We start from the raw sequence: 974,230 nt of genomic DNA on the forward strand, positions 1-974,230 counted from the left end.
AAATGTCATGGAAGTAAAATCTCACATTCAGATTCAAGTGGACTGTCAGAGTTTAATAATAACCTCAGGACAGAGATAACCTGATCTGATTCATTCACACGTGTTTTTACTTAGCAGATCACAGACTGCTAAGTTAACAGTTTGGTCTCTCAATTCCTGCTGCAGTCACTTCATGGAGAGTAAAGATGAACATAGGATGAGGCTTAGTGAAGGTTCCTGATATGTCTGATAAGGTTCCAGAAGGACGGATCCATCTGTGATCAGATAGATGAAGGCTTTAGGATGACTACTAATCTATGAGACAGCTGAACGCAACAGAGAAGAAGATAGTTTGACACAACTGGACAAAGATGTTGGGGAATAATTGGTGGAGTTGAAGCTATTTTAACATTTCACTTATAGGTTGCTTTGATGATTGAAAATAACTAAAATGCTTTTTCTATTCAGAAACAAGCTGCAGTCTGATGGAGGAGGTGTGAGTCTGTGAGTCTTCCATGCATTTTTATCCGTCCTTTTTATTGTTATAAAAATGAGCATATGTGCCGGCTCAAACTTAGACATATGTAGGTTCAAGAAATTTAAGTAATTGAAATGGAAAAAGGATTACTGGAGTAATGTGACATTTAGTTAGATAAATACGTAAATTTGAGTTGTATAAACAATTATTGAGTTTGAATAAATTTAACTAAATTATTTGTTACCAATAGAAGTAATTCATTTAAGTTTACAAGGGAAATGGAAACAAGATCAGAAACTGGTGCCTTTACTTCGTCTGTTATTTGTCTCCAAGCAGAAACTGTTTTTTTTGATCATGCAGCCGTGTCACTTTTTTGATGGACATATAATCTTCATACGCTGTGATTAAAATCTCAGACTCCGTCTCAAGTGTCGCGCTCTCTTTTTTTCCCCACGTGTTTCCATGGTGATTCCAGAAATCGGCGATCTATTGAGAATGTCTTTATGTACCTTCCGTGCACGTGGAATAACCCAGGGTTAACAAGTCGAGCGTAATTACGCTAACTCATATCCTGTCATTTGGAACCGACATACCCAGAGTAAGCAAGTTCAGGCGGATTTCAGCCAGAGTTCAGGATTAAAGTCAGGCTATTTGTAAGGAATGATTAGAAACAGAATAGTTAGAAACTCCTTTTTACATTTTATTAAACTAACTTTTACCTTTTATCACATTAATGGCTTAACCTCGATTCACTATGTATTATCATCTCAAAATTATATTACACTCCAGACAGAGCACAACCAAGACTATTGTCTCGCAAACATTCCTTTAACATCCTCCCTTTTCATCTTTGTGTGTTCTGGTGTATGCGTTCTGGCAAATGTCTCTGAGATCTGACACTTTAGGTGCTCTGACCTTCGAGCATCTAGCCTGCAACAGTCTGTGGTTCTGAATATGCAAATACAAGGTATATATGCCAGGCCTTTTTCTGAACTCCTTTGTTCGGACTTTGAATGCACCATGTTCATCTGTCTGCAACCCTGCGTACGAATCTGTGGTCTTTGTGCGGAGTAAACCTAAAAAAGATAAGTTACTGTCTCTAAGTCATTATTCATTATTTCTGTGTGCAAGAAACTGACGGGGTTACGAACTAATACAATACAGTCCTTTCTAGAGAATCCAGTTTCTTCACACTATTTTAAACATGCTTCCTGGAATACTCCCCGGGAACAGCAGAACTGCTACGTTTGTTCTCTTCATCCACAAACAGAGAAACAGATCTTCACAGCAGGAACCACTGTGGACTTCACTAACATGCTTTGGTCCAATCAGATCAGAGATGTTTTCTCTGTTTACTTAGCATTAGCCTAAAAGTAACGTGTGCAGAAACTGGATGTTTCCTTTATCGTCACCTTCTGACCACACAGAGAAAACCATAGAGATCAACAGACATGAAAGAGACAAACAAGACATGAAGCTTCAACAAGGACACTCTACCACAGCAGCTGGATTCCAGTGAGTCTGAAAGTACAACAGAGAAAGAAATGAATCCTGGATGTCAGATAATTGACTATGTTTCCTGTCAGGAAGTTCCTCTCTCCCCCTGACTGCTAAATGCCAAGTTCTCTGGAAAAGAACATTATCTAAGTCCAACCATGAAGGGACTTGAACCCTCAATCTTCTGATCTGGACTCAGACGCCTTGTCCATTAGGCCACATGGTCTGGAAGAAGCCCCAGTTCCAGCTGACAGAAGTCTGGTTCTGATCCATCAGATCTCACTAGCAACAGAACCAAACCTTCACGTGTTGCAGCAACAGTTTCCATGTTTGGGAGGATCTTCTGAAGAACAGCTCAGTTCCAGATCACATCATGATGTTTGATGTTTTCTTCATTCCAGGAAATCATCTGTGTCTCCTTTGATCTGTGCTGAGTCAGCACTTTGACTTCTTTTCAACTTTAGATCCATCATTTACAATCAAGGATTTATTGATAAAGAATATAAAGAGTAAATGTATTTATCATCCAGCAGTGATTGTAAGTCTTTTATTTTGAAATTCCTCAAGGATGATCATCATGGTGGGATTTCTAGATCTGCATGAACTCATCCTGAATCCAAAAGACACTGGAGCATCAAAGAATCCAACCCATCTCTGCCAACATGAGGCTCTTACTTTGAAAAGTCTCAGACTTCCTGCAGGGAAACAGGCTTTCTGCTGCTGCACTGACAGATGTGCACGAGCTTGAAAGAGCTTCCTGACTGAGGAGCTGCAGACTTTCTCCTGCAGAGCAGCAGCTGACTTCAGCATCGTCATGGGAACACAGTCTGCTGCTGCTTCTGGAAACGTCTTCAAGGCTGTGGTGGGACTTGTTGGTCTGGAGGACAGATTCTCTGAGCAAATGCTGCTTCAGCTTCAAGCTTCAGCTCTCTTCTTCTGGCAGAGCTTAGAAGAAATGGAAACCTCCTTTGTTCTGACTGTTTGCTCCAAATCCCAGATTCAGGAATTCCTCCAAGAAGTTCAGCTCAGAGATCATCAGCAGAGAAAAGCCTGAAGTTCTGATGGAAAATGACAACAGAACATGATCAATATTATTGATCCACATGGAATCCAGAAGAAACTCTGAGGTGAAGACATGAAGACAGAAGCTTCAGAGACATGAGGAGAAGTCAGAGTGGATTCATTCTGGACTTTCTTCTCACATCTTCTCTTCAGAACATCTTTGTCTTTGATCCTTCAAATCTTCTGAAATCTGATCATCCATGGATTGTTTTTGTGGGATCAGATCCAGAGTTGCTGAAAGTTCTGCTGCCCTCTGCTGGTCAAAGTGTCCAAACAGCAGAGAGGAGATTCTCTGGGATTCATTGGAGTCCAGATTCTCCTGGATGTGAACAGTCTCTGCTTCTGGAACAGAAGAGTCCTTCTCAGAGCAGCATTGAGGATCTGTTCTGTCCGGCTGAGAGCGCTCCCTGCTGGTAGGAGACAGAACCACATCAGCTGCTTTTCTTTGGCCGTTCAGAAACAGTCTGGAGACTCTAAAAAACCTCCACTTCCTGAAGCAAACGGATGCAGAGCATCATGTTTGATCCTCTTCCTTCAGAAACGGCTCCATTGTTCCATCGCTCAGCAGTTTGACTAAAGCAGCTGAGAGTCTTGATGCAAACAGACCTCAGCAGCTCATCCAGAACGCCATGACAGAAGCACATGCAGCAGCACGTGCACGCTCCCAGAGAACAGCAGCTGATCCAAGTCCTGACTTTGAGGTGAGACCTTTCTGTTCTGCTTGGACCACACTTCAACATGAACTTCATTTCCCATCATCCCATCTGTCAGGAGAGAACAGCTGCAATCAGCTTCCTTCAGGAATGACCTCATAAATGTGTTAATTGAATTTAACTGAAATCTAGAAAACCTCTGTGTTGTTTTTTCACCGAAAGCATTTCTAAAATATTATTTGTCTTTGTTTTTGACTACAGTTTAATGTTTATTTATACTCGTAATTATTCTCTTTAAAAACAGTTATTTAAGATTTATTGCTGTTAAATTTCTTTTTCAATAATTTTTCTTTGTTCATTGAAGACATTTCTTTATCATTTACTCTACTTCAGGAATACAATAAACAAATGTGATTAAGGTTAATTTATTACCTGATGCGTTTTGCAGTCAAATCTGAACATTGAATTGAGAACGACCCAGTGTGATGACGTCACAACAGCTCTCAAAAAGTATCCTCGATAAATTTTTTCCAATTTTTTTTGTTTTTTTATTATCTCCTGATTTTTTTCTAACTATTTGAAGTTTTTTTTAACCATGTTGAGGTTCAGTTAAGCAGTTTATACTTTTCTTTTTAAATACAGTTTCTGCACGTGACCCGGAAGTAAACAGCACGAGGCGCTAGCAGCGTTAGCTTGTTAACCGGCTAGTAGCGTTAGCTTGTGTTGAGAGGACGGTGGGGTTTTGTTGGGACGTTTGTGAGGTTTTTGGACAGAAAGGACGATACGTGATTCGTGTGGGAACTCTCAGCATTTTCCAAAGTGTCGTAAATGAGTGAAGAAGTGTTGAACGGAAAGACAACGTGGATTGCTGTGATTGTGAGACTAGCAGATGATCGATCGGAGCTGCAGTGAAGAGGACGGCGGTGTTTGTGGGAGTTGGAGCTGAAGATCGGAGCAGGAACCATGTCTTCAGAACCTCAGGAAGGTTCTGTCAGAGAACAACTTTCTGCTGCTGAAGGAACCATCGTCCAGAACGAGGAGGAGCTCTGTCGTCAGCGCAGACTGCTGGATAGCAGCAGCTGGAACCCGCAGCTTCAGCTACACATAGTCGGTACGTGACTAAATTTTGAATTCATTGGATTTCCCTGATTTATGTCACTGGAAAGGGATTAAATAAAGATTTTCCAATGGTATAAATACCTTTCAGATAAAGTTATGTCACGTTTACGTGATCACTAATTGTTTTCCTGAATAAAAAGCAAAACAATAAAATGTTTGTGACCAGAATCAAAGATGAGAGTTCTTAGTGTCAGGACTTTCTCATAACTGTCCAATCAGGAAAGGGAGGTATCATTGCAGAGATATTCAAAAGAACTACAAGAATTAAAGTTGATATCATATCAATTTTTATTTCCTTATTAACAAATAATAATGAATTAGAAATATAATCAAGAAAATGATCCAGTTTAGTTTGAAGCTTCACAGAAAATGATTTAGCTTAAAAAACACCCTTTAAAGCATTTGAAGTTATCAAAATAGAGATTCCAGACTTTCATTTCCTGGTTTTAACTATATGTGGCAGCGATTCCAGGCTTCACCAAAATAATTTTCTTCTTTGGAGCCATGGAGCCAAAAACTGACAGCAGAGCAAACATCAAGTATAAATATCCAGGCGGCAGACCAACTTTTAAATTAAAAAAGTTAAAACGCGGAAAACCATAAAAATAATGTCTAGAAAGTCTGCAAAGCTATTAATCTAAAGGATAAAATTACTATGAAATAGATTTTTAAAAGTCGTGATTAATTTTTACAATGAATAAAACAGTTATTTTATAAAAATTCTAGAAGTATTTGTTGGACATTGACTGCAGCCAATCAGCTTACTCAAAACCGGTCACATGACCTTATGATCCAGCATTCTCTGCTTGGACAGAGAGGCATGTGAATGAGAAAACAGTTCCTGTTAACTTAAATATCTCATGAAATCTGCAGGAATAAAACATTAAAAATTGAGTATTATTATAATTAAACATCAACTTAACTTAGAAAACTGACGAGTGTTTTTGTGAACCATAAATGTCGTCTGGAAAAGTCGTATCTTCAACTGCATGGATTGAAAAAAATTCACGAAGCAGGTTAAAGACAAAAATTTGGACTATTTTAACACTAGATTTTCTTGCATGTGTAACACCACCTGATCTACTGAGGCTCATTCTAGAAAACAGAAAATGCTGCAGCCTCTATCAGCTCTATCAGCTGGTCTGGCAGAAAGCTCTGCTGGCTAAGCTAGGTCATGTGTCCATGCCGACTTCTAGGTACGTTCACTGCATCCACCTGTGGACAAATACAGCGCTGGGCCTCTCTACATTTCCAACAGTGGGTGAGCCTGATCAGGTCATGTTTACGATGCTCTTCAGGAACCCCCACTTCTCTTGGGCGTCCTCCTGGATGGAGAGGGCAGCTCCTGCCTTGCTCTCTCTTGGACCTCCAGCGGGGTGGGTGTCTGTCTGGAGCCTGGGGTGGGGCTCCCTTGGGGAGCTGGCGGTCATGCCTGGGGTTGGGGGGGCTCACCCGCAGCTGGGGGTGCTCTCCCTGTGTGGGACCGTGCTCTGTATGGAAGCGATTGTGTTACATATTTCAAAATAAAAGTCAATACCAGAAATGTTTTTTCATTTCCAAAATGAAGTTGCATCAAATGACCTCAAAATTCAAATGAAAAATCAATTCTTCAAAATGCTTTTCCCTTTTCTTCTTTAACATCGCTCATTCTGTGACATAATTTAAGGGAAAATGCAAAGAGGGGATTGCACTTACCTTTTCAAACTAGCAATATTCAATCCCAGTCAGCATTTCCAGGGGGGAGGCGGGGCAATGACGTCAGTGCTCACTCGGTGTGGCTACATGCTCTGCACGAGCCAAGCATGTCTGATCAGTGCAGCCGGAGTCTTCATGTTTGTGTAAAGTGAAGGGAAAGGAAAGGTGCTTTGTAACATTCAACGCTTCAGACCTCAGTCCGTCTGACTGTGTCTCCCGGGAGAACTGAGTCTCTAAGCAGAGGAGTACATTTGAGGCGGCTTTTAAAGGCAGAAGTGCCGCTTCGGGCAGTCCTGAGAAAACATGCAATCGTGTGAATTTGTGTTTCCAATCGTGTCCCGACAAAATAAAGGCTGAAGTTTTTCCTACATGTTTACAGCCAAGATGCACATTGTGGCATTATGCCTGCGGTACGGAGGTTAAATGCATCAGAAGCTTAATGTTGTTGTTGACACGGATTAGCCGGATCCCAAACTCTTCTCCTGAATCTTATGGTTTTTTTATGATACTCATGTTTCTGTGAGTATCATGTTTCACCCTTCTATTGACGTGTTCTCCCTACAATGACAAAGGTAGATAAAAGTGGAAAGATTTCATTTAATCCATGGACACCAGTGAAGATCACAAATCATTGAAGAACAAAGGTTCAGAGCACTGTCTAGTGGGTATAGATGACCCAACTCCCAATGTTACAGTGCCTAGGATAGCACAAGGGTTACAGGCTAAGAGCCTTCTGACTCTATTTCCATGTTCATCATTTTGTTGTTTGGCAAAGGGAAGGTTTCCCTCAATCTTCTCTGATTACAGTTTCTTGCAATTCTTTGCGAGTCGTATTCAAGTCAGTAAAGAGGTTTGGTTCTGCACTCTGCTGTGTATGTGTTCCAATTCTTTGATTTTATTCTGTAATTGCTGCTGTTTATTCAACTTTTGTCTTTTTGCTGTTGCATAAGAAATGATGCTACAGTACCCCTTAAAAAGGCCTTTGCACAGTCAATAGTCAGCATATCTTAGTTCAGTTTTAATGAGAGGAATGAAATCTTTATCGTTAAGAAAAGAAGCATTCAGTCTCCACTGTCTAGTGCGGGGGTCGGCAACCCGCGGCTCAGGAGCTGCATGCGGCTCTTTAGCGCTGCCCTAGTGGCTCCCTGGAGCATTTTCAAAAATGTTTGAAAATGTAAGAAGATGGGGGAGAGAAATATATTTTTTGTTTTAATATGGTTCATGTAGGAGGAAAAACAAGACAATACAATAATGTACGTTATTTACGATTTAAACACTTTGCCCAACACTCAAACATCAAAAACCCAATTTCCCCAAATACACAATATATACAAAAACCCACAGTTCAAACCTTGCTAGCAAAAAAAAGAAATGCTCAGGAGGAAAAATGAGTGTTCCACAGTCTCATGCGTTTGGTGGGAGGCCGCTCCGCCTCACTCCTGGAACGCATTCCACCCTTCAAAGAAGCTGCACAGATCCTTTGATGGGTGGAATGCTCTTTGGGAAAATATATTCAGTAGGCAAATAATCTGAGCTGGGAAAGGTAATCCGTATGAGAGATCGCTTGCTCCTCCGCACAACAGAGCAGTCACGTGACGCGTCGTTCTCCGCAGAATGCACTGCAGGGCAAATAAACATTCAATAAATCGTTAATACTCATTTTGTACTTAGTCATTTTGATAGTAGGCTAATATAGCTAATATAGATACATATTGCATGTGTTGCCTTCATTATAAGTAGGCCTGGGCGATACATCGATCAAATGAATTAATTCGAATTTTTTGTTACGGGCGATTTCAAAAATAACTAAATCAAGTTTTTATGTGGCGCATTTTTGGCTCCCCAGAGCTTCCGTAGCGTTAGTATCACACGGCGACACGCGATAATTGACACATGAAGCAGCTAGCGACAGCATGGTCACCGGTGACAGTGGTGAAAGTTTGTTGTTTGGAACTGGTCTGGGTTTACTGGCACAGACGTGGAGGAAGAGACCCCCCCCCCCACGCTGCTTAAAGCCCATCGGGGTCAAAGGCTCTCACGCACACCCGCGTGGCACGCGGTCAGTCCTCTTAAACACGCACGCGCCCTGACACAGAAACACATACTCATTCTACAGCGCCTGTATAGTTAGTTCATTAGTTGTTACTGTTATTTGTTAATAAAGAATACAGCAGGGCTCGACATAGCCATTTGTCCGCTGGCCCGGTCCTGTTTTTCGAGCACTACGGACCACAAGACTTTATTTTTTACTTGTCCGCTCGGGCCACTAAAATATCTAACAATTAATACATTTTTCACCTTTTACAATAAAGTATATTTTGCGAAAACGTGTAGATTTACCTCGTCTCTATAATTCACTTTTTCTGCTAGTCCTGTGTTCAGACTTCAAGGGTTTCTATGGGAAACCTTTTATCACTCTTCTCCTCCTCTCCCGCCTGCGCGCGCGGCTGTCACTGCCGAGCACCACGCGGCACGCGCTCACTCATTTTTTTTTTCAAACTTTATTGAATGTAACAATTCAATACTAAACAATGTTAAACAGCAACAACGAAGGAACAAGCCAGTGGGTTATTATTACATTTTAGGCAGATATATTTAAACTGACACACATATCAGCGCGCCCCCTGGTGGTTTTTCACCGCGATGATCATAAATCCAACACCGTCACTGAAGAGAGACTGAAGCAAGTCAGAGATGTGGAAGACATGGCAGGAATAGATAGGAATATGTTAGTAGTTATTAATTAGTAGTATGGACAGCAAGATATTTAATGAATGCATCGAAGATGAAACTGTATGCACTAAGCTTTAAGCTGAATGTCAAAGAATCAAAGGCAACTCAAAATACCTGAATCTCAGACTCAAATGGAGTATAAGGTCAAACTACTTAATTTTGTTTTTCTTTACAACACTGTAAGCAGTAAGTATTTCTAGTTAGCTGAATGATCTCAGTAATTTAATTGTATTTAATTTTTCAATTATTTAATTTAATTAGGTAACTAAAGTAACTAAAAAGTAAATGTAACTTTGCAACAGTAACAAAAAGCAGAACCTTAAGGCAGTCAGGGCAAAAAAGTCAATAAAACTTCTTAACTATTGATTAGGAACAAATGTGAAATAGCAGTGATTAGAAGCAGTTGACTTGGGCGATGTCCCCTAATTTGGCCGTTGACGATGTTTGCTGTCAACCATCGGGATGGACGATGACATCGTCGGGGGGGGGGGGGGGTATTTTTACATTTTTCGTTCTTATATAACTACTATTCGTTATTTTGCTTTTTTCATTTTATTTCCCAACTAATGGTTAATCCGCGATGATCCAGTATAAACTGAGGGAAGTGACTTTAACAGAAAAAGTAACAAGCAAGATAGAAAAGAAGTAGTCCGCTCCCGCACTTAGCAAAGTGGACCGGCGGAGTGCGGATTTACAGCTTTGTGTTTGATGGGAAGGGGGGGGGTGCTTTGTTACATGAGCGGTATGTGTGGGAGATTTAAGACTGCGATCCGTCCCGCAGCTCTAGGGGTACTACCTACCGAACTCAGAACCGGGTCTAAACGTGTGTCTGAGCACAGCTCGGATCGTCAGCAGACACACAGAGGTTTGAGCATCAAAGCAGAAATGTCGCTCAGTCCTTAGAAAACATTCAAACATTCACGTGGATTTGTGTTTCCAGTCGTGTCCCGACTAAATAAAGGCTTATGTTATTCTTACAGGATGCAGCGCCACCCAGAGCTAATGTTGTTAGCCCGTGTTAGCATACTGCTAATCCTGGCTCCGTTCAGAAAAAGCACTGACCACACGGATTAAAATTCAAATGATGAGCGAACAGGTGTTTCATAATAACCGTAACATTATTAAAAGCACGTTTAAAAGATCATCTCGTATTTTACCGAGCTGACATGTCAATATATATAGCCGCTCGGCGCTGTTATCGTTTTGTATTGAATTGTTACATTCAATAAAGTTTGGAAAAAAAGCCGCTCGGCGGAAGTTGTATCCCTTTCCGGTTTTCAAACTGCGCATGTGCGAATACTGCGCATGTGCGAATGATTTATTCCGACCGAAATTGTGACCTTAGTGAACGTTTTTATATTCTGAAAACATTTTTTTGGCCCCATGTACACGGTTGGATTCTAATCCGACCATTGATCCCATCAAGATATTTTGTACATGTAACCGCGGCTTATGGTGTCGACGCGCAACGTGGCGGGGGCGTGGCATCACGATGGTGGTCTCTCCATCGGGATGTCAGTCACCCATCACGATGGACGATGATATCGTCCATCGGCACAACCCTAAGAAGCAGCATGAAAACCTCTTAACTAGTGTTAACTACTACACTGCAGCGCTCTCTTCAAAACATCTGAAACAGACTAGAGCAGATTTAAGTTTGATATGCTCTATTTTTAGTCATTGAAAAGTGTATAAATAAGTGCTAGATGTCACCAGAATGCACCAAATTGCACCATATTAAAATTTTCCCCCGGACCCCCCTAAAGTTGCAAGCACCTGCGGAGCGGCGGGTCTCGCTGTGCGCGGTGTCGGGCCAGTAACTTTCAAAAACTACTGGCCCTGTGGGCCAGTGCAAATTTCTGGGCTATGTCAACCCCTGATACAGTGTTGTAATTTTTACTTTTACCGATATATTCATTACGCGGCCGCTTTAGGATTTTGTGTTCGGAGGAGGCGGGGGGGGTCTGACCGCGACTCCTGCTGCTTAATCATTTTCTCCGTGGAAAAGACGGGGTTTCTTAATTTAATTAAAACCTTACAGCCCAGATATGAGCTATATTGTTATCCTTTAGAAAATGCTGCTACTCTCAAGGTGAATGTTTGTCTCCTTTTAGTCTAGACTACAAAGTGTGACTCAAGACACAGCTGGGACTTTAGTAAGGAAGTAACCTTTTTATTTTGGATAAGTGAAAACAAGTTTAGAATAACGAAATTAGACAAAAACCAGACAAAGGTTATATAAAACAAGACACGATTATTTAAACACAAGTCCAAAAAGGGAGTAAGAAGAAAAATCTTATACTTAACTTTGATTCCAAGAGCGTGTTCATTCATTTATTATTCCTCCCAGAAATGGGGGTTACATTTGTCTTGGGTTTGATTAAATAAAAGCAACATTTGCTAAAGTTGTGTGCCGTTTGTACTTATTGCTTTCCTTAAGTAGGGTGGGCGGGGGAAAAAAATCGGGAAAAAGTCGCAAATCGAATAAAAAAAAAAAATCTGTCAAGGTGATGGAGGCTCGAGAGCCGGTAGGACCCAGACGCAGAGACGGGAGGCCAACGGGTTCAGGACTAGAGGGTTAATTAACAAAAAGCGCTGCCGAGCAGGATGACAAAACAAAAACAAAAACTTGCTGTGGCGTGGCGAGGGACATGGAACATATCATGAACAGGGCTACAAGAAGCTAATGGACCAGCACAAGAGGAAGGCAGAGACAAGACTTATATACAGACAGGGCAGACAAGACACAGGTGAACACGATCAGGGCATGATCTAAGATTGTGATCGGGATTATTGTTATTTCGTCAATTCTATGTATTTCAGCTTTATGTGTAAAAACAATCGTCAAGTTGTGAGAATGATTTGTGCCTGTTTGAGTAGAAAGTGAAATATCTGTCATTTGGTAATTTAGATCTCCATACATCCACAAATCCAGTCTCCATAGACAAAGATTTAAGGGTTATAGCCATTTTGGATAAAGATGTAGAAAAAGAATGTCTGTCCAGTTGTGACATTATACAGTTAAAGTCTCCCCCATGAGTAGAATACCAGAGTTATGCTCTGCTATCGTATTAAAGAGTGATTTGACAAATCCTGGCTGATCCTCGTTCAGAGCGTATACATTTATGAATGAAACTGCAATGCCATCTATTAGTCTGTTTACTAGAATGAATATTCCCTCCCTGTCTTTGTGTACTTTAGTTTCAGTAAAACTAACTTCTCTGTGTATTAGTATAGCCAAACCCCTCACAATGTGATGAGTAGTACACTTTATCTGCCCGAGACCTTTTTAGTTTCTGATGTTCATCATCTGTTAGATGTGTTTCTTGTAGTAGTGCAATTTGGCACCTATAATGTTTGACGTGAAGTAATATTTTTTTTACTTTTGATTGCCACCAAGACCCTTCACATTAAAGCTTATTATTGTCAGCCCACCCATGGTTAACTTAAAATGAGTAAAATATCAAAATGGGGTTGGTAACACTGTGTTGGAGGCCGAGGTAGCCATCTGGTACACATTGCAAGCAAACTTCTATAAAGAGGTATTTTGGAGACCTCATCTGGGCTGCTGGAGTCCTGCCGCTCGTCAACACTGACTATGCGAATGTTTCCCCGCCTCATTGTCCCCTCCATATCTTCGCACTTATCCCGTAGTGTTGTAATTTCACTTTGGAGCTCGGTTATGGTAGACTGACCACGTAGCTTTTTCTATTGTTGCCTTTTTTATTTGCTCTTATTTATAAAAAGAAATACTCAAAAATGTTTTATGTATGTCCTCGTTCATGCAAAATGCTACAAGAACATTCTAAAAACACCTAAAACACAAATTTAATAGAAGTGGGTTTTTAAACACCAACTTGCAGTCACATAGAAAATGTTGTCTGCCCTCTTGTGGTGAAATTAATACATTGTACCGTTGACACCTGAGCGTAAATACCTTTTTTTTTTCTAGTGAAACAATGTACAGCTGGTTTAATAAAGATCATTTAGGATAGGGTTGGGCGATGTCCCTTAAATTGGCAGTTGATGATGTTTGCAGTCAACCATCGGGATGGACGATGATATCGTGGGGGTTGGGTAGTTTTTTGTTATTATATAATTATTATTCGTTATTTTACTTTATTACTTTATTTTATTTCCCAAATAATGACTCATCCACGATGATCCAGTTTAAACTGAGGGAAGTGACTTTAAAAAATAAATAAATACATTACATCTGAGCCGGGGTTGTTCGTGTCCCTGGGGGGTGGGTTCTGGTCCTTGCTCCTGAGCGTTGGGCCCCGCCAAATTTCCAACTGTGGCAGAGCCTGGTCGGGCCGTATTTACAACACCCCTTGTGGGCCCTCTTTTTTCCCCGGGGTTCCCCCCTCCTGGGCGGGGGCGGCGGGCCCCTGCCTTGCTCCTCCCTGGACCAACCGTGGGCCGGGCGGATGGCTGCCTGGAGTGCGGAGCGGGTCTCCCTTGGGGGGTCCTGGCCTGTACCTGGGGTTGGGGCGGGGGGATGCCCGGAACTCCTGGGTGGTGGTGGGGTGCTCGTCTGGGGCTGTGGGCGTCCTTCTCCGGTGGGGCCCTGCGTTGGGCTCTCCCGGCGCGGCGGGCGGGGGCTGCTCTCCTGTTTGGGCTGGGGCGGCGCTCTCTTCCCCTCCGTGCCTCCCTGCTCTCTGGCTCTGGGGGCAGACTTACAGTTTTGTGTTTGAGAGGGAACGGCGGATGCTTTGTTACGTGTGGGAGACTTAGGACTGTGACCCGTCCCGCTGCTCTACGTGAACGAATTTAGGAGAACCGGGTGTCCCGGTAAAAGTGTGTGTCGGGGCAGCTCGGAGCGCCAGCTCACTTTGCGGCTGTGGGGTGGTGTAAGCTTCAAAGCAGAAAGGCCGCACAGTGCTTAGAAACCATTCAAACAATCACATGGATTTGTGTTTCCAGTCTTGTCCCGACAATATAAAGGCTGATGTTATTCCCACATATTTACGTGCAGCCTGGATGCAGATTGCAGCCTTTCCTGCATGGATTTATGTTCATGTTAATGTTGTTAGCCCGTGTTAGCATACTGCTAACCCTGGCTTCTTTCCGGCTCCGTTCTTCAGCACAACCCTAATTTAGGATTTATTGAGGGCCACAAAAAATCTTCCCGTGGGCCGCCATTCGCCCCCGGGCCACAACCAAGATCACTGAGTGTCTGAATCCCCACATAAGAGATGGGGTAGGGCAGTGTTTTTCAACCTTTTTTGAGCCACGGCACACTTGACAAAAATCCAGCAGCACCCCAGCATTCATCTGTTTTTTCTAAAAGTTTTAATAAAAGTTAAAAGATTTAAAAAATGTTTGATGTGTGTTCGTTGTGGTTTCAATGCATTTAAGAAAAAGACTAATTGTGCCCTGAGACGCTGTCACTTTCACCCAATGCATCATGGGAGATGTAGTGCAAACAGCTGCCGAACGCAGATAGACTCGCTTCTCTGAGCTTCATAGTTTGTTTCGCAGAATCAGGACAAAGAAGTGATGACTTTTCCATTTCTGATCTGTAAGTGTAATGACATGTGATTAAACCTCCAAGAATTATTGGTGGAGACAGTTAAAGGGGCGGCACTTTTGCGAAACCGCCTGAAGCTATAACTAAATTGCGGTACTATCATTCTTATCAAAATTTAAAAATTTAATAGAATCAAATAAACACAAAGAAAAACGTATTTTATGATGTTTCATATTCCTAACTATTCTGTGTTTCATCAAGGCCTTGGATGAACAAAGAGCTGATATCCTGGAGATGGGAAATGTTTTTAGATCACTTAATGGGGGCAATTTCACACGGCACACCTGACCATCTTCCCCTTGAAAAACACCGGAGTAGGAAACACAAGATCAATGACCACCACCTTATTACTGTAAAAGATGAGTTTGTCAGTGTGGGGAGTGTGTGTTTATTAAAATGTATAGAAACCTTTTTTGAAAACTTATGAGTTTCTTTAATTAGGTGTTTAACCTACTGAAGACTGAAAGATTAACATCACCCCTACCTGTCTTATCTGTAAAAGAGAACCAAGACAAACTATTTCTTGACAATACACATACAGTATACCTTTAAAAGTATAAAAGTTCTCCTTTTTTGTCTTTTTTTCCCTACAGTCCCCCCTCAGCATTTTGCGAGTGAAGAGGATCTGTGCAACCAACAGAGCAATTTAAGAATGGAACACAGGGAACAAGAACCTCCACAAATTAAAGAGGAACATGAAGAACCAGTACTTCCACACATTAAAATGGAACATGGAGAACCAGAACCTCCACAGATTATAGAGGAACATGGAGAATCAGAAACTTCACAGATTAAAGAGGAACATGGAGAACCAGAAACTTCACAGATTAAAGAGGAACATGGAGAACCAGAAACTTTGCAGATTAAAGAGGAACTGCAGGAACGAGAACCTCCACAGATTAAAGAGGAACAGGGAGAACCAGAAGCTATACAGATTAAAGAGGAACATGGAGAACCAGAAACTTTGCAGATTAAAGAGGAACTGCAGGAACGAGAACCTCCACAGATTAAAGACGAACAAGTGGAACAACAACTTTCACAAATTAAAGAGGAGCCACAGGAACTCTGCATCAGTCAGGATGATGATCAGCCTGATCTGAAGTGGGAGACTGATACCTTGATGGAGATCCCTACATATGAGGAAGATGAGAACAGTGAAGCAGATCTAAACAATCAGCAGAGCTTTAATGTAACTGATAGTCAGGATGAAGAAGGAAACCAAAACAAAGAATCAACATCAACTACAGATGAAGAGACAGAATCAACATCAACTACAGATGAGGAGACAGAATCAACATCAACTACAGATGAAGAGACAGAATCAACATCAAGTACGGATGAGGAGACAGAATCTGCATCAACTACAGATGAGGAGACAGACCCACAGAACAGAGATCAGAGGATGAGTTTTAGTTATTTATCTCAGCTCAAAACAAACATGAGACACACAGGAGAGAAGCCTTTTTCTTGTAAAGAATGTGATAAAAGTTTTGGTGTAAAATCCCATCTCAAAAAACACATGAGAACTCACACAGGAGAGAAGCCTTTTTCTTGTGTAGAATGTGATAAAAGTTTTAGTGAAAAATCAAAACTCAAAATACACATGAGAACTCATACAGCAGAAAAGCCTTTTTCTTGTAAAGAATGTGACAAAGGTTTTAGTCAAACATCTCATCTTAAATCACACATGAGAACTCATACAGGAGAGAAGCCATTTTCTTGTATAGAATGTGATAAACGTTTTAGTGATTCATCTAGTCTCCAAAAACACATGAGAACTCATACAGGAGAGAAGCCTTTTTCATGTAAAGAATGTAATAAAAGTTTTAGTTTTGTATATAATCTCAAAACACACATGAGAACTCACACAGGAGAGAAGCCTTTTTCATGTAAAGAATGTGATAAAAGTTTTAGTGAAAAATCAAAACTCAAAATACACATGAGAACTCATACAGCAGAAAAGCCTTTTTCTTGTAAAGAATGTGACAAAGGTTTTAGTCAAACATCTCATCTTAAATCACACATGAGAACTCATACAGGAGAGAAGCCATTTTCTTGTATAGAATGTGATAAACGTTTTAGTCATCTGTTTACTCTCAAAAAACACATGAGAACTCGCACAGGAGAAAAGGCTTTTTCTTGTGTAGAATGCGATAAACGTTTTAGTGATTCATCTAGTCTCCAAAAACACATGAGAACTCATACAGGAGAGAAGCCTTTTTCATGTAAAGAATGTAATAAAAGTTTTAGTTTTGTACATAATCTCAAAACACACATGAGAACTCATACGGGAGAGAAGCCTTTTTCTTGTACAGAATGTGATAAACGTTTTAGTCAATTATTTAATCTCAAAAAACACATGAGAACTCACACAGGAGAAAAGCCATTTTCTTGTAAAGTATGTAAAAAAAAATTTAACCAAACATCCAGTCTCAAGACACACATGAAAACACATTAAAGGGGACTACCCTTTTCATGTAAAGAATGTGATAAACAATTTAGTTCTGTATCTAGTCTTTTTGTGTAAACAATATAAAAAAAGTTTTAGCTATGTATTTAGTCTCAAATCACCCCTTTTTTGTGTAAAGTATTTGCCAAAAGGTTTAGTGATGTAGTTGACCTTAAAACAGAGAACTCATGCAGAAGAGAAACTGACCTGAGGTCAGCTATTAAACCATCCTGATCTTTCATTTAAATGTATACAGGCTTATGGGCTCCAGACCACATTGATGCAGTTATTTAGTAATAAGGAGGCAGAAGTGATTATTGGATGCATTGAAGTGAAACCCTTCTTTTTTATTCCTCTGACTTAAAATTGTAATTTTTTAGACATAATTTCTAGGTGTTTGTCATCTATAAGCCACTATGCTCACATATCTCAAATCAGGGATTGTGTAATGATTCTAAACATCATGAGTTTCACTTTTTAAGTTATTTAACTTCATGAAATTAATTTTATTAGATATACTGCTAAATAGAAATGTGCTGTTTTGTATTATGAGGGTGAGATTTGATTTTTTAAAAATGCTGATAATGTTCAATTTTTGTTGGTTGATTTTTCGTAGTAGAATTTTGTACTTTATGTTATTGTTAAAAGTTTTTGAGTTAACCGTTGTGGTTGTTGTTTATGTCAGGGACACTGACAGACGAAGTGTGTATTATTCTACACCGTGGAAGCCCGATCTGTTTCTTCAGCAAAGTGCGTTAATTTCTCATATTGCACACTTTGAAGGCCATTAACCTGCTCACACCATGGTCACTTACAAAAGAAAGAAATATTCAATCCGTTTATAGTACTTTCTTCTTGTTATTTTTTGGATTTAAATTGCGTTTTTCTCAAAAAGCGGACTATTTGTTACGTGATGTGGCACATTGTCACTGTAACATAACGCACCGGTGGGGCCAGCACTGACTTTGACTACAGCTGCAAAGGAACGGGATATCTATGCCATCACGATGTGTTAAATAAAATCAGTTCAGAGTTAAAATTCACCTCTTAGTGCTTGCTTTTGTCAATATGATTAAGCTAAAGGTTGTGGTAAAGAAGCCAGCGCAGTGATGTAGAATATTGAAGCTATGTGACCGGAACTTCTTTTTAGGCGTGCAATTATCACTGTGGATTATCACTTTTTAATCTATACCCATCAGCCAATCAGAATCAAGTATTTACCCGGTCCATGGTATAAGCTATAACTATGTTGTCTAAGTCTTTGTGTTACCATGACGAAACCAGAATTATTTTATATTGTACATCTCTAAATCTAACACTATATGGTTCATAAATATTTCGGTATTGTTTAAAATATAAAATTATAAAGAACCAGACTGATTCATGTTTTCTAGTAGACATGAGAACTGTTCCTCTGTTCTTTTTGGTTCTCAGTGTTCTGTTCCAATCTTTACTGTGTGGAATAAAGTGGACGTGAACATCAGTCAGAAGTGTGGAGTCTTTCTCACAGTGTGGGTTTCTGCTGTTTGTTGGTTCTCTGCTGGTTCCAAAGCTGGACTCCTCAGGTCCAGTTCTGACTGCTGAACCCATGACTGAGATGAGATCACAGAGCTCCATCCAATTAGTTGATTGGTTCATCAGTCACATTGACCATTTTGTCTTTCTTAAATTTGCCTGTTTCAGCTCTGAAACATTTCCAACTCTAAACCAAACACCACCTTCTCTAGCAGAGTAGGTTTTCTTGTACATCTTCATGAAGGAACGTCCAGCTGTTCCAAACTGAAACCATCGGAATTAGCACTGTGTAGATGCTCTCCACTCACTGAAACCACAGTTTTTTCTATTCTGCATAGAAATGTGTGTTTCTGTATTGTTGATGTTCTTTCACTTGTTTTTGTCCAATTCTGACCTCTAGAGGAAGTATGTACAGGTGCAGACAAAGGCCGCCTTTACACGGTTGGCATGGTTCAAGTGACCCAATTCCGATTTTTTTCTCTCACGTGCCACAGATCGGATATGATCGGTGAAAGTGTAAGCAGGACAAAAGCGCATGGATTCCGTTTTTCTCAGATCGAATACAGGCCTCTCTCATATGTGGAAATAAATCTGAAATGAATCGGATACGTGCATTTGCGTGTGCCATGTAAGCAGACAGATCGGATATTCCCCAGTAAATGCGAGTCGTACCTCAGTGACGTCAAGGACACCACCAACTGAGATCACATGACTCATTAAGGTGCTTTTTGTGCGCTGATTTTGCTGTCAGCGTGTTACCTTTCAGCCTCAGGCTTCAGACCGTAGTTGGAAACCGCTGTTCCCGGTCCGGACGCAAACGGTAACTAATGAAGCGGGACACCGTTGCTATGGAACAGGCTAGAAGCCGTTTATTTCTTTGGGGGGCGTGTATGATCGGGACCGTGTGTGTGTGTGTGAGAGGGTGTGTGCTTGCGTGTGTGTGTGTGTATGGAGAGCAGAGGGGGTGTGAGCGCAGAGCGGGGGAGTGTCAAAGAACCGTAAATTAAAAATAAGGTGTCTCCCCCAAAAGTTTTGGAGTCTTTCTTAGCCCACTCTGGAGCTGCTGCTGCTGTTAAGATGAATAGAAACAGGACTTTATAGTGTCAGGATCCAACAAAAAATGTATAAAGTTTCAGTACAAATCAAGATTTTTAGCATTTATTGGATTTTTCTGTCTGTCTTACTTATTTTAGTGGCAGAAATATCTCTTCTTAGTTCCAGAGTCTGTCTAAAATTAAATAACGTCTGACTGTTTCTGCTAAACTCAACATTTGTTGATAACATGAAGAACTTTGGACTTTGTCTCTTTCATGATCTTTGACTGACAGCTAAACCAATAAATGTTTCTGAGTTGCAGTAAAGTCTTCAGTGAAATCCCAGACTGTCCTGGACTCTGATCCTGAAATCCTCCTGATGACAAAACCTTTGAAAGTTCAGAGTCTGGAAGGGAAACAAGCTGTGAGGAAACCTTCAGTGCAGAAAGAACTGCAGCTTCTTCAACTGGAACTCTGCAGCCAAATGAGCAGGAAGGATCTGGATGAATGGAGCTTCTGCTGTTCCATCTGTCTGGATCTGCTGAAGGATCCGCTGACTGTTCCCTGTGGACACAGCTACTGCAGGAAGTGTCTTCAAGGACTTTGGGATGCAGAGGAGAACGTCCACAGCTGTCCTCAGTGCAGGAAGACCTTCACACCGAGGCCTGTTCTGGGGAAAAATGTCATGTCAGCAGCTTTAGTGGAGCAGCTGAAGAAGAGCGGACTCCAAGCTGCTGCTGCTGGTCTCTGCTCTGCTGGACCTGAAAATGTGGTCTGTGACGTCTGCACTGGAAGAAAACTGAAAGCCATCAGGTCCTGCTTGATCTGTCCAGCTTCGTCCTGTGAGGAAGACCTTCAGCCTAATTGGAAAGCAGCTGCATTGAAGAAACACAGACTGGAACCAATGCTGCTGTGAAGATACAAATCTCCCAAGAGACACGGTTCTCCTGAGTCCAGCAGCCGCTTACACAGACCAGATGAACAGACGGCGGTCCAAAGTCTCCTCCGTTGGGTTCACTGTAACAAGAGGGGGATTATTTTGTTCAACTTCAAAAGCTCCAGACACGTGTGCAAAAGCGCCATTCTCATTGGTCGAATAGATTTCGACGCAGCGCGTCAGACCAAAAAAACGAACCCGAGGCGTTTTTTAAAAAATGACGCTTTTACGCGTTGCGTTTTTTGCGTCGGTGTGCACACTCACATTGGTGCCCCTTGTTTAGTCACGAGGCGTTAAACGTCGACGAAAATCGCCGGCGAAATTCGTCCCGGTGTGAACAGGCCTTCAGGTTGTGGTTGTTTGGAGAAGTCCTCCTCTTCAAAGAAGTTCTCCTGACCATCTTCAAAGCCACTTTCTGCTTTTTCAAACGCTACTGTTCAACAAAAACTTGGTTTCTGCCACAAAACCAGCCTTAGACACTGAAACAGAATGAATCCAATGCAGAAATGTGTTGACACCTTTAATTCAAAGCTTCAATCAGTTTGAATCTCATGAAGAACATTTCAAAAATCCACATTTGGATCAGGCGTCTTCATCAGAGCACAACTCATGTTTCCAGGACTGTGACTCACCAATAGATCCTCATTTCCTTTACACAATCTGTTTCCATCATTTGGATTTTTCATAAAAACTGCAGTTAGAAAAGAATTGTTGCCCCAAAATGTCCAGTTTGAATAGTCTCCAGTTTGTTGTGTGTGGTTGCTAGGTAACAGGGTCTTTAATGTCTATGATGTCATGGTGGCTTTCAGAGTTGAACTCCTGAATATGACGGTAAACATTTGGATTGAACAAAAATGGGATTGAAGCTCATGCTAAATCCTGATCTCAATGCTGAAAAAACCTCCTCCTAGATTCTGGTTGTTTGGAGAAGTCCTCCTCTTCCAAGAATTCCTGAAAAAAGCCCTCATTTCTCCTGACCATCTTCAAAGCCACTTTCTGCTTTAGTTTAGTCCAAACTTGCTTTATGCTGACAACATTTACAGCTTGAATCCATCTGAAGAATCCAAGGAAACAAACCAATCTAAGTCTGCATTCATGCCACTTCAGAACCAACAAAGCATGTTTCCAGGACGCTGACTTACCAATAGAACTTGGGATTTCCTTTGCAGAATCCTTCTCCGTGTGTTTTCCTTTGTTTTTCTCCCCAAAACCTAAAGCAGAGATTTTTGCTGAGCTGCAGAACAAACGTCTGACTGCTTTAACCGCCGTTGATGGTTTGTTGTGTTTCCCTCTATAGCTGCTATGGTCTTGCTATGGTTGCTAGGTAACGCTGTCTTTGATGATGATGACGTCAGAGTGGCCTCTAGAATGGACTTTTTTCTTGTGGAACCAGGAGCTGTAACCTTTAGGGCACTAGGACCCAGAAAGAGGTCCAGGCAGTGACGGTGTTCAGTGACGGACTGCGCAGCCGCACTTCCTCCAAACGCCACTATTCATCCAGCGCATGGAGCGCCAGAGTCCAAACGGGCTTAAGGCGCTTTGATAAAGCGCTCTGGAATCCAGCTATGGTGTGCTAAACGTCAGGTCCAGAACGGAAGATGCCATCAATGAAGTCTGTCTGTCAGCAGCAATCCAACGCTGATGGGGTTCAGCTTGTGGAGGATTTGAATGTTCATTTGCTCTCAGGTTGGTTCTGTGCTGGAAGCCCCAACCCTCAGTTCAGTCAAGTTAGAAAGATGCTAACCAGCTGTTCCCTCTGTCACCATGGAAACACGGACCGCTTTAAAGTCGGACAGGATTTTCACGGAGCGGACTTCTAGACGTGGAGGATAAATACTCCAAGATGAATTCATCAGACATGAATAAAACAGTCTTTTCTACATAGAACAGAATGAAATCCACTGTGTTTTAGCAGCGTCTGTAGCATCACAGAGACGGTGTTCCACCAAAAACTGGGACCTGTCACATGTTGACAGTCCTGACAGAGCTGAAGCTTTAATGTCAATGATATAGAAGAAGAAGAATCCAAAACATTGGACTGTTTTCATGTGATCACATGGAAGCAGAATTAGGAAATCTCTAGGAAATCTGTCCTTGTTTTGTCAGCATGTTTGAATTGGAGTTTACAGTTAGACGACAATAAAGACGAGTTCACACCAAGAAATTACTTTGATTCTTTCTTAAAGCAAATCAGAAAGAGTTAAAAAGTAAAAGACCTAAGGTATTTCTGTGTAAAACTGTGTTATCATTTCACCCGATAGAAAATATGTTGTCATATATTAAATGTTTTCTCCTGTGTGGAGGTATTTCAGTTCATTAAAAACTGACATAAATGAGTAACGTTCACTGCAAACTGTGCAGAAGGCATGTTCTTTCTAAAACTGGAAATAGCACCAACCTTTTTTATCACCTGAAGCTGAGTCTCCATTTGATAATTCAATAAAAATAACATTTCATTTCCTCATTATAAAGAAACTTTATTGGAGTTTCATTTGTCATTGGTCTTTTTGAGCCAAAATTCTGAAGAAATCAAAACAAAAGGCTTTTCCAACAGAATCAGAACGTTAGCACGTGACCTAAGTTTGTTCACTTTGTGCTAAATGTTGATTTCTTTGACTTCTTTCTCTTTCGGCTTTTCCCATCAGGGGTCGCCACAGCGAATCATCGTTTTCCACTTCACTCTATCATGGACATCTTCTACCCTAACATTAGCCAACTTCATGTCCTCTGTTAAGACATCCATGTATCTCCTCTTTGGCCGTCCTCTTGCCCTCCGGCCAGGCAGCTCCATCTCCAACATCCTTCTACCAATATATCCACTATCCCTCCTCTGAACATGTCCAAACCATCTCAGTCTGGCTTCTCTGACTTTGTCGCTAACACAGGCAACATGAGCCGTCCCTCTGATGTACTCGTTCCTTATCCTGTCTAACCTGGTCACTCCTAAGGAGAACCTCAACATCTTCATCTCTGCTACCTCCATCTCAGCCTCTTGTCTCTGTCTCACTGCTACCGTCTCTAACCCATAGAGCAGAGCTGGTCTCACCACTGTCTTGTACACCTTTCCTTTGAGTCTTGCTGGCACTCTTCTGTCACACAACACTCCTGACACTTTCCTCCAACCGCTCCAACCTGCCTGCACTCGCCTCTTCACCTCTTTTCCACACTCTCCATCACACTGAACTGTTGACCCCAAGTACTTAAACTCCTGCACCTTCTTCACCTCAGCCCCCTGTAACCTAACGCTTCTACCTTGATCCCTCTCGTTCAGACACATGTATTCTGTCTTACTACGACTGACCTTCATGCCTCTTCTTTCCAGAGCAAACCTCCACCTCTCTAGCTGTTCCTCCACCTGCTCTCTACTCTCACTGCAGATTACAATGTCATCCGCAAACATCATTGTCCAGGGAGATTCCTGTCTTACCTCGTCTGTCAGCCTGTCCATCAGCATAGCAAACAAAAAAGGACTCAAAGCTGATCCTTGGTGTAGTCCCACCTCCACCTTGAACTCCTCTGTCTGACCTACAGCACATCTCACCACCGTCATACTTCTCTCATACATGTCCTGAACTACTCTGACATACTTCTCTGCCACTCCAGACGACCTCATACAGTACCACAGCTCCTCCCTCGGCACCCTGTCATACGCCTTCTCTAAATCTACGAACACACAATGCAGCTCCTTCTGACCTTCTCTGTACTTTTCCATCAACATTCTCAAAGCAAAAATGGCATCAGTGGTGCTCTTACGGGGCATGAAACCATACTGCTGCTCACAGATCTCCACCTTCTTCCTAAGCCTGGCTTCCACTACTCTTTCCCACAGCTTCATTGTGTGGCTCATCAACTTTATTCCTCTATAGTTGCTGCAGTTCTGCGTGTCACCCTTGTTCTTAAAGATCGGAACCAGAACGCTTCTCCTCCATTCCTCAGGCATCTTCTCACTCTCTAGAATCCTATTGAAAAAACTCGTTAGAAATTCCACTGCTGTCTCTCCTAAGCACTTCCATACCTCCACAGGTACGTCATCAGGACCAACGGCCTTTCCGCTCTTCATCCTTTTCAGAGCCTTCCTAACCTCATCCTTTCCAATCTCTGCTACTTCCTGCTCCACAACAACCACATCTTCCTCCCTTCTTTCCCTGTCATTTTCCACGTTCATCAGCTCCTCAAAATACTCCTTCCATCTTTTCTGTACACTCTCCTGGGTTGTTAGCACCTTTCCGTCTCTGTCCTTAATCACCCTTATCTATTGCACGTCCTTCCCATCTCTGTCTCTCTGTCTGGCTAGCCTGTACAAGTCCTTTTCTCCTTCCTTTGTGTCTAACCTGTCATATAGCTCATCGTAAGCTTTCTGTTTGGCCTTTGCCACCTCTCTCTTCACTCTACGCTGCGCTTCCTTGTACTCCTGTCTACCTTCCTCAGTCCTTTCTACATCCCACTTCCTTTTAGCCAACCTCTTCCTCTGGACGCATTCCTGTACTTCCTCATTCCACCACCAAGTCTCTTTACCGTCTTTCCTCTTTCCAGATGACACACCTAGCATTTTCCTACCTGTTTCCCTGATAATCTCTGCTGTAGTTTCCCAGTCATCTGGAAGCTCATCCTGACCACCCAGGACCTGTCTCAACTTCTGCCTAAATTCCTCACAAGTTTCTTCATTCTGTAGCCTCCACCACTTGGTCTTCTTTTCTGTTTTCCCTCTCTTCTTCTTCCTGACCTCCAGAGTCATCTTACACACCACCATGCGGTGCTGTTTGGCTACACTCTCTCCTACCACCACTTTGCAGTCATTAACCTCTCTCAAATGACCTCGTCTACATAGGATGTAGTCCACCTGAGTACTCCTACCTCCACTTCTGTATGTCACTCTATGTTCCTCTCTCTTCTGGAAGTAAGTGTTGACTACAGCCATTTCCATCCTCTTCGCAAAGTCCACCACCATCTGTCCCTCCAGATTCCTTTCCTTCACACCAAACCTGCCCATCACCTCCTCATCACCTCTGTTGCCCTCACCAACATGCCCATTAAAGTCTGCTCCAATAACAACTCTCTCTCCTCTGGGGATACCCTCTATGACCTCATCCAACTCACTCCAGAATCTCTCCTTCACTTCTAACTCACAGCCAACCTGTGGCGCATACCCACTGACTACATTCACCATCACCCCTTCAATTTCTAACTTTAGGCTCATCATCCTGTCTGAGACTCTTTTCACCTCTAGAACACTGTTTACAAACTCCCCCTTCAGAATCACACCTACCCCGTTTCTCTTCCTATCAACACCATGATAGAACAGTTTGTATCCTCCTCCAATACTACGTGCCTTGCTGCCCTTCCACCTTGTCTCCTGCACACACAGTACATCTACCTTCCTTCTCTCCATCATGTCTGCCAGCTCTCTGCCTTTCCCTGTCATTGTGCCAACGTTAAGAGTCCCTATTCTCAAACCTATGTTCCTGCCTTTTCCCTTCTCTCTCTGGCCACGGACCCTTCTGCCTCCCCTCTTTCTTCGACCAACAGTAGTCAAATTTCCACCGACACCCTGTAGGTTAACAGCATCGGTGGCGGTCGTTGTTAACCCGGGCCTCGACCGATCCGGTATGTCAAAAGTGTTGTGGATGATTCGCATGGTTATTTTGGCAATTTTTACGCCGGATGCCCTTCCTGACGCAACCCTCTCTATTTATCCGGGCTTGGGAGAGAGGCACAGAGGCAACTGGCTTGCAACCCCTGTGGCTAGATTACTTCAAAGACTGCATCTCCACAACCAAATTTGCCTACTACTCCAATCTGATCAATTCCAATAAAGAAAATTCAAAGATTATTTTCTCTCTTATCTCTAACATAACTAAACCTCCTGACTCCCTTCCATCACATCTCTATTCAACTGATTTCTGCAAAACCTTGGCTTCATTTTTACTACAAAAATACACCTTATGCATCAACAACTTACCCCCTACTCTGCTTCATTTCTATCTTCCATTCTGTCTCTTACATCTGACACCTGACACCTGTAAATGTTCTTCATTTACCCTACCCACAGTTAGTCAAATCTCCACTTTATTTAAAAAGTCCAAACCTTCCCCCTGCCAGCTTGACCCACTGCCAACCATCGTTGTTATAGCCACAGCTCCCTCTCTTTGTCCTCTCATCACCAACATAATCCATGCTTCCCTCAACCCCGGGAAATATTCCTTCTGACTGTGAGAGTAGCACAATGTCGCTTCCTCACAAACGCTCACGCAGTGATCCAATGTGTGGACTCAGGCCACAACCTCAGACGTCGCAGGCCTGAAAGCATACATGCACGCACCACACGCTTCCATGACAGCTTATTCCCAACAGCATAGGACATCAGAGAGGGAGGACTGGACTAAATCACTAAGTGCAAAAACAATTGACTCCACATGTGCAATAATTCTTCTGAACAGACTGGGACGCAGCAATATTCATATTTATTCATATTTTTTTTACCTTCTACTTTTGTTGTATAATTTTAACTTATAACTTTATTTTATTTATTTTTCAAAAAAAAATTTTGTACTTTTTAATTTACCCTGACATGACAGATGCCAAAGAAAAATTCCGATGTACCGCATGTGCAAACGGCAATAAAACCTTGAATCTTGAAAACTGCTGCTGCCACTCCCATTCTTAAAAAAGTGTTCAGATCTCACAGACCTCAAGAATTGATGTCCCATTTCCAACCTTCCATTCAATTAAAAAATTCTTGAAAAAATGGTATCTGCTCAACTTCATGCTCATCTGTCCTCCAATAATCTGTATGAACTGTTTGGCTTCCGTCCCCGTCATAGTACTGAAACTTAAACTGGCACCATCCTCTCTTGGTTTCATTCCTACCTGTCTGACCGCTCTATTCAACTGAAATCTTTTGCTTCTCATTCTGTCCCTATCACAAATGGTGTTCCTCAGGGTTGTGTCTTCGGTCGACTCCTCTTTGCCATCTACCTTCTCCTCTTGGTCATATTTTCCAAAAACAGCACATCCATTTCTGTTGCTATGCGGATGACACCCAGCTCCATCTCTCCAGCCAACCCAACACTGCCTCCATTAGAAGTCAAATCCTGGTTCATCTCAAACTTTTTAAAACTCAATAGCAATAAAACTGAATTTCTTCTTATAGACACCAAATGCAGCCTGAGCAAGACCAATCATTTATCTCTTTCCGCCAACTGCTCCAATGTTTCTCCCTCCCCCCAGGTAAAGAGTTTGGGTGTCATCCTCGACAGTAGTCTCTCCTTCACTTCTCACATAAACATCACCAGCTCAGCCTACTTCCATCTACGTCAGCGGTCCCCATCCCCCGGGCCGCGAACAGTTACCGGTCCGTGGGTCATTTGGTACTGGGCCGCAGAGAAAAAAATAATAATTTACATTACTTCCGTTTTATTTATTTCGGAATCTGAAAGATATTTCATTTTGAAAAATTGCCCGATTCTCTTATTACTTCCTGCCTGGACAACTGTAACTCTCTTCTGTTTGGTCTCCCTCAAAAAACCCTCCATAAACTTCTACTGGTTCAGAATTCAGCTGCTCGTATCATCACACGCACTCCCTCATCAACCACATCACACCTATCCTTCAACAGCTTCACTGGCTCCCCATCCCATACCGCATTCAATACAAAATCTTGCTCTACGCATTCAAAGCCTTTCACAACCTTGCACCTCCATATCTCTCTGACCTCCTTCCATCACCTGCTTGCTCTCCCCGCTCCTCCTCCTCTATCCAGTTTTCTGTCCCTTCTGCCCGTCTTGTCACCATGGGGAGCAGGGTATTCAGTTTCTCTGCTCTCCAGCTTTGGAACTCATTCCCCCCTGACCTCCACAACACTGACACTCTCCCACATTTCAAATCAAAGCTATAAACTCTTCTCTTCCAAATGGCCTATTCACTGTAACAGTACCTTTTTAGGTTTTTATATAATTTTTTTTTAAATGTGTATGTATTCAAATTGTTCTTGTTTTGGCTGTGTATTGTATTTTATATACTGTATACATGTTGTATGGCGACCTTGAGGAATCAGAAAGGTGTCTTATAAATAGAATGTATTATTATTATTTAGGTGACAGACGGAACAGGTGGTTAACATAGCATTATTAGCATCATAGCATTAGTGTCTAATAGCAACGCTGTCTCCAAATCAACACTTTTTATTCATCTGTCTGTTGATGCTGTACTTTATCCTCCAGTTCTGACTGGATACCAGTGGCGGTTTTTGATATGGGCGATGTGGGCTGTCGCCCAGGGCGGCACTTCATAGGGGGCGGCATTTGCCGTGCCCGATGCGTAATGTGCTGCATACCATATTCAAAGAGGTAGCTTGAAGCTTTTACTTTGAAATTGCTTCAGCAGCCGACACTTAATGCTTTTACTTTGACACATCAGACTCTTAATAATGTCTTCCTCCTATTTCCTCTTGACACATCAGACTCTTAATAATGTCTTCCTCCTATTTCCTCTTCACACTTATGGTGCAAAAAAAAAAAAAAAAAAAAAGAATTCAGAGTGGGGTGGGGTGGGGTTACTCGCCCAGGGAGTAAGTTAGTGTAGAACCGCCACTGCTGGATACTGTTATAAATCACTGCATATTCTGCTGCTAAACACTACACAGGTGAAGAGACCGCAGGGGTGGGAAGTGTCTGGAGACGGGAGAGAAGTGGACAAAAGAAATTCACCCAAAGGAGAGTTAATAAACACAAATAAGTTTACGCAAACATTGACTCTCCATGTGGCGACTAACCCTCAAAGTTTTACTTGCCATACAGGAGAAATGCTTGCAACTGGCAAGTTTAATATCAGACCCTTCAAAACAAAAGACTGTAATGATAGAATCGTTTCTCTGTCGAGAAAAAGTTCTATCTTGATATATTTAATTAGCTTTTTATTGCTTGGCCCCATGTTCTGCTTTACCTGTTTTATTGCACAAAACAATACCAAACACTACACAAACAAAGTATTACAGATCCCCGATATGCTGTTAAGGATCCCCTATCGGGAGAGAGGATTACCAGGCCCAGGAAGCTAATGCCCAATGGACACAACCTTCACCTATTGGCAGCTGCAGTTTCTCCCCCACAAGAGACTGAGTAGGGAACAGAAGATAAATGGTCACCACCCTCCTTGTGTAATGTGTGTGTTTAAAGTCTGTTGGTGTGTAGATCAGATTGTTGGGTTTTTTTAAAGGGTTATTTTGATCGGGTTTTAACCTAAGAAATGATTTTATTTTTTAATTCAATATTTAAATTGTGCTTTTATTACGAATTGTAAAAGGGCCTCTTCTTGTGTTTCTGCAGTCCTCCCCCAGCATTGTGTGACTGAAGAGTATGATCTGTGCGACCAGCAGAAGAACTTCAGAGTGGAAAAGGAGGAACCAGAACCTCCACAGATTAAAGAGGAACAACAACTTCCACAGATTAAAGAGGAGCCAGTGGAGAACTACATAAATCAGGATAAAGAGCAGCTTGATCTGAAGCAGGAGACTGATACCTTGATGGAGATTCCTACTTATGAGGAAGATGAGAACAGTGAAGCAGATCTAAACAATCAGCAGAGCTTCAATGTAACTGATAGTCAGGATGAAGAAGCAAACCAACGAGAAGAATCAACATCAACTACAGATGAAGAGACAGACCCACAGAACAGAGATCAGAGGAGGAGAAGACACAGAAGACATGTCCAAAGTGTGGACAGCTCTCACATGTCAAAACGTCACTGTGACTGTGATGGTAGTAGAAAATCAAAATACGATGCTTTGGTTAATAAAAACAAAGAATCTCCAAAAAAGAAGAGTTTTTTCTTTATAAAGTCTGGAGAAAGTTCAAGAATAGCCAACAAACCTTTTCATGTAAGATTACATACTGCAGAGGAGCGATTTTCATGCAAACAATGTGATACAAGTTGTAGTTGTATATCTAATCTCAAAAGACACATGAGAACTCACACAGGAGAAAAGCCTTTTGTTTGTAAAGAATGTAAAAAAAAATTTATTCAAATATCTGATCTAAAAAAACATATGAGAACTCATACAGGAGAAAAGCCTTTTTCTTGTATAGAATGTAAAAAAAGTTTTAGTCAAAAAGCTCATCTCATAAGACACATGAGAACTCACACAGGAGAGAAGCCTTTTTCATGTAAACAATGTGATAGAAGTTTTAGTATTATAGCTGATCTCAAAAGACACATGAGAACTCACACAGGAGAAAAGCCTTTTTCTTGTAAAGAATGTAATAGAAGTTTTAATCAAATATCTATTCTCAAAACTCACATGAGAACTCACACAGGGGAAAAGCCTTTTTCCTGTAAAGAATGTGATAAAAGTTTTAATTGTGCATCTAACCTTAAAACACATATGAGAACTCACACAGGAGAGAGGCCTTTTTCCTGTGAAGAATGTGATAAAAGTTTTAGTCAAAAAGCTAATCTCATAAAACACATGGCAACTCACACACAACAGAAAAGAATTTTTCGATTCTCTGTTACAACTGTCTGTTACTCTTGACGCAAGCCAAGGCATTCTTTTGGTCATGTGATAGGTTACCGCTAAGATGAAACACAAGAGCTAGTGTAATGAGTAAAAAACAAGATTTTTTGAGACCCACTTAAAATACGAATTTATCCCAACACACCATTTAGCAATTTGGTGAGTGGGATTTTTCATGTACTTTCTTGAACTTTGTATTTGCGGTGTATCTTATTTTGAAGGCATGTTTAAACATAATCATAACAACTAGAGAGTGTTGCAGGAAGAGAGGACATTACTCATGTCATAATTTGTGTTTATTATTATGTTTAGAAAATACCACAGTTTCATGCAGGTCATACCATATTATTTTTTTGTATTGAAGTGTAGGTCACGTGCACGTTGGGCTGCTGTCGGAGTTCCACAGGCTCCAGCCAGGGGTTGCTCTACTTATTAAAGTTACACTTTTTCCTTCCATAAATCCAGTAGCGAGTACTTTATCCAAAATCATGACATTATAATTGAAATATTTTGAGCCATATATTTATTTTTTCCATATACTTAAGGTATTTACTTCCTATGTACCCTTTTAGAAAGCCCAAAGTGCTTTACAGTCACAATTTCATTCACACACACACACACATTCGCACATTGATATGTGCTGTCTCACACTGGCACCAACCTATAACCAGCAGGATCAATGTGGGGTGCAGTTTTGTCCATTGACACTTTGACACATGGACGGGCAAAGTGGTAGTTGAACCTGCAGTATTCTTATGAGATGTTAACCACTCTACCTCTGCAGCACAGCTGATGACTTTAGTTTCTGTATTTCAGAAAATTTGAAAATTGTGATTAATTTTTATATTTTAGTTAATTTTTTAAATTTAAAACTCTTGAGACCAAACCCTAATGTTCTAATTTATTCCAAAGCAGTCTGAGCTTTCCTTACATGAATAAAGAACCACAGCCATAACACATTGATGCAGTCACTCAATTAAAAGGAGACACAAGTTAGTATTTGACACATAACAATGAACCGTTTTCTAGATTCTGACATGAGCTAAAAACAAACGTTATTAATGGGATTGATATGATATGAATTTTTTACAACAGTCTTTCTATTTTATATTTTTTATGCAGTAATTATCAAAACCAAAGAAAAAAGAATCAATACATTTAAATCTATGTGTAAAGATACTAGACAATGAGTTTTACTGCTTTCACAAAAATGTTAAACATTTTCACAAAATGAATTCTTTCAGATGTACCAGTTAATAAAATGTGTTGTTCTGTATTATTAGAGTTAAATCTTGAACGGATTCAATGTGTAGTTTATGCTGAGATGATGAGTATGTGTATGTGTGTGTTACCATGACAACACTAGAAAGATTTGTAAACGTATTTTATTTTAACACTTATGTGATCAGTGAACATTTGATTATTATTTTAAACAAAAAGTAGTAACTGCCGTTTATATTTTGTTAGACCAAGTTTAGTGAGGAAAAGATTTTTCTTAAAAATGTATGAAGGAAGAGGCGGATAAAGAACCAGACTGGTGTTTGTGTCTGGTGTTCTTGTGATTCATGTTTTCTAATAGACATTAGAAACTGTTCCTCTGTTCTTTTTAGTTTTCAGTGTTCTGTACCAATCTAATCTGTGAAAAATAAATTGGACGTGAACTGCTTCTCTGCTGGTTCCAAAGCTGGATTCTGTTCCAAAAAGCAGGGTATGTGACGTAACCAAGTAAGTCTAAGGGTAAATTAGTTTTTGTTCTACACTTTTGGTTCTAGATCTGCATGACACTTTAAATACAAAGGACTGCATTCACTATGAAACACGTAGTTTTTCAAAGATGTGAGCATAACATTATTTTTTAGGGTAAGAAATCGTTTATATTTTGAAACTGAAGCATTTTTTCAACCCAGTCTCATCCCAAAACGTGCAGTAGCCTTGTTTGTCCTCATGGAAAAACATAGTACTTCTACAAAAACGGGCCCTTAAATTGTTATGTTATGGTTATGTTTTATTTTCATATCCATTTTCTTTGAGCTTTCAGAATCACGTGATTTTTGAGTTTTTGCTTGACGTGAACAAACAATATGGCAGATATTCGCTAGTTTTTCGGTGGAAAATTCCACTAAAGATGATATTTTAAGGATTAATCTTTATTTTGACAACATTTCTAGCAATAAATATCCCCTTTACTTTACAAACAGTTTGTAGTTTGTTTGTTTGTTTGTTTGGTTTAACTTTTTCTCCAAAAAGCTCCGATGTCGTAGAATAACAATGTTTATTTTCATTCATATCTGCAGATATATCTGTTTACTTTACGTTCAACTTTTCCTCAAAACAGGGGTGGGCAAGGGTTGAATCAGGACCTGCCTCCATGTTTGTTCTGGCCCACTGGACAATATCAGAGACCCATGTTTTGTTTTGTTTTTTAACCTGGCCACACGATCCAGACCCGCATAGAATGTTACAATTTCTTCCACCCTTCTGCAGTCTGTGCTCCAACCTGAAACCCTCTAAAATCCAAGGTCTGATAGAACAGAAGACAGTCCGCCCTTTCTACTCCGCTGTTGATCTTTCCAGGTTTAGCTCATTCTTTTATAGCGATTATCCTGCTTTTTGTCCTGATTGCCTTGTCAATCAATCTCCTTCGTGTCTCCTGTACAGAAACACAAAGCTCTTCAGATCAGAAATCTGTGATCACGATCAGATCTTTTGTTTTCTTTCTAAGATCCTAGACCTAATTTCTATGAAGGTGTGAGATTTCAAACAAGAGAGAAAAGGATGAAAATGTTCATGTTTGTGTGAGAAAAGTGTATTTAGGCAGTGAGGAGTTTTACTGCCATAAACGTCTGCAATCAGACTCTGTGGATTTCACAGATCATGGTTATTTTTAGAACATAACTCCCGCAATAAACGAGGGAACTTTGTACTGGTGAAAAAGTAACACAGATATGTGTGTAGCTGCAGCAGTAGACACAGAAATTAGATTTTTTTTCATTATTACTGGATGAGCAACTGACGTGCAGGCACAGCTGACACAGCTGCAGAGTTTTAGCGCAAACTGAGACGTGTGAGGAGCTGCTGCCTTCAAAGTCTCAGTGGGAAATGACGGGAGAGGATCCACTAGTTCTTTTTTTCTTTTTAATGTATCAGTAGGTTTTCCTGACTTTTGTCTTCAAAAATCACACTTATTTGGTCTTTTAGTTATTTCATAGTGTTATTTATTTTATACAAAAGGATCATGAATTAATAAAACTTTACTATAGGACTTCACAATAAAAGAAAGATAAAAGTTTAAAGAAAAAGAGTTATTGTGGCCCTCACAAGAATAAGTTTGGGGCCCCGCTCTAGCATACATGTGGTGTTGGAAGATTTGTGATTTTTCATTCTTCCAATCATTTAACCACCATGTGAGGAAACTGGATTTTCTAGAAAGGACTGTATTAATAAAAATATTAGGTTGGTTCGTTCCCCTTCAGTTTCCAGCACACAGAAATGAATGAATAAGACTCAGAGACAATACTTAGCTTTTGTGGAGGTTTTACTTCGCACAAACACGAAGGGGACAGACAGATGAACATGGTACATTCAAAGTCCGAACCAACGAGCTCAGGGATGGGCTTTGGTATAAAAAGCCTGCATTGGCATTTTCAGAAGATCGTCCGATGGACCTCTTGTGAAAATCACGCCCACAGGTTACTGCTGGAGAGGAGCTCCAAGGCTAAAGTGAAGATAAGTCTGAGGCCTGCTCAGCAGAAAACATGCACAGAAAAAGGGAGGATGAGAATAAACTGTTAGAACAATAGTTTGGCTGTGCTTTCTTCAAATGTAATATAATTTTGAGATGACAATACATGCTCAGTGAATTAAGTTTAAACCATTAGTGTAATAAAAGTTAAAGGCAGTTTCTAACTATTCTTCACACACCACATGAACACAGCATTTCTCCTAGTTTTACACAAGGTACATCAAGCCGGCAGTGCACTTGGCTCTAAAATGAGAACAAAAGTTTGAACCTAAAAACTCTAAAATGCTCTGTTTTGAGATATAATTTTCAACCAGATTACAGGTTATTACTTTCTCACTTCATGCATCCACTCCTGGTCCGGCCCCTCTACCTAATTTTAGAACCTTATGCAGCCTGCGAGTCAAAATAATTGCCCACCCTTGCCTCAAAAGGATCTGAAAGCATTTGATCTTTTTCATTCATATCTGCGGGCTGACGTGACGCGAGTTTCTCTTTTTTCCTGTGAAAATCCCTGTAAAATCATAAGTTGCGATTACTTTTTACATTTCTAGTGACCCGTGTATAATTTTTTGTTCCGTGTTGTAACGATCACTAGTGTAACAGGCTTTGACATTTGACAAACCGGAACAATGTTGAGTTCAAGAACGGACCGAAGAGTTCTTTAAATTGATTTTGCGATTTATTTAATATTCTTTTGCATTTTAATTTTATTCATAGTATGAGTCTAAATGGCGTATCCAACAAGTGTGATATAAAAATATAAATATCACCATAAATGAGACAAAAGTTTAATGGAGTTTATCAAAATATTAATAGCATCATTTTTATTTCATTTTTTCCCTTTTACTGGCAATGTTTTGACATCTCATGTGGCCAAGGTACCACCAGTATACAGTGGAGCCACAAAAAAATAAAAAATCTAGCCTTAGACAATAAAAGCTCATAATTTTTTTCATTTCATTCACAATTTTAAATTTCTATAGTTGCTATTAAACTCTACCACTGGTTTTTAACCAGTGTGTAGTGTGCCATGGGAAATTACCCTCATTTTTATTTATTTATTTATTTATTTTTTATTGAAAAAGACAATTGAGGTTAACAGTTTGTGACAGTTGTATACAATGCAAGGTATAGAAACATAGAAAAAGTACTGGACATGTTCAAAAAACAGATGCAGGATAAAATAAAGTAAAAATTTACTAATAATACAGAGAGAGTGGCGCAGTGGTTAGCACTCTTGCCTCACAGCAAGAAGGCCCCTGGTTCAAGTCCCAGCTGGGGGACATAAAAAACACAACATCAATGGGGGACTTTTCTGTGTGGAGTTGCATGTTCTTCCCAGTGTATGCTCGTGACCCCGAAAGGGAAAAAACAGTGATGATGATGAATGAATGAAGGGGGGTTTACATAGACATTTTAATTATTTTTAACTTAGGGGGTTATCAAGAAGCTGCAAGTTACTTATGATACTTTGAAGTTCCATAGCAAGTTTGTTTTCCATGAATTTTACAGATGAAAAAAAAGAGCAGAGTTCTTTATGAAAAAAATGGTTTGATTTTAAGGAAACGACATTTATGCATATAGAATTTACCCAAAATAATTACAACATTCAGAATAAGTTCTGTGTTCTTGTTTTCTAAAATAAACCCAAAAATGATATCCTTAATAGAAAAGTCTGCTAAAAGTGGAATCTTGGGGAAAAGCCAATAATGTAAACTATTCCAAAAGACATCAGAATAAAAACATTCAAAGAAAAGATGCTCAGTTGTTTCAATCTCCACATGACAAAAAGAACAACAATTTTCAGGAATTCCAAACCGTTTTCTTAATAATTCCTTGGAAGGGTAAACCTGAGAAGGTTTTAAAGAAAACCTTCTGTCGAAAATAATCTGTCGCTTTGAGATTACTTTCCTTGGCTTTAGGAGGAATGGGGAGTTTTAAATATTTAGTTCGTATTTGTTTCTTTTCTAGAATATTAAAATATTGGGTTATATAATTTGGATTTGAGATGTAGGCAAAGGACGTTTCATTAAAATATTCTCTTATTTGATGGTTTGGGAGTTTGGCATTTGCTATGTTATGTCCAATAAGAAGCTTGGGGACAGTAGGATGTCTGTAGATGTCATCATGAAACAGATCAGAAACTGAGTTTACAGTGTAGGAAAATAATCTGTCGCTTTGAGATTACTTTCCTTGCATGTTCAAAAAAGTCGAGAAGAAGAAAACCACGGGATTCCACCGGATTAAGTTTAACAAATTTATTCCCTAACAATATTTCCATAAAACAGAGTAAAACAAAACAGCATAAAACAGAATAAAACAGATCGATCTGGGTTCCCAAATCCAAAACCATCAAAACGTAAGAAGTTACAAATCCGAATCACATGAGGCCGTCTGGGAACAAAGGAAAGTTCCTTGAGTGCAGACTTTTAAACATGTGGTCAGAACCTCCTCCCCCGCAACCAAAATGGCTGCTGTATCTCCGCCTCTGGCCGCTCGGATTGGCCGGCTGAAAGGTCTGCCCACTTCCCTCAGTCCATATTTGGAATCACAGCATTTGGTCCGCTTCCTGCTTCAGACGTCTGGGGGGTTATTTCACTGACGGACATCTGTCCGACCCCAAACTGTGTCCCCATGGGGGTCCAGCACAGTCGCCCAGATCCTTCTCCACAGGCAGTCAGTCCCATCTTTTTGTCCTTCTCATGCGAGTTGTCACCTTCAGGGGCTCCCACACATTGAATCGAATCCTGGAGGCAATTTAATTCTGGTCCATGTCAGATCTGCAGCTAAGGCTTCCAGATGGTCTTAGAAGATTAAAGACGCGTTTTCTGAAGGGAAAAAGAGTTTGAAGCTTCAGCATCAAAACCTCTTTACATATGCAATTTTCAGGAAGTCCCTTTGAAATTCAAAGGAACCACACACAATATACCTAAAAGAAAACCTTCAATGAAATAAAGATAAGATAAAAGCTTAGGAAAAATGAAGACCACAAAAATATAAATTCCTTCAACAGCATTTTAAGGAATAGCCCTAATATTTTTTCCAAAATATTTTCTATTTGTTAGTGAACCATATTTAGTTGTGAAATCATCAAAAGACATGAGAGTAGCATTGTCATTAAGAAGATGCATTAATGACCAAATTCCATTTTGAAACCGTGTTGGAACAAAGTTGGATGAAAGATGAAATCCCACATTTGGATCAGTAAAGACATGAATTCTCCAGAAACATCCAGAAACAGCAGCCATGAAGGGACTGAGAACAGACGGACATCAAAGTAGAATCCAAGCAGCACCTTCATCCATCTTCATCAGCATGAAGATGAAGATCCAGGTTTGAAGCTTCCGCCTGAAGATCTGTTTGATGAACAGCAGGAATGACATGAAGGCAAGTATCAGGAGCAGAGAGCAGGTGGTCACGTGTGAAGATTCATCTGCAGGACGTCTTCCTTGGCCCGTACACACCGGGACGAATATTCGCCAGCCGTCATACGCCAGCGTTTTTCGCAACGATTTTTGTGTTCACACCCAGGCGATTTTCGCTGACGGTGAGCCGAGTGAACATGCAATTTCATTCCCTAACATTAGATGGCGCTTAATGTAAAACAGAACTACTCCTGTACACAAGGTGGCGCTGCGCAACTTTATGCTTCTTAAAGTCGCTTTGCACTCAGAAGAAGAGAGCAAGTATTTACGCGCTTGTCAGAATCAAACAAAGAAAACATGAATATTTCAAGCACCAGTAGCTTCAGCTCCAGTGATGAAGAAATTATTGTTCTGTTGAATGATGAAAGACGCCGGAAAAGACGCCGATTTTGGGTACATCCGATAATTACGAGAAGTGAAGAACACGGGGAGTTTTATCGACTGGTACAAGAGCTGAAAATGTATCATGAGCGTTTTCGGGGATATTTTAGAATGTCCATCAGTGTCCATCAAAAATTTACTTCAACAACTGGCTCCCTCGCTGACGAAAGAACAGACACACTACCGTAAACCAATCGACCCAGAACAGCGTTTGGCCGTGTATTTACGGTGATTTCGTTTACATTTTTATTCACTTCAATGAATGTTGTAAAAACATATGTGAAGCGTTGTTAAAAACTAGTATTTGTCTATTTCTATTTCAGTTTTCTAAGCACTGGGGACTCGTACCGCACTATTACGTCCATCTTTCGACTTGGTGTGTCAACTGTGGCTTCAATAGTGAGTGAAACTTGTGATGCATTATGGGACTGCCTCAGAGATGAACATTTGCCAGTGGCTACTGAAAAGATGTGGAGGAGTACAGCCAGGAGATTCCATGAAAGATGGAATTTCCCTAACTGCTTGGGAGCCATGGATGGGAAACACATATCCATCCAGGCCCCTGCAAACTCTGGTTCTCTCTACTTTAATTATAAAGGTACATTCTCCGTTGTATTGCTGGCCTTAGTTGATGCAGATTACTTCAACTCACCAGAAGGAGAAGTTGCTTGGCAGTATGACCATGTGAACCATGCTCTGGGGAACAGATAATATCAACCTATAAATTTGAGCCATTTTAACTACATTTTCCATTGTGAAAACCGCTAGTGTATGTGTATATATACAATTTGAACTTGAATACACTATCAAATCTATTGCATCTGATTCTACATTAATTAATATGGCAGCACTCATCACAGCAAATTTAACATTTTTGATATAACATGTTCTATCAAAGTTAAAGCATAGTTTTTTGTAAAATGTATTTGGTCCCTTCAACATATACTTGTTTACAACTAAATGTAAGATGCATTTTGAAAGTGTGTATTTTTAATAAACATTTTTACTAGCTTTTTCTTTAAGATGTTCTCATTCCCTGCACAATGCTGTGCCCATAATGGTTATGTTCCTGTAGATGTTGCCTATAAATGCAGTGACTCCATAATTGGGCACATAGCTATTTCAACAAGAGGTCAAGAATATTTATGTCCAAAAATATGCCATGTCCCAAAATGCTACATTACTTTCAAGTCACTGATGCACAATTTCTTTTGGAAAAATGAAACTATTTATTTTTAATGAACTACAAGTTGCAATAACAATCACAAACATAAAGTAATCAAAGGAGCCAGAAAAGTTTGTGCAAATAATTCACAATGACTGTAGTGCAAGTGAACAATAATGCAAATAAAAATTTATGAAATAGCCATTTTCAAATACATTTCTGGAATGTAAAAAAATAAATAAAAAAAATACAGAATTAAAATGTATAAAGTAAACATCTATTAGGGTAGCCAAGAAGTAGTAGAGCAGCCATTGTTTGGTGGGGTCTGCGGGGGGAGCTGATGGTAGGACACCGGCGACTGCTGTGAAAAAAAAGCAGAAGAGGCCTGGCCAAACTCAGCATCATGCAACAGCTGATGGATTCTGAGTTTGACTGAAGACTGTACAGCTGGCGACAATCTCCTTAGTGCTGGTATCAAGCCAAGAACAAACAAGTAATTTTCATCATTTTGTTGCTCCCTTCTTTGCTCTCTGCGCTCCTCTTTCTCTCTTCTCCGTTCCTCTTTCTCATTTCCGCTTGCTTCTTTTGATAAAAGGTACCGGTCCAACAAGTCTGGTGTCTCTGGTCGTTTTCTTTTGTTTGACGTAGACCTTGTCACATTTGGGCTGGAGAAGGTTGATCCTGAAGACGTGCTTGAAGATGCTTCTCTGTCGCTGACATCTTTTTGAACGACCACTTGCTCAACCCCTTCATCCATATTTTCATGAGAAATATCGCTGTGAACAATGTAAAGACAAATTCAGTTTACATCAGAAACAATAACTCACACTGTGGGCCATGCCACACTTCATACCCATTTTGACAAAATAGCTTAATGTTTAAATAATAATTTTGTTTAGATTCATACTAATTTAAATGTACCATATGTCAGGCAGCAAAATTTCAGCAGAGGTTACCTATACACAGAACATAAACTAATATATTGAACTAGAGCTGTGATCGCATTGTGAACAGGGAACATGCAATGATATGTTAATCAATATTTAATGTCAATGCATTATAGCAGCGCTCATACAGCTAAGTATTGTAATGTTCTAATGATAATATTACCTTCGAAATTCTGTTGATGTTGCGAGGAACTCCATGACCTTCATGAATTTCCACGGCTTCTTTGTGTTTTTAGCAGCCTGTCCACTTCGGCAATCTTCTTCGTGCTTTTTTCGTGTGTATGTATCTCGGAGGCTTTTCCATTTGTGTTTTACGTCCTCCACTACAGCACACAAACAATGGCGATTGTGAAACGTTTGTAGGAATGAAACGTACATGAAAGACAATTAAATTAAATGAAACTCACCATCAAGGCCCATTTGCAGTGCAATACCACTCCATAACAGTTCTCTTTTATCAAGATCTTTGTAATCGCTGTCGCGTTTGTCATTAAGTTCTTTGTGTTATGACACCAACAAGACCAGCAACTCTACATACATCTTGCCTTGCACTGGCAGTGTAGATGCAACTTGGCGTGTATCTTCTTCGCCATTACATATGTGTGCTCAGCAAGACAGTTTTGTGTTTGAGCACCCCAGGTTGTGTTTTACTGTAACTTCGGAAGCTCCAGAAACGTGTGCAAAAGCGCCATTCTCATTGGTCGTATATATATATATATATATATATTTTTTTTTTTTTTTTTTTTTTTTAACTTGTCCTGTCCAACAGCTAGGCAGACAGATGAGAGCTGAGGGCCTCTTGTGTTGGACATATTTTACTTTAACAAGAGGGGTTATTAATCTTCAGACAAACCAAAGGTATGTCTGAATAAACCCCTTTTGTAATTGAGGCCAAACTTTATTAATTTCAATCATGTTTGAAAATCTTTGGTGTTGGACCGGACGGAAAAGGAAAGAGGGGAAGAAGAGAGAGGGACGTTAGAGAGGGGGGGGGGGGTAGGAGGGTGATAATAGGAGGGGAAGGGGGGGAAGACCATGAAGCAGCATAAAGCAACAAGTTTACTGGTTGTTAATCATTATGGTAAGGTTCAAATGTAGTACAAAAAGGGCGGGGCCTATCCACACACACACTCAAATGTTATAAACACACCTGCTAGCTGCAGAAATGTCCACCTGTCGACAAGTACACAAAACAGATAGTGTTCACACGCATACTTATGCCTTAAAACCAACTAGTGTGAAATATTTCAGTCATTCAATCATGCAAACTGTTAGTGCAAAGGTGAGCTAACACCTGTGCTCAGGTGAGTGTTTATGTTCTTCTAAAATGGATGGTGGAACGTGAAAAGAAGGAGGGAGAGTGCCCAGCCATCCCCACCCCAAGACCCCCACCGCAGCAGCAGCGGCAGCCGAAATCCCCCCAACGCCACACGGGAACCGGCAGGGAACAACCGCCGCCCGGGCCACCAAGCCCGCCACCCAGGCCAGGGCCAGCAGGACCGCCGCAAGGCCCCCAGAGCCAGAGAGCAGGGAGGCACGGAGGGAAAGAGAGCGCCGCCCCAGCCCAACCAGGAGAGCAGCCCCCCCGCCGCGCCGGGAGCGCCCAACGCAGGGCCCCACCGGAGAAGGACGCCCACAGCCCCAGACGAGCATCCCACCACCACCCAGGAGTTCCGGGCATCCCCCCGCCCCTACCCCAGGTACGAGCCAGGACCCCCCAAGGGAGACCCGCTCCGCACTCCAGGTAGCCATCCGCCCGGCCCACGGTTGGTCCAGGGAGGAGCAAGGCAGGGGCCCGCCGCCCCCGCCCAGGAGGGGGGAACCCCGGGGAAAAAAGAGGGCCCACAAGGGATGTTATAAATATGGCCCGACCTAGGTGGCACGCCTCTTTTTCTTTGCGCTCTGAGCGACAGGAGGCGCTGGCTGGGCTGCCGTTGTCACGTTGGGAGCAGACGGTTTCTAGGCCCAGGCCCCTCTGGCCTCAGCAGGCTTTCCGTGGCTCCGGTCACCTGGCTGAGGCTGGTTTTTCGGAGTGCGGTAAGCTGGTCTAGCTACCGCTTGAGCGAAGGAAAGACGCGGTGCAGCTGGGGTAGGAGGGGGTACCTTCCTGGGCAGACACAGCTGCAGCGCTTCACCTTCCCGTTTCTTCTCCTCACAGCGCCTTTGCATTGTGGCCATTGCTGGCCCAAATAGGCTCTTTGGGTCCACCGGCACATCGAGGAGTTGAGTCTTCTCCTTCTGAGAGAGACTGGACAAGTTCAGCCACGGGGCTCTTTCCTGGACAACCATGAGGGCCATGTCTCGCCCAGAGGTTTGGACTGCGGACCTGTAGAGACGCAGACAAAGGTCTGTGACTACGCATAGCTCGTTCCACAGGTCTGGGGTTGGTGTGCTTGACATCTGTTCCTGCAGCTCTGCCTGGTAGGCTAGGAGCAGAGAAGATGCATTCAGGGCTTTCACCGATGCGGCAACTGCCTTGTAGCCCTTTTCGGTGAGAGTTGACTGGAAGCAGTCAGCTTTCGAGGGCAGGGCGGGGCCCGCGGAAGTCATGGTGGACTTGGGTGCAGGTGGGATGCCAGCAGCGGTTCGACTGGAGGGATCTGCGAGAATCCCTTCTCCTCCATGTTGGCCCTGTCGAATGCCGAGCCTCCCAGGACGGGGCTTTTGGCTGAAAAGGGGGTGCTCCAGGTCCTGGTCGCTTCCTCCAAGCACTCAGGGAACACTGGCAGCAGCTGTCTGCTGGAAGACTTGGCTTTAGGCAGTCTTTTTCCCTCATAGCGAGACGTGGTGGCCTCAGTGAGGGCTTCAGGCCACTTAATGCCCAGCTTTTCAGCTGCTCTTCTGCAGACATCATGCAGGTCCATCGCGGCGGTCGGGTTTGGGAAGCCGCCGCACGCGTCGCCCGCAGCCAAGGCTGATGGACTCGTCTCCGGAGTCGGGCACAGTGTCCTGAAACTCCGGGGGCGCGGCCTCCTGCTCCTCCATGCCCTCGAGTGGCGCGACCGTATCCAGTTGGTCGCCCCAGCTCATGCCTGCCACCTCTCCCTGCGTAGACTCCTCTGGTAGTGGGGGGCTGGTTACCCCCAAGACCGGGTCCGCCTTGGACAGACTAGCTTGGCGCTCTAGTCTGCGTCTCAGGGTCTTGAGGGAGAGGCGCGCACAATACTCGCAGCTAGCCGGAGATGCTAACGCCTCCTGGGCATGTTGCAGCCCCAGACATGCAGCACAGGCAGAATGGGTGTCTGCCCCGGCGATTTTGCTACCGCATGAGCAGGCTCTAGGCAGAGGTCTGAACGTTTCCATGGCGAGGAAAGGTTCAGGCTCCATGACGACTTCGTCGACTCCGGTTGAGTGCGAAGCGCGAAAATTACTACTATGGTGACTAGTTCTAACGGGTGCTGTTTGGAGACAGACCAACCGCGTGACCCAGACAAGCTATGTAACACCGACTAGCGTTCAGCGACCGAGTTGTTAGCTCGCTCTAGGAACAGTTAAGCTAGCTTCGGATACTACACCTGCCGTCTGAGGATGCTTCTGGGAGCGAGAAGAGGTGTTAGACTGAGGAGAGAAGATGGCGTCCGGCTCTTATAGCAGGACGAAGTCCCGCCTCCTGAGAGCAGACGTCACCTTCTGTCTGCCAGTCAAGACTGGCGTAGTGAAAAAGAGCTTCTGGGGGACAGCACAGGGGGCGTGTCCTATAGTGAGATACCGAAACGAATGTTGAAAGAGAACCTAGTTCGCCACTCCATTTTTGTGACTGCGCTTGGATTCTACAAAGCTCCTCCGGTTTCACAACAGAAATATGTCATCCCTCTGACTGGAACACCACAGAGCGGGTATCTAGGAAGACAAGTCGATTTCCAGGGATCAGCCAATGTTTAGATCCCACCCACTTTCACTGATTGACAGACAGACTCATTCTGCTGGAAAAACTCTTCATGAAGTAAATAAGTCATTCTGAAAAACAGCAACATAAAAAAAGCTACTTTGGAAAATATTGATTTAGAAATCAGTTTCTGAAAAAAAGAGATACAATTATAATAATATTCAACCTGATTAAAATTAACATTTAAAATTCTGTTTTAAAATAATGAACAGGTTTTCAAAGCAAAATGAAATATATTTAATAATAAAATGGCTAATTTAAATTGAGCCATTTTTGTCAAATTGTTTCTGTCCATTTTTGACACATTTTTATCGTCTGCGCTGCCAGCGCACCTCCAGGCTAACACGCACACATAAACACACCCACCAACACCACCACAGGCAAGTTTCTGACCCCGATTGATGGTGCCCCAGACCTTGGTCCTGCAGGTGATTTCTAAATAAAATGAATACAATAACAGACATGTGAATGTAACTTTATTAGCAGAATATTCCTAACATAACACAACTGGTGTGCTGAAAGAAGCCTCAGAGACTGTGTCAAACATTTACTATAGATACCTGCATGTTTACTGTCAATAATGACAAGAATCTAAAACATTCTATTTGTTTTCAAACTGTTTTCCTTTTTGTAATTTCATATCAAAATAATTGGAGACAGAATGAGGTTAAAAGTACATTTTCTGTTAATCCCTCCATCCCCTTTCTAGTAAATGTGTCCTATTTATCTCAGCATGATTTAATTTGGGTATACAGTTATATAACATTAAAAACCTGTTTGTACCATTTATGAATTACTTATCTGCAATTTCATTTCCTTAAAAAAACCAAAGAAAAAATATATTCCATCTTTAACTGGTTCAGACTATTTATTGACTGAAACAGCTCTCCTCATAAGGGGGAGGTGTAGGGGGGGGGCTTTTTCAGCACAGTTTTATAATGTAGTGTTAAAGAAAACAAAATCCTTTTTTTTATTAAACATTTTTTAACGTGCATATACTGAATTAGGGTTGGGCGATGTCCCCTAATTTGGCTGTTGACGATGTTTGCTGTCAACCATCGGGATGGACGATGACATCGTCGGGGGGGGGGGGGTATTTTTTACATTTTTTGTTCTTATATAACTGCTATTCGTTATTTTGCTTTTTTCATTTTATTTCCCAACTAATGGTTAATCCGCGATGATCCAATATAAACTGAGGGAAGTGACTTTAACAGAAAAAGTAACAAGCAAGATAGAAAAGAAGTAGTCCACTCCCGCACTTAGCGGAGTGGACCGGCGGAGTGCGGATTTACAGCTTTGTGTTTGATGGGAAGGGGGGGGGGTACATGAGCGGTATGTGTGGGAGATTTAAAACTGCGATCCGTCCCGCAGCTCTAGGGTTACAAGCAACCGAACTCAGAACCGGGTCTAAACGTGTGTCTGAGCACAGCTCGGATCGTCAGCAGACACACAGAGGTTTGAGCATCAAAGCAGAAATGTCTCTCAGTCCTTAGAAAACATTCAAACAATCATGTGGATTTGTGTTTCCAGTCGTGTCCTGACTAAATAAAGGCTGATGTTATTCACATGTTGCAGCGCCACCCAAAGCTAATGTTGTTAGCCCGTGTTAGCATACTGCTAATCCTGGCTTCGTTCAGAAAAAGCACTGACCACACGGATTAAAATTCAAATGATGAGCGAACAGGTGTTTCATAATAACCGTAACATTATTAAAAGGACGTTTAGTAGATCATCTCGTATTTTACCGAGCTGACATGTCAATATATATAGCCGCTCGGCGCTGTTATCGTTTTGTATTGAATTGTTACATTCAATAAAGTTGGGAAAAAAAGCCGCTCGGCGGAAGTTGTATCCCTTTCCGGTTTTCAAACTGCGCATGTGCGAATACTGCGCATGTGCGAATGATATATTCCGACCGAAATTGTGACCTTAGTGAACGTTTTTATATTCTGAAAACATTTTTCTGGTCCCATCTACACGGTTGGATTCTAATCCGACCATTGATCCCATCAAGATATTTTGTACATGTAACCGCGGCTTATGGTGTCGACGCGCAACGTGGCGGGGGCGTGGCATCACGATGGTGGTCTCTCCATCGGGATGTCAGTCACCCATCACGATGGACGATGATATCGTCCATCGGCACAACCCTATACTGAATGATACTGCAATCATTTGTATTGATACTTAAGAATAAATAAAGTCACCATAGTAGATAAAAGGACCTGTTTTTGTGTCCCTGCAGTCCTCCCCCAGTGTTGGATGATTGAAGAGGAAGATCTCTGCATCCAGCAGAGGAACTTCAGAGTGGAACATGAAGAACTGGAACGTCTACATACTAAAGAGGAACCAGGGGAACTTTGCATCAGTCAGGATGAAGATCAGATTGATCTGAAGCAGGAGACTGATACCTTGATGGAGATTCCTACTTATGAGGAAGATGAGAACAGTGAAGCAGATCTAAACAATCAGCAGAGCTTTAATGTAACTGATAGTCAGGATGAAGAAGGAAACCAACATGAAGAATCAACATCAACTACAGATGAAGAGACAGATCCACAGAACAGAGATCAGAGGAAGAGGAGGGACAGAAGTCATGTCCAAAGTGTGGACAGCTCTCGCATGTCAGCAGGTCAGTGTGAGTCTGATGTTAGAAAAAATCCCAAGAAGACAAGTCTTGGTAAGAAATACAAACAATCTCAAAAAGAAGAAAGACTTTCCTCTATCAAGTCTGATAAAAACTCAAGAATAATTACTAACCCGTCTGACGACATGGAAACTGGGTCTGATGAAAGATGTTATATCTGTAAAGAATGTGGTAAAAGCTTTTGTAACATATCTCTGTTCAGAATTCATATAAGAATCCATGCAGAAGATAAGAGATTTTCTTGTAAAGAATGTGACAAAAGTTTTAATCAAATATCTACTCTCAAAACACACATGAGAACTCACACAGGAGAAAAGCCTTTTTCATGTGAAGAATGTAAAAAAAGTTTTAATCAAATACATCATCTCAAAACACACATGAGAACTCACACAGGAGAAAAGCCTTTTACTTGTATAGAATGTAAAAAAAGTTTTAATCAAATATCTACTCTCAAAACACACATGAGAACTCACACAGGAGAAAAGCCTTTTTCATGTAAAGAATGTAAAAAAAGCTTTTGTCATAGATTTAATCTCAAAACACACATGAGAACTCACACAGGAGAAAAGCCTTTTTCTTGTAAAGAATGTAAAAAAAGTTTTAATCAAATATCTGCTCTTAAAACACACATGAGAACTCACACAGGAGAAAAGCCTTTTTCATGTGAAGAATGTAAAAAAAGTTTTAATCAAATACATCATCTCAAAACACACATGAGAACTCACACAGGAGAAAAGCCTTTTACTTGTAAAAAATGTGATAAAAGTTTTCGTCAAGTATCTTGTGTCAACAAACACATGAGAACTTGTAAGACTTTTTCTTGACAATGTAAGGATTTAGTGTAAACTCTAAATTCTAAACTTTTCTGATAAAAGGTCGACCTCTCAACCTCTGTACCACAGCAGAAGACTTTATTTTACAGGGGAAAAGTTCTGTATCTCAGAAAAATTAAATATTTTAAAATAAGCTTTTAATGCTTAAAACTTCTGGGGTGAAACCCCAGTGTTCTAATGAAGCTTTTAGTTCATGTACACAGAGCCACAGGCTGATGGCCTCCATACCATGTTGAAGCAATAACTTCATTAGAGGGAGGCACAAGTGAATATTAAATGTGTAGAAATGAACTTTCCAAAAAAAAAAAAAAACAAAACCTTGGTTGTTTTGATATTTGATCCGCTACAGGAGGTTCTTTGTCCCAATGATTTGCTTCCCAGCAGCAGTTAGACTATAGAATGACACAATTTAGGACTGTTGAAACTGCTGCTGGATTTACTTATTCATTTATGTTGTGTACTTTTACTTCCACTTTTTGTTATTATTTTAATTTTTACTGACTATTTGTTTTTTTAACTGCTATATTTCTTGTTTGGCTGCTGTAACAACTGAATTTCCCTCCAGGGATCAATAAAGTCTGGTCTTGTCTTATCCTGACAGCTTTTTAGGTTTTCATCTTCTCCAAGCCACCACTATCAAAAGCAAAAAGGATCAATACATTTCAATCTAATGATACTAGACAATAAGTTCACTGCTGACAAAATATGTAAAGAAAATTCACAAAATGAATTATTTTAGAATAGAAATTAGTTGTTTTGAATTATTAGAGTTAACATCTAGCAAAGTTAACATCTAGTAGAGGTAGGTATCGTTAAGATTTGATCTATTAACTCCTCTTAATCTGCTGCTTTTCACTCTGGTACCTTATTAGTATTTTTATGGATATTTTCTGGTGTAAGTTTACACTAAAATAAAATGATCAATAAATACTGTTAAGATTTGTCTGTCCTGCCTTTTTGTCTTCTATTTTCTTTATTTTTGCTCCTGAACATTGATTTGGAGGATTGTTCCAGATATGATCAACTCCATAGCTGCAGGGGGCAGTATAAGGAAAATGTGAATCCTAATCTACCAGGTAGGTAGATGGGAAGAGGTATTTAACTAGGTGACAGTGTGCAGGTGGGGGTTTTGTCTGGCAGTCTTGGTGAGCTGAACAACAAACATTTCTGATGTCTGTTTAATTATGTTCTGTTTTATTTCAAGGTTATCAAGCTCTCATCCATTCCATTTGTTGAAAATAAAAATAAGTTAAAATGAGTGGAGTTGTCCAGCGTCCTCCGTTGTCTCCTGAGCCATTTGAGTTGGGCAGCATTGAAAATGAAGAGAAATAACTCGAAAAATACCAACATGTATTTTTAGGTAATAAGGATGGGTAACGAGGCCCGGGGCAACATTCTTCAAGACCCCAGTATTGTTAAGATCTGACCTCAACGGTTCTGCTTTCGATACTGGAGAAGTAGCTTTTATGTGTCCCACAAAATATGAACATTATCTGCCATATTTAAATCACCAACTCAGTAAATTTTTCGTTATTTAATGATTATATTAATTTCACTATTCTGACTGAAGAGGACAGGTCTCTCTGGCTATTTGTGTGCACGGGGGGCGGGGTGAAGAAGCTCACACAGGAACGCTACCAAAGATATACGATGGCAGCAAGAGCTAAATGGTCCAAAATGCTGCGGCTCTTTGTGTTTTTGTAAAATAACTATCATGTTCCCAGATTGTTGTGGTGCCTTTAACATCGTCAGAGCGGGCTGGAGGAAGAGAGCAGTGTGAGCGCACGTGGAGGGGGCGTGTCTGCAGCTGTGAACGCCAACCAGAGTCTGTTATAGGACGGAAAGTTTTTCTTGAAAGACAGTCAGTGGCGATCTCGTAGGGGACATGTGAGCGCCCAAAAAAAAAAAAAAACTTTCTATCCCCCTAGACCAGGGGTCGGAACCTGTGGCTCTTTTGATGGTCACATCTGGCTCACAGACAAATCTTTAATTATAACGTCTTTTTTTCATTAGACCAGTCCTTGTTTGCGATGCGATGCCAGAGGGGTGCGCTGTAGTAGCGGTGCTTGCAGAGAGAAAAATCAGCACCATTTTACTTACTTACTTACTTAATTTACTATTATCTATTATTTCACAGAGTTTTAACAGCCAGAAACCTGTTAATTGCTGTTCCTGCAACTGCGCGCTCCCGTATCTGAGAAAGAGCGTGCAGTTGCAGGATCAGGGATGAGTGAGGAAGAAAAGGGTGTAGGGGTAGTGGGCACATTGTCATAACTTAAAACACAGAACCCGTTACTCACTGCAGCGTCAGTGTGTGTTTGGCTCCACGTCTGCATATGAGCAGTCTTTCTCACATCTACAGAACATTCAGATCATAACAATGTTATTAAAAAGAATCCACAGACTTATTGGACTTTAAAATTGTCTAAATTACATCAAATGCACACATTCATTTGTATTTTTAGTTTTAAACATATTGTAGCAGACTGAGTTTAACTGGTGGATGTTGGGTCGCGTTATATGTTCCCGAGTTCATTGAACGCATCATGCAGAGATCTGATTGGCCCTCAGTTCTGTCGTTTAGCCTGTCGTTGGGGAGTTTGGACCAATGGGGTTCATCAATGGGTCGAATAAGGGGAAATGGAAGGGCTGATACGGCAATGAGGGAATATAAAGTTGGGAGAAGAGCTCTCGTCTCGTCTCGGCGGGAGAGATTCAGGAGTTGTTGAATTAATTGTTCAGCGTTTGTTGCAGTCTACAGTAACCAGAATAAGAACCCTAAAAGAGGTTAAGTGTCCGTGCCTCAGTGTGGGAAAGGGACGCTACATTATTGTATGGCTCTTTCAAAATTACATTTAAAAAAATGTGGCGTTTATGGCTCTCTCGGCCAAGAAGGTTCCCGACCCCTGCCCTAGACTAAGACCACCCATTTCCGCGTAAAATTAATTCAATTTGCGTCAGGACGCCCCTACTATCCTGTCACCTGTGTCTGTGTAGAACATGCTGGAGGGGGGCGGGGGTTGCATGGGGGGGAAAACAACGAACACGTAGACAGGTGGGGGCGGGGCTTAGACTCACCGCTTATGATTCCAGACCCGCAATAAACTAACAGCTGCTTCTTGTTAAAAATCAGTTCTCATCCATACAATTGACATAATGCATTGGGTTTAATGGATTTAAAGAAAGAAAAATAAATAGAAAAAAGTCTGAATCAAAGTGAATTTGTTTTCATAATTTCACTCATGACAGGCGGAAAAGTCTGTTCAATGTTGTGGAAAATGGACAAAAGATCAAAGGAAACATCACATTCATAAAAAATTAAAATCAATAATTAAATCAATGTCCTGACAGTATTTGGAATCAATACAAGTATTGCCAAATGAACTATAGTGATATGTCAGCAAAAACATTTATTGATTTATTTCAAGCATTGTAGTCAAAGCAATATAGAATTTACCCATATTTATCAAACTCATTACTGAAATGCTGCAGTTTCATCCTTTGAACCAGATGGATCTGAATCATTCATTTCATTTTCTGTACCGCTTTGTCCCTTTCGGGGTCACGGGGGTGCCGGAGCCTATCCCGGCTACTTGGGCGTAGGCAGGGGATGCCCTGGACAGGTCGCCAATCTGTCGCAGGGTAGAATGTCCGCAATCACACACCCATTCACTCTCACACTCACACCTAGGGACAATTTAGAAATGCCAATTAACCTATGAGGCATGTTTTTGGACAGTGGGAGGAAGCCGGAGATCCGCGGTGGCGCAGTGGTTAGCGCTCTTGCCTCACAGCAAGAAGGCCCCCGGTTCAAGTCCCGGCTGGGGGACATGAAAAACAACATCAATGGGGGACCTTTCTGTGTGGAGTTTGCATGTTCTCCCCGTGCATGGGTGGGTTTTCTCCGGGATCTCCGGCTTCCTCCCACTGTCCAAAAACATGCTTCATAGGTTGATTGGCAACTCTAAATTGTCCATAAGTGTGAGTGTGAGAGTGAATGGGTGTGTGGTTGAAGAAATTCTACCCTGCGACAGACTGGCGACCAGTCCAGGGCATCCCTTGCCTACGCCCAAGTGGCCGGGATAGGCTCCGGCAACCCCGTGACCCCGAAAGGGAATAAACGGTCAAGAAGATGGATCTGAATCTAGAGTCAAATATTCTAAGGAAATCATGGATTCACAGACATTTGATTGACTGACCGGCTGCTCTACAATAACCAGGGTTGACCAGGGTTTTATTGTGCAAAAAGTCATAAGGAAGAAAATCCAAAAATGTTTACTGAATTTTGTTCCTCCTTTACTAATTTGTGTTTTAAAAAGTAAACTTAAAAAAAATTCAACACAGATTCAAAATTGGGAGGACATCCTCGCTGACGTCCCCACCTTAAATGTCAATAAGTCCAAGTCCAGATTTACAGACAATCATCTTCATCCACACTGAGGGTCTCAGCTGTTTGGGAGGAAGTGCTGCCAAGTGTCAAGCAGTATAGGTAGACAAGAGAAGAACCATTGATGGATTTACAGAACTGTAGAATTGGAGTCTTCTTTAGTGTTTAATAATTATAATTCAACAGTTTAACTGAACTGTGTTAATAGGGGCGTTTAAATTAGAAAACAGTAGATATAGAAGACTAAATGAACACAAATGTTACTGATTTGTTTACTTATTGAATTTTGTATTTACATATTTTATTTGAATGAGTTTTATAAGTACATTTTGTACAGAAAACAGTTAATAATAGAGTACAGTAATAGTGTAGTACATGTTCTATACAAATTTATTGGCTCTCAGACACTCACAAGTTGCATGTGTGTGTGTGCGTTGAAGTTGCAGCCCTCCCTCAGCTAGACCCTGCCTTCAGTGGCCCCCAGGTAAATTGAGTTTGAGACCCCTATGTAGGGGATTCAGGGATTGTGGAGCGGTTGTTGTTTCCTTCTGGGTTAAAGTGCAGTTTTGTGTAACCTCCCAAAGAGGAGAAACCCAAAAAAGAAAGGAAAAGCAAAGAGACAGGTGGAAGCCATCATGATATTCCTTTCAAACAGGAAGTTCTTTGTCATTTCATGCACTAGTTTCATTTAGCTCTAGTTGTTGAACATTCTAGAAACTCCTAAAAACATTTTCTGTCCACTTTGAAACCATATGGGGCTGACTTGGCCTTGCTCGCTGGGATACGGCCAACATCCAGAAATCTACCAACAGACATTTTTAGCTCTAGTTGTTGAACATTCTATGTTTTGAAGAGGCAGGCTCTTCTAAAAGAAACTAGCAGGAGCCCCAGCGCTGGTCTTTGCTTGGATTTGTTTTAGACTTGTTCAGAGTCAAATGCATGTTTTAAGGGGAGGAGGATTATTTTGTTGTTGCTGTTTTTGTTCCTATTCTTACAATCCACTATATGTCCCGTGTTGAATTCTACTATTAAAATGTGGGAAACAAATTTTTATCAAATCCACATCAATCCAAAAGCCTGGAGACTGGACAGTGGTTGCCATGGCGACCTGCACGTCAGAGTGGCCTCTAGAATGGACTTTTTTCTTGCGGAACCAGGAGCTGTAACCTTTAGGGCACTAGGACCCAGAAAGAGGTCCAGGCAGTGACGGTGTTCAGTGACGTCACTCCTCAGTGACGGACATGCTGTACACAGCAGACTGCAGACCAGCCCACACCAGCAACACCATAGTGAAGTTTGCAGACGACACTACTGTGGTGGGGCTGATCTCTGGAGACGACCAGACGGCCCACAGAGACAAAGTCCTGAAACTGTCCAGGTGGTGTCAGGCTGACAACCTCATCCTGAACACCACCAAGACCAAGGAGATCATCCTGGACTTCAGGAAGAACAGAGCAGATCCACCCCCACTCTACATCGATGGAAACTGTGTGGAGAGGGTCCACAGCTTCACCCTCCTGGGGACCACCATCTCTGCTGACCTCACAGGGTCTAACACCATCAGGAAGGCTCAGCAGCGCCTGCACTTCCTGAGAAGACTCAGGAAGAACAATGTGAACCAGGAGCTGCTGGTAACCTTCTACCGCTCAACCATTGAGAGCATCCTGTCCTCCTGCATCACACTGTGGTTCTCCCACTGCACTGAAGTAGAACAGCAGAGCCTCCAGAGAGTGGTAAAGACAGAAGAGGATCATCAGCTGCCCCCTCCCCTCACTGAAGGACATCTACCAGTCATGCTGCCTCAGCAGAGTGACTGACATCATCACTGACTCCACCCATCCTGCTTTCTCTCTGTTTGAACTGCTGCCCTCTGGAAGGAGGTACAGGTCCATCAGAACCAGGACAAACAGACTAAGGAACAGCTTTTTTCCACAGGAAATCACCATACGGAATACACACACTTCCACCAACTACACCCACTCTGACTTTTTACAAATGCTAAATCTCTGACTACACATGTGTGCAATATCTTGACTTCTGTGCAATAACACAATATCTACTATGCTGCGCTCACAGCAACTCAACTCATTCTATTCTATTTTGTCCATACATATTTAATATTTAACAGTTTCTGTACATATTGTTCATTTTTTGTTAGAGATGTAAATACAGTTATTCTATTTTATTTTATTTAACTTCATCATTTCAAGGCTGCTGCAATTTCATTGTATCACCATCTACAATGACAATAAACACTCTGATTCTGATTTATTTCTGGAAGACGCCATTTTTGTCCCTAAATGTTGGATTCAGTCTGAATTCCAGTCCCACTCCCAGCATTCCTGCTCCTCTTTAGCTCCTCCTCTTCCTCCTGATCAAAGTTTGAAGCCCAGAGCCAAAAGTGCGTCTGCAGCTGCTTCTGCTCCAGCAGCCGCTCCCTCTGCTCCTCCTGCCTCTCCTCCTCTGGGAGCTCCTGCATCCTCCTGCGCTCCTCCCTGTCCTCCAGCATCATCAGGAGGCTTTCAAAAGGCTTTCTGGAATGTTCCAAAGCAGAAACCTTCATCATTTGAAGATGGAGGAAGACTCCAACACTGACAGACAGACAGACAGACAGGAAGTCTCCTGGTTTTTCTGCTTCAGAAGGTTTTTGGGAAACTGCAGAGTTTTCTTTGTGGAGCTAAAGAGCTGCTGTCAGTCTGCTTTGGTCCATCAGGAATGAAGGTCAGGACTGAGAGGAGCCTGAAGAAAGTGACTCTTCATCATCTGCTGCTGAAGAAGACAGAGGAAGATCCACTGTGAGAGCAGCTGCAGAAAGCTTTCTGCTGTTTTTCTCCTCTGAGAGAGTTTGGAGTTCCCAGCAGTTTGAGTGGAGCTGAAGCAGCAGAGCTGAAACAGACGTTCTTCTGCTCCCATTCAGCATGAACGGACAGATCCACTGAAGGCCGGCCTGAAGCTCTGGCTTCCAACACGTCTGCATGGATCCAAGCGTGTGCAGTGTGTGCTGACATGCTGTTCTCTGAGGAACATGTTGGTGTCTGACTGGATCTGAGGACACAAACAGCTGCTGACATCTGAGAGGGTCAAGCTGCAGAGTGGCTCCTCAAAGCTCACGTCTCTGTGACAAACATGATGCTGCTTCTGTCTGTGCTCCACCACTAAAAGGACTGTCCAGAGTTGGTCCTGATCCGGTTCTAGTCTTTCTGGCTCCAACTTCTCTTTCCTGTCAGGAACCCTTCATGTTCTCTGCCTTCCTCACATTTCTGTCTTCTCTCTGGGCTTGAAGCCCAAAAGGAGCTGAAAGCTGCTGACTTCAGTCTGATCCCATGTTCTGGATCATCCGTGTTCCTGAAACACGCTGCTGGACCCGTGATCAGAGGAACCCAGGAACCGGAGAACTTCCCAGAACACGCAGACACATGTGGAACTGTTCTGATCATCTGTGTGTGTTGACAGTGAAGGAGAGCTTTGTCCTTCAAGAACTTCATCTTTGAAAAAACTTTATTGACTCTGACAGAGTTTCAGTTTGAATCCATGTGGTTTTCATTCTTCCATTGAAGTTGTCTCCAGAAACTAAAGATCTGCTGAATCAATGCTCCTCTGAGAACTTTGGAGCTTTTCTCTGCATCTGTTCCACACTTGAATGTGCAGAAGATCAAAGCGCCGGACGCTCTGAGCTTCAGCGTTCCAGTCAGCAGCTGCTGAACCAAAGCCAGCAGCAGGTGAGGATCTGGGCCTCAAAGCAAACGGACAGAAAGATGAATGGAAGAAGGGATGGAGTCCCAGTGTTGAAGACATCAGCTGGAGAAGCTCTGAGGCTCTTTCAGGTGGGCGTGGCAGCGCTGCTGCTTTCCAGCAAACCAAGCAAACTGCAGCATCTGTGATCTGAGAGGCTGTTGGTGAAGAAGAGCATCATCAGCATAGAACTGTGGGCCGTTTGGCTTCAGAAGAACAGCTTCATGATGTGGAAAGAATCTGTGTCCTTCAACAGGTCCAGAAGATCCCAAACATGGAAACTGGAAGCAGTTTGGATTTCGGTTTCTTCCTGAACTTTGAGGATCCAAATGCTGAAAATGGAAGCTGACAGAAAATGCAGCAGACTTTACCAATGTGCTCAGAACACTAGAACATCCACAGAAGAAGAAAACACTGTTCTAGTGGAACATCTACAACTTCTGTCCATGATTCAGAGGAACTGCAGAAAGATGACTCCTCCCACTTTGGGTTTGGTCAAATGTAGAAAAGACAAAACAACCAAATCAAAACAATTTGGATCAATTCTGGTAGAAAATGTTCAAACTTTTCAAATTTCAGTAAAAAATCTTCAAAGAAATAAATCTATTTTAGAATCTATGAAGAACACTGACTGGAAAACAGCACTAGACTGCTGCAGCTGCAGACCTTCATGTGACTGTGGGAGCTGCAGCAGCTGCAAACATCTGGACTTCCTGCTGCAGCTGCAGACCTTCATGTGACTGTGGGAGCTGCAGCAGCTGAGGAGCTCAGCATCTCTGCAGACTCAGACGGAGCTCAGAGCTTCTGAGTTGTGGAAGTTTAGTGGCTGAACTTCTTGTAGGTCCTGCTTGGTTCAGGTTGTTGCTGGTGGTGGAAAGAGCTCCTGCAGACCTCTTTGCTGTTGGAAGGATCTTCTGTCTGCAGACTCTCTGATGCTCCAGCAGGAGGCGCTGCAGTGTGGTCCTCCTCATGAGTCCTGAAGCTGCACCGTCAGCTGCAGAGCTTCAGAGCTGCTTCTTCTCAGACCACTTTCTTTGGTTCTCATGTTTTATTATATTGTTGTAATTATTATTTATTAATTCTTTCACATGTGATCATTTATGGTGTTTACATGTATAAAGGGCACATTTAAAAAAATAAATGTACTGATTCAAAAGAGGAAAAAAATTGTGGCTTGAACTAAATGATATTTTTAGCAATAATTATTATTTATTTTAATTTGGTAGTAGGATCAAACAAAATGCAAAAGACAACAATTTTTGTTAGAATAAAAGACCCACCTCTATTATTATTTTTTTAATTTTGAAATTGTTAAAAATTTGATGACACTAAAAATAAACAAAGTAAACTGGATGGATAATCAGAATCAGAATTACTTTATCTGATCCCACATGTGTGAAATTTGTTGAATATATTTATATATAATATAATATTTAAACTATTTTTTTCCAAAAAACCCTGAAAGGATTTGTCGTTTCTTTTCCTACCAATAGTTTATGTACTAATTTTCAGATTATTTCATATTTCAGTTCGTGAGGACCTGTGTTGTCCAGGAAATATATTACTCTCCGTTTTCTTTCGGTTAAATAAGCCCAAGAAGACCAGGGGCCTGTTGCACAAAAGTAGAATAAAGACATAAATGACTTAGCTGAGCTCAATGAATCCAAAACATGTGCGTCCAGGCTTAATTGGTTGCACAAAGACCAAGCCAGGATGAGCAGACATGGATTCATCAAGCCAGGTGTAACCAATCCTGGATAGGTGCCCGCTCACGGCTCACTCAAACAGACCCCGCCACAGATCACAGATAAACTGATTTACCATGGCAACTAGAGCAGCGTACCTTTCCCCGTCGGAAGCACAAATCCTCATGGAGGCATACGAGGAGGTAAAAGATATAATTAAGAAGAAAGGCAACACCACCACAGTGATAAAGTACACTCGAGATTTTTTTAAATTAAATTACCAGCCAATTAATTTTATGAAAATGTAACTTGTCATTTCAACCAGAAAATGTTATGTTTGTAAATCTTACGTGAATGAATCATGTCGATCGTACATAAAAATAATCCATTTAAAAGTTACTAATTTCAATCATGTTGATCTAACATGATACCGTTAAATTGGATACATTACTAATCGCAAGGAATTGTGGGATACCATTTTCTTTGTCTATCTGGGGGGTATTCCAGGAAGCATGTTTAAACTAGCCTGACTTTAAGCCTGAACTCTGGCTGAAATCTCTGGCTGAAAGAGGATGATGAGCGAACCCCATGTGCGGTAAACTGTACATGTAACTTAAAACAGAATTCGCGTTATTTGAGCTCCTGTCTTGTGGTGTGGGACATTACTGCGTATTTAATGTCTTTGATGTGAAAATTAAAAGACCCATTGGTTGAAACTTTGGAAAACTATATCAATGTCAGATGTATAAATAAATTTAAAGAAAAAAAATTAAGTTATATCAACATACATTGTGTTAGGTAGTCATACAAATTTAAGTTGAATGAACTTAATTTAATGAGGTGTGACCAATTGAAGTGATTCAATTAAGTTGGATCAACTTTTATCTTTTGAGAATGAGCAACAATATTAATTTAAAGTTGGGTCCAACTGCAGTATTTAAATTGAATCAACTTAAATTTATTAGTTTGAACCTAAGTACATTGAGTAGGACCAATATGATTCATTTTTGTTCAAGTAACGCTATCTAATCATGTGGAAATCATTTCCATGATTTTTTATGTTCATTCAAAGTGAACGTTTTTTGAGTGTAGTTTACCTGCTTTGTTTTGTCATTATTCAATAAAGGAACATAATGTTACACATTGTGTTTTTATATTCATATGGAATGTGTATTTGTTTATATGACAGAGTACTAGGGCCCCACTGAGGAAAAAAGATAAAGTCATAAATTTATGAGGCTGGTTCTTTCTGCAGAAAAGCAACATATTCTTTTTACAGTTTTGATAGTTATGACAATGTGATACTTCATATTCTGGCACATCAGCATATCTTCGTTTATGAAACCATACTGAAGTACAATTTCACGAAATGCCCCACATCTGTCATTTTAACAACTGTCCTCCTTTAAAACAACTGGTTACAATATTATGACTTGTCTTTTTTCCCTCTGTGGCCCTAATATTCTATCATTTTATATATAGCCTTATAGTCTATGGGAAACTGTAAATTATCTAATGATAGCAACATCATCTAAAACTCATTATTTATCCAAAAATGATTGAAATTAATGATCACAAACGTTTAAATAATGACAGTGGGTCTAGTTATATGTGATAACAATGTATAGTGAGCAATGAAATAACTATTGGTTTCCATTTGTGGCGACTGCTGACTGACATTAGTGATGAGATTAAATAGATCCTGGAATTTAGCCTGGTCTGGAGCACGCTAGCTCCACAGAATAAATCTCCATGGTAACTTATACCATAACATATCCTCCTGCCCCCTATCCAGCTTTAGTGCAACCGGATTGGGGATCAATTGAGCCAGGATCACCAAGATATCCTGGCTTAATCCCTTATCCTACTTTTGTGCAACAGGCCCCTGGCTGCAGACCACAAAATGGCGACTAACATCATTAGGCGGAACCGGAAGTCACGTCCCGTTCACCCTTCTCCAGTTTGCTCTTTTTCTGGTCGAAAAGGATTAGTCCCACCATAATTTTTTTAAATGAAAACTTCCACTTTCTCTTTTATTTGCCAGTAAAGTTGGGGGAAAAAATACCGATTTTTATGCCATCATTGTGTGAGCGACAGACAACACTCCAGACCAGCTGGTGGCGCTAAAGCACCATGACGCTGTTAGCCAAACAAAGAAGATCAGCACGAGGCGCTAGCAGCGTTAGCTTGTTAGCAGGCTAGCAGCGTTAGCTTGTGTTGAGAGGTCGGTGGTGTTTTGTTGGGACGTTTGTGAGGTTTTTGGACAGAAAGGACGATACGTGGTTCGTGTGGGAACTCTTAGCATTTTCCAAAATGTCGTAAATGAGTGAAGAAGTGTTGAACGGAAAGACAACGTGGATTGCTGTGATTCTGAGACTAGCAGATGATCGATCGGAGCTGCAGGAAAAGACGGCGGTGTTTGTGGGAGTTGGAGCTGAAGATCGGAGCAGGAACCATGTCTTCCCTTCAGTCTCTGAGAGAGTTGATCAGCGAGCGACTAGCTTCTGCTGCTGAAGAAATCTGCAGACTCTGTGAAGGAACCATCGTCCAGTACGAGCAGGAGCTCTGTCGTCAGCGCAGACTGCTGGATGTCATCTGGAAACCACAGCTGCAGCTACACCACATAGGTATGTGACCTTCATCAGAGAAACAAAGAAGTCCTTTGAGCTTCATGCTTTTCTTTTTTCTTCTTTTTTTCTGCTTTGTGTATAAATTGTGCTAAACAAATAAATTTCTTGTTCTTACTCTCACTAGACTAGTATAATTCACCAAAAAGTTACTTAAGTAATTGTAACGCGTTACTACCCACCTCTGCATATATATTCATTTCCATTAGTCTCAGACTCCTCAGACATTTTCTTCAATGATCACAGAGTTTATTGATGCTTGAAAAAACCCAAAAGTCCTGGAAACGTATGAAAGGCTCCTTGTTGTGTTTGTGTCCCTGCAGTTCTCCCCCAGCATTGGATGACTGAAGAGGAAGATCTCTGCAACCAGCAGAAGAACTTCAGAGTGGAACAGGAGGAACCAGAACCTCCACAGATTGAAGAGGAACAGAAGGAACCAGAACCTCCACAGATTCAAGAGGAACTGGAGGAACCAGAACCTCCAATAATTAAAGAGGAACAGGAGGAACCAGAACCTCAACAGATTAAAGAGGAACAGGAGGAACCAGAACCACCACAGATTCAAGAGGAACCAGGGGAACTTTGCAGCAGTCAGGATGACGATCAGCTTGATTTGAAGCAGGAGACTGATACCTTGATGGAGATTCCTACTTATGAGGAAGATGAGAACAGTGAAGCAGATCCAAACAATCATCAGAGTTTTAATGTAACTGATAGTCAGGATGAAGAAGGAAACCAACATGAAGAATCAACATCAACTACAGATGAAGAGACAGACCCACAGAACAGAGATCAAATGGAGAGAAGAGACAGAAGACATGTCCAAAGTGTGGACAACTCTCACATGTCAGCAGGTCAGTGTGACTCTGATGTTAGAAAAAATCCCAAGAAGACAAATCTTGGTAAAAAATACAAACAATTTCCAAAAGAAGAGAGACTTTTCTCAATCAAGTCTGGTAAAAACTCAAAAATAATTACTAACCCATCTGACTACATGGAAACTGGGTCTGATGAAAGATATTATATCTGTAAAGAATGTGGTAAAAGCTTTTGTAACAAATCTCAGTTCAGAAGTCACATAAGGATCCATGCAGAAGATAAGCGATTTACTTGTAAAGAATGTGATAAAAGTTTTTGTCGTATATATCTTCTCAAAAGACACATGAGAATTCACACAGGAGAAAAGCCTTTTCCCTGTAAAGAATGTGATAAAGGTTTTAATCAAACATCTCATCTTAAATCACACATGTTAACTCACACACGAGAAAAACCTTTTACATGTAGAGAATGTAAAACAAGTTTTAATCTAACATCCAGTCTCAAAAGACACATGAGAACTCATACAGGAGAAAAGCCTTTTTCATGTAAAGAATGTGATTCAAGTTTTAGTCGGACATGTTATCTCAAAAGACACATGAGAACTCACACAGGACAAAAGCTTTTTCCTTGTACAGAATGTAATACAAGTTTTAGTGAAACGTCTACTCTCAAATCGAACATGAGAATTCATACAGGACAAAAGCATTTTTCTTGTAAAGAATGTCCTAAACGTTTTAGTGTTATATCTAGTCTCAAAAGACACATGAAAACTCACACAGGAGAAAAGCCTTTTTCTTGTAAAGAATGTAAAAAAAGGTTTTATCAAAAAGCTAATCTCCAAAAACACATGAAAACTCACACAGGAGAGAAGCCTTAAAAAATTTGCAAAATAAGCTTCTGATGTTTGAAACTCCTGTGGTCAAACTCTAATGATTAAATGAACTCCATAGCAACCTGAGCTTTCATTTCATGTTCACAGAGCCACAGACTGATGGCCTCCATACAATATTGATTAAGTAACTTCATTAGAAGAATTCACGAGTATTGAATGTGTAGAAATGAAGAATTTGTTTTGATATGATATTCAAACTTTCTAGGATGTTTTTTTTCTTCTAATATCATCAGTGAACATTTCGCTATTATTATAACAAAAAAAGTGACTGCAGTGTATGCTTTGTTAGGTCAAGTAACCATTTAGTAGAGATGGGTATTGTAAGATGTTATTGATAGTACTCCTCTGTTCGACTATGTTCTTCAATCCGGTATTCTTATCTGTATTCTTATAGATACCTTCCTGTGTAAAAAAAAGGAGGGAGAAGACAAATAAACTTTTGCTCGCAGTCTTTCTTCCATCTGTTTGTTTGTGCTGTCTGAGTCAGAAAGTGATAGCAGCTCCTCCTCTTCACACTGAAGGAGGAAAACCAGTGAGGAGAAAAAGAGAGAGACGGTTAGTCTTTTTAAGACACATGGAAACAGAGTATAGCATGTCGTGTCCATGCTATTGCAACTCCACTACGCCGACACCTTTAAGAAATACTGTAAATGTCGGAAGGTGGTTGCTTACTTTTATTCTTAATTTAGTGCATGATTTTGTGTGTGTGTTTAGGTTTCAGATTCCGTTTCTTTATTTCAAACTCAAATGAAAAATAAACAGTAGTTTTAATAGACAAATAAAACAAGACAGTGTGCTTGTAAAGGAGTGGATTAAAGCAGTGGTCCCCAACTGGGCCTCGGGAAATCTTGGCACCGGGACGCACAGAAAGAAAAAATAATTTCCATTTTATTGTTTTTTTCAAAAAAAAAAAACGTATTATTTTGAAAAGTGACCGGATTCTCTCAGTTAAATCCGTCACACTTAACGCACGTCAAAGTCATGACACCAAACATCACGTGATATACCCCGCTAAAATTAAACCCAAACAACCAAAATGAGCAAAAAACAAACTTCTTTAGAAAGAACCTGTACCCGCTATAAAAGGGAAAAAGGGAAATCTGCTTTTAATAGGCAGCGGTAAACGTGCCTTGCGTTGCACCTCAAACCCCCCCCACCCACCGGTCCGCGGTTAACGTGTCTTGCGTTGTACCGGTCCGCGGTGACAAAAAGGTTGGGGACCACTGTATTAAAGAGAACTCTTGTCTGATCCCACCCCTTTTTTACACCTGATGATTTGCATAATTCTATTTACAGATATGTGCCATGCGAATATATCTATTTACTGATTTATAAAGCATTCAGATCACATTCTGCATGCCAGCTGTGCAAAAGAAAACTATTTTGTTTCAATAATCCTTTTTGGCCTTGTAAAATTCTATTAGTGACTTGTGCTGGGATGTTTCAGTTTGCTGTGCTTTGTACAGTTTATAAAAAGGGCAAAAAAGCACTAATTGGATGGAGGTGGGGGGGACGGCAAAGCCCCGACGAGGAAGGGACAGGGGAAGGAGGAAGTACCCTGAGAGCAGGAAGGCGTTACACAGAGGCATGTTCCCCACTGTAAAACAAGGCAAGCAAGGACCTCAACGCGACTGGGAGAGGAAGAAGATTAGGTCAGGACGTGACACGCTGTTTAACGCAAAACTCGGCTAAGTAGGGGAACGTGGGTACTGTTAAACTCTGGAAAGTGTGACCAACAGTGTTGTTGTGCTGTGAGTAAAGACCACCTTTTCACTTCCTCAATAATGCCAGGGCAAAGGGCTGTAGAGAGGAGATGCGCTGCACCTACCTGAGCTGATCTCTGCTCCTATCACATCCTGTTTTTGTTTTTTTTTCAGCCAAGACATTTTGCATCTTGCATTTTGATCTATTTTACTCTCTTGATTTAAAAATTTTCCAAATTGTATTTATACATATTTTTTTGTGTGCGGTATACATTTTTTTAAAAATCCTTCTTCCTGTTTGGAATCTTCATTTCTGAATATTTGGTGTCTCTGAGTATGGAGCCCCAAAATATTAATAAATAAATAAATATGACCTTGTGCAATCGCACAATCAACCAATAAATCTCTCATGAATATATAAGAAGATCATGAAATTGTGAAAAACCAGCACACAGATTTTGAATTAGTTATTTTATTATGAAATATATTTCATTTTGCTTTAAAAACCTGTTCATTATTTTAAAACAATATTTTAAATTATTCATTTGAATCATGTTGAACATTATTATTATGTTCTTTTGGACCTTGGATTTCAAAATCAATATTTTCCAAAGTATCTTTGTTTTTATTTCACTTTTATGTTTTTAGAATGACATATTTATTTCATGAAGAGCTTTTTCAGCAGATCAAATCCAACCAGACAAGGCGGAGTTACTTTTGTGATTGGCTACTCCTTTACTCAGACATAAGCAGCAGCACCCTAACAACATTGATGGAAGTCGCTTCAGTGAACGTGACGGTGCAATCCCCACCCCTCAACACAGGGGGGAGAATGCACCTCAACACATCCACAGTGTTGCCAGAGACTGGACGGCTTTGGTTCAAAATTTGTGGGTCAAAATGGCTTTGGATGGGTATGCATAATTTGGGTGATTTTAGGGTGTGTTCTGCGGTTTTTATTTTATCGTGAACATATAGTAGTGATCTATGTTGGGCTGGGAGCCTGTCGGAGTTCCACTAAGCTTCTACGTCCCAGAGCCTGTGAACGCACCAGGCCGCGTGTGGGAGGAGCTATCAGCTAATGTTATTAGGCTGATAGCAACATGGAGCGGTGTCTGTGTTTATCTCACAATGCATGGAAGACATGAAGAATGTGGAGATATCAGGTTGGATGTAAGCACAGGTAAAAACCACCTGCATGGCGTTTCCGCCTGATGCACCTCCGACGGTGCCAGTTGGGCAGCTGCAGGCTCATCAGCCAGGAGCCACCCTTCATTAATGTTTCGCTCCATTAATCCCAGAACATCTCACGGTGGTGGAGCAACTGCAGAGATGTCTCCCTGCCGCCCCCCGCAGATGCCCTTAGGACCAATCTTTTCCCCACGAACTGTCCTTCCTCCTCAACCATATACAGAAACTGGCTTTTTCCGCCTCTTCCACTATGTCCTTGGATGCCTTCTTCAATTTCAACCCAGTCACTCCCATCTTCCTAAGGAGGAGCTAGGTGGATGTTCCAACAAAGCCAATGCAGCCAATCTCCACCGGGCAGATGATGTTTGACCACCCAGCATCTTGGGACTCAGCTGCCAGCTCTGTGTATTTGTCCTTCTTCCTTTCGTATGCAGCATCCATTCCTCCCTCCCAAGGGATTGTGAGCTCTGCCAGGATTACTGCTTTGGCTGCAGAGGACCACAGGTTGATGTCTGGCCGCAGAGAGGTGGTAGTTATCTCTGGTGGGAACTTGAGCTGACGGTTGAGGTCCACCCTTAAGTTCCAGTCACATCCTGGTGTTAGCAGTGATGGTGTCCCTCTCTGGTTGGTGTTCTGTGCTCAAGCCCCTTCTCCAACAAAGTGAATCAAAGACGGTGTCTTTGTGGGATGATCTTTGGCTGCCTCCACCCTCCGTACTTCCAGAACCTCTGCCAGTTTCCTCAAGACCTGGTCATGCCGCCATCTGTACCTACCCTGGGCCAGAGCTGCTTTGCAACCAGACAGGATGTGCTGTAACGTAGGGTTTGGAGTCTTACAGAGATGGCAGTTTTCCTCTGAGCCAAGGCATCTTCCATATGTCAGACCACCCTATGGTCCTATTGACCACGCCTTCCCATTTTGTCCATGTTGACTGGCTGAGTGCTTTGATCTTGTTCTGGTTTTCCTTTACTGGTCACCTCTTCAATCACCAGCTCTTTCCTCTCACTTCTTGTGGCTTTGGACCTGAACTTGGGGGCTGTTCCCCAGCCTAATCCAGCTCTTCCCGACTGCGTCTTTCCCACGACATTGTTGTGCGTAAGCTTGATGATGGCCTGGTCAACAGCCTCTTCTGCCTCCATTTGCTTCCAGTTCGGACAGGTGCCTTGGTGTTTCTTACAACAGGGTCAGTTGAGTCTCTCAGCTCAAGCACAAGCCTTGTTTTCTCCTGTCTGTAGCGTAGGCTCATGGATTTCAATGGAAGCTGGAGTGTGTTTTCCCAAAAAAGCCTGTGTTGGACAGACTTCGAGGTAAGCCAAACCATTTACGGATGAAATTGTTGGCTATGGCATCCATTTTTGCCACTGTGGATGATGTAATCTGACACAACTTCAGGGGCCACATCAAGCATGGATAGAGGATGAATTGGTAGCACCAGACTTTGGATTTCCCTGGGAGGTGGCTTTTCTCAATCCTCTCCAGTCCGTCAGTGATCTGGAGCATGATGGTGACTGGCATGTGGGTGTCAGACAGCTCAGCCGTATACAGTCTTCCCAAGCTTTGATTCTCATTCTGGCCCATCCAAGGAGATCTTCAAACCTCTTCAGGAACCTGGTAGTACATGGCGCTGTTTGCAGCAGGCTTGTTACATCATCCATGTAACTCCGCAAGGCTGGTAGTCGCTGGCCTGACTGTGACTTTATCCCTCCCCCCATCTCCCTACCACCAATCAGAATGACCTTGAAGGCTGCCGTGAAGATGATGGTAGAGATTGAGCAGCCCATTGCAATTCATTTCTCAAGGTGGTGCCAGCTGGTCTTAGCTTCCTGTGTGGTGTAACCTACTTAGGAACTGCTGAAATAGTTGCATATTACTCTCTGGATAGAAATTGGGATGTAGAAGAATTCTAAGGCAAAGGTAATGAGCTGATGAGGAAATGAACCATAGGCGGTTTCCAGATCCAGCCAGACAACATGCAGGTCGGACCTCTTGCGCTTGCTTGGCTGCTTGAATCTGGTACCAAATCATAGTTGAGTGTTCATTTTAATCCTAGAGAAAAGACCACTGAACATTTCATATTTGTCTCTGATTCGTTGCATCATAATTGAATAAAAACTAGATCTGAAACCAGATTCAAATCTATTTTGTCTTTGAGTTTCATGGATTTCAGCTTCATCTGTTCTGGTTCCAGAATTATTACTTTTTTTATCATCAGCTGAGCGAACAGATCAGAGCTGAGACACCCTAGTGGTGGACAGATGTCACTGTTACAACAGGAGGTGGATGACTAGGAGGGGGCAGGACAGGCCTGGGGTCAGAGGGCAGGCCCATCCAGGAATCAGACTCCCCGGGGAAAGGCACTACCACGTGGTTTCATTTCCTGTCATGAATAATTGCTAATAATGGACATTAGGACTTTGCTGAAACAGGAATGACATCAATTCAATGATTTCAGCAAATTCAGCACTTTGGCTCCGCCTCTCCTCTGTGCTGTTTATGATTGTCCACCACTGAGGAGGGGGGGGAGACTTGGGGCCCCCAGCACTTTGGAGGCTTCGAGCTGAAAACATAAAATAATTCTGAAATAATTTAATGACCATTTTTATTTAACTCTGGAAATAAAAATAAAAAACACTGAAATTACATCAAATTGTCCAGTTAAAAGGGTTGTACCCCCCCCCCCCCCCCCGTCCTCCTGTAGTAATGGACTATTCTGTCAACAGCAAGTTCAAAGCCTCATTTTAAGGTCTTTTCATTGACATTTGTAACAACTGTGGTGCAGTAAAAGATCCAAATCCAACTACAAATGGATTTCTTCCCATAATGCATCAGTATTTCTATTTTTATAGAAGTCTATAGGTGTCTATAGGGAGACAGCCTCCTCTCCTCAGAGGCCTTAAAAGTTGAAGTCAAGTCATCAAACTGGATTAGTTGTGTTAAAATGACATTTTGTTGGATGAAATGAAAAGATCTTGTTGAACCAAAGTTCTGGTGTTTGATTCTGACAGAGATTTGAAAGTCACAGAAACTTTTTTTTTTTAGTTTTGTTCAAACTTCAATCATTTTTCTCAACTCATTGAAAAACCTCAATTCAGCAGGGGCTGTCAATCAAATGAAGCAGCAAATATGATTAAAAGAACTCCCATATTTCTCTGACTAGACCTAAAAAAGTCTATTTCAGAATGAAAAAGTCAAACAGTTGAAGACCAACATTCCTCCATCCATCCATTTTCTGAACCTCTGAGTCTGAGCTGCCACTGTTGGATGAAGGCGCTTCACACACAACACAACACCCCCCCACACACACACACACACAGCTAGGGGCATTCAGAGGAACCATCAACGTATGAAGCATGTTTTTGGCGTGTGGGAGGAAACACGGGTGGAATGAACAGACAAACTCCACACAGAAAGGTCCCAGCTGGGATTTGAACCTTCTCACTCAGAGCGCTAACCGTGACTCCGTGCTCCACCGTGCACGGAGTCTGACCTTCATAAAGGCTTGGTGAGGCTTCTTCTTCTGGGCAAACAGTGAAGCTTTTCCCGCTTAGCGCCCTCTACTGGTTGCAGATTAGAAGCAGATTGAAGTTGTAATGTGAAACAGCTGAAGGTCAAATCTGCTTTGAAGAAGTTTGGTTTAGTCCAGACGTGTTGGACTTCAAACTGTCATTTCCACCAACAACACCACCAAGAGCTTGTTCAGCTGGACTACAACAACACATAACAACAACACACATGTCTACATGGAAGTGACAGTGTGGCGGCGCTGCTCACATCACGTCTGACCTTTGACCTCACACTGAAAGTGGCCTCTGGCCTCTGCCGCCACGGCGACTGAGTGGAGCGGCTCCACGGCTGCTAGTGGTGTTCCAGGTGATGGAGGATGTTTTCCATGTGTCTGCTCCTGCAGAGGTCTGGATGGATCTGAACTGATCTGAATGTGCTGACAGGCCTCTGAGGAGAAGAGACTGACAGAGGAACCATGAGCTGAAGGAGGCTAACGGCCCAGGATCCAGAAACAGCTGCACAGAGACCACCAGCATCAGGATCAGGATTCCAGAGAGACTTTTTGCTCCTTGAAAGCAGACGACCAGAGATGAAGTCACCTGGAGACAACGACTCCTTTCTGATCCCTGGAGCTGAAAGTCATCCAATTGTCATTTGGATGTCAGCAAACTCTAGTCAACATGAGTTTGTTCACTTGATCCCAGACATGGAAGAATCAAACACGGGAGGCTCTTGATGTCGACACAATGTGCTGCAGGCAGAATCAACAGAAATCCAGTTGAATTCAGATGTTGGAAACACAGACGTCCTACAGCAGGGCTGCTCCTCCCTGCTCCTGGAGATCTACCACCTGCCTGTTCTCCAGCTCTCCCTGCACTCCTTCCTGCTGATCACCTGGACCAGGTGTGTTCATCCAGTCACAATCTGGAGACATCTGATTGAGCCAATCAGCAGCTAGCAGGGCTTGGAGATCTGGAAAACAGGCAGGTTGGTAGATCTCTAGGACCAGGATTGAGCAGCCCTGTCTTCCAGCTTTCATTCCCAGAATGCAACAGTTTGAATGAGAATGAATGTTCTCCTGCTGTTGCTGTGAGAATTCTGCAGGTCCGTTCTTCAGTGGTTCTGGTGGTGTTCTGTCTGTCAGTCCCTCCAGGTCCCTGTCAATCATCCACATGTCTTCATTTCTGTTGTCTTCAGTCAGTAGAAGTCTCTGTTTTCAGGTCTACAGTGTCAGATCATCAGTTTTTGGTTTCTCCATGGATTTTCTCCTGTTTCTGTTCATTGATCAAATCTTGACGTTTCTGCCTCTGAGTCCAGGTTCTGCATTTTGGCTCCTCCCATTCCTGACAGCTGGATCCAGTGTGACTCCGGTTCAATGGTACAGACACCATCTGAGGTCCTGCGTTGCCATTTCAGCGGTGGGCGTGCCCTCTTTCAATGTTAAGTCAATGGTACAGACGCTAGTATGTCTAATATTCTTTTTCTTTGTTTTACATTTTACCTTTTATTTTATTATTTTTTTCTAAGATTTGAAAGGTCTTAATCACTATGGTTCTTTAATTTGTAATAACAATTTATATTTTTTTCCAGTTAAACAATTTAGTAAAAATCATCCTCTAATGTTAAAATTCTTAGTTTCATATTTAGTAAATAGGTAGGGGCGCATTTAACCTCTGATTTAAGACACCAGCTTCTTTAATCCTAAATTTTCTCTTTTTTGTTTACGTGTTTATGTCTTTAAGTTCTGTGTGTTTTTTTATTTCACCAAATACTAGGGGTATTAGGGATTCTGTTAAAAGAAAATCAAAATCACTTTGTTTTACAAAAGCCAGAATGTTATTCAATACATTTCATAAAGAGAATAGTTTATATGCTAAATGTTTAAATTAATTAGTGAAAATAAAAGTAATAAAACTGTCTATTTTCAATGAAGACTATATGCTAAATGTTTTATGACGATGCCTAGTATTGTAAACTACAATTTTAATGCTGTTTATTATTTTTTTGTCTGTGTTTTATTCGTTTTTATTTCTTTGCTGTAGTTATGTGTATGTGTTTGTTTGAAGTTCAATTAAAAGAAAAAAAAAAGAAAAAAAAACATTGGAATGAGACCGTGTGATGACGTCACAACAGCTCTCAAAAGATTTTCTTGATACATTTTTCTTTCTATTTTGATTTTATTTTTGTTATTATCTCCTGAATTAAAACTGTTCAAAAATGTTTGAAGCCTTTTGAACCATATCGACGTTCAGTTAAGCACTTTATACGTTTCTTTTTAAAGGAAGTTCCTGCACGTGACCCGGAAGTAAACAGCACGAGGCGCTAGCAGCGTTAGCTTGTGTTGAGAGGACGGTGGTGTTTTGTTGGGATGTTTGTGAGGTTTTTGGACAGAAAGGACGATACGTGGTTCGTGTGGGAACTCTCAGCATTTTCCAAAGTGTCGTAAATGAGTGAAGAAGTGTTGAACGGAAAGACAACGTGGATTGCTGTGATTGTGAGACTAGCAGATGATCGATCGGAGCTGCAGTGAAGAGGACGGCGGTGTTTGTGGGAGTTGGAGCTGAAGATCGGAGCAGGAACCATGTCTTCCCTTCAGTCTCTGAGAGAGTTGATCAGCGAGCGACTAGCTGCTGCTGCTGAAGAAATCTGCAGACTCTGTGAAGGAACCATCGTCCAGTACGAGCAGGAGCTCTGTCGTCAGCGCAGACTGCTGGATGTCATCTGGAAACCACAGCTGCAGCTACACCACATAGGTATGTCACCTTCATCAAAGAAACAGAGAAGCCCTTTGAGATTCGTGCTTTTCTTTTTTATGTTTTTTTCTTTTCTTTTTTACTTTGTGTACGAATTGTGCTATACAAATAAAATAACCTTGCCCAAGGCCCGTACACATCGGGATGAATATTCGCCAGCCGTTATTCGCCAGCGTTTTTCAACACGTTTTTTGTGTTCACACCCAGGCGATTTTCGCTGACGTTGAGCCGAGTGAACATGCAATTTCATTCCCTGATATTAGATGGCGCTTAATGTAAAACAGAAATACCACTGTACACAAGGTGGCGCTGCGCAGCTTTACGCTTCTTAAACCCGCTTCTCACTCAGAAGAAGAGAGCAAGTATTTACGCGCTTGTCAGAATCATACAAAGAAAACATGAATATTTCAAGCACCGGCAGCTCTAGCTCCAGTTCCAGCGATGAAGAAATTATTGTTCTGTTGAATGATGAAAGATGCCGGAAAAGACGCCGATTTTGGGTACATCCCATAGTTACGAGAAGAGAAGAACATGGGGAGTTTTATCGACTGATACAAGACCTGAAAATGTATTATGAGTGTTGTCGAGGATATTTTAGAATGTCCGTCATTATTTCTTTGCGGCAGTGTAGACGCTACTTGGCGTCTATCTACTTCGCTGGTATGTGTGCTCAGAAAGGCCGTTTTGTGTTTGAGCGCCCCCAAGTTGAGTTTTACTCTAACTTCAGAAGCTCCAGACACATTCTTATTGGTCGTATAGTTTTTGGCGCGGCGCGTCAAACCAAAAGAACGAACCCAAGGCGTTTTTAAAAAATGACGCTTTTACGCGTGGCGTTTTTCGCGTCGGTATGCACACTCACATTGGTGCCCTTTAGTCACGAGGCGTTAAACGTCAGCGAATATCGCGCCCAAAATTCGTCCCGGTGTGAACAGGCCTTTACTCTAACAAGTATAATTCACCAAAAATTTACTTAAGTAAATGTAACGCATTACTACTCACCTCTGCATATGTATATATATTTCAATTAGTCTCTTCTGGTCCTCCAGACTCCTCAAACATTTTCTTCAATGATCACAGAGTTTATTGATGCTTGGAAAAAAACAAAAGTCCTGGAAACGTATAAAAGGCTCCTTGTTGTGTTTTTGTCCCTGCAGGCCTCCCCCAGCATTGGATGACTGAAGAGGAAGATCTCTGCAACCAGCAGAGGAACTTCAGAGTGGAACAGGAGGAACCAGAACCTCCACAGATTGAAGAGGAACAGAAGAAACCAGAACCTCCACAGATTGAAGAGGAACAGGAGGAACCAGAACCTCTGCCGATTAAAGAAGAACTGGAGGAACCAGAACCTCCTAAGATTAAAGAGGAACCAGTGGAACTCAGCATCAGTCAGGATGAAGATCAGCTTGATCAGAAGCAGGAGACTGATACCTTGATTGAGATTCCTACTTATGAGAACAGTGAAGCAGATCTAAACAATCAGCAGAGCTTTAATGTAACTGATAGTCAGGATGAAGAAGGAAACCAACATGAAGAATCAACATCAACTACAGATGAAGAGACAGACCCACAGAACAGAGATCAGAGGAAGAGAAGGGACAGAAGTCATGTCCAAAGTGTGGACAGCTCTCACATGTCAGCAGGTCAGTGTGACTCTGATCTTCATCTCCACACTATCGGTATGTTCACTTCAACAACGGTTCTATCTTGAGCTTCAAGCTCTCCAAACATGCAGTCCATCAACAGCGTGTCCTGGAAGAGTCTCTTCTGTCCCTTCCAGTTGAAAAGACAGAAGACATTGTTGGTCAGTGCAGCCGACAACATTCTTCATATCATATGATCTTAGTTATTCCCTCCAGCTAACGACAAACAGGAAACCTTAACAGATCAAAGAGAAAATTGTTGGCAGATAAAAAAGTACAATCTGTTTTGTCGTCTGTGGTTCTAAGTTTGTTGTTCAGTTCTTTTCAGCAGATTTCTCTGTCAAACCAAAAATCCATCTAAACCTCTTTGATGTCTCCATGTCTCCAATTCCAGACATTCAGACAGATTCTATTTCCAAAACTACATTTCAAGCTAAAACCCAAAGACAGGGTCCTGCTCATGGATCTACAGACAGAAAAGATTCAAACCTGAACACATCAGTGAAAAACTGCTTAGTGTCAGAATTGTTCTCCATCTTTTTCTGGACTGATTCTTCCTCCAGTGCAGCTTCATCTTCATCAAACTGCTCCTCATTGGTGGGTGGAAACACAACAGGGAGGTTTTTCTGTGTCCAGTTCAGCTCCATGAATGTTCAGGCTGTTTAATGTCAGTGATTTCAGTTTAGAAAAACTGCATCTCTGCTGAGATTTGCTTCACTTCCATAAGAACCTCAGCAGCATCAGGATCATTTTGTTGATGGTTTGTCTGTGGAATGACATTTCATACTCATAGCTTCAGTGGAGATCAAGAGTCTGGAACCTTTAACACCAGGGCTCGACATAGCCATTTGTCCGCTGGCCCGGTCCTGTTTTTCGAGCAGTGCGGACCACAAGACTTTACTTTTCACTTGTCCGCTCGGGCCACTAAAATATCTAACGGTTTATATATTCTTCACCTTTTTCAATAAAGTAAATTTTGCGAAAACGTGTAGATTTACTTCGTCTTCATAATTTAGTTTTTCTGCTAGTCCTGTGTTCAGACTTCAAGGGTTTCTATGGGAAACCTTTGATCACTTCTCCTTCTCTCCCGCCTGCGCGCGCGGGGCTTTCACTGCCGAGCACCACGCGGCACGCGCCCACTACTTTTTTTTTTCAAACTTTATTGAATGTAACAATTCAATACAAAACAATGTTAAACAGCAACAACGAAGGCACAAGCCAGTGGGTTATTATTACATTTGATTATAAATCCGACACCGTCACTGAAGAGAGACTGAAGCATGTCAGAGATGTGGAAGACATGGCAGGAATAGATAGGAATATGTTGGATGGAGTAGTGGGTATAATTAGTAGTATGGACAGCAAGATATTTAATGAATGCATTGAAGATGAAACTGTATGCACTAAGCTTTAAGCTGAATGTCAAAGAATCAAAGGCAACTCCAAATACCTGAATCTCAGACTCAAATGCAGTAGAATGTTAAACTACTTAATTTAGTTTTTCTTTACAACACTGTAAGCAGTAAGTATTTCTAGTTAGCTGAATGATCTCAGTTAGACCTGCACAATATGAGGAAAACTCGCGATATGCCATACCAGAGATTAAAATTGCGATAACGATATAATTTGCGGTATATAAACAAAATAAACAAACAGCAAAATAACCAAATAACCATTCCCAGTTTAAAAATTATACTCCAAATGACCCACGTTGACATAGGTTACAAACATCTAACATAACAGGGCTCCATCTGATTGGTCAACAATGTGAAGGCGTCCATCCGATTGGTCAAATACATTGAGGGATTTATTTGATTCGTTAAATGGTTCAAGCTGCCATTAGATTGTTTTAACACATTTAAGGTTTATGATTTATTGCGCTATTTGCCGTTAGAAGCACCATGAAAACTTCTGAACTAGTGTTACCTACTACACTGCAGTGCTCTCTTCAAAACATCTGAAACAGACTAGAGCAGATTTAAGTTTGATATGGTCTATTTTCAGTCATTGAAAAGTGTAGAAATAACTGATGTCACCAGAATGCACCAAATTGCACCATATTAAAAGTTTCCGGGGGGGCATGCCCCCGGACCCCCCTAAAGTTGCAAGCACCTGCGGAGCGGCGGGTCCCGCTATGCGCGGTGTCGGGCCAGTAACTTTCAGGCAGGGCCAGTAAGTTTCAAAAACTACTGGCCCTGTGGGCCAGTGCAAATTTCTGGGCTATGTCAACCCCTGAACACTAAAGAACCATTTAATCCAGTTTCTTCCAGACCAAAACCCAACAAGAGCCACAAAGTTCCACTTCACTGTTTAACAAAATACCTTTTATTTCTGTTTTTTCTGGCTGTTAAGATGATCATTTATGAAATGTAGCTTTTAACATTTTCCAAAAACGGAATTATGACAGTGTTATCAGAACTGTCAAGAGATTGATTCATTGTGTGATTAATCAATCACTACCTGTTATTAAGTAATTTAATGACTCTTAATAGAAATCTGCGACATTGTGGTGAAGAAAAAGATCAAGTTTTAACTAAAAATGCGTCTTTTTAATGTTTCTTATCATATCAGACTTCCAACCTCTACCTTTACACCAACAATGATTTTTTTTTTTAATCTTCAACCATCAAGAAAAAAGTGCAAGAAGCAGACATCAAGTCTAGAGTCTCTAATTATCACATAAACACCAGTAGGAACACTTTTCTGAGCAATCTAAAGAACTGTTGACCACACACTTCCAAGGTTATAATAGTTTTGGATTTTTTATTAGTTTTTGTTTTTATTTCATTTTGAATTTTTGTTTTTAAATTTATTTAGTTTTAATTAGTTTTTAGCGGCAGCTTTACTAGTTTTTAGTAGTTTTTATTTTTTGAAATTGCTTCATTTTAGTTTAGTTTTTATTAGTTTTAGTGTTAGTTTTAGTTTTTTCTTTTTTTTTTTTTTTTTGTAAATTAGGATATTTCTCAGGTGCATGATTCAAAATCACCAGAATAAGTTTTGTATGATAAAAACTAAATCAAAGATACATTTTGAAACACTTATTATTCAGAGGACACAAGGACAACTATCCTTAAATTAAAATACAACAGCCGATAACAGTATTATGTTATCTGCTCTCGCTTCTTTTTCGGGGGAGGGCGGGCGACAGGCTAGCTTGTCTAGGTACTGTTGATTTGCGTTTTTGTGTGCGCTTTTTAAATGTACTTTTAGATTCGTAGGGTTTTTTCCTTTGAGGAGCGTTCCACAAATGTTGTCTCCTGCTTTGACTACAAGGCACTTACTTTTGTTTTCGACGCTGTTATATTCAAAAAAGTCCCAAATAGGACTCTCCCGCTTTCTCCCAACTTTTAATGCAGCCAGCACGCTCATGTAAATGCCTATGACAATGCTAGCCGTCAGTGTCTGACAGACATCATGTGACGTCACAGACAACGTAATGCCGTAGGGGTCAAATACACAGTAAAACTAGCAGCGTGAAGTAAATAGACTTTATTTCAACCCAAAAGACTTATGTATTAACAAAGACGAAAACGAAGTATTTTTTGGGGTTAATATTAGTTAGTTTCAGTTCGTTTTATACACACAACAAACAGTTTTAGTTAGTTTTCATATTTTTTAAAACTCTCCTTTTTATTTTTATTTCCGTTAACGAAAATGTTTTTTCAGTTCTAGTTTTAGTTTTTTCGTTCGTTTTCGTTAACTATAATAACCTTGCACACTTCCTAACACTACAATACACATCAGGGGTCGACAACCTGGGTCACACAGAGGGAAAGACAGTGGAACGCGGGGGGTGACAAAAAGAAGCACTTGATCTGTCGTCTGTTTGTATTTTTAGACTTGGAAAAAAGACCAGGGTTCAATGTCAGGAGGGGAATGAACAATGATAATGGAAATGGTAATTGATGTCAACATAGAGGTCCCTCTTTAATTTTTTTCTAGTGAGTTACTATATTCACCATGCCCAAACTGTTCATCCAACATAACGTACAACCATCACTGTATTTTAACATGTATATAAGTCTCTGTTCATGAAATAGTCTGACTAATGACGTTCGTGAACTCAGTCCCAGCAATGCATTGCAAAAGAAAAGAAAAAGAAAACAAAAAGGCTCGATCTCAGCAGCTTTCTCCAGGTCTATGACTTGTAGATCTCATGAGAGAAAAATCTACACGATAATCCGTCCTCTAGGAAATGGGATAAATATAATCCATTGTGTGGATCTTGAAAACGGAGTGGCTCTGGGACATCTGACATATTTCTCAGACACGGCCCACCCATTTTTTTTCCCCTGGACTCCCGGTCTTTTCCCTTTTTTTAAAGCAGCAGGTGTTTTCCCTCGCTGTCCTCACGTCATTGGAAGCCTCCCCTCTCGTAGACACCGCCTGTTACTTAAAGGCACATGCTGCTTTTCCATGTTTACCAAAGTCCATTCAAAACAGTCCCAAAACATAAAATCCCAATAAAGGTCTGGCCAGATATTTACATTAGCACTCAAAGCAGGTATTTTGTGCCTGCAGGGATTCATAACAAAATACTCCAAAAGGTGCTTAGCATGCTATTTGTGGCAACGTCACACAGTCTTAATACATCTTCAGCAAAGTGTTTTTTTTGAGTCAGTTGATGATGCTGATAGCAGTGCTAGCACTTGTAGCCACGTTAGCATAACTACCATAGTTATCCTATTTAGCATCTTAGCACTATGTTTTTCTGAGCCAGTTGACAAAGCTGATGCTGACGATGCAATGCTAGCACTTGTAGCCACATTAGCATAACTAAAATAACTACCATAGTTATTATATTTAGCATCTTAGCACTATGTATTTCTGAGTCAGTTGACAAAGCTGATGCTGACGATGCAATGCTAGCACTTGTAGTCACATTAGCATAACTAACATAACATAACTACCATAGTTATCATATTTAGCATCTTAGCACTATGTATTTCTGAGTCAGTTGACGAAGCTGATGCTGACGATGCAATGCTAGCACTTGTAGCCACGTTAGCATAACTAACATAACTACCATAGTTATCATATTTAGCATCTTAGCACTATGTATTTCTGAGTCAGTTGAGGATTCTGATAGCTGTGCTAGCACTTTTAGCCACATTAGCATAAATACCATAGTTATCATATTTAGCATCTTAGCACTATGTATTTCTGAGTCAGTTGGCGATGCTGATGCTGACGATGCAATGCTAGCACTTGTAGCCACATTAGCATGACTAATATAATTAGCATTATTAGTATCTTAATCAATGAGTCCTTCTAAATTAGTTGAGAAGGGGGGGTTAAATGTGCATACTGGCTCCACAGGAAGTGGAGTTTGGTCAAAGCTGTGTGGTAAGAGTGGCGGTGGTGCCTAGACTCAGGTAGCGAAGATGAGTATGGGTGCATTTTTGCATTGATTCATGTAGTAAGGGCTGGTGGCGCATAGAGATGGGCGGTGAGGGCAGGTAGCATGTCAATTCGACGCAGCTCGCAATTTAAATTTGCAATTTCATTTTCTTAAAAATTTTCAGCTCAGTGTTGTAAAGCTGCATTACAGAGAGAAGAAACTTTCTTTTAAAACCACTTTATTGACGGTGTTACAAGGACGTTTACTACATGTTTACTACAAACAATGGTCCTCCAAATATTCTGACAGAGATTATTAGGAAAAATTGGGTGTTTAACAATACAGGCTTCAAAACATAAATAAAGCATCTTGTTGTGTCCCTGCAGTCCTCCCCCAGCATTGGATGACTAGAGAGGAAGATCTCTGCAACCAGCAGAGGAACTTTAGCGTGGAACAGGAAGAACAAGAACCTCCACAGATTAAAGAGGAACCAGATGCGCTCTTCATCAGTCAGGATGAAGAAGGAAACCAACGTGAAGAATCAACATCAACTACAGATGAAGAGACAGACCCACAGAACAGAGATCAGAGGAAGATAAGAGACAGAAGTTATGTCCAAAGTGTGGACAGCTCTCTCATGTCAGAAGGTCAGTGTGACTCTGATGTTAGAAAAAATCCCAAGAAAAAAAATCTTGGTAAGAAATACAAACAATCTCCAAAAGAAGAGAGACTTTCCTCTATCAAGCCTGGTAAAAACTCAAGAATAAGTTGTAATCCGTCTGACTACATGGAAACTGGGTCTGCTGAAAGATGTTATACCATTAAAGAATGTGATAAAAGCTTTAGTCGCAGATCTAGTCTCGAAATACACATAACTCACACAGGAGATAAGCCTTTTTCTTGTAAAGAATGTAAAAAAAGTTTTAGTCATGTATCTCATCTCAAAACACACAAGAGAACTCACACAGGAGAAAAGCCTTATTCTTGTAAAGAATGTAAAAAAAGTTTTAGTCAAATATGTAATCTCAAAAGACACTTGAGAACTCACACAGGAGAAAAGCCTTTTTCTTGTAAAGAATGTAAAAAAAGTTTTAGTCACAGATCTAGTCTCAAAAGACACATGAGAATTTGTAAGACTTTTTCTTGACAATGTAAGGATTTAGTGTAAACTCTAAATTCTAAACTTTTCTGATAATATGTCGACCTCTCAACCTTTGTACCACAGCAGAAGACTTTATTTGACTTGGAAAGTTCTGTATCTCAGCAAAAAATAATATTTGAAAATAGGTTTTTAATGCTTAAAAATACCCCAATGTTCTAATGAACTCCATAGCAACCTGAGCTTTTATTTCATGTACGCAGAGCCACAGGCTGATGGCCTCCATACCATATTGACGCAGTGACTTCATTAGAGGGAGGCACAAATGAGTGTAGAAAGGAATTTTTCTGGGAAAAAAAATAAAGAAATAAATACTTTAGTTGTTTTGATATATGATTCGCTTCCCAATAGCAGTTTGGGACAACTTTTAGGACTGCTGAAACTGCTGCTGTATTTACTTATTCATGACGTATACTTTGACTTTTTATCTCTATTTAAATTTTTACTGACTTATTTGTTTTTCTAACTGCTATATTTCTTGTTTGGCTGCTGAGACAACTGAATTTCCCTCCGGGGATCAATAAAGTGTTGTCTTTTCTTACCTTGATTTCTTGGACAGCTTATTTAGGTTTTCATCTTCTCTAAGCCAGTGTTTTTCAACCGGTGTGTGCCGCGGCACACTGGTGGGCCATGGGAAATAGCCCTCATTAACTGATCTAAAAACATTTCACATCTCAAGGATATCAGCTCTGTGTTCATCCAAACAGGTCCTGATAAGACACTTAGTTGTTAGGACTATGAAAGATCATAAAATACTTTTTTCTTTGTGTTTATTTGATTCTATTAAAGACGTTTTGATAGGTACCATGAATTGAGCTGTAGCCTCAGCCATTTTTGGCTTTAACTGTCTCCACCAATCATTCTTGTAGGCTCAATCACACGTCATCATTATTTGGTTAGATAAAAATGTAAATTTGAGTTGTATAAACAATTATTGAGTTTTATAGACGTAAGAAATTAGGTTGAATAAATTTAACTCAATTACTTGTTACCAATATAATTAATTCATTTACGGTAAGTTGGCAAAATTGTATGTATATGTATATATATATATATATATATATATATATATATAAAATGGAAATGAGATCAGAAACTCATGCTTTTACTTTGTCTGTTCTACTACAAGCAGAAACTCTTTCTTTTGCTGATCCAGCTGTGTTACTTTTTTGATGGACGTATAATCTTCATACGCCATCATTAAAATCTCAGACTGCATCTCACTGAAGTGTAGCGCTTTCTTTTTTTTCTCCACGAGTTTCCATGGTGAATCCGGAAATCAGTGATCCATTGAGAATGTCTTTATGTACTCGCCGTGCACGTGCATTAACCCAAGGTTACCAAGTCGAGCGTAATTACGCTAACTCGTATCCGGTCTTTTGGAACTGACATACCCAGAGTAAGCAAGTTCAGGCGGATTTCAGCCAGAGTTCAGGCTTAAAGTCAGGGTAGTTTAAACATGCTTTCTGGAATACCTCTGACTGATTTGGTTTGTTTTTTGTTATTTTAGTCATGTATGAAGAATACAGACCTAGAATTACAGGGGAAAAAAACACAGAAAATGTTTTTAAAATTTATTTTTTCATAAATTGAATAGGTATCATTTCTGTCCATTGGAAGTAGTTTGAAGTGAAGCTGTGAAAGTGACCACATTTGTTCAACAACCTCATAGCAACAACAAACAAAGCAGATTTCTCTCCAAAAAAGCTTTTTTCCTCCGTTTTCAATCCTAATAAAGACAAAAAGATGTCCTGAAAGGCAGAAATGTGTTTCCACCCACATGAGTCCCACACGAAAGAGATCAAAGTGAGCTAGCCAAGCGCTTCATCCAAGAGAAGCACCTCCAAAGCACAAAGACTCCGTCTGGTTGCAGGAACTCTGGGAAAGAAGGAGCAGGAGGAACTCCTGCAGGAATCCCTGCAGGAAACATCAGCTTAGAGAGAGAGAGAGAGAGAGAGAGAGAGAGAGAATGAAGGAAGCTGGTGTCAGTGCAGAGAAAAGTAGGACAGCTGAAGCTTCCAGACTCTCAGCCCAACAGCTGAAGGAGTCCTCAGGACTTCAAGCTGATCTGCTCCCAATCCAAGAACATGTCCAGAAGGATAAAGACTCCTCCCTCCCTCCCACCTCCTGACTGACTGACACCAAAGAGGGAGGCAACAGTCCCATGGAGACCAGCTCTGATGGAGAACCACAAGAACCTGGAAGGAGAACGGCAGCAGTGAACGGCAGCAAGAACAGTCCTCCCTTTTGGGGGAGATCTCCTCACTCACAGAGAGCCTCAAGAAGAAGGAGGAGGAGAAAATTATGCTTTCAAAGACCTTGATGGACACATTTAATCAGATCAAAGAGGAGATTGAAAACCTGCAGAAACAAAAACCCAGGAAGAAATCTGGGATCCAGAGATTCCTTCGGTTATTCCAAAGACCTGAAAGACAGAATTGATCCAAACTGGATTGATTTTGGTTCTTTGAGTTTTTCTACATTTGACAGAAACCAAAATGGGAGGAGTCATGTTTATGAAGTCCATCAGAATCCTAGGAAGAAGTTCTAGATCATATATATCTATACATCCTTGATTTTAAATCAGGTGTGTCAAACATACGGCCTACGGGCTGTATGCGGCCCGCCAGGTGGTTAAGTCTGGCCCACAAATGAAGAGTAAAAATTATAAGGATGTTTAAAAAAGAAAGCAAGTTTCTAGTCCATTCCTGTGGCGAGTTATGATTTTTTAAAGAAATGTGCAATTCCGCCACTAGGGGGAGCAAAGGAAAAGCTTAACAGGTGAAACAACATAACACTGCATGTGCCAAAAACTAAACCTAACAGCCCTGTGTCTGGGTAGGCAGTAGTTTGGTTCCTTGTAAGCTTCATCACTGAAGGATGATCAGTAGTGACACCCTAATGACCAAAATGTTGTCAAAAAGAAGAAAACGTTGAAGTTAAGTCCTGACAGGAAAATGGAAAGCGTTTTATTTGTTCACAGAGCTGAATGCAAACTTGCAAGCTTGGTTTGTCATCAACAGGTTCTCCAAGAACATAACATTCAGCACCCCTTTGAGACTCTCCACAAAGAAAGGTTTCACCAGTTGCAGTTAAGAAAAAAAAAAGGATTTAGCAACTGTTAGCTGGACCGATAAATAACCATCTGTATTTACTGGAGCCGTGACGTCAGTGATGGAGCAGTGAAAGCTAGCTACCTTATTGCAAACAAGTTGGAGCAAACATCCAATCCATTTTCAGATGGTGGACTTATGGAAAAATGCTGAAGGCTGCAGAAGTCTTGTTCCCAAAAAGCAGTCGACCTTAAACATGAGTCTGTCAAGAATTACGATCAGATCCAACATCTCTGAGGAAACATGGGCAGCCATATGAAGGAATCGAGTCATTTATTGTTTTTTCAATCACTATTGATGAAAGCACCAACATCACATATAACTGTGCATATTTATTAAAGGTGTTGAAGAGACCATAACAGTGGAGTTTCTGGAGTGGATGGACACAACAACAACTGATGACATAGTCAGCTCTCTAGTTACTGTGCCGGACGACGTTGAAGTGAACTGGTCACATTAAGTAATTTTGGTCACTGATGGCGCTCCATCAAAGGTCAGGTTAAGGCAGGTGTTGCCACAAAATTCCGGCAGAAACCAGGAAAAGATTCTTATAATAATGAATGATAATAATAATGGACATTTCATTGTGTTTTGCACACGTGAATGACAGTAAATGTGTTTCTGCACAGGATTTGAATCCTGATATCTATGGACGGGTGAATTTTCAGGGGAGAAAGGAGGTAAACTCTAAACTCTTATGTTCAAAAATGTTTGCAAGTCTAATTTAGTGTAATTTTGTCATCGTCTGGACATTTACATTTTAGGAAAATGTTTCAGTTTTTCCTGTAGCCCCTCTTGAATTTGTTTTATCAGGATTACTTTAGTGTCAGATTTAAAATATTCAGTCTGTATAAAATTGAACAAACCAATATTTTTTCAAGTGAAATTAATTTTATGTAAGATCCATTGGCCTCTGTGAATGAATGTTTAGAGCGGTGACGGTGTTGGATTTTCTATCACCGCGGTGATGAACCACCAGGGGGCGCGGTTAACCGCAGCCCCCCCCCCCCCCCCCCCCCCCCCCCCCAAAAAAAACAGCATCTTCGCTGGCAGCATCTTCTCAGAATATTATATATTGCCCAGTAATAATCAGACTTTGTCACCTTTCCGGTAGCCATGAAGCCTGACACCCACAAAGAACACGGGGCAGGAGGCTCCGCCTTTGTTTATACAGACACGTAACGTTACGCTCCACAAAATAGTTCCCAAACAAAACATGTAGTGATATTCATGGAAATCTAACAGCGTGCGTTCATGTTTGGTGCAGAGTGACTAAGAACAGTAATACCCCCCCCCCCCCCACCCCCAACACAAAATCCTCCGGCAGGCGGCTATGTTGCACACTTAAGAATGCACGCAGCTTGTAATGGAAATGAATACAATGGAAATTAATAATTAGAAAGCAGTACATTTGTCGTATTTCCTCGCAAGACAGAAACTTCTGTTGTAGAATGAGGATGTGTGTGTTTCTGAAACAGGGCACTTGTGTGTAAGTAGAATGCGCTCGTGCCTCGTCCTTCTAAGAGACAGTACTGACAGCAGCGCTCACGCAGGCCGGAGCAAGGAGAGAAGGAGGAGAGTGATAAAAGGTTTCCCATAGAAGCCCTTGGCGTCTGAACACAGGATTATCAGCAAAGATGAATGTGTTTAATGTGTTTATTATAGTTCGAATCACGTGCCATATGCAAAACTTAAGAAAAAAAAGTTCGGGAAAAAGTGCGGTGATAATGTCATCAGGATAAAACTGAACTAAAAGACTGTTTATTTTAACAACACAACAACTAAGATTTGTATCTGAACTAATATTTGATTTTTTTATTTTCATCTATAAGTGTTAAAATATGAGGAGAAAATAGCATCAAAAAGGAAAGGAAATCCAAAGTTTATTTTTTTCTAATTCGTCTGAAACTGAAGCCATCTGTTCGTTATCCCCTGGCAATAAAAACATAAAATGGTTGTTATGGAGATACAAATCAACAGGAAAAGTGTCAATTTGAAAAAAAAGTGTTTTCCACCAATTTATCACATGTAGTTCTTATCAATACGATCATCTTAATCAATGTGTTTTTTTGAGTCTGTTGAGGATGCTGATCGTAATGATAATCGCTCATGCAGAGCAGGACGACTGCGGTCCAAAGTCTCCTTTGTAGCTCACACTGTAACCCCCCCTCACCCCCGCCTGCAGACAGAAGCTACAAGACTCACGTGGGGCAGCAGGTTCATTCTAGCAGCCACAGATCTTTTTACAAGTGGGTTGTGGAAAATCTCTCAATAAACACTACAAAAAATAATTTCAGACACAACTTATGAAGGAAAAGAACTTTATGTTAAAAGAGGAAACATGAAATGAAAATACGTAGAACCCAGCAGATCTAAACGCTACATAGTTTGTCCAAGTGGGGTTAGTGCGCATGCACGATTCAGCATCAGTACGAAACACAATTGTTTAAGCCACAGTCCGTGCACATCATTTATCAGATTTGTTTAACCACTGGCACCTGGGGGGCTCCGTATATTTCAGCCCCTCAGAGCTGAACCTCATACTCTTTAGGACCCAGCAGCGTCTTGACTGCTGCAACTGGAGTCACGTGATTTCTGTAGAGAAGTGAGGGGTCGCAGAAGTGAGAAAAGTCGCAGCCATTCATGCACACACACATACAGACACACAGAGGGAGGAGTTCTGCTCTCGGTCAGACAGCAGAGTTTGTCCAGCAGACGTTGGAGTTTCTCCATTTTCTTCTTCGGTGAGTCTTTGTGTAAAAGTTGTTTTCTGTTCTTATCATGATGAAACTGTTGTTACTGATCTGTGAGGAAAAGACCAGCAGACAAACACAACAGGTCACTGACTGACAACATGGCCGCTCTGAAAGTTTTCATGAAGGCCTGAGACGGTTCAGAGAAACTCTGGTCCCAGCAGACCAGCATTGCGTCGCGTAGGGCGCTGGCCAAACGAACATGGAAAAGTTATTTATAGTTCGTATTTTTAATTTTCACAGCTGTTTGTTAACATAGATTTACATGAAATGATCAGTAACAGAAGCTCATTGATTGTAACCGATTGAGCACCGCAGCCGCTCCTCCCTCGCTTCTTTCCTCCCCCAGAGAGCGCGCCCCAGCCCGGCTCTCGCGGAGACGCGCGCGGGGGAGCGCGCTGTTGCTTACTTTTAGTTGAACCGTGTTTACATCTGATGAGAAGGCAAAAGAAAAACAATCGAGGGCCCAAAACAGAAAATGCCAGAAATGTAGAAGGAATGAAGAAAAGTTTCTGTAATGGTTGAGAGACAGCAGGAAGGTTCTAGTAGTGATAGAAACAGAGGTGGAAACATTCAGGCTAAAGCTGCCAGCAGTGGTGGTTCCACACTAACTCACTCACCGGGCAAGGAACCCCCCCCCGCGCTCACACACATTTGACAACATCCGTTTGTGTTCTCTATCTTCTGTTTGACCATTTAACACAAAATGCATGAATGTTCTAGACTCGTATTCCAGGGGGGTCAAACTCAGTCACACAGGGGCCTAAATTAAAAACATGCTTTAGGTTTTAGGCAGAACAAGATAAACATTTACTGAAAAAAACTAAACCTAAACATTTAGACATTTAAAACTGAACGTTTTGAACATAAATATGAATAATAACAGGAACATTAATCCAATTTTGCTCTCCGTAAAATAAATTCTCTCAAAATTATACAAATATGAAGATGCTGCAGAACAAAAGTCTGGAAATGTTAATAATAGGAAAGAAATAACAAATCATGTCTTTCTGTTTTCTTTGCTCTTTTGTCAATTTTTAGAGCTGAACTCCTGCATCATGTTTAGAAATAAGTTTGTTTCTGTTTTGTGTGTCTTTGTGAAACATTTCAGAGGATTTGATTTTTTAAAATCTGTTATTGTGAATATCATTTTTAGGTCTATAAAACATTAAAAACTAAATCATAGAACTCATCAGTGGGATTACTCCAAAAATATTTGGCATTTCCCTAATTTTGTGAAACACCAACAGTAGAAAAGCATCCAAAACACTTCAATAAAAAACCACTTCCGGCTACCAATAAAATGATCCCAAGTGTCTTCCAGCTGTACTGATCAGATTTTACAGAATCAATAATCCTGGAGAAAATAAAGGAGCTTGTTTGTTCTTATTTTGTTTTAAATAATTTTTTGAACTAGATGTACCAAAACACTGATAAAGTTTTTATCCTTTGAAACAACACTGAATGATGATAAAAGCTGCTCCTAGAAGTAGAAGTATGTGTGATGGTGGTTAGATGGTGATTTAGTTTCTCTCTATGTTAAAAGTTTGGATAATTATTATTTTTGTGAGTGATCACTTTGCCTGAACGACATTTTGGATCTTAGTTGAACATTTGGAGATTTTTGACAACAATGAATAAAAATATGCTTAAAATAAAAAAATGTCTCTATTTTTACATATAGTTTAGTCTGTTTTCTTTTGAAAATCTTCCCAACACAAAGTTTATATCAAACAGCTTTGACGAAGGTGAGAGAGAATCAGGACAGATGGACGGAAAAAGGTTGGTCTGATGGTGAACACTCAGGACAGAGACAGTTCAGACCAAGGCAGTCATTTTAAATAGTATTCTTATTTTAAAAAATAAACATGCATTAGCAAGATGTTTAATTATTTCAAACAGTTAATAATCCTTGCTTGGCAATAGGATCAAATTTTTAATTATATCTTATTTAATATTTATCATATTTGCCATAGGATTTAGTGGAGAAGACTTTTTGGTGATGCATCTGATATCAAAGAGAGCAGAGATGGCACCAGCAGCAGGGAGAAATACCTTCAGAGAGAGCTCGAAAGATGGAAGAAGAATATAGAAGAAGAGAGGAAAGAAATGCTCAAAGAATTGGTGACTTCAGCAGAAGATCCATCACAACAATACTCAAGGTTTGGACAGGAAGCAGTGTTATTAGGGTTGGGCGATGTCCCCTAATTTGGCCGTTGACGATGTTTGCTGTCAACCATCGGGATGGACGATGACATCGTCGGGGGGGGGGGGGGGGGGGGTATTTTTACATTTTTCGTTCTTATATAACTGCTATTCGTTATTTTGCTTTTTTCATTTTATTTCCCAACTAATGGTTAATCCGCGATGATCCAGTATAAACTGAGGGAAGTGACTTTAACAGAAAAAGTAACAAGCAAGATAGAAAAGAAGTAGTCCGCTCCCGCACTTAGCGAAGTGGACCGGCGGAGTGCGGATTTACAGCTTTGTGTTTGATGGGAAGGGGGGGGGGTACATGAGCGGTATGTGTGGGAGATTTAAGACTGCGATCCGTCCCGCAGCTCTAGGGGTACTACCTACCGAACTCAGAACCGGGTCTAAACGTGTGTCTGAGCACAGCTCGGATCGTCAGCAGACAGAGGGGTGAGCATCAAAGCAGAAATGTCGCTCAGTCCTTAGAAAACATTGAAACAATCACGTGGATTTGTGTTTCCAGTCGTGTCCCGACTAAATAAAGGCTGATGTTATTCACAGGATGCAGCGCCACCCAAAGCTAATGTTGTTAGCCCGTGTTAGCATACTGCTAATCCTGGCTCCGTTCAGAAAAAGCACTGACCACACGGATTAAAATTCAAATGATGAGCGAACAGGTGTTTCATAATAACCGTAACATTATTAAAAGCACGTTTAGAAGATCATATCGTATTTTACCGAGCTGACATGTCAATGTATATAGCCGCTCGGCGCTGTTATCGTTTTGTATTGAATTGTAACATTCAATAAAGTTTGGAAAAAAAGCCGCTCGGCAGAAGTTGTATCCCCTTCCGGTTTTCAAACTGCGCATGTGCGAATACTGCGCATGTGCAAATGATTTATTCCGACCGAAATTGTGACCTTAGTGAACGTTTTTATATTCTGAAAACATTTTTCTGGGCCCATCTACACGGTTGGATTCTAATCCGACCATTGATCCCATCAAGATATTTTGTACATGTAACCGCGGCTTCTGGTGTCGACGCGCAACGTGGCGGGGGCGTGGCATCACGATGGTGGTCTCTCCATCGGGATGTCAGTCACCCATCACGATGGACGATGATATCGTCCATCGGCACAACCCTAAGTGTTATGAAATGTCCTTTGATGCAATTCATTTTACATTCCTTATAAAACAAGGACAAAAGGGAATCCTTTCCACAAACAAACCAAAGTTTGGTTTCCTTTGTAGGCAGCGTCTATCTGCTCAGAGGAAGGACAGAAGAACAAAAAATAAATTCAAGAGGCAAAGAGCTGAACTACAAGAAAAAACTGAAAAAGAAAGAAAAATCCAAAAAATATGCCAACGTTTAACAGATTCTGATTCACCATGTTCAAAAGTAAAAAGACCAACTTCAAATTCATCAATCCCCAAACAAAAAAAACAACCTTACTTTACCATGAATTACATTTAAGAAATTAGAAATAAATATAAAAAAAATCACCAAAGACGAATAAAGCAGCTGAAAATAAAAATCAAATACAGGTTGCAAAAATCTGAAAATGACTCACTTGGATTCTAAAACAAGAAAATGAAAAATCCTGAAAGAGATCCAGCAGGTTTTCTGAAGCCTCAAAAGAAAAAATTAAGGGATTCTGTGTTAAAGATGATGTGAGTAGAATGATCCCAGGAACCAAAAAACACCAAAGAGGAAGAAATTCAAAATGCAGATAAGGTTCTATGTTCATATGCTGTTGTAGTTCTCTATTATTATTTTTATAAACTTCATTAAACTGCAATTTCCTTCTAATTTTGATGTGCTTATGAAATGAAAACTCTGCTACAAACTCCCAGCATTGAATTTTAGAGGATGGAATTAAATCTGTGTTTGTCCCTTCAACCCCGTCACCATGTTCAACCCTGTTATGCCTGTTTCAACCCTGTAACACAACAAGTGTCAATTCATTTATAATAGTATTAATAATAATAATACAGAATTGTGTGTTGACTTTTGTCTAAAAGGATGAGAACTATCTTAAAGTCTGTATTTTGGATTACAAATCTTCCAATAATTTGCCCATTTCAGGAAAATGACCACTGTGAATTATGCCTGTTAGTCACATTTTAGGATTTTAGAGAAGAAAAACATTTATTTAAGAGAAATGTTCAGTTTGAAATCATTTAATTAGAACAAGGGGACATGGGACATGGGAATTGTTAATATGTTTATTAATCACATACAAGCAATTTATCATCATATAACAATTTAATCATATTGAATTTTTCATAAACAATTTTATTTTAATATTCATGGAGATTCCATAGTGTACGTAACGGGGTTGAACATTTACTTTTACCACAACTATGTGGGGGAGGGGCTCATTCAATTCAATACAATTCAATTGTATGTAAAGCCCAAAATCACAACGGTCGTCTCGATGGGCTTCGTACCGCTAATTGTAAAGTAAAACATCAAATCAAAAAGGTTAATGAATACATGGAATTCAACAGGAAAATACTAAATTGAACTAACAAACTGACTAAACTAAACTGGACATCCCTGCCCTTAGACCCCCCCTTCGCTCTTAGACTCACCGCTTCTGATTCCAGACCTGCAACAAACTAACAGCTGCTGTAACGCCTTTCAGTTTCTTTGCCTTTGTGTTTGGTTCTTTGTTTTTCTTTAGAGGTCTGCGTTCATTTCCTGTTTTATTTTGTAGGGTTTCCTGTTTTGTTGCTGTGCTGAGTTTTACTTTGGGTCCCCATTTGTCCTGATTGTGTTCACCTGTGTCTCATTTGGCTGTATGTATTTAAGTCCTGTCCTTCCCTTCCTCCTGTGCTGCTCCATAGTTTGATGTTATGCTGTTCCCCTGTCTCTGTGTAGCTTTCATGTCTCCCCTTCTGAGTATTTCAAGTTTCGAGTTTTCTAGCCTGCTTAAGCAGTGGTTTTTGGTTTTGTAGTTTCACTTATTAAAGCCCCCGTTCCCCTGCAACCTCCTGTCTCCTTCATCCTCTCTGCGCCTGGGTACTGCCCCAACTTCTCCCATAACAGCTGCTTCCTAATAAAAAATAGTTGTCATCCATAAAATGTATGTACTTCATAGGGTTTACTGGATTTTGAGGAGTCTGCATCAAAGTGAAATTTTTTCTATCATCTCACTCATCTTAAGTCTGGATGTTTGACAGACATTTACACTGCGGGTCTTGATGCCCAAATCCGATTTTCTGACTATATCCGTTTTTTTTTTTGACATCCCGCTCTAATCATCTTTTAAAGTGACCCGTATCCGATTTTTGCATTTACACTATACAATGCTGAAACTATCAAACGTAGACGTTCTGAGGACTACGTAGCAGCCTGATTTGAAAACACGAAGGAGGAGGCGACCTCTACAAATTATTTTTTATAAGGAGAGTGACCAAAGAAGGATTTAAAATAAACATGAAAGGTGAATTTTACAGAGAATGAGAATGTGAACAATATGGTGGATGTAGTCCGGACAACAGATGATTTGACGATGACGACAGAGGAAACTGACGACTTGACGATGGCGAATGAGATAAAATGTATGGGATTTTAGAAGGACAGGTGTTGGGTTGAATAGAGAAGAAACAGAAAGATAAGGACAAGGAGAAATTGCATAAAGTATTGGTTCAGATGGATTTGAAACAGACTTGAAGTACGATGACATTTATTCATCAGTTACGGGAAAAAGAATTGGAAATGATAAAACAGATGCAGGAGTTGTATAAGAAGGTGAAAGAAGTCTCATGGAAAGAAAAAAGGGAAGCTAAACGGAAGCATAAGGAAACTGACAAAATTAAACGCACAGTGCATCAACTGACTCTTGCAGCCACAGCGTTGACTATGGTGAAGACAGAACAAGACAGTAATAAATCTGCCGTGACAACATCTCCTCTCCAGACACCCCTCTCTGGCATTTACCCCTCCCTTCCAGTAGGGACAGAGCCCCCTGTTTTCACCCCCTCCCCCCTATCCTCCACAGGACATGTACCCGATGCTGAGATATGCGGTGAAGTGGCCTGTGAGAGGACAGTTTGTTAGGCCTGTGGACCAGGACCTGACTCCTGAAGAATAGCAGCACATAGCCTCAATGTTGCGGGAAAGGCGACCCAGAATGGCAGAAAACAGAGAAAACCCCTCCAGAGACCTCATAAACCTTCGCACAGAACACCCCTCTGCACCACTGGTAAGTGAAGGAGCAGACGCTTACTTTTGCTCACACAGCACTCCAGCTCGACAGGGAGGAGACTTGAGACAATTGCTAGGCGTAACAGCCACAGTCACTGAGATCCAGTCTATGGAACAGCGTGCGGGTGTGCAGGACCACCTGGACTCCACTCTTTTAGTGGACGTTCAAGCTCCAGTTTTTACTGCAATGAGGGAACTTTTTCCTGATCCAGTGACCGCAGCTCCAACAAGTTTCCCCTACACAGATAAGGACCCCAGCACATATTACTCTGAGTGTGTCCAGAAATGGATTGACAACAAGGGCAGAGACCCCGGCCTGTCACTCCCTGAAACAGTCATATTTAGAACAGCAATCCTGGCAGGATTGCCTCAGGACTTACAGGATTTATTAAAAGCAGACCCAGACTTGTTGGCTGGTGATGAGAGTCGATTTAAGAGGCATTTGATTCATCACTGCAGAGCACACTTGGAGAAAAAGGAGAGAGCAGAGGGAGAAGTTGAACAGCTGAAAACCCAATTACTCAGACTGCAGCTTGCACAGGCCCGGAAAGAATCCACTCAGGATAAAAAAGGTGTTAAAAAAGAATATAACATGATGAGTTTAGTACCCCCAGAGCCAGCAGCAATGATGTGGCAGGCTCAGGCATTCGGAGGCCGGGGCAGGAGAAGGAGCGGATATTCTGGAAGACATGGGCCACCCAGGGGACCCCCCCCAGCAGCAGCTGGAGATGAATGCTTCATCTGTGGCGCTCCAGATCACTGGGCACGACACTGCCCACAACGAGGTACCCAACAGCATCATGCACAGACCAGGGGCAGAGGGCGACCTGGACAACACCCACGGCCGCTCCAAGCCCCTCCTCCACCGTGGCAAGGACCACAATGGTGGCAAGTCGGACTGCCTGGGTTCTAACCCTCAGCTCCTGCGGCCCCTGACGCGGGTCGCTGTCAACTTGCGCCGGGCTCCCTCCCCTCTGAGCATGGCGCTCCTCAACGCCCGATCCGTGGCTAACAAATCGTTTCTGCTAAACGATCTTATCGACTCCAGGAACGTGGATCTTTTGTTTCTGACTGAAACTTGGCAGCGGAATTCCGACCACTCGTCTCTCATTGAACTCTGCCCGGCCGGTTACTCCTTCATCGGACGGCCTCGGCCATCGGGTCGTGGAGGGGGAATCGCCGCGGTCTTTCGGAATCGCCTCCTATGCCGCTCGGTGAGCGCTGTTCAGTTTTCTTCATTCGAGCTCCAGGTGATCAAAGTCGGGAATAAGTACTCTCTTCACTGTGCCGTTGTCTACCGTCCACCTGGATCAAATGGTGTGTTTTTACAGGAGTTCAGCGACTTTCTTTCTTCCACTATGAAGCTGTCTAACCTGATCATAGTTGGTGATTTTAACATGCATATTAATGATGACTCTGATCTATTTGCCAGTGGTTTTATCAGCCTAATGGACTCTTTTAACTTTATTCAGCATGTGTCTGGGCCCACACATGTTAAAGGTGGCACACTCGACCTTGTTTTTAGCTTGGGTGTGCATATTGATTTTATTTTTTCTGAGGACATTTTTATTTCTGACCATCATTGCATTTTTTTTAACTTATCTTTTTCTGTGTCACTTTCGCCTGTACGCAGAGAAGTCAGCTCTCGCATCCTTAACTCCTCCACAGCTGAGGTCTTTTCTAATGCTTTTAACCTGGTCCTTTCTCCGTGTACCGATGTTAATATTTTATTATGTAGCTTTAACCGTTATTGTCTTTCCATCTTGGATGAAGTCTGTCCTGTTAAAACTAGACTGGCTCCTGTCACTAAGGTTTCCCCTTGGATTAACAATAGTATTCGCCGTCTGAAACAATTATGCAGAAAAGTTGAACGTTTATGGAAAAGAACTCACCTAGATGTTCATCTCCTTCATCTTAAGGATCTTTTAGTTTCTTTTAACAATGCTGTTAGAGATGCGAGGGCTGCATATTTCACTAATCTCATTTCCAAAAACAGAGGTAATCCTAAAGTGCTGTTCAACACTATTAGTGATATTGTTATGCCCAGTCCACCTGCCGTTCCCATCCATTCCAATGATGACTGTGAAAAGTTTTTATCATTTTTTATTGAAAAGGTCAGATCTGTGAGAAGCTCTCTGTGTCACACAGCTGGTCCTGGCTCTGGTTCTTTTCCTGGTCCGCCTCGTCCTGTGATTTTAGACACATTCTCGCCTGTTTCCCTCCCTGAGCTAGTCAGATTAGTTGGCACAATGAAGTCATCCTCTTGCTCCCTCGACACGTTGCCAACTTCTCTGCTCAAAGATGTCTTCCAGTCCATTGGTCCCTGTGTCCTGTCAATAATGAACTCGTCTCTGCTGTCTGGTCAAGTCCCTGAGCACTTTAAGGAAGCTGTTGTACTTCCTCTCCTTAAAAAACCTGGGCTTGACCCCTCCCTCTTGAGCAGTTTTAGACCCATTTCTAACCTTCCTTTCATGTCTAAAATTTTAGAGAAGGTTGTTGCCAAACAACTTACAGCTGCTCTCGACAGTCATGGGATATTTGATCATTTTCAGTCAGGTTTTCGCAGAGCTCACTCCACTGAAACAGCCCTTCTCAGAGTCACTAATGACATCCTGATGCAGGGTGATGCAGGAAAATGCTCTGTGTTACTGTTATTAGACCTGACCGCAGCCTTTGACACTGTGGACCATTACACCCTCTTGGACAGGCTAAAAAACTGGGTTGGGGTCTCCGGATCAGCCTTAAACTGGTTTTCATCATATTTGACTGGCAGATCTTTCTCTGTTGTCTTCTCCAAGTTTAAGTCTTCCTCTGCTCCTCTCACTTCTGGTGTGCCCCAAGGCTCAGTTTTGGGACCTTTATTGTTTATTTTATATCTGCTGCCTTTACAGCATATTTTAAGTTCTTTTAATGACATTTCTTATCACCTTTATGCTGACGATATTCAGCTTTATGTGTCTTTTAAACCCCAGGATGTTTTTAAAATACAGACTTTACAAAAGTGTCTGGATTCAGTTAAGAGCTGGATGAATCACAACTTTCTCCAACTCAATGAAGCCAAAACTGAGGTCCTAGTTTGTGCTCCTGACAGTTGTCTCGCCAAGATAATCCATGAGCTCGGCTCACTTGCTTCTTTTATCAAGCCCTCTGTCAGGAACCTAGGTGTAACTTTAGACCCGGTTTTATCCCTGGACTCTCATGTCGGGTCACTCGTTCGCTCTTGTTTTTATCATCTAAAAAACATTGCAAAATTGAGTCCAGTCGTGTCCCGTTCTGAGATGGAGATGCTCATTCACAGTTTTATATCCTCCCGTCTCGACTATTGCAACTCCATCTTCACATGTTTAAGTAAAAAATCTCTAGAACGGCTCCAGATTGTCCAGAACGCTGCTGCTAGGCTTTTAACCAAGTCATCCAAGTTTTCACACATCACCCCGTTATTAATGCAGCTGCACTGGCTCCCCATCCACTACAGAGTGCATTTTAAAATCCTGGTCTTAACATACAGAGCTCTTAATGACCAAGCACCAGTCTACATAAAAGACCTGGTGCAGCCATACACTCCCAGCAGGTCACTGAGGTCATGTGACCAGGGTCTGCTGGCTGTTAAGAGAACCCGTTTAGATCAACCTGTCACAGCTACCATTTATTAGCCAAACAGTTAAAAAACAGAATTGTTTCAAAAGCATTAATATAAATGCCACCTTAACAGCCTGGTGGGAATTTCTCAAAATATCAAAATCATCAATTCAACAGTGCAAAATGACACCCATCTGGAACAACCCGGACATCCTTATTAACAAAAAAATGATTCACTTCCCAGCTTGGCAAGCAGGGGGCATAAAACAACTAGAGCACGTAATTATTGATAGAAGATTCATAACCCCCCAGGAACTTCAAGACAAACATGGAATAAATAACTTCTTGGAATATCAGCAACTTAAATCAAGTATTACTAAAAAGTATAAAATTAAAGACGACGATTTAAAGCTACCAGATGTAGTTACCACTCTGATTAATTTTTCAATGAATAGAACTCTCTCCAAAATATACAAACTTTTATGTAATTTAGATAACAATATTGCCCTTCCAACAAAAAAATGGGATGCAGATTTGAGCATCAGCACAGATGAAAGCTTCTGGTCAGAACTTTGTCTAAACACCTTTAAACTGACAAAAAGTCCAAATCTGCAGCTAATCCATCTCAAAACTCTTCACAGAATTTACTACACTGGACAGAGGATGTTCAAGATGGGTCTCAGTAACTCAGACATTTGCGAGCACTGTGATAATAATCTACCCGACAGCTACATGCACGCACTGTGGTTCTGCACTCCTGTCCAGGCTCTCTGGCAGCAGGTATGTGCCGATTTATCAGTCTGGCTTAAGGTTTCAATCACTGCCTCACCGTCACTTTGTGTGCTTGGTGACATGAGTGCCATCGATATAGAAGAAGGATTAGCATCTATCATTTTCATAACTCTTTGTATTGCCAAAAAAACTATCTTAATAAATTGGAAAAACAAGAAAAATATAAACATATGTCAACACAGAAATCTGCTGTTTGATCATATCAGCTTGGAAAAAATGTCAGCCCAAAGCTCAAGTAACTTTGAAAGAATTCAGTCTCTCTGGTCTCCTGTGGTTGACTCCATGACTTAGGGGGTGGGGGGCTTGGTCGTCGCTGCTCCTTGCCCTTCTGCCGTGGTTTGGGGTGGGGGTCGGGGCTTCCGGTGCCTGGCGGGGGCAGTGGGGGGATCCGTTGGTCGGGGGGTCGGGTCCGGTGCCTGGGTGGGGCGGGCTGGGGCGCTGCGTGGTCCTCTGGGCTTGGGTGTGGGGGTGCGTGGTGGGGGGGTGGGGGGGTGGTCTGGCTTGGCTTGGGGGGGTGGTCCCTTTGCCTGTGCTGGGGGGGGGTTGGCGGGGGGCCCTGCTCGGGTGGGGGGGGCCCAGCGGCGCCGGATGGGCTGCCCATCTGCACCTGGGGCTGGGATCGGCCCTTCCCTGGCTCTGGGGCGGGACGGGACAACCCTCTCGGGGCCCCCGGTCGCTCTGGGTGTCACCCGCTTCGGCTGCGGGGTCTGGGGTGGGGTGGGGTGGGGGGCTTGTCGGCCCTGTCCTGTGGGGGGGCGTTCTGGGGGGGAGGGGGGGGCCCATTATTAGTACGGGTCGGGGGGGCTAGCGGGTCGGGGTCTCCGCTGAGGCAATCAGTGGTTGCCTCGGCCGGTTGGCCTCCTCGGTCCCGTCGAGGCCTGACCAGAGCTCTTCTAGGGCCGGCGTCTGGGGGTGGGGGCCTGGGCTTGCTCCGGGGGGGGGCGACGCTTTCTGGCTCCTCTCTCTCTGTGTGGGGTGGGTGGTGCCGGGCCTGGGGTGTCGGCGCCTCCGGGGGTGGGCCCCTGGGCTGGGTGGCCCTGGCCCCTTTGCTGGGGGTGGGCTGGGGGACGGCTGTTTGACCACCGGGGGACAGTCTACCAGCTGTCCCCAACTTACCCCCTTCCTTATATAACCTCATATTAGGGTGAGGGGGTGGGGGGTCTAGCCTGCGATGCGCCTTGGGGGGGGGCTACTTGGGAGTGGCCCCCCTCCTATGGTTGCCGTATGGAGTGGGCCCCCCCTCTTTCGGTTTTATTTGCACCTTAGACATGTAGGGTCCTTGGTAGGGGGGGTGCTTGGACATCACTGCAAGCAAGCAGCAGATGTCCTCCTGGCACCCTACCCGCCAATTTTAACCGCACCTTAGACATTTAGGGCCCCTTGGTGTGGAGGGTGAGGGGACATCACTGTGAGTAATCAGGAGATGTCCCCTTAGTGCCCTACTCGCCAATTTTAACTGCACCCCCCTTAGTACACACACCCCTCCCCCTTCAATATATACATTCAAACATAAACACACACACATGCACACAAACACCCTCTCAAACACCCATACACGCACACACATTTTACAAGGAAGGTGGGACCTGGGTCCATCTGTCCCCTACCCCTTCCCTGGTGGGGGGTGCAGGCCCCTTGGCGATGGCGGCCGTGTCCCTTGGGTGCCGGCTCCCTGGGCCCGGCGGTGCTCTCTCCGCACGGTGGGGGGGTTCATATTACACCTGAGCCGGGGGTGTTCGTGTCCCTGGGGGGTGGGTCCTGGTCCTTGCCCCTGGGCGCTGGGCCCCGCCAAACTTCCAACATGGCCGAGCCTGGTCGGGCCATATTTATAACATCCCTTGTGGGCCGCCCTTTTTTCCCCGGGGTTCCCCCCTCCTGGGCGGGGGCGGCGGGCCCCTGCCTTGCTCCTACCTGGACCAACCGTGGGCCGGGTGGGTGGCTGCCTGGAGTGCGGAGCGGGTCTCCCTTGGGGGGTCCTGGCTCGTACCTGGGGTCGGGGCGGGGGGATGCCCGGAACTCCTGGGTGGTGGTGGGGTGCTCGTCTGGGGCTGTGGGCGTCCCTCTCCGGTGGGGCCCTGCGTTGGGCTCTTCCGGCGCGGCGGGGGGCTGCTTTCCTGGCTGGGCTGGGGCGGCGCTCTCTTTCCCTCTGCGCCTCCCTGCTCTCTGGCTCTGGGGGCCTCGCGGCGGTCCGGCTGGCCCTGGCCTGGGTGGCGGTCTTGGTCGCCCGGGGGGCGGTTGTTCCCTGCCTGTTCCCGTGTGGCGTTGGGGGAATTCCGGCTGCCGCTGCTGCTGCGGCGGGGGTATGGGTGTGGGGGTGGCTGGGCGCTCCTCCTCCTTCTTTTCACATTCCACCATCCATTTTAGAAGAACATAAACACTCACCTGAGCACAGGTGTTAGCTCACCTTTGCACTAATAGTTTGCATGATTGAATGAATGAAAGATTTCACACTAGTTGGTTTAAAGGCATAGGTATGCGTTCGTGAACACTATCTGTTTTGTGTGCATGTTGACATGTGGACATTTTTGCGGCTAGCAGGTGTGTTGATAATATTTGAGTGTGTGTGAACAGGCCCCGCCCTTTTTGTACTACATTTGAACCGTACCGTAACGATAAACAACCAGTAAACCTGTCTGCTCTATGCTGCTTCATGGTCTTACCCCCCTTCCCCTCCTATTATCACCCTCCTACCCCCCCCTCTCTCTAACGTCCCTCTCTCTTCTTCCCCTCTTTCCTTTTCCGTCCGGTCCAACACCAAAGATTTTCAAACATGATTGAAATTAATAAATTTTGTCCTCAATTACAAAAGGGGTTTATTCAGACATACCTTTGGTTTGTCTGAAGATGAATAACCCCTCTTGTTAAAATAAAATATGTCCAACACAAGAGGCCCTCAGCTCTCATCTGTTTGCCTAGCTGTTGGACAGGACAAGTTACAAAAAAAAAAAAAAAAAAAAAAAAAAAGAGAACCCGTTTAAAGACTAAAGGAGACAGAGCCTTTGCCACGGTGGCCCCATCCCTCTGGAACTCTCTTCCTCTCAGCCTCAGATCTGTAGACTCAGTGTTTTCTTTTAAAAAGCAGCTAAAAACATATCTTTTTAAAATAGCTTTTTCTTAATTTCTTTTTAACATGTGTTTTTACTGTGTTCTACTGTTGTTTTATCGTGTTGTACTGTGAAGCACTTTGTGATTTTTATCTGGAAAGGTGCTATACAAATAAAGTTTATTATTATTATTATAATATCACTAGGGGTGCCCACGAGGCCTGGGACCATTTGCTGATGCAGGAGCCATGGTCCCTTTTAAGCTCACAGGTCCCCATGATGGGTCTAGTGGACACTGGTGCAACATGTTCCTCTATAAACAGTCAGTTACCTCCATCTGGTCTGAAAAATGAACACATGAACTTTGTCAGCTTCTCTGGGACACCTCAAAACCTGCAAAAGACCATCCCACTGACTTTTGAACTGGCCGGTCAGATGGTGGAACATTCATTTGTGCATTCACCACACACACCTGTGAATCTGTTGGGACGGGACATTCTTGTCAAAACAGGAGCCAGCATCCTATGTTCTCCAGATGGGATACAGATCACTTTCCCGAATGGACATGTTCTGACTGGATGCCATGCAACACAGTATGAGGGACAGTGGTTGTTGCAGCCTCAACCACAGCCAACCCCCACTGCTGACATCCACTGGGATCCAGAGGCCCCTGACACGCCAGGTGTGTTTCATGAATTTCAGGTATGGAAGCCATGGATCCTGTCCTTGAAGCCATATTTTCCGCCTCCTTGTGACCTGCACTGCACACTCTATTATGACAGAGAGGATGACCAACTGTACCAGAAAGAATTTTATCAGGTAGAAGGCCACACGTGGCATTTAAACTCCACTGACATATATTAGCCCTGAGGGCTTAGCAACTTATTGTGCATTCACACACTCACAATTGCAATGGTACCCGATGTCAGACACAGCTGTACCTCATATATCATTAGCATTCTCCCCTGGTCTTGAGGCCCGGCAGCTAGGACCTATGACTAAGAGGGGAGTAAATAACACAGACTGGCAACATTGTGCTCTTTCAGGTGTTCAATTTTCTCCCTCCACAAAATTGTACAGGATAACGTTGCCTCCAACCACTAACTCATCAGTACTGGAGCATGTCTGCATTGCCAGACATCACAGCAGAGAGAAGATGAATCATGAAGATGCAGAGGTGATGTTAAAAACGCTCCCTGACTCTTTATGGTCCACGGGTTCATTTGATGTTGGGTCATGCTCCACCGTCCCCCCGGTGGAGATTCAGGTAACTGCAGGAGCAAAGTTGTTCAGACCACAGTACTGCTGGGTGACGGATGCAGATGAAGGAAACTTTGATTGGGGTGTGGAACTCTGGTGTCATTGAACATTCGCATTCTTCGTGGTGTACTCCCTTGAGACCGGTTTTAAAATTTGATGGTAAAACTTATCGCATGGCACATGATTTAAGGGCTGTCAATAACGTAACCACTACTCCAGTCCTACCTGTGGCTGACCCACATCGCATGCTGTCAACTTTAACCTCACAATGTGTGTTGTTTACTGCCATTGATTTGGCCAATGCCTTATTTTGTATTCCATTACACAACAGCACACACCTATTCGCATTTCAGTATAAAGGTGTCCGCTTGCAGATCACACGCTTGCCACAAGGATTTAAAAACTCTCTTGGCATTTTCAATCACTTTCTGAAGTCTCTCCTGCAGGATATTGTGCTACCAGAGGGTTGTGTTTTGTTGATGTATGTTGTTGACCTCTTGCTGGCAGCCCCAACTACTGAAACCTACATTCAAGCAACGAAAGATCTTCTCCTGAAGTTGTATGATTTGGGTTTTAAAGTGTCTAAGAAGAAACTGCAATTATTTTTAGATTCAATTTATATTTTTACTTTCAATTTATATTTTTACTTTCAATTTATATTTTTTACTTTCAATTTCTCTAGTTTCATGTGCTTTGTGTTTTACCTCTAAGTCTGCAATGTTTCCCTCCACTAGTGGCCTGGGGTTCTCCCAGTCCAAGAGAGGGAAGGCTTTAATTTTTGGCTGGTTTCTTTTTTTTTGGGAAACATGTGACAGAAAAGGATCGGGAGCACGGACAATATGCCATCTTACCTGTCAGCGACCCCTTTTTACCACCCCGGCTGTGAGATCAGCTTGTATGATTTTGTTCTCCCCTAACATGTCTCCATTTCCTCCCTTAACTTCAGGTGTTCTTTTTCTTTACAGGAAGTGTTATCTTTTTTGCTTTTTGAATTTGAATTTGTTTATTTTCTTTATTTGCTACTTTATTTCTTGTTCTATGTAACTTTTATTAATGGAATTGTGCAGAGGTAGGGTCTGGTGATGCATGGGTATCCTTAGGGTTGGCTGCCGATCGGGCACGGAGTTGTTGCAATTCTGTCCGACTGCACACTGAATGTTTTTCAAAGAAGGTCTAAGTATGCTCCGACAGGTTTTTCCTTGCACTCATGGGTCACCTTCCTCCTTTGTAATGCTCATTTATTCACATTGATTTTGTGTTACAGATTGTGAGGGTTTGCGACCACAGCTGTCAGGTCATGTGAACCTATTGAAATGTTTTGTTGTTGAGGGATGTGGTCATGAATTTTTGTGAGCTCAAGAGAGGGAATTGAAGAAATGTATGTTTTTTGTCTTATCCTTTATATGTTTAAGTTTTAATCTTCAGTGCTCAGTGTGATGGAACAATCTTTTTTATCTTGTAAAAGCTCATTCCTCTTTGGCATTCCTTTAGATAAATTTATGGATGCAGATGCAGACTCCCTTTTTCTCTCTTGTATGGAAAGACCAGATCTTTTGTGTGAAGCTCAGGGAGATGGGCTGAGAAGCAGAAAATTTGTCATGGACCAGATTTAAACCATCTGTGCTGAAGATCCAATCTGTGGGAACTGAGCCATATTCACGTTCTCAGGCCAAGAAGAGACTGACCTTTCACTTCAGCGCCTGCTATGGAATATCTGCCCTCCGAGCAGATTTAGACGCAAATTCCAAATATGGTCCGGCGGAAGCAGGCGGTCCAGCTGTCAATAAATCCATGCGTCCAGGGGGAGGAGATCCGGCCGCCATGATCAAAATTTCTCTGCAGAACTTTTTCCTTTGTTCTCAAGTTTAATACAATTGTTGTGCATTTGTAGGCTTTCTAGTTTGAGAATCCAGATATCTGTCTTAACTTTGTTTTAGAAATTTTGTTAGGGAAATAAAACTATGTATATCTTTATCCGGTCGAATCCTGGTTTTTCTCTCCCGACTTTTGAACATGCATAGGAAAATCTGCAAATCGAACAGATTATTTCCTGAGGACTTTTCCTTCACTTTGGATTGAGGTCAGAATGTGGTGATTTCACGATTTTGTTGGGACTTTGTAGAAAGTGTTGAGTCACTTTTGAAAAACTTACATCATCTATGAATATTTGTGCAAACATGAGCTCTAAAAAGAAAACTGGAGGGATTTTAAGGCAACAGAGAAGACAAGTTTGATGAACTTCCGCTCCCACAGTCGATGCAGCAGAGACAGAAACCGTCACTGAAGCCTTCATCACATCACCATAGCTGGATTCCAGAGCACTTTATCAAAGCGCTGGATAAAAGGTGGAGTCTGGAGGAAGTGCGGCTGCGCAGTCACATGCAATGTACAAGCACAGTTCATCAATCTGTGAACCGTTTATCTTTTTTTTTCTTTTTAACCCTTGTGCTATCCTAGGCACTTTAACATTGGGAGTTGGGTCATCTAGACCCACTAGACAGTGTGCTGAACCATTTTTCTACAATGATTTGTGATCTTCACTGGTGTCCATGGATTACATGAAATCTTTCCACCTTTATCCACCTTTGTCATGGTAGGGAGAACACGTCAATGTAAGGGGGGTGGTCATCTAAGATAGCACAAGGGTTCCCACTACCAACTTCCTGTCAGACTCTCTCTACTCAGAACCAGAACAGATTCAGTGAATCTGTCTGGATGATCAGAATCAGACTGAGCTTTTTCCATCAATATCACCTTTCTGTTCTCCTCTGACAGGAACAGATAAATGTTTGCCTTCCTCTTCATCTCAGCGTCCCTCCTCTTCAGTTCAGCGTCTCTCTTCTTCATCTCAGCGTCTCTCCTTGTGAAGGAAATTGTTTTATTATTATCATTGCCTAAATGTATTTGGTTAAATGTATGTTAACTCAGATTGACCTTTTTACCTCTTCTGAAAACAGTTCTGTGTGTTTGTTCATCTGCTTCTCATCCCAGCAAGGAAGAGAGGGGGGTTTTACGACATACTATCCTTAGCTGATAAGGAATACTGTTTGAACTTAGAATCCACCTAAAGGGTCATTATACGACACCCCCTAATGAACTTTTCTCTTTGTCTTGAAACTGTGACCTCCCACTTGTGTCCTTAATAAAAGCAGCACGAGGAGAGGCAGACCTTTGAGAAGAGAAACGTGGTAGACGTTTTCTGTCACTCTTGCTCCTCTCCCTCGTGCATGAGAAACTTGATTCTTGTTGTGGTTTGTTGTTTATAATTGTGTTTTTCTTTAATGTCTAGATGCATTTATCTGACACTCCTCTTCATCTCAGCGTCTCTCCTCTTCAGCTCAGCGTCTCTGCTCTTCATCAGCGTATCTCCTCTTCATCTCAGCGTCTCTCCTCTTCATCTCAGCGTCTCCTCCTCTTCATGTCAGCGTCCCTCCTCTTCATCAGCATTTCTCCTCTTCATCTCAGCATCTCTCCTCTTCATCTCAGCGTCTCTCCTCTTCATCTCAGCGTCTCTCCTCTTCATCTCAGCATCTCTCCTCTTCATCTCAGCGTCTCTCCTCTTCATCTCAGTGTCTCTCCTCTTCATCTCAGCGTCTCTCCTCTTCAGCTCAGCGTCTCTGCTCTTCTTCAGCGTATCTCCTCTTCATCTCAGTGTCTCTCCTCTTCATCTCAGCGTCTCTCCTCTTCATCTCAGCGTCCCTCCTCTTCATATCAGCGTCTCTGCTCTTCTTCAACGTTTCTCCTCTTCATCTTAGGGTCTCTCCACTTCATCTCAGCGTCTCTCCTCTTCAGCTCAGCATCTCTCCTCTTCATCAGTGTCCCTCCTCGGTGTGAAGGTCTTCCTGCACTGAGGACAGCTGTGGACGTTCTCCTCTGCACCCCACAGTCCTTGAAGACACTTCCTGCAGTAGCTGTGTCCACAGGGAACAGTCAGCGGATCCTTCAGCAGATCCAGACAGATGGAACAGCAGAAGCTCCATTCATCCAGATCCTTCCTGCTCATTTGGCTGCAGAGTTCCAGTTGAAGAAGCTGCAGTTCTTTCTGCACTGAAGGTTTCCTCACAGCTTGTTTCCCTTCCAGACTCTGAACTTTCAAAGGTTTTGTCATCAGGAGGATTTCAGGATCAGAGTCCAGGACAGTCTGGGATTTCACTGAAGACTTTACTGCAACTCAGAAACATTTTTTGGTTTAGCTGTCAGTCAAAGATCATGAAAGAGACAAAGTTCTTCATTTTATCAACAAATGTTGTGTTTTAGCAGAAACAGTCAGAAGTTATTTAATTTAAGACAGACTCTGGAACTATGAAGAGATATTTCTGACACTAAAATGAGAAAGAAAGACAGAAAAATCTTGATTTGTAATGATAGAATTTTGATTGGATCCTGAAACAATAAAGTCCTGTTTCTATCCAGCTTAACAGCAGCAGGAAGTAGGAAAAAGGATGACGGTTCACCACAGTACACTTAAAGCTCTACTGATAGAAAATGTCATTTTAACTTGTTGACATTTTTCTTCAGAGAACATTTGCTGCATCAGGATGATTCTATGTTGAACTGTGTTTTATTTTGAAAGGAACTCATATCATCTTTTATTAAATGTAAAAATCAGTTTTATCGTTAGAAAAAATGCTGTTTTATCTTTACATTTCAAGGTTTCAATGTTTCAATGTTTTTGGATCCAAATCCTCATCGTAACATCAACAGAAATAGAAAGCAGTCTGCTGTTTTTCTGCTCTGCTGCTCCTACTGGGTTTGGTCAGAGACAAACAAACCAGAACGGCTCCGTTAGTGTTGAAGGTTGCAGACTCCTAATCTAACCTTTGACTGTAGAGACAGCTGGACAGTTTGGCCCCGCCCCCCAAACAGGAAGTACCTGCTTGCTCCATAAGCCAGAATCCCATAGACTTCTTTAGAGAAATAACTGACTGATCTAGGGCGATAAAGATTATTTTATATAGTTTTTCATAGCAGGCCATAATGATATAGATCACCATATAAACCAAATATCTGTATTTGTCAAATGTGAACGCTCTGTTTCCCATCAGAGGAATGTATTATCAGCAGGTTGTTTAAATTTAAATGTTTATTTCCTATCATACTTTAAATATAACAGATGCACTAAAGGACCATAATGCAACAGTTTTTCAGAAGATTATTCATTTTTCTTCTTCCGTTTGTTCCTTTCGGGATCACAAGGCTGATGGAGCCTATCCTGGCCACTTATTGGCGAAGGCAGGGGACGCTCTGGACAGGTTGCCAGTCTGTCACAGGGTCACAGACACCCCTTCACTCTCACACCTAGGGACAATTTAGAGTTACCTATTAACCTATGAAGCATGTTTTTGGACGGTGGGAGGAAACCGGAGATCCCTGAGAGAACCCACGCATGCACGGGGAGAACATGCAGACTCTACACAGAAAGGTCCCCCATTGATGTTCTGCTTAAAGTCCCCCAGTCGGGACTTGAACCAGGGGGATTCTGGCTGTGAAGCGCTAACCACTGCACCACCGTGCAGCTTTTTCAGATGATTAAGAAAAGGCATCTATATTACAAACTAAACTGAAAATTAAAGCAAAATCTCTCAAGTTTCTATGGAGAACATGAATACAGAACACCAAACTGATCAGTTCCATTTAAAAACAAAACGTTAATACTGTCAGGGTTCTGACTTTTTCCTTAAGAGAAGAACCACACAGGAGATGAGAGCTTTTGCTAGACTTCTGCAGAAGGAGAATCAGTCTGTGACAGCGCAAACTGTCACAGAGGAGTTCTGTCATGACTAGAACGCGGAGGAAGACCCAGATGCTGAAAACCCAGAAGGCAGAGGCAGGTGAGTGAAGAAGTTTTTATTTTCTTAATGTTTCTTGCGGTTGTTGATGGTGTAGTGGGTAATCGTGGGTGTGGCTCTCGAGTGCAGATCCAGAATTTCCAGAGCGGGAGCGAGACAATGTTCGTGGGCAGGATCTTGAAGCCTGGTGTGGCGATCTTGATAATCGTGGACGCTCGGTGGCGTAGCCGTGGTCTAGATGAGGACAGCGGCTGTGGCTCTCAGTGGCAGGAAACGTCAGCGGAGGAAGGCTGAGGCTGTAGCTGCTCCAGATGGTGAACTCAGGTGACTCTCGTGGCGTGATAAGGTAACCTGAGTGCAGAGGACAAGACAAGGTTAACTTAGTGCAGAGACTAAGGGGCCAGACGTAGCGCTTCAGGAGACAAAGGCACCGTCAGGGTTAACGGACTGGCGATGATTGCTGGAGCTGGGTCTCCTTAAGAAGAGCAGAGGCTTGATGAGGTGAGTAGTCACAGCTGAGGGAGATGAGCAGCAGCTGCTGGAGGGGGAGGAGTCTGACAGGCCACCATGACAAGTTCTCCCATCCTAGTGCATGGAGCCTTCCTTTATTGAAAACTGAAGGTTGCAGACATGAATGTGGGTCATTTAATCAGAAACAACAAGAACATCCTATTCTCGTATAATCAGAGCTTTTCAGGTCATTGTTTTCTTACTGAAAGATAGAAATGAGACAAACATATTATGGAGATTATAGTGTGCACGCAAATGATAATTATTTAACTCTAACATCCCTCCCTTTTTATCATTTCAAACACGTCATAAGTAAACACTATAAGGGGAAGGTACAAACGTGAAAAATGTTATTATTTTTTTTTTGTTTTTATTTTATTTTTATTTTAATTTTTTTATTTTTTTTAGAACAGGGCATCAAACATCATCATTTCACCACTTGCTTTTGGCACTTTCAGTGAGAGATTCATACGATGCCTCTGACGTAGGAGTATTCACATGGGGAGGGGTCCTCTTCAGCTTCTTGGACAAGCTGGTAACGAATGAAAGTCTGCGTAGTGGCCTTTGCGATTATGGACATGACACAAGGCAGAGCGCATGTTGTAAAAAGACAAAACATGCACAAAACGATGAGTATAGGGGTCAATTTCAGCAGGAGGTGCCACCATGGGCCTGTGGTCAGCCAGGACCAGATGTCACTGGTGGGACTGGCGCCAGGAGTTTGTTGTTTGGAGAAGTCCTCCTCTTCCAAGAATTCCTGAAAAAAGCCCTCATTTCTCCTGACCATCTTCAAAGCCACTTTCTGCTTTAGTTTGGTCCAAACTTGCTTTATGCTGATCTCTGGAGACGACGAGACGGCCCACAGAGACGAAGTCCTGAAACTGTCCAGGTGGTGTCAGGCTAATAACCTCATCCTGAACCCCACCAAGACCAAGGAGATCATCCTGGACTTCAGGAAGAACAGAGCAGATCCACCCCCACTCTACATCGATGGAAACTGTGTGGAGAGGGTCCACAGCTTCACCCTCCTGGGCACCACCATCTCTGCTGACCTCACAGGGTCTAACAACACCATCAGGAAGGCTCAGCAGCGCCTGCATTTCCTGAGATGACTCAGGAAGAACAATGTTAACCAGGAGCTGCTGGTAACCTTCTACCGCTCAACCATTGAGAGCATCCTGTCCTCCTGCATCACAGTGTGGTTCTCCCACTGCACTGAAGCAGAACGGCAGAGCCTCCAGAGAGTGGTAAAGACAGAAGAGGATCATCGGCTGCCCCCTCCCCTCACTGAAGGACATCTACCAGTCATGCTGCCTCAGCAGAGTGACTGACATCATCACTGACTCCACCCATCCTGCTTTCTCTCTGTTTGAACTGCTGCCCTCTGGAAGGAGGTACAGGTCCATCAGAACCAGGACAAACAGACTAAGGAACAGCTTTTTTCCACAGGAAATCACCATACGGAATACACACACTTCCACCAACTACACCCACTCTGACTTTTTACAAATGCTAAATCTCTGACTACTACGTAAGGGTTAATGGCCGACGAAGTGTGCGGTTACTACTTTTTAACGCACGCCGTGGAAGCCTGAACCGTCCGACCGTGCTTTCTCGAAGTGCGTTAAAAAGTAGTAACCGCACACTTCGAAGGCCATTAACCCGCTTATACCATGGTCATTTACAAAAAAAAATATTTTTCAATCAGTTTTAGTACTTTATTCTTGTTTTTTGTTCAGTTTAGATCACTTTTTCACAAAAAGCTGACTATTTTTTAAGTGTTGCTGCGCGTTGTCATGACTACAAGTTCAGGTGCGGAGCCTGCACTGTAGCGGAAAAATGTAGGATCATATGGTGATCGTCATGATAAAATAATCAAATCATTGTGCACCTTACCGCTAGTTATTGTCCAGATGATGAAGCAAAGTGTGTTAAAGAAACAAATACACAAGTAGCTTCCAAGAATTTATTATAAGAAATCTCTAACAGTAAAGCTGAAAATTAGCTGTCAACAACAACAACAAAAACGGTTTTATTAATTAATAAGTTATTTTACATCGAGCCTGTTAACTTTGAACCGAACAAAAAAGTCGGCTTTAGGAAGACAGAATTATTCATTTAAAATTAAATTCAACATTGCCATTAATCGTAAAATTTGACAGAGATACTGGCATGTCCATCATATTGCTGTTCGAAGGACCGATATTTTGTTTTTGTGGACCCTGACCACTGCTTGTGGCGACGTTGCGGGACGACAAAATGTTGCTCCATTCTCTCCTCTCCTGGAGTGACGGAGCCCAGTAAGCCTGCAGGCTGCTTTCACAGCGGTGCCCCGTCACAGACATGATCTGGCGTGATTCCAGACCGGCGTCTGAGAGTCGACCCACAGCCATGCTCCGCAGGCTGTGGTTTGTGTAAATCTGCGACAGACCCACCTTAAAAAAAACAATCATAAACATGCAGGCAATTTACAAAAGAGGAAGAGAGGTTTGACAAAACAGGGCTATGTAGATGCACAGACCTCTTCACTAATTTTTTTTAGCATTGCTCCCAGGTAGTTGACACCCATCGGTTCCCTGGAGTACCAAACCTCAGCTGCTGCAGTGACGGAGCGCTTCGGATGCAGATAAAAAGATTTTGCATCTGGGGGACATTTAGAGATGTATTTCTTGAAACTTTGTATTGGGCACAGAGGATCCCCGAGTCTTGCAAACATAAAACCTCTTAGGTTTTGCTTGTGTGGGTCGTTTGGAGTTTTGTGGTTTTTAGTGTCCGGATTATGTGATAGGCTGAGGTATTCCGCGCCTGCCTCGTCTCTGTGGATGCTGAAAGATGCCATGGTCAGCTCACGGCACCCCTCCCTCCCACGTCGAGCCAAACACAGCTGGATGTCAAACCACACCTTTCTGACGAGGCCGAGGGGCGTGTCGGGAGACAGCGCAGATGAACATCTGATTTTCTCCAGGTCCGACTCAGGAATACGAGGATGGTGGGAGCTGGTGTCTTTCCCACTCTTTCTGTAGCGCTTCATTATTGCCTTAAAAACCGCATTGCTGCTCTTGAACACGGTGTCGCTGATGATGTTGACGTCTCTTAGGTGGCGATTGATGCCAGCTCTCAAGCTCCTCAGACTGGCAACACTGTACTCTCCTCCTTCCTTAGTTGACTGAACAGACGCATAAAAAAGCCGCAGACTCTCATTGAGAGTGGTGGCAGTGTAGTTTTCAAAGTTAATATCCATGTTTTTTTGAGCCAGGAAGTCTCGAAATATATTAACTGCCCATTTCGTGATTTTCTTTGTGTTTATCTCATCCTTGTCATCTTCCAAAAAGTTCAATTCTTCCGGTGACACTTCCTTGTGTCTCCTCTCCCTCTTATGATGTTCTTGTCTCTCTTTCTCTGTGGCTGCATCCCAGTCATCAAAATTATCAAATTCACCGAACAAGTTAAAAGAAACAACGAAATCACTCATCTTTTGCTGTGTTGTTGTAAACTGTGAAATAACGTCTTTTAACGTATGTTTTAAGTTTATTCTAGCGCAGTGATATGTGACCGGAACTTCTTTTTTCACCGTGCGGTTATCAGGTTTTAACGCATACCCAGCAGCCAATCAGAATCGAGTATTCACCCGGACCATGGTATAAATATGAGTAACCCCACCTCAAAGAAAATTCTTCCATGTAACGAAATATAATCGAATTAGTCGAACTCAATTTTATCAAGAAAGGCAAAGGAAAAAGATCATGCAACAGAAATCTAAAGCCAGATTCAAACTCAGAACCTCTGTATCATAAACCTGCTAACTAATCCACTGAGCTAACACTTCAGTGTTAAAATGAGGCCGCCGGTATTAACAAATAGATTCCTTATTTCTATGAAATGAGGCTTGTCATGTATCGTCTTATTGGGAGAAACCGAGTTGAAACGATTTCATGCCACAGTTTCGTTTTTTACGTGAAAAAACGAACTAAAGATTTCACTTTTGAAAAGTCGAAGGATTTGAAGGACTAAAAGTCAAACCAGGCATTAGACGAAGGAGTTGAACATTTTATTAGTTGAATGGTTAAAATAGGTGAAAAATTGTAGCCGTCAGACGGCAAAAAGAATAAAGAGAAACAGGAAAACAGCATTCAACAGCATGCCCCTTACTTGAACTCAATTATTTTGGATTACTGGAGTTATAGGGGAAACTATTAATACATTTTGTGTTAGGTCAATTGAATGTAGATACAATCTTTTAAAATAAATATTTTTAAATAAAACAAACAGAATTTTATTGTGTTACATGAAAGAGGGGCTTGAATCATTTTTTTGAGTGATACATAAAAAAAATTGCACCATTCAAATTTTCCTCCCCTCTGTTCTCTTTCTTCCTCATACAATTCACAATGACACAAAATGTGCTCCACTGATTCTTCCCCTTTCCTGCAATCACAACTGCTGTGACAAAGGTGAATCAAATGCACGGGCTCAGCGTGGGCGGGGTTAACATTCCACAGCAGAAGGCTCAACGTGGGCGGGGTTAACATTCCACAGCGTGTTCACATTCCTCTGCGTTCCAGCATTCCACTATGTTGACCCATTCTGCAGGCTGCAGCCAGGGCTTACTCTCGCGCTCCGCCACCGTGGGTCAGGCTTGTGAAATTGAAATAACTCATTGACATCATCAGCCAAGTTCACGTCCTGTTCCCTCTTCTCCAGTTTGGTCGAACATTTATTTTTTTCAAGAAAGACTAGTCACACACAAATATTGTTTGTGAAAACTGTCCATTTCTCCTTTATTCGCCAGCAAAGTTTAAAAAAGGAGTCTTTTGCCGTTATCGACATGATAATATGAGCGACAGATAACACTCCAGACCAGCTGGTGGCGCTAAAGCACCATGACGCTGTTAGCCAAACAAAGTAGAAGAACAGCACGAGGCGCTAGCAGCGTTAGCTTGTGTTGAGAGGTCGGTGGTGTTTTGTTGGGACGTTTGTGAGGTTTTTGGACAGAAAGGACGATACGTGGTTCGTGTGGAACTCTCAGCATTTTCCAAAGTGTCGTAAATGAGTGAAGAAGTGTTGAACGGAAAGACAACGTGGATTGCTGTGATTGTGAGACTAGCAGATGATCGATCGGAGCTGCAGTGAAGAGGACGGCGGTGTTTGTGGGAGTTGGAGCTGAAGATCGGAGCAGGAACCATGTCTGCAGAACCTCAGGAAGGTTCTGTCAGAGAACAACTTTCTGCTGCTGAAGGAACCATCGTCCAGAACGAGGAGGAGCTCTGTCGTCAGCGCAGACTGCTGGATAGCAGCTGGAACCCGCAGCTGCAGCTACACATAGTTGGTATGTGATTAAACATTTTAAATTCTTTGGATTTGAATGATTATTTGTCACTGGAAAGGGATTGTTGCAGTCTCGTCCTGCTTTCGCAGATTCAGGTGGTTCTGGACGTCCAAAAATGAAATGTGCAGAAATGAAAAGACACACAAGAGTCTGGATGAATTTTCAAGCCTTTTCCAAAAGGGGAGAGGTGGAGAAACACGACCTGTTAGGCTCTGTGGCTGTCCTCTCTCTCTGTCCTCAAGGCTAAAAGGCTTTTTTATTATTCAGTAAGGGAAGATGTAAACATACTAGATACGTCATTAGAATGGTGTGTTTTTGTCTAGTCTGCATTGCAGGTGTAGTGGCTCCATAAACACTCCAGTACAGAAAGAAAACAGACCAAAATTTATAAATGCATGACAGAAAAATAAACTTCCTGGTTGAGTGAACGTCAAAATGAAAAACAAAAAGACAAAGACGCCCCCTGCTGGTTCATCCGCGCTGTGATTAAAAAATCCCACACCATCACAGCTCTAACCATAAAGTGGAAGAGAGAGCATCAAGACAACTAAGCTGGCGCATTGAGGAACTGAGTGAGGAACTTTACAACTGCACAGGCGCAATTCTAACCGAGTAATCCCGCATTTTACAACTACCTTCTATCCTAACTGAGCGGTGATCCTACAAGGTCAATTCCCCTTTGCACGCTTGCTTGGGTTTGCGTGCAGTGTTAAGGGGTGCTTTCGTCACTTGGGGGGTGGTGTTCAGGGGGTGTGTTTGTCACTTGGGGGCAGTAACCTTTCTGGTTGATCTGATTGGCCGAAATTTGCTGGTCAAATCTGGCAAAGCAGCGGGCGGGACTTTCTTATTGAAGCTGTATAGAAAAAAAACGGTGGCTGTAACGTGAATTAAAACGTTAACAGATGCAGTGATTTAACATGAAAAAAACTTACAGCACAGAAAAAACCGCTGCACTTTCTTACCCTGGTCTTAGGCCGTTAGTTAAGGTTTTAATCGACGTTACATCCGCCATTTTTTTTATTAAAGCATCTAACACAAACAGGAGTGGCAAACAAGTTTGATACAAAGAGCCGAAATTTCTATCTGTGAGTCAAAGAGCCACACCACACACTGACCTGCCAGACACAAACACACAGTTAAAGCCATATTATTTACCAAATATTCCTCTCCTTACTATACAGCAGCGCTGGACTAAACAGCCCAGTTTCAGTTATGGGTGTTTTTTCTTAACATGGAAACATACCGGTAAAATGCTGGTGTGTGTTTTCAAAAGGCAGCGGGAGCAAAACTGAGTTTGTTGCTAAGTTGCTCCTCAGCAACAGAGGTTGTTTGCTAACCACGCCCACGTTCTTTATGTCAGTATTCAGTGTTTTTCATTATGTTCAGTTCCGGCCATGGATGCATGCATTCAATTTTCACAGTATTTCATTGAAAAACAGGCAAGTTTAAGAGTATATGGCGTTCAATCACTGCCATAAAGTGAAAGGGCGTAAAGACAACTGAGCGGGTGTATTCAGGAACAGAGTGAGGAACCTATCTCAAAAACGCCCCCTTAACCCCGCCCTCAAACACAGGCGAGCGTGCAAAGGGGAAGTGAACACTGCAGGATCACCGCTCAGTTACGATTGCAGACGTGCTGTTGTAAAATGCGGGGTCACTCGGTTAGAATTGCGCCTGCTGTTGTAAGGTTCTCTCACTCAGTTCCGGAATACACCTGCTCAGTTGATTTTGCGTTCTTTCACTTTATGGCAGCCATGAAACGCCATAATAGTACACCACTTATAGCGAGCTCATTGCGCGGACAGCATTTCAAATCTACAATTTATAATTGCCACATTGTTTCCATGGTTGCTTCCTATTGACGCCTGAGAAGTTGTAAGATGATTGATAAAAATCCCAAGGAAGAGGTTTCGTTTGCATTTGGTCCTCAAGGTGCTCTTTTTTTGAAAATTCAAGATGGCGGCCTCTTCCTGGGATCAAAGGTCGATGAAACTCCAGAGGTGATTGTAGACTTAAAGTAATGGCATGAGCATGATATTTTGTGAAAATCACAAGGAAATAAAGTTAGTTATTTATTAATGTGGAAATACATGAAAATCTCCTCAGATTATTGTACAAAATGGCTGCCAAACCGTAGGTCATGTTGCCATCCCATAATGATCATAAAACTTATGTTGTAGTCCAAAGCCTTGTTAGCATTTCTACGTTTGAATGGTGTCTCTAGCGAAAAGTATGTTGAAGCTGTAATAAATGAAGTGCTTACCCCTCCCTTACTCTGTTAGTGGTTGGGAGGTAAACGGGGCACAGACAGCTTTCCATTGCAGCCTGTTGAATAGCGGCTCTGGTCTTGCTACCGCGTTAAGAGTGACCCAGCTCACCCATACTTCCTTTTCCTGTTCTCATGCCGTCTTCCTCTATGCCCCACAACGGCACATTAGGCATACCACCTCATAGGGCGCCCCCTACACTTTGGAGAAAATTTAATACTTGTAAGCGCGCCTTATGAGCCGCGTTTACATGGGCAAAAGTAATCGGAATGAACGCCTGATCGGAAAGAAAATGCGTCATGTAAACGCGCCGTTCGGAATAGTCTGCCCCGGTCAGACTCATTCGGATCAGAATTTCTTTCCGATCGAGATAGGTGGGTTATGCCGATCGTTTATCCGATCGTGGAGCATGTAAACGGTCATTCCGATCGTGTGTCACCACTGCTCTGGTTTACGTCACGCATAGACGGTGTTTCGCTGAGAGAAAGCCTTGGAGCTCATACGGGACCGGCCAGCTGCTCTGCGGACGCCCCGTGCAAAGCGCCGCTCCGCTCTCGCCCCGCTGGCTCTCCCCTCTCTTACACCCCTTACGAAGGGAATGCGGGGAAGGGGCGCTTCGTACCCCCCGACGCTCACTCGGTCCACTGGCACCCGAGTGAGCAGAGCAGCTGGATTAATAATTTTGTGTCGGGGGGGGGCTTTTTTACGTGTGCGTTTTGTTGTTTTGTTATGTCTGGGAGAATTCAGACTGCGAGCCGTCCCGCCGCTCTGGGTTAGCGGCTGCAGGACTCAGGAGGAACCGTGTTCGAACAGAGCTCGGGCCGCTAGCTCACAGAGTGGCTTTGGGGCGGTCTATGTGAACTTTTCAGAGCAGAAATAAATGTCACTCAGTCCTTAGAAAGCTGCAGATTGCTGCGTTTCTCGCACGGTCCTGGATTTTGTGTCAGGCTAATGATGTTAGCCCGTGTTAGTCTGTCCTAAGCTTTCGTCCAGCTTAATTCTTCCACAAAAAAAGCACTGACCACACAGATTAAATATAACGATGAGCGAACAGGCAATTCATAATATTCATGACATTAATAAAAGCACGTTTGGAAGATCGTCTCCAATGTTACCGAGCTGCTGCATAAATGTCTGTGGAAGCGGTTTGTTTACAACGGGACCTAGTTCCTCATCCGGGTGATTTACACTACTGCGCATGCCCAAATGATTCATTCCGAACGAGAGTATGAGCCATGGGAACGTTTGTTCTAATCGGAAAAAGGTTTTCTGTGCCCATGTGCACGGGTGAATTTTAACCCGACCATTGATCCGATCAAGATATTCTGCCCATGTAACCGCGGCTATGGTCGTGAAAGAAATACAGTAAGATGACATTAAAGACCTGTTTGCACCATTTATGAATTACTTTTCTGCAATTTCATTTTCTTTGAGAGGGTATTAAATAAATTATTAAGACAACATTTTTTTATTATCTTCAGCTGGTTCAGCCTACAGGTTATTGACTGACACAGCTCTCCTCATAGTGGGGAGGTGTAGAGGGGGGGGGGCACAGTGTTTTGCTGCTGTGCTAAAGAAAACAGAAGCAACTTCTTTAAAAAAAGCACTTTATTGACAATAGCCGCGTTTACATGGGCAAAAGTAATCTGAATGAACGCCTGATCGGAAAGAAAATGCGTCATGTAAACGCGCCGTTCGGAATACTCTGCCCCGGTCAGACTCATTCGGATCAGAATTTCTTTCCGATCGAGATAGGTGGGTTATACCGATCGTTTATCCGATCGTGGAGCATGTAAACGGTCATTCCGATCGTGTGTCACTGCTGTTCTGGGTTACGTCACGCATAGACGGTGTTTGGCTGAGAGAAATCTTTGGAACGCATATGGGACCAACTGAATGCTCTGCAGACGCCCCGTGAAAAGCGCCGCTCCGCTCTCGCCCCGCTGGCTCTCCTCTCTCTTTCACCCCTCACAGGGGAGATTCGGAGGAGGAGCGCTTCGTGCCCCCCGACGCTCACTCGGTCCACTGGCACCTGAGTGAGCAGAGCAGCTGGATTAATAATTTTGTGTCTGAGGGGGGGGAAGTTTTGTTTCGTGTGCGTTTTGTTGTTTTGTTATGTGTGGGAGAATTCAGACTGCGAGCCGTCCCGCCGCTCTGGGTTAGCGGCTGCAGGACTCAGGAGGAACCGTGTTCGAACAGAGCTCGGGCCGCTAGCTCACAGAGTGGCTTTGGGGCAGTCTGTGTGAACTTTTCAGAGCAGAAATAAATGTCGCTCTGTCCTTAGAAACTGTTCAAACAACGTGGATTTGTGTTTCCAGTTGTGTCCCGACAAAATAAAGCCTGCTGTTATTTTCACACATTTACGTGCAGCCAAGATGCAGATTGCTGCGTTTCTCTCACAGTCCTGGATTCTGTGTCCATCAAGGCTAATGATGTTAGCCCGTGTTAGCCTGTCCTAAGCTTTCTCCAGCTTAATTCTTCCACAAAAAAGCACTGACCACACAGATTAAATATAACGATGAGCGAACAGGCACTTCATAATATTCATAACATTAATAAAAGCACGTTTGGAAGATCGTCTCGTATGTTACAGAACTGCTGCATGTATGTGGCAGCTGTTTGTTTACAACGGGACCTATTTCCTCATACGGGTGATTTTACACAACTGCGCATGCCCATATTATTCATTCCGAACGAGAGTGTGAGCCATGGGAACGTTTGTTCTAATCGAAAAAAGGTTTTCTGATCCCATGTGCACGGGTGAATTTTAACCATTGATCAGATCAAGATATTCTGCCCATGTAACCGCGGCTAATGTTACCACTAAGTTTACATTACAAACAATGGTCCTGCAGGGGCTTCTTCTCAAACATTTTGGAGATTGTGTTGTTGATGAGCAGTCACAGGTGGTAGGTTATATTTTAGAAGGGTTTCTTGGATTTTGTGTTTAAACTAAGGAATTACATTATTTAAAGTAAAATTGTAAATTTTCCATATTCTGACTGAGTCTATTCAAATTTTTATTGGTGCTTAACAACACACAAGTCCTCAAAACATATAAAAGGGCCTCTTGTGTTTCTGCAGTCTTCCCCCAGCACTGGAGTACTGAAGAGGAGGATCCCTGCAACCAGCAGAGGAACTTCAGAGTGGAACAAGAGGAACCACAACATCCACATTATAATGTGGAACCGGAGGATCCAGAACCTCCATATTTTAAAGAGGAATTGCAGGAACCAGAACCTCGACATTATAAAGAGGAACAGGAAAAACAAGTACCTCTATATTATAAAGAGGAGCTAAAGGAACAAGAACCTCCACAATTTGAAGATGAACAGGGGGTACCAAGACCATTACAGATTAAAGAGGAGCCAGATGACCTCTTCATCAGTCAGGATGAAGATCAGCTAGATCTGAAGCAGGAGACTGATACCTTGATGGAGATTCCTACTAATGAGGAAGATGAGAACAGTGAAGCAGATCTAAACAGTCAGCAAAGCTTTAATGTAACTGATAGTCAGGATGAAGAAGGAAACCAACATGAAGAATCAACATCAACTACAGATGAAGAGACATACCCACAGAACAGAGATCAGAGGAAGAGGAGGGACAGAAGTCATGTCCAAAGTGTGGACAGCTCTCACATGTCAGAGACTCAGTGTAAATTTGATGTTAGAAAAAATCCAAAGAAGGCCAGTTTGGACAAGAAATGTAAACAATCTCCAAATGAAGAAATACTTTCTTCTTCCATATCCGGTGAAAACTCAAGAATAATTTCTAACCCGTCTGACTACATGGAAACTGGGTCTGATGAAAGATGTTACATCTGTAAAGAATGTGGTGAAAGCTTTTCTAACAAATCTCTGTTCAGAATTCACACAAGAATCCATGCAAAAGATAAGAAATTTTCTTGTAAAGAATGTGAGAAAAATTTTAGTCAAATATCTCATCTCAAAACACACATGAGAACTCACACAGGAGAGAAGCCTTTTTCTTGTAAAGAATGTGATAGAAGTTTTATTACTCTATCTGATCTCAAAAGACACACGAGAACTCACACAGGAGAAAAGCCTTTTTCTTGTAAAGAATGTAAACAAAGTTTTAATCAAATATCTAGTCTCAAAAGACACATGAGAACTCATACAGGAGAGAAGCCTTTTTCTTGTAAAGAATGTGATAAAAGTTTTAGACGTATATCTAGTCTCAAAACACACATGATGATTCACACAGGAGAAAAGGCTTTTTCGTGTAAAGAATGTAAAAAGAGTTTTAGTGATTTATATTGTCTTAAAAGGCACATGAGAACTCATACAGGAGAAAAGCCTTTTTTCTTGTAAAGAATGTGATTCAAGTTTAAGTTGCAGATCTAGTCTTAAGACACACATGAGAACTCACAAGACTTTTTCTTGATCAACAATAGCTGCGTTTACATATTAGGTTTTCATCTCTACATCAAAAGCAAAAAAAGTAATGGATCAATAAGTTTCAATTTCTGTGTAATGATACTAGACGATGAGTTTTACTGCTGAAAAATATGTACAACTATTTCACAAAATAAATTGTTTTAGATGTACCTGCAAATAGAAATGAGTTGTTTTGTGTCATTAGAGCTTAATCTTGAAGGTCTTCATTATGGGTGAAATGTTTTGTATACATCTTTAATTCTAACACTTAATGTGATCAGTGAACATTTAATAAATATTTAAACACAGTCGTGGCTGCAGTATATACTTTGTTAGGTCAAGTAACCATTTAGTAGAGATAAGTATTGTGAAGATTATATATATGGTACTTCTCTTATTGATATTGCTTGCAATCCTTTATTCCTATTGTTACTTTTCTGTGTAAAAACAAGGATGGAGTAAAATTACATAATGCCTAAGGACCCAGTGAGGGTCCTTAGGCAAGACCCTTAACGCTACCGCCTCCCGGTTTCGGCTGCAGCTCACTGCTCCCCAAGGGAATGAGTCAAATGCGGAGAAAGAATTTCCCTTCGTGGGATAAAATACAGTGTGTTACAGGCACAGCCCTCTGCTTTGCTCTCACCCTGTTGCGTTTCACTTCAGTTAATTTCCTGATGATGTTCACCTGGGACTGCAGCTTCATCAGCTGTGACTGGCAGTCTGCTGGTCATGTGGTGCTCCTCTACCAGGAAGCCGGAGCCTATTAAAGCACACCTGGGAGCTGAGCCTGGCAGAGTCTGGTGAACTGTCTCTGGCTGACACTCACTGCGATCCTGACTCTCTTTTGGCTGCATGCTTCTGACTAAGCTGTTTTCCTCAGGTACGTGGTGGGAGGTTGTGATCAGGCAAGTTTGGGGCCCCATACATTTTCACACGCAGGCTGAACTTTGTTAGACACACCAGGTAAGGGGTTGGTGCCATTTCTTGTAATGTTTTGTATGTTTGTATTTAGACTAGTTAGGTAGTCTTGTTGTTCTTTTGATTTATAGGTTTAGTTGCAGAGTTAGGCCTGGTTTTGTTATATTGAGTTTATTTATTTGGCACGACCCAAACGTCACTTCCTCCTCACCATACTCACCATCATGTGTGCATCTACAAGGTTCCCTGAAGCGGTCCCTTTGAGGAGAATAACAGCTAATGTTATTACTAAGGCTTTGGTGAAGTTTTTCTCTGTGTTTGGTCTACCAAAAGTAATACAAACAGATCAAGGCACTAACTTCACGTCCAAGGTTTTTAAAGAAGTATTAAAAGGATTGAATATCCGTCATGTCACATCTAGTTCCTATCATCCGGAGAGCCAAGGAGCACTAGAACGATTTCAACAAACACTGAAACCAATGGTCCGCAAGCATTGTCTGGCTTCTCGTATGAGTTGGGATGAGTCTTTCCCCTTCCCTTTGCCCTTCCCTTTTTGATGTTTGCTGCTCGTGGAGCAGTACAGGAGTCTCTGGGATTCAGCCCTGCTGAATTAGTGTTTGGACATCAGGTCAGAGGATCACTACAGATTCTACTGGAGAGATTAGTGGATCTTGAGAAGCCTATTCGACATCTCCCTGAGTATGTAGTAGAGTTACGAGAGCGACTAAAAAAAGCATGTTCCCTCGCTCGTGACACTCTAGCCTCCTCTCAGGAAAAGATGAAAGGACACTTCGACAGAAAAACAGTGGTTCGCTCCTTTCAGCCCGGTGATAAAGTCCTACTTCTCTTACCTATACTCGGTTCTGCGTTGTCTACCATGTTTTCTGGTCCATACATAGTTGAGAAAAAACTCAGTGAGACAAACTATGTACTTAAGACGCCTGACCGTCGACAGAAAACCAGAGTATGTCATGTAAACATGATGAAAAGGTATTGTTCAAGGGAAGGTGAAACCCTGGGGTCCACAGCTAGTTCTTCAGTGTCACCTGTAGTTCCGATAACTGTGGCCATTACTGAGTCTAGTTCGGATGGGCTGGGGCTATGTGAAAAACCATCAGGGGTGGCTAGGCTTAACAACTCAGAAATCCTGTCGAACCTCCCCCTGTATTTATCACATCTTTCTGACTGTCATAGGAATGACATCCAAGAGCTCATTTCTTGCTTCCCGGAACTTTTTGGTGACGTCCCTACGAGGACTACTGTTGTGTCTCATGACATTACTTTGACCAAGCCCGATCCAGTCAAGCAGCATGCTTATCGGGTCAATCCAGTAAAGCGAGGGATATTAAAGCAGGAGGCAAATTATCTCCTTGAACATGGCTTTGCAGTCCCAAGCCATAGTCCCTGGAGCTCCCCCTTCTTACTGGATACTAAATCGGATGGCAGTCCAAGGTTCTGCACTGATTTTAGGAAAGTAAATGCCGTGACAGTGCCAGACGCATATCCATTACCTTTAATGGATGACTGTATTGATGAAGTTGGTCCTGCCACATATGTTACCAAGTGGGACATGTTGAAGGGTTACTGGCAAGTTCCCTTAACTGCAAAGGCTTCTGAGATTTCCGCCTTTGTGACACCAGATCACTTTCTACAGTACACGGTAATGCCGTTTGGATTGTGTAATGCTCCGGCTACGTTCCAAAGACTCGCTAACAAAGTCCTTGGTGATGTTCGGAACTGCCGAGCATATTTAGATGACATTGTTGTGTATTATGACATCTGGACTAACCATCTTGCTACATTGAGGGATGTTTTCGACCGTTTATCAGCGGCATCCCTCACTCTTAACCTTGCCAAATGCGAATTTGGTAAGGGTACCATCCTGTATCTTGGTCAGCAGGTAGGTGGAGGACGAGTGTGTCCTGCTGACGTAAGGGTGTCTGATATTATTGCATTTCCGGTTCCTACAGGTCGACGGGAACTGAGAAGATTCTTAGGAATGGCCGGATATTATCGACGTTTCTGCAGAAATTTCTCATCTGTGGCCTCTCCTCTGTCAGCTCTGACCAGCCCCTTAAAACCGTTCATATGGTCTGATGAGTGCCAACACGCTTTTGACGGCCTGAAAGCCATGCTTTGCTGTCCTGCTGTGCTGTCTGCTCCCGTTTTTTCAAAACCTTTCAAGCTGGAGATAGACGCCAGCGCGGATGGTGTTGGGGCTGTTCTCCTACAGGAGGATGACTCAGGAATAGACCACCCAGTGAGCTACTTCTCGAAGAAGCTCAATGATCATCAGAAGAGGTACTCCACCATTGAGAAAGAGGCTCTGTCATTACTCCTGGCGTTACAGCATTTTGAGGTTTATGTTGGCTCAAGTACGGTACCAGTTAAGGTCTTTACAGATCATAGTCCCCTGGTATTTCTTAGGCGGATGTCAAACCACAACCAGCGCCTTATGCATTGGGCTCTGTTTGTTCAAGACTACAACCTCGAGATGCACCACAAGAGGGGTTCTGAAAATGTTATCGCTGATGCCTTATCGCGATCTGTGTAGGCAAGTTTTTTTTTTTTTTTTTGTGTGTGTGTGTGGTCTGGACTTGTAAGGGTGGGGGTGTTACAGGCACAGCCCTCTGCTTTGCTCTCACCCTGTTGCATTTCACTTCAGTTAATTTCCTGATGATGTTCACCTGGGACTGCAGCTTCATCAGCTGTGACTGGCCGTCTGCTGGTCATGTGGTGCTCCTCTACCAGGAAGCCGGAGCCTATTAAAGCACACCTGGGAGCTGAGCCTGGCAGAGTCTGGTGAACTGTCTCTGGCTGACACTCACTGCGATCCTGACTCTCTTTTGGCTGCATGCTTCTGACTAAGCTGTTTTCCTCAGGTACGTGGTGGGAGGTTGTGATCAGGCAAGTTTGGGGCCCCATACATTTTCACACGCAGGCTGAACTTTGTTAGACACACCAGGTAAGGGGTTGGTGCCATTTCTTGTAATGTTTTGTATGTTTGTATTTAGACTAGTTAGGTAGTCTTGTTGTTCTTTTGATTTATAGGTTTAGTTGCAGAGTTAGGCCTGGTTTTGTTATATTGAGTTTATTTATTTGGCACAACCCAAACGTCACTTCCTCCCCCACAGGTAATGGTTTGCAGCAGCATGAATCTTTAAATATTATAAACTATATTTATATACTTCATTTCTGACTTCTTGTCTTATTTCATGGTTGCACTGTTGCGCCCCCCAGGGACGTAACACAGTGTATAAAAAAAAAAGAGAAAAAAACCTTTATAATTATATTACGTCATTACCATTATATCAGCTAATTCTTCAGTAAATAAAAAAGGCTTTGTTACAGTACATCAGGGTGGCCCAAATGCAGGATCAGACTCACAGCAAGAAGGCCCCTTGTTCAAGTCCCGGCTGGGGGATGTGAAAAACAACATCAATGGGGGACCTTTCTGTGTGGAGTTTGCATGTTCTCTTCGTGTATGCGTGGGTTTTCTCCGGGATCTCCAGCTTCCTTCCACTGTCCAAAAACATGCTTCAGAGGTTGATTGGCAACTCTAAATTGTCCCTAGGTGTGACTGTGAGAGTGAAAGGATATGTGATTGAGGACATTCTACCCTGCAACAGACTGGAGACCTGTCCAGGGCATCCCTTGCCTTTGCCCACAAGTGGCCGGGATAGGCTCCAGCAACCCCATGACCCTAAAAGGGAAAAACTGTATAGAAAATGAAGAAACAATTATTGAGTTTTATAGACGTAAGAAATTAGGTTGAATAAATGTAACTCAATTATTTGTTACCACTAGAAGTAATTCATTTAAGATGGCAAAATTGGATAAGTTTTATATATATGTGTATATATATATATATATATATATATATATATATATATATATATATATATATATATATATATATATATATATATATGCGCGTCACAAGGAAAACAGAAATAAGATCAGAAACTCGTGCGTTTACTTTGTCTGTTCTACAAGCAGAATCTCTTTCTTTTGATGATGTAGCCGTTTTACTTTTTTGATGGACGTATAATCTTCATACGCCGTCATTAGAATGTCCAATTCCGTCTCACTGAAGTGTAACGCTCTCTTTTTTCTCTCCATGCGTTTCCATGGTGACTCTGGAAATCGGCAATCTATTGAGAATGTCTTTATGTACCTGCCGTGCACATGCATTAACCCAGGGTTACCAAGTCGAGCGTAATTACTCCAACTCATATCCGGTCTTTTGGAACCGACATACCCAGAGTAAGCAAGTTCAGGCAGATTTCAACCAGAGTTCAGGGTTAAAGTCAGGCTAGTTTAAACATGCTTCCTGGAATACAAAAGCTTCAGTCTGGATCTCATTCTAGTGAGAGATGAACTAAAAAGAGCTGCTGCTCATTTGATTGTTGCTGCTTTACTTTCTACCAACATTTGGATCCAATATTAGAAGAACAAGGATTTTTCTTCCTGTTTGTCTTTCATCCAAATGACTGAATTTCACCAAAGAAAAGTCATTTTTCAACTCCAGAGACTCCCACAGTGAGACACCTGCTGGCTGTTCTTTGTAACTGCATCTGCAGCTTCTAGAAAGATCCTCTCAGACTTCCGGCTCAATAAGTCTTCTGATAAACATTCAAATGAACAAAGGGCAGACCAGCACAGCAGCAACAACTTGCTTTTAGTTCCAAGATTATTCACAGTATGTTGACCAACATTCTTGTCAATTTGATGTTTGTTCTTCAAAACTTTATTTGTAGAATTAACGTTTTGTTTTTAAATGGAACTGATCAGTTTGGTGTTCTGTATTATTCATGTTCTCTTTAGAAACTTGAGAGATTTTGTGTTAATCATCTGAAAAGGCTTCACGGTGGTGCAGTGGTTAGCGCTTCACAGCCAGTATCCCCCTGGTTCAAGTCCCGACTGGGGGACTTTAAGCAGAACATCAATGATGGACCTTTCTGTGTGGAGTTTGCATGTTCTCCCCGTGCATGCATTGGTTCTCTCCGGGGTTTCCGGTTTCCTCCCACCGTCCAAAAACATGCTTCGTAGGTTAATAGGTAACTCTAAATTGTCCCTAGGTGTGAGTGTGAGAGTGAATGGGTGTCTGATTGTGACCCTGTACCCCAGACTGGCAACCTGTCCAGAGCGTCCCCTGCCTTCGCCAATAAGTGGCCATGATAGGCTCCAGCAGCCTTGTGATCCCGAAAGGGACAAACGGAAGATGATGAATGAATAATCATCTGAAAAACTGTTGCATTATGGTCCTTTAGTGCATCTGTTATATTTAAAGTATGATGGGAAATAAACATTTAAATCTACTTTTGCAACTTTAACGTTGAGAGTTGGGTTATTTAGACCCACTAGACAGTGCGCTGAACCTTTTTTCTTGATTGATTTCTGATCTTCACTGGTGTCCATGGATTACATGAAATCTTTCCATCTTTATCCACCTTTGTCATGGTAGGGAGAACACGTCAATGTAAGGGTTGGGTCATCTAAGATAGCACAAGGGTTACAGCCACAGAGCGTTCACATTTGACAAATACAGATATTTGGTTTATATGGTTATTAATATCATTATGGTCTGATATGAAAAGCTATATAAAAAAATCTTTATCACCCTAAATCAGTCAATTATTTTTCTATTATAGAAACACAGTCTTTTTTTCTCATTTTAGTGGCAGAAATATCTCTTCATAGTTCCAGAGTCTGTCTTTAATTAAATAACGTCTGACTGTTTCTGCTAAAACACAACATTTGTTGATAACATGAAGAACTTTGGACTTTGTCTCTTTCATGATTTTTGACTGACAGCTAAACCAATAAATGTTTCTGAGTTGCAGTAAAGTCTTCAGTGAAATCCCAGACTGTCCTGGACTCTGATCCTGAAATCCTCCTGATGACAAAACCTTTGAAAGTTCAGAGTCTGGAAGGGAAACAAGCTGTGAGGAAACCTTCAGTGCAGAAAGAACTGCAGCTTCTTCAACTGGAACTCTGCAGCCAAATGAGCAAGAAGGATCTGGATGAATGGAGCTTCTGCTGTTCCATCTGTCTGGATCTGCTGAAGGATCCGCTGACTGTTCCCTGTGGACACAGCTACTGCAGGAAGTGTCTTCAAGGACTGTGGGATGCAGAGGAGAACGTCCACAGCTGTCCTCAGTGCAGGAAGACCTTCACACCGAGGCCTGTTCTGGGGAAAAATGTCATGTCAGCATCTTTAGTGGAGCAGCTGAAGAAGAGCGGACTCCAAGCTGCTGCTGCTGGTCTCTGCTCTGCTGGACCTGAAGATGTGGTCTGTGACGTCTGCACTGGAAGAAAACTGAAAGCCATCAAGTCCTGCTTGAGCTGTCCGGCCTCTTCCTGTGAGGAAGACCTTCAGCCTCATTTGAAAGCAGCTGCATTGAAGAAACACAGACTGGAACCCTCCAAGAACCTGCAGGAGAACATCTGCTCCGTCATGATGAGGTGATGAAGATGTTCTGATCAGAAGAGCATCTGTTCTCTCTGCTCTGAGGAAGAACATGAGGGACATCAAACAGTCTCAGCTGCAGCAGAAAGGACTGAGAAGCAGAGAGAGCTGGAGGAGAGTCAGCAACAAATCCAGCAGAGAATCCAGGACAGAGAGAAGGAGGTGAAGCTGCTCCAACAGGAGGTGGAGCCGTCAATCACTCTGCTGATCAAACAGGGAGAAGATCTTCAGTCAGATGATCCGTCTCCTCCAGAAAAGAAGCCGTGATGTGGAGCAGCAGATCAGATCCCAGCAGAAACTGAAGAGAGGCGGGTCAAAGGTCATCAGGAGGAGCTGGAGCAGGACATGGCTGAAGAGGAGGGACGCTGAGATGAAGAGGAGGGACGCTGAGATGAAGAGGAGAGACGCTGAAGAGGAGAGACGCTGAGATGAAGAGGAGGGACGCTGAGATGAAGAGGAGAGACGCTGATGAAGAGGAGGGACGCTGAGATGAAGAGGAGAGATGCTGAGATGAAGAGGAGAGATGCTGAGATGAAGATGACAGACGATGAGATGAAGAGGAGAGACGCTGATGAAGAGGAGGGACGCTGAGATGAAGAGGAGAGATGCTGAGATGAAGAGGAGAGACGCTGAGATGAAGAGGAGAGATGCTGAGATGAAGAGGAGAGACGCTGAGATGAAGAGGAGAGAAGTTGAGGAGGAGGAGAGATGCTGATGAAGAGGAGAGAGGCTGATGAAGAGGAGGGACGCTGAGATGAAGAGGAGAGATGCTGAGATGAAGAGGAGAGACGCTGAGATGAAGAGGAGAGATGCTGAGATGAAGAGGAGAGACGCTGAGATGAAGAGGAGAGAAGTTGAGGAGGAGGAGAGAGGCTGATGAAGAGGAGAGAGGCTGATGAAGAGGTGAGACGCTGAGCTGAAGAGGAGAGACGCTGAGATGAAGAGGAGAGACGCTGAGATGAAGAGGAGAGACGCTGAGATGAAGAGGAGAGATGCTGAGATGAAGAGGAGGGACGCTGAGATGAAGAGGAGGGACGCTGAGATGAAGAGGACAGACGCTGAGATGAAGAGGAGAGACGCTGAGATGAAGAGGAGGGACGCTGAGATGAAGAAGAGAGACGCTGAGATGAAGAGGAGAGACGCTGAGATGAAGAGGAGAGATGCTGAGATGAAGAAGAAGGCAAACATCTATCTGTTCCTGTCAGAGGGGAACAGAAAGGTGACATTGATGGAAAAAGCTCAGTCTGATTCTGATCTTCCAGACAGATTCACTGAATCTGTTCTGGTTCTGAGTAGAGAGTCTGACAGGACGTTGGTACTGGGAACCCTTGTGCTATCTTAGATGACCCCACCCTTCCATTGACGTGTTCTCCCTACTATGACAAAGGTGGAAAGATTTCATGTAATCCATGGACACCAGTGAAGATCACAAATCATTGAAGAGAAATGGTTCAGAGCACTGTCTAGTTGGTCTAGATGACCCAACTCCCAATGTTAAAGTGCCTAGGATAGCACAAGGGTTAAAAAGAAAAAGATAAACGGTTCACAGATTGATGAACTGCGCTTGTACATTGCATGTGACTGCGCAGCCGCACTTCCTCCAGACGCCACTATTCATCCAGCGCTTTGATAAAGTGCTCTGGAATCCAGCTATGGTGATGTGATGAAGGCTTCAGTGACGGTTTCTGTCTCTGCTGCATCGACTGTGGGAGCAGAAGTTCATCAAACCTGTCTTCTCTGTTGCCTTAAAATCCCTCCAGTTTCCTTTTTAGAGCTCATGTTTGCACAAATATTCATAGATGATTAAAGTCTTTCAAAAGTGATTCAACACTTTCCACAAAGTCCCAACAAAATCGTGAAATCACATTTTGACCTCAATCCAAAGTGAAGGAAAAGTCCTCAGGAAATAATCTGTTCGATTTGCAGACTTTCCTACGCGTGTTCAAAAGTCGGGAGAGAAAAACCAGGATTCGACCGGATAAAGATAGACATAGTTTTATTTCCCTAACAAAGTTTCTAAAACAAAGTTAAGACAGATATCTGGATTCTCAAACTAGAAAGCCTACAAATGCACAACAATTGTATAAAACTTGAGAACAAAGGAAAAAGTTCTGCAGAGAAATTTTGATCATGGCAGCCGGATCTCCTCCCCCTGGACGCATGGATTCGTCGACAGCTGGACCGCCTGCTTCAGCCGGACCATATTTGGAATTCGCGTCTGAATCTGCTCGGAGGGCAGATATTCCATAGCAAGCGCTGGAGTGAAAGGTCAGCCTCTTCTTGGCCTGAGAACGTGAATATGGCTCAGTTCCCACAGATTGGATCTTCAGCACAGGTGGTTTAAATCTGGTCCGTGACTAATTTACTGCTTCTCAGCCCATCTCCCTGAGCTTCACACAAAAGATCTGGTCTTTCCATACAAGAGAGAAAAAGGGAGTCTGCATCTGCATCCATAAATTTATCTAAAGGAATGCCAAAGAGGAATGAGCTTTTACAAGATAAAAAAGATTGTTCCATCACACTGAGCACTGAAGATTAAAACTTCAACGTATAAAAGATAAGACAAAAAACATACATTTCTTCAATTCCTTCTCTTGAGCTCACGAAGTGAGATCACAAAAATTCATGACCACATCCCTCAACAACAAAACATTTCAATAGGTCCACATGACCTGACAGCTGTGGTCGCAAACCCTCACAATCTGTAACACAAAATCAATGTGAATAAATGAGCATTACAAAGGAGGTAGGTGACCCATGAGTGCAAGGAAAAACCTGTGGGAGCGACTTAGACCTTCTTTGAGAAACATTCAGTATGCAGTCGGACAGAATTGCAACAACTCCGTGCCCCACCGGCAGCCAACCCTAAGGATACTCATGCATCACCAGACCTTACCTCTGCACAATTTCATTAATAAAAGTTACATAGAACAAGAAATAAAGTAGCAAATAAAGAAAATATACAAATTCAAATTCAAAAAGCAAAAAAGATAACACTTCCTGTAAAGAAAAGGAACACCTGAAGTTAAGGGAGGAATTGGAGACATGTTAGGGGAGAACAAAATCATACAAGCTGATCTCACAGCCGGGGTGGTAAAAAGGGGTCGCTGACAGGTAACATGGCATATTGTCCGTGCTCCCGATCCTTTTCTGTCGCATGTTTCGCAAAACATAAGAAACCAGACAAAAATTAAAGCCTTCCCTCTCTTGGACTGGGAGAACCCCAGGCCACTAGTGGAGGGAAACATTGCAGACTTAGAGGTAAAACACAAAGGACATAAAACTAGAGAAATTGAAAGTAAAAAATATAAATTGAAAGTAAAAATCTAAATTGAATCTAAAAATAATTGCAGTTTCTTCTTAGACACTTTAAAACCCAAATCATACAACTTCAGGAGAAGATCTTTCGTTGCTTGAATGTAGGTTTCAGTAGTTGGGGCTGCCAGCAAGAGGTCAACAACATACATCAACAAAACACAACCCTCTGGTAGCACAATATCCTGCAGGAGAGACTTCAGACAGTGATTGAAAATGCCAGGAGAGTTTTTAAATCCTTGTGGCAAGCGTGTGTACTGCAAGCGGACACCTTTATACTGAATAGGTGTCTGCTGTTGTGTAATGGAATACAAAATAAGGCGTTGGCCAAATCAATGGCAGTAAACAACACACATTGTGAGGTTAAAGTTGACAGCATGCGATGTGGGTCAGGCACAGGTACAACTGGAGTAGTGTTTACGTTATTGACAGCCCTTAAATCATGTGCCATGCGATAAGTTTTACCATCAGATTTTAAAACCAGTCTAAAGGGAGTACACCACGAAGAATGCGAATGTTCAATGACACCAGAGTTCCACACCCCAATCAAAGTTTCCTTCATCTGCATCCGTCACCCAGCAGTACTGTGGTCTGAACACCTTTGCTCCTGCAGTTACCTGAATCTCCACCGGGGGGACGGTGGAGCCTGAACCAACATCAAATGAACCTGTGGACCATAAAGAGTCAGGGAGCGTTTTTAACATCGCCTCTGCATCTTCATGATTCATCTTCTCTCTGCTGTGATGTCTGGCAATGCAGACATGCTCCAGTACTGATGAGTTAGTGGTTGGAGGCAACGTTATCCTGTACAATTTTGTGGAGGGAGAAAATTGAACACCTGAAAGAGCACAATGTTGCCAGTCTGTGTTATTTACTCCCCTCTTAGTCATAGGTCTAATGATATATGAGGTACAGCTGTGTCTGACATCGGGTACCATTGCAATTGTGAGTGTGTGAATGCACAATAAGTTGCTAAGCCCTCAGGGTCAATATATGTCAGTGGAGTTTAAATGCCACGTGTGGCCTTCTACCTGATAAAATTCTTTCTGGTACAGTTGATCATCGTCTCTGTCATAATAGAGTGTGCAGTGCAGGTCACCCGGAGGCGGAAAATATGGCTTCAAGGACAAGATCCATGGCTTCCATACCTGAAATTCATGAAACACACCTGGCGTGTCAGGGGCCTCTGGATCCCAGTGGGTGCCAGCAGTGGGGGTTGGCTGTGGTTGAGGCTGCAGCAACCACTGTCCCTCATACTGTGTGGCATGGCATCCAGTCAAAACATGTCCATTCGGGAAAGTGATCTGTATCCCATCTGGAGAACATAGGATGCTGGCTCCTGTTTTGACAAGAATGTCCCGTCCCAACAGATTCACAGGTGTGTGTGGTGAATGCACAAATGAATGTTCCACCATCTGACCGGCCAGTTCAAAAGTCAGTGGGATGGTCTTTTGCAGGTTTTGAGGTGTCCCAGAGAAGCCGACAAAGTTCATGTGTTCATTTTTTAGAGCAGATGGAGGTAACTGACTGTTTATAGAGGAACATGTTGCACCAGTGTCCACTAGACCCATCATGGGGACCTGTGAGCTTAAAAGGGACCATGGCTCCTGCATCAGCAAATGGTCCCAGGCCTCGTGAGCCCCCCTAGTGGTATTGTCCGACTTGCCACCATTGTGGTCCTTGCCACGGTGGAGGAGGGGCTTGGAGTGGTCGTGGGTGCTGTTCATTTCCGCCACGCCCTCTGCCCCTGGTCTGTGCATGATGCTGTTGGGTCCCTTGGTGTGGGCAGTGTCGGGCCCAGTGATCCAGAGCGCCACAGATGAAGCATTCATCTCCAGCTGCTGCTGGGGGGGGTCCCCTGGGTGGCCCACGTCTTCCAGAATATCCGCTCCTTCTCCTGCCCCGGCCTCCGAATGCCTGAGCCTGCCACATCATTGATGCTGGCTCTGGGGGTACTAAACTTATCATGTTTTCTTTTTTAACACCTTTTTTATCCTGAGTGGATTCTTTCTGGGCCTGTGCAAGCTGCAGTTTGAGTAATTGGGTTTTCAGCTGTTCAACTTCTCCCTCTGCTCTCTCCTTTTTCTCCAAGTGTGCTCTGCAGTGATGAATCAAATGCCTCTTAAATCGACTCTCATCACCAGCCAACAAGTCTGGGTCTGCTTTTAATAAATCCTGTAAGTCCTGAGGCAATCCTGCCAGGATTGCTGTTCTAAACATGACTGTTTCAGGGGGTGACAGGCCGGGGTCTCTGCCCTTGTTGTCAATCCATTTCTGGACACACTCGGAGTAATATGTGCTGGGGTCCTTACCTGTATATGGGAAACTCGATGGGGCTGTGGTCAATGGATCTGGAAAAAGTTCCCTCATTGCAGTAAAAACTGGAGCTTGAACGTCCACTAAAAGAGTGGAGTCTGGGTGGTCCTGCACACCCGCACGCTGTTCCATAGACTGGATCTCAGTGATTGTGGCTGTTACGCCTAGCAATTGTCTCAAGTCTCCTCCCTGTCGAGCTGGAATGCTGTGTGAGCAAACGTAAGCGTCTGCTCCTTCACTTACCAGTGGTGCGGAGGGGTGTTCTGTGCGAAGGTTTATGAGGTCTCTGGAGGGGTCTTCTCTGTTTTCTGCCATTCTAGGTCGCCTTTCCAACATTGAGGCTATGTGCTGCTATTCTTCAGGAGTCAGGTCCTGGTCCACAGGCCTAACAAACTGTCCTGTCGCAGGCCACTTCACCGCATATCTCAGCATCGGGTACATCTCCTGTGGAGGATAGGGGGGAGGGGGTGAAAACAGGGGGCTATGTCCCTACTGGAAGGGAGGGGTAAATGCCAGAGAGGGGTGTCTGGAGAGAAGATGTTGTCACGGCAGATTTATTACTGTCTTGTTCTGTCTTCACCATAGTCAACGCTGTGGCTGCAAGAGTCAGTTGATGCACTGTGCGTTTAATTTTGTCAGTTTCCTTATGCTTCCGTTTAGCTTCCCTTTTTTCTTTCCATGAGACTTCTTTCACCTTCTTATCCAACTCCTGCATCTGTTTTATCATTTCCAATTCTTTTTCCCGTAACTGATGAATAAATGTCATCGTACTTCAAGTCTGTTTCAAATCCATCTGAACCAATACTTTATGCAATTTCTCCTTGTCCTTATCTTTCTGTTTCTTCTCTATTCCACCCAACACCTGTCCTTCTAAAATCCCATACATTTTATCTCATTCGCCATCGTCAAGTCGTCAAGTTTCCCCTGTCGTCATCGTCAAATCATCTGTTGTCCGGACTACATCCACCATATTGTTCACATTCTCATTCTCATTCACATTCTCTGTAAAATTCACCTTTCATATTTATTTTGAATCCTTCTTTGGTCACTCTCTGTATCTCTGTATCTCACTCTCCTTTGTGTTTTCAAATCATGCTGCTACGTAGTCCTCAGAACGTCTACGTTTGATAGTTTCAGCATTGTATAGTGTAAATGCAAAAATCGGATACGGGTCACTTTAAAAGATGATTAAAGCGGGATGTCAAAAAAAAAAACGGATTTAGTCAGAAAATCGGATTTGGGCATCAAGACCCGCAGTGTAAATGTCTGTCAAACATCCAGACTTAAGATGAGTGAGATGATAGAAAAAATTTCACTTTGATGCAGACTCCTCAAAATCCAGTAAACCCTATGAAGTACATACATTTTATGGATGACAACTATTTTTTATTAGGAAGCAGCTGTTATGGGAGAAGTTGGGGCAGTACCCAGGCGCAGAGAGGATGAAGGAGACAGGAGGTTGCAGGGGAACAGGGGTTTTAATAACCGAAACTACAAAACCAAAAACCACTGCTTAAGCAGGCTAGAAAACTCGAAACGTGAAATACTCAGAAGGGGAGACATGAAAGCTACACAGAGACAGGGGAACAGCATAACATCAAACTATGGACCAGCACAGGAGGAAGGGAAGGACAGGGCTTAAATACATACAGACAAATGAGACACAGGTGAACACAATCAGGACAGATGGGGACCCAAAGTAAAACTCAGCACAGCAACAAAACAGGAAACCCTACAAAATAAAACGGGAAATGAACGCAGACCTCTAAAGAAAAACAAGGAACCAAACGCAAAGGCAAAGAAACTAAAACGCGTTACAGCAGCTGTTTGTTTGTTGCAGGTCTGGAATGAGAAGCGGTGAGTCTAAGAGCGAGGGGGGGGGGGGGGGTCTAAGGGCAGGGATGCCCAGTTTAGTTTAGTCAGTTTGTTAGTTCAATTTAGTATTTTCCTGTTGAATTCCATGTATTCATTAACCTTTTTGATTTGATGTTTTACTTTACAATTAGCGGTACGAAGCCCATCGAGACGACCGTTGTGATTTTGGGCTTTACATACAATTGAATTGTATTGAATTGAATTGAATGAGCCCCTCACCCACATAGTTGTGGTAAAAGTAAATGTTCAACCCCGTTACGTACACTATGGAATCTCCATGAATATTAAAATAAAATTGTTTATGAAAAATTCAATATGATTAAATTATTATATGTCCCTTGTTCTAATTAAATCATTTCAAACTGAACATTTCTCTTAAATAAATGTTTTTCTTCTCTAAAATCCTAAAATGTGACCAACTGGCATAATTCACAGTGGTCATTTTCCTGAAATGGGCAAATTATTGGAAGATTTGTAATCCAAAATACAGACTTTAAGATAGTTCTCATCCTTTTAGACAAAAGTCAACACACAATTCTGTATTATTATTATTAATACTATTATAAATAAATGACACTTGTTGTGTTACAGTGTTGAAACAGGCATAACAGGGTTGAACATGGTGACGGGGTTGAAGGGACAAACACAGATTTATTTGGAATTCCATCCTCTAAAATTCAATGCTGGGAGTTTGTAGCAGAGTTTTCATTTCATAAGCACAGGAAAATTAGAAGGAAATTGCAGTTTAATGAAGTTTATAAAAATAATAATGGAGAACTACAACAGCATATGAACATATAACCTTATCTGCATTTTGAATTTCTTCCACTTTGGTGTTTTTTGTTCCTGGGATCATTCTACTCACATCATCTCTAACACAGAATCCCTTATTTTTTCTTTTGAGGCTTCAGAAAACCTGCTGGATCTCTTTCAGGATTTTTCATTTTCTTGTTTTAGTATCCAAGTGAGTCACTTTCAGATTTTTGCAACCTGTATTTGATTTTTATTTTCAGCTGCTTTATTCGTCTTTGGTGATTTTTTTTATCTTTATTTCTAATTTCTTAAATGTAATTCATGGTAAAGTAAGGTTGTTTTTCTTTGTTTGGGGATTGATGACGCAATTTGAAGTTGGTCTTTTTACTTTTGAACATGGTGAATCAGAATCTGTTAAACGTTGGTATATTTTTGGGATTTTTCTTTCTTTTTCAGTTTTTTCTTGTAGTTCAGCTCTTTGCCTCTTGAATTTATTTTTTGTTCTTCTGTCCTTCCTCTGAGCAGATAGACGCTGCCTACAAAGGAAAACAAACTTTGGTTTGTTTGTGGAAAGGATTCCCCTTTGTCCTTGTTTTATAAGGAATGTAAAATGAATTGCATCAAAGGACATTTCATAACACTGCTTCCTGTCCAAACCTTGAGTATTGTTGTGATGGATCTTCTGCTGAAGTCACCAATTCTTGGAGCATTTCTTTCCTCTCTTCTTCTACATTCTTCTTCCATCTTTCCAGCTCTCTCTGAAGGTATTTCTCCCTGCTGCTGGTGCCGTCGTATTCAAAACTTTTACATGGAACTGAAATCTATTCAACAAGCAGTATGACATTTTTGATTGAATTATATGGTTATTATTGAAATAAATTTTTATTTCTAACAACACAAATATTAAAATCTCGTAACATTAAAACAAGTTATGGGGTTGAGAATTTGGATCAAAATGGCCGCCGTTTCATATGCTAAGCACCAAGAAGATGGAAGATAACGTCCATGAAGTTCAGAATTATATTGATTATTTAAATAAAAAACATTTTAGCAGGTTATAATGTTGAGTCGCTGTGTTTGATCACATTAAATGACCCAGCATCTCCTCTGTTCCTCTCTGTTCTCCCTCATCATCATCATCATCATCATCATCTGATCGTCTCTCCTCGTTGTTCTCTGTTGGGACTGACTTGTCATGTATGTCTGCTCTTGTTTTCCTAAAATAAGTGAACATGTTTTCAGCAGAAGTTTAAACCAGAATGAACATCTAGGTTTCTGTGACTTTAATAGTTGAATTATTCCTTCTTTAAGTCATCTCTGCTCTCTTTGATATCAGATGCATCACCAACCTCTAGTCTGTGTTCTTCTCCACTAAATCCTATGGCAAATATGATAAATATTAAATAAGATATAATTAAAAATTAGATCCTATGGCGAAGCAAGGATTATTAACTGTTTGAAATAATTAAACATCTTGCTAATGCATGTTTATTTTTTAAAATAAGAATACTTTTTAAAATGACTGCCTTGGTAGGAACTGTCTTTGTCCTGAGTGTTCACAATAAGACCAACCTGTTTCCGTCCATCTGTCCTGATTCTTTCTCTCTCACCTTCGTCAAAGCTGTTTGATATAAACTTTGTGTTGGGAAGATTTTCAAAAGAAAACAGACTAAACTATATGTAAAAATAGAGACATTTTTTTTATTTTAAGCATATTTTTATTCATTGTCAAAAATCTCCAAATGTTCAACTAAGATCCAAAATGTCGTTCAGGCAAAGTGATATTAAAAGCAAAAGGCTGTAAACTTAATATTCACTCACAAAAATAATAATTATCCAAACTTTTAACATAGAAAGAAACTTAATCACTATCTAACCACCATCACACATACTTCTACTTCTAGGAGCAGCTTTTATCATCATTCAGTGTTGTTTCAAAGGATAAAAACTTTATCAGTGTTTTGGTGCATCTAGTTCAAAATTTTTTAAAACAAAATCAGTACAAACAAGCTCCTTTTTTTTTCCATGATTAGTGATTCTGTAAAATCTGATCAGTACAGCTGGAAGACACTTGGGACCATTTTATTGGTAGCCGGAAGTGGTTTTTTTATTGAGGTTTTTGGAGGCTTTTCTGCTGTTGGTGTTTCACAAAATTAGGGAAATGCCAAATATTTTTGGAGTAATCCCACTGATGAGTTCTATGATTTAGTTTTTAATGTTTTATAGACATAAAAATGATTTTCACAATAACAGATTTAAAAAAAAAATCAAATCCTCTGAAATGTTTCACAAAGACACACAAAACAGAAACAAAGTTATTTCTAAAAATGATGCAGGAGTTCAGCTCTAAAAATTGACAAAAGAGCAAAGAAAACAGAAATACATGATTTGTTATTTCTTTCCTATTATTAACATTGCCAGACTTTTGTTATGCAGCATCTTCATATTTGTATAATTTTGAGAGAATTTATTTTAAAATTGGATTTATGTTGCTGTTTTTATCCATATTTATGTTCAGAACGTTCAGTTTTAAATGTCTAAAAGTTTAGCTTTAGCTTTTTTCAGTAAATGTTTATCTTGTTCTGCCTAAAACCTAAAGCATGTTTTTAACTTAGGCCCCTGTGTGACTGAGTTTGACCCCCCTGTAATCCGAGTCTAGAACATTCATGCATTTTGTGTTAAATGGCCAAACAGAAGATAGAGAACACAAACGGATGTTGTCAAATGTGTGTGAGCGCGGGGGGGGTGTGTTACTTGCCCGGTGAGTGAGTTTGTTTGGAACCAAGTAGCTTTAGCCTGAATGTTTCCAACTCTGTTTCTATCCAGTAGCGGTTCTAGGCACGGGCCGTCCGGGCGGTGGCCTGGGGCGGAAAACTGAAGGGGGGCGGCACCGGCGGCTCAGCCCTTGTGAAATATTATATGCACCACTATTGGTTTAACTATGTCACAGTTCGTGAGTTTGTAACAGCCTGAACCTGGCCGCGCCGCCGCCCTCGCCCCGCAGCTGCGCTCTCCTGTCTTTGAGAAGTAGACACAAATGTGTGTGAAGAAGGAGAAGGGAGGGGGCGCGGGGTGAGCACGGAGCGCCGCCGCGTTTGCGCATGCGCAAAACCTGGCGGGCTCATCTTTCAGGGGAGGCGACGGTCGCGGGCTTGATGAAAAAAATAAAAGTAAAAACTGCGACTGCTCCATCATGTAGCGAATCAGCGCCCCTGGCTGTAGCTGCACGCGCTCCTGCTGGAAATGTGTGAAGAAAGCGGGGGGGGGGGGGCTGCGGGGAATCAGTTCAATTGTGGGACGCTTCCAAATTAAGTGGCTAGGTGGGGACAAGGGCGGGGGTTTGAATCTACTTTATAAAACCTTTTTATAAGTCAGTCATAAGGTGACATTCTATAACCTACATTTTAATAAAGGTATAAAAAATATATTCTGCTTTTTTGGGTTAATTTTGTGTGAAATGCCCAAATAAAAAAAATGGCAACACAAAACAATGCTGTCACTAGGAGACAGTTGGTTCAGTCGACGGACTTGATGCCTTCTTCGTGACGTGAGGACATTTATGCCAAACAAACGCCAAAAACATCTAAAATATGGAGAAAAAAAGGTCAAAGCCATCTGGTGCCCAATTTAGAAAGAAAAGAAGAAGAGGAGAAAAGAGATAAAGAAAACTGTAATTCCTCACAGCTTGATAGATGTTTTTTCTAAATTCTAATGCTACCTGCCCTACAACAACGTTGCCGATGAAAACTTTATTTTGGTCGATGACCAACACTGAAGTAGGCCCAAATGTTGCAAATAGCGTCATTTTTTATTTTTTTTAGATTTTATTCTTAAAAATTTGCTCTGCCTTAACTTGTAACATTAGTTATGATTCATGTGTCTGTCTGCTCTGCTGTAACACAAAGGTTGTGTTGTGTTTTGCTGTTGTATACTAGTTCATAATGTTAAAAGCTGTGATGGTTACACAGCATGCTGCTGCTGCTGCCATAAGATGCTAATGGGGCAAATAATTTGAGATTGGTCTTAAATTTAATAATCGTTTGTGGCAGCCTAAATGTTTTCGCAATGTTTTTTTGACATTTAATTGGGGATTTAGGGGTTAATTTTGAGCCTGCATATGAAGTTTGTTTTTATTTGTTTTACAAATGTGGGGTTATATTTTTAGCCAATAGAATTTCCATAAATCTGTAGGTAGTTTTAAAAATGAATATTTACCATTTACTGCAACTCTATGGGGACAAAACATAATGTAACCGGTCATAACTAAAAATGTGCCAATCAAAGGATTGAAGATGGAAAACATGAGCTAATTTTTCTTCTCTGAAGTAGAGATCGATATAGAACATGACAATTTAAATTTCCAATTCATAAATGTTTTTAAAATATTTATTTTATATTATTTATTTAATATTTAGTTTGATTCCATATTTTCTTAGCTAACTGTATTTTTGCCTTGCTTATGGTCTTTTATTTTTTGTGTTCTGATAACTTTTATAATGCTGTTCAGAATTCTGACATCTTTTGTATCCACTTCTTAATTTCAATGACAATATAACATGTCAGTTGACAAAGACAAACAAAGTTCTGTTGTGACTATGGGGGGCGGGGGGGGGGGCGCCTGGGGAGTAATTCAGGGTAGAACCGCCACTGTTTCTATCACTGCTAGAACCTTCCTGCTGTCTCTCAACCATTACAGAAACTTTTCTTCATTCCTTCTACATTTCTGGCATTTCTGTTTTGGGCCCTCGATTGTTTTTCTTTTGCCTTCTCATCAGATGTAAACACGGTTCAACTAAAAGTAAGCAACAGAGCGCTCCCCCGCGCGCGTCCCCGCGAGAGACGCGCTGGGGCGCGCTCTCTGAGGGAGGAAGGAAGGGAGGGAGGAGCGGCTGCGGTGCTCAATCGGTTACAATCAATGAGCTTCTGTTACTGATCATTTCATGTAAATCTATGTTAACAAACAGCTGTGATAATAAAAAATACTAACTATAAATAACTTTCCGAACTTCGGTTTGGCCAGCGCCCTACGCGACGCAATGCTGGTCTGCAGGGACCAGAGTTTCTCTGAACCGTCTCAACACATGAAAACTTTCAGAGCGGCCATGTTGTCAGTCAGTGACCTGTTGTGTTTGTCTGCTGCTCTTTTCCTCACAGATCAGTAACAACAGCTTCATCATGATGAGAACAGAAAACAACTTTTACACAAAGACTCACCGAAGAAGAAGAAAATGAAGGAAACTCCAACGTCTCTCTCTGCTGGACAAACTCTGCTGACTGACTGAGAGCAGAACTCCTCCCTCTGTGTGTCTGTTTGTGTGTGTGCATGAATGGCTGCGACTTTTCTCACTTTTTTTTATTTTTATTGAACTTTTCAAAGACAAAACATACAAACTCCAGCAGAGGATGAATACACCACAAAATACAAAAACACTAAGGGGGGTAAAAAATACTCTCAGTCATAAACATTAAGTGTTGAAACACTTACAAAAAATAAAATAAAAAATAACAGGAGCCAAATGATAGCACAGGACAGAAACTAGAATAAAAGCCACAAAGAAATTTGTTTAGATATTTTTTTAACACCTACTGAGGATTGTAATCTTTTCAGTGAGGAATAATATAATTTAAAATCGTTAATAAAACCTGGGAAGGAGGGCTTGGAACCTCTCCACTTGCAACAGTGGATATGGTATTTTCCTAAAAGTAAGATGATATTAATGAAATTTGAGAAAGAATCATCAATATTTTCCATAAACAGCATGACATCAGAAATACCAAAAGGGGGAATGTTCAGTTTTAAATTAATCCAATTCCTTATTTGAGTCCAGAACTCTTTGGAGTAATCGCATGAAAAAAACAAATGTTCCAGTGTTTCCTCATTGGAGTTACAAAAAATGCAAGATTCCACGTCAAATTTAAATCTGCTTTGAAGAAAATCGGAGACAGGATAATATTTATTTATTATTTTGAAATGAGTTTCTTTTATTTTGGGCAGAACAGGCCATTTAATATACTTTGAGTGTGCTTTAACTAACAGAGATTGGCTGTTGGAATAAGAGAATGATCTAAAAGAGGCTCGATTATGGACATGATAAATTATATCTTTTAAACAGTTATTCAAAAGATTGTTATTTAGTTTAAAATCTAAGAAATTACATCCATTTATCTGTAATTTTGGTAATGAGATAATTGTTCTATGAGGAGTAAAAACAGTGTTCTTTATTAAATGAATCAAAGCAGCAGGAATAGCTCGACATACTTTTTTAAATTCTTTAAGGCTGCAGGTGAGACTGTATTTATCTATAAACGAAGAAAAAGTCAATAAATTACCGTCACTGTCAGTTAAATCTGTAACAAAAAGAATGTTTCTGTCAAACCAATCCTGTTTAAATATAGATTTCCTACCAACTAATACTGTTCTGTTATTCCATAATGTTGATCCATGGGGGGTAAAATTGTGAATAAATATCATTTTCCAAAACTGAAGAACCTGTTTATGGAAGTTGGACAAAATGAATGGAATCTTGTTGACTTCAAAATCACATTTCAAAAGGAAGTCTATGCCTCCTAAATGTTTAAAAATGGATCTTGGGATATGAAACCACATGGAGTTACTATCAACCAGAAGAGCTTTTAAAAAATTAATCCTGAAAGTACCGACCATAGCTTCAAAATCTAGAGCATTGATGCCACCATTATCATAACTTTTGACCAGTTGGGAACGTTTGATATAATGTGTTTTGTTTTTCCATATGAATTGAAAAATAATAGAGTTAACTTTCTTAATGTTTGGAGGGGATATGTATAAGGAATAGCAGGGATAAATAATCTTAGAGACGCCTTCTGCTTTGGTTAACAGATTTCTCCCAAAAACAGTTAAATCTCTTGTCAACCAGCGACTTAAACTTTTCTTTATATCAAACAATCGATTTGTAATGTTGACTTCTTCCCTCCTTAATGTGTTTGTAGACAATAATACACCCAGATATTTCACTTCATGAACAACCCTAATGGCTTCAATAGTTTGGTGCTGACACGAGTGAACGGGGAGGATTTCACATTTGGAAATATTTAGCTTCAAGCCTGATGCTTTGGAAAATAACTGAAGCCTACTTAGAGCTTTAACAACCTCTGCAACGTTTTTTAGAAGTAAAGCAGTATCATCTGCAAACTGACTAATTTTGTATTGCTTTTCAAAAATAGAAATACCTTGAATATCATGACTATGTTTTATGAGAATGGTTAATAACTGAGTAGCTAATATAAACAGTTTGGGTGAGATGGGGCAACCTTGTCGGATACCCCTTTTAATTACAAATCGGGGAGTAATTCCTGGATTTAAGGAAACTGAACTATAAATATCATTATAAAACATTTTAATAATATTACAAAATTTATCACCAAATCCTAAAAATTTCAGGGCTTTAATTAAAAAGGAATGCTCCAATGTGTCAAATGCTTTATAAAAATCTAGAAATAATATTAAACTATCTGGGTCAACAAAGTCACAATAATCCAATAAATCTACTACCAACCTGATGTGATTATGGATATTTCTTCCTTTAATGAATGCTGACTGACACTCATCCACTAAATCCTTCAGTCCTCTGTTTAGACGTTCTGCAAAAACATGAGCCAAAATTTTATAGTCATTGCATAACAAAGTAATTGGTCTCCAATTATCCAAATATAAAGTATTTTTATTAGGTTTGGGGATTAAAGTGATTAACCCCTGTCTCATTGTGTTAGAAAGGCTACCTGCTGAGATACATTCCAGAAAAGCTTCATGTAACAAACGTCTTATATCAGTCCAAAAGAATTTATAAAATTCTGCTGTTAAACCATCCAAGCCAGGAGATTTCCCAGAGGACATCTTTAGTACAGCATCATCCATTTCCTCAATGTCTAAATCGTTTTCCATAAAATGTTTAAATTCTAAGTCAATGTTTTGGTTCAATCCTTCAATGCTTTCGAATAAAATTTCACAGTCAGCTTCGGAATGATAGGACTTATATAAATTGGAGTAAAATGTGTGTATTTCTTTGTTAATTTCCCTTTGGTCTTCATAAACAAAATTATTTACTGATAGTTTGTTAATTTGCTTTTTTAATTGCCTTTGTTTTTCAAGATTAAAAAAATATGTGGTATTTTTTTCTCCCTCTTCAATCCAGCGAGCTCGGGATCTTACAAATGCACCTCTAGCTTTTTCAATATACAAAATGTCTAACTCGCTTTGTAATTTATTTAATTCTAATAATTCCTCAGTCGACAAATCCATCTTTTTACATAGGTCATTAATATTTCTTAAAATATTTTGTTGTTTTAGACGTTTCAATCTTAAAGCACTTTTACTAAATTCAATTGCAAGACTTCTAATTTTAAACTTAAACCATTCCCATTTACTCACAGGTGACATGTCCAAGACATTCACTTCTGTTATTAATTCTCTAACCTTGTTGCAAAAACAGGAGTCTTCCAAAAGCATATTGTTGAATTTCCAAATTTGAATTAAATCAGTTACTGACCGATTACATTGAAGGGATAAAGAAACAACACAGTGGTCTGTTAAGGGGGAAGCAGAAATGGAACATTTATCAATATATTTTACTAATGATGAAGATATTAACCAATAATCTAACCTTGAAGATTGTCCATTTCCTGCAGCATTAAACCATGTATATTGCCTGGTCACTGGGTTCAGAATTCTCCAATAATCAACTAAATTGACAACATTCATAAATTCAACCACCAGATCATCAAACTTGTGACATTGTGCTCTAGGTGGATGTCTGTCTAACCAAAGGTCTGGCGCCAGGTTAAAGTCACCTCCAACTATGACATTATCAGTTAAATGAGCGTGTTTAAGGTCTAGAATTTGTTTACATAAGTCTGAGAGGAGTGTTTTGTTTTTAGCTCTTTCATTATAACCATATACACAAACCAAAATAAACATTTCACCGTTAAACTCAAATATTAATATCAACCAATGGCCATAAGTGTCCCCAAAATGGTTAATAACTTTTCCCGGGAATTTGTTTAAAAGTATCATAACACCAGCTGAATGAGAGGTCCCATGACTGACATAAATAGAATCACCCCACTGTAATTTCCAGAAGTTTACATCTTCTTCAACTGAATGGGTTTCCTGCAAAAAAACACATTTAGCTTTCTGCTCCTTACAAAATAAAAAAATAGCTTTTCGCTTTACATTGTTTTTAAGCCCCCTAGTGTTTAAAGAAATGAAAGAAAACATTTAAGAATTATCAAAAGCACAGCAACCGCAGAAGATGTGCAGGAATGAACAATGTTGTCCTTACCAGACAATTCAATGAGCATTCTTCACCAAGAACATGAACTGACAGAACACTAACTCTCACTGACTGTAATCTATTGAGGGTCCACTCTTCGATTGTCGATCAGTGCGTACCCCTCCTTCAGGAACGCTCTCTGACCCCTCTTCCTCGCCTCTTGGACCAGCGGCCACAGCTTGGCTCTCGCCTCCCTGTCCTCCTTAGAGAAATCTTCTTTGAAGTGGATGTGCATTTCCTTGCAGACTCTCGCCTCTCTTGACCGTTTCCACACGTCATCCCGGACCACTCTGGACACAAACTGCAGGATTATCGACCGCGGCGTATTGTTGGAAGTCGCCGCGCTCCCCTTTCTTCCCAACCGATGGACCGTGTCAACTGCCTCTCGCAGGCGGTCCGCGCCGATGGGAACCACCCTGGTCAAGATGCCGATGACGGTTTCTCTGATGTCTTCTCCATCCTTCTCAGCCAAACCATTCAGCCGCAGATTCCACCTCCGTTTGTAGCGAGCATGCTCAGCCACCGCTTCCCTTAGCCGCTTGTTGTCTCCTTGAAGTTCAGCCACTCTTTTCTCCAGATGTTCTAGAACTCCTTTATTCCTTTTTATAGCTTCTGAGTTGGCATCAATTCTTTCATCAAACTTTTTCAGTAGGGCTGTCTGCTCATCCATTTTGGCCGTTTGCATGTCGACCTTCTCCGTCAGGGCGGCCACGGCTTCCATTATTCTTTCAAACATACTTTCATCGTACACGTTCTGCCCGCTCCCTTTCTTTTGTTTTTTAGGATGAGGTGCTTTGACTGGAGTGTGTGCAAGGTTCACTAACTTTTCTTTGGACCTTTCTCCATCCCCTGTAGTGACTTCAACAGCTTCCTCAGTCATCTCGTGAATATCGGACTGGGAATAATAGTCGTGCTCGTCCATTTGCATTTCGGTTAGCTTACTTTCGATTTTCAAAAGGAAGAAAAAAACAAGTTTACGGTAGTCCGCGATTCCTCTCACAAACTTTAAATAGAAACTTAGAAAAAATTTCAGTGTTCTTGGTTATAGAATGCAAAAAAAACTCACAAACAAGGACAGAAAAAAAAACTCTTACACCGGAGCCCGCAAAGTACGTTCGTTCATTCCGCCATCTTGCCTCCTCCTTCAGCCGGATGTTCTCGGGGTCCTTAACCTCGCAATAATCCTAAAAACAAAGGTTACTGGAAGTTCAACTTTAGTCTATTAGAGGATGAAGTTTATTCTCAAGCGATTATAAATGAAATCCAAAAGATAACTAAAGACAGACAGTTTACCACTCAGAGGGAGAAATGGGAATTTTTAAAATTCAAAGCAAGACAAATCTCCATAACTCACAGCAAAAGATTGAGTAAAGATGGTAAACAAAAAGACATGGAAATTATCAGAGAAATTAACTCTATTTGTTGTAAATCTCTATTGAGTGAAGGTGAGAAACAGAGACTTTCATTATTGCAAACCTCGCTGGATAACATGTACGTCTCTAAAGCCAAAGGTGCTTTTATTAGATCCAGAGCTAAATGGGTTGAAGAGGGAGAGAAAAGTTCGGCTTACTTCTGTAGACTAGAAAAAAGGCGACAAGAGAAAAATGCTGTTAACAAATTAGTAATTAATGGCAGGGAAAGTACAAATATGGAGGAAATGAAGAGAGAAATTTTCCAATTTTACAGCGGGTTGTACTCTTCCTCTTATTCTTCTCAGGATGCTGAGCGCTTCTTTAATCACATCAAGGATTTGGCTCCTAAAGTAGATGAAAACTTTAAAAAAGTGTGTGAAGCAGAAATCACTATGGAAGAAGCAGAAAAAGCCATGAGAAGTTTAGCTTTAGATAAATCTCCAGGATCTGATGGGCTTACTATTAACTTTTACAGACATTTCTGGGATCACTTGAAGGAGCAGTTTCTGTTGGTCAGAAAGGAAATTTCTGAGTTGAACATCCTTCCAACTACCATGAAGCAGGGCGTCATCACCCTGATTCCTAAACCAGGAAAAGACGCCAGACTAATTGATAATTTGAGGCCAATATCACTCCTTAATAGTGATTATAAAATTTTAACCAACATTTATGCATCTAGATTAAAAACAGGACTGAATCAGATCATCTCAGACACACAATCAGGATTCTTAAAAGGACGTTCAATTCACAATAATATCCGGTTAGTTCTTGATCTGATTGACTATAATCATTTAATTGAAGATGATGGCTTAATATTATTTTTAGCTTTCTTCAAAACCTTTGACACGGTTGAACACAAATTTATGTTTCAGACTTTAGAAATATTTGGATTTGGACCTAATTTCATAAGTTTTGTTCAAACAATCTATAACGATACAAACAGTGTAGTTATTTTACCAAATGGCATTTCTCCCAGGTTTGTAATTAACAAAGGAATTAAACAAGGTTGTCCAATTTCACCGTTACTTTTTATAACAGCAACAGAAATGTTATCAATACTTATTAAAAACTCTGGTTTCGGTAAACTTAATATTCTGGGAGAACAGTTAGCCATCCCTCAGATGGCAGACGACACGGCCATATTCATGAAGGACAGTCATCAAATACCAGAGATCATTCAGACCGGGGATTTCTTCTCTAAAGCATCTGGTTTCAAACTAAATCTCGGCAAATGTGAATTGTTGCCAATTCACCATTCTGATCAGTCAGTTCTTCATAACATACCTGTTAGGACTGTTGTGAAATATCTTGGTGTTCATATCACCAAAGACAGTAAAACAATGGAGGAAATGAACTTATGGAAAACTTTAGAAAAATGTAAAGCCAATCTAAACATGTGGTCACAGCGAGACATTTCTATTCTGGGCAGAGTGTTTTTAACTAAATTAGAATGTTTATCCAGATTCATTTATCCAGCATATTCACTCCCAATTCCTAAATCTGCAAGGAAAGCAATAAACCAGGCCAATTTCAACTTCATCTGGAAAAACAAAACCCATTACATAAAAAAGGAACAATAATTCAGGATTACAGTGCAGGTGGACTTAAAGCCATAGACTTTGAAAGTTTGGATGGTATGATTCAAATCAATTGGCTTATGTCTTTTCTGCAAAATGAAAGAAATGTCATATTCCTTCAAACGTTTTCTCTCATCTAGGGGGCATTGAGTTGCTTCTAAAATGTGATTTTGATTACAGAAAACTTCCTATTAAACTTTCTACTTATCATCAGCAGGTGTTACTGTACTGGAAACTCATATACAAACATAACTTTAGTCCACACAATACTCCCATATGGAACTGTCGGTACATTTTATGTAGAAACAAATCAATATTTTACAAAAATTGGATTGATAACAGCATTTGGTCATTACTACATATTATGAATGATAATGGAAACATTAATTCATTTGAAACTTTTTCCAGTAAGTTTAAATTGAATGATAGAAAACAATACAATGATGTGATCAAAGCAATCCCTCAGACTTTGATCCAAATGTCCTCCAGTTTGGTTCATAATGTTCAAATTCAGCTTCCATCCCTGTTGTTTGATGGTCGACCGGTTAATTCAAAACTTCCAAACTCATTTATACGATCTTTATTTGTTAGAGAACTGTTTCCAACATTTGACAAAAATCATTCTATGTCAGCATTACACAAGAGAGGAAATAAGCAAGTTGAGGTCTCAGTTCATTAAATATCCAATTTTCCCAAAATACAAAGAAATCCATTTTAAAATAATGAATGCAGTCTATCCGTGCAAAGAACTATTACACATACGTTTTGGTTTTCCAGAAAATAACTTTTTTTTGTGATATAAATATTGAAACACTTGATCATTTGTTTTTTGAATGTATGTATGTTTACAGCTTTTGGGAGGTTTTCTTTTTTTGGTGCTCTTCAAAGTTTCCCTTTCCTATTTTATATTCAATTACAAAAGCACATTATATTATTTGGAGTAGTTTCTGGTGATAATCTATTTGATTTGACATTCAATACCTTATTAATATCTGGGAAATTTTTCATTCATAAGTGCAGATTCTTAAAAACTAAACCATTATTCAATACATTTCATAAAGAAATCAGTTTATATTTTAAATCTCTGACATTGATGAAAAACAAAAATGCAATAAAACTGTATTTTCATTGAAGAATACATGCTGTATGAAAATCCCTAGTATTGTAAACTACAATTCTATTATTTTATGTTTTTTTTATTTGTTCTTGTTTTTTCTCTCTACTTTATGTTGTTATTATGTGTATGCGTTTGTTTAAAGTTCAATAGAAAAAAAAGAGAAAAAAGAAAAAAGAAGCTGAGCGGACATGAAGTCACTTCAGTTAAAGACAAAGATGTACGAATATGGTTAAAAATTCATCATTTAATATTTTTCTTATAGAAATTGACATTTAATGTCTATTAACGTTATTTCAAAAAGTTACATTTAGTTTTCTAGTTGTTTTCTACAACGGACCTTTAACCCTGATTAATTTTAGATGTTCACTCATGCATCTTACATACAGTACCCTTACTCAGACACTAGGGGGAGACACCCTTTTTGAGAGACGCTTCCTGAAGCGTCAAGGAAGGAGGAAGCTTCTTCTTTTAGTTTTTCCATCTGCGACGACAAGGTGAGATGAGAGGACATCAGTGTGTTTCTGGAACACATACAGAAATAGGAACTTGGCACGAATCGACACTAAAGGAGGATTCTAAAGATTTTCAAACAGAGTTGTGTTTAAAGACATATCCTGGTGAGTTGAAGATTGTTTTTCAGTTTTTTTTAAAAAGTTGGACGAGTTTTAACAAGTTGGACGAGTTAGCAAGCTAACGAGCTAGCATGCTAGCGCCTTATGAAGCCAAGAGGAGAAAGGTTGCTTATATGTTTCTGTAATTACTTCAACTTGTTTCTGTATTTATTATAAGGAAAAAAAACAATTTAAAATGTGTGATTTTCTTGTTGATGTGCTATATATATTTTTTTTTACGTTGATGCAAGTACAGAAGCTGGAGTTGGCTAACTGCCTGACACGTGTGTGTAGTAGTAGTTGTTTTTTCTTCCCCGACTGCTTCATGGAGTGGACTGAATCCCTCTGGATCTACGGTGAATCCACGCTGGTGCTGTGGCCTCACCTGAAATCCCGCTCACCTGTCTCCCCAGACTCACTGTTGTAATCAGAGCTGTAAAGCTGCATCTCTCATTCAGGATGTGCAAGTAGGTAACATTTTTTCAAAGTTTTTTCTTCCAACAGTTTTTCTCCCACCCATCCATTGGAGTTTTCTTTCATGTTTTTGCAAAATGTTTGTTCTGAGATGTCAGAAGTTAAGGACTTTGGGTTTAGAGTGTTGTTGGATCTAACATAGGTTTACTAAGAAATACTGATTAATTATTTTAGTCTGTGATTTATTGATCTTACAGGTTTTGTCGCATTTATTTATATTTTTAGTCACCAAATCCACGATTGAATTTCCTTCTTAGCATGTGTTTATGTTGATTTTTTTTTCTTTTTTTTACTGATGTGTACTGAACTTATTAAAACTAGAATATAGGGCATTGTCCTTTATATAATTTAATCAGCGTTGTGGGTCGGGACAGTAGTTAGTAATTATTACTGCATTCCTCCTGTAGGAATCTTATGTAGAATGAAATAAGTTCATACTGAGACCTTAGTTGACCTCTGACCTAGGGTTATTTAGGTAGGCAGGTTTACAATGAGAAAAAAATTATGAAAGGTCTTTTTTTAAATTGTTTTTTTCCACACTTGCAGGGAAAAAAAAAGGCCAAATATTGAGACAAAAGACGGAATGTCTAGAATAAAGTAATACGTTTTCGAGAAAAAAGTGGAAATGTTGCTTGAGAGAAGTAAAGCCGAGTCTTTAAGACTTTAAATCTCGTAATTTTCCTTTTTTTTGTGTGTGGCCCTAAAACTACAAAGTAGTTTTTTTTTCTTTTTCAGAAGAGATTTTTTTTTATCAATAATATGAAGCTTGACTCTTATTTTAAACTGAGTGGTAACAACTTATTTTAATTTATGTAGTTATAACTGAAGGACATTGCTGGGTAACTTTTCATGTCTTTTTCTTTTTTTCTCTCATCTCAGAATGGCACTGAGACAGGTGATTAACACCAGACAGAGGGGCCCATATGCAGCACCCCCACCGCTGCACATCTGCATTTTAAGGGAGAAGGAAAAGTCCAAAGTGATTACCTGGGACTTTTCCAGCATTACAGCTGCCCCACAAACTACCATAAATAATAAAGTGATAGTCATTACAGACGGTCACTCTGTAGAAAAGATGACCTTATTCGAGGAACTGGCCTCCAAAGTGTCTGTGGGAAGACGTTGTATAATGAAAGGGTGTAGGCTGCAGGGAGCATACCCCCCCATCACATTCTCCCCACAAAGCACACGGCCTTCTATTGGACATCTCCTGTTCTGGAACAGGAAGCATACAGACCCCTGGATCCTCCATCAGTGGTCAGATCCCTGATAAGTGTGAAATAGGTGGAAGGTCAACCCCTCCTTACCTTTGAGGGAAAGGTCTTGGAGGTAAGGATGTACAAGTCATGTAAATGCTCACAATCTGCCTTAACAGAACATGTAATCTTTTACACATTAACTGTCTTCATTAGGAATTTGCAATCAGGAGGATGAAGAGTGGGAGGAATGATGTTCCAATGAGGCAGCTTCGATGACACCAAGTATGTACTTCTGAGTGTGTGTTTGTACATAAAATAACTTCTCTCACTTCTCTTCAACTAATCCTTTTTTTCATCAAATGTAACAAAATAAAATGGTGTTTGTTACTATTATTAATTATGATTCATCATATTTAAAATAGTATTTATTCTTATGTATTTTATTCAAAATAGTATTTACTATTATTTTGTATTGATTGTATTTATTAATTATATAATGTTGAATGTGATAAAACATGCTGTATTAAGTTATGTTTAAGTATTTTTCTGAAATTGATGTTAATGTTTTTTAATAAATGTTATTCTGTTTGAAATAAAGTTTTTGATCATTTAAGGATTTATTCAATCATGTTTTTATTTAGCATTGAGATGGATAATGCACTGTAGGTAGGGGGGGGAGCCTTCTGCCCTGCATTAAAGATGTGTTCTATAAAATGTTCTGTGGCTGACCATCCAAAAAAGGAATACTTATGCAAACTCTTTTGTAATGTTATGTAAACTCTTAAATAAGGTTCTATAGCTAACACCAAAAAAGGAGAATATGGTGACATGTTTATGGTGTTTGTATGACTGGCCCCCAGAAGGAATGTTTAATATAAAGTTTCTCTCCGTAAAAGGGAGTGCTCTGTAGAAGGCATTCTGACATGTTTATGATTAGCCTACGTGCAGGGTGAGCTTGCGGGGAGGGACTGGCCATCCATCCCTGCGGGCTGACCTTTGCATCAAAGAATATATAAGATAGGTAATCCTAATTTGACTCAGAGTCTGCTCGGGGTTACGTACGAACGCCCAGCCGGAGTTTGTTTCAAGCCACTCTATCGGGACTGTTGGCTCTCCAGTCCGTGTGTCACGGTAGGGGCAAATGAATCTTTTCTGTTGAAACTGCATGGCTTAAACTCCTGTGTTATGTTGTATGACTGTTTTGAAGCGGGGAATAAAAAGACACATTTTATTCTAGCTTGCAGTCTTTGAGTCATTTGTTTCTGCTCAGTGCCCACCTCCCTCGAACCTGCAAAAAAATTATTTCATAAAACAAGCATTAATGCAGTGAGAACCAGCAATGAATTCTCAGTCCAAGATTAAGGATATTTACATTTTCAACAATATCCCCCACTCTGGCGTGAGGATAAAAGCCTTCAACTTTTATAAACAAAGCTCCCTTATTGTTGTAATGATGTATATAGGTTATCTCATATTTGCCTATTTTATGCATCACCTAGCTGTAAATTTATATAGGTGATTTAATCATGTTTGCAGAAGTGTCTGTGTGTGTCCAAATCTGTTTCACAGGAAGGTGGAGGTGACACCCTTGGGAGAAAATGTTTATCTTTGCGTCTTTTCAGCATTCTGAGGGACGCTCTGTGTTAGTTTATCTGTGAGAAACGGCTTTGCAGGTCCAGAGATGATTTGAGAAGACTGCGGAAGGATGGACATGTTGTAATAAATGCTTTCTGATAGCGCTGCAGCTGTGTTTTTATCTGTTTCCCCTCCTTAGAGCTCAGCGCATGTGTAACTTAGGGACAACCCAAATCAATTTATTAAAAGAGGAGGCAGCAGAATATTCGCCAGACTGGAGAGAGATTGTTTTCTGGGTAGATCTCTGTCTGCTCTCCTCGTAAAGGTACCTTTGTCCGTGTGTCTCTCTTTCCTTGTGAAATAGTTTAAATGTTGCAGGTTGTTTTGACCCAACTCTTATTCTACATCAATCCCAATGAAAAATGTATAAAATCGTATGCATTTTTGTTTGCTCAATCCCAATAAAACGACAAGCAGATAGAGACCTTTGGGTCACATGGAGCAACAGTAGAAACTCCAAGAAAACCAGTAGAACAAGACTGGAAAAGCTCAAAAAGTTCAGAAAACCTCTTGAAAAATGCAAAAGTATATGAACTCTGAACACTAATGACAAATAAATGGTAATTAAAAACCTTTATGGATCAGAACCAACAGAAATAACAGGTTGATGCTGGTCAGACGTGCACACACAGGACCCTAGGGCAGGGGGGGGGGGGGGGGGGGGCAATTATTTTAACTGGCGGGCCAGATTGGGTTCTAAAATTGGATGGAAGGGCCGGACCAGGAGCAGATGCATGGAGTGAAAATGATATAACATGGAATGTAGATGAAAATATTTGGATTGAAAATTATATTCTAAAACAGAATATTCTAGAGTTTTTAGTTTAAAACTTTTGTTCTCATTTTAGATCTCTATTTTATTGTGAAGCCCTTTGGTACCTTCAAGGAGTTGTAAAGTGTTGTATGAATAAAGTTTCATTCATTCATGATCCTTTTGATAAAATCCACAGAGAATGATTACAAACGTTTTAAATTTATGGTAGTAAAGCTCCTCACTGCATAAATACACTTTTTGTCTGGCCGCCAGCTCTCCTCCTGGAGCCGCATAGCCAGATCAATGCTCCAGCTCCATGGGCCCTGCAGCAGACTGAAGGGTGAAGCCGCCTTTGGCCAACAGCAGGCAGGACGCTTCCTGAAACCCCGCTGCCCCCAAAGGGAACCAGCAGGTGAAGAGAATGAATGGAAGTTCAGGAGAACCATGGATCCATTCACTAGATTGATGGGTTTTCTACCCGCTGTCACTCAAACCGTCACGCTGCTGCCAGACCTTCACGCCACGCCCACCGCTCAAATGGCGCCGCAGGACCCAGATGGCGTCTGGACCATTGACTCAACATTGAAAGTGGCCACGCCCACCGCTCAAATCGCACTGCAGGACCTCAGATGGCGTCTGTACCATTGACTTAACATTGAAAGTGGCCACGCCCACCACTCAAATGGCACCGCAGGGCCTCAGATGGCGTCTGTACCATTGACTTAACATTGAAAGTGGCCACGCCCACCACTCAAATGGCGCCGCAGGACCTCAGATGGCGTCTGTTCCCTTGACTTAACATTGAAAGTGGCCACGCCCACCATGTGAATCCCGTTGGGTGTGAAGCAGCTTTCCAGATGAATCCAAAAGTGTCTCCAACCCCCCAGTTTGGTATCAAACCATTTTCTTCTGAGCTGCAGCTCGTGTCTTTGCAGCTCCGCTCGGACTCAGAGCCTCCAGACGTTCAGGCAGTGGCGGTTTTTGATATGGGCGATGTGGGCGGTCGCCCAGGGCGGCACTTCATAGGGGGCGGCATTTGCCGTGCCTGAGGCGTTACACATAATGTGCTACATACTATATTCAAAGAGGAAGCTTGAAGCTTTTAATTTGAAATTGCTTCAGCAGCTGACACTTAATGCTTTTATTTTGACACATCAGACTCTTAAGAATGTCTTCCTCCTATTTGCTCTTCACACTTATGGTGCAAAAAAAAAAAAAAAAAAAAAAAAAAAGAATACCTCAGAGTGAAACAACGTAAAACAGGCACATGAAAAGGAATTAGGTAGAACAAACATCCGTGCTCAAACCAATTTCGAAAAAAGCAGGCAATGGAGATTATTTCCCACAATTCTTTGCTCCGACACAGCAGACCCGATGCGCACGTGACCACCGCCCTCTGCTGCAAGACGCTTGCGGCCACACCTCTTTGCGGTAGTCTTTGGAACACAAGTCAAAAAACTCGAGAGGGGAGCGCAACTCGCCGGTGGCTGGCTGAATCACACTAACAGGTGATTGGGAGTCTTTTTCACTCTAACTATCAACTCTGGGCCGCAGCTGCGCCTCCCGTCATAGAGCAGGAAGGAGCAGCCCTGCTGTAGGACGTCTGTGTTTCCAACATCTGGATTCAACTGGATTCCTGTTGATTCTGATCCTGTTGAAGTAGCTGCATCACAGTGTGGTACAGCAGCTCTACCGCCATGGACCGCAAACGCCTGCAGAGAGTGGTGAAGACGGCGTCCAAAATCCCCAGGACTCCTCTTCCCTCGCTGCAGAGCATCTACAAACACAGGATTCACAGTAGAGCTGCCTCCATCATCAAGGACCCCACCCACCCCCAACCAGGTCTGTTCACTCTCCTCCCCTCAGGAACTCTTTCTTTCCCTCTGCCATCAGACTCCGTGACAGGAGTAACAACAAACTGCATCTTGCACATCCTCATCGTTCACTACTGTTTATTATCAGTTTTTGCACATCTAGTGCTTTTTGGGTGAATGTTCTGTGTGATTTTTCAGTTCCTGCAGACTTTTTGGCATTCGAAGCAGACAGCAAAGTAAGAATTTCATTGTGCAGGGAAACCCGTTTCTTCCTGTGCAGATGACCGTAAACCCTTTGAATCTGGAATCTACTGAGGTGTCCAGGAGACGTCTGAACCAGATGCTGGATCCTCTGGATGTGGAGGAGCAGTGGATCTATTCTGAGCCTCTCACCCTCATTGACTTAGACACCCAAAGGGTTCTACATGGAACTTCAGGTTCCCACTGGAGAACGTCCTGTTCTGAAGAACGGCTTTCCATGAGTTTCAGCAGCAGGAATCCTCTGCTTTCCATCATCCTGAAGACGTTTATTCTGACAGAGATTTCTGCCACAGGCTGGTTTCTGCTTTGACTGGATCAAATGTTTCCTCTGAAGGTTCTGAGTTCAAACCAACGTGTTTCTACTGAACCATGAGAGTCATTCGTCTGAAATTCACCTCCAGATCAGCAGGAGAGTCAGGAGGAGAATTCACTGTTTCAATGCAAACTGAACCGACTGTTTCAGTCAGTAAAGTCAGTGAGCTGACAGATCCTCATGAAAGACTCAGAAAAGACGCTCAGAACTCCTCATCTTCTTCAGGTTTCAGGGATGAAGAAGAAATGCTTTTCCCCAAAACGTCCTTCCTGCTTCAGCCGACTTCTGTCAAATAGTAGCTTCTGAAGCTGCTGGAGTCAGCTGGTTTCCATGGGAACGTCTGATAAAGGACAGGAGTCTATGTGGAGTGAGACTGGAACATTGATGTTTAAAATGAAACGACTGTTTCTGTTATTAAAAGCTGCAGAAAGAAGAGACTCAGCGTTTTCCAGCAGCTTCGTCCTGCAGAAACATCAGCAGAAGAGAAGCAGCAGCCATGAAGGGACTGAGGACAGACGGACATCAAAGCAGAATCCAAGCAGCACCTTCATCCTGATGAAGCTCCGCCCTCTGACCTTCAGCAGTCATCTCCAGGCTCCGCCCCCAGTCTGCAGCAGCTTCATCTGCTGCCTCCATCCTCTCTCTGTGAGTCTCTGCAGAGTTTTTCTGCAGCAGCATCAGCATCAGAGCCAGAGAGCCAAAGAAAGTGGTCTGAGAAGAAGCAGCTCTGAAGCTCTGCAGCTGACGGTGCAGCTTCAGGACTCATGAGGAGGAGCACACTGCAGCGCCTCCTCCACCTTCCTCTTTGAAGCAGCAGAAGTTCCTCCTCTTCTTCAGCTGGATGATGCTTTCCTCCAACTCCAGCTGGACCTGGCTGTTCTCACAGACCATGTGGCCTAATGGACAAGGCGTCTGACTTCGGATCAGTAGATTAAGGGGTTCAAATCCCTTCATGGTTGGAGGCAGAACTTTGTTTCTAAATCAGCAGTGGGTGAAGCTTCAGAGACTCCCACAGTGAGACACCTGCTGGCTGTTCTTTGTAACTGCATCTGTCAGTCCCTTCATGGCTGCTGCTCAGAGCTGTTTCTGGATGTTTCTGGAGAATTCATGTCTTTACTGATCCAAATGTGGGATTTCTGTTTTTCTTTGGACTTTTCTTTATTTAAGGCTTTTAGCTTTTGGAACTTTCTTTGTTTCTATGCTTTAACTTCCAAACGGGTTTATCTAAGACAATCTGATTGTTTTTCATTTGACTTTCTAGGAACTTTCTGTTTCATCTTTGAGGATTTGGACTTTTGAAAGACTTTTAGCTGCAGTTTCATCCTTTGAACCAGATGGATCTGAATCTAGAGTCAAAGATTCTAAGGAAATCATGGATTCACAGACATTTGATTGAATTTCTGTCTGGATCAGAAACCAACAGCAGACATTTCAAGCCGTCATCTGTTCCTAATGTTCATTCCCCGCCATCATTGAAAGCTTTTGGAATAGTCCCTAAAGCCAGCGATCGGGCCGCTTTGGAGCATGAACTCATCACTCGGTGTCACGGTGGCAGAGAGATGACAGATCCCAAATCTGAGGCTGAAATGATCACGTCCTACCAGCTACACTCTGGATTTGGGACCAAAAACCTTTGAAGATGTTGGAGCATTGTTGGAAAATAGACTGACAACATTTGTTTGGAAGAAAGATTGACCTTTGACCCCTCCCTCATGTGTTCCACATCCAGCTGCAGACACACCACTACAGCTCACATTCCACTTCTGATCCAGCAGTTAGAACCAGAGCCTGCATTTGTTTGGTCCTCCCTTTGACCTGGACACTGGTTGCCATGGCTACCTGCACACTCACCAAGCTGGAACTTAGAAGAAGAAAAAGAGACCAAAATGATTGATAAAGCAGGTTTTCCAGGGAAATCCCACAAAGTGCTTTCCAAGCTAGAACTAAGAATATCCAGCATGCATTTGGAAAAACTCATTAGCTTCTTGTGGAAAATGATGAGTCATTGGAAAAGCATTCTATGAATGCTCAGAAAACTTCCTCCTAGATTCTGGTTGTTTGGAGAAGTCCTCCTCTTCCAAGAATTCCTGAAAAAAGCCCTCATTTCTCCTGACCATCTTCAAAGCCACTTTCTGCTTTAGTTTAGTCCAAACTTGCTTTATGCTGACAACATTTACAGCTTGAATCCATCTGAAGAATCCAAGGAAACAAACCAATCTAAGTCTGCATTCATGCCACTTCAGAACCAACAAAGCATGTTTCCAGGACGCTGACTTACCAATAGAACTTGGGATTTCCTTTGCAGAATCCTTCTCCGTGTGTTTTCCTTTGTTTTTCTCCCCAAAACCTAAAGCAGAGATTTTTGCTGAGCTGCAGAACAAACGTCTGACTGCTTTAACCGCCGTTGATGGTTTGTTGTGTTTCCCTCAATAGCTGCTATGGTCTTGGTATGGTTGCTAGGTAACGCTGTCTTTGATGATGATGACGTCAGAGTGGCCTCTAGAATGGACTTTTTTCTTGTGTAACCAGGAGCTGTAACCTTTAGGGCACTAGGACCCAGAAAGAGGTCCTAGTAAGAGGAACAAATCACAGAAAAGTTCAAAAAGTAAATCATCTAAAGTATTTCTGTGTAAAATAGTGTTAATATGTTGTCAAAAATTAAATGTTGTCTCCTGTGTGGAGGTATTTCAGTTCACTAAAAACTGACATAAATGAGTAACGTTCACTGCAAACTGTGCAGAAGGCATGTTCTTTCTAAAACTGGAAATAGCACCAACCTTTTTTATCACCTGAAGCTGAGTCTCCATTTGATAATTTAATAAAAATAACATTTCATTTCCTCATTATGAAGCAACTTTATTGGAGTTTCATTTGTCATTGGTCGTTTTGAGCCAAAATTCTGAAGAAATCAAAACAAAAGGCTTTTCCAACAGAATCAGAACGTTAGCACGTGACCTAAGTTTGTTCACTTTGTGCTAAATGTTGATTTCTTTGACTGTTGTGTCAACAGTCAAATAACTGTTGATATTATATTATTGATATTGTTGATATTAACTTATTGACATTATTAACTGTTGATATTATAAAATTATATTATTTTATTATTAGATTATTCACACCTGACAGTTTTATACTCTTTTTAGACTTTTACAAAGCGTTTGACTCTGTTAATCATCATTTTATCTTGAGCTGTCTTCATAAATTTGGTTTTGGCCCTTTCTTCTGTAATACAGTTAAAACTCTGTATAATAATGCTAATTGTTCTGTCAAACTAAAACATGGCACCTCCCCTAGATTCAATCTTAATAGAGGAATCAGACAGGGTGTCCCATTTCACCGCATCTTTTTCTTCTAGTTACCCAAACTCTTGCTGATTATATCAATATTCATAAGTTAAAAGGCATCTCAGTTCTTAATAAAGAAATTTTAATTAGTCAGTTAGCTGATGACACGACTCTTTTCTTGAGAGACAGCAGTCAAGTTTCCTGAGCTCTGAACCTTATTCAGTCTTTCTCTGATGTCTCAGGTCTACGTCTCAACCTAAACAAATGTGAACTTCTTCCTGTTAAAGATTGTGCTTTAGAATCCATCTGCAACATTCCTGTAAAAGAAAATGTAACATATTTAGGCATTATTATTTCCAAAAGTAATTTAGGTAGATGCTCATTAAATTTCACTCCCCTCATTGATAAAGCCAAGAAACGTTTGAACCAATGGCTTCAGAGAGACCTGAGTCTGAGAGGAAGGATTTGACTCTCCAAAGCAGAAGGGATTTCTAGACTAACTTACTCCGCTCTTTCTCTGCACCTGGACAATCAGACTCTTAAATCTATTGACCAAATGCTGCTAAAATTCATCTGGAAAAACCGTATTCATTATTTAAAAAAATCTGTATTAATGAACTCCTATGAAAAAGGAGGCCTAAATTTTCTTGATTTTACTACTTTAAATAATACTTTTAAAATAAACTGGATTAAGTCATATTTAAAAAATCCACTCTCCATTTGGAATATTTTCCCTCATCACATGTTTGCTAAAGTAGTTGGTCTCCATTTTCTTCTCCTTTGTCATTATAATATCGATAAAATCCCAGTGAAACTTTCTGCTTTTCACGGACAAACTCTTCTTTCATGGGCACTTATCTATAAACACAATTTTTCCCCTCATAAGTTTTTTATTTGGAATAACAGATATATCCTTTACAAGAACAAATCTTTATTTTACAATAATTGGTTTGACAATAATATCCTATTGGAGGGTGAGCTCTTTAACCACAATGGTCAATTACTTAGATATGAAGAATTTAACCTTAAATACAACCTTGCTGTTCCTCCTAAAGAGTATGCCATTGTTTTTGACGCCGTCACTACTGAAATCTGTGAACTCTTTAAAAATACTGTACTTGATGCAAATATTCCCTTCATATCTCTAAGTGACACCACTGTTGGAAAATCCTGTTTCAACTGTGCCCGAAAAAAGAACAAGATCATACGTGTTTCAGGAAAATGTAATTTCTGTTCCCTCTGCTGTTTTTTATTGGAGAAAATTTATTCCTGACTTGTCCTGGAAAAATGTTTGGACCCTGCATCAGAAATTATTAATTAATAACAGGATGAGAGACGTCTCCTTCAAACCCCTACATAGAATCTCTCCCACTAATCAATACATGATCAGATATAAGAAGACTATTGACCCCAACTGTGCCTTTTGTAAAGAAACAATCAGTCACCTGTTTTGGAACTGTAATACTACTAAAAAAAATTTGGAAAGATTGTGCACGTTTTATAAATTACAAATTAGATTCACATTTTTAGATGAAATTTGAACATATCATATTTGGCCTTCACGAAAAAAAATAAGATCAAACGTAAAATTGGCAATTAATCTAATTATAATATTTGGTAAATTTCATATTCACAAATCAAAGTTTTCCTTATCACAACTTTGTTCCCTGTAATAATTAAAGAATTAGAATCTTATTTATATACTATCTCTAATAGCTTAAACAAAAAGGCCATACATATTTATGAAACTGTCTGTCTTTGAATATTTTCAATGCCCAGCCATCTGTTTCTGTAATTTTTCTTTTTTAATACATGTGCCATCCCCTGAAATTCTTGTTATGACTATTGTTCCTGTCATACATATTTGTTCTATTTGTTTTGAACAATAAAGTAAAAAAAAATGAATGTGACACAAAGTACCCACTTCCACCTAAAATGAAAGAAACGCATTTTAAAATAATATCTAAAATTTACCCTGTTGGAGATTTTTTACATAAAAGATTCAAATTTGAATCGGAACATGCATATTCTGTTCATCTGAAACTGAAACATTAGAACATCTTTTTTACAGTTGCAACCAGGTTAAAATATTTTGGTCTGATATACACAATTGGTTGTCACTCAAAATTTTAAATATTCCCTTTTTTTCCTTATGTGATGTTCTTTTCTATATGAAAAATCCGGACCCGGGAATTTCTGATGTCATTAATGTTGTCATTATTTTATGCAAACATTTCATTCATTTATGTAAATGGAAAAATACATGCCCTTTGTTTAGTATTTTTTTGAATTATTATAAGTGTCTTAAATGCATTCCTAACAAAAACAAGAAAACTACAGTCATTTATCAGAATATATCAAAAGTATTGTTATTTTGAATTGTTTTTGCCTTTCCTTTGCCTATTATTTCATTTTTATTTCTTTTTTTCTATATGTGCATTTATAACGTTTGTTCACCCTAATTTGGTTTGTATATGAGCATTTAAAAAAAATAAAAAAGAGGTACACACATTGTTAAAAAATATTACTGTTTTTTGTTTGTTTTTTTCGGTCTTATATGTGTGTTATATATTAACAATTGTTTATTGTGCAAGTGACTGTGAATGTCTGTAAATTGAAAAATGTACAATAAAAAAAAAATTAAATTTCGATTTTCTTTTCTTTATTATCTTCTGAATAAAAACTGTTTAAAAACATTGGAAGCTTTTCGGACCATTGAGGTTCAGTTAAGCAGTTATTTCTTTTTAAATAGAGTTTTGCAAGTGACCCGGAAGTAAACAGCACGAGGCGCTAGCTGCGTTAGCTTGTTAGCAGGCTAGCAGCGTTAGCTTGTGTTGTTAGGTCGGTGGTGTTTTGTTGGGACGTTTGTGAGGTTTTTGGACAGATAGAACGATACTTGGTTCGTGTGGGAACTCTCAGCATTTTCCAAAGTGTCGTAAATGAGTGAAGAAGTGTTGAACGGAAAGACAACGTGGATTGCTGTGATTGTGAGACTAGCAGGTGATCGATCGGAGCTGCAGTGAAGAGGACGGCGGTGTTTGTGGGAGTTGGAGCTGAAGATCGGAGCAGGAACCATGTCTTCAGAACCTCAGGAAGGTTCTGTCAGAGAACAACTTTCTGCTGCTGAAGGAACCATCGTCCAGAACGAGGAGGAGCTCTGTCGTCAGCGCAGACTGCTGGATAGCAGCTGGAACCCGCAGCTGCAGCTCAACTTAGTCGGTATGTATATGACTTAACATTTTATCCATTGGACTGCCCTGATCTTTATGTCACTGAAAGGGCCTGTTGCTGTCTCGTCCGGCCTTCCCAGATTCAGATGGTTCAGGACGTCCAAAAATGAATTGTGCAGTTGGGAAACACAAGATTCTGCATGAATTTTCAAACCTTTTCAAAAAGGGGAGAGGTGGAGAAACTCGACCTGTTAGGCTCTGTGGCTGTCCTTCTTTATTATTCAGTAAGGGAAGATGAAGACATACTAGATACGTCATTAGGATGGTGTGTTTTTGTCTAGTCTGCATTGCAGGTGTCGCACTAGTAGTGGTTTTAGGCACAGGCAATACAGGCATCGCCTCAGGGTGCAAATTTTATGGGGGGCTGTGGCGGCTCAAATCTGTGCCTTTATTCGTTGGATAAAGTGAAGTGGAACTATTGTTTGTTGTGTATGTATCCGGTGGGGCGGAGATTGAAGGAACACAGAATAAAACACTGACATGTGAGCAACGTGTGGTCTGGTTTTTTTATCAGAACAACGTACAGCTAACGTAACACTATTGGTTGACTATTATCTGTTATAACACAGAGTTTGTACCAGCCTGTAACCTGTGAATTGTGACTCGCGTGCCATCAACACCTGGCTGCAGCCTGCAGAATTGCTCAACATCGTGGAATGCTGGAACGCTGTGGAATGTTAACCCTGCCCACGTTGAGCCTGTCTTCTTCTTTACGTTTTACAAGTTTCCATGTGCAATAGTAGCACCTACCGGTTTTTAAGGAGTTTTTCCTTATCGTGAAGGGGGAGTCTAAGGGCAGGAATATGAGGTGCCGTGTAGGACATTATTCAGAATTAGCATTCATAAACACATATGAACTCTCTCACACACACTAGTGAAATGCTTGTATACATACAACTGAAAATATATTCATTCACATACACATGTGAAATCTCTCGCATACACATGTGAAAATGCTCTCACACTCACTATCAAAAATCCTCTCACACATACTATTGAAAATCCTCACACACATACTACTGAAATTTTCAATAGAAATGGAAGGCATTTCAGTAGAAACAAAGTTTTTTTTTAACTTTGTTAGAAACGAAGTTGGTCGACGGAATGCATTTCAGTGGAAACGAATCTGTGTCCGAATTCCTGCCCTCATCTCTAACTACTACAACCCTATATAGTGCAGCACTGTGTAGTTTCTATATAGTTCTCTGGATTTTAAAAGCTTATCGGACACCCATTCTCACTACTTTTTTCTTTCGGGTGTTGTTCATAAGGTGTTTGACACGAAAACAAAGTGGCGCATTACCGCCACCACCTGGTCTGGAGGCGAACTACTCCTATTTAACGCGGAGAATGACACCTATTTGTCAGAGTAAAAACACAATAAATATGGACATTTTACAAAGACTGCTCTGTTCTGATCATGGAAAACGTGGCTGATTTATAAATAATTAAATAAATAATTAAATTACACTTTGGTGTTGATTTAATGTATTTGTTCATAAATAAACCCCAAGTTATTAGTTCAGGCCAATAATTATTTTTTTTTATGTGCTACTGAATGATTAACGGGCTCTTGCAAGGGGGCATTTTTTTCTGTAGTTTTCTTGCACCTTACTGAAAACTGCTTTGAATATGAATCTGTCCGTGTTCCTGGCAATAATTCAACTGTTTTCGTGATATCATTTTGTATCGTCTCCCGCCCCGCAGGAAAAAAAACAGGTATTGGTATTGATATTATTAAGAGATTCCTGTCCCTCCTCCAGCCTCATCTTTTCATGCATTCCTCTTTTGTGTAATGTGCAACTTAATTATTAAATATATTTTTAACAATCCTGTCCGGTTTAAAGTATGCGTGTGTGCGTGCGCAGACAGACGGCCTGAAGCACTGAACCAGATGGTAAAGATGCAGGTCAAAGTCAAATGAATTTATGGAGGGAAAAAAACATTTTAATGGTTCAACAGAGCTGAAAATCTATGAATTAATTTTTTTCCTGACGGAAAAATACTTTTTTTTTTATTAGCTTCAGCCTTTTTCCGTCTTTGCTTTTTTGCACCTCAGTGGGGGCATCAGCTTGCAGATCTGCGAACCATACTTGTCTCACGATGACCCTCGTTTGAGGTTCTTTTCTGCTTCATCCATTGACATCATGTCCCTGCCAGGAAACCTGCTCCTTCCTTATCCCGCTCAGTGTTGCCAGATAGAGTCACAGCTCTTTCATCCTTCTGCTGCCACGACTATCGTGTCAACCTACGATGACCGTATTTTGCACTCTCTCTGTAGAATACACTGGGAGCGCGGGGAAAAACAACTCTCAGCTACAGAGGATGTGAACAGGTGAACAGGTAGAGAGGAAAAGTAGGTAGAGAGGCGGGGGAGGGGCTTTGGCTTCAAACTCTGTCAGAGAGATGAAAACACGGGCGTCAGATTCAGACGCAGCTTTCACTGCAGGAGTTGAAGCAGAGACTCTCTCTGGAATGATTACCAAGTAGAACTCTTCAAAATAATAAACCTGATCTCTCCACATTCTTTGTGTCTACCATGCATTGATGCACACATCGCTTCATGTAGCGATCGGACCATAACTTTATCTAGTAGCTCCGCCCACACGCAACCGCGGTATCAGGCTTTAAAGAACACAATTTCTAAGAGGAGGGGCGGGGCGTTGCACCCCCCAAAAACAGGTTAGATGACAGAGGCCATTGGGCGTCTCTACCTGGTGCTTTCACGGAGCTTCAGTACATAAGACTCCAACAACCGCACAGCCTAACGTGGTCCGCTATGATAGATTCATGAGATATTCATGGCAACACTGATACCGCAGAGTTTTTTTTCTGCCGCCCGCTCCCGCCCGCAGCTGGTTTTTCGTAGAGACTTTTGGGGAAATTTCTAGTGCAGGCTGCCGATACACATCACCATAGCAACGCTTTTGACTGCCGTTAAATCTCGCCATAATCAGCCAACTTCCGTTTCTACTGAAATGCCTTCCGTTTCTATCGAAATTTTCAGTAGTATGTGTGAGAGCATTTTCGGTAGTGTGTGTGAGAGATTTCACATGTGTATGTGAATGAATATATTTTCAGTTGTATGCATACAAGCATTTCACTAGTGAGTGTGAGAGATTTCATATGTGTTTATGAAATGAAATGAATAATCTCCTACACAGCACCTCATACAGGAATGCCAGTTTAGTTTAGTCTGCTTTGTTATAGTTTATTATTATTCAGATGAATTCCAAGACTTTATGCAGCATTCCACGATGTTGACCAATTCTGCAGGCTGCAGCCAGGGCTTACTCGGTTCAACAGCTATTAGGTGATGAAGGGGACAGTGCGCATGTCCACACGATCTGCATGGCTAATGCAGACGCGAGGACCCCCCAATCTCCTTCTTGTGTGGGGGGAACACTTTGGCTTTGTTGCAGTGACGTGCGGTCAGGTGAGACAAGTAAGGCAGCGCCTCACCTGTCATAATCGTGATAAAATAGAAAAAGGTAAATAAAGTAAATATTATTTTTCACTGATCTGTGTTAAATATACATTTTCAGTCAACTGAACACATTTTTCACAGTTCCTGAGGTTAAAATCAGACGGAACTGAATCTCTGGGTGAGGCTCTGAAGCGCTGCGCCTCATGTCTGATGGCAGGACTCAATGTTAACAGAGACGTGCGCTGAAAACACTGATGTACGGCCACATAAAATGCTTCAGGTGAGGCTGGCCTCACCCGCAGGGGGCAGACGTGAGCTGACAGCTGCTTTGTAGCTACACCGCTGCGGTAGGAAAAGACAAAGGCGTTGTCCGAATTCCTACGGAATTCCTATTCTGATCATGGAAAACGTGGCTGACTTATAAATAATAAAATTACAAACACATTGGTGTTGATTTAATGTATTTGTTCAGAAATAAACCCCCAAGTTATTGGTCTATGGCAATGTTTATTTTTTATTTTTGTGTCGCTGAATCAGTGGCGGTTCTACACTAACTTACTCCCTGGGCGAGTAACCCCACCAGCGCGCCCCCCCCCCCGCACACATACAAAATGTGACAACATCCTGTTGTGTTCCCTATCTTCTATTTAGCTATTTTACTCAAAAAATACATGAATTTTCTAGACTCGTAGTACAGGGGGGTCAAACTCAGTCACACAGGGGCCTAAGTTAAAAACATGCTTAAGGTTTTGGGCCGAAGAAGATAAACATTTACTGAACACACTAAAGCTATACTTTTAAACCTTTTAAACTGAACTTTTTGAACATAAATATGAATAAAAACAGGAACATTAATCCAGAATAACTAGGTTAAGGTTTAAGTTAAACCTTAAATAACTTGTAATATTTTGTTCTCCATAGAAATATATTTTGTCAAAATTATACAAATATGAACATGCTGCAGGACAAAACAAAGAAAGCCTGGAAATATTAATAAGAAATTCCATATCAAATAATTCAATTTTTTTTGCTCTTTCATCATTTTTTAGAGCATTTTTTTTAGAGCTGGACTCCTGCTTCATTTTTAGCAATAATTTCTTAATGTGTGACGCCCTGTGTGTGTCTTTGTGAAACATATCAGAGGGATTAGATCTAAAAAAAAAACTTATTGTGATTAATATGTTTAGGTCTTATAAAACATTAAAGACTAAATCTTAGAACTCATCAGTGGGATAACTCCAAAAATATTTGGCATTTCCCTAAATTTGTGCAACACCAACAGCAGAAATCCTCCAAAAAAACTTCTTCTTCCACTTTCGGCTTCTCCCATCAGGGGTCGCCACAGCGAACGAGTCGCATGGTAGATTTGGCAATGTTTTACGCCGGATGCCCTTCCTGACGCAACCTTCTCAAACCGGGCTTGGAACCGGCATAAGTAGAGAAGGGAACAGGGAGCAGCCCACTCAATCCATAAAAAATGGTCTGCACTCATCCCCCCCCCCCCCCCCCCCTTCCCCTTCCCTCTGACACACGCGGCTCCGTCTCTATGACGGGAGGCGCAGCTGCGGCCCAGAGTTGATTGTCAGATAGAAAAAGACTCCCAATCACCTGTTAGTGTGATTCGGCCAGCCACCGGCGAGTTGCGCTCCCCTCTCGAGTTTTTTTACTAATGTTCCAAAGACTACCGCAAAAAGGTGTGGCCGCGAGCGTCTTGCAGCAGAGGGCGGTGGTCACGTGCGCATCGAGTCTGCTGTGTCGGAGCAAAGAATTGTGGGAAATAATCCCCATTGCCTGCTTTTGTCGAAATTGGGTTGAGCACGGATGTTTGTTCTGCCTAAATCCTTTTCATGTGCCTGTTTTACGTTGTTTCACTCTGAATTATTCTTTTTTTATTTTATTTTTTTTTGCACCATAAGTGTGAAGAGGAAATAGGAGGAAAACATTATTAAGAGTCTGATGTGTCTAAATAAAAGCATTAAGTGTCGGCTGCTGAAGCAATTTCAAATTAAAAGCTTCAAGCTACCTCTTTGAATATAGTATGTAGCACATTACGCATCGGGCACGGCAAATGCTGCCCTCTATGAAGTGCCGCCCTGGGCGACCGCCCACATCGCCCATATTAAAACCCGCCACTGCGCTGAACGATTTACAGGCTTTTGCGAGGAGGCATTTTTCTCTGTAGTTTTCTCTTCGGCCTTACTGAAAATGGCTTTGAATATGAATCTCTTCCTTCCTGGCAATAATTCAACCGTTTTTCGTGAGATCAAACCGAAAATGAGCCGATATGCAGCATGGAGAAGCAGACGTCTCACAAGATTTCCTCTGGATGCCCTGACCAGACATGAACAACTTGTGAGTTAAAGTTTTTTAGTTTTAGTTTTTTTAGTTGTATTGCCTGTGCCTTAAACATTTGTTACTAATTGTGCTCAAGGTTACACAGTCTGCTGGGTAAGACTTCAACATTATTTTTCAACACTGGATTATGAGTTGTCTAGTCTAACTACATGAAACACTTGTGAGTTCAAAGTTTAGTATTTTTTATTCGGAGTCAAACCATATCACTTGTTTTAAACAAAAATACTTTTACTTTTAAAAATTTATATAAAAATCCAAAAACCCAGCCAAAAAAACCATGAGATTTTCCAGCGTTCATAAATACTTCATAAACTAAAATGTAAGATATCAGAAATAAATAGAAACATTCAAAAAATGAGATTTAATTTCCTCAATGAAAAAATTATTGTTCCATTTTACAGGGTCTTCCACATCTCTACTGCTTTGCCAACATAAAGGTGTCTGTCCTGGCCCTTTATGCTGACGGTCGGTCCGACACAATACCAGATTTTTGGTTGAGCCAACAGGACCATCGAGCATCTAGTGGAGCAGCTTCAGGTTCCTCACACTCTGTGGGCACAGAAGACTGAGGTCCTGGTGTTTCTTTTCTGGCTGGCGTGTGGCACATCTTACAGTGTGGTAGCCAGAGCCTTTGACATGACACAGTCCACTGTCAGCGACATTGTTCACAGGACGGCAGACCGCATCCTCCAGCTGAGGAGCAGGGTCATCCCACCCAGTGGGAATGAACTGCCATTAGTCACCTCTGGTTTTTTAGCAGCTTGCTGGGTCTTCCACCATCCAAAAGGTCGTGGGGAGCATCGATGGCTGCCACATGAGAATAAATGCCCTAAAAGAAAATGCAGCTTGTTATTTTAACGGGAAGCTTTTTTTATTTCATTCAAATGCATGCAGTATGTGACTCTAATGCCAAATTTATACATATTTTTGTTGGGAATCCAAGATCAATCCAGGATTCACGGGTTCTACGTAAAAGCCCAATTTATGTAAATCAAACACACCCACATGAAGGATCCTTTTGGGTGATGGTGGGTATCTGCATTGCACATCCCATCACGCTGCTGACACCTTACAGGGAACCCATGAGGAATGCAGTTCAGGCCCGTTACAACCAGGGCATGATCTGTGGTGGAGAGAGCATTTGGCATGATAAAGATGAGGAGGAGAGCAATATTTCTGGGGGCACTGGAAGTAAAACCAACCTTTGCAATGAAACTATTGCCTGCAGCGCCATCCTGCACAATTTGTGCATCAGTGAAGGGACTGCTTTGAGCCACAGATGTTGAGCCACAGCAGGATAACACCAGGAACCAGCAGGACGAGCAAAGTGGCATCTGTCTGCTTTCATTCCAGCTCCAGCTGTGACACACATGAAACTTGAAGACCAGGATTATTGTTAACATGTATAAAAATAAATGTTAACATCTAAAAACGAAATTGTAAATATGTACATTTGATACTTATATGAAAATCCTTTTGAGATTGTTAAAAATGGCTCAGATTTAAATAATACATGTGAATAATTTTTGTTCATGCATTTATTAAACAAATTGCAAAAACAACGGTAACGTTACATTTTTTAAACAATATTTTCAACTCAAGTAAGCTTAAAGGCCCGTACACACCGGGACGAATATTCGCCAGGCGTTATTCGCCTGCGTTTTTCGCCACGTTTTTTGTGTTCACACCCAGGCGATTTTTGCTGACGATGAGCCGAGTGAACATGCAATTTTATTCCCTGACATTAGATGGCGCTTAATGTAAAACAGAAATGCTCCTGTACACAAGGTGGCGCTGCGCAACTTTACACTTCTTAAAGTCGCTTTTCACTCAGAAGAAGAGAGCAAGTATTTACACGCTTGTCAGAATCATACAAAGAAAACAAGAATATTTCAAGCACCAGTAGCTCCAACTGGTGCTTGGTTCGGGGATATTTTAGAATGTCAGTCATTATTTCTTCGCGGCAGTGTAGACGCTATTTGGCGTCTATCTTCTTCGCTGGTATATGTGCTCAGAAAGGCAGTTTTGTGTTTGAGCGCCCCCAAGTTGTGTTTTACTGTAACTTCAGAAGCTCCAGACACGTGTGCAAAAGCGCCGTTCTCATTGGTCGTATAGTTTTCGACGCGGCGCATCAAACCAGAGAAACGAACCCGAGGCGTTTGTTAAAAAGTGATGCTTTGACGCGTGGCGTTTTTTCGCGTCGGTGTGCACACTCACATTGGTGCCCTTTGTTTAGTCACAAGGCGTTAAATGTCGGCGAATATCGCGGGCGAAATTCGTCCCGGTGTGTACGGGCCTTAAAAGACTCTCCTGTCACTCCTCTTCGTCCCTTCTTGCTCTTTGTCTTTCCCCCTCTCCTTTGGCTCTTTAGACAAAAACATTTACCCCAATATGACAAAGATTAACTGTTTATTAACAAATATAGACAAATCTGATCATGAGTGTCTCTTACTGAGTAAGAATATTCCCATCTGGCACGAGCGTGCCTGAAAACAAACAGGCTATCTTTCTCCACCCACAGATGGATCAGATTTTGCTCATCTTTCTCAGTCCGTACATATATAAAGACATTTAAAACACGTGTTAATAACTTATGACTACGGTTAAAACTCCCTCCTTTTTGATGTAATATCTAGCGTTTGCTTTTAGCCTTCAGCGCTAATTCGTTTTAGCTTTAGCTATAACATTAGCGAAATTGATGAGCTGCAAAACACTGTAGGTTGTTGATTGAGGAATATAAAATATTAAACACATCATCTTACATATTTACAAATATATTTTACAACAGATACTTGATACTTTTTAATATACTTACATGTTTTGGTTGTCTTCCTTGCGCGACCGTCCGCCATTTTCGAATAATTCATTGTGGCTCAGACGCATTGCATTCTGGTCCGAACGCTGTACATTCTGGTCAATCCTCGCCAATTGAGTGAGTATCGATCCACACTGGTTTTTCGTAGACACTTCTGGGAAATTTCTAGGTTTGCAGTGTTTTTTTTCTATGTTGGTATGACATGGTCTGTCAACAAATTACAATATGAACAATAAAAGTGTAAATGTGAATCTTGTCCAGTTTCTTGCAATCAATCAAAAAAGGTGTAACTTACATTTTACAATAATTGTCATCAAAACTTTAGTCATAGTTTACATCAGAACTTCCCTCTAAAGTACACAGTTATATTGACAACATGACTAAGTAATTTGACTGTCTTGTTCGTAGACAATGACACAAGGACTCTACATTCTGATGGCACTGACATGTTCAATGACATAGACTTAGTTTTGAGAGATGAACTAAAGATTTGGAGCAAGTTACAGGCTTTTGCAAGAAATCCATAGTGTTTTGCGGTTTGTGCAAATTGTTTGGAGAAATGCACACACGTATTTGCACATTTCAATTCTGATCTGAGAATTGTACTAAAGCGACTGAGAAAAACTGTAACACCACGGCAATATGGTAGTAACAGGGCTGGTTTAAAAAACTTACCAGTAAAAGTCACTGAGAGCAGCACTGACTTATAAGCGAGTGCGTGACTCTGCGCAGCACATGCGCCCGAAGTTTCCTTCCACAACAGTGACACAACGTAACACACCGCTAATAGGGCTGGTTTAAAAAACAAGAACGTAGAATTTTCTGAGAGCTGTCTTCATCTTCCTCTTGTGCACTGAAACCATGGAAGTTTTCCTCCTCAGTGTGGAATTGGAACAGCATCATACATTCTTTGCCACACTCTCTCTTTCAGTTTCTCCTTCATTCAGTGGGTTGACATGGACAACAGTAATAGGAAAGAACGCCTGATCGGAAGAAAAATGTGTCATGTAAACACGCAGTTCGGAATAGTCTGCCCCGATCAGACTGGTTTGGATAAAAATTTCTTTCCGATCGTGATAGGTGGATTATACCGATTGTTTATCCGATCGTTGTGCGAGTAAACGGTTCCTTCCGATCGTGGGTCACTACTGCTCTGGTTTCACGTCAAGAATAGATGGTGTTTCGCTCCAGAGAAACAGGTCAAACAGGACTGCTCTGCGGACGCCCGGTAGGAAGCATTGCTCCGCCCTCGCCCCGCGAGCTCTTCGCCCCTCTCTTACACCCCTATGTATTATATAATATATGCAGTCATCTCACTGGTAAAACAATGTAATGCTTCAGTTATATTTCAAATAATAATTCATCTGCAGCAGAATGATTGACTACTATCAAGGCATCAATAAACAATTCCATTTTCTTTTAATCTACAATAATAAAATATTTTATTCCTTGGTCCGGGTCAATACTTTGTTCTGATTGGCTGCTGAATGTGAATTAAAAATTGAAAATGGACATATAACAAAGTTCCGGTCAAACACCCTAAATGTTCCATATTCTTGCACTGGCCTAAACGCCAGTTGGAACCGGAGCAACAGAAACTCTGAAAATATCCGTTATTCCAGGTTAATTGGTTACTCTAAATTATCCCTGGGTGTTAATGTGTGAGTGAGTACTCTGTGACAGACTGGTGACCTGTCCAGGGTGTACTTCACCTTTGTCCAACAGTAACCGTGACTGGTGTAAATGGCCCCATGAAGTGGGTTAAGATGATGCATGATGGGTAGTTTACAGTAAAACTGGCTTCACAGTTATTCAATTGAAGTCTGCAAACACAGTTACGCATATTAGCAGTGTTGGGTAAATTACTTTAAAGAGTAATGGATTACTTGAGTTACTGGTATTTTTCAGTCTCTAGAGATGATGGCGTCTGCACCTGAGTCTTTAGTTTGTTGTCAGGGAACAGTGCCGTCTGTGGATAAATAAGCAATGCGGGAGCTGCAGTTCCTGCAGCCATTGCTGCAAGTGTGGTCTGATGTGTCTGATGGAATAGTCCATTACTGCAGTACAGGGGTCGGGAACCTTTTTGTCCGAGAGAGCCATAAACGGCATATATTTTCAAACGTATATTTTTAAATGCAAAAGAGCCATACAATATCGTTGCGTCCCTTTCCCACACTGAGGCACGGTGACTTAACCCTTTTTTAAGGTTCTTTATTCTGGTTACTGCAGGCTGCAACCAACGTCATACAATTAATTCAACAACTCCTCAATCTCTCCCGCTGAGAGCGCTTCTCCTAACATCTTATCCCCCCCCTCCTGTAACAGCACTCTTATTTCCTTATTCGGCACTTAGCTGAACCCCATTGGTCCAAACTACCTAACAACAGGCTGAGCGACAGAACTGAGAGCAGATCAGATCTCTGCTTGATGCATTCAATGAACTCCAGAATTTAGAACGCGTCCCAACAACCACCCAGTCCAACTAAGTCCGCAACAATTCTGGTGCTGCATGGTTTTGTTAATGGTCTAGTCCGGTTGATACGTGGTAAGTTTCAGCTTCATGCAGGCGTTGAGACGTTAAACGTGATCGTAGGTTGGTCTGAATGTTCTTTAGATGTGACAAAGACTGCTGACATGCAGACGTGGAGACAAACACACACTCACACGCTGCAGTATGTGACGGACAGCGTGTTTTAAGTTTTGACAATCCCTGCACGATTCACCTTGCTGCCTGTGTCCACAACTCCTCCCCCCCTCCAATTTCTTCCTCACACATCCCGTCCCTGCAACTGCGCGCAGTAGAACGTTGAGTTTGAGGATATTTCCATTGATTTGTCTTAGGCAAGTTGTTACTTCGATCATATCAAACTATACCATTATAAAATTATTGGAAAAGCTGAAATAAATCATTATTTTAATCTTGGAAAATACCATTTGGAGTGAGACGAGGTAGCACACGTGATGGAAGCAAAAACTGATCACCTCAATATGTCAACACATTGAATTTGAGAAAGATGTGACCATACAGTGTGCTAGATTGTTTTTTTTTTTTGTGATGTCCAGCAGTTAAGCAAACAGATCATAGCTGAAGGCCACTTGTGTTAGACAGATTTTACTGTATACTGAAACGAATCGAATTAAGATTTTAGTGTACCGTTCCACTCCTAATACAGCAGGGAAAATAAGTATTGAACACGTCGACATTTCTCTCAAAAAACACATTTCTAATCGAGCTATTGACACGAAATTTTCACCAGATTTCTGCATCAACCCAAGTAATGCACACATAGAAAGAAATCCAAAAATGTATGTCCATAAATGAAGTTATGTGTAATAAAGTGAAATGGCACAGGGAATAAGTATTGAACACATGAAGAAAAGGAGGGATGAAAAGGTCTGGCAAGCCAAGAAAGCAGCTGGAGTTTGTCAGTATTCAGAAGGTTAACCTGCCCCCTATTAGTGCAAAGTAATATCAGCTGGTATAGTCCTGATTGATGCCTTTTAAAAAAGTTTCTCACCAGTAAGATGTTAGACAAGAAGCATTGCATGATGGGTAAAAACAAAGAGCTGTCCAAAGACCTACGCAACCCTATTGTTGCAAAACACACTGAAGGAATTTGTTACAGGCGCATTTCTAAACTTCTGAAAATTCCAGTGAGTACCACTGGGGCCATCATCCGGAAGTGGAAAGAACACGGCATTACCATAAACCTGCCACGGCCAGGTGCTCCTCGCAAGATTTCAGACAGAGGAGTCAGAACAATCATTAGAAGGGTTCTCCAACAGCCCAGGACCACTTGTGGAGAGCTTCAGAAAGACTACTGTAACTCTCTTCTGTTTGGTCTCCCTCAAAAAACCCTCCATAAACTTCCACTGGTTCAGAATTCAGCTGCTCGTATCATCACACGCACTCCCTCCAACCACATCACACCTATCCTTCAACAGCGTCACTGGCTCCCATCCCATACCGCATTTAATACAAAATCTTGCTCTACGCATTCAAAGCCTTTCACAACCTTGCACCTCCATATCTCTCTGACCTCCTTCCATCACCTGCTTGCTCTCCCCGCTCCTCATCCTCTATCCAGTTTTCTGTCCCTTCTGCCCATCTTGTCACCATGGGGAGCAGGGTATTCACTTTCTCTGCTCCCCAGCTTTGGAACTCACTCCCCCCTGACCTCCGCAACACTGACACTCTCCCACATTTCAAATCAAAACTAAAAACTCTTCTCTTCCAAATGGCCTATTCACTGTAAATGTATATTTTTAGGTTTTTATATAAATTTTGTTTAAATGTGTATGTATTTAAATTGTTCTTGTTTTGGCTGTGTATTGTATTTTATATACTATATACATGTTGTACGGCGACCTTGAGGGCTCAGAAAGGTGTCTTTATAAATAGAATGTATTATTATTATTTAGGCGACAGACGGAACAGGTGGTTAGCATAGCATTATTAGCATCATAGCATTAGTGTCTAACAACAGCGCTGTCTTCAGATCAACACTTTTATTCATCTGTCTGTTGATGCTGTAAGTGAAGCAACTTTATCCTCCAGTTCTGACTGGATACTGTTATAAATCACTGCATATTCTGCTGCTAAACACTACACAGGTGAAGAGACCGCAGGGGTGGGAAGTGTCTGCAGACGGGAGAGAAGAAGTGGACAAAAGAAATTCACCCAAAGGAGAGTTAATAAACAAGAATAAGTTTACGCAAACGTTGACTCTCCATGTGGCAACTAACCCTCAAAGTTTTACTTGCTCATGGCAACTAAACCTCATAGTTTTACTTGCCATACAGGAGAAAATGCTTGCAACTGGCAAGTTCAATATCAGACCCTTCAAAACAAAAGTCTATAGTGATAGAATTGTTTCTCTATAGAGAAAAAGTTCTATCTTGATATATTTAATTAGCATTTTATTGCCTGGCCCTATGTTCTGCTTTACCTGTTTTATTGCACAAAACAATACCAAACACTACACAAACAAAGTATTACAGATCCCCGACTTGCTGTTAAGGATCCCCTATCGGGAGAGAGGATTACCAGGCCCAGGAAGCTAATGCCCAATGGACACAACCTCCACCTATTGGCAGTTGTAGTTTCCCCCACAAGGGACTGAGTAGGGAACAGATGATAAATGGTTACCACCCTCCCTGGGTAATGTGTGTGTTTAAAGTCTGTTGGTGTGTAGATCACATTGTTGTGTATTTTTTTTTAAACGTAAGAGTTATTTTGATCTTGTGTTTAACCTAAAAAGTTAGTTTATTTTTTAATTCAAAATTGAAATTGTGCTTTTATTACGAAGAGTAAAAGGGCCTCTTCTTGTGTTTCTGCAGTCCTCCCCCAGCATTGGGTGACTGAAGAGGATGATCTGTGCGACCAGCAGAGGAACTTCAGAGCGGAACAGGAGGAACCAGAACCTCCACAGATTAAAGTGGAACAGGAGGAACCAGAACCTCCACAGATTAAAGAGGAACTGGCGGAATCAGAACCTCCACAGATTAAAGACGAACAACAACTTCCACAGATTAAAGAGGAGCCAGTGGAGGACTACATAAATCAGGATAAAGAGCAGCTTGATCTGAAGCAGGAGACTGATACCTTGATGGAGATTCCCACTTATGAGGAAGATGAAAACAGTGAAGCAGATCTATGTGATACAAGTTCTTGTCGTATGTCTGATTTCAAAAGACACACGAGAACTCACACAGAAGAAAAGCCTTTTGTTTGTAAAGAATGTAAAAAAACATTTATTCAAATATCTGATCTGAAAAAACATATGAAAACTCATACAGGAGAAAAGCCTTTTTCTTGTATAGAATGTAAAAAAATTTTTAGTCAAAAAGGTAATCTCAAAAGACACAAGAGAACTCACACAGGAGAGAAGCGGTTTTCATGTAAAGAATGTGATAGAAGTTTTTGTATTATGGCTGATCTCAAAAGACACATGATGACTCATACAGGACAGAAGCTTTTTTCCTGTGGAGAATGTGATAAATGTTTTAAAAAAATATCTTATCTAAAAGCACATATGAGAACTCACACAGGAGAGAAGCCTTTTTCCTGTGAAGAATGTGATAAAAGTTTTAATTGTGCATCTAACCTTAAAACACATATGAGAACTCACACAGGAGAGAGGCCTTTTTCCTGTGAAGAATGTAAAAAAACCTTTAGTCAAAAAGCTAGTCTCATAAATCACATGACAACTCACACGCAACAGAAAAACATTATTCGATTCACTGTTACAACTGTCTATGTTACTCTTGACGCAAGCCAAGGCATTTTTTTGGTCATGTGATAGGTTACCGCTAAGATGAAACACAAGAGCTAGTGAAATGAGTAAAAAACAAACCTCATTGGAAAGTTTCTTTGAGTCCCACTTAAAATACGGATTTATTCCAACACACCGTTCAGCATTTTGGTGAATGGGATTTTTCATGTACTTTCTTGATTTGATTTTGATTTGATTTGATTTGAAATGGTTTATTTCAAGCAATTAAGTAGAAAGAATACACAACAGCAATATAAACATCAGTTATACATTCATACAGTAACTAATTTTACTTAGGATAATTAGACATTTTAATAAATATTGCTTGAAAGGGAGTGGGAGGAAGCGAACTTGTATAATTCCACCCCGTTATACTATAACCATTTTATTAGATGATTTATCGATATCCGGTTCCTAGCTTTTATCAGACAGAATTAAGAATCATAAAGTATCAATAAAGCACATGACAAAGATGAATTATTTAATTATTATGTAAAAAATAACTATTTAAAAAAAACAAACTTGGCAAATGCAGATCAGTTATCTAAAATATATGCAGATTATATTACTTATAAAAGTCATTCATATGATTAAAACATAATACTATATCAGTAAAATAGACAACACTGTTTCAGGAATTTTTCATAGCGAAATTTCATCAAGTACTGTATCAAAAGTAAAAAAAAAACATGTAAAATTATGCTACATCAGGAAAGATTTTTGAATCAATTTTTAGAGCAAGTGAAGTAACATCATCAACATCGATCAATTTAACCATTTTCAATAAGTGGTTAATCATTTGTTTTACTTTTTTTTAATCTTTTTATTTTATATAATAAAGTAATGCTGTAAGGGGAAATAAAAAGGGTCCATAATCTGTCGATTCTCCAAGGTTGGCTTTTCTTCATCTGCTGATTAACAGCAGCTCTTCTGGGTTTAAAACAGTTTATAGTTGTCTTCGATGATATGTCTGCAGACATTAGATTCAGGTCCATATCCTTCTTCAGCTGATATCAGCTCGGTGAAAGTTGAGGTCAAGTTGTCTGCATGTCAGAACTCTGCTGTTATTCAGGTGACGTCAGACGTATGGAGAAAGTGAGGAATCCAGGCGTCATATTTTTTGAAATTATTTGGCTCTTTGATTTATTACTCCATGTTGTTTCAGACGACTGTGGTCAAACACTTCTCAAAGTCCTTCATGGGTTTCACAACCAGAACCTTGAACCGGTCCGGTGGACCGAGTGGTTTGACGTAAATCCTGCAGCCTTTAACCCAAGTGTTCTCAATCTGCTTACGCTTCCTGAGAAGCCGTGCATGTTTTGAGATTCAGCATTCCTTCTGGTCAGATGGTCGTTCAGATAAACAGCAGATCCTCTGAGATTTTTACGTTGATTCATCAGAGCTAGCTTGTGTTTGTGATTCACAAAGCTGATGAGGATTGCTGGTTTATCCGTCTCCTTTCTCCTGGGGAGCGGGTGGCAGGTCTCGATGGTGTTGAGATCCAGGGAAATCCCTTTAGATGCGAGAAATGATTCTACTTCGTGATCCAGAGACTCTACACCGCTCTTGGTTTCAGCACTGCTAGCTCCAGCTGCATTTAGCTTTGCCCGCAGTTGGATTGGTACTCCAGTGAGAATGACATTATTCATCCTTACTTGTTGTTCCACATCATCCAGTCTTTTCTCCAGAATGTCAACCCGGTTTTCTCGTTGATCGTTTAGAAATCTTCGGAACTCTTCCATCATTTCCATAAGTGGTGTTAGCTTAGCATTCACTTGTTCCATAAAGGGATACAGCGTAGCTTGGATACCCTCAAGAATCTTTTTAAGGTCATCGTATTCCTGACTGTTCTTGGGGGCATGGTCAGCTCTCTTTTTTTGGAGAAAATCAACTTTTTAAGTAATTTGAAGATAGTTGTATCCGCAGAGAGCCACGCAGGCATCCTGCCGTAACCCGGAACCAGAAAAAAAACAAAAAAAAACTTGAACTTTGTTTTTGCAGTTTAATTTATTTTGAAGGCATGTTTAAACATTATCATGGCAACTAGAGAGTGTTGCAGGAAGAGAGGACATTACTCATGTCATAATTTGTGTTTATTATTATGTTTAGAAAATACCAGTTTCATGCAGGTCACACCATATTATTTTGTTGCATTGAAGTGTAGGTCACGTGCACATTGGGCTGCTGTCGGAGTTCCGCAGGCTCCAGTCAGGGGTTGCTCTACTTATTAAAGTTACACTTTTTCCTTCCATAAATCCAGAAACAAGTACTTTATCCAAAATCATGACATTATAATTGAAATATTTTGAGCCATATATTTATTTTTCCATATACTTATGGTATTTACTGCCTATGTACCCTTTAGAAAGCCCAAAGTGCTTTACAGTCACAGTTTCATTCACACACACACACACACCCACACACACACATTCGCACATTGATGTGTGCTGTCTCACACTGGCACCAACCTATTACCAGCAGGATCAATGTGGGGTGCAGTTTTGTCCAGTGACACTTTGACACATGGACGGGCAAAGTGGCAGTTGAATCTGCGATCTTCTTATGAGATGTTAACCACTCTACCTCTGCAGCACAGCTGATGACTTTAGTTTCTGTAATTCAGAAAATTTGAAAATTTTAATAAATCTTTATATTTTAGTTAATTTTTAAAATTTAAAACTCTTGAGACCAAACACTAATGTTCTAATTTACTCCAAAGCAGCCTGAGCTTTCCTTACATGAATACAGAACCACAGACTGTTGGCCTCCATAACACATTGATGCAGTCATTCAATTAAAAGGAGACACATGTTAGTATTTGACACATAACAATGAACAGTTTTCTAGATTCTGACTTTAGCTGTAAACAAACGTTATTAATGGGATTGATATGATATGATTTTTTTACAACAGTCTTTCTATTTTATATTTTTTATGCAGTAATTATCAAAACCAAAGAAAAAAGAATCAATACATTTAAATTTATGTGTAAAGATGCTAGACAATGAGTTTAACTGCTATCACAAAAATGTTAAACATTTTCACAAAATGAATTCTTTCAGGTGTACCAGTTAATAAAATGTGTTGTTCTGTATTATTAGAGTTAAATCTTGAACGGATTCAATGTGTAGTTTATGCTGAGATGATGATTATGTGTATGTGTGTGTTACCATGACAACACTAGAAAGATTTGTAAACGTCTTTTATTCTAACACTTATGTGATCAGTCAACATTTGATTATTATTTTAAACAAAAAGTAGTAACTGCCGTTTATATTTTGTTAGACCAAGTTTAGTGAGGAAAAGATTTTAGAGCCGGTGTAGCTCGTGCTGGTTTGCGGCGCCTTCCGTCCATGAAACCAGGGTTCGACTCCGGGCTGCTCCCTGTTCCATTCTCTACTTCTGTGCCGGTCCCAAGCCTGGTTGCTTTGAGAGGGCTGCGTCAGGAAGGGCATCCGGCGTAAAACATTGCCAAGTTTACCATGCGACGCGTTCGCTGTGGCGACCCCTGATGGGAAAAGCCAAAAGGGAAACAAACAGTGAGGAAAAGATTTTCCTAAAAACACATGAAGGAAGAGGCAGATAAAGAACCAGACTGGTGTTTGTGTCTGGTGTTCTTGTGATTCATGTTTTCTAATAGACATTAGAAACTGTTCCTCCGTTCTTTTTAGTTTTTAGTGTTCTGTACCAATCTAATCTGTGAAAAATAAATTAGACGTGAACTGCTTCTCTGCTGGTTCCAAAGCTGGATTCTGTTCCAAAAAGCAGGGTATGTGACGTAACCAAGTAAGTCTAAGGGTAAATTAGTTTTTGTTCTACACTTTTGGTTCTAGATCTGCATGACACTTTAAATACAAAGGACTGCATTCACCATGAAACACGTATTTTTTCAAAGATGTGAGCATAACATAATTTTTTAGGGTAAGAAATCGTTTATATTTTGAAACTGAAGCATTTTTTCAACCCAGTCTCATCCCAAAACGTGCAGTAGCCTTGTTTGTCCTCATGGAAAAACATAGTACTTCCACAAAAACGGGCCCTTGAATTGTTATGTTATGGTTATGTTTTATTTTCATATTCATTTTCTTTTAGCTTTCTCAGGATCACGTGATTTTTGAGTTTTTGCTTGCCGTGAACAAACAATATAGCAGATATTCGCTAGTTTTTCGGTGGAAAATTCCACTAAAGATGATATTTTAAGGATTAATCTTTATTTTGACAACATTTTTAGCAATAAATATCCCATTTACTTTAAATACAGTTTGTAGTTTGTTTGTTTGGTTTAACTTTTTCTCCAAAAAGCTCTGATGTCGTAGAATAACAATGTTTATTTTCATTCATATCTGCAGATATATCTGTTTACTTTACGTTCAACTTTTCCTCAAAAAAGGGGTGGGCAAGGGTTGAATCCGGCCCGCCTCCATGTTTCTTCCGGCCCACTGAACAATATCAGAGACCCATGTTTTGTTTTTTAACCTGGCCACACGATCCAGACCCGCATAGAATGTGACAATTTCTTCCACCCTTCTGCAGTCTGTGCTCCAACCTGAAACCCTCTAAAATCCGAGGTCTGATAGAACAGAAGACAGTCCGCCCTTTCTACTCCGCTGTTAATCTTTCCCGGTGTAGCGCATTCTTTTATAGAGATTATGCTACTTTTTTGTCCTGATTGACTAGAGGCCTTGTCAATCAATCTCCTCCGTGTCTCCTGTACAGAAACACAAAGCTCTTCAGATCAGAAATCTGTGATCACGATCAGATCTTTTGTTTTCTTTCTAATGTCCTAGACCTAATTTCAACAAAGAGAGAAAAGGATGAAAATGTTCATGTTTGTGTGAGAAAAGTGTATTTAGGCAGTGAGGAGTTTTACTGCCATAAACGTCTGGAATCAGACTCTGTGGATTTCACAGATCACGGTTATTTTTAGAACATAACTCCTGCAATAACAAGATGGCTGACAAGATGGCTGACGCTCCTTGAGCTGTCCTTTGTGACTGTAACTCAGATCACTGCCACCTTCTAGCCATTTTTCAAAGGCTAAGATCTGAGCTTAAGGAAAAATACAACCTGATTGATAAAATACTCTCAGTTTCAGCCTCACAGTCAAATTATATTACATACCTCCAGCAATCAGTCATCGTGGACCAAACCAGTCGCTCCCTGTCACAGACTCTTCCATGGTCTGGAGGAAAGCCTGCAGAAGCTCAGTCCACCTGCTCCGACAGCAATATTGTGCAGCTACGTGGCGTGACAGACGGATTGGAGTCGACCGATGAGATCCGAAGCCCAGATAACCCCAACTCTGGAGAGTCGGTTCGGTTTCCAGCTGACCTCGAGCAGGAGAAGGCCGATGCGGGGCTCAGGGACCCGGCTCTCAGCTCGACACCCAAGCTGTCATGGGCAGAGGTGACACGGCGCAGTCGGAGGACCCGGAGGAGCCACGGGCCGAAAACTGATCCTTCCTGCTCGGCTAGACTGGCGCTCTCCAACCGCTATGCCCCGCTGGGTGAAGATCCGGGACCCGCTGATCCGCCAACAGGACCCACCGGGAACGGTGTTGTGTCAGCGTCGTCCTCCTGCACTCCCATCTCCCACGGCTGGTGCCGGATGTGATCGGAAGGAGCCTCCTGCCGTTCACCCCTCGGCTACGATCAGGGTTCGGAATCGGGGAGCGACGTCCACTGCGGCCTCCGGGCCCGCTTCGTGTAGTATCAGGTGACACAAAGGGGTAGGAACCTTTGTATGGGTGGATTTGTGCCTGGAGGGAAGTTGAATAAAAGCGGAACCTGTGTGAAGCTACAAGCGTGTCTCGTGTGTTGGTGATATAAAAATATATAAAACTCAGCCACTTGAACATGGTGTCAGAAGTGAACCCAGGAGGGGTTTGAACTGAATAACTCAGAATAAAAATAATAGTGTGGATTTTGCCGCTCGTAGTCGCCATCGAAGTCCGGGACGGCCGCCATGAGTCGATTCCAGGTACCCCCACCTCAGAAGTTTTCCTTCAAGGCAGATGACTGGCCTAAGTGGATAAAGCATTTTGAAAGGTTCCGGATTGCGTCTGGTTTGGAGACTCAAGCCGAGGAGAACCAAGTGAATGCGCTGATTTATTCCATGGGGGAGGAAGCCGATGTGGTAGGATCAATTGGCTCAGGTGTGGCTCAGAGCAACTACGGGCGGTGGCCTCTTGGGGCACTATAAAAAAACCTTAGGCGGTCACTGGCAGGGTGTGCAGCATTTGGCCACTGGGACCGCCCACTTCCAATTGTATACATCCGGTTTAGCCTCACAGGTGGTAGCCTGTTGACACTGTGTGGTCGGCTTTCATGATTTTATGCTGGTTTCAGCGCCGGATACTCACGGCCAAAGGGTGAGCTCTTGCAGCTCTGCTGATTACCAGGTGCTGAACAGAAGGAGCCTCGGTAAGCTGGCGTCGCTCAACAAGCCTTGCGTTTGCTTAGAGCTGATCATTTTAAGCGTTAATGTTTGTTTTTTCTGTTCTACCAGGGACTTTCTAACGCTCCCAAGAGTGGAACAGCTGCTGTTTTTTTATGCTGTTTGTATACGTGGCTTTTTATACTGATTTTATCAGAACCTTTTATTGGTCCTGCGTGGAAAGGATCCAGTTTGGACTTCAAGGAGGGTTTGTCTGGAGTGCTCGCCGACGGAAATTCGCCGGGGAGGCGATCGGGACATTTTGGGGCCTGGACTCCCCTCATCTATCCCAAAGCCAAGACGAGCGGCACTCACTGCACTGTGCAGCATCCGAGTAAACGGCTAACCCCCGCTTGAGTAGCCAACTGGTGTTTCATTTTAGTCTTGTATTTTTAGGGTTGGTTCTGGGTCACCGAACTGCTGGGACCCGGTGTTCTTTTGTTTTAAGACGAACTATTTAATTATTGTCCCCAGCTTTTTATTGACCCTGTTTTTTGTTTTGTCACCAGCCCTGAGGACCCAGGCGTCAGTCCTGGGTGTAAGGTGGAGGCCTTCCCCGGTTTTGCAGTGGCGTGTCTTCGGGTGAGGGGTTCACCGTGTGAGTGTTTTTTTTATCACGTGAGTCGGGTGATTTTTATCTCATAAGTTGACATTTTATTTGGGAGCCTCCACCTCGCCTAGTGAAAAGAATCCTCAGCCCAGTGAACGGGTGTCTGTGGTGCTCATCTTTTTAACTTCTTCATTTTAAATGGTTTTAGGATTTTGCAAATAAATTATATTTTAACCTTGATTCCTCCGTCTCGTGCTTTGTGCGCCTCCATTGCAAAAAAAAAAAAAGTGTCCCTCGGGACCACACCGAGGATATTCTGGTCTCGCTGCACCTGAGTCCGGAGGAGGCAGTCGACATCCACACAGTCAAGACAAGGCTGGACACTCATTTCGTGGCTCGCAGAAATATAATTTTTGAAAGAGCAAAGTTCAACTAACGACAGCAGGAGATGGAAGAGACGGTCGACAGCTTCCACACTGCGCTGCAATGCCTGGCGGAGCACTGCGGCTACGGCACTCTTCACAGCGAGATGGTGAGAGACAGATTTGTTGTGGGTTTGAAAGACAAACGGTTATCGGAACAACTACAGATGGATCCAGAGCTGACTTTAGAAAAAGCAGTTAATAGAGCACGACAGAGTGAGCAGGTTAAAAGCCAGCAAGAGATGCTTCACAGTAACTTCAGAGCGGATGTGCAGGTGGATGGCGTGCACGCGCGTCAACACGGCGGCGCGCGAGCGAAGACAAGAGCACCGCCACACCGCCAAAAAGTAAAGACACACACACAGGACACAGTAATTCAGTGCACTAGATGTGGAGATTCAAGAGGACATAGCATGCAACAATGCCCAGCACGTGAAGCAGTGTGCAATCAGTGCAGGAAAAAGGGACATTATGCAAGAGTCTGGAGAACCAAACAGAGGAAAGACATGAAAATTGCTATGGTGACAGAGGACTCAAATGATGGATTTGCTTTTTTAGGTTCAATGTCTGATAAAAACACAATAAGTCCTTGGATCACAGAAGTGGATGTGAACAGCCATAGCACAGTGTTTAAAATTGACACTGGAGCTGATGTGACTGCAGTTTCAGAGACGTTGTACAAAGAAGGACAGTTTGGCAAGCTGGAGAAGCCAACAAAAGTCTTACGAGGACCAGGAGGTTCACGGTTACAAGTCCAAGGTATGTTCACAGCTAACCTTCACAAAAATAACAAAAACGCAAAGGAGGACATCTATGTTGTGAAAGGTTTGAGTATGCCGCTCCTGAGTGGGACAGCAGCTATTGCTCTACAGCTGGTTGCCAGAGTAGAGAACATCATTCTGGACTCCACAGCGACTGTTAAAAGGGAGTTCCCTAGGCTTTTCAGTGGACTCGGAAAAATGGAGGGAGAGTACAACATAGTGCTGAAACCGAACGCTCAGCCTTTCTCTCTGTCCACACCAAGACGCATATCTCTTCCCCTTATGCCAAAGGTTAAGGAGGAGCTGACCCGAATGGAGCAGCAGGGGGTCATCTCAAAAGTAGACCAGCCAACTGAGTGGTATGCACCCATGGTGGTGGTGCCAAAACGCACAGGCAGGGTGAGGATCTGCACTGACCTAACTGAACTGAATAAATCTTTGTTAAGAGAAAAACATCCTCTTCCGTCTGTTGAAAACACATTAGGGCAGCTGGCTGGAGCCAAAGTCTTTTCAAAGTTGGATGCTAATGCTGGATTCTGGCAGATTCCACTATCTAAAGACTCTTCTCTGTTGACCACCTTTATAACTCCTTTTGGACGATACTGCTACAATCGTCTGTGTTTTGGGATCTCGTCTGCACCCGAGCACTTCCAGAAACGAATGTCACGTATCCTGGAGGGTCTCGAAGGAGTTTTGTGTCAGATGGATGACGTTCTCATCTGGGGAACCACACAAGAAGAACATGATGAGAGACTGAGAAGAGCATTATCTCGTCTCCAAGAGGCAGGTGTCACGTTAAATGACAAATGTGAGTTTTCAAAGAGCAAGATAAAATTCTTGGGTCAGATTATTGAAGGATCAGGCGTCAGCCCAGACCCTGAAAAGGTTAAAGCCATCACAGGCATGCAGGAGCCTAACAATGTGAGCGAGGTGAGACGTTTTCTCGGAATGGCAAATCACCTTGGAAAGTTTTTGCCTCACCTAGCAGAAAAGACACGCCCTCTGAGAGACCTGCTGAGGAAGTCTAACATGTGGAACTGGGGTTCACAGCAGCAGAAAGCCTTTGAGAGTATCAGAGCTGATCTGACGACACCCCCGGGACTCGCTCTGTATAACCCAAATGCTGAAACGCTGGTGTCTGCAGATTCTTCTTCCTATGGGATGGGCGCGGTTCTCCTCCAAAAACAAGAAAATGGAGGATGGAAACCGGTCGCGTATGCGTCCAGAGCTTTGAGCGAAACAGAGCAGCGCTACGCCCAAATTGAGAAGGAGGCGTTGGCCTTGACGTGGGCATGTGAGAGGTTTCAAGAGTTTCTCATCGGGAAATGTTTTCACATGGAAACGGATCACAAACCGTTAGTCCCACTGCTGGGATCAAAGAGATTGGATGAGCTGCCACCCCGCATACAACGCTTACGTATGAGACTGATGAGGTTTTCTTTTACCATCTCTCATGTCGCAGGCAAAAACATCGCAACTGCAGACGTTCTGTCAAGAGCTCCTGTTGGAGGGAATGATTCTGACTTATCGGAGGAAGATATCAACCTGTATGTGGACGCGGTCATAAGCAGCCTACCAGCTACTGAGAGCAGGCTTCAGCAAATTAAGACTCATCAGGAGAATGACGTCATGGTTCAGCAACTCAAAAAGTGCTGCGTGGAAGGATGGCCAGATAAATTCTCAGCTGACAGATCCCTGCAGCCTTACTTGCAGTACTCAGGAGATCTCTCAGTTCACAGCGGTTTGCTACTTTACGGTAGCAGAATAGTGATTCCTGCATCACTGAAGAAGGACATTCTTTCAAAGCTGCATGAAGGACATCTGGGGATAACCAAATGCAGAGCAAGAGCCAAGCAGTCAGTTTGGTGGCCAGGTCTCAGTAAAGAGTTAACAGAAATGATAGAAAAATGTGATGTCTGTGCTCGTGAGAGAACAAACCTGAGGGAAACTTTAATTCCTACTGAGTTTCCTACAAGACCATGGTCCACAGTAGGAGCAGACCTGTTTCAGTTTGGTTCACAGCATTACTTGATTGTGGTGGACTACCATTCCAGGTATTTTGAGGTGGCCAAGCTGACATCTACAACATCTGAAGGTGTTATTGAACACTTTAAATCTGTGTTTGCACGACATGGCATTCCGGATGAGGTGCGCACGGATAATGGACCACAATTTAGTTCTGAGCACTTCCGTAATTTTGTGCGCTGCTGGAACTTCAAACACGTGACTTCAAGCCCGCATTTCCCACAGAGCAACGGTGAGGCGGAACGAGCTGTGAGGACTGTAAAGAATCTTCTCAAGAAGTCTGGGGATCCATATCTTGCTCTCATGGCTTATCGTTCTGCGCCTCTAGCAAATGGATACAGCCCTGCAGAACTTCTGATGGGCAGAAGGATAAGGACGACTGTTCCTATGATTTCTTCTCAGCTTAATCCAGAAGGTGCGGATATGAAGAGGCTGAGAGAGATTGAGCAGAAGTACAGACAAAAGCTTCAGCAAGATTATAACAGCAGACACAGAGCACATGATTTGTCTCAGTTACAGCCTGGAGATCATGTGTGGGTTAAAGGTCTGCAGGAGAGGGGCACGGTTGTTTCGGCTGCAAATACTCCAAGGTCGTACGTCATAGATACACCAAAGGGGGTCCTGCGGAGGAACAGATACCACCTTTCACCAACTCCTGTGGCTCCAGAAACACCTGCTCTTTCTCCCCCGCAAGATACGAGAGGAAGTGTGGCCCCTGAAGAAAACGAGTTGGAACAGGAGACTTCAGTGTCTGAGAGACGGTTTCCAGTAAGAGCCAGGGCGCCGCCAGCGTACCTAAAGGACTATGTTTGTTCAAACAATAGGAACTGAGTGAGTTCTGGGGCAGAATAATCCCCACACTCAGATTGAGGATCTGAGTAGTCTATCTCATTCCTCATAGATAGAAGTTTGTGGTTTTATGTTGAAATGCATGGAGTTGTTAATGGTTTCACTAGGATTTGCACTTCATGTTGGTTATGTGTATGAACACTTTACAGAGGAGCAGTGCAGTGTTACTGATGAGAAATCTTTTTGTTATGTTACCCTGACGTTCTTCATTTAAGAAAGGGGGATGTAGTATCAGGTGACACAAAGGGGTAGGAACCTTTGTATGGGTGGATTTGTACCTGGAGGGAAGGGCAAAAAAGGCGGAACCTGTGTGAAGCTACAAGCGTGTCTCGTGTGTTGGTGATATAAAAATATATAAACTCAGCCACTTGAACACAAACCATTTTACAGGCTCAAGCATTTGTTTCACAAATCAAAGTACTTTAAAAACGTTTTTTTTTTCAACAAATAACGTCTGTACTGTACTGTCAAATAATAATTTGAATCATCGATGTAAACAGAAGGCTTCAAATCGCGGAGATTAGCCCCGCCCACCGCGTCCCTAGAGTAATTGGATTAAACGGGAGAAAATTTAAAATGATCATGAAAAAAATACAAAGTACAAACGGACAAATAGTGGCTCAGGTGTATTTCAATGCTCTTCAGTCTGAGAAGCTGCAGTGTTTTCTCCTTCTCAAGCCCGCGGTGCAGCTGTGTTTGTTCGGGAGAAGAACATAGTGATTGACAGTTGGTGGTGCTCTTTTTCTATGGGTTTTAGAGAAACGTGAAATTGCAAGATGATTTGCATGTACGTAATTTGGAAAGCTGATTTACAAACTGAAGGAATTTATTTTTTGTGGTTCTTATTTCTCCTAGGTTTTTATCTTATCTTTATTTCTTTGAAGGTTTTCTTTCAGGTTTACTGTGTGTGGGTTTCAGTCATTTCAATTAAAAGGGACTTCCTGATAATTGCATATGTAAAGAGGTTTTGATGCTGCAGCTGCAGACTCATCCCCCTTCAGGAGAAAACAGTCTTTGATCTTCTAAGACCATCTGGAAGCCTTAACTGTAGATCTGACATGGACCAGAATTAAATTATCTCCAGGATTCAATTCTAATCATGGGAAACCCTGAAGGTGCCAACTCGCATGAGAAGGACAAAGGGTTGGGACTGACTGCCTGCGGAGAAGGATCCGGGCGACTGTGCTGGATCCCCATGGGGACACCGTTGGTGGTCGGACAGTGGTCCGTCTTTGAAATAACCCCCCTGGACGTTTGAAGCAGGAAGCCAGGACCAAATGCTGTAATTCCAAATATGGACTGACGGAGGTAGGCAGGCTCCCTGCCAGCCAATCCGAGCGTCCAGAGGAGGAGTCTGGACGCCATGCTGTGTTACAGAGGAGGAGGCTGAAACCGAGATGTTAAAACAGCTGGACGGAGGAACTTTCGGTGTTCTCAACAGGCTGGCATGTTAAGACGTTGGTAATTTTGGCGCTGTGCAAGCTCTGAAACTTTGAGAACCCAGATGATCTGTTTTATTTTGTTTTACTCTGCTTTTAGAAATATTGTTAGGGAATAAATTTGTTAAACTTTATCCAGTGGACTCCCGTGGTTTCTTCCCCTCGACTTTTTTGAACACGCAAGGAAAGTAATCTCAAAACGACAGATTATTTTTTCCAACAGTATGTGTACATATTAAACTGCAACATTATTGACGCACAGGTAGAGAAGAAGCGGAATGACTTTTTTAGCCAATCAGAATGCAGAACACAATGCACGATGCAAATCCGTGAAGTAGCGAAACCGTGAAAAGTAAACCGCGTTATAGCAAGGGATCACTGTACCAGCTAAATTATCTAATCCATGTTTTTTGTGTTTTTATTTATACTCTAGGAATTACTGAAGCATGACACCCTTCAAAGGCTGCATCATGCGACTGTCAAGCACCTTGGAGAGGCAACCTGTTGATGTGGAAGGCCTGCAAATTCAGCAACAGACTGCTGTCCCAGAAAGACTGAAGCAATATTTTGTTCCTCGTGCCATCAGGAAATGCAACTCTTTGGCAGGGCATCTTAGAAGTAATTTATTTTAATTAATTTTACCTACTGATTTTTCAATTATTTAGTTTTTTAATGCATGTGTGTTTTTATGTGTTTTTTATGAATGTCAGCAGATGGACATTTTTTGAATTTAATCATGGATTATTAAAGACCCTTCTATTCTATTCTATTTCATATTTTATCATCCTATTGTATTACTGTTGTACCTCTCAATTGGGAATTTAGCATTTTTGCCCCTGTAAATATCTGTCAGTTGAAAGTGTTTGTACTTGTATTCCATAGGCCTTGTACCTAAAGATAGCAGACAACAACTGCATTTGTGATTATGTGTTTGAGACACGATTTTCATGTTATTGTCAGGGTGAAAGGAGATCACGGAGAAGAAAATGTGGGCATAGCTGAGTTGATGCTCACAGTACGTAGAACTGACACAAACAGCTTCATTGCAGGAAAAGTGTACACACAATCACCGGTGAGTTGAATCTTGTTTTAGAAGCTTTAATATACATAAAGGTAAATGATGTATTAAAAAGAAATCTGACAATATAATATTTATTTTACCTTCTTTCCAAATACAGGATTAAGCCCATCTGGTGTGATGTCTTCACGAGTGTTACTGGTTTACAGCGGGGAAAATAAGTATTGAACACGTCAACATTTCTCTCAAAAAACATATTTCTAATCGAGCTATTGACACAAAATTTTCACCAGATGTCGGCATCAACCCAAGTAATGCACACCTAGAAAGAAATTGTAACCCGGGTGATTTTCAGCCGTTTTTCGTTCTGCTCTCTCTCTCCGTTCTGTCCGGCTGCTTACGAACTATCGCGAGACTTGCGCGGTTCCGGGAATTCCCACGTGACCTTCGTGTCTCTTTAAAAATGGCGTAGTACAGACTGTTGCAGGAAGCTAGTTGGAGCTACTGCTACAGGTACGCCATTTACGCCATTCCTAACTGTATTTCGACTTTCTACTATTAAGACTGATATGGCTTCAACTTCTAGGAACGTCTATCTGTGTGTCCAGATATTGTGCTACCGCGATTTGTTCAATCTAAGAGGGACCTGGTAAGTTCAAGCCTTGTTTACATTTTTCGGAGCTAGCATGCTAGCGCTAGCCTCTGAGATAACAGAACTAAACTCAAATTGTTTTGTATTTATTTGTGCCAAGACTTATTTTGTAAACTCTGCATTTTATATCGAAATGTTTAAACATTATCCTGATGACAAATGGATTGCATTTAATGTTATGGTGCAGTATTTATTTGATCATTTTTGAACTTAAGAGTACTCTGCTGAATTGTTTATTTAAATTGTACATGTACTTGAATTATTGAAACCGGACAATTGAATGTTTGAATCTACTCATGTGAACTTGACATATGTTTATGTTGGTCCTGTCCCATACAGGCCAGGTTCCATTCCATCTCCATTCCATCTCCATTCCATCTCCATTCCATTTCCATTCAATCTCCATTTCTATGAGAGTCCTTTCTTTGGATGGTGAGCTGCCTGGAATCGCCTAGAACAGGGGTCGGGAACCTATGGCTCGCGAGCCATATATGGCTCTTTTGATGGTCACATGTGGCTCGCAGACAAATCTTTAATTCAATTTTTTTTTCTTCATTAGACCAGTCCTTCTCGTGCGCGATGCGATGGCAGAGGCGCGCAGTAGTAGCGGTGCTTAGAGAGACAAATCTGCGCCAGCACTAGTATAAGTTTAAAATTGTTTATTAATTCACAGAGTTTTTCTCAGTCTTTCTCAGAGCTCCCGTCTCTGAGAAAGAGCGCGCAGATGCGGGGACGGGATGTGTGAGGGAGAAAGCAGAGGGTGGGGCTGAGGTGTTGTGGGGACCGGCAGGAGGTGAATCGCGCAGGGATTGTAAATAGGTAAAACCCACTGCCTGTCACTCACTGCAGCGTGTGAGTGTGTGTTTGGCTCCAGGTCCGCATGTGAGCAGTCTGTCTCACATCTACAGAACATTCAGACCTAAGATCACGTTTAAAGTCTCAACGCCTGCATGAAGCAGAAACTCACCACGTATCAACCAGACTAGACCATGATCAGCAAAACTACCACGAGAAATACTCATCATTTATTAGAAACAGCATAACAATGTTATTAAAAAGAATCCACAGACTTATTGTACTTTAAAAATGTTGAAATTACATCAAATGCACACATTCACTTGTATTTTAGTTTTAAACATATTGTCGCGGACTGAGTTGGGTGGCTGTTGGGCCGCGTTAAAAGTTCTGGAGTTCATGGAACGCATCGATCATGCAGATATCTGATTGGCCCTCAGTTCTGTCGCTCAGCCTGTTGTTAGGTACTTTGGACCAATGGGGTTCAGCTATGGGCCGAATAAGGGAAATGGGAGGGCTGCAGCGGGAGCAGGTGAATATAAAGTTGGGAGACGCGCTCTCGTCTCGTCTCGGCGGGAGAGATTCAGGAGTTGCTGAATTAATTGTTCGGTGTTTGTTGCGGTCTGCAGTAACCCGAATAAAGAACCTTAAAAGAGGTTAAGTCTCCGTGCCTCAGTGTGGGAAAGGGACACTACATTATTGTATGGCTCTTTCGAAATTACATTTCAAAATATGTGGCGTTTATGGCTCTCTTGGCCAAAAAGGTTCCCGACCCCTGGCCTAGAACCTGTGTGGTAAGAGGCCCAGTAGCCCTGTCCTCTCCCTATGTAACACCACACCTTGCCTTCACAAAAGGCCCAGTGGAACTGTTCTGATTCTTCTTGGACCATAAAACCTGGATTGATTTCTGGAATTACAGCAACCAGCTCTCTTGGAACGCATGAACTGTTTGTTTAACAAGAAACATTGTGAACATCTTGTGTAAATATTGTATATGTCTTTTGGGGTTAATTATAAAAAAATTCACTTTTTGCACCATAGCCGTTATCTTTGTCTTTGTGTGTTGGTTGGGCCTTTCACCTCCCTCCCTGAGACGAAACCATAGATCATCTGACACTAGCCTAAACTCAAATATCGTAAAGATCCCAATGAGTATATCCATTTGGGCTACATGTTAAAAAATCCAAACATTTATGTCCATAAATGAAGTTATGTGTGTCTATGTGTGCATTACTTGGGTTGATGCCGACATCTGGTGAAAATTTTGTGTCAATAGCTCGATTAGAAATATGTTTTTTGAGAGAAATGTTGACGTGTTCAATACTTATTTTCCCCGCTGTATATTACAACATCCTGCACCCTCCTGAGGACCAAGACTTGCTCAATATCAGTAACATCACTTCTGCCACTATATGTTCCTACCACGCATTCAGGCGTGGTAGGATGTCTTTAGTGACGCGTGGGACAGCCATTAAATCAGGACGGAGCAAACCATGACACCAAATCAGCTGTGGCAGTTGGGCTTGACCCAGAACCCTGTACTTGATCCCCGGGTAAATGCTTTATTTAATCTCACTGTACTGTACTACTGATTTGTGTGCAGTGGAAAGTATCAAGAACTGTATCATTAAATCACAATGACACATCGAAAATGAATCGCACATTATTTGAAAAGTATTATTGTTGCGTGGTGCAAACAATTTCACTAAATTGTTTTTATTTTTAAATCAAGTAGGAAGAATAGCACATTTGCAAGTTCAAAATGCATCACAATGCATGGCATTATGAGCTATCAGATGTACTAAACTCAATACTTTAAGAATCACTTATTTACAAATTAAAAACAGTTATTGAGATATGAGGTCTGCCTGCCAGCAACAATATAAGTATTTATTAGTCGGTCACTGTTCCTACATAATATGAAACATAAAAAACAGTGCTGTTCTTAAACAGTATCTTTTTTTTTTTTTCAGGGTATGCTGGTTCCAGAGATTGAATGGGAGGAGAGTGGATCCATGGCTGAACCTCATCCTGGGATCAATATCCTTGTATGGGACAGTCCTCTTTTGGGTCCACAAATGTTGGAACTGCAAGACGACATCAATCCATCTTTACAATCCCGTTTGTTTAGAACTTAATTTAGGCGACATAATTACATCCAGAAGAAGAGAGACTGAGGGGAGGAAGACAAGTTTCAAATCAATACTGCTGTATTGTTCAAGGGACTTCATTGTATGTAAGGATGTTATGAAGATTAATTCTAGTTTAAATAAAATTCAAATCAGTAGAGATCCCCCCCCGCATCTGCTTAAATTTTGATGTTTAAATCTGTCCATGTTTTCACTGAATTTTACTCTACAATAAAGGGTGAATGTTTGCACTTTGTTGTTCTATGGCCATCTTTTGTTTTGTAGTATTTAACCAGTTATAAAACCCAGAGAGATGAGGATCTTTTTTGCAAGGGTGACCTGGCCAAGAGGTTAGAAGCAGAAATATGGTTACAACATAAAATCGATGACAATTGAGTTATTAAAATAATAAAATTAAGGTCCAGCCTAGTGACTTCGGGCTGAGCAGGGGAGGTGTATTGGGTATCTGTGATTGACAGTGAGATGAGCTTGAGGTAATGTAATAATAATGGATTGGATTTATCTGCGCTTTTCAAGACACCCAAAGCGCTTACATTATGTCCATTATTCATTCACTCCTCATTCATACTTGGTGATTGTAAGCTACGGTTGTAGCCACAGCTGCCCCACAGCTGCCCTGGGGCAGACTGACAGAGGCGTGGCTGCCATTTCGCGCCTACGGCCCCTCTGACCATCACCGGGATCATTCATACACATTCACACACCAGTGGAGCAACACTGGAGGCAAGGAGGGTGAAGTGTCTTGCCCAAGGACACAACGACATTTTGGCTGGTGGGAGCGGGGATCGAACCGCCAACCCTTCGATCATTGGACGACCCGCTCATCCACCTGAGCCACTGTAGTCCCACTGTGTGGTACGGAGCAAAGTGATGCCAGTTTCTCCACAGAACCTTCTGTGGAAGTTGAAGATTTTTCTCCTCCACCTTCAGATGATCAAGACAGAAGGGAACCGTTTCTGAGTGTTGAAATGTTGAAATGTTCATTGTAAATCTCATGACCAGTACAGAGAACGATGGATTCTATGTCAACTGCATTCAACCACTGTTTCCTTGCTTCACGGTTCACTGAAAAGTTGCGCAAGCCAGTAATTTTTTACGACCGAAGGCAATAAACCGACAAGCCATGCTAAATCTAACATGCTAACGACCTACTGGTAGAGAATCAAAGATGGGCGGGGCTTTAGCCACCTGCACGAAAGCGTAGAGAAAATCTAAGGGGCCATTCGATTGGCTAAAAGCGAACCCGCCTGCTTTGCTGATGAGTTTGATTGACAGATTCACTAGCCAATGGTGACATTAGTCGACCTGCTCCGTCAGAGGAGTCTCAATATTCACCGTAGAAAAATCTCTCACAAATGTGGAAAGATTTACAAACGAGGAACGGGATTTTGAATGCACATTCTGCGATTCGTATGATCTGTGAGTTCACATCACGTGTGTACCTAAAAATCATGTTTGTGAAGCACCTACTGTGCATTTCTGATACATTTATTGTAAATTTCTGAAATGTTTTTGTGAAACAGTGTGCACATTTGTGAGAAACACTTATTGTGCATTTGTAAAATATTTAGTGCTCATGTGTGAAACACAATGTGTGTGTTTGTGAAACACCAGGGTGTGCATTTCGGAATTTATTTTTCATGTTTGCATAAAATGACATTTGTGAATCAGAGCGTGTGTATTTGTGAAACAGGTTGTGTGCATTTCTGATTATTGAGACTGAATTAACTCCATACAGTCGGGACGCAAACGGTAACTAATGAACCGTTCTGGAAAAGTCTAGAAGCCGTTTATTTCTATGCTTGGATCAAACTGTTAGTACACCACAACGTCTGCAAACACTTCCTCATTCAAAACTCAGAGAGAGCACATAAGACGGCCGAGCAGCCCTCCTTTTTCCTCTCCCGCGCATCCCCTCTGGAGCGCCCAAGGCAACGCCTCCTTACGTCACTGCGTTGCCTCCAAGACAACCGCGATCACAAAAGTCCGAAGGAGGTCCGCTGAAGGCGGAAATACTGCTACGTAGTCCTCAGAACATCTACGTTTGATAGTTTCAGCATTGTATAGTGTAAATGCAAAAATCAGATACGGGTCACTTTTAAAAGATGATGTAAGCGGGTCGTCAAGAAGAAAAAAAAAAAAAAGAAAAAAATCGGATATATTCAGAAAAACGGATATGAGCATCAGCATCAAGACCTGCAGTGTAAATGCGGCCTAAATCTGTCAAACATCCAGACTTAAGATGAGTGTGATGATAGAAACAAGTTCACTTTGATGCAGATTCCTCAAAATCCAGTAAACCCTATGAAGTACATACATTTTATGGATGACAACTATTTTTTATTAGGAAGCAGCTGTTACCGGAGAAGTTGGAGAAGCATCCAGGCGCAGAGAGGATGAAGGAGACAGGAGGTTGCAGGGGAACGGGGGCTTTAATAACTGAAACTACAAAACCAAAAACCACTGCTTAAACAGGCTAGAAAACTCGAAACGTGAAATACTCAGAAGGGGAGACATGAAAGCTACACAGAGACAGGGGAACAGCATAACATCAAACTATGGACCAGCACAGGAGGAAGGGAAGGACAGGACTTAAATACATACAGATAAATGAGACACAGGTGAACACAATCAGGACAGATGGGGACCCAAAGTAAAACTCACCACAGCAACAAAACAGGAAACCCTACAAAATAAAACAGGAAATGAACGCAGACCTCTAAAGAAAAACAAGGAACCAAACGCAAAGGCAAAGAAACTGAAAGGCGTTACAGCAGCTGTTAGTTTGTTGCAGGTCTGGAATCAGAAGCAGTGAGTCTAAAGGCCCGTTCACACCGGGACGAATTTCGCCGGCGATTTTCGCCGATGTTTAACGCCTCGTGACTAAACAAAGGGCACCAATGAGAGTGTGCACACCGACGCGAAAAAACGCCAGGCGTTAAAGCGTCAAAAAAAAAAACGCCTCGGGTTCGTTTTTTTTTTTCGACGCGTCGCGTCGAAATCTACTCGACCAATGAGAATGGCGCTTTTGCTCACGTGTCTGGAGCTTCTGAAGTTACAGTAAAACACAACTTGGGGGCGCTCAAACACAAAACTGCCTTGCTGAGCACACATACCAGCGAAGAAGATAGACGCCAAGTAGCGTCAACACTGCCGCGAAGCAATAATGACGGACATTCTAAAATATCCCCGAACCAAGCACCAGTTGGAGCTACTGGTGCTTGAAATATTCATGTTTTCTTTGTATGATTCTGACAAGCGTGTAAATACTTGCTCTCTTCTTCTGAGTGAAAAGCGACTTTAAGAAGCCTAAAGTTGCGCAGCGCCACCTTGTGTACAGGAGTATTTCTGTTTACATTAAGCGCCATCTAATGTCAGGGAATGAAATTGCATGTTCACTCCACTCATCGTCAGCGAAAATCGCCTGGGTGTGAACACAAAAAACGTGGCGAAAAACGCTGGTGAATAACGCCTGGCGAATATTCGTCCCGGTGTGTACGGGCCTTAAGAGCGAAGGGGGGTCTAAGAGCAGGGATGTCCAGGTTAGTTTAGTCAGTTTGTTAGTTCAATTAAGTATTTTCCTATTGAATTCTATGTATTCATGATCCTTTTGATTTTATGTTTTACTTTACAATTACCAATACGAAAGCCCATCGAGACGACCGTTGTTGTGATTTTGGGCTTTATATACAATTGAATTGTATTGAATTGAATGAGCCCCTCCCCCACCTAGTTGTGGTTGAAGTAAATGTTCAACCCCGTTACGTACACCATGGAATCTCCATGAATATTATTATAAAGTTGTTTATGAAAAATTCAATGTTTAAATTATTATACGTCCCCTGTTCTAATTAAATCATGTCAAACTGAACATTTCTCTGAAATAAATAAATTCTCTAAAATCCTAAAATGTAACTAACTGGCAGAATTCACTGTGGTCATTTTCAAGAAATTAGCAAATTATTGGAAGATTTGTAATCCAAAATATAGACTTTAAGATAGTTCTCATCATTTTAGATCAAAGTCGACAAAAAATAATGTATTATTATTATTTTTATAAATGAATTGACACTTGTTGTGTTGCAGAGTTGAAACAGGCATAATGGGGTTGAACATGGTGATGGGGTTAAAGGGACAAATCCAGATTTATTTGTAATTCCATCCTCTAAAATTCAATGCTGGAGGTTTCTAGGAGCGTTTTCATTTCATAACCACAGCAACATTTGATGGAAATTCTAGTTTAATGAAGTTTTTAATAATAATAATGGAGAACTACAACAGCATATGAACATATAACCTTTTCTGCATTTTGAATTTCTTCCTCTTTGGTGTTTTTTGGTTCCTGGGATCATTCTACTCACATCATCTTTAACACAGAATCCCTAAAATTTTTCTTTTGAGGCTTCAGAAAACCTGCTGGATCTCTTTCATGATTTTTCATTTTCTTGTTTGAGAATCCAAGTGAGTCACTTTCAGATTTTTGCAACCTGTATTTGATTTTGATTTTCAGCTGCTTTACTTCGTCTTTGGTGATTTTTTTGTATAAATTTCTAATTTCTTGAATGAGGGATTCATGGTAAAGAAGGTGGGTTTTTTTGGTGATCAATGATGCAGTTTGAAGTTAGTCTTTTTACTTTTGAATGAAGTGAATCAGAATCTGTTATACGTTGGCATCTTTATTGGATTTTTTTTTAGATTTTCTTTCTTTTTCAGGTTTTTCTTGTAGTTCAGCTCTTTGCCTCTTGAGTTGATGTTTTGTTCTTCTGTCCTTTTTCAGAGCAGACAGACGCTGCCTACAAAGGAAAACAAACTTTGGTTTGTTTGTGGAAAGTCTTCCTTTTTGTCCTGCATCCTGTTTTATAAGGAATGTAAAATGAATTGCATCAAAGGACATTTCATAACACTGCTTCCTGTCCAAACCTTGAGTATTGTTGTGATGGATCTTCTGCTGAAGTCACCAATTCTTTGAGCATTTCTTTCCTCTCTTCTTCTACATTCTTCTTCCATCTTTCCTGCTCTCTCTTAATGTATTTCTCTATCTTGATGGATCAGATTTATTCCTGCGTTCCCTAAATCTCCTTTGCCTTTTTGCTGCTGGTTCCATCTTATTCCAAACTTTTACATGGAACTGATATCTATTCAGCATGCAGTATGATATTTTTGATTGAATTATATGGTTATTATTGAAATAATTGTATATTTCTAACAACACAAATATTAAAATCTCTTAACATTAAAACCTGTTATGGGGTTGGATGTGACGGGATTGACAATTGTGATGAAAATGGCCGCTGTTTCATATGCTAAAGACCAAGAAGATGGAACATAACACCCATGAAATTCAGAATTATATTGACTATTTAAATAACAGAAAAACATTTTAGCAAGTTATAATGTTGAGTCGCTGCGTTTGACCACATCAAATGCCCCAGCATCTCCTCTATTCCTCTCTGTACTTCTCCCTCTTCATCATCAGCTGATCGTCTCTCTTTCTCTCTGTAATTATCATCTGATCGTCTCTCCTCATTCTTCTCGGTTGGGACTGACTTGTAATGTATGTCTGCTCTTGTTTTCCCAAAATAATTGAACAGGTGTTCAGCAGAAGTTTAAACAAGAATGAACATCTAGGTCAGGGGTGTCAAACATACGGCCCGCGGGCCGTGTTCGGCCCGCCAGGTGGTTTAGTCCAGCCTATACATGAAGAGTATAAATCATAAGGATGTTTAAAAAAGAAAGCAACTTTCTAGTCCATTCCTGTGGCGAGTTATGATTTTTTTAAAGAAATAACCGAAATGAGTAATTCCGCCACTAGGGGGAGCAAAGGAAAAGCTTAACAGGTGAAACAACATAACTCTGCATGTCCCAAAAACGAAACCTAACAGCTCTGTGTCTGGGTAGGCAGTAGTTTGGTTCCCTGTGAGCCTCACCACCAGGGATGGGTACCGTGCCCCGGTATTGAACCAGCCCCGGAGCCACATTCTTCAAAACCGCAGTATCGTTAAGATCTGACCCGAACGGTTCTGCTATCGGTAATGGAGAAGTTACTTTTTCTTTTTTTGTGTGTCCCACAAGCGTTATCTGCCATATTTAACTCATCAAGTCAGTCAATTTTCCGTTAATTAATGATCATATTAATTTCGGTATTCTCGTTGAAGCGGAGAGCTCTGTCTGTCTATTTGTGTGCACGGGGGGCGGGGCTGTTTTCAGACAGCACGCGCCGCGCGCGCACACACACAAGACAAGGCAGCGCACACACAGTCAGTGGCGATCTCGTATGGGACACGTGAGCGCCCTAGACTAAGAACACCCGTTTCTGTGTAAAATGAATGAAGTTTGCATCAAGGAGCCCTTACCATGCTGTCACCTTGCTGCTACGATGACCGTATATTGCGCTGTTTTATGTAAATTAAACAGGTAGAGAGGCGGGGCTTAGACTCACCGCTTATGATTCCAGACCCGCGACAAACTATCAGCTGCTTCCTAATACTTAATAATAATTAATGACTAATGATAGTTGTCATCCGTAAAATTAATATCATTTATTGGGTTTACTGGATTTAAACAAAAATAAAAAAATAGAAAGGAGTCTGCATCAAAGTGAATTTGTTTCCATCATCTCACTCAATCCTAACTCTGGTGTTTGACGGACAAAAAAGTCTATTCAAGGTTGTGGAAAATGGACAAAAGATCAAAGGAAACATTACGCTCATAAAGAATAACAATATTTAGATTAAATAATTAAATGAATATCCTGTCTGGAACATTCTCTTTTATAAAGTAAAATTTTCGGTAAAAAAAAACAGTGTTGTTGCATAATGAGGAAATAAAACACTTTATGTTCTTAATTTGTTATTTATTTATTTTTCGTCCTCAAAAAGTATTGATAAGAGTACCGTTAAAATACCGGATCGATAAGCAGTATCGATAAGAGTAGTAGTCCCGTTAAAACCTTAACGATACCCATCCCTACTTGCCATTGAAGGATGATCAGTAGTGACACCCTAATGACCAAAATGTTGTCAAAAAGAAAAAAAAGGTTGAAGCTTTCCAGGAAAATGGAAAGCGTTTTATTTGTTCACGGAGCTGAATGCAAACCTGCATGCTTGGTATGTCATCAACAGGTTCTCCAAGAATATTTTCAGTCACTATTGATGAAATTTTAGATATGTATGAACTGTATTTTAGATATTAAAATGTGGATGGGAGAGAACTTTTTGCAGCTCAATCAGGACAAGACTGAAGTCTTGGTTATCGGTTCTAAAGCTGAGAGAGATAGGGTCCAATTTTATCTGTCAACTCACTTTATGAAAATATGTGATACAGTAAGTAACCTCGGTGTGATTTTAGATGCAGATCTTAGCTTTGAAAAACAAGTCAATCAAGTAACCAAGACTGCATTTTACCATCTCAGAAATATCGCCCGAGTGAGACCCTTTCTCTCGAGAGCCAGTGCTGAAATCTTAATTCATGCATTTATTTCATCAAGATTAGATTACTGTAATGCCCTCTTTTCTGGGGTAAAGAAAACCACTCTGAATCGCCTGCAGCTAGTCCAGAACTCTGCTGCTCGCCTTTTAACGAGAACCAGGAAGAGGGAGCACATTACACCCATCTTAAAATCTTTGCACTGGCTCCCTATCGGCTTCAGGATTGATTTTAAGATTCTTTTAATAGTTTTTAAGACTGTCCATGGCCTAGGTCCTTCTTTTGTATCAGACTTGCTTTTAGCTTATGAACCTCCCAGAGCCCTTAGATCCTCAGGCGCGACCTGCTGATGGTCCCTAGGGTCAAGACAAAACTCCATGGCAAGGCCTCGTTCAGAGACTACGGACCTCGTCTGTGGAACAGCCTGCCTGAGGATGTGAGGGCCTCATCCTCTGTTGAGGTTTTTAAAAAGAAACTAAAGACTCATCTATTTAACTTAGCTTTTAATTAGATCTTATATGTGGTATTTTTACTCTTATATTTTATATGCTATTTTATCAAATATTTATTTGTTTAATGTCTTTTAGTCTTTTTATATTCTAACTTATTCTAATTTATATTTTAGACTTTTTTAGGCACTAAATCATCTTATCTTATTTTAATTAATATTTGCATATTTTACCTGTTTTTATATTTTAACTTTCTTATTTTATTTCTTTTACATTTTAGACTGTTTATGAGTGTTTTCTCACCCTTGGCCGGGGTGTTAATGTTCGGGCTCGAAGAGATTCTGTCCATACTTGTCCTCTGGCATCTCTTGTTCCGACTCCCCGTGCTGCCGGGCCTGGTGCGCACATGTTTGGTGCTCTGGGCCTGGGGGTTGGGGGTCTCTGGGGTTGGGGGTGCTGGGGATGAGTTGTGCTTGTGTTGCTTAGATGCTGACGCCCCGGCCAATAGGAGGACAGGGCGGACGGCGCCTTCTGGGTTCTCTTTTCTTAAGCTCTGTTATTTCTCTTTTACTTGTGCTTGTTTTTGTGTGTTTTATTATGATGGGCTTATTTAATTATTTTACTTCATGTGTGGGGTTTGTTTTTATTGTATTCTTGTTTTTTTTTTTTTTATGGAAAGCACCTTGAGCTGTCTGTGTGACATGAAAGGTGCTTTATAAATAAAATTAATTTGAATTTGAATTTGAATTTGAAAGCACCAACATCACATATAAACATATAACTGTGAATATTTATTAGAGGTGATGAAAGGACCGTCACAGTGGAGTTTCTGGAGTGGATGGACACAACAACAGCTGATGACATAGTCAGCTCTCTAGTTACTGTGCTGGACAATGTTGAAGTGAACTGGTCACATGAAGTAATTTTGGTCACTGATGGCGCCCCATCAAAGGTCAGGATGAAGGCAGGTGTTGCCACAAAATTCAGGCAAAAACCAGGAAAAGATTCTTCTAATAATGAATGATAATAATAATGGACATTTCATTGTGTTTTGCTCACTTTAATGACAGTAAATATGTTTCTGCTATGGACGGGTGAAGTTTCAGGAGAGAAAGGAGGTTAACTACAAACTCTTATGTTCACAAATGTTTGCAAGTTTAATTTAGTGTAATTTTGTCATCGTTTGGACGTTTACATTTTAGGAAGGTTTTTGTGACTTTAATAGTTGAATTATTTCTCCCTGAAGTCATCTCTGCTCTTTTTTCTATCAGATGCATCACCAACCTCATGTCTGTCTGCTTAACCTCTTGTCTGTGTTCTTCTCCACTAAATCATATGTAAAATATGATAAATATTAAATAAGATATGATATTAAATATTAAATCATGTGACCAAGCAAGGATTATTAACTGTTTGAAATAATTCAACATCTTGCTAATTCCTTTTTAAATGAAGTATAGTGTTTGAAAATGACTGTCTTGGTATGAACTGTCATTGTCCTGAGTGTCCACCATCAGACCAACCTGTTTCTGTCCTCCATCCGTCCTGATTCTTTCTCTGTTTCCTCGTCTTTCTCTCCATCCTTACAGCTGTTTGATATAAACTTTGTGTTGGAAATACTTTCAAAAGAAAACAAAGACTCAACTATATGTAAAAATAGAGAAATTTTTAATTTTAAGCATATTTTTATTCATTGTTGTCAAACATCTCCAAATGTTCAACTAAAATCCAAAGTGTTGTTCAGCCAAAGTGATTGTAGCACCCTCGAGGCATTAGCATGAGCGCGAGGTGTTTAAAACAGGGTTTATTGGTCTTCACAACCCGTGAGAACTGGCAGCAAAATAAAAACACAAATATGCATCAAAAATATTTCTACAGCTTACAAAATATGAATCTTAAGTTAGACAAATAAAAGTACACAAACCTTGTGGGCTGACATCCACGAGGGGCTAATTGCTCATTTGGCTACAGCTTTCCTTCAACTTTCTAAATAAACACAATAAACGAATTATTACATTGATAACTCTATTATACATTAATGTGATTCCTACTGAAATCTTCACGTGGCTGCAGCAATGCGCTGATAGCTGTGTGCGTAGTTAAATGAGTCCGTGTGGAACTTTAATTGAACTTTGTTCCACATGCTCTCATCACTAGATGGCGCAAATTAAAATATAATGTAGAACCACAGAATAAACACATAAATGTTTGGGACTGTTACAGTGATATTAAAAGCAAAAGGCTGTAAACTTAATAGTCACTCACCAAAATAATCATCCAAACTTTTAACATAAAAAGAAACAAATTCATTATCTAACCACCATCACACATAATTCTACCTTCTAGAGCAGCTTTTATCATCATTTAGTGTTTCAGGCAAAGGATACAAACTTTTTCAGTGTTTTGGTACATCTAGTTAAAGAAATTATTTAAAACAAAATTACTACAAACAAGCTCCTTTATTTTCTCCATGATTAGTGATTCTGTAAATCCTGCTGGAAGACACTGGTGACCATTTTATTGGTAGCCAGTAGCGGCTTTTTATTGAGGTTTTTGGAGGATTTCTACTATTAGTGTTGCACAAAATTACTGAAATGCCAAATATTTTTGGAGTATTCCCACTGATGAGTTTGATTATTTAGTTTTTAATTTTTTATAGACCTAAAAATGATATTCACAATAACAGCTTTTTTTAAAAATCAAATCCTCTGATATGTTTCACAAAAACACACAAAACAGAAAAAAAGTTATTTCTAAAAATGACGCAGGAGTCCAGCTATAAAAAAATGACAAAAGAGCAAAGAAAACAGAAAGACATGATTTGTTATTTCTTTCCTATTATTAACATTTCCATGCTTTTGTTCTACAGCATTTTCATATTTGTATAATTTTGACAGAATTTATTTTACGGAGAGTAAAATTGGATTAATGTTCCTGTTTTTATTCATATTTATGTTCAAAACGTTCAGTTTTAAATATCTAAAAGTTTAGCTTTAGTGTGTTCAGTAAATTTTTATCTTGTTCTGCCTTAAACCTTAAGCGTATTTTTAATTTAGGCCCCTGTGTGACTGAGTTTGACCCCCCTGAAATACGATTCTAGAACATTCATGCATTTTTTTGTGTAAAATGGACAAATAAAAGATAGAGAACACAAAAGGATGTTGTCAAATGTGTATGTGTGCGGGGGGAGGGTGTGTGTTTGTGGGGGGGGGGGGGGGGGGGGGGGGGGGGGGGGGGCTGGGGGCTGGTAGGGTTACTTGCCCAGTGAGTAAGTTAGTGTGGAACCACCACTGCTGGCGCTCTCTCATCATCAAGTGAACATAAGCAACAGGGTGAGAGACGTGCTGGAATGTCCTCTCTGTACAAGACCTGAGGGAGGAAGGAAGGGAAGGGGGGAGGAAGGAAAGGAGGAGTGGCTGCGGTGCTTAAACGGTTGCAATGTGCTTCTGTTACTGATCACATCATTTAAATGTATGTTGACAAACAGCCGTGAAAATAAAAAATACGAACTATAAATAACTTTGCCAACTCTGTTTTGGCCAACGCCCTACGCGACGCATCTGCTCATCCTCACTTTTCGCGCCCCTGCAGCCTCATGTGTTGGATTTAAAAAAAACACATTAAGAGCCTGAAAGAACATCCACAGATCAAAGTGGATAATAATTTCTGGAAGAAGCACCAGAGTTTCTCTGCACCGTCTCTGCACGAATACATGGAAACTTTCAGAGTCGCCTTGTTTCCAGGAATCCCTAATGTGTTTGTCTGCTGCTCTTTTCCTCCCAGATCAGAAACAACAGCTTCATGATGAGAACAGAAAACAACTTTTACACAAAGACTCACCGAAGAAGAAGAAAATGGAGAAACTCCAACATCTGTGTCTGCTGGACAAACTCAGCTGAGAACAGGACTCCTCCCTCTGTGAGTGTGTGTTTGTGTGTGCATGTGTGCGTGTGTGTGTGTGCATGTGTGTGTGTGCATGTGTGTGTTTTAGTGACATGCGGTGAGGTTAATGGCTGGTGAGGCACTGTCTCCTCTGAAGTTTTTTTGATTATTTTATTTATGTTCAGAGCATGAGTTGCCATGGCAACTTGACCTACCCCGAACATACCTCCATTTCTGGAACCGAAAGCTGAGGTTATCAACTTCCTTAGCCTCAAACCTACCGTGGGAGCTAGCATAACCTGCTTTCTGGAATACCCCCCAGCTCAGTTCCAGATCACATCATGATGTTTGATGTTTTCTTCATTCCAGGAAATCATCTGAGTCTCCTTTGATCTGTGCTGAGTCAGCACTTTGACTTCTTTTCAACTTTAGATCCATCATTTACAATCAAGGATTTATTGATAAATATTATTTATTGACAGAAAATAAAGAGTAAATGTATTTATCATCCAGCAGTGATTGTGGTGTTTGTAAGTCTTTTATTTTGAAATTCCTCAAGGATGATCATCATGGTGGGATTTCTAGATCTGCATGAACTCATCCTGAATCCAAAAAACACTGGAACATCAAAGAATCCAACCCATCTTTGCCAACATGAGGCTCTTACTTTGAAAAGTCTCAGACTTCCTGCAGGGAAACAGGCTTTCTGCTGCTGCTCTGACAGATGTGCACGAGCTTGAAAGAGCTTCCTGACTGAGGAGCTGCAGACTTTCTCCTGCAGAGCAGCAGCTGACTTCAGCGTCGTCATGGGAACACAGTCTGCTGCTGCTTCTGGAAACGTCTTCAAGGCTGTGGTGGGACTTGTTGGTCTGGAGGACAGATTCTCTGAGCAAATGCTGCTTCAGCTTCAAGCTTCAGCTCTTTTCTTCTGGCAGAGCTTAGAAGAAATGGAAACCTCCTTTGTTCTGACTGTTTGCTCCAAATCCCAGATTCAGGAATTCCTCCAAGAAGTTCAGCTCAGAGATCATCAGCAGAGAAAAGCCTGAAGTTCTGATGGAAAATGACAACAGAACATGATCAATATTATTGATCCACATGGAATCCAGAAGAAACTCTGAGGTGAAGACATGAAGACACAAGCTTCAGAGACATGAGGAGAAGTCAGAGTGGATTCATTCTGGACTTTCTTCTCACATCTTCTCTTCAGAACATCTTTGTCTTTGATCCTTCAAATCTTCTGAAATCTGATCATCCATGGATTGTTTTTGTGGGATCAGATCCAGAGTTGCTGAAAGTTCTGCTGCCCTCTGCTGGTCAAAGTGTCCAAACAGCAGAGAGGAGATTCTCTCATCATTCTATCTTTCAGTCACAAACACACTGGTTATATTTTATACTATTAAACCCGTTATAAGATATATAAGGCTTTATAACGGCTGTCTTTACTGCACACAAATTGTGTTTTATGAACACAAGTGAAAAAAAGTAAACAGTTCAGCTCAACATTATATATTTCTGCTCAGCAGATGGTGAACATTAGTCCAATAGAAACAGGAAAAACAGTTGTTCTGGAGTCTGATTCTGATTTTTAGATAAATGTGATATTTTTCACAGATATTAAAAAAGAAAAATGCTTCAGTCTTCATTTAGTCTAAAAGTTTTAACATTTATTCTCCTTAAAAGTCATTTTATGCTCACGGATTTGAATAAGTACGTGTTTCACAGTGAATGCAGTCCTTCATATTTAAAGTTCCATGAAGATTTGGAACCAAAAGTGTAGAACATCAATTAATTTACCCTTAAACTTACCCGGGTAGGTCACATGCTCTGCTTTTATGGAACAGAGTCCAGCTTTGGAACCAGCAAAAGATCACCAAACAGCAGAAACCCACACTGTGGGAAAGACTCCACACTTCTGACTGATGTTCACGTCCACTTTATTATTCACAGTAAGATTGGAACAGAACACTGAGAACCAAAAAGAACAGAGGAACAGTTCTAATGTTTACTAGAAAACATGAATCACAAGAACACCAGACACAAACACCAGTCTGGTTCTTTATCTGCATCTTCCTTCATACATTTTTAGGAAAATCTTTTCCTCACTAAATGGTTGGGATGCGGTTCTACTAAGACTGGATCGTTCCTTAGGTGGCGATCCGATTCAATTCATGAATCAAGCTCAATGGCTCACAGATCGAACCACGATTCTTGCTTTTTTAATAGAATATGTTTGTACAGTTACTATAGGTATGTATTTTTACAGGATGTATGAAAGTTTAAATTATATGAAATAAATCAGCATCATTTAGAACCAAAGATCAAAATCAACAAAAGTGATACAAACACAAAGATTTATATAGAAAGAAATGGGGTTTGTTACTTCAAACAAGTTTCCATCAACATTCTGGTTACGTTCAGCAGTAACATAAACAACAAAAACATATACATAATTGTTGTGGGGTTGCACGGTGGTGCAGTGGTTAGCGCTCTTGCCTCAAAGCAAGAAGGACCTCGGTTCAAGTCCTGGTTGGAGGATCTGAAAACAGTAGAGTTTGCATGTTCTCCCTGTGCATGTGTGAGTTTCCTCTGGGGACTCCAGCTTCCATCCAAAACATGCTTCATAGATGGATTGTTGGTCTAAATTGTCCCTAGATGTAAATGTGCATGGGCCCTGTGACAGACTGGATGCAGGATGTCCCCTGCCTTCATGACCCCAAAAGGGAACAAACAGCTTAAAAGGGGATTCACATGAAAATGTTCTCCACAGTTTTTCCATCCTAAAAGTTCTGCAACACTTTATGTTTTAAATCATTGCATATTCAAGCCGCTTTTCTGAGCTGCAGAATTTGCTGATTCATGGTGATTTCATTAGTTAGTGGATTTAAAAGAAAATCTGTTTTCACTGAATGGTTACTAGCTCAAATGCCTTGACAAATTAAAAACTGAAGTCCCTTCTTTTAGTCTAAAACAATAATGAAATTATGACAAAAAAAAATCATAGATGTTTACAAAACATTTTTTCATAATAATGTACACACTTTGAAAACAAACATTGTCTTAGCAGAAACTACAACAATGGTCAACTAAATAAGTTTTGTCCAAAATAATAAAAAACACTGGCAGGACAAAATGTAGTTAATGCCTCCTTTGAACTGAATTACTACATCAATGCTCTGTGTCATTGAGGCCACCAGATTGGGGGGGTGTACATGTAATGAAAGCTCAGGCTGATTTAACAGCTGACTTCAAGTCATTAGGCCTGGTGTTTCATCTTCCTCTTCTTAACAGATTATAGATTTTATTTATTGGATTCGTCTCAGGGAACTTTACTGGTTGATCAAACAGTAACATCATAGTCATTGAAAAAGATTTAGGCAATTTTGGCAATGTGGGAAGGTGCAAAATGAAGAAATGAAGAAATATTCAATATTCAATACTTCCGGTTCCGGGTTACAGCAGTACGCGTGTGTAGCTCTCTGCAGCTATACAACTATCTTCAAATGACTTAAAAAGTAGATTTTCTCCAAAAGAGAGAGCTGACCATGGCCCCCAAGAAAAGCAAGGACTACGAAGACCTTAAAAAGTCTATTGATGATCTCCCATCGCTGTTGTATCCATTTATCGAACAAGTGACCGCTAAGCTAGCTCCACTGACTGAACTGATGGAAGTTCCGAAGATCTCGGGCTCAAAACGAGAAAACCGGGTCGACATTCTGGAGAAAAGACTGGACGATGTTGAACAACAAGTAAGGATGAATATGTCATTCCCATTGGAGTGCCGATCAAGCCTCGGGCAAAGCTGAACGCAGCTGGAGCTAGCACTGCTAATGCTACCGCTAGCGTAGCTAGCAGTGCTGAAACCCAGAGCGGTGCAGAGTCTCTGGGACGACAAGTGGAGTCATTTCTCACGTCTAAAGGGATTTCGCTGGATCTCAACACCATCGCGACCTGCCACCCGCTCCCCAGGAGAAAGGAGACGGATAAACCAGCGATCCTCATCAGGTTTGTGAATCAAAAACACAAACTAGCTCTGATGAATCAAAGAATAAATCTGAAAGGATCTACTGCTTATCTGAACGACCATCTGACCAGAAGGAATGCTGAAACATGCACGGCTTCTCAGGAAGCGTAAGCAGATTGAGAACACTTGGGCTAAAGGCTGAAGGATTTACTTAAAACCACTCGGTCCACCGGACCGGTCCAAGGTTCTGGTTGTGAAAACCATGAAAGACTTTGAGAAGTGTATGATTACGGACGTCTGAAACAACATGCAATAATAAATCATCATATAAGTTCAAGAAAGATGACGCCTAGATTCATCGCTCTCTCCATAAGTCTGACGTAACCGGATTAACAGCAGAGTCTTTGACCTGCAGACAACTTGACATCAACTTTCACCGAGCTGATATCAGCTGAAGAAGGATATGGACCTGAATCTAATGTCTGCAGACATAACATCGAAGAGAACTACAAACTGTTTTGAACCCAGAAGATCAGCTGTTAATCAGAGAAGAAGAAATGCCAACCTTGGACAATCGACAGATTAAGAACCCTTTTTATTTTTCCTTTACAGCATTACTTTATAATATAAAAAAAAATAAAAAAATAAAACAAAACAAATTATTAATCACTTATTGAAAATGGTTAAATTGATCGACGTTTAATGATATTACTTCACTTGCTCCTAAAATTGATAAATTGATTCAAAAATCTTTCCTAATGTAACATAATTTTGCACATGTATTTAACTTTTGATACTTGATGAAATTTTGCTATGAAAATCTCTGAAACAGTGTTGTGTCTACTTTATTGATATAGAATTATTTTTTAATCTTATGAATGACTTTTAAAAGTAACATAATCTGCATATATTTCAGATGACTGATCTGCATTTGCCATGTTGATTTGTAAAATAGTTTTTTTTACATAATAATTAAATAATTCATCTTTGTCATGTGCTTTATCGATATCTTATGATTCTTAATTCTGTCTGATAAAGGCTAGGAACCGGATATTGATAAATCATGTAATAGAATGGTTATAGTATAACGGGGTGGGAGTATATAAGTTTGCTTCCTTCCACTCCCTTTCAAGCAATATTTATTAATATGTCTTATCCTAAGTTTGATTAGTTACTGTATGAATGTTTAACTGATGATTGTATTGCTTTTGTGTATTATTTCTATTTAATTGCTTGAAAAAACCATTTCAAATAAAAAAAATTCAAATCAATACTGTCCTCCTTTTATTAGATCAGGAGAAAGAAGAATACACAGCTTTTGTTGAGTTTTTCCCCCTACTTGACTGATTTTTCAAAATAATATGTCAGACTAATAATAAAAGGATTGATAAACACAGACACGCTCCATGTAGCGATCAGACCATAACTTTAGCTGGTAGCTCTTCCCACAGGTAGCCGCAGTGTCAGACTTTAAAGAACACAATTTCTAAGAGGCGGGGCGTTAAACACCCCCAACAACAGGTTAGATGACAGAGCCCGTTGAGCGTCTCTGCCTGGTGCATTTACTGAGCTGCAGTACATAGAAGTTCAATGATAATAAATAATAATAATAATAATAATAATAATATATTGGATTGTATTTTCTGTGCTTTTTCAGACGCTCAAAGCGCTTACATTGTGTCCATTATTCATTCACTCCTCATTCATACTTGGTGATGGTAAGCTACTAATGTAGCCACAGCTGCCCTGGGGCAGACTGACAGAGGCGTGGCTGCCATTTCGCGCCTACGGCCCTTCCTGACCATCACCTGGATCATTCATACACATGCACACGCTAGTGGAGCCACACTGGAGGCAAGGAGGGTGAAGTGTCTTGCCCAAGGACACGACATTTGGCGGGTGGGAGCGGGGATCAAACCGCTAACCCTTCGATCATCGGACGACCCGCTCAACCGCCTGAGCCACTGTCGCCGCTAACGTAGTCCGCTTTTATATATTCATGAGGGAGAAAAACCGCCGAACCGACCCTAAAACCGCCCAAATTATGCAAACCCGGCCAAAGCCATTTTTACCCGCAAATTTAGAACCAAAACCGTCCAATCTGGCAACACTGCTGCTAGCTTCTCTTGTAGCAATAAAATGCCCCCTCCAGAGCTCACTGTGACGTTACTTTCTGTTAGGTAGTTAGCTGCTCAGCCCATTGGACATTTCAGAATAAAAGCACTTCCATTGCTGCTTTACTTCCGTTGTGAGTTAAAGTGTTGTGAGGTAAGTTAATGTGTTGTGACCCTTCTGCGCCATGAGTTAATGTGTTGTGTTGTGAGTTATTGTGTTGTGTTGTGAGTTAATGTGTTGTGTTGTGAGTTATTGTGTTGTGAGTTAATGTGTTATAATTCTTCTGGGCCATGAGTTATTGTGTTGAGTTGTGAGTTATTGTGTTGTGAGTTATTGTGTTGTGAGTTAATGTGTTGTGTGTAAAGTTAATGTGTTGTGTGTAAAGTTAATGTGTTGTGTGTAAAGTTAATGAGTTGTGTTGTGACCCTTCTGGGCCACCGTACAATCAGTCCTCCAGTCTGACTGAGATAATTTACCCCTCCAATACCAAAGTGGTCGCTGGCAGGAAGGACACAACACACTTTGTAACCCTTGTGCTATCCTATGACCCCAACCTTCCATTGACGTGTTCTCCCTACCATGACAAAGGTGGAAAGATTTCATCTAATCTATGGACACCAGTGAGGTTCACAAAACATTGAAGAAAAAAAGTTCAGCCGCTGTGTAGTGGGTCTAGATGACCCAACTCCCAATGTTAAAGTGTCTAGGATAGCACAAGGGTTAAACATGATCACTAAATGTTTTTGACAAACATTTGTTAGAATGTTATTTTTTCCTGGACAAAGAACCTATACACAATAAATTCATTAATAAATTCATGAAATTAAATTAAGGCTTGAAATATTCCAACATTTTCCGTTTTTGTATAAAAAAATAAAGTTCTTTATTTTAAAAAGGACAAAAAAAGACTAAATGGCATTTTCACAATATTTTCTCATATACTGTAAAAGTTTTCTTCTCCAAGTTTTTCTGTTTTCGAAATTAAGATTTTACTCTAAATCCTTTATAAAAAAATGTTTTCATTTCAAAAGAAAAGTTTCTCACCCGTGTGTGTTCTAATGAATTTTACTACATTACATTTATGACTGAGCCATTTATCAGCCATAAAAACTATCTCTCACCTGTATGAGTTTTCAAGTGTGTTTTTAGAATTGATTTATGACTAAAACTTGTATCACATTCTTTACAAGAAAAAGGCTTCTCTCCTGTGTGAGTTCTCATGTGATTTTTTAAAGTAGTTTTTCGACTAAAACTGGCATCACATTTATTGCAAGGGAAAGGCTTCTCTCCTGTGTGAGTTCTCATGTGTGATTTGAGATTTACTTTATGACTAAAACTTGTATCACATTCTTTACAAGAAAAAGGCTTCTCTCCTGTGTGAGTTCTCATGTGATTTTTTAAAGTAGTTTTTCGACTAAAACTGGCATCACATTTATTGCAAGGGAAAGGCTTTTCTCCTGTGTGAATTCTCATGTGTGTTTCGAGATTATAAATTCGACTAAAACCTTTATCACATTCTTTACAAGTAAAAGGCTTTTCTCCTGTGTGAATTCTCATGTTTGTTTTGAGATGACATTTTTGAATAAAACTGGAATCACATTCTTTACAAGTAAAAGGCTTTTCTCCTGTGTGAGTTTTCATGTGTGTTTTGAGTTTTGATTTATGACTAAACCTTTTATCACATTCTTTACAAGTAAAAGGCTTTTCTCCTGTGTGAATTCTCATGTGTGTTTTGAGATGATATTTTTGAATAAAACTGGAATCACATTCTTTACAAGTAAACAGCTTTTCTCCTGTGTGAGTTCTCATGTGTGTTTTGATTTTTGATTTTTGACTAAACCTTTTATCACATTCTTTACAAGTAAAAGGCTTTTCTCCTGTGTGAGTTCTCATGTGTGTTATGAGATTAGATGTTTGACTAAACCTTTTATCACATTCTTTACAAGTAAAAGGCTTTTCTCCTGTGTGAGTTCTCATGTGTGTTATGAGTTTAGATTTTCGACTAAACCTTTTATCACATTCGTTACAAATAAAAGGCTTTTCTCCTGTGTGAGGCCGCTCAATAAACTTTTTAACACATTTTTTAGATGCACAATATCTTTTATCAGACCCATTTTGGACATGTCTTCTGTCTCTCCTCTTCCTCTGATCTCTGTTTGGTGGGTCTGTCTCTTCATCTGTAGTTGATGTTGATTCTGTCTCTTCATCTGTAGTTGATGTTGATTCTTCATGTTGGTTTCCTTCTTGACCATGACTGTCAGTTACATTAAAGCTCTGCTGATTGTTTAGATCTGCTTCACTGTTCTCATCTTCTTCATAAGTATCCATAAAGGTATCAGTCTCCTGCTTCAGATCAAGCTGATCTTCATCCTGACTGATGCAGAGTTCCCCTGGTTCGTCTTTAATCTCTGGTGGTTCTGGTTCCTCCTGTTTCTCATTAATCAGTGAAGGACCTGGTTCCTTCTGTTGCTCTTCACTTTGAGCAGGTTCTGGTTCTTCCTGTTTCACTCTAAAGTTCCTCTGGTTGCAGAGATCTTCCTCTTCAGTCATCCAATGCTGGGGGAGAACTGCAGGAATACAAACACAAGAAAAAGCCCTTTTATACTTCTAAATGAGTTTGTGTATTGACAAACACCAAGAAAAGTCGAAATCTTCTCAGTCAGGAATGTTATAGTCGAAATTTTTAAATGACAATATGAAAAACTGTTCATTCCAGCCGTGCTGGATGGGCTGCCCATCCGCACCTGGGGCTGGGATCACTCCTTCCCTGGCTGTGGGACGGGCCGGGGCAACCCTCTTGGGGCCCACGGTCACTCTGGGTGACATCTACCAGGTCTGCGGGGTCTGGGGTGGGGGCTTTGTTGGCCCTGTCCTGTGGGGGGGAGGGGGGGCTGTCTGGAGGAGGAGGGCCCACTTTAGGTAGGGGACCTTGGAGGTTTGACGGGTCGGGGTCTCCACTCACGCAATTGGTGGTCGCCCCGTCTGGTTGTGGCTGCCTAGGTCCCGTCGAGGCCTGACCAGAGTTCTCTCAGGGGCGGGGACCTGGACGCGCTTTCTGGCTTCTCTCTCTCTGTGTGGGGTGGGTGGTGGCGGCGCCTCATGGGATGGGGCCCCTGGGCTGAGGGGACCTGGGCCCTATGCTGGGGGGGGGGTTATTAGTGTGACGGGGGGGGTCAGCCTGCGTTGTACCTTGGGGGAAGGAGCTTAAATTGATCTTAAATTGCGAAGCTTTTAAGTTTTTACGGCTGTCAGTTTTCGAAAAGCTTCGTTTTAATTTTTTTTCATAATATATGCAAAAGTCTTTGTCCCTTAAGGCAACAGATTACAGTCCCCCACCCCCCACAGGCTGCTTTCATATCAACATAAGCTTGGAGCTCCAGAATGGACAAGAAAGAACGACGAGAATGGCTCGAGCAGGGCGTTGCTCACGGGGGGGGGGGGGGGGGGGGGGGGTCGCTCGTGCCAGGCGGTCGCACGTGCTCGGGCCCGCTAAATGCTACTTGTAGCTTTAATTATTATTATTCTTTTTCTTCCGATGGAAGAGTCGCCTTTTTGAGGCCTTTAAAACTCACCAAATTTGGCACACACATCAGGACTCGCGAAAAATTTCGTATTTTATGGGAGATTGGCATGGGGGCACAAAAACAGCTCGACAGCGCCACCTACAATGACATTTGTCCCGAGCCCCCGCATATGCTTTAACGTACAAGCTTGATTTTTTCAGGACATGTTCATCAGATGGAGAACTACAAAAAAAGTCTCTTGGTACCAAGCTGTCAGTCGCACGGGAAGTCTGCTATATTGATGTCAATATGTCATTTTTGTTCTATTTTGGACATTTGTAGGCCTCCTTCTAGAACCAACTCCTCATAGATATTTTGGAGTAATGACTCCAAACTTTGGTTTTGTAAACTACACACATGTCCGATGTTAAATTGCAAAGCTTTTAAGTTTTTACGGTTGTTTGTGACCGTGGCGGCGCGTCGAAAATCGAGGTCATTTCGAAAACACGCCATGAAAAGACAAATGGCCATTACTCAGCCATGCATAATCCAACTTGATCCAAAATTGATATGCATGATTGTAGTCTGACTCTGAACACATCTGCAGTAAAAGAATCCGGTACAGGTGTAGCGCCACCTGCTGGCAACAGGAAATGACATGTTTTACTTGGAGCATCACTGCTCCACGTAGGATGAGCCGACACACCTCAAAATGATGTCCACCTGTTGAAAAGCCATTGAAGTTTACTCTGATAAAAAGCCATAACTTTCAATGCGGGGGTGTGGTCGTGACAGAGCGGCGAAGTTGGGCGTCTCGCCATGCACACAAATGTTGCTCTCACGTGCACATTCCTTGTCTGATCTCACCGAAATTCGATGGACATGATGAGGCTTCCATTCTGAACCCATGGATATGACAATTTTGTACGAACTCCAAAGCGCCACCTAGTTATTCAAAAACACAGTTTTTGTCGCATTCTGCCCCATCTTTTCTCAGCACTTTGTCCGACGTGCATGAAATTAAAACTTGAGATAATCAGAAGGGTCCACTCTCATAATCTACAGTTTCATGGCTGTACATCTGACGGTGCCTGCGTAAGCCAACGCCAAACAGGAAGTGGTCGATTGTGTTGCAGTTATGTATTGTAGGTCCATAGCACATCAGCCGTTTGTCTCAGGAAGCTGTGATTTCAAAATTAAATGCGTCTTACATATGTCCACCTTAGATATACAGCGCCTGCATGGGTGCCCAAAAACGGCTCGATAGCGCCACCTACAATGATTGTTTTTTCGACCCCCGCCATGTTCTTTAATGTAAAAGCTTGATTTTAACAGGGCATGTTCATCAGATGGATACCTACAAAAAAGTCTCTCAGGCCCCACCTGTCACTCGCACAGGAAGTCTGATATATTGAAGTCAATATGTCATTTTTGGTGTATTTTGGTCATTCGCAGGCCTCGTACTAGGATGAACTCCTCCTAGAGATTTGTAAATAATGACTCCAAACTTGTGTTTTGTAATTTAAACCCATGTCCAATGTGAAATTGCAGAGCTTTTAAGTTTTTACGGATGTTTGTCACCGTGGCGGCGCATCGAATTTCGAGGTCATTTCGAAAACACGTCATGAAAAGAAGAATGGCCATTACTCAGCCATGCATCATCTAATCTGATCCAAAATTGATATGCATGATTGAAGTCTGACTTTAAACACGTCTGCAGTGAAAGAACCTGGAACAGGTGTAGCGCCGCCTGCTGGCAACAGGAAATGATATGTTTGACTTGGACCATCAATGCTGCAAGAAGGATGAGCCGACACACCTCAAAATGACGTCCACCTGTTGAAAAGCCATTGAAGTTTACTCTGTCAAAAAACCATAACTTTCGACACGGGGGTGTGGTCGTGCCAGAGCGGCGAAGTTGGGCGTCTCGCCATGCACAAATGATGCTCTCACATGCACATTCCTTGTCTGATCTCACCGAAAGTCGATGGACATGATGAAGCTTCCATTCTGAACCCATGGATATGACAACTTTGGACGAGCTCTATAGCGCCACCTAGTCATTGCATGGGGCACATTCTGCCCTGTATTTTCTCTGTGCTTTGTCTGATGTGCATGAAATTAAAGCTGGAGATACTCAGAAGGGTTTTCTCTCATAATCTAAAGTTTCATGGGTGTACACCTGACGGTGCTTGCGTAAGCCACTGCCAAACAGGAAGTGGTCGATTCCGTTGCAGTCATATAATCAAGCTTCATAGGAAATCAGCCGTTTGTCTCAGGAAGCTGACATTTCAGAATTAGATGTGTCTTAAAAAAGCTCCACGTTTGGTAAGCAGCACTATAGGGTCTATGAGAAACAGTTAACCACCTTAATCACCCTATTGTGCTGAAAGCAACTTTTTGGACATTTTGACTCAAACAAATATTTTTATCATAACTTATGTTTAGGTTATCAGCACCAAAATAAATAAATAAATAAATATATATATATATAACTGGTCAACTGGTGAACTGGTCAACTCTAGGATTTTATTTAATCTTACATCCTCCAGCCTTTCCTCAGTCTCCCCTGCTGCAGGAGTGGAGTTAGCTCCCCCCCCCCCCCCCCCCCCCCCCCCCCCCCGGCTGTCTGCTCACATGTAAATTAGCCAGGCAGTGGCAGACAAGGATGAGAACAGTTAGAAAGCCCAGTTCAACACTAAAAGGGTGCATTTTTCTTTGTTTTGTTTGTCTTTTATACATCTTTAGCACTAATCATTGCTTTTTTATTCATCCAAAATACAATTAACTTTATATTTTATATATTTTTTTTACAAACAAAACATATGAATGTGTTCCAAAACAAATCCCAGCCTCAGTACACTCCTATAGATGTAACATCAGACAGTAAATGTCTCTTTTATGCTTTTTTAATCAATGCTGCAACGTCTTTTCCTTTCTATACATCCAATGAAATTAAACTACGACAACAAACACAACATTTAGCAAATGTCTCTAAAAAGGTTGTGTACATACAATATGTACCACCTTTAACACCAAAGAAATAACAAATCTTTCTAATAAAATCACAAAAAATGGAACACAAAATGTAAAACCCAAATTAGAAATTGCAATTTTAAAAAGATACATTTTTCAGCAGCTTTTCAAAATCAATCACATATTTTACTCTTCTGTGGATGAAACAAAGAAGTCCAGAACAATGTAGCCACTTTTCCAAAGTCTCAGTCACCTTCAGTTTTAAACAAAGTCTGTGAAAATCCATCATTCATTGGTCACATGTATTCAGAGACCTGCTAAAAGTGCACAATAATAAAAGCTCTTTTATATAGATAACTGTTTGTTTGCTTGGAGCTCTAAATATAAAAAAATGCTTTTCTATCACTTAGACACAGATGGAGAAGCATATCAACTGGATTAGTATCAGGGTGGCATGTTTAGGTTTAATTAGGAACATCGCCACAGTGCCCATCCAGACTGGGACAGCAACGGAGTCCACTTCACAGCCGTGAGGCTGCTGTGTTTAACTCCAGCTGCCCCAGCAAGGGAGACAACTGCAGCAACGACCACTGACCAAGCCGGCAAGCCCTGGCAGAAAAGATCCCCACAAGAAACACTGGCTCAGGCAGGCTAGTCAAAAAGTATATATAGTTTTGCCATTGTCTTGCAGCTCGCAGATCAAGTGGTTTTGTTTTCCAGTAATGTCAGTCAAAAATGCAAGTTCAGATTCACCATATTCATATTCACCATATTCAGCAGACATCTCCTCCAATAGCACCTTAAAAATCCTGTGCTGTTTTGCTTTGCAGCTGAGGTTGTTTATGATTTTCACAATATGAGTCATTATGCAGGGCTCCAGACTGCGACCAATTGCTCGCATTTTGCGAGCAAAATTTGAGAGTTTGCGACTGAATTTTACATCCAGTCGCACATGTGCGACCAGTAAATTTGCCTCCCCCACCCTCCGTATTTTTTTATACATTAAATGTGCAAGGGGCACGTCAATGATGAATGAAATAATCTGAGACGCGAGCGCACACACACGCAGGCAGACACACACACTCGCGCACATACTCATGAAACGCGAGCACACACTCTCGCGTGATGCCCGTCTGTGAGGCGGCCACTGCGTGTGAGAAGAATAAGTCACTGTAAGTGGCTAAAATATGTGGAGGGGGCAGGGCCTAGAGATATTCGCGCGCGCGTAAACATCTGTGGGAAGGAAACGGAGACAACCTGATATGTGCGTCTGAGCTATGAGTAAGCGAACCATTGATTCGTTCTTCCGGCCTGCGGCTAGTGTACCAGTGCCAGGGTGTACAGCAGGGGTCTCAAACTCGCAGCCCGCGGGCTATTTGCGGCCCCCCAAGATGATATTTTGCGGCCCCCGCATTAAATGAAAATTTAATGTTACTGCAGCCCGCCAATTTTTTTTCATTGTCGTGCACGGAGATGACCAACCAATCACAGTGGGGTTAATGACTGTTGGGGGCGGGACAATGACAGGGCTTGAAAGAAGGACACCTGACAGCCCCCTCCCTCCCCAGACCACATTAAGGAGTTCCTTACTTTCCTTTCTAGAACGTATCTATTCGCTCGTAATTTTCTAAATACATGCAGTCTGTGCTGAACTTTTCTCTGGGTCACACAGACCCGGAGGAAGGTTTAGTGTTTTGGTTACGGTTACGGCGGCGCATCAAACGGTTTATGCACGGCTGTTACGGCAGCTCACCCGACCCGGGAGTCGGGTCAGCTGAGGAGAATAAACGTGCCACACCTACGTGCGTGACAGCTAACGGGGCTTGAACTTTAAACACTTATTATATATTTATTTTATAATTATTTTAATGTTTTGTAATGCATGTAGCCTTTTTTAATTAATTAGTATTTTAAATTATTTTAATTAATCACTCAACTACAAAAACCATCAGGACACATGTCCCATAATGCATTGTTTTGTAGTCTGTAGGGCAGCTTTCAGTCAGTTCAGTTTCCAGCTGTGTCCGGGTAGGTTTGCCCCTTGCTCCCACCCCTTTGTCGCAATATTTTTGTGATGATTGACAGTTGATGTTGGAGCAAAAACAAAAATATGTCTCACACCAGGTGATCTGCGCAGCGTTGAGTTCACCTGGGTGATCTCAAACACACTTTTTATTGTGCATCTTGGCTGCACCTATTTGGTGTCACAAAGATAAATTTCAATCCATTTTCTTTACTATTTGTACTGTCATGACAGCGATGGTGCTGTCAGTTTACCTGTTGCATTTTCAAAAGTGAAGAATAAAATGTGACACTGAATTGGAAACGGCACATTGTAATTTTTGCATCTATTATTAGAGTATTTATTCGTAATACAGTGGAAATTAGTAGATTTGGTTAGCATGTTGATTTACGGTATGCGCCCCTAAATTTTCTGGTTGTGCCCCTAAAATTTTCAGTTAGGGGCCACTGTGCTCCTAGTGAAAAAAGTTAGTCTGGAGCCCTGTTATGTGTCCAGAGCCAATCACTTCTGGTAAATGACGCAGCAGTAATGAAGACATTTTGGAAAGTCTGGGTCAGCTTTACAGCGAGTGATGAAACCTGTCTGTCTATTGATCATAGCAGGAGTCCCATCTGCAGTCACTGCTACTAGCTTTACTAATGGTACCTTTTTCTGAACAAAAACTCCTTCACCATGTTATACATTTCAACTCCTCTCGTAGTTATCTGTCAGGGCAGTTGTGTCAAGAGTTCTTCTCTTCTGGAAACCAAAAGCTATGTACTGCTGCTGTCTAAAGACTCATCACACTGGACATTAAACCACCTGCACTTTGCAAGATCCCGGTCCACCTGATCGGCCAAGTTATCAGACATAGCTGACACTTGTCTAGACATTGTAGGGAAATTAGATCAGTTCCACTTTTCTCATTCTTAGGTACAGTGTTAGTAATTATCATCATTGCTTGATTGACACCTTCTTAATCTGAAAATGCCTTCTTCTTGATGAGAAAACGAGCAGTTCTAATCAAGGCTTCGGTTGAAGATTTTTTTTTCATGCTATATGCAAAAGTGTCTGTCCTTAAAGCCAACAGATTACAGCCCCCCCCCCCCACTGCTATCATGTTAAATGTAGCTTGCAGCTCCAGAAACCAGAAGGAAGAATGAAGCCAAATGGTTCGAGCAGGGCGTTGCTCTTGGGGCGGTCGCCCATGCCAGGCGGTCGCACGTGCTCGGGCCCGCTAAATGCTACTTGTAGCTTTAATTTTAATTTTAATCCGTGTGGTCAGTGCTTTTTCTGTTGAAGAACGGAGCCGGTGTAGGTACAATAACCGTTCGGCCTGGAACATCCGTTCGGAGTCCTTCGGGGTCCTGGGACTAATGCTGACGTCCCATTTTGTGATTGGCTGTCAGTTGGCCTGATGACGTGTCAGATAGTGATTGGTCTGGACAAAGTACGATACCACCATAGACGAAAATATTATGACTTCTGTTGTAAACAAACAGAGCTCTGTTATAGAGCGACATTGTCTTCTAAATGTGCTTTTATTATTGTTATGATTATTATTGAATGCATGTTTGCTTATAGTTTTTATAATCCCTGCGCCCAGTGCTTTATTATTGGCAGATCGGACCCGGAAGCACAACATTTAGCCGTGCTAACCAATGAGTTATATCACTAGAGGAGACACGCCCGTTTTAGAAGCCTGGCCGACGGTGGCGGAGCGCGATGCCATCTTGGTGAGGTCGACGACGCCCACATGACAATGATTTGTATTGCTTTTAAAGTTGTCTAAGTAGCTTTTATATACTATATATATGTTAACATTTACACACGCACGCACGCGCGCCACACACACACAACCTCACCCCACCCGCATCGAGCCATCACGGGTTTTCACCCACATAGTTATACCCCCACGCGGACAGTATGTAGTGTAAAACCGCCACTGAGTGACAGACAAACACAATAAAAAGCATGGAGCTCAAAGGGCTTCTTCTCTGTTTCTTTGATGAAGGTCACATACATACCTATGCGGTGGAGTCGAAGCTGCGGGTTCCAGCTGCTATCCAGCAGTCTGCGCTGACGACAGAGCTCCTCCTCCTTCTGGACGATGGTTCCTTCAGCAGCAGAAAGTTGTTCTCTGACAGAACCTTCCTGAGGTTCTGAAGACATGGTTCCTGCTCCGATCTTCAGCTCAAACTCCCACAAACACCGCCGTCCTCTTCACTGCAGCTCCGATCGATCATCTGCTAGTCTCACAATCACAGCAATCCACGTTGTCTTTCCGTTCAACACTTCTTCACTCATTTACGACACTTTGGAAAATGCTGACAGGTTCCCACACGAAACACGTATCGCCCTTTCTGTCCAAAAACCTCACAAACGTCCCAACAAAACACCACCGTCCTCTCAACACAAGCTAACGCTGCTAGCCTGCTAACAAGCTAACACTGCTAGCGCCTCGTGCTGTTCTTCCTCTTTGTTTGGCTAAAAGCGTCATGGTGCTTTAGCGCCACCAGCTGGTCTGGAGTGTTGTCTGTCGCTCACATAAGGATGTCGATGGCGGCATAAAATCGCTATTTTTTCAACTTTACTGTTAAATAAAAGAGAAAGTGACCGTTTTTATCAACAAAATTATGGTGTGACTAATCTTTTTCGACCCGAAAAAGAGCAACCTAACAGGAGAAGGGTGAACGGGACAAGACTTCCGGTTCCGGTGTAGGTACCATAACCGTTCGGCCTGGAACTACCGTTCGGGGTCCTATTGACTGAAGGAAACGTCACACTACGGTAGCCCCACTTGGACAAACTATGTAGAGTGGAGATGTGCTTGGGCTCTACATATTTTAATTTCACGTTCCCTTTTGTAACCTAAAGTTATTTTCCTTCATAAATTGTGTCTGACAATATTCTTTGTAATTTTTATAAAAAGATTTTGCCACAATCCGCTTCTTATTCCGGTTTAAGTTCAGACATTATGGCTGAAAATGTTGTCAGCACGGCTAAATGTGTTGCTTCCGGGTCCGATCTGCCAATAATAAAGCACTGGGTGCAGGGATTATAAAAACTATAAGCAAACATGCATTCAATAATAATCATAACAATAATAAAAGCACGTTTAGAAGACAATGTCGCTCTATAACGGAGCTCTGTTTGTTTACAACAGACGTCATAATATTTTCGTCTATGGTGGTATCGTACTTTGTCCAGACCAATCACTATCTGACACGTCATCGGGCCAACGGACAGCCAATCACATAATGTGACGTCAGCATTAGTCCCAGGACCCGGAAGGACCCCGAACGGATCTTCCAGGCCGAACGGTTATGGTACCTACACCGGCTAATGATGTTAGTCGCCATTTTGTCGTCTGCAGCCAGGGGGGTATTCCAGAAAGCAGGTTATGCTAGCTCCCATGATAAGTTTGAGGCTAAGGAAGTTGATAACCTCAGCTTTCGGTTCCAGAAATCGAGGTATGTTTCAGGGTAGGTCAAGTTACCATAGCAACTCATGCTCTGAACATAACCTGGTCAGGAGCAGGTTTAGTTGAAGGTTAGTCTGTTTACAGAGAGGTGAAGCAGCATGACGTGTCCATTTGAAGATGATTTAGTGGATGAAGAAGCTCAGATAATACTTTTTCCACCGTGAGAGGGTGATAAGACCACATATGGATGTTGGAAAGAAACTTTTTTACTTTGATCTAACTTAATTATTTGCTTCAGTTAAGATAAATCATTTTTTTGTTAGGTCACCTTAAAAATAACACGTAGTTTTCAGACAATTATTTTCCTTTCGTTCAAATTAATTCAATTTAGTAGGTGTAACTTTGATGCTGCTGTTAGATCGGCACCGCAAGGGATTCTGGGATATCATTCCCTTTGCTTGTCTGGACGGATTTGGGTTTAAGTGTGGGTTTTTGACCAAATGTGTTTAGTTGTTTAGCTGTTTTACTGTTTCACCGTGTTTTGCCGAGTTATTTTGTCCTACTATGCTTACGTCTCTGCACCATGAGTGAGAGTAAAGGAGAGGATGATGAGTTTATATAGCACCCCTACCACCAATACCTGTTATGACAGCGATGGAAAATTCTTTAATGAGTTTTTGCACTCCGTGCATTTTTTCCCCCTTTCTTTTTATTGTTATAAAAATGAGCATATCTGCCGGCTCAAACTTAGACATATGAAAGTTCAAGAAATATAAGTAATTAAGATGGAAAAAAGATTAATGGAGTAATGTGACATTTAGTTAGATAAATACGTAAACTTGAGTTGTATAAACAATTATTGAGTTTGAATAAATTTAACTAAATTATTTAAATTATTTTTCAGCCGTGTAACTTTTTTGATGGACTAATAATCTTTATCCCCCGTCATTAAAATCTCAGACTCTGTCTCACTTCCGTCTCAAGTGTCGCGCTTTCTGTTTTTTTCTCCACGCGTTTCCATGGTGACTCCAGAAATCGGCGATCTATTGAGAATGTCTTTATGTACCGTGCGTTAACCCAGGGTTACCAAGTCGAGCGTAATTACGCCAACTCATATCTGGTCTTTTGGAACCGACATACCCCAGGTAAGCAAGTTCAGGCGGATTTCAGCCAGAGTTCAGGCTCAAAGGCAGGGTAGTTTAAACATGCTTCCTGGAATACCCCCAGGTCTTCTTTAACCGAAAGAAACCTTAGAGTAATATATTTCCTGGACAACACATGTCCTCATGAAATGAAATATGAAATAATCTGAAAATTTGACATAAACTATTGGTAGGAAAAGAAACGTCAAATCCTTTCAGGGTTTTTGGAAAAAATCGTTTAAATATTATATTATATATAAATATATTCAACAAATTTCACACATGTGGGATCAGATAAAGTAATTCTGATTCTTATTATCCATCCAATTTACTTTCTGCATTGACATTGTTTATTTTTAGTGTCATCAAATTTTGAACAATTGTAAAATAATTATAGAGGTGGATCTTTTATTCTAACAAACATTGTTCTCTTTTGCATTTTGTTTGATCCTACTACAAAATTAAAATAAATAATACTTATTAATAAGTATTAATGCTTTTTCCTCTTTTAAATCAATGCATTTGTTTTCCTCCAACTAAGAATCTGCAAACCCTGATGAGAACTCCCAGCAGGAAAATAATTCATCTGCAGGAAACTAGAAAAAAGCCTTTTTGTGGGAGGAAACCATTCCAGATCTTTACAAACACCAGAAATCCCAATTTTTCCTCCACTTAACCTGAGTTTGGGTTCCAGGAAGCGGTGTGTGTTCAAGCTCCGCCCCCAGCAGCACCTCATGAAGCCCCTCCTCCAAAGGGAGGCCACTGGGGAATTCTTTTTTTTTTTTTTTTTTTTTTTTAACTCGTTCTGTCCAACAGCTTAGCAAACAGATTAGAGCTGAAGGCTTTTTGTGTTGGACAGGTTTTACTATCACAAAAAGAGGTTATATAGCTTCGAGAAACTAGAATGTAGCTTTGTATAAAACCCTTTTTGTTGTATTAGTTTTTATTTATTTGTTACATTTAGTGTGTGTGGGGAGGGAGAGGGGAGAATGTGAGGGGAGGGGGGGGGGGGGTGGAAGAGAGTAAAAGGAAGAGGTGAAAAGGTGGGGGATACAAGCACTGATTTGAATAAGTTACTATTTTAAGCTGTTACAATTCTACCAGATCTGCCGGAAAGTAAATTGTTACATCAAAGTTGAAAATCTGACACTAAGATGAGTGAGAAAAAAAAGAAGAAAAAATCTGTCCATCAATACACTGTGGGTAAGGAGGAGGGATGAAGCAGACAGGGAGCAGTGTTGGGTTCTCCCGGCGCGGCGGGGGGGCTGCTCTCCTGGTTGGGCTGGGGCGGCGCCCTCTTTCCCTCCGTGCCTCCCTGCTCTCTGGCTCTGGGGGCCTTGCGGCGGCCCTGCTGGCCCTGGCCTGGGTGGCGGGCTTGGTCGCCCGGGCGGCGGTTGTTCCCTGCCGGTTCCCGTGTGGTGTTGGGGGGAATCCGGCTGCCGCTGCTGGTGCGGTGGGGGTCTTGGGGTGGGGATGGCTGGGCACTCTCCCTCCTTCTTTTCACGTTCCACCATCCATTTTAGAAGAACATAAACACTCACCTGAGCACAGGTGTTAGCTCAACAGACTGAATGACTGAAATATTTCACACTAGTTGGTTTTAAGGCATAAGTATGCGTGTGAACACTATCTGTTTTGTGTACATGTCGACAGGTGGACATTTTTGCAACTAACAGGTGTGTTTATAACATTTGAGTGTGTGTGTGGACAGGCTCCGCCCTTTTTTTTGTTTTTTGTTTTTTTACATTTGAACCTTACCATAATGATTAACAACCAGTAAACTTGTTGCTTTATGCTGCTTCATGGTCTTATCCCCCTTCCCCTCCTATTATCACCCCCTACCCCCCCTCTCTCTAACGTCCCTCTTTCTTCTTCCCCTCTTTCCTTTTCCGTCCGGTCCAACACCAAAGATTTTCAGACATGTTTGAAATTAATAAAGTTTGGCCTCAATTACAAAAGGGGTTTATTCAGACATACCTTTGGTTTGTCTGAAGATTAATAACCCCTCTTGTTAAAGTAAAATATGTCCAACCCAAGAGGCCCTCAGCTCTCATCTGTCTGCCCAGCTGTTGGACAGGACAAGTTAAAAAAAAAAAAAAAAAAAAAAAAAAAAAAAAAGACAGGGAGCAGTGTGACAGTGTGCACGTGCACGTGGGGGTGGTGCACATGCTGCCGATGTGAACCGTGTGTTCATAAGGGGAACCAGATCCTACCCAGCCAGACCAGGAGAGGGGAGGAGAGCCCCCCAGGCCAGGAGCCCCCCGAGCATCCGCACCCAGGCAGCCCGGGAGGAGAGGAGGAGGGGACCGCCCACCCCACCGGCCAGGCACAGAGAGGGCCCCCTACAGGGCCCCCCCCCAGTGCCCAGAGGCACAAGAGAACCCAGTGTCCGGCCCCCAGGCCACAAGACAGGAGCGCTTAGCCGTACCAGGCGGCAGCCATGGGGGCCACCGGGCACCGGACACCGAGACAAGGGCCAGGGACGAAGCCAGGGCCCCCGGAACCCATGAGCCGTCCACCACCCGACCGGTGCCCCGTCTCCGCAAGCCAGCCCAGGCACGCGACCTAAGCAACCCAGGGATCGCCACACACCCACAGCCACCCCCCATAACCCTACAACCCTACACACTACAACCCCCCCCCCCCCCCGCCATAATATCTGAGCCCCCCTCCCCAACCCTCTCAGTGCCCTCCCCTCTCTGTGATGGGGAGGGAAAGCCCCAGAGGGTCCCAGCGAGCCAGCCCCCAGGTCCGTCCTACCCATGCACTCACGCACACATACTCACAATCATCTGGTTACCCTCCCCACCCCCGCCGCCACGCAGTAACCCCCCCCCAGCCGGCAGACCCCCAGCGCAGCATGCCCGACCCCCCCGCAGCCGACAGGATTCCCATAAGCCCGGCCGCCCTGAGAAGACCAGGCAGGTGAAGACCGGCCACCCCCCCCCCCGACCCCACCCATGTGTGGAGGTGTGGGAGTGCTGTGTGTGTGCTGCAGGTAAAATAGGAGGTCCTCAGTGTGGGGGGCCCCACCGCTGCCAAGCCGCAGAGCCCCCCACTCCGGGGTCCCTCTGAGTGTGGTGTGTATTTGCTGTGTGTGTGCTGCTAGCATGCAGTGTGTGTGTCTAAGGAGGAAGTTAAAATTGTGGGGGGGGGCAGCAAAAGGTGAGCACGGATGTTTCACCGTGCCCCCCTCCTCCAGACCCCCTCCACAAGGCCCTAGATGAATCAGAGTGTCTAATAAGCAAGTAAAAAGCGGGGAGGACGGCGGGTGCCGACGAGTACCCAGAGAGGGGTATCCCCAGTGAGCCCCGCCAGCATACCCCTCCCATCCAGTTCCCGGAGCCCTATGTGCCTGTGTGCAATATTTGTTTGGGTGAGAGCGGGGAGGAGCAGGCGGATGGGCACAACCGGGGGAGAAGGCTCCCCCGAGCGACCGGCCCCCCAGCCGGCCGCGGTAGGCGCCCCCCCTCCCAGAGCGGCCAGGCAGCCAGAAACGACAAGCCAGCCGCAGTTGGAGGCCAGAGCCTCGCAGCGCCGAGAGACAGCCAGCAAGGAAGGGTCCCGGCGCCAGAACGGAGGGGCAGGGGGTCCAGCCCCACCATTCATACCCTGACCTCCCTAAGGACTAGCACGCTACCCCCCCAGGCCCCCCCTCCCAAATAAATAAATAAAATAATAATAATAAAATAAATAAATAAATAATAGTAATAATAATAATAGTAATGATAATAAAAATAATAGTAATGATAATAATAATAATAATAATAATAATAATAATAATAATAATAATTATAATAATAATAGTAATATTAATAATAATAATAATAAATAATAATGAAATAAACCCACCCAAGTGAAGCCCTTAACCCCTGCTGTGACTGCGGCGTCGACCCCCGGGGGGCCAGGCCACGCGCCAACTACCAGCCACGGGCGAAACACCGGCCATGGGCAGACGACCCCAGGCCCCAGAGCCCCAAGGAGGCATCCGCCCAGGAACCCCTGCCAAGTCGCCGGCAGAGTGTGCGCCCCCACCACCACACCACCTGGGCAACCAGAGCCCCGAGCCGGGAGAACGGCAGGCCCGGCAGAGCCCACCCCCCCCCAAACCCACCCCGGCCCACCCAACCAGCCAGGACCCGGCCCAACCTATCACCATCCCACCCCTATTAGGTGATGTGACTAACCAGCTGGAGCCAGGGAGAGTCTGAGGCCGACAGGTTTTTTGTGGAGGACATTATCTCTAAACTAATATGCTCTGACATGAGGTTTCTGTAGTGGTTGATGCTAAGATTATTTTTAGATTTCCAGTTTAGGAGGATAGTTTTCTTTGCGATACATACAGCGGTGAGAACCATATAACCCTTGTTAGATTCCATGTTGATGTTATTCAGGTCACCTTCTTCTTTCTCTTTCGGCTTTTCCCATCAGGGGTCGCCACAGCGAATCATCGTTTTCCACCTCACTCTATCATGAACATCTTCTACCCTAACGTTAGCCAACTTCATGTCCTCTGTTAAGACATCCATATATCTCCTCTTTGGCCGTCCTCTTGCCCTCCGGCCAGGCAGCTCCATCTCCAACATCCTTCTACCAATATATCCACTATCCCTCCTCTGAACATGTCCAAACCATCTCAGTCTGGCTTCTCTGACTTTGTCGCTAACACAGGCAACATGAGCCGTCCCTCTTATTCAGGTCACCTAATAAGCAGAATTTGGGGCAAGCAGGAATCTTATGATTAAACCAGACTGATAAATCCTCACAAACCTTACGCCAGAATGATTGGACAGGTGGACAGAGCCACAGAGCATGCAAATAGTCGTCTATGTTGTTACCTATGCAGTGTGTGCATATAGCAGACTGATTGAGACCCATTTTAAATAGCCTCTGTCCAGTGTAGTGAGTTCTGTGGAGAATCTTGTATTGAATAAGTTGCAAATTAGGGCTTTTGGTCATATTAAAGGCATTCAAACAGATCTGTAGCCAAAATTGTTCACTAGAATTCAATGATAGCTCAGACTCCCATTTTGTCATGGGTAAGTAAATTGTTTCATCTATGTCCGATAACATCTTATAAATTTTGGAGGTGAGTTTGGGATTTTTAAGGTCCATGAAATGTGTTACTGTAAGGGGAGGGTCTAGGTCTATTTGGGTCAGGCAGTATTTAGTGCTTATAGCTGATTTAAGTTGCTGATATTCTAGAAATGTGTTTATATTAATTCCATAGGTTGAGGATAATGTTGAGAGAGACATAAATTTTCTATTCTGAATTATATGCTGAAACTGCTGGATTCCTTTGTTCTTCCATGAAGCAAAATGAATCATGGTTTTGTTAATCAAAATGTCAGGGTTGTTCCAAATGGGGGTAAGTTTACATGGAAATAAGGTGAGGTTGTTTTTTTTAAGAAAATCCCACCAGGCTGTTAACGATGAGCTGATGTTTAAACTTCTGAAGCAATTGTGTTGTTTAATTTTAGAACTGAAGAAAGGTAGATTAGAAATATCTAGGTTATCACAGAGATTTTGTTCAATGTCTAGCCAGGATTCATCTAGCACACCAGGATTCAGCCATTTTTGTACTGCCACTGGGGAATTCTGAATGAACCTTTACATTTCAACAGAAATTTCAAGCTAAAAACAGGAAAAAAAACTCTCTTCATGTTTGAAAACAATCAATCATTCAAACAGGAAGAAAAAACGTTTGTCAGGAAATCAACCGATTTGATTGATTGTAAATCTTCATGTTGGAGTTTGATGAATGGAAGTAGAATCTGTAGAAAGTCAGTTGATGTTTTCCATTTCAGTCAGACAACTCATGAAGTAGTAATAATATTTATTTTCACATCTTTTAGTTTGCTTTCACATACTTTGTTGCTTTCACATTCTTTGACATTCACTCTCCTTTAAGTTAGCTTTCACATTCCTCCAAATTAGCATTTCACATTCCTTTAACTTTGCATTTCACTTTCCTTTAACTTTGCATTTCACATTACTTTAGTTTGGCATAAGACTCCATGCAATTTCAAGAGACAAATTTCCCCAACCTTTGGGGTAATAACTAACCCAACACCAATTAATCAAGGTTGGATAGAAATTTAATGTATATCAGTATGTAATCAGATGAAGTGTGTTTCAGAGGCATTCCATATTCAGACTTACAAGTATGACTTCTATGTGTGACCCGGCACCTTTGACCGTTGGGCCGCTCCCGTTCGAGTACAGCGCCACGAATGGAACATACTATTTATTCAGTCTGCTATGTTTGACCCTGCACCATTGACCATTGGGCCGCTCCCGTTCGAGTACAACGCCAAGAAGTGAACATACTATTTATTGAGTCTGCTATATGTGACCCGGCACCATAGACCATTGGCCCACTCCATTTCGAGTATAGTGGCAAGAAGACAACACAACTTAATATACATATCTGAAGCTTCCACTGGAATAATATGATAAAAGCTTAAGTTGTTGTTTCTTTCGGCTTTCTCCCATCAGGGGTCGCCACAGCGAACGAGTCGTATGGTAAACTTGGCAATGTTTTACGCCGGATGCCCTTCCTGACGCAACCCTCTCAAGGCAACCGGGCTTGGGACCGGCACAGAGGTAGAGAAGGGAACAGGGAGCAGCCCGGAGTTGAACCCTGGTTTCATGGACGGAAGGCGCCGCAAACCAGCACGAGCTAAACCGGCTCCCTTATGATAAAAGCTTAAGTAACATCCATAATTTAAAAGCTTCCATCTGAGAACTATGAACGAGCTTAACGCTATAATTTCAATGCTTCCATCCGGCTCATAAGATACGAGCCTAAGTAACCTCAAATTTCGAGCTACAAGCATATTGTAACACAGCTTAAGAATGTCCTAATTTTGAGGCTTCCACCTTAAAATATAGTTTTCTTTAAAATCTAATCTGAGATTTTGTATGCCATTCTGATACTAACATGTCAGTTGATTCAAGTAAGAGAACTCATTGAAACTCGGAGGAGGTTTACCACCCCATCACTTCAGTGCAGCGTAGGTACATGGAGTGCAGTCGTCGTTGCAGATCCAGATCAAGGTAAAGTGGCAACAATCAGCAGGGGAGCTGCAGGACGAGCAGAGACTGTGGAACTTGGAAACCTTCCAACTTTGTTGAGGGTTTGACATCATCCTCCAGAAACTGAATTGCTGACCGGGGAGTATGGGTCACAGGCTCAGGAAGCGATGCATAGATAGACAAAGCAGTATTAGTCATGGCAATGAATACATAAAAAAATTAGAACTGAGTAGTTTAAGATTAGCTTACGATTAAAGGGAATAAAGTGCTTTCAAGAACAACTCTGAAAAAGAGAAATCAAGTAGTGAGTTTAAAGAGAAGGTTCTATCTGTGTATTCATAGCACCATAAAAAAGCCATTAGCACAGATTCCAACAAGAACGACAGTTAATATGGAACCTGCACGTAATATATTATCAAATATAATTTTTATATATGCACCAATAGTAAGAGAGAAGTAACCTTTAGTCATTTCCGGAGGGACACACCTTAGGAAGGGCACCAAGGAGCAGGCGAATAGAAGGATAACCAAGGTCAAATGAGATTACGTAGAAGAGGAATGTCGCCATCCCACGTAGCATGGATGGCAGCTCGGCTAGATTTGAGGTTACATACTTGACATCATCGGTTCTAAATAGGTGGACAACAAAAGCACGTATAACTTAGTTAATCGGCAAAGGGGTTCCTGGAAACCGCAATGAAGAAATTTTGAGATTGAAGACAGATCATAGCTTCTGATAGTATTTAAAATGGCTGAGCTTCATGCATTTAGAGGCGGATGACAATAAGTCTCAAAAGGAGATACTCTTATTCGAGTGTCATATGCTTGAAAGCAGGGCAGACATCGGGCATAGAGAACCGGCAAAGAACGCAGTGCTGCAGTAAAGAAGGATGAACAACTTACATACCTGGACTTAAATAGGATGCTACACAGGTGAGTTGATTAACTGACCCGCCCTAGGGGAGTGGCCTAAGTAGAAGCCTGTCTGAGTTGGCTGCCCGAAATGCGCCCAAGGTCGCTCCCCTCTGTGAAATCCCAGACTGCCCTGGACTCTGATCCTGAAATCCTCCTGATGACAAAACCTTTGAAAGTTCAGAGTCTGGAAGGGAAACAAGCTGTGAGGAAACCTTCAGTGCAGAAAGAACTGCAGCTTCTTCAACTGGAACTCTGCAGCCAAATGAGCAGGAAGGATCTGGATGAATGTAGCTTCTGCTGTTCCATCTGTCTGGATCTGCTGAAGGATCCGCTGACTGTTCCCTGTGGACACAGCTACTGCAGGAAGTGTCTTCAAGGACTGTGGGATGCAGAGGAGAATGTCCACAGCTGTCCTCAGTGCAGGAAGACCTTCACACCGAGGCCTGTTCTGGGGAAAAATGTCATGTCAGCAGCTTTAGTGGAGCAGCTGAAGAAGAGCGGACTCCAAGCTGCTGCTGCTGGTCTCTGCTCTGCTGGACCTGAAGATGTGGTCTGTGACGTCTGCACTGGAAGAAAACTGAAAGCCATCAGGTCCTGCTTGATCTGTCCGGCCTCTTCCTGTGAGGAAGACCTTCAGCCTCATTTGAAAGCAGCTGCATTGAAGAAACACAGACTGGAACCCTCCAAGAACCTGCAGGAGAACATCTGCTCCGTCATGATGAGGTGATGAGGATGTTCTGATCAGAAGAGCATCTGTTCTCTCTGCTCTGTGGAAGAACATGAGGGACATCAAACAGTCTCAGAAGCAGCAGAAAGGACTGAGGAGGAGAGAGAGCTGGAGGAGAGTCAGCAACAAATCTAGCAGAGAATCCAGGACAGAGAGGAGGAGGTGAAGCTGCTCCAACAGGATGTGGAGCCATCAATCACTCTGCTGATCAAACAGGGAGAAGATCTTCACTCAGATGATCCGTCTCCTCCAGAAAAGAAGCCGTGATGTGGAGCAGCAGATCAGATCCCAGCAACAAACTGAAGGTAGGCGGGTCAAAGGTCATCAGGAGGAGCTGGAGCAGGACATGGCTGAAGAGGAGGGACGCTGATGAAGCGGAGAGACGTTGAGCTGAAGCAGCTCTGGCTCACAGAGGCTCACAGCCACTTTCTGCTCAGCCCACCCCCTCCCTGCCCCCCTCAGTGAGTCCCCCCCCCCCCCCCCCCCTCAGCCAGCATCCATGTCCGTCCTCTGACAGACTCTGAGGATGTGACAGCAGCTGTCAGAGCTCAGAGACAAACTGCAGGACATTCTGAGAGAGGAATGGACAAACATCTCACTGACAGTCTCTCATGTGGACGTTTTCCTGTCAGAACCAGAACCGGAAACAAAGAGCAGAGCTGACTTCCTCAGAGATTCACGTCAAATCCCACTGGATCCAAACCCAGCAAACATCTACCTGTTCCTGTCAGAGGAGAACAGAAAGGTGACATTGATGGAAAAACCTCAGTCTGATTTTGATCATCCAGACAGATTCACAGAATATGTTCTGGTTCTGAGTAGGGAGAATCTGACAGGACGTTGGTACTGGGAGGTGGAGAGGAGAGGATTTGATGTTGTAGGAAAGAAATCTTCGCTTTTCAGTTCTTTTCATACATGCATGTTCAGTAGTCGAGAGTGGTAAAGCAAACAAGGATTCAACCGGATTAAAAATACACGAAGTTTATTTCCCTGACAATAGTTCTAGCACAGATTAAAACATTAATGCAGATATATCTGGATTCTCAAGTTAAGACCTACTGACGCACAAGTTACATGCATATTACTCATAGATTTTCTGGAGAACTATAGAAAACTTTAAAAACAGTCTTTTTTATCATGTGTTTGAATCTCCGCCTTCCGGAAAGATCATGGCCGCTGATCCTCTGCCCCTGGTCGCTCTGATTCGTCGGTAGATGTCCTTCCTGTTCTCACTGGCCAATAGCTGGAGTATCAGCCTCAGAGTTCGCTCCTCCCGGCTTTAGGATGAGATCAGCTTCAACCTCCACTTGAGAACATGAATCTTCACACTTTCCCAGGGGAAGAACCTTCAATCCAGAGGGTACGGATGTAGTCCATGGCATATTTATTGCACCTATGGAAAACTCCTAACTTTGCACAAAGAACATCCTATTTCTTCACAGGATACTGGCATCATAAACCATAAAGGAATGTCACAGGACTATAAGTCTTGATAGTTCAAAATGAGTTCACTTCACACTAAAGATAAAGCTGTAACATAATGAAGAATAAGATATTAAAACATACATTTTCTATAATGTTTTTGGAGCAGTCGCATTCAAGAACATCAGCAGATCTGGAAATGCCAGTAGATTTGGTTTGAATGATAAATCTTGGTCATTCCATGTTTTCCAGACAGTTTCTCATTTCTCCACAACAGCATGTTCACCTCCATCTCAACTCCTGGTTCCTCCAGAGGAGGAGTGGACCTGGTTCACATAGGAGGTGTTCTGTCCTTCTACAGCGTCTCTGAAAGCAGGACCCTACTCCACAGAGTAGAAGTTGATGTACATCCTGTATCTGCCTTACAGGGAGATGGCCTCACTCCGGAGCAACAGATAGAAGTGACTGGTCTTCTGCATAAATGGAGAAGAGTTTTCTCTTGTAATTGTGGCAAGTGCTCGTAGCAGATAAAAAAATAAAAACAACGCCACCCCGGGTACAGGGTCCGGGGAACCCAAAGCACTGTAACACAGGCGGGCAGATTCATGTTTAAAAAGAGGCCAAGACGTGGTACCAGTTAAAAGTAATTTTATGTACACTAAAATGTATTAAAACAAGGAACTCGATCACACTGGGGAGGGGGAAATGGGAGGAGACCCTTCGAGGGCCGAGGCCTACCAACGGAGTGCGGGGCCAACCTATGTGGAGGAGATTGGCAACCAAAATAAAAAAAAATAAAAACACTCCATTCTGTGGCATGCACACATGTGGAAATAAAAAAACACTAAACCTGCACACGCCCCGCCCCTGCACTCAGCCCCTAAAAAAACAAGGGGGAAAAATATATAAAAAAAAAGGGTCAGCAATATTGTTTGAAAAGAAAAAGAAAAAACCCAATGTCCACCCTCACACAAACACACACTGACAATAAAAACCGGTAAAAACTGGGCAAACCATCAAACCATCAGGTAAAAACAGGATAAAACCAGCACAGCACAGATCCTTGGGAAGGGACACCTCTCAACACGTCATAAGTCCAATGACCATGGAGCAAAGAAGGGTTGACGCCACTTTGTTGACTGCAGTGGAGGCCAAGAAGATGAATGTCTGGGCTTGGAGAGCGGCATGAAGCCTGGCAGGAGCTGGAGCACCGAGACCTAGAGCTAGCAGCCCGCTGGCTCAAGCAAGCTGTAACTGCTGTATGATTAAAAATCAGGAAAGCCAAACAAAAGCAGCAGCGTGCCTCTGCTGCCCCTAAATACAAACAAAAATCTGTTAAAACCCAATGAATACATGTTAAAACCAAACATGCAGAGGCTCAGACCAAACAAACTGGTGACCTTAGCAGTGAGGAGAAACTCGTCCACGCCTTAAACTCACTGGGGCAAAGAGGGGATCTCCGGATGCCAGAGCTCTTTTCCCAGTTAAAAAACACAGTTTCAAAAAAACAAAAACAAAGCAGGAGGCCCAGAGGGTTAGCCACAAGGAAATATTAAATTCAATTCAATTCAATTTTATTTGTATAGCCCAAAATCACAACAACAGTCGTCTCGATGGGCTTTGTATCGGTAATTCAAAAAGTGAAACATGAACTCAAAAGGATCATGAATACATAGAGTTCAATAGGAAAATACTAAAATGAACTAACAAACTGACTAAGCTATACTGGCATCCCTGCCCTTAGACCCCCCCCCCCTTCGCGGTATGGAAAAACTCCTAAAAAAAACAGATTCCAGAAAAAACAAAGAAACCTCAGGCATGCCCACATGAAGGAGGGATCCTCCCCCATGACGGACAGGCGATTTACCAGAACTCAGATGAGAATGAACTTATCTAAATCTACAACTACATATTTAAAGTCCAGCAGACGATCTTCATCCAGCCACAGTTGGGGGGACAGTCAGGGGCGCGAGTCGAGCCGGAGACCACATCCTACAGCCAGGTGTCAGAGCACGAGCAGAGATGAGGTACACGGTCAGGTACAGGAGCACGGATGAGCCAACTGGAATCTAGAAGCACTCCCACTACCCAGGATGGGAGAGGGAAAGAGGGACAATGCATTAATCGCACTGCACCAAACAGAGGCATGGAGAACTAAATAAACCACTGTGAGGTGCTCACTTGTGTGTGAGCACCACACACACAAGTGCCGGGCCAAACCCTTTTTATCCTGCTCCCAGGTAGTCAGGGGGATTGCCTGCAGCTGTGCAGCATCGTCCTGCTACATCACGATGAAGATTTTGGCAGAACGGGGGTTGTGAAATATCAGATACCCACCCCCTAGTTGTGAGTGGTACTGCCCTGTATCCCCCAGCTTCTACCAAGAGCTACAGGCTCTCTTAAAAAAATATGTTGGGAAGCGGAGTGCTGAGGGAAAGCTCTAGTCCATGGGCAGCACCAATCGTGCTGGTGAAGAAGGATGGAAGATGGAGATTTTGTGTCGACTACAGGAGATTGAACACACTCACCCATAAAGACACCTAACCCCTACCTTGCATTGAGGGGTACCTGACAGGACTGTAGGCAGCTAAATGGTACTCAAAATTAGATTTGGCCAGCGGATGCTGGCAGGTGGAGGTGGATCCTGTCGACAGGAAGAAGACTGAGTTTACCACACCGTTTGGCCTGTGTGAATTTGAGCGGATGCCGTTCAGCCTGTGCAATGCTCCAGCCACCTTCCAGCGGCTAATGCAGCGGTGCTTAGGTAATCTAGTCAATGACTGGGGGAGTATCTACTGACCCCACTAAGACAATGGCAGTGAACGAATGGCCAGTACCCCATGCTGTGAGGCAAGTGAGATCCTTTTTGGGTTTTGCTGGTTGCTTATAGAAGGTTCATTCCTCACTTTTCCAAAACTGCAAAACTTCTAAATATGCCCACTCAGAATCAGTTTTCTTGTCATCTGCACAGCTTTTACACTGACATACAGAAATTTATTTCCAGTACAAGCCGAACAAGATCAGATACAACAAATACACATTTACAGTTCAGAGTTGACTGAGTGTGCAGCAATAAATGCGCTACCTTACTTAGGGTGGGTGTAGATGGGTTACAAATGGGGAGGGTGGGGGTAATTGCTGACAAGAAAAAGTCGTATCTTAACACTGTGATACAATATGTAGATACAAGAAAAAACTACACAGTTTAAACAGCACATATTCACATAACAACACAGCACACGAGGCTCAGTGGGTGGGAGGGTGGAACGGGGGGGGGGGGGGGTCTTTTTGTGTTACACTCTGGTCACAGCTGCAAAATACCTCTGGAAAGAAATCCACTCCAGTGACTTGGACCGAGCAGTGCCAGCAAGCTTTTGACAAACTACAGCAAGCCTTGCTGAATGCTCCTGTTTTGGCTTATGCAGATTTCTCCAGCCTTTCAGGTTGTACACAGACGCAAGCTTTGAGGGCTTAGGAGCAGTGCTGCCTCAGGTCCAAAATGGAAAGGAGAGAGTCATCGCATATGCAAGCAGAAGCCTTCATCCTACAGAATGCAATGATCAGAACTATAGCAGTCAGAGAAAAAGTTAAGGACTACTTGTATGGCTCGGAATTTACCGTCTTTACAGATAAAAACCCATTGTGCACCTGGAAACGGCCCGGTTGGGAGTTGCGGAAAAACGGGGGGGTGGCTTAGATTGCAAATTTCAGGTACACTATTAAATATCGTCCTGGTGTAAAAAATAAAAATGCTGACACACTTTCCAGGCTCCCAGAACAGAAGTCGGATTCCTCTGCATGGGTGGTGCGAGCAGATGGAGAGGAGTCTTGGCAGATATATCACAGCTCCATGAGCAGAAGAAACAGAGACTCCCCAGACCTAAGGTGTGTGATGATACCTCTCTGTATCAGAAAGGACTTATAAAATAATGGGACAAGTTTTTGCTAAAGGATGGTGTCCTGAGAAGAGAATGGAAGGAGCCAGGTTCTGGACTTGCCATCTCCCAGTTACTCATCCCCAAAAAGGAGACAGGGGACGTATGGAGGACGTATCATGAAGAGATGGGTCATCCGAGCGGCGAGAGGACCTATATAGATAAGATAAAGTCCCATCTGTCACACACAGATGGTGGACCTGCTTCAGAGACACACCTAGGTGTGCAAAAGTGTTCTCCGCATGTGACTCATCCCCTGGTAATAGGACAATTACCATATTAATGGCAAGCATCACCATTAATATGGTAATTACCCCATAACCATTGTTTATTCCTTTTATTCCCCTCCGGGAATCAAACCCTAGATTCCTGCTTGGCAGCCTTCCACCTTACCAACCAAGCTACCCAGCTATATTTTTCTTCACCCTCAAGGAGGATGAAGAGCATGAAGCACCGTCCTGTTGCAATGATCAGCCAGAGCAGTTTCACATGAACAAGAACAAGTGTGAACACCTGGCCCACACCCTTACTGTGAAAGGGCGAATATCCATATAAGTTCTGGGTCGGCTATTTCACAATCACAGAACAGCAGGGTTAAGCTAACATTGTTCTCAAAGCTGAGACTATTTTTTTAAATGGTTTGTTTAATTGTGTTAATGTAGTCAACCAAATCCAAACCAGAGCGTTTTTGTTTAAGTCACTGTCTTTCTTTTGTGTTATTTGCCCACTTTGAACTGTTTTGGTTACTTTTATTTCCATGATGCCAAAATGCCCACTGTGCTTTTGTATTGGATTGAATTAACATATGTTGTAATGTTTGTTTTATAATTATTCTGCTTTTGATTATGATAGGGTAAAAGTAACATGTAACTTTAGATTACATTTTGGTTTTAAACTTTTATCCAATTATAAATCTTGAACCATCATTCTGTTTGAACATTGAATTATTTGAACTGTGTACACCCTTTTCTACTAGTAACAGCTGCTTTTTTTTAATCAGAATATTGATTCTCTGCTTCCTAAAATAATGATGGCTAAACTATTTCAGTACACCCAGTGAAATAACTGGTTTTTTGTTTCCTCCTGATTTCTACTTTTTTTTAACCCTTTCTAGGTCAGGTTTTGTATTTTTCTTCTTCCATCTTTAATCTTCCATTTGATAGTGAGCTACCCAACAAATGACCCTGAGATCCTGATACTTCTTTTTTTCAGATATACTTTATTAATTCTATTAATAATATTATAATATTAATATAATTTAAAAATTCTTTCTCCGCATTCGACCCATCCCCTGGGAGGAGCAGTGAGCTGGGAGCTGGCCGCGCTGGGGGTGGGGGGTGGGGGTGGGGTGACAGCTTGCTGGGGAGAGTGGGGATCAATCCGCCAACCCTTCACTTGTTGGACGACCTACTCTACCGCCTCAGCTTAACTGCCGCCCAATAACGTGTCATCAGCGGTGCCACCCTGTCAACTACATCACCACCATTAGACGTTTGGATGCCACACAACAGGACTCAGACATGGCCCCTCGTTTCCGGCATTGTATTGTTTAAGTGTTTTGTTTAATACAACCAATTGCATTTTACTTTCATCGCTGCCTTATGTTTTCATTGACACGCCTTGGGCTCCCTGAGACATATTCTTCTGTGCATGTCAACCATCGCCTAGCCCTATAAAAATATGGCATTAACTCAAAAACGTGCTTTCAGAAAAATATTGCATCAGGAAAAGATAAGATAAAGATATTTTATTGATCCCAGCTTGGGAAATTCAACAATCACTCAATAACAAACAATGAATGACAATAACGGAAACATTCAGTTCGGATAAAAGCTTTTAGAAAAACAGTCATCAAGTGAGTTTCTATGGTAAATGGCCACAACAAACTGGTAGAACATTTGGAGCATCCACACATAGAAGGACCTTAGTGTTTTCGAAAATTGGTCTAAGTTGAAATAGTATTGAACTTGATTAGTTTAAAACCCAAAAGTACTGTGTTTGTGGTAAATATGACTAACAACAGGATTAGATACAATAGAACAAAATACCATCAGTATTTATAAGAACTTAACTACAGCTAAAATGAAAAAAAGAACATTTTGTCGCTTTTTTGTGACAAAATAGGCATTCGAGACACGGCATGGATTTTTTTTACCAGAAGTTCGGTCAGTAGTGCTTCGAGTAGACTACAAATCCTGTGACCGATGGAAACGAGGCCTCGTAACATTATTTGGTGAGCACATTGACAAACACAGAGGGGTTACCTGACACAGGTAGCATAGTCTGGTTTATCATTCCCATTGTGCTAGGCGAAGGCACTACCCCCATCAGTGCCCCCACAGGGGGACCTGCTCAAGGAGAAGCTTGCTCCTGGGGTGGCCTCTCGGGTTCTTGCTGTTCCAAAAGTTTTGCGGCACATTCTGAAATATTTCAAACAATTGTTTTCACATTTTTTGTAATTCATACCAACAAAACTGCACTGTCTGATTTTAGTCATCAGTTCCACACCTTCATACTCTGCTTTTTTGGAAGCTTCGAGGTTCCTCCACTCTGTGCTTAGTAATCGACTCAGCTCTCCGAACGAAAGGTCTGGGTGCCGATCCTTGATGAAAGCCAGCATTTCGCCGCTGAAAAGAATGTAGCCATTCGTATTCATTTTCCTCCTTGCTCCTTCCTTCTTTGATAAACCCATCACATTTGGAGAGGCCTTGAAAAGAGAGAAAAACATCAAATCAGGGGCAGGTGCTTGAAACCTAAAGAGCACAAGATTGTAGATATTTAAGGTTATTGGAAGTAGACAAGATACATAGATATTAAAGGTTATTGGAAGTATACAAATACTTGGGAAGGTGTGTATGGCATGATGTCTATGTCACTTGACAGAGGGCTTTGCATTTGAGGCATCGAAGGTGTCACAGGAACATCATCATCCTTGTCCTTGACTTCCATGTCACCCTCTGCATACTCCATGTCTACCAGTTTAGGTTCAAGCTCATCTATCTTCTCATCCTTGTCTTCCATGTCATCATCTCCATCCTCCATGTCTGCCAGTTTAAGCTCATCTATCTTCTCGTCCATGTCTTCCATGTCATCATATCCATCCTCTATGTCTACCAGTTTAGGTTCAAGCTCATCTATCTTCTTGTCCAAAAAGGGTGAAGCTTCCTTCTGTGGTTCATAGAGTTTCCTACACAAAACACCAAAACAAGATGGTAAAAGATGGATCGGATTCAGTTTAAATCAGAGGAGAAGTTATTTTTGACTTTCCAAACCTGAAATAGTAAATCTCATCCTCCACCACTTTGGCAGAATATGAGAAGCGCTTCAGACCCTCTAACTTTTTCACTTGTTTCTCTGTCTCAATGTAGCTGCTCTCACACAGCAGGATGTCCTCCTCGGTGTATTCTGTAGGTCTGCATGACAGGTACTCCTTAAAGGAGGACACCATACATTTGCCTGGAAACACAACAAGGGTCGTTACCAAGTCAGTTGGAAAATAGATTTTTTTAATGACATGATTTTGGCCCCAGGGCTTTATTATAATGTTTCCTCACAGTAGAGCCAAGCTAGAAGTTCCTCTTACTATTCCAGCCCTGTTTTCATGCCTGCATTCTTAATGTTGTGGTCTTGGGGTGTATGGGTGAATGTCAATGGTGGGTGGGGGAGGAGGTTGGCTTTCATTTCAAAATGTTGTGCCTATGTTTGGCTTTCGTTTGTAAAGCTCTTTGACAACATGAAAAGCACTTTTTTTTTATCAATAGCGTTTGAAGGCTGACATTCAGAGATGGCTATATGGTGGCTGTTTCATACCTAGGACACAAGTCATGGGCAAGGTTTCCTCCAGCTGACTTAGAAAAACCTCTCTCTTGTAAAACATCTTTGTGGGTTCGTGCTCCGTTTCCTCAGGATGAATGAAAATAGGTCCAAAGAAGAAGGTGGTTCCATTCTGCAACCACAGCTTCTCAATTCTGTAAACAAGTTAGTAAAACTGCATGAGGAATCGCAAATTAAGAATTGTACTTACAACACTGACATTTCTCAAAACCTATTTCTTGTTCAAAGGTTTTTCTTGACTATATATTTATTTTCACCAACCTTGCAACCCGGGGCTTTGACAATCCATCTGACTGGATGTAAACACAGTCTCCAAGTTTAAACCACATATTATTGTAGCATAACTGTTCAAAGTACTGGCAGCCTGGCTCGGCTCCATTTATCTCCATGGGAACATCCTCTCGCACCTGAAATGTTGAACATTCACAAACATTCAAATCTTGACAGTTTCTAATTTGAAATAGACTTCTGTGCTCCCAGAATTAAATCAAAGTCAAAGTCAAAGTAACTTTATTGTCAAGATCTACAATGTTGACACATACATAGAAATTGAAATTGTGTTTTTGTCTTCATCTTCAGTCAAACGGGGAGATACCTTCAAATTTCACAATAAACAAACTATAAACAAACTATAAATAGAAGAGGCCTAAATATGAATAGTATAAAAAATAAAAGTAAAATGAGGAAAGAATAAAGTGACAAGAGAATAAAGTGACTGAAGTATAGTTACTTAAATGTTAGCAAATGAGTTCTCCAGCACTAACATCCAGATTCAGTGATGAAAGTCAGGCAAGGAAAAAAATCCCTGAACTATTCTTTGAGCGAAATGGCGGGCGCGGAGAGAAATTTTGGAAAAATCCATGGTCTTAGATGCATTCTGGTACATCCTGGCAGCTAGTTATTCACTTCTTAATCAAGAAACTAAGACTAATGGGAGCATCATGATTTGTCGTTCAAACCCCTAGTTTGACTTGCCATTAAGGACTTGCTGGTCCTAAAAAAAGAAGTTGGATAATTGCTAAAAAGTGACACAATCCTACAATCTAAGCTTTTCCTTAAAGCTTCAAAACATATAATTGCTAAAATATAGTAACATCAAAGCCCCAAATGGCAAAAAGAACACCAGTAACTATGATATTCTATGAAAGTACCCAATTTATTTGAACGATTTCTGCTTTAGAAATGACAGATGTACAACATCCACTTGCACTGTTTTCTCAAACTATAATTACATCAAAATATGGGATCTGCTTTAAACTATAATTCTATAACATAATACATAAATTCTTTACCACCAATACTAAGTAATCTGGGAAATATCAAAACAAACATACAAACAAAATTAAACATTGTAAAGATTCTTTTTTTAAGGGAGTGTGGGTCCAAACCACCAAATATTTATAGTTAATGTAAATAATACTGAACTAAATCATGGTAATTAGAAAATACAAATAAATTAGAGAAATTAGAGCAATGTATTCAAAATAAGAAAACTGAAATAGTTTCAATATTTGGTTTTGAGATTATTTTACACAAAATGCATTGGACCTACACCACCTTAAAAATCTTTTTCTTCCAGCCAAGACCACTTATTTTAGTTTTTTATCTTATTCTCACAAATGAGGTCATGACCACGCTCAATAATGACGATGCCCGCCATTATTTTAACACAAGTTTGATCGCAAACTGTCAAGCTGACCACATGGTACAGACAGAGCCAATCAGAGCCGTCGACGCATCCGAAAGCAACTAAAACGTCCCGTCATTGGTCAATTAGGCCGGGAAGACGAGAGATGGCCGCGCCCATAGTGGAATCGATCCATGGAAAAATATAGAAAATAAAGCTAAAATTCGCCGATTTCAGACAATTTTTCATCCGGGAAGCGATCTGTCCATAGAGATCAGGGGCCTCATTTATAACGTTGCGTACGCACAAAAGAAGGCGTACGCCACTCTCTACGCAATAGTTGGTATTTATAAAAAGCAAACTTGACGGGAAAATGTGCGGTCCTTCACGCAAGCTCTGACCCAGGCGTACGCACAAAAACTGGTGAAATGAAAAACGGCGACACCGTCGGCAGATGGAAGAAACACGTGAAAGTGAAAATGACAATACTGCCTCTCATAAATAACATCAAGACTTCACAAAACAAGTCTTACAATTAACAGCCTACATGAACACCCGTTTGATCAATCAGCAGTGAAACAAACAAAAAAAATCAAACGAAAAAAACAGAAATTCAAATGAACACATATTTGGAAAAAGAAAAGTGAAATATGTTCTGCAATATTGGCATGTTGTGCAATTCATCCTCATAAATAATATAGTTAACAGAACGAAATAATGTACAAAACTGATATTCACATCAGTGTGTCCGTCTGGCGGAGCAGATATTCAATGTCAAAGTCAGCTTTTTTGTCAAATATGCTGCATCCGTAAGACATACAGCACAGATGAAATTGCTTTCCTCTCACCCCACAGTGCAAGCAGCATATAAAATAAGAAATGACTTAAAAAATACTTTCTTTTAAAAACAATAAATCCTTAAAAACCAAAAAGATACAGCCAAAAGAAAAGCCAAAAAACACTGAAGGTAGGGGAGAGAGGAGCTGCTGCATGTGCACACGCCGCCAGATGCGTGCAAATCAGACAGACAGACAGACAGACGTATTAAATGTCCACTGGGGAAAGTTGATTTCATAGTAAAACATTTCTTCATAAGATATGGAATTATGGTATTCATGCATATGCCTTTAGTTTGTTTTATTTTTGATAAAACAATATATGGCGTTTGTCTCAACCATTCAGAAAGCAACAAGAAATTACATTTGTGCTGAACAATTTCCCATTTCCACGTCGATTATTACCGACATCTGTAGCTTGTCAGATGCATTTAATGGATGGAAATAAAATGCCCCATCACAATGTGTAATGACGCACAATGGCTGATCTTAGAAGATGTCGCAAATGGAAGGTTTCGGAGTGAACGCATCTTTGGACAGCAAGAAGACTTGCTGGCAAACGAGGACGAGTGGCTTATGAGCCGGTTCCCACTACCTCGAGCTTTTGGGGGGTGTCACCCGGTGCATCTGGCGCGTCGTGTCCACCTCCGCCACCACATAAAAGGGATTCCCCAATAATTGCCGCCAGTCTCTCATCAAGAGGGGTCAGCTCCGGTGTCCCCTGTCCCCCACCCGTGGCAGACACACTCTGGCGATGCAGCGCCAGACGTTTTTTTGGCATTGGTAATGCCCACACTGTGCCCTCCAAACAACATTTTTCTCCTCTTTTCCACCTCGCCAACGATAACTTCTACTTCACATTACGTGAAGTTACGTTTTTTTGATTTCCTCTCGGTGTTTGCCATGGTTTCGCTATCAATGAATATTCATTAGTGGGCGTTTCTCGGACTATTTATGGGCAACTATGGGCGTGTCATGAAGCCGCAAAAGCTGCGCAGCATTTAGAATTGATTGTGATTTATTAAGGGAAAGATGAGTAGGATGTGCGTGTGCAGGGTTTAATAAATCCGAATATTTCTGTGCGTACGCACGTCATATGTTTCCTCCGTACGCCACTTCTGACGCAAATCCTACGCAAAGTTTTATAAATGAGGCCCCAGGTCTTTATTTTACGGAAGGTACGATCGATTTGCTCAAAAAGCCGGATTTCCGGGACAACAGAGTCTTCAAGAAACAGCTCAACATGTGTTAACACCTAAAAATAGTGGCACACATGTAGTTTTGATAGTAAATATAGCTTTTGTTTACACTGACTCAAGTTAGCAGAATCTAAAAGGTTTACTAAATACAGCGGGGAAAATAAGTGTTGAACACGTCAACATTTCTCTCAAAAAACATATTTCTAATCGAGCTATTGACACGAAATTTTCACCAGATGTCGGCATCAACCCAAGTAATGCACACATAGAAAGAAATCCAAACATTTATGTCCGTAAGTGAAGTTATGTGTAATAAAGTGAAATGGCACAGGGAATAAGTATTGAACACGCTTACTGAAATGTATTTAATACTTAGTGCAAAAACCTTTGTTGGTGATTACAGCCTCAAGACGCCTCCTGTATGGAGAAACCAGTTGAATACATTGCTCAGGTGTGATTTTGGCCCATTCATCCACACAAACTGCCTTCAAGTCTTCAAGGTTCCGGGGGTCTCTTCTGTGAACCCGGATCTTCAGTTCTTTCCAAAGATTTTCAATTGGATTCAAGTCTGGTGATTGACTGGGCCATTGTAGCAGCTTTATTTTCTTTTTCTTCAACCAGTTGAGTGTTACCTTGGCTGTGTGCTTGGGATCGTTGTCTTGCTGAAAGATCCACCCTCTTTTCATCTTCAGCAGCCTGGCAGATGACAGCAGATTCTGATCAAGAATGTCTCGATACTTTTTTTCCTGTCATTATTCCTTCAATGATATGAAGTCTACCAGTACCACATGCTGAAAAACAGCCCCACGCCATGATGCTCCCACCTTCAAACTTGACTGTTGGTATGGTGTTTTGGGGGTGATGTGCGGTGCCATTTTTCCTCCAAACATGTTGTGTCTTATGAAATCCGAAGAGTTCAATTTTGGTCTCATCTGACCAGAGTATCTTCTCCCAGAATGTCATGGGTTTATCCAAATATTGTGTCGCAAACTCTAAACGAGCTTCGACATGCTTCTTCTTCAAGAATGGAGTCTTGCGTGGTGTGCGTGCATGGAGGCCATGGCGGTTGAGTGCATTACTTATTGTTTTCTTAGAAACAACGGTACCTGCTGATTCCAGGTCTTTCTGAAGCTCTCCACGAGTGGTCCTGGGCTGTTGGAGAACCCTTCTGATGATTGTTCTGACTCCTCTGTCTGAAATCTTGCGAGGAGCACCTGGCGGTGGCAGGTTTATGGTAATGCCGTGTTCTTTCCACTTCCGGATGATGGCCCCAATGGTACTCACTGGAACTTTCAGAAGTTTTGAAATGCGCCTGTAACCAATGCCTTCAGTGTGTTTTGCAACAATAAGGTTGCGTAGGTCTTTGGACAGCTCTTTGCTTTTACCCATCATGCAATACTTCTTGTCTAACACCTTGCTGGTGAGAAACCTTTTTAAAAGGCATCAATCAGGACTATACCAGCTGATATTACTTTGCACTAATAGGGGGCAGGTTAACCTTCTGAATACTGATAAACTCCAGCTGCTTTCTTGGCTTGCCAGACCTTTTTACCCCTCCTTTTCTTCATGTGTTCAATACTTATTCCCTGTGCCATTTCACTTTATTACACATAACTTCATTTATGGACATAAATGTTTGGATTTCTTTCTATGTGTGCATTACTTGGGTTGATGCCGACATCTGGTGACAATTTCGTGTCAATAGCTCGATTAGAAATATGTTTTTTGAGAGAAATGTTGACGTGTTCAATACTTATTTTCCCCGCTGTATGTCAAGCATCTTTAAGAAAGGTTGATCTCATTTAACTGCAAAAAAACAACAATCAAATCAAGCAGGTGCTTCACCTCACCTTGTCCTCGAAACTGCCGGGGTTTGCATGAGAGAAGGATGCTTTGTCCAGGTTCGGTTTGGCAAACATGGAGGGCACACGGACGACGGGCAGAGGCACCTCCCGGGGCACCAACTTTACTGGACTCTGTGGCAAGGTCCAAATTTGGATTTTCTTGAAGGGCTTAATTTTACCAACATAGCGGGCTTCACACACATACACATCTGCAGGTTTGAAGCCCTCAGGTTGCATTTCGAAGTAATCCTACGTGAATCACAAAAAGACACCTAAATTCACTACAGTACTATTGTCATATGAAACCTTTTTGGGGGGTGTCTAACCTTCTCAAAAACAACCACACATTTGCCGAGAACTTTACTGATGGGCACTTTGTTGTAGTAGTAGCTCCTGAAGACTTCTTTTTCCAGAAACGTTTGTGAAGCCAAGTGAATAGTTTCACTTGGCCGCTTGAACCAGGAGCCATAGAGCCACATCACACCTTCAAAGAACAAGAATAAATTCATTTAAAAATATACAGCAGAATACACTCAACTGAAATGTTGCTGCCTGAAGATAGGTACACACATCAGTGAAGCATGGCATTTGACTTCCTGGTTAGACCATTGTGTCACAACAGCTGATGTTCATGCGTCTCTGACTACTATGAACATTATTATGAACTATCATTTGCTGATCATATTTCTTTTTCGATGGAAATGCTGAGTTTACCTTTGAGGCGAGGTTACAATCATGAAAGTTCCTCATATTTGGATTGGAGCACTCTCAGAAGATGCAGTGTCGATGTACACTGTACATTCAGATAAATTATTAACTAATATTTCTCCTCCTAGAGAAGCAATTGCATTTAGAAATGTATGAAATACGTTTTATTTGTAAAAAGGACCACCCAATGAGAGCTGATTCCATGGCTATGTTATAACAACATCCAAAACAACAATAACTAAGGTCTGCAGGACTGGTTTGTTCCAAACAGCTCTTAAACAATGGCTGAAAACAAACCAGTCCTGCAGATGTTAGTTATTGTTGTTTTTCTTTGACTTTTTTAGACTTGCTTTTCACAGTAAATAACCTTTGTAAATATTTTTACCACTAATATTGTGCTATTGTATTGCGTTGTCAATGTAACTGTTGAATCTTTTATCCTGCTTTAGGACAACGGATGAAGCTGGCATATTTATGTTAAAGCAGCTGCTGAAACATTGTTTAATATGCAATGTCCTAATTCAAAATAAATAAATAAATAAATAAATAAAAATCTGCTGAAAAGAAGTCAAAGTTAATACTTCTGGCCCTAAAACAATTCCATGTGTGGTAGATGGGGTCTCTGGCACTGAAAATATTTTAGAACTATGGTGACAACACTATATAAGAATATTTCACTGTGTCCAGAGGGATCTGTTTGTAGCAAAGGACACTGATACCGCTGGTTTAATCACAGCGCATAATGTCCATCGAACTATCTCCAAACTGTCAAACAACAAAGCTACTGGACTTGATGGGGTATGTGAGCATGTAAAGTTCGCCAGTGCAAGGGTAATCCCACTACTTGCCATGTGTTTTACAGCTTTAATGTTCATGGATTTTAACCAGACTCTATGATAACTCTTATGTTAGTAGCAGGGATAAAAACAAAGCTGGAAAAATTGGTTGCTCTGAAAATTACAGACTGATAGCTCTGGCCAGTTTTTTATCAAAACTCTATGAGATAATCCTGCTGGACAGGATTACAGAGTTTGTAAAAATGACTGATAATCCATTTGGGTTTAAAGAAAAGATGGGTCCTGACATGTGTATATATGATCTTAAAGAAATGATCTATTTCTGTTTCACTGTTATCTAGATGACTGTTAAGCTTTTGACAGAGTAAATCATAAGAAATTATTTATAAAACTGGTGGAGAGATGTGTACCTAAATGTGTTGTGTGTATTCTGGCATATTGGTATGCTCAACAAACAATGCAGGTCAAATGAGGAAAATAGGGTTTTAGACTTTTTAAATACACCATTCTCTCTCCTATTCTTTTTAACTTTTATGTGGATGAACTGTCTCTCAAACTTAAAGCACTTGTTCACACTTGTTGTGTAGCTGAAGATCTCATTGTTAACCATTTGATGTATGCTGACTATCTAGTTGTGTTGAGTCCAAGTACTGCTGGTCTTCAATTTCTTAACATCTGTTCGCCTTATGGCCTTGATAATGACATCACATTAAATGCACAAAAAAGTCTGATTATGATTTCTCGGACAAGAGAACACTAAAAACCACAATTTCCCTGGTTTTGACCTATCAAATGCTGTGCTCGTGTGTACTAATACGATAAAGTATCTTGGGCATGTCATTTCAGAAGACTTGTCAGATGATGCAGATATCTACAGGCGAGGCATGATGTATATGACCAAAGCCAACACTCTTTCTCTCAAGTTTGGTATGCGTAAGAAGGAGTCGAGGTGGTGTTATTTAAAGCATTTTGTCCTCCTCTGTATACAGCTCATCTGTGGACAAACTATAAAAGTACCAGTATGAGAAAGCTGCAGGTGGTGTACAATGAGGCTCTTAGGGTGCTTTTAAATAAGCCAAGGAGGGCGAATGCTAGTGAGCCGTTTGTCCCTCAGAATTAACACTCTTTTAATTAATGTATTTTTTTATGAACTATTGTAATTTTCCTAACACTGATTCTTAACTTGTGTATTCTTGACACTGTGTTTTTTTTCTGTAGTGGGTTCGTGTACACCTTCTTTTGGACTGAGTCTGGCATAAATTCTATCAATCTATTATAAATAAGAAGCTCGGTTATTGTACCAGTGACACTCTGGTGCTCTACATGTAATGCCATGTCACATGTATCTGTGACAAACAGTCCTTAGAGGGTTACCAGTGCTGTCTTCCCACAGACGATCAATGCAGACAATGTGAGGCTTGAAGTACACTTCTGATGGCTCCACATAGACAAATTCTCCCACGCTGTAGGTGATGTTGTCAAAGGAGCATTCCTTTACATACTTGAGAAGAGGATTTGGTTTCCAGGGATCTCTTTGTACAAAACGGGTTGTTCCCTCTTTTTTATCTGCAGAAACATTTCAGATACATTTTAGGATGAAAGATTCCTGTGTTTTCATGCATGAATAATAAATCAACTACCTTTGTTTTTCTCCCGTTTCTCTTTTGCTTTTTTCTTATCCTCCTCAATCTCTCTGGGAATTTTCTCTCTTTTTTCCAGATCTACATCACTTTGCAAGTGTTTCAAAGTGTAACGGAGTGCAGTGGACATTAGGATCTCTCCATTCTTGCATAACTCATCCCTGGTCTTGATTAAAAAGAACTGCAGCTCCTCTGCATCTTCAAATATCTTTGAGTCTGTCCTGTAAAAAGACAAAGCATGAGAACCATTAGTATGCATTTGAGCTGCTTTGATTATTGTTCAGAATCTAATCAACATCCAAATCCTAAAAAGAAACGCTATTCAAGCCCCGAGCGGCGTTGTTAGGAGTTATCCCATAGGTGCGACCTGCTCTCGCCGCCCAATTCTGACTCGCCCTTACTGGCTGAGCAGCTGCTACATGCCCCGCTCTCCCCCTAGCACATATGCCAACCTGGTCAGAGCTGCATGTGACTATTTCAGTAAACTGTTTTTTAAAATGGCTGCTTTTCTGTTTCTGTTTTTTTGTTCCATAGCAACTGTTATATGTGTTTAGGTCACCTGGGGGTAAGGAGCCCGTGATGGGACATGGGTAAAAATACTTGGATTTACAGCAGATACCTTTACATTTATGTCTGTTTATCTCATTAACATGCTCGGAATTCACAGAGGATGTTTAGAGATCAGATTTATTTAATTGAAAAAAAAGCACAAAAGGATCCGAAATCATGTCTCCGTGTCTGGGTTCATTCACACTCCGGTACGCTCTCCGTCCCGCCGGAAAAGCCGCTTTCCGCCGCTACATCTGTGTCTCTGTGACCCAGATTCATTCAATAGGGCATTAATAAAAATAAGAATCAAACTTAGGGATCTATTTATTATTGTCTCCATGAAAATAAGTAAAGTATCATAAGATTTAGGAGGTCCAAATTTGCTGCTTCCCCATTCAGCAGTGGCTGTCCGTCTGCTCACATGACAAGCAAACGAGCTCCGACTGCCCACGGAGGGAGCTATTCCCAACCATGGAGCTCTTTTGTTTGTCATGCCTGCAGACGGGCAGCCGGAGAACCACTGTGGTATGGAATGTTGTCCTTTAGGGTTGAACAGGAAAATGAATATTCAGGGTGGGTAACTTGTCTTTTATCAACATACTCTTTGGCAGTCCCTTTGCATCCGAAGGCTACATGCTTCAAACGTATCCCATCATGCATTACACAACCCGTACTGCCGCTCGACCAATCAACGTGTCCCTGTAACTGAATGCATGCTTTCATTACCAGTAGACTACATTACTGTAATGCCCTGCTCTTTGGTCTTCCCAGAACAAGGATAGCAAACCTTCAACTGCTGCAAAATACAGCAGCCCGTGTATTGACGAGGACCAGGAACACATTACACCGATTTTAAAATCGCTGCATTGGCTCCCTGTGCAATTCAGAATTGATTTTAAAGTTCTTCTATTGGTATATAAATGTTTTTATGGTCTTGTGCCTTCATATTTATCAGACATGACTTTGAAGTATGAGCCTTCGTGGACCCTGAGGTCCTCTGTTACAGGCCTTTTGGTTATTCCAAAAGTTAGAACAAAAACATACGGCGAGGCCTCATTCAGTTTTTACGGACCTCGCCTGTGGAACAGCCTCCCAAAGAGCCTCGTGGCTGTAGAGACTGTTCATGTTTTTAAAGGAAGGCTCAAAACCTACCTTTTTAATCTCGCTTTTAGTTGAATTTTAGGAATTTATTTGAAATTTTAATTATTTATTTTTTCTTTTTGCTAGTTTTATATGTGTATGTAAATACATTTATTTATTTGTATTTATTTTTAATTTTTTAGTCAATCTTACCATTTCATATGTCTATTAAGGTTTATGTAATTATTTGTTTCTTGTTAATCTTAATTTTCTTCCTTTTACATTTTATTTTTACCTCCAGTGATTTCCTCTGAGGGATCCTCCACTGACCCTTCTCAGTGAACGGGGTCGCTGCAATGGGATCTCTCGGGTATGACTCTTTGTTCGGATCTGGGGGGTTTCTGTGGTAGTGTTCTCCATGAACTTGGGTTGGGGGGTCACTGACGAGGACATGCCCCCAAAATGTGGTTTTCTCACTTCAGGACAAACCCAGGTCTCTATATTTCATTAATTTATCACTTTTTTATCATGGTGTGCGTATGTATGTCTATGTGTGTGTGGGGGGTTGTCGCACTGTTTGTCTTGTCATGTTGTTTTTTAAATTTTATTAGATTTTATGCACAGCACTTTGAGTGACATATGTTGTTGGGTGATTTGATTTGATTTGACAGTTCCTCATGGGAGTATAAACCCCTGCATGGGATGTACCACCAGACCATAACTGAAGTGGCTGATATCAAGAAGTCCTACCAATGGCTAGAAAGGGCTGGCCTACAAGACAGCACTGAAGCACTCATCCTGGCAGCTCAAGAACAAGCCCTGAGCATCAGAGCAATAGAGGCTCGGATCTACTACACCAGAAAAGACCCAAGGTGTAGTAGGCTGTGCAAAGTGGCGCCTGAAACAATCCAGCACATAACTGCAGGATCTAAGATGCTGGCAGGGACAGCATACATGGAGCGCCACAATCAAGTGGCTGGAATAATATACAGGAACATGTGCGCAGAATATGGACTGGAAACCCCAAGGTCAAAATGGGAAACACCCCTGAAAGTATGAAAGGGCAAAGATCCTATGGGACTTCCAGATCCAGACTGATAGAATGGTAATGGCGAACCAACCAGACATTGTAGTGGTGGATAAAGAACAGAGGTGGATCTGGCAGTGCCAAGCGATGGGAACATCAGGAAGAAGGAACATGAGAAACTGGAGAAATACCAGGGACTCAGAGAAGAACTGAGAGGCGCCTGAAACAATCCAGCACATAACTGCAGGGTGTAAGATGCTGGCAGGTAAATCATACATGGAGCGCCACAATCAAGTGGCTGGAATAATATACAGGAACATGTGTGCAGAATATTGACTGGAAACCCCAAGGTCAAAATGGGAAACACCTCCAAAACGAGATGAGACACAACGAATCTAAAAACGTTTGTGTTGCAAACGTTAAAAAATATGTTTAGAAAGCAAAAAAAATACAATTTCTGAAAACAACAAATGTTTTTTTGAAAAGCAAACAATTAAAATTTTCATTTGCAACATAAAAAAGTTTTGTTTGCAATGTCTTGCCATATATATCACTTCATATGTCCTGTGCAGAAATGTGAAAATCCCCAAATTTGACAGTTTGCCACAGATGGCTACCAAACTTCTTCTTTGGATATTCCCGACATGTGTTTTACATAAACTGATGCAAAAAAACTAGGTCTAGATGCTACTGTTCTAGCCGTAGATTTCTTTAAAATTTTAATTTGTTGAAAAAAAGAAGTCTTATACAGGCCCTTGAAAAGTATTCAGCCCCCTTTATCTTTTCAACCTTTTGCCACATTTCAGGGTTTAACATAAAGATATCAAACTGTAATTTTTTTGAAGAATCAACAAGTGGGACACAACTGTGAAGTTGAACGGAATTATTTGGACATTTGAAATTTTTTTATAAAATAAACAGAAAAACTGGGCGTGCCCCTTTATTCAGTCCCCTTAATTTGATACTTTGTGGCGCCACCTAAGTCTCTTGGGGTTTGTCTCTATCAGTGTCGCACATGGAGAGACTGAAATTCTTGCCCATTCCTCCTTGCAAAACAGCTAGAGCTCAGTGAGTTTGAATAGAGAACATTCCACAGATTCTCCATTGGATTCAGGTCTGGACTCTGGCTGTTCTAACACCTGGATATGTTTATTTGTGAACCAGTCCATTGTAGATTTTCTTTATGTTTTGGATCATTGTTGGAAGACAAATCTCTGTCCCAGTCTCAGGTCTGTACAGACTCCATCAGGTTTTCTTCCAGAATGCTTCTGGATTTGGCTCCATCCATCTTCCCATCAATTCCAACCATCCTCCCTGTCCCTGCTGAAAAAAGCAGGACCAAACCATGATGGGGCCACCACCATGCTTTACAGTGGGGATGGTGTGTTCAGGGTGATGAGCTGCGTTGCTTTTACCCCAAACAGAACATTTTTCATTGTTGCCAAAAATTTGGATTTTCAGACCAGAGCTTCTTCTTTCACATGTTTGGCGTGTCCCAGGTGGCTTGTGGGTAACTTTAAACAACAGTTTAAACAGAATCTTGAAACTCTTCCACAAAGGCCAGATTAGTGAAGTACACGACTGATTGTTGTCCTGCGGACAGACACTCCACCTCAGCTGTAGATCTCCACAGTTCATAAAGAGTCATCATGGGCCTCTTGGCTGGATCTCTGATCAGTCTTCTCCTTGTTTAAGATGAAAGTTTAGACGTACAACAGGTCTTTGAAGATCTGCAGAGGTCTGATACTCCTTCCATTTTAATATTATATCTTGCACAGTTCTGCTTGGAATGTTTACAGCTTGGAAAATCTTTTTGTATCCAAATCCAGCTTTAAACTTCTCCACAACAGTATCTCGGACCTGCCTGGTGTGTTTCTCGTCTTCATGATGCTCTCTGCGCTTTAAACGGACCTCTAAGAGGATCACAGAGCAGATGCATTCATACGGAGACTTCATTACATACAGGTGGATTCTATTCATCAACATTAGTCATTTAGGTCAACATTGGATCATTGAAAGATAGTCACTGAACATCTTGAGAGAGTGTTGCATTAAAAAATAGGGCTGAATAATTTTGAACGCCCAATATTTCAGTTTCTTATCAAACAAGTTTGAAATATCCAATCAATGTCGTTCAACTTCACAATCAGAATCAGAAATACTTTATTGATCCTAGACTTGGGAAATGTTTGTCACCATAGCAAATGACAGCAGAGGGGAAAAAAAGACTAAGAATTAAAAAAAAACAAGAAAATGTAGCATAAATGCAAACAACAAGGTAGTATAATTTAAAAAGCTCTTTACAGAACAGTGCAGGTAAAAAGATGTGCAAAAGGAATGTGCAAAAAGGAAAAAAAAATAGATAATAAAAAATGTGCTAAGGTTATCTTTTGTATTGTGGGCTGTTGTACAGGGTTATTGCATTGGGTATGAAGGATTTCTGGTACTGGGCAGTTTTGTTTCCTAATTCTTCAGAAAAAAAAACAGTTTTATACCTTTATGTTTGAACCCTGAAATGTGGCAAAAGGTTACACAGTTAAAGGGGGCCGAATACTTCCACAAGGCACTCCAAGTAAGACTATGCCACCTCCTCTTTAATTCCTTTTTCTTTTTTTTTCTTTTTTTTCTTTTTTTTTTAAACTTGTCCTGTCCAACAGCTGGGCAGACAGACGAGAGCTGAGGGCCTCTTGTGTTGGACATATTTTACTTTAACAAGAGGGGTTATTAATCTTCTGACAAACCAAAGGTATGTCTGAATAAACCCCTTTTGTAATTGAGGCCAAACTTTATTAATTTCAATCATGTCTGAAAATCTTTGGTGTTGGACCGGACGGAAAAGGAAAGAAGGGAAGAAGAGAGAGGGATGTTAGAGAGAGGGGGGGGGTAGGGGGTGATAATAGGAGGGGAAAGGGGATAAGACCATGAAGCAGCATACAGCAACAAGTTTACTGGTTGTTAATCATTATGGTAAGGTTCAAATGCAGTACAAAAAGGGCGGGGCCCGTCCACACACACTCAAATGTTATAAACACACCTGCTAGCTGCAAAAATGTCCACCTGTCGACATGTACACAAAACAGATAGTGTTCACACACGCATACTTATGCCTTAAAACCAACTAGTGTGAAATATTTCAGTCATTCAGTCATGCAAGTTATTAGTGCTTTAATTCCTTTTCAAAGGTTGTCATACCTGTGTAGCCTCCTTGCCCTCTTCAACACTTCAAACATGTGCTCCTGAAAGACGTCCAGCCTCCTGTAGCGACCACGCTCCAAGTTCATTCGGATTATTTCAAAGTTGAGAGGTGGTTTCTCAGGGGCAGCAGGATCCACAGCAGGAATCTCAGCCAGAAAGTCACTATAGCATCGGCACTTCTTGTTCTGGTGGCTCATTACAGAAACATAGAGGTCCCTGAGGAGCTCCATGACCCGACGACCCACTGGCGGTGGCCCAGAGTCTTCCTCAGTGTATGGCATCATGTCCATGTCACTTGACCGAGAACTTTGCATTTGAGGCATTGAATGTGTCACAGGAGAAAAAAAAAACAGCGAAGCTTCCTCCGGTGGTACATAGAGTTTCCTACACAAAACACCAAAACAAGATGGTAAAAGAAGGATCTGATTCACTTTAGATCAGAGGAGAAGTTCTTTTTGACTTTCCAAACCTGAAATAGTAAATCTCATCCTCCACCACTTTGGCAGAATATGAGAAGCGCTTCAGACCCTCTAACTTTTTCACTTGTTTCTCTGTCTCAATGTAGCTGCTCTCACACAGCAGGATGTCCTCCTCGGTGTATTCTGTAGGTCTGCATGACAGGTACTCCTTAAAGGAGGACACCATACATTTGCCTGGAAACACAACAAGGGTCGTTACCAAGTCAGTTGGAAAATAGATTTTTTTTAATGACATGATTTTGGCCCCAGGGCTTCATTATAATGTTTCCTCACAGTAGAGCCAAGCTAGAAGTTCCTCTTACAATTCCAGCCCTGTTTTCATGCCTGCATTCTTTATGTTGGGGTCTTGGGGTGTATGGGTGAATGTCAATGGTGGGTGGGGGAGGAGGTTGGCTTTCATTTCAAAATGTTGTGCCTATGTTTGGCTTTCGTTTGTAAAGCTCTTTGACAACATGAAAAGCACTATTTTTTTTATCAATAACGTTTGAAGGCCCACATTCAGAGATGGCTATATGGCTGTGCCGTACCTAGGACACAAGTCATGGGCAAGGTTTCCTCCAGGTGACTTAGAAAAACCTCTCTCTTGTTAAACATCTTTGTGGGTTCGTGCTCCGTTTCCTCAGGATGAATGAAAATAGGTCCAAAGAAGAAGGTGGCTCCATTCTGCAACCACAGCTTCTCAATTCTGTAGACAAGTTAGTAAAACTGCATGAGGAATCGCAAATTAAGAATTGTACTTACAACAGTGTCATTTCTTAAAACCTATTTCTTGTTCAGAAGTTTTTCATGACTATATATTTATTTTCACCAACCTGGCAACCCGGGGCTTTGACAATCCATCTGACTGGATGTAAACGCAGTCTCCAAGTTTAAACCACATATTATTGTAGCATAACTGTTCAAAGTACTGGCAGCCTGGCTCGGCTTCATTTATCTCCATGGGAACATCCTCTCGCTCCTGAAATGTTGAACATTCACAAACATTCAAATCTTGACAGTCTCTAATTTGAAATAGACTTCTGTGCTGCCACACTTACATGTTAGCAAATGAGTTCTCAAGCACAAACATCCAGATTCAGTGATGAAAGTCAGGCAAGGAAAAAATCCCTGAACTATTCTTTGAGCGAAATGGCGGGCGCAGAGAGAAATTTTGGAAAAATCCATGGTCTTAGATGCATTCTGGTACATCCTGGCAGCTAGTTATTCACTTCTTAATCAAGAAACTAAGACTAATGGGAGCATCATGATTTGTCGTTCAAACCCCTAGTTTGACTTGCCATTAAGGACTTGCTGGTCCTAAAAAAAGAAGTTGGATAATTGCTAAAAAGTGACACAATCCTACAATCTAAGCTTTTCCTTAAAGCTTCAAAACATATAATTGCTAAAATATAGTAACATCAAAGCCCCAAATGGCAAAAAGAACACCAGTAACTATGATATTCTATAAAAGTACCTCATTTGTACATGATTTCTGCTTTAGAAATGACAGATGTACAACATCCACTTGCACTGTTTTCTTAAACTATAATTACATCAAAAGATGAGTTCTGCTTTAAACTATCATTCTATAACATAATACATCAATTCTTTACCATTAATACTAAGTAATCTGGGAAATATCAAAACAAACATACAAACAAAATTAAACATTGTAAAAAGAATGTTTACAATGTTTAATTTTGTTTGTATGTTTTTGCCTCTGTGGGTTATCTCCCCCCTTCCAACTCTGCTCATTGGAACCAGCTGCCTCACATCATCTCATCACCTGCTGACCTTCATAAGGAGATCCATCACAGCATTCGATGCCAGTCCATTATACACTCCCCGGTGCTTACATCTAGCTCAAGTTAAGTTACGCCAATTCAAGTCTAGCCTTGAACTTACCTCCTTTGTGCTCCTTCAGGTCCTCTACACCAGTGTTTTTCAACCTTTTTTGAGCCACGGCACACTTTAACCTTGAGAAAAATCCCGCGGCACACCAGCATCCCGAAAAATATAAAAAAGCAGCCCCCGTCCTGCACCGCCTGGAGGCGGTTGTTGAGGGGGGTACTATCACGGTGCCTCTGTGGGTTATCTCCCCCCTCCCAACTCTGCTCATTGGAACCAGTTGCCTCACATCATCTCATCACCTGCTGACCTTCATAAGGAGATCCATCACAGCATTCGACGCCAGTCCATTATACACTCTCCGGTGCTTACGTCTAGCTCAAGTTAAGTTAAGCCAATTCAAGTCTAGCCTTGAACTTACCTCCTTTGTGCTCCTTCAGGTCCTCTACACCACGGGTGCAGCTGGTTATCCTGTTCACTCCTCGTCTCCTCTGCTCAGGCCACAAAGTCCTCCTCTCAGCCCTCTGGTTCGCTCGTCGCTGGCTCCATCTCGCTCACGGGCTCCGACGCAGTCTCCAAGACGAACTCACAAGAAGCTCCGGTTTCCACGCCAAATACTTACCTCTGGTTCACGCAATATTCTTGAACTCTAGGTTTTGTCAATCCATTAAACCCATTCTAAAGATCTCCTAGCCAGAGTTTTCTTCTGGGTTCCAGCATCTGGGTCTGCCTCGTCATCGTCGTTATGACAGAACGGACTGGCCAACACCCAGACCCAGCTGACCCGGAAGGGGTCCGCTTGGCCGTCTCACAGCAAGGTATCGCCCTGGGACGACAAGCTGAATCCCTGAACCAGATGGCCGCCGCCCAGCAGGACCTTTTCCATCATCTGGATGGAATTTCTCTGACCCTGATGAAACTAACAGGTCAACGATCTGCCAACGCCACAGCCAGCGCCTCTTCTTCCGCCACCGGAAGTTTGGCCCCCGCTACCACTAGACCGGCTAACGAAAACATCCGGCTTCAACCCGAGACCTTCCAGGGAGACTTGGAAGCCTGCGGGGGTTTCCTCCTACAATGCCAACTGATTTTCCAGCAGGCTCCACGGCACTACCACGCAGATCATAGCAAGATAACACTCATCGTAAACTCCGTCAGGGGTAAAGCGCTCCAATGGGCGCAGGCCTACCCAACGGCTAATCCCATTTACCAAGTTCCGTTTTAAACGCTTCATAGGGGAATTCCGGTTGGTGTTCGACCAGCCCCGCAAGGAGGAGGAAGCGACCCGTCATCTACTAGCCCTAAAGCAACGCAACAGATCTGTGACTGACCATTTAATAGACTTTCGGATTCTAGCGGTGGAAGCAGGTTGGCCGGACATCGCAAAACGATTCTATTAAAGACCATTAATGTTCACAACCCGAGGCTAGATCTTTTAAAGAGCTCGTCACCACGGCCTTGCAGTCAGACGTGCGTCTCCGGTAACGCCAGACTGAGCGTCCCCGCCATGAAAGAAGATCTGTGGTTAATTTTCTCCCTCCGCCTGCTACAGCTGATTCCGCTCATTCCATTTCTCATGAGCCCGCCGGATGATCCCCCTGAAGAGCCTATGCAGATCGGGCACTCAAAGCTCACACCCGAGGAACGGCGGAGACGGAGGGACGAGGGAACATGTTTCTACTGTGGTCAGGCAGGTCGCCTCGTTCACCAGTGTACGTTGCGTCTAAACGCCAGAACCCCCCATTAGACGACAGGCCGCGGACGGGTCATTCCCTCACTACTGAGAACTCTTTCCTGTACATTCCTGTCAAGCTATGTAACCAATCTAAGACCCATGTTTGCCAAGCCCTCATAGATTCTGGCGTTGAGCAAAGTTTCATTAACTGTAATCTTGTGTATGAACTCAACCTTCCCACAGAGCCTTTGGAACACTCGGTTAAGGCGGCAGGTCTGGGAGGCCAGCTCCTCACTCACATTACTCACAACAACAAGGCCGTTAAACTCATCTCTTCTGGTAATCACCATGAATTCATGCAGTTCTATGTCACTCAATCCCTCTAATCTCCCGCCATCTTAGGTTTCCCCTGGCTTCGTGCTCACAAGCCGCAGTTGATTGGTTGAACCATCATATCACCAACTGGAGTACTGCCTGCATGGGCAATTGCCTCCGTTCCGCCATCCCTTCGGTTCCTCATCCTCATCAGCCCCGGAAATCATCAACCTTTCCAAGGTGCCCCCCTGCTATCACAACCTGAAGGCTGTCTTTAGCAAAATCAAGGCTGGCGCTCTTCCCCCTCACAGACCTGACGACTGCTCCATAGATTTATTAAAGGGAGCTACTCTACCCAAGAGCAGGTTATTTAACTGTCCAGAGAAGCAGGCTATGGAGAAATACATTCACGATGCTCTTTCTTCCAGTCACATCCGCCCCTCTTCGTCCCCGGTCAGTGCAGGGTTCTTTTTCGTTCAGAAAAAGGATAAGACCTTGTGACCTTGCATTGACTTCCGTGAACTAAATCATATCACGGTTAAAAATAAGTATCCCCTTCCCCTCATCAGCTCCGCTTTAGATTCTGTTCAAGAGGCTCACGTCTTTTCTAAATTAAATCTCCACAATGCCTATCATTTAGTCCGCATGAGGGAGGGGGACGAATGGAAAACTGCATTCAACACACCCCTAGGGCACTTTGAATACCTGGTGATGCCTTTCGGACTTACCACTGCCCCCGCCATTTTTCAGCACCTAGTAAACAACGTCCTCCGTGATTTCTTAGATCGTTTTGTGTTTGTCTACCTGGACGACATACTCATTTACTCACGTGATCAAGGTCAACACACCCACCATGTCCGGCAGGTCCTCGAACGCCTTCTTGAGAATCAGCTTTTTGTCAAAGCGGAGAAATGCAAATTTCATGTGTCTACCATTTCATTTCTCGGTTTTATCATAGAGGCCGGTAATATCCGTCCGGACCCAGGTAAGATCGTGGCAGTAACTAACTGGGAACCTCCTGAGTCCAGAAAGCAATTGCAAGGCTTCCTCGGTTTCGCTAACTTTTATCGCCGGTTTATAAGGAACTACAGCACTATCGCAGCTCCCCTCACTCAGCTCACCTCGGTTAAAAGACCCTTTGTTTGGGGTCCTGAGGCTCAGGCCGCTTTTGAACTTCTCAAAGGTTTATTCACCTCGGCTCCCATCCTGATTCAGCCCGACCGCCTTCGCCAATTTATTGTCGAGGTGGACGCCTCCGACTCAGGCGTTGGGGCGGTCCTCTCCCAGCGCGAGAACGACACGGGCAAAGTAAAACCCTGCGCGTTCTTCTCCCGAAAACTCACCACTGCTGAACGCAATTACAACGTGGGCAATCGGGAGCTCCTCGCCATCAAACTCGCCCTTGAGTAGTGGCGTCACTGGCTCGAGGGTGCTGATCAGCCTTTCATAGTGTGGACAGACCACAAAAAGTTGGCTTACCTTCGTTCCGCCATACGCCTTAATTCACGCCAAGCCTGTTGGTGCCACTTCTTCGACCGTTTCTCGACGTCATTACTTACAGGCATGGCAGCAGGAACGTTAAACCGGATGCACTTTCACGTCTTTATAGCAAAGGGCACAGTCAGGACCCCTCTCCCATTATCTCCCCCACCTGCATAGTAGGGAATCTCACGTGGGACATTGAAACTCGAGTACTACAGGCTCAAGACGAAGAACCCGATCATCCCCCAGTCCCGGTGAACACCTTATATGTCCCCTCCTCGCTCCGCTCAGAGGTTTTGGTTTGGGGGCATACCTCTTGTATTTCTTGTTATGGAGGTGCCCAGAGAACCCTCAAGCTCCTCCAACGTAGGTTCTTCTGGCCCTCCATGGAACGAGATGTCAGGGAGTTCGTCGCCGCCTGCGACGTCTGCGCCCGTACAAAATCCTCCAATGCCCCACCAGCCGGTCTGCTCCATCCGCTGCCCATTCCTCAACGCCCTTGGTCCCATCTCGCTGCGGACTTCGTCACTGGGTTACCACACTCGCAAGGTACCACTGTCATTCTCAACATAATTGACTGCTTCTCCAAGTCTGCTCAGTTCATCCCTCTCCCCAAATTACCCACAGCCACTGAAATGGCCGACATCATGGTTCAGCAGGTTTTTTCGTGATAGCAATACGTTTTATTAGTTTCCGACCGAGGCCCTCAATTTGTGTCTCAGGTTTGGAGGGCTTTCTGCTCTGCCCTCAGGGCCTCTGTCAGTCTCACTTCAGGTCACCACCCCCAATCCAACGGGCAAGCTGAACGTGTCAACCAGGAACTCGAGGCTGCCCTCCGCTGTATGGCTGCCCAGAACCCTTTCAACTGGTCCTCGTTACTGGTTTGGATCGAGTACACCCACAACAACCACCCTTCCTCTGCCACCTGTATGTCCTCCTTTGAAGTTTCTCTGTGATATTCTCCACCCCTCTTCCCCTCTCAGGAGTTGGATCTGGCTGTGTCCTCCGTGCAACACCATCTCCAGCGTGTTCAGCACTTCTGGAACCAAGCTCGGGCCGCTCTCCTGCGCACCCGGGAGAAAAATTGCTGCATCGCAAACCGTCGCAGGAAGGACAGTCCAATCTACCAGCCGGGACAGAGGGTCTGGCTTTCTTCTCCTGACATACCTCTCCAGGCCACCACTCGCAAATTGGCTCCACGATTCATCGGTGCTTACATCATCGAGAAGATCATAAACCCCCACCTGCGTACGGTTGCTGCTTCCGGCGAAACTTAAGGTACACCCCTCCTTCCATGTTTCACAGATCAAACCTGTTCAGTAGAGCCCTCTGTGCCCGCCGTCGCTTCCCATTTGCCCGCCCATGTCATTGATGGCGCCCCCACCTTCACGGTCAGTCGGGTCCTGGACATCCGCCGCCGGGGCCGCGGTTTTCAATTGGAGAGTTGCGGTCGCTTGTTCTGGACCGTTCCTTCATCGAGGATTTCTACCGGGCCCACCCATATTGCCGTCCTGCACCGCCTGGAGGCGGTTGTTGAGGGGGGTACTATCACGGTGCCTCTGTGGGTTATCTCCCCCCTCCCAACTCTGCTCATTGGAACCAGTTGCCTCACATCATCTCATCACCTGCTGACCTTCATAAGATGGAGGAGGTCCATCACAGCATTCGACGCCAGTCCATTATACACTCTCCGGTGCTTACGTCTAGCTCAAGTTAAGTTACGCCAATTCAAGTCTAGCCTTGAACTTACCTCCTTTGTGCTCCTTCAGGTCCTCTACACGACGGGTGCAGCTGGTTATCCTGTTCACTCCTCGTCTCCTCTGCTCAGGCCACAAAGTCCTCCTCTCAGCCCTCTGGTTCGCTCGTCGCTGGCTCCATCTCGCTCATGGGCTCCGACGCAGTCTCCAAGACGAACTCACAAGAAGTTCCGTTTTCCACACCAAATACTTACCTGTGTGGTTGAGGCAATATTCCTGAACTCTGGGTTTTGTCAATCCATTAAACCCATTCTAAAGATCTCCTAGTCGGAGTTTTCTTCCGGGTTCCAGCATCTGGGTCTACCTCGTCATCGTCGTTATGACAGTGTGGGACAAATCCACCAAATACTTATAATGTCAATAATACTGAACCAAATCATGGTAATTAGGAAATACAAATAATTAGAGAAATGTATTTAAAATAAGAAAACTGAAATTTTTCAAAATTTAGTTTTGAGATTATTTTACACAAAATGTATTGGACCTACACTACCTTAAGAATCTTTTTCTTCCAGCCAAGACCACTTATATTTGTTTTTTATCTTATTCTCACAACTGAGGTCGTGACCACGCTCAATAATGACGTTGCCCACCATTATTTTAACACAAGTTTGATCGCAAACTCTTCAGATTTTTTTGTGAAAGTTTAGCATGGGTCCACCAGTTTTGGTCTCTAGGGAATCCATCACGCTGACCACGTGGTACAGACAGAGTCAATCAGAGCCGTCGACGCATCCGAAAGCAACTAAAACGTCCCGTCATTGGTCAATTAGGACGGGAAGACAAGAGATGGCCGCGCCCATAGAGGAAGCGATCCACAGAGAAATGTAGAAAATAAAGCTAAAATTTGCAGATTTCAGACAATTTTTTCATCCGGTAAGAATTTGTCTGTAGAGATGAGGTCTTTATTTTCCGGAAGGTACGATCGATTTGCTCGAAAAGCCGGATTTCCGGAATACTTTCATCAGTGAAATTTTATTTTATTTTATTTATTTTTTTGCAAATTTCTTTTTATTATTTTTAAACACATGAACAAAGTTAGAAGCATTGAAACAGCATCTATTGAACGGAAAAAAAAGAAAATGAGTACAAGAAGGCACGTAGGGTTATCAGGTTGAAGTTTTCCTCCTTTCTAGGATACTGATCACAAAGTTAACTATATGTCATAACCTTTTCTTGTTGTGTACATAAACCATTTTTCCCAGGCCTTTAGAAAATTTTCTTTCTTCATTCTTAGTTTGTATGCAAGTCTCTTCATTGTTTGGATTTCTTCCACAATACACGTGCATTGCTTGTGTGTTGGGGCTTCAGCCTTCGAACCAGTTCTTAGTTATGGCTTTCTTTGCTGCCACAAAAAGAACTTTTACTACGTTTTGGTCTGTTTTATGTACTGTTCCCTCTAAGTAACCCAGATACATCACAAGACAGGTTCGGGGTATCTTATACCGGAGTGTTTCACATATAGCAAAGTGGATGGTGTTCCAGAAGGGCCTTATTTTCTCACATTCCCAAAAAATATGTGTCTGATTTGAGTCTTTATCCATGCAAGTTCTCCAGCAGAGTTGCTGAGTTTTAATTGAGATTTTATTTTTACCAGCAAATCAAGGTTTTAATTACTAAGGCAGAGTCCGAACAGCAGAGACTTCATGAAACAGCTCAACATGTGTTAACACCTAAAAATAGTGCCAGACATGTAGTTTTGATTGTAAATATAGCTTTTGTTTAAACTGACTCAAGTTAGCAGAATCTAAAAGGTTTACTAAATATGTCAAGCATCTTTAAGAAAGGTTGATCTCATTTAACTGCAAAAAACAACAATCGAGCAGGTGCTTCACCTCACCTTGTCCTCAAAACTGCCGGGGTTTGCATGAGAGAAGGACGCTTTGTCCAGGTCCGGTTTGGCAAACATAGAGGGCACACGAACGACGGGCAGAGGCACCTCCCGGGGCACCAACTTTACTGGACTCTGTGGCAAGGTCCAAATTTTAATCTTGAAGGACCTGGCTCCACTACCAACATAGCGTGACTCACACACATACACATCTGCAGGTTTGAAGCCCTCAGGTTGCATTTCGAAGTAATCCTACATGAATCACAAAAAGACACCTAAATTCACTACAGTTCTATTGTCATATGAAACCTTTTTGGGGGGTGTCTAACCTTCACAGAAAGAACCACACATTTGCCGAGAACTTTACTGACTGGAACTCTGTTGCAGTAGTAGCTCCTGAAGACTTCTTTTTCCAGAAACGTTTGTGAATCCAAGTGATAAGTTTCACTTGGCCGCTTCAACCAGCAGCCATAGAGCCACATCACACCTTCAAAGAACAAGAATATATTCATTTCAAAATATACAGCAGAATACACTCAACTCAAATGTTGCTGCCTGAAGATAGGTACACAACATCAGTGAAGCATGGCATTTGACTTCACAACAGCTGATGCTCATGCCTCTCTGACTACTATGAACATTTATATGAACTATCATTTGCTGATCATATTTCTTTTTCGATGGAAAAGCTGAGTTTACCTTTGAGGCGAGGTTACAATCATGAAAGTTCCTCATATTTGGATTGGAGCACTCTCAGAAGATGCAGTGTCGATGTACACTGTACATTCAGATAAATTATTTACTAATATTTCTCCTCCTAGAGAAGCAATTGCATTTAGAAATGTATGAAATACGTTTTATTTGTAAAAAGCACCAGCCAATGAGAGCTGATTCCATGGCTATGTTATAACAACATCCAAAACAACAATAACTAAGGTCTGCAGGACTGGTTTGTTCCAAACAGCTCTTAAACAATGGCTGAAAACAAACCAGTCCTGCAGATGTTAGTTATTGTTGTTTTTCTTTGACTTTTTTTAGACTTGCTTTTTATTGTAGATAACCTTTGTAAATATTTTATTGACAAATATTTATGTCAAAGCAGCTGCTGAAACATTGTTTAATATGCAATGTCCTAATTCAAAATAAATAAATAAATAAATAAAACTCTGCTGAAAAGAAGTCAAAGTTAATACTTCTGGCCCTAAAACAATTCCATGTGTGATAGATGGGGTCTCTGGCACTGAAAATATTTTAGAACTATGGTGACAACACTATATAAGAATATTTCACCTTAGTCCAGAGGGATCTGTTTGTAGCAAAGGACACTGATACCGCTGGTGTAATCACAGCGCATAATGTCCACCGAACTATCTCCAAACTGTCAAACAACAAAGCTACTGGACTTGATGGGATATCTGAGTATGTGAAGTTTGCCAGTGCAAGGGTAATCCCACTACTTGCCATGTGTTTTACAGCTTTAATGTTCATGGATTTTAACCGGACTCTATGATAACTCTTATGTTAGTAGCAGGGATAAAAACAAAGCTGGAAAAATTGGTTGCTCTGAAAATTACAGACTGATAGCTCTGGCCAGTTTTCTATCAAAACTCTATGAGATAATCCTGCTGGACAGGATTACAGAGTTTGTAAAAATGACTGATAATCCATTTGGGTTTAAAGAAAAGATGGGTCCTGACATGTGTATATATGATCTTAAAGAAATGATCTATTTCTGTTTCACTGTTATCTAGATGACTGTTAAGCTTTTGACAGAGTAAATCATAAGAAATTATTTATAAAACTGATGGAGAGATGTGTACCTAAATGTGTTGTGTGTATTCTGGCATATTGGTATGCTCAACAAACAATGCAGATCAAATGAGGAAAATAGGGTTTCAGACATTTTAAATACAACATTCTCTCTCCTATTCTTTTTAACTTTTATGTGGATGAACTGTCTCTCAAACTTAAAGCACTTATTGTTGACACTTGTTGTGTGGCTGAAGATCTCATTGTCAACCATTTGATGTATGCTGACGATCTAGTTGTGTTGACTCCAAGTACTACTGGTCTTCAATTTCTTAACATCTGTTCAGCTTATGGCCTTGATAATGACATCACATTAAATGCACAAAAAAGTCTGATTATGATTTCTCGGACAAGAGAACACTAAAAACCACAATTTCCCTGGTTTTGACCTATCAAATGCTGTGCTCGTGTGTACTAATACGATAAAGTATCTTGGGCATGTCATTTCAGAAAACTTGTCAGATGATGCAGATATCTACAGGCAGTGTCATGGTGTATATGGCCAAAGCCAACACTCTTTCTCTAAAGTTTAGTATGTGTAAAGAAGGAGTCGAGGTGGTGTTATTTAAAGCATTTTGTCCTCCTCTGTATACAGCTCATCTGTGGACAAACTATAAAAGTACCAGTATGAGAAAGCTGCAGGTGGTGTACAATGAGGCTCTTAGGGTGCTTTTAAATAAGCCAAGGAGGGCGAGTGCTAGTGAGCTGTTTGTCCCTCAGAATTAACACTCTTTTAATTAATGTATTTTTTTATGAATTATTGTCATTTTCCTAACACTGCTTCTTAACTTGTGTATTCTTGACACTGTGCTTTTTTTATGGAGTGGGTTCATGTACACCTTCTTTTGGACTGAGTCTGGCATAAATTCTATCAATCTATTATAAATAAGAAGCCCGGTTATTGTACCAGTGACACTCTGGTGCTCTACATGTAATGCCATGTCACATATATCTGTGACAAACAGTCCTTAGAGCAGGGGTCGGGAACCTTTTTGGCCAAGAGAGCCATAAACGCCACATATTTTTAAATGTAATTTCGAAAGAGCCATACAATAATGTAGTGTCCTTTTCCCACACTGAGACTTAACCTCTTTTAAGGTTCTTTATTCTGGTTAATGCAGGCTGTAACAAATGCCGTAAATTAATTCAGCAGCTCCTGAATCTCTCCCGCCGAGACGAGAGCGCTTCTCCCAACTTTATATTCCCCTGCTCCCGCTGCAGCCCTCCCATTTCCCTTATTCGGCCCATAGCTGAACCCCATTGGTCCAAATTAACTAACAACAGGCTGAGCGACAGAACTAAGAGCCAATCAGATCTCTGCTTGATGCGTTCAAGGAACTCCAGAACTTTTAACGCGGCCCAACAGCCAAGTTAAACTCAGTCCGCGACAATATGTTTAAAACTAAATATTCAAGTGAATGTGTGCATTTGATATAATTTCAACACTTTTAAAGGACAATAAGTCTGTGGATTATTTTTAATAACATTGTTATGCTGTTGTTAATAAATGATGAGTATTTCTCGTGGTAGTTTTGCTGATGGTTTAGTCTGGTTGATACGTGGTGAGTTTCTGCTTCATGCAGGCGTTGAGACTTTAAACGTGATCATAGGTCTGAATGTTCTGTAAATGTGAGACAGACTGCTCACATGCAGACGCGGAGACAAACACACACTCACTCGCTGTAGTGAGTGACGGGCAGCAGGTTTTACGTTTTTACAATCCCTGCGCGATTCACCTTACTGACCGAGCCCACAACTCCACCCTCACCCTCTGCTTTCTCCCTCTCACATCCCGTCCCCGCTACTGCGCGCTCTTTCTCAGAGACGGGGGCGCGCAGTTTTAGGCACGGCAATTCACAGGTTTCCGGGTGGTACAAACTCTGTGAAATAATAGATAATAGTAAAGTGATAATGCTGGCGCAGATCCTTCTCTCCAAGCACCGCTACTGCTGTGCGCCTCTGGCATCGCATCGCGCCCGAGAAGGACTGGTCTAATGAAAAATAAAAAAATAAAAATGTGTCTGCGAGCCACATGTGACCATCAAAAGAGCCATATATGGCTCGCGAGCCATAGGTTCCCGACCCCTGCCTTAGAGGGTTACCAGTGCTGTCTTCCCACAGACGATCAATGCAGACAATGTGAGGCTTGAAGTACACTTCTGATGGCTCCACATAGACAAATTCTCCCACGCTGTAGGTGATGTTGTCAAAGGAGCATTCCTTTACATACTTGAGAAGCGGATTTGGTACCCAGGGATCTCTTTGTACATAATGGGTTGTTCCCTCTTTTTTATCTGCAGAAACATTTCAGATACATTTTAGGATGAAAGATTCCTGTGTTTTCATGCATGAATAATAAATCAACTACCTTTGTTTTTCTCCCGTTTCTCTTTTGTTTTCTTCTTATCCTCCTCAATCTCTCTGGGAATTTTCTCTCTTTTTTCCCGATATACATCACTTTGTAAGTGTTTCAAAGTGTAACGGAGTGCAGTGGACATTAGGATCTCTCCATTCTTGCATAACTCATCCCGGGTCTTGATTAAAAAGTACTGCAGCTCCACTGCATCTTCAAATATCTTTGAGTCTGTCCTGTAAAAAGACAAAGCATGAGAACCATTAGTATGTATTTTAGCTGCTTTGATTATTGTTCAGAATCTAATCAACATCCAAATCCTAAAAAGAAACGCTATTCAAGCCACGAGCGGCGTTGTTAGGAGTTATCCCATAGGTGCGACCTGCTCTCGCTGCCCAATTCTGACTCGCCCTTACTGGCTGAGCAGCTGCTACATGCCCCTCCTAGCACATATGCCAACCTGGTCAGAGCTGCATGTGATTATTTCAGTAAACTGTTTTTTAAAATGGCTGCTTTTCTGTTTCTGGGTTTTATTTCCATAGCAACTGTTATGTGTGTTTAGGTCACCTGGGGGTAAGGACCCCGTGATGGGACATGGGTAAAAATACTTAGATTTACAGCAGATACCTTTACATTTCTGTCTGTGTTTATCTCATTAACAAGCTCGGAATTCACAGAGGATGTTTAGAGATCAGATTTATTTAATTAAAAAAAAAGCACAAAAGCATCCGAAATCACGTCTCCATCTCTGGGTTCATTCACATTCCGGTACGCTCTCCGTCCCGCCGGAAAAGCCGCTTTCCGCCGCTACATCTGTGTCTCTGTGACCCACATTCATTCAATAGGGCATAGATAAAAATAAGAATCAAACTAAGGGATCTATATATTATTGTCTCCATGAAAATAAGTAAAACATAATAAGATTTAGGAGGTCCGAATTTGCTGCTTCCCCATACAGCAGTGGCTGTCCGTCTGCTCACGTGACAAGCAAACGAGCTCCGACTGCCCACGGAGGGAGCTATTCCCAACCGTGGAGCAGAGTAGATTTATCTGCAAAGGAGACTAAGGTCTTTTGGAGTGCAGGGATCACTCCTAAAGCCTTTTTATGACTCTGTGGTGGCATCAGCCATCTTTTATTGAGCGGTCTGCTGGTGTAGCAGCATCTCGGCTAGGGCCGAGATGCTGCTACACGTTCAAAATCCTCCGGCCGCCCGGAGGATTTTGCGTTGGGGGGGGTGTAATACTGTTCTCCTTCACTCCGTAACATCAAACATGAACGCGCACTGTTAGATTTCGATGAATATCACTATTTTGTTCAGCGCAACGTTACGTGTCTGTATAAACAAAGGCGGAGCCTCCTGCCACGTGTTCTTCATGGGTGTCAGGCTTCATAGCTACCAGAAAGGTGACAAAGTGTCTGCAGTCTGTTTATTACTGGGCAACATATAATATTCTGAGAAGATGTCTGTACCAAAGAGCACAGGTGAACTCGCATGCAGCTAGAGAGCAGAAGAATCAACACGCACCCCTAACACACGTTTGCACACCTTCCTCCTATTCCTACACAAGACGCTCTGCGCTCACATACACAGTCAATCTACAACACCTATAGTTAGTAGTTAGATAGATAAGTAGTTGATAGTAGTTACTGTTATTTGTTAATAAAGAATAGTACGTTGTAATTGTATTTATTTCACATGCGGCCGCCGAAGGATTTTGTGTTGTTTTTTTTTTTTTTGGGGGGGGGGGGGGGGGGGGGCACTGCGGTCAACCGCGACACCCCGCCCCCTGATGGCTCATCACCGTGCTGATCAAAAATTCGACACAGTCACAGCTCTAATCTCGGCAGCTGACAGGAAGCGGCTGGAGAAGCTGGTGAGGAAGGCCAGCTCCGTTCTGGGGCTGCGTTTGGACTCAAGGCAGGAGGTTGGGAGAGGAGAGGATGGTAGCTAAGCTATCATCCCATCCATGATGGAGAACGACGCCCACCCCATGTATGAGTCTGTGTCCTCACTGTGCAGCTCCTTCAGCGTCAGACTGAGACATCTTAAGTGTCTGAAGGAGCGACACCGCAGGTCGTTTCTACCTTCTGCCATCAGACGGTACAACCTTAGCTGCTCCCAGTGAACCACGTTCAACAACATCATCGGCTCTGTCTTATTTATCTTACCCTGTGCAATAACTGACTATACGGCCATCATGTGCATTTTTTTTTAGAAATGTATGCGTGTATATTATGTATATGTGTTTATACTGACTCCAAAGTTTTGTTTCTTTTATATATTGCTCTCTCTCTGCCCTGTACTGCTGCCGCAATAAAGAAATTTCCCCATCGTGGCACTAATAAAGGAATATCTTAATCTTGTTTGTCATGCCTGCAGACGGGCAGCTGGAGAACCACTGTGGTATGGGATGTTGTCCTTTAGGGTTGAACAGGAAAATGAATATTCAGGGTGGGTAACTTGTCTTTTATCAACATACTCTTTGGCAGTCCCTTTGCATCCGAAGGCTACATGCTTCATACGTATCCCATCATGCATCACACAACCCGTACTTCCGCTCGACCAATCAACGTGTCGCTGTAACTACGCTGCATTAAAATACAACAGAATGAATGACTATCAGAATATTATTCCATGGGAACCAAAAAATATTTCGTGGAAACATTTTTTTTTTAACCCATGTCAGGTCTCGGGCTCCATTTGGGGGTAACAAACAGACCTATGGGATTTTTAGCAGAATCTGCAAAAGTTAACTTTTGGGTTTCCATGGTAACAGATGTTTGGTTAACCACACCACATTCCTAATATATTCATATTGTATTCTGCATTCACACCAGATGCGATTTGCGCGTCGACTTTTAATATTAAGGCAATGTACAGGCGTGATCTGAGGTCCTGCGGAACGATTTGGGCATCAGGAACAGGGCGGCACGGCGAAATGGACTCTGCTTTGCATCACACAACCCGTACTGCCGCTCTACCAATCAACGTGTCCCTGTAACTGAATGCATGCTTTCATTGCCAGTAGACTACATTACTGTAATGCCCTGCTCTTTGATCTTCCCAGAACAAAGATAGCAAACCTTCAACTGCTGCAAAATACAGCAGCCCGTGTATTGACGAGGACCAGGAACACATTACACCGATTTTAAAATCGCTGCATTGGCTCCCTGTGCAATTCAGAATTGATTTTAAAGTTCTTCTATTGATTTATAAATGTTTTATGGTCTCAGGCCTTAATATTTATCTGACATGATTTTAAAGTATGAGCCTTCATGGACCCTGAGGTCCTCTGATACAGGCCTTTCGGTTATTCCAAAAGTTAGAACAAAAACATACGGCGAGGCCTCATTCAGTTTTTACGGACCTCGCCTGTGGAACAGCCTCCCAAAGAGCCTCAGAGCTGTAGAGACTGTTCATGTTTTTAAAGGAAGGCTCAAAACCTACCTTTTTAATCTCGCTTTTAGTTGAATTTTAGGAATTTATTTGATATTTTAATTATTTATTTTTTCTTTTTACTAGTTTTATATGTGTATGTAAATACATTTTTTTTTGTATTTTACATTTTTTAGTCACTCTTAGCATTTCATATGTCTATTAAGGTTTATTGAGGATATGGGCTTCAAGGTGGAACAGTGGTTAGCGCTCTTGCCTCACAGCAAGAAGGCCTCCGGTTCAAGTCCTGGCTGGGGGAGGTGAAAAACTACATCAACAAGGGACCTTGCTGTGTGGAGTTTGCATGTTCTCCCCGTGCATGTGTGGGTTCTCTCCGGCTTCCTCCCGCCGTCCAAAGACATGCTTCATAGGTTAATTGGCAATTGTCCCTAGATGTGAGTGTGAGAGTGAATGGGTGTGTGATTTAGGACATTCTACCCTGCGACAGACTGGTGACCTGTCCAGGTTGTCCCCTGCCTTCGCCCAGAAGTGGCCGGGATAGGCTCCAGCAACCCCGTGACCCCGAAAGGGAAAAACGGTTAAGAGAATGAATGAATGAAAGAATGAATATTAAGGTTTATGTAATTATTTGTTTCTTGTTCAATTTTAATTTTCTTCCTTTTACATTTTATTTTTACCTCCAGTGATTTCCTCTGAGGGATCCTCCACTGACCCTTCTCAGTGAACGGGGTCGCTGCAATGGGATCTCTCGGGTCTGACTCTTTGTTCGAATCTGGGGGGTTTCTGTGGTAGTGTTCTCTATGAACTTGGGTTGGGGGGTCACTGACGAGGACATGCCCCCAAAATGTGGTTTTCTCACTTCAGGACAAACCCAGGTCTCTATATTTCATTATTTTATCACTTTTTTATCATGGTGTGCGTATGTATGTCTGTGTGTGTGTGTGTGTGTGGGGGGGGGGGGTGTTGTCGCACTGTTTGTCTTGTCATGTTGTTTTTTAAATTTTATTGTATTTTTTGCACAGCACTTTGAGTGACGTATGTTGTTGCAAAAGTTCTATATAAATTAAGGTTCATTTGATTTGATTTGACAGATCCTCATGGGAAGACAAACCCCTGCATGGGATGTACCACCAGACCATAACTGAAGTGGCTGATATCAAGAAGTCCTACCAATGGCTAGAAAGGGCTGGCCTACAAGACAGCACTGAAGCACTCATCCTGGCAGCTCAAGAACAAGCCCTGAGCATCAGAGCAATAGAGGCTCGGATCTACCACACCAGACAAGACCCAAGGTGTAGATCTACCACACCAGACAAGACCCAGAGTGTAGGCTGTGCAAAGAGGCGCCTGAAACAATCCAGCACATAACTGCAGGATGTAAGATGCTGGCACGTAAAGCATACATGGAGCGCCACAATCAAGTGGCTGGAATAATATACAGGAACATGTGTGCAGAATATGGACTGGAAACCCCAAGGTCAAAATGGGAAACACCTCCGAAACGAGATGAGACACAACGAATCTAAAAACGTTTGTGTTGCAAACGTTAAAAAATATGTTTAGAAAGCAAAAAAAATACAATTTCTGAAAACAACAAATGTTTTTTTGAAAAGCAAACAATTAAAATTTTCATTTGCAACATAAAAAAGTTTTGTTTGCAATGTCTTGCCATATATATCACTTCATATGTCCTGTGCAGAAATGTGAAAATCCCCAAATTTGACAGTTTGCCACAGGTGGCTACCAAACTTCTTCTTTGGATATTCCCGACATGTGTTTTACATAAACTGATGCAAAAAACTAGGTCTAGATGCTACTGTTCTAGCCGTAGATTTCTGAAAAAAAGAAGTCTTATACAGGCCCTTGAAAAGTATTCAGCCCCCTTAACTTTTCAACCTTTTGCCACATTTCAGGGTTCAACATAAAGATATCAAACTGTAATTTTTTTGAAGAATCAACAAGTGGGACACAACTGTGAAGTTGAACGGAATTATTTGGACATTTGAAAATTTTTTAAAAAATAAACAGAAAAACTGGGCGTGCCCCTTTATTCAGTCCCCTTAATTTGATACTTTGTGGCGCCACCTAAGTCTCTTGGGGTTTGTCTCTATCAGTGTCGCACATGGAGAGACTGAAATTCTTGCCCATTCCTCCTTGCAAAACAGCTAGAGCTCAGTGAGTTTGAATAGAGAACATTCCACAGATTCTCCATTGGATTCAGGTCTGGACTCTGGCTGTTCTAACACCTGGATATGTTTATTTGTAAACCAGTCCATTGTAGATTTTCTTTATGTTTTGGATCATTGTTGGAAGACAAATCTCTGTCCCAGTCTCAGGTCTGTACAGACTCCATCAGGTTTTCTTCCAGAATGCTTCTGGATTTGGCTCCATCCATCTTCCCATCAATTCCAACCATCCTCCCTGTCCCTGCTGAAAAAAGCAGGACCAAACCATGATGGGGCCACCACCATGCTTTACAGTGGGGATGGTGTGTTCAGGGTGATGAGCTGCGTTGCTTTTACCCCAAACGGAACATTTTTCATTGTTGCCAAAAAGTTGGATTTTCAGACCAGAGCTTCTTCTTCCACATGTTTGGCGTGTCTCCCAGTGGCTTGTGGGTAACTTTAAACAACAGTTTAAACAGAATCTTGAAACTCTTCCACAAAGGCCAGATTAGTGAAGTACACGACTGATTGTTGTCCTGCGGACAGACACTCCACCTCAGCTGTAGATCTCCACAGTTCATAAAGAGTCATCATGGGCCTCTTGGCTGGATCTCTGATCAGTCTTCTCCTTGTTTAAGATGAAAGTTTAGACGTACAACAGGTCTTTGAAGATCTGCAGAGGTCTGATACTCCTTCCATTTTAATATTATATCTTGCACAGTTCTGCTTGGAATGTTTACAGCTTGGAAAATCTTTTTGTATCCAAATCCAGCTTTAAACTTCTCCACAACAGTATCTCGGACCTGCCTGGTGTCTCTTGTCTTCATGATGCTCTCTGCGCTTTAAACGGACCTCTAAGAGGATCACAGAGCAGATGCATTTATACGGAGACTTCATTACATACAGGTGGATTCTATTTATCAACATTAGTCATTTAGGTCAACATTGGATCATTGAAAGATAGTCACTGAACATCTTGAGAGAGTGTTGCATTAAAAAAAAGGGCTGAATAATTTTGAACGCCCAATATTTCAGTTTCTTATCAAACAAGTTTGAAATATCCTATCAATGTCGTTCAACTTCACAATCAGAATCAGAAATACTTTATTGATCCTAGACTTGGGAAATGTTTGTCACCATAGCAAATGACAGCAGAGGGGAAAAAAAGACTAAGAATAAAAAAAACAAGAAAATGTAGCATAAATGCAAACAACAAGGTAGTATAATTTAAAAAGCTATTTACAGAACAGTGCAGGTAAAAAGATGTGCAAAAGGAATGTGCAAAAAGGAAAAAAAAATAGATAATAAAAAATGTGCTAAGGTTATATTTTGTATTGTCAGCTTTTGAACAGGGTTATTGCATTGGGTATGAATATTTCTGGTACTGGGCAGTTTTGGTTCTTAATTCTTCAGAAAAAAATACAGTTTTATACCTTTATGTTTGAACCCTGAAATGTGGCAAAAGGTTACACAGTTAAAGGGGGCCGAATACTTCCACAAGGCACTCCAAGTAAGACTATGCGACCTCCTCTTTAATTCCTTTTTCAAAGGTTGTCATACCTGTGTAGCCTCCGTGCCTTCTTCAACACTTCAAACATGTGCTCCTGAAAGACGTCCAGCCTCCTGTAGCGACCACGCTCCAGGTTCATTCGGATTATTTCAAAGTTGAGAGGTGGTTTCTCAGGGGCAGCAGGATCCACAGCAGGAATCTCAGCCAGAAAGTCACTATAGCATCGGCACTTCTTGTTCTGGTGGCTCATTACAGAAACATAGAGGTCCCTGAGGAGCTCCATGACCCGACGACCCACTGGCGGTGGCCCAGAGTCTTCCTCAGTGTATGGCATCATGTCCATGTCACTTGACCGAGAACTTTGCATTTGAGGCATTGAATGTGTCACAGGAGAAAAAAAAAACAGCGAAGCTTCCTCCGGTGGTACATAGAGTTTCCTACACAAAACACCAAAACAAGATGGTAAAAGATGGATCTGATTCAGTTTAAATCAGAGGAGAAGTTCTTTTTGACTTTCCAAACCTGAAATAGTAAATCTCATCCTCCACCACTTTGGCAGAATATGAGAAGCGCTTCAGACCCTCTAACTTTTTCACTTGTTTCTCTGTCTCAATGTAGCTGCTCTCACACAGCAGGATGTCCTCCTCGGTGTATTCTGTAGGTCTGCATGACAGGTACTCCTTAAAGGAGGACACCATACATTTGCCTGGAAACACAACAAGGGTCGTTACCAAGTCAGTTGGAAAATAGATTAATAGTTTTTTAATGACATGATTTTGGCCCCAGGGCTTCATTATAACGTTTCCTCACAGTAGAGCCAAGCTAGAAGTTCCTCTTACAATTCCAGCCCTGTTTTCATGCCTGCATTCTTTATGTTGGGGTCTTGGGGTGTATGGGTGAATGTCAATGGTGGGTGGGGGAGGAGGTTGGCTTTCATTTCAAAATGTTGTGCCTATGTTTGGCTTTCGTTTCTAAAGCTCTTTGACAACATGAAAAGCACTTTTTTTTTTATCAATAACGTTTGAAGGCCCACATTCAGAGATGGCTATATGGCTGTGCCGTACCTAGGACACAAGTCATGGGCAAGGTTTCCTCCAGGTGACTTAGAAAAACCTCTCTCTTGTAAAACATCTTTGTGGGTTCGTGCTCCGTTTCCTCAGGATGAATGAAAATAGGTCCAAAGAAGAAGGTGGTTCCATTCTGCAACCACAGCTTCTCAATTCTGTAGACAAGTTAGTAAAACTGCATGAGGAATCGCAAATTAAGAATTGTACTTGCAACACTGTCATTTCTTAAAACCTATTTCTTGTTCAGAGGTTTTTCTTGACTATGTTTGCTTTATTTTCACCAACCTGGCAACCCGGGGCTTTGACAATCCATCTGACTGGATGTAAACGCAGTCTCCAAGTTTAAACCACATATTATTGTAGTATAACTGTTCAAAGTACTGGCAGCCTGGCTCGGCTTCATTTATCTCCATGGGAACATCCTCTCGCTCCTGAAATGTTGAACATTCACAAACATTCAAATCTTGACAGTCTCTAATTTGAAATAGACTTCTGTGCTGCCAGACTTACATGTTAGCAAATGAGTTCTCAAGCACAAACATCCAGATTCAGTGATGAAAGTCAGGCAAGGAAAAAATCCCTGAACTATTCTTTGAGCGAAATGGCGGGCGCAGAGAGAAATTTTGGAAAAATCCATGGTCTTAGATGCATTCTGGTACATCCTGGCAGCTAGTTATTCACTTCTTAATCAAGAAACTAAGACTAATGGGAGCATCATGAATTTGTCGTTCAAACCCCTAGTTTGAGTTGCCATTAAGGACTTGCTGGTCCTAAAAAAAGAAGTTGGATAATTGCTAAAAAGTGACACAATCCTACAATCTAAGCTTTTCCTTAAAGCTTCAAAACATACAATTGCTAAAATATAGTAACATCAAAGCCCCAAATGGCAAAAAGAACACCAGTAACTATGATATTCTATAAAAGTATTTTGTACAATAAATTTGTACATGATTTCTGCTTTAGAAATGACAGATGTACAACATCCACTTGCACTGTTTTCTCAAACTATAATTACATCAAAAGATGAGTTCTGCTTTAAACTATCATTCTATAACATATTACATCAATTCTTTACCATTAATACTAAGTAATCTGGGAAATATCAAAACAAACATACAAACAAAATTAAACATTGTAAAAAGAATGTTTACAATGTTTAATTTTGTTTGTATGTTTTTATCTCTGTGGGTTATCTCCCCCCTTCCAACTCTGCTCATTGGAACCAGCTGCTTCACATCATCTCATCACCTGCTGACCTTCATAAGGAGATCCATCACAGCATTCGACACCAGTCCATTATACACTCCCCGGTGCTTACGTCTAGCTCAAGTTAAGTTACGCCAATTCAAGTCTAGCCTTGAACTTACCTCCTTTGTGCTCCTTCAGGTCCTCTACACCAGTGTTTTTCAACCTTTTTTGAGCCACGGCACACTTTAACCTTGAGAAAAATCCCGCGGCACACCAGCATCCCGAAAAATATAAAAAAGCAGCCCCCCCCCCCCCCCCCCCGGCGATCTGGCGTGCATTTTTGTGATAACTGTGGCAGAAAAGGCAGGAAGTTGCAGATGTTTTTTTCTAAAAGATGTAATAAAAGTTAAGTTACATACAAAATGTATGTTCGTTGTGGTTTCAAGACATTTATCAAGGACGACTCATTGTACGCTGAGGCGCTGTCCCTTTAAGCCAATGCATCATGGGAGATGTAGTGTGAAAACTGCCAGAAAACGGCAGAAAGACTCGCGTCTCTGAGCTTCATGGTTTGTTCACTTGTTCCACGGTCTGATACCGGATTCTGTGGAAAGCTACACCGCTAAAGACGAGCTTTAGCTGGTATTTTTGTTGGAACTGAGTGACTTATGAGCTAAATTGGAACAAGGAAGTGGAGACTTTAACCACTTCTGATTGGTCAGACTGATGACATGTGATTAAGCCTTCAAGAATGATTGGTGGAGTCGTGAAGACAGTAAAAGCTGCGGGACTTTTCAGAAAACAGTTATAGCTGCATCTAAATCGCGTTACCGTCATTCTTATCAAAATGTCTTTAATAGAATCAAATAAACACAAAGAAAAAAGTATTTAATGATCTTTCATATTCCTAACTACTCAGTGTTTTATCAGGACCTGTTTGGATGAACAAAGAGCTGATTTCCTGGTGATGGAAAATCTTTTTAGATCAGTTAACGAGGGCAATTTTCCACGGCACACTTGACCATCTCCCACGGCACACTAGTGTGCCGCGGCACACTGGTTGAAAAACACTGCTCTACACCACGGGTGCAGCTGGTTATCCTGTTCACTCCTCGTCTCCTCTGCTCAGGCCACGAAGTCCTCCTCTCAGCCCCCTGGTTCACTCGTCGCTGGCTCCATCTCGCTCACGGGCTCCGACGCAGTCTCCAAGACGAACTCACAAGAAGCTCCGGTTTCCACGCCAAATACTTACCTCTGGTTCACGCAATATTCTTGAACTCTGGGTTTTGTCAATCCATTAAACCCATTCTAAAGATCTCCTAGCCGGAGTTTTCTTCTGGGTTCCAGCATCTGGGTCTGCCTCGTCATCGTCGTTATGACAGAACGGACTGGCCAACACCCAGACCCAGCTGACCCGGAAGGGCTCCGCTTGGCCGTCTCACAGCAAGTGTCATGGGTCCCACCAGGGAATGATTGGGCAGAGGCGCCAAGGTGAAAGTATTCTTGACTTTAATGCAAGAACAGAGCACACCAATTGCTCCACAAAGGTTAACCAACATAGACTTCTCCAATCCAACACTCCAAATTCTCCTCTCAGACTCTCCAACTTCTCCACTCAGACTCCCACTCTGACAGCTGTATCTGGTTCTCTTTTAAGTGGTAAGCCCCTCCTCCTGGGCGTTGCTCTCCATCAGTCCAAAGAGAAAACAGGGAGAAGTGTTTGCATTGTTCAACAACATAAATAAACATACAGAAATAAACAGTTTCATTCAACTAAACATTCTGTGTCGTGTACAGAAAAATAACAATAATCATCAATAAAAATAAATACAAACAGTGACCGATGCGTCACATGACCCAGGGTGTCCATGACCACTTCCGGGTTACCGGGTTACTTCCGGGTAAACAAACCAACGTTAATGTTGGCGTTGTGTGTGCTTCGTGTTAATGTATGCATGGGGATGGTGAGTCGGCAACCTAGTGTGCACCCAGGGCTACCTGCAGAGGGATAGGGACGGAATGAAAAGGGTAAGCTGATGTAAATGACGTGTTACCGGGTCCGAGCGTGCGCGTCTATGCGCACGTGTGTGTGTGTGCGAGCGTGTGTGCATGCGTGTGCGCCTGCAGCGGCAGCTGACGGTTCTACACCGTCACATCATCCCCCTCCTCTGGGAGATTGGCGATGTGCGGCAATCTGGACAGGAAATCTGCCACTATGTTTTGTTTTCCGGGACGGTGACGTACGTTAAATTTGTACGGCTGAAGCGCCAGATACCAGCGCGTAAGCCGGCTGTGGTGGTCCTTCATGGTATTTATCCATGTCAGGGCCCTGTGGTCTGTCTCAAGGTCGAATTCTCTGCCAAGTAAGTAGTACCTCAAGCTATCCAACGCCCACTTAATGGCAAGTCCTTCCTTCTCCACAGTGGAGTACCTTGTCTCTCTCGGCTGCAGTTTCCGACTGAGGTACAGGACTGGTCGCTCTTCACCTGGGTCTCCCTGAGCCAGGACAGCACCAAGTCCGACTGCTGAGGCATCCACTTGGACGAGGAACCTTTGATCAAAGTTAGGACTCTTGAGAACAGGACAGGAACACAATTTATTTTTCAATGCTTGGAAAGCCTGTTCACACTCATCTGTCCAGGTCACGGGGTTTTTCTGCCTCTTCTCTGTAAGGGCAGTGAGAGGAGCTGCAATGGTGGCGAACTGATGGACAAACCGCCGGTACCATCCAGCTAACCCCAGGAAGGAGCGTACCTCTTTCTTGGTGCGTGGTCGAGGGCAATTGCGGATAACTTCAACTTTATCCACCTGCGGACGCACCTCACCACCTCCCAGCAGGTACCCCAGGTAACGAGTTTCCTTCCGGGCCCACTCACACTTGCTCACGTTTAAGGTCAGGCCTGCATTTTGTAGTTTCCTCAGGACCAGACGCAGGTGATCTAGGTGTTGCTCCCAGGTGTGACTGTAGATCACCACGTCATCCAAATAGGCTGCACTACAGTGGTTACATCCCTGCAGCACCCTGTCCATCAGCCGTTGGAACGTGGCTGGTGCTCCATGCAGACCAAAAGGCATAACTGTAAACTGAAACAGTCCAGCAGGTGTTTTGAACGCCGTGTATGGTCGACAGGTGTTGCTGAGAGGTACTTGCCAGTAACCCTTGCATAGGTCAAGAGTGGTGATGAAATTAGCAGCCCCGATCTTCTCCAGCAGGTCGTCAATCCTCGGCATTGGATATGCGTCGAACTCCGAAACGGCGTTCAGTTTCCTGAAGTCGATGCATATCCGCAGTGAGTCGTCTTTTTTGGGAACGATCACCACCGGACTGCTCCACTCTGAGTTGGACGGCTCGATGACACCTAGCTCCAGCATCTTCCTCACCTCATCGTTCAGCCTTCCCACCAACTTCTGTGGTACCCGATAAGGCCGTTGCCGGATTGGTCGTCCATCTTTGAGCCGTATGGAATGGCTAATGAGTGTAGTTCTTCCTGGCTGTGCAGAAAAAAGAGATGGCGTTTCACGAAATAAGTCCATTATCTGTGTAGTCTGTTCCGGAGGTAAATGTGACAGAGACGGAGGGGTTGAGTGAGTCAGTGCTCCCAGATCAGAGTCCAAGTCTTCCTCAGTCTTCACAGCCCTGACTAGCAAAGACTTCTCTGTTGGATGGTTAGCACCTTCCTTCCACTCTTTAAGTAGATTCACGTGGTATGTCTGCTTTTCTTTCTTTTTGTCAGGATGGTGCACCTCATAGGTGACAGGTCCCATCCTGCGGAGAATGGTGTATGGCCCTTGCCACTTTGCCAGTAGTTTGCTGGTACAAGAGGGAAGAAGTAGCAGAACCTTCTGACCTGGTAGGAGTTCACGGTGACGGGCCTGCTGGTCGTACCACGTCTTCCGACTCCTTTGGGCCTCTCGTTGGTTGACTTCTGCCTCTTCCCTGTACTTTGCCAACCGTTCTCTCATCTCCAGGACAAACTGGATCACACCCCTTTCTGAGGTCTTTGTGGATTTGGCCTCCCAGCTCTTCTTGAGGAGATCCAGTGGGCCTTGGACATCCCAGCCATAGAGGAGTTCGAATGGTGAGAAGCCTGTTGAAGCTTGTGGGACTTCCCTATAAGCAAACAACAGGAATGGTAGCCAACGATCCCAGTCCTTCCCTGTGTCACCCACGAACTTCTGCAGCATCCTCTTCAGGGTCTGGTTGAAACGTTCCACCAAGCCATTGGTCTGTGGGTGGTACGGTGTCGCCTTGATGGCAGTGATGCCAAGCTGCTGTTGGAACAGTTTCATCAACCGAGAGGTGAAGTTGGTTCCTTGGTCTGTCAGAATTTCATCCGGTATTCCTACTCTGGAGAAAAACTGAATTAACGCTCTCATGACTGCAGGAGCTGTAATGGTGCGCAGGGGAAAAGCTTCTGGGAACCGTGTAGCATAATCACAGACCACCAGGATGTATTCGTGACCGCTACCGCTCTTAGGTAAAGGTCCAACAATGTCCATGGCTATTCTCCTGAATGGAGTGGAAATTATAGGAAGTGGGTGTAGTAATGCTCTGTCAGACTTGTGTGTTATTGCAGTTTTCTGGCAGGTAGGACATGTTGCACAGTACGTCTGAATGTCAGTGTACATTGATGGCCAGAAAAAACGTGAACTAACCCGCAGATAGGTTTTGTGACGACCCAGGTGACCCGCCCATGGGAGTGTGTGCGCTAAGTGCATGACGAGTGGCCTGCAGGTGGTTGGAAGAACTAACCGTAGGTGGTCACCTTCAGCTGCATACAGAACATCATCAGCAACAATAAACCGCACATTCCCCAAACATTTGTCACTCTCTGTTGTCACCTTGGCAAACAATGGTTTTAAAGTTTGGTCTTCTTTCTGCAAAGCCGAAATGTCAGCTGGTATGTCAAATGTTTCTGCTGTTGTTGTGATCTCAGGATCCAGCAACTTAAGTTTCTTCTCAAACCGTTTTTGACGACGGGATTTTCTGGGCATTTCTTTGCCTCCATCAAAGAAATCGTCATCCAAACGTGGAAGACCTTGCATTCCCGCTTTAGCCTGAGCTCTAGTTAGCACAGGTGCTGAGACAGTAACAGCTAGCTCATCATTAGCTTTAGCTGTTTCAGTAGCCTCATTTAATAAGTCCCCCAACATAGGTAAATCACACCCCAAAATTAAATCAACAGGTAGGTTCTCTACCACCCCGACAGTCAAAAGATAGGATTGTTCATTTATGGTCACTGTTACATCCGCTTTTGGGTACAAATGTTGGTCGCCATGAACACACACAACACTTGTTTGCCTGCTATAATCAAGTCCACCAAAAGGGATTAAACTCTGTTTGACCAGAGAAACAAAACTGCCCGTGTCCAACATAGCAGTAACCTGCTGTCCGTTCACAGTCACCTGTTTAAGTGGCTGGAAAGTGTCTTTGTCCATGTGCACAGGCCCTGCTCCTGTGACAGTCTCTGGCCTGGGTGCGTAGCAAGCACCTGTGAATTTAGTCTTGCGGATTGGACATACGGAGGCTTTGTGACCAATCTGCTGGCAATAGAAACACACAAGGTCCTTACCCGCCGCTCGCTGGTTAGGTGCTGGGTTGGTACCTTGCGTTGCCTGATGGAAGTCTCTCCGTGCAGGTCTCAGTGGAGCGGTTTGAATGGGAAGACGCTGATCCCCACCCGACGGCCGTGCAGACGCTCCTCGTCGAGCGTTGAGATACTGCAGCGCAAGCCGGGCAGCGGTGAGGCCATCCTCCGGGTCGTGCTCCTTCACCCACGTCCTCACGTCAGCTGGAAGCACACGCAGCAGCTGCTCCAGGATGACGATCTCCCCGATCTGCTCCTTGCTGTGTTGCTCTGGGCGGATCCAGCGACGGTAGAGGCCCTTCAGGCGGTGGTATGTCTCAGTCGGATTCTCCCCAGATGGCACCACAGTAGACCGGAACTGCTGACGGTAAGTCTCTGGCGAGATGTCAAATTTTACCAGGAGTGCGTCTTTCAGGTCCTTGTAGATGTGGGCTTGCTGCTCGTCCATTGCTGTGTAGGCCTCCAACGCCTTTCCGGACAGCAGTGGCACCAGGCGACATGCCCACTCAGTCTCTGGCCATCTCCACGTCCTGGCAATCCGTTCAAAACGTAGCAGGTAATTTTCAATGTCCTCACCTGTCTGATATGGAGGGACCTTTGGCTCCATGTAAGGTCTCCAATCAGGTGGCTGTAAACTGATTCTGCTCTGTGGTTGATCTGACCAGCTGGAGTCCTCCTGTGCCACTGGATGCCGTCGACGGGACGTTGCAGCTGGTGGTGGCAGATCCAACCTTGGGCTACTCACTGCGGCTGAGCTTGGTCCAGCGGCTTTGGGACTGATGTTACGCCGCCGACCAGAATGGTGCTCTGCCCTGGAAAAAGAGGCTTCCAAACCTTGGAGGGCAGCGATGAATCTGTCCTCCCGCTGCTGCTGTCCGCGGAGGAAGTCTCCCATCATAGCCGCCAAGTCACCTTCTGGGCCTTTGGTCAGGCCTGGAGAACCACCAGAGGCACCAGGATCTACCACCTCCTCCTCAGAGGATGAATTGGACAACAGAGGGACTGCATCCGATGTTGGTTCCATCTCCTCCTTCTGGGAACGCAGACCTCTGTGTCTCACCTTTTTGCGGCCAGCCATCTGCTTATCCCACTTCTGACACCAACTGTCGTGGGTCCCACCAGGGAATGATTGGGCAGAGGCGCCAAGGTGAAAGTATTCTTGACTTTAATGCAAGAACAGAGCACACCAATTGCTCCACAAAGGTTAACCAACATAGACTTCTCCAATCCAACACTCCAAATTCTCCTCTCAGACTCTCCAACTTCTCCACTCAGACTCCCACTCTGACAGCTGTATCTGGTTCTCTTTTAAGTGGTAAGCCCCTCCTCCTGGGCGTTGCTCTCCATCAGTCCAAAGAGAAAACAGGGAGAAGTGTTTGCATTGTTCAACAACATAAATAAACATACAGAAATAAACAGTTTCATTCAACTAAACATTCTGTGTCGTGTACAGAAAAATAACAATAATCATCAATAAAAATAAATACAAACAGTGACCGATGCGTCACATGACCCAGGGTGTCCATGACCACTTCCGGGTTACCGGGTTACTTCCGGGTAAACAAACCAACGTTAATGTTGGCGTCGTGTGTGCTTCGTGTTAATGTATGCATGGGGATGGTGAGTCGGCAACCTAGTGTGCACCCAGGGCTACCTGCAGAGGGATAGGGACGGAATGAAAAGGGTAAGCTGATGTAAATGACGTGTTACCGGGTCCGAGCGTGCGCGTCTATGCGCACGTGTGTGTGTGTGCGAGCGTGTGTGCATGCGTGTGCGCCTGCAGCGGCAGCTGACGGTTCTACACCGTCACAGCAAGGTATCGCCCTGGGACGACAAGCTGAATCCCTGAACCAGATGGCCGCCGCCCAGCAGGACCTTTTCCATCATCTGGATAGAATTTCTCTGACCCTGATGAAACTAACAGGTCAACGATCTGCCAACGCCACAGCCAGCGCCTCTCCTTCCGCCACCGGAAGTTTGGCCCCCGCTACCACTAGACCGGCTAACGAAAACATCCGGCTTCAACCCGAGACCTTCCAGGGAGACTTGGAAGCCTGCGGGGGTTTCCTCCTACAATGCCAACTGATTTTCCAGCAGGCTCCACGGCACTACCACGCAGATCGTAGCAAGATAACACTCATCGTAAACTCCGTCAGGGGTAAAGCGCTCCAATGGGCGCAGGCCTACCTAACGGCTATTCCCATTTACCAAGTTCCGTTTTTAACGCTTCATAGGGGAATTCCGGTTGGTGTTCGACCAGCCCTGCAAGGAGGAGGAAGCGACCCGTCATCTACTAGCCCTAAAGCAACGCAACAGATCTGTGACTGACCATTTAATAGACTTTCGGATTCTAGCGGTGGAAGCAGGTTGGCCGGACATCGCTAAACGATTCTATTAAAGACCATTTATGTTCACAACCTGAGGCTAGATCTTTTAAAGAGCTCGTCACCACGGCCTTCCGGTCAGACGTCGGTCTCCGGGAACGCCAGACTGAGCGTCTCCGGGAACGCCAGACTGAGCGTCCCCGCCATGAAAGAAGATCTGTGGTTAATTTTCTCCCTCCGCCTGCTACAGCTGATTCCGCTCATTCCATTTCTCATGAGCCCGCTGGATGATCCACCTGAAGAGCCTATGCAGATCGGGCACTCAAAGCTCACACCCGAGGAACGGCGGAGACGGAGGGACGAGGGAACATGTTTCTACTGTGGTCAGGCAGGTCGCCTCGTTCACCAGTGTACGTTGCGTTTAAACGCCAGAACCCCCCATTAGACAACAGGCCGCGGACGGGTCATTCCCTCACTACTGAGAACTCTTTCCTGTACATTCCTGTCAAGCTATGTAACCAATCTAAGACCCATGTTTGCCAAGCCCTCATAGATTCTGGCGCTGAGCAAAGTTTCATTAACTGTAATCTTGTGTCTGAACTCAACCTTCCCACAGAGCCTTTGGAACACTCTGTTAAGGCGGCAGGTCTGGGAGGCCAGCTCCTCACTCACATTACTCACCACAACAAGGCCGTTAAACTCATCTCTTCTGGTAATCACCATGAATTCATGCAGTTCTATGTCACTCAATCCCTCTAATCTCCCGCCATCTTAGGTTTCCCCTAGCTTCGTGCTCACAAGCCGCAGTTGATTGGTTGAACCATCATATCACCAACTGGAGTACTGCCTGCATGGGCAATTGCCTCCGTTCCGCCATCCCTTCAGTTCCTCATCCTCATCAGCCCCGGAAATCATCAACCTTTCCAAGGTGCCCCCCTGCTATCACAACCTGAAGGCTGTCTTTAGCAAAACCAAGGCTGGCGCTCTTCCCCCTCACAGACCTGACGACTGCTCCATAGATTTATTAAAGGGAGCTACTCTACCCAAGAGCCGGTTATTTAACTTTCCAGAGAAGCAGGCTATGGAGAAATACATTCACGATGCTCTTTCTTCCGGTCACATCCGCCCCTCTTCGTCCCCGGTCAGTGCAGGGTTCTTTTTCGTTCAGAAAAAGGATAAGACCTTGCGACCTTGCATTGACTTCCGTGAACTAAATCAGATCACGGTTAAAAATAAGTATCCCCTTCCCCTCATCAGCTCTGCTTTAGATTCTGTTCAAGAGGCTCACGTCTTTTCTAAATTAAATCTCCACAATGCCTATCATTTAGTCCGCATGAGGGAGGGGGACGAATGGAAAACGGCATTCAACACACCCCTAGGGCACTTTGAATACCTGGTGATGCCTTTCGGACTTACCAATGCCCCCGCCATTTTTCAGCACCTAGTAAACGACGTCCTCCGTGATTTCTTAGATCGTTTTGTGTTTGTCTACCTGGACGACATACTCATTTACTCACGTGATCAAGGTCAACACACCCACCATGTCCGGCAGGTCCTCGAACGCCTTCTTGAGAATCAGCTTTTTGTCAAAGCGGAGAAATGCGAATTTCATGTGTCTACCATTTCATTTCTCGGTTTTATCATAGAGGCCGGTAATATCCGTCCGGACCCAGGTAAGATCATGGCAGTCACTAACTGGGAACCTCCTGAGTCCAGAAAGCAATTGCAAGGCTTCCTCGGTTTCGCTAACTTTTATCGCCGGTTTATAAGGAACTACAGCACTATCGCAGCTCCCCTCACTCAGCTCACCTCGGTTAAAAGACCCTTTGTTTGGGGTCCTGAGGCTCAGGCCGCTTTTGAACTTCTCAAAGGTTTATTCACCTCGGCTCCCATCCTGATTCAGCCCGACCGCCTTCGCCAATTTATTGTCGAGGTGGACGCCTCCGACTCAGGCGTTGGGGCGGTCCTCTCCCAGCGCGAGAACGACATGGGCAAAGTAAAACCCTGCGGGTTCTTCTCCCGAAAACTCACCACTGCTGAACGCAATTACAACGTGGGTAATCGGGAGCTCCTCGCCATCAAACTCGCCCTTGAGTAGTGGCGTCACTGGCTCGAGGGTGCTGATCAGCCTTTCATAGTGTGGACAGACCACAAAAAGTTGGCTTACCTTAGTTCCGCCATACGCCTTAATTCACGCCAAGCCTGTTGGTGCCACTTCTTCGACCGTTTCTCGACGTCATTACTTACAGGCATGGCAGCAGGAACGTTAAACCGGATGCACTTTCACGTCTTTATAGCAAAGGGCACAGTCAGGACCCCTCTCCCATTATCTCCCCCACCTGCATAGTAGGGAATCTCACGTGGGACATTGAAACTCGAGTACTACAGGCTCAAGACGAAGAACCCGATCATCCCCCAGTCCCGGTGAACACCTTATATGTCCCCTCCTCGCTCCGCTCTGAGGTTTTGGTTTGGGGGCATACCTCTTGTATTTCTTGTTATGGAGGTGCCCAGAGAACCCTCAAGCTCCTCCAACGTAGGTTCTTCTGGCCCTCCATGGAACGAGATGTCAGGAAGTTCGTCGCCGCCTGCGACGTCTGCGCCCGTTCAAAATCCTCCAATGCCCCACCAGCCGGTCTGCTCCATCCGCTGCCCATTCCTCAACGCCCTTGGTCCCATCTCGCTGCGGACTTCGTCACTGGGTTACCACACTCGCAAGGTACCACTGTCATTCTCAACATAATTGACTGCTTCTCCAAGTCTGCTCAGTTCATCCCTCTCCCCAAATTACCCACAGCCACTGAAATGGCCGACATCATGGTTCAGCAGGTTTTTTCGTGATAGCAATACGTTTTATTAGTTTCCGACCGAGGCCCTCAATTTGTGTCTCAGGTTTGGAGGGCTTTCTGCTCTGCCCTCAGGGCCTCTGTCAGTCTCACTTCAGGTCACCACCCCCAATCCAACGGGCAAGCTGAACGTGTCAACCAGGAACTCGAGGCTGCCCTCCGCTGTATGGCTGCCCAGAACCCTTTCAACTGGTCCTCGTTACTGGTTTGGATCGAGTACACCCACAACAACCACCCTTCCTCTGCCACCGGTATGTCCTCCTTTGAAGTTTCTCTGTGATATTCTCCACCCCTCTTCCCCTCTCAGGAGTTGGATCTGGCTGTGTCCTCCGTGCAACACCATCTCCAGCGTGTTCAGCACTTCTGGAACCAAGCTCGGGCCGCTCTCCTGCGCACCGGGGAGAAAAATTGCTGCATCGCAAACCGTCGCAGGAAGGACAGTTCAATCTACCAGCCGGGACAGAGGGTCTGGCTTTCTTCTCCTGACATACCTCTCCAGGCCACCACTCGCAAATTGGCTCCACGATTCATCGGTGCTTACATCATCGAGAAGATCATAAACCCCCACCTGCGTACGGTTGCTGCTTCCGGCGAAACTTAAGGTACACCCCTCCTTCCATGTTTCACAGATCAAACCTGTTCAGTAGAGCCCTCTGTGCCCGCCGTCGCTTCCCATCTGCCCGCCCATGTCATTGATGGCGCCCCCACCTTCACGGTCAGTCGGGTCCTGGACATCCGCCGCCGGGGCCGCGGTTTTCAATTGGAGAGTTGCGGTCGCTTGTTCTGGACCGTTCCCTCATCGAGGATTTCTACCGGGCCCACCCATATTGCCGTCCTGCACCGCCTGGAGGCGGTTGTTGAGGGGGGTACTATCACGGTGCCTCTGTGGGTTATCTCCCCCCTCCCAACTCTGCTCATTGGAACCAGTTGCCTCACATCATCTCATCACCTGCTGACCTTCATAAGATGGAGGAGGTCCATCACAGCATTCGACGCCAGTCCATTATACACTCTCCGGTGCTTACGTCTAGCTCAAGTTAAGTTACGCCAATTCAAGTCTAGCCTTGAACTTACCTCCTTTGTGCTCCTTCAGGTCCTCTACACGACGGGTGCAGCTGGTTATCCTGTTCACTCCTCGTCTCCTCTGCTCAGGCCACAAAGTCCTCCTCTCAGCCCTCTGGTTCGCTCGTCGCTGGCTCCATCTCGCTCATGGGCTCCGACGCAGTCTCCAAGACGAACTCACAAGAAGTTCCGTTTTCCACACCAAATACTTACCTGTGTGGTTGACGCAATATTCCTGAACTCTGGGTTTTGTCAATCCATTAAACCCATTCTAAAGATCTCCTAGTCGGAGTTTTCTTCCGGGTTCCAGCATCTGGGTCTGCCTCGTCATCGTCGTTATGACAGTGTGGGACAAATCCACCAAATACTTATAATGTCAATAATACTGAACCAAATCATGGTAATTAGTATTTAAAATAAGAAAACTGAAGTTTTTCAAAATTTAGTTTTGAGATTATTTTACACAAAATGTATTGGACCTACACTACCTTAAGAATCTTTTTCTTCCAGCCAAGACCACTTATATTTGTTTTTTATCTTGTTCTCACAACTGAGGTCGTGACCACGCTCAATAATGACGATGCCCGCCATTATTTTAACACAAGTTTGATCGCAAACTCTTCAGATTTTTTTGTGAAGGTTTAGCATGGGTCCACCAGTTTGGTCTCTAGGAAATCCGTCACGCTGACCACGTGGTACAGACAGAGCCAATCAGAGCCGTCGACGCATCCGAAAGCAACTAAAACGTCCCGTCATTGGTCAATTAGGACGGGAAGACAAGAGATGGCCGCGCCCATAGTGGAAGCGATCCACAGAGAAATGTAGAAAATAAAGCTAAAATTTGCCGATTTCAGACAATTTTTTCATCCGGTAAGAATTTGTCTGTAGAGATGAGGTCTTTTTTTTCCGGAAGGTACGATCGATTTGCTCGAAAAGCCGGATTTCCGGAATACTTTCATCATTGAAATTTTTTATTTTTTATTTTTTGCAAATTTATTTTTATTATTTTTAAACACATGAACAAAGTTAGAAGCATTGAAACAGCATATATTGAACGGAAAAAAAAGAAAATGAGTACAAGAAGGCACGTAGAGTTATCAGGTTGAAGTTTTCCTCCTTTCTAGGATACTGATCAAAGTTAACTATATGTCATAACCTTTTCTTGTTATGTACATAAACCATTTTTCCCAGGCCTTCAGAAATTTTTCTTTCTTCATTCTTAGTTTGTATGCAAGTCTCTTCATTGTTTGGATTTCTTCCACAATACACGTGCATTGCTTGTGTGTTGGGGCTTCAGCCTTCGAACCAGTTCTTAGTTATGGCTTTCTTTGCTGCCACAAAAAGAACTTTTACTACGTTTTGGTCCGTTTTATGTACTGTTCCCTCTAAGTAACCCAGATACATCACAAGACAGGTTCGGGGTATCTTATACCGGAGTGTTTCACATATAGCAAAGTGGATGGTGTCCAGAAGGGCCTTATTTTCTCACATTCCCAAAAGATATGTGTCTGATTTGAGTCTTTATCCATGCAAGTTCTCCAGCAGAGTTGCTGAGTTTTAATTGAGATTTTATTTTTACCAGCAAATCAAGGTTTTAATTACTAAGGCAGAGTCCGAACAGCAGAGACTTCCTGAAACAGCTCAACATGTGTTAACACCTAAAAATAGTGCCAGACATGTAGTTTTGATTGTAAATATAGCTTTTGTTTAAACTGACTCAAGTTAGCAGAATCTAAAAGGTTTACTAAATATGTCAAGCATCTTTAAGAAAGGTTGATCTAATTTAACTGCAAAAAACAACAATCGAGCAGGTGCTTCACCTCACCTTGTCCTCAAAACTGCAGAGGTTTGCATGAGAGAAGGACGCTTTGTCCAGGTCCGGTTTGGCAAACATAGAGGGCACACGAACGACGGGCAGAGGCACCTCCCGGGGCACCAACTTTACTGGACTCTGTGGCAAGGTCCAAATTTTAATCTTGAAGGACCTGGCTCCACTACCAACATAGCGTGACTCACACACATACACATCTGCAGGTTTGAAGCCCTCAGGTTGCATTTCGAAGTAATCCTACATGAATCACAAAAAGACACCTAAATTCACTACAGTTATATCGTCATATGAAACCTTTTTGGGGGGTGTCTAACCTTCACAGAAAGAACCACACATTTGCCGAGAACTTTACTGACTGGAACTCTGTTGCAGTAGTAGCTCCTGAAGACTTCTTTTTCCAGAAACGTTTGTGAATCCAAGTGATAAGTTTCACTTGGCCGCTTCAACCAGCAGCCATAGAGCCACATCACACCTTCAAAGAACAAGAATATATTCATTTCAAAATATACAGCAGAATACACTCAACTGAAATGTTGCTGCCTGAAGATAGGTACACAACATCAGTGAAGCATGGCATTTGACTTCACAACAGCTGATGCTCATGCGTCTCTGACTACTATGAACATTTATATGAACTATCATTTGCTGATCATATTTCTTTTTCGATGGAAAAGCTGAGTTTACCTTTGAGGCGAGGTTACAATCATGAAAGTTCCTCATATTTGGATTGGAGCACTCTCAGAAGATGCAGTGTCGATGTACACTGTACATTCAGATAAATTATTTACTAATATTTCTCCTCCTAGAGAAGCAATTGCATTTAGAAATGTATGAAATACGTTTTATTTGTAAAAAGCACCAGCCAATGAGAGCTGATTCCATGGCTATGTTATAACAACATCCAAAACAACAATAACTAAGGTCTGCAGGACTGGTTTGTTCCAAACAGCTCTTAAACAATGGCTGAAAACAAACCAGTCCTGCAGATGTTAGTTATTGTTGTTTTTCTTTGACTTTTTTTAGACTTGCTTTTTATTGTAGATAACCTTTGTAAATATTTTATTGACAAATATTTATGTCAAAGCAGCTGCTGAAACATTGTTTAATATGCAATGTCCTAATTCAAAATAAATAAATAAATAAATAAATAAAACTCTGCTGAAAAGAAGTCAAAGTTAATACTTCTGGCCCTAAAACAATTCCATGTGTGATAGATGGGGTCTCTGGCACTGAAAATATTTTAGAACTATGGTGACAACACTATATAAGAATATTTCACTGTGTCCAGAGGGATCTGTTTGTAGCAAAGGACACTGATACCGCTGGTGTAATCAAAGCGCATAATGTCCATAATGTGTGTGTATTCTGGCATATTGGTATGCTCAACAAACAATGCAGATCAAATGAGGAAAATAGGGTTTCAGACATTTTAAATACAACATTCTCTCTCCTATTCTTTTTAACTTTTATGTGGATGAACTGTCTCTCAAACTTAAAGCACTTATTGTTGACACTTGTTGTGTGGCTGAAGATCTCATTGTCAACCATTTGATGTATGCTGACGATCTAGTTGTGTTGACTCCAAGTACTACTGGTCTTCAATTTCTTAACATCTGTTCAGCTTATGGCCTTGATAATGACATCACATTAAATGCACAAAAAAGTCTGATTATGATTTCTCGGACAAGAGAACACTAAAAACCACAATTTCCCTGGTTTTGACCTATCAAATGCTGTGCTCGTGTGTACTAATACGATAAAGTATCTTGGGCATGTCATTTCAGAAAACTTGTCAGATGATGCAGATATCTACAGGCAGTGTCATGGTGTATATGGCCAAAGCCAACACTCTTTCTCTAAAGTTTAGTATGTGTAAAGAAGGAGTCGAGGTGGTGTTATTTAAAGCATTTTGTCCTCCTCTGTATACAGCTCATCTGTGGACAAACTATAAAAGTACCAGTATGAGAAAGCTGCAGGTGGTGTACAATGAGGCTCTTAGGGTGCTTTTAAATAAGCCAAGGAGGGCGAGTGCTAGTGAGCTGTTTGTCCCTCAGAATTAACACTCTTTTAATTAATGTATTTTTTTATGAATTATTGTCATTTTCCTAACACTGCTTCTTAACTTGTGTATTCTTGACACTGTGCTTTTTTTATGGAGTGGGTTCATGTACACCTTCTTTTGGACTGAGTCTGGCATAAATTCTATCAATCTATTATAAATAAGAAGCCCGGTTATTGTACCAGTGACACTCTGGTGCTCTACATGTAATGCCATGTCACATATATCTGTGACAAACAGTCCTTAGAGGGTTACCAGCGCTGTCTTCCCACAGACGATCAATGCAGACAATGTGAGGCTTGAAGTACACTTCTGATGGCTCCACATAGACAAATTCTCCCACGCTGTAGGTGATGTTGTCAAAGGAGCATTCCTTTACATACTTGAGAAGAGGATTTGGTACCCAGGGATCTCTTTGTACATAATGGGTTGTTCCCTCTTTTTTATCTGCAGAAACATTTCAGATACATTTTAGGATGAAAGATTCCTGTGTTTTCATGCATGAATAATAAATCAACTACCTTTGTTTTTCTCCCGTTTCTCTTTTGCTTTCTTCTTATCCTCCTCAATCTCTCTGGGAATTTTCTCTCTTTTTTCCCGATATACATCACTTTGTAAGTGTTTCAAAGTGTAACGGAGTGCAGTGGACATTAGGATCTCTCCATTCTTGCATAACTCATCCCGGGTCTTGATTAAAAAGTACTGCAGCTCCACTGCATCTTCAAATATCTTTGAGTCTGTCCTGTAAAAAGACAAAGCATGAGAACCATTAGTATGTATTTGAGCTGCTTTGATTATTGCTCAGAATCTAATCAACATCCAAATCCTAAAAAAAAAAAAAAAAACGCTATTCAAACCCCGAGCGGCGTTGTTAGGCGTTAGCCCACAGGTGCAGCCTGGCCCTGCTCTTGCCGCCCAATTCTAACTCGCCCTTACTGGCTGAGCAGCTGCTACATGCCCCTCCTAGCACATATGCCAACCTGGTCAGAGCTGCATGTGATTATTTCAGTAAACTGTTTTTTAAAATGGCTGCTTTTCTGTTTCTGGGTTTTATTTCCATAGCAACTGTTATGTGTGTTTAGGTCACCTGGGGGTAAGGAGCCCGTGATGGGACATGGGTAAAAATACTTAGATTTACAGCAGATACCTTTACATTTCTGTCTGTCTTTATCTCATTAACAAGCTCGGAATTCACAGAGGATGTTTAGAGATCAGATTTATTTAATTAAAAAAAAAGCACAAAAGCATCCGAAATCACGTCTCCATCTCTGGGTTCATTCACATTCCGGTACGCTCTCCGTCCCGCCGGAAAAGCCGCTTTCCGCCGCTACATCTGTGTCTCTGTGACCCACATTCATTCAATAGGGCATAAATAAAAATAAGAATCAAACTAAGGGATCTATATATTATTGTCTCCATGAAAATAAGTAAAACATAATAAGATTTAGGAGGTCCGAATTTGCTGCTTCCCCATACAGCAGTGGCTGTCTGTCTGCTCACGTGACAAGCAAATGAGCTCCGACTGCCCACGGAGGGAGCTATTCCCAACCGTGGAGCAGAGTAGACTTTATCTGCAAAGGAGACTAAGGTCTTTTGGAGTGCAGGGATCACCCCTAAAGCCTTTTTATGACTCTGTGGTGGCATCAGCCATCTTTTATTGAGCGGTCTGCTGGTGTAGCAGCATCTCGGCTAGGGCCGTGACGATAACCGCATCACCGCGGTGATGAGGTCATCACCGCACCTTTTTTTTTTGAGGCCAAACTTTTTTTTTTTTAATTTATTTATTTATTTTTAACTTGTCCTGTCCAACAGCTCGGCAAACAGATGAGAGCTGAAAGCCTCAACCCCAACCCCAGGTACGAGCCCCAACCCCAGGTACGAGCCAGGACCCCCCAAGGGAGACCAGCTCTGCGCTCCAGGCAGCCACCCACCCGGCCCACGGTTGGTCCAGGAAGGAGCAAGGCAGGGGACAGCAGGGGAGAAAACGGGGGGCCCGCAAGGGGTGCTGCCCCCCCCCCCCAGCATAGGGCCCAGGTCCCCCAGCCTCGGGGCCCCATCCCCTGAGGCACCGACACCCCAGGCCCAGCACGATCCACCCTACACAGAGAGAGAGGAGCCAGAGAACGCCCCCCCCCCCCCCCCCCCCCCCCGAGCAAGCCCAGGCCCCCACCCCCAGGCGCCAGCCCGGAGAGAGCTCTGGTCAGGCCTCGACGGGACCATGACAACCAACTGGCCGGGGCAACCGCCGATTGCCACCAGCGGAGACCCGTCAAACCCCCAAGGTCCCGTACCCATGGTGCCCCTCCCCCAGAGGACAGGGCCGACAGGCCCCCCCCTCACACACCCCCAGACCCAGCAGCCGCAGCGGGCGACACCCAGAGTGACCGGGGGCCCCAAGAGGGTTGCCCCGCCCCATCCCAGAGCCAGGGAAGGGTTGATCCCAGCCCCAGGTGTAGATGGGCAGCCCATCCAGCGCCGCTGGACCTACCTCAAAGTTTTTTTTTTACGTTTGCATATGTTGCGTGATTGAGCTATAATAAACACCTTAAACACATTCATCTTTGCTGATAATTTACTTTCTCTGCTAGTCCTGTGTTCAGACTTTCCTGTTTTTTTTCAGACTTTCCTCTCCTTCTCTCCCACCGTGCCTGTCACTGTCTGTCGTCAGCGCGCGCTCCCACTGCCTCTGCGCGGCACGTGGCACGTGTTCCCTTTACACACAGAGGCGCGCGCTTTCAGAACCACACATCCTCATTCTAAAACTGAAGTTTCCGTCTCGCATCGCATTCTTATTATTAATTTTCATTGTATTCATTTCCATTACAAGCTGCGTGCGTTCAAAATCCTCCGGCCGCCCGGAGGATTTTGCGTTGGGGGGGTGTAATACTGTTCTCCTTCACTCCGTAACATCAAACATGAACGCGCACTGTTAGATTTCGATGAATATCACTATTTTGTGCAGCGCAAAGTTACGTGTCAGTATAAACAAAGGCGGAGCCTCCTGCCCCGCGTTCTTCATGGGTGTCAGGTTTCATAGCTACCAGAAAGGTGACAAAGTGTCTGCAGTCTGTTTATTACTGGGCAACATATAATATTCTGAGAAGATGTCTGTACCAAAGAGCACAGGTGAACTCGCATGCAGCTAGAGAGCAGAAGAATCAACACGCACCCCTAACACACGTTTGCACACCTTCCTCCTATTCCTACACAAGACGCTCTGCGCTCACATACACAGTCAATCTACAACACCTATAGTTAGTAGTTAGATAGATAAGTAGTTGATAGTAGTTACTGTTATTTGTTAATAAAGAATAGTACGTTGTAATTGTATTTATTTCACATGCGGCCGCCGAAGGATTTTGTGTTGTTGTTTTTTTTTTTTGGGGGGGGGGGGGGGGGGGGGCACTGCGGTCAACCGCGACACCCCGCCCCCTGATGGTTCATCACCGTGCTGATCAAAAATTCGACACAGCCACAGCTCTAATCTCAGCAGCTGACAGGAAGCGGCTGGAGAAGCTGGTGAGGAAGGCCAGCTCCGTTCTGGGGCTGCGTTTGGACTCAAGGCAGGAGGTTGGGAGAGGAGAGGATGGTAGCTAAGCTATCATCCCATCCATGATGGAGAACGACGCCCACCCCATGTATGAGTCTGTGTCCTCACTGTGCAGCTCCTTCAGCGTCAGACTGAGACATCTTAAGTGTCTGAAGGAGCGACACCGCAGGTCATTTCTACCTTCTGCCATCAGACGGTACAACCTTAGCTGCTCCCAGTGAACCACGTTAAACAACACCATCGGCTCTGTCTTATTTATCTTACCCTGTGCAATAACTGACTATACGGCCATCATGTGCATTTTTTTTTAGAAATGTATGCGTGTATATTATGTATATGTGTTTATACTGACTCCAAAGTTTTGTTTCTTTTATATATTGCTCTCTCTCTGCCCTGTACTGCTGCCGCAATAAAGAAATTTCCCCATCGTGGCACTAATAAAGGAATATCTTAATCTTGTTTGTCATGCCTGCAGACGGGCAGCTGGAGAACCACTGTGGTATGGGATGTTGTCCTTTAGGGTTGAACAGGAAAATTAATATTCAGGGTGGGTAACTTGTCTTTTATCAACATACTCTTTGGCAGTCCCTTTGCATCCGAAGGCTACATGCTTCATACGTATCCCATCATGCATTACACAACCCGTACTGCCGCTCGACCAATCAACGTGTCCCTGTAACTGAATGCATGCTTTCATTACCAGTAGACTACATTACTGTAATGCCCTGCTCTTTGGTCTTCCCAGAACAAGGATAGCAAACCTTCAACTGCTGCAAAATACAGCAGCCCGTGTATTGACGAGGACCAGGAACACATTACACCGATTTTAAAATCGCTGCATTGGCTCCCTGTGCAATTCAGAATTGATTTTAAAGTTCTTTTATTGGTTTATAAATGTTTTATGGTCTCAGGCCTTAATATTTATCTGACATGATTTTAAAGTATGAGCCTTCGTGGACCCTGAGGTCCTCTGATACAGGCCTTTCGGTTATTCCAAAAGTTAGAACAAAAACATACGGCGAGGCCTCATTCAGTTTTTACGGACCTCGCCTGTGGAACAGCCTCCCAGAGAGCCTCAGAGCTGTAGAGACTGTTCATGTTTTTAAAGGAAGGCTCAAAACCTACCTTTTTAATCTCGCTTTTAGTTGAATTTTAGGAATTTATTTGATATTTTAATTATTTATTTTTTCTTTTTACTAGTTTTATATGTGTATGTAAATACATTTTTTTTGTATTTTACATTTTTTAGTCACTCTTAGCATTTCATATGTCTATTAAGGTTTATTGAGGATATGGGCTGCAAGGTGGAACAGAGGTTAGCGCTCTTGCCTCACAGCAAGAAGGCCTCCGGTTCAAGTCCTGGCTGGGGGAGGTGAAAAACTACATCAACAAGGGACCTTGCTGTGTGGAGTTTGCATGTTCTCCCCGTGCGTGTGTGGGTTCTCTCCGGCTTCCTCCCGCCGTCCAAAGACATGCTTCATAGGTTAATTGGCAATTGTCCCTAGATGTGAGTGTGAGAGCGAATGGGTGTGTGATTTAGGACATTCTACCCTGCGACAGACTGGTGACTTGTTCAGGTTGTCCCCTGCCTTCGCCCAGAAGTGGCCGGGATAGGCTCCAGCAACCCCGTGACCCCGAAAGGGAAAAACGGTTAAGAGAATGAATGAATGAAAGAATGAATATTAAGGTTTATGTAATTATTTGTTTCTTGCTCAATTTTAATTTTCTTCCTTTTACATTTTAATTTTTCCCTCCAGTGATTTCCTCTGAGGGATCCTCCACTGACCCTTCTCAGTGAACGGGGTCGCTGCAATGGGATCTCTCGGGTCTGACTCTCTGTTCGAATCTGGGGGGTTTCTGTGGTAGTGTTCTCTGTGAACTTGGGTTGGGGGGGGTCACTGACGAGGACATGCCCCCAAAATGTGGTTTTCTCACTTCAGGACAAACCCAGGTCTCTATATTTCATTATTTTATCACTTTTTTATCATGGTGTGCGTATGTATGTCTGTGTGTGTGTGTGTGTGTGTGGGGGGGGGGGGGGGGGGGGTTGTCGCACTGTTTGTCTTGTCATGTTGTTTTTTAAATTTTATTAGATTTTATGCACAGCACTTTGAGTGACATATGTTGTTGGGTGATTTGATTTGATTTGACAGTTCCTCGTGGGAGGATAAACCCCTGCATGGGATGTACCACCAGACCATAACTGAAGTGGCTGATAACAAGAAGTCCTACCAATGGCTAGAAAGGGCTGGCCTACAAGACAGCACTGAAGCACTCATCCTGACAGCTCAAGAACAAGCCCTGAGCATCAGAGCAATAGAGGCTCGGATCTACCACACCAGACAAGACCCAAGGTGTAGATCTAACACACCAGACAAGACCCAGAGTGTAGGCTGTGCAGAGGCGCCTGAAACAATCCAGCATATAACTGCAGGGTTTAAGATGCTGGCAGGTAAAGCATACATGGAGCGCCACAATCAAGTGGCTGGAATAATATACAGGAACATGTGTGCAGAATATGAACTGGAAACCCCAAGGTCAAAATGGGAAACACCTGTGAAGTGAAATGAGACACAACAAATCTAAAAACGTTTGTGTTTCAAACGTAAAAAGCAAAAAAAAAATAGCATTTTTGAAAGCAACATACGTTTTTTGTAAAGCAAACAATTAAAATTTTCATTTGCAACATAAAAAAGTTTTGTTTGCAATGTCTTGCCATATATATCACTTCATATGTCCTGTGCAGAAATGTAAAAATCCCAAAATTTGACAGTTTGCCACAGATGGCTATCAAACTTCTTTTGGATATTCCCGACATGTGTTTTACATAAACTGATGCAAAAAACTAGGTCTAGATGCTACTGTTCTAACAGTAGAGTTCTTTAAAATTTTAATTTGTTGAAAAAAAGAAGTCTTATACAGGCCCTTGAAAAGTATTCAGCCCCCTTAACTTTTCAACCTTTTGCCACATTTCAGGGTTCAACATAAAGATATCAAACTGTAATTTTTTTGAAGAATCAACAAGTGGGACACAACTGTGAAGTTGAACGGAATTATTTGGACATTTGAAAATTTTTTAAAAAATAAACAGAAAAACTGGGCGTGCCCCTTTATTCAGTCCCCTTAATTTGATACTTTGTGGCGCCACCTAAGTCTCTTGGGGTTTGTCTCTATCAGTGTCGCACATGGAGAGACTGAAATTCTTGCCCATTCCTCCTTGCAAAACAGCTAGAGCTCAGTGAGTTTGAATAGAGAACATTCCACAGATTCTCCATTGGATTCAGGTCTGGACTCTGGCTGTTCTAACACCTGGATATGTTTATTTGTGAACCAGTCCATTGTAGATTTTCTTTATGTTTTGGATCATTGTTGGAAGACAAATCTCTGTCCCAGTCTCAGGTCTGTACAGACTCCATCAGGTTTTCTTCCAGAATGCTTCTGGATTTGGCTCCATCCATCTTCCCATCAATTCCAACCATCCTCCCTGTCCCTGCTGAAAAAAGCAGGACCAAACCATGATGGGGCCACCACCATGCTTTACAGTGGGGATGGTGTGTTCAGGGTGATGAGCTGCATTGCTTTTACCCCAAACAGAACATTTTTCATTGTTGCCAAAAATTTGGATTTTCAGACCAGAGCTTCTTCTTTCACATGTTTGGCGTGTCCCAGGTGGCTTGTGGGTAACTTTAAACAACAGTTTTATGGATATCTTTAAGAAATCTTGAAACTCTTCCATAAAGGCCAGATTAGTGAAATATACGACTGATTTTTGTCCTACGGACAGACACTCTCTCTCTGTGTTGTTTCTCATTAAACAAGTTTGAAATATCCAATCAATGTCGTTCAACTTCACAATCAGAATCAGAAATACTTTATTGATCCTAGACTTGGGAAATGTTTGTCACCATAGCAACTGACAGCAGAGGGGAAAAAAAGACTAAGAATTAAAAAAAAAACAAGAAAATGTAGCATAAATGCAAACAACAAGGATGTATAATTTAAAAAGCTCTTTACAGAACAGTGCAGGTAAAAAGATGTGCAAAAGGAATGTGCAAAAAGGAAAAAAAAAATAGATAATAAAAAATGTGCTAAGGTTATCTTTTGTATTGTCAGCTTTTGAACAGGGTTATTGCATTGGGTATGAAGGATTTCTGGTACTGGGAAGTTTTGTTTCCTAATTCTTCAAAAAAAAAATACAGTTTTATACCTTTATGTTTGAACCCTGAAATGTGGCAAAAGGTTACACAGTTAAAGGGGCCCGAATACTTTCACAAGGCACTCCAAGTAAGACTATGCCACCTCCTCTTTAATTCCTTTTTCAAAGGTTGTCATACCTGTGTAGCCTCCTTGCCTTCTTCAACACTTCAAACATGTGCTCCTGAAAGACGTCCAGCCTCCTGTAGCGACCACGCTCCAGGTTCATTCGGATTATTTCAAAGTTGAGAGGTGGTTTCTCAGGGGCAGCAGGATCCACAGCAGGAATCTCAGCCAGAAAGTCACTATAGCATCGGCGCTTCTTTTTCTGGTGTCCCATAACAGAAACATAGAGGTCCCTGAGGAGCTCCATGACCCGACGACCCACTGCCGGTGACCCAGAGTCTTCCTCAGTGTATGGCATGATGTCCATGTCACTTGACAGAGAGCTTTGCATTTGAGGCATTGAAGGTGTCACAGGAGCACATTCATCCTCGTCCATGTCTGCCAGTTTAAGTTCAAGCTCATCTATCTTCTTGTCCAAAAAGGGTGAAGCTTCCTTCTGTGGTACATAGAGTTTCCTACACAAAACACCAAAAGAAGATGGTAAAAGAAGGATCTGATTCACTTTAGATCAGAGGAGAAGTTCTTTTTGACTTTCCAAACCTGAAATAGTAAATCTCATCCTCCACCACTTTGGAAGAATATGAGAAGCGCTTCAGACCCTCTAACTTTTTCACTTGTTTCTCTGTCTCAATGTAGCTGCTCTCATACACCAGGATGTCCTCCTCGGTGTATTCTGTAGGTCTGCATGACAGGTACTCCTTAAAGGAGGACACCATACATTTGCCTGGAAACACAACAAGGGTCGTTACCAAGTCAGTTGGAAAATAAATTTTTTTAATGACATGATTTTGGCCCCAGGGCTTCATTATAACGTTTCCTCACAGTAGAGCCAAGCTAGAAGTTCCTCTTACAATTCCAGCCCTGTTTTCATGCCTGCATTCTTTATGTTGGGGTCTTGGGGTGTATGGGTGAATGTCAATGGTGGGTGGGGGAGGAGGTTGGCTTTCATTTCAAAATGTTGTGCCTATGTTTGGCTTTCGTTTGTAAAGCTCTTTAACAACATAAAAAGCACTTTTTTTTTTATCAATAACGTTTGAAGGCCCACATTCAGAGATGGCTATATGGCTGTGCCGTACCTAGGACACAAGTCATGGGCAAGGTTTCCTCCAGGTGACTTAGAAAAACCTCTCTCTTGTAAAACATCTTTGTGGGTTCGTGCTCCGTTTCCTCAGGATGAATGAAAATAGGTCCAAAGAAGAAGGTGGTTCCATTCTGCAACCACAGCTTCTCAATTCTGTAGACAAGTTAGTAAAACTGCATGAGGAATCGCAAATTAAGAATTGTACTTACAACACTGTCATTTCTTAAAACCTATTTCTTGTTCAGAAGTTTTTCATGACTATATATTTATTTTCACCAACCTGGCAACCCGGGGCTTTGACAATCCATGTGATTGGATATATACGCAGTCTCCAAGTTTAAACCACATGTTATTGTAGCATAACTGTTCAAAGTACTGGCAGCCTGGCTCGGCTCCATTTATCTCCATGGGAACATCCTCTCGCTCCTGAAATGTTGAACATTCACAAACATTCAAATCTTGACAGTCTCTAATTTGAAATAGAGTTCTTTGCTCCCAGAATTAAATGTTAGCATATGAGTTCTCAAACAGAAACATCCAGATTTTATTTTTTCCAGCAAATCAAGGTTTTAAATACTAAGGCAGAGTCTGGACAACAGAGACTTCATGAAACAGCTCAACATGCGTTAACACCTAAAAATAGTGGCAGACATGTAGTTTTGATAGTAAATATAGCTTTTGTTTAAACTGACTCAAGTTAGCAGAATCTAAAAGGTTTACTAAATATGTCAAGCATCTTTAAGAAAGGTTGATCTCATTTAACTGCAACAAACAACAATCAAATCAAGCAGGTGCTTCACCTCACCTTGTCCTCAAAACTGCCGGGGTTTGCATGAGAGAAGGACGCTTTGTCCAGGTTCGGTTTGGCAAACATAGAGGGCACACGAACGACGGGCAGAGGCACCTCCCGGGGCACCAACTTTACTGGACTCTTTGGCAAAGACCATTTTTGGATTTTCGTGAAGGACCTGGCTTTAACACCATAGCGTGACTCACACACATACACATCTGCAGGTTTGAAGCCCTCAGGTTGCATTTCGAAGTAATCCTACGTGAATCACAAAAAGACACCTAAATTCACTACAGTTCTATTGTCATATGAAACCTTTTTGGGGGGTGTCTAACCTTCACAGAAAGAACCACACATTTGCCGAGAACTTTACTGATGGGCACTCTGTTGTAGTAGTAGCTCTTGAAGACTTCTTTTTCCAGAAACGTTTGTGAAGCCAAGTGAATAGTTTCACTTGGCCGCTTCAACCAGCAGCCATAGAGCCACATCACACCTTCAAGGAACAAGAATAAATTCATTTCAAAATATACAGCAGAATACACTCAACTCAAATGTTGTTGCCTGAAGATAGGTACACACATCAGTAAAGCATGGCATTTGACTTCACAACAGCTGATGCTCATGCGTCTCTGACTACTATGAACATTTTTATGAACTATCACATGCTGATCATATTTCTTTTTCGATGGAAATGCTGAGTTTACCTTTGAGGCCAGGTTACAATCATGAAAGTTCCTCATATTTGGATTGGAGCACTCTCAGAAGATGCAGTGTCGATGTACACTGTACATTCAGATAAATTATTAACTAATATTTCTCCTCCTAGATAAGCAATTGTATTTAGAAATGTATGAAATACGTTTTATTTGTAAAAAGGACCAGCCAATGAGAGCTGATTCCATGGCAATGTTATAACAACATCCAAAACAACAATAACTAAGGTCTGCAGGACTGGTTTGTTCCAAACAGCTCTTAAACAATGGCTGAAAACAAACCAGTCCTGCAGATGTTAGTTATTGTTGTTTTTCTTGACTTTTTTAGACTTGCTTTTTATTGTAAATAACCTTTGTAAATATTTTTACCACTAACATTGTGCTATTGTATTGCGTTGTCAATGTAACTGTTGAATCTTTTATCCTGCTTTAGGACAACGGATGAAGCTGGCATATATATGTCAAAGCAGCTGCTGAAACATTGTTTAATATGCAATGTCCTAATTCAAAATAAATAAATAAATAAATAAATAAAAATCTGCTGAAAAGTCTGCTGAAGTCAAAGTTAATACTTCTGGCCCTAAAACAATTCCATGTGTGGTAGATGGGGTCTCTGGCACTGAAAATATTTTAGAACTATGGTGACAACACTATATAAGAATATTTCACTGTGTCCAGAGTAGAGCTGTGACGGTCTTGGATTTTTGATCACGGCTGTGATGAACCACCAGGGAGCGCGGTGTTGCGGTTAACCGCAGCTATCAAAACTCTATGAGATAATCCTGCTGGACAGGATTCCAGAGTTTGTAAAAATGACTGATAATCCATTTGGGTTTAAAGAAAAGCTGGGTCCTGACATGTGTATATATGATCTTAAAGAAGTGATCTATTTCTGTTTCACTGTTATCTAGATGCCTGTAAAGCTATTGACAGAGTAAATCATACGAAAGTATTTATTAAACTGGTGGAGAGATGTGTACCTAAATGTGTGTATTCTGGCATATTGGTATGCTCAACAAACAATGCAGGTCAAATGGGGAACATAGGGTCTCAGACCTTTACTACACCATTCTCTCTCCTATTCTTTTTAACTTTTATGTGGATGAACTGTCTTTCAAACTTAAAGCACTTGTTGTTCACACTTGTTGTGTGGCTGAAGATCTCATTGTCAACCATTTGATGTATGCTGACGATCTAGTTGTGTTGACTCCAAGTACTACTGGTCTTCAATTTCTTAACATCTGTTCAGCTTATGGGCTTGATAATGACATCACATTAAATGCACAAAAAAGTCTGATTATGATTTCTCAGACAAAAGAACACTAAAACCAAAATGTCCCTGGTTTTGACCTATCAAATGCTGTGCTCGTGTGTACTAATACGATAAAGTATCTTGGGCATGTCATTTCAGAAGACTTGTCAGATGATGCAGATATCTACAGGAAGTGTCATGGTGTATATGGCCAAGCCAACACTCTCTCAAGTTTGGTATGCGTAAGAAGGAGTCGAGGTGGTGTTATTTAAAGCATTTTGTCCTCCTCTGTATACAGCTCATCTGTGGACAAACTCTGCCAAGGGACACTATTGTGCACCATTTAGTGTCGTCATCGTAGGTGCAGCCTCACTTTAATCATGGAAGTAAATTCGAATTTGACAAGTCATATTACCGCATTCGGGGTAGCCGATGCGCCACAGGACACGGCCGTGGTGAACAAGAAACGAAATCCGTGCAAATCACAATCACAATCACTCTCACTAAAGCTTGGTGCATGGAATGTAAGAACAACAAACGACAGTGATGGTTCAATCAGACCAGAACGCGCAACAGGCATCATAAGTAAAGAACTGGAAAAAGCCGCTTTTGATATTTGTGCCTTAAGTGAAGTTCGTCGACCTGGAACGGGAAATCTTGTTGAGAAAAGCCATACAATCTTTTGGAGTGGAAGTGACAAGAAAGAAGCAGGCGTGGGTTTTGCCATCAAGAACGATTTCCTCACGCAGTTTGATTTAAATCCAACCCCAATAAATGACAGACTTTCCACACTACGAGTAATGTTAAAAGGTGGTGACTATTTGACGCTCACAGGTATTAGTTATGTGTCATGGGAACCTTGTTTCAAATGAAAAACAGTCTTAAAACCACTTGGCAGCATCCATGCTCTAAACATCTTCACCAAATTGATCATGTACTTGCCAACGCAAGTGCAAAACAGTATATCACCACTGCAAAAGTTGACACCACAGCTGATTGCTTTACAGACCATAAACTACTAACCTCAAAATGCAAGTTCAGAATTCAACGTAAAAAGAAAGGTTTGAAACCCCCTAAAAAATTTGATATCACGTTAACTTTAGAAAAGAAACAATGTTTGAAACTGTTTCTTGATGAGAAGCTTCCAGATTGTAACCTTGATTGGGAAGAATTTAAAGTGACCTTGCAGGAAGCTGCTAAACACACTTTTAATCAAAAGAAAAAAGTAGCAAATGACTGGTTCGACGATCAAGACGAGGAGATACAACAACTCTTGAAAGATAAACAAAAGAATCGAAATGAATTACGCGAACGCATCAGGCTTTTGAAAAATCAATGGTTTCATGAAAGAGCAGCAGAGGCTGAACGTCACGCTCAGTCCAAAAACCACAGAGAATTCTATGCAGCTATCAATAAGATCTACGGTCCCAGGAGTAAAACCACACACCCAGTACGGTCGAAAAGTGGCGCCCTTCTTACATCAACCCCGAGCATCAAGGGTAGATGGGTAGAACACTTTAGCGAGCTACTTAACCAACCAACAACTGTTGACGCGAGTCTTATTGATGATATCGAACAGCTCCCAACCGATGTCTCACTTGATCTTCCAATAACTGAAGAAGAACTTGATATTGCACTCAAAAATACAAAACTTGGTAAAAGCCCCGGTCCTGATGGTGTTTTGCCTGAAGTACTTATACATGGTGGTAATACCCTAAAAGCATTCCTTTTCAAGATTATTTCAATGTTCTGGATCACTGAAAACATACCATCAGAAGTTACCGACCCAAACATCACCATCCTCTTCAAAAAGGGAGACCGAAGTCAATGCGGGAACTATCAAGGGATTTCTCTGTTAAGTGTGGTGGGGAAAGTGTTTGCTGATATCCTCTTACAGAGACTCAAACGCATAGCTGACAAGGTTTATCCCCAGTCACAATCCGGATATCGTGAAAACAGAAGTACCATTGATGGAATCTTTACTCTCAGACAACTTATGGAAAAAGCTAAAGAACAACGTCAAAATATGTACATTGTTTTTGTTGATTTTACCAAGGCTTTCGACACCGTAAACAGGGACTTTCTCTTTAAAATCTTGAGTAAGCTCGGCTGTCCACCAAAGTTCGTCAGGCTGATTCAAAGTCTTTATTCTCAAGTTAATGCCCGTCTTATTGTCGATGGAGTCTTGACCGAATCGTTTGAATATAACAGTGGTGTGAAACAGGGATGCAAGTTAGCACCCACACTGTTTGGTATCTATGCTTCAGTTCTTCTTCTACTTGCATACAAAAATATTAGCCAACAATTCAGTATCAAAATTAGATTCCGCTACGATGGTGATCTCTTTGACTTAAAGAGATTGAAAGCCAAAACCAAAACCTTTACTAACTTTATCAGAGAAGCACAGTACGCTGATGACATCGCTATCTTTAGCGACTCCTCACTTGGTCTGCAGACATTGCTAGTGGCATACAACGACATGGCAAAACGAATGGGTCTGTCTATCAATATCCAAAAGACTGAAACTATGTGCATTGGTCCGGAAGAGCAGTTTTTCATCAACGGCAAGCCAATCAAAAATGTAAACCGTTTCAAATACCTAGGGAGTATTGTTACCAGCGACTGTTCAGTAAAAGAGGAACTAGTCACACGTACACAAGCTGTATCATCTGCGTACGGTCGGTTACGTCAACGTGTTTTCGATTCCCATGACCTTACACCCTCGACAAAGCTGAAAGTTTATACCCAATGTTTGACGCCATTACTTACATATGGTTCCGAAACCTGGACACTGTACCGACATAACATCAGTCAGCTTCGGACAGTCCAACAGCGTCATCTGAGGAAAATACTAAGTATAAAGTGGAACGACTACATAAGCAACGAAGAGGTGTTACAGCGAGCGAATGCTGAGGATATTGAAATCAACTTAGTTAAAAGTCGTTTGCGCTGGCTCGGTCATGTATCTAGAATGGATAACAATCGTCCTGTAAAATCCCTCCTCTATGGTGAACTTGACAATGGTATTCGTCCTGTTGGTCGACCGACACTAAGATATAAGGACACCTGTAAAAGTATTCTGAAGTCAGGAGGAGTTTTAGATCAATGGAAGGAGTTGGTTGCTGACCGACTGCTCTGGAGAAGAACCATCGTAAATGTTTGTGAAGCCGGGAATGCAAACTGAATTGCAAGCTATAACCGAAGAAAGGAGCACCGAGCACGAAAGAAAGCCTTGAATGGAATTTGAACTTGATAGAATTAGTCTTTATTATTTATGCTTTAAAGTGTTTTATCCGTATCGGGTTGAGGCGTTTTTTATTGTGGACAAACTATAAAAGTACCAGTATCAGAAAGCTGAAGGTGGTGTTCATCTTGGCCATAAGTAACATACAGTACAGTTAGTGCCATACACTTCCAGTCAGATTTATGGACACACTGGAGGGACTGTCTTTTTATTTGTCCTTGTAATTAATGTTTATGGTGTTGTATGTATACGTAATAATTTTATCTTGTTATATTTATTTTTTTAATTAATTAATCTTTTTATGAATTATTGTAATTTTTCTAACACTGCTTCTTGTGTAAGGAACTTGTGTAAAGAGGGAGTCGAGGTGATGTTATTTTTGTCCTCCTCTGTATACAGCTCATCTGTGGACAAACTATAAAAGTACCAGTATGAGAAAGCTGCAGGTGGTCTACAATGAGGCTCTTAGGGTGCTTTTAAATAAGCCAAGGAGGGCGAGTGGTAGTGAGCTGTTTGTCCCTCAGAATTAACACTCTTTTAATTAATGTATTTTTTTATGAACTATTGTCATTTTCCTAACACTGCTTCTTAACTTGTGTATTCTTGACACTGTGCTTTTTTTATGGAGTGGGTTCGTGTACACCTTCTTTTGGACTGAGTCTGGCATAAATTCTATCAATCTATTATAAATAAGAAGCTTGGTTATTGTAGCAGTGACACTCTGGTGCTCTACATGTAATGCCATGGCACATATATCTGTGACAAACAGTCCTTAGAGGGTTACCAGCGCTGTCTTCCCACAGACGATAAATGCAGACAATGTGAGGCTTGAAGTACACTTCTGATGGCTCCACATAGACAAATTCTCCCACGCTGTAGGTGATGTTGTCAAAGGAGCATTCCTTTACATACTTGAGAAGAGGATTTGGTACCCAGGGATCTATTTGTACATAATGGGTTGTTCCCTCTTTTTTATCTGCAGAAACATTTCAGATACATTTTAGGACGAGAGATTCCTGTGTTTTCATGCATGAATAATAAATCAACTACCTTTGTTTTTCTCCCGTTTCCCTTTTTTTGCTTTTTTCTTATCCTCCTCAATCTCTCTGGGAATTTTCTCTCTTTTTTCCAGATCTACATCACTTTGTAAGTGTTTCAAAGTGTAACGGAGTGCAGTGGACATTAGGATCTCTCCATTCTTGCATAACTCATCCCGGGTCTTGATTAAAAAGTACTGCAGCTCCACTGCATCTTCAAATATCTTTGAGTCTGTCCTGTAAAAAGACAAAGCATGAGAACCATTAGTATGTATTTGAGCTGCTTTGATTATTGTTCAGGATCTAATCAACATGCAAATCCTAAAAGAAAAAAAAACGCTATTCAAGCCCCGAGCGGTGTTTTTAGGCGTTAGCCCACAGGTGCGACCTGCCCCTGCTCTCGCCGCCTAATTCTAACTCGCCCTTACTGGCTGAGCAGCTGCTACAGGCCCCGCTCTCCCCCTAGCACATATGCCAAATTGGTCAGAGCTGCATGTGATTATTTCAGTAAACTGTTTTTTAAAATGGCTGCTTTCCCGTTTCCGGATTTTAGTTCCATAGCAACTGTTATATGTGTTTAGGTCACCTGGGGGTAAGGAGCCCGTGATGGGACATGGGTAAAAATACTTAGATTTACAGCAGATACCTTTACATTTCTGTCTGTCTTTATCTCATTAACAAGCTCGGAATTCACAGAGGATGTTTAGAGATCAGATTTATTTAATTTAAAAAAAGCACAAAAGCATCGGAAATCACGTCTCCATGTCTGGGTTCATTCAGACTCCGGTACGCTCTCCGTCCCGCCGGAAAAGCCGCTTTCCGCCGCTACATCTGTGTCTCTGTGACCCAGATTCATTCAATAGGGCATAAATAAAAATAGGAATCAAACAAAGGGATCTATATATTATTGTCTCCATGAAAATAAGTAAAACATAATAAGATTTAGGAGGTCCGAATTTGCTGCTTCCCCATACAGCAGTGGCTGTCCGTCCGCTCACATGACAAGCAAACGAGCTCCGACTGCCCACGGAGGGAGCTATTCCCAACCATCAATCAATCAATCAAACAAACTTTATTTATAAAGCACTTTTCATATAAAAGTATAACACAAAGTCCTTTACATTAAAACAAAACAAGATAAATAATATAAAAACAAACATGAAAATTAAAATAAACAAGCACAAAAATAAATAAATAACAATAGAAATAGGGCCCCCCTCCCGGTACCTACACAACCCCCCATTTCTTTCACATCTCCCACCCCCTAACTAGTGGGGAGAGATAATGAGAAATGACAAATAAGAAATGACAAATAAGAAACAGGCTGAGCACGAAAACAAGATGTTGGAAACGCTAGTAGTTGGAGCCTCCCAACCCTAGCCACAAGGACTCACAATCAACCCCAAATAACAAAACCCAAAGTACCAAGACCAAAACCAACATCAAAGAACCCAAAGACCAACGTCAAAGATCCAAAGCCCAACCCCTTTCATCCTACAATAAAATTCACAAATTCTAACAAATTCCCTGTCTGCATTTTTGGGTCCAGCTACTCCAATCCTAACTAAATAAATAAATAGTGGTAGTAAAAAATTAGTTAAAAGCCAGGTTAAAAAGATGGGTCTTGAGCCTTTTTCTTAAAAGCATTAATGTTCTCTGCGGACTCTAGCCAGATTTCTAAGAAGATAAAAAACAGTTTTAACCATCTGTTTTATTTGTGGGATAAAAGTTAGCTTAGAGTCAAAAATGACGCCCCGGTTTCTGACTGTTTCTGAATGACTTAATGAAAATTATTTTAACTTCAGACACCGTTTCTCTCTCTTGGCTTCAGGACCGATAACTAAAATGTCAGTTTTCTCCTGGTTGAGCTGCAGAAAATTATTTTCCATTAGTAATTTCACATCTAAAATACAGTTAGAAAACAAGGGATTAAGGATGGAACATTGAGGCACACCACAATTAATTTCATGGACCCCGGAAAAGTTTGTGTCCATGCTTACCATAAAGTTTCTCTCCATGAGATGGGAATCGAACCACTTGAGAACAGTCCCCGAAAGGCCAAGACTTTAAAGTCTGTTTACAAGGATCAGGTGATCAACAGTATCAAAAGCTGCACGTAGATCTAACAGAACTAGTACTGAGATCTGATCTGAATCCAAGGCATACCTGACATCATTAACAATTTTTAACGAGACTGTCTCAGTACTGTGGTTTGTTCTAAAACCAGACTGGTTTATCTAAAAAATGTTATTTTGTAAGAGAAACAAGTTTTTCTACTTAAAAATGGCAAGTTGGACACAGGTATGTAGTTATTAAAAACAGAAGGGTCTAAGTTGGATTTCTTGAGTAACGGTTTCACCACTGCCATTTTAAAGGCAGCAGGAAAAATACCAGTCTGTAGAGAGTTCATGATATTTAAAATCTCACTCTCAAAAGACCCGTAAAATGATTTAAAAAGTGATGAGGGGATGGGATCTAAAAAACAAGTCGTTGGATTAACTTGGGAGAAAACTCGACCAAGTGTTGCAGCTTCAACCAGGTCAAAACTGTCCAGTGCTTCCTCAGGTAAAATCAACCCATCATTACCAATAAAAAGGCTTTTCTGTCCATTTACAATGTCAGATCTGACAAAATGGATCTTGCTCCTGAAGTGGTCTGCAAAGTCCACACAATGAGGCGGAGGCTGGCATTCTGTTTTTGTTCACATTCAAGTTGATTAAAGATTCAATTGTGGTGAAGAGGACTCTGGGGTTATTTTTATTTACAGAAATGATATTCACAAAATATGAATTTCTGGTCTGTTTTACTGTTTGATTATATACTTTTAGTTGGTTTTGGTATAGTTGATAGTTTATTACAAGTGTGTGTTTTCTCCAAAGTCTTTCGGCAGATCTACAACGTCTCTTCAATTGTTTAATTTCCTCAGTTCTCCAAGGGGGTATGGGTTTGATTCTTATCTTCTTAGATTTTAGAAGAGCAACTGAGTCGAGACTGGATTTTAATTTACTGTTAAAACTTTCAACAAGTAGATCACAGGGGGCCGGTAAGTGGAGAGTAGGGGCAAACAGATGTAATAACATTTTCGACCACTTCAGGAGTCAAGTAGCATTTCTTTACCATTCTCACAGGTCTCTTGCTTTATAAAACCAGTGATGTTAAAAAGCACACAGTAATGGTCAGATACAGCCAGGTCCACAACAGTGGACACACTGGTAGGTAAAACATGACTGACGACGAGGTTAAGAGTGTGCCCCCTGTTGTGAGTCGGCTGCATGGCGTGTTGTTTAAAATCAAGAGAAGCTAGCAAGTCCAAGAACTGAGTGGTGCAATAGTCTGACTTCCAGTCTACATGCAGGTTAAAATCACCTGTTATTAAAATCATGTTAAAGGAAGTGTGGACAGATGCTAGAAACTCTGAAAACTCCTCAATAAAAACAGAGCTTGCTTTGGGTGGTCTGTAAACTGTGATGCATAAAACTGGAGGAGGGCTGTTAAAAACAAAGCATTATGTTCAAAGCTGGGGTACTCATCTAATGTAATCTCCCTCCCTGGTTGAAAAATAAAGCTAAAGTTGGGCGGAGAGGCCTCTGTTAGAACAGCAGATGCATCCGTGCTCAGCCATGTTTCAGTTAAAAAGAGACCATCAATATTGTAATTATGGATAAAATCCTTTATGATAAATGTTTTGTTGGACAAAGATCGAACGTTGAAAAGTGCCATGTTAAAAGAGGAGGGCGGAGTGGTTGTGGAACCTGCTTCCTCAGGATTTGGTGCTTCCTTTGGTGGACAAAGGCAGTTAATGTTTGCTTTTCTCCCTGCATGCTCCCTCATAGAAGACCTGTCTGTAATAATAGTCTTAATGGGATAGACTGGGGGGGCAGCAGGTTGTGGCAAGGAATCACTGTTGATAGTTGAAGCAGTTTCTTGGGAAATGTGGGGGGGGGGGGGGGGGGGGGGGGGGGGAGTCAGTCACTTCCATAGACCGATGTCTGCACGGGTGAAGAGAAGGTTTGGACTGGTGTTGGAATGATGGGGGCCGGTGATGTCTGGACGGAGTGTCTGATGTTTTCAGCTAAAACACTGCTGCCCAGTGGACTGGGGTGAATCCCATCAGTTTTATAAAATGAGGTTCTGTTCCAGAAAAGAATAAAATTGTCAATAAAAACAAACTTATTCCGGCTGGCAACAGACTGGAGCCAGGTGCTCAGACTAAGCAGCCTGCTGAAATGGCCCTGGCCGCGGAAAAGGGAGGGGAGGGGTCCCAAAATAAAAACAGTCAATGGACAGGAGTTTAAAAAATGAAAAATCTGATGAATGCCTTTTTGGTTGTTTCAGACTCCCGATAAGCTGTGTCAACCATGGAGCTCTTTTGTTTGTCATGCCTGCAGACGGGCAGCTGGAGAACCACTGCGGTACGGGATGTTGTACTTTAGGGTTGAAAAGTAAAATTAATATTCAGAGTGGGTAACTTGTCTTTAATTAACGTACTCTTTGGCAGTCCCTTTGCATCCGAAGGCTACATGCTTCATACGTATCCCATCATGCATCACACAACCCGTACTTCCGCTCGACCAATCAACGTGTCGCTGTAACTACGCTGCATTAAAATACAACAGAATGAATGACTATCAGAATATTATTCCATGGGAACCAAAAAATATTTCGTGGAAACATTTTTTTTTAACCCATGTCAGGTCTCGGGCTCCATTTGGGGGTAACAAACAGACCTATGGGATTTTTAGCAGAATCTGCAAAAGTTAACTTTTGGGTTTCCATGGTAACAGATGTTTGGTTAACCCCACCACATTCCTAATATATTCATATTGTATTCTGCATTCACACCAGATGCGATTTGCGCATCGACTTTTAATATTAAGGCAATGTACAGGCGTGATCTGAGGTCCTGCGGAACGATTTGGGCATCAGGAACAGGGCGGCACGGCGGGATGGACTCTGCTTTGGGCATGTGATGTTTTCAGTGACTCGATGAAGGATCAGGCCTGGGCGGCGGCACTCGCTATGCTGCCCAGCAGGCAGAGAGCCACAGTAGTTGCGCGGTGGCTCCAGCTCCATGGGCTTATGAGGTTTCTCTTATTTTCTTTGAGACAATGATGAAAAGACCCCACAGTTTTATTATTATTTTTCCCCTCACAAGATAATGCAGGACAGAAATTCTTCCAATAGGGCCACAAATCGGAAGTAACCTTTAAAACAGCCATCACATCCAGCCGCAGTCGAGCATTGAATTTGACGCGCGTCAAAATAGAGGCAGCAGACACAAATTTGACATGCGAATGGCGCCCAGTGTGTCAATGCAGCACCGTTTCATTCAACTTGAGCCAATAATAGTAAAATAATAATAGTAAAAAATAGTGAGAGCTCTAAAAACTAATTTTTGTTCCAAACAGCTTTCAAATGATTCTTGAGATAGGATGCAATATTTTGAAATCCCTAGTAGGACTTTAAATTTGTAGCTGGTGCCAAAGCTAATTTTCTTTTCTTCTTTTTAACTTGTCCTGTCCAACAGCTGGGCAGACAGATGAGAACTGAGGGCCTCTTGCGTTGGACATATTTTACTTTAACAACAGGGGTTATGAATCTTCTGACAAACCAGAGGTATGTCTGAATAAACTCCTACTGTAATAGAGGCCAAACTTTCTTCATTTTAATCATGTTTGAAAATCTTTTGTGTTGGACCGGACAGAAAAGGAAAGGAGGGAAGAAGAGAGAGGGATGTTAGAGAGACGGGGAAGGAGGGGCGGGTGGGGCAACACAGCATAAAGCAACAAGTTTCTAGATGTTTATCATTACATTAAGGTTAAGATGTAATACAAGTCTATAAGCTAATGTTCTTCAAAAATGTTAAGATGGCGGCCACTTTCAAGGTCAAGTGTCAACAAAACTTCAGTTGTGGTTTTGGACATAAGCTTGTGAAATGGGTGTTTAAATTTGTGAAGATCACTCAAACAATTTGATCATTGGAGCAGGCAAAAAAGGAAAGCTGCAACAGCTAAATTACCTCCAACGAGTAAGGCAAGTCCTGAGAAGCTAGCTCCATGGCAAGAACAAGACCCGTGGAATAAACAGCTACGCACTGCCACTTATCAGATATCCTGCAGGAATAATAAGATGGCCAAAGGACGAGATACAGACCACAGATGTTAAAACACGAAAGCTCCTCACCATGCATGGAGGGTTCCATCCCAAATCCAGCACCCTGAGACTGTATGATAGCCGCAAGAAAGGAGGCCGAGGACTAAGGAGTGCGGAAGCCACTGTCCAGGATGAAACATCCAAGATGCATGAGTACATCAAGCTCAAGGCCCCAACTGACAGTGTGCTCAGTAAATGTCTCAGCCAATGGAGAGCAGAGGATACAGTGCCAGAGGACAGATCCTCATGGGAGGACAGATCCTCATGGGAGGACAGATCCTCATGGGAAGACAAACCCCTGCATGGGATGTACCACCGGACCATAACTGAAGTGGCTGATATCAAGAAGTCCTACCAATGGCTAGAAAGGCCTGGCCTACAAGACAGCACTGAAGCGCTCATCCTGGCAGCTCAAGAACAAGCCCTAAGCACCAGAGCAATAGAGGCTCGGATCTACCACACCAGAAAAGACCCAAGGTGTAGTAGGCTGTGAAAAGTGCCACCTGAAACAATCCAGCACATAACTGCGGGATCTAAGATGCTGGCACGTAAAGCATACATGGAGCGCCACAATCAAGTGGCTGGAATAATATACAGGAACATGTGTGCAGAATATGGACTGGAAACCCCAAGGTCAAAATGGGAAACACCCCCGAAAGTATGAAAGGGCAAAGATCCTATGGGACTTCCAGATCCAGACTGATAGAATGGTAATGGCGAACCAACCAGACATTGTAGTGGTGGATAAAGAACAGAGGAAAGCCGTTGTGGTGGATGTGGCAGTGCCAAGCGATGGGAACATCAGGAAGAAGGAACATGAGAAACTGGAGAAATACCAGGGACTCAGAGAAGAACTGGAGAAAGCCTGGAAAGTGAAGGTGACAGTGCTGCCTGTGGTAATTGGAGCACTCGGGGCAGTAACCCCCAAGCTGGAGGAGTGGCTACAACAGATACCTGAAAAGACCTCAGACCTCTCAGTCCGGAAAAGTGCTTGGAACAGCTAAGATACTGCGCAGGACCCTCAAGCTCCCAGGCCTCTGGTAGAGGACCCGAGATTGGAGCAGAAACCACCCGTGGAGGGTGAGAGGGGCGTGTATTTTAATTTTTACTTTTGGTCTGCACTGTATATGGCCGTGGTGCAACAGTAGGGCGGTCGACCCATGATCGTAAGATTGCAAGTTCGACTCCTGCCTTGCACACCCATGAGTCGAAATGTCCTTGGGCAAGACACTGAACCCCCACCTTGCCTCTGGTGGCAGGTGTGTTTGGCAGCGTAGCGGCCACCAGTGTGTGAATGTGAGTGTGCATGGGTGAATGGGACTGTGACTGTAAAAGCGCTTTGTCCTCGTAGGTAAAAAAGCGCTATACAAGTATACGCCATTTTTTATATATAGGTAGATCTTTAAGATTTGGCCGTCTAAAAAGTAGTTTACATGCCAAAAAAATGTGCCTACCCCTGTGCTACACTGAAGCTTATGAACACAAACTATGAAAGCAAAAGATGGGGAGAAAGCGATATGAGACAACGCATCTGAAAACTTTTGTGTTGCAAGGGTAAAAAATATGTTTAGAAAGCAAAAAGAATAAAATTTCTGAAAACAACAAATGTTTTTTTGAAAAGCAAACAATTAAAATTTTCATTTGCAACATAAAAAAGTGTTGTTTGCAATTTCTTGCCATATACATCACTTCATATGTACTGTTCAGAAATGTGTAAATCCCCGAATTTGACAGTTTGCCACAGATGGCTACCAAACTTCTTTTGAATATTCCCAACAAGTGTTTTGGGCCTGTTTTACATAAACTGATGCAAAAAAACTAGGTCTAGATGCTACTGTTCTAACAGTAGATTTCTTTAAAATGTAAATTTGTTGAAAAAAAGAAGTCTTATACAGGCCCTTGAAAAGTATTCAGCCACATTTATCTTTTCAACCTTCTGCCACATTTCAGGGTTCAAACATAACACTATGCCACCTCCTCTTTAATTCCTTTTTCAAAGGTTGTCATACCTGTGTAGCCTCCTTGCCTTCTTCAACACTTCAAACATGTGCTCCTGAAAGACGTCCAGCCTCCTGTAGCGACCACGCTCCAGGTTCATTCGGATTATTTCAAAGTTGAGAGGTGGTTTTTCAGGGGCAGCAGGATCCACAGCAGGAATCTCAGCCAGAAAGTCACTATAGCATCGGTGCTTCCTGCTCTGGTGTCTCATTACAGAAACATAGAGTTTCCTGAGGAGCTCCATGACCCGACGACCCACTGCCGGTGGTCTATAGTCTTCCTCTGTGTATGGAATCATGTACATGTCACTTGACAGAGAGCTTTGCATTTGAGGCATTGAAGGTGTCACAGGAGCATCATCATCCTTGTCCATGTCTTCCATGTCATCATGTCCATCCTCCATGTCTGCCAGTTTAAGTTCAAGCTCATCTACCCCCATCAGTGCCCCCACAGGGGTACCTGCAGGAGGGGAAGCTCGCTCCTGGGGTGGCCTCTCGGGTTCTTGCTGTTCCGCAAGTTTTGCGGCACACTCTGAAATATTTCAAACGATTGTTTTTAACATTTATTGTAATTCATACCAACAAAACTACACTGTCTGATTTTGCTCATCAGCTACACACCTTCATACTCTGCTTTTGTGGAAGCTTCGAGGTTCCTCCACTCTGTGCCTACTAATCGACTCAACTCTCCGAACGACAGGTCTGGGTGCCGAGCTTTGAAGACAGCCCGCATTTTGCTGCTGAAAAAAATGTAGCCACTGATATTCATTTTCCTCTTTGCTCCTCTCTTTGATAAACCCATCACCTTTGGAGAGGCCTTGAAAAGAGAGAAAAACATCAAATCAGGGGAATGTGCTTGAAACCTAAAGAGCACAAGATTGTAGGCATTTAAGGTCATTGGAAGAATACAAATACTTGGGAAGGTGTGTATGGCATGATGTCCATGTCACTTGACAGAGAGCTTTGCATTTGAGGCATTGAAGGTGTCACAGGAGCACATTCATCCTCGTCCATGTCTGCCAATTTAAGTTCAAGCTCATCTATCTTCTTGTCCAAAAAGGGTGAAGCTTCCTTCTGTGGTTCATAGAGTTTTCTACACAAAACACCAAAACAAGATGGTAAAAGAAGGACCTAATTCAGTTTAGATCAGAGGAGAAGTTCTTTTTGACTTTCCAAACCTGAAATAGTAAATCTCATCCTCCACCACTTTGGAAGAATATGAGAAGCGCTTCAGACCCTCTAACTTTTTCACTTGTTTCTCTGTCTCAATGTAGCTGCTCTCACACAGCAGGATGTCCTCCTCGGTGTATTCTGTAGGTCTGCATGACAGGTACTCCTTAAAGGAGGACACCATACATTTGCCTGGAAACACAAGTGTTGTTACCAAGTCAGTTGGAAAATAGATTTTTTTTTAATGACATGATTTTGGCCCCAGGGCTTCATTATAACGTTTCCTCACAGTAGAGCCAAGCTAGAAGTTCCTCTTACAATTCCAGCCCTGTTTTCATGCCTGTATTCTTTATGTTGGGGTCTTGGGGTGTATGGGTGAATGTCAATGGTGGGTGGGGGAGGAGGTTGGCTTTAATTTCAAAATGTTGTGCCTATGTTTGGCTTTCGTTTGTAAAGGTCTTTGACAACATGAAAAGCACTTTTTTTTTATCAATAACGTTTGAAGGCCCACATTCAGAGATGGCTATATGGCTGTGCCGTACCTAGGACACAAGTCATGGGCAAGGTTTCCTCCAGGTGACTTAGAAAAACCTCTCTCTTGTAAAACATCTTTGTGGGTTCGTGCTCCGTTTCCTCAGGATGAATGAAAATAGGTCCAAAGAAGAAGGTGGTTCCATTCTGCAACCACAGCTTCTCAATTCTGTAGACAAGTTAGTAAAACTGCATGAGGAATCGCAAATCAAGAATTGTACTTACAACAGTGTCATTTCTTAAAACCTATTTTTGTTCAGAGGTTTTTCTTGACTATATATTTATTTTCACCAACCTGGCAACCCGGGGCTTTGACAATCCATGTGATTGGATATATACGCAGTCTCCAAGTTTAAACCTCATGTTATTGTAGCATAACTGTTCAAAGTACTGGCAGCCTGGCTCGGCTCCATTTATCTCCATGGGAACATCCTCTCGCTCCTGAAATGTTGAACATTCACAAACATTCAAATCTTGACAGTCTCTAATTTGAAATAGAGTTCTTTGCTGCCGGAATTAAATGTTAGCATATGAGTTCTCAAGCACTAACATCCAGATTTTATTTTTTCCAGCAAATATAGGTTTTTATTACTAAGGCAGAGTCTGGACAACAGAGACTTCATGAAACAGCTCAACATGCGTTAACACCTAAAAATAGTGACATACATGTAGTTTTGATAGTAAATATAGCTTTTGTTTACACAGACTCAAGTTAGCAGAATCTAAAAGGTTTACTAAATATGTCAAGAATCTTTAAGAAACTTTGATCTCATTTAACTGCAAAAAAACAACAATCAAATCAAGCAGGTGCTTCACCTCACCTTGTCCTCGAAACTGCCGGGGTTTGCATGAGAGAAGGACGCTTTGTCCAGGTCCGGTTCTGTAAATCTGGAGGCATAAACGACGGGCAGAGGCACCACCCGGCGCACCAACTTTACTGGACTCTGTGGCATGTTCCAAACTTTGATTTTCTTGAAGGACCTGGCTTTAACACCTTGGCGGGACTTACACACATACACATCTATAGGTTTGAAGCCCTCAGGTTGCATTTCGAAGTAATCCTACGTGAATCACAAAAAGACACTTAAATTCACTACAGTTCTATTGTCATATGAAACCTTTTTGGGGGGTGTCTAACCTTCACAGAAAGAACCACACATTTGCCGAGAACTTTACTGATGGGCACTCTGTTGTAGTAGTAGCTCTTGAAGACTTCTTTTTCCAGAAACGTTTTTGAAACATGGTGAATAGTTTCACTTGGCCGCTTTAACCAGCAGCCATAGAGCCACATCACACCTTCAAGGAACAAGAATAAATTCATTTAAAAATATACAGCAGAATACACTCAACTCAAATGTTGCTGCCTGAAGATAGGTACACACATCAGTGAAGCATGGCATTTGACTTCCTGGTTAGACCATTGTGTCACAACAGCTGATGTTCATGCGTCTCTGACTACTATGAACATTATTATGAACTATCATTTGCTTATCACATTCCTTTTAAGATGCAAATGCTGAGTTTACCTTTGAGGCCAGGTTACAATCATGAAAGTTCCTCATATTTGGATTGGAGCACTCTCAGAAGATGCAGTGTCGATGTACACTGTACATTCAGATAAATTATTAACTAATATTTCTCCTCCTAGAGAAGCAATTGCATTTAGAAATGTATGAAATACGTTTTATTTGTAAAAAGGACCAGCCAATGAGAGCTGATTCCATGGCTATGTTATAACAACATCCAAAACAACAATAACTAAGGTCTGCAGGACTGGTTTGTTCCAAACAGCTCTTAAATAATGGCTGAAAACAAACCAGTCCTGCAGATGTTAGTTATTGTTGTTTTTCTTGACTTTTTTAGACTTGCTTTTTATTGTAGATAACCTTTGTAAATATTTTTACCACTAACATTGTGCTATTGTATTGCGTTGTCAATGTAACTGTTGAAGCTTTTATCCTGCTTTAGGACAACGGATGAAGCTGGCATATTTATGTCAAGGCAGCTGCTGAAACATTGTTTAATATGCAATGTCCTAATTCAAAATAAATATATAAATAAATAAATAAATAAATAAAACTCTGCTGAAAAGAAGTCAAAGTTAATACTTCTGGCCCTAAAACAATTCCATGTGTGGTAGATGGGGTCTCTGGCACTGAAAATATTTTAGAACTATGGTGACAACACTATATAAGAATATTTCACTGTGTCCAGAGGGATCTGTTTGTAGCAAAGGACACTGATACCTCTGGTGTAATCACAGCGCAAAATGTCCACCAAGCTATCTCAAAACTGTCAAACAACAAAGCTACTGGATGGGGGTATCCGAGTATGTAAAGTTCGCCAGTGCAAGGGTAATCCCACTACTTGCCATGTGTTTTACAGCTTTAATGTTCATGGATTTTAACCGGACTCTATGATAACTCTTATGTTAGTAGCAGGGATAAAAACAAAGCTGGAAAAATTGGTTGCTCTGAAAATTACAGACTGATAGCTCTGGCTAGTTTTCTATCAAAACTCTATGAGATAATCCTGCTGGACAGGATTACAGAGTTTGTAAAAATGACTGATAATCCATTTGGGTTTAAAGAAAAGATGGGTCCTGACATGTGTATATATGATCTTAAAGAAATTATCTATTTCACTGTTATCTAGATGACTGTAAAGCTTTTGACAGAGTAAATCATAAGAAATTATTTATAAAACTGGTGGAGAGATGTGTACCTAAATGTGTTGTGTGTATTCTGGCATATTGGTATGCTCAACAAACAATGCAGGTCAAATGGGGAAAATAGGGTTTCAGACTTTTTAAATACACCATTCTCTCTCCTATTCTTTTTAACTTTTCTGTGGATGAACTGCCTCTCAAACTTAAAGCACTTGTTGTTCACACTTGTTGTGTGGCTGAAGATATAATTGTCAACCATTTGATGTATGCTGACGATATAGTTGTGTTGAGTCCAAGTACTGCTGTAATGCTATAATGACATCACATTAAATGCACAAAAAAGTCTGATTGTGATTTCTCGGACAAAAGAACACTAAAACCACAATTTACCTGGTTTTGACCTATCAAATGCTGTGCTCGTGTGTACTAATACGATTAAGTATCTTGGGCATGTCATTTCAGAAAACTTGTCAGATGATGCAGATATCTACAGGAAGTGTCATGGTGTATATGGCCAAAGCCAACACTCTTTCTCTCAAGTTTGGTATGCGTAAGGAGTCGAGGTGGTGTTATTTAAACATTTTGTCCTCCTCTGTATACAGCTCATCTGTGGACAAACTATAAAAGTACCAGTATGAGAAAGCTGCAGGTGGTGTACAATGAGGCTCTTAGGGTGCTTTTAAATAAGCCAAGGAGGGCGAGTGGTAGTGAGCCGTTTGTCCCTCAGAATTAACACTCTTTTAATTAATGTATTTTTTTATGAATTATTGTAATTTTTCTAACACTGCTTCTTAACTTGTGTATTCTTGACACTGTGCTTTTTTATGTAGTGGGTTCGTGTACACCTTCTTTTGGACTATGAGTCTGGCATAAATTCTATCAATCTATTATAAATAAGAAGCTCGGTTATTGTACCAATGATACTCTGGTGCTCTACATGTAATGCCATGTCACATATATCTGTGACAAACAGTCCTTAGAGGGTTACCAGTGCTGTCTTCCCACAGACGATCAATGCAGACAATGTGAGGCTTGAAGTACACTTCTGATGGCTCTACATAGACAAATTCTCCCACGCTGTAGGTGATGTTGTCAAAGGAGCATTCCTTTACATACTTGAGAAGAGGATTTGGTTCCCAGGGATCTCTTTGTACATAATGGGTTGTTCCCTCTTTTTTATCTGAAGAAACATTTCAGATACATTTTAGGACAAGAGATTCCTGTGTTTTCATGCATGAATAATAAATCAACTACCTTTGTTTTTCTCCCGTTTCTCTTTTGCTTTTTTCTTATCCTCCTCAATCTCTCTGGGAATTTTCTCTCTTTTTTCCAGATCTACATCACTTTGTAAGAGTTTCAAAGTGTAATGGAGTGCAGTGGACATTAGGATCTCTCCATTCTTGCATAACTCATCCCTGGTCTTGATTAAAAAGTACTGCAGCTCCACTGCATCTTCAAATATCTTTGAGTCTGTCCTGTAAAAAGACAAAGCATGAGAACCATTAGTATGTATTTGAGCTGCTTTGATTATTGCTCAGAATCTAATCAACATCCAAATCCTAAAAAAAAACACGCTATTCAAACCCCGAGCGCCGTTGTTAGGCGTTAGCCCACAGGTGCAGCCTGCCCCTGCTCTCGCCGCCCAATTCTAACTCGCCCTTACTGGCTGAGCAGCTGCTACAGGCCCCGCTTTCCCCCTAGCACATATGCCAACCTGGTCCGAGCTGCATGCGATTATTTCAGTAAACTGTTTTTTAAAATGGCTGCTTTTCTGTTTCTGGGTTTTATTTCCATAGCAACTGTTTTATGTGTTTAGGTCACCTGGGGGTAAGGAGCCCGTGATGGGACATGGGTAAAAATACTTAGATTTACAGCAGATACCTTTACATTTCTGTCTGTGTTTATCTCATTAACAAGCTCGGAATTCACAGAGGATGTTTAGAGATCAGATTTATTTAATTTAAAAAAAGCACAAAAGCATCGGAAATCATGTCTCCATGTCTGGGTTCATTCACACGTGAGACTCAGCTTGGAGGAGTAACCACCCACGGAGGGTGAGAGGGGCATGTTTTTCTTGTTTTTTTTACTTTAAGTCTGTACTGTATATATAGATAGATCCTTAAGATTTGGTCGTTTAAAAAGTATCTTACACGGCAAAAAAGTCTGACCACCCCTGTGCTACACTGAAACTTATGAACACAAACTATGAACGCACAACCTAGGGAGAAAGCGAGATGAGACACAACGCATCTAAAAACGTTTGTGTTTTAAACGTAAAAAGCAAAAAAAATAACATTTTTGAAAGCAACAAACGTTTTTTTGAAAAGCAAACAATTAAAATTTTCATTTGCAACATAAAAAAGTTTTGTTTGCAATGTCTTGCCATATATATCACTTCATATGTTCTGTGCAGAAATGTGAAAATCCCCGAATTTGACAGTTTGCCACAGATGGCTACCAAACTTCTTTTGGATATTCCCGACATGTGTTTTACATAAACTGATGCAAAAACCTAGGTCTAGATGCTACTGTTCTAACAGTAGATTTCTTTAAAATGTAAATTTGTTGAAAAAAAGAAATCTTATACAGGCCCTTGAAAAGTATTCAGCCCCCTTAACTTTTCAACCTTCTGCCACATTTCAGGGTTCAAACATAACACTATACCACCTCCTCTTTAATTCCTTTTTCAAAGGTTGTCATACCTGTGTAGCCTCCTTGCCTTCTTCAACACTTCAAACATGTGCTCCTGAAAGACGTCCAGCCTCCTGTAGTGACCACGCTCCACGTTCATTTGGATTATTTCAAAGTTGAGAGGTGGTTTCTCAGGGGCAGCAGGATCCACAGCAGGAATCTTGGCCAGCGAGTCACTATAGCATCGACGCTCCTCGTCCTGGTGGCTCATTACAGAAACAAAGAGGTTCCTGATGAGCTCCCTCACCAGAAGCCTCACTGCTGGGGGCCCAGAGTCTTCCCCTCCTTGCTGCTTTCGTGTCTCCAGTAAAACCCGATGCAGCACTAAAGCATCTCGATATATCAGAGACTCTGGCTCGTTGTACATGCAAACATAGTTGAACATGAGAGCAAAGTCCTCTACCAGAGCATCCACGTCTTGGTAACGGCATGTGGCCATATGGCTTCTGATGCGCTCCATGTTAATAGGTTTCTTGATTGCAGCGTTATCGTCGGGCAACTCGGAATGAATTTGAAGATGGTGGAAGATCTTGCTTAGACAACGACCTCTGCAGTCAGTAAAGTTTTGCACTGAATCGTAGAGCTCATTCAACTTCTGCTGAAGAGGGGTGAGGTATTCGGAGTTCTTTGTAGATTTGTAGATTTTCCCTAAATATAAAACATGTCATTCAGATTTAGAAAGCTTTAAAAAGGTAGACCACAAGTCACAAGGCCTAGTAATTATTGCAAACATATCTACTGATGTGTAGTCAAAATACAAACAAACAGGACAATGTAAATACACAAAAAAAGGGTAGCATAGTCTGGTTTATCATTCCCATAGTGCTAGGCGAAGGCACTACCCCCATCAGTGCCCCCACTGCTGTACCTGCTCGAGGGGAAGCTTGCTCTTGGGGTGGCCTCTCGGGTTCTTGCTGTTCCGCAAGTTTTGCGGCACACTCTGAAATATTTCAAATCATTGTTTTGACATTTTTTGTAATTCATACCAACAAAATTGTCTGATTTTGCTCATCAGTTACACACCTTCAAACACTGCTTTTTTGGAAGCTTCGAGGTTCCTCCACTCTGTGCCTACTAATCGACTCAGCTCTCCGAACGAAAGGTCTGGGTGCCGAGCTTTGACGAAAGGCCGTATTTTGCTGCTGAAAAGAATGTAGCCACTCATATTCATTTTCCTCTTTGCTCCTCTCTTTGATAAACCCATCACCTTTGGAGAGGCCTTGAAAAGAGAGAAAAACATCAAATCAGGGGAATGTGCTTGAAACCTAAAGAGCATATTGTAGGCATTTAAGCTCATTGGAAGAATACAAATACTTGGGAAGGTGTGTATGGCATGATGTCCATGTCACTTGACAGAGAGCTTTGCATTTGAGGCATCGAAGGTGTCACAGGAGCATCATCATCCTCGTCCTTGACTTTCATGTCACCACCAGCATACTCCACGTCAACCAGTTTAGGTCCAAGGTCATCTATCTTCTCGTCCATGACTTCTATGTTACCATCTGCATACGCCACGTCAACCAGTTTAAGTCCAAAGTCATCTATCTTCTCTTCCTTGACTTTCATGTCACCATCTGCACATGCCACGTCAACCAGTTTAAGTCCAAGGTCATCTATCTTCTCTTCCTTGACTTCCATGTCACCACCTGCACACGCCACGTCAACCATTTTAAGTCCAAGGTCATCTATCTTCTCGTCCTTGACTTCGATGTCACCACCTGCACACGCCACGTCAACCATTTTAAGTCCAAGGTCATCTATCTTCTCGTCCTTGACTTCCATGTCACCACCTGCACACGCCACGTCAACCATTTTAAGTCCAAGGTCATCTATCTTCTCGTCCTTGACTTCGATGTCACCACCTGCACACGCCACGTCAACCATTTTAAGTCCAAGGTCATCTATCTTCTCGTCCTTGACTTCCATGTCACCACCTGCACACGCCACGTCAACCATTTTAAGTCCAAGGTCATCTATCTTCTCGTCCTTGACTTCCATGTCACCACCTGCACACGCCACGTCAACCATTTTAAGTCCAAGGTCATCTATCTTCTCGTCCTTGACTTCCATGTCACCACCTGCAAGTGCATTCAAAACACAAACAGAACATGTAAAAATAAAACAAGGGCAGTGATCTTATATTGGATCATTCATTTACTATTTCCAGGCCTCTAGAGGGCGCAGTTCTTATTCAAAGTATTTTGTGTGTTGGTTGCCTGTAGTAAGCAACAGGGAATGAGGCAACAGGAAAATGTTTGGTGAGAAAAAAAAAGGAGGGTGTTCAATGTCAATGTGTTCAGTTGTCATCTTAAACCATCCAGGCTTTTGAGTGGCAATGCATGTGACGTGTTAGGTGACAGTAAAGAAAGTTGTTAATATTGGGGCTTATTTGTCATATCTATCATTATTTACTAAGTTAGCACTTATCAGAGCATAATAATTTTACGTGCTGACTTTAATGTTACTTCAATTTTAAATTTTACTTGCCTCATTAGTTGTGTTTATACAAATATCGGATTTGCATTTTATTTTAAAGTGGAACTTGAACATATGTACATAATTTTCAGTTTCACACCTCTGTATTAAATCCGGTTCAACTACAACAAGTCTGTTCCTTGGAGGATGAAATGCAAAGAAGATTTTAGCTGGTTATGAATCTCAGTAAATGACACAAGTCACATTGAGTGTAACAGTACAGTAAAAGTGCAGCACTCTGCGAGGGACATCAATAAACTATGGGACCCTAACTGGGGATCCAGTTATAGAACTTTAAACGTCAACCTCACTCAGCTAATCAAATGGAGCCATCAGAGGCTTCCGGTCAAGACTGTGAGAAGACAGAGTCCTCTCTGGACACTCCCTAAAATCATCAGGATATTCCAGAAAAGAGGTGGCGAACACACGGCTCTGAAGACGCATGCAGCTCTCAGCCCATAAGCAAGTGGCTCTTTGCGTCTCATTATATTTTATATATAATTTTCCTCATTTCATAGTTTTTTCCCTCATAAACTACACTCAAATCCATCAGAGGGTATTAAAAATAAATAATAATAAAAGTAATTTGGCAGTGTGTGTTTTGATGCTGCTCCCATCATTTGCATGGGTAACCCCAAAATAACCACATTAAACATTTCATGTACGTGCAGACACATGACACTGCTTGCGCAACTGGGGAGAAACTTTACTTTGTAGTTTGAGGACCTGCAGCAGAAGAAAGACTGCAGATCCCTTTTCTCATCGATCCTTTAATGCAGAGACTGACTGCCTGAAATCCCTGCTTGATGAGGCAGCAAGCGAACTGGAGATGATTGAGCTGAAATCTCTCATGCTGTTTGGTTGTTTGTGTGTGTGATCACATAGATGGGCTCTGAACCTGGACAGGAGGGGTTCAGACAGCTCTCTAACTAAACCTGTAGCGCTTATTAGCCTGCTATAGTGATGTATGAGCTGAGTTATTGCAATATTATAATATTCCCGTAAATTATCAGCTTCTCATGCAAAAAGTCACCGATTAAATTTTAAATAAAAAAAGTCATAGAAGCAAAAAATGTAAATGAAAGTCAAAATTTAATGTATGCTACACACATCTGAAATGTAATGTATTGAATGTGTTTATTGTGAATATGAATTACTAAGGATGCTCTGTCCAGATGTTTGTGTATTTGTTGGTGTAAGGGTCACTGAAAGAGGAATGTTGAGATACAAAGAATTACCAGTTAAATACTGTTGGATGAACGGTGAAATATTCAGTTTTTATCATAAATCTGACATCAAAGGAGTCAGTGCCTCACCAGCATCAACCTAACTGAGTAGTTGTGTGTGTCAGAGAGAGGCAGAGAAAAGAGTGAGATTGAGAGTGTGTGTGTGTGAAGGGGGTATTTGACCTCCAGGGCTCTGTTAACTATGGCTAAGCTGCTTTTGATGTGTGTATTGAGGGTGGACACTTTACTTGAAATAAACACAAGTACAATACTTGCTGTTGTCTTGTAGGGAAAGGAGTGTGTATGGATATAATATGACTTTAATTGCGTGTTTGGTGTGTATGTCCTGGCAGGTCAGTGTGTGGTGCGGTGTGATTTTTTGACTCTCAAAGCCCGTACACACCGGGACGAATTTTGCGCGCGATATTCGCCAACGTTTAACGCCTCGTGACTAAACAAAGGGCACCAATGTGAGTGTGCACACCGACGCGAAAAAACGCCACGCGTCAAAGCGTCACTTTGGAGCGCCGTCCCTGCAGTTCATTGTTTAAGGCCATTACAAACTCTGTGATATAAGAGATAATAAGAAACAAACAGTGGCGCAGATATTTTTCCAAGCACTGAGCCGCTGTCACCGCTGACCCCCGTTAAATTTGCGCACCAGTGCCTAAGGCCGCTGCTAATTCGCGCGCCCCCCGGCATCTAATCTGGATGCGCCCCACTATTTGAGAAGCACTGGTTTAACAGATAAATAAATAAATCTATGTTTTTGTGGTGCCTGCGGAGATGCCCTGCCATGTTATTCGTGCTGCCAGTGAGAGAATATGGTACACGCACATAGCACAGCTTACAAACACTTGGTTGTTTTTTTTCGACAACGCGAACGTTGTCAACATAACTCACTGGTGGAAATCCAAAATACTTCACAGCGTTCGACATAAGCGGTTATCCGGTTGTCCGAGTCAACCAGATTTCACGGAGGACAACCAAAATGAACCTGGTGGTTGTCCGTGTGACAACCTGATCTTTTGTTCAACATTTTGGTATGTTTCGACTATTTTTCAAGTTTCAAGGGTTAGTATTTGGCAAACTCTGAATTGAGACGTATGAGACGTATGCAGCAAATTCTTTCGACTGACAAACGAAGTCTGTGCATGCTAGCTAATCCTTTCTGTTTGTACATCTGTACTTTTCAAAAAGGATTACCGGTTTTCAAATACGTGTTGAACAACACTACCTGGTGTGACCGCTAGAGGTCTCCAAAAACACAAAAAGATTTAGTTTTCAATTTTTTGGCAATACTTTGTGTAACCAGATGCTTCAATATTTAGTAAAATGTTTGTTTTGAATATCTAAAGAGTTTTTTAAATGTCCATTATAAGAGGCAGTTGCTCTTAGATGTACAGAAGAAATAAAGATGTAAGTACTGACATCTGAGTGGGTTTCGTTGCTGTTGAATATTGGTATCAAAGGACAACCAAAAATTGGGGAGGACAACCAAGTTTACTTGCCAGGTTGTCCGGAGGACAACCATTTTTTTCCCCTTATTTCTAACACTGCTTCCAAACCAGCGACTTCATTGAAAGAGGAGGGGATTCGAGTTCTGTCAATGGGTCTCCTGCATCTGCAATTGCCATGCTACCTTTTGAGCGGCTGTTAGAGGAGGTTGACTCGCAGCACTTCAACAAGTGTTTTTTTCCGCTTGGCGAGTAATAAATAATAAATAATAATAAATAATTCGAAGTTCGAGACTGTGACTTAATTTCGATCGATTTCGATTTAAAGTCCAAATCGTGACACCACTATTACTTATATACAACATACATTTTTGATAAATTTTGTATGATGTTACTTTCACACTGCAAAAAACCACCATCTTACTTCTAGAAAAAAGTATTTGTTTTTAGTAGAAATTGACTAGAAATAAGTCAAATTATCTGCCAGTGCAGCTCGTAAATTTTACTTAACAAGATGTCTTGATTTAAGTAAAAATATCTAAGTAAATAGGTTAAATTTTGAAATTAGGCAAAAACACTTATTTTGAGCAGTAATTTAAGACAAAAAAAACTAGAAACTAGGATTTAGGAGCTTGATTAAAATGTATTGTCTACTAAAATTCAGAAAATAAATCTTGAAACAAGCTGTTGCAAAAGAGTTATTTTCTCATTTCAATACTAAAAAGAATGAAAGCAAATTCACTTTTCGATTGTTTCATTCAACTTACAAACTGAGATGTGTGTAAAAAAATTAAACAAAGGCACTAGAAATACAACTGTTTCTTTAACAACACAATCAGAATACTCATTCAAAGAACAGAAACACCAAACTGCAAAAGCAGTTTATCTTTCAACAAATTACTTTAAAGCTATTCATGTCGTGGTGATGTCCCGCGTGTGAGTTGTATCCTGAAAAAGCTCTGTCTGAACGACAGAAGGGTGGCCACGCATTTTGTGTAGGTCAAATGTAGTGTAATATGCCATTTAGAAAATCAGACCCTCGTGAAGCTTTTCTTTTTCAAACGTAACTGGCATCAAACCAATAGAAAGATGCATCTGCTGACATCGAACACCAAGACTGGACTTGACAGGCCTTTCTTCTGAATGAAGGTGTTTGGATCTTCCTTTGGCTATAAAGCAGACAAAACCTTTTTTACTTTAGTATCTCCAATGTAGTAACTTCTTTGTGTATCTGCTTAGGGCAAAAATAAAAATGGCTCCACAGTCAATATAAGCTCGTCTGGCCTTAATCTCCAGATCCAAAAACTGGTATACATCATCTAGGTTGGGCTTCTGTACTTTTTCTGCAGTTTTTTAATGCCCTGGCTTGTTGTACTTGCAGACTATCATTGTTCAATAGTAGAAGTTATCAAAAATTATGATTTAATAACTGGCATCAAACTAGCATACAATAGTAAGTCACAAACTTAAAAGACAGAATTTTTTAATATCAGCCTTTTCATTCAAACATTAAGTTCATCAAGCATACATGACAAACAGTCTTTCAAACTGGCCGATTTGGATCTATCTGGCAACCCTAGCATAAAACAGATGCAGTTGAGCAGTATTGGGCTAGCAATAACTCAAGTTAGCTGACTACAATAGCATACTTCTTTCACTGAAATACATTTTAACTAAACGAAAATAAAATCTAACATATTTAAACAGAACCAAAATCTCATTAATTGTATTTTAAAGTATATTTACGATGTATTAAGCATACTACAAAAAAGAGACGAAGCAGCTAAACTAGTGCTAGCGCAAGCTAGCTAGTTGCTCTGTTAGTCTGCTTCCTTCTCAAGATGTTTAAACCCACTTTATAATCTTTACCAGCTGCGTGGGGCGTAATGGTGATTTATTCTATGTCATAAGTTAATATAGCTTACCACTTTTTTTTTTATCTTGTCCGCCAAATATTATATTCCTAATTCGTTTTTCCTGTTCGTCCTCGTCATATTCTGGATCATCAGATGTACGTCGCAAATGTGACAAGATGGCGCTGGGTCGGTCACAATATGAAAATACTCAAAGGGTATCCCAAAAATGCAATAAATAGATTTAATTTTTTGTGTTACACTTTATTATGCCATCAATATGAAAATACATACGTTATAAAACAGCATAGACCGTGTTTGCTCTACCAGTTAAGCTTAAGCAAGTCTTCTGAACATATTAATCCCCCTTCATCTGATCACAATGGACTTTTCCATTCTCGCTTGTGCCCGCCGGAATGTTCCGTTGAAAATAAATTACAAAAATACATGAAAAATACATATTCTAAAAGATCAACTATTCTATGTAAACCTTGGTTTGATTAAGGAAGATAATTATTGTTTGATTTGTACAATCTTTAGATTCAAAAAAGATCTTTGCGCAAAATCTTGAGTAGGTATTGCCCAAACCAAGCGCGGTAGAATTATGATTGTGTCATCTGTGGATTGCAAAGTACTGTTTAATTTTGATTTAATCAGATCACTATGCTGTTAGAGTGAAGTGGCTTGTTCTCAATCTTAACAAATATCCATGTGAAATGTATCTAATTATCATTTCTGCAAAAAAAACAATACTTACTTTTGTACTTACCAAAAAGATTTTGTGGTAAATAATGTATTGTTGACAATACAGACAACATTGTATTGAATGCCAGGTTTATGAAACACTGTTTTAACAGAGACCTTCTTCCTTATGAAATAGCTTTACCTAATCTTGCTTGCGTTTATAAATGCTAAAAACATGTTTGGTTATCATATCCAGTCAATTTCAAAATCAGTGTTTTCATCAAATAGAAAGCTGATTATGATATTGCAGTAAAAAACAAAAAAATATGTATCTATTGTTTATCCTGTTAATATTGTATGAGCTATTGAACATCAGTATTCAAATACATTTTTGGGTATGGATTTGGATTTTCCAAATGGGTGTCAGTTTGCTCGTGTGAGAAGTTATTCATCTTAAAGTAATCCCAGCAGGCTGTTAACGTGTGTCTGATATTGATACAATTCAAGCAAATGTGAAGCTTGCTGCCAATAAAAGGAAGATGTGATAGTTTAATCTCTTCACATAATAACTGTTCTACATCTATCCATGAGTGGTCTACGGGATTATTATTATGCCATTTTAAAATATGTTGTAATCTTTTAGCAAAGAAGTAATTGTAAAAGTTAAAAAATTCGAACCCAACGAGGGATTTAACTTTTTTCAAGGTTTTTAAGCTGATTCTTGGGGGTTTATTTTCCCATAAAAACTTAAATATGGATGTATCTAATGATTTAAACCATGTTGTGGGTGGCTGTATAGGAATCATAAAAAAATAAGTAGTTGATTTTGTATGCGTTTTCCATTTCAACTGAAGCTATTCTACCTGTGAGCAATGTGGGCAAGTTAACCAATCACCATAGATCACCCATAATATTTATAAGCAATGGTACAAAATTTAATTCCACTAAGTCTAATAGAATGGAGGAGTAAGTGAAGTCTAAATATTTTATATTTCCTGGTTTTAGAGATATTATTGAGGTACTGATTTATTCCAGTTAATGGCGTATTCAGAGAAGGATGAAAACGTGTCAATAACTGCCACTACTCTGGAGATTGAAGATTCCAAAATTTGGAGGAAGAGTAATACATCGTCTGCTTAAAGACTAATTTTATGTTTTGTTTTAATTCCTTCTTTCTTTATTTTGTCTTATAGCTGCCACTAGAGGTTCAATAAATAAAGCAAAGAGAGAGGGGACAGTGGACACCCTTTTCTGGTGCATCTTTGGAGGACAAGGTGACAGAGGTTTGTTTATTGGTTTTAACAGATGCACTTGGATTGTGATAAAGGATTTCAATCCAATTAATTAACTATTTACCAAACTCAAACTTTTTTGAAGCAGCTAGCAGAAACTTCCGATTCACCCTATTAAATGCTTCTCAATTGACATTAGGTTGCTTCCTGTTTCTTAATAGAGGTAAAGTCTATTAGATTAATAAATCTTTGAGCGATGTTTCTGCAGTGTCTTCCTTTAATAAATCCCGTTTGATCAGGGAGAATTCTCTGGGGAGCGATCTTCTCTAGTCTCCTATCAAGATATTTACATATAATTTGAAGATCTGCAATGATCAGAGAGATGGGACGGTAGCTGGAAGGCAGGGTGGGATCTTTTTCAGGCGGAGAATGGAGGAGGAGAATGATGTTTGCAGAGTTCAGATTAGCAGGTAGTGAATGGTTATCTTTAATAAATATAACCATTCTATAAAAAACTGGAGCCAAGATGTCCCAGAATTCTCTGTAGAATTCTGCTGGGAAAACTGTTCGGACCTAGAGCTTTATTATTGGGCGTCTGCAGCAGAGACTCATGAAGTTCAGCAACAGAGACGGCTGAGTCTAAGGCTGTAATTTGTTCTTGGTTTAGTTTGGATGAATTTACATGATCAAGAAAGGATTTAAAGCTCGATTTGAGATGAACATGAGTTCTTACAAAATTTCTGCAAACATGTAATTTCTTTTGGGTTGTGTTTAATATTTCCTGTTCCTTCCCTTATCGGAGGGTTTGTGATTTTTCTTTGTTATTTTAAAATTGATTAGCTAGGAATTTACCAGATTTGTTTGCTTGTTCACATTTTTCCTATCGAAGTCTTTGTAGCTGAAATTCAGTTTGCTTATTAATTATTTTGTTTAATTCTAGTTTACATTAATCAAGATCTTTCAAAGCATGTTCTTGTCCAGAAGCACAGATATCATCAAGGGTTCTCATTTTATTTTCTAATTCAGATACTGCTGCCTTTTCTTTCTTCTCTTTAGTTTCTATGATGTTCCATTCTCTTAAAATAAATAATAAAATCTACATCTGTAAGCAGAGATGTATTAAACCTCCAGTTTTTAAGGGATACATTCGTAGATATAGTCATGGAAACTGATGCATGATCACTGCTATCTACTGGATGTATCTGAACATCTTTAATATCCTTCATGGAAGAGTTGCTGACTAGCAGATAATCTAACCGGGAGTAAGAGTGGTGAACAAAAAGAAGGTGAAACCTCTGGTGTTTTGGTGACAGGACTGCCAAACCCAGCAGAGACCCGTTTCGTCCATGTACTGCCCATGAGTTCCGTCCGATTGCCAGCTTTGCTGTTGCCATACTGAGCTGAGTCTGTTGACTTCAGGGTCATTGTCCAGATTGAAGTGTCCTCCTATAAAAAACGTGGAGCCAGAGTGAGCGAACAGTGATGTAAAGAGTCTGTCAAAAAAGGAGGAGTCATCTACATTTAGATCAAATATACTGGCTAAGCAAAATTTCTGATTCCATACTGATGTTTTCATAATCATGTACCAAGTGGATCTGACACAGTGTCGGAGTGCGTAAAAGTGATTTTTTTTTTGTCATGGTGGATTTTTCACGCTGCTTCTAACAATTGCTTTTAACTTGAAAGCTCCGTCATGTTGTAGTGGCGATCACGTGCACGCTGGGTCTAATGGCACCAAAGGATTGTGGGCATGGGTGTTTCTTTTTGTTGAACCATGACTGAGGGGCCTTAGAGCTGAAGTGAGGACCATGCTGATTGGCTGCTTGTGGGTTTGTCTAAAACAAATAGGGTTGATGCTGGAAGTTGGATCATGCATTCAGCCTCCGCTCCGAGACTGAAAGAGCGCTCCTGGCGGCCGTCAAATAAATCCATAAACTAGCGGCATCATTGAATAAGCCGCAGGGCTGTAAGCGTATGACAAAAGTAGCGGCTTATAGTCTGGAATATACAGTATGCCCTTTTATTCACAAAGAACTGAATTAAAAATGAAATCAGAAATACAATTTTAACCTTAACTTCTTAATATATGTCCTCCATCATGAGAAAAATGTCACAAGAACATGTTAAAAACAAAACATGATTTTTATTGGACTGGGTCTGCCTGCATACAAACAACAAAATGGCAATGACTTTTACACAGTTTATCCTGCTCAGAAATGACCAAAACCTACCTGAAAGCACAGGATCTTCCTCACTTTCTGAGCCATATTGAAGAGCAACAGTACCGCTGGAGAGAAGGCCCCCCTGTCCAGACCTTCGGTTTCGGGATAGAAACAACATCCTCTTAAAATCCTAGACTTTCTTTGATACCAGTGATAACTAAACCCTACCTGATGAGGACGCTCGATGTAGGTTCAGCGTGTTCAAGTTCAGTCTTTAATTGGATAAATACTTTCTTTATGGTGTTAGCATCCTGGTAAAAGACCAAGTAAATGTTATAAAGGTGTCACGTCCTCAAAACTTCATATTAAAGTGATACATTGTTCGAAGAAAATCATAAGAAAAAAAAGATTGACCTTGAAAATCTGAGATCCTTGTTCGTTGTAAGTCTTGGCATTTTTGGTCATGAGGTCAATGTCCTTCGTCATAGCACTGATAGATTTATAATGTCCAATCTAAAGAAACAAAAATACAATTCACTAGTTAGGAATCGACGATTCTACTGTTCTCTGAAAGATGCAAAACCACAAATAGCAAAAGTACCTGTATTCTCTGAGCAATCATTCTCAGATCTATTGGCTCCTTTATAATAGCGTAGTAGTCTGGGTATTGCTAGATTCAAAAAAGACAAAGCAACAAATAAAGAACAATAGTGAAAAGTCACTAGATAAACCCACATAAAAGAAGTTCACCATTCTACCAATCATGAACTACAGCGAAGCAAATCAGGTTTAAAGAGGGACCGTACTTTAGTCCTTCAATAGAAGGAAGGAAAATCTTGTATGCACACCTAATAATAATACGATAATAAAAATAATGGCTTGGATCTATCTGTGCTTCTTCTTGTTGCTCAAAGCGCTTACAGTGTGTCCATTATTCATTCTTAGTGATAGTAGCTACTGATGTAGCCTCAGCTGCCCTGGGGCAGACTGACAGAGGCGTGGCAGCCAGTTCGTGCCTACGGCCCCTCTGACCATCACCGGGATCATTCTTACACATTCACACACTGGTGGAGCCACACTGGAGGCAAGGAGGGTGAAGTGTCTTGCCCAAGGACACAACAACAGCTGGCTGGGGGTCGAACCGCCGACCCTTCGGTCATTGGGCGACCTGCTCTACCACCTGAGCCACTGCCGCCACATCTGCCTCATTTTTTTTTAAAAGCTAAAGAACAACCTATACTAGAAAAAAACTCCCTCGTTTTTCCAACAGCGCATATCTAGGAATGTGTCTATTTTTTAAGTCCTGTCATGTGATTTATTTGTGCGATTAATTTCTTGTGACCTGTAATAAATTCATGTAATTGATCCATTTTTGATGGCAATTATTTTTGACCTATAATTGCTTTCAAAAGCCTAAAAAAGCACACATGAAATGAAATGAAAATAAGCAATTACGAGGGTTCAGGACACTGTGACACAGGCTGCTTAGTGGTGCAGTGGTATGCACTCTTGCCTCACAGAAAGAAAGACCCTGGTTCAAGTCCTAAAAACAGGGGACCTTTCTGTAAGGAGTGGGCATGTTCTCTGGCGAATGCATGAACATTGTGACACAGCTATACATCAAATTGTTGCAAAAGAATAAACTTTATGAAGTTTTCCTATTATAACAGACTTCCAGCCTTACTTTACACCAACAAGTGGGATTATGGAGCAATTCAATGAGCTTCAAATCGAATCAAAAGGCCAAAACAATAGGTCCAGAGTGCTCATCTTAGCAATTCAAATTTTTTTTTACCACAAACCTTTGATCAATACCATAATACAGTACGACAAAAAAGTAAATGGACCGGTTTGAAGTCATATATAGTTTTCACAGAGCAGACTTTACGACGTGGCAGATATATGCAACAAATCAAATTTATAGAACTTTCACATAACCTGTAAAAGAACAGTCTTTGTTACATTACAGAGCCAGGGTTCAGCTGAAAACGCTGCATCTATACTGTCATCGTCAGAATCCAAAGCATGGTCCTGTTTTTAGACTGTTTTTGTTGGGATTTCATGTAAAAATGAATCAACTGGATTAGGAAAAAGTACCTGCCCCCTTCAGTAAATGTCTCTTTGTTTTCTCAGCAGGTTTGAATCTTTCCAGCTGGTTCAGACTACAGACTGAAAGCCCTCTTCACATGGGGACATTTTTCAGCAGGAAAACACAAACAACTCATTTAGGATGGAAAATCCAATTTTTCATAGACGGCTGTAAATCCCAAAAGCAGAAGCAAAGACTGATTAGAAATCACTACAGCAATTCCTTAGAAAAAACGGTTGTTTTTATCTGATCTTTTCATGATGTTGTGACTTCCTCTCTGTCTGCATTTAAACCTAATATCAGTTTTCTAAAATAACGCATATATTTTGTTTGTAAAATAATGAAATCATTTGGTATTTTTTTTAATCTACCAGTCATCTCGTCTGGTGAGTAAAAAATGTCCCTTTCAAGGCAGCTGCTCCCAGAAATGTTCTGCCGAGTCGTTTTAGTATTTCTCTTTATGAGATGCTCAAGCTAGCGGTAGCTCCCAAAACATCTGCTGCTTTGTAGCGTTCGACATAAGCAGTTATCCGGTTGTCCGAGACAACCAGATTGCACGGAGGACAAACAAAATGAACCTGATGGTTGTCCGTGTGACAACCTGGTCTTTTATTCTACATTTTGGTATTTTTCCACAATTTTTCCAGTTTCAATGGTTAGTTTTTGGCAACCTCTGAATTGAGACGTATGCAGCAAATTCTTTCCACTGACAAACGAAGTCTGTGCATGCTAGCTAATCCTTTCTGTTTCTACATGAGTACTTTTCAATACAGATTACCGGTATTTAGATGTGTTGAACAACACTACCTGGTGTGACCACTAGAGGTCTCCAAAAACACACAAAAAGATTTATTTTGGCAATACTTTGTGTAACCAGATGCTTCGATATTTAGTAAAATGTTTGTTTTTAATATTTAAAGAGTTTTTTAAATGTCCATCATAAGAGGCGGTTGATATTAGATGTACAGAAGAAATAAAGATGTAAGTACTGACATCTGAGTGTGTTTTATTGCTGTTGAATATTGGTATCCAAGGACGACCAAAAATTGGGGAGGACAACCAAGTTTACTTGCCAGGTTGCCCTGGACAACCATTTTTTCCCTTTATTTTATAAAGCTGTTTGGTCTGCAAACATTTTTACAGTTTGTATTTGAATTGACTTTGTATTAGAGACCATTTCCAAAGTTAAGAGATGTTGCAATAAAAGAGTTTTTGTTAAACATATTCCATCACTTGTCATTTTTGTTAGAAAAAGTAAAAGCAGGGAGGAAATAATTAAAATCAAAAACTAAATTTGGAATGAAAAAAATCGTTGATTTTCTTTTCTGGACAACACTTCGCTGTTGCAAAGAAATATACAATTATAAAAACGTACCACTTTCGAAGGCAGTTTCTGGAAAAACTCGCTGACACATCGCCCCGAGGAATCGGTGTGGAACACGATCGCCTCCAAAAGCTGCTCAAGAACCTCCTTCAGACTGCTGCCTGGTGTCTAAAACAGATCGTCAGAATGTTTCTCAGGAAAGAATTTCAAAGTTCATCTTTAGATTGAAAAAAAGAGAACAACAGAGAACTTGCCTCTTCTTCAGCAGATAGCCATGGATTCTCCTCTATATCATCCCCATCTTCATCCTCTCCATCTCCAGGCTGCACAAACTCATTCTTTGATTGCAGATACACGTCCCAAAGCTTACATGCTGCTTGGTACTCCTCACTGTCAGGCTAAATCAGATTTAGAAAGGATGAGTGAAAGAGAACACGGCCAAGATTAGCTTGAAAAACACACTTGAAATAGAAAAATGCAGCAAGTACAAAGAATAAATGTCATTTGTATACTTTGTAGAAGGATCTGGCATTGTTGTACATCAGTTGGAAGTCGGCAGTAAGCTGCTCCACATCGTTATACTCCTCGGATATGAGCTTGTTCTGGATTTTTGTCATGTCGATGGGCTGGGAAACTGCTTCATAATAATCAGGCTGATTCCTAAACCAATAAAAGCAAAGGAGAAGAGGAGTCAGTGAATGACTCAATATGAAACACAAACACTGCTGCTAAAGAAGACTGAAATACACAGAAAAACAACACAACTGGATGGAAATGAAGCAGAATATGTCTTGGAAAAGGGTCTTTTTAGGTGTTTCAGTTGAAGACGCCCCCCCCCTTATCCAAGAGAAAGAACGCCTTTAAAAATACCACATTTCTAAAGCAGCAAGTAAGACCTGCTGTTTTGGAGCAGCCTTTAAAAGCACCATGTGGACCTCCGGCCTGCGAGGGGGGAGCTCTGCTCCAACTGCCCCCACTGCAGCTTGGTGCTCTACTCCACCTGATGTGTAGTTTGTGTTGCACTGTGTAGTTCCTTGTAGTTTTGTGTTCAGGCCCACTCTGTGTAGTCTTTTGTTTGGTGTAGTTATGTTTTAGTAAAGCTGGAGGGGGGGGCTGCCCTTTTCTTTGCCCGCGTTTTCTCCTGTTTATGTTAGTCTAGTGGGGTTGGAGCTTTGTCATTGTTTTCCCTGGTTTTTGGATTTTTAAATGTGTTAGGTTTTGTTTAGTTTGGCCTTGGTTCACCATGAAGCCTCTTTCACTTTAAGTTATTGTTGTTTGTTATTTATGGTTTTCTTGTTAATTGGTCATATTTGTATGAAGACAATCTATTGGTGTTTTTGTTGTTATTTGAAAGTTGGGGCAAAAACTTTTTATTTTATTTACAACTAAATTCTCTAAAAATCAGGGGATGTGATGTAAGTGCATATGATGAGGTTAGATTCAATTCCATTTTATTTCTACAGCCCAATAATACAACAACAATCCTCTCAAAGGGCTTCATAACGGTAATTGTGTGATAAACATGAATCATAAAGAAGTCATAGGATTCAATAGGTAATGGCTAAACTAAAATGGACATCGCTGCCCTTTGACCTTCCTTCACAGAAAGGAAAAACTCCACACACACACAAAAAAAAACAACTTAAAGTTTAAAAAGATTGGTTGACAATCAAAATAATCCCTAGTTCTCATCAGGATGTTGGTAGCCATTTCTAAATTGTGTTGCAAAAACATTGACAATCAGGGATATTCAGTCACCATACCTCCTCTTTGGTACCCGAAGGAAAACCTCACAAAGCTGCCTCCCCTGGTCATCCTTATAGTCCCTGACAGCGTGGAACAGTCCGTGACATACAGCAATCTGTAAGAAAAAAAAAAAAACACAATTATTAGAATTCAGCCCTTAATGTACTTTCATGCATTCTGTAGCACTAGCAGAACTCTAAAAACTTTTATATATTATATATATAATAAAAAGACAGAAACAAAAAGCTGTTGAAGATGTTCTTACTGTATCCACAGGAGGAATATATGAAGTTCTCTTTCTTTTTCTCCCAGGAGTCGAGGCAGCCAAATCCGCGCCTCCGCTGGCAGCGCTGCTGCTGCAGGGAGAGGAGGCTCGTCTCCTCTTGGAGCTCGCCGACATCACAGCATAACCCGGTAACTTACTACATAAAATACATGAATACAGGAAGTTTGTTCTATTCAATTTACTCACTTGAACTATATAAAACGTTACTCTTCACAAAAGGGTTGCTACAGTCACAAGAAGAAGTTGTATTGATTAGAGGAGGATGCATTGCATACAAGCACACAACACACATGTTAGCATTGATTATCCTAGCTTATTTACCGCTTTCCTAATAGCTCGTCATAATAGTCACATCATCTTTACACATTTGAGTGCAAGCACGGACACACAAATAATAACGCTTAAAACTTTTTAAAGAGAACTTACTAACTCAGCGAAATGTGCAGTAAATCCCTGAGCAGAAATGTTGAACGAACAGTGAGCTAACTGTCGACCGGAAGTTGATGCTGCTTTGTTTTCCTCAAGGGAGAAAGAAACCACTAACGGAAGTGCTGCCCCCTTCAGGTTAGGAGGGCCACTCAATTCAACTTTATTTAAACCGCACTTTTCCTACAGAGCAGTGCTTCCCATAATAAAATAGATATTAGTTAGATCAAATCAAATGAAAACATGTGGACAAGTAAAAACTATGTGAAAGCTTTACATGCTTTTCAAGTTTTTTCTCCTCAGAACCTCCACATTGGATGAATCCCTCACATCCTCCACACCTTCCACAATCGAGGCCCACAGTGCTGAAATCAGGCCTCGCCGTGGGTTATAGTTCTTACCTTTGGGACCACCAGCAGACCTGCACCTATGGATCTGAGGGTCTGGAAGGGTCATAAACTAAAAGTGAACCTGATAAATATGAGGGGCCAGTCCAACTTTTGTATCTTTTTTGTAACTTCTGTAACTATTTAAAAAAAAATTTAAATTGACCTTAAAGCTGACTGGGATTCAGTGCAAAGATTTCAAAATCAGAGTAATGGGCTCCTTCTTTCTGGTTCTAGTTAAAATGCCTTCAGCCGAGTTTTGTACAAGCTGCAACCGATGGTATTTTTCTTAAAACCCGAAAGAGCATTTCAATAGCCTATTCTAGATGATATAAAAGAAAGAATTTACATTTCACCACTGGCTTTGGAGAAAAAGGGTCTCGCTAAAATCAAACAGAGGCTTCTGACTTTACTGCGCTTGTAGTAAGTGGCATACTGCTGAAAGAAACCTCACTGTTGGAGATGTCGTTTGGCTCTGTGACCACAACGCATTACGAGGACAGTTCAAGCTGCCAAGGGTGGTTGGTGTGAATCCTCATGAGAGAGGTGTTGTTCGGGATGTCTACGTGAAGGTCTCCCCAAGTTATGGTGCTTTCAGTGTGGTGAGGTCTCCAAAGCCCGTTTCTGTTGCTGGAGGTTCTGAGTCATCCAAGAGCTGCCAGGGCACCATTCTGCATCGAGACGTCTGACGCCTCGTCGTCCTCTTGGCGGTGGTGGATCAAGTCCAGGTAGATCAGCTCGCCTTAGGAGGTACAATCTTTCAGGGCAGTGCCACAAGATGAAGTGGGCGGTGTCACGCTCTTCAGCAGAGGTGTGGTTGTCTCGCTGTGTCCTGGAGCGTACAGGGAAAATTCAGCGCCCCGGTTACAGTTGACCTCAATTGAGGCGATCAGCGCTTAAACTGGGGACAGTTTAAAAAGCCCTTCGCCGCCTCACAAATTGTAACACTCAGCATTAAATGAGAGTACTTACAAAACAATTAATCAGGGATCCCCTACTTTCTTAGTCATATGTACTCGTTTCTTTTTCTCTATTTACTAGGGGTGTAACTCATAACACAACACATGAACTCACAACACATTAATACACAACACAATAACTCATAACACAACACATGAACTCACAACACATTAACACACAACACATTAACACAACACATTAACACACAACAAAATAACTCACAACACAATAACTCATAACAAACACAACACATTAACTCACAACACAATAACTCATAACACAACACATTAACTCACAACACAATACATTAACACACAACACATTAACTCACAACACAAAAAATTAACTCATAACACATTAACTCACAACACATTAACGCACAAAACAACACACTAACACACAACGCATTAACTCACAACACAACACATTAACACACAATACAATACATTAACTCACAACACATTAACTCACAACACAACACATTAACACACAACACATTAACTCACAACACCAGACATTAACACACAACATAATACATTAACTCACAACACTTTAACACACAACACAATAACTCACAACACATTAACCCACAACACAATAACTCACAACACAATAACTCATAACACAACACATGAACTCACAACACATTCACACCGAACACATTAACACACAACACAATAACTCACAACACATGAACACACAACACAATAACTCATAACACAACACATTAACTCACAACGGAAGTAAAGCCGCAACGGAAGTGCTTTTATTCTGAAGTTTCTACTGGGTCGAGCGGCTAACTACCTAACAGAAGGTAACGTCACAGTGAGTTGTGGAGGGAGCACGGTTTTTCTACAAGAGAAGCTAGCGCAGTGTTGCCAGATTGGGCGGTTTTCCGTCCAATTGGGCGGTTTTGGTTTTAAATTTGCGGGTAAAAATGGCTTTGGGCGGTTTTAGGGTCGGTTTGACGTTTTTTTTCCCTCATGAATATATAAAAGCGGACTACGTTAAGCTGTGTGGCTGTTGGAGTTCTATATACTGAAGCTCAGTGAATGGCAGAGATGCCTAATGGTCATCTAACTTGTTTTTGGGGATGTGCCACCCGCCCCGCCTCTTAGAAATTGTGTTCTTTAAAGCCTGACACTGCGGCTGCGTGTTGGAGGAGCTACCAGCTAACGGTATGGTCTGATCGCTACATGGAGCGGTGTCTGTTTAACTCCTGTGCTATCCTATGGGGTCCTGACGACCCCTTCCATTGACGTGTTCTCCCTACCATGACAAAGGTGGATACAGGTGGAAAGATTTCATGTTATCCATGGACACCAGTGAAGATGTTATTCAAAGTTTGACTAGTTATTGTATGAATGTATAACTGATGTTTGTATTGTTTTTTTGTGTATTATTCCTATTTGATTGCTTGAAATAAACCATTTCAAATCAAATCAAAAATCAAGATCACAAATCTTTGAAGAAAAAAGTTCACTGCACTGTCTAGTGGGTCTAGATGACCCGCTCCTAATGTCAAAGTGCCTAGGATAACACAAGGGGTATATCAATGCTTGGTAGACACGGAGAATGTGGAGAGATGGGGTTTATTATTATGAAGAGTTCTGCATGGTAATCATCTTTCCATGTTTGAGTCCATAAAATCATCCCAGAGAAAGTCTCTGCTTCAACTCTCACAGTGAAAGCTGCGTTTATAGCTGACACCCGTGTTTCCATCTCTCTAAAAGAGTTTGAAGCCAAAGCCCCTCCCCCGCCTCTCCACCTGTTCACCTGTTTACATCCTCTGCAGCTGAGAGTCGTTTTTTTCTCACGCCCCTTCAGTGTTTTATGCACAGAGAGCCCAAAATATAGTCACCATAGCAGCAGGTTGACACGATAGTCGGGGCGCTATGGCACAAGTGCAGCACAAGGATCAAAGAGCCGCACGCAGGTTGTAGTGGGATAGAACGGGTCAAGAAAATGAATGGAAGAAGGCCGGTCTGCTGAATAAATATTCAATACTGTACTCCTTTTAGATGAGGAGAAACAAGGACACACAGCTTTTGTTGAGTTTTTCCCCCTACTTGATTGATTTAGCACTCGATCCGATGATTTTTCAAAATAAAAGATAGTTCAGACTAATAATAAAAGGAGTACAATATTGAATATTCCTACAGCGGACCGGCCTTCCTCCATTCATTTTCTTAACCTGTTCTACCCCCGCTGTGACCTGCGTTATGATAGCAGTTGATAGCAGGTAAAAAAAAAACTTTAAACAAGCAGAAACAGAGCAATAAATAAAACATGTAAGTATATTAATTATCAAACATAAGGTAAACCAGGTGAGTAAGTTAAGGTGAAAATTAAACCAACAATTTGTCAACCAAATAACTCTGGGTAACATTTTGGGAAGCTTTTAACAAATACAATTTACCTTTACTTTTAGGTAGATTTTTTACAAATAATTATATTCTTATTTTAGGCTAACAGGTATGTATATTATTTTCAATACACACATTTTTAGGAACAACATTGATTACTTTTTCTTTCTTTTAACCCAATACAACAATAAGACAACCAGTAAAAGTCCAGCATTGATCTTACCAGTAGCCCTTTAAGATCAAGTCTCAGTAGTTTGAGTTCAAGTTAATAGATTAGCTGCTGTCCTCCAGCTCAGTTGTGTTTAATGACGCGGCAAGTCGCCTTTTAAACTGTACCCAGTTTAGGTGCTGATTGCCTCAATTGAATTAATCTGTAACCGCTGTGCATTTTACCTGTGCACTCCAGGAGACAGCAAGACAACCACACTTCTGCTCATCAGCATGACACCTCCCACTCCATCTTGTGGCAATGCACTAAAATACCTCCTCAGGCGAGCTGGTCTCTCTGGACTTCATCCTCCACCGGCAAGAGGATGATGAGGCGTCAGACGTCTCGATGCAGGATGGTGCCATGGCAGCTATTGGACTCAGAACCTCCAGTGACAGAAACGGGCTTTGGAGACCTCACCACACTCAAATTACCTTAACCTGTGGAGACCTTCACGTAGACATCTTTGACAACACCTCTCTCACGAGGATTCACACCAACCACCCTTGGAAGCTTGAACTGTCCTCGTAATGCGTTCTGGTCACAGAGCCAAACGACATCTCCAACAGTGAGGTTTCTTTCAGCAGTACGCCACTTACTACAAACGGATAGATTCAGGCCAGCGAGTTGAATCCAGGACTTCTAGAAGTAGTTGACTTGGATTTGAATTTCTTCCAGTCTCTTCAGGGGGTAGGTGGTGTAATCGAAGGACTTTAAGTCTCCAACCGATGAGGCTCTACCAAGCAGCAAAGTGTTTGGACTGATGGATTCTATGCGGTCTTCTTGACTCTGAATTCGGTAAAGTTCGTGCCTGGGTCAGACCAGATTTTTTGGAGGTGGCCTTGGACGGCAGTGAACCTCTGCAGGAAGAGCAGAAAGCTCTCTGTAGATAGCGTGTTTACAAGTTCAACGTGGATGGCTCGACTGCACATACAGCAGAAACTATGCCCCGTACTTTCATGGTTACTTCCTCTTTGGTGCAGCAGACTTCATCTCTCTTCGGGTAAGTCCCCCATTATTTGCCAACAGGTTCTCGCTTTTGCCTTTTTGCAGACGATGCACTTGACCTTTTGGGCAAGAATTATTCCCTTGACAATCCATGCCTTCCTCCTCATTCTAAGTAGGGTCCCAGCCGCTCCTTCATATCTTTCTCTATGAGCTTCTCGGGCTATGAGGGTGGAGATCCAGGCTTGGAATGGTAGAAAGGGAACAGATGTTTGATCCTCTTTAAAGGTCTGCAACCAAACACTAAAAGTCCACTTGTAGCCACAAAAGTTTTTAAATAAAGGAATTGACATTATGATAAATTCTGTGTCAAAAAACATTTGTTTCCCATAACACTGTAAAGCCCTATTTCCTCAGGAAAAAAATGTCATTCAGAAATGTGTTGTTGTTTTTGTTTTTGTATTAAGGACACGTAAGCTGTAAGTCATGACGGTACTGGGGACTGATTTGATAAAGAGGACCAAAGGAAGGGGGGGCGCATCCTGCCGTGACGGGGAAAAACTTCAGGGAGTCTACCAGAGACCTGAAGAGAAAAAGAAGCGCATCTTACGCCTGAAGCATCAGATTCCGTTTCGGGACAGAAGACAGAAGCTGCTGATCTGCATGGAGAGAGAGCTCCAAGTCTCTGCAACCAAAGCAAAGAAACAAAAAGAGCTGAAGCAAACATCCCAGAACGTTTGCTTTGGGAGTCCCACCTTCAGTTTGATCCGCTTCAAGACAAAGTCCCACATGAAAGAGATCAAAGTGAGCTAACCAAGCGCTTCATCCAAGAGAGGCAGCTCCAAAGCACAAAGACTCCGTCTGGTTGCAGGAACTCTGGGAAAGAAGGAGCAGGAAGAACTCCTGCAGGAATCTCTGCAGGAAACATCAGCTTGGAAAGAAGAGCTGACTCAGCTGAAACATCAGCTAACATGTCAGCAGTCTGTGGCTAAGACCAAGTCAACACTCCTGCAGCGAAAACATTTCAGGTTTACAGCATGAACTTCATGGATTCTCTGAAACAGACATTTCATCTGAACTGAACTTCAGATTAACCTCCACTTTATCCTAAATGTCACTTAGAAACTCTGCCTGTAAACCTTCTACAATCACGCAACTATTATTTCCTGGTGTTTCCCAACTTCCTGTACTGAGAGAAACTCAACATTACTCCTGGGTGGTATTCCAGAAAGCAGGTTATGCTAGCTCCCACGATAAGTTTGAGGCTAAGGAAGTTGATAACCTCAGCTTTCAGTTCCAGAAATGGAGGTATGTTTCAGGGTAGGTCAAGTTGCCATGGCAACTCATGCTCTGAACATAACCTGGTCTGGAGCAGGTTTAGTTGAAGCTTAGTTTGTTTACAGAGAGGTGAGGCAGCATGGAGTGTTCATTTGAAGATGATTTAGTGGATGAAGAAGCTCAGATAATACTTTTTCCACAGTGAGAGGGTGATAAGACCACATATGGATGTTGGAAAGATAAACTTTTTTACTTTGATCTAACTTAATTATTTGCTTCAGTTAAGATAAATCATTTTTTTGTTAGGTCACCTTAAAAATAACACGTAGTTTTCAGACAATTATTTTCCTTTCGTTCAAATTAATTCAATTAAGTAGGTGTAACTTTGATGCTGCTGTTAGATCGGCACCGCAAGGGATTCTGGGATATCATTCCCTTTGCCTGTCTGGACGGATTTGGGTTTAAGTGTGGGTTTTTTACAAAATGTGTTTAGTTGTATAGCTGTTTTACTGTGTTTCACCGTGTTTTGCCGAGCTATTTTGTCCTACTATGCTTACGTCTCTGCACCATGAGTGAGAGTAAAGGAGAGGATGATGAGTTTATATAGCACCCCTACCACCAATAACTATTATGATGGTAATGGAAAATTCTTTAATGAGTTTTTGCACTCCGTGCATTTTTCCCCCCGTTCTTTTTATTGTTATAAAAATGAGCATATCTGCCGGCTCAAACTTAGACATATGAAAGTTCAAGAAATATAAGTAATTAAGATGGAAAAAAGATTAATGGAGTAATGTGACATTTAGTTAGATAAATACGTAAATTTGAGTTGTATAAACAATTATTGAGTTTGAATAAATTTAACTAATTTATTTAGATTATTTATCAGCCGTGTTACTTTTTTGATGGACTTATAATCTTTATCCGCCGTCATTAAAATCTCAGACTCCGTCTCACTTCCGTCTCAAGTGTCGCGCTTTCTTTTTCTCTCTCCACGCGTTTCCATGGTGACTCCAGAAATCGGCGATCTACTGAGAATTTCTTTATGTACCGTGCGTTAACCCGGGGTTACCAAGTCGAGCATAATTACGCCAACTCATATCTGGTCTTTTGGAACCGACATACCCAGAGTAAGCAAGTTCAGGCGGATTTCAGCCAGAGTTCAGGCTTAGAGTCAGGCTAGTTTAAACATGCTTCCTGGAATACCCCCCTGGTTAAACCTACTGGGCTAAACAGAAACAAAATAAATAAATATACATCTGAAATGTTTGGTGCCCTGGGGGTATTCCAGAAAGCAGGTTCTTCTAGCTCCCACGGTAAGTTTGAGGCTAAGGAAGTTGATAACCTCAGCTTTCTGTTCCAGATATGGAGGTATGTTTCAGGGTAAGTCAAGTTGCCATGGCAACTCATGCTCTGAACATAACCTGGTCTGGAGCAGGTTTAGTTGAAGCTTAGTTTGTTTACAGAGAGGTGCAGCAGCATGGCGTGTCCATTTGAAGATGATTTAGTGGATGAAGAAGCTCAGATAATACTTTTCCACCGTGAGAGGCTGATAAGACCACATATGGATGTTGGAAAGAGAAACTTTTTTACTTTGATCTAACTTTATTATTTGCTTCAATTAAGATATATGCATATATAACTTATCCAACTCACAACTTAAATTAATTTAATTGGTAACAAGTAATTGAGTTGAAATTTTTTCAATCTAATTTCTTACTGATTCAATGAAGTTCATTGTGTCTATAAGTTCTACTAAGCACTTAAATTATTTTTTATCAGACACTGGGTTTGTTTTGTATAAAACGTATCGACATGTAAATAATTTAAGTGCTTAATTTCTTACGTCTATAAAACTCAATAATGTTAATACATCTCAAATTTACATATTTATCTTTTTTTTTTTTTTTTTTTTTTTTAACTTGTCCTGTCCAACAGCTGGGCAGACAGACGAGAGCTGAGGGCCTCTTGTGTTGGACATATTTTGCTTTAACAAGAGGGGTTATTAATTTTCTTACAAACCAAAGGTATGTCTGAATAAACCCCTTTTGTAATTGAGGCCAAACTTTATTAATTTCAATCATGTCTGAAAATCTTTGGTGTTGGACCGGACGGAAAAGGAAAGAGGGGAAGAAGAGAGAGGGACGCTAGAGAGAGGGGGGGGTAGGGGGTGTTAATAGGAGGGGAAGGGGGATAAGACCATGAAGCAGCATACAGCAACAAGTTTACTGGTCATTGCCATGGCAATGACCAGTAAACATTATGGTAAGGTTCAAATGCAGTACAAAAAGGGCGGGGCCCGTCCACACACACACTCAAATGTTATAAACACACCTGCTAGCTGCAAAAATGTCCACCTGTCGACATGTACACAAAACAGATAGTGTTCACACACGCATACTTATGCCTTAAAACCAACTAGTGTGAAATATTTCAGTCATTCAGTCATGCAAGCTATTAGTGCAAAGGTGAGCTAACACCAGTGCTCAGGTGAGGTTTTATGTTCTTCTAAAATGGATGGTGGAACGTGAAAAGAAGGAGGGAGAGTGCCCAGCCATCCCCACCCCAAGACCCCCACCGCAGCAGCAGCGGCAGCCGGAATCCCCCCAACGCCACACGGGAACCGGCAGGGAACAACCGCTGCCCGGGCGACCAAGCCCGCCACCCAGGCCAGGGCCAGCAGGGCCGCCGCAAGGCCCCCAGAGCCAGAGGCCAGGGAAGCACGGAGGGAAAGAGAGCGCCGCCCCAGCCCAACCAGGAGAGCAGCCCCCCCGCCGCGCCGGGAGAACCCAACGCAGAGCCCCACCGGAGAAGGACGCCCACAGCCCCAAACGAGCACCCCACCACCACCCAGGAGTTCCGGGCATCCCCCCGCCCCAACCCCAGGTACGAGCCAGGACCCCCCAAGGGAGACCCGCTCCGCACTCCAGGCAGCCATCCGCCCGTCCCACGGTTGGTCCAGGGAGGAGCGAGGCAGGGGGCCTGCCGCCCCCGCCCAGGAGGGGGGAACCCCGGGGAAAAAAAGAGGGCCCACAAGGGGTGTTATAAATATGGCCCGACCAGGCTCGGCCACAGTTGGAAATTTGGCGGGGCCCAGCACTCAGGAGCAAGGATCAGAACCCACCCCCCAGGGACCAGACACCCCCAGCTCAGATGTAATGTGAACTCCCCCACCGCGCGGAGAGAGCACCGCCGGGCCCAGGAAGCCGGCACCCCGGGGACACGGCCGCCGTTGCAAAGGGGCCCGCACCCCCCACCAGGGAAGAGGCAGGGGACAGACGGACCCAGGTCCCACCTTCCTTGCAAAATGTGTGTGCGTGTATGTGTGTTTGAGATGGTGTGTGTGTGCATGTGTGTGTGTTTATGTTGGGATGTATATATTGAGGGGGGAGGGGTGTGTGTACTAAGGGGGATGCAGTTAAAATTGGCGGGTAGGGCACTAAGGGGACATCTCCTGATTACTCACAGTGACGTCCCCTCACCCTCCCCACCAAGGGGCCCTAAATGTCTAAGGTGCGGTTAAAATTGGCGGGTAGGGTGCTAGGAGGACATCCGCTGCTTGCTGGCAGTGATGTCCAAGCACCCCCCCTACCAAGGGCCCTACATGTCTAAGGTGCAAATAAAACCGAAAGAGGGGGGGCCCACTCCATACGGCAACCATAGGAGGGGGGCCACTGCCTAGTAAACCCCCCCCCAAGGCTCATCGCAGGCTAAGCCCCCCACCCCCTCACCCTATTATGAGGTTATATGAGGAAGGGGGTAAGTTGGGGACAGCTGATAGACTGTCCCCCGGTGGTCAAACAGCTGTCCCCCCCCCCCCCCCCAGCAAGGGGGCCAGGCCCACCCAGCCCAGGGGCCCCACCCCCGGAGGCGCCGACACCCCAGGCCCAGCACCACCCCCCCACACAGAGAGAGAGGAGCCAGAAAGCGCCGCCCCCCCCCGGAGCAAGCCCAGGCCCCCACCCCCAAACGCCGGCCCTAGAAGAGCTCTGGTCAGGCCTCGACGGGACCGAGGCAGCCAACCGGCCGGGAAACCGCCGATGGCCTCAGCGGAGACCCCGACCCGTCAACCCCCCCTGCCCCGTACCAATAGTGGACCCCCCCCCCCCCCCCAGAATGCCCCCCCACAGGACCCCCGACAAGACCCCCCACCCCACCCACCCCCACCCCCCACCCCCCCAGACCCCGCAGCCGAAGCGGAGGACACCCAGAGCGACCGGGGGCCCCAAGAGGGTTGTCCCGTCCCGCCCCAGAGCCAGGGAAGGGCCGATCCCAGCCCCAGGCGTAGATGGGAAGCCCATCCAGCGCCGCTGCCCCCCCCCCCCCCCCGAGCAGCGCCCCCCGCCAACCCCCCCCAGCACAGGCAAAAGGACCACCCCCCCAAGCCAGGCCAGACCACCACCCCACCCCCCCACCACGCACCCCCACACCCAAGCCCAAAGGACCACGCAGCGCCCCAGCCCGCCCCACCCAGGCGCCGGACCCGATCCCCCGACCAACGGAGCCCCCAACAACCCCCGCCAGGCACCGGAGGCCCCGACCCCCACCCCGAACCACGGCAGAAGGGCAAAGAGCAGCGACGACCAGGCCCCCCCCACCCCCTAAGTCACGGAGTTAGCTATGGGAGACCAGAAAGACCGAATTCTTTCGAAGTTACTTGAACTTTGGGCTGACATTTTTTCCAAGCTGATATGATCAAGCAGCAGATTTCTGTGTTGACTTATATTTATATTTTATTTGCTTTTCCAATTTATTAAAATATTTTTTTTAGCAATGCAAAGAGTTATGAAAATGATAGAGCCTAATCCTCCTTCTACATCGATGGCACTCATGTCACCAAGCACACAAAGTGACGGTGAAGCTGTGATTGAAACCTTAAGCCAGACTGATAGATCGGCACATACCTGCCGCCAGAGAGCCTGGACAGGCGTGCAGAACCATAGTGCATGCATGTAATTGTCGGGTAGGTTACTGTCACAGTGCTGACAAATGTCTGAGTTACTGAGACCCATCTTGAACATCCTCTGTCCAGTGTAGTAAATTCTGTGAAGAGTTTTGAAATGGATTAGCTGCAGATTTGGACTTTTTGTCATTTTAAAGGTGTTTAGACAAAGTTCTGACCAAAAACTTTCATCTGTGCTGATGCTCAAATCCGCATCCCATTTTGTTGTCGGAAGTGAAATATTGTTATCTAAATTACATAAAAGTTTGTATATTTTGGAGAGAGTTTTATTCATTGAGAAATTGATCAGAGTGGTAACTACATCTGGTAGCTTTAAATCGTTGTCTCTGTATTTAAACTTTTTAGTAATAATTGATTTAAGTTGCTGATATTCCAAGAAGTTATATATTCCATGTTTGTCTTGAAGTTCCTGGGGAGTTATGAATCTTCTATCAATAATTATGTGCTCTAGTTGTTTTATGCCCCCTGCTTGCCAAGCTGGGAAGTGGATAATTTTTTTGTTTATGAGGATGTCTGGGTTGTTCCAGATGGGTGTCATTTTGCACGGTTGAATTGATGATTTTGATATTTTGAGAAATTCCCACCAGGCTGTTAAAGTGGCATTTATATTAATACTTTTGAAACAATCCTGTTTTTTAACTATTTGGCTAATAAATGGAAAATCTGACAGGTTGATCTTTCCACATAACGCCTGTTCCAAGTCTAACCATGAGTTAGTTTCTGGATTATTTTTTAACCATTTTAAGATATATTGTAATCTATTTGCAAGAAAGTAATTGTGGAAGTTAGGTAATTCTAATCCTCCACAGCTTTTTGCAGATTTTAAAGTTTTTAGACTAATTCTTGCAGGTTTATTGTTCCATAGAAAGCTTGATATGGATGAGTCTAATGTTTTGAACCATTTTAATGGCGGTTGTGTGGGAATCATTGAGAAGAGATAATTAACTTTGGGTAAGATTTTCATTTTTACCGTGGCTACCTTGCCCATAAGGGACAAAGGCAGGTTGGTCCAGCGTGTTAGATCGTCCTGTATGTTTTTCAGTAATGGGGTGTAGTTTAGCTGCACCAGTTCTGAAATTTTGGGGGAAAAATAAATACCTAGATATTTTATATTGCCTGATTTGACTGGTATTGTGAGTCCTTGCTCCGCATTACTGTTCAGTGGTAATAAAACAGATTTATTCCAATTAATGGAATAGTCTGATATAGAAGAGAATTCATTAATGATTGTTGCCGTTTCATTTACAGAATGTATATTACTTAAAAACAGTAATATGTCATCTGCATAGAGACTAATTTTATGATGGCTGTGTTTGGTTTTAATTCCTTTAATACTCTCATTCTGTCTTATTGCTGCAGCTAGAGGCTAGATAAATATTGCAAAAAGAGAGGGGGAGGGTGGGCAACCCTGTCTAGTTCCTCTTCCAAGAAAAAACCTGTTGGAAGTCTTTTTATTAGTTCTAACTGATGCATTGGGGTTGTGATATAATATTTTGATCCAATTGATGAATGATTCTCCAAACCCAAACTTATGGAGGGCAGCAATGAGGAACTTCCAATTTACTCTATCAAAGGCTTTTTCAGCATCCAGTGATAGTATAGTCATTTCCTGGTTTTTGATGGTGGCAAAGTCTATTATGTTAACGAGTCTGCGGACATTATCATCCGAGTGTCTGCCTTTGATGAATCCAGTTTGATCAAAGTCAATTATGTGAGGAGTGACTTTTTCTATTCTCTGTTTTTTACATCTGCATTAATTAAAGAAATGGGGCGATAGCTTGAAGGACTCGTGGGGTCTTTGTCTGGTTTTAGAAGAAGGATAATGTTGGCAGAGTTCATGTTAGGTGGTAGAGATTGGCTTTCATTGATAAATTTTACCGTTTTATAAAACGTTGGTGCCAGTTGTTCCCAGAATTCCTTATAAAACTCTGCAGGAAAGCCGTCAGGCCCTGGTGCTTTACCATTAGGCATAAGTGACAGAGCTTCATGAAGCTCAGACAACGAGAGCGGAGAGTCTAAATTTGTGATTTGATCTTCGTTTAACTTGGGCAGGTTTATATTGTTGAGAAATGAGTTGATGCTTTGTTCTGATGGATTGATCTGTGGAGTGTATAAGTTTTGATAAAAGTCTTTAAACGCATTATTAATTTTTACCGGGTCATGGGTGACATTCCCTGTTTGGTCCATAATAGACGTGATTGTTGATTTTTCTTTATTAATTTTAAGCTGATTAGCTAGAAATTTGCCAGATTTATTTGAGTTTTCGTATCTTTCCAGTCGAAGCCTTTGTATCTGGAATTGTGTTTGTTTATTGATGATGTCATTTAACTGCAGCTTTAAATTTTTCATGTCGCCCAGTATGTGTTCCTGTGCAGAAGCAGCAGAAGCAGTCTCCAGAGTTTTTATTTTATTTTCTAATTCTAATAAATCTGCTTTCTCTTTGCGTTTTTTATGCGTTGAATAAGAGATGATTTTCCCTCTCATGACTGCTTTTGCTGCTTCCCAAAGAATACTTGGTGATATTTCAGAAGTATCGTTGAATTCTAAGAAGGTTGCCCACTCTTTTTTAAAGAATTCAATAAATTCCTGGTCTTTTAACAGAGATGTATTAAACCTCCAGGTTGAACCCGAGGGTCTGGGTACTTCCCTTGAAATAGTAACAGAAACTGGTGCATGGTCACTGATAATAATTGGATGAATGTTGGAACTTTTAATTTCTTTTAAAAGGGAGTTACTGACTAATAAATAATCTAAACGAGAGTGTGAATGGTGAACTGGAGAAAAAAAGGTGAACCCCTTAGTGCTTGGATGACATGAGCGCCAAGCGTCGCAGAGACCCAGATCATTCATGTACTGCTTTAGAATACTTGCAGACTGCCATGTACGCTGATTTGCTGCTGTGCTGAGTCTGTCAAGTTCAGGGTCCAAAACCAGGTTGACGTCTCCTCCTATAATGATTGTGGAGTCAGAGTGAGCTGAGAGTGAGGTGAAGAATCTGTGAAAGAAGGAAGAGTCGTCAACATTAGGGCCATAGATACTGGCGATGCAAAAGTCCTTATTCTGAATGGATATATTAATGATTACAAATCTGCCTTCTGGGTCAGTAACTGTATCCTTATGAGTAAATGTAACATTTTTATTAATCAAAACTGCAACCCCTCTTTGTTTGGAGTTGAAACTGGCAGAATACATAACTGGATACTGGGAACAGCACAGGAGATGACCAGCTGATAATGATAAATGGGTCTCCTGCAGCAGAGCTATATCTGCTTTAAGATCATTCAGGTGATTTAACACTTTCAATCTCTTTGGCCCAGAACCAAGTCCACGCACATTCCAGCTAACGATGTTAAGACTGTTCATAGCTGTTCTAACCGGGAGAGTGCAAGGCTAAATAGTGCGTGTGCCCGTCCGTGTGCGCGTGCACGCTGTGCGTACCTGCTACACTGACAAGCGCTGTGCGTTGTGGGTGGACATGTCTTGGCTGTGAGATGCATGTTACGTGTGTCCTGTGTGAGCCTAAGTGAGGTTTTTGCAGTTTATCAACGTGTGTGTGCGGGATCGCGTGTGCATGCTCTTATGCGCGCTAGTATGCGCGCGCGCGCCCGTTCCGTGCATAAATAAATACTCACCGTGGTTGCGTTGACTTTACCTGATTCACATATGAGAACATGGGAAGGGGGGGGGGGCAAGAGAAAAGAGAGAGGGAAAGAGAAAGAACAAAAAACAAAAACAACGAAACAACAACAGAAACATGAATGTGAGAGAAAGAAAAGACGGTTTTCCTGAGAGGTGTGGATTATTGATGATCCGATTATTTCCTATTCAATTAAATAAGTTTGCGGGTTTCTTCTGGGCGGCGCAGATGTCAGTGCGCCTCTGAAAGCCTTCAGCACAGCCAGGGTGTTACCTCTGGGTCCCGGAACAGCTTGCCATTCACAAAAGGTTTATCAACGGCAACCACCGCACGGGCTCCAGCAGACAGGTGCTTCCTCCTCAGCGGGAAGAGGATTTTCCGCCGGCGGAGGATCTTGCCTGGAAACTGATCATTCACGCTGTAATGTGTGTCTTTCAGCTCTCGCCCTCTGCTTTTTACCTGCATCTTTTGTTTATAATGTTCAAATTTAGCAACAATAGGACGGGGACGCTGATTGTCCGGCCTCTTTCCTCCGAGCCGGTGAACCCTGTGGAAGGAGATCTTCTGGACTTCTTCCTTGGGGAGTTTCAGGTGGACCTCTATGAAGGACTTAACAATGTTCTCCGGGACTTCTCCTGCCTCTACTGGAATCCCTGCGAACACTAGATTGTCCCTCATGCTCCTCGCCTGAAGATCCAGGAGGGTTTCCTTGATGGATCGGTTTTCCTCAGAGAGACGGGCGGTGTCGTGGCCCAAGGTCTTGACGGTCTCTCTGAGGGCCTGGTTCTCCGCTGCGAGCTCCTGCACCTGCTGTTGGCTGAACTCCAGAGACTCTCGCAGACCTTGGAATTCCTTATGGAGGATCTCCAGCAGATTTAAACGGCAATCAAGGCTGGAGAGCCTTTTATCAATTGAATCCAGGATATCACTCATGTTGCTGCCTGGGGAGGAGGCAGCCCCCGGGGAGTCTTCGGGACGGTTGCGTTTGGTGGACGGAGTGGCGGTGTTGGATTTCTTCATGAGGCAGGTATTGAAACACTCGTCGATGTAATTCTCCAGATCCTCCAGGTCCTCCAGGTCATCCAGGCTGGCAAATGCTTGACAAACTTTTTCAGATTTTTATTTTTTAACTTTCTGGATTATTTAAATATGGCGGTGTAATAAAATAAATCAAAAATGTTTGTTCACAACTTACGCGCCGCCAAGTAAACTCACCACACTCCTCTCGTCGGCTCTCGCGATACTACAGCATCACGTGTCTACTCACCTCCCTCACGTGTCCACCCTAAATTTACATATTTATCTAACTAAATGTCATATTACTACAATTCAATTAATCTATTTTCCATCTTAATTAAATATAATTCTTGAACTCTCATATTTCTAAATTTGAGCCTGCAGATATACTCTTTTTTTATGACAATAAAACTAATGAAACTCAAAGGATTAAATAAAAATACATCCTCATACCATATCTCTGAATTTACCATTACACACTACACCGTAGGGGTGCGATTTTAGATATTAAAATGTGGATGGGAGAGAACTTTTTGCAGCTCAATCAGGACAAGACTGAAGTCTTGGTTATCGGTTCTAAAGCTGAGAGAGATAGGGTCCAATTTTATCTGTCAACCCACTTTATGAAAATATGTGATACAGTAAGGAACCTCGGTGTGATTTTAGATGCAGATCTTAGCTTTGAAAAACAAGTCAATCAAGTAACCAAGACTGCATTTTACCATCTCAGAAATATCGCCCTAGTGAGACCCTTTCTCTCGAGAGCCAGTGCTGAAATCTTAATTCATGCTTTTATTTCATCAAGATTAGATTACTGTAATGCCCTCTTTTCTGGGGTAAAGAAAACCACTCTGAATCGCCTGCAGCTAGTCCAGAACTCTGCTGCTCGCCTTTTAACGAGAACCAGGAAGAGGGAGCACATTACACCCATCTTAAAATCTTTGCACTGGCTCCCTATCGGCTTCAGGATTGATTTTAAGATTCTTTTAATAGTTTTTAAGACTGTCCACGGCCTTGGTCCTTCTTTTATATCAGACTTGCTTTTAGCTTATGAACCTCCCAGAGCCCTTAGATCCTCAGGCGTGGGCCTGCTGATGGTCCCTAGGGTCAAGACAAAAATCCATGGCAAGGCCTCGTTCAGACACTACGGACCTCGTCTGTGGAACAGCCTGCCTGAGGATGTGAGGACGTCATCCTCTGTTGAGGTTTTTAAAAAGAAGTTAGAGACTTATCTATTTAACTTAGCTTTTAATTAGATCTTATATGTGGTATCTTTACTCTTATATTTTATATGCTATTATCAAATATTTGTTTAATGTATTTTTGTCTTTTTATATATTAACTCATTCTAATTTATATTTTAGACTTTTTTAGGTACTCAATCATCTTATTTTATTTGAATTAATATTTGCATATTTTACCTGTTTTTATATTTTAACTTTCTTATTTTATTACTTTTACATTTTAGACTGTTTACGAGTGTTTTCTCACCCTTGGTCAGGGTCTTAGTGTTCGGGCTCCCAGAGATTCTGGCCATACTTGTCCTCTGGCGACCCTTGTTCCAACTCCCCGGGCTGCCAGGCCTGGTGCGCCCATGTTTGGTGCTCTGGGCCTGGGGGTCTCTGGGGCGGGGGGTGCTGGGGATGAGTTGTGCTTGTGTTGCATAGATGCTGACACCCCGGCCAACAGGAGGACAGGGCGGACGGAGCTTTCTGGGTTCTCTTTTCTTAAGCTCTGTCAGTTCTCTTTTAGTTGTGCTTTTTTTTGTGTTTTATTATGATGGGGTTATTTAATTATTTTACTTCATGTGTGAGGTTTGTTTTTATTGTATTCTTGTTTGTTTTTTATGGAAAGCACCTTGAGCTGTCTGTTTGATATGAAAGGTGCTTTATAAATAAAATTAATTTGAATTTGAATTTATATAAACTCATCATCCTCTCTCTCCCTTTCACTCGTGGTGCAGAGACTTAAGCATAGAACAAAATAACTCGGCAAAACACAGTAAAACAGCTAAACAACTAAACACATTTGGTCAAAAACCCACACTTGAACCCAAATCCGTCCAGACAGGCAAAAGGAATGGTATCCCACAATCCCTTGCGGTGCCGATCTACCAGCAGCACCAAAGTTCCACCTACTTAATTGAATTCATTTGAATGAAAGTAAAATAACTGTCTGATAACTACGTGTCATTTATAAACTGACTTAAAAAAAATGATTTCTCTTAACTGAAGCAAATAATAAAGTTAGATCGAAGTAAAAAGGTTTATCTTTAAACATCCATATGTGGTCTTATCAGCCTCTCACGATGGAAAAAATATTATCTGAGCTTCTTCATCCACTAAATCATCTTCAAATGGACACGCCATGCTGCTGCACCTCTCTGAAAACAAACTAACCTTCAACTAAACCTGCTCCAGACCAGGTTATGTTCAGAGCATGAGTTGCCATGGCAACAGGACTTACCCTGAAACATACCTCCATATCTGGAACAGAAAGCTGAGGTTATCAACGTCCTTAGCCTCAAACTTACCGTGGGAGCTAGCAGAACCGGCTTTCTGGAATACCCCCCTGTTTTATATTATCAGGTTGGTTGTGGGTTCTCCTGGAGGCTCCGCCTCCTCTCCTTTGGCTCTCCATAAAGTGGCACTCAGCTGTCTGCACTTTAGGCTAATTTGTTTGTATTCTATTTAAGTGTGTCTGTTTCTGCTCTCTGTACCAGATTTATTTTTTTTTGGTTTGGTCTGTTATCATGCTGGTTCCAAGTCCTGCTATTTTTGTGGAGTTTTAACCACCTAATGTGGTGTTTTTAGTTATCAAGAGTTCTGGATCCTGCATTTAGGCCACCCTGATATACCGTAACAAAGCCTTTTTTCTGTGCTGCAGAATCAGCTGATTCAATGGTAATGACTTATACTTATATAGCGCGTTTCTATCTACAAGGTCCAAAGCGCTTTACAGTCACAGTCCCAATCACCCAGTCACACACACATTCACACACACTGGCACCAACCTCCCACCAGAGGCAAGGTGAGGTTCAGTGTCTTACCCAAGGACACTTTGACACATAGGCGTGCAAGGTGGGAATTGAACCTGTAATATTACGATCATGGGTCAACCGCCGTACCGCTGCACCACGGCCACCGCGATTATTTGACCCTATTCAAGGTGATTACGTAATCACGTCCCTACTGTGCAGTGCTGCATCTCAGTGTGAGGTTGCTTTCTCCACATAAGAATCCACTGGGATTGTGTCAACTCTAGATTAGTTACTGGAATAAAAAGAATGTAAACACTGGAGATAAAGCCCCTGTGTCAAAGCACGCATGTTTTTTCAGAACGCATGTCAGCAAGCTTTAGACTTTATTTTGGTCAGAAAACTTAAAATCCAACATTATTCTGCATTTCAGAGCAACACAACATTGCTCCCAAGTGCATTTTTACTGCACACTGCAATATTTATAAAGATTGCGAGTCAGCCATCTTAGACGTTGCAAATAAAAAAGGAGAGAAAATGAACAGAACTACCAGCACTGTAAAACACAATGTTTATATCATATCAATAGGCTGAAAGATCATATTTCACCTCAATAATAAATTACGCAACACAAAGTGTAAAATTTATTAAAACACAACATTGTGCATTTTTATTTCCACTGTTCTTGTTATTTGCAGTGAGAAGGCCATTTGATACATTTGGTTCTTTACTGCACTGTTTATCTAAGTTGTTACCTTAAAGTTAGTAAATTATTACAAAGACGCACTAGTTGGTTGAATGCTGTAAAGCATTCAACCCTTTGTTTTCCTGTTTCTCTTTATTTATTGGTTGAATGCTATAAAGCATTCAACCCTTTGTTTTCCTGTTTCTCTTTATTTATTCTTTATTACGCTCATCTTCCGCCGTTTTTCGGCACTTAACTCCTTCTACAATTTTTAACCGATTTTAACCATTCAACTTTTAAAATGTTCAGCTCTTTCAGCTCATTATTGCTATGACTTTTGGTACTTCTACTCCTTGTACTTTTTAAGATATTCCAGTTTTTCCGGGAATTTTTGCCCTATTAAAATGCATTGGGAAGTTATGGTGCACGAGGCGCCCTGTTCGACACCCGGTTTGGACCCTTAAAATTTTCTTCCAACCAACTTTTAAAATGTTCAACTCTTTCAACTTATTACAGTTATTACTTTTGGTCATTCAAATCATTGAACTTTTTAAGATATTCCAGGATTTTTGCTCCATTAAAATACATAGGGAATTCTTGTGCTTAACCTCTTTTACAGGTTTTTACCCTTTTTAACCATTTTACTTTTAAAATGTTGAGCTCTTTCAGCTCAGTTCAGCCATGTCTTTAACAAATTAAACTTTCTTCTAGCAATACAGCATTGAATCCTGTATTTTCTTCTGGAAATGCATCTCCTTCTACAATTTTTTTACCTCCACAATTTTTTTACCATCAATTTTGGTCATTCAAATCCTTTTACCTTTCAAAAGAGAAAACTTTTGTTCGTTTTTCCACGTAAAATACGAACTGTGGCATGAAACCGTTTCAACTCGGCTTTGCCCACTGGAACTGTACACGACAAGCCTTATTTATTTACACCGGCTGCATTGTATTGTAACTAAAGTGTTAGCTCAGTGGCTAAGGTGAACGGTTTATCATACTGAGGTTCTGAGTTCGATTCTGGCATTCGACTTTTTCTGCATGGTTTTTTACCTTGCCTTTCTTGATGAGATTCAGTTCCACTCACTTAAATATATTTCGTTACATGGAAGAATTTTCTTTCAGGTGGTATTACTCATAAGTTTTGACTTTTTATCCTTTAACTTTTAGGGATTTTCCAGGACAGTTCAGCCATTTCATCAGCAAGTTCAGCTTTCATTAAGCAGTACTGCATTCAATCTTTGACAACCTTTGATTCTTCCAACCCTTACAACTTCCACACAATTTTAGCTAGAGACACCATTCAAACGTTAAAATGATCAGAGCAGCTTAAAGCACACACACAAACACTCGATGTATGTTAGAAAAAACAGTGGGAGCAAATCTAAGTTAGTTTTGATGTATTTTTTATTTTCCTCCTCGTAGCTGGAAGCTGCAGTTCAAACATGTGCTCCAGCCATCTTGTGAACAAACGTCAGGACCCTGGCCTTAGCCCCGCCCACGGCCGCTAAGGCTCATGGGAAGTGTTGATTCCCACCCCATGAGTTAGGCGGCTGTTACGAGAAGTGACTATCATGTTGTTACTCCACATATGTTACTGGTTAAATGACAATATAATGCTGTGTCACTCAGCTAGCTAGCTAGCTGATGATCAATGTGTCTCTCCACTATACATGGATAACTGTGCTATGATTGATGATACATGCACAGTTGGGAAATTTAATCATGTGACACAGAATTGTACATGGTGCCCCCTACCGGATGATTTTACTGTATGTCTACTTTAGTTTTAAATGATCAATGCATTAGACTGTACCATCAAGGTTTGAAATCATTAAGGGATAGGGAGGGTTTGGCAGCCTTTTTGTGTTTTCAAATTTGATACCTTTGTTGCTTTTAACTTTCCTACCTTTGACATGCCTTTAGCTAGAAACACCGTTCAAACATTAAACTGCTCATAAGACTTTGTATTTCAATATTAGTTTTGAAATTATTATGGGATGGCAACACCAACTACGGTTTTGCGGCCATTTTGTGCCTAAATGTGAGGCGATTTTAAACTGTTTTTTTAAACCTATTTTAACCATTTTACTGTTGCTATGTTAAGATCTTTCAGCCTAATCCTTTCAGCTATTACTTTTGGTCTTTCAAATCCTTGAACCTTTCAAGGTTTTCCAGGATTTTCCAAGATTTTTCCTCCATTAAAATACATTGAGAATCCTTGAAAACCTTTGGTTCTTTCAACCATCATAACTTCAACATGCCTTTAGCTACAGACACTGTTCAAACATTAAATTGATCACAAGGCTTTGGAATATAAAATACGTTTATAAATCATTATGGGATGTCGACACAACCTACTGTTTGGTGGCAATTTCATTACAAAATCTGAAGCAAATATTGCAATAAACTTCATCCATGGCTAGAACCGAACATATTGAAATTCACTGGATCTGGACATATAAGGAATGTGGGTGTGGTTAGCAAACAAACTTTGTTGCTAAGGACGTCCAAAGGTTTACTTTTTCCAATTTGTCTGAAACTAATGTCGATTTGTTCGTCATCCCCAGGCGACCCAAACATAAAATGGTTGCTATGGAGATAAAATTAATAGAAAAGCCGCCATTTTCAAAAAAGTGGATTTTCTGTCAACTTAGAACATGTAGTTTTACCAATATGATACTCTTAAACAATGTGTTTTTTTGAGTCAGTTGATGATGCTGATTTCAGTGCTAGCACTTTTAGCCATATTAGCAACATCTTCACATTTTCAAAAGTTTAGCCATTTTTTCAACAATTTCAGCTTTAATGCTTAACTCCATCTACAAACTTTGACCTATTTTAGCCATTCTACTATTACAATGTTCAACTTTTTCAGCTTATTCCTGCTAGGAGTTTTGTACCTTTACCTTTTCAAGGTTTTCCAGTACAGTTCAGCCATTTCTTCAGCTAATTCAGCTTTCATTCAGCACTACAGCATTCAACCCTGCATTTTCTTCTGGAAATGCAGCTCCTTCTAGTTGGTTGAATGCTGTAAAGCATTCAACCCTTTGTTTTCCTGTTTCTCTTTATTTATTATTATCGTATCTTATAGTATCTTCCGCCGTTTTTTGGCGTTTAACTACTTCTACAATTTTTAACCCATTTTAACCATTCAACTTTTAAAATGTTCAGCTCTTTCAGCTTATTCCTGCTATGACTTTTGGTTTTTCAAATCCTTTTACTTTTTAAGATATTCCAGTTTTTCCGGGAATTTTTGCTCCATTGAAATACATGGAGAATTTTTCGTTCAGAAGTTCACAGTTAAACTCCTTCTACAATTTTTCACCTATTTTAACCGTTCGACTATGAAAATGTTCAGCTCTTTCATCTTATTCAAGCTATGACATTTTGGTCGTTCAAATCCCTGAATTTTTCCATTTATTCCCGGATATTCCTGAATTTTCCAATCTTTTTGCTCCATTGGCCACACCTTTGCTTCTTTAAACAATTGTAACTTTAACATTGTTTTGGCTAGAGACACCGTTCAAATATTGAAATGTTCACAAGGTTTTGGACTTCAACATAAGGCTCAAAATTATTATGGGATGGCAACACCACCTACAGTTTGGCGGCCATTTTGTGCCAAAATGTGAGGCAATTTTAAACTTCTTCAAACTTTCACCTATTTTTACCATTCTACTATTACAATGTTCAACCCTTTCAGCTTATTCCTTTCAGCTATGACTTTTGGTCCTTCAAATACTTGAACTTTTCCAGATATTCCCGGATATTCCCAGATTTTCCAATGTTTTTGCTCCATTGGCCACACCTTTGCTTCTTTAAACAATTGTAACTTTAACATTATTTTGGCTAGAGACACCGTTCAAATATTGAAATTTTCACAAGGTTTTGGACTTCAACATAAGGATTAAAAATTATTATGGGATGGCAACACCACCTACAGTTTGGCGGCCATTTTGTGCCAAAATGTGAGGCAATTTTAAACTTCTTCAAACTTTCACCTATTTTTACCATTCTACTATTACAATGTTCAACCCTTTCATCTTATTCCTTTCAGCTATGACTTTTGGTCCGTCAAATCTTAGAACTTTTCCAGATATTCCCGGATATTCCCAGATTTTCCAATGTTTTTGCTCCATTGGCCACACCTTTGCTTTTTTAAACAATTATAACTTTAACATTCTTTTGGCTAGAGACACCGTTCAAATATTGAAATGTTCACAAGGTTTTGGATTTCAACATAAGGTTCAAAATTATTATGGGATGGCAACACCACCTACAGTTTGGCGGCCATTTTGTGCCAAAATGTAAGGCAATTTTAAACTTCTTCAAACTTTCACGTATTTTAATCCTTCTACTATTACAATGTTCAACCCCTTTCAGCTTATTCCTTTCAGCTACGACTTTTAGTCTTTCAAATCTTTGAACTTTTCAAGATATTCCAAGATTTTCCAGGATCTTCCAATGTTTTTGCTCCATTGGCCACACCTTTGCTTTTTTAAACAATTGTAACTTTAACATTCTTTTGGCTAGAGACACCGTTCAAATATTGAAATGTTCACAAGGTTTTGGACTTCAACATAAGGTTCAAAATTATTATGGGATGGCAACACCACCTACAGTTTGGCGGCCATTTTGTGCCAAAATGTGAGGCAATTTTAAACTTCTTCAAACTTTCACCTATTTTAATCCTTCTACTATTACAATGTTCAACCCTTTCAGCTTATTCCTTTCAGCTACGACTTTTAGTCTTTCAAATCTTTGAACTTTTCGAGATATTCCAAGATTTTCCAGGATTTTCCAAGATTTTTGCTTCATTTAAATACATGGAGAATCTTTGAAAACCTTTGTTGCTTTCAAGCATTATAACTTTAACAAGCTTTCAGCTAGAGGCACCGTTCAAACATTGAAATGCTCACAAGGCTTTGGACTTCAACATAAGTTTTGAAATTATTATGGGATGGCAACACAACCTACTGTTTGGTGGGCATTTTTTTGACAAAATCTGAAGCAAATGTTGCAATAAACTTCATCCATGGCTGGAACTGAACAGATTGAAATTCACTGGATCTGGACATATAAGGAATGTGGGCGTGGTTAGCAAACAAAGCTCGTTGCTAAGGACGTCCAAAAATTTACTTTTTCCGATTCATCTGAAACCGACGTTGATTTGTTCCTCATCTCCAGGCGACCCAAACATAAAATGGTTGCTATGGAGATAAAATCAATAGAAAAGCCGCCATTTTGAAAAGAGTGGATTTTCTATCAACTTAGAACATGTAGCTTTTACCAATATAATACTCTCAAACAACGTGTTTTTTGGAGTCAGTTGATGATGCTGATTCCAATGCTAGTACTTTTAGCCATTTTAGCAACTTCTTCAAATTTTCAACACTTCAGCCATTTTTTCAACAATTTCAGCTTTAATGCTTAACTCCTTCTACAAACTTTGACCTATTTCAGCCATTCTACTATTACAATGTTCAACTTTTTCATCTTATTCCTGCTAGGACTTTTGCACATTTAACTTTTCAAGGTTTTCCCAGTACAGTTAAGCCATTTCTTCAGCTAATTCAGCTTTCATTCAGCAGTACAGCATTCAACCCTGCATTTTCTTCTGGAAATGCAGCTCCTTCTAGTTTATTTTATTCTTTACACCTATCTTCCGCCGTTTTTCGCCGCTTAACTCCTTCTACAATTTTTAACCGATTGTAACCATTCAACTTTTAAAATGTTCAGCTCTTTCTGCTTATTTGTGCTATGACTTTTGGTTTTTCAAATCCTTTTACTTTTTAAGATATTCCAGGTTTCCCGGGAATTTTTGCTCCATTGAAATACATGGAGAATTTTTCGTTCAGAAGTTCACAGTTAAACTCCTTCTACAATTTTTCACCTATTTTAACCGTTTGACTATGAAAATGTTCAGCTCTTTCATCTTATTCTAGCTATGACATTTTGTCCTTCAAATCCTTGAACTTTTCCAGATATTCCCGGATATTCCCGGATTTTCCAATTATTTTGCTCCATTGACCACACCTTTGCTTCTTTAAACCATTGTAACGTCAACATGCTTTCAGGTAGAGACACCGTTCAAACATTTAAATGTTCAAAAGGCTTTGGACTTCAACATAAGGCTCAAAATTATTATGGGATGGCAACACCACCTACAGTTTGGCGGCCATTTTGTGCCAAAATGTGAGGCAATTTTATACTTCTTCAAACTTTCACCTATTTTTACCATTCTACTATTACAATGTTCAACTCTTTCAGCTTATTCCTTTCAGCTATGACATTTGGTCCTTCAAATCCTTGAACTTTTCCAGATATTCCCGGATATTCCCAGATTTTCCAATCTTTTTGCTCCATTGGCCACACCTTTGCTTCTTTAAACAATTGTAACTTTAACATTCTTTTGGCTAGAGACACCGTTCCAATATTGAAATGTTCACAAGGTTTTGGACTTCAACATAAGGTTCAAAATTATTATGGGATGGCAACACCACCTACAGTTTGGCGGCCATTTTGTGCCAAAATGTGAGGCAATTTTAAACTTCTTCAAACTTTCACCTATTTTTACCATTCTACTATTACAATGTTCAACCCTTTCATCTTATTCCTTTCAGCTATGACTTTTGGTCCTTCAAATCTTTGAACTTTTCCAGATATTCCCGGATATTCCCAGATTTTCCAATCTTTTTGCTCCATTGGCCACACCTTTGCTTCTTTAAACAATTGTAACTTTAACATTCTTTTGGCTAGAGACACAGTTCAAATATTGAAATGTTCACAAGGTTTTGGACTTCAACATAAGGTTCAAAATTATTATGGGATGGCAACACCGCCTACAGTTTGGCGGCCATTTTGTGCCAAAATGTGAAGCAATTTTAAACTTCTTCAAACTTTCACGTATTTTAATCCTTCTACTATTACAATGTTCAACCCTTTCAGCTTATTCCTTTCAGCTACGACTTTTAGTCTTTCAAATCTTTGAACTTTTCAAGATATTCCAAGATTTTCCAGGATTTTCCAAGATTTTTGCTTCATTTAAATACATGGAGAATCCTTGAAAACCTTTGTTGCTTTCAAGCATTATAACTTTAACATGCTTTCAGCTAGAGGCACCGTTCAAACATTGAAATGCTCACAAGGCTTTGGACTTCAACATACGTTTTGAAATTATTATGGGATGGCAACACAACCTACTGTTTGGTGGGCATTTTTTGACAAAATCTGAAGCAAATGTTGCAATAAACTTCATCCATGGCTGGAACTGAACATATTGAAATTCACTGGATCTGGACATATAAGGAATGTGGGCGTGGTTAGCAAACAAAGCTCGTTGCTAAGGACGTCCAAAAGTTTACTTTTTCCGATTCATCTGAAACCGACGTTGATTTGTTCCTCATCTCCAGGCGACCCAAACATAAAATGGTTGCTATGGAGATAAAATCAATAGAAAAGCCGCCATTTTGAAAAGAGTGGATTTTCTATCAACTTAGAACATGTAGCTTTTACCAATATAATAATATCAAACAACGTGTTTTTTGGAGTCAGTTTATGATGCTCATTCCAATGCTAGTACTTTTAGCCATTTCAGCAACATCTTCAAATTTTCAACAATTCAGCCATTTTTTCAACAATTTCAGCTTTCATGCTTAAGTCCTACAAATTTTGACCTATTTCAGCCATTCTACTATTACAATGTTCAACTTTTTCAGCTTATTCCTGCTAGGACTTTTGCACCTTTAACTTTTCATGGTTCTTCCAGTACAGTTCAGCCATTTCTTCAGCTAATTCAGCTTTCATTCAGCAGTACAGCATTCAACCCTGCATTTTCTTCTGGAAATGCAACTCCTTCTAGTATTATTTTAACATTTAATTTCAGTGTTCCAAATAACGCTAACGTTTTAAATGGTTCTAAAACAAAAGGTTTTCATGTACAAAGATTGTGGTTTGTCTTCTCCATCCTTCTTTTGAAACAGAAAAGTATTGATAAGAATTCAAGGATTTTAAAAGCAGTATCAATAAGAAAAGTACCATATATTTAATCTTAACAATACTTATCTCTACTAAATGGTTACTTGACCTAACAAAGTATAGACTGCAGTCCCTATTTTGTTTTTAATATTTATAAAATGTTCACTGATCACATTAAACGTGTTAGAATTAAAGTTGTATAAAAAAAAAAAACATTTCAACCATAATGAAGACATTCAAGAATTAGCTCTAATGACTCAAAACAACTCATTTCTATTTACAGGTACATCTAAAACAATTCATTTTGTGAAAAAGTTGTACATATTTTATCAGCAGTAAAACTTTTTGTCTAGTATCACTTCACAAAGATTGAAATGTATTGATCCATTACTTTTTTTTATTTTTTTGATGTAGAGAAGATGAAAACCTAACAAACTGTCCTAGAAAGTAAGAATATCAAATTAAAACAATCAAGTATTTAGAAAACTTCATTTCTACACATTTAATACTCACTTGTGCCTCCCTCTGAAAGAGTTACTGGATCAAAGTGGTATATCAGCCTGTTGTTCTGTGTACTTGAAATGAAAGCTCAGGTTGCTATGGAGTTCATTTGAACATTGGGGTTTGAGACCCCAGGAGTTTTAAAAAATTAAAAACTTATTTTCAAATATTCACATTTTCTGAGATACAGAACTTTTTCCCCCCTGTAAAATAAAGTCTTTGACTGTGGTGCAGAGGTTGAGAGGTCGATCTCTTATCAGAAGAGTATAGATTCAAAGAAGTTAATTGTCTCTCCAAGTTTAAACTGTGTTCTTACATTATTTTTTTATCAGACAGTTTGTTCTTGTCAAACGTACCTAACATGTTTGGCAGAATAACTTCCGCCTTCGTCAGAGTCGTCATCATGTGTCTGATAAATAATAATTTAAGAACACAGACAAGTTTAAAATTTAGAGTTTACACTAAATCCTTTATTACATTGTTTGTCAAGAGAAAGCCTTGTGAGTTCTCATGTGTATTTTGAGATTACCTTTTTGACTAAAACTTTTTTTACATTCTTTACAAGAAAAAGGCTTTTTTCCTGTGTGAATTCTCATGTGTGTTTTAAGACTAAATAAATCCATAAAACCTTTTCTACATTCCATACACCAATAAGGCCTCTCTCCTGTATGAGTTCTCATGTGTCTTTTGAGATGAGATACATAACTATAACTTTTATCACATTCTTTACAAGAAAAAGGCTTTACTCCTCTATGAGTCATCATGTGCCTATCGAGATTAGATGTACTACTAAAACTTTTCTCACATTCTTTACAAGAATATCTCTTATCTTTTGCATGGATTCTTGCATGAATTTTGAACTGAGATATGTTACCAAAGCTTTTACCACATTCTTTACAGATATAACATCTTTCATCAGACCCAGTTTCCATGTAGTCAGACAGGTTAGTAATTATTCTTACGCTTTCCCCAGACCCAATAGAGAAAAGTCTTTCTTCGTTTGGAGATTGTTTACGTTTTTTGCCCAAACTTGGCTTCTTGGGATTTTTTCTAACATCAGAGTCACACTGACCTGCTGACATGTGAGAGCTGTCCACACTTTGGACATGACTTCTGTCTTTTCTCTTCCTCTGATCTCTGTTCTGTGGGTCTGTCTCTTTATCTGTAGTTGATGTTGATTCTTCATGTTGGTTTCCATCTTCATCCTGACTATCAGTTACATTAAAGTTCTGCTGATTGTTTAGATCTGCTTCACTGTTCTCATCTTCCTCATAATTAGGAATCTCCATCAAGGTATCAGTCTCCTGCTTTAGATCAATCTGATTTTCATCCTGACTGATGCAGAGTTCCTCTGCCTCCTCTATAAACAGTAATGGTTCTGGTACCAAATGTTCATCTTCAAATTGTGGAGGTTCTGGATCTTCCGGATCCTCATTATAATGTGGATGTTCTGGTTCCTGCAGTTCCTCATTATAATGTGGAGGTTCTGGTTCCTGCAGTTCCTCATTATAATGTGGAGGTTCTGGTTCATGCAGTTCCTCATTATAATGTGGAGGTTCTGGTTCATGCAGTTCCTCATTATAATGTGGAGGTTCTGGTTCCTCTTGTTCCACTCTGAAGTTCCTTTGCTGGTTGCAGGGATCATCCTCCTCAGTACTCCAGTGCTTGGGGAGGACTGCAGAAACACAAGAAGAGGCCCTTTTACATGTTTTGAGAACTTGTGTGTTGTTAAGCACCAATAAAAATTTGAACAGCCTCTGTCAGAATATGGACAATTTAAATTTTTAATTTTAATAATGTAATTCCTTAGTTTAAACAAAATCCAATAAACCCTTCTAAAAAGAGTACCCAGCACCTGTGACTGCTCATCTACAACACAACCTCTAAAACGTTTCAGAAAAAGCCACTGAAGGACCATTGTTTGTAATGTAAACTTACTTGTAACATTGTCAACGAAGTGCTTTTTTTTTTAAAGAAGTTGCTTCTGTTTTCTTTAGCACGGACAACACTGTTTATACGTTTATGTTCTGGGGCAAAAATCAACGTCTCGGTTTTCTGAGTATTTAGGACTAAGTGATTACTGTTCAGCCGTGGTTTAATGCTCGTTAAGCAATTCAGCAAATTTTGTAGTTTGTCGTAATCATTTTCCGTGAAAGACCAGTAGAGCTGGATTTCGTCTGCATAGAAATGATATGAGATGTGGCTAAATTGATTAATAAGTTTCCCAAGAAGAATCATATATAAAATAAATAAAATAGGGCCTAGTACAGAACCCTGGGGAACGCCACAAGTTATTTCTTTAATTTCAGAGCTTGAAGAACCGACAGCCACATTAAATGTTCTTCCACTAAGATATGACATAAACCAATTTAAAACTGACCCAGAGAGACCATAGTCATTGTGAAGACGTTCAATTAAAATGTTATGATCCACAGTGTCAAAAGCAGATTTCAAATCTAAAAGCACAAGGACCGTATACTGGCCTGAATCAGCTGCCATAAGCACATCATTTGAAACTCTTAGGAGAGCTGTCTCTGTTGAATGGTTCTTCTTAAAGCCAGACTGAATCTGATATATTGTGTTCTTCCAGGTACATATTTAGCTGGACAGCGACCACTTTCTCCAAGATTTTGGAAATAAAAGGAACCTTCTAGATTAGACTTAAATTTTTGGGATCCGACTGGTCCAAATTAGGCTTTTTCAGAACAGGATTTATTAAAGCATGCTTTAAGAACTTTGGGACTTATCCTGAAGTCAAAGAAAGATTAATGAGGTCAACAATAGTAGAACCTATACTGTGGAACACTTTCAGGAAGACAGAGGTGGGAATTGTGTCAAGAGGGCAAGACGAAGGTTACACTATGTGTAGTTGTGGGCCGTAGAGGAGGGTGGCATGAGAACGGGGAAAGGAAGTATGGGTGAGCTGCATCACTCTTAACGCGGTAGCAAGAGCAGAGCTGCTATTCAACAGGCTGCAATGGAAAGCTGTCTGTGCCCCCTTTTACCTCACAACCACTAAAAGAGTAAGGGAGGGGTAAGCACTTCATTTATTACAGCTTCAATATACTTTAGCTAGAGACACCATTCAAACGTCGAAATGCTCACAAGGCTTTGGACTAAAACATTAGATTTGTGATCATTATGGGATGGCAACACGACCCACGGTTTGGCAGCCATTTTGTACAATAATATGGGCGATTTTCATATTTTTCCACATTATTAAAAAACTCAAGTTTTTTTCCTTACGATTTTCATGAAATATCACTCACGCTCATGCCACTACTTTAAGTCTATAACCACCTCTGGAGTTTCATCGACCTTTGACCTCGGGAAAACGCAGCCAACTTGAATTTTCAAAAAAAGAGCACCTTGAGGACCAGATACAAACGAAACTTCTTCCTCGGGATTTTGTATGTAGTTGTAGATGTAAGGAAGGAGAACTGGTGATGATGTGGGCCGCTGAATTTTGGACCAACTGAAGTTTTTTCAGAGTTTTCTAGGGAAGACCAGAGAGAAGTGCGTTGCAATAGCCAATGGCATATGTGACCAGACTATGAACTAAAATGGAACTAGCATAGTTAGCATAATTAGCATCTAAAGCAATGTGTTTTTCTTAGTCAGTTCATGATGCTGATCACAATGCTAGCATTTTTTGCCACATTAAAAATAACTAGCATTGTTAGCATCTTAAGTATTGTGTTTTTTTGAGTTAGTTGATCATGCTTATTGCAATGCTTCTACTTTTAGCCATATTAGCAAAATCTTGATATTTTTTATCAGTTCATCCATTTTTTTCAGCAAATTCAGCTTTCATTCAGCAATAGCATAGCATATACTAATAGCATTCAACCCTGAATTTTCTTCTGGAAATGCATCCCCTTCTAGTTATTATTATTATCATCATCAATCTCTGTACACCAGCTGTTGCACCTCCAGCCATGACTGTGTCATACTGTTCCAGTTTGCGGATGTCACCACCCTAATCGGACTGATCTCTTACGATGATGAGTCTGCTTACAGGAGGAGGTGGACCGGCTGGTGTCATGGTGCAGCATCAACAACCTGGAGCTCAACTCCCAGAAGACAGTGTTTTGTCTATTTTACTGATATAGTATTTTTTTTAATCATATCAATGACTTTTATAAGTAGCATAATCTGCATATATTTTGAAAACTGATCTGCATTTGCCATGTTGATTTCTAAAATAGTTATTTTTATATAATAATTAAGTAATTCATCTTTGTCATGTGCTTTACTGATACGTTATGATTCTTAATTCTGTCTGATAAAAGCTAGGAACCGAGTAAAGATAAAACATGTAATAAAATGGTTATAGTATAACGGAGTGGGATTATATACATTCGTTTCCTTCCACTCCCTTTCAAGCAAAATATTTATTAATATGTCTAATTATCCTAAGTTTGATTCGTCGTTGTATGAATATATAACTGATGATTGTGTTGTTTTTTGTGTATTCTTATTTGATCGCTTGAATTAAACCTTTTCAAATAAAAAATAATAAAAAATAAAAAATGTCAATTGGACTTTAGGAAAGTCACAGCCCCCTCATCCCCTCTCATCCTGACAGACTCTCCTTTCACCACAGTGAACTCTGTTCACTCGGCTCCACCATCACTCAGAACCTTAAGTGGGAGCCGTCCATCAGCTCCCTGCTCAAAAAGGCCCAGCAGAGGTTGTACTTCCTGCAGAGGTTGAAGAAGGCCCGGCTGCCGGCCCAGATGATGGTGCAGTTCTACACGACCATCATAGAAGAATCAATCATCACATCCTCTATCACTGTGTGGTACGCTGGAGCCACAACCAGGGACATAAACAGACTGCAGCCTATTGTGCGCTCAGCTAAGAAGGTGATTGGGTGCAGCCTTCCATCTCTCCAGGACCTATACGTCTCCAGAACCTGGGGCGAGCAGGTCGGATAGCAGCAGACCCTTCTGGACATGGATTACTTGAACCACTCACTTCAGGCAAACGGCTAAGGTCCATCAGGACCAGAACCTCACGACATTAGAACAGTTTCTTTCCCTCTGCAGTCAGACTCATAAACACATTTTAACTCCTCCCCCTTATACTTTTCACTTACATGTCCAGTTAACAGTCCATTACCTGAACCTTTTTCATCCACAGTTTGCACTATTGTATTTCTATTCATTGTTCTGACCATTTTGTTATTTTTTTTATTTTGCTTATTGTTTATTTTAATTCCGAAGTAGGGGTGTGTATTGGCAAGAGTCTGGCAATACGATATGTATCTCGATACGCGCCCCGCGATACGATACGTATCCCGATATTTTGCCAAAACATATTTTTTTCTTCTTTTTTTAAAAGATGACTTTGAAAAATCTCTACCTGATTTTTAATGTCTTCCACTGTAATAACATTGTAAAATTGAGTTAATTTAATTATCATAATGTTAAGCACTGCAACTGTATCTCATATATACACTGACCAAAAATATAAACACAACACTTTTGTTATTGCTCCCATTTTTTATGGTATGAACTCAAAGATGTGAAACATTTTCCACATACACAAAATAACCTGTTTTCTGAAATATTCTTCACAAATCTCTGGATCGGCGTATATGACAGCGTGTTCCAGTTCCTGCCAATATCCAGCAACTTCGCACAGCCATTGAAGAAGAGTGGACCAACATTCCACAGGCCACAATAGACAACCTGATCAACTCTATGTGAAGGAGATGTGTCACACTTCATGAGGCAAATGGTGGTCACACCAGATACTGACTGGTTGTCTGAGTCCCCTGACCCCCTCAATAAAACACAACTGAAGATTTCAGAGCTGCCTTTTCTTGTGGACAGTCTAAGGCACACCTGTGAAATAATCATGCTGTCTAATCAGCATCTTGATATGGCACACCTTTGAGGTGGGATTGATTGTCTTGGCTCACTATCACAGAAAAAATGGGAGCAATAACAAAAGTGTTGTGTTTATATTTTTGGTCAGTGTATGTTTTATATGTTTCTGGCAGTAACATGGCACCGAGTTTCAGTTTGGTATCTCTCCCAAGTAAAAACAAAGTAGTTCATGTCTCATAACAACAAAACTAGCCGCCTCTGGCTGCAGTCTTCCTGTTGTCTTGTGCAGAGTAGAGCTGCTCAAAGAGGCTCCGTGTGCTCTGCTGCCAACTAGCGGTCGGAGGGTGAAGTGGACAAAAAGAGTCAGATGCTGAAGGATGCTCATAAATAATAAAGAAATATCATCCTGGCAGCATTTTGACTTGATACAAGTATTGCCAAATGAACTATCACAATATTTTGCAGGATGGAAGCTCTTCTCTCACTGTCAGTTCAGAATCAGCCTGAGACCTGCGGCTTCCAGGTTGGAAGGAGCAGCGTCCAAAGCTGTTTTAGCTGTGTTTTGGCCCCAACCATAGCCAGAAAACAGGCAGCTTTTGCTGCTCGAGTGACTCCTGCTGTTCCTCATGAGCTGTTTTCCTGCGGTTTCGCACGTCACAGTTCTGCGTATCTCGATGCCTGCGGTGAACCAGGCAGCGTTGCGTGTGACCCATACGCGGACTCAGCTGACTGCCGTCTGTCCGTCCGCGCAATGGCGTGGACCTGAAGCTCAAAGGGCTTCTGTTTCTTTGATGAAGCTAACATACCTATGCGGTGGAGCAGAAGCTGTGGTTTCCAGATGACATCCAGCAGTCTGCGCTGACGACAGAGCTCCTCCTCGCTCTGGATGATGGTTCCTTCCCTGAGTCTGCATACTTCTTCAGCAGCAGCAGCAGCTAGCCTGCTAGTCGGATTAGCTGAAGCAGAAGGAGCAGAGATGTTCAGAAACAGAGTGGGAGCCAGAGCCATGCTTCAGTGAGGTGGTAAGATTACAAAAGGGGGGGGTCACCAGGAAAACCAGAGAGATATCCAGTGGAACCAGCAACAGGGCGAGAGATCATAATTGATATTACAGACATGGTGACCTCCATCAGAGGTTAAAGTTTTGTGTTGGTGTGCTTGGATGCATTTACTGGGTGGGCAGAGGCTTGGCCCACCAAGAAGGAAAATAGCAAATCAGGAATGACATGTCTATTAACCATTACATTCAACGCCATGATTTTCCCATAAAAGACAGGTCCGACAATGGAATCCACTTCAGAAACCAGGACCTGCAGAAGGTTGGAGCCCTGTTAGGCCTGAAACATTCACTTGAAACGGTAAAACACCCACAGTCTCAAGGAAAGGTGGAGAGAATAAATCAAACATTCAGACTAAATTGGGCAAGATCTGTGCACAGACCAAATCAAATGGGGTTGGCGTTCTAACATTTGCTCTGATGTCAATCAGATGCTCAGTTATTCAGAGAGTGAGTTTGACCCACATGAGTAGCAGATAGATAGTTTTGGACTTTTGGTCTCCGTTTTCTTTCTGTACTGGAGTTTTTATGGAGCCACGACACCTGCAATGCAGACTAGACAAAAACACACCATTCTAATGACGTATCTAGTATGTTTATATCTTCCCTTACTGAATAATAAAGAAGCCTTTTAGCCTTGAGGACAGAGAGAGAGGACAGCCACAGAGCCTAACAGGTCGTGTTTCTCCACCTCTCCCCTTTTGGAAAAGGTTGGAAAATTCATGCAGACTCTTGTGTGTCTTTTCATTTCCCAACTGCTCATTTCATTTTTGGACGTCCTGAACCATCTGAATCTCCAAAGGCCTGACGGGAGGCCAACAACAACCAGAAAAACAGAAATAAAAAGTATTTTGTTAAACAGTGAAGTGGAACTTTGTGGCTCTTGTTGGGTTTTGGTCTGGAAGAAACTGGATCAAATGGTTCTTTTAGTGTTAAAGGTTCCAGACTCTTGATCTCCACTGAAGCTATGAGTATGAAATGTCATTCCACAGACAAACCATCAACAAAATGATCCTGATGCTGCTGAGGTTCTTATGGAGGTGAAGCAAATCTCAGCAGAGATGCAGTTTTTCTAAACTGAAATCACTGACATTAAACAGCCTGAACATTCATGGAGCTGAACTGGACACAGAAAAACCTCCCTGTTGTGTTTCCACCCACCAATGAGCAGCAGTTTGATGAAGATGAAGCTGCACTGGAGGAAGAATCAGTCCAGAAAAAGATGGAGAACAATTCTGACACTAAGCAGTTTTTCACTGATGTGTTCAGGTTGGAATCTTTTCTGTCTGCAGATCCATGAGCAGGACCCTGTCTTTGGGTTTTAGCTTGAAATGTAGTTTTGGAAATAGAATCTGTCTGAATGTCTGGAATTGGAGAAACAAAGACATCAAAGAGGTTTAGATGGGATGTTGGGTTTGACAGAGAAATCTGCTGAAAAGAACTGAACTACAAACTTAGAACCACAGACGACAAAACAGATTGTACTTTTTTATCTATTAACAATTTTCTCTTTGATCTGTTAAGGTTTCCTGTTTGTCGTTAGCTGGAGGGACTAACTAAGATCATATGATATGAAGAATGTTGTCGGCTGCACTGACCAACAATGTCTTCTGTCTTTTCAACTGGAAGGGACAGAAGAGACTCTTCCAGGACACGCTGTTGATGGACTGCATGTTTGGAGAGCTTGAAGCTCAAGATAGAACCGTTGTTGAAGTGAACATACCGATAGTTTGGAGATGAAGATCAGAGTCACACTGACCTGCTGACATGTGAGAGCTGTCCACACTTTGGACATGACTTCTGTCCCTCCTCTTCCTCTGATCTCTGTTCTGTGGGTCTGTCTCTTCATCTTTAGTTGATGTTGATTCTTCATGTTGGTTTCCTTCTTCATCCTGACTATCAGTTACATTAAAGCTCTGCTGATTGTTTAGATCTGCTTCACTGTTCTCATCTTCCTCATAAGTAGGAATCTCCATCAAGGTATCAGTCTCCTGCTTCGGATCAAGCTGATCATCCTGACTGATGCAGAGTTCCCCTGGTTCCTCTTTACTCTGTGGAGGTTCTGGTTCCTCCTGTTCCTCTTGAATCTGTGGAGGTTCTGGTTCCTCTTTAATCTGTGGAGGTTCTGGTTCCTCCTGTGCCTCTTGAATCTGTGGAGGTTCTGGTTCCTCCTGTGCCTCTTGAATCTGTGGAGGTTCTGGTTCCTCCTGTTCCTCTTGAATCTGTGGAGGTTTTGGTTCCTCCTGTTCCACTCTGAAGTTCCTCTGCTGGATGAGGAGATCTCTTCCTCTTCAGTCTTCCAATGTTGGGGGAGAACTGCAGGGACAAAAAACACAACAAGGAGCGTTTTATACGTTTCCAGGACTTTTGGGTTTTTTTCAAGCATCAATAAACTCTGTGATCATTGGAGAAAATGTCTGAGGAGTCTGGAGGACCACAAGAGACTAATGGAAATAAATATATATGCAGAGGTGGGTAGTAACGCATTACATTTACTTAAGTAACTTTTTGGTGAATTGTACTTGTGAGAGTAAGACAAGGCAATTTTATTTGTATAGCACAATTGGTACGCAAAGTGAAACAGAAAAAAAAGGAAAAGCATGAAGCTCAAAGGGCTTCTCTGTTTCTTTGATGAAGGTCACATACCTATGTGGTGGAGCTGCAGCTGTGGTTTCCAGATGACATGATCCAGCAGTCTGCGCTGACGACAGAGCTCCTGCTCGTACTGGACGATGGTTCCTTCACAGAGTCTGCAGATTTCTTCAGCAGCAGCTAGTCGCTCGCTGATCAACTCTCTCAGAGACTGTGAAGGGAAGACATGGTTCCTGCTCCGATCTTCAGCTCCAACTCCCACAAACACCGCCGTCCTCTTCACTGCAGCTCCGATCGATCATCTGCTAGTCTCAGAATCACAGCAATCCACGTTGTCTTTCCGTTCAACACTTCTTCACTCATTTACGACACTTTGGAAAATGCTGAGAGTTCCCACACGAACCACGTATCGTCCTTTCTGTCCAAAAACCTCACAAACGTCCCAACAAAACACCACCGTCCTCTCAACACAAGCTAACGCTGCTAGCCTGCTAACAAGCTAACGCAGCTAGCGCCTCGTGCTGCTCACTTCCGGGTCACGTGCAGAAACTTTATTTAAAAAGAACCCTATAAACTGCTTAATTGAACCTCAATATGGTTCAAAAAGCTTCAAAAAATGTAAACTGTTTTATTTCACAAGATAATAAAAAAGAAAACCAAAATTAAAAAAATGTATCAAGGAAACATTTTAGAGCTGTTGTGACGTCATCACACTGCGTCTCATTGCAATGTTCAGGTCTGACTACAGAAGGTTCCGCTGGCTCACATAAGAAATTGGATTGATTTAAAACTGAACATTCCCCCTTTTGGTATTTCTTATGTCCTTCTGTTTATGGAAAATATTAATGATTCTTTCTCAAATATCATTAATATCATTTTACTTTTAGGCAAATACCATATCCACTGTTGCAAGTGGAGAGGTTCCAAGCCCTCTTTCCCATGTTTTATCAACGATTTTAATTATATTATTCCTTACTGAAAAGATTACAATCCTCGGTGGGTGTTAAAATAATATCTAAACAAATTTCCTTGTGGCTGTTATTCTAGTTTATGTCCTGTGCTATAATTTGGCTCCTGTTATTTTTTTTATTTTATTTTTTTTCCAAGTGTTTTAACACCATATGTTGATGACTTCTGAGAGTATTATGTGCCCCTCTAGTGAGTGTGTATTTTGTAGTGTGTTCATCCTCTGCTGGAGTTTGTATTTTTGTTTTTGAGAAGTTCAGTAAAAATAAAAACATAATAAAGATCACAACAGGAAAAAAAAAGGGTCCACTGGCATGGCGGTTGGAGCGAGACGCTTTAAGCTCTCCAGAACTCGGCCCGGATCGTTAATAATGGGACTAGGATACTTATCCCACTGACGAAGGTTCTCTCAGTTTGGATTATTTTCATTCAAGTGAACGTGCCGCTGTTGTTGTTGAGACGGTGTTTAAAAAATGAAAAAAGACGAAGACGAGCACCACGACTACACACCGATGGAGGCAAGTAGCAGTATGAAAAGAAAACCTGCTCTGAGTACCCCTACTAAAGCTTCAGCTCCACCTTCCAAGATGAAAACTGTTCAAGAGTCTGCTACATCTCTGAACGAAACTTTAATCACTGCCATTGAGAAATGAACCTGCAGAATTGAAGACTTAGGACATCAGCTAAAAGAAAACTCCGTCATGGTGGCAAACATCTCCAGACTCATGGAAATGAATGCAGCTGAAATCAAAGAATGCAAGGGGAAGATTAAAGAGATGGAAAAAGAAGTTACACAACTTGTTAAAGAAAACAGGGAGCTAAAAGAAAAAGTAACTGAAATGGAAAGATACAATTCATTCATCCATCTTCTTGACCGTTTATTCCCTTTCGGGGTCACGGGGTTGCCGGAGCCTATCCCGGCCACTTGGGCGTAGGCAAGGGATGCCCTGGACTGGTCGCCAGTCTGTCACATCTTCAACCACACATCCATTCACTCTCACACTCACAACTATGGACAATTTAGAATTGCCAATCAACCTATGAAGCATGTTTTTGGAGAGTGGGAGGAAGCCGGAGATCCCGGCGAAAACCCACGCATGCACGGGGAAAACATGCAAACTCCACACAGAAAGGTCCCCCATTGATGTTGTGTTTTTCACGTCCCTCAGCCGGGACTTGAACCGGGGGCCTTCTTGCTGTGAGGCTAGAGCGCTAACCACTGCGCCACCGTGCAGCCCTAGGAAACAGTGTGGTCAGAAAGATACAAATGGCGATGGAATCTAAAAATTCAAGGATTAAAAGAAAGAGACGACGAGAACATCCGAGATGCCAATCACTCCGGATTGGAAAGATAAGATGGACATGGTGGTGGATTCAGTTCATCGTTTGGGGAGAAAGGAGGAGAGCAGACACCAACAGGTCATCATATAATTTGTTATGAGGCACCACAGACGCCATCTGGAGAAAAACCAAGAATTGTTCGACCTGTAAGAATCTGGGAATCGTCTTCACGGAGGATTTCTCCAAAGCTGATAGAGAAGCTTGAGCAGCGGCCTGGCCGAAGATGGAAGAAGCCCGAGACGCAGGGAAACACGTGTACAACAGAAGATTGGTGGGCTACATCAACGGGATCAGGGTTCGTGTGGACTGAGCTGGTTCAATAAAACAATTCAAAGAAGGAATAGCATGGGGGAAAAAAAGGTTTTATTTTTCAAAAACAGTTGAGTTTATTAATAAATATTTTTTCTTCATCTGTATTTTTCATGATAGTTAATGCTAATTCATATCTACTGTAATGGTTATGACAAAATTTATCCCGGGGTTAAAATCTCGGTCCTCAAAGATTATACAGTTTTAGGGGCATATTCAACACTTCTAGTTCCAGCTTCTTTAGCTTTATCCATTTGTGTTATTCGTATTTTGTTGTTTTTGATGTCTTTGTCACAGTCATTGTGTTTTTATGTTACACTAAATGCTAGAGGTCTGAGAAATTCTGTTAAAAGAAAATCTGTGTTTTTGTTTTGTAAGAATCAAAGAGCTAAATGTTTCCTTCTGCAGGAAACTCATTCCAGTGAAAGTGATAAAAAATCCTGGTCTAATCTGTGAGGCGATAAAATCTATTTTAGTCATGGCAGTAACAGGTCAGCAGGGGTCGCTATACTACTGAATAATTTCCCAGGGAAATCGTCAACAGAATAAGGATGATTCAGGTCAGTGGATTATTTGCGTTTTTCATCTTGATGGATGTTTTTTGGCTCTGGGTAATGTTTATGGTTATAATTCTAATGCTCAAAATAAATTAATGTTCTCCCAGCTGATTGAAACATTTAAAGACCTTGGACAGAGATATCCTATTCAAATACGAATAATCGGAGGTGATTTAAACATGGTGGAAGATGATTGGCTGGACAGATCTCCATCTGCATTTCTGAATCACCATCATAATCCAATACTCCTTAAATTCTGCACAGAGCTGCATCTAATAGATGTATTGCATAGAGATAACCCTGATGCTCAAGCCTTTACCTGGTTTAAACCAGATGGTACAGCCAAATCTAGACTAGACTTTTGGCTAATCTCAGATAATCATCAGAGTTCCATCCTGAAGGTAAACATTTCAGATGCTCCGTTAACGGATCACAGTGTGGTCAGACTTTCCATCCAATCTCAGAATTCTCAGTCTAGAAACAAAGGCTAATGGAAATTTTACTCCAATCTTCTTGATGATGAAAAGTACTGTCAAAAAATTATTTATACAATTAATAAAATTAATTGGGAGGCTCACTTCACATCTTATAGAGATAGATGGGAGTTTTTTAAATAGAGGTACGCAGATGAATAAGCAGTATAAACTAAAGGAAGAAGAAATTATCAAAGAAATAAACTCAATATGTCACAATTTGGATCGGAACTCACATATTTGCCAATAGAATGAAAACTGGGATGTCCCAGATTATTTCTGACACAGTCCGGCTTTCTGAAAGGCCGATCCATTCGAAGGATTCATTCTTTTTAGCTGTAGTATACATCACGTTTCCTTCTAAAGGTCTCGTTTTATTCTTCTCCCATGGGCCCACCATCCATAGGAGAGCTCAAAAGGGGCCGGTGCATTGTGGTTTGGGTGGCGGTCGAGGGCAGGTGCCTCGCCAACCCAGACCCCGGTTATGGAACTTGGCTTTTGGGACATGGAACGTCACCTTTCTGGGAGGGAAGGAGCCCGAGCTGGTACGAGAGGTTGAGAGATACCGTCTAGATATAGTCAGGCTCACCTCCACACATAGCCTGGGCTCTGAAACTCAGTCCTTAGAGAGGGGTTGGACTCTCTACCACTCTGGAGTTGTGTGGGCTTACTCGTGAGCCCCCAGCTCTGCCGCCAAGTGTTGGAGTTCACCCCGGTGGACGAGAGGGTCATGTCCCTCCGCCTCCGGGTGGGGGACAGGTCTCTAACTGTGGTTTCGGCTTATGGGCCGAACAGCAGTTCGGAGTACCAGGCCTTCTTGGTGTCTCTCGAAAGGGTACTGGAAAGTGCCCCAATGGGGGACTCCATTGTCCTCCTGGGGGACTTCAATGCCCATGTGGGTAATGACAGTGGCACCTGGAGAGGCGTGATTGGTAGGAATGCCCCCCCTGATATGAACCCGAGTGGTGTTTTGTTATTGGACTTCTGTGCTTGTCATAGTTTGTCCATAACAAACACCATGTTCGAGCACAAGGGTGTCCATCAATACACCTGGCATCAGGACAACCTAGGCAGGTGGTCAATGATCGACTTTGTAGTTGTTTCAGGCGACATTCGGCCTTGTGTCTTGGACACTCGGGTGAAGAGAGGGGCGGAGCTGTCCACCAATCACTACCTGGTGGTGAGTTGGATTCGCTGGCGGGGAAGGAGGTAGGAAAGACTTGGAAGACCCAAAGTAGTGTGAAGGTCTTCTGGGAACGTCTGGCTGAGCCCTCCGTTAGGGAAGTCTTTAACTTCCACATCCGAGAGAACTTCAAACAGGTACCGAGGGAGGTTGGGGACATTGAGTCCGAGTGGACCATGTTTTCCACTTCCATTGTCTCTGCTGCTGCTCGGAGCTGTGGTTGCAAAGTCTCTGGTGCCTGTCGCGTCGGCAACCCCGAACCCGGTGGTGGACACCGGAAGTAAGGGATGCCGTCAAGCTGAAGAAAGAATCCTACCAGGCCTGGCTGGCTTGCGGGACTCCAGATGCAGCTGAAAGGTATCGGCAGTCTAAGCGAGCTGCGGCCCGGACTGTTGCGGAGTTCGGTGAGGCCATGGAGAAGGACTATCGGTTGGCCTCGAAGAAATTCTGGAAAACCATCTGACGCCTCAGGAGGGGAAAGCAGTTCTCCACAGGCACCGTCTTCAGTGCAGGTGGGGGTCTGTTGACTTCGACTGGGGACATTGTCGGGCGGTGGAAGGAATACTTCGAGGATCTCCTCAATCCCACTGACACGCCTTCTTTTGAAGAAGCAGAGAGCGAGGGCGTTAGGGTGGGACTGTCCATTACCCGGGCTGAAGTCACTGTGGTAGTCAACGAGCTCCTCGGTGGCAAGGCCCCGGGAGTGGATGAAGTCCGCCCTGAGCACCTCAAGTCTCTGGATGCTGTGGGAGTGTCTTGGCTGACACGTCTCTGCAGTGTCGCGTGGAGGTCGGGAACTGTACCACTGGACTGGCAGACAGGGGTGGTGGTTCCCCTCTTTAAGAAGGGGGACCGGAGGGTGTGTTCCAACTACAGGGGAATTACACTCCTCAGCCTCCCTGGGAAAGTCTATGCCAGGGTACTGGAGAGGAGAGTCTGTCCGATATTCGAACCTCGGATTCAGGAACAACAATGCGGTTTCCGTCCTGTTCGTGAAACAGTGGACCACCTCTATACCCTATCTAGGGTACTGGAGGGATTGTGGGAGTTCGCTTACCCAGTCCATATGTATTTTGTGGATTTGGAGAAGGCGTTCGACCCCGTCCCCCGTGGTGTCCTGTGGGGGGTGCTCTGGGAGTATGGGGTCCGTGGAGCCTTACTGAGGGCTGTCCGGTCTATGTATGACCGGAGTAGGAGCTTAGTTCGCATAGCCGGCAGTAAGTCAGACCTGTTCCTGGTCCACGTTGGACTTCGGCAGGGCTGCCCTTTATCACCCGCTGTTCATAATTTTTATGGACAGAATTTCTAGGCGCAGCCAGGGGCCGGAGGGGATCTGGTTTGGGGACCACAGGACTTCCTCTCTGCTTTTTGCAGATGATGTTGTCCTGTTAGCTTCATCGAGCCAGGACCTCCAGCGGGAATTGGGGCGGTTTGCGCCCGAATGTGAAGCGGCTGGGATGAGGGTCAGCACCGCTAAATCCGAGGCCATGGTCCTTGACCGGAGAAAGGTAGTTTGCCATCTCTCGGTGGGTGAAGTCTCCCTGCCCCAGGTGGAGGAGTTTAAATATCTGGGGGTCTTGTTCACGAGTGAGGGAAGACCGGAGCGTGAGATTGACAGGCGGATTGGAGCAGCGTCCGTAGTTATGCGGTCGCTGTACCGATCCGTTGTGGTGAAGAGAGAACTGAGGGAAAAGCAAAGCTATCAATTTACCGGTTGATCTTCGTTCCAATACTCACCTATGGTCATGAGCTATTGGTCATGACCGAAAGAACGAGGTCCCGAATACAAGCGGCTGAAATGAGCTTCCTCCGTAGGGTGGCTGGGCGCTCCCTTAGAGATAGTGTGAGAAGCTCGGTCACCCGCGAAGAGCTCGGAGTAGAACCGCTTCTCCTCCACATCGAAAGGAGCCAGTTGAGGTGGCTCGGGCATCTAGTCCGCAGGCCTCCTGGGCGCCTCCCTGGAGAGGTGTTCCGGGCATGTCCCACAGGGCGGAGGCCCCGGGGAAGACCACAGGTCACGCTGGAGAGACTACATGTCTCGGCTGGCCTGGGAACGCCTCGGGGACCCCCCAGAGGAGCTGGAGGAAGTGGCTGGGGCGAGGGAAGTCTGGGCATCGACCCGGTTCCGGAAGTCTGGGCATCGACCCAGTTCCGGATAAGCGGAGGAAGATGGATGGATGGAAGATGAAGGCTTCATTTTGTTCCTTGATTTTTTAAAGTCTTTGACAGTCTGGAACATTAATTCATGTTTCAAACTTAAGATTTATTTGGCTTCTGACTCAACTTTCTGAATCTCATTAAAACACTTTATAGAGATATGAATGGTGTCATTTGATTGCCATGGGACTTCGCCGAGATTCTCCTTTAACAAAGGAGTTAAACAAGGCTGTCCCATCTCTTCATCATAGCAGCTGAAATGCTATCCATTTGGATAAAAAAAACTCAAAATTTGAGAAACTTAATGCTTTAGGTCAGCAAATACCAATTGTGGCAAGTGGTTGTGCCAGATAAAAGAAAAAGCAACAACGCCACCCCGAGTACAGGGTCCGGGGAACCCAAAGCGCTGCAACACAGGCTCGCAGATTATGGTTTAAAATGAGGCAAAGACGTGGTACCAGCTAAAGGTAATTTATTTACATAAAATGTGTTAAAAACAACTCAATCACACTGGGGAGGGAAAAAGGGAAGGAGACCCTTCGAGGGCCGAGGCTTACCAACAGAGAGCTGGGCCGACCCACGTGGAGATTGACAACCAAAAATAGAAAAAAAAAACCACTCTGTGTCATGCACACACTTGGAAAAAAACAAAAGAACAAACAAAATATAAAATAAATCTGAACAAGCCCCATTTGAGCCTCCACTGTGGTCGCCCGACACGCTCCGTCCCTGCACTCGGCCCTGAGAAAAGGTGTGTGTGTGTGTGGGGGGGGGGGGGGGGGGGGGGGAGAGAAATATAAAAACAAGGGTTGGCAATATTGTTTGACAGAAGCCACACAAAAAAAAACTCAATCAATGCCCACCGTCACACAAACACACAGTCACAATAAAAACAGGTAAGAACAGGATAAAACCTTAAAAACAGATAGGAGCAGGATAAAACCAGCACAACACAGCAGCAGCCCTTGGGAAGGGTGCAACACCTCTCAGCAGGTCTCAAATCCAATGACCATGGAGAAAAATGAGGGCTTGACGCCGCTCCGTTGGCTCCCGCAAAGGCCGAGAATATGAAGGTCCGGGCTCGGAGTGCGGCCTGAAGTCCACTGGCAGGAGCTGGAGCACCGAGGCCTAGATCCGGCAGCCACTGGTTGAAGCAGCTGTGTGCTTAAAAAATCAGGAAAGCCAAACAAAAGCAGCAGTGTGCCTCTGCTGTCCCTGAGCAGTGAGGAGAAGCTCATCCACACCTTAAGCTCAATGGGGCGTAGAGGGGAGCTCCGGATGCAAGAGCTCTTTTCTTTTTTTTTCTTTTTTTTTAACAGGAAGCACATAGGATTAGCCACCAGGAAATGGGCGGGGTTTGAGAAATAAATTTGTGAAATTTGTGGTCCAACCGAGATATTTCTATTCTGGGCAGAGTTTTTTTTAGTAAAGATGGAATCTCTGTCAAGATTAATGTTACGACCCCGGGGTGTGGGAAGGAAAAGGGAATCAGCAATACAACAGATCCGTATTAACTGATTTATTCAGAGCAATAAGCTACAACTGGTTTTGTCACACAGATATCCTCCCACATGGGATCACCACGTGATGTAGACACTGTTGGCAATAATCAAAGAACATATGCCCGTAAAAAGAAGCATTCAGACATGGCAAGGATAAGTAGAAATCATTCTAATGTGTCAAGAACCGAAACGAAACACAAATAAGTGCACAGAACACAAATGGCGAGCTGAAGAGTCAGCCGCCCTGGTGCTTGGGCCACGTCAGCTTATGTGTCCGTGCCTCCAGCGCAGAGGGGCGGGGCCGACGCTGTAGATGGAGTGACAGGCCAACCAGGACGACGAGGCAATGACGTCCAACCTAGAAGAAAGGAGATGGGACCACCGCGTTCAATTAACATAACTAATAATCCAAAGCAAGAAGAAAGCTCATCCACTTCCCTAAATCTGCAATTAAAGATATAAATCAAATTAATTTTAAGTTCATTTGGAAATACAAAACTCATTATATTAGAAAAAGTGTGATGTTAACGGATTATGAGGAGGAAGGACTTAAAACTATTGATGTTGAATGTTTAGACGGGACGATTAAAATCAACTGGCTGAGATCCTTCTTAAAGAACGAAAAAGGTTTCTGGTATCAATTCCCTTCTAAAATATTAAGGGATGCACGGCTCAGCCTCGGCTTCTTTGGGAAAATACTTCTTCAGCATATTTATGTGACACACACGTTGTTTTCGACGTCGTTCCGGAGTAGCTACAACATAATCAGTCTCACTCAGCCGCTCAGTAATAGCGTAGGGACCACTGTAGTGAGCGGAAAAGGTCACTCCCGGAGAGGGAAGCAAGACCAGTACTTGTTCCCCAGCATGAAACTGCCGAGGCTCCGCTGACCAATCATAATTCGCTTTCATGGTTGATTGAGCAGCAGACAAAGATTTCCGTGCCAACTCATTGGCTCGGTGAAGACGTTTACGAAAGCAGCTAACAAAATCCAATACATTTTCAGGGGAAGGCGGTGCTAAAAACCGGTCCTTTAAAGACTTAAGGGGCCCACGGGGTGTGTGACCAAACACTAATTCCGCCGGACTAAACCCGAGGGATTCCTGATTAGCTTCACGGGCTGCAAATAACAGGAACGGGATGCCTTCATCCCAATCATTCTTCGTCTGAAGACAATATTTCCGCAACATGGACTTTAACGTCTGATGCCACCGTTCCAGAGCACCCTGAGACTCAGGATGGTAGGCGCTAGACACAACATGTTGGATGTTTAGCGTTCGAAGGACGTGTTGGAAAATTTTAGACAAAAAATTTGTTCCCTGGTCTGACTGGATTACACGGGGCATGCCAAAAATGGAAAAAAAAAACTTTGTTAATGACTTCACGATGGCACGGGTAGTTATGGTACGTAGCGGCACTGCTTCTGGGAAACGAGTGGCGGCACACATGATGGTGAGTAAATATTGATTCCCATTTTTGGTCCGAGGCAAAGGGCCGACACAGTCAACTATAACCCGTTCAAAAGGCTCCCCTACCACGGGAATCGGACGTAATGAAGCGGGGGGGATCTTTTGATTTGGTTTTCCAGTTAGTTGACAAATATGACAATTGCGACAATAGTTTGCTACATCGGCTTTAATGCCTGGCCAAAAGAAATGCTGCAAAATGCGCCGGTAGGTTTTTCGAACCCCAAGATGTCCCGACCACACACTTTCGTGGGCCATGGCTAAAATGGAGGGTCTATAAATAGCAGGAATTACCACTTGAAGAACCTGATCACTACTAGAAACTACTGAAGGCCACCTGCGCAACAGCAGATCATCCTCCATGAGATAAACCCCCTCCCCTTTTACCTGAGTAGCATCCATCGCCCTAGAAAAATATTGTCTTAGGGTCGGGTCAGCCTTTTGCTCCGCTCCAAGACGGGCACGATCCACAGGCAGAGGCACCTCCTCTACTGCGGACGCTCCAGACTCTGGAGTTTAAGCGGCTTCCTGAGTGTCAGCCTTCCTGTCGGGGTCATCTGCGAAAGCTGACATTAAGATGGAGTCAGACAGATTAATATCCTCACCCTTACGGGCCTGGGCACGGGTAATAACACAACTGGGAAAGATACTAAAAGGCTGTGTGACGTCAGTGGGGGGGGGGGGCCGTTGGCCACTTCCAGGGTAGGGGTCACCTTTCCTCCCGCGATGTCATTACCCATTAGAAACGTGACTCCTCCAACTGGAAGCTCCGGGCATACAGCCACAGGGAAAACCCCGCTGATTAATTCAGACTGCACATGTACTTTGTGTAAAACATAACCCATCTCAACTCCCCGTAAAATTGCATCATATCCACAGGTAGATTTATCAGAGAAGGGTAAGACAGAGGCCAGTATAACAGACTGTGAACAAGCCGTGTCACGTAAAATGTGCACGGGACAACAGTTATTTTTATCACCCACCAAAGACACCCAGCGATCAAAGACAAACGGCTTAAAACACTCCTCAACTCCATCTGACTTAATGTCAACTTTCACGACACCCACACCTTTAGGCGGCGACAGTTAAGGCTGTTCCTTATGTTTGAGTGCAGGGCAATCAGCAATGACGTGTCCCGGTTTGTGGCAGTAAAAGCAACACCTCTCCTCTTTCTGGAAAGCAGGAGCCGGACACGACCGATAACTGTTCACCGAAGTCGGGCTTACACCCTCAGAGGACACAGGAAAGGCAAATTTATGTGTCAAAACATACTCATCGGCTAACACAGCCGCAGAAGAAAGCGTTTTCACCTTCAGTTCGTTTAAATTCACAACAACACGTTCAGGTAGACACTTTTTAAACTCCTCCACCAAAATTAGTTCACGAAGAGAACAGGAAGCATGACAAGCGGCAATCCATTTATCAAATAAAAGCCCCTTTTCCCTCGCAAACTCCGTATGGGTACAAAGGGTTCCTTTTTTCTTCAAGCTTCAGGTGCCATTTCATATACTCTTAGTATGGCAGCTTTAACGCAGTCATACTTCAGGCTGTCTTCCAAAGAAAGAGCCAAAACAGCCTCCTGAGCTTTTCCATGCATCTTACACTGCAGTAGTAGAGCCCAAACTTCCGAAGGCCACTGCAGAGCAGATGCAATGCGCTCAAACACCCCAAAATAGGCATCCACCTCGGACTCACGGAAGATCGGTACTAGGTTAATGTACTTAATGATGTCAAACACGGCTGGATGTTGGGACAGGGGAGGAGCGGCCGGCGCGCCGCTGTGCTGATCCTCGGCTATCCCTGCGGATGGTCCCCCCTGCTGGGCAGACAGCTCCAGCTGACGGATGCGCACAGCTGTGTCGGCCTCAATCTCGAGCTTCCGGATCTGGAGCTGAAGGTCGCGCTGCGCCTGCTCGTGCTTCTCCCGAGCCTCCAGCTCGAGTCGAGCCAGGCGCACCTTGAGCCGCGCCCCCTCTCCGGAGCCAGCAGCACCATCCGGAGAAGAGGAATCATAACGGGGGAGCGTGAAGGGCGTCTTTACCTTCGGTTTGCACTCACCTGCTCCCCCAGCCGCATCAACCTTGGGCGTCACCAGAGCAGATCGCCCAGACAGCGTCACCAGATCCAACTCCTCCAGCCTGGTCACTATAAGGGACTTCAATTCCCGCTTTCGTATATGACCACCAAACGCGATGCCGAAGTGGGTGGCTATTTGTGGCTCCTTTTGTTTTGCATTATCAGCTGAAACGGCGATGGACTTGACTGATTTTGCTCACATTGAAGGCGTTTATTCAAGGCGACCTGATCTAATTTGCCTGCCTGGTCTGTATATAACAGACAGGGATCTGCTGCAGCTGCAGAGACCTCTCCTCAAAGACCGTCTGTGCTGATCTTCAACCACAAGTCCTCTCTGAACTCGTCGGTGGAAACTCAAAGTAAGTCCGGTTGTGTTTGTCAGACCTGTTAGTGCTGTGTGACTGAAACACTGTAAAATTGTTTTCTCCAGAGCAGTCATGAAGACCCTGTCCGCCTGCTTCCTGTTGGTGCTGCTGTCTGCTGTAGGACACACAGAGGCTCAGTTTCAGAGGCAAGTGGTCGGCGCCATGCAGCCTGCGCAGTGCCGGGAAAAAATGGCAGAAATCCACGAAGATTGCTTTCACTCTGACACCTTCATTGTGACTGATGAAGCTGGAAGGGCTAAGATCAATGCACTCTGTCAAGGTGTCGACGGAGACATGAAAACCTTCAGTAAAGACGTTTTTAAGATTGTTGATTGTACACGCAAAACCGAAAACCCATGTGTCTATGAAGGCGTAGTTAACACCAAGTCAAAGCTGAAACTAAAGTGTCAGAAGAATGTGCCTGTTAAGTTCTTGGGTGCAGCGAGAAATTAATCTGTACTTCATCTGCAGACACAGTTCATGTGTGACAGAAGCTTGATGGAAAAACTGAAATAAATGAAGCTCACAAACTTAATCTTTTCCCTTATTTCACTATCAAAGCTTTTCTTAATGTGTTGCTAATGGAATGAAGCCAAATAACAGGAGAACTTGATTGAAATGTGATTAAAAAAAAGACAAAGAAGCGCAAAAACATGAACATAATATGCTGCTTGATCAGGAGGAAGAGGAGGAGCTAAAGAGGAGCAGGAATGCTGGGAGTGGGACTGGAATTCAGACTGAATCCAACATTTAGGGACAAAAATGGTGTCTTCCAGAAATAAATTCATGTTTCAGAAACGGGAACATTCTTGAAAGTCTACCCGGCAACAACTGGGGTTTGGATGAGGAGAAGGAGAAATGTTCCCATTTAGAGGAAACCAGTTTCTACTCCATCCAGACTCTCAGCTCTTTTTAGCTCCTGGATCCACTTTGAAAATTGTTTTTCACATTAAAAGCACACATTTTAGGATTATCAGAGGTAAAAAACTAACAACTAACTCAGAATTTGTTCTTTTCCTGAGTTCCTGTATTCCTCTTTCGGAGTCCGCCTCCGCGTGATGCTGACTCGGCTCTTTGTCATCGGCGGCGGGATGGAGGACTTGCCCCTCCTCGATGGCAACGTCCACCAACTTTTCCTCGCTTCCCTCCAGCGGCGGCATGTCCTCGATCTCCTCCTCCTCTTCTCCCTCCTCTTCATCGTAGTCCTCGTACTCCTCCCCATCGTAGAAATCCTCACTTCCTTCCTCTTTGTCCTCTTCATCCAGCACATCCTCCTCCTCCTCTTCCAGCTCCTCGTCGTCCTCCAGCTCCCCCTCCTCGTCTTCGTCATCGGTGCTGTTGATGTTGATGATGGCGGAGTCCTCGTTGCTGGGGCAGCGGCGGGTGGAGCCTTCCCTGCTGACTCAGCGGGATTTGCAGCATCTGGAGCGGCAGCCCCATGGCGCTGGCCTGACCCGCCGCCGGCGCCTGCATCAGCATCTGCTGGAGTTTAGAATCACTTAGAATAATCATTTTGGTCATTTTTTGACTCATAAACTCATTTTTGTCCATAAAAAATAGAACATTTGAAAAGAATCAAATGATCTAATTCAAACATCAAAGTCAGAGACATAAAGTGTTCATATCTTCACCAATTCTTCCAGAAACATTTCCTACCACTGCTTCAAGTTGGAGCAGGAGCTGAACATTGTCGCCCCCCTGCTGGTGGAAACAGCTCATTACAAGCGTTGAGACTCAGAAAAGCTCTGATTGGTTCTTCTTGATCAACGATGTCAAATGTTCTGGATCACAAAAATCCCATTCAGATGATGTAAAAAACCCTCACCAGACATGAAAACAACCGCTATTCCTGCTGTTTCTGACCGTTTTCATGGTCTGCAGGTCTGACAGCAACAATCTCAAATGTTGGACTGAAGCATTTCATTGTAAACATGTGTTGTTGTTTGTGTGTTGATCCACAAACACATGCTGTGAAGAGGAACCTGCAGTGAAGGCAGCCATGTTGGAGCCTCACACATGTTCTCATTAGGATCAAATGAACCAGTGTGTTTGAGACTGAAAGAAAGACTGAAGGACAAAGAAATATGAAGATTCATTAAGGATCAAATCCAGACTTTATTCATGTCTTCAGACAAAAAAGCTGCAGACATTTTACAGACACAATTGAGGTTTTTCAACACTTTTCTGAGCAGAAGATGCAGTTCTGGATACAGCCAGAAGGTGTCGCCCTTCTCATTTCTAATACAAGTTCAAACTACAGACCTGACTGATTTGGTTTGGTTTTTGTTATTTTAGCCATCATGTATGAAGACATCAGACCTAGAATTACAGAAAAAACATCAAAAATGTTTCACAAACTTATTTTAATAAATTAAAAAGTATCATTTCTGTCTATTGGAAGTCATTTGAAGTGAAGCTGTGAAAGTGACCACATTTGTTCAACAACCTCATAGCAACAAGAAACAAAGCAGATTTCTCTCCAAAGAAGTTTTTTTCCTCCGTTTTCCATCCAAACAAAGACAAACAGATGTTCTGTTTGGCAGAAATGTGTTTCCACCCAGAGGAACCTGCAGCAGCTGCTGATCCATCAGAAGATTCTGGACCTGCAGAGACTTCCCACACAGCTGCCTCTGCCTCCAAAGAAGCTGCTGATCTGCATGGAGAGAGAGAGAGCTCCAAGTCTCTGCAACCAAAGCAAAGAAGCAACCAGAGAACAGAAGCACAGAGCTGAAGCAAACATCCCAGAACGTTTGCTTTGGGAGTCCCACCTTCAGTTTGATCCGCTTCAAGACAAAGTCCCACATGAAAGAGATCAAAGTGAGCTAACCAAGCGCTTCATCCAAGAGAAGCAGCTCCAAAGCACAAAGACTCCGTCTGGTTGCAGGAACTCTGGGAAAGAAGGAGCAGGAGGAACTCCTGCAGGAATCTCTGCAGGAAACATCAGCTTGGAAAGAAGAGCTGACTCAGCTGAAACATCAGCTAACATGTCAGCAGTCTGTGGCTGAGACCAAGTCAACACTCCTGCAGCGCTCAGCTGCAGCAAAAAGACACCCAGCAAACGATGATAACTTACTTGATGAAAACAAAAGTAACATCAAAAACATCTGGAGCCTTCCTAACACAATTATTAAAAAGGGTGCCAAAAAAATAGTTATCCTAAATACTTTATTTATGATGAAAGGGAAAGTTACAAGATGGTGGCTGAAAGCTTTAATCAGTATTTTGTAAATGTTGGACCCGAATTAGCAAAAACACTCTCTGATTCAGGACCAACGGGAAACCAGTACCATGAACTAATCAGTCGGAATCCCAGTTCAATGTTTCTCAGTTTTGGTAAGCCCCTCCTCCTGGGGTTGCTCTCCATCAGTCCCAAGACAGAGGAAAAGAATTTACAAAGTTCAAGAACATGAATAAACATGCAGAAATAAACAGTTTCATTCAAAGAAACATTGTGTGTTCATCACAAAGACATTCCAATAATCCTTTTTTTTTTAAATTTTTTTTTTTAACTTGTCCTGTCCACCAGCTGGGCAGACAGATGAGAGCTGAGGGCCTCTTGTGTTGGACATATTTTACTTTAACAAGAGGGATTATTAATCTTCAGACAAACCAGAGGTATGTCTGAATAAACCCCTTTTGTAATTGAGGCCAAACTTTATTAATTTCAACCGTGTTTGAAAATTTCGGGTGTTGGACCGGACGGAAAAGGAAAGAAGGGAAGAAAAAGGGCGGGATGTTAGAGAGAGAGGGGGGTAGGAGAGTGATAATGGGAGGGGAGGGGGGATAAGACCATGAAGCAGCATAAAGCAACAAGTTCACTTGTTGTTTATCGTTACGGTAATGTTCAAATGTAGTACAAAAAGGGCGGGGCCTGTCCACACACACACTCAAATGTTATCAACACACCTGTTAGCTGCAAAAATGTCCACATGTCGACATGTACACAAAACAGATAGTGTTCACACGCATACTTATGCCTTAAAACCAACTAGTGTGAAATATTTTACCGTACCAATAGTGGGCCCCCCCTCCCCCCCCCAGAACTCCCCCCCACAGGACAGGGCTGACGGGTCGGGGTCTCCGCTGAGGCAATCGGTGGTTGCCCCGGCCGGTTGGCTGCCTCGGTCCCGTCTAGGGCCGGCGTTTGGGGGTGGGGGCCTGGGCTTGCTCCGGGGGGGGGGCGACACTTTCTGGCTCCTCTCTCTCTGTGTGGGGTGGGTGGTGCCGGGCCTGGGGTGTCGGCGCCTCCGGGGGTGGGGCCCCTGGGCTGGGTGGGCCACCACCCACCCCACACAGAGAGAGAGGAGCCAGAAAGTGTCGCCCCCCGGAGCAAGCCCAGGCCCCCACCCCCAAACGCCGGCCCTAGACGGGACCGAGGCAGCCAACCGGCCGGGGCAACCACCGATTGCCTCAGCGGAGACCCCGACCCGTCAGCCCCCCCGCCCCGTACCAATAGTGGGCCCCCCCTCCCCCCCAGAACTCCCCCCCACAGGACAGGGCTGACAAGACCCCCACCCCACCCCACCCCAGACCCCGCAGCCGAAGCGGATGACACCCAGAGCGACCGGGGGCCCCGAGAGGGTTGTCCCGTCCCGTCCCAGAGCCAGGGAAGGGCCGACCCCAGCCCCAGGTGCAGATGGGCAGCCCATCCAGCGCCGCTGCCCCCCCCCCCCCCAAGCAGGGCCCCCGATCAACCCCCCCCAGCACAGGCAAAGGGACCACCCCCCCAAGCCAAGCCAGACCACCACCCCACCCTCCCACCACGCACCCCCACACCCAAGCCCAGAGGACCACGCAGCGCCCCAGCCCGCCCCACCCAGGCACCGGATCCGACCCCCCGACCACGGAGCCCCCACCACCCCCCGCCAGGCACCGGAGGCCCCGACCCCCACCCCGAACCACGGCAGAAGGGCAAGGAGCAGCGACGACCAGGCCCCCCACCCCCTAAGTCATGGAGTTAGCTATGGGAGACCAGAGAGACCGAATTCTTTCAAAGTTACTTGAACTTTGGGCTGACATTTTTTCCAAGCTGATATGATCAAGCAGCAGATTTCTGTGTTGACTTATATTTATATTTTTCTTGTTTTTCCAATTCATTAAAATAGTTTTTTTAGCAATACAAAGAGTTATGAAAATGATAGAGCCTAATCCTCCTTCTACATCGATGGCACTCATGTCACCAAGCACACAAAGTGACGGTGAAGCAGTGATTGAAACTTTAAGCCAGACTGATAGATCGGCACATACCTGCTGCCATACCTGGACAGGCGTGCATAACCATAGTGCGTGCATGTAACTGTCAGGTAGATTACTGTCACAGTGCTAACAAATGTCTGAGTTGCTGAGACCCATCTTGAACATCCTCTGTCCAGTGTAGTAAATTCTGTGTAGAGTTTTAAAATGGATTAGCTGCAGATTTTGACTTTTTCTCAGTTTAAAGGTGTTTAGACAAAGTTCTGACTAGAAGCTTACATCTGTGCTGATGCTCAAATCCGCATCCCATTTTGTTGTTGGAAGTGAAATATTGTTATCTAAATTACATAAAAGTTTGTATATTTTGGAGAGAGTTTTATTCATTGAGAAATTAATCAGAGTGGTAACTACATCTGGTGGTTTTAAATCGTTGTCTCTGTATTTAAACTTTTTTGTAATAATTGATTTAAATTGCTGATATTCCAAGAAGTTATTTATTCCATGTTTGTCTTGAAGTTCCTGGGGAGTTATGAATCTTCTATCAATAATTATGTGTTCTAGTTGTTTTATGCCCCCTGCTTGCCAAGCTGGGAAGTGTATCATTTTTTTGTTTATAAGAATGTCTGGGTTGTTCCAGATGGGTGCCATTTTGCATGGTTGAATTGATGATTTTGATATTTTGAGAAATTCCCACCAGGCTGTTAAAGTGGCATTTATATTAGTACTTTTGAAACAATCCTGTTTTTTGACTGTTTGGCTAATAAATGGTAGATCTGACAGGTTGATCTTTCCACATAACGCCTGTTCCAAGTCTAACCATGAGTTGGTTTCTGGATTATTTTTTAACCATTTTAAGATGTATTGTAATCTATTTGCAAGAAAGTAATTGTGGAAGTTAGGTTATTCTAATCCTCCACAGCTTTTTGCAGATTTTAAAGTTTTTAGACTAATTCTTGCAGGTTTATTGTTCCATAAAAAGCTTGATGAGTCTAACTAATGTTTTGAACCATTTTAATGGCGGTTGTGTGGGAATCATTGAGAAGAGATAATTAACTTTGGGTAAGATTTTCATTTTTACTGTGGCTACCTTGCCCATAAGGGACAGAGGCAGGTTGGTCCAGCGTGTTAGATCGTCCTGTATGCTTTTCAGTAATGGGGTGTGGTTTAGCTGCACCAGTTCTGATAGTCTGGGGGAAAATAATCACAATAATCCTTAATAAAAAAATTAATACAAACAGTGACCGATGTGTCACATGACCCGGTATGTCGGTGACCGCTTCCAGGTTACTTCCGGGTAAACAAACAGACGCTAATGTTGGCGTCGTGTGCGCTTCGTGGGAATGGAAAAGCGGACCCTTCCTGCCCAGACGGCACCCGTGGGGCAAGTGGAGGCTGGTGTGCCTGGCCCAGCTGTCTGTGGAAGACGTTGAGGATGTGTACCTCTTTGGATTTATGATCATTGGATTCCTCCTCATCGGGATCAGAGGATTTCTGAGAGGCGATTCATCCGAGCTCTGCAATAGATTCTTCGGGGAGGAGAGACTCAGAACGAGAAACTTTCACAAGTGGATCAAAAGCTCTGTGCTTGTCTTGCCCACTTAAGCAGGATACTCACGATCGTTGAACTGGTGCGGAAGATGGATACCAACTTGGAGCGTGTTTCTGCCCGAATTGAGGCTAGTCTGGTCTAAATTGCCCACTTTTCGGATCAAAAATCTGCCTCGAATTGCATGACCAGTCAAAAACACAGCCGGCAGAGCAATCAACCTGCTGGCGCTGGGAAGTCTAAGCTAGGGACAGTGTTCTTTTCGTTGTATGCTTCATTTTTGAATCTACAAACATAGAGCTGATGTGCCTTACCAAAAAGCTCCAGTTTTGTCTCATCTGTCTAAAGGACATTTACCCGGAAGCTTTGTGGCTTGTCAACATGCATTTTTGCAAATTCCGGTCTGGCTTTTTATGATTTCTTTTCAACAGTGGTGTCCTCCTTTGTCGTCTCCTTTGAAGTCCACTCTGGCTCAAACAACGACGAATGGTGCGATCTGATACTGATGTACCTTGATCTATGAGTTCACCTTTAATGTCTTTGGAGGTTGTTCTGGGCTTTTTTGGATACAGTTCCAACTATCCGTCTCCTCAATTTGTCACCAATGTTCCTCTTCCATCGTCCAGGGAGGTTGGCTACTTTCCCGTGGGTCTTAAACTTCTGAATAATATGTGCCACTGTCGTCACAGGAACTTCAAGCTGCTTAGAGATGATTTTATAGCCTTTACCTTTACGATGTTTGTCTATAATTTTGTTTCTAATTTCCCGGGACAATTCTCTCCTTGGCTTTCTGTTGTCCATGTTCAGTGTGGTACACACCTTTTCACCAAACAGCAATGTGATTATTTGACTCCCTTTAAATAGGCAGACTGACTGATTATGGTTTTGAAAACAGCTGTGATGTCATACCTGAGTTCATCATGACCCCCTGGGCAATTACTTCTCAGTCTTTTATGGAGGTACCATCATTTTTGTACAGCCCTATTTCATTAGTTTGTTTTTTTAAATAATTCTGTTCAACAACTCAAAAGTAATGGCTGATTTTGATTATTTAGTTTTTAATATATTTTAATTTATTGTACTTTTGAAGGTTTCAAGTCATTTCAATGAGCATTGTGGACTTTCTTTCTTTAACTGAGGGGTACCAACAATTTTGTCTACCACTGTGTCTAGGTATTTATTTCTCCCCCAAATGATCAGAACTGGTGCAGCTAGATTACACCGCATTACTGAAAAGCATACAGGACGATCTAACCCGCTGGGTCCGCCTGCCTCTGTCTCTCATGGGCAAGATCATACCCACACAACCACCACTAAAATGGTTCAAAACATTAGACTCATCCATATCAAGCTTTTTATGGAACAATAAAACTGCAAGAATTAGTCTAAAAACTTTAAAATCTGCAAAAAGCAGTAGAGGCTTAGAATGACCTAACTTCCACAACTATTTTATTGGCAATAGATTACAATACATCTTAAATGGTTAAAAAAACAATCCAGAATCTAATTCATGGTTAGACTTGGAACAGGCATTATGTGGAAAGATCAATCTGTCAGATCTACCATTTATTAGCCAAATGGTTAAAAAACAGGACTGCTTCCATCATAGTAGTAGGTTTAGGGGCTGTCAACTGGACTTAGTTTTTAAAGTTAGAAGACGTTTCACTTCTTATCCAAGAGGCTTTATCAATTCAGAATCTTTCACCTCTTGGATAAGAAGTGAAACGTCTTCTAACTTTAAAAGCTAAGTCCAGATGACAGCCCCTAAACCTACTACTATGATGGAATCAAGCTGGATGAATGAGAGTCTTCATAGACAGACTGCTTCCATAGTATTAATATAAACGCCACTTTGACAAACTGGTGGAATTTTCCTAAAGGGTCAAAATCCTCACTTTTACCGGGCAAAATGACACCCATCTGAAACAACACAGACATCCTTATAAACAAAACAATGTTACACTTCCCAGCGTTAACACTACTAGAGCTTTTAATTATCGATAGAAGATTTATAACACCCCAGGAACTTCAAAGCAAACATGAATTAAACAACTTCTTGGAATATCAAAAACTTAAACCTCTAAAAGCTAAATTTATGTTTACTAAAAAGTTTAAATACAAAGACAATGATGCAGAACTACACAAACTAGTTACCTCTCTGATTTATTTTTCAATGAATCAAACTCTCTCCATAATATGCAAATGCTTATGCAACCTAGATGATGATATTTCAATCCTGATAAGAAAATGGGATGCAGACTTGAGCATCAGCACAGTAAAAAGCTTCTGGTCAGAATTTTGTCTAAACTCCTTTAACCCTACCATGACAAAGGTGGATAAAGGTGGAAAGATTTCATGTAATCCATGGACACCAGTGAAGATCACAAATCATTGAAGAAAAAAGGTTCAGAGCACTGTCTAGTGCAGTGTTTTTCAACCAGTGTGCTGCGGCACACTAGTGTGCCGTGGGAGATGGCCAAGTGTGCCGTGGGAGATGGTCAAGTGTGCCGTGGGAGATGGTCAAGTGTGCCGTGGGAAATTGCCCTCATTAACTGATCTAAAAACAATTACCATCTCCAGGAAATCAGCTCTGTGTTCATCCAAACAGGTCCTGATAAAACACTGAGAAGTTAGGAATATCAAAGATCACAAAATACTTTTTTCTTTGTGTTTATTTGATTCTATTAAAGACATTTTGATAAGAATGACGGTACGGCGATTAGCTGCAGCTTAAACTCTGTTTTAGGAAAGGTCCCGCCCCTTTAACTGTCTCCACCAATCATTATTAAAGGCTTGGTTACATGTCAGTCATCAGTCTGACCAATCAGAAGTGGTTAAAGTCTTCACTTCCTTGTTTCGATTTAGCACATAATTCTGTCAGTTCCAACAAAAATACCAGCTAAAGCTCGTCTTTAGCGGTGTGGCTTTCCACAGAATCCGGTGTCAGACCGTGGAACAAGTGAACAAAACAATGACGCTCGGAGACGCTAGTCTTTCTGCGGTCGGCAGATTTTCGGCACTACATCTCCCACGATGCATTGGGTTAAAGTGATTTTCTTAGCGCACAATGAGTATTTCCTCTTAACGTCTTAAAACAACGAACACACATCAAACAGCTTTTGAATCTTTTAACTTAACTTTTAATACATCTTTTAGAAAAAAAACAGCTGCAGCTTCCAGCTTTTTCTGCAAAAATTATCACAAAAATGCATGTGAGATTGTGGAGGGGCTGTAGATCAATACAGACAATGAGTATCTGCCTCTTTCTAAATGTTTGGATGCTCGAGTGCCGCAGGATTTTTTGTCAAGGTTAAAGTGTGCCGTGGCTCAAAAAAGGTTGAAAAACACTGGTCTAGTGGGTCTAGATGACCCAACTCCCAATGTTAAAGTGCCTACGATTGCATTAGGGTTACACTGACAAAAAGTCAAAAACTTGCAGCTAATCCAATACAAAACTCTCACAGAATTTACTACACTGGACAGAGGATGTTCAAGATGTGTCTCAGAAACTCAGACATTTGTGAACACTGTGATAATAATCTACCTGACAGTTACATGCATGCACTGTGGTTCTGCAAACCTTAAGGTTTCAATCATGGCTTCACCGTCACTTAGTGTGCTTGGAGACATGAGTGCCATCGATATTTTTTTTTTTACCTAACTGGAAAAATAAGAATAATATTAATTTAAATCAATATAGGAATCTACTGTTTGATCATCTCAGCTTGGAAAAAATGTCAGCCCAAAGTTCATAGCTAACTCCATGACTTAGGGGGTGGGGGGCCTGGGCGTCGCTGCTCCTTATGTGCCTGCCGTTGTTGTTGTACTTAGGTGGGGTAGGCACCGCATGGATTCCCTGGCTTGGGGTTGGGGAGGTGTAGTCAGGGCGAGATCAGAGTCTCACAGGGGCGGTGCTTGGGGGTGGGGAAAGGGCTTCCTCCGGGAGGGGGTGGGGTGCTTTCTTGGCTCCTTTCTCCATATGTGGGGTGAGGGGTCTGGGGCCCCTGGGTGGAGGAGACCTGGGATCAATGCTGGGAGGGGCTGGGGGAGGGTTGTCTCACCACTGGGGGACAGTACCAGCTGTCTCCCGTTATTGGAATAATGTATATTAGTTATCTCATATTTGCATCACCTGGCTGTGTGTAGGTGACATAATCGTGTTTGCAGAAGTGTGTGTGTCGAAATCTGTTTCACAGGAAGGTGGAGATGACACCTTTGGGAGAAAACGTTTTCTCTTTGTGACTTTCCAGCATTCTCCTGAGAACTTGGATGTTAGCTGTGTCTAGAATGAATCAAAGGACGCTCTGTGTTAGTTATCTGTGAGAAAATGCTTTGCAAGTCCGAAGATGATGTAGGAATGCTGAGAAAAGATAGACATGTCGTAATTCATGTTTTTCTGATAGCATTGCAGCTGTGTTCTGTTTCCCCTCCTTAGAGCTCAGCGCATCCGTCCTTCCATCCATCTTCCTCCGCTTATCCGGGACCGGGTCGCGGGGGCAGCAGTCTAAGCAGAGATGCCCAGACTTCTCTCGCCCCAGCCACTTCCTCTAGCTCCTCTGGGGGAACCCTGAGGTGTTCCCAGGCCAGCCGAGAGACGTAGCCTCTCCAGCGTGTCCTGGGTCTTCCCCGGGGCCTCCGCCCAGTGGGGACATGCCCGGAACACCTCTCCAGGGAGGCGTCCAGGAGGCATCCGAACTAGATGCCCAAACCCCGAGCTCAGCGCATGTTTAGGGAAAACCCAAAACAACTTAATAAAAAGGAAAGCAGCAGAATATGCGCCAGAGTGGAGAGAGATTGTTTACTGGGTAGATCTCTGTCTGCTCTCCTCGTAAAGGTAAAAATGATGGGGCAGGTAAACAAACATTACAAATCCTATAGATTTAATTCTTATTTAAATCCTTTGAGTTTGTTAGTTTACATCATATTATCATACGGAATTAAACTCCAAAGAATCATAAATGGTAGTAAAGTTGACATTATGCAGACACCTCTCTGCACTTGCAGTAACTTTAAAACAAACTGCTCTGACTTCAAGGCTGCAGACCTGCAACTGTGAGGAAAGGCTAAACTCCAGTATGTCTCCAAACAATATAACTGATTAGAATTTTCGAAAGCACTGTCAGTGGGAAATCAGAATGAGTGTAACATTGTCCATCCAATCCTCAAAATCTTTCTCCAGATTGTGGAACCAGATTGTGGAACCAGGTGATTGGGTTCTGATAAGAAACATCAAGAAAAAACACTGGTATGCACCCAGGTAGCAAGTGGGAGGGGCCCTCTGTCATGACTAGCTTGACGAGACAGACCCAGTTGCTGGGACACCGAAGGAAAACACAGGTGAATCAGTGGGTGAGTAACAATGTTTTATTTTTCTTGGTTCAGTGTGATAGTTGGTGTTGCAGGAGGTCAGATGATGGCTCGTGGCGTGACTGGAGGTTGGTCCGTGGCTCGTGATGTGACCAGAGGATAGGACCGTGGCTCATGGTGTGGCTGGAGGTTCAGCAGGGGCTCGTGGCGAGAATGGAGGTAGGTTGAGGTTTGAGGAGTGACTGGAGGATCCGCTGAGGCTTGGATCTGTGAGAGATGAGGACACAAGTGACCACTCGTGGGAATGAAATCCTGGGCATGAGACAGAGAGCGAGGCTTAGGCAAAGCAAGCGTACATGAACTATGGAAATAGTGACCAAACTATGCACCATCAGGGGATACAAACTGGTAATGAATGCTGGAGCTGGATCTCCTTTTGTAGGCAGGCAGGTGATGAGGTGAGTGGTCACAGATGTGTTGAATCAGGAGCCAAGCAGGGAGGGGAGGGGGAGGAGAGCTGACAGAGGCACCATGACACCCTCTTCCTTATATAAATACTTATTAGGGTGATGGGGCGTCAGCCTGTGATGCACGTTGGGGGGAGGAGTCACTTGGTAGTGACTCCCCTCGCCTGGTTATCCAATGGGAACAGGCCTCCCCTCTTGGTTTTAATTGCACCTAAGACCTGCAAGACTCTTGGTGGGGGTGGGGGGGGGGGGGGGCTTGGGCACCCCTTTAGTACACACGACCTACACCCCTCAAAGAAATTTCACTCCAACACACACACACACACATGCTCACAAACGCACATGCAAGAACCGCCCCCTCTTGGATATATATTACTTATAAACCTGGCTGTAATGATTTTAAACATCCAGCAATGTGTTGTTTTGTGCTCTTCTTCTTTTTTTTTTTTTTTTTTTTTTAACTTGTCCTGTCCAACAGCTGGGCAGAAAGATGAGAGCTAAAGGCATCTTGTATTGGACATATTTTACTTTAACATCAGGGGTTATGAATCTTCTGACAAACCAGAGGTATGTCTGAATAAACCCCTTTTGTAATCAAGGCCAAACTTTATTCCTTTTAATCGTTTTGAAAAAGAGAAAGGGATGTTAGAGAGAGGGGGGGGGGGTTGGAGGGTGATCATAGGAAGGGGGTAAAACCATGAAGCAGCATAAAGCAACAAGCTACTGGATGTTTATCATTACGGTAAGGTTCAGATGTAATACAAATCTCAAAGGGGCGGGGCCTGTCCTCACACACACTCAAATGAGGGGAAAGAGAGTGCCGCCCCAGCCGAACCAGGAGAGCAGCCTTCCCCGCAGCGCCAGGAGGGCCCATCGCCAGGCCCCACCCGAGAGGGGTGCCCACGGCCCCAGACGATTATCACCACCCAGGGGTTCTGGGCATCCCCCCGCCACAATCCCAGGTACGAGCCAGGACCCCCCAAGGGAAACCCGCTCCGCGCTCCAGGCAGCCATCCACCAGGCCCACGGTTGGTCCAGAAAGGTGCAAGACAGGGGCCAGCCGCCCCCGCCCAGGAGGGGGGCACCCCAGGGAGAAGGGGGCCCACAAGGGTTGTTGTAGACATGGCCCGACCAGGCTCGGCCACAGTTGGAAGTTTGGCGAGGCCCAGCACCCGGGGGCAAGGACCAGAAAACCACCCCACAGGGACACAGACACCCACGGCTCAGGTGTGATATGATCCCCGGTTTCTGGCCTTGCCAGAAAGCTCAGGGATCCCCTTCCCTGCGCAGAGAGAGTACCGCCGGGTCCAGGAAACCGGCACCCGGGGGACACGACCGCCGTTGCCAAGGGCCCAGTACCCTGTACCAGGGATGGGGTCGGGGACAGATGGTCCAAGGTCCCACCTTCCTTGCGAAATGAGAGTGTGTGTGTGTGTTAGTGAGGGTGTTTGTGTGTACATGTGTGTGTGTTTATGTTGGAATGTATATTTTGAGGGGGGAAAGGCGTGTGTATAAATGGGGTGCAGTTAAAATTGGCGGTTAGGGCACTGAGGGGACATCTCCTGATTACTCACAGTGATGTCCCATCACCCTCCCTACCAAGGGGCCATAAATGTCTATGGTGCAGTTAAAATTGGTGGGTAGGGTGCTTAAAGGACATCTGCTGCTTGCTGGCAGTGATGTCAAAGCACCCCCCCTACCAAGGGCCCTACATGACCAGGGTGCAAATAAAACCAAGAGAGGGGGGGCCCATTCCACACGGCAATCATGGGAGGGGCACCACTGCCAAGTAGCTCCTCCCTCAAGGCGCAACACATGCTAAACCCCCCACCCCCTCAATTGGGGACAGCTGGTAGACTGTCCCCCGGTGGTCAAACAGCCGTCCCCGAAATTTAGATACTATTATCAAAATTGCATAACAGTTTGTATATTTTAGAGAGAGTTTTATTCATTGAGAAATTAATCAGAGAGGTAACTACTTCTGGTGGCTTTAAATCGTTGTCTTTATCATCAAACCTTTCAGTAATAATAGATTTTTTTTTTTTCAACTTGTCCTGTCCAACAGCTGGGCAGACAGATGAGAGCTGAGGGCCTCTTGTGTTGGACATATTTTACTTTAACAAGAGGGGTTATTAATCTTCAGACAAACCAAAGGTATGTCTGAATAAACCCCTTTTGTAATTGAGGCCAAACTTTATTAATTTCAATCATGTCTGAAAATCTTTGGTGTTGGACCGGACGGAAAAGGAAAGAGGGGAAGAAGAGAGAGGGACGTTAGAGAGAGGGGGGGTAGGGGGTGATAATAGGAGGGGAAGGGGGATAAGACCATGAAGCAGCATAAAGCAACAAGTTTACTGGTTGTTAATCATTATGGTAAGGTTCAAATGTAGTAAAAAAAAAAAAAAAAAAGGGGCGGAGCCTGTCCACACACACACTCAAATGTATTAAACACACCTGCTAGCTGCAAAAATGTCCACCTGTCGACATGTACACAAAACAGATAGTGTTCACACGCATACTTATGCCTTAAAACCAACTAGTGTGAAATATTTCAGTCATTCAGTCATGCAAACTGTTAGTGCAAAGGTGAGCTAACACCAGTGCTCAGTTGAGTGTTTATGTTCTTCTAAAATGGGTGGTGGAACGTGAAAAGAAGGAGGGAGAGTGCCCAGCCATCCCCACCCCAAGACCCCCACCGCAGCAGCAGCGGCAGCCGGAATCCCCCCAACGCCAAACGGGAACCGGCAGGGAACAACCGCCGCCCGGGGAACCAAGCCCGCCACCCAGGCCAGGGCCAGCAGGGCCTCCGCAAGGCCCCCAGAGCCAGAGGCCAGGGAGGCACCCAAGGGACACGGCCGCCATCGCCAAGGGGCCCGCACCCCCCACCAGGGAAGGGGTAGGGGACAGATGGACCCAGGTCCCACCTTCCTTGTAAAATGTGTGTGCGTGTATGGGTGCTTGAGAGGGTGTTTGTGTGCATGTGTGTGTGTTTATGTTTGAATGTATATATTGAAGGGGGAGGGGTGTGTGTACTAAGGGGGGTGCAGTTAAAATTGGCGAGTAGGGCACTAAGGGGACATCTCCTGATTACTCACAGTGATGTCCCCTCACCCTCCACACCAAGGGGCCTTAAATGTCTAAGGTGCAGTTAAAATTGGCGGGTAGGGTGCCAGGAGGACATCTGCTGATTACTCACAGTCATGTCCAAGCACCCCCCCTACCAAGGACCCTACATGTCTAAGGTGCAAATAAAACCGAAAGAGGGGGGGCCCACTCCATACGGCAACCATAGGAGGGGGGCCACTCCTAAGTAGCCCCCCCCCAAGGCGCATCGCAGGCTAGACCCCCCACCCCCTCACCCTAATATGAGGTTATATAAGGAAGGGGGTAAGTTGGGGACAGCTGGTAGACTGTCCCCCGGTGGTCAAACAGCCGTCCCCCAGCCCACCCCCAGCAAAGGGGCCAGGGCCACCCAGCCCAGGGGCCCACCCCGGAGGCGCCGACACCCTAGGCCCGGCACCACCCACCCCACACAGAGAGAGAGGAGCCAGAAAGCGTCGCCCCCCCCCCGGAGCAAGCCCAGGCCCCCACCCCCAGACGCCGGCCCTAGAAGAGCTCTGGTCAGGCCTCGACGGGACCGAGGAGGCCAACCGGCCGAGGCAACCACTGATTGCCTCAGCGGAGACCCCGACCCGTTAGCCCCCCCGACCCGTACTAATAATGGCCCCCCCTCCCCCCCAGAACGCCCCCCCACAGGACAGGGCCGACAAGCCCCCCACCCCACCCCAGACCCCGCAGCCGAAGCGGGGTGACACCCAGAGCGACCGGGGGCCCCGAGAGGGTTGTCCCGTCCCGTCCCAGAGCCAGGGAAGGGCCGATCCCAGCCCCAGGTGCAGATGGGCAGCCCATCCGGCGCCGCTGGGCCCCCCCCACCCGAGCAGGTGGGGGGTATTTGCAGATTTTAAAGTTTTTAGACTAATTCTTGCAGGTTTCTTGTTCCATAAAAAGCTTGATATGGATGAGTCTAATGTTTTGAACAATTTTAGTGGCGGTGGTGTGGGGATCATCGAGAAGAGATAATTAACTTTGGGTAAGATTTTCATTTTAACCGTGGCTACCTTGCCCATAAGGCACAGAGGCAGGTTGACCCAGCGTGTTGGATCGTCCTGTATACTTTTTCAGTTCTGATAATTTGGGGGAAAATAGATACCTACATATTTGACATTGCCTGATTTGACTGGTATTGTGAGTCTTTGTTCCATATTACTGGTCAGTGGTAATAAAACAGATTTGTTCCGATTAATTGAGTAGTCTGATAGGCAGAAGAATTCATCAATAATTGCTACTGTTTCATTTACAGAACGTGAATTATTATTTATTTTTTTGTGCTCTTCTTCAATCACCCTCCTAACCCACCCTCTGGGATCCCTCTCTTCTTCCCTGCTTTTTTTTCCGTCTGGTCCAACAAAAGATGGTTACAGATTTGATTTGATTTTTATTTGATTTAAAAAGGGTTTACGTCAAGCAATCAAATAAGAATAATACACAAAAAGAATACATTCATCAGTTATACATTCACACAATGACAAATCAAACTTAGGATAATTAGACATTTTCATAAATGTTGCTTGAAAGGCAGTGAAAGGAAGTGAACTTATATAATCCCACCCCTATTCTACCGTAACCATTTTATTACATGCTTCATCATTATCCGGTTCCTGGCTTTTTTAAGACAGAATTCAGAATCCTGAAGTATCAATTAAGCACATGACAAAGATGAATTACTTAAAAATTATGTAAAAAATAACTTTTAGAAATCAATATAGCAAATGTGAGGTACAATGGTTAACTCAAATACTTTAAGCGAAAATCATAAAAGTACAAAAACTACTAGGAAAAATCAACCAACAAAAATTGAACATTATCAAAATTTCTATAAAAATCTAAACATACGGTTATAATTCAAAACAATACTCTATTTAGAAGAAAATCTAAAAGTATAAATTCCATGAAGTTAAATATCTTAAAAAAGTGAAACTCACTATATTTAGAATCTTTACACAATCCCTTTTTTGAGATGAAGAATGTTTCAGGACTCACGTTAGATTTCAGAAAGCTGTTCACTTCCATGAATCCAATAATGACTTCTGCTTCCTTTTAACTGAATAAATGCATCAATGTGTTATGAAGGCCACCAGCCTGTGTACATTTAATGAAAGATCAGGCTGCTTTGATAGCTGACCTCAGGTCAGTTTCTCTTCTGTATGAATTCTCATGTTTACAGGTCAGAAACAACACAAAATATATTATCACATACTTTTCACAAAAGGGTCTTTTGAGACTAGACATTTCACTAAAATTTTCTTTACGCAAAAAAAGTATTCTCTACTGTGAGTTTTTTGTGTGTCTTTTGAGATTATATACAGTACTAAAACGTGTATCACATTCTTTAAACAAAAAAAGTATCTCCTGTGTGAGTTATGTGTGTTTTTGAGATGAGATGTTTAATTAATTTTTATTTTTATATTTTGTACATGAAACACGTTTCTCTCCTGTGTGAGTTCTCATGTGTTTTTTGAGAGAAGATAAATACCTAAAACTAGAATCACATTCTTTACAAGAAAAAGGCTTCTCTCCTGTATGAGTTCTCATGTGAGCTTTGAGATGAGATACATGCCTAAAACATTTATCACATTCGTTACAAGAAAAAGGCCTGTCTCCTGTGTGAGTTCTCATGTGTTTGTTGAGACAAGTTAAATAACTAAAACTTTTATCACATTCTTTACAAGACAAAATCTTTTCTCCTGTGTGATTTCTGGTGTGTGCTTTGAGACCAGACAAATGACTAAAACTAGAATCACATTCTTTACAAGAAAAAGGCTTCTCTCCTGTATGAGTTCTCATGTGAGCTTTGAGGCTAGATCCAGAACTAAAACATTTATCACATTCGTTACAAGAAAAAGGCTTCTCTCCTGTGTGAGTTCTTATGTGTGTTTTTAGAAGAGATAAAAAAAAAAAACTTTTTTCACATTCTTTACAAGAAAAAGGCTTCTCTCCTGTATGAGTTCTCATGTGTGCTTTGACACTAAATACAGAGCGGAAACGTTTATCACAGTGTTTACAAGAAAAAGGTTTCTCGCTTGTGTGAGTTCTCATGTGACTTTTGAGACTAGATGTTTGATTAAATGTTTTTTTACATTTTGTACAAGGAAAAGGCTTCTCTCCTGTGTGAATTCTCATATGTGTTTTGAGAGCAGATAAATAACTAAAACATTTATCACATTCTTTACAAGAAAATGGCTTCTCTCCTGTATGAGTTATCATGTGAGCTTTGAGGCTATATCCAGAACTAAAACATTTATCACATTCTTTACAAGAAAAAGGCTTCTCTTCTGTGTGAGTTACCATGTGTATTTTCAGACTAGACAAATAACTAAATCTTTTTTTACATTCTTTACACATAAAAGGCTTCTCTCCTGTGCAAGTTCTCATGTGTGTTTTCAGACGAGATAAATAACTATAACTTTTTTTACATTCTTTACACAAAAAAGGCTTCTCTCCTTTATGTCTAATGTGTGTTTTGAGAAGAGACAAATAACTCAAATTCTTCATCTGATCTCTGTTCTGTGGGTCTGTCTCTACATGTGTGGTTGATATTGATTCTTCATGTTGGTTTCCTTTTTCATCTTGACTACCAGTTACATTAAAGTTTTGCTGATTGTTTAGATCTGCTTCAATGTTCTTATCTTCCTCATAAGTAGGAATCTCAATCAAGGTATCAGTCTCCTGCTTCAGATCAAGCTGATTTTCATCCTGACTGATGAAGAGCTCTCCAGGTTCCTCTTTAATTTGTGGAGGTTCTGGTTCCTCTGGCTCCATTTTCATCTGTGGTGGTTCTGATTCCTTTTTAATCTGTGGAGGTTCTGTTTCTCCATGTTCCTCTTTAATCAATGAAAGTTCTGGTTCTCCATTTTCCTCTTTCATTTGAGGAGGCTCTGGTTTCTCCTGTTCCACTCTTAAATTCCTCTGTTGGTTGCAAAGATCCTCTTCACTCGCATAATGCTGAGGGAGGACTGTAGGGACAAAAAGACAAAAAATGAGACCTTTTATACTTTTAAAGGTCTTTGTGTATAGTCAAGAAAAATATAAATTCCCTTTTTCAGAAGCACTGGCAAACGACATAATGTAACGTCTTTGTCCTCTTTTACAGTTAAGACAGTTAGAGGTGATGTCAGTCTTTAAGTCTTCAGTGGGTCAAACACCTAAACAAAGAAACTCAGAAGTTTTCAAAAAAGGTTACAGACTATACATTTTAATAAACACACATTCTCCTCACAGACACAGTCAGCTTTTACAGTAATAAGGTGTTGGTCATTGATCTTATTTTCCCTTCTACCCCATCTCTTATGGGGGGAGTCAGACACTCAGTGGTAGTGGTTGTGTCCCTTAGGCCAGGACTCTAGACCAGGGGTTCTCAAAGTGCCAATGGCGGTGCTCAAGAAGATTTATTTTGGCCCTCAATGAATCAATGTGCTTGATTTGCAAGCAGGTAAATGCAACGCTCAAAGAATTCAATATAAATCGTCACAGCAGATGTTTACAAAAATGGCTGTATCTAGTGAAGCTGTGACAGAAGCTAGTAGCTACGTGTGGCTTTGTTGATAGTACCTGATATTGTTTGTCCATAGCAGAAAAAACAAAATAAAAAAAGAAGAAGAAATGTGTCTGTCAAATTATACAATAATAGACGAGCAGAAGATCTGGACAGCAACCTCAGACAGCAACTGGAAAACCATCTGGACAACCTGGTTAACTGCACAAATGACACATGAATGTAAGACTTTCTTAGTATTTCTTTATTCAAACAAAAATGCACCATTTTAACCCTTGTGCTATCTTAGATGACCCCACCCTTACATTGATGTGTTATTCCTACCATGACAAAAGTGGATAAAGGTGGACAGATTTCACGTAATCAATGGACACCAGTGAGGTTCAAAAATCATTGAAGAAAAAAGGTTCATTGATGTAAATTCAACATTTTTAAAGTACAATAAGTCTGTGGACTCTTTTTAATAACATCGTTATGCTGTTGCTAATAAATGACGAGTATTTCTCGTGGTAGTTTTGCTGATTGTCTAGTCTGGTTGATACGTGGTGAGTTTCTGCTTCATGCAGGTGTTGAGACTTTAAATGTGATCGTAAGTTGGTCTGAATGTTCTGTAGATGTGAGAAAGACTGCTCATATGCAGACGCGGAGCCAAACACACATTTACGCTGCAGTGAGTGACGGGCAGCGGGTTTTACGTTATTACAATCCCTGCGCGATTCACCTTGCAACCTGTCCCCACAACCCCACCCTCTGCTTTCTCCCATACAAATCCCGTCCCCACAACTGCGCGCTCTTCTCAGAGACAGGAGCACGCAGTTTTAGGTACGGCAATTCACAGGTTTCCGGCTGGTACAAACTCTGTGAAATATTGGATAATAGTAAACTGACAGCGCTGGCGCACATGTGGCTCGCAGACAAATCTTTAATTATACTTTTTTTTTTTTTTTTTCATTAGACCAGTCCTTCTCGGGCATGATGCGATGCCAGAGGCGCGCAGTAGTAGCGGTGCTTGGAGAGAAAAATCTGCGCCAGCACTATCAGTTTACTATTATCTATTATTTCACAGAGTCCAGAGTTTGGAACCACAGCCTCCTTGGGAAGCCCCGCTGTCCGGCTGTCCGCGCGGCCCGAAGCTTCTCCCTCGGACTAGCTCTTTGGACTGAGATAAACCCAGCCCGCTAGCCCGGAGAGGAAGCTCGTCCGGGTGTAACCGGCGGGTCAAGGCAGACCTGAAGCACAGTAAAAACAAGGTAAGCAAGGCAAAAACTTGGCATGGAGGGCCAGACTTGGCATGAGGTGAGGTAAGGTTTAACGAACTGGCGAAGACTGCTTGAGGAGGGCCTCCTTAAATGGCAGGTGAGAAGATGAGATGAGTAGAAACAGCTGCGAGTCAGGAGCAGAGCTGGGAGGGGGAGGAGTCTGACAGGCCACCATGACAACAGGGGAAACAGCGCATTTCTGCACGTGCTGAACATAATGTCCCCTAGGTCAATCTGCATTTCTGACTGCACGTAAATAGTGGAATAACATCAGCCCTATGTGAGAACTTCATCAAGTCTCAGATCAACTTTCAGAGCAAAAAGATTATTCATATTTTGTTTTTACATGAATTGTATTGGATCAGTTATTTATTTAGTACTTCCAGGCCTCTAGAGGGCGCAGTTCTTATGCTTATAGTATTCTACCTGTAGTTAGCAACAGGAAATGAGGCGACAGGAAGTTGTCTCCTGTAAAAACAATGGAGGAGGTTCTATGGCAATGTGTTCTGTCATCATAAGTCATCCAGCCCTTTGAGTGGCAATTCAAGTAAGGAGACATATTATATAGTTGGTTGTTAAGGAAATTGCAAATATTGAGGCTTATTTTTTATATATAGCACTATTTACTAAGTTTGTACTTATTAGAGCATAATAACTTTACATGCTGACTTTAGTTTTACTTTAATTTACTTGCCTCATTGGTTGTGTTTGGTGTAATATACATACAAGCATTTCTATTTCATTTATAGTGAAACTGAACAATGTGTACATTTAGTTTGGTATTGACGGTCACAAAAGCTTGTTTCCATATGTAAGTGCATAATCTCTTTATTCATGTGTTTTTCTGTATGTAATATTTTCAGTTTCACACTTCTGCGTATTAAATCCAGTTTCCACTACAACACCTGTCTGTTACTTGGAGGATGAATGCAAAGAAGAGTTTAGCTGGCTGTGAATCTCAGTAAACGACACAGGTCACATTGAGTGTAACAGTACATGAATCCTGATTGAGTTTTTTTAACAGAGGAACACTTTCTGTGCTACAGTTTCTTAACAGATGCCTAATTTTACCATTAATCTCCTTTATACGTTTCCTCAGACCAGAAACATTTTCAGGTCGACAACTTTATTTGACTGAATCTTTGTCCTCTGTCAAATGTTTGCTGCTGGTTAAAACTCTGTGATAAAGACAAAGACGTCAAACTGGATGTTAACAAATAGATGCCAACTTTAACCACGTCCGACTTTTAAGGTGTGATGAATAAATAAAGTAAAATAAAATGACACAACCGTCGTAAAACTGGTATTTCCTAAATATATTAATGATCATGAATAACTGCAACTGTATTATCTCCATGTGTGAAACATTCCGAGAGTCAATCACCGCTGCTTCTGGTTCGTCTGGTCCGAACTATTACGTTTTATTGCTTGTTTGTTTTTTAGCTTTCAGTTACTAAATATGCAATTTCCTACAGCTAAACAGCAGCAAAACCGAGTTAACAGATTCATTCCTCCTCAATATCCCAGTTCCAATTCGACAGTCAGATCATCACTTGTTTCCTCCTCAGTCACCAACCTATGAGGACAGTTCAACCCTCAGCTACAACCACATAAAGGATCGATACAAGACATCATTCCACCACTTACATAGTAATATGGTCCTTGCAGTCAGTGACTGCTGCTGCGGGCCATAATAATTCCAAACTCTGGCCCCTTCTATCACTTCCCGATGCAGAAACACCTGTCCATGCCTTTATCTCCTCAAGGCTGGACTACAGCAACTTCCTTTTTTTCTGACATTCCCAACAAAAATATAAAAAAACTTCAGTACATCCAAAACTGTGCAGCCAGAATCCTAAAAAGGGTCAGGAAGTACATAACCGCCATCCTGAAATCGCTGCACTGGCTTCCTGTTTCATCCCGGATTGAATATAGATTTCTCATCATCACCTACAAATGCATGGCCGGTCAGGCACCACCATACCTCCAGGATCTCCTCATTCCCCAAAAACATACCCGTACCCTCCATTCATCAGACAACTTCCTTCTTGTCCCCCACATCAGTCTCCACACGATGGGAGACAGAGCCTTTTGTTCTGCTGCACCAATGCTTTGGAACTCCCTTCCTATCAATCTCAGTACATCACAGACCCTGGACTCTTTTAAAACTCTCTTAAAGACACTGCTTTTTAAAAAAAAAAGAAAAGCCTATAATTGTTGATGGTTTTTATTCTGTGCTTGTTAAGTAGTACTTTTATAGGTTTAAATTAGTTTTGTATTATAATGTGCAAATTTTCTCTCTCTTTTTTTGAGTTTTTATTCACGTCTTGTAGCCCTTTAAGGTATGGAAGCAATACTGTAGCATAATTAAAAATAAAAGTCAAAACCAGAAATGCTTTTTCATTTTCAAAATGAAGTTGCATTTTTGGACTCAAAATTAAAATGAAAAAGCAATCCACCAAAAAGCTTTTTTCATTTCCTTCCTCAACACAGCTTATTCTGTCACTTAATTAAAATGATAATGAAAATGGTATTTGACATTTCATTTTCAAGACGTTCTCTGGTAAATGTGTAGCATAATTCATTTAGAAATGTCTAATTTGACATTTAAAATGGATTAATAGAAATGCTTTTTAATTTTCAAAATGTAGCTGCATCAAATGATTCAAAATTCAAATGAAAAAGCAATGTTTAAAAATGATTCTTCCTTTTATACTTAAAACCACTTATTCGGTGTCATAATTAAAACGAAAATGCAAAGAGGGGATTTTCACATCCATCCTGCGAACATTGTCGCAATAATCGTTTAAAAAAAGCATTTCCACCGAGGAGGCGGGGCGATGACGTCACTGCTTTCTTTGTGTTTCCGGCTGCTGAAAGACACAGGCACACCAGGAGCAGTGTGGCTTTGTGTTTGCGGCTGAGAAGAGGGTTTTGTGATGGTTGTGAACCTCTGATGATTGTACACAGAATAAGCGGTTTTAAGTATAAAATGAAAAAGCATTTCTATTAATCAATTTTAATTGTCAATTTAGAAATTTCTAAATGAATTTTGCTACACATTTACCTGATAACTTTTTGAAAATGAAATGTCAAATACCATTTTCTTTATCATTTTAATTAAGTGACAGAAAAAGCAGTGTTGAGGAAGGAAATGAAAAAGCATTTTGGTGGATTGTTTTTTATTTTAATTTTGAGTAAAAAATACAGCTTCATTTTGAAAATGAAAAAGCATTTCTGGTTTTGACTTTTATTTGGATTTATGCCACACAATCACTTCCATATTAAGGTTTTGTTTGATGATAAGTGCATTATAAATAAAATTTATCATTACTAGTAATATTATTATAAGATATTGACTTTTATGGATCCATTTAAGCTTGAATTAATTCAGATCGATTACTCTGTTCCATCAACCCAGCCCAGATATTTTCTGCCCTTTTTTCTGTAAAAATCCCAGAAATTGTTATTAGCCAGTTTAGCTCATGCTGGTTTGCGGCGCCTTCCATCCGTGAAACCCGAGTTCGACTCCGGGCTGCTCCCTGTTCCCTTCTCTACCTCTGCTGGTTCCAAGCCCAGTTTGAGAAGGTTGCGTCAGGAAGGGCATCCGGCGTAAAACATTGCCAAATTTACCATGCGACTTGTTCGCTGTGGCGACCCCTGTTGGGAGAAGCCGAAAGTGGAAGAAGGACTGTAATGATTCATTTCAACAATGCAATCCATTTCATAATTTGTGCTTGATGATTTGATTTACAGTCAATATTGTTTCATTTTGAACAATCCAATTTTCTGAACTAAAATGGATCCAGAACATCTTTATCCAAAACTTCAACCAGTATGACTCAGAGAGAAATTCCTGGTACTGAATAACACAGGTGAGGTTTTCTAGATTCCTTGTATTTCCTACAAGATAATCAAGTGTATATTAAATATGTGAACAAACAAACAAGAATGAATGTCAAAACCATTCACATTTTAGTTTCATAAAGTTCAGCCCGCTGTTGTTTTTCCACATCAAAATAACACAACGTGATCATCATTATGTGTCTTTTGTCCACTGTGATGCAACCAGTCCTTTTGAAATGACAGTAAAATCACTGTGTCTCAATCCAAATGGTATTTTTCAATGTTGATTTGATTTTTCTCATTTTGAAATAATTATTTTACCCAACTTCCTGTCCAACAGCTGAACGGACAGGTAGGAGCTGAAGGCTTCTTGTGTTGGATGTACATTACTGTTAGAACATGTTTGAATAAACTGCTTTTGTTTTTATTAGGATAAACTTTAGTTAGATTGATTATATTTATAATAGGCACATACTTATGCATACAAACACACACATGTAAAGCATTTCAGTCAAGCACACTAATTGTGCTAAGGTGAGCTTGCACCTGTGCTCGAGTAGATGTGTCTGTTCTATTAAGTTCTGTGGATGATGGAATGTAAAAAAAAGAAAAAACAGCGTCCGCTCATTCCTACACCAAGAGCCCCACCGAAGCAGGAGTGGTAGACCCCCTACACTAGGCCTGCACAATATACCGCAAATTTATCATTATCGCAATATCCAGCTCTGCAATATGCATATCGCAGAAGACGGCAAATATCGCAATAAATCGCAAACCCAAAATGTGTTAAAACAATCTTATGGCAGCTTGACGCATTTAACGAATCAAATAAATCCCTTTATGCTTTGACCAATCAGATGGACGCCTTCCCATTGTTGACCAATCAGATGGAGGCCTATTATGTTAGATGTTTGTCCCCCATGTCGATGAGGGTCATTTGGAGTATAATTTTAAACTGTTGCAATTAAATGGGAATGATATTTTTGTTTATTTTTCTATTTGTTTATTTACCGCAAATTATATCGTTATCGCAATATTGATCACTAATATCGCATATCGCAAGTTTTCCTCATATCGTGCAGCCCTACCCTACACACTACAGCAGATGGAGGACATCCGCCCACAGGGCAATCATGTCCACCACACAGACCAGGGCCAGCAGGACCACCACAGGGTGGTGAGAGAGCATGAAGGTGGAGGGGGATGGAGAGTGCAAGCTCCAGCCCAACCAGACGAACAGCCCCAAAATAAAAAGAACAGCCCCAAAACAAAACACCACCGTCCTCTCAACACAAACCAACGCTGCTAGCGCCTGTTCTTCTTCTGTGGTTTATTGGCAGTTGATAAACAGCTTTGTGGTGCATTACAGCCCAGAGCACAGTCCAACTCAGGGAGAGCACCCCCAACTCCAGATGAGCGGGATGCTCCCACCCCAACCCCAGGCACGAGCCAGGGCTCCGCAAGGGAGCCCCACCCCATGCTCCAGACAGACACCCACCCCGCTGGAGGTCCAAGAGAGAGCAAGGCAGGAGCTGCCCATCCACGGCCAGGAGGAGGACGCCCAAGAGAAGTGGGGGTTCCTGAAGAACATTGTAAACATGACCCGATCAGGCTCACGCCTAGCGCTCGAGGGCTAGACCAGATCTATTTGTCTGCAGGTGGATACAGTGAACGTACCTAGACATCAGCATGGACACATGACCTAGCTTAGCCAGCAGAGCTTTCTGCCAGACCAGCTGATAGACCTGATCGAGGCTGCAGCATTTTCTGTTTTATAGATGCAAGATAATCGAGTGTTAAAATAGTCCAAATTTTTGTCTTTAACATGCTTCTTGAATTTTTTTCAATCCATGCAGTAAAAGTTAAGACATTTTCCAGATGACAATTGCGGTTCACAAAAACACTCGTCAGTTTTCTAAGTTAGGTTAGTCTGTGTTTAATTATGATACTTGATTTTTGATATGATATGATTTCTGCTGTTGTATTCCTGCAGATTTCATGAGAAAATTTAAGTTAGGGGGAACTGTTTTGTCATTCACATGCCTATCTGTCCACGCATCATGAGGATCATGAGGTCATGTGATCGGTTTTGGGTAAGCTGATTGGCTGTAGTCAATGTCCAACAAATAATTTTAGAATTTTTTTAAACAAGTGTTTTATTCATTGTAAAAATTAATCATGACTTTGACAATTCTATTTCAAAGTATTTCTACCCTTTAGACTAATATCTTTGCAGACTTTCTAGACATTATTTTGATTGTTTCCTGCGTTTTAACTTTTTTTAATTTAAAAGTTGGTCTACCATCTGGATATTTATACTTGATGTTTGCTCTGCTGTCAGTTTTTGGCTCCAGAAGAAGAAAACTATTTTGGTGATGCATGGAATCACTGCCACATATTGTTCAAACCAGGAAATGAAAGTCTGGAATCTCTATTTTGATCACTTTAAATGCTTTAAAGGTTTTTTTTAAGATAAATCATTTTCTGTGAAGCTTCAAATTGAACTGGATCATTTTTTTGTTTATATGTCTAATTAATTATTATTTGTTAATAAGGAAATAAAAATTGATGTGCTATCAACTTTAATTCTTGTAGTTCTTTCTTGGATTGGACGGTAATGATAAAGTTCTGACACTGAGAACTCTCATCTTTGATTCTGGTCACAAACATTTTATTGTTTTGCTTTTTATTCATGAAAAAAATTAGTGATCACGTAAAATGGTATTTATACCATTTGAAAATCTTTATTTAATCCCTTTCCAGTGACACAAGATCAATCCAATGAATTCAAATGTTTAGTCACATACCGACTATGTTGAGCTGAAGCTGCGGGTTCCAGCTGCTATCCAGCAGTCTGCGCTGACGACAGAGCTCCTCCTCGTTCTGGACGATGGTTCCTTCAGCAGCAGAAAGTTGTTCTCTGACAGAACCTTCCTGAGGTTCTGAAGACATGGTTCCTGCTCCGATCTTCAGCTCCAACTCCCACAAACACCGCCGTCCTCTTCACTGCAGCTCCGATCGATCATCTGCTAGTCTCACAATCCCAGAAAAAAGGTCCAAACAGAAACTTTTCTCCTGCTTGGAGATTTTCCTGAAAGTTCCTGTGATCCTGCAGGAGTCAGTTCTGCTCAGCCTGCAGAGCAAACAGAAAAGACTCTGGAAGCTTCCACATGTGAAACTTCAAGACAAAGAATCCAAACAACAACATCTGATTGGTTGAGTTTTGGAGGGAAAGCTGCAACCGTCTTCTGTGATTGGTTCAGCCGTCCCTGCCCCCACTAGTCCACTGCACAGGGGGCAACATTCCAGGGGGGGTTGGTAATCTCCTCCTTCTATTGTTTCTGCCCCACTGGCTCTTTCAAAATAAAGGCTTGTTGTAGCAGAAACCTGAAAGGAACATCAGAATGGACTCAAACTGCTGCTGGTTTCAAAGCCTCGTTCTCAACTTCCAGCTGAACTCTTCATGAGTTTGAGCGTCTGTGACAAACTCTACAGTTGAACAACAGCAGTGAAAATCTCCATGGATGTCAACTGGGAGAGAATCAACATGAGATTTCCAAGAGTTTCTGCGGGAACTCATCACAAAGTCAGGAGCTGCAAGACCTGATGGGAGATCTGGGATCCTATTGTGACATGAAGGAAACTCCTTCAAAAAGGAAAGATTTCATCTGACACGATCACTTTGATGTTAACATGAAGATGGATCCCAGTGATTCAGCTGAAAAACATCCCATAATACTGTTCTAGATGGTTCTAGAGTGGTGTGGAGATTTCTAGTCTTTTCTGCGGTGAAAAGGTTCGGGTTAGAAAATAGAGATTTTCTCTCATGACCTCAATATTCATGTGAATTTATAAACTGTAACCCATAATTCAGAAAAATGTACCCAGTAATTCCAGAATAATCCTTAAATAATCCATAAAAAATTTTCTTTTTAGAGCTCATGTTTGCATAAATATACATAGATTATGACAGTTTTTTAAAAGTGACTCAACAATTTCCATAAAGTCCCAACGAAAACCTGAAATCACCACATTCTGACCTCAATCCAAAGTGAAAAAAAGTCCTGTTCTTCTTTCTACACTCAGTACCTTTTTAATGTAGAGACAGAAGAACATTTGGAAAATCATTTGATTCAGACTTCTTGATTAAAATGAAATAAATTACACAGAAAAAATCAGCAAATGAGGGAAAGAGAGGAGAGGAACCTGAGGTAAACCTGCAGGATGGAGAACATTTCTGTCAGCATCTTAACAGCAGCAGCTTTGATTGGTTTAGATCATAATAGTTTGTCTTAATTAACATAAAATTCAGTTTTCTTCATCGTCTGAGGATATGGAGCAGCAGTTCTGAGGTGAAGCAAGAAGGACAAAGAGAAGTGCTGGAGTACAGAACATCCACAAAGAAATTCATCTAAAATATTCAAAATAATCCTTGATTTAACCATCAAAGATGTCTGACCTCCATCCAGACACATTTAGGATCTCCAGCTGCAGAAAAACGTGTCAGATTTCTGTGTCGCTTCTTGAAGCTGAGAAAAAACATTTTGAACTCCAGATTTTCAAATTACAGATTAATGAAGAGAGGAAAAAACGAAAAACATGAAATAAAAGAGAATGATAAATCTACACAAAGACTGAAAAGGATCCCAGTGCATCATGGGATATCCCCCTTTATCAATTGTTGTGGCAGAACCTCAGTCCTGTCAGCCTCTATAAACTCAGTCTGAGTGTGGAGCTGCTTTCTGGAGGATGTTTTCTCTCATCTGCTCCTTTGTTTTCCACGGAGTGAACTGATGACATTAGATGAGGAATGTGTCTTCCTCTCAGTCTGTTTGCTGGTTTTTCAGCAATGAAGGTTTGTAGTTTCGATCCAAAAATGTCATGGAAGTAAAATCTCACATTCAGATTCAAGTGGACTGTCAGAGTTTAATAATAACCTCAGGACAGAGATAACCTGATCTGATTCATTCCTACGTGTTTTTACTTCATGAGTCGTTACAAAAATCCATTTCAGGTTCCAACAAACCAACAGTCCACTCAGACAATGTTTCCTCCTTCAGTGTCACATCCAGAAACACTGAACAGTCTTCATCAGTGAAGAAGATTCTCATCTTCTCACCAGCTTCCTGCTCTGAAGGAAACATCTTCATCATCATCATGGACAGCTAGACCAACCTCTGTAGAAACACAATCCTCTAGTTCCAGACTAAAGAAATGATCCCTGAAAGTAGAGTCTTAGTGAGTTCTGGATGTTGTTTGTCCTCTTCTGTCTGCAGACAGGAACTCCTGCTCCTGGTCTCCTCCTCTCCTCCTCCCTGAAAGCTGGTGAGAAGATGAGAATCTTCTTCACTGATGAAGACTGTTCAGTGTTTCTGGATGTGACACTGGAGGAGGAAACATTGTCTGAGAGGACTGTTAGTTTGTATTAAGATTAAATATTTGTTGTTTCTTTCTATGAAAGCAGAAACCAAAAACCAAGCAGAAATGTGTGCTGCAGATGCCATGTTTGCCACTAGAGGGCAGCACAGCAGCTTCAGTCTTTGTCATTGTTGCTGTGTGAGCCTGAAGGAGCTTCAAAGTGAGCTGCAGCTTGGTTCAGACAAACCTCCACATTCACACACAGATGTGATCCTGAAGAAGTCTGAACAGAACATTTCAGGAGAACTCTTCAGTCCAGAACATGAGCCTGCATTGTTCCTGAAACTGGGATCAGAGTTCTGCTCTCTGCTCCAACAGAACCACCTTCATGAGCTCCTGGTTTCTTCTGGATCCTCCAACATTCAGACGCTCTCTGACTGAGTTCATGTCTGCACAGAAGCCTTCAGGATTCTCTTCTTCCACACGTCTTTCACTCTGAAACTCTCTTCTGAATGTGGATCATCTCAGTCAGACGTTCAGCAGCATCAGAGCCGTGCATGTGCTCCTCCTCATGAGTCCTGAAGCTGCACCGTCAGCTGCAGAGCTTCAGAGCGGCTTCCTTCTCAGACTTTCCACTTTCTTTGGCTCTCTGGCTCTGATGCTGCTGCTGCTGCAGAAAAACCAGCAGCTGCAGAAAAACTCTGCAGAGACTCACAGAGAGAGGATGGAGGCAGCAGATGAAGCTGCTGCAGACTGACAGCTGATGGAACTGAAGCACTTTCTACATTCTAGTTCCAAATGTTCTACAGAATCAATCAGAGGTTGAAAGTCTTCCTCAGTACTCGAGTACTTTAGTTCAGCAGCTCCTCTTTTCCTCTAAGGTGAAGCTTCATGTGGACGACTTCTTCTTCTCTCCTCTTTTCTGGAGCTTGGGCTCCATGCAGTCTGATCAGCTCTGATTTGGGCTTCAGTTGATGTTTGTGATCAGAAACTCTGGATTCTTCTTAGAAGGAGACGTTCTGCCTCTTTAGCAGAGAGCAGAACCTTTCTACCTCTAAAATGAGAGTCAAAACCCGTCTCTGAATGCCCCCAGGTGTGTGTTGTCACCTTCAAAAATAAAAAAATAAAAAAATAAAGTTGTCTATCTATCTATCTATCTATCTATCTATCTATCTATCTATCTATCTATCTATCTATCTATCTATCTATCTATCTATCTATCTATCTATCTATCTATCTATCTATCTATCTATCTATCTATCTATCTATCTATCTATCTTCATCCAACAGAGGCAGCTTAGACTCAGAGGTTCAGAAAATGGATGGATGGATGGAGGAATGTTGGTCTTCAACTGTTTGACTTTTTCATTCTGAAATAGTCTTCTTTAGGTCTAGTCAGAGAAATATGGGAGTTCTTGTCATCATATTTGCTGCTTCATTTGATTGACAGCCCCTGCTGAACACAATTGAAGTTTTTCAATGAGTTGAGAAAAATGATTGAAGTTTGAACAAAACTAAAAAAAGTTTCTGTGACTTTCAAATCTCAACTTTTAAGGCCTCTGAGGAGAGGAGGATGTCTTCCTATAGACACCTATATACTTCTATATAAATTGTAGGGGTGTGTATTGGCAAGAGTCTGGCGATACAATATCCCGATATTTTACCGAAACATATTTCTTTCTGTTTTTTTTAAATATGACTTTGAAAAAACTCAACCTGAATTTTAATGTCTTCCACTGTAATAAAATGGTCAAATTCAGTTTATTTAATGGTCACAATGTTGAGCACTGCAATTGCATTTCATATATAAGTTGCGTTTACCAAAGCAAATTCATAGTGCTTTTATTTTGGTAAGTTAAAATATAGAAAGGGAACAGTCAACATTGTCTGATTTAAAAAATATATATACAGTGATCCCTCGCTATAACACGGTTTACTTTTCACAGTTTCGCTACTTCACGGATTTGCATCGTGGATTGTGTTCTGCATTCTGATTGGCTAAAAAGTCACTCCGCTTCTTCTCTACCTGTGCGTCAATAACGTTACAGTTTAATATGCACACGTACGTCAAACAGCTTGCCAAATTTATATTATGTACGTGCAAATTCTCTTGATGGTGGCATGTCCGTGTATAATGATCTTTTTTCAAAGAAGAAAAAAGAGCGACGACAACTGTCAATCACTATGTTTTTGTCCCGAACAAACACAGCTGCACTGCGGGCTTCATGAGAAGAAAACACTGCAGAGGGGAGTCAGGATGCAGCGGCTCAGTCTGAAATTAGAGCAGTTAAATACACCTGAGTCACTATTTGTCCGACTGTACTTTGTATTTTTTTTTTCATTATCATTTTAAATTTCCTCCCGTTTAATCCAATTACTCGGGTCGCGGTGGGCGTGGCTAATCTCCGCGATTTGAAGCCTTCTGTTCACGTCGATGATTCAAATTATTATCTGACAGTACAGTACAGAAGTTATTTGTTGAAAAAAACGTTTTAAAGTACTTTGATTAGTGAAACAAATGCTTGAGCCTGTAAAATGGTTTGTTCTTTCTTTTCAATGTATAATAGAGTATTTAATTGTATAATAATTGTAAAAAAAAAAAGGTTTCTACTTCACGGATTTTGGCTATCACGGGTTCTTTCTGGAACGTATCCCCCGCGAAAAACAAGGGTTTACTGTATACATATTTTTAAGTGTAAGAAAAAACAAAGAATGAATGAGCCTTAACCAATAAGTTTCTATTGGGTGTTGGAAAATATAATCTGTCGCTTTGAGATTACTTTCCTTGTTGCATGTTCAAAAAGGTCGAGAAGAAGAAAACCACGGGATTCGGCCGGATTAAGTTTAACAAATTTATTCCCTAACAATATTTCTAAAAAGTGAAAGATAATAAAACAGAATAAAACAGATCATCTGGGTTCCCAAAGTTTCAGAGCTTACACAGCGCCGAATTACAAACGTCTTAACGTGTCAGCCTGTTGGGAACAAAGGAAAGTTCCTCCGTCCAGCTGTTTTAAAATGTTGGTTTCAGCCTCCTCCTTCGTAGCACAGTATGGCGTCCAGACTCCTCTTCTGGACGCTCGGATTGGCTGGCAGGGAGCCTGCCTACCTCCGTTAGTCCATATTTGAAATTACAGCATTTGGTCCTGGCTTCCTGCTTCAAACGTCCAGGGGGGTTATTTCAAAGACGGACCACTGTCCGACCACCAACGGTGTCCCCATGGGGGTCCAGCACAGCCGCCCGGATCCCTCTCCGCAGGCAGTCAGTCCCAACCCTTTGTCCTTCTCATGCGAGTTGACACCTCCAGGGTTTCCCATGATTTAAATTGAATCCTGGAGACAATTTAATTCTGGTCCATGTCAGATCTACAGTTAAGGCTTCCAGATGGTCTTAGAAGATCAAAGACTGTTTTCTCCTGGAGGGGGATGAGTTTGCAGCTGCAGCATGAAAACCTCTTTACATATGCAATTATCAGGAAGTCCCTTTTAATTTAAATGACTGAAACCCACACACAGTAAACCTGAAAGAAAACCTTCAAAGAAATTAAGATAAGATAAAAACCTAGGAGAAATAAAAACCACAAAAAATAAATTCCTTCATGGGGAAATAAAATGCTGGTTATTTTCAGCATTAATGTAGCTTCTCTAGTGCTTTTGAACAGTTCAGGAGCCTGAATGGTGCTTTAAAAATAAAGGGTGGGGGATACACACTGATTCTTTCCAGAAACAATAAAGTGTGATGATGAGGCAGCATGACAGAACGAAGGAAAGTTCATTTAATGTGACAAAAAAAGGTGCTTTACATGTCTGCTCTGCTGCACCTTTGCAGCCACGCTTCTCACACACGGAAGTAAACTGGTAAAGCTGATCACCACAACGTCAGCCTTTTTCAGAGCATTGTACACATCCCTCTGATCCATCAGGTCCCCAAACTAGAACCCATTGCTTTGAGGTTCTGCAGAACTTTAGCCCGCTTTGCTAGCATGTTAGCAGATGCTAAGTGCATTAGCCGCTGCCGTGCTTCACTCGTATTTATCTGAGCCGCTAAAAAGCACAGCAATCCACGTTTTTATATGTTGCTGGCAGCAACATGGCTCAGAGTTTCTGTTTGGTATCCATTCAAGTAAAAACGAAGTATTTCATAACAACAGAACAAGCTGCCTCTGGCGGCAGTCTTCTGTTGTCTTGCGCAGAGTAGAGCTGCTCTAAGAGGCTCCGTGTTCTCTGCTGCCAACTAGCGGTCGGAGGGTGAAGTGGACAACAAGAGTCAGACGCTGAAGGCGCTTGCCAAATGAAGTATTGTGATATATTGCCGAATCGATTTTTTCTTACACCCCTAAGAAATAGAGATACTGATGCATTATGGGAAGAAATCCATTTGTAGTTGGATTTGGATCTTTTACTGCACCACAGTTGTTACAAATGTCAATGAAAAGACCTTAAAATGAGGGTTTGAACTTGCTGTTGACAGAACAGTCCATTACTGCAGGAGGACGGGGGGGGGGGGGGGGGGGGGGGGTAAAACCCTTTTAACTGGACAATTTGATGTCAATTCAGTGTTTTTTATTTTTATTTCCAGAGTTAAATAAAAATGGTCATTAATTTATTTCAGAATAATTTTGTGTATTCAGCTCGAAGCCTCCAGAGTGCTGGGGGCCCCAAGTCCCCCCCCCCCCCCCCAGCGGTGGACAATCATAAACAGCAGAGAGGAGAGGCGGAGCCTAAGTGCTGAATTTGCTGAAATCATTGAATTGATGTCATTCATGTTTCAGCAAAGTCCTAAAGTCCATTTTTAGCAATTATTCATGACAGGAAATGAAACCACGTGGTTGTGCCTTTCCCCGGGGAGTCTGATTCCTGGATGGGCCCGCCCTCTGACCCCAGGCCTGTCCTGCCCCCTCCTAGTCATCCACCTCCTGTTGGAACAGTAACATCTGTCCACCACTAGAGGGCCTCAGCTCTGTTCTGTTCGCTCAGCTGATGATAAAAAAAAGTCATAATTCTGGAACCAGAACAGATGAAGCTGAAATCCATGAAACTCAAAGACAATATAGATTTGAATCTGGTTTCAGATCTAGTTTTTATTGAATTATGATGCAAGAATCAGAGACAAATATGAAATGTTCAGTGGTCTTTTCTCTAGGAGGAAAATGAAATGGTTCAGTCCAACATTTGAGATTGTTGCTGTCAGACCATGAAAACTGTCAGAAACAGCAGGATTAGCGGTTGTATTCATGTCTGGTGAGGGTTTTTTACATCATCTGAATGGGATTTTTGTGATCCAGAACATTTGACATCGTTGATCAAGAAGAACCAATCAGAGCTTTTCTGAGTCTCAACGCTTGTAATGAGCTGTTTCCACCAGCAGGGGGCGACAATGTTCAGCTCCTGCTCCAACTTGAAGCAGTGGGAGGAAAAGTGACGTCACATCCTCCATGTTTCTGGAAGAATTGGTGAAGATATGAGCCCTTTATGTCTCTGACTTTAATCAAACTTTTATTTCAGACTCAGGTGGTCCATAGGAGGAAAAGAGAATAAAATAAAACATAAGATACAAATACAGTATTTATAATAAAAAGTAAAAAGATATAACTTAAAAAGAGTATAATCGCTGTATCCAGTGTTTCCTTAGGGCAGAAGTGTAGCGGCATGAGCTTCTTTTGGGATCAGTCAGAGACATGATAATTGAGTTCTTAGATTTGTCCAGGCGTTCCATGAGGCTGTATGTAAGCTTACGCAGTAGAGCTTCACAGGTGGGGATGTGAGCGTCCACAAACAGCTGACTGGCTCTGTACCACCTGGGCACCTGTAGCAGAAGCCTAAAAGCATCATTATAGGCCACTAAGAATTTGTGGAATGTCCCACGTCCATAGTTCCACCAAAGAGGGGCCGTATACAGAGGAGTGCAGTAAGATCTGAACAGCGAACACTTCACTTGAAGAGAACATGCACTGAATTTTCTCATCAGCATATTTGCCTGAGCATAGAGTTTACAGTACTGTCTCTGAATGTCTCTATCATCCCTCCAATCGTCAGTAATGAAATGTCCAAGATATTTGATAGATGATGTTTGTTCCAGAGGCGTTCCACAAAGCTTAAAAACAGGAAAGTTTACATTTCTGTCGTCTTTGGTCCTTACGATCATTACTTTGCTTTTGGAGGGATTGTATTTTATGTCAAAGTCTCTGCCATAGTCAGAACAAACTTTTAAAAGTGTTTGTAACCCAGCACTGTAGGGGCTAAAAATGACAAGGTCATCAGCATACATAAGATGATTAAAGGTTTGACATCCAACAACACATCCAGTTTTGCACAGATTCAGATTAGTGGATAGGTCATGAATATACACATTGAATAGAAATGGAGAGAGGATCCCCCCCTGTTGAACTCCATTGCTTACACAAAAAGGCTCTGATAAGACATTGCCCCATTTGACTGCCATTGTTTGATTAGCATACCAGAAAGCCAGGAGTCGTACAAGATATTTGGGCACTCCTCGATTAATTAGCTTCTGAAAAAGCTTGAGGTGGTTGACCCTGTCAAAGGCCTTAGTGGCATCAATAAAACACAGAAATACAGATGTATTCAGATGCAGGTATTTCCCAACTATTTCCTGTAACGCGTAGATACACATATCAGTGCCGAGGCTTTTTTTAAAACCAAATTGGTTCTCACTTGTTAAAAGATGCACTTCGAGTCTAGTCAATAAAACATATTCTAAAATTTTTGAAATGTTGCTGGAAAGGGCAATCGGTCTGTAGTTCGACAGACTATTTAAACTGGCGGTCTTGTCTTTGATGACGGGAATTAATACAACTGAGAGAATTGAATCAGGCAGGACTCCATGGGTTAAAAAGCCAGTGAAACACATGGCCAGCAGGGGCAGTAATTTAAAACTTGAATATTTTAGATGCTCGACTGTGATGTCATCAAGACCACATGCTTTGCCTTCTTTTATCTTTGAAATTGCATCTTGAATCTCACTTGCACGAATAACCATTGTATCTGTAAAATCCACATTGTCAATAGAAACTGCATGACTTTTTACCGAATTAAGCAGGTCAGAATAATGCTTACGCCATAGATCAGCAATGTTATCAGCACCACATACACCTTCAATGTTGGATGGCAATGAAGTTTTACGATTATTCATAGAATTAACCTCCTTCCAGAATTTATGGTAATCATTATTTTGTAGACCTCTGGCCAGAGAGTCTGCTCTCATCATGTTTTCTTGCCTTTTGAGAATGCGAAGTGAATATTTGAATCTAGCAGTAGTCATTTTCTTGCTCTCAAACAAGGCACCTTGACGAGGCTTCCCAGCTTCATGCCAGAGTCTGAAAGCGTCCCTGGCTGCAGCATGATGTTCAGCTACAAAGTCATTCCAGCCTGGCTTGACAGTCCAGCTTTTAAGACTCCTGCTTCGTAGGCAAAGACTACTATCTTTTACAGCTTTTACTATATTTTCATAGAGTTTACACAATTCATTGCAATGAGTAGTATTTTTGCAGTTTGGATCACAGCATGCCAGCGCATCCCTGGGCAATTTTACAGCCTGCAGCTGAGCATCGGTGGTTGCCGTGTATTTATTGATGTCCTCATTTGTAACTTTGGACCAATCAAGTTTATCTGTAAGATCGTTATTATCTTTCGCCACAAGAGATGGTACATTTGCCACATTTAAGGAGAAGATTATTGGTATGTGATCAGAGGTAGCCAAGTTATACAGGATTTCTATGTTACTCAGAGAAGCATGAGCATCCGCAGTACAGATACAGTGGTCCAGCCATGAGGTGGAATGCCAGGCATCACTGATATAAGTAAAGCTTGTATCTGGGAGAAGTATTTTACTTGATAAGGTGAGATTATTTTCTTCACAGTAAGAAGTTAAATGATTACCAAATATTGATGAGTCATCTGAGAGATCAGCATTAAAATCTCCCATAACAAACACACAAGTGGAGCTGCTATCCTCAATATATGCTTTTATGGATGCTAATTTGTGCAAGAATTCGTCCTCCAATAGATTAGACTCATAGGGCATGTAGACATTTAGAATTGTAAATTTCTTTTCATCAATGTCGATTTCCAAGCCAACAGCCCAATCAACATTAAGCCTCACAACATTAACAGCAGCATCATACTTAACATTCCAGAGGATAGCCACGCCCCCAGGAATTCTACCTCGAACGATTCTGGTACTCAGATCAGTGGTGGATTCACCAGCACCATGAAAATCCACATGTAATGAGTTTAGATTGTCCAAGTCCTGTTTGGCAAGCCAAGTTTCTTGCAAACATAATACATCACACTCATTCAAAAGTTTATCAACGACATAGCGACTGGATTTATCTGCAACACTGTGACCAGACCGCAAGCCACGCGTATTATATGATACAATCCGCATGATGATTTGTTGTCAAGTAAGATGACACAAGAGGTTTAGGCGTTGGATTCACCGCCATCCCCCACAGGAACTGAGGCCTTATTCACACTCCAAGTGATTTCTGGGGCCAGAGAACCTCTGGCTGCAGAAGTTTGTTCTTTCCGGCGGGGTTCATAGTAGCGCCTCACATAAACACCATCAGGCCAAAGCTCAGGCGCGTACATGTCTGCCACAGCGTTACATTCAGCCGTTATGTGAAAGGAGCTGAATCTTCCGTGAACAGTCTCAATTTTCCTGCATTTAACTTCCCGTCCCATCTTGCCTTCCAGGTACTTGTTAAGTGTAACAGCATCCAAACTTGGGTCAAATTTGGTTGCAAAAACACTCACCATCTTCGTCTTCACTGCGTGAATATTAGAAACAGAGGCAGTTCCAATAATACCGGGAGTTTTGCGCGCACGACCAGCTGCGCGATTCACTTGCGGCTTTGAAACTGAAGCAGGTTTTACATCCATTCCTTTCTGCCGGCGTCCTTCTCGCACAACAACACTCCACAGTGGCGTCGGAGCTTGTCCTGCAGGCTGTTTGGCCTTACTGCACGTTGGTTCCTCGGCGTTTGTTGACTCAGCACCGCTGAGTGGTTCAGCGTCGGCGCGCTGCTGCTCCATCATAGTGATCCGGTTGTCCATCGATGTCGTTACAGCATGAAGATTTTCATAAGCAGTAGTTTGAGACTCCAGAGTGAGTTTCATGCAGCGCATGTCATTGTTTATTTGCTCCATCCGTGCCAGCAGCGCTGAGACATCAACATGGTTGAATGACACAGGAGGCAGTTCATCCAAATAGTGCGAGACAAATCTTGGAATATTGTCCCCACACTCGTTTAGCACTTTCAAACAAATCTTTACGTTGTTAATATCCTTTTGCGTGCCTTTGTGAGTGATGCAGCGTTGAGAGGTATTAGGGCAGACCTCGAACAAAACTTTCTTTGACGATTCAATTCGCTCAGAGCTGAAATTGTTTGTTACAAGTAAAACAATTTCATCATGACTCAGTGTTCTCATTTTCACGGCAATAAAGTTTAGGAGTTCGTCTTCCACAAATATCCTACCATCGCTGGTTTTAATGATCTCCGGTTTAATGCGGGAGAGACCTGAAAGACGTCTTTCCTCCTCTGCTGCCATCGAAAAAAAAAAACTTTGATGTTTGAATTAGATCATTTGATTCTTTTCAAATGTTCTATTTTTAATGGCCAAAATTAGTTAATGAATCAAAAAATGAACAAAATGATTCTATGAAAGTGATTCTATGGTTCTAATACTCAGAATAATGTTTAGAAATGATCAAAAAAGGACATTGAAGGAGTTTTAGAGCAGTTTTCTGCTTAATTTCAATAAGAAAAGAACAAATTCAAAGTTAGTTGTTAGTTTGTACCTCTGATAATCCTAAAATGTGTGCTTTTATTGTGAAAAGCCGTTTTCAAAGTGGATCCAGGAGCTAAATGGAGCTGAGAGTCTGGATGGAGTAGAAACTGGTTTCCTCTAAATGGGAACATTTCTCCTTCTCTTCATCCAAACCCCAGATGTACCCGGGTAGACTTTCAAGAATGTTCCCGTTTCTGAAACATGGATTTATTTCTGGAAGACGCCATTTTTGTCCCTAAATGTTGGATTCAGTCTGAATTCCAGTCCCACTCCCAGCATTCCTGCTCCTCTTTAGCTCCTCCTCTTCCTCCTGATCAAAGTTTGAAGCCCAGAGCCAAAAGTGCGTCTGCAGCTGCTTCTGCTCCTCCTGAGTCCTGCCTCTCCTCCTCTGGGAGCTCCTGCATCCTCCTGCGCTCCTCCCTGTCCTCCAGCATCATCAGGAGGCTTTCAAAAGGCTTTCTGGAATGTTCCAAAGGTCCTGCTTGGTTCAGGTTGTTGCTGGTGGTGGAAAGAGCTCCTGCAGACCTCTTTGCTGTTGGAAGGATCTTCTGTCTGCAGACTCTCTGATGCTCCAGCAGGAGGCGCTGCAGTGTGCTCCTCCTCATGAGTCCTGAAGCTGCACCGTCAGCTGCAGAGCTTCAGAGCTGCTTCTTCTCAGACCACTTTCTTTGGCTCTGCCGTTTTATTATATTGTTGTTATTATCATTATTATTATTTATCTTAATTTCTTCCCCCCCGCCATCGACATCATTATGTGAGCGACAGACAACACTCCAGACCAGCTGGTGGCGCTAAAGCACCATGACGCTGTTAGCCAAACAAAGAAGAAGAACAGCACGAGGCGCTAGCAGCGTTAGCTTGTCATCAGGCTAGCAGCGTTAGCTTGTGTTGAGAGGACGGTGGTGTTTTGTTGGGACGTTTGTGAGGTTTTTGGACAGAAAGGACGATACGTGGTTCGTGTGGGAACTCTCAGCATTTTCCAAAGTGTCGTAAATGAGTGAAGAAGTGTTGAACGGAAAGACAACGTGGATTGCTGTGATTGTGAGACTAGCAGATGATCGATCGGAGCTGCAGTGAAGAGGACGGCGGTGTTTGTGGGAGTTGGAGCTGAAGATCGGAGCAGGAACTATGTCTTCCTTTCAGTTTCTGAGAGAGTTGATAATTGAGCGACTAGCTGCTGCTGCTGAAGAAATCTTCCGACTCTGTGAAGGAACCATCGTCCAGTACGAGCAGGAGCTCTGTCGTCAGCGCAGACTGCTGGATGTCATCTGGAAACCACAGCTGCAGCTACACCACATAGGTATGTGACCTTCATCAGAGAAACAGAGAAGCCCTTTGAGCTTCATGCTTTTCTTTGTGGGGACCCGTCTGTCACTCAGTGGTGGTTCTACAATAATTTACTCCCAGGGCGATAAACCAATCATTTTCCTGTTTTACTTTGTGTACGAATTGTGCCATACAAATAAAATTGCCTTGTCTTACTCTCACAAGAACATTTCAACAAAAAGTTACTTAAGTAATTGTAACACGTTACTACTCACCTCTGCATATATATTTATTTCAATTAGTCTCTTCTGGTCATCCAGACTCCTCAGACATTTTCTCCAATGTTTACAGAGTTTATTGATGCTTAAAAAAAACCAAAAGTCCTGGAAACGTATAAAACGCTCCTTGTTGTGTTTGTGTCCCTGTAGCCCTCCCTCAACATTGGATGACTGAAGAGGAAGATCTCCTCATCCAGCAGAGGAACTTCAGAGTGGAACTGGAGGAACCAGAACCTCCACAGATTCAAAAGGAACCAGAACCTCTACAGATTAAAGAGGAACCAGGGGAACTTTGCATCAGTCAGGATGAAGATCAGCTTGCTCTGAAGCAGGAGACTGATACCTTGATGGAGATTCCTACTTATGAGGAAGATGAGAACAGTGAAGCAGATCTAAACAATCAGCAGAGTTTTAATGTAACTGATAGTCAGGATGAAGAAGGAAACCAACATGAAGAATCAACATCAACTACAGATGAAGAGACAGACCCACAGAACAGAGATCAGGGGAAGATAACAGACAGAAGACATGTCCAAAGTGTGGACAGCTCTCACATGTCAGCAGGTCAGTGTGACTCTGATCTTCATCTCCACACTATCGGTATGTTCACTTCAACAACGGTTTTGTCTTGAGCTTCAAGCTCTCCAAACATGCAGTCCATCAACAGCGTGTCCTGGAAGAGTCTCTTCTGTCCCTTCCAGTTGAAAAGACAGAAGACATTGTTGGTCAGTGCAGCCGACAACACTCTACAAATCATATGATCTTAGTTAATCCCTCCAGCTAACGACAAACAGGAAACCTTAACAGAAAAAAACAGAAAATTGTTAGCAGATAAAAAAGTACAATCTGACTGTTTTGTCGTCTGTGGTTCTAAGTTTGTAGTTCAGTTCTTTTCAGCAGATTTCTCTGTCAAACCCAAAATCCATCTAAACCTCTTTGATGTCTCCATGGCCCCATTTACACTGCATGGTTCAAGTGACCCAATTCCGATTTTTTTTCCTCTCATGTGGCACAGATCGAATATGACCGGTGAGCGTGTAAGCAGGAAAAAAGCGCATGGATTCCGATTTTCTCAGATCGGATACCGGCCTCATTCATATGTGGAAATAAATCGGATACAAATCGGATACGTGCATTTGCGTGTGCCATGTAAGCAGACAAGTCGGATATTCCCCATTAAATGCGAGTCGTACGTCAGTGACGTCAACTAAGGACACCACCAACTGAGATCACATGACTCATTAAAGTGCTTTTGTGCACTGATTTTGCTGTCAGCGTGTTACCTTTCAGCCTCAGGCTTCAGACCGTAGTTGGAAACCGCTTTTATTCCCGGTCCGGTCCCAGTCGGGACGCAAACGGTAACTAATCAAGCCATTGCTCTGGAACAGGCTAGAAGCCGTTTATTTCTTTCCTTGTGTTGCGGAGTGGGAGTGTGTATGTGATGGGGACCGTGTGTGTGTGTGTGGTGTGTGCGTGTGCCGAGAGGAGAGGAGGTGTGAGCGCGGAGCGGGGGAGTGTCGGGGAACCGTAAATTAAAAATGAGGTGTCTCCCCCAAAAGTTTCGTAGTCTTTCATAACGCAATCTGGAGGCTGAGGGTTCCAAACGGGAAAGTGAACCCCGAAGGAGAATCCGCCTTTGGCCCTGGATAAAATCTCCCATGCGTTTCTGACCACGGTCGGAAAAAGAGAAGTCATCGCGCAGGAAAGGTTCAACACTTGGATCAAACACTTATTTCAAAACTGATCAAACTTTTTCCTCTCCCCTCTGGAGCGCCCAAGGCAATGCCTCCTTCGTCGCTGCGTTGCCTCCATGACAACCGCAGTCACAAAAGTCCGAAAGAGGTCTGCGGAAGGCAGAAATGCTGCTACGTAGTCCTCAGAACATCTACGTTTGATAGTTTCAGCATATAGTGTAAATGCAAAAATCGGATACGGGTAACTACGGCTGGGTAGCTCGGTTCAATTCCATTTTATTTGTATAGCCCAAAATCACAACAACAGTCATCTCGATGGGCTTCGAAGTAAAACATGAACTCAAAAGGATCATGAATACAAAGAGTTCAATAGGAAAATACTAAAATGAACTAACAAACTGACTAAGCTATACTGGCATCCCTGCCCTTAGACCCCCCTTCGCGGTAAGGAAAAACTCCCAAAAAAAACCGGATTCCGGAAAAAACGAAGAAACCTCAGGGGTGCCCACATGAAGGAGGGATCCTCCCCCAGGACGGACAGGCGATTTACCAGAACTCTTGGAGAAGAATGAACTTATCTAAATCTACAACTACATATATAAAGTCCAGCAGACGAGCTTCATCCAGCCGTGGTTGGGGGGACAGTCAAAGGCGCGAGTCAGGCCGGAGACAGGATCCACAGCCAGGTGTAGGAGCGGGAGCAAAGGCGAGATAAACGGTCAGGAACAGGAGCACGGATGAGCCAACTGGAGTCTGGAAGCACTCCCACTCCCCAGGAGGGGAGAGGAGTTTTTTTCGCGTCGGTGTGCACACTCACATTGGTGCCCTTTGTTTAGTCAAGAGGCGTTAAACGTTGGCGAAAATCGTGGGCGAAATTCGTCCCTGTGTGTACGGGCCTTAAGACAGGGGCTTGGTGGCTAAACGCTCTACCTACTTTTACTAATTCTAAGAACCACAAGCAGTCCTGCATTCTGCGAGAGAAGTGTTCTTATTGGATGGCAAGGGACCATGAGGTCCTTAATATAGGACGGGGCCATTCCATGTAAGGCCTTATAGGTTAACAGGAGGATCTTGAACTTGATTCTAGAATCAACTGGGAGCCAATGGAGCGAAACTAACACAGGAGTGATGTGATGTCTTCTGCTTAGTGTCTGAATTGTTCTCCATCTTTCCTGGACTGATTCTTCCTCCAGTGCAGCTTCACCTTCATCAAACTGCTCCTCATTGGTGGGTGGAAACACAACAGGGAGGTTTTTCTGTGTCCAGTTCAGCTCCATGAATGTTCAGGCTGTTTAACGTCAGTGATTTCAGTTTAGAAAAACTGCATCTCTGCTGAGATTTGGTTCACTTCCATAAGAACCTCAGCAGCATCAGGATCATTTTGTTGATGGTTTGTCTGTGGAATGACATTTCATACTCATAGCTTCAGTGGAGATCAAGAGTCTGGAACCTTTAACACTAAAAGAACCATTTGATCCAGTTTCTTCCAGACCAAAACCCAACAAGAGCCACAAAGATCCACTTCACTGTTTAACAAAATACTTTTTATTTCTGTTTTTCTGGCTGTTAAGACAATCATTTATAAAATGTAGCTTTTAAAAAAATGTTTTTGAATAGAACTGTCATGAGAGAAATTCTTTGTGCGATTAATCAATCATTAACTGTTATTAAGTAATTTAATGAATCTATTTATAATCTAACCTAATAATTGCCGTGAAAAGCCTGATTTTTGTTGTACCTTATTGAAATCTGAGAAATTTTGGTGCAGAAAGAGAGCAAGTTAAAACTAAAAAAAAGCAACTTAAAAAAAATTAGCATATCAGCATTAATTAAGTGACAAAATGAGTGGTGTAGAAGAACAAGAAGAAGCGGTTTAGTGGATTTCTTTTTCTTGTTAATTTTGAGTCAACAAATGCAGCTTAATTTTGAAAATAAAAAAGCATTTCCGGTATTGATTTTTTTAAATTATGCTACACAAATGCTTCCATAGAGAATATTGCCCGAAACACTTCAGAACTCATCCTTCTGCTTTTGCCAGCAGTAAAATCATCATTACATACAAGAGAACCAGGTCCATTAGCAGCCATACATGCCCACGCCATGACATTACCACCACAATGCTTCACTGATGAGATTGTATGCTTTGGATCATGAGCAGTTCCTTTCCTTCTCCATTCTTTTCTCTTTCTATGACTCTGGTACAAGTTGATCTTGGTCTCATCTGTCCATAGGATGTTGTTTCAGAACTGTGAAGACTGTTTTAGATGTTGGTTGGCAAACTCTAGTCTGGCCTTCCTGTTTTTGAGGCTCACTAAAGTTTTACATCTAGTGATAAACCTTCTGTTTAGGGAGTTTTCTTCACCAGGAACAGAATTATTCTTTCATCCATCACAGTTGTTTTCGGTGGTCTCCCGGGTCGTTTGGCGTTCCTGAGCTCCCCTCTGCGTTCCTTCTTTTTAAGAATGTTCCAAACATTCATTTTGGTCACACCTAATATTTTTGCTATCTCTCTTTGCTATGGTTTTCCTTTGTTTTTCAGCCTAATGATGCCTTGGTTCACTGATAGTGACAGCTCTTATTCCAACACACTTCAAAAACTCTGGACCTTTTATCTGCTCACTGTAATTGTGATTATGAGGGAATAACACCCTGCTGGCCATGGAACAGCTGAGAAGGCAATTGGCCCATTACTTTTGGTTCCTAAACAAGTGGGAGGCAAATATGCAAACAGTTTTAATTCCTACACCGCTCACCTGATCTGGATGTAAATACCCTCAAATTAAAACTGACAGTCTGCAGTTAACGCACATCTTGTTGGTTTCATTTCAAAGCCATTGTGGTGATTTATAGAGCCAAAGATGTTGGAATTGTTCCTGTCTCAATATTTATGGACCTGACTGTATATCAGATTATTATTTTGTTGGAATTAATTATTTCGTATCTATAAGTAGTAATGTATTACTACGGAGCCTGTAATCTGAAATACTCCATTACTGACCAAAGTAACTACTGTTAGTAAGTACTGTTACTATGTAATTCATTAACCCAACACTGTTTATTAGTTAGTAGTCAAACCACGAGGAGCTGTCTAAAAGGGTTTTTATGCTAAAAAGCATAGACTATATCATCACTGGACAGTAGAGCATCCCCCCCCCCCCCCCCCCCCCCCCCCCCCCCCCCGGGTTCCAAATAGGAAGTAGCTGCTGTCTCTAAGAAGCCAAACTCCATTAGACGTCTATAGATAAACATGCAGCTGTTACTCATTCTAAATAGATAGAATTACCATTCTTGCTGTGAAACATTTTTCTTAATATCTTGTTGCTAATATAAGTTTTTTTTTCATAATATTTTTTCTTTATTGCCAGTTATTCAAGTTATTAACTGACCAATCAGATGCCTCAGTAAAAGGTTTGGCGCCCACTGGCCCCACCTCGAATGTTTGATTGACAGCTTCTTCTGAGCAGCTTTCAGTGATGAGGGGCGTGGACTTTGAACTAGCTTATCATGATTGGCAACTGGTTGTTCTAAAAACGTGACTCAGACCGCCTGACTAATCACTGTTGCCTGGCTCAAATTGGCGATTGGATTTGTTGTTATTGACAACAAAGATTATATTAGAACATTATGTTGTTGGCTTCGGTATCTTTTAGAGCTGTTAAGCATTTTGGAACAATCATGTATGGAGTCCCAAACTGTTCATAATTGAATAAATAAAAATTACCTCATGCAAATACACAATCACAATCAATCTCTCATAAATATATAAAAAGATCATGAAATTGTGAAAAATCTACACACTGATTTTAAATTAGCCATTATCTTATTAAATATTTTTCATTTTTCTGTAGAAACCTGTTAATTATTTTAAAACACCATTTTAAAATATTACTTTTAATCATGGTGAATATATTATAATTCTATGGCTTTTTTCAGAAAATCAGATCTCAAAATCAATATTTTCCAAAGTATCTTTGTTTTTATTTCATGTTGCTGTATTTCAGAATGACTTATTTATTTCATAATGAGCTTTTTCAGCAGAATGAGTCTGTCAATCAAACTAGAAAAGGCGGAGACGTATTTGTGATTGGCTACTCCTTTACTCAGACATAAGCAGCAGCACCCTGACTATATTGATGGAAGATGCATCAGTGAACATGACGGTGCAAAGCATGCACCTCAACACTAGGGGGGAGTACGCACCTCAACACATCCACAGTGTTACCAGATCTGGTCGATTTTGGTTCTAAATTTGCGGATAAAAATTGGCTATTGAAGGTTTTAGGGTTGGTTCTGCGTTTATATTTTTTCTCATGAAAATATAGTAGCGGACTACGTTGGGCTGGGAGGCTGTTGGAATGCCTCTAATCTTCTATGTACTGGAGCTCTGTGAACGCACCACAGGGCTCCAGACTAACTTTTTTCACTAGGAGCACAGTGGCCCCCACCGGAAATTTTAGGGGCGCATACCGTAAATCAACATGCTAAAACCAAATCTACTAATTTCCACTGTATTACTATTAATAAATACTTTAATAATAGATGCAAAAATTACAATGTGCCGTTTCAAATTCAGTGTCACATTATATTCTGCACTTTTGAAAATGCAACAAGGTAAACTGACAAAAGCATCGCTGTCATGACAGTACAAATAAGTAAAGAAAACGGATGGAAAAGTATGTTGGTGACACCAAAAGCGTGTTTGAGATCACCCAGGTGGACTCAACGCTGACCAGATCACCTGGTGTGTGACATATATTTTTGTTTTTGAAGGCCAATTCCTGTCAATCAAAACAAAATTAGGAAGGTTTTGGTTCTCAATTTATGCATTTTGATTCGCAGATTTGGGGTTTGAATGTGCGGTTTTACTGTTTTGATGCGCAATACTTTAGACGCTAATTTGACACCATATGACGGTGTCGATTTTTTATCACCGCGGTGATGAACCACCAGGGGGCGCGGTTAACCGCAGCCCCCCCCCCAGAAAAAAATTAATAAATAAAATCCCCCGGCGGCCGCATCGGAAATAAATACAATTACAACGTACCATTCTTTATTAACAAATAACAGTAACAACTAACTACTACATATCTAACTTGTGAACTAACTATACGTGTTGTAGATTGACTGTGTGTGTGAGCGCGGTCTGCGCGGAGCGTCTTGTGTAGGAATAGAAGGAATGTGCGCACAGGTGTCAGGGCTCCAGACTGCGACCAATTTTTCGCATTTTGCGACTAAAATTTGAGAGTGTGCGACTGAATTTTACATCCAGTCGCACATGTGCGACCAGTAAATTTGCCCCCCCCCCCCACCCTCCGTATTTTTTATACATTAAATGCGGATGGGGCATGTCAATGATCAATGAAATAATCTGAGACGCGAGCGCACACGCACGCAGGCAGACACACACACTCGCGCACATACTCATCAAACGCGAGCACACACTCGCGTGATGCCCGTCTGTGAGGCGGCCAATGCGTGTGAGAAGAATAAGTCACTGTAAGTGGCTAAACTGCGTGGAGGGGGCGGGGCCTAGAGATATTCGCGCGCGCGTAAACATCTGTGGGAAGGAAACGGAGACAAATGTCATCACAACCTGACGTGCGTCTGAGCTATGAGCAAGTGAACTATTGATTCTTTCTTCCGACCGGCTAGTGTACCAGTGCCAGAGTGTACAGCAGGGGTCTCAAACTCGCGGCCCGCGGGCTATTTGCGGCCCCCAAGATGATATTTTACGTGAAGCCTGACACGCATGAAGAACGAGGGGCAGGAGGCTCCGCCCTTGTATATACATACACGTAACATTAAGGCCCGTACACACCGGGACGAATATTCGCCAGGCGTTATTCGCCAGCGTTTTTCGCCACGTTTTTTGTGTTCACACCCAGGCGATTTTCGCTGACGATGAGCCGAGCCAACATGCAATTTCATTCCCTGACGTTAGATGGCGCTTAATGTAAACAGAAATACTCCTGTACACAAGGTGGCGCTGCGCAACTTTACGCTTCTTAAAGTCGCTTTTCACTCAGAAGAAGAGAGCAAGTATTTACGCGATTGTCAGAATCAAAAAAAGAAAACGTGAATATTTCAAGCACCAGTAGCTCCAACTGGTTCTTGGTTCGGGGATATTTTAGAATGTCCGTCATTATTTCTTCGCGGCAGTGTAGACGCTACTCTGCGTCTATCTTCTTCGCTGGTATGTGTGCTCAGCAAGGCAGTTTTGTGTTTGAGCGCCCCCAAGTTGTGTTTTACTGTAACTTCAGAAGCTCCAGACACATGTGCAAAAGCGCCATTCTCATTGGTCAAGTAGATTTCGACGCGATGCGTCAAAAAAAAAAAACGAACCCGAGGCTTTTTTTTTTGACGCGTGGCGTTTTTTCGCGTCGGTGTGCACACTCTCATTGGTGCCCTTTGTTTAGTCACGAGGCGTTTTCGCCGACGAAATTCGTCACGGTGTGAACAGGCCTTTACGCTGCAAAAACCCGCACGCAGGCAGACACACACATTCGCGCACATACTCATGAAACGCGAGCACACATTCGCGTGATGCCTAGGGGAAGAGGGGCCTAGAGATATTCGCGCGCGCGTAAACATCTGTGGGAAGGAAATGGAGACAAATATCACAACCTGATATGTGCGTCTGAACTATGGGTAAGGGAACTATTGATTCGTTCTTCCGACCTGCGGCTAGAGTACCAGGGCGAGAGTCTACAGCAGGGGTCTCAAACTCGCGGCCCCCAAGATGATATTTTGCTGCCCCCGCCTTAATATGAAAGTTCAATTTTAATTACTTTAATTTTGTATGAAAGACAATTTTTCATTGTCGTGCGCGGAGCTGACCAACCAATCACAGTGGGGTAAACTACTCTTGGGGGCATGACAATGACAGGGATTGAAAGCAGGACACCTGACCGCCCCCTCCCTCCCCAGAACACATTAAGGAGTTCCTTACTTTCCTTTAAACGTATTTTTTCGCTCGTAATTTTCTAAATACATGCAGTCCGTGCTGAACTTTTCTCTGGGTCGCACAGACCCGGAGGAAGGTTTAGGGTTTTGGTTAAGCGCGCGGCGGCGTGTCACCCCGACCACAAACGGTTTATGCACGGCTGTTTGGGCAGCTCACCGCTCCCGCAGGAGACGGGTCAGCTGAGGAGAATAAATGCCCCACACCTACATGCGTGACAGCTAACGGGGCTTGAACTTTAAATATGTGCGAGTGATTTAGTCTTAGACACACTGAAAACATGTTGGGGAAAATGCAACGATAGAAGACGTGTTTGAGATGAACCAATGCTGCGCCTGGATCGTTGGGGAGACCAGGCGGGGGGGGGGGGGGGGGGGGATGACAAGGACAACAGGAAATTGCAGTTGTCTTTACCATTCAATTTAGTTTTAATATTCCTTTCTCCCTCAGTATGATTTGTGTTATTATATATTTTATACTTATTTGAATGTTTTGTAATGTATGTAGCCTTTTTTTAATCAATTGGTATTTTCAATTATTTTGATTGATCACTGAACTACAAAAAAGCATCAGGACACATGTCCCATAATGCATTGTTTTGTAGTCATCAGGGCAGCTTTCAGTCAGTGCAGTACTAAATTTCCAGCTGCGTTCGCTCAGGTTGGGGTCTTGCTTCCACCCCTTTCTCTTCTAAAACACGTTTTTGCTGGTCTGCTACAATTTACTCTGCTCTGATTCACTCATACCGGACTTCTGCCAGTCTGCATAGTGCAGACGCGTACATTTTGTAAATATGGCACAGCAATATTGTTGCTCTGTTCAATAATTCCCTCTGTCTGTCAACCCTGAAGAATATTGAGAAAACTTATAGGTTATAACATATTTGATTAACCCTAGTGACAATTCGCGGGCAATTATTCCCAGGTTGACATGACCGATCCTGACACTGTGGTAAAAAATCGACTTTGTTTAATCCATAAAAGTCATGAAAAGAGCTGGAAACCCCGCTAGCATTGAGCTAGCTAGCATGCTAACACGGGAGAACAATGGTGATAGTTTGTCATGCAACATCTAACTTTCTAACATCTTTTTTCACTAGCAGCTACTGGTGGAGCTCCTCATCTGACTGTACTGGTGTCCCCTGGTTAAATAAAGTACAGGTTTGATCGTTTAATATAGTAAGAGATATGAAAAACTTACCGGCACATTCTAAACTGGTCTGTTGACATAAGACTCTGTGTTATTCGGCGAGAAAACAAATCGGCAGCTGAGAAATAGGATTGTGCTTTGGGGAATGGCTTTTGGTTGCAAATTGTGGGTTTTGGTTCTCAATTTATGCATTTTGATTCGCAGATTTGGGGTTTTGATGCGCGGTTTTACTGTTTTGATGCGCAATACTTTAGGCGCTAATTTGACACCATACCGTCACAGCTCTAGTTCAGAAGTCCCGAGCAGGCTGGCTCTGCTGGCTGTTAGCTCGCTTCCCGGGAGCCGCTACAGTGATGGCGTGTAAGGGAAACAGATGTGACGACAGACTGGATCTGTGAGCACAAACAGCGGAGCTGTGTTAGCTACAGAATAGAGAAGAGCTCTGAGAGAATAGCATGAGGATTTTCAGATAGAAACTGTGCATTTTCCAATGCAAAAAAAAACCATTTTGCATTGTCATTTATAGGGGTGTCATGATTTTCCAAATCCTCGATTCGATTGCATTTTCGATTCTAAGGACACTGTTCGATTCGATTCTCGATTTTTACATTTATTCTTTTTAAAGCCCAGATTGTCATTTTTTAAACTAGACTTTAATGCAATATAATATCTGACCTTTGTTTGCAATGTACCACACTACATGGTCAAATTTAAAACTTTTATTAACAACATAATGTAACAATAACTAGGGTTGGGCGATGTCCCTTAAATTGGCCGTTGACGATGTTTGCTGTCAACCATCGGGATGGACGATGACATCGTCGGGGGGGGGGGTATTTTTACATTTTTCGTTCTTATATAACTGCTATTCGTTTTTTTGCTTTTTTCATTTTATTTCCCAATCCGCGATGATCCAGTATAAACTGAGGGAAGTGACTTTAACAAAAAAAGTAACAAACAAAATAGAAGAGAAGTAGTCCGCTCCCGCACTTCCGGGGGAGTGCAGACTTACAGCTTTGTGTTTGATGGGAAGGGGGGGGGGGTACATGAGCGATATGTGTGGGAGATTTAAGACTGCGATCCGTCCCGCAGCTCTAGGGGTACAAGCAACCGAACTCAGAACCGGGTCTAAACGTGTGTCTGTGCACAGCTCGGATCATCAGCACACACACAGCGGTTTGAGCTTCAAAGCAGAAATGTCGCTCAGTCCTTAGAAAACATTCAAACAATCACGCGGATTTGTGTTTCCAGTCGTGTCCCGACTAAATAAAGGCTGATGTTATTCTTACATGTTTACGTGCAGCCAGCAAGCAGCACCACCCAAAGCTAATGTTGTTAGCCCGTGTTAGCATACTGCTAATCCTGGCTTCGTTCAGAAAAAGCACTGACCACACGGATTAAAATTCACATGATGAGCGAACAGGTGTTTCATAATAACCGTAACATTATTAAAAGCACGTTTAGAAGATCATCTCGTATTTTACCGAGCTGACATGTCAATGTATATAGCCGCTCGGCGCTGTTTAACAATGTTTTGTATTGAATTGTTACATACAATAAAGTTTGAAAAAAAAAAGCCGCTCGGCGGAGTTTATATCCTTCCGTTTTTCAAACCCTACTGCGCATGTGCGAATGATTTATTCCGACGGAAAGTGTGACCTTAGTGAACGTTTTTATATTCTAAAAACATTTTTCTGGGCCCATGTACACGGTTGGATTCTAATCCGACCATTGATCCCATCAAGATATTTTGTACATGTAACCGCGGCTTATGGTGTCGACGCGCAACGTGGCGGGGGCGTGGCATCACGATGGTGGTCTCTCCATCGGGATGTCAGTCACCCATCACGATGGACGATGATATCGTCCATCGGCACAACCCTAACAATAACCCATATCTTTAGTCAATTGAAATCTTAAAATAAACTGCCATCCAGTTTCTCTTTTGTAAGTGCAGTCTTCTTCACAAAAGATGACATTCAAGTTCACAACAAAACAAACAAAAACAATAAAACAGACATGTCCATAGTCTCTGAACAATTGTCTTAAACTATTTCTGTACATATATCACACTTATAACTACTTTTATCCCCTGAGAATGATGACTGTATTTTTTCATTCTTTCATCCTCTTCCTAAAGATGGTTATGTTATTTAGAGCTTCTCTTGTTGTCCAAAACATTAACATTTTTTATAATAGAACAACACAAGACAACTGTAACAGTTTTGCAGTTTTAAGAGAAAAATAATTCAATAATTCAATCAATAAATAATATTAAATGTAAATTGATCTGAAACATTAACACAGCAGCACCAATATATTTAACGTTTTTAGTCTGAAGAAACGGGTAAAAAACATTGTACTGATTTTGTTTCTAAATGATGATTGTTTATTTCTGATCTCATACAGTGCAGCTGTTTTCATGCATTACCTGCTGTCTTTATGTCAAATACGGACACCAACTAAACAACAGGCAGACAAAAAATTTGGAAAAAAAGACATGTAACCAAAATGTCTACAATAGTTCATAGAATGACATTATTAGCATGAGCTGAGTAATCTAAAGGCACGTTCCGACTCTCAGCCGGATCCCACCACCCAAGGCAAGGCAAGTTTATTTGTATAGCACAATTCGTACACAAAGTAATTCAAGGTGCTTCACAAAACAAAAAAATGCATTAAAATCACAATACGTCATAGAAATAATCAACGTAAAATTTACTTTAAAAGAAAAGAAAAAATTTGATAAGTGATTTAAAAATTAATGAAGGAAAGGAAAGAAAAGTGCAGATAGGACCTTTCAGTCATATACACGACTAAACAGAAATGTTTTAAGTCTAGATTTGAACATGAACACAGAAGAGGCCTGTCTTACGCCTTCAAGGAGGCTGTTCCAGATTTTAGCTGCAGAATATTGAAACGCTGATTCCCCTTGTTTAGTTCTGACTCTGGGTATCAACAGGAGGCCGGTCCCTGAGGTCCTCAAAGTACGAGATGGTTCATATGGCACTAACATGTCAGAGATGTACTTTGGTGCTCGGCCATGGAGAGACTTGTACACAAGCAGAGCTGCTTTGAAGTCTATTCTTTGAGGTACAGGGAGCCAGTGCAGAGACCTGAGCACAGGACTAATGTGATCATACTTCCTGGTTCTGGTCAGGACTCGAGCAGCAGAATTCTGGATGTACTAAAGCTGTTTTACAGCTCGTTTGGAGAGGCCGGTGAGCAGGCCGTTACAGTAGTACTGTAACCTACTGGAGACAAATGCATGAATAAGTATCTCCAGGTCTGGCTTTGACACTGTTTTTGATTTTGGCAATGTTTTTCAGATGGTAAAATGCTGCTGATGTTACTGACTTGATATGGCTGTTAAAGTTCAGGTCAGAGTCCACGATTACCCCTAGATTTCTGACTTGATTTGAGGGTTTGTGAGACTGCCACAAACGGCATGATGAACAGTTTTTAAATATTTTGCTATAAATCCCTGCAGGATTAAAATATATGCTTCACATGCTGATTAAAATATTATGGCCTTAGCTGTTTAGTGTGGGACTGTTATGATTTACATTTGTGACAGTTTGTTTTAAACGGGCATAAATAAAGGCAGCATGCGACTCTGTCTACGAGGGGGGCAGAGCCTTCTAATGACAGGGGCTGCTACCAGGGAAAACACCTGTTGTCTTAAAAACTACGTTTTCCCCGGAAAAGGGAGAGCCGTGTCTGAGGACTAGACTGAATGTTACAGAGCCGCTCCATTTCAAGCTCTACACCCTGGATTACCTTTTCTTTGTGAACGGATTTTTGCGTGGGTGTTTTCCTCGTCCTTTTTTTTTCCCTCCCATTGGAATCTACACGCCAAGGACTTATGGAAAGCCGGTGAGATCGAGCAGGTTTGTTTTGTTTTGGTTAAACGCAATGCATTGCTGGGACTGAGATACGAACTCATTTACATCGGACTCTAGTTTTGAACGGAGATCTTTGGAATCATCGGTGTGTGTATATATTTATATGGTATTGGGTGTGTACTCTGCTTGGTGATATGTTTAAGGCCTGCTGAAAATTACTAAAATGCCTAAAAACGAAATAAAAGTGAGACTGCTGGATTTTTTATGTTTAATGTTAAGATGCGCACGCCTTTTATTTTTTCAAAGCAGGTAATATTTTTGCTTTATTGTACTCTTCCTCTGCAATAAGGTATAGGAAATTGTTACAGGTTTAAGAGACAGAGAATGAAGGTAGCTGCTGAAACTTTCTCTTTGTTTCTGTGGGCCAAAAATAATAACTTCGGTCTTGTTTGAGTTTAGCTGGGGAAAGTTGTTCTGCATCCACGCACTGATCTGTTGGAGGCAGTGGCTGAGTGAATCCACCGGCCCATATTCACCTGTCGTCAGTGACACATAGATCTGAGTATCATCTGCATAGTTGTGATAAGATATGTTATTACTGCGTATTAGCTGCCCTAGTGGCAGCATGTAGAGGTTGAACAGAAGGGGTCCCAGGATCGATCCCTGGGGCACACCACAAGTCAAGGCCATGTAGTCTGAGACACAACTACCAATTTCAACAAAATATTTCCTGTCTTCTAGATAAGACTTGAGCCAACTTAGGGCAGATCCAGAGATGCCAACCCAGTCTTGGAGTCTGTGCAAAAGGATCCCATGATCAACAGTATCAAAGGCAGCGCTCAGGTCTAGCAGGATTAAGACGGAGACTTTGCCATCATCAGTCTTCAGGCGGATGTCGTTGGTTACCTTGATAAGAGCAGTTTCTGTGCTATGATGGGGTCTAAAACCTGACTGGAAAACATCAGATGAATTGTTTAATAAGAGAAAATCAGTGAGCTGTTGGTAGACAACTTTTTCAAGGACTTTTCCTAAAAATGGCAGATTAGAGATAGGTCTGTAATTATTCAGTACACTGGGATCAAGACCGCTTTTCTTCAGGAGAGGTTTAATGACTGCAGTTTTTAAGGCCTCTGGAAATATTCCAGATTGAAGAGACATGTTAACTATTTGAGTAATTGATGGCAACACACTGTTCAGGACAGACTTTAGAAATCTAGTGGGTAACACATCAAGGTAGCATCTAGACGAGCTCAGACGGGTGATGGTCTCTTGGACAGTTTGGTCAGTGACAGGTATAAAGTGAGTCAGCTTAGAGTGAGTAGGTGGCCGTTGGATAGTTATGTGTTGTGGAGTTGATGGCTTTTTTAATGCCCTGAACCTTGTCATTAAAAAATACAGCAAACTCATTACATTTAGGTGTGCAAACCGGTTCTATTGGTAGCTGGATTGGAGGGTTAGTTAATCTGTTTACTGTTCTGAACAGGACACGAAAGTTGCTGCTGCAACTTCCAATGATTTCAGAGAAGTACCTTTCCCTTGTTCTGCATAAGATCTGGTTGTAAGCGTACGACTCCCCCTTATACATTCCATAATGAACCTGGAGTTTTGACTTGCGCCACTTTGGCTCAGCTCTGCGGCACTGTTGTTTCTGTGCCCTGACTAGATCATCGTTCCTCCAGGGAGCTTTCTGTCTATGTTTTCTCAATTTAACCTTCATAGGGGCAATGGCAACCAGAACATTCAAGATGCTAGAAGTAACAGAATTCAGCATTTCATCAACATTGGCACCAGAGGCGTTTTCAGGGTTTATCATTTCTTCAAACTGTGCCCTAGTGCTCTCATTTATTTGTCTCCTTTGGACAAATGCAGGTCCAGGCGGTGGTTTGGGAGCAACAGACAGGTCAAAGAATACACAGAAATGATCAGAGAGGGCGACATCAACCACACTGACATTGTGAATAATAACCCCCCTTGTGATGAGCAGGTCGAGAGTAGGGGTGTGCCAAAATATCGATATGGCGATATATCGCGATATTTAGTCCCGCGATTGATTCTCGAGACGTCTTCATCAAGTATCGACCTTTTATTTACGTTCAAAGACCCTGTAAAACGTTATATTAACCATCCTTTGGTAAGACAATTCTTCGGAGGGTCGATAAGGGGCACTCGTTGCGAGATTGGCTGTTGCGGGCAGACGAAGAAGAACACACATTCAAACAAAGATGGCGGGGGAAAAACAATGAGAAGCGAAAGCAGCAACTTAAAAGACGCGCCGGCAGTTTTGAAGCTGCATCAACAGAGTTGTGTGAGAACGCCGTGTCTGTTGCTGGCCTAAAGCCGACACGGCCCGGCGCGGATACTTTTTTCCAGACGAAGCTACCGCCGTCTTCTGCGAGACAGAGCACCGGCAATAACGGAAAGCAAAACGGGAGGTGGAGAACGAGGGATTTTGTTTTTTATTGAATGCAGTAGAGCCACGCTTTGACATTCCAAAAGGATCCCTGCGCTGTACGGCCAGACAAGAGCTACGGTTGAGATGGAAACTGAAGAAAGAGACGCATCCCTGCCCATAGACCCCCCTTCTCCTCTAAGCAGCGGTAGATGAGCGGTGGCTTGACGCTAAAAACCTGTGGTTCTCCAGAAAAACATAAACATACATAACATGCAGCTTTTCCCTAATCGTGTTGTTCACAAAGATGTTTACTTTTGGATGCACTTTAAGTTCATGGATTTTATCCCTGGTCATTTATTTTGAAAGCAGTTGTATCTTAAATAACTTAAGGAAAGTTTCTAGCTACTTTATTTTTGTTTTCTGGGAGAATTTTATTTTTGTTTACACCACATTTGCACTAAATGGTGTCATTTATTTTTAACAAAGACACTATAATTTGTTGACAGAATTAATATCTGATTAACAGCTATTTCTTTTAAATTAAGCAATGGCTATGCTTTTGTTTTTCAAAAGTTAATACCAATGTGCCTGGCATCTCCTTGACTTATTCATTTTTTTATCCTGTGTACAGCTATTTTGTACTAATTAATGACACTGCTGTTCATGTTCGCTATCGTTTAAACCAAATTTTACAGATATGTCCAAATGAAGATTGTCATTGTTTGTCAAAGACAGAGTATTACGGATTTCAGCAATGTTACACAAAAGACTGTATTTCATTACACCAAATAGGACACAAGTTGTTCATTATCATTATGTTTAAAAAATAAATGGGGAATTATTTTCCAAAAAACAGTTTAAGTTCTTCTTTCTTAAAGTTTGATACATCGTGAGTTGTTAGAGACAAGATATATCGATTATCACAATATCGTCATATCGTGATAGTATCGTTATCGTGAGGTACCCAGTGATTCCCGGCCCTAGTCCAGAGTGTGCCCTCTGCTGTGGGTGGGGCAACTCACATGCTGAATTAGATCAAAGGTTTCAAGGACAGCATTGAGCTCTTATGCATTTCTGTCATTGACATTATCAACATGAACATTAAAATCACCTGTAATGACTAGACCATCAAAGTCTGTGCACACAACTGAGAGCATTTCAGTGAAATCATCAATGAAACTTTGGCTGTGCTGAGGAGGTTTTTACATAACTATGCAGAGTAAGGGAGGAGTTGTTTTAACTCAATCTTAAAGGACACATACTCAAATGATGAAAACACACCAAATGATAGTCTGCGGGTTGCAATATTATCTCTAAACAGTGCAGAAACGCCTCCACCCTTTTTATTTTCTCCTATTTCCGATTCATGTTTGTAGTTGGAGTAAGTTGATTTGACTAGAACTATGTTTCCTGTGTTTTTGTCAAGCCATGTTTCAGTTAATAACATAAAATCAAGATTAAAAGAAGAGATAAGATTATTGATTAAAAATGATTTGTTGCATAAAGATCTGACATTGAGTGCACCAAGTTTGAGATTAGTTTCTTTGGGACTGGTCAAAACCTTCTTGCAGGGGATATGAACTAGATTTCTTTGATTGGACAGTCTAACGTGGTGCAACTACAGGTATAGCGCTGTTCATCACAGGGCCCCAGTTTGACATAACCTTTCCTAGGACACTGGGGGCCCGTTTCATCCTAGCTCTGGGGGATAGCACGTCTAGAGGCGCGCAGGGGAGATCGAGTTGGAGGGTAGTTTGTGTGATGGACCAGGAGGAGCGGGAGCTGGACGGGATTTGGGTGTACGACGGAGGGGGCGTGTTGGAGGGGCTTTGGGTTAAGGATAAGGAGGGGGCGCTGGAGGGGTAGGAGAGCTCCTGTGTGGTGTGAGGCTCACAGGTGTTAGGGGAGCCATCTTAATTCCTGACTTAATGAGGCTATCAAAATGGCTAGGTAGGGCCATGGGTGAAAGTGGGGGGGACGAAAAGGAAAGTGAGTCTTCACTGGGAGTAGATGTAGCAGGGGGCGCCCACAGCTGGTCAGTTGGTGGGATTTCTGGGGCCAAATCCCCTTTCATTCTCTCACACACGGGAGCCGCGTGTGACAGGAGACGGGAGCGCGCACCTGCAGGGACGGCAGTTCACTGTTTCTGGCTATTAAAAACTCTGTGACATAAGAGATAAGAAGAAACAAACAGTGGCACAGATTTTTACCAAGCACTGAGCTGCTGTCACCGCCGACCCCCGTTAAATTTGCGCTCCTTTGCCTAAGCTGCTGGGCGCGCCCCCCCAGCATCGCATCTGGGCGCGCCCCACTGTTTGAGAAGCACTGGTTTAACAGATAAATAAATAAATCTATGTTTTTGAGGTGCCTGCGGAGATGCCCTGCCATGTTAGTCGTGCTGCCAGTGAGAGAATATGGTACACACACATAGCACAGCTTGCAAAGAGTTGTTTTTTTTTTGACAACGCGAACGTTGTCAACATAACTCACTGGTGGAAATCCAAAATACTTCCACACCAGCGACTTCAGTGAAAGAGGAGGGGATTCTAGTTCTGTCGATGGGTCTCCTGCATCTGCAGTTGCCATGCTATCTTTTGAGTGGCAGTTAGAGGAGTTGACTCACAGCACTGTTTTTTTCCGCTTGGCAAGTAACCGGACGCAACATGGGGGCGTGGCAGCATCGACGATTCCATTTTTTTATTTGAAGTTCGAGACTGTGACTTAATTTCGATCGATTTCGATTTAAAGTCAAAATCGTGACACCCCTAGTAAGGACCTTGTATGTTACTATTGCCAGCAGATTGGTCACAAAGCCTCCGTATGCCCAATTCGCAAGACTAAATTCACAGGTGCTTGCTACGCACCCAGGCCAGAGACTGTCGCAGGAGCAGGGCCTGTTCACATGGACAAAGACATTTTCCAGCCACTTAAATCTGTGACTGTGAATGGAAAGCAGGTTACTGCTATGCTGTACACTGACAGTTTTGTTTCTTTGGTCAAACAGAGTTTAATCCCTTTTGGTGGACTTGATTATAGCAGGCAAACAAATGTTGTGTGTGTACATGGCGACAAACGTCTGTACACAAAAGCAGATGTAACTGTGACCATAAATGAACAATCATGTCTTTTGACTGCTGGAGTGGTAGACAACCTGCCTTGTTAATTTGATTTTTGGATGTGATTTACCTATGTTGGGGGACTTATGAAATGAGGCTACTGAAACAGCTATAGCTAAGCTGAGCTAGCTGTTAGTGTGTCAGCACCCGTGCATACTAGAGCTCAGGCTAAAGCTAGGATGCAAAGTCTTCCACACATGGATGACAGTTTCTTTGATGGGAGCAAAGAAATGCAAAAAAGTCCAGAGACGGTTTGAAAAATAAAATTAAGTTGCCGGATCCTGAGATCCCAACCACAGCAGAAACATTTGAAATACCAGCTGACATTTTAGCTTTACAAAATTTAGACCAAACTTTAAAACCTTTGTTGGCCAAAGTGACAACGGAAAGTGACAAATGTTTGGGAAATGTGCAGTTTATTGTTGTTGATGATGTTCTGTGTGCAGGTGAAGGTGAACACCTATGGTTAGTTGTTTCAACCACCTCAGGCATCATGCTCTTAGCACATGCACTCCCATGGGCGGGTCAACTGGGTCGTCGCAAAAGATATCATCATGTTAGTTCATGTTTTTTCTGGCCATCTATGTACACTGATGTTCAGACGTACTGTGCAACATGTCCTACCTACCAGAAAACTTTCATTATATATAAGTCAGACAGAGCTTTACTGCACCCACTTCCTATCATTTCCACACCATTCAGGAGAATAGCCATGGACATTGTTGGACCTTTACCTAAGAGCAGTAGTGGTCACGAGTACATCCTTGTGGTTTGTGATTATGCTACACGGTTCCTAGTAGGGTTGTAATGGGTGACTGACATCCCGATGGAGAGACACCATCGTGATGCCATGCCCCCGCCACGCTTCGAGTAGACACCATAAGCCGCGGTTACATGTGCAAAATATCTTAATCGGATCAATGGTCGGATTATAATCCAACTATGTACATGGGCCCAGAAAAACGTTTTCAGAATATAACAAACGTTCACAAGGGTCATACTTTCGGTCGGAATAAATCATTCGCACATGCGCAGTAGGCTTTGAAAAACCGGAAGCGGATATCAGTTCCGCCGAGCGGCTATATACATTGACATGTCAGCTCGGTAATATACGAGACGATCTTCTTAATGTCTGTTCACACCGGGAAAAATCTCGTGCCCGATTTTCGCCGACGTTTAACGCCTCGTGACTAAACAAAGGGCACTAATGTGAGTGTGCAAACCGACATGAAAAACGCTACGCGTAAAAGCGTCACTTTTTTAAAAACGCCTCGGGTTTGTTTTTTTGGTTTGACGCGCCGCGTCAAAAACTTTACGGCCAATAAGAATGGCGCTTTTGCACACGTGTCTGGAGCTTCTGAAGTTACAGTAAAACACAACTTGGGGGCGCTCAAACACAAAACTGTCTTGCTGAGCACACATACGTAACGGCGAAGAAGATATACGCCAAGTAGCGTCTACACTGCCGGGAAGAAATAAGACGGACATTCTAAAATATCCCCGAAAACGCTCATGATACATTTTCAGGGCTTGTACCAGTCGATAACACTCCCCATGTTCTTCTCATCTCCTAACTATGGGATGTACCCAAAATCTGCGTCATGAAGGCGAAGCTAAAGCGAGACTGAAGGAGAACAGGAAGTTGTTGTCCTTAACATTCAATTTACTATTAATATGCCTATTCCCTTTAGTATGATCTGTGATTTGTGATATTATGTCTTTTATAATTATTTTAATGTTTTGTAATGTATGTAGCCTTTTTTTAATCAGTTGGTATTTTAAATTATTTTAATTGATCACTGAACTACAAAAACCCATCAGGACACATGTCCCATAATGCATTGTTTTTTAGTCTGTAGTAGGGTTGTGCCAATGGACGATACCATCGTGATGCCACGCCCCCGTCACGCTGCGAGTCACACCATAAGACGCGGTTACATGTGCAAAATATCTTGATAAGGATTATTGGTCGGATTAGAATCCAACCGTGTAGATGGGCCCAGAAAAACGTTTTCAGATTATAAAAAACATTCACATGGGTCACATTCTCAGTCGGAATAAATCATTCGCACATGCGCAGTAGTGTTTTTAAAAACCGGAAGCGAAACTTAGTTCCGCCGAGCGGCTACATACATAGATACGTCAGCTCTGTAATATACAAGATGATCTCCAAAACGTGCTTTTATTAATGTTACGGTTATTATGAAGCGCCTGTTCGCTCATCATTTCAATTTTAATCCATGTGGTCAGTGTTTTGTCTGTTGAAAAACGGAGCAGGAAGCCAGGATTAGCAGTATGCTAACACGGGCTAACAACATTAGCATGAACATAAAATCCATGCGTGAAACGCTGCAATCTGCATCCTGGCTGCACGTAAATATGTGGGAATAACATCAGCCTTTATTTTGTCGGAACATAACTGGAAACACGAATCCACGTGATTGTTTGAACGCTTTCTTAAGGACTGAGCGGCCTTTCTGCTTCAAAGCTTACACACTGCGTTAGCTAGCGCTCCAAGCTTTGCCCCGACACACACTTTTACCGGGAGACCCGCTTCTCCTAAATTCCGGTTGCTCTTTCACTTAGAGCTGTGGGACGGATCACAGTCCTAAGTCTCCCACACGTAACAAAGCATCCTTACTTCCCCTTAAAACTGTAAGTCCGTCTGCTCTGCTAGAGAAACGGTTGCTCGCTCCACCAGTCTAATCAAACGCAGGATATTTAAAGTCACTTCCCTCAGTTTAGACTGGATCATCGCGGATGAGTCATTATTTGGGAAATAAAAGAAAGTAATAAAGTAAAATAACAAATAGCAATTATATAAGGGCGAAAAATTAAAAATACCCCCCCCCCCCCCCCCCCCCCGACGATATCATCGTCCATCCCGATGGTTGACTGCAAACATCGTTAACTGCCAATTTAAGGGACATCGCCCAACCCTAGTCTGTAGGGCAGCTTTCAGTCAGTTCAGTACTAAATTTCCAGCTGTGTTTGCGTAGGTTGGCAACTTGCTCCCACCCCTTTCTCGTGATATTTTTTGGTTTTGATTGACAGGTGATGTTGGAGCAAAAACAAAAATATATGTCCCACACCAGGTGATCTGCACAGCGTTGCGACCATCTGGGTGATCTCAAACACGCTTATTGTGCATCTTGGCCAACTTGAATTTCCATCCCCTAATGTTTACATACATTTAAGTATTGTTTGTAACTGTGAAATGACAGAACGGTTACTACGGTAATCACTTTGTTAGTAAAAACTTTTTTTTATTCTTAATGTATGGTATTTTATTTACTATGATTACCGTAGTTACCTTTCGGTCATTTCACAGTTAATAAAATGTGACACTGAATTTGAAACAGCACCTTGTAATTTCGGCATCTATTATTAAAGTATTTATTTGTAATACAGTGTAAATTAATAGATTTGGTTAGCATGTTTATTTACGGTATGCGCCCCTAAATTTTCTGGTTGTGCCCCTAAAATTTTCAGTAGGGGCCACAGTGCTCCTAGTGAAAAAAGTTAGTCTGGAGCCCTGATACCGCTCATGTAACAAAGCACCGCCCCCCTTCCCATCAAACACAAAGCTGTAAGTCCACTCTCAGCTGGTCCACCTGACTAATCAAGTGCGGAGCGAAATAATTCTTTCTATTTTGTTTGTTACTTTTTTTGATAAAGTCACTTCCCTCAGTTTATACTGGATCATCGCAGATGAGTCGTTAGTTGGGAAATAAAATAAATAAAGTAATAAAGTAAAATAACGAATAGCAATTAGATAAGATATCTATCTAGAAAAAGCTTTTAAATGTTATTCTCTTATGTTTGCTTTTTTCTAATGCAGAAATGGGACTAATTGGCTTTTTTTTTGGACTCTGTATCTATATCTAGATATCATTGGGGCGGCCGTGGTGCAGCGGTAGGGCATGATCGTAAGGTTGCAGGTTCGATTCCCGCTTTGCACGCCCATGAGTCGAAGTGTCCTTGGGCAAGACACTGAACCCCACCTTGCCTCTGGTGGTGGGCGGGCGCCTGTGTTTGGCAGCGGAGCCGCCACCAGTGTCTGAATGTGTGAGTGAATGTGTGTGTGACTGGGTGAATGGGTCTGTGACTGTAAAGCGCTTTGTCCTTGTAGGAAGAAAGGCGCTATATAAGTATACGCCATTTGCCATATCATCGTCCATCCCGGTCGTTGACAGCAAACATCGTCCATTGCCAATTTAGGGGACATAATTATGAAAAAGAAAATTTCTACATGTTCTGTAACGCATATATCTGCGTTACCTTTTCACCAGTACAGAGTTCCCCCGTTGTATTGCAGGAGTTTCTTTCTAAAAATAACCATGATCCCTGAAATCCAAGGAGTCTGATTACAGAAGTTTATGGCAGTAAAACTCCTCACTGCCTACATACACTTTTCTCAGACAGACATGAACATTTTCATCCTTTTCTCTTGTTTGAAATCTCAAACTTTCATGGAAATTAAGTCCAGGATCTTAGAATAAAAACAAAGATCTGATGGATCAAAGGTTTCTATAGATCTGAAGAGCTCCGCGTACAGGATTCACGGCACGGACTGAGGAGATTGATTGACAGGGTCTCCTGCCAATCAGGACATAGAACAGGGTGCTGTTTAAAAAACGCAGCATAATCGCTCTAAAAGATTGAGCCAAACCGGTAAAGATGAACTGCGACGTAGAAAGGGAAAACTGTCTTCTGTTCTGTTTGACAGGAATTTTAAAGGAATTCAGGTTGGAGCACAGACTGCAGAAGGGGGGAAGAAAATGCCACTTCTTGATTATGTGGGCAGATGAAGAAAAAAAAACCATGGATCTCTGATATTGTTCAGTGGGCCTGACCAAACATGGGGGCGGGCTGGATCCAGCCCGCCCCCCATGTTTGCCCACCCCTGAACTAGTATCAAATATTTCATTAAACCACGCAAAATATTGGTGCAAAGGTGAACTAACACCTGTGCTCAAGTGAGTCTTTATGTTCCTCTAAAAAATGCATGATGGAAGGTGAAAAGTAGGAGGGGGAGCGCCCAGCCATCCCTACACCAAGACCCCTGCCACAGCAGCTGCGGCAGCCAAGGCCCGCCAGAGCCTGCACGGCAGCAGATGAAGAGCAACCGCCCCCCAGGTGATTGCATCCGCCACCCAGGCTAGGCCCAGCAGGACCACCCACGGGGCCCCCAGAGCCAGAGAGCAGGGAGGCATGGGGGCGGGGGACAGAGAGTTCAGCTCCAGCTCAACCAGGAGAGCAGCCCCCCGCCATGCAGCGAGGGCCCAACGCAGGGCCCCGCCCCAGAAGAGTGCCCACAACCCCAGATGAGCACCTCATCACCACCCAGGAGTTCTGGGCATCCGCCCGACCGCCAGGTACGAGCCAGGGCCCCCCAAGGGAGACCCGGCCCGCGCTCCATGCTGCCACCCACCCGGCCCACGGTTGGTCCATGAAGGAGCAAGGCAAGGCGCCAGCCGCTCCTGCCCAGGAGGAAGACATCCAAGAGAAGAGGGGGTCCACACAAGGGATGTTGTAAACATGGCCCGAGCAGGGTCGTCCACATTTGGAAATTTGGCGAGGCCCAACGCTCGGGGGTAAGGACCAGAACCCACAACACAGGGACACGGACACCCCCTGGCTCAGCTGTGATGTGATCCCCGGCTCTTGGCCTTGCCAGAAAGCTCAGGGATCCCTCTCCCTGCGTGGAGAGAGGACCGCCGGGCCCAGGAAACCAGCACCCAGGGAACACTGCCGCCGTCGCCAAGGGCCCAGTACCCCCTACAAGGGATGGGGTAGGGGACAGATGGTCCAAGGTCCCACCTTCCTTGTGAAACCATTTCAAACCAAATCAAACCAAAACAAATGCGTGCGTGTGTGTTTGTGAGGGTGTGTGCATGTGTGTGTGTTTATGTTGGAATGTATATTTGGGGGTTTATATTTGGGGGTGCAGTTAAAATTGGCGGGTAGGGCACTTAGGGGACATCTCCTGATTACTCAGTGATGTCCCATCACCCTCCCCACCAAGGGGCCCTAAATGTCTACAGTGCAGTTAAAATTGGCAGGTAGGGCGCTAAAGGACATCTGCTGCTTGCAGGCAGTGATGTCCAAGCACCCCCTTACTAAGAGCCCTACATGTCTACGGTGCAAATAAAACCCAGAGGGGGGGGGGGGACTATTACATACGGCAACCACTGGAGGGGGACCACTGCCAAGTAGCTCCTCCCCCCAAGGTGCAACGCAGGCTGACACCCCCCCCCCCCACCCATCACCCTAATACACCCCCCCCCCCCCCCCCCCCAGCATAGGGCCCAGGTCCCTTCAGCCCAGGGGCCCCATCCCACGAGGCGCCGCCACCACCCACCCCACACAGACAGAGAGAGAGAAGCCAGAAAGCGTCGCCCCACGGAGCAAGGTCCAGGTCCAGGTCCAGGCAGCCAGCCGGGGCGACCGCCGTTTGCTTTAGTGGAGACCCCGACCCGTGCGGACGGGCAGCCCATCCAGCGCCGCTGGAATGAACAGTTTTTCATAGTTTACATTTAAAAATTTCAACTACAAGGTTCCTGACTGAGCAGTTTTTGACTTTTATTGGTGTTTGTCAATACACAAACTATTTTAAAAGTATAAAAGGGCTTTTTCTTGTGTTTGTATTCCTGCAGGTCTCCCCCAGCATTGGATGACCGAAGAGGAAGATCTCTGCAACCAGCTGAGGAACTTTAGAGTGGAACAGAAGGAACCAGATCCTTCACTGATTAAAGAGGAACAGGAGGAACCAGAACCTCGACAGATTAAAGAGGAACCAGGGAAAGTCGTCATCAGTCAGGATAAAGAGCAGCTTGATCTGAAGCAGGAGACTGATACCTTGATGGAGATTCCTACTTATGAGGAAGATGAGAACAGAGAAGCAGATCTAAGCAATCAGCAGATCTTAAATGTAACTGATAGTCATGATGGAGGAAACCAACATGAAGAATCAAAATCAACTACAGATGAAGAGACAGACCCACAGAAAGGAGATCAGAGGAAGAGGAGGGACAGAAGTTATATCCAAAATGGGTCTGATGAAAGATATTGTGCATCTAAAAAATGTGGTAATAAGTTTAGTGGGCGGCCTCAGTTGAAATTTCACATGAAAACCCACACAGGAGAAAAGCCTTTTACTTGTAAAGAATGTGATAAAAGTTTTAGTCGTATATCTACTCTCAAAGCACACATGAAAACCCACACAGGAGAAAAGCCTTTTACTTGTAAAGAATGTGATAAAAGGTTTAGTCATAAATCAAAACTCAAAACACACATGAGAACTCACACAGGAGAAAAGCCTTTTACTTGTAAAGAATGTGATAAAAGTTTTAGTGAAAAATCAAAACTCAAAAGACACATGAGAACTCACACAGGAGACAAGCCTTTTACTTGTGAAGAATGTAAAATAAGTTTTAATCAAATATCTAATCTCAAAACACACATGAGAATTCATACAAGAGAAAAGCCTTTTACTTGTAAAGAATGTGATATACGTTTTAGTCGTATATCTACTCTCGAAAGACATATGAGAACTCACACAGGAGAAAAGCCTTTTTCTTGTAAAGAATGTAGTAAAAGTTTTAGTTATTCATCTAGTCTCAAAAGACACATGAGAACTCATACAGGAGAAAAGCCTTTTTCTTGTAAAGAATGTAAAAAAAGTTTTAGTCGTACATCTGATCTAAAAACACACATGAGAACTCACACAGGAGAAAAGCCTTTTTCTTGTAAAGAATGTGATACAAGTTTTTGTCAACTATCTACTCTCAAAATACACATGAGAATTCACACAGGAGAAAAGCCTTTTTCTTGTAAGGAATGTGATACAAGTTTTAGTCGAATATCTATTCTAAAAACACACATGAAAACTCATTCAGGTGAGAGATAGTTTTTATGGCTGATAAATGGCTCAGTCATAAATGTAATTTAGTATAATACATTAGATCACACACAGTTGAGTAGCTTTTCTTTTGAAACAAAAACATTTTTTTATAAAGTATTTAGAGAAAAACCTCAACTTCGAAAACAGAAAAACATAGAGCAGAAAACTTGTACAGTATATGGGAAAATATTGTGTAAATGTCATTTAGACGTTTTGTTTTTAAAAGAAAGAACTTTATTTTTTTATACAAAAAAATAAAAATGTAGGAATATTTCAAGCCTTAGTTTAATTTAGTGAATTTATTGTATAAGTTTAAATAAAACAATATTGTTTGTCCAGGAAAAAAAGAACATTCTATTAAATGTTTACATCAAAAACATTTAGTGATCATGTTTAACCCTTGTTCTATCCCAGGCATTTTAACGTTGGGAGTTTGGTCATCTAGACCCACTAGACAGTGCGCTGAACCTTTTTTTTTTCAATGATTTGTGATCTTCAATGGTTCAATGGATTACATGAAAATGTTCCACCTTTATACACCTTTGTCATGGTAGGGAGAACACGTCAATGTAAGGGTGGGGTCATCTAAGATAGCACAAGGGTTACAAAGTGTGTTGTTTCCTTCCTGTCAGCGACTGCTTTGGTATTGGAGGTGTAAATTATCTCAGTCAGACTGGAGGATTGATTGTATTTTGCACCATCCCACATTGCCAAAATTGCCTAAATCTTTTTCAAAGACTATGATGTTACTGTTTGATCAACCAGTAAAGTTCTCTGAGCTGAATCCAATGAATAAATCTATGATCTGTTAAGAAGAGGAAGATGAAACACCAGGCCTAATGATAAAGATGACTTGAAGGAAGCTGCTGTTTGTTGGTTCTCTGCTGGTTCCATAGCTGGACTATGTTCCAAAAAAGCAGAGTATGAGACGTACCGGGGTAAGTTTAAGGGTAAATTAATTGATGTTTTGGTTCCAAATCTGCATGGAACTTTGAATATGAAGGACTGCGTTCACTGTGAAACACGTATTTATTCAAAGACGTAAGCATAAAATGACTTAAGGAGAATAAATGTTTAAACTTTTAGACTAGATGGAGACTGAAGCATTTTTATTTTTTAATGTCTGTGAAGAATATCACATTTATCTAAAAATCAGAATCACACTCCAGAACAACTGTTTTCCCATTTTTTATTGGACTAATGTTCACCATCTGCTGAGGAGAAATATAATGTTGAACTGAACTGTTAACTTTTTTTCACTTGTGTTCATAAAAAACAATTTGTGTGCAGTAAAGACAGCCGTTATAAAGCCTTATATATCTTATAACTGGTTAAATTGCATAAAATATAACTAGTGCGTTTGTGACTGAAAGATAAAATGATGAGAGAAACACCTCTGCTGGTTGGACACTTTGACCAGCAGAGGGCAGCAGAACTTTCAGCAACTCTGGATCTGATCCCACAAAAACAATCCATGGATGATCAGATTTCAGAATGGGAGTCCTGAAGATTTGAAGGATCAAAGACAAAGATGTTCTGAAGAGAAGATGTGAAAAGAAATTCAAGAATGAATCCACTCTGACTTCTCCTCATGTCTCTGAAGCTTGTGTCTTCATGTCTCCACCTCAGAGTTTCTTCTGGATTCCATGTGGATCAATAATATTGATCATGTTCTGTTGTCATTTTCCATCAGAACTTCAGGCTTTTCTCTGCTGATGATCTCTGAGCTGAACTTCTTGGAGGAATTCCTGAATCTGGGATTTGGAGCAAACAGTCAGAACAAAGGAGGTTTCCATTTCTTCTAAGCTCTGCCAGAAGAAAAGAGCTGAAGCTTGAAGCTGAAGCAGCATTTGCTCAGAGAATCTGTAACCAAAGTTACCTAAACCAAAATCACTGAGCACATCTCAATGTTCCACAAACAGTCATTTTCCAAATGTTTACCGTCATATTCAGGAGTTCAACTCTGAAAGCCACCATGACATCATAGACATTAAAGACCCTGTTACCTAGCAACCAAACACAACAAACTGTAGACTATTCAAACTGGACATTTTGGGGCAACAATTCTTTTCTAACTCAAGTTTTTATGAAAAATCCAAATGATGGAAACAGATTGTGTGAAGGAAATGAGGATCTATTGGTGAGTCACAGTCCTGGAAACACGAGTTGTGCTCTGATGAAGACGCCTGATCCAAATGTGGATTTTTGAAATGTTCTTAATGAGATTCAAACTGATTGAAGCTTTGAATTAAAGGTGTCAACACATTTCTGCATTGGATTCATTCTGTTTCAGTGTCTAAGGTTGGTTTTGTGGCAGAAACCAAGTTTTTGTTGAACAGTAGCGTTTGAAAAAGCAGAAAGTGGCTTTGAAGATGGTCAGGAGAACTTCTTTGAAGAGGAGGACTTCTCCAAACAACCACAACCTTAGAGGAAGTTTTCTGAGCATTCATAGAATGCTTTTCCAATGACTCATCATTTTCCACAAGAAGCTAATGAGTTTTTCCAAATGCATGCTGGATATTCTTAGTTCTAGCTTGGAAAGCACTTTGTGGGATTTCCCTGGAAAACCTGCTTTATCAATCATTTTGGTCTCTTTTTCTTCTTCTAAGTTCCAGCTTGGTGAGTGTGCAGGTAGCCATGGCAACCACTGTCCAGGTCAAAGGGAGGACCACGGCCATCCAGTCTCCAGGCTTTTGGATTGATTTGGATTTGATAAACATTTGTTTCCCACATTTTAATAGTAGAATTCAACACGGGACATATAGTGGATTGTAAGAATAGGAACAAAAACAGCAACAACAAAATAATCCTCCTCCCCTTAAAACATGCATTTGACTCTGAACAAGTCTAAAACAAATCCAAGCAAAGACCAGCGCTGGGGCTCCTGTTAGTTTCTTTTAGAAGAGCCTGCCTCTTCAAAACATAGAATGTTCAACAACTAGAGCTAAAAATGTCTGTTGGTAGATTTCTGGATGTTGGCCGTATCCCAGCGAGCAAGGCCAAGTCAGCCCCATATGGTTTCAAAGTGGACAGAAAATGTTTTTAGGAGTTTCTAGAATGTTCAACAACTAGAGCTAAATGAAACTAGTGCATGAAATGACAAAGAACTTCCTGTTTGAAAGGAATCTCATGATGGCTTCCACCTGTCTCTTTGCTTTTCTTTTCTTTTTTGGGTTTCTCCTCTTTGGGAGGTTCCACAAAACTGCACTTTAACCCAGAAGGAAACAACAACCGCTCCACAATCCCTGAATCCCCTACAGCCTTTATCTAAACATTTACATTGACCATTATCACACATTTGATTGCATTTTCTCAGAAAAACAAGCACAACTTCCCGTTTGTTTGTGTGTGAAATGATTCCAAAAAGCCATGTGTCATCCTGGAGGGACTGGTTTCTCATCAATGCAGACCACCAAGTTTCTCTGGTTTCTGACTATTTGGTGGCTGGTAGGCCTTTTGGGATTTTTGTCAGGGAAAGAAGTGAACCTGGGCTCCAAATATTGTAAGACACTGATCTAAAAGTACTAGGACATCTGGAGAAAGCTTTAGTTCTGCTCCAACTCAGTCCAAAGCACTGAAGATAGATGGAGTTGGATTTGGGAGAGGACTGAGCTCATTCAGATGAAGAAAGAACAAGTCAACAGATGAAGAAGATTTCAGGAAGTTTCCCATTCAACAAGTTCAAGTTTCCAGAGAGCTAGTTTAGCATCCGTGTTCTGGACCAAACCACTGTCCCTCTGAAGGTCCAGACACAGAGAGGCCCAGAGTGACCCCCATTTCTCCTTTTTGCTCTCTCCAGTGGCTGACTCCGCCCCTTAGGACGTCCCCCTGTGTGGATCAGTGGTCAGTGGGTTGGAACCTGCTGCAAATGCAGGCTCTGGTTCTAACTGCTGGATCAGAAGTGGAATGGGAGCTGTAGTGGTGTGTCTGCAGCTGGATGTGGAACACATGAGGGAGGGGTCAAAGGTCAATCTGTCTTCCAAACAAATGTTGTCAGTCTATTCTCCAACAATGCTCCAACATCTTCAAAGGTTTTTGGTCCCAAATCCAGAGTGTAGCTGGTAGGACGTGATCATTTCAGCCTCAGATTTGGGATCTGTCATCTCTCTGCCACCGTGACACCGAGTGATGAGTTCATGCTCCAAAGCGGCCCGATCGCTGGCTTTAGGGACTATTCCAAAAGCTTTCAATGATGGCGGGGAATGAACATTAGGAACAGATGACGGCTTGAAATGTCTGCTGTTGGTTTCTGATCCAGACAGAAATTCAATCAAATGTCTGTGAATCCATGATTTCTTTCATCCAGGTCCAGCTGCAGGTGGAGGACAGCATCATCCAGCTGAAGAAGAGGAGGAGCTTCTGCTGCCTCACAGAGGAAGGTGGAGGAGGTGAGAGGCTGCACTGGAGCTTTGGACCAAACCCTGTGATGGATGAACAACATCTCCAGGCTGTTTCCAGCCTGACCAGGAGGATCAGAAAACAGCAACAACTTCTCCTCCATCAAACCATGATGTCACCACCAGCAGGTGGAGACAGATATGAGCAGAAATTCTCTAGTTGGCTTCAGATTTCAGAGTTTCCCAAACAAGCAGTAGCACAACTCCACTTTTCTCTCCAAGCCCATCCTCTGAAATCTGATCTTCTGAGGGACGAGAACACTTGGAGACTGAGACTACCGGAGCATCACTAGAAGGACAGTTGGACTCCCCTCTGGAAAAAGAAGGCTTGAGCATGTTGACGTGACAAACTCCACATTTCTTCTCTTTGTCATGAGTTGGGATCCTAAAATTGGTGTCATTCATTTTCTTTTCCAGCTCATATGGAGCAGAAAACTGTGCCTGTAGGCTGGAAGCAGGCAAAGGCAACAACAGCAACACTTCCTCACCTGCAGCTGTTGTTGTTTGTGTGTTGATCCACAAACACATGCTGTGAAGAGGAACCTGCAGTGAAGGCAGCCATGTTGGAGCCTCACACATGTTCTCATTAGGATCAAATGAACCAGTGTGTTTGAGACTGAAAGAAAGACTGAAGGACAAAGAAATATGAAGATTCATTAAGGATCAAATCCAGACTTTATTCATGTCTTCAGACAAAAAAGCTGCAGACATTTTACAGACACAATTGAGGTTTTTCAACACTTTTCTGACATGAAGATGCAGTTCTGGATACAGCCAGAAGGTGTCGCCCTTCTCATTTACAATGCAAGTTCAAACTACAGACCTGACTGATTTGGTTTGGTTTTTGTTCTTTTAGCCATCATGTATGAAGACATCAGACCTAGAATTACAGAAAAAACATCAAAAGTTTCACAAACTTATTTTAATAAATTAAAATGTATAATTTCTGTCTATTGGAAGTCATTTGAAGTGAAGCTGTGAAAGTGACCACATTTGTTCAACAACCTCATAGCAACAAGAAACAAAACAGATTTCTCTCCAAAAAGTTTTTTTCCTCCGTTTTCCATCCAAACAAAGACAAACAGATGTTCTGTTTGGCAGAAATGTGTTTCCACCCAGAGGAACCTGCAGCAGCTGCTGATCCATCAGAAGATTCTGGACCTGCAGAGACTTCCCACACAGCTGCCTCTGCCTCCAAAGAAGCTGCTGATCTGCATGGAGAGAGAGCTCCAAGTCTCTGCAACCAAAGCAAAGAAGCAACCAGAGAACAGAAGCACAGAGCTGAAGCAAACATCCCAGAACGTTTGCTTTGGGAGTCCCACCTTCAGTTTGATCCGCTTCAAGACAAAGTCCCACATGAAAGAGATCAAAGTGAGCTAACCAAGCGCTTCATCCAAGAGAAGCAGCTCCAAAGCACAAAGACTCCGTCTGGTTGCAGGAACTCTGGGAAAGAAGGAGCAGGAGGAACTCCTGCAGGAAACATCAGATTGGAAAGAAGACTAACATGTCAGCAGTCTGTGGCTGAGACCAAGTCAACACTCCTGCAGCACTCAGCTGCAGCAAAAAGACACCCAGAAATACGTGGAGGGAGAGAGAGAGGGAGAGGGAGAGAGTATTCAGTTTATATCAGTTTTTCAGATTTAGTTTGTCAACATTTTCAGGAATGAGGAGAGATCTTTTAGCCCTAACGATGTCCCTCTTCAGCCAATTTTGCAATATGCTTATAGCTGGTCTCAATGGTTCTTCCCAATTCAAGAGGGTTAGCATCAAGAGGGATGCATCCTGTTGCTCTGTATTTGGTAAACTTTACCTTCATCTCCAAAATAGCAGACTTATTTTCCACCAGCATCTGGTGATGCCGTTTTAAGTGCATTAGCAGATTAGATGTTTTACAGCGGCATACGCGATCTTCGTGAAACAATGTCGGCACACGGTGTTCGACTTATCCAACTGTCTTTTCCCTTCATGGATGCTCACAATAAATCAAAAGTGTTACCACACAGGAGTGCGTAAGGAGATGGGTGGGTCCCCAAGTTCCGGTCTTGCGTCTGCATTAGCCATAGTGCTATAGTTGACATGCTAACTGTCCGTCACCTAATGGCGTCTTGGCAAAAACTCGCGTTTAACATTAGTTCCGTCTCGGCGCAAAGTTAATACATTGGGGGGAACAAAAACAAAAAAATAAATAACATTTAAAAAACCGAAACAGCACAAAGGTGAACCGAACCGAAGGTGCTGTACCGAAACGTTCTGGTACAACTACGTGTACCGTTACACCCCTATTACTTGAACAAACAAAGTATATACTGCAGTCACTACTTTGTGTTTAAATGTTTATTAAATGTTCACTGATCACATTAAAAGTGTTAGAATTAAAGATGTATAAACAACATTTCAACCATAATGAAGACATTCAAGAATTAGCTCAAATTACTAAAAAACAAACAACTCATTTCTATTTGCAGGTACATACAAGACAATGGTCTTGTGCTGAACACATCAAAGACCAAGGAGATGATTATTGACTTTAGTAGGAAGTCCTCCCACCAGCCAGTGATCATCGATGGAGGGGGAATCGAGGTGGTTGACTCCTACAAGTACTTGGGTGTGCACCTTGAACACAAACTGGACTGGTCGGAGCAGGCTCATGCTCTGTATAAAAAAGGGCAGAGTAGGCTGTTCTTCCTGAGAAAGCTGAGGTCCTTTGATGTGTGTACTGACATGTTGCTCCTCTTTTATCAGTCGGTTGTAGCGAGTGCTGTTTTCTATGGGGTTGTATGCTGGGGTGGCAGTATGACCACAAGGGATTGCACTCGATTGGACAAACTGATTAAGAGATGTGCATCTGTGATCTGGAAGAGGGTGGACTCTGTGGGATCTGTGCTGCAGAAGAGGATGAGGCCCTTGACTCAGAGCATCCTGGACAATCCCAAGCATCCATTGCAGAACACGATGTCTGGTCAGAGGAGCTCACGGAGTAATAGGCTCCTTTCACTGCGCTGCAGGACAGAGCGCTTTAAGAACTCATTTGTCCCTACAGCTATCAGGCTGTTTAATGAACCTCCCTGATGTGAACTGATATTATTTTGTGATCTGTCTTTTTACTGTTGTTTGTTGTGTGTGATTGTGTGTTTTGCTACCGGACACCTGAATCTCTCCTTTGGGAGATTAATAAAGTTTATATCTATCTATGTAAAACAATTCATTTTGTGAAAAAGTTGTACATAGTTTGTCAGCAGTAAAACTCTTTCTCTAATATCATTACACAAAGATTCAAGTGTTTTGATCAATTACTTTTTTTGCAGATAAAAACCTAAAAAAATTCCTAGAAAGTAAGAATATCATATTATAACACTAAATTAGTAGAAAACTTCATTTCTACACATTAAATATTCACTTGTGCCTCCCTCTAATGAAGTTACTTCATCAATATGGTATGGAGGCCATCAGATTTTTCCCTCCTGTAAAATAAAGTATTCTGCTGTGGTGCAGAGGTTGAGGTGTCGACCTCTTATCAGAAAAGTTTAGAATTTAGAGTTTACACTAACTCCTTTATTACATTGTTTGTGAAGAGAAAGTCTTGTGAGTTCTCATGTGTGTTTTGAGGTTAGATAAATCATTGAAACTTTTTTTACATTCTTTACAAGAAAAAGGCTTTTCTCCTGTGTGAGTTCTCATGTGTCTTTTGAGATTAGATATTTGATTAAAACTCTTTCTACATTCTTTACAAGAATAAGGCTTTTCTCCTGTATGAATTCTCATGTGTGTTTTGAGACCAGAAGCATCACGAAAACTTGTGTCACATTCTTTACAAGAAAAAGGCTTTTCTCCTGTATGAATTATCATGTGTCTTTTGAGACCAGAACCATCAATAAAACTTGTATCACATTCTTTACAAGAAAAAGGCCTTTCTCCTGTGTGAGTTCTCATGTGTTTGTTGAGAGTATATACATCATGAAAACCTTTTTTACATTCACTACAAAAAATAAGCTTTTCTCCTGTATGAGTTCTCATGTGTCTTTTGAGATGAGATATTTGACTAAAACTTTTTTTACATTCTTCACAAGAAAAAGGCTTTTCTCCTGTGTGAATTCTCATGTGTGTTTTGAGATAAGATACATCACGGAAACTTTTTTTACATTCTTTACAAAAAAAAGGCCTTTCTCCTGTGTGAGTTATCATGTGTGATTTGAGATGAGATATACGACTAAAGCTTTTCTCACAGTCTTTACAAGAAAATCTCTTATCTTTTGCGTGAATTCTGAACAGAGATTTGTTACAAAAGCTTTTGTCACATTCTTTACAGATATAACATCTTTCATCAGACCCAGTTTCCATGTAGTCAGACGGGTTAGTAATTATTCTTGAGTTTTTACCAGACTTGATAGAGGAAAGTCTCTCTTCTTTTGAAGATTGTTTGTCTTTCTTACCCAGATTTGCCTTCTTGGGATTTTTTCTAACATCAGAGTCACACTGACCTTCTGACATGTGAAAGCTGTCCACACTTTGGACATGTCTTCTGTCTATTCTCTTCCTTTGATCTCGATTTTGTGGGTCTGTCTCTTCATCTGTAGTTGATGTTGATTCTTCATGTTGGTTTCCTTCTTCATCCTGACTATCAGTTACATTAAAGCTCTGCTGATTGTTTAGATCTGCTTCACTGTTCTCATCTTCCTCATAAGTAAGAAACTCCATCAAGGTATCAGTCTCCTGCTTCAGATCAAGATGCTCTCCATCCTGACTGATACAGAGTTCCCCTGGTTCCTCTTTCATCTGTGGAGGTTCTTGTTCCTTCTGCTCCTCCTTTGTCTGTGGACGTTCCAGTTCTAAGTTCCTCTGTTGGATGCAGAGATCTTCTTCTTCAGTTATCAAACTCTGGGGGAGGGCTGCAGAAACACAAGTAGAGGCCCTTTTATATGTTATGGTGACTTTATGCATTGGTAAGTACCAATACAATTTTAAATAGTCATTCAGAATATGCACGATAAAAAACTTTTTATTTGTTAAAATAAGTTTCTTGTTTTCTTAAGCACAACAGTATAAAACTGTCCTCTACACCTGCCCCATAAGGAGAGCTGTTTCAGTCAATACACTGTAGTCTGAACCAGTTAAAGATAGAAAATAATATTTTTGATTAATTGATTTTTGATTTATTTCAAGCATTGTAGTCAAAGCAATAAAAAGTTACACATATTTATCAAACTCATTACAGACATTTTGAAATGCATAGTTTAAAAAGACAGAAAATAAAGCAAAACAAAAAAGTCACTTAAATCACATTTGTTTTATTAAATACAGTGAATTTCTTTGTTTTTCTTAAGGAAATGAAATTCCAGATAAGTAATTCATAAATAGTACAAACAGGTCTTTAATGTTATATAACTGTATACTCAAATTAAATCATGCTGAGATAAATAGGACAGATTTACTAGAAAGGGGACAGTGGGATTAACAGAAAATGTACTTTTAACATGTTTCTGTTTCCAATTATTTTTATTTGAAATTATAAAAAGGAAAAAAGTCTGAAAACAAATAGACTGTTTTAGATTCTTGCCATTATTGACAGTAAAGATGCAGGCATCTATAGTAAATGTTTGACACAGTCTCTGAGCCTTATTTCAGCACAACACCAGCTGTGTAATGTTGTGAATATGCTGCTAATAAAGTTACATTCACATGTCTGTTATTGTATTTATTTTATTTAGAAATCACCTCCAGGACCGAGGTCTGGGGCCCCATCAATCGGGGTCAGAAACTTGCCTGTGCTGTGTTAGCCTGGAGGTGATGCTGGCAGCACAGACAGTAAAAATGTGTCAAAATGGACGAGCATGGAGATTTGATGTGAGAACTTAGAAACGTAAAATAGAATGTAAAAATCTTTTGCTGTAAAGTTTGACAAATAAAATCACAACCGACAAATTACCCTTTGCATGTGTTCTTTAGAGTTACAACCTCAAATCAGTGATTTCAATTGCTTGAATCTGCAAATCACAGTACACTACAGCTGAATGAACTACAAATACATTTCAAAAGAAAAATATGTTTTTTTCCTGACTTTTATTGAGAAGTGATCTCTTTGATGTGTAAATGGAGACACGGCAGGGAGACGGCTGCCAAGAGACCGTTGTCAACAAAGTGTAATATCCGAGGAAAGACCATTCTGTAAAAATCCATCATCTCTCTAAAACAAATTAATTTCTACATTTATATGATATATGGTAATGGAGACTCCTCAGCATATTCATGCTACAATCAATATTTTGTTAAAAAGGCAATATTTATTTTATTGTAGGGTTGTGCCGATGGACGGTGATGGGTGACTGACATCCCGATGGAGAGACCACCATCGTGATGCCACGCCCCCGCCACGTTGCGCGTCGACACCATAAGCCGCGGTTACATGCACAAAATATCTTGATGGGATCAATGGTCGGATTAGAATCCAACCGTGTACATGGGCCCAGAAAAATGTTTTCAGAATATAAAAACGTTCACTAAGGTCACACTTTCCGTTGGAATAAATCATCCGCACATGCGCAGTAGGGTTTGAAAACCGGAAGGATATAGATTCCGCCGAGCGGCTTTTTTTTTCAAACTTTATTGAATGTAACAATTCAATACAAAACATTGTTAAAGAGCGCCGAGCGGCTATATACATTGACATGTCAGCTCGGTAATATACGAGATGATCTTCTAAACGTGCTTTTAATAATGTTACGGTTATTATGAAACACCTGTTCGCTCATCATTTGAATTTTAATCCGTGTGGTCAGTGCTTTTTCTGAACGAAGCCAGGATTAGCAGTATGCTAACCGGGCTAACAACATTAGCTTTGGGTGGTGCTGCTTGCTGGCTGCACGTAAACATGTAAGAATAACATCAGCCTTTATTTAGTCGGGACACGACTGGAAACACAAATCCGTGTGATCGTTTGAATGTTTTCTAAGGACTGAGCAACATTTCTGCTTTGAAGCTCAAACCGCTGTGTGCGCTGACGATCCGAGCTGTGCTCAGACACACACTTTTAGACCCAGTTCTGAGTTCGGTTGCTTGTACCCTTAGAGCTGCGGGACGGATCGCAGTCTTAAATCTCCCACACATACCGCTCATGTACCCCCCCCCCCCCCTTCCCATCAAACACAAAGCTTTAAGTCCGCACTCCGCCGGTCCACTTCACTAGTGAAGTGCGGGAGCGGACTACTTCTTTTCTATTTTGTTACTTTTTTTGTTAAAGTCACTCCCCTCCGTTTATACTGGATCATCGCGGATTAGTCATTAGTTGGGAAATAAAATGAAAAAAGCAAGAAAACGAATAGCAGTTATATAAGAACAAAAAATGTAAAAAATACCCCCCCCCCAACCCCCTCACCCCCGACGATGTCATCGTCCATCCCGATGGTTGACGGCAAACATCGTCAACGGCCAATTTAAGGGACATCGCCCAACCCTATTTTATTGTATATATTTCATCAAATCATAATAGAGATATGAATCATAATCAAGGTGCACAATAGCTCTGAAGATACTGAAGCTATTCTCAAAAAAATTTCTGTACTGACTAATCATCACCCTGTTGTCCTACTACAACAAAGATAACTGTATGTCAATCAATTACTTTTTTTTTTCAAATATAGATCACGATTGGTCAAAATTCTTAATAGCTGTAAAAGATACCGTAGCTTACAACATAATGTTGTGATATAATTTTTTTAGTCAATAGCCACAGTTACATGTGCAAAATATCGGATCATATATATATGATCCAATATTACACTGTATTTATCCCACGAAGGGAACTTTGCGTCTCCACATTTGACCCATCCCCTTGGGGAGCGGTGAGCTACAGCCGAACCGCGCTCGGGAGATGGTAGCGTTCTTGCCTAAGGACCCCCACTGGGTGATGTTAATTGCTCACCATTAATAGTACCATTGCTCATTCCCCTCTGGGAATCGAACCCTGGTTTCCTGCATGGTAGCTTCCCACCTTACCAAACGAGCTACCCAGACGGATCAATGGTCAGAATTAAAATCAACCGTGTACAAGGCCCAGAAAAACTTTTTCCCGTTAGAACAAACGTTCACAAAGTCACACCTTTGGTCAGAATTTACATTTGCGCATGCGCAATAGTGTTGAAAATACTGGAAGCGAAAATGAGTCCCGGTGTAAACAAACTGCCACACAGTAGATATCTGGCAGCTCGGTAATATACAGAAGGATCTTCTTAATGTCCTTTATTATTGTTATGGTTATTATGAAGCACCTGTTAGATCATCATTTTATTTTTAATCCGTGTGGTCAGTACTTTTTTTGTGGTGGAACGGAGAAGTCAGGGTTATGAGTGGGCTAACATGCGCTAACAACATTAGCCTTGTATAAAAAACATAAAGTCCATGCAGAAAATGCTGCAATCTGCATCTTGGCTGCACGGAAATATGTGGGAATAACAGCAGCCTGTCCGCAAACACAGAGCTATCACTCTGGCTGCTCTGCTCAGAGACACAGTTCGGTGGCGCGGAGCAGCCGGTCGGTCCTGTATGTGCTCCAAAGCTGGAGCACCGCACCGTCTATGCGTGACGTAAACCAAAGCAGTAGTGACACAGGTTCGAAATGAACTGTTTACATGCAACACGATCAGGTCAACAATCGGCCTAACCCACCTATCTCCATCGGAAAGAAATCTTGATCCGAACGAATATGATCTTGGCAGAATATTCCGAATGGGGTGTTTACATGACGTGTTTTTCTTCCGATCAGGCATTCTTTCCGATTACTTTTGTCCGTGTAAACGCAGCTAATAACAACAACAAATTTAATCACCCTTTTGAGTCAGGCAACAGTGATTAGTCAGGTGGTCTGAGTCACGTTTTTAGGGCAACCAGTTGCCAATCATGATAAGCTAGTTCAAAGTCCACGCCCCCCCATCGCTGAAAGCTGCTCGGAAGAAGCTGTCAATCAAACATTCGAGGTGGGGGCAGCGGGCACTACACCTGTTACTGAGGCATCTGATTGGTCAGTTTATAACTTGAATAACTGGCAATAAAGAGAAAAATATAATAGAATCTGTCTGAATGTCTGGAATTGGAGACATGGAGACATCAAAGAGGTTTAGATGGATTTGGGGTTTGACGGAGAAATCTGCTGAAAAGAACTGAACTACAAACTTAGAACCACAGACGACAAAACAGATTGTACTTTTTTATCTGCTAACAATTTTCTCTTTGATCTGTGTAGGTTTCCTGTTTGTCGTTAGCTGGAGGGACTAACTAAGATCATCTGATTTGAAGAATGTTGTGGGCTGCACTGACCAACAATGTCTTCTGTCTTTTCAACTGGAAGGGACAGAAGAGACTCTTCCAGGACACGCTGTTGATGGACTGCATGTTTGGAGAGCTTGAAGCTCAAGATAGAACCATTGTTGAAGTGAACATACCGATAGTGTGGAGATGAAGATCAGAGTCACACTGACCTGCTGACATGTGAGAGCTGTCCACACTTTGGACATGACTTCTGTCCCTCCTCTTCCTCTGATCTCTGTTCTGTGGGTCTGTCTCTTCATCTGTAGTTGATGTAGATTCTTCATGTTGGTTTCTTTCTTCATCCTGACTACCAGTTACATTAAAGTTCTGCAGTTCTTCTTTAATCTGCTGAGGTTCTGGTTCCTCCTGTTCCTCTTTAATCTGTGGAGATTTTGGCTCCTGCAGTTCTTCTTTAATCTGTAGAGGTTCTGGTTCCTCCTGTTCCTCTTTAATCTGTGGAGGTTTTGGTTCCTGCAGTTCTTCTTTAATCTGTAGAGGTTCTGGTTCCTCCCGTTCCTCTTTAATCTGTAGAGGTTCTGGTTCCACTTGTTCCACTCTGAAGTTCCTCTGCTGGTTGCATTGATCTTCCTCTTCAGTCATCCAATGCTGGGGGAGAACTGCAGGGACACAAAAACAACATTTAAACATTTTCTTTATACCTTTTAAAGGTTATACCTTTTATATGTTTCCAGGACTTTTGGGGTTTTTCAAGCATCACTTAACACTTTGATTATTGGATAAAATGTCTGAGGAGTCTGGAGGACCAGAAGAGACTCATGGAAATAAATAAATCGAATATAAATAATTGAATAAATGCGTCATTCATTCATTTAAAATTGTCAATAAATAAATAAAATTTGAAAGCAAAACATAAATGCTTAAATAGTAATTAAAAAGCACCTTAAAATTTTTCATGACATTTTTAATAATTTTATTGTCCAATGTGGGACAAATTAAAATAAATACAATGCTCAGCATAAATGAATACACCTTACTAAATGTGTCAGAAAACCTTTAGCATCCTTTCAGAACCAACATTTTCTGTGAAATACTAGATTATAAAATACTCCTACAAAGGTGGACCATTGATTGCAAACAGGATCTCTTAATTTACATACAAAAAATTGATTTCCTAACCATATAATTCAAACCGATGTTGCAAAAATGAGTACACCTTAGTCATAGTCATATGATAAAAGACAAACTCAAGACTACAAATTTCTAATGAACAGGCATCCAACCACAGTTGAGTCTAATGACTTATTTAAGAGGTGTCCAGCACACAGGTGACCATAAAAGGGCATTTCTTAACAAAGAACAGCCCGTCCCATTTCATGCTGTCAGCAATGGCTCCCAGTGGAAATAAAAATGTCACAAAATCTCAGAAAGGAAATCCTTTCTTTGCACAAAAAAGGTGAGGGCTACAATATCAGCAAAGCTTTACATATAAGTCAAATTTACTACTGCAAAAGTCATCCAAAAACAAAGAAAGATGGAAGTGTCACAATCATATGGAGACGTCCAGGCCTTCCATGCAAGCTAACGTCTCGACAGGAGGGTGTTCTGATGAGAAGGCTTGAAGAAAACCACCATGCAAGTTCACTGCAGTTAGCTAAAGCAGTGGAAATCTAAACTGGAGACACTGTTTCCCGTGATGCCATATGGCACACATTGCAGAGGAAATGGCACGCTTGGTTATCGTCCAGGAAGGAAGCCACAAAAAAGCATGCCTAGAATTTACTAGGGCTCATGCTGAAACAGATGAAGACTACTGAGACTCAATACTCTGGAGTAATGAGACAAAGATCACTATTTTCAAAACTAATGGTTTTAAAACTGTACGGCATTGCAAAGGTGAGGATTTCAAAGATAAATGCATGGGGCCTATAGTGAAACATGGCGGTGGCAGTGTCCTGATGTGGGGCTGCATGAGTGCTGCTGGTGTGGGGGAGCTGCATTTCATTGATGAGATCATGAACTCAACAATGTAGTGCTCTATACTGAAGAAGAAGATGCTGCCATCACTTCATTGGTCATTGAGCACTTTTCCAACACGACAATGATCCAAAACTATGAGGCCAGAACAGTCTCATAATTCAGAATTGCACACACTCCGAGTCACAAATGTACACACTTCGATTCACAAATGTCATTTTATGCAAACATGCTAAATAAATTTGGAAATGCACACATTGTGTTTCACAAACACACACATTGCGTTTCACACATGAAGACTGAATGTTTTACAAATGCACAATAAGTGTTTCTCACAAATGTGCACACTGTGTTTCACAAAAACATTTCAGAAATACACAATAAATGTATCAGAAATGCACAGTAAGTGCTTCACAAACATGTTTTTTAGGTACACATGTGATGTGAACTCACAGATCATTCGAATTGCAGAATGTGCATTCAAAATCCCGTTCTTGTTTGTAAATCTCCCCACATTTGAGAGAGATTTTTCTACTGTGAATATTGAGACTCCTTTGACGGAGCAGGTCGACTAATGTCACCATTGGCTAGTGAAGCTGTCAATCAAACTCATCAGCAAAGCAGGCGGGTTCACTTATAGCCAATCAAATGGCCCCTTACACTTTCTCTTCACTTTCAAACTGACGAGGGAGGGAGCTGTTCAGCACAGCAGTTGAAAGTATGCGGGCGGCAAACATGGCGGAGAGGTTTTCCGAACGGGATCAGTCTCAGCCCGTAAGTAATGCATTTATTTGATCATTCCCTCGTTGTACGTCCTGTAATGTTATTGAATACTAAGTTGAAGCGTTCTCCTTAGCCAAGTGACATGTGTGAATGCTTTATGAACACTTCAGCCGAGTCGTTTGCAGAGTACCCCCACCGCAAATTAGCTTAGCTTTGCTTAGCTTAGCCTGTGCGGTCATATTTTTTAAAATGGTTTTAAAGCGGGGGAGGACTTATGATAGTTTGGTCAAGTTTTATACTTGGCATACCAGCTCTTCACACAACACGAGTAACTACAACCAACCAGGGGCCTCGAAACTAGCCGGCTTTCAACTCAAGTTGTGTCTGCCTGTGAGTGTGAGTGAAGTTCAAAGCGTTGTCGGTTCAAGCTAGCGTCTATAGCCAATCTGTAGGTTCTTAACATGATTCAGATGGAACTAAGGGGAAAAACATGCCAGATTTACAGCAGCAAAGAAAGTTCAATAAAAAGTATTGATTTGGAGATGGCGATGTTGTTTACAACACTGATGCTATGCTATGCTAACTAGCTAGCTAGCTGTTCCGTGTGCTGCCTTTATGTAAACGCGATCCAGGTTAAAGTTAGACACAGTATTTTCACAACCCAGACTTTAAGACGGGGTGGATATGTGCAACAAAGGTAATTCATATGGCATTCATGAAAACTGCATTTTTTAAATATAACAGACGTGAATCCACTGAAAGAAGCGTCATTAAGTTTCTAACGTTAAAACCCGTGTGCTGACAAGCCCTGTGAGATTGTGTCAGAGTGACATCCACTAAAATCCCTGTATCTTTACTTCCAATGACGTAATGCCAAGAATCCCAAACATTATGTGTTTAGGCTGTTTTGTAGTCGATAAGTAGTCACAGAACGGGTGGATGGGAGAAATCAGCTGTCAACAGTGATAAGAGTAGAAGTTACTGTAAATATTACACACAGGCTTCATGTGACCAGTGTCTTGTCTCTGATTTTTTTTTAAAGCTGTTCTTTACTACAAGCTCAAGTTGTCATAGCAAGAGTGTTTTAAAAAATTCCCCTTTCAAATATTTGTAAGTTATGTAATTTAATCTCAGCCAGCTAAATGATCTAATCCATGTTTGTCGTGTTTTTATTTATTCTAGGAATTACTGAAGCGTGACATCCTTCAAAGGCTGCATCATTCGACTGTCAAGCACCTTGGAGAGGCAACCTGTTAATGTGGAGGAGAGGCAACCTGTTGATGTGGAAAGCCTGAAACATTCTGCAACAGACTGCTGTCCCAGCGCTGCTCCACAGAAAGACTAAAACATTATTTTGTTCCTCGTGCCATCAGGCAATACAACTCTCTGGCAGGGCATCTTACAAGTAATTTCTTTTAATTAATTTTACCCACTGATTTTTCAATTATTTACCTTTTTTTTATCAATCTTTTTAATTTGTGATATTTCTATTTGTAATGCGTGTGTGTTTTTATGTGTTTTTTTAAGATGGCCATTTTTAAAAATTTCCTCAGGGTTTATTGAATACCCTTCTATTCTATTCTATTTCATAATTTATCATCCTATTGTATTACTGTTGTACCTGTCAATTGGGAATTTAGCATTTTTGCCCCTGTAAATATCTGTCAGTTGAAAGTATTTGTACTTGTATTCCATAGATCTTGCAAAGTGACATTGGGCTGAGCAGGGGAGGTGTATTGGGCATCTGTGATTGACAGTGAGATGAACTTGAGATAATGTAGTCCCACTGCGTGGCACGGAGCAAAGTGATGCCAGTTTCTCCACAGAACCTTCTGTGGAAGTTATAGATTTTTCTCCTCCACATTCATATGATCAAGACCAAAGGGAACCGTCTCTGAGTGTTGAAATGACGCTAGCATGAAAGCTAAGAGAAGGATAACGTACAAACAAACCCGAGTGAAACGTTCATTGTAAATCTCATGACCAGTACAGAGTTCGATGGATTCTATGTCAACTGCATTCAACCACTGTTGCCTTGCTTCCCGGTCCACTGAAAAGTTGCGCAAGCCAGTAATTTTTGACAACCGAAGGCAATAAACCGACAAGCCATGCTAAAGCTAACACGCTAACGACTGACTGGTACAGAATCAAATATGGGCGGGGCTTTTGCTACCTGCACGAAAGCCTAGAAAAGTGTAAGGGGTCATTCGATTGGCCTGCTTTGCTGGTGAGTTTGATTGACAGATTCACTAGCCAATGGTGACATTAGTCGAACTGCTCCGTCAGAGGAGTCTCAATATTCACCGTAGAAAAATCTCACAAATGTGGGGAGATTCACAAACGAGAAACAGGACTGTAAGAAACTTTGGGAATAGAATTTGTAAAATATTTAGTCTGCATGTGTGAAACACAATGTGTGTGTTTGTGAAACACAGGGTGTGCATTTCCGAATTTATTTTTCACGTTTGCATAAAATGATATTTGTGAATCAGAGTGTGTGTATTTGTAAAACAGGTTGTGTGCATTTCTGATTATTGAGACTGAATTAACTCCATACAAAACACACTTCTAAAGCTACTGTTATATTTTCTGAGGAAGAACAGGGTGAAGGTGATTGAATGGCCGGTATGTGTGGGAGATTAAACACTGCGTTCCGTCCCACAGCTCTAGGGGACGAGCTACAGAACTCAGAACCGGGTCTAAAAGTGTGTGTCTCAGAGCAGAGCTCGGATCGTGAGCTCACACACAGCGGCTGTGGGGGCGTTGTGTGAGCTTCAAAGCAGAAATGTCGCTCAGTCCTTAGAAACTGTTCAAACGATCACGTGGATTTGTGTTTCGATTCGTGTCCCGACTAAATAAAGGCTGATGTTTTTCCCACATGTTTACGTGCAGCCAGGATCCAGATTGCAGCACCACCCAAAGCTAATGCTGTTAGCCCGTGTTAGCATACTGCTAATCCTGGCATCCCGGCTACGTATTCAACAGAAAAAGCACTGACCACACGGATTAAAAATAAAACAATGAGCGAATAGGTGCTTCATAATAATCGTAACATTATTAAAAGCACGTTTAGAAGATCATCTAGGATATTACCGAGCTGACATATGAATGTATATAGCCGCTCAGCGGAACTGATATCCGCTTCCGGTTTTTCAAACCCTGATGCGCATGTCCGAATGATTTATTCCGACCGAAAGTGTGACCCATGTAAATGTTTGTTATATTCTAAAAAAAAAAAAAATTTTCTTGGCCCATGTACACGGTTGGATTCTAATCCGACCATTGATCCCATCAAGATATTTTGCACATGTAACCGCGGCTTATGGTGTCTACTCGCAGCGTGGCGGGGGCGTGGCATCACCATGGTGTCTCTTCATCGGGATGTCAGTCACCCATCACGACGGACGATGGTATCGTCCATCGGCACAACCGTAGTGCTCATACAAAATACTAGATGTAGTAGTTTTTGTTGCAGGGTGGATTTGCTTAAACCAATTGAAGAAAAACGGAAGATTATGCAATCTAAGTTAGATCATTAAACTTTATTTCATGTTATAGAGTTAAAGTGTTCAATAGAAGTCAACTTTGTGGAAAGTTTGGAAATGTTTCTTTGCTCATTGAGCTTCTGATTAAATTAGTACTTTTTAAGGGGGTGCACTCATTTATGCTGTACTTTGATTTGGGAATTTATTCTCATATTTGGGGCGGCAGTGGCTCAGGCGGTTGAGCTGGTCGGACAGTGATTGAAGGGTCGGCGGTTAGATTCCCCCCAGTCCATTGTTGTTGTTGTGTCCGTGGGCAAGAGCTCCTCCACTGGTGTGTGAATGTGTCTGAATGTCCAGGTGATGGTCAGAGGGGCAGCTGTGGCTAAATCAATAGTTACTATCACCAAGTATGAATGAGGAGTGAATAAATAACGGAGACATTGTAAACGCTTTGAGTGTCTGGAAAAGTGCAGATAAATCCAATCCATCATCATTATTGTTGTTGTTGTTGTTTTCCACATATTCAACGCAAGACGACAGATTTTGTGTTTAAAAAAAGTCTTCTGCTCTGCTAATTTAGCATAAGATCAATTTATAAAAGTAGCCTTTATGGAAGTAATAAATACGATAAATTCTCACAAGCCACGGAATTAAGTAAAAATCCACCTTCTTTTAACGCTTTTTGGGGCAAAATATGATTTTTACAAAACAAATCATCGATTCCAGAAGTCGTGTCCCGATAGGGGAAAAGAATTCTAGAACAACAACATGGTCCGATATTGAAGTGATCATATTGGCTCAGGTGTAGCCACGCCCCTCTGTCTCCAGCATTGATCAGACTGGTTCTGCAAACCACGCCTTCAGTCCTCTGCATGTCACCATACTAGTCCATAGGGATGGGAATAGAAGCCACCGGAAGCTTTCCTTGGGGTTCATGTAATTGTGCCAGAAAAATGTACCAACCATTCAGAGCTTTGAAACCACAAAAAGCAGCGACATCTGGTGGTGGTCTGGACGTATATCATCTGCTTCAACTAAGCTCCTTCTAACCTTTCATATTATGGATATTATAATGAAAAAACTTAAAAGAAAACAATGTTGTTAATAGTGATAAAAAACAACGTAAAACAACACAATAAGTTACGTTTTCTGTGAGAAGTGCTTTACACAGCAACATACACATGACATAAAGAAAATAAACGCTAGGCAAAAAAGGAAAACTGGTCTTGAACCCAGAATCTCTGGATACAGAAGCTATGACTTTATCTCTGAGCTATCTCTACAACAACAGTACATCCTTGCCATTGTTTATTCGTAGATGTATTTTCATTATTGATAACGTTCATAGTGTATTGTCTTAATTGGAGAAACTGAGTTGAAACGATCCTGAGCCACAGTACTTTTTTTTTTAACCAGGAACCATGGTAAAATGCAGTGAACTGACGCTGATTCCAATAGAACTGGTCTGGAAACGTTCGGGATTCATTTGTATTTTTAGAGAATAGTGCGCCCAACTGTTAAAACACAAGTGACATCTGAACCGTGGTTCAACCAAACGATGCATTTGGCGCGTCATACGTCATCAACCACATGATCTGCGCTAGTTGACACACGCCCCGAAACATTGTGCCGAACCACTATGTTTCATGAAGGTGAAACACGCGCCGAAGCGTCCGTGTCAAACGGGCCATCCCTACTAGTCCATTAAAGGTGTTCATGCAAATGTCTGTTAACGCTGTCAATTTTTTGGGTGTTTGTCTTTATTGAAGCAATTATTTAACAAACAATCATGGCATTTTTTTTCTGTCAATGACATCAAAATCAATGAGATGAAGGTAGTCAAAAACAAACATGACAACAAGTATTAGCAAATTTATAGTTTAACAAAACCTAAATATATCAAATAAATTACACGTCTGGGCTTTCTTGTGATTCATATAATGCAAAGATTTATAGAATAGTTTGAGATGGTTTATTAATCCATTAATGTGAGGTTTCAACTTTAAGAATTTACAGTTGTGTATGAAATGCTTTAAAAATCACAAAGTCCAGATTTTTAATAGTAATCGAGTTTGAATGGTATTCCAATTAGGAGTTATTATAATCCAGCCACAGTTTGGATCTAGATAGCAGCTCAGACGAGGAAAACAAAGACGTTCATGGATCTATTTGTCTGCAGCAGTGAACGTACCAACTACGTGTAGCTGAAGCTGAGGGTTCCAGCTGCTATCCAGCAGTCTGCGCTGACGACAGAGCTCCTCCTCGTTCTGGACGATGGTTCCTTCAGCAGCAGAAAGTTGTTCTCTGACAGAACCTTCCTGAGGTTCTGAAGACATGGTTCCTGCTCCGATCTTCAGCTCCAACTCCCACAAACACCGCCGTCCTCTTCACTGCAGCTCCGATCGATCATCTGCTAGTCTCACAATCACAGCAATCCACGTTGTCTTTCCGTTCAACACTTCTTCACTCATTTACGACACTTTGGAAAATGCTGAGAGTTCCCACACGAACCACGTATCGTCCTTTCTGTCCAAAAACCTCAAAAACGTCCCAACAAAACACCACCGACCTCTCAACACAAGCTAACGCTGCTAGCCTGCTAACAAGCTAACGCTGCTAGCACCTTGTGCTGTTTACTTCCGGGTCACGTGCAGATCTATATAAACTGCTTAGCTGAACCTCAATATGGTTAAAAAAAACGTAAACTATTTTTAAACAGTTTTGATTCAGGAGATAATAAATAAAAGAAAATCAAAATAGAAAAAAATGTAACGTTTTGAGAGCTGTTGTGACGTCATCACAATGTCCACAGATATTTTCAGGTTAAGACAAAAAAAAAACACTTAACATTTTTATTTACAGTACAGACTGTGGGTACCGGATGTTCTCGGGTTGCCAGATGTTCTCGGGGTCCTTCGGGGTCCTTCCAATGAGTTATATCACTTGAGGAGACATCACGTGGTTCCTCATGGGAGGAGAGCACCGCCATCTTGGTGAGGTCAAGTTTTGAAGACCAAACCACTTTTATAACATTTAATAAAGAGCTCTGTTTTTGCTTTCAATCACTTCATTATATGAAAAAGAAGAATGGCTTGAAATTGCTTAGTTTTGCTCAGAAATACAAACTTCATGAGTACCCCTAACTTAACTAGTATTAGACTACTTAGATTTTTTCTATGTTCCTTTATTTTATTTTACTTATGTTTTTATTTATTTGTGTGTTATGTTCATTGTTTCTTTTTTTCCCCTCTATTCTTTATTTTCTATGTCAATATGTTATGTTTGGCAATGGTGACTGATCTTCGAGGCAATATTGATTACATCGTTATTGTTCGTTGTTAACGTTAATGTCATTGTTAATGTATGATACCGCAATTGTCAATAAAGTTTTAAAAAACTTAGCGACGTTAACTCATTGGTCGTGGCAACTTACAGCCAATCAAATAGTGTGACGTCATCATTGGTCGAAGGACCCCGAAGGACCCCGAGAACATCCGGCAACCCGAGAACATCCGGTACCCACACAGACCAAAAGTTTGGACACACCTTCTCATTCAAAGAGGTTTCTTTATTTTCATGACTATGAAAATTGTAGATTCACACTGAAGGCATCAACACTATGAATGAACACATGTGGAATTCTATACATAACAAAAACGTGTGAAACAACTGAGAATATGTCATATTGTACATATTGTAGGTTCTTCATAGTAGCCACCTTTTGCTTTGATTACTGCTTTGCACACTTTTGGCATTCTCTTGATGAGCTTCAAAAATGTTGAGAAATGCAGAAATGTGTGCTGCAGATGCCATGTTTGCCACTAGAGGGCAGCACAGCAGCTTCAGTCTTTGTCATTGTTGCTGTGTGAGCCTGAAGGAGCTTCAAAGTGAGCTGCAGCTTGGTTCAGACAAACCTCCACATTCACACACAGATGTGATCCTGAAGAAGTCTGAACAGAACATTTCAGGAGAACTCTTCAGTCCAGAACATGAGCCTGCATTGTTCCTGAAACTGGGATCAGAGTTCTGCTCTCTGCTCCAACAGAACCACCTTCATGAGCTCCTGGTTTCTTCTGGATCCTCCAACATTCAGACGCTCTCTGACTGAGTTCATGTCTGCACAGAAACCTTCAGGATTCTCTTCTTCCACACGTCTTTCACTGTGAAACTCTCTTCTGAATGTGGATCATCTCAGTCAGACGTTCAGCAGCATCAGAGCCGTGCATGTGGTCCTCCTCATGAGTCCTGAAGCTGCACCGTCAGCTGCAGAGCTTCAGAGCGGCTTCCTTCTCAGACTTTCCACTTTCTTTGGCTCTCTGGCTCTGATGCTGCTGCTGCTGCAGAAAAACCAGCAGCTGCAGAAAAACTCTGCAGAGACTCACAGAGAGAGGATGGAGACTGGGGGCGGAGCCTGGAGAGGACTGATGGAGGTCAGAGGGCGGATCTTCATCAGGATGAAGGTGCTGCTTGGATTCTGGCTTGATGATCCTAAAATCAAGAGACTCAAACAGGAAGTTCCTGATGTTTACTTCTCTGCTGGATTTCTGTTTTACAGTGTTTCCACAACTGATGATGTCATCAATCTGACCTTTAAAAACACTTTACTTCCTGGTTTCATTGACAGCAAATGTTCCTGAAGATCTGACCCCCTAAAAGCTCCAATAGCAGCTCAGCAGAAACTCTAATCTTTCTTGATGTGGTGGAGCGGAGCCTGAAGAGGAAGCATCTTTTTGCAGGTGGTGCTGCAGCTTTGGGCATGTTTTCCAACTCTTTAGCTTCTGCTGTTCATGGAGTCGTGTCCCTCTGTTCTTGGAAAGGAGAAACGTGCAGAGAACTTTTCCCATTTCCACTCCCTCCTTTCAGCTGCTGCCCACTGTTCCCCTCTGAATCAGGAGGGAGGAGCTCTCATCTGTTCTGCCCACCCCCATCTAGAAAGACATCAGCACCACCTGAACATTCAAAAGCTCTTTTCCAACCCATTTCTACTGAGAAGGAACCAAACAGATGAAGATTAGAACAGCTAGAACAGGATGAGGGGGAGGCGAAAGATTCACCGGGGGAGCTGCAGCACAATAACTGTCCACTTGATGCTGAGAGAGACAGTGGAGCTGATCTCAGATCAGTTCCTGCTGCAGCTCTGACACTCATCTCCACTTCCTCTGATTCCTCCATCACTCTGCTCTCCACCTTCCAGGAACACCGTCCAGTCACAGCATCTCTGCAGACCAGCTGCTGCTGCTGCTCCTCTCTGCTCTTCCAGGAGGAACAACAGACTCCTTAGTCTTCCCACCTGCAGAGAGAAAGTAGAGAGACAGAGATGGAGTGTCTGCTGATCCTGGTCTGTCAGTCAGTGATGCAGCACAGCAGGAGAAAGAGCAGCAGGAGCTTCAGTCCTGTTCAGAGCAGCAGCTTCCTGTCATCTTCACCTGTTGGAGCTTCTGCTGCTCTGATTGGCTGACTGTTGTCCTGAAGCCTGTCGTCATTCTCCTCAGAGCTTCACTGAGAAGCTGCAGCTTCACAGGAAACTCTGCATCTTTGCTCTCAGACTAACTTTAGGACCAAACATCTGGAAGCAGCTGGACTGACTCCAACCCTCTACTGACCTCAGAGTCTGCAGTTTGGAGTTTGGACTCTCCACCAGATCCTGGAGCTGCTGAACATCTGAAGACTGAATGTTGTTGTATCTCAGGTCCAGGTATATCAGGTGGGACGGGTTGGACTTCAGAGCTGAGACCAGAGCAGCACAGCTGGTCTTTGACAGACAGCAGTTCCTCAACCTGAATCCAGAACAAAGAGTTGAGTTTAAAGACAAAGTTAATGTTTTTCATCCTTCACTTCTTCTAAAGACTTCAGAGCTGAAGAAGATCAGAAAGTTTAAGAAAAGTCTAACGTTGTGAAGCAACAGCAGCAGATCAGAAGAGTCCAGCAGAAGCAGAGAAGAAGAACATTCAGGAACATTCAGGACAACATGCAGCTGCTTCAGGAAAGAAGTCCAGATGTGAGAAAGTCAAACATCAGCCTGTGGCTGCATCCAAACCAACTGATGTTTCTGCAGCAACAGCAGAAAAAGTCCACTTCCTCTTTCTGCTCAGCTCTTCTCCATAAAGCACTGAATCATGGGAGAATTTCAGCAGCATGATGCTGGAAAGTCTTCATCCCAGTTTTCAGGAGATGATCTTCTGCAGTTCTTCTGCAGATCTTTGAAGAGAACAAGCAGCTGCAGGAAGAGAAGAAGAAGTTCTTCTGCAGATCTTTGAAGAGAACAAGCAGCTGCAGGAAGAAGAGAAGTTCTTCTGCAGATCTTTGAAGAGAACAAGCAGCTGCAGGAAAAAAGAAGAAGTAGTTCTGCTCACTGTGAGTCAACACAACTTTGTCATCATATTGATCTGAACACAACTGAAACATGGAGTCTGACCTCAGAGTCTGCAGTCTGCAGTCTGGACTCTCCAGAAAACCACACAGATGAAGAACTCCTGAATCCTGCAGCTTCTGGTTCCTGCTCAGGTCCAGTTCTGTCAGGTTAGACGGGTTTTTCTTCAGAGCTGAGATCAGAGCTTCACAGCTGATCTCTGACAAACTGCAGTACATCAACCTGAAATCAGACAGAAAAGTGTGTTCAGGAGCAGTGATGCAGCTGGAGGTCAGACGATGAATTGAAATGTCACTGATAATGAATTATTCATGACTAAATATTTACATCCAATAGATTTAAAGGTTCTATTTCAAAAATTTCAGATTTCAAAAACTTAGTAAAGAGACACAGGCTGTGTCCAAATTCCCGTCATACTCCCGAACTCCTTGTTAGGAGGACTTTGAGGACGGAGGACTGTGTCACTGATTCAGGGGAGGAGTTTAACAGGAAACAAGTTGGGGGTCGGTCAGGACACAGGGAGGAGGAGAAAAAGATGTGACTCCACTTGGCAGATGTTCCACATTTATTCTGTTGATGATTCATATTCCAAGTCAGTCTGCAAACAACTAAAGATCTCTCTCATCACTACACAAATAGCACAAACTGACCTGCTGTCAATAAAATAAAGTCCATAAAACAAGGAAAACTGAGTTTGTCATTATGAATATAAACTCCAATAATATGATAAATAGAATTCAATGTGCTTTAGTGCAGGAATATCTAGTGCAGTGTTTTTCAACCATTGTGCCGTGGCACACTAGTGTGCCGTGGGAGATGCTCAAGTGTGCCGTTGGAAATTGCCATCATTAACTGATCTAAAAACATTTCCCATCTCCAGGAAATCAGCTTTTTGTTCATCCAAACAGGCCCTGATAAAACACTGAGTAGTTAGGAATATAAAAGATCATAAAATTATTTTTTCTTTGTGTTTATTTGATCTTTTTTTAATACAATTACCAACGGGCTACAGATGTTATGCTAATGATGCTTACGATGCTGTGTCAATTATTCTATTTAAATAAATAATTCTGTATGTAAATAGTATTAACTCCTGCACTAACAAAAAAGCTGTTAGAACAGTGGAAACTATGGAATTCTGTTATGTTCATGATTAAATACATAAATATGACCTTGTACAATCACACAATAAACCAATAAATCTCTCATAAATCTGAATGAAATATTTAGCAATAATTATTAATTTAACTACATAAGTGTTCTCTGCATTAAATCTACTTTGTGTAAAATATCCTAAAATAATATGTTCATAGAATAATTCATAGTCACATTGATGGTTGTTATGAAGTCAAATCTTTCCCAAATGTCGAAGTGAAAGAGCAAAACCAAAAAAGAGGAGGCACAGTTTATATTGAGGAAGGACAAAATGAACAGTTTATGTCCATTTGGTAAAAAAAAGTGTTTCTCTGGGTAAAATTTATGAAGAATTCAGAAAGAAATGTCTATAATTTTCTTGGTGATGAAATACTTTAGGGGCAGGGACCAAACCTTTTCCCCTTGAATTCTACAGCCAAACCTTTTCCAGTCAGAGATAACGTGGCAATCTCATTCTGAAACAGAGAACGGATAGTTTGGTTCTTCTTGCCAGCTGAAAAACATATCTTTCCGAACCACAATTCTGTTCCTTTGGAGGAGAACATGGAGTATTTGAAGGAGAACTGCTCCACAGAAGTCTAACACCATTGGGATGGCTCCAGTAACCAATGCAAACTCTGCAGGTGAGACATGCAGACTATAGGTGGACAGAAACTCAACGGATGACATCAGGTTACCTTGTGGATTCATCAGTTGTGTCACTAGAGAAACACTTTTTCTAGAATATTACTCCGGTTTTCAGTAGAATATCTGCATTATTCCAAATCTAGTAGCTCTGGGGAGAAAAATGATGTTTGTAGATCAGAGTCCATGTCAGTAAAACCTGCTGATGAAAGTGAAACTATAGAGTTAAGTGATGTCAGAGATCATTTCTTCTTCAAATTTACATTAAGATTTAGCCTGGATGCTGCCATATCTTCACAAATATTTAGAAACTTCACATTTTCAGAGTTCCCAGTTGGAGCTGTCAGCCTTTTCCTGTTGAGCTTTATCCAGTAAAGCTGAACGAGTCTCTGAATCACTGATTGAACACATTCATGTTTTAATAATGTGCTGTTCAGTTTCCAGTAACAGATATTTCATTTTCTCCAGGAAAGAATCCTATGTTGATAGTGGGAAAATCCTCCTTGAACTGCAGTCCGTGATCCTTCATGTAAGGAGAATCCTTCACCGCCTTCCAGACTGCATCCCTGTCCAGTCGAGAGATGAACTGTTGAATCAGAACTCTGGGCCGTGTGTTACTTGAAGGCTTCCTCATATTGCCAAGTCCATGCACAGTGTCTAGAACATCCACCAACTTTTCCTTCATGGAGGAAGGACCATCTGGCAGAGCTGTTTTCATTCTCCGTCTCAGGAACTCCCACAAGCTTCAGATTCCCTCTTCTTGTGTCAGATTCAAGCTGATCCATTCTTCTTTGTAGAAGTTTAACAGGCATCTCCAAGGAGTCTACCCACTGTTACAGAACAGCCGTCTCGGTGCTAACAGCTTTAACATCGTTAGCCACAGCTTCCACCTTGTTGTTCAGACCAGCTATGTTGTCCTCAATAGCGTCCAACCTCATATGAATTATATGTCAAGCTGAGTGTAAATGTCATCTTTGGACGATGATGTAGCCTGGTTTGGAGCCTTTTCTTTGTTACAGATGGCAGAAACTCTTCCTCAGGGACGTCGGTCACCATTCCTTCAGTGTTCTTTGAATAGTCGTGGCCACCGCTAGCAGGCGCGCCCGAGGTCACTTCAGCATTGTCGGAGCTCGCCACAGCCGAATATTCACGCTTTTTCACCATGGTGATTAGAAAATTTTGAAAATATTCAAGATTAAACTTTAGAAAGCAAGGTTGGTCTCTATGTATCTTTAAACAACTTTTTTTTATTAAAGTAGGAGCGGAGCGAAGCAAAAAACTGACACACTAGGTCGCCATCTTGGAACGCCCTGTGTCTCCAACTTCCTGTCTGTCTTTCCTTTCTTCTTCACCTGTTCCCACCCTCTGTGTATCAGGAACCAATCACAATTGGCTGTATAGAGGGACTTACAAATGAACCAATAAATAAAACCATAGAAAAGAATGAACTAAATGAGATCACCCCCTCCTTTTTTCTAATACTATTTAACAAAATAAAATAAACTCAATCGCTGTTATTTACTGGAACTAACGGTTATAAGAATCCAGTAAAATAATATTCTACTTAGAAAAATGATACAGATGTTATGCTAATGATGCTATGCTAATAAGCTATTCCATGTGTTGATGGTATGCGACCACAAACTGGTTTAATGTCAGACAATATTTTCATGGAATAGACTAAGACATGTTGGATAAATACAACAACAATAATTTATAGGACATTTATTATAAACAGTACTTTATAAATATAATAACAGAAATTATTCACTTTGTATCTAACTTGATTAGTAGTGTCTGTGTAACATTACAGAGCCCCCCCCCCCCCCCCCCCCCCAAGAGAGTGCTGCATCTTTACTGTCAATGACATCATGACAAGAATCCCAAACATTATCCTGTTTTTAGGCTGTTTTTGTTCTGATTTTAGATGAAAAAGAATTATCTGGAAGCAGAATAAGGAAAAAAGTGTTTTTCTGTCAGTCTGGCCCCCCCTTGTAAATTTAACTTTGTTTTCTCAGCAGGTCTTCAGTTTTCAGTCAGATTACATTAAAGATGTCTTCATTTATCAATGACTTTACTGTCATTTCATTTTCTTTCTACATTTCATAAAAGACTTGTCCTAATCTTCAGCTGGTTCAGACTGCAGATCACTGACTGACAGCCCTCTCCTCATCGTGGGGGGGCATGCTGTCTTTTTAGTGGTGCTGCAGGGAAGAACATAAGCTACTCATGTATGAATATTCTTGGCTTTTTGTCATGTTGTTGTCGTGTTTTTGTAATGTTGTTGTATTTGTCAGTCACACAAGGTTCATTCTGGTTTATGCTTTTGTCAAATCGTCCAGCCTGGGGGTTATTCCAGGAAGCATGTTTAAATTACCCTGACTGTAAGCCTGAACTCTGGCTGAAATCCGCCTGAACTTGCTTACTCTGGGTATGTTCCAAAAGACTGGATATGAGTTGGCGTAATTACGCTCGACTTGGTAACCCTGGGTTAATGCACGTGCACAGCAGGTACATAAAGACATTCTGAATAGATCACAGATTTCTGGAGTCACCATGGAAACGCGTGGTGAAAAAAAGAAGCGCTATACTTCAGTGAGACAGAGTCTGAGATTTTAATGACGGCGTATGAAGATTATGCGTCCATTAAAGAAGTAACACGGCTGCATCAGCAAAAGAAGGAGTTTCTGCTTGGAGAAAAATAATGGACAAAGAAAATGCAGGAGTTTCTGATCTTATTTCCAGTTTCCTTGTGACGCAAATATATATATAACTTATCCAATTTTGCCAACTTAAATGAAGTACTTCTATTGATAACAAGTAATAATTGAGTTAAATTTATTCAATCTAATTTCTTACGTTTATTAAACTCAATAATTGTTTATACAACTCAAATAGGAATGGAAACAAGTTTATTTCAAATATATATATTAAAAAATAAAACAAAACAAAAAACACAAACATAAAAAAAAAGAATATAAAGAAAACGGTCACGCTCAAGAACCGTTATAAACAGAAATTTTTCTTTCTTTTTTTTTTTACATATTTACATATTTATCTAACTATATGTCACATTACTCCAATTCAATTAATATTTTTTCCATCTTAATGAATTATAATTCTTGAACTCTTATATGTCTAAGTTTGAGCCAGCAGATATGCTCTTTTTCTAACAATAAAAAGACCGAAATGATATGCCCAAACTGTACACCTTCATTTATGAATTTTCCAACATCATCTATACAACTGTCTGACAACTATGTGTTATTTTTAAGCTGACTTAACAAAATAAAAAGATTTATCTTAACTGAAGCAAATAATTAAGTTTGATCAAAGTAAAAAAGTTTATCTTTCAAACATCCATATGTGGTCTTATCACCCTCTCACAGTTGAAAAAGTATTATCTGAGCTTCTTCATCCACTAAATCATCTTCAAATGGACACGCCATGCTGCTTCACCTCTTTCAAAACAAACTAACCTTCAACTAAACCTACTCCAGACGAGGTTATGTTCAGAGCATGAGTTGCTATGGCAACTTGACATACCCTGAAACATACCTCCATTTCTGGAACCGAAAGCTGAGGTTATCAACTTCCTTAGCCTCAAACTTACCGTGGGAGCTAGCATAACCTGCTTTCTGGAATACTCCCCCTGATCTGGTGTGTGAAATCGTTTTATAATATTGTTATTATTTTTCTTATTATTTTTAAAATATTTTTTATATTAATGTTATTAACAGAGCGGCAAAATGAGGGCTGGTAACATTAGTAACTACAGATCCCATGATGCAGTGCTCCAGCTGCCTTGCTAAACTGAACTTCCCAGGAACTCAGAGGAAAATGTGACGGAGGCGATGATCAAAAGAAAATCCTGTTTCTATCCGTGTTCACCATGATGACATCATCTGCATCTCTGCTTTATGACTAGCGCCCCTTAGTGGTGAAAATCAAAACCACATTTCTCTATGACATCAAATGAACTGGAGAACATTTGACACAGTTATCCAACATGAACTCTTACTGCTTCAATCCAAACTAGCTGATGATGCTGCAAGTTATTGTGAAGCTAGCCACCACCATGCTGAAGACAACAGTGGATTCTGAACACAGAGCCTTTAAAAACCCATGGGAGGCTGAGGAAATGTTTCTGACATTGCTGCTAAACCAATGGCTCTGATTGCTGGAGCTACTGTGGCTTTAATGAAAGAACCTAATCTAAGACCACACTGTGAGTCTAAACATCCTGATAACCTGAAAGACCTAAATGCAGAGCAGAAGATCCAGAAAGCAGAAGAGTGAGAGAAGAATGGGACACTTCAGCCAATGCTCTCATTTTTCTACAAAGCAAATCCCACAATCAGCTTGGAGGACTGGCCCCTTAAGTGGTGGTCAAACATCAAGGGGCCGCCTTGCACACAAGTACCTGGAGACAGCAGCACCATCAGTAACTTGTGAGAGATGATTGTCCCTCTCTGGACATGTGGTTCAGAAAAAGAGAGCTTCTCTCTCCTCTGAACAGATCAGGAGGCTTGTGTGTTTGAAGAACTGGCTCAGTGCAAAGAGCCAGAAATCTGGGGGCAGCCACCCATTTGTTCCTGCAGTTAAGCAGAATAGCAGAAAGCTAGTGCAGAACATGAAAGTCTTCTTTCACTTCCATTCTTGATGCTCTACACCAGGGGTCGGGAACCTTTTTGGCCGAGAGAGCCATAAACGCCAAATATTTTTAAATGTAATTTCCAAAGAGCCATACAATAATGTAGCGTCCCTTTCCCACACTGAGGCACTGAGACGTAACATCTTTTAAAGTTCTTTATTCTGGTTACTGCAGACCGCAACAAACGCCGTACAATTAATTCAGCAACTCCTGAATCTCTCCCGCCGAGACGAGAGAGAGCGCTTCTCCCAACTTTATATTCCCCTGCTCCCGCTCCAGCCCTCCCATTTCCCTTTTTCGGCCCATAGCTGAACCCCATTGGTCCAAACTACCTAACAACAGGCTGAGTGACAGAACTGAGAGCCAATCAGACTTCTGCTTGATGAGTTCAATAAACTCCAGAACTTTTAACGCGGCCCAACAGCCACCCAGTTAAACTCTGTCCGCGACAATTTGTTTAAAACTAAATATACAAATGAATGTGTGCATTTGATGTAATTTCAACATTTTTAAAGTACAATAAGTCTGTGGATTCTTTTTAATAACATTGTTATGCTGTTGCTAATAAATGATCAGTATTTCTCGTGGTAGTTTTGCTGATTGTCTAGTCTGGTTTTTATCCGTGGTGAGTTTCTGCTTCACGCAGGCGTTGAGACTTTAAACGTGATCGTAGGTCTGACTGTTCTGTAGATGTGAGACAGACCGCTCACATGCAGACATGGAGCCAAACACACACTCACACGCTGCAGTGAGTGACGGGAAGCGGGTTTTACGTTTTTACCATCCCTGAGCGATTCACCTGCTGGCCGTGCCCACAACCCCCCCCCCCCCACACACACACACTCTCTGCTTTCTTCCTCACACATCCCGTCTCCGCTAATGCGCGCTCATTCTCAGAGACGGGAGCGCGCAGTTTTAGGCACGGCAATTCACAGGTTTCCGGCTGGTACAAACTCTGTGAAATAATAGATAATAGTAAACTGATGGTTTTCTCTCCAAGCACCGCTACTACTGCGCGCCTCTACCATCGCATCGCGCCCGAAAAGGACTGGACTAATGAAAAAAAAGTATAATTAAAGATTTGTCTGCGAGCCACATGTGACCATCAAAAGAGCCATATATGGCTCGCGAGCCATAGGTTCCCGACCCCTGCTCTACACAGACAATTGTTCTTTCATGTGGATTTGGACTTCATCTTGGGAGAATCCTGAAAACCCTTCTTTAGATCTCCTTGGATTTCCTCCACTGCTGGATTCAACACAATTGTGTCTTTTAGTTGAATGGAAACGTCTAATATTCAGTCAGTGAACTTTCAATAACATTTATTTTTGGTTCTGAAACCTAAAAAGTTTATCTCAGGCCCAAAGACAAGAAACGGTTATGTAGAATAGAGTTTAACACTTCATGAACACAATGAAAAGGTGACATGAAAAGCGTCAAACAACTGATGGACTGATGGTCTTTACTGACCTCAGAGCCTGCAGTCTGCAGTCTGGACTCTCCAGAAAACCACAAATATGAAGAACTCCTGAATCCTGCAGGTTCTTGTTCCCGCTCAGGTCCAGTTCTGTCAGATTAGACGGGTTTTTCTTTAGAGCTGAGCCCAGAGCTTCACAGCTGATCTCTGACAAACTGCATTTCTCCAACCTGAAATCAGACAGAAAAGTGTGTTCAGGAGCAGTGATGCAGCTGGAGGTCCAGGAACTTGGTCCATTCAGTCAGGTGGGACCCGCCCTGATGACAGACTGACAGATGACATTTTCACTGTTTGCTAATTTCTTTGGATTTGGACCCAAAAACATGATCATGAATGAAAATGCAATAGATAAGAAATGACTTGAAATGAAGTTAAAACAGACGAGGAATTGAAATGACATTGATCATCATGAATTATTCATGACTACATATTGACGATCCAATAGATTTCGCTTTGATTTAAAGCTTTGATTTCAAAAATGTAGGCTTAAATTGTATTTCTTCATCTCGAATCCTAAACTGTAAAATGCATTTTCATCACCCAGAAATCCTTTGGGACATTTGTGTCAAAATCAAGCCTTCCAGGCCACATCCAGCCTGGTGTGTGGTTCTATATGGCCTTGGTTGGTCGATAGACCCATTTCTCTTTTTATTGATTCATTTCAATTTGATGTTTTAGAAAATCATTTTTGGGAAAATCAGGATTTTATTTTCCCAGCTTTCTGTTTTTTTGGACTTCTGTTGATTGGAGTAAAGCATAAAATCAATATTGTAGCACCATGCTAATGATGCTAATGGTGCTATAATATTGATGTTATGCTAATTATGTGTAGCACCCATGGAGCCCTCCTGTTAGCTTAGCTTAGAAAAAAGGGTGGGTTCTTGGTTTCAAAAAATGTCAAGTGGATAGTTAAGTTATTTATAAGTTGGTAAGTCATCTCCTTTTTAAACAGTGATTTCCATCCAAATGACAAATAAATGTCTCCATCAAAGTTTCCCACATATTACCACCTTTAGTTTCTAACAAAGTAAAGCACAGAAGTCCAAACCGTAGAACATTGAACATTGAAACCCTTTCAGAGCTTTTCTCATGCGCGTGCTCACACACACAGTCCAGTTTAGTCCCGGTACCGGCAACTTAAAACCAAGAAAAATGCTTGCAGGCCTGTTGTTGCTCTTGGAAAACATTGGGGTTTGTTGCAATAATCCAGTCAGATCCAGAGAGAACAAAAAGACGACGACTGCGCTTCCATGTGACCAGCTTGATGCATGTTAGCTCCACAGCCTCCACTCCGACTCCCGCTCCGTCCTTTCCCATCCAGAAAACAGCTATCCGGCCTTCAGCTCACCAGCAGTTCCTCCACTCACCAATCCCAGCTCATTTTCTCATCCAAATGTGTCCTTATGTCTCTACAAACAAACTGGAAGCCGTCTCTCCAGAGGGAAAAGTCTCCATGTGCTCTGTCTCCAAATTTCTGTCTTTAAATAAATTTTATTAACAAATATTGCACAAAAAAAATACAAAACATAAACATTTTTCAGCGCAAAATGTAATTTCTTGTTGCTTTCTGAATGGTTGAGACATACGCCATACATTGTTTTATCAAAAATAAAACAAACTAAAGGCATATGCATGAATACCATAATAGCTTATGAAGAAATGTTTTAATATGAAAACAACTTTCCCCAGTGGACAATTAATATGTCTGTCTGTCTGTGTGTCTGTCTGCCTGTCTGTCTAATTGCACCTATATCTGCTCCGCCAGACGGACACACTGACGAGAATATCAGTTTTGTACATTATTTCGTTCTGTTAACTATATTATTTATGAGGATGAATTGCACAACATGCCAATATTGCAGAACATATTTCACTTTTCTTTTTGCAAATATGTGTTCATTTGAATTTCTGTTGTAATTTTTGTTTGATTTTTTTGTTTGTTTCACTGCTGATTGATCAAACGGGTGTTCGTGTAGGCTGTTAATTGTAAGACTTGCTTTGTGAAGTCTTCATGTTATTTCTGAGAGGCAGTATTGTCATTTTCACTTTCAGGTGTTTCTTCCATCTGCCGACGGTGTCGCCGTTTCTCATTTCACCCGTTTTTGTGCATACGCCTGGGTCACAGCTTGCATGGAGGACCGCACATTTTCCCATCAAGTTTGCTTTTTATAAATCTCAATTATTGCGTAGAGAGTGGCGTACGCCTTCTTTTGTGCGTACCCAACGTTTATAAATGAGGCCCCGGGAGGCTTGTGTGTTTGAGGAACTGGCTCAGTGCAAAGAGCCAGAAATCTGGGGGCAACTCAATTCAAAATGCTCTTTTGTTGTCTTGCCTTTGTGTGTTTTTGTTGTACTCGTGACATTCAAAGGAAGTGTTTGTTCTAGATTTATTATTTAAAGATCTTTTCAAACTGTTTTCTAAAATAGGTTGGAGATCCTGATTTAGAAGATCTTGATTGAAACAGATCAATTTCTATCAATCATCAGAACAATCAATTCAATTGATGAAGAGAATCTGAACCAATCATCAGTTTGTTTCAAACACGGCTGTAGACAGAAAATCTTCCAGTGAAACATCAGAAAGTTCTTCACCTGATCCGTTCTTCTCATCTTTTTGGAAGTTCAGAGTAACCAGTTTAATCTGCACTGTCCCTTTAAGCTTTTGTACACACGCTTTTGGAAATATCGCGAGATGTCGTGATATTTCAGAACTGGATTTCACAGACAACTTCCAAGTACGTTCCATTATAAATCAGTGGCGGAGATATTTAACAGACGACAAAAAAATTTTTTTTAAATAAAAATAAAATTTGACAGACGACATTCATTCGGAAGTTAAAGGCGAAATCCTTGCTGTACAACACCCTGCACCATTTAGCCTTTAAATTCTACTCACGCTTTTCTTGTGCTTTAACTGGTGAGTGACACTGTTTTGTTTTTGTGTGTGTCTGTGTCAGCTGGTGCAGGCGTCAGCTGATCTCAGACAGACAGTTGATCTCGGTTTGTGATGATGAAAAATGAGGAAGGAAATGATGGGAGAACTCTAAGACCTTTTTTTTAATTATGTAATGATGAGTACGCAAAAATGATGAACTATTGATCATGTGCATGTTGATTTTGTGAATTATGATTTGATGGTGTTTTTTCGTCAGGAATTAATCAGATGTATTCTATTTTGGAAAAATATGCATATTAAGAAAACAAATTGTCATGAAATTAATTGAAATGAAACATAATTCAATATTTTAAAGTATTTGGTCCTGTTTATACAGGCCAGGTTTTTTTTCCACCCGGGAAAACTCTCCTCCCATCTGCTGATGGAAGCCAGCTGAGCCCACCTGGACTAAATGCCCAACCGTCCCTACTGACGCGGTAGGACAAAGAAAATCCACACCAACACTCAACAATAACTTTCACCAAGCAACAATTATTGGTGCAAATTCATCAACTTCAAAGATTTGTACTGCAACACCCAAAGAGAGTGAACTTGTTTGAACACTGGACTGAAAGAAAACCAATTATTTACCCATTGTACATATTGCATTACATTTCCTCCCTGAGATGAACCTGCCTAGTCTAATTTCTTTTCATTGTGCAATTTAATCAGAAGTGTTACATCAGCTTCTTTACTGACCTCAGAGTCTGCAGTCTGCAGTCTGGACTCTCCAGAAGACCACAAAGATGAAGAACTCCTGAATCCTGCAGGTTCTGGTTCCAGTTCAGGTCCAGTTCTGTCAGATTAGACGGGTTTTTCTTTAGAGCTGAGACCAGAGCTTCACAGCTGATCTCTGACAAACTGCAGTTCTTCAACCTGCAATCAGACAGAAAAGTGTGTTCAGGAGCAGTGATGCAGCTGGAGGTCCAGGAACTTGGTCCATTCAGTCAGGTGGGACCTGCCCGTATATGACAGACTGACAGATGACATTTTCACTGTTTGCTCATTTCTTTTGGATTTGGACCCAAAAACATGATCATGAATGAAAATGCAATAGATTAGAAATGACTTGAAAGGAAGTTAAAACAGACGAGGAATTGAAATGTCATTGATCATCAGGAATTATTCATGAAGACTCACTCTCCTTTTCGCCCCCCCCACTTTCACCCATTGCCCTACCTAGCCATTTTGATAGCCTCATTAAGTCAGGAATTTAGATGGCTCCCCTAACACCTGTGAGCCTCACACCATACAGAAGCTCTCCTACCCCTCCAGCGCCCCCTCCTTATCCTTCACCCTAAGTCCCTCCAACACGTCCTTCATCCTAGCCCCCTCCAACACGCCCCCTCCGTCGTTCACCCAAATCCCGTCCAGCTCCCGCTCCTCCTGGTCCATCACCCAAACTACCCTCATCTCGACCTCCCCTGCGCGCCTCTAGAGGTGCTATCCCCCAGAGCTAGGATGAAACGGGTCCCCAGTGTCCTAGGAAAGGTTATGTCAAACTGGGGCCCTGTGATGAACAGCTGATTTTCCTGTTGGCAGCCGTCTAGCTGCATGTCTGCATTTAAGCACGAAGAGATCATTTCTCATTAAAATGCAGGAAGAGTTTTTTTCTTTAGAAATGCATTTTTAGTTCACTCTCTGTGTTAATACAAAATGATTGGGAGACTTGCTGTCACATTTGAACGTCAATCAGAAGAGTTATTGAAGCAGGAAGTCCGAATATGTGAAGATTTTTCTAACTTAACCAAGTCCTCTAAGTCCTGCACTCTGATTGGTTGACTCTGGCTCCTCTAACCCCCCCCCCCCCCCCCTTGTTCCATTATCGGACACAGATCAGTTTAGACACAAGTTTCACGCAAGGAATGTGTCAGAATTCAGAGCGCAGTTGTAGCGCACTTGTGATTTCCGCCAGCAGATTGGAGCACACGCAGAAGCACATTTGAGCAGTTTTATTCACAGATTTGAAGTTGTAACTCTAAATGAACACATGCAAATGGAAATTTGGCAGATCACAGCAGAAGATTTTTACACACAGATGCAGATTTTTGATGCACAAGTTTTCACATTCTATATTACAAGTTCTCAAATCAAATCTACAAGTGCGTTCTTTTTGGAGCATTGTTACCTTCATACCTTTGTCATGTCCTGAATATTGTTGCACATCTCATTTTTACCAACTAGAGAGTCTGGGTGATTTGTTTTCTCTTTATTTATTTCTTTTATGTTTTCTAATGATGTTTGTTTGATTTATTTTTTCTAATATATCTGTTGTCATGATACGGTTTAGTTTATTTTTATATTTTTTGTATCGCAGCTCTGCTTCAACAGTTCTGTTTTTAAAGGAATGTTTGTATAAGCTGTTCTTTTTTGCATGCGTTTCTCAGTCCAGTTGTCATCCATGGGGTTTTGTTATGTTGATTTCTGTTACAGGATTTTGTAAGTGGGCAGTTTTTGTCGTAAACAGATGTAAACTCCTGTATGAATAGTTTATAAGCTGAGTTAACATCGTTGCTTTCATACAGAGTTTTCCAGGTTTGTGCTTTTAGTTCTGATTTCAATGCATTTATTGATTCCTCAGTCAGTTTTCTTCTGTAGATTATTTGCCTTTTCTCTTTTATTTCTCTAAAAACACATTCATAGTTTTCAAATACCGGAAGGTGATCACTGATGTCTGTCTTCAGAAATCCACTTTTTATTCTGTTTCTGTATCAATATCCGCAATTTCAGCCCCATAAATATTTAGTATTGGATCACTACCCAAATTTCCAGAACCCAGTAAATGAAGCTCTGACCAAAGAGCAGTTTTTAAATTTTTAAATGTCAAATCTAAATGTGAACAATAAATGTTTAATTTCAACTTAAAAGTCCAGTTTCTGACTCCCAGATTCTGGTTCACATGGAAACTGATCCACACAGAGGAACACCCTCAGAAGGAGTCTAGTTAACCATTGGAGAGAACAGAAGACTGAGAGATTCTGACAATCTGGACCACTGATCTCTGACAGAAGTGTTGCTGTGGTGCAGCGTGCTGACGCTAAACTCATTCTCTTTATATTCTGCATTTAATCCTTTATCAAATATTGTTAAACGTATAATCTCTTTACTCTTAACTTTGTTGATCTTTTCTTGAGTAAAAAAACAAAACACAACGATTTTAATTTCAATATTTAGAAAATATGCTAACATTTCACATCCATCAAATTGGCCCAGAGCTCATTGGTTGTGAAGAATTATCATATCCTTGTCTGACATTACACCGATATGCAGCTACAAATCTGTCTCTGCAGGTTTACTCAATTCTTTCATTTCTGCACCAAAACTCTCCTTTTTTCTCTGATTTTCCTCTCTAGTCTGACTCTCACTTGTGTCTGTGTAAGTACACATACACGCTCAAGTGTCTGATTTGAACTTTGACCTCGGTCAGCTTTCAGACAGGTTTGATCAGAATGACTAGTCTGTCATTAGTTTGAGTTCTTGTTTGTTTTCTGACTCTTTAAACTCAGAAATCTGTCAAATGTTTCAACAGGTGAACCTTTTGTTGCCATGGAAACATCTTTCCTCTAAAGAAAATCTAAGCAGCTGTTTTTTTTCCACTGCAGACTCTTCAAAGAATCAAAGATGTTCAATTTGTGGAAAACCCAGATTATCTTTGAATCCAAACCTTTCAGCTTCAGTGAAGAACTACAAATGTAGAAATGAACCAACCAGCAGCTTCAATGTTCTGACCTCAGAGTCTGTAGTCTGCAGTTTGGACTCTCCAGTCCAGAACACAGAACCTCCATGGATGAATCCTCCAGGCTTTTGTTGCTCAGGTCCAGTTCTGTCAGGTGGGATGGGTTAGACTTCAGAGCTGAGGCCACAATTTCCCAGTGAGTCTCAGAGAGTCCACAGCGTTGTGGAAGTCTGTGAAGAGGAACAAAGACAGAAACAGATGATCGATGATGAATTCAGGCTGTGATGAAGTTCTAGTTGGACATTTCTCTCTTCATCAGAGCTTCATCTTCATCCTAAAACAATCCTCCTCATCAGTCTCTCTCAGACCTTCATCTTTCTTTCATCTGCAGCTGGAGGAGAGAAGGTGGAGCTCCATGGAGCTTCATGCTGGCCTCAGTCTGTCAGTGATCTGAGGTCTGAACCCCAAAGTTACCAGTAGAACATCTGGATCACAGAGACTGACAGCTGTCACTCTAACCATGATGATGAGGATGAGGATGATTAAATATTGAAAGTTTTTAAATTCTGGTTCTGATCCAGTTTTCTGTTTTCATTTCCAAAATTATATTTTATGTTTTCAGCTCTGAAGCTGTAAACAACAGCAAAAACATGAATCCTTTCAATGGAACTGGATAAACAATCATTACAAGCTAGTGAAAAAGCAGATATTAGACAGATTTCCCTGATTTTCTGTCTGCACTGCTGTGTGTTGGACTCAGATCTTCAAGAGAGACTGTATGTATGCAGATGATGGTTGACCGAACTGAAGGAACCAAAAGGATCAGAAGAAAGAATCAGTTTCAGTTTCTTCTTTTAGTCATCAAACTGTGTCATTTACAGATCAATGATTTATCTAGAAAAAAGATGAGGAACAGAAGAAAGAGCATTGTAGAAATGTGCTTCTAGAATGACGGACATTGTGGAAATGAAGACATCCATTCATTCTGGACCATCTGCTTTGGGTTCAAACCTTTCAGAAGGTTCTGGATTGGATTTCATTTGGACAAATCTGATCCTTCTTTGATCTTTAGCTAAATGATCATATGAGTGTTAAAATCAAACTGATTTTCTTCTTTCATGTTTTTTATTTCTAATCATTTTCAAACCTTTCATTCTTTGTAAATCAATCTGAACACTGACCTTATTTATCATCACAATCACTTCTGGACTCACCTGAACTTTCTGCAGTTCCTCACAGCTGGGATCAGTCTCCGTTTACCCTCATCTGATGTGTTGTACTGGTTTAGGTTCAGTTCATCCAGAACCTCCTCTGACATCTGCAGAGTGTAGGCCAGAGCTGAGCAGTGGATCTCTGAGAGTTTCTTCTTTGATTTGTTCTCTGACTTCAGGAACTCTTGGATCTCCTGATGAACTGAGAGGTCCTTCATCTCCATCAGACAGTGATAGATGTTGATGCTTCTGTCAGGAGAAACTCCTCTGATGTTGATGCTTCGGTCAAGAGAGATTAATTTACTGTTTATCTTCTTCAAGTTGCCAATGGCTCTCTGGATGGTTTTTGGATTCTTCTCTGTCTGACCCAGCAGGCCTCCTAAGAGTCTCTGGTTGGACTCCACAGAGAGACCATGAAGGAATCGAACCAGCAGGTCCAGGTGTCCAGTTTGACTCTGCAGGGATTTCTTCATGACTCTCCTCAGAAACTCATCCAGGGATGGGTTCTTCATGTTCTTCTTCAGGAAGTCCTCAATGACCTTTACCTTCCTGTTGGAGTAACAGTGGAACATGTAGACTGCAGCCAGAAACTCCTGAACGCTCAGATGAACAAAGCTATAGATCGGTTTCTGGAAGATCCCACACTCTCTTCTGAAGATCTCAGTACAAACTCCAGAGTACACTGAGGCCTCTGTGACATCCAGACCACACTGCTGCAGGTCTTCTTGGTAGAACATGATGTTTCCTTTCTCCAGATGTTCAAATGCCAGCCTCCCCAGCTTCAGAAGAACTTCCCTGTCAGTCTCTGTCAGCTCTTGTGGACTTGTCTGATGTTCCTGCTGGTACTTGTTCTTCTTCCTCTTTGTCTGGACCATCAGGAAGTGGGAGTACATGTCAGTCAGGGTGGTGGGCAGCTCTCCTCTCTGCTCTGAGGTCAGCAGGTTCTCCAGAACCACAGCAGTGATCCAGCAGAAGACTGGAACTTCACACATGATGTAGAGGGACATGGAGCCCTTGATGTGGGAGATGATTCTGCTGGACAGCTCTCCATCTGGGAACCTCCTCCTGAAGTACTCCTCCTTCTGAGCATCATTGAAGCCTCGGACTTCTGTCAGTCTGTCCACACATGAAGGAGGGATCTGATTGGCTGCTGCAGGTCTGGAAGTGATCCAGACCAGAGCTGAGGGCAGCAGTCGTCCCTGGATGAGGTTAGTGAGCAGCACGTTGACTGAGGACTTGTGTGTGACATCAGACACCAGCGGACTGTTGTTGAAGTCCAGAGAAAGTCTGCTTTCATCCAGACCATCAAAGATGAACAGAAGTTTGCAGACAGACAGCTGTTCTGCTGGGATCTTCTGGAGTGTTGGATGGAACAGCTGGATCAGAGTGAGAAGACTGTGCTGCTCATCTCTGATCAAGTTCATCTCCCTGAAGGACAGAGGAACCACAGCACTGATGTCTTGGTTCTCCAAGCCCTCGGCCCAGTCCAGAGTGAACTTCTGCACTGAGAAGCTTTTTCCAGCTCCAGCAACTCCGCTGGTCAGAACCACTCTGATGGATCTGTGTTGGTCAGGGAGGACTTTGAAGATGTCTGGGTTCTTGATTGCAGTGTCATGGAGCTGGTTGGTCTTGGTGGTGGTCTCCAGCTGCATCACCTCATGTTGGGTGTGACCCTCTGGTCTCAGTCCCTCTGTGATGTAGAGCTCAGTGTAGACCCTGTTGAGGAGCGTTTCTCTTCCTGCTTCTTCAGTTCCTTCAGCCACATGTTCACTTCTGCTCCTCAGACTGATCTGATGTTCTCCAAACATCTCCTGCAGACCAACATCTGCTGAAAGAGCAGAGAAGAAAACTCCTTCATGAGTGTTCCACATGTTTCCAGAAGAATCCATCAGCAGATGATGAGGCTCTGACTCACCAGCTCTGGGTCTTTCTGCAGACTGGGGTCCGCTCCTCTTCTTCTCTCTGTGGACACTAAGGAGAAACGTTAGTGAACAACAATCAAAGCAGTCAGTGGGAAGTTCCAGACTAACTCTGATCATGGAGCAAAGTTCAGCTGTTTGCTTCATCCTCACAGACTGAGCTTTGTGTCCTCAAGAGTTGTCCAACTCTTTTCTTTCCTCTCAGACCTAAAGCGCTCACAGCAGATGGTTGACCTTCCTGGATGGATCAGCTGATGTTCTTGATGAGAACATTGTTGTTCCTGCTGAAAGCTGAACTCTGCTTTGTTCACTGTAAACTGTTTCTTACTGTGAGTCTGAAGGTCCTAGTTCAGTTCTGAAGAATGGAGGTTCACCTTTGGACCAGTCACTCTTCATGGATCCACAGCTGGAGGCTGCAGACTGGACTCTCTGTGTGACCTGTTGACCTCTGCAAACACCAAACCATCAGAGTGTTGGAGGATCTGCTTATTCATGAACAGCTGATGGACTTTGACATGAACACAGACTGAGCTGTTTAGTCTGGAATAACATGACATGTTTGGATCAACAGTTTCCAGCTTTCAGCATTTTCTGTCAGTCAATCCAGACTTTTTTCTAGAAAAGCTGATTCCAATTCTCCATGTAGAAATGTAGAAATTCTGAGAGCAGAAAGTCAAACTAGAACAATGTGATGTTTGGAAAGCATGAAAATCTGAATCCTAGGAGTCTGCAGTGATTCTTCTCATTAGACTGGAGCTGCTGTCAGTCAGAGTCAGCAGTCAACATGTTTTCTTCTCCAACATCTCTGATGTCTCTCAGAGACTCTCAGAAGACTCAACTGAAAAGATCTCATCACACACATGATGCTCCAAGTGAGTCTGATCAGAGAGATCCAGAACTGAACCAGACCTCAAGTCCTTCATCTGAAAACTGTTGATCATCTGAACTAGAATACAGCCTCCAAAAACTCTGACAAACACTCACTGTTCCACTCCTGAATGGATGTCCTTGAAGTTAATTGGTAAATCCTTTGACATGTCACTCCTGTCGGACCTCCAGCTGGATCCAGATCCAGGTCCAGGTTGGTTCCTGTGAAGAATGAAGGTTGCTGGTGTGAGTCCTGAGCTCTGACATGGAGAAGATCATGGACAGTTGGAGATGTTCATCTCACCTCTGAGCTTTGCTCTGGTTGTCATGGTTACCATCTCTGCTTTTCAGCAGAGATGGTTTCAGCTCACACACACCTTCCACGTTCATCTGCAGAGGAAACATGTCTTCTTCAACTCTGACAGACATCCTGGTTGTTACCAGATGAGGTTCTGAGTTCTGTTCTCTGGCACAAAACCTTTTGCTTGTTTGTGTCAACAAAGCTGCTGAACCGACTGATCAGGCTGTATCACATATTGTTAGAATTTGTCATCGTAGTTATAATTTTGTTGGATTTTTTTTCAACATTATTTTATTTGATTTTAGTACAGCAACGTTCAACAAATGATATTAATCATTGTATGCGTTTTTTTCCTTTAACACACACTTAACACACACACTTGGGTTGTTGAAGGTATGCTTTATGAATTCTGGGAGTCTTGTTCCAAATGAATCTAGTCAAAGTCTGATCAAACTCATTGTCATGATTTGACTGCTAAGTAGACCCAGATGCTGTAACCCGGAAGAAACTCAGGAGGCGAGGTAGGATCAAGATATTTAATGTTAGAGACAGTCCAGGATCGAAAGGCCAGAGTCAGGGTCCGTGAGCAATCCAAAGTAGTCTGAGCCGAGGACGGCAAGACCAGCTTGAGGCGAGGCGGACATCGTAGACGATGGAAACAGCTTGAGGCGAGGCCGAGCACCGAGGACGGTGTAATCAGCCTGAGACGAGGTGGAGCGCCGAGGACGGCGAGACCAGCTTGGGGCGAGACGGACGCCAAGGGAGGATGAAACCAGCTTGAGGCGTGGTTGACCACCGAGGACGGTGTAAACAGCTTGAGGCGAGGTGGAACGCTGAGGACGGCGTGACCAGCTTGAAGAGAGGAGGGACGCCGGGGACGGCGTAATAGGAACGGAGCGAGGAACCAGCGTGACCAGAGGGGAGATGACCTGAAGACATGAGACAGGAGCGGTAAGTAGAAAGCTTAATTTACTAGGGCGAGATTACTTAGCTTAGGACCAGGCGTAAGCACCGGAGTGAGTAGAACGGACTGGCGTAGTATGGTGGGATGGTATGGTGGGATGGATCTCCTTATGAATGGTCTGCCAAATGATGAGGTGATGAAGGCCAGCTGGTTCCAATGAGTGAGCAGGGAGGAGGAGGTAGCAGCCGGAGGCACCATGACAGTAACCCCCCCCACCCCCCCCCCCCCCCCACCACCCCCCCCCCATCAACGACCGCCTCCAGGCGGTCCTGGACGACGATCCGGGTGGACCCGATAGAATTCGTCTATGAGAGCATGGTCCAGAATGAGGGAGCGGGAGATCCAAGAGCGCTCCTCTGGACCGTAACCCTCCCAGTCCACAAGAAACTGGAAGCCGCAGCCCCGGCGGTGAACATCCAACACCTTACTGACGGTGTAGGCAGGAGCGCCGTCGATGACCCGGGCGGGTGGTGGGGAAGTAGATGGCGAGCACAACGGACTCTCCTGGACGGGCTTCAGCTGCGAGACGTGAAAGGTGGGATGTACCTTAAGCGCCGCCGGGAGTCGCAGCCGCACACAGGAGGGGTTTATGACCTTCTCGATGGGATAAGGTCCTATGTAGCGTGGGGCTAGCTTGTGGGAGGTGGCCTGGAGCCGTATGTCCCGTGATGAGAGCCAGACTTTCTGTCCCGGTTGGGAGGTGGGACTCTCCACCCGGTGGCGGTTAGCGATATGACAGTTCACATCTGCCAGAGCGCATACACCAGAACACACAAAGATGGAAGGGGAAGATGCTGAAGGAATGTTACGAGACAATAGTCTTGGTTGTGCAAATGTAATATAATTTTGAGATGATAAAACATAGTGAATCAAGTTTAAACCATCAGTGTAATAAAATGTAAAGGGAGTTTCTAACTATTCTGTTTCTAATTATTCCTAACAGCAAGATAGCCAAAGGCTCTATGGCAAGGGTGTCCAACAAACACGCCCATGGGCCGTATCTAGCCCGCCAGATGGTTTAATCTGGCCCCCTCATGAAGAGTAAAAATTGTAGGGATGTTTTAAAAACAGCAAGTCTCTGGTACATTTCTGTGGAAAGTTAAGATCTTTTAAAAGGATTAACCAAAATGTGGAATTCCGCCTCTAGGAGGAGCAAAAGAAAAGCAAAACAGGTGAAACAGTTTATCTCTGCATGTGCCAAAAGCAAAACCTGACAGCTTTGTGTCTGAGTAAGATGCAGATTGCTTCCCTGTGAGCCTCACTGCTGTTACGTTGCTATAAGAATAATTAGTAGTGACACCCTAATGACCAAAATGTTGTCAAAAAGAAAAAAAAGGTTGAAGTGGAGTGCCGAGCTTTCCAGGAAAAATGGAAGGAGTTTTATTTGTTCAAAGAGCTGAATTCAAAATCTGCATGCTTGGAATGTCTTCAACAGGTTTCAGTGCTCAAAGAATATAACATTCAGCACAACTATGAGACTCACCATAAAGAAAAGTTCCACCATTTACAGTTAAGAAAAGAGAAAACATATCAACTATTAGCTGGACTAATGAAGAACTGTTTGCATTTACTGCAGTCGTGATGTCAGTGATGGAGCAGTGATAGACACCTTATTGCAGACAAGTGAGAGCAAACATCCAAACCCTTTTCAGATGATGATCATGAGAAAATGCTGAAGGCTACAGAAGACTTGTGCCCCCAAAAGCAGTCGAGCTTTGCCGCCGTAAGTCTGTCTAGGATTACGATTGCAAATACAACATCTCTAAGGAGACTTGGGCGGCAAATGAAGGAATCCAGTCATTTATAGCAAATTTCGGTCACTGTTGCTTCAGTGTCAGATGTAAAATATTCAGTCTGAATTAAATTAAATAAACCAATTATCATGGTGCCTCTGTCAGCTCTCCTCCCCCTCCCCTCTCTGCTTGGCTCCTGATGCATCCCAGCTGTGTCCACTCACCTCATTACCCAGCTGGCCTACTTAAGGGGATACAGAACCAGCATTCATCGCCAGTTCGTTGCCCCTGATGGTGCATAACCTAGTCTCTCGTCTAGTTTTGCCATAGTGTTCATGGCTAACTTTTGCATTGCCTCGCCTTCAGGACATTCTGACCATGAATGGACACCTGAGTCAGCGGATTACCTGAGTCACAGAACCTCTTGGAACACCAAGAGCCTCCAGCCTCGCCTCGAGCCAACAACAACCTCCAGCCACACCACGAATCAACTCGACCACCAGCCTTGTCTCAAGCCATAGGTACCTCAAGCTACTTCCAGCAACTTCCCTCGCTGCTCTCCAGCCCCCAGCCACATCAAAATCTCAAGCAACTCTGAATAACATTAAAACTTCCTTACCAACTTACTCACCTTGTGTTTTCCTTCCGGGTTCCAGCGCTTGGGTCTGCCTTGCCTATCTTGCCATGACACTATATTTCTTTTTTTTTTTTTTTTAAAGTGAAATTTTATCTGAGCCCAACTGGCCTCTGTGAATGAATGTATAACAAGTGATTAAGATCCTGTTTGTGAGGGGGAAAAAACTACCGATAACAAGCTGACCAGAGGTTAATTTGCTTTTATGTTACTGGTCCGGCCCACTTGAGATCAGACAAGTTGAACTTGGCCCCCAGACCAAAATAAATCTGACACCCCTGCTTTATGGCAAAAGCGATGGCGACAAAGGAGATCTATGCCTCGTACTTCTAAAAAGAGGGGAAAAGTCACAGTGAGTATTTGTTTTGAGGAAAGTGGGGAGGTATACAAAAGTCTGACCCAAGAATTAAACATTTTACCAAATCCATATTTCTCCAAGATAGTCACACTCGACTCTGTTAAAGGCCTTCTCCGCATCCAGACTAAGGACTTTTTTCAGGATAAGGGATATAGTTGCCTGTCGGAGTGATAGCTGAAGAGAACCCACTTCAAGTGAGAGTTTAAACTTAACTATTAAAGGCGCCAATTTAGGCATACATTTTCTGTAGAACTCAACAGGAAACCTGTTCTGCCCATGACATTAAGAACATTAGTGGCTTGCAGAATCTCTTCAGCTGTTATAGGCTCCTCTAATCAACCACTGTGTGTGTTCAATTACAGGAAAATCCAGACAATTGAAGAAGGAATCCAAGGATGCAGTGGTGGGTGAACACTCAGAGGTGTAGAGAAAAGACTAAAAGTCATGAAATTGGTTGTTGATTATTTGAGACTCTTCAGACTCCACAAGGTGTCTGAATTTGGGGAATGAGATGCGCCGTTGCTGCACTATGAAGCTGTTGGGAGAGAAATTTATTTTAAAGGACTTTATGTATTTATTCCGTTGTATTCCAGCCCCTAGTTTAATAGTTGTTGTATTTTTATGGAGAGTTTTGTTTTGCTCTGTTTCTGTTCTCAACCGTGAGGGTCAGGCTTGGGGTGTAAATCTGTAAACTGTTTTTATTTTATTTTTTACTGTGTAATCGCCTTATGCTCTTTTATCATGTATGTGATGTGTGAACGTTGAAGGATGTTGTAACAGTTTGTAGCTCTGTGGCCCAGAACAAATTTCCTCTTTGAGGACAATAATGTTTACCTTTACCTTTACCTTTAAAATAATATTTATGTTGCTGCTCTGGAAAGCCTCAGGAAACACGTCTTCACGCCATCATGGTGTCTAACAGCCCCCCTCATGTGTTGGATTTCTAAAAACACATTCACTTTCAGAGTTCATGTTGTCAGGAAGCCCTGATGTGTTTGTCTGCTGCTGTTTCCCTCACAGATCAGAAACAACAGCTTCATCATGAGAACAGAAAACAACTTTTTCAAAAAGACTCACCGAAGAAGAAGAAAACGGAGAAACTCCAACGTCTGTGTCTGCTGTCAAACTCTGCTGACTGAGTTTGACAGCAGACTTCCTGTGCTGTCTGTGTTTGCATGTGGGTGTCTGTTTCCTCTGCATTTACCAGAAATAGTGAGATCGTAGCTGCAGGAGACAAAAAGCTGCTGTGTCTTAAAGAGAACCTGATTTATTTCAGCTCTGAATTAAACTCAAACAAAAATATTTGATTATTAGACAGAAATGTCTCCTTCAGTCTCCTTCACAAACACTGAAACAAAGATTCTGATTTAGAAATCTAAGAAAAATTTTCATCTCTGTAGCTGCTGCAGAGAAGCAGAAGAGAACAGTTCAGAGGGTCTCAATGTTTCTTCCTCTGGAGGAAAGCTGCAGCCAAACCCTGAAGCTTAAGCTATGTTCACACCATGAATTTGATGTACGTTAAAAAACACTTGTTTAGCATGTACGACAATGTGTGTCACACTCACACTGTCTAAACCGTTAGACAATGAACTGCACAAATCCGCGAGCAGGGAGGGGCTTCTTCTACTGTTTACTAGTGTGTGTCTGCCACCAGCTGGAAGAGGCTTGATGTGAAATTGAGAAAGTGGCGCAAATCTCACAAATGACTTAGTGTTGTGTTATTCAGGCCATGCACAAACTGCAATTATTAATTTCTCCTCCATTCTCTGGCAAATTTCAAATTAAGGTGGCTACACCTTCTTGTTTAATGACGCTGATTCAAAGTGACAAAGTGACAGCAAATGCATTTGAATACAGAGCTGCAGAGGAAAAGGAAGTGGAAACAACCACAAACAGAATAGTTTGCACAGATGGGTTTTGACTTTCGTTTTAGAGGTAGAAAGGTTCTGCTCTCTGCTAAAGAGGCAGAACGTCTCCTTCTAAGAAGAATCCAGAGTTCCTGATCACAAACATCAACTGAAGCCCAAATCAGAGCTGATCAGACTGCATGGAGCCCAAGCTCCAGAAAAGAGGAGAAAAGAAGAAGTCGTCCACATGAAGCTTCACCTTAGAGGAAAAGAGGAGGTTTTAGTAATGGCGTATGAAGATTATACGCCAGTCAAAACAGTAATAAAGCTTCATCAGCAAAAGAAAGAGTTTCTGCTTGTAGTAGAAGAACAGACAAAGTAAACGCACAAGTTTTTGATCTTATTTCCATTTTCCTTGTGACGCATATATATATATATATATATATATATATATATATATATATATATATATATATATATATATAACTTATGTGAATTCCTTTTATTGGTAGCAAGTAATTGAGTTAAATTTATTCAAACTAATTTCTTACATCTATAAGACTCAGTAATTGTTTATACAACTCAAATTTACATATTTATCTAACTAAATGTCATATTACTCCAATTCAATTAATATTTTTTCCATCTTAATTTATTGTAATTCTTGAACTCTCATATGTCTAAGTTTGAGCCGGCAGATATTCTCATTGTTATAACAATAAAAAGAACGACAAAATATACCCAGTAGGAACACACACATTTACCAATTTCCCAACATTCTCATTACAGTACTTGACAGTAGGGGTGCTATATAAACTCATCATCCTCTCCCTCCTTCACTCTCCCTCAATGTGCAGAGACTTGAGCAAAGTAGGACAAAATAACTCAGCAAAACACAGCAAAACAGCTAAACAACTAAACACATTTCGTGAAAAACTCACACCTAAACCCAAATCCGTCCAGACAGGCAAAGGAATGGTATCCCACAATCCCTTGCGGTGCCGATCTATCAGCAGCACCAAAGTTACACCTACTTAATTGAATTAATTTGAATGAAAGTAAAATAACTGTCTGAAAACTACGTGTTATTTTTAAACTGACTTAACATTAAAATGATTTATCTTAACTGAAGCAAATAATTAAGTTATATCAAAGTAAAAAAGTTGAATTTTCCAACATCCATATGTGGTCTTATCACCCTCTCATGGTGGAAAAAGTATTATCTGAGCTTCTTCATACACTAAATCATCTTCAAATGGACACGCCATGCTGCTTCACCTCTCTGAAAACAAACTAACCTTCAACTAAACCTGCTCCAGACCAGGTTATGTTCACAGCATGAGTTGCCATGGCAACTTTACATACCCTGAAACATACCTCCATTTCTTGAACCGAAAACTGAGGTTATCCACATCCTTAGCCTCAAACTTACCTTGGGAGCTAGCATAACCTGCTTTCTGGAATACCCCCCTGGTCTGGATTCCAGTCAGAAAGGGATCAGGAAATCTGCAGATCAAACCTTCATTTACTGAAATGGAAAACATCAACTGACTTTCTACAGATTCTACTTCCATTCATCAAACTCCAACAGGAGGAAGATTTACAATCAATCAAATCTGTTGATTTCCTGACAAACGTTGTTTTCTCTTCCTGTTTGAATGTTTGATTGTTTTCAAACATGAAGAGAGTTTTTTTTCCTGTTTTTAGCTCGAAATTTCTGTTGAAATGTAAAGGTTCATTCATAATTCCCCAGTGGCCTCATGTTGGAGGAGGGGCTTCATGAGATGCTGCTGGGGGCGGAGCTTGAACACACACCGCTTCCTGGAACTCAAACTCAGGCTAAGTGGAGGAAAAGTTGGGATTTCTGGTGTTTGTAAAGATCTGGAACGGTTTCCTCCCACAAAAAGGCCTTTTTCTAGTTTCCTGCAGATGAATTCTTTTCCTGCTGGGAGTTCTCATCTGGGTTTGCAGATTCTTAGTTGGAGGAAAACTTGGAGCAAATTCTTCCCAGAAAAAGGATTTTCTCTGGAGTGAATTGACATGAACAGAGTGAGTTTGGACTGAAAGCAGCAACAGGGAGGAGATGTTAGAGCTTCATCAGAAAACAGCTTTCTGGAGGAGTTGGAAGACGATCACAGTGATGGTGAGGAGGAGGAGCTAAGACTTCCAAAGTCAGAGCTAAAGATGGAGGAGCAGCAGGAGGAGGTTCTTCACTGAAGGAGAGCACAAGTCCAGCTTGTCAGTGCTTTGCTGATTGGCTAGTTGGATGTGTTCTTTGATGAGCTTTTCAATCTGACGTCTGCTTGGAGGACTGTTTTCATCCTTTTGGATGATTCCACTATTTGAACCAGACCTGGAACTAGAAGAGACTCAATGAGAACAGAAAGACAAGAAAGGATCCAAACCAAACTCTTCTTCTGTCTGACTTCAACCATGAAGGGACTTGAACCCTCAACCTTCTGATCCATGAAACTACCGGAGCATCACTAGGAGGACAGTTGGACTCCCCTCTGGAAAAAGAAGGCTTGAGCATGTTGACGTGACAAACTCCACATTTCTTCTCTTTGTCATGAGTTGGGATCCTAAAATTGGTGTCATTCATTTTCTTTTCCACCTCATATGGAGCAGAAAACTGTGCCTGTAGGCTGGAAGCAGGCAAAGGCAACAACAGCAACACTTCCTCACCTGCACCTGTTGTTGTTTGTATGTTGATCCACAAACACATGCTGTGAAGAGGAACCTGCAGTGAAGGCAGCCATGTTGGAGCCTCACACATGTTCTCATTAGGATCAAATGAACCAGTGTGTTTGAGACTGAAAGAAAGACTGAAGGACAAAGAAATATGAAGATTCATTAAGGATCAAATCCAGACTTTATTCATGTCTTCAGACAAAAAAGCTGCAGACATTTTACAGACACAATTGAGGTTTTTCAACACTTTTCTGACCAGAAGATGCAGTTCTGAATACAGCCAGAAGGTGTCGCCCTTCTCATTTCTAATACAAGTTTAAACTACAGACCTTGGTAACCCTGGGTTAAAGCACCTGCACGTCAAGTACATAAAGACATTTTAGATTAGATTAGATTAGATTTGTTTATTAATCCCACGAATGGGAAATTTCCTTGTCACAGTAGCATGCAGTTTGGCACAAGTATGTACAGACAGTAATTGACAAATTACATTTACATTTTAGAAAGAATATTTACAAATGGATTTTTCCATTTTCCATTTTCAATGGATCGCCGATTTCTGGAGTCACCATGGAAATGCGTGGAGAAAAAAAGAGAGCCCTATACATCAGTTAGACGGAGTCTGAGATTTTAATGACGCCGTATGAAGATTATAAGACCAGTTACCCTTGTGCTATCCTAGGCACTTTAACATCGGGAGTTGGGTCATCTAGACCCACTAGAAGAACCTTTTTTATTCAATGATTTGTGAACCTCACTGGTGTCCATGGATTACACGAAATCTTTCCACCTTTGTCATGGTAGGGAGAACACGTCAATGTAAGAGTGGGGTCATCTAAAATAGCACAAGGGTTAAAAACGTAATACGGCTTCATCAGCAAAAGAAAGAGTTTCTGCTTGTAGTAGAAGAACAGACAAAGTAAACGCACGAGTTTCTGATCTTATTTCCATTATCCTTGTGACGCATATATACATAACCTTTGTCCAATTCTGCCACCTTAAATGAATTACTTCTATTGGTAACAAGTAATTGAGTTAAATTTATTCAACCTAATTTTTTACATCTATAAAACTTAATTAGTGCTTTTACAACTCAAATTTACATATTTATCTAACTAAATGACATTTTACCCCAATTCAATTAATCTTTTTTCCATCTTAATTAATTATAATTCTTGAACCCTCCAATGTCTAAGTTTGAGCCGGCAATGCGCACAGTGCATACATTCATTAAGGAATTTTCCAACATTGCCATTACAGCACAATCTGGTAGGGGTGCTATTTAACCTCACCATCCTCTCCCTCCCTCTCACTCATAGTGCAGAGACGTAAGCATAGTAGGACAAAATAACTCAGCAAAACACAGTAAAACAGCTAAACAACTAAACTCATTTGGTCAAAAACCCACACTTAAACCGAAATCCGTCCAGACAGGCAAAGGGAATTGTATCCCACAATCCCTTGCCATGCCGATCTAACAGCAGCACCAAAGTTACACCTACTTAATTGAATTAATTTGAATGAAAGTAAAATAACTGTCTGAAAACTAGGTGTTATTTTTAAACTGACTTAAAAAAATTATTTTTCTTAACTGAAGCAAATAATTAAGTTAGATCAACAATGTAAGAAACTTTATCTTTCCAACATCCAAACATGGTCTTATCACCCTCTCATTGTGGAAAAAGCATTATCTGAGCGTCTTCGTCCACTAAATCAGGGGTGTCAAACTCATTTTCACTGAGGGACATATCAGCATAGTGGTTCCCCACAAAGGGCCAGATATAACTTATACATGTAACTAAATGTAATGAAAAATAAACTATCTATTCCTTGATGTTAAATTACTCAAATTACTTTATTTATTATAACTTTATAACTTTTTAAAGGGACAAATACAGTTGCATAGAAAACATATGCTTGCTAGTTACTCTAGCATAAATCCTTTTAAATGTGATTGTCAGATTAGGTTATATAGACAATCTTTAAGCACTAATGTATAGTTCCAGCTTGGATCATTCCAGCTGAAACTCACTTGGATTAACTGTGGACATTTCTGGATATTTCCGGACGTGGATTCAACAAATTTCAGTTAGTTTGCTAAGACACAGAAGAAAACTCCTTTACTTAAACTCTGGGATTTTTGAAATCATGTTTTTATGTCTGGTAGCTGAAAATGTGTGGAGCTGCTGAGAATCCATCATCCTCTGTGAACGCTGGATCTTCATCCCTGAAAGTCCATGTGAAGAGGAGAAATGGTTGCTCCTCTTCACCCAGAGACAGGAGCAAGAACAGATTTGACTGCATTTGGACTGAAAAGCTCATTATTTGTCAAACTTTTCATTGTTAAATAATGTTTACGCCTCCATTTCTCTGGATTTGAGAGCAAAATGATTCTCTGTTGATGAACTGATGCAACACTGAGGAATTCTGGGAGTCTACAGATCAGCTCAAGTTACTTGAAATGAAAGCTCTGGTTGCTATAGAGTTCAACTGAACATAGGTATTTAACCCCAGAAGTTTTAAACATTAAAAACTTATTTTGAAATATTCACATTTTCTGAGATACAGATTTTCCCCCCCTCTTGTAAAATAGTCTTTGACTGTGGTGCAGAGGTTGAGAGGTCGACCTCTTATCAGAAGAGTATAGATTCAAACAAGTTTATTGTGTCTCCATGTTTAAACTGTTTTCTAAAATTATTTTTTTATCAGACACAGTTTGTTTTTGTCAAACGTACCTAACATGTCTCGGCGGAATACCTTCCACCTTCTTCAGAGTTGTCATCACGTGTCTGATAAATGATAATTTAAGAACACAGAAACGTTTAGAATTTAATAGATACTTTATTTATCCCACAATGGGGAAATTCTTCTCTGCATTTGACCCATCCCCTGGGGGAGCGGTGAGCTGCAGCCTAACCGTGCTCGGGAGGCAGTAGCGTTAAGGGTCTTGCCTAAGGACACTGCACTAAATCCTTTATTACATTGTTTGTCAAGAGAAAGTCCTGTGAGTTGTCATGTGTGTCTTAAGACTAGATCAGCAACTAAAACTTGAATCACATTATTTACAAGAAAAAGGCTTTTCTCCTGTATGAGTTCTCATGTGTCTTTTGAGATGAAATATTTGATTAAAACTTTTTTTACATTCTTCACAAGAAAAAGGCTTTTCTCCCGTATGAGTTCTCATGTGCCTTTTAAGACTAAATAAATCCCTAAAACTCTTTCTACATTCTTTACATGAAAAAGGCTTCTCATCTGTGTGAATTCTCATGTGTGTGTAGAGAGTAGATATTTGATTAAAACTTTTTTTGCATTCTTTACAAGAAAAAGGCTTTTCTCCTGTGTGAATTATCATGTGTCTTTTGAGACAAGATAAATCGCTATAACTTTTACTACATTCTTTACATAAAAAAGGCTTCTCTCCTGTGTGAGTTCTCATGTGTCTTTTGAGTTGATATATTTGATTAAAACCTTTATTACATTCTTCACAAGAAAAAGGCTTTTCTCCTGTGTGATTTCTCATGTGTCTTTTGAGACTAGATATACGACTAAAACTTTTCTCACATTCTTTACAAGAAAATCTCTTATCTTTTGCGTGGATTCTTGCGTGAATTCTGAACAGAGATTTGTTACAAAAGCTTTTGTCACATTCTTTACAGATATAACATCTTTCATCAGACCCAGTTTCCATGTAGTCAGACGGGTTAGTAATTAGTCTTGAGTTTTTACCAGACCTGATAGAGGAAAGTCTCTCTTCTTTTGGAGATTGTTTGTATTTCTTACCCAGATTTGTCTTCCTGGGATTTTTTCTCACATCAGAGTCAAATTGACCTTCTGACATGTGAGAGCTGTCCACACTTTGGACATGTCTTCTGTCTCTTCTCTTCCTCTGATCTCTGTTCTGTGGGTCTGTCTCTTTATCTGTAGTTGATGTTGATTCTTCATGTTGGTTTCCTTCTTCATACTGACTATCAGTTACATTAAAGCTCTGCTGATTGTTTAGATCTGCTTCATTGTTCTCATCTTCCTCATAAGTAGGAATCTCCATCAAGGTATCAGTCTCCTGCTTCAGATCAAGCTGATCATCCTGACTGATGAAAAGCTCAACTGGCTCCTCTATAAACAGTGATGGTTCTGGTACCCCATGTTCATCTTCAAATTGTGGAGGTTCTGGATCCTCCTGCTCCTCTTTATAATATGGAGGTTCTGGATCCTCCTGCTCCTCTTTATAATATGGAGGTTCTGGATCCTGCAGTTCCTCTTTATAATGCGGATGTTCTGGTTCCTGCAGTTGCTCATTATAATGTGGAGGTTCTGGTTCCTGCAGTTCTTCTTTATAATATGGAGGTTCTGGTTCCTGCAGTTTCTCATTATAATGTGGAGGTTCTGGTTCCTGCAGTTCTTCTTTATAATATGGAGGTTCTGGAACCTCCGGTTCCTCATTATAATGTGGATGTTGTGGTTCCTGCAGTTCCTCATTATAATGTGGAGGTTCTGGTTCCTCTTGTCCCACTCTGAAGTTCCTCTGCTGGTTGCAGGGATCCTCCTCTTCAGTACTCCAGTGCTGAGGGAGGACTGCAGAAACACAAGAAGAGGCCCTTTTACATGTTTTTAGGACTTTGTGTATTGTTAAGCACCAATAAATATAGCAATAGTCTCAGTTAGAATATGGACAATTTAAAATTTTGATTTAAATAATGTAATTCCTTAGTTTAAACACAAAATCCAATAAACCCTTCTAAAAAAATAACCTACCTGTGACTGCTAATCTACAACACAACTTCCAAAACGTTTGAGAAGGAGCCCCTGAAGGACCACTGTTTGTAAAGTAAACTTACTGGTAACATCGTCAATGAAGTGCTTTTTTTTTTTTTTTAAAGAAGTTGATTGTTTTTTTTAGCACAGCAGCACACCACTGTGCTGAAAAAGCCCCCCCCCCCCCCCCCAACACCTCCCCACTATGAGGAGAGCTGTGTCAGTCAATAACCTGTAGGCTGAAACAGCTGAAGATAATAAAAAATGCTGTCTTAATAATTTATTTGATACTTTCTCAAAGAAAATGAAATTGCAGAAAAGTAATTCATAAATGGTGCAAAAGGGTATTTAATGTCAAACAGGTATTTGATGTCATCTAACTGTATATCTTTCACGACCATAATGCGCAATTAAAAGTATTAAATTTTCTCAAAAGTGTAGGGGGCGCCCAGTGAGGTGGTGTGCCTAATGTGTAGCTGTGGGGCGTAGCAGGGGTGCTCATCTTAAACACGTCTATCGTTGCATTTTCCCCACGTGTTTTAAATGTGTCTAAGACTAAATCGTGTTGTCGCTCACACGTGTTTAATGTTAGAGCCCCGTTAGCTGTCACGTATGTAGGTGTGGGACATTTATGCTCCTCAGCTGACCCGACTCCCGCGGGAGCGATGTGCTGCAGTGACAGCCGCGCATGAGAACGGTGGTTTGGTTCGCGAGTTTGAGACCCCTGCTGTACACTCTGGCATTGGTACACTAGCCGCAGGTCGGAAAAACAAATCAATAGTTCGCTTGCTCATAGCTCAGACGCACATATGAGGTTGTGATGATATTTGTGTCCGTTTCCTTCCCACAGATGTTTACGCGCGCTCGATTATCTCTAGGCCCCTCCACGCATTTAGCCACTTGCAGTGACTTTCCCTATTCTTCTCACACGCATTGGGCGGCTCACAGACAGGCATCACTCCATGAAACGCGAGTGTGTGCTCGTGTGTGTTCGCGTCTCATGAGTAAAGGCCCGTACACACCGGGACGAATATTCGCCAGGCGTTTTTCGCCACGTTTTTTGTGTTCACACCCAGGTGATTTTCGCTGACGATGAGCCGAGTGAACATGCAATTTGATTCCCTGACATTAGATGGCGCTTAATGTAAAACAGAAATACTCCTGTACACAAGGTGGCGCTGCGCAACTTTACGCTTCTTAAAGTCGCTTTTCACTCAGAAGAAGAGAGCAAGTATTTAGGCGCTTGTCAGAATCTTACAAAGAAAACATGAATATTTCAAGCACCAGTAGCTCCAACTGGTGTTTGGTTCGGGGATATTTTAGAATGTCCGTCATTATTTCTTTGCGGCAGTGTAGACGCTACTTGGCGTCTATCTTCTTCGCTGGCATGTGTGCTCAGCAAAGCAGTTTTGTGTTTGAGCGCCCCCAAGTTGTGTTTTACTGTTACTTTGGAAGCTCCAGACACGTGTGCAAAAGCGCCATTCTCATTGGTCGAACCCGAGGCGTTTTTTAAAAAAATGACGCTTTGACGCGTGGCGTTTTTCGCGTCCGTGTGCACACTCACATTGGTTCCCTTTGTTTAGTCACGAGGCGTTAAACGTCGGCGAATATCGCGCGCGAAATTCGTCCCGGTGTGTACGGGCCTTAAGTGCGCGTGTGTGTGTGTGTTTGCGTGTGTGTGCACTCGCGTCTCATTGATTATTTCATTGATCATTGCGTGCCCCTTCCACGTTTAATATATAAAAAATACGGAGAGTGGGGGAGGCAAATTTACTGGTAGCACATGTGTGACTGGATGTAAAATTCAGTCGCACACTCTCAAATTTTGGTCGAAAAATGCAACCATTTGGTCGCAGTCTGGAGCCCTGAGGAATACGTTTAAGTTCAAGGATAACAGTTCTTTTTAAAAGTTTCTAAATGTCCATGACTAAAATCAGAGGAAAAGACGATCAAGTACATATTGGTAGAACAATGTTTGACAAAGAAAAGGAGGGAATGGTTACAAACTATTTATTGTTATTTATTTGTTGCAGCAAATGTTGCCAAATGTTTTACTTTGAAACATGGATGTACTTATTTCCAGCCTCATTAAAAGTTATATCATTGCATTATTTTTTAATGACCCTCATTCTGTTGTTCTGACATAAATGAGATGTTACTCATTAATTACTCACTACTAGAGTATATTTGAATCCAACTACTTTATTACTCTCTTTATTCTCTTTATTACTCTTACTAAATTAATCAATAAATAAATATGGCCTCATGCAAATACACAATCAACCAATAAATCTCTCATAAATATATAAAAAGATCATGAAATGGTGAAAAACCTGCACACAGATTTCAAATTAGCCATTATATTATTCAATATATTTCATTTTGCTTTAAAAACCTGTTCATTATTTTAAAACAGCATTTTAAAACATTCATTTTTAATCATGTGGAATATTATTATAATTCTACTTGTTTTTTCAGAACCTTGGATTTCAAAATCCATATTTTCCAAAGTAGCTTTGTTTTTATTTCATGTTGCTGTTTTTTACAATGGCTGATTTATTTCATGAAGAGCTTTTTCAGGAGAATGTCTCCATCTGTCAATCAGTGAATGTGGGCGGGATCTAAACGCTCATTGGCTCATCCATGGAAATCGACTCATATTCCTCGATACCCGCTCAGCTGTGTGCCAGTCAGAGAGATTACATATTTCAGTGATATCCGCACTGCTTTGCTGACATTTGATAAAAACTATCTGTCTGCAGCAAAATATGCAAACATGGACGACTCTGTTTTTGTAGTTTGAGGGTTTGTGTGGACCAAAGGAGCTCCGGTCGTCCACGTCTCGAAACACTCCTGACTCTTACGCCATTCACTCAGCTCTCTTTTGCTCTGCAGCTAACAGCTCTGCTGTCTGAGCTCACAGATCCAGTCTGACGTCATCGTGCTTTACACTGTGTCGGCTCGCAGGAGGAGGCGACCTGGCAGACCGACAGAGAGTCAGACCAGGCAGCAGCGGATAGCGGAACAAGCCTGCTCGGGCCTCCTGAACCTTATGATATTTTTCTATTTTCATTGAGACAATGATTATAAATCAGGTCCTCTGGGTTTTTCTTTCCCCTCTCGGGGAAAATGTTGAACCTTTCCTGCGAAAGTTTCTCTTTCTGGTTGTAAAACGCAGCGGAGATCCGGGGTTTGATTTGGGGATCACTTCCCCGTTCAGTCTCTGTACTTTGGATATACTTTCCTTTATTATTACTTTTCTGGCGAACTGAACAACAGACCCTTAACTTGCGCTCACACACACACACATTTGCGCTGGGCGCTCTGATTTACACGTAATTTAAGACGTAGTTTGACTGCAGGACCTGAAGCAAAGACTCTCTGGGATGATCTCATGAACTCAAACATGGAAACATTGTTATCATGTAGAACTATTCAAAATAAATAAACCTGATCTCTTAGCAATCTCCGTGTGCATTGTGCATCCATGCATTTTAAGTGAGGTAAACACAGCCACAGCTCCAAGTGGCTATCAGGCTAAAGCGTTAGCTGCTAGCTCCTCCCACACGCGGCATGGTGTGTTTACTGAACTCCAGTTCATAGAAGTTTTGTGGAACTCCAACAACCACCCAGCCTAACTTAGGCCACTACTAGATGTTCATGAAAAGATGAAAATTGCAGAACCGACCACAAAATCACCTGAATTATGCACACTCGCCCAAAGCCACTTTTATCCGCAAATTTAGAACCAAAACTGCCCAATTTCTGGTAACACTGTGGATGTGTTGAGGTGCACACTCCCCCTAGTGTTGAGGAGTGTGCATCGCGCCGTCACGTTCGCTGAAACCAATGAGTTATATCACTAGAGGAGACATCACGTGATTCCTCATGGGAGGAGAGCACCGCCATCTTGGTGAGGTCAAGTTACTACTGCAGTGCATGCATGTGAACACATTTTTTGCAAAATGCCAGTTCATTGTTTGGGTTTCAACTGCCAAAATCAGAGAACTGAGTCCATGAAGGAGGAAGGTATATCATTTCACAGGTAAGTATTATAATTTTTCTCTTTTAATGCTGCAGGGGCTTCATTAATCATACACATGTTGACATGCATGATGCTGTAGGGCTGTTGTTAACATGCTGCATGATGTACGGATAATTTGCTGTCGACATAAATGTACATTTTATTTTGCAAAACCTGTATACAGCATACCAGGACTATTATAGTAATATAGATTTATACATTTCTGACTCAGAGACTGACCTTTTCTTGCAGGTTTCCAATGGACTCAGACTTAAGGAAAAAGTGGATCTTAGCAATAAAAAGAGTTAACCCAGATGGTTCACTGTGGTACCAACTAGCAATACAGTCTGGATATGTGCAAAACATTTGTGGAAACAGATTTTGATGAGAGGTCAGACTGTTTGCTTGAAACCCGGCACCATAACATCTGTGTTACACGAACTGATCACTAACATGAATCAGTATAAATCTATTGTTTTTCTTTGTTGTTGTTGTTTTTTTAGGGTAAATCTATTGTTCACTTTTGGACTTCTTTTGAATATTTATTTTATTATTATTATTATTATTATTATTATTATTATTATTAATAGACTTATTTTTAATTATTTATTGACTTAGTAGTTATGTATTGTTATTATTTATTGTTTGTATTGACTTACTATTGATTTATTATTATTATTGTTATTATTATTATTATTGACTTATTGTTGGGTTTTTCATAATAATTTAATTTAATTTCTAAATGTTTAGAAATTATTTAAAAAAAAATTTGTAATAAGTTTTTTATTTGTAAGAAATCCTGCAGCAATGCATTTTGATTAAAGTTTGAGCTTGTAAGGCTGACTGTTTCTCTCCTTTAACAACAACAAATGATGTATCTATATATATAATAATCCATTTTATTTAAAGCGCCTTTCAAAAAACCATTTTACAAAACAAAGGTTAAAAATAGACATTAAAAGCACAATAAAAATAGTAGATAAAATAAAAAGTGAATCAGGATGGGAAGGCAGAAATGAACAGATAGGTTTTGAGTTTAGATCTGAAAGTAGGCAGAGAGTCTATGTTACGGAGGTCAGGAGGGAGGGAATTCCAGAGTTTGGGAGCAGAGCAGCTGAAGGCTCTGCTTCCCATTGTGACGAGTCGGGCGGGAGGGACAGAGAGCTGAACAGAAGAGGAGGACCGAAGATAACGAGAGGGGGTTTTGATATGAAGGAGGTCGGAGAGATAAGGAGGAGCCAGGTTATGGAGGGCCTTAAAGGTGAACAGGAGGAGTTTGAATTGGATCCTGGAGGTTATGGGGAGCCAGTGCAGCTGGTGGAGAACTGGAGTGATGTGACTGAAGGAGGGGGTTCTGGAAATGATTCGGGCAGCTGAGTTCTGGACCAGTTGAAGCTTATTGAGGGTTTTTTGTGGGAGACCAAAGAGGAGAGAATTACAATAATCTAAACGGGAAGTGACCAGACTGTGGACCAGGATAGAAGCAGAGGGGACAGTGAGGAGGGGCATAGACGATTAATGTTACGTAGGTGGAAATGGGCTGACCGAGTAATGTTATTGATGTGGGACTGAAAAGATAAGGTGCTATCTAGGATGACACCCAGACTCTTCACCTGAGGGGAGGGGGAGACAGAAGATGAATCAATGGAAAGAGTTAGACTTGTGGCTTTGGAGAGGGTGGATTTGGAACCTACTAGAAGTAGCTCAGTTTTATCGCTATTGAGTTTGAGAAGGTTTAAGGTGAACCAGTTTTTTATTTCAGATAGACAGGAGTGGAGAGAGGAGGGTGGAAGAGAGGAGTCAGGTTTACTGGATACATAGAGCTGGGTGTCATCCGCAAAACAGTGAAAATTAACATTAAATTTACGGAAGATATTGCCAAGGGGAAGAAGATAAGTAATGAAAAGAAGAGGACCAAGGACAGAACCTTGGGGGACTCCAGAAGAGACAGAGGAGGGCTGAGATTTAAACGATTTAAGATGAATGAATTGGGTGCGGTCAGAGAGGTAGGATTGAAACCAACGGAGGGGGATGGAGGTGATACCAAGGGAGGAGAGCCTTTGGAGGAGGATGGAATGAGAAATGGTATCAAAGGCTGCACTCAGGTCAAGGAGGATGAGGATGGTGAGGAGGCCAGAATCAGCTGCAATGAGAAGATCATTGGTGATCTTGAGCAAAGCAGTCTCCGTGCTGTGGGAGGGGCGGAAACCAGACTGAAAAGGTTCCAGAAAATTATTGTGTTTCAGATGATCATAGAGTTGAGAGGCGACTATTTTCTCTAGAATTTTGGAAATGAAGGGAAGGTTGGAAATTGGACGGAGCTTATTGAATACGTTGGGATCTGAACCGGGTTTTTTCAGGATGGGTTAAACAGCTGCCATTTTAAAAAGTGATGGGACAGTACCAGATGAGAGTGAGGAGTGAATAATGGCAGTAATGAGCGGAAGGAGAGATGGGAGGCAGGCTATAACTAAAGATGTTGGGAGGGGATCAAGGGAACAGGTGGTCGGTTTGGATTTAAGGATGAGAGAGGAAATTTCCTCGAGGTCAGGCAGTTGAGAGGAGGAAAACATGTGATTGAGAGAGAAAGAGTCAGGGATGGGAGGGAGGAGAGAAGAGCTAAGCTGTTGATGGATGACTTGAATTTTCTTGTTAAAGAACGACATGAGGGAGTTACAGGTTTCAATGGAAAAGAAATGGGGAGGGAGAGAGTCAGGGGGGTTGAAAATAGTGTTCATCAGAGAGAAGAGAGTTTTTGAATTGCCTTTGTTTGTGGAGATGAGTTCAGAAAAATAGTTTGTTTTTGTGGTAGAAACCAGGTCCTTATACTGAGTGATATGTGATTTATAAATTTCTTTGTGAATTGTTAAGCCAGTTCTATTATAGAGTCGCTCAAGCTGGCGACTTTTGGCTTTCATGAGACGGAGCTCAGGGGTGAACCAGGGAGCAGATTTGGAAAAGGAGACAGGGCGAGTTTTGACAGGAGCGAGATGGTTCAGAGAATCCGAAAGAAGGTTGTTGTAGGAGGAGACGAGTGCATCAGGGTTTGATGTGTTAGAGATCGGAATATCACGTATGAGTGAGGAAAGTGCGTTCACATTGATATTTTTAACATTACGAAAAGAGATGAGACGGGAGGGTTTAGTGACAGATAGAGTGATGGAGATGTTAAATGACACAAGAAAATGATCGGTTACAAGAATTTCATCAGCAGAGCAGTTAGTGGGGGTTAATCCAGAGCAGCAAACTAAATCTAAGATATGCCCTTTAGAGTAGGTAGGAGAACTGACATGCTAGGTGAAGTTAAGGCTGTCCAAACATGAGCTGAAGTCTCTGGTGAGAGGAAGAAGCCTGTTATCAAAGTGAACATTAAAATCCCCCATCATTATGACATTGGGTGAGAGGGATGAGAGGTGGGAGAGAAGAGTTCCAAGTTCATTTAAAAAGTCAGAGTTTGTCTTGGGAGGGCGATAAACCACAGCCAGAACAGTTGGGGTGAGACCGAAGTTGACTGTAGCGGTGTTGAGATGAGCGGCGGGACCATCCGTGGCTGTGGGTCTAACCAGGTTGGCCAGAACGCTGTGGTCCACAGTGCGTCCAGTGTTGTGATGATGACGACGAGTGGTGGCCAGAAGGAGCGGATGGGTTCAGATGAGTCCTTGTTGAAGTGCCGACGTGAACCACGGTGAATGTATCTCCGGCGCGGTGGGAGCGGAGGATCCGTGCAGGTGTTCAGCGGGGGCGGGGGAGCAAGGATGTGGAGGCGAAGCCGAAGGAGTTCAAATGAGGAATACCGGATAATCCCAGCCACTGGATGGTGGGAGAGCCAGAGGAGAATCCAGGTGAGAGCTGACCAGTTGAGCAGATTGGATGACCACATATCTGGTGGTTTTAGGTGGTTGTAGGAGGCCAGACGCTGAAGTGTCAGACGGGGGGCTCCGAGAGGGGGAGGAGGCCGCGGTTAGGAGGAGGCAGTCGGACTTGAATTTGTTTGAGTTTGTTATTTTGTTTGTCAGGGCACGACAACACAATCCAAGTGTCACTTTGACAAGCGTGATATCTTGCCTCAAAACTTGCAGTACAAAAATCCAGAAAAATAAAGTTAGGTGACGAGGAGTTACCGGTGAGCAGCGGCAACAATCATGCCAGCGTCCACCCAAATCGGAATATATTATATATATATAAATATAATATATTTACATATATGTATAAATATTAATAAATGTAAAAATAAATATAGTATATAAAAGCTACTTAGACACCTCCAAAAGCAATAGAAATCCTTGTCATGTGGGCGTCGTCGACCTCACCAAGATGGCGTCGCGCTCCGCCACCGTCGGCCAGGCTTCTAAAGCGGGCGTCTCTCCTCTAGCGATATATCTCATTGGCTGAAACATCTTCCATCGATGTAGTCAGGGTGCTGCTGCTTATGTCTGAGTAAAGGAGTAGCCAATCACAAAAGTGTCTCCGCCTTGTCTGGTTTGATTGACAGACAGAGACATTCTCCTAAAAAAGCTCTTCATGAAATAAATAAGCCATTGTGAAAAACAGCAACATGAAATAAAAACCAAGCTACTTTGGAAAATATTGATTTTGAAATCCAAGGTTTTGAAAAAAGACGTAGAATTATAATAATATTCCACATGAATAAAATGAATATTTTAAAATGCTGTTTTAAAATAATGAACAGGTTTTTAAAGCAAAAGTGAACTTTATTGAATAATAAATTGGCTAATTTAAAATTTGTGTGCAGGTTTTTCAGCATTTCATGACCTTTTTATATATTTATGAGAGATTTATTGGTTGATTGTGTTTTTGCATGAGGCCATATTTATTTATTGAATTAAATATTTTTTTATTTAATTATGAACACTATAGGACTCCATACACCGCAGGCAGAACTCTATAGTGTGGAGGTGAAGCTCAAAGGGCTTCTCTGTGTCTTTGATGAAGGTGACATACCTATGTGGTGTAGCTGCAGCTGTGGTTTCCAGATGACATCCAGCAGTCTGCGCTGACGACAGAGTTCCTGCTCGTACTGGACGATGGTTCCTTCACAGAGTCTGCAGATTTCTTCAGTAGCAGCAGCTAGTCGCTCGTTGATCAACTCTCTCAGAGACTGAAGGGAAGACATGGTTCCTGCTCCGATCTTCAGCTCCAACTCCCACAAACACTGCCGTCCTCTTCACTGCAGCTCCGATCGATCATCTGCTAGTCTCACAATCACAGCAATCCACGTTGTCTTTCCGTTCAACACTTCTTCACTCATTTACGACACTTTGGAAAATGCTGAGAGTTCCCACACGAGCAACGTATCGCCCTTTCTGTCCAAAAACCTCACAAACGTCCCAACAAAACACCACCGTCCTCTCAACACAAGCTAACGCTGCTAGCCTGCTAACAAGTTAGCGCTGCTAGCTCCTCGTGCTGTTTACTTCCGGGTCACGTGCAGAAACTAAAAAGAGATGTATAAACTGCTGAACTGAACCTCAATATGGTTCAAAAAGCTTCCAATATTTTTTAAACAGTTTCAATTCAGGAGGTAATAAAAAAAGATAAAGTCAAAATAGAAAAAAAATGTATCAAGGAAACTTAATGAGGGCTGTTGTGACGTCATCACACTGCGTCCCATCCCAATGTTCAGATTTTACTACAAAATCAAATCAAATCAAAGTTTATTTGTATAGCACTTTAAAACACAAGGTACTCAAAGTGCTTTACATGATAAAATTTAAAAACAAAAGGACAAAACAAACAAGTATGATACAAAACGCATCAGTATGGACGTTTTTCTGAAGCAAAATTAAAAATAAAAATTAATACCAGAAATGCTTTTTTCATTTTCAAAATGAAGCTGCATTTGTTGACTGAAAACTAAACCTGATCACATTCGTGTATTGTATTTGTAGGTCCTCCTCATAAATCCTGAAGCTGCACCGTCAGCTGCAGAGCTTCAGAGATGGCTCTGATGCCAGAGAGCCAAAGAAAGTGGAAAGTCTGAGAACAGTGAAGTCTAGACAGTGAACAGGAACGGAGCCAGAACTGTTCCCTGCGGTGCTCCTGTGTTGCAGACGATCATGTCAGACTCACAGTGGCGAGACCTCACATACTGCAGTCGGTTTGAGAGGTAGTGCAGCATCCATGCAGACAGATGCTGGTCCACTCCCATGTGCACCAACTTGTCCCTCAGCAGCAGTGGTTGAATGGTGTTGAAAGCGCTGGAGAAGTCGAAAAACATGACCCTCACAGAGCTCCCAGTCTGGTCCAGGTGTGACAGAGCTCTGTCCAGGAGGAAGATGACAGCATCCTCAACTCCAATAGCGTGCTGGTAGGTAGGTGAACTGCGGCGGGTCCATTGACTGGCTGACCATGGAACGAAGATGTGTGAGCACCAGCCTCTCCATCGTCTTCATCAGATGAGAGGTCAGCGCCAACGGTCTATAGTCCTTGAAGTCAGTCGGCCGGGATGTCTTTGGCACCTTCCCCAGCTCCAGGCTCAGACTGAACCCTTGTGCTATCCTAGGCACTTTAACATTGGGAGTTGGGTCATCTAGACCCACTAGACAATGCGCTGAACCATTTTTCTTCAATGATTTGTGATCTTCACTGGTGTCCATGGATTACATGAAATCTTTCCACCTTTATCCAGGGTGGGGTCATCTAAGATAGCACAAGAGTTATTACGAGCATTAAAAAGAACATTAAATTGCATTGGTGGAACTATTACTTTGGCATCTTCAGGAGCATTCCAGTTGTTTTCACTCATCAGCAGTATGCAGAGATCAAAGATCATTTCATCGCAGGGGTATTGTCCTTTTGGTGTGCAGTCTTCATTGCTATGTTTTTCCATGTGGACAAACGTAGCTACTACACATTTTAGGATGAGACTGGGTTGACGTTTCTTGCCCCCTTCTTTTCTGCAGGAGAGGCCTTCACCTTAATGCTGCTCCCTATTTAATTTACAAAGATGGAAAAACGCCTCGTCATTCAACGTTTATCTTAAACAGCAAAACGTTTTTACTGAAAACCCATCTCTGGTTTCCCAAATCTAACCATTAAATTTCCATAGAGAAAAGTTCAAAGCATTGCCTACCTTCCAGCTGTCCAAGAGTTTATCAGCCGCGCGCCTTCCAGCGGGTTCATCCGGGGGTTTCTGGGGGAGTGGGGGTGGGGGTGCCTGTATAATGCTGCATTCACTGGCTTTTCGAAATGCGCATTTACTGATTCATGTCAAATGGAGCAAATTGAAGGCTTAAAGGCCTGTTTACCATAATATTGGAAAAGATCATATATCCTATTTAAAAAAAAAAGGTTTTAAAACTTTATTGAGAATCACTACAGGAAACAGTAATGAAACATTTTAACAGATAAATTAGAACATTTCAATGTAATACTAGAATATATGAGATAGTCAAAAAACACTGACAGTAAAAGAAAAAAAATATAATAGATGCTATTAATATTTTGATAAACTCCATTAAAATAATTGTTTTGTCTCATTTATCTTAATGTTTATTGTTTATTATCACACGTGTTGTACACGCCGTTTAGACTCGTAGTGTGAATATATTAAAAATGCAAAAGAATATTAAATAAATAAATCGCAAAATCAAGTTAAAGAACTATTTGGTCCGTCCCTGAACTCAACATTCTTCCTCGTTGTTTATTACTTGTCAATCAAAGTCTGTAACACTAGTGAACAACAGCAAGATGGAACGAGAAAACATATACACGGGTCCCTAGAAATGTAAATAAAAGTAATTAATAAATCGCAACGTACCTTTTTACGAGATTTTCCACAGGAAAAAAGAGAAAGTCATGTCAAGTGACCCCAAGTGACCTCACGTCAGCCCGAAGATATGAATGAAAAAGATCAAATGCTTTCAGATCCTTCTGAGGAAAAGTTGAACGTAACAAACAAACAAACTACAAACTGCATGTCTGCAATGAATGGATATTATGAAAAGAAAGGGTATATGTGCTGCTAGAAATGTTATCAAAAATACATATTAATCTGCAATCTATTGTATTTTATGGCATTTTCTGTGAAAAAAAAAGAGAAACATATTAGTCACATGACCAACGCACACGTCTGCAGATATGATTGAAAATAAACGTTGTTATTCTACAACGTATCAGAGCCTTTTGGAGAAAAAGTTGAACCAAACAAACAAACTACAAACTGTATGTCCAAAACGAATGCAAATTCTAAAAGTAGATGGTACATTTCTCGCTAGAAATGTTGTCAAAATAAAGATTAGTCCTCAAAATATCTTCAAATATCAGGGGGTCCACCTCAGCCAGGACCTCACCTGGACACTCAACACTTCACAGCTGGTGAAGAAAGCTCATCAGCGGCTGTACTTTCTGAGGAGGCTGAGGAGGTTTGGCATGTCCCCAAAGATTCTCAGCAACTTCTACAGCTGCATGGTTGAGTCCATCCAGACCAGCTGCATCACAGTGTGGTACAGCAGCTCTACCGCCATGGACCGCAAACGCCTGCAGAGAGTGGTGAAGACTGCGTCCAAGATCGCCAGGACTCCTTTGCCCTCGCTGAAGAGCATCTACAAACGTGAGATCCACAGTAGAGCTGCCTCCACCATCAAGGACCCCACCCACCCCCAACCAGGTCTGTTCACTCTCCTCCCCTCAGGACGGAGGTTCAGGAGTGTGAAGTGCAGGACCACCCGACTCAAGAACTCTTTCTTTCCCTCTGTCATCAGACTCCTTAACAGCTGACGGGAGTCTGGAACAACAAACTGCACCTTTGCACATCCTCATCGTTTGCTATTGTTTATCATCACTGTTTTTGCACATTTAGAATTTGCACGACATCTTGTGTCTTTTGTGTGTATGTTCTGTGTGATTTTTCAGTTCCTGTATCCTTTTTTGGCATTCGGAGCAGACAGCAAAGGAAAAATTTCATTGTGCAGGGAAACCTGTTTCTTACTGTGCAGATGACCGTAAACCCTTTGAATCTTGAATCTTAAATCTTGAATCTACTGAGGTGTCCAGGAAACATCTGAACCAGATGCTGGATCCTCTGGATGTGGAGGAGCAGTGGATCTATTCTGAGCTCTCTCTGGGTGACAGAGCCTCTCATCCTCATTTACTTTGACAGCCCAAAGGGTTCTACATGGAACCTCAGGTTCCCACTCTAGACCTTCCGCTAGAGAACGTCCTGTTCTGAAGAACGGCTTTCCATGAGTTTCAGCAGCAAGAATCCTCTGCTTTCCATCATCCTAAGAAGATCCTGAAGACGTTTATTCTAACAGAGATCTCTGCTAAAAGGCTGATTTTAGCAGAGATCTGCAAAAATCTCTGAAACTGGACTGCAGTCACAGAAAGGTGCAGCAGCTGACCTCTGACCTCTGAGCGGCTCTATTCTGTTCTAAAAGACATTAGTTTATATTCAGTTTTATTGTCGTTACACATAAACAGTGTGACGGAGCGGCTCCGTCTCTCGGGCTGAGCGAACACCGTGAGCACACATACACAAACACACACCCACACATGTTGGTGCGCGCGTCCACGTCACAATCAAACATTTCGCTGTGAAACCATAGTTTCTTACAATTCACCTTTCATTTTTACAGTTTAGACCTCGGGTGCACACTTGGTCATCAGTAGTTTTAAGCATACACATACATAGAACCGCTTACTCACGGCAGCAGCTCAGCAGCAGCGGCGTCTTAGCCACGCCCCCTCCGTTGACAGCCAAACCGAGGGATTTGTTTTTTTTGTTTATATATTGTTGTAAATCTTAGGAAACAGCTGTTCCTAATTTATCTTGTTTTTGTTTCTCGTTTTTTCTTTGTATAGTTTAAGTTGAATTATTTGTGGCTGAAGTTAATGTGATGGACATTATTTAATTATTGAAGGAAATATGAAATGTTTTGAGAATAACTCTTTACAATTTTCTAAGTAAAAGGCCTAATTATGTGGGAGTGGCAAGAGGTACATAAGAAGGCGCCTCACTCTCACAATGGCAGAGGAAGCCTCACTCTCATCATTGCAGAGGGACTGAGAGGTTGAGAGAGAAATGGGCAGAAAGAGTGCCATTCAAATTCACAATTGAAGGTGATATGATCTGAAGTCAGATGAATTTATGTTGTTTTACTTTCATCCCTGCTTTATTTTTTGTGTGTCTCCCAAAGACTCTATTAAAAAGGGTAAAAACCCTATGAAATCTCTCCTGGCTTGCCTACCAGTTTTTGTTTTTGCATTTTTTCTGAATTTCTTGAGAGAACCCCGCGACATTTGGTGTCAGAAGTGGGATGGCAAGCCGTAAAAGGAGGATTCAGCTTCCAAAACGAAGGAGTGGATTACGGTCCCAGAAAGACTCCCAGCATCCTGAGGCAACTGTGGACCAAGCTTGGGAAACAGCACCATCTACGCCATCTGAAGAAGAAATGGAGGCAACTCCAAAGCCAGGTCCCTCTGGTACTTCAGGGAGTGACATGCTGACCATTATGAGGGATTTCTTGACTGCTCAGCAAAAGAGAGAAGAAGAGCTTGTGGCTTCACTTCACCGCCTGAGCGGATCCCTCCAAAGTAAAGTGCAGCAACCGCACATCAAAGCTCCGTGCAAATCAAAGAGCAAAGGACCACGAACCCCCAGTACATCTACAGCAAGCAGCCCAAGGTATACTCTACCAACTCCAGCATCACGTCGTTTGCCGGACACTGAGACGTCATCATCTGGCTCAGAAGACTCTGACAGCACTGCACATCCTAGGGGTCTTTTTTCCGATCCAAAAATTCCCCCTTACCAGATGGGGGAAGACATTGAAAACTATCTGATGCGCTTTGAACGCATCGCTAAAACATGGAAATGGCCGAAAAAAGAGTGGGCATGTCATTTGGTTCCACTGCTGTCTGGTAAAGCCCTGGAAGCCTACACAGCAATGGATGAAGACCGAGCCCACTGCTATAAAGACTTGAGAGCAGCACTGTTGGCTAAGTTTGACATTTCACCAGAGACTTATAGGCAGCAGTTCCGCTCAACATCTGTGCCGCATGGTGAAAACCCGACAGAAACCTACCATCGCCTGAAGTCTCTCTATCGCCGTTGGATCCAGCCGGAGCGGCACACCAAGGAACAGATAGGGGAGGTCATCATCTTGGAGCAACTACTGCGGGTGTTACCAGCTGATGTCAGGACCTGGGTGAAGGAGCATGAGCCGACAGAGGGGATCGCAGCAGCAGTTTGCTGTCCAGTACCTCAACGCCAGGAGAGGAGGGCCAACTCTACGCTCCATGGGGGTAACATCTCAACCAGCCCAGCTGTTTCAGCAAAGAATGTCGAGGAGGGAGAACGCTTCAGACGCTCCAGGTACCACCAATAAGGCAGCAGGCCAACGATCATCTGGTAAGGACATTGTGTGCTTCTATTGTCAGCAACCAGGACACAAAGCTTCAGTGTGTCCCATTCGGAAATCTAAGGTCACTGGTGCATGTTATCCACCTAGACCTAGGGGTGAGCACACTGATGGTAAAGACTTTAAAGGTCAGAAATATATTGATGTGACTGTTAATGGACAACTGATCACTGCTATGTTGGACACTGGAAGCTTCATCTCATTGATAAAGCGCAGTTTGGTGCCAACGGGGGCTCTGGATTATAGCCAGAAAACAGACATTCTTTGTGTTCATGGGGATAAGCATCTTTATCCTAAAGCTGAATTAACTGTATGTATTGATGCTCAGGCCTATCTATTAACGTTTGCCGTGGTAGACAATTTACCTGTAAATGTTATTCTCGGATGTGATTTACCTGTGCTCATGGACTTGCTGAAAAAAACAACTGAGCCACTGAACATAATGAAAACCCACGGTGAAGTCGATGTGAAAATTTCTGGGGCTGTACTCACTCGAGCCCAAGCTAAAGCTAATGTGCAACATTTGCCTGATTTTGATTTTGATGACAGCCTTTTTGAGGGTGGTAAAATTAGGCTAAGGAAATCTCGCTCCCAAAAACGTTTCGAGAAAAAACTAAACTTAATGAGCCCAGAGGCAGCAGATTTTGTGGGGATGAAACACGGGAATATTTCTGATTTACAAAAGGAGGATAAAGATTTGAAACCTCTGTTTGCTAAAGTCACACAAAGTAATGACAAACTCTTTGTGGAGAAGTCACAGTTTATTGTTGACAACAATGTCCTATATATGGCTGAGGGTGAACAAAGGTGTCTTGTTGTACCGGTTATTTGTAGGCCACTTGTTATGCAGCTCGCTCACACCGTTCCATGGGCAGGACATTTAGGTCGTCATAAAACATACCTTAGAGCAGCATCTCGTTTCTACTGGCCTTCTATGTATACAGATATACAGAAGTATTGTGCCGCATGTCCTACCTGTCAGAAAACATGTCCAACCCGAAAATCAAACAGAGTCTTACTCCAACCACTTCCTGTTATATCCACTCCATTCCGAAGGATTGCCATGGATATAGTCGGCCCACTTGTTAAAAGTAGTAGTGGCCACGAATATATCCTTGTTGTCTGTGACTATGCAACCAGATTTCCTGAAGCCTTCCTACTGCGCACCAGCACTGCTCCCACTGTTGTCCGAGCCTTGGTTCAACTGTTTTCCAGAGTGGGGATCCCAGATGAGATCTTGACCGACCAGGGGACTAACTTTACTTCCCGGCTGATGCAGCTCTTCTACAAACACCTTGGAATCTCTGCTATTCGAACTACACCGTATCACCCACAAACGGATGGTTTGGTGGAGAGGTTCAATCAGACACTCAAAAAGATGCTGCAGAAGTTTGTGGATGACACAGGTAAAGACTGGGATCGCTGGTTGCCATTTCTTCTGTTTGCCTACAGAGAAGTTCCTCAAGCCTCCACAGGATTTTCCCCTTTTGAGCTCCTGTACGGGTGGGATGTCCAAGGGCCGTTGGATCTACTCCGGAAGAGTTGGGAGGCTCCGTCTACCACGCCTGCAGGCAAAGGGGTAATACAATTTGTGTTGGAGATGAGAGAACGACTACAGAGGTATCAAGAGGAGGCAGAAGTCAACCTGCGTGAGGCCCAAAGGAAACAAATGACTTGGTATGACCAACAGGCCCGTAACCGTGAGTTTCAACCTGGGCAGAAGGTTCTTCTTCTTCTCCCTTCCTCAACTCATAAGTTGTTGGCTAAATGGCAGGGGCCATATGTCATTACTCGGAAGATGGGTCCGGTCACCTATGAAGTTCACCACCCTGAAAAGAAAAAGTCAAAACAAACATACCACATCAATCTGCTGAAAGAATGGAGGGAAAACCCAGGTCCGACTCCTACGAGAGCCATGCTGGTGAGAAAAATCAACTCCGGAGAGGACAGCGATGAAGATACTAGCTCTGGTGGTTCAGCCGGTCTGGCACACCTCCCACCCAAACAAGCAACAGAACTGACTGAACTGTTCAAAGATGTTTCTTCACTGTTTGCAGATAAACCTGGAATGACCTGCTTGATTGAACATATCATCAGACTGAAGAATGGGCTTCCGATCCGCCAACGCCCGTACAGAGTTCCACAGCAACTGGTGAGCAAACTTCAAGATGAAATAGAACAGATGTTGAGGCTTGGGGTGATCGAGCCTTCCAATTCAGAGTGGTGTAGCCCAATGGTCATTGCCTTCAAGAAGGATGGTTCTCTGCGCATCTGTATTGATTTCAGGAAACTCAACTCCATCTCTGAGTTTGACACCTATCCCATGCCCAGAATAGATGACCTGCTAGAGAAGATTGGACCTGCAGAATACATCACCACCCTTGACCTGTGCAAAGGGTATTGGCAAGTCCCTCTGGAGAAGACGAGTCGACCGTACACTGCATTCCAAACACCTGCAGGGTTATTTCAGTTTACTGTTATGCCCTTTGGTTTGCATGGTGCCCCAGCCACCTTCCAAAGGTTGATGGACAGAGTGCTACAGGGATGTGGCCACTGCAGTGCAGCATACCTTGATGATGTGGTAATCTACAGCAAAACATGGACAGAGCACATGCAACATCTCTCCTTGGTTCTAGGACGAATTCAAGAGGCTGGCTTAACACTTAACCCTTCCAAGTGCAGATGGGCCCAGCGAGAGACCGAATACCTTGGGTACCATCTTGGAGGAGGAGAAGTGCGTCCACAAGTGGATAAAGTGGAGTCGATCCGAAACTGTCCTAGACCAAAAACCAAGAAGGAAGTGCGATCGTTCCTAGGACTGGTTGGCTGGTACAGGCGTTTTGTTCCACAATTTGCAACCATGGCAGCTCCACTTACATCTTTAACTAAGAAGGACCAAAAGAACCCAGTTCAGTGGACAGAGGAGTGTGAAAAAGCATTCACAACACTGAAAGCCTGTCTGTGTTCATCACCGGTCCTGCGAAGTCCCGACTTCAACCAAAGATTTCTGGTGCAGGTGGATGCTTCGGCGGTCGGCCTGGGAGCGGTGCTGGTCCAGGGGGAGCCAGGAGATGAACATCCAATATTGTTCCTTAGTCGTAAGCTTCAACCACGAGAAACCCGATATTCTACTGTTGAAAAGGAAGGTCTTGCAATTAAATGGGCATTAGAGAGTTTGCGATATTATCTGCTAGGTAGAGAATTTGACCTAGAAACAGATCACAGGGCCCTCACCTGGATAAATTCGATGAAAGATCATAACAGTCGTCTCACACGTTGGTACCTATCACTTCAACCCTACCGATTTGTTGTGCGACATCGATCTGGCCCCACCAATGTAGTTGCAGATTTTCTCTCCAGGTTGCCGAACATCGACAACCTCCCAGAGGGGAGGGATGATGTGACGGAGCGGCTCCGTCTCTCGGGCTGAGCGAACACCGTGAGCACACATACACACACACACACCCACACATGTTGGTGCGCGCGTCCACGTCACAATCAAACATTTCGCTGTGAAACCATAGTTTCTTACAATTCACCTTTCATTTTTACAGTTTAGACCTCGGGTGCACACTTGGTCATCAGTAGTTTTAAGCATACACATACATAGAACCGCTTACTCACGGCAGCAGCTCAGCAGCAGCGGCGTCTTAGCCACGCCCCCTCCGTTGACAGCCAAACCGAGGGATTTGTTTTTTTTTGTTTATATATTGTTGTAAATCTTAGGAAACAGCTGTTCCTAATTTATCTTGTTTTTGTTTCTCGTTTTTTCTTTGTATAGTTTAAGTTGAATTATTTGTGGCTGAAGTTAATGTGATGGACATTATTTAATTATTGAAGGAAATATGAAATGTTTTGAGAATAACTCTTTACAATTTTCTAAGTAAAAGGCCTAATTATGTGGGAGTGGCAAGAGGTACATAAGAAGGCGCCTCACTCTCACAATGGCAGAGGAAGCCTCACTCTCATCATTGCAGAGGGACTGAGAGGTTGAGAGAGAAATGGGCAGAAGGAGTGCCATTCAAATTCACAATTGAAGGTGATATGATCTGAAGTCAGATGAATTTATGTTGTTTTACTTTCATCCCTGCTTTATTTTTTGTGTGTCTCCCAAAGACTCTATTAAAAAGGGTAAAAACCTTATGAAATCTCTCCTGGCTTGCCTACCAGTTTTTGTTTTTGCATTTTTTCTGAATTTCTTGAGAGAACCCCGCGACAAGCCTGTACAAGGAAACGAAATGCAGTTTGTGTTTAACCAAAGTGTAACAAGCAGTAAAGTGCAGCATAGAAGCATGTCATAAATGTAAGTTAAATATACATCTAAATATGAGTTATATGTGGATAAAATATACAAGACAGTACTATTATAAATAGTTTGTCCAGATTTCCAGGTTGACTGATTAGAAATGTACAGAAATATTATATATTTGCATTTAGGGATGAGTGTATTTACAGTGTAGTCTATTACATACATGTGCAAAGGAGACAGCTTTGGAAAAAACTGTTACTCGTCCTGTCGTGGGCCGCACCAGCTGAAGACCTGCTGTTGCCATGGAAATAGACTTTGGAACAAAGAAGCTGCAAATGCAGCTGGTTTCTTCCTGCAGGGTTTGTCTGTCAGACCTTCATCAGACAGAAGAGTCCAGAACCAGATTCTAAATCCTGAAGGTCTTTTTCACAAACACAAACCCTGATAGAAACTCTCAAACATCTGACTTTCAGAGACGCTTCAGGAATCCTGTTTGAGGAGTTTTGGGTCAAAGCAAAAGAAATTGAGAAGAAAATAGAAATGATGAAAAATAGAAACAGAGTTGAAAAGTATTTTTCTGATCCAGTTCTCTCAGACTTCCATCATCATGTGATGTTTGGAGAAAAAATAAGAGAAAAAACTCAAAATCTGTTGATGTTTTACTGAAGAAAACAATCAAATCATAAATCCAGTCAACGATTACAAAGAAACCAGTTGAATGCATAACAGATTAACCAAATTTAAGATCTGCTTCTGGGTCAGACCGTGTCCTTCATGTCCAAAGTCCACAGGAATCTGCTTCCTGGCTGCATTCAGAACTGGTTTGAAACTGGAGCCGGTTGGACTTCAGGGACTCCAAGCGGTTCCAAAAATCCAGAGGAAGAAGTCAAAGAAAGAACAGCTGCATTTGTGTCAGAGGGGTGAGTTGATGGAACAGCTGGGATGGAAAGAATGTGGATGTTTGCATTTCAAAGACTTTCAGAAGAAGTTCTTGAATGTTAGGACTCAGCTGGGAGCCTCTTTGTTGGAATCTAAAGGAACCTGGCTGAGATCAGATCAGATTGATCCAACATTAGTTTGGAGTTCTGGATGATGAAGTGATGAAATGATTTGGAGGAGTTGAAAGGAGGATCAATCATCTGAACTTCAGCTTTTTCAGTCCCATTTGATCTGGTTGTGATTTTTCTTTCTTTACTTTCTTCATCCTTCAACCAAACAAAGAAACAAAGTGAAGATCTTCACCTCTGCAAATGGAGATCATGAGATCATCTGCAAACAGACGGAGACTTTTGGGATCTGCAAACACTGACCTCTGCAGGGTGGAATAGGAAGTGCAGCTTGGTGTCTGAATGGAGGAAATGTTTGATCTTCATCAGATGAAATGAGAGGCTCTCATGTGAGGAAGAAAATCTGAACAGCTTTGATCCTTTTCTGCTTTTGCTCTGATGTTGCTTCAATTCAGCTTCAATACGTTTGGATTTCAACTCACTTCATGGATTTTCTTTAGAGCAGCTCGACTGGATTCTGGACATGAAGGAAAACAGGTCAAAGGTCAAATGTCAGTGAGGAAACTCTGAGCTCATCCAGATGTTTAGTTTTAGTCCAAAAAACCATCACGAAAGAGAAGATGGTTCAGATCCACAGAGTCCTGCAGGAACAGAGTTCTGATCCTGCTGCAGACAGAACTTCTCAGAACATTTGAATTTTCATCTGACTGAAAGAAGAAAGATTTTTCTGCTGCAGCAAACAATAGTTTGATGAAGATGTTGAGGATTGAAAATGAAGCTCCAAAGCAGAAATCCTGATGATCCTGATGTGCTGCTGATGATGATGATGATGAGGATTTCCTCTGCAGGTGAAGGAGGAAGGTGTGTGTGAGCTGATGTGGATCCAGTGAATCCAGCAGCATGGATCAGTGGGAGGAACCACAGGAGGGAGCCCCTCCCTCTAGAAGCAGAGACGGTAACCATGACAACCAGAGCAAAGCTCAGAGGTGAGATGAACATCTCCCACTGTCCATGATCTCCTCCATGTCAGAGCTCAGGACTCACACCAGCAACCTTCATTCTACACAGGAACCAACCTGGACCTGGATCTGGATCCAGCTGGGGGTCCTTCAGGAGTGACAGATCAAAGGATGTTAATCCAGACTTCAAAGACATCAGTCCAGGAGTGGAACAGTGAGTGTTTGTCAGAGTTTTTGGAGGCTGGATTCTAGTTCAGATGATCAACAGTTTTCAGATGAAGGACTTGAGGTCTGGTTCAGTTCTGGATCTCTCTGATCAGACTCACTTGGAGCATCATGTGTGTGATGAGATCTTTTCAGTTGAGTCTTCTGAGAGTCTCTGAGAGACATCAGAGATGTTGGAGAAGAAAACATGTTGACTGCTGACTCTGACTGACAGCAGCTCCAGTCTAATGAGAAGAATCACTGCAGACTCCTAGGATTCAGATTTTCATGCTTTCCAAACATCACATTGTTCTAGTTTGACTTTCTGCTATCAGAATTTCTCCATTTCTACATGGAGAATTGGAATCAGCTTTTCTAGAAAAAAGTCTGGATTGGTTGACAAAAAATGCTGAAACCTGTAAACTGTTGATCCAAACATGTCATGTTATTCCAGACTAAACAGCTCAGTCTGTGTTCATGTCAAAGTCCATCAGCTGTTCATGAAGAAGCAGATCCTCCAACACTCTGATGGTTTGGTGTTTGCAGAGGTCAACAGGTCACACAGAGAGTCCAGTCTGCAGCCTCCAGCTGTGGATCCATGAAGAGTGACCAGTCCAAAGATCATCCTCCAGAGTTCAGAACTGAACCAGGACCTTCAGACTCACAGTAAGAAGCAGTTTCTAGTGAACAAAGCAGAGTTCAGCTCTCAGCAGGAACAACAATGTTCTCATCAAGAACATCAGCTGATCCATCCAGGAGGGTCAACCATCTGCTGTGAGCGCTTTAGTTCTGAGAGAAAGGAAAAGAGTTGGACAACTCTGGAGGACACAAAGCTCAGTCTGTGAGGATGAAGCAAACAGCTGAACTTTTCTCTGAGCTCAGTCCAGACATGAGCTCCAAACACAGCTAACACATCATTTAGACCTTCAGATGGACTAGATCTGCTCTGGTTTAACCTGGAAACACATTTGCTCACATTCAGCACAGTCTGGATCACAATATCTGAGTCTGCAGATCAGAGATGATCTGCTCCATGATCAGAGTTAGTCTGGAACTTCCCACTGACTGCTTTGATTGTTGTTCACTAACGTTTCTCCTTAGTGTCCACAGAGAGAAGAAGAGGAGCGGACCCCAGTCTGCAGAAAGACCCAGAGCTGGTGAGTCAGAGCCTGATCATCTGCTGATGGAATCTTCTGGAAACATGTGGAATACTCATGAAGGAGCTTTCTTCTCTGCTCTTTCAGCAGATGTTGGTCTGCAGGAGATGTTTGGAGAACATCAGATCAGTCTGAGGAGCAGAAGTGAACATGTGGCTGAAGGAACTGAAGAAGCAGGAAGAGAAACGCTCCTCAACAGGGTCTACACTGAGCTCTACATCACAGAGGAACTGAGACCAGAGGCTCACACCCAACATGAGGTGATGCAGCTGGAGACCACCACCAAGACCAACCAGCTCCATGACACTGCAATCAAGAACCCAGACATCTTCAAAGTCCTCCCTGACCAACACAGATCCATCAGAGTGGTTCTGACCAGCGGAGTTGCTGGAGCTGGAAAAAGCTTCTCAGTGCAGAAGTTCACTCTGGACTGGGCCGAGGGCTTGGAGAACCAAGACATCAGTGCTGTGGTTCCTCTGTCCTTCAGGGAGATGAACTTGATCAGAGATGAGCAGCACAGTCTTCTCACTCTGATCCAGCTGTTCCATCCAACACTCCAGAAGATCCCAGCAGAACAGCTGTCTGTCTGCAAACTTCTGTTCATCTTTGATGGTCTGGATGAAAGCAGACTTTCTCTGGACTTCAACAACAGTCCGGTGGTGTCTGATGTCACACACAAGTCCTCAGTCAACGTGCTGCTCACTAACCTCATCCAGGGACGTCTGCTGCCCTCAGCTCTGGTCTGGATCACTTCCAGACCTGCAGCAGCCAATCAGATCCCTCCTTCATGTGTGGACAGACTGACAGAAGTCCGAGGCTTCAATGATGCTCAGAAGGAGGAGTACTTCAGGAGGAGGTTCCCAGATGAAGAGCTGTCCAGCAGAATCATCTCCCACATCAAGGGCTCCATGTCCCTCTACATCATGTGTGAAGTTCCAGTCTTCTGCTGGATCACTGCTGTGGTTCTGGAGAACCTGCTGCCCACAGAGCAGAGAGGAGAGCTGCCCACCACCCTGACTGACATGTACTCCCACTTCCTGATGGTCCAGACAAAGAGGAAGAAGAACAAGTACCAGCAGGAACATCAGAGAAGTCCACAAGAGCTGACAGAGACTGACAGGGAAGTTCTTCTGAAGCTGGGGAGGCTGGCATTTGAACATCTGGAGAAAGGAAACATCATGTTCTACCAAAAAGACCTGCAGCAGTGTGGTCTGGATGTCACAGAGGCCTCAGTTTACTCTGGAGTTTGTACTGAGATCTTCAGAAGAGAGTGTGGGATCTTCCAGAAACTGGTCTACAGCTTTGTTCATCTGAGCGTTCAGGAGTTTCTGGCTGCAGTCTACATGTTCCACTGTTACTCCAACAGGAAGGTAAAGGTCATTGAGGACTTCCTGAAGAACAACATGGAGAACCCATCCCTGGATGAGTTTCTGAGTAGAGTCATGAAGAAATCTCTGCAGAGTCAAACTGGACACCTGGACCTGCTGGTTCGCTTCCTTCATGGTCTCTCTGTGGAGTCCAACCAGAGACTCTTAGGAGGCCTGCTGGGTCAGACAGAGAAGAATCCAGAAACCATCCAGAGAGCCATCAACAACCTGAAGAAGATCAACAGTGAAGGAGTCTCTCCTGACAGAAGCATCAACATCTATCACTGTCTGATGGAGATGAAGGACCTCTCAGTTCATCAGGAGATCCAAGAGTTCCTGAAGTCAGAGAAAAAATCAGAGAAGGAACTCTCAGAGATCCACTGCTCAGCTCTGGCCTACACTCTGCTGATGTCAGAGGAGGTTCTGGATGAGCTGTACCTGAACCAGTACAACACATCAGATGAGGGTAAACGGAGACTGATCCCAACTGTGAAGAACTGCAGAAAGTTCATGTGAGTCCTGAAGTGATTGTGATGATAAATCAGATCAGTGTTCAGATTGATTTACAAAGAATGAAAGGTTTTGAAAATTGTTAGAATTCAGCTTCAGAGCTGGAAGCAAAAAATGTCAACAGTCAACCATCATCTTCATCATCGTCATGGTCAGAGTGACAGCTGTCAGCCTCTGTGATCTGAACTTTGGGGTTCAGACCTCAGATCACTGACAGACTGAGGGCAGCATGAAGCTCCATGGAGCTCCACCTTCTCTCCTCCAGCTACAGATGAAAGAAAGATGAAAGTCTGAGAGAGACTAATTAGGAGGACTGTTTCATGATGAAGATGAAGCTCTGATGAAGAGATAAATATCCAACAGGAACTTCATCACAGCCTGAATTCATCATAGATCACCTGTTTCTGTCTTTCTTTCTCTTCACAGACTTACAGGATGTCGACTCTCAGAGACTGACTGTGAAATTGTGGCCTCAGCTCTGAAGTCCAACCCGTCCCACCTGACAGAACTGGACCTGTACAACAACAACCTGGAGGATTCATCCATGATGAAGGTTCTGTGTTCTGGACTGGAGAGTCCAAACTGCAGACTGCAAACTCTGAGGTCAGAACATTGAAGCTGCTGGTTGGTTCATTTCTACAATTGTAGTTCTTCACTGAAGCTGAACGGTTTGAATTCAAAGATTTTCTGGATTTTCCAGAAATTGAACATCTTTGATTCTTTGAAGAGTCTGCAGTGGAAGAAAACAGCTGCTTAGATTTTCTTTAGAACAAAGATGTTTCCATGGCAACAAAAGATTCAGCTGTTATTTAACATTCATCGTTCACATTTAGATTTTACATTTACATTTAGATAAACAGATGATCCTTCAGTTCTCTTTGTCACTGGTACAGCAACATTGCAAAAACTGCTCTTTGGTCAGAGCTTCATTTACTGGGTTCTGGGAATTTGGGTAGGGATTCACAGTAACTTCTCTGTCAGGAAACATTCAAGCTACGTTCACATAGAAAACTTCAGTCATCAATGATCTACTCTGTTTAGGACAAGAGTCCCCAAAATACGGCCAGTTAATCTTACTATAGAGAAACCTTTTTTTTTTTTTGCTTTATTTTTTTTTGGCTGGCCACGTGATTGAGACTCATGGAAGCATGAAAAACGGAATCCCTGGTGTTGTTTCCTCACATCAATAAAGCTTATATTACAGAGAGGTTCAGGTGTACTACAAGTCTATAAGGGCGAGGCCTGTCCACACACACACCCAAATGTTGTAAACATACCTGTTGGCTTCATAGTAGTAGGTTTAGGGGCTGTCATCACCTCTTGTCCAAGAGGCTTTGTCAATTCTGAATTAGCTGGTAAAAGAGCTGGTATATAGGCGCTCATGGGGGAGGAGTCAGACCTGAAACTGGATGGATTGGGAATTTAGCCTAAATAGTTTCGGGTCGTTAAGAGTCCTTTGTCCTCAGCTTGGGGTTGGGGAGCCAGTGACTCCCTCCCCAAACTGGTCATCTCTTTCAGCTGTTAGCGACCCAGGTGGAACTGGTTCGGTTTGTTTGGGTTTCAGGACACTGCCGTAGATGGATCGACCCGAACGTAGTGATTGTCATTTTAGTCCCCGACCCGACCCGAATTTCGGGCCGGGTCAGGTTCTGACTCGGGCTCGAGCTTAATATCTTACCTCTAATATCAATACAAATACTTGTTTTTTTAACCCTGGGATGGGAGAAGATACAAAATCAATACATCTCTATTATTGTGCGGGAATAAATTCTCAGAGTTTTGTCGGTGCGGGTGGGAGCGGGATGAAGAAAATAGTCCTGCGCAGGGCTCTCTGCCTTAGCCAGTGATTATAGTTAAAGTTGTCACTTTGGTCCGAGTTGTTTCAGGCTGCCAATACACATCACCATAGCAACGCTTTTGACTGCCGTTGAATCTCGCGATAATCAGCCAACTTTTGTTTCTACTAAAATGCCTTCCTTTTCAATCGAAATTTTCAGTAGTGTGTGTGAGAGGATTTGCGGTAGTGTGTGTGAGAGGATTTTCGGTAGCGAATGTGAAAAGACTTTTGGTAGTGAGTGTGAGAGGATTTTCACATGTGTATGTGAGAGATTTCACATGTGTATGTGAGAGATTTTACATGTGTATGTGAATGAACATATTTTCAGTTGTATGTATACAAGCATTTCACTAGTGTATGTGAGAGATTTCACATGTGTATGTGAGAGATTTCACATGTGTATGTGAATGAATATATTTTCAGTTGTATGCATACAAGCATTTCACTAGTGTGTGTGAGAGATTTCATACGTGTTTATGAATGCTAATTCTGAATATTGTCCTACACGGTGCCTCATACTGTTCCCTTTAGGCTGTTGTTCCCTCTTGTCTTGTTTTCTTGTATGTTGAGATTTGGTGAATGCCCAGTTGGGATATCCACAGGTTTGGAGGGCTTGACGGATATGTTGCTCTTCTTTCTTCTTTCTGTCAGAGCTTGTGGGCACCTCTTGGGCTCTGTTTTGTAATGTCCTGATAAGGCCTAGTTTGTGCTGTAAAGGGTGGTTTGAATCAAACAACAGGTACTGATTAGTGTGAGTAGGCTTCCTGTACACTTCAACCTGGAGCTGTCTGTCATCTCCAATGATCATTGCACAGTCTAAAAAAACTAGGGTGTTGTCCTTTGTGTCTTCCCAGGTGAACTTGATGTTCTTGTTGACTGTGTTGATATGATCCGTGAAAGCCTCCACTTCCTGGATTTTGATCTTGACCCAAGTGTCGTCCACATATCTGAACCAGTGGCTTGGAGTAGTACTTGGGAACTAGTCCAGGGCTCTTCTCTCAACTTCTTCTATGTACAAGTTGGCCACAATGGGCGAGATTGGAGAGCCCATAGCACAGCCGTGCCTCTGCCTGTTGAAGTTTCCCCTGAATTGGAAATATGTGGAGTCAAGGGAAACTTCCAGTAGTTCGCAGATGTGGTCTTGTATCAGAGTTGTTCTGTCTTGTAACTTAGAGTCCTGCAGTAATCTCTTCCTCACTGAAATCCCTCCCTCGGTGGTGGGATTTCAGTTGAAGAGGGAAGTTACATCATAAGACAACATCATCTTGTCAGAATCCAACTGAATATGTTTGGCTTTGTTTGCAAAATCCTGTGAAATCCTGACGTGATGCTCTGTGTTGCCAACCAGAGGGGCCAAAATAGTAGCCAGGTGTTTAGCCATGTTGTAAGTGATGAAGTCAATGCTGCTGACAATAGGTCTCAGTGGTATCCCTTCCTTGTGGATTTTTGGGAGGCCATAGATGCAGGGAATGGTATTACCAGGGTACAGTCTGTAATATAGTGGCTTGTCGATGACTTGATCTCTCTCCAGTTCAATTCAATTCGATTCAATTTTATTTGTATAGCCCAAAATCGCAACAACAGTCGTCTCGATGGGCTTCGAAGTAAAACATGAACTTAAAAGGATCACGAATACAAAGAGTTCAATAGGAAAATACTAAAATGAACTAACAAACTGACTATGCTATACTGGCATCCCTGCCCTTAGACCCCCCTTCGCGGCAAGGAAAAACTCCCAAAAAAAACGGATTCCGGAAAAATGAAGAAATCTCAGGGGTGCCCACATGAAGGAGGGATCCTCCCCCAGGACGGACAGGCGATTTACCAGAACTCTTAGAGAAGAATTAACCTATCTAAATCTACAACTACATATATAAAAGTCCAGCAGACGAGCTTCATCCAGCCGTGGTTGTGGGGACAGTCAAAGGCGCGAGTCGAGCCGGAGACAGGAACCACAGCCAGGTGTAGGAGCAGGAGCAGAGACGAGGTACTCGGTCAGGTACAGAGCAGAGACGAGCCAGAGATGAGCCAGAGGCAGGATCCACAGCCAGGTGTAGGAGCGGGAGCAAAGGCGAGGTAAACGGTCAGGAACTGGAGCACGGATGAGCCAACTTGAGTCTGGAAGCACTCCCACTCCCCAGGAGGGGAGAGGAAAAGAGGGACAATACATGAATCGCACTGTACCAAACAGAGGCATGGAGAACTAAATGATAAATTATGATCAAGAATAGAGGAGAGGAAGGGTAGAAGTAGAAAATAAAAGAGGACAGAACCCCAGTGCACCATAGTTACCCCAGCTTCAACTTCTAGCAGCCTTTTAAAAGAAATAGTTATTAAGTTTAATTTAAACAAATTAACATTAAGTTAAATAATCTCTAAACACTAACTAGTCTGACAATAAACCTGTCCAAAGAGGAATGTTTTCAGTCTAACTTTGAATGTAGAAAAAGAGTCGGCCTCTCTTACATGAGCTGGGAGTTTATTCCATAAGACAGGGGCTTGGTGGCTGAAGTCTTTGTTGGCAGTCTATAACTTTTTTCTTGTAGCCGCTGGTTGGGTCTCTTCTCAGTGCTTCATTTGTGGTGGTGTCACTGAGTAGGTTGTTAACTTTGGCTTCATAGTCCACCACATTCAGGATCAAGGCACATCTACCCTTATCTGCTGGTCAAATGTTGATATGGTGGTCCTTCTCCAGAGCTGTCAAGGCCTTTCTTTTATCTGAGGAAAGATTGGAAGATGGTGGTTTGGCACTGGACAGTGCAGCCGAAATTCTGAGCCATAATTCTTCAGCTTAAGATCCAGTGAAATTGTTTCTCTTTATGGCCGTTTCTGTAGCTGTGATGAGGTCCACCACAGGTATGATTGGATGTAACGGAGAGCGCAGCTCTGCTGCAAAATCACAGACATCACTGTCAAGATTTTACCGTAAAGCACCTTGTATAAACACATGCTGAAACATAGACTCTAACTTTACCATAACAGTTGAGTAAGGGCGCACTTTACTCTTACCTTACAGATCGACACCTTTATGTAAGTATGGATACGTGCTCTTCAGGAATCCATGAAATAAGTTGTGGGGTTCCCCAAGGGTCGATTTTAGGGCCAATACTGTTTAATTTATATATGTTGCCTCTTGGGGAGGTCATCAGGAGACACTGTGTTGAGTTTCACAGCTATACTGATGATACACAGCTTTACATTGCCGTGTCTCCTGATGACCTTGAACCTGTTAACACTCTTTTGAACTGTATTTTAGATATAAAGTCATGGATGGCAGAAAATCTCTTACAGCTCAACCAGGACAAAACTGAAGTTCTAATCAACGGTTCTGAAGACAAGAGAGAGATGATTTTACCACATTTTCATAATTTTAAACCTTCTCAATGTGGGAGAAACCTGGGCTTACTTTTCGACTCAGAGCTAAATTTTATCCCTAACATTAAACATGTCGTTAAGACAGGATTTTATCATCTCAACATTGCCAGAGTCCGCCCGTTCCTCTCTCTTGCCAGCAAAGAGGTGCTGATTGATGCATGCTTTTATTTTCAGTCGTTTAGATTATTGTAATGCCGTGCTCTCTGGTTTACCCGAAAAGTCTATTTCAAATCTACAACTATTGCAGAACTCAGCAGCATTAGTTCTGACGAGGACCAGAGGGCGGGAACACATTACAACGGTTTTAAAATCGCTGCGTTGGCTCCCTGTGCGTTTCAGGATTGATTTTAAAATTCTTTTAATGGTTTATAAATGTTTTTATGGTCTTGGGCCTTCATATTTAAAAGATATTATTTTAAAATATGAGCCCTCGCGGACCCTGAGGTCCTCCGGTGCTGGCCTCTTAGTTGTTCCGAAGGTGAGGACCAAAACTTATGGTGAGGCTTCGTTCTGCCATTACGGTCCTCCCCTGTGGAACAGTCTGCAGGAGAGCCTCAGGGCCGCAGAGACTGTAGAGGTTTTTATGAAGAGGCTCAAGATCCACCTTTTTAATTTAGCTTTTAGTTGATTTTAACTGCTAATTTATTCTATTAGTTTTAGTATAGGTTATTTTATGTATTTATTTTCATTTTATGCATCTTATTCTCAATTTTATGTTTTTATATACATATTATGTTTTTTAATTTTAGTATCTTATCATGATTTTAGCCCCAGTGTTTCTTGTGGGGATCTTTTCCTCCAGGACTTGTCGGCTTTGTTAGCGGTTGTTGCTGCAGTTCTTACCCGTGCTGGGGCAGCTGGGGTCTAGCTTTGCAGCTTCACGGCTGTAAAGTGGACCCCAGTGTTGTCCCAGTCTGGGTGGGCACTGTGGCGATGTTCCAATGGCCAAGCTGGCTCCTGGTATGAAAGGATTCCCAAATACTGTTTGCTCGCAGCAGAGCCAAGCCATACTTGTTTGTTTGTTTGCTTATTTATTTATTTATTTAAAGTTACATAGTCATTATTATTTGTACGTGGGGTCCATGGGTCATGTTTTTTAACGGAGGGGAGTGGGAAGGGTGAAGGGTGGGTTGGGTTTTTACTATAATATTGTGTGTTTTCTGTTTTTAATGTTAAAGCGCTTCGAGCTGCACAAAATGCATGAGAAGTGCTATTTTATAAATAAAGTTTGATTTGATTTGATTTAATCTTTACATCTTAACAGTGTGTGTGCTAAAGGGGTGCAGTTGAAATTGGCGGGTAGGGTACTGAGAGAACATCTCCTGATAACTCACAGTGATGTCCATCACCCTTCCCACCAAGGGGCCCTAAAGGTCTACGGTGCAGTTAAAACCAAGAGGGGAGGGCTATCCCATGTGACAATCATGGGAGGGGGACCACTGCCAAGTAACTCCTCCCCCCAAGGTGCATCACAGGCTGAATCCCCCCTCATCACCCTAATAATAGATTATATGAAGAAGAGGGTAAGTTGGGGACAGCTGGTAGACTGTCGTCGACCCCCCCCCCCCCCCCCCCCCCCCCAGGCCCCACACCACGCACCCCACACAGAGAGAGAATAGCCAGAAAGCACCCCCCCCCCCCTCGGAGAGAGCCCAGGCGTCTGCCCCCAGGCACTTTGTAGAGGTTTGGCCAGGCCTCAACAGGACTGAGACAGCCAACCACCCTGGGCAACCACCGATTGCCTAAGCGGAGACCCCAACCCGTCAAACCCACAAGTCACGTGCCGATAGTGGACCCTCCCCCTCCTCCAGGCAGCCCCCCCAGGACCGGGCCAACAAGCAACCCCCCCCCCCCCCACCCCGCAGCCATGGTAAGTGTCACCTAGAGCAACCGTGGGCCCCAAGAGGGTTGCCCCGCCCCCGTCTCAGAGCCATGGAAGGAGTGATCCCAGCCCCAGGTGCAGACTCACCGTCGGGGTCCTTCTTACGACTTATTGCTTAGCTCCAAATACTAAATTCACTAATATCCAGACATGGCGGATAAACAAAGCTAGCGATTTCCAAAGTATTCTCAAAAAACTTTGATAACCAAAACATTTTTTATCATTTACACGGAACAGGTGAACCCAAAGACGCTCCAAAAATAGAAATCCACAAAAAAATGGAAAAAAATGGAAATCATTCAAATATGTTTTTTGTAGTTTCCAGCTTCATCTGGTTTTCTTGGGTAGGTCATCTTTTTTTCTTTCTTCATGGGGTTCATCGTAGCTTTCCCCAGACTTTTCTCCTTACTTCCTCCTTTCACAGCTGCAGACGCCCCAAACTTTTCTCCTTTTTCTTCCCTTGCTTGTGACTCCACCCACTTCCTCCACAACTCACATCATCCAACATAGAATTCTAAACAATATTGATATAAACCAAGAAACAGTTTCTTGAAACAGAAACAGGATTTTCCGTTTTTCCCTCCAGTTTGGTGTTCTTAGTGGTTTTGTGGACGTCTGAATGGACTGTTTAGTGAAATCAATCTGCCAGAGCGACTTAAGATCATCACCTCCGTCACATTTTCCTTTGAGTTCCAGGGAAGCTGCACAACTCAACAGTTCAGTAAGGCAGCTGAAGCACTGCATCATGGGATCTGTAGTTATTGTGTTACCAGCGCTCATTTTGCCGCTCCGTTAATAACAATAATATAAAACGATCTGACAGACCAGATCAGGCTGGACGATATGACCAAAATATAAACCAGAATGAACAAAAACAGCCTAAAAACATGGTAATGGTTTGGATTCTATTCATGATGTCATTGATAGTAAAGATGTAACACTCTCATGGGGGGCAGAACCAGCTGAAACCCTTAGACCAGGGGTCACCAACCTTTGAAACACTGAGAGCTACTTCATGGATACTGAGTCATGCATAGTTATTTATTAATAATGATTGATTATACTCATAAATGGGAAAAGATTCATCACTTTAATCATTTCTCTCAATAATAGCATCAAAGCGGTAAACAAATATCAATATTTAGTCCTTTATTATTCTCAGTGATGGTTAAATTTTCAGATGATCCTCACATCTCTACATTTCATAGAAAAATCTCCCATTTTCACTATGTTGCACCATGATTATCAATTATGTAATGATAAAGAAAAATCAACGTACATATTTTTCAATTTGGTCACATTTTGAACTAAAGACCAAATCTGCAGTGTTTTTGATAAAATTCTAACTGCTACATGTATGATTGAACACATTTCTTCCATGTTTTAATTTTCCATGACACTGTCATGTTTCACTGACAGCATCTGGGCTCTTTTTTTTGTGTTTTAGTTTTACTCCAAGTTTGTTTGTGACGTCACTTTTCTGCCACTTTGTCTCAGTCTCAGATGCAGAAACAATGTCTTTCAGCAGCGACTGCTCAAAGTGAAAGTCTCTGTAAATCCAGAGAAAATGTTGTTGATGGTTCCACAGTGGGAGTCATCACATGCTCAAAGCCCATCACTTTAGCACAGAACACTGCTGATGAATGATGCAGTGGTAATGCAGACATTTATGGAAGTCTGGGTCGGCTTTAGTGATGTTTTAACGTTTGCGCGGCTGAAGAATGTCCATCATTGATCCTTCCTCATCAAAAACCTTATGAAACATTTCTGATGCTTTGAGAAACATTTATCAACATGTAAAGAACATTTTATTGATCAACTTAAAGAGTTTTATTTATTTTTTCAGAGGAACTGATTGAACCGTAGTAGGATTGTCTCTCTGTCTCTCTGCGTCTTAAACCAGCAGTCCCTGTTTCCTCCTTCATCAGTAAAGAACCAGAGAGCCTGCAGCGTGATTTAAGCGTTGAGCACGGCACCTCAGTCCAGCAGCAGCAGTGTGTTTTTAGTGTCACTTCTTCCAGGTCTTCTTCTGGTTTCATCCATCATTCATTCATCCAGATGATAAATATTCTACTATTGTCTTCTTCAGCGTTTCAGGATCTTATCCGGCTGTTTCTTAGTCAGCTGATGTCATTTCTTCATAATGGCGCTGCAGAGCAGGATGACAACAACAAAACAAAAACTCACTGTGGCGTGGCGAGGCATGAAACATGGAAACATGAGTGTGGCAAAAACATGGAGACATGAACACCATGACAAAAGGTAATGGACCAGCACAGGAGGAAGGCAAAGACAAGACTTAAATACAGACAGGGCAGACAAGACACAGGTGGACACGATCAGGGCTGATGGGGAGCAAAGGAAGTAAAACTCAAAAAACAAGACAAGACAAGACCTTTCAAAATAAAACAGGAAACAGAACCAAACCATGACAGAACAAGACAGAAAGCAAAAACCAATACAAAAGAAACTCAAACCATGACAGTATACACTGTATAATGACCATATTTTTAAGCCCTGTCATTTTTAAATGCAGGGCTCCAGACTAACTTTTTTTACTAGGAGCACTGTGGCCCCCAACTGAAAAGTTTAGGGGCATAACCAGAAAATTTAGGGGCGCATACCGTAAATCAACATTCTAACCAAATCTACTCATTTCCACTGTATTACTAATAAATACTTTAATAATAGATGCAGAAATTACAATGTGCTGTTTCAAATACAGTGTCACATTTTATTCTGCACTTTTAAAGATGCAACAACAGGTAAACTCACAAAAGCATCGCTGTCATGACAGTACAAATAAGTAAAGAAAACGGATGGAAATTTATCTTTGTGACACCAAATAGGTGCAGCCAAGATGCACAATAACCGTGTTTGACATCACCCAGGTGAACTCAACGCTGCGCAGATCACCTGGTGTGTGACGTATATTTTTGTTTTTGCTCCAACATCAACTGTCAATCATCACAAAAATATCGCGAGAAAGGGGTGGGAGCAAGGGGCAAACCTACAGCTGGAAACTGAACTGACTGAAAGCTGCCCTACAGACTACAAAACAATGCATTATGGGACATGTGTCCTGATGGTTTTTGTAGTTGAGTGATTAATTAAAATAATAATTTAAAATACTAATTCATTAAAAAAGGCTACATACATTACAAAACCTTAAAATAATCATAAAATATATAATAACACAGATCATACTAAGGGGGAGAAGAATATTAAACTAAATTGAATGTTAAAGACAACTCCAACTGTAGTCCTGCAGTCTTGCTGCAGATTCACCTTCATCTCACAGCCCCCCCCCCCCCCCCCCCCCCCCCCCCGGCCTGGTGTCCCCAACGATCCAGGCGAGGTGCTGGTTCATCTCAAACACGTCTATCGTTGCATTTTCCCCACGTATTTTCAGTGAGTCTAAAACTAATGTTGTTTTTGCTCGAGCGTGTTTAAAGTTCAAGCCCCGTTAGCTGTCACGCATGTAGGTGTGGGACATTTATTCTCCTCAGCTGACCTGACTCCCGCGGGACGGGAGCGGTGTGCTGCCGTAACCCGTTTGATGCGCCGCCATAACCGTAACCAAAACCTAAACCTTCCTCCGGGTCTCTGTGACCCAGAGAAAAGTTCAGCACGGACTGCATGTATTTAGAAAATTACGAGTGAATAGATACGTTCTAAAAAGGAAAGTAAGGAACCCTCAAGAGTCATTTACCCCACTGTGATTGGTTGGTCATCTCCGTGCACGACAATGAAAAAGTGTCATTCATTAAAACTGGCGGCCTGCAGTAACATTAAACTTTCTTATTAAGGCGGGGGCCGCAAATATCATCTTGGAGACCGCAAATAGCCCGCGAGTTTGAGACCCCCGCTGTAGACTCTGGCCCTGGTACACTAGCCTTAGGTCGGAAGAACGAGTCAATAGTTCGCTTGCTCATAGCTCAGACGCACATATCAGGTTGTGAGGATATTTGTCTCCATTTCCTTCCCACAGATGTTTACGCGCGCTCGATTATCTCTAGGCCCCGCCCCCTCCACGCATTTTAGCCACTTACAGTGGCTTTCCCTTTCTTCTCACAAGCAGTGGGCGACTTACAGACGGGCATCAGGCGAGTGTGTGCTCGCGTTTCATGAGTATGTGCGCGAGTGTGTGTGTCTGCCTGCGTGCGTGCGTGTGCGGTCGCGTCTCATTGATTATTTCATTGATCATTGACGTGCCCCTTCCACGTTTGATGTATAAAAAAATACGTAGGGTGGGGGAGGCAAATTTACTGGTCGCGCATGTGCGACTGGATGTAAAATTCAGTCGCACACTCTCAAACTTTGGTCGCAAAATGCGACCAATTAGTCGCAGTCTGGAGCCCTGAAATGTATATAAATGCAAGTGTGGTTTAAAAAGAATAGCAACATAACAAAAGTAAACTATAGACGCAGCTCATTGGTGAATTGTGCTATTTTTAGAACAGGACTGTAGGCGAATTCTGTGGCCCTTGGGGGCGACCTGGTGCCCCCAGACACCATGTTGGTGACCTCTTGTTTTGACCAACAGCAGAACCAGCTCAAACCGTTAGACTATCAGCAGAACCATCAGCAGCTCCTCTTTAGGGCCTCATTCCGACATTTTGGCCCCCTTGGATCCTCATGTTTTTAAGGCTCCTCTACAGTTTAGAGATTTCAGGAAATGATGTCAGAGAAGAACTAAAGACTTTTTCAACTGTTTTTCTGCAATGTGATCATTTGAAAATGCATTTTACAATTTAGGATTCAAGATGAAGAAATTCAATTTAATCTGACATTCTTGAAATTATGGCAAAATCTATTGGAGTGTAAATATTTAGTCATGAATAATTCCTGATGATCAATGACATTTTAATTCCTCGTCTGTTTTAACTTCATTTCAAGTCATTTCTAATCTATTGCATTTTCATTCATGATCATGTTTTTGGGTTCAAATCCAAAAGAAATGAGCAAACAGTGAAAATGTCATCTGTCAGTCTGTCATATACGGGCAGGTCCCACCTGACTGAATGGACCAAGTTCCTGGACCTCCAGCTGCATCACTGCTCCTGAACACACTTTTCTGTCTGATTGCAGGTTGATGAGCTGCAGTTTGTCAGAGATCAGCTGTGAAGATCTGTTCTCAGCTCTGAAGAAAAACCCATCTAATCTGACAGAACTGGACCTGAGCTGGAACGAGAACCTGCAGGATTCAGGAGTTCTTCATCTGTGTGGTTTTCTGGAGAGTCCAGACTGCAGACTGCAGACTCTGAGGTCAGACTCCATGTTTCAGTTGTGTTCAGATCAATATGAAAAATTTGTGTTGACCCACAGTGAGCAGAAATGTCCAGATTCTGATCTGCAGCAGCATCTTCCTGCAGCTGCTTGTTTCATAGCTGTCTGCTGACATTTGTGCTTCACAAAGTTCTGCTTGCAGCCATCAGCTCTTCTTTGAGTATTTGCTCCAACAGACTCCTTTAAAGGGCATGCAGAAGAAGCAGCCGTGCACGCTCACATGCACTCTGAGTCCTGCTGCTGTGTTTCAGCAGATGCAGCTGAGAGTCCAGCGGCTGATGTTTGTGAGCAGACAGTGACAGAGTCCTGCTGCAGCTGGATGCTGCTCTGACAGACACATCCTCCACAAACATCCTCACCTTTTCATCCACAAACATCATCACATCATCCACCAAAGCTCCCAGCAGCTTTGACTCTTCATTCAGAGCTGAAGTCATGGATCAGGGATCAATGTCCAACATTTGCTGCTGACTCTTCCTCATCACTTCCTTCTTCTCTCTGCTTTGATCTGTTGGAGCTGAAAGTCTCTGCTTGAAGGGCTGCAGCAGAGAAGGACTGGAAGATCATCTCCTGAAAACTGGGATGAAGACTTTCCAGCATCATGCTGCTGAAATTTTCCCATGATTCAGTGCTGTTTGGAGAAGAGCTGAGCAGAAAGAGGAAGTGGACTTTTTCTGCTGTTGCTGCAGAAACATCAGTTGGTTTGGATGCAGCCACAGGCTGATGTTTGACTTTCACACATCTGGACTTCTTTCCTGAAGCAGCTGCATGTTGTCCTGAATGTTCCTGAATGTTCTTCTTCTCTGCTTCTGCTGGACTCTTCTGATCTGCTGCTGTTGCTTCACATCTTTGGTTTTTTTCTAAACTTTCTGATCTTCTTCAGCTCTGAACTCTTTAGAAGAAGTGAAGGATGAAAAACATGAACTTTGTCTTTAAACTCAACTCTTTGTTCTGGATTCAGGTTGTGGAACTGCAGTTTGTCAAAGACCAGCTGTGCTGCTCTGGTCTCAGCTCTGAAGTCCAACCCGTCCCACCTGACAGAACTGGACCTGAGCTGCAACAACCTTCGGTCTTCAGATGTTCAGCAGCTCCAGGATCTGGTGGAGAGTCCAAACTCCAAACTGCAGACTCTGAGGTCAGTAGAGGGTTGGAGTCAGTCCAGCTGCTTCCAGATGTTTGGTTCTTAAGTTAGTCTGAGAGCAAAGATGCAGAGTTTCCTGTGAAGCTGCAGCTTCTCAGTGAAGCTCTGAGGAGAATGATGACAGGCTTCAGGACAACAGTCAGCCAATCAGAGCAGCAGAAGCTCCAACAGGTGAAGATGACAGGAAGCTGCTGCTCTGAACAGGACTGAAGCTCCTGCTGCTCTTTCTGCTGCTGTGCTGCATCACTGACTGACAGACCAGGATCAGGAGACACTCCTTAATCTCTCTCTCTATTTCTCTCTGCAGGTGGAGGAGCTCAGTCTGATGTTCCTCCTGGAGGAGCAGAGAGGAGCAGCAGCAGCAGCTGGTCTGCAGAGATGTTGTGACTGGACGGTGTTCCTGGGAGGTGGAGAGCAGAGTGATGGAGGAATCAGAGGAAGTGGAGATGAGTGTCAGAGCTGCAGCAGGAACTGATCTGAGATCAGCTCCACTGTCTCTCTCAGCATCAAGTGGACAGTTATTGTGCTGCAGCTCCCCCGGTGGACTGATGGAGAACTGCACTTCCTCTTCTCATTCTAACTTGGAGTGTTGATCTGAAACATGGGTTGGATTCAGATGTTCAGCAGCTCCAGGATCTGGAGAAAAACAGACCTGCAGACAAACAGATTCTTTTCTAGATCACCACTTTCTTCTTTGATCTACATTTGATGAACAGATGTGAGTTTGGGATGTCCCAACAAGTTTTTTTTCTTGCTGACAGCATTTTTACCATCAGTTTTAAAGAAGTTTCATCTAAATCCAGTTGAATCTCCTCGTTTTCTAGAATGTCTAATCTAGTTGAAACTTTCTGAGCATAAAGCCTCTGGATGCAGAGAATCACTTTGATGCAGCTGCTGCAACACCAACTGCATTGAAGCAGGAGGGAGAAGGGAGACACCTGTTTGCAGAACTGCACCTTAGTGTCTAAAGGCTTCAAACTGAAAGCTGTCTGTAAAATTCCTGCAGCCTGTTTGGATCTAATAAATGCTCTTTTGAATCAACTCTGTGTTTTCTATTTATGTTTGTCTTCATTCTATCTTTGACTCAAACAGACTTGAATCTTTAGCCTTCCCCCTCATCCTGTTCCAGCTGTTCTAATCTTCATGTGTTTGGTTCCTTCTCAGTAGAAATGGGGTGGAAAAGAGCTTTTTAATGCTCAGGTGGTGCTGATGTCTTTCTAGATGGGGGTGGGCAGAACAGATGAGAGCTCCTCCCTCCTGATTCAGAGGGGAACAGTGGGCAGCAGCTGAAAGGAGGGAGTGGAAATGGGAAAAGTTCTCTGCACGTTTCTCCTGTCCTTTCCTTAATCTTTTTACTTTCCAGAAAGTGGTCTGAGAATGAAGCAGCTCTGAAGCTCTGCAGCTGACGGTGCAGCTTCAGGACTCATGAGGAGGAGCACATGCACGGCTCTGATGCTGCTGAACGTCTGACTGAGATGATCCACATTCAGAAGAGAGTTTCAGAGTGAAAGACGTGTGGAAGAAGAGAATCCTGAAGGTTTCTGTGCAGACATGAACTCAGTCAGAGAGCGTCTGAATGTTGGAGGATCCAGAAGAAACCAGGAGCTCATGAAGGTGGTTCTGTTGGAGCAGAGAGCAGAACTCTGATCCCAGTTTCAGGAACAATGCAGGCTCATGTTCTGGACTGAAGAGTTCTCCTGAAATGTTCTGTTCAGACTTCTTCAGGATCACATCTGTGTGTGAATGTGGAGGTTTGTCTGAACCAAGCTGCAGCTCACTTTGAAGCTCCTTCAGGCTCACACAGCAACAATGACAAAGACTGAAGCTGCTGTGCTGCCCTCTAGTGGCAAACATGGGATCTGCAGCACACATTTCTGCATTTCTGCCTGATCAGCATGAAGAATGAGGACATTTAGTGTTTAACAGTTTCAAGATCAAAAATATAGCAGCTCCACGATAAAGAAAGAGCTCAGTCGTGACTTTGAACATGAATAAAATCTAAAGATTGTTGTTGACTGAAAATGAAAAACCTTTATGTCTCTGCTTTGATTCTAAACCACAGTTTATTCGACAAAGTAGAAACTATTTCTGTTAGAAAATATTTCTAATGAAAATGAAATGTTTGCTTGAATGTCCAGACTAGAGCAGCAGAAAATCCCAACAGATCAACTTTAGTCTCCAGACTCACTAAAGCAGTTGTTGACAAACATTTGATCATCAAGTCAGAAACTTCCTGGTTTTCTTGGAAAGACTAACCAGACAGAAAGTTGGAACAGTGGATTTGATATTTGGTTGATCAAGTTTTGGAAGGTTTTCTTTTAGATAAATGGACTCAATAGAAACATAAAGTAGAAACAAATGAAAGGAAACTCCAGACACTTTCTTGGTTCAGTTGTAACAAACACCAGACTCACAAAAGCATTTGGTATTTGTTTTTACTTTATTCTGCTTTTCATTATATTTTACTATATTTTTAACTAACTAATAACTCATCCTTTTCAGCCTTCAACCTCATACTAATAAACATATTAGAGCATATTTTGGCTCCAACATTACAGTCATCCCTGCAAGGACAATACAACAAATAAATAATTTGTTTATTATTAGATAGAACTCAATTTAATATTACATAATATTAGACATTATAACTCTTAAACCTCTAAAAAGACATTCTTCAAATAAAAAGAGGTATCATTGATATTTTGATGTAAACTGGATGTAATATAATATTTATCACACAGTTAAACTGAATATAATAGTTTATTTCATCTCAACCTTAGATCAACTGATATTTTTTTTCTTTTTCAAACTGTTTTTTTATTGAACAAGTCTTTATTGAAGAAATAGAAACAGAAAAACAGTGAAAAATCTTTGATTTTATTTGTTAAATGTCCTTTTTTAAATACTTTTCATGGGAATTTAATACGTATTGAAATCGAATAAACTTCTCTTTTGTTTTTTCCACTTTATTCATTATTTCACAATTATTGCCTTTCTTTGTAACTTACTTCTTTTTTCAGATTCCTTCATCCATTACTATAGTTAAGAAAAGCTTAAACAAATGTGTTTAAGTCTAGTTAGTCTGAGATGCGTTTTGGAGTCAAATCTGAAGACTATAATTAGTCACAGTGTGATGACGTCACACCAGCTCTAATAGTTTGCTCAAAACGGGTTTTTCCTTGTAAATTTTCTTTTCTTTGTTAGTTCATGAATTAAAACTGTTTTTGAAAAATACTGAAAGCGTTTTGAACCATTCTGAGATCCAGTTAAGCAGTTTATACGTTTCTTTTTAAATAAAGTTTCTGCACGTGACCCGGAAGTAAACAGCGAGAGGCGCTAGCAGCGTTAGCTTGTTGGCAGGCTAGCAGCGTTAGCTTTTGTTAAGAGGTCGGTGGTGTTTTGTTGGGACGTTTGTGAGGTTTTTGGACAGAAAGGACGATACGTGGTTCGTGTGGGAACTCTCAGCATTTTCCAAAGTGTCGTAAATGAGTGAAGCAGTGTTGAACGGAAAGACAACGTGGATTGCTGTGATTGTGAGACTAGCAGATGATCGATCGGAGCTGCAGTGAAGAGGACGGCGGTGTTTGTGGGAGTTGGAGCTGAAGATCGGAGCAGGAACCATGTCTTCAGAACCTCAGCAAGGTTCTGTCAGAGAACAACTTTCTGCTGCTGAAGGAACCATCCAGATCCAGAACGAGGAGGAGCTCTGTCGTCAGCGCAGACTGCTGGATAGCAGCTGGAACCCGCAGCTTCAGCTACACATAGTTGGTACGTTCACTGCTGCAGACAAATAGATCATGAACGTCTTTGTTTGTCTGCTATCTGTGCGGCTGGATAGCTCTGATGTCGCTGCTATTTTAGGATTGTATGTAAACAGGCATGATGGGAAATCAGTTTTGAACGAACCACCATGATTCACGTTTGAACGGCACGGCGTTTACTCTCTCCTGTGTGGATTTCTTTGGATGAAAGGAAAAGACAATTGGATAAGTGGAATGCTGTGTTTCCACATTTTATTGTTACAGGAAGATAGCGTCTGCCACAGATAATACATCCAATCTGTTAACACAGTTAAACCGGCGTCACTTGACTGTAAAAATCAGGTCTACAAGAAAAAAAAGTGCAAGTTAAAATGTGTTTTTCTTTTCAGGCCAGTGTTACGTATCCAAAGCTTTTGGTTCCTGACAGCAAATAGTTGTATTCTTTTAAATAACAGATCACCTAAATGCATTTTGCAAGACATTTTTTGCTGCCTTTTTTGTAAATCGAGCCCTATGAAATTCTGCACCAAACCAAATTGAGATTTTAGCATACTGTTACACCCCTATCAAAACTAAATTACAGTTTAAAAAGTCTTTTTTTTTCTAAACTTTAATTTTAGAAAAACTTCTTGGTCCATGTTTCAAGACGGGTTGATAGGTAGGCGACATCCCCACTGACCTCTTGCGCCTCTTGAGTTCATAAACATGCCGCTTCTGCCGTGGGTGTGGGAGGAGCTACTGTCAAAAGTTTTCTTTACTTCATTGTTAAAGACATGGAGGTTTATTTGTTCTACGAAAGCTTCACTGATCTCATCATGTCTCGGTTCATGAGATCATTCATACTCTTATTATTTGAAAGGCGTCTGCTTTTAACGCTACATCCGTCTCTGTGATCCGGTTTTTAGACTGCTGTCCCAGACGCTGCTGGGTCTGTCCCCAGTGAGAGGGGGTTTAAGCAGGGTTCCCGGGGGGTCTTGAAAAATCTTAACTTTAACTTTGGAAATAAGGGTTTAAAAAGGATTTTAAAAAGTCTTAAAGTTTGATATCTTGTTCCTAAAAACTGAAAGATCCGCCTTCCACGATCAGAAACATCATTGCAGTTCAGGTTCAACAGCTATTGGGTGACGAAGGTGTAATATGTATGCTCCCCTGGCATATTTGAAGTTTACTTTGCTAAATTGTGTTTTGTATTGTATTTACGTTTTGTAGAATAAAGTTATAACAAAAAAATCAGGTGATGGAGGTGACATGTCCACAGTATCAGCCTGGCTAATGAAGACGTGAGAACATTTTAACTCGCACATTTAGGCTACGTTCACACTGCAGGGCTTAATGCTCAATTCCGATTTTTAAAAAAAATCCGAATTGTTTGCTAGACCGTTCACATTTCCAAGTAAATCCGAACTTTTGTGATCTACAGTGTGACCGTGAAACAACCCAGAGTTGACCCGCATGCGCAGAAGAGTACTGGACGTCGAATGACGTCACTCGTTGTTTGCGGAAGTAGCTTACGTTAACATGGATGTCAACCACAGTGTTGTCAACAGCGGAGCTCTTTTTTCATTAATAAATTTATTTTCACAAAGGAGCTAGCACAATAACAATCTTCCCATTTTTAAGAAGGCATTGGAGCCGGGATCGTCTGTAACCACTGTTGTGGAATGGGAATGTGTATGTATTGGGCCCACGCGCGTGCGCGTTTGTGTAAGGGACAGGAAAAGAGCGCGTGCAGTGGGAGAGAATGGGGGGGGGGGCAGTGTTGGCGCGCATTCATGTTGTGTGTTACGGAGGAAGGACAACGGTAATAAAAGGAGGTTTCCCCCAGAATAAATGCTATGGACTCTTTATTAACCCATTCCGGAGAATCCTGGAGAATCTATGGGTCAGAACAGGGAGGAGGAGGAGGATCCGCCTTGGGTCCCCCGCGCTTCTGACCACGGTCGGGAAGGGGAGAAAGAAAGAAAAAAGTACTTGCGAGAAAATGTTCAACACCACGCTCGGCCATTTAGCTGTTAATTTTTTTTAAAAACCGCCCGGTTGCGATAAGAGCCCTGGAGTTTGAATAGTGCTGTCACCCCAAATATTAATACAATCGGGGACATCGTTTCCCTTCCACTGACGGGTCTCTGCAGCATCGTCCGCCGTGGTTGCTGTTTACGTTCTCGTTCCTGCCTATTTCAACGCAGAATGATGACGTTTGTTGCGTATCGATGACGTACGATTCGGATTAAGGTGGCCTGGCCGGTCAGACGGTGGTCGCAATTGAAAAGATCGAATACGTTTCGGATTCAGGACGGCAAACCCAAGTGGCCTGGGTCGTATTTGAAAAGATCGGATCTGTGTTATTCAGACTTTCATGAAAAGATCGGAATTGGGTCGCATAGGGGCAAAAAGATCGGAATTGGGTCGTTTCAGCCTGCAGTGTGAACGTAGCCTTATTTTCTTGTAGACCTGATTGTTACAGTCGGGTGATGCCGTTTTAAGAGCATCAACAGATCTGTGGCAAACACTATCTATGTGTAACAATGTCAACACAGCATTCCAGTTATCAAATTGTCTTTTCCCTTTATTGATGCTGACAACAAAGCCAAAGTGTGCCCACACAAGAGAGCGTAAAGAGATGGGAGGGGGGGGGGGGTCCTTGCGTCTGCATTAGCCATGCTGATACTGGTCACATTCGCACTGTCACCTCAGTTAGTTAATAGCTGGCGAACTGGAGTGACGTTTCTGACCGTGGAAGGCGGATCTCCCTTCGGGATTGTTTGGGAGTGGTTGATAATAGAACCTGGCTTCGTTCTTTTGGAGAACGGAACGCACGCTCACACACACACTTGCGCTGTGCGCTCCCACACTTGAGAGTCTTGGCGGAATACCGTGAGTAACAATAGTTCTGCCTTGGCGCAAAGTTAATACATTTGGGGAGAAAAAATAAACAAACAAAAAATACGTAAAACGTAACGAACGTGAAACGAACCGAAATGGCCGTACCGAAACGGTTCGGTCCAACTACGCGTACCATAACACTCCTATTAATTATCCAAAGTTCTTGGTTCCTGGCAGCTAATAGTTTTTCTTATTTTATCAAGCAGATCACCTACATGGGTCAATTTTATTTATTTTTATATAAAACCAATAAATGCATTTTGCAAGTAATTCTTTACTGCCTTTTTTGTACCGAAAAAATACAGAAAATAGATAGATAAAAACTATATTAATATCCCGAGAGAGAAATTCAGGTGTCTGACAGCAAAACACACAATAAATAACAATAAAATAATAGTTCATAAAATAGCAGTTCATATCAGGCAGATTTGTTAAACAGCCGTACTGAACCGAAATGTATCGAACCGAGCCCTACGAACCTCTGAATCGAACCCAATTGAGATTTTAGCGTATTGTTACACCCCTAACGCATACACACACACACACACACACACACACACACACACAGTCAAAAGTTCAAAAGGTCAGAGTAAATATGATATAACTTATGTACGGTTATTTCAACAACAAATATGCATTTTGACTATAAAAATGTATATCTACTTACAGTTTTATTTATTATGGCCCGCAGCAGCCGTCACTGACTGCAAAGACCATATTGTTTTTTTACAGTTGGAACGATTTTGGCGCCTTTCAGTGAAAATTTGACCCCTGCCGCATGCTCGAAGAGTCACCAAAATGTGCAAACACTTAATTGAAAACGAGTTATCCACAAAGTTAATGTCCCCCCCGAAGACGATGACATTACAGCGATCCCGTTAAAAAAAATAGGAATGGGCCGAAAATCACGTATGGGGCCAGAAAAAAATGGTTTAAAAATACAGATACGAAACCAAAACACACGTGGGGGCCTCGCCGCGGCCCTGCTGGCCCTGGCCTGGGTGGCGGATTTGGTCGCCTGGGGGGCAGTTGTTCCCTGCCTGCTCCCGTGTGGCGTTGGGGGGGTCTTGGTGTGGGGATGGCTGGACACTCTCCTTCCTTCTTTACACATTCCTCCATCCATTTTAGAAGAACATAAACACTCACCTGAGCACAGGTGTTAGCTCACCTTTGCACTAATAGTTTGCATGATAGAATGAATGAAATATTTCACACTAGTTGGTTTTAAGGCATAAGTATGCGTGTGTTAACACTGTTTTGTGTACATGTTGACATGGGGACATTTTTGCAGTGAGCAGGTGTGTTGATAACATTTGAGTGTGTGTGTGTGGACAGGCCCCGCCCTTTTTGTACTACATTTGAACTGTACCGTAATGACTACTATTGCTTACTCTAAGGCCGGGTTCACCAACCTTTTTGAGACCGAGGGCTATTTCATGGGCACCAAGTGGTATGAAGGGCGCCACTAAAAACCTCCTAGCCCCCCCCCCCCCCCCCCCCCCAAAAAAAAAAACAAACAACACAATTTGAGGACTTCCTTTTGTGTGCCCTATTTTTATTTGCTCATTTTACACACAAAAACATGCATGAATTTTCTAGACTCGTATTACAGGGGGGGGTCAAACTCAGTTGCAGAGGGAGCCTAATTTTAAAACAGACTTTAGGTTGCAGCCGAACAAGATAAATATTTATTGAACACACTAAAGCTAAACTTTTAAACCTTTAGAACTTTAACTTAATTTTAACTTTTTAAACATAAATGTAAATAAAAACAGACAGGAATATTAATCCTCACATTAATGGATTACTCAACCACCTCAACCTATTCTCAAAATCTTTACATTACATGAATCATAAGAATGTCCAGAAATTGTGTAATTTATTTGATCTATTTAAACTTTTGTAATAGACCCTTACTTTTAGTGATTATTTTTTAAGTTATATTTGTTTACATATTTGGGTTTTCTTTGTCTACCTTTATCTCAGAATTGATATTGTTGTCATTGACAGACATGCCGTGGTTGTTTGTTGAATATTTGCTTCAATAAAAAAAAAAAAGATTTTTTTTTGGGTGCATTCCCTGCGGGCGCCACAAGAGGTGCTCGCAGGCGCACTGGCGCCCGCGGGCACAGGGTTGGTGACCCCTGCTCTAAGGGTTATCTGGGTTAATATTCACATCCAGCACCTTTTAGTAGCGAATACACTACTGTTAAACCGCTTGCTGTTCACTTTCTCATTTTGCTAAATAAACCACTTATCTTTACTTAAACACCGCTTGCCTTAGCTTAGAACCTAGCATGGCCACCACTCTTTCCGCCTCTCCCCCTTTCTCCTGCCCCGTGTGCCATATGTTTAGTGATGATCCTGCCTCCTTTAGTGAAGATAGCGGTAGGTGTGTTAAGTGTAGTCTTGTGTTAGACTTGGAGGCCAGGCTGGAGCAGTTAAAAGCGCGCCTCCGCACAGTGGAAGCTAAGCCGGCTAGCCAGGTCGTTACTCGTGGCGCGGGCCGCGCTACCAGGGCTAACTTAGTTAGCACCCCAGCGCCATCCCAACAGCCGGGAGACAGTCAGGGGTTTGCACCGGTTGGGAGGAAACATAGTGCTAAACGCAAAAACTTAGAGCACCCGAGACTCCACGTTAGTAATAGGTTCTCCCCCCTCAGCGACACACCCGCTAATCACTCAACTCTGGTTATAGGCTCTTCTGAAGTTAGAAACTTGGAGCTCCCAGCGGCTACAGTCAGGTGTTATCCGGGGGCCAGAGTTGGTGACATCGAGGGGAACCTTAGGATGTTAGCTCAGAGTAGGGTTGGGCGATGTCCCTTAAATTGGCCGTTGACGATGTTTGCTGTCAACCATCGGGATGGACGGATGATATCGTCGGGGGGGGGGGCTATTTTTAATATTTCGGTCTTATATAATTGCTATTCGTTATTTTACTTTATTACTTTATTTATTTTATTTCCCAACTAATGACTCATCCGCAGTACTGAGGGAAATAACTTTAACAAGAAAAGTAACAAACAAACTAGAAAAGAAATGGTTTGCTCCCGCACTTAACTAGTCAAGTGGACCGGCGGAGCGCGGACTTACAGCTTTGTGTTTGAGGGGAAGGGGGGGGGGTGCTTTGTTACATGAGCGGTATGTGGGAGATTTAGAACTGCGATCCGTTCCGCAGCTCTAGGGGAACGGGCTACCGAACTCAGAACCGGGTCTAAAAGTGTGTGTCTGAGCAGAGGAACTTGAGCACACACACAGCGCTTTGGGGCGGTGTGAGCTTCAAAGCAGAAAGGCCGCTCAGTCCTTAGACATCGTTCAAACAATCACGTGGATTTGTGTTTTGAGTCGTGTCCCGACTAAATAAAGGCTGATGTTATTCCCACATGTTTAAATGCAGCCAAGATGCAGATTGCAGCACCACCGAAAGCTAATGTTGTTAGCCCGTGTTAGCATACTGCTAATTCTGGCTTCTTTGCGGCTCCGTTTTTCAACAGAAAAAGCAATGACCACACGGATTAAAATTAAAACGATGAGCGAACAGGCGTTTCATAATAATCGTAACATTATTAAAAGCACGTTTAGAAGATCGTCTTGTTACAGAGCTGACATATCAATGTATAAAGCCGCTCGGCAACATTGTTTTGTATTGAATTGTTACATTCAATAAAGTTTGAGAAAAAAAATAGCCGCTCGGCGGAACTGATATCCGCTTCCGGTTTTTCAAACCCTACTGCGCATGTGCGAATGATTTATTCCGACCAAAAGTGTGAGCCATGTGAACGTTTTTTATATTCTGAAAACATTTTTCTGGAACCATGTACACGTTTGGATTCTAATCCGACCATTGATCCGGTCAAGATATTATTCACATGTAACCGCGGCTTATGGTGTCGACTCGCAGCGTGGCGGGGGCGTGGCATCACGATGGTGTCTCTCCATCGGGATGTCAGTCACCCATCACGATGGACGATACCATCGTCCATCGGCACAACCCTAGCTCAGAGTAAGTCCAGGTTCCGTCGAGTCGTGATTCACGCAGGCGGTAATGATGCCCGACGGAGACAGTCAGAGGTGGCTAAGTTAAACGTAGCTTCGGTGTGTAAACTGGCTAAGACGATGTCCGACACTGTAATTTTCTCTGGTCCCCTGCCGAACTTAGTCAGTGATGAAATGTACAGCCGCTTTTCATCATTTAACCGCTGGCTTTCTAGATGGTGCCCAGAAAACGGCGTTGGTTTTGTGGACAATTAGAGCGTGTTTTGGGGGAAGCCCGGTCTCATCCCCTCCCCGTCTCTGCTCTGTACCTGACCGAGTACCTCGTCTCTGCTCCTGCTCCTACACCTGGCTGTGGTTCCTGTCTCCGGCTCGACTCGCGCCTTTGACTGTCCCCCCAACCACAGCTGGATGAAGCTCATCTGCTGGACTTTTATATATGTAGTTGTAGATTTAGATAGGTTAATTCTTCTCTAAGAGTTCTGGTAAATCGCCTGTCCGTCCTGGGGGAGGATCCCTCCTTCATGTGGGCACCCCTGAGGTTTCTTCGTTTTTTCCGGAATCCGTTTTTTTGGGGAGTTTTTCCTTACCGCGAAGGGGGGTCTAAGGGCAGGGATGCCAGTATAGCTTAGTCAGTTTGTTAGTTCATTTTAGTATTTTCCTATTGAACTCTTTGTATTCGTGATCCTTTTGAGTTCATGTTTTACTTCGAAGCCCATCGAGACAACTGTTGTTGTGATTTTGGGCTATACAAATAAAATTGAATTGAATTGAATTGAATCATTGTCTTATCCCCCCTCCCCTCCTATTATCACCCTCCTAACCGCCCCCCCTCTCTCTTACATTCCTCTCTCTTCTTCCCTTCTTCTTCTTCTAAAATATGTCCAACACAAGAGGCCCTCAGCTCTCATCTGCCTGCCCAGCTGTTGGACAGGACAAATAAAAAAAAAACAAAAAAAAACCAAAACACACGTGTTGAGGATATCACAAAGAAGTTTTGAAATCATTATGGGACAGCCACACGACCTACAGCTTGGCAGCCATTTTGTGGCGAACTCTGAGAATTGTTGAATTTTGTGTTTTTCCACGATATGGAAAAATGACACTTTTGTTTGAGGGATTTTCACAAAATTGCACACACTTGCTGCCAGCTCTAGTCTCCAGTCTGTGTAGACTGGAGCTGGCAGCAAGTACAGAAGTGTCGTTGACCTTTGACCTTGGGAAAAGACTCGCATCTTGCACTTTGAAAAAAAAAAAGCTCCTTTAGCACCAGATACAAACGAAAATTGGTCCCAGAGATTTTTAGCCATTGTCTCGTAATTTCTCAGGCATTCATTGCAAGGTACTGTGCATATGTTGGAAGTAGAAGTTGCAGATTTTGGATGGCGTGTCCGTGGCTAATTCGCAACCTTTTGATCTTAGCTAGCTTGCACGTGGTTTATTGGAATGTCGAAAAATGAAATATCCGATACCCTGGCCCACGCTGAACGAAACGATGTAACATACAACAAGATTGATAAAGGAATGTGGGCGTGATTAGCAAAAAACCGTCGCTAAAAATGTGCTACCTCGGCAGAAACGAAAAAATATGGATTTCTTTTTTTGAGAAGATTCAAAAGAAACCAATATATGCTTGTCAGCGATATCCAGAGTATGTTTTGAAATCATTACAGGATGGCGAAACAACCTTTTGTTTGGCGGCAATTTTGTGCCAAAATTTGCAGTTTCGACATTTTTGCGTTTTTTACAACATAGTAAAAAGACATTTTTTTCTAGCAATTTTCACAAAATTTGAGAAGGGTTAGGGTTAGGGTTAGTCTAGATCTACCTCTGGAGTTTCGTTGCACTGTGACCTCGAGGAGAGGCCGCCATCTTAAATTTTCAAAAAAAGCACTTTAGGACACAAAGTTGCTCCAGTACTAAATTTTACAAATTTGTAGCGATTGTCCCGTAAACTCTTTGGCATCAAGGGCAAGCTACTGTGAAAAAAATGTTGCAATTACAAGTTGTAGATTTTGAACTGCGTGCCCGGGGAAAGCTTGCAAAACTGGCGCACCGTTATAACTCTTGTGTTTTTCAATGGAATTCTGTGAAAATTGAATGCATGCATCCATGGCTGGTACTGAACATATTGAAAAACACTGGATATGGACATTTAAGGAATTTGGGCGTGGTTATCAAAAAGCCTCTTGCTAAGGACATCAAAAAGTTTAGTTTTTCCGATTTGTCTATAACTGATGTCAATCTGTTCGTTATCCTCAAGCGTCCAGCATTGTTAGCATAATTAGCATATGCATCTTTGACAAGCCTTGATAAAGGTGAGCAGTAAGGGCGGCGGTGCTGCGTAGAGGGGGGTAGCAGTGGTGTACAGGTGGGCGGCGGGGGCAGTTAGAGCCTGCGGGCCATACAACGCCGCTTGCGGCTTGAATAATACACTAGTAATTTAAATTTAAACCTGATGTTTCTTGCTGTTTTGGGTATAAAATGCAAATGGGCCTGCTTCACTGTTGAGTGTGAAGCAGATCACAAAATGAGTTAATGGTATATATTAACAACACACAAAGTCTTCAAAAAATAAAAAAGGGTCTCATTTTGTATTTCTGCAGTCCTCCCCCAGCATTGGATGACTGAAGATGAAGATCTCTCCAACCGACAAAGGAACTTCAGAGTTGAACTGGAGAAACCGGACCTTCCGCATTATAAAGAGGAACCGGAGGAACCAGAACCATCACCGATTAAAGAGGAGCAAGAAGGGTTCTACAACATTCAGCTTGATCTGAAGCAGGAGACTGATACCTTGATGGAGATTCCTACTAATGAGGAAGATGAAAAAAGGGAAGCAGATCTAAACAATCAGCAGAGGAACTTCAGAGTGGAACATGAGGAACCAGAACCTCCTCAAACTGAAGAGGAACAAGGAGGACAACAACTTCCAAAGATTAAAGAGGAACTAGAACCTCCACAGATTAAAGAGGAGCAGGAAGAACCAGAACCACCACACATTAAAGAGGAACCAGGGGAACTCTGCATCAGTCAGGATGAAGAGCAACTTGATCTGAAGCAGGAGACTGATACCTTGACGGAGATTCCTACTAATGAGGAAGATAAAAAAAGTGAATCAGATCTAAACAATCAACAGAGCTTTAATGTAACTGATAGTCAGGATGAAGAAGGAAACCAACATGAAGAATCAACATCAACTACAGATAAAGGGACAGACTCACAGATCAGAGATCAGAGGAAGAGAATAGACAGAAGTCATGTCCAAAGTGTGGACAGCACTCACTTGTCAGAAAGTCAGTGTGACTCTGATGGTAATAGAAAAGATGATTTGGTTAAGAAACACAAAGTATCTTCAAAACAGGAAAGACTTTATTTTTTCAAGTCTGGTGAAAACTCAAGAATAGCTAAGAAACCTTTTGATGTAAGATTTCATACAGGAGAGAAGCGATTATCATGTAAAGAATGTGATAGAAGTTTTAGTCAAATATCTCATCTAAAAAGACACATGAGAATTCATACAGGAGAGAAGCCTTTTCCTTGTAAAGAATGTAAAAAAAGTTTTAGTCAATTATATGATCTCCAAAAACACATGAAAACTCACACAGGAGAGAAGCCTTTTTCTTGTATAGAATGTGACAAAAGCTTTAGTCAAATATCTCATCTTAAAACACACATGAGAACTCATACAGGAGAAAAGCCTTTTTCTTGTAAAGAATGTAATAAAAGTTTTAGTGAGCCATCTAGTCTGAAAATACACATGAGAACTCACACAGGAGAAAGGCCTTTTTCTTGTAAAGAATGTAATAAAGGTTTTAGTGATTCATCTAGTCTCAAAATACACATGAGAACTCACACAGGAGAGAAGCCTTTTTCTTGTAAAGAATGTGACAAAAGCTTTAGTCAAACATCTCATCTTAAAACACACATGAGAACTCATACAGGAGAGAAGCCTTTTTTTTGTAAACAATGTAATAAAAGTTTTAGTGAGCCATCTAGTCTGAAAATACACATGAGAACTCACACAGGAGAAAGGCCTTTTTCTTGTAAAGAATGTAATAAAGGTTTTAGTGATTCATCTAGTCTCAAAACACACACGAGAACTCATACAGGAGAAAAGCCTTTTTCTTGTATAGAATGTGACAAATGTTTTAATCGAAAGTCCCATCTCAAAACACACATGATAACACACACCAGAAAAACATATTAAAACATTCTGACAAAGGATTTATTAAAAAAACTTTAAACTCAGGAAAACGTAGAGTAGAAAATTGTACACGGGGTTTACATCAGAAGAGGGACAGATTTGGAAAAAGTACATATTTTCTTCCATAAAGACAGAAACTAGCATTGTATTCGAAATTATGATTTTTAGATTGAAATATTTTAAACCCTGGTTTTATGTTGCCATATACGATTTGGATATACCAGTTATGTACCTTCTTTGAAAGCCAGAAGTACCTAACAGTCAGTCACATTCACTGCCACCCACCCATTCACACACTGATGATATAACCTATATAACCACCAGGATCACTAGCCGTGGTTACATGGGCAGAATATCTTGATCGGATCAATGGTCGGGTTAAAATTCACCCGTGCACATGGGCACAGAAAACCTTTTTCCGATTAGAACAAATGTTCCCATGGCTCACACTTTCGGTCGGAATGAATGATTTGGGCATGCGCAGCAGTGTAAAATCACCCGGATGAGGAACTAGGTCCCGTTGTAAACAAACCGCTGCCACAGACAGACAGCATGTGCAGCAGCTCCGTAATACAAGACGATCTTCCAAACGTGCTTTTATTAATGTTATGAATATTATGAAAAGCCTGTTCGCTCAATGTTATATTTAATCTGTGTGGTCAGTGCTTTTTTTGTGGAAGAATTAAACTGGAAGAAGGGTTAGAGCAGGCTAACACGGTCTAACAACATCATTAGCCTGATGGACACAAAATCCAGGACCGTGCGAGAAACGCATCAATCTGCATCTTGGCTGCACGTAAATGTCTGGGAATAACATCAGCCTTTATTTTGTTGAGACACAACTGGAAACACAAATCCACGTGACACCACTCAACATTTATTTCTGCTCTGAAAAGTTCACACAGACCGCCCCAAAGCCACTCTGTGAGCTAGCGGCCCGAGCTCTGTTCGAACACGGTTCCACCTGAGTCCTGCAGTCGCTAACCCAGAGCGGCGGGACGGCTCGCAGTCTGAATTCTCCCACTCATAACAAAACAACAAAACGCACACGTAAAAAAGCCTCCTCCCCCCCCTCAGACACACAATTATTAATCCGGTTGTTCTGCTCACTCGGGTGCCAGTGGACCGAGTGAGCGTCGTTGGGCACGAAGCACTACTTCCCCGCATCTCTCTCGTGAGGGGTGAAAGAGAGGGGAGAGCCAGCTGGGCGAGAGCGGAGCGGCGCTTTTCACGGGGCGTCCGCAGAGCAGCTGGCCGGTCCCGTATGCGCTCCAAAGCTTTCTCTCAGCGACACATCGTCTATGCGTGATGTAAACCAGAGCAGTAGTGACACACGATCGGAATGACCGTTTGCATGCTCCACAAACGGATAAACGGTCGGTATAACCCACTTATCTTGATCAGAAAGAAATTCTGATCAGAACGAGTCCGATCGGGGCAGAGTATTGCGAACGGCGCGTTTACATGACGCATTTTCTTTCCGATCAGGCATTCATTCCGATTACTTTTGCCCATGTAAACGCGGCTAATGTGGGGTTCAGTTTGTCCAATGACACTTTGACACATGGACGGGCAAAGTGGTAGTTCAACCTGCGATCTTCTTTGCAACACAGCTGATGACTTGAGTTTTACTGCTTTCATTGACAAAAAATGTAAAATGTTCTGCAAGATGAACTATTTCAGATGTATCAGTTAATAGAAATGTGTTGTTTTGTATTATTAGAGTGAAATCTTGAACGGATTCAATGTGGTAGTTGTTTATGATGAGTATGTTGTTCATGTGCGTGTTACCATAACAACACTAGAAAGCTTTTGTAGACATCTTTAATTCTGACACTTTTTATGGGATCAGTGAATAGTTGATTTTTATTTTAAACAAAAAGTAGTAACTGCGGTTTATGTTTTGTTAGACCAAGTTTAGTGAGGAAAAGATTTTCCTAAAAATGTATGAAGGACGAGGTGGATAAAGAACCAGACTGGTGTTGGTGTTTGTGTCTGGTGTTCATGTGATTCATGTTTTCTAGTAGACATTAGAACTGTTCCTCTGTTATGTTTGGTTCTCAGTGTTCTGTACCAATCTTATCTGTGAAGAATAAAGTGGACGTGAACATTAGTCAGAAGTGTGGAGTCTTTCCCACGGTGTGGGTTTCTGCTGTTTGTTGCTTCTCTGCTGGTTTCAAAGCTGGACTCTGTTCCAAAAAGCAGAGTATGTGACTTTCCCGGGTAAGTTCAAGGTTAAATTAGTTGATGTAGTTCATTTTTAGTCTGCATGGTATTTTAAATATGAAGGACTGCTTTCACTATGAAACACGCATATTTTCAATAATCCAATCCATCTTCCTCCGCTTAACTGGGACCAGGTTGCGGGGTCAGCAGTCTAGGAAGAGATCCCCTGACTTCCCTCGCCCTGGCCACTTCCTCCAGCTCCTCTGGCGGGAACATGAGGCATTCCCAGGCCAACTGAGATTCGTAGTATCTCACGTGTCCTGGGCCTTCCCTGGGGCCTCCGCTCAGTGTGACATACCCGGAACACCTCTCCAGGGAGGCGTCCAGGAGGCATCCGGACTAGCCACCTCGACTGCCTCTTTTTCGATATGGAGGAGAAGCGGTTCTACTCCAAGCTCTCCACAGGTGACCGAGCTTCTCACCCTATCTCTACGGGAGCGTCTAGCCACCCTACGGAGCAAGTTCATTTCAGACGCTTGTATTTGGGACCTCGTTCTTTCGGTCATGACCCACAGCTCATGACCAAAGGTGAGTATTGGAACAAAGATCGATCAGTAAATTGAGAGCTTTGCTTTTTGGCTCAGCTCTCAACTGACCGATAAAGCGACCACACAACTACGGACGCTGCTCCGATCTGGCTGTCAATCTCATGCTCCGTTCTTCCCTCACTGGTGAACAAGACCCCAAGGTATTTAACCCTTGTGCTATCCTAGGGACTTTACCATTGGGAGTTGGGTCATTTAAACCCACTAGACAGTGCGCTGAACCTTTTTTCTCCAATGATTTGTGAACCTCACTGGTGTCCATGGATTACATAAAATCTTTCCACCTTTGTCATGGTAGGAAGAACACGTCAATGTAAGCGTGGGGTCATCTAAGATAGCACAAACTCAGGCTAAGTGGAGGAAAAGTTGGGATTTCTGGTGTTTTTTACGGAGTTGGAATGGTTTCCTCCCACAAAAAGGCCTTTTTCTAGTTTCCTGCAGATGAATTCTTTTCCTGCTGGGAGTTCTCATCTGGGTTTGCAGATTCTTAGTTGGAGGAAAACTTGGAGCAAATTCTTCCCAGAAAAAGGATTTTCTCTGGAGTGAATTGACATGAACAGAGTGAGTTTGGACTGAAAGCAGCAACAGGGAGGAGATGTTAGAGCTTCATCAGAAAACAGCTTTCTGGAGGAGTTGGAAGACGTCAACAGTCCCAGTGATGGTGAGGAGGAGGAGCTAAGACTTCCAAAGTCAGAGCTAAAGATGGAGGAGCAGCAGGAGGAGGTTCTTCACTGAAGGAGAGCACAAGTCCAGCTTGTCAGTGCTTTGCTGATTGGCTAGTTGGATGTGTTCTTTGATGAGCTTTTCAATCTGACGTCTGCTTGGAGGACTGTTTTCATCCTTTTTTTCTTTAGAAATGCATTTGTACTTCACTCTCTGTGTTAATACAAAATGACTGAGATACTCTGTCACATTTGAAAGTTTATCAGAAGAGTTATTGAAACAGGAAGTCTGAATCTGTGAAGATCTTTCTAACTTTACCAAGTTCTGAGTCCTGCACTCTGATTGGTTGACTCCCCCCTCCTCTAACCCTCCCCTCCTCATTCCATTAGCGGACACAGATCAGTTTTGACAGAAGTTTTTCGCAAGGAATGTGTCAGAAGTCCGAGCGCAGATTCACGCACACACAGAAGCAGATCTGAGCAGTTGTAATCACAGATTTTAATTTGTAACTCTAAATGAACACATGCAAATGGGAATTTGTCGGTTCACAGCAGAATATTTTTTACACACAGATGCAGATTCCTGGTGAATAAGTTTTCACATTCTGTTTCTCACGTCAGAAGTTCTCACATCACATCACATCTACATCCTCGTCCATTAAGACACATTTTTACCTTTAGAAGTATAGTGTCCCCCCTGAGACTGGAAGACCGGAATCCATAGTCAAGTCAAACCAAAGACTAGAAGATTGAGACCAAAGCCTCCCTGCTTGGCACTCAATTTAAAGGGGGTGGGTTGGGGGTCAAACTACCAAATGGTTCCTGAGTGCAGCTGTGTCTGCAGCTCACCGCTCCCCCAGGGGATAGGTCAAATGTGGAGAACAGAACTTTTTGTTCTCATATCCTCTACTTCTGGATAATCACCTAGTTTAGTGAGAAGGTAAGTGTTTTTTCAGTGGTCGTCCAATTACTGTATCAGAGAACTGGACTGAGTGACCCCTCCCCCCTAGAGTTCCAAATAGAAAGTACAAAAGTACGAGGGGGTGTGATCCAGCTAGGCTCCCCCCTACAAAACTCCAGCTTAACCCTTGTGCTATCTTAGATGACCCCACCCTTACATTGACGTGTTCTCCCTACCATGACAAAGGTAGGACAAAGATTTCATGTAATCCATGGACACCAGTGAAGATCACAAATCATTGAAGAAAAAAAGGTTCAGAGCACTGTCTAGTGGGTCTAGATGACCCAACTCCCAATGCTAAAGTGCCTAGGATAGCACAAGGGTTAAAAGATGAAATCCTGATAATGCTCATTGAATTAGTGGTTACAAATGGGAGTACAAATACAAAATTAAAAAAAGCAAATTTACAAGAATAAATGTTTCATAAAGCTTTTGAAAATACATTTTAAAAAAGAGACCCCACAGTCATTTTACAGAAAAAAAATCTTAAATGTCAGGAAAAAAGAAACGTCATTTCTGAAATACAATTGGTCTCTTCCAGTCTTTGGCACAAGCTTCTTCTGCAGGGGTGGTTTAGTCCGGCCCAAACATGAAGAGTAAAAATCATAAGGATGTTTAAAAAAGAAAGCAGGTTTTTAGTCCATTCCTCTAGCGAGTTATATTCATATTCATATTATTATTCATATTATATTCATATTCATACCAAGATGGCGGCGGCGCGTGCACACGCAGCGGCACAGCGCTCTCTGTTTTTGTTTGTTTTTTTCATGTTTTTGTTGGTGCTACAGACACTGGAAGCGTTTACTCAGTACAGCAGGACGGAACTACTTCAACTTAGTTGGAATTGTCAATTTAATACTCCCCCAAAGTTGGACTTTATACCACCCGAGATCCAACGGACTGCCACGGCCTTAACCATACCCCCCCCCCCCCCCCCCCCCCCCCCTGTGGCCAAGGAGACGGAGAAGATACCGTAAACAAAAGCGGGGGAGGAGAAGCGGAGCACGCGCCAGGCTACATGCTAACCCGCATCGACCAGCTCTCCCCAGTCTCTTCCTCGCTAACGTAAGATCGCTCGCCAACAAACTGGATGAGTTTCGGCTACGGATCGTCTCGCGGCGGATGGACAGCTGTGTGGCCATCATAACAGAAACCTGGCTGGACAATAACACACCTAACGCCGCGGTGGAGCTAGCGGACCGTTCTTTGTTCCGCGCGGATCGGACTGCAGACTCCGGTAAGGGCAGAGGCGGCGGACTGGCGCTTTACATTCACAACTCCTGGTGTGCAGCCACACGCATCATCGGAACGCACTGCACACCCGACCTGGAATACCTGGCGGTGAAATGCAGGCCATTTCGAACGGCGAGGGAGTTCTGCTCTATCCTGATCATAGCTGTTTACATCCCACCTCAAGCTAACGCTAAGCTAGCGCTAGAGGAGCTCTACTGTCTGATCAGCAGGCAGATGAACTCCATCTCAGAAGCAGCTGTGATCGTGGCAGGAGACTTCAATCATGTGGAACTCAAAGCAGTGCTCCCCAAATTTCAGAAGTTTATTCACTTTCCCACCAGAGACAACAACACACTGGATCAAGTTTACTGCAACATCCCAGGTGCATACAAAGCTGCAGCAGCTCCTCACCTGGGGCCTCATTTATAAAACTTTGCGTAGGATTTGCGTCAGAAGTGGCGTACGGATGAAACATAGGACGTGCGTACGCACAGAAATATTCGGAGTTATAAAACCGTGCGCACGCACATCCTACGCATCTTTCCCTTAATAAATCACAACCAATTCTAAATGCAGCGCAGCTTTTGCGGCCTCATCACACGCCCATAGTTGCCCATAAATAGTCCGTGAAACGCCCACAAATGAATATTCATTGATTGCGAAACCATGCCAAACACGAAGAGAAAATCAAAAAAACGTAACTTCACTCAATGTGAAGTAGAAAGTTTTCGTTGGCGAGGTGGAAAAGAGGAGAATAATGTTGTTTGGAGGGCACAGTGTGGGCATTACTAATGCCAAAAAGGCACGTGAGCGGCAAACGGTGGCAGACGCCGTAAATGCTGCAGCCTCACAACCTCGGACCGTGGCCGAAATAAAAAAGAAAAGGTCGGACATCAAAGTCAAAGCAAAAAAACGTCTAGCGCTGTACCCCCCCCCCCCCCCCCCCCCCACACACACACCCGTGTCTGCCACGGGTGTGTGTGTGTGGGGGGGGGGGGGGGGGGGACACCGGAGCTGACCCCTCCTGATGAGAGACTGGCGGCAATAATTGGGGAATCCCTTTTAAGTGGAGTGGTGACTGAGGCGGAGGGGGACACCGACGCGCCAGATGCACCGGGTGACACACCCCCAAAAGCCCGCAGAGGAAGTCGGAACCGGCTCATAAGCCACTCGTCCTCGTTTGCCAACAAGTCTCCTTGTTGTCTAAAGATGCGTTCACTCCGAATTCTTCCATTTGCCACATCTTCTAAGAGCGCAAGATCAGCCATTGTGCGTCATTACGCATTGTGATGGGGCATTTTATTTCCATCCATTTAATTACATCTGACAAGCTACAGATGTCGGTAATAATCCACGTGGAAATGGGAAATTGTTCAGCGCAAATGTAATTTCTTGTTGCTTTCTGAATGGTCGAGACATACGCCATACATTGTTTTATGAAAAATAAAACAAACTAAAGGCATATGCATGAATACCATAATTCTGTAGCTTATGAAGAAATGTTTTACTATGAAAACATCTTTCCCTAGTGGACAATTAATGCATCTCTCTCTATCTATCCATCTGTCTGTCTGATTGCTCCTATATCTGCTCCGCCAGACGGACACATTGACGGGAATATCAGTTGTGTACATTATTTCGTTCTGTTAACTATATTATTTATATTATTTATGAGGATGAATTGCACAACATGCCAATATTGCAGAACATGTTTCACTTTTCTTTTTGCAAATATGTGTTCATTTGAATTTCTGTTGTAATTTTCGTTTGATTTTTTTATTTGTTTCACTGCTGATCGATCAAACGGGTGTTCGTGTTCGTGTAGGCTGTTAATTGTAAGACTTGCTTTGTGAAGTCTTCATGTTATTTATGGGAGGCAGTATTGTCATTTTCATTTTCACGTGTTTCTTCCATCTGCCGACGGTGTCGCCGTTTCTCATTTCACCCGTTTTTGTGCGTACGCCTGGGTCAGAGCTTGCGTGAAGGACCGCACATTTTCCCGTCAAGTTTGCTTTTTATAAATCTCAACTATTGCGTAGAGAGTGGCGTACGCCTTCTTTTGTGCGTACGCAACGTTTATAAATGAGGCCCCTGGGCATGTCAGACCACATCTCTGTGGAGCTAACCCCCACATACAGACCTCTGATCTGCAGGACCAAACCAACCATCAAAACAGTTCAGGTATGGACCGAAGAGGCTTCTTCTGCACTACAGGACTGTTTTGAACTCACTGACTGGGAGGTGTTTAAAGATGGCTCAGACCTGGAGGCCTACACAACATCCGTCCTGAGCTATGTGCAGTTTTGCACCGATGCTGTTCTGCCCACAAAGTCCATCAAAGTCTACCCAAACCAGAAACCATGGTTTGATGGAACAGTACGGTATTTGCTCAAAGCTCGGGATACAGCCTACAGGTCAGGTGACAGGCTGGCCTACAGCAGAGCCCGGACAGAGCTGAGGAGGGGCATCAACCAGGCCAAGCGCAGACACAGACAACGGGTGGAACAGCACTTTGCTAATAACAACCCGCGGGAGATGTGGAGAGGCATCAGAACCATCACAGACCACAGGAGCAGCAAGCAGCAGACCACTCATGACCCCACCCTGCCTGACACTCTAAACAACTTCTTTGCACGCTTCGAGACGCCCGGCAGCAGCAGAGACTCTGGTCCTCTATTACAGCTGGAGGAGCAGTCCGAGCCTCTCGTCCTGCAGCTACATCAGGTGAGCTCCACTCTGAGGAGGATCGACACCAGCAGAGCCGCAGGACCAGATAAGGTGTCAGGTCGGGTTCTGAAGCTGTGCGCACATCAACTGGCTGGAGTTCTCCTGGACATCTTCAATTGGTCCCTGCAGCTCACCCCAGTTCCTGTGTGCCTCAAGTCCTCCATCATCGTGCCGGTGCCAAAAAAATCCTCTGTCTTGTGCCTCAATGATTACCGGCCGGTCGCTCTGACACCGGTGATCATGAAGTGCTTTGAGAGGATCATCCTGAACCACATCAAGGACATCATCCCTGCCACTCTGGACAGTCATCAGTTCGCTTACAGGGAGAACCGATCGACAGAGGACGCAGTCTCACTAGCCCTGCATGCTACCCTGTCCCACCTGGAGCATCCTGACACCTATGTCAGGATGTTATTTGTGGACTTCAGTTCAGCCTTTAACACGGTGATCCCGGACAAGCTGACACTGAAGCTTCACAACCTGGGTCTGCCTGCCTCCCTGTGCCTCTGGATCAAAGACTTTCTCACCAACAGGCCCCAAGTGGTGAGAATCGGGGACTCAACATCATCCACTCTGATCCTGAGCACAGGAACACCACAGGGGTGTGTCCTCAGGAAAATTGTGAAGAATAGTTAGAAACTGCCTTTAACTTTTATTACACTAATGGTTTAAACTTAATTCACTGAGCATGTATTGTCATCTCAAAATTATATTACATTTGAAGACAGCACAGCCAAACTATTGTTCTAACAGTTTCTTCCCATACTCCCTCTTTTCTGTGCATGTGTTTTCTGCTGAGCAGGCCTCAGACTTATCTTCACTTTAGCCTTGGAGCTTCTCTCCACCAGTAACCTGTGGGTGTGTTTTTCACACGAGGTCCATCAGACGATCTTCTGAATATGCAAATGCAGGGTTTTTATACCAAAGCCCATCCCTGAGCTCGTTGGTTCGGACTTTGAATGTACCATGTTCATCTGTCTGTCCCCTTCGTGTTTGGACGAAGTAAAACCTCCACAAAAGCTAAGTTTTGTCTCTGAGTCGTTATTCATTTATTTTTGTGTGCAAGTAACTGACGGGTACAAACCTAATATTTAATACAGTCCTTTCTAGAGAATCCAGTTTCCTCACATTTGGTCCTTCTGAGCCGGCCGACTGACGCCCTGGACATCGCTGGAGCCCCTGGGGGGGGTTGCCCGAAAGCCACGCGTGGTCTGAGACCACAGTCTCAGCATTGAAACATCCGCCTTCAGGATCGGCGGCCCTCGCCCTTGGATCCAGTCGTGCCCTCGGCGGCGTCGGACCCTCATCAAATAACGAGGTTATTTGATCGAAGTGAGTATGCAGCACAGAAAGTCTGTCCTCTCTTTACTTGCTAGGGTTGTATGTTGACTGTGTCTGTGTCTTGTGTGTGGGTGCCTCATCTCTTGGGGAAGAACAGGGAGAGCCGTGTGCAGTCACAGTGCTGCGCGTGCACGCTGACCACAGGAGCGCCTGCAGTCAGCCTGCTGCGGGTGCATGTGTCCTCCTTCACGGGAGATGACAGGGAGAAGTGTGTAGCTTAAGAGAAAAAACGTGCTGTCGGCTGTGTGGACGGACAGATTCGGTTAAGGCGCGTCGTGCACGGCATTTGGGAATAAACGGAGCTCCGGGGACTTCATGTGTGTGTAACGTTTTTTTTATGTCTCTGTCTATGTCTGACTGTGCTTTCTGCGACGGCTTCTGTGGTGTATGCTCGCTTTGATTAATGCCTCATGATGGCTTTGATTCATATCTTATTCTAAATAAATGCATAATGAATATGGTGACTCAGTTGACAAATAATTAGGCTTCTTTTCTGATTCTCCAAGCTTTTTCTGCTGATTAGATTCAGCGCTGGAGAATCCATAAAAAGGGTTACTTGGGTGGGAGCTCTGGTTTCTGATTGAAATTGAGAAGCTGGTTCTCAGGACAGCCACATCCGCAAAGGGGCCTAGCCTTTGTAGAAGCATGGTGTGGTCGATGACTTCCTGAGAACGTTGTAGCTGATCGTCGATCAAAAACCTCTAAAAGATGGGGGGGACTCATTCACAAAATCTCACTAAACAGTAAGAAAGCACATTGCTCAGGTCCAGAAAACTTTTCATAAAGTTTGGAAGTATGTGGAAAGTCAGGAGCAGACATCAATCAAGTATTTGGATAAATGGGTTAAAGAGTATGGATTTCATAGAAAGTTAAGCAGCCTCAAAGTGCAGGACAGAGTAGAAGGAGGGGGAGCAGCTTCACAGATCAGAGTGCGCGTGCCCGAGCCTGCAGACAGGCGGATGAAAACTTGCAGAAAGGAGGGGTGATTTCTCCGTTGTAAGCAGATGTAACAGCTTTCTCAGCTCTCAGAATGAAGATAGGACGCGTTTTAGTGTGCATTTTAGTGTTTAGGATATGGACTAGGGTAGATGCTCAGAAAAAAGCTATAGAAAGTATCATTTCTTACAAAGCAGATGTGGATCATTTTGTGGAGGACACACCTCCCACTTGTATAAACATGATCAGACTCGGATGGCTGGTGCAGCCTTCCCTTTTTTTAGTTCACTTTCCCCTGCTCATAAAAAGTTTGATTGCAGCCTTCTGACCCCACTGATCAGGTCCCTGCATTTCTGCTTGTAAATCAGGATTGACCCCTTAAAAGCATTCCTGAGGATCTCTGGTTCCCTAACTCGCCTTATATATATATATATTTTTTTTAATGGGCATGTCTGCTAATCTTTCTAAGTTTTAACTCTCAGGGCAATAAGTGCAGTAAGACTAAACTTCAGCTGGCCCAAACTCAGGTTAAAATTTTTTGGGACATTTAGCTTCTGTTTCTAGCAAAATTGTTTCTCTCCCCGGACCTCACCACCTTATCTGATCAGCCCCCCACCTTTACTCACTCGCTGTAAGCTGTAGCTGCTTGCGCTGCTGATAGTTAAAACAATGTCACCTGTGATTCTCTTGTGCGAGTTCTCCAGAATCACATGCAGTATGCTCCACTCCCTTCCGTCCAAGCATTACCATTGGTCAAACTGTTATCAGCCTGTTCATGCTGCTGTTGAAATGAGACGCAGTTCTTGTCTGTTTCACTTTCAATGTGTTTTTTCACAATTTTTATTTTTTAATTTTTATTTATTTTATTTTTTTCCTGAATTTTTCTACTCTCATGCCTGGCTCTATTGACACCATTGATGATTTACATGATTGTTTGAAGAAAGCTGTGAGAACAAAGGAAACATTGAGTCTGCCTCCAGCTCTCTCCTCCCCACAGACTCTGCATCCCGACCAGAAGGCCCCTGTCGGTGACCTGCTTTACCTGAAGGCCATTCAACGGACTGATTGGTCACACCTGAGGTGGACAGGACCCTTCAAGGTTCTCCTCACCATGCCACCTGCAGTATGAATCGCTGAACGACCCTCCTGGATTCACGTAAGCCACTGTAAATTGCTGAGAACCTACGAGACTGACATTTTGAGACACATCCCTGGTTGAAGTCCAACTACGAAGCCGACCCAGTGTGACACTACTCCTGGCGAGGGGCGCTCCCTGGTGTGTTTCCTCTAGCGCTGCTCTCTTCCAGCTACAGTGAGCTTCGAACCAGCTAACATGGGTCCAGCTATTGCTCGTGGTTTCATCTTGTACTTTTATTCCCTCTTCCTCTGGAGATCTCACTCACATCATCAGTGAGGTCAAGGCCCTTAAATCACACATTTCTTCTCAGATGACTGACGCCTACTGGTCTGGGTCCCCACTTTATTGGTTTACTTCTGGTGGAGTGTACTGATAAAACTAGTCACTCCGGTCCTCTGTGTGTTGTTTTTCTTTTTTTCTTTTCGTCACCTGGTTGATTCCATGTGTCAAATGAATGATCGCTGTTAGGCCGACTCTCTCAGCATTATGCCAACAATTAACCTAATTCGCATCCGCTCGTGGTTGAAACTGGTCTTTACAGATTTATTTTATTGTTTTTCTTTTGTTTGATTTGATTTTTTTTATTTTCTTTATTTCTTAATTTGTTTCTTGTTCTATGTAACTTTAATTAATGAAATTGTGCCGAGTTTTGGACTGGTGATGCATGCGTATCCTTAGTGATGGCTGCTGAGCCGTTGATGAGTTTTGCCCTCCCTGACTGCTCACTGAATGTTTCACACAGATGGTATAAGTTTAGCCCTGGAGGTTTTCGCATCAACACTCATGTATCACCTACCACCTCTGATGTGCTCATTTCTTCACGTTGATTTTATGTTTTCTTTTGAATTTACCTGTACCTCTACACTTGTTTTCGATGCAGAGCCGATATGCTGCCTATACTGAAAATCTTCGTGAAATGGTATAATATGGTTGATGATGACAGGAGTTCTGCTGACTTTCCATATATAATTTTGATATGACAAACAGGGGGGTATGTGAAGAATAGTTAGAAACTGCCTTTAACTTTTATTACACTAATGGTTTAAACTTAATTCACTGAGCATGTATTGTCATCTCAAAATTAAATTACATTTGAAGACAGCACAGCCAAACTATTGTTCTAACAGTTTCTTCTCATACTCCCTCTTTTCTGTGCATGTTTTCTGCTGAGCAGGCCTCAGACTTATCTTCACTTTAGCCTTGGAGCTTCTCTCCACCAGTAACCTGTGGGTGTGTTTTTCACACGAGGTCCATCAGACGATCTTCTGAATATGCAAATGCAGGGTTTTTATACCAACCCCATCCCTGAGCTCGTTGGTTCGGACTTTGAATGTACCATGTTCATCTGTCTGTCCCCTTCGTGTTTGGACGAAGTAAAACCTCCATAAAAGCTAAGTTTTGTCTCTGAGTCGTTATTCATTTATTTTTGTGTGCAAGAAACTGACGGGTACGAACCTAATATTTAATACAGTCCTTTCTAGAGAATCCAGTTTCCTCACAAAAATCAACCAACACAAACTGAATGTGGTCCCGAGGGAGTTTATTTTTCTATTGGCAGATGCACACAAAAGAAGGCAGGAGACGGAGGTACAAAAATTAAAATGATTTTATTACAAAACATTAAAACCAATTAAAAATGGACCCGTTAAAAGACATACACAACAAATTCAGTATGCTGAGGACCAGAAGACTTAAGGGAGGTGGAGGCTCCCAGAGAACAAAGATAAAATTTCACCCCACTCACGTGATGCAGACCACACACACTGTGAACCCTTCACCCAAGGACACGTCACTCCAAACTGGGGGGATAGCCTCCACCTAGAATTCTGGGCTGGCACCTGAGTCCTCAGCACTGAGGGAGGGGGGAAACAAAGGTGGATCACACAATAAAATCCAGTTAAAACACAGGTCTAAAAGAATTGTGTAAAAATGCTAAAAACAAAATAAAAGAAACTCTCGTGAGAATAAGTCCGCCCGTAGGGTGCTGCTCAATGAACGGAGCGCGGCCGAGCTTTTATTCTCGTTGGTGGAGGATTCAGGCGTGACGCCCCGTTAGTCCTCCGTTGCTCAGGCTCAAAGGCAGCTGAGGAGCACCCGGGCCCGGCAGAACCCTGCTCAGGAGTCTACAGGGATTCTGATCACGAGCGGTGACAGTTCCTTAAAATAATTCTAAAATTCAATATATAAAAAGCAGCAGCTGTTCAGCAGGTGGGAGCGTCAGAAAGTCCCCGGCGCTGCAAGAACAACAAACATTACCAAAATAAAACAAAAAAAGAACAGCTTAAAGGCAAGCGCAGGACTTGACCCTCGCCGGGTTACCAGACAGACTGTTCGTCACCTGGGAGGCGCGCTCAATTGCAGAGGCTGTATTTTGCTCCATCTGTGCCTGCAGGTCTCATCCGGAGCTGAAAGAGTGTGTTAATATGAGGCAGCGAACAAACTCTTGTCATTAGCCTACCACCGCTACTTTACCTGTGAGGCTAGCCGGAGGTGTGAAAACAGGAAGTGGGCGGTTCCAATGGCCAAATGCTGCCCCTGGCCGAGTGAAGGCTTCTTTGCCCTTTATAGCGCCCCATGAGGCCACTGCTAGTAATCATCTGCCCTACAGCACCTGAGCCAATTAATCCTGCCACATGAACATTATCAACATTTCTTTAAAAATAAAAAATGTACCCTAATAATTCAAAATAACACATTTCTATTTAGAGTTATATCTAAATGCATGAAATTCATGAAGTCAAATATCTTAAAAAGTGAAACTTGTGATGTTGAAAATCATTACAGAATCCTATATTTGAGATAAACAATATCCTTTATTTGAGATAAAAAATGTTTACAGGACTTACATCAGATTTCAATTAACTGTTCACTTCTATGTGTCCAATAATCACGTCTGCTTCATTTTAATTGCACAACTGCATCAATGTGGTCTGGATGCCATCAGCTTGTGTAAATTTAATGAAAGATCAAGCTGCTTTGATGGCCGACCTCAGGTCAGTTTCTCTTCTGTATGAGTTATGGTGTTTTACCGTCAAATAAATCACTAAAACTTGTATCACATACTTTACACAAAAAGGGTATTTTGAGACTACATTCATCACTCAAACTTGTTCTTTACACAAAAAGTATTCTCTCCTATGAGTTATTGTGTGTCTTTTGAGATTCTATACAGTACAAATACTTAATAGTAGTAGGTTGTCATCCTGACTTGGTTATTAAAGTTGAAGACGTTTCAACTCTTATCTAAAAGGCTTTGCTAATTCTGAAACAGCTGGTGACAGAGCTGGTTTACATGTGCTCATCGGGGAGGAGTCAGACTTAGACTACATGGATAGGGTCGTAAGGAGTCCTTTGTCCCCAGGTAGGTTTAGGGAGACGGTGGCTACTTTCCCCACCTAGTTATCACTGGAGATGACAGACAGCTCCAGGTTGAAGTGTACAGGAAGCCTACTCAAACAGATCAGTACCTGTTATTTGATTCAAACCACCCTTCACAGCACAAACTAGGCGTTATCAGGACTTTATAGCACAGAGCTTAGGAGGTCACAAGCTCTGACGGAAAGAAGAAAGAAGAACAACATTTCAGTCAAGCCCTCCGAACTTGTGGATATCCCAACTGGACATTCAAATCCCAACATACAAGAAAACAAGACAAGAAGGAACAAGAGCCTAAAGGGAACAGTATTTCCATTCCTTATATCTCAGGCCTGTCTGAAAAACTAAAAAGGAAACAGAGCAACATTGTGTACTCTATCCAATGCAAAGATAACTGCAATGAACAGTACATTGGAGAAACCAAACAACCTCTACACAAGCAGCTTTTCCAACATCGCAGAGCCAACTCAATTAAGGCTGAAACTGCAGTACACCTCCACCTGAAGGCCACAAACCCCTCGTTCGAGGAAAGTGAAGTCTGAATTTTTAGCCAGAGAGAAAGGATGGTTTGAGCTAAGAGTGAAAAGAAGCCATCTCTGTCAAGAAAGATAAAACTTCTCTTAATAAGAATGGTGATCTCAGGTTTATACTTCTATCCATCTACAGCAGTGTTCTGAAACCCAAACAAACCAAACCAGTTTCACTTAGGTCAATAACAGCTGAAAGAGATGACCAGGTGGGGGAAGGTAGCCACTGTCTCCCCAACTCCAACTGAGGACAACAAAACCATGTAGTCTAAGTAGACAATACTATCCAGTTTCAAGTCTGACTCCTCCCCTATGAGCACATACAAACCAGCTCTTTTACCAGCTATTTCGGAATTAACAAAGCCTTTTGGATAAGAGGTGAAACGTCTTCAACTTTAATAACCAAGTCTAGATAACAACCTTTAAACCTACTACTATGATGGTATCAATCTGGATGAACGAGAGTCTTCATACACAGTACTAAAACTTGTATCACATTCTTTGCACAAAAAGACTTCCCCCCATGTGTGAATTCTCATGTGTGTTTTGTGAGTAGCAATTTCATTGAAACTTTACATTCTTTACAAGAAAAAGGCTTTTGTCTTGGATGACTTCTCATGTGTCTTTTGAGATAGAAACTGAAACTGTATTTACATTCTTTACAAGAAAAAGGCTTCTATCCTGTATGAGTTCTCATGTGTGTTTTGAGATTAGATGCACAACTAAAACATTTATCACATTCTTTACAAGTAAAAGGCTTTTCTCCTGTGTGAGTTCTCATGTGTGTTTTGAGACTCGATGCACAACTAAAACTTTTTTTACATTCTTTACAAGAAAAAGGCTTCTCACCTGTATGAGTTCTCATATGTTGTTTGAGATGAGATAAATAACTAAAACATTTTTTACATTCTTTACAAGGAAAGGGTTTCTCTCCAGTATGACTTATCATGTGTGTTTTGAGATTAGATACACAACTAAAACGTTTATCACATTCTTTACAAGAAAAAGGCTTCTCTCCTGTATGAATTCTCATGTGTGTTTTGAGACCAGATGTTTGTTTAAATTTTTTTTTACATTCTTTACAAGAAAAAGGCTTTTCTCCTGTGTGAGATCTCATGTGGTTTTTCAGATCAGCTACACGGCTAAAACGTTTGGCACATTCTTTACAATAAAAGGGCTTCTCTCCTGTATGACTTCTTATGTGTGCTTTGAGATTAGATTCACAACTAAAACTTTTATCACATTCTTTACAAGAAAAAGGCTTCTCTCCTGTATGAGTTCTCATGTGTCTTTGGAGACTAGATGTACGATAAAACCTTTTTTTACATTCTTTACAAGAAAAAGGCTTTTCTCCTGTGTGAGTTCTCATGTGTTTTTTTAGGTCAGATACATGACTAAAACTTTTAACACATTCTACACAAGAAAAAGGCCTCTCTCCTGTATGAGTTCTCATGTGTGTTTTTAGACCAGATAAATAATTAAAACCTTTTTTACATTCTATACAAGAAAAAGGCTTCTCTCCTATAGGAGTTCTCATGTGTGTTTTGAGATGAGACAAATAACTTAAACTCTCCCTCTGATCTCTGTTCTGTGGGTCTGTCTCTTCATCTGTAGTTGATGTTGATTCTTCATGTTGGTTTCCTTCTTCATCCTGACTGTCAGTTACATTAAAGCTCTGCTGATTGTTTAGATCTGCTTCACTGTTTTCATCTTCCACATAAGTAGAAATCTCCACCAAAGTATCAGACTCCTGCTTCAGATCAAGCTGATCTTCATCCTGACTGATGAAGAGCTCTTCTGGCTCCTCTTTAATTTGTGGAGGTTCTGGTTCCTTTTTAATCTGCCGAGGTTCTAGTTCTTCATGTTCTTCTTTATTCCGTGAAGGTTCTGGTTCTTCATGTTCCTCTTTAATCCGTGAAAGTTCTGGTTCTCCATGTTCATCTTTAATCTGTGCAGGTTCTGGATCTCCTTGGTTCTCTTTAATCCATGAAGGTTCTGGTTCCCCCTGTTTCACTCTTAAATTTCTCTGCTGGTTGCAAAGATCCTCTTCACCTACATAATGCTGAGGGAGGACTGCAGGGACAAAAAGACAAAAAAGGAGATCAGTTATACTTTTAAAGGTCTTTGTGTATTGTCAAAAAAATCTAAATCCCTTTTTTCAGAAGCTCTGGACTTTAAATAAACGACAGAATGTAACGTCTTAGTTCTCTTTCACAGTTAAGACAGTGAGAGGTGATATCAGTCTTTCAGTCTTCAATTGGTCAAACACCAAATAAAAAACAACTCATAAGTTTTCAAAAAAGGTTACAGACTATACATTTTGATAAACACATTCTCCACACTGACACACAAATCTTTTACAGTAATGAGGTGGTGGTCATTGATCCTCTGTTCCCTACCCCATCACTTATGGGGGGGAGGGGGAGGGGGGCAGACACTCAGTGGTGGTGGTTGTGTCTCTGAGGCCAGGACTCTAGACCAGCGGTTCTCAAAGTGTGGCCCTGGGACTAGGGATGGGTATCGTTAAGGTTTTAACGATACTACTACTCTTATCGGTACTCTTATCGATACTTTTTGATGACGAAAAAAAATAAATAAATAACAAATTAAGAACATAGTGTTTTATTTCCTCACTATGCAACAACATTTTTTTTTAACAAAACATTTTACTTTATACATGAGAATGTTCCAGACAGGATATTTATTTAATTATTTAATCTAATTGTTTTTATTATTTATGAGTGTGATGTTTCCTTTGATCTTTTGTCCATTTTCCACAACCTTGAATAGACTTTTCTGTCTGTCAAACACCAGAGTTAAGTTAAGTTAAATGATGGAAACAAATTCACTTTGATGCCGACTCCTTTCTATTTTGCCAACTCCATTTATTTTTCTTTAAATCCAGTAAACCCAATAAATGATATTAATTTTACGGGTGACAACTATCATAAGTTATTAATTATTATTAAGTATTAGGAAGCAGCTGATAGTTTGTCGCGGGTCTGGAATCATAAGCGGTGAGTCTAAGCCCCGCCTCTCAACCTGTTTGTCGTATGCTCCGCGTGCAACTCAGGGAACCGTGCTGTCCCCCTTCCTAGTCACCACCTACACAGCTGACTTCCAGTACCACTCTTAGCTCTGTCACCTCCAGAAGTACTCTGATGACACAGCTATGTGTGAAAGATGGACGGGAAGAGGAGTACAGGAGCCTCGTGTAGTGTTTTATCAGGTGGTCTGGGGAAATTTACCTGCAGCTGAACGTGGCCAAGACAAAAGAGATGGTGATTGACTTTAGTAGGAGAAAGTCTCCGCCCTCCCCAGTCTGTATCGGTGGGAGGGATGTGGAAATGGTCTCGTCCTACAAGTTCCTGGGCGTACATCTGGACGATAAACTGGACGGGTCCACTAACACTGAGGTGGTTTACAAGAAGGGCATGAGCAGACTTCACTTCCTGAAGAGACTCAGGTCCTTCAATGTTTGCAGCAGGATGCTCCACATGTTCTACCAGTCTGTCATAGCGAGCACCATCTTCTTTGCTGCAGTGTGCTGGCATCAAAGCAAAGGACGCCAACACACTGAACAAACTCATTAGAAAAGCAGGGTCTGTTATTGGCTCCAAGCCTGCCAATCTGGAAGAGCTAGTGGGGGACAGACTACTGGCTAAACTGGGGACCATCATGGACAATCCTTCTCATCCCGTTTTCAGGGAGGCGGACAAACTGAGAAGCAATTTCAGCGGCAGACTTATACACCCCCGCTGTGCCAGAGAACGATACAGGAAGTCATTCCTGTCCTCAGCCATTAGAGTTCACAATTCATCTGGCAGACTTGGATGGACATAAAAAATTTTAAGAGTTGTAGAGTTCTTTCGACTGTATAGTTATTTTATTATTATGTTATTTTATTTTTCCTCTTTTCTTCCTTGTATATTTTGTGTCTTGTTTTTATCTTTATCCCCCTGTTTCCATGGTGCTGCTGCTACAACTAAATTTCTGTTCGGGGATTAATAAAGTTGATCTTAAATCTTGAATCTTTTTAACATGCTGTTGTAGCATTTTCCCATGATTGAAGACATACATAAAATAATGTAAGACTTTGAGTATTTCTTCATTCAAATAAGAGCAAATAAAATCAGGCATTTGAAAAAGCTTAAATTTGTGACATAACATGTAAAAAACCTCTCTACTCCATCTGATCATCCACTTACAAAAAAGTGGACATATAAGTCTTTGTTTTCCTCGTCTAAACTGGAATTTGGATCAAAACTGTATGACTGAAAAGGTCTGATATTGATGCTATTTTTGTTGCACTGTAATGTTAGTTTGGGGTTGTGAAGGACTGTAAGCTAGCGGGAGAGGGTGTCAACGAAGATTTTATGGGATATTAGTGGAGGGTTTCTTCTACGACAACACTCCCTCCACAACTCAGAGGTACATTTCTAATGAATTCCTGCTGCTCTGCAGAAATTACGTCCTAGAAAACAACAGGTCATTTTAATATGGCCTTAAAACGGCATCATTCTAATGAAAAGACCACTGGGAACACTTTGAAATAGATCAAAATATAGTTGGAGTGGGATTTTAAAATGCGTCACAGAGCGGCAATTTAAACTAAAAACCAAAATACAGTGCATGGTATGAATTCGGCGCCTAATGTATGGCACATCAAGACCGTAAAACCGTGAATCAAAACCCCAAATCCGTGAATCAAAATGCATAAATTTGATTTGATTTTTTTTATTTCAAATGGTTTATTTCAAGCAATCAAATATGAATAATACACAAAAACAATGCAATCATCAGTCATACATTCATACAATGACTAATCAAACTTAGAATAATTCGACATAAAATTAAGTATTGCTTGAAAGGGAGTGGAAGGAAGCGAATTTATATAATCCCACCCCTGTTCTACTGTAACCATTTTATTACACGATTTATCAATATCCGGTTCCTAGAAAGCACATGACAAAGATGAATTACTTAAATTATTTTGTAAAAAATAACTTTTAGAAATCAGCATGGCAATGAAGTATCCAAAATATATGCAGATTGTGTTACTTATAAAAGTCATTGATATGATTACAAAATAATACTATATCAGTAAATAGACATAACCCTGTTTCAGGAATTTTCATAGAAAAATTTGGTCAAGTATCAAAAGTTAATAATATGTGCAAAATTGTGTTTCATTAGGAAAAATTCATGAATCAGCTTATCAATTTTTTTGAAATAAGTGAAGTAATATCATTAAAAGTCAATCAATTTGACAATTTTCAATAATTGATTAATCATTTTTTATTATTTTTTTGTATTTTACTTTTTCTTTTTTTATGATAAAGTAATGCTATGAAGTAAAATAAAAAGTAAAAGGGTCCATATTTGTCGAAAGACCAAGGCTGGTTTTTCTTCTCTTGCAGATTAACAGCTGTTCTTCTCGGTTAAAAACAAAGCTTATAGTTCTCTTCGCTGTTATGTCTGTAGCCATTAGATAGAGGTCCATATCCTTCTTCAGCCGATATCAGCGGCGCCTAAGAGTTGAGGTCAATTTGTCTGCATGTCAGATCTTTGTTGATAATTAGGTCACTTCAGACTTATGGAGAGAGTGTTGTATCCAGGCGTAATATTTCTTGAAATTATTTGGCTCTTTGATTTATCACTGCATGTTGGTTCAGACCACCGTGATCATACACTTCTCAAAGTCCTTCATGGTGTTCACAATCTGGACCTCGGATTGGTTCTGTGGACCTAGTGGTTTGACGTAAATCCTGCAGCCTTTAACCCAAGTGTTCTCAATCTGCTTACTTTTCCTGGGAAGCCTGGCATGTTTTGCGATTTCAGCATTCCTTCTGGTCAGATGGTCATTCAGATAAACAGCAGAACCGTTGAGATTCCTCCTTTGATTCATTAGAGCTAGCTTGTGTTTTTGATTCACAAACCTGATGAGGATCGCTGGTTTATCCGTCTCCTTTCTCCTGGGGAGCGGGTGGCAGGTCTAGATGGTATTGAGATCCAGGGAAATCCCTTTAGATGTGAGAAATGATTCCACTTGGTGTTCCAGAGTCTCTCCACCGCTCTCCGTTTCAGAGCTCCTAGCGCTATTAGCATTAGCAATGCTAGCTCCAGCTGCATTTAGTTTTGCCCAAGGTTTGATCGGTACTCCAGTGAGAATGACATTATTCATCCTTACTTGTTATTCCACATCGTCCAGTCTTTTCTCCAGAATATCGACCCGGTTATCTCGTTGCTCGTTTTTAACGCGGAGCCTCAGGAATTCTTCCAATAGCACTAAGAGCGGCGTTAGCTTAGCATTCACTTGTTCCATAAAGGGATACAACGTAGCTTGGATATCATCAAGAGTCTTTTTAAGGTCTTCGTATTCCTGGCTTTTCTTAGGGGCCATGGTCAGCTCTCTTTTTTGGAGAAAAATCAACTTTTTAAGTGGTTTGAAGATAGTTGTATAGCCGCCATGAGCCCACAACCGTCCCGTGCTGTAACCCGGAACCCGAAGTAAATTGAGAAGCAAAACCCACAATTTGCGACCAACATTTTTAACCCAAAGCACAATCATATTTCTCAGCTGCTGATTTGTTTCTCACCATTCTGAAATCCTCGTTTTTATTTTATAATTGTCTTTTTGAGTTGCGTTTTAATTTTTGTGTCGTACTTTTATTTTTTGCGGTTTCGATTCTAAAACCTGCACACATAAAATCAGCGTCACGTAAATCAAGCGGAGGGGAGGCAGGACATCCCCGACATCCAATAGCTCATTGTCTACCGAGTCTTACGTCAACATACCAGTGTCAGAAGGTGCGTTTTTAATGTTTTCAAATCTTTTACTATATTAAATGATCAAACGTGTACTATATGTAACCGGAGGACGCCAGCATAGTCAAATGAGCTCCAACAGTAGCTCCAAGTGAAAAAGATGTTAGAAAGTAATATGTTGCATGAAAAATATCGCCATTCATTGTAATCAATGTTCTTCTGTTGGGATGGTTATCGTTAAGGTTTTAACGATACTACTACTCTTATTGATACTGCTTATCGATCCAGTATTTTAATGAAACTCATCGATACTTTTTGAGGACGAAAAAAAAATAAATAACAAATAAAGTAAAAGTGTCTTATTTCCTCATTATGCAACATTGTTTTTTTAACAAAACATTTTACTTTATACATGTTTCCAACTTGAAAAGTAAAATATATGAAAAAAGAAGTTAAAGAAAAATAAACAGCAATGTTTTTACATATTGCTGTCATGATTTAAATATAAAACAAATTGAATAAACTGTTCACTCTAAAATAAAATGCAGTTGCATAGGGCAACATGGTGGAGTACGCAGGTAGTTCGCAGAAAGCCAACAGTTCTTCATTCTTTGGAAGTTCTTCTGGAGAAGATAATTATTTCAGTCTTCTTTGGCAGTAGTCGGGACCTCTCCTGGCTTATCGTGTTCCCTGCAGTTGAGAACACCCTCTCAGAAGGGGTGGAGGAAGTTTATCTCTGTCCGCCATCGTATATCTTTGGTAGCGTTCCTGTGTGCGCTGCCTTGTCGTGTGTGTGCGCGCGTCGCGTACTGTCTGAACAGCCCCATTCCCCCATTGCACACAAATAGCCAGACAGACCTCTCCTCTTCAGCGAGAATAGCGAAATTAATATGATTGTTAATTAACGGGAAATTGACTGACTTGGTGAGTTAAATATGGCAGATACCATTTATATCTTGTGGGACACAAACAAAATGCGACTTCTCCAGTACCGACAGCAGAACCGTTGAGGTCAGATCTTACCGATACTGCGGTCTTGAAGAACGTTGCCCCGGGGCTCGTTCAATACCGCGGCTCCGTACCCATCCCCTACTCTTCAGTGTTAGCCAATGCTAGCGGTGTTTCCAGCTCATTTCATCACTTTTACAGATTAAACAAAGTCGATTTTTTTAATGACAGCGTCAGGATTGGTATTGCCAAACCTGGGAATAATTGCTGGGGAATTGTCACTAGGATTAATCAAATATTTTCTCAAGAAGTACAATAATGTAAATTTGGTTGCAAAATGTGGGTTTTGATTCTCAATTCATGCATTTTGATTCGCAGATTTGGAGTTATGATTCGCGGTTTTATAGTTTTGATGCGCACAACATTGAATTGACACCATACCAGTGTTCCCTTTTCTATGTCACAGTTCATCTTTTGCAGTCTTACTGATTCTTTAAGTGCAATTATGCTGCTGCTTTTTATTTTCAAACAGAACACCCTGTTCTGCATTCTGATTGGCTGGATATTTTTTCAATCAACCACTTTGAGTGTAAAACATCAATATCAATATTTTCTGATCTATTTTTAATCTTTTTAAGCTTGAATCGATTCAGAACGATTAATTGGTTTCATCAACCTGGCCCTATTATTTCCTGCGCTTTATTCTGTTAAAAACCCAGAAATTGTTATTAAAAGGGCTGTAACGATTAATTTAACAACTCGATTGAAATAATAATTTGTGGTTGATGATATGATTAATAGTCAATATTGTTTCATTTTGAAGGATCCGATTCTCTGAACATCTTTATCCAAAACTTCAACCAGTGTGACTCAGAGAGAAAGTCCTGGGACTGAACATTGCACCATTGATACATTTCTTTTTTTTTTTTTTCTTTTTTTTTTTTTTTTTTTTTTTAACTTGTCCTGTCCAACAGCTAGGCAAACAGATGAGAGCTGAGGGCCTCTTGTGTTGGACATATTTTATTTTAACAAGAGGGGTTATTCATCTTCAGACAAACCAAAGGTATGTCTGAATAAACCCCTTTTGTAATTGAGGCCAAACTTTATTAATTTCAATCATGTTTGAAAATCTTTGGTGTTGGACCGGACGGAAAAGGAAAGAGGGGAAGAAGAGAGAGGGACGTTAGAGAGAGGGGGGAGTAGGAGGGTGATAATAGGAGGGGAAGGGGGGTAAGACCATGAAGCAGCAGAGAGCAGACAGGTTTACTGGTTGTTTATAGTTACGGTACGGTTCAAATGTAGTACAAAAAGGGCGGGGCCTGTTCACACACACTCAAATATTATCAACACACCTGCTAGCCGCAAAAATGTCCACATGTCAACATGCACACAAAACAGTGTTCACGAACGCATACCTATGCCTTTAAACCAACTAGTGTGAAATCTTTCATTCATTCAATCATGCAAACTATTAGTGCAAAGGTGGGCTAACACCTGTGCTCAGGTGAGTGTATATGTTCTTCTAAAATGGATGGTGGAATGTGAAAAGAAGGAGGAGGAGCGCCCAGCCACCCCCACACCCATACCCCCGCCGCAGCAGCAGCGGCAGCCGGAATTCCCCCAACGCCACACGGGAACAGGCAGGGAACAACCGCCCCCCGGGCGACCAAGACCGCCACCCAGGCCAGGGCCAGCAGGACCGCCGCGAGGCCCCCAGAGCCAGAGAGCAGGGAGGCGCAGAGGGAAAGAGAGCGCCGCCCCAGCCCAGCCAGGAAAGCAGCCCCCCGCCGCGCCGGAAGAGCCCAACACAGGGCCCCACCGGAGAGGGACGCCCACAGCCCCAGACGAGCACCCCACCACCACCCAGGAGTTCCGGGCATCCCCCCGCCCCGACCCCAGGTACGAGCCAGGACCCCCCAAGGGAGACCCGCTCCGCACTCCAGGCAGCCACCCACCCGGCCCACGGTTGGTCCAGGTAGGAGCAAGGCAGGGGCCCGCCGCCCCCGCCCAGGAGGGGGGAACCCCGGGGAAAAAAGGGCGGCCCACAAGGGATGTTATAAATATGGCCCGACCAGGCTCGGCCATGTTGGAAGTTTGGCGGGGCCCAGCGCCCAGGGGCAAGGACCAGGACCCACCCCCCAGGGACACGAACACCCCCGGCTCAGGTGTAATATGAACCCCCCCATCGTGCAGAGAGAGCACCGCCGGGCCCAGGGAGCCGGCACCCAAGGGACACGGCCGCCATCGCCAAGGGGCCCGCACCCCCCACCAGGGAAGGGGTAGGGGACAGATGGACCCAGGTCCCACCTTCCTTGTAAAATGTGTGTGCGTGTATGGGTGTTTGAGAGGGTGTTTGTGTGCATGTGTGTGTGTTTATGTTTGAATGTATATATTGAAGGGGGAGGGGTGTGTGTACTAAGGGGGGTGCAGTTAAAATTGGCGAGTAGGGCACTAAGGGGACATCTCCTGATTACTCACAGTGATGTCCCCTCACCTTCCCCACCAATGGGCCCTAAATGTCTAAGGTGCGGTTAAAATCTAAGGTGCGGTTAAAAGCCAAGGTGTTTTGTTATTGGGCTTCTGGGCTTGTCATAGTTTGACCATAATGAACACCATGTTCGAGTACAAGGGTGTCCGTCAATACAACTGGAATCAGGACACCCTAGGCAGGAGATCAATGATCGACTTTGTGGTTGTTTCAGGCGACCTCCGGCCTTGTGTCTTGGACACACGGGTAAAATGAGGGACAGAGCTGTCCACAGATCACTACCTGATCTGGTGAGTTGGAATTGCTGGCAAGGAGAGAGGCCGGAAAGACTTGGAAGACCCAAACCCACTGTGAGGGTCTTCAAAGTGTTTTCACACATTGGGCTAGACCAGGGGTCGGCAACCCATGGCTCCGGAGCCACATGTTGCCCTTTCATTCTTCTGTTGTGGCTACCTGTGACTTTGGAAAATAATGAGTATTTTATAAAAATTAAATTTTATTTTAGTTTGTTCATTTTTCATGGCATTTCAAAGGCGCTGCTGGCTCCATACGAAGCGCGTGCCACGTAAAAAACAGCTTCGTAATGAGATCGTATTTATCAGGCAAGAACTGCAGAGCTGATAGCAGTAGGAGACAAGCGGGGCGGCTTCAATAAACACTCCGGTTGTCCGGAGTGATCTTCTCCCGGGAACTTGACGTGCCGCGGGGCAGAGAGCAACTTTCTGATGACAGAGAGTTTGCGCTTAGTGTTTTTAAACACACATGTGCATTGATGTATGTTTCAGAGCAGGGGTGCTCATTACGTCGATCACGATCGACCGGTCGATCTTCAAGGACATGAGGGTAGATCGAGGCACAGAGAAGATTAAAAAAAAAAAAAAAAAAGTACTTATTAAAAATCCACCAGCCAATCAAAATCCTCACCGAAAAGTACGGGACTTAATTGACATGCAGAATGGCCAATTGGACATCCTCTGACACATACGTCACTGCAGACGCGTGTTTAAATTCACTGAGCGCAAACTATCTGTCATCAGAAAGTCATTTTCTGCCCCGCGGTACGTCAAATCACCGGCAGAAGACCACTCCGGACAACCAGAGTGTTTATTAAAGCCGCCCCGCGTTTCTCCTCATGCTATCAGCTCTGCAGTTCTCGGCCGATAAATACGAGCTCATTAAGGAAGCTGCGAGGCACGCGATTACGCCACGCTCCCCGCATTGCACCGTTTACAGCAGAGCATGACATACGATGGTTGCTGCTTTCTGTCTTTGTAATAAAACGCCTCATCTGTTAATAAAAAAAAATCTTTGTGTAATCTTACTGTGTAGTTTTTAATCATCAGTACATAAACAATAATGTTCAAATAAACATGTAACTAATAAACATGACGATGGAAAGAAAGAAGTACTTTTTTTTTTAATCTTTTCTGGACCGCGATCTACACTCATGTCCTTGAAGATCGACCGGTCGATCGCGATCGACGTAATGAGCACTCTTGATATAATATATACATGCATAATATTTTTAATGATGTCAAAACGGGTTGTGGCTTCGGGTGCTTTCTTTTCATTAGGGGCGGTCTCAAAAGGCTCTTTGAGTAAAAAAGGTGGCTGACCCCTGGGCTAGACGATGGACTGATAACACCTGTGATTATCATCACGTGTCTTTTGTCCACTGTGATGCACTTGGTCCTTTTTACATTACAGTAAAATAACCCTGTTCTAATCGAAATGGTAATTTTCAACATTGGTTCAATTTTTCTCATTTTGAAATGTTTTTTTTCCCAACTTTCTGTCCAACAGCTGAGAGTTGAAGGCCTTTTGTGTTGGACATATTTGCTCAGCCTTTAACAACATCATCCCAGACATCCTGACAGAGAAACTGCTACACCTGGGCCTTTCTTCCCCCCATCTGCACATGGATTAAAGACTTTCTGTCAGAACGCCCACAGTCTGTCAGGCTCTGACCCCACCTTCTCCTCTACAATAACCCTCAGCACCGGAATACCACAAGGATGTGTACTGACCCCACTCCTCTTCACGCTCTACACATCTGACTGTACCTCGACCTACCAAAGCAACTCCATCATCAAATTTGCTGATGACACTGCTGTGGTCTGGCTCATCTCAGGGGAAGAGGAGTCCCACTACAGCACATGTGTCAAACTCAAGGCCCGCGGGCCAAATGTGGCCCTCCATGTCATTTTATGCGGCCCGCGACAGCATAGAAGTTTTTAATTTCTTAGAATAAAAAAAAAAATTGTTGTATATTTATTCATATCTAGAGGGAATCAGACTTGAAACATCGGATTGGGCAACTATACATAAGGACTTGAACACTGTCCATATAACCTAACCTGACAGAATCCAATGTAAAAGGGTTTATGCTAGAGTAACAAGCAAACATATGTTTTCTATGAAACTGGAATTGTCATTTTAAAAAATTATAATAAATAAATAAATAAAACATTTAGTTAAACATTTAGTTACATGTCTAAGTTATATCTGGCCCTTTGAGGAAAACCACTATGCTGATGTGGCCCTCTGTGAAAATGAGTTTGACACCCCTGCACTACAGGGATAAGGTCAGCAGACTGGGAATGTGGTGTTCAGGGAACAACCTCCACTTGAACACCACAAAGACTAAATAAGTCATCCTGGACTTCAGAAAGGGGAGACTGGACTTGCCCCCGCTGTACTTAAATGGGATCAGTGTGGACAGGGTCCGCTCTATCCGCTACCTGGGTGTGCAGATCACAGAGGACCTCTCCTGGACTGCAAACACCACTGCAGCAGTAGGGAAGGCCCAGCAGCGTCTCCACTTCCTGAGAATACACAGGAGGATCAACCTGGAAAAGCAGCTGCTGGTGACCTTCTACAGAGCCACCATAGAGAGCATCCTGACGTACTGCATCACAGCCTGGTATGCAGGATGCTCTGCAGAAGACAGGAAAGCGCTGCAGAGGGTGATCAACTCGGCCCAGAAAATCACCAGCTCCCCCCTGCCCCGCCTAGAGGACATCGCCAGCTCTCGCTACACGAGCAGAGCCAAACAAATCATCAAGGACTCTCATCATGCCAACCAAAACCTGCTCCAACTGCTACCGTCAGACCGACGGTAAAGATCTCACAGAGCTCACACCAATAGACTAAGAAATAATTTTTTTCCCCAGAGCTGTCAACGTCCTGAACAAAATGTGAACCTCAAAATAACAATAAAAAAAAAAACATGGTAGCATCTGTATACCAATCATGTGCAAAATCTAACAGTCTAGAAGTGCAATAAAAGTTACTTGCAATTAGGGCTGTGACGATAACCGCGGTGATGACATCACCGCACTTTTTTTTTACGTTTTGCATGATTGGAACTATAATAAACACATTGTAAAAATGTACATATTTTGCTTAAGCAGCTGGAGACCACCAGTAATTTCGTTGTAACAAGCCTCTTGAGTACAATGATGTTAAAGGATTCTGATTCTGACATTTTACTGTAACAACATGTGGTTATGAATCTTCTGACACACAAGGTGTGTATTTGAATAAACTGCTTTTGTAATTTAGGCTAAACTTTATTTATATTGACTATATTTGTAATAAGCACACACTTATGCAATTTCAGTCAAGCACACCATTTGTGCAACGGTGAGCTTACACCTGTGCTTGAGTAGATGTTTCTGTTATGTTCTTTGGAGGATGGAATGTAAAAAAAAAAACAGAGAGTGTCCGGTTATTCCTACACCATCAGACCCACCATCGGGTGTAGGCCCCCAACAACCACACAGTACAGCACAGGGCTGCTCATTCCCGGTCCTGGAGATCTACCACCCTGCCTGTTTTCCAGCTCTCCCCGAACTGCTTACTGCTGATTACCTGACAATTTTACAGATTTCTAGACATTATTTTCATTTTTTTTCTGACTATCATGTGCTCTAACCTTTTTTTTAATGAAAATTTGGTATGCCATGAGGATATTTATATTTAATATGTGCTCTGCTGTCAGTTTTTTCTGCTTTAAATTGTGTTTTTTTAAGCTTAATAATTCTATAAACATATGTCGTGCTGACGATATCAGTGTTTACTCAGCATCTGTGTAGCTTCAAATTGAACAGGACCATTTTTTGATTATATTCCTTATTCATTATTATTTGATGGAAATAAAAAATGTTTTAATATCGACTTTAATTATGTAGTTCTTTTGACTATCTCTGCAATGATACCTCCCTTTCTTGGATCAGACAGTAATGAGTAAGTTCTGACACTGAGAACTCTCATCTTTGATTCTGGTTACAAACATTTTATTGTTTTGCTTTTTATTCAGGAGTGAATTTAATGATCACATAAAATGACACTTTATCTGAAAGATCTTTATACCATTGGAAATGTATTTAAACCTGTGGAGGTGAACAGGGGTTCCATCATGTTTTTAATGCTCTTTTGATTATACATTTAATGGATTCTATATATCAGTGCTTCTTAATTATTTTTTGCAAGGGCCCCCCTAGGAAAAAGAAAATGCCCCCCTTTACACACACACTCACTGTGGTGACTATAAATAAGATTACTATCTATAAAAATTGTGTAAGCATACCTAAAATTGTATCTTTTAACCTTAACAAAAGAAAAAAAGCAATATAAATCCACTTTCAACAAATATTAACTTTACCCTGTTACAGTCAAAAACAGAAAAGAAGCTTAAAGTTCCTGAAATAAAAGAAAAATCTGTCAGTCCTTATTTAAACTAGAAACATTTTTGACCAACTGAACCATTTGATGCAAAGAAAAATAATTCAATCAAATGTAAATGTTAAATGTAAATTTAAAGAAACAATAAAAATGTCTACAATGGTTAATAAATAATGATGATATAATTATATTTATTATTATTATTGTAACGACCCAGCTGGTATGTCCCTATAGCCGAGCTGCTAATTAAGTGGCCCGTGCCTCATCCACCCCACCACAGTGGGACAGTCTCAGAGAGGAAGAAGTGGGCGGACTTTGCAAAATCGCCTTTTCAGCATCAACGCCCCTTTATTAGAACACACACAAGCAGCCAAACAACATGGAGGTCACTTCTGCTCACAACCCTCTTATTCATGGTTTTCACCCAAGAATCCACACTTCCCATGAGTCTTAGGGGCTGAAGGCGGGGCTACCCCCAGGACGCTACACTGCCCCTACGTAAGAGGGTCAAGTGTCCCCACAACCCTCACATAGCTGAGAACCAAACAAACTCTGTTAAAAGCAAGAGATCAACACTGTAAAAGCTCCAGTTCTGCTCAGCAAAAAAGAAGTACAGTGGAACAAGTTTTACGAACAAACAGTTTTCGCGTCATTAATATTTAAAGCAAAACACGCTGGCTGAACACTCATGCTCACACTTCTGGGTTCCAACCACCACCGTTTAACAGTCTTCTTCCCAGCTAGCTGGGTTTGCACATCTATTACTGACACAGTTCCGTGCCAGTATGTGCCCAACCAACAGAATAAAGCACTGTCCCGGCAGCAGTGGCAACACCACCCTCGGGGTGCACGTCGCCTTTGGGGAGTAGACTCTGTCCGAGCGAAGAGCTGCACATCAGCGGCGGAGGGTCCCCAAGCGTTTATCATATCTACCCCAACAAGACTTCAGCTGCTGTCGGTTCTGCTCTGTCGAACCCTGTTCCCCAAAGCATCGCTCTAATGCTGCTGTCAGTGCAGACAGGTCTCGCAGAAGAGACGTCCAGCAGTACCTGGAGTGTAGCGCCCTCCAACGCCAGGCCTGGGTGTTTAACAAGTCTCCTCGGAACTCAAGCCCTCATAGCCATCCGCCAAGTTGACCTTAGCCAGGTGTGGTTCCAGTGGTGTTAAGCCATTGTACCGTGAAAGTTCGACTGGCATCACACGCACCGTCATCACACACTGCTCTGGACGACCCCAGACAGAAGACAAAATCTCCTTTTCAGCATCAACGCCCTTTTATTTGAACACACACAAGGAGCCAAACAGCATGGGGGTCACTTCTGCTCACAACCCTCTCACTCAATATATTGATGTGAAAATGCAAATGCAATCCCCTCTTTGCATTTTCGTTTTAACCATGACACAGAATAAGCGGTTTTAAGTATAAAATGAAAAAGCATTTCGAAATATTGCTTTTTCATTTTAATTTTGAGTCATTTGATGGAGTTACATTTTGAAAATGAAAAAGCATTTCTGTTAATCCATTTTAATTGTCAAATTAGACATTTCTAAATGAATTTTGCTACACATTTACCAGATATCTTTTAGAAAATGAAATGTCAAATACTATTTTCTTTATCATTTTAATTAAGTGACAGAAAAAGCTGGGTTGAGGAAGGAAATGAAAAAGCATTTTGGCGGATTGGTTTTTCATTTTAATTTTGAGTCAAAAAATGCAGCTTCATGTTGAAAATGAAAAAGTATTTCTGCTTTTGACTTTTATTTTTAATTATGTTTAATTATGCTACAGAATCGCTTCCATAGATGATATGTGCCGAGGTCACCAGTAGGCCTGTTTTTGCCTTTTGGTTTCTGCTTTCTTTATTTTATGGAGCCACGACACCTGCAATGCAGACTAGACAAAAAGACACCATTCTAATGACGTATCTAGTGTGTTTTCATCTTCCCTTACTGAATAATAAAAAAGCCTTTTTGCCTTGAGGACAGAGAGAGAGGACAGCCACAGAGCCTAACAGGTCGTGTTTCTCCACCTCTCCCCTTTTGGAAAAGGTTTGAAAATTTATGCAAACTAAACTGTTGTGTGTCTTTTCATTTCCCACTGCAACAAGCCCTTTCAGTGACGTAAAGATCAGGGCAATAATCCAATGACTTTAAAATGTTAAGTCACATACCAACTACGTGTAGCTGCAGCTGCGGGTTCCAGCTGCTATCTAGCAGTCTGCGCTGACGACAGAGCTCCTCCTCGTTCTGGACGATGGTTCCTTCAGCAGCAGAAAGTTGTTTTCTGACAGAACCTTCCTGAGGTTCTGAAGACATGGTTCCTGCTCCGATCTTCAGCTCCAACTCCCACAAACACCGCCGTCCTCTTCACTGCAGCTCCGATCGATCGTCTGCTAGTCTCACAATCACAGCAATCCACGTTGTCTTTCCGTTCAACACTTCTTCACTCATTTACGACACTTTGGAAAATGCTGAGAGTTCCCACACGAACCACGTATCGTCCTTTCTGTCCAAAAACCTCACAAACGTCCCAACAAAACACCACCGACCTCTGAATACAAGCTAACGCTGCTAGCCTGCTGACATGCTAACGCTGCTAGCAATGAGTTTATCACTAGAGGAGACATCACGTGGTTCCTCGTGGGAGGAGAGCACCGCCATCTTGGTGAGGTCAAGTTACTGCTGCAGTGCAGCATGTGAACACATTTTTTGCAAAATGCCAGTTCATTGTGTGGGTTTCAACTGCCAAAATCGAAGAAATAGGTCTACGAAGGAGGAAGGTATATCATTTCACAGGTAAGTACTATTTAATTTTTTCTTTTAATGCTGCAGGGGCTTCATTAATCATACACTTGTTGACATGCATGATGCTGCAGGGCTATTATCAACATGCAGGCATGATGTACGTATAATTTTCTGTCGACATAAATGTAAACTTGATTTTGTTAAACTACATAGAGTATACTAGGACTAGGCTATTATAGTAATATAGATTTATACATTTCTGACTCAGTGACTGAACTTTTCTTGCAGGTTTCCAATGGATTCAGACTTTATAGGAAAAAGTGAGCCTTAGCTATCAGAGAGCTAACCCAGATGGATCACTGTGGTACCAACTAGTAATACAGTCTGACTGTTCAAAACATTTAGTGGAAACACATTTTGATGAGAGGCCAGACTGTTTGATTGAAACGCGACACCATAACATCTGTGTTACACCAATCACTCACATCAAAGCAGCGGGTTTATCCGAACTGTCTCTGGGTGATCCAGCTCCTCCCCCATCTTTCTGAGAGAAGTAGTACTGTGTGTTGTGCTGTGTAGCCAAGATGGAGTTGGTAAAGGTTAAACAAAGGTCATATAAGGACTTGTATGACAGGTTGGATTCAAAGGAAGGAGAGATGGATCTGTAGAGGTGAGGCAGAGAAACAGAGATGGAAGGATGAGCAGCAGGTTATTGCTGTGTGCTATGCTTGACCAGCAAAGTAAACCTTTAGTTGAGATGAACATTGGACGCCAACAGTCAGAAAGACTACAATGGAAAAACGTTTTGATTGAGTCACAGTAAAAACAGGATGTTTGTCAGTGGTACAGGAGATGATGAAGCTGAAAGAGGAACAGGGATCAGAGATGAAGAGGTTCTTTGGAGCCACAACAGTCAGCAAGGAGTTGAGCTAAAAGAACTGAATCTGTTACTAGAGCTGAACTTCCATCACTGGAGGGTTGGAGACCTAAAGGTGGAGCAGATCTTTATTCTGGGTCAGTTCAGACTTTATCATTGCTGTTTATCAGGATTGTGTTCAGCTTGAGACTCAATAAAAACAAACTAAACACCAAACTAGAGTTCCATGTGAGGGAAATTCTAGCTGTGATTTGATTTCTGTCTTTGGGGAGTTTTCCTACCATAAAGCTGAGTGTCTGCATCCTCCATCATCCTGGACTGGAGATGGTCTTCTGTTGAAGGCTGTCCTGAAGCATTTTCCATCATCACCATCTGCTCTGATCAATTTATCAACTTCTCTGGAGAAACGGTTTAGTTCTGCATGATGTTCCAACTGCAAAAACACAGTTTTACAAGAACTAATCAAATGAACAACAAAAGAGTCTATTTTCCTAACATTTACATAGAAAAGAAAAACATAAAGATTTGGAGCAGCGACTATACAAAAGAATTAACAGAAACTTTTGATTTTTCTATCTAAACAGGTTCTTTTGGTTTATATTTTTGCTCTGGTTTGATTGAGAAATGAATCTAATTAAACCACAAAGGTCAAGGTCCAGGACCAGTGGTCTGGTTTTCTCCATGTTTTCCAACAAACGTTTGATTGAAGCTCCTTCTTGACTAAACACACCTGATCCAGCTGATCGACAGCAGGTGATGCAGGAGTTCTAAAACCCAGCAGCAGAATGCCAGAAGTCCAACCACTACAAACATAAATGACTTCACGTTGCGTCATTCTTGCTGTGACCCGGATTTGAACCGAGGTTCCTGCAGCCACAACGCAGAGTACAGACCTCCATTGGATCACAGTCCTGAACCTGGACTGCACAAAGATCTGGTCTCTGTTGGTCTCTGTGACCCTGATATGGGAACACAGTAGAACTTCAGGAACAGCAGAACTGCTACGTTTGTTCTCTTCATCCACAAAAAGAAGAAACAGATCTTGACGGCAGGAACCACTGTGGACGTCACTCACGATGCTTTTGACCAATCAGATCAGAGATGTTTTCTCTGTTTACTTAGCATTAGCCTAACAGTGACATGTGAGCAGAAACTGGAGGTTTCTTTCATCGTCTCCTTCTGACCACACAGAGAAAACCATAAAGACCGATGAACATGAAAGATTCAAACAATATATTAAGCTTCAACAAGGACACTCTACCAAAGCAGCTGGATTCCAGTGAGTCTGAAAGGACAACAGAGAACCACAGAAGAATGGAGGATCTTCTTGAAGTCAACAGAAGTTGGAACACCTTCTTTGAGGATCTTTTCATTGAACTGAAAAATTTTCTTGTAAAGATCATTATTTTATTCCAACCACGAAGGGACTTGAACCCTCAATCTTCTGATCCGGACTCAGACGCCTTGTCCATGAGGTCACATGGTCTGGAAGAAGCCCCAGTTCCAGCTGACAGAAGTCTGGTTCTGATCCATCAGATCTCACTAGCAATAGAACCAAACCTTCACGTGTTGCAGCAACAGTTTCCATGTTTGGGAGGATCTTCTGAAGAACAGCTCAGTTCCAGATCACATCATGATGTTTGATGTTTTCTTCATTCCAGGAAATCATCTGTGTCTCCTTTGATCTGTGCTGAGTCAGCACTTTGACTTCTTTTCAACTTTAGATCCATCATTTACAATCAAGGATTTATTGATAAATATTATTTATTGACAGAAAATAAAGAGTAAATGTATTTCTCATCCAGCAGTGATTGTGGTGTTTGCAAGTCTTTTATTTTGAAATTCCTCAAGGATGATCATCATGGTGGGATTTCTAGATCTGCATGAACTCATCCTGAATCCAAAAGACACTGGAGCATCAAAGAATCCAACCCATCTCTGCCAACATGAGGCTCTTACTTTGAAAAGTCTCAGACTTCCTGCAGGGAAACAAGCTTTCTGCTGCTGCACTGACAGATGTGCACGAGCTTGAAAGAGCTTCCTGACTGAGGAGCTGCAGACTTTCTCCTGCAGAGCAGCAGCTGACTTCAGCATCGTCATGGGAACACAGTCTGCTGCTGCTTCTGGAAACGTCTTCAAGGCTGTGGTGGGACTTGTTGGTCTGGAGGACAGATTCTCTGAGCAAATGCTGCTTCAGCTTCAAGCTTCAGCTCTTTCTACCTACCAAGGGAGCTGCAGTGCATTATTCTGAGCACTGTTTACATTCCCCCCTCAGCTAACCAGGCAGCTGCACTCCAGGAGCTGCACGACATGATCAACAGGCATGAGAACAACCACCCTGATGCTGCATTTGTGATCCTAGGAGATTTCAACCACTGTGATCTCCGGAAAAGTCTTCCAAAATTCCACCAATTTATTGATTTCCCCACTAGGGGAAAAAACATTCTGGATAAATGTTACAGCAACATCAAAAATGCATATGCTGCCACCCCCGAGCCTCACCTCGGAAAGAGCGATCACTTAGCCATCCTGCTGAAGCCCACATACACAAGGAGGCTTAAAGCAGATCCAGTCACAACCAGGACTGTAATGACTTGGACTGACAAAGCTGTGGAACAACTGAAAGGCTGCTTGGAGGCCACAGACATGAGCATCTTCAAAGCAGCTTCATCAAACATTGATGAATACACGGACACAGTCAGCAGCTACATAGACTGGTGCACCTCCATCTGCATTCCAACTCGGACCATCCGCATCTTCCCTAACCAAAAGCCCTGGTTCAACACAGATGTGCGAACAAAAATATACAAACGGCGTGCAGCCTTCAAATCTGGAGACAGCACAGCATACAAACACGCCCGCTATGACCTCCAGAAGTCCATCAAAGCTGCCAAAAGGAACTACAGTCAGAAAATTGAGAGCTGCCACAGGGAAACCAACACAAGAGGCCTGTGGCAGGGGATCAAATCCATCACCAACTACAAGACAAACACCAGCAGATCAGAGTTCCAGAGTAACATCCTACCAGACAGCCTTAACAGCTTCTACGCAAGGTTCGACCAGAACAACAAAGAGGTCCCCCAAAAGACCTCATGGGCCCCAGAAGAGGCAGCGCTGCAGGTGACTCACACACAGGTCCTCAGGGCCCTGAAGCAGGTGAACCCACACAAGGCGACGGGACCGGACCACGTTTCACCAAGGGTTCTGAAAGCCTGTGCGGAGCAGCTAGCAGAGGTGTATACAGACATCTTCAACCTCTCGCTATCGCAGGAAACAGTGCCCCGTATCTTCAAGTCCTCTGTGATCGTGCCGGTCCCGAAGAAAACACACGTCGCAGCGATGAACGACCTTAGACCCGTGGCTCTCACCCCTGCAGCAATGAAATGTCTGGAAAAGCTGGTTCTGTCCCACATCAACTCCCTGGTCGACGAATCAGTAGACCCCCACCAGTTCGCCTACCTCCCCAACAGATCAGCAGAAGATGCGGTGGCACTGGCACTTCACTCCACCCTGCAACATCTGGACACCAAGAACACATACGCCCGGATTCTGTTCCTGGACTACAGCTCTGCCTTCAACACCATCAGGCCCCTGAAGCTGACTGATAAACTCGCAGATCTGGGAATACCAACACCCACCAGAAACTGGATTCTTGACTTTCTCACTGACCGACCACAGGTGGTGAGGATGGGAAAGAAGGTTTTTGCTGAGCTGACAGTCAGCACCGGTACACCACAGGGGTGCTGCCTCAGTCCAAAGCTCTTCTCACTTTACACCCACGACTGCACCTCACCCGACTCCAACAACATCATCATTAAGTATGCAGACGACACAACCGTCCTCGGCCTCATCAGAGGAGGGGACGAGTCTGCATACAGAGACCTCGTGCACAGGATCACCATCTACGGAGAGGACAACGACCTTGTTCTCAACGTAGAGAAAACAAGAGAAATAATCGTGGACTACAGAAGGAAAGCACCGCCACATCAACCGCTCATCATCAACGGGACTGTGGTGGAGCGGACCGACTGCCACCGGTTCCTTGGTCTGCAGATCACAAACAGCCTCAGCTGGGAAAAAAACACTGTTGCCATAGTGAAGAAAGCCCAGCAGAGGCTGTACTTCATCAGGCTGCTGAAGAAGGCTGGTCTCAAGCGCCGGACCCTCACCCAAGCCTACAGGGGGCTTGTGGAAAGCATCCTCACAAGCGGACTAACAGCCTGGTTCGGTAACACCACCTTAAAAGAGAAGAAGATGCTGCAGAGGGTCATTAATACAGCTGGAAAAATTATAGGCTGCAACCTACCATCCATGGACACCATCTACAAACAGCGCTGCAGGAGGAGAGTGACCAAGATCATCAGAGACAGACACCACCCTGCTCATGGACTGATTCAATGTGTGGACTCAGGCCACAACCTCAGACGCCGCAGGCCTGAAAGCATCCACGCACACACCACACGCTTCCACGACAGCTTCTTCCCAACAGCAATCAGAATGCTGGCAAAGGACACCAGAGAGGGAAGACTGGACTAAATTACTAAGTGCAATAAACAATATGTGCAATAATTCTATGTGCAATAATGCTTCTGTACAGATTGGGTCTCTGCAATATTCATTATCATATTTTACTGATATTTATATTTTTTTATACACCATGTAAATTTGTTGTCTAATTTTGACTTTTAACTTTATTCTATTTATTTTTATTTTCTTTATTATTTCTTCTTCAAATTACTCTTTTGTCCTTTTTTTTAACCTACCCTGACATGAGAGTTGCCAAAGACAAATTCCGATGTACCGCATGTGCAAACGGCAATAAAAACTTGAATTTGAATTTTGAATTTTCTTCTGGCAGAGCTTAGAAGAAATGGAAACCTCCTTTGTTCTGACTGTTTGCTCCAAATCCCAGATTCAGGAATTCCTCCAAGAAGTTCAGCTCAAAGATCATCATCAGAGAAAAGCCTGAAGTTCTGATGGAAAATGACAACAGAACATGATCAATATTATTGATCAACATGGAATCCAGAAGAAACTCTGAGGTGAAGACATGAAGACACAAGCTTCAGAGACATGAGGAGAAGTCAGAGTGGATTCATTCTGGACTTTCTTCTCACATCTTCTCTTCAGAACATCTTTGTCTTTGATCCTTCAAATCTTCTGAAATCTGATCATCCATGGATTGTTTTTGTGGGATCAGATCCAGAGTTGCTGAAAGTTCTGCTGCCCTCTGCTGGTCAAAGTGTCCAAACAGCAGAGAGGAGATTCTCTGGGATTCATTGGAGTCCAGATTCTCCTGGATCCTTCCCTTCCTGCAAACAGAAGCTACCAGACTCCAGCTGCTCTGCTCAGAAACTCGGTTCTCTAGTGTGGAGCAGCACATTCATTCTAACAGCCACAGATCTGTTTACAAACTGGGTTGTGTCAAAATCTCCCCATAGACATTACAGAAAATAATGTCAGACACAACTTAGGAGGGAAAATACCGTTATAGTACAAAAGAAAACTTGAGATGAAAATATGTAGATCCCGAGCAGATCTGGACTCTATGTAGTTTGTCCAAGTGGGGCTACTGTAGTGTGACGTCATCCTCTGTCAAAACGACCCCGAACGGTTATTGCAGGCCGAATTGTTATGGTACCTACACCGCCATTGACATACTATGAGCGACAGAAAACACTCCAAACCAGCTGGTGGCGCTAAAGCACCATGACGCTGTTAGCCAAACAAAGAAGAAGAACAGCACGAGGCGCTAGCAGCGTTAGCTTGTTAGCAGGCTAGCAGCGTTAGCTCATATTAAGTAGACGGTGGTGTTTTGTTGGGAGGTTTGTGAGGTTTTTGGACAGAAAGGGCGATACGTGGTTCGTGTGGGAACTCTCAGCATTTTCCAAAGTGTCGTAAATGAGTGAAGAAGTGTTGAACGGAAAGACAACGTGGATTGCTGTGATTGTGAGACTAGCAGATGATCGATCAGAGCTGCAGTGAAGAGGACGGCGGTGTTTGTGGGAGTTGGAGCTGAAGATCGGAGCAGGAACCATGTCTTCAGAACCTCAGGAAGGTTCTGTCAGAGAACAACTTTCTGCTGCTGAAGGAACCATCGTCCAGAACGAGGAGGAGCTCTGTCGTCAGCGCAGACTGCTGGATAGCAGCTGGAACCCGCAGCTTCAGCTCAACATAGTCGGTATGTGACTAAACATTTTAAATCCATTGGATTGCCCTTATCTTTATGTCACTGAAAGGGCTTGTTGTAGGTTGCCCTTCGCAGATTCGGATGGTTCAGGATGTCCAAAATGAAATGTGCAGTAGGGAAACGAAAAGAAACAAAAAGGGAGAGGTGGAAAACACGACCTGTCAGGCTTTGTGGCTGTCGGCTCTCCGTCCTCCCCGCAAAAAGTTTTTTTTTTAAATCACCCAGAAGGGCCAAATGTAAACATACTAAATACGTCATTAAAGTGGTGTGTTTTCTGTCTAGTCTGCATTGCAGGTGTCATTCCAGAATTGACGTTTAAACTACCCTGATTTTAACCCTGAATTCTCACCGAAGTCATATTAAAGATGAGAGTTCTGAGAGTCAGAACTTTCTCATTACTGTAAAGGAAGGTATCATTGCAAAGTTTGTCAAATGAACCACAAGAACTGAAGTTGATATCAAATCAATTTTTGTTTTTTGTTATTATCAAATAATAATTAATTTGGAATATAATCAGCATGACATATGTTTATAGAATGATTGAGCTTAAAAAACACAATTTAAAGCAGACATCTCATTTACATTAAAGATATTTTAAGTTAACCAGAAGCCACATAAGTCGCCTGCAGGCCTGCTCTAAAAAGGGCACAACTCACCAGCGAGCTGTGTCTAAAGTTTACTTTTATTATGTAGCTATTCTTTCTAAATTGCACTTGCATTTATATAGATAAAAAAATCACAATGTCTTAAAAAATATGTTCACTATAGTGTTTCACCACTTATTCTCGTTTCTATATTCGTGGTTTCACATAAACTGATTGAGGTGCGAATTTCTGAGGAAGGGGAGCAGAGATGAACATCCTGTTGTCTTCCAGCAGCTGTTTTAGCGGTTCCTGAATCGCTATAACTTAAGTTTGTGTCCCTGCACTTAGAAATGGCATCAGCAGACGCAGCCGTAAAATATCCTAATATGCTGAAGAAGAAAAACCCGGAGAATAATTATCATCCGGGATTTAATAATGAATGAAACCGGCCTCTACTTGAAGGAGCAACACTTAAAACACGCTGCTGCTGCTGGACTCAGGCGCCAAGCTCGACACTTAAATCACGCTGCAGCATCTCTGGTTCTTAACTGATGAAGGAGGAAACGTGGACTTATGGCAGGGGTGTCAAACTCATTTTGGTTCGTGGGCCACATTCAGCCCGTCTGATCTCAAGTGGGCCGGACCAGTAACATAAAAGCAAAATAACAGCTTTGTTTTAGTTTTTTTACTCAGTTGGAAAAAATGCCTCAACCAACATGGTACCTAATCACTTGGGGCTAATGGATCTCAAATAAAATTAATTTCACTCAAAAAAAGTTGGTCTATTAAATTTTTTACAGATTGAATATTTGACATCTGATAGAAGCAATCCCGATAATAAACTCAAAAAGGGCAACAGAAAAAAAAAAAAAACACCTGCCTGAAATGGAAATTTCCAAAACATTAAAAATTAAATTAAAAAATTAAACCTGCTAACATTTGTGAACATAAGAATTTAACCTCCTTTTTCTCCTTAAACTTCACCCGTCCATCAATATCAGGATTCAAATTCTGTGCAGAAACACATTTACTGTCATTCAAGTGTGCAAAACTCAATGAAATGTCCTAGAGTCTTTTCCTGGTTTCTGCCTGAATTTTGTGGCAACACCTGCCTTCTTCCTGACCTTTGATGTAGCGCCATCAGTGACCAGACTGACATCACATGACAAGTTCACTTCAACATCGTCTGGCGCAGTAACTAGAGCGCTCACTATGTCATCAGCTGTTGTTGTGTCCATCAACTCCAGAAACTCCACTGTGACAGTCTCTCTAACATCTCTAATAAATATGCACGGCTGTATATATCTGTGATGTTGGTGTTTTCATAAATAGCAACCGAAAATGCAATAAATGACTGGATTCCTTCATTTGGCATCCAAGTCTCCTCAGAGATGTTGGATCTGTAATCGAACTCCTTGACAGACTCTTGTTGGCAAAGGTTGACTGCTTTTTGGGACACAAGTTCACCTCTGAAAGGGGTTTGGATGTTTGCACCGTGTTTACAATAAGGTAGCTGTCACTGCTCCATCACTGATGTAAATGCTGCAGTGAATGCAAACGGTTGTTTTTCACTCCAGCTAATTGTTGGTAATTCTTCTCTTTTCTTAATTGCAAATGGTGAAACATTTCTTTATGGCGAGTCTCATAGTGGTGCTGAATGTTGTATTCTTTGAACACTGCGACCTGTTGATGAAATACCAAGCATGCAGGTTTTGCATTCAGCTTTGTTAAAAAAAAACTCTGTCCATTTTTCCTGGAAAGCTCTGCACTCCACTTTTTTAAATGGACCAACATTTTGGTCTTTACGGTGTCGCTACGTATCATCTTTATAGCAAGATAACAGGTAAGGCTCATAGGGAACCAAAGTGCATCTTCCCCAGACGCAGAGCTGTTAGGTTTTGCTTTTGGCACTTGCAGAGATGCTGTTTCACCTGTTTTGCTTTTCCTTTGCTCCCCCTAGGTGCCGAATTGTGCATTTCGGTTATTTCTTCAAAAAATCCTAACTCGCCACATGGATGGACTAGAAACTTGCTTTATTTTTTAAACATCCATATGACTTTTACTCTTCGTGTGTGGGCCGGGCTAAACCACCTGGCGGGCCGGATGTTTGACACCCCTGACTTATGGTTTAAGGCACACAGAGACAGAGACACTCCTACTATGGTTCAGTCAGTTGCTCTGAATAAATAAATAAAACTCTTTATGTTGATCAATAAAATGTTCTTCATATTTTAATGAATATTTCTCAAAGCATCAGAAAATGTCTCAGAAAGTTTTTGATGAGGAATGATCAATAAAGGGACATTCTGCAACCGCGTGAACGTTAAAACATCGCTAAAGCTGACCCAGACTTCCATAAATGTCTGCATTACCACTGCATCATTCATCAGCAGTGTTCTGTGCTAAAGTGATGGGCTTTGAGCATGTGATGACTCCCACTGTGGAACCATCAACAACATTTTCTCTGGATTTACAGAGACTTTCCCTCTGAGCAGTCGCTGCTGAAAGACATTGTTTCTGCATCTGAGACGACACACACACACACACACTGCCGAACACAAAATCTCCTGACGAATATGATTGAAATTAATATTAAAGCGCAGTATGCTTTATTAGTAGTATGCTGCATGTGCCCACATTGAAACGTGTTGTAGTTTGAGGATGTATGTGTGCTGAAACCGCTCGTTTGTGTAAGAAGGAGGGGAGAGCGTGAGAGGAAGTGAGCACGCACAATGTTGGGAATGCGCGTTCAAGTTTGTTACACAGAGTGAAAGAGAACTGTAATAAAAGAAAGTTTCCCCCAGAAGATGATGAATGATTCTTTATTAACCCACTCTGGAGGCTCTGAGGGTCTGAATGGGGAAGTGAACAACCAAAGGAAGATCCCAAGATCTTTGGGAGAGAGGAAAGAAAGGAAAAAAAGTTATTACAGGAAAGGTTCAACACATGATATATTTATAAAGAAAGACGGTGCACAGAGCAGGGCTCCAGACTAACTTTTTTCACTAGGAGCACTGTGGCCCCCAACTGAAAATTTTAGGGGCACAACCAGAAAATTTAGGGGCGCATACCGTAAATCAGCATTCTAACCAGATCTACTAATTCTCACTGTATTACTAATAAATACTTTAATAATAGATGCCGAAATTACAATGTGCTGTTTCTAATTCAGTTTATTCTGCACTTTTGAAGATGAAACAACGAGGTAAACTGACGGCACCATCGCTGTCATGACAGTACAAATAAGTAAACAAAATACCATAAATTTAGAATAAAATAAGTTTTTAGTAACAAGTGATTACCGTAGTAACCTTTCGGTCATTTCACAGTTACAAACAATACTTAAATGTATGTAAATATTACATACATTTGGAAATTCATGTTGGCGACATCAAACAGGTGCAGCCAAGATGCACAATAATTTGGGATCACCCAGATGGACACAACACAGATGCACAGATCACCTGGTGTGAGACATATTTTTGTTTTTGCTCTAACATCACCTGTCAATCAAAACAAAAATATCACTAGAAAGGGGCGGGAGCAAGACCCCAACCTGAGCGAACGCAGGCATCACTCAATGACACGCGAGTGTGCGCTCGCGTGTGCTCGCGCGTGCTCCAGTCTCATGAGTATTCGCGCGAGTGTGTGTGTGTCTGTCTGCGTTTGTGTGCGCTCGCGTCTCATTGATGATTTCATTGCTCATTTCATAGATCATTGATGTGCCCCTTCCACGTTTAATGTATAAAAAATACGGAGGGTGGGGGAGGCAAATTTACTGGTAGCACATGTGCGACTGGATGTAAAATGCAAAATGCTACCAAATGGTCGCAGTCTGGAGCCCTGCAGAGTTTTCAAAGTTTTAATAATATATCTGAGCTTTTCTTTCCAAACAGTGTCTGTGACACTGCAGCAACATGGTTGTAACAGGGCTGGTCTTTCGTTGTTGTTGTCAGTGTCACTCAGAGTTAAATTCACTCCTGAACTTGCGCTGTCCTCTCCGCAGCCTGGCTTTTCCAAACCCGTTGGTGATAGTGGATTTTTTTCACACTGCTTTTAATGATTGCTTTTAACTTGAAAGCTGCGTCATATTGTAGTGGCAGTCACATAAACGTTGGGTCTAATGCAGCAAGGGATTGTGGGATGCGGCCAAAATAGGGCTGAGCATGGGTGTTTTCTTTTTGTTGCACCATGAGTGAGGGGCCTGAGAGCAGAAGTGACGTCCATGATGTTTGGCTGCTTGTGTGTGAGCGCGCTGCATGTGCAGGAGGAAGGAGCGCTCACAAGTGTGTTGGGGGTGCGTGTTGATTCCTCTGCAGCGGACCGCTCTGGAGCTGCACGCGAGCCTTCACCTGTGCTCTGTGGTACAGACATCTTCTCAGAATATTATATATTGCCTGGTAATAAACAACACTGTAGACACTTTGTCACCTTTCCGGTAGCCATGAAGCCTGACACCCATGAAGAACACGGGGCAGGAGGCTCCACCTTTGTTTATACAAACACGTAACTTTGGGCTGCACAAAATTGTTCTAAAACAAAACATGTAGGGATATTCATCGAAAGCTAACAGTGCTCGTTCATGTTTGGTGTTACGGAGTGAAGGAGAACAGTAATAACACCCCCCCACACACACACACACACAAAATCCTCCTGTGGTCGGCCGTGTTGTGCACTCAAGAACGCACACAGCTTGTAATGGAAATGAACACAATGGAAATGAATAATTAGAACTACGGTTGTGCCGAACTAGGGTTGTGCCGAGACCATCGTCCATTGTGATGGGTGATTGACCTCACGATGGAGAGACACCATCGTGATGCCACACCCCCGCCACGCTGCGAGTCGACACCATAAGCCGCGATTACATGTGCAAAATATCTTGATCGGATCAATGGTCGGATTAGAATTCAACCGTGTACATGGGCCCAGAAAAATGTTTTCAGAATATAAAAAACGTTCACATGGGTCACACTTTCGGTCGGAATAAGTCATTGGCACATGCGCAGTAGTGTTTGAAATACAGGAAGAGGGAATTAGTTTTGGCCCAGCGGCTATATTATACGTAGATATGTAGCAGCTCTGTAATATACAAGATGATCTTCTAAACGTGCTTTTATTAATGTTAGGGTTATTATGAAGCGCCTGTTCGCTCATCATTTTAATTTTAATCCGTGTGGTCAGTGCTTTTTCTGTTAAAGAATGGAGCCGGAAAGAAGCCAGGTTTAGCAGAAGGCTAACACGGGCTAACAACATTAGCTTTGGAGGAACATAAAATCTATGCGGGAAATTCTGCAATCTTCATCTTGGCTGTACGTAAATATGTGGGACTAACATCAGCCTTTATTTTATCTAGACATGACTGGAAACACAAATCCATGTGATTGAACGGTTTCTAAGGACTGAGCAACATTTCTGCTTTGAAGCTTACACCGCCTCAAAGCCGCTGTGTGAGCTGACGGTCCAAGCTCTGCTCGGACACACACTTTTAGACCCGGTTCTCCTAGCTCTTTTACCTAGAGCTGTGAGACGGATCACAGTCCTAAATCTCCCACACAATAGCGTACACGTAAAAAAGCATCCCCCCTTCCCCTCAAACACATAGTTGTAAGTCCACGCTCCACCGGTCCATTTGACTAATCAGTGCGGGAGCGGACTACTTCTTTTCTATTTTGTTTGTTTGTTGTTTTTTTTGTTAAAGTCACTTCCCTCAGTTTATACTGGATCATCGCGGATGAGTCATTAGTTGGGAAATAAAATATACAAAGTAAAATAATGAATAATAATTATAATAACGAAAAATTTACCCCCCCCCCCCCCCCCCCCCCAGACGATATCATCCATCCCGATGGTCTACTGCAATCATTGTCAACTGCCAATTTAAGGGACATGCCAGAAATGACATTATGCATTCAGTTTCTCTTTTGGCCTCTTCCTCTCTGAGACTGTTCGGAGTCGTGCGGTGAATGGGACACGGACAGAGTGATGAATCATCTGCTTTTCTGCTTGCATTTTCCATGATGAGGGTCTGTTACCTTAAACTTGCGTCTTCCTCAACACATATATCGTATTTTCCCTGTCTCTAGCCTACTTTTTCTGCTTGAGCGCCCCTTAGCAACTGTTAGAGAAAATGCATAAATTATCCGCATCATTGATTAAGCCGCAGGGTTGAAAGTGTGTAACATGGATTAAATAACTTCTTGGAACATCAGCAACATAAATCTACAATTTCTAAAAGGTTTAAATACAAAGACAATGACCAAGAACTACCAGAACCAGTTATCTCTCTGATTAATTTTTCAATGAATAAAACTCTCTCCAAAATATATAAACTCTTATGCAATTTAGATAATAATATTTCAATCCTGATAACAAAATGGGATGCAGATTTGAGCATCAGCACAGTTTAAAGCTTCTGGTCAGAAATTTTTCTTAACACCTTTAAACTGACAAAAAGTCCAAACTTGCAGCTAATCCATTTCAAAACTCTTTACAGAATTGACTACACTGGACATGGGATGTTCGAGATGGGTCTCAGTAACTCAGACATTTGTCAGCACTGTGATAGTAATGTACCCGACTGTTACATGCATGCACTGTGGTTCTGCACACCTGTCCAGGCTCACTGGCAACAGACGTGCTGATCTATCAGTCTGGCTTAATGTTTCATTCACAGCTTCACCGTCACTTTGCGTGCTTGGTGACATGAGTGCCATCGATACAGAGTGAGAATTAGCATCTATCCTTTTCAAAACACTTTGTATTAAAAAAAAATACTTAACTGGAAAAATAAAAAAAAATATTAATTTGAGCCAATACAGAAATCTGCTGTTGGATCATATAAGCTTGGAAAAAATGTCAGCCCAAAGTTCAAGTAACTTGGAAAGAATTCAGTCTCTCTTTTGTCTTCCATAGATAACCTCATAACTTAGGGGTTGGGGTGCCGGGGCATCGCTGCTCCTTGTCTGCCCGCTGTGGTTGGGGGTGGGGGATCGGGGCCTTCCCGTGCCCGGCGGGGGCGGTAGGGACTCCGTCGGTCGGGGGGTCGGGTCTGGTACCTGGGTGGGCCGGGCGGGTGGCGCCATGTGATTTTCCGGCTTAGTGGGTGGGGGGACGTAGTCAGGTGGATTGGGTGGGGGTCCAGCCTAGCTTTGGTCTTTTTGCCTGTGCTAAGGGGGGCTGGCGGGGATCCGCCTGTGCCAGGTCGGCTCCCTAGGGGGGCTCCCCTAGTGGGTTTGCCTAGGGGAGGGGGAGGGTCCACTATAAGTACGGGTTTAACTTATGCATGCAACAATACTTTAAACACAGTGTAGGTAGGTATTTAATAGTAGATACAGAGGCACCAAGCTAGATCAGAAGACCTCTGGTTCGACTCTAGAAAAGGAGAAAGAGACTGAAAATGATGGTACCATATACTTGGAAAACAAAGAAAAGAAACAAATACATCCACACACAGAATGGCCATACAATAGCTTTTTACAAGAAAAGATGATTCACATTTGTAAATGACCTTTTTTGAGTTAAAGAAAATTCAGTTGCTCAAGGCTTAACGCAACAGTTCATTCACAAGAATTTATAGTTTGTTATAACGGCCAAGGTGTCCAGCAGAGGGTAATCCAAAGTGTAGGAGGGGAATTGTATGAGTGCTATCCAGTTAAATGACATTAATGACCTGTTTGTACCATTTAGGAATTACTTTTCTGCAATTTCATTTCCTTAATAGAAAATACTATTCAGAATACAGGGGGGTTCCAGCATAGTGTTGTGCTGCTGTGCTATAGAAAACAGAAGAAACTTATTAAATAAAATTATTGTACATATTCTGACTGAGACTATTGACATTTTGTATTGGTCCTTATAACACACGAGGTCATTAAAACATATGAACGGGCCTCTTCTTGTGTTTCTGCAGTCCTCCCCCAGCATTGGATGACTGAAGAGGACCTCTGCAACCAGCAAAGGAACTTCAGTGTGAAACAGGAAGAACAAGAACTTTCACATTATAAGGAGGAGCAGGAGGAACAAGAACCTCCACAAATTGAAGAAGAACAAGGGGTACCAGAACCATCACAGATTAAGGAGGAGCCAGATGCGCTCTTCATCAGTCAGGATGAAGATCAACTTTATCTGAAGCAGGAGACTGATACCTTGATGGAGATTCCTACTTATGAGGAAGATGAGAACAGTGAAGCAGATCTAAACAATCAGCAGAGCTTAAATGTAACTGATAGTCAGGATGAGGAAGGAAACCAACATGAAGAATCAACATCAACTACAGATGAAGAGACAGAATCAACATCAACTACAGATGAAGAGACAGACCCACAGAACAGAGATCAGAGGAAGAGAACAGACAGAAGTCATGTCCAAAGTGTGGACAGCTCTCACATGTTAGAAGGTCAGTGTGACTCTAATGTTAGAAAAAATCCCAAGAAGACAAATCTGGGTAAGAAATACAATAAATCTCCAAAACAAGAGAGACTTTCCTCTATCATGTCTGTTATAAACTCAAGAATAATTAGTACCCTGTCTGACTACGTGGCAACTGGGTCTGAAGAAAGACGTTATATCTGTAAAGAATGTGGTAAAAGCTTTTGTAACAAATCTCTGTTCAGAATTCACACAAGAATCCATGTACAAGATAATCAATTTTCTTGTAAAGAATGTGATAAAAGCTTTAGTCACACATCTAGTCTCAAAACACACATGAGAACTCACACAGGAGAAAAGCCTTTTTCTTGTAAAGAATGTAAGAACAGTTTTAGTCGTATATCTACTCTCAAAGCCCACATGAGAACTCATACAGGAGAAAAGCCTTTTTCTTGTAAAGAATGTAATAAAAGCTTTAGTCGTATATTTCATCTCAAAGCACACATGAGAATTCACACGGGAGAAAAGCCTTTTTCTTGTAAAGAATGTGATACACGTTTTAGTGAAATATCTAGTCTCAAAAGACACATGAGAACTCACACAGAAGAGAAGCCTTTTTCTTGTAAAGAATGTAAAAAAAGTTTTAATCAAATATCTAATCTCAAAACACACATGAGAACTCACACAGGAGAAAAGCCTTTTTCTTGTAAAGAATGTGACAAAAGTTTTAATCAAATATCTACTCTCAAAACACACATGAGAACTCATACAGGAGAAAGGCCTTTTTCTTGTAAAGAATGTGATAAAAGATTTAGTCGTGTATCTAATCTTAAAGCACACATGAGAACTCACACAGGAGAAAAGCCTTTTTCTTGTAAAGAATGTAAAAAATGTTTTAGTCAACTATCTAGTGTCAACGCACACATGAGAACTCACACTGGAGAAAAGCCTTTTTCTTGTAAAGAATGTAAAAAAAGTTTTAATCATGTATCTAATCTCAAAACACACATGAGAACTTGTAAGACTTTTTCTTGACAATGTAAGGATTTAGTGCAAACTCTAAATTCTAAACTTTTCTGATAAGATGTCGACCTCTCAACCCTTGTATCACAGCATAGGACTTTATTTTACAGGGGAAAAAGTTCTGTATCTCAGAAAAAATAAATTTTTTTAAATAAGTTTTTAATGCTTAAAACTTCTGAGGGGAAACCCCAATGTTCTAATGAACTCCATAGCAACCTGAGCTTTCATTTCATGTTCACAGAGCCACAGGCTGATGGCCTCCATACCATATTGATTATTCATTAGAGGGAGGCACAAGTGAGTATTGAATGTATATATGATTTTTTTCTAAAAAAAAAAAAAAGCGTTGGTTGTTTTGATATATGAATCACTACAGGACGTTCTTTGTCCCAACAGCAGTTAGATTATAGAATGACAGTTTAGGACTGCTGAAACTGCTGCTGTATTTACTTATTTATTTATGACGTGTACTTTTACTTCCCCTTTTTATTACTACTGTGTTTTAATTTTTACTGACTATTTGTTTTTCTAACTGCTATATTTCTTGTTTGGCTGCTGTAACAACTGAATTTCCCCCCGGGGATCAATAAAGTCTTGTCTTGTCTTATCCTGACTTTCTAGAACAGCTTTTTTAGGTTTTCATCTTCTCCAACCCACAATTATCAAAAGTAAAAAAGTAAAGGATCAATACATTTCAATCTATGTGTAATGATACTAGATAATGAGTTTCACTGCTGACAAAATATGTAAAACTTTTTTCACAAAATAAATTATTTCAGATGTACATGTTAATAGAAATGACTTGTTTTGAATTATTAGAGTTAACATCTAGTAGAGGTAGGTATTGTTAAGATTGTATCTATTAACTCATCTTAATCTGCTGCTTTTCACTCTGGTACTTTATTGGTATTCTCGTGGATATTTTCTGGTGTAAGTTTTTACTAAAATAAAATGATCAATAGATACCAATGTGTATTTGTAGGTAATGAAGAAAAATGAGAAATCTGTCGCTTTGAGATTTCTTCCATGCGTGTTCGTATGTCGGGAAAATGACCAGAAAATGCGAACGGAATAAAATTAAGAGGTTTTATTTCCCTAACAAAGAGCTCTAAACATAAAATAAAACAGATCGATCTGGGTGTCCAAAATCAAGGCCTTCAATACGTAAGACATTACAATCCGATTCACATGCAGCTTGTCTGGACGCAAAGCTTTTTCCAAAGCATGGCTCTTTTAAACATGTGGTCAGAGTCCCTCCCCCTGCAGCATGATGGCCGCTGAATCTCCGCCTCTGGTCGCTAGAGATTGGCTGACAGAGGAGCCCGCCTACTTCCTTCAGTCCATCACAGCATCTGGTCTCTGCTTCCCGTGGTCCTCCACAGGCTGCCGGAACTTCCCAGCATGCATTCAATAGGTCATAAAGCTTTTGTTCTCCACACGTGAGCGGACGCCTGAAGTGGTTCCCACAGCTTCACTCAGTCCCAGAGATAGTTAATTTATGGCCCATGTCAGACCTACAACCAAATGGCCTCAGAAGATCAAAGAATCCCTTTCTTTTCCCCTGATGGGGGATGAGCGTGGAGCTGCCTCCTCACATATGCAAATTAAGGAAGCTTCTTCAAGGTTCAAAGGATTTTAAAGCACACACACTTCAGCAAATGACTTATCTTCAATGTAATAAAATTTAAGACTGACAACCCTAATGAAATTACCAAAAATATAAATTCCTTCAGTAACAACTCAACTCAGATAAACAGTGCAGTGAAGAACCAAAATGCAGAGTATATTAAATGGTGTCCTCACTGCCAAGAAATATAACAATGTTGTATTTTAATTATTTTTACATTGTGTGTTGGGCAATGTATTGAGGCACAATATGATCTTTCAAATATTTTAATCCCTGTTTTAAAATCAAGAATAAAATCACACATTAGAAGAACTGTTATTCCTGTTTTTATTTGACTATTTTCTGCCGTCTGCAGGTCTGCTGAGCAGAAATATAATGTTGAACTGAAATGTTTCTTTGTTTTCTTCACTTGTGTGTACACACACACACACACACACACAAACACAGAGAGCCAGCAGTGAAAACAGCCCCATATATGTTTCATCAGGTTTAATAGTGTGAAGAGAAGCGCTAAAATATAACCAGTGGAACAAATAAGTCAACAGTCTGACATTAGCTGAAAACATCCTTTTTTTATGGGATTGATGTGATATTCTGATTTTTTACAACTTTTTTTAAATTTGATGTTCTTTAACCCTTGTCTATCTTAGATGACCCCACCCTTACATTGACGTGTTTTCCCTACCATGACAAAGGTGGATAAAGGTGGAAAGATTTCATGTAATCATGGACACCAGTGAAGATCACAAATCATTGAAGAAAAAAGGTTCAACGCACTGTCTTGTGGGTCTACATGACCCAACTCCCAACGTTTAAGTGTCTAGGATAGCACAAGGGTTAAGCAACAAATATCAAAACCAGAAAAAAAGAACCAATACATTTAAATCTATGTGTAAAGATACTGGACAATATGAGTTTTGCTACTTTCACTGACAAAAATGTTAACATTTTTCACAAAATGAATTCTTTTAGACCTGTTACAGTTTTTCTCAGTCGCTTTAGTACAATTATCAGATCAGAATGAAATTCCCAAAACCATTTGTCCAATCTTCACATCATGATGTCACTTGTGCACATCATATAAGCAGTTTCTCACTTCTTTGAACAAGTTGCAATTGCTTTGGTACATCCATGCAAATGATTATGGACAATTCTCTGCTCTTTGCTACATTATCAATTGTTTATGTCATGTTGATCAAAATATATTATATAGTTCACTGTGCAATAGTCTTACTCCTCAAAACACCTAGTCATTAGTTCATCCTAAAAGTCATTAACTGCAAAAATGACCAAGTTGTCATAATGTGACAAACATATTTCGCTGCATTGCAATAGAGGATATTCGCTGTGATGTGGATGAGAATTTGTGTCCTAACATACAGGAACAGCAAGAGGTGTAGGAAGACCACACCAATTCCTACTGCACTGCCTGTACTGTTGTACAGAATATTGTCCAATTTATTTTCCCCCTTTGTGTTACTGTTTGCAGTGGTTTTTTTCTATGTTGGGATGACATGGTCTGTCAACAAATTAGAAAATGAACAATAAAAGTGTAAATGTGAATCTTGTCCAGTCTCTTGCAATCAAACAAAAAAGGTGTAACTTACATTTTACAATAATTGTCATCAAAACTTTAGCCATAGTTTACATTAGAACCTCCCTCTAAAGTACACAGTTATATTGACAACATGACTAAGTCATTTGACTGTCTTGTTCGTAGACAATGACACGAGGACTTGACATTCTGATGGCACTGACATGTTCAATGACATAAAGACTTAGTTTTGAGAGATGAACTAAAGATTTTGAGCAAGTTACAGGCTTTTGCAAGATATCCATAGTGTTTTGCTGTTTGTGCAAATTGTTTTGAGAAATGCACACACGTATTTGCAAACTTCAATTCTGATCTGAGAATTGTACTAAAGCGACTGAGAAAAACTGTAATAGAAATGTGTAGTTTTGTAATAATAGAGTTAAATCTTGAACAGACTTAATGTGGTTGTAGTTTATGCTGAGATGATGAGTATGTTGTTCATATGTGTGTTACCATGACAACACTAGAAAGATTTTGTAAACGTCTTTAATTCTGACACTTTTTAAGTGATCAGTGAACATTTGATTATTTTAAACAAAAAGTAGTTACTGCAGTTTATATTTTGTTAGACCAAGTTTAGTGAGGAAAAGATTTTCCTAAAAATGTATGAAGAAAGATGCAGATAAAGAACCAGACTGGTGTTTGTGTCTGGTGTTCTTGTGATTCATGTTTTCTAGTAGACATTAGACCTGTTCCTCTGTTCTTTTTGGTTCTCAGTGTTCTGTACCAATCTTTACTCTGAAGAATAAAGTGGACGTGAACATCAGTCAGAAATGTGGAGTCTTTCCCACAGTGTGGATTTCTGCTGTTTGTTGGTTCTCTGCAGGTTCCAAAGCTGGACTCCGTTCCAAAAAGCAGGGCATTTGATGTACCCGGGTAAGTTCAAGGGTAAATTAATTGATGTTGTTCATTTTTAGTGCCACATCAGCATGGCACTTTAAATACGAAGGACTGCTTTCACTATGAAACATGTATTTTTTTCAATAATCTATCCATCTATCCATCTTCCTCCGCTTATCCAGGACTGTGTTGCGGGGTCAGCAGTCTAAGTAAAGATACCCAGATTTCCCTCGCCCTGGCTTGGTCCTCCAGCTCCTCTGGGGCGTTTCCAGGCCAGCCGAGAGTCGTCGTCTCGTAGTATCTCGCATGTCCTGGGCCTTCCCCGGGGTGTCCGCTCAGTGTGACATGCCCGGAACACCTCCCCAGGGAGGCGTCCAGGAGGCATCCAGAATAGATGCCGGAGCCACCTCAACTGACTCTTTTCGATGTGGAGGAGAAACGGTTCTACTCCAAGCTCTCCGCAGGTGACCGAGCTTCTCACCCTATCTCTAAGGGAGCGCCTGGCCACCCTACGGCGGAAGCTCATTTCAGCCACTTGTATTTGGGACCTCGTTCTTTCGGTCATGACCCATAGCTCGTGACTATAGGTGAGTTTTGGAACGAAAATCAACCGGTAAATTGAGAGCTTTGCCTTTTGGCTCAACTCTCAACGGACCGATAAAGCGACCGCACGACTACAGACGGTGCTCCGATCCGCCTGTCAATCTCCTGAACAAGACCCCAAGATATTTAAACTCCTCCACTTGGGGCAGGAAAAATCTACCCATGAGAGATGGCAAACTACCTTTCTCCAGTCGAGAACCATGGCCTCAGATTAAGCGGTGCTGACCCTCATCCCAGCTGCTTTACACTCTGTAGCAAACCATCCGAATGCATGCTGGAGGTCCAGGCTCGATGAAGCCAACATGACAACATCATCTGCAAAGAGCATAGAGGAATCCCTATGGTCCCCAAACCAGACCTCCTCCGGCCCCTGGTGAGCATAAAATGACTTTTTAGGAGAATTAAATCTTGCTTAAATTAGGACATTAGATGGAGACTGAAGCATTACCAGGTTTAATAGTATAAATAGAAAAGCTGAAATATAACCAGTGTGTTTGTGACTGAAAGAAAGAATGGAGACATAAATATGATGGAGAAATCAGTAGAATCTGCAGTTTTGATCAGTTTTTTAAAAAAAAGGCTGCATAAATATGACCGCTACCAGGTTCAGATGCAGTTCTGAAAAACAGCAGAAACATGATCTGATGGAGGCTCTCATTTATCCTCATTATTCTTCCAAACAGCCCAATCAAGTTGGCCCAAAGGCACATTGGCAGAGCAACGTGCTGTCTATGAAGAACCTACTCAGCTGTGCTACAAATAACAACAAACATCAGAACCACAACGGTAAACAATCAAGACCAACACAACTGTCAAGATCCAGAATCCAGCAAATATCCCAAACAGAACAGAACATTATTACCCACAATGCACCTGCACAGGGCCTGCAGCAGACAGGGTCTTTCCAATAAAATTATTAGGCTCATCTTTTTAAAACTGGAAAGATTTTTCTTCAACATTTAAAAAATAAAACAGGAAATGAAAAATATTTCACAATCCACTTGATGAGAAGCTGCAGAAAGACTGAAATCCATCAGATTGTAAAAACGTAGAGGTGGTCCTTTGATGATGATGATGTGATGAAGATCAAACGCTGATGTCACTGATGTTCTTCTGTTGATGGGCTGGATGTGGGTCCTGGTGGTGAAGAATGAAAGATCCTTCTACCTGCAGTCATTCCTGAAGGAAGCTGATTGCAGCTGTTCTCTCCTGACATGGAATATTAGATTACTCAGAACTCGTACAGGATAACAGTTTCATTCTTTTTCTAGACTTTTACCAAGCCTTTTATTCTTTAGAACACAATTTATTATTGCCGCTTTAAACAAATTTGGTTTTGGTCAATTCTTCTGCAATGCTGTTCAAATTTATATGTCAAGTTATAGTTCTATAAAACTCTCATGTGGAACTTCTAGTTTCTTCTTAAAACATGGCAGAGATGTTCTTTAACGGTGTATCTGTTTCTTCTTTCCGTACAACTCCTGAACCTAGATATCAAACTCAGTCCATTCTTCTGTCTCCTTCGGCTTTTCCCATCAGGGGTCGCCACAGTGAACAAGTCGCATGGTAAACTTGGCAATGTTTTACGCCGAATGCCCTTCCTGACGCAACTTTCTCAAAGCAACTGGGCTTGGGACTGGCACAGAAGCAGAGAAGGGAACAGGGAGCAGCCCGGATTCGAACCCTGGTTTCACGGACGGAAGGCGCTGCAAACCAGCATGAGCTAAACCGGCTCCCCATCAAACTCCATTAAAAGTCCATTAAAAGGTTTAATTGTTGCTGAGAGGGAAATACATCAACACGCAGACGATACTGCTCTCTTTCTTTGAGACACTTCACAAGTAGTTGTGGCGATTGACATTATCCAATCCTTTTCTAAAACTTTCGGACCCTGAATTTAAACAAATGTCAAATTCTGTCTGTTAAAAACCGGTAACATCTATCCAAGGTATTCCTGTAAAAACATCTGTAACATACGTTGGTATTCAAATTACTAAAGATATGCAATCCAGATAATCTACAAATTTCTCTCCTATAGTAGATAAAAAAAAAAAAAAAAAACCTTAATCAATGGCTGCAAAGAGATCTATCTCTGAAGGGCAGAGTTCTGCTTACAAAAGCAGAAGGGATCTCTTGTCTGACCTATGCATATTCATATAAGTAAATTTTCCAATATAAAACCTGAATTCTTCTGACTGATACTGGAACTGGGGCAATATTTTAAAATTAATGTCTATGTAAAAAAAAGCCACAAAAGGTCAAAAAACTATTAACATCTGAAAATCCTTTGGTTTAGTGACATAAGTTGACGCTATTTCTATTTCTATTTTTTATTTTATTTCTTTATTTTTCTTTTCTACTATTTATTTCCTTCTGTGTTTTGTCTGTTTGGGTTTTATTTAAAACCAGTTTGTTTATAACGAAAATAATATATATAATACTTATATTTCTGTTCTTAATAGTTAAAAATTTCAAAAGGTCAAAACAATTTTATTTTGTAATCAGACTTGTGTTGTATTGTAATAAATGCGTATTTTTGTATTTTATTCTGCAAATGTTCAATAAAAAAATAGACTATGACACTGAATGTAATGACAATCTCCAAATGTGTCACAGAGCAGTATGTGATCTCCCCAATACCTACCAGGAAGCAGCAGCATCAGCTGAGTCAGACCAATGGAAGAATGCTGTGGAGGAAGAAATGAAGTCACTGATGGACAACAAGACTCACCTTTACTAAGTTACCTGCAGGCAGGAAAGCAGTGGGGGGAAGGAGGGTCTATGCCGTTACAACTGATGCTGACAGAGCTGATAAATATAAAGCAAGGTTTGTGGCTAAAGGCTACAACCAGAAAGAAGGGACAGATTTCAGTGAGACTTTTTCATCCACAGCAGATATAAGTGTGATGCAAAAAGCAGCACAGGAAGGTTTAATCCTACACCAAATGGATGTAAAGACAGCCTATTTGCATGCTCCAATAGACTGTGAAATATTTGTGGAACAACCAGAAGGTTTCGAAAAGAAGATAAAATGAAGAAAAATGTAGTGTGTAAGTTACATAAGTCACTTTATGAGCTAAACAAAGCAATCAGGTCCAAACTGGAACTTAATGCTACACAAGTATTTGACTGAAAACGGTTTTGAACAGAATCCTGCTGATCACTGTCTGTATTCTTGGGAAAGGGAGGATGAAAAAGTGATCCTTGGGATTTGGGTTGATGATCTTATTCTAGCTGGAAGCAGTGATCAAGTTCTAAGTGATGTAAAGCAAATTTTAACTGACGGATTTAAAATGAAGGATTTGGGAAGATTGAAACACTTTTTGGATATTGATTTCCATCAAAGTAAAGACCAAGTCAAAATGTCACAGAAAAAATATGTGAATAAGATCTTAGATTTGGAGTGGAAGAGTGTACGTATGAGCGTATGTTTTTAGCATGTGCCCATACAAGGTTCTTTACGGTACGCTGATGACAGTGACATCAGTGGTTCTGCAGCAGAGCCGCACATGTGCAAAGGTTCAGTGTGTGTATGGCGGATTTCCTTATCCAAGGATTATGTTCTGGATCTTTCTATTGTAAATAAATGTGCCTGTCATGCACAAAAGAGAAAGTGGCTCTACGTTTCTCCATCACGCCAAGAGGACACAGATGGAAGATGAAGACACCGTTCCCTCTATCCCTCCACAAAAATAAAGAAAAACTGAACCCTTGAATAAATGAACAGTCAAAACATAATCATAAATCCTACATTTTAACTATAAATACATTAATTACCAATAACAAAAAGAAAACACCTTCCCAGGTGCCTCAGCACCATTGGACTTTGTAGCTGGGGGGTTTAGAACCACCCATATCCAGTTTGGTAGAGGAGTAAAGTCTGCCACGGTCAGGTTGTAGATGACACTGCAAGACAGGCTCTTCTTCTTTGCTTGGATTTGTTTTAGACTTTTTCATTGTAAAATGCATGTTTTAAGGGGAGGAGGATTATTTTGTTGATGCTGTTTTTGTTCCTATTCTTACAATCCACTATATGTCCCGTGTTGAATTCTACTATTAAAATGTGGGAAACAAATGTTTATCAAATCCAAATCAATCCTAAAAGCCTGGAGACTGGATGGCCGTGGTCCTCCCTTTGACCTGGACAGTGGTTGCCATGGCGACCTGCACACTCACCAAGCTGGAACTTAGAAGAAGAAAAAGAGACCAAAATGATTGATAAAGCAGGTTTTCCAGGGAAATCCCACAAAGTGCTTTCCAAGCTAGAACTAAGAATGTTCAGCATGCATTTGGAAAAACTCATTAGCTTCTTGTTGAAAATGATGAGTCATTGTAAAAGCATTCTATGAATGCTCAGAAAACTTCCTCTAAGGTTGTGGTTGTTTGGAGAAGTCCTCCTCTTCAAAGAAGTTCTACTGACCATGGACACCAGTGAAGATCACAAATCATTGAGGAAAAAAGGTTTAGCGCACTGTTTAGTGGGTCTAGATGACCCAACTCCCAACATTCACGTGCCTAGGATAGCACAAGGGTTAAGATGAAAGATCATATTGTGCCTCAATAATACATTATCCAACACACAATGTAAATATAATTAAAATACAACATTGTTATATTTCTTGGTAGTGAGGACGCCATTTGATATACTCTGCATTTTGGTTCTTAACTGCACTGTTTATCTGAATTGTTACCTACAAATACACATTGGTATTTATTGATCATTTTATTTTATTTGTAAACTTAAACCAGAAAATATTGATAAGAAAACCAATAGGGTACCAGAGTTAAAAGCAGCAGATTAAGAGGAGTTAATAGATAAAGTTTTAACGATACCAATCTCTACTAGATTTTCTCTCTACTAGATGTTAGCTCTAATAATTCAAAACAACTCATTTCAATTAACATGTACATCTAAAATAATTGATTTTGTGAAAATTTTCCCTATCTATTATCATTACACATAGATTGAAATGTATTGATCCTTTACTTTTTTACTTTTGATAATTGTGGGTTAGAGAAGATGAAAACCTAAAAAAGCTGTTCTAGAAAGTCAGGATAAGACAAGACAATACTTTATTGATGCCCGGAGGGAAATTCAGTTGTTACAGCAGACAAACAAGAAATATAGCAGTTAATAAAACAAATAGTCAGTAAAAATTAAACTAGTAATAAAAAGTGGAAGTAAAAGTCCACATCATAACTAAATAAGTAAATACTGCAGCAGTTTCAGCAGTCCTAAACTGTGTCATTCTATAGTCCAACTGCTGTTGGGACAAAGGACCTCCTGTAGCGAATTATATATCAAAACAACCAATGTTTTTTTTTTTTTAGAAAATTTAATTTCTACACATTCAAGAACTCACTTGTTCCTCCCTCTAATGACGTTACTTCATCAATATTGTATGGAGGCCATCAACCTGTGGCTCTGTGTACAAGAAATGAAAGCTCAGGTTGCTATAAAGTTCATTAGAACATTGGGATTTCACCACAGAAGTAAAATAAAGTATTCTGCTGTGGTACAGAGGTTGAGAGGTCGACCTCTTATCAGAAAAGTTTAGAATTTAGAGCAGGGGTCGGGAACCTATGGCTCGCGAGCCATATATGGCTCTTTTGATGGTCACATGTGGCTCGCAGACAAATCTTTAATTATACTTTTTTTTTTTTTTTCATTAGACCAGTCCTCGGCGCGATGCGATGCCAGAGGCGCGCAGTAGTAGCGGTGCTTAGAGAGAGAAATCTGCGCCAGAACTTTCAGTTTACTATTATCTATTATTTCACAGAGTTTGTGCCAGCTGAAAACCTGTGAATTGCCGTGGCTAAAACTGCGCGCTCCCGTCTCTGAGGAAGAGCGCGCAGTTGCGGAGACGGGATGTGTGAGGAAGAAAGCAGAGGGTGGGGGTTGTGGGGACCGGCTGCAGCCAGGGGTAGTTGGGTGAATCGCGCAGGGATTGTAAAAACGTAAAACCCGCTGCCTGTCACTCACTGTGGCGTGTGAGTGTGTGCCTGGCTGCCTGTCTGCATGTGAGCAGTCTTTGTCACATCTAAAGAACATTCAGACCAACCTACGATCACGTTTAACGTCTCAACGCCTGCATGAATCAGAAACCCACCACGTATCAACCAGACTAGACAATCAGCAAAACTACCACGAGAAATACTCATCATTTCCTAGCAACAGCATAACAATGTTATTAAAAAGAATCCACAGACTTATTGTACTTTTAAAATGTTGAAATTACATCAAATGCACACATTCACTTGTATATTTAGTTTTAAACATATTGTCGCGGACTGAGTTTAACTTGGCTGTTAGGCCGCGTTTTAAGTTCTGGAGTTCTGGAACGCATCAAGCAGAGATCTGATTGGCTCTCAGTTCTGTCGCTCAGCCTGTTGTTAGGTAATTTGGACCAATGGGGTTCAGCTATGGGCCAAATAAGGGAAATGGGAGGGCTGGATCGGGAGCAGGGGAATATAAAGTTGGGAGACGCGCTCTCGTCTCGTCTCGGCGGGAGAGATTCAGGAGTTGCTGAATTAATTGTACGGCGTTTGTTGCGGTCTGCAGTAACCAGAATAAAGAACCTTAAAAGAGTTTAAGTCTCCGTGCCTCAGTGTGGGAAAGGGACACTACATTATTGTATGGCTCTTTCGAAATTACATTTAAAAATATGTGGCGTTTATGGCTCTCTCTGCAAAAAAGGTTCCCGACCCCTGATTTAGAGTTTACACTAAATCCTTACATAGTCAAGAAAAAGTCTTACAAGTTCTCATGTGTCTTTTGAGATTAGATACATGACTAAAACTTTTTTTACATTCTTTACACGAAAAAGGCTTTTCTCCTGTGTGAGTTCTCATGTGTGTTTTTAGATTAGATATTTGATTAAATCTTTTATCACATTCTTTACAAGAAAAAGGCTTCTCTTCTGTGTGAGTTCTCATGTGTGTGTAGAGATTAGATATTTGATTAAAACTTTTTTTACATTCTTTACAAGAAAAAGGCTTTTCTCCTGTGTGAGTTCTCATGTGTTTTTTGAGATGAGATTTTTGATTAAAACTTTTTTCACATTCTTTACAAGAAAATAGCTTACCTTCTGCATGGATTCTTATATGAATTCTGAACAGAGATATGTTACAAAAGCTTTTATCACATTCTTTACAAATATAACATCTTTCTCCAGACACGGTTTCCATGTTGTCAGATAGGTTAGTAATTATTCTTGAGTTTTTACCAGACTTGGTAGAGAAAAGTCTCTTTTCTCTTGCAGATTGTTTGTATTTCTTACCCAGATTTGTTTTCTTGGGATTTTTTCTAACATCAGAGTCACACTGACCTACTGACATGTGAGAGCTGTCCCCACTTTGGACATGACTTCTGTCCCTCCTCTTCCTCTGATCTCTGTTCTGTGGGTCTGTCTCTTCATCTGTAGTTGATGTTGATTCTTCATGTTGGTTTCCTTCTTCATCCTGACTATCAGTTACATTAAAGCTCTGCTGATTGTTTAGATCTGCTTCACTGTTTTCATCTTCCTCATAAGTAGGAATCTCCATCGAGGTATCAGTCTCCTGCTTCAGATCAAGTTGATCTTCATCCTGACTGATGAAGAGCGCATCTGGCTCCTCTTTAATCTGTGATGGTTCTGGTTCCTGCAGTTCCTCTTCAATTTGTGGAGGTTCTTGTTCCTCCTGCTCCTCTTTATAATATGAAGGTTCTTGTTCTTCCTTTTCCACTCTGAAGTTCCTTTGCTGGTTGCAAAGACCTTCCTCTTCAGTCACCCAATGCTGGGGGAGGACTGCAAAAACACAAGAAGATGCCTTTTTTATGTTTTGAGGACTGTATTGTTAAACACCAAAAAAAAAATTTAATAGTCTCTGTCAGAATATTTGGAGGACCATTGTTTGTAAAGTAAACTTCCTTGTAACACAGTCATCGAAGAGGTTTAAAATAAAGTTTCTTCTCTCTGTAGCACAGCTTTACAACACTGTGCTGAAAAAGGCCCACTACACCTCCCCCCTACGAGAAGAGCTGTGTCAGTCCATAACCTGCTGAATATAAAGAAATTAATTTTCTTAATCCTTTTAAGAGAATAAAATTGCAAATTAAAGTCTCGAGCGGTGTTGAATTGACGCGCTAAATGCCCTCGCCGCCCACCTCTATACACCACCAGCCCTCACTACCTGCATCTATGCACCATTGTCGTCCACGCCGCATGAGTCTAGGCACCACCGCCACTCTTACCCCCCACCTTTGACCAAAGCCCGCTTCCTGTGCAACTGCTATGCACATTTAGCATCGTCAACATAAATACATAGTGCTTAAGATGCTAATAAACATGATAACTATGCTAGTTATGTTAATGTGGCTAAAAGTGCTAGCGTAGCTGACAGCATCATCAACTTACTCAGAAAAACACATTACTTAAGATGTATTAAGAGTGTATTTCAATATGTTCAGTTTTAGCCATGGATGAATGCATTATATGTCCAGTTTTCCGTTGAAAAATGTGGGAACAGCATATTCATACTAGAATAAACATTTTTTGAGAAAGTATTATCTTCTCTTATATTAAGTAAGTATCTTATCTCATTGTATATATTTTTTTCAAATCTTAATAGAGATATGAATCATAATACAGGTGCTCATTTTCTCTAAAGATTCTATGCTATTGTCACCAAATGTACTGACTAATCATGACCCTATTGTCATACAACAACAAAGATTACTATATGTCAATCAATTACTTTTTTTAAATTCTTATTTAAATATGAATCATGCTTGGTCTTAAATGCTTATAGCTCTAAAGATACCGAAGATAATAAAGTAAAGTTCTGATATAATCCTTGTTGCAATAACGACAACAAATCTAATCGCCATTCTGAGCCAGGCTACAGTGATTAGTCAAGGTTGGTCTGAGTCACGTTTTTTGGGCAACTACAGTCTCCAATCATGATGGTCTTGTTCAAAGCCCACGCCCATTTCACTGAAAGCGGCTCGGAAGAATTTGTCAAACATTCAAGGTGGGGCCAGCAGGCACCACATGCTTTTACTGAGGCATCTGATTGGTCAGTTTATAACTTGTATAACTGGCGATAAAGAAAAAATATTGTGAAAAAAAATAAAGATTAGCAAGATGATCTCTAAAAATCCTGTCTTCCATGCATTGTAATGAGAGACACACAGACAGAAATGGGAAAGTATATGCTGTAAATCCAAGTATTGCTCACATCCATGTTTGTGAATAATTTATCATGTGTGTTATTATTTCTTTCCCACATATTAATAATTATGTGGGAACAAAATATATTTTCATGGGAAAGAACTACAGTGGAACTACAGAAAGTTTGGGCACCCCTGATAATTTTCAAGATTTTTCTTCATGAATCATTGGTTGTTCGGATCATCAATTTCAGTTACATATATCATATAGCAGATAAACACAGTGATAATTGAGAAGTGAAATGAATTTTATTGGATTTAAAGAAACTGTACTATAATTACTTAAACAAAAATAGGCAGGTGCGTAAATTTGGGCACCCCAACAGAAACATGCTATCAATATATAGTAGATCCTCCTTTTGCAGAAATGACAGCCTCCAATCCCTTGCCATAGCTTCCAATAAGGGCCTGGATTCTGGTTGAAGGTCTTTTGGACTTTTCCTCTTTGCAAAACATCTCCAGTTCAGTCAGATTTGATGGCTTCCGAGCATGGACAGCCCGCTTTAAATCACACCACAGATTATCAATAAATTTCAGATCTGGGGACTGAGATGGCCATTCCAGAACATTGTTTCTCTGCATGAATGCCTTTGTAGAATTAAAGCAGTGTTTAGGGTCATTGTCTTGTTGAAGTATCCAGCCCCAGTGCAACTTCAACTTTGTCACTGATTCTTGAACAAAAATTGCAAGAATCTGCTGATACTGACTGTCGCAGATTTACACAAACCACAGCTTGTTGGCCCTGTCCGGGGGGGGTTCACAAGGAAAGTTTTAAATGTTCTCCAAAATATACGGTGCGCCCAATGTGTTGCTACGTGAATTCGGTAAAGAAGACGTAGGAGAGGACAATGATCAGAGAACAGCTGGGAGAAGAGTGTCTACAGTCATCATTCAACTGAAAGCAGCAACGCTTGCAGAGGAAATGCCAATTGAACATTTTCAAGGAGGGCTGTCTTGGTGCTTTCGTATTATGAATTGGTGCAATCTTTCCATCCGGGCAAGGACTACAGTGAAACAGTAACTTCCAGCGAATTACAGGGAAAAGCTGTCCATCTTCCGCTCCTTTTACAAAGTCTTAGTCTTTAAACTAAGACTGGGAGGCAGTACCGGTTGAGTTACGCCACAATTTGTAAATGGATTGTAGAAGCTTGGGATAACGTGTCTGCTTGCACTGTTCTTCAAGCTTTCGCAAAAGCTGGCATCCTTCATGAGGAGCTGCATGGCAACAAGACGGACTCTGATGAAGGCGAAAGGGAAGCTGGCATGTTTGATAGAAATGTAGCCCCGCTGTTCATTTTAGATACAGAAGATGAGGACTTTGATGGATTTTTGGATGCTGACTGAAAAAATAAATCACAACCAAGTCAGTTTTGCTCCTGATGCCTTTTTCAAAACACACACTAGCATGCATGTTTTACCAGTATGTGTTAACGTCCCCACGCCTTTTGAATGTCTCAAATAAAGAAAACACACCCCTAACTGAAACTGCGCCCTATAATCCAGTGGGCTCTATGGTCGTGAAAATACGGTAGTCTAATTAAGTGGAAAACTTCATTATCCATGTGGCAAATGTTGCTCAAAATTTTACTCCTCAAACAGTAAATTTGGACTTACTAGGTGCCTAGCAAGAGTTTATGTTAGACACAGCCTGCATTCCTTTATCTTTGGAGTGTTTCTCTTCCTCTTCTTTCTAACATTAATAATAAGTAATAGCGCTGCATGAATGGGCCCCTTATTACCCCATGGGGGGTGCTTGTTGTGAGAAGAGATGATCATTCAAACATTATTTTTTTCCAAGTCTAAAAATACAAACAGACGACAGATCAAGTGCTTATTGTTGTCACACCCCCGCGTTCCACTGTCTTTCCCTCTGCGTTTTAACTGTGGAACTGTGTCCCAGGTTGTCGTCCCCAGATGTGTATTGTATTGTCAAGAAGTTTGTGGTCAACATTTCTTTGGATTGCTTTGAAAAGTGTTCCTACTGGTTTTAAGTGTTAAACACTGTCATAACTTATTTTTTGTCAGTATTTAAAGGCTACATTTTATAAATGATTGACTAAATAACCAGAAAAACAGAAATAAAAAGTATTTTCCTAAACAGTGAAGTGGATCTTTGTGGCTCTTGTTGGGTTTTGGTCTGGAAGAAACTGGATCAAATGGTTCTTTTAGTGTTAAAGGTTCCAGACTCTTGATCTCCACTGAAGCTATGAGTATGAAATGTCATTCCACAGACAAACCATCAACAAAATGATCCTGATGCTGCTAAGGTTCTTATGGAAGTGAAGCAAATCTCAGCAGAGATGCAGTTTTTCTAAACTGAAATCACTGACATTAAACAGCCTGAAGATTCATGGAGCTGAACTGGACACAGAAAAACCTCCCTGTTGAGTTTCCACCCACCAATGAGGAGCAGTTTGATGAAGATGAAGCTGCAATGGAGGAAGAATCAGTCCAGAAAAGATGGAGAACAATTCTGACACTAAGCAGTTTTTCACTGATGTGTTCAGATTTGAATCTTTTCTGTCTGCAGATCCATGAGCAGGACCCTGTCTTTGGGTTTTAGCTGGAAATGTAGTTTTGGAAATAGAATCTGTCTGAATGTCTGGAATTGGAGACATGGAGACATCAAAGAGGTTTAGATGGGATTGTGGGTTTGATAGAGAAATATGGTGAAAAGAACTGAACTACAAACTTAGAACCACAGACGACAAAACAGATTGTACTTTTTTATCTGCTAACAATTTTCTCTTTGATCTGTTAAGGTTTCCTGTTTGTCGTTAGCTGGAGGGACTAACTAAGATCATATGATTTGAAGAATGTTGTCGGCTGCACTGACCAACAATGTCTTCTGTCTTTTCAACTGGAAGGGACAGAAGAGACTCTTCCAGGACACGCTGTTGATGGACTGCATGTTTGGAAAGCTTGAAGCTCAAGATAGAACAGTTGTTGAAGTGAACATACCGATAGTGTGGAGATGAAGATCAGAGTCACACTGACCTGCTGACATGTGAGAGCTGTCCACACTTTGGACATGGCTTCTGTATCTTCTCTTCCTCTGATCTCTGTTCTGTGGGTCTGTCTCTTCATCTGTAGTTGATGTTGATTCTTCATGTTGGTTTCCTTCTTCATCCTGACTATCAGTTACATTAAAGCTCTGCTGATTGTTTAGATCTGCTTCAATGTTCTCATCTTCCTCATAAGTAGGAATCTCCATCAAGGTATCAGTCTCCTGCTTCAGATCAAGCTGATCTTCATCCTGACTGATGCAGAGTTCCCCTGGTTCCTCTTTAATCTGTGGAGGTTCTGGTTCCTGCAATTCCTCTTTAATCTGTGGAGGTTCTGGTTCCTCCTGTTCCACTCTGAAGTTCCTCTGCTGGTTGCAGAGATCTTCCTCTTCAGTCATCCAATGCTGGGGGAGAACTGCAGGGACAAACAACAAGTTTCCAAGACTTTTGGGTTTTGTCAAGCACCATTAAACTCTGTGATCATTGGAAAAAATGTCTGAGGAGTCTGGAGGACAAGTAGAGACAAACTGAAATGAATATATTAGGGGTGTAATGATATGCTAAAATCTCAATTCAGTTCGGTTCAGAATTTCATAGTGCTTGGTTCGATGCATTTTGGTTCAGTAAAAAAACAAATAAATAAATAAAACTCGAAAACCGAAACGGTACAAAAGAGAACCGAACCGAAATTGCTGTACTGAAACGGCATGAGAGCTGTTGGTCTGTGTGTGTGTGTGTGTGTGTGGGGGGGGGGGGGGGGGGGGGGGGGCTGCATTTCATTGATGGTATCATGAAGTCAACAATGGATTGCTTTAACATACTTGGAAACTGAAGTTCATGTGATCTAAGTTAGATCATTAACCTTCATTTCATGTTATGGACTTAAAGAAGTGTTCAATAAAACTTGTGGAACTTGTGGAAAGTTTTCTTTAGTTCATTGAGCTACTGATTAAATCAGTACTTTTTAAAGGAGGTGTCCTCATTTATACTGTACTTTATTTTGCTGCTTTTGTGAGATTATTATAATATTTGGGGCGGCAGTGGCTCAGGTGGTTGAGCAGGTTGGCCAATGATTCAAGGGTTTGCGGTTAGATTCCTACTGTTAACTGTAACTCTGTACTTGGGCAGGACACTTCACCCTCCCTGCCCAAAGTGTGGCTCCACTGGTGTGTGAATGTGTATGAATGTCCTGGTGATGGTCAGAGGGACCGTAGATGCGTACTGTCAGCCACATGAGGAATGAATGAATAATCGACACATTGTAAGAACTTTGAGCGTCTGGAAAAGCGCAGATAAATACGACATTCCTTTGGCTACTTAAGAATAAGAAACACAATTTATGAAAGTGAGTTTGTTATGGAAGTATTAAATATGACAATAAACCATCACAAGCCTCAGAATAAAGTAAACGTCCACCTTCTTTTCACGCTTTTTGGGGCAAAATATGATTGCTATGAAACAAATCAATGATGCCAGAAGTAGTTTCACAACAGGAGAAACTGGCACAGAAATTCTAGAACAACATGGTCCGATATTGGAATGGTTATTTTGGCTCAGGTGTAGCCACGCCCCTCTGTCTCCAGCATTGATCTGATTGGTCTGTCCTCTGCATGTCACCAGACTAGCTTTACTTTAAACGTGTTCATGCAAATGTCTGTTAAAGCGTTAAAAGATCAATGCTGATGCTTCCACAACTGAAAACCAGCACGAATGTCTCCGCTGCACTGTGGTGGGAATAACAGCCCACTGATTTCCCATCATGTCTTTGTTTACACTCTACAACTGGCTAACTATGGAGTAATATTTATGTCACCACGTTGTACACAAAACTTTTTAAACTGGTAATGAAAAAGTTAAAGATCTGCTTAAAAAATGTTTTGCCTTCTTTAAAAAAAAAAATTATTTTACGTTTTTTTTGGCTTAAATTTTTTATTTTTTATTTTTCATATTTTACTGTAAATTTTTGTTTTTTGGAAAAAAATGAAGGTATTTGACTCTTATTTAAATTAAACTGTTGCAGTGAAAATGCAAATTTTTTTAGTTGTTTTGCTATTTGTTCATATACCGCAAGTTGTATATTCAATGTAAGTTTTCCTCATATCGTGCTGCCCTATCTGCCATCAAACAGCCTGCTGATTGGTCCAGATTCTAACCAATCAAATTGCCATATGTATCTAACATGGTGTCTTCTACTGAGGCTCAGAAGCTGAACCCGCTCTTTTTACACTCGATTTTGTTTTTTTGGATGAAGAAATTTTCATTTTAAGACACACACAGGACCAAAGACACACACACAGGACCAGAGACACACACACAGGACCAAAGACACACACACAGGACCAGAGACACACACACAGGACCAAAGACACACACACAGGACCAGAGACACACACAGGACCAGAGACACACACACAGGACCAAAGACACACACAGGACCAGAGACACACACAGGACCAGAGACACACACAGGACCAGAGACACACACACAGGACCAAAGACACACACAGGACCAAAGACACACACAGGACCAAAGACACACACAGAACATCACACACCAAGCAGAAATGAACTGGAGTTTCTTCATTTCTGTTTGATTCCATTCCATGTCATGCTCAACAACAAACAAAACACTCTCATCAGTGTTAAATCTCACTTTTAGAATCTGTCTGATTATATTTCAGACAAAACACGTCATTTCTGGTAGTTGATTATGGAATGAACAGACATGCAATCTAATGAATACATTTGTACATCAAATAACAATATAGAGCTTGCCATAAATCTCATTTATATCAGAGTACAGTCCATGTTATTTGATAATGGGTAACTGTGACATGGGTGATATTAGCGCTTTATACCGTCTATTCAGCTCGCTGGGTGTGTGTACCGTAAACTATGATGTAAACGCGCACGCAAAAAGTCAGTGACGGCTAGCGAGACCGCACTTCCACAGATGTCGGATCACTTGACCGCGGTAACATTGGGGCTATCAAGCCGCACAGTTTAGAACGAGATGACGAAGAAAACAAAGACGTTCGTGGATCTATTTGTCTGCAGCAGTGAACGTACCAACTATGTTGAGCTGAAGCTGCGGGTTCCAGCTGCTATCCAGCAGTCTGCGCTGACGACAGAGCTCCTCCTCGTTCTGGACGATGGTTCCTTCAGCAGCAGAAAGTTGTTCTCTGACAGAACCTTCCTGAGGTTCTGAAGACATGGTTCCTGCTCCGATCTTCAGCTCCAACTCCCACAAACACCGCCGTCCTCTTCACTGCAGCTCCGATCGATCATCTGCTAGTCTCACAATCACAGCAATCCACGTTGTCTTTCCGTTCAACACTTCTTCACTCATTTACGACACTTTGGAAAAGGCTGAGAGTTCCCACACGAACCACGTATCGTCCTTGCTGTCCAAAAACCTCACAAACGTCCCGACAAAACACCACCGTCCTCTCAACACAAGGTAACGCTGCTAGCCTGCTAACAAGCTAACGCTGCTAGCGCCTCGCGCTGTTTACTTCCGGGTCACGTGCAGAAACTTTATTTAAAAAATTGCTCAACTGGAGTTCAATATGGTTTGAATGCTTTCAATAATTTTAAAAAAGTTTTAATAAGTGAAATAATAAAGAAAAATAGTTTTGGGCAAACTATATGAGAGATGATATGATGTTATCACACTGTAATTAATAACAGTCTTCCATTTTGACTCCAAAACGCATCTCAGACTAAATAGACTTAAACACATTTCTTCAATGTATTACTAAACTATAGTAACAGATAAAGGAACCTTTAAAGTGAACAAAGAAGCCAATAACAAAGAAAAGTAGTAATTGTGAAATAATGAATTAAGTGGAAAAAACAATAGAGTTTAAGGTTTCCTCAATTTCAATATTTATTAAATAAGCAAATTTATAAAGCATAAAAACGTTTTTCACCAATGCACTGCAAGGAGTTTAAAGCTGTTTTTTATGAGGTTCCATTTGTGCCAAAAATTTGTTTTTGTGTCCACTGTCTATGTCTTTGGTCGTCTCACTTTGTCGTCAGGACTTAGCAACCGTTGCTACTGTCGATAGCTCCGGTCGTTAGCTACTGTCGTTAGCTACTGTCGATAGCTACTGTCGATAGCTACTGTCGTTAGCTACGGTGTTTGCTACTGTCGTTAGCTACTGTCGATAGCTACTGTCGTTAGCTACGACGTTTCCCCGTGTTTTGTCGTTAGATGTTCTCGTTTTTCAAATTTTGCCAAAGTCGTCAGAAAAGTCCTTTGTACGGCCGGTAATTTTTTTCCTGTACTACCACGGAACTAAAAAGAAATGTTTATCAAAGCAGACGTCAGGGTTAACCATGACAATACGTTTTTAAGATGAACTTTATTTTGATATTCCCTCAAACGCGTATTGCCAGAAAGGGTGGGGGGGGGGGGCATGCATACAACGCTTGACACGAAAACAAAGTGGCGCATTACCGCCACCACCTGATCTGGAGGCGAACTACTTCTATTTAACGCGGAGAATGACACATAATAAATATGAACATTTTACGAAGACTATTTATGAATGTGCTGTGTTCTGATCATGAAAAACGTGGCTGATTTATTAATAATAAAATTACAAACACATTGGTGTTGATTTAATGTATTTGTTCAGAAATAAACCCTCAAGTCATTAGTCCATGGCAATATTTATTCTTTTGCCGCTGAACGATTTACGGGGGCCTTGCAAGGAGGCCTTTAAAATATCTTCGATGAGTTACCTTCTCAAATTTTAGTGGGTCGAGTCACTAATTATGAATATAACAGTCGAAAACTGACTTTTTTGAGCATTTCTTTTTAATCTATTTATGTGACCATGAGATGGCGCACTCGGGACCAGTATAAGGCTCTTATTAGCCCGTCTGATCCTCGTTTATCCATCAGATTTGTAACAACATATTTTATAAAGATCAGTCATTTCTCAAAATAATTTGAAATAATAGTTTCATCACAAGATTAAATTGAAGCCATACTCTAAATAACTTTAAACGGGAACGTGAAACCGTTGTACGCATGCACCCCCCCCCCCCTTTCTGGGAGTGCGCGTTTGCAGGATTGTCAATAAAGGTTTTTTTTTTAAAGTGTTTTGTTCCGTGATAATACGGGAAACAATTTATCGACCGTACAAAAGACTTCTCTGACGACCTTTGCAAAATTTGAAATACAACAAGATCTAAGGACACAACATGGTGAGAGAACGTAGCAAACGACACTAGCAACAATTGCTAAGGATCTTCCTGACGACACGTGAAACGACGTAGCAAACGACACTAGCAACGGTTGCTAAGGATCTTCCTGACGACACGTGAAACGACATAGCAAACGACACTAGCAACGGTTGCTAAGGATCTTCCTGACGCCGTAGTTAGACGACATGGGATAAGGACAATGACAAAGATAAAGTTTAAGGATAAAGCAAGCATATACATCACAAAGTTAATACAAAGTAATAATCAAAGAATCATGGGCATGCAGAAGATATTGCTTAGTAATACATAGACATGAACCAATGTAAAATGAACTCGTTCAATAGACATAGACAATGAGCCCAAAGCATAGACAGTGGACGCAAAAACACGATCAGTAGACATAGACAATGGACCAAACACATAACAGTAGACGCAAAAACACATTTTGATATTTTTGGCACAAATGGAACCTCATAGTTTTTTGGTTCTCTTCCATCAGAGAAACAACTACGTACCTGTGTTACCTCAAAACAGAGAGCATCAAAAGCCTTCACAGATGTTAAGAGAGGAGCGCCGGTGCCACAAATCAGATTGGGAAGCTTGGTCAGAGTGAGAAAGCCCTTTCATGTAAAGAAAGGACTGTCAAAGTTTCATGCCCCAGCCAGAGTGATGAAGACAGCAGGTGAAAGGTTGTATGTGCTGGAGGATGGACGCAAGTGGAATGCTTCTCACCTGTCTCTGGTTCCAGAAAGTGCACATGACACGGCCACAGGCGCTGCAGAAGCAATGCCTGAGCCAGAGATCACACCACCGCTGGGTGACAGGATGCCCAGACCCACAAGGGTTAGAAAGAAGCCTGCATGGCTTAATGATTATGAACATTAGTCATGTCTCACGATTAGTGTGAAAAAATGAAAAAGTAGGGGTGAGAAGAACTGTTACTTAATGAAGATTTCTTGAGTAATGTTTATTTAAATGTTGTTAGAGAATATCTTAAGAGTATCTTAGTTAGAGGTAATGTGGGGACACACACACAAAAAAAATTATTTTAAAGTTTCAGTGTTTCCATTAGAGGTCTGTTTGGCTGTTAAACAAGGGGGAAAATATGTTGTGCATTCAATTGCTGCACCACAACACTAGAGGGCGTGTTGTGTTGTATGACTGACTGTGAGTTCTGTATGTTACGTTGTGAAGAAGAAGCATTAAGAAGAGAGCGGGAAAGCATTCTGAGTCACGTCCCGATTTCTGTGCAGGATTACTTTTACAAGAACACAACAGGAGTGTAGTCTGTTAGGATGATAAAACGCCCTTTTTTACCTTTGTGCTATCTTGTGACCCCGCCCTTACATTGACGCGTTCTCCCTACCATGTCAAAGGTGGATAAAGGTGGAAAGATTTCATGTAATCCATGGACACCAGTGAAGATCCCAAATCATTGAAGAAAAAAGGTTCAGAGCACTGTCTAGTGGGTCTAGATGACCCAACTCCCAATGGTAAAGTGCCTAGGATAGCACAAGGGTTAAACTTTACTGCCAAATTACGGAGAAACGGGCGGTTTTTTATTGACAATATTTTTGCGTTACCAGTTTTTTTCGACCCAAAATTTTAATTATTTGAGTTTCGATGTAGAACAAAGGTAAAAAAAAAAAACCTGTAGGATGATATTGATTTTGGTTTTCTATTTAAAATATTCAAACTTCGATGACACAACCTGACAAAAATAAATAAATAAAGTTTTGTAACTGTATAATCTCCAGTCAATTTGTTGTGCAAAAACAAACAAAAGTCCGATATAGGTTACAATCTAGTCATTACCTTATTTAACAACACTAAAAATGGGTTGGTCCAACTATAAAATAAAATAATAAAAATAATTACAATTTTTGATTAGTAATAATCATAAAAATATTGTTTTGTTTGTATAAGCCACAATATATTTCCTCTTTTAACCCTTGTGCTATCTTAGATGACCCCACCCTTACATTGACGTGTTCTCCCCACCAAGACAAAGCTGGATAAAGGTGGAAAGATTTCATGTAATCCATGGACACCAGTCTTCTTTCTCTTTCGGCTTTTCCCATCAGGGGTCGCCACAGCGAATCATCCTTTTCCACCTCACTCTATCATGAACATCTTCTACCCTAACATTAGCCAACTTCATGTCCTCTGTTAAGACATCCATAAATCTCCTCTTTGGCCGTCCTCTTGCCCTCCTGCCAGGCAGCTCCATCTCCAACATCCTTCTACCAATATATCCACTATCCCTCCTCTGAACATGTCCAAACCATCTCAGTCTGGCTTCTCTGACTTTGTCGCTAACACAGGCAACATGAGCCGTCCCTCTGATGTACTCGTTCCTTATCCTGTCTAACCTGGTCACTCCTAAGGAGAACCTCAACATCTTCATCTCCGCTACCTCCATCTCAGCCTCTTGTCTCTGTCTCACTGCTACCGTCTCTCACCCATAGAGCAGAGCTGGTCTCACCACTGTCTTGTACACCTTTCCTTTGAGTCTTGCTGGCACTCTTCTGTCACACAACACTCCTGACACTTTCCTCCACCCGCTCCAACCTGCCTGCACTCACCTCTTCACCTCTTTTCCACACACCCCATCACACTGAACTGTTGACCCCAAGTACTTAAACTCCTGCACCTTCTTCACCTCAGCCCCCTGTAACCTAACGCTTCTACCTTGATCCCCCTCGTTCAGACACATGTATTCTGTCTTACTACGACTGACCTTCATGCCTCTTCTTTCCAGAGCAAACCTCCACCTCTCTAGCTGTTCCTCCACCTGCTCTCTACTCTCACTGCAAATTCCGATGTCATCCGCAAACATCATTGTCCAGGGAGATTCCTGTCTTACCTCGTCTGTCAGCCTGTCCATCAGCATAGCAAACAAAAAAGGACTCAAAGCTGATCCTTGCTGTAGTCCCACCTCCACCTTGAACTCCTCTGTCTGACCTACAGCACATCTCACCACCGTCATACTTCTCTCATACATGTCCTGAACTACTCTGACATACTTCTCTGCCACTCAAGACGACCTCATACAGTACCACAGCTCCTCCCTCGGCACCCTGTCATACGCCTTCTCTAAATCTACGAACACACAATGCAGCTCCTTCTGACCATCTCTGTACTTTTCCATCAACATTCTCAAAGCAAAAATGGCATCAGTGGTGCTCTTACGGGGCATGAAACCATACTGCTGCTCACAAATCTCCACCTTCTTCCTAAGCCTGGCTTCCACTACTCTTTCCCACAGCTTCATTGTGTGGCTCATCAACTTTATTCCTCTATAGTTGCTGCAGTTCTGCGTGTCACCCTTGTTCTTAAAGATCGGAACCAGAACGCTTCTCCTCCATTCCTCAGGCATCTTCTCACTCTCTAAAATCCTATTGAACAACCTCGTTAGAAATTCCACTGCTGTCTCTCCTAAGCACTTCCATACCTCCACAGGTACGTCATCAGGACCAACGGCCTTTCCGCTCTTCATCCTTTTCAGAGCCTTCCTAACCTCATCCTTTCCAATCTCTGCTACTTCCTGCTCCACAACAACCACATCTTCCTCCCTTCTTTCCCTGTCATTTTCCACGTTCATCAGCTCCTCAAAATACTCCTTCCATCTTTTCTGTACATTCTCCTGGGTTGTTAGCACCTTTCCATCTCTGTCCTTAATCACCATTACCTGTTGCACGTCCTTCCCATCTCTGTCTCTCTGTCTGGCTAGTCTGTACAAGTCCTTTTCTCCTTCCTTTGTGTCTAACCTGTCATATAGCTCATCGTAAGCTTTCTGTTTGGCCTTTGCCACCTCTCTCTTCACTCTACGCTGCGCTTCCTTGTACTCCTGTCTACCTTCCTCAGTCCTTTCTACATCCCACTTCCTTTTAGCCAACCTCTTCCTCTGGACGCAGTCCTGTACTTCCTCATTCCACCACCAAGTGTCTTTACCGTCTTTCCTCTTTCCAGATGACACACCTAGCACTTTCCTACCTGTTTCCCTGATAATCTCTGCTGTAGTTTCCCAGTCATCTGGAAGCTCATCCTGACCACCCAGGACCTGTCTCAACTTCTGCCCAAATTCCTCACAAGTTTCTTCATTCTGTAGCTTCCACCACTTGGTCTTCTTTTCTGTTTTCCCTCTCTTCTTCTTCCTGACCTCCAGAGTCATCTTACACACCACCATGCGGTGCTGTCTGGCTACACTCTCTCCTACCACCACTTTGCAGTCATTAACCTCTCTCAAATGACCTCGTCTACATAGGATGTAGTCCACCTGAGTACTCCTACCTCCACTTCTGTATGTCACTCTATGTTCCTCTCTCTTCTGGAAGTAAGTGTTGACTACAGCCATTTCCATCCTCTTCGCAAAGTCCACCACCATCTGTCCCTCCAGATTCCTTTCCTTCACACCAAACCTGCCCATCACCTCCTCATCACCTCTGTTGCCCTCACCAACATGTCCATTAAAGTCTGCTCCAATAACAACTCTCTCTCCTCTGGGGATACTCTCGATGACCTCATCCAACTCACTCCAGAATCTCTCCTTCACTTCTAACTCACAGCCAACCTGTGGCGCATACCCACTGACTACATTCACCATCACCCCTTCAATTTCTAACTTTAGGCTCATCATCCTGTCTGAGACTCTTTTCACCTCTAGAACACTGTTTACAAACTCCCCCTTCAGAATCACTCCTACCCCGTTTCTCTTCCTATCGACACCATGATAGAACAGTTTGTATCCTCCTCCAATACTACGTGCCTTGCTGCCCTTCCACCTTGTCTCCTGCACACACAGTACATCTACCTTCCTTCTCTCCATCATGTCTGCCAGCTCTCTGCCTTTCCCTGTCATTGTGCCAACGTTAAGAGTCCCTATTCTCAAACCTATGTTCCTGCCTTTTCCCTTCTCTCTCTGGCCACGGACCCTTCTGCCTCCCTTCTTTCTTCGACCAACAGTAGTCAAATTTCCACCGACACCCTGTATGTTAACAGCATCGGTGGGGGTCGTTGTTAACCCGGGCCTCGACCGATCCGGTATGTCTAAAGTGTTGTGGATGATTTGCATGGTTATTTTGGCAATTCTTACACCGGATGCCCTTCCTGACGCAACCCTCTCTATTTATCCGGGCTTGGGACCGGCACAGAAGTAACTGGCTTGCAACCCCTGTGGCTAGATTAATCCATGGACACCAGTGAAGATCACAAATCATTGGACACCAGTGAAGATCACAAATCATTGAAGAAAAAAGGTTCAGAGCACTGTCTAGTGGGTCTAGATGACCCAACTCCCAATGTGCCTAGGATACCACAAGGGTTAAATCTGTACATCCATTTATTCAGATGTGTCCTTTATACATGTAAACACTAAAAAAGATCACATGTGAAAAAGGAAAACCGATTAATATGAATAAACAATAATAATAATGATAGTGATAAAACATCAGAGCCAAAGAAACTCGTCTGAGAAAAGGCTAAAGAAGCAACCTTGTGTATGTGTATGTGAGGGGGGGAGGGGGCCAAAAATTGAGACACAAAACGTGAATAGCATCATAGAGGGGCAGTATCATAGAGGGTGCACATCCACCAGCAGTGGTGGATGTGCAATGACATTTTATTAGTACCAAAAAAAAAAGATGTCCCCCCGTCACACGCGCCTCGCATTTCCTGGCACAATTTGAGGACTGGCTGTTGTTACTGCAACATTTTGATGTGTTTTTGACCTGTTTCCATATAGTTACCTAAAGTCATTAGTTGATGCTTGTGTATTTCAATTTTCGGAGAATGAAGAGAAAGTCTAAATCTATTCTAATTTTAGTTTATTTTAAGAAGAAAGGTACAGCAGAAAGAGTGAAAGGGATGGTAGGGGAGCAACAGAGGAGTATTGAGGAGGAGGAAGATGAGACAGAGCAGCATGATCCACAGCCAGCATGAATGACAGACAACAATGAGGAAGACAAAATGAGACGGCATCAGACGAGGGACAGTCAGCATCATTGGTCAGAGAAAAAAGACAGAACCCAGCAAAAGGTGCTAGACCTGTTCCTGGACCAACAGGTGAAGTTATGAATAAAACTGTTTCATGTTTATTAGTCTGAATAGAAATGTCTACAGATTAATAGTTACCATGGAAGTGTATTATTGTTATTTTTATTGTTATTTCAGAACAACTGACTTTTTGTTCATTATAGTCAAGAGCCAAACATCCCAAGCAGACACACCTAAGCAATAAATATAAACACAATAAATCAAAATAAACCAGTGGGAATTTAACTTTCTGTTAGTTTTCTAAAGGCTGTTTTACTACGTTTAGTAGAATTAATTTTAAAAATAGCTCATGGTTTTTGTGTGTCACCCCAAAATTGAAAATGGCCCCTACCGTCAAATGTGACAATTCAGCGGTAGAAATAACCACTGAGCTAAACCGATGCAAATGTAGGTATGGAATTAAAAATCCAATTCTATTTTTTTTTTCAATTTCAAAGTTGTTCAAAGTTTGATGACTCTAATAATAAATAAAGTCAATGCAGAAAGTAAAGATAGAATATTAAGAATAGAATTTTTACATTTTTTTAACCCAAAAACATGAAGGGACGTGACGTCACTTTTCCTACCACTGGTTTGATGTCATAGTTTTTAGATGGTTTCATATTTCAGTTTGAAAAGACCAATGTTGATCAGGAAATATGTTACTCTTCTTTTTCTTTCGGTTAAACAAGCCCAAGAAGACCTGGCTGCAGACGACAAAATGGCGCCCCAACATCATTAGCCGGAACCGGAAGTTCACGTCCCCCCCCCTCTCCATTTTGTTCGAAAAATACTTTTACTGGTCTAAAAAGACTAGTCAAAAATTGTTACTAAAACCCGCCCATTTCTCCTTTATTTGACATTAAAGTGTAAAATGGACGTTTTTTATGCCGTTATCGACCTAATATGAGCGACAGGCAACACTCCAGACCAGCTGGTGGCGCTAAAGTACCATGACCCTATTAGCCAAACAAAGAAGAAGAACAGCACGAGGCGCTAGCAGCGTTAGCTTGTTAGCAGGCTAGCAGCGTTAGCTTGTGTTGAGAGGACGGTGGTGTTTTGTTGGGACGTTTGTGAGGTTTTTGGACAGAAAGGACGATACGTGGTTCGTGTGGGAACTGTCAGCATTTTCCAAAGTGTCGTAAATGAGTGAAGAAGTGTTGAACTGAAAGACAACGTGGATTGCTGTGATTGTGAGACTAGCAGATGATCGATCGGAGCTGCAGTGAAGAGGACGGCGGTGTTTGTGGGAGTTGGAGCTGAAGATCGGAGCAGGAACCATGTCTTCAGAACCTCAGGAAGGTTCTGTCAGAGAACAACTTTCTGCTGCTGAAGGAACCATCGTCCAGAACGAGGAGGAGCTCTGTCGTCAGCGCAGACTGCTGGATAGCAGCTGGAACCCGCAGCTTCAACTCAACATAGTCGGTATGTGACTAAACATTTTAAATTCATTGGTTTGCCCTGATCTTTATGTCACTAAAAGGGCTTGTTGCAGTCTCGTCCAGCCTTCGCAGATTCGGATGGTTCAGGACGTCCAAAAAGGACATTTGCAGAAATGAAAAAACACACTAGAGTCTGCATGAATTTTCAAACCTTTTGCAAAAGGGGAGAGGTGGAAAAACACCACCTGTTAGGTTTTGTGGCTATCTGCTCTCTCTGTCATCAAGGCAAAAAGGCTTTTTTAAATATTCAGTAAGGGGAGGTGAAAATTAGAATGGTGTGTTTTTGTCTAGTCTGCATTGCAGGTGTCGTGGCTCCATAAACACTCCAGTACAGAAAGAAAACAGACTAAAAGTCAAAAACAGGCCTACTGGTGACCTTGGTACCTATTATCTGTTACTGAAGGCAGGAATCAAGCAGATTTCTGCAATACAATATACATGCATATAGCAGTGCTTCTTAAAAAGCAGGGCTTTCAGATGAAGTGATGTTATGGTGTTCCATCACTGCCGTAAAGTTAAAGGACATAAAGACAACTGAGTGGGCGTATTCTGGAACTGAATGAGTGAATCTTACAACCGTGCAGGCTCAATTCTAACCGAGCGACCCTGCATTTTACAACTGCACGCCTGCAATCCTAACTGAGCCGTGATCCTACGTGGTCAATTCCCGTTTGGGCGCTTGCTTGGGTTTGCGCGCAGTGTTAAAGGTGCGTTTTTGTCACTTGGGGGCGATAACCTTTCTGGTTGATCTGATTGGCCGAAATTTGGTGGTCAAATCCAGCAAAGCAGTGGTTGGGACTTTCTTTAAAGAAAGAAGAAGAAGCTTTAAAGAAAAGAAACGGCGGCTGTAACGTGGATTAAAACATTAACAAATTCAGGGGGTTTTCACATAAGAAAAACGTACAGCACAAAAAAACTGCTGCACTTTCTTACCCTGGTCTAGGGTCATTGGTTAACGTTTTAGTCCACGTTACATCTGCGGATTTTCCAACAAAGCCTCTAACACCGACAGGGGTGACGAACAAGTTTGACACAAAGAGCCGACATTTCTAACTGTGATGGTCATAGAGGCTAGTATGTGTTTTAAAAAAGGCACTGGGAGCAAAACTGAGTTGGTTGTGATTTATTTTTTCAGTCATCAATCAGCATCCAAAAATCCATCAAAGTCCTCATCTTCTGTATTTGAATGAACAGCTTGGCTAAATTTTTATCAAACATGCCAGCTTCCCTATGTCATCATCAGTCCGTCTCGTTGCCGTGTTGATCCAAAGAACAGTGCAAGCAGACGCGTCAGCCCAAGCTTAAGTCCTGCAGTCCCAAAGTGTGGCGTAACTCGCCCGGCGCTGCCACCCAGTAAGAGGAGCGGAGGATGGACAGCTTTTCACTTTAATCTGCTGGAAGTGGCTGCGCTCAAGATTTAGACTTCGGAAAAGAAAAAAAGACTTCCGGCCTCAATAACTTCTGATAAACGTTCAAATGTGTCAGCAAATATCTCAATCCTTTTGTATTAACACAGAGAGTGAACCACAAATGCATTTCTAAAGAAAAAACATCGTTTTTTTTCCTTTTAATCAGAATTGTTCAAGCTGTGAATGCAGACATACAGCAGGCTGACAAGGGACCGTCAACAAAGTGCAAACTCTGCGCAACACCATTCTGTAAAAATCAATCTCACAACAACAAAAAAATGTCCACATTTATTTGACCTGGTAATGAAGACTCGTCAGCATATTCCTGTTACATTAAATAGAAAAAGTAGGAAAATTCATCTTTATTTTATCTTGTTGCAAAAAATTTAAATTTAAATTTTCATAGATAAATGAATCATGACTAAAGTTATGCAGCGATGAACCACCAGGGGGCGTTTAATACGCCAAACACAAAATCCCCCGGCGGCCGCGTCGCAAATGAATACAATTACAACGCAGTATTCTTTATTAAAAAATAACAACTAACTACTACCTATCTAACTAATGAACTACCTATATGGGTGTTGCAGAATGACTGTCTGTGTGTCAGCACGCTGCGTGTGTTGGAGGAAGGAGCGCACACCAGGGCTCCAGACTGCGACTGCGCATTTTGCGACCAAAATTTGAGAGTGTGCGACTGAATTTTACATCCAGTCGCACATGTGCTACCAGTAAATTTGCCTCCCCCACCCTACGTATTTTTTTATGCATTAAACGTGGAAGGGGCACGTCAATGATCAATGAAATAATCAATGAGACGCGAGCGCACACGCACGCAGGCAGACAAACACACACTCGCGCACATACTCATGAAACGCGAGCACGTACACTCTCGCGTGATGCCTGTGTGTGAAGCGGCCACTGCGTGTGAGAAGAATAGGGAAAGCCACTGCGAGTGGCTAAAATGCGTGGAGGGGCCTAGAGATATTCGCGCGCGTAAACATCTGTGGGAAGGAAACGGAGACAAATATCATCACAACCTGATATGTGCGTCTGAGCTATGAGTAAGCGAACTATTGATTCGTTCGTCCGACCTGCGGCTAGTGTACCAGTGCCAGAGTCTACAGCAGGGGTCTCAAACTCGCGGCCCCCAAGATGATATTTTGCGGTCCCCGCCTTAATATGAAGGTTTAATGTTACTGCAGCCCGCCAGTTTGTATGAATGACACTTTTTCATTGTCGTGCGCGAAGCTGACCAACCAATCACAGTGGGGTATATGACTCTTGGGGGGCGTGACAATGACAGGGTTTGAAAGCAGGAAACCTGACAGCCCCCTCCCTCCACATTAAGGAGTTCCTTACTTTCTTTTAGAACGTATTTATTCGCTTGTAATTTTCTACATACATGCAGTCCTTACTTTCTTTTAGAACGTATTTATTCGCTTGTAATTTTCTACATACATGCAGTCCGTGATGAACTTTTCTCTGGGTCACACAGAACCGGAGGAAGGTTTAGGTTTTGGTTACGGTTACGGCGGCGCATCAGACGGTTATGCACGGCCGTTACGGCAGCACGCCGCTCTCGCGGGAGTCGGGTCAGCTAAGGAGAATAAATGTCCCACACCTACATGCGTGACAGCTAACGGGGCTTGAACATTAAACACGCTCGAGCAAAAACAACATTAGTTTTAGACACACTGAAAATACGTGGGGAAAATGCAACGACAGACGTGTTTGAGATGAACCAGCACCTCGCCTGGATCGTTGGGGACACCAGGCGGGGGGGCTGTGAGATGAAAGCGAATCTGCAGCAAGACTGAAGGAGGACAGGAAATTGGAGTTGTCCTTAACATTTTATTTAGTTTTAATATTCTTCTCCCCCTTAGTATGATCTGTGTTATTATATATTTTATGATTATTTTAATGACTTGTTATGTATGTGGCCTTTTTTAATGAATTGGTATTTTAAATTATTTTAATTAATCACTCCACTACAAAAAACATCAGGACACATGTCCCATAATGCATTGTTTTGTAGTCTGTAGCGCAGCTTTCAGTCAGTTCAGTTTCCAGCTGTGTCCGAGTAGGTTTGCCCCTTGCTCGCGATATTTTTGTGATGATTGACAGTTGATGTTGGAGCAAAAACAAAAATATATGTCACACACCAGGTGATCTGCGCAGCGTTGAGTTCACCTGGGTGATCTCAAACACGGTTATTGTGCATCTTGGCTGCACATATTTGGTGTCACAAAGATACATTTCCATCCGTTTTCTTTACTTATTTGTACTGTCATGACAGCGATGCTTTTGTCAGTTTACCTTCTAGTTGCATTTTCAAAAGTGCAGAATGAAATGTGACTCTGCATTTGAAACAGCACATTGTAATTTCTGCATCTATTATTAAAGTATTTATTAGTAATACAGTGGAAATTAGTAGATTTGGTTAGAATGTTGATTTACGGTATGTGCCCCTAAATTTTCTGGTTGTGCCCCTAAAATTTTCAGTTAGGGGCCACTGTGCTCCTAGTGAAAAAAGTTAGCCTGGAGCCCTACACACACGTGTGTTGGGGGTGCGTGTTGATTCTTCTTCAGCGGACCACTCGCGAGCTGCATGCGAGCCTTCACCTTTGCTCTCTTCTCAGAATATTATATATTGCCCAGTAATAAATGAGACTGCAGACACTTTGTCACCTTTTCAGTAGCCATGATCCTGACACCCATGAAGAACGCGTGGCAGGAGGCTCCGCCTTTTTTTACACAGACACATAATGTTCTTCTTCTTCCACTTTCGGCTTCTCCCATCAGGGGTCGCCACAGCGAACTAGTCGCATGGTAAATTTGGCAATGTTTTACGCCGGATGCCCTTCCTGACGCAACCTTCTCAAACCGGGCTTGGGACCGGCACAGAGGTAGAGAAGGGAACAGGGAGCAGCCCAGAGTCGAACCCTGGTTTCACGGACGGAAGGCGCCGCAAACCAGCACGAGCTAAACCGGCTCCAGACACATACTGTTGTGCTGCACAAAATGGTTCCCAAACAAAACATGTAGTGATATTCATCGAAATGTAACATTGCGCGCTGGTGTTTGGTGTTAAGGAGTGAAGGAGAACAGTAATTACCCCCCTCCCCTCCCCCAACACAAAATCCTCCGGCGGGCGGCCGTGTCGCGCACTCAAGAACGCACGCAGCTTGTAATGGAAATCAATACAATGGAAATCAATAATTAGAACGCAGTAAATTTGTCGTATCTCCTCGCGAGACGGAAACTTCTGTTGTAGAATGAGTATGTACATGTGCTGCTAAAACCGCACACGTGTGTGTAAGAAGAGGGAGCGCGTGCAGCGCAAGAGCGTTTGAGAGGCGTGGCGCAGGGAGTGAAGGAGAACAGTAATAAAAGGTTTCCCCCAGAAACTTTGAAGTCTGAACACAGGACTAGCAGAAAAAGTAAATTATCAGGAAAGATGAATGTGTTTAATGTGTTTATTATAGTTCCGTGGCGCACCATATGCAGAAATTTCAACAAAAAAAAAACATGCAGTGATGAAGTCATCTTCACGCCCCTAAACTTAACCGAACTGCAGCTGCTCTATTCCTGCGTGGGGGGGGGCATCTTTCACGTTCTCACCTCTTTTCCTCTCATGCTGTTCTATTCTAAATACTCTTTACCAAACACAACAACACATTAGGGCCGCTCCGTACATTTTGGAAAAGTGTAAGACTTTTATGTTCACCTTATGGTTGTGAAAGTACAATTAAAAACCCAGAGAGCGCCTGTTAGCCACCCCTGCTCTGAAAAATGAAAGTCCCGCCCCACTGTTTTGCCGGATTTGACCAGCAAATTTCGGCCAATCAGATCAACCAGAAAGGTTATCGCCCCCAAGTGACAAACACACCCCTAAATACCGCCCACCCAAGTGACAAAAACGCCCCAGTAACCCTTGTGCTATCCTAGGCACTTTAACATTGGGAGTTGGGTCATCTAGACCCACTAGACAGTGCTCTGAACCTTTTTTCTTCAATGTTTTGATATTCATTGGTGTCCATGGATTACATGAAATATTTCCACCTTTGTCACAGTAGGGAGAACACGTCAATGCAAGGGTGAGGTCATCTAAGATAGCACAAGGGTTAACGCTGCGCGCAAACCCAAGCAAGCGCCCAAAGGCGAAGTGAACTAGCAGGATCATGGCTCAGTTAGGATTGCAGGCGTACGGGGTCGCCTTGTAAGAATTACGCCTGCGCGGTTGTAAGCCTAGCTCGCTCAGTTCTTGAATACACCCGGTCAGTTGTCTTTACGCTTATTCAATTAATGGCAGCGATGAAACACCATATGATGTCATTTTACGTGATCACTAATTTTGTTCCTGAATAAAAAGCAAAACAATACAATCTTTGTGACACAAATCAATGATGAGAGTTCTTAGTGTCAGAACTTTCTCATTAATGTCCAATCCAAGAAAGGGAGGAACATAATTAAAACTCATATTAAATCAATTTGTATTTCCATCAAATAATAATTTAATTATAAAGAATCCAAGGAATCTGGAAAACCTCAGCTGCACTGTTCAGTACCAGGTATTTCTCTCTGAGTTTTGGATAAAGATGTTCTGGATCCATTTCAGTTCACAGATCAGATCATTGAAAATGAAAAAAATATTGACTATAAATCATCAACCAGGAGGAGGAGAAAAAGGGCCATCGCCAAAAAAGAACACAGCTGGAGATATTAACTACCAGTCCCGTCAGTGATCATGGGAAATATAAATGCCTGCAAATAAGGCAGATGAACTCCTTGGGTTGGTCGGTAGTCAAAGGATCTATCGCGAGTACTGTCTATTCATGCTAACAGAGACTTGGCTAACAGCCAACACACCCGACAACAATATGGACGCAGAACATGGGTTCTTTTTTGGCGTGCTGACAGAGACACTGCAGTGTGCAGCAAAAGTAAAGGAGGTGGCCTCATAATGTACATCATATGATTGGTTTGCGTGTCAAAATAAAAGTGCAAAGTACGTCTTATCACGTGTCTCTGCCCATATTGTAGCATTGCTGCAGCGTTTGTCCGCCGCATATAATATATCGGTCTGTTAGAATTTTGCCAGGCATCAAAACCGGTCCATTGCACAATAAAGGTTGGGGACCGCTGATTTACAGCACAGAAGCTAAGCTAGGAAAATCTGACGTTTGGATAAGCTTCTCAATTGTTTTTATTTTACATGCAGGCCAGGGAAACGAAACAAACGACCCCATGATTCTCTTAAAAAATATCAATACAAATACGTGTGTTTTTTTTTTTTCCTGCTGGACGGGAGAAGACACAAAATCAATGCATCTCTATTATTGTGCAAGAATAAATTCTCAGAGTTTTGCGGGTGGGAGTGGACATGCATATTGCGGGAGTGTGACACATACGTTGTGGTAATGGGCAGAAATTCGGCAGGCGAGAGCAGAATGAAGAAAACTGTCCCGGAAAACTACCAGATTCTGTTCACCACATCAGTCTGTCTTTACGCAGTACGTGACTTTAAGCAGATGCTCGAAGTGCAAAGTTAGTAACTCTAAGCTAAAGCTAAAAAACAAACAAACAATAAAATCTATTGGGTGGGGAGCTAGTGGGTCTCGAATGTTTCACACATAGTTGCAGACATTCATGTCTATTATATTTAGGAAATACCAGTTTTACGATGGTTGTGTAATTTTATTTTAATTATTTTTTCATCACACCTTAAAAGTCGGACGTGGTTAAAGTTAGCATCTGGTTGTAAGCATCCAGTTTGATGTTTTCATCTTCATCACAGAGTATAAGTTTTAACCAGCAGCAAGCATTTGACAGGGGATGAAGATTCAGTCAAATAAAGTTGTCAACCTGAATATGTTTCAGGTCTGAGAAAATTTGTAAAGGGGAAAGTAATGGTATATTAGGCATCTGTTGAGAAACTGTAGCACAGAAAGTCCTCTGTTAAAATTAAATACTCAATCGATCAGAATTTGTTAAAAAAAATTATGAATAATATTTTTGCTCTGATCTGAGACTTGATTGAGTTCTCAGTGTTATAATAATATTCTATGAAAGAAAAAAAAGCGACTGTTGCTTTTATAGAATTTTTATAAATCAGAAACAACTTCTACAAATTAACAAAATTCCTTCACCGAATCCTCGTCATCTAAAACAACAGCCTACAAATGTTTTATTTTTAAACAAATTTTTTTTGTAGTAGCATTTAATGTGAAAAACATTTTTTTCCGAAAACAGAAGCTAAAAATGATCAAAGGGAAACTTTTGCTTATTTCAGACTGATCCGTGAAAATATTGTTCCAGTCTGTGACCTGAAATAGGTTGAAGACCCAAATCTTCTGGAATGAAGTATAATGCTATAGTGGAGCTCCACCTAGTGGCCAAACTGAAACGCCCTTAAGGAGAGGCAGAACATTTATTTTTGTAATATGAGGCAGTTTAGAAGCTTTAAAATGTTTATGATCTGTACATTTTTTTTGGAACTTCTCTGTTTGAGAAATCCTGTAACAATAGCTGTGTTTACATGGACAAAAGTAATCGCATTAAGCGCCTGATCGGAAAAAGAATGTGTGCTGTAAATCAGACTCATTTGGATCAAAATCTCTTTCCGATGGAGATATGTGGGTTATGCTGATTGTTGATCCAATTGTGGTGCATATAAACAGTTTATTCCGATCATGGGTCTGTACTGCTCAGTTTCTACTTCGACTTTGTTTCGCTCTAGAGGAGATTTTGGAGGCAAACGGGTCCGACCGGCTGCTCCACGCGAGTAAACAATGTTTCTGGCTCGGGCAGCCGGACTCATAGCTTTGTGTTTGCAGGCAAGGGAGGGTGTTTTGTTACATGTGCGCTCCATGGGAGGTTCGGACCGCGGCCTGTCCCGCCGCTCTGCGTGAGCAGGCTGCCGAACACAGGAGAACCGTGTCTCCTGGTAAAATTGAGTCCCTGAACAGAGAAGTGGCTTTTGGGCAGTGTGTTAGCTAACAGAGGCGGCTTTTCAAGGCATTTGCCACGTGGATTTGTGTGACCAGTCGTGTCCACACAAAATAAACACTGATGCTATTCCACTATTTACGTGCAGCCAAGGTCCAGATTGCAGCATTGACCACAGGGATATTATGTTCATCTTTGGCTAAATGTTATTAGCATGTGCTGGCCGACTCCTAACCCTTCTTCCGGCTCCGTTCCGCCACCCAAGAAGCACTGACCACATGGATTAAAAATAAAAAGATAAGCGAATAGGTGCTTCATAATAATCATAACAATAATAAAAGCATGTTTAGAATAGGGATGGTTATCCATAAGGTTTTAACGGTACTACTACTCTTATCGATACTGCTTATCGATCCGGTATTTTAACGGTACTCTTATCGATACTTTTTTGGACGAAAAATTAATAAATAAATAACAAATTGAGAACATAAAGTGTTTTATTGCCTCATTATGCAATAACATTGTTTTTTTTAACAAAACATTTTACTTTGTACATGAGAATGTTCCACACAGGATATTTATTTAATTATTTAATTTCATTATTTTTTTTCTTTATAAGCGTGATGTTTCCTTTGAATATATTTCATTCTTTTGTCCATTTTCCACAACCTTGAACAGACTTTTCTGTCTGTCAAACACCCAGAGTTAAGTTAATTGAGAGGATGGAAACAAATTTACTTTGATGCAGATTAGTTTCTATTTATTTATTTATTTTAAATCCAGTAAAACCAATAAATTATATTAATTTTATGGATGAAGAATATCATTAGTTATTAATTATCAAGTTTTAGGAAGCAGCCGTTAGTTTATTGGGGGTCCGGAACCATAAGCGGTGAGTCTAAGGCCCCCCCCTTTCTACCTTTTCGTTGTTTGCTCCGCGTGTAGCCCCCCCCCCCCCCCCCCCCCTCGCGCACAGCGTGTTTACAGACAGCTCAACATACGGTCATCGTAGCAGCAAGGTGAGAGGATGGTAGGGTCTCCTTGACGCAAGCTTACTTAATTTTACACGGAAATGGGTGTTCTTAGAGTATGGGGGATAAAAGGATTTTTCGGGGGGCGCTCACGTGTCCCCTATGAAACCACCATGGACTGTGTGTGCGCTGCCTTGTCTCGTGTGTGTGTGCGCGCGCGGCGCGTACTGTCTGAACAGCCCCGCCCCCCGTGCACACAAATAGGCAGACAGACCACTCCTTTTCAGCACCGAAAGCACCGAATTTAACATCATTAATTAAAAGAAAATTGACTAACTTGATGAGTTGCATATGCCAGATAACGTTTTTTATTGTTTTATTTTGTGGGAGTCAAAAAATAAAGGGACTTCTCCAGTACCGATAGCAGAACCGTTTAGGTCAGATCTTAACGATACTGCGGTCTTGAAGAATGTGGCCCCGGGGCTGGTTCAATACCGGGGCTCGGTACCCAACCCTAGTTTAGAAAATCATCTAGTTCTATGCAGCAAGTTTCTTTGTGTACAACGGAACTTAAAATCTTTTTATGGTCATTTCCGGTCTTTTAGATAATTCTGCGCATGTCCAAAGGATTTATTCCGACCAAAAGTGTGGCGTAAGTTTTTCCGGGACCATGCGCAGGTAAATTCTAACCCAATCTTTGATCCGATCAAAGATATTTTGCACATGTAACCACGGCTACTGTATAGTTTTAACAATCTTATTGGTTTATTATTCAATAAGATTCCAAGAGAAAAGTGACTGTTTCACCTCTAAGGGGTCTGAAGTCCATTTGAGAAGATCACTTACTCATCAGTCCTGCTGTCCCTGAAGACCGGCTTCATGTTCAGAACCAGGTTCAGGTTCTGGGCTGGGATTGGAAGTGTTGTGGTCGCAGTAAACTAGGTTCAAACCCGGATCAAAGCAGAATGTAGAAAGTATCAAAGTGTCAGTCAGACTCACAGACAGAATGTTCCAGATCAGCATTTCTTGGTTATTTATTGATGTTCTTAATCTTTGGAGAAAAGCAGAGCTAGAAAATCAAACAAAGTCCTATCTATCTGGTAAAAACTTAAAATCGTTCATTCATTCCCGTATGTATAGATTTCTTTGATATATTTTCTTTTCATGTAAATTCAGTCAATCATGCTGATCCTTAATGATTTGGATGAGTTCATATGAAAGTGTTTTCTGCAGCAGGAACATGTGAGAGGAAACCTGCTGTTCCTCATGTGAGCTTCATCATTCCACCTCAGCAGCAGTTGGAACGGTGAAACGTTTTCAATTTTAAAAATGATTATGTCCAGATGACATTTTTTAAACCTACTACTGTAATGGGAACAAACTGGATGAATGAGAGTCTTCAGAGACTATTGTTTTTTTTTTGATAAGCAGTTAATAGTGTTTTTTAACAACAAAGCAAAAAAAAGCATAAAGTGTCTCTTTTTTTGTTTCTGCAGTCCTCCCTCAGCATTGGGTGACTGAAGATGAAGATCTCTGCAACCGACAAAGGAACTTCAAAGTTGAACTGGATAAACCAGATCCTCCGCATTATAAAGAGGAACCTGAACCATCACAGTTTAAAGAGGAGCAAGAAGGATTCTACAACAGTCATCTTGATCTGAAGCAGGAGACTGATACCTTGATGGAGATTCCTATGTATGAGGAAAATGACAGCAGTGAAGCAGATCTAAACAACCAGCAAAGGAACTTCAGAGTGGAACATGAGGAACCAGAACCTCCAAAAACTGAAGAGGAACAAGGGGGACAACAGCTTCCACAGATTAAAGAGGAACCAGGAGAACTCTACATCAGTCAGCATGAAGATCAGCTTGATCTGAAGCAGGAGACTGATACCTTGATGGAGATTCCTACTTATGAGGAAGATGAGAACAGTGAAGCAGATCTAAACAATCAGCAGAGCTTTAATGGAACTGATAGTCAGGATGAAGAAGGAAACCAACACGAAGAATCAACATCAACCACAGATGAAGAGACAGACCCACAGAACAGAGATCAGAATAAGAGAAGAGACAGAAGTCATGTCCAAAGTGTGGACACTTCTCACATGTCTGAACGCAAAGAATCTTCTAAACAGAAAAGACATTCCTCTTTCAAGGCTGGCGAAAATTCAAGAATAGCTAACAAACTTTCTAATGTGACATTTCATACAGGAGAGAAGCGATTTTCATGTAAAGAATGTGATAAAAGTTTTAGTCTAAGATCAGTTCTCAAAACACACATGAGAATTCATACAGGAGAAAAGCCTTTTGCTTGTAAAGTATGCGATAAAAGTTTTATTCAATTATCACATATCCAAAGGCACATGAGAACTCACACAGGAGAAAAGCCTTTTTCTTGTAAAGAATGTGATAAAAGTTTTAGTCAATTATCTGATCTCCAAAGACACATGAGAACTCATCTAGGAGAAAAGCCTTTTTCTTGTAAAGAATGTCTTAAAGGTTTTAGTGATTTATCCAATCTCAAATCCCATATGAGAATTCACACAGGAGAAAAGCCTTTTTCTTGTAAAGAATGTGACAAACGTTTTAATACTACATCTCACCTCAAAACCCACATGAGAACTCACACAGGTGAAAAGCCTTTTTCTTGTAAAGAATGTGACAAAAGTTTTAATAGTACATCTCATCTCAAAAAACACACGAGAACTCACACAGGAGAAAAGCCTTTTTCTTGTAAAGAATGTGACAAAAGTTTTAGACAAAGTTTTAATCTCAAAACACACATGAGAACTCACACAGGAGAAAGGCCTTTTTCTTGTAAAGAATGTGACAAAAGTTTTAATCGTACATCTCTTCTTAAAAAACACATGATAACTCACACAAGAGAAAAACATTTTAAAACAGTTGTATAAAGGATTTATTAAAAACTTTAAACTCAAGAAAACATGGAGCAGAGAACTTGTGCAGTAAAAAACACAGGGTTTACATGAGAAGAGGGAAATATTTGGAAGAAGTACACATTTTCTTCCATAAAGACAAGCTAGTATTTGAAATTATGATTTTTAGATTGAAATATTTTAAGCCTTGGTTTTATGGTGCCATAAACGTATGGGATATATACCGCTTATATACCTTATTTGAAAGCCTTAAGTATTTAACAGTCAGTCCCATTCACCCCCACACACACCCTTTCACACTGATGGCAGCTGTGCTGTCTCACACTGGCACCAACCTGTAACCACCAGCATTAATGAGGGGGCCAGTTTTGTCCAATGACACTTTGACACATGGACAGGCAAAGTGTTAATTGAACCTGCGGTATTCTTATCAGAGGTTGACCACTCTACTTCTGCAGCACAGCCGATGACTTTGGTTACTGTATTTCAGAAAATTTGAATAATTTATTTTTATATTTTAGTTAATTTTTAGATTACATGAACACAGAACAACAGACTGTTGGCCTCCAAAACACATTGATGCAGTCATTCAATTAAAAAGAGACACAAGTTAGTATAGAACACATAACAATGAACAGTTTTCTAAAAGCTAACATGAGCTGAAAACATCCCTTTTTTCATGGGATTGATATAATATTCTGTTTTTTTTACACCCTTTTTTATTTTATATTCTTTAAGCAACAATTATCAAAACCCAAGAAAAAAAGAACCAATATATTTAAATCTATGTGTAAAGATACTAGATAATGAGTTTTGCTGCTTTCATGGACAAAAATGGTAAAATAATTTTGCAAAATGAATTCTTTCAGATGTACCTGTTAATAGAAATGTGCTGTTTTGTATTATTAGTGAAATCTTGAACGGATTCAATGTGGTTGTAGTTTATGCTGAGATGAGTAGATGAGTATGTTGTTCATCTGTGTGTTACCATGACAACACTAGAAAGATTTTGTAGATGTCTTTACTTCTGACACTTTTTATGTGATCAGTGAACGTTTGATTATTTTAAACAGAAAGTAGTTACTGCAGTTTATGTTTTGTTAGACCAAGTTTTGTGAGGAAAAGATTTTCCTAAAAATGTATGAAAGAAAAGGCGGCTAAAGAACCAGACTGGTGTTTGTGTCTGATGTTCTTGTGATTCATGTTTTCTGGAAGACATTAGAACTGTTCCTCTGTTCTTTTTGGTTCTCAGTGTTCTGTACCAATCTTTACTGTGAAGAATAAAGTGGACGTGAACATCAGTCAGAAGTGTGGAGTCTTTACCACAGTGTGGATTTCTGCTGTTTGTTGCTTCTCTGCTGGTTTCAAAGCTGGACTCTGTTCAAAAAAAGGCAAGGCATTTGATGTACAACAAAGAAGTCAAGAGCGCCCACGTGCGCTTTATGCTCATTATTCACTAATTAACACTTATATAGCTGTGCACAACTTAAACATGGTGAATATTTGAACCAAATTACTCCAAGTAACATATATTAACATAAACTTACTTTGTCATCAACGCACACTAAACTTCCAAGGGAAAACCTTCATTTCAACCTGCCACGCAGCGGCACACGCACGGAGGAAAGCAGACAAGCAGGTGCCGTGCAGCAACACGATGACGTCATCACTCTTGTAATGAGCATGCGTCTAACTCTAAAGAGAACTTAAAGGGACAGGAACGTATTTTAACCATAATTATCTGAATCTTTTGTACAGTATACCTCCTCCTTTTATCTACACTTTCACAGCAATATCATTATTACGATGTTTAATGTGTCAGGATCAGGGTGCCAGTTTAGATCGTGCTGGTTTGTGGCACCTTCCGTCCGTGAAACCAGGGTTCGAGTCCGGGTTGCTCCCTGTTCCCTTCTCTGCTTCTGTGCCAGTCCCAAGCCCGGATAAATTGAGAGGGTTGCGTCAGGAAGGGCATCCGGTATAAAACATTGCTAAGTTACCCATGCGACTCATCCTCGAATGAGAGGTTGTTTTGCTGTGGCGACCCCTGATGGGAAAAGCCAAAAGAGAAAGAAGAATGTATCAGGATCTTTAATTATCATCAAGCAGTGCACAACAAAACTGTTTTCAGCAGCTCTTTGTCAATAAATATATACACATAAAGTGCAGCCAGAGCCAGTGTTTCCAGATTGGGCCGTTTTGATTCTTAATTTGCGTGTAAAAAAGGCTTTGGGCAGGTATGCATAATTTGGGCGATTTTTTTTTTTTTCCCCCTCATGAATATATAGTAGTGGACTACGTTAAGCTTTGTGGCTGTTGGAGCTCTATGTACTTGAGGTCTGTGAACGCACCGGGCAGAGACGCTTAATGGACCGGGCTCTGTTATATAACCTGTTGTTGGGGGTGTGCCGCCCCGTCCCGCCTCTTGGAAATTGTGTTCTTTGAAGCTTGACACTGCGTCTGTGTTTATCAATGCATGGTAGACACTGAGAATGTGGAGAGATCAGGTTTATTATTTTGAAGAGTTCTACTTGGTAATCATGTTTCCATGTTTGAGTTCATCCCAGAGAAAATTTCTGCTTCAATTCCCGCAGTGAAAGCTGATGCCCGTGTTTCCATCTCTCTGATAGAATTTGAAGTCAACGTCCCTCCCCCGCCTCTCTACCTGCTTTTCCTCTCTACCTGTTCACCTGTTCATATCCTCTTCAACTGCGAGTTGTGTTTTCCTGCGCTCCTCAAGTGTATTCTACACAGAGAATGGTTGCCATGGTTGCTGTATGGAAACAACCCCCCCCCCCCCCCCCCCGTCTCGGTTTTAATTGCACCTTAGACATTTAGGACCCTCGGTAGGGGGATGCTTGCACATCACTGCAAGCAAGCAGCACATGTCCTCTCAGTGCACAATCCAGTGTTCATTTGGGCCGGTCCCAAGTCCGCATAAATGCAGAGGGTTGTGTGAGTGCAAAAACAAATTGAACATACCAATCCCAAACAGAGATGAGTTCAATTTATACATGTATATATCACACACTCCTTAGCATCTCAGAAAAATGGTCAAGGAAGGGTTGAATTTTCCCCTATTACTGCACGTAAGCTCAACTCGCCTCACAGTTTAGGCTCTGAAACGGTCACTGCAGACGAGTTGGACTCACTATCATTCTGGAGTTGCTCAAGGTGGGAGGGGGCAGGCTGGTGTTGGCTTACTCGTGTGCCCCCAGCGCAGCCCCCAAGTGTTGGAGTTTGCCCCAGTGCATGGGAGGGTCATGTCCTTGAACCTTTTTGGTCTATTGGTGGAAAAGCACTCAAGAGTACCCAGCCTTCTTGGTGTCTCTTGGAGGGTTAAAGGTTTGTCTAGTCTACATTGCAGGTGTTGTGACTCCATAAACACTCCAGCACAGAAAGACAACAGAGACCAAAAGTTACAGACAGGCCTACTGGTGACCTCGGCACATATAATCTGTTACTGCAGGCAAAAAACCAGCATATTTATGCAATACAATATTCATGCATATATAGAATCCATTAAATGCATAATCAAAAGAGCATAAAAATATAATGGAACCCATGTTCACCTCTACATTCCCTCAGACTTCCATACATCTTGTGATTTTTGGAGAAACAGAGAAAAAACTCCAAAGCAGTTGATTTTTTTTACAGAAGAAAACAATCCAATCCAGGTAATGATTACAAAGAAACCAGTTTAACAGATAAACCAAATTTAAGATCTGCTTCAGGATCAGACCGTGTCCTTCATGTCCAAAGTCCACAGGAATCTGCTTCCTGGCTGTATTCAGAACTGGTTTGAAACTGGAGCCGGTTGGACTTCAGGGACTCCAAGCTGTTCAGAAAATCCAGAGGAAGAAGTCAAAGAAAGAACAGATGCATTTGTGTCAGAGGGGTGAGTTGATGGAACATCTGGGATGGAAAGAATGTGGATGTTTGCATTTCAAAGACTTTCAGAAGAAGTTCTTGAATGTTAGGACTCAGCTGGGAGCCTCTTTGTTGGAATCTAAAGGATCAGATCAGATTGATCCAACATTAGTTTGGAGTTCTGGATCATGAAGAGATGAAATGATTTGGAGGAGTTTGAAAGGAGGATCAATCATCTGAACTTCAGCTTTTTCAATCCCATTTGATCTGGTTGTGATTTTTCTGTCTTTGGTTCCTTTTTCTTCTTTCAACCAAACAAGAAGAGCTTCACTTCTTCATGAGATCATCTGCACACAGATGGAGGCTTTTAATATCTTCAAACACTGACCTCTGCAGGGGGGAATAGGAAGTGCACCTTGATGCCTGAATGGAGGAAATGTTTGATCATCAGAAGAAATGAGAGGCTCTCATGAGAGGAAGAACATCTGAACAGCTTTGATCCTTTTCTAATGCCTTTACTCTGATGTTGCTTCAATTCTGCTTCAATACGTTTGGATTTCAACTTCTTTTTTTTCTTTTTCTTTTTTTAACTTGTCATGTCCAACAGCTGGGCAGGCAGATGAGAGCTGAGGGCCTCTTGTTTTGGACATATTTTACTTTAACAAGAGGGGTTAATAATCTTCAGACATACCAAAGGTTCAAATGTAGTACAAAAAGGGCGGGGCCTGTCCACACACACACACTCAAATGTTATCAACACACCTGCTAGCTGCAAAAATGTCCACATGTCAACATGTACATTAAACAGATAGTGTTCACACGCATACTTATGCCTTAAAACCAACTAGTGTGAAATATTTCAGTCATTCAATCATGCAAACTATTAGTGCAAAGGTGAGCTAACACCTGTGCTCAGGTGAGTGTTAAAATTGGCGGGTAGGGCACTAAGGGGACATCTCCTGATTACTCACAGTGACGTCCCCTCACCCTCCCCACCAAGGGGCCCCTAAATGTCTAAGGTGCGGTTAAAACTTCTTCCCTGAAACCAAACAAGCAGGAATCTGCAGCTTTGAAGACTTCCAGGTCCTCTTCATCTTTGATGGTCTGGATGAGTGGCGACTTCCTCTGGACTTCCACAAGACTCGGATCCTAAATGACCCTAGAAAGTCCACCTCAGTGGCTGATCTGCTGACAAACCTCATCAGGGGGAACCTGCTTCCCTCTGCTCGCCTCTGGATAACCACACGACCTGCAGCAGCCAATCAGATCCCTCCAGGATATGTTGACATGGTGACAGAGATCAGAGGGTTCAATGATCCACAGAAGGAGGAGTACTTCAGGAAGAGGTTCAGAGATGAAGAGCAGGCCAGCAGGATCATCTCCCACATCCAGAGATCCCGAAGCCTCCACATCATGTGCCACATGATGTGGAGGCTTTCCGGTTCCGGTTACAGCACAGGACGTGTGTGTGGCTCTCTGCGGCAATGCAGCTATTTTCAAACGACTTAAAAAGTTGATTTTCTCCAAAAAGAGAGTTGACCATGGCCCCTAAGAAAAGCCAGGAATACGAAGACTTTAAAAAGACTCTTGATCACCAGAAGGAATGCTGAAATCACTGCAGACCAATCAGAGTCTCCTACAAGGTCTGCTGACTCAGACAGGAAGTAGCTCACAGACCAACAAGGAAACAGTCCAATTCATCAAGGAGAAGATCAGTGAGGATCTGTCTGCAGAGAAAAGCATCAACCTGTTCCACTGTCTGAATGAACTGAATGATGGTTCTCTATTGGAGGAGATCCAACAGTTCCTGAGGTCAGGACGTCTCTCCACAGAGAAACTGTCTCCTGCTCAGTGGTCTGCTCTGGCCTTCATCTTACTGTCATCAGAAGAAGATCTGGAAGAGTTTGACCTGCAGAAATACTCTGCTTCAGAGGAGGCTCTTCTGAGGCTGCTGCCAGTGATCAAAGCCTCCAACAAAGCTCGGTAAGGAGTCTCAGGAAAATTACCTTCAGTAAACAAATGAATCTGAGTGAAAAACCAAAATTTCAATACCTGCTGTCTGTCTTTTTTTTCTTCAGACTGAGTCGGTGTAATCTGTCAGAGAGAAGCTGTGCAGCTCTGTCCTCAGTTCTCAGCTCTCAGTCCTCCAGACTCAGAGTTCTGGACCTGAGTCACAACAACCTGCAGGATTCAGGAGTGAAGCTGCTGTCAGCCGGACTGGAGAGTCCAGACTGTAAACTGGAGACTCTCAGGTCAGCTTTCATTCTAATGTTGATTTTCTACAACAAGTTATGTCTGTTTTTATCTGTTTTAGGAGAAAATGTCAGATAGACGTCAGTGCAGAGGAAACAGCAGAGGGTTGTTGTTGGAAGTAAAAAGAAAACAAGATTCTGCTTGAGTTAAAAATCCTGGTTTTTCCTAATCTGATGGTTACAAATGTTGTTGTGTTTTTTTTGCACCAGACTAAACAGGAGAACCTGAGTCCATCCAGGTGTTCATATCTGGGAAAAGTTCATGTTCTTTGTGTTCTTTAAAACAAAACATGAATCATGCTTTCTATCTCTGAGGCTCCGCCTTTTGCTCCGTGTGGGTGCCGCCCATTTAATGACATCAATCTAGACCTGGCCTTTGCAACTTGTTGGTGTTTTGCAGATGAAAACAAACAACATACAAACTTTTGCAAAGATGGATCTGCATGTTGTGCATAGAAAAGGACAGAGTTTTGCTGAACACCGCTAGCTCCTTGGAGAAAGTAGGTTTGTGTGTTAGCCTGGGGCCGATGCTGGCAGCACAGACTCCTCCTGGAAGGGGCTGTTCCTCACTTATTTACGTCAGAATGTGAGAGCCCACTTTCTTTTGTGGGTTGGGAAGAATTGGTGCTCAGAGAGGAGGGTTAGAGAGGAATGCTCAGAGATGATTGAATGGATCAAAGATTTCATCTGTCAGTCTGACATCAGGGCGGGTCCCACCTGACTGAATGGACCAAGTTCCTGGACCTCCAACTGCATCATTGCTCCTGAACACACTTTTCTGTCTGATTGCAGGTTGATGAGCTGCAGTTTGTCAGAGATCAGCTGTGAAGCTCTGGTCTCAGCTCTGAAGAAAAACCCGTCCAATCTGACAGAACTGGACCTGAACTGGAACAAAAACCTGCAGGATTTAGGATTTCTTCATCTGTGTGGTTTTCTGGAGAGTCCAGACTGCAGACTCTGAGGTCAGACTCCATGTTTCAGTCATTGTTGGAGCCATTTGGCTGAAATTAGGTTATTTCATGCATGCATGCACCTGTCATTCCTTGGCCAGGCAGCTGTTCTGGCTTCCTATTGGTCAGGTGCATTTTGTGAGCTGCCGTGTCTTTTATTGGTACTTGCCTTTTTGGATTTTGAACTTGGGAAGCAAGGCAGCACATTAATCTTAGGCCGTGTTAAGAACGTCTTTAGAACATGTTTAGAAAATGTTATATCCATAGTTAGGACGTGTTCATGCCCGTGAAAAGTATTTTTTGTCGTTTGTACTTGTATATTTTTACTGTTCAAGACAGTGCAAGAAAATAAATTACATAAAAGGAAGAACAAGAATTTTTTATGAAGCACGCGTAAAGACTGTTCCTGCTCCCCAAGATATCTGAATGTAACTGCAACGGCAGTTACAGTTATGTTCTAATCAATGTGATGACAAAGTTGTGTTGTTGCCAGCAGCTTCTGACTCTTCATTCAGAGCTGAAGTCATTGATCAGGGATCAATGTCCAACATTTACTGCTGACTTTTTCTCATCATTTCCTCCTTTTCCCTGCTTTAAATGTTCAATCTGAATGTTCTGAAATTATGCTAATTTGGCCACGCCTGTGAAACAGTCAGCCATGCCCACACCACTCTAAAAATGTCATCTGTCAGTCTGTCATCAGGGCGGGTCCCACCTGACTGATTGGACCAAGTTCCTGGACCTCCAGCTGCATCACTGCTCCTGAACACACTTTTCTGTCTGATTTCAGGTTGGTGTGCTGCAGTTTGTCAGAGATCAGCTGTGAAGCTCTGGTTTCTGCTCTGAAGAAAAACCCGTCTAATCTGACAGAACTGGACCTGAGCTGGAACAGGGATCTGCAGGATTCAGGAGTTCTTCATCTGTGTGGTTTTCTGGAGAGTCCAGACTGCAGACTGCAGACTCTGAGGTCAGACTCCATGTTTCAGTTGTGTTCAGATCAATATGATGACAAAGTTGTGTTGACCCACAGTGAGCAGAAATGTCCAGATTCTGATCTGCAGCAGCATCTTCCTGCAGCTGCTTGTTCTCTTCTAAGATCTGCAGAAGAACTTCTTCTTTTCTTCCTGCAGCTGCTTGTTTCAAAGCTGTCTGCTGTCAGCTCTTCTTTGTGTCTTTGCTCCAACAGACTCCTTTAAAGCGCGTGCAGAAGAAGCAGCCGTGCACGCTCACATGCACTCTGAGTCATGCTGCTGTGTTTCAACAGATGCAACTGAGAGTCCAGCGGCTGATGTTTGTGAACAGACAGTGACAGTCAAGGCCTGGGACGAATTTCGCGCGCGATATTCGCCGACGTTTAACGCCTCGTGACTAAACAAAGGGCACCAATGTGAGTGTGCACACCGACGCGAAAAACGCCACGCTTAGAAGCATAATTTTTAAAAAAACGCCTCGGGTTCGTTTTTTTGGTTTGACGCGCCGCGTCAAAAACTATACGACCAATGAGAACAGCGCTTTTGCACACGTGTCTGGAGCTTCTGAAGTTACAGTAAAACACAACTAAAGCTGCCTTTCTGAGCACATATACCAGCGAAGAAGATAGACGCCAAGTAGCGTCTACACTGCCGCAAAGAAATAATGACGGACATTCTAAAATATCCCCGAAAACGCTCATGATACATTTTCAGCTCTTGTACCAGTCAATAAAACTCCCCATGTTCTTCTCTTCTCATAACTATGGGATGTACTCAAAATCGGCGTCTTTTCCAGCGTCTTTCATCATTCAACAGAACAATAATTTCTTCATCGCTGGAACTGGAGCTGGAGCTACTGGTGCTTGAAATATTCATGTTTTCTTTGTATGATTCTGACAAGCGCGTAAATACTTGCTCTCTTCTTCTGAGTGAAAAACGACTTTAAGAAGCGTAAAGTTGCGCAGCGCCACCTTGTGTACAGGAGTATTTCTGTTTTACATTAAACGCCATCTAATGTCAGGGAATGAATCTGCATGTTCGCTCGGCTCATCGTCAGCGAAAATCGCCTGGGTGTGAATACAAAAAAACGTGTTGAAAAACGCTGGCGAATAACGTGCGCTGATTTTCGTCCCAGTGTGTACGGGCCTTCATGCTGCAGCTGGATGCTGCTCTGACAGACACATCCTCCACAAACATCCTCACCTTTTCATCCACAAACATCATCACATCATCCATCAAAGCTCCCAGCAGCTTCTGACTCTTCATTCAGAGCTGAAGTCATGGATCAGGGATCAATGTCCAACATTTGCTGCTGACTCTTCTTCATCACTTCCTTCTTCTCTCTGCTTTGATCTGTTGGAGCTGAAAGTCTCTGCTTGAAGAGCTGCAGCAGAGAAGGACTGGAAGATCATCTCCTGAAAACTGGGATGAAGATTTTCCAGCATCATGCTGCTGAAATTCTCCCATGATTCAGTGCTGTTCGGAGAAGAGCTGAGCAGAAAGAGGAAGTGGACTTTTTCTGCTGTTGCTGCAGAAACATCAGTTGGTTTGGATGCAGCCACAGGCTGATGTTTGACTTTCACACATCTGGACTTCTTTCCTGAAGCAGCTGCATGTTGTCCTGAATGTTCCTGAATGTTCTTCTTCTCTGCTTCTGCTGGACTCTTCTGATCTGCTGCTGTTGCTTCACATCTTTGGACTTTTTCTAAACTTTCTGATCTTCTTCAGCTCTGAACTCTTTAGAAGAAGTGAAGGATGAAAAACATGAACTTTGTCTTTAAACTCAACTCTTTGTTCTGGATTCAGGTTGTGGAACTGCAGGTTGTCAGATATCAGCTGTGCTGCTCTGGTCTCAGCTCTGAAGTCCAACCCGTCCTACCTAACAGAACTGGACCTGAGAGGGAACAATCTTCAGTTTTCAGATGTTCAGCAGCTCCAGGATCTGGTGGAGAGTCCAAACTCCAAACTGCAGACTCTGAGGTCAGTAGAGGGTTGGAGTCAGTCCAGCTGCTTCCAGATGTTTGGTCCTAAAGTTAGTCTGAGAGCAAAGATGCAGAGTTTCCTGTAAAGCTGCAGCTTCTCAGTGAAGCTCTGAGGAGAATGATGACAGGCTTCAGGACAACAGTCAGCCAATCAGAGCAGCAGAAGCTCCAACAGGTGAAGATGACAGGAAGCTGCTGCTCTGAACAGGACTGAAGCTCCTGCTGCTCTTTCTGCTGCTGTGCTGCATCACTGACTGACAGACCAGGATCAGGAGACACTCCTTCATCTCTGTCTCTCTGCAGGTGGGGGTGGATCTGATGTTCCTCCTGGAGGAGCAGAGAGGAGCAGCAGCAGCAGCTGGTCTGCAGAGATGTTGTGACTGGACGGTGTTCCTGGGAGGTGGAGAGCAGAGTGATGGAGGAATCAGAGGAAGTGGAGATGAGTGTCAGAGCTGCAGCATGAACTGATCTGAGATCAGCTCCTGTCTTTCTCAGCATCAAGTGGACAGTTATTGTGCTGCAGCTCCCCGGTGGATTGATGGCGAACTGCACTTCCTCTTCTCATTCTAACTTGCAGTGCTGGGAAGTCTTCTGCTTCTTTTCTGTCTTGTATTGGAAGCTTAACTTCACTTTGTCCTCACACTCTTGCCATCGTTTCTGATGTCATCCTTTCTTTCAGCTGACATCTGTGTTTCTCTGTACATTTTCATGAGTGAGCAGCTGTGGGTGTAATCTGTGAGCAGTTCTACTCTAAAGTTAGTTGATAATACAAACCAATCATTGATCATTTTTCTCCTCATCTGTCCTTAAACTGTTTCTGTAACCCTTGTGCTATCTTAGATGACCCCACCCTTACATTAACGTGTTCTCCCTACCATAACAAAGGTGGATAAAGGTGGAAAGATTTCATGTAATCCATGGACACCAGTGAAGATCACAAATCATTGAAGAAAAAAGGTTCAGCACACTGTTTAGTGGGTCTACGTTAAAGTGCCTAGGATAGCACAAGGGTTAAAAACAAAAGGTGACAGAGCCTTTACAGCAGTGGGTCCATCCCTCTGGACCTCCCTTCCTCTCAGCCTCAGATCTGCAGATCTCAGTGTTTTCTTTTAAAAAGCAGCTAAAAACGTCTTTTTAAAATTGCTTTTTCATAATTCTTTTTTTAATATTGTGTTTTACTGTGAAGCCTTTTACAATTTTTATTCTGAAAGGTGATATGTAAATAAAGTTTATTATTCATTTTTCTCGTTTTTATTCAAATTTCCAGCACATGTGTAAAGCTAGCATAGGCACCTGTTGACACAATAGCTGCGCTAGACGTCTCATTTGGACGGTCAAACGCTACGCACGTCTCCACTAGAATCTGGTGTCTTTTAGCGCAGTGTTTGGACAGGTTTCTGGTGTTACCGTCCTTACAGCCACGCTTTTGCGACATTTGAGATACTGCGTGCTACTTTGGGAAAATACAGCCACTCTTTTCTTTGCTTGTGGCTGCTCTGCCATCCACGTGCGTTTGTTGTGACACACTTGTCAGCAAAGGAGGATTAGTGAGAAAGCGTAAGCAGCCCCTCCCCTTCGCACTGGAGCAGGGAAAGCAGTGAGGAAGAGACGGTCCATCTTTTTAAGCCACATGGAAACAAAGTAGTGCACACTGTGTCCCCACTGTTTCCACGCCACCACTATCAATGCTGTTAAAGCTGAAACTTATGTGGCAGTGGTACCAAAGAAATACCAGGTTCCATCCCTACCGGGGGGTTTAACCTGCCTCGCACCTACATGTCATCAACATTTCTCTCTGATTCTCTATCCTGCCATTTTTGTAGCATCTGTAATGTTAGGTTGGGGTTTTGAGGGGCTGTAAGTTGGTGGGAGAGAGTGCACACAGATGGATGACAGAATGTAGGGTAGGGTTTATTCCGGACCAACAGTCAGAGGAGATATTCCAATGAACTACTGCAGAAACCCACACTGTGGGAAAGACTCCACACTTCTGACTGATGTTCACGTCCACTTTATTCTTCGCAGTTAAGATTGGGACAGAACACTGAGAACTAGAAAGAACAGAGGAACAGTTCTAATGTCTACTAGAAAACATGAATCACAACAAAACCAGACACAAACACCATTCTGGTTCTTTATTCGCCTCTTCCTGAATACATTTTTAGGAAAAGCTTTTCCTAAAGAAATTATTTGTTCATATGACCCAAAAAATTAAAAACTGCAGTCCCTGCTTTAAAAAAGAAAAACACAATAAATTGTTCACTGATCACATAAAATGTGTTGGAATTAAAATATTTCCAGTGTTGCCATGGAAACACAGGCAAAGACAACATCCACATTGTATCAGCATCTGCAACCACAATGTTCAAGAGATGAAGATTAAAACTATGATCATCAAAAACAACACATTTCTATTTACAGGTTAATCCATAAAAAAACCCTGAAGTTTAGCATTTTTCATAAATCTTACTGTATATGTAACAGTCTCTTCTTACATTGTGTAGTTTCGTGTTTAGAACTGGTTTAATTTATATGATCTATTTCTCAAATTTAAAATATGCTCTTTTGATTTAAGCGGATTCTGATTTTAGCCCACTATTTTATTTTATTTTGTTCCTCAAATTTGAGAAATTTCACTTTTTGTAGTAGAAAAAGCCTTTTCTCCTGTGTGAGTTTTCATGTGTGTTTTGAGATGAAATTTACGACTAAAACTCTTATCACATTATTCACAACAAAAGGGATTTTCGTCTGTGTGAGTTCTCGTGTCTTTTGAGATTAGATAAAAGACTAAAACGTTTAAAACATTCTTTACAAGTAAAAGGCTTCTCCTTTGTGTGAGTTCTCATGTGACTTTGGAGAAAAGATATTTCACTAAAACTTTTATGACATTCTTTACACAGAAAAGGCTTTTCTCCTGTGTAATTTCTCATGTGTCTTTTGAGGCTAGATATACGACTAAAACTTTTATTACATCCTTTACAAGAAAAAGGCTTTTCTCCTGTATGAGTTCTCATGTGAATTCTGACTTGAGACAAGTAATCAAAGCTTTTACCACATTCTTGACAGACATAAGGTCTTTCAGACTCAGTTCTCATTGACACATTGTTTGCAATTCCTTTTCTTTTACCAAACTTTATATAGGAAGATCTTTTTCCTTTTGGAGATTGTTTGTGTTTCTTAACCAAAGATGTATGTCTGTTTTTTCCCCCAACAGGGTCACTTTCTGACCTGTGAAAGTTGTCCACACTTTGGACATGACTTCTATCTCTTCCCTTCCTCTGATCTCTGTTCTGTTGGTCTGTCTCTACATCTGTAGTTGATGTTGATTCTACATGTTGGTTTCCTTTTTCATCCTGACTATCAGTTACATTAAAGCTCTGCTGATTGTTTGGATCTGCTTCACTGTTCTCATCTTCTTCATAAGTAGGAATCTCCATCAAGGTATCAGTCTCCTGCTTCAGATCAAGCTGATCTTCATCCCGATTGTTGAAGAGTTCCCCTGGTTCCTCTTTAATCTGAGGAGGTTCCGGTTCCTGCAGTCTCTCTTCGGTCTGCAGAGGTTCTGGTTCCTCCTGTTCCGCTCTGAAGTTCCTTTGCTGGTTGCAGGGATCCTCCTCTTCAGTTACCCAGTGCTGGGGGAGGACTGCAGGAATACAAACACAAAAAGGAGCCCTTTCATAATTTAAATTACTTTTTGCATCGTTAATTACCAAGAAAAAGAATCCACCTCAAAAGTTTAAAAAAAAATCTAGTAAAGTATTACTTCTAAGAAATCCATCCCTCCATTTTCTGAACTCACTGAATCCCTTTCGGGGTCATGGGGGTCCTAGAGTCTATACCAGCTACTGTTGGCCAAAAGCAGGGCATGCCCTGGACAAGTTGCCAGTCCATCGCTGACAGGTTGCCAATCTACCGGAGGAAAGTGGGGACGTGACTATAAGGCGCACTTAAAAGTCCTACATTTTCTCCAAAGTGTAGGGGGCGCCTTATGAGGCAGTACGCCTAATGTATAGTTGTGGGGTGTAGAGGAAGGTGTTGTGAGAATGGGGGAGAGAAGTATGGGTCAGCTAGAGCATCACTCTTACTGCAGTGGTGAGATTGAAGCTGGCTTGTAACTGGCTGTAATAGACAGCTGTCAGTGCTCTGCATATGTCACAACTCCCCAAACAGGTTAAGTTGGGGGGGGGGGGGGGCAGAGGAGTAGTTTGTAGTACTTGTTTACAGCCTTAGAGCAAATGGGCTGTAATGCTGTAACCGTCTGTTAACCGCGACTCCTGCTGGTTAACCCCCCCCTCCCAATGAACCTGTTAGGGGTTGTGACATATGCAGAACACAGACAGCTTTTTATTGCAGCCAGTTAAATGAGCTATAACTTTAGTTATGATTCATACCTCTATTAAAATTTGAAGAAAAAAGTATATGAATAAAGATAAAATAAAGATGGACTTTCCAACAAAATATTTATTGTCGCATGAATGTGATGACTCTCCATTACCAGTTCATATAAATTTAGACATTTATTTTGTGAGATTATTGACTATTACAGAATGGTGTTTCACAGTGTTTACACTTGGTGACGGTCCCTTGGCAGCCGGCTCGCTGCATGTCTGCATTCACAGCTTGAAGAGAACAATTCTGATTAAAAGGGGAAAAAAACCTTGTGTTAATACAAAAAGATTGAGATACTCGCTGACACATTTGAACGTTTATCAGAAGAGTTATTGAGGCCGAAAGTCTGAATTTGTGAAGATCTAACTTAACCAAACTGCTGCTGCATGAATCCCATGTTCCTCCGCGTAGCTGATAGCTTGCAGTTTAAACTGTGCTTCATAATCAAGTCGCACAACTACACATTAGTGCTGCTTAGTACATTTTGGAAAAAATGTAAGACTTTTATGTTCGCCTTATGGTTGTGAAAGTACGGTATATAGAAAATATGATAAAAGGCAAAGAACTGCATGCAGCTCAAGAGACACCCCCTGCTCTGAAAAAAAAAAGTCCCGCCCCGCTGCCTTTTAACCAGGGCTCGACATAGCCATTTGTCCGCTGGCCCAGTCCTGTTTTTCGAGCAGTGCGGACCACAAGACTTTACTTTTCACTTGTCCGCTCGGGCCACTAAAATATCTAACGGTTTATATATTCTTCACCTTTTTCAATAAAGTAAATTTTGCGAAAACGTGTAGATTTACCTCGTCTTCATAATTTAGTTTTTCTGCTAGTCCTGTGTTCAGACTTCAAGGGTTTCTATGGGAAACCTTTGATCACTTCTCCTTCTCTCCCGCCTGCGCGCGCGGCTTTCACTGCCGAGCACCACGCGGCACGCGCTCACTACTTTTTTTTTTCAAACTTTATTGAATGTAACAATTCAATACAAAACAATGTTAAACAGCAACAACGAAGGCACAAGCCAGTGGGTTATTACAACATTTGATTATAAATCCGACACCGTCACTGAAGAGAGACTGAAGCATGTCAGAGATGTGGAAGACATGGCAGGAATAGATAGGAATATGTTAGATGGAGTAATGGGTATAATTAGTAGTATGGACAGCAAGATATTTAATGAATGCATTGAAGATGAAACTGTATCCACTAAGCTTTAAGCTGAATGTCAAAGAATCAAAGGCAACTCCAAATACCTGAATCTCAGACTTAAATGCAGTAGAATGTTAAACTACTTAATTTAGTTTTTCTTTACAACACTGTAAGCAGTAAGTATTTCTAGTTAGCTGAATGATCTCAGTTAGACCTGCACAATATGAGGAAAACTCGCGATATGCGATATCAGAGATTAAAATTGCGATAACGATATAATTTATATAAACAAACAGCAAAATAACCAAATAACCATTCCCAGTTTAAAAATTATACTCCAAATGACCCACGTTGACATAGGTTACAAACATCTAACATAACAGGGCTCCATCTGATTGGTCAACAATGTGAAGGCGTCCATCCGATTGGTCAAATGCATTAAGGGATTTATTTGATTCGTTAAATGGTTCAAGCTGCCATTAGATTGTTTTAACACATTTAAGGTTTATGATTTATTGCGATATTTGCCGTTAGAAGCACCATGAAAACTTCTGAACTAGTGTTACCTACTACACTGCAGTGCTCTCTTCAAAACATCTGAAACAGACTAGAGCAGATTTAAGTTTGATATGCTCTATTTTCAGTCATTGAAAAGTGTAGAAATAAGTGATGTCACCAGAATGCACCAAATTGCACCATATTAAAAGTTTCCGGGGGGGCATGCCCCCGGACCCCCCTAAAGTTGCAAGCACCTGCGAAGCGACGGGTCCCGCTATGCGCGGTGTCGGGCCAGTAACTTTCAGGCAGGGCCAGTAAGTTTCAAAAACTACTGGCCCTGTGGGCCAGTGCAAATTTCTGGGCTATGTCAACCCCTGCTTTTAACATTACTGGTTTTATAAAACAAGAGACCTCTGTGAGAACGGTGACGAAACGCTACCTGACTCTTGAAGTGGTTGAAAAGTTTATTACATCTGTTCTCTCCAACTCGCCACCTGTCTTACCAGCCCCCTGTGATCTACTTTTGAAAGTTTTAACAGTAAATTAAAATCCAGTCTCGACTCAGTTGCTCCACCAAAATCTAAAAAAAAAAAAAAGAAAATCAAACCCACAACCCCTTGGAGAACTGAAAGCCTTTGGGGCAAACACAACCTTGAAATAAACTATCAACTCTACCAAAACCAACTAAAACTATATGATCAAACAGTAAAACAGACCAGAAATTCATACTTTGCAAACATCATCTTTGTAAATAAAAAAAATAACCCCAGAGTCCTCTTCACCACAATCGAGTCCGCCTCAGTGTGTGAGGACTTTGCAGACCACATCAGGAGCAAGATTGATTCTGTCAGATCTAACTTCATAAATGGACAGAAAAACCTTTTTATTGGAAATGATGGTTTGATTTTACCTGAGGAAGCACTGGACAGTTTTGACCTGGTTGAAGCTGCAACACTTCTGATGACATTCCCCAGAGGAAGAATGTAAACAATAAAAAGACAGGGCCCAGGGATGGAACCTTGAGGCACACCACAATTAATTTCATGGACCCCAGATAAAAGATAAAATAAAGATGGACTTTACAACAAAATATTTATTGTTGCATTATTTGTTGACTGTTCATTACCAGTTCATCTAAATTTTGACATTTATTTTGTGAGATTGTTGATTATTACAGAATGGTGTTTTACAGAGTTGTTTTCTCCCAAGTTAATCCAACAACTAGTTTTTTAGATCCCATCCCAGGGCTCCAGACTGCGACCAAATGGTCGCATTTTGCAACCAAAATTTGAGAGTGTGCGACTGAATTTTACATCCAGTCGCACATGTGCTACCAGTAAATTTGCCTCCCCACCCTCCATATTTTTTATAAATTAAACGTGAAAGGGGCAAGTCAATGATCAATGAAATAATCAATGAGACGCGAGCGCACACGCAAGCAAACACACACACACACAAACGCGCGCACATACTCATGATAACCAAGCACACACTCGCGTTTCATTGAGTGATGCCTGTCTGTGAGGCGGCCAATGGGTGTGACAAGAATAGGGAGTGCCACTGCAAGTGGCTAAATGCGTGGAGGGGGAGGGGCCTAGAGATAATCGAGCCGCGTAAACATGGGAAGGAAACTGTGTGAAGGAAACGGAGACAAATATCACCACAGCCGGATATGTGCGTCTGAGCTATGAGAAAGCGAACTATTGATTCGTTCTTCCGACCTGCAGCTAGTGTACCAGTGCAAGAGTATACAGCAGGGGTCTGAAACTCGCGAACCAAACCACGTTTCTCATGTGCGGCTGTCATTGCAGCACATCGCTCCCGCGGGAGATGGTCAGCTGAGGAGAATAAATGTCCCACACCTGCATGTGTGACAGCTAACGGGGCTCTAACATGAAAGACGTGCGAGCAACAAGATTTAGTCTTAGACACACTGAAAATACGTGGGGAAAATGCAACGGTAGACGTTTAAGATGAACCAGCGCTGCGCCTGGATCGTTGGGGAGACCAGGCCCGGGGTGGGGGGGTGAAGGCGAAGCTGCAGCGAGACTGAAGGAGAACAGGAAGTTGTAGCCCTTAACATTCAATTAACTTTTAATATGCCTCTCCCCCTTAGTATGATCTGTGATTTGTGATATTACATATTTTATAATTATTTTAATGATTTGTAATGTATGTAGCCTTTTTTAATCAGTTGGTATTTTAAATTATTTTAATTGATCCCTGAACTACAAAAACCCATCAGGTCACATGTCCCATAATGCATTGTTTTGTAGTCTGTAGGGCAGCTTTTAGTCAGTTCAGCACTAAATTTCCAGCTGTGTTCGCATAGGCTGGCGCCTTGCTCCTGCCCCTTTCTCCTGATATTTTTTGGTTTTGATTGACAGGTGATGTTGGAGCAAAAACAAAAATACATGTCTCACACCAGGTGATCTGAACAGCGTTGCGTCCATCTGGGTGATCTCAAACACGCTTATTGTGCGTCTTGGCTGCACCTATTTGGTGTCACCAAGATGAATTTCCATCCCCTAATGCAGTGTTTTTCAACCTTTTTTTGAGCCACGGCACACTTTAACCTTGAAAAAATCCCGGGGCACACCAGCATCCCAAAAAAAAAAAAAAAAGCAGAAATTCATGGTCTGTATTGATCTTCATGCAGCTGTTCACAGAGAGGGAGGTTCCAATTATTAGCTTTTCCAACATCTTGTTTTCATGCTCTGCCTATTTCTTATTTCTCATTGTCTTTCCCTATCAGTTAGGGGGTGGGATGTGTGAAAGGAGTGGGGGGCTGTGTGTAGGTACGGGGAGGGGGGCCCTATTATTCATTAATTATTTTTGGTTGTTATTTTTAATTTTCATGCTTGTTTTCATATTATTTTGTTTGAATGTAAAGCACTTTGTGTTATGCTTTTATATGAAATGAGCTTTATAAATAAAGTTTTATTGATTGATTTGATTGAACAAAATGGCATCAATATTTCTAAGAACTTCACAACCAACAACATGAAAAAATACGTTACATATATTTCTTTTTTGTAGAAATGTGCAGAAATTAAGACCCTCGGATAAGACAGTTTTGTTCTACAGACCAAGAAAAGATACCAACCACTTCAAGATTTGGACACAGAAATCAGTCTCTTTTCAACTGGAAGGGACAGAAGAGACTCTTCCAGGACACGCTGTTGATGGACTGCATGTTTGGAGAGCTTGAAGCTCAAGATAGAACCGTTGTTGAAGTGAACATACCGATAGTGTGGAGATGAAGATCAGAGAGTGTGGAGATAAAGCTCAGAGTCACACTAACCTGCTGACACGTGGCTGATGCAGAGTTCTCCTGGTTCCTCTTGAATCTGTGGAGGTTCTGGTTCCTCCTGTTCCTCTTTAATCTGTGGAGGTTCTGGTTCCTCCTGTTCCACTCTGAAGTTCCTCTGCTGGTTGCAGAGATCTTTCTCTTCAGTCATCCACTGCTGGGGGAGGTCTGCAGGGACGCAAACACAACAAGGAGCCTTTAACACATTTCCTGGGGCCTGTTGCACAAAAGTAGAATTAAGACATCCGGGATAAATGACTGAGCTGAGCTCAATGAATTCAAAACATGTGCGTCCAGGCTTAATCGGTTGCACAAAGACCAAGCCAGGATGAGCAGACACGGATTCATCAAGCCAGGTGTAACCAATCCTGGATAGGTGCGCGTTCACGGCTCACTCAAATAGACCCCTCCACAGATCACAGATTAACTGATTTACCATGGCAACTAGAGCCGCGTACTTTTCCCCGTCGGAAGCACAAATCCTCATGGAGGCATACGAGGAGGTAAAAGATCTAATTAAGAAGAAAGGCAACACCGCCACAGTGATAAAGCACACTCAAAAAGAATTTAAATTAAATTACCAGCCAATTAAGTTTACGAAAATGTAACTTGCCATTTCAACCAGAAAATGTTATGTTTGTAAATCTTACGTGAATGAATCATGTCGATCGTACATAAAAATAATTCATTTAAAAGTTACTAATTTCAATCATTTTGATCCAATATGATACCATTAAATTGAAAAATTAATTGTGTTTTCATATTCATATTGAATGTGTATTTGTTTATATGACAGAGTACTAGGGCCCCACTAAGGAAAAAAGGATAAAGTCATAAATTTATGAGGCTGGTTCTTTCTGCAGAAAAGCAACATATTCTTTTTACAGTTTTGATCGTTATGACAATGTGATACTTCATATTCTGGCACATCAGCATGTCTTCGTTTATGAAACCATACTGAAGTACAATTTCACGAAATGCCCCACATCTGTTATTTTAACAACTGTCCTCCTTTAAAACAACTGGTTACAATATTATGACTTGTCTTTTTTTCCCTCTGTGGCCCTAATATTCTATCATTTTACATATAGCCTTATAGTCTATGGGAAACTGTAAATTATCTAATGATAGCAATATCATCTAAAACTCATTATTTATCCAGAATGATTGAAATTAATGATCACAAACATTTGAATGATGACAGTGGGTCTAGTTATATGTGATAACAATGTATAGTGAGCAGTGAAATAACTATTGGTTTCCATTTGTGGCGACTGCTGACTGACATTAGGGATGAGATTAAATAGATCCTGGAATTAAGCCTGGTCTGGAGCAGGCTAGCTCCACAGAATAAATCTCCATGGTAATTTATACCATAACATATCCTCCTGCCCCCTATCCAGCTTTAGTGCAACCGGATTGGGGATCAATTGAGCCAGGATCACCAAGATATCCTGGCTTAATCCCTTATCCTACTTTTGTGCAACAGGCCCCTGGACTTTTGGGTTTTGTCAAGCATCAATAAAATCAGTGATCATTGAAGAAAATGTCTGAGGAGTCTGGAGGACCACAAGAGACTAATTGAAATGAATATATACACATAGGTGAGTAGTAACTAGGGGTGTTAGAAAAAAAAAAACGTTTCTGTGATAAACCACGATAGTTTATTAGGCAATACTTGTATGGATTAAAAATGCTGTCAGGATGATATTTAATTATTTAGCGTCTGACTCTAGTTTTCCACTTTAGCCTCCAAACGCTATTCGGCAGCAGAGCACAGGGAGCCTCTTTGAGCAGTGTATATATATATATGATACACACAAACTTGTCACGTGACCCCCCACCCCCCCGTTGGGCGGTTTTTGGCTCAGTCTGGCGGTTTTCAGATGACTTTTGGGCTGGAAAACTGTGACTATCTGGCAACATTGTCTTTGAGCAGGGCTACACACACAAAACTACAAGACCTCAGCTAGAGGCATATGGAAGCGATTATGTAGCACAAATAAAAAGCAAAGTCAAAACCAGAAATGCTTTTTCATTTTCAAAATGAAGCGGCATTTTTTGACTCAAAAATATAATGACAATACATTTTGAAAATTAAAAAGCATTTCTGTTAATCCATTTTAATTGTCAAATTAGACATTTCTAAATGAATTTTGGTGCACATTTACCAGAGAACGTCTTGAAAATGAAATGTCAAATACCATTTTATTTATCATTTTAATTAAGTGACAGAAAAAGCTGTGTTGAAGTATAAAATGATAAAGCATTTTGAAGTATTGCTTTTTCTTTTTAATTTTGAGTCAAAAAAATGCAGCTTCATTTTGAAAATTAAAAAGCATTTCAATTAATCAATTTTAATTGTCAAATTAGACATTTCTAAATGAATTATGCTACACATTTACCAGAGAACGTCTTGAAAATGAAATGTCAAATACCATTTTCATTTTAATTTTAATTAAGTGACAGAATAAGCTGTGTTGAGGAAGGAAATGAAAAAGCATTTTGGTGGTTTGCTTTTTCATTATATTTTTGAGTCAAAAAATGCTTTTTCATTTTGAAAATGAAAAAGCATTTCTGTTTTTGACTTTGCTTTTTATTTATGCTAAATAATCGCTTCCATAGAGGCAGCACGTTTTACTCGCCCGGAGTTAGCGTAGAACCACCACTGAATGACAGACGGGTCACCAAAAAGAAAAGCATGAAGCTCAAAGGCTTCTCTGTTTCTTTGATGAAGGTGACATACCTGTGTGGTGGAGCTGCAGCTGTGGTTTCCAGCTGCTATCCAGCAGTCCGCGCTGACGACAGAGCTCCTGTTCGTACTGGACGATGGTTCCTTCGCAGAGCCGGAAGATTTCTTCAGCAGCAGCAGCTAGTCGCTCGCAGATCGACTCTCTCAGAGACTGAAAGGAAGACATAGTTCCTTCAGCAGCAGAAAGTTGTTCGCTGACAGAACCTTCCTGAGGTTCTGAAGACATGGTTCCTGCTCCGATCTTCAGCGCCAACTCCCACAAACACCACCGTCCTCTTCACTGCAGCTCCGATCCTCTGCTAGCCTAGCCTAGCTAGTCTCACAATCACAGCAATCCACGTTGTCTTTCCGTTCAACACTTCTTCACTCATTTACGACACTTTTGAAAATGCTGAGAGTTCCCACACGAACCACGTATCGTCCTTTCTGTCCAAAAACCTCACAAACGTCCCAACAAAACACCACAGTCCTCTCAACACAAGCTAACGCTGCTGGCCTGCTAACAAGCTAACGCTGCTAGCGCCTCGTGCTCTCCTTCTTCTTTGTTTGGCTAACAGCGTCATGGTGCTTTAGCGCCACTAGCTGGTCTGGAGTGTTTTCTGTCGCTCATATTATGTCGATAACGGCAAAAAAAACCGCCCTTTTTTAAACTTTGATGGCAAATAAAGGAGAAACGGGTGGTTTTCACTAACAATAATTTTGTGTGACTAGTCTTTTTCGATCAGAAAAAGTATTTTTTTGACCGAAAAGGAGAAGGGAGAACGGGACGTTAACTTCCGGTTCCGGCTAATGATGTTGGGGCGCCATTTTGTCGTCTGCAGCCAGGTCTTCTTGGGCTTATTTAACCGAAAGAAAAAGAAGGCTAACATATTTTCTGGACAAATTGAAAACAAAAATAATAGAGGTGGATCTTTATTCTACCAAAAATAATACTGTCTTTTCCATTTTTATTTTAGTAGTACTTCGAACTAGATTGTTTTAATGTGAAGCCAAAAAGGTCTCCCATCGAGTTTTTATGCTCTGCAGTAAATGTGGTATGTTGTGATAGACAGCACTCATTACCACCACCACCAATAGATGGTGCTGTTGACCTGTCTATGCCACGAGGAGTTACTGAGTAAAGTGGATGTGAATGCTCTCACTCTGAAAGCTGTGTCCCTGTCGTCTATCCTTATTAACCCTTGTGCTATCTTAGATGACCCCACCCTTGCATTGACGTGTTCTCCCTACCATGATTAAGGTGGAAAGATTTCATGTAATCCAGTGAGGTTCAGAAATCATTGAAGAAAAAAGGTTCAGAGCACTGTCTAGTGGGTCTAGATCAGTGTTTTTCAACCAGTGTGCCGTGGGAGATGGTCAAGTGTGCCGTGGAGAAATTGCCCTCATTAATCATTCACTGATCTAAAAACATTTCCCATCTCCAGGATATCAGCTCTTTGTTCATCCAAACAGGCCCTGATAAAACACTGAGTAGTTAGGAATATAAAAGATCTTAAAATTACTTTTTCTTTGTGTTTATTTAATTCTATTAAAGAAATTTTGATAAGAATGACGCTACCGCGATTTCCCTGCAGCTATGACAGTTTGCGGAAAAGTCCCGTCCCTTTAACTGTCTCCACCAATCATTCTTGAAGGCTTAATCACATGTCATCAGTCTGACCAATCAGAAGTGCTTAAAGTCTTCACTTCCTTGTTCTTAATTCTGCTGATAAAGTCGCTCAGTTCTAACAAAAATGCCAGCTAAAGCTCTTCTTTAGCGGTGTAGCTTTCCACAGAGTCCGGTGTCAGACCGTGAAACAAGTGGACAATACAATGAAGCTCAGAGACGCGAGTCTTTCTGCAAGTTTTCGGCAGTTTTCACACTACATCTCCCATGATGCATTGGCGCAGTGTCCCAGCGCACAATGAGTTGTCCTTGCGAAACGCCTTGAAACCACAACAAACAAACAGTTTCTAAATTTTCTAATTTAACTTTCATTTCATCTCTTAGAAAAAACAGCCGCAACTTCCTGCTTTTCCGGCCACAATTATCACAAAAATGCACGTGAGATTGCGGGGGGGCTGTCGATCAATACAGACCATGAATCTCTGTTTTTTTTTTTTTTTTTTTGGATGCTGGTGTGCCGCGGGATTTTTGTCAAGGTTAAAGTGTGCCGTGGCTCAAAAAAGGTTGAAAAACACTGGTCTAGATGACCCAACTCTCAATGGTAAAGTGCCTAGGATAGCACAAGGGTTAAAAGACCCCTTGATAACAATCCAAGCTAAGGTAACTCGGTGCAACATCATATAAAGCCACAACACAAACATTTTTAAAGAGCGGCTGGCTTAACTGAGTTAACAGCGGCTCACGCCACTACAGTATATTGTTACTCCGTCGTCGACGTCATCCTTATATCTTCTTGTTCCACACGGATGTGTACATTGGTTTGGCTCAGTGGTTTTTTCTACCGGTGATTTGTCACATCTGACGGTCAGCGGTTCGAAACAGTTTGACTACAGGGACTGCCCGATGTTTTTATCTCTATATTTTTATATGTAAAAGTTGTTATTAAATAAATCAAACACAGAAAAGGAAAAAAGAGAAACTGTTAAAAAAATGATAAATTATTTGAGTTTCAATGTAGAACAGAGACAAAAAAAAAAACTGTAGGGCGAAAATTACTTAAGTTTTGAATTTAAAATTATTCAAACTTCGATGACACAACCTGGCAAAAACAAATGGATAAAGTTTTATACTGTAACTGTATAATTTCCAGTCAGTTTGCTGCGCAAAAGCAAACCAAAAAAATCTGAAATGGGTCACAATCTAGAACCTTCCAATCTAGTTACTTTATTTAACAATACAAAAAATAGTTTACTATTTTCTACTATAAATAAAATTCATTAATTCATTTTCTACCATTTTATCTCTTTCGGGGTCACAGGGCTGCTGAGCCTATCCTGGCCACTTGTGGGCGAAGACAGGGGACACCCTGGACTGTTCGCCAGTCTGTCGCAGGGCAACAATCACACACCCATTCACTCTCACACTCACACCTAGGGACAATTTGGAGTTGCCAATTGACCTATGAAGGATGTTTTTGGACGGTGGGAGAATCAGAATCAGCTTTATTGGCCAAGTACAGCGCATCCAGGGAATTTGCTCTCGTGCAAATTAGCAAGGTATAGAAAGTGTGAGGGGTAAGACAAACAGAAGGATAAATAATATAAAGAAGGTAGATATAAGGTAGCGGTATGAATAAATGAAGATAACTAAATAAAGACATAAAATAAAATAAAAAAGTCAAAAATGCAGCAGCAGTAATTCCAGTTTGACAGTTTCTGTAGTATTGTTCCATGTCCTTGAGTGGTCCGGAGTCAGGAGTTCATCAGAGTGACAGCTCGGGGGAAGAAGATGTCTTTGTGGCGAGTGGTTTTGGTTCGCATTGTCCTAAAGCGCCGTCCTGATGGGAGGAGGCTAAAATGGCAGTGTCCAGGATGAGAGGGGTCTTTTACGATCCTGCCAGCCCGCTTCCTGGCTCTGGATCGGTACAGATCATGAATGGGGGGAAGGCTGGAACCAATAATCCTCTCAGCAGATCTGATGGTTCTCTGTAGTCTGTTCCTGTCGTGTCTGGTGGCTGATCCAAACCAGACCGTGATGGATGTGGTCAGGACAGACTGGATTATTGCTGTGTAGAAGATGGTCAGCAGCTCCTGAGCCAGGTTGAACTTCTTGAGTTGTCGCAGGAAGTACAACCTCTGCTGAGCCTATTTCCGGAGTGAGTCAATGTGAGCGGTCCACTTAAGGTCCCGTGAGATGGTGGACCCCAGGAACCTGTGTGAGTCTGTTAAGGGGACAGTGCTGTGGGGGACTGCGCTACCGTGCAATATTTTGTTTGTATGAGCCACAATGTATTTCCCCTTTTAAATCAGAACAGACAATTATTCAGATGGGCTCTTTATACATGTAAACACTATGAAAAGATTTCAATTTTATAATATACAGAATATTTTATATACAGAAGAAGAGTTTGGTTCGGATCCTTTCTTGTGTTTCTGTTCTCATTGAGTCTCTTCTAGTTCCAGGTCTGGTTCAAATAGTGGAATCATCCAAAAGGATGAAAACAGTCCTCCAAGCAGACGTCAGATTGAAAAGCTCATCAAAGAACACATCCAACTAGCCAATCAGCAAAGCACTGACAAGCTGGACTTGTGCTCTCCTTCAGTGAAGAACCTCCTCCTGCTGCTCCTCCATCTTTAGCTCTGACTTTGGAAGTCTTAGCTCCTCCTCCTCACCATCACTGTGACTGTTGACGTCTTCCAACTCCTCCAGAAAACTGTTTTCTGATGAAGCTCTAACATCTCCTCCCTGTTGCTGCTTTCAGTCCAAACTCACTCTGTTCATGTCAATTCACTCCAGAGAAAATCCTTTTTCTGGGAAGAATTTGCTCCAAGTTTTCCTCCAACTAAGAATCTGCAAACCCAGATGAGAACTCCCAGCAGGAAAAGAATTCATCTGCAGGAAACTAGAAAAAGGCCTTTTTGTGGGAGGAAACCATTCCAGATCTTTACAAACACCAGAAATCCCAACTTTTCCTCCACTTAGCCTGAGTTTGGGTTCCAGGAAGCGGTGTGTGTTCAAGCTCCGCCCCCAGCAGCATCTCATGAAGCCCCTCCTCCAACATGAGGCCACTGGGGAATTCTGAATGAACCTTTACATTTCAACAGAAATTTAAGCTAAAAACAGGAAAAAAAAAACTCTCTTCATGTTTGAAAACAATCAAAGATTCAAACAGGAAGAGAAAACAACGTTTGTCAGGAAATCAACAGATTTGATTGATTGTAAATCTTCTTCCTGTTGGAGTTTGATGAATGGAAGTAGAATCTGTAGAAAGTCAGTTGATGTTTTCCATTTCAGTAAATGAAGGTTTGATCTGCAGATTTCCTGATCACTTTCTGACTGGGATCCAGACCTGATCTAGACGTGACTCATGAGGAAGCAAACAGCACAGAAACTGCTCTGAATGTTCCCTCTTCTTCACTTTCTGTCTGACTTCAACCATGAAGGGACTTGAACCCTCAACCTTCTGATCCATGAGGCCACATGGTCTGAGAGAACATCCAGGTCCAGCTGCAGGTGGAGGACAGCATCATCCAGCCGTCACAGACTGGGGGCGGAGCCTGGAGATGACTGCTGAAGGTCAGAGGGCGGAGCTTCATCAGGATGAAGGTGCTGCTTGGATTCTGCTTTGATGTCCGTCTGTTCTCAGTCCCTTCATGGCTGCTGCTCAGAGCTGTTTCTGGATGTTTCTGGAGAATTCATGTCTTTACTGATCCAAATGTGGGATTTCTGTTTTTTACACCAAAAGCCTGGAGACTGGATAGCCGTGGTCCTCCCAAGTCGAGCGTAATTACGCTAACTCATATCTGGTCTTTTGGAACCATCTTACCCCGAGTAAGCAAGTTCAGGCGGATTTCAGCCAAAGTTCAGGCTTAAAGTCAGGGTAGTTTAAACATGCTTCCTGGAATACCCCCCAGTCAAATAAATCAAAGTAAACAAACTTAGGTCACGTGCTAACGTTCTTTTTTTTTTGCTTCAACTTGTTCTGTCCAACAACTGAGCAAACAGATTAGAGCTGAAGGCTTTCTGTGTTGGACAGGTTTTACTATCACAAAAAGAGGTTATATAGCTTAGAAAAACAAGAGTGTAGATTTGTATAAACCCTTTTTTGTCGTATTATTTTTTATTTATTTGTTACATTTAGTGTGTGTGGGGAGGGAGAGGGGAAGAATGTGAGGGGAGGGTGGAAGAGAGTAAAAGGAAGAAAGGTGAAAAGGTGGGGGATACAAGCACTGATTTGAATAAGTTATTATTTTAAGCTGTAACAATTATACCAGATCTGCTGGAAAGACGAATGTTACATCAAAGGTGAAAATCTGACACTAAGATGAGCGAAAAAAATTCTGTCCATCAATACACTGTAGGTAAGGAGGAAGGATGAAGCAGACAGGGAGCAGTGTGGCAGTGTGCACGTGCACGTGGGGGTGGAGATACATGCATGCTGCCGACGTGAACCGTGTGTTCATAAGGGGGTCCAGATCCTACCCAGCCAGACCAGCCAGACCAGGAGAGGGGAGGAGAGCCCCCCAGGCCGGAAGCCCCCCCAGCACCCGGACCCAGGCAGCCCGGGAGGGGAGGAGGAGGGGACTGCCCACCCCACCAGCCAGGCACAGAGAGGGCCCCCCTACAGGGGCCCCCCCAATGCCCAGAAGCACAAGCGAACCCAGTGTCCGGCCCCCATGCCACGAGACAGGAGCGCTTAGCCATGGGGGCCACCGGGCGCCGGACACCGAGACAAAGGCCAGGGACGAAGCCAGGGCCCCCGGAACCCATGAGCCTGCCACCCCCCGACCGGCGCCCCGTCTCCCTAAGCCAGCCCAGGCACGCGACCTAAGCAACCCAGGGATCGCCACGCACCTACAGCCACCCCCCATAACCCTACAACCCTACACACTACAACCCCCCCCCCCCCCCCCCCCGCCATAATATCTGAGCCCCCCTCCCCAACCCTCTCAGTGCCCTCCCCTCTCTGTGATGGGGAGGGAAGGCCCCAGAGGGTCCCAGCGAGCCAGCCCCCAGGTCCGTCCTACCCATGCACTCACGCACACATACTCACAATCATCTGGTTACCCTCCCTACCCCCGCCGCCACGCAGTAACCCCCCCCAGCCGGCCGACCCCCAGCGCCGTATGCCCGTCCATTCCCGCAGCTGACAGGATACCCATAAGCCCGGCCGCCCTGAGAGGACCAGGCGGGTGAAGACCGGCCGCCCCCCCCCGACCCCACCCATGTATGGAGGTGTGGGAGTGCTGTGTGTGTGCTGCAGGTAAAATAGGAGGTCCCCAGTGTGGGGGGCTCCACCGCTGCCAAGCCGCAAAGCCCCCCACTCCGGGGTCCCTCTGTGAGTGGTGTGTATTTGCAGTGTGTTAACGTTCTGATTCTGTTGGAAAAGCCTTTTGTTTTGATTTCTTCAGAATTTTGGCTCAAAAAGACCAATGACAAATGAAACTCCAATAAAGTTGCTTTATAATGAGGAAATGAAATGTTATTTTTATTGAATTATCAAATGGAGACTGAGCTTCAGGTGAAAAATGTTGGTGCTATTTCCAGTTTTAGAAAGAACATGCCTTCTGCAAGTTCAGGCGGATTTCAGCCAGAGTTCAAGGTTAAAGTCAGGGTAGTTTAAACATGCTTCCTGGAATACCCCCCAGAGCTAGAAAATCAAACAAAGTTCCATCTATCTGGTAAAAACTTGGATTCATTCAGTCTTTCCTGTCTGGACAGATTTCTTTGACATCTTTTCTTTTCATGTAAATTCAGTTAAACATGTTGATCCTTCATGATGTGGATGAGTTGATATGAAACAGTGTTTTCTGCAGCAGGAACATGTGAGAGGAAACCTGCTGTTCCTCAGCTGAGCTTCTTCATTCCATCTCAGCAGCAGATGAGGAGGATGTGCTGCTGGAAAATCTGCCTCACAGACTCAGTTTGCAGCTTCTGCTTTCAGGTTTGACTTCTAGTTTCTTTATTTTTATTTATTTATTTTCTGTAACTTGTGCTGTCCAACAGCTAAGCCAACAGATGAGAGCTGAAAGCCTTTTGTGTTGGACATATTTTACTTTTACAAGAGGGGTTATGAATCTTATGATACTCCAGATGTATATTTGAATAAACCCCTTTTGTAATTTCAGCTAAACTTTATTCATGTTTATTATATTTGTAAATATTTTTTGTTGTCGGACCGGACGGAAAAGAAAATGAGGGAAAAAAAAGAGAGAGGGATGACAGAGAAGGAGGGGGTAGAGTGTTGATTATAGTAGCGAGGGTGAGATCGTGAAGTGTCAGAAAGCAACAAGTTGCTGGAGCTTTATAATCCCAACTGCCAGGTTAGGATGCATGAAAAATCTAAAAGGGGCGGGGCCTGTCCACACACACACTCAAATGTGACAATCACACCTGTTGGCTCCAAAAGTGTTCACACACAAACAAGTGTCCATAGACGCACTACCACTAACATTCACACACGCCTACTTATGCATTCAGACCAACACATATGAAACATTTTATTCAGTCACGCAAACTGTTTGTGCAAAGGTGAGATGGTATCTGTGCTCGAGTGAGTGTTTATGTTCTTCTTGGTTGGATGATGGAATGTAAAAAAAGGGAGAAAACCCACTTGCCCCCCCACCTAGGCCCCCACCGCAGTGGAGGTTTCTGATGTGAAGCATCTCTGGATAAACCAAATCCCTGTTGTTTCTGGAAGCAGGAACGGCTTTGCATCTGGAAAACATCTGGCTTTCTCACCGCAGAAAAGACTACAAATCTCCACACCACTCTAGAACCATCTAGAACAGTATTATGGGATGTTTTAAAGCTGAATCACTGGGATCCATCTTGGTGTTAACATCAAAGTGATCGTGTCAGATGAAATCTTTCCTGTTTGAAGGATTTTCCTTCATGTCACAATAGGATCCCAGATCTCCCATCAGGCCTTGCAGCTCCTGACTTTGTGATGAGTTCCTGCAGAAACTCTTGGAAATCTCCTGTTGATTCTCTCCCAGTTGACATCCATGGAGATTTTCACTGCTGTTGTTCAACTGTAGAGTTTGTCACAGACGCTCAAACTCATGAAGAGTTCAGCTGGAAGTTGAGAACGAGGCTTTGAAACCAGCAGCAGTTTGAGTCCATTCTGATGTTCCATTCAGGTTTCTGCTACAACAAGCCTTTATTTTGAAAGAGCCAGTGGGGCAGAAACAATAGAAGGAGGAGATTACCAACCCCCCCTGGAATGTTGACCCCTGTGCAGTGGACTAGTGGGGGCAGGGACGGCTGAACCAATCACAGAAGACTGTTGCAGCTTTCCCTCCAGAAGTCAACCAATCAGATGTTGTTGTTTGGATTCTTTGTCTTGAAGTTTCACATGTGGAAGCTTCCAGAGTCTTTTCTGTTTGGTCTGCAGGCTGAGCAGAACTGACTCCTGCAGGATCACAGGAACTTTCAGGAAAATCTACAGACAGGAGAAAAGTTTCTGTTTGGACCTTTTTTCTGGGATTGTGAGACTAGCAGATGATCGATCGGAGCTGCAGTAAGTAAGTAACTTTTTTTTATTTTGGACAAGTGAAAAAAGTGTAGAATTACAAAATAAGACAAAATTATATTAAAAAAAAAACACAAGTCCAGAAGGGAGTGAGAAGAATAAAAATCTTATAAACTCTCACCTCCTTTACCTTAAGTCTTTACTTTCCTAACTAAACCCAGTACACCCACCATCAAAGTCCACTGCCCTACCCAAGTGTATATTTGGTTACAGCTGCACATGTAAATCTTATTTAATAAGTATGCAGATTTACAAATATGAATGTTCTGTATTGTTTTGTGTTTGTACATATTTATCAATGAACATATTTCTGTACTTATATTTAATTTTTATATTTTTGGACATTGTATCAAGCATTTACTGGTTCTGTTCCACAACTCCACTCCACAAATTGAAAGACAAAATCTTTTTTTATTTGTACATGCTTTATGTAGGAGATATTTATTTTTTCCCTAAAATTGTATTTTTCGTCTCTTTTAATAAATAACCTTTGGATATTTGTTGGTAATAAATTGTTTTTTGCCTTGAATATTATTTGAGCGGTACAATACTCTACTAGATCATAAAATTGTAGTAATTTTGATTTTATGAATAATTTGTTTGTGTGTTCAAGGTAACTAAAGTGAAGAGGACGGCGGTGTTTGTGGGAGTTGGAGCTGAAGATCGGAGCAGGAACCATGTCTTCAGAACCTCAGGAAGGTTCTGTCAGAGAACAACTTTCTGCTGCTGAAGGAACCATCGTCCAGAACGAGGAGGAGCTCTGTCGTCAGCGCAGACTGCTGGATAGCAGCTGGAACCCGCAGCTTCAGCTCCATATAGTCGGTATGTGACGAAACATTTGAAATTCATTGGATTGATCTAATGTCACTGGAAAAAGATTGAATAAAGATTTTCCAATGGTATAAAGACTTTTCAGATAAAGTTGTGTCATTTTACGTGATCACTAATATTTTTCCTGAATAAAAAGCAATACAATAAAATGTTTGTGACCAGAATCAAAGGCTACGTTCACACTGCAGGCTGAAATGACCAAATTCCGATCTTTTCATGACAGTCTGAACGAAACGTATCCGATCTTTTCAATTGCGACCGCCGTCTGACCGGCCAGGCCACCTGAATCCGAATCGTACGTCATCGATACGCAACAAACGTCCTCATTCTGCGTTAAATTAGGCGGGAACGCGGACGAAAACAGCAACCATGGCGGACGCTGCATCTGAGACCAGTCAGAGGAAGGGAAGCGAGGTCACCGATTTGATCAATATTTGGTGCAATCGTTTTATCCAGGCCAAACTGGCTCTTATAGGAATAGGGAGGGTTTTGAAGAAATTGCGAGCGAAATGAACGAGCTGGGATACAGACGATCCTGGATCCAATGCCAGAGAAAAATTAAAAGCCTCCGAGCCAAATACAATGAGGTAAAGGACTGGAACAAACAAAGTGGCCGTCAACGCATTACATATCCGTTTTATGAAGAGCTGGACCGCATTTTGGGGGAGAAGCCCAGCGTTCGGCCAGTAGAACTCTTGGACAGCTGCTTTGGTCAAGAGGAGCCCCAGGAGGAGAGCCCAGGTCCCGCAGCTTTCACGGCTAGCCTGGCTAGTCGCTCTCGCGGTGATACAGGTGGGTTATTTGCACATGGCATAGCTACTGTGACTTAACTTTATAACATTGAAATACGATGTTTGACAGTTTGTGAATTGCACACACAGGTGATGGGATCCTTGTAGCTCCTTCTTCTACCTCAGATGAAAGTTCTGCATCAACAAGAGAAGATCTTGCATCATCATCATCATCGTCTGTGAACAGCCATGCATCCTCCACATCATCTGCTTGTATGTTCTTGGTTGTATTTTAATCGTTTTCCAACCCCATTAACCTCTTAACCCCCACACCTGAATACTTTTTCTACAGTTAAAGCTTCTTGGAAAGAAAGCTATGAAAAGGTTATGTAAATGCAAAAAAAAAGTGATGAAAACTTGACAAAAAGAAATAAAAAATATGATGGTAGTGCAACAAAATTTGACAGATGAGTGATCATTAAAAAATTCAAAAAGTAATGGCAACAGTATGTTAGATCAGTTTCATAACTTTCAAATGAGGTGTTAGTCTGGTGTGAAGGCTGAACAGTATAGTATTGTTTATAAATGGCCTTAACTAATCCTAATAATTACTAGATATAAACTGGCACGCTTAGCCATTTTACTGTTGTACTAATAAAACAAATAATCACGGTAACCCTTATTTTGATCTGATTTTTGTTGTTGTTTTTTACAGCTACTACTGCCAAGAGCAGAAAAAGAAAATCCAAGATGGAGGCAACGCTGGAGGTGTATGCTGACAAGATCATCAGTGCCCTTAAACAAGACGAAACAGACCTTTTACTTAAGATGCAAGCAGCTCAGCATGAGCATCACCGTAAAATGTTCACCATGATGACACAGTTTATGGAGAGATCATTCCAGCCTCCACAGCCACCTTTATACCAACCCCCAATTCCCCCCTCTCATGTTTACAGCCCAATTCGCTCTCCAACTCCTCCTTCCACACGGTTTCCTGTGGCTTCCTCTCCATCTCCCACCCTGCCCCTGCCCTTTTTTCACGATTTAAATCGACAGCCCTTCAATAATACTCATCGCCATCCTCATCTCAATCAGTCATTTTTCCAGGCACCGGTAAACACGCAGGATCATCTGCCACCTTCCCAGTGGAAAGATGAGGAAACCCACTTTACGAGTTTCTGAATGTTCTAAAACTTTAATGCCAGTTCAGGCAGTTTTGCACAATATTCATGTTGAAATGTGAAGGTTATTTATATGTAAAATTTGACTCAAATTTTTAAATAAAGTCATACATGTCCTGAGGTTATTTCATTTCATTTGTGTCAATTTTGCTTTCAAATAGGATCCAGCAGACAATTTAATCCTAGAGTAGGCCTAAATAAAGTGTATTTTCATTGAATTCCTTTTTTAAAACATCAAACACTAAATGTAAAGCAACTCACTTAAAACTCCACATGAAACATTGGAATGGCTTTTACACACAATTTGTGTGTGTTATTTACACACAAGTCAAGTAACGTCAAAAAATGATGCAAGACTTTTTAAAACAGATTTCAAAATAATGAAGACCTTGTAATAGTAATGACAGAAATTAACTATAACAATTATATGGACAGATCAACATTGAGGTAAAAAAGTACAAAATGTTAAGCAACCTTGTAATTATTGCGACAGCCCAGTTTGTGGCTCAACGTTGGCTAAAAAAAAGCTGAGTCAATGCTTCTCTGACTCTTGATGGCTGCACATCAACAAATCCCCTTCCTTCAGCCAATCTCTCAGCATAAGGAACAGTTCCACCAGCCTCTTCATAATTCTCCCTGTGCATTTAACCCACATTGTGGAGTGTGCAACATGCACCGACTATGGTGGGGACGAAGGAAACGTCCACATCCAGCCGTTTAGCAAGACACCTCCACCGGCCCTTCAGTTGGCCGAAAGCACACTCCACAGTCATCCTGGCTCTGCTGTGGCGCTCATTGAAGTTCTTCTGGTCAGCTGTCAGGGCCCCTGTGTCACAGTACCCTTTCAACAGCCAGCTTCGAAGGGGATAAGCCGGGTCACCGAGCAGCACGATTGGCACTTGAACGCCCATTATCTCCTCAGTGCCCTTAAGATTTAAAAGCACAAAAAAATCAAAATAATAAAAAAGACATTGTACACATTATACATCACTATTACTGGATTACTCACTGGCGGAAAAAGCTCCCCCCTCTCTCTGCGAGTGAGTACATATGGGAATTCCGGAGTACCCTCGCATTATGGACACTCCCTGGCCATCCAGCAGAGATGTTGGTGAAGCTGTTGGAAGACCGTGTTAAATTACTGAACAGTGTATATTTTCATATGTACAGTTTTCAAGGATAATATTCTTGCAGATGTATATTGTTCTATCAAACAAAAGTGAGGCAAGTATAGTACTTTTAAACAAGTTAACTATCGTGCCATAGCACGCACCTGTTGCTAGCCAATACACTCCAACGCGTTTCTGCACTGTAATGGGCCGCCGCAGACATGTCTCTTCTCGTGACAGAGTTAATCGAAGGCACTCACAGATGTAATTGAAAGTGGATCTGGTCATTATAAAGTTACTGATAAATTCTGCATCAGTGAAGCCACTCACATCAGCATCCCACCACGCCTGGCTGCGACTCCGGACCCAAACGTTCCTCTCTACCGTTGCTAGCACAGCTCCACTAAACGCAATGGCCAAAACCCTTGCTCTCCTCCTTTTTAATTTTCTTCTTAAAATGAGAAGATTGTTATAGTTCTGGGTACTTTGTGAATATAAATTCAATAGTGATAAAAGAGCTCCCCTGTTGGCAACACTGTTGTTGGCATCCATTGTTAACTTTGGCTACTTCCGCAAACAACGAGTGACGTCGTTCACCGTTGAGTACTTCTGCGCATGCGGGTCTCGTTTGGGTCGTGTCACGGTCACACTGGAGATCACATAAGTTCGGATTTACTTGGAAATGTGAACGGTCTTGCAAAAAATCGGATTTTTTTCAAAAAATCCAAATTGAGCATTAAGCCCTGCAGTGTGAACGTAGCCAAAAATGAGAGTTCTCAGTGTCAGAACTTTCTTATTACTGTCCATCCAAGAAAGGGAGGTATCATTGCAAAGATAGTCAAAAGAACTAAAGTTGATATTACATCAATTTTTATTTCCTTGTTATGAAATAATAATTAATTAGGAATATAAGCCTTTTCCGTCCGGTCCAACACAAAAGATTTAGATTAAAATGAATAAAGTTTGGCCTCAATTACAAAAGGGGTTTATTCAGACATACCTCTGGTTTGTCTGAAGATTAATATCTCCTGTTGTTAAAGTAAAATATGTCCAACACGAGAGGCCTTCAGCTCTCATCTGTTTGCCCAGATGCAAGGTTATAATAGTTTCGGATTTTTTATTAGTTTTAGTTTTTATTTAGTTTTGAATTTTTGTTTTTAAATTTATTTAGTTTTAATTAGTTTTTAGAGGCTGCTTTACTAGTTTTTATTAGTTTTTATTTTTTGAAATTGCTTCGTTTTAGTTTAGTTTTTATTAGTTTTAGTGTTAGTTTTAGTTTTTTCTTCTTTTTTTTTTTTTGTAAATTAGGATATTTGTCAGGTGCATGATTCAAAATCACCAGAATAAGTATTGCATGATAAAAACGCAATCAAAGATACATTTTGAAACACTTATTATTCAGAGGACACAAGGACAACCATCCTTAAATTAAAATACAACAGCTGATAACAGCATTACGTTATCTGCTCTGGCTTCTTTTTCGGGGGAGGGCGGGCGACAGGCTAGCTTGTCTAGGTACTGTTGATTTGCGTTGTTGTGTGCGCTTTTTAAATGTACTTTTAGATTCGTAGGGTTTTTCCCTTTGAGGAGCGTTCCACAAATTTTGTCTCCTGCTTCGACTACATGGCACTTACTTTAGTTTTCGACGCTGTTATATTCAAAAAAGTCCCAAATAGGACTCTCCCGCTTTCTCCCAACTTTTAATGCAGCCATCACGCTCATGTAAATGTCTATGACAACGCTAGCCGGCAGTGTCCGACAGACATCATGTGACGTCACAGACTACGTGATGCCGTAAGGTTCAGAGATACACAGTAAAACTAGCAGGGTGAAGTAAATAGACTTTATTTCAACCCAAAAGACTTATTAACAAAGACGAAAACGAAGTATTTTTTGGGGTTAATATTAGTTAGTTTCAGTTAGTTTTATACACACAACAAACAGTTTTAGTTAGTTTTCGTTTTTTTAAAAACTCTCGTTTTTATTTTTATTTCAGTTAACGAAAATGTTTTTTCAGTTCTAGTTTTAGTTTTTTCGTTCGTTTTCGTTAACTATAATAACCATGCCCAGATGTTGGACAAGACAAGTAAAAAAAAAAAGGATACAACAGCATAATAACACTAAAAGAATCAGTGAAACTGCAAAAGATGAACTGGGATGAAATGAAACATTTTATTCTGGTTTTTAGTTTAAATTTCAGCTCTGTGAAGCATTTTAAAGTCCCACTCCAACTAAATTTTGATTTATTTTCAAAGCGTTCCCAGTTATTTTTAATTAGGATGATGCCGTTTTAAGGACATTTAAAAAAAGGTTGTTTTTTAGGACATAGTCTCTGCAGAGCAGAAGGATTTCATTAGAAATGTACCTCTGAGTTGTGGAACCTTCCACTAATATCCCATAAAATCTTCGTTTACGCTCTCCCGTTTACAGTCTTTCACAACCCCAAACTAATGCAACAAAAATAGTGGACAATATCAGAGCTATCCACAGTCTTGATCCAGATTGCAGTTTAGATGAGGAAAACAAAGATATTCATGGATCTATTTCTCTGCAGGGGGATGCATCAGAATGGAGTAGAGCAGAGAGACTATGGTCCGCTCATTTTATGTGCTATGTCTGAAATTTAAACTTTTTCAAATGGCTCACATTTGAAAAAAGAAATACACAGACAGTCTTAAATTCTTTTATATATGTCCTTAGTCATGGGAAAATGCTTCAACAACATGTAAAAAACACCCAAAACGCAAATTCAGAAAAAGTGGGTCTTTAAACACCAACTGTTTCATTTAATTTTTCATTGTTGTAGAACATAGCTTCAAATAGAGGGCTTTATGTATACCAGTTCATAAGTTAATCATTTTCAAGTCTTAATGCAGAAACTGACAGCTATTAGTTAACTTGCCTTTCTTAATCACACAATAGCATGCATGTCTTACCTGTACTTTTTTTTAACTTTCCAGGACCTTAAAACACAGTGCCTTTTGTATGTGTTAAATACAGAAAAAGCACCCTTAACTGAAACTGCTCCCTATAATCTAGCGCACCCATAGGTCCTAAAAATACAGTACGTGTTTGACCAACTGAAGAACTGTCTTAACTGTGAAAGAGAACGAAGACGACGTTTATATAAAGCACAGGGCTTCGAAAAAAGGTATAAAAGTTCTCCTTTTTTGTCTTCTTGTCCTTGCAGTCCTCCCTCAGCATTTTGCAAGTGAATTGGATCTGTGCAACCAACAGAGGAATTTGAGAGTGGAACAGGAGGAATCGGAACCTCCACAGATCAAAGAGGAAGATGGACGACCAGAACCTCCACACATTAAAGAGGAACATGGAGAACCAGAACATCGACACATTAAAGAGGAACATGGAGAACTAGAACTTCGATACATTAAAGAGGAGCCGGAGAAAGCAGATCCTTCACAGATTAAAGAAGAACAACTAAAAGAACCAGAACCTCTACTGACAAAAGAGGAGCAAGAAAAGTTCTGCATCAGTCAGGATGAAGATCAGCTTTATCTGAAGCAGGAGACTGATACCTTGATGGAGATTCCTACTTATGAGGAAGATGAGAACAGTGAAGCAGATTTAAACAATCAGCAGAGCTTTAATGTAACTGTTTGTCAGGATGAAGAAGGAAACCAACATGAAGAATCAACATCAACCACAGATGAAGAGACAGACCCACAGAATAGAGATCAGAGGAAGAGAAGAGATAGAAGTCATGTCCAAAGTGTGGACAGCTCTCATATATCAGCCAGTCAGTGTGACTCTGATGTTCGGATAAGCTTCAAAAGGGCGATTTTGACTGAGAAACGCAAACAATCTTCTGATAAAAAGATACTTTCTTTTATAAAGTCTGAGGAAAGGTCAAGAATTGTTAATAATGTCTATGTCTACATGAAAAATGAGTCAGATGACAGACTTCATGCCTGCAAAGAAAGTGGTAAAAGTTTTGGTTTCAGGTCTAAGTTTAGAACGGACATGAGAACCCACTCAGGACAAAAGCCTTTTTCTTGTAAAGATTGTGATAAAAGCTTTAGTTGTGTATCTCATCTCAACACACACATGAGAACTCACACAGGAGAAAAGCCTTTTTCTTGTGAAGAATGTAAAAAAAGTTTTAGTATTGTATATAATCTCAAAAGACACATGAGAATTCACACAGGAGAGGAGCCTTTTTCTTGTAAAGAATGTGATAAAAGTTTTGGACGAATATCTAATCTTAAAACACACATGAGATCCAACTCTGGAGAGAAGCATTTTTTGTGTGAAAAATGTAATAGGAGTTTTTGTAATTCCTCTCATTTCAAAAGGCACATGAGAACTCATACAGGATGGAAGCCCTTTTCTTGTAAAGAATGTAAAAAAGGGTTTAATCAAATATCTGATCTCAAAACACACATGAGAACTCACACAGGAGAGAAGCCTTTTTTTTGTATAGAATGTAGAAAGGGTTTTACTCAAAAATCTCATTTCAAAACACATATGATAACTCATACAGGGGAGAAACCCTTTTTGTGTAAAGAATGTGATAAAGGTTTTAGTTATTTATGTCATCTCAAAAGACACATGGGATCTCATACAGGACAGAAGCCTTTTTCTTGTAAAGAATGTAAAAAGAGTTTTAGTATGGTATCTCATCTTAAAACACACATGAGAACTCATACAGGAGAGAAGCCTTTTTTGTGTAAAGAATGTAATACACGTTTTAGCCGTGTATTTAGCCTCAAAAGACACATGAAAACTCATATTGGAGGGAAGCCTTTTTCTTGTAAAGAATGTAGTAAACATTTTAGTAGTGTATTTAAACTCAAAGCACACATGATAACTCACAGGAGATAAGCTTTTTTGTGTAAATAATATAAAACAAGTTTTAGTGATGTATTTGACCTTAAAACAAGAGAACTCACACAGAAGAGAATCTGATCCAAGGTCAGCTATCAAAGCATCCTGATCTTTCATTAAATGTTCACAGACTGTTGGCCTACATACCACATTGATGCAGTTATTCTGTAATGAGGAGACAGAAGTGACTATTGAATGCATTGAAGTGAGCAGATTTCTGAAATCTGACATGAGTGCTGAACATTCTTTTTATATTCTTCTGACTTAAAATTCTAACTTTTTAAACATTATTTTTAGGTGTTTGTCAACTGTAAGCCACTGTGATCACATATCTCAAATACTGAATTCTGTAATTCTAAACATCCTGACTTTTACTTTTTAAGGTTTTTAACTTGTTCATGAAATTCATTTTTTTAGATATACCTCTTAATAGAAATGTGTTATTTTGAATTATGACAGTAAGATTTGATTTTTAAAGACATTTTGATGAATTTTTGTTGGATGATTTTTTTTTGGTAGATTTTTGTAATTTTATGAAATTGTTCAAAGTTTTTGAGTTAAACATGTGGTTGATGTTTATGTATGGGACACTGGCAGACAAGTGTGTATTATTCTATGCCGCGGAAGCCTGATCCTTTGCCTCTGCCTCTGTCAGTTTCTCATAATGTCCACTTTGAAGGCAATTAACTTGCTTATATCATGGTCACTTACAAAAGAAATAAATATTCAATAAGTTTTTAGTACTTAATTATTGTTATTTTTTGGATTTAGATTGTGTTTTCAACAACAAGCGGACTATATGTCACGTGGTGCGACATGTTGTCACGGTAACATAATGCCCTGGCGAAGCATGGACCGACTTAGTCTGCAGCAGCAAAAGTAAGGATATTCAGTGGACAAAATTGTTGGTACCCCTCAGTTAAAGAAAGAAAGTCCACAATGCTCACACGTAGCTTGAATTTTATCAAGAATCTTTTTTATGTCATCGTAGTCACCTGTTGCTTGGTTTTTCTTAGGGGCCATGGTCAGCTCTCTTTTTTTTTTCGAGAAAAATCAACTTTTGGGAGTGGGGGGCTTAGTCTGCGATGCGCCTTGGGGGGCGGGGGGGGGGGGGGGGGGGGGGGGGGGCTACTTGGCAGTGGTCCCCCCCTCCCATGGTTGCTGTATGGAGTGGGCCCCCCTTCTTTCGGTTTTATTTGCACCTTAGACATGTAGGGCCCTTGGTAGGGGGGGTGCTTGGACATCACTGCCAGCAAGCAGCAGATGTCCTCTCAGCACCCTACCTGCCAATTTTAACCGCACCTTAGACATTTAGGGCCCCTTGGTGGGGAGGGTGAGGGGACATCACTATGAGTAATCAGGAGATGTCCCCTCAGTGCCCTACCCGCCAATTTTAACTGCACCCCCCTTAGTCCACACACCCCTCCCCCCTCAAAATATACATTCCAACACAAAAACACACACATGCACACACACAGCCTCACAAACACACATAGATGCAAACACATTTTGCAAGGAAGGTGGGACCTAGGACCATCTGACCCTTACCCATTCCCTGGTGGGGGGTACGGGGCCCTTGGCAACGGCGGCCGTGTCCCCTGGGTGCCGGTTTCCTTGTCGCGGCGGTGCTCTCTCCGCGCGCGGGGGGGGGTTCACATTACACCTGAGCCGGGGGTGTCCGTGTCCCTGTGGGGTGGGTTCTGGTCCTTGCACCTGGGTGCTGGGCCCCGCCAAATCTCCAACTGTGGTCGATCCTGGTCGGGGCAAGTGTAAAACACCCTTGGTGGGCCCCCTTTCTCCCCGGAGCGCTCCCCTCCTGGGCGGGGGCGGCTGGCCCCTGCCTTGCTGCTCCCTGGACCAACCGTGGGCCGGGTGGTTGGCTGCCTGGAAGACGGAGCGGGTCTCCCTTGGGGGGTCTTGGCTCGTACCTGGGGTTGGGGGGGGGGGTGCTCGGAACTCCTGGGGGGTGATGGGCTGTTCGTCTGGGGCTGTGGGCGCCTTTCTCGGGTGGGGTCCTGCGTTGGGCTCTCCCGGCGCGGCGGGGGGGCTGCTCTCCTAGTTGGGCTGGGGCGGCGCACTCTTTCCCTCCGTGCCTCCCTGCTCTCTATCTCTCTGGCTCTGGGGGCATCACGGCGGTACTGCTGGCCCTGGCCTGGGTGGCGGATTTGGTCGCCCGGGGGGTGGTTGTTCCCTGCCTGCTGCCGTGTGACGTTGGGGGTTCCGGCTGCTGCTGCTGCTGCGGCGGGGGTCTTGGTGTGGGGATGGCTGGGCACTCTCCTTCCTTCTTTTCACATTCCACCGTCCATTTTAGAAAAACATAAACACTCACCTGAGCACAGGTGTTAGCTCACCTTTGCACTAATATTTTGCATGATTGAATGACTGAAATATTTCACACTATTTGGTTTAAAGGCATAAGTATGCTTGTGTGAACACTATCGGTTTTGTGTACATGTTGACATGTGGACATTTTTTCAGCCAGCAGGTGTGTTGATAACATTTGAGTTTGTGTGTGGACAGGCCCCGCCCTTTTTGTACTACATTTGAACCTTACCGTAATGATAAACAACCAGTAAACTTGTTGCCTTATGCTGCTTCATGGTCTTATCCCCCCTCCCCTCCTATTATCACTCTCCTACCCCCCCCTCTCTCTAACGTCCCTCTCTCTTCTTCTCTTCTTTCCTTTTCTGTCCGGTCCAACACAAAAGATTTTCAAACATGGTTGAAATTAATAAAGTTTGGCCTCAATTACAAAAGGGGTTTATCCAGACATACCTCTGGTTTGTCTGAAGATTAATAACCCCTCTTGTAAAAGTAAAATATGTCCAACACAAGAGGCCCTCAGCTCTCATCTGTCTGCCCAGGTGTTGGACAGGACAAGTAAAAAAAAAAAATATAAAGTGGACGTGAACATCAGTAAGAAGTGTGGAGTTGAGTCAGAGAACTGGACTGAGCCAGTGTGACGTCACCCATAGAAAAGGTTTTACTTCCAGCTCCAACTAAATGAAGCCAATTCAGTCACCATTTTACTGATAGATATGGATGGAGCCAGACGACGACAGTTAAGAAATGATTGCTCTGAGCTGATTTGAGTCAACATTTCTATGTAAACTACTGTCACCAATCAGGAGTAAGTTTGTTGGAAGTCCACACCCCTTCCACTGAAGCTGTGCTTGGGAAAATCTGTGAAACATTGGATGTTTTGGTCTTTGTAACTGCATCTGCAGCTTCTAGAAACGTCTTTGTTTCTGTTTTCATCTTTTCAAGCAGTTTGTTTTCTTCACATGAAGCCTAAAGAAATGTCCTCAGAATGATGGAAAGAGTTTTTCTGCAGCTTGAAGCTGTTCTGGAAGATTTTCTTCTTTAGTGCAGAGAAATCTCTCATTTGATGAGACGGAGGAACTGCAGCAACGTTTCCTGGAAAACCTCCACATTTCATTGAAACCATGTTGGAACTTTGTCCATGAGGTCACATGGTCTGGAAGGAGCCCCAGTTCGAGCTGACAGAAGTCTGGTTCTGATCCATCAGATCTCACTAGCAACAGAACCAAACCTTAGTCTGGGAGCTTCAGCTGTCCTGCTTTTCTCTGCACTGACAGACGTCTTTTTGCTGCAGCTGAGCGCATTCTGGACCTTCAGAGACTTCCCACACAGCTGCCTCTGCCTCCAAAGAAGCTGCTGATCTGCATGGAGAGAGAGAGAGCTCCAAGTCTCTGCAACCAAAGCAAAGAATCAACCAGAGAACAGAAGCACAGAGCTGAAGCAAACATCTCAGAACGTTTGCTTTGGGAGTCCCACCTTCAGTTGGATCCACTTCAAGACAAAGTCCCACATGAAAGAGATCAAAGTGAGCTAACCAAGCGCTTCATCCAAGAGAAACAGCTCCAAAGCACAAAGACTCAGTCTGGTTGCAGGAACTCTGGGAAAGAAGGAGCAGGAAGAACTCCTGCAGGAATCTCTGCAGGAAACATCAGCTTGGAAAGAAGCAGCAGGTTCCTCTGGGTGGAAACACATTTCTGCCTTTCAGAACATCTGGTTGTCTTTGTTTGGATTGAAAACGGAGGAAAAAAAATTCTTTGTAAAGAAATCTTGTTGTTATAAAATTGTTGAACAAATGTGGTCACTTTTACAGCTTCACTTCAAATTACTTCCAACAGACATAAATGATTTCTTTTCAATGTATTAAAAAATTGTAAAATACTTTTGTGATTTTCAGAGTTTAAAAAAACATTTTTACTCTTTTTTTTTCTGTAATTCTAGGTCTGATGTCTTCATACATGATGGCTAAAATAACAAAAACCAAACCAAATCAGTCAGGTTTGTAGTTTGAACTTTGAGTTGGCATGGTAACTTGAACTACCCTGGAACATACCTCTATTTCTGGAACCGAAAGCTGAGGTTATCAACTTCCTTAGCCTCAAACTTACCGTGAGAGCTAGCATAACCTGCTTTCTGGAATACCCCCCAGGTCTGGAGCAGGTTTAGTTGAAGTTTAGTTTGTTTACAGAGAGGGGAAGCAGCATGGCGTGTCCATTTAAAGATGACTTAGTGGATGAAAAAGCTCAGATAATAGTTTTTCCACCATGAGAGGGTGATAAGACCACATATGGATGTTGGAAAGATAAACTTTTTTACTTTGATCTAACTTAATTATTTGCTTCAGTTAAGATAAATCATTTTTTTTGTTAGGTCACCTTAAAAATAACTCGTAGTTTTCAGACATTTATTTTCCTTTCGTTCAAATTAATTCAATTAAGTAGGTGTAACTTTGGTGCTGCCGTTAGATCGGCACCACAAGGGATTCTGGGATATCATTCCCTTTGCCTGTCTGGACGGATTTGGGTTTAAGTGTGGGTTTTTTACAAAATGTGTTTAGTTGTATAGCTGTTTTACTGTGTTTCACGGTGTTTTGCCGAGCTATTTTGTTCTACTATGCTTACGTCTCTGCACCATGAGTGAGAGTAAAGGAGAGAATGATGAGTTTATATAGCACCCCTACCACTTAAACGTGTTATGACAGTAACGGAAAGTTCTTAAATGAATTATTGCACTCCGTGCATTTTTTTCCCGTTCTTTTTATTGTTATAAAAATGAGCATATCTGCCGGCTCAAACTTAGACATATGAAAGTTCAATATGGGAGAAGCTGAAAGAGGAAGAAGATGGAAAAAAGATTAATGAAGTAATGTGACATTTAGTTAGATAAATACGTAAATTTGAGTTGTATAAACAATTATTGAGTTTGAATAAAATTAACTAAATTATTTAAATTATTTTTCAGCCTTGTTACTTTTTTGATGGACTTATAATCTTTATCCGCCGTCATTAAAATCTCAGACTCCGTCTCACTTCCGTCTCAAGTGTCGCGCTTTTTTTTCTCTCCACGCGTTTCCATGGTGACTCCAGAAATCGACAATCTATTGAGCATGTCTTTATGTACCTGCTGTGCACGTGCATTAACCCAGGGTTACCAAGTCGAGCGTAATCACGCCAACTTATATCCGGTCTTTTGGAACCGACATACCCAGAGTAAGCAAGTTCAGGCGGATTTCAGCCAGAGTTCAGGCTCAAAGTCAGACTAGTTTAAACATGCTTCCTGGAATACCCCCCTGCTCCAGACCAGATTATGTTCAGAGCATGAGTTGCCATGGTAACTTGACTTACCCTGAAACATACTTCCATTTCTGGAACCAAAAGCTGAGGTTATCAACTTCCTTAGCCTCAAACTTATCGTGGGAGCTAGCATAACCTGCTTTCTGAAACAGGCCCCTGGCTCCTTTGGAAAGCTGTGGAAACTCATCTGAGGCACTTTTTGTTTGTTGTTGGAACAGAAAGGAACGCTACAGCGATACCTGCTGGTGGATTGGGACATATTGGTCTGATGTGCAGGAAGATAAAGGAAAAAAAGGATTAAATGAATAGTAAACTGTTCAAAAATAGAAACCAATGGACAGCATAATATCTGCTCCAATAGAAAGTGGATATTTTCAGTGGAATATATTGAAATATAAATAGTGGAGGAATACTTCAACGATCTAAGAGAGGAAAACAATTATATATATATATATAGGACATTTTTAAAATAGACATTGTAATAAAAGTTTCCGTTACCATTGGTAGAGTTACCTTGTTTTATTGATGTAGAACTGCGTTAAACTCTGTTTAGTCTTTGGTTTGTAGTTATGTTAAGTGAAGCTGTAGGGGTGAACTGCCATTTTCTTTAGAACATGTTTTCTCCTGTTTTTGTTAGTCTAGGGAGGTTAGAGTTTTGTCTTTGATTTCCCTTTTCTGTCATTTCCAGGTAAGATTACATGTTTCAGTTAGGTGTTTTTTTTTTGTTATTTTGGCCTTGAATCACCCTGAAGCCTTTTTGCTTCACTTTTAGTTCTTGTTAAATGTTGTTTATTAATTTATAAATAAATGTGTTATATTTTTGTATGGAGACATTTCTTCTGGGGTTTTTGTTACAGTCAATTTGGTAGCCAAAACAATTACTTTTTATGTTATGCCCCTTGACGTACCCCTATGGGGCGTAACAGGGTTCTGCTCATGTGAGCGTGTGCATAGTGAAGCTCCCACACAGACTCTGCTGGGGGGCGGAGCTGCTGCTCAGGTGTGACGTGGGCGTGTCAGCAGGTGAGGTACTGCAGTCACAGAAAGGTGCAGCAGCTGAACTTTAACCTCTGAGCGGCTCTGTTTTGTTCTAACAGACATTAGATTAGATTCAGTTTTATTGTCGTTACACATAAAAAAGTACAACGAAACGAAATGCAGTTTGTGTTTAACCAAAGTGCAACAAGCAGTAAAGTGCAGGATAGAAACATATCATAAATATTAGTTAAATAAGGATATATATATGAGTTAGATATGAATACAATATACAAGATAGTGCTATTATAAATAGTTTGTCCAGATTTCCTGGTTGACTGATTAGAAATGTACAGAAATATTATATATTTGCATTTAGTGATGAGTGTATTTACAGTGTAGTCTATTAGATACATGTGCAAAGGAGACAAAACTGATACTCTGTCTGCTGTGGGCGGGGCCATCTGAAGTCCTGCTGTTACCATGGAAACAGACTTTGGAGCAAAGAAGCTGCAAATGCAGCAGGTTTTTTCCTGCAGGGTTTGTCTGTCAGACCTTCATCAGGCAGAAGAGTCCAGAACCAGATTTTAGATCCTGAAGGTCTTTTTCACAAACACAAACCCTGATAGAGACTCTCAAACATCTGACTTTCAGAGACACTTCAGGAATCCTGTTGGAAGAGTTTTGGGTCAAAGAAAAGAAAATAAGTGAAAAAAGAGAAATGATGGGAAATGGAAACAGTTGAAAAGTCTTTTTTTTTTCTGATCCAGTTCTCTCAGACTTCCATCAGCATGTGATGATTGGAGAAACAAGGAAGAGAAAAAAACTCCAAATCCATTGATTGTTTTACAGAAAAAAAACAATCAAATCATAAAATCATAAATCCAGTCAATGATTACACATCGGCCAATCGTCTGTTGACTGCAGAACAGATGGACCACCTTTATGATCCGCAGGAATCTGTTTCCTGGCTGCATTCAGAAACAGTTTGAAACTGGAGCCGGTTGGACTTCAGGAACACAAAGCTGTTCAGAAAATCCAGAGGAAGAAGTCAAAGAAAGAACAGATGCATTTGTGTCAGAGGGGTGAGTTGATGGAACATCTGGGATGGAAAGAATGTGGATGTTTGCATTTCAAAGACTTTCAGAAGAAGTTCTTGAATGTTAGGACTCAGCTGGGAGCCTCTTTGTTGGAATCTAAAGGATCCTGGATGAGATCAGATCAGATTGATCCAACATTAGTTTGGAGTTCTGGATCACGAAGTGATGAAATGATTTGGAGGAGTTGAAAGGAGGATCAATCATCTGAACTTCAGCTTTTTCAATCCCATTTGATCTGGTTGTGTTTTTTCTGTCTTTGCTTCTTTCTTCATTTTTTTAACTAAACAAAGAAACAAAGTGAAGATCTTCACCTCTGGAGGTGGAGATCGCCTGATCGGAAAGAAAATGCGTCATGTAAACCCGCCGTTTGGAATAGTCTGTCCCGATCAGACTTGTTCGGATCAAAATTTCTTTCAGATCAAGATAGCTGGGTTATACCGATTGTTTATCTGATCGTGTTGCATGTAAACAGTTCATGCTCTGGTGAGCATTAGTGACAGAACCGTGTCTATGAGCAGAGCAGCCAGAGAGATAGCTTTGTGTTTGCAGACACGGGGGGGGGGGGGGGGGGGGGGGTGCTTTGTTACATGTGCGCTCCGAGGGGGAGGCTTCCGACCCGCCGCTCTGGGTTAGCGGCTGCCGGACTCAGGAGATCTGTGTGTCCGAGCAGAGCTCGGACTTCCAGCTCACACAGCGGCTTTGGGGCGGTCTGTGAGCTTTTCAAAGCAGAAATGTCGCTCAGTCCTTAGAAACTGTTCAAACAATCACATGGATTTGTGTTTCCAATTGTGTCCCGTCAAAATAAAGGCTGATGTTATTTCCACAAATTTACGTGCAGCCAAGATGCAGATTGCAGCGTTTCCCACATGGATTTTGTTTTTTAAACAAGGCTAATGTTGTTAGCGTGTGTTAGTCTTCTCCTAACTCTTCTTCCAGCTCCGTTCTTCCACAAAAAAAGCACTGACCACACGGATTAAAAATTAAATGATGAGCAAACAGGCGCTTCACAATAACCATAACAGTAATAAAAGCACGTTTAGAAGATCATCTTGTATATTACCGAGCTGCCAGTTATCAACTGTGTGGCAGTTTGTTTACACCGGACTCATTTTCGCTTCCGGTATTTTCAACACTACTGCACATGCCCAATGGATTTATTCAGACCGAAAGTGTGACCATTTGAACGTTTGTTCTAATAGGAAAAATATTTTCTTGGCTCATGTTCACGGTTGAAATTTAATCTGACCATTGATCGATCAAGATATTGTAACAATCCAGCCCGACCGTCACTTTAGCGGGTAAGCGAAGCTGTAAAAGAAGTGGGTTCATTGGAGAACTGTCCATACCCCATACACCGCACGACCCCAGACAGTCTCAGAGAGGATGAAACAGCTAGAGATCCAAATGGTCCTTTTCAGCATCGAGCCCGTTCATTCATGCACACCCACAAACAGCTTGACAGCAAGGAGGTCACTTCTGTTGCCAGTCATCTCACTCATGGTTTTCACCCCAAAACTCCCCACTTCCCATGAGCCTTAGGGGCTGAAACCGGTGCTAACCCCCAGGTCGCTACAATATTTTGCACATGTAACCGGGGCTACTGACCTCTGCAGGGCAGAATAGGAAGTGCAGCTTGAGTTCTGAATGGAGGAAATGTTTGATCTTCATCAGATGAAATGAGAGGCTCTCATGTGAGGAAGAACATCTGAACAGCTTTGATCATTTTCTGCTGCTTTTGCTCTGATGTTGCTTCAATTCTGCTTCAATGCGTTTGGAGAAAATCCATGAAAGGAGTTCAAATCCAGAGCAGCTTTACTGGATTCTGGACATTAAGGAAAACAGGTCAAAGTTCAAATGTCAGTGAGGAAACTCTGAGCTCATCCAGATGTTTAGTTTTAGTCCAAAAAACCATCAGAAAAGAGAAATTGGTTCAGATCCACAGAGTCCTGCAGGAATCAGAGTCCTGATTCTGCTGCAGACAGAACTTCTCAGAACATTTGAATCTTCATCTGAATAAAAGAAGAAAGACTTTTCTGCTGCAGCAAACAATAGTTTGATGAAGCTGTTGAGGATTGAAAATTAAGCTCCGAAGCAGAAACTTGATCCTGATGTGCTGCTGCTGATGATGATGAGGAGGGTTTCCTCTGCAGGTGAAGGTGGAAGGTGTGTGTGAGCTGATGCGGATCCAGTGAATCCAGCAGCATGGATCAGTGGGAGGAACCACAGGAGGGAGCCCCTCCCTCTAAAAAAAGGAGAGATGGTAACCATGACAACCTGAGCAAAGTTCAGAGGTGAGATGAACATCTCCAACTGTCCATGATCTTCTCCATGTCAGAGCTCAGGACTCACACCAGCAACCTTCATTCTTCACAGGAACCAACCTGGACCTGGATCTGGATCCAGCTGTGGGTCCTTCAGGAGTGACATGTCAAAGGATTTACCAATTAACTTCAAGGACATCCATCCAGCAGTGGAACAGTGAGTGTTTGTCAGAGTTTTTGGAGGCTGGATTCTAGTTCAGATGATCAACAGTTTTCAGATGAAGGACTTGAGGTCTGGTTCAGTTCTGGATCTCTCTGATCAGACTCACTTGGAGCATCATGTGTGTGATGAGATCTTTTCAGTTGAGTCTTCTGAGAGTCTCTGAGAGACATCAGAGATGTTGGAGAAGAAAACATGTTGACTGCTGACTCTGACTGACAGCAGCTCCAGTCTAATGAGAAGAATCACTGCAGACTCCTAGGATTCAGATTTTCATGCTTTCCAAACATCACATTGTTCTAGTTTGACTTTCTGCTATCAGAATTTCTACATTTATTTTTATTTTTTAAGTATTTTTATTGTCTTTTAAGTATAGTTTTTAACAAACACAAACATTGCTCAGCACAACATTGGTCCACAATCATGTACATTTTTGCAGAAGTGTATTCCAAGTTAAAGTTCCTTTTTATATTGATGCAAATCAAAAGAAAAAAAATAGATAAAACAAGTAGCAATAACAAAAATAAACTTAGTTAGTCACGTTGTTTAGAAAGGAAGCAGTAGTAAGACTGGTAAAGCGAAGATAGGGGGTCCACATTTTCATGAAATCACTTTTAGTTGAGTGGAGCAGACAGGTCAAGTACTCCAGAGTTCAATGATAAGTCTATGCCAGTTTGCTTTGGATGGAGGTTTGTCACTGATCCATGACAGAAAGATATTGTAGCGACATTGGGGTTGGGCCTGCCTTTCAGCCCCAAAGGCTCATGGGAAGTGGGGAGCTTTAAGGTGAAACCTTGAGTCAGAGGGTTGTGAACTTAAGTGACACTCCATGCTGTTTGGCTGTTTGTATGAGTTGGATTAAACGGGCTCTTGGCTCAAAAAGAGACATTGCTTGTCTTCCTGTTTATTGCTCCTTGAGACTGTCCGGGGTCGTGCGGTGTATGGGGGCACGGACAGTTCTCTAATGAAGCCATCTGGTTAGCAGCTCGGCATTTGCTTCCCTGCTTAAGTGACGGTCCGGCTGGATCGTTAAAATATTTTTTACATGAGGCATATGTTAGGATGTTTTACAATCTGGTAGAAATAGATTTGTCTTTATCGTCCCTATAACCCAGAAGCAAAGAGACCGGAGTCAGGGCCAGGGCTGTCCCAAATATTTTGTCCATGTCCTCCAAAATGTCTCTCCAATATGATGAGATTTTAGGGCAGAACCAGATACAGTGAAAATAAGTTCCCAGTGATGATTGACATTTTAAACACATAGGTGATATTTGAGGGTTCATCTGATGTCTCCTGTTTGGAGAAATTTGCAGTCTGTGAACAATCTTATATTGTAAGAGCCTGGCATGATTACAAACAGATATTCGTTTTGTCTGATTCCAAATAACATTCAATATATCCTCATCAATAATCACACCCAGATCGGTCTGCCATTTCTCTACTGCTTCTAGTACAGTCAATAAATTGGTCTGATTAAAAACATTATAAAAGCATGTGATTAATTTTTTTACCAGGATGTTTTAGTTGCTTCTCTAGGTGTGAGGGCATAGCATCGGAGGTCAAGGTGGTTTTCTTAAATATAAAATCCCGGACTTGTAGATATCTAAAGAAGTGACTGTTAGGGAGGTTATATTTGACACTGAGCTGTTTAAATGAAGACAAAGAATTTCCTGTAAGCAAACGGCACATATTCCTGATCCCCTTTTGCGTCCAGATGTTGTAGCCTGCATCAATCATGCCTGCCTGAAACCCAGGGTTGCCTTGTATAGGAGAAAGCATAAAAGTTAAAAAAAAAAAGACCTCCCCTCCAGCCACAATGTCTGGTCTTGGTGGTTGTCTCCAGCTGTATCACCTCATGTTGGGTGTGGCCCTCTGGTCTTAGTTCCTCTGTGATATGGAGCTCAGTGTAGACCTTGTTGAAGAGCGTTTCTCTTCCTGTGTCTTCTTCCTGCTTGATTTTAGGGTTGTTACAACACAAATTTCTAACAGATTTGAGATTTTTACAGGAAAAAAGGCCAGGAAGTGAGCAGTGAGTCTGTGATTTTTCGAGGCCTAGCCAGACAGATGTGGGGTCACCCCTCACCCATTCCGCAACAAATCTTAAAATGGATGACAACTGATAAAGTTGTCACTTCCGGTTACGGGCAGGGCGCGTGGCGTGTCTCTCTGCGGATACAACTATCTTCAAATTACTTAAAAAGTTGATTTTCTCCAAAAAAGAGAGCTGACCAGGGCCCCTAAGAAAACCCAGGAATACGAAGACCTCAAAAAGACTCTTGATGGTATTCAAGCTACGATGAAAAGTTTTATTGATCAGGTGTCGGCTAAGCTAACGCCACTTTTGGAAATGATGGAAGAGTTCCGAAGATTTCGGGCTCAAAACGAGCAACGAGAAAACCCGGTCGACATTCTGGAGAAAAGACTGGACGATGTGGAACAGCAAGTAAGGATGAATAATGTCATTCTCACTGGAGTACCAATCAAAACTGGAGCAAAGCTGACAGCAGGAGCTAGCACTGCTAATGCTAGCGCTAGCGTAGCTAGCAGTGCTAATACGGAGATCGGTGGAGAGACTCTGAAACAGCAAATGCATTAATTTCTCACACCTAAAGGGATTTCCCTGGATCTCAATACCATCGAGACCTGCCACCTGCTCCCCAGGAGAAAGGAGACGGATAAACCAGCGATCCTCATCAGGTTTGTGAATCACAAACACAAGCTAGCTCTGATGAACCAAAGGAGGAATCTCAAAGTATCTGCTGTTTATCTGAACGACCATCTGACCAGAAGGAATGCTGAAATCTCAAAACATGCACGGCTTCTCAGGAAGCGTAAGCAGATTGAGAACACTTGGGTTAAAGGCTGCAGGATTTACGTCAAACCGCTCGGTCCAGCGGACCGGGCCAAGGTTCTGGTTGTGAACACTATCAAGGACTTTGAGAAGTGTCTTATTACGGTCGTCTGAAACAACATGCAGTAATAAATCAAAGAGCCAAATAATTTCAAGAAATATGACGCCTGGATTCCTCACTTTCTCCATCGTCTGACGTCACCTGAATAACAGCAGAAAGTTTTTGACCTGCAGACAACTTGACCTCAACTTTCACCGCAGCTGTTATCAGCTGAAGAAGGATATGGACCTGAATCTAATGTCTGCAGACATAACATCGAAGAGAACTATCAACTGTTTTAAACCCAGAAGAACGGCTGTTATTCAGCAGAAGAAGAAATGCTAACCTTGGACAATCGACAGATTATGGACCCTTTTTATTTTTCCCTTGCAGCATTACTTTATTATAGAAAAAATAAAAACACAAAAAAATATGAAAAAAGTAAAACAAATGATAAATCACTTATTGAAAATTGTTAAATTGATTGACTTTTAATGATATTACTTCACTTGCTCCAAAAAATGATAAATTGATTCAAAAATCTTTCCTAATGTAGCATAATTTTGCACGTTTATAACTTTTGATACTTGATGAAATTTTGCTATGAAAATTCCTGAAACAGTGTTGTGTCTATTTTACTGATATAGTATTATGTTTTAATCATATGAATGACTTTTATAAGTAACATAATCTGCATATATTTTAGATGACTGATCTCCATTTGTCATGTTGACTTCTAAAATAGTTCTTTTTTACATAATAATTAAGTAATTTATCTTTGTCATGTGCTTTATCTATATCTTATGCTTTTTAATTCTGTCTGATAAAAACTGGGAACCGGATATTGATAAATCATGTAATAAAATGGTTATAGTATAACGGGGTGGGATTATATAAGTTCGCTTCCTTCCACTCCCTTTCAGGCAATATTTATTAATATGTCTAATTATCCTAAGTTTGATTAGTTACTGTATGAATGTACAACTGATGATTATATTGCTTTGGTGTATTTTTTCTACTTAATTGCTTGAAACAAACCATTTCAAATCAAAATTAAAAAAAAGTACATCTACGCCTCCTTTGATCCAAACTGTTGATCCAAATATGTCATGTTATTCCAGACTGAACAGCTCAGTCTGCGTTCATGTCAAAGTCCATCAGTTGTTCATGAAGAAGCAGATCCTCTAACACTCTGATGGTTTGGTGTTTGCAGAGGTCAACAGGTCACACAGAGAGTCCAGTCTGCAGCCTCCAGCTGTGGATCCATGAAGAGTGACCGGTCCAAAAATGACCCTCCAGACTTCAGAACAGAACCAGGACCTTCAGACTCAAAGTAAGAAGCAGTTTCTAGTGAACAAAGCAGTCTGCGGCCTCCAAAATTTTTGATAATACTTTTAGATCCTGGTTCAGCAAGGCAATAGGCCTATAACTGGGGAAATGTTCTGAGTTTTTACCCTTTTTTAGGATGAGTGTAATATCTGCTTCTCTTAGTGACTGAGGGAGAGAACCAGAGTTAAATGAGTGCTCTAGCATGGCCAGAAAAGGTTCTAGCAGCACATGATGGAACTCTTTATAAAAGTCACAAGTCAAACCATCTGGCCCATGAGCTTTACCTGATTGCAGTAATTGAAGTGCTACAAGGGTTTCCTCCTTGGTAATGGCAGCATTCGGTTCAGCTTTCTGAGATATTAGGGAGAGTCAGCCCTGAAAGAAAGGACACCATCTCATCTGAAACTCCTGGATGCAAATCTGACTTATATAGTTGTTTGTAAAACTCACTGGCCGACGCCGGGCTTGGGTGCCATAGAGCGGTGTGCTCATTCCAGCTTGACCCATCCCCCTTTCATATCCACACTGAGGAGGGTTGGTAGCCAGCATTCAAAAAAGGTCTACGCCCAGAGCTCTTCTAGGGCCGGCGTCTGGGGGTGGGGGCCTGGGCTTGCTCCGGGGGGGGGCGACGCTTTCTGGCTCCTCTCTCTCTGTGTGGGGTGGGTGGTGCCGGGCCTGGGGTGTCGGCGCCTCCGGGGGTGGGCCCCTGGGCTGGGTGGCCCTGGCCCCTTTGCTGGGGGTGGGCTGGGGGACGGCTGTTTGACCACCGGGGGACAGTCTACCAGCTGTCCCCAACTTACCCCCTTCCTTATATAACCTCATATTAGGGTGAGGGGGTGGGGGGTTTAGCCTGCGATGCGCCTTGGGGGGGGGCTACTTGGGAGTGGCCCCCCTCCTATGGTTGCCGTATGGAGTGGGCCCCCCCTCTTTCGGTTTTATTTGCACCTTAGACACGTAGGGTCCTTGGTAGGGGGGGTGCTTGGACATCACTGCCAGCAAGCAGCAGATGTCCTCCTGGCACCCTACCCGTCAATTTTAACCGCACCTTAGACATTTAGGGCCCCTTGGTGTGGAGGGTGAGGGGACATCACTGTGAGTAATCAGGAGATGTCCCCTTAGTGCCCTACTCGCCAATTTTAACTGCACCCCCCTTAGTACACACACCCCTCCCCCTTCAATATATACATTCAAACATAAACACACACACATGCACACAAACACCCTCTCAAACACCCATACACGCACACACATTTTACAAGGAAGGTGGGACCTGGGTCCATCTGTCCCCTACCCCGTCCCTGGTGGGGGGTGTGGGCCCCTTGGCGATGGCGGCCGTGTCCCTTGGGTGCCGGCTCCCTGGGCCCGGCGGTGCTCTCTCCGCACGGTGGGGGGGTTCATATTACACCTGAGCCGGGGGTGTTCGTGTCCCTGGGGGGTGGGTCCTGGTCCTTGCCCCTGGGCGCTGGGCCCCGCCAAACTTCCAACATGGCCGAGCCTGGTCGGGCCATATTTATAACATCCCTTATGGGCCGCCCTTTTTTCCCCGGGGTTCCCCCCTCCTGGGCGGGGGCGGCGGGCCCCTGCCTTGCTCCTACCTGGACCAACCGTGGGCCGGGTGGGTGGCTGCCTGGAGTGCGGAGCGGGTCTCCCTTGGGGGGTCCTGGCTCGTACCTGGGGTCGGGGCGGGGGGATGCCCGGAACTCCTGGGTGGTGGTGGGGTGCTCGTCTGGGGCTGTGGGCGTCCCTCTCCGGTGGGGCCCTGCGTTGGGCTCTTCCGGCGCGGCGGGGGGCTGCTTTCCTGGCTGGGCTGGGGCGGCGCTCTCTTTCCCTCTGCGCCTCCCTGCTCTCTGGCTCTGGGGGCCTCGCGGCGGTCCTGCTGGCCCTGGCCTGGGTGGCGGTCTTGGTCGCCCGGGGGGCGGTTGTTCCCTGCCTGTTCCCGTGTGGCGCTGGGGGAATTCCGGCTGCCGCTGCTGCTGCGGCGGGGGTATGGGTGTGGGGGTGGCTGGGCGCTCCTCCTCCTTCTTTTCACATTCCACCATCCATTTTAGAAGAACATAAACACTAACGTGAGCACAGGTGTTAGCTCACCTTTGCACTAATAGTTTGCATGATTGAATGAATGAAAGATTTCACACTAGTTGGTTTAAAGGCATAAGTATGCGTTCGTGAACACTATCTGTTTTGTGTGCATGTTGACATGTGGACATTTCTGCGGCTAGCAGGTGTGTTGATAATATTTGAGTGTGTGTGAACAGGCCCCGCCCTTTTTGTACTACATTTGAACCGTACCGTAACGATAAACAACCAGTAAACCTGCCTGCTCTATGCTGCTTCATGGTCTTACCCCCCTTCCCCTCCTATTATCACCCTCCTACCCCCCCCTCTCTCTAACGTCCCTCTCTCTTGTTCCCCTCTTTCCTTTTCCGTCCGGTCCAACACCAAAGATTTTCAAACATGATTGAAATTAATAAAGTTTGGCCTCAATTACAAAAGGGGTTTATTCAGACATACCTTTGGTTTGTCTGAAGATGAATAACCCCTCTTGTTAGAATAAAATATGTCCAACACAAGAGGCCCTCAGCTCTCATCTGTTTGCCTAGCTGTTGGACAGGACAAGTTGAAAAAAAAAAAAAAAAAAAGGTCTACGCCTCCTTTGGAAATGGGAAACTGTAATTTTGAAAGTTTAAGCATTGGTTTCCTTTCATGCCAGATAAATTCACTCAGCCAACCATTGAGTAACTTTAAAGATTTGTTGGAAAACAATAATGTGATCATTTGTAAGGGATACAATAATCTTGGTAGCACATTCATCTTAATTATTGATACTCTACCAAGCAGGGAGAGGGGAAGTGGGTTCCATCTTTCAAGGTCCTTTCTAATAGTATTAAGAAGAGGTGTAAAGTTAGCCCTGAACAACTGATGAAACAGGGGAGTGATCTGAACACCGAGGCATACAAATCCTGATAATGACCAGTGGAAAGGGAATAGTATCAGTGTGTTCGTTCTACTTTTGAGTCTAGCCATTGGCACGGCTAAGGATTTGGAAAAGTTAATTTTTGTAGCCCGAGAATGTTGAAAAATGCTGAATCATTTCAATGAGTCTGGGGATAGAAAATGGGGGTTCTGTTGCATACAATAAGATATCATCAGCATAAAATGATATTTTATGTTAAATTCCACCAGCAGAGACTCCCCATATAATCAGGTCTTGCCTGATGGACTCGGCAAAGGCTCTATCGCCAAAGCAAATAGTGCAGGGCTGAGAGGACAACCCTGACGTGTCGAGCGATGCAATGAAAAACTGTCAGACCTACAGCCATTTGCTATAACTGAGGCCAAGGGATTATTGTACAATAACCTAACCCATTTCTATGAAGACTCTCATTCATCCAGGTAGGTTCCATTGTAGTAGATTTAGGGGATGTCATCTGGACTTGGTTTTATAGTTAGAAGATGTTTCACCTCTTATCCAAGAGGCTTTGTCAATTCTGAATTAGCTGGTCGATGTAACCTCTACACAAGTGGCTTTACCAACATCGCAGAGCCAACCCAAGTGGACCTTAGTCTGCAGTGCATCTCCACCTGAAGGCCACAAATCACTCGTTCGATGACAGTGAACTCTGAATTCTAGCCAGAGAGAAAGGATGGTTTGAGCGAGGAGTGAAAGAAGCCATCTTTGTCAAGAAGGATAAACCTTCTCTTAACAAGAATGTTGGTCTCAGGTTTATTCTTCCATCCATCTACGGCAGTGTTTAGAAACCTAAACAAACCAAACCAGTTCCCCCTGGGTCGTTAATAGCTGAAAGAGATGACTAGTTTGGGGAGGGAGTCACTGGCCCCCCAACCCCCAGCTGAGGACAAAGGACTCTTAACGACCCGAAACCATGTAGGCTAAATTGACAACACCATCCAGTTTCAGGTCTGACTCCTCCCCCATGAGCGCATATATACCAGCTCTTCGACCAGCTAATTCAGAATTGACAAAGCCTCTTGGATAAGAGGTGAAACGTCTTCTAACTATAAAACCAAGTCCAGATGACATCCCCCAAACCTACTACAACCTAACCCATTGTTTAAACCTTTCACCTAAATTGAATAAATGTGGGACATGATGCAGATAAGGCCTCTCAATCCGGTCAAATGCCATTTCCGCGTTGGGTGAGATGACTAAACTGTTCATATCTTGCACTTGACATATATTACTAATATTCAAAAGTCTTCTAATGTTATGACTGTAACTCCCAACCTTAATGAATGCTGTCTTGTCCTCTTTTATTGAACATGGCAGTACTTTTTCTTGTCGCAGGCAGACATTGTTGCGCCGTCCCCGGTTTTCCAGCCAGTCAATATGTTCCGTGAGCGTATCCACTGTCTTCTCCAAGGCCCGTATGTTACCATGGAGCGGCTCGTTAGCTGTTTCTAGCTGTAGCACTCTAGCCTCCGCTCTATCCAGACGTTTGCTGGCTTTCTTCAGTTCAGCCGTATGTGAGAGGACTGTTTTAGCCAGAGGGTCTAGCTTCTTGTTGATCGTGACATGAGTTTGAAAGTCACTACCTCCAGCGCTTTAGCTAGCGCAGGCTAAGGCTCCATATCACTTGCGTCGTCTTGATTGCCATGTTGGATCAAATGCAAAGCTGAGTTATCATCGATTTGTTTGGTAGTTTTACATTTTTTATTTGGCATCGTTTGGTCCAAAAATGTTCCAAAGTCATGACACACACCAAGTAGAGTGAAAAAATAGGATAACTCTAGAGACAATTTTCAGATATTACTTGGGCCTTAAGACCTCTGAGCAAACACGTCCTTCTCCTAAGCCGCCATCAACGCCCCCCAGAATTTCTACATTTCTAAATTTAGAATTGGAATCGGCTTTCTAGAAAAAAGTCTTGATTGACTGACAGAAAATGCTGAAACCTTTTCCCTCCAACTGGAAACTGTTGATCCAAACATGTCATGTTATTCCAGACTAAACAGCTCAGTCTGTGTTCATGTCAAAGTCCATCAGCTGTTCATGAAGAAGCAGATCCTCTAACACTCTGATGGTTTTGTATTTGCAGAGGTCAACAGGTCACACAGAGAGTCCAGTCTGCAGCCTCCAGCTGTGGATCCATGAAGAGTGACCGGTCCAAAAATAATCCTCCAGACTTCAGAACTGAACCAGGACCTACAGACTCAAAGTAAGAAACAGTTTCTAGTGAACAAAGCAGTCTGCGGCGTCCAAAATTTTTGATGAAAATTTTAGATCCTGGTTCAGCAAGGCAATAGGCCTATAACTGGGGAAATGTTCTGAGTTTTTACCCTTTTTTAGGATGAGTGTAATATCTGCTTCTCTTAGTGACTGAGGGAGAGAACCAGAGTTAAATGAGTGGTCTAGCACGGCCAGAAAAGGTTCTAGCAGCACATAATGGAACTCTTTATAAAAGTCACAAGTCAAACCATCTGGCCCATGAGCTTTACCTGATTGCAGTAATTGAAGTGCTACAAGGGTCTCCTCCTTGGTAATGGCAGCATTCAGTTCAGCTTTCTGAGTCTCTGAGATATTAGGGAGAGTCAGCCCTGAAAGAAAGGACACCATCTCATCTGAAACTCCTGGATGCAAATCTGACTTATATAGTTGTTTGTAAAACTCACTGGCTGACCCCGGGCTTGGGTGCCATAGAGCGGTGTGCTCATTCCAGCTTGACCCATCCCCCTTTCATATCCACACTGAGGAGGGTTGGTAGCTGGCGTTCAATAAAAGTCCAAAGCATCATTACCCTCCCCATTATCAGGAAGGTTAAATATGCAGACATTTTTGCGCCGTCCCCGGTTTTCCAGCCAGTCAATGTGTTCCGTGACAGTGACCACTGTCTTCTCCAAGGCCGTATGTTACCATGGAGCGGCTCGTTAGCTGTTTCTAGCTGTAGCACTCTAGCCTCCGCTTTATCCAGACGTTTGCTGGCTATCTTCAGTTCAGCCGTATGTGAGAGGACTGTTTTAGCCAGAGGGTCTAGCTTCTTGTTGATCGACGACATGAGTTTGAAAGTCACTACCTCCAGCGCTTTAGCTAGCGCAGGCTAAGGCTCCATATCACTCGCGTCGTATTGATCGCCATGTTGGATCACATGCAAAGCTAAGTTATCAGCAATTTGTTTGGTAGTTTTACATTTTTATTTGGCATCGTTTGGTCCAAAAATGTTCCAAAGTCATGACACACACCAAGTAGAGTGAAAAAATAGGATAACTCTAGAGATAATTTTCAGATATTACTTGGGCGCCTAAAGGCCCGTACACACCGGGACGAATATTCGCCAGCCGGTATTCGCCAGCGTTTTTCAACACGTCTTTTGTGTTCACACCCAGGCGATTTTCGCTGACGATGAGCCGAGTGAACATGAAATTTCATTCCCTGACATTAGATGGTGCTTAATGTAAAACAGAAATACTCCTGTACACAAGGTGGCGCTGCGCAACTTTACGCTTCTTAAAGTCGCTTTTCACTCAGAAGAAGAGAGCAAGTATTTACGCGCTTGTCAGAAACATACAAAGAAAACATGAATACAGTAAACCCCTTGTTTTTTGCGGGGATTACGTTCCAAAAAGACCCCGTAGGCAAAATCCGTGAGGTAAAAACCTTTATTTTCTTTACTATTATTATACAATTAAATACTCTTTTATATATTGAAAAGAAAGAACAAACCATTTTACAGGCTCAAGGATTCGTTTCACAAATAAAATTACTTTAGAAACGTTTTTTTCAACAAATAACTTCTGTACTGTACTGTCAAATAATAATTTTAATCATCAATGTGAACCGAAGGCTTCCAATCGCGGAGATTAGCCCCGCCCACCGCGATCCGAGTAATTTGATTAAACGGGAGAAAATTTAAAATGATTATGAAAAAGATACAAAGTACAGTGGGACAAATAGTGACTCAGGTGTATTTCACTGCTCTTCAGACAGAGCCGCTGCATCCTGACTCCGCTCTGCAGTGTTTTCTTCTTTTGAAGCCCGCGGTGCAGTTGTATTTGTTCGGGGGAAGAACATAGTGATTGACAGTTGTTGTTGCTCTTTTTTCTATGGGTTTTAGAGAAACTCGAAATTGCAAGAGAGTTTGCATTTACGTGTTGTAAATTTGGCAAGCTGTTTTACATAACGTGTACATATTAAACTGCATCGTTATTGACACACAGGTAGAGAAGAAGCGGAGTGACTTTTTAGCCAATCAGAATGCAGAACACAATGCACGATGCAAATCCGTGAAGTAGCGAAACCGTGAAAAGTAAACCGCGTTATAGCGAGGGATCACTGTATTTCAAGCACCAGTAGCTCCAGCTCCAGTTCCAGCGATAAAGAAATTATTGTTCTGTTGAATGATGAAAGACGCTGGAAAAGACGCCGATTTTGGGTACATCCCATAGTTACGAGAAGAGAAGAACATGGGGAGTTTTATCGACTGGTACAAGAGCTGAAAATGTATCATGAGCGTTTTCGGGGATATTTTAGAATGTCCGTCATTATTTCTTTGCGGCAGTGTAGACGCTACTTGGCGTCTATCTTCTTTGCTGGTATGTGTGCTCAGAAAAGCAGTTTTGTGTTTGAGCGCCCCCAAGTTCTGTTTCATTGTAACTTCAGAAGCTCCAGACACGTGTGCAAAAGCGCCATTCTCATTGGTCGTATAGTTTTTGACGCAGCGCGTCAAACCAAAAAAACAAACCCGAGGCAGCGTTTTTTAAAAAGTGACGCTTTTGCGCGTGGCATTTTTCGCGTCGGTGTGCACACTCACATTGATGCCCTTTGTTTAGTCACGAGGCGTTAAACGTCAGCGAATATCGCGTGCGAAATTCGTCCCGGTGTGTACGGGCCGAGGCAGCGTTTTTTAAAAAGTGACGCTTTTGCGCGTGGCATTTTTCGCGTCGGTGTGCACACTCACATTGATGCCCTTTGTTTAGTCACGAGGCGTTAAACGTCAGCGAATATCGCGTGCGAAATTCGTCCCGGTGTGTACGGGCCTTAAGAGCTCTGAGCAAACACGTCCTTCTCCTAAGCCGCCATCAACGCCCCCCAGAATTTCTACATTTCTACATGGAGAATTGGAATCAGCTTTTCTATAAAAAAGTCTGGATTGACTGACAGAAAATGCTGAAAGCTGGAAACTGTTGATCCAAACATGTCATGTTATTCCAGACTAAACAGCTCAGTCTGTGTTCATGTCAAAGTCCATCAGCTGTTCATGAAGAAGCAGATCCTCCAACACTCTGATGGTTTGGTGTTTGCAGAGGTCAACAGGTCACACAGAGAGTCCAGTCTGCAGCCTCCAGGTGTGGATCCATGAAGAGTGACCGGTCCAAAAATGATCCTCCATTCTTCAGAACTGAACCAGGACCTTCAGACTCACAGTAAGAAGCAGTTTCTAGTGAACAAAGCAGAGTTCAGCTCTCAGCAGGAACAACAATGTTCTAATCAAGAACATCAGCTGATCCATCCAGGAAGGTCAACCATCTGCTGTTAGCGCTTTAGGTCTGAGAGGATAGAAAAGAGTTGGACAACTCTGGAGGACACAAAGCTCAGTCTGTGAGGATGAAGCAAACAGCTGAACTTTTCTCTGAGCTCAGTCCAGACATGAGCTCCAAACACAGCTAACGCATCATTTAGACCTTCAGATGGACTAGATCTGCTCTGGTTTCACCTGGAAACACATTTGCTCACATTCAGCACAGTCTGGATCACAATATCTGAGTCTGAAGATCAGAGAAGATCTGCTCCATGATCAGAGTTAGTCTGGAACCTCCCACTGACTGCTTTGATTGTTGTTCACTAACGTTTCTCCTTAGTGTCCACAGAGAGAAGAAGAGGAGCGGACTCCAGTCTGCAGAAAGACCCAGAGCTGGTGAGTCAGAGCCTGATCATCTGCTGATGGATTCTTCCGGAAACATGTGGAACACTCATGAAGGAGCTTTCTTCTCTGCTCTTTCAGCAGATGTTGGTCTGCAGGAGATGTTTGGAGAACATCAGATCAGTCTGAGGAGCAGAAGTGAACATGTGGCTGAAGGAACTGAAGAAGCAGGAAGACAAACACTCTTCAACAGGGTCTACACTGAGCTCTACATCACAGAGGAACTGAGACTTGAGGGTCACACCCAACATGAGGTGATGCAGCTGGAGACCACCACCAAGACCAGCAAGCTCTATGACACTGCAATCAAGAACCCAGACATCTTCAAAGTCCTCCCTGACCAACACAGATCCATCAGAGTGGTTCTGACCAGCGGAGTTGCTGGAGCTGGAAAAAGCTTCTCAGTGCAGAAGTTCACTCTGGACTGGGCCGAGGGCTTGGAGAACCAAGACATCAGTGCTGTGGTTCCTCTGTCCTTCAGGGAGATGAACTTGATCAGAGATGAGCAGCACAGTCTTCTCACTCTGATCCAGCTGTTCCATCCAACACTCCAGAAGATCCCAGCAGAACAGCTGTCTGTCTGCAAACTTCTGTTCATCTTTGATGGTCTGGATGAAAGCAGACTTTCTCTGGACTTCAACAACAGTCCGGTGGTGTCTGATGTCACACACAAGTCCTCAGTCAACGTGCTGCTCACTAACCTCATCCAGGGACGTCTGCTGCCCTCAGCTCTGGTCTGGATCACTTCCAGACCTGCAGCAGCCAATCAGATCCCTCCTTCATTTGTGGACAGACTGACAGAAGTCCGAGGCTTCAATGATGCTCAGAAGGAGGAGTACTTCAGGAGGAGGTTCCCAGATGGAGAGCTGTCCAGCAGAATCATCTCCCACATCAAGGGCTCCATGTCCCTCTACATCATGTGTGAAGTTCCAGTCTTCTGCTGGATCACTGCTGTGGTTCTGGAGAACCTGCTGACCACAGAGCAGAGAGGAGAGCTGCCCACCACCCTGACTGACATGTACTCCCACTTCCTGATGGTCCAGACAAAGAGGAAGAAGAACAAGTACCAGCAGGAACATCAGACAAGTCCACCAGAGCTGACAGAGACTGACAGGGAAGTTCTTCTGAAGCTGGGGAGGCTGGCATTTGAACATCTGGAGAAAGGAAACATCATGTTCTACCAAGAAGACCTGCAGCAGTGTGGTCTGGATGTCACAGAGGCCTCAGTGTACTCTGGAGTTTGTACTGAGATCTTCATAAGAGAGTGTGGGATCTTCCATAAACCGATCTACAGCTTTGTTCATCTGAGCGTTCAGGAGTTTCTGGCTGCAGGCCACATGTTCCACTGTTACTCCAACAGGAAGGTCAAGGTCATTGAGGACTTCCTGAAAAAGAACATGGAGAACCCATCCCTGGATGAGTTTCTGAGTAGAGTCATGGAGAAATCCCTGCAGAGTCAAACTGGACACCTGGACCTGCTGGTTCGCTTCCTTCATGGTCTCTCTGTGGAGTCCAACCAGAGACTCTTAGGAGGCCTGCTGGGTCAGACAGAGAAGAATCCAGAAACCATCCAGAGAGCCATCAACAACCTGAAGGAGATCAACATTAAAGGAGTCTCTCCTGACAGAAACATCAACATCTATCACTGTCTGATGGAGATGAAGGACCTCTCAGTTCATCAGGAGATCCAAGAGTTCCTGAAGTCAAAGAACAAATCAGAGAAGGAACTGTCAGAGATCCACTGCTCAGCTCTGGCCTACACTCTGCTGATGTCAGAGGAAGTTCTGGATGAGCTGGACCTGTTTAAGTACAACACATCAGCTGAGGGTTTACGGAGACTGATCCCAGCAGTGAGGAACTGCAGAAAGTGCGGGTGAGTCCAGAAGTAATTGTGATGATAAGTCAGATCAGTGTTTAAATTGATTTACAAAGAAGGACAATTTGAAAATGACTAGAAATAAAAAAAAAACCTGAAACAAGAAAATCAGTTTGTTTTTAACACTCATATGGTCTTTTAGATAAAGAGCAAAGATGGATTATATTTGTCCAAATCTGAATCCAATTCAGAACCTTCTGAAAGGTTTGAACTCAAAGCAGACAGTCCAGAATGAAAGGATGTTTTCATTTCCACAATGTCAGTCATTCTTGGAAGCACATTTTTAAAATGTTCTTTCTTCTGTTCATCATCTTTTTTCTAGATAAATCATTTATCTGTGAATAAAACAGTTTTATGACTAAAAGAAGAAACTGAAGCAGAAACTAATTCTTTCTTCTGATCGTTTTGGTTCCTTCAGTTCAGTCAACCATCATCTGCAAACATACAGTCTCTGTTGAAGATCTGAGTCCAACACACAGCAGTGCAGACAGAAAATCAGGGAAATCTGTCTGAAATCTGATTTTTCATGAGTTTGGATTGAATGGTTTATCCAGTTTCATTGAATGGATTCAGGCAGTTTGTGTTGTTAATAAAGTTTTATTGTGAAAGTCCTTATTGATCAGACAAAAATAGAAGTTTGGACTCTAGAATAAAGCCTAGCATTGCAGGTAAATTGTAAACGTGTACAGGTTCTTGTTCGTGCACATACTGAGGTTCTGGAATCCAGTGACGAAAGTCCTGAAGTGCTTTGAATCACCTGCAAGGAATCAGCAGGTGCCTTGAAGGAGAGGTCGTCATGGAAACAGGTTTCTCATAACTGGAAGAAGTTTATCTTCAGGTTCAGACAGGAGTGGATGCAGACGTTTTTCTTGAAAATGGGTCTTCCATCTGCAGAGTTTGATTGTATTTTACCTTCAAGCCCAAAGGCAGTGGTCCCCATCCCCCGGGCCGCGGACCGGTACTGGTCCGTGGGTCATTTGGTACCGGGCCGCACAGAAAAAATAAAATAACTTACATGCCTGATTCTCTGTTACATCCGTCTATGCTACTCTAGACGCAGGCGAATTCGCTCGTCTCGGTCAGGTGATAAGATACCACTAAAAGAAAACCCAGGAGCTAGCAAAATTAGTAAAAAACAAACGTCTTTGGAAAGTTTCTTTGCCAAGTAGAAAAGGCCCAGCCAGGAGACAGAGGAGGAGCCTTCCACTTCCAAAAAAAGAAAGCTACATTAAATAGACAGTATCAGGAGTCCTACTTATAATACAGATTTATCTAAACAGGAGATTCCCTCGAACCATTCAGCATTGTGGTGAGTTGGATTTTCCATACACATATTCTGAAGGCATGTTTAAATGTTATAATAATAGCGACGAGGGAGTGTTGCGGGCAGAGGGGATGTTGCTCATGTCATAATTCGTGTTTATTGTTGTGTTTAGAAAATACCACAGTTTTCATTCAAGTCATATTATTTTGTTGTACTGTAGTGTTGGTCACGTGCATGTTTGGTCTGCTGTCAGAGTTCCACAGGTTGGAGGGGTTACTGTCGGCACTGGCATCACAGGGAATTAAATCAATCCCCTTTGCCTGCTTTAGTCAAATAGGGTTCAGCAAGGGTGTTTCTTTTTGCCTACGGGTCCTTTCATCTGGCAGTTAGGGTTGTTTCATCCTTAGTTATTTCTTCCTGTTGTGTTTACTTCTTTTTAGCACCATGAGTGTGGGAAGGGGAGAGGATGATGACACCTGTGTGATGTACAATATTTAGCGTGTCAAAATGCAGAATACGTCTTATCACGTGTCTTTGCCTTTATTGCAGTGTTGCTGCAGCGTGTGTCCGCCACATATAACATACTGGTCCGTGAGAATTTTGCCAGACATCAAACCAGTCCGTGGCACAATAAAGGTTGGGGACCGCTGCCCAAAAGAACAACAATGCTGAGTCATCATTCCACAGAGATTTCAGAGGAGCAGAGAAGGGAAAAAACACTTTCATGTCAGTCAGCTGGTAACAAACCGCACCCCCAGAATGTACTGTTTTCATGACAACATAAACGGCTTCAAGAAAGCAACAAGTACAGGGGGGTATTCCAGGAAGCATGTTTAAATTACCCTGACTTTAACCCTGAACTCTGGCTGAAATCCACCTGAACTTGCTTTCTCTGGGTATGTCGGTTCCAAAAGACCGGATATGAGTTGGCGTAATTACGCTCGCCTTGGTAACCCTGGGTTAATGCACCTGCACGTCAAGTACATAAAGACATTATCAATGGATCGCAAATCTCTGGAGTCACCATGGAAACGCACGGTAAAAAAAAAGAAAGCGCTATATTTCAGTGAGTCCGTTCTTCTACTACAAGCAGAAACTCTTTTTTTGCATCAGCAAAAAAAGAGTTTCTGCTTGTAATAGAAGAACGGACAAAGTAAACGGACGAGTTCCAGGTCTTGATGTCTCTGATGCAGGCATTCACTTTCTCTATATTGTCATTCTGGTCAGGTTTAATGGATAAATACAACTACGTATCGTCAGCATAACAATGGAAATTAATGCTGTGTTTCCTAATTATGTTTCCTAAGAGAATCACGTAGGTCATTAACAGGATGGGTCCTAAAACTGAGACTGTGGGACTCCATAATTACCTCGAGTGCACTGAGAGGACTGTCCATTTACATCAACGAAATGGTACCTATCCGATAAATAGGATTCAAACCACTGGAAGGCGGATCCTCTGATCCCTATGTCATGCTCTAATCTTTGGAGTAAAATACTATGATCAATGGTTTCAAAGGCTACACTGAGGTCTAACAGGACCAGAATAGAGACTAGTCCCTTTTCTGAGGCCAATAACAAGTCATTAGAGACTATAACTAGTGCAGTTTCCGTACTGTGGTGAGGTCTAAACCCCGACTGAAAGTCTTCAAGAGGCTATTGCCCTTTAGGTGGCGGTAAAGCTGATTAACTGTTTCTAGGATTTTTGAAATAAAGGGGAGGTTTGATATCGGTCTGTAGTTGGCCAAGATGCTAGGATCCAAACTGGGCTTTTTCAGAAGAGGTTTAACAACTGCATATTTAAAAGACTGTGGCTGGCAAGTAACCCATTTCCAGAGAGGTATTTTTTATCGTTAGTATGGATTCATTAATTAGGGGGAAGGTTTCTTTAAAAAGTCTAGAGGGATTTGGGTCTAACAGACAAGTTGAGGATTTGGAGGACGTAATAACTGATGTTATTTCCGCTTCATCCACAGTGGTGAAGCAGTCTAATGTTACAGAGGCTTCTATTGAAAAATGTAAGAAAATGTTAGAAAATAATCAGAGCTGAGAGAAACACGAATATGTGGTATCTACTGAGCTCTGACTACAAGTTAATCTAGCAACAGTACTAAAAGGAAATCTTGGATTATTTCCATTCTCTGTTATTAAGGTTGAATAGTACTGGGTTTTAGCTCTACGCAAAGCTTTTTTTAAATAATTAAAAAGGCTATGTTTCCAGGTATTCATAGACTGCTCTGAACCGAAGCAACGCCATTCTCTTTCCAATTTATGGGTTACTTGTTTAAGAGAATGTGTTTCAGCGTTAAAAAAATGGTGCCACTCGGTCTTGTCTAACGAATTTAGGTTTCAGGGGGGCAACAACATCAAGCTCATTTAGTTCTCCATGCCTTTGCCCAGAATGTCACTACTGGTTGAACTGTGAGTTTAAACTCAGACACAGAACGGTCAAATAAGGTTCTTCTAAGCTTGTTCTAATAATGTCATTCTTCACTGACTATTGCTGACATTTTTAATACTTGTCTGTATTTTCCATATACATTTATTTTTACGGTTTTTTTCTTGGTGATAGTAACGTATAAATAAAGACGGCAGGTAATGCAGACTGGAAAACAGCTGCACTTTTTCAGACCATAAATAAGCAATAGATCATTTGTTTATGAAAATATTGAGGATTTTGGAGGATTTTTACTGTTGGTGTTGCAAAAAATTAGGAAAATGCCAAATATTTTTTGAGTAATCCAAGTGATGAGTTCTGTAATTTAGTTTTTTTTAATGTTTTATGAGACCTAGACATGATTTTCACAATGACAAGTTTTTAAATAATCAAATCCCTCTGTTAAATTTCACAAAGACACACACAGGATCAAAGACGCAGACACAGGACCAGAGACACACACAGGACCAAAAAACACACAGGACCAAAGACACACACAGGACCAGAGACACACAAAGTAGTCAGGCAAATGCCAAACAATTGAGCAACAGTCAAACATGACCAGCACTGGATTGCGCTCACCCGGAAATGACGTCACAGGTACATGTGACGTCATTTCCGTCACAGGTCATTTAAAACTGTCAACATTCAATCATTATCATCATCCTCATTATCATCATGGTCAGAGTGACGGCAGTCAGTCTTTGTGATCCAGATGTTCTGGTAACTTTGGGGTTCAGACCTCAGATCTCTGACAGACTGAGGGCAGCATGAAGCTCCATGGAGCTCCACCTTCTCTCCTCCAGCTGCACGTGAAAGAAAGATGAAGGTCTGAGAGAGACTGATGAGAAGGACTGTTTCATGATGAAGATGAAGCGCTGATGAAGAGAAAAATGTCCTACTGGAACTTCATCACAGCCTGAATTCATCAGAAGATCACCTGTTTCTGTCTTTCTTTCTTTTTACAGACTTCCAGGATGTTATCTCACAGAGACTGAATGTGAAATTGTGGCATCGGCTCTGAAGTCCAACCCGTCCCACCTGACAGAACTGGACCTGAGCAGAAACATCCTGGAGGATTCATCTATGAAGATTCTGTGTTCTGGACTGGAGAGTCCAAACTGCAGACTGCAGACTCTGAGGTCAGAACATTGAAGCTGCTGGTTGGTTCATTTCTACATTTGTAGTTCTTCACTGAAGCTGAAAGGTTTGGATTCAAAGATTCTCTGGATTTTCCAGAAATCTGCATTGGAAGAAAACAGCTGCTTTTATTTTCTTTAGAGATGTTTCCATGGCAACAAAATGTTCAGCTGTGTAAACATTTGACAGATTTCTGAGTTTAAAGAGTCAGAAAACAAACAAGAACTCAAACTAATGACAGACTAGTCATCCTGATCAAAGCTGCCTGAAAGCTGACCGAGGTCAAAGTTCAAATCAGACACAACAGAGCACGTGAGCATGCACACGCGCACACCCACACACACACACACACACACGCACATACACACGTGCAAACACACGCGTACACACACACACGCACACACACACACACAAGTGTGAGTGCAGACTAGAGAGCAAAGTCAGAGAAAGGAGAGTTTTTATGAAAAGAAATGAAAGAATTGAGTAAACCTACGGAGGCAGATCTGTAGCTGCATGGCTTAATGTCAGACAATATTTTCAAGGACCAGAGTCTACCAGGTTGAAGTTAAAGTCTGATTTTTTTTTTATTTCTCAGTTTCTGTAAAATCTATTTTTCACAATAAAAGTTTTCTTGGGCCAATTTGATGGGTGTGAAATACTAGCAAATTTTCAAAATATTTAATTAAAATCGTTGTGTTTTGGTTTTTTATTCAGGAAAAGATTACGTTCAACAAAGTTAAGAGTAAAGAGGTTATAAGATTAAGAATATTGGATAAAGGATTTAATGCAAAGTATAAAGAGAATTAGTTTAGCATCAGCACGCGGCACCACTTCTCTCAGACATCAGTGGTCCAGAGTGTCAGAATATCTTCTCTTCTCTCCAATGGTTAACTAGACTCCTTCTGAGGGTGTTCTTCTGTGTGAATCAGTTTTCATGTGAACCAGAGTCTGTGAGTCAGAAACTGGACTTTAATGTTGAAATTAAACATTTATTGTTTCAATTTAATTCAATTCATTAACAGTCGTCTCGATGGGCTTCGTATCGATAATTGAAAAAGTAAAACATGAAATCAAAAGGATCATGATTACACAGAATTTAATAGGAAAATACTAACAAACTGACTAAGCTATACTGGCATCCCTGCCCTTAGACTGTACTTCGCGGTAAGGAAAAACTCTTAAAAAAAAAAACGGATTACGGAAAAAACAAAGAAACCTCAGGGGTGCCCACATGAAGGAGGGATCTCCCCAGTTCGAACAGGCGATTTACCAGAACTCATAGGGAAGAATGACTTATCTAACCCCACAACTACATATTTAAAGTCCAGCAGACGAGCTTCATCCAGATGGAGTTGGGGTGACGGCAAGGGGCGCGAGTTGAGCTGGAGACAGGATCCACAGCCAGGTGTAGGAGCAGTAGAGACTAGGTACTCGGTCAGAAACAGGAGCACGGATGAGCCAACTGGAATCTGGAAGCACTCCCACTCCCCAGGAGGGGAGAGGGAAAGAGGGACAATACATGAATGGCACTGCACCAAACAGAGGCATGGAGAACTAAATGATGAATAATGATCAAGGATAGAGAAGAGAAGGAGGGTAGAAGTACTGTAGATAAGAAAAGAGGACAGAACCCCAGTGCACCATAGATACCCCAGCCTCAAAATTTCTAGCAGCCTACTAACAACTAATTGTTATTGTTATTAAGTTTAATTTATATAAATTAACATTAAGTTAAAATAATCTCTGAATACTAGCTAATCTGACAATAGGTCTGTCCAAAGAGGAATGTTTTCAGTCTAACTTTGAATGTGGCATCTGTGTCGGCCTCTCTTACATGAGCTGGGAGCTTACTCCATAAAATAGGGGCTTAGTGGCTAAACGCTCTACCTCCGACTGTACTTTTAGAAATTCTAGGAACCACAAGTACTGTAATTTGGGAGCGAACAAATTTGGGAATTTGTTTGTTTGCAGAAATTTGTTTTTATATTTTTCATAGCTGCTCCATCACTAGCCTTTTCAGGTGAAACAGAACTCAACAGTTGGGTTTTATAAGAATTGTTTGAATAAACTGTTCTTTTTCATGTATGCGTTTCTCAGTCCAGTTGTCATCCATGGGCTTTTATTATGTTGATTTCTATTACAGGATTTTGTAAGTGGGCAGTTTTTGTCGTATATAGATGTAAACTCCTGCATAACGATTTCATAAGCTGTGTTGACATCATTGCTTTCATACAGAGTTTTCCAGGTTTGTGCTTTTAGTTCTGATTTAAATGCATTTATTGATTCTTCTTTTAGTTTTTTCTGTAAGCTATTTGCCTTTTCTCTTTTATTTCTATGCAAATGCAATCATAGTTAGCAAATACTGGGAAGTGGTCACTAAAGTCTGTCATTAGTTGTCTGCTTTTTTTTCTGTTTTCTAGGCAGTTGGTAAAAATATTATCTATCAAGGTCGCGCTGTTTGTTGTTATTCTGCTCGGTCTGTTGATTAATGAAAATAGGCTTAAGCTGTACATTGCATGTGTAAAATCTCCTGTCTTGGTGTGATTGTTTGGGTTCACTAAATCTATGTTAAAATCATTACAAAGAAACATGACCCTTTGTAGATATTAGCAAACATGTTTTCAACAGCACTTGAGAAGGATTCCATTTCTTACTTTTTTTTCCACCTTGTCCTGTCCAACAGCTGGGCAAACAGATGAGAGCTAAAGGCCTCTTGTGTTGGACATATTTTACTTTAACAACAGGGGTTATGAATCTTCTGACAAACCAGAGGTATGTCTGAATAAACCCTTTTTGTAATCTAGACCAAACTTTATTCATTTTAATCATGTTTGAAAATCGTTTGTGTTGGACCAGACGGATAAGGAAAGGAGGGAATAAGAGAGAGGGATGTTAGAAAGGGGGAGATAGGAGGATGATTATAGAAGGGGGGATAGAACCATGAAGCAGCATAAAGCAACAAGTTGCTGGATGTTTATGATCATTACAGTGAGATTCAGATGTAATACAAGTCTATAAGGGCAAATGTTATAAACATACCTGTTGGCTCCAAAGATGTTCACATGTCAAAATGTACACAATAAAATATTGTTTACACACGCATACCTATGCATTCAGACATACTAATGTGAAATATTTCATTAAATCACGCAAACTATTAGTGCAAAGGTGAGCTAACCCCTGTAATCAAGTGAGTGTTTATGTTCTTCTAAAATGGATGATGGAATGTAAACGCATGGAGAGAGAGTGCCCAGTCATCCACACACCAAGACCTGCAGCAGCAGCGGCAGCTAGAGCCCCCCAACACCCGTACGGTAGCTGATAGAGAACATCTGCCACACAGGCTAGGGCCAGCAGGACCGCCACGGTGGCTCCCAAAGCCAGAGAGCAGGGAGGCATGGGGGGACAGAGAGTGCAAGCTCCAGCCAACCCAGAAGACCAGCACCCCCGCCACGCTGGGAGGACCCAACACGGGGCCCAGCCCCAAAAGAGCTCCCACAGCCCCAGACTGGGACACCATCACCCTCCAGGAGTTCTGGGGTTAGTGTTAGGGTCCCATCCCAACCCCATTTATGAGCCAGGACCCCCCAAGAGAGATCCACCCCACGCTCCAGGCAGCCATCCACTCGTCCTACGGTTGGTTCAGGAGATAGCAAGGCAGGGGCCAGCCATCTCCGCCCAGGAAGAGGACACCCAGGAGAAGAGGGGTCCACAAGAAGTGTTGTAAACATGGCCCGACCAGGCTTATCAACAGTTGTAATTTTGGCAAGAACATTCCATGCCGTGGGTGTCCATAAGGACATGGACACCCACAGGCTCAGATGTGATGTGATCTTTGGCTCTTGGTCTTGCCAGAGAACTCAGGGATCCCTCTCCCTGAGTGGAGAGAGCGCTGCCAGGCCAAGGAAGCCAGCACCCAAGGAACACGGCCTCGGTCGCAGTGATGTCCAATCACCTTCCCAACCAAGGGGCCCTAAACGTCTAGGGTGCAGTTAAAATTGGCAGGTAGGGCGTTGAAAGGACATCTGCTGGTTGCTGGGAGTGATGTCCATGCACCCCCCCTACCAAGGGTCCAAGTGCAATTAATGTGCAACCAATGTCTAAAACTGAGAGGTGGGGCTATTCCACACGCCAATCATTGGAGTGGGACCACTGCCAAGTAGCTCCTCCCCCAAGGTGCATCACAGGCTGACCCCCCTCCCCATCACCCTAACATGATATGATACGAGGAAGAGGGTAAGTTGGGGACAGCTGGTAGACTGTCCCCTGGTGGTCAAACAGCCCCCCCCCCCCGCCCGGGGGTACATCCCCTGAAGCCCCGACCCCCCCAGGCCCCACCCCACACAGAGAGAGAGGAGCCAGAAAACGCTTTTTGGTTACAAGGACGTCTGGGTTGTTCCAGATGGGTGTCATTTTGCACGGTTGTAGTGATGAGTTTGATATCGATATTTTGAGAAATTCCCACCAGGCTGTCAAAGTGGCATTTATATTAATACTTTGGAAGCAGTTCTGGTTTTTAACTATTTGGCTAATAAATGGTAGATCTGACAGATTTGTTACGAAAATTTGATATTTTGTTATTTTCAATTATAGTTATTTGTCATTTAATTACAAAACAGAATTTATTTTCATAAGAATTATTTCTACACAGGTTTTTCACCTTGCTTGGTTGCTTCAACTTAATACTCCTTAACTCACTGGAAAAAGTCCTCTGTCTAAAACCAAAGGCAAATAAAAGACAACAGACAAATCAAAGCTTTAAATCAAAGAAAAATCTATTAGATTTTAACTTGTCATGTTTTTTGGTTCCATAATTAGAATGAAAGTTCATTTTCCAACTGTCAATTCAATCTGAATTTCTGGCATCCATCTTGAAAATATATTTGGTCATTAATAATTTGTGATGATAAATGACATTTCAATTTCTTGTCTATTTTACCTTCGTTTTAAAGTCATTTATAATCTATTGCATTTTCATTTATGATCATGTTTTTTGGGGCAAAATCCCCCAAAAAATTACGAAACAGTGAAAATGTCATCTGTCAGTCTTTCATCAGGGCGGGTCCCACCTGACTGGATTTACCAAGTTCCTGGACCTCCAGCTGCATCACTGCTCCTGAACATACTTTTCTATCTGATTTCAGGTTGATGTATTGCAGATTGTCAGTGATCAGCTGTGAAGCTCTGGGCTCAGCTTTGAAGAAAAACCCGTCCAACATGACAGAATTGGACCTGAGTGGGAACAAGAACCTGCGGGATTCAGGAGGGCTTCATTTGTGTGGTTTTCTGGAGAGTCCAGACTGCAGACTGCAGACTCTAAGGTCAGAATCCATGCTACTCCATAATGCTGCTGTTAAAGAGGGCAGAATATATTTTGTTATTCTTAAATTAATTGGATGATGCATAAGGAAGAGTGAGAGAGAAGAGAAACTATGACATCATCAGGAGAAGACAGTACAGTCGTGTCAGTCCAGCAGAAATGAAATGTTAAGAAAATCTGACAGGTGTGTTAAGAAAGAATGTAAAGTGAGTTCAGAATAAAATAGCTCTCTTAGCATAGCCTACATGAGACTGTGGAGTTTGAGTCACTAACACAGTAACTGAAAACACCGGGACAGTAAGAAGAAGACAGGTGTCTAGTGAGTGGAACACACGCACGTTAAAGGCAGTTTGACTCTGACAGGACCGTCAGAGTTTTAACATCCAAACTCCAGACAATTGGCATGCAACGTGGAAACTTTAAGGTTCTGATTATTCTAGCTATCAATCAGCTTAGGCATATTATGGGCCCATTTTTGTTTATTGCATTTCAGTTTTAAGACAAATATCTGTTTTGAAATTGATCTGAAAAAGACTATGTTCACATTTAACTGGGAGAAATAATATTTAAATAGTTCAATGTTAGACAAGGCAAGAACAGGGGAAGGGAAGGGAAGGGAAGGGAAGGGAAGGGGAGGGGAGAGGAGAGGAGAGGAGAGGAGAGGAGAGGAGAGGAGAGGAGAGGAGAGGAGAGGAGAGGAGAGGAGAGGAGAGGAGAGGAGAGGAGAGGAGAGGAGAGGAGAGGAGCCAAACAAATAGGAAAAGTAGGAATAAAAATGGAATTAAGAGTACATGTCATAAATAAAAACGTGAATACAGCAGCAGTTTCAGCAGTCATAACCCATGTTATTGAATAGTATAACTGCTGTTGGGACAAATGACCTGCTATACCGTTCCTTATTGCACTGGGGGTGCAGCAGTCTATGGCTAAACGAGCTACTCATGGTCCTCACTGTCTCATACAGGGGGTGAGAGGGGTTGTTCCAGATGCTGGACAGCTTAGTCAGCATCCTCCTCTCACCTACAGAGTCCACCGAGTCCAGGGGACAGCCTAGGACAGAGCTAGCCTATAGAAATAGCTAGCCTATAGAATAGCCCATAGAAATTTGCTGATGCAGCAACAGTTTCATAAAAAGTCCTGAGTAGTGGCCTACAAACACCAAAGGCCCTCAGCCTCCTCAGAGAAGGTGGAGGCCACTCTGACCCTTTTTGTGCAGGACCCTTGTGTTGTCTGAACAGTCCAAATTATTATTGATGTGAACACCCAGGTACCTGTACACATCCACCGTCTCGATGTCCAGTCCCTGGATGAATACTGGTGGAGACTGTGAAGCCTTTTTACGAAAGTCCACCACCATCTCCTTTTTTTTGGTGGCATTGATGTGAAGTTGATTAAGTTTACACCAGTCTACAAAGTCCTCTGTCGTGGCATACACCTCTACAGGTGCATGCCACAACGGCAGAAATCAGAGCCAAGAGAACATGAAAAGGTTCAAACCCTTTTAGTTTTATACAGCCAGAAAAAAGCAACATCACATAAACAGCAACCGCATGATGTACAGCAAACCGGAAACGGCCAAGTGTTACACCCACACACACATCTGTTCTCCTTATTTACCGCACAATGCCCCTGAACCATATCCCCATTGGTCACACTTACAACCCCCCCAAGAAAAGATCAGTGCCCCACTGTATTGCCACCAGGTGGCAACACCGACTTGGGCAAACGGAAACGGTTGGAGTGTAACCCAGCAGTGGAAAGAGCCGTCTGGCGAGGCCCAACAGGCCCAGACACCACGTGTCAACTGTGGGTCATCTGCTCCTACCTCAGCTCCACATGCTGAAGGAAGCACTGTGGAAACCGGCGCACACGGGGCGTAAGGGTCAAAAGAAGTGCCAAAACCTCAGTCTCACCAGTACAAGAACCAGGCCCCTGAACCTCAAGACTGAACCCAGTGCTTGGCACAAGGACAACAATCACTGAGTCATCAGCCTCCATTAGCATCTAACTCACTATCCTCCTCCGCCACAGGGGGCACCATCACAGCCCCACTCTGTACACTGGGACCACACAGCCGTAGCTCATTACGGTGTACATTGAAGGGGCGCCCCAGAAGAGTCGACAGGCACAACATAGTACACAGGTAAATCCCCACCCAGATGCTCCAACAATTTATGGGGATCAGGAAAGCACACATCTTGGATTTAATGCCTTCCGGAAAACCGCCTGTTTCTCACGTACATCAGTCGGCCGGCAGCAGGGACAGATGGCTACACAACCTGCATAAGCATGATGAGCTTCTGCCGCTTGGTCCAGATTCTGGCCCGCCTGCTGATAAGCCCAACGCAGTCGCTCCTGATGTTCAACCACCCAAGCATGCTCCACTATGAAGGATTTTGAGAAGTGTTTGATCACAGTCATCTTAACCAATATGCAGGAATACATCTAAGAGTCAAATATAATTTCACGAAATATGACACCTGGATTCATTTGCTTTCTCCAAGTCTGAAGTGACCCTGATTTTCAGCAGAAAGTTCTGACCTGCAGACAACTTGACCTCAACTTTCAGCATCTCTGATAACAGCCGCAGAAGGATACGGACCTTAATCTAATGTCTGCAGACATAACAGCGAAAAGAAGTGTAACTCTGTTAAAGCGGACGGACGGCTGTTAATCAGCAGATTTTTCACTTGATTTTGTGTCGGATTCGTTAAAATGTGTTCAAGACTTTCCTATGGAATTGTTTTTTACCCATAATTCAAAGTGATCTTCAATTCTTAATGAAAAACTCACTTTGCAATGTGATGTCAATTGAAAAAACCTTTTTACAATTTAGGATTCAAAATTAAGATTTAAAAGTAAATCTGACATTTTTAAAATCAAAGGTTTATATCAAAGCAAAATCTATTGGATTTTAAATTGTTGTGTTTTTTGGTTCCATAATAAGAATAAAAATTCATTTTCCAACTGTTAGTTCAATCTGCATTTCTGCCTTGCATCTTGAATTATTAATCATACTAATTTGTGATGATAAATGACATTTCAAATCCTCGTCTGTTTTAACTTCATTTAAAGTCATTTCTAATCTATTGCATCTTCATTCATGATCCTGTTTTTGGGTCAAAATCCAAAAGAAATGAGCAAACAGTGAAAATGTCATCTGTCAGTCTGTCATCAGGGCGGGTCCCACCTGACTAATTTTACCAAGTTCCTGGACCTCCAGCTGCATCACTGCTCCTGAACACACTTTTCTGTCTGATTGCAGGTTGGAGGACTGCAGCTTTTCTGAGATCAGCTGTGAAGCTCTGGTCTCAGCTCTGAAGAAAAACCCGTCCAATCTGACAGTACTGGACCTGACCCTCAACAACCTGCAGGATTCAGGTTTTCGTCATCTGTGTGGTTTTCTGGAGAGTCCAGACTGCAGACTGCAGACTCTGAGGTCAGACTCCATGTTTCAGTTGTCTAACATTAATATGATGACAAATTTGTGTTGACCCACAGTGAGCAGAAATGTCCAGATTCTGATCTGCAGCAGCATCTTTCTGCAGCTGCTTGTTCTTTTCAAAGATGTGCACAAGAACTTATCTTTTTCCTTCCACAGCTCCATTTTGAAAAGCTGTCTGCTGACATTTGTGCTCCAAAAATGTGACTAGTGATACCTGTAATACCTGTGCCAAATACACCATCACCATCCTGTTTCAACTACTACCATCCTTTAGCACTAACGGCCATCATCGCAATGTGCTTTGAACGGCTAGTCATGTCGCACATAAAATCCACCCTTTTCCCCACCCAGGACCCCTTTCAGTTTGCACAAAATCCCAAACGATTCACAGAGGATGCCATCTGTTCTCTCTATCCAGCCCTCACCCACTAGGACAAAAAGGGCTCATGTAAGAATGTTGTTCATAGACTACAGCTCGGCATTTAACACAATAATACCACAGCAACTCATTTGTGAACTGGACAAACTGGGTTTTAGCACCCCCATCTGCTACTGGCTGCTGGAATTCCTCAGCCAAGCACCCCAGCAGTACGTGTCGGCAACAACTTCTCGAATACAATTAGTCTGAACACCGGGGCACCCCGAGGTTGTGTGCTTTGTCCGTTGCTCTTCACCCTGCTGACACATGACAGCACAACAACTCACAGCACTATCTTGTTAACAAAATACTGAAGAGACAATAACCTCCTGCATAATGTCAGCAAGACAAAGGAGATTGTTGTCAACTTCCAGGGGGGCCAGGTAGGTACCCACCTACCTACCGACCGACCGACTGACCCTACCCTACCTAAACCATTTACTTGTAAAGCTTTGTTGAAAAGCAAATGGATGGAAGAAGTTCAAGGTACAAAATATAATGTGATATTCAAAATATCTAATGTTGTATCTGAACCTTCTTCCACTTGACCAAAAAAAGTACCACAAAGTAAGAGTTGAACACTGTTTATTGCATTTACACACATACTGAGGTGTAAGCATTGTGATAAGCACCCATTCTTCACTTATTATTGTAGATCCTCTGGCTGCATCACTGCTCTTCAACGCACTTTTCTGTCTGATTTCAGGTTGGAGAGATGCAGTTTGTCAGAGATCAGCTGTGAAGCTCTGGGCTCAGCTCTGAAGAAAAATCCATCCAATCTGACAGAACTGGAACTGAGCTGGAACAAACTGCATGATTCAGCATTTCTTCCTCTGTGTGGTTTTCTCGAGAGTCCAGACTGCAGACTGAAGACTCTGAGGTCAGTAAAGAAGCTGAACTCCCTAAAGAATGAGAAGAACATATCAATCCAATCCAATCCACTTTATTGATATAGCACATTTCTCAAACAGGCCGTTTCCAAAGTGCTGTACATTAACCAAAAACCAGACAAAAGATTACCAAACAAAATGCAAACAATAAAAACAAAGTACATCAAATAATGAATAAAAATAAAAACAAGATAAAACACTGATAAAAACACAGATAAAAGTACAGATAAAAACACAGAGGAACACACAACTCACTCGGTGTTGCAGTTTTTCTCCATTGGTTTGGTTCATTTCTTGAAACAGAAATTACATTCTCAAAGCAACATGGACAAACCTCCAAACCACTTGGCAATTGTTCACAACAGAATAGCATTTCTCATTAGTTTCATCAAATTGCAAATGTCTTAGTACATGTCTCAATGTCTCAGTACATCTTTGCAAGTAATTAAGCAAAAGTAGCCTTCATTTAGCACATATTCCAAGTGAACAGATCTTGTTGATCTAAACTGATTGTTGATTCTCAGTCTAATGGTTGTTCGCTTCAAAATGAGTCTGCATGATTTCATTGTGTGAGTCATTACATGCACAATAGTCTGTTCAACTGTCAAAATTAGTCAAGAACATAATACCATGAATACGATATTTGAATCCCTTGGAACGTTTGATAAATTTCTTACAGCAATTGATAGTCAGCTGAAACTAGAACTTGACTAACGAAGGAGGATGTCCCAGGCCAGCGAGGGGAAAATATAACTGTGTGTTGCCATATCTGATAATGGTGTGGCAACTCACATCTCCTGTCTTGGCCCATACAATACACAGAAGCTCCTCATCTTTTGGACCGCCTTCATTTTGATTTGATCCCTGAAACTGAGAGAGGTATCGTAGGGACTCACCTACCACGATATGTTATTGTATGGGACCATGTGAATTTCCCCCATGGCCCGAACAGAACCAGCAGCTGCAGATGACATTTTTGTTGGACTATCTAAAAGCATGAGGGACTAAAGACTTTCTCGGGCTGTCTGTGGAGCAGCGTTGGGACAGTATTCTGCTGATGAACATGCTACTCCTCTCAATGAAGGCCTCGTGCAGGGAGGTAGTGAAGCATTGGTCATGATGGTCCTGATCCTGGACAGAGTCCTCTGCTCTGCCACCTCCTCCACATGGGGGCCCCAATCCTGTCCAGTCTCAAAAGCCTGTGACCTTAAAGCAGGTTAAGAGATTTTATTTTGATTGAACCCATAAGAGCAAGAGTATTTACTTAAGAGTGGACCAAGGCCACTCTAAGTAAAATCCAGCTGCCATCACTGCTCTTGATAAAACTTTTCTGTCTGATTGCAGGTTGGAAAACTGCAGTTTGTCAGAGATCAGCTGTGAAGCTCTGGTTTTAGCTCTGAAGAAAAACCCATCCAAACTGAAGGAACTGGACCTGAGCAGGAACGAGAACCTGCAGGATTCAGGAGTTCTTCATTTGTGTGGTTTTCTGGAGAGTCCAGACTGCAGACTGCAGACTCTGAGGTCAGACTCCATGTTTCAGTTGTGTTCAGATCAATATGATGACAAATTTGTGTTGACCCACAGTGAGCAGAAATGTCCAGATTCTGATCTGCAGCAGCATCTTCCTGCAGCTGCTTCATCTTTTTTTATTTTTATTTTTTACTTGTCCTGTCCAACAGCTGGGCAGGCAGATAAGAGCTGAGGGCCTCTTGTGTTGGACATTATCAACACACCTGCTAGCTGCAAAAATGTCCACATGTCAACATGTACACAAAACAGATAGTGTTCACACACGCATACCTATGCCTTTAAACCAACTAGTGTGAAATATTTCATTCATTCTATCACGCAAACTATAAGTGCAAAGGTGAGCTAACACCTGTGCTCAGGTGAGTGTTTATGTTCTTCTAAAATGGATGGAGGAATGTGTAAAGAAGGAAGGAGAGTGCCCAGCCATCCCCACACCAAGACCCCGCCACAGCAGCAGCCGCAGCCGGAACCCCCCCCCAACGCAACACGGGGGCAGGCAGGGAACAACCGCCCCCCGGGCGACCAAATCCGCCACCCAGGCCAGGGCCAGCAGGACCGCCGCGGGGCCCCCAGAGCCAGAGAGCAGGGAGGCATGGGGGGAAAAAGAGCGCCGCCCCAGCCCAACCAGGGGAGCAGCCCCCCCGCCGCGCAGGGAGAGCCCAACGCAGGGCCCCACCGGAGAAGGGCGCCCACAGTCTAGAAAGGAGAGCAAGGCAGGGGCCCGCCGCCCCCGCCCAGGAGGGGGGCACCCCGGGGGAAAAAAGGGGGCCCACAAGGGGTGTTGTAAACATGGCCCGACCAGGCTCGGCCACGGTTGGAAATTTGGCGGGGCCCAGCACTCTGGGGCAAGGACCAGAACCCACCCCCCAGGGACACGGACATCCCCGGCTCAGGTGTAATGTGAACCCCCTCCCCGAGCGGAGAGAGCACCGCCGGGCCCAGGAAACCGGCACCCAGGGGACACGGCCGCCGTTGCCAAGGGCCCCGTACCCCCCACCAGGGAAGGGGTAGGGGACAGATGGTCCTAGGTCCCACCTTCCTTGCAAAATGTGTGTGTGTGTATGTGTGTTTGAGAGGGTGTGTGTGTGCGTGTGTGTGTGTTTATGTTGGAATGTATATATTGAGGGGGGAAGGGTGTGTGTACTAAGGGGGTTGCAGTTAAAATTGGCGGGTAGGGCACTAAGGGGACATCACCTGATAACTCACAGCTGCTTGTTCTCTACAAAGATCTGCAGAAGAACTTCTTCTTTTCTTCCTGCAGCTCCTTGTTTCAAAGCTGTCTGCTGACATGTGTGCTCCACGTCCATCAGCTCTTCTTTGTTTCTTTGCTCCAACAGACTCCTTTACAGCAAGTCCAGAAGAAGCAGCCGTGCACGCTCACATGCACTCTGAGTCCTGCTGCTGTGTTTCAGCAGATGCAGCTGAGAGTCCAGCAGCTGATGTTTATGAGCAGACAGTGACAGAGTCCTGCTGCAGCTGGATGCTGCTCTGACAGACACATCCTCCACAAACATCCTCACCTTTTCATCCACAAACATCATCACATCATCCATCAAAGCTCCCAGCAGCTTCTGACTCTTCATTCAGAGCTGAAGTCATGGATCAGGGATCAATGTCCAACATTTGCTGCTGACTCTTCCTCATCACTTCCTTCTTCTCTCTGCTTTGATCCGTTGGAGCTGAAAGTCTCTGCTTGAAGGGCTGCAGCAGAGAAGGACTGGAAGATCATCTCCTGAAAACTGGGATGAAGACTTTCCAGCATCATGCTGCTGAAATTCTCCCATGATTCAGTGCTTTCATGTTTCCATGATTCAGGACTTTTTCTGCCGTTGCTGCAGAAACATCAGTTGGTTTGGATGCAGCCACAGGCTGATGTTCTACTTTCACACATCTGGACTTCTTTCCTGAAGCAGCTGCATGTTGTCCTGAATGTTCCTGAATGTTCTTCTTCTCTGCTTCTGCTGGACTCTTCTGATCTGCTGCTGTTGCTTCACATCTTTGGACTTTTTCTAGACTTTCTGATCTTCGTCAGCTCTGAACTCTTTAAAATAAGTGAAGGATGAAAAATATGAACTTTGTCTTTACACTAAACTCTTTGTTCTGGATTCAGGTTGTGGAACTGCAGATTGTCAGAAATCAGCTGTGCTGCTCTGGTCTCAGCTCTGAAGTCCAACCCATCCCACCTAACAGAACTGGACCTGAGAGGGAACAACCTTCAGTCTTCAGATGTTCAGCAGCTCCAGGATCTGGTGGAGAGTCTAAACTCCAAACTGCAGACTCTGAGGTCAGTAGAGGGTTGGAGTCAGTCCAGCTGCTTCCAGATGTTTGGTCCTAAAGTTAGTCTGAGAGCAAAGATGCAGAGTTTCCTGTGAAGCTGCAGCTTCTCAGTGAAGCTCTGAGGAGAATGATGACAGGCTTCAGGACAACAGTCAGCCAATCAGAGCAGCAGAAGCTCCAACAGATAAAGCAGCTTTGGCGTTGCTCAGAGGCGGTTTCCTGTTGTAGCTGCTCCTATTGTTCTGACTTTCCTGTTTTGTCTTGTCTTTTGTCTTTTAGTATTTATTATAGTCTCGTTCTTTTTTCTTTTGCTCCTCTCACACATCACCATAGTCAAAAGCATGAATTTTGTTTGCTCCAAGCTTCTGTTGTTACCTTTCTACTACTCTCATTACTCCTTGTGACTGAGTGTAACCCGAATGGGGTTCCGCTTCCAGGTAGTCCACCTCTGGACCCATGCTATCCACAGGGCTGTCCAAGTCTGTATGGGCTGTCCCAGCTGGGTTCCTTGCTGTAACAGCACAGTCCAGCATCCATCAGTTCACTCAGTGTACTGCACTGGAAACCTCTGCCTCTCTCCCCAACCCTTCCCCGTTATTGTCCTCTAAATTCTGCGGGGCGAGGGCCGGATTGACAGCCGTCACCCCCAAACCTGTCCATAGGTGAGTTATTGTTTGTAAAAGGAAACCAGGCCGGACCTGGCAGAAATGTACCAGACAAATGCGACTACTGAGCTTCAGTTGTGAGCCTAAGAGAGGAGAGGTGTACTCTCTAATTAGAGGGCCATCAGTGGAAAGAGGAGACATAAAAAGGCATGGGCAGAGAATCTGGGAAGTGAGAAGTGAGAAGTCAGAGAGAGGAGGCAGCTGAAAAAGGCTCCAACTCTCAACACCGCTTCCACAACCTGAAAGACCAACATCGTCTCAGTGTAAACCTGATCAAATGCAGCCGAGCCTTCCCAGACTGATACTTATTCTCTGATCAGGAAAACAAAAGGTACCCAGAAGAACTTGACTGTGTGGCCTTGCTTTCTAGCCTAATTTCAGCAATACCCCTCCTAAAGAACATAAACAATAAATGAGTTTAAACAAACTTTGGGCTTCTGTGTGTGTTAAGAGCAAAGGATGTGGATCACACACACATGAGCGCCCGCTCCACCAGCAGACCTACGCGAGAATGCGTAGCTGCACCTACCTCTACCTCTGGGAAATTATCCCAACTATCATCAGAAGTTTCCCAGTCAAATTCTCCCCTTTAATCTTTTCTGATCTATCTATCTATCTGTCTGTCTGTCTGTCTGTCTGTCTGTCTGTCTGTCTGTCTGTCTGTCTGTCTGTCTGTCTGTCTGTCTGTCTGTCTGTCTGTCTGTCTCTCTCTCTGTCTGTCTGTCTGTCTGTCTGTGTCTCTCTCTCTCTCTCTGTCTGTCTATCTCTCTCTCTCTGTCTGTCTATCTCTCTCTCTCACACCACACCACATAGCAGAACATACAACACTGCAGAACCTATACTACCCTATTCGTGTTTTTTTTTTTTTTTTGAAACACCATGGTTAATCTAAAGTGCTCAATTCTTTGATTTTCTTGCGCTTCTTGGTCTCTCACCAATTCTTAGTATCTTGAGACTGTCCAATTTTGTACTTCGGGGGTTCTCACCTCCCCGGGACGCGAAACGGCTCGAGCAGGATCAGGAGCAGGTTGTTTGCGGGGCGGTCGCACGTGCTCGGGCCCGCTAAATGCTACTTGTAGCTTTGATTTACATTTTTTCTCAGTCGATTTAGTACAATTCTCAGATCAGAATTAAAGTTTGCAAATACATGTGTGCATTTCTCAAAACAATTTGCACAAACAGCAAAACACTATGGATTTCTTGCAAAAGCCTGTAACTTGCTCAAAATATTTAGTTCATCTCTCAAAACTAAGTCTTTATGTCATTGAACATGTCAGTGCCATCAGAATGTCAAGTCCTCGTGTCATTGTCTACGAACAAGACAGTCAAATGACTTAGTCATGTTGTCAATATAACTGTGTACTTTAGAGGGAGGTTCTGATGTAAACTATGGCTAAAGTTTGGATGACAATTATTGTAAAATGTAAGTTACACCTTTTTTGTTTGATTGCAAGAGACTGGACAAGATTCACATTTACACTTTTATTGTTCATTTTGTAATTTGTTGACAGACCATGTCATACCAACATAGAAAAAACCCACTGCAAACAGTAACACAAAGGGGAAAAAAAGATTGGACAATATTCTGTACAACAGTACAGGCAGTGCAGTAGGAATTGGTGTGGTCTTCCTACACCTCTTCTCGTTCCTGTATGTTAGGCCACAAATTCTCATCCACATCACAGCGAATATCCTCTATTGCAATGCAGTGTGGAAAGAATCTTTTAGAGTGTCTTATCCAGCCTCTGCAGGCGTCTGCTGTGATGTCATCGCACGCTGCATCCATGGCAGCCAGGAGGGTCATTTGTGTATGTGGCTGGCAATCATAAACTTTCCATCTCCATGCTGAGAAAAATTCCTCAATAGGGTTAAGGAATGGAGAGTAGGGTGAAATGAACTCCATCTGCATCCTGTTGTGGGCTGCAAACCATTGCCTGATGATGTTAGAGTGATGAAAACTCACATTGTCCCAAACTATCACATACGTTGGCAGATGATGCAGACATCACCTGAGAGCAATTTACCAATTCAGGACAGATTTAGACAAAAACATATAATGGAGATGTATAGAAATATGTTTGTCACATTATGACAACTTGGTCAACCATTTTGCAGTTAATGACTTATACGATGAACTAATGACTAGGTGTTTTGAGGAGTAAGACTATTGCACAGTGAACTATATAATACATTTTGATCAACACGACATAAACAATTGATAATGTAGCAAAGAGCAGACAATTGTACATAATCATTTGCATGGATGTACCAAAGCAATTGCAACTTGTTCAAAGAAGTGAGAAACTGCTTATATGATGTGCACAAGTGACATCATGATGTGAAGATTGAACAAATGGTTTTGGGAATTTCCTTCTGATCTGATAATTGTACTAAAGCGACTGAGAAAAACTGTAATTTGACTTCATCACAGCCTGAATTGTTTCTGTCTTTGTTTCTCTTTACAGACTTTCAGAACCATGCGGACTCTCAGAGACTCACTGAGAAATTGTGGTCTCAGCTCTGAAGTCCAGCCTGTCCAACCTGACAGAACTGGACCTGACCAACAACATCCTGGAAGATTCATCCATGGAGGTTCTTTGGTTGTTCCGATACAGCTCTAAAACTACTTCCTACGAGCGCAATAACGTTTTCTTTTGTTTGTATTTTGTTGTTTTTTTTGGAGTCAGGCATTGGAACCTGGTTCTGTCTCTGGAACAGGGACAGAACCAGAACTCTGGATCACAAGATTCTGGTTCCAGATGTTTTACACTTGATTTCTGTTCTCCAGAAACTGTCATTGACAAACAAACCCAGAGTTTCATTCAGAAACCTCCAACATGGTCATGTGACCAGAATGTTCATAGTGGAGACACGGACAAACGCTGTGGTCACATGACTCACTGGTTTGGATTCAAGTCCTTTGAAGTCAGTTCTTGGAGCAGAAATCCCGTCTGATCTCAGTTAGTGAACAAAAGTCTCTCAGTTGAATCATTTTTCCATCATCTCTGTTCTCTTGATGATCAAATATTGACTCATGCAGTTTGAAAGACTCAGAGTTTTGCTTTGATTGATGTTTTCCACAGTTTTGTGACTGAACTTCCTTTTTCTTTGGTGTTTTGTGGGTAAAACTCTGTTCTTTTTCATGCTGACAGCATTTTTAGCTGCAGTTTGTAAAGAAGTTTCATCTAAATCCAGTAGAATCTCCTCATTTTCTAGAATGTCTGAAACTAGTAGAAACTTTCTGAGCATAAAGCCTGTTTTCTCCAGAGGACATGAATGAACAGAGTGGATCTTAGTGAGGAATGACAGCCTCTGGATGCAGAGAATCACTTTGAAGCAGCTGCTGCAACAACACCAACTGCATTGAAGCAGGAGGGAAAAGGGAGACACCTGCTGGCGGTTTGCAGAACTGCATCTTAGTGTCAAAAGGCTTCGAACTGAAAGCTGTCTGTAAAATTCCTGCAGCCTGTTTGGATCTAATAAATGCTCTTTTGAATCAACTCTGTGTTTTCTATTGATTTCTGTCTTCATTCTATCTTTGACTCACAAACAGACTTGAATCTTTAGCCTTCCCCCTCATCCTGTTCCAGCTGTTCTAATCTTCATGTGTTTGGTTCCTTCTCAGTAGAAATGGGTTGGAAAAGAGCTTTGGAATGTTCAGGTGGTGCTGATGTCTTTCTAGATGGGGGTGGGCAGAACAGATGAGAGCTCCTCCCTCCTGATTCAGAGGGGAACAGTGGGCAGCAGCTGAAAGGAGGGAGTGGAAATGGGAAAAGTTCTCTGCACGTTTCTCCTTTCCAAGAACAGAGGGACACGACTCCATGAACAGCAGAAGCTAAAGAGTTGGAAAACATGCCCAAAGCTGCAGCACCACCTGCAAAAAGATGCTTCCTCTTCAAGCTCCGCCCCTTCACATGAAGAGCTGCAAGGAGAAGAAAGATCAGAGTTTCTGCTGAGCTGCTATTGGAGCTTTTAGGGGGTCAGATCTTTAGGAACATTTGCTGTCAATGAAACCAGGAAGAAAAGTGTTTTTTCTCCAGGAAAGGATCAAATGTGATTCAGACTCTGAGATGAGATTGAAAGCAGCTTTTTGTGGATGACCCTAACTCAAATGGAACAATCCTCTTTCTAGTCTAAAGCATTTAGATCAAAGCGTCTTCAGGTCCAGATTTTTCTATCTGGACTTTCCATCCAAGAATGAAGGAAAAAGGGATTTCTAAAGTCTTTTCTCAGATTGAGGACTGCTGGAGAAATTGGAGCAGCTTGTTGCTCAGGGAGGAGCTCCCCAAGTCCATGAATGAATGGAGCTCCAGATTCCTGAGCTGTCACAGGTCATCATGGAGGTCATGCTGCTTCATCTGATCTGATGACATCACTTACAGTCAAAAACACTCTTCAAATAAACAACCTGGAGAATTTGTCTGAATTATTTGGGTCAAAATTCACCTTCGCTAATAGGCAGGTAAATGCAAGCACGGATGAAAATGTCAAAGGGGAATCGTCAATTGTGGAAACACTGGAAAACTGAAATACAGCAAAAAAAGTAAACATCATGAACTTAAAAAAGGACTTTTTACAAAAGTTGAAGATTGTGGTTTGTTTTTGTCTCTTGAATTTAAAACTAAGAATAATATCAATTAAAGAATCTAAGTTAGAGTTGAACTGTGCGTTGTGTGTGTAAACGAATGAGATGTAATGATGATGATGATTCCCCACAAAGAGGCACCAGATCTTGAACTGAACTGATTGGAAAACATGAATATATATACACGTACATCTACATACACATGTGAACAATTCAGTTATAATAACTCTTCTGAAAGAGATGATTGTTGAAATGTTTACGTTGTATCTTGTTTGGTTTTTCTTTCTCTGAAAAGTCTTGATCCATGACATAGAGTCAGTAAAAAGTCTCTCAGTTGAATCAGTACTGCTAAGTTGTTATATTGTTATGGGAATTGTCTTGGTGATTTGGTTCAATTCCACTTTTTCTCCTCTTCTATTCTAAGTAGAACAGAACCTTTCAAATGAAAACCAATGACCTCGATGGTCCATAAGGTGGAGCAAAGACCAAATCTCTCTCTCCATCAGAGAGATGTTGTTGTTCCAAAGTAGACTTTCATGTGTATAAAATATAATATAGGTAGACGCCTCATGGACTGTCGCTGCCTATAGACCTTTTTTCACGCTGACGTCAGACAAAATGGCAACATCTCCTCCATGTTATTATTGTTCTGACACCACAGACGTAAAAGTCCGATGGAGACCAGCTCTGATGGAGAACCAGAAGAACCTGGAAGGTGAACGGCAGCAAGAACAGTCCTCCCTTTTGGGGGAGATCTCCTCACTCACAGAGACCCTCAAGAAGAAGAAGAAGGAGGAGGAGAAAATGATGCTTTCAAAGACCTTGATGGACACATTCAATCAGATCAAAGAGGAGATTGAAAACATGCAGAAACCAAAAGCCAAGAAGAAATCTGGGATGCAGAGATTCCTTCAGTTTTTCCAAAGATCTGAAAGACAGAATTGATCCAAACTGGATTGATTTTGGTTCTTTGGGTTTTTCTACATTTGACAGAAACCAAAGTGGGAGGAGTCATCTTTATGAAGTCCATCAGAATCACAGAAAGAAGTTCTAGATCATTTACCGTATTTTCACGACCACAGGTCGCACAGGGTTATAAGGCGTGGTCTCTGTCATGGGTGATTCATCAGTCTTTGACACATACAAAAGACGCACCAGGTGTTAAGCTGCAGGCACGTTTACAGCACACACACATACACACTCAGTGTGTGTTTAAAATGACTTCAGGGGCGTTGGGCTCCACTGGCGCAGCGGGGGGGCTGTTCTCCTGGTTGGGCTGGAGCTTGCATTCTCTGACCCCCTATGCTCCCCTGCTCTCTGGCTTTGGGGGCCCCTGTGGCGGTCCTGCTGGCCCTGGTCTGGGGGGCGGATGTGATCGCCAGGGGAGCAGTTGTTCTCTATCTTCTGTTGCGCCGGGGGTCTTGGTGTAGGGATGGCTGGACACTCTCCTTCTTTTTACATTCCAAGAAGAACATAAAGATCCACTTGAGCACAGGTGTTAGCTCACCTTTGCACAAATGGTTTGTGTGATTAAATGAAATATTTCAAATGTGTTAGTCTGAATTCATAAGTATGCGTGTGTGGATATCGGTTGTATTTCAGTCAGACAACTCTTGCAGAAGAATATTTATTTCACAACATCTTTAGGTTGACATTCACAATTTGATTCACAACTTCGTTTTGGCATAAGGCTCCGTTCAATTCCTTGAGACACTTATTTTTTCCATACACTTTCGGGTAACAACCCCCCGTAACGGAGCCCACAGGTGGAAGCCGGGGAGGAGGGAGGGGCAAAGAATGAGCGCTGAAGGTAAGAGAGAATGAACAATTGTACACCTGACTTAAATAGGACGCTAAGCAGGTGGGTTAATTAACTGACCCGCCCTAGGGGAGTAACCTGCAATTCTGCCGAGTGTCTTCCCGAAATGCGACGAGTCGCTATTGTATACATGTTGACATGTTTTGTATGTGGGCATTTTTGGAACCCATAGGTATGATTGGGGCATTTATGTGTGTGTTTGGATAGGCCCCGCCCTTTTTGGAGTTATATCACTTATAAACCTCACTGTAATGATTGTAAGCATCCAGCAACTTGTTGCCTTATGCTGCTTCACGGTATACCCCCCCCTCTTCTTTAATCAGCCCCCCCCCCCCCCCACACCCCTTTGGCATCCCTCTCTCTTCTTCTCTTCTTTTCTTTTCCGTCCGGTCCAACAAAAGACCGTTACAGATATGAGTAAGATGAATAAAGTTCAGCCTGAATTACAAAAGTGGTTAATTCAAATATACACCTTGTGTGTCAAAAGATTCATAACCCCTATTATAAAAGTAAAATCTGTCCAACACAAGAGGCTTTCAGCTCTCATCTGTCTGCTCAGCTGTTGGACAGGACAAGTCTTAGGAGCAAGTCTGATTTGGTTGTTATTTTTTTTTCATTTTTCAGTCACAAATCAGCATCCAAAAATCCATCAAAGTCCTCATCTTGTGAAGTAACTGAGACTCAGATAGCATTCCATTGTATCCAGTTAAATGGCAGTTCTGCTCTCGCTTTAGCTGGGACTTTCCCCATTGTCATCCGATCTTCTTCTATGCCCCTCAACTTCATAGAAAGTGCACTGCCTCATAGGGCGCGCCCCCTACAGTTTGGACAAAAATTTAAGACTTTAAAGTGTCCCACTGGCCCTAGCCTGGGTGGCGGATGTGATTGCCCAGCAGGTGGTTGCTCTCTATCTGCTACCGTGTGGGTGTTGGGGTCCGAGTCTGACACACTGTGGGCATTCTGACAGAAAGTCTTTCTCCCTCCTTTAATGTCTGAATTCTGCTTGTGATAGCAGACACTTCTAAATGCTGAGGACCATGAAAAGTCAGGAAAAAAGCTGTGGAGGGTTAGCTTGAAGCTTGTGGGACTGACAGAACTCTAACCAGAACCTGTCAGAATGCCCACAGTGTGTCAGACTCGGACCCCAACACCCACACGGTAGCAGATAGAGAGCAACCACCTGCTGGGCAATCACATCCGCCACCCAGGCTAGGGCCAGTGGGACACTTTAAAGTCTTTAAATACATGTGCAGATGTATGAAGAAAGGCCCAGGTGACGCAGTTTCTCTGTCAGGATGTCTAGGATGATGTTAAAAATCCAAAAAGAGCAGCCTTACATAGTTCCCTGGGTGGTCCAGGTGGCTCAGGGCAGAGTGTAGTGTGGTGGATATGGCATAATCTACAGAGCAGTTTGGTTTGTATGCAAACTGGAGTGGGTCTAGAGTGGGTGGAAGACAAACTTTGATGTGTTTTGATACTAGCCGTTAAAACACTTCATGACTACAGGCGTGAGGGCAACTGGCCTGTAGTCGTTGAGACTGTCCGCTACTGGCTTTTTGGGAAACGGAATTATGGTGGAGGTTTTGAGGCAGGCTGGGATGCTGCACTGTTCCAAGGATTGGTTGGTTCAAGATTCTGGTGAAGACCTCCGCTAGTTGATCGGTGCATGCACAGAGTACCTTGCCTGGTACTCTGTGGGGGCCTTTTCACACAGAAAACGTCACAGTTTGTTTTGTTTTACGTTTTTTCATTCTCATTTCCACATTGAAGTGTTACAAGGAGCTCAGTTAAAGCATAAATATATGTCCGGCACCAGATGCTGCTGTTCTGCGTGGTTTCAAAGTCCTAAATGATTGGTTCATTTTTCCCGCACAATTACAAGAACCCGGTGAAAACTTCATTGGGCTTCTACTCCCATCCTTGGTCTAAAGTGTTTTCTCCTCTGGTGGCAAACTTCACACACTGTGTGAATTTGGGGAGCACTGTTCTAAGATGTGCTTGGTTGAAATCCCCAGCAATAATCTGGGTCCATTAATAACCTGATGGACCCAACCCGAGTCCATCAGGGTGGGAGAGCTGTGGCTTGTTTATGATAATTAGTAGGAGGTTGAGAGCCATCCCGGTGTTAGCATCTGGTGCGTAAACAGCTAACACAGTTGAGGCCTCCTCTCACTGAAATATCTGGCAGGTGCTGATCAGAATCATTGGCCACACCTGCCAGGTGAGCGGAATGACGGGATGCAGCACAGCAGCAAGATGTAACAGTTGACGTAAAACAAACCAATAGTACTATCACCACTAGTGAGACAGTATTCATGTTGATGCATAGTTGAAAGTGTGGAATCCAGGGTGACATGTTTTAAGTCCCCTTAGATTACCACGAGTGCCTCCAGGTGCTCCGCTACTGTGTTAACCATGACCTCGACTGCTGTTTCCATGTACGCTCTGAGAGGGATGTATACAAAGACAGCAAGGACATGCATAAACTCCCAAGGTAGTAGGTACTACGGACGGATGCTAACGGCTAAGACCGCCTTTGAGCAAACAAAGAGAAGAGTTTGTGGACGTGAAGAAAGATCCAGATGATTCCTTTGAGTGGAAAGTGTTGTCGAGTTGAAGTGATTCCAACATGTTTGCTGTTGTCTATGTGCTGCAGAGCTTCAGGCTAAAGTTGGACTAAATGAGGACAGAAACTGGACTAAAGCTCAGAGAAGGAGCTGTAGAGAAAAACACTTGAAGTTCCTGATCAGAACCTCCTCAAGAACAACCTCTCCCTCCTTTAATGTCTGAATTCTGCTTGTGATAGCAGACACTTCTAAATGCTGAGGACCATGAAAAGTCAGGAAAAAAGCTGTGGAGGGTTAGCTTGAAGCTTGTGGGACTGACAGAACTCTAACCAGAACCCGACCAGGACCAAGAAAAGTCCCTGAAACCAAACTAAAGAGCCCAATCCTCAGACGATCTGAGCTGTCTGGAAGTGACGCCTCCTCCTGCCACCTGAAGGAGCAGCAGAGAGGAAGAGGAGCAGCAGATGGTTCTGCTCATGTGAGCATGTGCAGGGTGAAGCTCCCACACAGACTCTGCAGGGGGGCGGAGCTACTGCTCAGGTGTCCTGTGGGCGTGTCAGCAGGTGAAGGACTGCAGGCACAGAAAGGTGCAGCAGCTGAACTCTGACCTTTGACCTCTGAGCAGCATCTGTTCTGCTCTAACAGACATTAGATTAGATTCAGCTTTATTGTCGTTACACATAAACAGGAACAAGGAAACTAAATGCAGTTTGTGTCTAACCAAAGTGCAACAAGCAGTAAAGTGCAGCATAGAAACATGTCATAAATATTAGTTAAATAAGGATATAAATATGAGTCGGATATGAATACAATTTACAAGATTGTACTATTATAAATAGTTTGTCCAGATTTCCAGGTTGACTGATTAGAAATGTACAGAAATATTATATATTTACATTTAGGGATGAGTGTATTTACAGTGTAGTCTATTATATACATGTGCAAAGTAGACAGCTTTGGAAGAAACTGTTCCTCATGCTGTTGTGGGCCGGAGCAGCTGAGGACAAGCTGTTGCCATGGAAACTTTGGAGCAAAGAAGCTGCAAATGCAGCTGGTTTCTTCCTGCAGGGTTTGTCTGTCAGACCTTCATCAGGCAGAAGAGTCCAGAACCAGATTAGAAAAACCTGAAGGTCTTTTTCAGGTTGATGTGTAATCATTGACTGGATTTATGATTTGATTATTTTCTTTTGTAAAACATTCTCTTTCTGTTTCTTCATCCACTTTAGTCAAAGCTGCAGGATTTCTGATCAGCTCCTCAAACAGGATTCCTGAAGCGTCTCTAAAAGTCAGATGTTTGAGATTCTCTATCAGGGTTTGTGTTTGTGAAAAAGACCTTCAGGATTTTAAATCTGGTTCTGGACTCTTCTGCCTGATGAAGGTCTGACAGACAAACCCTGCAGGAAGAAACCAGCTGCATTTGCAGCTTCTTTCCACCAAAGTCTGTTTCCATGGCAACAGCAGGTCATGAGCTGGTCCCACGCAACTCTGTTAGAGCAGAACAGAGACAGAGAACCAGATTTGAAATATTTCCCTCCTGAAATCCTGATTGTCTTTTTCACAAATACAAACCCTGATAGAAACTCTCAAACATCTGACTTTCAAAAAGGTTTCATGAATCCTATTTTGGGTCAAAGCAAAACGAATATAGGAGGAAAAGAGAAATGATGGTGAATGGAAACAAAGTTGAAAAGCTTTTTTCTGTGATCCAGTTCCATCATTATGTGATGTTTGGAGAAACAGAAAGAGAAAAACCTCCAAATCTGTTGATGTTTTACAGAAGAAAACAATCAAATCATAAAATCATAAATCCAGTTAATGATTACACATCAACCAATCACCTGTTGACTGCCGGAAAGATGGACCAACAATATGATCTGCTTCAGGATCAGACCGTGTCCTTCTGACCAAATTCCACAGGAATCTGCTTCCTGGCTGCATTCAGAATCGGTTTGAAACTGGAGCAGGTTGGACTTAAGGGCACAAAGTGGTTCCAAAAACCCAGAGGAAGATCAACATTCTTTCAGTCCACCATTAGCTCTGAATCCGTGCGGCCAGTGCCTTATTCTCAGCAGCATGGATGCAGAAAAAGGGTTAGGATAAGGCGAATACGTGCTAACAACATTTAGCTTTGGATGAACTTAAAATCCATGGAGTACAATGCAATGTACATCTTGGATGTAGATATGTGGGAATAACAGAAGCCTTTATTTTGTCTTGACACGACTGGTAACACAAGTCTGGCAGCTCGCTCATGCAGAGCAGCCGGACAGACTGCCCGCAAACACAAAGCTACGAGTCCAGCCTGCTCAGAGACATGGTTTGCTCGTTTGTAGCGGCCGGCTGGTCCTGTTTGCATTCCAAAACCTCCTCTGGAGCACCACATTAGCTGCGTTTACATGGGCAAAAGTAATCGGAATGAACGCCTGATCGGAAAGAAAATGCGTCATGTAAACGCGCCGTTCGGAATACTCTGCCCCGGTCAGACTCATTCGGATCAGAATTTCTTTCCGATGGAGATAGGTGGGTTATACCGATCGTTTATCCGATCGTGGAGCATGTAAACGGTCATTCCGATCGTGTGTCACTACTGCTCTGGTTTACGTCACGCATAGACGGTGTTTCGCTGAGACAAAGCTTTGGAGCGCATACGGGACCGACCAGCTCTGCGGACGCCCCTTGAAAAGCGCCGCTCCGCTCTCGCCCCGCTGGCTCTCCCCTCTCTTACACCCCTCACGGGGGAGATTCGGAGGAGGAGCGCTTCGTGCCCCCTGACGCTCACTCGGTCCACTGGCACCCGAGTGAGCAGAGCAGCTGGATTAATAATTTTGTGTCGGGGGGGGCTTTTTTACGTGTGCGTTTTGTTGTTTTGTTATGTGTGGGAGAATTCAGACTGCGAGCCGTCCCGCCGCTCTGGGTTAGCGGCTGCAGGACTCAGGAGGAACCGTGTTCGAACAGAGCTCGGGCCGCTAGCTCACAGAGTGGCTTTGGGGCGGTCTGTGTGAACTTTCAGAGCAGAATTAAATGTCGCTCAGTCCTTAGAAAGCTGCAGATTGCTGCGTTTCTCGCACGGTCCTGGATTTTGTGTCCATCCATCAGGCTAATGATGTTAGCCCGTGTTAGTCTGTCCTAAGCTTTCGTCCAGCTTAATTCTTCCACAAAAAAAGCACTGACCACACAGATTAAATATAACGATGAGCGAACAGGCAATTCATAATATTCATGACATTAATAAAAGCACGTTTGGAAGATCGTCTCGTATGTTACCGAGCTGCTGCATAAATGTCTGTGGAAGCGGTTTGTTTACAACGGGACCTATATCCGCATCCGGGTGATTTTTACACTACTGCGCATGCCCAAATGATTCATTCCGAACGAGAGTATGAGCCATGGGAACGTTTGTTCTAATCGGAAAAAGGTTTTCTGTGCCCATGTGCACGGGTGAATTTTAACCCGACCATTGATCCGATCAAGATATTCTGCCCATGTAACCGCGGCTATTGTCTACGCGTGACGTAAAACCAAAGCAGTACAGACCCACAACCGGAATAAACTGTTTACGTGCACCACAATCGGATCAACAATCGCATGACCCACCAATCTCGATCGGAAAGAAAATTTGACCCAAACGAGTCTGATCGGATCAGAGTTTTCCAAACGACGTGTTTACATGACGCATTTTTCTTCCGATCAGGCATTCATTACGATTACTTTTGTCCATGTAAACGCAACTAGAAGAAGACAGATGAGGGGAGTTCATGAACGTCTGGAAGGAGGAAAATAGAAAGCAGAAGGTCACATGACCTCACCTTTCTCCAGCTATTCTACAGTCAATGACACCAACAATCTGTCAGTCAGCTTGAAGCTCCGCCCCTCAGCTGCTGTAAGGTGGTGTCAGGTTTCTTCCTGAACCTGTTCTCTGTCTTTAGTTCAGGAAACAAACATCCTGCAGCTCCTGACAGTCATTTCACCTCAAACTAGAAGCCCTGCCCAGTTTTTCATGTCCACCGTGTTCATGATCGTCAGATAAAAACCTGATCAGGTCCTGATCCTCTTGCTGTGGTTCAGTGGGTGTTCACTTGGTAGACAGCAGGCAGGTTGTGGGTTTGATTCCAGGAAGGCTCACAGTCTGAATATTTTTTTATCTTTAATTTGTGGGACAAAACTCATCTTGGAGTCAAAAATGATGCCCTGGTTTCCCGCACACTGAGAAGTTTTGTGATTTTTTTTTTAGTTTAGATAAAACAAATTCTCTCTTTTTTTTCAGAACCGATAACTTAAACCTCTGTTTTGTCCTGGTTGAGCTGTAGGAAGTTCTCTGCCATTCATGACTTAATGTCAAATGCATTTTAAGAGTGTGTTGACCGACTCTTTGTCATCAGGAGACACAGCGATGTAGAGTTGGGTGTCATCAGCGTTGCTATGAAAAGAAACGCCATGTCTCCTGATGACATCCCCAAGTGGCAGCCAATATATATTAAAACGTAGTGGGCCTAAAATTGAACCTTGGGGGACCCCACAATTTATTACAAAGACCTTTGAGGAGCATGCATCCATACTTACATAAAATCTTCAATCTGTGAGAAAGGAATAAAACCACTTCAGAACAATACCAGAGATGCCTAAACCTCTCAGCCTGTTGAGTAAAATACTGTGATCTACAGTGTCAAATGCAGCACTCAAATCCAGTAGTACCAGGACTGAGAGTTTTTGACAGTCCGGGTTACATCTAATACTCTTTACTATTTTAACAAGGACCGTCTCTGTGGTTTGTCCTAAAGCCAGGCTGATATTTTTCAAATATGTTTTTTGGTTGGCTTTAACTGGGAGAAAACTTGACCAAGTGCAGCAGCATCAACCAGGACAAAACTTTCCAGTGTTTCCTCTTATAAATGCAATGCAGATTCATTAAAATCAACACCTTTTTGAGTTAAGAGACTAGATGTAATAGCATTTATTTTACTCGTGAAGTGGTTTGGAAAACTTTCACGTGTCAAAACACTTTCTTAGCAGCAGGAAAGTCTCAGAGGCAAAATAAACCCATACACTTGAAGTTGATCTTTATTCAGCAGGAAAAGTAGAATGACTTATTTGAACAAAATCATCCGTTTCAAAAAGCATCAATCTGAAGCAGACGTGCAAAGAAAATAATTCCATACACGCTATATATCTTGGCGGGACAATGATCATCCATGTTTCAACAGTGTTTCCAGGGAAAAAAACCCAAAAGAAAATGGAAAAGTTGCTCATTTTTTATTACGATGGAGCAAATGATCACGAATACACAAGTAAGAACCACAACCTTTAGGACAAACATCGAAAATGTCCAAATGAAACTGGAATTATAGCAAAAATACTAAAGTCAGAGTTTTGTTTGCAGCAAAGACCCATGAGAAACTCCCTCTAAACTTTCAAGAATTTAGATCCTGAACCATAACTGTTGCTCATTCATGGATTACATTTAGTTTACATGTTTGAGAATATCTACCTGGCTCTGAAAAGCAGATGCCCAGAAGAGAAATCCAAATTCAGCTGTTGTAAAGACATTCAAATGGAGTTCCCTCCAAAGAATCATGGGTTGAAGTACAGGTTAGTTTAAGGCTTCAAGCTGAATCTCTTTGTGTCTGTCCCTCAAGACTCTGCTATACACTAACCCTGGTTAACCTCAGTCTTAACTTCACTCACACAGGCACCTCTGTAGGTCCCACTGATGTTTGTTGACCCGACCTTTCCTTTATTGTAAGTGCGAGTGAGGCGCGCAGTGAAGGGAATCTCGAGCTTGCACTTTCTGGCTACCATCGTGATATACCTTTTCTGTTTTGGTGGGACTTGGACAGTGAGAGTCTGAGACCATTTTTTCTCCCTTTTCCTGGAGCCTCCTTTCGAATATGTGAATGTCTCCTCAGCACCAACTGTAACGCTCATGTCAAAAATGGATGGGATTCCAGTAGAAATTTTCATTTCGGCATGTAAACCTTTGGAGTTAGTGAAATCCCAGTTCGACTCATCTACAGTTGTCTCCTCAAGGGTACATGATTGTGTAATCTCAGTGCTAGTGATGTTGGAAATTTCTGATTTTTTTATTGTTTCCGGAGGGAGGTGTTTAATTTTAGCTTTATCTATTTGGTACTCAACACAAGAGAGAACATCACTTTTCACATCAGTGTTGTAGGTCAGGACCTCGTACTGGCGGTACCAAGATTCACGACCTTTCAAGGGTAAAAAAAGGCAATGGTGTTGAGGGACCACCTTCCCTAGACCATACTGGTTCTTTCCTACGTAGACTGCATCAGCAGACCTCACAGCGTTTTTAGGTACCCCACCGTTTGAATCACTTATCCAGACAAGATCTTCAAAATTATCTTCATTCACAAGGATGAGGAATGAGGGATCTTTCAGCTCACGGCCACTCAATGTATAGTAGCAGTAGGGACCGAGGCTTTGTGTGTATAAACCGCATTCCACTCGATTTGAGGGTTTGCTCACATAGTCGGTGCGATTGCAGTCGCTGTTCCAGATACTAACAGCTCCATCTGGAAGAGATCCCTCCCAGGTCTTCCAGTAAAGTTTGTCAGTAATTTTCAACATGGTGGAGAAAGACTTGATCAGCTGACCGTGGACTGACAGTAAAAGGCAGTGTGGGCTCTTGTCTGGTCAAGCTGGAGACTGTAAGGGAAAATAAAAAAGCGCTGTTAACTCCATTGTCATTCTACATCCTCACAGAAGCTGATACTTCAGATGCTTCACTCTTCTTTTTCTTTTACATGTCGAAGTTTTGAAAGAGGTTGACTTGGATAGTCTAAAGACAGTCGGGCTCACCTCTACTCAGTGTTTGGGCTCCAACACTCAGTAGTGACCTGGGAAGACTTGGAACCTCAGGAGTGGGACGCAGATCACTAACAGCACTATCTCATGAACTCATGATCTCCATTTGCAGAGGTTAAGCTCTTCACTTTGTTTCTTCGTTTGGTTGAAAGATGAAGAAAGAACCAAAGAAAGAAAAATCACAACCAGATCAAATGGGATTAAAAAGCTGAAGTTCAGATGATTGATCCTCCTTTCAACTCCTCCAAGTCATTTCATCACTTCATGATCCAGAACTCCAAACTAATGTTGGATCAATCTGATCTGATCTCATCCAGGATCCTTTAGATTCCAACAAAGAGGCTCCCAGCTGAGTCCTAACATTCAAGAACTTCTTCTGAAAGTCTTTGAAATGCAAACATCCACATTCTTTCCATCCCAGATGTTCCATCAACTCACCCCTCTGACACAAATGCATCTGTTCTTTCTTTGACTTCTTCCTCTGGATCTTTGGAACAGCTTTGTGTTCCTGAAGTCCAACCGGCTCCAGTTTCAAACCAGTTCTGAATGCAGCCAGGAAACAGATTCCTGTGGACGTTAGACCAGAAGGACACGGTCTGACCCTGAAGCAGTTCATAAAGGTGGTCCATCTGTTCTGCAGTCAACAGACGATTGGTTGATGTGTAATCATTAACTGGATTTATGATTTTATGATTTGATTGTTTTCTTCTGTTAAACATCAATAGATTTGGAGGTTTCTCTCTTTCTGTTTCTTCATCCGCTTTAGTCAAAGCTGCAGGATTTCTGCTCAGCTCCTCAAACAGGAATCCTGAAGCGTCTCTGAAAGTCAGATGTTTGAGAGTCTCTATCAGGGTTTGTGTTTATGAAAAAGACCTTCAGGATTTCAAATCTGGTTCTTGACTCTTCTGCCTGATGAAAGTCTGACAGACAAACCCTGCAGGAAGAAATCAGCTGCATTTGCAGCTTCTTTGTGCCAAAGTTTGTTTCCATGGCAACAGCAGGTCACAAGCTGGTCCCAATTTAAGTAAAAAATAACTTCTAAAGGTTTGTGATGAGTACAGAGCAGATCCAGAATCTCATCATATGATTCTCCGGAATCAAAATATTCATTGATAGCAGCAGCTGTTTGGGTCTGCATTAACTTTAATGTCTTTGATTTAGGCCGGTTATTGTCATAAGGTTTCCGGTTCCAGGTTACAGCACGGAGGCGGAGGTGGCTATACAACTATCTTCAAATGACTTAAAAAGTTGATTTTCTCCAAAAAAGAGAGCTGACCATGGCCCCCAAGAAAAGCCAGGACTACGAAGACCTTAAAAAGATTCTTGATGATATCAAAGCTACGCTGTATCCCTTTATGGATCAAGTGTCCGCTAAGCTAGCTCCACTGATTGAGCTGATGGAAGAGTTCCGAAGATTTCGGGCTCAAAACAAGCAACAAGAAAACCGGGTCAAATCTCGGGCAAAGCTAAATGCAGCTGGAGCTAGCATTGCTAGGCGCAAAAATAAAAACAAACATTGCCATGGACCAGTAACTTCACGTTTATTTCTGAAAAAATACATTAAGTCTACATCAAAGTGTTTGTGATCTGATTCTTTATAAATTGGCCACATTTTCCATCATCAGAACATAGCAGATTCATAATTAGTCTTCGTAAAATGGTAATGTTTATTTTGTTTTCACTTTGTAAATTGGTATCGTCATAATCGGCGTTTTGCGCTGTTTTGGAAGTTAGTTTGCCTCCAGACCAGGGGGTATTCCAGGAAGCATGTTTAAACTACCCTGACTTTAACCCTGAACTCTGGCTGTAATCGGCCTGAACTTGCTTACTCTGGGTATGTCGGTTCCAAAAGACCGGATATGAGTAAGCGTAATTACGCTCCACTTGGTAACCCTGGGTTAATGCATGTGCACAGCGGGTACATAAAGACATTCTCAATAGATCGCCGATTTCTGGAGTCACCATGGAAACGCGTGGAGAGAAAAAAAGAAAGCGCGACACTTGAGACGGAAGTGAGACAGAGTCTGAGATTTTGATTGAAATGAAGTCCATTGAAGTCCATCAAAAAAGTAACATGACTGCATCATCAAAAAAAAGAATTTCTGCTTGGAGAAAAATAACAGACAAAGTAAACGCACGAGTTTCTGATCTTATTTCCATTTTCCTTGTGACGCATATATATATATATAAACTTAAATAAATTACTTCTATTGGTAACAAGTAATTGAGTTAAATTTATTCAACCTAATTTCTTACGTCTATAAAACTCAATAATTGTTTATACAACTTAAACTTACGTATTTATCTAACTAAATGTCACATTGCTCCATTAATCTTTTTTCCATCTTAATTACTTATATTTCTTGAACTCTCATATGTCTAAGTTTGAGCCGGCAGATATGCTCATTTTTATAACAATAAAAAGGACGGAAAAAAATGCACGGGGTGCAAAAATTTTGTAAAGAATTTTCCATCATTGTCATTATATACAATTTGTAGGGGTGCTATATAAACTCATCATCCTCTCCTTCACTCTCACTCATGGTGCAGAGACGTAAGCATAGTCGGACATAATAACTCGGCAAAACACAGTAAACAGCTAAACAACTAAACACATTTTGTCAAAAACCCACACTTAAACCCAAATCCGTCCAGACAGGCAAAGGCAATGATATCCCAGAATCCCTTGCGGTGCCGCTCTAACAGCAGCACCAAAGTTACACCTACTTAATTGAATTCATTTGAATGAAAGTAAAATAACTGTCTGAAAACTACGTGTTATTTTTAAGCTGACTTAAAAAAATGACTTTTCTTAACTGAAGCAAATAACTAAGTTAGATCAAAGTAAAAAAGTTTATTTTTCCAACATCCATATGTGGTCTTATCACCCTTTTATGGTGGAAAAAGTATTATCTGAGCTTCTTCATCCACTAAATCATCTTCAAATGGACACAGGATGCTGCTTCACCTCTCTGTAAACAAACTAACCTTCAACTAAACCTGCTCCAGACCAGGCTATGTTCAGAGCATGGGTTGCTATGGCAACTTGACATACCCTGAAACATACCTCCATTTCTGGAACCGAAAGCTGAGGTTATCAACTTCCTTAGCCTCAAACTTATCATGGGAGCTAGCATAACCTGCTTTCTGGAATGCCCCCCTGGTGGTGGCGGTAATAATAATTCTGTTTTCTTGTCAAATAACTTTCATTTTATTGTGTGCCATATGAACAACACCCAAAGAACAAAAGTAGTTAGCATGGTGTCCGAATTGCTTTTAAAATCCAGGGCACTATACAGTGCTGCGCCACATAAGGTTTCAGGGATTAGGGTGGCAATTTGGACACGGCCCTAGATTAAAAATGAGATTATTGCCATTAAAGAAATAATGCTGTAATGTGTCTGTTATTAATTAATCAGGATTAAAACGTTAATTTGACATCTCTAATAATATTTTATATTTGCTTTCATCAGGCATTCACTGCAAGTTCCACTTCACAGAATAAAACTGAAAAACTAATAGAGAAAAAGCTTTAGTCTCCATCAAGTCTCAGCAGTTGAAATTTGGATTTTTTTATTTCTCCCAACAGTGAGACCCCCCCCCCCCCCCGCCCCCCACACACACATTCTCCATTGAACAAATATGTGTTTTGTGTTTTTGTTTTTAAATCAACTTTATTGCACATTATGCCATTTTACAAGGATGTACTTTTAGGTATGCAATAAAAAACACAACTACAAATATCAAATACACATCTGTAACAAACAGAAGAACAAGATTTTTTTTTATTTAAAATAGAAATAAGCCAGGGGGTTGAACTCTACGAGAAAATACTGAATCTATCACATACAGACAATGTTCTGATTTCTTTTTGCGTCTCTGAATTTCGAATACTGTTGATATACAATATGCGTTTTGTGTTTTTTATTTTATTTTTTTTATTTATTTATTTTTTCTATAAAAATGCGTTTTGTGGTAATTCAGTTGAGAAGGTTTTTGAAAACGTCATATCCGCTTTGCGTCTCTTATGACAACAGTGGCGTTTTGTTTCATTATTTTTTCATCGACTTTAATATTTTCTGACTAAAATTAATCATTTAAATTTGCAGCTATTTTTTTAAGAGACTGAGTTTTTTAAATACGTTTTTTTTTTTAAATATTTAAATAATGACGTTCCTGTCGTGACCAGGAAGTAAACAAACCGAGGCACTAGCAGCGTTAGGTTGTGTTTAGAGATAGGTGGTGTTTTGATGATAAACGTTTTTGAGGCTTGTAAAGAGATGTAGCGATACGTGGTTCGATTCAGATCAACCGTCTTTCGCTAAAGTGTCGTAAATGAGTGGAGAAGTGTTGAACGGAAAGACAACGTGGATTGCTGTGAGTGTGAGACTAGCAGATGATCGATCGGAGCTGCAGTGAAGAGGACGGCGGTGTTTGTGGGAGTTGGAGCTGAAGATCGGAGCAGGAACCATGTCTTCAGAACCTCAGGAAGGTTCTGTCAGAGAACAACTTTCTGCTGCTGAAGGAACCATCGTCCAGAACGAGGAGGAACTCTGTCGTCAGCGCAGACTGCTGGATAGCAGCTGGAACCCGCAGCTTCAGCTACACGTAGTTGGTACGTTCACTGCTGCAGACAAATAGATCATGAACGTCCATGTTTTCCTCGCCAGAGCTGCTATCTGGATCCAAACTGTACGGATGGGAGGGCTGATCTAATGGGAGAGAGTGTATACAAAGGGATGATGGGAGATCAGCGGGCAGAACCCGCGCACTGCGAAGCTTAGACGCACCGCTGTTTGTTTTCTTCTTTTCTTTCTTTTGGTTGTCCGCTCTCTCCATCCTCAAGGCAGAAAAATGAGTGGGACTTATCTGCCACCAAACAGCCAATCACAGACAAGAGTGTTCATGCTGATTGGTCTAGATTCTATCCAATCATTTGTCTCTGGACTTTGTATCATTCTTGTTCCACCAAGATTCTGCAGTCTTCAACCATTCTGGCCCGTTTCTTCCTGAGTAAAACCCAGAAGTTTCAGCAGAACCAAAATAAAAAAGGGTTCTGTATTTATTTATGTTTGTGTAGCGACCGTCTTTAAAAAGTTCGCAGCAGGAATAATTAGTTTATGTTAATTAATTTATGTTAAGATTATTATTTGTATCTGAACTACAGTTCTATTCATAAAAAAAAGTTGCAACATAAAGAGAAAATAGTGTGGCTTTATTGGTTTCCCCAAATGAATGCAGAGTGAAGCCACCAGAAAATAAAAAATAATAAAGGTAAACCAGGACATAGAAAAGAAAGACTGGCATTCTAAAGTCAAAGTCAGTCAAAGTCAAAGTAACTTTATAGTCAACCTCTATAATGTTTTCACATACATAGAAATTAAAATTCCGTTTCTCTTCACACTCCAGTCTAAATGGGGAATCTAACTTAAAATTACAGAATAAAATAGAATAAGACAAACACATTAGGTGACTATAAATAATAAAAAATAAAGTCATGACTGTAAAAATGGGAAAAAATAAAGTGACTGTAGTATTGTTCTTCATTTTTTACAGCACCAGTGAACTGGTGGAGGGTGCAGTTCATTGCTGATGAGGTAGAATGTCAGAGTTCAGCAGCAGAGCAGGGGGGCAACGGGGCAACAAGAGGGGAAGGGGGGGCAGGGCCGGGAGAGAGAGCTCAGCTTCCTGACAGCTTAATGGAGAAAGCTGTCTCTGAGTCTGCTGGTCCTGGCCTGAAGACTACGTAGTCTCCTCATGGATGGCAGCAGACTGAAGGAGCTGTGGGATGGATGGGTCGGGTCATCTGCAATGCAGAGGGACTTCCGGGTGAGGCGGGTGCTGTAGGTGTCCTGGAGGGAGGGAAGGGGGGCACCGATGATCCTCTCAGCTGCCCTCACGATGCGTTGGAGGGACTTCCGGCAGGACGCGTTGCAGGTGCCATACCACACCGTGATGCAGCTGCTCAGGATGCTCTCCACTGTGCCTCTGTAGAAAGTGTGCATGATGGGCTTTGGCTTTCTTCAGCTTTCGGAGGAAGTGGAGTCGCTGCTGCGATTTCCCAGCCAGTGATGTGATGCTATCCGACCAGGAGAGGTGGTCTGTGAAGTGCACACCCAGGAACTTGGTGCTGCTCACTCTTTCCACCGTAGTGTTGTTGATGGTCAGTGGAGCATGCTGAGTGTGGCTTCTCCTGAAATCCACCACTATCTCCTTCGTCTTCTCCACGTTCAGGAGGAGGTTATGGTCTCTGCACCAAATGGCCAGGTGGCTCACCTCACTCCCGCTCCTGATGAGACCCACCACTGTAGTGTTGTCCGCAAACTTTATGTAAATGTTGGAGCTGTGTGTCGGAGCGCAGTCGTGGGTCAGCAGGGTAAAGAGGAGGGGGCTCAGCACACATTCCTGGGGAGCCCCCGTGTTCATCGTGATGGTGCTGAATGTGTTGCTGCCGACTCGCACTGCTTGTGGTTCCCTGTCAGGAAGTCTAGCAGCCAGTTGCACAGAGGGGCGTTGAGCCCCAGCTGAGCCAGTTCGTGAGTGAGCTGCTGGGGGGGGGCGATGGTGTTGAATGTTGAACTGAAGTCAATGAACAGCATCCTGACATATGAGTCCTTATTCTCCAGGTAAGTGAGTGCAGAGTGAAGAGCAGTTGAGATGGCGTCCTCTGTTGAACGGTTGAACCGATAGGCAAACTGAAATGGGTCCATGGAGGGGGGCAGGACAGACTTTATGTGCTGCATGACCAGCCGTTCGAAGCTCTTCATGATGATGGGGGGTCAGAACAACCAGACGGTATTCATTAAAGCAGGAGGGAGATGGCTTTTTTGGGACGGGTATGATGGTGGTCGCTTTGAAGGATGTGGGGATGACAGACTGACTCAGGGAGATGTTGAAAATGTCTGTGAAGACATCAGCCAGCTCACCCGCACAGTCTCTCAGCACCTGACCGGGGATGTTGTCTGGACCTGGGGCCATCCGTGCATTGATCCTGAGGAGGGATCTCCTCACGCTGTCTGAAGACAGCGACAACACCTGGTCACCAGGAGAGGGTGGGGTTTTCTGGGCCGTCGTGCTGTTCACTGCCTCAAAGCGAGCGTAGAAGGAGTTCAGATCGTTCAGCAGGGAGATGGAGCTGTCACATGTCTGTGGTGGAGGTTTGTAGTCTGTGATGGTCCCTAGTCCTCGCCACAGGCTCTGGGTATCTCTGCTGTTGCTGAAGTGATGAGCTATCCTCCTAGAATATTGTCTCTCAGCTTCCCTGATGCCGCGGGACAGGTTGGCCATAGCTGTCCTCAAGGCCTCCTCATCTCCAGCTCTGAAGGCAGCATTAAGAACCTTAAGGAGTCTGTAGACCTCTCTTGTTAGCCACGGCTTCTGATTTGCCCGTGATGGTCTTGTTCACTGTGACATCATCAACACACTTGGCAGTCTCTGTGTACTCCTGGAGGTCTGTGGTGTCGTTGCTTGTTGCACCCTACTTGAACATGTTCCAGTCAGTGGAGCTGAAGCCCAGTATGTTGTCTCCACATGTTGGAAAGTGAATGTGTTGTTACAGTCTTGGAAACACACTTTTGGGGTCTGCGTGGTTAAAATCCCCAGCCAGGATGAGAAATGCGTGGGTGTGTAGTCTGCTGCTCGCTGATCTGTAGGTGCAGGTCGTGCAGTGTCTCCTTCCTGCCGTCATTGTTGGCACTGGGGGTGAAATATACTGCAACAAGCAGTATTGCGGAATTTCCCCACTGAAGGTAGAACAGACGACACTTTACCATCATGAACTCCAGCAGATCTGAGCATTGTGTGGCGACCACAACAGCGTCGCGACAATAGGAATTGTTCATGTAAACACAAAGTCCACCGCCTCGCTTTTTCCGCGCAAGCAGCCTATCCGCTCGGTAACATGTTAGCTGGTCAAGTTGAATAGCATTGTCCGTGATACTGTTATTCAGCCAAGTTTCGGTGAACACAAAAACACAGCAGTCCTTAGCCCACCTCCGAGTGGAGCACAATAGACGAATGTGGTCCAGTTTATTTTCCAGTGAGCAAACATTTGACAGAATGATGGAGGGGATCGCTGGCTTGAACTGGTTGGCCGTTAGCCTAGCTCGAATGCCACAGCGTTTCCCCTGTTCTGTTTTCTCGCCCACCGTGGCGCGTCCAGAAAACATCCAAATCTTTATTAATATGTTACGGGTGCACAAGACTTGCCCAGGTTCAGATGGTTAAGGATATCAAAAACCAAATGTGCAAATGGGAAGAGAAAAATCACTCAAGTCTGCATGAATTTTCAAATCTTTTGCCAAAGGGAGAGCCAGGGGCGTCCGCAGTAAAAGTGCTTGACTTCTGCTCTGATCTGCTCTTCTCTGAGTCCCCCCCCCCCCCCCCCCCCTCTCACAGGAAGCAGGTTTTATTACCCAACATGTGTAAATCAAGTCATGGCATACAATGTTCAGCGTTAATCCTTACAAGCATGAAGTTAAGAGACCAGTCATTCCTGGTACGACTGACAGTTATGACTGCAACCCTAGCTGCATTAGAGGTTCTACTTGGACTGTCAAATTCCGCGCACCTTTCCGCTAGAATCTGGTGTATTTTAGTACGGTGTTTGGGCAAGTAACTGGTGTTACCGTCCTTACAGCCACGTTTTTGTTACATCTGAGACAGTGGTCGCTATCTGCGTCTACTTTGGAAAAATACAGACACACTTTGGATCTTTTAGCTCTCAGCCAAACTGCCATTTGCTTGGGTTTGTTGTCACTGTCAGTGCAGAAATACATCCAAATTCAAATCTTTTTCTATATCACCTAATTCGTCAAAATATCTCTGTACGCTTTTTAGGGCCACACTATATGAGGAAAACTCGTGATCAATGTTGCGATGACGATATAACTGGCGATACATAAACAAATAGCAAAAAAAATATATATATATTTCCATTTCTAATTAGGAGGCCAAGATCTAACATAAAAGCTCCATCTGATTGGTCAACAATGTGAAAAGCTCTATCTGATTGGTGAAATGCATAAAGGGGTTTATTCGATTCCTTAAATACTTCAAGCTGCCATAAGATTGTTTTAGCACCAATAAGGTTTACCATTTATTGCGATTTTCACAGATTTTTGCGATATGGATATTGCACAGCTTGAAATTGCGCTAACGATAAATTTGCGATTTATTGTGCAGGCCTACAATAGGGAGCCGGTTTAGCTCGTGCTGGTTTGCGGCGCCTTCCGTCCGTGAAACCAGGGTTCAACTCCGGGCTGCTCCCTGTTCCCTTCTCTACCTCTGCCGGTTCCAAGCCCGGTTTGAGAAGGTTGCGTCAGGAAGGGCATCCAGCGTAAAACAATGCCAACTCTACCATGCGACTCGTTCGCATGGGAGAAGCCGAAACTGGAAGAAGATTGTGCAGGCCTAAAGCCTTTTATATTATTGTTTATTTGCATTTCCACAATGTTTTTGCTCACATGATTACAGATGCACAGATTACAAATGCACAGATAAACTCAGAATATTACTCAGCGCACTTGCTCACCAACATTGGTTTCCATTGGCTTATTACCAACTACCTTTACGACTTATGTGACAGTTGCACATTTTTTGACATTTATATTTGAAGGACCTTGTCAATTATCTGTTATAACTCTTGTTATATTGATTGCAAACAAAATGATAAAGGCATTAAACAACAAAACATAAAACCAAAATGTTATATTTTGAATAAAAACTATATTATTAGCCGGTCGGCATCATTCCTACGCCACTGAAAACAGCACATGTGATTGGCAACCGGGCAGTGCATTCAGAGATTTCTAAGGGACAACCTGTTTTGTCCAGCAGCTGAATGGACAAATAAGAGCTGAGGTTCTCTTGTATTGGACAGATGTTACTGTTACAACATAGGTTTATGTAGCTGTATGAACCCTTTTTAAATTCAGGCTAAACTCTATCTTTATCATTTTTGATTGCATTTATTTTTTTGATCGGAAGGAAGTCAGAAAAAAAAGATGGGGACAAGAGTAAAAAAGAGAGGGAAAGGGGATAGAGGTTTGTGGACGATTAAAATAATACAAATGGTAAGCAAACGCCAAACGTCATTCCCCTAGCAAAAGGCTAGGTGGTAAAGCATATCAAGGGAATCTGCTCCCTTCGGCAACCTGACATCAGTCACAGACCAGAGTCAGCAAGACTACTGTAGATTGTTTTAAAATTGGTGGCTGATATTTTTTGAAAACCTTTGTTTCTTTGATTGGGTGTTTCAGCTGCTTCCTTGTCTCACAGCAAAACGCCTCTGGTTCAGATCCTAACTAGATCCTTGTTTTGAGTTTGCATGTTTTCATGAATGTATGGGTTTTTTTCCACCCACAGTCCAAATAACATGCCGTGTAGGTTAAATGGTAAATGGGGTATACTCTTGTAGCGCTTTCTACCTTCCTCAAAGGCCCAAAGCGCTTTACAGTCACACAACCATTCACCTAGTCACACACACATTCACACACTGGTGGAGGCTCCGCTGCTGAACACTAGCGCCAATCTTCCACCAGGGGAAAGGTGTGGTTAATTGATTATTCTAAATTGCCCCATAGGTGGGGATGACAGTGACCTACTGTAACAGTGTGTGTGTTGTGTTATGTTGTCATGTTACGGACTGCCAACCTGTCAAAGGTGTACCCCACCTGTTGGGGTGGTTGTTGTATTCCCAAAGTTGGTGTATTCCCAACAGTAGCTAAGTTAGGCTCTGGCAGCCCTGTGACCCCGAAAGGGATAATGCAGATAAAGAAAATTGGTGGATGGAGGGATGGCTGGCTGTATGTATTGGTCCTCGACAGTACAAAAAGTCCTTCAGACGGTCTCATTCCTGTGTTTGTGTTCCTGCAGTACTCCCCCAGCATTGGGTGACTCAAGAGGAAGGTCTCTGCAACCAGCAGAGGAACTTCAGAGTGGAACAGAAGGAACCACAACTTCTGCAGATTGAAAAGGAGGAACCAGAACCTCCACAAATAAAAGAGGAACTGCAGGAACCAGAACCTCCGCATTATAAAGAGGAACTACAGGAACCAGAACCTCCACAGATTAAAAAGGAACTACAGGAACCAGAACCTCCACAGATTAAAGAGGAACCAGAGGAGCGCTTCATCAGTCAGGATGAAGATCAGCTTGATCTGAAGCAGGAGACTGATACCTTGATGGAGATTCCTACTTATGAGGAAGATGAGAACAATGAAGCAGATCTAAACAATCAGCAGAACTTTAATGTAACTGATAGTCAGGGTGAAGAAGGAAACCAACATGAAGAATCAACATCAACTACAGATGAAGAGACAGACCCACAGAACAGAGATCAGAGGAAGAGAAGAGACAGAAGTCATGTCCAAAGTGTGGACAGCTCTCACAAAAAGTCAAGAAGTCACTTTCCAAAGGGAGGGAAACTTAACTATATAAAATCTGGTGAAAGAAAAAGAATTGCACACAATGTGTCTTCCCACATGAGAACTGAGTCTGATGGAAGACCTTATGTCTGTAAAGGATTTAGTAACGGTTTTAGTTACTGGTCTCAGTTCAGAAATCACAAAAGAACTCGCACAAGAGAAAAAAAATTATTTTGTAAAGAATTTGATAAAAGTTTTATTGATGTGTCTAATCCTAAAATGCACAGAACGGATACAGGGACGAAGCCTTTTACTTGTAAAGAATGTGATAAATGTCTTAGTCAGGCATCTAGTCTCAAAACACACATGAGAATTCACACAGGAGAAAAGCCTTTTTCTTGTAAAGAATGTGATAAAAGTTTTAGTGACATATCTAGTTTCAAAAGACACGTGAGAACTCACACAGGAGAAAAGCCTTTTAGTTGCAAGGAATGTGATAAAAGTTTTAGTGACACATCTAGTTTCAAAAGACACGCAAGAACTCATACAGGAGAGAAGCCTTTTTGTTGTAAAGAGTGCAATCAAAGTTTTAGTCAGACGTCTCATCTTAGATCGCACATGATAACTCATACTGGAGAGAAGCCTTTTACTTGCAAAGAATGTGACAAAAATTTTAATCAAATTTCTAATCTTAAAAGACACCTGAGAACTCATTCAGGAGAGAAGCCTTTTTGTTAAGATCGTGAAACAAGCTTTTGCATGTTTCTGGCCGCAAAATGCGTATAAGAATTCACATGGGAGACGCCTATTTCTTGACCAAAATATCAAAGAATTTAGCAAAAACGTAATGCATTAAATTAAAAGGAGCCTTAAATGAATGTTGAATGCATGGAAATGCAGTTTTCTGAAGTCTGACGTGCTGAAAAAAAGCCTATTTTGATTGTTTAGTATAATATTTACATTATGTTAAATAATATTTAGGTTTTCATCTTCTATAAGCAGGGCTGAGCGATATGCAATTTTTCTATATCATGAAATAGATTTTTTAACATTAGGCGATAATCATATATATATATATATCACAATATAATCCAAATAACTTTATTTGTCGCATTTGAACACTCTATGGCTAATAAGTCAAATGTGTAATCTTCAGCAGGTTGTTTAGATTTAAAATGTATTTTCTATTATACTTTAAACATAACAGATGCACTGAAGGACCATGATGCAACAGTTGTAGTTTTTTTCCAGATAAGAAAAAGGCATTTATATTACCAACTAATCCGAAAATTAAAGCAAGTTAAAGCTGTGCAGGTCTGACCTTTTTTTTGTTTTGTTTGTTATTTCAGTCTGAGATTGAACATGCTTGCTGGCTCTGCTTCAGGTGATAAAAAGGTTGGTTTTATTTCCAGTCTTAGCAATTTGGATTTGGACACAGACACTTCTGCAAACTAAAGCAAATATGAGATAACTTATATACATTATTCCAACAAACGATCACTCACCAACCCTCTAACTGGTACTTGCCAAAGAGTATTAAATAGTCGCGACTGGCCAGTGTTAATTTCAGGCCCTTCAAAATTAAAGCGTACCGCGATAAACTAATTTTTCTATCAAGAAAAAGTTATATCTCAATAAATGTAATTACAGTTTTATCTATCAGCCCTATCTGAGTCATAATCATCAAAAATTAATGATATATGGGATTGATACATTTCAATCTGTGTAATGAATCTATGCAATATGAGTTTTACTCTTTGTTGATTGACAATAAATATTGAACTTTTCCATGAAATTCTTTCTTTAAGGTTTATCTGTTAATAGAAATGGGCTGTTTTAAATTTTAACAGTAAAATTCTCAGCTCTTGAATGGCTTTTACCAGTTTTGAAGATACCATCACTTTTTGTACTGACATTGTCTATGAAATGATTTTCAAAGAAACATTTATCAACAATTCAGAAGCAATATTCAGTTTCTGTTGGTTGATTTTATTTGTTGATTTTCGTATTATTATTTTTTTGGTTTAAAGTTGTTAAGTTGACCATCGTGGTTGCAGTTTATGCTTAGACAATGTGAATGTTGTTTAAGTCAGTGTTTCCCAACCCTTGCTCCTCGGGGACCACTGTCCTCCGTGTTTTCCATTTTGTCATCAAAGGTAGGTGTGTTTGAGCAGGGTTGGATTGAAAACATACATGACAGTGTTCCCTGATGTCCAGGGTTTGGAAACATTGGTCTAAGTCTTATTTTGCATACATTTTTAATTCTAACAAGTTTTATGTGACTAGCAAATATTTCATTATTGTTTTATATCTTGTATTTTGCTGGGTCATGTGAATAGGTAGCAGTTTTGTAAAGAAAAGATTTTCCTAAAAATGTATTAAGGACGAAGTGGATAAAGAACTAGATTGGTGTTTCTGTCTTGTGCTCTTGTGAGTCATGTTTCCTAGTAAAGATTAGAACTGTTCCTCTGTTCTTTTCGGTTCTCAGTGTTCTGTCCCAATCTGATCTGTAAAGAATAAAGTGGACATGAAAATCAGTCAGAAGTGTGGAGTCTTTCCCACAGTGTGGGTTTCTGCTGTTTGCAATCAATCACATGACATTTAACCCTTATGCTATCCTAGGCACTTTAACATTGGGAGTTGGGTCATCTAGACCCACTAGACAGTGCTCTGAACCTTTTTTTTTCAATGATTTGTGATCTTCACTGGTGTCCATAGATTACATGAAATCTTTCCACCTTTATCCACCTTTGTCATGGTAGGAATAACACGTCAAAGTAAGGGTGGGGTCATCTAAGATAGCACAAGGGTTAAGTACTGCACTGAGCCTCACTCAGTGCAAAGTATTGTTTGTGCCACTCGTTGAACCTTTTCCAGTTTGGATCAGTTCTTTGATGGAACTTTTTATACCGTTTTTTAATGAACTTTTTTTAAAGTATTTTCTCTACAACAAAATTTGAGGACTTAAGTGCATCAACAAGAGAATAGTCACCAGTGACCAAGATTAATGGTACAGGGTAACTAGCACTACCAGCATTAAGTTCTGAGAATAATGTTGAAAGACTAATGGCATTGTCAATCCCTTCAGACATAACTAGTTTTTCATCTGCAAATGTGCTTCTGACAACAAATCATTTTTGACAACCATCAAATTGGAGAAAACTTTCTGTTTTCACCACCTTGTGTAACCACATCTGAGAGGTTTGCTTCAGGATGCATCAGTAAATGCAACCAGTTTTAAAATTCAATTTGGCTGACTTGGTCTTAAGTTATGAATGGTCTTTATTAGATACCAAATTACTTGAGAGAGATGAAGCTAGCTCTGCTGCAAACTGTACTCACACATAACAGAAGTTATGATCTTGAGGTATAACTTGTTGCAAATATATCAGACCCTCCACATTTGAAATCATCAACATGTCAAGCAAGTACACCAGTTACATCATTATTATTCAGCCAGAAGAAAACTGCTAAGTCACCTTTGGACATTTGACATCCTGCTTCCATTATTATATTGCTTCCATTGTGCCACTAGCTTTGGCACAATTTCAGTAAGAAGATCTAACTCACTTTCAGGTTATCTGGGTTCTTATGTAACACACTCTGCATGACATTCTTCAATCAAGCCTTCACTCTAAGCCAATAGCTAAATTCTTATCTGCTATGTACCTCAGCAGGACCTGGTCTGTCTACTTCCTTTCAGGTGTCCCTCGAGGTAAACCTTGGTTCAAGCTTATCCCACCAGCATGAAGTACGTCGTCGTCTCAGAGCCTGACCGCCAAAGACTATGGACTTTTGTCTCCGCACTCAGCCTGATGACGCCAAAGCCACTGCAAGAGCTTACTTTTCCTTCTTCAAATAAATAACTGTTTTCCAAACACCAACTTTATTTTTCCAGCTTACATGTTTTTGCTAATGTTCCTCTGCTACCAATATTAGTAAAAAACTATCCTAACGGTTAACGTTCAAACAACTTTATTCAGCCACTGCCGTTTCAAATTAACTTACACGAAGAAGCACAGCCCCATAACTTATTCTTATCCATGAACATAGTGCCTAGCTCAGGGGTCGGCAACCTTTTTTACTCAAAGAGCCATTTGGGACCGCCCCTAATAAAAAAGAAAGCACTCGGAGCCACAACCCATTTTGACATCATTATATATATTATGCATGTATATATTATTCAAAGGTGCTCATTACGTCGATCGCGATCGACCTTCAATGACATGAGTGTAGATCGCAGGCCAGAAAAGATTTTTAAAAAAAAAGTACTTCTTTAAAATCCACCAGTCAATTAAAATCCTCACTGAGAAGTACGGACTTGATTTACATGTAGAAGTCGGACATCGTCTGAAGCATACGTCGCTGCAAATGCACATTATGTTCTGTAACCCTTGTGCTATCCTAGGCACTTTAACATTGGGAGTTGGGTCATCTAGACCCACTAGACAGTGCTCTGAACCTATTTTCTTCAATGATTTGTGATCTTCCCTGGTGTCCATGGATTACATGAAATCTTTCCACCTTTATCCACCTTTGTCATGGTAGGGAGAATACGTCAATGTAAGGGTGGGGTCATCTAAGATAGCACAAGGGTTAAAGGACGATACCGCGGCTGCGTGTGGGCGGAGCTACTGGTTCTGGTCTGATCGCTGCATGGAGCGATGTGTTTATCAATGCATGGTAGACACTGAGAATGTGGAGAGATCAGGTTTATTGTTTTGAAGAGTTCTACTTGGTAATCATGTTTCCATGTTTGAGTTCATAAAATTATCCCAGGAAAGTCTCTGCTTCAACTCCTGCAGGGAAAGCTGCGTCTCAATCTGACGCCCGTGTTTCCATCTTTCTGACAGAGTTTGAAGACAAAGCCCCTCCTCCGCCTCTCTACCTGCTGTTCCTCTCTACCTGTTTACCTGTTCATATCCTCTGCAGCTGAGATTTGTTTCCCCCGCGCTCCTCAGTGTGTCCTACACAGAGAGCGCTAAATACGGTAGTCGGGGCCTCCTGCGCCGCACAAGGATGAAAGAGCTGGACTCAGGTTATAGCGGGGATAGAGCGGGTTAAGCAAATGAATGGAAGAAGGCGCTCCGCTGAAGAAATATTCAATATTGTACACATTTTATTATTAGTCTGAACTTTCTTTTATTTAGAAAAATCTTTTATTTTATCAGTCCAGTACGGAAAAAAACATCAACAAAAGCTGTGCTGGGCGGTTTTTGGCTGGATCTGGCGGTTTTCAGATGACTTTTGGGCTGGAAAACTGTGACTCTATCTGGCAACACTGGCGCAAACTCTCTGTCATCAGCGAGTTGGTCTCTGCCCCGCAGCACGTCAAGTTCCCGGCAGAAGATCGGAGTGTTTATTGAAGCCGCCCCGCGTGCCTCTCCCTGCTATCAGCTCTGCAGGTCTCGCCCGATAAATAGGATCTCATGACGAAGCTGTTTTTTACGTGGCTCTCGTTTCGTATGGAGCCAGCAGCGCCTTTGAAATGCCATGAAAAATGAAAAAACTAAAATAAAATTTAATTATTATAAAATACTCATTATTTTCCAAAGTCACAGGGAGCCACAACAGATGGATGAAAGAGCCACATGTGGCTCCGGAGCCATGGGTTGCCGACCCCTGGCCTAGCTGTATGCTAGAGTATGGTGTATGTGTGGTGTATTAAGGAAACAAAACTGTTGGTAACAGCACAACAACAATCTTTAAACTGCATTCTGGTTGTTTTGTTTCCCACCAGGTGACCCAGCAGCCAGTAAAACTGAAGAGGAGCGGCCGTCGTCTGACCTTCAGCTTATCTGTAGACTCCCAGAATTCCTCAGTTTGGCATCAGTTCATCAACAGAGAATCATTTTGCTCTCAAATCCAGAGAAATGGATTAAACATTATTTAACAATGAAAAGTTCGACAAATAATGAGCTTCTCAGTCCAAATGCAGTCAAATCTGTTCTTGCTCCTGTCTCTGGTGTGAAGAGGAGCAACCATTTCTCCTCTTCACATGGACTTTCAGGGATGAAGATCCAGCGTTCACAGAGGATGATGGATTTTCAGCAGCTCCACACATTTTCAGCTTCCAGAGCTAAAAACTGGATTTCAAACATCCCAGAGTTTCAGTCAATGAGTTTCCTTCTTTTTACTATCAAACAAACTGGTATTTGTTGAATCAGTCTCATTCTCATGAGGGATACACTAAGGACACCTGCTTAGTGTATCCTGCTTGATTGTTGCTGCTTTATTTTCTACAAACATTTGGATCCAAGATTATAGTAACCCTTGTGCTATCCTAGGCACTTAAACATTGAGAGTGGGGTCATCTAGACCCACTAGACAGTGGGCTGAACCTTTTTTCTTGTTTTCTTTTTTCTTCAATGATTTGTGATCTTCACTGGTGTCCATGGATTACATGAAATCTTTCCACCTTTATCCACCTTTGTCATGGTAGGAAGAACACGTAAATGTAAGGGTGGGGTCACCCTTGTGCTATAGTGAAAAAATAAGTCAATTTCAAAAAAGGCAATAACTGCAAAATAATGAATAAAGTGAAGAAAAAAAACACAAAGGAGTTTTGTCAATTTCAATATTTATCAGATAAGCAAATTCATAAAGCCTACAAATGACATAAAAGGAGACCTTTTTTTACCAACATGTTGCAGAGTTTAAATCTGTTTATTGTTTCTTCTGCATAGACTTGTTCAGTAAAGTACTGTTTGGAAAAGATAAAATAACAGTTTAATGTTGAGATGAAATAAACACAGAATCTTTTATTTTTGGTTTTCTGCCTTAATTTTGTGATAAATCTTATATAACATCCAGTTTACTTAAAAAGATCAATGTTACCTGTTTTTATTGGAACGAAGTCTTTTTAGATTTTTGTAAGTTTTAGAGTTGTAATGTCTGAAATTATTTAATATTAAATTTAATATTATCTGATAGTAAACTAATGTCCTTGCAGGGTTGACTGTAATGTTGGAGCCACAAAAATGCTCTCATAGGTTTATTAGTATGAGGTTGAAGGCTGAAAATGATGAGTTATTGGTTTGTATAAAATAAAGTAAAAACAAAACTATGGAAAAGATTAACAGCACATTTTTGCACAAAACATTTTCTTTTTCTTAAGGGATGGCCTTGCAAAAAATAATTAAGAAGCACTGCCCTAAAAGCTCCAATAGCAGCTCAGCAGAAACTCTGATCTTTCTTCTTTGCAGCTCTTGATGTGGAGGGGCGGAGCCTGAAGAGGAAGCATCTTTTTGCAGGTGGTGCTGCAGCTTTGGGCATGTTTTCCAACTCTTTAGCTTCTGCTGTTCATGAAGTCGTGTCCCTCTGTTCTTGGAAAGGAGAAACGTGCAGAGAACTTTTCCCATTTCCACTCCCTCCTTTCAGCTGCTGCCCACTGTTCCCCTCTGAATCAGGAGGGAGGAGCTCTCATCTGTTCTGCCCACCCCCATCTGGAAAGACATCAGCACCACCTGAACATTCCAAAGCTCTTTTCCAACCCATTTCTACTGAGAAGGAACCAAACACATGAAGATTAGAACAGCTGGAACAGGATGAGGGGGAAGGCTAAAGATTCAAGTCTGTTTGTGAGTCAAAGATAGAATGAAGACAGAAATCAATAGAAAACACAGAGTTGATTCAAAAGAGCTTTTTATTAGATCCAAACAGGCTGCAGGAATTTTACAGACAGCTTTCAGTTCGAAGCCTTTTGACACTAAGATGCAGTTCTGCAAACAGCCAGCAGGTGTCTCCCTTCTCCGTCCTGCTTCAATGCAGTTGGTGTTGTCGCAGCAGCTGCATAAACCCTTGTGCTTTCCAAGGAACTTTAACGTTGGGAGTAGGGTCATCTAAATCCCACATGACAGTGCACTAAACATTTTTTCTTTAAATATGTTTGATCTTCACTGGTGTCGATGGGTTACATGAAATCCTCTTCACCTTTATCCACATTTGCCATGGTAGGGAGAACACGTCAATGTAAGGGTGGGGTCATCTGGACCCCACAAGATAGTGTTGTAGCAGGATGATGCTGCACAGCTGCAGGCAATCCCCCTGACTACCTGGGAGCAGTATAAAAATGGTTTTGCCAAACACTTGAGCACTTGCTGTGTAGTTCTCAGACTTCCTGGTAAGTGTGGTGATGCTGTCTCCCATTGAATCTGCTTTGGATTTTTTTAGGAATGGGAATCGAAGCCCCATGAAGCTTCCCTTGGGGTTCATGCAATTGTGCCGGAAAAACGAACCAACCATTCAGGGCTTTGAAACCACACAGAACAGCAGCATCGGGTGGCGGACTGGATATATATTGACATATGTTTCAACTAAGCTCCTTGTAACACTTCATTGTGGAAATAATGATTAAAAAACGCAAAACAAAAAATTGTTTTTAATAATGATTAAAAAAAACAACGTAAAACAATACGAGTTACGTTTTCTGTGAGAAGTGCTTAACACGGCAAAACACACATCATATAAAAAAAATAAACGCAAATCAAAAAAATTGTAAAACGCCGGTCTTGAACCCCGAATCCCAGGATTCAGACACAGAGCTATCTGTACTAATACAAATATCCCTTGTCATTACATATTGGTACAAGTATTTTCCTTATAAATAACGTTTATAGTGAATTGTCTTATTAGGAGAAACAGAGTTGAATCGATCCTGAGCCACAGTACTTTTTTTAACCAGAAGTCATGGTAAAGTGCAATGAACTGACGCTGAAACCAATAGAGGGGAAACAATAGAACTTGTCGGGAAACGTTCTGGATTCATTTGTACTATTTACATAGAATAGCGCGCCCAACTGTTTAAACACAAGTGACATCTAAACCGTGATTCTTTTTGGGTTTTCTCCGGGTTGCTTTTGGTTAATTGGTTACACCAAAGTCCATAGCTGTGAATGTGAGTGTGGATGGGTGGCTACCTGTTCAGGGTGTCCCCTGCTTTCGCCCATAATTGGCCAGGATAGGCTCCGACAGCCCTGTGACCCCAAAAGGGACAAACGGAAGAAGATGAATGGAGGGTAAATGAAAATGACTACCAATAAATACTGTATATAACGAAGACAAAGTAATATTAACAGGTTGAAACAGTAAATTATCCAACATAAAAGGTAGGATTAAATAAAATACAGAATGTGCATTTTTATTACCCCTGTTATTGTTCTTTGCAGTGAAGACGCCATTTGATACACTCTGCAAAAGACGCAAAGATAATCGTTTTCTCCCAAGGGTGTCACCCCCACCTCCCTGTGAAACAGATTTGGACACAGACACTTCTGCAAACAAAAGCAAATATGAGATAACTTATATATATTATTCCAACAGTTTCTTTACTACACTATTTATTAAAGTTGTTACCTAAAAGTGTACGTAATTATGACAAGACACATTGGTATTTATTGATAATTTTATTTTAGTGTTGCAAATGATTTTAAATGATTACATTGTTTTAAATGGTTCTAAAATAAAATGTTTCTTTGTAAAAAGTTTGTCTTCTCCCTCCTAGTTTTTACATCAATAAAACTATCAATAAGAATACAGAAAAGAATACCGAATTGAAATTATCAATTTGAAGAGTACCTTATTTTCACGAACATAAGGCGCACTTAAAAGTTTTCTCAAAAATGTAGGGGTGTCCTTCTAATGTGTTGTTGTGGGATGTAGAAGAAGACAGCATGAGAACGGGGGAGGGAAGTGTGGGCGTGAACAGAACAACATTGTTTACAACGTGGCTGAAGCACAGTTTAAACTGCAAACCATCAGCTACACAGAGGATGGGAGCAGCTGGGAGAGATTTCAAGATGAATTAATCCATGGTTCACAAGTTGAGGAAGCTGGAAAACGAACTCCGACAAGTCAAAGGGACACAGCTGAGTTTCTGCGGAAAAAGGCTACTCGAGCACTTAATTAACGATCAGCGATCAGCTTGGAGTAGCTTCTATGCAGTGACCATTCGACTGAGGGCAGTAACGCTTAAAGAGGAAGGTTACGCCTTCATCTTTCCATCCGGGCAAGGATGGTGCAGCAGCAACTTGCAGTGGATCACAATGAAAAGCTGTCCATCTTCCACTCATTATGCAGTAAAAAGATAGCTGACAAACACTTCCAACCCGGCCACAGCACCAACATGGACTTTCAACATCCCGGTGAGTCACATTGTCAAGAAGAACAGGAGCAGCACAGTAGCAATACATACAAAAGGGCACGGCTTACATTGTTGTGGGAGGCAGCGCCGGACGACTTGGGCCATAATTTGTGAATGGATTGTAAATGCTTTGGCTAACGTGTCTGCTTGCACTGCTTTCGAAGCGCAAAAAAGCCGGCATCATTCATGAGGAGCCGCACGGCAATGAGACGAACTCTGACAATGACGAAGGGGAACCTGGGGTGTTTGATAGAAATTTAGCCAAGCTGTTCATTTCAAATACAGAAGATGAGGACTTTGATGGATTTTTGGATGCTGATTTATGACTGAAAAAATGTAGAATAAATCACAACCAACTAAGTTTTGCTCCTGTTGTTTTTTTTAAACACACAGCATGCATGTTTAACTAGTATGTTTTAAAGTTTCCACGCCCTAAAACGCGGTGCGCCTTTTGTATGTGTCAAATAGCGAAACCCATAACTGAGACTGTACCCTAAAACCCAGTGCACCCTATGGTCCTGAAAATACGGTAGTATATATAACATTTTAATAATACCCATCTTTACCAAAATGTTACTTGACCTAGACAAAGTACAGACTGCAGTCACTACATTGAGTTTAAATAAGCGAGAAATGTTCACTGATCACATAAAAAGTGTTTGAATTAAAGATGTAAGCAAAATATTTTAAATGTTGTCATGGTAGCACACACAAATAATTCATTTTGTGAAAATGTTTTACATATTTTGTCAGTAGTACACATAGATTGAACTACAGTCATCCCTCGCTAAAATGGTTTCGCTACTTCACGGATTTGCATCGTGCATTGTTTTCTGCATTCTGATTGGCTAAAAAGTCACTCCGCTTCTTCTCTACCTACACGTCAATACCGTTGCTGTTTAATATGTACACGTACGTAAAACAGCCTGCCAAATTTACATTACGTATGTGCAAATTCTCTGGCAATTTCGAGTTTCTCTAAAACCCATGGAAAAAGAGCGACAACAACCGCCTATCACTATGTTCTTCTCCCGGACAAACACACCTGCACCGCGGGCTTCAGAAGAAGAAAACACTGCAGAGCGGAGTCAGGATGCAGCGGCTCTGTTTGAAGAGCAGTGAAATACACCTGAGTCACTATTTGTCCGACTGTACTTTGTATTTTTATCATAATCATGTTAAATTTTCTCCCGTTTAATCCAATTACTCAGGTTGCGGTGGGTGGTGCTAATCGAATAATTGAAGCCTTCTGTTCACATTGATGATTCAAATTATTATTTGACAGTAAAGTACAGAAGTTATTTGTTGAAAAAAAAAAACGTTTCTAAAGTACTTTTATTTGTGAAACAAATGCTTGAGCCTGTAAAATGGTTTGTTCTTTCTTTTCAATGTATAATAGAGTATTTAATTGTATAATAATTGTTAAAAAAAAATAAAGGTTTCTACTTTACGGATTTTGTCTATCACAGGTTCTTTTTGGAATATAGCCCCGCGAAAAACAAGGGTTTACTGTATTTTAAACTTATTTTTACATGTTCAAATTTTCCAAAAATACTGAACTTTTTCCCCCTGTAAAACACAGACTTTGGCTGTGGTGCAGATAGGTCGACCTCTTATCAGAAAAGTTTAGCATTAAGAGTTTACACTAGATCCTTTATTACATTGTTTGTCAAGAAAAAGTCTGTTGTAAGCTAGCATGTGTCTGTTGAGACAGAAACTAAAAAAAAAACTTGTGTGACATATTCAAGAAAAATACTTCTGACCTGCGTGAGTTCTTGCATGTATTTGGAGACTAGATCTATGACAAAAACTTGAGTCACATTCTTCACAAGAAAAAGGCTTTTCTCCTGTGTGAGTTCTCATGTGTGCTTTGAGACTAGATGTTTGACTAAAACTTCTATCACATTCTTCACAAGAAAAAGGCTTTTCTCCTGTGTGAGTTCTCATGTGTGTATGGAGACTAGACATGCGGCTGAAACTTCTATTACATTCTTTACATGAAAAGGGCTTCTCTCCTGTGTGAGTTCTCATGTGTCTTTTGAGATCAGATAAAGTAGTAAACCTTATTTCACATTCTTTGCAAGCAAAAGGCTTTTCTCCTGTGTGAGTTCTCATGTGTGCTTTGAGATGAGATAATTGATTAAAACTTTTTTCACATTCTTTACAAGAAAAAGGCTTTTCTCCTGTGTGAGTTCTCATGTGTGTTTGGAGATTAGAAATGTACCTAAAACTTTTTTCACATTCTTTACAAGAAAAAGGCTTTTCTCCTGTGTGAGTTCTCGTGTGTTTTTTGAGATTAGACATTTGATTAAATCTCATATCACATTCTTTACAAGAAAAAGGCTTTTCTCCAGTGTGAGTTCTCCTGTGTGTTTGGAGATTAGTTATGCAACTAAAACTTTTATCACATTCTTTACAAGAAAAAGGCTTATCCCCTGTGTGAGTTCTTGTGTGATTTAGGAGAGTAGATCTGTGACTAAAACTTTTGTCACATTCTTTACAAGAAAAAGGCTTTTCTCCAGTGTGAGTTCTCATGTGTGTTTGGAGGTTAAATATGTAACTAAAACTTTTATCACATCCTTTACAAGAAAAAGGCTTCCCTACTGTGTGAGTTCTTGTGTGATTTAGGAGAGTAGATCTGTGACTAAAACTTTGTTCACATTCTTTACAAGCAAATCGCTTATCTTTTGCATGGATTCTTCTGTGAATTCTAAACAGAGATATGTTGCAAAAGCTTTTACCACATTCTTTACAGATATAACATCTTTCATCAGACCCAGTTTCCATGTAGTCAGACGGGTTACTAATTATTCTTGAGCTTTCACTAGACTTGACAGAGGAAAGTCTCTTTTCTTTTGGATTTTGTTTACGTTTCTTGCCCAAATTTACCTTCTTGGGATTTTTTCTAACATCAGAGTCACACTGACTTGATGACATGTGAGAACTGTCCACACTTTGGACATGACTTCTGTCTCTCCTCTTCCTCTGATCTCTGTTCTGTGGGTCTGTCTCTTCATCTGTTGTTGATGTTGATTCTTCATGTTGGTTTCCTTCTTTCTCCTGACTATCAGTTACATTAAAGCTCTGCTGATTGTTTAGATCTGCTTCACTGTTCTCATCTTCCTCATAAGTAGGAATCTCCATCAAGGTATCAGTCTCCTGCTTCAGATCAAGCTGATCTTCATCCGGACTGATTAAGAGCTCCTCTTGCTCTTCTTTAATTGGTGACAGTTCTGGTACCCCCTGTTCCTCTTCAATTTGTGGAGGTTCTTGTTCCCCCTGCTCCTCTTTATAATGCGGAGGTTCTGGCTCCTCTGGTTTCTCTTTATAATGATGAGGTTCTTGTTCTTCCGGTTCTACACTGAACTTCCTTTGCTGGTTGTAGAAATCCTTCTCTTCAGTCACCAAATGCTGGGGGAGGACTGTGGAAACACAAGAAGAGGCCGTTATTTATGTTTTGTTTATTGTTAAGCACCATTATAAAACGAATTGTCAAAATACAGTTAAAATGACTATACACATTTTGACGAGTCAAAAAATAGTCAAAATGTGTACAATTGAAATTTTTAATTTAAAGAATTTAATTCTTTAGTTTCAACACCGAATCCAATAAACATTTTTTAAAAAGATTATCTTCCAACTGTAACTTCTTCTCGATAAATGAGGGACCATTTTTGTAAAGAAAACTTACTTGTAACACCGTCAATAAAGTGTTTTTTTTTATCAGTTTTTTTTCTCTTTTCTTTAGAACAGCAACACAACATGGAGCTGAAAAAACTCTTCCTGGAAGGGGGGGGGGGGTTTCTCACTTGTTTACGTCACAATGTGAGGACCTGCTCATTTTCCTGGATTGGGAGGGGCTGGTGCTCAGAGCGCAAGTTTTTAGAATATTACTCAGAAATGCGGGAACGGATAAATATACCGCTTTTGGGGTTCTTTCCATTAGGAATGGACATTGAATTACATGTGTACATGTTTATGATTTGCAGAATACTAGTTAAGTATTTATCTGGAATAGTAAGCTTGAAAATTAATCTCTGATCATAACAGGAATAAATTAAATGTCCAACCCCCGATCGGACTACAATTTCCGATTTCGATTGAGTCATCAACCACGTGATTGGGCCCGATTTTCAGTCCCGTGATCGGATTGGCACATGCCTACATTTTCTTAATCTTTCTGTTGCTGTAAATCTGGCAGGTTTGTCCTTCAGTTCTGTCTGGATCCTGTTAAAATTGTCACACATCCTGCTGCTTCATCAAACAAACACTACAGGGAGATCAATTATAGACTTTCAAAACAATGGACAAATCGACGTGACATCACCATAGAAAATGCCCCACAACTCAAGCTCTAGTGAAATGAGGCCAAATCGCTCACCACTGCTTTCTGAATAGAGTACTGCCAGTCGACAGTGATTGGTCCGAGTCACTCTGAGTCACAGTATCTATGGAAACAACTGTCGCCAGACTGAGTGAGCTTATTGTGAGTTCCCACCTCTTTCCACGCCGTTACCACTTAAACATATGAAGACATAGGAAACAAAACTTTCTAAGCAAATGAAAAAATGTAATATTTCAGTCAGACAACTCATACAGTAAAGAAATGTATTCTCACATTCTTTTAGTTTCTCCGTAGAAAACTTTTGGGTAATAAACTACCCCTAACGGAGCTCACATGTGGAAGCTGGGGAGGAGGGTGGGTTGACGTACGCAACGCTTGCGGCAAAGGAAGAGAAGGAATGGACACGCACGCCTGGAATTGAATAGGATGCTGAACAGGTGAGTTGATTGCCTGAACCGCCCTAGGGAGGAGTAACCAGTTAAAACGCTCTGCTCGAGTTGTCTGCCCGAAATGCTCCCAAGGTCGCTCACTTCAGTCAGACAACTCATGCAGTAAATATTTATTTTCACATTCTTTTAATGTGGTATAAAGCTCCATTCAATTGCATATGACAATATCTCCATAAAAAACTTTTGGGTAATAAACTGCTCCCAACACCAAAAGATCATAAAGATTGAAGAGAATGCAAATGTAAAATCAGACTTTAAAATGAGATGAAGTGTGTTTCGGAGGCATTCCATATTCAGACGTACAAGTATGACCGCTATGTGTGACCCGTCACCTTTGACCGTAGGGCCGCTCCCGTTCGAGTACAGCGCCACGAAGGGAACAAGAGAAAAAGAGCCAGCCAAATTGAACGTGGAGGCAATGTCCGGCAAGACGATGTAGGGAACTATAAATTTAACCGCCATGAACCAACCTGTAAGACGACATAAGCTTAACATCCATATCTGATGCTTCCACTGGCATACAATACAAGCTTAACATCCATAAATTCGACACTCCGTCTGAAGTGCTATGATAAGAGCTTAACGGCCAGGATTTGATGCTTCCAACTGGCCTACTAATAATACGAGCTTAAGTAACCCTCAAATACGAGATCCACTGGGATAATATAATGCAATCTTAAGAACATCTGAAATTTGAGGCTTCCACCTGGCAATGTAGTATTCAAACATCCCTAATCCAAAGAAATTGTTTTCCATTCTGCTGCTAACATTTTGGGCGATTTAAGTTGGAATGCGGCAGAGGTCCACCGCCCTATCACTTTCAGTGCAGAAATAGGTACGTGGAGTGCAGTCGTCGTTGCAGCACCAAGGGCAGGGGCATGATTTGCAGGGAAGCTGCAGAATGAGCAGAGACTGGAACTTGGAAGTAGGCCTGGGCGATAAATCGATTGAATGAATTAATACAAATTTTTTGTTATGGGCGATTTCAAAAATAACTAAATCGAGATTTTATGCGGCACATTTTTGGATCCCCAGAGCTTCCGTAGCGTTAGTTTCACACGGCGGTATGGCATGCGACAGACAACACACGAAAAAGCAAGTGACAGCATGGCCACCGGTGACATGGGGAAGTTTGTTCCCAAGAAAGGAATAAAATCATCTTTTTTACAATCATTTTTTAAACTGGTATGGGTTTGCCTAAAGCGCATCGCAGTCAAAGGCTCTCACGCACGCTCGTGTGGCACACGCTCAGTCCTCTTACACACGCACGCGCCCTGACACACACACACTCATTCTACAACGCCTGTATAGTTAGTTCATTAGTTAGTTGTTACTGTTATTTGTTAATAAAGCATACTGCGTTGTAATTATTACTACAACCTGACCGCGACTCCTGCTGCTTCATCATCCTATCCGTGGAGAAGATGGGGTTTATTAATTTAATTAAAACCTTAGAGCCCAGATGTGAGCTGTATTGGTAATCCTTTAGAAACTGGTGCTACTCTCAAGGTGAATGTTTGTCTCCTTTTAGTCTGGACTACAAAGTGTGAGTGAAAACAGACAGGACTTTAGTAAGTAACCTTTGTAGAATAACAAAATTATATAAAACAATACAAAATTATATAAACAACACAAGTCAAAAAGGGAGTGAGAAGTAGAAAAATCTTATACTTAACTTTGATTCCAAGAGTGTGTTTATTTATTTATAATTCATCCCAGAAATGGGGGTTACATTTGTCTAGCGTTTGATTAAATAAAAGCAACATTTGCTTTAAGTTGTCTGCCGTTTGTACTTATTGCTCTCCTTAAGTAGGGTGGTGGTGGTGGGGGGGGATCGGGGGGGGGGGGGGGGGATCGGAAATCGAATAAAAAAAATAAAATCGGAGATATTTTTAGGCCATATTGCCCAGCCCTACTTGGAAGCCAGCCAACTTTGTCAAGGGTTTTACGCCATCCACCAGAAACTGAAGTACTGACCAGGCAGTAAGGGTCGCAGGCTCAGGAAGAGATGCATAGATAAAGACAAAAGTAGTATTAGTCTTGGCAATGAATAAATAAATAACTTAGCAAAACTGATCAATTTTAGAATGCTTGAGATGAAGGAAATAAAGGTGCTTTTAAAGAACAATCTGAGAAAGTGAAATCAAGTACTGAGTTTAAAGAGAAGGTTCTACTTGTGTATTCACCGCACCATAGAAAGCCATCAGAAGCACAGATTCAAACAGAGAATCAACAGTAAAACATGGAACCTGCACGTAATCTTACCACGAAAATTCTATATGCACCAATGGTAAGAGAGAAGTAACCTTTGTCATTTCCGGAGGGACGCACCCTCAGAAGGCCATCGAGGAGAAGGCGAATGGAAGGGTATCCAAGGACCAAGAAGATTCGAGGACCAAGGAGATTCGTAGATGAGAAAGTTCAACATCTCACATAGAAATAAATTGCAGCTCGGCTGGATTTGATGCTTGTTACTTGAAATCAGCGGTTATCAAATAGGTGGACAACAAAAGCACAGACTACTGAAATATCAATTGGAATAGGGGTGTCTGTATACTGGTAAGGAAGAATATAATTTGAGATCCACGAGGGATCGTATGTTTTGTTGGGATACAAAGATGGCGCCGGGATGCCTGGTTCGCCGCTTGGCTCTGCTCAGTTAATTGTATAATATATTGTTCTTACTATTTTCACAAGGACCATTGACTCTCTTCTGGTGTATAATTGCAAGGAGTTGTTAAACATCAGAAGAAACTATGTCTCATGCATACTTCACAACGCCAAGCCCGCGTCAGACTCATTCTACCTGACAGCAGATGTGCCAGACCGTTTCCTCCGCATCAAGGCGCTGATCCCCAAAATGCGTAAACGCCGTGGATGATGGTGATTTTTGTTTATAATAAATTAATTCGAATTTTTTGTTGTGGGTGATTTCACAAATAACTAAATCGAGTTTTTATGTGGAGCATTTTTGGATCCCCAGAGCTTCCGTAGCGTTAGTTTCACACGGCGGTATGGCATGCGACAGACATCACACAAAAAAGCAAGCAACAGCATGGCTACCGGTAACAGTGGGAAGTTTGTTCCCAAGAAAGGAATAAAATCATCTGTTTTTTGGAACTGGTATGGGTTTGTCTTAAGGTCATCACAGTCAAAGGCTCTCACGCACACTCGCGTTGCACGCGCTCAGTCCTCTTACACACGCGCGCGCCCTGACACACACACACACACACACACACACACACACACACACACACACACACACACACACACACACACATACTCATTCTACAACGCCTATATAGTTAGTTCATTATTCAGGTAGTTAGTTGTTACTTTTATTTGTTAATAAAGAATACTGCGTTGCAATTATTACTTGTACCAGTATATTATTTGCGACGCGGCCACCGTAGGATTTTGTTTTCGTAGGAGGCTGCAGTGTATGTGTGTGTGTGTGTGTGTGTGTGGGGGGGGGGGGGGTCTGACCAGGACTCCTGCTGCTTCATCATTTTCTCCTTTATTTTAAACCTTAGAGCCCAGATATGAGCTGTTTTGGTAATCTTTTAGAACAGGGGTGTCAAACTCATTTTGGTTCGGGGGCCACATTTAACCCGTCTGATCTCAAGTGGGCCGGACCAGCAAAATAACAGCTTTGTTATAGTTTTTTACTCAGTTGGAAAAAATGCCTCAATCAACATAGTAGCCCAATCACTTGGGGCCAATGGATCTCAAATAAAATTAATTTCAATTAAAGAAAAGTTGGTCAATTCAAATTAATACAGACTGAATATTTTACCTCTGACACTGAAGCAATCCAGAAACTTTTCTTTATGGTAAGTCTCTTAGTGGTGCTGAATGTCATATTCTTTGAGCACTGCGATGTTGATGACATACAAAGCATTTGGGCTTTGCATTCAGCCTTGTGAAAGAAAGAAAAAAACTCTGTCCATTTTTCCTGGAAGGCTCTTCACTCCACACATTTGACAACATTTTGGTCATTAGGGTGTCGCTAATGATCATCCTGAGAGCAAGATAAAAGCGGTAAGGCTCATAGGGAACCAAGGTGCATCCTACCCAGCCGCAGAGCTGTTAGGTTTCGCTTTTGGAACGTGCAGAGATATGCTGGTTGAACTGTTTTTCCTTTCCTTTGCTCCCCCTAGAGGCGGAATTGCGCATTTCAGTTATTTCTTTAAAAAATCATAACTCTCCACAGGAATGGACTAGAAACTTACTTTCTTTTTTAATCATCCTTATGATTTTTACTCTTCATGGATGGGGCGGAGTAAACCACCTGGTGGGACGGATAAGGCCCGCAGGCCGTATGTTTGACACCCCTGCTTTAGAAAATGGTGCTACTCTCAAGGTGAATGTTTGTCTCCTTTTAGTCTAGACTACAAAGTGGGACTTAAAACACATCTGGGACTTTAAGTAAGTAAGTAAGTAGTAACCTTTATAAAAATAACAAAATTATAACAAACAAAACAAAATTATATGCGACAAAACAGGACAAGACAAATTGACATAAACAACACAAGTCAAAAAGTTAGTGAGAAGAAGAAAAGTCATATCCCAGAAAGGGGATTTGTCTTGTGTTTGATTAAATAAAATCAATATTTGCATTAAGTTGTCTGCCGTTTGTACTTATTGCTCTCCTTAAGTAGGGGGGGGGGGGGGATCGGAACTCGAATAAAAAAAAAAAAAAATTAGAGATTTTGTATTTAGGCCATATCGCCCAGCCCTAGCTGTCTGCTATTTAAACTTTAAAACACACTTTGGTGTAACATCTCACTGGGTTAACTACACTTTGAACAAATTACTCTTTGGTGAGTCTATGCGATCGAGTCACACACATAGCTGCAAACAGTACTGCTAAGGCTCCCTGCCTCACAGAAATGCCATGCTTGTGTGGCTACATTAGGGATAGGAATAGAAGCCCCATGAAGCCTCATTGGGGTTCATGTAATTGTGCCAGAAAAATGAACCACCCATTCAGGGCTTCGAAACCACACAGAACAGCGGCATCTGGTGGCGGACTGGATGTATATCGACATATGTTTCAACATATGTAACATATGTAACATATGTAACACTTCAATGTGGAAATAATGATGAAAAAACGTAAAACAGATGTTAATGATGATTAAAAAATGTAAAACAACACAACGTGTGACGCTTTCTGTGAGAAGTGCTTGACACAGCAAAATACACATCACATAAAGAAAAAAATACCGTAATTTCCGGACTACAAGCCGCTACTTTTTTCCTGCGCTTACAGCCTTGCGGCTTATTCAGTGACGCGGCTAATTTATGGATTTAATTAGCGGCCGCGATGTACGCACTTTCAAACTCAGTGAATAGTTTGAATTCTCTATCTAACACCAAGCACGAGGAATTTTTATTCAACACACCTCTTAGCAGCCAAACAGCATGGACTGGACTTCAGGTCTTAGACACTTCCGTCATGGTTCAACAAAATGAAACACGCATGCCCGGCCGCATCCCAGAATCCTTTGGGGCCATTAGACCCAACGTGCACGTGATCGCCGCTACATTATGATGAAGCTTTCAAGTTAAAAGCAATCGTTAAAAGCAGCGTAAAAAAGTCCACCGTCACCAACGGTTTGCTGTGTGACGGAGAGAACAGCGCATGGAGTGAATTTACACTCCATTTACGGTTTCTAAGGAAACCGTAAAAGCGGAATTTTGCTTTGAAAAACTCACAGCCTCCGTGTGGAGTAAGCCCTGGCTGCAGCCGTGTGAGCTGGAGACATCTTCTCCTGCTGATTGAGCTGCGGGGCCGATGGCAGTCTGAAGGCTCCCACACGTAACAACGCACCCGCCCCTCATACACAAAACGTACAGTATTAAGTCCAATTGCTTTGCACAGAAACGATTTGCTCCATCCACCGGCGCAACGGGGACGAAGTGCTCCTCCTTGAAGCTGCCCTGGCCAGAGGTGTCGGAGTAGATAGGAAAGGGAGACAAGGAGCGCGCGGGGCGGGAGCGGAGCGCAGAGGCGTCCGCGGAGTGCAGAGGCTTCTGAATTCTGACGCACGCGCTGCACTGAGGCGCGCGTATCGCGCTGGGGCGCGCGCTTTTCAGTCGCCGCTGCTTTATTTTACCGTTGTGTTTTCTAACCAGTCCTGTTACTCCCATAACGCTGCTGCGACACAAGCGGAAGGAGAGCTTTTCCCGTTCACCCCTCCATGCACTGCTGCTACTTGCTAATTCTTAAACACGTACAACAGAATGGCGAGCCGGGCGTTGGCCCCGCCTTTAGCCCCTAAGACTCATGGGAAATGTGGAATCGCGGATGTAAATTTCCTCATTATAACTGAGGGATGTAATGTTGATTATATGGCTACTGTTTGTAATTTTATGTTAGATACCTAGATTGTCAATAAGTAAAAAAAAAATGAAATAAAAACACCATAACTGAGGGACTTGTGAACAGAATATAGGGCCATGCTGTTTGACAGATGTCGATACACCCAAATACGTAACCCAGAGGCATAACTGGCACCACCCACAATGTGCTAATAAATTGCACTCACTCTGGGATGCTGGGCGTGATCTGTCAGGATGACAATATCGGCTAACACATGCGCGGCTTGTACTCTGACGCGGCTTGTGTATGTATAAAAGCAGTCAAACTCGTGAATATGGGTGAGTGCGGCTTGTAATCGGGTGCGCTTTGTAGTCCGGAATTTACGGTACACGCTAACAGAATATGTATAGTGCTCGAACCTAGAACTTTTGGATGTAGATGCCACTGACTAATCCACTGAGCCATCTCTAATCACGAAAAAACGAAATGCCATCATAGATACATTGCAGTGTTATTTTTCTTTTATACACAACATTCGTGATGCAGTGTTTTATTAGGAAAAACCGAGTTAAAATGATCCTGAGCCACACAGCGTTTTAACTAGGAGCCATGGTAAAGTGCAATGAACTGATGCTGATTCCACTACAGGGGGAACAATAGAACTGGTTGGGAAACATTCAGGATTCATTTCGCATTTCTAGAGAATAGCGACCAACTGTTCAAAACACAAGTGACATCTGAAGTGTGGTTCGACCAAACGAAGCATTTGGCGTGTCATACGTCATCAACCACGTGATTTGCGCTAGTTGACACACGTCCCGAAACATTGTGCCAAAACACTCTGTTTCATGAAGGTGAAAGCCGTGCCGAAGCACCATGTCAAACGGGCTATCCCTAGGCTACATACAAATTTTTGATCAGTTTTTTTTTCTGTTAAAATTGGAAATACTTCAGCTAATGATTGTTTTCAGTTTTTGTCCATTTTAGGACTATTCATTTTGTTTTTTATTTGTACTTGTGCCTGGTCGTCCATTTTGGTTTTGAATTCATTCATTCATTGTTTTTCGTTCTTTGATTATTACTTAATTGATTTCACTTCACTGTTTGATGCAAGAAGGTAAGAGAGCTGATGGAAGAAGGTGAGAGAGCTATTATATCAGTTGATAAGTTATGCGTCGATGGAAAAATATTTAAAAAAGAAGACATTACTCCCTGGCTATTTTGATCGTTATAATAATCATGGACACAAGGAGTATGCTTTAACATTTAAATTGTTACTGCAGCAAATCTCACTATAAGGGTTATTTGTATTATGTTTACATGTTCCATCGTATTCTGTTCTGTTGCTTTTGTTAGTTTGGTAACTGTCAGTCTTTCCATGCTTGTTGTTTGTTTCACACATCTTCATACAAACCTTTCATTGGTATGTGTTCATATTTACACTCATACACTTACACACACACTCATCGACGCATAAATATATATTTGGAAAATTAACATACAGTAACTTTGCTAACAATTAATTTTTCACAACAATTAACTTCACATGCAAACAATGACATTTCTAACCTGAAACATACGTGGGATTGGCTCACAGATAAAGAAGAATAATGTTTTCACTCACTTGAACAACTTGGAAGCAGATATCTGTTTACTCCAAGAAACACACTTAACATATTTAACCCAAAGAAAATTGGCAACATCAAAATTTACCAATTCGTTCTCAGCGTATTATAATTCAAAGCAGAGAGGGGTCAGTATCCTGATAAATAAAAGAATTAATCATATGGTTAATAAAACAATTACAGATCCTGAAGGACGTTTTATCATCTTTAATACATCTATCAACAATAACCCAGTAACAATTGCTAATATTTATGGGCCCAATATAGACTATCCGTTGTTTTTTCAGAATTTTTTCTTCTTCATTTTTTTCAGATATCTCCAACTGTCCAATTATTATAGGAGGGGATTTTAATTGAGCACTTCATCATCCATCATTAGACAGGTCCAACAATAATAACTGCTGTTGGTGAGCTCAAAATCCCAAAGCCAGAGAGTTCACTTTTTTTTCATCTGTCCATGGCACTTATTCTTGCATTGATATCTTTTTAACCAGTTACTCGATTATATCAGAGATCTCAGATTTAGAAATCCCTTCAATCATAGTCAGTGATAAAAAATGAAACATAGTGCTGGGCGATATGGCTTAAAAAGAAAATCTCTAAAAAATTTTATGTTTTTTAATTCGATTTCCGATTTTTAGTATAGGATTTTTCTTCTTCTCATTGCCTTTTGGACTTGTGTTGTTTATATAATTTTGTCTTGTCTTGTGTTATCTAATTTTTGTCTTATTTTGTTATTCTACACTTGTTTTCACTTGTCCAAAATAAAAAGGTTACTTACTTAAAGTCCCAGCTGTGTTTTAAGGTTTTAAATGAATTAATAATTTAATGAAACTCTCCACGGAGAAGATGATGAAGCTGCAGTTGCGCGGTGCAAAATGTGTGGTCAGCCTTCATGGAGTTCCTAAACGAACATTAAGTTTCATCTGAGAATCAAATATGTGACTGTCCTGTGTCCTCCCCTTTTTCTCTCTGTAATGTCCTATTCACTTCATTTGCAGGCGTCTGATGGTTATGGGTTATAACTCTTAACTTTGTTTGTTTATTTGTTTTATCTATTAATTTATTTTTGAAATAATAAGATGATAATTTACAGTGTGGGTTTCGGGATGGATACCGCTATTGATTTTTCCAGTATCAAGAATATAATGAATGCATAGTTATATATGTCTTGAGCATTTCCTATCTATCTATCTATCTATCTATCTATCTATCTATCTATCTATCTATCTATCTATCTATCTATCTATCTATCTATCTATCTATCTATCTATCTATCTATCTATCTATCTATCTATCTATATGATTCTCTAACAAGGTATCTATGTATAGTTAATAGAATGTATGACGGTTAGTTCAAGCTTGGGGATGGAATTCTCTCTCTTTGTCCTTGCATCACACACACTTTTCCTCTTTATTTTATTTTATTTTATTTATTTATTATTATTTTTTTTTTATCTCCTGCCTTTATGTGTTAAGGCCTGTTCACACCGGGACGAATTTCGTTTAACGCCTCGTGACTAAACAAAGGGCACCAACGAGAGTGTGCACACCGACGCGAAAAAACGCCAGGCGTTAAAGCGTCAAAAAAAAAAACGCCTCGGGTTCGTTTTTTTTTTTCGACGCGTCGCGTCGAAATCTACTCGACCAATGAGAATGGCGCTTTTGCTCACGTGTCTGGAGCTTCTGAAGTTACAGTAAAACACAACTTGGGGGCGCTCAAACACAAAACTGCCTTGCTGAGCACACATACCAGCGAAGAAGATAGACGCCAAGTAGCGTCTACACACAGCCGCGAAGCAATAATGACGGACATTCTAAAATATCCCCGAACCAAGCACCAGTTGGAGCTACTGGTGCTTGAAATATTCATGTTTTCTTTGTTTGATTCTGACAAGCGTGTAAATACTTGCTCTCTTCTTCTGAGTGAAAAGCGACTTTCAGAAGCGTAAAGTTGCGCAGCGCCACCTTGTGTACAGGAGTATTTCTGTTTTACATTAAGCGCCATCTAATGTCAGGGAATGAAATTGCATGTTCACTCCACTCATTGTCAGCGAAAATCGCCTGGGTGTGAACACAAAAAACGTGGCGAAAAACGCTGGCGAATAACGCCTGGCGAATATTCGTCCCGGTGTGTACGGGCCTTCAGTAGTTGGTATTGGTAGTTGTCCGTTTGTTGTTGTTTTGTTTTTCTGTTGTCTCACTTCAATTAATAAATTTGAGGAAAAATACTTAATTGATTAATGTTTATGCTTAACATGATTAAAAGTGCACTTTATGTCTGAAACACTATTGAAACACATTGAAACCCCATTGATTTATAGGCCTGAAATTTGAAAGTACGTTTCAAAAAATTTTGTTAGGACCTTATATGATTTTTTTTTCTGCTTACAATTATGACATACAGTTGATTACTGTACTTAATGTAAATAATATATGTTGTAAAAAATGTCTTGTAAATAGTATGTGTCTAATCTATCATTTGTTTGACCTTGTTTAGGTCAGGTTTTTTTTCCACCCCCACTTCTATCCCTGATTGGAACAACTCTTTGATCTGCATCATACAGCAATGCATTACAAATATCTTTATCTGCGCCACAATGTCACAGCTTTCAATAAAAATACCTCAAAATCAGGCTTTTCACAGCAATTATTGGGTTAGATTAAAAAAAAGATTCATTAGATTACTTAATAACAGGTAATAATTGATTAATCGCCCAAAAAAATTAATTACATGACAGTTCCAATAACACTGTCGTAATTTCATTTTTTGTAAATATTTAAGAGCCACATTTACATACATAGCCAGAAAATCAGAAATAAAGTCTTAAGTATTTTGTTAAACAGTGAAGTGGAACTTTATGGCTCTTGTTGGGTTTAGTCTGTAAGAAACTGGATCAAATTATTCTTTTAGTTTTCTAGTGTTTAAACTTTAGATCTAAGCAGTATTTCACTGATGTGTTCAGGTTTGAATCTTTTCTGTGTGCAAATCCATGAGCAGGACCCTGTCTTTGGGTTTTAGCTTGAAATGTAGTTTTGGAAATAGAATCTGGAGACATAAAAGAGGTTTAGATGGGATTTTGGGTTTGACTGAGAAATCTGGTGAAAAGAACTGAACTACAAACTTATAAGCAAAGATTACGAAACAGATTTTTTTATCTTGCTAACAATTTTCTCTTTCATCTGTTAAAGTTTCCTGTTTGTCGTTAGGTGGAGGGACTAACTAAGATCATATGATTTGAAGAATGTTGTCAGCTGCACTGACCAACAATGTGTCTCAAGCTCAAGATAGAACCGTTGTTGAAGTGAACATACCGATAGTGTAGATGAAGATCAGAGTCACACTGACCTGCTGACATGTGAGAGCTGTCCACACTTTGGACATGTCTTCTGTCTCTTCTCTTCCTCTGATCTCTGTTCTGTGGGTCTGTCTCTTCATCTGTAGTTGATGTTGATTCTTCATGTTGGTTTCCTTCTTCATCCTGACTATCAGTTACATTAAAGCTCTGCTGATTGCTTAGATCTGCTTCACTGTTCTCATCTTCCTTATAAGTAGAAATCTCCATCAAGGTATCAGTCTCCTGCTTCAGATCAAGATGCTCTTCATCCTGACTGATGCAGAGTTCCTCTGGTTCCTCTTTAATCTGTGGAGGTTCTGGTTCCTCCAGTTTCTCTTCAGTCTGTGGAGGTTCTGGTTCCTCCTGTTCCACTCTGAAGTTCCTCTGCTGGTTGCAGAGATCTTCCTCTTCAGTCATCCATACCTGGGGGAGGACTGCAGGGACACAAACACAACAAGGAGACTTTTATACGTTTCTAGGACTTTTGGGTTTTGTTGAGTACCAATAAACTCGGTGATCATTGGAGAAAATGCCTGAGGAGTCTGGAGAGACTATTTGAAATAGATATATATAAGAAGAGGTGGGTAGTAACGTGTTATATTTACTCCATTACATTTTCTTAAGTAACTTTTTGGGAAAAATAAAACTCGTGAGAGTAAGGCAAGGCAAGTTTTTTTTGTATAGCCCAATTTGTAAACAAAGTAATTCGAAGTAGGGGTGAGCCAAAACATCGATATGATTATATATCGCAATATTCAGTCCCGTGATTGATTCTTGATGAGTCTTCATCAAGTATCGGCCTTTTATTTAGGTTTGAAGACCCTGTAAAACATTATAATAATCATCATTTGGTAAGACAATTCTTCCGAAGGTTAATAGGGGGCGCTTGTTGCGAGATTGGCTGTCGCGGACGGATGAAGAAGAATACACATTCAAACAAAATGGCGGAGGGAAAAAATAAGGAAAATAGCGAGAGAAGCAATTTATTTTGGGATTTTTAAGTCACGTGACTCCTCCGGTTCATCACATGGATCCATGAAGCGCAGAAATTCTCAAATAGGACAGCTGGAGAGGTACCTTTCATGTCCATCAACTAGAGATATGGATCTGTTACAATCTTTTCCTTTTCCTGTCGCACTGATTTTAATTTAGTATTTACATTTATTATTATATTAAGTATTTAAATTTAGTACGCATGCTATGTCTTGCATGATGTAAAGGAAAATGTTTAATTTCTAAGATAACATTACGGTTTAAAAGGTTTCAAAATTTGCATGACTAAAATCAAAGGAAAAGATGATCAGGAACATATTGGTAGAAGGACAATGTTTTACAAAGAAAAGGAGATAATGGTTAAAAACAATTACTGTCCTTTATTTGTTGCAGCAAATATGTTATATTAAAAAATGGATGTACTTATTTCCAGCCTCATTAAAAGGTATATTATTGCATTATTCCTGAATGACCCTCATTCTGTTGTTCTAACATAAGTGGGATGTTACTCATTAATTACTCACTACTTGAGTAGATTTTAATCCAAGTACTTTATTACTTTTACTTAAGTAATTATTTGGATACCTACTCTCTACTTTAACTTGAGTACTATTTTGCTAAAGTGACAATACTTTTACTTGAGTAAAATTTTAAAATACTCTATCCACCTCTGTATGTATGCCATTAAATTGTTAAATACATGTTGTATACAAAATGTCATTAAATTAAAAAAATTGTAAATCAATCCATACATTTTTAAACATTTATAAAATAGACATTTAAAAGCACATTCAAGTTTTTCCTGACATATTTAATGATTTTATGGTACATTCTGAGCTGGAAGGGACAAATAAATTGATTATGAAATAATCAAATAAATATGTCATTAATTCTTTAAAACTGGAAATAAATAATCAAAAGTGTCATTAAATGTGTCAATATTTAATTCAAATTCCATGTTAAATGGTTTACACAGGATAAATTTGTAAGTTATGCTAATATTCTACATTCTTTTGCTGTTTCTACTTCTGAATGTCTTCTGAATGTCTTTTTTTGCAGCTGGAGATAAAATAATTTTCCCATTTTGGGATGAATAAAGTTTATCTAAACTAAGCTAATCTAATCTCTTCTATTTCTACATTTGACATTGACACAGTTTAAAGGTGAACTTTGTTTAAACCTGATGGTTGAACTCCTGCTTTTTCTGCCTTGTGCAATGAGATGAGAAGAGAACTTGAAACTTTGTTCTTCGAGTTTGTTTTTCTGGTTCTAGAGAAGGAAAGTGCTGATTCCACTGGTGACAGAAACAAACACACAGCAGTGTCTGATAAAGACACGTCAATAAACACTCGTGGGATCATGTATGACACAAGTTACTGGCATCTGCACTTATGGCGCACAGTCAGAGCTTGAAGACACCAGGGTGTGGTTCCACCAACTCAAGCAGCTGCTCCAGATGTGTACATTGGAATCTGTACACAAGTGGCATCTGGACAGTTGTGGACAGATGTACACAACTGGACACACTGGACACTCCAGCAGACAGCCTGTAGGTCACATGTGTCAAACTCAAGTTTGACACAAGTTTTTAATTTCTTAGAATAAAAAAATCAAAATTGGTGTGTATTTATTCATATGTAGGGGGAATCAGACTTGAAATATTAGATTGGGCAGCTAGACATTAGGACTTAAACACTGTCCATATAACCTAACCTGACAGAATCAAATGTAAAAGGATTTATGCTAGAGCAACTGTAATCGTCACTTTAAAAAAGTTATCATAAATAAATACTGAGTTATTTAACATTAAGGAGTAGTTACATTCATTTTTCATTACATTTAGTTACATTTTTAAGTTATATCTGGTCCTTTGGGGACAACCACTGTGCTGATGTGGCCCTCAGTGAAAATGAGTTTGACACCCCTGCTGTAGGCGATGACCAAGTCCAAAGTGTGTCCTCTGCTGCGAGCAGTGGGACTATTTTGAAATCTGTGAAAAACTCAGTCATGTCATCATCAACGTTGTCAACATGTCAATCAAAATCCCCAATGATCCTATTAATCCGATGAAATCCAATTATACCTGATGTGAAGTGATGATAATTATGGAGCAAAGAGTGTCACTGCGCATGCCGTTTGTGCATGTTTGCTTCACCATTGAAAAACTTGGTTTCCGCATTGAAAAAAACGACGTTGTTAAAATATGCGTTACTGTGCTTACTGGGATAGCTTATACTTTGATTTTGAATTGAAAAAAGGTAAAGTGGACTTAGTGGACATTTGTGAGCCAACAGCAAGTTTCTCACGACTTTGGTTCAATTTCACAGCTTTATGAAAGGTACAAGATAAATAAGGTCCCCAACCCCCCCTAAACATTGAGGAAACTTGAAACGCGAGCCATTCGCTGTTGCAGACCCGAGTCTTTCATATGATATCATGAGCGGTCACGGGTTCAAGCCCTTAATAATAAACTGCAGTCAGAGGACTTGAAGCATGTTATAACAATAAATGAACAATTTTCTAAAAAAAAAAGAAAAAGATTAAAACCTTCAGAATCACTTTTACCATGTTATGTTCCAAATTGATGGTGTTTTGAGCACAGATAGGGAAGATGTAGTATCAAAAAAAGACCAAAAATCCTTGATGTGTCTAGCTGTGATTAACAAGTTTTCTCATTGTTTTCTAGCCGCAAAACAAAAGCGATCAGCTAGACGTAAAACATTATTTGACTTGCTCAATTTTCGGTCTATTTGGGCTAGTTTGTGTATGTCTGTGTTTGGAATTTGAAACTATCATTTCTGACCACCAATATTTATCTCTCTGGACCTTAGAAATTTGTGGCTTGTGGTCCCTAGGCAGAGAATATTCAATAAAGCAGGAAGGGGGTTTGGTGGTCTGTACACACAGTTACACTTAACTTAAGCGGGTCACCAAAAAGAAAAGCACGATGAAGCTCAATGGAATTCCCCCCTTTGTAGAAGTGAATATACCTATGCGGTGAAGCTGAAGCTGCGGTTTCCAGACGATATCCAGCAGTCTGCGCTGACAACAGAGCTCCTGCTCGTACTGGACGATGGTTCCTTCACAGAGTCGGAAGATTTCTTCAGCAGCAGCAGCTAGTCGCTCGCTGATCAACTCTCTCAGAGACTGAAGGGAAGGCATGGTTCCTTCTTCAGCAGCAGGAACTTGTTCGCTGACGGAACCTTTCTGAGGTTCTGAAGACATGTTTCCTGCTCCAATTCAACTCCAACTCCCACAAACACCGCCGTCCTCTTCACTGCAGCTCCGATCGATCATCTGCTAGTCTCACAATCACAGCAATCCACGTTGTCTTTCCGTTCAACACTTCTTCACTCATTTACGACACTTTGGAAAATGCTGAGAGTTCCCACACGAACCACGTATCGTCCTTTCTGTCCAAAAAACTCACAAACGTCCCAACAAAACACTACCGTCCTCTCAACACAAGCTAACGCTGCTAGCCTGCTAACAAGCTAACGCTGCTTGCGCCTCGTGCTGTTTACTTCCGGGTCACTTGTTGAAATTGTATTTTAAAAAAAAAGGATAAACTGCATAACTGAACCTCAGTATGGTTCACAAAGCTTCCAATAATTTTAAACAGTGTAAATTCAGGAGATAATAACGAATAGAATATCAAAATGGAAAGAAAAAAAAATTCGGGGAAACCTTTTTTTTTAAGAGCTGTTGTGACGTCATCACGCTCCACCTCATTCAAATATTCAGATTTGACTACAAAATGCACCAGAGACTAAACAAATTTGATCACATTTGTTTGTTAAATTCCTAAATTACCGTAGTGGGTAAAGAAATGGCTTAAGTGAACAAAGAAAAAAACAGTTTCTAAATAGAATAATGAGTATGAATAAAAATTTAACTGTAGTCAATAACAAAGACATACATATATATATATATATATATATATATATATATATATATATATATATATATATATATATATATATATATATATATATATATATATATATATATATATATATATATATCTTTCACACAAATTATCTTGCTCCCACAAATTAATATCTTGTTCCCACTAAATAATATTTAGTTCCCTCGAAATAATTAATTTGTGTGAACGAAATAATTATTTACGTCATAAGTCATTAATACGAACGGATATGCTCTCCGTCCTGCCGCAAAAGCCACTTGTAGCGGTACCTTCCGTGTCTCTGTGACCCACATTCGTTTAAGAAAGTAAAAAGAAAAACAAGGATGATCAATTTATTATTGTCTCAATGAAATTAAGAAAAATATCATAAGTTTTACCTAAGCCTGCTGCTTCGCCATACAATTCACCGGACATAGCAGACTTCAACTAACCTTCAACTAAACATGCTCCAGACCAGGTTATGTTCAGAGCATGAGTTGCTATGGCAACTTGACATATCCTGAAACATACCTCCATTTTTGGAACCGAAAGCTGAGGTTATCAACTTCTTTGGCCTCAAACTTACTGTGGGAGCTAGCATAACCTGCTTTCTGGAATACCCTCCTGGTTTAGTTGAAGGTTTGCTTGTTTTCAGAGAGGTGAAGCAGCATGGCGTGTCCATTTGAAGATGATTTAGTGGATGAAGAAGCTCAGATAATACTTTTTCCACCGTGAGAGGGTGATAAAACCACGTATGGATGTTGGAAAAATAAACTTTTTACTTTGATCTAACTTAATTATTTGCTTCAGTTAAGATTAACCAGTTCTTTTTAGTTAAGTCATCTTAAAAATAACACGTAGTTATCAGACAGTTATTTTACTTTCATTCAAATTACTTCAATTAAGTAGGTGTAACTTTGGTGCTGCTGTTAGATCGGCACCTCAAGGGATTGTGGGATACCATTTTCTTTGCCTGTCTGGACGGATTTGGGTTTAAGTGTGGCTTTTTGACCAAATTTGTTTTGTTGTTTAGCTGTTTTACTGTGTTTTGCCTAATTATTTGTACTGTCATATTTAATTCTTTCTGCACCATGAGTGAGAGGGAGGGAGAGGATGATAGGTTTATATGGCACCCCTACTACACAGCTGTATAATGATAGATTGAAATGATATATGGTTACATGACATAATACTGTTTTGTTTAATTCATTTTATTGTTATAAAAATTAGTATATCTGCAGGCTCAAATTTAGACATATGAGAGTTCAAGAATCACAATAAATTAAGATGAAAAAACTTTAATTGAATTGGAGTAATATGACATTTAGTTAGATAAATATGTAAATTTGAGTTGTAAAAAAATATTGAGTTGGATAGACGTAAGAAACAAGGTTAAATAAATTTAACTCAATTACTTGTTACCAATTGAAGTAATTCATTTAAGCTAGATAAGTTAAATGCGTCACAATGAAAATAAGATCAGAAACTCTTGCGTTTACTTTGTCCGTTCTTTTTCTCCAAGCAGAAACTCTTTTTTTTGCTGATGCAGTCGTATTACTTTTTTGATGTACGTATAATCTTCATACGCCGTCATTAAAATCTCTGACTCTGTCTCACTGAAGTTTAGTGCTGTCTTTTTTTCTCCACGCGTTTCTATGGTGGCTCCGGAAATCGGCGATCTATTCAGAATGTCTTTATGTACTTGCCATGCACTCGCATAAGTTTGGTTACCAAATCTAGCGTAATTACCCTAACTCATATCCGGTCTTTTGGAACCAACATACCCCGAGTAAGCAAGTTCAGGCGGATTTCAGCCAGAGTTCAGGGTAAAAGTCAGGGCACCTTTACACAAAATAATGCACAAAAGAACACACATACACACCACTTTGGCCTGCTAATCAACCAACCAGAGAACTAAACACAGAAAAACGTCTTAATTGCTCTCTTTTAGTTGTCTGTTCTGACTTCACATGTGCTGTTCTAGTGGAAAACAGGAAGTGCTTCTCCCAATCTTTAGCTGAACTCAGGCAATCAAAACATTGAAATACTCTTAAAATTAAATATTATTGCTCCTTCAGTTCCATAAATGTGGTATAAAGTGTAGAAAATACAAAATTAAAGAAAAAAGAATTAAATACTTTTTCAGTAAGACTACGACAGTAAGCCCGGATAAATAGAGAGGGTTGCGTCAGGAAGGGCATCCGGCGTAAAAATTGCCAAAATAACCATGCGAATCATCCACAACACTTTAGACATACCGGATCGGTCGAGGCCCGGTTAACAACGACCGCCACCGATGCTGTTAACCCACAGGGTGTCGGTGGAAATTTGACTACTGTTGGTCGAAGAAAGAGGGGAGGCAGAAGGGTCCGTGGCCAGAGAGAGAAGGGAAAAGGCAGGAACATAGATTTGAGAATAGGGACTCTTAACGTTGGCACAATGACAGGGAAAGGCAGAGAGCTGGCAGACATGATGGAGAGAAGGAAGGTAGATGTACTGTGTGTGCAGGAGACAAGGTGGAAGGGCAGCAAGGCACGTAGTATTGGAGGAGGATACAAACTGTTCTATCATGGTGTTGATAGGAAGAGAAACGGGGTAGGAGTGATTCTGAAGGGGGAGTTTGTAAACAGTGTTCTAGAGGTGAAAAGAGTCTCAGACAGGATGATGAGCCTAAAGTTAGAAATTGAAGGGGTGATGGTGAATGTAGTCAGTGGGTATGCGCCACAGGTTGGCTGTGAGTTAGAAGTGAAAGAGAGATTCTGGAGTGAGTTGGATGAGGTCATAGAGAGTTTTCCCAGAGGAGAGAGAGTTGTTATTGGAGCAGACTTTAATGGGCATGTTGGTGAGGGCAACAGAGGTGATGAGGAGGTGATGGGCAGGTTTGGTGTGAAGGAAAGGAATCTGGAGGGACAGATGGTGGTGGACTTTGCGAAGAGGATGGAAATGGCTGTAGTCAACACTTACTTCCAGAAGAGAGAGGAACATAGAGTGACATACAGAAGAGGAGGTAGGAGTACTCAGGTGGACTACATCCTATGTAGACGAGGTCATTTGAGAGAGGTTAATGACTGCAAAGTGGTGGTAGGAGAGAGTGTAGCCAGACAGCACCGCATGGTGGTGTGTAAGATGACTCTGGAGGTCAGGAAGAAGAAGAGAGGGAAAACAGAAAAGAAGACCAAGTGGTGGAAGCTACAGAATGAAGAAACTTGTGAGGAATTTAGGCAGAAGTTGAGACAGGTCCTGGGTGGTCAGGATGAGCTTCCAGATGACTGGGAAACTACAGCAGAAATGATCAGGGAAACAGGTAGGAAGGTGCTAGGTGTGTCATCTGGAAAGAGGAAAGACGGTAAAGAGACTTGGTGGTGGAATGAGGAAGTACAGGAATGCGTCCAGAGGAAAAGGTTGGCTAAAAGGAAGTGGGATGTAGAAAGGAGTGAGGAAGGTAGACAGGAGTACAAGGAAGCGCAGCGTAGAGTGAAGAGAGAGGTGGCAAAGGCCAAACAGAAAGCTTACGATGAGCTATATGACAGGTTAGACACAAAGGAAGGAGAGAAGGACTTGTACAGACTAGCCAGACAGAGAGACAGAGATGGGAAGGACGTGCAACAGATAAGGGTGATTAAGGACAGAGATGGAAAGGTGCTAACAACCCAGGAGAGTGTACAGAAAAGATGGAAGGAGTATTTTGAGGAGCTGATGAAACGAGGAAAATGACAGGGAAAGAAGGGAGGAAGATGTGGTTGTTGTGGAGCAGGAAGTAGCAGAGATTGGAAAGGATGAGGTTAGGAAGGCTCTGAAAAGGATGAAGAGCGGAAAGGCCGTTGGTCCTGATGACGTTCCTGTGGAGGTATGGAAGTGCTTAGGAGAGGCAGCAGTGGAATTTCTAACAAGGTTGTTCAATAGGATTTTAGAGAGTGAGAAGATGCCTGAGGTATGGAGGAGAAGCGTTCTGGTTCCGATCTTTAAGAACAAGGGTGACACGCAGAACTGCAGCAACTATAGAGGAATAAAGTTGATGAGCCACACAATGAAGCTGTGGGAAAGAGTAGTGGAAGCCAGGCTTAGGAAGAAGGTGGAGATCTGTGAGCAGCAGTATGGTTTCATGCCCCGTAAGAGCACCACTGATGCCATTTTTGCTTTGAGAATGTTGATGGAAAAGTACAGAGAAGGTCAGAAGGAGCTGCATTGTGTGTTCGTAGATTTAGAGAAGGCGTATGACAGGGTGCCGAGGGAGGAGCTGTGGTACTGTATGAGGTCGTCTGGAGTGGCAGAGAAGTATGTCAGAGTAGTTCAGGACATGTATGAGAGAAGTATGACGGTGGTGAGATGTGCTGTAGGTCAGACAGAGGAGTTCAAGGTGGAGGTGGGACTACACCAAGGATCAGCTTTGAGTCCTTTTTTGTTTGCTATGCTGATGGACAGGCTGACAGACGAGGTAAGACAGGAATCTCCCTGGACAATGATGTTTGCGGATGACATTGTAATTTGCAGTGAGAGTAGAGAGCAGGTGGAGGAACAGCTAGAGAGGTGGAGGTTTGCTCTGGAAAGAAGAGGCATGAAGGTCAGTCGTAGTAAGACAGAATACATGTGTCTGAATGAGAGGGATCAAGGTAGAAGCGTTAGGTTACAGGGGACTGAGGTGAAGAAGGTGCAGGAGTTTAAGTACTTGGGGTCAACAGTTCAGTGTGATGGGGATTGTGGAAAAGAGGTGAAGAGGCGAGTGCAGGCAGGTTGGAGCGGTTGGAGGAAAGTGTCAGGAGTGTTGTGTGACAGAAGAGTGTCAGCAAGACTCAAAGGAAAGGTGTACAAGACAGTGGTGAGACCAGCTCTGCTCTATGGGTTAGAGACGGTAGCAGTGAGACAGAGACAAGAGGCTGATATGGAGGTAGCGGAGATGAAGATGTTGAGGTTCTCCTTAGGAGTGACCAGGTTAGACAGGATAAGGAACGAGTACATCAGAGGGACGGCTCATGTTGCCTGTGTCAGCGACAAAGTCAGAGAAGCCAGACTGAGATGGTTTGGACATGTTCAGAGGAGGGATAGTGGATATATTGGTAGAAGGATGTTGGAGATGGAACTGCCTGGCCGGAGGGCAAGAGGACGGCCAAAGAGGAGATATATGGATGTCTTAACAGAGGACATGAAGTTGGCTAATGTTAGGGTGGAAGATGTTCATGATAGAGTGAGGTGGAAAAGGATGATTCGCTGTGGCGACCCCTGATGGGAAAAGCCGAAAGAGAAAGAAGAAGTAAGACTACGACAGAGCGGCCTCTGCTGGATAAATAAATAACTGTACTCACATGTGGCAGAAGCCCCTGGCTGCAGCCTCCGGAACGAGGCGGAGCTTAACATTGAGCTCCGCCCACTGTACATGATTCTACTTTGTCACAACAGCTGCCGTCTTTCCAAAATCGAAGAACACATCAACAAAAGAATGATAAGTTAATTACAAGAAAACTTTTGTGATCATTTCTCACTTTCCGCCACAATTGTTCCTTACACTCCAGATGAGGCTTGTTAGCAACTTAGCCCCCCCCCCCCCCCCCCCCCTCCTTTTTGTTGTGTTTATTTTGTGTGACATGTCATGATAGAATGAAAACTCTTTGGATTGACTTTGATTCCCATGTCAATAGTGAACATTCATTGTCATTGATTCACTAAGGTCTAAAGAAGAGAGAATGCAGCCAGAAAAAAGGAGGAGCAGAAACTCCAGGGGCCTCATTTATAAACGTTGCATACGCACAAAAGAAGGCGTACGCCACTCTCTACGCAATAGTTGAGATTTATAAAAAGCAAACTTGACGGGAAAATGTGCGGTCCTTCACGCAAGCTCTGACCCAGGCGTACGCACAAAAACGGGTAAAATGAGAAACGGCGACACCGTCGGCAGATGGAAGAAACACGTAAAAGTGAAAATGACAATACTGCCTCTCAGAAATAACATGAAGAATTCACAAAGCAAGTCTCACAATTGACAGCCTACACGAACACCCGTTTGATCGATCAGCAGTGAAACAAACAAAAAAAATCTAACAAAAATTACAACAGAAATTCAAACGAACACATATTTGCAGAAAGAAAAGTGAAATATGTTCTGCAATATTGGCATGTTGTGCAATTCATCCTCATAAATAATATAGTTAACAGAACGAAATAATGTACAAAACTGATATTCTCGTCAATATGTCCGTCTGGCGGAGTAGATATAGGAGCGGGCGTGCGGACGGACGGACAGATGTACTAAGTGTCCACTGGGGAAAGTTGTCTTCATATTAAAACATTTCTTCATAAGCTATGGAATTATGGTATTCATGCATATGCCTTTAGTTTGTTTTATTTTTGATAAAACAATGTATGGCGTATGTCTCAACCATTCAGAAAGCAACAAGAAATTACATTTGCGCTGATCAATTTCCCATTTCCACGTGGATTATTACCGACATCTGTAGCTTGTCAGATGTAATTAAATGGATGGAAATAAAATGCCCCATCACAATGCGTAATGACGCACAATGGCTGATCTTGCGCTCTTAGAAGATGTGGCAAATGGAAGAATTCGGAGTGAACGCATCTTTAGACAGTAAGAAGACTTGCTGGCAAACGCCATTGCCCGGGGCGCAAAACTGAAGGGGGGTGGTGCCGGCGGCTCAGCCCTTGTAAATTAATTTATGCACCACTATTGGTTTACTTATATCACAGAGTTTGTAACAGCCTGAAACCTGGCGGCGCCCCGCCCCGCAGCTGTGCGCTCTCCTGTCTTTGAGAAGTAGACGCAAATGTGTGTGAAGAAGGAGAAGGGAGGGGGTGCGGGGTGAGCACGGAGCGCCGCCGCGTTTGCACATGCGCAAAACCTGGCTGGATCATCTTCAAAGGGGGGAGACGGTCACCGGCCGCGGCTTAGTGCTTGATGAAAAAAATAAAACTGCGGCAGCGCAGCCATGTAGAGAATTAGCGCCTCTTGCTGCAGCTGCACGCGCTCTCGCTGGAAACGTGTGACGACAAAGGGGGTGGGGGGCGTGGGGAATCAGTTCAACTGTGGGTTGCTTGGGGAGGGTCTCGCCCGGGGAGTAATTCAGGGTAGAACTGCCACTGGACTGAAGCAAAGATTCATGAACAATGAAGAGTCAAAGCAGCTGCAGAGAAGACTGGGGGCTTCTTTCAAACACTCCTTCTGTCTGTGTGTGCCGTCCTTCATCTATGAGGTGCCGTGTAGGACATAATTCAGAATTAGCATTCACAAACACATATGAAATCTCTCACACACACTAGTGAAATGCTTGTATACATACAACTGAAAATGTATTCATTCACATACACATGTGAAATCTCTCACATACACATGTGAAATCTCTCACATACACATGTGAAATCTCTCACATACACATGTGAAAATGCTCTCACACACACTACTGAAAATGCTCTCACATACACATGTGAAAATGCTCTTACACACACTACTGAAAATCCTCTCACATACACATGTGAAAATCCTCTCACATACACATGTGAAAATCCTCTCACATACACATGTGAAAATGCTCTCACATACACTATCCAAAATGCTCTCACATACACATGTGAAATTTTCGACAGAAACGGAAAGCATTTCAGTAGAAACGGAAGTTGGCTGATTATCGCGAGATAATCATTCGTCTGAATCATTCGAAAATGGCAGCCGGTTGCGCAAGGAAAACCACCGAAACGTGTAAGTATATTAAAAAATATCCAGTATCTGTTGTAAAATATATTTGTAAATACTTAAGATGATGTGTTTAATATGTTATATTCCTCAATCAACAACCTAGATTGTTTTGAAGCTCATCAATTTCAGTAATGCTAAAGCTAACGCTAACGCGAATTAGCGCCGAAGGCTAAAAACAAACGCTAGATATTACATCAAAAAGCAGTGACTTCTAACCGTAGTCACAAGTTATTAACACATGTTTTAAATGTGTTCATATATGTAGGGACAGACGAGGATGAGGAAAATCCGATCCATTTGCGGATGGAGAAAGATAGCTTGTTTGTTTTCAAGCTAGCTCGTGCCAGATGGGTAGAGACACATGATCAGATTTGACTTCATTTTAATAAACGGTTAATCGTTGTCGTATTGGGTTAAAGGTTTATGTTAAAGACCCAGAAGAGAGAGGAGGAAAGGGCTAGAAGGGAGGAACAGCGACAGGAGAGTCTGTTAAGTTTACTTGAGTTGAAATTATTGTTCTAAAATGTAATGCAGCCATTGTTTTTCCAATTTGTTTAATAAATGTATGAACAAAAATGAATAATTTACATGTATTATTTAAATCTGAGCTATTTTTAACAATCTTAAAAGGATTTTCATATAAATATCAGATGTACATATTTAGAATTTCGTTTTATATGTTAATATTTATTTTTATACATGTTAACAATAATCCTGGTCTTCTAGAGTCATGTGTGTCACAGTTGGAGCTGAAAGGAAAGCAAAGATTTGTCCTTGCAGACAGACGTGACTCTGCTCGTCCTGCATGTTCCTGTGTTGTCCTGCTGTGGCTCAACATCTGTGGCTAAGCAGTCGCCTTTGCTGATGCACAGAATGTGCAGAATTGAACTGCAGGCAATGATTTTCATTGCAAAGGTTGGTTTTACTTCCAGTGCCCCCAGAAATATTGCTCTCCTCCTCATCTTTATCATGCCAAATGCTCTCTTCACAACAGAGCGTGTTCTGGAGTGGTTCTGGTTGTAACTGCCTCAATGGCATTCCTCATGGGTTCCCTGTAGGGTGTCAGCAGCGTGATGGGATGAGCAATGCAGGGATACCCACCATCACCCAAAAGGATCCTTCAGGTGGGTTTGTTTGATTTACATAAATTGGGCTTTTACGTAGAACCCGTGAATCATGGATTGATCCTGGATTCCCAACAAAAATATCTATAAATTTGGCATTAGAGTCACATACAGCATGCATTTTAATGGAATAAAAAAGCTTCCTGTTAAAATAACAAGCTGCATTTTCTTTTAGGGCCTTTATTCTTATGTGGCAGCCATCAATGCTCCTTGTGACCCTTTGGAAGGAGAAAGACCAAGCGAGCTGCTAAAATCCAGAGGCGACTTATGGTAGTTCATTCCCACTGGGAAGCTAGGTGACCCTGCTCATCAGCTGGAGGATGCGGTCTGCCGTCCTGTGGACAACATCGCTCACGGTGGACCGTGTCATGTCAAAGACTCTGGCTACCACACTGTAAGATGTGCCACACGCCAGCCAGAAAAGAAACACCAGGACGTCAGTCTCCTGTGACCCCCCAGAGTGTGAGGAACCCGAAGCTGATGCTTCAGGACCATCGACCCAGATGCTCGATGGTCCTGCGGGTCAACCGAAAATCCAGTCTTGTGTCGGACTGACCGTCAGCGTAAAGGGCCAGGACAGACACCTTTGTGTTGGTAAAGCAGTAGAGACGTGGAAGACCCTGGAAAATGCAACATTAATTATTTCATTGAGGAAATTAAATCACATTTTTTTAATGTTTCTATTTATTTTGATGTCTTACATTTTAGATTATGAAGTATTTATTAATTCTGGAAAATCTCGTGGTTTTTATTTGGCTGGGTTTTTGGATTTTCATTTAAACTTTTAAAAATGAAAGTTTTTGTTTTGTTTTTGTTTAAAACAAGTGATATGGTTTGACTCTGAATAAAAAATTCTAAACTTTGAACTCACAAGTGTTTCATGTAATTGGACTACACAACTCACTTGAAAAAGAATGTTAAACTCTTACCCAGCAGACTGTGTAACCTTGAGCATGATTAGTAACAAAGTTTAAGTTAAAGTTTAGGTTTAACTAAAAAAAAAACTTTAAGTTTAACTCACAAGTTATTCTGTCTGGTCAGGGCATCCAGAGGAAATCTTCTGAGATGTCTGCTTCTCCTTGCCGTCCTGTGATGCTGCACATCTGCTCGTTTTCAGTTTGATCTCACGAAAAACGGTTGAATTATTGCCAGGAACACGGACAGATTCATTTTCAAAGCCATTTTCAGTAAGGTGTAAGAAAACTACAGAAAAAAATGCCTCCTTGCAAGAGCCCGTTAATCGTTCAGCGGCACAAAAACAAAATAAATATTGGCATGAAAAAATAACTTGGGGGTTTATTTATGAACAAATACATTAAATCAACACCAAAGTGTTTGTAATTTAATTATTTATAAATCAGTCACGTTTTCCATGATCAGAACACAGCAGATTCATAAATAGTCTTTGTAAAATGTTCATATTTATTATGTTTTTACTCTGACAAATAAGTGTCATTCTCCGCGTTAAATAGGAGTAGTTCGCCTCCAGACCAGGTGGTGGCGGTAATGCGCCACTTTGTTTCCGTGTCAAGCGCGTTATGAACAACACCCAAAAGAAAAAAGTACTGAGCACGGGTGTCTGAATTGCTTTTAAATTCAGAGAACTATATAGAACTATATAGTTCTGCACTATATAGGGTTTTAGTAGTTAGGGATCAGGGCAGGAATTCGGACACAGGTTCATTTCCACTGAAATGCCTTCAGTCGACCAACTTCGTTTCTAACAATAAAGTAAAAAAAAAAAACGTTGTTTCTACTGAAATGCCTTCCGTTTCTATTGAAATTTTCACATGTGTATGTGAGAGCATTTTGGAAAGTGTGTGTGAGAGCATTTTCACATGTGTATGTGAGAGCATTTTCAGTAGTGTGTGTGAGAGCATTTTCAGTAGTGTGTGTGAGAGCATTTCACATGTGTATGTGAGAGCATTTTCAGTAGTGTGTGTGAGAGCATTTTCAGTAGTGTGTGTGAGAGCATTTTCAGTAGTGTGTGTGAGAGCATTTTCAGTAGTGTATGTGAGAGCATTTTCAGTAGTGTGTGTGAGAGCATTTTCAGTAGTGTGTGTGAGAGCATTTCACATGTGTATGTGAGAGCATTTTCAGTAGTGTGTGTGAGAGCATTTTCAGTAGTGTGTGTGAGAGCATTTTCAGTAGTGTGTGTGAGAGCATTTCACATGTGTATGTGAGAGATTTCACATGTGTATGTGAATGAATACATTTTCAGTTGTATGTATACAAGCATTTCACTAGTGTGTGTGAGAGATTTCACATGTGTATGTGAATGCTAATTCTGAATAATGTCCTACACGGCACCTCATATTCATCTGCCCTAATGCCATCATGTCAATTTTTACTGACTGGGCAGCTGGGAAGTCCTCCACAAGTCCATCAAACTATTGCTGAATGCTTTGCTTTGGTGATCTTTAATATGATGTCTGCTTGTAGGACGGCTTGTAACTGTTTGACCCATACCAGTTTTGGATTATTCCACTATTTAATAGGGGTGTAATGATACGCTAAAATCTCAATTTGGTTCGATTCAGAATTTAATTGGGCTCGGTTCAGTAAATTTCGGTTCCGCACTGCTGTTTAACAAATCTGCCTGATATGAACTGCTATTTTATGAACCATTATTGTATTGTTATTTATTGTGTGTGTTTTGCTGTCAGACACCTGAATATCTCTCTTAAGAGATGAATAAAGTTTTATCTATTTATTTTTGGTATTTTTTCGGTACAAAAAGGCAGAAAAAATTTACTTACAAAATGTATTTATTGATTTTAAATAAGAATAAATAACTATAGGAACTATTAGCTGCAAGGAACCATAAGCTTTGGAAAAAATAACACTGGGCTAAAAAAAAAAAACGTTTTAACTTGCACTTTTTGTTCTTGTAAACCCGATTGTTACAGTCGGGTCTAAGTTAACTAACAGATTGGATGTGTTACTGTGGCATACACCATCTTTATGTAACAATGTCGACACACAGTTTTCGACTTATCCGGATGTCTTTTCCCTTCATGAATGCTGACAACAAAGCCAAAGTGTTCCCCCACACAGGAGAGCGTAAGGAGATAGGGGGGTGGAGGGGTCCTCACGTCTGCATTAGTGATATGTTGACATGCTTACTGTCCTTCACCTAATAGCATCTCGGAGGAAACTCACGGCTAACAATGCTTCCGCCCCGGCGCAAAGTGACTACAGTGGCGACCTGCAGGTTAGCCCCGCCCATAGCCACTAAGACTCATGGGAAGTGTGAAGTCAGCAGCACGGCTCTCGTTTCCCCGCTACAAGTGACAAAGCAGCTGGGTCTTTACAATGCATATGTGGGAAAATAAATAAAAAGCGTACTGAAACGGTATCTCACATGCTTCTCATTATTCTTCAGGAGTTTCAATACTCAATACTAACAAAATTACAGGGGACATCTTGGGACGAAAAAGTTCTGAAGATGGTAGCTGGATAGCATTGACAGTAAAACTGGACAATTAGATTTTTTATAATGTCAGGTCATAATGTAACAGCACAAACAAAGCAATTATCTGCAGGTGTTTACATCGTTATACAGGTTTTTATATAAAGATGCATATTTGATTATAGGAGGAGATCTCAATGATTCTCCAAATACTGCTGTGGACAGAATGAGCTCAAAACTCACAATTTAAATCGACAGCTTTCTGAATTAAACTTTCCATAATTGATAAATGTCGCTTTTTCAATCTGAATAGCATATTGTTTAACTGGAGTAACGCCAGTGAAAGAATAGATTTATGATTAACATCATGTAATTATTTGGAGTATATATAACTAATATTTCACACTGTTATGCTCCTTTTACCGATCATAAAATGATATCAGGTACCATATCTATTCAACTAAATGGTTCAAAACACAAAACTAACTAAATTAAGAAGACACTGGAAATGTAATAATAAATGATTTGAGGAGGAACCTTTTGAAAATTCTATCAGACAAGAAGCAAAACATTTATTTAGAAATAAAAAGATGAATGCTAAGCAAAATGGGAACTCTTTAAATTTTCAGTCATATCAAAGCAAGTGAACGCAGCAAAACCATCCAAAAAACAAACAGGCCAAAGAAAATCTGATAATGGAAGCTACACAGTCTTTACTAAATAAAACTTGCCTTTTGTGAGGATGAAGAGACACAGTTTATCCAACTTAAAATAGATAAATGATATATTGATGCTGCAAAGGGTGCCTTCATTCGATCAAGAGCAAAACGCCTCGAAAATGGAGAACAACTACTTTTTTGCATTAGAAAAACAAAACCATAAAAGATATACAAATACAAAGTTGAAAATTGATAATGCTGTTTGCACCGACCCCATAGAAACACATTAAAAACTCTCTATGAAGAACTCTAGAAATCTAAAATTAAAAATTAATTTAGTCAATTTATTTAGAGAATCTGTCATTATCCCGCCTCCTGTCTCCACCTGTGAGGAGCTGACAGGTGATCAACACAATCACTCTCACCTGTGTGACTGTCTTTTTAAGCAGGCTCTGCCCTTTGGCCTCTGCCAGAAAGTCCTTTGCTGACAGTGACTTGGTTTCAAGCGCTTGTCAAGTTCCTGGTTTTGGACTTTGGATCACAGATAAATTCCAGCCCTGTCCCTGGACCTGAGATTCTCTGGACCAATCAACTTTCCCTCCTCTCATTGTACACCTGACACCTTTATCTGGATCAGTGTTTTTCAACCAGTGCTAGTGTGCCGTGGGAAATTGCCCTCATTAATCATTAACTGATCTAAAAACATTTTCCATCTCCAGGATTTCAGCTCTTTGTTCATCCAAACAGGCCCTGATAAAATACTGAGTAGTTAGGAATATAAAAGATCATAAAATACTTTTTCTTTGTGTTTATTTGATTCTATTAAAGACATTTTGATAAGAATGACGGTACAGCGATTTACCTGCAGCTATAGCGGTTTGCGGAAAAGTCCCGCCCCTTTAACTGTCTCCGCCAATCATTGTTGAAGGCTTAATCACATGTCATCAGTCTGACCATCAGAAGTGGTTAAAGTCTTCACTTCCTTGTTCTTAATTCTGCTCATAAAGTCGCTCAGTCCTAACAAAAATACCAGCTAAAGCTCGTCTTTAGCGGTGTAGCTTTCCACAGAGTCCGGTGTCAGACCGTGTCAGACCGTGAACAAAACAATGAAGCTCACAGACGCGAGTCTTTCTGCCCTTTTTCGGCAGTTTTCACACTACATCTCCCATGATGCATTGGCTTAAAGGGCCAGTGTCCCAGCGTCGTCCGCGTGAAATGTCTAGAAACCTCAACGAATAAACAAACAGTTTCTAAATTTCCTAATTTAACTTTTATTTCATGTCTTAGAAAAAACAGCCGCAACTTCCTGCTTTTTCGGCCACAATTATCACAAAATGCACGTGAGATTGCGGGGGGGGGTGCTGTCGATCGATACAGACCATGAATTACCGCTTTTCTTTTTTTTGGATGCTGGTGTGCCGCGGGATTTTTATCAAGGTTAAAGTGTGCCGTGGCTCAAAAAAGGTTGAAAAACACTGATCTAGATCAATGACTAATCGTACCTGATTCATTACTTTGACTCTTAAATAAACTCTTTTATTAACTCTGAGCTGTGTGCATACTGGTATCCGGTTTTCACACCCTGCCAAGAACTTGTGCACAGAAATGAACCCTGAACGTGCACAGAACAAAACCGTGAAATGTGCACTGTCAGAACAGAAACGTCCTTCAGTTCCTCAGGAGTTTAGGATTTACTTTCATGGAGAATCTTTCGAGCAAAAGAGGATTTAATCAAATATTTTAGTTTGAGTTTAGTTAAGCCCCTCAGAGCTGAAATACAATATGGTTCTCTTTAGGACCCAGCAGCTTGTTTATAGCTGCAGCCGCAGTCACGTGATTTCTTATAAATGCAGAGAGGAGGCTTAGGCTACACACACATGCATGCACAGAAAGAGAGCCGAGTTTGTCCAGCAGACACACACGTTGGAGTCTCCTCCATTTTCTTCCTCTGTCACGGTGAGTCTTTGTGAAAAAGTTGTTTTCTGCTCTCATGACAAAGCTGTTGTGTTTGATCTGTGTATGAGGAAAAGAGCAGCAGAAAAACAGATCGGAGCTTCCTGACAACATGGCAACTCTGAAACAAGTTAAGACGGTTCAAAGAAAATCCGTTCCTTCTTCCAGACACTCCGATTCAGTTTGATCTGTGGATGTTCCTTCAGGTTCTTAATGTGTTTTTCAAAATCCAAAACATTTATGACCAACATGACAAATTCTAACAACATTCCACACAGCAAGATCAGTCGGTTCATCGGCTTAGTTGACACAAACAAACAAAATGTTTTGGTACCAGAGTACAGAACTCAGACCTCATCTGCTAACAACCAGGATGTCTGTTAGAGTTTAAGAAGACCTGTTTCCTCTGCAGATGAAGGTGGAAGGTGTGTGTGAGCTGATGTGGATCCAGCAGCATGGATCAGTGGGAGGAGCCACAGGAGGGAGCCCCTCCCTCTAAAAGCAGAGATGGTAACCATGACAACCAGAGCAAAGCTCAGAGGTGAGATGAACATCTCCAACTGTCCATGATCTTCTCCATGTCAGAGCTCAGGACTCACACCAGCAACCTTCATTCTCCACAGGAACCAACCTGGATCTGGATCCAGCTGGGGGTCCAACAGGGTTGACATGTCGAAGGATTTACCTCCTTTCTTCAAGGACATCCATCCAGCAGTGGAACAGTGAGTGTTTGTCAGAGTTTTTGGAGGCTGGATTCTAGTTCAGATGATCAACAGTTTTCAGATGAAGGACTTGAGGTCTGGTTCAGTTCTGGATCTCTCTGATCAGACTCACTTGGAGCATCATGTGTGTGATGAGATCTTTTCAGTTGAGTCTTCTGAGAGTCTCTGAGAGACATCAGAGATGTTGGAGAAGAAAACATGTTGACTGCTGACTCTGACTGACAGCAGCTCCAGTCTAATGAGAAGAATCACTGCAGACTCCTAGGATTCAGATTTTCATGCTTTCCAAACATCACATTGTTCTAGTTTGACTTTCTGCTCTCAGAATTTCTCCATTTCTACATGGAGAATTGGAATCAGCTTTTCCAGAAATAAGTCTGGATTGACTGACAGAAAATGCTGAAAGCTGGAAACTGTTGATCCAAACATGTCATGTTATTCCAGACTAAACAGCTCAGTCTGTGTTCATGTCAAAGTCCATCAGCTGTTCATGAAGAAGCAGATCCTCCAACACTCTGATGGTTTGGTGTTTGCAGAGGTCAACAGGTCACACAGAGAGTCCAGTCTGCAGCCTCCAGCTGTGGATCCATGAAGAGTGACTGGTCCAAAGATGATCCTCCACTCTTCAGAACTGAACCAGGACCTTCAGACTCACAGTAAGAAGCAGTTTCTAGTGAACAAAGCAGAGTTCAGCTCTCAGCAGGAACAACAATGTTCTCATCAAGAACATCAGCTGATCCATCCAGGAAGGTTAACCATCTGCTGTGAGCGCTTTAGGTCTGAGAGGAAAGAAAAGAGTTGGACAACTCTGGAGGACACAAAGCTCAGTCTGTGAGGATGAAGCAAACAGCTGAACTTTTCTCTGAGCTCAGTCCAGACATGAGCTCCAAACACAGCTAACACATCATTTAGACCTTCAGATGACTAGATCTGCTCTGGTTTAACCTGGAAACACATTTGCTCACATTCAGCACAGTCTGGATCACACAATAGAACTATCATTTGAATGAAACGTTCCATTAAACAGTAGCTGCATGTACATGTGCAAAATATCTTTAATTTGATCAAAGATCCAATTAGAATTGAACTGTGTCCATGGGGCCTGAAAAATATTATCCGATTCTATCTAACTTTTACATTAGATGTTTCAGTGAAAAAAAATCATTTTAACATGCGCAGAAATATCCAAAATACCGGATGGCAAAAGAAAGATTAGCCGAGTTTTGTCATAAACAAACATGGCTGCCTCTTTTATTATTATTATTATTATTATTATTATAAACCAGCACAGCAGATATCTAACTAGTTAAATGTCGTAATTACCTGTTTTCAGGGCACTGAGGTGTTCTATTGGAAAAACTTTAAAAGTCTCTCTGTACCATAGAGTAAAGGATGGAGGTTGCACTTCCATCTACTATCCATGTAGTAGTATATATCTCCTAGCCAGGTGTTAAAGATTTTCAACATCAAGTTCAATTACCAAGTCTGCCTCTCAACGATGCCTAGATTTTTCACTTGTGAGAGGGTTCGATGGTATTAATTGTGCAAAAAATGGAGAAAGGAATTTCATCTTGGAAGTGGCATTGGAAGAGAACTTTCTACTGGTTGTAGGATTGGTTGGTCACTGGGGAAAGAGAGGGAGGTCCGAACAAAGGGTTTAACCTGGAGGAAACCTAAAAAGTCTCGGCGCGATGGTCTGAATCTATCTTGAATTTGTCCAAAAGACAGAAAATCACCTATTTCGAATAAGTTGCTAACAAGTTTTAAACCTGTATCATGCCATTTTTTAAATATCCCAAAATCTTATCCCAGGGAGAATGCTACTTTTTAATAAGAAGCTGCATCACACTGGAAAAGTTTATTTCCGAACCCATTTTTATTCCTGATGCCATTCCAAAATCTAAGTGTAACAATAAGAATAGTGTTGTTGATTATCCCCACTGGAAGTTTAGTTGGATCTAAGGATAATAGACTCAGAAGGGAGAAAGGCTCATAACACCAACTGTCTACATGCGGTTCAGATTAATGTAAAAATGAGTGTAACCAACTTGATATAATGCGTAAATGACAGGCCCAGTAGTAATACTGAAAGTAAGGCAATGTCTGACTGCCCCTATCAAGCGGACGTTGTATAACCATCATCTTAAGCCTAGGTTTCTTTCCATGCCATAGAAATTTGGACAAAAATCTTTCAATCGCAGCAAAAGTGTTTTTGTTAATCCTAAATGGCAACATTTGGATGGGGTAGAGTTACCTGGGAAGAATGTTCATTTTTATCAAGCTTATCCTGCCTATAAATGACAAGAAAAAGTCAAGCCACCTATTTAGATCACTCTTAGCTGACTGCAAGGACATAAGTTCAATTTACACATCTCTGCGGTATTTACAGATATCTTTAAACCTAAGTATGAAAAACCTTATATGAATACCTTAAAGGAAATGTAGCAGGAGGGTCCCTTCCCACCCTGTGGCTCCCCAGTGGTAAGGTTTCAGATTTGTCAAAATTAATTTTGTATCCTGAAATTTGGCTAAATTTCTTAGAAATATGAAGTAGAATTGGAATAGATGTCTCAGTTTTTGTTATAAATGACAACACATCATCTGCATAGAGGGAAATTTTGTATTCAGTGTTGTTCAGTTTGATTCCAGATATCCCTGGATGGGTGCTCATAGCCTCCACCAGGGGCTCCAAAGCAATTGCAAATAATAGGGAGAGAGGGGGCAACCCTGGTGAGTTCCTCTCCCCAGAGGGAAACCATCAGATAATAACTCATTCACAAAAGACCCTTGCAGCGAGGGCACTACATAATAATTAAACCCACCTGGTAAATTCAAGGCACGCCCCAAACCTATCCATTACAATGATAGGTACCCCACTCTACCCGATCAAACGCCTTCTCAGCGTCTAATGAGATCGTAAGGGGTTTGGATTTAATTACTTTGTGAATATTGAATCATATTTAAGAGTTGACATACATTGGAGTGGGAGTACCTACCTTTAACAAAGCCCATCTGGTCAGGCTTCGCCAGAATCTGCAACACCTCCTTCAGTCTCTAAGCCAAAATTTTACACAATATCTTACAATCTACTCCGAGCAAGTAGATAGGTCTATAAGATGTGCACTCATCAGGAGGCTAGTCTTTTTTTTTATAATCAAGAATATATGTGCCATATTTAAAGTTGGTGGAAGTGATCCATGCTTAAATGATTCTTTAAACATGTTCAATAATGGGGACACAATTTTATTTATTATTTTTTATCTTTTTTATAAAGAAAATCAGGCCCCAAACCCATCAGGACCTGGTGCCTTTCCTTTTTCAAGGATTTAATGTAGGCCTGGGCGATAAATCGATCAAATGAATTAATTCGAATTTTTTTGTTACGGGCGATTTCAAAAATAACTAAATCGAGTTTTTATGTGGCGCATTTTTGGCTCCCCAGAGCTTCCGTAGCGTTAGTATCACACGGCGACACGCGACAATCGACGCACGAAGCAGCTAGCGACAGCATGGCTACCGGTGACAGTGGGAAGTTTGTTGTTTGGAACTGGTTTACTGCCACAGACGTGGAGGAAGAGACACCCCCCCCCCACGCTGCCAAAAGCCCATCGGGGTCAAAGGCTCTCACGCGCGCCCGCGTGGCACGCGCTCAGTCCTCTTAAACACGCACGCGCCCTGACACAGAAACACATAATCATTCTACAACGCCTGTATAGTTAGTTCATTAGTTAGTTAGTTGTTACTGTTATTTGTTAATAAAGAATACTGCGTTGTAATTATTACTTTTACCGATATATTCATTTGCGACGCGGCCGCTTTAGGATTTTGTGTTCGGAGGAGGTGGCCGCGAGGGGGGGGGTTGACCGCGACTCCTGCTGCTAATCGTCATCTCCGTGGAGAAGACGGGGTTTCTTAATTTAATTAAAACCTTAGAGCCCAGATATGAGCTGTATTGTTAATCCTTTGGAAAATGGTGCCACTGTCAAGGTGAATGTTTGTCTCCTTTTAGTCTAGACTACAAAGTGTGACTTAAAACACAGCTGGGACTTTAAGTACAGAAGTACAGTAACCTTTTTATTTTGGATAAGTGAAAACAAAATTAGACAAAAACCAGACAAAAGTGATATAAAACAAGACACAATTATTTAAACACAAGTCCAAAAAGGGAGTAAGAAGAAAAATCTTATACTTAACTTTGATTCCAAGAGCGTGTTCATTTATTTATTATTCATCCCAGAAATGGGGGTTAGATTTGTCTTGGGTTTGATTACATAAAAGCAACATTTGCTTGAACTTGTCTGCAGGTTGGACTTATTGCTTTCCTTAAGTAGGGTGGGCGGAAAAAAAATAAAATCGGAGATTTTATTTTTAGGCCATATCGCCCAGCCCTAATTTAATGTCTTTCAGAACTTTTTTTGATGTTCTGGGTTCACCCAGATATATCTGACCTTTGTTATTGGAACAATGTCGATAAATCAGTTCTACTGAAAAAATGTTCTGCAAGATGTACCGTGTTGTCACAATCTGAGAAATAAAGTACTTGATAAAACTCTTTCATAATTTCACATATCCTTTTGGACTCAAAATGTAAACTATCTCTTTTATCTCCAAGAGAAGGTATTACTTAGGGCCCACTTGTCCCCTGAGCAAGATGGGCAAGGATGTGTCCAAATAGCCTTGGCAGCATTTATCAATGATCAAACATTTTCACTCCAACTGTAAACTGTTGATCCAAACATGTCATGTTATTCCAGACTAAACAGCTCAGTCTGTGTTCACGTCAAAGTCCATCAGCTGTTCATGAAGAAGCAGATCCTCCAACACTCTGATGGTTTTGTGTTTGCAGAGGTCAACAGGTCACACAGAGTGTCCAGTCTGCAGCCTCCAGCTCCATGAAGAGTGACCGGTCCAAATTTATTCCTCCAAACTTCAGAACTGAACCAGGACCTTCAGACTCACAGTAAGAAGCAGTTTCTAGTGAACAAAGCAGACTTCAGCTCACAGCAGGAACAACAATGTTCTCATCAAGAACATCAGCTGATCCATCCAGGAAGGTCAACCATCTGCTGTGAGATCCCTGACCTGGGTACAGACATGAGCTCCAAACAGCTAACGCATCATTTAGACCAGGGATTGGGAACCTTTTTGGCCGAGAGAGCCATAAACGCAAAATATTTTTTAATGTAATTTCGTGAGAGCCATACAATATTGTTGCGTCCATTTCTCACACTGAGGCACAGAGACTTAACTTCTTTTAAGGTTCCCTATTCTGGGTAACACAGATTTAGACAACAATATTTCAGAGAACTGGTTATTTTGTGTATGTGGAAAATGGGAGCAATTACAAAAGTGTTGCGTTTATATTTTTGGTCAGTGTATATGTATATATGTGTATATATATATGTGTGTGTGTGTGTGTGTGTGAGTATGTGCGTATATATGTATGTGTATATGTATATATATATTATATATACACATGTATGTGTGTGTATATATATATATATATATATGCTTTGCTCAGCGGAATGACTCAACAATGACTCAATGCCACACACATGGATCACTGAATGCTTGGAGCTGTACAACATCAACAGGACTCTAAGAGCCTTTATAGGAAACTCAATGAAGCTGTGGAAAACCACCCTTGAGGCCAATGGGAAGCCACTTGCACAAGTGTCCATCAAATGTGGGATATACCAAGGGGATGCTCTGTCCCCACTACTGTTCTGCATAGGTCTGAACCCCCTCAGCCAAATAATCAACAAGACTGGCTATGGATACCGACTCAGAAATGGGTCCAACATCAGTCACCTACTCTACATGGATGACATCAAGCTATATGCTAAGAGCGAGCGAGGATCTACAGTACTGACATTGGGATGTCATTCGGGCTCGAGAAATGCAACCGGATGGTGACAAAGAGAGGCAAGGTAGTCCACACAGGAGGGGGTCTCACTCCCAGAAGGAACAATAGCAGACATTGAGGACAGTTACAAGTGCCTTTGAATTCCGCAGGCAAATGGCAACCTGGAGCAGGCAACAAGGAAAGCTGCAACAGCTAAATACCTCCAACGAGTAAGGCAAGTCCTGAGAAGCCAGCTCAATGGCAAAAATAAGTCCCAGGCAATAAACAGTTACGCACTGCCAGTTATCAGATACCCTGCAGGAATAATATGATGGCCAAAGGAAGAGATACAGACCACGGATGTTAAAACACGAAAGCTCCTCACCATGCATGGAGGGTTCCATCCCAAATCCAGCACCCTGAGACTGTATGCTAGCCGCAAGGAAGGAGGCCAAGGACTAGTGAGTGTAGAAGCCACCATCCATGCTGAAACATCCAAGATGCATGAGTACATCAAGCTCAAGGCCCCAACTGACAGTGTGCTCAGTGAATGTCTCAGGCAATGGAGAGCAGAGGATACAGTGCTGGAGGACAGATCCTCATGGGAGGACAAACCCCTGCATGGGATGTACCACCGGACCATAACTGAAGTGGCTGATATCAAGAAGTCCTACCAATGGCTAGAAAGGGGTGGCCTACAGGACAGCACTGAAGCGCTCATCCTGGCAGCTCAGGAACAAGCCCTGAGCACCAGAGCGATAGAGGCTCAGATCTACCACACCAGACAAGACCCAAGTTGTAGGCTGTGCAAAGAGGCGCCTGAAACAATCCAGCACAAAACTGCAGGGTGTAAGATGCTGGCAGGAAAAGCATACATGGAGCGCCACAATCAAGTGGCAGGAACATGTGTGCAGAATATAAACTGGAAACCCCAAGGTCAAAATGGGAAACACCTCCGAAGGTGGTAGAGAATGAGAGAGCAAAGATCCTGTAGGACTTCCAGATCCAGACTGATAGGATGGTAATGGCGAACCAACCAGACATTGTAGTGGTGGATAAAGAACAGAGGAAAGCCGTTGTGGTGGATGTGGCAGTGCCAAGCGATGGGAACATCAGGAAGAAGGAACATGAGAAATTGGAGAAATACCAGGGACTAGGAGAAGAAGTGCAGAAAGCATGGAAAGTAAAGGTGACAGTGTTGCCTGGGGTAATTGGATCACTCGGGGCAGTAACCCTCAAGCTGGAGGAGTGGCTACCACGGATACCTGGAAAGACCTCAGACCTCTCAGTCCAGAAAAGCGCAGTGCTAGGAACAGCTAAGATACTGCACAGGACCCTCAAGCTCCCAGGCCTCTGGTAGAGGACCCGAGCTTAGAGGAGAAACAGGCAGACTGACTGGTTATGGGTTTTTAAAACAGCTGTGATGTCAATTAAAGGACATACCTGAGTTCATCACGACCCCCTAGGCAATTAGTTTTTGGTCCTTTATGGAGGTACCATCATTTTTGTCCAGCCCTATTTCAGTAGTTTGCTTTTTAAATAATTCTGTTAATCAACAACTCAAAATTAATGGCTGATTTGGATTATTTAATTTTCAACAAATTTTAATTTATTGTTACTTTTGAACGTTTCAAGCCATTTCAGTGAGCATTGTGGACTTTCTTTCTTTAACTGACGGGTACCAACAATTTTGTCCACCACTATACAGTACATAAACTCACAAAGCAGGTATTTTGCCCCTGGAGGGATTCATAACAAAATACTTAAAAGGTGCTTAGCATGCTATTTGTGGCAACATCACACAGCAGCAAAATTAGCCGAATTCTAGTCACCTTGTTGGGTCCAAACACGGAGTTGCTGCTGGCTAGCTTCCATTCTGGACAGTAGATCCTGACATGCTTTTTTTCTGCTGTCCCCCACAGGATACTTCGATGCAAATGCAGCGTGACGTGTGTTGAAGTGTTGTTTAATATTTGACCTTTTCATTGATGCAATTTTATCATTGCATATAAGGCACACTGCAGAACCTGCTTTCTCCACAAAGGCAAATTCGTCTGTCCAATCCTGCTGAAAAGTACGATACTCCTCATCTTTTTTTCTTTTAGCCATCTTTAGCCTTTACCCTCAGCTGGTTCCATTCCTATCTCTCAGGCCGCACGCAATTCATCCAATTAAAATCATTCACCTCTACCACGGTTCCAATTACCACAGGTGTCCCCCAAGGCTCTGTCCTAGGGCCCCTGCTATTCATCATTTACCTTCTCCCCCTTTATATATATACCGTAAACACAACATTTACTTACACTGCTATGCAGATGATACCTAGCGCTACCTCTCCTCTATGCCTCACTCCACTCTCCCACCTGCCTCCCTCTTCAAATGCCTTTTTGAAATAAAATCCTGGTTCACTGCAAACAGCCTTGAATTAAATAGCAACAAAACTGAACTACTCAGTTTTGGAACAAAGACCACCCTAAATAAACTCCTTAACTTCTCCATTTCTTTTGATAACTGCTCCATCCTTCCCTCCACACAGGTTAAGAGTCTGGGTGTCATCCTCGACAGCACTCTCTCCTTTAATGCCCACATCAATGACATCACCCGGACCGCCGATTTTCACCTTCGAAAAATCCGCCGTCTCCGCCCCTCTCTCAGTCCTCACTCCACAGACATTCTAGTCCACAGTCTAATCTCCTCCCGTCTGGACTACTGCACCTCCCTTTTATCTCGACTCCCTTACAAAACTATTCACAAACTACAACTGCTCCAAAAAAAGTTTGTTTTTTATGGTAGACCGGCATGGGTGCACAAAAACGGCTCGATAGCGCCACCTACAAAATGTGTTTCCGTGAGCCCGCCCACATGCTTGAACGTTCAAGCTTGATTTTAACAGGGCATCTTCATCAGATGGAAAACTACAAAAAGTCCCCTGGTACCAAGCTGTCACTCGCACAGGAAGTCTGCTATATTGATGTCAATTTGTCATTTTTGCTGTATTTTGGTCATTTGCAGGCCTTGTACTTGAATTAACTTCCCCTAGAGCTTTGAGAATGATGACTCCAAACTCCGGAGTTGCACATTAGACCCATGTCTGATATAATATTGCGACGCTTTTGAGTTTTTCAGGATGTTTGTGACCGTGGCGGCGCGTCGAACTTCGAGGTCATTTCGAAAACATGCCATGAAAAGAGAAACAGACATTACTCAGTCATGCTTAATCTAATCTGATCCAAAATTCATGTGCATTATTGTAGTTTGAATCTGAACACATCTGCAGTGGAAGAATCGAGAAGAGATGTAGCGCCTCCTGCTGGCAACAGGAAATGACAGGTTTTTGAACCCATGGATGTGACAATCTTGGACGAGCTCCATAGCGCTGAAAAACACAGTTTTGTCGCATTCTGCATTCTTTTTTTTCTCAGTGCTTCGTCTGACGTTCATGAAATTAAAACTGGAGATACTCACAAGGGTCTTCTCACATAACCTGCAGTTTCGTGGGTGTACACCTGGCGATGCCCGTGTAAGCCACCGGCAAAAAGGAAGTGGTTGATTGTGTCACTCATGTAAATAAAAATTCATAGAAAATCAGCCATTTGTCTCAAGAAGCTGAGATTTCAGGATTACATTTTTCTTACAATGATTAACATTTCATACACTGCAATATAGGGTCTATGAGACACATTTTTAATTTTTGAATTTTGACTTGAACAAATATTTTTATCATAACCTCTGTTTAGGTTATCAGCACCAAACCTTCCAGAAAAATAGGCATTTATGTGTGTCTGCTTCCTAAATATTTTCAGTATTTACAAACTTTCAGAGGAATTTCGAGACATTTTTCATGCGAAGAGTCCGAAAAAGTCCCTATCTGGAGAAACTCAGAACACCTATTTTTTTTCATAACTTATCATTCAGATATGAACACCAAACTTAAAGAAAACGTAGGGATCTGTGTCCTACTGCCTTCCATATTTTTTTCAGAATTTTAGGTGGAACAGATGAATTTTAAGACATTTCTATTCATCCCAAAATCTGTGATTTTTCCATCTGGACTCCAAACAAATATTTTTTATCATAACTTAAACCATGTTCAACAATGGGGACACAATTATTTTTTGCCATTTTTATATAAAAATCAGGCCCAAGCCCATCAGGACCTGGTGCCTTTCCACCTTTCAGGGATTTAATGTCTTTCAGAACTTCTTCTGATGTTATGGGTTCACCCAGATATATCTAATCTTTGTTGTTGGAACAATGTTGACAAATCAGTTCTACTGAACAAAATGTTCTGCAAGCTGTACCGTGTTGTCACATTCTGAGAAATAAAGTTCTTGATAAAACTCTTTCATAATTTCACATATCCTTTTGGACTCAAAATGTAAACTATCTCTTTTACCTCTAAGAGAAGGTATTACTTAAAGCCAACTTGTCCCCTGAGCAAGATGGGCAAGGATGTGTCCAAATAGTCTTGGCAGCATTTATCAATGATCAAACATTTTCACTCCAACTGTAAACTGTTGATCCAAACATGTCATGTTATTCCAGACTAAACAGCTCAGTCTGTGTTCATGTCAAAATCCATCAGCTGTTCATGAAGAAGCAGATCCTCCAACACTCTGATGGTTTTGTGTTTGCAGAGGTCAACAGGTCACACAGAGAGTCCAGTCTGCAGTCTCCAGCTGTGGGTCCATGAAGAGTGACCGGTCCAAATTTATTCCTCCAAACTTCAGAACTGAACCAGAACCTTCAGACTCACAGTAAGAAAAACAGTTTCTGGTATACAAAGCAGAGTTCAGCTCACAGCAGGAACAGCAACAGACTTGGGCCCCTTTGTGGCTACATCGTTAGGCAGTAACGGTAATAGTCTTGCTCAAAGACCCACATTGGATGAATCTCATCCTGTTGAACCCCTGATTTCCTGTCTTCCACTTTACAAATTGAGCTATCCAGCTGTCTTCAAGCATCACCACAATGTTCTTATCATTGATCATTTATTTTAAATCTAGCTAGCTGCTCTTTTCAACCTCTAAAATATGACATTTCACCAAAGTCAATGAAGCAGGTTTGGATTCAGTGAACACATTTGAATGAGGCTCTTAAAGCAAATCTAAAATCATTTGTGCTTTGATCCAAATGAGAGCTTTTTAAATACATTTCTCCTTAGTGTCCACAGAGAGAAGAAGTGGAGCGGACCCCAGTCTGCAGAAAGACCCAGAGCTGGTGAGTCAGAGCCTGATCATCTGCTGATGGATTCTTCTGGAAACATGTGGAACACTCATGAAGGAGCTTTCTTCTCTGCTCTTTCAGCAGATGTTGGTCTGCAGGAGATGTTTGGAGAACATCAGATCAGTCTGAGGAGCAGAAGTGAACATGTGGCTGAAGGAACTGAAGAAGCAGGAAGAGAAACACTCTTCAACAGGGTCTACACTGAGCTCTACATCACAGAGGGACTGAGACCAGAGGCTCACACCCAACATGAGGTGATGCAGCTGGAGACCACCACCAAGACCAACCAGCTCCATGACACTGCAATCAAGAACCCAGACATCTTCAAAGTCCTCCCTGACCAACACAGATCCATCAGAGTGGTTCTGACCAGCGGAGTTGCTGGAGCTGGAAAAAGCTTCTCAGTGCAGAAGTTCACTCTGGACTGGGCCGAGGGCTTGGAGAACCAAGACATCAGTGCTGTGGTTCCTCTGTCATTCAGGGAGATGAACTTGATCAGAGATGAGCAGCACAGTCTTCTCACTCTGATCCAGCTGTTCCATCCAACACTCCAGAAGATCCCAGCAGAACAGCTGTCTGTCTGCAAACTTCTGTTCATCTTTGATGGTCTGGATGAAAGCAGACTTTCTCTGGACTTCAACAACAGTCCGCTGGTGTCTGATGTCACACACAAGTCCTCAGTCAACGTGCTGCTCACTAACCTCATCCAGGGACGTCTGCTGCCCTCAGTTCTGGTTTGGATCACTTCCAGACCTGCAGCTGCCAATCAGATCCCTCCTTCATGTGTGGACAGACTGACAGAAGTACGAGGCTTCAATGATGCTCAGAAGGAGGAGTACTTCAGGAGGAGGTTCCCAGATGGAGAGCTGTCCAGCAGAATCATCTCCCACATCAAGGGCTCCATGTCCCTCTACATCATGTGTGAAGTTCCAGTCTTCTGCTGGATCACTGCTGTGGTTCTGGAGAACCTGCTGACCACAGAGCAGAGAGGAGAGCTGCCCACCACCCTGACTGACATGTACTCCCACTTCCTGATGGTCCAGACAAAGAGGAAGAAGAACAAGTACCAGCAGGAACATCAGACAAGTCCACAAGAGCTGACAGAGACTGACAGGGAAGTTCTTCTGAAGCTGGGGAGGCTGGCATTTGAACATCTGGATAAAGGAAACATCATGTTCTACCAAGAAGACCTGCAGCAGTGTGGTCTGGATGTCACAGAGGCCTCAGTGTACTCTGGAGTTTGTACTGAGATCTTCAGAAGAGAGTGTGAGATCTTCCAGAAACCGGTCTACAGCTTTGTTCATCTGAGCGTTCAGGAGTTTCTGGCTGCAGTCTACATGTTCCACTGTTACTCCAACAGGAAGGGAAAGGTCATTGAGGACTTCCTGAAGAACAACATGGAGAACCCATCCCTGGATGAGTTTCTGAGCAAAGTCATGGAGAAATCCTTGCAGAGTCAAACTGGACACCTGGACCTGCTGGTTCGCTTCCTTCATGGTCTCTCTGTGGAGTCCAACCAGAGACTCTTAGGAGGCCTGCTGGGACAGACAGAGAAGAATCCAAGAACCATCCAGAGACTCTTAGGAGGCCTGCTGGGACAGAGAAAGAACAACCCAGGAACCATCCAGAGAGCCATCAACAATCTGAAGAAGATCAACAGTGAAGGAGTCTCTCCCGACAGAAGCATCAACATCTATCACTGTCTGATGGAGACGAAGGACCTCTCAGTTCATCAGGAGATCCAAGAGTTCCTGAAGTCAGAGAACAATATAAAGAAGGAACTCTCAGAGATCCACTGCTCAGCTTTGGCCTACATTCTGCAGACCTCAGATGAGGTTCTGGATAAGCTGGACCTGAACCAGTACAAGACATCAGCTGAGGGTATAAGGAGACTGATCCCAGCTGTGAGGAACTGCAGAAAGTTCAGGTAGGTCCAGAAGTGATTGTGATGACAAATCAGATCAGATTGATTTACAAAGAATGAAAGGTTTGAAAATGATTAGAAATAAAAAACATAAAAGAAGAAAATCAGTTTGTTTTTAACATTCATATGATCTTTTAGCTAAAGAACAGGATCAGATTTGTCCAAATGAAATCCAATCCAGAACCTTCTGAAAGGTTTGAACACAAAGCAGCCGGTCCAGAATAAGAAGATGTCTTCATTTTTTTCCAACTTATCCTTGTTCTGTCCAACAGCTGAGCAAGCAAATGAGAGCTGAAAGCCTCTTGTTTGGATATTTTACTGTTACAATAGGGATTATGAATCTTTTGACACACTAAATGTATATTTGAATAAACCCCTTTTGTAATTTAGGCTAAACTTTATTCATCTTACTTATATTTATAACAATTTCTTTTGGACCAGATGGAAAAGAAAAAGAGGGAAGAAGAGAGAGGGATGATAGAGGGGGGGAGGTGGTAAAACCATGAAGCATCCTAAAGCAATAAGTTGCTGGATGTTTATACTCATTTCAGTCAGGTTTAGGAGTAAAATAAATCTAGAAGGGGCGGGGCCTGTCCACACGCACATTAAGATGTTATAAACATACCTGTTGGCTCCAAAAATGTTCACATATAAACATGTTAACATGTACACCATACAACTAATGTTCACACACGCATACTTATGCCTTCAGACCAACACGTGAAACATTTTGATCAGTCTTGCAGAGCATTTGTCCAAAGGTGAGATAGCACCTGTGATCGAGTGAGTGTTTATGTTCTTCTAAGGTGATTGATGGAATGTAAAAAGAATGAGGGAGAGTGCCCAGCCATTCCCACACCAAGGCCCCCTCAACACCCACACGGTAGCAGATAGGGATCAACCGCCCTCCGGGCAATCCCATCCGCCAGCCAGGCCAGGGCCAGCAGCACCGCCTGTCTGCAGAGTTTGATTGTAAAAGAACAACAATGCTGAGTCATCACTTCAAAGAGTTCAGAGGAGCAGAGAAGTGAAGAAGCACTTTCATGTCAGCCAGGTGGTAACAGACCCCGCCTGAGAATGTGGCGTTTCCATGACAACATAAACCGTTTCAAGAAAGCATCAAGTACAGATTTAGAAAAGCTCTTTGAGAATAGAAACAGTCACTTTAGCCTCTTTCTACCAAGAAGACTTTCTGGAAAGTTCTGCCTGAAGGTCGGTGCTGCTGTGGTTCTGTTCATGACGGGAGACGTGGACCTGAGGAGGGAAATGGATTCAAAGTCCTGCAACTGAACAGGAAGATGAACTGTTGTTGTTTACAGCTTCAGAGATGAAAACATGAAAAAATCGTTTTGGAAATGAAAACAGAAAACTCTCAGAAAACTGGTCCATTACCAACATTTAAAAACTGTCAACATTCAATCATTATCATCATCCTCATCATCATCATGGTCAGAGTGACAGCTGTCAGTCTCTGTGATCTGAACTTTGGGGTTCAGACCTCAGATCACTGACAGACTGAGGGCAGCATGAAGCTCCATGGAGCTCCACCTTCTGTCCTCCAGCTGCACATAAAAGAAAGATGAAGGTCTGAGAGAGACTGATGAGGAGGGATGTTTCATGATGAAGATGAAGCGCTGATGAAGAGACTAATGTCCAACTGGAACTTCCTCACAGCCTGAATTCATCATAGATCATCTTTTTCTGTCTTTCTTTCTCTTCACAGAATTCTGGAACGATGTGGACTCTCAGAGACTCTCTGTAAAATTATGGCCTCAGCTTTGAAGTCCAACCCGTCCCACCTGACAGAACTGGACCTGACCAACAACATCCTGGAGGATTCATCCATGGAGGTTCTGTGTTCTGGACTGGAGAGTCCAAACTGCAGACTGCAGACTCTGAGGTCAGAACATTGAAGCTGCTGGTTGGTTCATTTCTACATTTGTAGTTCTTCACTGAAGCTAAAAGGTTTGGATTCAAAGATAATCTGGGTTTGACAGAAATTCAACATCTTTGATTTTTTCAAGGCTCTGCAGTGGAAGAAAACAGTTGCTTAATTTTTCTTCAGAACAAAGATGTTTCCATGGCAACAAATTGTTCAGCTGTTGAAACATTTGATAGATTTATGAGTTTTATGAGATTTATGAGTTTAAAAAACTCACTACTGTATGTTTTCCAAAATTTTCCCATTCCACCTCCTGAGGTGTTTGTTCAAAACCTTTAAACAAATGATTTTGTGATTTATATGGAAAAATAAAATATCTAGGGTATGGTTATCGCTCCCTTATCTGCCTTAGAGCAAGGGAGGACTAAAATGCCCTTATAAAACATGGTATTACTGGGGTGCACAGCTTGGGTCAGTAAGATACAATTTTATTAAAAAAAAAAGATGTCACACAATTGACAGAAATGGAAAATGAAACTTTAATCCCACCTTTACCTCTTTTATACAACAAATATATAAAGAGGTATTATATACAATAACAATATCATATCAATAGGAAACATTTTTACAAATACCTAAAATCAAGGAACTTTAGCAGAACAGAACAAAGAACCCTTTAAACCCTTTAAAACCACAAAAATGTAAACTGGAAGAATTGGTGACCAAAGACAGTAGGAAAGGAGCTATTTCAGAATTTTATAATTCATTACTTATAAACTCTAAGGAATTTACAAATATGAAACTTAGTGCATGGAAAAAAGACATAGGAACAGATATATCAGTAAAAGAATTGCAAGTAGCCTGCACAAAGGCACAAAAGAAAACAATTAACTCAAGATTTGGGTGTGGTTAATGCGAGTTTACATCTGTTTAAATTATTAAATTCAATGCCAACATTCCAGATACTTGCTCAAAATGTAATGAGTCAGTCAAGATTCGGTGATATAAACAGTATATATATATGCTGATCTTTCAGATTGGGTTCAATAGAGCATCAGTTCAGAGAGAAAGTTCACCTCTTACCGCTTGTTTTTATCCAGATGATGAAGCTAAAGGTTGTTTTAAAGAAGCCGTGATACCGAAGAGTTAAGATAAGTGACCAGAACTTATTTTGGGGCGTGCAGTCATCACTTTTTAATGCACACCTGTGGCGAGGTCCCGCCGAGAAAGGATGCAGAGGAGCCAAGGTGAGGAGGATCTGTTTTTATTAAAGACCCGGTGAGCACCACGCAGGGCCATGCAGCATGCAGCACTCTCTGTCACTCCCCTTCTCTCTAACCTGTGATGCTCCTTTTAAATGAGGAGCCCCTCCCATGGGGCGTGGCTCTTAATCCTCACCCAGGTGGCACCACAGGTAATAATTTTAAACATAAAATACATAAATGCACAAACAATAAAACACGGTGTGGCCCCCCCTCGTCATCTGACGGTGCCACACCGTCACACCATCCCCCTCCTCTGAGGGATTGACGATGTGCGGCAATCCCCTCAGCAGTCCGCCGCCGTGCATTCCCCACGCCGATCCGCCAGAAACACGTCCTCGCGTCGCGTCGGTTGGTTGCATGGACTGCTGCTCCACGACGGCGACCCCTCCGATCTGCTCCTCGGTGCCGCTCCGGTCGGTCCCAGCCCCGGCAAAGGCCCTTCAAACGGCAACACGCCCCCGCTGGTCCCCTTCCGGATGGCACCTCCGCCGATCGGAGCCGCCGACAGCAGGTTACAGGCGAGATGATGCGCCTCTCCCGGAGCACTCCCCTGACGGCCCGGTAGACGTCGGTCCGCCCCTTGTCCCGCTCCGTGCAGGCCTCCAACGCCCGCATCCGCGGCAGTGGAACCGGGCGGTATGCCCGTCCCGCCTCCGGCCGTCTTCGCGCTCCGGCGGTCCGCCCCTGCTGTCCGCGTGGTCCGCCGCTCGCCATGGGCGCCGAGTTGGACGCCGTAGTTCTTTCCGGGCCCCTGGCCAGGCCTGAAGCACCGCCAAGGCCACCCGGATCCACCCCCTCTTCCTTAGAGGATGGACTGCTCTGAGGAGGCGCTGAGCTGCCGGGGAATCGTTGTCCCCACCACGCCGCTGCGTCCTCACCTTTTTGTGGCCCCTCTGCGATCCCACTTCTGACACCATATGTGGCGGGGTCCCGCCGAGAAAGGATGCAGAGGAGCCAAGGTGAGGAGGATCTGTTTTTATTAAAGACCCGGTGAGCACCACGCAGGGCCATGCAGCATGCAGCACTCTCTGTCACTCCCCTTCTCTCTAACCTGTGATGCTCCTTTTAAATGAGGAGCCCCTCCCATGGGGCGTGGCTCTTAATCCTCACCCAGGTGGCACCACAGGTAATAATTTTAAACATAAAATACATAAATGCACAAACAATAAAACACGGTGTGGCCCCCCCTCGTCATCTGACGGTGCCACACCGTCACAACACCCAGCAGCCTATCAGAATCGAGTATTAACCCAGACCATGGTATAAGCTGATATTAACTGTACTGCCAATGGAACATATTACATTTTTGTAAAAAGAAAAAAAGAACTTGTAATAATCTGTTTGGGGACCATTTTTTGCATTTGTTGAGGGCACAGATTTGAGGTTGATATTTGAAACTTCTGCCTGTACTGTATTCTGTAGTTTTTTTTCCCGAAAGAGTCTCTGTTGTTGTGTATATTTGAATTAACCCCTTTTGTAATTAAACTTGTATTACAGACTCACAGATCATACGAATAACAAAATGTGCATTTTCGAAGTACCTCATTTTTGAATCTCTCTATATTTGTTAGATCAGTGTTTTTCAACCGGTGTGCCGCGGCACACTAGTGTGCCATGGGAGATGGTCAAGTGTGCCGTGGGAGATTGCACATTAACTGATCTAAAAACATTTACCATCTCCAGGATATCAGCTCTTTCTTCATCCAAACAGGCCCTGATAAAACACAGAGTAGTTACGAATATGAAAGATTATAAAATACTTTTTTCTTTGTGTTTATTTGATTTTATTAAAGACACTTTGATAAGAATGACAGCACCACGATTTAGCCGCAGCGTCAGCTCTGTTTTTGGAAGTGTCCCGCCACTTAAACTGTCTCAACCAATCATTATTGGAGGCTTAATCACACGTCATCAGTCTGACCAATCAGAAGTGGTAAAAATCTTCCTTGTTCCGATTTAGCTCGTAAAGTCTCTCAGTTTCAACAAAAATACCAGCTCAAGCTCGTCTTTATCGGTGTAGCTTTCCACAGAATCCGGTGGCAGACTGTGGAACAAGTGAACAAAACAATGAAGCTCAGAGAAGTGAGTCTATCTGTCGGCGGCGGCAGTTTTCACTACATCTCCCATAATGCATAGGGTTATAGTGACAGCATCTCTGTGCTACAATGAGTCTTTCCTGTTAAACATCTTGAAAACCTAGCAAACACATCAAACAATTTTTAAATCTTCTTGATGAAATCAGATGTCAACAGTTGAGTTCTCCTTCAAGGTTTGTGTTTATTAACATCCCAGAGTTTAGTCCAAGTCATCTTTCTAACTGAAACACTTTTCTAATAACGGCTAGGTTATTTTATATGATAAACTTAAGAAGAAGTAATAGCAACATTTAAGAAACAGGATTAAGGTGAAGTGACCAACAGACACAATTGAAACAATGTAATCATCTAAAAAGAAATAAAACATTCTGTTAAAGTTTTCAAAGACTTTATCTTTGATTAAGACAAAAAAAATAATAAACTTCAACATGTTCACTTTTTTTGTAGCTACAGAAAACATTAATATAATGTTAGTTTTTTTGAGTAAAATGTATCAAATATATTGAGATCATATTTTTCAAAAATTACAGTTATCTTTGCACTAACATTTAACAAATAAATAATTATTTAGAAAGAATATATTTGTATTTTTGTGAGGTTACATAAAATTGCATGTTAATAAACTAAAGGGAAAAACAACTCTTCTTCCACTTTCGGCTTCTCCCATCAGGGGTCGCCACAGTGAACGAGTCGCATGGTAATTTTGGCAATGTTTTACGCCGGATGCCCTTCCTGACGCAACCTTCTCAAACCGGGCTTGGAACCGGCAGAGGTAGAGAAGGGAACAGGGAGGAGCCTGGAGTCGAACCCGGGTTTCACGGACGGAAGGCGCCGCAAACCAGCACGAGCTAAACTGGCTCACACATTTCACAATGTCAAATAATTTAGTTGAAAATTTTTACTGAAAACTATTTTAACTTTTATTACATCTTTTAGGAAAAAAAAGCTGCAACTTCCAGCTTTTTCTGCCACAATTTTTACAAAAATGCATGTGAGATTATAGAGAGACTGTACATCAGTTTTTTCTTTTTTTAATTTTTGGTTGCTGGTGTGCCGAAGGATTTTTGTCAAGGAGAATGTGTGCCTTGGCTCAAAAAAGGTTGAAAACGCTGTGTTAGAGAAATGCGTGTGGTGAATATTCAGACAGTGCCAGGTCAACAAATATCATGATTTCCTAATAAATCTTACTATCATATTCATCAGCCAACCAGGCGTGTTCACTTTCAGCCAATCGTATGAATCAGTGTATCATTCCTTAATCATTCCACAATTTCCGGGGCGGGGACTGAAAACAAATAATGGATCACTATGTTCAGAGCTATTGCGCAGTCGTATACACAATCATGCGTTTAGTTCATACTAATTTTGTTGTTGTTTGGATTTGCCTGCGACTGTCTGCGAGAACGCAGTGTTTATACTTTTCAAACAACGCGATCGTCTCCAGTGTTTATTCATCACATGAACGACATCTTGCTCAGTGACTTGCTGCATCTCTGAACGTGCTGAGGAAGAGAAGGGTGGAGTGATCGTCCACTATAATGAAGCAGGGAATCCAGAGACAGAAAAAAAGAAGCAAATTGCATTCTCTAGTCTAGTGCAAAATATGAGATTTTATTTATATGAGATAAGAGCTGTTTTGTTTACGACTAACACATCACAGTTTTGTTCAGTCTGCCTTTCTTGTTCCTGCTTTTAGGTTAAAAAAAACAACTTCTTTTTATCTATGGCTACAGGGATGGTACATATATCTTAAAAAACAAAACAAGTCGTTTATAGTAATATATAGTAAATGTATATAGTGAGCCTTTATTACATTCTTGAATCTGGTTGGTGACAATATTGCATGTGGGAACGTAATCTTTAACCCGAACAAGTCTCTTCTGCTTGTTGTCTTTCTTTAGCAGTGGTTTCCTAGCAGATATTCTACCATGAAGGCCTGATTCCCACAGTCTCCTTTTAACAGTTGTTGTAGAGATGTGTCTGCTGCTAGAACTCTGTGTGCCATTGACCTGATCTCTAATCTGAGCTGCTGTGAACCTGCCATTTCTGAGGCTGGTGACTTGGATGTACTTATCCTGGACTTATCCTGGACTTGGAACCTAACTGAAGTTCCTGGACCTCCAGCTGCCATCACTGCTCCTGAACACACTTTTCTGTCTGATTTCAGGTTGAAGGACTGCAGATTGTCAGAGATCGGCTGTGAAGCTCTGGGCTCAGCTCTGAAAACAAACCCGTCTAATCTGGCAGAACTGGACCTGAGCGAGAACAACCTGCCAGATTCAGGAGTTCTTCATCTGTGTGGTTTTCTGGAGAGTCCAGACTGCAGACTGCAGACTCTGAGGTCAGACTCCATGTTTCAGTTGTGTTCAGATCAATATGATGACAAAGTTTTGTTGACACTAAACTGCAGACATGAGGCACTTCATTTTCTCTCTGCCTTGATCTGAATGTTTAATCTAAATGGTCAGAAAATATGCAAATGTAGCCACACCCATTCAATTCAAAATTCAAATTAATTTTGTTTCTAAAGCACCTTTTATGTAAAGGAAACAGCTCATGGTGCTGTGCACAGAAACAAACAACAATGCAAAAGCACCAATCCCGACTCATGCAATAAAATAATTAAACGAGCTCTTCATAATAAAATACACAAAACCAAACATAAATAAAAGAGAAATGACAAAAAAAAAGCTAAAGAAGAGGGAACATTTTAACTGTCCTCCTGTTGGCTGGGGTGTCAGCATCTATACAGCACAAGCAGAACTCATCTGCACCACCATCCGCCCCACAGACCCTTAACCTGTGGGCCCAATGCGCCCGTCATAGGCACAGCGGGCCTAGCAGCTCGAAGGACCCGGAGCAAGAGATGCCAGAGGACAAGCATGGCCAAAACTCTGGGAGCCTGAACACAAACACCCCAGCCAAAGATGAGAAGACACTCATAAACAGTTTAAAATGTAGAAGGGATAAATAGAAAAGTTAAAATATAAAAACAGCTAAAATATGAAAATATTAATTAAAATAAACTAATGCATAAAAAATGCAAAAAAAGTCTAAAACAACTGAAATATAAATTAGAGTAGGTTAAGAAGTAAAACAGGACAACTTGACTAAAAAGAATTCAACAAATAATTGTGCTATAAAATATTGTTTAATTGATTTAATTTTTTGATTTGATTTGAAATGGTTTATTTCAAGCAATCAAATAAGAATAGTACACAAAAAACATTACAATCATCTGTTATACATTCATACAATGACGTATCAAACTTAAGATATTTAGAAATATTAATAAATATCGCTTGAAAGGGAGTGGAAGGAAGTGACCTTATTTAATCCCACCCCTGTTCTACCGTAACCATTTTATAACATGATTTATCATTATCCGGTTCATAACTTTTATTAGACAGAATTATGAATCCTTAAGTATCAATAAAGCACATGACAAAGATGAATTACTTAAATTATTGTGTAAAAATTAACTATTTTAGAAAACAACATGGCAAATGCAGATCAGTTATTTAAAATATATGCAGATTATTTTACTTGTAAAAGTAATGTATATGATTTAAAAAAAATACTTCAAACTTCAAGCTTTATTGATTTGTATAGCACTTTGGTTTCACTTTGGTTAAAAACACAAAGCTCTTAACATAAAAGGAGACGAAATAGTCATAAAATATGAAAATTATTTAAAACAGAAAACACAGCACAATCACACACAGATGGGACCCCTCCCTCACCAGATTCCTCCCTTCACCCACCCAGTTCCCCCAGTAGAACCCTGAACAAAAACGAAAAACTGCAACATAAAGAAAAGTCTACTTATACAATATCAGTAAAATAAACATAAATCTGTTTCAAAGATCTTCACAGCCTAAATTGATCAAGTATGAAAAGTTAAAAATATTTGCAAATTATGTTTCATTAGAAAAAATCGTGAATCAATTTTTGGAGCAAGTGAAGTAATATAATTAGAAATCAATCAATTTAACCATCTTCAATAATTGATTAAACATTTTTCATTATAATAAGGTACTGCTGTGAACTAAAAAAGGGTCCATAATCTGTCGAATGTCCAAGGTTGGTATTCCTTCTTCTGCTGATTAACAGCGTTTCTTCTGGGTTTAAACAGAGTTTATAGTTCTCTTTGCTGTTATGTCTGCAGACATTAGATAAAGGTCCGTATCCTTTTGTGGCTGTTATCAGCGGCGCTGAAAGTTGAGGTCAAGTTGTCTGCAGGTCAGAACTCTGCTGAAAATCAGGCTCACTTCAGACTTAAAGAAAGTGCTGATCCCAGGCGTCATATTTCTTGAAATTATGTTTAACTCTTTGATTTATTGATGTATTAGTCGCGTCAGACATCCGTGATCAAACACTTCTCAAAATCTTTTATGGTGTTCACAACCAGAACCTTGGACCGGTCCGGTGGGCCGAGTGGTTTGATGCAAGTCCTGCAGCCTTTAATCAGAGTGTTCTCAATCTGCTTATGCTTCCTGAGCGTAAGCAGGAAGCGCCAAACATGCCAGAAGCCTAGCATGTTAGGCGAATTTAGCATTCTTTCTGGTCAGATGGTCATTCGGATAAGCAGCAGATCCCTTCAGATTCCTCCTTTGATTCATCAGAGCTAGCTTGTGTTTTTGATTCACAAACCTGATGAGGATCGCTTTTTTATCCGTCTCCTTTGTCCTGGGGAGCGGGTGGCAGGTCTCGATGGTATTTAGATCCAGGTAAATCCCTTTAGACGTGAGAAATGATTCCAAATATAAGAGTAAAAATTCTAGATCCCACATATGAGATCTAGTTAAAAGCTGAATTAAATAGATGTGTCTTTAGTCTCTTTTTAAAAAACTTCAACAGTGGATGAGCCCCTCACTTCCTCAGGCAGGCTGTTCCATAAACGAGGCATATGTTATCTAAACAAGGCCTCGCTGTGGATTCTTGTTCTGACCAAAGGGGCCGTCAGCAGGCTCTGGGAGCTTCGTAAGCTAAAAGAAAGTCTGAAATTAAAGAAGAACCAAGACCATGAACACCCTTAAAAACTATTAAAATAATCTTAAAATCAATCCTGAAGCTGACAATGATCCAGTGCAGAGAATTTAAGATTGGTGTGATGTGCTCCCTCTTCCTGGTTCTAGTTAAAAGGTGCGCAGCCAAGTTGTGGACTAACTGCATGTCATTAAGAGTTGTTTTTTTTACACCAGAAAGGATGGTATTACAGTAACATATTCTTGATGTGATAAAATCATGAATTAAAATTTCAGCACTGGCTCTAGAGAGAAAGGGTCTAACTCTGCGATATTCCTCAGATGGTAAAATGCAAGTTTAGTTTCTTGATTCACATGTTGGTGAAAGCTAAGTTCTGCATCTAGAATCATGCCGAGGTTCCTTACTGTATCACATATACTCATAAAGTTGGTTGACAGATCAAATTTAACCTTATCTCTCTCAGCTTCAGAACCGATAACCAAGACTTTAGTTTTGTCTTGGTTAAGCTACAAAAAGTTCCCTCCCATCCACATTTTGATATCTAAAATACAGTAATAATGCTGTACACAGGTCGAGTGTCATCAGGAGACATAGCTATGAAAGTTAATCCTACATCCCCTGATGACATCACCAAGCAGAAGCATGTAAAGATTAAAAGGTGTGGGACCCAAGATGGAGCCTTGGGGCACCCCATATGTCAGTTTATGCCTTCCAGATGAAAAATCAATTAAATTAACAATAAAATCTCTATCTGTTAGTTAGGATTTAAACCACTTAAAAGCTGTCCCCGTAATTCCAACCATGTCGTGAAGTCTGTTTAAAAGGATAGAGTGGTCAACTGTGTCAAAGGGTGTACTCAGGTCCAGTAACACTATTTTCTTCGTGTCAGCATTGGACCTTAGATCATTTAAGACCCTGACAATTGCCATCTCTCTTGAGTGCTTACGTCTAAAACCAACTGAAACTTTTCTAAAATGTTATTTTCATTAATAAAATAATTCAGTTGAGTAAAAACATGCTTTTCTTATATTTTACTTAAAAATGACAGGTTGGATACCGGCCAGTAGTTATTTAATTTGGACACATCTAAACCACTCTTCTTCAGACTGGGTCTCACCAAAGCAGTCTTTAGGGATGCAGGGAAGATTCCAGTCTGAAGAGAGCTGTTCAAGATGTTCAGTAACTCTTCCTCACAGGATGTGAAAACTGATTTAATAAGTGAAGTGGGGATTGGATCATTCAGTCATTTGGGAATTCACTTGTCAGAGCGCTGCAACATCAATCAAGACAAAGCTATCAAGCATTATTTTTCTAAAATCTATGTATTATAAAGAAAGTAGTTCACAAAAATCTTAAATAACAGATGTATTATACTTAATAGGTCTGTACACTATCAAAGACAACATGACAGGATTATTAAATACAATGGCCTGGTATATAAAAGAAAAATATTCATTAAACATGGTGTCTTTAAAACCAATACCTGCAGATCATATTACAACAGTCCCACCACTCCTGCCTCATTTTCTATCCTTGTTTGTAAAGTTAAAAAGGGGGGTGTTTCCTCTGACAGAGAAATTGGTGCACTAGAGTTCCAAGTCTATGTTAAAACAAGCCATTGAGATTGTGATCTAAAATAAACGAATTAATAAGAAATTATTTGTTTGATAGTGATTGAACATTCAAGAGGATCAAATACAGCTCAGATGATTTATTGCTGTGACTGGATTGGTGGTGACTGGACGAGTTCTGGATGTGCATGGTTTTAAGATTATTATAGTTCCTGTTACATTTCCAATAGTAAATAGATTATGTGGAAATAACAGATGGTATAGTGAAGATGACAAGTGGTGGTGATGGTTTGTGGCTGGGGGGGGTCTCAAAGAGGGGACAGAGTTTTGTTGTGATACTGCAGATGTTGGTTCTGGGGGAGTATTGAGAGTTGATAGTCAGTTCTCTTTAAAACAATGCACAGTGTGTTGGATATTGGCAGTTAAAACATTGATTCCGAGGGGACTGAGGTGAAGACTGTCAGGTCGATAAAAAGAGGGGCGATTCCAAAAAATATTAAAAATATCAATAAGACCAAACCAGAACTTGCGAGAGACGGACAGCAGTCAGGTGTCTAGGGAGAGGTCCTGCTGAATCTATTGGATCCTCCAGAGAGTGTGAGGATGGGTCCAGAAATGAAGACAGTTTTCCCAGTGTTTTTTAAAAACAGAAAGAGGTCCAGAAAATTCAATTTTGTTACCTCTGACTGCTGCACTGTGTTATCGTTGTCATAGTTCGTAGGTGTGACAGACCCAGGTGCTGGAACCCAGAATGATCAGACAGGTAAGTTGTTGGTAAGTAGAATTTAATCTCTTAATAGAGAACAGAAAGTTTGACAGAATGGTGATCCGGACTGGATTAGCAAGTTGTTGGTGATGTGGCTGGAGGTAATAGCGCAGTTATCGGCGTTCAGCGCTTCACAGGAAAACAGGTAAGCTGTAGGCGACTTCCACACGGGTGACCTTCGTGGCAGTGAATCCTGGGATAGGGAAACAACGTTAGTTTCGTGGCAAGGCAAAAGCAGGTTAGACATGAGCAGACTGGACCAGCCGTAGTCACCTTAAGGGGTAACGAACTGGCGTAGAATACTGGAGCTGGGTCTCCTTTTAATCAGCAGAGATGATGAGGTGTATTGGTCACAGCTGGTGGAGTCAGGAGCAGAGCAGAAGGAGGAGGGGGAGGAGAACTGACAGAGGCACCATGACAATTGTTAGTCCCAACGTGAACAACAATGTTTTCTCAAATGGTTAACTAGGCTCCTTCTGAGGGTGTCCCTCTATGTGACTCAGTTTCCAATGAAAACCAGAGTCTGAGTCAGAAACTGGTCTTTAATGTATATAAAATTATTCATGTGTAATATTTAGATTTACACAAATAGATGGTACTTCTTTTGTCTTTGTCACCTGTACAACATTTTTAAAAGTGCTGTTTGATCAGAGCACCATTTTCACATTCAAACAACAATTACTGTGAAAGAATTTATGAAAAAAGGTAAATAAATAGTGCAGAATTCATAGAAAACAAGACATGAGAACCAATTATGACCAAGTAGAGAGAGGCTTTAAAAAAGGAAACATTAAAAAGAAAAATAGAATAAAATAAATATTATAATAAAATGTTAAATCTGTTAAAAAAATTTGATTCAACATTATTGTATTTTGTTTTGTTTGAAAGATTTTGGAAAAAGAAAAACTTGGAATAAATTATTTTGTTTTACACATTCATAGACTTTTTGTCTTTTGTTGTTTTCATTATCATTGAGCTGTTTTTCCATTTCCAACCTGTTCTTGCTACGAAAGTTTTTTTTTTGTTGCCCAGCAGGACTTGGTGAGTGCATATAACTTTTGTAATTCTTGGAAATGATTTATATTGAAGTACAAAGGTAGTGAATTTATGTTGTTCTATGCTCTACAGGTAGAGTTGTTAACAGTTTTGTTGCCTGGTGGAGTGTGGGTGTTGTCTGGACTCATATCCGTAATTCATATTTCGTCCATGATTTTGTGCTGCATAACTTCATAGAACGCCACTGTAGGGAGAGAATATTGTTTTATGTACTGTATGGACTGACTGGAGGAATAATTTTACTTATGTGAGAATATATAGTGTTAATGTGTCAGGAGAGCTCATCAGGTCGATCACGATAGAAGGACATGTGGGTAGATCACGGGCGGTCAAAGATAAATAATATCAAAACAAAAAAGCGAATCTTCACTGAAAGGTACGTGACTTGGTTGACATGCAGAACGGCCAATTGAACATCCTCTGATCAAAACGTCACTGCACATTTGTGGTTCAAAACACTGAGCGCAAAATCTTCCTGCCATTGGAAAGCCGCTACCGGCCCCGCTGCGTGCCACGTCCATGGTGGAGGACCACTCCAGTACACATCACTACAGAACGACAATGTTACATTAATGTGATTTGTTTGTTCTTGTCTGTCTGTCCGTCCGACCGACCGACCGACCAACTGACCGACTGACGGATTTTCCATAATTTAAAAATGTCATCTGTCAGTCTGTCATCAGATGACATTTTTAAATGTCATCTGATGACAGACTGACAGATGACATTTTTAAATTATCTTTAAATCATCTGTCAGTCAGTCTGTCATCAATCTAGCCACAGGGGTTGCAAGCCAGTTGCCTCTGTGCCGGTCCCAAGCCCGGATAAATAGAGAGGGTTGCGTCAGGAAGGGCATCCGGCGTAAAAATTGCCAAAATAACCATGCGAATCATCCACAACACTTTAGACATACCGGATCGGTCGAGGCCCGGGTTAACAACGACCGCCACCGATGCTGTTAACCTACAGGGTGTCGGTGGAAATTTGACTACTGTTGGTCGAAGAAAGAGGGGAGGCAGAAGGGCCCGTGGCCAGAGAGAGAAGGGAAAAGGCAGGAACATAGGTTTGAGAATAGGGACTCTTAACGTTGGCACAATGACAGGGAAAGGCAGAGAGCTGGCAGACATGATGGAGAGAAGGAAGGTAGATGTACTGTGTGTGCAGGAGACAAGGTGGAAGGGCAGCAAGGCACGTAGTATTGGAGGAGGATACAAACTGTTCTATCATGGTGTTGATAGGAAGAGAAACGGGGTAGGAGTGATTCTGAAGGGGGAGTTTGTAAACAGTGTTCTAGAGGTGAAAAGAGTCTCAGACAGGATGATGAGCTTAAAGTTAGAAATCGAAGGGGTGATGGTGAATGTAGTCAGTGGGTATGCGCCACAGGTTGGCTGTGAGTTAGAAGTGAAGGAGAGATTCTGGAGTGAGTTGGATGAGGTCATACAGAGTTTCCCCAGAGGAGAGAGAGTTGTTATTGGAGCAGACTTTAATGGGCATGTTGGTGAGGGCAATAGAGGTGATGAGGAGGTGATGGGCAGGTTTGCTGTGAAGGAAAGGAATCTGGAGGGACAGATGGTGGTGGACTTTGCAAAGAGGATGGAAATGGCTGTAGTCAACACTTACTTCCAGAAGAGAGAGGAACATAGAGTGACATACAGAAGTGGAGGTAGGAGTACCCAGGTGGACTACATCCTATGTAGACGAGGTCATTTGAGAGAGGTTATTGACTGCAAAGTGGTGGTAGGAGAGAGTGTAGCCAGACAGCACCGCATGGTGGTGTGTAAGATGACTCTGGAGGTCAGGAAGAAGAAGAGAGGGAAAACAGAAAAGAAGACCAAGTGGTGGAAGCTACAGAATGAAGAAACTTGTGAGGAATTTAGGCAGAAGTTGAGACAGGGTCTGGGTGGTCAGGATGAGCTTCCAGATGACTGGGAAACTACAGCAGAAATTATCAGGGAAACAGGTAGGAAGGTGCTAGGTGTGTCATCTGGAAAGAGGAAAGACGGTAAAGACACTTGGTGGTGGAATGAGGAAGTACAGGAATGCGTCCAGAGGAAGAGGTTGGCTAAAAAGAAGTGGGATGTAGAAAGGACTGAGGAAGGTAGACAGGAGTACAAGGAAGCGCAGCGTAGAGTGAAGAGAGAGGTGGCAAAGGCCAAACAGAAAGCTTACGATGAGCTATATGACAGGTTAGACACAAAGGAAGGAGAGAAGGACTTGTACAGGCTAGCCAGACAGAGAGACAGAGATGGGAAGGACGTGCAACAGATAAGGGTGATTAAGGACAGAGATGGAAAGGTGCTAACAACCCAGGAGAGTGTACAGAAAAGATGGAAGGAGTATTTTGAGGAGCTGATGAACGTGGAAAATGACAGGGAAAGAAGGGAGGAAGATGTGGTTGTTGTGGAGCAGGAAGTAGCAGAGATTGGAAAGGATGAGGTTAGGAAGGCTCTGAAAAGGATGAAGAGCGGAAAGGCCGTTGGTCCTGATGACGTTCCTGTGGAGGTATGGAAGTGCTTAGGAGAGGCAGCAGTGGAATTTCTAACAAGGTTGTTCAATAGGATTTTAGAGAGTGAGAAGATGCCTGAGGTATGGAGGAGAAGCGTTCTGGTTCCGATCTTTAAGAACAAGGGTGACACGCAGAACTGCAGCAACTATAGAGGAATAAAGTTGATGAGCCACACAATGAAGCTGTGGGAAAGAGTAGTGGAAGCCAGGCTTAGGAAGAAGGTGGAGATCTGTGAGCAGCAGTATGGTTTCATGCCCCGTAAGAGCACCACTGATGCCATTTTTGCTTTGAGAATGTTGATGGAAAAGTACAGAGAAGGTCAGAAGGAGCTGCATTGTGTGTTCGTAGATTTAGAGAAGGCGTATGACAGGGTGCCGAGGGAGGAGCTGTGGTACTGTATGAGGTCGTCTGGAGTGGCAGAGAAGTATGTCAGAGTAGTTCAGGACATGTATGAGAGAAGTATGACGGTGGTGAGATGTGCTGTAGGTCAGACAGAGGAGTTCAAGGTGGAGGTGGGACTACACCAAGGATCAGCTTTGAGTCCTTTTTTGTTTGCTATGCTGATGGACAGGCTGACAGATGAGGTAAGACAGGAATCTCCCTGGACAATGATGTTTGCGGATGACATTGTAATTTGCAGTGAGAGTAGAGAGCAGGTGGAGGAACAGCTAGAGAGGTGGAGGTTTGCTCTGGAAAGAAGAGGCATGAAGGTCAGTCGTAGTAAGACAGAATACATGTGTCTGAACGAGAGCGATCAAGGTAGAAGCGTTAGGTTACAGGGGGCTGAGGTGAAGAAGGTGCAGGAGTTTAAGTACTTGGGGTCAACAGTTCAGTGTGATGGGGAGTGTGGAAAAGAGGTGAAGAGGCGAGTGCAGGCAGGTTGGAGCGGTTGGAGGAAAGTGTCAGGAGTGTTGTGTGACAGAAGAGTGCCAGCAAGACTCAAAGGAAAGGTGTACAAGACAGTGGTGAGACCAGCTCTGCTCTATGGGTTAGAGACGGTAGCAGTGAGACAGAGACAAGAGGCTGAGATGGAGGTAGCAGAGATGAAGATGTTGAGGTTCTCCTTAGGAGTGACCAGGTTAGACAGGATAAGGAACGAGTACATCAGAGGGACGGCTCATGTTGCCTGTGTTAGCGACAAAGTCAGAGAAGCCAGACTGAGATGGTTTGGACATGTTCAGAGGAGGGATAGTGGATATATTGGTAGAAGGATGTTGGAGATGGAGCTGCCTGGCAGGAGGGCAAGAGGACGGCCAAAGAGGAGATACATGGATGTCTTAACAGAGGACATGAAGTTGGCTAATGTTAGGGTAGAAGATGTCCATGATAGAGTGAGGTGGAAAAGGATGATTCGCTGTGGCGACCCCTGATGGGAAAAGCCGAAAGAGAAAGAGATCTGTCAGTCTGTCATCAGGGCGGGTCCCACCTGACTGAGTTAATCAAGTTCCTAGACCTCCAGCTGCATCACTGCTCCTGAACACCCTTTTCTGACTGATTGCAGGTTGATTAGATGCAGTTTGTCAAAGATCAGCTGTGAATCTCTGGGCTTAGCTCTGAAGAAAAACCCGTCCAATCTGACAGAACTGGACCTGAGCTACAACAACAACCTGCAGGATTCAGGAGTTCTTCATCTGTGTGGTTTTCTGGAGAGTCCAAACTGCAGACTGCAGACTCTGAGGTCAGACTCCATGTTTCTGTTGTGTTCAGATCAATATGATGTGTATAGTTGACGGGCTGATGACATCACTACAAAACGACAATGTTACATTATTGTGATTTGTTTGTTGTAGTTTTGAATTTACTTTGGTGAAAATTGCTGTATAATATTGCTAAATTGCCATAGTACTTTTGTTGCTATGCGGGTGATAAAGAGGGTGGAATATATTTTTGTTATTCTTAAATTGATTGGATGATGCAAAAGGAAGAGTGAGAGAGAAGAGAAATTATGACGTCATGGGGAGAATATGTTGCACTTTAAATCCATCACAGCCACTTTGGCACAGCTAGAGGCGTTTTTTCTTGTTCTGCTAATATTTAGAAATAAAAAAAAATAATAATAATAAAAAATAAAAAAGGAACAGGGCACTTTTTAATATGATGCAACAAGGGAAAGTGCTCAAGCCCCCTAGGGTCCTATGTGAGCATGTCACAACAGGTGATCCATTTTGGTATTAGACCTGACAGAATTTACCAAATTCCTGGACCTCCAGCTGCATCACTGCTCCTGAACACACTTTTCTGTCTAATCTTAGGTTGAAAGACTGCAGTTTGTCAGAGATCAGCAGTGAACCTCTGGTCTCAGCGCTCAAGAAAAACCCGTCCAATCTGACAGAACTGGACCTAAGCTGGAGCAAGAACCTGCAGGATTCAGGAGTTCTTCATCTATGTGGGTTTCTGGAGAGTCCAGACTGCAGACTGCAGACTCTGAGGTCAGACTCCATGTTTCAGTTGTGTTCAGATCAATATGATGACAAATTTGTGTTGACCCACAGTGAGCAGAAATGCCCAGATTCTGATCTGCAGCAGCATCTTCCTGCAGCTGATTGTTCTCTTCAAAGATCTGCAGAAGAACTTCTTCTTTTCTTCCTGCAGCTGCTTGTTTCAAAGCTGTCTGCTGACATTTATGCTCCACAAAGTTCTGCTTGCAGCCATCAGCTCTTCTTTGTGTCTATGCTCCAACAGACTCCTTTAAAGCGCGTGCAGAAGAAGCAGCCGTGCACGCTCACATGCACTCTGAGTCATGCTGCTGTGTTTCAGCAGATGCAGCTGAGAGTCCAGCGGCTGATGTTTGTGAGCAGACAGTGACAGAGTCCTGCTGCAGCTGGATGCTGCTCTCACCTTTTCATCCACAAACATCATGACATCATCCATCAAAGCTCCCAGCAGCTTCTGACTCTTCATTCAGAGATGAAGTCATGGATCAGGGATCAATGTCCAACATTTGCTGCTGACTCTTCCTCATCACTTCCTTCTTCTCTCTGCTTTGATCTGTTGGAGCTGAAAGTCTCTGCTTGAAGGGATGCAGCAGAGAAGGACTGGAAGATCATCTCCTGAAAACTGGGATGAAGACTTTCCAGCATCATGCTGCTGAAATTTTCCCATGATTCAGTGCTGTTTGGAGAAGAGCTGAGCAGAAAGAGGAAGTGGACTTTTTCTGCTGTTGCTGCAGAAACATCAGTTGGTTTGGATGCAGCCACAGGCTGATGTTTGACTTTCACACATCTGGACTTCTTTCCTGAAGCAGCTGCATGTTGTCCTGAATGTTCCTGAATGTTCTTCTTCTCTGCTTCTGCTGGACTCTTCTGATCTGCTGCTGTTGCTTCACATCTTTGGACTTTTGAAGGATGAAAAACATGAACTTTGTCTTTAAACTCAACTCTTTGTTCTTGATTCAGGTTTATGAACTGCAGATTGTCAAAGGTCAGCTGTGCTTCTCTGGTCTCGGCTCTGAACTCTAACCCGTCCTACCTGACAGAAATTGACCTGAGATACAACAGCCTTCAGTCTTCAGATGTTCAGCAGCTCCAGGATCTGGTGGAGAGTCCAAACTCCAAACTGCAGACTCTATGGTCAGTAGAGGGTTGGAGTCAGTCCAGCTGCTTCCAGATGTTTGGTCCTAAAATTAGTCTTAGAACAAAGTTACAGAGTTTCCTCTGAAGCTGCAGCTTCTTAGTGAAGCTCTGAGGAGAATGATGACAGGCTCTTTAGGACAACAGTCAGCCAATCAGAGCAGCAGAAGCTCAAACAGGTGAAGATGACAGGAAGCTGCTGCTCTGAACAGGACTGAAGCTCCTGCTGCTCTTTCTGCTGCTGTGCTGCATCACTGACTGACAGACCAGCATCAGGAGACACTCCTTCATCTCTGTCGCCCTCATTTATCTCTGCAGGTGGAGGTAAAGATGAGTCAGATGTTCCTCCTGGAGGAGCAGAGAGGAGCAGCAGCAGCAGCTGGTCTGCAGAGATGTTGTGACTGGACGGTGTTCCTGGGAGGTGGAGAGCAGAGTGATGGAGGAATCAGAGGAAGTGGAGATGAGTGTCAGAGCTGCAGCAGGAACTGATCTGAGATCAGCTCCACTGTCTCTCTCAGCATCAAGTGGACAGTTATTGTGCTGCAGCTCCCCCGGTGGACTGATGGAGAACTGCACTTCCTCTTCTCATTCTAACTTGGAGTGTTGATCTGAAACATGGGTTGGATTCAGATGTTCAGCAGCTCCAAGATCTGGAGAAAAACAGACCTGCAGACAAACAGATTCTTTTCTAGATCATCACTTTCTTCTTTGGTCTACATTTGATGAACAGATGTGAGTTTGGGATGGACCAATCAAGGATTGAGGGAAACATTGATCAGACAGAACATTTCTGGATGAGATAGATCCATGTGTGGGTCAGGGGAAAACAGTCAGGCGTTGAAACTTGGTTCTGTGTTGGGAACAGGGAAAGAACCAGAACTCTTTATCACAAGATTTTTATCTTGTTATATCTGTTGTGAAGTTTGATCATTTTTTGCAAATAAACACTGATATGAATTTGTAACAAGCCAACTAGTAATTAACTGGTAAATGTACCTGGCTCCATTTAGTTTACATTTTAACGGTATTACTAGAAATGGTTTCCTCTTGACTAGGCCTGCGCAATAAATCACAAATTAGTGTGTGCAGTATGCATATTGCAAAAGTCAGTGAAAAACGCAATAAATGGTGACCTTTAATGTGATAAAACAATCTTATGGCAGCTTAAAGCATTTAACGATTTAAATAAATTTATGTATGCATTTGACCAATCAGATGGACACCTTCACTTTGTTGACCAATCGGATGAAGCGCTTATGTTAGATATTCGCCTGCTATGTAGTTGAGGGTCATTTGGAGTGTAATTGAACTTATGTTGACTCTTGTTTAAATTAAACTGTTGCAGTGAAATTGAAATTGTTTTTGGTTGTTTTGCTATTTGTTTATGTACTGCAAGTTATATCGTCATCGCAATATTGATCACTGTTAGCGCAGATTGCAACCTTTCCTCATATCATGCAGCCCTACTCTATGTTCAAAGTAAACCTAAACTGGTTCGTCTAAAATGATTTAGACATAATTTTCACCCTCCCCACCAAGATGTCCCCCTAGTGCCCTACTCGCCAATTTTAACTGCACCCTCCTTAGTACACACACCCCTCCCCCTTCAATATATACATTCCAACATAAACACACACACATGCACCCACACACACCCTCTCATACACACATACACGCACACACATTTTGCAAGGAAGGTGGGACCTGGGTCCATCTGTCCCCTACCCCTTCCCTGGTGAGGGGTGCGGGCCCCTTGGCGATGGTGGCCGTGTCCCTTGGGTGCCGGCTCCCTGGGCCCGGCGGTGCTCTCTCCGCACGGTGGAGGGGTTCATATTACACCTGAGCCGGGGGTGTTCGTGTCCCTGGGGGGTGGGTCCTGGTCCTTGCCCCTGAGCGCTGGGCCCCGCCAAACTTCCAACATGGCCGAGCCTGGTCGGGCCATATTTATAACACCCCTTGTGGGCCACCCTTTTTTCCCCGGGGTTCCCCCCTCCTGGGCGGGGGCGGCCATGTCTGACCCATGTGAACGTTTGTTATATTCTGAAAACATTTTTCTGGGCCCATGTACACGGTTGGATTTTAATCCGACCATTGATCCCATCAAGATATTTTGCACATGTAACCGTGGCTTATGGTGTCTACTCGCAGCGTGGCATCACAATGGTGTCTCTCCATCGGGATGTCAGTCACCCATCACGATGGACGATACACTAACCTGATTTTAGCCCTGAACTCTGGCTGAAGACCGCCTGAACTTGCTTATTCTGGGTATGTCGATTCCAAAGGGCCGGATATGAGTTAGCGTAATTACGTTTGACTTGGTAACCCTGGGTTAATGTACATGCAGGGCAAGTACATAAAGACATTCTCAATCACCAGCATCACCGATTTCCAAAGTCACCCTTGAAACGCTTGGAGAGTGCTATACTTCAGTGAGACGGAGTCGGAGATTTTAAAAAATAACGGACAGAGTAAATGCACGAGTTTCTATCTCATTTCCCTTGTGATGCTGTCACCGACATTTCTCAAACATACCTAAGCAGGAAGAAAGGAGACAGATTCACTTGGTACCTTTTACCGGAGAGCCAGACAGACAATTCACCCAAGCAATTCTCCCATCTGCTCTGAGTTCACAATGTCTGCTCTCCGTATTTATTGAAAATAGAGCAGTCCCTGGTTACATCATACATTGCAATTCTAAGGGAGGAGGAACACATAATCACAATGCAACCAATAAAAACCGCCTGCACAGCATCTTTGCCGATACTAACCCCCCCTATGAGGCAGCTGGTCCAATGGCATGGGACACACTTACTGTTTTTCAAAAGCCAATCACTTCCAACGGCTGCTGTGAGCAGAAGTATCATTTCTGCTTTCCTGGAGACGAGCCTTTTGCAAGCAACGGTTGTATAGACACACATAGCACCGAGTATGATCACACAAAGTTCAAAAGGTCATTCGTCAAATGATCTAGGTTAGAGTGAAAAGCAAAGGAAATATATTATAACAATAAATATAATAAAATAGTTTAAATAGATGTATATTAAATCATATATATATATAGATGTATATATAGATATACATATTACATATATATATATAGATATAGATATAGATATGGATATAGATATCTATATAGATATATAGATATATCTATATATAAATATCTCTCTATATATATATAGATATATATATAAAAACAAAAACGCCCCTCTCACCCTTCCGCGGTTGGTTTCTCACCCAAGCTCGGGTCCTCTCCCAGAGGCCTGAGAGCTTGAGGGTCCTGTGCAGTATCTTGCCAGTTCCTTCACAGTCCCAAAGGATCTTTGCCCTCTCATTCTCTACCACCTTCTGTGGTGTTTCCCATTTTGACCTTGGGGTTTCCAGTCCATATTCTGCACAAATGTTCCAGTATCTTATTCCAGCCACTTGATTGTGGTGCTCCATGTATGCTTTACCTGCCAGCATCTTACACCCTGCAGGGTGCCATGTGCTGGATTGTTTCAGGCGCCTCTTTGCACAGCCTACACCTTGGGTCTAGTTTGGTGTGGCAGATCTGAGCCTCTATCGCTCTGGTGCTCAGGGCTTGATCCTGAGCTGCCAGGATGAGCGCTTCAGTGCCGTCCTGTAGGCCAGCCCTTTCTAGCCATTGGTCGGACTTCTTGTTATCAGCCACTTCAGTTATGGACCATGGGTGGTACATCCCATGCATGAGGATCTGTCCTCCAGCAGTGCATCCTCTGCTCTCCATTGGCTGGGACATTCACTGAGCACACTGTCAGTTGGGCCCTTGAGCTTGATATATTGACCTCAAAGCCCCAATTGAGATTGAGATGGTACAATATAATACAATACAAAATATATACACGTATATTTATTCATATTGTACACCTTCTCATTCATAGAGTTTTCTTTATTTTCACGACTATGGTAATTGTAGATTCACACTGAAGACATCACAATTATGAATTAACACGTGGAATTATATACATATCAAAAAAGTGTGAAACAACTGAAAATGTCAATTTCTAGGTTGTTCATAGTAGCCACCTTTTGCTTTGATTACTGCTTTGCACACTCTTGGCATTCTCTTGATAAGCTTCAAGAGGTAGTCACCAGAAATGGTCTTCCAATAGTCTGCAGGAGGACTTCCCAGAGATGGTTAGCACTTGGCGGCCCTTTTGCCTTAACTCTGCGGTCAAGTTCACCCCAAACCTTCTCGATTGTGTTCAGGTCCGGTGACTGTGGAGGCCAGGTCATCATGCGCAGCACCCCTTCACTCTCCTTCTTGGTCAAATAGCCCTTACACAGCCTGGTCGTGTGTTTGGGGTTATTGTCCAGTTGAAAAATAAATTATGGTCCAACTAAACACAAACCAGATGGAATAGCATGCCCCTGCAAGATACTGTGGTAGCCATGCTGGTTCAGTATGCCTTCAATTTGGAAAAAATCCCCAACAGTGTCACCAGCAAAGCACCCCCACACTATCACACCTCCTCCTCCATGCTTCATGGTGGGAATCAGGCATTCTGCGTCGCACAAAGACACGGTGGTTGGAACCAAAAATCTCTTTTTCTGTACTTAGCCACTTTTTTCAGTCTATTCAGTAGGACTATCAGCTGTGTGTCCACCTGACTTCTGCACAACACAACTGATCCTCCCAACCCCATCTATAAGGCAAGAAATCACACTTAAACCTGACAGGGCAAAAGTGAAAAACATTTCAGGTGACTACCTCTTGAAGCTCATCAAGAGAATGCCCAGAGTGTGCAAAGCAGTAATCAAATCAAAAGTTGGCTACCATGAAGAACCTACAATATGACATATTTTCAGTTGTTTTACACTTTTCTTTAATATATATAACTTATATAATTCCACGTGTTAATTCACAGTTTTGATGCCGTGAGTTTGACTCTTCAATGTTCATAGTCATGAAAATAAAGAAAACTCTCTGAATGAGAAGGTGTGTCCAAACTTTTGGTCTGTACTGTATTTCTCAAATTTTCAATCTGTTCTTTTATGCGTTTTAAACTGATTCTGATTTGAACCTATAATCTTCCTTTGTTTCTTAGATTGAGAATTTCCACTGAATTATACTTTGATTTCAAAAAGGTTTCTCTGCTTTGTGAGTTATCATGTGTCTTTTAAGATGAGATTTGCAACTAAAACTTTTATCACATTCTTTACAAGAAAAAGGCTTTTCTCCTGTGTGAGTTCTCATGTGCTTTTTGAGATTATAACTTTGACTAAATCTTTTATCACATTCTTTACAAGAAAAAGGCTTCTCTCCTGTATGAGTTCTCATGTGAGTTTTGAGACTTGATGTTTGACTAAAACTTGTATCACATTCTTTACAAGTAAAAGGCTTCTCTCCTGTATGAGTTGTCATGTGTGTTTTAAGATGAGATTTACGACTAAAACTTGTGTTACATTCTTTACAAGGGTAAGGCTTCTCTCCTGTGTGAGTTCTCATGTGTTTTTTGAGACTAGCTATTTCACCAAAACTTTTACCACATTCTTCACAAACAAAAGACTTTTCTCCTGTGTGAGTTCTCATGTGTCTTTTTAGATCAGATATTTCACTAAAACTTTTATCACATTCTTCACAAGCAAAAGACTTCTCTCCTGTATGACTTCTCATGTGTCTTTTAAGATGAGATTTACGACTAAAACTTTTATCACATTCTTTGCAAGAGAAAGGCTTATCTCCTGTGTGATTTCTCATGTGTCTTCTGAGACTAGATATATGACTAAAACTTGTATCACATTCTTTACAATAAAAGGTGTGCTCTCCTGTATGATTTCTCATGTGTATTTCGAGACTAGATACGTCATGAAAACATGAATCACATTCTTTAGAAGAAAAGGGTTTTTCTCCTGTATGAGTTCTCATGTGAATTGTGACTTGAGACCAGTGATCAAAGCTTATACCACATTCTTGACAGACATAAGGTCTTTCAGACTCGGTTCTCATGTGGATTGACAAATTGTGTGCAATTCCTTTTCTTTTACCCAACTCTATAAAGGTGGATCTTTTTCCTTTTGGAGATTGTTTGTGTTTCTTAACCAAAGATGCCTTTCTGGGATTTTTTCCAGTAGACTCACTTTCTGACATGTGAGAGCTGTCCGCACTTTGGACATGACTTCTGTCTCTTCTCTTCCTCTGATCTCTGTTCTGTGGGTCTGTCTCTTCATCTGTAGTTGATGTTGATTCTTCATGTTGGTTTCTTTCTTCATCCTGACTATCAGTTACATTAAAGCTCTGCTGATTGTTTAGATCTGCTTCACTGTTCTCATCTTCCTTATAAGTAGGAATCTCCATCAAGGTATCTGTCTCCTGCTTTAGATCAAGCTGATCTTCATCCTGACTGATACAGAGTTCATCTAGTTCCTCTTTAATCTGTGGAGGTTCCGGTTCTTCATGTTTCACTCTGAAGTTCCTCTGCTGGTTGCAGAGATCCTCTTCAGTCACCCAATGCTCGGAGAGGACTGCAGGAACACAAACACAAAAAGGAACCCTTTTATACTTTAAAAGACTTTTTGTATTGTTCAGTGTCAAGAAAAATATAAACCACCTAAAAAGTACGTCAGCTTAAAATTTACCGGTAATTAAAAAAAATCCCCCCCCATTTTCTGAACTCATTGAATCCTTTTTGGGGTCATGGGGATCCTAAAATCTATACCAGCTACTGTTGAGCAAAAGCCTGGTACGCCCTGAACAAGATGCCAGCCAGTCGCTGACAGGTTGCCAGCCCACCTGGGGACAGTGAGGACAGATGTCTCAGTGACCATGGGAAAAGTGATGAAGAATCTGTGCCTGGCACTAAGAGATTACAGAGGACTGGCTGAGGAAGAAGAAGACCAAGTCCTGCTGGTTACAAGGCGTTTCACTATGCAGCATGTGACATCTGATGCCCGGTGGCTGTAGTAGGAGATTCCAGTTTCGATGTCTGCAGTCGGCATGGGTGCGTGCCGCGGGAGCCCCCTGTGCCGTTTTCGTCAGTGGTTTAGAAAGAAGGCAAGTGCTGTATCCCGCCATGTGGCACTCAGTAGCAACTGTGGGTGCTGATGAACATGAAGAGGTAATTTTTGTTATGGACTCTCGCTCCTGATGTTGCTTCTTGACGGACTACCAGAAGAGTTCGGTTCCCCCCACCGGCTTGGAGACGTCCAGCCGTTGCCCACCGCTGTGTGCAGCTAACGGATCTGGTATCAGGCCTTTTGGGACCAAGTGGACAACTGATTGTTTTCATGGACCTAAGTGTAAATAAAACTAAATAATAATACATTTTACTTGTTAAGCACCTTTCTAGGAACCCAAGGTTGCCGTACATAAAAGTGAAAATAAAGTAAAATTAATAAAAGCAATATAATGTACAATAAAATAATAATAATAATAATGGATTAGATTTATCTGCGCTTTTCCAGACGCTCAAAGCACTTACATTGTGTCCATTATTCATTCACTCCTTATTCTTCCTTGGTGATGGTAAGCTATGGTTGTAGCCACAGCTGCCCTGCGGCAGACTGACAGAGGCGTGGCTGCCAGTTCACGCCTACGGCCCCTCTGACCATCACCGTGATCATTCATACACATGCACACGCCAGTGGAGCCACACTGGAGGCAAGCAAGGTGAAGTGTCTTGCCCAAGGACACAACGACAGTTGGCTGGGGGGAGCGGGGATTGAACTGCCGACCCTTCGATCATTGGACAACCTGCTTAACCGCCTGAGCCACTGCCGCCCAAGAATCACAAGTTATGGAAGGAAATATACAAGTTGGTAAGTGAGTTTTTAGTTTCTTGGTGATTTATGAGAGACAGCCAATGTTTCTGAGGTCAGGAGGTAGTAAGTTCCAGAGCCTGGGGACAGAGCAGTTGAAAGCTCTGCTCCCCATAGTGACGAGGCGAACAGTGGGGACATCCAGATGAAGGGAGGAGGAGGATCTGATAGATATGAGGTTGTGGATGGATTTTAAAGTCAGAAGATGTATTTTGTATGTAATTCGGTGTGTGATTGGTAGCCAATGGAATGCTGCAGAACAGGTGTGATGTGTTGGATGGAAGGTGTTTGAGTGATATTTCTGGCAGCAGAGTTTTTAACATATTGTAGTTTTAGTAGTTTTTTTGTGGTAAACCAAAAATAAGGCAGTTGCAGACTAATCCAGGCGGGAAGTGACAAGACTGTGCACCAGGACGGATGTGGAATGAGGACTGAGGTCCTGCTTGGGCTAAGCTCGGCTCCTAAAACTGACCTTGACACGTCCTCCACAGAGTTGGTGTTTGGACAGCTGGTCCGAATTCTGGGGGAGTTTTTGTTAAAAGTCGTCTGCCCCTGGTCCATCGGCTCCTGGCTCTGTGCACCACTATGTCTACGGTTATTTATACCTGCAATCCTCCTGTGAGCTCAGTTTGTTTTTGTTCGACATGATGCCCACTGCTCGCCCCCTTACTCTCCCTACGATGGTCCGGTCAGTGTTCTGGAGAAGGGGGACAAATGTTTTGTTTTGGTCATGGGCAGGCGCGGAGAGCTGGTCACAGTGGACCGGCTCTAAACCAGCGTTTGTGTGGACAGGTGACATTATGCAGTCAGCTCGAGTTCCTCGCCACTGATGTCCCACTTCCAGACTGTCAAATCTGCCGCGTTCTGCCAACAGCGTCCCTCAGTTGGCTGCACAGGATGTGGATCAGCACAGCTGTTTTGGCAGAAGACAAGAAGTGTCTCGTAGGGCTGTGACGATAACCGCATCACCGCGGTGATGAGGTCATCACCCCTCATCACCGCACTTTTTATTTTACGTTTTGCATATGGTGCGTGATTGGAACTATAATAAACACATTAAACACATTCATCTTTGCTGATAATTTCCTTTTTCTGCTAGTCCTGTGTTCAGACTTTCCTTCTTTCTTTCAGACTGTTCTCTCCTTCTCTCCCACTGCGCCTGTCACTGCCTCTGCGCTGCACGTGACACGCGGCTCCCTTTACTCACACACACAGACGCGCGCTTTCAGAAGCACACATCCTCATTCTACAACAGAAGTTTTTACGTCTCGCAAGGAAATACGACAAATTTACTGCGTTCTAATTATTCATTTCCATTGTATTCGTTTCCGTTACAAGCTGCGTGCTTTCTTGAGTGCGCGATGCGGCCGCCCGCCGGAGGATTTTGTGTTTTCCTTCACTCCGTAACACCAAACATGAACGCGCGCTGTTAGATTTCGATGGACATCACTACTATTTGGGCGCGGGCGGCCGTGGTGCAGCGGTAGGGCGGTCAACCCATGATCGTAAGTTTGCAGGTTTGATTCCCGCCTTGCACGCCCATGTGTCGAAGTGTCCTTGGGCAAGACACTGAACCCCACCATGCCTCTGGTGGGAGCCGCCGCCAGTGTATGAATGTGTGTGTGCATGGGTGAATGGGACGGTGACTGTAAAGTGCTTTGGGCCTTCGAAAGATGGTAGAAAGCGCTATATAAGTATACGCCATTTACCATTTACCATATTTTGTGCGGCGCAAAGTTACATGTCTGTATAAACAAAGGTGTTCTTCATGGGTGTCCGGCTCACAGCTACCGGAAAGGTGACAAAGTGTCTGCAGTCTCGTTTATTACTGGGCAATAAATAATATTCTGAGAAGATGTCTGTACCAGAGAGCACAGGTGAAGGCTCACGTGCAGCTAGAGAGCGGTCCGCTGCAGAGGAATCAACACACACCCCCAACACACGTGTGCGCACCTTCCTACTATAACTACACAAGATGCTCCGCGCTCACACACACAGTCAATCTACAACACCTACATAGTTAGTTCATTAGTTAGATATGTATTTGTTAGTTGTTACTGTTATTTGTTAACAGGGGGGGGGGGGGGGGGGGGGCTGCGGTTAACCGTCACAGCTCTAGTGTCTCGTCATCATTGCCACACAAGGAAAAAAGGTAAAAGTTGAAATAGTATTTCAACTTTCTTTGTTTAAAAACCAAAAAGTAATGCACTAGTGGTATATCATACCTGCAGCAATAGGATTAGATAAATCAGGACAAAATACCATCAATATTTCTAAGCAGACAGTTTAGGAAGCTGGAGAGGCCGGTCCAACTGAGAATCCATCTCCTCAGAGACGTGAGGCAGTCCACTGCAGAACTCCTCCAACAGGCTGTCATCACCATCACACTTACTCTGGTGTAGAGTGAGGAATAAAAGTCCACAGCCCTCTGTCTGATCTGGTCAGGTCCTAGCTCCCTTCTGCGGTGTCGGACAATAAAGAGTGCATCACCTTCATCTGTCCATGCTTCTTCTCCAAATCAAAAAAGAAATTAGAGGGAGCATCCATTTCAGAAACATCCTGAAACCGGGACCGAACCAGTGCCCCCTGAACTTTAGAGTCCAGCAGGCGTTCCAAAGTCAACCTTTTTGATTTGAGGAGTTCAATATACCCTCGATTTTGAGTGGACTCACTCAAAGACTCCAAGCCCACAATATCAGTCTCCAAGTCTTTAATAAATCGACAGTAATCACACGTAACGTTCAGAGTATACTGTTGGCACAGAAGATTAATTTTATTCTTACCATGGTCCCACCATTGCCCAAGAGAACCAAAATCATTTTTCCTTTGTCTAAACTGAGTCCAAAATAAACCTAAAACATCCCTAAAACGAGCATCAAATGTTAAAACTGAATTCAAATGCCAATATGCACTTTTAGGTGTAAAATCCTTCACATGAAAGACACGAACTAAAAGAGAATGGTCAGTAAAAGCAACAGGAAAAATATTACAGGACTTAAAAACATTAAAATGGGGCTTAAAACCATAAAAACGATCGAGACGGGCGAGAGTCAAGCTGCTGTCATACATGCGGGACCAAGTGTATTGCCGGCAGTCTGCATGCATCCTTCGCCATACGTCCACCATCGTTTTCAGTACAATTACCCCCCCTCAAGAATAAAAAATCCTCCGAGCTGCAGCTATCCAGTTTTACACTCAGTTGACCAAAAAAACTCTTCCTCTCAGCAATCAGAGCATAAAAATTCACTAAAAGCACAGAAAAACACTCAAACACAGCTGTGACCAGTAAAAACCTTCCTGCAACCAATTGTTCTACTTCCATAGAAATTGGAGCAAACCTCCTGGAAACAAAAAACCCACCCCTCCACTATCTGAGGTGAGATGGCTCATAAGGACCTCAGCATCCCGCTCTCTGTTCCAGTCCACCTCCAGACCGGGATCACTGTGGGTTTCCTGAAGAAATAAAACATCCAGGTGTTTGGCCCTCATAGTCTCAAAGCGCAGGGCTCTTTTTAAGGGTTCTCTGTTACCATTAACATTCAAACTCCCCACTTTAAAGGAATCCATCAAACAAATGAAAAAAAAAAAAAATAAGCAAAGCAACAAACCCATCATGAATTTAAAAACCAAGTTGTTGTCGGACTTTCTGTATCTGTCTGTAAACCTCCTGATCAGTCAGGTCAGACTCAGCCCTGTGTTTGATGAGGTGCTTAGCAGACACATAAAAAGCTTTCAAGTCAGGGAAATATGAGGGAATGTGCAGCTTCTTCAAACCTTTAGTTTGTTGCATATAAAGTCTGAACATGTGAGCAGGATACAGCTTTATGTCCTAACTAGCAGACAGCAAAGAGCTGCCCTGAGACCGTTCCCTGCAGTCAGACCAGCGTCCCTCACTGTCACTGCCGTCAGACACAGCCGCTCCTCCTGCTGAGACCACCAGTCTCAGGAGAAAAAGAAGAAGAAAAAGAAGGAGGAGGAGGAGGAGAAGTAGTAGGACTGAAGTACTTAGGGTCACCAGTCCAGAATAACACAAACTTATTTTCAAAAATATGTCACAGGGTCACAGGTATATACATTCTTCTTCACAGACCGGTAATTAATGAGAGGCAGATTTTTACTGTAGCAACACTGCAGAGAACCAGAGAGAGAGCTTTTATTTTGACACGCTAAACATTGTACATCGCACAGGTCTCATCATCCTCTCCCCTCCCCACAATCATGGTCCAAAAAGAAGTTAACACAACAGAAAGAAATAACTAAAAAACAAACAAACAACAAAACTGTCAGATGAAAGACACGTAGGCAAAAATAAACACCCGTGCTCAACCCTATTTTGACCAGAGCAGTAAAGGGGATTGTATCCCACAATTCCCTGTGCTGACCCTCCAAGTGGCTAAGCAGTTTTGAGGGCTTCATTGCCTCATTAGAGAGCCGGTTGTCGGATATTATGCATTGTGAGCTTAGTGCATGGAAATCTCCCGTTGGGAAAAATCTGTATTTTGAGTAGGACTCCTGATACTGTTTATTAAATATAGCTTTATGTTTTTGGAAGTCGAAGGCTCACCTTCTGTCTCCTGGCTGGGCCTTTTCTATGGAGTGATATTTCTGCCACCACGTTGCACACAACGTTGCAAATGAAAATATTAAATATTTGCTTTTGAATTTTTTTTTCCACTTTCAAATTTATTTTGCATTCAAAGACGTTTTTGCATTTGCAAAACACGTTTTCACATACGTTGTGTCAAATCTCACTTTTTTGCCTATCTTTGATTTTGCTGACTATTGCCAACCAAAAAAGTTTTCGCATGTGTTGTGTGTCATCTCACGTTTATCCTATATTTGATTTTGCCGGGTTAAGTTTCAGTTTGACGTGACACAGCTGCCATCAAACAGCTGCTGATTGGTCCAGATTCTAACCAATCAGGTGTCTCTGTCTCATATTGACCGTGCTTGGAGACAGACATGGACTTTGGCGCCAGTTCTGTTTGAACGAGATTCTGTCGTTTTCAACCATTCTGGCCCGTTTCTCTCAAAATTAAACCCAGAAGGAGCAGCAAAGCAGCTAAAATCAAACAGTTTTGTTTTGTTTATGTCAGTGCAGTAACCAACGTGTTTAAAATGTCTGCAGCAGAAAAAAAACGTCTGAGCTCTGACACCGTCCAGCCGGAAGGAATACTTTTTAAGATTTGTATCTAAACTATTGTTTTATTTTAATCAATAAAAGTTCAAATATTAAGAGAAAATAGCATTTTTTTCACAAGTAATTTTTTTTTTGACAAACGCTCACAAGTTCGAAAATGAACATAAAAGTTCATTATTTTGCCTATTATTACCGTTCGTCTAATCCCAAACATTTGTACAGTATAAAATAATATATGCTTTAAATCATTTATTGCTTTTGTTTTAACGAACAGATCTAAAAGAAAATTAAACTTTTTACCAATAATTTGCTTTGCAAGATTCACAGATCACACACAGGCCTGTTGATTTAATGTCAGCAGATTTTTACAGTTTATTTACTGTTTGGGGAGATCCTCTGCCATAAATTCACAAATCTGACCAAATAAAAATTAATCAATGCTAAAAAAGAAAGAAAGTATGAATTATTGTTAAAATTATAAAAACAATGATGAAAGCGTCTTTATCCAAAGAGACAAAATTGAGGGTAAAAAGAGCTGGTTTGGTTTCTGAGCTTCGGTAGCAGACACCATGTTAGATGAATACTGCGATTACATTGGTTAGGTTCTGGACCAATCAGCAGCTGTTTGATGGCAGCTTTGTCACGCTAAACTGAAACTAATGTCAGGAAAATCAAAGATATGTAAAAAGTGAGATGACACACAACGCATGTGAAAAAATTTTTGGCGGTGGCCGTGGTGGCAGTTTTATCACGCTAAGTCGCGCTCACAGTAGTCAACAAAATCAAAGATAGGACAAAAGCGAGATTTGGCACAACGTGATGCGAAAACATGTGTTTTGCAAACGCAGTGTTTTTGAAACCAAAAAAAAAGTTTTTGAATGCAAAAAAAACATTTGAAAGCAGGAGGTTTACAGACTGAGGAAACAGATCCAGGAGGAGTATAACGATTAATCAAATAATCCATTAATTGATTTCTATTACTACGAACCAACCAGATCAACCTGTCTGAGGCGAGTTGTTAATTTAATCGAATCTTCCTATACCATACAGAATATTTTCAAAATAAGATCAAAATCGATATTGGAAAATAAATTTAGGATTGGGTCATGGTAGGTGTATGTAAAAATGACCAAGGACATTCCAGTGGACAACACACATGTGATGCAGCAAAAACTCATCAATCAATCATTCCAGTCAAATATGTGGAAACACTTTGAAATTAGCACAGACATGACCATACAATTTGGTAGAATGTTCTAATAATGTTCCATTTGTGTCATTTTCATGTGGAAAATCAACAGTGGGCTAAACTAAAATGTGAATCCATTTGCCATTTATCTGTGTTTACTTGATTGTTTGTACACATATTTAATTTACACTTGATTATCTTTCAAGAAGTTTAAGGAATCTGGAAAACTTCAGCTATTCTGTTCAGTTCCAGGTATTTATCTCTGAGTCACACTGGGTTAAGTTTTGGCTAAAGATGTCCTGGATCCATTTTAGGTCAGTGAATCGGATCTTTCAAAATGGAACAATACTGACTATGAATCATATTATCAACCACAAATTATGACATGAAATGAGTTCTTAAAACAAGCTATTAATCCTCTTTGCAGCATACATTGCATGCAAGCTTTTCTCCAGAGTTTTACCATCATCATTTTCATATTTTTATTCTAACTTTTGACTTTACTGGTAACCAGCATCACAACCTTCAAGGTTGATAATGGTGAGATATCCAAAACTAAATTCCATTGTTTATTTTTACTAAGATGGGCTATAAGTTAAATCGCCTGTTCCTGAAGGCCAACATGGAAAGTAATGTACATTCTGGGAATCTTTATAGTTTTATTGACAAAAGTAGCAATATTTATAAAGGTGGGCGGGGTCACAGTATCAGCAAACCCTTATGACCGTTGTTGAAGTGAATATACCGACAGCGTGGAGCTGACGTTCAGAGTCACACTGACCTGCTGACATGTGAGAGCTGTTCACACTTTGGACATGACTTCTGCCCCTCCTCTTCCTCTGATCTCTGTTCTGTGGGTCTGTCTCTTCATCTGTAGTTGATGTTGATTCTTCATGTTGGTTTCCTTCTTCATCCTGACTATCAGTAACATTAAAGCTCTGCTGATTGTTTAGATCTGCTTCACTGTTCTCATCTTCCTCATAAGTAGGAATCTCCATCAAGGTATCAGTCTCCTTCTTCAGAACAAGTTGATCGTCATCCTGACTGATGTAGAGTTCCTCTGGTTCCTCTTTAATCTGTGGAGGTTCTGGTTCCTGCAGTTCCTCTTTAATCTGTAGAGGTTCTGGTTCCTGCAGTTCCTCTTTAATTTGTGTAGGTTCTAGATCCTGCAGTTCCTCTTTAATCTGTTGAGGTTCTGGTTCCTGTAGTTCCTCTTTAATCTGTAGAGGTTCTAGATCCTGCAGTTCCTCTTTAATCTGTGGAGGTTCTGGTTCCTCTTGTTCCACTCTGAAGTTCTTCTGCTGGTTGCAGAGATCTCCCTCTTCAGTCATCCAATGCTGGGGGAGAACTGCAGGGATACAAACACAACAAGGAGCCTTTTATACGTTTCCAGGACTTTTAGGTTTTTTCAAGCACCAATAAACTCTGTGATCATTGGAAAAAATGTCTGAGCAGTCTGGAGGACCTGAAGAGACAAATTGAAATAAATATACCGGTACACACCTTTAAATTATAAAATAAATGTGTCAATCATTCCTTCAAACTGTCATTTAATAAATAAAATTGTTAATATTATTTTCATGCACACACACACACATATATATATATATATATATATAAATAATTACACTACATTTGTCAGAAAACCTTTAGTGTCCTTTCAGAATCAACATTTTCTGTGAATTACTATACTACAAAATTCATCTACAAAGGCTCATAAAGGTTGGTGGCCCATTGATTTCAAACAAAATACTGGTATGTTAATTTACACACAAAAAAGTAATTTACTAACAAATTAATACAAGCCCATATTTAAAAAATGAGTACACCCCAGTAATAGTCTTAGGAGAAAAGCCAAACTTAAGACTATAAAAATTCTAATTAACAGGCATTCAACCACAGGTGAGTCTAATGCTTCATTTAAGAGGTGTCCAGCACACAGGTGACTAGAAAAGGGCATTTCTTAACAAAGAACAGCCCGTCCCATTTCATGTTGTCAGCAATGGTTCCCCATGGAAATGAAATGTCACAAAATCTGAGAAAGGACAAAAAAGCCTAGGGCCATAAGAAGATCAGCAAAGCTTTACATATCAGTCAAAATGCTATAGCAAAAGTGATCCAAAATGCAAGAACGATTGAAATTCAACCATCAGAGACGTCCAGGCTGACATCAGGACATGAGCGTCTTCTGATGAGAAAGAAGAAAATCGCCATGCAGGTTTACTGCAGTTAGTTAAAGCAGTAGAACACCAAACTGGCGACACTGTTTCCTGTAACACCATACGGCGCACACTGCAGAGCAGGGGTGGGCAAACTACGGCCCATGGGCTGGATCCGGCCTGCCTCCATGTTTTGGTCCTGCAGAGACGTGTGGGGGGTTTTTTTGGCCGCACGATCAAGACCTGCATAGAACTTGACATTTTATTCCACCCTTCTGCAGTCTGTACAGAATGGTCTAAAATCAGTCTTCCCTTTCTATGTCGCAGTTCATCTTTCCCGGTTTAGCTCATCCTTTTAGAGCGATTATGCTGCTTTTTTAAACAGCACCCTGTTCTGTGTCCCAATTGGCTGGAGACCTTGTCAATCTATCTCCTCCGTGACGTGCCTCCTGTACAGAAATGCAGAGTTCTTCTCTACAGAAATCTTTGATCGATCAGATGTTTGTTTTAATTCTAAGATCCTGGACTTAATTTCTTTGGTGGTTTGAACTTTGAGAATTTAAACAAGAGAGAAAAGTGTAGAAAGTGGGCAGTGAGGAGTTTTACTGCCATAAACGTCTGTAATCAGACTCTGTGGATTTCACAGATCACGGTTATTTTTAGAACGTAACTCCTGCAATAAACACTGTACTGTTTTTTTCATTATTACTGGATGAGAAACAGACGAGCAGGACACAATGCAGCTGCTCAGTTTTAGTGCAAACTGTGAGACGTTTGAGGAGCTGCAGCCCTCAAAGTCTCAGTGGGACGAACACGAGAGAGGATCCACTATTTACTGTTTTTTCTTTTTAATATATCAGTATATTTTTTTCCTGACTATTTGTCTTTGAAAATCACACAGAGTTATTTGGTCATTTTTTTATTTCATTAATAGTGTTATTTATTCTAATTAAAAGGATCATGAATGAATTAAACTTAATTCCTACAGCAGTTTACAACTCCTTTAAGGTATCAAAGGGCTTCACAATAAAAGAAAGACAAAAAGAGTTTAAAGTTTTAAAGAAAAAGAGTTATTGCAGCCCTCACAAGAAAAAATGGCTCTAGCAAGCCATGTGGTGTTGGAAGATTTTTAGTTTTTAATTTTTAGGATCATTCAAACACCACATGAACGCAGCATTTCTCCAAGTTTTACATGAAGTTCTTAAAGCCGTTGGTGCAATTGGCTCTAAAATGAGAACAAAGGTTTTAACATAAACAATCTAAAATGTTTTCTGTTTTTAAAAAAATGTTGTCAATCCACATGTTTTCATCCAAATTCCACGTTATTTCTTTCTCACTCCACACTTCTGCTTCTGGTCCGGCCCTTCTATCAAATTTTAATACCCTATAGTCAAAATATTTGTCCACCCCTGATGTAGAGGAATGGCATGTGTGGTTATCATCCATGAAGGAAGCCTCTCCTAGAGCCCATTCACAAAAAAGGTCTAGACGTGGCTAGAATTTGCTAGGGCTCATGCTGAAAAAGATGTAGACTACTGGGACTCAATACTCTGGAGAGGTGAGACAAAGATCACTATTTGTGGAACTAATGATTTTAAAACTGTATGGTGTTGCAAAGGTGAGGATTTAAAAGAAAAATGCTTGGTGCCCACAGTAAACACATGGTGTTGGCAGTGTCTTTATAAGGGCTGCAGGAGTACTGCTGGTGTGGGGGAGCAGCATTTCATTGATGGGATCATAAACTCAACAATATACTGCTCTATCCTGAAAGAGAAGATTCTGCCATCACTTCATGCACTTGGTTGTAGAGGGCTTTTCCAACACGACAATGATCCAAAACACACTTTTAAAGCTACTGTATTTATAAAGAGGAACAGAGTGAAGGTGATTGAACGGCCAAGTATGTCTCCTGATCTGAACCCAATCTATGCGCTGTGGGGAATTCTAAAGAACAAGTTGAGCATCACTCTCCATCCAGCATCCAGACTCTAAAAGGGGTTATTCTTGAAGAATAGATAAAGATAGATTTTCCAATATGTCGCCAACTTATTCATTCCATACCTAGAAGACTTGGGGCCTCATTTATAAAACTTTGCGTAGGATTTGCGTCAGAAGTGGCGTACGGATGAAACATAGGACGTGCGTACGCACAGAAATATTCGGATTTATAAAACTGTGCGCACGCACATCCTACGCATCTTTCCCTTAATAAATCACAACCAATTCTAAATGCAGCGCAGCTTTTGCGGCTTTATGACACGCCCATAGTTGCCCATAAATAGTCCGTGAAATGCCCACAAATGAATATTCATTGATTGCGAAACCATGGCAAACACCGAGAGGAAATGAAAAAAACGTAACTTAACTCAATGTGAAGTAGAATTTATCGTTGGCGAGGTGGAATAGAGGAGAAAAATGTTGTTTGGAGGGCACAGTGTGGGCATTACTAATGCCAAAAAGGCACGTGAGCGGCAAACGGTGGCAGACGCCGAAAATGCTTTAGCCTCACAACCTCGGACCGTGGCCGAAATAAAAAAGTAATGGTCGGACATCAAAGTCGAGGCGAAAAAACTTCTAGCGCTCCATCGGGAGGGGGGGGGGGGGGGGGGGGGGGGGCACCGGGGCACCGGAGCGCCAGATGCACCGGGTGACACGCGTAGTTCCTCCGAGTGCTCCTCTGCCCAAAAGCCAGCAGAGATCCAACAGGACGGCTCGAGGAAGTCGGAACCGGCTCATAAGCAACGCAACGTTTATAAATGAGGCCCCTTGGTGTTTTCCTTAAAATTCACGGTGCTCATACAAAATACTAGATATAGTAGTTTTTGTTGCAGTGTGTTTTCAGTTTTTCTTCAACCAATTGAAGTAAAACTGAAGATGATGTGATCAAAGTTAGATCATTAATCTTAATTTCATGTTATGGACTTAAAGAAGTGTTCAATAAACTCAACCGTGTGGAAAGTTTGGAAACATTTCTTATTTTCATTGAGCTTCTGATTAAATTAGTACTTTTTAAAGGGGTGTACTCATTTTTGCTGAGCACCGTACTTTATTTTGCGGCTTTTGGGAGTTTATTCTCATATTTGGGGCGGCAGTGGCTCGTGCAGTTGAGCAGGTCAGCCAATAATTGAAGGGTTGGCGGTTCAATTACCATTCCCCCAGTCAACGGTTGTTGTGTCCATGGGCAAGACACTTCACCATCCCTGCCTCCAGCGTGGCTCCACTGTGTAAATGTGTATAAATCTCCCGGTGATGGTCAGAGGTGCACACTAGCAGCCACGCCTATTTCAGTCTGCCCCAGGGCAGCTGTGGGTCAAAGGTTACCATCACCAAGTATGACTGAGGAGTAGGCCTGAACAATAAATCGCAAATTTATCGTTATCATTTTACCAAGCTGTACAATATGCATATCACAAGAGACGGCAAAATTGTAATAAATGGTTACCTTAAATATGCTAAAACAGTCTTATGGCAGCTTGAAGTATTTAACGAATCAAATAATTTCATTTATGCATTTGACCAATCGGATAGACGCCTTCACGTTGTTGACCAATCGGGTAGAGCTTTTTTTACGTTAGATGTTGGCTTCTATGTAGATGAAGGTTAGCTTTAACAGTTGCAATGAAATGAAAATTAAGTTTTTGATTGTTTTGCTCTATTTGTTAATGTATCTCAAGTTATATCGTCATCGTAATATTGATTACTAATATCGCATATAATAAGTTTTCCTCATATCTTGCAGCCCTACTGAGGAGTGAATGAATAATGGAAACATTGTAAATCTTTAAGGGTCTGGAAAAGCGTAGATAAATACAATCCATAATTATTGTTAATTTGAATGGTTCTCCACATAGTCTACGTAAAGCGACATTTTTGTTGAAAAAAACAACGCCATTCGTTTCATTAATTTAGAATAAGAAATACAATTTATGAAAGTAGTGACTTTGCTATGAAAGTATTACATATGACAATAAACTCTCTCAAGCCTCAGAATAAAGTTAACATCCATATTCTTTTTACGTTTTTTGGGGCAAAATATGATTGCAACCAAACAAATCAACGATGCCTAAAGTCATGTGATGACATGGGAAACAAATTCTGGCACAGCAACTCGGTTCGATATTGATGTGGTTATTTTGGCCCAGGTGTAGCCACGCCCCTCTATCTACAGCATTGATCTGATTGGTTCTGTAAACCACATTCAGACCTCTGCGTGTCACCATGCTAGCTAGTAGCTTCACTTCACTGATTTCCCATCGTGCCTTTGTTTATGCTCTACCAATAGCTAACAACCCCAAACTATAAGCGGTGACACAAGAATTGCAGCAACACCGGAGCTATCCAGCTCGGACGAGCAGCTCAGACGAGGGAAACAAAGACGTTCATGGATCTATTTGCAGGTGGATGCACTAGTGAACAAACCTGTAACATGTAGCTGAAGCTGCGGGTTCCAGCTGCTATCCAGCAGTCTGCGCTGACGACAGAGCTCCTCCTCGTTCTGGACGATGGTTCCTTCAGCAGCAGAAAGTTGTTCTCTGACAGAACCTTCCTGAGGTTCTGAAGACATGGTTCCTGCTCCGATCTTCAGCTCCAACTCCCACAAACACCGCCGTCCTCTTCACTGCAGCTCCGATCGATCATCTGCTAGTCTCTCAATCACAGCAATCCACGTTGTCTTTCCGTTCAACACTTCTTCACTCATTTAGGATCCTTTGGAAAATGCTGAGAGTTCCCACACGAACCACGTATCGTCCTTTCAGTCCAAAAACCTCACAAACGTCCCAACAAACACCACCGTCCTCTCAACACAACCTAACTCTGCTAGCCTGATAACAAGCTAACGCTGCTAGCGCCTCCCGCTGTTTACTTCCGGGTTACGTGCAGAAACGTAATTAAATAAACGTATATACAGCTTAACTGGATCTCAATGTTGTTCAGAAAAGCTTCCAGTATTTTTAAAACAGTTTACATCCAGGAGATAATAAAAAAGAAATTCAAAACAGAAAAAAATGAGAGCTGTTGTGACGTCATCACACTGTATCTAATTCCAATGTTGAGATTTGAATACAAAACTCATCAGAGACTAAATAAACCTGATCTCATTTGTTTATTGTATTAATAAACTACAGTAATGGAAACAGAAATTTCTTAAGTGAAGAAAAGAAAATTCAACAGCAAAAAGACAAACAAAACTGTTTCTCAATTAAGAGAATAATTATGTGTCTAAATAAGCATTAAACTGTAGTCAATAAGAAAAGCAAGCAATAATCTTAAAATTCCTATAACAGTGAGAAAAATATAAAAGTTTCCTTAATTTCAGTCAAGTTAGATTAGCACATTTGTAAAGTATAAAACTGGGATATAACATAGTAAAAGATAAGTGAAAAAAATTAAGGGTCTTTGGAATTCAACATTTTTCACAGACAATCTGCGAAGATTTTAATGCTTGTATTTGTGACTTTCTCAAAGATGCGTTCAGTAAAAACTGTTTGGAAAATATTTTTTTAAAATCTTTGATTATTTCAGGATTTGACAAAATAAACACTTAATCTTTTTATTTTATTATTTAGTGTTTTTGTCTTAATAACCAGTTAAATCTCACACATAGTTTCTATAAAAAGATAAATTCTAGCTGTTTTTATTTGAAGCCTCTTTCCTTTTTCCAGGTCTAAGAGTGTTAATGTCTAACAGACTGAAAGATATCTTCTTTTTTTAATTCTTGCAGGTTGTTGTTGTTCACCTCTTGGCTCCTCCCATCAGGGGTCACCACTCAATCAGCTTTCACTGATCCGGTTTGGCGTCTGCTCCAATAGAATTCCTATGAAGTGAAGACTCAAGATAAAGAAAAGGTAGTTGTTAGTGAGAGATCAACTTTCTGTCTGATCAGTTTTTCAAAGGAAACCAGGGGGGTATTCCAAAAAGCAGGTTTTGCTAGTTACAACGGTAGGTTTGAGGCTAAGGAAGTTGATAACCTCAGTTTTTGGTTCCAGAAATGGAAGTATGTTACAGGGTATGTCAAGTTGCCATAGCAACTCGTGCTCTGAACATAACCTGGTCTGGAGCAGGTTTAGTTGAAGGTTAGTTTGTTTTCAGAGAGGTGACACAGCATGGCGTGTCCATTTGAAGATGATTTAGTGGATGAAGAAGCTCAGATAATACTTTTTCCATGAGAGGGTGATAAGACCACATATGGATGTTGGAAAGATAAACTATTTTACTTTGATCTAACTTAGTTATTTCCTGCAGTTAAGATAAATCATTTTTTGTTAGGTCACCTTAAATATAACACGTAGTTATCAGACAGTTATTTTACTTTCATTCAAATTAATTCAATTAGGTAGGTGTAACTTTGGTGCTGCTGTTAGATTGGCAGCACAAGGAATTGTGGGATACTATTCCTTTTGCCTGTCTGGACGGATTTGGGTTTAAGTGTGGCTTTTTGACAAAATGTGTTTAGTTGTAGCTGTTTTACTGTGTATTGTCTAGTTATTTGTCGTGTTGTGTTTAATTCTTTCTGCACCATGAGTGAGAGGAAGGGAGAGGATGGTGAGTTCATTTATCAGCCCTACTGCCTTTAACTTTAGGTAGAACTGAAGCTAAAGTCAGAGTAATGTTAACTTGACACCTACCACATTTTGTAAATCCACTGTTTAACATTCGTTGTAACCTTTAAAAATGAGAATATCTGCAGCATCAATCTTAGACATTTGAAATGTCCAGAAGTACAATAAATTATTATGGGAAAACACTTAATTGAATTGGAGTAATATGACGATTACTTAAATAAATATGTAAATTTGAGTTGTAAAAACTATTAGTAAGTTGGATAGACATAAGAAATTAGGTTGAATAAACTTAACTGAATTACTTGTTACCAATTGAAGTAATTCATTGGATCTGTATATATAAATAAAAAACTGAAACATTCCAGAAGCGGCTGTCATTCGGATGCAGCTCGTGCAGCAGGAGTGAACCGGAAGAATCTCTGAATGATTGCAGGAAACTAGACATGGAGATGTGATCATCGCTGTTTTTGTGGAGCCTTTTAACCCTTGTGCTATCTTAGATGACCCCACCCTTACATTGACGTGTTCTCCCTACCATGACAAAGGTGGATAAAGGTGGAAAGATTTCATGTAATCCATGGACACCAGTGAAGAAAAATGTCAACTAAATTGGCTTCCTTTCACTGGATTCTGAAGTAAGGCATTTTCTATGGGTGACATCACAGCCGGCTTTGTCCATCTCTATTCACGGTTTATGGAGTCCAGCCTGCTCTGACCCAACCCCCACGGACCCCCAACAGCTCCTCTTGAACAAATGACCACACCTCAACATCTCTTACTTCTGATTTTGACCGTTAACACAATTAACCCTTCTACTATCCTAGGCACTTTAACATTGGGAGTTGGTTCATCTAGACCCACTAGACAGTGCGTTAAACCTTTTTTCTTCAATGATTTGTGAACCTCACTGGTGTCCATGGATGACATGAAATCTTTCCACCTTTATCCACCTTTGTCATGGTAGGGAGAACACGTCAATGTAAGGATGGGGTCATCTAAGATAGCACAAGGGTTATAAAGGGCAATCTATTGACAAGAAAATAAATTAAAATGTGGTATTAATTACCATAGTATGAATTTGCTTTCATGTTACTTTCTTTATTGGAAATGTAATATTACATAAAAATGAATTAGCAATGCCTTACAGTCACTCAGCAACCCCTAAGCTACTGCAGGGAAAAAACCCTGCACTATTGGTAGACATCTAATGGAGGAACAAAATATAGATTTCTCTGGATGACCAGTAGACAACTATGATTGATGTCTGTGAGTTATTTAACAGACATCTTGTCCCTGGTAGGTCGGAACACGTCCTGATTCTTCAGCAGAGCTCCTCCATGTGTGAGTTTCAACATGCGGCAGCAACAGCAAAAATCTACAGTCGTAGATCACGTCACCAACAGCAGCTTCATGACGAAGACTGTTTTTTAAACTCTGGAGTCTAACTTTGTCAAAAAAAACCTCCTTTAAGGGTGCTTTCCTCAAAAGGTTAAAGGTTACAGTAAAACAGATTATCTGAGGAATAAGGAGAAGTAATCAATTGCTTGATCGTCGTTTAACTGTTTGCTCCGTACAAGAAAAGAAAGTCTGTTTCTAATAGATACGTAGTGGATAATGGAATCCCGCATGGAAGTGTGATTAGCCCTGTTCTGTTTTCAATTATGAGTAATCAATGTCTATGATTCCATTGGATATTCAGTTCAATTTTATTTATATACCCCAATATTACAACAATAGTCATCTCAATGGGCTTCATAGCAGTAATTGTATAGTAAACATGAATGAATGAAAGTTTTGCAAAAGTACAGAAAGTTTGGTGACAAAAAAATCTAAAATAAAATTAAAAAGAAAAAATCTATACAATAAAATAAAGATGGACTTTCTCACAAAATATTGGTTGTATCATGAATATGCTGGTGATTCTTCATTGCCAGCTCATATAAATGTAGACGTTTATTCGTTTATTGACCTTTACAGAATGGTCTTTTCTCTGAACTTGCATTTTCTTTGACGGTCCCTTGGCAGCCAGTTCGCTGAAGGTCTGCATTAACTGCTTGAAGAGAACAATTCTGGTTAAAAGGCAGAAAAAAACAATCTTTTTTCTTTTGAAATGTGCTTGTATTTCACTCTATGTTAATTCAAAATGATTCAAATGCAGGGTTGAATGCCATATTGCTGAATGAAAATGAAACATAAAGGGGAATAACTGTAAGAAAATAAAGTTAAATAAAGAAATGATCAAAATTGACCATGAATAAAGGGAAAACAGCACAATAACAAAAAATAGATTTGGGTGAAAAATGCCAGTGTATGCCGGGTATCGAACCAGTGAGCTTCTGCACCACAGAAAGAAGCAAAGGTTTTCAAGGATTCCCCATATATTTAAATGGAGGCAAAAATCCCGGAAATCCTGGAATTTATTGAAAAGTTCAAGGATTTGAGGGACCAAAAGTCATAGCTGGAATGAGCTGAAAAGCTGATCACTTTATTAGTTGAATGGTTAAAATAGCTGAAGAATTTTAGAAGGAGTTGAGCACCAAAAACAATGGTGTAAGATACTACAATAAAGAAAGAGAAAGAGGAAACAACACTTTCAACCAATAAAAAAAGGTCCTCTAACTCAATTTTTGTTTTTATTTTCCCCTGTCGGGTTAATGCGGGACAGTGAGCCTTCAAAGTGGGTCACACAGACGCAGAAACTCGTGGAAGCTGCTGACTCACAAACCAATCTCAGACGGAGCGGGAGAGAAGCTGTGGGAGAATTGTTGAACGATCTCATGAACCCTGAATGGAGACGTGATTACAATGTTTTAGCCCAGTGGAAATTTCAGAACAAAAGCAGTGCAACTTCCGTTTCATGTATACTTCCGTTTTGAGATAAGGTGTTGTGCTGTTAGTTATTGTTTGGTGTTGTGAGTTAATTTTTAGTGTTGGGATGAATTGTAGTGTGTTTTTTAGTGTTGTGTTGCAAATCTAAAGTGTTGTGTTGAGGACCCTTGTGGGCCACCGTAGATTTCTCTACAAATGTTTTTTTCCTCCGTTTTCAAGCCAAACAAAGACAAACAGATGTTCTGAAAGGCAGAAATGTGTTTCCACCCAGAGGAACCTGCAGCAGCTGCTGATCCATCAGAAGATTCTGGACCTGCAGAGACTTCCCACACAGCCGCCTCTGCCTCCAAAGAAGCTGCTGATCTGCAGCAAAATCGGAGAATGAACCAGAAAACAGAAGACAAGAACATCAATGTTCATTCAGATAAAAGAGGAGATTGAAAAACAGCACAGAAACATGATCTGATGGAGGCTCTCATTTATCCTCATTATTCTTCTAAACAGTCCAATCAAGTTGGCCCAAAGGCAAATTGGTAGACCAACATGTTGTCTATGAAGAACCTACTCAGGGGGGTATTCCAGAAAGCAGGTTCTGCTAGCTCCCACGGTAAGTTTGAGGCTAAGGAAGTTGATAACCTCAGCTTTCGGTTCCAGAAATGGAGAAATGTTTCAGGGTAGGTCAAGTTGCCATGGCAACTCATGCTCTGAACATAACCTGGTCTGGAGCAGGTTTAGTTGAAGGTTAGTTTGTTTTCAGAGAGGTGAAGCAGCATGGCTTGTCCATTTGAAGATGATTTAGTGGATGAAGAAGCTCAGATAATACTTTTTCCACCATGAGAGGGTGATAAGACCACATATGGATGTTGGAAAAATAAACTTTTTTACTTTGATATAACTTAATTATTTGCTTCAGTTAAGATGAATCATTTTTTTTAGTTCAGTCAATCTAAAAATAACACATATTTATCAGACAGTTATTTTACTTTCATTGAAATTAATTCAATTGAGTAGGTGTAACTTTGGTGCTGCTGTTAGATCGTCACCACAAGGAATTGTGGGATACCATTCCCTTTGCCTGTCTGGACAGATTTGAGTTTTAGTGTGGGTTTTTGACCAAAAGGTTTAGTTGTTTAGCTGTTTTTCTGTGTATTGTCTAGTTATTTTGTCCTACTATGTTTAAGTCTCTGCACCATGAGTGAGAGGGAGGGAAAATGATGAATTTACATAGCACCCTTACTGTTAAGTGCTTTATTCAAAATGTCCGAAAATTGTATCTTTATATAGAGTCAAATATTATAAGTCATCAGTAAGTAATAAGTAATCATTCGAGACACAGACGTTTGATTAAAATTCTGAGAAAGACAAAAATACTGGGAAGAAAAGACTGACGTGGATTGTGTTGGTCGACAGGTGGAATATTTCCCCTTCAGACCAGCTCGAGGCACTTATCCACCATGATGCTGTTTGCTAACCGCCAATAAACCACAGAAGAAGAATAGCATGAGGCGGTAGCAGCGTTAGCTTATGTTGAAAGGATGGTGGTGGTTTTTTTCAGTCTGTTGGACATTAATACTCTCAGACTTGGAAAAAGCAAAAAGGCTTCAAATAAAAACATCTATAATTGATAATTTTATATAAACTAGATATGATATTTAACTAGTTATTAAGACGGAAAACCATAAATAAAAACACAAATAAATGCATAAATACATAAAAATATGAAATGTTTATATTCTCTCAACCTGAAATAATCTGCGATTTTTAAAAATCGTTTCCAAACATCTTTTTTAATAGAACAAGTATTTGAAGAAGAAGTAGAAACAAGAAAAAGCTTTTGAATCTTTGAAGAATGTCGGTGAAACATGTTTGCATTCCATAGATCTTTAACTTTTTTGCTTTTCTTTTATTATGTTACATCTCAGTAATATATTTTAAAAATTTGCTAATCTAATTTGACTGAAATTGAGGAAACTTCTCGATTGTTTTATTCACTGTAAAAATTATTTCAAATTTATTACTCATCTTTCTTATTGACAACAGTTTAATATTTATTTGTTCTCGTAATTATTCTCTTTAGAAACAGTTTTTAGGGTCTTCTAGCTATAACATTTTTTAATCAATTTTTGTTTATTTGTTCCCTGAAGACATTTATTTATCCATTACTTTAATTTAGGAATACAATAAACAAATATAATAAGGTTTATTCAGTCTCTGATGCGTTTTGTAGTAAAATCTGTACATTGTGATGAGATACGTCACAACAACTCTCATAAAGTTCCTTCGAATTTCTTTTTTGATATTCTTTTCTTTATAATCTCCTTAATTTAAACTGTTTAAAAATATTGGAAGCTTTGTGAACTATATTGAGGTTCAGTTACGCAGTTTATATGGTTCTTTTTAAATAAAGTTTGTGCACGTGACCCGGAAGTAAGCGCCAGGCGCTAGCAGCGTTAGCTTGTTAGCAGGCTAGCAGCGTTAGCTTGTGTTGAGAGGACTGCTGTGTTTTGCTGGGACGTTTGTGAGGTTTTTGGACAAAAAAGGACGATACGTGGTTCGTGCTGGAACTCTCAGCATTTTCCAAAGTGTCGTAAATGAGTGAAGAAGTACGGAAAGACAACAGCGTGGCTGTGATTGTGAGACTAGCAGCAGCAGACGATCGGAGCTACGGTGAAGAGGACGGCGGTGTTTGTGGGAGTCGGAGCTGAAGATCGGAGCAGGAACCATGTCTTCAGAACCTCAGGAAGGTTCTGTCAGCGAACAACTTTCTGTTGCTGAAGGAACCATGCCTTCCCTTCAGTCTCTGAGAGAGTTGATCAGCGAGCGACTAGCTGCTGCTGCTGAAGAAATCTTCCGACTCTGTGAAGGAACCATCGTCCAGTACGAGGAGGAGCTCTGTCGTCAGCGCAGACTGCTGGATAGCAGATGGAACCCGCAGCTTCAGCTCCACGTTGCAGGTTTGTTCACTGCATCCACCTGCAGACAAATAGATCTGGTCCTAGACCTCAAGCACTGGGCCTCTCCGGACATGTTTATGTTCTCCAATGATCCCACTTCTCTAAAGGCCCGTACACACCGGGACGAATATTCGCCAGCCGTTATGCGCCAGCGTTTTTCAACACGTTTTTTGTGTTCACACCCAGGCGATTTTCGCTGACGATGAGCTGAGTGAACATGCAATTTCATTCCCTGACCTTAGATGGTGCTTAATATAAAACAGAAATACTCCTGTACACAAGGTGGCGCTGCGCAACTTTACGCTTATTAAAATTGCTTTTCACTCAGAAGAAGAGAGCAAGTAGGCTTGTCAGAATCAAACAAAGAAAACATGAATTTTTTCAGCACCAGTAGCTCCAGCTCCAGTTCCAGCAATGAAGAAATTATTGTTCTGTTGAATGACGAAAGACGCTGGAAAAGACACCGATTTTGGGTACATCCCATAGTTACGAGAAGAGAAGAACATGGGGAGTTTTATTGACTGGTACAAGAGCTGAAAATGTATCATGAGCGTTTTCGGGGATATTTTAGAATGTCCGTCATTATTTCTTTGCGGCAGTGTAGATGCAACTCGGCGTCTATCTTCTTCGCTGGTATGTGTGCTCAGAAAGGCAGTTTTGTGTTTGAGCGCCCCCAAGTTGTGTTTTACTGTAACTTCAGAAGCTCCAGACACGTGTGCAAAAGCGCCATTCTCATTGGTCGTAAAGTTTTTGATGTGGTGCGTCAAACTAAAAAAACGAACCCGAGGCGTTTTTTTAAAAAATGACGCTTTGACGCGTGGCGTTTTTCGCGTCGGTGTGCACACTCTCATTGGTGGCCTTTATTTAGTCACGAGGCGTTAAACGTCGGCGAATGTCGCGCGCGACATTCGTCCCGGTGTGTATGGGCCTTTAGGATTTCTCCACTTGGGTGGGGGTGTTCTCATAGACCTCCCGTAGGGTGGGTGCCTGGAGCATGGGGTGGGTCTCCTTTTGGGATGCCTGACTCGTTTATTTTATTTTATTATTTTATATGTAAAGAATCATCAAGATTTTTCTTAAACAGCAGTATATCAGAAAAACTAAAAGGGGGAATGTTCAGGTTTAAAGTAATCCAAATTCTTATGCGAGTCCAAAAATCCTTAATTTCATTTAAAAAAACAAAAACAAATGTTCCAACATTTCCTTATTTGAGTTACAAAAAGTGCAAGAATCCACATCAAATCTAAATCTGCTTTGAAGAAAGTCAAGGCAGGATAGTATTCATTAGGGGTGTAACGGTACACGTAGTTGGACCGAACAGCTTCGGTACGGCACTTTCAGTTCGGTTCACTTTTGTACCTTATCGGTTTTTTGTTTGTTTACCCCCCACCCCCCCCTTAATGTATTAACTTTGCGCCGAGGCGGAACTAGGGGTGTAACGATAACCGCATCAGCGCACTTTTTTTTAATGTTTTTTTTTTTTTTAAGTTCTGCACATGGTGCGTGATTGGAACTATAATGAACTCATAAAACACATTCGTCTTTGCTGATAATTTACTTTTTCTGCTATACCTGTGTTCAGACATTTTCTCCTTCACTCCCTGCACCGCGTCTCCACCTCTTGGGCAGCACACGCTGTCACTGCCTCTGAGCTGCACGTGGCGCGCTCCTTCTACTCACACACGGGTGCGGTTTCAACAGCACACACACACACACACACATTCTCATTGATTCTGCAACAGAAGTTTCTATCTCGCGAGGAAATATGACAAATGTACTGCATTCTAATTATTCATAGCAAAACACACACATTAGATAACCATAATATAATAGCTCATAACATAGCAGTTCATGTCAGAGAGATTTGTTAAACAGCAGTACCGAACCGAAACGTATTGAACCGAGCCCTATGAAACTCTGAATCGAACCGAAATGAGATTTTAGCGTATCGTTAAACTCCTAGTATTAATTACTTATTATTAATAAAAATTTATAAACAGGGGCAGAAGAGGCCATCTAATGTAGTTTGAGTGTGCTTTAACTAACAGAGATTGGCTGTTGGAAAAAGAGAATGATCTAAAAGAAGCTCGATTGTGGACATGATAAATTCTTTCTTTTATACAGTTGTTTAAAAAGTTTTAGCTATTAAGTTTAAGATCTAAGAAATGTCATCCATTTATCTGTAATTTTGCTAATGAGATAATTGCTCAATGAGGAGTTATTACAGTGTTCTTTATTAAATGAATCAGAGCAGCAGGGATGGCTCGACATACTTTTTTAAAATTCTATAAGGCTGCAGGTGAGATGGTTTTTTTCTATAAAAATAAGTCCAGTTCAGTTAAATCTTTAACAAAAAGAATGTTCCTGTCAAACCAATCCTGTTTAAATATAGATTTTCTACCAAATAATACTGTTCTGTTATTCCATAATGTTGATCCACGAGGGGTAAAATTGTGATTGAACAACCTTTTTTCAAAACCGAAGAACTTGTTTGTGAAAGTTGGACAAAATTATTGGAATCTTTTTGACTTCAAAATCACATTTCAAAAGGTAATCTATGCCTCCTTGAAGATGGATCTTGGAATACGAAACCACATGGAATTATTATCAACCAGAAGATCTTTTAAAATTTTATAATTTTGAATGTCCCCACCATAGCTTCAAAATCTAGAGCATTGATGCCACCATTGTCATAACTTTTGACTAGTTGGAAACGTTTGATATAATACGTCTTGTTTTTCCATATGAATTGAAAAATAATTAAGGTAACTTTCTTAATGTTAGGAGGGGATATGTATACAGAATAGCAGGGATAGTTCTTGGATTTAAGTAAACTGTACTATTAATATTAATATGAATATAGAACATTCTGATAAAATTACAACATTTTTCACCGGATCCTAAAAATTTCAGGGCTTTAATTAACAAGGAACGCTCCAATGTGTCAAATGATTTTATAAAAATCAAGGAATAATATCAAACTCTTGGGGTCAACAAAGTCACAATATTCCAACAAATCTACTACCAACCTGATGTGATTATGGATATTTGTTCCTTTTAATGAATGCTGACTGACTCTCATCCACTAAATCCTTCAGTCCTCTGTTTAGACACTGCAAAAATGTGAGCTAAAATGTATAACCATTGCATAACAAAGTAATTGGTCTCCAATTATCCAAATATAAAGTGTTTTTATTTGGTTTGGGGATTACAATGATTAACCCTTGTCTCATTGTGTTAGAAAGGCTACCTGCTGAGATACATTCTAGAAAAGCTTCATGTAAAAAACGTCTAATATCAGTCCAAATGAATTTATAAAATTCTGCCGTTAAACCATTCAAGCCAGGAGATTCCCTAGGACATCTTTAGTACAGCAGCGTCCATTTCTTCAATTCCGGATTTCCGGTTCCGGGTTACAGCAGGACGCGTGGCGTGCCTCTCTGCGAATACAACTATCTTCAAATTACTTAAAAAGTTGATTTTTCTCCAAAAAAGAGAGCTGACCATGCCCCCGAAGAAACCCCAGGAATATGAAGATCTCAAAAAGTCTCTTGACATTATTCAAGAAACGCTGAAAAGTTTTATGGATCAAGTGTCGGCTAAGCTAACACCGCTCTGGGATATGATGGAAGAGTTCCGAAGATTTCGGGCTCAAAACGAGCAGCGAGAAAACCGGGTCGAGATTCTGGAGAAAAGACTGGACGATGTGGAACAGCAAGTAAGGATGAATAATGTCATTCTCACTGGAGTACCAATCAAGCCTCGAGCGAAACTGACAGCAGGAGCAAGCACTGCTAATGCTAGCGCTAGCGTAGCTAGCAGTTCTAATACAGAGTTTGGTGCAGCGACGCTGGAACAGCAAATACATTCATTTCTCACATCTAAAGGGATTTCCCTGGATCTCAATACCATCGAGACCTGTCACCTGCTCCCCAGGAGAAAGGAGACGGATAAACCAGCGATCCTCATCAGGTTTGTGAATCTCAAACACAAGCTAGCTCTGATGAATCAACGCAAAAATCTCAGAGGATCTGCTGTTTATCTGAACGACCATCTGACCAGAAGGAATGCTGAAATCTCAAAACATGCACGGCTTCTCAGGAAGCGTAAGCAGATTGAGAACACATTTTATTCTGCCCTTTTGAAAATGCAACAAGAAGGTAAACTGACAGCACCATCACTGTCATGACAGTACAAATAGTAAAGAAAACAGATGGAAATTTATCTTTGTGACACCAAATAGGTGCAGCCAAGATGCACAATAAGCGTGTTTGAGATCACCCAGGTGAACTCAACGCTGCGCAGATCACCTGGTGTGTGACATATATTTTTGTTTTTGCTCCAACATCAACTGTCAATCATCACAAAAATATCGCGAGAAAGGGGTGGGAGCAAGGGGCAAACCTACCCGGACACAGCTGTAAACTACAGACTACAAAACAATGCATTATGGGACATGTGTCCTGATGGTTTTTGTAGTGGAGAGATTAATTAAAATAATTTAAAATACCAATTCATTAAAAAAGGCTACATTACAAAACATTAAAATAATCATAAAATATATAATAACACAGATCATACTAAGGGGGAGAGGAATATTAAAACTAAATAAAATGTTAAGGACAACTCCAATTTCCTGTCCTCCTTCAGTCTTGCTGCAGATTCGCTTTCATCTCACAGCCCCCCCGCCTGGTGTCCCCAACGATCCAGGCGAGCCGCCGGTTCATCTCAAACACGTCTATCGTTGCATTTTCCCCACGTATTTTCAGTGAGTCTAAAACTAATGTTGTTTTTGCTCGCACGTGTTTAAAGTTCAAGCCCCGTTAGCTGTCACGCATGTAGGTGTGGGACATTTATGCTCCTCAGCTGACCCGACTCCCGCGGGAGCGGTGTGCTGCCGTAACGACATAACCGTTTCATGCGCCGCCGTAACCGTAACCAAAACCTAAACATCCCTCCGGTTCTGTGCGGCCCAGAGAAAAGTTCAGCACGGACTGCATGTATTTAGAAAATTACGAGCGAATAAATACGTTCTAAAGGAAAGTAAGGAACTCCTTAATGTGGTCAGGGGAGGGAGGGGGCTGTCAGGTGTCCTGCTTTCAAACCCTGTCATTGTCACACCCCCAAGAGTCATATACCCCACTGTGATTGGTTGCTTTGTCAGCTCCGCGCACGACAATGAAAAAGTGTCATTCATACAAACTGGCGGGCTGCAGTAACATTAAACCTTCATATTAAGGCAGGGACCGCAAAATATCATCTTGGGGGCCGCAAATAGCCTGCGGGCCGCGAGTTTGAGACCCCTGCTGTTGACTCTGGCACTGGTACACTAGCCGCAGGTCGGAAGAATGAATCAATAGTTCGCTTGCTCATACCTCAGACGCACATATCAGGTTGTGATGATATTTGTCTCAGTTTCCTTCCCACAGATGTTTACGCGCACTCGATTATCTCTAGGCCCCTCCCCCTACACGCATTTTAGCCACTCACAGTGGCTTTCCCTATTCTTCTCACAGGCAGTGGCCACCTCACACACAGGCATCACGCGAGAGTGTACGTGCTCGCGTTTCATGAATATGTGCGCGAGTGTGTGTCTGCCTGCGTGCGTGTGCGCTTGCGTCTCATTGATCATTGACGTGCCCCTCCCACGTTTAATGTATAAAAAAATACGAAAGGTGGGGGAGGCAAATTTACTGGTCGCACATGTGCGACTGGATGTAAAATTCAGTCGCGCACTCTCAAATTTTGGTCGCAAAATGCGACCAATTGCTCGCAGTCTGGAGCCCTGAAACCAGTAGCGGTTCTAGGCACGGGCCGTCCGGGCGGTGGCCTGGGGCGGAAAACTGAAGGGGGGCGGCACCGGCGGCTCAGCCCTTGTAAAATATTATATGCACCACTATTGGTTTACTTATGTCACAGTTTGTGAGTTTGTAACAGCCTGAACCTGGCCGCGCCGCCGCCCTCGCCCCGCAGCTGCGCTCTCCTGTCTTTGAGAAGTAGACACAAATGTGTGTGAAGAAGAAGGGAGGGGGCGCGGGGGGAGCACGGAGCACCACCGCGTTTGCGCATGCGCAAAACCTGGCGGGCTCATCTTTCAGGGGAGGCGACGGTCGCGGGCTTGATGAAAAAAATAAAAGTAAAAACTGCGACTGCGCCGTCATGTAGCGAATCAGCGCCCCTGGCTATAGCTGCACGCGCTCCTGCTGGAAATGTGTGAAGAAAGGGGGGGGGGGGGGGCTGCGGGGAATCAGTTCAATTGTGGGACGCTTCCAAATTAAGTGGCTAGGTGGGGACAAGGGCGGGGGTTTGAATCTACTTCATAAAACCTTTTTATAAGTCAGTCATAAGGTGACATTCTATAACCTACACTTTAATAAAGGTATAGAAAATATATTCTGCTTTTTTTGGGTTAATTTTGTGTTAAATGCCCATGACAGTTGGTTCAGTCGACGGACTTGATGTCGTCTTCGTGACGTGAGGACATTTATGCCAAACAAACGCCAAAAACATCTAAAATATGGAGAAAAAAAGGTCAAAGCCATCTGGTGCCCAATTTAGAAAGAAAAGAAAAGAAGAAGAGGAGAAATGAGATAAAGAAAAGGGTAATTCCTCAAAGCTTGATGCATGTCTTTTCTAAATTCTAATGCTACCTGCCCTACAACAACGTTGCCGATGAAAACTTTATTTTGGTCGATGACCAACACTGAAGTAGGCCCAAATGTTGCAAATAGCGTCATTTTTTTTTTTTTTTAGATTTTATTCTTAAAAATTTGCTCTGCCTTAGCTTGTAACATTAGTTATGATTCATGTGTCTGTCTGCTCTGCTGTAACACAAAGGTTTTGTTGGGTTTTGCTGTTGTATACTAGTTCATAATGTTAAAAAAGCTGTGATGGTTACACAGCATGCTGCTGCTGCCATAAGATGCTAATGGGGCAAATAATTTGAGATTGGTCTTAAATTTAATAATCGTTTGTGGCAGCCTAAACGTTTTCCCAATGTTTTTTTGACATTTAACTGGGGATTTAGGGGTTAATTTTGAGCCTGCATATGAAGTTTATTTTTTATTTGTTTTACAAATGTGGGATTATATTTTTAGCCAATAGAATTTCCATAAATCTGTAGGTAGTTTTAAAAATGAATATTTACCATTTACTGCAAATCTATGGGGACAAAACATAATTCAACAGGTCATAACTGAAAATTTTCCAATCAAAGGATTGAAGACGGAAAACATGATATTATTTATTATAAATAATAAATAATATTTATTTTATATTATTTATTTAATATTGATTTAATATTTCTTAGCTAACTGTATTTTTGCCATGCTTATGGTCTTTTATTTTTTGTGTTCTGATAACTATTATAATGCTGTTCAGAATTCTGACATCTTTTGTATCCACTTCTTAATTTCAATGACAATATAACATGTCAGTTGACAAAGACAAACAAAGTTCTGTTGTGACTATGGTGGGGGGTGGGGGGGGGGGGGGGGGGCGCCTGGGGAGGGTCTCGCCCGGGGAGTAATTCAGGGTAGAACCGCCACTCCCTGAAACTATTAACTGTTTAAACCAAGAAAATCGGCTGTTATCAGTAAAAGAAGAAATGCCAACCTTGGACAATTCGACAGTTTATGGACCCTTTTTATTTTTCCCCTTCAGCATTACTTTATTATATAAAAAAATAAAATAAAATACAAAAAAATTTATATATAAAAAGAGTAAAACAAATGATTAATCACTTTTGAAAATTGTTAAATTGATTGACTTTTGATATTACTTCACTAGCTCCTAAAATTGATAAATTGATTCAAAAATCTTTCCTAATGTAGCATAACTTTGCACATGTTTTTAACTTTTGATACTTGATGAAATTTTGCTATGAAAATTCTTGAAACAGTGTCTATTTTACTGATATAGTATTATGTTTTAAAGCATATGAATGACTTTTAAAAGTAACATAATTTGCATATATTTCAGATGTTGCATTTGCCATGTTGATTTCTAAAATAGTTATTTTTGACGTAGTACTTAAGTAATTCATCTTTGGCATCTGCTTTATTGATACCTTATGATTGTTAATTCTGTCTGATAAAACTTAGGAACCGGATATTGATAAATCATGTAATAAAATGGTTATAGTATAACGGGGTGGGATTATATAAGTTCGCTTCCTTCCACTCCCTTTCAAGCAATATTTATTAATTATGTCTAATTATCCTAAGTTTGATTAGTTACTGTATGAATGTATAACTGATGATTATATTGTTTTTGTGTATTATTTCTATTTTGATTGCTTGAAATAAACCATTTCAAATCAAATCAAATCAAATTCCTAAATCGTTCTCCATAAAATGTCATAGTCAGCTTCGGAATGATGAGACTTGTATAGGGGCGACAGTGGCTCAGATGGTTGAGCAGGTTGTCCAATGATCAAAGGGTCAGCGGTTTCGATCCCCGCTCCCACCAGCCAAAATGTCGTTGTGTCCTTGGGCAAGACACTTCACCCTCCTTGCCTCCAGTGTGGCTCCACTGGTGTGTGAATGCGCATGAATGATCACAGTGATGGTCAGCGGGGCTGTAGGCGCGAAATGGCAGCCATGCCTCTGTCAGTCTGCCCCAGGGCAGCTGTGGCTACAACCGTAGCTTACCATCACCAAGTATGAATGAGGAGTGAATGAATAATGGACACAATGTAAGCGCTTTGAGCGTCTGGAAAAGCGCAGAAAAATCCAATCCATCATATAGATTGGAATAAAATATGTGCATTTCTTTGTCAATCTTACCTCGGTCTTTATAAACAAAATTATTTACTAATAATTTGTTAATTTGCTTTTTTAATTGCCTTTCTTTATCAAGATTTAAAAAAAATGAGGTCTTTATGAGGTCATCAATCCAGTGAACACGTGATGTTACAAATGCAGCTTTAGCTTTTTCAATATACAAAATATCTAACTCACTTTGTAATTTATGTAATCAATTAAATTTTATTTTTACGTTTTAAAATTAAGGCTCTTTTACTAATTTCAATTGCAAAACTTTTCATTTTAAAATTCTGGCAGAAGAGTAGCACCCCGGGTGCTGGGAGCTATTTTTCTGGCTGGGCTTGAGCTTGCACTCTGTGTTGGTACCGCAAAGGGTGTTACTGCGCATGCTGTTTGCGCATGATCACTTCACCATTGAAGAATTTGGTTTCTGCATTGGAAAATTTAAAGTGTTAAAATATGCGTTGCAGTGCTTACTGGGTTAGCTAATAGTTTGATTTTGATTCGGAACAATGTACAGTGGACTTAGTGGCCATTTTTGAGCCAACGGCACCTTTCTCATGACTTTGGATAAATTTCACTGTTTCATAAAAGGTTTTATTTCACTAATACATTTTACAGTATGTGAACTGTATCAGATTAATATGAATATCTTCAAAACGGATGCATTATTATTGTATTTCTATACAAATATGTCTGAATGTGTAAACCGTGTAAATTCAAAATCAAATAAATTCAAATGGATTCAGGCTCTGGTGAATTTAATGCAATTGATTCTGGAAATTATTCATGATACCCAGACCTATTAAATAAATAATTATCAATAAACAACACTATTTATTAAATAAAAAGTAACCAAATAACTCTCTATGATCTTCAAAGACAAAATAATACCAATGCATTTAAAAATATAATCAATAAATAGTCTATCTTCTCCCATCATATTCTCTCTGAGACATTGGAGGGCTGCAGCTCCTCACACATCTCACAGTTTGTGCTAAATTCATGAATAAAACTGAGCAGTTGTGCTGTGTCCTGCATATGTTTCTCATCTAGTTCTAATGAAAAGTTGAATTATTACGTCTTCTGCTGTTGCTGGGCAGGTATCTGCATTAACTTTCACCTGTTTATTGATGGGGGTTACGTTCTAAAAATAACCTTTGATTAAATTCACAAAGTACGATTGAAGATGTAAAACTCTTCACTACATTTTTTACACACTTTTTTCCGACAGACATGAACATTTTCACACTTTTTTCTCTTGTTTAAACTCTCAAAGTTCCGACCCTTGTAGAAAAATAAGTCCAGTATTTAAAAAAAAAAAACTTTGATCGAGATGAGAGCTACACGCATGTGTACAGGAGACAAAGCACAGAGGAGGTGGATTGACAAGATCTCCAGCCAATCAGGATGCACTATTTGAAAATAAAAAGCAGCAGAATAATCGCACTAAAAGTATTAGAAAGACAGCAAAAGATGAACAGAGACGTAGAAAGGGAACACTGGATTCTAGTTTTTAGTAAAAATTTCAGCTCTGTGAAGAATTTTAAACCACCACTCCAACTATATTTTGATATGTTTTTATTAAAAGGTATAGTATATAAATAAGTGGGGAACCTTTTTGGAAAACCTAAGATTTTATCATAGTAGGTTTAGGGGCTTTCATCTGGACTTGAAGACGTTTCACCTCTTATCCAAGAGGCTTTATCAATTCAGAATTAGCTGGTAAAAGAGCTGGTATATATGCGCTCATGGGGGAGGAGTCAGACCTGAAACTTAGACCTGAACTTAGCCTACATGGTTTTGGGTCGTTAAGAGTCCTTTGTCCTCAGCTGGGGGTTGGGGAGCCAGTGACTCCCTTCCCAAACTGGTCATCTCTCTCAGCTTTTAACGACCCAGGTGGAACTTGTTCGGTTTGTTTGGGTTTCAGAACACTGCTGTAGATGGATAGAACAATAAACCACCATTCTTATTAAGAGAAAGTTTATCCTTCTCGACAAAGATGGCTTCTTTCACTCCTCGCTCAAACCAGCCTTTCTCTCTGGCCAGAATTCGGACTTCACTGTCCTAGAACGAGTGTTTTGTGGCCTTCAGGTGGAGGTGCACTGCAGACTCAGGTCCACTTGGGCTGGCTCTGTGATGTTGGTAAAGCCGCTTGTGTAGAGGTTGTTTGGTTTCCCCTATATACAGTTCATCACCTCTAACTGTCTTAAGTGTGAAAGAGAAGATGTTACATTCTGTCGTTTATTTATTTGTCTTTTTGTCCCTGCAGTCCTCCCTCAGAATTATGCAAGTGAAGAGGATCTGTCCAATCAGCAGAGGAATTTAAGAGTGGAACATGAAGAACCAGAACCTCCATACATTAAAGATGAACATGAAGAACCAGAACCTGCACACATTAAACAGGAACAGGAGGAACAAGAACCTACACAGATTAAAGAAGAAAAACTACAGGAAGAACCAAAAGCTATAATGACAGAGGGACAAGAAGGGTTCGACATCAGTCAGGATGAAGATCAGCTTGATCTGAAGCAAGAGACTGATACCTTGATGGAGATTCCTACTTATGAGGAAGATGAGAACAGTGAACCAGATCTAAACAATCAGCTGAGCTTTAATGTAACTGATAGTCAGGATGAAGAAGGAAACCAACATGAAGAATCAACATCAACTACAGATGGAGAGACAGAATCAACATCAACTACAGATGAAGAGACAGACCCACAGAACAGACATCAGAAGAAGGGAAGAGACAGAAGTCATGTCCAAAGTGTGGACAGCTCTCACATGTCAGAAAGTCAGTGTGACTCTGATGTTAGAATAAGCTTCAAGAAGGCGATCTTTGTTAAGAAATGGAAACAACGTTTAAACAAAAAAAGACTTTCTTCTGTAAAGTCTGGTGAAAGCTCAAAAATTGTTAGTAATCTTTTTGTCACCACGAAAAATGAATCTAATGACAGACTTTATGTTTGTACAGAAAGTAAAAAAAGTTGTGGTAACGGGTCAAAGTTCGGAACGCACACGAGAACCCACTCAGGAGAGAAGCCTTTTTCTTGTGAAGAATGTGATAAATCTTTTAGTTTTGTCTATAATCTCAAAACACACATGAAAACTCACTCAGGAGAGAAGCCATTTTCTTGTAAAGAATGCAATAAATGTTATAGTTATCTATCTGCTTTCAAAATGCACGTTAGAACTCACACAGGAGAGAAGCCTTTTTCTTGTAAAGAATGCGATAAAAGTTTTAGTTATCCATCTGCTCTGAAAATGCATGTTAGATCTCATACAGGCGAGAAGCCTTTTTCTTGTAAAGAATGTAATAAAAGTTTTAGTTCTCTATCTGCTCTGAAAATGCATGTTAGAACTCATACAGGAGAAAAGCCTTTTTCTTGTAAAGAATGCGATAAAAGTTTTAACTACAAAGCTAATCTCAAAACACACATGAGAACTCACACAGGAGAGAAGCCTTTTTTGTGTGTAGAATGTGATAAAAGTTTTCGTTGTGGGTCTAATCTCAAAACACACATGAGAACTCACACAGGAGAGAAGCCTTTTTTGTGTGTAGAATGTGATACAAGTTTTAGCACTACATTTAGTTTCAAGAGGCACATGAGAACTCATACAGGAGAGAAGTCTTTTGTGTGAAAAGAATGTTAAACAGATTTTAGTGATGTATCTAGTCTCAAAATACACTTTTTTGTGTAAAGTACTCTATGAACTGTTATAAGAGGAAGATGAGACGTCAGACTCAATGAAGATGACCTAACGTCAGCTTTCAAACCTGCCTGATCTTTCATTAAATGTACACAGGCTGATGGCCTCCACAACACACTGATTTAGTTAAAAAGAGGCACAAGTGATTATTGAATACATAGAAGTGAGCAGTTTTCTGAACTCCGACATGAGTGCTAAATACATTATTTTTTTATTTATCTAATTTAATATTCTAATTTTCGAAGACATAATTTTTTAGGTGTTCTAAACGCCACTATGATCCTATATCTGAAATGAGTGGTACTTTTTAAGATATGTAACTTGTTCATGAAATTGATTCTTTTATATATACCTTTAAAAATAAATTCTTTGTTTTAAATATTCAATCAGTTTTTAGTACTTTATTCTTGTTTGTATTTGTTATTTTTTTCACAAAAAGTGGACTGTTTGTTACGTGGTGCATCACATTGTCACAATAACATAACGCGGCAGTGGAGCCAGCTCTGACTTCGACTGCAACGGCAAAGAAAAGTGATACATATGCTGATCGTCACAACAGGTTAAAGGGGGTTGGGGGGGGCGCGAAACATTTTCTTTTTCCTAGGGGGGGCCTGGCAAAAAATAATTGAGAAGCACTGCTGTAGATAATCAATTTTTAATCAACGCTCATCAAGTATTTACCCGGACCATGGTATAAGCCAGGGGTCGGCAACCCAAAATGTTGAAAGAGCCAAATAGGACGAAAAAAACAAATATGTGTGGAGCCGCAAAATATTAAAAGCCATATTTAAGCCTTATAATGAAGGCAACACATGCAATATGTATCTATATTAGCTATATTAGCCTACTATCAAAATTACTAAGTTCCTACAAATACATAATGGGCATTATTATCGATTAAATGTTTATTTGCCCTGCAGTGCATTCTGCGGAGAACGACGCGTCACGTGACTGGTCTGTTGTGCAAGTTTAACTTCATTCATATCAATGAATTATGTTTCATTGCTTTGATAAATTAAAGAAATGTAATAAAAAATCCGATTTTTAATGTCACTTTTATTTTGAGGATTTGAACAAAAAACAATAAAATGGAACGTGCGTGACGTGCCCCTCTCTGGGAACTAACAGAGTGCCATAAAACACAGCCTGCGTTTATGAAAAAGAAAACAGCCTTTTGAAAAGGTAAAGTATATAAAATCAAATGAATACAGTTAAGTTTGATTTCTGTGCAAATGCCAAGCAAGTCAGTGCAAGGGTAAAGCACAGCAGCATCCTCTTCTTTTGCTGTACATCTCTGCAAAGACAGTCAGCTTCAAGCATTTGTGGCACCAGGAGTCGTTTAGGTGGCTTGTCACAGTCATATCCACCAAAAAGTTCAGCTTTTCGAGCAACTCAGTATCTTCCAGTTGCGGGTAGTTCAACTTCAGGTCTTTGCTTTTCAGGAATGTTTTCACGTGTTCCAAACAGACGAAAAAGTGACGCAAAACGTCACCCCTGGACAGCCATCGAACTGTGTTGTGTAGCAGGAGATCGGAACATACGCTTTCAACTTCACCAAGCAATGCACAGAACTGACAGTGGTTCGATTTACATCAGTCACCTGCCTAGCCGTCCGCTAAAAGTTTAAAAAAAAAAAGCCCTGCTGGTAGAAACGTGTGTCGCAGGCTATGACGCAAATCTTCGTTGACAGAGTAGTGGCGTTCATGTGCATTTTAGGTCTGTTAGCAGCAGGGGATTGTGGGATGCGGTCTCCTGATATTATTATTAGGGCTCAGCAGGAGCGTTTCTGTTTGCCCACGTTTCTTTTCATATGGGAGTTTTGTTGTTCCACCTTAGTTTATTCTTCCTGTTATGTTTGTTTCTTTATGTTGCACCATGAGAATGGAAGGGGGAGAGGTTGATGACCTTTGTGCAATGTTCAATGTGGTGTGTGTTCAAAAGAAATGTGCTTGGTATGCTGGAAAGGAGACTGCGCTCTTAGCTTCTCTTTCTGCCTCCTCCTCTCTGAAGTGAGTGGAGTGGTGTGGTGTATGGGTCACGGATAGTTTTCCAGCGCAGCCAGTTGATTGACAGCTCAACTTGTCGACAGCTTGGCTCCCGAATTTTTCGCTGAAAGTGACGTACTTGCTGGGTGTTACAATATTTATTCTACACAATCTTACAGCATTGGAAAACTTTAAGAATGTTTGTGCGTTGGATTGCATCTTTCTACATTTTTTAAACAGTTTGAACATGCTCCAGGGAGCCACTAGGGCAGCGCTAAAGAGCCGCATGCCGCTCCTGAGCCGTGGGTTGCCGACCCCCGGTATAAGCTAAAACAATGATGTCTAAGTCTGTGTGTTACCATGACAACACTAGAATCATTTTCAAATGTCTCTAAATCTAATACTATGTAATTTGTGAGCATTTCAATATCGTTTTAAATATAAAGTAACTCCAGTTTATATTTTGTTTAGTCATTTTAACATATAACAGTTTTATAAAGAAAAGATTTAGTAAAAATTTAATGTGTACCTACTCGGCTACATGTCATGCGATTCCTGTTTTCTAGTAGACATTAGAACTGTTCCTCTGTTCTTTTTAGTTCTGTGTTTTGTCCCAATCTTTACTGTAAAGAATAAAGTGGACTTGAACATCAGTCAGAAGTGTGGAGTCTTTCCCTCAGTGTGAGTTTCTGCTGTTTTTGGTTCTCTACTTGTTCCAGAGCTGGACTCCTCGGGTCCAGTTCTCACTGCTGAACTCGGGACTGAGGTGAGATCACCAAGCTCCATCCAATCATTTGATTGGTTCATCAGTAATATTGACTATTTTACGTATTTCTTACATCTACCTGTTTCAGCTCTGAAACATCTCCAACTCTTTACATAGCACCACTTTCTGCAGCAGAGCAGATTTTCTTGTATATCTTCATGAAGCAACATCCAGCTGTTCCAAACAGAAACCATTGGAAGTAGCAGTGTGAAGATGCTGTCCACTCACTGAAACCACACATTTCTGTATTCTGCATAGAGATTTGTTTGTTGCTTTTCTAGTGATTTTTGTTCTGCCATCTGTCGTTTTTGTCCAGTTGTGACCTCTAGAGGGAAGGAAGTCTGCTCAGGTGCAGACAAAGAGACAACCCAAAGGAGAACCTATTGACTGTATAGGAAAACTGGACTGAGTCTGTGTGATGTCACCCATAGAAAACGTCTTACTTCCAGCTCCAGTGAAATGAAGTCAAGTCAGCTGCATTTTTTCTGTTAGGAATGGATGGGCCAGACGACAACAGTATGCAAAGATCGGTCTGAGTCAACATTTCTACATCAACTACTGTCGCCAATCAGGAGTAAGCTTGTTGGAAATCCACACGCTTCCAGTGAAAGCGGACTCAGGAGAATTTATCAAATGTTTGAGGTGGGGATCAGCGGTCACCAAATGATTTTACCGAGGCATCTGATTGGTCAGTTTATAATTTATTATAATTATTATACTTTGTTTAATTTAATAATTTGGGATAAAGAAAAAAAATCGTGCAAAGAATTTAGGATTAGCAAAATAGGGAAAAAGGGGATCAGAGTAAGAAGAGTTGTTCTTACCAATAGAATGACTAACAGCTGTTTATTTCTCTATAGAAGTCTATGGGAGTTTGGCTTCTTTGGTATGACTTGACTATGGATTTGAACTCATAACCTTCCAGTCTCAGGGGGGACACTGGGCTACCAGGCCTCTGAGTAAGACTTTATTTTGTGCTACTAGCTTTATAGCTGTTCACCATGGTTTTGTTTCTGTTAAGATCGTGGTCATTCTATATGTATTTCAGATGTTTATTGATTTATTTTGTGTCGGTTTAGCCCAGTAAATTTAACCAGGGGGGTATTCCAGAAAGCATGTTTAAACTATCCTGACTTTAAGCCTGAACTCTGGCTGAAATCCGCTTGAACTTGCTTACACTGGGTATGTCGGTTCCACAAGACCGGATATGAGTTAGCATAATTACGCTCAACTTGGTAACCCTGGATTAACACGCGTGCACGGCAAGTACATAAAGTACAGGTTATGCTAGTTACCACGGTAAGTTTGAGGCTAAGGAAGTGGATAACCTCAGCTTTCGGTTCCAAAAACCGAGGTATGTTTCAGGGTATGTCAAGTTGCCGTGGCAACTCATGCTCTGAACATAAACTGCTCTGGAGCAGATTTAGTTGAACCAGGAAATACCATCACATCAGTCCTGTGCTCAGGTCTCTGCACTGGCTTCCTGTAGCTCAAAGAATAGACTTTAAAGAAGCTCTGCCTGTTTACAAGTCTCTCCATGGCCTTGCACCAAAGTACATCTCTGACATCTCTCGTGCCATATGAACCATCTCGGACTCTGAGGACCTCAGGGACCGGCCTCCTGCAGCTGCCCAGAGTAAGGACTAAACAAGGGGAATCAGCATTTCAGTCTTATGCAGCTAAAAGCTGGAACAGTCTCCCTGAGGTTGTGAGAAAGGCCTTTACTTAGCTAGGGTTGAAATCTAGACTCAAAACATTCCAGTTTAGTTGTGTACATAACTGAATTTCATTTCCCTTTCTCTTACCTTTTCTTCTTTTAAAGTAGATTTTATAATGATTATGTATGTTTTTAATCTTGGCACTGTTTTGTATTGTGATTTTAATGCATTTTCCTGTTTTGTGAAGCACTTTGAATTACTTTCTGTACAAATTGTGGTATACAAATAAACCTGTCTTGCCTTGCCTAGTTGTTTCAGAGAGGTGAAGGAGCATGACCATTTGAAGATAATTCAGTGGATGAAGAAGCTCAGATTATACTTTTTCCACCATGAGAGGGTGATAAGACCACATATGGATGTTGGAAAGATAAACTTTTTTACTTTGATCTAACTTAATTATTTGCTTCAGTTAAGATAAATCATTTTTTGAGTTCAGTCAACTTAAAAATAACACATAGTTATCAGAATAGGTGTAACTGTGGTGCTGCTGTTTGATAGGCAGCGCGAGGAATTGTGGGATACCATTCCCTTTGCCTGTCTGGACGGATTGGGGTTTAAGTGTGGGATTTTGACCAAATGTGTTTAGTTGTTTAGCTGTTTTACTGTGTATAGCCGAGTTAATTTATCTTGTTGCTCCTGTGACCAAAGAAACCAAACTATTGCAGATCTAAAGGAAAAAATTAATAAACTAACAACACAGCTAAAATAAAAGGAAACACTCCTAGCAAGCCCTTTTGGAGTAGCTTCCAAACAATTGAGAGTAATCCTTGAACTGTCAGCTGCCCAGGACACTGTCCCCATTTACTCTGCACAATGTCCTCAGCCTTTTTTCTGCTCCACGCCAAAGAACCCCCAAAGAAACCACTTCAGTCCATCCCGAACTAAAGTGGTTGTTTGGGGCACAAGGAGAGCACAGATGAGGCAAACATAACCTCCCCATCTTGCACTGTCCAACCAGTTTGGTGTTCTGGCGGAAGACGAGGTGGTGTATGCTCCTGGGGGGCTTGGCGTGCAGCATGGTCCATCTTGCACTACATCGGTACTGACGTTGGGGCCCCCGTAATGGTGCAGGGAGCAATGACATTGGGGGCCCAAAGACAGCTGCTCCATCCTCCTCCTCCAGGTCCAGGATGATGGAACAATCCACAAACACATCCCAGACAGCAAGTGGTGACACTGCCCCTGCCCACCGGAGGATCAAGCTACATCAGGATGCGGTGGCCAGGCGGTCTGTTGGCCTCAAGGACCAGCCACCATTAGTTCAGCCTGAAACTGTCCCTCCAGCCCCAGGAGCAAAAGCAAAGGAGCAGGAGGGAGTGACTGCTCCAGCTGATGCTCGACCCTCTCACCCCCAACCACTATTCCCCCCAACCACCATGATTGTTGGTGACTCTATAACCAAGAATATAAGGTACATCAACGCCATTACCAGATGCTTCCCTGGGGCCAAGGTGAAGCATTTTCTCCAAAGGCATCCTGAGGTTCTGCTCTCCCATCAAACCAGTGTCATTCGGATTGTAGTTCACATTGGAACCAATGACACAACACTTCAACAATCCGAAATCACAAAAAGGTGTTGCCGTCTCGTCCAGTCTTCACAGATTCCGATGGTTCAGGACATCCAAAAATAAAATGTGCAGTTTGGGAAACGAAAAGACACACACAAGTCTGCATTGATGTTCAAAAATTTTGCAAAAGGGGAGAGGTGGAGAAACACCACCTGTTAGGCTTTGTGGCTGTCCGCTCTCTCTGTCCTCAAAGCAAAAAGGCTTTTTTTATTATTCAGTAAGGGAAGATGAAAACATACAAAATACGTCATTAGACTGATGTGTTTTTGTCTAGTCTGCATTGCATGGGGGTATTTCAGAAAGCAGGTAATGCTAGTTACCACGGTAAGTTTGAGGCTAAGGAAGTTGATAACCTCAGTTTTCGGTTCCAGAAATGGAGGTATGTTTCAGGGTATGTCAAGTTGCCATAGCAACTCATGCTCTGAACATAACCTGGTCGGGAGCAGGTTTAGTTGAAGGTTAGTTTGTTTACAGAGAGGTGAAGCAGCATGGCGTGTCCATTTGAAGTCCTCTGGACTCCAAGCTGATCTGCTCCCAATCCAAGAACATGTCCAGAAGGACAAAGACTCCTCCCTCCCTCCCACCTCCTGACTGACTGACACCACAGAGGGAGCCAACAGTCCCCTGGAGACCAGCTCTGATGGAGAACCACAAGAACCTGGAAGGAGAACGGCAGCAGTGAACGGCAGCAAGAACAGTCCTCCCTTTTGGGGGGTTACTCCTCACTCACAGAGACCCTCAAGAAGAAGGAGGAGGAGGAGGAAATGATGCTTTCAAAGACCTTGATAGACAAAGTCAATCATCGTGGATCATGGACCTCTTCAGTGAAGTCTCCCCAGACATGGCGGACAAGCTTCCCATAGCTGTGGACATCGATCACAGGCTTTGGCCACAGAGCAGGGCAGGAACCAGCTGTGGGCCCTGGTGGATCAGGTGAGGAAAGAAGAGAAAAGAACGGGCTTCAGAGGAGTGTTGCCATTCTTGAAGGTAAAAAAATGGCTGCTCATAATACGTGAACATGAGACCCTCGCCAGTTCTGGTCTGAAAACCTCAGATTCAGTTTTCTCTTGTTTTGGACTTTTTCTTGAAACACACATTCTAATAATGAAAGAAGGAAAATTGTTTATTACTTCAGCACCTTTGGTCCTGGACAACAAAGTCTTTTTAGATTTTGTGTTACATTTTATTTCAAGATTTGGGGAAGTTTTGTCTATTTTGGGCCAAACTATTTTTCTGTCATTCACTCTGAAGCCCCGCCCCCTTCCATCAGATCTGCTTTGTTCAGAAATCAGAGTTGACTACTGATCAAACCCTCAGATCATCTTCACTTTCAATTCAGATGAACTGATTTGATCAAAATTTTTGTGAAATTACCTTGTTTCAGTTTAGAGGCGGCTGTGGAGCAGCAGTAGGGCGGTTGACCCTCAATCGTAATATTCCAGGTTCAATTCCCGCCTTGCACGCCCATGTGTCAAAGTGTCCATGGGCAAGACACTGAACCCCACCTTGCCTCTGGTGGAAGGTTGGCCCCAGTGTTCGGCAGCAGAGCCGCCACCAGTGTGTGAATGTGTGTGTAAATGGGACTGTGACTGTAAAGCGCTTTGGGCCTTCGAAGAAGGTAGAAAAGCGCTATATAAGTATACGCCATTTACTTTGTTTCAGTTCAGAAAATTTAGAGAATAGTTAAAACCCAGAACCCGTTTGGATCCAGAACCGAGCTGAGATATGGAGACTAAAGAGGAAAGATCAACATGAAGCTTCATCTTCTCTGCATCTTCCTCACAAACAGCAGCTCAGTGTGAGGAAGAGGAGCCACCTAGTCAGAGGTCATGTAATTAAATACTTGAGAACCATTTAGGAGAAAGGCTGAAGCTGATTGGTCCAAAGCAGAAGCCCGACCAAAAGGAGAGTCTGAAGAGACCAGAAGAAAAAGAGGTTTTCTCATTTCATCCACAGAGAAGCTCCAATCAGGAAGACTTCCTCTTCCGACTCTATCAGACATCCTTCCTGCTCTTCTCTGATTGGTCGGCTGTGAAACACTGAGGAAAACGGGAACAAAAACATGAGAACTCCACTTTCTACTGTTGTTGTCTTCTTTTTCAAAATTGTGTCAGCTCCAGAAGCGTCATCTGCAGGAACTTTGTCCAACACTTCACATCCAAAGATTTCCATCACCAAGGTTACTAATTCAAGCCTGATATTATGGGATGGTCCTCTGACGAATCATCTGACGTTCCTGCTCTGTTCTAACCATCTTCCTTCATCTCAAGGTCATCTTCTCCCAAACTAAAACCATGTCCAGAGGGAGGTAGAGGAAAAGTGCGACCTGCATTAATACAGAATGAGACTTCAAAATAAAAGTCTTTCCTTTTTTACTGTATTGGCATACGTGAAAAATGTTTACATACAAATATACAAATATAAAAGCATCAAATGAGTAACAATGGATTTAACTTAAAAGGGGTAAATCAACAACACTAAACATTCTATTTAGGGGAAAAAACTATTTTATTAACTTTAAAAAAAAAAGATATATTTAGACATTAGAAATTGGCTGTCATTGGCTGCAAACTGGAAACGTTTGAAGCAGTGATGGAGAGGAGGTCACTGAACAAGATCTTATCCATCATGGACAACCCAGACCACCCTCTCCACACTGTTTTGGACAAACAACAGAGCTCCTTTTCCAGGAAGCTGAGACAGCTTCGCTCCAAAACTGCCCGATACAGGAAATCATTCTTACCCAACACAATTCAACTCTTCAATAACTCACAGTGTAACAGATGACTTTTGCACATTGTGTCTCATCTTCTTGATTTTTTATTTTCTACTGGGCTCATGTCAGGAGATTTTGATGGTTGACAAAACACAGTAACATGAATTCTTTAAATTTGCAAAGTGGAATTTTGAGTTTAAATCTGGTTTAATTTCTTTTTAATGATCCATTTCTCAAATTTTCGATCCGTTATTTTGTTCGTTTTAAGCCAATTCTGATTTGACCCCATAATTTTCTTCTGCTTCTGTAGTTGAGAATTTTCACTCAATTCTTTATTGATTAGAAATAGTCTTTTCTCCTGTGTGAGTTGTCGTGTTTTTTTAGATGAGATAGTTGACGAAAACTTGCATCACATTCTTTACAAGAAAAAGGCTTCTCTCCTGTGTGAGTTCTCATGTGTGTTTTGAGACTGGATGTTTCACTAAAACTTTTATCACATTCTTTACAAGGGAAAGGCTTTTCTCCTGTATGACTTCTTGTATGTCTTATGAGATTTGATATTTGACTAAAACTTGCATCACATTCTTTACACAAAAAAGGCTTTTCTCCTGTGTGAGTTCTCACGTGCCTTTTGAGACTAGATAGCTGACTAAAACTTGCATCACATTCTTTACAAGAAAAAGGCCTTTCTCCTGTGTGAGTTCTCATGTGTGCTCGGAGACTTGATGTTTCACTAAAACTTTTATCACATTCTTTGCAAGGAAAAGGCTTTTCTCCTGTGTGAGTTTTAATGTGTCTTACGAGGTGAGCTTCTTGACTAAAACCTGAATCACATTCTTTACACAAAAAAGGCTTCTCTCCTGTGTGAGTTCTCATGTGAATTCTGATTTGAGACAAGTAATTAAACCTTTTACAGCATTCTTGACAGACATAAGATCTTTCTGAGTTCTCAGTTCTTACACAGATTAACACATTGTTTGCAATTCCTTTTCTTTTACCAAACCTTTTATAGGTTGATTTTTTTCCTTTTGGAGATTGTTTGTGTGTCTTTACCCAAGATGCCTTTCTGTTTTTTTTTCTAACAGACTCACTTGGTGAAATGTGAGAGCTGTCCACACTTTGGACATGACTTCTGTCTCTTCTCTTCCTCTGATCTCTGTTCTGTGGGTCTGTCTCTTCATCTGTAGTTGATGATGATTCTTCATGTTGGTTTCCTTCTTCATCCTGACTATCAGTTACATTAAAGCTCTGCTGATTGTTTAGATCTGCTTCACTGTTCTCATCTTCCTCAATAGTAGGAATCTCCATCAAAGTATCAGTCTCCTGCTTCAGATCAAGCTGATCTTCATCATGACTGATGCAGATCTCTTCTTCCTGCTCCTCTTTATAATTTAGAGGTTCTGGATCCTCCCGTTCCACTTGGAAGTTCCTTTGCTGGTAGCATAGATCTTCCTCTTCAGTCACCCAGTGCTGAGGGACAACTGCAGGGACACAAACACAAGAATTTATACTTTTGAAGAAACGTTTTGTTTTGTTAAGGATCAAGAAAAATCTAAGCCACTTGAAACTACTTCAGTTTAACATGTATTCTTAACAAACACATCCCTTCATTTTCTGAACTCACTGAATCACTTTCGGGGTCCATTAACAAACAAAATAATTGTATGCTTTTTGCGTATTCATCTTTTGTTGCATTATGAGACAGGGCCTGAGTAACTTCATATACGTACAGACCAAAAGTTTGGACACACCTTCTCATTCAAATGAATGGGAAAGTGTATCCAAACTCTTGGTCTGTACTGTAAGTTTATTCTGTCATGGTATTTTTTATGCCCGTAAAATTAAATGTTTTTACTTTTTCCTTAGTTTGCTAATTATAGTAATATCTATTTTGACGGCGTCATTCCTCATTTGTTTCACCCCAGTTAATAGACAGGCGATCAACTGTAGTATTAATTTTAAAACTTGTTCATATTTCATATTAACATTTGTCAGAACAGAAAGCAACTCTGGGTTTAATCTGACCATGATTGTTTTTTATTCAACAACAGGAACTTATAACTTCCTAAATGTCAGGCGCTGCGACACCAAGAACATGACCAAAAGAATATTTTGACAGTCAGGAAGTTGTGAAATAGCTCACGGATCACATTTGCTCTTTTCCCACTCATACACGCATTCGCAATGTTCAATGCACAGACACTCGCTCATTTTGCTCCACTTGTCATCTCACCAGCAACACTTTCAAATAGGGGATTATTACAACGTGGAAACTAGTGTACGGTGTGTTAAACTAGAAAGTTATGTTGTAAAGAAAAAATGGCAGTATTTATTCAGGTGGGCGAGGTCAGAGTAACAGCGTGGCATGAATGGACCCTTTTCTTATTACCCTGTAGGATAAAAGAAGCTCATTGGGAGAAGAGATTGTCACTCAAACCCATTTTTTTTTCAAATCTGAAAGATACAAACAGACAACAGATCAAGTACTTATTGCTGTCACACCTCCCAAACACAAGAACCAAATACATTGTGTCCTTCACTTTATTAATAATATAAGTAAAATATATATGTATAGTTGAATTCACAATTAAGACACAGTATGTAAGTTATTTCACACTTAACACGCATTAGTTTCTGTTTTCTTTTTGAAGGCTGGCTTTTGTTAAAATTTGTTCTTTTTTTCCTTGAAATGAATACAACCCTGACACGAATTATGAATTAATAAATTCTGGTAATTTCCATTGGTTTTATGAATCAACATCAATGGAAACTGAAGGACGTATTCTTCTGTTTTTTGAGCTTAAGTGTCATATAAAACTGAACAAAAAAAGACAAACCATTGTCTACATTGCATCTAGGCACTGACTATATATGAGCACGGCAAAGAGCTTAGATGAAATCAAGCAATACACTTATTAACAAGACTATTCTAATTAAGTGCAAACCTTCATTAGCCATGTGGCAAATGTTGCTCCTAATTTTACTCCTCAAACAGTAAATTTGGTCTTATTTGGGACCTACCAAGTGTTAATTTTTAAGACACTGTCTATATTCCTTTATCTTTGGAGGGTTTTTCTTCCTCTTTCCTTCTTTTGTTTCTAAACTGGATGCTGATGTTTCCTTTGATCTTTTGACCAATTTCCACAACCTTGAATTGACTTTTCTGTCTGTCAAACGCCCAGACTCAAGACCAGGGAGATAATGGAAAAAAATTCACTTTGATGCAGACTCCAATTTTTTTTCTTTCACTTTCCAAAAAAATCAAGTAAACCCAATAAAGTATTAAAACTATCTGTTTATGTATTAATTTATTATGAAGCAGCAGTAAGTTTGGTGTGGAATCATAAGTGCTGAGTCTAAGTCCCTCCCCCGCCTCTCTAGCTGTGCAGGACCTCTGCAGTTGTGAGTTGTGCTCCTCTAGTGTGTTCTACACAGAGAGCGAACAATATTGACATTATAGCAGCAATTTGACACAATAGTAAGGGTGCCCTAATTTAATGCCCCAAATTTAGTTTAACTTTACGTGGAAATGGGTGGTTTAAGTCTAAGAAAACTGGGGGGTAAGGGGATTTCCTTTTTTCTGGGGCGCTCGTGCACCCCCTACAACATGTGTCAAACTCAAGGCCCGCGGGCCAAATGTGGCCCTCCGTGTCATGTTTTGTGGCCCGCGAGAGCATAAAAGTTTTTAATTTCTAAAAAAAAATATAAAGGTGTGTATTTATTCATATTTAGGGGGAATCAGACTTCAAATATTGGATTGGGCAACTATCCATTAGGACTTAAACACTGTCTATATAACCTAACCTGACAGAATCAAATGTAAAATGATTTATGTTAGAATAACAAGCAAACTTGTGTTTGCTATGCAACTGTAATTGTCACTTTAAAAATGTTATCATAAATAAACAATGAATTATTTAACATTAAGGAGTGGGTAAATGTATTTTTCATTACGTTTAGTGACATGTATAAGTTTGACACACCTGCCCTACAAGATTGCGCTCATGAGCTTAACTAAGTGGCAGTTTAAAGAAATAAAAAATAAATCTAAAATGTCAGCGTTACAGCCAACACCTTCTCAAGTCTAGGGGAAACTACCACAAAGGGGCAGGGCTCCAGACTAACGTTTTTCACTAGGAGCACTGTGGCCCCTAACTGAAAATTTTAGGGGCACAACCAGAAAATTTAGGGGCGCATACCGTAAATCAACATGCTAACCAAATCTACTAATTTCCACTGTATTACTAGTAAATACTTTAATAATAGATGCAGAAATTACAATGTGCTGTTTCTAATTCAGTGTCACATTTTATTCTTCACTTTTGAAGATGCAACAACAGGTAAACTGACAGCACCATCGCTGTCATGACAGTACAAATAAGTAAAGAAAACGGATGGAAATTTATCTTTGTGACACCAAATAGGTGCAGCCAAGATGCGCAATAAGCGTGTTTGAGATCACCCAGGTGAACTCAACGCTGCGCAGATCACCTGGTGTGTGAAATATATTTTTGTTTTTGCTCCAACATCAACTGTCAATCATCACAAAAATATCGCGATAAAGGGGTGGGAGCAAGGGGCAAACCTACCCGGACACAGCTGAAAACTGAACTGACTGAAAGCTGCCCTACAGACTACAAAACAATGCATTATGGGACATGTGTCCTGATGGTTTTTGTAGTGGAGTGATTAATTAAAATAATTTAAAATACCAATTTATTAAAAAAGGCTACATACATCACAAAACATTAAAATAATCATAAAATATATAACACAGATCACGCTAAGGGGGAGAAGAATATTAAAACTAAATTGAATGTTAAGGACAACTCCAATTTCCTGTTCTCCTTCAGTCTTGCTGCAGATTCGCCCTTATCTCACAGCCCCCCCCCCCGGTCTCCCCAACGATCCAGGCGAGGTGCTGGTTCATCTCAAACACGTCTATCGTTGCATTTTCCACACGTATTTTCAGTGTGTCTAAAACTAATGTTGTGTGGCATTATGGTTTCCCCGGTGAATGCCGCCAGCAGAAATCTAAAACCAAAAGCGCAGGACTCTCCGACACAGGAAACCGAGACTGTGCTTTTAAAGAAAAAGACAACCTTTATTTGAAATTGTTAAAATTCCTATTCTAAAAGATACCCAAAAGAGTCACTAAACCAGCCCACAAGTCAGCTGCACCCAGCTGTGCGCTCTGTTGCAGTGCACCTGGCTCAATGCCACACCCCTTGCATCCAGTGGCCGTAGCCGACGCCAGTCCTAGGTGGTGGGACACTGGGCCTGGTGGTGCCTGGGGCGATGGAAGGCCAGAAGGGGGGACTCGCTCCAATAGCTGTTAATCCTGCTGCGTCACACCGCTCGCCAGTGCGTGGATGGACAGCAGTCACTGACACTCTGTATGGAGCACACACGATCCCCAAAAATGCCGGCCGTGGCACCGCTCTTGGACCACAGTGCACCAGGTTGGGCAGAGCAGGGATGAAACAAACAATGGAAACCAAAACAGCGGCACCTACAAAATAAGTGTAAATTAACACAAATAACCAAGTATAACATAACACACACACACACATACCTACCTGCTCCCGCAGCTCAAGAGGACTCTGCACAGGAGTTGCATGAGCGGCCAAACACTGCCTGCGATCTACACAGTGATAACAATAAGAATGGTGCGGCAGCAACTTGGAGGTGAACAAAGCACAAACCTACCCGGCTATGGTTAGGGCCCTACACACAGCCAAAGGCTGCTGCACCTTCCACCTGGAAGCAGCAGGTCTCTGCCTGAAGCTCTACTGACAGGCTTTTATCAGCCCTCTGCTAATGAAGCAGCTGGTGTGCCAGATGATCTGAATCAAGTGGCCCTCTACCTGCCACAGTTGTTTTTGCCCTCACGTGTTTAAAGTTCAAGCCCCGTTAGCTGTCACGCATGTACGTGGGGGACATTTATTCTCCTCAGCTGACTCGACTCCCGCGGGAGCGGTGTGCTGCCGTAACGGCCGTGCATAACCGTTTGATGCGCCGCCGTAACCGTAACCAAAACCTAAACCTTCCTCCAGTTCTGTGCGGCCCAGAGAAAAGTTCAGCACGGACTGCATGTATTTAGAAAATTACGAGCGAATAAATACGTTCTAAAGGAAAGTAAGGAACTCCTTCATGTGGTCCGGGGAGGGGGCTGTCAGGTTTCCTGCTTCCAAGCCCTGTCATTGTCACGCCCCCAAGAGTCATATACTCCACTGTGATTGAATGGTCAGCTTCGCGCACGACAATGAAAAAGTGCCATTCATACAAACTGGCGGGCTGCAGTAACATTAAACCTTCATATTAAGGCAGGGACCGCAAAATATCATCTTGGGGACTGCAAATAGCCAGCGGGCCGCGAGTTTGAGACCCCTGCTGTACACTCTGGCCCTGGTACACTAGCCGCAGGTCTGAAGAACGAATCAATAGTTCGCTTACTCATAGCTCAGACGCACATATCAGGTTGTGATATTTGTCTCCGTTTCCTTCCCACAGATGTTTACGCGCACTCGATTACCTCTAGGCCCCTCCCCCTACACGCATTTTAGCCACTCACAGTGGCTTTCCCTATTCTTCTCACACGCAGTGGCTGCCTCACACACAGGCATAACGCGAGAGTGTGCTCGCGTTTCATGAGTATGTGTGCGAGTGTGTGTGTCTGCCTGCGTGAGTGTGCGCTCGCGTCTCATTGATTATTTCATTGATCATTGACGTGCCCCTTCCACGTTTAATGTATAAAAAAATACGGAGGGTGGGGGAGGCAAATTTACTGGTCGCACATGTGCGACTGGATGTAAAATTCAGTCGCACACTCTCAAATTTTGGTCGCAAAATGCGACCAATTGCTCGCAGTCTGGAGCCCTGAGGGGCCATAACACATGAAAAAACTGGACACCAAGAGAACAAAGAACACAGTTTATTGAAGAAGAAACTGTGTCCTGCAAATAATTAGTGTGCTGGTTTAAAGAAAAAAAACAAAGGGATTGGAACCTTGGCCAAACATAAAATACGTCAGGGAGACCGCTCACTCAGCCACGTCGACCATCAGAGAGAGCAACCCCCTGCTAATGCTGCCAAACTAAATTTCTAACTATTGAAATGAAACAAACAAAGCCTGCAAATAAAAAGGAGAGTAAGAGGAAGAAACCAGCGTTGTTAGGACCTCGTCAACTCAGGCCCTGCCGAGCCTCCTGCTAAACTCTTAAATGCAACAAGGCTCCAACGTCACAGCTATGATCTATCATGTAAAAGATAATGCCTGAGGAGGCGTTCATTATCATAAACGAATGTGGTACGTAAAGGCCTGACTCCATTGGACGGCAAACTGTGGAACAAGGTATGTAGACATAAATATCAGGGATCAGCAACGTTTATGGGATGAAGCGCCAATTTGAAACAATTATTTTGGATTTTTGGGTGTTGATTGATGAGTGAAAAACTAAAACATAAATCACAACCAACTCAGTTTTGCTCATTAAAACACACACTGGCATGCATATTTTACCGCTAGCACTAACACCCGGTGTGCCTTTAGTATGTGTTATATACAGAAAAAGCATAGCTGAAACTGGGTCATGAAAATACGTTAACTGAGCTACAAATTTAAAAAAGACAGATGACAAAAGAGATTTTCCTTTTTCTTTCTTTCTTTCTTGCTAACAATTTTCCTCTTTTATCTGTTAAGGTTTCCGGTTTGTCGTCAGCTGGAGGGGCTAACTAAGATAACATGATTTGAAGAATGTTGTCGGCTGCACTGACCAACAACGTCTTCTGCCTTTTCCACTGGGAGGGGCAGAAGAGACTCTTCCAGGACACGCTGTTGATGGACTGCATGTTTGGAGAGGTTGAAGCTCAAGATAGAACCGTTGTTGAAGTGAACATACCGATAGTGTGGAGATGAAGATCAGAGTCACACTGACCTGCTGACATGTGAAAGCTGTCCACACTTTGGACATGTCTTCTGTCTCTTCTCTTCCTCTGATCACTGTTCTGTGGGTCTGTCTCTTCATTTGTTGATGTTGATTCTTCATGTTGGTTTCCTTCTTCATCCTGACTATCAGTTACATTAAAGCTCTGCTGATTGTTTAGATCTGCTTCACTGTTCTCATCTTCCTCATAAGAAGGGATCTCCATCAAGGTATCAGTCTCCTGCTTCAGATCAAGCTGATTTTCATCTTGACTGATGAAGAGTTCCCCTGGTTCCTCTTTAGTTTGTGGTGGTTCTGGTTCCTGCAGTTTCTCTTCGGTCTGCAGAGGTTCTGGTTCCTCCTGTTCCACTCTGAAATTCCTCTGCTGGTTGCAGAGATCTTCCTCTTCAGTCATCCAATGCTGGGGGAGGTCTGCAGGGACACGAACACAACAAAGAGATTTTTAAAAGGTTTTACAGGAAATTTGGGTTTTGTAAAGCACCAATAAACTCTGCATTTTTTGACTCAAAATATAAATCAAAAAGCAATCCTTCAAAATGCTTGTTCCTTTTCTACTTCAATACCGTTTATTCTGTCACTTAATATGATAATGAAAATGGTATTTGACATTTCATTTTCAAAAAGTTCTGTGGTAAATGTGTAGCAAAACATTTTCAAAATGTAACTGCAACAAATGACTCAAAAATAAAATAAAAAATCTTCAAAATGCTTTTTCCTTTTCTACTTACAAAACCGCTTATTCTGTGTATTAATTAAAACGAAAATGCAAAGAGAGGATTGCTTTTTCATTTTCATATATTTTGGAGAGAGTTTTATTCATTGAGAAATTAATCAGAGTGGTAGTAGCTTCAAATCGTCTCTGTATTTAAGCTTTTTGTTAATAATTGATTTAAGTTGCTGATATTCCAAGAAATTATTTATTCCATGCTTGTCTTGAAGTTCCTGGGGAGTTATGAATCTTCTATAAAAAATTATGTGCTCTAGTTGTTTTACGCCCCCTGCTTGCCAGGCTGGGAAGTGTATCATTGTTTTGTTTATAAGGATGTCTGGGTTGTTCCAGATGGGTGTCATTTTGCACGGTTGAATTGATGATTTTGATATTTTGAGAAATTCCCACCAGGCTGTTAAAGTCGTGTTTATATTAATACTTTGAAAACAATCCTGTTTTTTAACTGTTTGGCTATTAAATGGTAGATCTGACAGGTTGATCTTTCCACATAACGCCTGCTCCAAGTCTAACCATGAGTTGGTTTCTGGATTATGTTTTAACCATTTTAAGATGTATTGAGATCAATTTGCAAGAAAGTACTTGTGGAAGTTAGGTAGTTCTAATCCTCCACAGCTTTTTGCAGATTTTAAAGTTTTTAGACTAATTCTTGCAGGTTTATTGTTCCGTAAAAAGCTTGATATGGATGAGTCTAATGTTTTGAACCATTTTAGTGGCGGTTGTGTGGGAATCATTGAGAATAGATAATTAACTTTAGGTAAGATTTTCATCTTAACCGTGGCTACCTTGCCCATAAGGGACAGAGGCAGGTTGGTCCAGCGTGTTAGATCGTCCTGTATGTTTTTCAGTAATGGGGTGTAGTTTAGCTGCACCAGTTCTGATAGTTTGGGGGGAAAATTGATTCCTAGATATTTGATATTTCCTGCTTTAACTGGTATTGTGAGTCTTTGTTCCGCATTCCTGTTGAGTGGTAATAAAACAGACTTATTCCAATTAATGGAATAGTCTGATATGGAGAAGAATTCATTAATGATTGTTGCCGTTTCATTTACAGAATGTAAATTACTTAAAAACAGTAATATGTCATCCGCATAGAGACTAATTTTATGATGGCTGTGTTTGGTTTTTATTCCTATAATGCTCTCATTCTGTCTTATTGCTGCAGCTAGAGGCTCAATAAATATAGCAAAAAGAGAAGGAGAGAGTGGGCAACCCTGTCTGGTTCCTCTTCCAAGAAAAAACCTGTTGGAAGTCTGTATATTAGTTCTAACTGATGCATTGGGGTTGTGGTATAATATTTTGATCCATTTGATGAATGATTCTCCAAAACCAAACTTATGGAGGGCAGCAATAAGGAACTTCCAATTTACTCTGTCAAAGGCTTTTTCAGCATCCAGCGATAGTACCGTCATTTCCTGCTTTTTAATGGTGGCAAAGTCTATTATATTAACAAGTCTTCGGAGATTGTCATCCGAGTGTCTGCCTTTGGTTAATCCAGTTTGGTCGAAGTGAATTATGTGAGGAGTGATTTTTTCTATTCTCTGTGCTAGTGCTTTGCAGATAATTTTTACATCTGCATTGATTAGAGAAATGGGGCGATAGCTTGAAGGACTATTGGGATCTTTGTCTGGTTTAGGAAGAAGAATTATGTTGGCTGAGTTCATGTTAGCTGGCATTGATTGGCTCTCATTGATAGATGTGACGGTTTTTATAAAATGTTGGTGCCAGCTGTTCCCAGAATTCTTTATAAAACTCAGCAGGAAAGCCGTCAGGCCCTGGTGCTTTACCATTAGGCATAAGTAACAGAGCTTCATGAAGTTCAGACAACGAGAGCGGAGAGTCTCAGTTTGTGATTTGATCCTCATTTAACCTGGGTAGGTTTACATTATTAAGAAATGAGTCAATACTTTGCTCTGACGGATTGATCTGTGGTGTGTACAAGTTTTTATAAAAGTTTTCAAATGCGTTAATAATTTTCACTGGATCGTGAGTGACATTTCCTGTTTGGTCCATAATAGAAGTGATTGTTGATTTTTCTCTATTAATTTTAAGCTGATTAGCCAGAAATTTGCCAGATTTATTAGAGTTTTCAAATCTTTCAAGTCGTAGCCTTTGTATTTGAAATTGTGTTTGTTTATTGATGATGTCATTTAACTGCACCTTTAAATTTTTCAGATCTCCCACGATGTGTTCCTGTGCAGAAGCAGCAGAAGCAGTCTCCAGGGTTTTGATTTTATTTTCTAATTCTAATAAATCTGCTTCCTCTTTGCGTTTTTTATGCGTTGAATAAGAAATGATTTTCCCTCTCATCACTGCCTTGCTTTTTCATTTTCATATTCGCCCTGCAAATAGTGTCGCATAAATCAATTCCACTTAGCATTTCCAGGGGGAGACGGGGCGTTAACATCAGTGCTATCTCCGTCTGTCCGGCTGCTAACAGACACAGACAGACTAGGACCATTGCGGCCAGGCTTGTAGCTTTGTGTTAGCGGCAGAGGAGAGGGCTTTGAGACGGTTGTGCACTCCTGATGATTGTACACAAATTATCCTATTATTTCTATTAAAATATGTATGAGGGAGCCTGAATTAGACTAGACTATAATGTCAATATTTCTACTTTTCTACAGTCATTTTTCTTTAAACTTCCTGTGATGTTAGTGAACATCATTACCAACAATAACCTGTTGAAAGTTTTGTGTCACCTTAAGTAAAGCAACTTTAGAAAGATTTGACATGATATGACTGATGTGCCCTTTTACGTGGAGTATCTATCAATGGGTAACTGTGACATGGGTGATATTAGCGCTTTATCGTCTTTCCAGCTCGCTGGGCGTGTGTACTGTAAACTATCATGTAAACGCGCATGCAAAAAGTCAGTGACGGCTAGCGAGACCGCACTTCCACAGATGTCGGCTCTCTTGACCGCGGTCAGTTAAGTTAAGAAAAGCATGAAGCTCAAAGGGCTTCTCTCCTTTGTTGAAGGTAACATAAACATACCTATGTGGTGTAGCTGCAGCTGTGGTTTCCAGATGAGATCCAGCAGTCTGCGCTGACGACAGAGCTCCTGCTCGTACTGGACGATGGTTCCTTCACAGAGTCTGCAGATTTCTTCAGCAGCAGCAGCTAGTCGCTCGCTGATCAACTCTCTCAGAGACTGAAGGGAAGACATGGTTCCTGCTCCGGTCTTCAGCTCCAACTCCCACAAACACCGCCGTCCTCTTCACTGCAGCTCCGATCGATCATCTGCTAGTCTCACAATCACAGCAATCCACGTTGTCTTTCCGTTCAACACTTCTTCACTCATTTACGACACTTTGGAAAATGCTGAGAGTTCCCACACGAACCACGTATCGTCCTTTCTGTCCAAAAACCTCACAAACGTCCCAACAAATCGCCACCGTCCTGTCAACATAAGCTAACGCTGCTAGCCTGCTAACAAGCTAACGCTGCTAGCGCCTCGTGCTGTTTACTTCCGGGTCACGTGCAGATTTTTATTTTAAAAGAAACATATAAACTGCTTAACTGAACCTCAATATGGTTCAAAAAGCTTCAAATATTTTTAAACAATTTAAATTCAGGAGATAACAAAGAATAGAATATCAAAATGGAAAGAAAATAAAATCGGAGAAACTTTTTTAGAGCTGTTGTGACGTCAACCCAACAGTATCTCATTAGAATGTTTAGATATGACTAAAAACGTATCAGAGACTAAATAAACAAACAAATCAAATTTTTTTATTGTATTCCTAAATTACAGTAATTGAAAAAGGAATGTCTCAAGTGAAGAAACGAAATTAAAAAAGAAAATCTAAAAGCAAAAAGACCCTAAGAAACAGTTTCTAAAAAGAATAATTATGACTATAAATAAACCTGAAGTAGGTAGGTAGGTAGGTTTTTCCGACTTAATAAATAGTTACACATCATACCTAGTTTATATAAAAAGATGAATTCTAGCTGTTTTTAGTTTAAAATTTTCCAAGTCTGAGATTGTTAATGTCTAACAGAATGAAAGATTTCTTCTTTTTTTTCTTCCTTGCAGGTTGTTGTTGTTCCCATCTTGGCTCCTCCCATCAGGGGTCACCACAGCGAAGGAGCTGAAGGAGCTTCAAAGTGAGCTGCAGCTTGGTTCAGACAAACCTCCACATTCACACACAGATGTGATCCTGAAGAAGTCTGAACAGAACATTTCAGGAGAACTCTTCAGTCCAGAACATGAGCCTGCATTGTTCCTGAAACTGGGATCAGAGTTCTGCTCTCTGCTCCAACAGAACCACCTTCATGAGCTCCTGGTTTCTTCTGGATCCTCCAACATTCAGACGCTCTCTGACTGAGTTCATGTCTGCACAGAAACCTTCAGGATTCTCTTCTTCCACACGTCTTTCACTCTGAAACTCTCTTCTGAATGTGGATCATCTCAGTCAGACGTTCAGCAGCATCAGAGCCGTGCATGTGCTCCTCCTCATGAGTCCTGAAGCTGCACCGTCAGCTGCAGAGCTTCAGAGCTGCTTCCTTCTCAGACTTTCCACTTTCTTTGGCTCTCTGGCTCTGATGCTGCTGCTGCTGCAGAAAAACCAGCAGCTGCAGAAAAACTCTGCAGAGACTCACAGAGAGAGGATGGAGACTGGGGGCGGAGCCTGGAGAGGACTGATGAAGGTCAGAGGGCGGAGCTTCATAAGGATGAAGGAGCTGCTTGGATTCTGGCTTGATGATCCTGAAATCAATGGTTTAAAACCAAATGTCACTTTACCAATTTACTAGGTGCCGGCACACAAATTAAATTGATTGATTGATTTGATTTATTTAAGTGTCATGCACTAATGTGCCCAGCCCACATGGGCTTATATGATACTGAAAGACAAAATACATAAAACATATAGAAACATGCCCATCAAAAAAATCCAATAATCAGAGTCTAACAGAATACAAAGTGTCCATTCTTATTGTCCATACCTTTGACACAAAATTTGCCAAACAATTTTCAAAAAGCCAACGTAAGATTTTATCTTTAGATAACCAAAACAAATCAGAACATTTCTTTTCTATCACCTCATACATACAAATTCTCTGTTTTCGTACAAAGCACAATAAAACAAAAAATGGAATTCATCCTCCACCACTTGCAGTTCAAAGACCTCACAGTCTTTCCTCCTCAGGAACGCCTTTAAAGCGCCCCACTGCCACCTATAGGGGGAGCACTCCTGCTCTAAGTCACATGTGTCAAACTCAAGGTCCGGGGGCCAAATGTGGCCCGCCGTGTCTCTATATGTGGCCCGCGAGAGCATAAACGTTTTTAATTTCTTAAATTTTTTGTTGTTGTTGATTACATATTATTTATAGCTGCAGTTGTAATTATCCAGTGTTTGCAGGTCTTATGTGCGTATGCACACAAATTGTTGTCATCACACCAACAGTTGGATGCAAGGCTGTGTGCAGCCTTTTTTAGTAAATTGTTACACGTGTAATACATGTTCTTTTTAGCTCAGTTTTATGTTATTTTTCTTTATTCACTTGGACAGTTTGATCATTCATTAATGGAGTTATGTGGGTTTCAATGAGTGGTGAAAATTTAAAAGGATTTATGCTAAAGTAACAAGCAAACATATGTTTTCTATGCAACTGTTATTGTCACTTTAAAAAGTTAAAAGAAATAAATAAATTCGTTATATTACATTAAGGAGTAGTTAAATTTATTTTTCATTACATTTAGTTACATGTATAAGTTACTGTATATCTGGCCCTTTGAGGACAGCCACTATGCTGATGTGGCCCTCTGTGAAAATGAGTTTGACACCCCTGCTCTAAGTTGAGCACATAAGGATCTTTGTCCTCTTTTTAAGTTATACATAACATATGGCTCAGCAGAAAATGTGCAAACTTAATTTGCAAAGACGTTCGTAATTTTGGTTTTTGAAGCAGTTTCATTTTCCAGTCTTTTTCATAATAACCAACTAAAGTTTCCTTAACATTATCTATCTTACATTTCAAACAATTAAAAAATAATGATTGTAGATTCACAGAGGACAGAATGTTCAACACGTCTTTACACCAGGGATAAATATGAGCTCTATCCCAATCAAATATTTGACGTGCAAGTCTCTCTGCAGGTAAAGTCACCAGCCGGTTCCATAATCTTAGAACTTCTGCTCTTTGTTTGATCACACAAGGTTCCCACCCCATGCCCCCCTCAATGGCGGCTTTTGTAGTGAACCTGTGTACACCCAGAAAGTATCTCATTGGCCTGTTTTGAACCTTATCACACTCAGGAGCGTCTTCATAACCCCAGACTCCTGCAGAATAAAATAACACAGATCCCACCATGGCATCGTACGATTTACTAAACGTATCAAAACTCAACTCAGGACAGACCTTCATCTTATTTATCACTGCGCCAAGTGCCCTCCCAACAGAATCTGATAACAGCTGCCTTCCTTCTGAGAACATCATAAAAAAATTTAGTCTCTATATGCATAACATGACCAAACTTCAAAATGGAGATTAAAAACTACTATCTAAATATTTTTATTTTGGTCAAAACTTTGGCGTGCTCTAAAATGGTCTTACATTGTGTGTTCCAACAACGGAAAGGTGTGTTTAGCCATTTCTGGAAAGGTAAGGTTTGATGTCACGCCCTCTCATCATGTCAACATGTACAGAGCTGAAAAACTGACTTCAAATGACTTGAATCCAAACCAGTGAATCATGTGACCACAGCGTTTGTCCATGTGTAGCCCCGAGACAAAAAAAGAGAATTAAATAAGTTCATCGCATAAGTGATCAACATTAGTATTAATATTAATTTTACTCATTTATAATAAAATTAGTAAGTTTGAATAAATCTGGGTGATGACACAGATTTGACAAGAAGGAAATGGGTTGATTGTAAATAACAAGGTTTATTGTTGTTTCTTGATTTATGTTCATTATTTAACATCAACCCAGTCAGCTAGTAGGGCTATATTTTTTTTTGCAGAAGTGCAGAGTGTTCTTTGCTTTTCCTTCCACTAAGCTGATTGGTGGGACGAGATGATCCTGAAAAAAGGAAGAGAAAATTTTGGACCTGGTAAAGCGCCCGGGAGGTGAAGGACAAGGAAACTTTCAGCTGAGAAAGTCGGGAGGCAGACCTGAGAGTGGTTTCCCGTTACAGTAAAGGTGACTGAAAGTTCCCGTTTTGGAGCTTCTGGTTTTAGCGTGTCCAGGGACCCACGGAGCAGAGCTTTAACGATGGAGCACGTTGGAATTTCCCCGCGACGGACGGCAGGTGCCAGTAATGGCGGAGCAACGGCTAAAGCTGCTCGGATAACTTGGGACGGCTCTGCAACTGGAGGCTGCAACAAGTTTTTCTCATTCACCAACTGTGTGAATGAGTGAGTGAGTATGGGCCCAGTCTTTTATTGTTCACGACGTGGTGAGTATTTTGCAATATCTGTGTAGAAGAATTTCTGAAACCTGTTAATTAGTGTTCAGTTATGTTTTGAAATTTCAATTGTTTCAAGTGCTTTTGTTTTTCGTTTAAGAGGAAGAGTACAGAACCAAGATATATTGATCTATTTTTGTGGTTGTTTTGAGGGTCAAATATTTATTTTATTAAAGTTGAACTAGTATTCTGTTTTAAATGGTTGTCTTGTGTCATATTTTTTAGGGAGGCATAATTGTCTACTTTGAGTTCTGTAACGCTGTAACTCTTGAGACTTAAATAGGTAACCCGAATGGGAGCTCAACAAACCCTATTGTGTCTCGGTGGGTTACTATTCTTTTAAGTAGTGCTGAGTGATGGGGCAACACATGTCCATTCTATGAACATTATGGTCACATGACCATGTTGGCATTTTCTGAATGAAACTCTGTTTTTGTTTTTTTGTCAATGAGAGTTTCTGGAAAACAGAAATCAAGTGTGAAAAATCAGAATCTTGTGATCCAGAGTCTTTCCCTGTTCCAGAGACAGAACCAGGATCCAACCTCTGACTGTCTGTTTTTCCCTGACTCACACATAGATTTATGTTATACAGAAATGTTCTGTCTGATTGATGATCGGCTGTGGCTGTTGCTACGGTTTGTTTATTGGTTAGAAACTCATATTTTCATCACAGTGATATTTGATTTAATTGAGTTATTTCAATCAATAAATATTTGAATACTGCAATTCTATTCCAGACTTTGGGGCTTTTGCTGGTTTTGGGACACCAGCAGCCTTTGATCAGAGGATCTCAGTCCACTTTGTGTGGTTCTGAAAGGTCTGGGAAAGACTAAACATGAAAAAGAACTAAAAGCTGAACTGCACACCAATGGAGAAGAATTATATCAGAACTGCTGGAAGGTGGTCTTTCTGAGGTCAACAGCCATGCTGCTGCTTTCTGGACTAGCTGGAGAATGTTCATAGAATTCTGATCCAGTCTGTGGTACAGAGAGGGGCAGGAGTCCACGAAACATGAGAAAAGACCTTTGAGCTTCTGCAAGAAACCATCATGTCTGAATCTGATGAATCACCAACACAAATCATTCAGGGAAACAGTTTAAGGACAGATGAGGAGAAAACCGATCGATGATTGATCAATATTTGTTGATTTGTTTGATCTACTGACTTTAGACAAGAACGTTCCCTCATGAAAATGTACAGAAAAACACAGACATTAGCTGACAGGAAGGGTGACATCAGCAACTATGGGAAGAGTGTGTGGACAAAGTTATGAGAAACTCCCAATACGAAAGAGAAGAGAAGTAGAAGACTTCCCAACACTCCAAGTTGGAATGAGAAGAGAAAGTGCGGTTCTCCATCAGTCCACCGGGGGAGCTGCAGCACAATAACTGTCCACTTGATGCTGAGAGACACAGTGGAGCTGATCCCAGATCAGTTCCTGCTGCAGCTCTGACACTCATCTCCACTTCCTCTGATTCCTCCATCACTCTGCTCTCCACCTCCCAGGAACACCGTCCAGTCACAACATCTCTGCAGACCAGCTGCTGCTGCTGCTCCTCTCTGCTCCTCCAGGAGGAACATCAGACTTACCATCCCCAACTACAAAGAGAAAGCAGAAAGACAGAGATGAAGGAGTGTCTCCTGATCCTGGTCTGTCAGTCAGTGATGCAGCACAGCAGCAGAAAGAGCAGCAGGAGCTTCAGTCCTGTTCAGAGCAGCAGCTTCCTGTCATCTTCACCTGTTGGAGCTTCTGCTGCTCTGATTGGCTGACTGTTGTCCTGAAGCCTGTCATCATTCTCCTCAGAGCTTCACTGAGAAGCTGCAGCTTCAGAGGAAACTCTGTAACTTTGTTCTCAGACTAACTTTAGGACCAAACGTCTGGAAGCAGCTGGACCGACTCCAACCCTCTACTGACCTCAGAGTCTGCAGTTTGGAGTTTGGACTCTCCACCAGATCCTGGAGCTGCTGAACATCTGAAGACTGAAGATCGTTTAACCTCAGGTCCAGTTCTGTCAGGTGGGACGGGTTGGACTTCAGAGCTGAGACCAGAGCAGCACAGCTGGTCTTTGACAACCGACAGTCCTTCAATCTGAATCGAGGAAACAAAAACTTGAGCTTAAAGACAAAGTTCATGTTTTTCATCCTTCACTTCTTCTTAAGAGTTCAGAGCTGAAGAAGATCAGAAAGTTTAGAAAAAGTCCAAAGATGTGAAGCAACAGCAGCAGATCAGAAGAGTCCAGCAGAAGCAGAGAAGAAGAACATTCAGGAACATTCAGGACAACATGCAGCTGCTTCAGGAAAGAAGTCCAGATGTGTGAAAGTCAAACATCAGCCTGTGGCTGCATCCAAACCAACTGATGTTTCTGCAGCAACAGCAGAAAAAGTCCACTTCCTCTTCCTGCTCAGCTCTTCTCCAAACAGCACTGAATCATGGGAAAATTTCAGCAGCATGATGCTGGAAAGTCTTCATCCCAGTTTTCAGGAGATGATCTTCCAGTCCTTCTCTGCTGCAGCCCTTCAAGCAGAGACTTTCAGCTCCAACAGATCAAAGCAGAAAGAAGAAGGAAGTGATGAGGAAGAGTCAGCAGCAAATGTTGGACATTGATCCCTGATCCATGACTTCAGCTCTGAATGAAGAGTCAGAAGCTGCTGGGAGCTTTGATGGATGATGTGATGATGTTTGTGGATGAAAAGGTGAGGATGTTTGTGGAGGATGTGTCTGTCAGAGCAGCATCCAGCTGCTGCATGACTCTGTCACTGTCTGCTCACAAACATCAGCCGCTGGACTCTCAGCTGCATCTGCTGAAACACAGCAGGACTCGGAGTGCATGTGAGCGTGCACGGCTGCTTCTTCTGCACGCGCTTTAAAGGATACTGTTGGAGCAGAGACACAAAGAAGAGCTGATGGCTGCAAGCAGAACTTTGTGGAGCACAAATGTCAGCAGACAGCTTTGAAACAAGCAGCTGCAGGAAGAAAAGAAGAAGTTGTTCTGCAGATCTTTGAAGAGAACAAACAGCTGCAGGAAGAAAAGAATCTGGACATTTCTGCTCACTGTGGGTCAACACAACTTTGTCATCATATTGATCTGAACACAACTGAAACATGGAGTCTGACCTCAGAGTCTGCAGTCTGCAGTCTGGACTCTCCATAAAACCACATAGATGAAGAACCCCTGAATCCTGCAGGTTGTTCTTACTCAGGTCCAGTTCTGTCAGATTAGACGGGTTTTTCTTCAGAGCGGAGACCAGAGATTTACAGCTGATCTCTGACAAACTGCAGTTCCTGACCCTAAAATCAAACAGAAAAGTGTGTTAAGGAGCAGTGATGCAGCTGGAGGTCCAGGAACTTGGTCCATTCAGTCAGTTGTGACCCGCCCCGATGACAGACTGACAGATGACATTTTCACTGTTCAGCAATTTCTCTTGGATTTTGGTGCAAAAACATGGTGATTGTCAGGAGTCAAGGCTCTGTCTTCCCTCTGGTCACCAGCGGAAACTATCTCCAGAGTGCTGAATGCACTTCATCTCCCAGCAACCTCAGCGCACACTTTCTGGAAGCCGCACACCTGACTCTCATTCACCCAATCGAGCACAGCATACTTAACCCTTGTGCTATCTTAGATGACCCCACCCTACGGAGGTGGAAAACTGGTCATGTGATTGGGGATTCAAATTTTCAGTAGCTAAAACAAAATGCATGGTTTTTACTAGAAAACGTGAAACGGTTTTGAACTTAAAATTATATGGAGAAGTGCATAGTTTTAGGTATAACCTCCTGAGACCCGGCCCAGTCATTTATGTCCTCTATAACGGACATTTTGTCTACCTTTATATTTCTAAGGAATTAAGAGATACCTTTCCAAATCCTACTCTACTCTGTAGAGGACATCCTGGGCTTTCCAGTGATGTGTCATGTGATGAGTTTTTTTCTTGTATTTCTCTTCAAACACATTCAAAGTTTGCTAATACAGCATGGTGTCACTAATGTCAGTGATCAGCAATCTACTTTTTAGTCTGTTGTCTAGGCAGTTTGTGAATATATTGTCTATCAAGGTCGCACTATTTGTTGGTATTCTACTTGGTTTGTTGATTAATGGATGCTGGCTAAAACTGCACATTGTATGGGTAAAATCCCCCGTCATGATGTGTTTGATTGGGTTTAACAAATCTATATTATCTATTATTATTTATTATCTATAATCTAGCCACAGGGGTTGCAAGCCAGTTACTTCTGTGCCGGTCCCAAGCCTGGATAAATAGAGAGGGTTGCGTCAGGAAGGGTATCCGGCGTAAAAATTGCCAAAATAACCATGCGAATCATCCACAACACTTTAGACATACCGGATCGGTCGAGGCCCGGGTTAACAACGACCGCCACCGATGCTGTTAACCTACAGGGTTTCGGTGGAAATTTGACTACTGTTGGTCGAAGAAAGAGGGGAGGCAGAAGGGTCCGTGGCCAGAGAGAGAAGGGAAAAAGCAGGAACATGGGTTTTGAATAGGGACTCTTAACGTTGGCACAATGACAGGGAAAGGCAGAGAGGTGGCAGACATGATGGAGAGAAGGAAGGTAGATGTACTGTGTGTGCAGGAGACAAGGTGGAAGGGCAGCAAGGCACGTAGTATTGGAGGAGGATACAAACTGTTCTATCATGGTGTTGATAGGAAGAGAAACGGGGTAGGAGTGATTCTGAAGGGGGAGTTTGTAAACAGTGTTCTAGTCAGTGGGTATGCGCCACAGGTTGGTTGTGAGTTAGAAGTGAAGGAGAGATTCTGGAGTGAGTTGGATGAGGTCATAGAGAGTATCCCCAGAGGAGAGAGAGTTGTTATTGGAGCAGACTTTAATGGGCATGTTGGTGAGGGCAACAGAGGTGATGAGGAGGTGATGGGCAGGTTTGGTGTGAAGGAAAGGAATCTGGAGGGACAGATGGTGGTGGACTTTGCGAAGAGGATGGAAATGGCTGTAGTCAACACTTATTTCCAGAAGAGAGAGGAACAGGAACATAGAGTGACATACAGAAGTGGAGGTAGGAGTACTCAGGTGGACTACATCCTATGTTTACGAGGTCATTTGAGAGAGGTTAATGACTGCAAAGTGGTGGTAGGAGAGAGTGTAGCCAGACAGCACTGCATGGTGGTGTGTAAGATGACTCTGGAGGTCAAGAAGAAGAAGAGAGGGAAAACAGAAAAGAAGACCAAGTGGTGGAAGCTACAGAATGAAGAAACTTGTGAGGAATTTAGGCAGAAGTTGAGACAGGTCCTGGGTGGTCAGGATGAGCTTCCAGATGACTGGGAAACTACAGCAGAAATTATCAGGGAAACAGGTAGGAAGGTGCTAGGTGTGTCATCTGGAAAGAGGAAAGACGGTAAAGACACTTGGTGGTGGAATGAGGAAGCACAGGAATGCGTCCAGAGGAAGAAGTTGGCTAAAAGGAAGTGGGATGTAGAAAGGACTGAGGAAGGTAGACAGGAGTACAAGGAAGCGCAGCGTAGAGTGAAGAGAGAGGTGGCAAAGGCCAAACAGAAAGCTTACGATGAGCTATATGACAGGTTAGACACAAAGGAAGGAGAGAAGGACTTGTACAGGCTAGCCAGACAGAGAGACAGAGATGGGAAGGACGTGCAACAGATAAGGGTGATTAAGGACAGAGATGGAAAGGTGCTAACAACCCAGGAGAGTGTACAGAAAAGATGGAAGGAGTATTTTGAGGAGCTGATGAACGAGGAAAATGACAGGGAAAGAAGGGAGGAAGATGTGGTTGTTGTGGAGCAGGAAGTAGCAGAGATTGGAAAGGAGGAGGTTAGGAAGGCTCTGAAAAGGATGAAGAGCGGAAAGGCCGTTGGTCCTGATGACCTACCTGTGGAGGTATGGAAGTGCTTAGGAGAGACAGCAGTGGAATTTCTAACGAGTTTGTTCAATAGGATTCTAGAGTGAGAAGATGCCTGAGGAATGGAGGAGAAGCGTTCTGGTCCCGATCTTTAAGAACAAGGGTGACACGCAGAACTGCAGCAACTATAGAGGAATAAAGTTGATGAGCCACACAATGAAGCTGTGGGAAAGAGTAGTGGAAGCCAGGCTTAGGAAGAAGGTGGAGATCTGTGAGCAGCAGTATGGTTTCATGCCCCGTAAGAACACCACTGATGCAATTTTTGCTTTGAGAATGTTGATGGAAAAGTACAGAGATGGTCAGAAGGAGCTGCATTGTGTGTTCGTAGATTTAGAGAAGGCGTATGACAGGGTGCCGAGGGAGGAGCTGTGGTACTGTATGAGGTCGTCTGGAGTGGCAGAGAAGTATGTCAGAGTAGTTCAGGACATGTATGAGAGAAGTATGACGGTGGTGAGATGTGCTGTAGGTCAGACAGAGGAGTTCAAGGTGGAAGTGGGACTACACCAAGGATCAGCTTTGAGTCCTTTTTTGTTTCCTATGCCGATGGACAGGCTGACAGACGAGGTAAGACAGGAATCTCCCTGGACAATGATGTTTGCGGATGACATCGTAATTTGCAGTGAGAGTAGAGAGCAGGTGGAGGAACAGCTAGAGAGGTGGAGGTTTGCTCTGGAAAGAAGAGGCATGAAGGTCAGTCGTAGTAAGACAGAATACATGTGTCTGAATGAGAGGGATCAAGGTAGAAGCGTTAGGTTACAGGGGGCTGAGGTGAAGAAGGTGCAGGAGTTTAAGTACTTGGGGTCAACAGTTCAGTGTGATGGGGAGTGTGGAAAAGAGGTGAAGAGGCGAGTGCAGGCAGGTTGGAGCGGGTGGAGGAAAGTGTCAGGAGTGTTGTGTGACAGAAGAGTGGAAAGGTGCACAAGACAGTGGTGAGACAAAGTCAGAGAAGCCAGACTGAGATGGTTTGGACATGTTCAGAGGAGGGATAGTGGATATATTGGTAGAAGGATGTTGGAGATGGAGCTGCCTGGCAGGAGGGCAAGAGGACGGCCAAAGAGGAGATATATGGATGTCTTAGCAGAGGACATGAAGTTGGCTAATGTTAGGGTAGAAGATGTCCATGATAGAGTGAGGTGGAAAAGGATGATTCGCTGTGGCGACCCCTGATGGGAAAAGCCGAAAGAGAAAGAAGATTATTTATTATCTATTAATCTATTATTACCTTTTGGAAATGTTAGCTAAATCCAATTGATTTTGTTTAGGATTTAAGATCTGAATTAAAACATCTCAGATTAAATTGTATTTCTTCATTTTGAATCCTAAATTTTAAAATGTATTTTGAAATGACATGATCACATTGCGAAATGTTAAGAATAGAATATCACTTTGAATTATGGGTAAAAAAAAACTTCCATTGGAAAATCTTTATCACATTTAAATGGATCCTTACTGATGGATCACAAAATCAAGAGAACAAAGAAAGTCGAAGTTTGAGTTCCCACGTTGCAGACTTCTGTCTGGAGTTTAGATGTTCATGTTAGCTCTTTTCCTAAGTTCAATCTGAGAACACGTCACGAGGTCCAGATGCAAAGTGGTTGCAGCCCGACAATAAACTCTGACAGGACTGTCAGAGTCAAACTGGAAGCCTTTAACATGCGTGTGTTCCACTCACTCCCGTCTTCTTCATGCTGTCCCGGTGTTTTCAGTCGCTGCGTTTGAAACCCAGCTTACTAGAACTAGTGAGAGATGTTTTTTGATCCTGTAGATGGCGCTGTAGTTTGGGAAGCACAGACGAGCATGCGCGGAGGGATATGTGTGTTGTGAGATCTGTGAGCCGGACTGTTGGAAAAGAACGTGAGCGAGTTGTCCCCGTTATTTTGTGTTTTTTCTTGAAAGAAAGACAATTCCCTTCAAGATATTACCTCCCAGATAACAAGTTTTTGTTTTGTTTCACATTTACAAAGGACTTGGTGAGTCAAATGATTATTATATAATCAATTATTTTCTTTTCATTTTCTTCATTATAAAATTGTGACTTATTTTGATACCGTTTTTTAATTGTAAGATGATTGTAGTCACAATGACATTATTTTGAGTTTTATTTTTATCTTGAGAAACTGAACTGAGATAATGAGCCACGAGGTGCCGTTAGCAGGCTAAGCCTCGTTATGAACGAGCCGCCTTCCACAATGTGAAGTGTGTGTCAGCGTGACCTACATTTAAGTGCTGTGACTGAATTTTATGTTTATGTTTATTTATATAAAATTTTTTTTGTATTGCACTTATGACAGGTCAGGTTTTTTTCGTTTGTGTGAATTCACCACCGTCACGAGTGCCCAGTTCCCACACACCGCAGCAAATGACGGAAGTATGGTGATGGCAAGCCACCCAACTGGAGTCTGAACAGTCAGAAGCAATCGTAAAAGTTCTTTTTCTGTACTTCTTCCCTTCTTTCCTTTTCCGTCCGGTCCAACACAAAAGAATTTCAAAAATAATTAAAATGAATAAAGTCTGGCCTCGATTACAAAAGGGGTTTATTCAGACATACCTCTGGTTTGTCCGAAGAGTCATAACCCCTCTTGTTAAAGTAAAATATGTCCAACACAAACGGCCTTCAGCTCTCATCTGTCTGCCCAGCTGTTGGACAGGACAAGTTAGAAAAAAAAAGAAGCAATCGTAAAAGTGCCCTGGAACTCTGATTGCCTCAAAGGAGAAATTGAACACTGCGTTCAAGCATGGTAGGAGAGTGACTACCTTCATTCCACAGGTGCCCAATCACTGGGATCTGAAAGAACTGCCCAAGGATGGAACAGACTTGTATTTTCTTTTTTTTTTAGATATTGTTTTGATAAAGTATATATATATATATATATATATATATATATATATATATATATATATATATATATATATTTTTTTTTTTTTTTGTTTTTGTACCAAATTGGTATAGCAGGTTTAAAATTGGAACATTAAGGTTAATTGAACTGAGAGTATTTTTTTCTAAAAAACCTTGCAAGGTAAATTTGACCAACCCCGGGGTTAACCAATTTTCTTTCTACACACATTTTATTTTGGTTACCTGGTTTAATTATTTATGTTCTGTAATCATTTGAAAGTGTTTTTGTTAATTAGCATCCATGTATAAATATGTTAAAAGTTAAAAAATCATAATTGTGGTGTGTGGTTATTTATTTAATTTAGTCTTATCAACTGCTCCTCTGAACCTAGAATTATTCTGGTCCAACTCAGCTTCTGAGGTGATTCGTTAGTGATTCAAACTCCACAGTCTCATGCAGGCCATGCCAAACTAGCTAAGTCTAGCTGAGTAGCATACTCACATCCTTAATCATGTTATTCTGAACTCACTTTCCGTTCGTTCTTAACACACCTAGGATTTTCTTGGTCTTCTTAACGTACTTTCTTAACGTTTACATCTCTGCAGCACTGCCGTGAGTGTAGCGTCTTTTCCTCATGATGAAATCATTTCTCTTCTCTGTTACTCTTCCTTATGTATCATCCAATCAATTTAATAATAACAAAAATATGTTCGGCCTTCTTTATCACCTGCATAGCAATAAAAATACTATGCTAATTTAGCAAGATTATAAAACTATTTTCACCTAAGTAAATTCAAAACAAGAACAAATAAATCACATTAATATAGCATTGTCATTCTGTAGTGATGTCATCAGTCAGTCATCCGTACTCATCATATTGATCTGAACACGACTGAAACATGGAGTCTGACCTCAGAGTCTGCAGTCTGCAGTCTAGACTCTCCAGAAAACCACACAGATGAAGAACTCCTGAATCCTTCAGGTTTCTGTTCACGCTCAGGTCCAGTTCTGTCAGATTAGACGGGTTTTTCTTAAGAGCTAAGACCAGGGCTTCACAGCTGATCTCTGACAAACTGCAGTTCTCCAACCTGAAATCAGACAGAAAAGTGTGTTAAACCTCCTGCAGGTATTTTACAGAGGATAAAGATTTAAGAGAATTAAGTTCCTGATTCATGAAAACTTGGAAAAGAGACATTGAAGAATGTTCCAACAGCAAAGCTAAATTAAACTGAAGCCTGTTAAGAACCTTTAGTACAGAAAATCCTCCTCTGTGTTACAGAGAAAAATAAAATGTGTCTAAATTTTAACAAATAATTGGGATTACCCGTTTGACCCTGAAGAACTCATGAGCAGGACTGCTGCTGAACTAGTTCAGATAGTTAACTGCACATTTAAAGGGGGAGAAATGACAAAGCAATGCCATATTTGAGTGTGTCTGAAGGTCACAGACACAACAAGGGTCTGAAGAATCAAAGTCATTCTGTCTTGAAGTGGGAATCTTCAATTAGAGAGCAGATTTCCACAGCTGTGACATCATCAATGTTTCCACTTGAACTGCTGAAGTTTCCATGAGGTTCAACGCAGATTCAGAGGAAGACTGAAGAGGACAGAAAAGAAAACCAGCATTCGGTTGTTCCATGGGAAGATTCTGCAGACACTACACACTCTGAATCCTTTTAAATCAGAGGAACAAAAAGCACATTTAGAAACTTGTTCAAATGTTGGATTTCATGTTGGGGTTTTGGAAATAAACTATTGAAAGTGTAGAAAAATTCAGGTCAGCATGAAGTTTCTCTGCAGAAACTCAAAGATGTTCACCACAATCAAAGAATAAAGCAGAGCCAAACTTTCCTTTCTCTCTTCATCCTGACTGGAAAAAGCAGGTTGTGTAGAAAAAACAGCTGAAAAAGTCTTTAGTTCTCCTCTCAAAGCATTTCCTGACATCTCAAAACTGTAGAGGGGCCTTGGAAAAACCTAAGAAACCACGGGGCCCTAAATGTCTGAATCTGGCCCTGAAGAGGAGCTGGTGTTGGTTCTGCTGGTAGTCTAAGGGTTTCAGCTGGTTCTACTGTTAGTCTAAGGGTTTCCGCTGGTTCTGCTGGTAGTCTAAGGGTTTCTGCTGGTAGTCTAAGGGTTTCTGCTGGTAGTCTAAGGGTTTCCGCTGGTTCTGTTGGTAGTCTAAGGGTTTCTGCTGGTTCTGCTGGTAGTCTAAGGGTTTCTGCTGGTTCTGTTGGTAGTCTAAGGGTTTCTGCTGGTTCTGTTGGTAGTCTAAGGGTTTCTGCTGGTTCTGCTGGTAGTCTAAGGGTTTCAGCTGGTTCTGCTGGTAGTTTAAATGTTTCAGCTGGTTCTGGAGGATATTTGTGTCGGGCCACATCCAGCACGGTGTGTGATTATATCTGGCTTTAGGGCTGGTCGATAGATCAATTTCTGTTTTATCCATTAATTTGAATTAGTTGTTTTAGAACAGGGGTCTCCCGTCTCCGACCTACTTTTGCATAATGAAACAGTCATAGAGCTACATATGTTAGATGACAGTTATTCACACTTCAAATTTTCACACTGAATAACTGAAAACAGCAAAGTTAAAACAAAACACATAATCTGTTGAAAACTGTGTTAACTTTCATATAAGGTTTAGCCAGTGAGAAGCCTGGTACTGCATAGATTTAATCAGAGAGCTGTAAGCTAGATAGTATCCACTGATGTTTACTCTGATGGAGTCATTAAAATGCTAATCTTTCAGTCTGGTTCTGAACCTCGACTTACTGACATTCATGTCAGAAAAGGCAGATTCACAAAGATATAGCGACCCGAATAATGCTGCTGTCACTCCTATACTTAAAAAACCAGGATTAGACCCATCCAACTTAAATAATTTCTGCCCTATTTCCAATCATCTGCTCATCTCCAAAATTCTTGAAACAAACTGTTGCAGAACAACTTCAAATGCATCTTTCTCAGAATAACTTATATGAACAATTCCAGTCTGACTTCCGTCCCCTTCACAGCACAGAAACAGCTCTCCTCAAAATCTCCAATGACCTCCTAGTTTCTGCTGATTCTAGCCTACCCTCCATCCAACTCTTACTCGATTTGAGCCCAGCCTTTGATCCTTTCTCTTGTACCATCCTCCTAGATAGACTCTCCGTCACAGGTGTCGCAAACATACCTCTCAACTGGTTCCACTCTTACCTCTCAGGCCGCACCCAATTTATTCTATTAAAAACTTTCACTTCCTACACAGTTAAATTGATGCATGGAAAAACAAAATTTTTTAAAATGTATGTCAAAGTGGAACCGTAAGGAAACAAACTTGTTGCAGTAACAACTGTTGGAGTAGTGGCTATGTGTGGTGAAAAAAGTGGACTTGTGGGAAGGATGTGAGTAAAGATGCGGGAGAACTGTACTGGTGAGTTAACAGCAGGTCATTGCATCATCCACTAGGACTATGTGGCAAAGTCCTGAAGATGGACAATGGAATGAGCTCTGGAACACAAACTGTAAACTTTAACTGAGCTAAAGGTTTGAATCACCAGCAGTTTCAGTCCTTTATGCCCTTACATTCGTGATCTCACAGAGATGTGTTGGATGAATCTGGGAAAAAACAGGTGCCGGGGAACCAGACCGAAATGGACTAAAAGTGTGAATAAGGTTCTGTTGTAATGCTACTACACCCTTAGTCCTACCAGAGAGATTACATGCAGAGAATGCAGAATGAATTGATTCTTCGAAACCCACAGGCTAACTGCCAAAAACCCCAAAGGCTAACTGCCAAGCATCTAGTATCTCAACATCCACAAATGGTAACTCTTATCACAACTTGAGATTGAAGCGGTATGACACAAATCAAACATCATGGAAGTGCAAGAACACCAGGTCAGGGAGGAGGCTATACCACATTTCAAAACTGAACTTGGGAACACAACCCCAATAACTACCATTATGAGCTGAGTGAGACAACAACTGACCTGAAAGACAAGATTATGTCTAGAATGAACACCAGGCAACCCCGACACAAACTACAACAGTTAAGTAGGCTGTGCAAAGAGACACCAATCCAGCCCATACCTGCAGGGTGAAAGATCCTGGCAGGGAAAATATACATGGAGCTCTACAACCAAGTGACTGGAATAATATAGTGAAACAGAATATGAACTGGAAACCCCAAAGGCAAAATGGGAAACACCCCTGAAGGGGGTAGAGAATGACAGCGCAAAGTACCTGTAAGACTTCGAGATGCAGACTGACAAGATGGCATTTGCAAACTAACCAAAATTTGGATAAAGAACAGAGGAAAGCCGTTGTGGTGGATGTGGCAGTGCCAAGCGATGGGAACATCAGAAAGAAGGAACATGAGAAACTGGAGAAATACCAGGGACTCAGAGAAGAACTGGAGAAAGCCTGGAAATTGAAGGTGACAGTGGTGCCTGTGGTAATTGGGGCACTCGGGGCAGTAACCCCCAAGCTGGAGGAGTGGCTACAACAGATACCTGGAAAGACTTCAGACCTCTCAGTCCAGAAAAGCGCAGTGCTAGGAACAGCTAAGATACTGCGCAGGACCCTCAAGCTCCCAGGCCTCTGGTAGAGGACCCGAGCTTGGAGGAGAAACCAACCGGGGAAGGGTGAGGGGCGTTTTTGGTACATGTATGTCTATACATAAACAGTATTTTGAGTTTAAAATACCATATTTATGTTCTAATATTTAAAAACTACACAATAAGAGTGCACAAATCTTTGTGAGGAGATAGCTTTGTTCTGTATTCATATAATTTTTGTAGAAATACATACTAAGTACTGATAAGACTTTTTTTTATGAAAACAGGAAGCAATTTTAAAGACGCATGTGCAGTCCAGATGCCACCCACACTCCACCAGGCACCAAAACTGATACCAACTCTATAATTAAAGCATAAAACAATAGAAATTCACTACCTTTGTTTATCAATATAAACAATTTCCATGGATTACAAAAATACACTTTCCAAGTCCTGCTTGGAAATAAAAACTCTTTCACCGCAAAAACATGTCGGAAACGGGAAAGCAGATCAAAGACAATAAACCAAAATTAAAACACACAAACTCTATTAATGTGTAAAACTAATCAACAATGGTTTACAAGTTCTTCTTTTTCAAACATTTTTCAAACAAAACCAAATACAATAATGTTAAATCAAAAATTTGGAACAGTTTTAACTTTTTTTTATTGTCCATTTTATAAATATATTTAGTTTTTCCTTTTATTCTATTTTTCTTTTAAATGTTTCTTTCTTAGGGACTTTCTCTTCCAGGTTACATTTGGTTATCATGGCTTGTTTTCTATGAATAATGCACAATTTATTAATCTTTTTTCATTAAGGTTTTCAAGGTAAATTGTTGTTTTGATGTATAAATGATGCTCTGACCAATGAGCGTTTTTTAAAATGTTGTTGTACCAGTGACAACAAAAAAAGAAGTCCCTCTATTTTTCTAAATCTAAGTGTAACACATGAATGTTTAATTTAAACATCAAAGTCCAGTTTCTGATTCACAGACTCTGGTTCACCATAGAAACTGATCCACACAGAGGAACAGCCTCAGAAGGAGCCTAGTTAACCATTGGAGAGATAGAAGACTGAGATATTCTGACACTCTGGACCACTAAGCTAAACCTTAGCTAAAAGTATTTAAATGGAAATGATAAAAACTCAAAAAGTAGTTTGACTACAATAAATTATCTTTGAATCTAACAAAAACAAAGTTTAGGGGGTTTGGTAATAAAGAAAAAACAGAATTTTTTTTGTCAATTGACAACAGAAACATAGAACAGGTGTCTGAATTAAATTTTTTAGGGGTTATGTTGGATGCCAAATTAACATGGAAATCTTATATATTTTATGTAAAAAAAAACAGTAGGCAAGAGCCTTTTTGTTTTGAACAAATCCAAATTTATTTTACCATGTCGTACTATGCACGTGTTATATTGCTCTTTGGTTTTACCTGATTTTACATATTGTATTGAAGTTTGAGGACATACATTTGAAACTAATATAATGTCCTTAATTCTATTACAGAAGAGAGCTATTCGAATTACTCATAAAGATAAATTTGGATATCACACAAATGAACTTTTCATTAAGTCAGGTTTATTAAAACTTAAAAATTTAATTGAATTGCAGACCTTATTAGTTATGTTTAAAGCCAGAAACAGAGATTTACCTGAAGACATACAAAAGCTTTTTATTTTTACCACAGGAGAAGAAAATCATAGGAGAAAATTTGATTTCAAACAAGAGATTACTCAAACAACATTAAAGCAAAAGTGTTTGTCTATAGCAGGGGTAAAAATGTGGGATTCCCAGGAGAATCAGTTAAAAAGTTATCAAAATATTATTTAATTTAAACGGATGTATAAAGCTAAACAAATGAGTTTGTATAAACTTGACTTTTGAATGGAATGTTTGGAAAGTATGTATTAAATGAATGGAATGTATTTACTGTTTATTTAAACTGTATGTAGTAAAATCTGAGCACAGGTGATGGTGTGAGAAATTTAAATATGATGCAATGTTTAAAAGGGAGCAGACAATTATAAGAATTGTATTCTTCAATTCTGCTCCCTTCTAATCGTGAAAATATTTAATATGTAAGACACACATGTAAACTTTTTGGACATCAATAATTTTCATGAAAGGAACAAATAAATAAATGAAATGAAAATTAAAAGGTAGTCTGACCTCAGAGTCTGCAGTCTGCAGTCTGGACTCTCCATAAAACCACAAAGATGAAGAACTCCTGAATCCTGCATCTTGTTGTTCACGCTCAGATCCAGTTTTGTCAAATTGAACGGGTTTTTCTTCAGAGCTGAGCCCAGAGTTTCACAGCTGTTCTCTGACAAACTGCAGTTCACCAACCTGCAATCAGACAGAAAAGTGTGTTCAGGAGCAGTGATGCAGCTGGAGGTCCAGGAATTTGGCACATTCAGTCAGGTGGGACCCGCCTTGATGACAGACTGACAGATGACATTTTCACAGTTTAGCAATTTCTCATGAAAGTGTCTGGAATGCCATGGCAGGCAAAAGTTGCTTTCAGCTTCTGGATGATGACATTAGATGTTGTGCTGTTCATTTTTTAAAGTTCAAAATATCTGCTGAAATAGTCAATGGTGATGTAGCTGTCATTATTCCAGGTGAAGAGGTCTAATGCAAAACCTTGCTATGGTCTCTGGGGAATCTTGTGATTAATTATTGGTTCTTTTGTATTTGCAGTTCAATTCTCAAGACATTTTGTACAGTTCTTTACCATATTTGCAATCTCTTTGTTCATTCCATGCCAGAAAAGTATGTTGCGTGATCTGTGTTTACATTTTTCTATACCTATGGGCCCTACATGGACATGTGACAACATTTCTGCACGAAGTGAAACTGGAATGTTAATTTTTTCTCCTTTGAATACGATTCCATTAATCACAAATAATTCATCTCTGTGATTCCAGAACTCTGCAGCAACTTGAGGACATTTTCTCCTCTCCTCAGGCCATCTGTCATGTATGACTGTGTTAAGTACAGTCAACTGAGTATCCTTGTAGGTTTCCTCTTGGATTTCATTGTCGCTGACAGGTAGATTGTCGTACACAGTGTGCACCTGCAGGTCCATTCCTCTTGCCATCCTGACCTGGCAATGATGTCCATTTTACTGAAAGCTTTTTTGTGCTGTGCATCCCATTCAAATTCACTGGACTCTTTCAGGAGTTGCCGCAAGGGAGCATTTGTGTTAGAGAGACAGGGAGCAAACTTGGACACATAGTTGACCATTCCCAGAACAGTTTCAAGCTCACCTTTGTTTTTAGGCTCTAATTGTGGAGGTGTTTCCCATTTATATATATATATATATATATATATATATATATATATATATATATATATATATATATATATATATATATATATATATATATATATATATATATATATATATATATATATATATATATATATATATATATATATATATATATATATATATATATATATATATATATACACACATATACATACACACACACATATATATATATATATATATATATATATATATATATATATATACACACATACATACACACACAAATATATATATATATATATATATATATATATATATATATATATATACACACATACATACACACACAAATATATATATATATATATATATACACATACATACAAACACAAATATATATATATATATATATATATATATATATATATATATATGTGTATATATATATGTGTATATATATATATATATGTGTTTTTATATATATATATATATATATATATATATATATATATATATATATATATATATATATATATATATATATATATATATATATATATATACACACATTCAGAAAATAACATCAAAAAAGGACATCAAAAATGACATTCATATTACATAAATAAATAGATATTGAATAAATACAGCTGCGAAAGTGTAAAAAACGTGATCCACTGCAAACATGTGATCAACTACAACAACTGCAACAAAAGTTAATCAATAAATGAGTGAAAAAAAGAAAAAAAACACCCCTGGGACCGTGGAGTGTCACTTTAACAGTCTGATGGCTGTGGGGAGGAATGACCTGCGGTAGCGCTCCTTCTTGCACTGTGGGTGCAACAGTCTCGTGCTGAAGGAGCTGGTCAGTGCCATTTTGGTGCAGGGGGTGGGAGGGGTTCTCCATGATGGATGCTAGCTTAGTCAACATCCTCCTGTCCGCCACCTCCTTGATGGACTCAAGTGTGCAGCCCAGGACAGAGCCGGCCTTCCTAAACAGTTTGTTAAGCCTCCTCATGTCTCTGCCTGTACTGCCACCCGCCCAGCACACAACTCCATAAAGGACCACTGAGGCCACCACAGTGTCGTAAAAGGTCCTCAGCAGGTCAAGGCGACTCTGGCTCTTCCTGTACAGAGCATCCGTGTTGTTGGACCAGTCCAGTCTGTTGTTCAGGTCAACACCCAGGTATTTAAAAGTGTCCACAAACTCAATGTCCCAATGGTGGTGGGAACCTCCTAAACCAAGAACCAGCTCTTTTGTCTTGCTGGTGTTTAGCAGCAAGTGGTTACTTTCATACCAGCCCACAAAGTCAGTGATGACCCCCCTGTACTCCTGCTCATCCCCCCCTGATACACAGCCCACAATGGCACTGTCATCTGAGAACTTCTGCAGATGACAGTGGTGGGAGTTGTAGGTGTAGTCAGATGTGTACAGGGTGAACAGGAATGGGGAGAACACAGTCCCTTGAGGCCCCCCCCTGCTGCAGACCACCACATCAGACACACAGTCACGCAGCCTCACAAACTGTGGCCTGTCTGTGAGGTAGTTGATGGTCCAAACAGTGAGATGTTGGTCCACACCTGCAACCTCCAGCTTCCTCCTCAGTAGTGATGGCTGGATGGTGTTGAACGCACTGGAGAAATAAAAAATAAAAATGACTCTCACAGTACTTCCAGGGGACTCCAGGGACACGGCACGATGCTGCAGGTAGATGATGGCGTCATCCACCCCGATGCCTGGTCGATATGCAAACTGCTGTGGATCCAGTGCTGAGCTCACCTGGGTGCGGAGATGGCTGAGGATGATCCTCTCCATAGTCCTCATCAGGTAGGAGGTTAAGGCGACAGGTCTGAAGTGGTTCGGTTCCGTAGGACGGGGTACTTTTGGAACCGGAACCAGGCAGGAAGTCCTCCAGAGGACTTGTACCTTCTCCAGTCTGAGGCTCATATTAAATATGAACTTCATCACCTCACAAAGCTGGGCTGCAACTCCCTGAGGAGCCTGGAGATGATGCTGTCAGAGCCTGTTGCCTTCCTGGCCTTTTTTCTCCTTAACTCCATCCTAACCTGATTTAAGGCCCGTACACACCGGGACGAATATTCGCCAGGCGTTATTCGCCAGCGTTTTTCGCCACGTTTTTTGTGTTCACACCCAGGCGATTTTCGCTGACGATGAGCCGAGCGACCATGCAATTTCATTCCCTGACATTAGATGGCGCTTAATGTAAACAGAAATACTCCTGTACACAAGGTGGCGCTGCGCAACTTTACGCTTCTTAAAGTCGCTTTTCACTCAGAAGAAGAGAGCAAGTATTTACGCAATTGTCAGAATCAAACAAAGAAAACATGAATATTTCAAGCACCAGTAGCTCCAACTGGTGTTTGGTTCCGGGATATTTTAGAATGTCTGTCATTATTTCTTCGCGGCTGTGTAGACGCTACTTTGCGTCTATCTTCTTCGCTGGTATGTGTGCTCAGCAAGGCAGTTTTGTGTTTGAGCGCCCCCAAGTTGTGTTTTACTGTAACTTCAGAAGCTCCAGACACGTGCAAAAGCGCCATTCTCATTGGTCGAATAGATTTCGACGCGACGCGTCGAAAAAAAAAACGAACCAGAGGCGTTTTTTTTTTTTTTGACGCTTTGACGCGTGGCGTTTTTTCGTGTCGGTGTGCACACTCTCATTGGTGCCCTTTGTTTAGTCACGAGGCGTTAAACGTCGGCGAAAATCGCCGGCGAAATTCGTCCCGGTCTGAACAGGCCTTTAGGGTGAGGCAGAGGGGGGTTGGAGGGGCGATGGGCGGTGGCTGGTTTGGTGCTGTGAGCCGTGGGGGGGGGGGGGGGGGTCCCTTTTACTTCTGTTGGAAGAAGGGCAGAGTGGACTGCTTGGTGCTGAGGTGATAACAGCTGGAGCTGGGAGGAGACGCCTGAGCTGGAAAGGTGTGAAGAGGGGGCCGTGTGGGTGGAGACTGGGGGCTGGGCAGAATCTGTTAAAGAACAGATTCGGTTCATTTGCCCAGGCTTGGTCGCCTGTGACCTGGTGACCATTTCCAGCCTCAGTGTGGCCCGAGATGTGTTTTAGACCCCTCCACACATCACGGATGTTGTTCTGTTCCAGGCGCTGCTCCAGCTTCTTCCTGTAGCAGTCCTTGCACCTTCTGATCTTATATTTCAGGTCTCTCTGTACTCTGTGCAATTCCTCCTTGTCCCCAGAGGGAAAAGCGCTCTTTTTCTCATTTAGGAGGGTCTTCAACTCAGGAGTAACCCAGGGCTTATTGTTGGAAAACACTGCACTGTTTTTGTTGGTACTGTGTTTTCCACACAGAAATTGACATAGTCCGTGATGCAATTAGTGAGACTGTCAATGCCCCCTCCCCGTGTGGACTGCAGAGAACGTCCCAGTTTGTGGTGTTGAAACAGTCCTTTAGTTGCTCTGTTACCTGCTCAGTCCAGATCTTGACAGTTTTAACGTTGGATTCTGCAGTTTGGTCACTGGAGTGTAAGCAGAGGAGACATGGACCAGGTTGTGGTCAGAGTGTCCGAAAGGGGGGAGGGGGCAGAAGTACATGCATTCTTGACATTATCATATAAAAGGTCCAGAGTTTTCCTGTCCCTTTTATGACAGTCCACATACTGGGTGAAGTTGGACAGGGTGGCGGAGAGGGGGGTGCATGCATGGTTAAAGTCCCCAGAAATCATGATCAGGACCTGCCGGTGTTGCTGCTGGGAAACGGTGTTGTGCACGTGCCCACAAGCGGCAGCAGCATCGGCTGACGGGGGGATGTAAACAGTGACCACCAGCACATGGGAGAACTTCCGTGGGGGGTAGTACGGCAGTTCAATGTCTTTGCTGCAGTGCTGTTCTTTAACAGTGATGTGGTTGTGGTCATTAACAAACACCGCCAGACCACCGCCTTTCTTCTTTCCGAGCTGCTACGCCCGCATTAGTGTAAATCCATTAACTGAGACCACGGAGTTTGTCGTGTCCTGGTTGAGCCACGTCTCTGTGAAACACAACAGGCTGCTTTCACGGTACACCCGCTGCAGACACATGAGCGCCGTTAGCTCGTCGGACGATTCCCATAGTAACGGATGGTAAAGTCGGTTCAAAAATTTAAAGAAAATATAATAAAACAAAAAGCAAAAGTAATGATGTTTCTGTCCTTTGTCGCAGAACTTCGTATTAATTGTTGTAAAATACAAAAAACACAAATAAGGTGGAAGAAAATATAAAAAAACGCAAAGTAAGGAGGACAAAACGATAGAGCTGCCCAGATATGCTGCCACACACGCTGAGCCATGGTAACGATATAATACTAATATATATTAAACATATATACCAAATAAATAAAAAAACATCAGACTTTAACTTCAACCTGGTAGACTCTGGTCCTTGAAAATATTGTCTGACATTAAACAGATATGCAGCTACAGATCTGCCTCTGCAGGTTTACTCAATTCTTTCTTTTCTCTTCACCAAAACTCTCCTTCTTTCTCTGATTTTCCTCTCTAGTCTGATTTACACTTGTGTGTGTGCGTGTGCACGTGGATGTTCACGTGCTCTGCTGTGTCTGATTTGAACTTTGACCTATGTCAGCTTTCAGACAGGTTTGATCAGGATGACTAGTCTGTCATTAGTTTGAGTTCTTGTTTGTTTTCTGACTCTGTAAACTCAGAAATCTGTCAAATGTTTCAACAGCTGAAGCTTATGTTGCCATGGAAACATCTTTGTTCTAAAGAAAATCTAAGTAACTGTTTTCTTCCACTGCGGAGTCTTCAAAAAATCAAAGATGTTCAATTTCTGGAAAATCCAGAAAATCTTTGAATCCAAACCTTTCAGCTTCAGTGAAGAACTACAAATGTAGAAATGAACCAACCAGCAGCTTCAATGTTCTGACCTCAGAGTCTGCAGTCTGCATTTTGGACTCTCCAGTCCAGGACACAGAACCTTCATGGATGAATCCTCCAGGCTGTCGTTGCTCAGGTCCAGTTCTGTCAGGTGGGACGGGTTGGACTTCAGAGCTGAGGCCACAATTTCACAGTGAGTCTCTGAGAGTCCACATCGTTGTGGAAATCTGTGCAGAGGAACAAAGACAGAAACAGGTCATCTATGATGAATTCAGGCTGTGATGAAGTTCCACTTGGAGCTTTAAAGCAGAACTTTTCAGAAGGTCTTCTTGGTAGAAAGAAGTTAAAGTCACTGTTTCTGTTCTCAAAGAGCTTTTCTAAATATGTACTTGATGCTTCCTTAAAGCTGTTTAAATTGACATGGAAACACCACATTCTGGGGGGGGGGGGTCTGTTACCAGTTGACTGACATGAAAGTGTTTCTGCACTTCTCTGCTCCTCTGAACTCTGTGGAATGATGACTCAGCATTTTTTTTCTTTTGGGCTTGAACGTGAAATGTAATCAAACTCTGCAGACGGCAGACCCATTTTCAAGAACAACGTCTGGAGTTCATAAGAGTGATGGCCGGGGGAAGAAGCCGACTTTGCGGCGGGTGTTTTTGGTGCACATTGTCTTGACAGGAGAAGGCTGAAAAGGTAGTGTCCAGGATGAGAGGGGTCTTGTGTGATTCGGCCAGCCTGCTTCCTGACCCTGGTTCCGGTACAGGTGCTGAATGGAAGGAAGGCTGGAACCAATAATATTCTTAACAGATCTGATCATTCTCTGCAGTCTGTCCCTGTTGTGTCTAGTTGCTGATCCAAATAAGACAGTGATAGATGTGGTCAGGACAGATTGGATTATTGCAGTGTAGAAGATGGTCAGCAGCTCCTGAGGCAGGTTGAACTTCTTGAGTTGTCACAGGAAGTACAACCTCTGCTGAGCCTTTTTTTCAGAGTGAGTCAATGTGAGGGATTCACTTAAGGTCTTGTGGATCCTAGGAACCCATGTGTGTCTGTTAAGGGGACAAACTTTTGAGAAATGTGAATGGAAAGGTTGGGGCAGGGGGTTCTTCCTGAAGTCCACTGTCATTTCCACCTTTCTAAGTGGGTTAAACTCCAGGTGGTTCAGGTTGCACCTGAGGACTAGCCACTCCACTTATCCTCTGTATGCAGACTCATCACCATCCCAGATGAGCCCAATGACTGTGGTGTCGTCTGCAAACTTCAGGAGTTTCACAGAAGGGATTCCTGATGAGCACTCATTGGTGTAAAGGAGAAGAGCAGTGGGGAGAGAACACACCCCTGGGAGGCGCCAGTGTTCAGAATCCGGGTGCTGGATGTGAATCGTCCCAGTAACACCTCCTGCCTCCTGTCAGTCACGAAACTGGTGATTTACTGACAGGTGGAGGGAGGCACTGTGAGCTGGGACAGTTTGTGATGGAGGCGCTGTGGAATGATGGTATTAAACGTAGAGCTAAAGTCCATAAATAGGACCCGTGCGTAGGTATCTGCATAGTCAAGGTGGTGCAAGATGTAGTGGAGATCCATGTTGACTGCATCATCCCTGACCTGTTCACTCTGTAGGCAAACTGCAGGGGTCTAGCAGGGGGTTAGTAATGACCTTCAGGTGGTCCAGCATCAGTCGTTCAAAGGATTTCATGACCACAGAGGTCAGGGATGATGGAGAGTTTGAGACTAGCGGGGACCATGCACATCTCCAGGGAGCTGTTGAAGATCCTGGTGGAGATGGGAGCTAGCTGGTCAGCACAGACTTTCAGGCAGAATGGAGACACTCCATCAGGTCCTGGAGCCTTCCTGATCTTCTACCTCTGAAGGTGTTGACACACATCTCTTTCACAGATCCTCAGTGCAGGTGAGGGGGCAGGTGTGGGGGAGGTTGGAAATGCACTTAGATCCTGTGTGATGGAAATGGTGGCTGAAGAGGAAGGTTGAAGTCTTTTAAATCTTGAATGGAAGTCGTTAAGGTCCTCAGCCAAGCGGGAGCTGTCTGCAGGGTGGGGGGATGGTTGCCGGTAGTTGGTGATGGTCTGCAGTCCTTTCTAAACTGCAGTAGAGTTGGCTGAACATTCAGGCTTTTGTCATGTTTTCATAGGGAGAGCTCTGTTTGTCTACGTGCTGTGTTCACAGACTGTCTGGAAAAGGGAAACAGCAGAGAAAGAGGCCAAGGGGCGGAGCTTCAACAGGAAACAGAAAAGTGTCTTACTCCAATAAAAGCAGGTGGATACGTCTCATTGAAAGCCAGGAATCCTCTGCACATGAGCCTCAGGAGACCATGCTGACATCACTCTGACCTTTGACCCATCACACTCCTCACAGTTCACACACACATCAAACAATGAGGCTGTTGATGTTCCACGGACAGAAGAAGCCACATTCCAGACTGCTGATGGCTATCTAGATTTGATCAGGAAAATCATGGTTCTCATGGTTCTAGAGCTACACTATAACTAAACAGCCAGAGTCTTTTCAAAGGCACCTGCTGAATCCATGCAGGTGAATCAAAGCATGTCTGGACTTTTTTTCACTGGATTCCAGAACCTCCGTATGGAGGAACAAGAACCTGTACAGGTTTATAAGTTAGCTGTGATGCTAGGCTTCATTCTGCTGTCCAAACTGCTAAATTTGTCTTTCCAATAAAGACTTTCACAATAAAACTTTATGAACAACACAAACTGCATTTTCTGATTCCAAAAGCCTGGATTGATCCAGAAGATTTTCTGGTTAAGTTGTACTCACACTCTGGGATTTTTCTGTAAGCATCAAAGAAATAACAATCCAGAAAAAAAACAGAAGAAAGGCAAAAATCTAAAACATGAATCTTTTCAATTGAACTGGATAAACAAATAAATACAACCACATTAAGAAGCAGATTTCAGACAGATTTCCCTGATTTTCTGTCTGCACTGCTGTGTGTGGGACTCAGATCTTCAACAGAGTCTGTATGTATGCAGATGATGGTTGACTGAACCAAAGGAACCAAAAGGATCAAAAGAAAGAATTAGTTTCTGCTTCAGTTTCTTCTTCTGGTCATCAAACTGTTTTATTCACAGATCAATGATTTATCTAGAAAAAAGATGATGAGCAGAAGAAAGAGCATTTTAGAAATGTGCTTCTAGAATGATTGACATTGTGGAAATGAAGACATCCTTTCATTCTGGACCGTCTGCTTTGAGTTCAAACATTTCAGAAGGTTCTGGATTGGATTTCATTTGGACAAATATGATCCTGCTCTTTAGCTAAAAGATTATATGACTGTTAATAAACTGATTTTCTTCCTTCATGTTTTTTATTTCTAATCATTTTCAAACCTTTCATTCTTTGTAAATCAATCTGAACACTGATCTGATTTATCATCACAATCACTTCTGGACTCACCTGAACTTTCTGCAGTTCCTCACAGCTGGGATCAGTCTCCGCATACCCTCAGCTGATGATATCTTGTACTGGTTCAGGTCCAGTTCATCTAGAACCTCCTCTGCCATCAGCAGAGTGTAGGCCAGAGCTGAGCAGTGGATCTCTGAGAGTTTCTTCTCTGATTTGTTCTCTGACTTCAGGAACTCTTGGATCTCCTGATGAACTGAGAGGTCCTTCATCTCCATCAGACAGTGATAGATGTTGATGCTTCTGTCAGGAGAGACTCCTCCATTGTTGATCTCCTTCAGGTTATTTATGGCTCTCTGGATGGTTTCTGGATTCTTCTCTGTCTGACCCAGCAGGCCTCCTAAGAGTCTCTGGTTGGACTCCACAGAGAGACCATGAAGGAAGCGAACCAGCAGGTCCAGGTGTCCAGTTTTACTCTGCAGGGATTTCTTCATGACTCTACTCAGAAACTCATCCAGGGATGGGTTCTCCATGTTGTTCTTCAGGAAGTCCTCAATGACCTTTACCTTCCTGTTGGAGTAACAGTGGAACATGTAGACTGCAGCCAGAAACTCCTGAACGCTCAGATGAACAAAGCTATAGATCGGTTTCTGGAAGATCCCACACTCTCTTCTGAAGATCTCAGTACAAACTCCAGAGTACACTGAGGCCTCTGTGACATCCAGACCACACTGCTGCAGGTCTTCTTGGTAGAACATGATGTTTCCTTTCTCCAGATGTTCAAATGCCAGCCTCCCCAGCTTCAGAAGAACTTCCCTGTCAGTCTCTGTCAGCTCTTGTGGACTTGTCTGATGTTCCTGCTGGTACTTGTTCTTCTTCCTCTTTGTCTGGACCATCAGGAAGTGGGAGTACATGTCAGTCAGGGTGGTGGGCAGCTCTCCTCTCTGCTCTGTGGTCAGCAGGTTCTCCAGAACCACAGCAGTGATCCGGCAGAAGACTGGAACTTCACACATGATGTAGAGGGACATGGAGCCCTTGATGTGGGAGATGATTCTGCTGGACAGCTCTCCATCTGGGAACCTCCTCCTGAAGTACTCCTCCTTCTGAGCATCATTGAAGCCTCGGACTTCTGTCAGTCTGTCCACACATGAAGGAGGGATCTGATTGGCTGCTGCAGGTCTGGAAGTGATCCAGACCAGAGCTGAGGGCAGCAGACGTCCCTGAATGAGGTTAGTGAGCAGCACGTTGACTGAGGACTTGTGTGTGACATCAGACACCAGCGGACTGTTGTTGAAGTCCAGAGAAAGTCTGCTTTCATCCAGACCATCAAAGATGAACAGAAGTTTGCAGACAGACAGCTGTTCTGCTGGGATCTTCTGGAGTGTTGGATGGAACAGCTGGATCAGAGTGAGAAGACTGTGCTGCTCATCTCTGATCAAGTTCATCTCCCTGAAGAACAGAGGAACCACAGCACTGATGTCTTGGTTCTCCAAGCCCTCGGCCCAGTCCAGAGTGAACTTCTGCACTGAGAAGCTTTTTCCAGCTCCAGCAACTCCGCTGGTCAGAACCACTCTGATGGATCTGTGTTGGTCAGGGAGGACTTTGAAGATGTCTGGGTTCTTGATTGCAGTGTCATGGAGCTGGTTGGTCTTGGTGGTGGTCTCCAGCTGCATCACCTCATGTTGGGTGTGAGCCTCTGGTCTCAGTCCCTCTGTGATGTAGAGCTCAGTGTAGACCCTGTTGAGGAGCGTTTCTCTTCCTTCAGTTCCTTCAGCCACATGTTCACTTCTGCTCCTCAGACTGATCTGATGTTCTCCAAACATCTCCTGCAGACCAACATCTGCTGACAGAGCAGAGAAGAAAGCTCCTTCATGAGTGTTCCACATGTTTCCAGAAGAATCCATCAGCAGATGATCAGGCTCTGACTCACCAGCTCTGGCTCTTTCTGCAGACTGGGGTCCGCTCCTCTTCTTCTCTCTGTGGACACTAAGGAGAAAAGTTAGTGAACAACAATCAAAGCAGTCAGTGGGAAGTTCCAGACTAACTCTGATCATGGAGCAGATCCTCTCTGATCTTCAGACTCAGATATTGGGATCCAGACTGTGCTGAATGTGAGCAAATGTGTTTCCAGGTTAAACCAGAGCAGATCTAGTCCATCTGTAGGTCTAAATGATGCCTTAGCTGTGTTTGGAGCTCATGTCTGGACTGAGCTCAGAGAAAAGTTCAGCTGTTTGCTTCATCCTCACAGACTGAGCTTTGTGTCCTCCAGAGTTGTCCAACTCTTTTCTTTCCTCTCAGACCTAAAGCGCTCACAGCAGATGGTTGACCTTCCTGGATGGATCAGTTGATGTTCTTGATGAGAACATTGTTGTTCCTGCTGAGAGCTTAACTCTGCTTTGTTCACTAGAAACTGCTTCTTACTGTGAGTCTGAAGGTCCTGGTTCAGTTCTGAAGTTTGGAGGATCATTTTTGGACCGGTCACTCTTCATGGATCCACAGCTGGAGGCTGCAGACTGGACTCTCTGTGTGACCTGTTGACCTCTGCAAACACCAAACCATCAGAGTGTTGGAGGATCTGCTTCTTCATGAACAGCTGATGGACTTTGACATGAACACAGACTGAGCTGTTTAGTCTGGAATAACATGACATGTTTGGATCAACAGTTTCCAGCTTTCAGCATTTTCTGTCAGTCAATCCAGACTTTTTTCTAGAAAAGCTGATTCCAATTCTCCATGTAGAAATGTAGAAATTCTGAGAGCAGAAAGTCAAACTAGAACAATGTGATGTTTGGAAAGCATGAAAATCTGAATCCTAGGAGTCTGCAGTGATTCTTCTCATTAGACTGGAGCTGCTGTCAGTCAGAGTCAGCAGTCAACATGTTTTCTTCTCCAACATCTCTGATGTCTCTCAGAGACTCTCAGAAGACTCAACTGAAAAGATCTCATCACACACATGATGCTCCAAGTGAGTCTGATCAGAGAGATCCAGAACTGAACCAGACCTCAAGTCCTTCATCTGAAAACTGTTGATCATCTGAACTAGAATCCAGCCTCCAAAAACTCTGACAAACACTCACTGTTCCACTTCTGAATGGATGTCTTTGAAGTCAGCACCACAATCCAGTGACTTGCGTCTCGTTGTGGGCTCCCTGCTGTTTGATTCAGGTCCTGGTCCTGGTTGGTTCCTGTGAAGAATGAAGGTTGCTGGTGTGAGTCCTGAGCTCTGACATGGAGAAGATCATGGACAGTTGGAGATGTTCATCTCACCTCTGAGCTTTGCTCTGGTTGTCATGGTTACCATCTCTGCTTTTTTTAGAGGGAGGGGCTCCCTCCTGTGGTTCCTCCCACTGATCCATGCTGCTGGATTCACTGGATCCACATCAGCTCACACACACCTTCCTCCTTCACCTGCAGAGGAAACCCTCCTCATCATCAGCTCTGATCCTCCTTCACCAACAGATCAGCTGCTCCTCCACTGATTGGCTCTTCTCTTGAGTTTCCTCTCAGGTTCAGGTGAATGCAGTCAGACAGCAGTGGGAGGCAGAGGAATAAGGGTGTTAGAAAATATCGATTTGGCAAAATATCATGATAGTTTGTTTGACGATACTTGTATCGATTCAAAATCCTGCCAGGACAATATTTATTTAATTATTTCTGAGCGTCCTTCGGTGTCTTAAAGCCGAACCCGATCCAAACCCAACCAATTAACTTGATTTGCAGGCCCGAGCCCGAAGCAAATCCGAAATTTCAATTTATCCCATAGTATTTTTGGCAGAATAAACGCAAGATTTCTTAAGGTTAAAATAATCTACATATTTTTTTGATCATGATAAATGCATTTGCACAACAAAATAACGCTGAAACACAGAATAAGAGGCCAGACAAAGAGAGTGAAAGACAGATCTTGATGCGCACTCGCGTCATTACACGGAGAAATACTGCAGACACGGCGGTGTATTTTTGCCTTTTCAGTTCCCCTGTCTGAAGTTTATCCTTGACTTCTTGCTGCTCCATATTGGGGATAACTAAACAAAATAGATGCGGACTTGTAGGGGGAATATTACATTATCGACACGTGCGCAGAGCTGCGGGTGGCCGGCGCCCCCCTCTTTCTGCCAGTTTCTGGACCACAGTGTATTTCAATCAATGGTGGGCTGGTGACTGAGGGGATAGAGGGGGCGGGGTCTGCCTGTGTGTGTGTGTGTGTGTGTGTGTGTGTGTGTGTGTGTGTGTGCGTTCGGTGAACGTTCTCCCTCTGAGTAAGAAGAAGCTGGCTGTGCCTTTCAGTTCGTGCGGTAACCGTTCTGACGTACAGGATTAAGAAAGAGCTGTTTGACAACCGCCCGACTAAGGAGCTTCTTTGCAGCCATTACAATATATTTATTAAAAAGTCAGCAAGAGAGAAACCCGGCCCGAACAGACCCAAACGTAATGATTGTCATTTAGTGCCCGGTCGGGTTCTGACTCAGGCTCGGGTTTAAGATCTTACCTCTAAGCCAAAGGCAGCCTATTTTATTGTTATGAGACATGAACTACTTTGTTTTTACTTGGGATGGATACCAAACTGAAACTCTGTGCCACTCTGCCATCAGTTTACTATTATCTATTATTTCACAGAGTTTGTTCCCGCCGGTGTGGGTACCGGATCGACTCGGGCTGCCGGATGTTCTCGGGGTCCTTCGACCAATGATGACGTCACACTATTTGATTGGCTGTAAGTTGCCACGACCAATGAGTTAACGTCGCTAAGTTTTTCTTTTAAACTTTATTGACAATTGAAGTATCATACATTAAATAACGAACAATAACAATGTAATCAACATTACCTCAAAGATCAGTCACCATTGCCAAACATCACATATTAACATAGAAAATAAAGAATAGAGGGGAAAAAAAGAAACAATGAACATAACACACAAATAAATAAAAACAAATAAGTAAAATAAAATAAAGAAACATAGAACCAATCTAAATAGTCTAATACTAGTTAGGGGTACTCGTGAAGTTTGTATTTCTGAACAAAACTAAGCAATTTCAAGCCATTCTTCTTTTTCATATAATGAAGGGATTGAAAGTAAAAACAGAGCTCTTTATGAAATGTTATAAAAAGTGGTTTGGTCTTCAAAAATTTATTTTTGTGTATATAAAACTTTCCTTGCAATATCAGGATATTAAGAACTGTATTTTCTGGTTTATTTTATGATACCACACCGAATAGAGCATTTTTTGACTGTAAATGAACTGGCATTGCAATTTTGGAAGAATACCAAAAGCAGAACTCATCCCAGAATGTTTTTACAATTCCACAGTTAAGGAATAAATGATCCACCGTCTCAATGTCATTCAAACAAAAACTGAAGTCATTCTCTTCAAACCCAAAACGAAGCCTCAAAAATTCCTTAGATGGGTACGATGTCGCTAAGTAGTAAAATCGCTAAACGTAAATCGCTCTATAAGTAGTTTGTCCAACTGGTGTTACCGTAGGGTGACGTCATCATTGGTCGAAGGACCCCCGAAGGACCCCGAGAACATCCGGCATCCCGAGTCGATCCGGTACCCACACCGGAAACCTGTTAATTGCCGCGCCTAAAACTGCGCGCTCCCGTCTCTGAAAAAGAGTGCGCAGTTGAGGGGACGGGATTTTTTTTTTTCAAACTTTATTGAATGTAAAAATTCAATACAGTGAACAACAACAACGAAGCAACAAGCCAGGGGGTTAGTACATTTTATGCAGATATATTGAAACTAACACACAGATCTAATGTTTTGATGGCGTTCTTATTATCAGAGTTTCTTATTGTCTTAATGTATTGTTTGAACTCATTGATAAAAATTGAGAAATGAGGGGTATGATTCGTAACTTTTGATTTATGAATGTGCCATTTGCATAAAAACAACAAAAGGTTAATGATGGACAGTGGGTGAGGCCAAACATAACATTTTCTAAATACAGGCGAAAGTCAGGGTCAATGTGGGCGGAAATGAAATGACAAACTTTAGACCAGAGAGTAGTGGAAAAGGGACATGACCAAAATAAATATACAGCATCTTCAGGGTGTTCTTGACAAAAAGAGCAGGCAACATCAATATCTTTTTTGAACCTTTGCAGATATCGTTTGGATGGATAGAATTTATGGATTAGTTTGAATGAGATCTCTTTCACTTTATTGGTTAAAAAAGTTGAGGGGATGGGATGTGTGAGGAAGAAAGCAGGGGGGGGGGGGACAGGCAGCAGGTGAATCGGAAAAATCGTAAAACCCGCTGCCTGTCACTCACTGCAGCGTGAGAGTGTATGTTTGACTCCAGGTCTGCATGTGATCAGTCTGTCTCACATCTACAGAACATTCAGACCTAAGATCACATTTAAAGTCTCAACGGCTGCATGAAGCAGAAACTCACCACGTATCACCCAGACTAGACCATCAGCAAAACTACCACGAGAAATACTCATCATTTATCAGCAACAGCACAACAATGTTATTAAAAAGAATCCACAGACTTATTGTACTTTAAAAATGTTGAAATTACATCAAATGCACACATTCATTTGTATATTTAGTTTTAAACATATTGTCGTGGACTGAGTTTAACTTGGCTGTTGGGCCGCGTTAAAAGTTCTGGAGTTCATTGAACGCATCAAGCAGAGATCTGATTGGCCCTCAGTTCTGTCGCTCAGCCTGTTGTTAGGTAATTTGGACCAATGGGGTTCAGCTATGGGCCGAATAAGGGAAATGGGAGGGCTGGAGCGGGAGCAAAGGAATATAAAGTTGGGAGAAGCGCTCTCGTCTCAGCGGGAGAGATTGAGGAGTTGCTGAATTAATTGTACGGCGTTTGTTGCGGTCTGCAGTAGCCGGAATAAACAACCTTAAAAGAGGTTAAGTCTTCGTGCCTCAGTGTGAGAAAGTGACACTACATTATTGTATGGCTCTTTCGAAATTACATTTAAAAATATGTGGCGTTTATGGCTCTCTCGGCCAAAAAGGTTCCCGACCCCTGAGTTAAAGCATCTTTGGCTACGTTCACACTGCAGGCTGAAACGACCCAATTCCGAATTTTTTGCCCCTAAGTGGCCCAATTCCGATCTTTTCATGACAGTCTGAATGACACAGATCCGATCTTTTCAATTGCGACCCAGGCCCCGTGGGTTTGCCGTCCTGAATCCGAATTGTAGCCGTTCTTTTCAATTGCGACCGCCGTCTGACCGGCCAGGCGACTTGATTCCGAACTGTACGTCATCGACACGCAACAAACGTCATCATTTTGCGTTAAAGTAGGCGGGAACGAGAACGTAAACATCAACCATGGTGGACGATGCTGCTGAGATCAGTCAGTGGAAGGGAAGCGAGATCCCCGATTGGATTAATATTTGGGCTGATCGCTCTTTTCAGGCCAAACTCCAGGGCTCTTATTGCAACTGGGCGGTTTTTGAAAAAATTTCCAGCTAAATGGCAGAGCGTGGTGTTGAACCTTTACAGCTATAACTTTTTTTTCTTTCTCTCCTTCCGACCGTCACCGTGCTCAGAAGCGCAAGGGACCCGAGGCGATCCTCCTCCTCCTCCCTGTTCTGATCCTTAGATTCTCCAGAACGGGTTAATAAAGAGTCCATAGCATTTATTTTGGGGGAAACCTTCTTTTATTACCGTCCTCCGTAACACACAACATGAATGCGCGCCCACACTGCCCCCCCCCCCCCCCCCCTAATTCTCTATCGCGGCACGCGCTTGCACACACACGGGGCGCGCGGGCCCAACACATACACATTTCCATTCCACTACAGTGGGTACAGACCATCCCGACTCCATTGCCTTCTTAAAATGAGAAGATTGTAATTGTGCTGCTCCTTCGTGAAAATAAATTTAATATTACAAAAAGAGCTCCGCTTTTGACAACACTGTTGTTGACATCTGCTCCGCAAACAAGTGACGTCGTTCACCGTTGAGTATTCTTCTGGCTTCTGCGCATGCGGGTCTCGTTTGGGTCGTGTCACGGTCACACTGGAGATCACAAAAGTTCGGATTTACTTGGAAATGTGAACGGTCTAGCGAACAATTCGGATTTTTTCAAAAAAATCCGAAAATTCGGATTTTTTTTTCAAAAAATCCGAATTGAGCATTAAGCCCTGCAGTGTGAACGTAGCCTTTGACACTTTCCTTCGTTCTGTCATGCTGCCTCATCATCACACTTTTTGTTTTTTCTTATTCTGAAAAATATTTTGCTCAGGTAATCAGAAATTGTTTACTGTTCCCTTTCTATATTTTAAGTTACCAAAATAAAAACACTATTCATTTTTGGGGTAAAAGTTACTTATATGAGATACAGTTGCAGTGGTTAACATTGTGATCATTAAATAAACTGAATTTGACCATTTTATTACAACGGAAGACATTTTGAAATTCAGGTAGAGTAAGTCATAATTTAAGAAAAAAAGAAAGAAAATATGTTCCGGTCAAATATTGGGCCACGAATCGTATCGCTAGACTCTTGCCAATACACACCCCTACAGAGGAAGCTGCCATCAGCTGCTGCAGTTCTGCTCTCCCTCCACCAGGTAGAGACATGGAGCTGCAGCAGCAACATTTCCATTCAGTCACTTTGACAAAGAAATAACAAACTTCCTGTTTCTACACTTCAGGAAACATGAAGCATCAAGAAAAACAGACAGAGATCAAAGAATGAGGAGAAAAGAAAGACAGACATGAATTCAGAGATTTTCTGAACTAAAGACAGAGAACAGGTTCAAAAAGAAACCTGACAACGGCTGAGAGGAGGGGCGGAGCTTCAAGCTGATTGACAGATTGTTCATCTCAGTGACAGACGTCATGTGACCTTCTGCTTTGTAAGGAAACCTTTTAAAGGGGATTTGATTCAAACTACAGAGCAGGTGATGAAGAAATGATGTTTGTGGAAGAACCAATCAGAGACGAGCTCACAGCTTTGTTCCATCAGAATCATGTCAGAAGTTCAGAAATGAAGGAGATGTCAGTACTGAGAGGATTGGAAACATGCAGTTGTTCAGCACTGAGGACCTGAGAGCCTCACAACCTTCTTCAGCGGAGATCAAAGCACTGAGGAGCTTCCACAGCCTCTCTGGAATGTCATTTGAATCTGAGCTGAGAGGAAGGGTGGAGCAGAGTCACCAACTGTTTGGAAGAACAAGGATCCAGCAGAACTCAAAGTTTGGCCTTCAGCAGCTCTGACAGCTGCATTGTGGTCTCTTTGTATGTTTGTGTTGTTTCTGTCAGAAATAAACTGTTGTCCACTCTGTCACTCAAAGCCTTGTTTAGGTCTAAACTCCCTCTGTTCAACACCCCCCACACACACACACACACACACACACACTCCTCAGGTTTCCCTCTCAGGTAACCTGCAGTGACCTTTAGCTGCTGGTTTTTGGAAGAACTCTCTTCTTTTTGAACAGAAGAACAAGTTAAAGACAAAGTTCAGTCTGAGCTCTTCCTCTGCTGCTCCTCTTCCTCACAGAGGAGAACACACAGACACGTCACGGCCTTCATCATGAGAGGAGAAGACAACAGAAACACAAAGACTCACCGTGAAGAAGAAGAAGAAAGTCCTGCTCTGTCTGCTCTGACACGGAGGAAAACTCTCAATGTTCTCATTTCCTGATTCAGAAACACCTGAACAGAGCTCCGCCCCTTATGTGTGTGTTTGTGTTAGTCTCCTCCCAGTAATAATGTCAAGTTGCCATAGCAACTCATGCTCTGAACATAACCTGGTCTGGAGCAGGTTTAGTTGAAGGTTAGTTTGTTTTCAGAGAGGTGAAGCAGCATGGCGTGTCCATTTGAAGATGATTTAGTGGATGAAGAAGCTCAGATAATACTTTTTCCACCGTGAGAGGGTGATAAGACCACATATGGATGTTGGGAAAATAAACTTTTTTACTTTGTTTTAACTTAATTATTTGCTTCATTTAAGATAAATCTTTTTTTTTTAGTTAAGTCACCTTAAAAATAACACGTAGTCATCAGACAGTTATTTTACTTCGATTCAAAAAATTTCAATTAAGTAGGTGTAACTTTGGTGCTGCTGTTAGATTGGCAGTGCATGGAATTGTGGGATACCATTTCCTTTGCCTGTCTGGACGAATTTGTTTGATTCTTTCTGCACCATGTGTGAGAGGGAAGGAGAGGTTGATGAGTTTATTTAGGACCCCTAATTTTGAATCATGTTGTATGAACTAAAGTTATAATCAAAGTCATGTTAACTAAATAAATAATATGTTTTGCAAATCCACATTGCATTATTCATGTTATTGTTATAAAAACGAGAATATTTGCGGCATCAAACTTAGGCTACGTTCATACTGCAGGGCTTAATGCTCAATTTCGATTTTTTTTTTTGCAAGGCCGTTCACATTTCCAATTAAATGCAAACTTTTCTGATCTCCTGTGTGAACGTGAAATGACCCAGAAGTGACCCGCATGCGCAGAAGAGTACTCAACGGTGAACGATGTAACTTGTTGTTTGTGGAAGTAGCTAACGTTAGCAATGGATGTCAACAACAGTGTTGTCAACAGCGGAGCTTTTTTTGCATTAATAAATTTATTTTCACAAAGGAGCCAGCACAATAACAATCTTCTCATTGTAAGAAGGCATTGGAACCAGGATTGTCTATACCCACTGTTGTGGAATTGGGATGTTTATGTGCTGGGGCCGCGTGTGTGTAAGAGAGAGGAGAGAGCACGTGCAGCACAGGAGGGAGCTAGAAGGGGGCTGCAGAAGTGTGTTGGGGGCGCACATTCATGCTGTGTGTTAAGGGGGAAGGAGAATGATAATAAAAGAAGGCTTCCCCCAGAATAAATGCTATTGAAACTTTATTAACCTGCTCTGGAGAATCTGAGGGTCCGAACGCGGAAGTAAACTCTGCAGGAGGATCCGCCTTTGGCCCTGGAGAAGGTCTCCCCCACGCTTCTGAACACGGTCTGAAAGGAAAAAAAGTAATTGCGGGAAAGGTTCAACACCATGCTCAGCCATTTCGCTGGAAATTTTTTCAAAAAACGCCCGGTTGCGATAAGAGCCCTCGAGTTTGGCCTGAATAGAGCTGTCACCCCAAATATTAATCAAATTGGTGACCTCACTTCCCTTCCACTGACTGATCTCAGCAGTATCGTCCACCATGGTTGATGTTTATGTTCAAGTTCCCGCCTACTTCAACGCAGAATTATGAAGTTTGTAGTGTATCAATGACGTACGGGTCGGATACATGTGGCCTGGCCGTTCAGACAGAGGTCGCATTTCAAAAGATCAGATACGTATCGGATTCAGGACCACATACCCAAGTGGCCTGGGTCACATTTGAAAAGATCGGATCTGTGTCATTAAGACTGTCATCAAAAGATCAGATACAGGTCGCATAGGGGCAAAAAAATGGGAATTGGGTCATTTCAGCCTGCGGTGTGAATGTAGCCTTAGACATATGAGAGTTCAAGAAGTACAATAAATTAAGATGGAAAAACACTTAATTGAATTGGAGTGAAATTATATTTAGTCAGATAAATATGTAAATTTGAGTTGTAAAAAAATTATTGACGTAAGAAATTAGGTTGAATAAATTTAATTCATTTACTTGTTACCAATAGAAATAATTCATTTAAGTTGTATAAGTTGTATATATATACACTGATATACACTTTTGTTTCTGCTCCCATATTTTATGGCATGAACTCAAACTCTCTCTCTCTCTCTCTCTCTCTCTCTCTCTCTCTCTCTCTCTCTCTCTATATATATATGTGTGTATGTATGTGTGTATATATATATGTAGTGGCAGTCACATGCACGTTGGGTCTGCTGGCAATATATATAATAATGTAATTGTAAATAAGATCAGAAACTCGTGCATTTACTTTGTCTAGTTACTTTGTGAAACTCTGTCTGTTGCTGATGCAGCCGTATTACTTTTTTGACGCCGTCATTTAAATCTCAGACTCCGTCTCACTGAAGTACAGTGCTCTCTTTTTTCTCCACCCGTTTCCATGGTGACTCCACAAATCAGCGATCCATTGAGAATGTCTTCATGTACTTGACGTGCACGTGCATTAAGCCAGGGTTACCAAGTCCAGCGTAATTATGCCAACTCATATCCGGTCTTTTGGAACCGACATACCCAGAGTAAGCAAGTTCAGGTGGATTTCAGCCGGAGTTTAGGATTAAAGTCAGGGGAGTTTAAACGTGCTTTCTGGAATACCCCCCTGAAACCTCAAAAACATGAAAGAACCTCTGTTTTTACCTAACAGGAAATTACATGATCTTTTACAATACATTTTTTCTGTTTTTGTTTCTTTGCGTGCGTGTGCATATGCGTGTGATGTGTGTGTGCAAGTGTGTTTATGGTGTGTTAATCAATTCTTTGTAAATACGCCGCACGGAGCGACAGCCCCTAATGGCAGCCTGTACGGCGCTAACTGGACCAAACAGAGAGTATCAGGAGAGCAACATCTTGTGCGTCACAGAGACTTGGCTGAATGAACTTTCCTCTGACAAACAAGTCTCCCTAAACGGTGTGGAGGCGAACAGGGGTCACATTATATTTTCTATAGTCTTTTTATCATGCATTACAGAAGTTCCACAATATTTTATACTCATTTGATTATGCATTTATTTGATTCCATTTATATACGTGAATATTGTATTGTGAAATATTCTTGAATGAATAGTGAAACCAGATAAGACGTGCCGAGGTCAGCAGCAGTCTTGCCTTTGATTCCTGCTCTCTGTTTACTTTCTGTGCTGGAGTGTTTATGAAACAGACACCTGCTCATTGTGGATTAAACATGAATTCTTGAATGGCAACAAATATCTTGCACGCACAGACACAGAGTCTAATGACGGAGAAAGAGCGGACAACCACAATGCCAAACAGGTCGTGTTTTTCCGACTCTCCCCTTTTGCAATATGTTTGAAAATTAATGCAGACTCTTGTGTGTCTTTTTATTTCCCAACTGCTTATTTCATTTTTTGGACGTCCCAAACCATCCGAATCTGCAAAGGCAAAACGAGACGACAATAACGGATTTCACCTCATGAGAGCGGATTGGACAGCAAGAGAGAGCGGCAAGAGGCAAGGAGGTGGGTTGGCGATGTTTGTGAATGACAAATGGTGCAACCCTAGGGACATGAGTGTTAAGGAGAGACTCTGTACACGGGACATTGAACTGCTGGCTGCCGGTCTTTGGCCGTGTGACAAACTGGTTGTACCTACTTGTCACCTGTCTGTAATTGCTCATCACTTTTAGACACATGTATGTAAAAACAACCACCAAATGTTTAGACTTGTTTGATTTTTGTCATGTTTCTCATCTTCTCTTCCTGGTGCCCAAAGAACAAAATGGTGGCCAAGGCCTTCACTTCCTGTTTAGGATTTGTGGATAGGAAGTGGAAAGGATTTGGGTTTCTTTGTATAACTTTTGTTTGTAGTGATTTGAGTTGTTCATTTATGTTTGTCTTTGTTTACAGGACTTCAACTATATGGTTTCCAAGACATTTCTGTCTTTTGTTGTATATTTCTTTATAGTTTGGTTAAAGTGGCTTCCTGCCTGGGCGTGGCCAGCCAATTACTGAGCCCATGAAATGGAAGGAGCTCAGTGTGAAAGGGGGGGGATGAGTGTGTGAGCTGTGCAGCCAAGGTGTGTGATCTGAGAATAAAAGCCTGTTCCTGAACTTTAAGGTCATCTGGCTCCCATGTTAACCAGGCCACTCTAGTCACAACACGTTGTGACAAGCCATATTACCTGGAATTCTCACATGTTATGGCGATAACTGTGTATATCCTCCATCTGCTAACGCAGTGTTGGCCTGTGAGCTTCTTCACACTGTGGTGTCTCAGCTGCAAACATCACACCCAGACATCACACAAGCTACAGGTCCTGATAGCATCTACTCCAGACTGCTCAGTCACTGTGCAGACCAACTCTGCCAGGTCGTAGCGTACATGCTCAACTGGAGCCTGGAGGCTCAACACAAGGAGGTTCCCTGTTCTGAGGAAAACGTCCTGTATCAGTACCAAAGACGGCATATGGATGTGGATTTAACGTTTCACCCAAAGAAGACCCTGGAGAGGCTGATCCTAAACCACCTCCAACCCCTACTGACCCCTGCAGTTTGTGCATCAACCAGGCATTAGTGTGGATGACGCTGTCATCTCCTTGATTTGATTTGATTTATTGATTTATTTCAAGCATTGTAGTCAAAGCAATAAAGGATTCACACATGTTTATCAAACTCATTACAGAAATGATGGAGTGCATGGATTCAGTTATTTCACTTAACGCACAGAACCCCGCTACACCTGGAGGAACCTGGAAGTACTGTGGGGGTCATGTATTTTAACTTCTCCAGTGCTTTTGACACCATTCAACCATCACTGCTCAGAGGAAAGCTGGAAGGATCGGGAGTTGACAACCAGCTGACCTCGTGCATTGTTGACTAAATCACCAACAGACTACAGTAAGAGAGGCTCCAAGACTGTGTGTCTGATCAGGTGGTCTGCAGCGCGGGGGCTCCACAAGGAACAGTGCTCTCTCCTTTTCTTTTCACACTCTACACATCTGACTTCCACTGTGACTCAAACAGCTGCCATATCAAGCAGTTCTCCGATGACACAGCCATCGTTGGACGCGTGTCGGAGGGAAACGATCTGGAATAGAAGAAGGTGATCAAGGACTTTGTGGACTGGTGTGAACATCAAATCTTTTATAGTCAGCACTTTGCATGAAAGTATTTTCTCACTGAAAGACAGAACTGAGACACAATCATATTAGGGTGATAACCACGAATGTGGACAAATGAGAACTACATAAATTCTAACTCTAAACTGATGGTTTTTGGAAAAACTCTTTTCTTTTTGAACAGAAGAATTTCAAGACAAACTTCAGTCTGAGCTCTTCCTCTGCTGCTCCTCTTCCTCACAGATGAGAGACACAGACAAGTCACTACCTTCATCATGAGTGGAGAAGACAACAGAAAACACAAAGACTCATTGTGAAGAAGAAGGTGGAGCCTCCATCTTTTCCTGCTCTGTTCTTTCTGACATGGAGGAAAACTTTAAACTTTCTCATTTCCTGATTCAGGAACACCTGAGCAGAGCTCCGCCCCCTGAAGGTGTGAATCAAGGAATAACTAGAACCCAGGTGCAGAGAGAAATCAGGCCCTGACTTGTTCCAAGTAGTATTTAATTTTAAAACCAAAAGCGCCACAAGTTGGGATCAAGAAAAACAAAGCTCATCTCAAAAATGAAAAACCCTCAGAATCTTAAATAACAGGCAGAGCAAAGACAAAACCAAATGCTGAGCAGACCTCAGTGTTGGAGCAGCAGGAAAGCTTAGAGAGAATGAGGGACGCCCCGACACAGAGGACTGAGAGACTGAAAGAGCACTGATTACTAGGACAGGACTCCTCCATGGAGAACCACAGGTGAGGAGGATGGACACATCCTGCAGGAGCAACAGCTGATCTGCAAAACACACAGATAGAAAAGTAATCAAGCAGTAAACTGTGTCAATATGTGTGTCTGTGTAACCCTTATGCTATCCTGGGCACCTTAACATTGGGAGTTGGGTCATCTAGACCCACTAGACAGTGCTCTGAACCTTTTTTCTTCAATGATTTGTGATCTTCACTGGTGTCCATGGATTACATGAAATCTTTCCACCTTTATCCACCTTTGTCATGGTAGGGAGAACACGTCAATGTAAGGGGGTGGGGCCATCTAAGATAGCACAAGGGTTCAGTTAACCTTCTCCCTGTAATCAAACACCTGAAAGAGTCTCTGCGTTACAGGAAATGACATCACTTTGTGTGTTTTTGTTTAATGACCAAGTCGGGAAACTTTAGGACTTTGTAGTTGAAAAACAGAAAACAGATAAATATCAGAAGAATGTGAGTAAAATCCCAGGTAAAGTAAACAGTAAAGTTCTTCATCAAACTGCAGATGAACTGTCTCCATGTCACACATCTGCTATCTGGTTGATCACATCTCCCTCCATGTTGTGAATAAACCAGTGTGTGCGTCTCCAAATCTTCTGCAACGTCACTGATTGTTAAAGACCCACAACAACACAACATGGCAGCAACTGTCACCACCAGAACCAGAGACTTCCACTGTTTGCTGCTTTAACATGAACTGTGCGAATGTAGAATTTGAATTTTAAAATTATTTTGAATGGTTTATTTTAAGAATTAAAAATATTCATGTATTAATAAGAATATAAAGAAACATTAATAATGATGAATTGAGATGCATCTGTCTTCTACACAGTGTTATTACTCATAATGTTTACAGTAAACACACATGTCACATTAGATCAATTTCATGTAATGATTTTTAAATAAAGTCAAACAGAGTTTAATTTGTTGTTGAAAGGGAGTGTGAAGAAGGAAACTTTTATAATGCCACCACTATTGTGTTTTTAATGTATATATTTTGCATAGTTGTCACAATCCAGTCTTCATCAGATCAAATTTAGATTTTTTATCAAGTAAGAAAATAGTGTTTATTGATTATCATCAGAAACATTCTCACATCATTTCAGTATATATTTGTTATACTTCATATGACAAATATATAGTTCTTTTTCTTGATCAAGTAAAGTAAATTTCTAGCTTATTAATTCTAATCAGAAAATATTTTACATCATTTCAGTAAAGTGTGGCTCTATTGGGTTTTTAGTCAGTGAGAAAATGACTCAAACAGCTCTTTTATTGTCAGAAGTCTCCCCCTCTGGTCACCAAAGGGAACCATCCATTCTCTCCTCTGTTATCAACCGCTGCCTGCCTGATCCTGGTTTAGCTTTGTGGACTTTAAGCTGAGCTAATAAACTTGCTGTATTAGGATCCAGCCATCTGCCAGTTCTTGTGACATTTATAGTTTAAGGATGCAGATTCCTGCACTACAATAACAATTTAGATAGCAGATAGAAATCTAAAAGTATCCAAAGATTGAATGAGTACAGGTAGATGTGAAGGAGACCTCAATGCTGATGTCCTTCAGTACACTAAGGATAGACCTTTAGTAGAATAACAAACTAGAGTTTTCTGACACATCCAGTAGACATCTACAATAGATGTATAGCAGTTATCTAATACATATAAGAAACTAACACAGAAGAAACAAATGAACTACACACTTTAGAACATCTTATATCCATGTTCATACTTTCACTTTTCTTTCTGGTGTGTCACTCTGACATGAACTCATGAGCAGAAATTCAACTCTGTATCACAAAAAGGTCACTTGGTCCTCAGATCCAGTCAGACAGGTTTTCTCATTTCTATTGAAGCTAAAAGAACAGCAGAGAGTTTAGACAAGAAACATCAGCACAAGTACAGTTTGTGATGCTGTAGTTATTCTTTTGATTGTTTATTTAAAGCCTTAAAATGATGAAATAATACAACTCTAACAATTAAAAACTCATTTCAGATATTAAGTCAAACATTGATTATTAAATAAAGAAAGAATCACATTGAAACAATGTTATTCCTTATGATCATAAATAGAGGTATTTGCAGTAATGTTTACAGTAAAGACACACGTCACATTACAGTGCAATGAGCTTCATCCAGTGTGGGTTCCTAGACAAGACCCTTCAAGCTGTTTCCTACCTATAGAGCCACAGGGTAGTCTGGGTCTCCCTGTGCCGGTCCCCAGCCCGGTTAAAATACAGGGTTGTATGAGGAAGGGCATCCACCATGAAACTCTCTGCCAAACTAAATGTGTGGATTAATGAAAGCTATTTCACTGTGGCGACCCATAACAGGATGTGCTAAAAGATGAACAACAACTTTGTTAAATAGAATGAATATCAAATATAATCAAATAGTCTGATTAGTCGCTTGAAAAAGAGAAGGAATAAGTAAATTTATAATCTGACCCCTGTTGTGTTATTTCTTTGTATACAGATATTTTAAATAGTTACTATAATCCAGTCCTTATCAGATCAAGTTCCAGTTATTCATCTTGTAATACAATGAAGTGCTTATTGATTATCCTCAGAAAAGATTCTTAAATCATTTTAGTAAACATTATGAATGACATGTCATGTAACAGATATGTAAAATACAGAGTGTACATTATAATTATTATTATTTAGACAAACACACAGTGTTTCACCAGGACACAGAAACACACAGCAGCAGATCAGCCTCCATTCTCTGCTGCTCTCTGACTCCAGGAAAAAGCTTCAAGTCTGCAGAAGAAGTCAATGAAAGCAGAACCATGGAGGCGGAGCTTTTTCTTCAGCTCCTCCTCAGCTTGAACATCCTCATCCTCATCTTCATCCTTCTTGCAGCTGGAGAACATGATCATCCAGATGTTTCTTCCTGCAGCTTTGACTGCTTTTTCCCTCATCTCCCTAGAATGGACGGATTCTGCTTCATCCTCTAATTATTGGAGAGCCTCCTCTCAGACTGATGAAGACTCCTCCTCCTCCTCAGTCTGTTTGACCAACGAGAGTGTTTGTTACCACAGCAAGAACAATAAAGTTCAGAAAAACTCGGCCTAAAACCATCTAACATCTTTTTAAAAAGGGTTGTTATAACCATAAACTTGATATGAAAGACCTCATTCTTGACTTTGAACATCTAAATATTGTTGACTGAAAATGAAAATGACTGAAAACCTTAACATCTCTGCTTTAATTCCAAACCACAGTTTATTCAATAAAGTTGAAACTATTTCTGTTAGAAAATGTTTCTAATGAAAATGAAATGTTTGCTTGAATGTCCAGACTACAGCAGCAGAAAATCCCAACAGATCAACTTTCTTCTCCAGACTCACTAAAGCAGTTGGTGACAAACATTTGATCGTCAAGTCAGAAAACTTCCTAGTTTTCTTGGAAAGACTAACAAGACAGAGAGTTGGAACAGTGGATTTGATATTTTGTTAATTTTTGAAGGTTTTCTTTTGCATAAATGGACTCAATAGAAATATAAAATAAAATATTTTAAACATTTTCTTGGTTCTGTTGTAAAAACACCAGACTCACAAATGCAGCATTTGAGGGACTTGAAGTCCTGATTTTGAAGGAAAACCACAGAGTTTAAAGACAGTAAAGTCTGGTTGTGATGATGACACTGATTCTCCATAGAAACACACCATGACGTCATGTGCTCTCTCTCTCTCTCTCTCTCTCTCTCTCTCTCTCATTGAGTTAGAAGAATGAAGACAGGAGACACCTCCTGCTGGCTGGATTTGGGAAGTGCAAAAAAGTAAGTAAAAATTAAAGTAGAAATTAAAGTAATAAAAATTAAGTAGAAAGACAGAAAAAAATGAACTTTAATTCTTGTTTTCTGTGCTTTTGTTATGCTTCATCTGACTCTTATGCTATTTATAGGTTTCTTATTTAATCATGGAGGAAAATTTGGTATATGTTTTTACGATGATTTCACAATAACTGCCTTGTTAATTTTTAATTAAAGTTGTATATTGTAGTTATTTTCTTTAAAGGCGATTTTCAGAATTCTTTGTTTTGAGGTTTGTTTTATTCTCTTTTTTGTTCATTTTAGTGTTTTCCTGGTACATTGGTATAATTTAGGAATACTTTTAACCTATCTTAGATGACCCCCCCTTACTTTGACGTGTTGTCCCCACCATGACAAAGGTGGATAAAGGTGGAAAGATTTCATGTTATCCATGGACACCAGTGAAGATCACAAATCATTGAAGAAAAAAAGGTTCAGCGCACTCAGCCACACTGGAGGCAGGGAGGGTGAAGTGTCTTGCCAAAAGGACACGACAGGAGTGGGAACCGCCAACCCTTCGATCATTGGCCGACCAGCTCAAACGCCTGAGCCACTGTCACCACAAACATGAGAATAAACTCCCAAAAGCCCAAAATAAAGTACAGTGTTCAGCATACATGAGTAAAGTACTAATTTAATCAGGAACTCAATGAAAAAATGAAATATTTCCAAACTTTCCACAAGGTTGAGTTTCATTGAACACTTCTTTAATTCCATAACATGAAATTAAGATTAATGATCTAACTTAGATCACATCATCTTCAGTTTTACTTCAATTGGTTGAAGCAAAAATTAATTTACACTGCAACATAAACGACTACATCTATTATTTTGTATGAGCACCGTGATTTTTAAGGACAGCACCAAGTCTTGTAGGTATGGAATGAACAAGTTAGCGAAATATTGTAACTTCTATCTTTTTCCATTTTTCACAAATATCTCTTTTAGAGTCTAGATGCTGGCTAGAGAGTGATGCTCAACTTCTTCAGAATTCCCCACAGGTATTGGATTGGGTTCAGATCAGGAGACATACTTGGCCATTCGATCACCTTCACTGTGTTCTTCTTTATAAATGCAACAGTGGCTTTAGAAGTGTGTTTTGGATCATTGTCGTGTTGGAAAAGCCCTCTACAACCAAGTGGATGAAGTGATGGCAGCATCTTCTCCTCCAGTATAGAGCAGTATATTGTTTAGTTCATGATTCCATCAATGAAATGCTGCTCCCCCACACCAGCAGTACTCTTGCAGCCCCACATGAGGTGACAGCCACCTCCATGTTTCACTGTAGGCACCATGCATTTTTCTTTGATATCCTCCCCTTTGAAATGCCATACAGTTGTAAAACCATTGGTTCCAAAAATGGGGATCTTTATCTCATCATTCCCGAGTCTTGAATCTCAGTAGTCTTCATCTTTTTCAGCATGGGCCCTAGCAAATTCTAGGCGCTTTTTTGTGCATGGGCTCTGGGAGAGGCTTCCTACGTGGACGATAACCATGCATACCTTTCCTCTGCAGTGTGCGCCGCATGGTGTCACGGGAAAGAGTCACTCACAGTTTTTCTAAAATCCAAACTTCTGCTGTTTACCGACAGCACAGCTCATTATGCACCTCTCTGAGACTCCTCCCCCCACATCACTCCCTCATCCCACCTCCAACTGATGATAGATGACCTGTCATAAACCTAAAATTGAATTGAATCTTGTTTACCCTGTTCTTCGGATGGCTTTAACCTTTTTTTGTCCATCTCTCTGGCGTTTTGGTGCTTGACAATAATCCTTAAACTTCTCCACCGATGTCATCAACTAAACCAATTTTAACTTTGGTGACCTCATTGTTTTGTGTTCTCCATTTTGAACAGATTCCCTTCACCCCTCCCCTTTTCCTTAACACATTTCCGGTTCCATCTCAGCAGACAGCTGCGCGCCCAGCTGGGCAACCGCCCCTTCAGCCCGTACCTAAAACAGCTACTGCTTCAGTCTTCTTCACAGCGTCTGATGGAGCTCTGTGATCTCACCTCAGTCCCAAGTTCAGATTTGATTTAACTCCGAGCTTCAAGAGCCTTATTAAAAAAATATCGAATACAGTAAAATTCAATTTGAATAACTTTAAACAAATACGACCATTCATAACACTTGGAGCTGCTAGAATGTTTCTGCATTCAATGATTCCATCACATATTGAATACTGTATTACATGTTGGTCCTTGGCGGGTGTAAATATGAGCAAAACCATAGACTCACTTTATAAAAAAATCACTTAAGGTCTTAGATAGAAAACCAATGTCATTCCATGTTTGTAATATCTTGAAAAAGTACAAGTTGTTAAGCTTTGAGAATTTTAAAAATGTTAAATTCGCTTGTTTGATGTACAAGGTGTTACATGGACTTGCTCCGCCTCCCATGTCTGACTTTTTTAAAAAAAGGTCTCACAGCACTCTCAGGACTAGGGCCTCGTCTCGAGGGCACTGTGAGTTTCCGTACAGAAAAATAGCCTTTGGACAAAACGCTCTTTCTGTAAAGGCCAGTAAACTCTGGAACAGTCTTCCACCGTACATAAGGGAGTGTCTAACATTACAGACCTTCAAAACACAGCTCAAGCAGTGGCTGAAAGCAAACCAGTCCTGTAACCACTGACTTTTAACTTTCACAATGTACCACCTTTTTGTGTTCTTACTGTATCTGTGACTCTGTCTTTTGTTTTGTCCTGTTTTATGTTTCCTGCCTAGGGACTATGGATGCAAATTAGCATCATTGCTATAATCCAGCATGTTTACGCCTATCATTGTTTGGTAGATGTTCATTAATGTCCACTGTCCCTATTAAATAAAGCTTAAAAAAAAAAAAGCAGTCTGACCTGGAATTGAGGAGTCCATATTTGGAACCAGCAGAGAACCAACAAACAGCAGAAACTACACTGTGGGAAAGACTCCACACTTCTGACTGATGTTCACATTCACTTTATTCTTTACAGTAAAGATTGGGACAGAACACTGAGAACCAAATAGAACAGAGGAGAAGTTCTAATGTACGGTCTACTAGAAAAACATGAATCACAAGAACACCAGACACAAACACCAGTCTGGTTCTTTATCCACCCCTTCCTTCATACAGTTTTAGGAAAATCTTTTCGTCTCGTACTTTCTTACACGAGTCAACAAAATATAAACTGCAGTCATGTATTCAAAGTATTTCTAGTGTTGTCATGGTAACACACAAACTTAGATGGTATACAGTACTCATTGTCGCAGAATAAACTACAACCACAATGATAAACAAAACAACTTTAAACCAAAATAAAATACTGCAAAATATAAAAATATTAATCAACCTATAAAATTATACAACAAATTAAAAAACGAAAAACATCAATACAAGTAATGACACTTTTGACCGATAAAAGCTGTTCATCAGATATAGATTTAACTATTAGATTTAAAAGCAAAACATTTGTATTTACAGGTACATCAAAGAGAATTATTTATGTAAAAAAATGGATATTTTTGCCGAAATAAAAGTTTCATATTAAGGGTGAAACTCATTGTCTAGTATCAATCCTCTATTTTTTTGAATATTGATAATTGTAGCTGATAAAATCCTAAAACATAGTATCTTTGACATTTTTATCATGTCAGATCAATCAAAAAAGATGTTTTCTGTGCATATCAGACATCAGTGGACTCTACCTTTTCGTTGCATTTATGTGTGAGTTCTTGTATGCTTTCAGATAAGCTATACGACAAAAATTTTAGCTGCATTCTTTACAAAAAAAAGGTTTTTCTCCTGTGTGAATTCTCATGTGTTTTTCGATTCGAGACACATCCCTTAACTTGTTAAACATTTTTGACAAGTATAAGGCTTCTCGACTGTACAAGATCTCATGTCTTTTGAGTGTAGAAATTTGCCTAAAACTTTTATTACATTCTTTACAAGAATAAGGCTTTTCTCCTGTATGAGTTCTGAGGTGTCTTTTGAGATCAGACGTTTGACAAAAACCTTTATCACATTCTTTACAAGAAAAAAGCTTTTCTCCTGTGTGAGTTCTCATGTGTCTTTTAAGATCAGATCTTCGAACAAAACTTTTATTACATTCACAAGAAAAGGGCTTCTCGCCTGTGTGAGTTTTCATGTGTCCTCTAAGATGAGATCTATCCTTGAAACTTTTATCACATTCTTTACAAGAATAGGGCTTCTCGCCTGTGTGAGTTCTCATGTGTTTTTTGAGATCACATAGGCGACAATAACTTTTATCACATTCTTCACAAGAAAAAGGCCTTTCTTTTGCATGATTTCTCATGTGTTCTTTTAAATAAGACAACTTTCTAAAATCTTTATTGCATTCTTTACAGATAAAAAGTCTTTCAACAGGCTCAGTAATGTCTTTGTCTACATGAGGACCAACTACTCTTGAGTTTTCACCAGACTTTAAAGAGGAAATTATTTTTTCCTTTGGGGATTGTTTGCGTTTCTTAACCAAAGCTGCCTTCTTTGATTTTTTACCAACATCAGAGTCACACTGACCTGCTGACATGTGAGAGCTGTCCGCACTTTGGACATGTCTTCTGTCTCTTCTCTTCCTCTTATCTCTGTTCTGTGGGTCTGTCTCTTCATCTGTAGTTGATGTTGATTCTTCATGTTGGTTTCCTTCTTCATCCTGACTATCAGTTACATTAAAGCTCTGCTGATTGTTTAGATCTGCTTCACTGTTCTCATCTTCCTCATAAGTAGGAATCTCCATCAAGATATCAGTCTCCTGCTTCAAATTAAGCCGCTCCTTATCCAGACTGATGAAGAGCTCTTCTGGCTCCTCTTTGATCAGTGAAGGTTCTGGTTCCTCCCATACCTCTTCAGTCTTTAGAAGTTCTGGTTTCTCCTGTACCTCCTTAATCTGTGGAGGTTGTGGTTCTTCCTGTTTCACTCTGAAGTTCCTCTGCTGGTTGCAGAGATCTTCCTCTTCAGTCATCCAATGCTGGGGCAGGACTACAGGGAAACAAACACAAGAAGAGGCCCCTTGTTGTAAAAAAGTGGTTCAAATTCTGGAAAACTGGGAAAAAATGTCAGAGCACCAGGAGAGACAAGTATTGGTGTAGAACTATAGTGGTCTTGGGTTTTTATTTTTTTAAATTACAATTTAAACATGTCTTTTTTTTCAACACGTTTATTTTTATGGTCTTTTTACAGCTGCTTATTACATTTGGTGTACACACCGTCAAAAAACCTTTTCTGAAAACAAAACTGACTATAAAGAAATGCTGTTGGTTCGTACTCAGTTTTCTAGACATACAGTGCTCAGCATTAATAATAGCAAATATCAGAAAATATTATAGCGAAATTCAGAAAAAATTATACCAAAAATTAGAAGTTTAATAATCAATCACAAATCAAAAATGTTATTTTGTACACACAAAACAGTGATTTTCTTAATAAATTAATTCAAGCCCATGTTGCAAAAACGAGTAAACCCCAATTTGCGTCTTAGGAGAAAAGCCACACTTAATTCTATTTAAAAGGCATTTAACAACAGGTGAGTCTAATGATTCATGTAAGACATTACCAGCACAGGTGACTAGAAAAGGGCATTTCTTAAAGAAAAGCCCGTTCCAATTCATGCCGTCAGCAATGGTTCCCCATGGAAAAGAAATGTCACAAAATCTGAGAATGGTCAGTTAGATAAGAATCGTTCACTTCCTGATAAAAGCATCACATTTGGTACAAATGTAGTCAAATATGTCCTCTTTCATATGAGAGCAAGACCCACCTTGGATCTTCTTGGTACTTCCATAATTCAAGATGGCTTCCAAATATGGTCGCCAAAAAACATGTTTTTGCTAACAACTAATTATCTATCTATCTATCTATCTATCTATCTATCTATCTATCTATCCATCTATCCATCTATCATTAATGTATTGTTAGCTAATATAAACATTTACATTCTGCACATTTCTCTTCTTCTTGTTCTCTCGCAGCTGCTCACATGTTCCTTTGCATAGCTGATAGCTTGCAATTTAATAAAACTGTGCTTAAGCGATGTTGTAAACAATGTTATTCTGTTGTTCATGCCCACAAAACCCTCTCCCGTTCTCATGCTGTCTGCATGAGTCCCACAACAACAAATTAGGCGCACCGCCTCATAAAGCGCCACCTACATTTTGGAGAAAATGTAAGACTTTTAAGTTCGCCTTGTGGTTCTGAAAATATGGTAGCCTATGTTTATACATATTTATGTTTTAAAAAGTTAAGCCTTAAAAGTTTGGTTTTAGTGACTTCAACAGAAGTTTATCCTGTTCAGCCTGGGACCTTCAGCATGTTTTGGATTTTGGCCCCCTGAGCAATTGAGTTTAACACCCCTGGTCTAAAACTATACAAGCTAATTTACTTAAAGAACTTTATGGTCAATGGTGTCAAAGACCTTTTTTGGATGAATGCTAACTAGATTTGATATTTTTGTCAACTGTCATGGCTGTTTCTTTGTTTCTGTTTGTTGGATTACAGCCATTGTTGTTAAATTATTGGCTCTAAAACCATAATGGCTACTGTCCAATACATTTTTTCTCTCGAGGAATTTATTCAACCTAGTAACAAACAATCTATGATTTTTGAGGACTGTGATAGTAGAGATATTGGTCTGTAGTTGGTAAAAATGTTTTTTTTTTTTCACTTTTGTAGAGCATAATTATCTTTGCAATTTTCATTCCATCAGTGAAGATTCCTGTTGCAAAAGTTAAATTACATTTATCAATGAATGGATGAATAATGTCTTCTATTATGTTTTTTTAGAACAATTATGTCCAAATCTGTAGATCTCCTCTATCTTATTTATTTCATTTATCTCTGATGTTTCTTAATAATAATAATAATAATGGATTAGATTTATCTGCGCTTTTCAAGACACCCAAAGCGCTTACATTATGTCCATTATTCATTCACTCCTCATTCATACTTGGTGATGGTAAGCTATGGTTGTAGCCACAGCTGTCCTGGGGCAGACTGACAGAGGCGTGGCTGCCATTTCGCGCCTACGGCCCCTCTGACCATCACTGGGATCATTCATGCACATTCACACACCAGTGGAGCCGCACTGGAGGCAAGGAGGGTGAAGTGTCTTGCCCAAGGACACAACGACAATTGGCTGGGGGGAGCGGGGATCGAATCTTAAATACACTTTTTGAGAAAGATGGTTTTACTTTATTCCTGTTGATATAGCCGTTTGCTGTAGTAGTCTTTTTTTTTTGTTCTTTTTTTTTAAAATATGGAGACCTGCTTATTTTTATACACTTTGTATTAATTTTCAGACTCTTGTGTCCTTAGTTTTAAAAATATTTGATACAAATTATTTTTCTTCTTACAGGCATTGTGTAGGCCTTTTGTCATCCATGGTTTATTTCTGCACCTCTTTATTATTAGTCTTTTTATTGGCTGTTTTTTTCATACAGTCTTGTTAATACTTCGATGGTTTAATTTTGACTGAAAATTGTTATATATATCAACTGATATATATGAAATCAGAACATTTTGGAGTTTTTATTTAAAAACGGTTTGGTCTTTTCTCATATTATTGTCAATTGCATCAATTGGTCTATGTCCTTAAGGAAAATAATGCA

The 974,230-nt window shown here is 41.8% G+C and overlaps 23 protein-coding genes, 16 long non-coding RNA genes, 2 other non-coding genes and 1 pseudogene across 74 annotated transcripts; 20 read left to right on the forward strand and 22 right to left on the reverse strand.

Moving 5' to 3' along the window:
• Positions 1-2,107: 2,107 nt before the first annotated feature.
• trnaw-cca (transfer RNA tryptophan (anticodon CCA)) lies at positions 2,108-2,180 on the reverse strand. Its single transcript has one exon. It is a non-coding gene; the product is annotated as a tRNA-Trp (tRNA).
• A 947-nt stretch (positions 2,181-3,127) lies between these two features.
• On the forward strand, positions 3,128-18,681 carry LOC110013676 (uncharacterized). The gene is made up of 2 exons (XM_078936306.1): positions 3,128-4,780; positions 15,343-18,681. Exons 1-2 carry the CDS (start codon positions 4,633-4,635, stop codon positions 17,205-17,207), a joined length of 2,013 nt encoding a protein of 670 aa, XP_078792432.1. The 5' UTR covers positions 3,128-4,632; the 3' UTR covers positions 17,208-18,681.
• A 7,772-nt stretch (positions 18,682-26,453) lies between these two features.
• On the forward strand, positions 26,454-32,862 carry LOC144987880 (uncharacterized). Its single transcript, XM_078937593.1, has 2 exons — positions 26,454-29,843; positions 30,008-32,862. Exon 2 carries the CDS (start codon positions 30,205-30,207, stop codon positions 31,210-31,212), a length of 1,008 nt encoding a protein of 335 aa, XP_078793719.1. The 5' UTR covers positions 26,454-29,843; positions 30,008-30,204; the 3' UTR covers positions 31,213-32,862.
• A 27,209-nt stretch (positions 32,863-60,071) lies between these two features.
• Positions 60,072-62,807, forward strand: LOC144987483 (uncharacterized). The gene is made up of 2 exons (XM_078936932.1): positions 60,072-60,654; positions 60,978-62,807. The coding sequence occupies exons 1-2, from the start codon at positions 60,411-60,413 to the stop codon at positions 62,348-62,350; spliced, it is 1,617 nt and encodes a 538-aa protein (XP_078793058.1). The 5' UTR covers positions 60,072-60,410; the 3' UTR covers positions 62,351-62,807.
• A 5,736-nt stretch (positions 62,808-68,543) lies between these two features.
• On the forward strand, positions 68,544-80,197 carry LOC144987766 (uncharacterized). The gene is made up of 3 exons (XM_078937137.1): positions 68,544-71,516; positions 72,671-73,156; positions 78,884-80,197. The coding sequence occupies exons 1-3, from the start codon at positions 71,345-71,347 to the stop codon at positions 79,642-79,644; spliced, it is 1,419 nt and encodes a 472-aa protein (XP_078793263.1). The 5' UTR covers positions 68,544-71,344; the 3' UTR covers positions 79,645-80,197.
• A 4,548-nt stretch (positions 80,198-84,745) lies between these two features.
• LOC144987877 (uncharacterized) lies at positions 84,746-96,638 on the forward strand. 3 transcript variants are annotated; one of them, XM_078937585.1, is made up of 3 exons: positions 84,746-85,513; positions 91,724-93,143; positions 96,150-96,638. In XM_078937585.1, exons 2-3 carry the CDS (start codon positions 92,619-92,621, stop codon positions 96,192-96,194), a joined length of 570 nt encoding a protein of 189 aa, XP_078793711.1. In that variant the 5' UTR covers positions 84,746-85,513; positions 91,724-92,618; the 3' UTR covers positions 96,195-96,638. The 3 variants fall into 3 exon arrangements, with proteins under 3 accessions (XP_078793711.1, XP_078793708.1, XP_078793710.1); XM_078937582.1 differs by lacking the exon at positions 96,150-96,638 and having other exon boundaries at positions 84,754-85,513; positions 91,724-95,741; XM_078937584.1 differs by lacking the exons at positions 84,746-85,513; positions 96,150-96,638 and adding an exon at positions 85,556-87,684 and having other exon boundaries at positions 91,724-95,741.
• A 12,073-nt stretch (positions 96,639-108,711) lies between these two features.
• LOC110014204 (uncharacterized) lies at positions 108,712-110,675 on the reverse strand. The gene is made up of 3 exons (XM_023950845.2): positions 109,425-110,675; positions 109,072-109,338; positions 108,712-108,729 (listed from the first exon to the last, which is right to left on the reverse strand). The coding sequence occupies exons 1-3, from the start codon at positions 110,373-110,375 to the stop codon at positions 108,712-108,714; spliced, it is 1,236 nt and encodes a 411-aa protein (XP_023806613.2). The 5' UTR covers positions 110,376-110,675.
• Positions 110,676-111,432: 757 nt separating this feature from the next.
• LOC144988325 (uncharacterized) lies at positions 111,433-119,205 on the forward strand. The gene is made up of 2 exons (XR_013652192.1): positions 111,433-112,229; positions 117,581-119,205. It is a non-coding gene; the product is annotated as an uncharacterized LOC144988325 (long non-coding RNA).
• Positions 119,206-128,265: 9,060 nt separating this feature from the next.
• On the reverse strand, positions 128,266-139,887 carry LOC144988136 (uncharacterized). 2 transcript variants are annotated; one of them, XR_013651949.1, is made up of 3 exons: positions 139,760-139,887; positions 135,203-135,923; positions 128,266-135,081 (listed from the first exon to the last, which is right to left on the reverse strand). It is a non-coding gene; the product is annotated as an uncharacterized LOC144988136 (long non-coding RNA). The 2 variants fall into 2 exon arrangements; XR_013651948.1 differs by having other exon boundaries at positions 128,266-135,923.
• A 5,166-nt stretch (positions 139,888-145,053) lies between these two features.
• Positions 145,054-152,331, forward strand: LOC144988166 (uncharacterized). 3 transcript variants are annotated; one of them, XR_013651996.1, is made up of 4 exons: positions 145,054-148,576; positions 148,865-149,037; positions 149,924-150,373; positions 150,457-152,331. It is a non-coding gene; the product is annotated as an uncharacterized LOC144988166 (long non-coding RNA). The 3 variants fall into 3 exon arrangements; XR_013651994.1 differs by having other exon boundaries at positions 145,055-148,576; positions 148,871-149,037; positions 150,457-152,330; XR_013651995.1 differs by having other exon boundaries at positions 145,055-148,576; positions 148,902-149,037; positions 150,457-152,330.
• A 15,674-nt stretch (positions 152,332-168,005) lies between these two features.
• Positions 168,006-174,751, reverse strand: LOC144988461 (uncharacterized). Of its 2 annotated transcripts, none has more exons than XR_013652393.1 (3): positions 168,519-174,751; positions 168,322-168,439; positions 168,006-168,145 (listed from the first exon to the last, which is right to left on the reverse strand). It is a non-coding gene; the product is annotated as an uncharacterized LOC144988461 (long non-coding RNA). The 2 variants fall into 2 exon arrangements; XR_013652391.1 differs by having other exon boundaries at positions 168,009-168,145; positions 168,318-168,439.
• A 28,414-nt stretch (positions 174,752-203,165) lies between these two features.
• On the reverse strand, positions 203,166-205,289 carry LOC144988504 (uncharacterized). Its single transcript, XR_013652430.1, has 3 exons — positions 205,217-205,289; positions 203,301-203,362; positions 203,166-203,206 (listed from the first exon to the last, which is right to left on the reverse strand). It is a non-coding gene; the product is annotated as an uncharacterized LOC144988504 (long non-coding RNA).
• LOC144988514 (uncharacterized) lies at positions 205,161-207,307 on the forward strand. The gene is made up of 2 exons (XR_013652444.1): positions 205,161-205,294; positions 205,818-207,307. It is a non-coding gene; the product is annotated as an uncharacterized LOC144988514 (long non-coding RNA).
• Positions 207,176-222,631, reverse strand: LOC144987543 (uncharacterized). The gene is made up of 2 exons (XM_078936935.1): positions 221,843-222,631; positions 207,176-213,901 (listed from the first exon to the last, which is right to left on the reverse strand). Exons 1-2 carry the CDS (start codon positions 221,985-221,987, stop codon positions 212,445-212,447), a joined length of 1,602 nt encoding a protein of 533 aa, XP_078793061.1. The 5' UTR covers positions 221,988-222,631; the 3' UTR covers positions 207,176-212,444.
• Positions 222,632-230,435: 7,804 nt separating this feature from the next.
• On the reverse strand, positions 230,436-233,511 carry LOC144988583 (uncharacterized). The gene is made up of 2 exons (XR_013652504.1): positions 232,327-233,511; positions 230,436-232,048 (listed from the first exon to the last, which is right to left on the reverse strand). It is a non-coding gene; the product is annotated as an uncharacterized LOC144988583 (long non-coding RNA).
• Positions 233,512-240,150: 6,639 nt separating this feature from the next.
• Positions 240,151-343,586, reverse strand: LOC101165030 (uncharacterized). 7 transcript variants are annotated; one of them, XM_023961723.2, is made up of 59 exons: positions 343,478-343,586; positions 343,031-343,187; positions 342,783-342,880; positions 341,532-341,679; positions 341,274-341,417; positions 341,071-341,187; positions 338,208-338,276; positions 338,021-338,119; positions 337,835-337,917; positions 337,676-337,758; positions 336,738-336,890; positions 327,832-328,595; positions 327,541-327,736; positions 327,386-327,457; positions 326,529-327,165; positions 325,081-325,301; positions 324,815-325,006; positions 322,297-322,454; positions 321,980-322,219; positions 321,454-321,599; positions 321,170-321,327; positions 320,636-320,819; positions 320,373-320,550; positions 320,079-320,274; positions 319,470-319,989; positions 311,321-311,544; positions 311,055-311,246; positions 305,397-305,554; positions 305,077-305,319; positions 304,552-304,697; positions 304,267-304,424; positions 303,731-303,914; positions 303,205-303,645; positions 295,842-296,062; positions 295,576-295,767; positions 293,576-293,733; positions 293,256-293,498; positions 278,708-278,853; positions 278,420-278,577; positions 277,878-278,061; positions 277,406-277,792; positions 270,298-270,518; positions 270,032-270,223; positions 266,450-266,607; positions 266,130-266,372; positions 258,046-258,191; positions 257,761-257,918; positions 257,224-257,407; positions 256,752-257,138; positions 250,904-251,124; positions 250,638-250,829; positions 248,085-248,242; positions 247,765-248,007; positions 242,514-242,659; positions 242,229-242,386; positions 241,691-241,874; positions 241,260-241,605; positions 240,927-241,125; positions 240,151-240,838 (listed from the first exon to the last, which is right to left on the reverse strand). In XM_023961723.2, exons 2-59 carry the CDS (start codon positions 343,163-343,165, stop codon positions 240,771-240,773), a joined length of 12,030 nt encoding a protein of 4,009 aa, XP_023817491.1. In that variant the 5' UTR covers positions 343,166-343,187; positions 343,478-343,586; the 3' UTR covers positions 240,151-240,770. The 7 variants fall into 7 exon arrangements, with proteins under 7 accessions (XP_023817491.1, XP_078790058.1, XP_078790059.1 ...); XM_078933932.1 differs by having other exon boundaries at positions 343,482-343,539; XM_078933933.1 differs by having other exon boundaries at positions 343,373-343,483.
• A 26,854-nt stretch (positions 343,587-370,440) lies between these two features.
• LOC144987825 (uncharacterized) lies at positions 370,441-380,561 on the reverse strand. Its single transcript, XM_078937292.1, has 3 exons — positions 380,034-380,561; positions 378,024-378,173; positions 370,441-373,055 (listed from the first exon to the last, which is right to left on the reverse strand). The coding sequence occupies exons 1-3, from the start codon at positions 380,248-380,250 to the stop codon at positions 371,866-371,868; spliced, it is 1,557 nt and encodes a 518-aa protein (XP_078793418.1). The 5' UTR covers positions 380,251-380,561; the 3' UTR covers positions 370,441-371,865.
• Positions 380,562-410,252: 29,691 nt separating this feature from the next.
• On the reverse strand, positions 410,253-421,702 carry LOC144988404 (uncharacterized). Its single transcript, XR_013652316.1, has 2 exons — positions 421,299-421,702; positions 410,253-412,847 (listed from the first exon to the last, which is right to left on the reverse strand). It is a non-coding gene; the product is annotated as an uncharacterized LOC144988404 (long non-coding RNA).
• A 1,821-nt stretch (positions 421,703-423,523) lies between these two features.
• LOC111946587 (small nucleolar RNA U3) lies at positions 423,524-423,728 on the reverse strand (annotated as a pseudogene).
• Positions 423,729-434,184: 10,456 nt separating this feature from the next.
• Positions 434,185-464,531, forward strand: LOC144988195 (uncharacterized). The gene is made up of 3 exons (XR_013652028.1): positions 434,185-434,959; positions 435,354-435,767; positions 461,020-464,531. It is a non-coding gene; the product is annotated as an uncharacterized LOC144988195 (long non-coding RNA).
• Positions 464,532-467,309: 2,778 nt separating this feature from the next.
• LOC110013959 (uncharacterized) lies at positions 467,310-484,741 on the reverse strand. The gene is made up of 3 exons (XR_013652128.1): positions 484,295-484,741; positions 476,131-476,577; positions 467,310-471,549 (listed from the first exon to the last, which is right to left on the reverse strand). It is a non-coding gene; the product is annotated as an uncharacterized LOC110013959 (long non-coding RNA).
• Positions 484,742-485,650: 909 nt separating this feature from the next.
• Positions 485,651-957,017, reverse strand: LOC110014093 (NACHT, LRR and PYD domains-containing protein 12-like). 12 transcript variants are annotated; one of them, XM_078934527.1, is made up of 12 exons: positions 512,059-512,167; positions 511,828-511,924; positions 507,296-507,381; positions 507,109-507,213; positions 506,453-506,572; positions 506,121-506,176; positions 504,209-506,033; positions 503,048-503,224; positions 500,018-500,194; positions 496,377-496,553; positions 488,519-488,695; positions 487,738-488,423 (listed from the first exon to the last, which is right to left on the reverse strand). In XM_078934527.1, the coding sequence occupies exons 3-12, from the start codon at positions 507,379-507,381 to the stop codon at positions 488,231-488,233; spliced, it is 3,093 nt and encodes a 1,030-aa protein (XP_078790653.1). In that variant the 5' UTR covers positions 511,828-511,924; positions 512,059-512,167; the 3' UTR covers positions 487,738-488,230. The 12 variants fall into 12 exon arrangements, with proteins under 12 accessions (XP_078790676.1, XP_078790653.1, XP_078790642.1 ...); XM_078934550.1 differs by lacking the exons at positions 507,296-507,381; positions 511,828-511,924; positions 512,059-512,167 and adding exons at positions 485,651-487,393; positions 950,647-950,898 and having other exon boundaries at positions 487,707-487,880; XM_078934516.1 differs by lacking the exons at positions 507,296-507,381; positions 511,828-511,924; positions 512,059-512,167 and adding exons at positions 950,647-950,787; positions 956,929-957,017.
• On the reverse strand, positions 515,682-530,612 carry LOC144988265 (uncharacterized). The gene is made up of 2 exons (XR_013652122.1): positions 529,258-530,612; positions 515,682-520,091 (listed from the first exon to the last, which is right to left on the reverse strand). It is a non-coding gene; the product is annotated as an uncharacterized LOC144988265 (long non-coding RNA).
• Positions 540,674-753,625, forward strand: LOC105355210 (NACHT, LRR and PYD domains-containing protein 12). Of its 4 annotated transcripts, none has more exons than XM_078934102.1 (17): positions 540,674-540,845; positions 541,147-541,476; positions 541,781-541,918; positions 542,001-542,105; positions 542,642-542,761; positions 719,872-719,991; positions 725,045-725,164; positions 728,247-728,366; positions 728,802-728,857; positions 728,945-730,736; positions 735,409-735,582; positions 740,725-740,901; positions 744,166-744,339; positions 745,470-745,643; positions 746,998-747,174; positions 749,294-749,467; positions 752,591-753,625. In XM_078934102.1, exons 3-17 carry the CDS (start codon positions 541,833-541,835, stop codon positions 752,625-752,627), a joined length of 3,606 nt encoding a protein of 1,201 aa, XP_078790228.1. In that variant the 5' UTR covers positions 540,674-540,845; positions 541,147-541,476; positions 541,781-541,832; the 3' UTR covers positions 752,628-753,625. The 4 variants fall into 4 exon arrangements, with proteins under 4 accessions (XP_078790228.1, XP_078790231.1, XP_078790235.1 ...); XM_078934105.1 differs by having other exon boundaries at positions 728,948-730,736; XM_078934109.1 differs by lacking the exons at positions 540,674-540,845; positions 541,147-541,476; positions 541,781-541,918; positions 542,001-542,105; positions 542,642-542,761 and adding exons at positions 713,128-713,271; positions 715,437-715,577; positions 715,660-715,764.
• LOC144986895 (NLR family CARD domain-containing protein 3-like) lies at positions 543,102-559,694 on the forward strand. Of its 2 annotated transcripts, none has more exons than XM_078935549.1 (6): positions 543,102-543,252; positions 543,340-545,131; positions 545,556-545,732; positions 557,315-557,491; positions 558,474-558,647; positions 558,961-559,694. In XM_078935549.1, exons 1-6 carry the CDS (start codon positions 543,117-543,119, stop codon positions 558,977-558,979), a joined length of 2,475 nt encoding a protein of 824 aa, XP_078791675.1. In that variant the 5' UTR covers positions 543,102-543,116; the 3' UTR covers positions 558,980-559,694. The 2 variants fall into 2 exon arrangements, with proteins under 2 accessions (XP_078791675.1, XP_078791685.1); XM_078935559.1 differs by having other exon boundaries at positions 543,343-545,131.
• On the forward strand, positions 561,867-575,609 carry LOC111948636 (uncharacterized). The gene is made up of 2 exons (XM_023962473.2): positions 561,867-562,421; positions 571,896-575,609. The coding sequence occupies exons 1-2, from the start codon at positions 562,274-562,276 to the stop codon at positions 573,497-573,499; spliced, it is 1,752 nt and encodes a 583-aa protein (XP_023818241.1). The 5' UTR covers positions 561,867-562,273; the 3' UTR covers positions 573,500-575,609.
• Positions 586,854-606,653, reverse strand: LOC111948651 (uncharacterized). The gene is made up of 2 exons (XM_023962583.2): positions 606,229-606,653; positions 586,854-591,240 (listed from the first exon to the last, which is right to left on the reverse strand). The coding sequence occupies exons 1-2, from the start codon at positions 606,371-606,373 to the stop codon at positions 589,844-589,846; spliced, it is 1,542 nt and encodes a 513-aa protein (XP_023818351.1). The 5' UTR covers positions 606,374-606,653; the 3' UTR covers positions 586,854-589,843.
• LOC110016092 (uncharacterized) lies at positions 612,724-624,459 on the forward strand. The gene is made up of 2 exons (XM_020707803.3): positions 612,724-613,860; positions 622,366-624,459. Exons 1-2 carry the CDS (start codon positions 613,716-613,718, stop codon positions 623,856-623,858), a joined length of 1,638 nt encoding a protein of 545 aa, XP_020563462.2. The 5' UTR covers positions 612,724-613,715; the 3' UTR covers positions 623,859-624,459.
• LOC101163225 (uncharacterized) lies at positions 624,498-644,234 on the reverse strand. The gene is made up of 4 exons (XM_078937568.1): positions 643,796-644,234; positions 640,719-641,141; positions 635,839-636,297; positions 624,498-632,696 (listed from the first exon to the last, which is right to left on the reverse strand). Exons 1-4 carry the CDS (start codon positions 643,938-643,940, stop codon positions 632,683-632,685), a joined length of 1,041 nt encoding a protein of 346 aa, XP_078793694.1. The 5' UTR covers positions 643,941-644,234; the 3' UTR covers positions 624,498-632,682.
• Positions 652,774-666,946, forward strand: LOC111948759 (uncharacterized). Its single transcript, XM_078936947.1, has 3 exons — positions 652,774-653,081; positions 653,180-653,401; positions 664,246-666,946. The coding sequence occupies exons 2-3, from the start codon at positions 653,257-653,259 to the stop codon at positions 665,658-665,660; spliced, it is 1,560 nt and encodes a 519-aa protein (XP_078793073.1). The 5' UTR covers positions 652,774-653,081; positions 653,180-653,256; the 3' UTR covers positions 665,661-666,946.
• Positions 674,111-678,036, forward strand: LOC144988581 (uncharacterized). Its single transcript, XR_013652503.1, has 2 exons — positions 674,111-675,665; positions 675,971-678,036. It is a non-coding gene; the product is annotated as an uncharacterized LOC144988581 (long non-coding RNA).
• On the reverse strand, positions 677,788-688,518 carry LOC110016090 (uncharacterized). Of its 2 annotated transcripts, none has more exons than XM_020707793.3 (3): positions 687,757-688,309; positions 685,005-685,178; positions 677,788-679,310 (listed from the first exon to the last, which is right to left on the reverse strand). In XM_020707793.3, exons 1-3 carry the CDS (start codon positions 687,986-687,988, stop codon positions 678,394-678,396), a joined length of 1,323 nt encoding a protein of 440 aa, XP_020563452.2. In that variant the 5' UTR covers positions 687,989-688,309; the 3' UTR covers positions 677,788-678,393. The 2 variants fall into 2 exon arrangements, with proteins under 2 accessions (XP_020563452.2, XP_078793424.1); XM_078937298.1 differs by lacking the exon at positions 677,788-679,310 and adding an exon at positions 679,891-680,302 and having other exon boundaries at positions 687,757-688,518.
• On the forward strand, positions 696,137-706,347 carry LOC110016095 (uncharacterized). 3 transcript variants are annotated; one of them, XR_013651184.1, is made up of 3 exons: positions 696,137-696,894; positions 697,516-698,737; positions 699,180-699,765. XR_013651184.1 is itself a non-coding variant. In XM_078936634.1 (3 exons), the coding sequence occupies exons 2-3, from the start codon at positions 697,580-697,582 to the stop codon at positions 705,594-705,596; spliced, it is 1,797 nt and encodes a 598-aa protein (XP_078792760.1). In that variant the 5' UTR covers positions 696,138-696,890; positions 697,516-697,579; the 3' UTR covers positions 705,597-706,347. The 3 variants fall into 3 exon arrangements, 2 of the variants coding, with proteins under 2 accessions (XP_078792760.1, XP_020563473.2); XM_078936634.1 differs by lacking the exon at positions 699,180-699,765 and adding an exon at positions 703,945-706,347 and having other exon boundaries at positions 696,138-696,890; positions 697,516-697,724; XM_020707814.3 differs by lacking the exon at positions 699,180-699,765 and adding an exon at positions 703,945-706,347 and having other exon boundaries at positions 696,141-696,894; positions 697,516-697,724.
• On the reverse strand, positions 764,137-766,547 carry LOC101156471 (uncharacterized). Its single transcript, XR_013651817.1, has 3 exons — positions 766,357-766,547; positions 765,913-766,053; positions 764,137-765,759 (listed from the first exon to the last, which is right to left on the reverse strand). It is a non-coding gene; the product is annotated as an uncharacterized LOC101156471 (transcript).
• Positions 769,823-779,821, forward strand: LOC111948661 (uncharacterized). Its single transcript, XR_013652248.1, has 2 exons — positions 769,823-770,533; positions 776,794-779,821. It is a non-coding gene; the product is annotated as an uncharacterized LOC111948661 (long non-coding RNA).
• On the reverse strand, positions 786,674-808,140 carry LOC111946422 (uncharacterized). The gene is made up of 3 exons (XM_078935785.1): positions 807,494-808,140; positions 803,522-803,944; positions 786,674-790,847 (listed from the first exon to the last, which is right to left on the reverse strand). The coding sequence occupies exons 1-3, from the start codon at positions 807,726-807,728 to the stop codon at positions 789,169-789,171; spliced, it is 2,337 nt and encodes a 778-aa protein (XP_078791911.1). The 5' UTR covers positions 807,729-808,140; the 3' UTR covers positions 786,674-789,168.
• LOC144988259 (uncharacterized) lies at positions 816,021-818,102 on the forward strand. Its single transcript, XR_013652113.1, has 3 exons — positions 816,021-816,115; positions 816,532-817,236; positions 817,412-818,102. It is a non-coding gene; the product is annotated as an uncharacterized LOC144988259 (long non-coding RNA).
• LOC105355202 (NACHT, LRR and PYD domains-containing protein 12) lies at positions 822,965-858,033 on the forward strand. Of its 2 annotated transcripts, none has more exons than XM_078934281.1 (14): positions 822,965-823,263; positions 823,673-823,801; positions 823,884-823,982; positions 824,519-824,638; positions 828,829-828,942; positions 834,465-834,584; positions 834,992-835,047; positions 835,135-836,980; positions 838,701-838,877; positions 844,388-844,561; positions 854,610-854,786; positions 855,361-855,537; positions 856,504-856,677; positions 856,996-858,033. In XM_078934281.1, exons 2-14 carry the CDS (start codon positions 823,716-823,718, stop codon positions 857,003-857,005), a joined length of 3,330 nt encoding a protein of 1,109 aa, XP_078790407.1. In that variant the 5' UTR covers positions 822,965-823,263; positions 823,673-823,715; the 3' UTR covers positions 857,006-858,033. The 2 variants fall into 2 exon arrangements, with proteins under 2 accessions (XP_078790407.1, XP_078790409.1); XM_078934283.1 differs by having other exon boundaries at positions 823,129-823,263; positions 835,138-836,980.
• On the reverse strand, positions 845,071-851,279 carry LOC144988437 (uncharacterized). Its single transcript, XR_013652360.1, has 3 exons — positions 849,820-851,279; positions 849,461-849,739; positions 845,071-847,220 (listed from the first exon to the last, which is right to left on the reverse strand). It is a non-coding gene; the product is annotated as an uncharacterized LOC144988437 (long non-coding RNA).
• On the reverse strand, positions 859,246-918,677 carry LOC105358492 (uncharacterized). Of its 3 annotated transcripts, XM_078936021.1 has the most exons (5): positions 918,196-918,674; positions 914,463-914,882; positions 912,235-914,370; positions 912,105-912,169; positions 911,609-912,037 (listed from the first exon to the last, which is right to left on the reverse strand). In XM_078936021.1, the coding sequence occupies exons 1-3, from the start codon at positions 918,365-918,367 to the stop codon at positions 914,243-914,245; spliced, it is 720 nt and encodes a 239-aa protein (XP_078792147.1). In that variant the 5' UTR covers positions 918,368-918,674; the 3' UTR covers positions 911,609-912,037; positions 912,105-912,169; positions 912,235-914,242. The 3 variants fall into 3 exon arrangements, with proteins under 3 accessions (XP_078792136.1, XP_078792142.1, XP_078792147.1); XM_078936010.1 differs by lacking the exons at positions 911,609-912,037; positions 912,105-912,169; positions 912,235-914,370; positions 914,463-914,882 and adding exons at positions 859,246-863,166; positions 871,570-872,136 and having other exon boundaries at positions 918,196-918,677; XM_078936016.1 differs by lacking the exons at positions 911,609-912,037; positions 912,105-912,169; positions 912,235-914,370; positions 914,463-914,882; positions 918,196-918,674 and adding exons at positions 859,246-863,166; positions 871,570-872,136; positions 877,367-877,796.
• LOC105355200 (uncharacterized) lies at positions 884,761-898,158 on the forward strand. Its single transcript, XM_011481531.4, has 2 exons — positions 884,761-885,293; positions 896,331-898,158. The coding sequence occupies exons 1-2, from the start codon at positions 885,062-885,064 to the stop codon at positions 897,701-897,703; spliced, it is 1,605 nt and encodes a 534-aa protein (XP_011479833.2). The 5' UTR covers positions 884,761-885,061; the 3' UTR covers positions 897,704-898,158.
• LOC144988613 (uncharacterized) lies at positions 899,627-905,073 on the reverse strand. Its single transcript, XR_013652554.1, has 2 exons — positions 904,591-905,073; positions 899,627-904,467 (listed from the first exon to the last, which is right to left on the reverse strand). It is a non-coding gene; the product is annotated as an uncharacterized LOC144988613 (long non-coding RNA).
• Positions 957,018-974,230: the final 17,213 nt, after the last annotated feature.

Source organism: Oryzias latipes, chromosome 2, assembly GCF_053564925.1.
Source record: "Oryzias latipes strain Hd-rR chromosome 2, Olatipes_Hd-rR_3.1".
Classification (NCBI taxonomy): Eukaryota; Metazoa; Chordata; class Actinopteri; order Beloniformes; family Adrianichthyidae; genus Oryzias; species Oryzias latipes.

Coding starts and splice junctions, on each gene's coding strand:
- LOC110016095 (XM_078936634.1), top strand. CDS start 697,580: ATGTCTTCAGAACCTCAGGAAGGTTCTGTCAGAGAACAACTTTCTGCT. Junction 697,725..703,944: donor GCTTCAGCTCCATATAGTCG/GTATGTGACGAA, acceptor TTGTCCTTGCAG/TCCTCCCTCAGCATTTTGCA.
- LOC110014204 (XM_023950845.2), bottom strand. CDS start 110,375: ATGAGTGATTTCGTTGTTTCTTTTAACTTGTTCGGTGAATTTGATAAT. Junction 109,339..109,424: donor TAAAAAAAATTAGTGAAGAG/GTCTGTGCATCT, acceptor GTTTTTTTTAAG/GTGGGTCTGTCGCAGATTTA.
- LOC110014093 (XM_078934516.1), bottom strand. CDS start 950,735: ATGGATCAGTGGGAGGAACCACAGGAGGGAGCCCCTCCCTCTAAAAAA. Junction 506,177..506,452: donor CTAGGACCTTCAGACTCACA/GTAAGAAACAGT, acceptor GTTTCTCCTTAG/TGTCCACAGAGAGAAGAAGA. Junction 503,225..504,208: donor AGGAACTGCAGAAAGTTCAG/GTGAGTCCAGAA, acceptor TCCTCTTCACAG/ACTTCCACAACGCTGTGGAC.
- LOC111948636 (XM_023962473.2), top strand. CDS start 562,274: ATGTCTTCAGAACCTCAGCAAGGTTCTGTCAGAGAACAACTTTCTGCT. Junction 562,422..571,895: donor GCTTCAGCTACACATAGTTG/GTACGTTCACTG, acceptor GTATTTCTGCAG/TCCTCCCCCAGCATTGGATG.
- LOC101163225 (XM_078937568.1), bottom strand. CDS start 643,940: ATGTCTTCAGAACCTCAGGAAGGTTCTGTCAGAGAACAACTTTCTGCT. Junction 641,142..643,795: donor GCTTCAGCTCAACATAGTTG/GTACGTTCACTG, acceptor TTGTCCCTGCAG/TTCTCCCCCAGCATTGGATG. Junction 636,298..640,718: donor CAGCTCTCACATGTCAGCAG/GTCAGTGTGACT, acceptor GTGTTTTTGCAG/TCCTCCCCCAGCATTGGGTG.
- LOC144987825 (XM_078937292.1), bottom strand. CDS start 380,250: ATGGAGATTCCTACTTATGAGGAAGATGAGAACAGTGAAGCAGATCTA. Junction 378,174..380,033: donor CAGCTCTCACATGTCAGCAG/GTCAGTGTGACT, acceptor CTTCTGCTTCAG/CTAATCCGACTAGCAGGCTA. Junction 373,056..378,023: donor GCTTCTGCTCCACCGCATAG/GTATGTTAGCTT, acceptor GTGTTTCTGCAG/TCCTCCCCAAGCACTGGAGT.
- LOC101165030 (XM_023961723.2), bottom strand. CDS start 343,165: ATGTCGGCGAGCTCCAAGAGGAGACGAGCCTCCTCTCCCTGCAGCAGC. Junction 341,418..341,531: donor ATGCCAGATCCTTCTACAAA/GTATACAAATGA, acceptor AATCTGATTTAG/CCTGACAGTGAGGAGTACCA. Junction 242,387..242,513: donor TCAAAGCCCCGGGTTGCAAG/GTTGGTGAAAAT, acceptor ACTTGTTTACAG/AATTGAGAAGCTGTGGTTGC.
- LOC105355200 (XM_011481531.4), top strand. CDS start 885,062: ATGTCTTCAGAACCTCAGGAAGGTTCTGTCAGCGAACAACTTTCTGTT. Junction 885,294..896,330: donor GCTTCAGCTCCACGTTGCAG/GTTTGTTCACTG, acceptor TTGTCCCTGCAG/TCCTCCCTCAGAATTATGCA.
- LOC110016090 (XM_020707793.3), bottom strand. CDS start 687,988: ATGTCTTCAGAACCTCAGGAAGGTTCTGTCAGCGAACAACTTTCTGCT. Junction 685,179..687,756: donor GCTGCAGCTCCACCACACAG/GTATGTCACCTT, acceptor GCGTCCCTGCAG/ACCTCCCCCAGCAGTGGATG. Junction 679,311..685,004: donor CATCAGCCACGTGTCAGCAG/GTTAGTGTGACT, acceptor GTATTCCTGCAG/TCCTCCCCCAGCACTGGGTA.
- LOC144987877 (XM_078937582.1), top strand. CDS start 91,832: ATGTTGCGGGAAAGGCGACCCAGAATGGCAGAAAACAGAGAAAACCCC.
- LOC110016092 (XM_020707803.3), top strand. CDS start 613,716: ATGTCTTCAGAACCTCAGGAAGGTTCTGTCAGAGAACAACTTTCTGCT. Junction 613,861..622,365: donor GCTTCAGCTCAACATAGTCG/GTATGTGACTAA, acceptor GTGTTTCTGCAG/TCCTCCCCCAGCATTGGATG.
- LOC144987766 (XM_078937137.1), top strand. CDS start 71,345: ATGTCTTCCCTTCAGTCTCTGAGAGAGTTGATCAGCGAGCGACTAGCT. Junction 71,517..72,670: donor GCTGCAGCTACACCACATAG/GTATGTCACCTT, acceptor TTGTCCCTGCAG/GCCTCCCCCAGCATTGGATG. Junction 73,157..78,883: donor CAGCTCTCACATGTCAGCAG/GTCAGTGTGACT, acceptor GTGTCCCTGCAG/TCCTCCCCCAGCATTGGATG.
- LOC111948759 (XM_078936947.1), top strand. CDS start 653,257: ATGTCTTCAGAACCTCAGGAAGGTTCTGTCAGAGAACAACTTTCTGCT. Junction 653,402..664,245: donor GCTTCAACTCAACATAGTCG/GTATGTGACTAA, acceptor TTGTTTCTGCAG/TCCTCCCTCAGCATTGGGTG.
- LOC111948651 (XM_023962583.2), bottom strand. CDS start 606,373: ATGTCTTCAGAACCTCAGGAAGGTTCTGTCAGAAAACAACTTTCTGCT. Junction 591,241..606,228: donor GCTGCAGCTACACGTAGTTG/GTATGTGACTTA, acceptor TTGTCCCTGCAG/TCCTCCCTCAGCATTATGTA.
- LOC111946422 (XM_078935785.1), bottom strand. CDS start 807,728: ATGTCTTCAGAACCTCAGAAAGGTTCCGTCAGCGAACAAGTTCCTGCT. Junction 803,945..807,493: donor GCTTCAGCTTCACCGCATAG/GTATATTCACTT, acceptor GTGTCCCTGCAG/TCCTCCCCCAGGTATGGATG. Junction 790,848..803,521: donor CAGCTCTCACATGTCAGCAG/GTCAGTGTGACT, acceptor GTGTTTCCACAG/TCCTCCCCCAGCATTTGGTG.
- LOC144987483 (XM_078936932.1), top strand. CDS start 60,411: ATGATCGATCGGAGCTGCAGGAAAAGACGGCGGTGTTTGTGGGAGTTG. Junction 60,655..60,977: donor GCTGCAGCTACACCACATAG/GTATGTGACCTT, acceptor GTGTCCCTGCAG/TTCTCCCCCAGCATTGGATG.
- LOC105355210 (XM_078934102.1), top strand. CDS start 541,833: ATGGATCAGTGGGAGGAACCACAGGAGGGAGCCCCTCCCTCTAGAAGC. Junction 542,762..719,871: donor CCAGGACCTTCAGACTCACA/GTAAGAAGCAGT, acceptor TGGTGTTTGCAG/AGGTCAACAGGTCACACAGA. Junction 745,644..746,997: donor TGCAGACTGAAGACTCTGAG/GTCAGTAAAGAA, acceptor GTCTGATTGCAG/GTTGGAAAACTGCAGTTTGT.
- LOC105358492 (XM_078936010.1), bottom strand. CDS start 918,367: ATGTCTTCCCTTCAGTCTCTGAGAGAGTTGATCAGCGAGCGACTAGCT. Junction 872,137..918,195: donor GCTGCAGCTACACCACATAG/GTATGTTTATGT, acceptor GTATCCCTGCAG/TTCTCCCCCAGCATTGGATG. Junction 863,167..871,569: donor CAGCTCTCACATGTCAGCAG/GTCAGTGTGACT, acceptor GTGTTCCTGCAG/TCCTCTCCGAGCATTGGGTG.
- LOC144987880 (XM_078937593.1), top strand. CDS start 30,205: ATGGAGATTCCTACTTATGAGGAAGATGAGAACAGTGAAGCAGATCTA.
- LOC105355202 (XM_078934281.1), top strand. CDS start 823,716: ATGGATCAGTGGGAGGAGCCACAGGAGGGAGCCCCTCCCTCTAAAAGC. Junction 828,943..834,464: donor CCAGGACCTTCAGACTCACA/GTAAGAAGCAGT, acceptor TTGTGTTTGCAG/AGGTCAACAGGTCACACAGA. Junction 838,878..844,387: donor TGCAGACTGCAGACTCTGAG/GTCAGAACATTG, acceptor GTCTGATTTCAG/GTTGAAGGACTGCAGATTGT.
- LOC144987543 (XM_078936935.1), bottom strand. CDS start 221,987: ATGTCTTCAGAACCTCAGGAAGGTTCTGTCAGAGAACAACTTTCTGCT. Junction 213,902..221,842: donor GCTTCGACTCCACCGCATAG/GTATGTATGTGA, acceptor GTATTCCTGCAG/TTCTCCCCCAGCATTGGATG.
- LOC110013676 (XM_078936306.1), top strand. CDS start 4,633: ATGTCTTCAGAACCTCAGGAAGGTTCTGTCAGAGAACAACTTTCTGCT. Junction 4,781..15,342: donor GCTTCAGCTACACATAGTCG/GTACGTGACTAA, acceptor TTTTCCCTACAG/TCCCCCCTCAGCATTTTGCG.
- LOC144986895 (XM_078935549.1), top strand. CDS start 543,117: ATGATCTGCTCCATGATCAGAGTTAGTCTGGAACTTCCCACTGACTGC. Junction 545,132..545,555: donor AAGAACTGCAGAAAGTTCAT/GTGAGTCCTGAA, acceptor TTCTCTTCACAG/ACTTACAGGATGTCGACTCT. Junction 557,492..558,473: donor TGCAGACTGCAGACTCTGAG/GTCAGACTCCAT, acceptor TTCTGGATTCAG/GTTGTGGAACTGCAGTTTGT.